This window comes from Musca domestica, unplaced genomic scaffold (genome assembly GCF_030504385.1).
Source record: "Musca domestica strain aabys unplaced genomic scaffold, Musca_domestica.polishedcontigs.V.1.1 13, whole genome shotgun sequence".
NCBI classification, from domain to species: Eukaryota; Metazoa; Arthropoda; class Insecta; order Diptera; family Muscidae; genus Musca; species Musca domestica.
Genome location: NW_026712172.1, coordinates 9,732,049 through 10,885,481, shown reverse-complemented (window position 1 = coordinate 10,885,481; position 1,153,433 = coordinate 9,732,049). Strand labels below are relative to the sequence as shown.

At 34.9% G+C, this 1,153,433-nt stretch overlaps 20 protein-coding genes and 1 long non-coding RNA gene across 24 annotated transcripts; 6 read left to right on the top strand and 15 right to left on the bottom strand.

The window, feature by feature from the left end:
- Window positions 1-9,981: 9,981 nt before the first annotated feature.
- Window positions 9,982-10,844, top strand: LOC131800882 (putative nuclease HARBI1). Its single transcript, XM_059118736.1, has 2 exons — window positions 9,982-10,500; window positions 10,595-10,844. The coding sequence occupies exons 1-2, from the start codon at window positions 10,247-10,249 to the stop codon at window positions 10,842-10,844; spliced, it is 504 nt and encodes a 167-aa protein (XP_058974719.1). The 5' UTR covers window positions 9,982-10,246.
- Window positions 10,845-270,054: 259,210 nt separating this feature from the next.
- LOC131800881 (uncharacterized) lies at window positions 270,055-276,461 on the bottom strand. Its single transcript, XM_059118735.1, has 5 exons — window positions 275,571-276,461; window positions 274,847-275,513; window positions 274,014-274,596; window positions 271,664-272,849; window positions 270,055-270,111 (listed from the first exon to the last, which is right to left on the bottom strand). Exons 1-5 carry the CDS (start codon window positions 276,459-276,461, stop codon window positions 270,055-270,057), a joined length of 3,384 nt encoding a protein of 1,127 aa, XP_058974718.1.
- Window positions 276,462-380,494: 104,033 nt separating this feature from the next.
- On the top strand, window positions 380,495-906,832 carry LOC101890598 (uncharacterized protein CG43867). 2 transcript variants are annotated; one of them, XM_059118622.1, is made up of 15 exons: window positions 380,495-382,097; window positions 434,253-434,332; window positions 468,598-469,740; window positions 469,806-469,898; window positions 763,629-763,691; window positions 872,867-874,078; window positions 878,425-878,662; window positions 883,865-884,421; window positions 884,487-884,909; window positions 884,968-885,247; window positions 888,256-888,368; window positions 888,448-888,657; window positions 895,903-895,998; window positions 896,184-896,525; window positions 899,503-906,832. In XM_059118622.1, exons 3-15 carry the CDS (start codon window positions 468,742-468,744, stop codon window positions 900,820-900,822), a joined length of 5,946 nt encoding a protein of 1,981 aa, XP_058974605.1. In that variant the 5' UTR covers window positions 380,495-382,097; window positions 434,253-434,332; window positions 468,598-468,741; the 3' UTR covers window positions 900,823-906,832. The 2 variants fall into 2 exon arrangements, with proteins under 2 accessions (XP_058974605.1, XP_058974606.1); XM_059118623.1 differs by lacking the exon at window positions 895,903-895,998 and having other exon boundaries at window positions 884,285-884,421.
- A 10,637-nt stretch (window positions 906,833-917,469) lies between these two features.
- On the top strand, window positions 917,470-919,839 carry LOC101899555 (large subunit GTPase 1 homolog). The gene is made up of 4 exons (XM_005189957.4): window positions 917,470-917,656; window positions 917,723-919,124; window positions 919,196-919,401; window positions 919,455-919,839. Exons 1-4 carry the CDS (start codon window positions 917,558-917,560, stop codon window positions 919,671-919,673), a joined length of 1,926 nt encoding a protein of 641 aa, XP_005190014.1. The 5' UTR covers window positions 917,470-917,557; the 3' UTR covers window positions 919,674-919,839.
- A 1-nt stretch (window position 919,840) lies between these two features.
- On the bottom strand, window positions 919,841-921,732 carry LOC101900515 (uncharacterized). Its single transcript, XM_005189963.4, has 2 exons — window positions 921,555-921,732; window positions 919,841-921,492 (listed from the first exon to the last, which is right to left on the bottom strand). Exons 1-2 carry the CDS (start codon window positions 921,638-921,640, stop codon window positions 920,601-920,603), a joined length of 978 nt encoding a protein of 325 aa, XP_005190020.1. The 5' UTR covers window positions 921,641-921,732; the 3' UTR covers window positions 919,841-920,600.
- A 1,282-nt stretch (window positions 921,733-923,014) lies between these two features.
- Window positions 923,015-926,951, bottom strand: CCT-zeta (T-complex protein 1 subunit zeta). Its single transcript, NM_001308991.1, is given in 2 exon segments — window positions 923,015-924,473; window positions 926,815-926,951. Coding segments are annotated over 2 exon segments (1,596 nt in total).
- A 1,405-nt stretch (window positions 926,952-928,356) lies between these two features.
- LOC101899995 (mitochondrial inner membrane protease subunit 1) lies at window positions 928,357-929,091 on the bottom strand. Of its 2 annotated transcripts, none has more exons than XM_005189960.4 (2): window positions 928,948-929,091; window positions 928,357-928,841 (listed from the first exon to the last, which is right to left on the bottom strand). In XM_005189960.4, exons 1-2 carry the CDS (start codon window positions 929,044-929,046, stop codon window positions 928,437-928,439), a joined length of 504 nt encoding a protein of 167 aa, XP_005190017.1. In that variant the 5' UTR covers window positions 929,047-929,091; the 3' UTR covers window positions 928,357-928,436. The 2 variants fall into 2 exon arrangements, with proteins under 2 accessions (XP_005190017.1, XP_011295139.1); XM_011296837.3 differs by having other exon boundaries at window positions 928,926-929,068.
- A 1,338-nt stretch (window positions 929,092-930,429) lies between these two features.
- LOC101900170 (CDP-diacylglycerol--inositol 3-phosphatidyltransferase) lies at window positions 930,430-934,394 on the bottom strand. The gene is made up of 5 exons (XM_005189961.4): window positions 934,149-934,394; window positions 933,617-933,751; window positions 931,507-931,660; window positions 931,279-931,439; window positions 930,430-931,209 (listed from the first exon to the last, which is right to left on the bottom strand). Exons 1-5 carry the CDS (start codon window positions 934,198-934,200, stop codon window positions 931,037-931,039), a joined length of 675 nt encoding a protein of 224 aa, XP_005190018.1. The 5' UTR covers window positions 934,201-934,394; the 3' UTR covers window positions 930,430-931,036.
- LOC131800839 (uncharacterized) lies at window positions 931,697-933,752 on the top strand. Its single transcript, XR_009341605.1, has 2 exons — window positions 931,697-932,416; window positions 933,244-933,752. It is a non-coding gene; the product is annotated as an uncharacterized LOC131800839 (long non-coding RNA).
- A 2,773-nt stretch (window positions 934,395-937,167) lies between the features above and the next one.
- Window positions 937,168-947,740, bottom strand: LOC101900345 (alpha-tocopherol transfer protein). Its single transcript, XM_005189962.4, has 6 exons — window positions 947,389-947,740; window positions 940,785-940,944; window positions 940,601-940,682; window positions 937,666-937,971; window positions 937,399-937,535; window positions 937,168-937,336 (listed from the first exon to the last, which is right to left on the bottom strand). Exons 1-6 carry the CDS (start codon window positions 947,477-947,479, stop codon window positions 937,291-937,293), a joined length of 822 nt encoding a protein of 273 aa, XP_005190019.2. The 5' UTR covers window positions 947,480-947,740; the 3' UTR covers window positions 937,168-937,290.
- Window positions 947,741-950,985: 3,245 nt separating this feature from the next.
- On the bottom strand, window positions 950,986-954,989 carry LOC101900692 (alpha-tocopherol transfer protein-like). The gene is made up of 6 exons (XM_005189964.3): window positions 954,789-954,989; window positions 951,997-952,156; window positions 951,853-951,934; window positions 951,483-951,794; window positions 951,166-951,302; window positions 950,986-951,110 (listed from the first exon to the last, which is right to left on the bottom strand). The coding sequence occupies exons 1-6, from the start codon at window positions 954,877-954,879 to the stop codon at window positions 951,074-951,076; spliced, it is 819 nt and encodes a 272-aa protein (XP_005190021.1). The 5' UTR covers window positions 954,880-954,989; the 3' UTR covers window positions 950,986-951,073.
- A 4,511-nt stretch (window positions 954,990-959,500) lies between these two features.
- LOC101900872 (alpha-tocopherol transfer protein-like) lies at window positions 959,501-978,086 on the bottom strand. Its single transcript, XM_059118621.1, has 6 exons — window positions 977,759-978,086; window positions 967,064-967,223; window positions 966,921-967,002; window positions 966,546-966,851; window positions 959,781-959,917; window positions 959,501-959,714 (listed from the first exon to the last, which is right to left on the bottom strand). Exons 1-6 carry the CDS (start codon window positions 977,847-977,849, stop codon window positions 959,669-959,671), a joined length of 822 nt encoding a protein of 273 aa, XP_058974604.1. The 5' UTR covers window positions 977,850-978,086; the 3' UTR covers window positions 959,501-959,668.
- An 11,830-nt stretch (window positions 978,087-989,916) lies between these two features.
- On the bottom strand, window positions 989,917-1,002,401 carry LOC101888676 (alpha-tocopherol transfer protein-like). Its single transcript, XM_005191105.4, has 6 exons — window positions 1,002,077-1,002,401; window positions 997,954-998,113; window positions 996,464-996,545; window positions 990,334-990,639; window positions 990,119-990,255; window positions 989,917-990,053 (listed from the first exon to the last, which is right to left on the bottom strand). The coding sequence occupies exons 1-6, from the start codon at window positions 1,002,165-1,002,167 to the stop codon at window positions 990,008-990,010; spliced, it is 822 nt and encodes a 273-aa protein (XP_005191162.1). The 5' UTR covers window positions 1,002,168-1,002,401; the 3' UTR covers window positions 989,917-990,007.
- Window positions 1,002,402-1,007,376: 4,975 nt separating this feature from the next.
- Window positions 1,007,377-1,013,474, bottom strand: LOC101889154 (probable 4-coumarate--CoA ligase 1). Of its 2 annotated transcripts, XM_059118620.1 has the most exons (5): window positions 1,013,327-1,013,474; window positions 1,013,078-1,013,268; window positions 1,012,618-1,013,021; window positions 1,008,441-1,008,560; window positions 1,007,377-1,008,373 (listed from the first exon to the last, which is right to left on the bottom strand). In XM_059118620.1, exons 2-5 carry the CDS (start codon window positions 1,013,216-1,013,218, stop codon window positions 1,007,413-1,007,415), a joined length of 1,626 nt encoding a protein of 541 aa, XP_058974603.1. In that variant the 5' UTR covers window positions 1,013,219-1,013,268; window positions 1,013,327-1,013,474; the 3' UTR covers window positions 1,007,377-1,007,412. The 2 variants fall into 2 exon arrangements, with proteins under 2 accessions (XP_058974603.1, XP_005191165.1); XM_005191108.4 differs by having other exon boundaries at window positions 1,013,078-1,013,450.
- Window positions 1,013,475-1,015,817: 2,343 nt separating this feature from the next.
- LOC101888851 (probable 4-coumarate--CoA ligase 1) lies at window positions 1,015,818-1,020,705 on the top strand. The gene is made up of 4 exons (XM_011297420.3): window positions 1,015,818-1,016,126; window positions 1,016,184-1,016,587; window positions 1,019,540-1,019,659; window positions 1,019,721-1,020,705. The coding sequence occupies exons 1-4, from the start codon at window positions 1,015,986-1,015,988 to the stop codon at window positions 1,020,676-1,020,678; spliced, it is 1,623 nt and encodes a 540-aa protein (XP_011295722.2). The 5' UTR covers window positions 1,015,818-1,015,985; the 3' UTR covers window positions 1,020,679-1,020,705.
- Window positions 1,020,706-1,022,344: 1,639 nt separating this feature from the next.
- On the bottom strand, window positions 1,022,345-1,023,613 carry LOC131800767 (uncharacterized). Its single transcript, XM_059118453.1, has 2 exons — window positions 1,023,423-1,023,613; window positions 1,022,345-1,023,366 (listed from the first exon to the last, which is right to left on the bottom strand). The coding sequence occupies exons 1-2, from the start codon at window positions 1,023,561-1,023,563 to the stop codon at window positions 1,023,046-1,023,048; spliced, it is 462 nt and encodes a 153-aa protein (XP_058974436.1). The 5' UTR covers window positions 1,023,564-1,023,613; the 3' UTR covers window positions 1,022,345-1,023,045.
- A 3,217-nt stretch (window positions 1,023,614-1,026,830) lies between these two features.
- On the top strand, window positions 1,026,831-1,031,301 carry LOC101889327 (uncharacterized). The gene is made up of 4 exons (XM_059118734.1): window positions 1,026,831-1,026,993; window positions 1,027,051-1,027,428; window positions 1,030,163-1,030,282; window positions 1,030,344-1,031,301. Exons 2-4 carry the CDS (start codon window positions 1,027,124-1,027,126, stop codon window positions 1,031,299-1,031,301), a joined length of 1,383 nt encoding a protein of 460 aa, XP_058974717.1. The 5' UTR covers window positions 1,026,831-1,026,993; window positions 1,027,051-1,027,123.
- Window positions 1,031,302-1,033,055: 1,754 nt separating this feature from the next.
- Window positions 1,033,056-1,040,804, bottom strand: LOC101889503 (alpha-tocopherol transfer protein-like). The gene is made up of 6 exons (XM_011297423.3): window positions 1,040,485-1,040,804; window positions 1,034,013-1,034,172; window positions 1,033,855-1,033,936; window positions 1,033,479-1,033,787; window positions 1,033,271-1,033,407; window positions 1,033,056-1,033,211 (listed from the first exon to the last, which is right to left on the bottom strand). The coding sequence occupies exons 1-6, from the start codon at window positions 1,040,573-1,040,575 to the stop codon at window positions 1,033,151-1,033,153; spliced, it is 840 nt and encodes a 279-aa protein (XP_011295725.1). The 5' UTR covers window positions 1,040,576-1,040,804; the 3' UTR covers window positions 1,033,056-1,033,150.
- Window positions 1,040,805-1,040,896: 92 nt separating this feature from the next.
- Window positions 1,040,897-1,061,887, bottom strand: LOC101889663 (alpha-tocopherol transfer protein). Its single transcript, XM_059118619.1, has 6 exons — window positions 1,061,589-1,061,887; window positions 1,061,368-1,061,527; window positions 1,061,227-1,061,308; window positions 1,052,802-1,053,107; window positions 1,049,701-1,049,837; window positions 1,040,897-1,041,030 (listed from the first exon to the last, which is right to left on the bottom strand). The coding sequence occupies exons 1-6, from the start codon at window positions 1,061,677-1,061,679 to the stop codon at window positions 1,040,979-1,040,981; spliced, it is 828 nt and encodes a 275-aa protein (XP_058974602.1). The 5' UTR covers window positions 1,061,680-1,061,887; the 3' UTR covers window positions 1,040,897-1,040,978.
- A 7,944-nt stretch (window positions 1,061,888-1,069,831) lies between these two features.
- LOC101899142 (alpha-tocopherol transfer protein) lies at window positions 1,069,832-1,080,449 on the bottom strand. Its single transcript, XM_005188053.4, has 6 exons — window positions 1,080,246-1,080,449; window positions 1,075,483-1,075,642; window positions 1,071,835-1,071,916; window positions 1,071,404-1,071,769; window positions 1,071,170-1,071,306; window positions 1,069,832-1,070,133 (listed from the first exon to the last, which is right to left on the bottom strand). Exons 1-6 carry the CDS (start codon window positions 1,080,328-1,080,330, stop codon window positions 1,070,058-1,070,060), a joined length of 906 nt encoding a protein of 301 aa, XP_005188110.1. The 5' UTR covers window positions 1,080,331-1,080,449; the 3' UTR covers window positions 1,069,832-1,070,057.
- A 14,939-nt stretch (window positions 1,080,450-1,095,388) lies between these two features.
- Window positions 1,095,389-1,150,381, bottom strand: LOC101899492 (uncharacterized). Its single transcript, XM_020038385.2, has 6 exons — window positions 1,150,339-1,150,381; window positions 1,114,213-1,114,975; window positions 1,110,411-1,110,692; window positions 1,104,307-1,105,620; window positions 1,104,110-1,104,239; window positions 1,095,389-1,099,972 (listed from the first exon to the last, which is right to left on the bottom strand). The coding sequence occupies exons 2-6, from the start codon at window positions 1,114,342-1,114,344 to the stop codon at window positions 1,099,611-1,099,613; spliced, it is 2,220 nt and encodes a 739-aa protein (XP_019893944.1). The 5' UTR covers window positions 1,114,345-1,114,975; window positions 1,150,339-1,150,381; the 3' UTR covers window positions 1,095,389-1,099,610.
- Window positions 1,150,382-1,153,433: the final 3,052 nt, after the last annotated feature.

Sequence of the window (1,153,433 nt, the reverse complement as noted above, 5' to 3'; positions counted from 1 at the left end):
ACACCCACAGCTCCTCTATTCTATTCTATTTGTTTGTTTCGTTTTTTTTTTTCATTTCTTCTTTGTGGACTTAATCAAATATACATTTGAACTAATGGAGATCAAACAAAAAATAACATACAGCCAGAGAATGAAAATAATCTGACAGTCAAGCCGTTGCCACCCAATTTATTATGTTTTGTTGTTGTTTTCTTATTTGTGTTGTTATTGTTGTGCTAGTTGTTACAGTAATCCTTTAAGTGCCTAACAAATGTAACCGGATCCCGACATGTCTTAGCTCAACGTCAGCCAGTTGGCTTAAATGCTGGTCCTATTCATTAAATTATGTCTTATTTGAATATTCACTATGGACAGATTAAAGTAAGACACATTTTCCGAAAAAGAACTGTATATTCATTGAGTCTGAGACTTCATAATATTAATATTGTATAGATTGCCATAACTTCTAAGACGATTTCATGAGGAAAGAAAGATCCCACACATTTAAGAATTTGTAATAATAAATTGTATTGACTGTTATTGACAATGGGATATATCGGTCCACGTTCAAATATTTTCCTTATATAACAGCATCTACATAGGACTGCAATTTAGTATATCTGCTAGCTTGAATCCTTATTTTCGATACTTTAGAGCTTTCATCCAAGACTCTCAACAAAAGAGACAATTATATGTCATTAAGAGTTCCTTAAAGAAATACTGGTTTATTTTTCCTATAGAAAACGAATAAAATAAATTGGACTTCGTTTCCGAAGTATTTTTTAATATAAAGAAAAATTGGTCCTGTTTTCCGGTCCTGAGGCCTTATTTTTACCTGTAGATAGAGGTAAAAATAAGGCCATAAGCTCCAAGATTCTTTTTTTATAAAAAAGAACCCCAGCTCTTCCACATTTGAAGATATCGACCACAATCATTTGCTTTTCCTAAAAATATTGAAGCATTTCTTCCTATAAAAAGTCCGGTATTCAGGATTGAGACATTTTTGCAATACACAAAAAAATAACCCTCGGAGTTGAGGTCAATAGAAATTACAGAAGGATTATTGACCTCAAAAAAAAAAAAAAAAAAAAAAAAAAAACGGCCCCAGGACCGAGGCTAAAAAAATAAGACAAGGTTTTTTCTCCTACAGAATAAATTTAGCTTCTTAACGCTGAGGCATTTTCTCTTATTGAAAAATATCCGATTTCAGCACTGACTAAAGCATTTTTCTTACCAAGAAGACAGATGCGTTTCCCCCTATAGAAACTACGATTTGTTCTCAATGCCGAGGCTAGATATTTTCTTCATCCATGTCTACAGAAAAATGTGATGGAGTTAGTCTTTTGTGGCTGACTGGTAAACTTGGTACATCGTAATTATATTATCAAACTTAGATCGACTTCAGAAATGAGCAATATCGGTCCACTCCTTTTGGTACCTCCCACACAAAAGATAAAAACTTCCAAAGAAAATAATTAAGATCATAAAAAGTGAAAGGATCCTTCAATTATGTTGCGAGAATGGATAATATCGATACGAGAATGGATAAGAATCAACATTTTGAATAACCAAAACACTCATAAAATGCGAAAAATGCAAGCGATTCTTTTTGAACGTCACACATTCTAATATTAAAGCCAAAACAAAAAGGTGTGATATAGTGGCCAACTCCCTCGGATACCTCCCATCAATCTTTGAATAAACCTAACGCTGATAAAATGCGAAATGATTATTTAATTCATTTCAAACTTCATACATTCCAATGTTTCTTTTTACACATGATCTGGTGTGAAGATACAATTTTAAATAATTATATGTCTCATAACTTGCGAAACAAATCGGATATAGTTTCCAAACTTAGCTTATGTAAATATTTCTCTCAACCAGGAATCTAATGTAAATATGGAGTATGTCGGTCCACTTCTTCTGATACCTCCATCACAAATGTTTACAATTTAATTTACAATTATTCCCATAAAATTGAAGATAAGTGTTCGATTTTTTTTTTTAATTTTTGCATCCTATTTTTTTATCACACATCGCACATTTCTTAATTTTCCAAAAAATTTGAGTTTTGAAATTGCAACAAACATAACTTCAAGAACTAAACTTTCATTATCCGTTTTTCATTCCAGGTATGTGAATCAGCCGTATTTTCTTGAACTAATTTTGTAAGTATATCAAAATATGCCCTTCATCCCACCTTATATGATTGAAAATATGTGTATCTAAGAAATCACATCACCTGTACTTATTTTTCAATGGGAAATCAATTTATTTACCAACTCCTTCACATGTGGACTTTTACCCACTCAATAATAAATTTCAGGATATTTAACAAATTGTCCTGCCTCCACATACAAAAACACATGATGGGGATTTTAATAAAATTACACAAAAAATTTCACACAAATGACTTTAGGGTAGCATTGACAAGGTAATATATCAGGTATCCTATGCAGAAGCTTACATGTGTGTCTCGTGTGTTAATGATGGGTGTATGTGTGCGCTTGTCACCACAATGTATGGACATGGACATAAACTGTACATGACAATGATAAATTATTACATGCATTTGAAAATATTGGTGAGAGGCTGATAGGGAATGAGAGAAAATGGGAAAAGGATAGAAGAAAAATTGAATACTTTTTATTGCCCTATCCAGATGAAATTTTGAACATAATATTTGTTTGGCCCAAGAACGAACCCTATTGAAATTGGAGATAATCTGTCAAAATTTAGATATAGCTCCCATATATATCTTTGTCCGATTTGCCCTTTTTGTGCACCAAACGTCTAATATTTGCCCAAATAGAATGGAATTTTGCACATACAACCAAATTAGGCCTGAAAATAAGTATGCAAAATTTGATCGAAATCGATCCAGATATAGCTATAGCTCCCATATATATTGTTCATCCGATTTGTTATTTTTGTCCTCCGCATTTGTCCTATGCATTCTGTAACAACAATATTTGAGGAAATACATCAAATACAGCTCAGAAATACCTTTGTTAAATTTTATCGAGATCGGTTCAGATTTGGATATAGCTCGAATACATAACTTCGACCGATTCTTCCTTTTTTGTGCACCAAACGTCTAATATTTGTCCAAATGGGATGAAATTTGGCACTTACGACCGAATTGAGTCTAGAAGCTAGTATGTCAAATTTGGTGAAGATCGGTTCAGATATAGCTATAGCTCTCATATATAATGTGAATTTAAGTGAATTTAAAACAAATTTTTTAAATTGTTATATTTAAAATGCCACTGCTTTAGAATGGCAAGCTTTAGTCCTTAGACATGATTTTTTCTTATTATTTTTTTTATAAAGAACAAAACGCCTTAGAAGTGAGATTGATAATTGAGTCTACAGGAAAAATGCTTCAATATGAAAGAATGCTTTACTCTCCTAAAATGTGAAAAAGTCCCTTAAGAGAGGCCAGATATTTTCAAGAAAAAATTTTTGCAGAATTTTGTCTCTGTCTTTTTTTACCCAGTACCAAGTATAGTACTATTCAGCACTTTTCTTACAATTCAAGTACACATTTCCGAAACCACCTCTATAGATCTAGGATACAGATGAATAACGTTCTTAATACCGAACCAAATTTCATATTTCAAGCACTATCTTTTCACCCAATAAAATATTGTACCAAATATAGTTTAATTTAGTACTTTTCATGCACTTGTAATACAAATTTCCAAACTACCTCTTTATCACAAAACCTACCACCAACAGAGACCCCAATACAAACTCTCAAAAATTTCAGGTTCATTTGTTTACCCTAAACCTAACTGTTCCGAATTGAGTACCATTTAGTACAGTTCGCACATTTTCAAAAATACCTTCATATAATTAACTTGCTTTCCAACCTTGATTCTAGTATTAATTTAGAGCTTTTCGCAATCTTAAAGTTCAAATTTCTAAAAACCCTTTGGTACAGCTATCCTGCGTTCCATAATTAACTTTCTTTCCAAATTTATAATAGAATAATAGCTTATTCCGTTTGTCCAATACAGAGTATTACATTTTTAGTACATATTAGTATTTTTCGTATACATCGAGACTGACTCTCGAACAAAATTTCAGGACTAGAGCTTCAGGAGTTTCATCTTTGCCTGAATTTTTCACTACAATTTTATATATGAATGACATAAAAAATTAGTCTAAGAAGTTTTTGCTATAGAAGTAAGTCTAGTCTCCGAATTAAGGCATTTTTTGCACTGAAAAAATTTTAGACTTCAGTTCCAAAAAGTGGAGACATAGCATAGTCAGGCATCTTTTTTCTTTGAAAAAAACGAGTCTTAAGAGGTCTGTAACTCGACGTATTTTTTATAGAAAAAATCTCGGGTCGCATTTCAGATCCTCTTTCTCTTCTCTTCCTTTCATTTTAGAACACTGAGACATTTATTTCTGTAGAAAACAATCATGGGCCTGACTGAAGCATTTTTGTAAGCAAAATAGTAAGAAGTCTGGGCTCAGTTTAGAAACATTCTATTCTGCAGAATGATTTTTTTCTTGCAAAAAATATGCTTGAAAAGAATGAGTCATTTTTTCATTGACATATTATGACCCCCAGCGGACTGCGACATTTTGTTCATAGAAAAAAACGGGACACTAGTTTGAGATATTATTTTTTCTGCAGAAAAAAAAATATTGAACTCCAGAAAACAAACACGATCCTATTTCTATTTTAAATAGTTTTTGTCATTGGTTTGATGGGTATTTGATTGAAATCTGCTGCTTATTGTATAATTGTTTAATTGTCAAAAATGAGGAGAGCCAACAAGGCAAGGACATACTTCGGATGGACATTTGTTGAGTTTTGCGTTTGACTAAAATATGACTTTGTTATAAATAAAATGTTTTTTTCATTGAATATTCGATACTGAATAAAAGAATGGTTCTGCATAATTTTGCTAAATTACCACACATTTAAATGAAAAAATATATTTGGATATAGAAAACAATGATGTGGAAAAATAAATGTAATATTTAGAGGATATATCAAGTTTAGTTTATTTTGGTAATGGAAGAAAAACATAGTGCCGCAAAATGAAAGTATAGTGTTAGAAATGGAAATGCGGGATTTGTTTTGTGGAGTTTTAGTAAATTGCTTCTTGAAAATGATTTAAAAAAATTTGGGTGACAAAAATCCCTTGAGTATCGATTTTCTCTGCAGGAAAGCTTTGTTATGAAGAAAAAAGTGCAATGTGCTGCGTAAGTTTTTTTGCTGTAAGTCTTCTTATAGAGGAACAGAAAGTAAATCAGTGTTAAATTTGTGAAATGTCCAAGTGGTCTTATAAAAAAGGTTTATTTTTCATCTCACAGATTTTTTTCCATATCAAAATCTTTGTTCATATTCTCTTTATACCCTCCGCCATAGTAAGGAGGGTATATTAAGTTTGTTATTCTGTTTGAACACTTCGAAATATACATTTTAGACCCCACAAAGTATATATATTCTTGATCAGCATAAAATTCTATATCAATTTAGCGATGTCCGTTCGTCTATCCGTCTGTCGAAATCACTCTAGCTTTAGAACGACATGAAGTAGATTGATGACATTTTATTCAAATGTATATTATGCTTGCTGGACTTTTGGTATTCAAAATGGGCCATATAGGTCCAAGTTTTGGTATAGTCTCCATATAATGGTACCTCCCTATTTTCGGTATTTTGGTGGTTTAGCGACATCACCGGAATTGTTTCAAAATTGGCATTTGAAGTTCGTAATGGATACTACAGCCTAAGACAAACAGTTTTCTGTGAAGGGCTCGCCTTCGTATAGCCCCCAGATAACGATATCGCCTGATATTCGGTATTTTGATGATTTTAGCGACATTGTTCACAGCAGTTGTTTCAAATTTGGTATTTGAAGTTGGTAATGGATACTTCAGCTTAGGACAGAAAATTGTCTGTGCAAGTCCACGTCTTCGTACAGTCCCAAATAACGGTAACTCCCGATATTCGGTATTTTGGTAATTTAAGTGACATTATTTACCGGAATTGTTTCAAATTTGGTATTTGAAGTTCGTAATGTCTATGACAGAAAATTGTATGTGCAGGGCCACGTTTTGGTATAGGCCCTATTTTAAAGAACGGTACCTCCCTATATTCGGTATTTTGATGATTTTAGCTACATTATTCACTGATTTTTTTTAAATTTCGTATTTGAATATTGTAATGGCTTATGATAAAAGTTACCTATGCTGGTCCACGTCATCGTATATACCCTTATATAACGGCTACATTAACAGAACTTTTAATGGATTTTTTTTTGAAAATTGCCAAATTCGTTCCAAATAGTGGTGCTCCGACTGCGGCACACTACGTTTCTTTAGTGCTCCGACTGCGGTAAAGTACGATTCTCGTTGTGCTCCGGTACAGTATCATTAAAATATTTTTTAAGGGTTTTGCTCCGGTACGGTCCATTATCTTAGTGTACCACTCCTCCTCAGAACGGTACAGAATACTACGGTACAGTACCATACTGTTTATTTTCGAACGCTAGTAAAAAGTTTTCGAACTGCCCTCGTATTCAATTCCTTCCTTAGGTTATTTTCTCAGAAGGCACCCTCCTTGCTCTTAGCCAACTAGATTCCCTATAACTAAATAATACAGCAAATCATTTATCCATACTTTCCTTAGATAACTCAAAATATGCCAACATCCTGTATTGTAGGGTATCGTCTGGTATTTATTTATTTTGAACATTTATCCTTTTGTCTTCCTAGCAATAACAGCAACAACACCATAACTGCAATGTTATTTTTACTTTTAATTGAATTATAATAATTTATAAATAATAAATTATTCTGTCAAATGTAATCAAAATATTATTATGATTAAAATGTTGTGTTCATGGGTGTGTGTGTGCGAATAAATGGTCAAATTAATTACAATTTTATAATCATTCTTTCTCCCTTATCCTCTCCTCTTCTAACGCTCTATTGAAATTACTTCATCATGTGAATGTGAAAAATGTAGAAAATTTTAGCCATTGTAGACTGTGTGAGTTTTATCACATACAAATATAAAATCACATACATATATGAAAAAATTGTTATTTTATATAGTTGTTGTAAACAAAAAAGAAGTGTTTAATTGTATAATAGTTATTTTATTGCATGATTAATTGCTGCATAAAATAATAAATATTACAAAATTATTTATTATATATGTTTGCTGTGGGAAGGAAAGTGGAAAATGAATGAACAGATGGTAGGGCAGGGATAAATTTGTCCACGATTTTGGTTCCACGTTCAAAACACAATATACATGAATTATGCAAATATTTAGGGGTTAGAGATCCAAGAATTCTCTCGTATGGTTTTTGTTTTTAAGATTCAACCCTATTAACGATCCGCTAAGATTCTTATATTTCCTTTCAGTGTTGATTTAAATTAGAAAACCGATTTTTATTAAACATTGATTTCCCTTTTTCATAATTCCAATTTTCACAAAACATTCGCTTGGACAGCCTTGAACACTTTTACTAAACATTCCATACCATTTCTGATATATTTTCATGCTTTGTATGCGGTCCATATGACAGCATACTCGTATCCACCAGCCAAGTGCCTACTTACCACTGCTTAATATTCTTTGAAATGCTGCTACTCTTAGTGGTATAAACACTACAATGGAGAGTTAACAATTTTGTTAAAATAATCCAATTTTTAAACATAGATTTAACAGGTAAACTCAACAACTAAAGGCTAAAAATAAAGACTACTAGCCACTACACATGGTGTGTTAATAATAATTGAGAAATGTTATGAAATGAACTGAAATGAACTAAATGTTTGAAGACAAAGCATTTTTATGGAAAGACAAAAAAGTCTAGTTTGGCGGGAGCTAAGTAACACTTTTGAAAAATGGTAAAATTTAATATTCGAACAAAATATTTTTGGTTTTTTTTTTTGTCATTAGAAGTTGGAATTTCCTAATTTGAAAAATTAAAATGTTCTCAAAATACAGAATATAGGGTGCTACTTATTTGCGTACGGAAGCTACACGGATTTTCACTGACGGACAGACGGAAAGGCTTACTAAATCGACTCTTTAGTACATACGTCTGAAGGATTTGATAAATCGTGATTTAATTAGAAGATATAGGAAAGTTTTTCAAAAAAAAAAAAAAAAAAACAGAATTTAAAACAATCCAAACCCAAAACAAATGGTCCATCCGTTTAGTCCATATAATACGTTTTAATTAGAATACATATTAAAGAATTTATGTAATTTAAATTTGCGCTATATAAAAAAGGGCTTAACTTTACCATTTGTTGTTGCTCCATACATTTTTAATTATGGCACATCAATAGCTCTCAACAAAGTCAACAACTGACCTATTTACATAAAAGTAACAGCAAATAATACACAATGACAGGAATGTCAATAAGTTATGGACGATTTTTTTTATAAAACCTGAGTACAAAAGGAAAAATTAAATTATTGTTAATAATAAAAAACACTTCAAACTAGTATGGCTTTAAACAACTTGTTGTGTTGGTAGGCGTATGAGAAACAACATTATTCATGCGCCACACTTTTATTACGGCTTGTAATAGCAAAGTCCCGTAATGAAATTGAAAATTAAGAAGAGTAGATATTTTCCTTCCAACTGCAATGTCGTTCTTTTGCTAAATTTCAAAACTCTAACGTTTATATTGCGAGCCAAGCCGTGATTCAACAGAAGGCATATGCCGAATTCGATACAGAATTTTCAAAACTATTTCGAGGTCATGCGAATGGAGTGACAATCAAATTATACCTCCTAACGATATGCATCGATTTTAATCTTAATAAATTAATACAATTTTCCGGGCGAATTGGCTGTCCACAGTGTTTTTGGGTGTTGGGGAATGGTACTAAGAATATGAATGGAAAGGTAATAAATACTCTCATGTATCATAAGCCTTTTTCAGTTCTTTGAGATTCGATTTTTTGATTATTGAATTAAATTATATAATTATTATTTTTTAAAATAAGAAAAAATAATCTGTCCTAATGTCCTGAATTTGGTACATCCGACAAAATTCTGTCTAGAAGCAGGTACGCCGAATTCGGAGAAAATCGGTTCAGATATAGCTATAGCTCCCATGTATATCTTTTATTCGACAACAAGGCAAATGTCAGATATCTTATGAAGCTCGGAAATAAATTTGCCAAATTGTATGTAAGATTTGGATATAGCTCCTATATATATCCTTAATCCGATTTCAGGTTTATTGTGCAAATAATAGCTAATAGCAGCCCAAAAAGAGTGAATTTTGGGAATTCGTTTCCATTTTGTGGAACTCGGCTCGGAAATAAATTCTTTTGTTACGGTAGTTCTAGCGTAGGTTATCATATATTCCGTCCCGCCCGACTTTTGCTTTTCCTTGTTGGTTTCCATTTAGAATCAGCAATCAGCGCTTTAAAATATGTCCACAAATTTGTAAACATCTATATGAAACTGTCACATTATAAAATTCTGACATACCATTTTATTTGTTTGCGGTAAGCATAACGGAAAATCTTTTGAATTCATGGCATTCAGGCATGTCACAGAAGTTTTACGAAATCTGGTAAACATTACCATCGTTCTCCACTCATAAACAAACGTTGTTTTTATAAAAACAACAATAATGGGATTTTGCCTGACGATTTTGCAACAACAAAAGTTTTACGAAATCGATTTATTTCACCTTTTCCAAATCGTTACGATTTGCTTTTGCTTCTCCAGCACTCGTACGTTTTGAGTAATCCGGAAAAAAATCATTTCACATTTTTGAAAAAAAAATATGGTAACTCCATGAAAAAAAAAGTCGTAAACAAATTATTGACAATTAAAAAAGGAGTTTAAATTGTTTTTTATAATATAAAAACCAAAAGTAAAAATGCCAGGGGCTTCAATACTTGCTGTAATGGATGAAGAAATAAATCAGCGATCTACTGAAAAAATTCGTCGCCGGACATCGCATCGCATCCTTTATCTCACTCAAATGCAGAATAAGGATCCGCCAGCAATGAGTTATTTTCAAATTTATTTTAATAATAATTTATTTCTACAGATTTATAACTTATTATCGGCTAAATAAAGAAGCTTTTGTTTTAGTTTTGGAAAAAATTTCTCCCCACCTCAAACGTTCCAATATACCGGCTATTATCCAGCTTGCAACAACGCTTAGGTTTTTGGCTACGGGTGCATTTCAAGGAGTTATAGGTAGAGATGTGGAGCTAAGCCTTGGGAGAAGTACAGTTTCTACAATTATGTGGATTATTATTAGTGCAATTGGAGCTGAAATTTGTCCACATTGGATCAAATTAAGAATGTCTTCCGAAGAAAAAAGAAAGTCGAAATTGTACTTTTTTGAAAATTATGAAATTCCAGGAATTGTAGGATGCATTGACGGAACTCACGTTAGAATGGTTAAACCTTCCGAAGACGAATCCCTTTTTTATAATAGAAAAGGGACATTTAGCATGAATGCAATGATTGTAAGTAAACCAACACCATTTTCATTGTATAATTTTTATTATACATATACTTTAAAAATTGTTCTTTATTTTTCAGATATGCGATTACAAAATGAAAATAAGAGCCGTAGATGCTTGAAGGCCCGGTTCTTGCCATGATGCCTTTATTTGGAATTTAAGTGGGGCAAGACAATTTTTTTTAAATCAATATGAAGATGGTGACAGAAATTCTTGGTTATTGGGGGATTCTGGTTATGGATTGGAACTATTCCTAATGACCCCATATAGGGATGTTAGTGTAGGAACAAAGGAGCACAAATTTAACAAAAAACATACCCTAACGCGTAGCATAATAGAACGTACAATTGGTGTACTTAAAAGTTCATTCTAAGAGAATTTGGTTAATACAATATTTTCTGTTAAATGTATGTGTCTTCTGTTTATTTTTTACGTTAAAATCACTAAACATTTCAATTTCACCCTGCTTTTTGAGAGTGATATCAAAACGCAAAATTTTTGCGTTTTCCGTTTTTTAGAGAAGCTAAAACCGTTTTCGTTTTCACTCTTGAACGATTTTACATTCTGTGACATGCCTGATTATTAATATTTATTTCTAAAAAATCAACAGAATAAGTTAACTTGAATTATTCTAAATTGTTTCAATATTGCAATAACAATAATTTAAAATTGCCATGATGTCTAAAGTATGATTTCATCTGTTTAATATTTTATTGTTTACCTTGTTACAAGTAGTTATTCGCAAAAGCCAAGGCAACATTCCATCTACATGATTTTTTATCCCCATATGTAGAATTTACAAAATCAATTTTTTTTGTTACTTCTCCTTTTCTGACATGCTTCTGCTTGCTTGCTTTGTAATTTGATAAATGTTCGTAAACATTGCTCAAGTTATTGTTTGTGTTGCTGTCATGTTCGTTTTATTATTCTAGAACAGATTAAATTTCATAGTTTTTCGAAATTAGGTAAACAAATCCATGTCAAAGGATTTGAGAACGATATGTGAAACAGGTTTTGTTGTAAAATATCTAATAGTATTAAATCATTTTGTTAGAGTTTACATTATTAGTTGTTAATGACTAATAAATGCTGGAAAAGTGTTTTTACGTTTTGTGGTATAATTTTAATTAGTTTTATAATGGAAATTGTTATGTGAGAGTATATTTAGAGAGTTAACCATATCAACTACTAGTCATAAATTGCAAATGTAAAAGTTAAATGGTTAAAGTTAAATATGCGATAAGGCTGTCTACAACAGACTCAAACATCTTGTGTAAACTAGCTATAAATTGGATACACATTTTATTCTGTGAAGTTCTTTTAAAAAATTTATATTCCATTTCTTTAAGATTTTGCAAATTTACTAAAATGTTGATATAGACAACAACAGAACGATTCGCATTAATAACCATGAAAAACATAGCTTTTCAAAGTTTTATCGACTTTATATATATTACTAATGTATGTTTCTTTTTCAGATTTTTTTAGAGTTCACTTGCAAAGCTTCATGCTAATTTCTTTGCGGCCAAGGGATGATTAAGGGTCTACGGCTGCCTGCAAACTTTGAGCCCACACGCTGTAAACCGCAAGTCGGGCATATGAATGCATTTTTAGGGAAGTATCAGTACTTGAATGAATGATAAGCATGTACTTGGTGGTATTGTTTTGTATTTTCAGATCTACCCAAGGATGTGAGATGACTTCTCAACTGATTTGGCAAAGGATTTTAGGGGTTTTTCCCTAATAGTCGGCAGTCATAATCGCAGAGAGTATAAGCAAAGTAGATGTGTATATTAATGACAATACATAACTGTCGTATTGTCATTAATATACACATCTACTTTGCTTATACTCTCTGCGATTAGTATGATTAGTATGATTTCTACAAAACAGTGTGCGAGGACATTTAGTGTATAATAGGGAATGTCAGGCCCAACAATTAATCTTACGACAGTGTTCTTATATAACATAATAATAAAACATCAAAGATGTAAAGAACTAATATTTCATTGTAATGGTATTGAAAAGGTCTGCCACTCACAATACAAATTATTGTGCAACATTTTAATGCTCCTCATCGCTATATCTTGATTTCAACAGACAAGATATCTTTAAGTCGACTTATTAAAAATAAATAAGTAAAAAAAATTCATAAAGTTTTAAATGAACTAGTTTCTGCGAATGAAAATGAAACTTTGAAAATTAAATTATGACAAAATTAATTTACGCTGGTAAGCTTTACCAACGCTCTTCACTAATAAACAAACTTTGTTGTTATAAAAACAACAATAATGGAATTAAGCCTAACTATTTCGCAAAACGATTTTTTAACTTAATTTTTTTATAGATTTTCACTAAATCATAGGAAGATAATGCCAGTATAATCAATATATAAAGTAACACAGAATAATATATTAGCTTCTAACATCGTTAACACAAACGACAATGATTTACCTATTGGAAACAGTAATCTTGACATCAAATCCTGATATCATCAGGGCCAGAATCTGAAATGGAAAAGGAGCGACACACATTTATGTACAAATACAATCAATTAATTTGTTCTTTTTTGTACCTTTGCACTTTTTACATTTTTTAAACTCTGAAATTTCACTGTAAAAATATACAGAAATTAATTAGTATAAGTTAATTAATAATATAAATATAATTTTAATGGACCAGAACCCGAAATAGAAAAGGAGGGATAAACAATTATGTACAAATAAAATCAATTAATTTGTTCTTTTTTGTTCCTCGGTTCTTTTTAATATTTTTAAACTCTGGCGTTTCACTGTAAAAATATTTGTAAATTAATCATTCAATGTAAGTAATTAAAAATTGAATTTTAATAGAAATAATAAAGATGCATAAATTTCAATTTATTTTTAAAGAAATTTTTTTCGGCTCACAACCGTCTTAAGAGGTGGTGGGGGCGAAATAGAGAGGTAAGTAAAAGGTATAAGTCTGGAACACCTAAAAGTAGAAAGGTGCCTTGGTGAGAGATGTTCTCAGTGATTGCTAGTTTGTTTCTATTGCTAAACAGCTGCCATAAAGCACCGCTAGAATTTTGTCTACCCTTAGAGGTTTTAATTGAAGAAAGTATCCAGACTTCATATTCTAAAATCATTCTTTTGCTATAAATATCTATACAATACGAATTTATTGCTTTACTTCAGGTAATCCAATCCTGGCGATTGAAAACGTGGAAGAATTTAATTTATAATGCAAATTTTTTGAAAACAAAACATAAAGGCTGCATTCATATTTTATTCCATTCGATTAACAATAAATAATAACGCTTTTTCTGGATGGACCTTACAGATTCATTGACAATTTTGCAGCGACAATGCAGAATTGATTTCAATAGCATTTCAGTGAAAATTCAATTTGAGTTCAATAACATGTTCTGCAAGCCTTTAGTAAATCCTTGCACAGTGACATTCGGACAATGAAATGAAAAATCATTTGAACAACGAAATTGGATTTTTAATCGTTTGCAAAACAAATCGCAATCTTACACAGGAAATAACTTAATTTAATTTATTGCATTATTTATTGCTCGTGAAGGCCAGAATCAATGAATAAATTGTAATGGAGAAGTAATTTAGTAATGCCGTACTTCATGTGATTTAATACAAAATATTCCTGCAATGCATGATTTTAGGAGAATGACGTCAAAGATAAACATAATTTTTCACTATGTATCACCAAAGAAGATGATTCTCCACTTCTATTATATACCAAGAAAATGTTTGCATCAATTTTGAGTTGATGACAGAAAGTTACACGTAATTCCGTTCTTAAAAAGTTTACTATGTACTTTTAGAATAAACAATTAGAATTTTATGAAAATTACATTAGAAATATATTTTTTACAGGTGATGAATATGTGCATACGTTTTTAATGCTAATTTAACACGCTTCCATTCTTAGGCAAAGCCTTTAATGATACTTCTTTTGCGAAAAGTGTTAAAGGAAGAAATACTCTTGATCAAATTTCATTGGAAGTCTCCGAACAAAATAAATACACACATGTACCATAAGAAATATATGTGTTTTTATACCCTCCACCATACTGTGAAGGGTATATTAACTTTGTCATTCCGTTTGTAACTCCTCGAAATACTCATGTCGGACCCAACAAAGTATATATTCTTGATCAGCGTAAGTCGATTTAGCCATGTCTGTCTGTTTGTCTGTTGTAATCACGCTATCTTTCGAACGAATAGAGATAGAAGGCTAAAATTTTGCAAACTTGTTTATTTTTCCAGTAGGCAGGTTAAGTTCGAAAATGGGGCATGTAGGACCACGTTTTCATATAGCCCCCATATATAAGTACCTCCCGATATTTGGTATTTCGATGAGCGACATTATTCAGCGGAATTGTTTCAAATTTGCTATTTGAGATTCGTAATGGATACTACAGCCTGTGACAGAAAATTTCCTATTCTGGTCCAGGTCTTCGCACAGCTCCGATATAACGGTACTTCCCTATATTCGGTATTTTGATGATTTTTAGCTACATTATTCACCATTTGTTTCAAGTTTGGAATTTGAGTATAGTAATGACTTATGACAAACAATGCCTATGTAGGTTCACGTCGTATATACTCCAATACAACGGCTATATTCCGTATTTTTTAAATTTTAACAGAATTTTTAACGTATTTTGTTTCTTAAATATTTCCTAATTCGTTGCAAATTAACTTACTACTTTTTAACTTGCTTTTTTGACAAAATTTAGGTATTTTTCCTAATTACCTGCACATTTTTATACCCTCCACAAAAAAAGTATGGAGGGTATACTAAGTTCGTCATTCCGTTTGTAACTCATCGAAATAATCATTTTAGACCCAACAAAGTATATATATTCTTGATCAGCGTAAAATCCTAAGACGAGTTAGACCTGTCCGTCCGTCTGTCCGTCTGTTGTAATCACGCTACGGTCTAAACAAATTAAGATAGGAAGCTAAAATTTTGCACAGATCTCTCTTTTGTCTGCAGGCAGGTCAAGTTCGAAGATGGGCTATATCGGTCCACGATATCGTATAGCCCCCATATAATGGTACCCCCGATATTCGGTATTTTGATGATTTTAGACACATTTTTCAATGGAATTGTCTGAAAATCCACACAAGGAGTCCCTTGTGGGCATTTTACCTCCTCAAAATGAAATGTCTATTCAGGTCCACGATATCGTATATCACCCATATAACGGTACACCCCGATATTCGTTATTTTGATGATTTTACCCACATTTTTAAACGGAATTGTCTGAAAATCCACACAAGGAGTTCCTTGTGGGTACTTTATACCTCGGCAGAGAATTATCTATATAGGTCCACGATATCGCATAGTCCCCATATAACTGTACCCCCACGGTATTCGGTATTTTGATGATTTTAGCCACATTTTTCAATGGAATTGTCTGAAATTCCACAAAAAGAGTCCCTTGTGGGCATTTTACACCCTCAAAAAGAATTTTCTATATAGGTCCACGATATCGTATATCCCCCATATAACTGTACCCCCGATATTCGGTATTTTGATGATGTGAGCCACACTTTTCAATAGAATTGTCTTAAAATCCACACAAGTAGTTCCTTGTGAGTACTTTATACCTCGGCAGAGATATCGTATAGCCCTCATATAACGGTACCCTCGACATTCGGTATTTTGATGTTTTTAGCCATATTTTCAACGGAATGGTCACAAGGGGTTCTTTGTGAGCACTTTACCCCCCGACAGATAATTTTCTATATAGGTCCACAATATCGTATATCCCCCATATAACGGTACTCCCCTATATTCGGTATTTTGATGATTTTAGCCACTTTTTCCAATGGAATTATCTGGAAATCCACACGAGGAATTCCTTGTGAGTACTTTACACGCAGACATAGATTTGTCTTTATAGGTCCACAATATCGTATATCTCCCCATATATCGGCACCTTCCTATATTAGATATTTTAAAGATTTTAAAATAATTTTTAATGGATTTTATTTTTTGTGAAAATTTTCTTATTCGTTCCAAATGGTGGAGGGTATTCAAAGTTCGGCCCGGCCGAACTTACTGCTTTTTTACTTGTTTTTTATAGTTTCACTGAATTTGTGGTTGCTCGGTTTGTAAATCAAACCCCCCTCCCCTTAACTATACACTAAAAATGAAATATTTTGATATATTTCGCAATTACCAAATTTCGGTCTACATGCATTCTTTTGGGTACCAAGCTACCGAAAGGAATGCGAAGAGTGCGTACAAAAAAAAAATACTGTCGTTGGGGCCAGGTCCGAAGAACACGGCAATTTATCGCAACTCGATTATATTTGGTGGAAATACCTGAAATATTTGGCTTACGTGGATAATGGTCTTTGTGCAAAATAGTCGTGGTTGTCATATTAACGATATTATATTTAAATGTTAAATGACAAGAAATTATCTACCAAATAAATTCCAATTAGAACTAGTAATATTTGGTCTGCACCGCGATTAACACATTGTGACACAATGTAATTTGGAAAGTTTGTAGAATATATTGCGTATTTACCCAGCTCCTATTCTATTCCTTCTATACTACCAGAATGCAAACCTATTTCAAACTTTTAAAAAATTTAAAAGGCAAACCAGTAAAGAAAGTTCTAAAGTCGGGCGGGCCAACTATATGATACCCTACACCACTTTTAGTAGAGCTCCACATAACAATTAAAAGTTTTTATGGGAGAATTCAATCATACACGGTATGATTATAATTATAATTTAAAGTTCAAAGGACTAAATATGCCGAAGCATTTGTATCTTTTAAATTCGGAATTGTATTGACCATTTGGTGCACAATTAATTTGAAATCGGATAAAGATATATATGGGAGCTATATCCAAATCTGAACCGATCTCGATAAAATTTGGCAAAGATATTTCTGAGCTTTATTTGATATATTTCCCTGAATATCGTTGTTACGGAGTGCATATTACGGTTGGGGTAACAAATATAACAAATCGGATGAATAATATATATGGAAGCTATAGCTATATCTGAACTGATCTGCACCATCCCAATGTATTTCTGAGCTGTATTTGATACATTTCCCCAAATATTGTTGTTGTAGAGGGCTTATTACGGCGACGGTGGATAAAAATAACAAATCGGATGAATAATATATACGGGAGCTATAGCGATATCTAAACCGATTTCGATCAAATTTGGCATACATATTTTCAGGCCTAATTTGGGTGTATATGCAAAATTCCATACAATTCGGCCTGACATTACACGTTTGGTGCACAATAAAAGGCAAATCGGACGAAGATATATATGGGAGCTACATCTAAATTTTGGCCGATTATCTCCAATAGGGTTCGTCCTTGGGCCAAACAAATGATTTGTGCAAAATTTTATCTGGATCGGGCAATAAATGCGACCTGTACTTTGTTTACAAAAATACATGGACAGACGGACGGATGGACTGACAGACGGACGGACGGACATGCATAAATCGACTCAGAATGTGATTGTATGCAGATAATCAAAAAGAACTATGGGTCTATCTCGTTTCCTTTTGCCTGTTACAAACAAATGCACAAAGACATAATACCCTGACCACCTTGTGGTGTAGGGTATAAAAAACGACATTCAAAGGCCCAACGGAATGCTAATAATTTCAAAATATAATCACCATTATTTTCTATTCCACATTGGCTTTAATACTGCCATTATAAATGTTGTTGTGGCCGGCAGATAAATTCTCATTTCATGTATGGCATATTCATGGTGAATTTGGACAAATATGCGATATCACAATTGTAAAGTGTCCTGATAGCATGCCATTCGTACAAATTTGTCTGCATAAAATTACCATTTGAGAGAATCATAAATCTCAAAATGTTTCCATTTTCATTGGTAAATTAAAAACAAGTAAGCAAAGGCTACAGTCGAGCGGGGCCGACCGTTGAATACCCTACAACACTATAATAAATGATACATTTTATATAGGCGAGATACTCGAAAGAATTCCACAAGATATTGTGACAAATAATATAAGAAAAATATCAGGTTCTGTTCTCTAATTTTCGAAAAATAGCAACTTAAACCAATTTGCTCATTTCCAATTTATTGGTAGATGTTGCACTTAAATGGTCTTCCTAGATCTGGAACCAATATTTCCCAAAGACCTATAATCTCTCAGAAGTGGGAAAAAATTAACATTTATTATTGGTTTTTGACTGAAACGCATCTATATGAGATACAGACATTTGACTATATTCTTCAACGAAATCAGCTTTAACGAAATAGTCAGAAGTGCATCTTTCCTGTATTTGTGAATTCTCCAAAAAGTCACTGGAATGGACATTTTCGTATTTTGTCTACAAAAGTTGGCAAACTCCTTCACACATTGAATATATTTGGATGGCCATCCAAAACTGCTTGGCTTTTGCAATGTCCGGTAACCCCCATTCAAATGTGCGTGAGGATCGGGCAATAATTTCGACCTGCTGACAGTTTTGCAGTTTTTTGGTCCATTTCAACCCCTAAATATACGGCGATCATCTCCAAAAAGAGTAGGCTTCTATTCTGACCCTCATCTTATCCCCATGCAAAATTTCGTAAGGATCGGGCCATAAATGCGATCTGTATATGATATCCTGATATCCTAACTACTTAGTTTTGTTAGCTGTAGAAATATTACCAAATGTTTAATTCAAAATGAAAATATGCCAAAAATATGACAAAATCGAAAAAAATATGAGAAAATTTTACAAAATCAATATTTTCATCTATAGAGAGATATTTTTATGCGATTTTTTAGACGTTTTTTCTTTTCTGCCAAGAGGCCATTCTGAATTAATGAGAACTGTCGAAATCAGTTCAGCCGTTTTCGACATATAAGAGATTTTTCAAGCATATTTTCTTTGATAGACATATATATCGCACATATTTTGCTATATATTCGATTTGTTGGATCTTAACATCAATGTAAAGATCAGAAGTAACCTTGTCATGGCTTTGTGACTTCGCCGGGATTAAAAATATTCGCGGTTTAATGAAAAATTTTGAATTTTTTCAACACAAAAGATATGATCTATTTTACCCGCTAGATATTATCCGATGACCACCCAAATTGGTAGGCTTCTTCCCCGCCCTAAACTCTAGCTACATGCGAAATTCTGCGTCGATTGATCTATAATTGCGACCTGTATAGCTACTGCAAAATCCGAAATTTTTTCAGTATTTGGTCCATTTCAACCCCTAAATATTATGCGATCATCTTCAAAAGAAATAGGGTTCTATTCTGACCTTAACCCCACCTCCATTCTAAATTTCGTGAAGATCGGGCCATAATTGCGACCTGTAGAGTGATTACAAATTAACATGGACAGACGGACAGACGGACAGACGGACAGACGGACGGACGGACATACATAGCTAGATCGACTCAGCTCGGCGAGCTAGGAAGATCCATATATACTTTCCTATATGGGAAACCAATATTTCGAGGTGTTACATAAATTCTGGCCCAATCAAACTTATAATACCCCCAACACATAGTGTTGTAGGGTATAACAATGGCATACAATTGGACATTTTCACATTCACACAAAGTTATTGTCTATGCTTCGGAGGGAACCTGAAAATGGGCAGCAAACATTATGAATATGAATTTATGAAATAAGTAGCGATTTTATAGCGAACAAGAATATTAAATTTCATGCATTTGTATGGGTGCAAGTGCAGTGTAATTTATTTTGACGTTATAACATATTCGAAAATTTAAAAATTTAAAAGACCCTAAAATTTGTGGAATTAAATCTTCAACTAAAGAAGAATGCCTATTATGGACTTAAGAGCGATGTTCTTGGATACAACGAGTATCTTTAGCGATGAATCTATGTTTGATGGATGTGTTGGTGATCCGAAAAAAGGGTTTTACGCAAATTCACCGAGGAGACATAATAAGCTATTTAGAACCCACCATCAAGTTTTCATTAAGCGTTATGGTATGCGAATATATGCCCACAAAAGATGTCGTTAAAAAATCGTGGAGAAAAGTTTTATACCATCGGTATAGAAATCAGAGTACTGAAGGTGAAGGCGTAGTATTCTCAAGAGAAAATGTTTTAAATTCTGTGTTTGATTATCGCTATCCGATATTCGATATTCTGGTGATATTACCTATATTTTTCAACGGAATATATAGTTTGTATGTCCTGTGATGTCGATATAGAGCTACGTTTTTCTACAGCCTCTATACATCATTAACTTTGTTGGAAGTGTAACTTATTCATACTTCAGTAAATAAACATACTAAAATTTATGAAAGAATACTACGCCGAATAAAGTCGATCATGTGTAGTCATATTCTAAAAGAAGGTTGCAGAATTATGATTATGCCTCAGTGTTTCTCAACAAAATCAATCAATCAAATTGTTTTACAGTTTCAAAGGACTCTTATACTGTTTTAAATCCCCTTTTATATGCAATGGTCCGAAAAACATCAATATTCCCCGAAGTCATGGCAATCAATGGACAACAAAGTTGCTCATGGGAAGATTTACTATCTTCGAACGTCAGAGACACATAAAAACCTGAAAGATGATGCAATGTCCGTAAAAGTGTATTGTTTTTTAGTGGAATGTGGGCTGGCAAGTAAATTGAAGACATAAACCCGGAAAAGTTGCAATTTTCCTTTTGATAATAAAGCACAGGGATAATGCTGCACAAATGCCATAAACCTTGGAACACTTAACAACAAAATTTTTGTTTTGGCACAACGACGTTGCACTGCTCGTTGTTTTTTGGCAGGATATGGGATGGATCAGAAAATCCATTGTGCAGTTTTAAGTTGCAGTTCCTGATAGTGCATTTTTTCAAGTTTCATTGCTTTTTTGCAGATGGTGTGAAAAATGAGATTTATCTGCATTCGATGAAGGGGAAAGAAAAACTTGAGTTTATTTTTTTTTTCATCGAAATCTAGGATGACCATTGGCCTGCATATTCGCCTTACGTTTTGCATTTTCTCTTTGTGAGAAAAAAAAAACAGTAAGGAAAGCTCAAAAGTCGGGCTGGGCCGACTATATGATACCCTACACCACTATACATATTTAGTAGAGCTCTCGTAAAAAGGTTTATACAGGGCATTTCAGAGCTCCATGAGATATTTGGTACAAAATCAAAATCTATCTAATTCTATCATGCATTTTACGAACTATAGCTATCTCTGAACCGGGTTTCTCCAAATTTTACGTATTAGCTTCTAGACTGGTGATTTGGGCTGATATTGACCATTTAGTGCACATTTAACCCGAAATCGGATGAAGATATATATGAGAGCTATATCCAAATCTGAACCGATTTCGATAAAATTTAAAACAGCTATTCCTGTGCTCCATCTAATACCTGGTACCAAATATCACGGTTGTGGAGTGAATATTACGAATGTATGGGACTAAAACTACAAATCGCATGAAACATATATATGGTTGCTATATCTATATCTGAACCGATTTTCACTAAATTTGATATACTTGCTTCTAGGCTGAATTTGGTCCGATGTAATAAAATTCAGTCCATTTGGACTTATATCGGCCATTTGGTGCACAATTAATCCGAAATCGAATGAATATATATATGGGAGCTATATCCAAATCTGAACCGATTTCGATAAAATTACAAACAGCTATTTCTGGGCTGTATCTTATATCTGGTACCAAATATCATTCTTGTGGAGTGCATATTACGAATGTGAGAGGCTTAAACACCAAATCGGATGAAATATATATATGGGAGCTATAGCTATATCTGAACGGATTTTCTCCAAATTTGATATACTTGCTTCTAGGCTGAACTCGGTTGGGTGTGCCAAAATTCAGGTAATTTGGACTGATAGTGGACATTTGGTGCACATTTAACCCGAAATCGGATGAAGATATATATGAGAGCTATAGCTGTTTCTGAACCGATTTTCTCCAAATTTGTTGTATTTGCTTTAAGGCTAATCTCGGTCACATGTGCCAAAATTCGGGCCATTTGGGCTGATATTGGCCATTTGGTGGTCAATTAACCTGAAATCGGATGAAGATATATATGGGAGCTATATCCAAATCCGAACCGATTTCGATAAAATTTAAAACAGCTATTTCTGTGCTCCATCTAATACCTGGTACCAAATATCACATTTGATATACTTGCTTCTAGGCTGAACTCGGTTGGGTGTGCCAAAATTCAGGTAATTTGGACTGATAGTGGACATTTGGTGCACATTTAACCCGAAATCGGATGAAGATATATATGGGAGCTATATCCAAATCTGAACCGATTTCGATAAAATTTAAAACAGCTATTTCTGTGCTCCATCTAATACCTGGTACCAAATATCACGGTTGTGGAGTGCATAGTAGGAATGTGAGGGACTTAAAGATCAAATCGGATGAAAGATATATATGGGAGCTATAGCTATATCTGAACCGATTTTCTCCAAATTTGATATATTTGCTTCTAGGCCGAACTCGGTTGGGTGTGCCAAAATTCAGGTAATTTGGACTGATAGTGGATATTTGGTGCACATTTAAGCCGAAATTGGATGAAGATATATATGGGAGCTATATATAAATTTGATCCGATTCTGACCAATTTCAATAGGGTTCGTCCTTGGGCCAAAAAAATATTGTTTGGAAAATTTCATCTCAATCGGATAATAAATGCGACCTGCATTTTGTTCACAAGAATACATGGACAGACGGACGGACGGACGGACGGACGGACGGACGGACGGACGGACGGACGGACGGACGGACGGACGGACAGACGGACTGACGTGCATAAATCGACTCAGAAAGTGATTCTATGAAGGTTCTCAAAAGTAACTATGGGTCTATCTCGTTTCCTTCTCCATGTTACAAACAAATGCACAAAGACATAATACCCTTACCACTATGTGGTGTAGGGTATAAAAAACGTTTCTTAATTGTCGTCCACATGAACTTATTAAATCGCTCACAAAGATTCATGTAAGTCGTCCATAAGTGCTAAATGTGCTATAGTTTACATCCTTTTTATTTATAGCCGTTTAGAAAAAGTTTTTATACATCAATCTCTTGAATTCATAAACTTATATTCAATATTTCTTTTCAAAGCAATGCTGGTTTCCCTCAAATTACATCAATATAATAAATGGAGCGGCTTAAAGCATGCAAATTTAATGAATTTTTTAATTTGACAGAATGCTGTACTCTCTCTTCCACACATTTATATTTAATTTACACCTTACTGGCCATATTAGTTTCCTAATTCGATTGTGTTATGGCAATATTGTGTGTCCGGATAGCTAAAAAAGTAATATGCACAATAAAGTTTACTTATTGTGCGCTATGTTGAAACGATATTTAGCCGGTAGGACTTTTCTCTTGTATACACATCATTACTAACCATTGTTTCTCTTTTACAGAAGACCATATATACATATGTTAGTATTCACTGTGTCGAGAAATGTTTCAAGTTTACGCAAATTTGCTTTTGTCCTCATGTCTGCTGCTTGTTTGCCATTGGGGTGAACTAAGCATTTGCAAACGGTGCATTTTGGTTGAATTTTGGAAATGTTGTTATTTATGTGCTATAGTTTACATGCAATTTTAAAAATTGTTTTTAACAAATTTTTAGATATTTCTCATAAGGAATGAGACGACCTCCGTCTATAGAGGTGGTGTTCAGCCCGTCAATAGATTCGGCCTTCTGTCCGGGCATCTATAAATATGGCCTTCAGCTCGTGTATAGAGACGACCTTTAAGTCCTCTACAGACTAAGCCTTCAGCTCGGCTTTTGGTCGTATACGTCGACTTTCTGGTCCTATGTAGATACGGCCTTCTGGTCTGGTGGTAGAGATGGCTTTTACGTTGTCCCGTCGGCTAGTCTATTTTGATTCCTGTCGGCTCGTCTTTTAAGACTCCTCTCGGCTCGTCTTTTTAAGACTTCGGTTCGTCTATTCAGACTACATTGATTTCGTTAATAGAAAGTCCGTTGGGGTCGTGTATATAAACTCCCTAGAGGTTGTATAGGTCGTCGTCTTTAGAGACAATCTAAGGAGACTTCCTTCAGTTCTTCTATAGAGTTTTCCTTCAGCTCCTTTAGCTATAATGTTTTTTTTTTTTGTTTTTTTCAGCTCATCTATTAAGACTCTTTTCAATAAATTTTTGGTTTTGTTATTATACAGTTTCAGAATACTCTAGTATTTCTAAAATTTCCCTAATATATTTATACCCTCCACCTTGGAATTGAGGGTATATTAACTTTGTCATTCCGTTTGTAACATCCTTAAATATTCGTCGTAGACCCCATAAAGTATACATATTCATAATCAGCATAAAATTCTAAGTCGATTTAACGATGTCCGTCTGTCCGTCTGTCTGTTGAAATCACCATACTGCCCACATTATTTGACGTAGAGCGCCAAAATTTAGCAGAGCAATTTGTACTGTGTTCAGGATGGTTGGTATTGGTATAGCCCCCATATAACGGTACCTCCTGATATTCGGTATTTTGATGGTTTTTGCCACATTTTTCACTGATTTGTCTAAAAATTGGTATTTGTGGGTCATAATGGGTCCTAGTTCGTGTGGCGAAACATTGTAATTATAGGTCCACGTTTTGGTATAGCCCCCATATAACGGTACCTCCCGATATTCGGTAATTTGATGATTTTTGCCACATTTTTTCACGGATTTGTCTAAAAATTGGTATTTGTTGGTCATAATGGGTTCCAGCTCCGGTGGCGAAACGTTGCATGTATGGGTCCATGATTTGGTATAGCCCCCATATAACGACGGTACCTCTCGATATTCGGTATTCTGATGGGTTTTGGCACATTTTTTCACGGATTTGTCTTAAAATTGGTATTTGGGGGTCATAATGGGTCCTAGTTCGTGTGGCGAAAAATTGTAATTATAGGTCCACGTTTTGGTATTGCCCCCATATAACGGTACCTCCTGATATTCGGCATTTTAATGGTTTTTGCCACATTTCTTCTAATGTTTCCTTTACCCTAAGGTGGGGGGTATTAAAAGTTTGGCCCGGCCGAACTTAATGTTTTTTTACTTGATTTTTCTTAATTTACGTGTTACAATTTTGATTTGTGGTTTTAAAAACTCTTTTGGGACAATTTATTTGAAGTACTCCTACTTCAACATACCACATTTATAATTCGAACGCATGGAAACTTCAATGCTCAATTTTCAATTATACTTATAAAATTACTCAATATTAGCTATCGTTTTGAAAATTATGAGGTTGGTATGAAGCACTTATATAGTTTAAATATAAAATGATATTTTTTTTAAAGCTGAAAAAAACATCAAAATTTAGATTAAATATTTCATATACAGATCTTGTGGAGGGTTTTAGAGTCAGTATAGTGAGGTCCTTTAAGGCTCTCCTACCTACTAATAACAACTGCGACTACCAAGAACAATATGAAGTAATGGACAATAGTGCTGATGTGGGTAAGATTTGTATTCTTTGGTTCTCCCTCCGACTGAACAATGCCATTTTTTTTAGTTTGTATTTAAATATGTCATTTATTTGTCCAGACAAGAGAAATACTCTCTTTCGTATACAAACACACACACACAAATTGTTGGTTGTGGTTTAATTGTTCGCTCATTAAGTATTCTTATAAATTATTGCCTAATTTTAGGAGTGTCTAATAGAAAATTAGTTTTTAGATGCTGTTACCTGAAGCGGTTTATCGCAATGCAAATATTTCAACTCAATAAATATTCAAATTCAAATCGAGAGGAATTCATTGCGAAATAGAATAATAAATCAAATGAAATGTTTTTGCAAACAAAAATTTAAATATAACTTTTGAAATGCTAAAAATAAAACAAAATCAATTGGATTTAAAAATAAGGGAACTAATTGAAACTTCTATTCTATGAATTCCATACATTTCCATTCAGTAATTAAATAATATATATACACTCATATAACTTGCAATGAAGCTAGATATCAATGCTATGATCTGAACACATATTCTTTTCAAAATGCATATTCCTAAATCTACTACTTGAATTCAGATATGAATTGAAATGAGAATGGCTTTGTTGGCAAATAAATCCAAAAAATATAGAAAATAAAAAACATGGATTATGTAGAAGTACCATTGGATCTGAGAGAATCTTTTAAAGAGAATGTGCTGGAGAGAGCGTAAGCTCTCCCCCTCTCCAAACTAAGCGAATGTGACTCCTAAAAGAGAGGCAGAGAAGATTTCCCCATTGAACTCGAGTGAGAGGCCAATTATTGTGATTCATTGGAATGCCGGAAAAGGGGAACATTGTGTCGAACATATACATTGTCGTAATCAATTTATCGAACTTATACAGGCTTCTTAATTTTGACATGGACATGTTAATTAAAGCGACACTTTCCAAATGTTTCCATTTTCATTGGTAAATTAAAAACAATGGCATACAATTGGACATTTTCACATTCACACAAAGTTATTGTCTATGCTTCGGAGGGAACCTGAAAATGGGCAGCAAACATTATGAATATGAATTTATGAAATAAGTAGCGATTTTATAGCGAACAAGAATATTAAATTTCATGCATTTGTATGGGTGCAAGTGCAGTGTAATTTATTTTGACGTTATAACATATTCGAAAATTTAAAAATTTAAAAGACCCTAAAATTTGTGGAATTAAATCTTCAACTAAAGAAGAATGCCTATTATGGACTTAAGAGCGATGTTCTTGGATACAACGAGTATCTTTAGCGATGAATCTATGTTTGATGGATGTGTTGGTGATCCGAAAAAAGGGTTTTACGCAAATTCACCGAGGAGACATAATAAGCTATTTAGAACCCACCATCAAGTTTTCATTAAGCGTTATGGTATGCGAATATATGCCCACAAAAGATGTCGTTAAAAAATCGTGGAGAAAAGTTTTATACCATCGGTATAGAAATCAGAGTACTGAAGGTGAAGGCGTAGTATTCTCAAGAGAAAATGTTTTAAATTCTGTGTTTGATTATCGCTATCCGATATTCGATATTCTGGTGATATTACCTATATTTTTCAACGGAATATATAGTTTGTATGTCCTGTGATGTCGATATAGAGCTACGTTTTTCTACAGCCTCTATACATCATTAACTTTGTTGGAAGTGTAACTTATTCATACTTCAGTAAATAAACATACTAAAATTTATGAAAGAATACTACGCCGAATAAAGTCGATCATGTGTAGTCATATTCTAAAAGAAGGTTGCAGAATTATGATTATGCCTCAGTGTTTCTCAACAAAATCAATCAATCAAATTGTTTTACAGTTTCAAAGGACTCTTATACTGTTTTAAATCCCCTTTTATATGCAATGGTCCGAAAAACATCAATATTCCCCGAAGTCATGGCAATCAATGGACAACAAAGTTGCTCATGGGAAGATTTACTATCTTCGAACGTCAGAGACACATAAAAACCTGAAAGATGATGCAATGTCCGTAAAAGTGTATTGTTTTTTAGTGGAATGTGGGCTGGCAAGTAAATTGAAGACATAAACCCGGAAAAGTTGCAATTTTCCTTTTGATAATAAAGCACAGGGATAATGCTGCACAAATGCCATAAACCTTGGAACACTTAACAACAAAATTTTTGTTTTGGCACAACGACGTTGCACTGCTCGTTGTTTTTTGGCAGGATATGGGATGGATCAGAAAATCCATTGTGCAGTTTTAAGTTGCAGTTCCTGATAGTGCATTTTTTCAAGTTTCATTGCTTTTTTGCAGATGGTGTGAAAAATGAGATTTATCTGCATTCGATGAAGGGGAAAGAAAAACTTGAGTTTATTTTTTTTTTTCATCGAAATCTAGGATGACCATTGGCCTGCATATTCGCCTTACGTTTTGCATTTTCTCTTTGTGAGAAAAAAAAACAGTAAGGAAAGCTCAAAAGTCGGGCTGGGCCGACTATATGATACCCTACACCACTATACATATTTAGTAGAGCTCTCGTAAAAAGGTTTATACAGGGCATTTCAGAGCTCCATGAGATATTTGGTACAAAATCAAAATCTATCTAATTCTATCATGCATTTTACGAACTATAGCTATCTCTGAACCGGGTTTCTCCAAATTTTACGTATTAGCTTCTAGACTGGTGATTTGGGCTGATATTGACCATTTAGTGCACATTTAACCCGAAATCGGATGAAGATATATATGAGAGCTATATCCAAATCTGAACCGATTTCGATAAAATTTAAAACAGCTATTCCTGTGCTCCATCTAATACCTGGTACCAAATATCATTCTTGTGGAGTGCATATTACGAATGTGAGAGGCTTAAACACCAAATCGGATGAAAGATATATATGGGAGCTATAGCTATATCTGAACCGATTTTCTCCAAATTTGATATACTTGCTTCTAGGCTGAACTCGGTTGGGTGTGCCAAAATTCAGGTAATTTGGACTGATAGTGGACATTTGGTGCACATTTAACCCGAAATCGGATGAAGATATATATGGGAGCTATATCCAAATCTGAACCGATTTCGATAAAATTTAAAACAGCTATTTCTGTGCTCCATCTAATACCTGGTACCAAATATCACGGTTGTGGAGTGCATAGTAGGAATGTGAGGGACTTAAAGATCAAATCGGATGAAAGATATATATGGGAGCTATAGCTATATCTGAACCGATTTTCTCCAAATTTGATATATTTGCTTCTAGGCCGAACTCGGTTGGGTGTGCCAAAATTCAGGTAATTTGGACTGATAGTGGATATTTGGTGCACATTTAAGCCGAAATTGGATGAAGATATATATGGGAGCTATATATAAATTTGATCCGATTCTCACCAATTTCAATAGGGTTCGTCCTTGGGCCAAAAAAATATTGTTTGGAAAATTTCATCTCAATCGGATAATAAATGCGACCTGCATTTTGTTCACAAGAATACATGGACAGACGGACGGACGGACGGACGGACAGACGGACTGACATGCATAAATCGACTCAGAAAGTGATTCTATGAAGGTTCTCAAAAGTAACTATGGGTCTATCTCGTTTCCTTCTCCATGTTACAAACAAATGCACAAAGACATAATACCCTTACCACTATGTGGTGTAGGGTATAAAAAACGTTTCTTAATTGTCGTCCACATGAACTTATTAAATCGCTCACAAAGATTCATGTAAGTCGTCCATAAGTGCTAAATGTGCTATAGTTTACATCCTTTTTATTTATAGCCGTTTAGAAAAAGTTTTTATACATCAATCTCTTGAATTCATAAACTTATATTCAATATTTCTTTTCAAAGCAATGCTGGTTTCCCTCAAATTACATCAATATAATAAATGGAGCGGCTTAAAGCATGCAAATTTAATGAATTTTTTAATTTGACAGAATGCTGTACTCTCTCTTCCACACATTTATATTTAATTTACACCTTACTGGCCATATTAGTTTCCTAATTCGATTGTGTTATGGCAATATTGTGTGTCCGGATAGCTAAAAAAGTAATATGCACAATAAAGTTTACTTATTGTGCGCTATGTTGAAACGATATTTAGCCGGTAGGACTTTTCTCTTGTATACACATCATTACTAACCATTGTTTCTCTTTTACAGAAGACCATATATACATATGTTAGTATTCACTGTGTCGAGAAATGTTTCAAGTTTACGCAAATTTGCTTTTGTCCTCATGTCTGCTGCTTGTTTGCCATTGGGGTGAACTAGGCATTTGCAAACGGTGCATTTTGGTTGAATTTTGGAAATGTTGTTATTTATGTGCTATAGTTTACATGCAATTTTAAAAATTGTTTTTAACAAATTTTTAGATATTTCTCATAAGGAATGAGACGACCTCCGTCTATAGAGGTGGTGTTCAGCCCGTCAATAGATTCGGCCTTCTGTCCGGGCATCTATAAATATGGCCTTCAGCTCGTGTATAGAGACGACCTTTAAGTCCTCTACAGACTAAGCCTTCAGCTCGGCTTTTGGTCGTATACGTCGACATTCTGGTCCTATGTAGATACGGCCTTCTGGTCTGGTGGTAGAGATGGCTTTTACGTTGTCCCGTCGGCTAGTCTATTTTGATTCCTGTCGGCTCGTCTTTTAAGACTCCTCTCGGCTCGTCTTTTTAAGACTTCGGTTCGTCTATTCAGACTACATTGATTTCGTTAATAGAAAGTCCGTTGGGGTCGTGTATATAAACTCCCTTGAGGTTGTATAGGTCGTCGTCTTTAGAGACAATCTAAGGAGACTTCCTTCAGTTCTTCTATAGAGTTTTCCTTCAGCTCCTTTAGCTATAATGTTTTTTTTTTTTTTGTTTTTTTCAGCTCATCTATTAAGACTCTTTTCAATAAATTTTTGGTTTTGTTATTATACAGCTTCAGAATACTCTAGTATTTCTAAAATTTCCCTAATATATTTATACCCTCCACCTTGGAATTGAGGGTATATTAACTTTGTCATTCCGTTTGTAACATCCTTAAATATTCGTCGTAGACCCCATAAAGTATACATATTCATAATCAGCATAAAATTCTAAGTCGATTTAACGATGTCCGTCTGTCCGTCTGTCTGTTGAAATCACCATACTGCCCACATTATTTGACGTAGAGCGCCAAAATTTAGCAGAGCAATTTGTACTGTGTTCAGGATGGTTGGTATTGAAAATGAGATATAACGGACCACGTTCTGGTATAGCCCCCATATAACGGTACCTCCTGATATTCGGTATTTTGATGGTTTTGCCACATTTTTTCACTGATTTGTCTAAAAATTGGTATTTGTGGGTCATAATGGGTCCTAGTTCGTGTGGCGAAACATTGTAATTATAGGTCCACGTTTTGGTATAGCCCCCATATAACGGTACCTCCCGATATTCGGTAATTTGATGATTTTTGCCACATTTTTTCACGGATTTGTCTAAAAATTGGTATTTGTTGGTCATAATGGGTTCCAGCTCCGGTGGCGAAACGTTGCATGTATGGGTCCATGATTTGGTATAGCCCCCATATAACGGTACCTCTCGATATTCGGTATTTTGATGGGTTTTGGCACATTTTTTCACGGATTTGTCTTAAAATTGGTATTTGGGGGTCATAATGGGTCCTAGTTCGTGTGGCGAAAAATTGTAATTATAGGTCCACGTTTTGGTATTGCCCCCATATAACGGTACCTCCTGATATTCGGCATTTTAATGGTTTTTGCCACATTTCTTCTAATGTTTCCTTTACCCTAAGGTGGGGGGTATTAAAAGTTTGGCCCGGCCGAACTTAATGTTTTTTTACTTGATTTTTCTTAATTTACGTGTTACAATTTTGATTTGTGGTTTTAAAAACTCTTTTGGGACAATTTATTTGAAGTACTCCTACTTCAACATACCACATTTATAATTCGAACGCATGGAAACTTCAATGCTCAATTTTCAATTATACTTATAAAATTACTCAATATTAGCTATCGTTTTGAAAATTATGAGGTTGGTATGAAGCACTTATATAGTTTAAATATAAAATGATATTTTTTTTAAAGCTGAAAAAAACATCAAAATTTAGATTAAATATTTCATATACAGATCTTGTGGAGGGTTTTAGAGTCAGTATAGTGAGGTCCTTTAAGGCTCTCCTACCTACTAATAACAACTGCGACTACCAAGAACAATATGAAGTAATGGACAATAGTGCTGATGTGGGTAAGATTTGTATTCTTTGGTTCTCCCTCCGACTGAACAATGCCATTTTTTTTAGTTTGTATTTAAATATGTCATTTATTTGTCCAGACAAGAGAAATACTCTCTTTCGTATACAAACACACACACACAAATTGTTGGTTGTGGTTTAATTGTTCGCTCATTAAGTATTCTTATAAATTATTGCCTAATTTTAGGAGTGTCTAATAGAAAATTAGTTTTTAGATGCTGTTACCTGAAGCGGTTTATCGCAATGCAAATATTTCAACTCAATAAATATTCAAATTCAAATCGAGAGGAATTCATTGCGAAATAGAATAATAAATCAAATGAAATGTTTTTGCAAACAAAAATTTAAATATAACTTTTGAAATGCTAAAAATAAAACAAAATCAATTGGATTTAAAAATAAGGGAACTAATTGAAACTTCTATTCTATGAATTCCATACATTTCCATTCAGTAATTAAATAATATATATACACTCATATAACTTGCAATGAAGCTAGATATCAATGCTATGATCTGAACACATATTCTTTTCAAAATGCATATTCCTAAATCTACTACTTGAATTCAGATATGAATTGAAATGAGAATGGCTTTGTTGGCAAATAAATCCAAAAAATATAGAAAATAAAAAACATGGATTATGTAGAAGTACCATTGGATCTGAGAGAATCTTTTAAAGAGAATGTGCTGGAGAGAGCGTAAGCTCTCCCCCTCTCCAAACTAAGCGAATGTGACTCCTAAAAGAGAGGCAGAGAAGATTTCCCCATTGAACTCGAGTGAGAGGCCAATTATTGTGATTCATTGGAATGCCGGAAAAGGGGAACATTGTGTCGAACATATACATTGTCGTAATCAATTTATCGAACTTATACAGGCTTCTTAATTTTGACATGGACATGTTAATTAAAGCGACACTTTAACGATTTAACGATTTTAGTTTGAAAAAGTTAAATTATTCCAAAAAGTGTCGTGAGTTTTGGCTGGAAGTTCCTGAAAAATGTTCTTACTAATTATTTAACTTGGACATGGTCTGGCGGTCCTTGAAATTATTTTCTCAAATTTTAAAATATTTATACATTTAATTACTTCGGAAAGGGTTTCTTTCAATACTACTTTAGAACAACTAAACAATGCAATGTCAACTTTCTACTGGGGAGAAAATTATATATCATTCACTATATGAAATACAAAATTACTTTGAAATTGAATGTCTGGATATCGGTCATATGTCAAAATATTTGAAAATAATGTTTACGATTCGGAGGCAACAATATATCCATAATGGAGCAAATGTGTATCAATGTTCCAAAATCTCAAAAAAATGTTTGTCTGATATTTTTAAATATTTTAAAGAAGCTTTGCGTTTTTTCTCCCAACAATTAATGATTTTCAGTTAGGAAGATATTTTTCATTCCGGAATGATTTTCTTTAAATCCACGATTTTGATGCATTAAAAAGGTCCGTGAAACATTTTTTCCAAATCCATGCAAGAAAGTCTTTTTTAAGCCTTCGATCTTTATCCACAAAATCCAAATTCTGGATTTGATTTAAAATTCCATGAAAGGGAATAATATATAACCAAATCCAGTTTTTTTTATAAAGCAAGGAGATCAATTAACATCCATATTTTTGTGCGAGAAATCGTTAAAAATATTTTGAAAAGACCGCGACTATTTATCGGCGGTCCTTGAAAATAACCCTTTTTCGGAGGAGTGAAGGAAGTCCATCAAAAGAATACAAAAGTTTATACTGTCGTGAATTCAGTGAAATTTATTGTTTAAAATCCATTATACTTCTCTATAAAGACTCACGATTCTTGGCCAGGTGGTCCTTGAAAAATATACTTAAAAATCCACGTTTCTTAGCACAAAGAAAGCTTTTTAGAACAGAGTCTGCTAAGAAAGTTACAATTTTGCGAACTTAAAATTTATGTTGATCATATTTTTTCCACAATATTTTTATTATTTTGACTTAGTACAATTATCTGACAATTTCGCATAAAATTGCAAATTTTATTTTTAGAATAAACATATTTATTTTCATATTGTTTAAATAAAGAGATAAAAAAATATTGTAAACATTTTATAAATAAAAGCCAGTAAAGAAAGTCCTAAAGTCGGGCGGGGCCGACTTTATGATACCCTACACCATTTTGTTAATTTAGTAGAGCTCCACATGACAACTAAACGATTTTATGGGAGAATTTAATCATACACGCTATGATTATAATTGTAATATAAAGTTCAAATTACTAAATATGCCGAAGCATTTGTATCTTTTAAATTCGGACTTGTATTGTACATTTGGTGCAAAATTAATTTGAAATCAGATAAAGATATATATGGGAGCTATATCCAAATCTGAACCGATCTCGATAAAATTTGGCAAATATATTTCTGAGCTGTATTTGATATATTTCCGTGAATATCGTTGTTACGGAGTGCATATTACGGCTGTGGGTAACAAATACAACAAATCGGATGAACAATATATATGGGAGCTCTAGCTATATCTAAACCGATCTTCACCAAATCTGGCATACTAGCTTCTAGACTCAATTCGGTCGCATGTGCCGAATTCCATCCCATTTGGACAAATATTAGACGTTTGGTGTACAATAAAAGGTAAATCGGGCGAAGTTATATATGGGAGCTATATCTAAATCTGAACCAATCTCGATAAAATTTAGCAAAGGTATTTCTGAGCTGCATTTGATATATTTCCCTAAATATTTTTGTTATAGAGTGCATATTACGGCTGCGGAGGACAAAAATAACAAATCGGATGAACAATATATATAGGAGATATAGCTATATCTGAACCGATTTCTATCAAATTTGGCATACTTATTTTCAAGCTATGTGCAAAATTCCATAATATTCGGGCTGATATTACACGTTTGGTGCACAATAAAAGGCAAATCGGATGAAGCTATATATGGTAGCTATATCTATTTTTTTACCGATTATCTTAAATGTCAATAGGGTTCGTCCTTGGGCCAAACAAATGTTGTTTGAAAAATTTCATCTCAATCGGATAATAAATGCGACCTGCATTTTGTTCACAAGAATACATGGACAGACGGGCGGACAGACGGACTGACATGCATAAATCAACTCAGAAAGTGATTTTATGGAGATCCTCAAAAGTAACTATGGGTCTATCTCGCTGCCGCCTCCATGTTACAAACAAATGCACAAAGACATAATACCCTTACCACTATGTGGTAAAATAAAGTAAATAATACTTTTTTAGGGAATTTTAAATCTATGCTGTAAGTTGTGTGTGTAACACTTTAAAATCATTTAGTTAGTTCCTTAACTAAAACAATTTGCATCCTGTCATTAAAGTAGAACCTTTGATTTACGAGCTGTGTAAGTTTGTGTGCACCTGTGTATTTGTGCGTTTATAACCATAAGAACTAAAATTCATTGTCTCCACAGCTTTGCCAATTGCAATTGCACAGGATATTTGGCAAAGTCCAGCCAACCAACCCATAAATATTTCTCAAATATTGCCCTTGTCGTTAGCTGTACAAAGTAGTGGGTTTAAAACTGTTACTCCTGACTTAAGACTCATTGCCATTGTCAGGGCAAAAGCAAATTATGGAGTGGAGTGATTTACAATCATCGGAGAGAAGAATGTGGATGCTATGGCTGGCCATTGGAGTACATAACTTCTGTTGCCTGTTGGTCGGTCTGTCTTTTGGAACATAATTGTCGTCTATAAATTTCGAACTTCGATTGTGGATTTGAAATGCACTTTTATGCAATGCACATGGAGAAATGATGTTGAGAAAAAAATCTGTATGAGGATGGCTGACATAATTTTATGTTTACACTTTTATTAGATGGTTATGGTCCGGCCTCTTGTTAGAAATTACCTATTGTGATCTTTAAAAAATTCACGATTATCTCTGGACAATCTCTTTAATGATGCACCCGGGAAAAGAATGACCCATGTGCCCAACGTTTTATAACCCAAAAGTTTTCCCTATGTCCTGATACAGATGCTAAACGAAAATACATACATTAAGTTCATAATGCAAATTTCCCCTTTACATATACTTATCGACAGCATCTGAACTTTAATATTTTCCTTGTTTGCATTTAATTAAATAAATGGACTTTGTCAAGTATCTACACAAAAATTTGTAATCCTTTTTAGAAGTAACCACTCAAAGTGGTCGAACATTATATTCTTCATTACTTAGAGCAATGAGATGAATGAGAAAGGAAAACCAACCGAATGGTTTGGTTGTTGATTCAATTCTGTTTTTATTATGAAAATATTTTTCTTACGTACTACTGAAACTAATCTAACTTAACCTAGTCGCAGCCACACAATTGTTCTTATCTATTCTAATATTGAATGGAGAACATTGCAGGGCTGCTTTACATTTCATTCAAGTGATCTTGTGCATCTACTGAGCGCATCGATATCTGTGCGTGTGGGTCATAACCTTTATTATCTGACACATTATCGTATGCGTCAGCGCACAAGATCACCGAGTTGTTCACATGTGGTATTTTATGGCGGCTGGGAAATATGTAATTTTTGAATATTTATTGTTTATTGCTAGTTTTTCCCAGCGCCTCAACCGCACTCAAAAGTATGTACAAAGTATTTTGTACAATCACAAAGGAAATCATTGTCATTGAACCACAATGGGATGGTCATACTTGTATGCATACGTACATATGAAGAAGTTCATAAGAGCGAATGTGTGGAGCTCAAAGATTTATGGATATTTTATGCATAACATACATTGTTGCAATGACATGCACATTGGGATAGCAAAAACAAGAATATTTGTTGGATATAACAAAGTTAAGATAGGAAGAAAATCTAGTAGATATGGTAAATTTTAAACTCCTGACTTAGCGATGTTATGTCCCAGGAAAGTTTATATATTATAACAAATTTCCAAAGAAGCTTTAAGCCCATTGTGCTAGTGAATATTTTAAACTTATCCATCTTTCCTTACAGAAAACATAAAGGACATTGGAGATAAAAAAGAAAATATTGAGGTAATTGATTAATTAAATCTAGTGTACTAGTGAGGCTACAATATAACAAATCGGATGAACAATATATATGGGAGCTATAGCTATATCTAAGCCGATTTTGATCAAATTTTACTTACTTATTTTCAGCCTAATTTGATCGTTTGTGCAAAGTTCCATACTATTTGGACCGATATTACAAGTTTTTTTACACAAAAAAGCAAGTCGGACAAATAGATATGGGAGCTATATCTTAATTTTCGATTATCGATTATCTCAATAGGGTTCGTTCTTGGTTCAAACAAATGATTTCTACAAAATTTCATCTCGATCGGGCTATAAATGTGTCCTGTACTTGATTTACAAAAATACATGGTCAGACGGACGGACGGACATGCATAAATCGACTCAGAATGTTCTATGCAGATCATCAAAAGGAACTATGTGTGTAACTCGTTTCCTTTTGCTTGTTACAAAACAAATGCACAAAGATCTAATACTCTGACCACCTCGTGGTGGTGTATAAAATTGTAATACAAGATTTCTGAAATTTGTAAGAGTATTTTAATGTTTGCAGGATAGACAAAATAAAGGGTTTTTGGAAATTCCAATTTTAAGCTTACCAAAAGTTCTAAAATGGTACTAAAATTCTAAAATGGTACCATTTGGTTTTATATAAAAAGCTTGATCTAAAAACTTGAGATTTTGTACGAGAATCAAGGTTGGAAAGTAATTTTGATAAATGAAGGTGGTTTTGGAAAGGGTAGTAAGTGTGCGGACTGTACTAAATGGAACTAAATTTGGAACAACTTTGTTTAGGTTGAACGGATGAAGGTGGAATTTTAAAGTTTGTATTGGGGTCCCAACTGGTGGTAGGTTTGTGATAAAGAGGTGGTTTCGGAAATGTGTACAAAAATTCTAAGTAGTACTATATTTGGTACAGTTTGGTAATGGGTGAAATCTTAAACTTGGTATTAGGGTCGTTGTTCATGTGTATCGTGGACATATGGCATTGGTTTCGGAAATTTGTTTTAATTGTACGCAAGTTCGGGATGGTAAAATAGTTGGTATTGGGTGACACTGCTGTATGTGGTTTCGATATGAAGGTGGTTTTGGAAATCTGTACTATAATTATTCGAAAGTTACTAAGTGATACTAATTTGGTATTGGGTGAAGGGTTCATTTCTCAAAACATGATGTAAATGTTTTGTCTGAACTAGCTCGTGAGATAAAATTATTTAGTACAACCTGAAAAGATTAGCAGCGAACAGTGCAAATAATCCAAAAAAGTGCAAAAGTGTTTGCCCAAACTTGGTGTTGTAAGAACTATAAATATAGTTATATAGACTTTAAAAATCCACGTTTAGTGGAATGGCAGATCTTAAAAATTAGTTCTTTAAGACAAGTTCACAATCAGTCAGTTTTGGCGACTGATAATCCTTGAAATGATGGATAATAATTTAAAATTCCTCTTTTGGTGAAAAGTATTCCTTAAATCAGTATTGATAAAAAAATATTGCCCAATAATCCAAATTTTTTGAACAGATAACTCTTAAAAATCCACTCTCGGTCCTTTGGGAGATAATCTTCATGTTTGGTGGACCAATATACCTTAAAAATCCACATTTTGTACGCGTTTGTCCTTGAATAATATTGCTTTAAAAAATTAGAGCTTAAGGACTATTTGTCCTTAAAAATACATGTCTTAAAAATTACGATTGGTACTTGGTAAAATATTACCTAAAATCCACCTTTATTCCTTGAAAATTCATATTTGGTATTTTGTTGGTCCTTAAAACACTTTAAAAACTCTTTGGTCCATGTATTTAAAATCCAAGTTTAGTAGACTGTTGGTCCTCGGTAAAATATTACTTAACTTTCCTTGACTTAAAAATCCCGATGTGGTGGATAGCAATAATTAGTCCTTCAAGTAATAAAAATCATTTAGCTCTGTAAAAATATTCCTATGGAAGAAATATAAGCCTTAAAAAGTAATACTAACAATTTACGTTTGGTGTAAAATAACTTTTGGTGGACAGCCTTTGAAAAAAAGTTTTGCGAAAAAATTGTGCTTAAAATTTATTTTCGTCCCTATTAGATCTTGAGAATGGTTTCGAATAAGTATTTGTTTATTTTCTCTTTAATATTTTAAAATATTTTGTTTCCTTCAAAACTGTTCTTTAACATCTTATGATCTATTGAAAAACATTCTCTGTGACCTTAAGTCTTTTTAAGAAATATTCTTCAAAAGGCCACATGCGATAATCCATCAAAAAAAAAAAAAAAAAAAAAAAAAAATATATATATATATATATATATATTTACTTTTCACTTTCACGAAAATATAAGTTTAAAATTTCAAAAACCTACCTTAGTTGGTACCTTCGAAAAATATTTTAAAAAATCCAGGTCTCTTTGATTCTTTTAAAAATAAAAAATTCAACAGTGGTAAGTCTTGGCAACATTTTTTTAAATCTACTTCCGTTACGTCTTTGAATAAATATTGGAAAAAAAAAACACTTTTTTGGTCTTTAAATAAGTAAAGTTAAGTATTTAAACGCTTTTTAATTCTTTCAAAACTATTTTTTTTTTTGAAAATCAAGAAAAAAATAGTTTTATTCTATACCCACTCTGTTTGTTTTGTTTTGATTCATTGTAAAGATTTTTGATTCTTTCATAATGTTGGAAATACGAAATTTTGTTCGACCTATCCAAAGTTGTTTAAATAAATTGATCTCTAAAATACGACTTTGTTTCACAGAAGAGAAATTCCCATTTTGCAAAATTACTCTGAATTTGAATTATTGTCAAATGTCTGCCTTTGTTTCAAACATTTGTACAACACGAAGTCTTTATACCAGAAACATTAAAATTGTTTCCTCGGTCACATTTACATTCCTCTGGCGCCGCGTGTAACAGCTGTAAATTGTTTGAAAAACAGTTATAAATTTTCGGCGTTTGCTTTTCCACAGAAATTTTTAAAACGCAACTCTTGTCTCATCGGTCGTTTTCATGGCAGCCAATTAAAAAGTTGAAAATGTCAAAAAATTTATGGCCAACAGGAGAGTTTTTTTCCTTTCTTTCCCATACCGTTCTGTTTTGGAGAAAAACGTTTTCAATTGCAATGGGTTTTTGTTAATTGTTTATCCTGCTGTGACTAACAGTTGCATATTTCTAGAGTGGGGTGTGTACGCAGTTTATATTGATGAGGAACTTGTAAATGTGGGATGTCGGATGCCAAAAAATTTGCAATTGCTCAAGTTATATCGATGAAGATACATGAATATACAAAGTAAGTTTCTGACATTTTGTTGTATTATAAATATTGAAAATGTGTTTTCGATTTGAGTTTAAATGTAACATAAGTTATTGACACTTTCAAACTTCCAAAGTTATTCGTGATGGAAGTCTAGCGTGATAGTGTAATTTCTTTATATTTGGCAGGAAACCCACAAGTGGCTATCGTTGGAGCACTCCAGCATTTAAATGTGAATAAATCTTTTGTATCTCGTACCATCGCTCGTTACTGTGATGTTCGCTACCAGTAGCGTAGCCCGACGTCAAGGAAATGGACGGAAGAAAACAGAAACATCAGCAGAAATGGTTCGAAAAATAAAGAAGCGACTTGATCGAATCCACGTCGCAATGGTCAAAAATGGCTCGTAAGCTGAACATATCGCAATATTCCATTCGACAAATATTAAAAAATTAGCTCGGTGTAAAGCCATTGAAATTCCAAAAAGTGCAAGAATTTACACCGCAACGAAAAAAAAATAGACTCAAAAGAGCTAGAGTTGCTTCGCTTGGTCGAAAGTGGTGAACTGCCGAATTTGGTTTTCTCCGATGAGAAAACATTCTTTGTCCAGCAGTTTGTAAACAAACAAAATGATCGTGTTTACTTGCCTAAGAGGTCAGCTGAAAATGTGCACTTACGGTTGGCCACCACAACGCAATCGGCGGCCATGGTGATGGTGTGGGCCGCCATAACAGTCGCTCTCCGCTCGTATTAATGGACCGTGGCATCAGAATAAATGCCGAATATTATCGCGAAAATATTATGTAGGGTGTATTAAAGCCTTGGGCACGCAAACATTATGGCCACAGACCTTGGACATTCCAACTGGACTTAGCACCATCGCACTCTGCACGCGCCACTGAAGAATGATTACAAAATGATGTTCTTCGCTTCGTTTACAGCGCACAATGGTCACCGAAATCTCCGGATTCAAATCCGTTGGACTATTGTGTCTGGAGGATTTTGGAAAGCAAGGTTGGCACTTAAAATACCAATGTGTCGATCACCTCAAGCAAGCGCTTCGGTGGAATGGGCCAAAATACCGCACAGCAATATTCGGGCAGCGTGTGACGGTTTCATTGGCCGTGTGAAGGCCTTAATTCGTGCCAAAAGTAACCAATTCGAAAAAATCTAAACTTATTCTAAAATTTGATGCTATTTCATTAAGGCATTCATTCAATAAAATTAAAAAAAAATAATAATAAGAATTATGGCGTTTGACTTTGTTGCAGTTTTTTTTTATCTCACCCTGTATATCTCTATATTTATTTGTTGCATAATTTAGTGCTTTTTAGTGCACGCATAGTTCGAATATCCTAAAAACCTTTGATACATCAATCGCTCACCCCATCAGTGACCTTCATTTCGAAATTCAGAATTGTACCTCAATCAAATTTAACCCCATTTGGCGAGTGTAGTTCTTTATAGTATGTATTTAAAAATTAATTAAAAAACCAACTCACCGCACAAAAAATTGATCTTAAACCAAAAAATGCTATATTTCCAAATCGATTTCATCCCAAAATACTAAATTTATTCCCTTTTGAGTGTGGATATCCAAACTACGTCCATAACTAAAATGCTTGCCCAATTTCAGATTAAAAGCACAAATCCAACTTTATTCGTATAGTGTGCATTTGCAAAACTCTACCTGAACTTCATTATCATACTTCATGGGCCACCTGTACATCATCATGATATTATAAAGCATGTCAGCTCTTTTCTAAGCTGCCAAAATGGCTATAAAACATGGACACTTGTTATCATAAACATCGGAGCACAAAGTATATGGCAGCATCCTAGCTCCAACTGACGAGCGAGGATGTTATTATGGGAGCCTATACACACATATGCAGTTACTCTGAACTAATATCTCAGGATTTATTATCCCTTCCCTGTTTAGTTTAGTCATTGTAGATTGGCATATGTATGGTGGTCCTTGTCATATGTAGGAAAAAGGCCATCCCAAAGGCTCAGATGTTACGATGTGGCTATCAAGCGGTGTTAAGTACACGAAATAACACATTTTCTTGGGTGACCGGAAGAACTGAAGACTTTGTATTTCTCTTTTGGCCTGTTTATGTTTACTACCTTCATTATTTTCGTAATTATTACAAATAAGTACAATGTGTGTTTATATTACCAGATGCTAATTTTTACACTCAGCTGTCGGGACACTAATGGAGGAAAATGTGTCTTAAAAAAGAGGTGTTAACGTAGTTTAGAAAATAACACAAGGAGGCTTTTAAAAAGTTACATTGATACAAACACGGTGAGATAAAAAAAACTGCAACAAAGTCAAACGCCATCATTATTACATTTTTTTTACATGCGAAAGCAGAAATGTCGGAAATAGTATCATTTCAAAATTGTGGCTGCATCAAATTTAACACCATTTGGAAAGTGTAGTTCTTTATAGTATCTATTTAAAAATTCAATTAAGAAACCAACTCAGTGCACAAAAATGATCTTAATACCAAATTTTAAATTTCCAAATTGATTTCTTTCCAAAATAAAAATGAGTGTGGATTTCCAAACCACGTCTATAACTAAAATGCTTTCCTAATTTCAGATTAAAAGCACTATTCGCTTACCCAATACCAACTTTATTCGTATATTGTGAATTTACAAAACCCTAACTATACTTCATCATCTGTACACCAACATGATTTTATAAAGAATGTCAGATCTTTTCTAAGCTGCCAAAATGACCATAAAACAGGGATACTTGTTATCATATACATCGGATCACAAAGTATATGGTTGCATCCTAGCTCCAACTGACGAGCGAGGATGTTATTATGGGAGCCTTTACACACATATGCACTTACTCTGAACTAATATCTCACGATTTATTATTCCTTCCTTGTTTAGTTTACCCATTGCAGATGGGCACTGTGTATGGTGGCCCTCGTCAAATGTAGTCGGAAGACCATCCTCATGGCTCAGATGTAACGATGTGGCTAACAAGTGATGTTAAGTATACCAAATAACACATGTTCTTGGGTGACCGAGAGTACTGCAGGCTCATGGCATGTTTGGGTTTATTACCTTCTTTATTTTCGTAATAATTAGAATTAATGATGAAAGGGGTTTATATTACAAGATGTGTGTTTTTATGCTCAGCTCTCAGGCAGCTTAAGGAGAAGCATGCGTCCTTAAAAAACAGAGGTGTAAATGCAGCTTAGAATATAACACATACATACGAAAAGTATTCAATCTGACAAACAAAAAAATAAATAAACAAAAAAAAAATAAATAAATAAAAATACAAAATTAAAAATGAATAAATAAATAAATTCCGTTAAAAATTTCTTAAATGTTAAAAATGCCGAATGTAGCCGTTGTATTAGGGATTAATTTGAAATTTGAAAAAAAAAATCGGTGAATAATGAAGCAAAAATTTAAAAAAAAGTCAAAAGGGCGGGCCCATGTAGTCGGCCCCGCCTATACCCTACAACAATATGCATATTTAGATACAATTTGGTGAAGGTAATTCCGAGCTTTATAAGATATCTGTACCAAATATCATTGTATCATTGTATGTTACAAATTTGAGGGACTTAAACACAAAATCGGATGAAACATATATATGGAAGCTATAGCTCTGTCTGAACTGATTTTCTCCGAATTTAATGTAATTGCTTCTAGTCTGAATTCGGTCGGATATGCCAAAACTTAGGTCATTTGGACTGATATTGGTCATTTGGTGCACAATTAACACGAAATCGTTTGAGGATATATATGGGAGCTATATCCAAATCTGAAGCGATCTTGACAAAATTTGATACAATTATTTCGGAGGTGTATCTGATATTTGTTACCAAAAATCATTGCTGTGGGATGCATATTACGAATGTGAGGGACTTTAAAACCCAAATCGGATAAAACATATATATGGGAGCTATAGCTATATCTGAACCGATTTACATCAAATTTTAAATACTGGCTGATAGGATGAATTCCGTAAGTAAGTGCCGAAATTGGGCTCATTTGGACTGATATTAGCCACAATAAACCTTATATCGGATAAAGATATATATGGAAGCTATATCCAAATCAGAACCGATCTTGACAAAATTTTATACACTTATTTCGGAGGTGTATCTGATATTTGGTATCAAACATAATTGTTGTGGAATGCATGTTACGAATGTGAGGGACTAAAAATCCCAAATCGGATGAAACATATATATGGGAGATATTCCTATATCTGGACCGGTTTTCGGTAAATTTGATTTACTTGTTTCTAGACTGAATTCGGTGGGATATACCAAAATACAAGTTATTTGGACTTATATTAGCCATTAGGTGCACAATTTGCCCGAAATCAGTTGAAGATATATGGGAGCTGTATCTAAATCTGATCTGATTATCACCAATTTCAATGGGGTTCATCCTTTGGCCAAACAAATATTGTTTGGGAAATTTCATCTCGATCGGATAATAAATGCGACCTGCATTTTTTCACACAAATACATGGACAGACGAACTGACATGAATAAATCAACTCAGAAAGTGATTCTATAATGTTACAAATAAATTCATAAAGACATAAAACCCTTACCACTATGTGGTGTAGGGTATAAAAATATGCACGTTTCACACACACTAAAGAAAATGTTATGTCCTAGCAAAAAGTGCGAAAAACTAAATTTAAAGTAAGAGCATACCTTTAAGAGTTCTATCAAACTAAATTAAGCACCACGGATGGATTGACTACTCGTTCATGGACAAAAAGAACTGCAGTGAATGACATTGATTGTGTTTCATTACCAGGGTGATGGGACTAAACGCAAACTCTGCAAATGGTCTTGATGGTTACTCCGCGTGGCAACTGTTTCCATAACAATGGATCCCACGATGATGCAAATTATATTAAAAATAACAATGCCCACAGTGAGAGCAAAGCTCACAGCATTTGGTGGTCGGAACATTCAAATTTATTATTTTACATTATTTTTGTTGACTTTAATCAAATTTGAAGGTACCTGCCACTCACTTCTTTGCATGAAAGACAGGATGTGACTACTACGAACTGCTCATCTTAATTTCCTTGGCGAACCAACCTTCTTTGTTTGTTGACATTCAATTTCCTACGCAATGATGTCAAAGTTCCCATTTAATTTATTGCTAAGATGAGTTGAGTTGGCAGTTTAATACATAGTCATGTAAAACAGTGATTTCAAGTTCATATTATCTAGAAGCAGTACTAGTGAAAAACTGTCAAAACATTAGCACATAATTTTAACTAGCAATATTTAAATTTCGGATGTTATTTTCTTAAAAACTATTTAATGGAGAAATATGGTTTATTCTTAGATTTAGATAGTAAAACCTTGTGTAATTCATTTCTGCTTAAAACGAAATTTGATGTTATTTTCAGGCATCAATTCAAAAAAGATCGACAAAAATTTTAATAAATAATAAAAATTTAAAAATATTAATAACTAGCAAGTATCCGCTAGGGCTTTTTATTCCCTCCACCATAGTATGGGGGGTATATTAAGTTTAAGTTTTAAAATTCTATTTCGATTTAGCAATGTCCGTCCGTCTGTCCATCTATCCATCTGCGGAAATCACTCTAGCTTCCGAAAGATATGAAGTTGATAAATACAACTTTACTCAAATGTGTATTATGTATGCAGGACTTTTGGTATTGAAAATAAGTAATGTAGACCCTCGTTTTGGTATAGCCCCCATATAGCGGTACCTCCCGTTATTCGGTAATTTGATTATTTTAGCGACATTATTCACTGGAATTGTTTCAAATTTGGTGTTTGATGTTCGTAATACATACTACAGTCAGAGACAGAAAATTGTGTGTGCAGGTCCACTCCTTCATATAGCCCCCGTATAACGGTACCTCCCCATATTTGGTATTTCTATGATTTTAGCCACATTTTTCACCGGCAATGTTTTAAATTTGGTATTTGAAGTTCGTAGTGGATACTACAGCTATGGCCGAAAATTGTCTGTGTAGGTCCACGTTTTAGTATAGGCACCTATTTTGATGATTTTAGCTACATTATTCACCGATTTTTTTATACCCTCCACCATACTATGGAGGGTATATTAACTTTGTCATTCCGTTTGTAACTCCTCGAAATACTCATATCAGACCCAACAAAGTATATATATTCTTTATCAGCGTAAAATTTTAAGTCGATTTAGCGATGTCCGTCTGTCTGTCCGTCTGTCTGTCTGTCCGTCTGTCTGTCTGTTGTAATCACGCTATCTTTCGAATGAATTGAGATAGGTGGCCAAAATTTTGCACACATGTTTATTTTTCCAGTAGGCAGGTTAAGTTCGTAAATGGGCCATGAAGGTCCACGTTTTCATATAGCCCCCATATATATTCGGTATTTTGATGATTTTAGCGACATTATTCACGGGCATTGTTTCAAATTTGGTATTTGAAGTTCAAAATGGATACTACACCCTAAGACAGAAAATTGTCTGTGCAGGTCCACGTCTTCATATAGCCCCCATATAACGGTACCTCCCTATATTCGGTATTTTGATGATTTTAGCGACATTATTCACCGGAATTGTTTTAAAATTGGTATTTGAAGTTCGTTATGGGAACTACAGTCTGTGGCAGAAAATTGTCTGTGCGGGTCTAGGTCTTCGTATAGCCCCCATATAACGGTTCCTCCCTATATTCCGTATTTTGATGATTTTAGCATTATTCACCGTTTATTTCAAGTTTCGAATTTGAATATGGTAGTGGCTTATGACAAACAATGCCTATGTATGTCCACGTCGTATAGACCCCAAAATAACGGCTATATTCGGTATTTTTAAAATTTTAACAGAATTTTTTAAGGATTTTATTTTTTGAAAATTTCCAAATTCGTTGCAAATGGTGGAGGGTATTAAAAGTTCGGCCCGGCCGAACTTACTGCTTTTTAACTTGTTTAATCTTAGCAGTTGAATATTGTAATGACTTATGACAAAATTTGCCTTTGCAGGTCCACGTCGTCGTATAGACCCTAAAAAAAGGGCTAAATTCGGTATTTTTAAGATTGTAACAGAATTGTTAACGGATTATATTTTTTTTGAAAATTGGTAAATTCGTTCCAAAAAAAAAAAAAAAAAAAAAATCGGCCCGATTGAACTTACAGCTTTTTTACTTGTTTTTTTTTTTTAAGAACGCAAAAAATTTCCAAAAATTTGTAAAATTGTGAAAGACACCATTGCCTCATTAGTATCGATAATAATATTTTCTCCAACAAAAAAAATGATATTTTATTTTAATTTTCTATAGCAAAAACAGTAAATTTTTTAGAAACAGTTTTTATGTTAAATAGTGTTGATAAGACTGTTTCTATAGGAAATAGTATCAATGAATATTTTTGTGTGTGAGTTAGTGCCGATAATTTTTTTCTAAAGAAAATGGTTGTCCTGTCCCAGAACCTACAAGAATCTAGCAGTTCTACAATTATTTTCGATGTCATTAAGGAAAACATCGTACCACAATTTTTACGTTTTTGAAGTTTTGTCAGAACAACCATTTTGTCGAAAATATAGTCAATGGAAAGTGTTGACGATAAAAATATTTCCTGGAAAAAATAGCGTCGTTCGTTGTAGAAAATGGTACTGGTAGGAATGTATGTTGAATAATATATGTTGAATAATTTATGTTATCGTTGTTCTACTTTGGTTTCCTGATTTCCATAAATTTCCACATTAAAAATCCCACTGCCGTCGGTGACTTTACAAATTATTTAATCGTTCAGCTTCTTCTCTTTTCTGGTAATATTTTTTGGCAAATCTTTTTGCATCCATGTCTTTTGTAAAGTTAATTTCCTTTTGTAATTCATCAGTATTCACTTCTGGCTGAGACTTCAGCTTTCTCTTTTTGGCCCACCATGTCGCCTGACTAAAGTTGTCAACGGCAATAATTTTTCCTTTGTACGGTCTGAAAATAGTTTTAAGTAAGATTTATTTTTATTTTCATTACCAGATGTCTGCCTTTTTGGGAGTCTTCATTTTCAATTGCTCTTTTTCGGGGATAAAAAGGAAATTGTCAAGCGAATCCTTTCGTTGTTTATTAAGTTCAGAATTAAGTTGTACAGAAGAAATGTGAATATTTGGCTAGTGAGTTTTTTTCTCACCAATAAATAAAATCGTTTGAAGAAAAAAGTCATTAGCTTTAAGGCACGAACAAAACCTTTCACACCAATTCGTTCCAAATGCTGATGGCACATATTGTCCTGTTATATTTTCTAATAAAAACAATTGTAGTACCGTTGCTCCTTTTAGCCTAGTGTTAAAGTGATAATCCTTTCTGTTGGCAATTACATTTCCTTGTATAAAACGCCTGGATTAGCACTTCATACAGGAATTTATTTCATTGAAGCCGAGAAGGCTAATGCTTTGAAAGTCTAGGCTAGAATGAAAAATTAAACAAAAATATGTGTGTTGAGAGTTCGGTAAACTTCAATTGGCTTAGACTCAATTTATTTATACTCTGCTCCATAACTTTAGAAAATATCAAAATGTTACAACTGTAACCGGTTTTCACTTTATGATATGGAAAAAATTTGTAAAGCTAGTTGATTCTTGTAGGATGTGGAACGGATCATTAATTGTAATTAAATTAATTCGAGGGGTAAATAAAATTAAATAATAATGAAAACACTTTGCATATTTAGTAGATCTTCAGATAATAAATAAAACTTTTTATTGGCAATTTGTTAGAATCAAATCATACCAGCTATGATTATAAATACAATTTATAGCCAAAAGGACTAAATTTGCCGGGGCATTCGTATCTTTTCAATTCGGGCTTGTTAACCCATTTGGTGCACATTTAACTTGAAATCAGATAAACATATATACAGAGTACATGTTACGGCTGCGGAGGACAAAAGTAGCAAATCGGATGAAAAAATATATATATAGGAGCTATAGCTATATTTGAACCGGTTTCGATGAAATTTGGCATACTAATTTTAGGTCATAGTATTTGGGTTGATATTAGAATATCCAATTATTCGGGTTTAGGTTTTGTTCAAATAAAAAAATAATCTCGAATAATTCGATTATCGAATAAGTCGATCAACTTGAATAATTTCTGTATACATTATGTGAAAAAAATTTAATGTTGGCGTAAAAAAATTTACAAAAGCATCAAAATTACATTGAAAAATAAAAAAAAAAACATAAAATAATAATTCCTGTGAATTCAACAACGATTAATAAAAATAATTAGGTACATCCAAAATGAGATCTCGGTGTTACTTGTATATAAGAAAATAATTTATTTAATATAAATTAGATCGGTAATTCGGTTTAAATTGATCGATTATTCATTATTTGAAATTTACAAATTTTTCTTAATCGAAAAATTATTCGAAAAAAAAATCTCCGATTAACCGAACAAAGAGTAATGGATCGGATACTCTAGTTGATATTACAAGTTTGGTGCGCAATAAAAAGCAAATTGGACGAAGGCATATATGGGAGCTATATCTAAATTTTGATCGATTATCTCCAATTTCAATAAGGCTCGTTCTTGGGCCGAGCAAATGATTTGTGCAAAATTTCATCTTGATGGTTATTGTCCCATCCAGATGAAATTTTGCGACCTGTAGATTGTTTAAATAAATACATACAATACAAAAGGAACTATGGGTCTATCTCGTTTCCTTTTGCCTGTTACAAAGAGATGCACTAAGACATAATATCCTGACCACCTTGTGGTGTAGAGTATAAAAACGTAATCTCATAAATTTTAATTAATCTATACATAAAGTCAATTTTTTGTAGTATATATAATTTTAAAACACTGTTTGTCTTCGACGAAATTTTATATTAAATTTATACATCAACTCGGTTTTTTTTGACAAATCTGATGCAAATATTTTGTTGATGTATGAATTCAAAAGATATTTTCCTAAGTTACGTATGGTTCTATGGAGAATATATTTGTTTTTTTATGCCATCCTTCTAAAATGATGCCTTGTAGGACATTTTTGTTTAAATTCACATTCCTATCGGTTAGGCAAGATTGGTGTATTCTGATATATTTAGTAGAATTTTCAGACAAATAAATATTGTACAGTAGATTGATATGTTTTTGAGAAAAAAAGCTCAAAAGAGATTCCCTTTATGACTCCCTTGAGGGTTAACATTTAAGACCAAAATATCCTCGTAGTGTTATAGGTAATATTGGCCAAGTCACTACATGCCAAAAATGTGAGGATTTAAAGGAATCTTAATTCGAAAATGTTAAAAAATATTGTAAACTTTATTACGTGTCTTTTCTTATTTTTATAATCTGCTGGATTTTTCCTGTAAATATTGAAAAAATTAATTTGGTTACCCTTAGTAAAAACTTTTCACCCCACATAGTGCGTTTTATGAACAAAATCGAGTAAAAAGAACTTTTGCTCGATTGTAATTCTTGTCTGTTACATTTTAACAACAAAAATCACATTCATAAAAAAAAATAAATCTAATAGAGTAAGACACCTGCACGCTCATACGTTTTTTTATTCGGTTTAGAAAACATAAATATTTTTTTTTTGCCAGTCAGCTACCACTACCAACAGCTTCATTTATGAAATTTTAGTTATTTTTGGAGCAGCATTTGCGGTTGAAATAACATTTATTTGAAGAAAACTCTGTTGGAAAAATAATTTTTGTTTACGACTGATATCAAAATATTTATGAAATGCAAGAAGTTTCCTACAAAGTTCGGGTAGTTGAGGTGGAAATGACTTTGCGACTCAATAAAAGTCGTGCAATTTCTACCATCAAAGAAGATGGAAGTCACTTCGAGTTAGTTGGAAATTTGATTAGCAGCAATGCTACGGGTAATAACTCATCTATGCTACTTGTGTAAATCAATTCGAGGAAAATTTATTTTTCGTTTCAGTTGGATGGGATTTTTATACCCTACACCACATAGTGGTAAGGGTATTATGTCTTTGTGAATTTGTTTGTAACATAGAGAAGGAAACGAGATAGACCCATAGTTACTTTTGAGAACCTTCATAGAATCACTTTCTGAGTCGATTTATGCATGTCAGTCCGTCTGTCCGTCCGTCTGTCCGTCCGTCCGTCTGTCCATGTATTCTTGTGAACAAAATGCAGGTCGCATTTATTATCCGATTGCGATGAAATTTTCCAAACAATATTTTTTTGGCCCAAGGACGAACCCTATTAAAATTGGTGAGAATCGGATCAAATTTAGATATAGCTCCCATATATCTTCATCCGATTTCGGGTTAATTGTGCACCAAATGGCCGATATAAGACCAAATGGACTGAATTTTAGTACATCGGACCAAATTCAGCCTAGAAGCAAGTATATCAAATTTAGTGAAAATCGGTACAGATATAGATATAGCAACCATATATATGTTTCATCCGATTTAGAGTTTTAGTCCCATACATTCGTAATATTCACTCCACAACCGTGATACTTGGTACCAGGTATTAGCATTAGCACAGGAATAGCTGTTTTAAATTTTATCGAAATCGGTTCAGATTTGGATATAGCTCCCATATATATCTTCATCCGATTTCTGGTGATTGACACCAAATGGCCGTAATAGCATCAATTTTGGCAAATCCGACAGAAACCAGCTTAGAAGCAAGTACATCAATTTTAGTAAAAATCGGTTCAGATATAGCTATAGCTCCCATATATCTTTCATCCGATTTGGTCTTTAAGTCCCTCACATTCGTAATATGCACTCCACAGGAATGATATTTGGTACCAGATATCAGATGAAGCCCAAAAATAGTAGATTTTAATTTTATTAAAATCTGTTCCGATTTGGATATGCCTCCCATATATATCTTCATCCGATTTCGTGTTAATTGTGCATGGCCAATATTAGCCCAAATGGCATGAATTTTCGTACATAAGACCGAATTCAATCTAGAAGCTAATACGTCAAATTTGGAGATACCCGGTTCAGAGATAGCTATAGTTCGTAAAATGCACGATAGAATCAGATAGATTTTGATTTTGAACCAAATATCTCATACAGCCCTGTATAAACCTTTTTACGAGAGCTCTCCTAATTATGCATAGTGGTGTAGGGTATCATATAGTCGGCCCCGCCCGACTTTTGGGCTTTCCTTACTGGTTTTAAAAAGTGAATTGTACTGAGGCGTTGGAGTGAAATGTGATAGCAAGAGAAAAGACTGAGGTTTTTAAAATTCGAATTAAAATGGTATACAAAAATTGAATATGTGTAGGTAATATACGGCTACAAACTTGAACTGAAAGTACCAAAGGGAGATGGTTTTGGAAATGCTTAATATAATTATAAGAGAACCACTATTAGGTACTTAATTTAATGTTATTTATATCATAATATCGAACGAGCAATAACTTCCTTGTCTAAGCTCTGTTTGGGCTTAGAGGTACAGATAGGGAAATTGATTTCGAAATTTGTTTTATAAGTGAATACAAATTACGAAAAGTTGCTGTATTTGATACTATTCGGATTGAGTGACAAATATATAAAATACGAATATCAAATTTCGTTGAGGCAGTAGAAGGAGTGTTTGAAGATATTTCGATAGTTTAAAGATTCATATTGTGAAGGCACGAAAAAAAGTATTTGGTATTAAATTTTGTACAATTGGAGGGCTTTGCTATGATTTAAAAACACATGGAATAAGTGCACGAAATTTAAATTTCGTAATTTTTATGATGTTTTAAACCAGCTTACATTATCAGCAACTGATATCCTTTTATATTCACAACATAAATATTGAATGAAAAATAATTTTATTTGCAATGTTTTTGCTGTTATTGTTTCAACTCGTATTTATTTTGAATGCAATTGTTATTGCCAGCCATTGTGTTGTTGGTTTAATTATAATAACATGCATTATTTAATATTTAATTGGGAAATTCCACAAATATTTTTTCCCATTTACTAAATGGTCATATACAAATACGAAGATAAAGAAGGATGTGCAGAAAGTAATAGTAATTGAATTCTATGAAAAGAAAGCAAACAAAGGATAATGGCTATTTTAAGCAAATAATTATTATTAATTTAATAGATCAGTTTTTCTAAATCTCGTTCTTTAATTTAATTTAATATCTGCATTTAATTTTAGTAAAATTAATTACCTATTAAGCAGATTTTGGGAAATAATGAAGGAGGGTAATCCTCTTGAGTTTTGCAAAAGCTTTCTAGTTTCGCTATACGTTTTAACATGATAGAGGCTATAAAATACCGTGTTCATAGTCACTATACAAGTGAAAATTTAATAAAACTAATCGAAAAATATGTTCAAAATTTAATATTTTAAAATTCAATTAAATATTCTTTTCAATTGATATTTACTCTTGTTATTTTAGACATTTCTGAGGCTGTATGGTTGTTTGTTATAGTATTGTTTGAATTATTTATTTGCTTGTGGCATTTTGAGTTTATTTGAAGTAACTAGAATCCCATGGAAAGTTAATGTTAGTTGGAAGAAAGATATATAACCAGCATACATACTTCTCAGCAATAGAGCTACAGTTAGCAGCTGGCTATTCTTTTCCAATATTGACAAACATAAATATGGCATAACAAATAGTTTTATGTGTAGTCATTATATATGGGCAGCTGTCTTGGTTGCTGTTATTGCTGGAGTCTTATTTTTTCAATAGTTGTTAGTTGTGTTGTAATCATATTTTACTGAATATTTAATTGGGCAGTTTGGCATATACTTGCAATTTTATTCAGATTTAACGAAATGACCATACATAAAAGAAGGAGATGGTTGGGAATGTAATGTAATAGTAATAACAGACAAGAAAAAGAGCAGTTAAGTCCTGTCGGGCCTAACTTTGAATAACCCCACATTTGGCAAGGTAAAATTTTTGATAATATGTCTATGAGTGCCGAGATCTCGTATTCGAGTGGTATATGAGTATATTACAACAAATTTGTCTAAAAACAAACAAGTAAATGAGTTAAAAATTATCTGTCGGTTTTAATATAACAAAATACAGGGTTGCCCATATTCGACGGACATTTGGGCCCTTTGGGCCCATTCCAATCGACGAGGCTTGTCCGCAGGAAACATTCTTTGCGTCAATTGATTTTTTTTGTTTTCAGAGCGCTTGCATGACGTGTATTGGTTCATGGCAAAAATCTGCTTGGACTGACGCTTCAAACGCGGTATGTCATTAAGCGACGTGACATCTCTGTCAAAAGTTATGGCGTTGCCAGATGGGTCCGTCGAATATGGGCAACCCTGTATATAAAATTTAAAAAATATTTATTCTTGATTATACATTGGGACGGTAACGAAGGAGTGTTTCAATATTTATACCCTCTACCATACTATGGAGGGTACATTAATTTTGTCATTCCGTTTGTAACTCCTCGAAATACTCATGTCAGACCCAACAATGATCAGCGTAAAATTCAGCGTAAAAAGTCGATTTAGCGATGTCCGTCTATCAGTCGGCAGGTTACGTTCGTAAATGGGCCATGTAGGTCCACGTTTTCATATGGCCCCCATTCTACAGCCTATGACAGGAAGTTGTCTGTGCAGGTCTACGTCTTCGTATAGCCCCCATACAACGGCACCTCTCAGTATTCGGTATTTTGATGATTTTAGCGTCATTATTAATCGGAGTAGTTTTAAATTACTTATTAAGGGTTCGTAAAGAGAACTACAGTCTGTGACAGAAAATTGTCTATGCAGGTCCAGGTATTCGTATAGGCCCCATATATCAGTTCCTCCCTCTATTCGGTATTTTGACGATTTTAGGTACATTACTCACCGAAATAGTTTGAGATGTCGTGTTTAAAGTTTGTAATGGATGCTACTGTCTGCGACAGAAAATAATGCAGGTCCAGGTCTTGGTATAGCTCCGATATAACGGTACCTCCCTGTATACGGAATTATGATATCCACCGTTTATTTCCAGTTTCGAATTTGAATCTGTTAATGGTGGAGGGTATTTAAAGTTCGGCCCAGCCGAACTTACTGCTTTTTAACTTGTTCTATTTCACATATGACCTAAGTCCGATGTAATTATTTTGACGTGACAGGTTTGGAGTATACCGACTACTTTCTCCCCTTTATATGAGATAGTTGTATATATATTTGGAAAATTTTGAAGTTTGGTGGTGAATGTAGGAGAAAGAGTGAATGTATTAAAAAATTTAATATTAAAGCTTATAAAAATATTGAGATGTAGAATATTTACTTATGTGTAGTCATAATTGGTTATCAACATGTTTTACATTTCTGATATGTAAATATGAAATATATCGGTACCGATATTGTGTTGATACAAATATTGAGATATGTGAACTTCGTAGACAATCGAACTTTTAAGAGATTAATTGGTAATCAACATGTTTTATATTTTGTGGGGAGGTCCCCGACAGGGTGTACCGATATATTTCATATTTACAACCGATCTTGTGTTGATGCAAATATTGAGATGTGCGAACTTCGAAGACAATCGAACATTTGTTTCACGTTTTATACGATTTATAATTTTTGAAAATGTTGACCATTTGTGGGGGAGGTACCAGAAAAAACAGTCTGATATATTCCTTATTCTCCCTAGATTTTTCGTTGATATTACTACCGAGTTTGAATGGAATCGGATGTTCACTTCTCGTTTTTTTGACCTTCGGGATTATTTAACATTTCGACAAGTTATGGAGGTACCAGAAGGAGTAGGCCCATATCTACCATTTTCACATAGGATCTTGGGTAAGTAGTAATATTGGAATGTGTGAAGTTTAGATGAAATCAGCTGCTTATTTACAGATATAATTATTTAAAATATTGACCCGCTGAGGGGGAGGTACTAGAAGGGGAGATCCATTATATTTTGTCTTTACAAGGAACTTCATAGTAGAAATATTGGGATGTGCGAAATTTTAAGACAATCGGACTCTTACATTTGTGGGTGTGGTACCAGAAGGAGTGGTCCGATATCGTCCATCTCCAAACTAGATCAAAGTTTGACAATAATATTACGATTATCAAGTTTGGATCAAATCGGATAGTCCCTTCTAAAGTTATAGTGCGCACCAGCCAGAGAGACAGACACACGGTCGGACGGACACCCTTAAATCGACTGCCAATATCTTGACACGGAGAGATCTTGGGTCGAAAACCGTTATTTCAATGAGGTACGCTTTGGCTGTATCTAATGATATACACCCTGTGCAGCCATATGACTGAGGGTATAAAAAGCGAAAAACCTAAATGTTTCGACAGGCGGACAGACAGATGGAATCTCAGGGCTGAATCAATATCGAATTCCACTTGACGATCGACTGTATTTCAAGAAAATGTGTGTACCCCTTACGAGGTACATCAGCAATCCAATCCAAAATCTATTCGTTTCTATACATAAACATTTGAAATATGTATAGACATTCTCAGTAAATCTATGAATTAAAACGGCAAATCTACCTTGTATAAAAGAAAGATGTACAAATTGTAATTAGGCCTTACAAAATTTGGTGGGGAAACAATGGGATAAGTAAGCAAGTAAATGATAAGATTTGCCACACCAAGTATTTGGCAGAAAACTTGTCTTTGATACAGTTGTTTGTTGAGTAGAGTAGGCTCTTCAGATATAATGGAAGATTTAATGTTTTGTGTAAATATTTAGAGCACGATTTGACATTTTTAAAACGACTTAGAATATTTTCCAAAAGAATTTTAGTTTTATATAATTCTTTGGTTCCTCTTCTATTGAGCTTACGATCTCGTCACTTGGGTAAAAAAGTTTTTTGTCATAGGAGTTATTTTAAATAACTTCTGGGGAGAATATCCCAGGCAAAAAACAAGGGAACTGATGAGGATTGGTGACTCTTTCCGAAACCTAGGTATTCCCTGCCTTACCCCTGGTAAACATTACCATCGTTCTCCACTAATAAACAAATGTTTTTTTTTTATAAAAACAACAATAATGGGATTAAGCCTGAAGATTTTTGCAACAACATGATATGTAATTTCATAAAATTTCATATTTTTTCCAACTTTTACGCCACATTTTTGTTTCGAGTCCAATTTCATTGAAAATGCTTCTTCAGTCCTTTCTGCCTCAATATAAAATTTATAATATTTATTCTGGATGGTTGGTCTTTTAGTTTTGGTTTACTACTTTCCTCTTTCAATCGTCCTTTTAGTCCTTAGCCCGTCCTTAGTCTTTTTCTTTGTAAATCATAAATATATTCTTCTCTTCACTTCTTTTTTCTTATTTAATGTAATGGAAATTGGCTTTCAGCAATGTCCTTTACATCATGCATCCTTAAACTTGTATTGTTGTCTTTAAGCAAATGTCGATATTTTATGAGGTCTCTTACTAGTTCCATGATAATAAAGGAAATCATTTTCTTTTGATGTCGTTTTGTTGTTTCAGATTTTGAGTGGAGCGCTGGATGGGATTTAACGATGTTCCGCATGAAGAAACCGAGAAATGTCAAGTTTTTCTTGAATAAAAGGTTCATAAGTTGTAAGCTTTAGGGCCACTCTATCAGAGAAAGCGTTTGACAATTAATAAAACCAGTGAACCTAAAATAGTATTTTGTAAAATAAAGCATTTCTCTTTAACGTCTCAAAGCATCTCCACAAATCATATTTAAAGGTCTAATTAATGAAAACCTCTTGACCCCTTTTGTTGGAAATTACAGAAAGTCTTCTATTGAAGATCATCAAGGTCTTTCATTCAAGACAACTCGAGATTTATTAACGATAAATTCTGAAGGTTGTCTATGGGAAAATTCTAAGAGTTTTCTATTAGATACATCTTTAGGGTTACAATTTACGACATATAATGTATTCATTAAAGTCTCCTTAGATCAAGAAAAGCACTAAAGGACATATATTGAGAAATTTTTATATAATTTATTGAGAACCTGAAGAATACAGGCCTCCCATTCCAGCCTTCAAAATGTAAAAATTTAACGCTGCGAAATTAAAGTTAAATGAACAAATCTTTAAAGGTCCTCTATTGATAATCTTGAAAGGTCTATAAAGGACTTCCTAAGATCTTCTATTGAAGATCCTTTCAGGCCCACTACTGAACCGTTAAAATCGTTCCATTGAAGAATTCGAGTTCGATCTCACACGCCACAATCTTTACTTTTCAATGGCGATTCGAGACATGTACAGGGTGAGGTGAAAAGCCCGCAACCAACTTCAGACAGCTCATTATTTGGTGAGAATTTTCCAGAAAAAAAGTTATTCGTGATGGAATTCAAGCGTGATAGTGTGATTTCTTTATATTTGGCGGGCAAACCACAAGTGGTTATGGTTAGAGCACTCCATCATTTAAATTTGAATAAATTGTTTGTGTCTCGTACCATCGCTCGTTACCGTGATACTGTTGGCGTAGCCCGATGTCAATAAAGTGGACGGAAGAAAACAGCAACATCAGCTGAAATGATTCGAAAATTAAAGAAGCGAATTGAACATATCGCAATATTCCATTCGGCAAATATTGAAAAATGAGCTCGGGGTAAAGCCATTGCCATTGAAATTCCAAAAAGTGCAAGAACTTAACTCGCAACAGAAAGAAAATAGACTCAAAAGAGCTCCAGAGATAGATATCGCTTGGCCGAAAGTGGTGAACTGTCGAATTTGGTTTTCTCCGATGAGACAACATTCGTTGTCCAGCAGTTTGTAAACAAACAAAATGATCGTGTTTACTTGCCAAAGCGGTTAGCTGAAAATATGCACCTTCGGTTGGCCACCAGAACTGAAGCGCCGGCAAAGGTGGTGGTGTGGGCCGCCATAACAACCGATGGTCGCTCTCCGCTCGTATTAATCGACCGGGGTATCAGAAAACTTGCCGAATATAATCGCGAAAATATACTGGAGTATGTATTAAAGCCTTGGGCACGCAAACATTTTGGCCGCAGACCTTGAACATTCCAACAGGACTCAGCACCATCGCACTCAGCACGCGCCACCTTTGAATGGTTACAAAATGAGGTTCCTCGCTTTATTTCCAGCGCACAATGGCCACCAAAATCTTCGGATACCAATCCGTTGGCACTAAAAAATAACAGAGTGTCGATTAACTCAAGCAAGCGCTTCGCCTGGAATGGGCCAAAATACCGCAGGACAACATTCGGGCAGCGTGTGACGTTTTCATTGGCCGTTTGAAGGCCATAACTCATGCCAAAGCTGACCAATTCGAACAAATCTGAACTTATTCTAAGATTTATTTCTATTTCCGACATTTTCCGAATTATGGCGTTTGACTTTGTTGCAGTTTTTTTTATCTCACCCTATTGACGACTAAGGTCTCTCTTTTATTTTAATTGCTTTGTTAGATAATTGAGAGTAGTAAAAGTCATGAGAACGAAACTTGCTTATAATCCAATTTTTTTTAGACAACTTAGATTGGATTTCACAGCTTTTAATGCGACTTGCCAGAGTTACTCACCTTTAAAGCCCATCTCGAAAAGTCTAAGAAAGTGCATTAGAGAACTAGATCGTTTTTAAAAATATTTCTATCGATGGTCTCTAAAGTGTTCTACATAACTGTTGATATTTGCCAATTAACTCCAACTTACTTATCCACCCTTAAGGAAATTATGTTTCCCCAACATCATCTACGCCCTCCTTTTTTCCACGAAATTTTACTTTTTGTCCACTTCACAACGTAGACGAATACATTTTCCACTTGAGTTGAGAAGGCAAACGGGATTTTGTCATTGTGTGTGTACGGGGCTTGGGTTAAACTAGTATGATTCATCATCAGGCATCAACACCTTTCCCTTAACCAAACATCTTTTGAGGCTATGAGCGATGCGAGGATAACTTAAGTTGAACAACTCCAAAGAAATCCACAATATTAACTACATCTACCAGACATTTTTCAATGTACTCAGCAAAAAGTGCAATCAGAGGAGACGTCAGAGGATAAGAACAAAAGTATTGGTAAATATTACAACGAAAGGAGTTTCACGTTGATCCACCGGTCCTTGGATATTTTTCTTGCCTCTATCCGCAGAAAAAATGACGGTACAAGTATTATTTCAAGTACCTCTGAAAGTACTTGACTGTTGCCAGTTATTTACCACTGCCGTCTTGTTAGTGAATTCGTTTGGTTTTCTTGTGTTTGTATTGTATTGTGTTTGTGAATCTGGCAATTTTCCTTTCGCTTGTTGTAGAGCAGCCATCAAACTTCACAATTTGTAAAATGAACCACAAAAACCATAGACTTTGTAACTGCCTCAGATGACGGCTATCATAAACATGTAAACACTTCTAAGATTATGAACATAAATTGATTGAAGGTATTTAAGAATAAAGGGTTAAAAATTAAAATTGAAGTTTCCTGGAGTAGAACATTAAGATTAAAATATAAGCAATCTTGATCGTTTTTTTATACCCTCCACCATACTATGGAGGGTATATTAATTTTGTCATTCCGTTTGTAACTCCTCGAAATACTCACGTCAGACCCAACAAAGTATATATATTCTGGATCAGCGTAAAATTCTAAGACGATTTAGCCATGTCCGTCTGTCTGTCTGTGTGTCTGTCCGTCTGTCTGTCTGTTGTAATCACGCTATCTTTCGAACAAATTGAGATAGAAGGCTAAAATTTTGCACACATGTATATTTTGCCAGTAGGCAGGTTAAGTTCGTAAATGGGTCATGTAGGTCCAAGTTTTCATATAGCCCCCATATAACGGTACCTCTCGATATTCGGTATTTTGATGATTTTAGCGACATTATTCACCGGAATTGTTTCAAATTTGGCATTTGAAGTTCGTAATGGATACTACAGCCTAAGACAGAAAATCATCTGTGCAGGTCCACGTCTTCGAATAGCCCCCATAAAACGGTCCCCCCGATATTCGGTATTTTGATGATTTTAGCGACATTATTTACCGGGATTGTTTTAAATTTCGCATTTGAAGTTCGTAATGGATACTTCAGCCCATGCCAGAAAATTGTCTGTGCAGGTCCACGTCTTGGTATAGCCCCCATATAACGGTACCCCCTATATTCGGTATTTTGATGATTTTAGCTACATTATAAACAAATTTTTCTTCATGTTTCGCATTTAAATTTTGTAATAACTTATGACAAAAGTTGCCTATGCATGTATACGTCGTCGTATAGACATTCGGTATTTTTAAGATTTTAACAGAATTTTTAAAGGATTTTTTTTATTTTATTTATTTATTTTATTTTTTTTGGAAATTGCCAAATTTGTACCAAATGGTGGAGGGTATTAAAAGTTCGGCCCGGCCGAACTTAAAGCTTTTTTACTTGTTTTATATATAGGATCGATATATTCCATCTTCAAAGCAGATCTTGTGTAAGTAGGAATAATGGAATGTGTGAAATATTAAGATATAGATGCTTATTTCGGAGTTTATAATCGTTTTTTTTATATAAAACTTTCCCCTTTTTGCGGGAGAGGTACTAGAAGGAGTAAATCGATATATTCTATCTTCACACCTAAAATGTTGCGAAATGTGTAATTTGAAGACAATCGAACTCTTATATCATATATTATAACAGTTGTAAATATGCAAAATGTTGACTCTTTGTAGGCGAGGAACTTCAAGAATTGGATCGATATTGTCAATCTTCGAACTCGACCTAAGTTTGGTAATTATATTGCGATGCACCAAATTTGGACCAAAAATTATTCTCCCTTCGACAGTAATCGTGCGCACCAGCCATATAGACAGAGAGAAGATTCAAAATGTCCTGAAATGGATTTGGTGCAAAGAGACATAGGGTGAAAAACGTTATTTCGATGAGGCACTTTTTGGCCGAATTAAATATTATATACCCTCTGTAGCCATATGGCTGAGGATATAAATTTGTTTTCGAGGTATTTTGTTCTTAGCAGTCCCACCAGGGACTTCTTAAGCCAAAATTCATTAACATGAGGATTTACTTGAGGTATATGGTATGGAATATACAATTCTGCATTGTCTATTCAAACGTCCTATACGTCTTTCAGCCGTTTTTATACCCTCCATCATAATATGGAGGGTATATTAAGTTTGCCATTCCGTTTTTAACACCACGAAATACAAATTTTAGACCCCACAACGTATTATATTCCTGATCAGCATAAAATTCTATGTCGATTTAACTAGGTCCGTCCGTCTGTGAAAATCTTTCTAGCTTCCAAACAAAACGAAAATTTTACTCAAATGTGTATTATGTCTGCAGGACTTTTGGTATTGAAAAATGGGTGAGGTATGTCCACATTTTGGTATAGCTCCCATATAATGGTACCTCCTTTTTATCGATATTTTGGTGATTTAAGCGAGTTTATTCACCGGAATTGTTTCAAATTTAGCTGTTTGCAGTTCATAATGGATACTACAGCCTATAACAGAAAATTGTATATGCAGGTCCACGTCTTCGTATATCCCCATATAACGATACCTCCCGATATTCTGTATTTTGATGATTTCAGCGACAATATTCACCGGAATTGTTTCAAATTTAGCTGTTTGAAGTTCATAACGGACACTACAGCCAATGACAGAAAATTGTCTGTGCAGGTTCACGTCTTCGTACAGCCTCTCCCTATTTTCGGAATTTTAATGCTTTTATCAACATTATTCACCGAACTATTTTATTCAAGTTTTGCATTTGAATATTATAATGGTTTATGACAAAAGTTTCCTATGTAAGTCCACGTCGTCCTATAGACCCTAATATATCGGCTACATTCGGTATTTTAAAGATTTTAACAGAATTTTTTAACGGATTTTATTCTATTGAAAACTGCCAAAAATCGTTCCAAATGATGGAGAGTATTCGAAGATCGGCCCGGCCGAACGCACATTTTTTTACTTAAAAAATTCCCTGGCCTTGAAAAGGCTCCAAAAATGTTCAAAATCCTTCTGTCGAAAGTCTTCTTAGTCTTTCGTAAATACTTTGAAGCTTTTATAGACCATTTAAAAGTGTTATATGACTTGAAAACAATCAAAGCCGCTAAGGAGGACTTCCTTAGAGAGCCTCCTTTGCATTAAAAAACTAAACAATACTATTAGAGCTTTTTCAAGCCCTCCAGAAAGTTTTTAAAGGTTGAAATTAAAACCTTCCATGATATTTCCTTAAAAATGAATTAAAAACGCCTTAACAAGCCGGTGGCAATTTTCAGAGGGATCTCAAATCCTCTGAAAGTCTCCCAAGACCTTCCAAAGGCTAGATAACTGTTTGAGTCCCGTCAGACCTCTTAAAGAAAGACATTAAAACTCTCTGAAAGCTTTTCTCAGTAAAATTTAAATAATCCTAGTAAGTTTAAGAGATTTGCAGAGGTCTGATATTTTGAGACTTTTATTTGAAATAAAAGACTTTTACATCCAAACGACTATTTTGCATCACAAAAGATATATTTCGAATTACGTAAGCTATTTGAAAAAACCCAGGTCTATAAGAGGTCTATTGAAATTTTATCGATCGGGAAGTCCAAAGTCGATTAAAAGTATTTGATATATGAAAAACGTTCTTACAGAAATTCCAAATGTTCAATATCTATTTTAACCTCGAAATAATACTCGCAATACTTCTAAAAAATTAAACTTACTCAACTTGAGTTTAGCTTTAAACTATAAAGGCTTGATGCCGCCATGTTGGTGTTTTTAATTGCTTGCCGCTTTTTTAATTGTTTTTATATCCTTTATTTTTCGAAATTATGGTAATTTTGTACAAACTTTAGCTAAGAATTTCTGATCCAGATATGTGCCAAATTAGCCAACCTGTGTAATTCGTGTTATAAATTTTAGTAAATCCCACAAATGAGTTAATGGAACTAATTATGATTTGCAGGAGAGCTGTAAAAGCAACGAAGTTGAGTTGACAACTAGCATATGCAAATGAAATGAAATAAACTCCCAATCAGGAGGCAGTTTCGTTTCAAATTTGCAGAACTTGTGGAAACACTTTCTGGGATGGCCATAAAACAGAAGACTTCCAAAAATGATGACAATTTTTTATTGGCAGGGTAGACAAACTACAAGGTAGGGAAATTGCAGGCTGTACAAGTTATTGCTCAAAGGTTAAAAATTGGAGGCAAATTCTGTGTTGCCAGACTAAAATTAGGCATCAAGAAATTTGAAATTTTATGTAGCTTTAAGTTTTATAGCCAGCAGCTTTAATAGCTGTTGCTATGGCAGATATTTTCCTTTTGTAGAAAATATATCTAGAAACCATAGTTATTTTAAATATTCTGAATTGTAAGAATGTTAAATTATAGCTCTTTGCTTACTCGCTTGTTGTCAAATACATTTGCCCTCAAGACATTTCAGAGGTAATGTGTTCATCATAAAATCTAGAATATGTTAAACAAATGGCGAAGCAGTTGAGTGCTAATAAAAAATATGCCCCGTAGCCCGACATCAAGGAAGTGGACGGAAGAAAACAGCAACATCAGCAGAAATGGTTCGAAAGTGAAGAAGCGACTTGTTCGAAACCCGCATCGCAGTGGCCGAAAAAAGGCTAGTGAGCTGAACATATCGCAATATTCCATTCGGCAAATATTGAAAAACGAGCTCTAGGTTAAGCCATTGAAATTTCAAAATGTGCAAGAACTTGCACCGCAACTGAAGGAAAATAGACTCAAAACAGCTAAAGAGTTGCTTCGCTTGGCCAAAAGTGGCGAACTACCGAATTTGGGTTTCTCCGATGAGAAAACATTCGTTGTCCAGCAGTTTTTAAACAAACAAAATGATTGTGTTTACCTGCCAAAGAGGTCAGCTGAAAATGTGCACCTTCGGTTGGCCACCAGAACTCATGCGCCGGTCATGGTATTGGTGTGGGCCGCCATAACAGCCGATGGTCACTTTCCGCTCGTATTAATCGACCGTGGCATTAAAATAAATGCGAAATATTATCGCAAGAATATTCTGAAGGGTGTATTGAAGCCTTGGGCCCACAAACATTTTGGCCGCAGACCTTGGACATTCCAACAGTACTCAGCACCATCGCATCCAGCACGTGCCACCCAAAAATGGTTACAAAATGAGGTTTCTCGGTACATTTCCAGCGCACAATAGTCACCAAAATCTCCAGATACCAATCCGTTGGACTATTATGTCTGGAGTATTTTGGAAAGCAAGGTTGGCACTAAAAAATACCGAAGTGTCGATCACCTCAAGCAAGCGCGTCGCCGGGTATGGGCCAAAATACCGCAGAGCAACATTTGGACAGCGTGTGTCGGTTTCATTGGCCGTTTGAAGGCCGTAATTCGTGCCAAAGGTGACCAATTCCAACAAATCTAAACATAAGTAGACCGTGAAACAAGACCGTTGCTTTTCTCAATAAAAAGTAAATTGTGTTGTTGTTATTGTTGTTATCTTATTTGTTAATTGTTTTGTATCTTTGTAGTTTTTACTTGAAGATGACTGTCGAAGACAGTCGAAATATCGAAAATAAAAGTTAAAATTATAAAAATAAAAATAAAAAACTGATGTTTTCAATTGACCTTAAGCCAAAATAAAGTTAATAAGAATTAATAGGTGAACAATAAAAAAAAAAAACAACAACATAAATTTTATGTTAAAATTTTATTCATTCAATAACATTAAAAAATGTAAAAATTATGGCGTTTGACTTTGTTGCTTTTTTATCTCATCCTGTACTTTTATAGCACCAAACTCAATCCTTTTCAAGCCTATAGGCCACACATCACCACCACATCATACGAAGTACACGTCACTTAATGCTACTAATTTATTTAATATGACTATAAATTATAATTTCCTTTTAATTTTTCCCAACCACTTTGAATGTTGGATATTGCATTTTTTCAAATAAATTGCCAATTTTCACACAAAAAAAGGAAAACAATAAGTCAAATGGAAGCAAGCAATGAAATATTTTTGTAATATCCAAAAATAATTGTGTAGACCATTTGATTTACCATGTGATGTCACTTCATGTTTATATTTAGATACATTTTTCTAACCTGAAATCTGAATAAATTTCTATAATTTTTATTGTTTTTATTTTTGCTTTTTGTAAAATAACTACAAATTGTGTCCATATCCATCCGTTCTCCAGCACAACACTTCCATTAGACATTGTATATTTTATTGTTTCTAAAAGATGTCTGTTGGAGGCTGTAACAACATTTATTTATTTCAAGTTCAGTTACTTTCTTATTTCTTTCCGGGTACAAAATGCCAGTACATTACAAAAGGCTAGTTTAAATATCATGTTGAATTCATATGTAAAGGAAATTGTTCATCTATATCTATAAAAGAGGAAAATGTTTGTACGTTTGTTTGTTTGTTTGTTTGTAATTTATGGACTCGAAAACTGCTGAATAGATTTTTCTGAAAATTTCCATATATACTGCAACATCGCCTGAAAGTAACATAGGCTATATACATTTTTGAATTTCCACTTGGAACTGGAGATATAGCATCAGAATCGGAGGTACCTCCCAAGAATTTAGATTTTATATGCACATATCTATTGATCGGTTAAAGATACAGTCTCCAAATTTGGAATGTGTAACGGAATTTGGAACAAAAATAAGTTTCCTAAATTATATTGTAATCGGTTCAGATTTGGATATAGCTCCCATATATATTTTCGACCGATTTCGTTCATTTGATGCCTCAAACACAATATGAATGTTCGATTCCAATGAAATTTGGAATATGTGACGGGATTTGATCCGAAAATAAATTTGTCAAATTATATTGAAATCGGTTCAGATTTGGATATAGCTTCCATATATATTTTCGGCCGATTTCAAGCATTTGATGCACCAAACACGCTATGTATCCCCAATTTCAATGAAATTTGAAACGTGTGATAGATTTTATCTAAAAAAATTTATTTCCCAAATTATATTGAAATCGGTTCAGATTTGGATATAGCTCCCATATACATTTTCGGCCGATTTCATGTGATTGGTGGACCAAACAAGATATGTATGTCCAAATTTAATGAAATTTAAAATAGGTAACGGAATCGGGAGCAAAAATGAATTTTTCAAATTATATTGAAATCGGTTCAGATTTGGATATAGCTCCCATATATATTTTCGACCGATTTCATGTATTTGATGCACCAAACACGCTATGTATCTCTAATTTCAATGTAATTTGAAATGTGTAGCGGAAATTAAAACAAATATACATTTGTCAAATTATATTAAAATCGGTTCAGATTTGGATATAGCTCTCATATATATTTTCGACCGATATCATGTATTTTATGCACCATACACGATATATATGTTCGATTTCCAAGAATTTTGGAATATGTAACGGGATTTTGATTAGAAAATAAATTAGTCAAATTATATTAAAATCGGTTCAGATTTGGATATAGCTCCCATATATATTATCCGCCGATTTCACATATTTGATGCACATTTGACAAATTATATTCAAATACGCTCAGATGTGATTATAGCTCCATATATATACTCAGCCGATTTCACATATTTGATGCACCCAAAGCGAGAGAGACAAAATCTGGCACCAGCAAAAATTGCACAATTGTATTGAAATCAGTTGAGGTTTGGATATAGCTAACATATATATTTCGGCCGATTTCATACATATTATGCACCAAACACGATATATATGACCGATTCCAATGAAATTCAGAATGTGTGGCGGAATTTTGTTATAATAATAAATGTGATAAATTAATTGGAAATTAGTTAAGATTTGGATATAGCTCCCATATATATATTCTCGGCCGATTTCACATATTTGACGCACCAATTTCAATTAAATATGAAAGGTGTGGCGGAGTTTGGTGTAAAAGTAATTTTTTTAAAATTATATTTAAATCGGGTCAGATTGGGATATGATTTTAATAAGAACCATTGACCCACAACGCCTTAGGCTAACACTAAAAAACAACACAACAATTAATTTGAAATACGCTTATTACGGCGAAGTATGTTGCTATCTCGAATTCACTACTTGCAATAGAAATGCCACTCTACTTAAAAAAAATGCAGTTTCCTGCACGCTTGGTATTTGCTATGAAATAAATAAATCCAAAGGACAAACCCTTCGTGTATGCATGTCATGTTACTACTTTTGTAATGATTTTGTTTATTAACGCATTAAATTAGTGCAATATTTTTTTTTAATTTTTAAATTTGTTTTTCTTTATCCAACATATATTCGTAAATAAAATTTTGAATGCATATAAAATCAAAAGGGGTAGCGAAGCGCACCGGGTTCAGCTATTCATATATAAATTAAGTACAATAATATAATATACTCGTTTAATATCCTAATAATACATTCATACTTTACTTATACTGTAAATTTATTAATTGTTACTATGCTGTAAAGCAGGATCGTCAGAGAATCGCACTTTATTTTTTTTCCCAATTTGTTTCTCCCTGATTACATTATTTTCCGCTCATTGATGCACTGGGCTGCAGTTGACTGGCTCTGGTATAAAACGTTTCTTATTAAAATTGTGGGAAATGTTTTTAAGTATGTTATAAAAATTCTATAGAATATATTTAAAAGTCGCTTCTTAAGGTTTTAACATGATGTGTAAACTAGATTGAGGGCTAGTGTGTGTGTGAGCACTATTTCCTGCCAACTTTTTCCATTTCCGGTATTGAATGCAATGTGATGCACGTAAATGTATAAAAATGTGTGGGAGTGGAAATGTTGGTAGCAACAATCTGGTACATTTTATAAAGTTGTGAACTCAAACTTTTGACCAAGTTTAGAGGGCGGATTGTAAAGTGTTTAACATTTTTAAGTTATAATAATATTGAGGATCGCGGTACTAGCCAGAGTCGACCGAAAAATATAATAAATATCTTACAATTAGTAGAGAGCGTTAGCAAAGATTTGGAGCTCTGAAATCTATATCTATAAAAGAGGAAAATGTTTGTATGTTTGTTTGTTTGTTTGTTTGTTTGTTTGTTTGTAATTTATGGACTCGAAAACCGCTGAATAGATTTTCCTGAAAATTTCCATATATACTGCAACATCGCCTGAAAGTAACATAGGCTATATACATTTTTGAATTTCCACTTGGAACTGGAGATATAGCATCAGAATCGGAGGTACCTCCCAAAAATTTAAATTTTATATGCACATATCTATTGATTGGTTGAAGATACAGTCTCCAAATTTGGAATACGTAACGGAATTTGGAACAAAAATAAGTTTGCCAAATTATATTGTAATCGGTTCAGATTTAGATATAGCTCCCATATATATTTTCGACCGATTTCGTTCATTTGATGCCTCAAACACAATATGAGTGTTCGATTCCAATGAAATTTGGAATGTGTGACGGGATTTAATCCGAAAATAACTTTGTCAAATTATATTGAAATCGGTTCAGATTTGGATATAGCTTCCATATATATTTTCGGCCGATTTCAAGCATTTGATGCACCAAACACGCTATGTATCCCCAATTTCAATGAAATTTGAAACGTGTGATAGATTTTATCTAAAAAATTGATTTCCCAAATTATGTTGAAATCGGTTCAGATTTGGATATAGCTCCCATATACATTTTCGGCCGATTTCATGTATTTGGTGGACCAAACACCACATGTATTTCCAATTGTAATGAAATTTAAAATAAGTAACGGAATTGGGAGCCAAAATGAATTTGTCAAATTAAATTGAAATCGGTTCAGATTTGGATATAGCTCCCATATATATTTTCGACCGATTTCATGTATTTGATGCACCAAACACGCTATGTATCTCTAATTTCAATGAAATTTGGAATGTGTAGCGGAAATTAAAACAAATATACATTTGTCAAATTATATTAAAATCGGTTCAGATTTGAATATAGCTCTCATATATATTTTCGACCGATTTCATGTATTTTATGCACCATACACGATATGTATGTTCGATTCCAAAGAAATTTGGAATATGTAACGGGATTTTGATTAGAAAATAAATTAGTCAAATTATATTAAAATCGGTTCAGATTTGGATATAGCTCCCATATATATTTTCCGCCGATTTCACATATTTGATGCACAAAACACGATACGTATTTCCGATTCCAACGAAATTCGGCATGAGTGGCTAAATTTGGTACAAAAATAAATTTGACAAATTATATTCAAATACGCTCAGATGTGATTATAGCTCCCATATATATACTCAGCCAATTTCACATATTTGATGCACCCAAAGCGAGAGAGACAAAATCTGGCAACAGAAAAAATTGCCAAATTGTATTGAAATCAGTTAAGGCCGATTTCATACATATTATGCACCAAACACGATATATATGACCGATTCCAATGAAATTCAGGATGTGTGACGGAATTTGGTTATAATAATAAATGTGATAAATTAATTGGAAATTAGTGAAGATTTGGATCTAGCTCCCATATATATATTCTCGGCCGATTTCACATATTTGACGCACCAATTTCAATGAAATATGAAAGGTGTGGCGGAGTTTGGTGTAAAAGTAATTTTTTTAAAATTATATTTAAATCGGATCAGATTGGGATATGATTTTAATAAGAACCATTGACCCACAACGCCTTAGGCTAACACTAAAAAACAACACAACAATTTATTTGAAATACGCTCATTACGGCGAAGTATGTTGCTATCTCGAATTCACTACTTGCAATAGAAATGCCACTCTACTTAAAAAAATTGCAGTTTCCTGCACGCTTGGTATTTGCTATGAAATAAATAAATCCAAAGGACAAACCCTTCGTGTATGCATGTCATATTACTGCTTTTGTAATGATTTTGTTTATTAACGCATTAAATTAGTGCAATATTTTTTTTTTTTTTAATTTTTAAATTTGTTTTTCTTTATCCAACATATATTCGTAAATAAAATTTTGAATGCATATAAAATCAAAAGGGGTAGCGAAGCGCACCGGGTTCAGCTAGTATTGTATATGGGCTCGGCAGTTATAATTATAACCGCGCACTGATATGATTTTTAAAAAATAGTATAAAATGTGACAAAAAGTCCGAGAATGTAGTCAATATTGAGTTTAAGACACCATAAATTTTAAATTAAGCTCACTCTGTCCGTGCATGGTTAGGTTGAATTTATTTTCGGAAATTCACACCTACAATTTGCGAAAAATATTGAAAAATACTAAATATGGTACCATTGGTAAAAAACAAAAAATATTCTACATAGAAATATTGTAATGAACACTTTTTCTCTCTTTTTAATTAGTCGCACTAATAAAATACAAAATATACCCATATTGAGATATATCTTTCCTTATAAATAATCATACTGGAAAAATACGAAAAGTACAACAATGTACTAAACACTACCATTGGTGAAGAGCAATCGCTAACGTAAGTGTACGGAAATAGTATATAGGAGCTGAGCTGTGAGAAATATAATATTATACTGAAACGACTTTTGAAAACTCGTACTAAAAAGTGCGAAACATAAAATGTGTATTGCGGTAGGATAAGATAAAATTGACATTCTTGGATATCCCTTCTTACAACGCAAGAGAAGTACCTAAAAGTATTACATATTATACCAATGGTATATAGCGATTAATATAAGCTTCGGTTTTGAATTTTGGGTTATGAGATCATCTGTGACAAAAAAAGTGGAAGTAATAGGTTTGTGGTAAATCGTACTAAAATTGTGCGAAGCGAACTTAAAAAGTTATTAGGAGAACGGCGGCTGAAATTTGAAAGCTATTTTGATGCGCAGTGCTACTAAAAATGAAATTTAGGAAATTTAAGCAAAAAAATCAAAAAGAATTTAACATTTATAGAGCAATCCGATATAGCTAAACTGCAAAACTGTCATTACGTAATTTGTGGATAACCGTACTAAAAGTGGGCGAAAAGTACTACAATGTTCTGAATATTGAGAGCAACGAGAATGACAGTTGTAGGTTTTCGAGATTTGTTCTGAATATTGAGAGTAAAGAGAATGACAGTTGTAGGTACTCGAGATTTGTACAAAAAGTCACGCATTCTACTAAAAAGTACCAGATTTCTTACATGGGATCATAATGTGCCAGATTTCGAATTTTTTATCTGTGATTAGAAAAATGTGTAACAGAATCGTTAGTGGAAAATGTAGCTAAAGTGTACGAAACGTACTAAAATGTGTACGAAACGTACTGAAAAAACTTGAAACATTAAAATTTAAAAGAAGTCCACTTTTGGCGAACAGGCTTTGAATAAAACTGACTTTTTAGAAATTCTCACTGAAGCGTAATAATATAAATGGATCATTTGATATCAGTATAGAATGGAGTACAATAGTTGCAATTCGTTCTTGGCGGATGTGTATTTTGAAATTCGCACCAAAAATGCACGTAAGTTTCTAAAGAGCACCAAATATGGTACTAATGACGTTGATCACGTAGGATCTGGAACCATGAATTTTTGAAATCGTACTCAAAGGGTACGGCAAATTTTATAATATAGGGTCCGCAACCTAAGGTTTTTTTAACCGGTGTTTAGTTCGTGAAATAAAACAGATTTGAAAGATAATTAATTTTTTCTTCCCCTAAATGAATATATTTTGAAAATCATTGTAATGTTGCAGAATGTAGCGAAAATTGGGAACGGATTACGGATTATGCGAATTTGTCTCATTTGGGACACACTGAACTATGCCGTCTGTAGCCATAAGGCTTTAGTTTCCAAAACTTCAAACTTACAGCCTCGTTTTACTTTCGAAGGATACCCGTTGGTATATTACTCAGATGTTTGTATTTTTGCTACATTTTTTATATTTCCTGGAAATTTTATGGCTGCATTTATTTTTCTCGACCGTCTCTTTATTTTATTTCTAACAATTACAGAAATTTGTTGTAAACAACAGTTAGACTACACGAAACTGATGCCATTGCTTTTCTATGCGCCAATGCAATCTATAAACTTGGCCATTTTTTAGCTTTTGTTTATATAGTGGCTTCTATTCTTATTTCACCCACACACTCTCGCATCACCTATAATTGTTTTGAAAGAATAAAATAGAAAATCAGTGAACTGGAAAAACTCTCTGCCAAATATAAATCACTTCAGATTTATATGTAGACAATTTATTGTTAACTGCCGTCGACAGGTTAAATAAACAGGAAATTTTAATGATGCACATTTTGTGCAATATTATAATAGATATATAAATGAACTAGCTGAACCCGGTGCGCTTCGCTACCCCTTTTGATTTTATATGCATTCAAAATTTTATTTACGAATATATGTTGGATAAAGAAAAACAAATTTAAAAATTAAAAAAAAAAAAAAAATATTGCACTAATTTAATGCGTTAATAAACAAAATCATTACAAAAGCAGTAATATGACATGCATACACGAAGGGTTTGTCCTTTGGATTTATTTATTTCATAGCAAATACCAAGCGTGCAGGAAACTGCAATTTTTTTAAGTAGAGTGGCATTTCTATTGCAAGTAGTGAATTCGAGATAGCAACATACTTCGCCGTAATGAGCGTATTTCAAATAAATTGTTGTGTTGTTTTTTAGTGTTAGCCTAAGGCGTTGTGGGTCAATGGTTCTTATTAAAATCATATCCCAATCTGATCCGATTTAAATATAATTTTAAAAAAATTACTTTTACACCAAACTCCGCCACACCTTTCATATTTCATTGAAATTGGTGCGTCAAATATGTGAAATCGGCCGAGAATATATATATGGGAGCTAGATCCAAATCTTCACTAATTTCCAATTAATTTATCACATTTATTATTATAACCAAATTCCGTCACACATCCTGAATTTCATTGGAATCGGTCATATATATCGTGTTTGGTGCATAATATGTATGAAATCGGCCTTAACTGATTTCAATACAATTTGGCAATTTTTTCTGTTGCCAGATTTTGTCTCTCTCGCTTTGGGTGCATCAAATATGTGAAATTGGCTGAGTATATATATGGGAGCTATAATCACATCTGAGCGTATTTGAATATAATTTGTCAAATTTATTTTTGTACCAAATTTAGCCACTCATGCCGAATTTCGTTGGAATCGGAAATACGTATCGTGTTTTGTGCATCAAATATGTGAAATCGGCGGAAAATATATATGGGAGCTATATCCAAATCTGAACCGATTTTAATATAATTTGACTAATTTATTTTCTAATCAAAATCCCGTTACATATTCCAAATTTCTTTGGAATCGAACATACATATCGTGTATGGTGCATAAAATACATGAAATCGGTCGAAAATATATATGAGAGCTATATTCAAATCTGAACCGATTTTAATATAATTTGACAAATGTATATTTGTTTTAATTTCCGCTACACATTCCAAATTTCATTGAAATTAGAGATACATAGCGTGTTTGGTGCATCAAATACATGAAATCGGTCGAAAATATATATGGGAGCTATATCCAAATCTGAACCGATTTCAATTTAATTTGACAAATTCATTTTGGCTCCCAATTCCGTTACTTATTTTAAATTTCATTACAATTGGAAATACATGTGGTGTTTGGTCCACCAAATACATGAAATCGGCCGAAAATGTATATGGGAGCTATATCCAAATCTGAACCGATTTCAACATAATTTGGGAAATCAATTTTTTAGATAAAATCTATCACACGTTTCAAATTTCATTGAAATTGGGGATACATAGCGTGTTTGGTGCATCAAATGCTTGAAATCGGCCGAAAATATATATGGAAGCTATATCCAAATCTGAACCGATTTCAATATAATTTGACAAAGTTATTTTCGGATTAAATCCCGTCACACATTCCAAATTTCATTGGAATCGAACATTCATATTGTGTTTGAGGCATCAAATGAACGAAATCGGTCGAAAATATATATGGGAGCTATATCTAAATCTGAACCGATTACAATATAATTTGGCAAACTTATTTTTGTTCCAAATTCCGTTACGTATTCCAAATTTGGAGACTGTATCTTCAACCAATCAATAGATATGTGCATATAAAATTTAAATTTTTGGGAGGTACCTCCGATTCTGATGCTATATCTCCAGTTCCAAGTGGAAATTCAAAAATGTATATAGCCTATGTTACTTTCAGGCGATGTTGCAGTATATATGGAAATTTTCAGGAAAATCTATTCAGCGGTTTTCGAGTCCATAAATTACAAACAAACAAACAAACAAACAAACATACAAACATTTTCCTCTTTTATAGATATAGATTTCAGAGCTCCAAATCTTTGCTAACGCTCTCTACTAATTGTAAGATATTTATTATATTTTTCGGTCGACTCTGGCTAGTACCGCGATCCTCAATATTATTATAACTTAAAAATGTTAAACACTTTACAATCCGCCCTCTAAACTTGGTCAAAAGTTTGAGTTCACAACTTTATAAAATGTACCAGATTGTTGCTACCAACATTTCCACTCCCACACATTTTTATACATTTACGTGCATCACATTGCATTCAATACCGGAAATGGAAAAAGTTGGCAGGAAATAGTGCTCACACACACACTAGCCCTCAATCTAGTTTACACATCATGTTAAAACCTTAAGAAGCGACTTTTAAATATATTCTATAGAATTTTTATAACATACTTAAAAAAATTTCCCACAATTTTAATAAGAAACGTTTTATACCAGAACCAGTCAACTGCAGCCCAGTGCATCAATGAGCGGAAAATAATGTAATTAGGGAGAAACAAATTGGGAAAAAAAATAAAGTGCGATTCTCTGACGATCCTGCTTTACAGCATAGTAACAATTAATAAATTTACAGTATAAGTAAAGTATGAATGTATTATTAGGATATTAAACGAGTATATTATATTATTGTACTTAATTCATATATGAATAGCTGAACCCGGTGCGCTTCGCTACCCCTTTTGATTTTATATGCATTCAAAATTTTATTTACGAATATATGTTGGATAAAGAAAAACAAATTTAAAAATTAAAAAAAAATATTGCACTAATTTAATGCGTTAATAAACAAAATCATTACAAAAGTAGTAACATGACATGCATACACGAAGGGTTTGTCCTTTGGATTTATTTATTTCATAGCAAATACCAAGCGTGCAGGAAACTGCATTTTTTTTAAGTAGAGTGGCATTTCTATTGCAAGTAGTGAATTCGAGATAGCAACATACTTCGCCGTAATAAGCGTATTTCAAATTAATTGTTGTGTTGTTTTTTAGTGTTAGCCTAAGGCGTTGTGGGTCAATGGTTCTTATTAAAATCATATCCCAATCTGACCCGATTTAAATATAATTTTAAAAAAATTACTTTTACACCAAACTCCGCCACACCTTTCATATTTAATTGAAATTGGTGCGTCAAATATGTGAAATCGGCCGAGAATATATATATGGGAGCTATATCCAAATCTTAACTAATTTCCAATTAATTTATCACATTTATTATTATAACAAAATTCCGCCACACATTCTGAATTTCATTGGAATCGGTCATATATATCGTGTTTGGTGCATAATATGTATGAAATCGGCCGAAATATATATGTTAGCTATATCCAAACCTCAACTGATTTCAATACAATTGTGCAATTTTTGCTGGTGCCAGATTTTGTCTCTCTCGCTTTGGGTGCATCAAATATGTGAAATCGGCTGAGTATATATATGGAGCTATAATCACATCTGAGCGTATTTGAATATAATTTGTCAAATGTGCATCAAATATGTGAAATCGGCGGATAATATATATGGGAGCTATATCCAAATCTGAACCGATTTTAATATAATTTGACTAATTTATTTTCTAATAAAAATCCCGTTACATATTCCAAAATTCTTGGAAATCGAACATATATATCGTGTATGGTGCATAAAATACATGATATCGGTCGAAAATATATATGAGAGCTATATCCAAATCTGAACCGATTTTAATATAATTTGACAAATGTATATTTGTTTTAATTTCCGCTACACATTTCAAATTACATTGAAATTAGAGATACATAGCGTGTTTGGTGCATCAAATACATGAAATCGGTCGAAAATATATATGGGAGCTATATCCAAATCTGAACCGATTTCAATATAATTTGAAAAATTCATTTTTGCTCCCGATTCCGTTACCTATTTTAAATTTCATTAAATTTGGACATACATATCTTGTTTGGTCCACCAATCACATGAAATCGGCCGAAAATGTATATGGGAGCTATATCCAAATCTGAACCGATTTCAATATAATTTGGGAAATAAATTTTTTTAGATAAAATCTATCACACGTTTCAAATTTCATTGAAATTGGGGATACATAGCGTGTTTGGTGCATCAAATGCTTGAAATCGGCCGAAAATATAAAAGGGAGCTATTTCAATATAATTTGACAAATTTATTTTCGGATCAAATCCCGTCACATATTCCAAATTTCATTGGAATCGAACATTCATATTGTGTTTGAGGCATCAAATGAACGAAATCGGTCGAAAATATATATGGGAGCTATATCCAAATCTGAACCGATTACAATATAATTTAGGAAACTTATTTTTGTTCCAAATTCCGTTACACATTCCAAATTTGGAGACTGTATCTTTAACCGATCAATAGATATGTGCATATAAAATCTAAATTCTTGGGAGGTACCTCCGATTCTGATGCTATATCTCCAGTTCCAAGTGGAAATTCAAAAATGTATATAGCCTATGTTACTTTCAGGCGATGTTGCAGTATATATGGAAATTTTCAGAAAAATCTATTCAGCAGTTTTCGAGTCCATAAATTACAAACAAACAAACAAACAAACAAACGTACAAACATTTTCCTCTTTTATAGATATAGATTTAAATTTTTTTTCAATCATTTTCATATTACGTAGTTTAAAATACGGATGATGTATCGTATTTAATGTAAAATAAAATTATTGAGCCACTAAGAAAATAAGCTGTACCTGTACCTTATTGTACGAGTTTTACCTCTAGAACAAGAGAGTATATGTGAACAACTCTTGAATATCAAAAATGTGGTGCTCAAAATAACTCTCCTAGACAGCTAAAGAGTGTCCCAATTAAAATGCAATTTTTAAATTTAGAGCCATCCGAAGCGTCATTGTTTGACTTTTGAAAAATTAATATTGTTTGCTAATAGAAGCTACGAGATAAGTAAAAAGGGATCATTACGCGAATGAACAACGCATTCTGATTGTGAAACGTTTTATTCAAAATGGTGAATTTTTTGCGGCTACATTCAGAAATTGCATCAATTTCGAGTCACAACAATGCTGCAAAAGAGTCAAATGTAAAGAGTTTAATGGATTAATTTGCCGAATCTGGGTTTGTTAGTGATGTAAAGACAACAACGCGCCTTCGACCAGTTCGATCGAAAGAAAATATCGCATACAGGATAATGTCACTTAAATTTCATCCACCTCAATTCGAAACCGAGCTCAGCATATTGATGTCTCCAACTCCATTATTCAGAATTTTGACGAAAGATTTACATCTTTATGCATACAAAGTTCAATTGACTCAAGAAGTGGATACAGTTAACCATGGCTAGCGAAGGGTGTTCGTTATTTGGGTTATTTGGGAAAGACAACATGAAAATGCTGATTTTGCATATAAAATCATCTTTAGTGACGAGGCCGTTTTCATCTTGATGGCTTTGTCAATAGGTGAGAAAATCATCGATTGATTTACGCGAAGTAAATGCTCCTCTTCATGTCACTGTGTGGTTTTGTTCTTTGGGCTGGACCTTTTTTATGAAAATAATGCAGGTTAAGTGCTAACATTCAATGATGTTTGGTATCGTGAAGTGATAGCCAGTTTTTACTCGCCTAGAATTTAGGAAATGAATATTGAAAGCATGTGGTTTCAACAAGAAGGTTCCACATGTCAGACAGCGAGAGAAACAATTGAATTGCAGCATCAGTCATTACAGGTTGTAATATTTCACTTTTGGGAAACCGGAATTGGCAGACCGGATAGTGTGATTTAACACATTTAGATTTTCTCCTTGGGGTTTCTAGAAGTCGATGGCCTTAAAAGTCTTAAGAGGAAATTTGAAGCTGCATCAATGAAATACCGCAGCATTTAGGCAAAACGGTCTTTGAAAATTTCATTAAAAGATCTCGTGTGTGCCAGCAAAGCAGCGGTGGCCATTTTTTTATTATATGAGTTTTTTGTTGTTGCAAAATGGTCAGGCATAAGTTTTATTTAAAATTTAAAAATTGCGTTCTAGTTGGGACACCTTTATATCACTATGGACAAAATCCTTTTAAGAACATAAAAAATAAATTTAACGATACGTAATTGTCGAATTTGATCGAATTCTTGGATTTGCTATTTTCTTTGCCTTAAGAAGAGATTTACTTACGATATTCTGTTATGAAGTTGGCCACCCTCAGCCAATGTTACTAATATTAAATGTTGCAGCACCAAGCTCTTCGTATTTATACCCTACACCACATAGTGGTAAGGGTATTATGTCTTTGTGCATTTGTTTGTAACATGGAGAAGGAAGCGAGGATCTCCATAGAATCACTTTATGAGTTGATTTATGCATGTTAGTCCATCCGTCTGTCCATGTATTCTTGTGAACAAAATGCAGGTCGCATTTATTATCCGATTGATATGAAATTGTCCAAACAACATTTGTTTGGCCCAAGGACAAACCCTATTAAAATTGGAGATAATAGTTAAAAATTTAGATAAAGCTCCCATATATATCTTCGTCCGATATGCTTTTATTGTGCACCAAACGGTTGCACATACAACCGAATTGGACCTGAAAATAAGTATGCCAAATTTCATCGAAATCGGTTCAGATATAGCTATAGCTTCCATATATATTGTTCATCCGATTTGTTATTTTTCTTCTTCGCAGCCGTAATATGAACTCTGTGACAACAATATTTGGGGAAATATATCAAATACATCTCAGAAATACCTTTGCTAAATTTTATCGAGATCGGTTCAGATTTGGATATAGCTCCCATATATTACTTCGTCCGATTTAGCTTTGATTGTGCACCAAACGTCTAATATTTGCCCAAACTGGATGAAATTTGGCACTTACGACCGAATTGAGTCTAGAAGCTAGTATGTCAAATTTGGTGAAGATCGGTTCAGATATAGCTATAGCTCCCATCTATACTGTTCATCCGATTTGTTGTATTTGTTACCCACAGTCGTAATATGCACTCCGTAACAACGATATTCAGGGAAATATATCAAATACAGCTCAGAAATATCTTTGCCAAATTTTATTGAAGTCGGTTCAAATATATATCTTTATCTGGTTTTAAATTAATTTTGCACCAAATGGGCAATACAAGTCCGAATTTAAAAGATACAAATGCTTCGGCACATTTAGTCCTTTGAAAATTAATTTAAATTATAATCATGGCGTGTATGATTGAATTCTCCCATAAAAACTTTTAATTGTTACGTGGAGCTTTACTAACTTAGCAATGTGGTGTAGGGTATCATAAAGTCGGCCCGCCCGACTTTAGGACTTTCTTTACTGGTTTCTTTATTTATATTAGTCCGAAGACGAGGAGAATGAAACTAGCAACCGTAGCTTAGCCGATAGTTAATACTTGGATAGATAAGGGTAAGTTATTCAGCTTGCATTTTTATTTGAAGTTGATAATCACTGTTCAGTCTCGGGGTAATGCAGAGGGTATGTAGTTGTCATTTAAATAACCACAATTATGATAAAATCAGCTCAAATGCACTAAATGGAACAAAATGGTACAGTATTGTTTTTAGCCGCCGGTTCAAATTATCAAGAAGTAGGTGGTACTATATGCCAAATTTTGATCAATTCCTTTGAAAATGTGCCTAAAATCACTCAAACACTGAATAATTAGATGTTCTGTTGCACGGAGCTAAAGAAAATATGGACCCATGAAAAGGAAATATGGACCATTATGAACTCCAAATACCAAATTGGAAAACAATTTTCTGAGAGAATATGGCTTAAGCCGTCAAAATATGGAATATCGGAAGGTTCGTTTATATGGGAGCTACCCGATTTCGTGGACTAATCGTGAACACTTCTGTGCAAAATCGAAGCTTTCATATTTAGTCGTTTGGACTCCAGCGGGATTACAAAAGACGAAGGGATATTTTAGAATTTTACGCTGATGTAGAATATACTTTTTGGGTCTATTTCTAATATGAATATTTCGATAAGTTACAAAAGAACGGTGGATGATATACCACCTTGTATATCATATTTGAAAATTTGAATAAGAATTATGCAACTTTTAAAATATCCAAATGAAGAGATACATAACTTTGAATTCACAAAAAACATAACTTTAAGGTTTTGTATGGGTGGAATTTCGGAGAAAATTTTGTACTTACTTTTTGTACCATAGTACTAAAGTAGGACGGCATTGTTTTTAGACGATCGGTAAAACATACTTTGAACTTCTGAACTAATATTGAACTTCTTTTGACTAAAATATACCAAAGTTACCAATAGTAGTTAGATAAAGCTATAGTTCTGAAATTTGAAAAGGGAGAGATGAGAAGAAATCAAAAGCTCTAGGTTGTGTGGGAAACGCGCTAGGTTGTGTTTTCAATATTATACAAAATAAGCACTTTCAGTTCTTAATAATCTTACAGTAACTTTTTAATGGACAAAGATAGTTTTGTGGAACATTCTGAATTTTTATATCACCACGAGAGTTTTAGATTATTTTAATTTTTTTAAACTTCACTGGAAGTTTGTCAATTTATAAGTTTACTATTTATACAAATATAAAAAAATAAATAAATAAATAAATGATAATTATAATATGACGACCTAAGAGATTTTCAGCACTTTTTCGTGAAATCTAGTTCAATAAAATTTAAACGTTGCCTAAATGTGGTATAAGTTACAAAAATTTTATTCTGAATCACTGTGGAAGATTGAAGCAAAGATATCCTATTCTGTCTGTGTCAAATAAACATTCTGCCTACGCAGCTCTCATATTTATGAAGCATTTGTCTCCTTTTTTGGCATCTTAGTAATGATTGTTTGATTGTATTTAAAGTTTCCACCTAGTGTAACTTAGGCAATATAAATGTGTTTGTCATTTCTTCACACAATTTAAGTGAAGATGTTGCTCTAAATACCTCAAAAACCACGCGTGTATGTACAACCAACATATGCTCCCTTCCCATGAAACACCAAAGGATTCTTAAAATAAATTAACCCCGCAAACAAAATAAGGATATATTACACCATTTATGTAGCTAGGGTTATACTCTGCCTTAACAAGGAGATTTTCTTTGCAAACACCCTGAGATAAATTCTGCTAAAAGATTAAGAAAAAAGGAAATCTGACTAGGTTATGTGCAGTTGTCGTTGCTGCCGGGAAATGGAAACCTTTATAATAACGATAATAAGCTTAGACGATAAGGATGAAAATTAATATCTGTATATGCAAAATTTTCGCAAGGAACAGCTTTGATACCGGTTGCTGCAGGGATTAGTTATGTGTGTGTGTATTTGGGAAGAGAATATTAGAACTAAACAAAAGGTCAAAATATCTGGCCATTATCTTGGTGTATGAAGGTAAGTTTCTTGTAAGGATTCATCAAGCAACATGTTGTTGGAGTAAACACTACAGCGTTTAGTTTATGAGACACTGAATATAGTCATAAAAACTATCATGTTGCTTTTGAGGAGTATAACATGTTTGAATTTTGACTAAAACTAGCCGACCAACAACGGAAGTTTTGTTGTTCACTTTCTTGGCTTAGCCACTGCAGATGATGAACACACAACACTGGTGTTGTATCACATGAGTTGTAGCAACATCTCATCATCTTAAGAGTCGCAGCTGCCATGTGACAGAGGCAAGAAAATTATACAGTACTATAAAATGTTTATGTGTGGCTTACAAGGATTTTCTTTATTTTGTTAATAATTGGAGTTAATGACGATAGGTAGTTACAAGAGCGGATGTTCTCTTTCTCAACATAGGGGCTAGTTTACACAACATGCTTAAGTCTTGGTGCAGGATGTTAAGGAAAGATGGATAATTTTTTTTTAATTCATCTTTAGTTGTACGTACTAAGTAGTACAACATTGTTCATCATTATTGTTAATGTATTAAGTACGAGTCAAAACAAGGTAGAAATTTTACAACCATACTAAAAAAACACCAAAAATCTAACAAACCGTACAACCGTGTTATAGACTGATGGTAAAAGCTAAAACTTCGAAACTCTTCATAGTGAACACTCGTAGAGAGGTGTGATAAGTCGGAATTTTCAGAACTTCTTACTTTAAGGGTACAAAAAGTGTCATCTGATCATAATGGTACTACAATGTTATGGCGGGATTTTCAGAACTTTATAATTTAAGGGCATGTTAAAATTTCGAAAGAGTGCACTCTGCCACTAAATTAGACGTAATTTAGTACTGAGCTCTTTTGGCTTACGAAGGCTACACAAAAGTTCCAGCTGGTACGTGTTTGTTAATGAACAATTAGTGAGATATATAAACTGTAAATTTTGCAAAAACATGTGCCGTGCTTGTGGGGGAAATCTTCATTTCTAGAATACGAAAAAAAAAACAAGTAAAAAAGCTGTAAGTTCGGCCGGGCCGAACTTTGAATACCCTCCACCATTTGGTACAAATTCAAAATCAAAATCAATTCAAAAATCAAAAAAATTTAATCCGTTAAAAATTCTGTTAAAATCTTAAAAATACCAAATGTAGCCGTATATTATGGTCTATACCACGACGTGGACCTGCACAGGCAACTTTTGTCATAAGCTATTACAATGTGCGAAACTTAAAAAAAAATTCATTTATAATGTATAAATAATAATAATATAATTTTCTGGCATAGACTGTAGTATTCATAACGAACTTTAAATACGAATTTTGAAAAAAAAAATCTAGTGAACAATGTCGCTTAAATCATCAAAATACCGAATATCGTTGGTACCGTTACATGGGGGCTATACGAAGACGTAAACCGGCACAGACAATTTTCCGTCATAGACAGCAGCATTCATTACGAACTTCAAATTCCAAATTTGAAACAATTTCGGTAAATAATGTTGCTATAATAATCAAAATACCGCATATAGAGAGGTACCGTTATATGGGGGCTAAACGAAGACGTGGACCATTTTCAAAACCAAAAGTCCTGGAGATATAATACACATTGGAGTAAAATTTTATCAACCTAGTTCATTTCGTTCGGAAGCTAGCGTGATTTCCACGGAGGGCCAAACGGATAGGCGGACATTGCTAAAAATGGTTCATATAAATGCGAACAAGTCACTCTAATTATCAGAGTCTAATACTGGTTGAAGCAAGATACAATCCTCTTCGCTAATACATACGAAGTCGTTGATGAACAACCGAGTCACATATTAAAAACAAAAGAATAAATAAAAGTACGGATTTCTGTCTCACGCTGCTCTAACATAATTCGTAAAGTGCCTTATTGTATATACGACAAAGATGCCGAGACAAATAATGAATTAGGACTGCCAACAACTTCAATCTCTGTCTCTTAACTTTTGCAGAACATTTAACTCATACTTGAAAGTGACGAGTTCGGTTGGTTGTAAAAAGTACGTTACAAAGTGTGGCAATTACAACTTCATCATCAGTATTATTATTTTACATACCCTTGTTGATTTTATTCAAATTAGAAAACCATTATCCAATCCAACCATGACATCCATTCTAAATTTGATGAGAATAATAAATGTGAACGTTTTAATAATTTTTTTCATTTAAACAATGAGTTTTTCATGAAATTAGATAATGATTTTGCAAATTTGAACTTAGTTTGAAAAGATGTATCTGCCGTTAAATTATAATTTCATAAATCATTTATCAAAAAACCCCCGCATTTTCGGCTGGAATTTTCTGAAACAAATATTTCAAAATTGCACGATATAAACAATATTAAAACAATGTATTTTGTGCTATAAGTTACTTATAACTTAAGTTCGACCGGGCCGAACCTTGAATACCCTCCACCATTTGGTACAAATTTGGCAATTTTCAAAAAAAAAAAAAAAAAAATAAATAAATAAATAAATAAATAAAATCCGTTAAAAATTCTGTTAAAATCTTAAAAAATACCGAATGTAGTCATATATTAGGGTCTATACGACGACGTGGGCATGCATAGGCAACTTTTGTCATAAGCTATTATAATGTTCAAATACTAAACTTGAAAAAAATCTGTTTATAATATAACTAAAATAAATAAAATACCGAATATAGGAAGGTACCATGGGGGTTATAAAACGTGGACCAGCACAGACAATTTTCTTGCATAGGCTGTAGTATCCATTACGAACTTCAAATACCAAATTTGGAACATCATCAAAATACCGAATATTTGGGGGGGGGGGGGGTACCGTTATATTTGGGGCTATACGAAGACGTGGAACTGCACAGACAATTTTATGTCATAGGCTGTAGTGTTCATTACGAACTTCAAATACAAGATTTGAAACAATTCAGGTAAATAATGTCGCTAAAATCATCAAAATACCGAATATCGGAGGGTACCGTTATATGGGGCTATACGAAGACGTGGATCTGCTTGGCCCATTTCCTGTCTGAGGCTGTAGTATCAATTAAGAACTTCAAATACCAATTTTAAAACAATTCCGGCAAATAATGTCGCTAAATCATCAAAATACCAAATAATGGGGGTACCGTTATATAGGGGCTATACGAAGACGTTGACCTGCATGGCCCATTTTCTGTCTGAGGCTGTAGTATCCATTAAGAACTTCAAATACAGATTATGCTGTAGTATCCATTACGAACTTCAAATACCAAATTAAATTATACCGGTAAATAATGTCGCTAAAATCATCAAAATACCGAATATCGGAGGGTACCGTTATATAGGGGCTATACGAAGACGTTGACCTGCATGGCCCATTTTCTGCCTGGGCTGTAGTATCCATTACGAACTTCAAATACCAATTTTGAAACAATTCCGATAAAAAAAAATTGCTAAAATCATCAAAAACCCGCATACCGGGAGGTACCGTTATATGGGGGCTACATAATACACATTTGAGTAACTTTTTATCAACTTACTTCATTTCGTTCGGAAACTAGAGTGATTTCCACAGACGGATAGGCGGACGAACGGACGGACGGACGGACTTTGATAAATCGACATAGAATTTTATGCTGATCAAGAGTATATACACTTTGTGGGGTCTAAAATGTATATTTCGAGGTGTTACAAACGGAGTGACAAACTTAATATACCCTCCATACTATGGTGGAAGGTATAAAAAGATATTCACAACATTTTCTCAAACAGAAATATATAGCCAGTGCACACTTTCATAGCCAAAGAAAATATAAGCAAGGCAAACACACACACACAACAACAACAACAACAGCTGACTCTCCGGTATCATACCAGAAAATAAGAAACGATGTATTTCCTTTATGCCAATAACTACCAAACTCGGCAATTTCTTCAAGTGCCATTTGCGTGTAGTGCGCCCTCCCACCAGTAGGAATATTGCAATCTCTTTCGGATTGATATCTCCCAATCGCTAGTTGTTTTTCTGAATGCAATTTTATGAGTTTCCCACTGCCTTTGGACTGTTTCAGCTTAATTTGCTAGCTATAAAAATCCTCTTCAGCAACATTGTTTGTCAATGATTGCAATCAGACTTGAGTTTAAGTGTATTTTGGGGGAGGTAGAGGTTGCATGGAGGTTGTGTAGTGTGTGGGGGATAAGTTGTTGTGGATTTAAATTGTTTGGCTTTTCATGGTGGATTGTAGAGATTGGTTCGAACCTTAATTTTCCGGGACAAAATCCCAATCCCAAAAAGTGAAGGAAAAATATTGGAATATTCGAAAACTTTGCAGTTTTCTAATAGAAGGTATAACCTTCTTCGCAAAATATTATTTTTGTTATATCTGCGGATATTCGATAAAAATGGTTATATTAAATATTTTGGTCCACGTTTTCCTATAGCGCACATATAACATTACCCGCCGATATTCGGTATTTTGATATTGCTAGTCACATTTACCCACATAATTGTATCATATTCCTTGAAGTATAAAATTGGTTTTGGTATGGTCCCATATAACGGCCTCACTTACTTTATGGTTTTCTGATAAGTTTAACTGCAATTTCCAGACGGTCTTATTGGTATATGAAGCTCAAAATGAAACACGATTGAATTCAGTTACTTTTATATAAAAATGTTTCCCCTTCCCTAAGTGGAGGTTATCAAAAGATCGGTATGGATAAACTAAAGTGTATGCATTGGAAGCAATGTAGTTGTTGTGGACAAAAAATCCATCACTACAAAAACAAAACTTTGCTGTGAAAAAGATCTGCCAATAGAACTTGAGTCGAACCTGGAGAGTTTCTAGTGTATAATTCGCATATGCTAATTTGCAATAAGTTCGAAATATATACTACTTTCCAGAGAACGGCCCTTGTAAGCCATCATCCACATCAAATATGCCTGATGAGCCGCTTAACCAACGGTGAAACGCGTCGCATAGTGGTGAGTGTGTGATAGTGTCTATCTGGCTTTCCTTTTCACTGCAAATTTCAGATCATTAAGCTCGTCTCGAAAGAGAAAACAAACACATAAATCATAAAACATATGATCTTCGCCTTAACAAGGCAAAACTCAAATGTTTTTATATTGTTTTTCATAGTAGCTATATTATAGTAAAATTCTAAATTTTGTGGTCTAAACTTTTCTTTGTCCGCTAAGGCCTCTATTTTATCTTCGCAGAAAGATATCTGCGAGTGACTTCCTTTAAAACTACATATTCTTGAACATGTCTTGACCTCTCTGTTCAATATTTTTTATATTTATTGAGATTACTTGCGTATAATCATGGATTTTCTGTTGTAGTCTTACTTAGATTAAATTTGCAACTCCTTACTCGCCAATAAAATTTTCGAGCAGGAATGCGAACTTATATAACTTATACTTAGCTTACTCCTTTAAAAGATTAAAAAATAACAATTTTAAACTATGCATTTAAATTTCCATCAAAAACGATCAATAAACGAATTTCCAAAATCAACACTACAACTGAAGTGCTCCATGGTTCTGTTTGCATATCGGCCATTTGCTTGTTGCAACACCATTCTCCCCATGATGCGGACAAAAAATGAAACCAACATCAGCAGGAAAAGAGAATCAGAAATGGAGCCAAAGTACAGATTTAATAAACAAATGACCCGTTGGTGATGACAAATGCGTTGATATTGAATCATGGTGGCTACTCTAGCTGGTAGTTGAATGACATTTTTATGCTGGTGGCTGCAAATGGGATTTTTCTGTGAAGGCCATAGCAAACATGGCATTGAGCTCAATGTATAAGTGGTTTGAATTTGTAAAATGGCAAGCAGGAGAATGGGAGGTGTTAAATTCGGGTGGGATACATACGATTCAGTTTAAGAGATTTTATATAGTAGAAATGTTGGAAAAGTGAAATGGGAAATAAAGTGTTGAAAATGATTTTAAAAAGTAATTTTTTTTGTTAAATATTTTGCAACATTCTAAATTTGAAGTGTAATTTAAAAAAAAATAGTACAAAGTGTCTATTAATCCACTTCAACACCACCTACAAACATAAAATCAGTTTAAATAGTCAATATATATTATTTACATATAACAAATAATCACTTCCGCAATAAAAACAAAAATGTAAAACAATAAATGAAAACAGAACACAAAACCGGAAACTACTGTGAAATCTAATAAAGATTGGTAACATGTTTTACAAAATTTATTTCCTTTCCCCTCCCTCTCGCTCAAAATCAAGTCAAACAAAACAAAACAAGTAAAAAAGCAGTAAGTTCGGCCGGGCCGAACTTTGAATACCCTCCACCATTTGGAACGACTTAGAAAAATTTCAAAAAAATAAAATCCAATAAAAATTCTTTTAAAATCCTTAAAATATCTAATATAGGAAGGTGCCGATATATGGGGGGATATACGATATTGTGCACCTATAAAGACAAATCTATGTCTGCGTGTAAAGTACTCACAAGGAACTTCGTGTGTGGATTTTCAGACAATACGATTGGAAAATGTGGCTATTATCATCAAAATACCGAATATCGCGGGGTACCGTTATATGGGAGCTTTAAGTTATCGTTAACCTATATAGAGAACTAGCTGAACCCGGTGCGCTTCGCTACCCCTTTTGATTTTATATGCATGCAAAATTTTTTTTACGAATATATGTTGGTTAAAAAAAAATAAAACAAAATTAGAAATTAAAAAAAAATTATTGCACTACTTTAATGCGTAAACAACCAAAACCATTAGAAAAGCAGTAACATGACATACATACACGAATGGTTTGTCCTTCGGATTTATTGATTTCATAGCAAATACCAAGCGTGCAGTAAACTGCAATCTTTTGATGTTGAGTGGCATTTCTATTGCAATTATTGAATTCGAGATAGCAACATACTTCGCCGTAATAAGCGTATTTCAAATCAATTGTTGTGTTGTTTTTTAGTGTTAGCCTAAGGCGTTGTGGGTCAATGGTTCTTATTAAAATCATATCCCAATCTGATCCGATTTAAATATAATTTTAAAAAATTTACTTTAACATCAAATTCCGCCACACGTTTCATATTTCATTGAAATTGGTGCGTCAAATATGTGAAATCGGCCGATAATATATATATGGGAGCTATATCCAAATCTTAACTAATTTCCAATTAATTTGTCACATTTATTATTGTAACCAAATTCCGCCACACATTTTGAATTTCATTGGTATCGGTCATATATATCATGTTTGGTGCATAGCATGTATGAAATCGGCCGAAGTATATATGTTAGCTATATCCAAACCTCAACTGATTTTAATATAATTTGGCAATTTTTTCTGGTGTCAGATTTTGTCTCTCTCGCTTTGGGTGCATCAAATATGTGAAATCGGCTGAGTATGTATATGGGAGCTATAATCAAATCTGAGCGTATTTGAATATAATTTGTCAAATTTATTTTTGTACCAAATTTAGCCACTCATGCCGAATTTCCTTGGAATCGGATCTACGTATCGTGTTTTGTGCATCAAATATGTGAAATCGGCGGAAAATATATATGAGAGCTATATCCAAATCTGAACCGATTTTAATATAATTTGACTAATTTATTTTCTAATCAAAATCCCGATACATATTCCAAATTTCTTTGGAATCCAACATACATATCGTGTATGGTGCATAAAATACATGAAATCGGTCGAAAATTTATATAAGAGCTATATCCAAATCGGAACCGATTTTAATATAATTTGACAAATGTATATTTGTTTTAATTTCCGCTACACATTCCAAATTTCATTGAAATTAGAGATACATAGCGTGTTTGGTGCATCAAAAAAATGAAATCGGTCGAAAATATATATGGGAGCTATATCCAAATCTGAACCGATTTTAATTTAATATGACCAATTCATTTTGGCTCCCAATTCCGTTACTTATTTTAAATTTCATTACAATTGGAAATACATATCGTGTTGGTAAACCATACATGAAATCGGCCGAAAATGTATATGGGAGCTATATATCCAAATCTGAACCGATTTCAATATAATTTGTGAAATCAATTTTTTAGATAAAATCTATCACACGTTTCAAATTTCATTGAAATTGGAGATACATAGCGTGTTTGGTGCATCAAATGCTTGAAATCGGCCGAAAATATATATGGGAGCTATATCCAAATCTGAACCGATTTCAATATAATTTGACAAATTTATTTTCGGATTAAATCCCGTCACACATTCCAAATTTCATTGGAATCGAACGTTCATATTGTGTTTGAGGCATCAAATAAACGAAATCGGTCGAAAATATATATGGGAGCTATATCCAAATCTGAACCGATTACAATATAATTTGGCAAACTTATTTTTGTTCCAAATTCCGTTACGTATTCCAAATTTTGAGACTGTATCTTCAACCAATCAATAGATATGTGCATATAAAATCTAAATTTTTTGGAGGTACCTCCGAATCTGATGCTATATCTCCAGTTCCAAGTGGAAATTCAAAAATGTATATAGCCTATGTTACTTTCAGGCGATGTTGCAGTATATATGGAAATTTTCAGGAAAATCTATTCAGCGGTTTTCGAGTCCATAAATTACAAACAAACAAACAAACAAACAAACAAACAAACAAACAAACATACAAACATTTTCCTCTTTTATAGATATAGACTAGCTGAACCCGGTGCGCTTCGCTACCCCTTTTGATTTTATATGCATTCAAAATTTTATTTACGAATATATGTTGGATAAAGAAAAACTAATTTAAAAATTAAAAAAAATGTTGCACTAATTTAATGCGTTAATAAACAAAATCATTACAAAAGCAGTAACATGACATGCATACACGAAGGGTTTGTCCTTTGGATTTATTTATTTCATAGCAAATACCAAGCGTGCAGGAAACTGCAATTTTTTTAAGTAGAGTGGCATTTCTATTGCTATTAGTGAATTCGAGATAGCAACATACTTCGCCGTAATAAGCGTATTTCAAATAAATTGTTGTGTTGTTTTTTAGTGTTAGCCTAAGGCGTTGTGGTTCAATGGTTCCTATTAAAATCATATCCCAATCTGATACGATTTAAATATAATTAAAAAAAAATTACTTTTATACCAAACTCCGCCACACATTTCATATTTAATTGAAATTGGTGCGTCAAATATGTGAAATCGGCCGAGAATATATATATGGGAGCTATATCCAAATCTTAACTAATTTCCAATTAATTTATCACATTTATTATTATAACAAAATTCCGCCACACATTCTGAATTTCATTGGAATCGGTCATATATATCGTGTTTGGTGCATAATATGTATGAAATCGGCCGAAATATATATGTTAGCTATATCTAAACCTCAACTGATTTCAATATAATTTGGCAATTTTTGCCGGTGCCAGATTTTGTCTCTCTCGCTTTGGGTGCATCAAATATGTGAAATCGGCTGAGTATATATATGGAGCTATAATCACATCTGAGCGTATTTGAATATAATTTGTCAAATGTGCATCAAATATGTGAAATCGGCGGATAATACATATGGGAGCTATATCCAAATCTGAACCGATTTTAATATAATTTGACTAATTTATTTTCTAATCAAAATCCCGTTACATATTCCAAATTTCTTTGGAATCGAACATACATATCGTGAATAGTGCATAAAATACATGAAATCGGTCGAAAATATATATGAGAGCTATATCCAAATCTGAACCGATTTTAATATAATTTGACAAATGTATATTTGTTTTAATTTCCGTTACAAATTTCAAATTTCATTGAAATTAGAGATACATAGCGTGTTTGGTGCATCAAATACATGAAATCGGTCGAAAATATATATGAGAGCTATATCCAAATCTGAACCGATTTCAATATAATTTGAAAAATTCATTTTTGCTCCCGATTCCGTTACTTATTTTAAATTTCATTAAATTTGGACATACATATCTTCTTTGGTCCACCAAATACATGAAATCGGCCGAAAATGTATATGGGAGCTATATCCAAATCTGAACCGATTTCAATATAATTTGGGAAATAAATTTTTTTAGATAAAATCTATCACACGTTTTAAATTTCATTGAAATTGGGGATACATAGCGTGTTTGGTGCATCAAATGCTTGAAATCGGCCGAAAATATATATGGGAGCTATATCCAAATCTGAACCGATTTCAATATAATTTGACAAATTTATTTTCGGATCAAATCCCGTCACATATTCCAAATTTCATTGGAATCGAACATTCATATTGTGTTTGAGGCATCAAATGAACGAAATCGGTCGAAAATATATATGGGAGCTATATCCAAATCTGAACCGATTACAATATAATTTAGGAAACTTATTTTTGTTCCAAATTCCGTTACACATTCCAAATTTGGAGACTGTATCTTTAACCGATAAATAGATATGTGCATATAAAATCCAAATTTTTGGGAGGTACCTCCGATTCTGATGCTATATCTCCAGTTCCAAGTGGAAATTCAAAAATGTATATAGCCTATGTTACTTTCAGGCGATGTTGCAGTATATATGGAAATTTTCAGAAAAATCTATTCAGCAGTTTTCGAGTCCATAAATTACAAACAAACAAACAAACAAACAAACGTACAAACATTTTCCTCTTTTATAGATATAGATTCTCTGTCGGTGGGTAAAGTGCTCACAAAGAACCCCTTGTGTACAAAGAACCCCTTGTGACCATTCCGTTGAAACATATGGCTAAAAACATCAAAATACCTAATATCGGGGGTACCGTTATACAATATCGTGGATCTATATAGATAATTCTCTGCCGAGGTATAAAGTACCCACAAGGAACTCCTTGTGTGGATTTTCAGACAATTCCGTTGAAAAATGTGGCTAAAATCATGAAAATACCGAATACCGTGGGGGTACCGTTATATGGGGGCTATACGATATTGTGGACCTATATAGATAATTCTCTGCCGAGGTATAAAGTACCCACAAGGAACTCCTTGTGTGGATTTTCAGACAATTCCGTTGAAAAATGTGGGTAAAATCATCAAAATACCGAATATCGGGGGGTACCGTTATATGGGGGCTATACGATATTGTGGACCTATATAGATAATTCTCTGCCGAGGTATAAAGTACCCACAAGGAACTCCTTGTGTGGATTTTCAGAAAATTCCGTTCAAAAATGTGGGTAAAATCTTCAAAATACCGAATATTGGGGGGTACCGTTATATGGGGGCTATACGATATCGTGGACCTATATGGACAATTCTCTGCCGAGGTATAAAGTACCCACAAGGAACTCCTTGTGTGGATTTTCAGACAATTCCGTTGAAAAATGTGGCTAAAATCATGAAAATACCGAATACCGTTGGGGTACCATTATATGGGGGCTATACGATTTTGTGAACCTATATAGATAATTCTCTGCCGAGGTATAAAGTACCCACAAGGAACCCCTTGTGTGGATTTTCAGACAATTCTGTTGAAAAATGTGGGTAAAATCATCAAAATACCGAATATCGGGGGTACCGTTACATGGGGGCTATACGATATCGTGGACCTATGTCGATAATTCTCTGCCGAGGTATAAAGTACCCACAAGGAACTCCTTGTGTGGATTTTCAGACAATTCCGTTGAAAAATGTGGGTAAAATCATCAAAATACCGAATATCGGGGGGTACCGTTATATGGGGGCTATACGATATTGTGGACCTATATATATAATTCTCTGCTGAGGTATAAAGTACCCACAAGGAACTCCTTGTGTGGGTTTTCAGATAATTCCGTTCAAAAATTTGGGAAAAAACATCAAAATACCGAATATCGGGGGGTACCGTTATATGGGGGCTATACGATATCGTAGACCGATATAGCCCATCTTCGAACTTGACCTGCCTGCAGACAAAAGAGAGATCTGTGCAAAATTTTAGCTTCCTATCTTAATTCGTTTAGACTGTAGCGTGATTACAACAGACGGACAGACGGACGGACAGGGCTAAATCGTCTTAGAATTTTACGCTGATCAAGAATATATATACTTTGTTGGGTCTAAAATGATTATTTCGATGAGTTACAAACGGAATGACAAAGTTAATATACCCTCCATACCTTTTTTGGTGGAGGGTATAAAAACAGCACATGTTGTAACGATGAATTGTTGTGGGGGCAGAGTGAAATCTATGGTGTTTGTAACCGTATGCCGCTCTCTTTGTTGTTCATTATGGTGTTGTTCAATTCATGGCTGCTTCTGATTTTTGTTTTGCAAATAGAAAATCGTTTAATCTGATATTTGCACAGTATATTTTAAATCACATTTGTTTGGCAAAAATAATCGACTAAATGCTGGTGAGGGGATTCAAAACAAAGTGTGAAGCATACTCCCGGATTCAATTGCCAATGATAATTGCATTGTTATGTTAATGAATTGCTTTGGTATGTGTGTGCTCTTCCATTTTGAATGTGTTTGATAATCGGGATAGTCCAAAAGAGAGTGTCAAATTATGCAGAGAACAAAGCAATTGGTATTTACAATGTAATGTGTTAAATGATGTTTGAAAATCCTAATTTAATTTCATTAGGGAATCAAGTTTTTCTGAAAGGAAGAGGAACGGCTTAATTTCCAATTGGAAATAATCAAATTGCTCTTTTATTGGAACAAATACATTTAAAAAGAATAAAAAAAAAGAACTTTTTTGAGAGAAAGGCATTTCTCTGAAGCAAAGCGAATAGAAATACGAGTAGATCCATCACTTCAAAATTATCTATCTTCTTCGTCTTATTTCTATATCTATAAAAGAGCAACACGTTTTTACGTTTGATTATTAGTTTGTAATTTAAAGACTCAAAAACTGCTATATACATATTTAGGCTATATACATTTTTTACATTCCACTTTTAACTGGAAATATGGCATTAGAATCGGAAGTACCTCCAAAAAATTAGATTTTTATAGGCATATCTACATATTACAGATATAGTCTTCAAATTTGGAGTGCATAACGGTATTTGGAGCAAAAATAAATTTGGAAAATTATAGTAGAATCGGTTCAGATTTGGATATACACATATTTGATGCACCAAACATGATATGTATGTCCGATTCCAATGAAGTGTGGAATAAGAGACGGAATTTAGTACAAAAAATGCCAAATGATATTGAAATCGTTGAGATTCTGATGTCTGATTCAAATAAAATCGGAATAAGTGACGGAATTTGGTATAATAATAATTCTGTCAAATAATATTAAAATCGGTTTAGATTTGGATGTACCTCCCATATATATTAAGGCAGATCTCATGTATTTGAGCACCAAACACGATATATATGTCCGATTCTAATGAAATTCAGATTGTTCCTACCTCCAATTCTCAAATAGCAACAGAAATGTCGCTTAACTTCAAAAGATTGCAGTTTCATGCACGCTTGGCTTTTGCTATGAAATTAATAAATCCGAAGGACAAACGCGTCATGTGTGCTGACTAAATTTGGCATGTTCCTGCTTTTCTCATGTTCAGCAGTTTGCGCAATAAAGTTTTACAATAAATACTTTTTTTGAAATTCTTGAATTTGTTTAATTAATTTTTAAGCCACAAAATATTCGTATATAAAATTTTGAATGCATATAAAACAAAAGAGGAAGCGAAACGCACCGAGTTCAGCTAGTTTATATTATATATATCTCAGTTAACGAAACAATGGAAAATACTTATTAAAGGCTAGTTTCTACATCGTGTTTTATTATTATACCCTCCACCAAAAAAGTATGGAGGGTATATTAAGTTCGTCATTCCGTTTGTAACTCATCGAAATAATCATTTTAGACCCATCAAAGTGTATATATTCTTGATCAGCGTAAAATTCTAAGACGATTTAGCCCTGTCCGTCCGTCTGTCCGTCTGATGTAATCACGCTACAGTCTAAACGAATTAAGATAGGAAGCTAAAATTTTGCACAGATCTCTCTTTTGTTTGCAAGCAGGTCAAGTTCGAAGATAGGCTATATCGGAATTGTCTTAAAATCCACACAAATAGTTCCTTGTGAGTACTTTACCCCCTGAGAGAGAATTGTCTAAACAGGTCCACGATATCGTATAGCCCTCATATAACGGTACCCCCAATATTCGGTATTTTGATGATTTAAGCCACATTTTCCAATCGTATTGTCTGAAAATCCACACACGGAGTACTTTGTGAGCACTTTACCACTGAAACGGAATTGTCTATATAGGTCCACAATATCGTATATCCCCCATATAGCGGTACCCCCGATATTCGGTATTTTTATGATTTTAGCCACTTTTTCCAATGGAATTATCTGAAAATCCACACAAGGAGTTCCTTGTGAGTACTTTACACGCAGACACAGATTTGTCTTTATAGGTCCACAATATCGTATATCCCCCCATATATCGACACCTTCCTATATTAGATATTTCAAAGATTTTAAAAGAATTTTTAATGGATTTTATTTTTTTTGAAAATTTTCTAATACGTTCCAAATGGTGGAGGGCATTCAAAGTTCGGCCCGGCCGAACTTACTGCTTTTTTACTTGTTTTTTATTATTAATTTTTTTTAATAGACATTTAAGTGAGCTAAGCAATTTAAAAATTGAACGATACAGATCTTTTTTAAGAAATATATTTTTAAAAAAAATTATATATATTTTATTTTGAGCAGGGTTGCTAACCATTTTTTGGCCGAACCGCTATATTTCTTAATGAACCGAAACATGAACCAAACCATTTTCTAAAAAAAATCTGTTGAACCGAAACCCGTATTACAATTAAAGACTAGTAAAGAATTTTTAAAAAAATCGGACGCGCCTACATTTTGTAGGTTATACCAACTACGATCATTCTTAAGCGTGTATTATGGTTTTAGAGTAGAAACTGAAATGAAGTAATATATGAGAAGTGAATCCTACTTTGAAATTGATTTTTACGGAGGCAATTGGTGCTCTCGACTGTTTTCAAAGGCAAAGCACACAAATGCGTTAGATTACATGTTTTTGTGGCATATTTCTATGTGAGTATACCCGCCAACTTCTTCACGTGAAAGTGTAAGGGAAAAATGTTTTATATTCACAGTTTGCTTAGTTTAATTACTGGAATGACCTTGGAATATACTTTAACCAAAGCTGATTAAATGAAAATAGTTTTTCGGTTTTGGAAGGAAGATTTTAATAGCTATCGGAATTTTTATGTATACTTATTTCCCTTTTACAGAAGCATTGAAACTCAGGAGGAATTGCTCGACTAACTTCATTCCACAAGCATCTGTACACAAACCGATTGCAAGTATAAATAAATAATATATATTCAAGTCTCCGTTCTGGTTACAATCACAGCAAAATCCAAATACTATAAAACAATTTGATTCTCTGTGTAAATGCTGGTCATGCAACCGATTTCTGTTGCAAATAGGTGTTATCCCCAAAGATAATGTAAAAAAAAAAAAAATATATTAAAAATTTTCTCTACAAATTGATGATAACAAAGGGATTTTTCTTTTCCACTTACTTCAATTAAACTAAAATGAATTTTTAAATTAAATTCGAACTTGGAATCAAATATCCTACAGCTATGTCCTTTGTTACTTCGAGTAATACTTATACACATATGTACAACTGCACATGTGTTAGTGTGTGTTTGTATGAATGTATCAATCCTTTGAAAAAATGATTTGTATTGTGGCTTCAAGGTAGGTTCCCTGGGGTGTGACATGTACATTCATCCTTCAAGCATTTCATGGGAATTTCGTAACATTGCCTGTCTCTTGCTTTAGGAATCAAATAGAATCCTTTTTTGGCAAAGACCATTACCAACATATTATCATCGAAAATTGAACAGTTGGGTTTCAAATTCAAAAATGATACTTGACATTGGTCATTGGCATTGTAAGGTGATAGATGGGTAATCTGGAATATAACATCTGCAGAGTTCGTTATCATAATTGGTGTTAACCAGATATCATAGATAGGAACATGAATAGATTCTTGCTGAAGCATACACTCAGAAAAAGTAAATAAAAATTCAAATATCATTTCAAAAATTTGTGCAGGCTTATTTATTTGTGCAGATAAGGTCGCTTCAATTGACGCAGTGGGAGACAACATTGAAGCATTTATTCGAGAGATATCGTCCGAAATGTTACACTCAGCCGATGGATCATTTGAAGCGCAGTCGCTGTCAATATAATAATATTTAAAGATTATATGGACCGTACTGAACTTGTTTTTTCCGTGAAAAATTTTCTCTAGCTACTAAAAAACCATCCATCATATATTCTTAGTAGCCATGTAATCCTATGAAAACCCCTGTATTTTTCACTTTCCGATATTAACAAATTATATACATAGAGGACCTACACAATTAAAGGAAGAATTGCTCTAACTAATATAACCAGGCCCGAAGACTTACGCAGAGCGTTCCTAGGGTGTTCTCCGACGTGCTTACATTTCTAATATTTATTGTACAATTTACATGGATAAGTTAATTGGCTACAACCCCTTTTCCCGCAATAATGTTGAAAATGCTTCCATTTAGATAGATTAGTTAGTCGGACAGATGGACGGGCATGGCGGGATCGACTCGGAATGGGATTTCGTCTAAAGAGACCGTGGGTCTAAAATCTTTATTTGGATGATACACATTTTGGTAGTATCAAATGGTATATATCATATATAAAAAAGCAGAGGAAATAAATAGAAACCTTTAATTTTTTGATTAAAAAGTTAGGCAAATAAAGCTAAGAGTACATGCTAGTAATTTATGTATACTGGCTCTATTTGCCTTAAATATATAAGGTAAGTGCAAATGGATTTGTAAACATATAACATTCTGAAGTCATGTTCCTTCATTGGGAGTATATTTTTTTTCGTTTCTTCCTTCTTTCATTTGAACATGCACATAGCACACATATGATTTATTTGCTATAAGTTTTTGGTTAATCAAATTTTCAAACGATATGAAAAGAAATCTTATGTTTGAATCTCAAAGAAGCCTGACATAAAGTTCTTCGTCTGTTAGTTTTGTGGTATAAATTGCATCTTTTATTAAACATGGAGCATCATCTGAGCTACCGAATCATTTTTACCGCAGACATAAAAACTTTGTTCAAAAACTTCTGATTCTTCATAAATATTTGAAAGTTGGGGAGGCTCCAAGAGAAAATAAACCCTTTAGTTTTTTTTCCAAAAGTGTTCGGTGGTGTTCAAGTAAATGTTGTTTGTGACCACAATGCTGAAGAAAAGTTAAAAAGAGGAGCTGTTACAAAGGAAAGCAAAAACAAACATTATTTCAACAAATGTATGGTTTCTTCAGATATTCATACAACAAGTTACTGCATGGACATTTTTTAGTGTAATAGCACTGTGCTGCATTTTTTGGGTTATAGTGTGGGATGTGGGAAGTTCGAAGTGTATGTGATAGTATTTGGATAGTTTCTTTTGTGATAAGAGCTAAAGCAAGAGCGACGGGAAATACGCAATGGGATCTATATCATTTCAAAGAAAAAATTGAATTCGAAGAGGTTAAAATGGCTTTAAATAAGGCCCAGTCCAACTTTTTATGCTCTCCACCACTGTGTTTATCAAAGTAAAATGAAACATCAAAAAGAGTAGAATATGTTAACATAGAATATCCTTTCGTTTTAATTATAATAATAATCCAATTGCTTGGAAAATGCGGCAGAAACCTTCAAACTACAGAAAATCGGAATGTAACGTTATATGGGGCCTATACCATTTAGTAAATTGAAGATTTTTTGCAAGGAGAGAACAGACCTACCAAGAACCCCACAAGTCAAATTCAATCAAATTTGGTTAGAAATTGTGGCAGAAAGATTACAAATGCCGAAAAGGAGGTACCGTGATATGGGGGATATACCTCAGCGTGGGTCCATTTAGCCCGTTTTCAATACCAATGAGCCTGCATATAATATAAGATTTTCAAAGCTCTAGGGTTGACTTTACTTACTTTTTGGGGTCTGCGACGAATATTTCGTGGTTAAGCAAACGGAACGACAAATTTAATATAACCTACACTGTTTAGTGGTTGGTTTAGAAATCATAGAATATGTTTGCTCTCTTATAACAAATTTAATGCAAACTACGATATATACACCAATATATATTCATTGGAAAATTTTTTTCTAGACATTGCAGAATATTTTTAGAATGCCTAATGTCTTGAGCATGTGAACTAAAAAAATCTGATTTGATATCAACTATAGAATTTCAGCTGTATTCCTTCACCCAATACCATATTTTGAAAAATTTAATCCGCATATCAAAATAATCTACATTCCTCCATCCTAGACATCAACAGCGATCCAAAGGTAGTTTCATTACTACTTTTCGAACAATCATAGCACGCATTTGCAAATCAGGGATTTGGGGATTCCTCTCTATACATTCACTCAATACCATATTTAGTATCAACCAGTAATTTACGTATATATGTAGTACTTATTTGCAAAACCATTTCATATCACAATTCTAGATACCAGCGATTATCGCAATATAAAATTTTACGAATTCAGCCCTATCCCATAACCCAATATCATATTAAGTACCATTTACGACGCATTTCAAAATAAGAGCGAAATCTCATCTCAGAATTTTATCTTTATTCCTTTTCCCAATACAAAATATGGTACCATTCTCACATTTCCGAAACCAACACAAAATGTCCAGACTATACATGAACTTCGACCCCAACACAAATTTTGTTGATGTATTTTTTGTATTTAGTATATTTGCTGTACTTTTAGTACACATATCGCAAACCACTTCTTCACTTTTTTTTTTCTTGGGATACCACCAACGGGAATCCTAAGACACATTTTCAAAATTTGCAGCCTCACAAGTTCACCATATACCAAAGTTCTTTTTTAGCTCTATCCGTTTACATAACACTCGATGGTACCCCTTTAGGAGTAAAGTACCATTTTAGAACTTTTCGTAACCTTAAAGTTCGAATATAAAAGTATAAATTTATATATTTTATATTATTCACGACTCAATTAAGAGAAAAGTAAAAAAATAATTGTTTTTTAATTTCTTTTAATGGAATTTTAATTTTTTAATTTTTTAAATGGAATGTGACAGATACACAGCTTCTAGGCCCATATACATGGTGAGATAAAAAAACTGCAACAAAGTCAAACGCCATATTTTTTATATTTTTTCTAAATGTTGTTGAATGAAAGCAAAAAATGTCGGAAATAGCATCAAATTTTAGAATAAGCTTAGACTTGCTCGAATTGGTCATCTTTGTCACACGCTGCCCAAATATTGCTCTGCAGCATTTTGGCCCATTCCCGGGGAAACGCTTGGGTATTTTTTAGTGCCAACCTTGCTTTCCAATATACTCCATACACAATAGTCCAACAGATTGGAATCCGGCCATCAGCTGTTTTTGGCGGCCCACACCATCACCATGGCCGACGCATGAGTTCTGGTGGCCAACCGAAGATGGCTGTAATTCAGTTCACTGAGAATTGAAATCAATCACGGTTGCAGATTGCGGCACTGGCATCTCCTCTAGAACTCCCTTGGCACAGATCGTACTGAGCGGATCGTCGCTAGGCTTTGGTTGTTGTCGGTTTGCTCTCATTGTAAGTAGTTGTAATAAAAAAGAGCAAGTGATCCTCTGCGATCACATAGAACTTCTGCGTTCACTTGTCTTGTAGCAACGAAAGGAACAGAAAGCAGAGCACACGGCTGAATCACCCTCCCCTCATCTCTTACCATTACTTCACATAATATCTTTGGGGAGTTATTCTTCTCATTGTAGCTGTGGAAGCCATTTCCCCACTCCCCTGAGTTATATAGTGGGTATATTCTCTTGTTTTCGTTTGTAACTTCTTTAAATAATCGTTTCACATTTTCAGTTTGAAATTTAACTTCTGGGAAAATTTTATAATGTAAATGTTGATTTTTGGTGTTATCCTTATATAACGATACCACCAGAGGGCTATCATGGTGGCACTCTCTAAGGAAAACTACCCTCAGCAACAGCATTAATATTTCAGGCGCTACTAATGAGCGCACCCCAATCAGCACTAGATACCCTACTCAACTTAAGCCCCTTAAGTCTATTTGTAGAGGAACAAGGTGCTATGTGTGCTCTGCGACTCAATGAACTGGGACAATGCCGGAGTCAGTCCTTTGGACACTCCGTCTCAAGTATGTGGAGAACATGGGAAATCAGGCTATAGCCAGTAATTATATATCACCTAAGCAAAACTTTTAATTATTTGATATCCTAACAGAGACGTCTGGACCCGCAACATTTCACCTTTTAAGGGTACTGCTGTCTATACTTATGGGTCAAAGATGGAAAGTGGAGCTAGGGTCTTCTGTGAAAGCTTAAGTATCGAAAGATCATTCAAACTAAACAACGACTGCAGCGTTTTTCAGGCAGATATCTTTTCTGTCAGAAAGGCCATAGAGCTGCTGGCAAAAAGAATCAATGAGTTGGATAAACCAGTGACTATAAATGTCTATAGTCAATCGGCTCTGAAGATCTGAGTCAGTAGATCTAAAGATGCAGAACTCAGTGAAGCCACCTTTATGCCACTTCTTCCAAATACTGCATAAACATTATCTTTGGAGATTTCAACAGAACTGGCTAACTGGAAGGGGAAGGGGAAGGGTGATCAAGGTCACTCATATCCATGAATTCGGAGTCGAAGTCTGACTTGAAGCTTGTGGTGGACCTAATTACAGGGCACTGAAACATAAGGGCCATGACTTCAAAGGGGGGGGGGGGGGGAAACTGTGGCGGTGGAGCACTTACTGTAGCACTGCCCAAGTTGTGTCGGAGTGAGACAGATGCTACTGGGTAAGCAAATTCTGTCCGACTTCTCCGAAACCGAGCCAGCGGTCAATCTTTAGTTAACCAGCCTAAAATGGCTAAGGACGACATGCTGATTACAAAGTGGATACAAACCTACTACCTTCTCTATTCCTATCTGTACTCACGCTTATTCTTCTTCACTATTCGTTTCCTTCCCTATACTTTCTCTTTTCACTAATATTTTTGATATTTCGTCTTATTTCTTATCTCAAACGGAAAAAATGACGAAGTGATAATGGTCATACACATAATTCCATTTGAATTTATATGCGTGTGTGTGAATTGTAGTTTATTTCCGGTTTTCCATATTCCTAGCAAATAAAGACACAACTATGCCATGGAAAATTGTTTATAACCCACACACACATCTGCACGGAAATATCCCAAGAAAACTGTCGACACGCTGCTATCTACAACAACCCTTTAGTAAGTTTTGCTTATTCCTGATATATGTGTCAAAATTTAATTTCAGATGTAACCGCTTCTGAAAACACATACATGTGAAGCCATTTCCGTTTTCAGTTTGTTTTACTTTCTGACATTCTCTTCGGGAGCCAGGATACGGAACTGCCACTATGCAGTTGTAGAGCAGAACAAAAAAAGAGAAAGCAATAAAATGGATCAAGAAAAACAATTTTCATGTGAATACGTTTAACTACCTTTGTGATTTTTGTATTAGCCTTGTGGAGCTTAACATTCACTTTGCCCACACCGACATTCACAACTACCCGCAACCCTCAACGTAGAAAAAGCAACAGAACAACCGGAAACGAAATGGAATAACTGATACACAGGTGTTTGTATTTCATGGAAATAATGAAATTTATCACCAGCACTAATACACACGTAACAATTCTATGCCATTTACAAACACACCCGCTATCACACACACACCCGCATCAGTAAACTGTCACCACATAAAACAACACCAAGAACACCGCCATCATTGCGTTTCTGTTTTTGAAGCATCATCTGAAAATATTCATTAAATCTTGTTTTCACGTTGGCCGTTAAAGGTATAATTTCGTTGTATGATTTGCTTTATTTCATTCTCGCCCGTGTGTCATTTGTCAAGTGAGCGTGTGCACAGTGTAAAGGCAGAGAAGGAAAAGGAATTAATAGTTTGTTAGATTTATGAAATGTAGAGGCATTTAGAACCACACTTGAATACTAAGATTGCTTTTTGTGGGGTCTTAACCAATACGCGGACAATAGGTTAGGTTGAAAAGAGGGGCGAAGCAATTCGTCACATTCCCTGTTGGGCATACACTTATGCCAGTATAGGCCTGTTGTTCGCTCTAGACTAAGGTTTTTATTTAAGAAAACGGGCAGTTTACAGTCTGTTATATTTGAAATTCAGTTGCCTTTATGATATTTCTCAACTGTCTTATATGATTTACCATCGATCGTCGATCCACGAGTCTCTGGTAGGGATTAATGTTTCACGTGAGGCAGCTACAAAAGTTTCAGATATCCGGTCCGATACAAAATTTTCTATAGATTCTCCTGTTGTTTCCTGTAAAATTGTTTGATGGTATGCCGAGCCTTAAGGCGGCGACGACCGCTTCATACCGTATCCGAATTTCTCTTGGGTGCACAAATAAAATAGTGGACAGAAACGTGGATAATAATCGTGATCATTTGTGATTAGGCTTAATACTTATTTGCGACTAAAAATATTAATGCTGATGTGGAAGATGACGTGCCTATTTAGAATTCTCTTTGCCAAGTCACGATAAATTTAGCTGGCAAATGTGATCAAAAATCTTTAGCAGAGAGTAAGTTTATGCAATCCTAGATGTGAAATTACAAAATAGCGAAACAAGTATTTTTATAACAGGGTGAGATGAAAAAACTGCAACCAACTTTAGACTGCTGTCATTTCTAAACCACTCATTATATTTTTTACAAGCGGACAAAAGCATTTTGGTGAGAATTTTCCAGAAAAAATTTATTCGTAAAGGAAATCAAGCGTGATGATGTGATTTCTTTATATTTGACTGAAAAACCACAAGTGGCTGTCGTTAGAGCACTCCAACATTTAAATTAAAATAAATAAATAGCCATGTCACAACAATCAAATTCCGACTTGGCCGAAGTTGTGAACTTCCGATTTGGTTTTCTGCGATGAGAAAGATTTGTAAACAAACAAAATGATCGTGTTTACTTGCCAAAGAGGTCAGCTGAAAATGTGCACTTTCGGTTGGCCACCAGAACTCAAACGCCGGCCATGGTGATGGTGTGAGCCGCCATAACAGCCGATAGTCGCTCTCCGCTCTTATTAATCGACCGTGTGTGGTGGACGTTTTGTCTAAAAATTGATTCGAGGTGAACCCCTAGATGTGCAACACAAAGAGATACACCATTGGTTTAAACATTATGATTTTCAGACATCTTCTGTTTTATCATTCAATAGTTTTGCACTTTGGTGATTGATTTAAATATGAAATCTGGAACACGTAAATCATTTTTATCCCACATCAGGTAATTCCACTTAACATCAGTACCTTAAGATAGTGAAGTCTGCGATCTCCAGAGTTATTTTATGTGTAAAAACTTCTGAAATAACAACTTTAAAAACATACAGAAAAATCAAAATAAAACTTTCTGCTTACCATCCCAGCTGTGTGTACTATTCTGATTTTTTGCCCTTCTTTCTATTATCCAATTGTTTTGCTCTTTAAATCTTTCTCGTGTTCCCTATAATGAATCATTTTACCTGTTCCCTTTTATGTCTATATGACACAGAGAATTGTGTTTGTACAGTACCATAACTTGCATCTAAATGTTGAACACAATCAAGCTTGTTGCAGGTATCATTTCTGCAAAAAAATTTGAAGTGGCTGAAAAATCAACAGTTCTTTAAATTACAGAATGCTTTGTAAAATTATTTTTCTTTTAAATGCAAGAGGATTTCGACTACAATTATAGCAATTTGACATTTGCTTCTGACAACTCGCTCATAATGAGGTAATATTCTTTTGCGTTGAACTAAGCTACTTTTTTTCGATTTTAACCTCTGGACAGATCAGTTCAGACAATCCGGGAAAAATTGCAATAAAATTCTACGCAATCAAACTATATACCCTGTAAAATTATATACAATAACACGTCCAATCAAAACTGTCATCTAAGAAACATCCAATTATTTTCACCTGGTGTGCCACAGGATCAACATTTTACTACTTCGCCTGGGATAGCACCATTTTAACAGAAGTTGCATTCCCAGGCCAAATATTGTAATTGGACTTACATTGGACCCCATCCTGGAAAATTTGCCCGACCATCCATTTCTTTCGCTAACCAGTGGTGCACGTAACTAGCAGTCTGTGTTCTGTATCAGTCCCAGTTATAAGGACAAAATATAATAGCAGAACAATATTAGCGCTAGACTCATCAGCAAGGCTGCACGAATCAACCTTAGACGTGGTGATTTTTCAGAAGCAAAAGTTACGGGGAAAGCCAAAAAACTAAAGAATTCCCGATCATAACCCAACATTCCACAATAGTTCTGTTTAAATATCTGAAACACGCCGCCTGGGTCTAATTGTTGCTGTCTCAAAATTACCCGAAGAACCCAGCCAGTGATTGACTAAAAGTATTCCCAAGTGTCTCTAGTCCGCTGATAAATTAAGTGGAAATCACACGTGTGATCTTTAAATCGTGTTTTTTTTTTAAATTATTAACAAAATTTAAAAATTTTAAAACAAGAATGATCGACCCACAGTTCAAGTTTTAAGTACAAGTTCACCGCCTACGATAGACATCGAAAATTTCTACAAAAAAATAACTGTGTTAAATGATATAAAAATGTTTAATCCTCGCTTTAATTAAATGATATATGGTGGCTTGTTTATTGAAAATAATGTTGTTATAAATCACTCAATATCTATGATAATATCATACATAACATAATTCTTCGAAATTTTCGATTTATTTCATATTGCGATAATTTAATTTTAATTGTAAACTTTCACAATTTTGCTTCAATATTTATAATCCATTATTGTGATTAGGGGGTACTTCCCTACAATACACTAAAATGAAAGTAGTATCTAAAACCTTTTACTACAATAAGGAAGCAGAATACGAAAGTAAAAATACTATTTGCAAATCAAAGTTCATTGATAAAAATAATTCATCGATCAAAACAGAAATCAAAACAATCAATTAATATTCTCATTTAGCAAAACATCTCTTGAGTAAAAGAGAACCACCTGAATCCAGTTCATGAATGGAGGCCTTCAACGCGACCGGAGAAAAGGGTAAGCCAAACATGTAAACACCTCTACTCGTTATTTTACATATTGTTTATTGATTGTTTTTGATCTTTGTTGTTCACAAGAGATATGATGCGAGAGCAATCAAAACAGAGTCCACAATAATTTTCAGTGGCAGTAAATTATGTTTCTCTTGCAATAGGGAAGAGTACATAAATATTTGTTGTATGATATTCTCTGTTTTGATTTCTCACAGTTATCATAATCTCACCTATTTGTAAATGGAATATTTTGTTATTGCCTTTCATTAATATTTATAATCAGCAGATATAACTCTTTAGGGACCACATATGTTTACCGAGTCTATTGTATTCTTTATTATTTTATTTACATAATTAGAATTTAATAATATGTGAATCTGTTAAAAGAACTATTACCAATTATTATATTAATTCTATTAATATTAAAAATATGTTTTTCTGAATATTATTATATAAACAAATCACACTAGGAATATTATTGAATTAGTTATCAATTATTACCAATTTTCTCGAAATATTTCAAATAATGGGCTAAATAAAATATTTTGTATTTCATCATGAATTGCTAAATAATAAACGTTTTCTTGCTTGAAATGGATTAGAGGTTCGGAGTGACTGAGTTTTAGGGATTCTACATTAATATCAATTGCCCGTAGAATATAGGTTGGTGAGGGTTATGAGGCATATACTCTCAACATCATCTGAGAGTAAAACCATATATTAGACATCGACTACTGTCAGATATTACATTGTAAATTCTAATTTTTTATGATTGAGGGGATATTTAAATATACTTTGATATTAGATTTCATCCTTTGGTCCATTTTTTTTTATATTTTCTTGTATTTATTTTCAACTAATTTAGGGAGTCTAAAAATAATGAAGTAACGTAAACATGGTTTGGAATTGAGAAGGTCACGAACTCCCCCACCCGACTGAAGCTATGGAATAAAAGGCTCCCACCGACTTATCTCATCCCAAGTCCTTGAATGCCTCGAACACTATTCAAAATATGCATTTTCACGAAATTTACTCGTGTTCGTTACACGTGGCATAAATAAACAAATGCCAAATATTATCGCGAAAATATTCTAGAGGTTGCATTAAAGCCTTGGGCACGCAATCATTTTTTCCGCAGACCTTGGAAATTTCAACAGGACTCAGCACCATCGCACTCAGTAAAATAATTTCCTCGCTTCATTTCCAGCGCACATTGGCCACCAAAATCTCCGGGTACCAATCCGTTGGACTATTGTTTCTGGAGTATTTTGAAAAGCAAGGTTGCCACTAAAAAATACCAAAGTGTCGATCAAAGTGTGTATGGCCGTTTGAAGGCCAGATTTTGTGCCAAAGGTGACTTCGATCGAATCTAAACTTATTCCAGAATTTGATGCTATTTCCAAAATTTTTTGTTTTCATTCAATAAAATTTAAAAAATATATAAAAATCATAACGTTTGACTTTGTTGCAGTTTTTTATCTCGCCCTGTATGGGGGTTATACTAAAGTTGACTTATATTGAACTTTTTTCCATCTTATCGCAATATTTAGATCTTGTTGCATAACTCTGTTTGCTTTCCCAGTAAACACAATAAATCGTCTACACTTTGTTATGGCAAAGATTGTCGAAGTTCATTGCCGGGTCTAGTCGGACGCCATATGCAGTCGCATCAAAAAGCCTCTCAATGTAATAAGATTAGTTGGCAGAGGGTGAATGGATGGTAGGAGCAAAAATTGATAATGTGATGGAAAATTTTCCTTTTGCCGTTATTTTGGATGATGGTCTGTCAAGAGATAGATTTCTTCAAAATCAATGAATAGACAGTCTGGAAAAAAGATGAGATGGACAATCAAACGCTGTATACACACATACAAGTTGTAAGTACTGACCAGCACAATGAATGACACTTTGTATCTGTGGAAAATGAAAAAATTTCCATTACTGCCACCTGAACAACAACCGAAAAAGTCTTGCGCTCAGAGCCATTAAAGGTGTTTGTTTGCCATTTGATGTGCTTTTTTGGACTTTCGTTGCAGAAAACAAATTCTTCAAAAAGGCCATCACCTTTATAATAGCTCTCATCGTTGTTGTCGTGGTAAATTCAATGATTCGAGTGAGTGAAATAGCTTTCTGTTGGCTAAAAATCCAAAACGTTTGCAAAAATCCGATTGCAGGTGATGATTTTAGGTTGCTTTTAACATTTTTTATGTTGGTGTGAGAACTCCACAAATTAAATACTGTACGATTTCTTTTGTTAGAAAACAAAATTATTTTCTACTCGTACTTCATTGGGTACATAAAGAGATATGAAGATTAGCATTTATTTTTTACAGAGACTTTTTCCTCTGCGTTCTAATTAATAAAATTTATGGGTAGTCGCAAATAAAATTGTTATAGAGTATCATCACTCCGAGAAGGATTATATTAAAAAATATATATCGGAGCCGATTTCCACCAAATGGTAACGTACGTCCCAAAATTCACTCCATATGAGCTCATATAAACCATTATTTGCACAATAAATCTGGAATCGGATTTAGGATAGATATATAATTGCTTCTAGACTAAATTCGGTACCAAAATTCAGGTATTTTTGCCAGATATTGGCCATTTGGTGCACAATTAACCCGAAATCTGTGGAAGATATATAAGTGAGCTATATCTAAATCTGAACCGATCTTGACAAAATTTTATACATTTATTTCAGAGTTGTATCTGATATTTGGTACCAAATATCATTGTTTTGGAATGCATATTACACTTGTGAGCGACTTTAAACCCCAAATTGGGTAAAATATATATATGGGAGCTATAGCTATATCTGAACCAATTTACAACAATTTTGAAGTACCAAATGTCAGTCCATTTGGATGGTATTAGGCATTTAGTGTACAATAAACCTGATATCGGATAAATATATATCAATATCAAAAATTTCAATAGGGTTCGTCCTTGGGCCAAACAAACATTGTTTGGAAAATTTCATCTCAATCGGATAATACATGCGACCTGAATTTTTTTCACAAGAATATATTGACAGACGCGCGGACGGACGTAAGACTGAAGGACGGCTCAGAAAGAGTTCTATGAAGATCCTCAAAAAAAAAAAAAAAAAAAAAAAAACAATAGGTCTATCTCGCTTCCTTCTCCATATTACAGACAAATTTGGAAAGACATAATATCCCTACAACGATGCGGTGTAGGGAAATCAAATGCTAGCCAAAATTTGGTCAGTGATCATATTTATATCATACCACTGTTTCTCGTACCTCCTGCCCAAAGTTGAAATTTTTGAATAATAAATGCAGTGCAATAGTATTTGTACAAGAAGTCGAATGCTAAGGGTATATACAAACTAGCCATAACCAATGACGATTATTATAAATTATTGTACCAGGTCCTTTACTTTTATTACACTGGCTACATTGACAATCCGCATCGTAGATTAAGCCCTTGTGCGAAAGTAATTGCAGTGAGATTTTTTTTAATTCTGAGCGAATTGTATCGCTTAGTTTGAAGTTTTTCGTATTTTTTCTCATGATGGTATTTAAAAGTAGTAATTTCCTTCCATAAACGAAGGTAAAATTGAGGTAGCAAGTAAGCAAAATATGACAATGATGGGAAGCAGATTTTTACAATAACAGAAAATAGCCTTTAAAATGAAGCAGTAATTTATTGCTTCTCCATATAATTTCAAATATTAAAGTCTGATTGAATAGTAAGGCCTACACCCATGAATTGACCCTTTATTTTTCATTTGCATTTAGAGGTAGGAATGAAATGAAAGGCAGAAAAACAACTCCCCTTACATCTTTTAATAGATTCTATGGTCTTGTGACTGAATTAATAATTTATTAGTAGTTGGTCATGGTGCTAGAATTGTTCATTTTGTTATCATGGATTTCTATATATTTCCCTTGCACGTTATTTTGATGCCTTCAGGTGGTACACACAGTTTACGCATACGTTATCACATATTTTTACCTCTTTAAATGGCTACTTTCTTCGCCCACACTTAAACAGAATTGAATGCTATGGCACTATAAAAACAGAAAAACTCGGAAAAAGCCTTGCCACAGGTTTATTATGCCACTTTGCAAGACTTTTTTCTTCGTTTGAATAATTGATTAAATGGTAGCCTATAATCTGAGTGGAAAGAAAAGTGCTCATGAGAGTCGATGCTTCAGCATTTTTTTTTTTTCATGAAAGGAAAGAATAATAAAGGCTTGCAGATTTTCTTTTGGATCATTGATTGCAGAAAGGCATTACTTTTTTAATCTTTGCAAGACTCTTTCATTTTGAGCGACTTATTCAATTCACAAAGCTCTTGGTTGGCTTTCGCTATCAAACGAAGTAAACGTGTACTTTGCGAACGATTTTAATGAATAATAAAGTGTTTGCTATGAGTTTTTACCAACTCGTTCTTATATAAAAAGTGGTAACTGTGGTGGGGGTACAGAATCAGTGGTACAGAATTATAAATGCAAGAAATGGAAAAAAAACATTTCAAATCACACTTTGGGTCATATCAATACTTTACGTCATATCAATACTTTACATGGCAAACATTTGTCCAATCTGCAGAGGGGATGTTAAGAAATAACGAGAGATTCAGAAACACTTTTTGTTGTCAAAATTCGGTAAACTTTAATCGGGGAAAATATATTTTTAAAATTTTTGTTTGATAGTTAAAATCTATTTTTATACCCTCCACCATTCAATGGAGGGTATATTAACTTTATCATTCCGTTTGTAACTCCTCGAAATATTTATAATACACCCTACAAAGTATATATAAGACGATCTAGCGATGTCCGTCTGTTCGTTGTAATCACGCTATCCTTCGAACAAATTGAGATAGAAGGCCAAAAATTTTCGTATGCAGGTCCACGTCTTCGTATAGTCCCCATATGACGGTACCACCCAATACTCGGTATTTGCGACATTGTTCACCGGAATTGTAACAAATTTCGTATTAAAAGTTCGTAATGTGTACTACAAACAAAAAAATCGTATGTGTGTTTCGTATATCCCCCATATAACGGTACATCCCGGTATTCGGTATTTTGATAATTTTAGCGACATTATTCACCGGAATTGTTTTAAATTTGGTATTTGAAATTCGTAATGGGTACTACAGCCTATGACAAAATTTCGTAAGCAAGTCCACCCACGTCTTCAAGTTTTTTTTTTTAAATTTTTCAAGTTCCTTCCAAATGTTTTTACTTCAATTCATCCTTATGGAACCTTTACCATAAAATATCAGATTTTGATAAATAATTCCCATCTTATTCCTCCGTTTTCTTCAAAGTTATTGCGACAAACATTAGGTTTAGTATAAAAAATGTGATATATAAGTTCAAATTCTGAGGGTATTCATCCGCAGGATCGCAGGTCGAATCTTTCTAACCTGTGGAAAATTTAATTTTGAATCTAAGGAACACGATTCAAATTGTCTACAGGATCCTCTTTTCCAGATAAGTTTTAAATACTACCTGCAAGTTCTAATACCATTCCTGTGGGTCATCTGTGAAGACTTAAAAATGTTCATTCATAAAATTGTTATTCTCATTTTTAAAGTTTCGCCCCTAAACAATTTCTAAGGTCAAACATAAGCACTTCCTCCATATAACAACTTCCTTCAGGTTATCCAAAAAAGCTCCTTCGGTTAGTTCGTACAGACATCCTTCTCTATGGCACTATACATAGTCAGCTCGCCAAAAAGTCTTCAAATAGATTATCAATAAGCCTGTTTAAAAACTCCTATATGATGGTTAAAAATGTGCTATGTGCTATGTGGATACATTGCTTCTGGCTGATCTGTACTCCCAGATTTTTAATTCTTTTTATTTACGTATCCATTGAACCAAAATTGAGCTTCGTCGCCAAACACAAGAAGCAAGCAAAATTCAATGATTTACGAGCGTTGTTAATTTGTAAGACGATTCATGATTAAATTATAGACCAAACTGAAGATGTTTGACAGTGAAACAAAACACGAAACGTGCGCAAGCTATCCAGTGTCGCCAAAAAATACTAATAATAATAATACTAATAATAATAATAATAATAATAATAATAATAATAATAATAATAATAATAATAATAATAATAATAATAATAATAATAATAATAATAATAATAATAATAATAATAATAATAATAATAATAATAATAATAATAATAATAATAATAATAATAATAATAATAATAATAATAATAATAATAATAATAATAATAATAATAATAATAATAATAATAATAATAATAATAATAATAATAATAATAATATAATAATAATAATAATAATAATAATAATAATAATAATAATAATAATAATAATAATAATAATAATATAATAATAATAATAATAATAATAATAATAATAATAATAATAATAATAATAATAATAATAATATAATAATAATAATAATAATAATAATAATAATAATAATAATAATAATAATAATAATAATAATAATAATAATAATAATAATAATAATAATAATAATAATAATAATAATAATAATAATAATAATAATAATAATAATAATAATAATAATAATAAAATAATAATAATAATAATAATAATAATAATAATAATAATAATAATAATAATAATAATAATAATAATAATAATAATAATAATAATAACAATAATAATAATAATATATAATAATAACAATAATAATAACATGAGAAAAATCATACTTTATGTCGCTTATGAAGACATCATATATATTCAATCAGTACTTCCTTTCGTAAATTAGACTCCCAATAAGCTGTGTATGAAGAGCATATAAAGACAATTTTTAAGATCGCACAAAAATACTTAAGGCATGTTTACGTTACAGCTTTTCCTGGGTTAACATTCTTTATGTAGATTTACTTGAGGTATATGAAATGAAATTGACATTTTAAACCGATTGGTTTTTTTAAATCCTTTACAACGTAAACGTACAATTACTTTGAGTTGTATAAAAATAATTCGTTGAGATCGTATATAAAGACGCCTTAATGGCGTCGATATCGTCTCATTTTCTATAATAATTCGATATAAACGTTTGGACATAGTTTTAGTCGTCTATAAATACCGCCCTTCGGAAGCAAATAAAGATCTTGCGATCAATAAAGACGTCAAAGCTTACTTGCTTACTTAAGTCGTCAAAGCTTACTTGCTGCTCCTAATCCGGCTAGTTCTTCCATTAAGATTCCTGTTTTTAGTTTATAAAGACTATACTTAGGTCGTCCATACAGGCTTCCTTTTAGTCCTTTATAAAGACTATTTTTGGGCTCTTCATACAGACTCATTTAGGTTGGCCGTTAAACTGTAAGTCCTCTATAAAGATTCGATTGGGGTCCTTCATGTAGACTCCCTCTTGGTCAATTATTTAGACTCCATTTATATTCCCAATGAAGACTAAACTCAACTCATTTGCTACACTCCCTTTATGTTGCCTAAAAATATTTCCCTTAGGCCGACTTTAAGGACTCCTACTAGGTCATCAATCAAAGACCCTCTGTAGAACCTCTATACAAACTCCCTTTCATTATTCGTAAAATGTATTTAAAAACACACATTGTTCATGATCGTCACCATTCCTTTCAGATCTCCTAAAGTACACCACTAGTGACTTCTATGAAAATCCAATAAAGACTCCTGTTGCGGAGCAGTGTAAATAAAATTAAAGGAAAATAAAACACAGGAAAATTAGTATTTTTGAATTAAAAAATTGGCGGTTTTATTGATGATTTATATTAGTCGAAAAACTAATATATAATTTACCTTTGTTGTACAATGGTGTTGCAGAGATGTTGTTAGGACGAAGATCCGTAAAACAAGTAAAGAAAAAGCAACGAGAATGCCAAGATGTCTCAAGAGCCGCGCAAATTGACAGATAATACTCGTTAGAATTTGCCATCGCTAACTTTGAACGAAAGTTCAAATTTGAATAAAATGGTATGATGGCAAATTATTCGAAATAATGACGAGTTGCAATTTAGGCTTATATTTAATTGTAAATTAAACATTACCGCCGCCCTTGAAACATCTAGGTATGTTACAACAATTATGCTTATATCTATAGGTTTAAAACTACAAATAAATAGAAGGTGTAACCGTCAATTTTTTGAGCATTTTCTTTATTCAGTTTATTTATTTTTTTTTTTTTTTCATTTTTTCAAAAACAAGTGATGGTCGATGAACCATCAAGGCAATAGAAGATTGCCTTCAACAAATTTTAGACCATGGGTCTCGATTTAGGCCGATCATCTCGGGCAACTTCACAGTGGGCAAGGACCGGATACCACCCAACCAAAGATAGTAAGTTGAGCCCAAGGGAACCCTGGGCTCGAATGGGTTTGAGATTTTATCACCTTCGGGTACACATCTGGACCAAGAATTAGTGCGATGTAAGCGGACTTATGAAACTCGGGATCTGCTAGTAGCATCCCAGCATAGTGATCTTTAATGTAGTCTGGAGCCGATTGCGCAGGAGCGACCACATGCCTCAAGGGTGTGCTAAGTGCGGATACACGAAGCAGCTGCGTCTGGTCGTGACAAGACTGTAAAGTCAGTTGGCAGAATAAATCCTGGCCAACGTTTAAGAAGCTGAGCTGGAGTTTACTAGTCAGCGTGGAGCAAATTCGACTATGTCCAGCACAAGGATCCAATAGCGCTCGAACTGGTACTTTTCGGTCCGGAAGAACAATTTGTACCACCATTGTAGGCCCCAGAGTCACAATGGGCTGTATGGACTGAACTATCGGACGGACTGCACCCGAAGGGGCGGACGATATCGGATGAGAGTAGGCAGACGGACGTTTAGCAGAGGTCAAAATTGAATTGGACAAAATTGAATTGGACGAGGGCGACGAATTAAATACAGGAGACGTATAGTCTCTACTACCCGAAGGGCGGACATTTCGATTGAGTATTTGGTTGGAGTGGAGAAGTGTGTGGTGGTTATTGTTGCACTTCTTGCATCGTCTCACACTGAAACAATCTCTTAGAATATGTGATCGGGTCAAACAATTCGAACAGAAATTATTCTGCACCACAAATCGAATTCTCTTCACACAAGGTAGCTTGTGAAACTCGGGACAATCTTTCAAGAAATGCCTCTGCATGCATATTGAGCATTTCGGACCCTGTGGACGATTAGATCCTGCCACTGGTCGATTACCACAAGGAATTGTGGCCGTACTATTTGCTGTGTTTTCATCATTGGCGTGTGCAAGCTCCCGATGGGGAGACGCCGAAGGAATAGTCCAAGTTGAAGCAGAACGCGCCCGTGCAATCTCCCGATGAGGAGAAGCGGGTCCTACTTCTTCATTATTGGGCAGAAGTACCGGAAGGGTATCAACCGCCATTTGGGACGAAAATCCCGGATTGGACACAACAGTTGCCGTGCAATTCTCCTGATGAGGAGAGACAACCGATGCGGTGTTGGGGAGAGCCACAGTTGCTGTGCTATTCTCCCGATGAGGAGAAGCAACCATCTTCTTGTCAGCCGATGAGCTGGTTTGGCAGGCTTGAAGACCCGGAGCAGAGTCCTTATTAGGAGCTTCGATAATTTCTTTAAAAGCCGAGTCTTGTGATCCCAAAGGAGCCACATTGTTGTCTTCAAACTCTCTCTCTTCATCCGACATTGGGATGTTGTCATCCACAATTGGGAGGGAAGCGGCCATCTTGCTCAAGTTTTCCATATCTGCGAAAAAATGGAGATGGCGCAGTGAAGAGAGAACAACTATCTATTCTTGGTCGGTCAGAATGACAAGCTTAACTACGGGTCGTTTTACGATACCGTTTTCCGTCTTCACGTCCGCGACTCTAACATGACCGTCGATTCCCGGATAGACTTTTACGACGCGACCGAGTTTCCACGAAGTGGGAGGTAGTTGTTCATGTCGAAGAACTACTAAATCATCCGTTTGAATATCGCGTTGCGGAAATTTCCACTTATAGCGATGGTGGAGGCTCTTTAAACATTCATCTTTCCACCGAAGGCAGAAATGTTGAGAGAGCGCTTTCAGTTTTCGATACCGGTTTACGATATCCAAAGGAGATTCGTTTATGATGGGCTCTGGGGGAGCAAGGATTGGAGACCCGACAAGAAAATGTCCAGGCGTAAGCGCCACCGTATCATCAAGACTATCATTCATAGGACAGAGAGGACGAGAATTTAAACAAGCTTCTATTCTTGTTAGTGCTGTTGAAAACTCTTCAAATGTAAATTTAAGATTTTTAGTCATTTTTCGAAAATGATTTTTGAAGCTTTTGACAGCAGCTTCCCAGAGTCCACCCATATGTGGAGCTCCGGCTGGATTAAACTTCCATGCAAGTTCTTGGTATTGAAACTTGGATCGGAGCTTATCACGAATTGCATTCAATGTCAGTTTAAATTCTCGTTCTAACTCTCGAGATGCACCAACGAAATTGGTACCATTATCCGAGAAGATAGTCTTGGGACATCCACGGCGTGAAATAAACCTATAAAAGGCTGCTAAAAATGTTTCCGTGGATAAATCGGAAGATGGTTCTAAATGAATTGCTTTCGTAGAAATGCACACAAAAACGCAAACATAACCTTTTGTAATTTTGCAATATCTCCCTGTAAAGGATTTGATATCAAATGGTCCAGCGAAATCGATACCTGTAGTAGAGAAAGGTCTGGACAAAATAGTTCTCTCCGGAGGAAGAGATGCCATGATTTGTGTACATGTGCGTTTTTTCGCTAAAATGCATATTTTGCAATGTCTTATTGTTTTTCTAATCAACGAAGTAACACGAGGAATCCAATATTCCAGACGAAGAATGCGAAGCATTAATTGGTTTCCTCCGTGCATAGACTCTATGTGAATTTGTTCCAACAAAAGTTCTGCGAATCTACTATGGTATGGTAACAAAATTGGATGACGTTCAGAAGTGGAAAGAGTTGGACACTGTGCAAGGCGCCCATTTAAGCGCATTACCCCTGTTTCATCCAGAAATGGATTTAAGGATAAAATTGAACTCTTCGAATTGAGTGGCTTTTTGTGTAGTAACGCATAGTATTCCTCAGCATAAAATGATTTTTGAGCTAAAGCAGCCAGACGGAATTTGACTGCTTGGATTTCAGAATTATTGGGGGTGGAACCTTCAAACTGATATTTGCCACGATGAGCAGAATGGGTATTATAGAAAAACCTTAGAATACATGCAATGGCGCGGAGCGCCGTATCTATGGAAGAGAATCGATTTAAGATATCTTCATAGTTTTGTATAAAAGTTACATGACTTTTAACTGGGCGAAGTTCGACAACAGTATCAAGCGAAACGTTTTGAATATTCCAATTTGAACTATCAAGACCTAGCCATTGTGGCCCATGCCACCAAATTTGTGATGAAGCCAACTCCGAAGGAGAAAGCCCCCGACTGCCTAAGTCTGCAGGATTGTCCTCAGACCGAACGTGGAACCACTTATTTTGCCCAACATTCTCCTGAATACGACAGACCCTATTTGCTACGAAAGTAGACCATGTTGATGGCGTTTTTTGAAGCCAAGAAAGCACAATTGTTGAATCTGTCCAGCAATAAATTTTGTTAAAAGAAATATCAATCTCGTTTAGAATGCCTTTTAGAAGTTCGGATGCCAGCACTGCACCGCATAATTCTAAACGAGGTAAAGAAATAGATTTGAGCGGAGCTACTTTTGTTTTACATGATAGAAGATTTGTGAAAATGGTGCCATTTGAATCTATAACACGAATGTATTGGGAATTCGGAGAATATTGGACCCAACGAGGAATAGAAATCGAATTGACGTCAAGATAGGATTCAACGAATTTTTGCCATTCACGTTCCGTCGAAGACGGAAGCGAATCATCCCAACCAATGTTGTCGAGCCAAATACGTTGCATAATTATTTTTGCGACCACTATAACTGGTCCTAGCCATCCAACTGGATCAAATAATTTAGCGATAGTTGACAAAACTTCCCGTTTAGTATATTTGGACCGATGTTCCAGCGCGTTTACACTGAAATAAAAATGGTCCAGCTGTGCATTCCAACGAATACCCAGCGGTTTTGAACTGCTAGCTTCTACGAAAGTTAGAAGCTGAGCGTCGTAAAGATGATCTGAAGGAAGTGGTTGTAAAATACTGCGATCATTGGCTGTCCATTTACGTAATTCAAATTTTGCGGAAGATAGAGCACCAATTAGTTGGTCTCTAGATTTGTGCGCTGTCTCCAAATCGTGATAGCCGGTTAAGACGTCATCTACGTACATGCACTTCCGAAGGATATGTGCAGCTAATGGAAATTCATTTTCTGTGTCATCGGCCAATTGCAGTAAGGTCCGAATGGCAAGATATGGAGCACAATTTACTCCGAATGTTACGGTTTGAAGTTCAAAATCTTGAACCGGCTTGTTGGGAGAATCCCGAAAAACAATTCTTTGGAGGGGGATGTGAGCAGGATCTACTCTAATTTGTCTGTACATTTGTGTTATGTCGCAGTTAAAAACAAATTTGAAAAGTCTCCATCTTAGAATAAGGAGGACTAAATCCAACTGAAGAGTTGGGCCGACATAAAGAATATCATTTAGACTATTCCCATTAGAAGTCTTGTTTGAGGCATTGAAAACCACACGCAATTTAGTTGTTTGTTTATCCGGATTAATAACCGGATGGTGAGGTAGGTAGCAAACCGTAGAGTTTGCTGACGAAGTCGAAACCAGTCTCATGTGGTCTAATTCTAAATATTCCCGGACCACCCCATCGTAAATGGTTTTAATTTGTGGTTTTCTAATGAGGGAAGCCTCATTACGGAAAAATTGACGTAAACAATTGGTCCTGGAATGACCAAGCTGACCTGAGAATTCTGGTATAATGGGAAGTTTGACAATATATCTGCCATCTAAGTCCCGACACGTTGTATTTTTGTAATTTTCCTCACAAAACTTGTCCGAAGGAGACAGAATTGCGGGCTTTGGAGGTTTTTCTAATTCCCAGAATCGAAGAAGTGTCTTGTTAAGATTATCTTCGGAATAATTTAATGTGGTCGTTAATACCGTTATGTTGGAAGAGGGAATTGGACCAGTAATGATCCAGCCAAAAACAGTATTTTGAGCCATTAATGACCCTAAAATGTTGGATTGAATTCCTCGAAGAAGAATTCTAGGATATAAATCAGCGCCTAGGAGTAGATCAACTGATCTAGATTCATAGAAATTTCTATCAGCCAAACGAATATTTGGCAAACGGGAAATAAAGTCACCACCAAGTGAAAAATATGGTAAATTGCCTGAAATAGCGGTAACCACTAACGCTGACAATTCCGTGAATATTGATGTATCGATAGGAGAACCTATGCATAACGAACACAATTTTCTTGATGTAGTGGACAAAGTTTGGTTAATGCCACAAATAGTAGCTTGTGTCGACGTAGTAGAAATACCAAGACGACGTTGTAAGTTTTCAGTAATGAAGGAAGCTTCAGAAGCTGGGTCAATTAAGGCACGAGCAGGGTATGTTATACCTTGATGAATCAAATGAACCATTGCTGTACCTAAAATAACATTTTTGTTGTGCGAAATATGATACACTTGCCTATTGGCAGAATGCGATACACCTGACGAAGTCGAGGGAAGATTTGGATTCGCATTGCTAGATTGGGAGGAAGGTTGGTTTGAAATCGACCTCGGAGAAGTCGTTGATGGAACGGGAACTGCAGAATTAGACATCGCACGATGTAAAAGAGTGTGATGCCGCTTGTTGCATTTGCCGCAGTTATGTTTACTTACACATTTTTTGACCTCATGACCAATCGTAAGACAATTAATACAACAATTAAACCGTTTGAGTACTGAAAAGCGACCTTCTACTGATAATTTGTTGAATTCTGGACACAAACGCAGAGGATGAACAGATTTCGGACAAAGAACGCACACTCTAACTGAAAGACCATGAGAAGAATTAACAGAAGGAGCTGTCTTCGTAAAATGAGCTCGCACCTTCTTTTCAGATTTTTTAGAGGAATCTATGCCACGAATATCTCGGAGACACGTAAGTGTTTGAATCCGTTCCGTAAGGAAATGATCCAAATCCTTCCAAGATGACAATGCCGATTTGTTTTTGACCGTCTGTTCCCACAATGAGACGGTGTTTTTGGGTAATCTTTGTATGCATAAAAAGACTAATATGGGATCCCAATCGTTCGTAGAAACGTCGTAGATCGCCATAGCCGATATGCATCCATTGATTGCCCGCTGAAGATTCTTTAAACCCGTAGATGACTCATTGTCAAGAACCGGAAGATCAAAAAGTAATTTAAGTTGATTGTTAACTAATATACGGACATTGTCATATGCCTCCTTCAATGCTTGCCACGCTAAATCAAAACTTCTATGCGTCAAAGGGAACTTTGAAATAACATCTTTCGCTTCACCACTAGTTTTTTTTTAACAAGTAACATAGTTTTTCAATGTTACTAAGGCGGCTGTTGTTGATATAAACCGCCGAAAAAAGATCCCTGAATGTAGGCCACGAAGGAAAATCACCATTAAAAACATCAATATCGCAAGGCGGAAGATTTAAACTATGCATAACATTGTCATTTGAAGCGAAAACTTCAATTGACCTTCCCGTTTGGTGTGAAACACCTGACAACGAGAGAATATCATCAGGATGGGAGGCATCTCTTCTAGGAGTACTAGAAAAGTTGGAATTCATATTCGATGGAGGATTTGTTTGGGATAAATGATCAGTGTTTGAACGTAGAGATTGGATTGAAGAAGAATTGGAGGGCTTTTGCGAAGCACGAAGCTGATCCAATTTTCTATTAGTTGATGCAATTACGTTGACATATGCCTTAAATGCAGCATTATATTTACTTTGTGCTGATTCGAGGTCGGTTTCTTGGTCCTCGCCAGCAAGTTTAATAGAAGTAAGGCATTTGTCATACGTATCTTTCACTTTATCCCAAAGCGACTTAGCTTCAGAAGATTGAACTTCAAGAATGTAAGTATCCAGATCTTCATCTCGAAGAGCATTGAAGCTGCTTTCGAATTGAATAATAGCATCAGTTGATCTGATAAAATAATCAAGTGTAGAAAGCGACATTTTGAATAATAAAAAAAAAGTTTACTGGATGAAAATCAAGTAAAACAGAAACAAAATGTTTGTAATTTTTGTAGAAAATTTCTAAATTTAGGAAAATTATTTTATTTGTTAGCGAATACTAACAAATGCAACACCAAAACAAAGTATTTTACTTTTTAAGCGAAGCTTTAAAAAGAAAACAATTGATATAAATGAGAAAAAATATAAAATACTCTTTCTCGATGTAGTGAAAATCGTATATATTTTCACTGTGTATCGAATAATACACGTTGTTTTGTTTATATGTATCGAATAATACACGAGAAAATTATTTCCGAAAAGAAATAATTTAAAAAACCAAAAATGAATGACTAAAATTCGCAAAAAATCTGTAAATTTTTGATTTTTTCTTGAATTTATGACCAAATGTAGGGTGCACGGACTGTAAAATGCACGCTACAATCCAAAATCGCAATCAAGAATGAATAAAATATTGTTATAAATATTTAAATATTCAAAATAAAGTATATAAAAATCGTTTTATAATATATAATAACGAATATTTTTATAGCAAAATACAAAACGACCGAATGTAGGGTGTATTCAATAACGATATAATTAATTTCCAACAGAGACGTTAAAACTTTTAAGAAAAATTAAAATTTTTGAAATAAAAATATTTTTTAATTTTGGCCCGAACAGACCTAATAAACAATTTTCACTTTTTGCAATGAACACACCTATTACACGGTGTGGTGGTTACTGACTACCTAACACAAGTCAGTCAACCACAAGCATACAGCACTGATATGTGATCGTATTGTTGTTGTTGTATCAACCACTATTATGTTGTTATTGTTATTTGAATTCTCTTTTGTGTTGAAAAACACAAAAGCACCAATCACAACAACAATGTAAATCACAGATCACTGCTTATTTATTTGCACCACACTTTTTATTTCTTTTTCACGCGTAGATCGTAAATAAGAGCGAATATGTGCAAATGTATTTTGAGTGTAATATTCTTGAAGAGAATTATTACACACAATGAGAAACCGGCACTGTTGGAAATTATGAAAAAGCGAATTACCGACGGACGGACAAACAAACGAACGACCGTAGTTAAGCACTATATTTGTTTTTGTATTGAATTTAATTTTTTTTTTCGAGAATATTTTTATTCAAACGCTCGCGTTTATGCTCACTAAAATGACGGTACGTACCTTTTAGTGATGAGTGGATGAATTTAATGAAAATAATTGATGATGATGATGAGATGATTGGCGAGAGTTTATGATTTTGGATGGTTGTGTTGACGATGTCAAACCTTGTAGATGAAAAAAGGAGAACCAAGTTAGTTGTTGTTGCTGGAAAGCCCGTATCTCGGTTCGAAGTGACCAAAATGTTGCGGAGCAGTGTAAATAAAATTAAAGGAAAATAAAACACAGGAAAATTAGTATTTTTGAATTAAAAAATTGGCGGTTTTATTGATGATTTATATTAGTCGAAAAACTAATATATAATTTACCTTTGTTGTACAATGGTGTTGCAGAGATGTTGTTAGGACGAAGATCCGTAAAACAAGTAAAGAAAAAGCAACGAGAATGCCAAGATGTCTCAAGAGCCGCGCAAATTGACAGATAATACTCGTTAGAATTTGCCATCACTAACTTTGAACGAAAGTTCAAATTTGAATAAAATGGTATGATGGCAAATTATTCGAAATAATGACGAGTTGCATTTTAGGCTTAGATTTAATTGTAAATTAAACAACTCCTTTAGGCCGTCCTCAAATCTCCATTCATATCATCATAAAACTCCCTTTTCCGTTTTTCTATCATGGTTAGCACTCCCGTTTGGTCTATATATATTCGCAATTTATGTTTATATAACTAGGATATTACCCAGTGCACTGTGGGTAAAAATTATGATTTTTTGGCATAAAGTCATTTTTTTTTTTGGTTTCATATATTGAAATTTAACTGATTTTCTAAATGTAGATACCCATATTAGAAAAAAATGTATTTAATATCAATGCGGGTGACAACCCTTTTTTGCTGACGAGCTTTTAAAGTCAGTTGTTTGAAAGTCACTTTATTTTGCTACAACTGGCGGTAAAAATCAGCTAAGTTCAAGTGCTTGTGATTTAACAAAATTGAAAAAAATTAAAATGTGTAATTATGGAAAACGTTAGTGCAGGTATGTTAAATTAAGACGAGATGCCCTTTTTCTCATAATTGTCTGTTGTTGTAATACTGTGAAATGTTTTGTTAATGTATAACTTTACATAAAATCTATAAATTGTAGTTGTGTTCCGTTGAGTGTAACTTGTGAATGGCAAAGCATTGCAAAAAGGTATAAATGCCAAGTTATTAACAAAAGTGTGTTTATTAATGAGTAACTAGCCTTTTTTGTTCTATTTTGTGCCAACACGTGTTTTGTAGATAAACATGTGTTTGCCCATGCATGCAAAGTGCAACCGTAAATTAGAGCGATTTTAAAAACTAAACATTCAAAATGGCTTAGCAAAAGTATAATTATAGTAATGGATGAGCAGTATGTTTCCCCAAATCGCCTTGGGAGAACAAAAAATGTATACAAAACAAATTTCACTTCAATAGCTTCATAAACAAAATAGTTGAGTCAAATCGGCCAGATCGGCTATATAGCAGCTATATGAAATAGTGCCCCAAAGCATAGGAAAATTGGTAGGTCATCTTGGGAGCATAAAAAATGAATACAAACCAAATTTCACTTCAATTGCTTCATAAACAAAATAGTTGAGGCAAATCGGCCAGATCGGCTATATAACAGCTATATGAAATAGTGCCCCAAAGCATATGAAAATTGGTAGGTCATCTTGGGAGCATAAAAAATGAATACAAACCAAATTTCAATTCAATAGCTTTGAAATTAGAGTTTATGCCAAAATAAACGTAAAAAAACCCATAGTGCACTGCTTAATATTCTTTGAAATGCTACTACTCTTAGTGGTATAACACATACGTCTGAAGGTTTTAATAAATCGTGATTTAATTAAGAGATATAGGAAAGTTTTTCAAAAAAACAAAAAAAAAACATAACATTTAAAAAATCCAAATCCAAATAAATTGTCCATCCGTTTCGTCCATATAATACGTTTTAATAAGAATACATATTAAAGAAATTATGTAATGTAAATTTGCGCTATATAAAAAACTTTAACATTTGTCGTTGTTCAATGCATTCTTAATTATGGCACATCAATAGCTCTCAACAAAGTCAACAAATTACCTATTTACATAAAAGTAACAGCATATAACGCAATAACAGGAATGTCAATAGGTTATGGACGATTTTTTTATGAAACCTGAGTAAAAAAGTTAAAATTAAATTATTGTAAATAATTAAAAACACCACAAAATAATATGGCTTTAAAAAACATGTTGTGCTGGTACGCGTATGAGAAACAACATTATTCATGCGCCACAGTTTACAATAATAGTCTTTTTATACCCTCCACCGTACTATGGAGGGTATATTAATTTTGTCATTCAGTTTGTAACTCCTCGAAATACTCATGTCAGACTCAACAAAGTATATATATTCTTGATCAACGTAAAATTCTAAGACGATTTAACCATGTCCGTCTGTCTGTTGTAATCACGCTATATCTCATAAGGCCAAAATTTTGCACACATGTATATTTTGCCAGTAGGCAGGTTAAGTTCGTAATTGGGCCATGTAGATTCAAGTTATCATATAGCCCCCATATAACGGTACCCCCCGATATTCGGTATTTTGATGATTTTAGCGACATTAATTACCGGAATTGTTTCAAATTTGGTATTTAAAGTCCGTAATGGATACTACAACCTAAGTCAAAAAATAAGCCATGTAGGTTCACGCCTTCATATAGACCCTATATAACGGTACCCACCCGATATTCGGTATTTTGATGATTTTAGCGACATTATTTAACAGAATCGTTCCAAATTTGGTAGTTGAAGTTCGTAATAGATACTGCAGCATAAAACAGAAAATGGGCCATGTAGGTCAACGTCTTCGTATAGCCCCCATATACCGTACCCCCCGTTATTCGGTATTTGGATGATTTTAGCGACATTATTTACCGACATTGATTCAAATTTCGCATGTAAAGTTCGTAATGTGCCCATGCCAGAAAATTGTCTATGCAGGTCCACGTCTTCGTATAGCCCCCATATAACGGTACCCCCTATATTCGGTATTTTTATAATTTTAGCTACATCATAAACATATTTTTATTCAAGTTTCGCATTTAAATATTGTAATAACTTATGACAAAAGTTGCCTATGCAGGTACACGTCGTCGTACAGGTATTTTGTATTTTTAAGATTTTAACAAAGAAATTGCCAAATTTCTCCAAAATGGTGGAGCGTATTAAAAGTTCGGTCCGGCCGAACTTACAGCTTTTTTACTTGTTTACTATGTTACTTTTATTAACTGACATTTTGTAATAGCAGAGTCCCATAATGAATTTGAAAATTAAGAAGATACTATCGAAAGAGTAGATATTTTCATTTAAATGGCAATGTTCCTTTTGTTAAATTTCAAAGATCTAATGTTTACATTGCGAGCCCAACAGAGGGATATGGCTAATTCGATACAGAATTTTCAAAACTATTTCGAGGTCATGCGAATGGAGTGACAATCAAATTATACCTCCTAACGATATGCATCGATTTTAATCTTAATAAATTAATACAATTTTCCGGGCGAATTGGCTGTCCACAGTGTTTTTGGGTGTTGGGGAATGGTACTAAGAATATGAATGGAAAGGTAATAAATACTCTCATGTATCATAAGCCTTTTGAGTTCTTTGAGATTCGATTTTTTGATTATTAAATTATATAATTATTATGTTTTTAAAATAAGAAAAAAAAAAAAAATAGCACTGTGCAACACCATAAAATAAATAAAATATTGATTATTTTGGCTAGTAGTGCATATGAACACAAAATCCAAAATTTGGCGAAATTAAGAATATATGACTAAAACTTAAAAAAAAAAACAGTAAGGAAAGGTCAAAAGTCGGGCGGGGCCTTCTATATGACACCCTACACCACTATGCGTATTTTGTAGAGCTCCCGTAACTAAAGAATTTATTTGAAGTAGATCTTACCACTAAATAACATTGGGCTATGTAAAGCAGTTCTTTGGTTTCAGAAGAACCAATTTTCACCAAATTTGAATGAGACATTTTAATCTTTTAGAGTGCATGATATTATTTCGAGAAGGAATATGTTAAAAAAAAAATATATCGGAGCCAAGTTCCACAAAATTGAAACGTATGTCCCGAAATCCACTCCATTTGTGCTGATATTAGATTTATTTGCACAATAAACCTGAACTCGGACTAAGGATATTTAGGAGCTATATATAAATATTAGCCAATCTCGATAAAATTTAGCAAAGGTATTTCGTTGTTGTCGAATGGATATTACGAATTTGAGTAACATAAACGCCAAATCGGATGAAACATATATATGGGAACTATAGCGATATCTGAACCGATTTTATCCGAATTCGATGTACTTGCTTCTAAACTAAATCCGGTCGGAGGTACCAATGTTCAGGACTTTTGTACTGATATTGGCCATTTGGTGCACAATTAACCCGAAATCGGTCGAAGATATATGTGAGCTATATCTAAATCTGATCCGATTATCATTATTTTCAATCGTCCTTGTGTCAAAAATATATTTTTTGCAAAATTTCATCTCAATCACAAAGTAAATGTGATCTGCATTTTGTTCGCAAAAATGCATGGACGCACGGACGGATAGACAGATTGACATGCATAAATCGACTCAGAAAGTGATTCTATGAAGATCCTCAAAAGTAACTATGGGTCTATCTCGCTTCCTTCTCCCTGTTAAACTATAACTAGATAAACATTCTTGTAAGCCTTGCTGCTATGTATATATAATGACTTCGCACAACTATATAATTAACCTGAATCTGTTTGTAATTAAGTGAACAGAGTTGAGATACTTTTAAAAAATGCCACAAGACCCCGAGCGGACATGTATTTTTTATAATTTCCTTCGCTTGTATATTTTTATATATTGTTATTTTCTAAGGAGAATGCAGTAAAGTAGACAATGCAAAAATCTGTAGGAAAACAACACTCACATATACCCAACCCTTGCTAGGGCCAAGTGCAATTTCTTATGAAATTAATATAGTTTATGATGTTCTTGTTGACGTCATCGTTCTCATTCCAATATGTTTGACATCCTTTTGTGAAGCGGGGATGGGGCGATTGCAAAGGCAGGAGACGGAAACGGTGTCAATTGCCAAATTTTATTAAGATCGGTTCAGATTTGGATATAGGTCCCATATATATCTTCAACCGATTACGGGTTAATTGTGCACCAAATGGTCAATATCAGTACCAAAGTCCTGAATAGTGGTATCGACCAAATTCAATTTAGAAGCAAGTCAAATGTGGAGAAAATCGGTTAGATAAAGCTATAGCTCTCATAAACATGTTTCATCCGATTTGGTGTTTATGTTTCTCAAATTCGAAATATCTATTTGACAACAATGATATTCGGTACCAGATATCTAATAGAGTATTTCCCTTTACCAAATTTTATTAATAACGGCTAAGATTTGTATATAGCTCCCATATATATATTCAACCGATTTCGGGTTAATTGTGCACCAAATGGCCAATATCTGTCCTAATGTCCTGAATTTGGTACATCCGACAAAATTCTGTCTAGAAGCAGGTGCGCCGAATTTGGAGGAAATCGGTTCAGATATAGCTATAGCTCCCATATATATCTTTTATTCGACAACAAAGGCAAATGTCAGATATCTTATGAAGCTCGGAAATATCTTTGCCAAATTGTATGTAAGATTTGGATATATCTCCCATATATATCCTTAATCCGATTTCAGGTTTATTGTGCAAATAATGGCTAATAGCAGCCCAAAAAGAGTGAATTTCGGGACGTCGTTTCCATTTTGTGGAACTCGGCTCGGAAATAAATTGTTTTGTTACGGTAGTTCTAGTGTAGGTTATCATATATTCCGTCCCACCCGACTTTAGGTTTTTTCTTGTTGGTTTCCATTCAAATTTGTAAACATCTATATGAAACTGTCACATTATAGAATTCTGACATACCATTTCATTTGTTTGTGGAACGGGAAATCGTTTGAATTCATGGCATTATTAATATTTATTTCTAAAAAATCAACAGAATAAGTTAACTTGAATTATTCTAAATTATTTCAATATTGCAATAACAATAATTTAAAATTGCCGTCATTTCTAAAGTATGATTTCATCTGTTTAATATTTTATTGTTTACCTTGTTACAAGTAGTTATTCGCAAAAGCCAAGGCAACACTCCATCTACATGATTTTTTATCCCCATATGTAGAATTTACAAAATCAATTTTTTTTTGTTACTTCTCCTTTTCTGACATGCTTCTGCTTGCTTGCTTTGTAATTTGATAAATGTTCGTAAACATTGCTCAAGTTATTGTTTGTGTTGCTGTCATGTTCGTTTTATTATTCTAGAACAGATTAAATTTCATAGTTTTTCGAAATTAGGTAAACAAATCCATGTCAAAGGAGTTGAGAACGATATGTGAAACAGGTTTTGTTGTAAAATTAACATTATTAGTTGTTAATGACTAATAAAGGCTGGAAAAGTGTTTTTACGTTTAGTCATAAATTGCAAATGTAAAAGTTAAATGGTTAAAGTTAAATATGCGATAAGGCTGTCTACAACAGACTCAAACATCTTGTGTAAACTAGCTATAAATTGGATATAAATTTTATTTTGCGAAGTTCTTTTAAAAATATTATATTCCATTTCTTTAAGATTTTGCAAATTTACTAAAATGTTGATATAGACAACAACAGAACGATTCGCATTAATAACCATGAAAAACATAGCTTTTCAAAGTTTTATTGACTTTATATATATTACTAATGTATGTTTCTTTTTCAGATTTTTTTAGAGTCCACTTGCAAAGCTTCATGTTAATTTCTTTGCGGCCAAGGGATGATTAAGGGTCTACGGCTGCCTGCAAACTTTGAGCCCACACGCTGTAAACCGCAAGTCGGGCATATGAATGTATTTTTAGGGAAGTATCAGTACTTGAATGAATGATAAGAATGTACTTTATGGTATTCTTTTATATTTTCAGATCTACCCAAAAATGTGAGGTGACTTCACAACTGATTTGGCAAAGGATTTTAGGGGTTTTTCCCAATAGTCGGCTGTCATAATCGCAGAGAGTATAAGCGAAGAAGAACCAAAAAATGTAGATGTGTATATTAATGACAATACGGCAGTTATGTATGATTTCTACAAAACAGTGTGCGAGGACATTTAGTGTATAATAGGGAATGTCAGGCCCAACAATTAATCTTACGACAGTGTTCTTATATAACATAATAAAAAAACATCAAAGATGTAAAGAACTAATATTTTATTGTAATGGTATTGAAAAGGTCTGCCACTCACAATACAAATTATTGTGCAACATTTTAATACTCCTCATCGCTATATCTTGATTTCAACAGACAAGCGGCCTGACAGATATCTTTAAGTCGATTTATTAAAAATAAATAAATAAAAATAAATTCTGAATTTTGAACTACTTTGAAAATGAAATTATGACAAAATTAATTTACGCTGGTAAGCTTTACCAACGCTCTTCACTAATAAACAAACGTTGTTGTTATAACAACAACAATAATGGAATTAAGCCTAACTATTTCGCAAAACGATTTTTTAACTTAATTTTTTTATAGTTTTTCACTAAATCATAGGAAGATAATGCCAGTATAATCAATATATAAAGTAACACAGAATATTATATTAGCTACTAACATCGTTAACACAAAAGACAATGCTTTACCAATTGGAAATAGTAATCTTGACATCAAATCCATATCATCAGGGCCAGAACCTGAAATAGAAAAGGAGCGACAAACATTTATGTACAAATACAATCAATTAATTTGTTTTTTTTTTTTTTTGTTCCTTTGTACTTTTTACTTTTCTTAAACTCTGAAATTTCACTGTAAAAAATATATAGAAATTAATTAGTATAAGTTAATTAATAATATAAATATGAATTTTAATTGATATAACAAAGATGTATAAATTTCAATTAATTTAAAGAAAATTTCTTCGGCTCACAGCCTTCTCAAAATGTGGTGGGGATACAATGGCTTAAATAGATAGGTAAGTAAAGGGTTAAAGTCTAGAACACCAAAAAGTAGAAAAGGTGTCATGGTGAGAGAGGTTCTCAATGAGTGGTGGTTTGTTTCTCTAGCTAGACAGCTGCCATAAAGCACCGCTAGACTTTTTTTCTTTCCCAGACCTCATTTTCTAAAATCATTCATTTGCTATAAATATATATTAATACGATTTTATTACTTTACTTTGGGTAATCCAATCCTTACGAATGAAAACGTGGAAAATTTTAAATTGCAATGCAATCCTTTTGAAAACAAAACGAAAAGGCTGCAGTCATGTTTTATTCCATTCGATTAACAATAAATAATAACGGTTTTCCTGGATGGCATCACAGATTCATTGAAAATATTGCTGTGACAATGCAGAATAGATTTCAATGATATTTTAGTGAACAATTCAATTTGAGTTCAGTAACATGTACTGCAAGCCTCTAGGCCATTGGAGGATTACACAAAGACATTCGGACAATGACATGAAAAAGTATCTGGACAATGAAAATGTGTTTTTCCGTTTTAATAAATAACTCTTTGGTTTCAACTGTTTTTTTTTTTTTTTTGATTCGTTGCTGTAGGCCAATTTTGCAAACAAATCAAAATCTTAAACAACAAATACCATGATTTAATTTATTTTATTAAGCATGGATACGGGAGTCGAGGAGATTAAGTCGCGCAATAATAAAATAATAATATTGTTTGTGTTTCGTTTTAATCTTTATATATTGGAAGAAGACAACGAAACGTCGAGTAAAAGGATCTTAAATGAATACCAGAATCGTCCTAGTTATGACCCACACACACGCATGCGTTACAGTATGTGGCCAACACCATTTAAAGGAAACATCGATCAAGGACCATCTTCAAACCCCAAATTTTTTCTTTTTTTTTTTTTTTTAATTTTATTGAATGAAAGCAAACAATTTCGGAATTAGTATCAAACTTTACAAGAAGTTTAGATTTGTTCGAATTGGTCACTTTAGGCACGAATTATGGCCTTCAAATGGCCAATGAAACCGTTACACGCTGCCCGAATGTTGCTCTGCGGTATTTTGGCCCATTCCCGACAAAGCGCTTGCTTGAGGTGATTGACACCTTGGTATTTTTTAGTGCCAACCTTGCTTTCCAGAATACTCCCGACATAACAGCCCAACGGATTGGTATCCGGAGATTTTGGTGGCCACTGTATGCTGGAAATGAAGCGAGGAACCTCATTTTGTAACCATTCTTGGGTGGCGCGTGCTGAGTACGATGGTCCTGTTGGATTGTCCACAGTCGACGGTCAAAATGTTTGCGTGCCCAAGGCTTTAATACACACTTCAGAATATTTTTGCGATAATATTCTATATTTATTCTGATGCCACGGTCGATTAATATGAGCGGAGAGCGACCATCGGCTATTATGGCGGCCCACACCATCACCATGGTCGGCGCTTAAGTTCTGGTGAACAACCGAAGGTGCACATTTTCAGCTGACATCTTTGGCAAGTAAACACTATCATTTTGTTTGTTTACAAATTACTGGACAACGAATGTGTTCTCATCGAAGAAAACCAAATTCGGCAGTTCATCACTTTTGGCCAAGCGAAGCATCCCATTAGCTCTTTTGAGTCTATTTTCTTCCTGATGCGGTGTAAGTTATTGCACTAGTCTCAATGTCTTTACCCTGAGCTCATTTTTCAATATTTGCCGAATGAAATATTGCGATATATTCAACTCACGAGCCATTTTCGGCCACTGCGACGCGGGTTTCGATCAAGTCGCTTCTTTACTTTTCGAACCATTTCTGCTGTTGTTGCTGTTTTCTTCCGTCCACTTCCTTGACGTCGGGCTACGCTACCAGTGTCACTGTAACGAGCGATGGTACGAGACACAAAAGATTTATTCACAGTGCTTAACAATAGCCGCTTGCCGCAAATATTAAGAAATCACACTATCACGCTTGAATTCCATCACGAATAAGATTTTTTTTTGGAAAATTGTCACCAAATGCTTTTGTACATTTACTTCACATGTATGAATTAGGTGAAATAAGCAGCAATCTTATAGCGAACAAGGATATTAAACTTCATGCATTTGTATGGATGCAAATGCAGCGTTTTTTTTTTTTTTTTTTGAATTTTTAAATATTCGAAAACTTAAATGTTCAGAAGCACCTGAAATGTATGGAATTAAAGCTTCAAATGAAGAGAAATGCCTATTATAGAGATGCTCTTGGATATAATGGAAATAGAGCGGCATTATAAGTTTGATGTATATGTTGGTGATCTGAAAAAAGAGTGATACGCAAATTGAACGAGAAGACAAAATATACTGTTTAAAATTTACTATTAAGTTTCCACACAACAAAAACCAGGAGATACGTTTGATAACATCGGTATAGAAATCAATGCGGGTGAGATAAAAAAACTGCAACAAAGTCAAATGCTATAATTCTAATTTTTTTAATTTTATTCAATGAAAGCAAAAAATGTCGGAAATAGCATCAAATTTTAGAATAAGTTTAGATTTATTCAAATTGGTCACCATTGGCAGTAATTATGGCCTTGAAAGGGCCAATGAAACGCTGCTGGAATGTTGCTCTGTCGTATTTTGGCCCATTCCCGGCGAAGCACTTGATTGATCTGATCGATACTTTGGTATTTTTTGTGCCAATCTTGCTTTCCAAAATAATCCAGAAACAATAGTCCAACGGATTGTGCGCTGGAAATGCAGCGAGGAACCTCATCATTCTTGGGTGGCGCGTGCTGAGTGCGATGGTGCTGAGTCCTGAGTTCTGGTGGCACATTTTCAGCTGACCTCTTTGGCAAGTAAACACGATCATTTTGTTTGTTTACAACTGCTGGTCAACGAATGTTTTCTCATCGTAGAAAACGAAATTCGGCAGTTCACCATTTTCGGCCAAGCCACTATCGAAAGCAACTCTTTAGCTCTTTTGAGTCTATTTTCTTTCTGTTGCGGTGTAAGTTAGTGCAGTTATTGAAATGTCAATGGCTTTATTCCGAGCTCATTTTTCAATACAGGCCGAATGGAATATGTCCAGCGCACCAGCCATTTTTCAGCCACTGCAACGCGGGTTTCGATTAAGTCGCTTCTTTACTTTTCGAACCATTTCTGCTGATCTTTCCGTTTTCTTCTGCCCACTTCCTTAAAGGCGAGCTACGCTACCAGTATCACGGTAACGAGCGATGGTACGAGAAACAAAAGATTCATTCACATTTAAATGCTGGAGTGCTCTAACGATAGCCACTTGTGGTAAAAGGCAAAAAAACGACATTCAAAGGCCCAACGGAACGCTAATAATTTCAAAATATAATCACCATTATTTTCTATTCCACATTGGCTTTAATACTGCCATTATAAATGTAGTTGTGGCCGGCAAATAAATTCTCATTTCATGTATGCCATATTCATGGAAGTCATGGTGAATTTGGACAAATATGCGATATCACAATTGTAAAGTGTCCTGATGGCATGCCATTCGTACATATTTGTCTGCATAAAATTACCATTTGGGAGAATCATAAATCTCAAAATGTTTCCATTTTCATTGGCAAATTAAAAACAATGGCATACAATTGGACATTTTCACATTCACACAAAGTTATTGGCTATGCTTCGGAGGGAACCTGAAAATGGGCAGCAAACATTATGAATATGAATTTATGAAATAAGCAGCGATTTTATAGCGAACAAGGATATTAAATTTCATGCATTTGAATGGGTGCAAGTGCAGTGTAATTTATTTTGGCATTTTTACATATTCGAAAACTTAAAAATTTAAAAGACCCTGAAATCTGTGGAATTAAAGCTTTAACTAAAGAAGAATGTCTATTATGGACTTAAGAGCGATGTTCTTGGGTACAACGAGTATCTTTAGCGATGAATCTATATTTGATGGATGTGTTGGTGATCCGAAAAAGGGTTATACGCAAATTCACCAAGGAGACATAATAAGCTTTTTAGAACCCACTATCAAGTTTTCATTAAGCGTTATGGTATGCGGATATATGTTCACAAAAGATGTCGTTAAAAAATCGTGGAGAAAAGTTTTATACCATCGGTATAGAAATCAGAGTACTGAAGGTGACACATATTCCAACAGGAAGGTGCTTCCCTATAGTTAAGGGAGAAAAATAAAACCTTCTTGACCACAGCTTAATCTAAAAGAAATCTGCTACCAACTTTGAAGAAATTTAGGGTCTGCTACAATTTAATCAATAACTGACCGAGACCGTCTTAAGAACAATGCAGGAGTAGCCTTGTACTTTATCTCAACATTTAAAGTCCTGTTAATATCCTCCAGCATACTATGAGTATATGTTAACTTTGTCAATCCATTTGGGATTCCTCGTAGTATTCGCGTTAGACGCTACGAAGTACATATCCCTGACCGTGCAAAATTCTACGTCGGTTTAGCGGGGTTTGTCTCACGCAATTTTTCTATCGAATTGAGCGAATTTGCCACATGTGTGTTTGGTCAGAAAAGAAGGCACTTTCACAAATCGGCCCAACTTCGGATGTTTCGTATTTGGGCGTATTAAGTCACTTTTTTAAAAGAAATTGTTTAATCTTCGGTTTTTGGAATTCATAGTTATACGGTTCCTCCCGTTAGTCAGTATTTGTGCTGTTTTAAGCACATTCTCATTCTCACAGAAAATGTTTTAAATTATGTGTTTGATTGTCGCTATCCGATATTCGATATTTTGGTGATATTACCCACATTTTTCAACGGAATATATTAAAATATGGTCTTTAGAGTTTGTATGTCCTGTGATGTCGATATAGAGCTACGTTTTTCTACAGCCTCTATACATCATTAACTTTGATGTTCTGTCCGGCCGAATATATGTCTAAGAAGTGTAACTTATTCATACTTCGGTAAATATATATACTAAAATTTATGGAAGAATACTACGCCGAATAATGTGTAGTCATATTCTAAAAAAGGTTGCAGAATTATGATTGTCCCTCAGTGTTCCTCAACAAATTCAAACAATCATATTGTTTCACAAGGATTCTCATATTGTCCTAAATCTCCTTTCGTATACAATGGTCCGAAAAAACATTCCCCGGAAATCATGCAATCAATATTCAACAAAGTTGCTCATAGGATTATTTACTATCTTCGAACTTCAGAGACACATAAAAACCTGAAAGATGATGCAATATCCATAAAAGGTCATTGTTTTTTTAGTGGGAGTTGGGCTGCAACCAAATTGGAGATATTAACCCGCAAGAGTTGCATTTTTTCCCTTTGATAATAAAGCACAGGGATAATGCTGCACAAATGCCATAAACCATGGAGCACTTAAAAACAATATTTTTGTTTTGACACAAAGACGTTGTCCTGCTCGTTTTTTTTTTTTTTTGCAGGATATGGGATGGATCAGAAAATCCCTTGTGCAATTTTTAGTTGCAGTTCCTGTAAGTGCATTTTTTCAAGTTTCATTGCTTCTTTGCAGATGGAGTGAAAAATGAGATTTATCTGCATTCGATGAAGGGAAAAGAAAAACTTGAGTTAATTTTTTTCATCGAAATCTAGGATGACCATTGGCTTGCATATTCGCCTTACGTTTTGCATTTTCTCTTTGTGAGCACAAAAAACGTTTCTTAATTGTCGTCCACATGAACGTATTAAATCGCTCACAAAGATGCATGTAAGTCGTCCATAAGAGATGTGCTTTAGCTTACATCCTTTTTTAAAAAAAGTATCAATCTCTTGAATTGATAAACTTGTATTTAATATTTTTTTTCAAAGCACTTTGCCACAAACACTATACTTAAAATTTATATTCAATGCTGGTTTTCTTCAAATTACATAAATGTAATAAATGGAGCGGCTTAAATTATATTACTTTAATTAATTTATAATTTGACAGAATGCTGTACACTCTCTTCCACACATTTATATTAAATTTTCACTTTACTGGCCATATCCAGCTTCCTAATTCGATTGTGTTATGGCAATATTGTGTATCCGAATAGCTAAAAAAGTAATGTGCACAAAACGTTTTACTTATTGTGCGCTATGTTGAAATGATATTTAGCCGGTAGGACTTTTCTCTTGTATGCACATCATTACCAACCATTGGTTCTACTTTACAAAAGACCATACATACGTATGTTAGTACGTATGTTCCACCAATGTTCCACCAAATCAAACCAAATGGAAATTTTTATGCAAATTTGCTTTTGTCCTCATGTCTACTGCTTGTTTGCCATTGGGGTGAACTAGGCATTTGCCAACGGTACATTTTCGTTGAATTTTGGAATTGTTGTTAATTTATGCAATTTTGAAAATTGTTTTAAACAATAATTAGATGTTTCTCATAAGTAATTCAGCCCGTCAATAGACTCGGCCTTCTGTTCAGGCATCTATAAATATGGCCTTCAGTTCGTGTATAGAGACGACCTTTTTGTCGTCTACAGAATAGGCATTCAGCTCGGCTTTTAGTCGTATTCGGTCGACCTTCTGGTCGTATGTAAAGACGGCCTTCTTTTCGTCTATAGAGGCGGCTTTTACCTTGTCCCGTCGGGTTTAAGATCCAGTATAGTGAGGTCCCTTTAAGGCTCTCCTACCTAGTGACAACAACTGCGAATACTAAGAACAATATGAAGTAATGGACAATAGTGCTGATGTAGGTAGAATTCCTCCGACCGAACAATTTCAATTGTTCAGTTTGTATTTAAATATCTCATTTATTTGTCCAGACAAGTGAAATACACTCATTCGTTTACAAACACACACACAAATTGTTAGTTGTGGTTTAATTGTTCGCTCATTTAGAATTCGCATAAATTATTGCAAAATTTTAGGAGTTTGTAATAGAATTCAACTGCATTTGCAGCAAATTAGTTTTTAACATAGAAAATATGACATTTATAATTTTTCAATTCGTAATGATTATGCCGTAGTCCTTGGTACGACCCCTGGAAAGCGAATATTTTAACAAATCCAGTTATTTTTTAAACCAAGCAGATCCCTTAAAATCCACATTTCTGTGCAAGAAATCGGCCCTAGAAAATAGTTATTTTTTCAGAGGAGCGAAAGAAGTCCATTAAAAAAATAAAATTAAAATCTTGTCTTGGAAGATAGTTTCTAATCCGGACTTTTGAAAACTATTTTTATATATTCATAAGTTTTTATTCAAGTAGTTTGTGAAACGTTTGTGTAAAAATCCTTGATTCTTGGACAGGAAATTCTAGAAAATATTTTTAATACTATCCGATTCTTGTTCAGAAAATCCTTAAAAAATATAAAAAATATAAATCCAGGATTATTAATCATGAGAAAGATTTTTAAATATTTCTAAAACTACGGAGTTCTTCTAAAATATTTTTAAAAATCCACGATTTCTATTCAGTCGTGAATTCATTGAAATTTATTGTTATAGTCCACTATTCTTCGCTAGAAAGACTCACCATTCTTGACCAGGTTGTCAGTGAAAAAGTTTTTTTTACAAATCCACGTTTCTTGACCTTAAGATAGATTTTAAGAATTCCATTTTTTGTACCGGAAATACTTGAAAAATATAATTAAAAACCTACGATCAGTTAAAACAAATTTTGCGAACATTAAAAATTACGGCATTCCGCCAGATATGAAATATTTGATATGGCCAGGAAGACCATAAAACAATTAAGTAACCGGAAGAATTTACGCACATACAGGGTGAGCTAAATAACTGCAACAAAGTCAAACGCCAATGTCGGAAATAGCATCAAATTTTAGAATAAGTTTAGATTTGTTCGAATTTGTCAACTTTGGCACGAATCACGGCCTTCAAACGGCCAATGAACCCGTCATACGCTCCCCGAATGTTGCTCTGCTATTTTTTAAGCCTATTCCCCTCGAAGCGCTTGCTTGAGGTAACCGTTACTTTGGTATTTTTTAGTGCCAACCTTGCTTTCTAAACATTCTTGGGTGCCGCCTGCTAAGTGCAATGGTGCTGAGTCCTGTTGGAATGTCCAAGGTCTGCGGTCAAAATGTTTGCTTGCCCAAGGCTTTAATACACCCTCCAGAATATTTTAGCGATAATATTCGACATTTATTCTGATGCCAGGGTCGACTAATGCGAGCGGAGAGCGACCATCGGCCGTTATGGTGGCCCACACCATCACCATGGCCGGCGCTTGAGTTCTGATGGCCAACCGAAGGTGAATATTTTCAGCTGACCTCTTTGGCAAGTAAACACGATTATTTGTATGTAAACAAATGAATGTTTTCTCATCGAAGAAAACCAAATTTAAATGCTGGAGTGCTCTGACGATAGCCACTTGTTGTTTTCCAGCCAAATATAAGGAAATCACACTATCACGCTTAAATTTCATCACGAATAACTTTTTTCTGGAAAATTCTCACCAAAATGCTTTTGTACGCATGTAAACAATATAATGATCTGTAAATGGAATGTTTTTAAAAGCTGTCGGACAATTGGCTTAGAAATGACAGCAGTCTGAAGTTGGTTGCAGCTATTTCATCTCCCCTGTATATATTTTCTACGCTGGAATAATATTGACAAAAATATTTGGATTCACACCCATCTTTCTGAAGGAAGTACCAAGGTGAAATAGGAGCAGTTAGAGTGTGAGCTTGAGTAAATTGAACAGAGTTTGCTAAGAAAGTTAAAATTTTTAAAATTTATGTTGATCGCATTTTTCCCACAATATTTTTATTATTTTAACTTAGTATAATTATCTGACAATTTCGCATAAAATTAAAAATTTTGCTTTTAGAATAAACATATCCATTTTCATATTGTTTAAATAAAGAGATAAAAAATATTGTAAACATTTTTAAATAAAAATAAAACTTTTACATTATACTCCTTTTCCAAAAATAAAGTAAATAATACTTACAACTATGCTGTAAGTTGTGCGTGTAACACTTTAAAATCCTTTAGTTTCTTCCTTACAAAAACATTTTGCATCCTGCTCTTAAAGTAGAACATTTGATTTACGAGCTGTTTAAGTTTGTGTACACCTGTGTATTTGTATGTTCATAACCATAAGTACTAAAAGTCATTGTCTCCACAGCTTTGCCAATTGAATTGTACAGGATATTTGGCAAAGTCCAACCAACCAACCCATAAATATTTCTCAAATATTGCCCTTGTCGTTAGCTGTACAAAGTAGTGGGTTTCAAACTGTTTCTCCTGACTTAAGACTCATTGCCATTGTCAGGGCAAAAGCAAATTATGGAGTAGAGTGATTTACAATCTTCGGAGAGAAGAATGTCGTCGCTATGGCTGGGCATTGGAGCACATAACTTCTGTTGCCAGTTGGTCGGTCTGCCTTTTGGAACATAATTGTCGTCTATAAATTTCGAACTTCGATTGTGGATTTTAAATGCACTTTTATAAAATGCACATGGAGAAAAGATGTTAAGGAAAAAATCTGTATGAAGATGGCTCAAATTTCTAAAAATCTGACATAATTTTATTTTTACACTTTTATTAGATGGCGATGGCTATGGTTTGTGATTCTCCTTAAAAAAATCACGAATATCTTTGGACAATCTATTTGATGTCCCAAAGTATTATAAAAAACCAAAAGTTTTCCCTATGTCCTGTTACGGAAGCTAAACGAAAAAACATACACTAAGTTCATAATGCAAAATTCCCCTTTACATATACTTATCGACAGCATCTGAACTTTGATATTTTCCTTGTTTGCTTTTCATTTAATAAATGGACTTTGTCAAGTGTCTGCACAAATATTTGTGATCCTTTTTAGAAGTAACCACTCAAAGTGGTCGAACATTATACTCTTCATTACTTAGAGCAAATATCACAAAGGAAATTATTGTCATTGAACCACAATGGGATGGTCATACTTGCACGCATACGTATATAGGAAGGAGTTCATAAGAATAAATGTGTGGAACTCAAAGATTTATGGATATTTTATAACAAAATTTCCAAGAAATAACGTGCATATTGGTATGGGAAAAATACAGGTATTTGCTGGAAATTGAAATAATAAAGTTGAGATGGAATGAAAAACTAGTGGCTATGGGGAAATTCAAACTCCTGTCTGAGTGATTTTAGGCAACGGGAAAGTTAAATATTATTAACAATGTTCAAAGAATCTTTACGGTCATTGTGTTAGTGAATATTTTAAACTAAACCTCCATACCAATCTCAATTGCGGCTGATATATTTTTTTATACCCTCCACCATAGCATGGATGGCATATTAATTTTGTCATTCCGTTTGTTACACCTCGAAATATACATTTTAGACCCCACAAAGTGTATATATTCTTGATCAGCATACATTTTAATGTCGATTTAGCTATGTCCGTCTGTGGAAATCACTCTAGCTTTCGAACGAAATGAAGTAGGTTGATAAAATTTTACATGTTTGCAGGACTTTTGGTATTGAAAATGGGTCATGTAGGTCCATGTTTTGGTATAGACCCCACATAGCGGTACCTCCCGTTATTCGGTAATTTGTTTATTTTACCGACATTATTCAACGGAATTGTTTCAAATTTGGTGTTTAAAGTTCGTAAGGGATACTACAGGCTATGACAGAAAATTGTCTGTGCAACTCCAGGTCTTCGAATAGCCCCCATAAACCGGTTTGAAGTTCGTAATAGATACTACAGTCTAAAACAGAAAATTGCACACGCCTTCGTATAGCCCCCATTAACCGGTACCTTCCGATATTCGGTATTTTGATGATTTTAGCGACATTATTCACCGGATTTTTTTTTAGATTTGGTGTTTTATGTTCGTTATTAATACTACAGCCTAACACAGAAAATTCTCTGTGCAGATTCACGTTTGGTATAACCCCCATAGTACCTCCCTATATTCTGTATTTTGTTGATTTTAGCTACATTTTAAACATATTTCTTTTCCAATTTTCGCATTTGTAATAGCTTATGACTAAAGTTGCCTATGCAGGTCCATGTCGTCGTATAGACCCAAATATAACGGCTACATTCGGTATTTGTAAGATGTCAACAGAATTTTTAACTGATTTTATTTTTTTGAAAATTGCCAAATTCGTCCTAAGTGGTGGAGGCTAAAGTTTTAGCTTATTTACTCGTTCTTCATTATTTAGCTCTGTTAGCTTTAAGCTATATATATTTGGTAATCGAATAGCAGATAGTTCAATCTCTCTAGATTATTGTCTCTATTCAGTTAATACTACAATTTATGTGCAAATACTTAATAAAAAAATTTTATAGAGTTAGACTAATGGGCAATATTAGTTTAACAAAATTTTCCTCTGCATTTGTAAACATTTATGGATGCGTAGCGAACAATATAAATGCTCCAAAATTCGTTCTTTCAAAAATGATAAAAAAATTAGAGGGAGAATTGTTCCTTAAAATCCAAAAATTGGTAAAACGTGGTTCCAAAAAAAAAAAAATCCTTAAAAAATGTTGATGGAATGTTGATCTGTGCAGAAATATTCTTTGAAAATATGTTTTACTAACCTATGCTTCTTGAAAAAATATGCCGTAAAAATTCTCATAATGTCAATTGATATTCTCTAAGATTCATATTTGATGGACTGATAGTACTTAAAAAACAACTAATTTAAAAAAGTCCCTAAAAGTCCTGGTTTTAGCGACTGATATACGTCAAAAAAATCCTGTTTTGCTGAAAAATATTACCTGGAAATTGCAAACAGACAGTCCTTAAAAATCCCCGTTCGAACCATTGGGAAATAGTCTTTTTAAATCCACATTTGGTAGACCGTTAGTCAGTGGTTCTTTAAAATTCACGTTTGGTTTTTCGTTGGTTCTTGAAAAATATTGCTTAAAAATTTAGAGCTTGCGGGCTGATCATCTTCAAAAAGAATAGGCTTCTATTCTGACCCTTATCCCATCTCCATGCGAAATTTCGAGGATGAGGATCGGGCCATGATTGCGACCAGTAGAGTGATTAAAAATTAACATGGACAGACGGACGGACGGACGGACGGACATACATAGCTAGATCGACTCAGCTCGGGAGATAGGAAGATCCATTTATAGTTTTCTTATGTAGGGGACCAAGTGTTACATAATGTTTGGCCCAATCAAACTTATAATACCCCTAACACATAGTGTTGTAGGGTATAAAAATCCACGCTTGGATATCCTTTAATATATATTTTTTAAAAGCCACGTTTGTTCGTCTTTCTGAAAAATATTTATACCCTACACCACAAGGTGATCAGGGTATTATGTCTTTGTGCATTTGTTTGTAACAGGCAAAAGGAAACGAGATAGACCCATAGTTCCTTTTGATGATATGCAAAGAATCACATTCTGAGTCGATTTATGCATGTCCGTCCGTCCGTCTGTCCATGTATTTTTGTAAACAAAGTACAGTTCGCATTTATTGTCCTATCCAGATGAAATTTATCACAAATCATTTGTTTGGCCCAAGGACAAACCCTATTGAAATTGGAGATAATCGGTCAAAATTTAGATATAGCCGTAACAACGATATTTAGGGAAATATATAAAATACAGCTCAGAAATACACTTGCTAAATTTTATTGAGATCGGTTCAGATTTGGATATAGCTCTCATATATAACTTCGTCCGATTTACCTTTGATTGTGCGCCAAACGTCTAATATTTGGCCAAATTTAATGAAATTTGGCACTTACGACCGAATTGAGTCTAAAAGCTAGTATGTCAAATTTGGTGAAGATCGGTTCAGATATAGCTATAGCTCCCATATATACTGTGCATCCGAAATGTTATATTTGTTACCCACAGCCGTAATATGCACTCCGTAACAACGATATTTAGGGAAATATATAAAATACAGCTCAGAAATATATTTGCCAAACTTTATCGAGATCGGTTCAGATTTAGATATAGCTATCATATATATGTTTATCCGATTTCAAATTAATTGTGCACCAAATGGGCAATACAAGTCCGAATTTAAAAGATACAAATGCTTCGGCATATTTAGTTCTTTGAACTTTAAATTATAATAATAATCATAGCGTGTATGATCGAAATCTCCAATATAAAGTTTTAATTGTTATGCGCAGCTCTACTAAATTAGCAAAGTGGTGTAGGGTATCATAAAGTCGGCCCGGCCGATTTTAAGACTTTCTTTACTGGTTTTTCATTGCATTAGTTGGAATTCTGAATATTTTGGAACAAAAATATGTTGGTGATCCATTGAAAAAATTGGTTACAAAATTCACGATTGTTTATCTTCCAAATAACAATATATTGCCATAATTTCCTAAAAATGTTGAAATACGAAATTTTTGCTCGACCTTCGAAAGTTCTTCCATAAATTGAGTATCCGTTCAATTCCCCCGCATTCCATTGAAATTACATTTCGTTTTCTAACAGCATGGGATATGCTCCTCAGAAAAGATCTCTGAAATATGACTTTGTTTTTCAGAAGAGAAATTCCCTTTTTGGAACATTACTCTAAATTTGAATTATTGTCGAATGCCTGCCTTTGTTTCAAACTTTTGTACAACACGCAGTCTTTAATCCAGAAACATTAAAAATGTTTCCTCGGTCACAATTACATTTCCTCAGGCGCCGAGTGTAACAGCTGTAAATTGTTTGAAAAACAGTAATAAATATCCTGCGTTTGATTTTGCACAGAAATTGTTAAAACGCAACTCTTGTCTCATCAGTCGTTTGCATGGCAGCCAATTAAAAAGTTGAAAATGTCAAAAACATTTATGGCCAACAGGAGAGTTTTTTCCTTTCTTTGCCATACCGTTCTGTGTTGGAGAAAAACGATTTCAATTGCAATGGGTTATTGTTAATTGTTTATCCTGCTGTGACTAAAAGTTGCATGTTACTAGAGTAGGGTGTGAATACAGTTTACATTGGCGAGCAACTTATAAATGTGGGATGTCTAACGTGACCATACGTCCCGCTTTGGGCGGGAGAGTCCCGCTTTGAGGTTATCTGTCCCGCTGTCCCCAGCGAGATCAAAAATGTCCCGCTATCGAAAATACTGGATATTGATATTGATGAAAAATACATGAGTTATTTTTTCCCCGTGAACATATCATTTATTTGCATAGTTTTTTTCAAGCAACATTAACATTAAAATTAACTCGAAAGATTTTGTAATGCTAATGCTGGAGTTAATGTCGACGTCGTCGACGGCGTCAAATGTCAAAAAAATTGAATCGTATGATATTTTATGAGAGCAGTTAATCTTAACGCCGTAAGATTTTCGACGCCGAAAAAGTTCAATCTGTTTTAACTTTTTCGGCGTCGTCGACGGCGTTGACATTAACTCCAGCATAACAAGGGAAATCACCAAATTAAAAATGCTTATAAAAACAGAAAAAGTTTCTGTCACTCTGTCAGTACCCTAAGCATAGACGCTCTAAATTGTTCTGGTATCTTTTCATCGCGGAGTCGGAGAAGGCGAGCAAAGTCAAACACTTTAATTTCAATGTTAGTGATTGTAACATTACAATAATGCCTAAACGCAAGTGTACTTTTAACATTTCTTTGCAAAATAAGTATCCATTTATAAAACAAAGAAGTGGTGAATCAGACGTTACATGTGAAAAATGTCGTACTGATTTTAGTGTTGGACATCGTGGTGCCAGTGATATTGAGAAGCATTTAAAATCGGAAAAACACAAGCTTTCTGATCAAGCTGCCGCTTCAAGCTCGTCAATGCTTTCTTTTTTTAAAAGAACAAATTTGGCGACTTCCAAAGACTTGGATATAGCTGCAGCGGAGGGTGCGTGGGCGTACCACATAGTGCAAGAAAACCACAGTTTTCGTTCGAATGACTGTGCTTCAAATCTAATACAAACATGATTTGAGCAAAAATTTGGATGTGCCCGTACAAAATCACAAGCTATAGTTGTAAATGTGCTGGCACCTATGGCGATGGCCGAATTGAAAGAACACCTTCACGAAGCCCACTGCATATCTTTATTAACCGATGCTTCCAATCATGGCTCAATAAAATTATTCCCTGTTTTAGTTCGCTATTTTGTACCATACGAAGGCGTGAGAGTCAGGATTTTAGAGTTTCAAAAGCAGCCAGGCGAATCATCTGATATAATTGTGGATTATTTGAAAGAAGTATTATCTTGCAATGATTTGAATAAGAAAATTGTGGCATTTTGTGCAGACAATACAAACTGCAATTTCGGAGGAGAGAATAGAGAAGGGATAAATAATGTTTACGCGAAATTGAACCTATCCGTCGAAAGGCAGCTCATTGGGATTGGATGTGGAGCCCATATAATTCATAATGCTATCAAAACAGCCGCAGATTGTCTCCCTGTTGACTTCGAATGCATCATTGTGAAAATTTATTCATTCTTCTACATCTACAGCATTCGGGTAGAAGTTCTGAAAGAGTTCTGTGATTCCACCGACACAGAGTATCAGAAACTGTTGGGCTACAGTAAAACAAGGTGGCTTGCTTTAATTCCGGCGCTTGAGAGAATTTTAAAAATGTTTCAGCCTTTGAAAACCTATTTTCTGAACATAGATAAATGCCCTACTATTTTAAAAACGTTTTTCGAAAATCCCAGCTCTGAATTGTGGTTATATTTTTTGCACGCACAGACAGCGATTTTTCATCAAGCCGTGTTGAAAATCGAGGGACAAAACGTGTCCGCAATAGAGTCTGCGAATGAAATTAATCGTCTCCGAGATAACTTAGAACTTAAAGAGAATTCGATTTTCCTTCCTCATTCCGTCCGCAATCTACTGGTAAAATTACAAAAAACTGACGTTGCTGTTGTAAAGAATACTTGGAACAGTGGTGCCAGTTCAATGCACAACTAGCAGTATTTGAAAGGTCAAATTTGAGAAAAGTCCCTACTTGGGAAGACGTACAGAATGTGACGGATTTGCTGATCACACAAAGATTTCTTAGCAGTAGCCAAGATACGGAGGTGTTCGATGAGTTTTCGCTTATTTCCAGTTACGTCACAGTTGAAAAAATCAAAAGCTGGAACGATGAGAATGTTGCTACTGAAGACCGTTGGGTGGAGCTGTTTAAACACTTCCGTGCTAATAATCTCAACTGCACAAACTTTCGCACAATTATTGAGTATGTTTTATGTATGCCTGGAAGTAACGCACCTGTCGAAAGAGTTTTTTCCCTAATGAATAAAATATGGACAAGTGAAAAAACGCAGTGTGACAGTTTTAAAAGCTATTTTAATTACTAAGACTAACATCAACAAACAATGTAATCAGCTCCATTCCTACTTGAAAACTAGACCCGATATTTTAAAACTAATTTGCTCTGCTGACAAATATAAAACAAATACTTAGACATAAGATTAATTTCATAAATTAGATTTATACGTATTCTCTCCGTTTTTGAATAAAATTTGTTTTTAAATATTTTTTTTTTTACAAAATTCCGCAGGCGTCCCGCTTTGACGAAAAATATAAATGGTCACATTAGGGATGTCGGATGCCAAGAAATTGGCAATTGCTCAATTTATATCAAGGAATATGCATGAATAAACAAATTAAGTTTCTAATATTTCGTTGTGTCATAAATACTAAAAATGTGTTTTTGATTTGAGTTTAAATGGAACATAAGTAATTGACGTTTTCAAACTTCTAAGTTGCACGTTTGAATCTAAATGGGACAATGTCTAAGCTAACGTACTTTGAAAACAAAATATGAATAACTAATAAATAAATTTAATAATAAATTTAATACTATTGTTCCTGTGCACTATGTACTACGGATTGCCAAACACACTTTCCTATCTAGACCCTTCACACTATAGTTATGCGTGCACAAAAGTATAATACTATATGGAAACTTCTGTACCAATCGGTACTTTTCGTACACTACATAAACGGTTATATTTTACCCATTATGATTATACCCTCAGCCATATGGCTACAGAGGGTATATATCATTTTATACGGTTATAACGTGCCTAGTCGAAATAGCGGTTTAAGACCCTTGGTCTCTTTGGACCAAATCCGTTTCAGAACATTTAGAGTCGATTTAGCGATGTCCGTCCGTCCATCTGGCTGGTGCGCACGTTAACTCTCGAAGGGAGTATCCGATTTGGTCCAAACAGGGTACTGTGTTATATTTTTGTCAAACTTAGATCGAGTTCGGAGGTTGGCAATACCGGTCGACGCATTCTGGTCTCTCAAAAAAAAAAAAAAAAAAAAAAAAAAAATTGCAAAAATCAATTTTTTGCACAGAAAGAGAAAGGATAACCCGACTTTGCTCCAACTTTGCAAATCCTTGTATTTGCGTCAGTGGTAGGTCAGGTGTAAAAATGGACAACATCGGACCACTCCATCAAGTATTCCCCACACAATGGGTCAACATTTTGAATAATTACAACTCTTATAAAATGTGATGTAAGAGTCCGATTGTCTTCAAATTTCACGCATCGCAATAGTCTGGTGTTAAGATATAGTATATCATTCCACTCGTACCTCCCCCACAAAAGAGCAAAATTTTTTAAAAATTGCCAAAATTGATAATATTGGTCCACTCCATCAAGTGCCTTTCCCACAAAGGGTCAAAATTTTAATAATAATGACTCTTAAAAAATAGGATATAAAAGTCCGATTGTCTTCAAATTTCACATCCTACTGTTTTATTAACCCAAGATCTGGTAGAAAGACGGAATATACCGGTCCACTCCTTCTAATACCTCCTTGACAAACGCTCAAAATATCCATGAAGTTCATAAAAAGCGAAATCAACATCCGATTCCATTCCAGACATGACACGTCTCAATATTGTTTCCACCTGCTCCACACAGGATTCAAGATTTTGAAAATATAATGCTCAAAGAAAGCGAAGTAAGTATCCAACTCTCTTCAAATTTAACACATACAAACATTTTTGCTAACACGAGATCTGTTGTGAAGATGCTATATATCTGCGAACCCCTTCTGATACCTCACTCACAAAAGGACACAATTTCAATACTTTTATCTGTCATAAATTGCGAAACAACTCAGCGATTCTTTACAACTTGCTAGGTGAGTGTACCAGTAGTCGGCACTTTTAGGATTTTCGCGTTTTTAATCGCTCACTATTCTCAGTGGAACTTTTCAATTATTACAAAGTTAATTTATTCAGATTCGAAATTTTGTATAGTTTTTGCAATAATAAATATATTTTTAGTAACTTTTTTTTTAATTTCATAAATTTGTAGTTTTATTAAAACAATGCTTTTTGCCAGTAGACGGCACCACTTGCCAATTGTCGGTATTACATGTTCCAACAGTCGGCATACCATTTTTTTGTAAGCATAATTAATAATAATAATAAATTAATTCATTAAAATATAATATTTTTGTTTAGTTAAACTGATTCGACGTCTTTATTGTTCTTTTCTTAAGAATATGGATTGTTGAGGACCTTCACAGACAAAAATTTAATTTTTATTAGAATAAATCATCTTTTCTTAGCGAAATTGTGCACAAAGATAGCTGACAATATATTTGAAGTAAACTAAATACATTTAGTTATAATAGTTTCATTTATTTGGGCTTAAAAATAAAAAGTGCCTACTATTGGGAGATGCCGAACTTAGGCACACTTACCCTATATCTAAATATATGTCTCTAAACCAGAATCGTGGGATGAATGTGGAATTTAAGATTTCCCATAAATTTGATATACAGGGTTGCCCATATTCGACGGACCCATGACTCTTTGGGCCCATTCCAATCGACGAGGCTTGTCCGCAGGCAACATTCTTTGCGTCAATTGAATTTTGTACGGGAAGAAATGCAAATCAATGCGTATAATCGTTGCGTTGTAAAGTGGACCGAGCAATGCTCAACTGCTGAGAACGGAGTTTTTGGCATGTTCTTGGGGACCTCTCAACGCTGGCTCGTACGGCAGCGATATTCTCGGCCGATCGCCTTGGTCGACTTTTATATGGCCTCTTCGGATTAGAAAGAGCCTTACCAGTCGAAAATTTTTCGTATAAACGAAAAATTTTTTCTCATTTTTTAATGTTTTAAAAGCACGTTGAGTTTTCACAATTGACTTCTTCTGTTGAATGTAAATTTCAACTATTTCAGAGCGCTCGCGTGGCATGTATTGGTTCATGGTAAAAATCTGCTTGGACTGACGCTTCAAACGCGGTATGTTGTTAAGCGATGTGACATCTCTGTCAAAAGTTATGGCGTTGCCAGATGCATCCGTCGAATATGGACAACCCTGTAAATGTTAGATTCTCTTATGTATTTATAATAATATTTATATCATATTTATTTAAGTCCGATACGAAATGGACAATATTGACCCATTCTTTCAAAACTCACTCCATAGAGAGTCAAGAGTGTGAAAATTCATAACAGGATTCAACATATTTAAAAATAATCGAACATTGGCTGAGGGTATACACCTGTCGGAAAAGCCGACCGATCCTTTTTTACTTGTTTTGGCTACAGTTCTTACATATAGAATATATCTCCACATTTATTTGTTGCATATTTAAGTGCACTTATAGTTCGAATACCCTAAAAACCTTTGATACATCAATCCTTCACGCCATTAGCGATCTTCATTTCAAATTTCAGAATTGTAGCTCAATCAAATTTAACACCATTAGCAACGCTTAGTTCTTTATAATATGTATTTAAAAATTTAATTCCATACACCACCCCACCGCTCAAGAACTGATCTTAATACCAAATTTTAAATTCCCAAATCAATTTCTTCCCAAAATACTACATTTATTTCTTTTTGAGTATGGATTTCCAAACCACGTCCATATCTGAAAAGCTTGCCTAATTTCGAATTAAAAGCACTATCCGTTTACCCAATATCAACTTTATTGCCATTTAGTGCTTTTCGTATAGTGTACATTTTCAAAACTCTACCTGTACTTCACCATCATACTTCATGGGTTACCTGTACACCATCATGATTTTATAAAGAATGTCAGCTCTTTTCTAATCTGCAAAAATGGTCATAAAACATGGATACTTGTTTTCATAAACATCGGAGCACAAAGCATATGGCATCATCCTAGATCCAACTGATCAGCGAGGATGATATTATTGGAGCACATACACACATATGCACTTACTCTGAACTAATATCTCAGGATTTATTATTCTTTCTCTGTTTAGTTTAGTCATTGTAGATTGGCATATGTATGGTGGCCCTTGTCATATGTAGGAAAAAGGCCATCCCAAAGGCTCAGATGTTACAATGTGGCTATCAAGCGTTGTTAAGTACACGAAATAACACATTTTCTTGGGTGACCAGAAGAACTGAAGAGATTGTATTGTTCTTTTGGCCTGTTTATGTTTACTACCTACATTATTTTCGTAATTATTACAATGTGTGCTAATATTACCAGATGTTTGTTTTTGCACTCAGCTGTCAGGCAACTAATGGAGGGAAATTTGTCTTAAAAAAGAGGTGTTAACATAGTTTAGAAATAACACAAGGAGGGTTTTAAAAAGTGACATTGATACAAACAGGATGAGATAAAAAAACTGTAACAAAGTCAAACGCCATCATTTTTACATTTTTTTTCAATTCGAAAGCAAAAAATGTCGGAAATAGCATCAAATTTTATAATATGCTTAGATTTGTTGGAATTGGTCACCTTTGAAACAAATTATGGCTCTCAAATGCCAATGAAAATGCCACACCCTGCACGAATGTTGCTCTGCGGTATTTTGGCTCTTTCCCGGCAAAGCGCTTGCTTGAGGTGATCGAAACTTTGATATTTTTTAGTGCCAACCTTGCTTTCCAAAATACTCCAGACACAATGGCCCAACGGATTGGTATCCGGAGATTTTGATGGCCATTGTGCGCTGGAAACGAAGCGAAGAACCTCATTTTGTAATCATTCTTCAGTGGGGCGTGCAGAGTGCAATGGTGCTGAGTCCTGTTGGAATGTCCAAGGTCTGCAGCCAAAATGTTTGCGTGACCAAGGCTTTTAATACACCCTCCAGAATATTTTCGCGATATTTGGAATTTATTCTGATGCCTCGGTCGATTAATACGAGCGGAGAGCGATCATCGGCTGATATGGCGGCCCACTCCATCACCATGGCTGGCGCTTGAGTTCTGGTGGTCATCCCAAGGTGCACATTTTCAGCTGACCTTTTGGGCAAGTAAAAAGGACCATTTTGTTTGCTTACAAACGAATGTTTTCTCATTGGTGAAAACCAAATTTGGCAGTTCACCACTTTCGGCCAAGCGAAGCAACTCTTTAGCTCTTTTGAGTCTATTTTATATCTGCTGTAGAGTAAGTTCTTGTACTTTTTGGAATTTCGATGGCTTTACACAAAATCAATTTCAATATTTGCCGAATGGAATATTGCGATATGTTCAGCTCACGAGCCATTTTCCGGGCACTGCGACGCGGGTTTCGATCAAGTCGCTTCTTTACTTTTCGAACCATTTCTGTTGATGTTTCTGTTTTCTTCCGTCCATTTCCTTGACGTCGGACTACACTACCAGTATCGCGGTAACGAACGATGGTACGAGACACAAAAGACTTATTCATATTTAAATGCTGGAGTGCCCTTTGTGGTTTTCCAGCCAAATATAAAGAAATCACACCGTCACACTTGAATTTGATCTCGAATAAATTTTTTTTTTTCTGGAAAATTCTCACCAAAATGCTTTTGTACGCTTTTATGCTGTCACTGAAATAATTTTAACAGCTGTTTGACGAGTGGCTTAGAAATGGCAGCACTCTGAAGTTTGTTGCCTTTTTTCATCTCACCTTGTTGCATACTTTACTACTTTTTAATGCACTTAAAGTTCGAATAACCTAAAAACCTTTGATACATCAATCCCTCACCCCATCAGCCACCTTCATTTCAAAATTTAGAATTGTGGCTGCATCAAATTTTACACCATTTGGAAAGTGTAGTTCTTTATAGTATGTATTTAAAAATTTAATTAAAAACAAACTCAGCACACAATAAGTGATCTTAATACCAAATTTTAAATTTCCAAATCGATTTCTTCCCAAAATAAAAATGAGTGTGGATTTTTAAACCGCGTCCGTAACTAAAATGCTTGCTTATTCGCATACGCAATACCAAATTTATTCGTATATTGTGCATTTACAAAACCCTACCTATACTTCATCATCATACTTCATGGGCTAGCTGTACACCAACATGATTTTATAAAGAATGCCAGATCTTTTCTAAGCTGCCAAAATGACCATAAAACATGGATACTTGTTATCATATACATCGGATCACAAAGTATATGGTTGCATCCTAGCTCCAACTGACGAGCGAGAATGTTATTATGGGAGCACGTACACACGTATGCACTTACTCTAAACTAATATCTCAGGATTTGTTATCCCTTCCCTGTTTACTTTACCCATTGAAGATGGGCACTGTGTGTGGTGGTCCATGTCAAATATATTCGGAAGACCATCCTCATGGCTCAGATGTAACGATGTGGCTATCAAGTGATGTTAAGTACACCAAATAACACATGTTCTTCGGTGACCGAAAGTACTGCAGGCTCATGGCCTGTTTATGTGTATTATCTTTTTTATTTTCGTAATAATTAGAATTAATGATGAAAGGTCTTTATATTACCAGATGTTTGTTTTTACGCTCAGCTCTTAGGCAAATAAGGGAAAACATGCGTCATTAAAAAAGAGATATAAATGCAGCTTAGAATATAACATATACATACGAAAAGTATTCAATATGACAAAAAATAAATAAATAAACAAAGAAAAATAAATAAATAAAAATACAAAAATAAAAATGAATAAATAAATAAATTCGGTTAAAAAGTTAAAAATGCCGAATGTAGCCATTATTTGAAATTTGAAAAAAAAAATCCGTGAATAATAAAGCAAAAATTATCAAAAAAAAAAGTCAAAGTCGGGCGGGGCCCATATAGTCGGCCCCGCCTATACCCTACAACAATATGCATATTTAGATACAATTTGGTGAAGGTAATTCCGAGCTTTATAAGATATCTGGTATCAAATATCATTGTATCATTGTTATTACGGATTTGAGGGACTTAAACACAAAATCGGATGAAACATATATATGGAAGCTATAGCTCTGTCTGAACTGATTTTCTCCGAATTTAATGTAATTGCTTCTAGTCTGAATTCGGTCGGATATGCCAAAACTTAGGTCATTTGGACTGATATTGGTCATTTGGTGCACAATTAACACGAAATCGTTTGAGGATATATATGGGAGCTATATCCAAATCTGAAGCGATCTTGACAAAATTTGATACAATTATTTCGGAGGTGTATCTGATATTTGTTACCAAAAATCATTGCTGTGGGATGCATATTACGAATGTGAGGGACTTTAAAACCCAAATCGGATAAAACATATATATGGGAGCTATAGCTATATCTGAACCGATTTACATCAAATTTTAAATACTGGCTGATAGGATGAATTCCGTAAGTAAGTGCCGAAATTGGGCTCATTTGGACTGATATTAGCCACAATAAACCTTATATCGGATAAAGATATATATGGAAGCTATATCCAAATCAGAACCGATCTTGACAAAATTTTATACACTTATTTCGGAGGTGTATCTGATATTTGGTATCAAACATAATTGTTGTGGAATGCATGTTACGAATGTGAGGGACTAAAAATCCCAAATCGGATGAAACATATATATGGGAGATATTCCTATATCTGGACCGGTTTTCGGTAAATTTGATTTACTTGTTTCTAGACTGAATTCGGTGGGATATACCAAAATACAAGTTATTTGGACTTATATTAGCCATTAGGTGCACAATTTGCCCGAAATCAGTTGAAGATATATGGGAGCTGTATCTAAATCTGATCTGATTATCACCAATTTCAATGGGGTTCATCCTTTGGCCAAACAAATATTGTTTGGGAAATTTCATCTCGATCGGATAATAAATGCGACCTGCATTTTTTCACACAAATACATGGACAGACGAACTGACATGAATAAATCAACTCAGAAAGTGATTCTATAATGTTACAAATAAATTCATAAAGACATAAAACCCTTACCACTATGTGGTGTAGGGTATAAAAATATGCACGTTTCACACACACTAAAGAAAATGTTATGTCCTAGCAAAAAGTGCGAAAAACTAAATTTAAAGTAAGAGTTCTATCAAACTAAATTAAGCACCACGGATGGATTGACTACTCGTTCATGGACAAAAAAAACTGCAGTGAATGACATTGATTGTGTTTCATTACCAGGGTGATGGGACTAAACGCAAACTCTGCAAATGGTCTTGATGGTTACTCCGCGTGGCAACTGTTTCCATAACAATGGATCCCACGATGATGCAAATTATATTAAAAATAACAATGCCCACAGTGAGAGCAAAGTTCACAGCATTTGGTGGTCGGAACATTCAAATTTATTATTTTACATTATTTTTGTTGACTTTAATCAAATTTGAAGGTACCTGCCACTCACTTCTTTGCATGAAAGACAGGATGTGACTACTACGAACTGCTCATCTTAATTTCCTTGGCGAACCAACCTTCTTTGTTTGTTGACATTCAATTTCCTACGCAATGATGTCAAAGTTCCCATTTAATTTATTGCTAAGATGAGTTGAGTTGGCAGTTTAATACATAGTCATGTAAAACAGTGATTTCAAGTTCATATTATCTAGAAGCAGTACTAGTGAAAAACTGTCAAAACATTAGCACATAATTTTAACTAGCAATATTTAAATTTCGGATGTTATTTTCTTAAAAACTATTTAATGGAGAAATATGGTTTATTCTTAGATTTAGATAGTAAAACCTTGTGTAATTCATTTCTGCTTAAAACGAAATTTGATGTTATTTTCAGGCATCAATTCAAAAAAGATCGACAAAAATTTTAATAAATAATAAAAATTTAAAAATATTAATAACTAGCAAGTATCCGCTAGGGCTTTTTATTCCCTCCACCATAGTATGGGGGGTATATTAAGTTTAAGTTTTAAAATTCTATTTCGATTTAGCAATGTCCGTCCGTCTGTCCATCTATCCATCTGCGGAAATCACTCTAGCTTCCGAAAGATATGAAGTTGATAAATACAACTTTACTCAAATGTGTATTATGTATGCAGGACTTTTGGTATTGAAAATAAGTAATGTAGACCCTCGTTTTGGTATAGCCCCCATATAGCGGTACCTCCCGTTATTCGGTAATTTGATTATTTTAGCGACATTATTCACTGGAATTGTTTCAAATTTGGTGTTTGATGTTCGTAATACATACTACAGTCAGAGACAGAAAATTGTGTGTGCAGGTCCACTCCTTCATATAGCCCCCGTATAACGGTACCTCCCCATATTTGGTATTTCTATGATTTTAGCCACATTTTTCACCGGCAATGTTTTAAATTTGGTATTTGAAGTTCGTAGTGGATACTACAGCTATGGCCGAAAATTGTCTGTGTAGGTCCACGTTTTAGTATAGGCACCTATTTTGATGATTTTAGCTACATTATTCACCGATTTTTTTATACCCTCCACCATACTATGGAGGGTATATTAACTTTGTCATTCCGTTTGTAACTCCTCGAAATACTCATATCAGACCCAACAAAGTATATATATTCTTTATCAGCGTAAAATTTTAAGTCGATTTAGCGATGTCCGTCTGTCTGTCTGTCCGTCTGTCTGTCTGTCTGTTGTAATCACGCTATCTTTCGAATGAATTGAGATAGGTGGCTAAAATTTTGCACACATGTTTATTTTTCCAGTAGGCAGGTTAAGTTCGTAAATGGGCCATGAAGGTCCACGTTTTCATATAGCCCCCATACAACGGTACCTCCCTACATTCGGTATTTTGATGATTTTAGCGACATTATTCACAAGAATTGTTTCAAATTTGGTATTTGAAGTTCAAAATGGATACTACACCCTAAGACGGAAAATTATCCGTGCAGGTCATATAATGGTACCTCCCGATATTCGGTATTTTGATGATTTTAGCGACATTATTCACGGGCATTGTTTCAAATTTGGTATTTGAAGTTCAAAATGGATACTACACCCTAAGACAGAAAATTGTCTGTGCAGGTCCACGTCTTCATATAGCCCCCATATAACGGTACCTCCCTATATTCGGTATTTTGATGATTTTAGCGACATTATTCACCGGAATTGTTTTAAAATTGGTATTTGAAGTTCGTTATGGGAACTACAGTCTGTGGCAGAAAATTGTCTGTGCGGGTCTAGGTCTTCGTATAGCCCCCATATAACGGTTCCTCCCTATATTCCGTATTTTGATGATTTTAGCATTATTCACCGTTTATTTCAAGTTTCGAATTTGAATATGGTAGTGGCTTATGACAAACAATGCCTATGTATGTCCACGTCGTATAGACCCCAAAATAACGGCTATATTCGGTATTTTTAAAATTTTAACAGAATTTTTTAAGGATTTTATTTTTTGAAAATTTCCAAATTCGTTGCAAATGGTGGAGGGTATTAAAAGTTCGGCCCGGCCGAACTTACTGCTTTTTAACTTGTTTAATCTTAGCAGTTGAATATTGTAATGGCTTATGACAAAATTTGCCTATGCAGGTCCACGTCGTCGTATAGACCCTAATAAAAGGGCTAAATTCGGTATTTTTAAGATTGTAACAGAATTGTTAACGGATTATATTTTTTTGAAAATTGGCAAATTCGTTCAAAAAAAAAAAAAAAAAAAAAAAAAAAAAGGCCCGACCGAACTTACAGCTTTTTTACTTGTTTTTTTTTAAGAACGAAAAAATATCCAAAAATTTGTAAAATTGTGAAAGACACCATTGCCGGATTAGTATCGATAATATTTTCTCCAGCAAAAAATTTTGATATTTTATTTTAATTTTCTATAGCAAAAACAGTAATTTTCTAGAAACAGTTTTTATGTTAAATAGTGTTGATAAGACTGTTTCTATAGGAAATAGTATCAACAAATATTTTTATGTGTGAGTCAGTGCCGATAATTTTTTTTCTAAAGAAAATAGTTGTCGTATCCCTGAACCTGCAAGAATCTAGCAATTCTGCAATTATTTTCGATGTCATTAAGGAAAACATCGTACCACATCGTTCTTGCAGTTCGGAAACAGAACAACCATAGTGTAGAAAATAGTGTCTATGGAAAGTGTTGACGATAACAAATTTTTTTTGGAAAAAAATAGCGTCAATAGGACAATTTTTATAGAAAAAAGTACCGGTAGGAATGTATGGTTAATAATACGCCTTATTTATGGTATCGTTGTTCTATTTTGGTTCACTGATTTCCATCAATTTCCACATTAAAAAGTTTACTACCATCGGTAAATTGTACAAATTACTTAATCTTTCAGTTTCTTTTTTCTGGTAATATTTTTTGGCAAATGTTTTTGCATCCATGTCTTTTGTAAAGTTCATTTCCTTTTGTTATTCATCAGTGTTCACTTCTGGCTGAGACTTTAGCTTTGCTCTTTTTGGTCGACCATGTCGCCTGACTTAAGTTGTCAACGGCAACAAATTTTCCTCTGTCAGGTCTGAAAACAGATTTAAGTTGGATTTTTTTTATTTTCATTACCAGATGTGTGCCTTTTTGGGAGCCTTCATTTTTAATTACACTTTTTCGGGGATAAAGTGGAAATGGTCAAGCGAATCCTTTCGTTGTTTATTAGGTTCGGAATTAAGTTGTACAGAAGAAATGAGAATATTTGGCCTGTGAGTTTTTTTCTCACCAATAAAAAAAACGTTAGAAGAATGAAGTTATTATATTATACTCTGCTCCAGAACTTTCGATAATATCAAATTGTTACAACTGTAGCCGGTTTTCACTTTATGATATGGAAAAAATTTGAAAAGCTAGTTGATTCTTGCAGGATGTGGAACGGATCATTAATTATACCCTACAACTCTATGTGTTGGGGGTATTATAAGTTTGATTGGGCCAAAAATTATGTAACACCTCGAAATATTGGTTTCCCATATAGGAAAGTATATATGGATCTTCCTAGCTCGCCGAGCTGAGTCGATCTAGCTATGTATATCCGTCCGTCCGTCTGTCCGTCTGTCCACGTTAATTTGTAATCACTCTACAAGTCGCAATTATGGCCCGATCCTTACGAAATTTAGAATGGAGGTGGGGCTAGTGTCAGAATAGAACCCTATTTCTTTTGGTGATGATCGCATACTATTTAGGGGTCGAAATGGACCAAAAACTGAAAAAATATCGGATTTTGCAGTAGCTATACAGGTCGCAATTATAGACCAATCGCATGTAGCTAGAGTTTAGGGCGGGGAAGAAGCCTACCAATTTGTGTGGTCATCGGATAATATTTAGCGGGTAAAATAGACCATATCTTTTGTGTTGGAAAAATTCAAAATTTTTCATTAAACTGCGAATATTTTAAATCCCGGCGAAATCACAAAGTCATGACAAGGTTACTTCTGATCTTTACATTGATGTTAACATCCAACATATCTCTCTAAAGCTGTAAATAGTGATTTTGTAACATTTTCTCATATTTTTTCAATTTTGTCATATTTTTAGGGGTTGAAATGGACCAAGAAACTGCAAAATTGTCAGCATTTCGTAATTATCGCCCGATCCGGACATTGCAAAAGCCAAGCAGTTTTGGATGGCCATCCAAAAATATTCAATGTGTGAAACAGTTTGTCAACTTTTGTAGACTAAATACGAAAATGTCCATTCCAGTGACTTTTTGGAGAATTCAGAAATACAGGAAAGACGCACTTCTGACTATTCGTTAACGCTGATTTCGTTGAAGAATATAGTCAAATGTCTGTATCTCATATAGATGCGTATCAGTCAAAAACCAATAATAAATGTTAATCTTTTGCCACTTCTGAGAGATTATAGGTCTTTGGGTTCCAGATCTAGGAAGACCATTTAAGTGCAACATCTACCAATAAATTGGAAATGAGCAGATTAGTTTAAGTTGCTATTATTTGAAAATTAGAGAACGAAACCTGATGGTTTTCTTTTATTATTTGTCACAATATCTTGTGGAATTCTTTCGAGTATCTCGCCTATATAAACTGTATCGTTTATTATAGTGTTGTAGGGTATTGAACGGTCGGCCCCGCTCGACTGTAGCCTTTGCTTACTTGTTTTAATTAAATTAATTCGAAGGGTATATATGATTGGTTTCTCCAAAAAATTAAATAATAATGAAAACACTTTGCATATTTAGTAGATCTTCACATAACAAATAAAACTTTTTTTTGGCAATTTCTTAGAATTAAATCTAACCAGCTATGATTATAAATACAATTTAAAGTCAGAAGGACTAAATTTGCCAGGGCATTCGTATCTTTTCAATTCGGGTTTGTTAACCCATTTGGTGCACATTTAACTTGAAATCGGATAAACATATATACAGAGTACATATTACGGCTGCGGAGCACAAAAGTAGCAAATTGGATGAAAAAAAATATATAGGAGCTATAGATATATTTTAACCGATTTCGATGAAATTTGGCATACTTATTTTCAGGTCATAGTATTTGGGTTGATATTAGAGTATCCAATTAATCGGGTTTAGGTTTTGTTCAATTAAAAAAATAATCGATCATGGGTTTTTTAATTTGATCGATTAAGTGTCTTAAATTGCTCGAATAATTCGATTACGAATAAGTCGAACAACTCGAATAATTTCCGTATACATTACGTGAAAAAAATGTTAATGTTGGCGTGAAAAAAAAATTACAAAAAACATCAAAATTATATTGAAATATAAAAACAAACATAAAATAATAATTCATGTGAATTCAACAACGATTAAAACAAATAATTAGGTACATCCAAAATGAGATCTTGGTGTTACTTGTATATATAAAGATCGATTAATCGGTTTAAATTGATAGATTCTTCATTATTCGAAATTTTCTAATTTTTCTTAATCGAAAAATTATTCGAAAAAAATCTACGATTAATCGAACGAGTAATCGATTGGATACTCTAGTTGATATTACAAGTTTGGTGCACAATAAAAAGCAAATTGGACGAAGGCATATATGGGAGCTATATCTAAATTTTGATCGATTATCTCCAATTTCAATAGGGCTCGTTCTTGGGCCGAACAAATGATTTGTGCAAAATTTCATCTGGATGGGACAATAAATACGACCTGTAGATTGTTTACAAAAATACATGGACAGACGTATATGCATAAATCAACTCAGAATGTGATTCTATGCAGATCACCTAAAGGAACTATGGGTCTATCTCGTTTCCTTTTGCCTGTTAGAAAGAGATGCACTAAGACATAATATTCTGACCACCTTGTGGTGTAGAGTATAAAAACGTAATCTCATAAATTTCATTTGCTATACACAAAGTCAATTTTTTGTAGAATATATCATTTTAAGACACTTTTTGTCGAAATTTTATATTACATTTATACATCAACTCGAAAAAAGTTGAGTTTTTAGTTTTTATACCCTACACCACATAGTGGTAAGGGTATTATGTCTTTGTGCATTTGTTTGTAACATGGAGAAGGAAACGAGATAGACCCATAGTTACTTTTGAGAACCTTCATAGAATCACTTTCTGAGTCGATTTATGCATGTCCGTCCGTCTGTCCGTCCGTCCGTCCGTCCGTCCGTCCGTCCGTCCGTCTGTCCATGTATTCTTGTGAACTAAATGCAGGTCGCATTTATTATCCGATTGAGATGAAATTTTCCAAACAATATTTTTTTGGCCCAAGGACGAACCCTATTGAAATTGGTGAGAATCGGATCAAATTTAGATATAGCTCCCATATATCTTCATCCGATTTTGGGTTAAATGTGCACCAAATGTCCACTATCAGTCCAAATTACCTGAATTTTGGCACACCCAACCGAGTTCGGCCTAGAAGAAAGTATATCAAATTTGGAGAAAATCGGTTCAGATATAGCTATAGCTCCCATATATATCTTTCATCCGATTTGATCTTTAAGTCCCTCACATTCCTACTATGCACTCCACAACCGTGATATTTGGTACCAGGTATTAGATGGAGCACAGAAATAGCTGTTTTAAATTTTATCGAAATCGGTTCAGATTTGGATATAGCTCCCATATATATCTTCATCCGATTTCGGGTTAATTGACCACCAAATGGCCAATATCAGCCCAAATGGCCCGAATTTTGGCACATGTGACCGAGATTAGCCTTAAAGTAAATACAACAAATTTGGAGAAAATCGGTTCAGATTTGGATATAGCTCCCATATATATCTTCATCCGATTTCGGGTTAATTGTGCTCCAAATGGCCGATATAAGCCCAAATGGACTGAATTTTAGTACATCGGACCGAATTCAGCCTAGAAGCAAGTATATCAAATTTAGTGAAAATCGGTTCAGATATAGATATAGCAAGCATATATATGTTTCATCCGATTTAGTGTTTTAGTCCCTTACATTCGTAATGTTCACTCCACAACCGTGATATTTGGTACCAGATATAAGGTACAGCCCAGAAATAGCTGTTTGTAATTTTATCGAAATCGGTTCAGATTTGGATATAGCTCCCATATATATCTTCATCCGATTTCGGGTTAATTGTGCACCAAATGGCCGACATAAGTCCAAATGGACTGAATTTTAGTACATCGGACCAAATTCAGCCAAGAAGCAAGTATATCAAATTTAGTGAAAATCGGTTCAGATATAGATATAGCAACCATATATATCTTCATCCGATTTCGGGTTATTGACCACCAAATGGCCGTAATAGCATCAATTTTGGCAAATCCGACCGAAACCAGCTTAGAAGCAAGTACACCAATTTTAGTAAAAATCGGTTCAGATATAGCTATAGCTCCCATATATATGTTTCATCCGATTTCGTCTTTAAATCCTTCACATTCGTAATATGCACTCCACAGAAATGATATTTGGTACCAGTTATCAGATAAAGCCCAAAAATAGTTGATTTTAATTTTATTAAAATCTGTTCCGATTTGGATATGCCTCCCATATATATCTTCATCCGATTTCGTGTTAACTGTGCATCAAATGGCCAATATCAGCCCAAATGGCATGAATTTTGGCAAATTCGACCGAAACCAGCCTATAGGCAAGTACACACATTTTAGTAAAAATCGGTTCAGATATAGCTCTAGCTCCATATATATGTTTCATCTGATTTGCTCTTTAAGTTCCTTACATTCGTAATATACTGTTCACAGGAATGATATTTGGTACCGGATATCAGATAAAGTCCAAAAATAGTCGATTTTGATTTTATAAAAATCTGTTCAGATTTGGATATAGTATAGCATAGCATACTCTTCACAGGAATGATATTTGGTACCAGATATCAGATAAAGCCCAAAAGTAGTCGCTTTTAATTTTCTCAAAATCTGTTCAGATTTGGATATAGCACCCATATGTATCTTCATTCGATTTCGAGTTAATTGTGCAACAAATGGCCAATATCAACCGAAATGGCATGAATTTTGGCATATCTGGCCAAATTCAGCCTAGAAGCACGGACACCAATTTTAGTAAAAGTCGTTTCAGATATAGCTATAGCTCCCAAATATATCTTCATCCGATTTCGGATTAAATGTGCAGCAAATGGCTAATATTGGTACATCAAATTTAGTGAAAATCGGTCGGATACAGCTACAGCTCCTATATATACCTTTCATCCGATTTGTACTTTAAGTCCCTCAAATTCGAAAAATGTACGATACAAGAATAATATTTGGTATCAGATGCAGCCAAGAAATATCTTCTTTTTCAGTTTTACAAATATCGGTTCAGATTTGGATATACCTCCTATATATATCTTCATCCAATTTCGTGTTGATTGCGCACCAAATGTCCAATATCAGCCCAAATGTCCTGGGTTTTGGCAAATCTGACCGAATTCAGCCTAGAATCAAATACATCAAACTTGGTGAAAATCGGTTCAGATATAGCTATAGTTCGTAAAATGCACGATAGAATTAGATAGATTTTGATTTTGTACCAAATATCTCATAGAACTCTGAAATGCTCTGTATAAACCTTTTTACGAGAGCTCTACTAAATATGCATAGTGGTGTAGGGTATCATATAGTCGGCCCCGACCGACTTTTGAGCTTTCCTTACTGGTTTTTTTTTTTTTTTTTTTTGAAAAAATGGATGCAAATATTCTGTTGATATAAGAATTCAAAAGATATTTTCCTAAGTTACATATAGTGAACTTCTATATAGAATATATTTGTTTTTTACGTCATCCTTCTAAAATGATGCTTTGTAGGACATTTCACATTCCTATCGGTCAGGCAAGATTGGTAGTAAATGTTAACATTTAAGACCAAAATATCCTCGTAGTGTTTTAGGTAATATTGGCCAAGTCACTACATGCCAAAAATGTGAGGATTTAAAGGAAATTTCGAAAATTTTAAAAAATATTGTGAACTTTATTACGTGCTTTTTCTTATTTTTAGATCTATTTTTATAATCTGCTGGATTTTTTCTGTAAATATTGAAAAAATTAATTTGGTTGGCCTTAGTAATATGAAAACATCGAGTAAAAAAGAACTTTAGCTCGAATGTAATTCTTGTCTTTTACATTTTAACAACAAAAATTACATACATAAAAATTAAAACTTCAAAATAAATCTAATAGAGCAAGACCCCTGCACGCTCATGCGTTATTTCTTCTTTTAAGAAAACATTAATTGTTTTATGTTCCAGTCAGCGGCCACCACCAACCGCTTCATTTATGAAATTTTAGATATTTTTGGAGCAGAATTTGCGGTTGGAATAACATTTACTTGAAGAAAACTTTGTTGGAAAAATAATTTTTGTTTACTCGCCCAACGACTGGCATCAAGTTTTCCGTAAAGTTGTGCTATTTGAGGTGGAAGTGGAAAAGACGGTGGTACACAAAACAGACGATGCTCAGTCATGTTAAATAAAAGACGCAACTTTAAAGTAACTTCGAGTTGGCTGGAAATTTGATTAGCAGCAAAGTTATGGCAAATAACTTATATATGAAATGTGTGAAAATCAAGTCAAGGAAAAAACTATTTTTCGGTTCAGTTGGAAGGGATTTTTTTTTAAAGAAAAATTATTAAATATGCTTGATAGCAAAACATCAGACTTAGACTGAGGTTTTTAAAATTCGAATTAAAATCGTATAAAAATATTGAAAAATATATAAAATATATTACCTACATATATACGGAAATATAATTTTGGAAATTTTAACTGAAAGTACCAAAAGCTACTAAATCAACATATAAATCGAACGGTTAAACCTAATATACTGGGATGATGGGGAGATATGGTAGCATTTTTGCCTGTTGGAAAAAACCTTATTTAAAGCACAAAAAGGTACTAAATTTTACATGGTATTAAACCAACAGCAAAGGTAAATTACTGAAATCGGGATACAGGTCGATTAAAATGGTACAAAAAGTTATTGAGTGAGATAGAATTGAGTGTCTGGAAATTCTAATTAAATGTATACTAGAAGTACCAAAAGATGGTAAATCTTGTGGCAAGATATTAAAATAACGTAACACACTAGAATTAACCAGTAAAGAAAGTCTTAAAGTCGGGCGGGGTCGACTTTATGATACCCTACACCACTTTGCTAATTTAGTAGAGTTGCACATAAAAATTAAAAGTTTTTATGGGAGAATTCAATCATACACGCTATGATTATAATTATAATTTAAAGTTCAAAGGACTAAAAATGCCGAAGAATTTGTATCTTTTAAATTCGGACTTGTATTACCCAGTTGGTGCACAATTAATTTTAAATCGGATATAAATGTATATGTGAGCTATATCCAAATCGGAACCGATCTCGATAAAATTTGGCAAAGATATTTCTGAGCTGTATTTGATATATTTCCCTGAATATCGTTGTTACCGAGTGCCTATTACGGCTGTGGATAACAAATATGACAAATCGGATGAACAGTATATATGGGAGCTATAGCTATATCTGAATCGATCAAATTTGGCATACTTATTTACAGGTCCAATCTGATCGTATGTGCAAAATTCCATACTATTCGGACTGATATTACACGTTTGGTGCACAATAAAAGGCAAATATGACGAAGATATATATGGGAGCTATATCTAAATTTTGACCGATTATCTCCAATTTCAATAGGGTTCGTTCTTGGGCCTAACATACGATTTGTGCAAAATTTCATCTGGATCGGGTAATAAATGCGAACTGTACTTTGTTTACAAAAATACATGGACAGACGTATATGCATAAATCGACTCAGAGTGTGATTTTATGCAGATCATCCAAATGAACTATGGGTCTATCTCGTTTTCTTTTGCCTGTTACAAACAAATGCACAAAGACATAATTCCCTGACCACCTCGTGGTGTAGGGTATAAAAAGTAGATGGTCTGCGATATTTTTACGGTACGAAAAGCATAAAATGGCAGTTGGTGGAATTTGTAAGATATAAAGATGAAGTGCCATAATTTGGAAGAAATGTTGCTCGTGTAGAGAAGAAATGTTGCTAGTGTAGAGATGACAGAATTATGTGTGGGAGTTCCTTATATACATTTAAGGAAACTACTAGAGGGTATTTAATTTAGGATCATTAATATCGAAAAATAAGACAGAACAAAGATTTTGAAAATTTTGCATTTGTGGTATAAATAAGAAGGTGGACTTAAAAATGTCGTCTATAAGTGTACAAAAGGTTCTAAATATTTTTAACACTCAGATAAATTCATTCTGTAAGGTTGCGAATAAATTCAATAATACTTATATGTTAAAAAAATTCTTATTAAATAAAGGTGTGCAAATAAAGCCTTCGCCCTTCTCAGTAACCAGGATGCACTATTAGCAATTTATATCCTTTTATATTCACAGCATAAATATTGAATAACAAATAGTTATATTTGCATTGCTTACATTGTTGTTACTGTTTTTGTTCGAATTAATATTTATTATACCCTACAACACTATGTGTTGGGGGAATTATAAGTTTGATTGGACCAAAAATTATGTAACACTTCGAAATATTGGTTTCCCACATAGGAAAGTATATATGGATCTTCCTATCTCGCCGAGCTGAGTCGATCTAGCTATGTATGTCCGTCTGTCCATGGGTCTAGGGCCAGAATAGAAGCATATTGCTTTTGGAGATGATCGCATAAATGCTAGAATGCTTATATCTCAAGAATGGCTGGCCCGATGTTGACAAATGTTGTCAATTCAGAATGCCCTCGTGGCAAAAAAGAATAAAAAGATGCCAATAATGATGTTAATATAGATTTTGTTGTATTTTGTGACATTTTGTTTTTATTTTTCCATATTTTTTATCGCATGCGATTTTTTAATTTGACTTATATTATTGAAGTATACATTTTGTAATATTTTTTTACCTTATTATATACAGATTGCAGTTATCTTCCGATCCTCACGAAAATTTTGACGAGGGTAGGGGTTGAATGGGCCAACAACTAAAAATGTTCCTGATTTTGCACAAACAAATAGAAACCAAAGAACACGAAATTTCGCATGAAGTTAGAGTTTAGGACAGGGGGTTGAATGGACCACTACTTTTGTGTAAAAAAAAAAAACATTTCCATTCTACCGAAACGCTGAAAATAAATTACAGGCGATACCCAAAATACACAAAAAGGCGAACTTCTGGCTATACTGGTTTCGTTGATAGCGTAGACAAGCAAATTATAAAGATGAATCTAAATTTAGAGATACGGAGGGGCCTCTTGCTTTTGAAGATGATCGCAAAACATTTAGGGGTACAAATGAATCAAAAACAGAAAGATATTCATGATCACACAATTGAAACCAATCGACTCGGAATTTTGCATGAGAAGAGAGTTAAGGACAGCGAATAAGTCTAGCATTTTGGATGATTATTGGATTATATTTAGCTGTAAAATGGACCACAAAAACTAATAGCACGACGTAGGGCGTAAATATTGGACCAATGTCCCTGGTCAAAATGCTAAGGTTTCAAATGTAATTGTTGTGGCCATCCATGTTTGTTAGTTTAATTACAATAACATGCATTATTTAATATTTAATTGGGAAATTCAACAAATATTTGCAGATGTTATTTCCCATTTACTAAATGACCATACACAAACACGGGGAATAAGAAGGTTGGAAAGTAACAGTAATTGAATTCTATGGAAAACAAAGCAAACAAAGGATAATGACCATTTTAAGCAAACATTTGTGGTTGAATTACTTTAATAGATACATTTTTGTGAATATCGCTCTTTATATTTTTTAATATCTGATTTGAAATTTAGTAAAATGAATTACCGAATTAAATTATGGAAAACAATGAAGGAGAGTAATCTTGAGTTTTGCTAAATCTATCTAGTTCTGCTGTGAGTTTTAACATGGTGTAGTCTATAAAAATATAGTATTCATAGCCACTGTACAAGTAAAATGTTTATGAAACTCATCGAAATATATGTTCGAAAGCCTGTACACATTTTTTTTCAATATATTAAAATTCAATTCAGTATTCTTTTCATTGATATTTAGTCTTATTATTTTAGACATTTCTGATGCTGTATTGTTGTTCGGTAGGGTATTGTTTGAATTATTTATTTGCTTGTGGCATTTTGTGTTTATTTGAAGTAACTAGAATCCTTTGGAAATTAAAGTGAAAGGAAGAAATATATAAAAACACAGCAAACATATTCCTCAGCAGCAAAGCCTCGGCTAGCAGCTGAATATTCTTTTCCAATATTGACAAACATAAATATGGCATTACAAATAGTTTTATGTGCAGTCATTATATATGGACAGCTGTCGTGGTTGCTATTATTGTTAGTCTTATTTTTTTCAATACTTGTTTGTTGTGTTGTAATCATATTTTACTGAATATTTAATTGGATAGGACAGTCATCGTGTGCACCACCCAGACAGACGGACGGACACCGTCGACTCCCAATGTCTTGAAACAGATTTGGTCCAAAGAGATCTAGGGCCTAAAACCGTTATTTCGATGAGGTACGTTTTGGCCGTATCAAATGATATATACCCTCTGCAGCCATATGGCTGAGGGTATAAAAACCGAAGAACCTAAATGTTTCGACAGACGGACAGGCAGATGGAAGCTTAGCCCTGAGCTCAATATCGAATTCCATGGTGATCAAGAGTATAAGAATGACAAACTTAACAAACCTCCAAAGGAGTATTTTTAAAACTATTTTTTAAAATTACTTGACATGCCGATATGCTTGTTATATTCCAAATCGACTGACTGTATTTCAAGAAAATTTGTGTACCCCTTACGAGGTACATCAGCAATCCAATCCAAAAATCTTATCGTTTCCATACATAAACATTTGAAATATAGTATAGACATTCTCAGTAAATCTATGAATTAAAACGGCATATCTTCCGAGGCCTTACAAAATTTGGTAGGGAAACAATGGGATAAGTAGGCAAATAAAGGATAAGATTTGCCACACCAAGTATTTGGCAGAAAACTTGTCTTTGATACAGTTGTTTGTTGAGTAGAGTAGGCTCTTCAGAAATAATGGAAGATCTAATGTTTTGTGTAAATATTTAGAGCACGATTTGACATTTTTTAAACGATTTAGAAGATTTTCCAAAAGGATTTTAGTTTTATATAATTCTTTGGTTCCTCTTCAATTGAGCTTACGATCTCGTCACTTGGGTAAAAAAGTTTTTTGTCATAGGAGTTATTTTAAATAACTTCTGGGGAGAATATCCCAGGCAAAAAACAAGGGAACTGATGAGGATTGGTGATTCTTTCCGAAACCTAGGTATTCCCTGCCTTACCCCTGGTAAACATTACCATCGTTCTCCACTAATAAACAAATGTTGTTTTATAAAAACAACAATGATGGGATAAGCCTTTTTGCAACAACAAGATATGCAATTTCATAAAATTTCATATTTTTTCCAACTTTTACGCCACATTTTTGTTTCGAGTCCAATTTCATTGATAATGCTTCTTCAGTCCTTTCTGCCTCAATATAAAATGTATAATATTTATTCTGGATGGTTGGTCTTTTAGTTTTGGTTTACAACTTTCCTATTTCAATCGTCCTTTTTAGTCCTTAGTCCGTCCTTAGTCTTTTTCTTTGTAAATCATAAATATATTCTTCTCTTTACTTCTTTTTTCTTATTTAATGTAATGGAAATTGGCTTTCAGCAATGTCCTTTACATCATGCATCCTTAAACATGTATTGTTGTCCTTAAGAAATGTCGATATTTTATGAGGTTTCAAGAGAAAAAAGGAAATCATTTTCGCTTTATGTCGTTTTGTTGTTTCAGATTTTTTACTGGAGTGCCGGATGACATTTAACGATGTTCCTTGTAAGGAAACCGAGAAATGTTAAGTTTTTTTTTAAAAACAAAATGTTCATAAGTTGCTAGCTTTAGGGCCACTAGGGCACTCTATCAGAGGAAATGTTTGACTAGTGAACCCAAAATAGTATTCTACAAAGATAAAGCTTTACTCTTTAACGTATTAAAGCATCTCCACAAATCATCTTTAAACGTCATTTGACTTTTTAAACCATCTAATTAATGAAAACCTCTTGAGCCCTTTTATTGAAAATTACAGAGAGTCTTCTATTATAAGGTATTTTATTCAAGTGGAGATTTATTAACGTGAAATTCTAAGGGTTGCCTATGGAAAAATTCTGAAAGTCTTCTATTGTATACCTCTTTAGGGTTACAGTTTACGACATATAATGATTCCATTAAAGCCTTCTTAGTGTCAAGTTCAATAAAAGCACCAAAGGCGATACATTGAGAACCTTTTATATCAATTATTGAGAACCTAGAGAATACAGGTCTCCCATTGCAGAATCAAGGCATATAAAAACCTAAGGCTGATAAATTAAAGTTAAATAAACAAATTTAAAGAAATGCCTCCAGAAAGAACTGGTTAAATAACTTTAAAGGTACTTTATAGGTCTATAAAAGAATTCCCAAGATCTTCAGGCCTCCTACTGAACCGTTACAATCCTTCTATTGAAGAATTCGAATTCGACCTCAATCACCACAATCTTTACTTTAGGCGATTTTTTAAAATGGCAATTCGAGACCTGTACCGGGTGAGATGAAAAAACCGCAAACAACTTCAGATTGCTGTCATTTCTAAGCCACTGGTCCGACAGCTGTTAAAATTATTCCAGTGATAGCTCATTATATTGTTTATAAGCGTACAATAGCATTTTGGTGAGAATTTTCGAGAAAAAAAGTTATTCATTACGGAATTCAAGCGTGATAGTGTGATTTCTTTATATTTTGCTGGAAAACTACAAGTGGCTATCGTTGGACCACTCCAGCATTTAAATGTGAATAAATCTTTTGTGTCTCGTACCATCGCTCGTTACCGTAGCCCGACGTCAAGGAAGTGGACGGAAGAAAACAGCATCATCAGCAGAAATGGTTCGAAAAGTAAAGAAGATATACCCAAAAGAGCGAAAGAGTTGCTTCGCTTGGCCGAATGTAGTGAACTGCCGAATTTGGTTTTATCCGATGAGAAAACATTCGTTGTCCAGCAGTTTGTAAACAAACAAAATGATCGGGTTTATTTGCCAAAGAGGACAGCTGAAAATGTGCACCATCGATTGGCCACCAGAACTGAAGCGTAGGTCACGGTGATAGTGTGGGCTGCCATAACAGCCGGTGGTAGCTCTCCGCTCGTATTAATCGACCGTGGCAACAGAATAAATCCCGAATATTATTGTGAAAATATTCTGGAGGGTGTATTAAAGCTTTGGGCACGCAAACATTTTGGCCGCCCAAGAATGGTTACAAAATGAGGTTCCTCGCTTCATTTCCAGCGCACAAAGGCCACCAAAATCTCCGGATACCAATCCGTTAAATTATTGTGTCTGGAGTATTTTGGAAAGCAAGGTTGGCACTAAAAATACCAAAGTTACGATCACCTCAACCTCAAGCAAGCGCTTCGCCGGGAATAAGCCAAAATACCGCAGAGGGCAGTGTGAGACGATTTCATTGGTTTGAAGGCCATAATTCGTGCCAATGCTGACCAATTTAAACAAATCTCAACTTATTCTAAAATTTGATGCTATTTCCGACATATTTTGCTTTTAATTAATAAAATTTGAAAAAAAAAAAAATTAAAAATTATGGCATTTGACTTGTTGCACTTTTTTTTATAGCACCTCTTCTATTGACTACTTCTGAAGGTATTCTTTTAAAGAACTAAGTTCTCTCTTTTATTTTAATGGCTTTGTTGGATACTTAGTAGTAAAAGTCTTCAGGAAGTTGTGGAAAGCATAAATACATTTTCAGTCTGGAAAAACGTTTAGGAGAGCTTGTAAGCGCTGCTATTCAAATTGTAAAAATTATTTAAATTTTCTTGGAAGAAATTCTCCGTGAAAATATTCAAAATACATGGGCAACAAAATTCAAATTTGGTAAAGTTTAAAGTCTTGGATGGTATTTCGGAGAAGGTATATATTTACGTTTCGCTGTTAAAGGCATCAGATGTGAAAATCTTCTAAAAAATATTGAAGGTAAAGTTTAAGTCCTGGACGACTCTTTTGGCGGGTTTGTAAGCAACTCAAAAGGCTTAAACATTTCTCAAACGACCCGGTTTGTATTTGTTTGTTTATCTTTCGATACGTGCTTAATGATACAGTTTTTTAAGACGACTTAGATTAGATGTCAAAGAGTGGAAAGCTTTTAATGCGGCTTGCCAGAGTTACTCACCTTTTAAGCAAATCTTGAAAGGTCTAAGAAAGTGGATTAGAGAACTAGATCGTTTTAAAAAATATTTCTATCGATGGTCTCTAAAGTGTTCTATATAACTGTTGATATTTTCCAATAAACTCCAACTTACTTATCCACCTTTAAGAAAATTATTTTTCCCCAACATTATCTACGCCCTCCGAAATTCTACATTTTGTCCATTTTAAAACGTAGACGAATAAATTTTCCACTTGAGTGGAGAAGGCGAACGGGATTTTGCCTTTATGTGTGTATGGGACTTCTTTATGCTTGGGTAAAATTATTATGATCCATCATCAGTCATCAAAACCTTTCCCTTAACCAAACATCTTTCAGGCTATGAGCGATGCGAGGATAACTTAAGTTGAACAACTCCAAAGTAATCCACAATATTAACTACATCCAACAGACATTCTCCAATGTGCTTAGCAAAAAGGGCAATCAGAGGAGATGTCGGAGGATAAGAACACAAATATTGGAAATATTACAACAAAAGGCGTTTCAAGTTGATCCACCAGGTTCTTGGATATTTTTCTTGCCTCTATCCGCAGAAAAAATGACGGTACCAGTACTATTTCAAGTACATCTGAAAGTACTTGACTGTTGCTAGTTATTTACCGATGCCGGCTTGTTAGTGAATTCGTCTGGTTTTCTTGTGTTTGTATTGTATTGTGGTTGTGAATCTGGCATTTTTCCTTTTGCTTATTAAAGAGCAGCCATCAAACTTCACAGTTTGTAAAACGAGACTTTGTTACTGCCTCAGATGACGGCAATCATAAACATGTAAACACTTCTAAGATTATAAACATAAATTGATTGAAGGTATTTAAGAATCAAGGGATAAAAATTAAAGTTGAAGTTTCCTGGAGTAGAACATTAAGATTAAAAGATAAGCTATCTTAGTAGTTTTTGGAGCCAAGGATTTTCTATTAAGAAGATATACTCCATCTTCACAGCAGATCTTGTGTAAGAAGAAATAATGGAATGTGTGAAATATTAAGAGATAGATGCTTATTTCGGAATTTATAATCGTTTTGGTTATATAAAACTTTCACCTTTTTGCGGGAGAGGTACTGGAAGGAGTAAACCGATATATTCTATCTTCACACCTAAAAATTTTGCGACATGTGTAATTTGAAGACAATCGAACTATTATATTACATATTAAACCAGTTGTAAACAATCCAAATTTTGGTCCTTTGTAGGCGAGGAACTTGATGGTTTGAATTGATATTGTCCATCTGCGAACTCGATCTAAGTTTGATAATAATATTGCGATGCATCAAGTTTGGACCAACAACTATTCTCCCTTCGAGAGTTATTGTGCGCACCAGCCAGGCAGTCAGACAGAGGTGCGTACGGATTTACGAAGATCGACTCCGCATGCCCTAATCCAAAGATACCTAGTGTCTAAAACCGTTATTTCGACGAGACATATTTTGGCCGAATTAATTGATTTATGCCCTCTGTAGCCATATGGTTGAAGGTATATAAAAAATTATAGAGAGATTTTGTTCTTAGAAGTTCCATGAGTGACCTCTTTAGCAAAATTCTATAACATTAGGATTTACTTCAAGTATATGGTATGGAATATAAAATTCAAGTTCACTACATTGTATGTACAAACCTTCTATACGCCTTTCAGCGGTTTTTATACCTACACCACGATTTATGCATGTCCGTCCGTCCGTCCGTTTCATCCGATCCAGATGAAATTTTGCACAAATCATTTGTTTGGCCCAAGGACGAACCCTATTGAAATTGGAGATAATCGGCAAAAGTTTAGATATAGTACGCATATATATCTTCGTCCAATTCAGGGAACATTCAGGGAAATATATGAAATACAGCTCAGAAATATCTTTGCCAAATTTTATCAAGATCGGTTCAGATTTGGATATAGCTCCTACATATATCAAATGGGCAATACAAGTCCCAATTTAAAAGATACAAATGCTTCGGCATATTTAGTCTTTTCAATTTTAAATTGTGATAATAATCATAGCGTGTATGATTGGATTCTCCCATAAAAACTTTTAATTGTTATGTGGAGCTCTACTAAATTAGCAAAGTGGTGTAGAGTATCATAAAGTCGGCCCGCCCGACTTTAAGTCTCTCTTTACTGTTTTTTCTTAAAAATTTCCCTGGCTTTGAAAATGCTCCAAAAATTTTCAAAATCTATCTGTCGAAAGTCTTTTAGCCTTTCGTAAATACTTTGAAGTTTTAGAGACTTGAAGAGGTCTGATATTTTGAGACTTTTATTTTTTTTTTATTTTATTTGAAATAAAAGACTTTAACATCTTAACGAATAATTTGCATCACAAAAGAAATATTTCGAATTACGTAATTTTATCGATCGGAAAGTCTAAAGTCGATTAAAAGTATTTTATATATGGAAAACATTCTTTAAAGAAATTCCAAATGTTAAATATATATTTTAACCTCGAAATAATACTCGCAATACTTCTAAAAAATTGGACCTGGAATTTAGCTTTAAATTATAAAAGCTTGATGCAGCCATATAGGTGTTTTTAATTTCTTGCCGCTTATCCTTTATTTTTCGAAATTATGGTAATTTTATACAAACTTTAGCTAAGAATTTCTGATCCAGAAATGTGCCAAATTAGCCAACCTCGGTAATTCGTGTTATAACTTTTAGTAAATCCCACAAATGAGTAAATTGAACTAATTATGATTTGCAGGAGAGCTGTAAAAGCAATGAAGTAGAGTTGATGACTAGCATATGCAAATGAAATGAAGTAAACTCCCAATCAGGAGGCAATTTTGTTTCAAATATGCAGAACTTGTGGAAACACTTTCTGGGATGGCCATAAAACAGAAGACTTCCAAAAAGAAGACACATTTTAATTTCCATGTATATTACAAGGTAGAGAAATTGTAGGCTGTACAAGTTATTGGCTCAAAGGTTAAAAAAATGAAGCTATTACTGTGTTGCCAGACGACTTTTAGACATCAAGATATGAAATTTTATGTAGCTTTAGGTTTTATTGTCAGCAACTGTAGCTATGGTAGATGTTTTCCTTTTGTAGAACATTTATTTAGGAACTATAATTATTTTAAACATTCTGAATTGTAGAAATGTCAAATTGTTGCTCCTTGCTTACTCGCTTGTTGTCAAACACAGTTGTCCTGAAGTAATTTCAGAGGTAATGTGTTCATTATAAAACCTAGAATATGTTAAATTTGTGATTAGAGACAAATAGCGAAGCAGTTGAGTGCTAATAAAAAAATATGGTGGTTAAAAACTTATTTTTTAGAATTGTGTGCTTCTAAATTGAGTTTTTTTGCTCTACTTAAAGAAGACATCGTTAAATTTTAATTTCAGCAATAGTTATAAAATTTATAATTGATCATTAGAACGGAATAGAATAGAAATAGAAACAAAAACAAAAGAAAAAAAAAATAAATAAATATTTTGATCTCATTCAAATAGATCAATGTTTCGAGTTAATATTTCAAACCAAAGGGACAAATTGGTTGAGATTTTTTTGTCCATAAAAGTATTACTAGTTCGTAGTTAATATTTAAAACTATCGGCGCTGTGCTTCAGGATAGCTTTTGCTTATCCAGTAAGTTTTAAGTAATTTAGTTTTTATTAAATGATTGTTATATTCCACAGATAACCATAGCCACAGATAACCATGCGAACGGAATGACTTAGAAAGAAAAACTTTTAGTCTAGTGTATTTTAGGACCGTCCATGTTTTGGTATAGCTTCCATATAACGGTACAACCTGACTAATGGTTTTTTAGGGTCTCTGTCATCTTTCCCCACTTTCTTTGGCCGATAATTGTATTTATAAGTTCATGTTTGCTTATAGCCTCCATATGACGTTGATCAAGAACCGGGATGATTTTATACACATTTTCCACAGAACTTGCTTAAAGTTGGAAATTGGAATTTCCAATAGGTCCAAGCTTCTTTGGCAAATTATTGTCTATGCAGGTCATTTTATACAAAAATGACACAATACCTTAAAGTTCTTCTATATCCAAACTTTGGGGAAATTATGTCTTATCTTATCCATACAAATAAGTAAGCCTCATTTTTTATTTTTTTCATTTTATTTCAATTTTTTCTATATCTCTTTTAGTACGATATTCGAAATATCCTGGCTTTTTTTCTCAATACCCCAAAAGATATACCATCATACACAATTTCGTATCTTTAGAAATATATATAAAGATAAAGATCTTTAAAACAAAAAAACTAACCTAAAACAAACTTTTTTATTTATCACAGACAATGATACATTAGTCACAGCTGTATGGCCCTATTCGATTGCTCAATATCTTTCTACTTTCCCTTACCATTTTTGTACCACTTTTACTTTTTTGTATAAATAATTTTAGGAGTAATAGTTCATACTTATTTTTCGTTCGATAAAACCAGTGGTTGTAAAAAAAACCTTTTTCTAACCCATTTGATTTGTATATGCCCGATTAATTAAAGTAAATGTAACTAGGATTATCAAAATACCGAATATCGGTGGGTATCGTTATATGTGCGCTATCGGAAAGCATAGAACTAAATATTCAATGTTCTGCCACCGGGTTGGAACCCATTATGAACTACAAATACCAATTTCTAGACAAATGCGTGGAAAAATGTGGCAAAAATCATCAAAATATCGAATATCGGCAGATACCGTTACATGGGGGCTATACCAAAACGTGGTACTATACATAACAAATTCTGTAGAAATCCGTTAAAAAATGTGGCAAAAATCATTAAAATACCGAAAACAATGGGTAAAATGGAAGCTAGAAGGTGATTATCGTAACAAAAAAAAAAAGGTAATATATAATATATATTGTGATATTCAAAATAAATTGTAAAGACCGTTTGATTTGCCATGACGTGTCACTTCATGTTAAAATTTAGATACATACATCTGAAATCAGAATAAATTTCTATAAATATATATATATATATATATATATATATATATATATATATATATATATATATATATATATATATATATATATATTTTTTTTTTTTTTTTTGTAAAATAACTACAAATTGTCTCCATATCCCTCCGTTCTCCAACACAACACTTCCATTAGACATTGTACATTTTGTTGTTTCCAAAAGGTGTCAGTTGGAGGCTCCAACAACATTTAATTATTTCAAGTTCAGTTATTTTCTTATTTCTTTCCGGGTAGAAAATGCCAGTACATTACACATCATTTATATATATATATATATATATATATATATATATATATATATATATATATATATATATATATATATATATATATATATATATATATATATATATATATATATATATATATATATATATATATATATATATATATATATATATATATACTATGCCATACATCAGGACCGGAAGAGAGTCACATTTTAATTTTTTTCCCAAATTCGATACTCCTTGATAACTGTTTTTCAATTGGTCTGACTGTGAAAGTTTACAGAATTTCGCTCATTGATGCACGGGGCTGCAGTTGCCTGGTCCTGGTATACAACGTTTCTTCTTAGTTAAAAATTTTGGGAAGTTTCTTAAAGTATGTTATAAAAATTCTATAGAAAATAATTTATAGTCGCTTCTTAAGGTTCTATCATGATGTGTAAACTAAATTGAAGGCTAGTGTTTGTGTGTGTGCGAGCACTATTTCCCGCCAACTTTTTCCATTTCCGGTATTGATTGCAATGTGATGCACGTAAATGTATACAAATGTGTGGGAGTGTATAAGAGAATGTTGGTAGCAACAATCTGAAATATTTTACGGAAGATGTGAACTCAAACTTTGACCAAGTTTAGAGGGCAGATTGTAAAATGTTTAAAATTGTTTAATTTAGAATAATATTAAAGATCGCGGTACTAGTCTGAATCGACTTAAAAATTTAATAAATATCTTAAAATTAGTAGAAAGCGTTAGGAAAGATTTGCCTTACCACCTGGTAAACATTACCATCGTTCTCCACTAATAAACAAACGTTGTTTTTATAAAAACAACAATAAAGGGATAAGCCTGACCATTTTGCAACAACAAAATACTACGGTATCCCGAACGAACAAGCCACACTGTTCTATTTATAGACAAGGCACGGTCGACGAAGGGGTTTTTGTTGTAACAGACAAAACCAACTTACATGGTTATGCTACTTCGTTCAGGTTGAACGAAAGCATAACAAGTGGAGAAAGATGAAAATGTTTATAAGTGCGGTTGTAAGATTTAGAAGACTTTCCAAAAGAATTTTAGTTTTATATAATTCTTTGGTTGGTTGGTAAAAAATGTTTTTTGTCATAGAAGTTATTTTTAAAATAATTTCTGGGGAGAATATCCCAGACAAAAACAAGGGAACTGATGAGGATTGGTGGCTCTTTCCGAAACCTAGGTATTCCCTGCCTTACCCCCTGGTAAACATTACCATCGTTCTCCACTAATAAACAAACGTTGTTTTTATAAAAACAACAATAAAGGGATAAGCCTGACCATTTTGCAACAACAAAATACTACGGTATCCCGAACAAACAAGCCACACTGTTCGATTTGGAGTTCTGAAATATTGTGTCATAATTATAACCACGATCTGATAAGATTTTTAGAAAATAGTATTAAATGTGACGAAAAGTTCGAAAATATAGTCAATATTGATATTAATAAGAACGAGACACCATAAATGTTTAATGAAGGTCACTTTGACCGTGCGGGGATAAGATCAAATTTGTTTTTTGAAATTCACAGATAAAATTTACAAAAAATATTGAAAAGTACTAAACATGTAGTATTGTTATAGAGCAAGTATGAAGAAGTATTGTACACAAGACCTTTTAATGAACATTTTTTACCCTACACCACATAGTGGTAAGGGTATTATGTATTTGTGCATTTGTAACAGGAAGAAGGAAGCGAGATAGACCCATGATTACTTCTGAGGATATTCATATAAACACTTTCTGAACGAAATGCAGGTCGCGTTTACTAACCGATTGAGAAGAAACTTTGCAAAAAATATTTGTTCGGCCAAAGGACGAGCCCTATTGAAATTGGCGATAATCGCATAAGATTTATATATAGCTTTCATTATTTTCAACCGATTTCGAATATCAGTCCTTATGACCTAAATTGTGGTTCATCCGACCGAATTCAGTCTAGAAGCAAGTACATCAAATTTGGAGGAAATCTGTATAGAAATAGCTATGATAAGTGGTATGAAATAAATAATAAAATTTTTGTTACGGGAGCTCTGGAGCGGCCCCACCCCACTTTTGACTTTTCCTGATTTATGAATCGCACTAATACAAAATATACCCATATTCAGATATATCTTTCCTTATGAATGATAGTACTGGAAAAATACGAAAAGTAAAACAATGTACTAAATACTACCATTGGTGAGGAGCAATCGTTAAAATAAGTGTACGGAAATAGTTTATATGAGCTGAGGTTTTGAATTTTGGATTATGAGTTCATCTGTGACAAAAAAAAAAAAAAAAAAAAAATGGAATGAATAGGTTTGTGGCAAATCGTACTAAAGTTTGATGCATTCATATTTTGATGCGCAGAATTACTAAAAATGCATTTTTAGGAAATTTGAACAATAAAATCGTATTTAGTTTTTAAAAATTTATAGAGCGACCCGATATAGCTAAACTACAAAACTGTCATTAAGGAGTTTGTGGATAACCGTACTTAAAGTGGGTGAAAAGTACTACAATGTATTGAATATTGAGAGTAAGGAGAATGACAGTCGTAGGTTTTTGAGATTTGTACAAAAAATCACGCATCCTACTAAAAAGTACCAGATTTCTTACCGTTGCTATAGGATCATAATGTGCTAGATTTTGAATTTTTTATTTGTTATAAAAAAAATGTGTAACAGAACCGTTTATGGAAAATGTAACTAAAGTGTACGAAACGTACTAAAATGAAAAAAAAAAAAAAACTTGAAACATGAAAATTAAAAAGAAGTCATTTGACGAACAGGTTTTTAAAAGGTTCTGAAAAGATAAGAAGCGTAATAATGTGTAATAATAGAAATGGATCATTTCATATCAGTTAGAAAAATTCTTTAAAAAATTGTATAGCTTACGTTTTCAAAACTTCCAACCTCTATCCTCGTTTTACTTTCGAAAGACATCCTTTGGCGTATTGTCCAAATGTTTGTATTTTTGCCTACATTGTTCACATCTCCAGGAAATTTTATGGTTGAATTTATTTCTCCCGACTATTCTTTATTATACCCTACACCACATAGTGGTAAGGGTATTATGTCTTTGTGCATTTGTTTGTAACATGGAGAAGGAAACGAGATAGACCCATAGTTACTTTTGAGAACCTTCATAGAATCACTTTCTGAGTCGATTTATGCATGTCAGTCCGTCTGTCCGTCCGTCCGTCCGTCTGTCCATGTATTCTTGTGAACAAAATGCAGGTCGCATTTATTATCCGATTGAGATGAAATTTTCCAAACAATATTTTTTTGGCCCAAGGACGAACCCTATTGAAATTGGTGAGAATCGGATCAAATTTAGATATAGCTCCCATATATATCTTCATCCGATTTCGGGTTAAATGTGCACCACATATCCACTATCAGTCCAAATTACCTGAATTTTGGCACACCCAACCGAGTTCGGCCTAGAAGCAAGTATATCAAATTTGGAGAAAATCGGTTCAGATATAGCTATAGCTCCCATATATATCTTTCATCCGATTTGATTTTTAAGTCCCTCACATTCCTACTATGCACTCCACAACCGTGATATTTGGTACCAGGTATTAGATGGAGCACAGAAATAGCTGTTTTAAATTTTATCGAAATCGGTTCAGATTTGGACATAGCTCCCATATATATCCTCATCCGATTTCGGGTTAATTGACCACCAAATGGCCAATATCAGCCCAAATGGCCCGAATACAAATACAACAAATTTGAAGAAAATCGGTTCAGAAACAGCTATAGCTCCCATATATATCTTCATCCGATTTCGGGTTAAATGTGCACCAAATGTCCACTATCAGTTCGGCCTAGTAGCAAGTATATCAAATTTAGTAAAAATCGGTTCAGATATAGCTATAGCTCCCATATATATCTTTCATCCGATTTGGTGTTTAAGCCTCTCACATTCGTAATATGCACTCCACAAGAATGATATTTGGTACCAGATATAAGATACAGCCCAGAAATAGCTGTTTGTAATTTTATCGAAATCGGTTCAGATTTGGATATAGCTCCCATATATATCTTCATCCGATTTCGGGTTAATTGTGCACCAAATGGCCAATATAAGTCCAAATGGACTGAATTTTAGTACATCGGACCAAATTCAGCCTAGAAGCAAGTATATCAAATTTAGTGAAAATCGGTTCAGATATAGATATAGCAACCATATATATGTTTCATCCGATTTAGAGTTTTAGTCCCATACATTCGTAATATTCACTCTACAACCGTGATATTTGGTACCAGGTATAAGATGGAGCACAGGAATAGCTGTTTTAAATTTTATCGAAATCGGTTCAGATTTGGATATAGCTCTCATATATATCTTCATCCGATTTCGGGTTAAATGTGCACTAAATGGTCAATATCAGCCCAAATCACCAGTCTAGAAGCTAATACGTAAAAATTGGAGAAACCAGGTTCAGAGACAGCTATAGTTCGTAAAATGCACGATAGAATTAGATAGATTTTGATTTTGTACCAAATATCTCATAGAGCTCTGAAATGCCCTGTATAAACCTTTTTACGAGAGTTCTACTAAATATGCATAGTGGTGTAGGGTATCATATAGTCGGCCCCGCCCGACTTTTGAACTTTCCTTACTGGTTTTATTTCCAACAATTACAGATATTTGTTGTAAATGTCAGTTAGACGGTGCGAAATTGTTGCCATTGTTTTTCTTTGCGCCAATGCAACCTATAAACTCTGGAATTTTTGTCTTTTGTTTATAGAGTGGCTTCTATAGTCATTCCTCACACACATGCACACAAAGGCTGTGAAGTGGAAAAAAACTCTGACAAATACAAATCACTTTAGATTTATTTGTAGACAACTTGTTTTTAACTGCCGTCGAAATAGAAATGCCGAATAGATAGAAAACAAAAATTAATTAAAACAAGAAAAAATAATAAAACAACAAAACTCCGTAATATTTCTATAAAACTTTGATCGATTTCAAGGATGGAAAATATTAAAAAAAGTAAAAAAAAAATAAATTCGGCCGGGCCGAACTTTTAATACCCTCCACTTTAGGGTAAAAGACACATTAGAATCCATTATGACCCACAAATACTAATTATACCCTACACCACAAGGTGGTCAGGGTATTATGTCTTTGTGCATTTGTTTGTAACAGGCAAAAGGAAACGAAATAGACCCATAGTTCCTTTTGATAATCTGCATAGAATCACTTTCTGAGTTGATTTATGCATGTCAGTCCGTCCGTCTGTCCATGTATTCTTGTGAACAAAATGCAGGTCGTATTTATAATCCGATTGAGATGAAATTTTGCAAACAACATTTGTTTGGCCCAAGGACGAACCCTATTGAAATTGGAGATAATCGGTAAAAATTTAGATATAGCTCCCATATATATCTTCGTCCGATTTGACTTTTATTGTGCACCAAACGTGCACATACAACCAAATTAGGCCTGAAAATAAGTATGCCAAATTTTATCGAAATCGGTTCAGATATAGCTATAGCTCCCATATATATTGTTCATCCGATTTGTTATTTTTGTCCTCCGCAGCCGTAATATGCACTCTGTAACAACCATATTTGGGGAAATATATCAAATACAGCTCAGAAATACCTTTGCTAAATTTTATCGAGATCGGTTCAGATTTGGATATAGCTCCACATATATAACTTTGTCCGATTTACCATTTATTGTGCACCAAACTTCTAATATTTGCCCAAATGGGATGGAATTTGGCACATACGACCGAATTTAGTCTGGAAGGTAGTATGCCAAATTTGGTGAAGATCGGTTCAGATATAGCTATAGCTCCCATATATATTGTTCATCCGATTTGTTATACCCTACACCACATAGTGGTAAGGGTATTATGTCTTTGTGCATTTGTTTGTAACATGGAGAAGGAAACGAGATAGACCCATAGTTACTTTTGAGAACCTTCATAGAATCACTTTCTGAGTCGATTTATGCATGTCAGTCAGTCCGTCCGTCCGTCCGTCTGTCTGTCCATGTATTCTTGTGAACAAAATGCAGGTCGCATTTATTATCCGATTGAGATGAAATTTTCCAAACAAAATTTTTTTTGGCCCTGGGACGAACCCTATTGAAATTGGTGAGAATCGGACCAAATTTAGATATAGCTCCCATATATATCTTCATCCGATTTCGTGTTAAATGTGCACCAAATGTCCACTATCAGTCCAAATTACCTGAATTTTGGCACACCCAACCGAGTTCGGCCTAGAAGCAAGTATATCAAATTTGGAGAAAATCGGATCAGATATAGCTATAGCTCCCATATATATCTTTCATCCGATTTGGTGTTTAAGCCTCTCACATTCGTAATATGCACTCCACAACCGTGATATTTGGTACCAGGTATTAGATGGAGCACAGAAATAGCTGTTTTAAATTTTATCGAAATCGGTTCAGATTTGGATATAGCTAATTGACCACCAAATGACCAATATCCGCCCAAATGGCCCGAATTTTGGCACATGTGACCGAGATCAGCCTTAAAGCAAATACAACAAATTTGGAGAAAATCGGTTCAGAAACAGCTATAGCTCCCATATATATCTTCATCCGATTTCGGGTTAAATGTGCACCAAATGTCCACTATCAGTCCAAATTACCTGAATTTTGGCACACCCAACCGAGTTCGGCCTAGAAGCAAGTATATCAAATTTGGCGAAAATCGGTTCAGATATAGCTATAGCTCCCATATATATCTTTCATCCGATTTGGTGTTTAAGCCTCTCACATTCGTAATATGCACTCCACAAGAATGATATTTGGTACCAGATATAAGATACAACCCAGAAACAGCTGTTTGTAATTTTATCGAAATCGGTTCAGATTTGGATATAGCTCCCATATATATCTTCATCCGATTTCGGGTTAATTGTGCACCAAATGGCCGATATAAGTCCAAATGGACTGAATTTTAGTTCATCGGACCAAATTCAGCCTAGAAGCAAGTATATCAAATTTAGTGAAAATCGGTTCAGATATAGATATAGCAACCATATATATGTTTCATCCGATTTAGAGTTTTAGTCCCATACATTCGTAATATTCACTCCACAACCGTGATATGTGGTACCAGGTATTATATGGAGCACAGGAATAGATGTTTTAAATTTTATCGAAATCGGTTCAGATTTGGATATAGCTCTCATATATATCTTCATCCGATTTCGGGTTAAATGTGCACTAAATGGTCAATGTCAGCCCAAATCACCAGTCTAGAAGCTAATACGTAAAATTTGGAGAAACCCGGTTCAGAGATAGCTATAGTTCGTAAAATGCACGATAGAATTAGATAGATTTTGATTTTGTACCAAATATCTCATAGAGCTCTGAAATGCCCTGTATAAACCTCTTTACGAGAGCTCTACTAAATATGCATAGTGGTGTAGGGTATCATATAGTCGGCCCCGTCCGACTTTTGAACTTTCCTTACTGGTTGTATTTGTAACCTACAGCCGTAATATGCACTCCGTAACAACGATATTCAGGGAAATATATCAAATACAGCTCACAAATATCTTTGCCAAATTTTATCGAGATCGGTTCAGATTTGGATATAGTTCCCATATATATTTTTATCCGATTTCAAATTAATTGTGCACCAAATGGGCAATACAAGTCCGAATTTAAAAGATACAAATGCTTCGGCATATTTAGTCCTTTGAATTTTAATTTATAATTATAATCATAGCGTGTATGATTGAATTCTCCCATAAAACCTTTTAATTATTAAGTGGAGCTCAACTTAATTAGCAAAGTGGTGTAGGATATCATAAAATCGGCCCCGCCCGATTTTAGGACTTTCTTCACGGGTTTTTTTATGTATTCGTGGAAAATGTGGCAATAATCATCAAAATGCTGAATATCGGGAGGTACCGCTATATGGAGCTATACAAACACGTGGACCTATACAAACAATGTTTCGCCACCGGAGACAGAACCCATTATGTCCCAAAAATAACAATTTTTAGAAAAATCCGCGGAGAAATGTTGCAAAAATCATCAAAATACCGAACATCGGGAGGTACAGTTATATGGGAGCTGTACCAAAACATGGACCTATAGATGTAATGTTTCGCCACCGGAGCTGGGACCCATTATGATCTACAAAAAGCAATTTTTATACAATTATTTCATGAGTCAGAAACGAAATGCAAAACTTAATATATCTCCAATACTATGTATGGTGGAGGGTATACAAATGCGTATGAGGTTTAAAATAATATAAAAATAATCTTTCAGTAACTTTTGAAAGCTCTGATACCACCATTTGAGTTTTAGGTCATTTTAATTTTCCAATTTTACTGGAAGTTTGTCAATGGGTGGTGGTTTTCCGACTTTAATGGATGTTTGTCAATTGGTGGTCAATTTAATATATATATATATATATATATATATATATATATATATATATATATATATATATATATATATATATATATACTAGCTGGCCCGGTCCGCGTTGCCGGCCCGTAGTTTTTGTCTATTATGCATATTTGTCAAAACATTATTATTCAAAGATATGAATGTTATAAATGTTCACGTACAGGTCGATTAGTTTTTAATTTTTAGTCAAATGAGCAGTAATATGGAATTTACTGTACTTTGTACACCTCATAATTGAGGGCTAATTGATTTAAGAATAGCCGAAGTTAATTACTTTTTAAACCGTTAGCACCTCAGATTGTGCATTAGAGTCCTCATAAGTCCCCCTAACCGTGTCGGTCTGTTTGTCCCCCAAAAGGTGGACTTGAGGGGGTACTATTACATGGAGAAAATTCTAAAATTTGTAGATATGTGGAAATTTTTGTGTAAGATTTCACCCCCCCCAATTACACATTTTTAGCCAAATCCTTTGAAATATGGTAAAATGCGAAACATCGACCTACATTGAAAACTTTCTTCACCCCTTATAATCCAAGATGACAAATAGAGGCCAAATCAAAAATATATCAGAACAGCATAGCATGTCAAACTAAAAAAAAATCACGTGATTTAAATAAGTCAAAATACTTTTATCCACCTCATAATTGAGATCAGACTGATTTCAGAATAGTCAAATATAAATACTATTTTTACACCCATTAATATGGGATCTAATTTTATTTGTCATTTAAATTGTAAATTGGAGGCCCCATAAAGTCCATATTTTTTATCATAGTATAATTCAATGACGATTCAACAAATATTCGGTCCCGTGCTATTTTCTTATATTTGTAATTTGTTCACGTTTTCACAATTTATTTCATATAGATGTATATCCCAAATCTACGTTCCCAACCAATATTCTCTTGGGGGTTACAAATTCAATAGAATACAAAATTTTCTTTTCTGACCACACATTAGATGTGAAAGTGGACTTGGGGATACTCCAATGTGGGGACTTCACATGAATAAATTTCTATGTGACAATTATCTGTACGATGGTTCCTTACCCCAGGGTAGCATAAATACAATTTTTTAGTGGTCAAGATCAAAATGGGCCCTACTCCGAAAATTTTATGCGAAGAGGTTCTCTACCCCCTTAGAAACATAGATGCTAAATAAGGACCAAAAATAGAAGAAAGTGGCGAAGACTCCAAAAATGGCTTAAATCATACGATGGTTATTTATGATCGATATCATGACCTCCAAAAGCGATTTAAGGTATCTTAAATGTTCAGGAAGAATTTTTGGAAGGATAGAAATCCTTTTCTTACTAAAAGTCCCATTCGCTCTACTATTTTGCACCCTTTATATTTGGTATTTTACTGATTGTAATCCCAAAAATTTTTGCATTTTGAGCTCTCATTGGACGGATTATTGTCACATGAAAGAAGTAGGGCCACGCTGTGAAATAAGCGCATCTTCCAGCTGCACGATGTAGGCCCTGGAGTTGAAAGGTAGATGTCAGTTACCATCGTATTTCGCACTTATTTCATTTTTTTGGTGAAAAATTTTATATAGTGAAAAATTATTCTTTATTTTGTTCACAAATAATCCACTGAATTCAATACGATATTACAGATTGAAAAAAATTGACAAAAGAAGAATAACAAATTGAAAAAATCTTCAACTTGTTCGCTGATTTTTTACAGCAACTGTTTAAAGATCCTTACAAAGTTTGTCAATAGAATTTACTTTAGTTTTAAAATTCAATTCCATTGGAATTTTTTTCGATATTTTCCCGTTTTGAGAATTTTTGCAATGAGATCTCTTTTTTCGTGTTTTTTTTTAACGATTTTGAAAAAGTAATTGTCTTTTAACTTTGGTGTGACCGCATTAAATTATTTCGGTATCATCTATTCCGTTTCGCCACATAATTCGGTACTACACTTCCATGTAACCCGCCATCAATTTCATTTCTCAATAAATCAAGTCAATTAAATAAATTGGTATTAATATTTGAATTCAAAAATAAAATATAAAAAACACTACAAATGTACATTTGAAAAAAGTAAATTAAAATGGAAAAAATCATGCAAAATAAAACATTACTATTGTACATTTCAAAAGTCAAAATGAAAATGTTAACATATCACATTTTTACGCGATTTTTTTGGATATTATCCTTTTCGGATAAGAGACAATTCCAAATTTGTATGAATCATTAAAATCAGTTCAGCGGTTCTTAAGTTATAAGCGTAGTAACTAACACAACTTTCATCTATAAATATAGATGTATAGATAGATTAAAAAGTATTCGTGGTCAGTTCCTCAGCCCCCAAACACATACTTAGGGTTGGAGGGAAGGTCAACAGTATCTCGTGTAATAATTTTTAAACCAATATCTTGTTTATTTGGGATTTTAGATAAATCGAAATAGTGGGCGTAAAAGGAGGCGTGGTCAATATTTTTTTCTTTAAAAACCTAACTCTCAGTATGACAAACGTTTGTACAAAAAATTATGCAAATCGGTCCAGCCGTTTTCAACTGATTCCGTTACCAACAAACAACAATTGATTTTTATATATATAGATATATATATATGTATATATATATATATATTTTTTTTTTTTTTTTTTTTTTTTGAAAAAGCAAAAATATTAATTTATCGACACAAGTATTTTTCAGCACTTATTCGTCAATTTCGCAAGTTTTATTTTAGTAAAATTTGAGGTTGCCAAAATGTGGTATTGGTTACAAAACTCAGATTCTGAATTCCTGTGGGAGGGCAACACAACGATATCCTATCCTGGTTGTGTCAAATAAAATAAGGAGAACACTCTGCCTGCGGAGCTCTTATATTTTTTAAAGCATTTGTCTCTTTTATTGCAATCTTAGCAATTATTATTCGATGGTATTTAAGGTTTCCACCTAGTCCAATTTATACAATATAAATATGTTTGTCACAGGATTCTTAAAATAAATTAACACCGCAACATATTAAGAGCATATTACACCATTTATGCAGCTAGGGTTTTATTCTGTCGTGGTAAGAAAATGTTCTTTGCAAACACCCAAAGATAAATCCTGCTTAAGAACTAAGAAAAAATGACCCTGACTAGCTTGTTCGTAGTTGTTGTTGCTGTCGGAAAATGGAAACCTTTATAATAACGATAATAAGCTCAGACGATGAGGATGAAAACTAATATCTGTATATGCAAAATTTTCGCAAGGAACAGCTATGATAACATTTGCTGTCGGAATTAGTTATGTATGTGTGTGTTTGGGAAGAGAATATTAGAACTAAACAGAAGGTCAACAAATCTTGTCATTATCTTGGTGTATTGAGTTAAGTATCTTAGGAGTCTTGTAAGGATTCATGAAGCAGCATGTTGTTAGAGTAAACACTTCAGCATTTAGTTTATGAGACATTTAACGTAGTCATATAAACTATGATGTTGCTTTTGGGGAGTATGACATATTTCAATTTTGACTAAAACTTACCAACCAACAACTGGGGATTTGTTATTCACTTCCTTAGCTTAGCCACTGCAGATGATGAACACACAACACTGGTGTTGTATCACATGAGTTGTAGCAACATCTCATCATCTCACACACTCACACTCCACAGCTATTAAGTAAAGTAGATGGCATATGGCCGAAGCAAGAAAGTTATGCAGTCCTATTAAATGTTTATGTGTGGCTTACAAGGATTTTTTTTATTTTGTTAATAATTAGAGTTAATGACGATAGGTAGTTATAAGTGCAGATCTTCTCTTTCTTGCAGATCTTCTCTTGAATCTTGGTGCATGATGTTAAGGAAGGATGGATCATTTTTTTAATTCATCTTTAGTTGTACGTACTAAGGGGTACAACATTGTTCACCATTATTTTTAACGTTTTAAGCACGAGTCAAAACAATATAGAAGTTTTACAACCATTTGGAACGAATTTGGAATTTTTCAAAAAATAAAATCCTTAAGAAAATTCTGTTATACGACGTAGACACCAACAAACATATGCATTGTTTGTCATAAGCCATTACCATATTCAAATTCTAAACTTGAAATAAACGGTGAATAAATAGCTAAAATCATCAAAATATCGTATATAGGGAGTTAGCATTATATCGGAGCTGTGCGAAGACCTGGACCAGCATAGACAATTTTCTGTCATCGGCTGTAGCATCCATTACGAACTTCAAATACGACATCTTAAACAATTTCTGTGGGTATTGTACCTAACTTGTCAAAAAACCGAATATTGGGAGGTACCGTTATATGGGGGCTATACGAAGACGTAGACCTGCACAGATCATTTTCTGTCTTAGGCTGAAGTATCTGTTACGAACTTCAAATGCCAAATTTGAAACAATTCTGGTAAATAATTTCGCTAAAATAATCAAAATACCGAATATCGGGAGGTACCGTTGTATGGGGGCTATACGAAGTCGTGGACCCACATGGCTGATTTTCTGTTTTGTGCTGTAATATCCATTACGAACTTCAAATGCCAAATTTGAAACAATTCTCGTAAATAATTTCGCTAAAATAATCAAAATACCGAATATCGCTAAAATAATCAAAATACCGAAATGGGGGCTATACGAAGACGTAGACCTACATGGCCCATTTTCAGTACCAAAAGTCCTGCAGGCATAATACACATTTGAGTAAAATTTTATCAACCTACTTCATTTCCTTCGGAAGCTAGAGTGATTTCCACAGACGGATAGACGAACGGATATTGCTAAATCGACATAGAATTTTATGCTGATTAAGAATATATATACTTTGTGGGGTCTAAAATGTATATTTCGAGTTGTTACAAACGGAATGACAAACTTAATATACCCTCCATACTATGGTGGAGGGTATTAAAGGCTCCTTCAAATCACGTATAAAAAAAAACCAGTAAGGAAAGCTCAAAAGTCGGTCGGGGCCGACTATATGATACCCTACACCACTATGCATATTTAGTAGAGCTCTCGTAAAAAGGTTTATACAGAGCATTTCAGAGCTCTATGAGATATTTGGTACAAAATCAAAATCTATCTAATTCTATCGTGCATTTTACGAACTATAGCTATATCTGAACCGATTTTCACCAAGTTTGATGTATTTGATTCTAGGCTGAATTCGGTCAGATTTGCCAAAACCCAGGACATTTGGGCTGATATTGGACATTTGGTGCGCAATCAACACGAAATTGGATGAAGATATATATAGGAGGTATATCCAAATCTGAACCGATATTTGTAAAACTGAAAAAGAAGATATTTCTTGGCTGCATCTGATACCAAATATTATTCTTGTATCGTACATTTTTCGAATTTGAGGGACTTAAAGTACAAATCGGATGAAAGGTATATATAGGAGCTGTAGCTGTATCCGACCGATTTTCAATAAATTTGATGTACCAATATTAGCCATTTGCTGCACATTTAATCCGAAATCGGATGAAGATATATTTGGGAGCTATAGCTATATCTGAAACGACTTTTACTAAAATTGGTGTCCGTGCTTCTAGGCTGAATTTGGCCAGATATGCCAAAATTCATGCCATTTCGGTTGATATTGGCCATTTGTTGCACAATTAACTCGAAATCGAATGAAGATACATATGGGTGCTATATCCAAATCTGAACAGATTTTGAGAAAATTAAAAGCGACTACTTTTGGGCTTTATCTGATATCTGGTACCAAATATCATTCCTGTGAAGAGTATGCTATGCTATACTATATCCAAATCTGAACAGATTTTTATAAAATCAAAATCGACTATTTTTGGACTTTATCTGATATCCGGTACCAAATATCATTCCTGTGAACAGTATATTACGAATGTAAGGAACTTAAAGAGCAAATCAGATGAAACATATATATGGAGCTAGAGCTATATCTGAACCGATTTTTACTAAAATGTGTGTACTTGCCTATAGGCTGGTTTCGGTCGAATTTGCCAAAATTCATGCCATTTGGGCTGATATTGGCCATTTGATGCACAATTAACACGAAATCGGATGAAGATATATATGGGAGGCATATCCAAATCGGAACAGATTTTAATAAAATTAAAATCAACTATTTTTGGGCTTTATCTGATAACTGGTACCAAATATCATTTCTGTGGAGTGCATATTACGAATGTGAAGGATTTAAAGACGAAATCGGATGAAACATATATATGGGAGCTTTAGCTATATCTGAACCGATTTTTACTAAAATTGGTGTACTTGCTTCTAAGCTGGTTTCGGTCGGATTTGATGCTTCGGTCGAAATTGATGCTATTACGGCCATTTGGTGGTCAATAACCCGAAATCGGATGAAGATATATATGGTTGCTATATCTATATCTGAACCGATTTTCACTAAATTTGATATACTTGCTTCTAGGCTGAATTTGGTCCGATGTACTAAAATTCAGTCCATTTGGACTTATGTCGGCCATTTGGTGCACAATTAACCCGAAATCGGATGAAGATATATATGGGAGCTATATCCAAATCTGAACCGATTTCGATAAAATTACAAACAGCTATTTCTGGGCTGTACCTTATATCTGGTACCAAATATCACGGTTGTGGAGTGAACATTACGAATGTAAGGGACTAAAACACTAAATCGGATGAAACATATATATGCTTGCTATATCTATATCTGAACCGATTTTCACTAAATTTGATATACTTGCTTCTAGGCTGAATTCGGTCCGATGTACTAAAATTCAGTCCATTTGGGCTTATATCGGCCATTTGGAGCACAATTAACCCGAAATCGGATGAAGATATATATGGGAGCTATATCCAAATCTGAACCGATTTTCTCCAAATTTGTTGTATTTACTTTAAGGCTAATCTCGGTCACATGTGCCAAAATTCGGGCCATTTGGGCTGATATTGGCCATTTGGTGGTCAATTAACCCGAAATCGGATGAAGATATATATGGGAGCTATATCCAAATCTGAACCGATTTCGATAAAATTTAAAACAGCTATTTCTGTGCTCCATCTAATACCTGGTACCAAATATCACGGTTGTGGAGTGCATAGTAGGAATGTGAGGGACTTAAAGATCAAATCGGATGAAAGATATATATGGGAGCTATAGCTATATCTGAACCGATTTTCTCCAAATTTGATATACTTTCTTCTAGGCCGAACTCGGTTGGGTGTGCCAAAATTCAGGTAATTTGGACTGATAGTGGACATTTGGTGCACATTTAACCCAAAATCGGATGAAGATATATATGGGAGCTATATCTAAATTTGATCCGATTCTCACCAATTTCAATAGGGTTCGTCCTTGGGCCAAAAAAATATTGTTTGGAAAATTTCATCTCAATCGGATAATAAATGCGACCTGCATTTTGTTCACAAGAATACATGGACAGACGGACGGACGGACGGACGGACGGACGGACGGACGGACGGACGGACATGCATAAATCGACTCAGAAAGTGATTCTATGAAGGTTCTCAAAAGTAACTATGGGTCTATCTCGTTTCCTTCTTCATGTTACAAACAAATGCACAAAGACATAATACCCTTACCACTATGTGGTGTAGGGTATAAAAAAAAAACATCATGTTCGGCTTACATTTTCCGAAACAAATATTTCAAAATTGCAGGATTTATGACAATATAAACAAAAATTAAAAAAAAATCAATCTTGTACTATACATTATTTATAGCTAATTATTTTCCCGGCGTTATAATTTTTATTGCGTAAGTATTTTATAAAATAATTCTTCCCATCTCAATGTGGCACATTGAAGAGTTTGGTTAACACGAAAAAATTTTAATCGCAGGTGTGATTAATCTATCTTCAAAAAATCCAAAATTGCAACTTAAAAATCATTCTACCAAAGAAGAAATGAAAAAGGACATTCACAAAATTTTCTCCAACGGAAATATATAGCCAATGCACACTTTCATAGCCAAAGAAAATAAAAACAAAACAAAACCAGTAAGGAAAGCTCAAAAGTCGGGTGGGGCCGACTATATGATACCCTACACCACTATGCATATTTAGTAGAGCTCTCATAAAAAGGTTTATACAGGGCATTTCAGAGCTCTATGAGATATTTGGTACAAAATCAAATCTCTGAACCGATTTTTACTAAAATTGGTGTACTTGCTTATAGGCTGGTTTCGGTTGAATTTGCCAAAATTCATGCCATTTGGGCTATTGGCCATTTGATGCACAATTAACACGAAATCGGATGAAGATATATATGGGAGGCATATCCAAATCGGAACAGATTTTAATAAAATTAAAATCAACTATTTTTGGGCTTTATCTGATATCTGGTACCAAATATCATTCCTGTGGAGTGCATATTACGAATATGAGGGTCTTAAAGACCAAATCGAATGAAAGATATATATGGGAGCTATAGCTATATCTGAACCGATTTTTACTAAAATTGGTGTACTTGCTTCTAAGTTGGTTTCGGTCGGATTTGCCAAAATTGATGCTATTACGCCCATTTGGTGGTCAATCACCTGAAATCGGATGAAGATATATATGGGAGCTATATCCAAATCTGAACCGATTTCGATAAAATTTAAAACAGCTATTCCTGTGCTCCATCTAATACCTGGTACCAAATATCACGGTTGTGGAGTGAACATTACGAATGTAAGGGACTAAAACACTAAATAGGATGAAACATATATATGGTTGCTATATCTATATCTGAACCGATTTTCACTAAATTTGATATACTTGCTTCTAGGCTGAATTTGGTCCGATGTACTAAAATTCAGTCCATTTGGACTTATATCGGCCATTTGGTGCACAATTAACCCGAAATCGGATGAAGATATATACGGGAGCTATATCCAAATCCGAACCGATTTCGATAAAATTACAAACAGCTATTTCTGTGCTGTATCTTTTATCTGGTACCAAATATCATTCTTGTGGAGTGCATATTACGAATGTGAGAGGCTTAAACACCAAATCGGGTAAAACATATATATGGGAGCTATAGCTGTTTCTGAACCGATTTTCTCCAAATTTGTTGTATTTGCTTTAAGGCTAATCTCGGTCATATGTGCCAAAATTCGGGCCATTTGAAGATATATATGGGAGCTATATCCAAATCTGAACCGATTTCGATAAAATTACAAACAGCTATTTCTGTGCTCCATCTAATACCTGGTACCAAATATCACGGTTGTGGAGTGCATAGTAGGAATGTGAGGGACTTAAAGATCAAATTGGATGAAAGATATATATGGGAGCTATAGCTATATCTGAACCGATTTTCTCCAAATTTGATATACTTGCTTCTAGGCCGAACTCAGTTGGGTGTGCCAAAATTCAGGTAATTTGGACTGATAGTGGACATTTGGTGCACATTTAACCCTAAATCGGATGAAGATATATATGGGAGCTATATCTAAATTTGATCCGATTCTCACCAATTTCAATAGGGTTCGTCCTTGGGCCAAAAAAATATTGTTTGGAAAATTTCATCCTAATCGCATAATAAATGCGACCTGCATTTTGTTCACAAGAATACATGGACAGACGGACGGACAGACGGACTGACATGCATAAATCGACTCAGAAAGTGATTCTATGAAGGTTCTCAAAAGTAACTATGGGTCTATCTCGTTTCCTTCTACATGTTACAAACAAATGCACAAAGACATAATACCCTTACCACTATGTGGTGTAGGGTATAAACACAGAAAAACAGCTGATTGTCCAGTGTCCTACCAGGATACCAAATACAATGTATCCTCTTTATGCCAAAAACTACAAAAGCCAACAATTCAAGTGTCATTTGCGTGTAGTGCATCCTCCTATCATTGGGACTATTGCAAACCCTTCCGGACTTATATCTCCCAATCGGTAGCTGTTCGTCTGAGGCAATAATTGGAACGTACCTCCATACAATGGTGGAGGGAATAAAAATGACATTAACAACATTTTCTCAAATGGAAATATAAAGTGAAAATACCTAGCCAAAGAAAATATAAGCAAAGCAAAAACTCAAAAACAGACTCTCCTGTATCCTACCAGGAAATAAGAAACAATGTATTTCGTTTATGCCAAAAACTACAAAAGTCGGCAATTTCTTCAAGTGCCATTTGCGTGTAGTGCGACCTCCCATCATTTGGAGTATTGCAAACTCTTCCGGATTTATATTTCCGAATCGCTAGCTATTCTTTGAGGCAATAATCGGATCGAACCCGAACGAATGCAATTTTATGAAGTTTCACATGCCTTTGGATTGTTTCAGCTTAATTCGCCAGTAATAAAAATCCTCTTCAGCAACATTATTGTCAATCAGACTTAAGTCTAAGTGCATCACTTTGGAGTATTGCATGATGAAAGAGGATTATGGATTGTGTATTGGGTGTGGGGGATAAGTTGTTGGAGATTTGAATGGCTTGAGCTTTAATGGGTTGATTGTAGAGATTGGTTCGAACCTTAATTTTCCGGGACAAAATCCCAATCCCAAAAAGTTAAGTAAAAATATTGGAATATTCGAAAACTTTGCTGTTTTCCAATAGAAGGAATAATCATTTTTCGTAAAATATTATATGGAAAATAATATTTTTGTTATGTAAGACTGTTGGCTTTAAGAAGTGGTAAAATCAATCACTGTAGCGTTTTATGAAACGAGTTATTTTTATACCCTCGACCTTAGAAAGGAGGGTATATTAACTTTGTCATTCCGTTTGTAACATCCCTAAATATTAGTTGTAGACCTAATAAAAAATATATATATTCATAATCAGCATAAAATTCTAATTCGATTTAACGACATACGTCTGTCCGTCTGCCTGTCTGTTGAAACCAAAACTTAGCAGAACAAATTGTATTGTGTCTAGAATGGTTGGTATTGATAATGAGATATATCGGGCCACGTTTTGGTATTGTCTCCATATAATGGTACCTCCCGATATTTGGTAATTTGATGATTTTTGCCACATTTTTCACGGATTTTTCTAAAAATTGGTATTTGTGGGCCATGTATAGGTCCACGTTTTTGTATAGCCCCATATAACGGTACATCCCGATATTCGGTATTTTGATGATTTTTGCCACATTTTCCGACGAATTTGTCTAAAAATGTGTATTTGTGGGATATAGTGGATTCTAGCTCGTATAGCGAAACATTTTATCCATGTTTTGATGTAGCCCCCACATTCAGTGTTTTGATGATTCTTGCCACATTTTTTAACGGATTTGTCCAGAAACTGGTATTTGTAGTTCGTAATGAGTTCTAGCTCGTGTGGCGAAACATTGTATGTATAAGTCCACGTTTTGGTATAGCCCCCATATAACGGTACCTGCCGATATACGATAAAAATTGGTATTTGTAGTTCATAATGGGTTCTACCCCGGTGGCAGAACATTGAATATTTAGGTCCACGTTTTTCTACAGCGCACACATAACGATACCTACCGATATTCGGTATTTTGATAATGCTAGTCACATTTACCCACATAATTGTTTCATATTTGGTATTTTAGAACATCTTTGAGGAATAAAATTGTCTATAGAGATTCCCGTTTTGGTATGGCCCCATATAACGGCCTCACTCACTTTATGGTTTTTTTGATAAGTTTAACTGCAATTTCCAGACGGTCTTACTGGTATATGAAGCTTAAAGTGAAACACGCTTGAATTCAGAAATTTTTATATAAAAATGTTATCTCTACCCTAAGGTGGAGGGTATTATAAGATCGGCATGGACGAACTAAATGTTTTTTACTTTTTTTCATAGTATCTATATTTTAAATTCTAAATTTTGTGGTCTTAAATTTTCTTCGTCCGCTAAGGCCTTTATTTTTTCTTCGCAGAAAGATATCCTTTAAAACAATATATTCTTGAACATGTCTTAGCCTCTCTGTTCAATATTTTTTATATTTATTGAGATTACTTAAATGAAATTTGCAACTTTTTACCCTCCAATAAAAAGCGGGAATGCGAACTTATATAACTTATACTAAGCTTACTCCTTTAAAAGATTAAAAAGAGCAATTTTAAACTATGTATTTAAATTTTCACCATGGATCTGTTTGCATTTCGGCCATTTGCTTGTTGCAACGCCATTCTCTCCATGATGCGGACAAAAAATGAAACCAGGAGCCAAAGTACTGATTCAATAAACAAATGACCCGATGGTAATGACAAATGCGTTGATATGGAATCATGGTGGCTACTCTAGCTGGTCGTTGAATCACATTTTTATGCTGGTGGCTGCAAATGGGATTTTTCTATGAAGGCCATGGCAAACATGGCGTTGGGCACAAAGCATCAGTGGTTTGAATTTGGTAAGTGGCAGCCAGGAGAATGGGAAGTGTTGAATTTGACTGTGATACAAACGAAACAGGTTTTGCGATTTTTAAAGTAAAAATTTTTGAAAAGTAAACTGGGAAATAAAGCGCTGGAAGTGGTTTTTAAAAATAACATCTTTCTGTGAAACCTAATGATGTTTTTATAAAATATTCTGCAACATTCTAAATTTAAAGTTTAAAAAAACAATACCACGAAGTGTCAATTGCTAAATCCCCTTTGAGCCTAACTACAAATATAAAATCAGTTTAAATAGTCAATATATATTATTTACGTTTAACAAATATTAACTTCCGCAATAAAAACTAAATTGTAAAACAATAAATGAGAAGAGAACACAAAACCGGAAACCACTGCGAAATCTAATAAAGATTGGTAACATGTTTTACAAAATTTATTTCCTTTCCCCTCCCCTCAATTGCGCTTAATAACAAGTCAAACAAAACAAAAAATCAGCACATGTTGTAACGATGAATTGTTGTGGGAGCGTGATGAAATCTATGGTGTTTGCAACCATATGCCGCTCTTTTTGTTGTTCTTTGTGGTATTGTCAATTCAAAGCTGCTTCTGTTTTTTGTTTTGCAAATAGAAAACCGTTTAATTTGATATTAGCACAAAATATTTTATATCACATTTGTTTGGCAAGTAAAACTGAATAATTGCAGCAATGGGGATTCGAACAAAGAGTGAAGCATACTTTGGGGAGTCTGTTTCCGGATTCAATTGCCAGTGATAATTGCATTGTTATGCTAATGAATTGATTGGGTATGTGTATGTTTTTCCATTTTAAATGGGTTTGATAATCGGGATAGTCCAAAAGAGAGTGTGAAATTGTGCACAGAACAAAGCCATTGGTATTTACAATGTAATGTGTTAAATGATGTTTTAAAATCCAAATTTAATTTAATTAGGGAATCAAGTTTTTCTGAAGGGAAGAAGAACTGCTTAATTTCCAATTGGAAATAATCAAATTGCTCTTTTATTGGAACAAATACATTTTAAAAGAATAAAAAAAAGAACTTTTTTGAGAGAAAGGCATTTCTCTGAAGCAAAGCGAATAGAAATACGAGTAGATCCATCACTTCAAAATTATCTATCTTCTTCGTCTTATTTCTATATCTATAAAAGAGCAACACGTTTTTACGTTTGATTATTAGTTTGTAATTTAAAGACTCAAAAACTGCTATATACATATTTAGGCTATATACATTTTTTACATTCCACTTTTAACTGGAAATATGGCATTAGAATCGAAAGTACCTCCAAAAAATTAGATTTTTATAGGCATATCTACATATTACAGATATAGTCCTCAAATTTGGAGTGCATAACGGTATTTGGAGCAAAAATAAATTTGGAAAATTATAGTAGAATCGGTTCAGATTTGGATATACACATATTTGATGCACCAAACATGATATGTATGTCCGATTCCAATGAAGTGTGGAATAAGAGATGGAATTTAGTACAAAAAATGCCAAATGATATTGAAATCGTTGAGATTCTGATGTCTGATTCAAATAAAATCGGAATAAGTGACGGAATTTGGTATAATAATAATTCTGTCAAATAATATTAAAATCGGTTTAGATTTGGATGTACCTCCCATATATATTAAGGCAGATCTCATGTATTTGAGCACCAAACACGATATATATGTCCGATTCTAATGAAATTCAGATTGTTCCTACCTCCAATTCTCAAATAGCAACAGAAATGTCGCTTAACTTCAAAAGATTGCAGTTTCATGCACGCTTGGCTTTTGCTATGAAATTAATAAATCCGAAGGACAAACGCGTCATGTGTGCTGACTAAATTTGGCATGTTCCTGCTTTTCTCATGTTCAGCAGTTTGCGCAATAAAGTTTTACAATAAATACTTTTTTTGAAATTCTTGAATTTGTTTAATTAATTTTTAAGCCACAAAATATTCGTATATAAAATTTTGAATGCATATAAAACAAAAGAGGAAGCGAAACGCACCGAGTTCAGCTAGTTTATATTATATATATCTCAGTTATCGAAACAATGGAAAATACTTATTAAAGGCTAGTTTCTACATCGTGTTTTATTATTATACCCTCCACCAAAAAAGTATGGAGGGTATATTAAGTTCGTCATTCCGTTTGTAACTCATCGAAATAATCATTTTAGACCCATCAAAGTGTATATATTCTTGATCAGCGTAAAATTCTAAGACGATTTAGCCCTGTCCGTCCGTCTGTCCGTCTGATGTAATCACGCTACAGTCTAAACGAATTAAGATAGGAAGCTAAAATTTTGCACAGATCTCTCTTTTGTTTGCAAGCAGGTCAAGTTCGAAGATAGGCTATATCGGAATTGTCTTAAAATCCACACAAATAGTTCCTTGTGAGTACTTTACCCCCTGAGAGAGAATTGTCTAAACAGGTCCACGATATCGTATAGCCCTCATATAACGGTACCCCCAATATTCGGTATTTTGATGATTTAAGCCACATTTTCCAATCGTATTGTCTGAAAATCCACACACGGAGTACTTTGTGAGCACTTTACCACTGAAACGGAATTGTCTATATAGGTCCACAATATCGTATATCCCCCATATAGCGGTACCCCCGATATTCGGTATTTTTATGATTTTAGCCACTTTTTCCAATGGAATTATCTGAAAATCCACACAAGGAGTTCCTTGTGAGTACTTTACACGCAGACACAGATTTGTCTTTATAGGTCCACAATATCGTATATCCCCCCATATATCGACACCTTCCTATATTAGATATTTTAAAGATTTTAAAAGAATTTTTAATGGATTTTATTTTTTTTGAAAATTTTCTAATACGTTCCAAATGGTGGAGGGCATTCAAAGTTCGGCCCGGCCGAACTTACTGCTTTTTTACTTGTTTTTTATTATTAATTTTTTTTAATAGACATTTAAGTGAGCTAAGCAATTTAAAAATTGAACGATACAGATCTTTTTTAAGAAACATATTTTTAAAAAAAAATTATATATATTTTATTTTGAGCAGGGTTGCTAACCATTTTTTGGCCGAACCGCTATATTTCTTAATGAACCGAAACATGAACCAAACCATTTTCTAAAAAAAATCTGTTGAACCGAAACCCGTATTACAATTAAAGACTAGTAAAGAATTTTTAAAAAAATTGGACGCGCCTACATTTTGTAGGTTATACCAACTACGATCATTCTTAAGCGTGTATTATGGTTTTAGAGTAGAAACTGAAATGAAGTAATATATGAGAAGTGAATCCTACTTAGAATCGATTTCCACAAATTTTTACGGAGACAATTGGTGCTTTCGACTGTTTTCAAAGGCGAAGCACACAAATGCCTTAGATTACATGTTTTTGTGGCATATTTCTATGTGAGTATACCCGCCAACTTCTTCACGTGAAAGTGTAAGCAGTTATTCATGTGTTCTTTACTTGGATTAGGCAAGGGGAAAAATGTTTTATATTCACAGTTTGCTTAGTTTAATTACTGGAAAATAGGAAATCAACAGAAAAAAAACTTTTGTCTGGTATATTGTAGTATTGTGACCTTGGAATATGCTTTAACCAAAGCTGATTAAATGGAAATATTTTTTCGGTTTTGGAAGGAAGATTTTAATAGCTATCGGAATTTTTATGTATACTTATTTCCCTTTTACAGAAGCATTGAAACTCAGGAGGAATTGCTCGACTTTGCTCGACTAACTTCATTCCACAAGCATCTGTACACAAACCGATGGCAAGTATAAATAAATAATATATATTCAAGTCTCCGTTCTGGTTACAATCACAGCGAAATCCAAATACTATAAAACAATTCGATTCTCTGTGTAAATGTTGGCCATGCAACCGATTTCTGTTGCAAATAGGTGTTATCCCCAAAGATAATTTAAAAAAATATATATTAAAAATTTTCTCTACAAATTGATGATAACAAAGGGATTTTTCTTTTCCACTTACCTCAATTAAACTTAAATGAATTTTGAAATTAAATTGGAACTAAGGATCAAATATCCTATAGCTATGTCCTTTGTTACTTCGAGTAATACTTATACACATATGTACAACTGCACATGTGTTAGTGTGTGTTTGTATAAATGTATCAATCCTTTGAAAAAATGATTTGTATTGTGGCTTCAAGGTAGGTTCCCTGGAGTGTGACATGTACATTCATCCTTCAAGCATTGCATGGGAATTTCGTAATGAATAGACATTGACTGTCTCTTGCTTTAGGAATCAAATAGAATCCTTTTTTGGCAAAGACCATTACCAACATATTATCATCGAAAATTGAACAGTTGGATTTCAAATTCAAAAATGATACTTGACATTGGTTATTGGCATTGTAAGGTGATAGATGGGTAATCTGGAATATAACATCTGCAGAGTTCGTTATCATAATTGGTGTTAACCAGATATCATAGATAGGAACATGAATAGATTCTTGCTGAAGCATACACTCAGAAAAAGTAAATAAAAATTCAAATATCATTTCAAAAATTTGTGCAGGCTTATTTATTTGTGCAGATAAGGTCGCTTCAATTGACGCAGTGGGAGACAACATTGAAGCATTTATTCGAGAGATATCGTCCGAAATGTTACACTCAGCAGATGGATCATTTGAAGCGCAGTCGCTGTCAATATAATAATATTTAAAGATTAAATTATATGGACCGTACTGAACTTGTTTTTTCCGTGAAAAATTTTCTCTAGCTACTAAAAAACCATCCATCATATATTCTTAGTAGCCATGTAATCCTATGAAAACCCCTGTATTTTTCACTTTGCGATATTAACAAATTATATACATAGAGGACCTACACAATTAAAGGAAGAATTGCTCTAACTAATATAACCAGGCCCGAAGACTTACGCAGAGCGTTCCTAGGGTGTTCTCCGACGTGCTTACATTTCTAATATTTATTGTACAATTTACATGGAGAAGTTAATTGGCTACAACCCCTTTTCCCGCAATAATGTTGAAAATGCTTCCATTTAGATAGATTAGTTAGTCGGACAGATGGACGGGCATGGTGGGATCGACTCGGAATGGGATTTCGTCTAAAGAGACCGTGGGTCTAAAATCTTTATTTGGATGATACACATTTTGGTAGTATCAAATGGTATATAACATATATAAAAAAGCAGAGGAAATAAATAGAAACCGTTAATTTTTTGATTAAAAAGTTAGGCAAATAAAGCTAAGAGTACATGCTAGTAATTTATGTATACTGGCTCTATTTGCCATAAATATATAAGGTAAGTGCAAATGGATTTGTAAACATATAACATTCTGAAGTCAAGTTCCTTCATTGGGAGTATATTTTTTTTCGTTTCTTCCTTCTTTCATTTTAACACGCGCATAACACACATACGATTTATTTGACATAAGTTTTCGGTTAATCAAATCTTCAAAAGATATGAAAAGAAAACTTGTTTTTGAATCTCAAAAAAGCCAGAGATAAAGTTTTTCGTCTTCTAGTTTTGTGTGGTATAAATTGCATCTTTTATTAAACATGGAGCATCATCTGAGCTACCGAATTATTTTCACCGCAAACATAAAAACTTTGTTCAAAACCTTCTGATTCTTCATAAATATTTGAAAGTTGGGGAGGCTCCAAGAGAAAATAAACCCTTTAGTTTTTTTTCCAAAAGTGTTCGGTGGTGTTCAAGTAAATGTTGTTTGTGACCACAATGCTGAAGAAAAGTTAAAAAGAGGAGCTGTTACAAAAGAAAGCAAAAACAAACATTATTTCAACAAATGTATGTTTTTTCAGACTTTCATACAACAAGTTACAAGTTTTAGTGTAATAGCACTGTGCGGAAATTTTTGGGTCATAGTCTGGGATGTGGGAAGTTGGAAGAGTATGTGATAGTATTTGGTTAGTTTATTTTGTGATGAGAGCTAAAGCAAGAGCGACGGGAAATACGCAATGGGATCTATATTATTTCAAAAAATAACTTGAATAAAAGGGCCTTATTTTCGGCCTAGTCGAACTTTTTATACTCTCTACCACTGTGTTTATCAAAGTAAAATGAAAATCGGTAGGTAACTTTATATGAGGGCTATACTAAGTAGTGAACGTGAGTAGAAATTTTTTTGCAAGGAGAGAACAGACCTTGCAGTGGACCAGAATAGAAGCCTATTCTTTTTGGAGATGATAATATTTAGGGGTTGAAATGGATCAAAAACTGAAAAATGTCCTGATTTTGCAGTTGCTCTACAGGTCGCAATTATAGAACAATCGAGGCGGAAGTTAGCATGGGGCTAGAGCTTAGAGATGAACAGAAGTCTTCCAATTTTGATGGTCATCGCGTAATATTTTGTGGGTGAAATAGACCATAACATTTGTGTTAAATAAAAGTCAAAATTTCCATTTAACCGCGAATTTTTTTAATCCAGGAAAAACCACGAATAAACAAACGGGTCAATTCTGACCGTGACGTAGAAGCCGATTGTAAATATATCGGATATATAGCGAAATATATACAATGTGTATATACAACGGAAGGGGATGTTAGATTGAATGTTTATATCTCAAGAATGGCTGGACCGATTTTGACAAGTTTTGTCAATTTAGTCTTCCCTCTTGGCATAAAAGTATAAAATCTAAAAAAATCGCATAAAAAGACGCCTATAATGATGTTAATATTGATTTTGTAGTATTTTGTGACATTTTTTCATATGTTCTATCGCATGCGATTTTTTCAATTTGACTTATAATATTGAAGTGTATATTGCAATAATTTTTCACCTTACAATACAGATCCTGACGAAAATGTTCGCAGGAGTAGGGTTGGGCTCAGAAAGGATAGGCCTCTTGTTTTTAAAGATGTCCTGATATATTTAGGGGTTGAAATGGACCAACAACTAAAGATGTTCCTGATTTTGCAGTCGTTATGAAGGTCACAAATAGGAAACACATGAAGTTAGAATTCAGGACAGAGTTTCGCAAGCGAAAATTCCAGAGTGCATTTCAACATAAGGAGCTTCTGACATATTGTAGTGTTGTAGGCTATCACATGGTCGGCCCCGCACGACTATAGCCTTTGCTCACTTGTTTTAGTATGTAGAATGACATGAGCATGTGAACAAAAAAAAAATCCAATTAGAAATCAACTACAGAATTCCAGCTGCATTTCTTCACCCAATACCATATTTAGAAAAAATTAATACAATTAACAATTATATTTAATATTTACGCATTTGCAAAAGCAGATTATCAAACACCAGGTATCAATAGAGACATCAACATCAAATTTTGGGAATCCGACTATATACATTCACTCAATTCAGTATGTATTTAGTATCAACCAGTGCTTTTCGTATATTTGTAGTAATTATTCGCGAAACCATTTCATATCTCAATCCTAGACACCAGCGATAATCGCAATATAAAATTTCACATCTTATTAAGTACCATATACGACGCATTTCCACATCACCGCGAAATGTCATCTCAGAATTTTATCTCTATTCCTTTTCCCATTACCATATACCGTACCTTTCATACATTTCCGAAATCAACACCAAATGTCCAGGCTACATACGAACTTCGATCCTTCTACCAATTTTTACAAAATTTTAAGTGTTTAGCTCTATCCGTTTACATAATACCAAATGGTACCCTTTTAGAAGTTAAGTACCATTTTAGAACTTTTCGTAACCTTAAAGTTCGACTATCCAAAAACATTTTGGTACATCTATCCTGCACTCAATCAGTGACTCTCATTAATTTCAGAATTCTAGCTCGTTCCGTTTGTCCAATACATGATATTAAATTTTTAATACATTTTAGTACTTTTAATACCTATTTAGTACAACGTTTTAAAAACCCAGCCTTTTTCAAGCCTACACACCAACGCGGACCCTTGTAAAAAATTCCAAAATTCTAGCTTCTACCGTTTCACCTGGGCGTTGATTCTCAGTCAGTCAATTATTTCACTAATTCTTTAAAAAATTATGGGATAATTATTTTCAATCGGGGACACGATTTTATTGTTCATTACCTCAATTCATTGCAGTTCATATTGCATTTTGTTTCATCTGCACAAATGGGCCCACCCTAATGCACAAGCTCAACATTGTTTTGAATAATAGACATAACATGCAATTCATTGCAATTTAGGCGTTGAGTCGTATGCTTATGTTTATTTTGGAAAAATATTTCTCTCCCTATTCTCATTGAAATAGCAATAAAATGCAGAAAATCATTCATTTGCAATTTGTCTTATCATGAACCCATAAAAATGCGGTTGCAAATAGCCACTAAAATTGGGGCTTCATGGGCAAATGTCAAATATTCTCAGGGCTATAATACACAAAAATGTTACACCCCACTTTCGTAATGTTCTCTAGGGCAATCTGAAAAAGAAGAGCCATTTTGTTCCTTGCCAATTTCCGCTCTCAAGAAGGAGAAGTAATAAACGAAACGCGATTTATTGCCTTGATACTGAAGAGGACACGTGTACATGGACTCCATTTCCCTGATGTCAAATGTTCACAGTCATCGATATTTTTATTTACTTATGAAATTTTTTATTAAGCGGAAACAGGCGTTTATAGGAATATTTATGGGCTTTTAGAAGATGGTTCTCCTTTATTTCTAAGGGCACCATAATTTGGTGGCTAATGGTTTCGACAGATAATCAAGGCAGTTAGCCGGGATTCTATTGGCTGGTAGGGATTGTAACATTTTCTTTACACTCTTTTGGGTTGTAGCAAGCAATAGCAGATAAAAATATTACCTTTTAATCCCTGCATCCTTGTAACTGATTCTTAATTTTTCTCCAAGATTTTGAAATATGTAACGCATACAAATCGCCCTTCGAACATGTCTCATGTTATAGTGCTGAGAATATTTAAAGATTCTTGCTGACGTTTTACAACTAGCACTCAGAGATAGAAAGCTGAAACAGGACAACGAAATCCGTGCAAAAAAGGGTTGTCTAAAAGGACAATAAATTCTTGGCAGCTGAGACAGCACACACACACTTATACAATTATGCTTCCTGGGTATTCAGTTACTTAAGTTTTGAACATGAAATATGGTGGCCAAGAACAATTTTTATAACAGGGGGAGGAAAGGTGTTTAGAATGTGTTAAAACCACGAAAAACATAGTTGAATACTGGAAGAGTTTATTAATATAAGAACCTGTTTCTTTAAATATTTTTCTGCAGCGATTTGAAGCAGTCACACACTGGCACACATGTGTGCACTTGTCTAGTACATTTGTGTAAACATATGTAAATTGTGAAAAATGTAAACGTATTATTTACTTTTATCCCCGATATGCTTCGTGCCCTTTTTGCAAGGTGTTAGTGCAACTTATTACGTACTTCCCATGCCATTTTGTAGCGTACACACCCATATGAAATATTTGAGAGGAGAAGGAATTATGCCTGCTCAGCTCAATGTTAGCTGACGTCATAAAAAAATTGGCATCCAATAGGAATGATATTGAAACAAGTAAGCAAAGGCTATAGTCGTGCGGGGCCGACTATGTGATACTCTACAACACTACAATATATTTTAAGACTCCTTGTGCCCAAATCCGTATTGGAAGATTTCGCTTTTGAAATTATGTCACGGATCACTGCTGTTGTTGTGGTCCATTACTATAATCCAATGGTCATCCAATATGCTAGAATTGTTCCCTGTCCCTAACTTTCTTCTCAGGCGTGTCGATTGGCTTCTGATGAGGTAATCGTTTCTGTTTTGGTTCATTTGAACCCCTAAATATCTTGCGATCATTTCCAAAAGCAAGAGGCCCCTCTGTATCTCTAAATTTAGACTCATCTATATAAATTACTTGTCTACTATGTTTGGCTATATTCGTCAAGGAAATCTGCATAGGAAGCCAGAAGTTCGTCTTTGTGTATTTTGAATATCGCCTGTAAAAAATGCTGTTTTTTTCACACAAAAGTAGTGGTCCATTCTACCCGCTGTCCTTAACTCTAACTTCATACGAGATTTCGTATCCTTTGGTTTCTATTTTTGACCTTTATAACGGCTGCAAAACCAGGAACATTCTTAGTTGTTGGTCCATTTCAACCCCTAAATATACTGCGGACATCTTTGAAAACAATAGGCCTAGCCCTACCGAGCCTAACCCTACCCTTGTGAAAAATTTCGTGAGGATCGGACGATAATTGCAATCTGTATATAATAACTCCAACCTGTGTTGTAAGGTGAAAAAATATTACAAAATGTACTCTTCAATATTATAAGTCAAAATGAAAAAATCGCATGCGACAAATATTATGAAAAAAAAAAAATAAAATAATGTCACAAAATACTACAAACTCTATATTAACATCATTATTGACACCTTTTTATGCGATTTTTTTAGATTTTATACTTTTATGCCAAGAGGGCATTTTAAATTGACAAAATTTGTCAAAATCGGTCCAGCCATTCATAAGCTATATGCATTCTAGCTAACAACCTCTTCCTTTGTATTTACAAATGGTATATATTTCGCTATGTATATCCGATATATTTACTATCGGTATTTACGTAACGGCCAGAATTGGCCTCTTTGTCTATTTGTGATTTCGCCAGGATTAAAAATATTTGCGATTTAATGGAAAATTTGACTTTATTTAACACATATATTATGGTCTATTTCACCCACTAAATATTACCCAATGACCACCAAAATTGGAAGGCTTCTGCCCAGCACCAAGTTCTATCGCCATGCTAACTTCCGCGTCGATTGGTCTATAATTATGACCTGTAGAGCAATTGTAAAATCAGGAATTTTTTCAGTTTTTGGTCCATTTCAACCCCTAAATATTATGCGATCATCTCCAAAAGAAATAGGGTTCTATTCTGGTCCAAGCCCCACCTACATTCTAAATTTCGTGAAGATCCGGCCATAATTGCGACCTGTAGAGTGATTACAAATTAACATGGACAGACGGACAGACGGACGGACGGACATACATAGCTAGATCGACTCAGCTCGGCGAGATAGGAAGATCCATATATACTTTTTTATGTGGGAAACCAATATTTTGAGGTGTTACATAATTTTTGGCCCAATCAAACTTATAATACCCCCAACACAAAGTGTTGTAGGGTATAAACGTAAAATGTTCTTCTGTTCCGCAGAAGAAATAACAAATTAGCTACACACTTTGTCAATAAAGCGACTGTGAGAAATTGTTTGTAGTTTATTAAAAATATAAATTCTTGTTGGGAAAATCTAAAATTTGGTGCCTGAACTCATACTTCTTTTCACATTCGAACAGGGAAACATATTAACATTTAACTGTCGAGGTGAAGTTTTTATGAAGTGGTGATAAATTGTATTCCTCTTAATTTTACGAAAAAAGTTTATTAAAATTATTTTTTGGTAATTATTTGTTTTATAAGTATAAATTTATATATTTTATATTATTCAAGACTCAATTAAGAAAAAAGTAAAAAACAATAATTTAATAAATGGAATGTGACAGATGTACAGCTTCTAGGCCCATTACAGGTTGAGATAAAAAAAAAACTGCAACAAAGTCGAACGGCATAATTTTTACATTTTTTTTTCAATTTTATTGAATGAAAGCAAAAAATGTCGGAAAAAGCATCAAATTTTAGAATAAGCTTAGATTTGTTCGAATTGGTCATCTTTGTCACACGCTGCCCACATATTGCTCTGCAGTATTTTGGCTCATTCCCGGGGAAGCGCTTGCTTGAGGTGATCGACACTTTGGTATTTTTTAGTGCCAACCTTGCTTTCCGAAATACTCCATACACAATAGTCAAACAGATTGGTATCCGTCCATCGGCTGTTATTGCGGCCAACCGAAGGTGGCTGTAATTCAGTTCACTGTGGATTGAAACCAATTACGGTTGCAGATTTCGGCACTGCCATCTCCTCTAGAACTCCCTTGGCACAGACCGTAGTGAGCGGATCGTCGCTAGGCTTTGGTTGTTGTCGGTTTGCTCTCATTGGAAGTAGCTGTAATAAAACCAGTAAGGAAAGCTCAAAAGTCGGGCGGGGCCGACTATATGATACCCTACACCACTATGCATATTTAGTAGAGCTCTCGTAAAAAGGTTTATGCAGGGCATTTCAGAGCTCTATGAGATATTTGTTACAAAATCAAAATCTATCTAATTCTGTCGTGCATTTTACGAATTATAGCTATCTCTGAACCGGGTTTCTCCAAATTTTACGTATTAGCTTCTAGACTGGTGATTTGGGCTGATATTGACCATTTAGTACACATTTAACCCGAAATCGGATGAAGATATATATGGGAGCTATATCCAAATCTGAACCGATTTCGATAAAATTTAAAACAGCTATTCCTGTGCTCCATCTAATACCTGGTACCAAATATCACGGTTGTGGAGTGAATATTACGAATGTATGGGACTAAAACTCCAAATCGCATGAAACATATATATGGTTGCTAAATCTATATCTGAACCGATTTTCACTAAATTTGATATACTTGCTTCTAGGCTGAATTTGGTCCGATGTACTAAAATTCAGTCCATTTGGACTTATATCGGCCATTTGGTGCACAATTAACCCGAAATCGGATGAAGATATATATGGGAGCTATATCCAAATCTGAACCGATTTCGATAAAATTATAAAAAGCTATTTCTGGGCTGTATCTTATATCTGGTACCAAATATCATTCTTGTGGAGTGCATATTACGAATGTGAGAGGCTTAAACACCAAATCGGATGAAAGATATGTATGGGAGCTATAGCTATATCTGAACCGATTTTCTCCAAATTTGATATACTTGCTTCTAGGCCGAACTAGGTTGGGTGTGCCAAAATTCAGGTAATTTGAACTGATAGTGGACATTTGGTGCACATTTAACCCGAAATCGGATGAAGATATATATGGGAGCTATAGCTGTTTCTGAACCGATTTTCTCCAAATTTGTTGTATTTGCTTTAAGGCTAATCTCGGTCACATGTGCCAAAATTCGGGCCATTTGGGCTGATATTGGCCATTTGGTGGTCAATTAACCCGAAATCGGATGAAGATATATATGGGAGCTATATCCAAATCTGAACCGATTTCGATAAAATTTGAAACAGCTATTTCTGTGCTTCATCTAATACCTGGTACCAAATATCACGGTTGTGGAGTGCATAGTAGAAATGTGAGGGACTTAAAGATCAAATCGGATGAAAGATATATATGGGAGCTATAGCTATATCTGAACCGATTTTCTCCAAATTTGATATACTTGCTTCTAGGCCGAAATCGGTTGGGTGTACCAAAATTCAGGTAATTTGGACTGATAGTGGATATTTGGTGCACATTTAACCCAAAATCGGATGAAGATATATATGGGAGCTATATCTAAATTTGATCCGATTCTCACCAATTTCAATAGGGTTCGTCCTTGGGCCAAAAAAATATTGTTTGGAAAATTTCATCTCAATCGGATAATAAATGCGACCTGCATTTTGTTCACAAGAATACATGGACAGACGGACGGACGGACGGACGGACAGACGGACTGACATGCATAAATCGACTCAGAAAGTGATTCTATGAAGGTTCTCAAAAGTAACTATGGGTCTATCTCGTTTCCTTCTCCATGTTACAAACAAATGCACAAAGACATAATACCCTTACCACTATGTGGTGTAGGGTATAAAAACAGACAAGTGATCCTCTGCAATCACATAGAACTTCTGCATTCACTTGTCTTGTAGCAACGAAAGCATAAGCAAGCGGCCTCTTGCGCTACCCCAGTTACATTAGGTAATTTGTTGAATACGAAAAGAAAGCAGAGCCCACGCGCGAATCACCCTCACCTCATCTCTTACCATTATTTCACATAATAACTTTGGGGAGTTATTGTTCTCAATGTAGCTGTCGAAGCCATTTCCCCACTCCCCTGAGTTATATAATGGGTATATTCTCTTTTTCGTTTGTAACTTCATTAAATAATTGTTTCAGACACAATTAAATTACTTATCTAATATAAGTTATGTAGTTACAATCGCCACATGACGGTATTTAAAAAGTGTTTTCCCCCATCGGCCAAACAGCTGTATTTTATGTTTCACATTTTCAGTTTGAAATTTAACTTCTGGGAAAATTTTTAATGTAAATGTTGATTTTTGGTGTTATCCTTATATAACGATACCACCAGAGGGCTAGCTTGGTGGCACTCTCTAAGGAAAACTACCCTCAGCAAAAGCAGTGATATTTCAGGTAGAGGAACAAGTTGCTAGGTGTGCTCTGCGACTCAATGAACTGGGACAATGCCAGAGTCAGTCCTTTGGACACTCCGTCATTCTCAAGTGTGTGGAGAACATGGGAAATCAGGCTATAGCCAGTTGTCTATAGCAGTCTATACTTATCGGTCAAATATGGAAAGGGAGCTGGGGTCTTCTGTGAAAGCCTAAGTATCCAAAGATCTTTCAAACTAAACAACGACTGCAGCGTTATTCAGGCAGCAATTTCTGCTGTCAGGAAGGTCACAGAGCTGCTGGCAAAAAGAATCGATGAGTTGGATGGACCAGTGACTGTATATGTCGATAGTCAAGCGGCCCTGAAGGCTCTAAGTTCTTCTACAATGAAATCTATGGCTGATTTGGATTGGAGGAATGCTTTGGAAAAGGCTGAGTCGTTTGTTAAACTCTGTTGAGTCCTGGATACTGCAACATGTCTGGCAATGAATCGCTGATGAATTGGCCAGACGCAGATCTGAGTCAGTAGATCTAGAGATTGAGAGCTCAGTGAAGCAAACTTTATACCATTTCTTCCAAATACTGCATAAACATTATCTTTGGAGATTTCAACAGAACTGGCTAACTGGAAGGGGATGTAATGCCTCCAAAAAGATTTGGCCCGTGAACTCCGAAGGGAGATCAAGGTCACCCATATACATGACGAAGTCGAACTTGAAGCTTTTGGTAGGCCTATTTTCAGGACACTGCAAAATAAGGGCCATGACTTCAAAGTAGGGGGTGTTGACGATACTGAATATTGCAGGCTTGCCAGGACGAGGAGGAAACTGAGACGGCGGAGCAATTACTCTGCCACTGCCCAACTCTTATCGGAGTTAGACAGATGCTACTGGATAAGCAAATTCTGTCCGACTTGTCCTCCCTCTCCGAAACCAAGACAGCGGTCATTTTTCAGTTAGCCAGAAGACTAAAATGGCTGAGGACGACACGCTGATTACACAGTGGATACAAACCTACTACCTTCTCTTTTCCAATCTATATTCACGCTTTTTCTTATTCACTATTCGTTTCCTTCCCTTTTATCATTTTATTCTTCTTTTTCTCTAAAATAGGATGAACACCATGGAGCAATAGGTTATCGAGTGGGGTGGTTGTTTGCACAACCACGCATCCTTTAACCTAACCTAATAAAAATATTTCTGACATTTCATCTTAATTCTTATCTCAAACGGAAAAAAAGACGAAGTGATAATGGTCATACACATATTTCCCTTTGAATTCATATGCGTGTGTGTGAGTTGTAGTTTATTTCCGGTTTTCTATATTCCTTGCAAATAAAGACACAGCTATGCCATGGAAAATTTTTAATAACCCACACACACATCTTCACAGAAACTATCAACACGCTGATATCTCCTACTACCCTTAAGCAGTCTTGCTTTTTCCTGTTATATGTGTCAAATTTTCATTTCAGATGTTATCACTTCTGAAAACACATACATGAAAGCCATTTCCGTTTTCAGTTTGTTTTACTATCTGACAGGATACGGGATTGCCGCCATGCAGTTGCATAGCAGAACAAAAAAAGAGAAAACAATAAAATGAATCAAGAAAAACAATTTTCATGTGAATACGTTTAACTACCTTTGTGATTTTTGTATTAGCCTTGTGAAGCTTAACATTCACTTTGCCCACACCGACATTCACAACTACCCGCAACCCTCAACGGAGAAAAAGCAACAGAACAACCGGAAACGAAATGGAATGACTGATTTACAGGTGTTTGTATTTCATGGAAATAATGAAATTTATCACCAGCACTAATGCACACGTAACAATTCTATGACATTTACAAACACACCTGATATCACACACACACACAGTTTGAAGCATCAGCAAACTGTCATCACATAAAACAACACCAAGAACACCGCCATCATTGCGTTTCTGTCTTTTGAAGCATCAGCTGAAAATATTCATTAAATCTTATTTTCACGTTGGCCGTTGAAGGTGTAATTTCGTTGTATGATTTGCTTATTTCATTTTCGTCCGTGTGTAATTTGTCATGTCAGCGTGTGTACAGTGTAAAGGCAGAGACGGAAAAGGTATTATTACTTTGTTAGATTTATGAAATTTAGGGCCATTTAGAACCACAATTGAATACAGGGTGAGATTAAATAAGACAAAGACAAACGCCATATTTTTACATTTTTTTTAAATTTTATTGAATAAATGCAAAAAATGTCGGAAATAGCATCAAATTTTAGAATAAGTTTAGATTTGTTCGAATTGGTCACCTTTGGCACGAATTATGGCATTTATGGCCTTTACGGCCAATGAAACCATCACACGCTGCCCGCATGTTGCTCTGCGGTATTTTGGCCCATTCCGGGCGAAGCGTTTGCTTGAGGTGATCGACACTTTGGTATTTTTTAGTGCCAACCTTGCTTTCCAGAATACTCCAGACACAATAGTCCAACGGATTGGTATCCCAAGATTTTGGTGGCCATTGTACGCTGGAAATGAAGCGAGGAACCTCATTTTATAACCATTTTTGAGTGGCGCGTGCTTAGTGCGTTGGTGCTGAGTCCTGTTGGAATATCCAAGGTCTGCGGCCAAAATATTATTTGAAGCCACGGTTGATTAATAGAAGCGGGAGAGACCATCGGCTGCTATGGCGCCCGCACCATCACCATGACACGCGCTTGAGTTCTGGTGGCCAACCTAAGGTTGATCTCTTTGGCAAGTAAACACGATCATTTTGTTTGTTTGCAAACTGCTGGACAACGAACGTTTTCTCATAGGAGAAACCCAAATTCTGTAGTTCACCACTTTCGACCAAGCGTACCAACTTTTTAGCTCTTCTGAGTCGAGCTCATTGTTAAATATTTACCGAATGGAATATTTCGGCCACTGTGATGCGGGTTTCGATCAAGCCGTTTCTCTACTTTTCGAACCATTGATTGATGGTACGAGACACAAAAAATTTATTTACATTTTAATGCTGGATTGCTCTAACGATAGCCACTTGTGGTTTTCCAGCCAAATATAAAGAAATCACACTATCACGCTTGATTTCCATCACGAATAACTTTTTTCTGGAAAATTCCCACCAAAATGCTTTTGTACGCTTTTAAACAATATAATAAGCTTTCACTGGAATAATTTCAGCTGTCAGATGAGTGACTTAGAAATGACAGCAGTCTGAAGTTGGTTGCAGTTTTTTCAAATTTAACCAAAAATTACTGGTCCACAAAATTTAACCAAAATGTGGACCAGTAATTGCGATTATTTGTGAGGAGGTTAAATAATTATTCGCCACTAAAAATATCAATGCCTTGAACAGAGTTCACATGCCTATCTAGAATTATCTTTTCCAAATCACGACAAATTTAGATGGCAAAAATGAACAAATATCTTCAGCAGAGAGTAAGTTGTGAAGTGTTAGCAAGTGTTAGCAATGTGAAGTATTAGCAAGAGTCGTTATATGAGGGTTATACTAAAGTTGACTTATATTGAGATTTTTTCCATCTTATCGTAATATTTAGATCTCTCTCGTCTACACTTTATTATGTCTACAATGTAGACAGTTTGGCACTCGCGAAAGTGCCAACATTTTTTTCCTCTTCGCAAAGATTGTTCAAGTTCATGGCCGAGTCTAGTCGGACGAAATATGCAGTCGAATAAAAAAGCCTTTCAATGTAACAACATTAGTTGACAGAAGATGAATGGATGGCGGGAGCCAAAATTGATAATGTGATGAAAAATGTTCCTTTTGCCGTTAGTTTAAATGATGGTCTGCCAAGAGGCAGATTCGTTTAAAATCAATGAATAGACAGTCTGGAAAAAAATAAGATGGGCAATTAAACGCTATGTACACACATACAAGTTGTAAGTACTGACCAGCACAATGAATGCCACTTTGAATCTGTGGAAAATGAAAAAATTTCCATTACTGTCACCTGAACAACAACCGAAAAAGTCTTATGTTCAGAGCCATTAAAGGTGTTTGTTTGCTATTTGATGTGCTTTTTTGAACTTTCGTTGCAGAAAAAAAAATTCTTCAAAACGGCCATCACCTTTATAATAGCTCTCATCGTTTTTGTCGTGGTAAATTCAATGATTCGAGTGAGTGAAATAGCTGTTGGCTAAAAATCCAGAACGTTTGTCAAATCCGATTTAAGATGATGATTTTAGGTTGCTTTTAATTTTTTTATGTTGATGTGAGAACTCCACAAATTAAATAGTGCACAATTTTTTTGTAGAAAACAAAATTATTTCCTACTCGTACTTCATTGGGTAAATTGAGAGATATGAAGATTTCCATCAGCAGTTATTTTTTACAGAGACTTTTTCTTCTGCGTTTTAATTAATAAAAGGACCTATTGGGCCGCAATGCCGGAAGTAGTGTAACAATTCGAGCTGCCTGAATAAATAAGTGGTAGAAAAAAAAACATGTCGCTCAATACCGACCATGAATTTGCTGTAGCGTATATGAGTAGTGTTGTCCATTCTTCGGCTTTCTTTGGAACTCTAATAACGTTGGAGATACTTTCGTCATAAGGATTACACATTTCAGTTAACGGAAGAACTCAACCCGCCGATCATTAACAACATTTTATTTATTGTTTGCACGAATACAGAACACACTCGTAAAAATTTCCAAGATATTAATAATATTTGGTGCACAATTAACCCGAAATCGGTTGAAGATATGTATGGGAGCTGTATATTTCAGAGCTGTATCTCATAACTGGTACCAAAGATCATTGTTGTGGAATGCATATTACCCTTGTGATGGATTTTAAACCCAAAATCGGATAAAAAATATAAATAGGAGCCATAGCTGTATCTGAACCGATGAATTTAGACGTAATTACCAAAGTTGGGCTGATATTAGCCATTTGATACACAATAAACCTGATATCGGATAAAGACATATATGGGGGCTATATCCTAATCTGAACAGATCTTGATAAAATGTGACAGAGTTATTTTCGAGCATTATCTGATGTCCGGTACCAAATATGGTACCAAATATCACTCCATATTACACATGTGGAGGACTTAAAATCCCAAATCGGATGAAAGAAATATATGGGAGCTATAGCTACATCCGAACCGATTTTCTCCAAATTTTATGTACTTGCTTCTAGACTGAATTCGGTCGGATACCAAAATTCAGGCCTTTTTGCCAGATATTGGCCATTTGGTGCACAATTAACCCGAAATCGGTTGAAGATATATATGGGAGCTGTATTCAAATCTGGCAAAGCTATTTTCGAGCAGTATCAGTATCAGATGTCCGGTACCAAATATCAATTTTCATGGTTATTATAAATTATTGTATCAGTTCCCTTACTTTTATTATGTTTGCTACATAGACAATCCGCATCGTAGATTGAATCCTTGCGCGAAAGTCATCGCCGTGAGATTTGTTCGCTTGTTTTGAAGATTTTCGTATTTTTTCTCATGATGGTATTTAAAAGTAGTAATTTCCTGCCATAAACGAAGGTGAAATTGAGGTAGCCAGGAAGCAAAATATGACAATGAACCAATACAATAACAGAAAATAGCCTTTAAAATGAAGCAGTAAATTATTGCTTCTCCATATAATTTCAAATATTAAAGACTGATTGAAGAGTAAGACCTACACCTATGAATTGACCCTTTATTTTTCATTTGCATTTAGAGGTAGGAATGAATTGAAAGACAGAAAAACAATTCCCCCTACATCTTTTAATAGATTCTATGGTCTTGTGACTGAATTAATAATTTATTAGTAGTTGGTCATGGTGCTTGAATTTTTCAATTTGTTATCATGGATTTCTATATATTTCCCTTGAACGTTATTTTGTTGCCTTCAAGTGGTACACACAGTTTACGCATACTTCTTACTTCTTTAAGTGGCTACTTTCTTCGTCCACACCTTAACAGAATTGAATGCTATGACACTATAAAACAACAGAAAAACTCGAAGAAATGCCATGCCACTGAATTATTTTGCCACGTCTGCAAAGGGAAAAAAAAAAAAATATATATATATATATATATATATATATATATATATATATATATATATATATATATATATATATATAAAAGTGATTTTTGTGAGATAGTTAAAATCTAATACTTTGCTCCAATTCATCAGTTACGTACCTGTTCTATAAAAGATTAGATTTTGATAATTATTACTCGCATTAAATCCGATCTTATTCCTCCATTTTCTTCCAAGTTATTGCGACAAACGTTAGGTTTAGTATAAAAAATTTGATACATAAGGTCAAATTCTGAGGTTGCTCTTCTGCAGGATGGTATATTGAATCTTTCTAACTTGTATTTTTAAATTCTCAGCTATCTTTCTTTTTCGGTCGGTTAATATTGGAAATGCCAAAAATTGGTGGAAAATTTAAGTTTGAATCTGAGGAACACCACTCAGGTTGCCTATAGGATCCTCTTTTCCAGATCGAAGGAATTGTTGGTAGTTTAAAATCTGCAGGTCCTTGTAGTCGCCAGCAATGACTTCTTTAAGGTCAACTAATAACATTCCAGTGGATCATCTGTGAAGACTCAAAAATTTTTAGTCATAAAATTACTGTTCTCATTTGTAAAGTTTCGCCCATAAACAATCATAAGCAATGCCTTCATATAACAGACTTCCTTCAGTTCATCCATAAAAGCTCCCTTCGGATAGTTTTTACAGACTTCCTGCAAGCTCTCTATCGCTCGCGATGAATTTTCTTAACAGAACACGCATTTTGATAATAAAATACAAGCGTTGTTAATTTGATTAAATTACAGACCAAACTGAAGATTTTTGACAGTGAAACAAAACACGAAACGTGCGTAAGCTATCCAGTGTTGCCAAAAATATAATAGCTAAGAATCACCTCTTATGTCGTTTATGAAGACAACATATAGATATTCTATCATCCGCAAATTAGACTCCCAACAAGCTGTGTATAAGGATCATATAAAGACAATTTTTAGATCGCACAAGCAGTCCAAAAATAATTCGTTCAGATAGTATATAAAGATTCCCTTAATGGCGTCGATACCGCCCCATTTTCGTTAATAATTCGATATAATGAAAACTTTTGTTTTTATATAAAGACATCGTTTAATCGTCTATAAATACCACGGAAGCAAATAAAGATCCTGCGATCTATAAAGACTCCCTTTAAGTTGTCTAAGCTTCCTTTCTGGGCCTTCATAAAGCTCAATTTAGATCATCTATAAATAATCCCGTTTATAAAGACTATCATTAGGTTGTCCTTAAAGGCTTCCTGTTAGCCCTCTTTAAAGATTCTTTTTGGGTCCTTTATACAGGGTGCTTTAAGTCCTATATAAAGATTCGATTGGGGTCCTTCATGTAGACTCCCTCTTGGTCAATTATTTATACTCAATTTATACTTCCTATTAAGACTAAACTCAACTCATTTGCTACACTCCCTTTATGTTGCCTAAGTATATTCCCCTAAGACCGCCTTCAAAGACTCCATCTATGTCGTCTATCAAGACCCTCTTTAGAACCTCTGTAAAATCTCCCTTTCATTATTTGTAAAATGAGTTTAAAAACACTGCAACTTTTTAAAAAATACAATAGACTCATATAGGTCGTCTTAAAATACTAAGTTCATGCCATCACAAAACTCCCTTTTCTATTTCTTTATCCTTTTCGCCACTTCGGTTTGGTCTATATATAGTTACAATTAATGTTTATATAACTAGGATATTACCCAGCGGAGGGGTCATTTATTTTCAACAGGAACTTAAATATTGAAATATTTTAAACATTTTACGAATCTTTCCTACAAAACTGTCATTTTAAAATATATACCCAAACGTTCAGTACAAGGGTTATTTTTAAAATTGTTCAATTTGGCTATCTTCCGTGCTATTTGTTTTTGGTTCTTCAACAATATTAATGAAAAGCTCAATGTCAAAAGGTCATTTAAACTTGACATTTTATTTGAATAACAATAAGGCTAAGCAAACACCAACCGGCCACCCAACGAATGAAGGAATAACCAGCAGTCGTCTTTCTCGGTATTTGTGTTTGCATTAATGGTTAGCCAAGATAACTAATTGACTTTAACCAGTATCCCTGGCAACATAATGAGGATATCAAAAGGCAACACGCAAAAACATGCACGCTCACACACATGTTCTCCGAAACTTCTTGTGCACACTTTGAGGAAATTATCCAAAATATATGTTTGGTGGGACACGAGGCGTTTACATAATTACCGTGTATGTCTGGCATTCTTTTGTGATGAGTTTAAGCAAGAATAGTTGCATGCAGAAATTTAAAGAACTTGTTGTCCAAAAGAATTCTTTATGAAATAGTTGGAAGATATGTTGTTAAAAAATAATTTTTTCATTTGTGGCGAATGCCAGAATTTACTGTTGTGTTTCATATGAGTCCTGGGGTGAAAAGTTCTAAAAGATTTTAGAATTTTTTCAAAACTATTTTAAATATTTAGCAAGGAGATTGTAGAATGAAATTTTGTGTACGTATGCATGTATGCAGATGTTTTAGCATTCTGTATGAAGCTGACACAGTGTTATAAAAAAGAGAAAAATTTATGTTGTCTGTTGGATATGAGAAAATTTTATTTTATTGTGAAAGTTTTGAAAATAAATGATGTTTTAAGTTTTTTTCCAATACGACGAAGTAAACGACAAAAGAAAGACTTTTGCAGTTCTCACAAAGATCTTAAAGTGGACAATGATATTTCTGTGAGTTTTTATAGAGGCATTGGTTCTACTACTATTTTATACCAGTCTATTACCAACATTTTTCTTCTTTGATCATCTTTATATTTTATTTTCTAGTCGGCCCCAAATACATATATGACGTTTTTAACGTATTTAATTTTCGACAGTCGAAAACTAACCAAAACTGGCAAACGGACCAACTATTGATGATTATAGGTGTCTACTATTTAAGAAAGATAGATAGACAGAGAGAGAGAGAGAGAGAGAGAGAGAGAGAGAGAGAGAGAGTAAATAATCCGCATTTTGAACATCAGATGAGTTAGAAACCAGGCGCATTTGCGCCTTTTCAATTTGGGCTTGTACTATCCATTTGGTGCACAATTAACTTGAAATCCGATAGATATATAAGAGAGCTATATCTAAATCTAAACCGATCTCGATAAAATTTGGCAAAGGTATTTCTGAGCTGTATTATATATATTTCCCCGAATATCGTTACTAGGGAGTCCATAATGCGACCTGCACTTTGTTTACAAAAATACATGGACAGACAGACGGACATACAGATAGACGGATTGAAATTCCACTTGCAACTGGAGATATAGCATCAGAATCGGAGGTACCTCCCAAAGCATTTGATGCACCAAACACGCTATGTATCCCCAATTTCAATGAAATTTGAAACGTGTGATGGATTTTATCTAAAAAACTTATATCCCAAATTATATTGAAATCTGTTCAGATTTGGATATAGCTCCCATATATATTTTCAGCCGATTTCGTTTATTTGATGCACCAAACACGATATGCATGTTCGATTCCAATGAAATTGGGAATGTGTGACGGGAAAATAAATTCGCAAATTATATTAAAATCGGTTCAGATTTGGATATAGCTCCCATATATATTTTCCGCAAATTTCACATAATTGATGCACAAAACACGATACGCAATTCCGATTCCAATGAAATTCGGCATGATTGACTACATTTGGTACAAAAATAAATTTGACAATTTATATTCAAATACGCTCAGATTTGATTATAGTTCCCATATTTATTCTCGGCCGATTTCACATATTTGATGCACCCAAAGCGAGAGAGACGAAATCTGGCACCAGAAAAAATTGCCAAATTATATTGAAAACGGGTGAGGTTTGGGTATAGCTAACATATATATTTCAGCCGATTTCATACATGTTATACACCAAAATGGATATATATGACTGATTCCAATGAAATTCAGAATGTGGGGCGAAATTTAGTTACAATAATAAATGTGATAAATTAATCGGAAATTAGTTAAGATTTGGATATAGGTCCCTTATATATATTCTCGGCCGATTTCACATATCTGACGCACCGATTTCAATGAAATATGAAAGTTGTGGCGGAATATGTTGTAAAAGTAAATTTTTTAAAATTATATTTAAATCGGATCAGATTGGGAAATGATTTTAATAAGAACCATTGACTCACAACGCCTTAGGCTAACACTAAAAAACAACACAACAATTAATTTGAAATGCGCTTATTGCGGGGAAGTATGTTGCTACCTCGAATTCACTAAATGCAATAGAAATGCCACTCAACTTCAAAGAATTGCGGTTTCCTGCACGCTTGGTATTTGTTATGAAATAAAGAAATCCGAAGGACAAATCCTTCGTGTATGCATGTCATGTTACTACTTTTCTAATGGTTTTGTTTATTTACGCATTAAAGTAGTGCAATATATTTTTTTATACCCTACAACACTATGTGTTGGGGGTATTATAAGTTTGATTGGGCCAAAAATTATGTAACACCTCGAAATATTGGTTTCCCACATAGGAAAGTATATATGGATCTTCCTAGCTCGCCGAGCTGAGTCGATCTAGCTATGTATGTCCGTCCGTCCGTCTGTCCGTCTGTCCATGTTAATTTGTAATCACTTTACAGGTCGCAATTATGGCCCGATCTTCACGAAATTTAGAATGTAGGTGGGGTTGAGGTCAGAATAGAACCCTATTTCTTTTGGAGATGATCGCCAAATGTTTAGGGGTTGAAATGGACCAAATACTGAAAAAATGTCGGATTTTGCAGTAGCTATACAGGTCGCAATTACAGACCAATCGACGCGGAATTTCGCATGTAGCTAGAGTTTAGGGCAGGGAAGAAGCCTACAAACTTGGGTGGTCATCGGATAGTATTTAGCGGGTAAAATAGACCATATCTTTTGTGTTGAAAAAATTCAAAATTTTTCATTAAACCGCGAATATTTTAAATCCCGGCGAAATCACAAAGCCATAGCAAGGTTACTTCTGATCTTTACATTGATGTTAACATCCAACAAATCGGATATATAGCAAAATATGTGCGATATATATGTCTATCAAAGAGGATATGCTAGAAAGATCTCTAATATGTCGAGAACGGCTGAACTGATTTCGACAGTTCTCATTAATTCAGAATGGCCTCTTGGCAGGAAAGAAAAAACGTCTAAAAAATCGCATAAAAATATCTCTCTAAAGATGAAAATATTGATTTTGTAAAATTTTCTCATATTTTTCCAATTTTGTCATATTTTTGGCATATTTTCATTTTGAATTAAACATTTGGTAATATTTTTAAAGCTAACCAAACTAAGTAGTTGGGATATCAGGATATCATATACAGATCGCATTTATGGCCCGATCCTTACGAAATTTTGCATGGGGATAAGATGAGTGTCAGAATAGAAGCCTACTCTTTTTGGAGATGATCGCCATATATTTAGGGGTTGAAATGGACCAAAAAACTGCAAAATTTGTCAACAGGTCGTAATTATTGCCCGATCCTCACGCACATTTGGAGGTGGGTTACCGGACATTGCAAAAGCCAAGCAGTTTTGGATGGCCATCCCAAAAATATTCAATGTGTGAACTAGTTTGCCAACTTTTGTAGACAAAATACGAAAATGTCGATTCCAGTGACTTTTTGTAGAATTCACAAATACAGGAAAGGCGCACTTCTGACTATTTCCTTAACGCTGATTTCGTTGAAGAATATAGTCAAATGTCTGTATCTCATATAGATGCGTTTCAGTCAAAAACCAATAATAAATGTTAATCTTTTGCCACTTCTGAGAGATTATAGGTCTTTGGGAAATATTGGTTCCAGATCTAGGAAGACCATTTACGTGCAACATTACCAATAAATTGGAAATGAGCAAATTAGTTTAAGTTGCTATTATTCGAAAATTAGAGAACGAAACCTGATTGTTTTCTTTTATTATTTGTCACAATATCTTGTGGAATTCTTTCGAGTATCTCACCTATATAAACTGTATCGTTTATTATAGTGTTGTAGGGTATTCAACGGTCGGCCCCGCTCGACTGTATAACCTGCTTACTTGTTAATTTTTAAATTTGTTTTTTTTATCCAACATTTATTCGTAAATAAAAATTTGAATGCATATAAAATCAAAAGGAGTAGCGAAGCGCACCGGGTTCAGCTGGTAAGGTATAAAAACGGTGCGCTTCTCGACACTGTAATTTTTGGCACAAAAGTTTGCCCGTTGGAAATATGGATTTAACGGTAGACCTGCTGACAAGAATTTGGTAATATTTACATGATTGACATTGTGTATATTCACAGGATAGAGTGTAAATACGATAATCAGTAAACTTAATTTTGGTCTTCAATTTCCTCATTATCGTGATTACTCAAATGTTCGCCCCTTTCATACTTAACGCCGCTTTACACTCTCTCACTTCTATGGGTTAAATTGGTTGTATAAGTAATGTCATAATACGCCGTGTGTATACAGTATTAAAACAAAATCAAAATACTAACGATAGGTATTCTATGCAAAAATCTAAGAATTTTGAAATATTATTTTGTAATGTTTATTAATTTTTTTATCATTTACGGGCAACCGTATGTATTACAGTGTGTATGTTAGAATTGCGAAAAAGGTAATATTTTGTGTTCTTCCGGTAAGCATATTAAATTCGTAAATGGATCATATCGGTCCACATTTTCTTTTGGCCTTCTTAAAACAGTAACTCCCTATATTCGGCATAGTGATGATTTAAGGAATTGTTTAAAATACTCAACTTAGAGTTCGTGGAATATAAAATGGTCTATATGATCCTCCTGATTTGTTAATGATTTAAGGTACATTTCGTTACGAATTTGTTAATGGTTTGTTATGGGTTCTATCTCATACGGCGGATTATTGTATATATTAGTTCAAATTTTCGTATAGTCTCCATATTTCGGTGCCCGATGTTCTGTATTCAGACGAAAGTCACGATTTTAAATATAAAATGCAATTGGCTAAAATAATCTTCTATACTTTAGCAACTCATCGCAATTTATTAATTCACGAGTTGCTTCCTTATTTTTGCTGGGTTTCGGGAAAAAATTGGCTAACTGTAAGGAAAAAATATACAAGGATACAAGTAAAAGTGTACAAGTGTATAGAAATACACATAAGGTTATAACATATATTGTTGCCCATTTACGCTCACACTATTTATTATTCACTTCATTACATTGAACCATTGCACGGAAAAAAAGCTTCCAATTTCCACACATGCATCATGGGTACATAAATGAGTTAAATGCGAACTCGAGAGGAAGTAATTGCAAATCAAATTGAATGAAAATTAAATACAATCAAGTTACGAAAGAAAAACCAGCAGCAGTAGCAGTAAATTTGCTTTAAAATCAAAAAAGCTCTTGGGGAAATTTACCCAAATGTGCTGCAGACTGCAAAGTACACATGGTGTAAAAAACAAATACTTGAAACAAATATTAAACATTGCAAATAAAATACAATCGTCAGTAGTTTACCCAACGTCGGAATGGGAGAACAGAAAAAAAGTCGATAAAATGATGGCGAGACGGTATTTGTAATAGAAACATGTAAGGAAAGTTCAAAACTCGGGAGGTGCGGACAATATGATAACCTACACTTCCGTGCGTATTTAGAAGAGGGGAGCTCGAAAAAGATTATATATTTGGAAATTATGTGAAGTAGATCATACCTACAATAAGATAGGTCGCTCAACTTCAAGGAAACTAGGAAAATGCAACTCTGTTCTGGAGACTTATTATATCAGAAATAGACTTTGGAACATGCAACAACTGGATTGGTCTATTTAACATTTTTTTTTACAACATTTTTATATTGGAGAAAACCTACAAAATTCGAATGGTTTTTCTACAATATTGGATCCAAAGTAGTAGGACATGATTGTATTATCCCAAAATTGTTAGGTTGTTGCCCGTGTTTCTGTAGCGTGGAAAATACGAATTTATTTTGTCTCTAAATTTAAAATAATTTCAAATTATTTTCATTTTTATTCAAAACAATACGCACAAGTACACAGACTGTGTGCAAAAGAAAAAAAATTTATGAGGTACCATTGTTCTACCTTCTTCAATTGTGCCATGATGATACCTACCATGAACCAAATAACATTGCTGTATAGTGCACGTTATACTTCGATAAGAATTATATTAAAAAATATTGATTGGAGCAATCGATATACCAGACCGAGTTTCACCAAATGGGAAAATTCGGTTGAATATCAAAAAATGTATTCAGTTTAGGCTGATATTACATATATAGTAAGCAATAACCGTAAAATCGGATGAAGATGTATACGAAGCTTTATAAAAATCTGAACCGATCTTGATAACATTTGACAGAGGAATTTTTGAGCAGTATCTGATGTCCGGTATCAAATATCATTTTTGTGGAGTGCATTAGTATGGGATAGAAATATACATTGGAGCCATATCCTAATCTAAACCGATCTAGATAATATTTGCCAGAGGTATTTTCGAGCAGTATATGATGTCCGGTACCAAGTTTCATTCTTATGGAGTGCATGTTATGCATGTAAGGGTCTTAATACCCCTAATCGGATGAAACATATATATAGGAGCTATAGCTATATCTGTACCAATTTTCACCAAATTTGATGTACTTGCTTCTAGACCAAATTCGGTGGGATGTACCAAAATTGAGGTCATTAGGATTTATATTGGCCATTTGGTGCACAGTTAACCTGAAATCAGTTGAAGATATAGGGAAGCTACATCTAAACATGAACCTATTCTCACCAATTTCAAATATTATTTACAAAATTTCATCTCAATCGGATAATCAATACGACCTGCATTTTGTTCACAAGAATTGGGTATAAAAATATGTGTTCCCTTTTGTTCATTTATTCACATATTGCATAAGTTTAATGAATTTATTTTTTATATGTTATTTTGTTAAATTATCATGACCATGAAGATGATTATCATCTTCAAGCAGACATATAATCTGAAAACGCCTTTGAAATTATGACATTTAGAGCCCATAACAGCTGGCAGCCAATCATTGGTATACATTTAAAGGATAATAAAAGGACATATATCTGTATTAGATGCGAACATTTGCCACATATCCTTGATATAAAATGAAGTTGGAAATTACTGGATATTTTTCAAGACAACCCGCCTACACTCAATGACAATGCGTGCTAAAATTAAACTACCAGAGGTCATTGCAACAGCATACAAATTGTAAAGTCCTTCCCTTTTGTGTGTGTATGTGCAGGATGTTGTGTTGCTTAATGATAGAGCATATCTCATTCACACAATAGATATAAAATTGTAGTAGTATGTAGTGAATAACTTGTAGGCGTTATTGAGAGAATTTCCCAAAACAAACCAAAGGGTACATCGACCTTTCCTGATGTCAATCCTTTTATTTGTATATTCTTTTATTTGCGTTCATGTACTTTGAGGAAACGAAAATTACATAGAAAAATATTAAATAATTGCTGTGAATACTATTTTGATTTAATGTATAAATATTTACTTACGCATACATGCTGTTGAAATATATATACAAATCTCCTCAGCATTTGTGATTGTGTAGTCATGTATAACGAATTTACGCCAATTTGGTAGGAATGTTCAAATATGTCAAAATATCAAATATTACAATGTAATTTTTTGGAAATTTCGAATTTCACAAATCCCTAAGTGTATATCTTCTGAGAATCTGAAACTTCGTATTGAGGTCATTTTGAATAAAAAACTTGTAACTGCAACTTTCGACAATATTTTAAGCAAGTACAAATGAAATATTAATTTAAAACCATCATAACATTGAGGGTGCACATGGTGAGATAACTGCAACAAAATCAATCGCCATAATTTTTAAATATTTTTTCTTTAAATTTTTTGAATGAAAGCAAAAAATGTCGGAAATAGCATCAAATTTTAGAATAATTATAAATTTGTTCGAAAGGTGATCAACTTTGGCACGAATTATGGCCTTCAAACGGCCAATGAAACCGAATTTTACCCTACGGTATTTTGGTCCATTTCCGGTATTTTGGTCCATTTCCGGTATTTTGGTCCATTTCCGGCGAAGCGCTTGCTTGTAGTAGTGATCGACACTTTTATATTTTTTGCCGGAGCGGAAAACGACCATCGGCTGTTATGGCGGTCCACGCCATCACCATGGCCGGCGCTTGAGTTCTGTTGGCCAACCGAAGGTGCACATTTTCACCTGCCCTCTTTGGTAAGTAAATACGATCATTTTGTTTGTTTACAAACTGTTGTTTTCTCATCGGAGAATATAAAATCCGGAAATTCACCACTTTCGGCCAAGCGAAGCAACTCTTTAGCTCTTTTGAGTCTTTTTTCTTTTTGTTAAGGTGTAAGTTCTTGCACTTTTTGGAATTTCAATGGCTTTACCTCGAGCTCATTTTTCAATATTTGCCGAATGGAATATTGCGATATGTTCAGCTCATGAGCCATTTTTCGGCCACTGCGGCGCAAGTTTCGCTTGTAAACAATATAATGAGCTTTCACTGGAATCATTTAAGCAGATGCCGGACGAGTGGATTAGAAATGAGAGCAGTCTGAAGTTGGTTGCAGTTTTTTCATCTCTCCCTGTAATTAGTTTGTAATTTCGTTGGTAAGTCATCAAAGTAATATTTATATTCCATGCATTTCCGTCTGAACCGAGAAAGGAATATAAGATTTTGCGCTTCGCCCAATTTTAACATCACAATACAATTTTATATTTAAATTTTGCACAATTTTCCAACAAAAGTGATTTTGATACTTTGTGGGTCAAAAATCATTATGTACCTCCATATAATGGTACCGCGAAATTTTTGGTATTTTCAGATTTTGACCGTAAATTCTGAATGAATACCATACAGCCCGATTTAGGTATTTCTAAGAGTTTGATCGCACTTTTCAATGGTCTTGGCCTCAATTTGACATTTTGGGCTCTCATTAAGTAGGTCAATCTCTATGGAAAACTTTTGAGTCATCATCAAGTTAAAATGTAATTTTCCTATTGAAAAAAATAATTTCTTCATAATTTATTATGAATTTTGACAAAATTAATTAACATCAAAGATGCCATAAAATAGTGGTCCATCCATTATTAATTCTTTTTTTATTTTTCTTAAAATCCCCAAGACATAAAAACGGAAATTAAAAAGGAAATACAACTGTCTTATTTAAATATCTTCTTATCATAGTGTGTCATCCTCTTAACGGAATGATTCTTTTTTCCTTTGTTCGTCTTAGCAATGGAAATTACATTAATTATTCTTTCTTTGTTTCATTCCAGTTTTATGAAAGTATGCGCATTTTTAATTAATGAATTGTTGAATCATTTGCTGATATTTGTAACAGGGTTTTCTCAGTCAAAAAAAAAAAAAAAAAAAAAACACATGGAAAATGATTTCATTCTGCGAATGGCGTGAATATTTTCGAAATGAATCAATGGTATCAAGCACTTATTCAAAAATCAACTGAAAAAGTGAGCAAACCTCAAATCGAACGTGGTTTGAATGTTTTCTAGAAATTCAAACTTTAAGGTAACGAAAAGTACTTAAATGTACCAAACTTCTAAAATGGTATCACTTGGCATAATGTGAACGAATGGAGCTAAAAACTTGGTACAAAAATTAAGATTGAAAAGGAAGTTTGATATAGGAAGGTGGTGGAAACCAAGAGTGAAAACTGTTCTAAATGGTACAAAACTTGGAAGAGTTTGGATTCAGGTGAACGGATGAACCTGGAATTTTTAACTTTTATATTTGGTGGCTGGAAATCTGAAATAGGTGGTTTTGAAAATCGGAACTATAATTGTGCTAAAAGTTCTAAGTAGTACTAAATTGGGTTTTAGGTGGAGAAGTAGAGCTAGAATCCCGAAAGCCAGAACATGCTAAAATTTAAAAGTTTTGCAATTTTCTTCGATATCATTGAGGTAAATTAGGTCATCGTAGTATAAACTTTTACATTCTTGCTGTCCTGGAACAGACCATATGTAACTGTTGGTATCTGTGTTTGAGATTTGCATCACTGTTTGTGTATAGGATTGTGAGATGTGTTTTTGTTTTTGGATAAGCGAACTAAATATACTAAAACACGATATGTTTTGAAAGGAATAACTTTGAAACAATTTAAACATATAATAATTGCATAAAGTTTACTTCATAATTCTACCGTGATAGACTGTTCCACTTTTGTCTTTAGAGTCTGCATAGCATACTTTTAGGCGCTCCCAACAATTTCCGCAAAGCAAAGGAAAAGTTTTCGGTTTTATTATTATTTCTTACGAATAGTTCTATTGAATATGCATTGTGGTGTAGGGGATAATATAGCCGGCCTAAGCCGACTTTTAACTTTTCTGAGTATGATTTACTTTTACCGAAATACTGTTGTACACATCACCGCTTTTGCCAATAGATGTGATGAAAATACAATTTTCCAAACTTTTGTTAAGTCATTTCGTAATTTCAAGTCGTCTTCCACGAAGACATTTCTCCGAAAAAATCGTCAGTTTTTAATTTTACCTTTAGTTTCCTTTTGGCTGCTTGCATTTCATTTTCATTCTCGTGGTCTTAAATAGTATTAACTTTTTACAGTGTTTTTTTCGGTAATCTTTCCCATTTACATAGTTGCTTTAGCAAGCCAAAAGTAAGTCGAAGTAACATTCCCATTTTCAGCACCGAAAAAAGTAGATTAGGTCGTAAATTAATGTTTATTCACTTCATCATGGATTTTTGCTAGTGTTAAAGTAACACCTACACCTTTGGAAGGTATGTTCTAAACGTGAGTCTTTAGTGTCCCGTACACGGTCACAATGCACGACATCGAAATTGTGTACGTTTGCATGAAGCTGTCATTTTGCATTTGACTTCGTGCTGTACAAAACTATTTCGATAAACGACGATAAAGTTTTGGCGATTTTGGCCGTGTCCTTAGAAAAGAAAGAAAATTGAAACAGTAAGAGAAATAACAGAATCTGGATAAAACAAGTTAAAAAGTATCAGTCGGTATTGCCGACAGATATATACCCTCAGCCTGCTTTAGATTATTTAAATATATTTTGGCTAGTATTACGATTATTCAAACGTTTGACCCTCTATGCAGCAGGTTCCGAAGGAATGGGTCAATATTGTCCATTTCGTATTTTATGCGAAATCATAAATTCCGATAAATTTCATATTCATATCAGACTTCTTATTGAGAGAAATATTTGGGCATAGCAATTAGTAAAGAATTGCTGAATTGTTTCGAAAGTTATGACAGATTAAATTATTGAAAATTGTGACACTATTTGGGTGAGGTGCCAGAAGGGGTTCGAAGATATATACAAATCTTGTGTTAGCAAAAATTTTTGTATGTTTGAAATTTGCAGAGAGAGTTGGATGCTTATTTATTTGAGCGTTTTTTTTTTTTTTTTTAATCTTGAACCCTTTGTATGGGGAAGGTACCAGAAGAAATGGTTCGATCTATACCATCTTTATAACAGATCTTGTGTTGATAGAAATATTCAGATGTGCCAAGTCTAAATGGAATCGGATGTTAATTTGGCGTTTTATGAGCCATATGGGTATTCAAAATGTGACACTTTGTGGGGGAGGTACCAGAAGGAGTGGACCGATATATTCAATGTTAACACCAGATCTTAGGTTTATAGAAATATTGTGATGTGTGAAATTTTAAGACGTTTAGTTCCTTACATCACATTTTATAAGAGTTATAATTATTCAAAATTTTGACCCTTTGTGGTGGAGGTACTTGATGGAGTGGACCGATATAGTCCATTTTCGCACCTGACCTAGCACTGACAAAAATATTAGAATTCGCAAAGTTGGAGCAAAATTGGATCATCATTTCTCTTTCTGTGCAGAAAATATATTTTTTGAAAAATTCGACCTTTTATGGGGGAGGTACCAGAAGGAGTGGACCGATATTGCCCATCTCCGAACTCGATCTAAGTTTGACAATAATATTACGATGTACAAAGTTTGGACCAAATCGGATACTCCCTTCGAGAGTTATCGTGCGCACCAGCCAGCCAGACAGACAGACGGACGGACATCGCTAGATCGACTCCAAATGTCCTGAAACGGATTTGGTCCAAAGAGACCTAGGGACTAAAACCGTTATTTCGACTAGGCACGTTTTGACCGTATCAAATGAAATGGTACAAAAAAGCAATAAATTCACGCTCGAAAAATTAAAAGTTGAATTAAGAGTGTCATTGGCAAACGATTTAATTTTAAGTTTAAGAATTTAAGAATGGATAGTTTCACTTACTAGGAATTACTAAGCCTGGTTTAGTTTCTAATTAATTTTTATGTATTTCGGCAACAATACTTCATATTGGTTTTCTTCAATAACCCGATTACTATATTTTCACATTTAACACCCCAAAGTGCTGGCAATGACCGGTAAACTTCCAACAACACAAAAACATTTTTTCATTTTTTCTCAGCATCCGACATCTGTTTGCACCTATCCGATTCTAAAACAAGTTAAAAAGCTGTATGTTTGGCCGGGCTGACGTTTGAATATCCTCCACCATTTGCAACGAATTTGGCAATTTTCAAAAAAATAAAATCCGCTAAAATCTTAAAAATACCGAATGTAGCCGTTATATTAGGGTCTATACGACGACCCCAATATAACGGTTGCCTGTTGCCTGCATAGGCAACTTTTGTCATAAACCAATATTGTAATGGTTTATGATATATGGCAAGGCTAGGCAAAGAGTATCCCTTGGGAAATCTGTGTATTCACCAACACAATTATAAAAAATTAATTATTTTGAATTTTCTGTCAAATTGGTTTTGGGAGAATATTTAGTTTTATTCGAGCAGTCGAGCATAAATATATCTTACTACATATTTGAAACAAATATTTCCGAAATTATAAAAATTACAACTATTAAGATTTATATACTTGATTGATTTATTTTTGACAGAATTTGTATAAAGAGGGAATTCATTTCATATTGATCGACAAATTAATTGTCCTTCTAAAGTAGTAGATATTTTCATATTCCCCGATTTCTATGAAATGTCATGTACAGTCTTAGTCAATTTTAAGAAAAATAGCAAGATGCGATGTTTATCATTATATCACAGAAATAATATTTTAGGAGCCAACACAGGATATGAGTTTTTGAGTAAAATCAGAGTAAAATTCTACGACTATTTGCGTATATCAGCCTATGGAAATCGGTATTACTTAGATGGTTAGCATGTTATGTACGAAATTATTAAACACAAATAACATCAAAATTATTTAAAATTTCTGAAAAAGTCAACTTATATATTTTTTAATTTTAAAATGAATCATAATTTAATTTTATTTTAAAATGAATTAAAATAAAATAATTCTGCAAATATATCTTCGAATTGTCTGTCAAAATAATAATTTTTACCAACGAAGTTGTTTGGAAAACTGAAAATTTTATATTGAAAATTTAAAGATAACAAATTATTTCTCACTCTGTAAAGAGAGGGAAAAAACTTGCAATATTTTGTTATTTCAAAACACATACAATCACAAACATTTTTTGAGGCTCTCTGCCTTGCCCTGATATATGGGAACTATATTTAAATTTGAACCGATTCACACCAATTTCAAAAAGCTTCGGCATTGGGCCAAACAAATGTTGTTTTCAAAATTTCATCTCACTCGAATAATAAATGCGACCTGCATTTTGTTCACAAAAACACATGGACGGACTGACTGACATGCATAAATCGACTCAGAAAGTGATTCTGTGAAGATTCTCAAAAGTAACTATCGGTGTACCTCGCTTCCTTCTCCATGTTACAAAAATGCACAAAGACATAATACTCTTACCACTATGTGGTGTAGGGTATAAAGATCTGCGCATTTCACACACAGTAAAGAGCCATGAAAACCTTAGGTCTAGCATAATGCTATGTTTACGTTAGAACTTTTTGTAGGGTTAACCAACTTTGAGAGGATTTATTTGAAGTAAAAGTAATGGATATGACAGTTTAAATCCAAATCTAGTGGGTTAACCCTCATATATATAAACGTACTATAACAGTGCGAAAAACTAAATTTAAAGCAAGACCATACTTTTAGGAGCGCTATCAAATTAAATAAATCACCATGGATGGACTGAATACTCGTTCGAGCAGTAGTGAATGACATTGATGGTGTACCATTATCTAGGTAATTGGACTAAATGAAAGCTCGGCAGATATTGATGGTTATTTTACATAATTTAAACTTTTTGGTAAATGTATTTTAAATTTTTCAATTAAAAATCCACAATTTTTGACGTAGTTGTCCCTGATGAGAAGATTATACTTTCAAAATGCTATTAAATATCACCGATAATAATATTGATGAAATGGCGTTAATTAAATATTTTTCTAAAATAAAATATCGGATTCTTCCGCCTAATTCTTTGAAAATCGTTGATCAAGAAAATCAATAAATTTTATTCTATATAAATTTAAAAAACCGTAAACTTTAAATACTTTAAAATTATTCACAATTTGTCACAAAGTTTTTCAAAATATGTACCTGAAGTTTTTATTTTTTATTTTCACAGCAAATTTTGCTTAAATTTGTATTTTCTGATAAATCTTCACTTCAATATCCCAGAAATAACTCATTTTCATTTTCTCCTTAATTGTTTAGTTTATCCATTGTCAATCTTCCTGTTATATGCATAATTCGACCGACCAATGATCCCAGAGAAATATGAGTGGCTATTTTTAATCCTTTTGTATTACACTGCAATCTTGATAACGAATCCCAGTTTCATATTTTCCTTCGTTTGCAACTTACATGTCATGGAAATGAATGAAAGGAAATCCATTCAATTTCCAATGGCCAATAAAAACTGACCATTAATCCCTTGTCAATGCCCAAGAATAATATAACACAATAACACTTGCATATATAGCATTTCCATTGATTTGGCCACATTTAACCCTTTTCAATGCTGGCAACATGATGTCTGTCACGTGGCGATATATGCTATTTAAAAGAATGCCAACAAATATCGTATATTGTGTGGGTCAATATGGAGAGAAGCCTCACTAATCATTGATCGGAATTTAGGTTTGGCATTTTTAGAAATATATTAGAATATGTTGTGTGGTTCAGATTTTAATTGAACATCAAAAATTACTTTTAGTATAAATTTTGAAAAATTTAAGTTATAGAGTGTGTAGTATTGAAAACTTAATTCCCTTTAATAACATACTAGCTGAACCCGGTGCGCTTCGATTACCCTTTTGATTTCATATGAATTCAAAATTTTAAAAAAATTAACAATTTAAAAAAAAAAATAGTTATTACAAAATTTTAATGGGTAAACAAAGAGCTCGGTCTACCAACGTGTGAACATGCCAGGAACTACTGACCATGAGAAAAGCATTTAGTTCACATACACGAAGGATTTGTCCTTCGGCGTGCATGAATCTGCAATCTTCTGAAGTTGAGTGGCATTTCTTTGCTCAATGCTTTTTAATAAAATAATATCCCAATCTGAATCGATTTCAATATAATTTGATAAAATTTACTTTTTCCAAATACCGTCACACCTTTCATATTTCATTAAAATTGGAGGTACTTAGTGCTTCAAATATGTAAAATCACCGAGAATATATATGGGAGCTATATCCAAATCTTAACCGATTTCTAAGTAATTTAACAAATTTGTTATTGTAACCAAATTTTGCCACACATTCTGAATTTCATTGGAATCGGACATACATATCGTATTTGGTACACAACATACATGAGATCGGCCGAAAAATATATATAGGAGGTATCCCCAAACCTCAACCGATTTTAATATAATTGGCAAATTTATTTTTGTACCAAATTTAGTCACTCATGGCGAATTTCATTGGAATCGGACACACGTATCGTGTTTGGTGCATCAAATATGTAAAATCAGCCGAAAATGTATTTTCTAATCAAATCTCGTCACGCCTTCCAAATTCCATTACAATATAACATATATATCGTGTTTTGTGCATAAAATAAACGAAATCGGTCGAAAATAAATATCGGACTTATATCCAAATATGAACTGATTCGAATATAATGTCACAAATTTATTTGTGTGCAAAATACATTTACTCATGTCGAATTTCATTGGAATCGGGTATCTTGTTTGGTGCATCAAATATGTGAAATCGGTCGAAAATATATAGGGAGGCTATATCCACATCTGAACAGGTATCAATATAAATTGACAAATTTATTTTCCGATCCAATCCGGTCACACATTTCAAATTTTATTGGAATCGTACATACATATCGTGCTGGGGGCATCAAATATACGACATATATGGGAGCTTCATCCAAATCTGAAGCGATTTCAATATAATTTGGCAGATATGTTTTCTGATCAAATTCCGTCACTCGTTTCAAATTTGGAGACTGTATATGCAATCTATTAAAAGAAATTTGCATAAAAAAATCTAAATTTTTGGAAGGTACCTCCGATTCTGATGGTATAAAACCAGTTCCAAGTGGAATTTCAAAGATGTATATAGCCTTTGTTACTTTTAGGCGATGTTGTAGTATACTTGGAACTTCTCAGGTTTTCGAAACCATAAATTACAAACAAACAAACAAACTTTTACCTCTTTTATAGATATAGATAAACCATACCCTAACACCAACCTTTTTCTTGGATGATTAGAAAAAATATTTAAACAACTAACTGCATTCTCATAGTCTCTGTCTTTTTCAGATTTCTCGGACTTAATATAACGACACATTGATGTAAAACAATGTCACAGATTCGTACTGCATGTGGATCTTTATTTGTCACCACAAACTTAGACAATGTACACATTTTTTATTAAATTTAACCAAAACTATCAAATATCGAAATCTTGTTAAACTAAAGAGCCATGCTGTACGTTTTCCTGTCAAAACAAATTTCGAAAACGTTGGCAAAGCAAATACTTGTGGTTTCGTCAAATATCTAAATGCCCATTATTTATTCTAACAACAATCTATTCTATTTCATTTGTTTTGGCAGCTTCTTTGAATAATTGTCATATATAAAAGAGACTGTCACTCTTAAAAGCTGTAACGTACCTTAGTCTTGTTGAATATATAATGGAACAAATGCATTTGTATTGCTGTGATTTTTACATTTTCCACCGTGTATGACGTCTATCCGAAGTGCAATTAAGTCACATTTTGAGAATAAACTTAGTCCATTGAAAAAACAAGTAAAGAAAAGCCCGAACTGTTAATATCCTCCATCTTAGGGTAAAGGAAACATTTTTATATAAAACTATCTGAATTCAAGTTAAATTTGCCAAAACGGGAAACTCTATAGGCAATTTTATACTTCAAGGATTGTCATCTATCAAGTCTTCTAATATACCAAATTTGAAACAATTATGTGTGTAAATGTGACTAGGATTATCAAAATGCCAAATATCGGTGGGTATCGTTATATGTGCGCTATAGGAAAACGTGGAACTAAATATTTAGTATTCTGCCACCGGAGCTAGAACATATTATGATCCCCAAATAACAATTTTTAGATAAATCCCTGCAAAAATGTCGAAATATCGTCAAAATCCCGAATATCGGAAGGTACCGTTAAATGGCGGCTATACCAAAACATGGACCGATATTTTCAATACCAATTGTCCTAGACAAAATACAAATTGTTCTGCCAAATTTTGAAGCTCTACTTCAACTAATGTGGGCTACATCGTGATTTCCACAGACAGACAGGCAGACCAACATCGACGAATATTTGGGGATATTACAAACGGAATGACAAAGTTAATATGTCCTATTTTTCAAGGTGGAAAAAGGTGGTTTAATAAGAATTTATATTTTTAACAAATTTAGCACTCCTCCCAAATTCTGAAAAGTTCAATCAATATTTCAAAGAGCTTGAAAATTCGCTTTTTAACCTTTTCACAAATTTGCTCCCATAAATTATAAATAAGCAATGGTGCGCAACATAATGTATATAACACATCAATTGTATTCAACAGCTCTTGATTTATATTTTTTACAAAAAATAAATAATATATATTTCGCTACATAACCATTTCCCCTGAATGTATGCTTTAATTTTTCTGTGTCATCTACTGACGTGTCCTGTCAAATTCTCACTATTGAACACGTGTCTTCAAACGTTTGTCAGAAAATAATTTTTTCTTGCATTACTTTCGTCTCATGATTTAATCTCCTTCCTTGACCCATTTCACAAAATTTCTAGGCGTATCAATTACCCATGGAAACTCTAACATTTCAATACATTGACACTTGATGAATTTATTGGCGAAATGTGTTTCTTTTTTTACGATTTGGTAAAGGCCAAGAAAAAATGTTGAATGAAGTATTTTGTGACCACTATAGCAACTGATTAGGCAATTGTTTTGTGTATGGCGGCAATTACTAGCAACGAATTCAAGTCTTATGGCCATGTATTGGAATTGAAAGAAAGAAGATTGAATTAAAGGATTAGAAGACATGACATGCTTTTGTTGGGCCATTAAATAGCCGCTACTCAAACCTAAAGTGGTCAGTTCAATATAAAAAGAAAAATTTATGTTAAAACAATCAATTATAAAACACCTCAAATTAAGAAAATACATTCTAATATACAAAGTGCAATATTTTTCGTTTAAAATAATTTTTGAAATAAAATTTGAAATATTTGCGTGTCTATGAGGCAAAAAGTCAACATTCACTCAAATATCTAATGGAAAAGCAAAAAAAAAAAAAAAAAACACTATAGTGAACTCAGGGGAAAGACATTTGTATAAAATTGATTCAAAAAAAAAAAAAAAAAAAAAAAAAAAAAAAATAGCGTCGTTTCGTGTAACAGCAGTAAATTTGCTTTTCCAGCAAACAAATTACAATGAAAAATATTTAAATACACTGCAGACAAAAAAGTACATAAAAAAAAACCGAATACTTGTAACAAATATTAAACATTGCAAACAACAACCACGGAGTGAAACGAACATGATGTAGGCTTCACAACGGATATGTCGAATAAACTGATGTAAACGTCAAAGAAAGACGTAAATGTTATTTTTAAATTGTCCATTTACGTTTTAAAAAGAAAAAACTTACTGACTTTGAATATAATAGAATTGAATTAGTCATATCGAAAGCGACCCTTTCATTTTATATTTTACATTTTTATAGCATACGACATACACGTATTACATAATCTATATCTGTAAAAGAGGAAAATGTTTGTATGTTTGTTTGTAATTCATGGACTCGAAACCCGCTGAACAGATTTTCCTGAAAATGTCCAAGTATACTACAACAGTGCCTGAAAGTAACATAGGCTATAAACATTTTTGAAATTCCACTTGGAACTGGAGGTATAGCATTAGAATCGGAAGTACCTCCAAAAAATTTAGATTTTATATATAAATATCGACAGATCAATTACAGATATAGTGTCCAAATTTGGAAAGAGTAACGGAATTTGAAACAAAAATAAATTTGCCAAATTAATTTGATACATTACAAACGCTGTGTACGCCACATATAAATGAAATTTGGAAAGCATGATGGAATTTGTCCAGAAAATTATTTTGCCAAATTATGTTGATTTCGGTTCAGATTTGGATATGGCTCCCATATATATTTTCAGCCGATTTTACATATTTGATGAACGCGATATGTATGTGCGATTCCAATGAAATTCGGAGAGAGAGACGAAATCTGGTACCCCAAAAAAAAAAAAGCCGAATTACATTGAAATCGGTTGTGGTTTAGGTGTAGCTCCCTTATATATTTATATTTCGGCCGATTTCATGAATGTTATGCACCAAACACACATATATATGACCGATTCCAATGAAATTCAGAATGTGTGGCCGGATTTGGTTACAATTTCAATGAAATATGGAAGGTGTGACGGAATTTGGTCTAAAAATAAATTTTGTCAATTCAGATTGGTATATGACTTTATTAAGAAGCATTGATCCACAACGCCTTTGCAATGGTATTAGGCTAATATAACAATTTAATTGAGGATACGATTATTACGGGGAAGTATGTTGCTAGGTTGAATTCTTTAATTACAACAGAAATGCCATTCAACTTCAAAAGATTGCAGTTTCCTGCACACTTGGCATTTGCTATGAAATTAATAAATCCGAAGGACAAACCCTTCATGTATGCGGACTAAATTTGGCACGTTCCTACTTTTTTCATGGTCAGTTGTAACTTCATGTTCACGCGTTTGTAGTGCGATCTATTTGTTTATTTACACATTAAAGTTTTACAATATATTTTTTTTTTTAATGTTTGAATTTGTATTCTTTTAAACAAACAAAAATTATAACATTTTGAATGCATTTAAAATTAAAAGGGGTAGCGAAGCGCACCGGGTTCAGCCTGTTTTATATAATGATACCCCTTGATATTTAATATTTCTATGTATTCAGTCAGATAATTCAATGCGTTTTCAGTTTTTTTCAGTTAGTTAGTCTCAATAACACTAATCGTCTTACAACAATGAATCGATTTGCATTATATATTTTTATGATATGCATATCATAGGAAAAATATGTAAAAAATATAATAAAAATATTTTTCTTAATTGTGAAGGTATTAAAAGTTTGGTTCTGCCAAATTTTACTGCTTTTTATACCCTACACCACGAGGTTGTCAGGGTATTATGTCTTTGTGCATTTGTTTGTAACAGGCAAAAGGAAACGAGATAGACCCATAGTTCCTTTTGATGATCTGCATAGAATCACATTCTGAGTCGATTTATGCATGTCTGTCCGTCTGTCTGTCCATGTATTTTTGTAAACAAAGTACAGTTCGCATTTATTGCCCTATCCAGATGAAATTTTGCACAAATCATTTGTTTGGCCCAAGGACGAACCCTATTGAAATTGGAGATAATCGGTTAAAATTTAGATATAGCTCCCATATATATCTTCGTCCGATTTGCCTTTTATTGTGCACCAAATGTGTAATATCAATCCGAATAGTATGAAATTTTGCACATACGATCATACTGGACCTGAAAATAAGTATGCCAAATTTGATCGAAATCGGTTCAGATATAGTTATAGCTCCCATATATATTGTTCATCCGATTTGTTATTTTTGTCCTCCGCAGCCGTAATATGCACTCCCTAACAACGATATTCAAGGAAATATATCAAATACAGCTCAGAAATATCTTTGCCAAATTTTAGCGAGATCAGTTCCGATTTGGTTATAGCTTTCATATATATTTTTATCCGATTTCAAATTAATTGTGCACCAAATGGGTAATACAAGTCCGAATTTAAAAGATACAAATGTTTCGGCATATTTAGCCCTTTGAACTTTAAATTACAATTATAATCATAGCGTGTATGATTGAATTCTCCCAGAAAAAATTTTAATTGTTATGCGCAGCTCTACTAAATTAGAAAAGTGGTATAGGGTATCATAAAGTCGGCCCCGTCCGACTTTAAGACTTTCTTTACTGGTTTACTTGTGTAGAATAAAAATTTTAAGGAGCATCTAAAAGTATATTTTATTTATGTTACAGATAATGGAAAATAAATCTACTAACATGTGCAAAAAACGTAGTAGGGACCCGTGTCCTTACGCACGTCATTGTCACTTTACATATGACTTTAAAATGGTGCTTAAACTAGCCTTAATTTCGATTGGTGGTTGGACTTTTCCCGAACCTTTTTGATTTTTTTGGCACCTCCTTCACGCACAATGCGCTTTAAAGTTTCATTTGGCAGACTATTATCTTATTTTTCATTTGTTGCTGAGTTTTAATATTTACTATGAAATGTGCAGATCCGTACACACATTTCGGTACCATGTTGTAGGTTGAGCGCAAATCCACTTACATACATCAGTGTCATGTCGGATTGCTAAAACCCTTATATCATTGACATATCGAGTTGCTTATGATGTTCGAAGGCCTTTATATGCATTAATATGACAGGTATTTAACAAAAGGTCATTAATAGGGGTTGTAATTGACATTTGTTAAGCATAAGAGTCTGATGCCTACTTTTAGGATATTGAAGAGGTAATAATTGTTTAGGGGTACAAAAACGTAATTGTCTGCAGATGAATGCATAATTAATGGCCATAAATTATTTTATAAATTGCTGTATTGGATATATGAGTATGGTGGATGCATTGCATTTAGTAGAGTTGGTAATAATCTGCGATTATAAATTATTTTGCCGCAGTACATAGACAAATAAATTCGAAAAGGAAGCCTCAGTAAAACCAACTATTGGTTCACACAATACATGTGTTATGTTTACACTAATAAGTATTATTATCATTGATAAAATAAACTATTCATACATCATGCATCCCTAAGAGTGGATATGGGTATGTCGATATCGACAGCCCAGTGAAAACCGCTTCTTGATATTCAATTTGGTTGAAGCATCGCCCATGGAAATATTTCGATCATAACAAGGTCAGGTGTGAGAATCGACAACATCGGCCTAATCTTTCTAGCACCTCCGCCTTAAACGGTCAACATGTATTTTTAATAATATTGAAACAATTCACCGATTTCAAAACACGTAAGAATGGCGTTTTTACCATCCACCACTACACCAGTAAGAATTTAGTCGAAAGATATGGTTGGGATCACAAAATACCCATAATTAAGAGACAATCAGGCATGTCACAGAAGTTTTACGAAATCGATTTATTTCACATTTTCCAAATCGTTACGATTTGCGTTTGCTTCTTCAGCACTCGTACGTTTTGACTAATCCGGAAAAAAAAAATCATTTCACATTTTTGAAATAAAAATATGGTAACTCCATGAAAAAAAAAAAAATTCGTAAACAAATTATTGACAATTAAAAAAGGAGTTTAAATTGTTTTTTATAATATAAACACCAAAAGTAAAAATGCCAGGGGCTTCAATACTTGCTGTAATGGATGAAGAAATAAATCAGCGGGCTACTGAAAAAATTCGTCGCCGGACATTGAGGAACGCATCAGATCCTTTATCTCACTCAAATGCAGAGTAAGGATCCACCAGCAATGAGTTATTTTCAAATTTATTTTAATTATAATTTATTTCTACAGATTTATAACTTATTATCGGCTAAATAAAGAAGCTTTTGTTTTACTTTTGGAAAAAATTTCTCCCCACCTCAAACGTTCCAATATACCGGCTATTATTCAGCTTGCAACAACGCTTAGGTTTTTGGCTACGGGTGCATTTCAAGGAGTTATAGGTAGAGATGTGGAGCTAAGCCTTGGAAGAAGTACAGTTTCTACAATTATGTGGAGAGTTATTAATGCAATTGAAGCTGAAATTTGTCCACATTGGATCAAATTAAGAATGTCTTCCGAAGAAAACAGAAAGTCGAAATTGTACTTTTTTGAAAATTATGAAATTCCAGGAATTGTAGGATGCATTGACGGAACTCAGGTTAGAATGGTTAAACCTTCCGAAGACGAATCCCTTTTTTATAATAGAAAAGGTACATTTAGCATGAATGCAATGATTGTAAGTAAACCAACACCATTTTCATTGTATAATTTTTATTATACCTATACTTTAAAAATTGTTCTTTATTTTTCAGATATGCGATTACAAAATGAAAATAAGAGCCGTAGATGCTTGCAGGCCGGTTCTTGCCATGATGCCTTTATTTAGAATTTAAGTGGGGCAAGACAATTTTTTTAAATCAATATGAAGATGGTGACAGAAATTCTTGGTTATTGGGGGATTCTGGTTATGGATTGGAACCATTCCTAATGACCCCATTTGGGATGTTAGTGTAGGAACAAAGGAGCACAAATTTAACATAAAACATACCCTAGGCGTATCATAATAGAACGTACAATTGGTGTACTTAAAAGCCGTTTTAGGTGTTTGCAAGGAATTCTTGTTTATACACCAAAGAAAACAATAAAAATTATAAATGTTAGCTGTGCTTTACATAACATTTGTAGGGAATATAACATAGAGATCGAAGAAGACGAGATACCTGTTACAAATGAGGAAAATTCTGAAAACGATCAAAATACTGTGGATATCTACCCTGAAATAAATATGTACAATGTAGCCAAACGTATTAGAAATAATATTGCTAGTCAAATGAACTAATACATTTTTTATTTCAATTCATTTAAATAATAAAAAAAAACATTTTATAAAACGAAAAACAGATTGTTTTTAGTCCATTGTGTAAAATAATGTAAAGTCGTATTTGCTTTTTCCTGTTCTACAGCATATTTAAGAGTTTCAAGTTCAACTATTTTGAGTTTCATTTCGTTCCGTTCACGCATTCTCTTTTGCATTTCAATATTATGTAACTGCTCTTCTATATACTTTTTTTCCAGGATGTTACAAAGTCTGTCCAACTTTTCAGTTTGTTTTTTCATTTCCTTACTGTCTTCTAGAATTTTACAAATTTTTTCCAAGTTTTGTAAATGAGAATTTTCCTCAACTAAAAGCGCATTTAGATCTTGCTTTGAGGGAGTTCTTGCCCGGGGTCTTTTTACTGCAGGCGTGGGTTTTGCTTTTGTTAGGCTGCCCGACATTTGTCTTATTGGTGTAGATGGCGGAGAACACGATAAGCTTTTATTTCTAAGTCGTTTTTGAATAGGTGTTCGCGAACGGTTTTCTTCCAATGTTGGTGTTCTTGGATCAATTGCCAATGTAGAAACATTTTTAAAAGCAGCTGGAATGCATGATCTTGGTCTATCTTTTTTATTTAAAATCGAAGTGGTCTGCTTTGAAGTTGAGGGTGAAAAATTAAGCTCTTCGTTTTCAGATTCACTTAAAACTAATTGACTTGATTTTCGAGTTCTTGGAATATGTGTAGATGATGACGAATCAAAGTTTTCTTTTTCAGAACAACTGAGGTCTAATTCACTTACAAAATCCGCAAATCTTACAGCACCACCAACTCCATCGACACTTTTATACAATCCGCAAATTCTGATTAAACTGTTCTCGTGTTCACTGAAAACATATTGATTGATATCACCACCACCAGTTCCTCGCAAGTCCTTTTTATTATGGCACATCTTCGCCTTAACATTTCCTTTCCAATCTGACCAAACTTTCTTCCATTCTTTACAGGTTTTACTTGGTGGACCTGAACTATTCAGCAAAGCTGTCAATTCCGTCCATAGAGAATCAACAACAACCTTATCACCTTTTACATAGCCCCTGGCAATATCGTGATGTTTATCCATAAAATTGATAAAAATTTTGTCCTGTTTCACGTTTCGGTGTTTGCCCCTAAAGTATAAAATAAATTAAATAAACAGTTTTTGACGAAAATTTAGAAATATGTATGTAAATACTTACATTTTTGCCCGATTGACTGAAGCGCTCTGTCTCAAACCAAACAATTAATTGTTTTTTTGTTCTTCCCCTTTCTTGCTTTTTGGTCTGTCAGTTGTACATTTCTACACCTTCTTCTTCAACACATATGGCAATAATTCAACAATACAAGTCTGCCGTTCATTTCTGCATATTTTTTTGCGTTTTCATCATGGATTAGAAAAATAATAAATTTTTTGTAAAATAAACATGTTCATTCTAAGAGAATTTGGTTAATACAATATTTTCTGTTAAATGTATGTGTCTTCTGTTTATTTTTTACGTTAATATCACTAAACATTTCAATTTCACCCTGCTTTTTGAAAGTGATATCAAAACGCAAAATTTTTGCGTTTTCCGTTTTTTAGGGAAGCTAAAACCGTTTTCGTTTTCACTCTTGAACGATTTTACATTCTGTGACATGCCTGTATATTTCGCAATCTTTTGAGCATGTTTTAAATTCACAATGTTTTAAAATATTATATTTCAGCAGCTACTGGAAATGTGATCTCGACCACACAAATATATAACGGCGAAAGCGTCACGATTGAGTTATGGAAGCTGTGGCAAACACTGGACCAAAATATAAACCTTTTTGGATGGAAAATTCTACCTAATGATAACAAGAATTGTCAAATTGCAAATGCTTCAGATAGAAATTGTGATTGAAATCTTCAAAATACCGATAATAGAGAGGTACGATTAGGGAACCATGTCCTACACCATTATTTATGCCTCCTCTGAAAATTGCTATCGTTTCAGGCTTTATTTTTATTTTGTAAGGTAGCTAGGATTGCGGTCTTTAAGAAATCACTGTGGCGTTTACACGATGCGAACGCTCGCAAAGGTCCCGAGTTTCTTGTCCCAGAAAAATACTTGAAAATGACCTCTATAAACCCTGTCTTTTTTATACTTTAAAATTTTAAATTGAAATTCCTCGGTTAAAAATATTTAGTACCATTTAGTAAACGTAAGTACGAATTTCCAAAGCTTCCTACAAGCTCCCATAATAACCCCAAATTTGAGGATTCCAAATTTCAGACTACAGCCTCTCTTGAATGACACAAATCCTATTTGTACCAAATTTAGTAGCAATGATTACACATTTGTACAAATTTATGTACATAACTACCTACATTATACGATTCAATAGAAAACTAATTTCCAAATTTCAGGATTCCAGCTCTATCGATTCACCCAAAATTTAAATTGTAACGAAGTGAGTACTATTTTGTACATATAAGTACGATTTTCCAAAACTTCCTACATACCCCAATAACACAATACAGTAGTAATATTATCTCTAAATTTTAGGATTCCAAATCAAACGGTTCTTTCAAAATTTGAATTGTATCAAATTTAGTACCTGTTAGAATGAATTTCCAGAAGTACCTACATACTCAGTCCTACAATGCAATTGTAATCTTATTTGCAAACTTCAGCATTGCACCTCTATAGGTTCACACAAATCCAAATTGTACCCAATTTAGTACCATTTAGAACATTTCGTCCATATCCCAATCGTAAACTCCGCCAGTAATGTTAATTTTAAATTTCAGGATTCCAATCCAATCCGATCCTCCAAATTCAAATTGTACCAAATTTAGTACCGTTTCGTATTTTTCGTATACATGAGTAAATAATTCCAAGACTACCTCCTTATATTGACCCTACTCCCCAAAATTGATTTCCATTCCAAGTTTCAAGTTTTTAGCTCTGACCGTTTCTCTTAATATTTGTTATTTTTTAAAGAAATGTTATATTATGTATACTAAGTGATATTTTACTTTATTATACCCTCCACCTTGGAAAGGAGGGTATATTAACTTTGTCATTCCGTTTGTAACATCCTTAAACATTCGTCTTAGACCCCATAAATATATTCATAATCAGCATAAAATTCCACGTTCTGGTATAGTCCCCATATAACGGTATTTCCCGATATTCGGTATTTTGATGATTCATGCCACATTTTTTACGGATTTGTCTGGATATTGGAATTTGTAGGTCATAACGGGTCCCTGAGCGTGTGGCAAAACATTGCATCTATAGGTCCACGTTGTGGTATAGCCCCCATATAAAGGTACCTCCCGATATTCGGTATTTTAGTTTTTTTTTTTTGCCACATTTTTTCACGGATTTGTCTAAAAATTGGTATTTGTGGGTCATAATGGTTTCTAGCTCCCGTGGCGAAACATTGCATGTATGGGTCCATGATTTGGTATAGCCCCTATATAACGGTACCTCCCGATATTCGGTAATGTGATGATTTTTCCAACCTTTTTTCACGGATTTGTCTAAAATTGGTATTTGTTGGTCATAATGGGTTCCAGCTTCGGTGGCGAAACATTGCATGCATGGGTCCATGATTTGATATAGCCCCCATATAACGGTACATCCCGATATTCGGTATTTTGATGGTTTTTGCCACATTTTTTCACTGATTTGTCTAAAAATTTGTGGGTCATAATGGGCCCTAGTTTGTGTAGCGGATCAATTATAGGTCCACGTTTTGGTGTAGTCCCCATATAACGGTACCTTCCGATATTCGGCATTTTAATGGTTTTTGCCACATTTCTTCTAATGTTTCTTTTACCCTAAGGTGGAGGGTATTAAAAGTTTGGCCCCGGCCGAACTTAATATTTTTTTTACTTGTTTTTATATTATGTATATTTTATATTATGTATACTAAGTGATATTTCCCTTTCAAAAATGTTTAGGGAGCGAAACAGCAAATGTTGAGAAATGATCTAAACCTAAACATATCCGATGGGAACCGAACGACTTTGTCGACAAATTATAGTAGAAACAAGTTAATTAATGTAATACTGCGAAACATTTTTATAGACCCCAAAAAGTACATATATGTAGGTTTGGCTACCTTAATGTTCAAAAGAAAACACTTTGTTGAATGTTAATGAACATTAGTTTTTATTGTTTATTTGGATTTTCTTAAAATAGGTGATGTAAATTTAGAGTTATTTTAAACATGAAATAAAAAATAAACTTCACGAGTATTTTCTTCTTGTTATTAAACTTCACAAATGCAACTTCTTGCTTTTAAAACTTCTTTTCACTTCAAATTCTTCTGAACGACTATGTCCGTTCGTCTTCTTTTTACTTTCAATACTTCTAAACGACTGTGTCTTGTTTTCTTGTTTACGGCGTTAAGTGCAACTTAGTCAAATCGCATGCGTCTATGTTTAGTTATGCATCGAGTAGTCATGCTCATTGAGCTATGTTTAATTGTCACTTAAATTAGTCTATTGCGTAATGTAGTGGTTGCGTAACCCGTCCCTACAATCGGCCATCCTGATCCACATTCGGCCTCGAATGGACATTCCAATGTTTCATGTACTCGGCTACGGTTGTACATTTTTTAGGGCCTTCAGTATCACCTAACTTTTCGACAACGTATCTGCCATGGTTTAGCTTTTGGACAACTTTATAAGGACCCAAGAACTTCGGTTTCAACTTCAAGCCTATTCCGAATTGGGTACGCTTAATGGCTACCAATTCACCTATATTATAATTAATCTCTGGCACTCTTCTCCTATTGTAGTCCCTTCGGTTTTCTTGTTGGATTTTCAAAATATTTTCTTTTGCCTCTTCTCTAAGCGAATTTCGCTCATTTTTAAATTCTTCAATAGTGAGCTCTTCTAAAATTTGTCGAGTAACGGGACAATCTTTTATTCTCATATCTACTCCGGTCAATAATTTAAACGGCGCGATATTTGTGCTTCGAGGAGGTGTATTATTTATGGTTGTCTGTACGCGATCGACGTGTTTGTACCAATTACCTGGCGATTCAACACATAATTTTACTAGCATTGGGACAACTATTCTATGCATACGTTCCACCTGCCCATTGCCACGCGGAACACCAGTTGCAATCAATAAGTGTTGTATTCCCTGGGTTTTACAATATTCGTCGAATTGTTTGGACGTGAATGCTGTACCTCTATCTGTTATAACTCTTTGTGGATTACCAAACACCGATGATTGTTTGCATAACTTATCTATTACTTCGTTTGTGCCTGTGCTCTTAGTGGGGTACAACCACACAAACTTGGTAAACCCATCTACCACCACGAGAATATGGTTATACTGCTTGTGCGTAGATTCCATTGGCCCTACATGATCTAGGTGGTACGTTACTAAAGGTTTATCAGCTTTGTCTATCGGATTGAGTAAGCCATCCTTTCGACCTCTCTTAGAATCTATCACTATGCATTCGACACAGTTCTTTACTATATTTTCTGTCTTCTTAGCCAAGTCTGGAATAAAGTAATTTTTGCTAACTAAGTCCTGCGTTTTTCTTACTGCAAAGTGTCCTTGCCTATGAGCTAGTTTTATAATTTCGTTCTCCATTGATGATGGTATTACAATTAGTTCCTTGTTTGGATCTTTATGTAATATATCAAACTGAATATAGAAATCGTCATAAGTACTGTACTCTAGCACTTTTCTAATTGCTCTGACCCATTCATCTTGTAACTGAGCTTCTCTAATACGATGTTTTAAAGAGTCTTCTATCATTAAACATGACAATCTACTCAAAGCATCTACATGTTTCATTCTAGTTCCTGGTCTATGCTCAATAGTGTAACTAAACTCTTGCAGGTATAATGCCCATCGGGATATTCTAGGCGGAACATCATGTTTACGCATCGTTAGTGCGAAAGCGTTACAGTCTGTTACGATTTTTATATTAAGGCCTAGAACGTAAATCCTCCATTTCTTCAGTGCTTCTACAACTGCTAACACCTCTAACTCAAAGGAATGATACTTTTGCTCAGCTGGAGTAGTTTTCCTACTCATGTACTCCACTGGATGGTATTTCTGGTCATCATCTTTTTGGAGTAATGCTGCTCCGTACCCATACATGCTGGCATCTGCATGAATCTCAGTTAACGAATTTGGGTCAAATATTTTTAAAATAGGAGCCTTCACTAATGAACTTCTAAGTTGGTTAAAGGCTAAAATTTCTTTATCTCCCATCTTAAACGCACTTTCCTTCTTTAACAAGTCAGTTAACGGAAGCGCTATTGTAGCATATCCTTCAACAAAACGTCTAAAATATGATGTTAAACCCAAAAATCTTTGCAAAGCTTTTCTTGATTGAGGTAAAGGATAGTTGGCTACAGCTTTTGTCTTTTCTAGCGATGGCAATATCGTGGAGTTTTCTATAACGTAACCCAAAAATTGAATCTTTCCTTGAAGAAATTGGCACTTTTTCCACTTTATTTTCAGTCCGTTTGATTCTGCTACTTTCAATACTTTTCTCAGTTTAGCTATTCCCTCAACACAGTCCTTGGATGGAATTACAATATCATCCATGTATATTACTAATGTTCCATCGTAAACTAATTCCCTAAATATTGACGATATGTATCGGCAAAATACTGCAGGGGAATTTGATATGCCAAACGGAACATATCTAAATTCGTATTGTCCATTATGCGTCACAAATGCAGTATACTTTTGGGAATCCCGCTCAATTGGTACATGGAAGAAACCGTTTTTGAGATCTAATGTGGTGAAAACCTTAGCATTCAACAATCTTTGAATGACGTCGTCTATCACTGTCATTGGGAAATTATCACGAATTATCTTTTCATTTAATTTTCTATAGTCGCAGCATAGACGTCTAGAACCATCTTTCTTTTTAACTAGTACTACCGGTGCACTATACTCTGAAGAACTCTTTGCGATAATACCATCTCTAAGCCATTCATTTATTTGATCATCGACTGCACACTGGTCGGGATAAGACATTCGTCTTGGACGTTGTGCCACTGGGATATCGTCAGTTAAGACGATTCTCATTTCCACAGGATGGTAGTCAGGTTTAACTGGTTTATAGTCGACTATCATGCTACTAATGATACTTCTATTTTTATCATCTAAATGACCAACTTCAAAATTTTCATTATCTTCTATTGTAGTCAGTTGCAAGATGTCTGTGAACTCTCGCTCCAAATCTAAGAAAGGATTAATGTCCTCCTGGGTAGAAACTTTGTTCAAAGACGTCTTTCTTCCAATATCATTTGAGCAACCTCTATTTAGAAATCTTAGTCCCTGCGAATCGATAATCATGTCTACCTTATCCAGTACATCGTTGCCTATTAAAACGGGGTACACTAAGTCTGGCTTTTCAACAATGTGGAATATTATATCAATATCACAATTATCAACTTTTGCTCTTGTTTGAATATTTCCCAATGTACGAACACGTTTTCCTCCTATTCCACTTAAAGATTTAATCTTTTCATCGATGTCGAAATTCTCTAACAAATCAAGGAGGTCGCTTCTGATTAAACTAACATCGCTTCCGGTATCTATTAGAGCAGAGAAATCATTACCGAAAATTTGAACTTTCTTAAACACTCTACGCGATGTTTCAGGAATATCATCGGATACTGTATGAACGTTGTCTTTCTTTTCGTGCCCTAAGTTTTCTACTTTAACCTTAGGTTTTATATCAAGTTTGCATTCAAACGACTTATGTCCGAACCCCTTGCATTTAAAGCATTTATTTTGAGAGACTTTACATTGATTTGCAATATGTCCTTTATTCCCGCATTTAAAGCATCGAGGTATCGCTTTCTTGAGCAAATTGTCGTTCTTATTTTCATATAATACCCGTGATTTTGACGGAACCTCACTAACGTTCATTTTCTCATAAACCTTGATTTTTGATTTTAAGTCCTCAACGGTGGTTGCCTGGTACAAAACGGTTTTATTTATTTTGGAATCTGGAATTCCCTCGACAAAATATGTAATCAGGCTCTCGTCGTCTAATTTAATCGGCTGGCCAATTTCCATCAAACTATACAGGTACTCTCGCAAACTTTCATTATTCTTCTTTTTGCGGTTGGCCAATTGTCGATGTACCTCAATCGATGATATGTTTACCCCAAATTCTTTCTTTAATGACTCCTTTAGCGTTCTCCAATTTTTAATGCATGGTTGGCTTCTAACGAAAATTTTTGCTGCGTCAGTCAATAGTTGTTTACCGTAAATAAATTTTCGCAAATCATCCCAACCCACTGTACACGCACAATCCTCAAATTCACGGAGCCACTGGTCAATATTGGGTAATTGGTCACCAGAGAAGCTTGAGACCGAGTCCTGAATATCTTTTAAAGAAAAGTAATTTGAATGTCCAACTACTGATGTTGCTTCACCATAGTCAGATCCATCATCTTCAGTTGTGGAATGACCATAATATTCGAAGAGGCGGGCCTGCAACTCACTCTTAGTTCCAGTACGAGATAAATTTAATTCCCCCAATTTCTCTTTTAAACCCTCTACAGTGAATCGTTCAATTTCCTTCTTGTCCATGTTGTTGTTGTCTGTCTACAGCTGTTTTACAAAAATAAATTTAAAATTCAAAATAGTATACGGTAATACAATACTTAAATTCTTATTCTATAAAATATAATTTCAATGTAATCTAATAAAAATATGAATCGCAACTCAAATAAAATAGATCTAACGGAATATTGCTTCTACTTTATGTCGACGTCTCAAAACAATATGCGCAACCACAATTAAATTTACTTTGCTTCTATGCTGCCGTTAAATTACAACAACAATGATTAAACATCAAATTTGATTTTACAAAAACTATTCAATACGACTACCTTTTCTTAGAACATACGCATTAACATAAACAACATACATACAAAGTTGTCTGTCCCAGAATTCTGCTTATCTAACTGTCGTTGCTTTCACCGATATTGCATCATAAACTTAGGGTTCATAGCTCTTGTTGTTACTCGCACACTCAGGCTTCTTACAGTTGTTGTTGCTCTTTAACAATATTTCATCAGAAAATTAACGGAATTGACGGAATTGATGCGCACACATTCAGGCTTCTTTGTTGTTGTTTTTTTGTCAATATTGCATCAGCAAACTAACGGGTTGACAATTTTCGTTTCTGCGCACACACTCAGGCTTCTTAGTGTTGTTGTTGTTTTTTTTTTGTCAATATTGCATCAGCAAACTAACGGGTTCACAATTTTCGTTTCTGCGCACACACTCAGGCTTCTTAGTGTTGTTGTTGTTGTTTTGCCCCAATTTTACACAAGCTAACACAGGGCAAAATTTTTTATTGCTGTCCGCACACTCAAGCTTCTAATATTTGTTGTTGCTTCGCTCAACCGTACTGTTCTATTCAATTTACGCACACTTGTTGTTTTCTTGTCCACAGGTTATTTGTTGTTGCAAAGTCTTTACTTCTTAAATGATCATTACATTGTTTCATCCGAAAATATGATCATTACATAATTACATCACTTCATGTTTTTGCATCAGAAAATTTGGCGATTTAATGATTGCATCAGAATTTTGAGTCACTTTAGTAATTATGTGTTTGTAATATGTTAGTTAAATTGTACTTCAATGTTTAACTCTTTTCATTACAACTCTTCTTGAAAGTTCACAAGTACCACTTTTATTTAAATTGAAATGTTAATAAATTTAAATGTTCGCACATGTTAACTCCAATTACATCATCTTAATTGCACAGGACGAGCCCCCAATTATGTAGGTTTGGCTACCTTAATGTTCAAAAGAAAACACTTTGTTGAATGTTAATGAACATTAGTTTTTATTGTTTATTTGGATTTTCTTAAAATAGGTGATGTAAATTTAGAGTTATTTTAAACATGAAATAAAAAATAAACTTCACGAGTATTTTCTTCTTGTTATTAAACTTCACAAATGCAACTTCTTGCTTTTAAAACTTCTTTTCACTTCAAATTCTTCTGAACGACTATGTCCGTTCGTCTTCTTTTTACTTTCAATACTTCTAAACGACTGTGTCTTGTTTTCTTGTTTACGGCGTTAAGTGCAACTTAGTCAAATCGCATGCGTCTATGTTTAGTTATGCATCGAGTAGTCATGCTCATTGAGCTATGTTTAATTGTCACTTAAATTAGTCTATTGCGTAATGTAGTGGTTGCGTAACCCGTCCCTACATATATTCTTGATCAGCATAAAATTCTATGTCGATTTAGGGATGCCCTTCCGTCTATCCGTCTGTTGGTCTGTCCATCTGTGGAAATCTCTCTACATTGATGATGATATTCACCGGTGTTGTTTTAAATTTGGTATTTAAATTGCGCAATGAATACTACAGCCTAAGACAGAAAATTGTCTGTGCAGGTCCACGTCTTTGTATAGCCCCCATATAACGGTACCTCCCGATATTTCATATTTTGATGAATTTTGCTACATTACTTACCGATTTTTTTTTAAGTTTCGCATTTGAATATTATAATGGCTTATGACAAAAGTTACCTATGCAGGTCCATGTCGTCGTTTTGACCCTAATATAACAGCTACATTCGGTATTTCTAAGATTTTAACAGAATTTTCACGGATTTTATTGTTTTTCCAAATGGTGGAGGGTTATCAAAGTTCGGGCCGGCCGAACTTACACCTTTTTCACTTGTTAAACTATAAAAAATTGTACCAATGTAATGCTACAATAGAGTTAACAAAACAATAACATTCAATTAAAACTTTGAACAAAACAAAATTAATAAGTGGCAGTAAATCAAAAATTTAAGAAGTTCTGTTACCATTTTTGTCGTTTTTACTTTAACACACTCTTGTTGCTATTGTGAGTTAAACAAAAGAGGAGAAACTTTCACTTATTTTTCAGCAGTTGTATGGAAATTTCAATTGGCTTGACTCCATTGCCTGCAAAGGTTCTCAAAATACCCCATAATTTTCCTAAATCAATTGAAACTTGTTAATTGAATTGTGAATTGTTGATTACGAAATCCATTGTTTAAAATACAGTAAATGGAGCTTTGTTTCAGGACTTGAAACTAAAAATGTAACGACTTTAAGTGGTAAGCATGTAATTGAAACTGATTTACTTTCAACTTTTTGAAAAAGAACCAAAAAGTGAAGAAAAGATAAAAAAGCTTAACTATTGGGGTAATGGCGAAGGGCTTTACTTTTTGTGAGACTGTTTCATGGGGATTTTTTAATTAAAAAAAAAAAAAAACTTTATGCAAACGTATACAAATTACAAAGAACCATTACGGATGGAAATTTGGGGTTTGTGATACTTACCATTCTCTTCAGCATATATGTTTTTATCGATCTGCTTGAAAATGTTCATTTGTTTAATTTGAATTGAAATTCCAACCAACGTTCATAATATTTGATCTGGAATTGTACAAAAAAGCAAGCTTTGTATTTAATCCAAATGGCTTTTGAAGTTACCTTTGCTATACCCTGACCAAAATAACCTTCAAATATTCCAGCCATGCACTTCACTTGATTTCCTAAGTCACTAAGTGATGCATTTCGGAGTTGATTCGATTTGATTTAAACATCCACGGGCCAGCATCATAAGAACGCAAACAATAACTAATTAATTATGTACTGATATTGTTGCAATTACTGATGGTTGAAATTGTTGGTTGGTAATAGGAATCTCTTCTGCTACTGCCTTTGTATGCGGATATCCCCGAATAAGCTATTTCGTTCCTCATTTCAATAGACTGCTTAAACTTTATTTTTTTAACGATTTGAAAAACGTATTCCGTACGTGAGTTCAAACAAAAAAATTTTTTTTTTTTCAAAAAAATGACATAAAAATCCAATTTCAGAAATTTGTCTATGACTTGTATTTATATAACTGTCAATGAACAGCAAGTAGACTTCCTTCGGAGCATAGTACAATATAAAGGTAAGGTAGAGACATGGTACAATAAATAAGTAAAAAAGCAGTAAGTTCGGCCTAACCGAACATTGAATACATCCACCATTTGGAACAAATTTGGAAAATTTCAAAAAAATAACATTCGCCAAAAATTCTGTTAAAATCTTAAAAATACCGAATATAGCCGTTATATTGGGGTATATACGAAGACGTGGACCTGCATAGGCTACTTTTGTCATAAGCCATTACAGTATTAAAATACGAAACTTGAAGAGAATCCTTGAATAATGGAGCTAAAAGGAGGTTCTGATATATGGGGCTTGTACGAAGGTCTGGATCTGGATTGATTACGAATTCTAGGTACGCAATTTAAAACAACTCCGGTGAAATTACTCCTAAAATCGCCAAACATCGAATATCGGGAGTACCGCTGTATGTGGGCCATACAATATCATGAACCAATATAGATATATCTCTTCCAGGGAGTAAAGGAGCTTGGAAAGAATTTCTAGCATGGATTTTTGTCAGCAGGTCGTAATTATTGGCCGATCCTCACGCACATTTGAATGGGGGTTACCGGGCATTGCAAAAGCCAAGCAGTTTTGGATGGCCATCCAAAAATATTCAATGTGCGAAATAGTTTGCCAACTTTTGTAGACAAAATACGAAAATGTCCATTCCAGTGACTCTTCAAAATACAGGAAAGACACAATTATGATTATTTCGTTAAAGCTGTTTTCTTGGAAGAATATAGTCAAATGTCTGTATCTCATATAGATGCGTTTCAGTCAAAAACCAATAATAAATGTTAATCTTTTGCTACTTCTGAGAGATTATAGGTCTTTGGGAAATATTGCTTCCAGATCTAGGAAGACCATTTACGTGTAACATCTACCAATACATTGGAAATGAGCAAATTAGTTTACTTTGCTATTATTCGAAAACTAGAGAACGAAACCTGATGGTTTTCTTTTATAATTTGTCACAATATCTTGTGGATTTCTTTCGAGTATCTCGCCTATATAAACAGTATCGTTTATTATAGTGTTGTAGGGTATTCAACGGTCGGCCCCGCTCGACTGTAGCCTTTGCTTACTTGTTTATATATTAAGTTTGTCATTTCGTTTGTAACTTATGGAAATAATCATTTTAGACATAACCAGGTATATATATTCTTGATCAGCGTAAAATTCCAAGACAATTTAGCCCTGCCCGTCCGTCCGCCTGTTGTAATCACACTAGAGTCAAAACCAATAAAAATAGGAAGCTAACATTTTGCATAGATCTGTCTTTTGTCTGCAGGCAGGTCAAGTTCGAATATGGGCTATATCGGCCCACGATATCGTATAGCCCCCATAGCAACGGTACCCACCGATGTTCGGTATTTTGATGATTTTAGCCACATTTTCTAATGGAATTGTTTCCAAATCCACATAAGGAGTTCTTTCTGAGGACTTCATCCCCGGGAAGATTATTCTCTATATAGGTCCACGATATCGTTATCCCCAGCATAACGGAACCTATATTCTGTATTTTAATGATTTTAGCAACATTTTTCAAGTAAATGGTCTAAAAATCCATACTAGAAGTCTTTCCAAGCGCTTTACTCCCTGGAAGAGAAATATCTATATAGGTTCATGATATGGTATAGCCCACATACAACGGAAACGTTAAGAACGTTATTCACCGGAGTTGTTTTAAATTGCGTACCTAGTATTCGTAATCAGTGCAGGTCCAGGCCTTCGTTCAAGCCCCATATATCAGAACCTCCCCATATTCTGTATTTTAATGATTTTATCTAAATTATTCACGGATTTCCTTCAAGTTTCGTATTTTAATATTGTAATGGCTTACGACAAAAGTTGCCTGTGCAGATCCACGTCTTCGTCCCACGTCTCCCAATATAACGGCTATATTTAAGATTTTAACAGAATTTTTGGTGAATGTTATTTTTTTTGAAAATTTGCAAATTCTTTCCAAATGGTGGAGGGTTTTCAAAGTTCCCAAAGGCCCGGCCGAACTTACTGATTTTTACTTGTTCATTGTACCATCTCTCTACCTTCCCTTTAAATTGTACTATGCTCAGAAGGAAGTCTACTTGCTGTTCATTGACAGTTATATAAATATAAGTCATAGACAAATTTCTGAAATTGGATTTTTATGTCAATTTTTTGAAAAAAAAAATATTTTTTTTCTTCGAACTCACATACGGAATACGTTTTTCAAATTGTAAAAAAAATAAATAAAGCCTAAGCAATCTAACGAAATGAGGAACAAAATAGTTTATTCGGGGGTATCCGCATACAAAGGCGGTAGCAGACATGATTCCTATTACCAACCAACAATTTCAACCATCAGTAATTGCAACAATATCAGTACATAATTAATTAGTTATTGTTTACGTTCTTATGATGCTGGCCCGTGGATGTTTAAATCAAATCGTATCAACTCCGAAATGCATCACTTAGAGACTTACGAAATCAAGTGAAGTGCGTGGCTGGAATATTTGAAGTTTATTTTGGACAGGGTATAGCAAAGGTAAGTTTAAAAGCCATTTGGATTAAATACATAGCTTGGTTTTTTGTACAATTCCAGATCAACTATTGTGAATGTTGGTTGGAATTTCAATTCAAATTAAACTAATCAAAATATTCAAGCAGATCGATAAAAACATATATGCTGAAGACAATGGTAAGCACAAATCCTTAAAATAGCATCCGTATTGGTTATCTGCAATTTTTATATCCTTACATGAAAAGTTTTTTTTTAATTAAAAATCGGCCCGAAACGTATGTCCGATTCCAATGGAATACGGCAGAAGTGACTAAATTTGATACACAATAAGTTTACCAAATTATATTGAAATCGGTACAAATTTAGATATAGCTCCCGCATATATTTTCCACCGATTTCGTTTATATTATGCACCACATACGATATGTATATTCGATTCCAATAAAATTTGGCATTTGCTATGAAATTAATAAATCCGAAGGAAACCCCTTCGTGTATGGACTAAATTTGGCATGTTCCTGTTTTTCTCATGATCAGCTGTTCCTGTCATGTGCACGCGTTGATAGACCGAGCTATTGGTTTATTTACGGATTAAAAAAATACAATAATTTTTTAAAATTTTTGAATTTGTTTTGCTTTTGTTTTGATTGCATTTATTGATAGAGGAAAAAATAGCCTATTTTACAACGCTCATAACTCCGTAAATATTAAAATTTCGGGGTTTTTAGAATCATTTTGATTGCAGATATTTAAAGAGGAAAAATAGGGTATTTTAAAACGCTCATAACTCCTTAAATATTGACATTTCGGGGTTTTTAGGATCGTTTTGATTGCAGTTTCTTTATAGCCTACTTTAAAACGCTCATAACTCCTTAAATATTGACATTACGGGGTTTTTAGCATCGTTTTGATTGCAGATATTTAAAGAGGAAAAATAGGGTATTTTAAAACGCTCATAACTCCTTAAATATTGACATTTCGGGGTTTTTAGGACCGTTTTGATTGCAGTTTCTTTATAGCCTACTTTAAAACGCTCATAACTCCTTAAATATTGACATTTCGGGGTTTTTAGCATCGTTTTGATTGCAGTTTCTTTATAGCCTACTTTAAAACGCTCATAACTCCTTAAATATTGACATTTCGACGTTTTTAGCATCGTTTTGATTGCAGATATTTAAAGAGGAAAACAAGTAAGCAAAGGCTACAGTCGAGCGGGGCCGACCGTTGAATAACCTACAACACTATAATAAATGATACAGTTTATATAGGCGAGATACTCGAAAGAATTCCACAAGATATTGTGCCAAATAATAAAGAAAACCATCAGGTTTCGTTCTATAATTTTCGAATAATAGCAACTTAAACTAATTTGCTTATTTCCAATTTATTGGTAGATGTTGCACGTAAATGGTCTTCCTAGATCTGGAAACATTATTTCTCAAAGACCTATAATCTTTCAGAAGTGGCAAACATTTATTATTGGTTTTTGACTGAAACGCATCTATATGAGATAGAGACATTTGACTATATTTTTCAACGAAATCAGCGTTAACGAAATAGTCAGAAGTGCGTCTTTTCTGTATTTGTGAATTTTCCAAAAAGTCACTGGAATGGATATTTTCGTATTTTGTCTACAAAAGTTGGCAAACTATTTCACACATTGAATATTTTTGGATGGCCATCCAAAACCGCTTGGCTTTTGCAATGTCCGGTAACCCCCATTCAAATGTGCGTGAGGATCGGGCGATAGTTACTACCTGCTAACAATTTTGCAGTTTTGTGATCCAGTTCAACCCCTAAATATATGGCGATCATCCCCAAAAAGAGTAGGCTTCTATTCTGACGCTCATCTTATACCAATGCAAAATTTCGTAAGGATCAGGCCATTAATGTCATCTGTATATGATATCCTGATATCCTAACTACTTAGTTTTGTTAGCTGTAGAAATATTACCAAATGTTTAATTCAAAATGAAAATATGACAAAATTGAAAAAATATGAGAAAATATTACAAAATCAATATTTTTATCTTTAGAGAGATATTTTTATGCGATTTTTTTAGACGTTTTTTCTTTCCTGCCAAGAGGCCATTCAGAATTAATGATAACTGTCGAAATCAGTTCAGCCGTTCTCGACATATAAGAGATCTTTCAAGCATATCTTCTTTGATAGACATATATATCGCACATATTTTGCTATATATCCGACTTGTTGGATAATAACATCAATGTAAATATCAGAATTAACCTTGTGATGGCTTTGTGATTTCGCCGGGATTTAAAATATTCACGGTTTAATGAAAAATTTTTGAATTTTTTCAACACAAAAGGTATGGTCTATTTTACCCGCTAAATATTATCCGATGACCACCCAAATTGGTAGACTTCTTCCCCGCCCTAAACTCTAGCTACATGCGAAATTCCGCGTCGATTGGTCTATAATTGCGACCTGTATAGCTGCTACAAAATCCGATATTTTTTTCAGTTTTTGGTCCATTTCGACCCATAAATATTATGCGATCATCTCCAAAAGAAATAGGGTTCTATTCTGACCCTAGGCCCACCTCCATTCTAAATTTCGTGAAGATCGGGCCATAATTGCGACCTGTAGAGTGATTACAAATTAACATGGACAGACGGACAGACGGACGGACGGACATACATAGCTAGATCGACTCAACTCGGCGAGATAGGAAGATCCATATATACTTTCCTATGTGGGAAATCAATATTTCGAGGTGTTACATAATTTTTGGCCCAATCAAACTTAAATACCCCCAACACATAGTGTTGTAGGGTATAAATAGGGTATTTTAAAATGCTCATAACTCCTTAAATATTGACATTTCGGGGTTTTTAGCATCGTTTTGATTGCAGTTTCTTTACAACCTACTTTAAAACGCTCATAACTCCTTAAATATTGACATTTCGGGGTTTTTAGCATCGTTTTGATTGCAGATATTTAAAGAGGAAAAATAGGGTATTTTAAAATGCTCATAACTCCTTAAATATTGACATTTCGAGGTTTTTAGCATCGTTTTGATTGCAGATATTTAAAGAGGAAAAATAGGGTATTTTAAAATGCTCATAACTCCTTAAATATTGACATTTCGGGGTTTTTAGCATCGTTTTGATTGCAGATATTTAAAGAGGGAAATAGAGTATTTTAAAATGCTCATAACTCCTCAAATATTGACATTTCGAGGTTTTTAGCATCGTTTTGATTGCAGATATTTAAAGAGGAAAAATAGGGTATTTTAAAATGCTCATAACTCCTTAAATATTGACATTTCGAGGTTTTTAGCATCGTTTTGATTGCAGATATTTAAAGAGGAAAAATAGGGTATTTTAAAATGCTCATAACTCCTTAAATATTGACATTTCGGGGTTTTTAGCATCGTTTTGATTGCAGATATTTAAAGAGGGAAATAGAGTATTTTAAAATGCTCATAACTCCTCAAATATTGACATTTCGAGGTTTTTAGCATCGTTTTGATTGCAGATATTTAAAGAGGAAAAATAGGGTATTTTAAAATGCTCATAACTCCTTAAATATTGACATTTCTGTGTTTTTGGCATCGTTTTGATTGCAGTTTCTTTATAGCCTACTTTAAAACGCTCATAACTCCTTAGATATTGACATTTCGCGGTTTTTAGCATCGTTTTGATTGCAGTTTATTTATAGCCTACTTTAAAACGCTCATAACTCCTTAAATATTGACATTTCGGGGTTTTTAGCATCGTTTTGATTGCAGATATTTAAAGAGGAAAAATAGGGTATTTTAAAATGCTCATAACTCTTTAAATATTGACAATTCGGGGTTTTTAGCATCGTTTTGATTGCAGTTTCTTATAGCCTACTTCAAAACGCTGGTAACTCCTTAAATATTGACGTTTCGGGGTTTTTAGCATCGTTTTGATTGCAGATATTTAAAGAGCAAAAATAGGGCATTTTAAAATGCTCATAACTCCTTAAATATTGACATTTCGGGGTTTTTAGCATCGTTTTGATTGCAGATATTTAAAGAGGAAAAATAGGGTATTTTAAAATGCTCATAACTCTTTAAATATTGACAATTCGGGGTTTTTAGCATCGTTTTGATTGCAGTTTCTTTATGGCCTACTTTAAAACGCTGATAACTCCTTAAATATTGACATTTCGGGGTTTTTAGCATCATTTTGATTGCAGGTATTTAAAGAGGAAAAATAGGGTATATTAAAATGCTCATAACTCCTTAAATATTGACATTTCGGGGTTTTTAGCATCGTTTTGATTGCAGTTTCTTTATAGCCTACTTTAAAACGCTCATAACTCCTTAAATATTGACATTTCGGGGTGTTTAGCATAGTTTTGATTGCAGATATTTTAAGAGGAAAAATAGGGTATTTTATAATGCTCATAACTCCTTAAATAATGACATTTCGGGGTTTTAAGCATCATTTTGATTGCAGTTTCTTTATAGCATACTTTAAAACTCATAACTCCTTAAATATTGCCATTTCGGGGTTTTTAGCATCGTTTTGATGGCAGATATTTAAAGAGGAAAAATAGGGTATTTTAAAATGCTCATAACTCCTTAAATATTGACATTTCGGGGCTTTTAGCATCGTTTTGATTGCAGTTTCTTTATAGCATACTTCAAAACGCTCATAACTCCTTAAATATTGACATTTCGGGGTTTTTAGCATCGTTTTGATTGCAGATATTTAAATGGGGAAAAATAGGGTATTTTAAAATGCTCATAACTCCTTAAATATTGACATTTCGGGGCTTTTAGCATCGTTTTGATTGCAGTTTCTTTATAGCATACTTTAAAACGCTCATAACTCCTTAAATATTGACATTTCGGGGTTTTTAGCAAAGTTTTGATTGCAGATATTTAAAGAGGAAAAATAGGGTATTTTAAAATGCTCATAACTCCTTAAATATTGACATTTCGGGGTTTTTAGCATAGTTTTGATTGCAGATATTTAAAGAGGAAAAATAGGGTATTTTAAAATGCTCATAACTCCTTAAATATTGACATTTCGGGGTTCTTAGCATCGTTTTGATTGCAGATATTTAAAAAGGAAAAATAGGGTATTTTAAAATGCTCATAACTCCTTAAATATTGACATTTCGGGGTTTTTAGCATCGTTTTGATTGCAGTTTCTTTATAGCATACTTTAAAACGCTCATAACTCCTTAAATATTGACATTTCGGGGTTTTTAGCATCGTTTTGATTGCAGATATTTAAAGAGTAAAAATACGTATTTTAAAATGCTCATAACTCCTTAAATATTGACATTTCGGGGTTTTTAGCATCGTTTTGATTGCAGATATTTAAAGAGGAAAAATATGGTATTTTAAAATGCTCATAACTCCTTAAATATTGGCATTTCGGGGTTTTTAGCATCGTTTTAATTGCAGATATTTAAAGAGGAAAAATAGGGTATTTTAAAATGCTCATAACTCTTTAAATATTGACATTTCGGGGTTTTTAGCATCGTTTTGATTGCAGTTTCTTTATAACCTACTTTAAAACGCTCATAACTCCTTAAATATTGACATTTCGGGATTTTTAGCATCGTTTTGATTGCAGTTTCTTTATAGCATACTTTAAAACGCTCATAACTCCTTAAATATTGACATTTCGGGGTTTTTAGCATCGTTTTGATTGCAGTTTCTTTATAGCATACTTTAAAACGCTCATAACTCCTTAAATATTGACATTTCGGGGATTTTAGCATCGTTTTGATTGCAGATATTTAAAGAGGAAACATAGGGTATTTTAAAATGCTCATAACTCCTTAAATATTGACATTTCGGGGTTTTTAGCATCGTTTTGATTGCAGTTCCTTTATAGCCTACTTTAAAACGCTCATAACTCCTTAAATATTGACATTTCGGGGTTTTTAGCATAGTTTTGATTGCAGATATTTAAAGAGGAAAAATAGGGTATTTTAAAATGCTCATAACTCCTTAAATATTGACATTTCGGGGTTTTTAGCATCGTTTTGATTGCAGTTTCTTTATAGCCTACTTTAAAACGCTCATAACTCCTTAAATATTGACATTTCGGGGTTTTTAGCATAGTTTTGATTGCAGATATTTAAAGAGGAAAAATAGGGTATTTTAAAATGCTCATAACTCCTTAAATATTGACATTTCGGGGTTTTTAGCATCGTTTTGATTGCAGTTTCTTTATAGCCTACTTTAAAACGCTCATAACTCCTTAAATATTGACATTTCGGGGTTTTTAGCATCGTTTTGATTGCAGATATTTAAAGAGGAAAAACAGGGTATTTTAAAATGCTCATAACTCTTTAAATATTGACATTTCGGGGTTTTTAGCATCGTTTTGATTGCAGTTTCTTTATAGCATACTTTAAAACGCTCATAACTCCTTAAATATTGACATTTCGGGGTTTTTAGCATCGTTTTGATTGCAGATATTTAAAGAGGAAACATAGGGTATTTTAAAATGCTCATAACTCCTTAAATATTGACATTTCGAGGTTTTTAGCATCGTTTTGATTGCAGATATTTAAAGAGGAAAAATAGGGTATTTTAAAATGCTCATAACTCCTTAAATATTGACATTTCGAGGTTTTTAGCATCGTTTTGATTGCAGATATTTAAAGAGGAAAAACAGGGTATTTTAAAATGCTCATAACTCTTTAAATATTGACATTTCGGGGCTTTTAGCATCGTTTTGATTGCAGTTTCTTTATAGCATACTTTAAAACGCTCATAACTCCTTAAATATTGACATTTCGGGGTTTTTAGCATCGTTTTGATTGCAGATATTTAAAGAGGAAAAATAGGGTATTTTAAAATGCTCATAACTCCTTAAATATTGACATTTCGGGGTTTTTGGCATCGTTTTGATTGCAGTTTCTTTATAGCATACTTTAAAACGCTCATAACTCCTTAAATATTGACATTTCGGGGTTTTTAGCATCGTTTTGATTGCAGATATTTAAAGAGGAAAAACAGGGTATTTTAAAATGCTCATAACTCTTTAAATATTGACATTTCGGGGCTTTTAGCATCGTTTTGATTGCAGTTTCTTTATAGCATACTTTAAAACGCTCATAACTCCTTAAATATTGACATTTCGGGGATTTTAGCATCGTTTTGATTGCAGATATTTAAAGAGGAAAAATAGGGTATTTTAAAATGCTCATAACTCCTTAAATATTGACATTTCGGGGTTTTTGGCATCGTTTTGATTGCAGTTTCTTTATAGCATACTTTAAAATGCTCATAACTCCTTAAATATTGACATTTCGGGGTTTTTAGCATCGTTTTAATTGCAGATATTTAAAGAGGAAAAATAGGGTATTTTAAAATGCTCATAACTCCTTAAATATTGACATTTCGGGGTTTTTAGCATCGTTTTGATTGCAGTTTCTTTATAGCCTACTTTAAAACGCTCATAACTCCTTAAATATTGACATTTCGGGGTTTTTAGCATAGTTTTGATTGCAGATATTTAAAGAGGAAAAATAGGGTATTTTAAAATGCTCATAACTCCTTAAATATTGACATTTCGGGGTTTTTAGCATCGTTTTGATTGCAGTTTCTTTATAGCCTACTTTAAAACGCTCATAACTCCTTAAATATTGACATTTCGGGGTTTTTAGCATCGTTTTGATTGCAGATATTTAAAGAGGAAAAATAGGGTATTTTAAAATGCTCATAACTCCTTAAATATTGACATTTCGGGGCTTTTAGCATCGTTTGATTGCAGTTTCTTTATAGCATACTTTAAAATGCTCATAACTCCTTAAATATTGACATTTCGGGGTTCTTAGCATCGTTTTGATTGCAGATATTTAAAAAGGAAAAATAGGGTATTTTAAAATGCTCATAACTCCTTAAATATTGGCATTTCGGGGTTTTTAGCATAGTTTTGATTGCAGATATTTAAAGAGGAAAAATGGGGTATTTTAAAATGCTCATAACTCCTTAAATATTGACATTTCGGGGTTTTTAGCATAGTTTTGATTGCAGATATTTATAGAGGAAAAATAGGGTATTTTAAAATGCTCATAACTCCTTAAATATTGACATTTCTGGGTTCTTAGCATCGTTTTGATTGCAGATATTTAAAAAGGAAAAATAGGGTATTTTAAAATGCTCATAACTCCTTAAATATTGACATTTAAGGGGTTTTTAGCATAGTTTTGATTGCAGTTTCTTTACAGCCGACTTTAAAACGTTCATAACTCCTTAAATATTGACATTTCGGGGTTTTTAGCATCTTTTTGATTGCAGATATTTAAAGAGAAAAAATGGGGTATTTTAAAATGCGGGGTTTTTAGCATCGTTTTGATTGCAGTTTCTTTATAGCCTACTTTAAAACGCTCATAACTCCTTAAATATTGACATTTCGGGGTTTTTAGCATCGTTTTGATTGCAGTTTCTTTATAGCATACTTTAAAACGCTCATAACTCCTTAAATATTGACATTTCGGGGTTTTTAGCATCGTTTTGATTGCAGTTTCTTTATAGCATACTTTAAAACGCTCATAACTCCTTAAATATTGACATTTCGGGGTTTTTAGCATCGTTTTGATTGCAGATATTTAAAGAGGAAAAATAGGGTATTTTAAAATGCTCATAACTCCTTAAATATTGACATTTCGGGGTTTTTAGCATCGTTTTGATTGCAGTTTCTTTATAGCATACTTTAAAACGCTCATAACTCCTTAAATATTGATATTTCGGGGTTTTTAGCATCGTTTTGATTGCAGATATTTAAAGAGGAACAAGTAAAAACAGCTTTAAGTTCGGCCGGGCCGAACTTTTAATACCCTCCACCAAGAAGGATATTAAACCAAATGGAATAATTAGTTTCCTCTCAATTATGAAAGTACTTAGCTCCACCGCCACGCCAAGGCTTATTCCTAGGAGGAGTAGAATATGTTAATTGTTGTATAGCATTTTATTTTAAATAAAATGTACAAATTAACATAAACCGAATGTAATATAAGTTTGTTACTCAATACGTATTTTCTATTTCGAAGAAATACATTTTTATGATCATGCATAAAAGTATATACGAAATTTTGATTTATTTTAGGAAAATAAAAATTGAGTATTTCTTTATTATTAATCTATATTTTTATTCGTCGCTTTTAGAACTTTCCTTACATCGCGATTACTATACCGTCATGATGGCTATGTGCAGTTGGATAAGTCTTACAAATAATATCATCATGTGGTATATTAGAGAAAGCCCAATCTATTTGTGTTTCATGCTTTGTTGTGTGCACATTTCTGTCTAAAAGGGAAAGAATTCCTTTCGTACATAATAGTGTATCTGTTATGCTCTGTGTGCTTCGCCTGCATATATTGAAGTCACCAATAATTATTATTTTTTGGTCGTGTTGCCAATCGATTTCATTCAGAGACTCGAATAGCAATTGTCGAAAGGTCGTTTCCGGAAAAGAAGGGTTTCTGTATAAAACCATTAATATTATATCTCTATATTTTAGAGCAATGATTTGAAGAGTCTGAGAACCCTGACTATAATCTTTTTTCAACATAATTCTTACGTCATTTACAATATTAGACCGGCTGAATATTATTATTCCACTTTTATTCCTCGTATTTTCTTGGGCACTTTTTACACTGTCAATTCTGCTTACTTCAGAGAACTCCATTATGCTGCAGGATTCTCCTGGAAGAGTCCATGTTTCAACAAAACAAAGGAAGTTGGAATTAATGAGATTGTAGTCTGTATTGATATCTTCTTTATGGGCGCGGAAACTTTGAATGTTTTGGAAAAATATTTTAATGTCTTTCTCTTCCAATTTCATAAAATCAAAATTTAGTTCTAATTTTTTGTTGTTATTTAAATTTTCCAATTCTATTTTTACTGGATCTGAGTTTTGAAAAGGTTTGGGAGGGTTGAAGGAACCAAATATGAACAACCCAGACGCATTTGTTGCACGACTGCATGCAACATAAAGAGCTGCTCTGGTCATTCGGCTACGAGTGTGCACCGCAACATTTGCGTAAGTGGCACCTTGACTTTTGTGAACGGTGATAGCTTCCGCCACGACCAAAGGAAATTGGCGACGTTCTATTGAAATTTGTTCATTTCGTTTGAACTGAAATGATCTGGTACACTTTTCAATTGGAGTCCAGGATGGTTCTGTACAGTGTGGCTTTTTTCGTCGTGCTTCCCTTCCAACATTTTCATCTGAAAACTTTAACCAAACTGTCTTTGGATTTGATGAATCACGTTCGAAATCAATACTCATTAAAACTCCTGTTGCGCCATTTACTAAACCATCGGCGGTGTTAATATTTATTGTAATCAAGTACTTTGCGATTTTTTTCAATTGTAACTGAAACAAAGACCTTGTGTCTCGGATGTCTTAAATTTTGTAACATTATTTAGAATATTTATTCTTTGATCAGGATTCAAAGTATTGCATTTTATTACGTCTTGTGCTTTTGAACAGAAAGCTTCCGAAGCTATTTGGTTTAATTTTAAAATGTTGTAGTTTTCAACCTCCTCATTAGATAGAAACAAATGAATGGTTCCCATTGGAACATCGTTCACGTCACGAATGACTCTTGCCTTAAAGATATCCACATCTTCAGTCGTCATTTCCCCATTAGACATTCTACTAAGCGCTTGCGCGAACCTCAAATCTTCCCTTTGACGCATTATTTCGGTCAACTCATAAAATTGGAAAAGATTCCACAACCTAGATCCAACAATTAGTCCGTAAGGATTATAAGTATTCTCACTAAAAATCCATCTATCGCCAACGGGTGGAAGTTGTTTGAAATCACCAAACGCAATAATTGAAATGCCACCGAATGGATTAGTGCTCTTAAATATTTGTTTCAATCGAGCATCCAAGTGACCTAGCATTCTGGATCCTACCATCGATATTTCGTCAATAATTATTAAATTTACATTAATTAATTTTGACATTATTGAGTTAACCATGTCGCTACCAAGTGGCCGAAGTTCTCCCGAATATTGGTTTACCGGCAGGGAGAACAGAGCATGTAGAGTTGATCCCCCAATACCAAATGCAGCTTTCCCAGTCGGTGCTGTTAGTAGAACTTTAGGCATTTCTGGATTACTTCCAGGAATAGAATTAAGTCTATGAGTGACAGATTGGTAAATTGCTCTAATTAAACGGCTTTTGCCGACACCAGCACCACCACCGATGTATTCATAGAATGTTTTTTTGTTCACAACGTTATGCAAAGCATGATGCAAGTAAGCACGTTGTTTAGCATTTAGGGACCTTATGTCTGTAAGAAGATCTTTTTCACTAACCAATGGAGGTAACTTTATAAATCTGATGTTGTCGTTAGTATCCGAGTCATTATTGTTATCAACTTCCAAAATATTGATATTATTATCAATTTCGGGGATTGCTAGTGCACGAAACTCGTCATCAAGCATGCGAGACACTAACATGTTATCAGCAGAATCATTGATTACGGCGTTATTTTCATCTTGGACTTGTAACAATATTTCATCAAGTTCTCCTTCCTTATATAACTCAAATTGTAATCGATTTTCTTCAATGGTGCTTTTGTGGGTGAGACAAGTATTTTCATTGTCATTTTGTAATAAGTCATCGACTTCATTTCTCCACGGCAAATATAGCATAACCAATGATCGGATGTAGTCCTCCTTATTTGTTTCAAGTTTGAAAGAAGGAAATCTTATTATTGCGGGCGCTTTACGTTTGTAGACGTATCCTGAATTATTTTTTAGTCGTATGGGAGCACCGACTTGATCCAAATTGGTATCATCGTTCTCAAAGAAATCATCCTCCTCTTCTTGATGACGAGATTTTTTTAATTGCCGGGAAAAGCTGTAGTATGCACCGAAGTATGCCAAACACATATTTTCAAATATATCGGGTCGTTGGATATAATGATCAAGTATGTTTGCCTTAAATATATTAGTTGAATCTCTTTCAAGATTTTGTAGTTCTTGCTTCGATTTTATCATACGAACACGTTTCTCTGGAGCAAACGTATTGATAAATACTTCCGCACTACTACATTGTGATAAATTCATGCCTAATATATTATACGATGCCTCTTGAGCTGATACTTCAGATGCGCTAATGAACTTATTTCCAATATGCTGCAGCCTGTCTTTTACTGAATAATTGCCATCCCTAACTTCAGCCATAGCTTCTTGCATCAGTCTTGAAACACCCCGGTTCGATTTGTTAATATAATTAACGATGTATGACACACAAGCATATGCATCTAAGACAAACTGAATGTCCATATTAGAATTTTGCATTGCTAAAATATCTGAATTGAATGCATTTATTGTTCTATCCCTAAATGTTCTTTTTAAGAAAACTTGTGGTTTTCTAATGGATGACCTTAAAGCCATAAAATATGCCGTTCTGTTTAAGTTAATACATCTGTGAGATAAAAATTGTTCGAACGTATGAAGACCTTCTAGTTCATCATTTGATAAATTTGCGTTAAGCAAAGTACTTATCTTAGCGAAGTTTTCTTTATGTAATTTTAGTTCATCTAAATCGATATCTTCCGAAAGTGGAAGCAATATTTGTGTTTCAGGCATTGGTGGATAAGGAATGTGAAAGCGGCAAAATTTTTGACCTCTAATCTCACGTTGACAAGTCCTGGTGTGGTTGTGGCGTTGCACGTTTATAATATTTTGAATGTCGGTGGAAGAAAAATCGGTAGAAATGAATCGGTCAATGAAGTCGGCCACCGGTGGGAAAGTAGCATCGTCAGTAATATTTAATTGAGGCGCGTTGTTTAACCAGAATATTCCATGTAGATGAGGAGATCCTCGTTGCTGAAACTCTATTCTCCAGTTATGTTTAATAACATAATGTTCCTTAAATATTCCGTCATTGGACCTGAAATATTTAAGTAAGTGCCTTATCCTCTGATAAAAATACCTAGAGCATGTAATTGGATCTGTTCGGATAAGATCATACTTTTTCTGGGTTGAGTAAGACATAGCCTCTTCTTCAGTGATATCTTTTCCTTCCAAAATTTTTACTAATATCACAATTAATTCCGGCCATTGAGATTCAGCTGCGGATAAAGTTATAAAAAATGTCGGAAGTCCAAACTGCCTGATCATTGCCATAACCTTTCTCTTTTCGCCTTCCCAATGAGCTGGTGAAGATCGTACGCCTTTCAATATGTGATAGCCGTCGTCATGTTGCACAAGGTTTTGGACAAGTTGATCATCTAAGATATCAGCGGCAGTAAATTGTCTATTTCCAACTTTTTTTCTCAAACATGTGGAAATACTATTTTTAATGCGGGAAAATTCTAATTTTTTACAGCAGTATAATACTTTGTCAACGCGTGCACACCGTCTATCATAACGTCGAAACTCGGACTTAATAATTTTACCAATTGTAGCATTGCAATTTCTTTTTAAACCGCAGTATATTGTAGGATAGGACAGTTCCTCAGAGTCCTCATCCAAAAGCATGTCTAATGGTCGTTGTCCCTCACCAGGAGCAATGGAAATTCTCTGCAATGGTACATTTTCGACAGGATTATTGTCTAATAATGTTTCTTGTGGATTTACTTCTTCAACATCATCCTGTATGAAATTAGTATTACTTAATCGGGATACCAACTCTAAATCTTCCACATTAGAAACAAAAGGACATTCTTCTGTACAATTCATGCTATTTAGCCACTCATTAGAAAGAACTATGTTGTGCTTTCTGTAGAGTTCTGTATTTACTAGATATCTTGCGGCTTCGAAAATCTTTGCTGGTCTTATGGTTTCTGTCATGAAACTATGTTCGTATTGCAATCTACGTTTAAGGTGAACTTGCACAACTTCAGTTTGATTGACTGCTCGCGGAAGTACGTTTACAGTTGTATCTAACTGAATTGGTACGTTAACAACAGCACCTCTCACAGCACATTGGCGATTGTATCCTAGGGAAACGATTCTCAACGATTCTTGGTGAAACGAAACGCTCTTCTAATTGTGTTAAACCACGAAGGTCAGTTGGTATTTCTGGAAAATGTAATCCTTTAGAAAGACAAATTGAAGGTATTTTCCCCCCCTGAGCGATTTTATAGCATGTATTGCAAAATTTGTATATATTATTTTCAGATGGAAAATTTGAAGCAAGGAAGAAAATCTCAGTTAAATGTGGATATTTCTGCAAGAATGTGATTTTACTTATGTTTTTCACTTGAGAAATGAACCATAGCCCTCCACAGCAAATACAAATTTCCGTTGGACCCTTTCTGATTAATTCGTAGAACTCGCGCAATTGTCGTGACCTATGTCTTATGGAGTCTGCTTGTAACATTTCCCTGCGGGATTCTGGGGAAAGGTTCTGTCTAATGACAGCATTTCTCTCGGACTGACGGTTATTTTCTACCTCACGATTGTAAGGATTCATCCGATGGATTAGCACACGACAATTTCTAATCCTATTCTGCTCTTGAGATTCAAGACTAGCAATTTGTCGCGCTTCGCGACGTTGTTGAGTGTTACGAACTTGTTCGATTGTGCGATATGTTATATCGCGTCTTTGCACATTGCGACGTTGTGAGTCCATTTCACGTTCTATTTGTCTGTAGTTCTCATTACGTCTACGTTGGGAACGACGAAAAGTATCCCTGTCTTGCTCAAGTCGTCTGTACGTTTCATCCTGTCGACGAACTTCATGGTTTATAGTGTCTCTTTCACGCTCTAATTCTCTATAAACTTCATCCTGCCGCCGAATTTGCTGACTTATGGCATTTCTCTCCCGCTCTAATTGTCTGTAAGCTTCATCTTGCCTACGAGCATGGTGGCTTAATGCGTCTCTCTCTCGCTCTATTTCTCTATACTCTTCGTTCTGCCGACGAACTTGGTGGTTTAGAGAATCTCTTTCTCGTTCGAATTATCTAGATACTTCGTCCTGACGGCGAACTTGGTGATTTAACGCATCCCTCTCTCGCTCTAACTGTCTATAAACTTCATCCTGGCGATGCACTCGGTGGCTTATTGCATCTCTATCGCGTTCAACTTGCCTTTGAGAAACATCTTCCCGACGAACAGAGCGTTGTGCGGTATTCCTCTGTTGCTCAGACAATCTGTATGTTTCGTCCTGACGACGAGCTTGATGGTTAATGGCATCTGTTTCCCGCTCTATTTGTCTGTAAGTTTCATCTTGCCTACGCACTTGGTGATTTAATGTATCCCTTTCCCGCTCTATTTGCCTATAAGATTCATCTCGTCTACGCACCTGATGATTTAATGTATCTGCTTCACGCTCTACTTGCCTATAAGATTCATCTTGTCTACGCTCTTGGTGATTTAATGCATCCCTTTCCCGCTCTATTTGCCTATAAGATTCATCTTGTCTACGCACTTGGTGATTTAATGTATCTGTTTCACGCTCTAATTGCCTATAAGATTCATCTTGTCTACGCACTTGGTGATTTAATACATCCCTTTCCCGCTCTATTTGCCTATAAGATTCATCTTGTCTACGCACTTGGTGATTCAATGCATCTCTTTCCCGCTCTAATTGCCGATATGTTTCGTCTTGTCGGTGAAGAGAATGCTGGGCAGCGTCGCGTATTTGTTCAACTCTTCGGTTAAATGAGTTATGTCTCCTCAATTGGCGAGAAACTCGATCTCTTTCCCGTTCTTCTTCCCGGAAATTGACATCTTGCCTCCTTGTTGCTATAGATATGGCATTTCTAAGCCTGTCAGATGGATTGCGTTCGCGGTATTCATTTACACGATTTGTCGATAGCCTTTGGCGTTGCAAAGATGATTGTTTACGTAATCTAGGCATATTTATAAAAATAACTATACAAATAGTATACTTAGCGCTTTGTAATAATGTATTTTAACTCTATTAAAGTATGTAAGGCACACAAAACTGTTTTAAAATTACACACAACACTGTTTCAAAATGACACACTAGACACTGTTTAAAATTCGTATATGTTTTCTTTCTGCGCAACTGTTTAATACTAAACAGAAAATAAAAATTCAATACGAATATATACCAGCCTTTTATTTTTACCTAACAATACAAGCAAAACAGAACTATTATATGACAATATATTTTTTACCAATAACGCTGTATTCAGGTAATAATACATGAACAAACATTTGACAGGTAGATCCTGTAAATACAATCGTTCAATAAAAGTGCTCTATCAATTACCAGGTAGTCTGCACAAAACAGTTATTATCTAGGAACTACCTGTATTTAATTATTGATATTTTCAAAACAACATTTAGTTTACCTGGTAATAACAATTCTACAAAATGTAACATTTTATGACAACAACAGTATATTTAGACGTCAAGTGCCTTAAAAAGGGTTTATGTTGAAATAATTTTAGAACGATTCAATGTTCCAGGTATCATTTTAAATGACGCCTGTCTTGGTTTCAGAATTTGGCAAAACTACATAATACAATACACAGGACAGCATCATTATTTGAGACGTATACCAAAAATATATTCATTTAAATTTTTTAAATATGGTCGAATTTATGTAAAACCAATTTACGTAAAATCCTGAGGTACCATTTAGTTCTAATAAACTAAATTTTAAATAATTCTGTAAAAAATGGGATTTTAATTGTCGAACTACCGGGTATCGCGTAGTATCGTTGTATGGGGGCTATAGAAAACAGGGTATCAAATCCACTGTGAACTCTAAGCACTGTATTCTAAAACAATTCTATTAAAAAATGTGTCTCAAATTGTCAAAATACCGAATATCGGGAGATACCCTTATATGGGGACGAAAACGTGGAGCTTTATAGACAATGCTCGGCCACATAATAATAGAACCCATTACGAATTCTAAATACCGATTTTCAATAGATTTTGTTTAAAAATGTGGCTTAAATTGTAAAAATACCGCATATTTAGAGCTACCGTTGCAAGGGGGCTATACGAAGACGTGGACCTGAATAGACAATTTTTTGACACACATTGTAATACCCATTACGAACTTCGTCTACTAAATTTGAAACAATTCCGGTTAATAATATAGCTGAAATCATCAAAAAACCGAACATCGGGAGTTATCGTTAAATGGGGACTATACGAAGGACCTGCATACGGGATTTTTTTTCAAAGGCTGTAGTACGAATAATGAACATTAAATACGAAATTTGAAGTAATTCCGGTAAAATATTTCTCTAAAATCAGACGGGCATCGCTAAATCGACTAAGAATTTTAAATTTATCAAGAATATATATACTTTGTTGGGTCTGGCATGAGTATTTCGAGGAGTTACAAACGGAATGGCAAAGTTAATATACCCTTCATAGTATGGTGGAGGGTATAAAAATCGGTGAATAATGTAGGTACAGTCATCAAAATACCGATTAACGGGAAGTACCTTTATATGGGGGCCATACGAAGACGTGGACCTACACGGACAGTTTTCTGTCTTAGGCTGTAGTATCCATTACGAACTTCGAAGAGCAAATTTGAAACAATTCCTGTGAATAATGTCGCTAAACCATCAAAATACCGAATATCGGGAGGTACTTTTATATGGGGGCCATACGAAGACGTGGACCTACACAGACAGTTTTCTGTCTTAGGCTGTAGTATCCATTACGAACTTAAAATGCCAAAACAATTCCGGTGAATAATGTCGATAAAATCATCAAAATACCGAATATCGGGAGGTACCGTTATATGGGGGCTTTACGAAGACGTGGACCTACACAGACAGTTTTCTGTCTTAGGCTGTAGTATCCATTACGAACTTAAAATGCCAAATTTGAAACAATTCCGGTGAATAATGTCGCTAAAATCATCAAAATACCGAATATCGGGAGGTACTGTTATAAGGGGGCTTTACGAAGACGTGGACCAGCACAGACAATTTTCTGTCTTAGGCTGTAGTATCCATTTCGAACTTCAAATGCCAAATTTGAAACAATTCCGGTGAATAATGTCGCTAAAATCATCAAAATACCGAATATCGGGAGGTACCGTTATATGGGGCTATATGATAACGTAGACCTACATGGCCCATTTACGAACTTAACCTGCCTACTGGCAAAATAAACATGTGTGCAAAATTTTAGCCTTGTATCTTAATTCGTTCGAAAGATAGCGTGATTACAACAGACAGACAGACAGACAGACAGACGGACAGACAGACAGACAGACAGACAGACACACAGACAGACAGACGGACGTGGCTAAATCGTCTTAGAATTTTACGCTGATCAAGAATATATATACTTTGTTGGGTCTGACATGAATATTTCGAGGAGTTACAAACGGAATGACAAAATTAATATACCCTCCATAGTATGGTGGAGGGTATAAAAATAGGGTATTTTAAAATGCTCATAACTCCTTAAATATTGACATTTCGGGGTTTTTAGCATCGTTTTGATTGCAGATATTTAAAGAGGAAAAATAGGGTATTTTAAAATGCTCATAACTCCTTAAATATTGACATTTCGGGGTTTTTAGCATAGTTTTGATTGCAGATATTTAAAGAGGAAAAATAGGGTATTTTAAAATGCTCATAACTCCTTAAATATTGACATTTCGGGGTTTTTAGCATAGTTTTGATTGCAGATATTTAATGAGGAAAAATAGGGTATTTTAAAATGCTCATAACTCCTTAAATATTGACATTTCGGGGTTTTTAGCATCGTTTTGATTGCAGTTTCTTTATAGCATACTTTAAAACGCTCATAACTCCTTAAATATTGACATTTCGGGGTTTTTAGCATCGTTTTGATTGCAGATATTTAAAGAGGAAAAATAGGGTATTTTAAAATGCTCATAACTCCTTAAATATTGACATTTCGGGGTTTTTAGCATCGTTTTGATTGCAGTTTCTTTATAGCATACTTTAAAACGCTCATAACTCCTTAAATATTGATATTTCGGGGTTTTTAGCATCGTTTTGATTGCAGATATTTAAAGAGGAAAAATAGGGTATTTTAAAATGCTCATAACTCCTTAAATATTGACATTTCGGGGTTTTTAGCATCGTTTTGATTGCAGATATTTAAAGAGGAAAAATAGGGTATTGCAGATATTTAAAAAGGAAAATAGGGTATTTTAAAATGCTCATAACTCCTTAAATATTGACATTTCGGGGTTTTTAGCATAGTTTTGATTGCAGATATTTAAAGAGGAAAAATGGGGTATTTTAAAATGCTCATAACTCCTTAAATATTGACATTTCGGTTTTGATTGCAGATATTTAAAGAGGAAAAATAGGGTATTTTAAAATGCTCATAACTCCTTAAATATTGACATTTCGGGGTTTTTAGCATCGTTTTGATTGCAGTTTCTTTATAGCATACTTTAAAACGCTCATAACTCCTTAAATATTGACATTTCGGGGTTTTTAGCATCGTTTTGATTGCAGATATTTAAAGAGGAAAAATAGGGTATTTTAAAATACTCATAACTCATTAAATATTGACATTTCGGGGTTTTTAGCATCGTTTTGATTGCAGTTTCTTTATAGCATACTTTAAAACGCTCATAACTCCTTAAATATTGACATTTCGGGGTTTTTAGCATCGTTTTGATTGCAGATATTTAAAGAGGAACAAGTAAAAAAGCAGTAAGTTCGGCCGGGCCGAACTTTGAATACCCTCCACCATGAACAGTATTAAACTAAATGGAATAATTAGTTTCCTTCCAATTACGAAAGTACTTAGCTCCACCGCCACGCCAAGGCTTATTCCGAGGAGGAGTAGAATATGTTAATTGTTGTATCGCATTTTATGGTGAATAAAATGTACTAATTAACATAAACCGAATGTAGTATATCTTTATGTTACTCAATATGAATTTTATGTTTCGAATAAATACATTTTTATGATCATGCATAAAAGTATATCCGAAACTTTGACATATTTTAGAAAAATAACATAGAGAATTTAGATTTTTGAGCTTTGCCTTGTCAAGGCGAAGATCATATGTTTATGATTTATGTTTAGAATTTCATATTATATATGTATTTAATGTTTCTACACGTTTTTCCCTACATCGCGATTACTATGCCGTCATGGTGGCTATGTGCAGTCGAATAAGTCTTGCAAATAATATTATCATGTGGTATATTAGAAAAAGCCCAATCTATTTGAGTTTCGTGCTTTGTTGTGCGCACATTTTTGTCTAGAAGGGAAAAAAATTCCTTTCGCACATAACAGTGTATCTGTTATGCTCTGTGCGGTTCGCCTGCATATATTAAAGTCACCAATAACTATTATTTTTTCGTCGCGTTGCCAATTTATTTCATTCAGTGACTCGAATAGCAATTGTCGAAAGGTCGTTTCTGGAAATGAAGAGTTTCTATATAAAATCATTAATATTATCTCTCTGTATTTAGAGCAATGATTTGAAAAGTCTGAGATCCCCGGCTATAATCTCTTTTTAAGATAATTCTTACGTCTTTTGCAATATTAGATCGACTGAATATTATTATTCCACTTTTATTTCTCCTATTTTCTTGCCCATTTGTTACGCTGTCAATTCTGCTAACTTCAGAGAACTCCATGATTTCACAGGATTCCCCTGGGAAAGTCCATGTTTCAACAAAACAAAGGAAATTGGAATTGATGAGATTGTAGTCTGTACTGATGTCTTCTTTGTGGGCGCGGAAACTTTGGATGTTTTGGAAAAAGATTTTAATTTCTTTCTCTTCAGATTTAATAAAATCAAAATTTAGCTTTAATTTTTTGTTGTTATTTAACTTTTCCAGTTCTATTTTAACTGGGTCTGAGTTTTGAAAAGCTTTGGGAGGGTTGAAGGATCCAAATATGAACAACCCAGACGCATTTGTAGCACGACTACATGCAACATAAAGAGCTGCTCTGGTCATCCGACTACGAGTGTGCACAGCAACCTGTGCATAAGTCGCACCTTGACTTTTATGAACTGTCATAGCTTCGGCCACGACCAAAGGAAATTGGCAACGCTCTATTGAAATTTGATCATTTCGTTTGAACTGAAAGGATCTGGTACACTTATCAATTGGAGTCCAGGATGGCTCCGTTCTGTGAGGCTTTTTTCGTCGAGTTTCTCTTCCGACATTTTCATCTGAAAACTTCAACCAGAGTGTCTTTGGATTTGATGAATCACGTTCGAAATCAATACTCATCAAAACTGCTGTTGCGCCATTTACTAAACCATCTGCGGTGTTAATGTTGATGGTTACCATGTATTTTGCGGATTTTTTCAATTGTAATTGAAAACAAAGACCTTGTGTCTCAGATGTCTTAAATTTAGCAACGTTATTTAGGATATTTATTCTTTGGTTAGGATTCAAAGTGTTGCATTTTATAACGTCTTGTGCTTTCGAATAGAAAGCCTCTGAAGCAATTTGATTCAATTTTATATTGTTGTAGTTTTCAACCTCTTCATTGGATAGAAACAAATGAATAGATTCCTTTGGAACATCTTTCACGTCACTAACAATTCGTGACTTAAAAATATCAACGTCTTCAGCCGTCATTTCCCCATTAGACATTCTACTAAGCGCTTGCGCAAATCTCAAATCTTCTCTTTGACGCATTATTTCCGTCAACTCATAAAATTGGAAAAGATCCCATAACCTAGAACCAACAATTAGTCCATAAGGATTAAAAGTATTTTCACTAAAAATCCATCTATCGCCTACCGGTGGAAGTTGTTTGAAATCGCCAAACGCAATAATTGAAATACCACCAAATGGATTAGTGCTCTTAAATATTTGTTTTAATCGAGCATCCAAGTGACCTAGCATCCTCGATCCTACCATTGATATTTCATCTATAATTATTAAATTTACATTTATTAATTTTGAAATTATTGTGTTAACCATGTCGCTACTAAGTGGCCGAAGTTCTCCCGAATATTGGTTAACCGGCAGGGAGAACAGAGCATGTAGAGTTGATCCCCCAATACCAAATGCAGCTTTCCCAGTTGGCGCTGTCAGTAAAACTTTAGGCATTTCTGGATTACTTCCAGGAATAGAATTAAGTCTATGGGTGACAGATTGGAAAATTGCTCTTATTAAACGGCTTTTCCCTACACCAGCACCACCACCTATGTATTCATAGAAAGTTTTTTTTTCCACAACATTATGTAAAACATGATGCAAATAAGCACGTTGTTTAACATTTAGAGATCTTATGTCCGCAAGAAGATCTCTTTCACTGACCAATGGAGGTAATTTTATAAATCTAATATTATCGTTAGTATCCGGGTCATTATTGTGATCAACATCAAAAATATTCATGTTACTATCAATTTCGGGTATTGCCAGGGCACGAAACTCATCATCCAGCATATAAGAAGGTAAGGTGTTATCAGCAATGTCATTGTTTTCGGCATTATCTTCATCTTGTACTTGTAACAATATTTCATCAAGTTCTCCTTCCTTATATAACTCAAATTGTGATCGGTTTTCTTCAATGGTGCTCTTGTGGGTGAGACAAGTATTTTCATTGTCATTTTGTAATAAATCATCTACTTCATTTCTCCACGGAAAATACAACATAACCAATGATCGGAAATAGTCCTCCCTATTTGTTTCAACTTTGAAAGAAGGAAATCTTATAATTGCGGGCGCTTTCCTTTTGTACACGTATCCCGAATTATTTTTTAGTCGGATAGGGGCACCAACTTGATCCAAATTGGTATCATCGTTCTCAAAGAAATCATCCTCTTCTTCTTGATAGCGTGATTTCTTTAATTTTCGGGAATAACTGTAGTAAGCACCGAAGTATGCCAAACACATATTTTGAAATATATCGGGGTCTTTGGATGTAATGATCGAGTATGTTTGTCTTAAATATATTAGTTGAGTCTCTTTCGAGATTTTGTAACTCTTGCTTCGATTTTATCATACGTACTCGTTTCTCAGGAGCAAATGTGTTAATATAGACTTCAGCACTACTACATTGTGACAAATTCATGCCTAGTATATTATACGACGCCTCTTGAGCTGATACTTCAGATGCGCTAATGAACTTATTTCCAATGTGTTGAAGCCTGTCTTTTACGGAATAATTACCTTCTCTAATTTCAGCCATAGCTTCTTGCATCAGTCTCGAAACTCCCCTGTTCGATTTGTTAATATAATTAACGATGTATGATACACATGCATATGCATCTAAGACAAACTGAATATCCATGTTAGAATTTTGCATTGCTAAAATATCTGGATTATATGCATTGATTGCTTTATCCCTAAATGTTCTTTTTAAGAAAATTTGTGGTTTTTAATGGATGACCTTATAGCCATTATGTATGCCTCTCTATTTAAGTTAATGCATCTGTGGGATAAGAATTGATCCAAAATTTGAAGTCCGTCTACTTCATCATTTGATAAATTTGCGTTAAGCAATGTACTTATTTTAGCGAAGTTTTCCCTATGTAGGTTTAGTTCATCTGAATCAATATCTTCAGGAAGTGGGAGCAATATTTGTGTTTCAGGCATTGGAGGATAAGGAATACGAAAGCGGCAAAATTGTTGACCTCTTGCCTCACGTTGACAAGTCCTTGTATGGTTGTGACGTTGAACGTTTATAATGTTTTGAATGTCAGTAGAAGACGAATCAGTAGAAATGAAGCGGTCAATGAAGTTCACCACTGGTCGAAATGTAGCATCATCAGAAATGTTAATTTGGGTGCGTTATTTAACCAGTATATGCCATGTAGATGGGGAGATCCTCGTTGTTGAAACTCTATTCTCCAGTAATGTTTAACAACATAATGCTCTTTAAATATTCCATCATTGGACCTAAAAAATTTAAACAAATGTCTTATTCTCTGATCAAAATACCTAGAGCATGTTATTGGATCTGTTCGGATGAGATCATATTTTTTCTGGGTTGAGTAGACATTGCTTCTTCTTCAGTAATATCTTTTCCTTCCAAAATTTTTACTAATATAACGATTAATTCCGGCCATTGGGATTCAGCTGCGGAATAAAGTTATAAAAAATGTCGGGAGTCCAAACTGTCTAATCATGGCCAAAACCTTTCTCTTTTCCCCTTCCCAATGAGCTGGTGACGATCGTACGCCTTTCAATATATGATAGCCATCGTCATGTTGCACAAGGTTTTGGACAAGTTGATCATCTAAAATTTTCTGCAGCAGTAAATTGTCTATTTCCAACTTTTTTTCTCAAGCATGTGGAAATGCTACTTTAATCCGGGAAAATTCTAATTTTTTATAGCAATATAACACTTTGTCCACACGTGCACATCGTCTGTCATATCGCCGTACTTCAGACTTTATAATTTTCCAATGGTAGCACTGCAATTTCTTTTAACACCACAGTATATTGAAGGATAGGACAGTTCCTCAGAATCCTCATCCAAGAGCATGTCTAATGGTCGTTGTCCCTCACCTGGAGCAATGGAAATTCTCTGTAATGGCAAATTCTCGACAGGATTATTATCCAATAAGGTTTCTTGTGGATTCACTTCATCCACATCATCTTGTATGAAGTTGGTATTGCTTAACCGCGATACTAACTCGAGATCTTCAACGTTAGAAATAAAGGGTTGTTCTTCTGTACTATTCATGCTATTTAGCCAATCGCTAGAAAGAACTATGTTGTGTTTTTTGTAGAGTTCCGTATTTACCAGATATCTTGCGGCTTCGTAAATCTTCGCCGGTCTTATCGTTTCAGTCATGAAACTATGCTCGTATTGTAGTCTACGCTTAAGGTGAACTTGCACAACCTCAGTTTGGTTGGCTGTTCGCGGAAGCACATTTACAGTTGTATTTAACTGAATTGGTACGTTAACAACGGCACCTCTTACAGCACATTGGCGATTGTATCCTAGGGAAACGATTCTCATAAAGGGTATTCTCGGTGAAACGAACCGCTCTTCTAACTGTGTTAAACCACGAAGGTCAGCTGGTATTTCTGGGAAATGTAATCCTTTAGAAAGGCATATTGAAGGTATTTTTCCACCTTGAGCAATTTTATAGCATGTATTGCAAAATTTGTATGTATTATTTCTGATGGAAATGTTGAAGCAAGGAAAAAAAACTTCAGTTAGATGTGGATATTTCCGCAATAATGTGATCCTACTGATATTTTAATTTGGGAATTAAACCAAAGCCCTCCGCAGCAAATACAAATTTCTGTTGGACCCCTCCTGATTGTCTCGTAGAACTCGCTCAATTGTCTTGACCTATGTCTTATGGAATCGGCTTGTAACATTTCCCTGTGGGATTCTGGGGAAAGATTTTGTCTAATATTAGCACTTCTCTCGGACTGACGGTTATTTTCAAGTTCACGGTTGTAAGGATTCATCCTATGAATTAAGACACGACAATGTCTAATCCTATTCTGCGCCAGAAATTCCTGACTAGCAACTCGTCGTGCTTCGCGGCGTTGTTCAGTATTACGGACTTGTTCAATTGTGCGATAAGTTATATCGCGTCTTCGAACATTACGACGTTGTGAGTCCACTTCACGTTCGGTTTGTCTGTAGATCTCATTACGTCTACGTTGGGAACGACGAAAAGTATCCCGCTCCTGCTCAAGTTGTCTGAACGTTTCATCCTGCCGACGAACTTGACGGTTGAGAACATCTCTCTCTCGCTCTATTTCTCTATACACTTCATCTTGCCTACGAGCCTGGTGGCTTAATGCGTCTCTCTCTCGCTCTATTCCTCTATACATGTCATCTTGCCTACGAGCCTGGTGGCTTAATGCGTCCCTCTCTCGCTCATTTCTCTATACATTTCATCCTGCCGAAGAACTTGGTGACTATGGGTATTTCTTTCTCGTTCTATTTCTCTATAAACTTCATCCTGGCGACGAACCTGGTGACTTACTGCATCCCTCTCTCGTTCTTGTTGTCTATAAACTTCATCCTGCCGAAGAACTTGGCGGTTAGATGCATCTCTTTCTCGTTCTAGTTCTCTATAACTTTCATCTTGACGACGAAGCTGGTGACTTAATGCGTCCCTCTCTCGTCCTTGTTGTCTAAAAACTTCATCCTGCCGGAGAACTTGGTGATTGAAGGCATCCCTTTCTCGTTCTAGTTGACTATAAACTTCATCCTGGCGACGAACCTGGTGACTTAATGCATCCCTCTCTCGCTCCAATTGTCTATAGACTTCATCCTGGCGACGAACTCGATGGCTTAATGTATCGCTGTCTCGCTCTAATTGCCTCTGAAATTCATCTTCCCGACGAACAGAGCGTTGTGCAGTATTTCTCTGTTGCTCGGATAATCTGTAGGTTTCGTCCTGACGACGAGCTTGATGGTTCATAGCGTCTGTTTCTCGCTCTATTTGCCTGTAAGATTCATCCTGTCTACGAAGTTGGTGGTTTAACGCATCTCGTTCACGCTCTAATTGTCTATATGTTACATCTTGTCTGCGAAGAGAATGTGGGAAGCATCACGTAGTTGTTCAATTCTTCGGTTAAATGAGTTATGTCTTCTCAATTGCCGAGAAACTCGATCTCTTTCCCGTTCTTCTTCCGGAAATTTACATTTAACCGCCTTGTTGCTATAGACATAGCATTTCTAAGCCTGTCAGATGGATTGCGTTCACGGTATTCATTTACACGATTTGTTGCTAGTCGTTGGCGTTGCAAAGAAGATTGCTTACGTAGTCTAGGCAATATTTATAATTGAATAGATAAATATTGTATACTTAGTAATATCGTATTTAAACTCTATTAATGTTTGACACTGTTATATATTCGCTGTTGCGTAAATATATTTATCACACTTTTGGCACTGTTATATTTTAACTGTTGTGTAACTGTGTTCTATCTGTCGAACTGTTTACTACTAAACACCAAACTAAAAATCCATACATATATACAATCCTTTCAATATTTACCTAACAATAGAATCAAAACAAAATTAGTATTTGACGAAACAGGTGGCCAATTACACGGCAAATACAACATATAATCAGGTAATAATGTTTGAACGCTATTTAGCAGGTAGACTGTATCTATCTACAGGATTCCCGTTCGATTTATAGTGCCTAATAGTAATAATCAGGTATTAGGATTAAACAAGGATTATCTAAAAAGTACCTAATTTATTTATTATTTTTTTACCTGGAAATAATAGATTTACTGACAATAACAATGCATTTATTGTCGTATACCTGCAAAAAAGGATTCTGTGGAAATATTGTCGAACGAAACAAATAAATGCTACAGGTAACCTTTTCAAATTTCGACCGACTTTCGCCGAATATGGTCGAAAGTTCAATTTACCTAAACAAAGGGTATATGCTGTAGAACCTGTTTTACCTAATCAGCTATTATTTTGACAAATAACAAAAACATCGAATATCTAGACCTATTTATTGTTCTGCCACTGGAGGTAAAATATTGAATTTAAAACAATTCCTTTGAATATTGTGGCAAAATTTGAAAAGTAAAATAGCAAATTTATGTGGTGATAATTATATGAGGCTATAGGGCGTACAAACAAAGTGATGTCTCATAAGGGAAAACCTTTAAATTTTAGTATCGAACAGGTGTCTAAGAAAAAGTGGCTTAAATACTCAAAATACTGAATATAGGTATAGCAATATAGTGCAACATGGACCTATATAGACAATGTTCGTCACAAAAGGTAGAACCCATTACGAAGTCAAATAACAAAGTTTAAAAAAACCGTTAGAAAATGTGGATTATAATGGCATAATATCCAGTATTAGGAGGTACCGTTATATGGGCTATATGAAAACGTGAACCGACATGGCCGAACTTAACCTACATACTAGCACTTGTGCAAAATTACATCTTTCGAAAGATAGCGTAAGTACAACATACATATAGACGGGCATCGCTAAACCGACTAAGAATTGTATGCAGATCCATAATTTATATTCTTGTGATACTTTTACGCTGATTTATATATATACTTTGTAAAGTCTACCTTGAGTATTTCGAGAAGCGACAAACGGAATGACAAATTTAATTTACACTCCATAGTATAGTCGGGGTATTAAAATTCCGAATATAAGGAGGTATCGTTGTATGGGGGCTATACGAAAACGTGGATCTGCATAAAAATTTTTCTGTCATACACTGTAATACCTATTTCGAACTTCAAATACGAAATTTAAAACAGTTCCGTGGACTAGTGTGGCTAAAATTATTAAATACCGAATATCGGGAGGTACTGTTATATGGGCGCTACACAAAGAGGTGGACCAGCATAAGTAATTTTTTGTCAAAGGCTTTAATATCTATTACAATTTCAAATACGAAATTTTGAAACAATTCCGGTGAATAATGTCGCTAAATCGTCAAAATACCGAATATCGGGAGGTACCGTTATATGGTGCTTTGATTGCAGATATTTAAAGAGAAATAGGGTATTTTAAAATGCTCATACTCCTTAAATATTGACATTCGGGGTTTTTAGCATCGTTTTGATGCAGATATTTAAAGAGGAAAAATAGGGTATTTTAAAATGCTCATAACTCCTTAATATTGACATTTCGGGGTTTTTAGCATCGTTTTGATGCAGTTTTCTTTATAGCCTACGTTAAATGCTCACAAACTCCGTAAATATTGACATTTCGGGATTTTTAGCATCGTTTTGGTTGCAAATATTTAAAGAGGAAAATAGGGTATTTTAAAATGCTCATAACTCCTTAAATATTGACATTTCGGGGTTTTTAGCATCGTTTTGATTGCAGGATATTAAATAGGAAAAATAGGGTATTTTAAAATGCTCATAACTCCTTAAATATTGACATTTCAGGGTTTTAGCATCGTTTTGATTGCAGATATTTAAAGAGGAAAAATAGGGTATTTTAAAATGCTCATAACTCCTTAAATATTGAGATTTCGGGATTTTTAGCATCGTTTTGATTGCAGTTTCTTTATAGCCTACTTTAAAAACGCTCATAACTCCTTAAATATTGACATTTCGGGGCTTTTAGCATCGTTTTGATTGCAGATTTTTAAAGAGGAAAAATATGGTATTTTAAAATGCTCATAACTCCTTAAATATTGACATTTCGGGGTTTTTAGCATCGTTTTGATTGCAGATATTTAAAGAGGAAAAATAGGGTATTTTAAAATGCTCATAACTCCTTAATTATTGACATTTCGGGGTTTTTAGCATCGTTTTGATTGCAGATATTTAAAGAGGAAAAATAGGGTATTTTAAAATGCTCATAACTCCTTAAATATTGACATTTCGGGGTTTTTAGCATCGTTTGATTGCAGTTTCTTTATAGCCTACTTTAAAACGCTCATACTCCTTAAATATTGACATTTCGGGGTTTTTAGCATCGTTTTTGATTGCAGATATTTAAAGAGGAAAATAGGGTATTTAAAAACGCTCATAACTCCTTAAATATTGACATTTCGGGGTTTTTAGCATCGTTTTGATTGCAGTTTCTTTATAGCCTACTTTAAAACGCTCATAACTGCTTAAATATTGACATTTCGGGGTCTTTAGCATAGTTTTGATTGCAGATATTTAAAGAGGAAAAATAGGGTATTTTAAAATGCACATAACTCCTTAAATATTGACATTTCGGTGTTTTTAGCATCGTTTTGATTGCAGATATTTAAAGAGGAAAAATAGGGTATTTTAAAATGCTCATAACTCCTTAAATATTGACATTTCGGTGTTTTTAGCATTGTTTTGATTGCAGATATTAAAGAGGAAAATAGGGTATTTTAAAATGCTCATAACTCCTTAAATATTGACATTTCGGGGTTTTTAGCATCATTTTGATTGCAGATATTTAAAGAGGAAAAATAGGGTATTTTAAAATGCTCATAACTCCTTAAGTATTGACATTTCGGGGTTTTCAGCATCGTTTTGATTGCAGATATTTAAAGAGGAAAAATAGGGTATTTTAAAATGCTCATAACTCCTTAAATATTGACATTTCGTGGTTTTTAGCATTGTTTTGATTGCAGTTTCTTTATAGCCTACTTTAAAATGCTCATAACTCCTTAAGTATTGACATTTCGGGGTTTTCAGCATCGTTTTGATTGCAGATATTTAAAGAGGAAAAATAGGGTATTTTAAAATGCTCATAACTCCTTAAATATTGACTTTTCGTGGTTTTTAGCATTGTTTTGATTGCAGTTTCTTTATAGCCTACTTTAAAATGCTCATAACTCCTTAAATATTGACATTTCGTGGTTTTTAGCATTGTTTTGATTGCAGATATTTAAAGAGGAAAAATAGGGTATTTTAAAATGCTCATAACTCCTTAAATATTGACATTTCGGGGTTTTTAGCATCGTTTTGATTGCAGATATTTAAAGAGGAAAAATAGGGTATTTTGAAATGCTCATAACTCCTTAAATATTGACATTTCGGGGTTTTTAGCATCGTTTTGATTGCAGATATTTAAAGAGGAAAGTAGGGTATTTAAAATGCTCATAACTCCTTAAATATTGACATTTCGGGGTTTTAACATCGTTTTGATTGCAGATATTTAAAGAGGAAAAATAGGGTATTTTAAAATGCTCATAACTCCTTAAATATTGACATTTCGGGGTTTTTAGCATCGTTTTGATTGCAGTTTCTTCATACCCTACTTTAAAACGCTCATAACTCCTTAAATATTGACATTTCGGGGTTTTTAGCATCGTTTTGATTGCAGATATTTAAAGAGGAAAAGTAGGGTATTTTAAAATGCTCATTGACATTTCGTGGTTTTTAGCATTGTTTTGATTGCAGTTTCTTTATAGCCTATTTTAAAACGCTCACAACTCCTTAAATATTGACATTTCGGGGTTTTTAGCATCGTTTTGATTGCAGATATTTAAAGAGGAAAAATAGGGTATTTTAAAATGCTCATAACTCCTTAAATATTGACATTTCGGGGGTTTTAGCATCGTTTTGATTGCAGTTTCTTTATAGCCTACTTTAAAACGCTCATAACTCCTTAAATATTGACATTTCGGGGTTTTTAGCATCGTTTTGATTGCAGATATATAAAGAGGAAAAATAGGGTATTTTAAAATGCTCATAACTCCTTAAATATTGACATTTCGGGGGTTTTAGCATCGTTTTGATTGCAGTTTCTTTATAGCCTACTTTAAACGCTCATAACTCCTTAAATATTGACATTTCGGGGTTTTTAGCATCGTTTAGATTGCAGATATTTAAAGAGGAAAAATAGGGTATTTTAAAACGCTCATAACTCCTTAAATATTGACATTTCGGGGTTTTTAGCATCGTTTTGATTGCAGATATTTAAAGAGGAAAAATAGGGTATTTTAAAATGCTCATAACTCCTTAAATATTGACATTTCGGGGTTTTTAGCATCGTTTTGATTGCAGATATTTAAAGAGGAAAAATAGGGTATTTTAAAATGCTCATAACTCCTTAAATATTGACATTTCGGTTTTTTTAGCATCGTTTTGATTGCAGATATTTAAAGAGGAAAAATAGGGTATTTTAAAACGCTCATAACTCCTTAAATATTGACATTTCGGGGTTTTTAGCATCGTTTTGATTGCAGATATTTAAAGAGGAAAAGTAGGGTATTTTAAAATGCTCATAACTCCTTAAATATTGACATTTCGGGGGTTTAGCATCGTTTTGATTCCAGATATTTAAAGAGGAAAAATAGGGTATTTTAAAATGCTCATAACTCCTTAAATATTGACATTTCGGGGTTTTAGCATCGTTTTGATTGCAGTTTCTTTATAGCCTACTTTAAAATGCTCATAACTCCTTAAATATTGACATTTCGGGGTTATTAGCATCGTTTTGATTGCAGATATTTAAAGAGGAAAAATAGGGTATTTTAAAATGCTCATAACTCCTTAAATATTGACATTTCGGGGTTTTTAGCATCGTTTTGATTGCAGATATTTAAAGAGGAAAAATAGGGTATTTTAAAACGCTCATAACTCCTTAAATATTGACATTTCGGGGTTTCTAGCATCGTTTTGATTGCAGATATTTAAAGAGGAAAAATAGGGTATTTTAAAATGCTCATAACTCCTTAAATATTGACATTTCGGGGTTTTTAGCATCGATTTGATTGCAGATATTTAAAGAGGAAAGATATGGTATTTTAAAATGCTCATAACTCCTTAAATATTGACATTTCGGGGTTTGTAACATCGTTTTGATTGCAGATATTTAAAGAGGGAAATTGAGGTATTTTGAAATGCTCATAACTCCTTAAATATTGACATTTCGGGGTTTTTAGCATCGTTTTGATTGCAGTTTCTTTATAGCCTATTTTAAAACGCTCATAACTCCTTAAATATTGACATTTCGGGGTTTTTAGCATCGTTTTGATTGCAGATATTTAAAGAGGAACAAGTAAAAAAACATTAAGTTCGGCCGGGCCAAACTTTTAATACCCTCCACCTTCGGGTAAAATAAGCATTAGAAGAAATGTGGCAAAAACCATCAAATTACCGAATATCGGGAGGTCCCGTTATATGGGGGCTATACCAAAACGTGGACCTATAGTTACAATGTTTCGCCACACGAACTAGGACCCATTATGACCCACAAATACCAATTTTTAGGCAAATCAGTGAAAAAATGTGGCAAAAACCATCAAAATACCGAATATCGGGAGGTACCGTTATATGAGGGCTATACCAAATCACGGACCCATACATGCAATGTTTCGCCACCGGAGCTGGAACCCATTATGACCAACAAATACCGATTTTCAGACAAATCCGTAAAAAAATGTTGCAAAAATCAACAAATTACCGAATATCTGGAGGTACCGTTATATGGGGGCTATACCAAATTTTGGACCCATACATGCAATGTTTTGCCACACGCTCAGGGACCTGTTATGACCTACAAATACCAATTTTAAGACAAATCCGTGAAAAAAACGTGGCATAAATCATCAAAATACCGAATATCGGGAGGTACCGTTATATGGGGACTATACCAGAACGTGGACCGATATATCTCATTTTCAATACCAACCATCCTAGACACAATGCAAATAGCTCTGCTAAATTTTGGAGCTCTACGTCAAATAATGTGGGCTGTATCGTGATTTCAACAGACAGACAGACAGACGGACAGACGGACAGACAGACGGACATCGTTAAATCGACTTAGAATTTTACGCTGATTATGAATATATATACTTTATGGGGTCTAAGACGAATATTTAAGGATGTTACAAACGGAATGACAAAGTTAATATACCCTCCTTTCCAAGGTGGAGGGTATAAAAATAGGGTATTTTAAAATGCTCATAACTCCTTAAATATTGACATTTCGGGGTTTTTAGCATCGTTTTGATTGCAGATATTTAAAGAGGAAAAGTAGGGCATTTTGAAATGCTCATAACTCCTTAAATATTGACATTTCGGGGGTTTAGCATCGTTTTGATTCCAGATATTTAAAGAGGAAAAATAGGGTATTTTAAAATGCTCATAACTCCTTAAATATTGACATTTCGGGGTTTTAGCATCGTTTTGATTGCAGTTTCTTTATAGCCTACTTTAAAATGCTCATAACTCCTTAAATATTGACATTTCGGGGTTTTTAGCATCGTTTTGATTGCAGATATTTAAAGAGGAAAAGTAGGGTATTTTAAAATGTTCATAACTCCTTAAATATTAACATATCGGGGTTTTAGCATCGTTTTGATTGCAGATATTTAAAGAGGAAAAATAGGGTATTTTAAAATGCTCATAACTCCTGAAATATTGACATTTCGGGGTTTTTAGCATCGTTTTGATTGCAGATATTTAAAGAGAAAAATAGGGTATTTTAAAATGCTCATAACTCCTTAAATATTGACATTTCGGTTTTTTAGCATCGTTTTGATTGCAGTTTCTTTGTAGCCATAACTCCTTAAATATTGACATTTCGGGGTTTTTAGCATCGTTTTGATTGCAGATATTTAAAGAGGAACAAGTAAAAAAGCAGTAAGTTCGGCCGGGCCGAACTTTGAATACCCTCCACCATGAACAGTATTAAACTAAATGGAATAATTAGTTTCCTTCCAATTACGAAAGTACTTAGCTCCACCGCCACGCCAAGGCTTATTCCGAGGAGGAGTAGAATATGTTAATTGTTGTATCGCATTTTATGGTGAATAAAATGTACTAATTAACATAAACCGAATGTAGTATATCTTTATGTTACTCAATATGAATTTTATGTTTCGAATAAATACATTTTTATGATCATGCATAAAAGTATATCCGAAACTTTGACATATTTTAGAAAAATAACATAGAGAATTTAGATTTTGAGCTTTGCCTTGTCAAGGCGAAGATCATATGTTTATGATTTATGTTTAGAATTTCATATTATATATGTATTTAATGTTTCTACACGTTTTTCCCTACATCGCGATTACTATGCCGTCATGGTGGCTATGTGCAGTCGAATAAGTCTTGCAAATAATATTATCATGTGGTATATTAGAAAAAGCCCAATCTATTTGAGTTTCGTGCTTTGTTGTGCGCACATTTTTGTCTAGAAGGGAAAAAATTCCTTTCGCACATAACAGTGTATCTGTTATGCTCTGTGCGGTTCGCCTGCATATATTAAAGTCACCAATAACTATTATTTTTTCGTCGCGTTGCCAATTTATTTCATTCAGTGACTCGAATAGCAATTGTCGAAAGGTCGTTTCTGGAAATGAAGAGTTTCTATATAAAATCATTAATATTATCTCTCTGTATTTTAGAGCAATGATTTGAAAAGTCTGAGATCCCCGGCTATAATCTCTTTTTAAGATAATTCTTACGTCTTTTGCAATATTAGATCGACTGAATATTATTATTCCACTTTTATTTCTCCTATTTTCTTGCCCATTTGTTACGCTGTCAATTCTGCTAACTTCAGAGAACTCCATGATTTCACAGGATTCCCCTGGGAAAGTCCATGTTTCAACAAAACAAAGGAAATTGGAATTGATGAGATTGTAGTCTGTACTGATGTCTTCTTTGTGGGCGCGGAAACTTTGGATGTTTTGGAAAAAGATTTTAATTTCTTTCTCTTCAGATTTAATAAAATCAAAATTTAGCTTTAATTTTTTGTTGTTATTTAACTTTTCCAGTTCTATTTTAACTGGGTCTGAGTTTTGAAAAGCTTTGGGAGGGTTGAAGGATCCAAATATGAACAACCCAGACGCATTTGTAGCACGACTACATGCAACATAAAGAGCTGCTCTGGTCATCCGACTACGAGTGTGCACAGCAACCTGTGCATAAGTCGCACCTTGACTTTTATGAACTGTCATAGCTTCGGCCACGACCAAAGGAAATTGGCAACGCTCTATTGAAATTTGATCATTTCGTTTGAACTGAAAGGATCTGGTACACTTATCAATTGGAGTCCAGGATGGCTCCGTTCTGTGAGGCTTTTTTCGTCGAGTTTCTCTTCCGACATTTTCATCTGAAAACTTCAACCAGAGTGTCTTTGGATTTGATGAATCACGTTCGAAATCAATACTCATCAAAACTGCTGTTGCGCCATTTACTAAACCATCTGCGGTGTTAATGTTGATGGTTACCATGTATTTTGCGGATTTTTTCAATTGTAATTGAAAACAAAGACCTTGTGTCTCAGATGTCTTAAATTTAGCAACGTTATTTAGGATATTTATTCTTTGGTTAGGATTCAAAGTGTTGCATTTTATAACGTCTTGTGCTTTCGAATAGAAAGCCTCTGAAGCAATTTGATTCAATTTTATATTGTTGTAGTTTTCAACCTCTTCATTGGATAGAAACAAATGAATAGATTCCTTTGGAACATCTTTCACGTCACTAACAATTCGTGACTTAAAAATATCAACGTCTTCAGCCGTCATTTCCCCATTAGACATTCTACTAAGCGCTTGCGCAAATCTCAAATCTTCTCTTTGACGCATTATTTCCGTCAACTCATAAAATTGGAAAAGATCCCATAACCTAGAACCAACAATTAGTCCATAAGGATTAAAAGTATTTTCACTAAAAATCCATCTATCGCCTACCGGTGGAAGTTGTTTGAAATCGCCAAACGCAATAATTGAAATACCACCAAATGGATTAGTGCTCTTAAATATTTGTTTTAATCGAGCATCCAAGTGACCTAGCATCCTCGATCCTACCATTGATATTTCATCTATAATTATTAAATTTACATTTATTAATTTTGAAATTATTGTGTTAACCATGTCGCTACTAAGTGGCCGAAGTTCTCCCGAATATTGGTTAACCGGCAGGGAGAACAGAGCATGTAGAGTTGATCCCCCAATACCAAATGCAGCTTTCCCAGTTGGCGCTGTCAGTAAAACTTTAGGCATTTCTGGATTACTTCCAGGAATAGAATTAAGTCTATGGGTGACAGATTGGAAAATTGCTCTTATTAAACGGCTTTTCCCTACACCAGCACCACCACCTATGTATTCATAGAAAGTTTTTTTTTCCACAACATTATGTAAAACATGATGCAAATAAGCACGTTGTTTAACATTTAGAGATCTTATGTCCGCAAGAAGATCTCTTTCACTGACCAATGGAGGTAATTTTATAAATCTAATATTATCGTTAGTATCCGGGTCATTATTGTGATCAACATCAAAAATATTCATGTTACTATCAATTTCGGGTATTGCCAGGGCACGAAACTCATCATCCAGCATATAAGAAGGTAAGGTGTTATCAGCAATGTCATTGTTTTCGGCATTATCTTCATCTTGTACTTGTAACAATATTTCATCAAGTTCTCCTTCCTTATATAACTCAAATTGTGATCGGTTTTCTTCAATGGTGCTCTTGTGGGTGAGACAAGTATTTTCATTGTCATTTTGTAATAAATCATCTACTTCATTTCTCCACGGAAAATACAACATAACCAATGATCGGAAATAGTCCTCCCTATTTGTTTCAACTTTGAAAGAAGGAAATCTTATAATTGCGGGCGCTTTCCTTTTGTACACGTATCCCGAATTATTTTTTAGTCGGATAGGGGCACCAACTTGATCCAAATTGGTATCATCGTTCTCAAAGAAATCATCCTCTTCTTCTTGATAGCGTGATTTCTTTAATTTTCGGGAATAACTGTAGTAAGCACCGAAGTATGCCAAACACATATTTTGAAATATATCGGGTCTTTGGATGTAATGATCGAGTATGTTTGTCTTAAATATATTAGTTGAGTCTCTTTCGAGATTTTGTAACTCTTGCTTCGATTTTATCATACGTACTCGTTTCTCAGGAGCAAATGTGTTAATATAGACTTCAGCACTACTACATTGTGACAAATTCATGCCTAGTATATTATACGACGCCTCTTGAGCTGATACTTCAGATGCGCTAATGAACTTATTTCCAATGTGTTGAAGCCTGTCTTTTACGGAATAATTACCTTCTCTAATTTCAGCCATAGCTTCTTGCATCAGTCTCGAAACTCCCCTGTTCGATTTGTTAATATAATTAACGATGTATGATACACATGCATATGCATCTAAGACAAACTGAATATCCATGTTAGAATTTTGCATTGCTAAAATATCTGGATTATATGCATTGATTGCTTTATCCCTAAATGTTCTTTTTAAGAAAATTTGTGGTTTTTTAATGGATGACCTTATAGCCATTATGTATGCCTCTCTATTTAAGTTAATGCATCTGTGGGATAAGAATTGATCAAAAATTTGAAGTCCGTCTACTTCATCATTTGATAAATTTGCGTTAAGCAATGTACTTATTTTAGCGAAGTTTTCCCTATGTAGGTTTAGTTCATCTGAATCAATATCTTCAGGAAGTGGGAGCAATATTTGTGTTTCAGGCATTGGAGGATAAGGAATACGAAAGCGGCAAAATTGTTGACCTCTTGCCTCACGTTGACAAGTCCTTGTATGGTTGTGACGTTGAACGTTTATAATGTTTTGAATGTCAGTAGAAGACGAATCAGTAGAAATGAAGCGGTCAATGAAGTTCACCACTGGTCGAAATGTAGCATCATCAGAAATGTTTAATTTGGGTGCGTTATTTAACCAGTATATGCCATGTAGATGGGGAGATCCTCGTTGTTGAAACTCTATTCTCCAGTAATGTTTAACAACATAATGCTCTTTAAATATTCCATCATTGGACCTAAAAAATTTAAACAAATGTCTTATTCTCTGATCAAAATACCTAGAGCATGTTATTGGATCTGTTCGGATGAGATCATATTTTTTCTGGGTTGAGTAAGACATTGCTTCTTCTTCAGTAATATCTTTTCCTTCCAAAATTTTTACTAATATAACGATTAATTCCGGCCATTGGGATTCAGCTGCGGATAAAGTTATAAAAAATGTCGGGAGTCCAAACTGTCTAATCATGGCCAAAACCTTTCTCTTTTCCCCTTCCCAATGAGCTGGTGACGATCGTACGCCTTTCAATATATGATAGCCATCGTCATGTTGCACAAGGTTTTGGACAAGTTGATCATCTAAAATTTCTGCAGCAGTAAATTGTCTATTTCCAACTTTTTTTCTCAAGCATGTGGAAATGCTACTTTTAATCCGGGAAAATTCTAATTTTTTATAGCAATATAACACTTTGTCCACACGTGCACATCGTCTGTCATATCGCCGTACTTCAGACTTTATAATTTTTCCAATGGTAGCACTGCAATTTCTTTTAACACCACAGTATATTGAAGGATAGGACAGTTCCTCAGAATCCTCATCCAAGAGCATGTCTAATGGTCGTTGTCCCTCACCTGGAGCAATGGAAATTCTCTGTAATGGCAAATTCTCGACAGGATTATTATCCAATAAGGTTTCTTGTGGATTCACTTCATCCACATCATCTTGTATGAAGTTGGTATTGCTTAACCGCGATACTAACTCGAGATCTTCAACGTTAGAAATAAAGGGTTGTTCTTCTGTACTATTCATGCTATTTAGCCAATCGCTAGAAAGAACTATGTTGTGTTTTTTGTAGAGTTCCGTATTTACCAGATATCTTGCGGCTTCGTAAATCTTCGCCGGTCTTATCGTTTCAGTCATGAAACTATGCTCGTATTGTAGTCTACGCTTAAGGTGAACTTGCACAACCTCAGTTTGGTTGGCTGTTCGCGGAAGCACATTTACAGTTGTATTTAACTGAATTGGTACGTTAACAACGGCACCTCTTACAGCACATTGGCGATTGTATCCTAGGGAAACGATTCTCATAAAGGGTATTCTCGGTGAAACGAACCGCTCTTCTAACTGTGTTAAACCACGAAGGTCAGCTGGTATTTCTGGGAAATGTAATCCTTTAGAAAGGCATATTGAAGGTATTTTTCCACCTTGAGCAATTTTATAGCATGTATTGCAAAATTTGTATGTATTATTTTCTGATGGAAATGTTGAAGCAAGGAAAAAAACTTCAGTTAGATGTGGATATTTCCGCAATAATGTGATCCTACTGATATTTTTAATTTGGGAATTAAACCAAAGCCCTCCGCAGCAAATACAAATTTCTGTTGGACCCCTCCTGATTGTCTCGTAGAACTCGCTCAATTGTCTTGACCTATGTCTTATGGAATCGGCTTGTAACATTTCCCTGTGGGATTCTGGGGAAAGATTTTGTCTAATATTAGCACTTCTCTCGGACTGACGGTTATTTTCAAGTTCACGGTTGTAAGGATTCATCCTATGAATTAAGACACGACAATGTCTAATCCTATTCTGCGCCAGAAATTCCTGACTAGCAACTCGTCGTGCTTCGCGGCGTTGTTCAGTATTACGGACTTGTTCAATTGTGCGATAAGTTATATCGCGTCTTCGAACATTACGACGTTGTGAGTCCACTTCACGTTCGGTTTGTCTGTAGATCTCATTACGTCTACGTTGGGAACGACGAAAAGTATCCCGCTCCTGCTCAAGTTGTCTGAACGTTTCATCCTGCCGACGAACTTGACGGTTGAGAACATCTCTCTCTCGCTCTATTTCTCTATACACTTCATCTTGCCTACGAGCCTGGTGGCTTAATGCGTCTCTCTCTCGCTCTATTCCTCTATACATGTCATCTTGCCTACGAGCCTGGTGGCTTAATGCGTCCCTCTCTCGCTCAATTTCTCTATACATTTCATCCTGCCGAAGAACTTGGTGACTATGGGTATTTCTTTCTCGTTCTATTTCTCTATAAACTTCATCCTGGCGACGAACCTGGTGACTTACTGCATCCCTCTCTCGTTCTTGTTGTCTATAAACTTCATCCTGCCGAAGAACTTGGCGGTTAGATGCATCTCTTTCTCGTTCTAGTTCTCTATAACTTTCATCTTGACGACGAAGCTGGTGACTTAATGCGTCCCTCTCTCGTCCTTGTTGTCTAAAAACTTCATCCTGCCGGAGAACTTGGTGATTGAAGGCATCCCTTTCTCGTTCTAGTTGACTATAAACTTCATCCTGGCGACGAACCTGGTGACTTAATGCATCCCTCTCTCGCTCCAATTGTCTATAGACTTCATCCTGGCGACGAACTCGATGGCTTAATGTATCGCTGTCTCGCTCTAATTGCCTCTGAAATTCATCTTCCCGACGAACAGAGCGTTGTGCAGTATTTCTCTGTTGCTCGGATAATCTGTAGGTTTCGTCCTGACGACGAGCTTGATGGTTCATAGCGTCTGTTTCTCGCTCTATTTGCCTGTAAGATTCATCCTGTCTACGAAGTTGGTGGTTTAACGCATCTCGTTCACGCTCTAATTGTCTATATGTTACATCTTGTCTGCGAAGAGAATGTTGGGAAGCATCACGTAGTTGTTCAATTCTTCGGTTAAATGAGTTATGTCTTCTCAATTGCCGAGAAACTCGATCTCTTTCCCGTTCTTCTTCCCGGAAATTTACATTTAACCGCCTTGTTGCTATAGACATAGCATTTCTAAGCCTGTCAGATGGATTGCGTTCACGGTATTCATTTACACGATTTGTTGCTAGTCGTTGGCGTTGCAAAGAAGATTGCTTACGTAGTCTAGGCATATTATATAATTGAATAGATAAATATTTGTATACTTAGTAATATCGTATTTAAACTCTATTAATGTTTGACACTGTTATATATTCGCTGTTGCGTAAATATATTTATCACACTTTTGGCACTGTTATATTTTAACTGTTGTGTAACTGTGTTCTATCTGTCGAACTGTTTACTACTAAACACCAAACTAAAAATCCATACATATATATACAATCCTTTCAATATTTTACCTAACAATAGAATCAAAACAAAATTAGTATTTGACGAAACAGGTGGCCAATTACACGGCAAATACAACATATAATCAGGTAATAATGTTTGAACGCTATTTAGCAGGTAGACTGTATCTATCTACAGGATTCCCGTTCGATTTATAGTGCCTAATAGTAATAATCAGGTATTAGGATTAAACAAGGATTATCTAAAAAGTACCTAAATTTATTTATTATTTTTTTACCTGGAAATAATAGATTTACTGACAATAACAATGCATTTTATTGTCGTATACCTGCAAAAAAGGATTCTGTGGAAATATTGTCGAACGAAACAAATAAATGCTACAGGTAACCTTTTCAAATTTCGACCGACTTTCGCCGAATATGGTCGAAATGTTCAATTTACCTAAACAAAGGGTATATGCTGTAGAACCTGTTTTTACCTAATCAGCTATTATTTTGACAAATAACAAAAACATCGAATATCTAGACCTATTTATTGTTCTGCCACTGGAGGTAAAAATATTGAATTTAAAACAATTCCTTTGAATATTGTGGCAAAATTTGAAAAGTAAAATAGCAAATTTATGTGGTGATAATTATATGAGGCTATAGGGCGTACAAACAAAGTGATGTCTCATAAGGGAAAACCTTTAAAATTTTAGTATCGAACAGGTGTCTAAGAAAAAGTGGCTTAAATACTCAAAATACTGAATATAGGTATAGCAATATAGTGCAACATGGACCTATATAGACAATGTTCGGTCACAAAAGGTAGAACCCATTACGAAGTCAAAATAACAAAGTTTAAAAAAACCGTTAGAAAATGTGGATTATAATGGCATAATATCCAGTATTAGGAGGTACCGTTATATGGGGGCTATATGAAAACGTGAACCGACATGGCCGAACTTAACCTACATACTAGCACTTGTGCAAAATTACATCTTTCGAAAGATAGCGTAAGTACAACATACATATAGACGGGCATCGCTAAACCGACTAAGAATTGTATGCAGATCCATAATTTATATTCTTGTGATACTTTTACGCTGATTTATAATATATACTTTGTAAAGTCTACCTTGAGTATTTCGAGAAGCGACAAACGGAATGACAAATTTAATTTACACTCCATAGTATAGTCGGGGTATTAAAATTCCGAATATAAGGAGGTATCGTTGTATGGGGGCTATACGAAAACGTGGATCTGCATAAAAAATTTTCTGTCATACACTGTAATACCTATTTCGAACTTCAAATACGAAATTTAAAACAGTTCCGTGGACTAGTGTGGCTAAAATTATTAAAATACCGAATATCGGGAGGTACTGTTATATGGGCGCTACACAAAGAGGTGGACCAGCATAAGTAATTTTTTGTCAAAGGCTTTAATATCTATTACAAATTTCAAATACGAAATTTGAAACAATTCCGGTGAATAATGTCGCTAAAATCGTCAAAATACCGAATATCGGGAGGTACCGTTATATGGGTGCTATACGAAGACGTGGACCTGAATGTGCAATTTTGTGTCATATACTGTAGAACCTATTGCGAACTTCAAATACGAAATTTGAAAAAATTCCGGTGAATAATGTCGCTAAAATCATAAAAATACCGAATATCGGGGGGTACCGTTATATGGGTGCTATACGAAGACGTGGACCTGAATGTGCAATTTTGTGTCATATGCTGTAGAACCTATTGCGAACTTCAAATGCGAAATTTGAAACAATTCCGCTTAATAATGTAGCTAAAATCATCAAGATACCGAATATTGAGAGGTACCGTTATATGGGAGCTATACGAAAACGTGGACCGACATGACCCATTTACGAACTTAACCAGCCTACTGACAAAATACACATGTGTGCAAAATTTTAGCCTTCTATCTCATTTCGTTCGAAAGATAGCGTGATTACAACAGACAGACAGACAGACGGACAGACAGACAGACAGACAGACAGACGGACAGACAGACGGACATCGCTAAATCGACTTAGAATTTTACGCTGATCAAGAATATATATACTTTGTTGGGTCTGACATGAGTATTTCGAGGAGTTACAAACGGAATGACAAAGTTAATATACCCTCCATAGTATGGTGGAGGGTATAAAAATGGGGTATTTTAAAATGCTCATAACTCCTTAAATACTGACATTTCGGGGTTTTTAGCATCGTTTTGATTGCAGTTTCTTTATTGCCTACTTTAAAACGCTCATAACTCCTTAAATATTGATATTTCGGGGTTTTTAGCATCGTTTTGATTGCAGACATTTAAAGAGGAAAAATAGGGTATTTTAAAATGCTCATAACTCCTTAAATATTGACATATCGGAGTTTTTAGCATCGATTTAATTGCAGATATTTAAAGAGGAAAAATATGGTATTTTAAAATGCTCATAACTCCTTAAATATTGACATTTCTGGGTTTTTTAGCATCGTTTTGATTGCCGATATTTAAAGAGGAAAAATAGGGTATTTTAAAATGCTCATAACTCCTTAAATATTGACATTTCGGTGTTTTTAGCATCGTTTTGATTGCAGTTTCTTTATAGCCTACTTTAAAACGCTCATAACTCCTTAAATATTGACATTTCGGGGTTTTTTAGCATCGTTTTGATTGCAGATATTTAAAGAGGAAAATAGGGTATTTTAAAACGCTCATAACTCCTTAAATATTGACATTTCGGGGTTTCTAGCATCGTTTTGATTGCAGATATTTAAAGAGGAAAAATAGGGTATTTAAAAATGCTCATAACTCCTTAAATATTGACATTTCGGGGTTTTTAGCATCGATTTGATTGCAGATATTTAAAGAGGAAAAATATGGTATTTTAAAATGCTTATAACTCCTTAAATATTGACATTTCGGGGTTTTTAGCATCGTTTTGATTGCAGTTTCTTTGTAGCCATAACTCCTTAAATATTGACATTTCGGGGTTTTTAACATCGTTTTGATTGCAGATATTTAAAGAGGGAAATTAGGGTATTTTGAAATGCTCATAACTCCTTAAATATTGACATTTCGGGGTTTTTAGCATCGTTTTGATTGCAGTTTCTTTATAGCCTACTTTAAAACGCTCATAACTCCTTAAATATTGACATTTCGGGGTTTTTAGCATCGTTTTGATTGCAGATATTTAAAGAGGAAAAATAGGGTATTTTAAAATGCTCATAACTCCTTAAATATTGACATTTCGGGGGTTTTAGCATCGTTTTGATTGCAGATTCTTTATAGCCTACTTTAAAACGCTCATAACTCCTTAAATATTGACATTTCGGGGTTTTTAGCATCGTTTTGATTGCAGATATTTAAAGAGGAAAATAGGGTATTTTAAAATGCTCATAACTCCTTAAATATTGACATTTCGGGGTTTTTAGCATCGTTTTGATTGCAGTTTCTTTATAGTCTACTTTAAAACGCTCATACCTCCTTAAATATTGACATTTCGGGGTTTTTAGCATCGTTTTGATTGCAGATATTTAAAGAGGAAAAATAGGGTATTTTAAAACGCTCATAACTCCTTAAATATTGACATTTCGGGGTTTTTAGCATCGATTTGATTGCAGATATTTAAAGAGGAAAAATATGGTATTTAAAATGCTCATAACTCCTTAAATATTGACATTTCGGGGTTTTTAGCCTCGTTTTGATTGCAGATATTTAAAGAGGAAATATAGGGTATTTTAAAATGCTCATAACTCCTTAAATATTGACATTTCGTGGTTTTTAGCATCGTTTTGATTGCAGATATTTGAAGAGGAAAAATAGGGTATTTTAAAATGCTCATAACTCCTTAAATATTGACATTTCGGGGTTTTTAGCATCGTTTTGATTGCAGATATTTAAAGAGGGAAAATAGGGTATTTTAAAATGCTCATAACTCCTTAAATATTGACATTTCGGGGTTTTTAGTATCGTTTTGATTGCAGATATTTAAAGAAGAAAAATAGGGTATTTTAAAATGCTCATAACTCCTTAAATATTGACATTTCGGGGTTTTTAGCATCGCTTTGATTGCAGTTTCTTTATAGCCTACTTTAAAACGCTCATAACTCCTTAAATATTGACATTTCGGGGTATTCAGCATAGTTTTGATGGCAAATATTTAAAGAGGAAAAATAGAGTATTTTAAAACGCTCATAACTCCTTAAATATTGACATTTCGGGGTTTTTAGCATCGTTTTGATTGCAGATATTTAAAGAAGAAAAATAGGGTATTTTAAAATGCTCATAACTCCTTAAATATTGACATTTCGGGGTTTTTAGCATCGCTTTGATTGCAGTTTCTTTATAGCCTACTTTAAAACGCTCATAACTCCTTAAATATTGACATTTCGGGGTATTCAGCATAGTTTTGATGGCAAATATTTAAAGAGGAAAAATAGGGTATTTTAAAACGCTCATAACTCCTTAAATATTGACATTTCGGGGTTTTTAGCATCGCTTTGATTGCACTTTCTTTATAGCCTACTTTAAAACCCTCATAACTCCTTAAATATTGACATTTCGGGGTATTCAGCATAGTTTTGATTGCAAATATTTAAAGAGGAAAAATAGGGTATTTTAAAATGCTCATAACTCCTTAAATATTGACATTTCGGGGTTTTTAGCATCGTTTTGATAGCACTTTCTTTATAGCCTACTTTAAAACGCTCATAACTCCTTAAATATTGACATTTCGGGGTTTTTAGCATCGTTTTGATTGCAGATATTTAAAGAGGAAAAATAGGGTATTTTAAAATGCTCATCACTCCATAAATATTGACATTTCGGGGTTTTTAGCATCGTTTTGATTGCAGTTTCTTTATAGCCAACATTAAAACGCTCATAACTCCTTAAATATTGACATTTCGGGGTATTCAGCATAGTTTTGATGGTAAATATTTAAAGAGGAAAAATAGGGTATTTTAAAATGCTCATAACTCCTTAAATATTGACATTTCGGGGTTTTTAGCATCGTTTTGATTGCAGATATTTAAAGAGGGAAAATAGGGTATTTTAAAATGCTCATAACTCCTTAAATATTGACATTTCGGGGTTTTTAGCATCGTTTTGATTGCAGATATTTAAAGAAGAAAAATATGGTATTTTAAAATGCTCATAACTCCTTAAATATTGACATTTCGGGGTAGTTAGCATCGCTTTGATTGCAGTTTCTTTATAGCCTACTTTAAAACGCTCATAACTCCTTAAATATTGACATTTCGGGGTATTCAGGATAGTTTTGATGGCAAATATTTAAAGAGGAAAAATAGAGTATTTTAAAACGCTCATTACTCCTTAAATATTGACATTTCGGGATTTTTAGCATCGTTTTGATTGCAGATATTTAAAGAAGAAAAATAGGGTATTTTAAAATGCTCATAACTCCTTAAATATTGACATTTCGGGGTTTTTAGCATCGTTTTGATTGCAGTTTCTTTATAGCCTACTTTAAAACGCTCATAATTCCTTAAATATTGACATTTCGGGGTTTATAGCATCGTTTTGAATGCAGATATTTAAAGAGCAAAAATAGGGTATTTTAAAATGCTCATAACTCCTTAAATATTGACATTTCGGGGTATTCAGCATCGTTTTGATTGCAGATATTTAAAGAGGAAAAATATGGTATTTTAAAATGCTCATAACTCCTTAAATATTGACATTTCGGGGGTTTTAGCATCGTTTTGATTGCAGTTTCTTTATAGCCTACTTTAAAACGCTCATAACTCCTTAAATATTGACATTTCGGGGTTTTTAGCATCGTTTTGATTGCAGATATTTAAAGAGGGAAAATAGGGTATTTTAAAATGCTCATAACTCCTTAAATATTGACATTTCGGGGTTTTTAGCATCGTTTTGATTGCAGATATTTAAAGAGGAAAAATAGGGTATTTTAAAATGCTCATAACTCCTTAAATATTGACATTTCGGGGTTTTTAGCATCGTTTTGATTGCAGTTTCTTTATAGCCTACTTTAAAACGCTCATAATTCCTTAAATATTTACATTTCGGGGTTTTTAGCATCGTTTTGATTGCAGATATTTAAAGAAGAAAAATAGGGTATTTTAAAATGCTCATCACTCCATAAATATTGACATTTCGGGGTTTTTAGCATCGTTTTGATTGCAGTTTCTTTATAGCCTACTTTAAAACGCTCATAACTCCTTAAATATTGATGTTTCGGGGTTTTTAGCATCGTTTTGATTGCAGGTATTTAAAGAGGAAAAATAGGGTATTTTAAAATGCTCATAACTCCTTAAATATTGACATTTCGGGGTTTTTAGCATCGTTTTGATTGCAGTTTCTTTATAGCCTACTTTAAAACGCTCATAACTCCATAAATATTGATATTTCGGGGTTTTTAGCATCGTTTTGATTGCAGTTTCTTTATAGCCTTCTTTAAAACGCTCATAACTCCTTAAATATTGACATTTCGAGGTTTTCAGCATCGTTTTGATTGCAGTTTCTTTATAGCCTACTTTAAAACGCTCATAACTCCTTTAATATTGACATTTCGGGGTTTTTAGCATCGTTTTGATTGCAGATATTTAAAGGGGAAAATAGGGTATTTTAAAATGCTCATAACTCCTTAAATATTGACATTTCGGGGTTTTTAGCATCGTTTTGATTGCAGTTTCTTTATAGCCTACTTTAAAACGCTCATAACTCCTTTAATATTGACATTTCGGGGTATTCAGCATAGTTTTGATGGCAAATATTTAAAGAGGAAAAATAGGGTATTTTAAAATACTCATAACTCCTTAAATATTGACATTTCGTGGTTTTTAGCATTGTTTTGATTGCAGTTTCTTTATAGCCTACTTTAAAACGCTCATAATTCCTTAAATATTTACATTTCGGGGTTTTTAGCATCGTTTTGATTGCAGATATTTAAAGAAGAAAAATAGGGTATTTTAAAATGCTCATCACTCCATAAATATTGACATTTCGGGGTTTTTAGCATCGTTTTGATTGCAGTTTCTTTATAGCCTACTTTAAAACGCTCATAACTCCTTAAATATTGACATTTCGGGGTATTCAGCATAGTTTTGATGGCAAATATTTAAAGAGGAAAAATAGGGTATTTTAAAATGTTCATAACTCCTTAAATATTGACATTTCGGGGTTTTTAGCATCGTTTTGATTGCAGATATTTAAAGAGGGAAAATAGGGTATTTTAAAATGCTCATAACTCCTTAAATATTGACATTTCGGGGTTTTTAGCATCGCTTTGATTGCAGTTTCTTTATAGCCTACTCTAACTCCCTCATTACTCCTTTAATATTGACATTTCGGGGTATTCAGCATAGTTTTGATGGCAAATAATTAAATTGGAAAAATAGGGTATTTTAAAATGCTCATAACTCCTTAAATATTGACATTTCGGGGTTTTTAGCATCGCTTTGATTGCAGTTTCTTTATAGCCTACTTTAAAACCCTCATAACTCCTTAAATATTGACATTTCGGGGTTTTTAGCATCGTTTTGATTGCTGATATTTAAAGAGGAAAAATAGAGTATTTTAAAACGCTCATTACTCCTTAAATATTGACATTTCGGGGTATTCAGCATAGTTTTGATGGCAAATATTTAAAGAGAAAAAATAGGGTATTTTAAAATGCTCATAACTCCTTAAATATTGACATTTCGGGGTTTTTAGCATCGTTTTGATTGCAGATATTTAAAGAGGGAAAATAGGGTATTTTAAAATGCTCATAACTCCTTAAATATTGACATTTCGGGGTTTTTAGCATCGCTTTGATTGCAGTTTCTTTATAGCCTACTTTAAAACGCTCATAACTCCTTAAATATTGACATTTCGGGGTATTCAGCATAGTTTTGATGGCAAATATTTAAAGAGGAAAAATAGAGTATTTTAAAACGCTCATTACTCCTTAAATATTGACATTTCGGGATTTTTAGCATCGTTTTGATTGCAGATATTTAAAGAAGAAAAATAGGGTATTTTAAAATGCTCATAACTCCTTAAATATTGACATTTCGGGGTTTTTAGCATCGCTTTGATTGCAGTTTCTTTATAGCCTACTCTAACTCCCTCATAACTCCTTTAATATTGACATTTCGGGGTATTCAGCATAGTTTTGATGGCAAATATTTAAATTGGAAAAATAGGGTATTTTAAAATGCTCATAACTCCTTAAATATTGACATTTCGGGGTTTTTAGCATCGCTTTGATTGCAGTTTCTTTATAGCCTACTTTAAAACCCTCATAACTCCTTAAATATTGACATTTCGGGGTTTTTAGCATCGTTTTGATTGCAGATATTTAAAGAGGAAAAATAGGGTATTTTAAAATGCTCATAACTCCTTAAATATTGACATTTCGGGGTTTTTAGCATCGTTTTGATTGCAGTTTCTTTATAGCCTACATTAAAACGCTCGTAACTCCTTAAATATTGACATTTCGGGGTATTCAGCATAGTTTTGATAGCAAATATTTAAAGAGGAAAAATAGAGTATTTTAAAACGCTCATAACTCCTTAAATATTGACATTTCGGGGTTTTTAGCATCGTTTTGATTGCAGATATTTAAAGAAGAAAAATAGGGTATTTTAAAATGCTCATAACTCCTTAAATATTGACATTTCGGGGTTTTTAGCATCGCTTTGATTGCAGTTTCTTTATAGCCTACTTTAAAACCCTCATAACTCCTTAAATATTGACATTTCGGGGTTTTTAGCATCGTTTTGATTGCAGATATTTAAAGAGGAAAAATAGGGTATTTTAAAATGCTCATAACTCCTTAAATATTGACATTTCGGGGTTTTTAGCATCGTTTTGATTGCAGTTTCTTTATAGCCTACATTAAAACGCTCGTAACTCCTTAAATATTGACATTTCGGGGTATTCAGCATAGTTTTGATAGCAAATATTTAAAGAGGAAAAATAGAGTATTTTAAAACGCTCATAACTCCTTAAATATTGACATTTCGGGGTTTTTAGCATCGTTTTGATTGCAGATATTTAAAGAAGAAAAATAGGGTATTTTAAAATGCTCATCACTCCATAAATATTGACATTTCGGGGTTTTTAGCATCGTTTTGATTGCAGTTTCTTTATAGCCTACTTTAAAACGCTCATAACTCCTTAAATATTGACATTTCGGGGTATTCAGCATAGTTTTGATTGTAAATATTTAAAGAAGAAAAATAGGGTATTTTAAAATGCTCATAACTCCTTAAATATTGACATTTCGGGGGTTTTAGCATCGCTTTGATTGCAGTTTCTTTATAGCCTACTCTAAAAAATATGGTATTTTAAAATGCTCATAACTCCTTAAATATTGACATTTCGGGGTTTTTAGCATCGTTGTGATTGCAGTTTCTTTTGTGGTAATTTATGGTCACCAAAATTACTTGTTTTATTTTTTGCCAAATTGTTTGCTGGGATGCAGCACATAACAATTCCCAGTATTTTGTTTTAGTTCTTGCTCTCATCTCGCTACACCCTTAGGAACAGTTCAAAGTGTATGACCTCCATAAACATCTATTGGTATTTAGCCAACGCACATATAAATATCTATGTGGTCCAGCGGAAGAGCGCCTGCTCGCCGTTCTGTAGGTCCGCGGTTCGATCCCCAGTTGGGGCGAAACAATTTTCTTTTCGACCTTTATCCATACCGTTGGAGACTTTTGGACATATGATATGTATGTAACAGAGAGTATTTGCTGCGCACTCTCGTACTTACAATCTATGATAGTGTGTGTTGTAATATTTAGTGAGTTCTCTTACGTACCCGTTACTAGTGGTGAAGATCACCGCTGACAATATGAGTGAGATTCGAATCATGGGATTGCAGAAATGCATTAATATTCTCTCGCGTAACCGTTACTAGTGGTGAAAACTGTAATGGATTGAGTTAGTGTCTTCCTAAAAGTTAGTTTAGCTTAGCATAATTCTTTCGCATTTTCGGCTTTACACCAAGAAGACGTAATTAATAGAGGAAATACAGTGATTGTGATAAAATTTAAAAGTTATAAAAGTCAACATTTGCAAAGTTAAAAAAACCAAATTTAAAATCCGTAAAAATTATTGGCATCATCGAGTTTTTTAATAAAATTCTTACTGAATATTTTTTGAAACTAGCTGCATTAATAGTATAAATGGTAATTTCGTGAATAAATATAAAAAATATCCACTTTTATAACCATCGAATTTATAGTTTGTAGATGTAAATATAAATATTGTTGGCAGCTGATAGCGTTTGATTATACAAAGCCTCCAATTTGCAAAATCAGTTGCAATTACTATCTTGGTAATAAATAATACCTAGGTAAGAAGTGAAAAATCCTTGCAAATATCATTTACCAACAATATATCTTCTTTCAACGTCTAGATTTTGATATTTTATTCGTGGTTTACAACATATTGGTAGACTTCTTTAGCCGTAAACGAAAGCCTATTTTTTATTTCGAGATATTAATGTCGTTTACACCATATTTTGATTGGTAAAAATTATAAAACCGATCATTATATTGCTCAAAAGTAAACGGAAATAATACCTACCAAAATTCCAAGAATAGTCTACCACTCCTGCTATTGTGTTACCCGTGGAAAAATAATTCAACACCCGAAAGAATCATTAAAAATTACCAGCTCAATTGGTGTGAAAAGAGTCAATTTCGGATGTGCACATTTTTTTGACATCTGACCCACTGTGCTAAATAGAACTTGGAATCAAAGACAAACAAGAAACAAGAACTGACCAATTACAGCACACTGCACATCTAAAAATAGATTTTATACGAACTGCTGTTTCGCATACTGGCAAAGTAATTGGGTCATATTAACGCTGTGTTAGAAGGCGAAAACCTAACATTAACCACCACTTCGTCAACATCCACGGTAGCCTAGTCGGCTAGCCGGTTCTGCATCGAAATATCAAAACCATCACCAAGGTAGTGGGTTCAAACCCCGCCTGTGGCAAATTATTTATAATATTTAGAAATGTAAAAATTCGTGATAAGTATTTTGAAAAATCGTTATTAGGATTAATAATCAAAATCCTAAACATATGCAACAAAATTTAACTCCTCTAATTATCCTCATTTAGTCCTTACAGCTAAACACACATACACATCAATTCATACACACACACATACAACACCCATACATACATCCTCGAGGCCTCGGCGATCATCTATGGAGATGTAAGAAAAAGGATTAAAAAGGATATCCTAGAAAACAAGAAAATTGCGTGAGTTTTAAACTATAAAAAAAAAAAAAATTGAATCATGTAGAAGTTAAAATTGTTGCATATATTTAAATTATTTATCGTTAAACTGCTTTAATCTTCGCATAAAATTACTAAGTTAATTTTTCTATAACTTAAAAAAGGGAAAATATTGATGGCTTCCATTTATGTTGATAATTATAGTCAAAATTACCTGTATAAGTTATATCTTGCCAACTTTATTCACAAAAAAAAAAATGTCCTTTTTACACTAAAAATGCAAACTAAATGAAAGCCTTCAAAATTCTTCCGGAAAATATGAAAGTTTGGATATAAGATTTATACACTAGTTTAATTATCGATTGGTCTTATGGTTATATTTCTAAACGTTCTCTATAAAATGAATTCTATCTCGAGTCGAATCTGTTAAATTTAAAATCCTTAAATAATCTATCTACCCTCATAATATGAACATGAATTATACAATTTATCATTTTATATGCCTATTGAAAGGCTGACAGGTTTTTGTTTTGCATTAACTTTGGCATGACCAAAAATATGTTATTTTAAATATACATTGTTCTATTAACAACATGAATCCTTAAAGTTATCTGTTTTCTTACATGAGGTGAGGTAAACAAGGGTAAAATCTGTGTTTGGGGTCTCAACCATTTCTTTTGCCACTGAGACCATGGAAGGGTAGGGTTTTGAGGCACGAACTCCCACTAACATCTGGAGTTCCTTTCGTGTATCGTAGGTTTGTTGTTTTTTTTTTCTTTGTTCATAATAGGCTGAACCAACAGGGGTACAGAGTTGGCCAGCTACATAGTCCATCCAAAATTAGTTTATTGTTTCGGGAGTCTATAATAATATTTCCATTTATGTTCAGGATGATGTGTTAACAAGTTCAAAGAGACACGAACCTCCCCACCCGACTGTTTGCTAGCAATCAATGGCTCCCACTGTCTTCTTTTGTTCTTAAGTCAATATAAACCAAAATCTTCACCAGCATATCATCCCTAGATCAAGATCGTAAAGATTAAAAGTTATGATGAGGATTCTCACCTACAAAAAATTGAAAAATATAACCAACTCTTGATAGCACATAACACTTTATAGCCTACTTTAAAACGCTCATAACTCCTTAAATATTGACATTTCGGGGTTTTTAGCATCGTTTTGATTGCAGATATTTAAAGAGGAAAAATATGGTATTTTAAAATGCTCATAACTCCTTAAATATTGACATTTCGGGGGTTTTAGCATCGTTTTGATTGCAGTTTCTTTATAGCCTACTTTAAAACGCTCATAACTCCTTAAATATTGACATTTCGGGGTTTTTAGCATCGTTTTGATTGCAGATATTTAAAGAGGGAAAATAGGGTATTTTAAAATGCTCATAACTCCTTAAATATTGACATTTCGGGGTTTTTAGCATCGTTTTGATTGCAGATATTTAAAGAGGAAAAATAGGGTATTTTAAAATGCTCATAACTCCTTAAATATTGACATTTCGGGGTTTTTAGCAGAGTTTTGATTGCAGTTTCTTTATAGCCTACTTTAAAACGCTCATAACTCCTTAAATATTGACATTTCGGGGTTTTTAGCATCGTTTTGATTGCAGGTTTTTAAAGAGGAAAAATAGGGTATTTTAAAATGCTCATAACTCCTTAAATATTGACATTTCGGGGTTTTTAGCATCGTTTTGATTGCAGTTTCTTTATTTCGGGGTATTTAGCATCGTTTTGATTGCAGTTTCTTTATAGCCTTCTTTAAAACGCTCATAACTCCTTAAATATTGACATTTCGAGGTTTTCAGCATCGTTTTGATAGCAGTTTCTTTATAGCCTACTTTAAAACGCTCATAACTCCTTTATTATTGACATTTCGGGGTTTTTAGCATCGTTTTGATTGCAGATATTTAAAGGGGAAAATAGGGTATTTTAAAATGCTCATAACTCCTTAAATATTGACATTTCGGGGTTTTTAGCATCGTTTTGATTGCAGTTTCTTTATAGCCTACTTTAAAACGCTCATAACTCCTTAAATATTGATATTTCGGGGTTTTTAGCATCGTTTTGATTGCAGGTATTTAAAGAGGAAAAATAGGGTATTTTAAAATGCTCATAACTCCTTAAATATTGACATTTCGGGGTTTTTAGCATCGTTTTGATTGCAGTTTCTTTATAGCCTTCTTTAAAACGCTCATAACTCCTTAAATATTGACATTTCGAGGTTTTCAGCATCGTTTTGATTGCAGTTTCTTTATAGCCTACTTTAAAACGCTCATAACTCCTTTAATATTGACATTTCGGGGTTTTTAGCATCGTTTTGATTGCAGATATTTAAAGGGGAAAATAGGGTATTTTAAAATGCTCATAACTCCTTAAATATTGACATTTCGTGGTTTTTAGCATTGTTTTGATTGCAGTTTCTTTATAGCCTACTTTAAAACGCTCATAACTCCTTAAATATTGACATTTCGGGGTATTCAGCATAGTTTTGATGGCAAATATTTAAAGAGGAAAAATAGGGTATTTTAAAATGCTCATAACTCCTTAAATATTGACATTTCGGGGTTTTTAGCATCGTTTTGATTGCAGATATTTAAAGAAAAAAAATAGGGTATTTTAAAGTGCTCATAACTCCTTAAATATTGCCATTTCGGGGTTTTTAGCATCGCTTTGATTGCAGTTTCTTTATAGCCTACTTTAAAACGCTCATAACTCCTTAAATATTGACATTTCGGGGTATTCAGCATAGTTTTGATTGCAAATATTTAAAGAGGAAAAATATGGTATTTTAAAATGCTCATAACTCCTTAAATATTGACATTTCGGGGTTTTTAGCATCGTTTTGATTGCAGATATTTAAAGAAGAAAAATAGGGTATTTTAAAGTGCTCATAACTCCTTAAATATTGCCATTTCGGGGTTTTTAGCATCGCTTTGATTGCAGTTTCTTTATAGCCTACTTTAAAACGCTCATAACTCCTTAAATATTGACATTTCGGGGTATTCAGCATAGTTTTGATTGCAAATATTTAAAGAGGAAAAATATGGTATTTTAAAATGCTCATAACTCCTTAAATATTGACATTTCGGGGTTTTTAGCATCGTTTTGATTGCAGATATTTAAAGAAAAAAAATAGGGTATTTTAAAGTGCTCATAACTCCTTAAATATTGCCATTTCGGGGTTTTTAGCATCGCTTTGATTGCAGTTTCTTTATAGCCTACTTTAAAACGCTCATAACTCCTTAAATATTGACATTTCGGGGTATTCAGCATAGTTTTGATTGCAAATATTTAAAGAGGAAAAATATGGTATTTTAAAATGCTCATAACTCCTTAAATATTGACATTTCGGGGTTTTTAGCATCGCTTTGATTGCAGTTTCTTTATAGCCTACTTTAAAACCCTCATAACTCCTTAAATATTGACATTTCGGGGTATTCAGCATAGTTTTGATTGCAAATATTTAAAGAGGAAAAATATGGTATTTTAAAATGCTCATAACTCCTTAAATATTGACATTTCGGGGTTTTTAGCATAGTTTTGATTGCAGATATTTAAAGAAGAAAAATAGGGTATTTTAAAATGCTCATAACTCCTTAAATATTGACATTTCGGGGTTTTTAGCATCGCTTTGATTGCAGTTTCTTTATAGCCTACTTTAAAACGCTCATAACTCCTTAAATATTGACATTTCGGGGTATTCAGCATAGTTTTGATGGCAAATATTTAAAGAGGAAAAATAGAGTATTTTAAAATGCTCATAACTCCTTAAATATTGACATTTCGGGGTTTTTAGCATCGCTTTGATTGCAGTTTCTTTATAGCCTACTTTAAAACCCTCATAACTCCTTAAATATTGACATTTCGGGGTATTCAGCATAGTTTTGATTGCAAATATTTAAAGAGGAAAAATAGGGTATTTTAAAATGCTCATAACTCCTTAAATATTGACATTTCGGGGTTTTTAGCATCGTTTTGATTGCACTTTCTTTATAGCCTACTTTAAAACGCTCATAACTCCTTAAATATTGACATTTCGGGGTTTTTAGCATCGTTTTGATTGCTGATATTTAAAGAGGAAAAATAGGGTATTTTAAAATGCTCATCACTCCATAAATATTGACATTTCGGGGTTTCTAGCATCGTTTTGATTGCAGTTTCTTTATAGCCTACATTAAAACGCTCGTAACTCCTTAAATATTGACATTTCGGGGTATTCAGCATAGTTTTGATAGCAAATATTTAAAGAGGAAAAATAGAGTATTTTAAAACGCTCATAACTCCTTAAATATTGACATTTCGGGGTTTTTAGCATCATTTTGATTGCAGTTTCTTTATAGCCTACTTTAAAACGCTCATAATTCCTTAAATATTGACATATCGGGGTTTATAGCATCGTTTTGATTGCAGATATTTAAAGAGCAAAAATAGGGTATTTTAAAATGCTCATAACTCCTTAAATATTGACATTTCGGGGTATTCAGCATAGTTTTGATTGCAAATATTTAAAGAGGAAAAATAGGGTATTTTAAAATGCTCATAACTCCTGAAATATTGACATTTCGGGGTTTTTAGCATCGTTTTGATTGCAGTTTCTTTATAGCCTACTTTAAAACGCTCATAATTCCTTAAATATTGACATTTCGGGGTTTTTAGCATCGTTTTGATTGCTAATATTTAAAGAGGAAAAATAGGGTATTTTAAAATGCTCATCACTCCATAAAAATTGACATTTCGGGGTTTTTAGCATCGTTTTGATTGCAGTTTCTTTATAGCCTACTTTAAAACGCTCATAACTCCTTAAATATTGACATTTCGGGGTATTCAGCATAGCTTTGATTGCAAATATTTAAAGAGGAAAAATAGGGTATTTTAAAATGCTCATAACTCCTTAAATATTGACATTTCGGGGTTTTTAGCATCGCTTTGATTGCAGTTTCTTTATAGCCTACTTTAAAACGCTCATAATCCCTAAATATTGACAATTCGGGGTATTCAGCATAGTTTTGATTGCAGATATTTAAAGAGGAAAAATAGGGCATTTTAAAATGCTCATAACTCCTTAAATATTGACATTTCGGAGTTTTTAGCATCGTTTTGATTGCAGTTTCTTTATAGCCTACTTTAAAACGCTCATAACTCCTTAAATATTGACATTTCGGGGTATTCAGCATAGCTTTGATTGCAAATATTTAAAGAGGAAAAATAGGGTATTTTAAAATGCTCATAACTCCTTAAATATTGACATTTCGGGGTTTTTAGCATCGCTTTGATTGCTGTTTCTTTATAGCCTACTTTAAAACGCTCATAACTCCTTAAATATTGACATTTCGGGGTATTCAGCATAGTTTTGATTGCAAATATTTAAAGAGGAAAAATAGGGTATTTTAAAATACTCATAACTCCTTAAATATTGACATTTCGGGGTTCTTAGCATCGTTTTGATTGCAGTTTCTTTATAGCCTACTTTAAAACGCTCATAATTCCTTAAATATTTACATTTCGGGGTTTTTAGCATCGTTTTGATTGCAGATATTTAAAGAGGAAAAATAGGGTATTTTAAAATGCTCATAACTCCTTAAATATTGACATTTCGGGGTTTTTAGCATCGCTTTGATTGCAGTTTCTTTATAGCCTACTTTAAAACGCTCATAACTCCTTAAATATTGATATTTCGGGGTATTCAGCATAGTTTTGATTGCAGATATTTAAAGAGGAAAAATAGGGCATTTTAAAATGCTCATAACTCCTTAAATATTGACATTTCGGGGTTTTTAGCATCGTTTTGATTGCACTTTCTTTATAGCCTACTTTAAAACGCTCATAACTCCTTAAATACTGACATTTCGGGGTATTCAGCATAGTTTTGATGGCAAATATTTAAAGAGGAAAAATAGGGTATTTTAAAATGCTAATAACTCCTTAAATATTGACATTTCGGGGTTTTTAGCATCGTTTTGATTGCAGATATTTAAAGAGGAAAAATAGGGTATTTTAAAATGCTCATCACTCCATAAATATTGACATTTCGGGGCTTTTAGCATCGTTTTGATTGCAGTTTCTTTATAGCCTACTTTAAAACAATCATAACTCCTTAAATATTGACATTTCGGGGTATTCAGCATAGTTTTGATTGCAAATATTTAAAGAGGAAAAATAGGGTATTTTAAAATGCTCATAACTCCTTAAATATTGACATTTCGGGGTTTTTAGCATCGTTTTGATTGCACTTTCTTTATAGCCTACTTTAAAACGCTCATAACTCCTTAAATACTGACATTTCGGGGTATTCAGCATAGTTTTGATGGCAAATATTTAAAGAGGAAAAATAGGGTATTTTAAAATGCTCATAACTCCTTAAATATTGACATTTCGGGGTTTTTAGCTTCGTTTTGATTGCAGATATTTAAAGAGGAAAAATAGGGTATTTTAAAATGCTCATAACTCCTTAAATATTGACATTTCGGGGTTTTTAGCATCGCTTTGATTGCAGTTTCTTTATAGCCTACTTTAAAACGCTCATAACTCCTTAAATATTGACATTTCGGGGTATTCAGCATAGTTTTGATTGCAAATATTTAAAGAGGAAAAATAGGGTATTTTAAAATGCTCATAACTCCTTAAATATTGACATTTCGGGGTTTTTAGCATCGTTTTGATTGCACTTTCTTTATAGCCTACTTTAAAACGCTCATAACTCCTTAAATATTGACATTTCGGGGTTTTTAGCATCGGTTTGATTGCAGATATTTAAAGAGGAAAAATAGAGTATTTTAAAACGCTCATAACTCCTTAAATATTGACATTTCGGGGTTTTTAGCATCGTTTTGATTGCAGATATTTAAAGAAGAAAAATAGGGTATTTTAAAATGCTCATAACTCCTTAAATATTGACATTTCGGGGTTTTTAGCATCGCTTTGATTGCAGTTTCTTTATAGCCTACTTTAAAACGCTCATAACTCCTTAAATATTGACATTTCGGGGTATTCAGCATAGTTTTAATGGCAAATATTTAAAGAGGAAAAATAGGGTATTTTAAAATGCTCATAACTCCTTAAATATTGACATTTCGGGGTTTTTAGCATCGTTTTGATTGCAGATATTTAAAGAAGAAAAATAGGGTATTTAAAAATGCTCATAACTCCTTAAATATTGACATTTCGGGGTTTTTAGCATCGCTTTGATTGCAGTTTCTTTATAGCCTACTTTAAAAAGCTCATAACTCCTTAAATATTGACATTTCGGGGTATTCAGCATAGTTTTGATAGCAAATATTTAAAGAGGAAAAATAGGGTATTTTAAAATGCTAATAACTCCTTAAATATTGACATTTGGGGGTTTTTAGCATCACTCCATAAATATTGACATTTCGGGGTTTTTAGCATCGTTTTGATTGCAGTTTCTTTATAGCCTACTTTAAAACGCTCATAACTCCTTAAATATTGACATTTCGGGGTATTCAGCATAGTTTTGATTGCAAATATTTAAAGAGGAAAAATAGGGTATTTTAAAATGCTCATAACTCCTTAAATATTGACATTTCGGCGTTTTTTAGCATCGCTTTGATTGCAGTTTCTTTATAGCCTACTTTAAAACGCTCATAACTCCTTAAATATTGACATTTCGGGGTATTCAGCATAGTTTTGATTGCAAATATTTAAAGAGGAAAAATAGGGTATTTTAAAATGCTCATAACTCCTTAAATATTGACATTTCGGGGTTTTTAGCATCGCTTTGATTGCAGTTTCTTTATAGCCTACCTTAAAACGCTCATAACTCCTTAAATATTGACATTTCGGGGTATTCAGCATAGTTTTGATTGCATGTAATTAAAGAGGAAAAATAGGGCATTTTAAAATGCTCATAACTCCTTAAATATTGACATTTCGGGGTTTTTAGCATCGCTTTGATTGCAGTTTCTTTATAGCCTACTTTAAAACGTTCATAACTCCTTAAATATTGACATATCGGGGTATTCAGCATAGTTTTGATTGCAAATATTTAAAGAGGAAAAATAGGGTATTTTAAAATGCTCATAACTCCTTAAATATTGACATTTCGGGGTATTCAGCATGGTTTTGATGGCAAATATTTGAAGAGGAAAAATAGGGTATTTTAAAATGCTAATAACTCCTTAAATATTGACATTTCGGGGTTTTTAGCATCGTTTTGATTGCAGATATTTAAAGAGGAAAAATAGGGTATTTTAAAATGCTCATCACTCCATAAATATTGACATTTCGGGGTATTCAGCATAGTTTTGATGGCAAATATTTAAAGAGGAAAAATAGGGTATTTTAAAATGCTCATAACTCCTTAAATATTGACATTTCAGGGTTTTTAGCATCGTTTTGATTGCAGATATTTAAAGAAGAAAAATAGGGTATTTTAAAATGTTCATAACTCCTTAAATATTGACATTTCGGGGTATTCAGCATAGTTTTGATTGCAAATATTTAAAGAGGAAAAATAGGGTATTTTAAAATGCTCATAACTCCTTAAATATTGACATTTCGGGGTTTTTAGCATCGTTTTGATTGCACTTTCTTTATAGCCTACTTTAAAACGCTCATAACTCCTTAAATATTGACATTTCGGGGTATTCAGCATAGTTTTGATTGCAAATATTTAAAGAGGAAAAATAGGGTATTTTAAAATGCTCATAACTCCTTAAATATTGACATTTCGGGGTTTTTAGCATCGTTTTGATTGCACTTTCTTTATAGCCTACTTTAAAACGCTCATAACTCCTTAAATACTGACATTTCGGGGTATTCAGCATAGTTTTGATGGCAAATATTTAAAGAGGAAAAATAGGGTATTTTAAAATGCTCATAACTCCTTAAATATTGACATTTCGGGGTTTTTAGCTTCGTTTTGATTGCAGATATTTAAAGAGGAAAAATAGGGTATTTTAAAATGCTCATAACTCCTTAAATATTGACATTTCGGGGTTTTTAGCATCGCTTTGATTGCAGTTTCTTTATAGCCTACTTTAAAACGCTCATAACTCCTTAAATATTGACATTTCGGGGTATTCAGCATAGTTTTGATTGCAAATATTTAAAGAGGAAAAATAGGGTATTTTAAAATGCTCATAACTCCTTAAATATTGACATTTCGGGGTTTTTAGCATCGTTTTGATTGCACTTTCTTTATAGCCTACTTTAAAACGCTCATAACTCCTTAAATATTGACATTTCGGGGTTTTTAGCATCGGTTTGATTGCAGATATTTAAAGAGGAAAAATAGAGTATTTTAAAACGCTCATAACTCCTTAAATATTGACATTTCGGGGTTTTTAGCATCGTTTTGATTGCAGATATTTAAAGAAGAAAAATAGGGTATTTTAAAATGCTCATAACTCCTTAAATATTGACATTTCGGGGTTTTTAGCATCGCTTTGATTGCAGTTTCTTTATAGCCTACTTTAAAACGCTCATAACTCCTTAAATATTGACATTTCGGGGTATTCAGCATAGTTTTAATGGCAAATATTTAAAGAGGAAAAATAGGGTATTTTAAAATGCTCATAACTCCTTAAATATTGACATTTCGGGGTTTTTAGCATCGTTTTGATTGCAGATATTTAAAGAAGAAAAATAGGGTATTTAAAAATGCTCATAACTCCTTAAATATTGACATTTCGGGGTTTTTAGCATCGCTTTGATTGCAGTTTCTTTATAGCCTACTTTAAAAAGCTCATAACTCCTTAAATATTGACATTTCGGGGTATTCAGCATAGTTTTGATAGCAAATATTTAAAGAGGAAAAATAGGGTATTTTAAAATGCTAATAACTCCTTAAATATTGACATTTGGGGGTTTTTAGCATCACTCCATAAATATTGACATTTCGGGGTTTTTAGCATCGTTTTGATTGCAGTTTCTTTATAGCCTACTTTAAAACGCTCATAACTCCTTAAATATTGACATTTCGGGGTATTCAGCATAGTTTTGATTGCAAATATTTAAAGAGGAAAAATAGGGTATTTTAAAATGCTCATAACTCCTTAAATATTGACATTTCGGCGTTTTTTAGCATCGCTTTGATTGCAGTTTCTTTATAGCCTACTTTAAAACGCTCATAACTCCTTAAATATTGACATTTCGGGGTATTCAGCATAGTTTTGATTGCAAATATTTAAAGAGGAAAAATAGGGTATTTTAAAATGCTCATAACTCCTTAAATATTGACATTTCGGGGTTTTTAGCATCGCTTTGATTGCAGTTTCTTTATAGCCTACCTTAAAACGCTCATAACTCCTTAAATATTGACATTTCGGGGTATTCAGCATAGTTTTGATTGCATGTAATTAAAGAGGAAAAATAGGGCATTTTAAAATGCTCATAACTCCTTAAATATTGACATTTCGGGGTTTTTAGCATCGCTTTGATTGCAGTTTCTTTATAGCCTACTTTAAAACGTTCATAACTCCTTAAATATTGACATATCGGGGTATTCAGCATAGTTTTGATTGCAAATATTTAAAGAGGAAAAATAGGGTATTTTAAAATGCTCATAACTCCTTAAATATTGACATTTCGGGGTATTCAGCATGGTTTTGATGGCAAATATTTGAAGAGGAAAAATAGGGTATTTTAAAATGCTAATAACTCCTTAAATATTGACATTTCGGGGTTTTTAGCATCGTTTTGATTGCAGATATTTAAAGAGGAAAAATAGGGTATTTTAAAATGCTCATCACTCCATAAATATTGACATTTCGGGGTATTCAGCATAGTTTTGATGGCAAATATTTAAAGAGGAAAAATAGGGTATTTTAAAATGCTCATAACTCCTTAAATATTGACATTTCAGGGTTTTTAGCATCGTTTTGATTGCAGATATTTAAAGAAGAAAAATAGGGTATTTTAAAATGTTCATAACTCCTTAAATATTGACATTTCGGGGTATTCAGCATAGTTTTGATTGCAAATATTTAAAGAGGAAAAATAGGGTATTTTAAAATGCTCATAACTCCTTAAATATTGACATTTCGGGGTTTTTAGCATCGTTTTGATTGCACTTTCTTTATAGCCTACTTTAAAACGCTCATAACTCCTTAAATATTGACATTTCGGGGTTTTTAGCATCGGTTTGATTGCAGATATTTAAAGAGGAAAAATAGAGTATTTTAAAACGCTCATAACTCCTTAAATATTGACATTTCGGGGTTTTTAGCATCGTTTTGATTGCAGATATTTAAAGAAGAAAAATAGGGTATTTTAAAATGCTCATAACTCCTTAAATATTGACATTTCGGGGTTTTTAGCATCGCTTTGATTGCAGTTTCTTTATAGCCTACTTTAAAACGCTCATAACTCCTTAAATATTGACATTTCGGGGTATTCAGCATAGTTTTAATGGCAAATATTTAAAGAGGAAAAATAGGGTATTTTAAAATGCTCATAACTCCTTAAATATTGACATTTCGGGGTTTTTAGCATCGTTTTGATTGCAGATATTTAAAGAAGAAAAATAGGGTATTTAAAAATGCTCATAACTCCTTAAATATTGACATTTCGGGGTTTTTAGCATCGCTTTGATTGCAGTTTCTTTATAGCCTACTTTAAAAAGCTCATAACTCCTTAAATATTGACATTTCGGGGTATTCAGCATAGTTTTGATAGCAAATATTTAAAGAGGAAAAATAGGGTATTTTAAAATGCTAATAACTCCTTAAATATTGACATTTGGGGGTTTTTAGCATCACTCCATAAATATTGACATTTCGGGGTTTTTAGCATCGTTTTGATTGCAGTTTCTTTATAGCCTACTTTAAAACGCTCATAACTCCTTAAATATTGACATTTCGGGGTATTCAGCATAGTTTTGATTGCAAATATTTAAAGAGGAAAAATAGGGTATTTTAAAATGCTCATAACTCCTTAAATATTGACATTTCGGCGTTTTTTAGCATCGCTTTGATTGCAGTTTCTTTATAGCCTACTTTAAAACGCTCATAACTCCTTAAATATTGACATTTCGGGGTATTCAGCATAGTTTTGATTGCAAATATTTAAAGAGGAAAAATAGGGTATTTTAAAATGCTCATAACTCCTTAAATATTGACATTTCGGGGTTTTTAGCATCGCTTTGATTGCAGTTTCTTTATAGCCTACCTTAAAACGCTCATAACTCCTTAAATATTGACATTTCGGGGTATTCAGCATAGTTTTGATTGCATGTAATTAAAGAGGAAAAATAGGGCATTTTAAAATGCTCATAACTCCTTAAATATTGACATTTCGGGGTTTTTAGCATCGCTTTGATTGCAGTTTCTTTATAGCCTACTTTAAAACGTTCATAACTCCTTAAATATTGACATATCGGGGTATTCAGCATAGTTTTGATTGCAAATATTTAAAGAGGAAAAATAGGGTATTTTAAAATGCTCATAACTCCTTAAATATTGACATTTCGGGGTATTCAGCATGGTTTTGATGGCAAATATTTGAAGAGGAAAAATAGGGTATTTTAAAATGCTAATAACTCCTTAAATATTGACATTTCGGGGTTTTTAGCATCGTTTTGATTGCAGATATTTAAAGAGGAAAAATAGGGTATTTTAAAATGCTCATCACTCCATAAATATTGACATTTCGGGGTATTCAGCATAGTTTTGATGGCAAATATTTAAAGAGGAAAAATAGGGTATTTTAAAATGCTCATAACTCCTTAAATATTGACATTTCAGGGTTTTTAGCATCGTTTTGATTGCAGATATTTAAAGAAGAAAAATAGGGTATTTTAAAATGTTCATAACTCCTTAAATATTGACATTTCGGGGTTTTTAGCATCGCTTTGATTGCAGTTTCTTTATAGCCTACTTTAAAACGCTCATAACTCCTTAAATATTGACATTTCGGGGTATTCAGCATAGTTTTGATGGCAGATATTTAAAGAGGAAAAATAGGGCATTTTAAAATGCTAATAACTCCTTAAATATTGACATTTGGGGGTATTTAGCATCGTCTTGATTGCAGATATTTAAAGAAGAAAAATAGGGTATTTTAAAATGCTCATCACTCCATAAATATTGACATTTCGGGGTTTTTAGCATCGTTTTGATTGCAGTTTCTTTATAGCCTACTTTAAAACGCTCATAACTCCTTAAATATTGACATTTCGGGGTATTCAGCATAGTTTTGATGGCAAATATTTAAAGAGGAATAATAGGGTATTTTAAAATGCTCATAACTCCTTAAATATTGACATTTCGGGGTTTTTAGCATCGTTTTGATTGCAGATATTTAAAGAAGAAAAATAGGGTATTTTAAAATGCTCATAACTCCTTAAATATTGACATTTCGGGGTTTTTAGCATCGCTTTGATTGCAGTTTCTTTATAGCCTACTTTAAAACGCTCATAACTCCTTAAATATTGACATTTCGGGGTATTCAGCATAGTTTTGATGGCAAATATTTAAAGAGGAAAAACAGGGTATTTTAAAATGCTCATAACTCCTTAAATATTGACATTTCGGGGTTTTTAGCATCGTTTTGATTGCAGATATTTAAAGAAGAAAAATAGGGTATTTTAAAATGTTCATAACTCCTTAAATATTGACATTTCGGGGTTTTTAGCATCGCTTTGATTGCAGTTTCTTTATAGCCTACTTTAAAACGCTCATAACTCCTTAAATATTGACATTTCGGGGTATTCAGTATAGTTTTGATGGCAAATATCTGAAGAGGAACAATAGGGTATTTTAAAATGCTAATAACTCCTTAAATATTGACATTTGGGGGTATTTAGCATCGTCTTGATTGCAGATATTTAAAGAAGAAAAAAAGGGTATTTTAAAATGCTCATCACTCCATAAATATTATCATTTCGGGGTTTTTAGCATCGTTTTGATTGCAGTTTCTTTATAGCCTACTTTAAAACGCTCATAACTCCTTAAATATTGACATTTCGGGGTATTCAGCATAGTTTTGATGGCAAATATTTAAAGAGGAAAAACAGGGTATTTTAAAATGCTCATAACTCCTTAAATATTGACATTTCGGGGTTTTTAGCATCGTTTTGATTGCAGATATTTAAAGAAGAAAAATAGGGTATTTTAAAATGCTCATAACTCCTTAAATATTGACATTTCGGGGTTTTTAGCATCGCTTTGATTGCAGTTTCTTTATAACCTACTTTAAAACGCTCATAACTCATTAAATATTGACATTTCGGTGTATTCAGCATAGTTTTGATTGCAGATATTTAAAGAGGAAAAATAGGGTATTTTAAAATGCTCATAACTCCTTAAATATTGACATTTCGGGGTTTTTAGCATCGCTTTGATTGCAGTTTCTTTATAGCCTACTTTAAAACGCTCATAACTCCTTAAATATTGACATTTCGGGGTATTCAGCATAGTTTTGATGGCAAATATCTGAAGAGGAAAAATAGGGTATTTTAAAATGCTAATAACTCCTTAAATATTGACATTTGGGGGTATTTAGCATCGTCTTGATTGCAGATATTTAAAGAAGAAAAATAGGGTATTTTAAAATGCTCATCACTCCATAAATATTGACATTTCGGGGTTTTTAGCATCGTTTTGATTGCAGTTTCTTTATAGCCTACTTTAAAACGCTCATAACTCCTTAAATATTGACATTTCGGGGTATTCAGCATAGTTTTGATGGCAAATATCTGAAGAGGAAAAATAGGGTATTTTAAAATGCTAATAACTCCTTAAATATTGAGATTTCGGGATTTTTAGCATCGTCTTGATTGCAGATATTTAAAGAAGAAAAAAGGGTATTTTAAAATGCTCATCACTCCATAAATATTGACATTTCGGGGTTTTTAGCATCGTTTTGATTGCAGTTTCTTTATAGCCTACTTTAAAACGCTCATAACTCCTTAAATATTGACATTTCGGGGTATTCAGCATAGTTTTGATGGCAAATATTTAAAGAGGAAAAACAGGGTATTTTAAAATGCTCATAACTCCTTAAATATTGACATTTCGGCGTTTTTAGCATCGTTTTGATTTCAGATATTTAAAGAAGAAAAATAGGGTTTTTTAAAATGTTCATAACTCCTTAAATATTGACATTTCGGGGTTTTTAGCATCGCTTTGATTGCAGTTTCTTTATAGCCTACTTTAAAACGCTCATAACTCCTTAAATATTGACATTTCGGGGTATTCAGCATAGTTTTGATGGCAAATATCTGAAGAGGAAAAATAGGGTATTTTAAAATGCTAATAACTCCTTAAATATTGACATTTGGGGGTATTTAGCATCGTCTTGATTGCAGATATTTAAAGAAGAAAAAAGGGTATTTTAAAATGCTCATCACTCCATAAATATTGACATTTCGGGGTTTTTAGCATCGTTTTGATTGCAGTTTCTTTATAGCCTACTTTAAAACGCTCATAACTCCTTAAATATTGACATTTCGGGGTATTCAGCATAGTTTTGATGGCAAATATTTAAAGAGGAAAAACAGGGTATTTTAAAATGCTAATAACTCCTTAAATATTGACATTTGGGGGTATTTAGCATCGTCTTGATTGCAGATATTTAAAGAAGAAAAATAGGGTATTTTAAAATGCTCATCACTCCATAAATATTGACATTTCGGGGTTTTTAGCATCGTTTTGATTGCAGTTTCTTTATAGCCTACTTTAAAACGCTCATAACTCCTTAAATATTGACATTTCGGGGTATTCAGCATAGTTTTGATGGCAAATATTTAAAGAGGAAAAACAGGGTATTTTAAAATGCTCATAACTCCTTAAATATTGACATTTCGGGGTTTTTAGCATCGTTTTGATTTCAGATATTTAAAGAAGAAAAATAGGGTTTTTTAAAATGTTCATAACTCCTTAAATATTGACATTTCGGGGTTTTTAGCATCGCTTTGATTGCAGTTTCTTTATAGCCTACTTTAAAACGCTCATAACTCCTTAAATATTGACATTTCGGGGTATTCAGCATAGTTTTGATGGCAAATATTTAAAGAGGAAAAACAGGGTATTTTAAAATGCTAATAACTCCTTAAATATTGACATTTGGGGGTATTTAGCATCGTCTTGATTGCAGATATTTAAAGAAGAAAAAAGGGTATTTTAAAATGCTCATAACTCCATAAATATTGACATTTCGGGGTTTTTAGCATCGTTTTGATTGCAGTTTCTTTATAGCCTACTTTAAAACGCTCATAACTCCTTAAATATTGACATTTCGGGGTATTCAGCATAGTTTTGATGGCAAATATTTAAAGAGGAAAAACAGGGTATTTTAAAATGCTAATAACTCCTTAAATATTGACATTTGGGGGTATTTAGCATCGTCTTGATTGCAGATATTTAAAGAAGAAAACAGGGTATTTTAAAATGCTCATAACTCCTTAAATATTGACATTTCGGGGTTTTTAGCATCGTTTTGATTGCAGATATTTAAAGAAGAAAAATAGGGTATTTTAAAATGCTCATAACTCCTTAAATATTGACATTTCGGGGTTTTTAGCATCGCTTTGATTGCAGTTTCTTTATAACCTACTTTAAAACGCTCATAACTCATTAAATATTGACATTTCGGTGTATTCAGCATAGTTTTGATTGCAGATATTTAAAGAGGAAAAATAGGGTATTTTGAAATGCTCATAACTCCTTAAATATTGACATTTCGGGGTTTTTAGCATCGCTTTGATTGCAGTTTCTTTATAGCCTACTTTAAAACGCTCATAACTCCTTAAATATTGACATTTCGGGGTATTCAGATTAGTTTTGATTGCAAATATTTAAAGAGGAAAAATAGGGTATTTTAAAATGCTCATAACTCCTTAAATATTGACATTTCGGGGTTTTTAGCATCGCTTTGATTGCAGTTTCTTTATAGCCTACTTTAAAACGCTCATAACTCCTTAAATATTGACATTTCGGGGTATTCAGCATAGTTTTGATTGCAGATATTTAAAGAGGGAAAATAGGGTATTTTAAAATGCTCATAACTCCTTAAATATTGACATTTCGGGGTTTTTAGCATCGCTTTGATTGCAGTTTCTTTATAGCCTACTTTAAAACGCTCATAACTCCTAAAATATTGACATTTCGGGGTATTCAGAATAGTTTTGATTGCAAATATTTAAAGAGGAAAAATAGGGTATTTTAAAATGCTCATAACTCCTTAAATATTGACATTTGGGGGTTTTTAGCATCGTTTTGATTGCAGATATTTAAAGAGGAAATATAGGGTATTTTAAAATGCTCATAACTCCTTTTGATTGCAGTTTCTTTATAGCCTACTTTAAAACGCTCATAATTCCTTTAATATTGATATTTCGGGGTATTCAGCATAGTTTTGATGGCAAATATTTAAAGAGGAAAAATAGGGTATTTTAAAATGCTCATAACTCCTTTTGATTGCAGTTTCTTTATAGCCTACTCTAAAACGCTCATAATTCCTTAAATATTGACATTTCGGGTATTCAGCATAGTATTGATTGCAAATATTTAAAGAGGAAAAATAGGGTATTTTAAAATGCTCATAACTCCTTAAATATTGACATTTCGGGGTTTTTAGCATCGCTTTGATTGCAGTTTCTTTATAGCCTACTTTAAAACGCTCATTACTCCTTAAATATTGACATTTCGGGGTATTCAGCATAGTTTTGATTGCAAATATTTAAAGAGGAAAAATAGGGTATTTTAAAATGCTCATAACTCTTTAAATATTGACATTTCGGGGTTTTTAGCATCGTTTTGATTGCAGTTTCTTTATAGCCTACTTTAAAACGCTCATAATTCCTTAAATATTGACATTTCGGGGTTTTTAGCATCGTTTTGATTGCAGATATTTAAAGAGGAAAAATAGGGTATTTTAAAATGCTCATAACTCCTTAAATATTGACATTTCGGGGTTTTTAGCATCGCTTTGATTGCAGTTTCTTTATAGCCTACTTTAAAACGCTCATAACTCCTTAAATATTGACATTTCGGGTATTCAGCATAGTATTGATTGCAAATATTTAAAGAGGAAAAATAGGGTATTTTAAAATGCTCATAACTCCTTAAATATTGACATTTCGGGGTTTTTAGCATCGCTTTGATTGCAGTTTCTTTATAGCCTACTTTAAAACGCTCATTACTCCTTAAATATTGACATTTCGGGGTATTCAGCATAGTTTTGATTGCAAATATTTAAAGAGGAAAAATAGGGTATTTTAAAATGCTCATAACTCTTTAAATATTGACATTTCGGGGTTTTTAGCATCGTTTTGATTGCAGTTTCTTTATAGCCTACTTTAAAACGCTCATAATTCCTTAAATATTGACATTTCGGGGTTTTTAGCATCGTTTTGATTGCAGATATTTAAAGAGGAAAAATAGGGTATTTTAAAATGCTCATAACTCCTTAAATATTGACATTTCGGGGTTTTTAGCATCGCTTTGATTGCAGTTTCTTTATAGCCTACTTTAAAACGCTCATAACTCCTTAAATATTGACATTTCGGGTATTCAGCATAGTATTGATTGCAAATATTTAAAGAGGAAAAATAGGGTATTTTAAAATGCTCATAACTCCTTAAATATTGACATTTCGGGGTTTTTAGCATCGCTTTGATTGCAGTTTCTTTATAGCCTACTTTAAAACGCTCATTACTCCTTAAATATTTACATTTCGGGGTATTCAGCATAGTTTTGATTGCAAATATTTAAAGAGGAAAAATAGGGTATTTTGAAATGCTCATAACTCTTTAAATATTGACATTTCGGGGTTTTTAGCATCGTTTTGATTGCAGTTTCTTTATAGCCTACTTTAAAACGCTCATAATTCCTTAAATATTGACATTTCGGGGTTTTTAGCATCGTTTTGATTGCAGATATTTAAAGAGGAAAAATAGGGTATTTTAAAATGCTCATAACTCCTTAAATATTGAGATTTCGGGATTTTTAGCATCGCTTTGATTGCAGTTTCTTTATAGCCTACTTTAAAACGCACATAACTCCTTAAATATTGACATTTCGGGGTATTCAGCATAGTTTTGATTGCAAATATTTAAAGAGGAAAAATAGGGTATTTTAAAATGCTCATAACTCCTTAAATATTGACATTTCGGGGGTTTTAGCATCGTTTTGATTGCAGTTTCTTTATAGCCTACTTTAAAACGCTCATAACTCCATAAATATTGACATTTCGGGGTATTCAGCATAGTTTTGATTGCAAATATTTAAAGAGGAAAAATAGGGTATTTTAAAATGCTCATAACTCCTTAAATATTGACATTTCGGGGTTTTTAGCATCGTTTTGATTACAGTTTCTTTATAGCCTACTTTAAAACGCTCATAACTCCTTAAATATTGACATTTCGGGGTATTCAAAATAGTTTTGATTGCAGATATTTAAAGAGGAAAAATAGGGTATTTTAAAATGCTCATAACTCCTTAAATATTGACATTTCGGGGTTTTTAGCATCGCGTTGATTGCAGTTTCGTTATAGCCTACTTTAAAACGCTCACAACTCCTTAAGTATTGACATTTCGGGGTATTCAGCATAGTTTTGATTGCAGATATTTAAAGAGGGAAAATAGGGTATTTTAAAATGCTCATAACTCCTTAAATATTGACATTTCGGTGTTTTTAGCATCGTTTTGATTGCAGTTTCTTTATAGCCTACTTTAAAACGCTCATAACTCCTTAAATATTGAAATTTCGGGGTATTCAGCATAGTTTTGATGGCAAATATTTAAAGAGGAAAAATAGGGTATTTTAAAATGCTCATAACTCCTTAAATATTGACATTTCGGGGTTTTTAGCATCGCTTTGATTGCAGTTTCTTTATAGCCTACTTTCAAACGCTCATAATTCCTTAAATATTGACATTTGGGGGTTTTTAGCATCGTTTTGATTGCAGTTTCTTTATAGCCTACTTTAAAACGCTCATAATTCCTTAAATATTGATATTTCGGGGTTTTAGCATCGTTTTGATTGCAGTTTCTTTATAGCCTACTTTCAAACGCTCATAATTCCTTAAATATTGACATTTGGGGGTTTTTAGCATCGTTTTGATTGCAGTTTCTTTATAGCCTACTTTAAAACGCTCATAACTCCTTAAATATTGACATTTCGGGGTATTCAAAATAGTTTTGATTGCAGATATTTAAAGAGGAAAAATAGGGTATTTTAAAATGCTCATAACTCCTTAAATATTGACATTTCGGGGTTTTTAGCATCGCGTTGATTGCAGTTTCGTTATAGCCTACTTTAAAACGCTCACAACTCCTTAAGTATTGACATTTCGGGGTATTCAGCATAGTTTTGATTGCAGATATTTAAAGAGGGAAAATAGGGTATTTTAAAATGCTCATAACTCCTTAAATATTGACATTTCGGGGTTTTTAGCATCGTTTTGATTGCAGTTTCTTTATAGCCTACTCTAAAACGCTCATAATTCCTTAAATATTGATATTTCGGGGTTTTAGCATATTTAAAGAGGAAAAATAGGGTATTTTATAATGCTCATAACTCCTTAAATATTGACATTTCGGGGTTTTTAGCATCGCTTTGATTACAGTTTCTTTATAGCCTACTTTAAAACGCTCATAACTCCTTAAATATTGACATTTCGGGGTATTCAAAATAGTTTTGATTGCAGATATTTAAAGAGGAAAAATAGGGTATTTTAAAATGCTCATAACTCCTTAAATATTGACATTTCGGGGTTTTTAGCATCGTTTTGATTGCAGTTTCTTTATAGCCTACTTTAAAACGCTCATAACTCCTTAAATATTGACATGTCGGGGTTTTTAGCATCGTTTTGATTGCAGTTTCTTTATAGCCTACTTTAAAACGCTCATAATTCCTTAAATATTGACATTTCGGGGTTTTTAGCATCGTTTTGATTGCAGATATTTAAAGAGGAAAAATAGGGTATTTTAAAATGCTCATAAGTCCTTAAATATTGACATTTCGGGGTTTTTAGCATCGTTTTGATTGCAGTTTCTTTATAGCCTACTTTAAAACGCTCATAACTCCTTAAATATTGACATGTCGGGGATTTTAGCATAGTTTTGATTGCAGTTTCTTTATAGCCTACTTTAAAACGCTCATAATTCCTTAAATATTGACATTTCGGGGTTTTTAGCATCGTTTTGATTGCAGATATTTAAAGAGGAAAAATAGGGTATTTTAAAATGCTCATAACTCCTTAAATATTGACATTTCGGGGTTTTTAGCATCGCTTTGATTGCAGTTTCTTTATAGCCTACTTTAAAACGCTCATAACTCCTTAAATATTGACATTTCGGGGTATTCAGCATAGTTTTGATTGCAAATATTTAAAGAGGAAAAATAGGGTATTTTAAAATGCTCATAACTCCTTAAATATTGACATTTCGGGGGTTTTAGCATCGTTTTGATTGCAGTTTCTTTATAGCCTACTTTAAAACGCTCATAACTCCTTAAATATTGACATTTCGGGGTATTCAGCATAGTTTTGATTGCAAATATTTAAAGAGGAAAAATAGGGTATTTTAAAATGCTCATAACTCCTTAAATATTGACATTTCGGGGTTTTTAGCATCGTTTTGATTGCAGTTTCTTTATAGCCTACTTTAAAACGCTCATAACTCCTTAAATATTGACATTTCGGGGTATTCAGCATAGTTTTGATTGCAAATATTTAAAGAGGAAAAATAGGGTATTTTAAAATGCTCATAACTCCTTAAATATTGACATTTCGGGGTTTTTAGCATCGTTTTGATTGCAGTTTCTTTATAGCCTACTTTGAAACGCTCATAACTCCTAAAATATTGACATTTCGGGGTATTCAGCATAGTTTTGATTGCAAATATTTAAAGAGGAAAAATAGGGTATTTTAAAATGCTCATAACTCTTAAATATTGACATTTCGGGGTTTTTAGCATCGTTTTGATTGCAGATATTTAAAGAGGAAAAATAGGGTATTTTAAAACGCTCATAACTCCTTAAATATTGACATTTCGGGGTTTTAGCATCGTTTTGATTGCAAATATTTAAAGAGGAAAAATAGGGTATTTTAAAATGCTCATAACTCCTTAAATATTGACATTTCGGGGGTTTTAGCATCGTTTTGATTGCAGTTTCTTTATAGCCTACTTTAAAACGCTCATAACTCCTTAAATATTGACATTTCGGGGTATTCAGCATAGTTTTGATTGCAAATATTTAAAGAGGAAAAATAGGGTATTTTAAAATGCTCATAACTCCTTAAATATTGACATTTCGGGGTTTTTAGCATCGTTTTGATTGCAGTTTCTTTATAGCCTACTTTAAAACGCTCATAACTCCTTAAATATTGACATTTCGGGGTATTCAGCATAGTTTTGATTGCAAATATTTAAAGAGGAAAAATAGGGTATTTTAAAATGCTCATTACTCCTTAAATATTGGCATTTCGGGGTTTTTAGCATCGCGTTGATTGCAGTTTCTTTATAGCCTAATTTAAAACGCTCACAACTCCTTAAGTATTGACATTTCGGGGTATTCAGCACAGTTTTGATTGCAAATATTTAAAGAGGAAAAATAGGGTATTTTAAAATGCTCATAACTCCTTAAATATTGACATTTCGGGGTTTTTAGCATCGTTTTGATTGCAGTTTCTTTATAGCCTACTTTAAAACGCTCATAACTCCTAAAATATTGACATTTCGGGGTATTCAGCATAGTTTTGATTGCAAATATTTAAAGAGGAAAAATTGGGTATTTTAAAATGCTCATAACTCCCTAAATATTGACATTTCGGGGTTTTTAGCATCGTTTTGATTGCAGATATTTATAGGGGAAAAATAGGGTATTTTAAAACGCTCATAACTTCTTAAATATTGACATTTCGGGGTTTTTAGCATCGTTTTGATTGCAGTTTCTTTATAGCCTACTTTAAAACGCTCATAACTCCTTAAATATTGACATTTCGGGGTATTCAGCATAGTTTTGATGGCAAATATTTAAAGAGGAAAAATAGTGTATTTTAAAATGCTAATAACTCCTTAAATATTGACATTTCGGGGTTTTCAGCATCGTTTTGATTGCAGATATTTAAAGAGGAAAAATAGGGTATTTTAAAATGCTCATAACTCCTTAAATATTGATATTTCGGGGTTTTTAGCATCGCTTTGATTGCAGTTTCTTTATAGCCTACTTTAAAACGCTCATAATTCCTTAAATATTGACATTTCGGGGTTTTTAGCATCGTTTTGATTGCAGATATTTAAAGAGGAAAAATAGGGTATTTTAAAATGCTCATAACTCCTTAAATATTGACATTTCGGGGTTTTTAGCATCGCTTTGATTGCAGTTTCTTTATAGCCTACTTTAAAACGCTCATAACTCCTTAAATATTGACATTTCGGGGTATTCAGCATAGTTTTGATTGCAGATATTTAAAGAGCAAAAATAGGGTATTTTAAAATGCTCATAACTCCTTAAATATTGACATTTCGGGGTTTTTAGCATCGCGTTGATTGCAGTTTCTTTATAGCCTACTTTAAAACGCTCATAACTCCTTAAATATTGACATTTCGGGGTATTCAGCATAGTTTTGATGGCAAATATTTAAAGAGAAAAAATAGGGTATTTTAAAATGCTAATAACTCCTTAAATATTGACATTTCGGGGTTTTTAGCGTCGTTTTGATTGCAGTTTCTTTATAGCCTACTTTAAAACGCTCATAACTCCTTAAATGTTGACATTTCGGGGTATTCAGCATAGTTTTGATGGCAAATATTTAAAGAGGAAAAATAGGGTATTTTAAAATGCTAATAACTCCTTAAATATTGACATTTCGGGGTTTTTAGCATCGTTTTGATTGCAGTTTCTTTATAGCCTACTTTAAAACGCTCATAACTCCTTAAATATTGACATTTCGGGGTATTCAGCATAGTTTTGATTGCAAATATTTAAAGATTAAAAATAGGGTATTTTAAAATGCTCATAACTCCTTAAATATTGACATTTCGGGGTTTTCAGCATCGTTTTGATTGCAGATATTTAAAGAGGAAAAATAGGGTATTTTAAAATGCTCATAACTCCTTAAATATTGATATTTCGGGGTTTTTAGCATCGCTTTGATTGCAGTTTCTTTATAGCCTACTTTAAAACGCTCATAATTCCTTAAATATTGACATTTCGGGGTTTTTAGCATCGTTTTGATTGCAGATATTTAAAGAGGAAAAATAGGGTATTTTAAAATGCTCATAACTCCTTAAATATTGACATTTCGGGGTTTTTAGCATCGCTTTGATTGCAGTTTCTTTATAGCCTACTTTAAAACGCTCATAACTCCTTAAATATTGACATTTCGGGGTATTCAGCATAGTTTTGATTGCAGATATTTAAAGAGCAAAAATAGGGTATTTTAAAATGCTCATAACTCCTTAAATATTGACATTTCGGGGTTTTTAGCATCGCGTTGATTGCAGTTTCTTTATAGCCTACTTTAAAACGCTCATAACTCCTTAAATATTGACATTTCGGGGTATTCAGCATAGTTTTGATGGCAAATATTTAAAGAGAAAAAATAGGGTATTTTAAAATGCTAATAACTCCTTAAATATTGACATTTCGGGGTTTTTAGCGTCGTTTTGATTGCAGTTTCTTTATAGCCTACTTTAAAACGCTCATAACTCCTTAAATGTTGACATTTCGGGGTATTCAGCATAGTTTTGATGGCAAATATTTAAAGAGGAAAAATAGGGTATTTTAAAATGCTAATAACTCCTTAAATATTGACATTTCGGGGTTTTTAGCATCGTTTTGATTGCAGTTTCTTTATAGCCTACTTTAAAACGCTCATAACTCCTTAAATATTGACATGTCGGGGATTTTAGCATAGTTTTGATTGCAGTTTCTTTATAGCCTACTTTAAAACGCTCATAATTCCTTAAATATTGACATTTCGGGGTTTTTAGCATCGTTTTGATTGCAGATATTTAAAGAGGAAAAATAGGGTATTTTAAAATGCTCATAACTCCTTAAATATTGACATTTCGGGGTTTTTAGCATCGCTTTGATTGCAGTTTCTTTATAGCCTACTTTAAAACGCTCATAACTCCTTAAATATTGACATTTCGGGGTATTCAGCATAGTTTTGATTGCAAATATTTAAAGAGGAAAAATAGGGTATTTTAAAATGCTCATAACTCCTTAAATATTGACATTTCGGGGGTTTTAGCATCGTTTTGATTGCAGTTTCTTTATAGCCTACTTTAAAACGCTCATAACTCCTTAAATATTGACATTTCGGGGTATTCAGCATAGTTTTGATTGCAAATATTTAAAGAGGAAAAATAGGGTATTTTAAAATGCTCATAACTCCTTAAATATTGACATTTCGGGGTTTTTAGCATCGTTTTGATTGCAGTTTCTTTATAGCCTACTTTAAAACGCTCATAACTCCTTAAATATTGACATTTCGGGGTATTCAGCATAGTTTTGATTGCAAATATTTAAAGAGGAAAAATAGGGTATTTTAAAATGCTCATAACTCCTTAAATATTGACATTTCGGGGTTTTTAGCATCGTTTTGATTGCAGTTTCTTTATAGCCTACTTTAAAACGCTCATAACTCCTAAAATATTGACATTTCGGGGTATTCAGCATAGTTTTGATTGCAAATATTTAAAGAGGAAAAATAGGGTATTTTAAAATGCTCATAACTCTTAAATATTGACATTTCGGGGTTTTTAGCATCGTTTTGATTGCAGATATTTAAAGAGGAAAAATAGGGTATTTTAAAACGCTCATAACTCCTTAAATATTGACATTTCGGGGTTTTAGCATCGTTTTGATTGCAAATATTTAAAGAGGAAAAATAGGGTATTTTAAAATGCTCATAACTCCTTAAATATTGACATTTCGGGGGTTTTAGCATCGTTTTGATTGCAGTTTCTTTATAGCCTACTTTAAAACGCTCATAACTCCTTAAATATTGACATTTCGGGGTATTCAGCATAGTTTTGATTGCAAATATTTAAAGAGGAAAAATAGGGTATTTTAAAATGCTCATAACTCCTTAAATATTGACATTTCGGGGTTTTTAGCATCGTTTTGATTGCAGTTTCTTTATAGCCTACTTTAAAACGCTCATAACTCCTTAAATATTGACATTTCGGGGTATTCAGCATAGTTTTGATTGCAAATATTTAAAGAGGAAAAATAGGGTATTTTAAAATGCTCATTACTCCTTAAATATTGGCATTTCGGGGTTTTTAGCATCGCGTTGATTGCAGTTTCTTTATAGCCTAATTTAAAACGCTCACAACTCCTTAAGTATTGACATTTCGGGGTATTCAGCACAGTTTTGATTGCAAATATTTAAAGAGGAAAAATAGGGTATTTTAAAATGCTCATAACTCCTTAAATATTGACATTTCGGGGTTTTTAGCATCGTTTTGATTGCAGTTTCTTTATAGCCTACTTTAAAACGCTCATAACTCCTAAAATATTGACATTTCGGGGTATTCAGCATAGTTTTGATTGCAAATATTTAAAGAGGAAAAATTGGGTATTTTAAAATGCTCATAACTCCCTAAATATTGACATTTCGGGGTTTTTAGCATCGTTTTGATTGCAGATATTTATAGGGGAAAAATAGGGTATTTTAAAACGCTCATAACTTCTTAAATATTGACATTTCGGGGTTTTTAGCATCGTTTTGATTGCAGTTTCTTTATAGCCTACTTTAAAACGCTCATAACTCCTTAAATATTGACATTTCGGGGTATTCAGCATAGTTTTGATGGCAAATATTTAAAGAGGAAAAATAGTGTATTTTAAAATGCTAATAACTCCTTAAATATTGACATTTCGGGGTTTTCAGCATCGTTTTGATTGCAGATATTTAAAGAGGAAAAATAGGGTATTTTAAAATGCTCATAACTCCTTAAATATTGATATTTCGGGGTTTTTAGCATCGCTTTGATTGCAGTTTCTTTATAGCCTACTTTAAAACGCTCATAATTCCTTAAATATTGACATTTCGGGGTTTTTAGCATCGTTTTGATTGCAGATATTTAAAGAGGAAAAATAGGGTATTTTAAAATGCTCATAACTCCTTAAATATTGACATTTCGGGGTTTTTAGCATCGCTTTGATTGCAGTTTCTTTATAGCCTACTTTAAAACGCTCATAACTCCTTAAATATTGACATTTCGGGGTATTCAGCATAGTTTTGATTGCAGATATTTAAAGAGCAAAAATAGGGTATTTTAAAATGCTCATAACTCCTTAAATATTGACATTTCGGGGTTTTTAGCATCGCGTTGATTGCAGTTTCTTTATAGCCTACTTTAAAACGCTCATAACTCCTTAAATATTGACATTTCGGGGTATTCAGCATAGTTTTGATGGCAAATATTTAAAGAGAAAAAATAGGGTATTTTAAAATGCTAATAACTCCTTAAATATTGACATTTCGGGGTTTTTAGCGTCGTTTTGATTGCAGTTTCTTTATAGCCTACTTTAAAACGCTCATAACTCCTTAAATGTTGACATTTCGGGGTATTCAGCATAGTTTTGATGGCAAATATTTAAAGAGGAAAAATAGGGTATTTTAAAATGCTAATAACTCCTTAAATATTGACATTTCGGGGTTTTTAGCATCGTTTTGATTGCAGTTTCTTTATAGCCTACTTTAAAACGCTCATAACTCCTTAAATATTGACATTTCGGGGTATTCAGCATAGTTTTGATTGCAAATATTTAAAGATTAAAAATAGGGTATTTTAAAATGCTCATAACTCCTTAAATATTGACATTTCGGGGTTTTTACATCGTTTTGATTGCACTTTCTTTATAGCCTACTTTAAAACGCTCATAACTCCTTAAATATTGACATTTCGGGGTTTTTAGCATCGTTTTGATTGCAGATATTTAAAGAGGAAAAATAGGGTATTTTAAAATGCTAATAACTCCTTAAATATTGACATTTCGGGGTTTTTAGCATCGTTTTGATTGCACTTTCTTTATAGCCTACTTTAAAACGCTCATAACTCCTTAAATATTGACATTTCGGGGTATTCAGCATAGTTTTGATTGCAGATATTTAAAGAGGAAAAATAGGGTATTTTAAAATGCTCATAACTCCTTAAATATTGACATTTCGGGGTTTTTAGCATCGTTTTGATTGCACTTTCTTTATAACCTACTTTAAAACGCTCATAACTCCTTAAATATTGACATTTCGGGGTTTTTAGCATCGTTTTGACTGCAGATATTTAAAGGGGAAAAATAGGGTATTTTAAAATGCTCATAACTCCTTAACTATTGACATTTCGGGGTTTTTAGCATCGTTTTATTTGCAGATATTTAAAGGGGAAAAATAGGGTATTTTAAAATGCTTATAACTCCTTAAATATTGACATTTCGGGGTATTCAGCATAGTTTTGATTGCAGATTTTTAAAGAGGAAAAATAGGGTATTTTAAAATGCTCATAACTCCTTATATATTGACATTTCGGGGTTTTTAGCATCGTTTTGATTGCAGTTTCTTTATAGCCTACTTTAAAACGCTCATAACTCCTTAAATATTGACATTTCGGGGTTTTTAGCATCGTTTTTATTGCAGATATTTAAAGAGGAAAAATAGGGTATTTTAAAACGCTCATAACTCCCTAACTATTGACATTTCGGGGTTTTTAGCATCGTTTTGATTGCAGTTTCTTTATAGCCTACTTCAAAACGCTCATAACTCCTTAAATATTGACATTTCGGGGTATTCAGCATAGTTTTGATTGCAAATATTTAAAGATTAAAAATAGGGTATTTTAAAATGCTCATAACTCCTTAAATATTGACATTTCGGGGTTTTTAGCATCGTGTTGATTGCAGATATTTAAAGGGGAAAAATAGAGTATTTTAAAATGCTCGTAACTCCCTAAATATTGACATTTTGGGGTTTTTAGCTTCGCTTTGATTGCAGTTTCTTTATAGCCTACTTTAAAACGCTCATAACTCCTTAAATATTGACATTTCGGGGTATTTAGCATAGTTTTGATGGCAAATATTTAAAGAGGAAAAATAGGGTATTTTAAAATGCTCGTAACTCCTTAAATATTGACATTTCGGGGTTTTTAGCATCGTGTTGATTGCAAATATTTAAAGATTAAAAATAGGGTATTTTAAAATGCTCGTAACTCCTTAAATATTGACATTTCGGGGTTTTTAGCATCGTTTTGATTGCAGTTTCTTTATAGCCTACTTTAAAACGCTCATAACTCCTTAAATATTGACATTTCGGGGTATTCAGCATAGTTTTGATGGCAAATATTTAAAGAGGAAAAATAGGGTATTTTAAAATGCTCATAACTCCTTAAATATTAACATTTCGGGGTTTTTAGCATCGTTTTGATTGCACTTTCTTTATAGCCTACTTTAAAACGCTCATAACTCCTTAAATATTGACATTTCGGGGCTTTTAGCATCGTTTTGATTGCAAATATTTAAAGATTAAAAATAGGGTATTTTAAAATGCTAATAACTCCTTCAATATTGACATTTCGGGGTTTTTAGCATCGTTTTGATTGCAGTTTCTTTATAGCCTACTTTAAAACGCTCATAACTCCTTAAATATTGACATTTCAGGGTATTCAGCATAGTTTTGATTACAAATATTTAAAGATTAAAAATAGGGTATTTTAAAATGCTCGTAACTCCTTAAATATTGACATTTCGGGGTTTTTAGCTTCGCTTTGATTGCAGTTTCTTTATAGCTTACTTTAAAACGCTCATAACTCCTTAAATATTGACATTTCGGGGTTTTTAGCATCGTTTTGATTGCAGATATTTAAAGAGGAAAAATAGGGTATTTTAAAATGCTAATAACTCCTTAAATATTGACATTTCGGGGTTTTTAGCATCGTTTTGATTGCACTTTCTTTATAGCCTACTTTAAAACTCTCATAACTCCTTAAATATTGACATTTCGGGGTTTTTAGCATCGTTTTGATTGCAGATATTTAAAGGGGAAAGATAGGGTATTTTAAAATGCTCATAACTCCTTTAATATTGACATTTCGGGGTTTTTAGCATCGTTTTGATTGCACTTTCTTTATAGCCTACTTTAAAACGCTCATAACACCTTAAATATTGACATTTCGGGGTATTCAGCATAGTTTTGATGGCAAATATTTAAAGAGGAAAAATAGGGTATTTTAAAATGCTCACAACTCCTTAAATATTGACATTTCGGGGATTTTAGCACCGTTTTGATTGCAGATATTTAAAGGGGAAAAATAGGGTATTTTAAAATGCTTATAACTCCTTAAATATTGACATTTCGGGGTTTTTAGCATCGTTTTGATTGCACTTTCTTTATAGCCTACTTTAAAACGCTCATAACTCCTTAAATATTGACATTTCGGGGTTTTTAGCATCGTTTTTATTGCAGATATTTAAAGAGGAAAAATAGGGTATTTTAAAACGCTCATAACTCCCTAACTATTGACATTTCGGGGTTTTTAGCATCGTTTTGATTGCAGTTTCTTTATAGCCTACTTCAAAACGCTCATAACTCCTTAAATATTGACATTTCGGGGTATTCAGCATAGTTTTGATTGCAAATATTTAAAGATTAAAAATAGGGTATTTTAAAATGCTCATAACTCCTTAAATATTGACATTTCGGGGTTTTTAGCATCGTGTTGATTGCAGATATTTAAAGGGGAAAAATAGAGTATTTTAAAATGCTCGTAACTCCCTAAATATTGACATTTTGGGGTTTTTAGCTTCGCTTTGATTGCAGTTTCTTTATAGCCTACTTTAAAACGCTCATAACTCCTTAAATATTGACATTTCGGGGTATTTAGCATAGTTTTGATGGCAAATATTTAAAGAGGAAAAATAGGGTATTTTAAAATGCTCGTAACTCCTTAAATATTGACATTTCGGGGTTTTTAGCATCGTGTTGATTGCAAATATTTAAAGATTAAAAATAGGGTATTTTAAAATGCTCGTAACTCCTTAAATATTGACATTTCGGGGTTTTTAGCATCGTTTTGATTGCAGTTTCTTTATAGCCTACTTTAAAACGCTCATAACTCCTTAAATATTGACATTTCGGGGTATTCAGCATAGTTTTGATGGCAAATATTTAAAGAGGAAAAATAGGGTATTTTAAAATGCTCATAACTCCTTAAATATTAACATTTCGGGGTTTTTAGCATCGTTTTGATTGCACTTTCTTTATAGCCTACTTTAAAACGCTCATAACTCCTTAAATATTGACATTTCGGGGCTTTTAGCATCGTTTTGATTGCAAATATTTAAAGATTAAAAATAGGGTATTTTAAAATGCTAATAACTCCTTCAATATTGACATTTCGGGGTTTTTAGCATCGTTTTGATTGCAGTTTCTTTATAGCCTACTTTAAAACGCTCATAACTCCTTAAATATTGACATTTCAGGGTATTCAGCATAGTTTTGATTACAAATATTTAAAGATTAAAAATAGGGTATTTTAAAATGCTCGTAACTCCTTAAATATTGACATTTCGGGGTTTTTAGCTTCGCTTTGATTGCAGTTTCTTTATAGCTTACTTTAAAACGCTCATAACTCCTTAAATATTGACATTTCGGGGTTTTTAGCATCGTTTTGATTGCAGATATTTAAAGAGGAAAAATAGGGTATTTTAAAATGCTAATAACTCCTTAAATATTGACATTTCGGGGTTTTTAGCATCGTTTTGATTGCACTTTCTTTATAGCCTACTTTAAAACTCTCATAACTCCTTAAATATTGACATTTCGGGGTTTTTAGCATCGTTTTGATTGCAGATATTTAAAGGGGAAAGATAGGGTATTTTAAAATGCTCATAACTCCTTTAATATTGACATTTCGGGGTTTTTAGCATCGTTTTGATTGCACTTTCTTTATAGCCTACTTTAAAACGCTCATAACACCTTAAATATTGACATTTCGGGGTATTCAGCATAGTTTTGATGGCAAATATTTAAAGAGGAAAAATAGGGTATTTTAAAATGCTCACAACTCCTTAAATATTGACATTTCGGGGATTTTAGCACCGTTTTGATTGCAGATATTTAAAGGGGAAAAATAGGGTATTTTAAAATGCTCATAACTCCTTAAATATTGACATTTCGGGGTTTTTAGCATCGTTTTGATTGCACTTTCTTTATAGCCTACTTTAAAACGCTCATAACTCCTTAAATATTGACATTTCGGGGTTTTTAGCATCGTTTTGATTGCAGATATTTAAAGAGGAAAAATAGGGTATTTTAAAATGCTAATAACTCCTTAAATATTGACATTTCGGGGTTTTTAGCATCGTTTTGATTGCAGTTTCTTTATAGCCTACTTTAAAACGCTCATAACTCCTTAAATATTGACATTTCGGGGTTTTTAGCATCGTTTTGATTGCAGATATTTAAAGAGGAAAAATAGGGTATTTTAAAATGCTAATAACTCCTTAAATATTGACATTTCGGGGTTTTTAGCATCGTTTTGATTGCACTTTCTTTATAGCCTACTTTAAAACTCTCATAACTCCTTAAATATTGACATTTCGGGGTTTTTAGCATCGTTTTGATTGCAGATATTTAAAGGGGAAAGATAGGGTATTTTAAAATGCTCATAACTCCTTTAATATTGACATTTCGGGGTTTTTAGCATCGTTTTGATTGCACTTTCTTTATAGCCTACTTTAAAACGCTCATAACACCTTAAATATTGACATTTCGGGGTATTCAGCATAGTTTTGATGGCAAATATTTAAAGAGGAAAAATAGGGTATTTTAAAATGCTCACAACTCCTTAAATATTGACATTTCGGGGATTTTAGCACCGTTTTGATTGCAGATATTTAAAGGGGAAAAATAGGGTATTTTAAAATGCTCATAACTCCTTAAATATTGACATTTCGGGGTTTTTAGCATCGTTTTGATTGCACTTTCTTTATAGCCTACTTTAAAACGCTCATAACTCCTTAAATATTGACATTTCGGGGTTTTTAGCATCGTTTTGATTGCAGATATTTAAAGAGGAAAAATAGGGTATTTTAAAATGCTAATAACTCCTTAAATATTGACATTTCGGGGTTTTTAGCATCGTTTTGATTGCACTTTCTTTATAGCCTACTTTAAAACGCTCATAACTCCTTAAATATTGACATTTCGGGGTTTTTAGCATCGTTTTGATTGCAGATATTTAAAGAGGAAAAATAGGGTATTTTAAAATGCTAATAACTCCTTAAATATTGACATTTCGGGGTTTTTAGCATCGTTTTGTTTGCAGTTTCTTTATAGCCTACTTTAAAACGCTCATAACTCCTTAAATATTGACATTTCGGGGTTTTTAGCATCGTTTTGATTGCAGATATTTAAAGGGGAAAAATAGGGTATTTTAAAATGCTCATAACTCCTTAAATATTGACATTTCGGGGTTTTTAGCATCGTTTTGATTGCACTTTCTTTATAGCCTACTTTAAAACGCTCATAACTCCTTAAATATTGACATTTCGGGGTTTTTAGCATCGTTTTGATTGCAGATATTTAAAGAGGAAAAATAGGGTATTTTAAAATGCTAATAACTCCTTAAATATTGACATTTCGGGGTTTTTAGCATCGTTAAATATTGACATTTCGGGGTTTTTAGCATCGTTTTGATTGCAGATATTTAAAGAGGAAAAATAGGGTATTTTAAAATGCTAATAACTCCTTAAATATTGACATTTCGGGGTTTTTAGCATCGTTTTGATTGCACTTTCTTTATAGCCTACTTTAAAACGCTCATAACTCCTTAAATATTGACATTTCGGGGTTTTTAGCATCGTTTTGATTGCAGATATTTAAAGAGGAAAAATAGGGTATTTTAAAATGCTAATAACTCCTTAAATATTGACATTTCGGGGTTTTTAGCATCGTTTTGATTGCAGTTTCTTTATAGCCTACTTTAAAACGCTCATAACTCCTTAAATATTGACATTTCGGGGTATTCAGCATAGTTCTGATGGCAAATATTTAAAGAGGAAAAATAGGGTATTTTAAAATGCTCATAACTCCTAAAATATTGACATTTCGGGGATTTTAGCATCGTTTTGATTGCAGATATTTAAAGGGGAAAAATAGGGTATTTTAAAATGCTCATAACTCCTTAAATATTGACATTTCGGGGTTTTTAGCATCGTTTTGATTGCACTTTCTTTATAGCCTACTTTAAAACGCTCATAACTCCTTAAATATTGACATTTCGGGGTTTTTAGCATCGTTTTGATTGCAGATATTTAAAGAGGAAAAATAGGGTATTTTAAAATGCTAATAACTCCTTAAATATTGACATTTCGGGGTTTTTAGCATCGTTAAATATTGACATTTCGGGGTTTTTAGCATCGTTTTGATTGCAGATATTTAAAGAGGAAAAATAGGGTATTTTAAAATGCTAATAACTCCTTAAATATTGACATTTCGGGGTTTTTAGCATCGTTTTGATTGCAGTTTCTTTATAGCCTACTTTAAAACGCTCATAACTCCTTAAATATTGACATTTCGGGGTATTCAGCATAGTTTTGATGGCAAATATTTAAAGAGGAAAAATAGGGTATTTTAAAATGCTCATAACTCCTTAAAAATTGACATTTCGGGGATTTTAGCATCGTTTTGATTGCAGATATTTAAAGGGGAAAAATAGGGTATTTTAAAATGCTCATAACTCCTTAAATATTGACATTTCGGGGTTTTTAGCATCGTTTTGATTGCACTTTCTTTATAGCCTACTTTAAAACGCTCATAACTCCTTAAATATTGACATTTCGGGGTTTTTAGCATCGTTTTAATTGCAGATATTTAAAGAGGAAAGATAGGGTATTTTAAAATGCTAATAACTCCTTAAATATTGACATTTCGGGGTTTTTAGCATCGTTAAATATTGACATTTCGGGGTTTTTAGCATCGTTTTGATTGCAGATATTTAAAGAGGAAAAATAGGGTATTTTAAAATGCTAATAACTCCTTAAATATTGACATTTCGGGGTTTTTAGCATCGTTTTGATTGCAAATATTTAAAGAGGAAAAATAGGGTATTTTAAAATGCTCATAACTCCTTAAATATTGACATTTCGGGGTATTCAGCATAGTTTTGATTGCAAATATTTAAAGAGGAAAAATAGGGTATTTTAAAATGCTCATAACTCCTTAAATATTGACATTTCGGGGTTTTTAGCATCGTTTTGATTGCAGATATTTAAAGGGGAAAAATAGGGTATTTTAAAATGCTCATCACTCCATAAATATTGACATTTCGGGGTTTTTAGCATCGTTTTGATTGCAGTTTCTTTATAGCCTACTTTAAAACGCTCATAACTCCTTAAATATTGACATTTCGGGGTATTCAGCATAGTTTTGATGGCAAATATTTAAAGAGGAAAAATAGGGTATTTTAAATTGCTCATAACTCCTTAAATATTGACATTTCGGGGTTTTTAGCATCGTTTTGATTGCAGATATTTAAAGGGGAAAAATAGGGTATTTTAAAATGCTCATCACTCCATAAATATTGACATTTCGGGGTTTTTAGCATCGTTTTGATTGCAGTTTCTTTATAGCCTACTTTAAAACGCTCATAACTCCTTAAATATTGACATTTCGGGGTATTCAGCATAGTTTTGATGGCAAATATTTAAAGAGGAAAAATAGGGTATTTTAAAATGCTAATAACTCCTTAAATATTGACATTTCGGGGTTTTTAGCATCGTTTTGATTGCAGTTTCTTTATAGCCTACTTTAAAACGCTCATAACTCCTTAAATATTGACATTTCGGGGTTTTTAGCATCGTTTTGATTGCAGATTCTTTATAGCCTACTTTAAAACGCTCATAACTCCTTAAATATTGACATTTCGGGGTATTCAGCATAGTTTTGATTGCAGATATTTAAAGAGGAAAAATAGGGTATTTTAAAATACTCATAACTCCTTAAATATTGACATTTCGGGGTTTTTAGCATCGTTTTGATTGCAGATATTTAAAGAGGAAAAATAGGGTATTTTAAAATGCTCATAACTCCTTAAATATTGAGATTTCGGGGTTTTTAGCATCGTTTTGATTGCAGATATTTAAAGAGGAAAAATAGGGTATTTTAAAATGCTCATAACTCCTTAAATATTGACATTTCGGGGTTTTTAGCATCGTTTTGATTGCAGTTTCTTTATAGCCTACTTTAAAACGCTCATAATTCCTTTAATATTGACATTTCGGGGTTTTTAGCATCGTTTTGATTGCAGATATTTAAAGAGGAAAAATAGGGAATTTTAAAATGCTCATAACTCCTTAAATATTGACATTTCGGGGTTTTTAGCATCGCTTTGATTGCAGATATTTAAAGAGGAAAAATAGGGTATTTTAAAATGCTCATAACTCCTTAAATATTGACGTTTCGGGGTTTTTAGCATCGTTTTGATTGCAGTTTCTTTATTGCCTACTTTAAAACGCTCATAATTCCTTTAATATTGACATTTCGGGGTTTTTAGCATCGTTTTGATTGCAGATATTTAAAGAGGAAAAATAGGGAATTTTAAAATGCTCATAACTCCTTAAATATTGACATTTCGGGGTTTTTAGCATCGCTTTGATTGCAGATATTTAAAGGGGAAAAATAGGGTATTTTAAAATGCTCATAACTCCTTAAATATTGACATTTCGGGGTTTTTAGCATCGTTTTGATTGCAGTTTCTTTATAGCCTACTTTAAAACTCTCATAATTCCTTAAATATTGACATTTCGGGGTATTCAGCATAGTTTTGATTGCAAATATTTAAAGAGGAAAAATAGGGTATTTTAAAATGCTCATAACTCCTTAAATATTGACATTTCGGGGTTTTTAGCATCGTTTTGATTGCAGATATTTAAAGAGGAAAAATAGGGTATTTTAAAATGCTCATCACTCCATAATTATTGACATTTCGGGGTTTTTAGCATCGTTTTGATTGCAGTTTCTTTATAGCCTACTTTAAAACGCTCATAACTCCTTAAATATTGACATTTCGGGGTATTCAGCATAGTTTTGATGGCAAATATTTAAAGAGGAAAAATAGGGTATTTTAAAATGCTCATAACTCCTTAAATATTGACATTTCGGGGTTTTTAGCATCGTTTTGATTGCAGATATTTAAAGGGGAAAAATAGGGTATTTTAAAATGCTCATCACTCCATAATTATTGACATTTCGGGGTTTTTAGCATCGTTTTGATTGCAGTTTCTTTATAGCCTACTTTAAAACGCTCATAACTCCTTAAATATTGACATTTCGGGGTATTCAGCATAGTTTTGATGGCAAATATTTAAAGAGGAAAAATAGGGTATTTTAAAATGCTCATAACTCCTTAAATATTGACATTTCGGGGTTTTTAGCATCGTTTTGATTGCAGATATTTAAAGGGGAAAAATAGGGTATTTTAAAATGCTCATCACTCCATAAATATTGACATTTCGGGGTTTTTAGCATCGTTTTGATTGCAGTTTCTTTATAGCCTACTTTAAAACGCTCATAACTCCTTAAATATTGACATTTCGGGGTATTCAGCATAGTTTTGATGGCAAATATTTAAAGAGGAAAAATAGGGTATTTTAGAATGCTCATAACTCCTTAAATATTGACATTTCGGGGTTTTTAGCATCGTTTGATGGCAGTTTCTTTATAGCCTACTTTAAAACGCTCATAACTCCTTAAATATTGACATTTCGGGGTATTCAGCATAGTTTTGATTGCAAATATTTAAAGAGGAAAAATAGGGTATTTTAAAATGCTAATAACTCCTTAAATATTGACATTTCGGGGTTTTTAGCATCGTTTTGATTGCAGTTTCTTTATAGCCTACTTTAAAACGCTCATAACTCCTTAAATATTGACATTTCGGGGTTTTTAGCATCGTTTTGATTGCAGTTTCTTTATAGCTACTTTAAAACGCTCATAACTCCTTAAATATTGACATTTCGGGGTATTCAGCATAGTTTTGATTGCAGATATTTAAAGAGGAAAAATAGGGTATTTTAAAATACACATAACTCCTTAAATATTGACATTTCGGGGTTTTTAGTATCGTTTTGATTGCAGATATTTAAAGAGGAAAAATAGGGTATTTTAAAATGCTCATAACTCCTTAAATATTGACATTTCGGGGTTTTTAGCATCGTTTTGATTGCAGATATTTAAAGAGGAAAAATAGGGTATTTTAAAATGCTCATAACTCCTTAAATATTGACATTTCGGGGTTTTTAGCATCGTTTTGATTGCAGATATTTAAAGAGGAAAAATAGGGTATTTTAAAATGCTCATAACTCCTTAAATATTGACATTTCGGGGTTTTTAGCATCGTTTTGATTGCAGATATTTAAAGAGGAAAAATAGGGTATTTTAAAATGCTCATAACTCCTTAAATATTGACATTTCGGGGTTTTTAGCATCGTTTTGATTGCAGTTTCTTTATAGCCTACTTTAAAACGCTCATAACTCCTTAAATATTGACATTTTGGGGTATTCAGCATAGTTTTGATTGCAAATATTTAAAGAGGAAAAATAGGGTATTTTAAAATGCTCATAACTCCTTAAATATTGACATTTCGGGGTTTTTAGCATCGTTTTGATTGCAGTTTCTTTATAGCCTACTTTAAAACGCTCATAATTCCTTTAATATTGACATTTCGGGGTTTTTAGCATCGTTTTGATTGCAGATATTTAAAGAGGAAAAATAGGGAATTTTAAAATGCTCATAACTCCTTAAATATTGACATTTCGGGGTTTTTAGCATCGCTTTGATTGCAGATATTTAAAGAGGAAAAATAGGGTATTTTAAAATGCTCATAACTCCTTAAATATTCACATTTCGGGGTTTTTAGCATCGTTTTGATTGCAGTTTCTTTATAGCCTACTTTAAAACGCTCATAATTCCTTTAATATTGACATTTCGGGGTTTTTAGCATCGTTTTGATTGCAGATATTTAAAGAGGAAAAATAGGGAATTTTAAAATGCTCATAACTCCTTAAATATTGACATTTCGGGGTTTTTAGCATCGCTTTGATTGCAGATATTTAAAAGGGAAAAATAGGGTATTTTAAAATGCTCATAACTCCTTAAATATTGACATTTCGGGGTTTTTAGCATCGTTTTGATTGCAGTTTCTTTATAGCCTACTTTAAAACGCTCATAATTCCTTTAATATTGACATTTCGGGGTTTTTAGCATCGTTTTGATTGCAGATATTTAAAGAGGAAAAATAGGGAATTTTAAAATACTCATAACTCCTTAAATATTGACATTTCGGGGTTTTTAGCATCGTTTTGATTGCAGATATTTAAAGAGGAAAAATAGGGTATTTTAAAATGCTCATAACTCCTTAAATATTGACATTTCGGGGTTTTTAGCATCGTTTTGATTGCACTTTCTTTATAACCTACTTTAAAACACTCATAACTCCTTAAATATTGACATTTCGGGGTTTTTAGCATCGTTTTGATTGCAGATATTTAAAGGGGAAAATAGGGTATTTTAAAATGCTCATCACTCCATAATTATTGACATTTCGGGGTTTTTAGCATCGTTTTGATTGCAGTTTCTTTATAGCCTACTTTAAAACGCTCATAACTCCTTAAATATTGACATTTCGGGGTATTCAGCATAGTTTTGATGGCAAATATTTAAAGAGGAAAAATAGGGTATTTTAAAATGCTCATAACTCCTTAAATATTGACATTTCGGGGTTTTTAGCATCGTTTTGTTTGCAGACATTTAAAGAAGAAAAATAGGGTATTTTAAAATGCTCATCACTCCTTAAATATTGACATTTCGGGGTTTTTAGCATCGCTTTGATTGCAATTTCTGTATAGCCTACTTTAAAACGCTTTCGGGGTATTCAGCATAGTTTTGATGGCAAATATTTAAAGAGGAAAAATAGGGTATTTTAAAATGCTCATAACTCCTTAAATATAGACATTTCGGGGTTTTTAGCATCGCTTTGGTGGCAGTTTCTTTATAGCCTACTTTAAAACGCTCATAACTCCTTAAATATTGACATTTCGGGGTATTCAGCATAGTTTTGATTGCAAATATTTAAAGAGGAAAAGTAGGGTATTTTAGAATGCTCATAACTCCTTAAATATTGACATTTCGGGGTTTTTAGCATCGTTTTGATTGCAGTTTCTTATAGCCTACTTTAAAACGCACATAACTCCTAAAATATTGACATTTCGGGGTATTCAGCATAGTTTTGACGGCAAATATTTGAAGAGGAAAAATAGGGTATTTTAAAATGCTCATAACTCCTTAAATATTGACATTTCGGGTTTTTAGCATCGTTTTGATTGCAGTTTCTTTATAGCCTACTTTAAAACGCTCATAACTCCTAAAATTTTGACATTTCGGGGTATTCAGCATAGTTTTGACGGCAAATATTTAAAGAGGAAAAATAGGGTATTTTAAAATGCTCATAACTCCTTAAATATTAACATTTCGGGGTTTTTAGCATCGTTTTGATTGCAGTTTCTTTATAGCCTACTTTAAAACGCTCATAACTCCTTAAATATTGACATTTCGGGGTTTTTAGCATCGCTTTGATTGCAGTTTCTTTATAGCCTACTTTAAAACGCTCATAACTCCTTAAATATTGACATTTCGGGGTATTCAGCATAGTTTTGATGGCAAATATTTAAAGAGGAAAAATAGGGTATTTTAAAATGCTAATAACTCCTTAAATATTGACATTTCGGGGTTTTTAGCATCGTTTTGATTGCAGATATTTAAAGGGGAAAAATAGGGTATTTTAAAATGCTCATAACTCCTTAAATATTGACATTTCGGGGTTTTTAGCATCGTTTTGATTGCAGTTTCTTTATAGCCAACTTTAAAACGCTCATAACTCGTTAAATATTGACATTTCGGGGTATTCAGCATAGTTTTGATTGCAAATATTTAAAGATTAAAAATAGGGTATTTTAAAATGCTCATAACTCCTTAAATACTGACATTTCGGGGTTTTTAGCATCGTTTTGATTGCAGTTTCTTTATAGCCTACTTTAAAACGCTCATAACTCCTTAAATATTGACATTTCGGGGTTCTCAGCATAGTTTTGATTGCAAATATTTAAAGAGGAAAAATAGGGTATTTTAAAATGCTAATAACTCCTTAAATATTGACATTTCGGGGTTTTTAGCATCGTTTTGATTGCAGATATTTAAAGGGGAAAAATAGGGTATTTTAAAATGCTCATCACTCCATAAATATTGACATTTCGGGGTTTTTAGCATCGTTTTGATTGCAGTTTCTTTATAGCCTACTTTAAAACGCTCATAACTCCTTAAATATTGACATTTCGGGGTTTTTAGCATCGTTTTGATTGCAGATATTTAAAGGGGAAAAATAGGGTATTTTAAAATGCTCATAACTCCTTAAATATTGACATTTCGGGGTTTTTAGCATCATTTTGATTGCAGATATTTAAAGGGGAAAAATAGGGTATTTTAAAATGCTCATAACTCCTTAAATATTGACATTTCGGGGTTTTTAGCATAGTTTTGTTTGCAGATATTTAAAGAAGAAAAATAGGGTATTTTAAAATGCTCCTAACTCCTTAAATATTGACATTTCGGGGTTTTTAGCATCATTTTGATTGCAGATATTTAAAGGGGAAAAATAGGGTATTTTAAAATGCTCATAACTCCTTAAATATTGACATTTCGGGGTTTTTAGCATCGTTTTGTTTGCAGATATTTGAAGAAGAAAAATAGGGTATTTTAAAACGCTCATAATTCCTTAAATATTGACATTTCGGAGTTTTTAGCATCGTTTTGATTGCAGTTTCTTTATAGCCTACTTTAAAACGCTCATAACTCCTTAAATATTGACATTTCGGGGTTCTCAGCATAGTTTTGATTGCAAATATTTAAAGAGGAAAAATAGGGTATTTTAAAATGCTCATAACTCCTTAAATATTGACATTTCGGGGTTTTTAGCATCGTTTTGATTGCAGTTTCTTTACAGCCTACTTTAAAACGCTCATAAATCCTTAAATATTGACATTTCGGGGTATTCAGCATAGTTTTGATTGCAAATATTTAAAGAGGAAAAATAGGGTATTTTAAAATGCTCATAATTCCTTAAATATTGACATTTCGGGGTTTTTAGCTTCGCTTTGATTGCAGTTTCTTTATAGCCTACTTTAAAACGCTCATAACTCCTTAAATATTGACATTTCGGGGTATTCAGCATAGTTTTGATGGCAAATATTTAAAGAGGAAAAATAGGGTATTTTAAAATGCTCATAACTCCTTAAATATTGACATTTCGGGGTTTTTAGCATCGTTTTGATTGCAGTTTCTTTACAGCCTACTTTAAAACGCTCATAACTCCTTAAATATTGACATTTCGGGGTTTTTAGCATCGTTTTGATTGCAGTTTCTTTATAGCCTACTTTAAAACGCTCATAACTCCTTAAATATTGACATTTCGGGGTTTTTAGCATCGTTTTGATTGCAGATATTTAAAGGGGAAAAATAGGGTATTTTAAAATGCTCATAACTCCTTAAATATAGACATTTCGGGGTTTTTAGCATCATTTTGATTGCAGATATTTAAAGGGGAAAAATAGGGTATTTTAAAATGCTCATAACTCCTTAAATATTGACATTTCGGGGTTTTTAGCATCGTTTTGTTTGCAGATATTTAAAGAAGAAAAATAGGGTATTTTAAAATGCTCCTAACTCCTTAAATATTGACATTTCGGGGTTTTTAGCATCATTTTGATTGCAGATATTTAAAGGGGAAAAATAGGGTATTTTAAAATGCTCATAACTCCTTAAATATTGACATTTCGGGGTTTTTAGCATCGTTTTGTTTGCAGATATTTGAAGAAGAAAAGTAGGGTATTTTAAAACGCTCATAATTCCTTAAATATTGACATTTCGGAGTTTTTAGCATCGTTTTGATTGCAGTTTCTTTATAGCCTACTTTAAAACGCTCATAACTCCTTAAATATTGACATTTCGGGGTTCTCAGCATAGTTTTGATTGCAAATATTTAAAGAGGAAAAATAGGGTATTTTAAAATGCTCATAACTCCTTAAATATTGACATTTCGGGGTTTTTAGCATCGTTTTGATTGCAGTTTCTTTACAGCCTACTTTAAAACGCTCATAAATCCTTAAATATTGACATTTCGGGGGATTCAGCATAGTTTTGATTGCAAATATTTAAAGAGGAAAAATAGGGTATTTTAAAATGCTCATAATTCCTTAAATATTGACATTTCGGGGTTTTTAGCTTCGCTTTGATTGCAGTTTCTTTATAGCCTACTTTAAAACGCTCATAACTCCTTAAATATTGACATTTCGGGGTATTCAGCATAGTTTTGATGGCAAATATTTAAAGAGGAAAAATAGGGTATTTTAAAATGCTCATAACTCCTTAAATATTGACATTTCGGGGTTTTTAGCGTCGTTTTGATTGCAGTTTCTTTACAGCCTACTTTAAAACGCTCATACATCCTTAAATATTGACATTTCGGGGTATTCAGCATAGTTTTGATTGCAAATATTTAAAGAGGAAAAATAGGGTATTTTAAAATGCTCATAATTCCTTAAATATTGACATTTCGGGGTTTTTAGCTTCGCTTTGATTGCAGTTTCTTTATAGCCTACTTTAAAACGCTCATAACTCCTTAAATATTGACATTTCGGGGTATTCAGCATAGTTTTGATTGCAAATATTTAAAGAGGAAAAATAGGGTATTTTAAAATGCTAATAACTCCTTAAATATTGACATTTCGGGGTTTTTAACATCGTTTTGATTGCAGATATTTAAAGGGGAAAAATAGGGTATTTTAAAATGCTCATAACTCCTTAAATATTGACATTTCGGGGTTTTTAGCATCATTTTGATTGCAGATATTTAAAGGGGAAAAATAGGGTATTTTAAAATGCTCATAACTCCTTAAATATTGACATTTCGGGGTTTTTAGCATCGTTTTGTTTGCAGATATTTAAAGAAGAAAAATAGGGTATTTTAAAATGCTCCTAACTCCTTAAATATTGACATTTCGGGGTTTTTAGCATCATTTTGATTGCAGATATTTAAAGGGGAAAAATAGGGTATTTTAAAATGCTCATAACTCCTTAAATATTGACATTTCGGGGTTTTTAGCATCGTTTTGTTTGCAGATATTTGAAGAAGAAAAATAGGGTATTTTAAAACGCTCATAATTCCTTAATATTGACATTTCGGAGTTTTTAGCATCGTTTTGATTGCAGTTTCTTTATAGCCTACTTTAAAACGCTCATAACTCCTTAAATATTGACATTTCGGGGTTCTCAGCATAGTTTTGATTGCAAATATTTAAAGAGGAAAAATAGGGTATTTTAAAATGCTCATAACTCCTTAAATATTGACATTTCGGGGTTTTTAGCATCGTTTTGATTGCAGTTTCTTTACAGCCTACTTTAAAACGCTCATAAATCCTTAAATATTGACATTTCGGGGTATTCAGCATAGTTTTGATGGCAAATATTTAAAGAGAAAAAATAGGGTATTTTAAAATGCTCATAACTCCTTAAATATTGACATTTCGGGGTTTTTAGCATCGTTTTGATTGCAGTTTCTTTACAGCCTACTTTAAAACGCTCATACATCCTTAAATATTGACATTTCGGGGTATTCAGCATAGTTTTGATTGCAAATATTTAAAGAGGAAAAATAGGGTATTTTAAAATGCTCATAATTCCTTAAATATTGACATTTCGGGGTTTTTAGCTTCGCTTTGATTGCAGTTTCTTTATAGCCTACTTTAAAACGCTCATAACTCCTTAAATATTGACATTTCGGGGTATTCAGCATAGTTTTGATTGCAAATATTTAAAGAGGAAAAATAGGGTATTTTAAAATGCTAATAACTCCTTAAATATTGAGATTTCGGGGTTTTTAGCATCGTTTTGATTGCAGATATTTAAAGAGGAAAAATAGGGTATTTTAAAATGCTCATAACTCCTTAAATATTGACATTTCGGGGTTTTTAGCATCGTTTTGATTGCAGTTTCTTTATAGCCAACTTTAAAACGCTCATAACTCCTTAAATATTGACATTTCGGGGTATTCAGCATAGTTTTGATTGCAAATATTTAAAGAGGAAAAATAGGGTATTTTAAAATGCTAATAACTCCTTAAATATTGAGATTTCGGGGTTTTTAGCATCGTTTTGATTGCAGATATTTAAAGAGGAAAAATAGGGTATTTTAAAATGCTCATAACTCCTTAAATATTGACATTTCGGGGTTTTTAGCATCGTTTTGATTGCAGTTTCTTTATAGCCAACTTTAAAACGCTCATAACTCCTTAAATATTGACATTTCGGGGTATTCAGCATAGTTTTGATTGCAAATATTTAAAGGTTAAAAATAGGGTATTTTAAAATGCTCATAACTCCTTAAATATTGACATTTCGGGGTTTTTAGCATCGTTTTGATTGCAGTTTCTTTATAGCCTACTTTAAAACGCTCATAACTCCTTAAATATTGACATTTCGGGGTTTTTAGCATCATTTTGATTGCAGTTTCTTTATAGCCAACTTTAAAACGCTCATAACTCCTTAAATATTGACATTTCGGGGTATTCAGCATAGTTTTGATTGCAAATATTTAAAGATTAAAAATAGGGTATTTTAAAATGCTCATAACTCCTTAAATATTGACATTTCGGGGTTTTTAGCATCGTTTTGATTGCAGTTTCTTTATAGCCTACTTTAAAACGCTCATAACTCCTCAAATATTGACATTTCGGGGTTCTCAGCATAGTTTTGATTGCAAATATTTAAAGAGGAAAAATAGGGTATTTTAAAATGCTCATAATTCCTTAAATATTGACATTTCGGGGTTTTTAGCTTCGCTTTGATTGCAGTTTCTTTATAGCCTACTTTAAAACGCTCATAACTCCTTAAATATTGACATTTCGGGGTATTCAGCATAGTTTTGATGGCAAATATTTAAAGAGGAAAAATAGGGTATTTTAAAATGCTAATAACTCCTTAAATATTGACATTTCGGGTTTTTTAGTATCGTTTTGATTTCACTTTCTTTATAGCCTACTTTAAAACGCTCATAACTCCTTAAATATTGAGATTTCGGGGTTTTTAGCATCGTTTTGATGGCAGATATTTAAAGGGGAAAAATAGGGTATTTTAAAATGCTCATCACTCCATAAATATTGACATTTCGGGGTTTTTAGCATCGTTTTGATTGCAGTTTCTTTATAGCCTACTTTAAAACGCTCATAACTCCTTAAATATTGACATTTCGGGGTTTTTAGCGTCGTTTTGATTGCAGATATTTAAAGAGGAAAAATAGGGTATTTTAAAATGCTCATAATTCCTTAAATATTGACATTTCGGGGTTTTTAGCATCGTTTTGATTGCAGTTTCTTTATAGCCTACTTTAAAACGCTCATAACTCCTTAAATATTGACATTTCGGGATTTTTAGCGTCGTTTTGATTGCAGATTTTTAAAGATGAAAAATAGGGTATTTTAAAACGCTCATAATTCCTTAAATATTGACATTTCGGGGTTTTTAGCATCGTTTTGATTGCAGTTTCTTTATAGCCTACTTTAAAACGCTCATAACTCCTTAAATATTGACATTTCGGGGTTTTTAGCATCGTTTTGATTGCAGATATTTAAAGAGGAAACATAGGGTATTTTAAAAGGCTCATAACTCCTTAAATATTGACATTTCGGGGTTTTTAGCATCGTTTTGATTGCAGTTTCTTTATAGCCTACTTTAAAACGCTCATAACTCCTTAAATATTGACATTTCGGGGTTTTTAGCATCATTTTGATTGCAGATATTTAAAGGGGAAAAACTAGGGTATTTTAAAATGCTCATAACTCCTTAAATATTGACATTTCAGGGTTTTTAGCATCGTTTTGATTGCAGTTTCTTTATAGCCTACTTTAAAACGCTCATAACTCCTTAAATATTGACATTTCGGGGTTTTTAGCATCGTTTTGATTGCAGATATTTAAAGAGGAAACATAGGGTATTTTAAAATGCTCATAACTCCTTAAATATTGACATTTCGGGGTTTTTAGCATCGTTTTGATTGCAGTTTCTTTATAGCCTACTTTAAAACGCTCATAACTCCTTAAATATTGACATTTCGGGGTTTTTAGCATCGTTTTGATTGCAGTTTCTTTATAGCCTACTTTAAAACCCTCATAACTCCGTAAATATTAACATTTCGGGGTTTTTAGCATCATTTTGATTGCAGTTATTGAAAGAGGAAAAATAGCCTATTTTAAAACCCTCATAACTCCGTAAATATTAACATTTCGGGGTTTTTAGCATCATTTTGATCGCAGTTATTGAAAGAGGAAAAATAGCCCATTTTAAAACGCTCATAACTCCGTAAATATTAACATTTCGGGGTTTTTAGCATCATTTTGATCGCAGTTATTGAAAGAGGAAAAATAGCCTATTTTAAAACGCTCATAACTCCGTAAATATTAACATTTCGGGGTTTTTAGCATCATTTTGATCGCAGTTATTGAAAGAGGAAAAATAACCTATTTTAAAACGCTCATAACTCCGTAAATATTAACATTTTGGGGTTTTTAGCATCATTTTGATCGCAGTTATTGAAAGAGGAAAAATAGCCTATTTTAAAACGCTCATAACTCCGTAAATATTAACATTTCGGGGTTTTTAGCATCATTTTGATCGCAGTTATTGAAAGAGGAAAAATAACCTATTTTAAAACGCTCATAACTCCGTAAATATTAACATTTCGGGGTTTTTAGCATCATTTTGATCGCAGTTTCTTAAAGAGGAAAAATAGCATATTTTAAAATGCTCATAACTCCTTAAATATTGACATTTCGGGGTTTTTAGCATCGTTTTGATTGCAGTTTCTTTATAGCCTACTTTAAAACGCTCATAACTCCGTAAAAATTAACATATCGGGGTTTTTAGCATCATTTTGATCGCAGTTATTGAAATGGGAAAAATATCATATTTTAAAACCCTCATAACTCCGTAAATATTAACATTTCGGGGTTTTTAGCATCATTTTGATCGCAGTTATTGAAAGAGGAAAAATAGCCCATTTTAAAACGCTCATAACTCCGTAAATATTAACATTTCGGGGTTTTTAGCATCGTTTTGATTGCAGATATTTAAAGAGAAAGAATTTTCAAATGCTCATAACTTCTTAAATATTGACATTTCGGGGTTTTTAGCATCATTTTGATTGCAGTTATTGAAAGAGGAAAAATAGCCTATTTTAAAACCCTCATAACTCCGTAAATATTAACATTTCGGGGTTTTTAGCATCATTTTGATCGCAGTTATTGAAAGAGGAAAAATAGCCCATTTTAAAATGCTCATAACTCCTTAAATATTTACATTTCGGGGTTTTTAGCATCATTTTGATCGCAGTTATTGAAAGAGGAAAAATAGCATATTTTAAAACGCTCATAACTCCTTAAATATTGACATTTCGGGGTTTTTAGCATCGTTTTGATTGCAGTTTCTTTATAGCCTACTTTAAAACGCTCATAACTCCGTAAAAATTAACATATCGGGGTTTTTAGCATCATTTTGATCGCAGTTATTGAAATGGGAAAAATATCATATTTTAAAACGCTCATAACTCCGTAAATATTAACATTTCGGGGTTTTTAGCATCATTTTGATCGCAGTTATTGAAAGAGAAAAATTAGCATATTTTAAAACGCTCATAACTCCGTAAATATTAACATATCGGGGTTTTTAGCATCATTTTGATTGCAGTTATTGAAAGAGGAAAAATAACCTATTTTAAAACGCTCGTAACTACGTAGATATTAACATTTCGGAGTTTTTAGCATCATTTTTATCGCAGTTTCGTAAATAGGAAAAATAGCCTATTTTAAAACGCTCGTAAATATTTACATTTCGGGGTTTTTAGCATCATTTTGATCGCAGTTATTGAAAGAGGAAAAATAGCATATTTTAAAACGCTCATAACTCCTTAAATATTGACATTTCGGGGTTTTTAGCATCGTTTTGATTGCAGTTTCTTTATAGCCTACTTTAAAACGCTCATAACTCCGTAAAAATTAACATATCGGGGTTTTTAGCATCATTTTGATCGCAGTTATTGAAATGGGAAAATTATCATATTTTAAAACGCTCATAACTCCGTAAATATTAACATTTCGGGGTTTTTAGCATCATTTTGATCGCAGTTATTGAAAGAGAAAAATTAGCATATTTTAAAACGCTCATAACTCCGTAAATATTAACATATCGGGGTTTTTAGCATCATTTTGATTGCAGTTATTGAAAGAGGAAAAATAACCTATTTTAAAACGCTCGTAACTACGTAGATATTAACATTTCGGAGTTTTTAGCTTCATTTTTATCGCAGTTTCGTAAATAGGAAAAATAGCCTATTTTAAAACGCTCGTAAATATTAACATTTCGGAGTTTTTAGCATCTAGCATATTTGAAAACGCTCACAACTCCGTAAATATTAACATTTCGGGGTTTTTAGCATCATTTTGATTGCAGTTTCTTAAAGAGGAAAAATGGCCTAGTTTAAAACGCTCATAACTCCGTAAATATTAACATTTCGGTGGTGCAATACTCACCGTAAGTGTTTGAGATGTCGTATTTGAAGTTTGTAATGGATGCTACAGACTGTGGCAGAAAATTGTCAATGCCGATCCGCAACTTCGGTACCACCCCATATACGGTATTTTGATGATTTTTAGCTACATTATTCGCCGTTCATTTCAAGTTTAGAATTTGAATTTGGTAAAGGCTTATGACATACAATGCTTATGTAGGTCCACGTCGTATAGACCGAAATAAAACGGCTATATTCGGTATTTTTAAGATTTTAACAGAATTTTTAACAGATTGAATTTTTTACAAAATTTTCAAATGGTGGAGGGCCCGGCCGAACTTACTGCTTTTTAACTTGTTCTTTTATAATATCGAAAAAAATTTTCAAGTTTAGTTGGTTCTTGCAGGTTCTGGAACAAAGCATTTGGTATTAAAGCTCCACCTAACGGCGTTACCTTTAATTCGACATAGGGGATATACAAATATTCAAATTTTCCCACTATTGTTAAATAGTTTGTACGCCCGTATTACTCAAATATGCCAGGTACATATCTTTAAAATTGCCATCTAATAACGTTGTTAATATTGATCATCAACATTTCCCAATTACAAAAATTCCCTTTTTTTATTATTCGATTTTAGTTTCCATGTTAAACTTTGATGTTTCGTATGCTCAACGTACGTATGCTCAAGGCAAAAGAAAACGAGATAGACCCATAGTTCCTCTTGATGATCTGCATAGAATCACATTCTGAGTCGTCTTATGCATATCCGTCCGTCTGTCCATGTATTTTTGTAAACAAAGTACAGTTCGCATTTATTGCCCTATCCAGATGAAATTTTGCACAAATCATTTGTTCGGGCCAGGAACGAACCCTATTGAAATTGGAGATAATCGGTCAAATTTTAGATATAGCTCCCATATATATATTCGTCCGATTTGCCTTTTATTGTGCACCAAACGTCTAATATTTGCCCAAATGGGATGAAATTTAACACTTACGACCGAAATGAGTCTAGAAGTTAGTATGTCAAATTTGGTGAGGCTCGGTTCAGATATAGCTATAGCTCCCATATATACTGTTCATCCGATTTGTTATATTTGTTACCTACAGCCGTAATATGCACTCCGTAACAACAATTTTCAGGGAAATATATCAAATACAGCTCAGAAATATCTTTACCAAATTATATCGAGATCGGTTCCGATTTCGATATAGCTCCCATATATAGCGGTAAATTATAATTATAATCATAGTGTGTATGATTGAATTCTCCCATAGAAACTTTTAATTGTTATGCCCGACTTAAAGACTTTCTTTATTATAACATTCATAGGATATCATTAGAGAGTTAAATAATGCAATAAGATCTAAAGGCTAATTTACATAAAGTGATTTCCTCACATATATTGTTCAAACTGTTTTTATTGTTTACATATTATTAGCATACTTTTAGGTGCTACACACTTTTTTAATAAAACAATATATTTATTATGTAAATTAAGTGTAAATATAGCATAAGTATATTATTGTATAGTTTACAATTTAGAGCCTTTTAAATTTAACAAGTAAATAAAAATTAAGTTCGACCGGACCGAACTTTTAATATCCTCCACATTAGAGCCCATTATGACCCACAAATACCAAGTTTTAGACACATTCATGTGATAATGTGGCAAAAATCATCAAAATACCGAATATCGGGAGGTCCCGCTATATGGGTCTATACAAAAATGTGGATCTACACATACAATGTGTCGCCAACGGAGCTAGATCCCATTAGGACCCACAAATACTAATAATAATTTTTAGACAAATCCACGAAGAAATGTGGCAACAATCATCAATATACAGAATATCATGAGGTATCGTTATATGGAACCTATACGAAAACGTTGACCTATACATACAATATTTCACCACCAATGCTAGAACCCATTATGACCAACAAATACCAATTTTTAGACAAATCCGTGAAAAAATGTGGCAAAAATCATCAAAATACCGAATATTGGGAGGTACCGTTATGTGGGGGCTATACCAAACCGTAGACCTGTACATGCAATGTTTCGCTACCGGAGCTAGAACCCATTTTGACCTACAAATACCTATTTCAGACAAATCCGTGAAAAATGTGGCAAAAATCATCAAAATACCGGATATCGGGAGATACGGTTATATGGGGACTATACCAAAACGTGGACCGATATATCTCATTTCCAATCATCTGGCCTAGGACCTGTAAGAATCTACTATTTTTACATTGTTTTTCGATGTTATACAGGGAAAGTCGTTTATCGGTCTCGCAGTTCTGGAACAGACAATATATGAACTCAGTCTTTGTTATTGATAAAATCAATTATTTTACTTATTTGGTTAATTGCTTGGCTTAAGGTCATTAAAAAACTCTATTTTTTATTTTTGAATTTTTCCTTTTTTATTCATCCAATATTTCGATTTCCTCCGGAAATCATCTTCAGGGATATTTTTAAAGTAAAAGCTCGTCTATTGAGTTTAAATGTCACTGTCAAACATTATAACATTTAATTCTTAATTAAAATGTTCGAGAGGATCATAAAAATTGATACTTCTATGCCTTTTTAAATAACTTATTAAATATTTTTGACATTTCGGTTTGGTTTTCCACAACCGCACACATATTCATGTGCGAAACTTGACCGAAAATGAATTGTTTTTATGGCATTAACGTTATTATGCAAATCATGTTTATGAATGCGGTTTTTCATATGAAATGTCAACAACTAATGTAGTTGATTATACAATTTATATTTCATATGAATCAAAAAAAGTCGGAACAGTTAAATGAGCGAAAAAAATTATATGTTCACTTCTTTTCAAAAATATTTAATAAGTGTGATAAATTTTTAAATTGTGTGTAGTTAGGACCACAATAAAAAGGTAAGGCAGAGCTGTCATCTGATTATTTTTTTAACTGTGCTAAGTGTTTTATTGTTTTGAAAACTAAAAACATATTTTCAAAATCTTATGTCCAAACTCCGTCCAGCTGTTAATTGTTGTGGCCCAATTTACAGCTAAATATCAACCAATGATCACCCGAAATGCTAGACTTCTTCCATGCCCTTAGTTATTTTCTCATTAAAAATTCCGTATCGATTGGTATCAATTGTGTGATTAGCAACAATTTTCTGTTCTTGATTCAATTGAACCCCTAAATATTTTGCGATCACATCCAAATGCAAGGAGGCCAATTTAGACTCATCTATATGATTTGCTTGTCTATAATATATGGATATATTGGTCAACGAAATCAGCATAAACCAGTAAAGAAAGTCCTAAAGTCGGCGGGGTCGACTTTATGATACCCTACACCACTTTGCTACTTTAGTAGAGCTCCACATAACAATTAAAAGTTTTTATGGGAGAATTCAATCATACACGCTATGATTATAATTATAATTTAAAGTTCAAAGGACTAAATATGCCGAAGCATTTGTATCTTTTAAATTCGGACCTGTATTGCCCATTTGGAGCAAAATTAATTTGAAATCAGATAAAGATATATATGGGAGCTATATCCAAATCTGAACCGATCTCGATAAAATTTGGCAAAGATATTTCTGAGCTGTATTTGATATATTTCCTTGAATATCGTTGTTACGGAGTGGGTAACAAATAGAACAAATCGGATGAACAATATATATGGGAGCTATAGCTATATCTGAACCGATCTTCGGCATACCAGCTTCCAGACTCAATTAGGTCGCATGTGCCGAATTCCATCCCATTTGGGCAAATATTAGACGTTTGGTGTACAATAAAAGGTAAATCGGACGAAGTTATATATGGGCGCTATATCCAAATCTGAACCGATCTCGATAAAATGTAGCAAAGGTATTTTTGAGCTGCATTTGATATATTTCCTCAAATATTGTTGTTACAGAGTGCATATTACGGCTGCGGAGGACAAAAATAACAAATCGGATGAACAATATATATGGGAGCTATAGCTATATCTGAACCGATTTCGATAAAATTTGGCATACTTATTTTCAGGCCTCATTTGGTTGTATGTGCAAAACTCCATACTATTCGGGCTGATATTACACGTTTGGTGCACAATAAAAGCAAATCGGGCGAAGATATATGTGGGAGCTATATCTAAATTTTGACCGATTATCTCCAATTTCAGTAGGGTTCGTCCATCGGAAAATAAATGCGACCTGCATTTTGTTCACAAGAATACATGGACAGACGGACGGACGGACAGACATGCATAAATCAACTCAGAAAGTGATTCTATGGAGATCCTCAAAAGTAACTATGGGTCTATCTCGCTTCCTTCTCCATGTTACAAACAAATGCACAAAAACATAATATCATTACTACTATGTGGTGTAGGGTATAAATATCGCATGCGATAAAAAATAAGAAAAAATATCACAAAATACTACAAAATCTATATTTAATTCATAATTGACATCTTTTTATGCGATTGTTTTTTAGATTTTAATCTTTTATGCCAATGTAAAATTGCAATCACGCTACTGACTTTTTTATTCCAAAAAGGGAGTATAGTAGGCTTAATTTCAATGTCATAAAATAAGGAAAAAACTTGTTTAATTTCAAAATAATTAATATTTGTCACAACATATTGAATTCCTCCACACTAGAATGCGTGACGTTTTCAATAACCAAATAATGTTTTGTGTCAAATTCAACCTTCTTATCGCTTACTCAATAAAGTTTTTAATTTATGACATGAAAGGAAATCAATTTTCCTACATGTTATGTGAAAAGTTTAATTGGGCGCCACCTACGGAACACTTATCGCTTCGAACTAATCAACAAACTAACCTTTAAGAAGTCATGCAAATTATTTAGAAAATATCTAAAATCCAATGAATAGAGTAAGGTTTGAAAAGTTTTGAGTGAATCTTAAATGAGTCTACACGCAAGTATTAGCCCTTTTCGGTCATTTGCGTGTTTGAAAACAAATGCTTGCATGTAAAATGGGGGCATAACTAATTTCACATGTATTTTAGGGTGGTTACGATGTAACTTCGTCAAGGCAAAGAAAACCTGAGTGTAATATTTCACATAAAGTCACTTTTGGTCGCTCCTATTTTCTTAACGTGCAGATTGTAAGGTACTCATTAAAAAGTTATTCAAGTATTTGTGAAACTTCGGATCAAATTCAAACGTCTTAACCGAGAAAAAATTGCCCGATATATTCCATCGTTACCACAGATCTAATGTGGATAGAAATATTGGAATGTTTCGAATTCGAACGGAATCAGATGCTTATTTCGCATTTTATGAGCTTCTTTGTTATAAAAATTTGACCCATTGTGAGGGAGGCATCAGTTTGGGATATACTCTATGGAATGGCCCAATATTGTTAATTTTCGCACCTAACCTGGCGCATATTAAAATTTTAGGATTTGCAAAGTTTTCACTAAATTGGATGATTGCTCTCTGAGGTAAAATATTTTCTGTGTAACAGAACAGTGTGGCTTGTTTGTTCGGGATACCGTAGTATTTTGTTGTTGCAAAATGGTCAGGCTTTATCCCTTTTTTGTTGTTTTTTTTAAAAACAACGTTTGTTTTTTAGTGGAGAACGATGGTAATGTTTACCAGGGGGAAAGGCAGGGAATACCTAGGTTTCGGAAAGAGCCACCAATCCTCATGAGTAAAAAAATGTTTTTTGCCATAGAAGTTATTTTTTTTTTTTTTAAATAACTTCTGGGGAGAATATCCCAGACAAAAACAAGGGAACTGATGAGGATTGGTGGCTCTTTCCGAAACCTAGGTATTCCCTGCCTTACCGCCTGGTAAACATTACCATCGTTCTCCACTAAAAAACAAACGTTGTTTTTATAAAAAACAACAATAAAGGGATAAAACCTGACCATTTTGCAACAACAAATTTTCTGTGTAACTTTTGTGAAATTCTGTAAAACTTTAGTGGAGGAGGTACCAGAAGGAGTGGACCGATATTATTCATCAAAGAACTCAATATAAATTTGACAAAAATTTTACGGATACTATCTTCGAGAGTTAATGTGGCACCAGCCAGTCAAGACAGAAAGATAGATGGACGGACACCCCTAGATCGACTTCAAATGTCTTAAAAAGGATTTAGTCCAAAGAGACCTATGGTCTTAGACAGTGATTTAGATGAGGCACGTTTTTGCCGCATCAAATGATACATACCCTCTGTAGTCATATGTCTGAGGGTATCAAAATTGTAAAAGTTCGAACCTTTAATACCCTCCACCATTAGAAAGGTACCCATTTCAAACTCCAAATGCTAAAAATTGAAATAAATGCACCGAAAAATGCAACATATATCATCAAAATTCCGAGTAGGAAAAGATATATGGGGACTGTATGAAAATGTGGGCCCATATACATCATTTTCTTTCAGAGGAGATAGTTCATACTGTCAATACCAAATACGAGTTTAAGAATAACTTCGTTGAACAATGTTGCTTAACTCATTAAATTACCGAATATAGGTTGGTACAGTCATATAGCATCTAAGAAATTTAGCAATTTATTGTCAAAGAAGCTCGTACCCAACACTAGCTTCAAATACTAAATTTGAATCAATTCCGGCGAAAAGTGTAACACAAATCATCAAAATACCCAATAACTGGTGGTACAGTTATAGAGGAATCTGTCAAAACTTGGCTCTATATGCAGGGATGTTTCCTTTATACTGCGAAAACAATTTACAGCAAATTCGGGTTAACGTTGTGACAAAAACTGCCAAAAGACCTTAAAACTCCAGGGTCTATACCAAAACGTGGACCAAGTAAGCTCATTTTCAAGTCCAAAAGTCCTGCAGAACTAAAACACATCTGAGGAGGTAACGATCCTGAGTGGAGGATAACAATTTTTGAGTACAGATGATCGGGAATTCTTATGAACAGTCATCGGGGACGACGATGGTAACTCTCGGGTTAGAGACGATTTCGCTGTTTGTGTTTTAGACGAAGTTGCTGTTTGGGTTATTGCAGGGAATTCAGTTTGGCGACCACGATGATCTCGCTCGGGTTTCAGACGTTACCGCTGTTTTTGCTGTAATTGGAATACTGGTGAAAAACGTTCGGCTTCACAGGTGTTCGGATCGTGTATGAGGAGTAGACGGTCGAAATTTCGTGTCGGTGCTCGGAGGTTAGTTAATCATTGCTATCCTAGATTTCGTTAGAACTGCGAGCCCGAAGCTCTAGTTGAAACTGGCCAAAAATGTTAATGAGAGCCTCTCATAAAATAAATGATTGCAAAATTACCGCCTACCCTTTAGGTAAGCTCCCTGCTGAGGCGAGCCTGTCCTGTCAACTAAAAGGTAAACTGCAAATGTCACAACCATAGTTCGTCAAAGAGAATAATTTACCATGCATTGTTGGGCTGATGATGTTAAATAAGCGACTATTCCAGGATAAGCTGTGTAAACATTTTAATAAAAAACCTGGATCTATTACACCAATTTTATATCGTAGGCGGAGGTGCCCACAAAAATACAAAAAGAATGTACCTATATAAAAACTTTGCTACCAGAGAGTGTAGTTTCCATTAAAAAGTTTAATTATCAAATTTCAATTAAATCTGTAGGAAAATATGATGGAAATTATCAAAATTTCGAAATTAGAAGAAAATAGGACACATTAGGAACCACAATATTTTTGAGGAATCCGACGAAAAATGAGGAAACAATTATCAAAATTCCGATTAATATGAGCGGAGAGCGACCATCGACTGTTACGGCGGCCCACACCATCACGATGGCCGGCGCTTGAGTTCTGGTGGCCAACCGAAGGTGTATATTTTCAGCTGACCTCTTTGGCAAGTAAATACGACCATTTAGTTTGTTTACAAACTGCTGGACAACGAATGTTTTCTCATCTGAGAAAACCAAATTCGGCAGATCACCTCTCTTGAGTCTAATTTCTTTCTGTTGCGGTGTAAGTTCTTGCACTTTTTGGAATCTCAATGGTTTTACACCGAGCTTATTTTTCAATATTTGCCGAATGGAATATTACGATATGTTCAGCTCACGAGCAACTGTTCGGCTAATGCGACGCGGGTTTCGATCAAGTCGCTAAAGAAATCACACTATCACTTTCGAATTCCATCACGAATAACTCTTTTTCTGGAAAATTCTCACCAAAAATTCTTTTGTGCGCTTGTGAACAATATAATGACATGTCACTGGAATAATTTTAACAGCTGTCGGACGAGTGGCTTAGAAATAACAGCAGTCTGAAATTGGTTGTAGTTTTTTCATCTCACCCTGTATATTCCCGTGGGGGCTATACGAAAGAGCAAATCTGTACATACTTTTTAAATCCCTTAAGAACCTGAGACTTTGTCGAAGGTTGATCCTTCCAAAGTAAGAGCGATATTTAATATTTAATTTGTCTTGGAATTTTACGCTTATCAAGAATATATAAACTTTTTTTGGCCTTAAAAGGTTATTTCGATCATTTACAAAGGGAATGACAAACTTAATATAACCTTCATAATATGTTTTGTGGAGGGCATAATAAAGCAAGCAAGTAAGTAAGTAATAAATATCATGAGAATTCTTAGGTGGGAGCCCAACAACTCGTCGATTGATAGACCACAACTCCTGCGACGCTTCATATTTCAAAATGCATCCTTGCGTAGCGATGCTACATATTAAACTTAACAAGTAAAAAAGCTGTAAGTTCCGGGCCGGGCCGAACTTTTAATACCCTCCACCATTTGTTACAAATTTTACAATTTCCAAAAAAAAAAATAAATAAATAAATAAATAAAATCCGTTAAAAATTCTGTTGAAATCTTTAAACTACCGAATGCCTATACGACGTCGTGGACCTGCACAGACAATTTTCTGGCATGGGCTGAAGTATCCATTACGAACGTTACATGCGGAATTTTAAACAATACCGGTAAATAATGTCGCTAAAATCATCAAAATACCGAATGTCGGGGGTTACGGTATATGGGGGCTATACGAAGACGTGGACCTACATGGCCCATTTTCTGTTTTATGCTGCAGTATCTATTATGAACTTCAAATACCAAATTTGGAACGATTCCGTTAAATAATGTTGCTAAAATCATCAAAATACCGATTATCGGGGGGTACCGTTATATAGGGGCTATACGAAGACGTGGACCTACAGGTTATTTTCTGTCTTAGGCTGTAGTATCCATTACAAACTTCAAATGCCAAATTTAAAACAATTCCGGTGAATAATGTCGCTAAAATCATCAAAATACCGAATATCGGGAGGTACCGTTATATGGGGGCTATATGATAACTTGGACCTACATGGCCCATTTACGAACTTAACCTGCCTACTGGCAAAATATACATGTGTGCAAAATTTTAGCTTTCTATCTCAATTTGTTCCAAAGATAGCGTGATTACAACAGACAGACAGACGGACAGACAGACAGACAGGCACACAGACAGACAGACGGACATGGCTAAATCGTCTTAGAATTTTACGCTGATCAAGAATATATATACTTTGTTGGGTCTGACATGAGTATTTCGAGGAGTTACAAACGGAATGACAGAATTAATATACCTTCCATAGTATGGTGGAGGGTATAAAAATGCAATTGACAAACTAATCATAATCCCACACATATTTCTCTGTTATTGAATGATAAGTCTCATATATATTTCCTCATATCTGGAACACACTTTCACACTTTTGACATATGTATGTGTGTGTGAGAGAGAGAGAGAGTTTCCACTCGTTTCCGGTGATCCATTTCCTTTGCATCAAAAATCATATTTATGTCAGAATCATCACATAACTAACTTTAAAATGAAAAAAGCACACACACATAAATAGAAACTCTATGTACATGACAGTTGAAATGTCAAAACCAGCTCCCACTACCACCACCATCTCATTTCATTTATGTATGTCATGTAACTTGGCCATTAAATTCTTTACACCTATTGTGTGAGACCATTTCCGTTTTCTGTTTTATTTCACAGTGTGTGTTCATATCCTGTCACTTCTTTTGAATGCGCAAATGTAATGCTTGTCTGTCAGTAATGTAGTAGGGAGACGATTGAAAAGAGGACTGAGGAAAAACAATTTTCATGAGAGTACGTTTTAATGCCTCGCTGATGATTGTATTAACCCCAAGGAGCTTTACATCGCCCATCATAGAGACCATTCTCTGAATGGCGAAGCAGCCGAAAATATATGTAACAACTCGCTCACAGGTATTTTATTTCATGAAAATAATGAAATTTATCACCAGCACTAATACACACGTAGCAGTTCTAAGCCATTTACACCAAAACATCTGAAAAAACACAGGGACACAATTTGAACATCAGTGAATACTCATGTTATTTCTTTGTCCACAACCACCTACCTCTCTTCTACAACTCGAACATTTTTCACATCATGCCAGTGTTTGCTTTGGAGCACAATCTTAACATTTTCATTAATTCTTATTTTCACGTTGGTCATAAAGGTGTTGAGTTGTAATTTTCCTTTATGATTTGTTTCGTTACTTTGTTCTTTATGTATGTACATACATATGTAATTTGTCATGCGAGCCAAATTTTTTTAATAATATTTTGCACAGTGCATTTCATATGTACAAAAATTGATAAAAAAAAAGATCCTCAATCGATACATAAAAAATTTGTATTCCTTTTCGACATAACCAAAAACTTACGCAAATTTTCGAAATAGATCGAATTGTAATTTAAAATGCAAATGCAAATCAAGAGGGCCGAAAAGTGTCTCGCTATGACTATTAGCTACAGTGAAGAGAAATATCCATATTTTTGTATAGGTTCCGGAATCTAACGGTTTTCGTGAATGGTAAACAAGTAAAAAAACAGTAAGTTCGGCGGGGACAAACTTTCCAAACTACTCTCCATCTTAGGGTAAAAGAAACTTTAGAAGAAATGTGGCAAAAACCATTAAAATGCCGAATATCGGGAGGTACAGTTATATGAGGGATACGCCACACGAACTAGGACCCATTATGACCCACAAATACCAATTTTTAGACAAATCCGTGAAAAAATGTGGCAAAAAAAAAAAACCAAAATACCGAATATCGGGATGTACCTTTATATGGGGCTATACCACAACATGCAATTTTTTGCCACACGCTCAGGGAACCGTTATGACCTACAAATACCAATTTCCAAACAAATCCGTGAAAAAATGTGGCTTAAATCATCAAAATACCGAATATCGGGAGGTACCGTTATATGGGGGCTATACCAAATCATGGACCCATACATGCAATGTTTCGCCACCGGAGCTGGAAACCATTATGACCTACAAATACCAATTTTTAGACAAATCCGTGAAAAAATGTGGCAAAAAAAAACTAAAATACCGAATATCGGGAGGTACCTTTATATGGGGGCTATACCACAACGTGGACCTATACATGCAATGTTTTGCTACACACTCAGGGAACCGTTATGACCTACAAATACCAATTTCCAGACAAATCCGTGAAAAAATGTGGTATAAATCATCAAAATACCGAATGTCGGGAGGTATCGTTATATGGGGACTATACCAGAACGTGGGCCGATATATCTCATTTTCAATACCAACCATCCTAAATGCAATACCAATTGCTCTGCTAAATTTTGGCGCTCTACGTCAAATAATGTGGGCTGTATCGTGATTAAAACAGACAGCCAGACAGACGGACAGGCAGACAGACGGACATCATTAAATCGACTTAGAATTTTATGAATATATATACTTTATGGGGTCTAAGACGAATATTTAAGGATGTTACAAACGGAATGACAAAGTTAATATACCCTCCTTTCCAAGGTGGAGGGTATAAAAAAGCTCATGTCTGTTTTGAAGGATAAATAGTTTTATTCTTCCGCTGATTGAATATGGTTGTGTATACGCTTAAATAATAAAATATTTCATTTTCCTACATTACTTTGGAAATTATTCTAATGTTGCAGAATGTGTGCGAAAATTGGATTTTGGAAGAAGAGAAATTTTATAAGCTCCGTACGTAAATGAGTAAAATTGTCGCATTTTTTGTCGCATAGAAATCCCGCATGTATACATTGAAAAGTTGATGGCCTCAGAGCGAGTCACTGTTTTGGTGAGGACCCTTTATGTGGCTTTGCTAATGAAAAACTAATGTATGAAAACTGAGCTGAAATACACTAAATGAACTACTTAAGCGGTCGTGAAGAACATGTGGCCTGGTCTACAATAAACATAATGGTGTACAAAAGTACGAACAAAAGTGTACCAATAGTGCTAAAAGTTACTATATGTGGTACAAATGGTATTAAGCGACTGGAAAGAGATTCAGAAATTTTATTGGGTGATCGATAAGAGCTAGAATTTTGATATTTTGCTCGAGAATCATTCTTGGCGCGAAAGGGTGAAAAACTCCTTTCGAAACCCCCAAATTATTATTTTTATACCCTCCACCATACGATGAAGGGCATATTAATTTTGTCATTCCGTTTGTAACTCCTCGAAATACTCATGTCAGACCCAACAAAGTATATATATTCTTGATCAGCGTAAAATTCTAAGACGATTTAGCCATGCCCGTCTGTCTGTGTGTGTGTGTCTGTCTGTTGTAATCACGCTATCTTTCGAACATGAACAGACCTGTATATTTTGCCAGTAGGCAGGTTAAGTTCGTAAATGCGACATGTACATCCAAGTTATCATATAGCCCCCATATAACGGTACCTCCTGATATTCGGTATTTTGATGATTTTAGCGACATTATTTACCGGAATTGTTTCAAATTTGGCATTTGAAGTTCGTAATGGATACTACCGCCTAAGACAGAAAATTGTCTGTGCAGGTCCACGTATTTGTATAGCCCCCATATAACGGTACCTCCCGATATTAGGTATTTCGATGATTTTAGCGACATTTTTCACCGGAATCGTTTCAATTGTGGGATTTGAAGTTCGTAATGGATACTACATAGCCCCCATATAAAGGTACCCCCCGATACTCGGTATTTTAATGATTTTATCGACATTATTTAACGGAATCATTCCAAATTTGGTATTTGAAGTTCGTAATAGATACTGCACAATAAAACAGAAAATGAGCCATGTAGGTCTACGTCTTCGTATAGCCTCCATATACCGTACCCATCGATATTCGGTATTTTGATGATTTTAGCGACATTATTTACCGGGATAGTTTCAAATTTCGCATGTGAAGTTCGTTATGGATACTTCAGCCCATGCCAGAAAATTGTGTGCCCCCATATAACGTATAGCCCCCATAACGGTACCCCCTATATTCGGTATTTTGTTGATTTAAGCTACATTACAAACAGATTTTTCTTCAAGTTTCGCATTTAAATATTGTGATAACTTATGACAAAAGTCGTCTATGCAGGTCCACGTCGTCGTATAGGCAATCGGTATTTTTAATATTTTAACAGAATTTTTAACGAATTTTATTTTTTTGGAAATTGTCAAATTTGTACCAAATGGTGGAAGGTATTAAAAGTTCGACCCGGCCGAACTTACAGCTTTTTTAATTGTTTTAATTTGCATGCACCGTGAAGGATGAAAATCTGCATCCTTCCTACGAGAAGTGATGATTGTACTAAATGTTGGAATTCCACTTTTACTCTTTTTCCATTATTATACATTATTGAACATTTTAAAATCGTGTATCACATTTATTTGGTTGTTATCACACTGTCTCTCTGGTCCACATATATCAAGCATATACTGCGTTGCCAAATTGTTTATGTTCGGTGCGTGATTGGTGTGACCCCCAATGTTTGAAGGAAATTCTATTCACTTTCCCTATGTTTACATCAGGTATTAATGTTACAACTAACAATTCCTGTTTACACTCCTTGAGACATTACAACTTAGCCAACCTCATACATTTACTTTCCCGTCTCACACCTTCTAAAACACCCATCCACATCCTCAAACACGTTGTGACGGGTTTTTCGAAAAAATTTCAGTTCTTGTATTTGTGTGGGAAATTAATTTGAACATGTGTGAGTCGTAAATTCCTGATATTTGTTTAGCAGTGAAATGGCTGGAACAGAAGTTATGACTTAGCCAACTTAGCAATTCCCCAAAGATTTACGGAGCAGTTGTAATTGGTTGGCAGGAACGATTAGGTCATAAGTCATTTTATGGAGCGACGTGTTTTGTGAACCTGAGATTTCAGTAGAGTACACGCACTCAAATTAAATAAAATATACTTGAAAGAATATTTTAAGGACAGAAATTTTCAAATTTCTTTTTTATACCCTCCATCATACTATTGAGGGTAATTAACTTTGTCATTCCTTTCGTAACTTCTCGAAATACTCATGTCAGACCCAACATAGTATATATATTCTTGATCAGCGTAAAATTCTAAGTCGTTTTAACGATGTCCGTCTGTCTGTACCTCCGATATTCGGTATTTAGATGATTTTAGCGACATTATTCACCGGAATTGTTTCAAATTTGGTATTTGAAGTTCGAAATGGATACTACAGCCTAAGACAGAAAATTGTCTGTGCAGGTCCACGTCGTCGTATAGCCTCCATATAACGGTACCCCCCGATATTCGGTATTTTGAATATGTTTGCAATATTTTTCACCGGAATTGTTTCAAATTTGGCATTTGAAGTTTGAAATGCATACTACAGCCTAAAACAGAATATTGTCTGTGCAGGTTCACGTCTAGCCCCTATATAATGGTACCACCCGATATTCGTTATTATGAAGATGTTAGCGATATGTTCAACCGGAATTGTTTCGAATTTGGCATTTGAAGTTAGTAATGGATACTAAAGCCTAAGACAGAAAATTGTCTGTGCAGGTTCACGTCTTCGCATAGCCCCCATATAATAGTGCCTTCCTATATTCCGTATATTGATGATTTTAGCGTCATTATTCACCGGAAATTACGTATTTAGAGTTCGTCATGGGAACTACAATCTGTGACAGAAAATTGTCTGTGCAGGTCCACGTCTTCGTATAGGCCCCATATACCAGTGCCTCCCTATATTCGGTATTTTGACGAGTTTAGGTACAATACCCATCGAAATTGTTTGAGATGTCGTATTTGATGGTCGTAATGGATGCTACAGCCTATGACAGAAAATTGTCTATGCTGGTCCAGGTCTTCGCATAGCTCCGATATGACTGTACCTTCCTATATACGATATTTTGATGATTTTAGCTACATTATTCAATGATTATTTCAAGTTTCGAATTTGAATTTGGTAATGACTTATGACCAACAATGCCTAAGTAGGTCCATGTCGTATAGACACCAATATAACGGCTATATTCGGTATTTTTAAAATCTTAACAGAATTGTTTAAGAATTTTATTTCCAAATTCGTTCCATATGGTGGAGGGTATTCAAATTTCAGCCCGGCCGAACATAAAGCTTTTTAACTGGATTTTGTTGGTTTTGATATTTTCTTCTTTGAGCAATTTTCATATTATTGTTCAATTCTTGGCAATCTGTCATTTTACTACTTTTTTCTTCACTAACATCTTCAGGTTATCCTCTGTGACAGGTGAGAGGCAAAATTGCACTTTTTCTGTTTTTTTTTTAGTTTGATAACACTTTATTTATATTTAAGTTTTTCCTTTATCGAGAAGGTCAATCGAAAAATGGTTACTTTTTGCACCAAAAAATCGTGAAAACAATTTCAAAATTCCAGCTCTATCCTAAGACCCAATCTCAAATTTATTACCATACTTCTCGTACATCTATACTACTCGCGTCCCATACCACCTCCCTCTCTCCGCCATAGATATCCGCGACCGTAATACCAAATTTCAGAGTTCCATCTCTATCGGCACATTGCACTTTTCGTTCGTTCATAGTATGTATTTCGAAAACCACTTTCTTCTCTCAACTACAAACAGTGACATCCATATCAAATTTCAGGATTTAAGCTCTTTTCCTTCATCCAATACTAAATTTACGTACGCATTTTCAAAAAAGTTTCTATATCGCAACCTCAGATACCTACATAGAACAAAACATGGATTTTCAGGATTTTAGCTCTGTAATTTCTCCCTTAGCAAATTTAATATCATTTAGTACAAGTGTGCCATGCATATTCAACACCAGCACCTTCTCCCAACTACAGACACCAACAGTGACATATATATGGAAAGGATTTCAGTGCTATTCCTTCACCCAACAACAAATTTAGTACTTTTTGGACAATTATTGTTCACATTTACAAAATCAATTCCATATCTAAATTCCTGATACCAACAGTGATTTCAACGTAAAATTTAGTTCAATTTAGTATTTTTGGAACAACTGCAGTATGCAATTCCAAACCAACCTCCAAATCTCAACCTCTCTATCCCTACACCCAAGACCAAATATATTACCATTAAGTACTTTTTACAACTTTACTTACATATGTTTGGGCTACACATGGACAGCGATCCTTATACCAAATATCACATTTTAACAAGTATTTGTTCACCCAATGTCAAATTTCACTAAATATAGTACTATTTAGTACCTTTCGTGCACTTGTAGCACACATTTCCAGAACCATATACTTCCGTCCGTCTGTCCATGTATTTTTATAAACAAAGTACAGTTCGCATTTATTGCCCTATACAGATGAAATTTTGCACAAATCATTTGTTTGGCCTAAGGACGAAACCTATTGAAATTGGAGATAATCGGTCAAAATTTAGATATAGCTCATATATATCTTCGTCCGATTTGCTTTTTATTGTGCACCAAACGAGTAACATCAGTCCGAATAGTATGGAATTTAGTAGTATGGACGATCAGATTGGACCTGAAAATAAGTATGCCAAATTTGATCGAAATCGGTTCAGATATAATTTGGGCTCCCATATATATTGTTCATCCGATTTGCTATTTTTGTCCTCCGCAGCCGGAATATGCACTCTATAACAACAATATTTGGGGAAATATATCAAATACATCTCAGAAATACATTTGCTAAATTTTATCGAGATCGGTTCAGATTTGGATGTTGCTCCCATATATAACTTCGTCCGACTTACTTTTATTGTACACCAAACTTCTAATATTGGATGAAATTTGGCACTTACGACCGAATTGAGTCTAGAAGCTAGTATGTCAAATTTGGTGAAGATCGGTTCAGATTCATCCGATTTCAAATTAATTGTGCACCAAATGGGCAATACAAGTCCGAATTTAAAAGATACAAATGTTTCGGCATATTTAGTCATCATTTTCAAATGTTAAAGTCACGTACTGATCTTTCGAATAAAAAAATGTTGATTAAATTTTAATTTTTTGTGTTATTTTTTACAATTTCAAGTTCTATCGCGCTTAAAAAACACCCTTTAGTTGTTTAATCATAATTAATTGTCAATTCCCGACAGTTATTCTCAGATATGAATGTGGCCATCACTTCGAAATTTACAATTCCAATTGCCATTGTTTCGAAGTTGATCATCAGAACTTGATTTGCCTATTATTTATTCATTGGAATCACCCTGTTGAATGGCAATTGAAATGACAATAACAGATTATTTCCATTGAGATTTTAATAATAGTATACTTTAACATAACATGCTTAATACACTGCTAATAACATAATTCTTATATGTTATTAAGATTTGCTGTAAGGTTTACAGATCACAAATACTTTTAAATAGAACTGCTACAATGCAGTTATTTTCAGTGGTGCTCCCCATGTTGGGATACATTGAGAATGTTAATAACAGAGAGCATAACGGTTTGCCTATGTTTTTGAAGAGAGCCAAAGAGTCGTTTGAAAGAGAATCACCACAAAACGGCTGGGAACAACTGTTGATGTTTTGTTGTTGCGGTGAGCCCCAATTGCATTCGTTGTCGACGGCAACGGCAACAACTGTTTGACAGCCAACAGCCAGCCAGCCATTCGTAGTAGTTCAGTGAATTTTTTATTGAGTAAGAGCAGTTTTTCGTCTGTTATCTTGGGATAAACACAGGCCTAAACGTGAAGACGGTATTCGTGCGATTCGAGTCGTGTCGTGTGTGCGTGTTCTGTTTTTTTTTCTCCGTGTCTAACCTGAGTGTGTGCTCCTCGATGTGCGTACGTGTGCTTGTGTGCCTGGAATATTAAATACCAGAATAAGAAGGAAGAAAAATCAAAAATAAGTGTAAAGAAGAAAAATTGTAAATGAAAATACCTACCTATTTTGTTTTGCCTAAATGATTAAATATTCTAAAAGAAGAGAAGATTTCAATGAAACATTGAATGGGTAGTAGAAAATTACCACAAAGTGCTTTAAAAAGTAAATAAATTTGTGAAAATTTTATAAAAATATGTTAAAAATGTTTTGTGAGGAAAATATGATTTTTTCAACATCAAAAGAAGAAATTTAAATAAATTAAAGTGTTGTGCAAATGATTTACAAATAAAGCTGGAGAATCGCTTTGTATCTTTAAATTTGTGAGCAAATTTGTTTAAATGAAAAGTCTTTAATTTGCCTTAAAAACCAACTCCCTTTTTGTGAGATTTCTTCGTTTCTTTGGCTGTCATACTCACTCACTCACGTCCATAGCTGCATACTTTGGTGTGGCTCCCTCATCCTGCCGCTGGAACCCCCCTGCTCTCTCCCTCTGCCTCGGGCCCCTTTAAAAAAGCTATTGTATTTATGTTTGTTGTTATTTCTCATTGTGGCTTCTTTTCGAAAAAAAAAGAGTGTGTGGTTGGTACTGTGGAGTGGGAGGTTGTGCGAAACCCCAACAGGCATCACGACAAACGTCAAAACAAGCATTAACATGCGCCCAAGAGTGTGCTAGCTGTCATAAGAGTCTCCAATGAGCGGTTGTGGAGCAAGCAAAAGCAACACATCAATGGCAAAATTAGGCTCCCCAAAATAGTGTTCTCATCTTCGGCAATAACAATACTCATTGCTCCAATTTTACTCTCTTTCTCTCTATCTTTCGGAGAGTATGTAAGTGGTGTAAACAACGGCGAATCTCGTAACCAAAACAAAAAATTCCTTAACTCCGCATAAAAAAAAAACAAAACAAGTAAACTGAAAACATATGTTTTCCAACGAATCTCCCAGCCAAAGAAGAAAATAAATGTAAAAGCAATTGGAAAAAAGCAAAATATGTTCTCTAATACAGTTTAAATGTGAAAAAATTCAGTGGCCAAAAATCACATTTTCCGCAGTCCGTAGTTACGACGTTATTTCAATTCAAGTGCTTTTTATTTCTTAGTGCTACATCTTCACTTTTACCGGTCTAGTAGTGCCGCAAAATAAAGGAAAAATATAATTTGCCTTTTATAGAAACGAAAGAACGTCTCCATATTGTAGAGGATTGGTATTTGACAAAACGAGGAGACTACGAAAACCCCCCACACAAAATAACATAAAAGACTACGTCTCCCACACTATCCGCAGTCTTTGTTTACTTCCGGCTCTTTTTTGCCAACTGCAATTTATGGCTGAAATGCACTTCCGTTTTTGCCGCATAGACAAATAGAAGGATATAACAAGGATTCTAAGGATATAACATTGGGGTGGTGGCGATATTTTTAAGGCGGACGAATAACGCATAAAGTAAGTACTATACTGATTTTATTAGATTTCTAATTTAAAATACCCTAACTTAATTATTTTCTGTGATCTTAGAAATACTTACGTGAGCTTCAGCGAAAATTTGATTAATTTATTAGTCAAGGAATCGTAAAATAGGAATAGATATAGGGCAAATTTGCGTCTATGGACACAGTCTTAATCACCTAAGTTCGGACGGGCCAATTTTTTTCATTTGGAAGGAACTTAGAGAAATCAAAAACAATTTAAAGAGTTTCAGTTTGTTTTGCCGACAGATGTCATTTTGACTTCTGTTATGATTATTCAAATTGTTGACTCTCTATGGTGTAGATTCCGAAAGAATGGACCAATATTGTCCATTTCGTATTGGACGTATGATATAAATATAGCTACGTGTCAGGTTTGTACTATGTCGACTACTTCCTTTACTTTATATGAGATATGTGATACATTTTAGAAAATGTAAAATATGCGTGAGATACCGGTATAGTCGACCGAAATATTCCATTTTTATACATATGATACTCTACAACACTACAATATGTTAGAAGCACCCTTATGTCCAAGTCCATTTTGGAAGATTTCGCTTTTGAAATTTTGTCATGGAGCACTGCCCAGATATTGCCCTTTCCATTTTGACCAGGGACATTTGAGCCCCTTAAAATTTTGCGATCATCTCCAAAAGCAAGAAGCCGGTTTGCATCTATAAATTTTGACCCATCTATATGATTTGCTTGTCTACGATATTTGGCTTTATTCATCAACGAAATCAGCATAAAAACCCAGAAGTTCCCCTTTTGTGTATTTCGGATATCGCCAGTAAGTAATGTTGGTATTTTTTAACACAAAAGTAGTGGTCCATTCTACCCGCTGTCCTAAACCCTAACTACATGGGGGATTTCGTATCCTTTGGTTTCTACCTTATAACGGTTGCAAAATCAGGAACATTTTTAGTGGTTGGTCCATTTCAACCCCCAAATATATTGCGGTCTTCTTTGAAAACAATAGCTCTTCTGAGCCTAACCCTACCCTTGTGAAAATTTTCGTGAGGATCGGACGAGAATTGCAATCTGTATATAATAGCCCCAACCGGTGTTGTAAGTTGAAAAAATATTACAAAATATACACTTCAATAATTTAAGTCAAATTGAAAAAATCGCATGCGACAAAAAATATGAAAAATATAAAAAATGTCACAAAATACTACAAAATCTATGTTAAAATCATTATTGGCATCTTTTTATGCGATTTTTTTAGATTTTATACTTTTATGCCAACAGGGCATTCTGAATTGACAAAACTTGTCAAAATCGGTGCAGCCATTCTTGAGATATAAGCATTCTAGATAACATCCCCTTCCTCTGCATATACACATTGTATATATTTCGCTATATATATCCGATATATTTACTATCGGCATCTACGTAACGGTCAGAATTGACCTGTTCGTCTATTTGTGATTTCGCCGGCATTAAAAATATTCGCGGTTTAATGGAAAATTTTACTTTTATTTATCACAAATGCTATGGTCTATTTCAACCACTAAATATTACCCGATGACCATCAAAATTGGAAGGTTTCTGCCCAGCCCAAAGCTCTAGCCCCATGCTAACTTTCGCTTCGATTGGTTAATAATTGTGACCTGTAGAGCAATTGCAAAATCAGGTTTTTTTTCAGTTTTTGGTCCATTTCAACCCCTAAATATTATGCGATCATCTTCAAAAGAAATAGGCTTCTATTCTGATCCCACCTTCGTGCAAAATTTCGTAAGGATCGGGCCATAATTGCGACCTGTAGAGTGATTACAAATTAACATGGACAGACGGACGGACGGACATAAATAGCTAGATCGACTCAGCTCGGCGAGCTAGGAAGATCCATATATACTTTCCTATGTGGGAAACCAATATTTCGTGGTGTTACATAAATTCTGACCCATCAAACTTATAATACCCCCAACACATAGTGTTGTAGGGTATAATTATTATACCCTCGATAGTATGGTGGAGGGTATAAAAGTATACATTTTTGGAATTTGGATTATTAAATTGAAAATGCAGAAAAATAGTTCTTAAAATATTTTTTTTAATGCTTTCACATCATTCACCCTAAATATACAGTTGTTAGCTGTTGGTCCTAATCTCTCAACACTTCAAGCAATCGAGGAAAAGGCAACATTATTTTCAAGTTGAAACCAAACAGCACACATACATAAAGTATTCTACATTTTGCAATTTTAGGAAACATGAAATATACGAATATATTATCTAACGTGGTGTCGCTGTTCCTTAACGTTTTGTTAAGTACAACGGCGACTTTTTTCTATTATTAGACGAAATATATGTTCATATTACCCTGCAGCGAAATTTTATTTCAAAAAAGGGTATACCTATTGTATATCAAGAAATGGAATTAAATCACAAAACGTCATATAGATTTTGACACTAGTATTACAATAGTGTCAAATCAGCTGGTCTTGCTGTTACCTGTAATAATTTTGCCATTGGTCTTGTTCAATATTTCTTCAAACAAAAAATTCTATCCATTTCCAAAAACTATTTTAAATAGAAACCTTTGAAACAACTGTTTAGAAAATTTTGAAATTATAAAAATAAATTTATTTTATTGTCGTTTCGTAAAAAAATGGAAAAAAGCACCCATTTAGTCTTTGGATAAGTATCCTCTGCGGGAATAATCAGTGGTACAGGAATCACCGAGGAATTTGATAGAAGCGCTTTTCGAAACTGTTTTCCAAGCTTTCATGTACATCTAATTCTATGGATAACTAGGAGAACAATGTGTGTATACAGTTTATCTCGGATATGATTGCAATCCCAGGAATCGATTGCCTAGATGACATCTGTACGGTATTTATAAATATCTCATGATTGTATAATTGATGCATGTCGTGCAATAGTGGAAATTACGTTTGCACAATGGCATTGCATTGTAAGTTAAAAAAAATAAATGAACATCCCTCTCCAGATTCAGAATTGATACAAACTTCAACGACTATTGGCGCCCATAAATATAAATGAAACAGAACAGCAAATATTTAGATGTAAAACTATTTTTTGCAAGCTTCAATAACAAGCAATGACTTTGCAATAGCTGCCCATACGCAGACCAACCAAAACCTGGAATAATGGCATTTCTGAAAACAGGTAAGCCTACGAAAATAGAAATGCCAATGCATTTTTTTTAAATACTTTTAAACCACATTTTTTGTGGCTTAGGTCATGTGTTGGCTCATGACCTCAGCAATCACGTAATCTACTCTCCCCGGCAGGCTAGATTGTAATCACCACGCTACAATCTTTTGCAATCTCCAACATAACTGACAGCCCGGACACATTTAGTGGAATGTGAATTTAGAGCGTCTGACGGCACTGGTCTCCTAACGGGGTGGGTGACGAGAGTAAAATGTAAAATTTATTGTCATGACATAACTGAAGAAAGAAATATGCCAACTATGGCAATAATTGACAATAGCGAAAAAAAGAAAACAAAAACACAAAACTAGCAACGCCTACCAAAAACAAAACTAAAAAGAAAAAACATGAAAATAAAAATCTACCAACAGAATCCATTACAGGAAAAAATGTAAACATGTCAAGTGCAATGTTGTTTCTATTTAAAAATATAAGAAAGTTCTCCCAGCCGAAGGAAGGGCAAGGGTGTCCACACACATCTGTTGGCAAGAATTTCGTAGTACATATTTTACAACAAAAAAGTACAACATTTTTTTTTTGTGGAAGATGGACAAAACAAAATACAAAAAAAAAAATCCTAAACAGTGTAATGATTTTAAAGTTTTTTTGCGCTGATGTCTGACCATTTAAGTAACCCAGCAGACACTTTGGAAACGAAATTCGATTGATAATTACTTTCTAGATGATTTTTTTTAAGATTCTGTATTTCGTTCGAAATAAGAAAAGTAACCTCTAAAGAAATTCAATTCCCGCTATAGAAAACATGAAAATCTGTCCTGTGGGAGAATAATATTTATTCTCTGAGAAAATTTTCAAAATGGCTTTCTTTGCTAGAAAAAGAAAAAGTTACCTTCAAAAAGGTTACATTTTGCCTCTATAGAGAAAATGAACTTCTACCTGGGGACTGAGAGACAACTGCAAGATGATGGTAGATATAGGGCATAAGGCGCTCGAAATTTAACTACAGAGTGTTTCCTAAAGCAGAAAACATTCTAAAGGATGGAAGCCGGTATAAAGAGAAAACTCAAGAGTTAGTGTCCTAAATAACCCATTACAAATGATTATCTGGATCTTGAAAATCAAAAAGTGAATAGATAAGGACGAATAATACCACTCATGCTCTGATTCCAAGAGTGGAGAGGTGATTAAGATAGAGGGACAAATGAACAAGAACCCTGCAAAGCTCTTGAAGTAAATGGAGCTGCCTTGAATGTAAGAGGGAAAACTGGCTGCTCGAAACGGAGGAAGTGGATTAAGTGATCGAAAGAATTTAATTACACCAAACCTTTGGCGCGGGTCTGAGAAAATCACGTCATGTCCATCGATGAAAACGTCGACTTTCGTAATCGAATTTCAATTTTTTATACCCTCCACCATACTATGGAGGGTATATTAACTATGTCATTCCGTTTGTAACTTCTCGAAATACTCATGTCAGACCCAGCAAAGTATATATATTCTTGATCAGCGTAAAATTCTAAATCGATTTAGCTGTCTCCGTCTGTCTGTCTGTCCGTCTGTTGTAATCACGCTATCTTTCGAACGAATTGAGATAGAAGGCTAAAATTTTGCACACGTGCTTATTTTTCCAGTAGGCAGGTTAAGTTCGTAAATGGGCCATGTAGGTCCACGTCTTCGTATAGCCCCCATATAACGGTACCTCCCGATGTTTGGTATTTTGATGGTTTTTGGCGACATTATTCACCGGAATTGTTTCAAATTTTGTATTTGAAGTTCAAAATGGATACTACAGCTTAAGACAGAAAATTGTCTGTGCAGGTCCACATCTTCGTATAGCCCCCATGTAACGGTAGCTCCCGATATTCGGTATTTTGATGATTTTAGCGACATTATTCACCGGAATTGTTTCAAATTTGGTATTTGAAGTTCGAAATAAATACTACAGCCTAAGACAGAAAATTGTCTGTGCAGGTCCACGTCTTCGTATAGCCCCCATATAAAGGTAACTCCCGATATTCGGTATTTTGATGATTTTAGCGACATTATTTACCGGAATCGTTTCGAATTTCGTACTGGACGTTTCTAATGGGTACTACAGCCTATGACGACAATTTTTGTATGCAGGCCCAAGTCTTCGTATAGCCCCCATATAACTATTCCTCCCGATATTCGATATTTTGATGATTTCAACAACATTATTCACTGGAATTGTTTCAAATTTCCTACTGGAAGATCTTAATGGGTACTACAACCTAAGACAGGAAATTGTCTGTGCAGGTCCACGTCTTCGGTACCTCCCAATACTCCGTATTTTCATGATTTTTGCGACATTATTCATCGTCTTTGTAACAACTTTCTTATTTGAAGTTCGTAATGGGCACTACAGCCTATGACGAAAATTTCGTATACTGATCCACGACTTCGTATAGTCCCCATATAACGGATTTCATTTAAGTGGTAGTTTTCGGATTTTTTTTTAAATTTTTCAATTTTCTTCGTAGTGGTGGAGGGCATTAAATGTTCGGCCCGGGCGAACTTACCTTCTTTTTTACTTGTTTAGAATTATTCCGCATTATACTGTCGAAAGAGGTTAAGTTCTACTAGGTAGGACACATTCTAAATTTTTCCCATAATACTTGAAAAATGTGTCTAGATTATGAAAAAAATTATTCAGTTGCATATATCGGCATTTGTGGATCTTGCGTTTCAAAATGTCGCTTTAACCTTTAAATGCGGCAAATTTATACGCCCCTTTTATATGGGAGGTATATCAAAGAGTGAATATTTTTTAAGAGTTTTTTTTTTTTTGCAGGAAGTTATAAGTATTCAGGATCTAAAACGCCATACTTCATCAAAATCTATTTTAAAATTTTTTTGCCAAAATCATGAAAAATCCTTTAAAACGTGGGTAGTGTTCTATGGGAGCATCAGTTTGTTACCCAATTCAAACAAGAACGTTAAATTTAAGCAAAATCAATGGAAATTATACGGTGAAAACCGTATGGGAGCCATATCAAATTTTAGATCCATATTAACATTATTTTGCAAGGACATCAGGCATCCGTTAAGAATACTAGATTTCAAATTTCAGTTGATTACAATTAAAAATGTACTTAAAATCTTCATATTTCTTTAAATCGGATCGTGCCGTTATATAGGGATTATGCCTAAACGTGAATCAATCTTCACAATTTCATGATAACATTATTTTTACCCAGTATGAAGCTACTCTAAAAATATCAGATGGATTAAATGTATAGAAACATTTTTGGCACACCCTCCTATACATATGGGGGAGATACCAGAGGGAGTGGTAAGTTCTATCCCTTCTTTATAGCAGATCTTATGTTGGCAAAAATATTGAGATGTGTGAAAAAGGAACTTGATATTGTCCATTTTCTCGCCTGACCTAGCACTGATAAAAATATTAGGATTTGCAAATTTTGACCAAAATTAGGAGACCGCTTCATCTTCTAGGAGGTAAATTATTTTCTAAGAAATTTTTGACCTTTTTTGGCCACCTTCGAACTCCATATGTGTTTCCTTGCTCCCTTTGAGAGTTATCGTGCGCACCAACCAGCCGAACAGACAAGCGGACGGACATCTCTAGATCGATTCCAAATGTCCTGAAACGGATTTTAACCAAACAAAGTGTTTTATCCTCTTTAGCCACATGGCTGAGGGTATAAAAATTGCTTTTACCGATGTTTCCATTACAGATGTAGCAGAAAAAAAGACTTTTGACTCCAAAGAATTTTTCATTTATTTTTCACTTTTCCTACATCGGAAAACGAGCCTCTTCTGAGTTGAAATTTTCATCGACCGGAAAGTCAGATAATTTTGTGTCCCACATAGTTTTGGTGGTTAGTAGCTTTGACCACTTGCATATGTCTACGAAATATTGTTCGCTGTGTTAGTGTGTGTCAGTGGACGACGTCACAGTCATTCGCAAATATTTCGTTTGTCTAGAATGCAGACGGTCTAGTTGACTGTTGTGTGAGTTTGTGTTGCTCTTGGCAAAAGTTGACCAAGTTTATTGCCTGACCGGGTTGTCAGCCATATGCAGTCGTCGCAACGAACATTCTCTCAATGTAATGAAATTAAGTTTGCACTATGTAGGTGCTTGTATGGCTGGGTTGGATGTATGAGTTGCATCGCTGGCTGGCTGGTTGGGTGGGTGTAGACATTGACAATGTTTGCCAGTGGATTTCTGCATGGTTGAATGTATTTTCTATGGCTGTTTGACTGTTTGGCGGACTAAGTGTCTGGCTGGCCTTGCACTGACTGACTGACTGACGCTTGTTGCTACGAAAAGAGCCAATAGCTAGATTGAACGCCTGGTTGAATGCACGTAAAGACAGTCTGTTTGTCTGGCTGGAGAGAGAGAGATATGCATTAAAATCGTTATACAGCCGGTAAGTACTGGCCTTTAGTATCAACGTCGCTATTAATCAGTCTAGGCTATGGCTAAGAGATTATGGTGGACATAAGGGCTACTGTCACACGGACAACAACTAGTGAAACCAGTAAGGAAAGCTCAAAAGTCGGGCGGGGCCGACTATATGATACCCTACACCACTATGCATATTTAGTAGAGCTCTCGTAAAAAGGTTTATACAGGGCATTTCAGAGCTCTATGATATTTGGTACAAAATCAAAATCTATCTAATTTTATCGTGCATTTTACGAACTATAGCTATCTCTGAACCGGGTTTCTCCAAATTTTACGTATTAGCTTCTAGACTGAATTCGGTCTTATGTACGAAAATTCAGGTGATTTGGGCTGATATTGACCATTTAGTGCACATTTAACCCGAAATCGGATGAAGATATATATGGGAGCTATATCCAAATCTAAACCGATTTCGATAAAATTTAAAACAGCTATTCCTGTGCTCCATCTAATGCCTGGTACCAAATATCACGGTAGTGGAGTGAATATCACGAATGTATGGGACTAAAACACTAAATCGGATGAAACATATATATGGTTGCTATATCTGAACCGATTTTCACTAAATTTGATATACTTGCTTCTAGGCTGAATTTGGTCCGATGTACTAAAATTCAGTCCATTTGGACTTATATCGGCCATTTGGTGCACAATTAACCCGAAATCAGATGAAGATATATATGGGAGCTATATCCAAATCTGAACCGATTTCGATAAAATTACAAACAGCTATTTCTGGGCTGTATCTTATATCTGGTACCAAATATCATTCTTGTGGAGTGCATATTACGAATGTGAGAGGCTTAAACACCAAATCGGATAAAACATATATATGGGAGCTATAGCTGTTTCTGAACCGATTTTTTCCAAATTTGTTGTATTTTCTTTAAGGCTAATCTCGGTCACATGTGCCAAAATTCGGGCCATTTGGGCTGATATTGGCCATTTGGTGGTCAATTAACCCGAAATCGGATGAAGATATATATGGGAGCTATATCCAAATCTGAACCGATTTCGATAAAATTTAAAACAGCTATTTCTCTGTTCCATCTAATACCTGGTACCAAATATCACGGTTGTGGAGTGCATAGTAGGAATGTGAGGGACTTAAAGATCAAATCGGATGAAAGATATATATGGGAGCTATAGCTATATCTGAACCGATTTTCTCCAAATTTGATATACTTGCTTCTAGGCCGAACTCGGTTGGGTGTGCCAAAATTCAGGTGATTTGGACTGATAGTGGACATTTGGTGCACATTTAACCCGAAATCGGATGAAGATATATATGGGAGCTATATCCTAATCTGAACCGATTTCGATAAAATTTAAAACAGCTATTTCTGTGCTCCATCTAATACCTGGTACCAAATATCACGGTTGTAGAGTGCATAGTAAGAATGTGAGGGGCTTAAAGATCAAATCGGATGAAAGATATATATGGGAGCTATAGCTATATCTGAACCAATTTTCTCCAAATTTGATATACTTGCTTCTAGGCCGAACTCGGTTGGGTGTGCCAAAATTCAGCTGATTTGGACTGATAGTGGACATTTGGTGCACATTTAACCCGAAATCGGATGAATATATATATGGGAGCTATATCTAAATTTGATCCGATTCTCACCAATTTCAATAGGGTTCGTCCTTGGGCCAAAAAAATATAGGTTGGAAAATTTCATCTCAATCGGATAATAAATGCGACCTGCATTTTGTTCACAAGAATACATGGACAGACGGACGGACGGACAGACGGACTGACATGCATAAATCGACTCAGAAAGTGATTCTATGAAGGTTCTCAAAAGTAACTATGGGTCTATCTCGTTTCCTTCTCCATGTTACAAACAAATGCACAAAGACATAATACCCTTACCACTATGTGGTGTAGGGTATAAAAATCATTTCTGGATACCAATGTAAAGGTAATGGTGTTGTTGTTTTTTTTTTTTGTTTTTTTTGTTTTTTTTGTTTTTTTTGTTTTTGTTTTGTTTTTTTTTTTTTTTTTTTTGATGTCCACTTTTGTGGGAAGAGGGCGTTAGTGTGGAAAATTTTTCTTTAAAAGGAGCATCATCTCATAATGGTTCTCATGACCATCATCATCGTCACCATCATTGTAAATTCCAAGTTACAAGTGACTAAATAAGTGTTGTGTAGTGTTTCTATGTGTCTCTCCAGCTGAACGTAGAGTGTTTGCATTAACGGTGTTATGTGCCAGCCAGCAAATCATTGAGGTAGTGGATTGAATTTGGCAAATTGTTGGATCTGGTTGCCACTGCTTTTAAACACACATGGACACACCCACATTCGCCTTCATAGCCACATACCCACCTTCCCTTGAAAGGTAAAATGGCAAATAATGTCTATAATAAATAAAGTTAAGCCGGGGTGTTGACTTCAACCAAACACCAGGTACACTACATCAATACCGTTGCTTAAAGGTTTATTTGTAAACTCAAATTCTCGTGGTCATCTGGGGAAAAGGATTTTTTGAGAAGTTACAGAGAGCCACACAGAGTATATGCGTGTCTTTGGAAAATATCCAAATATTTATTTTGTGGTTTGTAAGAAAGTTAAGAAGAAGTAGAAAGTTCAAAACAAATGGAAAATATGGGAAGAAAGCAAATATTCCATACTGGCTTGGTGAAATGTAACACTTGGTTGAGCAAACATGTGAAATGTTAATAGCGGAGAGCATATATTCAGATATATTTGACACCAAAAATTTAATAAAACTGCAAAATTTCTGGAAGCTTCCAGAAAAAAATTGAATATTTTCATTTAGTATGGACAGTAGGCTGGTGATTCCATTTGTGATTCCTCGAAATAAGCATATATGACCCTACAATGAATGTATATCATTGATCAGCATACAATTCTATGTTGATATAACCATCTCAGTCTGTCCGTCCAGAATGAAGTAATATTTTTATACCCTCCACCATAGTATGGAGGGTATATTAAGTTTGTCATTCCGTTTGTAATACCTCGAAATATATATTTTGGACTCCACAAAGTGTAAATATTCTTAATCTGCATAAAATTCTATGTCGATTTAGCGATGTCCGTCCGTCTGTGGAAATCACTCTGGCTTCCGAACGCGATGAATGAGTATGTTGATAAAATTTTACACAAATTTATATTATGTACGCAGGACTTTTGGTATTGAAAAATGGCCATGTAGGTACATATTCGACGGACCCATCTGGCAACGCCATAACTTTTGACAGAGATGTCTCATCGCTTAATGACATACCGCGTTTGAAGCGTCAGTCCAAGCTGATTTTTACCATGAACCAATACACGCCACGCGAGCCTCTGAAATAGTTGAAATTTACATTCAACAGAAGAAGTCAAACATTAAAAAATGTGAGAAGTGCGCCTTCTAAGAACACCATTAAGCGTTTGTACGAAGAATTTTCGACTTGTAAGGCTCTTTCTAATCCGAAGAGGCCATATAAAAGTCGACCAAGGCGATCGGCCGAGAATATCGCTGCCGTACGAGCCAGTGTTGAGAGGTCCCCAAGAACATCCCAAAAACGCCGTTCTCAGCAGTTGGGGATGGCTCGGTCCACTTTACAACGGATTATTTGCATTGATTTGCATTTGTTCCCGTACAAAATTCAATTGACGCAAGGAATGTTGCCTGCGGACAAGCATCGTCGATTGGAATGGGTCCAAAGAGTCATCGAAATGGCCGAAGATGACGAGCAATTTTGGAACAAAATTATCATGTCCGATGAAGCCCATTTCACATTGAATGGGACCGTAAATAAGCAAAATTGCCGTTTTTACGCCACTGAAAATCCTCAGGAGATTCAAGAAGTGCCTCTTCATGACAAAAAAGTCACAGTTATGAGCGGCGTTAGTGCGAAAACGGTCATTGGGCAGTTTTTCAATCAGGAACGTTACCTCGACATGATGACCATTTTTGTGATGCCAATTATTCTTCGAAAGAGCAGGAGGCAGTTCTGGTTTCAACAAGACGGCGCTCCACCGCACACAAGTCGCATAACAATCGAATTTCTGAAGAATTTGTTTCCGGGCCGTTTGATGTCGAAAAGTGGTGATTTGGACTGGCCACCGCGTTCGCCCGATTTGACGCCGCCTGACTTCTTCTTGTGGGGATATTTTAAGTCAAAGGTTTACGTTAACAAGCCAAGGACCGTAAAAGAGCTCAAGGGCAACAATCGTGAAGAAATAGCCGCTATTCCGGCCGAAATGTTGGCAAAAACGATGGAAAATGCTGCAAAAAGGGCACAATACGTCATCAACGCCAGAGGCGGCCATTTGAGAGATATCATATTCAAAAATTGATGTAAACAAATCTACTTGGAACAAATTAAATGCTTAACATTGCCAACCGCCAAATTTTTATTTTTTTCTTTAATTTAAAAAAAAAAAAAAAAACATGGGTCCGTCGAATCTGGGCAACCCTGTACACAGGACTTTTGGTATTGAAAAATGGCGATGTAGGTATAGCCCACATTGTGCATCCATATTTTCGATATTTTGGTGATTTTAGCGACATTATTCACCGGAATTGTTTCAAAATTGGTATTTGAAGTTCGTAATGGATACTACAGCCTAAGACAGAAAATAGTCCGTGCTGGTCCACGTCTTTACATAGGCCCCCATTTAACGGCACCTCCCGATATTCAGTATTTTTAATGATTTTAGCGACATTGTTCAACAGCATTTTTTCAAATTTGGTATTTGAAGTTTTTAATGGATACTATATTTCGCCGATTTTTTTCAAGTTTCGCATTTGAATATTGTAATGGCTTATGACAAAAGTTGAATATTGAGGTCCACGTCGTGGTCGGTTCAGATTTGGATATAGCTCCCATATATATTTTCGTCCGATTTGCCTTTTATTGTGCACCAAACGTGTAATACCAGTCCGAATAGTATGGAATTTTGTACATACAACCAAATTGGACCTGAAAATAAGTATGCCAAATTTAATCGAAATCGGTTCAGATATAGCTATAGCTCCCATATATATTGTTCATCCGATTTGTTGTATTTGATACCCACTGTCGTAATATGCACTCCGTAGCAACGATATTCAGGGAAATATATCAAATACAGCTCAGAAATATATTTGACAAATTTTATCGAGATCGGTTCAGATTTGGATACAGCTCCCATATATATCTTTATCTGATTTCAAATTAATTTTGCACCAAATGGGCAATACAAGTCCGAATTTAGAAGATACAAATCCGCCATATATTCTGTATTTTTAAGATGTATGCTAAATGCTCTAACCGATACATTGTAAACGTTCACAATTTTTCTAAAGCCCCCACGTACCTCTAGTATTCACTGTATAATGGTAGCTCGTCACCCTTCCACACAAAGAGTGACCCTCATGTAAAATGCCTTCTACCTCAAAAAAAAAAAAAAAAAAAAAAAAAAATGATGCAATCGGTAACTTTAATTAACTTTCGTACCCTTAAGGTACGAATTATTTTATTCGCTTTATTTCAGCACTCATTCAATATCTAGAGATCATACCCCTCGATATTTGTACATTGCAATTTTCTTGCTTCTAGTATTGTTCATAATTTCAGAATTAACTCCAAATTTCAAATATGTTACTCTTAACAATGGCTCTATACCTTTTAATAATGTTCATATCCCTGAAATAATTTTAATAAATACCGCCTTCATCATGAATGGACCTCAAGAAAAATCCCATTTTGTACCTTTAAGTATTTTTCTTACCCTTAAAGTAGCAACTTATTTATATCATCAAACATTTTAGGAAATTCGTACGTCTAGGGTTCGGGTAAAAGTACAAATGGTTCTTATTTAGCGTTTGGAAAGCAATAAGAGGTTTCACATTTTTCATGACGCTCATAATTGGTAAGAAAGTGTGACATGAGACAGGATTTTTGGAATTCGTGCTTTTAAAGGTACGAAAAGTACTTTATTATTTTTATTTTTATGCTATTTTTATATCATATTTCTAGAAAGGGTATATATCATTTGATACGACCAAAGTGTGCCTCATCGAAATAACAGTTTTGGACCCTAAGTCTCTTTGGACCATATCCCTTTCAGGATATTTGGAAAATTGGACTTGTAAGAGGCCTAGAATAAATGCCCAAACGCAGCTAAGGCAAATGAGCATAAGAGAAATACAAATAATACAAATATTGCGTTAAGGGAGATAAGACATTTATTATACCCTCCACCATGCTATGGAGGGTATATTAACTTTGTCATTCCGTTTGTAACTCCTCGAATTACTCATGTCAGACCCAACAAAGTATATATATTCTTGATCAGCGTAAACTTCGAAATGGATGCTACAGCCTCTGACAGAAAATTGTCTAGCTGGTCCAGGTCTTCACACAGCTCCGATATAACGATACCTCCCTATATACGATATTTTAATGATTTTAACTACATTATTCTCCGTATATTTCAAGTTATCGAATTTGAATATGGTAATGGCTTAAGACAAACAATGTTTTTGTAGATCCACGTCGTATAGACCCCAATAAAACGGCTATATTCCGTATTTTTAAAATTTAAACAGAATTTTTTAAGGATTTTATTTTATGAAATTTTCCAAATTCATTCCAAATGGTAGAGGGTATTCAAAGTTCGGCTAGGCCGAAATTACTGTTTTTTTTTTTAATTGTTTCTTTTTAAACATATTAACATACAGAACTTGCAATGAATTAACGTTTGAAGGACGGAAGTGCAAAACTCAGAACGTCAATGAAGCAACAACGTTGAGAATTGCTGACACCATGGATGACAAGATTCACAAGCAAATAAACCATCCAATGAAATGAGTTGAAGATATGTGAATACATTCACGCTGTCATACACATGCACATACATTCTGTCACCCGTCACAATAATACCAATATTTTATGCAAAAATACTATGGCTTACTTTTATCTGCCATGGGGAAATACTGACGTCCATGTTATAAAAGGGACAAAGCTTCCTCCTGCGTCGTGGTACCCAGGAGACAGAGAAAGACAATACTCGCAAAACTTTGTTGATAGGCAGCGATGACAAGAACAGCAAACGAGGACACATCATCATCATCACTAATTCACAATTTGCAACAACACTGCGACAGTTGGTGACAGTGTCAGGGACAAGGGTGTAGGTGGGGAACTTGGTTTCCAAAAGAGGTTTATTGAAATGTTCACTGAATGACGTCGAAGAAGAAGTTTTGGGAAACCCGACTCCTTTGCATCATCTGTCCGAACTAGGAACCTTTTAAGGTTCCTTAACCCAGTCACCCCCCAAAAGTATTACCCTACGCCCCTGTTTTGTGGAATAAACTAAACCAACATACCTACATCTCTTCTCAACAGGAAGCTGTTTGTAGCTATCAAGAAATACATTGTACATCCTCGTAAGTATACAAAACGCCGGAGCAGTGCATCAGAGTATCTGCTACCAACCCAAAGCAGCTGCATGTGAAAGAAAGGGAAAACGGTCGCTTGAGCCAAATCATCGGCAATAAATGCTAAACAAGAATTGTTTAACATAAATTCCGATTGTAGCCAGGCAACAGGAAATAAACACACAATGCGGTAGGAGTAGCCAATCCATATCAGCGAAAGCAACGGAAATGAGTTTGCTTCTGTTGACAAGAGAGATACAGTGGAACAAAGGGAAATGAAAAGAATGATATTCTCTGAATGTTTGTTAAAGATTCATTGGACATGTTATGTCGCCTTTTGTTGGCATGTTTCAAATGTTTGTTTGGTTCAAACCAGTTGCAACAATTTGAAGCTTTTGAAACTGGTTACACATTGAAATAATATTCCTAGCCCAACCATATATTCGTCGTTAGGGGGGATAAGCTCTAGGCGAAAGCGTTTCTTGTGAGGACAGAGACTGGGAAACGGAGTCGAGCCATTTGATTGATTAATCTTTGACTCCCTTAATATTATTCCCGTAGACCCATCAGGGATCTGTTCTGTGGAAGAAGGCCTTTGGATCTTTTGGGGTTCTCCTTGCCTAAAAGCCTCAGCCTTCCTTTTGAAAATCCTGAGCTTACGCCTTTGCGCATTGGATAACATATTTTTGTTTGTGGTGAGTTCGCATCCGCGCAATCCGCGATAATGTTTCCGAAGATTTGAACGTAATCAGGAGATCGTTGTACTCCAATGCGTGTTCGTTCCAAATTAGGATTGATAGTTCTATGTGTCTATGTTCAGGCCGTGTTTATCGCAAATGCCTAGAAGGTGGCATCTGCTGCAGTTTATCATTATCTCTAATTCATTATTAAAATTTGAACATCGAACCGAACCTCATGTGTGGCAAAGAACCGAAAGTACTTTGAAACAATGAGCCAAAGACTTGTACAGAGTTGCCCATATTCGACGGACCCATGTTTTTTTTCCTCATCTTCGCCCATTTCGATGACTCTTTGGGCCCATTCCATTCGACGAGGCTTGTCCGCAGGCAACATTCTTTGCGTCATTTGAATTTTGTACGGGAACAAATGCAAATCAATGCGAATAATCCGTTGTAAAGTGGACCGAGCCATGCCCAACTGCTGAGAACGGCGTTTTTGGGATGTTCTTGGGGACCTCTCAACACTGGCTCGTACGGCAGCGATATTCTTGACCGATCGTCTTAGTCGACTTTTATATGGCCGCTTCGGATTAGAAAGAGCCTTACCAGTCGAAAATTGTTCGTATAAACGCTTCATAGTGTTCTTAGAAGGCGCACTTCTCACACTTTTTATACCCTCCACCAAAAAAGGTATGGAGGGTATATTAAGTTCGTCATTCCGTTTGTAACTCATCGAAATAATCATTTTAGACCCAACAAAGTATATATATTCTTAATCAGCGTAAAATTCCAAGACGATTTAGCCCTGTCCGTCCGTCTGTTGTAATCACGCTACAGTCTAAACGAATTAAGATAGGAAGCTAAAATTTTGCACAGATCTCTCTTTTGTCTGCAGGCAGGTCAAGTTCGAAGATGGGCTATATCGGTCCACGATATCGTATAGCCCCCATATAACGGTACACCCCGATATTCGGTATTGTGCTGATTTTACCCACATTTTTCTACGGAATTGTCTGAAAATCCACACAAGGAGTTCCTTGTGGGTTCTATATACCTCGACAGAGAATTGTCCATATAGGTCCACGATATCGTATAGCACCCATGTAACGGTACCCCCCGATATTCGGTATTTTGATGATTTTACCCACATTTTTCAACGGAATTGTCTGAAAATCCACACAAAGAGTACCTTGTGGGTACTTTATACCTCGGCAGAGAATTATTTATATAGGTTCACAATATCGTATAGCCCCCATATATCGGCACCTTCCTATATTAGATATTTTAAAGATTTTAAAAGAATTTTTATTGGATTTTATTTTTTTGAAAATTTTCTAATTCGTTCCAAATGGTGGAGGGTATTCAAAGTTCGGCCCGGCCGAACTTACTGCTTTTTTACTTGTTAATGTTTTAAAAGCACAATTGACTTCTTCTGTTGAATGTAAATTTAAATTAAATGTATGTAAATTTAAATTTCATTAAGCGATGTGACATCTCTGTCAAAAGTTATGGCGTTGCCAGATGGGTCCGTCGAATATGGGCAACCCTGTATCTAGTTTTACCAAGTTCTGCGTTTCTCCACTCTGCGTCAAGATAGTCCAACGGTCTCTCAATGAATTTTATTTTGGCAAACGAAACATAACCAAAGCCTGGAATTTTCCTCAATCATGGCAATGGCCAAATGCATTCCCATGTTGCTTCCATAGCAGAATTGCAAAAAAGATGACCAGCTCTGAATGCAACTATGATAGCTTGGGCCACATCCGTTGTCAGATAATCTGACGCCATCACGAGAAATCATTTGAAATAAAATGGGTCTTCACCAAGTTAGACCTTATCGGAAAAAATATTTGGTTTCCAGCGTACCCTTCGTCGTATCAGGCATTGTCATGCAATTTTTATACCCTACACCACAGGGTGATCAAGGTATTATGTCTTTGTGCATTTGTTTGTAACATGGAGAAGGAAGCGAGATAGACCCATAGTTACTTTTCAGGATCTCCATATAATCACTTTCTGAGTTGATTTATGCATGTCAATCCGTCTGTCCATGTATTTTTGTGAACAAAATGCAGTTCGCATTTATTATCCGATGGAGATGAAATTTTCCAAACATTTGTTTGGCCCAAGGACGAAACCTATTGAAATTGGAGATAATCGGTAAAAAAAGATATAGCTCCCATATATATCTTCGTCCGATTTGCCTTTATGATTCTCAATATAATCACTTTCTGAGTTAATTTATGCATGCCAGTCCGTCCGTCTGTCCATATATTCTTGTGAACAAAATGCAGTTCGCATTTATTATCCGATTGAGATGAAATTTTCCAAATAACATTTATTTGGCCCAAGGACGAAACCTATTGAAATTGGAGATAATCGGTAAAAAAAATAGACATAGCTCCCATATATATCTTCGTCCGATTTGTTTTTTTTCTTTTTTATGCACCAAACGTCTAATATATGTCCAAATGGGATGTAATTTGGCACATACGACCGAATTGAGTCTATAAGATAGTGTGCCGAATTCGGTGAAGATCGGTTCAGATGTAGCTATAGCTCCCATATATATTGTTCATCCGATTTGTCATTTTTGTCCTTCGCAGCCGTAATATGCACTCTGTAACAACAATATTTGGTGAAATATACCAAATATAGCTCAGAAATACCTTTGCTAAATTTTATCGAGATCGGTTCAGATTTGAATAAAGCTCCCATATATATCTTCGTCCGATTTGCCTTTTATTGTGCACCAAACGTCTTATATTTGCCCAAATGGGATGGAATTTGACATTTATGACCGAATCGAGTCTAAAAGGTTGTATGCCAAATTTGGTGAAGATCGGTTCAGATATACCTATAGCTCCCATATATATTGTTCATCCGATTTGATGTATTTGTTTCCCACAGCCGTAATATGCACTCCGTAACAACGATATTCAGGGAAATATATCAAACGCAGCTCACAAATATCTTTCTCTAATTTTATCGAGATCGGTTCAGATTTGGATATAGCTCTCATATATATCTATAACTGATTTCAAATTAATTTTGCACCAAATGGGCAATAAAAATCCGAATTTAAAAGATACAAATGCTTCGGCATATTTAGTCCTTTCAACTTTAAATTATAATTATAGTCATAGCATGTATGATTGAATTCTCACATAAAAGCTTTTAATTGTTTTGTGGAGCTCTACAAAATTAGCAAAGTGGTGTAGGTATCATAAAGTCGGCCCCGCCCAACTTTAGGACATTCTTTACTGGTTATATTTAAGATACATTTCATCATCATCATTTTTACCACCGAATGTTTATGATGCCAAGTGGCTTAAACAACACTTAAAGAGGTTATATATTAAAAGGGATGTGAATTTTCACCATTTGGTGTAAGGGAGTGGTGAGGTAATCATTTGGTTTATCACCGTGATTATGTGTGGCAATCGCAGAAGCTGGCGTTTGGCGAATAACAGAAGCTGTAACAATTTTATTATTCATTAGTAACATTCACAAGCTGTACATTTACGAGATTTTATGTTGACGCCATCTTACGGTTCGACGACAGGATTGGCGAGTTAATGCAGGCGGGCAGAGGAAGAACTTCTTTCCACCTTGGTAAAAAGAATATTACTCGGCAATTGGCAAAAATGGTTAAACCAAAGTGGCTGACAGTTATTGTCCTCCTCCTATCTTGTCCTTCATCTACTGAATTTAAGAATCAGATTGTGGCCCGTCATTTAATCAATTATTTAACAACAACCCGAAACGGAAGAATCTCTCACAAAAGTATCACAAACCTATGCTGGTACCACTTAAACAAATTTTTATATGGCGTTTTCCGTTTACCTTGGCTTTATATTGACACTGCAATGAATTCCGTTTACATGCAGGTGAAAGAAGTATTTGCCGTAAAAAGAAGTGAGCATTTATATGAAGGTAGAACAAAAAATCAGCTATGCAACATGTAACTTTAAGCCAACTACATGTGTAGTTTCCAATGGTTAGATACACCCAGCAACCAAGCAACTCAATGATAGCCATTCTAGCATGTCAGACAGCCAACCGGACCGGCATAGTCGGGCAAACTCTGGCAACAGGAAACCAACGTCGCTATTGATGGAATTAATAATTAATGAATTGGCAAAAGCTAAACGTAGGTGAAAAACGTACATGACAAAATCGTACATGAGATTGTAATTTTTATAAGGTGTTGAATTGGAAAAGATGGGACGAGAAAGGATAAGATTTTTTCAAGAATAAAAAGAAGAAGATTTAAGGATAACATTTTATTTCCCCTCACACTCCAAGTTCAGAGAAAAGCCTTATAAACAAAACAAGTATCAAGAGAGCTGTGAGCCTGGAGAGTTGACCGCACTTTGGAGACTTTAATGTGGCATTCCCCCATTAGTCGGCAATCTTTTGGGAGAACACTCCTTTTAAAAGGATGGTCATAATTGGTAGGCTAATTTGCTACTTAAAATTAATCCCCTTTTATGCAAATGAAATAATTTTCTTCGATTTTCTTTTGCTGCCTTCAAATTCATTGAGGTGCCTAAAAGTATGCTTTTATTTTTGAATTGCAAAAGCAAACAAACAGCTGATACTGCCAATCCCACAAAAGAAAGGTGTAAAGCGAAAACGACAGGAGAATCCATCAAGTGCCAATTATTGAGCTTAAGAGGTCCATTGTTTGATTTTTACTCTTTTTTCTTTCTCTCTTTTCCTTCTTCCGCTTTACACTTTTGTCAAGCCCCAATACACACTACCTCATATCTTCAGCAAAAGAGGTAAAGTGAAATGTGCAGAAAGTCAAGAGATTTCTGCTTGAACAACTCAACAATTGATTATTCAATTTTAATAAGGCGAACATTAAGAGTAGGGCCTTTGTCACCCTTTGGTAATGTTGTTTAACAGGAACTACAACAACAACAGTAAACCAAGCCAATTGTTGCATACTTGAAGGGATGAAAGAGAAAAGGTTAAGTGGATTGCAAAATTGTGTAAACAACTGTAGATTGCACAAAGACGCCATCTACGGATTGTACGAACTTAGGGGCAAGGAAGAAGATTTATTATTTTCAAAATTCTTTGATGTGCGGAATTAAACTCAATAATTTAATATGACCCATAGAGTATGGGGTCCATAAAAGTATGTGTTGATGTCAGGATGGCAAATTTTCAGCAAACGAGGTAGTTCATATTCAGTAGAAGTCACATAATGGTACTGTGTAGGGATAGGTTAGCGAGAGTTGAAGCATACTTTCAACTTTTCCCTGCAGCAAAAAATCTACAAGAGATGTAAGGTTGTAGACTACAGCAGAATTTCTGGCAGAAACCATATAGAATAGAGATTAGGTAGGTTAAGTTTGAAAGAAGGCATCCTGAAAAGCATAATATTTCCTGTATATGCCAATTTAGGAGGGCAAACATGGAACCCGAAGAGACATCAACTGCGTCTGTGGAAGAATCTTGTCTATCCGTCGGACCTGAAAGCAGACCTACGTTTGCAGCATATGTGGAAAAACTTAAATAATCAAAGAAGCAGAGATCGGTGGGGCAATCACTTTCATTAATGAAGATATTGGTTTTGCTGTCGTTTTCTCGTTTGAGTTGGCGAGGATTAATCAGAAAGGTTCGGTGATACCGAATTCTTAGAGACATTGACATATCCGAAGGAGTGTCTTTTTAGAGACATAGCCATATCCGAAGTCGATAAAGTCTAATTCTTTGAGGGGATAAATTCTAATTTTCTGAGAGGAAAGGCCCATAAAGCTAAACCAGTAAAAAAGCAGATAAGTTCGGCCAGGGCGAAATTTCAATACCCCCACCAGTTTGAAGGATTGTCAATAATTTCAAAAAAAAAAAAAATCCGTCCAAAAATACCACTAAAATGAAAATGAAAACCCTTATGTGGGGGCTATACGAAGATGTGGACCTCAATGGAAAATTCTCTTCTAAAGGGTAAAGTACTCCCATGGAACTCCTTGCGGGGATTTTCAGACAATTCCATTGAAAAATTTGGCTACATTCATGACAATACAGAATATTGGGAGGTACCGTTACATATATTGCGAGGACCTATATAGTAAGTTATCTTTCAGAGGGCAAAGCACTCGGAAGGAACTCCTGGTTTGAATTTTAATACAATTCTCTTGAAAAATGTGGCTAAAATCATGAGAAGAACGAATATCGGGAGGTTCTGTTATATGGGGGATATACGATATCGTTGACTTATTTTGACAATTCTCTTGCAGGGGGCAAAGTATTCAGAAGGAACTCTTTGTATGGAATTTCGGACAATTTCATTGAACAATGTAGAATTTGAGGCAATTCAAGTGAAAAATGTGGAGAAAATCATTAAAATACCGAATTTCGTGGGAAGGTAATGGTAATGGGGCTACACGATATCGTGTACCGATACATCCCCTCTTCGATTTTTACCTGCCTGCAGACAAAAGACTGATCTGTGCAAACTTTTAGCTTCCTATCTTAATTCGTTTTGACTTTAGCGTGAGGTGGAGAGATACCCTTTAAACTCCGAAGATGGCTAACGCCAGAAGGGCGAAAAAAAATTGACATGGAAAGGATTCGGTCTTCAGCTGGCAAACGGTTTAATTCTGAAAGGTTGTAGGCTCTTCAAATGACTAACATAGGAGGTTGTCCCCACGGAGACCGATGAAAGCACTTGTTTAGGGGACATAATGAACCCCCACATGTAGAAAGGACAAAAGACAAAGCCCCTAGGGAAATCTGATTTTTTATACCCTATACCACATAGTGGTGAGGGTATTATGTCTTTGTGCATTTGTTTGTAACATGGAGAAGGAAGCGAGATAGACCTATAGTTAATTTTGAGGATATCCATAGAATCACATTCTGAGTTGATTTATGCATGTCAGTCAGTCTGTCCGTCCGTCCATCTGTCCATGTTTTCTTGTGAACAAAATGCAGGTCGCATTTATTATCCGATTGAGATGAAATTTTGCAAACAACATTTGTTTGCCCTAAGGACGAACCCTATTGAAATTGGAGATAATCGGTAAAAATTTAGATATAGCTCCCATATATATATATATTCGTCCGATTTGCCTTTTATTGTGTACCAAACGTGTAATATCAGCCCGAATTAGGCCTGAAAATGAGTATGCCAAATTTGATCGAAATCAGTTCAGATATAGCTATAGCTCCCACATATATGTTTCATCCGATTTGTTATTTTTGTCTTCCGCAGCCGTAATATGCACTCTGTAACAACAATATTTAGGAAAATATATCAAATGCAGCTCAGAAATAGCTTTGCTAAATTTTATCGGATCAGATTTGGATATAGCTCCCATATATAACTTCGACCGATTTACCTTTTATTGTGCACCAAACGTCTAATAATTGCCCAAATGGGATGAAACTTGGCACTTTCGACCGAATTGAGTCCAGAAGCTAGTATGTCAAATTTCTATTTTCGGTTCGGATATAGCTATAGCTATATTGGTTATTTTTGTTACCCACAGCCGTAATATGCACGCCGTAACAACGATATTCAGGGGAATATATTAAATACAGCTCAGAAATATCTGCCAAATTTTATCGAAATCGGTTCAAATTAATTTTGCACCAAATGTGCAATAAAAGTCCGAATTTAAAAGAAACAAATGCTTCGGTATATTTAGTCCTTTGAATTTTAAATTATAATTATAATCATAGTGTGTATGATTGAATTCACACATAAAAGCTTTTAATTGTTACGTGGAGCTCTACTAAATTAGCAAATTGGTGTAGGGTATCAGAAAGTCGGCCCGCCCGTCTTTGGGACTTTCTTTACTGGTTTTTATTTCGAATACGCCACCATGTTGATTGTCATCAGATAATTAGCCAAAGCGAAATTAATTATTTTCCAACATCTAGTCCCACTAAAGGCTGAATAGTGACAATTTAAGATTATAAATTGGAAGTTTACATTCGGGGTTTCCTTCTATTATCCTTCAAATTCACCAGTACCCCCAAAAAAACCTATCCTACCTATCAAGTTGGGTTTTCGGGAATAACGATGTCACTGGCCTTATTAAATTTCATGTTGGAAAAGATCAATGATGTTTAGCGCTTTGAACGTAGATACAAGGTCTTAAAGCCGATCTGGCGGTACCTATCTTCAAATACGAAATCTTTCCTATCCCCTTCCCCGTGTAACCCATCGCCTTTGTCCAGTTGAATATAGTCTTCATACATCATTCATTAACACTTATTTCCCCAATCCAGGCCCTGGTCTGAGCTTCCAAATTAAGCAACAATAGCCAAACTTTAATTTTTGTGAGCATGCAATTCCCTGAAATAGCGTGCCAAATGATTTATGTATCTGTTCTGTAAACAAATAAAAGAAAAACGAGCAACAAAACTCAAATTCAAATAATTTCATTTTCGTGACACAAGAACCCACAATCAGTACCAAATTTGCCTTTTTTATGCAAATATTCAATTCGTGTATTTGAAATGCTAATTTTGCGACATGGAGTGAAAAAAACTGAGCCCAGTATTTGGAAGAAGCAAAGGTAAAGGGGTGTTAATGGTGTGACAACTATTTGTAATAAACAAAACAAACTAAGAAAACAGTGTTGCCATCCTATTTCGAAATATGAATATAAAAGGGTATGGGTATGCATTTCTGAAGACTATAAAAAAATCTAAAATACAACAGAGCTTAACACCTTTTCCTAGCATGTACATGTCATAGCAAATAAGTACTTACCAAACTGCTACCAAGAGCCAATAATAAATTCAAAAAGCTTTCGATGCTTACAGCTGAATTTATGTTGTATTTAACCTCTTTAACCCAGTAACTATAGATTTGGTTGTCGAAGGTGCTAGTGCCATGCCGCCATTACTCATGCCTTGGTATGGTAAAAATAAGTTGTTTTGCCTTGTAGATGGTGTTGGAAAAGCTGATTATTCTTAAGCTTACTGGTAATCAGGGGATATGTTTTTGTTGTAACACCTTCTACTGCTATGTCTGTTCTGATTCAATTTCAATATTCAAATGCGAAACTTGAAATAAAAAATCGATGTAGCTAAAATCATCATACGAAGACGTGGACCTGCACAGGCAATTTTCTGGCATAGGCTGAAATATCCATTACGGACTTCAAATACCAACTTTGAAACAATTCCGGTGAATAATGTCGCTAAAATCATCAAAATACCGAATATCGGGAGGTACCGTTATATGCACAGACAATTTTCTGTCTTAAGCAGTACTATCCATTACGAACATCAAATACCAAATTTGAAACAATTCCGGTGAATATTGTCGCTCAAATCATCAAAATACCGAATATCGGGAGAAAACGTGGACCTACATGACCCATTTTCCTGCAGACATAACACATTTGAGTAAAATTTTATCAACCTATTTCATTTCGTTCGGAAGCTAGAGTGATTTCCACAGACGGACAAACGGATAGACGGACGGACTGACATCGCTAAATCGACATAGAATTTTATGTTGATCAAGAATATATATACTTTGTGGGGTCTTAAATGTATATTTTGAGGTATTATAAACTAAATGTCAAACCTAATATACCCTCCATAATTTGGTGGAGGGTATAAAGTTATCAGACAATGGAGTTAGTTGAATAAATCTGGCTCCGCAGGAAATAGGTCCAGCGTGTTATGAGGGCCTGTACCACATGCTGTTCAGATGGTCAGCTCATTGCTGTCAATCCAGTCCCAATTCTAATTGCGGGGCTACACCATCTGGATCTTAATTGTGCCAAAACAACTCGGGTCTATCGGGGCAGCTCTCGCTCTTACGCTGCGATGGAAGGGGAAATGGTCTCCAAGTCATATATTCACCTTAGAATATAAGGTGATACATGACTTCTGAGACCGCGTCAGATTGAATTCCATCCAGTTCTGCTTGATAGGCCTGGAGGCTCTCTCTTATAATTCTGTACAAGCAGGTATTGCATTAACAGCATTTTAATATGCTGTCGCATCGGTAAGATAGACCTTCGCCTGTACATGTAGATTGTCGACAGGTGTCAAGGGGAGCCAACATGTTGCGGTTCTAGAGTTCGGCGTTCTGACATTGGCCACTTCGTAGCACAAACGTTGGCGCCCCAAACAGAAGCCGCACAGACCGTCATATCGCATTGTTTCCTCATCAGCTCCCCAAAGATCGCCGGCCACAGATTTAAGAACCTTCGCAGATAGCTGTGGTATGCGCGTATGTGGTAAAAAGAGTGGCCGTCGATTTTTTGATCTTTTGAAAAAAGGGGGTTAGATCAACTAGGTAAGCGTTTGACCGATTACAAATTTCATCAATGATGGGTCCAGACTCCAATTGCATACAGTCATCTGCGTACGTAATTACATCTATGCCGTCTAGAGGGTGTGGGATGCAAGAAAGGTAGACGTTAAACAGTTCCAGAGATATCAGGGATATTCGATTTCTTACCCGGAAGGCGGTGTATTCAATGTCCTCAAACAGTATGGTGTGATTGACTGTATCAACAGCTTTTGATAAATTAAGTGCCACCAGAAATGTTGTATCGCTCGGCCTGTTCTGATTAAGTCTTTTGCTGACATGTGTGAAATTCGCGGGTAAAGCTGTTGTTGTCCCATGCAATTTCCTGAATCCGTCTTGATATGGTTGGTCGCGGTTTTCGTTACTAGTAATGATAAATGTTATAAATTCTTACACCTCTTATAATTTTTCCTATGTTAATACCTTCAGCATTATCCGTAGTAGTAATTACATATTTTCTGCATTACCAATAAGCCCACAAATAATTATTTTTTGAGAAACTCATGGTATATTATAATTTTTAGTTCACAACAGGGAGACCAGAGCCACCTTAGTAAGTAATTTTGTCTTGTATATAGTGTAGAAATATATCATACTTCTTTGGCATATTGATAATGCAGTAACTATGAAACTGTCTTTAATTTTGGCATGCCTGTATTAGAGGAGGTCTGTAGTTGTCGTTACTTGCAGTGCTTATGAGCCTACCAAATTTGAGTTTGGTTGATCTTATTTTCTCAAAAATAAAATACTTAAGATACAACCAATTTGGTTGAAAATTCGATTATGATCTCCTAGTTATCAATATTGTGCAGTTTACGTACATGGAGTTGTTTCCCAAAACTTGAACATAAATACGATATTTTATGTATAGGTAAAATTTGCCAATAGGACGATCCAGTCGGTAAGATTTTCAAAATCTCTAAAATTCCAAAAAAATTTTTTTTGTTGCACATGGCAACCCTCATCGATGCCCAACCCATCACAGAAACAAGCACATGCCAATAGCCCAAAACCACAAATAAACCAGACATTTATTAAAAATCATAAACAAACGTGACCTTCATTAGAGCTCAAATCCCAAGATAAATAAACACCAAAGAAAACCCACCAACAACACGAAACCGTTCAAATGTGGAAAAACGCGAGATATTTATGTGGCACACTCTGTGGCTAGTGGCGCTGTTGCTGCTGCTGTGGCAGTAATCAATGAAATGAACAGACTGATGGCTGCAACAACACAATCTCTGTTGGACCGCTATTGCAGAATGAATGCTACAGATAGCCGAGTGATTTATTCATGATTCAAATGTTTATAATCGTACATATGTATGTCTGGGAGAGGTTATATGGCGCTTTTAAATTATTTTATGAGTGTAGAGAAGTTTTTTATATAATTTGTCCATCTAGTTCTAAGGTGTAAGTTCGTCCAGGCCGAACTTTGAATACCCTCTGGATATTTTCAAAAAAAAAAAAAAAAAAACAAAAACAAATAAAAACCAGTAAAGAAAGTCCTAAAGTCGGGCGGGCCGATTTTATGATACCCAACACCACTTTGCTAATTTAGTTGAGCTCCACATAACAATTAAAAGTTTTTATTGGAGAATTCAATCATACACGCTATGATTATAATTACAATTTAAAATTCAAAGGACTAAATATGCCGAAGCGTTTGTATATTTTAAATTCGGACTTCTATTGCCCATTTGGTGCAAAATTAATTAGAAATCAGATAAAGATATATATGGGAGCTATATCCAAATCTGAACCGATCTCGATAAAATTTGGCAAAGATATTTCTGAGCTGTATTTGATATATTTCCCTAAATATCGTTATTACGGATTGCATATTACGGCTGTGGGTAACAAATACAACAAATCGGATGAACAATATATAAGGGAGCTATAGCTATATCTGAACCGATCTTCACCAAATTCGGCATACTAGCTTCTAGCCTAAATTCGGTCGTAAGTGCCAAATTCCATCCCATTTGGGAAAATATTAGACGTTTGGTGCACAATAAAACGTAAATCGGACGAAGTTATATATGGGAGCTATATCCAAATCTGAACCGATGTCGATAAAATTTAGCAAATGTATTTCTGAGCTGCAGTTGATATATTTCCCCAAATATTGTTGTTACAGAGTGCATATTACGGCTGCGGAGGACAAAAATAACAAATCGGATGAGCAATATATATGGGATCTATAGCTATATCTGAACCGATTTCGATCAAATTTGGCGTACTTATTTTCAGGTCCAATCTGATCGTACGTGCAAAATTCCATACTTTTCGGACTGATATTACACGTTTGGTGCACAATAAAAGGCAAATCGGACGAAGATATATATGGCAGCTATATACTTTTATTTGCGGAAAAAACTTTGACTAAAAAAAAAGACGTTTGGTGTGGTTTGAAATTATAACTTGACTTTCTTTATTTTTCACTGGCTTATATACTAAAATTCTGTTTATTGCTGCATTTTCGTTGTCGGAAATGCAGCAGAAAAGAAAATACAGTTTTAAGCTAATATTAATATTTAAGTAAACAATTCTTTGGAAATTTGTCTGGAATAAAATGTTGAATTGCATATCAATATTTTAATAAACAATTCTTACAAATAAAGTATTAACGAATATTTATTCTTTGGAAATTTATTTTATAAAAATGCTGGATTTGCATATTAATATTTTGGTAAACAATTCTTTGGAATAATAAAATGTGGAACGATTCTCATTAAGGGAATAACGGGAGACACTATCGTTGAGGGGAATTAGTAGTTGACACTATAACACCCCCACCCTTAGTTTGAGGCTCCGACGAAATTATATTATCTTTGCCGGATTGTTTATAATAGTTTGGTTTTTTAATTGTACATTTGGAACATAGGTTTGTTTATTCTTAAAGAGATATATAAATATAATTAAGATACATATTGATGTACCGATTAAAATATCTATACTATAGCCAATTATTTTTGAGTTTTTATCTGTATATAGTACTTGTTTCAGTGTTTCCTCGTATTCTATTTGTTTTAGATATAAATTTTCAAGTTTTATGTCTGCAAGTGTTGTGTTACTGGTATCTTTAATTTTTGTTATAAGGTTAGGTAGGATAAACTTGTCTTGTATTTTTATTTTAAAATTCGTAAAGGTTTTGTTTAACGTGTTTACTTCACAATTTTCGAATTTGATTAAGTAATTTCCTGAAATTTTTAATTTATCTTTGTTACAATTATGTGATATCGTACTGTTAAAGTGTTTAAGGATTAATACTCCTGGAATTATTTCGCTAATTTCTTGTGTATTTAATGTTTGCGTTTTGCAATTAGCTTCTTCAAAGTTTAGTATATTGTTCAAACAATTATCATTAATTTTTATAAGATTTCTTTTTAGGTTATCTTTAATATACGTGCTATAAATATTTCTTTCTAAATCTATAAGAACATCAGAATGATTAACCATTATGGATTTATTATTTTTGTCAGGAATGGGTACGAATGTTACCTTGGATAGTGAATCTTGGGAATATTGTGGTATAGAGAGAATTATTATAACGTTCCCTTCATTACGTGCTATGGCTACTTTTATATTGGTATAGCTGTCAAAGCTTGTGATTAAATCGAGTTCTGTTTGGGTGAGAATATCTGTGGGAATTATTCCCAGTTTCCCGGAGAAAATAATCTGTCCTATGTCGTCTACGTGATGCCGTAGGAGTGAGATGTCGTTGTTAATCTGGTATATGTGTTCTATAAATGTTATCTCGTCCTCTATGGTTGAAATTTTATTCCCTATAATATTCTTGAATTTGACTAAGTAGTCCCCGATAATGTTTTGCTGATAGTTTATATGGTTAGTTATGTTCTGGATTTGGGAGTTCATGACATTGTTTATATAAGTTAGTTTGTTCATTTTGTTAGTTAAGTTTTCTTCGTTCGAATGTAGAGATTTGAGAGCTTCAGTTATTTGTTCTTCATCATCGCTGTCCATTGTACCTGCAATCATTTTTAAGCCTTTTCCTATAATGTTTAAGAGTGCCCGTTTCTTTCTAAAATGTGGGTTAAGATTTTCTATTTTCGCTTTTAGTAGCATAAAGTTCTTGTTTATTGTACTGATTAATGTTTTTGATTCACTACTGGATGTCTTTAGGGTGTCAATGTTGGTTTTAATTATCTCCATAGTTCGTTCGAATTCTGTAGTGTTTATTATGTGCAGTACTTTTATGTAGTGTTCTACGGTATTGGTCTCTCCTGTTTTTATCGGTATGTAACCATTATTGTTCGATAAGTCTTGTAAGTCGATAGTTTGGGCCTTGGTTGCTGTAGTAAATGCAACCATTATTATGATCCAGTTAATCATCTGAAAGGGGATGGTAATTATCTAGATTTTGCTTTAATTTTTGGGTTATTCTTGTCTTGATATTTCTTTTGAGGTCTTATATGTGCTTTGTAATATTTATGCCCTGTTTTTGTGTTTTCAATATGATCTTCATCGACTTTCTTAGATTCTATCTTTCTGTACCTCCTATGATTTTTACCCCCTCGAATTTCTCTTATATAGTTTGTACCTTCCTCTATCACTATATCGGTTCTATTTTTGTTAAGTTTATTAATATAGTTATTTTTCTTCTTTAATATTAGATCATGTATTTCGGGATATTTATGCTCATGTACTTTGCCATTTATAAAGTCTATAGGTTTGATTTGTGTGGTGCTATGAATAGTATTATTATAAAATCCAATGATACGTGATATTTTTTCCTCTGTCGTTTCGTCTTTGGATTGTTCGTCATGTCGTAGTAATCTTAAGTGTTCGTTCAATGTATTGTGAAGTCGTTCGATATCTGCGTTGGATGTATGGTTACTGTTTGATGTGTAGTGTATATTAATGTTCTCTTTCCTTAAATATTCTTGAATCGGAATGGCTTTAAATCCTAACTCATTGTCAACAACAATTTTTTCTATTCTTCCAAATGTGCTGGTATATTGCATTAATTTTGATTTAAACTCTATCCATGATCTTCCATTAATTTTGTATGCTGTGGCGTGTTTTGAAAATTTGTCAATTATAGTTAAGTAAAGTTGTTTCTCTAGTGTATAGAAAACGTCTAAGTGTAATATTTCTCTGGGTTTTGTGGGTGTTTCTGTTAGTTTGTAAGGTAGTCTAGGTGGTCTTCTGTCATACTTTTCCAATGTGCATATTTCGCAATTGTTAATGAACTGGGTTATCCTTAATTTAAGTTTGGGGTTATAAATTTTTGTTTTTAGTTCCTCGAACACTACCTGAATTCCTCTGTGATTTTTGCTTAGATGTTCTTCCTCAATTATGTTTGTTAGTTGGAGTTCGTCTTCTATATCGTCTAGTTTCTTAAAAGTCCTGATTAATTTGAATCCGTTATTATTTGAAAAGAATTCCCTACAAGTGTCTCTGAAAGTGTCGTAAAATTCATTGTCTATCAGAACTGCATTTATTTGTGTTGGGTGACAGTGGGTTTTTAAAATCATAATTGCATACTCTTTATCTAGTTCTTTTATTGTTACAGTTTTTCTAATATTCTGAAAGATGTTTTCGGTTTTTATCCTTGCTGATCCGGAATGAATTTTTTTTACGATGAGTTGGTTTTTAAATAAATTTATAGGTGAATCGCTTTCTTTAAGAATGGGTTGGATGTTTTCTAATGAGTTGATCTCAACAATTTTATTTTCGATCCTTGATAATGCATCTGCATTACTGTTTTTTGTTCCCTTTTTGTATTTAATTTCATAATCGAATTCTGACAACTTGAGCCTCCATCTGACTAGTTTTGAGTTGGGTTCTTTAATCGAAAAGAGCCATGTTAGCGGTTTGTGATCTGTCTCGATTATGAACTTGCGTCCGAAAAGGTATGGGCGAAAGTATTTTGTGGCCCAAATAATTGCTAGAAGTTCTTTTTCTATCGTACTGTAATTGATCTCGTGATCATTTAGGGTACGACTAGCGTAGCAAATCGGGTGGTTTTCTTGAGATAGTATCGCTCCAAGGGCAAAGTTACTAGCGTCTGTTGTTAGGGTGAATTTCTTAGTAAAGTCGGGGTAAGCGAGGATTGGGTCGTGTATTAGTAAGTTTCTTAGCGTATTAAAGCTTTCCTGATATTCTGGATTGGATATGTTTATTTTGGCATCCTTTTTAAGACATTTTGTCATGGGTTTAGCTATTAGCGAATAATCTTTTATAAATTTTCGATAATAACCAGTCAAACCTAGGAATTGTTTAATTTGTTTAGGTGATTTGGGGATGGGGAAGTTAACTATGCACTCGATTTTTTTTGGGTTAGGTTTTATACCTTCTAATGTCACGACATGGCCAAGGAATTCAGTTTCCTTTTTTAAAAATTCCGACTTGTCCAATTGGACCTTGAGGTTGGCTTCTTGCAAACGGTTAAAAACAAGTTTTAATGAATTTATGTGTTCCTGCAGTGAGGTGGAAAATATTATCACATCGTCTAGATAAACCAGACAGATTTTGTTGATATAGTCTCTAAGGACGTAGTTCATCAACCTTTGGAATGTCGCTGGGGCTGTCTTTAGCCCAAACGGCATTCGTAAAAACTCGTAATGGCCTCCTTCTACACTGAAGGCAGTTTTATGGATGTCCTCCTCTTCGATTTCAATCTGATGAAATCCTTTTGCGAGGTCAAGTGTTGTAAAATACTGGCATCTTCCCAGTTTGTCGAGTATTTCGTCAATGTTAGGTATGGGGTACTTATCATCGATTGTAACTTCATTTAATTTACGGTAATCAATGACAAGTCTCCATTTGTTCTTCCCACTTGCATCGGCTTTTTTTGGCACAATCCAAATAGGGGCAGAATAAGGCGAATTGCTATGCCTTATTATATTATTTTGCAACATTTCTTGTATCTGTCCTTCGACTTCTCTTTTATGTATGTAAGGATATCTATAGGATTTACTAATTATTGGAACATTGTTTGTTGTCCGAATTTTATGCTTTATAACGTTGGTAAAACTCAATCGAGTATTTTCTTGGAAGAAGATTGAAGAGTATTTTTTTATTAGCTGTAAGAGACATCTTTTCTCTTCAGAATTAAGGTGTTGTGTCCTAATTTGTTGTTCCAAGCTATGATATTGCTTCATATCCCTGGTATCATCGCCTACCTTCTGCGTGGGCATGATTTTACTTAAGTTTTTGTTATATTGTTCTTCAAAAAATATTGGTTTGTCATTTGTTTCTTCTCTATTTTCGCTATTTTTATTGTCAAAAAGTATTGGCATGTCCTGTCCGTTTATTTGTATGGAATTGTTTTTATAATTTATGCAAGTATTGTATGTTTTAAGTATATCGTTGCCTAGTAATCCATCATAGTGATTGTGAAATTTTAAAACATAAAACTCTAACGCATTATTAGTTATATTAAATTCTTGAAATGCTGGAATTACTGCCTTTTCTGTTATGGTAACTTGGTGTTGGAGAGTTTTAATAACAAGAGGTTTTATTTGGTGTATCCATTTCGGATGACAAATTCCTGGATTAATAATTGAATTAGTGGCTCCAGTATCCACTATCAGTCTCAAATGACCTAACTTGGTTTTTACCATTATATATGGTAATTGCCTGTCGAGGCTCTGTCCTGAAAATTTTCGGCTGTGCCTATTTCCATGGGTTCAGGCTGATTTCTAGTGTTTTGTCTGTTTGCATGGAAAGGGTTTTGGAAATTTCCTTCGTGGTTTGGGAATGGTTGTTGGTAATTTCTTCCTTGGTTTATGAATTGTGGTTGGTGATTTCTTCCTTGATTTGCGAATGGTGGTTGGTGATTTCTTCCTTGGTTTGGGAATGGTTGTTGGTAATTTCTTCCTTGGTTTGGGAATGGTTGTTGGTAATTTCTTCCTTGGTTTGGGAATGGTTGTTGGTAATTTCTTCCTTGGTTTGGGAATGGTTGTTGGTAATTTCTTCCTTGGTTTACGAATGGTTGTTGGTAATTTCTTCGTTTACTAGATTGTGCATTGGTCTGTGCTCTATTTTCATTGTTTCCGGTGTATGCGTAGCCGGCTTGAAATAATATGTCCATGGCCTGTTCCAAGTCTCCTGGGTTCCTACAGAGCAGGATGGATTTCATAGGCTCTGGAATTTTGCTTTTAAAAATGTTTAAAGCGGTGCGTTTATTATTAATCGCACTTTGCCTAGTTGCTTCACCTTCTCCTAGTATAACTACCAATTTGTTGTTTAGTCTGTGCAATTTGTCCTTTACGTCATTATAGAAGTCTAGTGTGTTCGTCCTGAAAGTCACACTCCTTAGTTCGTCGAAAAGTTCTTCACTAGAACGTCTGTCCCCAAAATTGTTTTGCAACATGTTTTTTATGTCAGTCCATGAAATCGCGTGGCAGTTTATCTCAATTGCCTGCCTAGCTTTTCCTTTGAGTTTGGACTTTATAATGTCGGAGAAAAGTAATTGGGACAATTCGTCGTATGTGCGTAAGTGTGGGTAAATTCGGTCAACGAGGGTAGTAAAAGTCTGTAAGTTTTTTGAATCCCCATAGAACTCCGGTAAGTTGTTTAAGTATTTTAGCGGGTCTATGATTAGTCTATTAATCTGATTTTCGGCCTGTTCTGCCATTTTAGTTATTTATTTTCCTTTATATTTTGGGTTATAGTCCTGTTTAGTTTTTTTTTTTTTTTTTTTTTTTTTTTTTTTTTATCTACGTCTAAAATATTGTCTGAGTTTCTTTCTAAAAATGCGGCTGTTTCTGCTACTTCTTATGTCACGAATGTAATGTTCTGTTCTTTCGTCAGTCAGGTATCCATCATTCGATTCAATCCCTGAGTCAAGTTCTAATGCTGTCGACCCGTTATTAGAGTTTCTTGGTATGTATTCAAAGTCTGATGGGTACTCTGATAATGAGTCACTATCGCTCATTGAAATGGGAAAGAGGGAGTAGAGGAAAAAAAAATTTTCAACAATTGCTTGTAGGGAATTATTTTCCTACACGATTTTTTCACAAAGGTATGTTAAATATTTTCTTATAAAATATACAAGTTATTCTTAATTATAGATTTCTAGAGATAGTCTTACTTTGTAATTTGGTTGTTGATGCTAAGGATTGCAGGTTCACTTTCTTCTTAGTAGTAGGGTCTTCCACGGTGCAGTTCTCGGCATGAACTGTTCTTTAACTTATTGGTTTGTTGGTAATGTTATTTCTTTACAATATTGCTCCAATAGTTGCTGTCGAATTTCTTTAACATATTTATTTTGGTATTTTGTTTTGTTGTTGTTGTTGTTGTTTGAAGTTTATAATCCACTGAAGGAATATCCTTTTTTTTTTTCACTAGGTTTCCTTCTGACACAAGGATGTTCACCAAAAGGATAGATCTTTATATCCTTTCTGGTTCCACTAATATTTTTTAGTCACAGGGATATTTCTTAATATCCTTTTTTTTTCACTAGGTTTCCTTCTGACACAAGGATGTTCACCAAAAGGATAGATCTTTATATCCTTTCTGGTTCCACTAATATTTTTTAGTCACAGGGATATTTCTTAATATCCTTTTTTTTTTTCTCTAGGTTTCCTTCTGACAAAAGGATAGATCTTTATATCCTTTCTGGTTCCACTAATATTTTTTTAGTCACAGGGATATTTCTTAATATCCTTTTTACTTTTTTCCTTCATAAAATTTGTGTATCCTTTAATCTTATAAAGGATATTTCGAATACCGCACTAAGGATTAAAATCCTAGTTCTATCACGCACAATAAAATCTGTTTTATTATTTTTATACGTTGGATAGGACTTTGCGGTATCCTACCGACTGCGCCACTTTTATTTGCGGAAAAAACTTTGACTAAAAAAAAAGACGTTTGGTGTGGTTTGAAATTATAACTTGACTTTCTTTATTTTTCACTGGCTTATATACTAAAATTCTGTTTATTGCTGCATTTTCGTTGTCGGAAATGCAGCAGAAAAGAAAATACAGTTTTAAGCTAATATTAATATTTAAGTAAACAATTCTTTGGAAATTTGTCTGGAATAAAATGTTGAATTGCATATCAATATTTTAATAAACAATTCTTACAAATAAAGTATTAACGAATATTTATTCTTTGGAAATTTATTTTATAAAAATGCTGGATTTGCATATTAATATTTTGGTAAACAATTCTTTGGAATAATAAAATGTGGAACGATTCTCATTAAGGGAATAACGGGAGACACTATCGTTGAGGGGAATTAGTAGTTGACACTATAACACTATATCTAGATTTTGACCGATTATCTCCAATTTCAATAGGGTTCGTTCTTGGGCCAAGCAAATGATTTGTGCAAAATTTCATCTGGATAGGGCAATAAATGCGAACTGCACTTTGTTTACAAAAATACATGGACAGACGGACGAACGGACATGCATAAATCGACTCAGAATGTGATTCTATGCAGATCATCAGAAGGAACTATGGGTCTATCTCGTTTCCTTTTGCCTGTTACAAACAAATGCACAAAGACATAATACCCTGACCACCTTGTGGTGTAGGGTATAAAAATTATGATATTAAATAATTAAGTAACAAATAAAATCCGCTAAAAATCCTGTTAAAATCTTAAAAAAAACCGAATATGGGGAGTTACCGTTATTTTGGACCTGTATAGGCAATTTTCTGTTACAGGCTGTAGTATTCAATACGAAGTGTAAATACGAATTTTGCAACATTTCCTGAGAATAGTGTAAATAAAATCATCAAAATACCGAATATAGAAAGGTACCGAGTCTATTCGATGACTTGGACTTGCATATGCAATTTTTGTCATAGTATCCATTATGAACTCCAAATACGAAATTTGAAACAATTCCGTTGAATGATGCCGCTTAACTCCTCAAAATACCGAATATAGAGAGATGGCGTTATATGGGGGCTATACTTGCATGGATAATTTTATGTCATAGATTGTAATACCAATTATGAACTTCAAATACGAAATATGAAACAATTACGGTGAGTAATTTCACAAAAACAAACAAAATAAACAACCTAGGAAGGTATAGTTTTATGGGGGCTATACATAGACGTGGACCTGTACAGCCAATTTTCCGTCACAGACTATACTATCCATTACGAAATTTGAAACGATTCCCGTGAACAATATCGCTAAAACCGTCAAAATACACAACCTAGGGAGGTATAGTTATATGGGGGCAATAAATAAACGTGGACCTATATAGCTCATATTTTAATATTACAATTCCTGCAGATGATACATAAATTTGAGTAAAATTTTATCAACCTTTTTCTAATTCGTTCGGAAGCTCGAGTGATTTCCACAGATGGACGGTTATCGTCAAATCGCCATAGAATTGTATGCTGATCAAGAATACAAACGGAATGACCAACTTAATATACCCTCCATACTATGGTGGAGGGTATAAAGAAGTAAAAAAATATTTTTAGTAAATACCCTCCTCCACTGGCTATAGAAAACATTTTATATAAAACAAATCTGAATTTAAACACATTCCACTTTATACTACAAACACCAGTGAGATCAGTTGGAGATCGAGTTATATAGACAATTCTATACCACAAAAATGTTTATCTATTGCAAGTCTTAAATAACAAATTTGAAACATTTTTTACCAACGAAATTATCAAAATACTATGACTAGGATTATGAAAATACTGAATATCGGTGGGTGACGTTATATGGAAACCGTACTCCAATATGGCTAATGTTTTGACACCTTTTGCAGAACCCATTATGATATTTTTCACAAATTCGTTAGAAAATATGGCTTAAATCGTCAACTTACCGAACATCGGAAGGTACCGTCATATGGGGGCTATACGAAAACGTGGACCCACATATGCAATGTACCGCCATCGGAGCTAAAACCCAAATACCATTTTCAAATACCATTTTCTAGAAAAATCCGTGGAAAATATGGCAGAAACCACCCAAAATACCGAATATCGGGATGTACCGTTATATGGAGACTATAATAAAACATGGACCTATACATATAGGCAATGATTCAAAATTCACCAAAGTACCGAACATCGGGAGGTACCGTTATATGGGCGCTATAACAAAACGCGGACCGATATGTCTCATTTTCAATACCAACCTTCCGAGGTACAATACAAAATGTTATGTCAAAATCTCTACTTACTCTCTCTCTTGATGTGGAATGTAACCTGATTTCATAAGACAGACAGGCAGATAAACAGGCGGACTGATGGACATCGTTAAATCGACTTAGAATATTATCCTTATCAAGAGTATATATATACTATATGGGACCTACGATGAATATTAAGAGGTGTTACAAACGGAATGACAAATTTAATATACCCTCCTTGAATAGGTGGAGGGTATAAAAACATTCAGTGAAAAAAACTGAACAATGAAAGAATAGGAAATGTATACGAGTTTTTTGCAGCAATTTTGATATAATTATATCTTTGATATATTAACGATCTGAAAAATACAGATTCCTTTTTTTTAATGAATTATGGTGAAATTGAATGTGCCTTTGAGGCAATCCTTTCAAAATGATGATCTGTAGGAACATTTTGCATAAACTCCTCCTAACCTCGTATTATCAGCAACATTGCAGAATGCATTATATGCCTAATATATTAGTAAATGGGAATCTTTGACTTCCGGTTAGATTACTTTGTGATGTAAAAATCGAAAATATCGATACACGTCTCATACAAATTGGTCGGTTTGAAATAATTCTACTCACCCTAATATACATTTTAGTATATATACATTTTAATATATACACTGGTGGCCAAAACTAAAGCAACTAAAATCGCAAAGTCAAAAAATGTCCTGTAACTTTTAAAGAAATAAACATATCATATCTATTTTTCCAGTTTTAAATGAGACCTTTAATTCACTTTTAAGAAACTAAAAATAAAAATACAAAAATAATTTTGAACCAAAAACAATATATGAAAAACTAAAATGACTCAATTTTTCTTGGTCAGAACTAAAGCAACTTTTAGATTTTTTATTTTAAAATAAATAAATTTTGGCTAATAGTCGATAGCATCCATTATTGTTGATAGCAGCTACACACCTACGAGGCATTGAATCTATAACACGCTCAATTTGATCCTTGGGTATGCTTTTCCAGGCACCCCGAATTATTTAGAAAATGCTGTGCTTTTTTGTTTCCGAATCTCGCTTGATCTTCCTATCTACGATAATCCATAGGTTTTCTATGGAGTTTAGGTCAGGTGATTGTGCCGGCCATGACAAAACATCGTTTTTTGACTCCCGCAACAAATATTTGACATGTTTTGATGCAAGTTTGGGATCATTGTCATGCTGAAACACCCAAATCAGCCGAATATTTTACTCAGCGTAAGGGAACAACGTGATGTCCAACACATCTTTGTAAACAAACCGATCCATAACTTCCTTTATTCCATGGATAGGCCCAAGTCCATAGAAAGAAAAACAGCGCCACGCCATTTTTAACCCTCCCTCATGCTTCACTGTACCTTTGCAACACTGCGGCTTAAGTCCTTCATTTTTTGGTCTTCTTACCGTAAAATTTTTGACGTCTGAGCCTTTAATATTGAACGTATACTTATCCCAAAAATAATGTTTTTCCATTGAGCTTGATTCCACTTAATATTGTCGTTTAATTTTTTCAGATATAAATGGCTTTTTTGATGTCTTATGGGCATGCAGACCAGCTGCCACTACTCGTCTACGCACTGATCTCGAGCTTATATCCAATAATTGCTCCCTCACCAATCCAGTTGAACTCTTAAATGATTTATTTCTCTCACAATTTATGGATCAGTACGGGTTGAAGTTTTTCACGGCCTTCATCCGTTATAGACTGTTACTACTGATCCAGTTTCAAAAAACCGACCTAGTATACAGAAATAATTATGAAATCACAGAAATATTTATGAAATATTTCTCGGAAATCATTTTCTGTGATATGTTGTTTTCATAGTAACTGATAATATGCTGTTTTATTCATGTACTATATTTGCTTCTAGCCATTTTTAAACTTTTTTTGGCCAGTACTTAAAAAAACGAAAAGAAAAACACATGCTGTAGTAAAAAAATTCTCAAAAAGGATTTATGACAAGCGATATTGTCGAAGGAAGCAAAAAGCGATAAATATCACAGTAAAAACAACTGAAATTGCAGCGGTTATATGAAAGTACAACAGAGTTGCTTTTGTTTTGTCCAAGCCAAAATCGGGTTAATTGATTTTACCAAACATTATTTTTTATATAAAAATGAATTTTGGTTTTTTGTTTTAGGTTTTTAAAAAGTGAATAAGGTACCTAATTTAAAACAAGAAAAACTTTCTCATTTTCTTAATTTTTGAAAAAGCTACAGGGCATTCATTCTCCTTGTAATTTCAGTTGCTTTAGTTTTGGCCACCAGTGTATATATACATATTTATGTAGATAGTAGTAATATATGCGAACTATGTACAAAGAATTAGAATTTATTTTGCATGACACAAAAGTAGTAGAAGACGAACTAGAAAATATAAAAAGCAACAACAAACACACCAGCAAATTGGAACAAAAGTTCGTTGCACTGACATAGTGGCGAATAGACAAAACAGACACACAAACATATGAAGAAGACAAAAGAGTCAATCAACAAATTTTGCAAACAAAACAACAGCGCCACTCAGCTCCACAATTCAAACACAACATTACAGTAGCAACAGCAACAATACAATTTTTATCAAAACATTGATGAGAGAAACAAAACAACAAACGAATGTAAACAAAAATGAAAAAACAACAACAAAAGCGAGCGAAATTAGAGGGTGTTGTGTTAAGTGATGGTGGATGCATGATTGAATGAAGGAATGTGACTGCATTGCCGCATTGGTCTTAACAGAGCAATGCATTTGTTGGCCCTACAGCAAAGAGATGCACTGTTAAATGAACTCTCTTATTGGATAGCGAGTAACATCGGTGGAAATTAAATGTAACATCCACGTTAATGTTAACAACAGAAGGTTGAACAATATTGCAGCAACAGTTCTAATTCTGTTTACTGAATTATTAGGGAGAACACTTTTATCTTCACAGAATATGCTGTGATGAGACTACAAAAAGGACTGTTAAGTTCGGTAAACATTTCCATAGAGAAAATGTAACTACGATAGATGACCTGTCAGAAATTGTGACGTATGTGACATACTTTTCTAGTGGTTGAATATTTGTCAAGCCTATTATAAATGTTAATGCCTGCATGTTTATCATCTAAGAGATCGTTTCATACATTTCATAAACAGCAGGCTTCTGCTTACCATGATATAAGAAACAAATAAAAAAGCTGTAAGTTCGACCGGGCCGAACTTTTAACCCTAACTAGGTTAACCCACCATTTGGTACAAATATGTAAAAATCTTAAAAATACCGAATGCCTATACGACGACGTGGACCTACATAGGCAACTTTTGTCATAAGTTATTACAATATTCAAATTCGAAACTTGAAGAAAAATCTGTTTATAATGTAGCTAAAATCATCAAATCTATACGAAGACGTGAACCTGCACAGACAATTTTCTGGCATGAGCTGAAGTATCTATAACGAACTTCAAATGCCAAACGGAATGACGAACTTAATATACCCTCCATACTTTTTTTGGTGGAGGGTATAAAAATGAGCCATGTAGGTCCACGTCTTCATATAGCCCCCATATAACGGTACCCCCGATATTCGGTATTTTGATGATGTTAGCCACATTTTTCAATGGAATTGTCTGAAAATCCACACAAGTAGTTCCTTGTGGGTACTTTATACCTCGGCAGAGAATTATCTATATAGGTCCACAATATCGTATAGCCCCCATATAACGGTACCCCCACGGTATTCGGTATTTTGATGATTTTAGCCACTTTTTTAAATGGAATTGTCTGGAATTCCACAAAAGGAGTCCCTTGTGGGCATTTTACGCCCTCGAAAAGAATTGTCTATATAGGTCCACGATATCGTATATCCCCCATATAACTGTACCCCCCGATATTCGGTATTTTGATGCTGTTAGCCACACTTTTAAATGGAATTACCTTAAAATCCACACAAGTAGTTCCTTGTGAGTACTTCACCCCCTGAGAGAGAATTGTCTATACAGGTCCACTATATCGTATATCCCCCATATAACGGTACCCCCCGATAATCGGTATTTTGATGATTTTACGGAATTGATTCAACGGAATTGTCTGAAAATCCACACAAGTAGTTATTTGTGGGTACTTTATATCTCGAGAGAATTATTTATATAGGTCCACGATATCGTATAGCCCTCATATAACGGTACCCCTGATATTCGGTATTTTGATGTTTTTAGCCATATTTTTCAACGAAATGGTCACAAGGGGTTCTTTGTACACAAGGGGTTCTTTGTGAGCACTTTACCCCCCGAGAGAGAATTCTCTATATAGTTTAACGATAACGTATAGCTCCTATATAACGGTACCCCGCGATATTCGGTATTTTGATGATTTTAGCCACATTTAGAATCGTATTGTCTGAAAATCCACACGCGGAGTTCTTTATAAGCACTTTACCCCTGAAACGGAATTGTCTATATAGGTCGACTATATCGTATATCCTCCATATAACGGTACTCCCCTATATTCGGTATTTTGATGATTTTAGTCACTTTTTCCAATGGAATTATCTGAAAATCCACACAAGGAGTTCCTTGTGAGTACTTTACACGCAGATATAGATTTGTCTTTATAGGTCCACAATATCGTATATCCCCCCATATATCGAAACCTTCCTATATTAGATATTTTAAAGATTTTAAAAGAATTTTTAATGGATTTTATTTTTTTGAAAATTTTCTAATTCGTTCCAAATGGTGGAGGGTATTCAAAGTTCGGCCCGGCCGAACTTACTGCTTTTTTACTTGTTTGACTTATGATGTAGTATCCATTACGAACTTCAAATACCAAATTTGAAACGATTCCGGTAAACAATGTCGCTAAAATCATCAAAATACCGAATATTGGGAGGTACCGTTATATGGAGGCTATACTAAGACGTGGACCTGTACAGATAATTTTCTATCTTAGTCTGTAGTATCCACTACGAACTTCAAATGCCAATTTGGAAACAATTCCGGTGAATAATGTCGCTAAAATCATCAAAATAGCGAATATAGGGAGGTACCGTTATATGGGGGCTATATGATAACTTGGACCTACATGGCCCATTTACGAACTTAACCTGCCTACTGGCAAAATATACATGTGTGCAAAATGTTAACCTTCTATCTCAATTTGTTCGAAAGATAGCGTGATTACAACAGACAGACAGATATGGCTAAATCGTCTTAGAATTTTACGCTGATCAAAAATATATGTACTTTGTTGGGTCTGACATGAGTATTTCTAGGAGTTACAAACGGAATGACAAAGTTAATATACCCTCCATAGCATGGTGGAGGGTATAAATATGGTTGATTTTTTTTTTTTAGCCAGTACTACCGTGTTCTAAATACCTCGGTACGATTTTGGACCACTGTTTAAAATGGAGCAAGAACATCGAGCAAAGAAGGAAAGAATGCCTTATTAGACTCTATTTCGGCAGGAACGTCATAAAGAAAAGCTGGATCCCATTTAGGGACGCCGGTGCTGGTGGCGAACTTCCTCTAGACGTTCTATCTATCTATACAGACGGCTCCAAGATGAATGAAGCAACGGTGCTGCAATAAAGCCCCTTTGTTGGGTTCCATACATTGGTACCGTATTGGGGCGGTTTCCAATTATTTGATTTACCGCTTAAAGGGACTGTTAAATCATCAACAAGCTATTATGTCAGCTTTTTCAAAAAGTCTCTCATCGAAACAGCTGCTTCCTATACCTAATCCTTTCTTCTCATTGGCGTTTCTATGTGAGAGATAATATGACAACAACTTTATTCTCTCCAGGATGAAGACAAAGTAAAGTAATTGTCGATTTCTGTGTAGCTGCGGGTATTTAAACCAAACATAGCTAAAGAAATTTCACTTTATTTTAGCCCTAGATACCCAAAGTAATGACATTGTCATACCATTTCATGACTTTTTGTATTTTTCGTTCTTTTGAATTATGAATTTCCAAAATTTGAGGTCTGAATTTCTAAAAACGCCGCCTCTCTTGCATTTAAAGCGATGTTTTTTTAAGTACAATTATCGCCACTTTGTGATGTCTCGTATCAATGCATATCGAGATTCTTACGCCACATATATAGAGTTTATATCCACAAAAAAGTTTTTGTACACATTTCCGGAATCTCCTCCAAACCCTACCGTTTATTTTTGCCTTCAATATTGGCATTCCCACCTTTCTAGATCTGGCAATTTTTTAGATATCCAAGTTATATAAATGCATAATTGATATCGCTTTATTAAAAATAAGTAAAACACATTAAGTTCGGCGTAGCCGAATTTTTAATATCCTCCACCATTGGGTAAAGAAAAACATATATAAAATTATCTAAATTCAAACGTGTATCACTTTAAACTACAGGTACCAGTGAGACCGTTTGGATAATGCTGTTAAACTGTCACAAAAAAAAAACTATAAAGAGGATGAACCCGTCACATGGGGGCTATATCAAAAAGGTATCCACCAAATCTTGTTAAATACCAAATTTGAAACAATTTTTTGGACAAACGTGATTAGAATTATCAAAATACCGTATATCGGTGAGTATCGTTATATGTGCCCTATAGGAAACCGTGGACGTATTCATGCAATATTCTGCCACCGAGCTAAAATCCATTACGAACTACGAATGCCAATTTTTTTTGACAAATCCGTAAAAATTGTGACTAAAACCATCAAAATACTGAATATCGAGAGGTACCGTTATATGGGGGCTAAACTAAAATTTGGACCTATATGTGCAATGTTCCGCCACCGAGGCTACAATCTATTACGAACTACAAGTACAATTTTTAGAAAAATTCGTGAAAAACTGTGGCGAAAATCATCAAAGTACCGAATATCGGGAGGTATCGTTATATGGGAGCTATACGAAAACGTGGATCGATATATCTAATTTTCAATACCAACCATCCCAAACACAAATTTTGAAGCTCTATGTCAAATAATGTGGACTGTATCGTGATTTCAACAGACGGACGGACAGATAAACAGTCAGACGTACATCGTTAAATCGATTTAGATTATTATGCTGATTATGAATGTATATATACTTTATGGGGTCTACGACGAATATTTAGGAATGTTACAAACGAAATGACAAAGTTAATATACCCTCCTTTTCATGGTGTGGGGTAAAATGACGAGCTCTTGGCAATTGGACAAATAAATGTGCATCAGCATGGCATCAATTCCAGACTCTGCTGCAGGCGACAAATACCAGATGACTTGCCAGAAGATTTGCCAAGATGATGATGATGGTAATTCACACTATTTGGCCACTTGCGGGGTCAATGGCCATGTAAACAGTGTCACAAATCTCAATTAAGTGGCATGGCGTAAGTAATCGAATATTTGTTTGTATCTATGGAAGACAACGAAGAATTAGCTATTAAAAAAAGACAAAAAGGAGGCACAGAAGGGTTTCAAACTACATTTTTCCAATTTGTGGATTTTCCTTCATAATCTGATTTCTTTACATCTTCATTATTCGCTATTTTTCCATTTCTGTTTTCCAACATTAATTTACTTTCCCGTTCCTTACAGATCCCATTTTTATTTGAACCAGACAAATGTCGTGCTGTCATTTCATCCATAACTAGTGCACCATACTGCTCGCACACATAAAAAAATGTAATATTAAATAGATTTTAATTAAGTTTAATTTAAAAGAACTCCATGACTAATGACGGCATACAGCGTGTGGTGGATTTTCCCCCTGGCACAGGGTTTGGTTTGTTGACTTAAGTATGTATTATAGGAGAAAGTGGCTGGAGAGAGGAGAGTAGCTATTGTGTGTTTAGTTTTTCTACTTTGGGACATTGAGACACGACGTATTTTGTCATGTCAGCTGATGGCATCCCAATTAAAACGCGAACATAAAAAAAATATTTGAAATGAAAGTGATATAAATTCTCAAGAGATTTCGCGATAGACAGGTCTTTGTGTAACTTTCCATGTAACGGATTGAGGAAGTGTCAGTGGAAAGAAAAAAAATCGCAATTATGCAGTTTTTGAAATTATGATGATTGTAAAAATGTGATGAGGGAAAGTGAGAAACAATTTTAGAATTAAAAACCAGTAAGGAAAGCTCAAAAGTCGGGCGGGGCCGACTATATGATACCCAACACCACTATGCATATTTAGTAGAGCTCTCGTAAAAAGGTTTATACAGGGCATTTCAGAGCTCTATGAGATATTTGGTACAAAATCAAAATCTATCTAATTCTATCGTGCATTTTACGAACTATAGCTATCTCTGAACCGGGTTTCTCCAAATTTGACGTATTAGCTTCTAGACTGAATTCGGTCTTATGTACGAAAATTCAGGTGATTTGGGCTGATATTGGCCATTTGATGCACAATTAACACGAAATCGGATGAAGATATATATGGGAGCTATATCTAAATTTGATCCGATTCTTACCAATTTCAATAGGGTTCGTCCTTGGGGTAAAAAAATATTGTTTGGAAAATTTCATCTCAATCGGATAATAAATGCGACCTGCATTTTGTTGACAAGAATACATGGACAGACGGACGGACGGACAGACGGACTGACATGCATAAATCGACTCAGAAAGTGATTCTATGAAGGTTCTCAAAAGTAACTATGGGTCTATCTCGTTTCCTTCTCCATGTTACAAACAAATGCACAAAGACATAATACCCTTACCACTATGTGGTGTAGGGTATAATTAAAGCCAGAAGAGGCTCTGATTGACTGAAAAATATGAGAAGAATTTTGTTAAAAAGTGTGTAATTTCCTTACGATAAAACAAGTAAAAAAATCAATAAAATCAATGGATGAGGTCGTTATATGGGGTCCATTCCAAAAGAGGAATCTACATAGACAATTTTATACTTCAAGGATTGTTATCTAAACGACTTCTTAAATACAAAATTTGAAACAAATTCGTGTTTAAATGTGGCGAGGATTATAAAAATACCGAATATCGTTATATGTGCGCTATAGGAACAATGATGCGCCACCGAAGCTATAACCTATTATAAACTACAAATTCCATTTCTTAGACAACTCCGTGAAAAAATGTGACAAAAATTACTAAAGTACCGAGTATCGGTGGGTACCGTTATATGTGCGCTATAGGAAAACGTGGACCGATATATCTCATTTTTAATACCAACCATCCTAAACACTAGAAAAAATTGTAGTGCCAAATTTTGAAGCTCTACGTCAAACAATGTGGGCTGCATTGTGATTTCAACATCGTTAAATCGACTTAGAATTTTATGCTGACTATGAATATATTTACTTCATGGGGTCTACGACGAATATTTAGGGATGTAACAAAAGGTATGACAAAGTTAATATGTATATATAGATGGTACCGATGGAGTGGTCCAATATTTTCTATTTCGCATATAACCTAAGTCTAAGTTATAATTATTCAAGGTGGGGGAAGTATCAAAAATAGAAGACCGATATTCATATTAGATCTCGGGTTTAGTCAAACATTGAGATATACTTAGTTTAAAGCGAATCGCTGACTTGTTTTGTATGTTATAAGGGTTATAAGTAACCAAAATGTTGACCCTTTGTGGGGGAGGAACCAGAAGGAGTGGTCCGTGTTGGTATAACTAATGGGATGTGCCGAGTTATCCCCATGAGTCATTTTAAAATAACTCCGACGACAAAAGACTTTTTTGGTTCATCTTTTATTGAGCTTATGATCTCGTCACTTGGGTAAAAAAGTTTTTTTCATTGGATATCCCCAGACAAAGACCAAGTGAACTGATGAGGTTTGTTTGCTCTTTCCGAAACCTCTGTATTCTCTGCCTTACCCCCTGGTAAACTTTACCATCTTTCTCCACTTATAAACAAACATTGTTTTAAAAAAGAACAGTAATGAAAATAAGCCTAACTATTTTTCAACAGCACAATACTACGATGTCCTGAACAAACACGGCAAAATCGTTTTTAATTGGTATCTTAATTTTCAAAAAATCATGAAAAACCAATAATGACTTACTTAAAACAGGTTCAAATTTCCTAAGAAGTTAATTTACCTTAGAACCAGTAATGAAAGTCCTAATGTCGGGTGAGGCCGACTTTATGATACCCTACACCACTTTGCTAATTTTGTAGAGCTCCACATAACAATTAAAAGATTTTACGGGAGAATTTAATCATACACGCAATGATTATAATTGTAATTTTAAGTTCAAAGGACTAAATATGCCGAAGCATGTGTATCTTTTAAATTCGGACTTGTATTTCCCACTTAGTGCAAAATTAATTTGAAATCAGATAAATATATATATGGGAGCTATATCCAAATCTGAACCGATCTCGATAAAATTTGGCAAAGATATTTCTGAGCTGTATTTGATATATTTCCCTGAATATCGTTGTTACGGAGTACATATTACGGCTGTGGGTAACAAATCGGATGAACAATATATATGGGAGCTATAGCTATATCTGAACCGATCTTCACCAAATTTGGCATACTAGCTTCTAGACTCAATTCGATCGCATGTGCCAAATTCCATCCCATTTGAGCAAATATTTGATATATTTCCCCAAATATTGTTGTTACAGAGTGCATATTACGGCTGCGGAGGACTAAAATAACAAATCGGATGAGCAATATATATATGGGAGCTATAGCTATATCTGAACCGATTTCGATCAAATTTGGCATACTTATTTTGAGGCCTAATTTGGTTGTATGTGCAAAATTCCATACTATTCGGGCTGATATTACACGTTTGGTGCACAATAAAAGCCAAATCGGACGAAGATATATATGGGAACTATATCTAAATTTTGACCGATTATCTCCAATTTCAATAGGGTTCGTCCTTGGGCCGAACAAATGATTTGTACAAAAATACATGGTCAGACGGACAGACGGAAGGACATGCATAAATCGACTGAAAATGAGATTCAATGCAAATCACCAAAAGGAACTATGGGTCTATCTCGTTTCCTTTTGCCTGTTACAAACAAATGCACAAAGACATAATACCCTGACCACCTTGTGGTGTAGGGTATAAATAGCAAAGCGAATATCCAATTTCGTGTAGCCTCAGTATTTTAGTCACAACGAAGTTAAATATTTTTATTACTCCCTTCTTTCATTGTGTACATTTTACATTTTTTTTTGTTTGACTAACACCTGTTGCATCCGCCGACATGTGTTCAAACAAACCGCATGCACACACACAAAAACACAAACACCCGCCAAAATTGGCAAACTTGATCGCTTAAAACACCAGCAGCAAATTGTAAATAAACATTCGAGCGTCTGAACAGATGAGCAGACAACCAATCAACTGACAAATATTGTGCCCGGCTCTAGCTGGATGGCGAGTGCCTTATTCAATTGCAGTTGTTTTGTTTTGGAAACGTTTACAAAATTGGGGTCAATGAATTTAAAGTTTTCAACTTTTTTTGCCTCTGCTGCTCTTGTTTATATATATTTTTTTTGATTCATTGATGTAACAACAAAAGAAAAAGCAAAAACTCTGTTAATAATTGTTGCGCCAATAAATAAAAACAAAGTGCCTCAATTGTGTTGTCGCAACTCGCTGCTGGCAATACAATGTAGCATGTTTTGCGAAAAGTGAACAAAACAAATGTCTGTTGAGTAAACACAAAAACTGAAAGCTAGTTATTTATGGCAGGTGGAAAAAAGAAGAAATGCTCCCAGGTCTTCTGTACTTAGTAGTTCGCCTTAAACAATAGTTCAAGACTTCCAAGTCCTCTATATTCAGTAGTAGCCAACAGAAGTCCTCCAGGTCTTCTATAATCAAAAGGAGACATGACAGTAGAAGACCTTCAGTTCTCTTTTAATGTGTACAAAACCTTTAGCTCTTCTGCAGAAAGTAGAACCGCCTTCAGGTCCTCTATAGCAAGCACAAGACCTTCAAGTCTTCCTTAGCAAGCAGAATACCTTCAGGTCTTCTATAGCTAGTAGTGTCCAGTAGAGGACTTCCAGGCCTACTATAGCCAGCAGAAGACTTCTAGGTCTTCTATTATCAGTAGGAGAAATCCAGGTCTTTTCAAATCTTCCTTAGCAAGCAGAATACCTTCAGTTCTTCTATAGCTGGTAGATTGTTTGGTAAGAGACATCCAGGTCTTCTGTAGCTAGTTGAGACCTCCAGCTCTTCTATAACTAAGATCTATATGACTTGTATAACCAGTAGAAGACTTCCGAGTATTTTATGGTACGTAGGAGACCTCTAGGAGTTTTATAGACAGTGGGAGAACTTCGGGTCTTAAATTACCAGTAGAAGGCTTTCAGGTCTTCCACAGGATGAGATGAAAAAACTGCAACCAACTTCAGACTCTTGTCTTTTATAACCAGCTGAAGACCTTTATTGACAATAAAAGACCTTCAGTTCTCTTATAATGTGTACAAAATCTTTAGGTTTTCTACAGCAAACAGTGCCGCCTTCAGGTCTTCTATAGCAAGCTCAGGAGCTTCAAGTCAGAATACCTTTAGGTCTTCTATACCTAGTAGACTTTTTTTTCGATAAAAGACATCCAGGTCTTCTGTAGCTAGTTGAAACCTCCATGTCTTCTATAACCAAGTTCTACATGACTAGTATAGCCAGTAGAAGACTTCCAAGTCCTATATTCTATAGCAAGTAGAAGACTTTCAGGTCCCTTATGAACCACAGAAGACCTCCAGGTCTTCTAAAGCCAGCAGAGGACATCACTGTCTCCAAAAGACAATGAACAACATCCAGGTCTTCTGAAGCCAGTGGAAGACACCCAATTCTTCTATAGCCAGTGGATGACCTCCAGGTCTTCTGTGGCCAGTAGAAGACCCCATGGTCTTGTGTGGCCAGTAGAAGACCTCCAAGCCTTCTGTGGCCAGAAGAAGTCCTCTAGGTCTTCTGTGGTCAATAGATGACATCCAGGTCTTTTAAGCCAGTGGAGGACATCTAGTTCTTCTATAGCCAGTGGAAATCCTCCAGGTCTTTTGTGGCCAGTAGAAGACCTCCAGGTGTTCCAAAGGCAGTCTTATATAGCCAGTACAAATCAAGTGTTCTATAGCCATTAGAAGACTATAGCCAGTAGAAGACTGGGCCTCAGAAGACTATAGCCTGTAGAAGACCTGTACGAACTCCAGGTATTCTATAGCCAGTAGAAAACCTCCAGGTCGTCTAGTCAGACTATAGGAGATCTGCAGGTCCGAAGTTCATAGAAGACTTTTAGGTCTTCTATATACCTCCAGGTCTACTACAGACAATGAGAAACCTCGATAGAAAACATCCAGGTCTTCTGCAGACTAAGAAGAAGACACATTTTTTTTAATGAAAACTAAGCAAATTTTCTCCCAACAATTTTTCGACATTGTTGTTGCTCTTGTTGTTTGATGTCAAAACAGTTGTTTTAACTGGACAACCTTAGTAGACTCTTAACTTACAACTTGTCTGTGGTATTATTAGCCGCCTGGGAATTCCTATTATGGCTGCATTGTTGAATGGTGGCTTGTTGCAGTGCAGCCATGGGGTGTCCCTTAAGTCATAATACAAGTCAACAAGTGGCAGCAGAGACAAAAAGAAGCTAACTAACTAAAATAACTACATCTAAGGTGTTCATCCAACTGTGAGTTGAGTGGAAGGCCTTTCCACCAGGTGAATGTGCAAAACTAAGTTTGTTTGCAAGACAACAACAAATAATTTAATTGAAATTTGAGAAGAATAGTTTTCGATTTCAAATTTTTATCATATTCCAAATTGGGTATTGTGTTGACAGTTTCAATTACAGCAGATTATAATTGTACTTTCTCCGTAGGCATGACAGCAACAATTGGCAACTAGTTTACGAATATGTTTTGTTGACACTTAAGTTGAGGAAAGGAAGAGAGATTTGTGTTAGATTATGAATTAGGGCAAGATGGCCATCTGATATATGAAAATTAAATTATTTGATAAGGGGGCAATGCAGGGTCACTGTGAGAAATGAATTTGTAGATTTAAGCTTAATTTTCATTTTAAATGACTGTCAGTAATTTATAACTTTTGTTTTTTATTTTTCAGATACATAAAATTGATCGATTGAATTTGGAGATTATGAAGAGAGAATAAACTTTAATAGATAAACATCACGTAATCTAAAGGTAAGTTTTTTAAATTATACCCCTTCCTAAATGGATATTCTAAGGTCTTTAGAGAATGAAATATAGCCCTATTGACCCTCAGCCCGAAACGTAAGCGTTTTTGTTGCAGTTTAAAGAAAAAAATATTGTAATACAGTTCCTATCTCCTCCGAAACCAAAATTCCAAATTACAGTCCAATCCAATAGAACAAAATGCGTCAGGGCTTTTTGTAAATCACTAGACTTAATGCGAACCATCAGGACAATCCTAGCTTAAAATAGAATCCAAGACCTCCAAAACAACTGAAATCTGGGGCAAAGAACACAAAGCCTTCGTTATTACCAGCAGCATGGGCTGATATCTGGAATTTTAGGTTCATAACAAGTAGAAGACTCTCTTGCAAAGATTTCCAGTTATTATACCCTACACCACATAATACCTTACCACGGTATTATGTCCTTGTGCATTCGTTTGTAACATTGAAGAAAGGAGCGAGATAGACCCATAGTTACTTTTGAGATTGTTCATAGAATCACTTTCTGTGTCGATTTATGTACGTCAGTCCGTCTTTCCGTACGTCTGCATTCCATGTCCGATTGAGATGTAATTTTCCAAACAATATTTGTCCAAAGACGAACCCTATTGAAATTGATGAGAAGCGGTTCAAATTTAGATATTGCTCTCATATATATCTTCAACCGATTTGAGGTTAATTGTGCACCAAATGGCCAATATCAGTCCAAATAACGTGAATTTTGGGACATCCGACTTAATTCCGCATCAACTGCATCAAATTTGGTGAAAATTGGTTCAGATATACATAGCTTTAGCTCTCATATACATGTTTCATCCGATTTGGTGTTTAAGTCCCCTACATCCGTAATATGCATCCCAAAACAATGATATTTGATACCCAGAACCCAAATTTTATCAAAATCGGTTCAAATTTTGATATATATATATATATATATATATATATATATATATATATATATATATATATATATATATATATATATATATATATATATATATATATATATATATATATATATATATATATATATATATATATATATATATATATATATATATATATATATATATATATATATATATATATATATATATATATATATATATATATATATTAAGCGACATTAAGCGACATTATTCACCGGAATTGTTTCAAATTTGGCATTTGAAGTTCGTAAAAGATACTACAACCTAAGACAGAAAGTTGTCTGTGCAGGTCCGCGTCTTCATACAGCCCCCATATAACGGTACCTCCCAATATTCGGTATTTTGATGATTTTAGCGATATTATTCACCGGAATTATTTCAAATTTGGTATCTGACGTTCACAATGGATATTATAGCCTATGACAGAAAATGACTTATGCAGGTCCACGTCTTCGTATATCCCCCATATAACGGTGCATCCCTATATTTGATACTTTGATGTTTTTGTGACATTATTCACCAGCATTTTTTTAGTTTCATATTTGTATATTGTAATGGTCTATGACAAAACTTGCCTATACAGGTCCACGTCTTCGTTTAAGTATACTACTTTTACTTACTTTAGCTTGTTTTTTTTTTTTTTTTTTGAATAATAATAAGTACCTCTCTATATTCGGTATTTCGACAATTTTAGGTACTCACCGAAATTGTTTGAGATGTCGTATTTGAAGTTCGTAATGGATGCTACAGCCTGTGACAGAAAAGTGTCTTTCCAGGTCCAAGTCTTCGTATAGCTTTGATATAACGGTACCTCCCTATATACGGTATTTCGATGATTTTAGCTACATTATTCACCGTTTATTTCTAGTTTCGAATTTGAATATGGTAACAGCTTATGACAAACAATACGTATGTAGGTTTACGTTGTATAGACCTTAACGGCAATATTCGCCATTTTTAAGATTTTAACAGAATTTTTAACGGATTTTATTTTTTGAAAATTTTTAATTCGTTCCAAATGGTGGAAGGTAGTCAAAGTTCGTCCCGGCCGAATTTACAGCTTTTTCACTTGTTTTTTTTTTTTCTCCTGTAGCGAACATTCCCGCGGCACTATGCTACCGGCGCCAACATCGTGGATGTTTTCAACTGTCCCGTAGAAATACCTATTTTTTACACTTGGACTTAAATTCAGCAGGAAATTAACAGACACAATAACGCATTTTACAAAAACGTATACACCCAGCTAAGATTTCCAATTTAAAGTAAGTAGTACCACAAACTTTACTATACCATTTAAAAGAGCTCATGTATAATTGCATTAAACCAATTCATTCATTCATTATCGCTGCTGCCATTTAACAATGTTAGTGTCATTTTACGAAATCAATTAAATCGATGCAGCCATTAAACGGTACTCCCAACACCCTCTATGGGTAATTAAAAATTCATTATTCCGGACAATGAAGCATTGAACTTGCTCGGTACTTCTGTTTCTCACTTTCATTCTCGCCCGATGAACTCTGTCAATATCAGATAGAATGAAATGCAAGTTGTTCCTCCAACAATACACATCCAATCCTATCAATAACTACAAATATCCCAATGAGAGTTCAATGTTAACATTACTGGTTTGCTGGCTAGCTGGGTGCCTGACGGTTTAACCGGCTGGTGGGATATCCGCAAATGACTATGCAGCATTTCTTGTGTCTATGTAGGACTGGAGGTAAATGTCCTCTTCACAGATATGATTGTCAGAATAGTAAATTGTAATGCCATGTTATTGCAATTTTAGCAACATCCATAACAATAGAACGAGAAAGAGGCGGATACATTGTTTTGTGTTGAGATGGGAAATAGGGAAAGGTCGCCTTGTTCATTTATATATTTAACAAAGTACCAAACCGTATGCTATTGGTATGTCTATAAAGTTTATCGAAAAGGTTTCCAGATCAATCTGCTTACTAGGATCCAGAGTCGAGCCATTTTTTGCCTCTGACTCCATCCAAGTTTTGTTTATGAATCTACCTTACCGACATGAAAATGACGGAAAATGTCTCCAATATTAAGAAATATCGAAAAGATTTCATAAGCTTCCTGTCTACAGGGACTTAGGAGTTGAGCCATTTTTATACCCTCCACCATACATAGTATGGAGGGTATATTAAGTTCGTCATAATTTTAGACCCAACAAAGTATATATATTCCTGATCAGCGTAAAATTCCAAGACGATTTAGTCCCAATCAAGATAGAGTCAAAACGAATAAATATAGAAAGCTAAAATTTATATTTATATATATATATATATATATATATATATATATATATATATATATATATATATATATATATATATATATATATATATATATATATATATATATATATATTAAGCGACATTAAGCGACATTATTCACCGGAATTGTTTCAAATTTGGCATTTGAAGTTCGTAAAAGATACTACAACCTAAGACAGAAAGTTGTCTGTGCAGGTCCGCGTCTTCATACAGCCCCCATATAACGGTACCTCCCAATATTCGGTATTTTGATGATTTTAGCGATATTATTCACCGGAATTATTTCAAATTTGGTATCTGACGTTCACAATGGATATTATAGCCTATGACAGAAAATGACTTATGCAGGTCCACGTCTTCGTATATCCCCCATATAACGGTGCATCCCTATATTTGATACTTTGATGTTTTTGTGACATTATTCACCAGCATTTTTTTAGTTTCATATTTGTATATTGTAATGGTCTATGACAAAACTTGCCTATACAGGTCCACGTCTTCGTTTAAGTATACTACTTTTACTTACTTTAGCTTGTTTTTTTTTTTTTTTTTTTGAATAATAATAAGTACCTCTCTATATTCGGTATTTCGACAATTTTAGGTACTCACCGAAATTGTTTGAGATGTCGTATTTGAAGTTCGTAATGGATGCTACAGCCTGTGACAGAAAAGTGTCTTTCCAGGTCCAAGTCTTCGTATAGCTTTGATATAACGGTACCTCCCTATATACGGTATTTCGATGATTTTAGCTACATTATTCACCGTTTATTTCTAGTTTCGAATTTGAATATGGTAACAGCTTATGACAAACAATACGTATGTAGGTTTACGTTGTATAGACCTTAACGGCAATATTCGCCATTTTTAAGATTTTAACAGAATTTTTAACGGATTTTATTTTTTGAAAATTTTTAATTCGTTCCAAATGGTGGAAGGTAGTCAAAGTTCGTCCCGGCCGAATTTACAGCTTTTTCACTTGTTTTTTTTTTTTTCTCCTGTAGCGAACATTCCCGCGGCACTATGCTACCGGCGCCAACATCGTGGATGTTTTCAACTGTCCCGTAGAAATACCTATTTTTTACACTTGGACTTAAATTCAGCAGGAAATTAACAGACACAATAACGCATTTTACAAAAACGTATACACCCAGCTAAGATTTCCAATTTAAAGTAAGTAGTACCACAAACTTTACTATACCATTTAAAAGAGCTCATGTATAATTGCATTAAACCAATTCATTCATTCATTATCGCTGCTGCCATTTAACAATGTTAGTGTCATTTTACGAAATCAATTAAATCGATGCAGCCATTAAACGGTACTCCCAACACCCTCTATGGGTAATTAAAAATTCATTATTCCGGACAATGAAGCATTGAACTTGCTCTGTACTTCTGTTTCTCACTTTCATTCTCGCCCGATGAACTCTGTCAATATCAGATAGAATGAAATGCAAGTTGTTCCTCCAACAATACACATCCAATCCTATCAATAACTACAAATATCCCAATGAGAGTTCAATGTTAACATTACTGGTTTGCTGGCTAGCTGGGTGCCTGACGGTTTAACCGGCTGGTGGGATATCCGCAAATGACTATGCAGCATTTCTTGTGTCTATGTAGGACTGGAGGTAAATGTCCTCTTCACAGATATGATTGTCAGAATAGTAAATTGTAATGCCATGTTATTGCAATTTTAGCAACATCCATAACAATAGAACGAGAAAGAGGCGGATACATTGTTTTGTGTTGAGATGGGAAATAGGGAAAGGTCGCCTTGTTCATTTATATATTTAACAAAGTACCAAACCGTATGCTATTGGTATGTCTATAAAGTTTATCGAAAAGGTTTCCAGATCAATCTGCTTACTAGGATCCAGAGTCGAGCCATTTTTTGCCTCTGACTCCATCCAAGTTTTGTTTATGAATCTACCTTACCGACATGAAAATGACGGAAAATGTCTCCAATATTAAGAAATATCGAAAAGATTTCATAAGCTTCCTGTCTACAGGGACTTAGGAGTTGAGCCATTTTTATACCCTCCACCATACATAGTATGGAGGGTATATTAAGTTCGTCATAATTTTAGACCCAACAAAGTATATATATTCCTGATCAGCGTAAAATTCCAAGACGATTTAGTCCCAATCAAGATAGAGTCAAAACGAATAAATATAGAAAGCTAAAATTTTGCACCTATCTGTCCTTTGTCTGCCGGCAGGTAATGTTCGAAGATGGGCTATATCGGTCCACGATATCGTATAGCCCCCATATAACGGTTTCCCATATATACAGCATTTTGATGATTTTAACAATAGTTTTCAATGGAATTGTCTGAAATTCTACACAAGAAGTTCCCTCTGAGTACTTTACACCCTAAAAGAGAATTGTCTATATTGGACCACGATATCGTATGGCCCCATACAATGGTGCCCCTGATATTCGATATTTTGATGATTTTTGTCATATTTTTCAATGGAATAGTCTGAAAATCCATACAAGGATTTCCCTCGGAGTACTTTGCTTCTTGGAAGAGAATTGTCTATATGGGTCTACGTTATAGTGTAGCACCCATATAACGCTAGGTTGAGCGGTATTTTCAAGATTTTCGTGACATTATTCACCGGAATTGCGTCAAATTTCGTATTTAACTTTCGTAATGGTTACTACAACCTATGACGGAAAATTGTCTATGCAGGTCTATAGCCCCCATACAGCGGTACCTCCCTTTATTTGGTATTTTGATGATATTAGCGACATTATTCACAGGAATTGCGTCAAATTTCGTATTTGAAGTTCGGAATCGTTACTACAGCTTATCACAAAAAATTACTTATCCAGCACCACGTCTTGGTATATCCTCATATAACGCTTATCATTTCAGAGATATTTTTCAACGGATTTTTTTTTTGTTTTTAAAATATTTCAAGTTCCTTCCGGATGGTGGGGGGTATAAAAAGTTCGGCCCGGCCGAACTTAACTGCTTCTTTACTTTTCGATTATACTTCGACTTCAGCGCAGCTCTTTTCAAGCCTCTGAAAGAAAGAGACAATGATGCTGCTGTCTTATCTAATAATTTAAAATCGTAAAAAAATCGAATATTGTACAATTATATATTGTCAAATTATATCTTACACTCAAGCCATTCAAAACGTTGTCATATGTATCGAGATCTTTTCTAAAAATTTCCAAACACCTGGTGATCTTATTCCAAATCTTAGAATTTCCTAATTTGATGAATCCCAAGGAACAGCATTTAGTAACTTTTACTTCAAACCTCCAATAGTGGGGCCAACTTTGACCCCATAAAATCTGCATATAAGAATTCTGATCTTACCAGTTAGCTAATTTTACCATTACCATTTAGGTACTTCTAGTATCATTTCAGCTCTAATTTTCACATCCTTCTGCATGAATTTGGTGATCCCAATTTAAAATACTCGAAGTCTTCAACTTCAACTTAAATATCAAAATACGTGGCATAACATGAGCCACAACACAATATAGTTGTACCTCTATTTGTTTTTAATACAAATTTCTTTTAAATCAAAAAAGTTTAAAATTTTTTCTTCAAATTAAAGTTATATACCATGGAAAGGCAAGTGGCAACTTTTTGGTACTTTTCGTACTTAATAAGTTAAATTTTTCGAAAACCCATTTTTATTTCCGTCTTACTTTTCAACAGGGACCAACACTCAAAATTTCGGAAATCTCGCTGTACCTATTCGTTAAAAGTACCATATTGCAGCAATTCTAACATTTCAGCCTTTCAATTTTGCCCATTTGCTTAAAAGAATGCAACAGGGTTAAGTTTAGATTTGTTCGAACCGGTCACCTTTTGCACGAATTATGGCCTTCAAACGGCCAATGAAACCGTCACACGCTGTCCGAATGTTGCTCTGCGGTATTTTGCCCCATTCCCGGCGAAGCGTTTGCTTGAGATAATTTTTGGTGCCAATTTACTCCAGACACAATAGTCCAACGGATTGGTATACGGAGATTTTTGTGACCATTGTGCGCTGGAAATGAAGCGTGGAACCTCATTTTGTGTTGGTCACCATTCTTGGGTGGCGCGTGCTGAGTGCGATGGTGACGAGTCCTGTTGGAATGTCCAAGGTATGGTGCCATAATGTTTGCGTGCCCAAAGCTGTAATACACCCTCCAGAATATTTTCGCGATAATATTCGCGATAATTTATTCTGATGCCACGGTCGCGGCCCACACCATCACCATGGCCGGCGTTCTGGTTCTGGTGGCCAACCGAAGGCTGACCTCTTTGGCAAGTAAACACGATCATTTTGTTTGTTTACAAACTGCTGGACAAAGAATGTTTTCTCATCGGAGAAAACCAAATTCGGCAGTCCACCACTTTCGGTCAAGCGAAGCAACTCTATAGCTCTTTTGAGTCTATTTTCTTTCTGTTGCGGTGTAAATTCTTGCACTTTTTGGAACTTCAATTGCTTTACCCCTAGCTCATTTTTCAGTATTTGCCGAATGAAATATTGCGATATGTTCAGCTCACAATCCATTTTTCGGTCACTGCGACGCGGGTTTCGATCAGGTCGCTTCCTTACTTTTCGAACCATATCTTCTGATGTTGCTGTTTTCTTCCGTCCACTTCCTTGACGTCGGGCTAGGATGGTACGAGACACAATCGATTTATTCACATTTAAATGCTTGAGTGCTCAAGCGATAGCCACTTGTAGTTTTCCAGCCAAATATAAAGAAATCACGCTATCACGCTTGAATTCCATCACGAATAATTTTTTTCTGGAAAAATCTCACCAAAATGCTTTTGTACGCTTGTAAACAATATAATGACCTGTCACTGGAATAATTTTAACAGCTATCGGACGAGTGGCTTAGAAATGACAGAGTCTGAAGTTTGTTGCAGTTTTTTCATCTCACCCTGTATGTAGCAGTAACATTTGATTCATTTTAGTTCAAATTTCAGAAAACAGCAGCTCTACCTCACTCCTACACATTAACAGTGAGGCGCATATAAAATTTCAAGATTCTACCTTTACCCATTTTCTATATTGAATGTCACAGCATTTATGGCAGTTGGATACAGCTTGGATTTGAACCTTTTTAGCTAAATTTCAATAAATATATCTCCATATCTCAACCCAACTCATTAAGAGTGACCAAAACTCCCAATTTTAGTGTTCCACCTCTCCTCTTTATATAGTTTTAGTTCATATTTCCCACACATCAACAGTGGCCCATTTAAACATTTGTTTTGCTTTAGCCATTGGCTACTTAGAATACCACATTTTGGTATGCTTTGCATTCTTTTAGCTTACATTTCCAAACATAAATCCGTATCTCAAATCTAGCCGCTAACGGTGGCCCACACTCCAAGTTTTAGAATTATAGCTTTAACCATTTGTCTAATATCATGAAACAACATTTTGTACAATTTAGTACTTGTTGTACCATTTAGTTCAAATTTCTTAATTTCAGCTCTATATTCCTCATGATTCTACCTTTACCTATTTGCTACATAGTACAGGTGGCACAAAAGTAATCCTCCTATCAGAAAATGCTATAGTTTTTGACATTTTTGTAGTGAACACATGCGAAATACACGTTAATAAATAATGTTACGCTTAACTGCTTTAGAACGCGGAATATTGGTGACTATTTAATTGATCAACAATCGGTCGGTGACTTTCGTACAACGTGAATTTCGACGCAGATTTCCTAGCCGTCTAACGTCTACTGGTGAAACACTGCGACGTTTAGCGACTCGCCTCGAAGAGACTGGCACAACATAAGATGCTGCCAGGTATGACAAACCCCGGAGTATCCGTTCTGCAGATAATATTGCTGCTGTAGCCGAGGATGTCATGGAAGCGCTGTCGACATCGACCACGCAAATGACGGTCTTTACAGCGAATTTTGCTACTAGATTTGAATATGTTTCCGTTCAAAGTTCATCCTTAATCACCACCAATATGAATATGATTTTTCATCAAAAATAATCATGAGTGATGAGACCCATTTCCATCTTAGCGGGTACGTAAATAAGCAACATTTACGCTTCTGGGGCACTGAAAATTCGCCTGTAACCCACGAGGAAGCCATTGCACCCGCTCAAAGTCATTTTATGGTGTTGTGTTTTCGCTGGAGGAGCCATCGGACCTATTTGGTGAGCGCTACAAAGCAATGGTAAACGACTTCTTTTTGCCGTAACTTGATGAGTTGGGATTGGAAAAAATGTGTTTCCACAGGACGGCGCATCGTCGCACACTGCACGGGCCACAATCGATATGCTGAAGGATGCATTTCCCGGGCGCCTTATCTCCCATTTTGGCGATTTGCACTGGCCAGTAAGATCGCCTGATTTGACCGCATCAGACTTCTTTTTGTGGGGCTTTTTGATGTCGGGGGTTTATGTCAACAAGCCTCGGACTCTTTCAGCTCTTAACCAGTAAGGAAAGCTCAAAAGTCGGGCGGGGCCGACTATATGATACCCTACACCACTATGCATATTTAGTAGAGCTCTCGTAAAAAGGTTTATACAGGGCATTTCAGAGCTCTATGAGATATTTGGTACAAAATCAAAATCTATCTAATTCTATCGTGCATTTTACGAACTATAGCTATATCTGAACCGATTTTCACCAAGTTTGATGTATTTGATTCTAGGCTGAATTCGGTCAGATTTGCCAAAACCCAGGACATTTGGGCTGATATTGGACATTTGGTGCGCAATCAACACGAAATTGGATGAATATATATATAGGAGGTATATCCAAATCTGAACCGATATTTGTAAAACTGAAAAAGAAGATATTTCTTGGCTGCATCTGATACCAAATATTATTCTTGTATCGTACATTTTTCGAATTTGAGGGACTTAAAGTACAAATCGGATGAAAGGTATATATAGGAGCTATAGCTGTATCCGACCGATTTTCACTAAATTTGATGTACCAATATTAGCCATTTGCTGCACATTTAATCCGAAATCGGATGAAGATGTATTTGGGAGCTATAGCTATATCTGAAACGACTTTTACTAAAATTGGTGTCCTTGCTTCTAGGCTGAATTTGGGCAGATATGCCAAAATTCATGCCATTTCGGTTGATATTGGCCATTTGTTGCACAATTAACTCGAAATCGAATGAAGATACATATGGGTGCTATATCCAAATCTGAACAGATTTTGAGAAAATTAAAAGCGACTACTTTTGGGCTTTATCTGATATCTGGTACCAAATATCATTCCTGTGAAGAGTATGCTATGCTATACTATATCCAAATCTGAACAGATTTTTATAAAATCAAAATCGACTATTTTTGGGCTTTATCTGATATCTGGTACCAAATATCATTCCTGTGAAGAGTATATTACGAATGTAAGGGACTTAAAGAGCAAATCGGATGAAACATATATATGGAGCTAGAGCTATATCTGAACCGATTTTTACTAAAATGTGTGTACTTGCTTATAGGCTGGTTTCGGTCGGATTTGCCAAAATTCATGCCATTTGGGCTGATATTGGCCATTTGATGCACAATTAACACGAAATCGGATGAAGATATATATGGGAGGCATATCCAAATCGGAACAGATTTTAATAAAATTAAAATCAACTATTTTTGGGCTTTATCTGATAACTGGTACCAAATATCATTTCTGTGGAGTGCATATTACGAATGTGAGGGATTTAAAGACGAAATCGGATGAAACATATATATGGGAGCTATAGCTATATCTGAACCGATTTTTACTAAAATTGGTGTACTTGCTTTTAAGCTGGTTTCGGTCGGATTTGCCAAAATTGATGCTATTACGGCCATTTGGTGGTCAATAACCCGAAATCGGATGAAGATATATATGGGAGCTATATCCAAATCTGAACCGATTTCGATAAAATTTAAAACAGTTATTCCTGTGCTCCATCTAATACCTGGTACCAAATATCACATGTAAGGGACTAAAACACTAAATCGGATGAAACATATATATGGTTGCTATATCTGTATCTGAACCGATTTTCACTAAATTTGATATACTTGCTTCTAGGCTGAATTTAGTCCGATGTACTAAAATTCAGTCCATTTGGACTTATATCGGCCATTTGGTGCACAATTAACCCGAAATCGGATGAAGATATATATGGGAGCTATATCCAAATCTGAACCGATTTCGATAAAATTACAAACAGCTATTTCTGGGCTGTACCTTATATCTGGTACCAAATATCACGGTTGTGGAGTGAACATTACGAATGTAAGGGACTAAAACACTAAATCGGATGAAACATATATGCTTGCTATATCTATATCTGAACCGATTTTCACTAAATTTGATATACTTGCTTCTAGGCTGAATTTGGTCCGATGTACTAAAATTCAGTCCATTTGGGCTTATATCGGCCATTTGGAGCACAATTAACCCGAAATCGGATGAAGATATATATGGGAGCTATATCCAAATCAGAACCGATTTTCTCCAAATTTGTTGTATTTACTTTAAGGCTAATCTCGGTCACATGTGCCAAAATTCGGGCCATTTGGGCTGATATTGGCCATTTGGTGGTCAATTAACCCGAAATCGGATGAAGATATATATGGGAGCTATATCCAAATCTGAACCGATTTCGATAAAATTTAAAACAGCTATTTCTGTGCTCCATCTAATACCTGGTACCAAATATCACGGTTGTGGAGTGCATAGTAGGAATGTGAGGGACTTAAAGATCAAATCGGATGAAAGATATATATGGGAGCTATAGCTATATCTGAACCGATTTTCTCCAAATTTGATATACTTGCTTCTAGGCCGAACCCGGTTGGGTGTGCCAAAATTCAGGTAATTTGGACTGATAGTGGACATTTGGTGCTCATTTAACCCGAAATCGGATGAAGATATATATGGGAGCTATATCTAAATTTGATCCGATTCTCACCAATTTCAATAGGGTTCGTCCTTGGGCCAAAAAAATATTGTTTGGAAAATTTCATCTCAATCGGATAATAAATGCGACCTGCATTTTGTTCACAAGAATACATGGACAGACGGACGGACGGACGGACGGACGGACGGACGGACGGACGGACGGACGGACGGACGGACGGACGGACAGACGGACGGACATGCATAAATCGACTCAGAAAGTGATTCTATGAAGGTTCTCAAAAGTAACTATGGGTCTATCTCGTTTCCTTCTCCATGTTACAAACAAATGCACAAAGACATAATACCCTTACCACTATGTGGTGTAGGGTATAAAAACAATATTCGTCAAGAATGTAAGGACCTGTCGCCGGAAGTTTGGAAAAATGATGGAAGATACCAGGTTAGGTTAGGTTAAAGGACGCGCGGTACCATATGGCAACCGCTCCACTCGGGGACCTATAGGTCCGTGGAAGATACCATAAAAGGGCTTAAATGACAATAAACTGTGGCGGCGTCTAGATACATGACATCATATATTCGACTTGATGTAAAAAAAAAAAAAACTAAAATACCAAATAACAAGGAAGAAAGCAGTAAGTTCGGCCTGCCGAACTTTGAATACCCTATACAATTTTCAACGAATTTGGAAATTTCCAAAAAAATAACATTTGCCTAAAATTCTGTTAAAATCTTAAAAATATCGAATATAGCATAGGCAACTTTTGTCATAAGCCATTACAATATTGAAATACTAAACATGAAAAAAATTAGTGAATAGTGTACCTAAAATCATCAAAATACCGAATATCTGGAGCTATATTAACAAATCTCTTACAGAGGGTAAAGTACTCAGAAATTACTTCTTGTGTTCTTTTTCAGACAATTTAATCGAAAAATGTGGCTAAAATCGTCAAAATACCGAATATCTGGGGGTACCGTTGCATAGGTTTATCGTGGACCATTATAGCCCATCTTCGAACTTGACCTGCCTGCAGACAAAAGACTGATCTGTGCAAAATGTTAGCTTGTTGTCCTTATTCGTTTTGACTGTAGCGTGATTACATCAAGGCTAAATCGTCTTAGAATTTTATATACTATGTTATGTCTAAAATGATTATTTCGATGAGTTACAAAACGAGATGAGAAACTTAATATACCCTCCATACTATGAAATGTAAATAATCCGCAAGAAGAATCAAATATGGCCAAAAAACAGCGGAAGTTTACTTTTGCACCACCTTGTACATTTCATTACTTATTATACACTTGTAGATCAAATTTTGAAAAATACTTCTGTATCTCAATCTTCCTCATCAATATTTCAGAATTTAAGCTCTATCCATTTGCTTAACACCTTGTAACAGTATTCTGTACTTTTTGCCCTATTTCAGAATATCCGTATTCGGGATTTACTTATTTGCAGCATAGGATACCGCAACATTTACTTTATTTTAGTACTTTTTGGCAGTATTCTGCACCAACACTTCCACAGAGACACACATTAAACATGTCAGAGCTTTAGTTTTATCCATTTTCTAAATAACTTCTTACACCAATTTTTGGACTTTCAGAAAACCCACCTTATCTGACATCTACATTCCAATAGTTGTACCATATAAAGAATATCCAAGTATTTAGTACATTTTGGTAGTTTTCGCAATTGTTTACTATTAACATCTTGAAATCCCCTTTCAGTATTGCCAATTCCTGATTTTTTTTTCTGATAATGACTAATGCCTTAAGGCGACACAGATATGCCATCAACATTTCGGCTTTATTGATTGCCTTTGGCAATGACAGGAAACCCCTGCTGCTACTACTGACAAAAGTCAAAATAGATAGATGATTGGGTGGCTAAATGAATGCACCATTCCATGGCAATGCATCCGACCATATCTGCATCTCTTGCCAAATGGTGCCATCAGCAAACAGGGCAATGCAGGTGAGTTTCGGTTGCCCGGTAGCTGCGTTGATCTTTGTTGCAGCGTCTCAGTGACAGCGTGTGGAAATAATAAAATGTTGTTTGCTGTCAATTCATTTGCTTGTTTTTGTTGTTGTTAGTAAGAGATTCATGTAGGGCACGTGTATTTGATGTGCTGGCAAGGCTTTGAAGCTGTAATGTAGCTTTTGTTTTCGCCTTTTGGTTTTACAACAAACTATTACATTGTTATCATAGCTGCTGTTGTTGTTGTTGTTGATTTTGTTCAGGTATTGGTTTCACCTGCTGTGGAGCTGAGCCATTGACAAATGTTTTATGTAAATCGCTGCAGAATGTTGTGACATCAATGCCACAATTTAAATGAAAAACTGCGCAAGAGAAAAATAACGAAAAATAGTAATAGCTCGGGGAGACGAAAATTGGTTCAACCCATAGGGGATAGCATTGAGGCAAAGTTGTGAAAAAATCAAATGGAAATGTTTAAAAAGAGAACTTAAAACGGATACAGTTAAATATCTCCATATCAGCCTGAATATGCATTAACGAGTATAAGCTGATTGCTATACATAGGTCGGTTAGGCCGACGAGTATATACTCCCCCAGCCAAATGCAGAAATGCGGTTTGCATCCTTATAGCATAATTTTAAAAGCTACATACAGACATTTTCCTCTTAAAAACTTTAAAAAATGAAACACTATGTTAAATTTGTTATGGGGTTGGACTGTCTCGATATTCTCAAATTTCGCACCATGTATACTGGGTGAGATAAAAAAACTGCAACAAAGTCAAAGGCCATAATTTTTACATTTTTTTAAAATTTTATTGAATGAAAGCAAAAATTTTCGGAAATAGCATCAAAATTTAAAATAAGTTTAGATTTATTCGAAATGGTCATCTTTGGCACGAATTATGGCCTTCAAATGGCCAATGAAGCCGTCACAAGCTGCCCGAATGTTGCTCTGCGGTATTTTGGCCCATTCCCGACGAAGCGCTTGCTTGAAGTGATCGACACTTGGGTATTTTTTAGTGCCAACCTTCCTCTCCAAAATAGTCCAACGAATTGGTATCCGAGATTTTGGTGACCATAGTGCGCTGAAAATGAAGCGAGGAACCCCAATCTATAATCATTCTTGGGTGGCGCGTGCTGAGTGCGATGGTGCTGAGTCCTGTTGGAATATCCAAGGTCTGCGGCCAAAATGTTTGCGTGCCCAAGGCTTTAATACACCCTCCAGAATATTTTCGCGATAACATTCGGCATTTATTCTGATGCCACGGTCGATTAATGCGAGCGGAGATCGACCGTCGGTTGTTATGGCGGCCCACACCATCACCAAGGCCGGCGCTCGAGTTCTGTTGGTCAACCGAAGGTGCACCCTTTCAACTTACTTCTTTGTTTGCTTGTTTACAAACTGCTGGACAACGAATGTTTTCTCATCGGCATCGGAGAAAACCAAATTCGGCAGTTCACCACTTTCGGCCAAACGAAGCAACTCTTTAGCTCTATTGAATCTATATTTTTTCTGTTGCGATGTAAGTTCTTGCACTTTTTGGAATTTCAACGGCTTTACCCCGAGCTCATTTTTCAACATTTGCCGAAGGGAATATTGCGATATGTTCAGCTCACGAGCCATTTTCGGCCATTGCGATGCTGGTTTCGATGAAGTCGCTTCTTTACTTTTCGAACCATTTCTGCTAATGTTGCTGTATTCTTTCGTCCACTTCCTTGACATCGGGCTACGCTACCAGTATCACGGTAATGAGCAATGAGACCCAAAACATTTATTTACATTTAAATGTTGGACTGCTCTACTATTCTATTCTCACACTTGAATTCCATCACGAAAATCATCACCAAAATGCGTTTGTAGGCTTGTAAACAATAGCTGTCACTGAAATAATTTTAACATCTACCGGACGAGTGGCTTAGAAATGACAGAAGTCTGAAATTGGTTGCAGTTTTTTCATCTCACCCTGTAATACACATATTGTTAAAAAATACATATTCGAACATTTTGCTAACAATTTACTCTTTTTTGAACGAAAACCACAGTGTTATTGCGACCATAAGCGAATAGCGTATTGCTCATATTACCGCTGTTAAAGGATATTCGCTGAACAAGCTCGTAACACATTTGATGTTCTTAATAGATTTTGCTTACAACGGCAACATTCCCGGCCGAATCCTCGCCGTTGTGACACAAAATAAACGTCCGAATGACACAAATGTTTTAAATGCTGCTGTAACACCTTTTCTCAAATAGCGCAAGTATATTGTGATAGCCTGTCATGTTTGTATGATTTATATTTTGTTGCATTATGATGCACATATGCAAGGATTTGTTTGCATTCTGTCACATGAATATGAATTGTATCTGCTAAATGAGGAGAGAAGAGGATGGGGTTCGATTTCCCTCTGGTGTTTCATGGCTTTCGTTCATTTCATTGAAAAGTTAAACAGCTGTGCCATTGTTCTCTTAGGATATCCTTATGGATTTCAACTAAATTGACATATTTATTTTCAGTGGCTATATATATAATCCTGTATATATATGCAATATTTTGCCGATACATGAAATTACGATTAAAGTTCGTGTAAATTTATTTATGTAATCTGTAATGTTACATAATTATATTGAATTGAAGGATTAAAATTGGATTCATACGGTATATATGCTCTCCACCAAATATCAATTTTGGTTAATTTTCAAATATATGTTCAAATAAATTTGAGAATGCCAATTCTATTTCGATGATATTCATAATGAATATGTAAACAGCATTTAAATTCATATTATTCATTGCTCACTATACAAAAAAAAAAAACCGTCGTTTGTGTGGGTTCTTGGGAGGGAGAGTACTGATGTGATCGTCGGGTGTATAGAAAATAATAAAATAGTTCTTTGAATGATAGGGTAATTTCATGGCGTTGAACTCGATCAATCGTGAATTATACAGCTCTAAAATATCTCACAAAGAAATAAAATATATCTTCTGATACATAAAGATTGAAGCTATATCGTACTCGATTTCCTCTAAATGTATGCGAAAATGGACAATATCAGTCCATTCCATCAAGTACCTCCCCCACAAAGGGACAAAATTTTGAATAATTATAACTCACATAAACTGTGATTTAAGAGTCCGATTTTCTTCAAATTACACATATTACAATATTATTTAGCAACCCAAGATTTGGTTTGTAGATAGAATATATCGGTCCACTTCTTCTAATTTGAAACTCATAAAGAGCATCCGATTCCATTCAGATTTAGCACATCTCAATATCAAGATCTCAAGATCTGTTATAAATATTGTATATTGTATTACCTCTCGAACAAAGGGTCAAAGTTTTGAATAACCAAAACGATTATATAATCTGAAATAAGCATCCGGTTCTCTTCATAATTCACACATCCCATTATTTCTACTTACACTAGATCTGATGTGAAGATGGTATAAAAAGGTACCTTCTGGTACCTTTCCTACAAAGGGTCGGCTTTAAGTCTTTATTGAATTGCTGACATGCTGGAGGACAATCGGGAATGGTTTTTGATACTGTAAAGCATGTGAATATATTCGTTAAGACTTGTGGCGATCTGGGGCTGGATTCTTGTTCTATGAAATAAAATTCTAAGTCGATTTAACGATGTCCGTCTGTCTGTCTGTCTGTCCGTATGTGTGTCTGTTGAAATCACGGTACAACCCACATTATTTGACGTAGAGCGGCAAAATTTAGCAGATCAATTTGCGTTGTGTCTAGGATGGTTGGTATTGAAATGGGTTCCAGCTCCGGTGGCGAAACATTGTATGTATGGGTCCATGATTTGGTATAGCCCCCATATAACGGTACCTCCCGATATTCGGTATTTTGATGGTTTTTTGCCACATTTTTACGCGGATTTGTCTAAAAATTGATATTTGTGGATCATAATGGGTCCTAGTTCGTAAGGCGAAACATTGTATGTATAGGTCCACGTTTTGATTTAGTCCCCATATAACGGTACCCCCCGATATTCGGTAATTTGATGATTTTTGCCACATTACTTCACGGATTTGTCTGAAAGTTGGTATTTGTAGGTCATAATGGGTTCTAGGTCCTTTGGCGAAACATTGCATGTGTAGGTCCACGTTTTGGTATAGCCCCCATGTAACGGTACCTCCCGATATTCGGTATTTTAATGGTTTTTGCCACATTTCTTATAATGTTTCATTTACCCTATTAAAAGTTTGGCCCTGCCGAACTTAATGTTTTTTACTTGTTTTCCTTTATAAAAGTTTTCATTTCCCGTTTTCAGAATTGAGGCCCTAGTCGCCCATCATTTTCTACCTAACATAGCCTTACTTACCTGCTAACTACATATTGATTAATAATTATATTTATTAATTAATAATTATACATACCCTACACCACATAGTGGTGAAGGTATTACGTATTAGTGAATTTGTTTGTAACAGAGAGAAGGAAGCGAGATAGACCCATAGTTACTTTTGAGGATATTCATAGAATCACTTTTTGAGTCGCTTTATGCATGTCAGTCCGTCCGTCCGTCCATGAATTCTTGTGAACAAAATGCAGGTCGTATTTTTATATATTTGGTACATCCCACCGAATCCAGTTTAGAAGCAAGTGCATATAATTTGGAGAAAATCGGTTCAGATATAGCAATAGCTCCCACATATATGTTTCTACCGAGTTTGTGTTAAAGTACCCCATATTCGTAATATGCATTGGACAGCAACGATATGTGGTACCAGATATCTTATAGAGCTCAGAAATGCCTTTGCCAAATTTTATCATGAGCGGCTGAGATTTCAATACAGCTCCCATGTATAGCCTTAGTCCGATTTCAGGTTTATTGTGCAAATAATGGCTAATATCACACCAAATGCAGTGAATTTCGGGACATACGTTTCCATTTGTGGATATATATATATATATATATATATATATATATATATATATATATATATATATATATATATATATATATATATATATATATATATATATATATATATATATATTTTCAAAAAAAAAGCTGACGGAGACATTTTAATCTTTTATACCAAATAACATTGCTAAAGAGTGCATGATATCACTTCGAGAAGGATTATATTAATATATATATATATATATATATATATATATATATATATATATATATATATATATATATATATATATATATATATATATATATATATATATATATATATATATATATATATATATATATATATATATATATATATATATATATATATATATATATATATATATATATATATATATATATATATAAATATAATCCTTCTCGAAGTGATATCATGCACTCTTTAGCAATGTTATTTGGTATAAAAGATTAAAATGTCTCCGTCAGATTTTTTTTGAAAATCGATTCAGAATTTTGAAAATCGATTTTAATTTTGGAGGTTTGACGTTAAAGAAAAACACAATTAAAATACTTTTTAATTTTTAACCTCACCTAAAACTAGAAACCTTGAAATATAAAATTTATATTCATTTCTAACATATTTTGAAATCAATCACTCCTTTATACGTCTGCTAATGTCAAAGGAAATGGGAACAAATCAATTTTGAAACTCACACGCAGTGACAGTTCAACTCAATCTCAATTTCGTATTGAAAATAACCACAAGACATTGCGAACACATGTGACACACCCAGAACCGCCACAACAATGTTTTCATGTTTTATGGAGTGTGTATGTGGATACGTGTGAGTCGCACATGAATTAATTTCATAAATTAAGTAAAATTATTATTAACCAAACTATGTTCTAGAATTAATTCTCAACCCACCCAAATCTCCACAGACAATGAACGTAGCAAAAAACGAAACAGTTCAGACATGAGGTTAAACAAACAGTTAATCATTGAGCGCTGAAACATAACCTAGCCAAAAAGAAGGTGGATATGGAGAGGCAACAAACTAACGAACTTGTAGGTATTAGTGCGACAGTGTTAAAGATACACCGAGTTAAAGATACACCGAACATATCTATGAATTGCATGTTAATGGAGAACGTGAGCGCGCATTTATGTCACGAGAAGTCCCGGCGTTGTCTGGCTTGCGAAACGCAAATATATTCAGCCATCATCTACCATCAGCTACCAGACACTTTAACACTCATTCAACGGTACTCAAACCGCCACTGATAGCTGCCACGGCTGTGAATAGTTGATATGGTGTGATAGTGCTTAGGTTGCTAGTTTTAGCCAAATAGTTGGTGTGAGCGAGTTCAAGTGCAGATACATGCTTCTTAACATGGTTATTACAACGTTTGTTTTTTATGAAAACAGAATATTTTTATAAAATTTTTCTGCACCAGAATTTCTGGCGATGTGAATGGTTTTATAATGACACAGGAGAAGGTGTTGGAATGGTTAGTTGAAGTGACGTCGTGGGAAAGTGTACATTAGTCACTTTTGAGAAGAGGATTTTGCGGATAATTTTTTTAAGGAGAATATGGGAGTACTGCATGCAGAAGGTCCGATCGAAAAGTCCATTAATTTTTGGACTTCATCATAAAGAAGAATAATATTCTTAATATTAGCGCTTAATACTCTTCTATTAAATTTTGAGAAATATCAGTCATTTAAAACTCTTTCAAAAAAAAAACCATTTAAGTCATTTTTGTTCCGAAGAGTGTCAGGCAAGATATATTCGATATTCAATATTTTCATGATTTTTGCACAATTATTCACCGGAATTGTTTCAAATTTGGTGTTTGAAGTTCGAAATGGATATTACAGCATATGACAGAAAATTGTCTGTGCAGGTCCACGTCTTCGTATAGACCCCCCCCCCCCCCCCCCCCCCCCCTAAATAACGGTCTCTCCCGATACTGGTTATTTCTATGATTTAAGCGCCATTATTTGCCGGAATCATTTTAAATTTCGTTTTGGAAGATCATAATGGGTACTACAACCTATGGCAATCAATTTCGTATGCTGGTACAGGTCGGTACCACATTTGAAAATGTGGTAAAAATCCTTGAAATAAATTAAATCAGGGGCATCCTAATTCACTAAAATAATTACGAAAAAATGTCTACGCTTCAGGAAACCAAGATAAAGATATTGACTTTTTTCAAGTTGAATTTAACTAAAAGTAGAAGTAAAAAAAAAAATAGCCAAATTAGATTGAAAATTTGACAGAAAAGTGAATAATCTTGAACTCAGGGATTATTGTTATAAATTGATTCTTAATGTAATCCAGACCTCTCCAAAAAATTGTAATCTCTATGTTGCGATTATTCTGCAATATAGTTCAAAATATTGGATTGGATTCACATGTATGGTTAAAACTATATTAAGACCCTAATATATTTGTCCTAAGAACCCGAAACTCGTTTGGGGGTTGGTTTAAAATAAAAAAAAAAAAATGAATGATTTTTTTTTTTATATAATTTTGATAACATTTTGTATTTCATAATTTCGGACATAACCACCTTAACCATCCAAGTTAACCTTAGTAAATTGATATGAAACATTTTTTATTCCAAGTTGGACTATATTCTGACTGTAGAAACTTGTTATCAATATTTCGCATAGACAGGGTTGCCCATATTCGACGGACGGGAACAAATGCAAATCAATGCGAATAATCCGTTGTAAAGTGGACCGAGCCATGCAATACTGCTGAGAACGGCGTTTTTGGGATGTTCTTGGGGATCTCTCAACACTGGCTCGTACGGCAGCGATATTCTCGGCCGATCGCCTTGGTCGACTTTTATATGGCCTCTTCGGATTAGAAAGAGCCTTACCAGTCGAAAATTTTTCGAATAAACGCTTAATGGTGTTCTTAGAAGGCGCACTTCTCACATTTTTTAATGTTTTAAAAGCACGTTGAGTTTTCACAATTGACTTCTTCTGTTGAATGTAAATTTCAACTATTTCAGAGAGCTCGCGTGGCGTGTATTGGTTCAAGGTAAAAATCTGCTTGGACTGACGCTTCAAACGGTATGTCATTAAGCGATGTGACATCTCTGTCAAAAGTTATGGCGTTGCCAGATGGGTCCGTCGAATATGGGCAACCCTGTACAATGGTTGGATTGTACATGTTGAAAATGTTTGTACCCTACGCCACATAGTGGTAAGGGTATTATGTCTTTGTGCATTTGTTTGTATCAGGGAGAAGGAAGCGAAATAGACCCATGGTTACTTTTGAAGATGTTCATAGAATCACTTTCTCAGTCGATTTATGCATGTCAGTCCGTCCATCGGCCCGTTCGTCCATGTATTCTTGTGAACAAAATGCAGGTCGCATTTATTATCCGATTGAGATGAAATTTTCCAAACAATATTTGTTTGGCCCGACGACGCCTACTGAAATTGGTGATAATCGGTTCAGATTTAGATATAGCTCCCATATATCTGCTACCGATTTCTGGTTGCATCAAATGTGGAGAAAATCGGTTCAGATATAGCTACAGCTCCCAGATGGAGAACCATCACTAGAGCACTCCAGCATTTAAATGTGAATAAGTCTTTTGTGTCTCGTACCATCGCGCGTTACGTAATAGTAGTAGCGTAGCCCGACGTCAAGGAAGTGGACGGAAGAAAACAGCAACGTCCGCAGAAATGGTTCGAAAAGTAAAGAAGCGACTTGATCGAAACCCGCGTCGCAGTGGCCGAAAAATGGCTCGTGAGCTGAACATATCGCAATATTCCATTCGGCAAAGCCATTGAAAAATGAGCACGGGGCAAAGCCATTGAAATTCCAAAAAGTGCAAGAACTTACACCGCAACAGAAAGAAAATAGACTCAAAAGAGCTAAAGAGTTGCTTCGCTTTCTCCGATCAGAAAACATTCGTTGTCCAGCAGTTTGTTAACAAACAAAATTATCGTGTTTACTTGTCAAAGAGGCCAGTTGAAAATGTGCACCTTCGTTTGGCCACCAGAATTCAAGCGCCGGCCATGGTGATGGCGTGGGCCGCCATAACAGTAGATGGTCGCTCTCCGCTCGTATTAATCGACCGTAACATCAGAATAAATGCCGAATATTATCGTGAAAATATTCTAGAGTGTGTATAAAAGCCTTGGGCACGCAAACATTTTGGCCGCAGACCTTGGACATTCCAACAGGGCACAACACCATCGCACTCAGCACGCGCCACAAGAATGGTTACAAAATGAGGTTTCTCGCTTCTTTCCAGCGCTTTTTCACCAAAATCTCCTGATAGCAATTCGTTGAACTATTGTGTCTGGAGTATTTTGGAAAGCAAGTTTGGTACTAAAATATACCTAAGTGTCGATCACCTCAAGCAAGCGCTTCGCCGGGAATGGGCCAAAATACCGCAGAGCAACATTCGGGCAGCGCGTGACGGTTTCATTGCCCATTTGAGGTCCTTAATTCGTGCCAAAGGTGGCCAATTCGAACAAATCTAAACTTTGATGCTATTTCCGACATTTTTCGCTTTCATTCAATAAAATTAAAAAAGTAAAAATTATGGCGTTTGACTTTGTTACAGTTTTTTTTTATCTCATCCTGTGTAAGACATTTAAGTCCTTTCTATTAAAAAGCGAAAAGTGTTGCCATTCATGGGTCCACCTGTAATAGATCTTTAGATGAAAGTCTATCGAAGGCATTCCACTCATAAGAAGAAGAAGGAAGTTTTCGATCCATTGAAAACACAAATGATGTCTTCTATCTGAACAAAATTTTTGAAAGACAGAGAAGACATATAGCGTTTTTTTCTGTGTTTTCTAAATTTCATTCCACCACAAAAAGACTCTTTTCCCTCCTACATCTTTTTTGCATTACAATTCTTCCCTGCTCTCATGATTTTATGAACCCATTGTGCATTCAACTAAAAATTTTATGCCACAAGTGTAACTTCGCTACTACAACTACTTAATATGTAATACTATTAAACATTTCCATGCATAATACAAAGCGTTAGCGACGAACGTTTTAGAATTTTTTGCAATAGTCATAGCGTGTTTGCCGCGTGGTGTTAGTTTGTTCGCCCTATTTGGTTGGGTTTCTTTCTTTCGTTCAGCTCCACTCGAGTTTGGTGTCGTATCGATAGAATCTAATTAAAATGTGCGACACATGCTCGCATATTTTACATGAATTTAGACAAGTTAACGTTGGTTGTTGTAGCCAATGTTGTTGTTGATAATGTTTTGTTGGAGTTTCAGAGCAGAGCGTTTGGTGCTGAGTAGAATGTTGCAGTGGTAAGTAACAATGGCAACAATCACAAGCATTGTTGCTGTTAGTTTCGCCCCAGCAACAGCGGGTTTTTTAACCATATCTAACATAGCCATGTACAATTGCAAAAATATAAATAGTTTTGAGTGAGTGTAGAGGAGTTACAACTCCAGAAGGCAAATCGCATATATATGCAACCTGTTAATACAATAACCACGACATAAAAATCCGTAAACGAATGAATGGGGAGTCTCTCATAAATGTTTTATACCATGTAAGCGTGATCAGATATTAAATGATTTTTAAATGAGGGAAGTTGTATTTAATTTTTTAAAAAAATATTTAATATGCATTACATCTTAAAATAAATGGAAAAAGTATTTAATTCTTCCGGTCCGAAATGTAAATACACTGCAGTAAAGAAAAGCTTAAAAAATAAATCTATTGGGATTCAATAAAACTGTACAATCCAAAACAAGTAACCAGAGGCTATAGTCGTGCGGGGCCGACCATGTGATACCCTACAACACTACAATATGTTAGAAGTCCCCTTATGTCCAAATCCATTTTGGAAGATTTCGCTTTTGAAATTATATTACGGAACACTGCCCAGATATTACCCTTAGCATTTTGAAAACCAGTAAAGAAAGTATTTAAGTCGGGGGGGCCGACTTTTTAATACCCTACACCACTTTCCTAATTTAGTAGAGCTCCACAAAACAATTAAAAGTTTCTACGGGAGAATTCAATCATACACGCTATGATTATAATTATAATTTTAAGTTCAAAGGACTAAATGTGCCGAAGCATTTGTATCTTTTAAAGTCGGACTTGTATTGCCCATTTGGAGCCAAATGAGATAAAGATATATATGGGAGCTATATCCAAATCTGAACCGATCTCAGTAAAATTTAGCAAAGGTATTTTTGAACTCCATTTGATATATTTCCCCAAATATTGTTGATACAGAGTGCATATTACGGCTGCGGAGGACAAAAATAACATATTTATATATTATATATATATATATATATATATATATATATATATATATATATATATATATATATATATATATATATATATATATATATATATATATATATATATATATATATATATATATATATATATATATATATATATATATATATATATATATATCTGAACCGATTTCGATCAAATTTGGCATACTTATTTTCAGGTGCAAAATTCCATACTATTCGGGCTGATATTACACGTTTGGTGCACAATAACAGGCAAATCGGACGAAGATATATATGGGAGCAATATATAAATTTCATATATATTTTATAGTTCCCATATATAGGTTTCAACCGATTTGACATTTAAGCCCCCAACATTCGTAATGTGCGCCCCACAGAAATGATGTTTGGTATCAAATATCACATACAGCCAAGAAATACTTCTGCAAGATTGTATCAAGATCGGTTCAGATTTGAATATAACTCCCATATATATCTTCAACCGATTTCGGGTTAATTGTGCACCAAATGGCCAATATCTGCCCAAAAGTCCTGAATTTTGGTACATCCGACCGAATTCAATCTAGAAGCAGGTACATCAAATTTGGAGAAAATCGGTTCAGTTATGCGCTCAAATTCGTAATATCCATTCGACAACAATGTTATCTTATAGTGCTCGGAAATACCTTTGCCAATTTTTTTCGAGATCGGCTATGATTTATATGTAGTTCCAAAGTGTTCTTGATCCGATTTCAGGTTTATTGTGCAAATAATGGCTAATATCAGCACAGATTCTTTTCAAACGTAGCACATCCTAATATTTTCATTTTCATATTTTATACTGATACATCCCCCACAACGGAGCACCTAACGGAGAACCTAACCCACAAAAGGGGCACAATTGTCAGAATTTATATATCTCATAATTGGCAAAACCAATCAGTGAATCCTATTAAACTTTGTATTTCTAAATATCCCTCAGCTGGCCTTGAAGGCACTCAAATAAATGAACTCAAGCGGAAATATCAAATCACAGAATAATATTTATTGGGAACAAGTAAAATAGTATCAGTCGGTTTTGCCGACAGATGTATACCCCCAGCCTTAAGTTATGAACGTGGCAGATTTGGACTATATCGACTACTTGATCTAGTACTTACGCAAATATTAAGATTTGCAAAGTTTGAGCAAAATCGGATTATCGTTTCTCTTTCTGTGCAAAAAATATATATTTTTTTCAAATTTCGACCATTTGTGGGTGAGGTACCTGAAGGAATGGACCGGTATATTCCACCTTAAGATCAGTTAACATAAATATTGGCATGTGTGAAATTTGAAGACAATCGGACTCTTATATCACATTTTATAAGATATGTAATTATTCAAAATTTTGACAATTTGTGGGGGAGGTACTTGATGGAGTGGACCGATATTGTCCATTTTCACACTTGACCTAGCACTGTCGCAAATATAAGGATTTGCAAAGTTGGAGCAAAATCGGATTACCGTTTCTCTTTCTGTGCAAAAACTAAATTTTTTGAAAATTTCGAACTTTTGTGGGGGATGTACCAGAAGGAGTGGACCGATATTGCCCATCTCCGAACTCGATCTAAGTTTGATAAAAATATTACGATGTACCAATTTTGGACCAAATCGGATACTCCCTTCGAGAGTTATCGTGCGCACCAGCCAGACAGACGGACGGACATCGCTAGATCGACTCCAAATGTTCTGAAATGGATTTGGTCCAAAGAGACCTAGGGTCTAAACCCGTTATTTCGACTAGGCACGTTTTGACCGTATCAAATGATATATACCCTCTGTAGCCATATGGCTGAGGGTACAAAAATGATCACATGTGAATATCGGTCTATGGACCCACGCCTTGTGGCACCTCCTCCACAAAATTTGAACTTTTTGATTATTATTATTTATTGGCATAAAATTGGAAGAAAAAAGTTCAGCATTAGATAAAGTTGAATACTTCGGTCCGCTATATATGGCACCTCGCACATGTGACAACATTTTCTGAAAATGATCACATATCTAATCGATAATCGGGCCAAATCTGGTACATTGTAACATTTATATCAGAATTATGGTGTAATGCGAAGTCCACAATGACCCACCTCGTCGAAACTTCCCCCATAAAGGATCAACAGTTTAAATAATCATAACTCAGTGATGGCTGTATGCATCTATCAGCAAAATCGATTGATATTATTTAAGATGCAAGTTTAGGTATAGTCCCCATATAACCTGTACCCCTGATATTCGGGATTTTAGTTATTTTTACAAGAATCGTACCAAATTTGAAATTTGAAGCTCATTATGGATACTTCCAACACTTCCTATTTGCTTCAATATTTCCACGTCTGCGTATAGCCCCATAAATAACTCATTATTCGGTGTTTTGAGGATTTAGATACATTTTTAACAAAATTATCTTAAAATTGTTATTTAAACTTCATAGTAAGCTCCGCCCTCGCCTGCAGATATTTAACTGTGAAGGTTCACGATATTAAAACTTTTGCGACTATTTTCAAAGGACATTTATAAGATTTCTAAATTTCTTCCAAATGGTGGAGGATATTAAAGGTTCGGCCTGGCCGAAATTATATTTTCTTCCATATATTTTTTCTCTTAAGGGAGTGGAAAAATCATGAATTGGTCTTAATTGTCTGCATATCCATTTTTCGCATTAAATCTTATTTTGAAATTTGAAATGAAAAAATTCATGGAAATGGCAAAAAAGACAGCCAACGGTTTTTCAGTTACTTGTAATTCACCAAATATGATAAACGCCCCACCGATCTCTTCTTCTCTTAAAGCTGGCAACAATATAGCATTTTTACCTGGTTAATTACAATTGTAATTCTTGGTAATAATTTACATGTGCACTCCTCATTTTTAACCAATTGCATATTGGCTGGCTGGCAGTCACTGGGCATGACAGTGACACTGGCCAGAGACAACAGGCCATACATTAAATATGCAATAATTGCATTTTGGCCAAGCTGTCAAACGCAAGCACACACACAGGCTGGGATCTTCATTTCATTCTGTCTACGGAGAGTTGGACAACAACTCCTTACTTCGATAAGGTCTTTTTCCCAATAAATATTATTCTGTGATTTGACATTTCCGCTTGAGTTCGTTCATTTGAGTGTCTTCCAGGCCATTGGCAGTGCCAAGTGCCATCACCTAGAGGCACACAAACATGGATGGGCCACATAGTAAGTCCCCCAAAATGCTTGTGTGCCTCAGACGGCCTTCTCATATTGTGTGTGCCGCATTTTGCATGCCTTACCAACCGAGGGATTGCCATTAATATGGACACATGTTCGGTGGTACAATGTGTGGCCATAAATTTGTAGCTAGTAATGCATAATTTACTCATCGTTTTGGTTACACAACACACAGAAGTAACCGAATGCTAAGTGGAAACGTCTTCAGGCATTCTCAGATAGCTGACTGGTTGGCTACCTATAACTCCATTATTATGTTTGAATCGGTATGGTTATGCATCGGCTACATCGGTCTCCTTATCAGGCCGTAAAGGAAGTTATGTCATAAATAATGGCAGCAGGTATTTTCATATGAGGAGTAGAACATGAATGTGAACATAATTTAATGTCACCATGAGAAGGCGACTCTCTAAGAACAATGGCTAATAAAGTTGTTGGAGACATATGTCTTGTGACTTTTATGGAAACTAGTGTCCGTTTGACTGTTAAACATAGAATGCTACGCAAAAGGGTGATATGGCATGGATTTGACACATAAAGTTGCAACAGTTAGGATTTGATGGCAAGTAATGACTTTATTGATCTTTCGGAAAATTAAACAAAAAAATCAGCCAATAGTCACTCTGACAACATTAAAAATAAATGTAAAATTTCCGTTAATAACGCTGTGCAACACAAGAAATAACTATAAAAAAAATACTAAGGAGATTATGAAAGCAGAACTAACAAGTAAAAAAGCAGTAAGTTCGGCCGGGCCGAACTTTGAATACCTTCCACCATTGGAACGAATTAGAAAATTTTCAAAAAAATAAAATCCAATAAAAATTCTTTTAAAATCTTTAAAATATCTAATATAGGAAGGTGCCGATATAAGGGGGATATACGATATTGTGGACCTACAAAGACAAATTTATGTCTGCGTGTAAAGTACTCACAAGGAACTCCGTGTGTGGATTTTCAGACAATACGATTGGAAAATGTGGCTAAAATCATCAAAATACCGAATATCGCGGGGTACCGTTATATGGGAGCTATACGTTATCGTTAACCTATATAGAGAATTCTCTGTCGGTGGGTAAAGTGCTCACAAAGAACCCCTTGTATACAAAGAACCCCTTGACCATTCCGTTGAAAAATATGGCTAAAAACATCAAAATACCGAATATCGGGGGTACCGTTATATGAGGGCTATACAATATCGTGGATCTATATAGATAATTCTCTGCCGAGGTATAAAGTACCCACAAGGAACTCCTTGTGTGGATTTTCAGACAATTCCGATGAAAAATGTGGGTCAAATCATAAAATACCGAATATCGGGAGGTACCGTTATATGGGGGATATACGATATCGTGGACCTGTATAGACAATTCTCTCAGGGGGTGAAGTACTCACAAGGAACTACTTGTGTTGATTTTAAGACAATTTCATTGAAAAGCGTGGCTAACATCATCAAAATACCGAATATCGGAGGTTACAGTTATATGTGGGATATACGATATCGTGGACCTATATAGACACTTCATTTTGAGGAGGTAAAATGCCCACAAGGAACTCCTTGTGTGGATTTTCAGACAATTCCGTTCAAAAATGTGGGTAAAATCTTCAAAATACCGAATATCGGGGGGTACCGTTATATGGGGGCTATACGATATTGTGGACCTATATGGACAATTCTCTGCCGTGGTATAAAGTACCCACAAGGAACTCCTTGTGTGGATGTTCAGACAATTCCGTTGAAAAATGTGGGTAAAATCATCAAAATACCGAATATCGGGGGGTACCGTTACATGGGGGCTATACGATATCGGGGACCTATATAGATAATTCTCTGCCAAAGGATAAAGTACCGACAAGGAACTCCTTGTGTGGATTTTCAGACAATTCCGTTGAAAAATGTGGGTAAAATCGACAAAATACCGAATATCGGGGGGTTCAGTTATATGGGGGCTATACGATATCGTGGACCGATATAGCCCATCTTCGAACTTGACCTGCCTGCAGACAAAAGAGAGATCTATGCAAAATTTTAGCTTCCTATCTTAATTCGTTTAGACTGTAGCGTTATTACAACAGACGGACAGACGGACGGACAGGGCTAAATCGTCTTAGAATTTTACGCTTATCAAGAATATATATACTTGGTTGGGTCTAAAATGATTATTTCGATGAGTTACAAACGGAATGACGAACTTAATATACCCTCCATACCTTTTTTGGTGGAGGGTATAAAAATAAGAGAAACTAATTTTAAAATTTTACATCGCAAAGTAACATAAATGAAAGCAGCATTTTTCCCACTCTTAACTTTTTAAACAATTTCAAAAAAATCCTTGAATCCTTGAATTTTAGGTATATTGTGTTTTTGACAATATTACTGATAAAATTGCGAGGGTTATTTTGCTAGAAAACGTTAACCCTCAAGCGAGTCACCAAAGGGAAATTCATGGTTCTTATTCAAAACATGGTTAAAAACAAAATTTTCTAAAAGTTACCACAATAAAGAAAACTTTATTTCGAAAATGGAACAATGTTGGCTTGTTTGTTCGGGATACCATTGTATTTTGTTGTTGCAAAATTGTCAGGCTTAATCCCTTTATTATTGTTTATAAAAAAAACCTTTGTTTATTAGTGGAGAGCAATAGTAATGTTGACCAGGGGGTAAGGCAGGAAATACCTAAGTTTCGGAAAGAGCCAATAATTCTCATCAGTTCCCTCGTTTTTCGTCTGGGATATTCTCCCCAGAAGTTATTTAAAAAACACTTCTATAACAAAATTTCATAATTTCCTTCCCCTTCATTTTGGGCTGAAAGTGTCAAAGGAAGAAATATTCTACACCAAATGTATATCTATGAAGTATTTTTCAAATGAAACAAGTAAAAAAGAAGCTAAGTTTGGCCGAGCCGAACTTTTTATATCCTTTACCAGTCGGAAGGAACTTGAAAATGTTCAAAAATAATTCCGTCGAATAATACCGCTCAAATGAAAACCTTTATATAGTGGCTATACGAAGACCTGGTACTCGATAAGTAATTTTTTGTCATAGGCTGTAGTAACGATTCCGAACTTCAAATACAAAATTCGAAACAATTCCGGTGAATAATGTCGCTAATATCATCAAAATACCGAATAAAGGGTGATGCCGTTGTTTTGGGGGCTATACAGGGTGAATATTTTTACAGTTTTTTTTTTTTATTTCAATGAATAATACCAAAAAATTTCGGAAATTGCATCAACTTTTAGAAGAAATTTAGATTTGTTCGAATTGGTCACCTTTGGCACGGATTATGGCCTTCAAACGGCCAATGAAACCGTCACACGCTGCCTGAATGTTGCTCTGCAGTATTTTGGCCCATTCCAGGCGAAGCGCTTGCTTGAGGTGGTATTTTTGGTGCCAACTTTGCTTTCCAAAATACTCCAGGTATCCGGAGATTTTGATGGCCATTGTGCGCTGGCAATGAAGCGAGGAACCTCATTTTGTAACCATTCCTGGGTGGCGCGTGCCGATTGCGATGGTGCTGAGTTCTGTTGGAATGTCCAAGGTCTGCGGCCAAAATGTTTGCGTGTCCAAGGCTTTAATACACCCTCCAGAATATATTATATTCTGATGCCACGGTCGATTAATACGAGCGGAGAGCGACAATCGGCTGTTATGGCGGCTCACAACATTCCCATGGCCAACCAAAGCTGCACATTTTCAGCTGACCACTTTGGCAAGTAAACTCGATCATTTTGTTTGTTTACAAACTCATCGGAGAAAACCAAATTTGGCAGTTCACCACTTTCGGCCAAGCGAAGCAACTCATTAGCTCTTTTGAGTCTATTTTCTTTCCGTTGCGGTGTAAGTTCTTGCACTTTTTATACCCTCCACCATACTATGGAGGGTATATTAATTTTGTCATTCCGTTTGTAACTCCTCGAAATACTCATGTCAGACCCAACAAAGTATATATATTCTTGATCAGCGTAAAATTCTAAGACGATTTAGTCATGTCCGTCTGTCTGTCTTTCTGTTTTAATCACGCTATCTTTCGAACAAATTGAGAAAGAAGGCTAAAATTTTGCACACATGTATATTTTGCCAGTAGGCAGGTTAAGTTCGTAAATGGGCCATGTAGGTCCAAGTTATCATATAGCCCTCATATATCCGTACCTCCCGATATTCGGTATTTTGATGATTTTAGCGACATTATTCGCCGGAATTGTTTCAAATTTGACATTTGAAGTTCGTAATGGATACTACAGCCTAAGACAGAAAATTATCTGTGCAGGTTCACGTCTTCGTGTAGCCCCCATATAACGGTACCCCCGATATTCGGTATTTTGATGATTTTAGCGACATTGTTTACCGGAATCGTTTCAAGTTTGGTATTTGAAGTTCATAATGGATACTCATCCTAAGTCAAAAAATGAGCCATGTAGGTCGACGTCTTCATATAGCCCCCATATACCGTACCCCCGATATTTGGTATTTTGAAGATGTTAGCCACATTTTTCAACGGAACTGTCTGAAAATCTACACGAGGAGTTCTTTAGGGGCACTTTACCCCCTGAAAGAGAATTGTCTATATAGGTCCACGATATCGTATAGCCCCATATAACGGTACCTCCCGATATTCGGTATTTTGATGATTTTAGCGACATTATTTAACGGGATTGTTTCAAATTTCGCATGTGAAGTTCGTAATGGATACTTCAGACCATGCCATAAAATTGTCTGTGCAGGTTCACGTCTTCGTATAGCCCGCATATAACGGTACCCCCCATATTCGGTATTTAAATGTTTAAGCTACATTATAAACAGATTTTTCTTCAAGTTTCGCATTTAAATATTGTAATTACTTATAACAAAAGTTGCCTATGCAGGTCCACGTCGTCGTTTAAGCATTCGGTATTTTTAAGATTTTAACAGAATTTTTAACGGATTTTATTTTATTTATTTATTTATTTTTTTTTTTTTTTTTTTTTTTTTTTTTTTTTGAGAAATTGCCAAATTTGTACCAAATGGAAGTTCGGCCGGGCCGAACTTACAGCTTTTTTACTTGTTGGAATTTCAATGACTTTACTCCGAGCTCACTTTTCAATATTTGCCGAATGAATATATTTTTTTGGCCACTGCGACGCGGGTTTCGATCAAGTCGCTTCTTTACTTTTCGAACCATTTCTGCTGATGTGGCCTTTTTCTTCCGTCCACTTCCTTGACGCCGTGCTACGCTACCAGTATCACGATGACGAGCGATGGTACGAGACAAAAAATATTTATTCACATTTAAATGCTGGAGTGCTCTAACGATAGCCAGTTGTGGTTTTCCAGCCAAATATAAAGAAATCACAATATCACGCTTGAATTCCATCACGAATAATTTTTTTTCTGGAAAATTCCCTCCAAAATGCTTTTGTACGCTTGTAAACAAAATAATTAACTGATACTGGAATAATTTTAACAGCTGTCGGACGAGTGGCGTGGAAATGACAGCAGTCTGAAGTTGGTTACAGTTTTTTCATCTCACCATCTATAGATAAATCCTTGTTTAATGTCCGAAAAGTCCTTGCAGAATTATTGAATAGTATTTTTAAACTCGATGCTTATTTCTCTGTTGTCCATCCTGAAATTAAATTAAATGATCTACTTTAAATACTCAGTTCATATCTATAAAAATTATTTCACTCCTAAAAAATAATTTCTGATTTGATTTTTATGTCAGATTTTTTAATTTTCAAAAAATTTAAATATTTTCCATTCTATTTTTCTTTTTAGTCTAAACATGTATACGACGACAAACCAATAGTGGAGCTCAATGCCATAATACCAGTGAACTTAAAGTCGATATTAAAACAATTTTTTTACAAAAGCAGTTTTTTGTAATCTTAGCGAGAGGTAATCAACAAAAAATCCACCTAAATGTCCGACGAAGTGCCTTCGGGGAGATTATCTCAAATTTTTGATCCGCTTACCAACTTGCAGCAGCCGGGCAGCACTCATCATCATCAGCAGCAGCATTATCTCCAACAGCAGCAACAACAACAGCACTGCCTGTTAAGAAGAAGATCAAATTCCTCCTCTCCATCACCCTCAACATCGGGTCGGGCAACACCAGCTTCATTGGGTGCGGCTAGTGTGGGCAGTGCTGGTAGTAGCGGTAGTTCACATCACCATCATCAACAGCAGCAGCAGCAGCATCAGGCATTCCAACACCAGTACCAGTACTTAACTCAAACTCATAATTATTTTCTACGTTCTCAAGATGCTGGGTCGGGTGGTGTGGGTGGACATAATTATTTGCACACCTTCCCATCGGCTGCAAATCAAAGTCATTACTTTCAGCAACAACAGCATTATCAAGGGCAATATGCCACACATCACCATCATCAACAGGGGCATTTGATGTCGCCCTATGTGCAACAACAACAACAGCCATTGCAACATCAACAACAGCAACAGCATTCGTTGCCACCCCTTTATGCCACTTCGCATTCTTTGAATTCTTCTCCATTGCTTACCAAACGGGCCATCTCCTTTAGCGGCAATATGCCTCTAAGTCGCCAACAAATGGAATCGGGTCTGGGCAGTCCGGCAGCTGCCTTCCAACGTAGCCAAGCTACAGCCCAATCGACACCAAATAGTCCACGTCTAATGCCTCGGCGGACCCAAAAACCACCACCCATACCGGCTAAACCCACCAGTAGCGGCGCAACGGCATCAATAGCATCGCCTGCCGTCCCCAGTGCCTCAAACCAAAATGTAATGTTAAAAGATCAACAGCCACAACAGCAACAACAACAACAAGTGAATCCAGCTGCATCACTGGATGGTGCTGATGCCCCATGGCCTCATTTTTCATCGCTGACGGAATATTTGGATGTTCACCAGGTCAATAATTATACGCAGGATGTACCAGAGGTAGGTTTAAAAATCAGCGTTGGCAATGATTGAGGTGAAATTAATTATCTGATTTTCCGTTTCAGATCAACTGGCAAGAACGCTGCCTAGAGCTCCAATTGGAATTACATCGTTCAAAGAATCAAGCTGGCCGTATACGAGACATGTTAAGAGAAAAGGTGAGTATAACCGAAATATTTTAAATGAAATGAAATTAATGGAAGTAGGAGTTTTTTTTCTGAAGATAAATTAGTTTTGTCTAAGGCTGGGGTTAGATTAAAATAATCGTTGAGAGTATTTTATGGATATAGGTTTACAAATTACTCTATACATCAACCAGTCGGGAAAAAAAATGAAATCTATGTAGGTCGGCATCTTGAAAAGTGTATTTTGGTTTAATACTATCCAAACTCAAATCAGAGATTCATTCCTATCATTAAGTTAATATTAATGATCTCTCTAGACTTCATTTGAATCCAGAAGAGCTTCAAGGGTGCTGAATCAAGGAGAACCTCTAAGCTCACCCACGATAGGAAAACAAGCAATTCATTGATAATAATCATTGACTACAAACCATCGACTTTCACAAGTCCGGTAAATCCATTGATGATTGATTTGACGGTAAAATCCATTGATGATACTTCGTTGTCGTTGGGGTTACGAAAGGATTGAAGCAAATTCAGAATCATTGGTACAGAAAATGTGTCATACTGGTCTACTTTTTGGAATAGTCGTCAAGTAAGAATAACTCCGATTTCAAGTCCTTCTTAAGTTCTGGTCATGTATCCATTTACTTTCAACAAATGTTGAAATTTTGAGTTTTGAGTTGAGCAACTAAGTTCGGCCGGGCCGAACTTTTAAGACCCTTCACCATTTGGAAGGAACTTGAAATTATTCATAAATACCGTTTAAATGGTGGCCTTTGTACTTGGGCTATACAAAGACGTGGACGTGCATAAGTATTTTTTTTTTTTTTTTTTTGTAATGGGCTGTAGTACCCATTAAAATTTTCTAATAGGAAATTTAAAACAATTCGGGCAATACCATTATATGGGGGCTATACGAAAACGTGGAACTTCAGGGGAATTTTTTTGTCATAGGCTGTACTAAAATAGAAATGTGAAACAATTCCGGCGAATAATGTCGCTGAAATCTTCAAAACACCAAGTATAGGGAGGAAGACTAAGACGTAAACCTGCATACGACGTTTGTAGGCATAAGCTGTAGTACTCATTACAAACTTCGAATACAACACTTGAAACAATTCGGGTGAATAATGTCGCTAAATCCATCAAAATACCGAATATCGGGAGGTACCGTTAGATGGGGGCTATACGAAAACGTAGTCCGGCATAAGTCCCACTTACAAACTTAACCTGCCTACAGACAAAATACACATGCATGCAAAATAGTAACCTTCTGATGTCCGATGCCGTTAAGTGATCCGACAAGGTACTCCCTACACTTGATGTCAAGAATTTATCTAGACCTTTTATAGCTCAGGCGTCCAGGTACCTTTTATCGCTCCAGGTACAATTTCCATTCGTCTATGAAAAATCACTCTAGCATCTGAACGAAATGAAGTAGGTTGGAAACATTTTACTCAGAAACATCCTTGCATAGAACTGTCAAAATAGGTATAAGGTTTAGTATGGTCCTCACATAACTGTTCATCCAGATATTCGGTCTTTTTTCCCCTCCACCATAATATGAAGGGCATATTGAGTATAAATTTTAAACCCTGCAAAGTACATACAGCAAAAGAAAAAAGGTCGCAAATAGCATCAAATTTTAGAATAAGTTTAGTTTTGTCACCTTTGGCACGAATTGAGGTCTTCAAGCGGCCAATGAAACCGTCACACGCTGTCCGAATGTTGCTCTGCGGTATTTTCGCCCATTTCCGGCGAAGCGCTTGTTTGAGGTGATCGACACTTTTGTATTTTTTAGTGCCAACCTTGCTTTCCAAAATACTCCAGACACAATTGTCCAACGAAATGGTATCCGGAAATTTTGGTGGCCATTGTGCGCTGGAAATGAAGCGAGGAATCTCATTTTGTAACCATTCTTGTTTGACGCGTGCTGAGTCCTATTGGAATGTCCAAGGTCTGCGGCCAAAATGTTTGCACCTAAGGTTTTAATACATCCTCCAGAATATTTTCGCGATAATAATCGGCATTTATTCTGATGCCACGGTCGCTTAATATGAGCAGAGAGCGACCATCGGCTGTTACGGCGGCCCACACCATCACCATGGCCGGCGCTTGAGTTCTGGTTGCAAACCGAAGGTGCATTTTTCAATATTTGCCAAATGGGTTTCGATCAAGTCGCTTCATTACTTTTCGAACCATTTCTGTTGATGTTGCTGTTTTCTTCCGTCAACTTCCTTGAAGTCGGGCTACGCTACCAGTATCACGGTCACGAGCGATGGCACGAGACACAAATAATTTATTAGCATTTAAATGCTGGAGTGCTATAACGATAGCCACTTGTGGTTTTCCAGCCATACATAACTTTTGTTGTGGAAAATTCTCACCAAAATGTTTTGTACGCTTGTAAACAATATAATTTTAACAGCTGTCGGTCAAGTGGCTTAGAAATGACAGCAGTCTGATATTGGTTTTTTCATCTCGCCCTATATTTGAATAGTAGATCAAAGTGGCCAAGCTTTTTAGGGCCCATTATACATAGCCTTTACCATACACAAAGGCCCTCAAATATTGTTCCCTAACCTTCGCAAAATTTGCGATAGAGTTGTTAATTTGATACAGTCCTATGGGTTACATGTACAATCATTTGTACAAAATATGGGTCATGTCGGTCTACGATTTTGTATAGCTCCCATATAAAGGTATACCATGTTTTCAAGTATTTTTTTATATTTAAGAAATATTTTTCAAACCAATAATAGTCAGGGCTGTCACAGAAACCATGTCGGTTTTGCTTATTGTCGTTTTTGTAAACCAATGTTGGTTTCATTTGGTGTCATGAAACCAAGTTGGTACTTATAAAGCTGCTTTGCAGATTTATGGTTTATGGTCCTTTAAATATCCTTAAAAAATCCACGTTTATGGTCCTTTAAATATCCTTAAAAAATCCGCGTTTATGGTCCTTTAAATATCCTTAAAAAATCCACGTTTATGGTCCTATAAATATCCTTAAAAAATCCGCGTTTATGGTCCTTTAAATATCCTTAAAAAATCCACGTTTATGGTCCTTTAAATATCCTTAAAAAATCCGCGTTTATGGTCCTTTAAATATCCTTAAAAAATCCACGTTTATGGTCCTTTAAATATCCTTAAAAAATCCGCGTTTATGGTCCTTTAAATATCCTTAAAAAATCCACGTTTATGGTCCTTTAAATATCCTTAAAAAATCCGCGTTTATGGTCCTTTAAATATCCTTAAAAAATCCACGTTTATGGTCCTTTAAATATCCTTAAAAAAATCCAAGCTTATGGTCCTTTAAATATCCTTTAAAAATTCTTTAAAAAATCCACGTTTATGGTCCTTTAAATATCCTTTAAAAATTCTTTAAAAAATCCACGTTTATGGTCCTTTAAATATCCTTTAAAAATTCTTTAAAAAATCCACGTTTATGGTCCTTTAAATATCCTTTAAAAATTCCTTAAAAATCCACATTTATTGTCCTTTAAATATCCTTTAAAAATTCTTAAAAAAATCCATGTTTAAAGTTTTTTAACTTTCCTTTAAAAATTCTTTGAAAAACCACGTTTATAGTCCTTTAAATATCCTTTAAAAAATCCACATTTTTAGTCCTTTGAAAATCCTTTAAAAAATTCTCTAAAAAATACATGTTTATGGTCCTTTAAATATCCTTTAAAAATTCCTTAAAAAATCGACGTTTATGGTCCTTTAAATATCCTTTAAAAATTCTTTAAAAAACCACGTTTATAGTCCTTTAAATATCCTTTAAAAATTCTTTAAAAAATCCACATTTTTAGTCCTTTAAATATCCTTTAAAAATTGTTTAAAAAATCTACATTTTTAGTCCTTTGAAAATCCTTTAAAAATTGTTTAAAAAATCCACATTTTTAGTCCTTTAAATATCCTTTAAAAATTCTTTAAAAAATCCACGTTTATGGTCTTTTAAATATCCTTTAAAAATTCCTTAAAAAATCCATGTTTATGGTCCTTTAAATATCCTTTAAAAATTCTTAAAAAAATCCATGTTTAAAGTTTTTTAAATATCCTTTAAAAATTCTTTAAAAAATCCACGTTTATGGTCTTTTAAATATCCTTTAAAAATTCCTTAAAAAATCCATGTTTATGGTCCTTTAAATATCCTTTAAAAATTCTTAAAAAAAATCCATGTTTAAAGTTTTTTAAATATCCTTTAAAAATTCTTTAAAAAATCCACGTTTATAGTCCTTTAAATATCCTTTAAAAATTGTTTAAAAAATCCAAAGCAAATGAAAAGTGACAGCTCTTAGCAACTTGGTTTATTTCCAATAACAAAACCAATAACATTGGCTTCTATGTCAACCAAAACCGATAAAATTCTAATTCGAAAATAAAACCGATAACATTGATTTTCATGACACCAAAGCATTTTTCTTGTCGTTTTTAAAACCAATAGAGACAAAATTAGTTTCTATGACAGCCCTGAATATGAGCTTTTCGAAAAAGAAAACATCTTTTCGAAAAATTATAAGTATGGGACCGAGTTTTGGTATAACCCTCATATGAAACTCTCCCATGATTTCAGCGATTTCCGAGATCTTGGTCACATTTTTCAATTGACTTGGCTCTTATTTGGCTTCTAAGGGAATAGAAAACCTCTACGCAGAAAATTTTCTACATTTTCCAATCGATTTGGCTAAAAACGTGTATTTAGGCAACTTTGGGAGGAGAGAACCATCTTACAGAAAATTGTCAATATATTTACATTTTTTGGTATAGTCCCCATACAATAGTATCTCCCAGGTCCACCGATAGTCATGTTTACCGATTGGTGGACAAACGGACATACAAAAAACATAGACGTTGTGTGGACTCTAACGCACAATTTGAAAAAGTGTAAAAGTGAAATTAACTATTCTTAAGTTGGAGGTGGACAAGACTAAATGGGTCTCATCAGCTCATTTGAATGGAAAATTTAGGTTTATAACTCTCAAATTAAAGGCTATGGCTGTATTTTTAATTTTTTATTAAGATTCTTGCCATGGGTATTTTGTGCTGTTTAGTCAAGTCATTATTTATAATGAAAACTAAGCCACTTGTATGGGCCAGGTCTGTGAATTATTATGTTTAAAACAAATACGCATAAAATACTATAATCCCAGGCCAGCAACGCGGACCGGCCAGCTAGTTTTATATATTTATGGAAGTTGCACATGCTACTGTGTGAGTACTCTTATCAATTGCCCAACTGAATATTTGCTGCACCTTTCGACCCTTTGTTTCCTTCGTCCTCATTTATATTTCGTTTCCTGTCCTATTTTTATTTATTTATTTTATTTTATTTTTTTGTTTGCATAGAATTTATTAATGAGTGAATGACATGCATCTGTGCTTCCGTTTCCGCTTTTATGAAACTTAATATTCCACTCTCATCACTTTGTTGCCTATTTCCTCTTCAGTGCTTTCTTTTTTGTCGCATTTATCTTTTGCAATTGTATCTGCAGTTTTGCGAATTTATTTAAATTTACAATGAAAATAATCTTTATCGTTCGTTATAACGATATAAAAAAAATTCTCCCTTGGTCAGGATTCTCTACAGCCTACATGGAACACTGACAATTTGTAAAACTTCTGAAATGTGTATATGCGCATATGAATGCAACAGGGTTCGCCATATTTAGGGATTTGTGGATAATAGCAAAGGCGATGGTAAGAAAAATGGGGTCGCATACGGCATGATGAGTATATGCCTGCAAAAAAATATAAAACATATGTCTCTGCGTATATGTGTCAGTCATTTGTAAAGTTATATGCCATTAACTCAGCGCGATATACCATTTTTGTTTCTGGATATTAGGGTGGGACTCTGAAAACAAATTATAGAGATTACGTTTCTTATTGACTTACAGACCAATAATCTTCTGTTCTAAAATAATTACTCGGGTTTTAGTAATTTCAAAAAATAATAATCAAGGATTGACAGAGCACTAAAAGTGGATTTCTCAACAATTTTTCGAAGGGCAGTGGAGAATTAAATATTGATTTTATTTTTTTTTTTTTTTTTTTGTCAATTACAAGGGGAGCATCAGATATGGATTTTAAGTATTGCTTGTATTTTAAGTGAATTTTTCCTCCAGTATCAACTGATTACCATGCGTGGATTATAATTTTTATACCCTCCACCATAGTATGGAGGGTATATTAAAATTGTCATTCCATTTGTAATATCTAGAAATATACATTTTATACCCCACAAAGAATATATATTCTTCATCAGCATAAAATTCTATGTCGATTTAGCTATGTCCGTCCGTCTTTCCGCCTGTTCATCTATTCGTCTGTCCGTCTACCCGTCTGTGGAAATCACTCTAGCTTCCGAACGAAATGAAGTAGGTTAATAAAATTCGGCTCTAATTTGAGTATTTTGGTACTGAAAATGGATCATGTAGGTCAACGTTATGGTATAACCTCCATATAAGGATACCTCCAGATATACGGTATTTTGATGATTTTAGCGATATTCTTCACCGGAACTGTTTCAAATTTGGTATTTGAAGTTCGTAATGGATACTACAGCCTAAGACTGAAAATCGTTCGTATAGCCCCAATACAACGGCACTTCCCGATATTCGGTATTTTGATGATTCTAACTACATTAATCACCGGAATTGTTTTATTATTGTAGTTCGTTATGGATACTACAGCCCAAGACAGAAAATTGTCTGTTCAGGTCCATGTCTTCGTATAGCCCTCATATAACGGTACCTCCAGATAATCGGTACATTCATGATTTTAGCGACATTATTTACCCGAGTTGTTTCACATTTGGTATTTGAATTTCATAATGAATACTACAGCCTATGACAGAAAATTGTCTATGCAGGTCCCCGTTTTATAACCCCATGGTACCTCCCTATATTTGGTATTTTGATGATTTTAGCTACATTATAAATAGATTTTTTTCAAGTTTCGCATTTGAATATTGTAATAGCTTGTCCTATCCAGGTCCACGGCGTCGTATAAACCCTAATATACGGCTGCATTCGGTATTTTTAAGATTTTAAAGATTATTTTTGAAGGATCGTCATATACACAGACATAGAATTTTTATCAATATTTGTATCATCTGATCCACAATCATGGTTTTTTGAAGATGAAGATACTGAAGGACGAATAAAAAAATTTAACCAAAATTATATTTTTCCACCCTAGTATCTGTGAAAAATATTCTCTTGCTCATTCATTCGTTGTCCCATTCATCCAACAATACTTTACCTCCGGTACAACAGATTGTCATTTAACCGGAAGACATGTGTATTTGTGTTGGTTTTGTTTATAAAATACCGGAAACAACATGAACAAACCATAAATAAAAGCTGGAAAATATATCGACCGGGGAGCACCTAGATGTATGCAATACATTTAACACAATTTAATATTTAAAAAAAATGGAGCAGCGAAATGAGTTTGTGGCTCCCTGCTGTTCTGGGGCAGAAGCTTTAAAAAATTTAAAATACTTTTTAAATATTTTCCTACTAAATACAAATATTTGGTTTTCGAAGGAATCGCTTGACTCTTAAACAGAATCCTCAAATCTCCCTGAGAGCCGTTGTTCTCCATCATTATTTCCAACATAATAGACAGTTCTCTCCATTATGTCCCCATTATAGTTCTTGTTTTTCACCGCAAACTAAATGAAGGCTTAAGCAAAAGAATTGGAGTAAAATAAAGCCAAAGCCACAACAGGCGAACGAAAAAGAAAACTTAAGAACAATATTAATAGTTAGTACAATAGAACTATTGTTTTGTGGGGAGGAGGGGCTTTCTTTATGTGGAGTGCATTGACAAAAGCGCATCAACAGCTGAAGCAGTATTATAACCTACTCTTGAGGGATTCTCTTGAAATAATGGTTGGAAGGTTTCCATTGTAGAACGAAAAGGGCACAACAATACTTTACAATACTAACTCAAAGTAAGGGCGCAGAATGTTTGCCTTTTTTTGGAATTTTCCCAACAATCGGAAACCTGGATGGGGTTTAAATCAAGGAGCTCCCTCGTCAAAATTGGATTTCCAAATGAATATGAAAATAAAAAGTATTTAATGATATCAAAGGCAATCAATGGTCAGGCGAGCTCTGTCTATTATCCCCTAAAAATGATTCGCGTTATAATTATTCAAAGTTTTGCGTCTTGGTCAGAAGGATGGTCAGAAGGAATTGTCCGCTACATCCCACTTTCATATCAAATCTTATGTTGGTAGGAATATTAGTATGTGCAAAATTTGATGACCATTTTCTCAGCTGATCTGAACACCCATGTAGGTATTAGGATTTGTAAATCTTAAGATCCCTTCTCTTACGATGAGTTAAATTATCTTCTACTAACAAGTGCCCGCTATTTCGTCAACGAAAGCCCCATGTTAAAATTTAAGATTCGTTCCAACATAACGTGTTAGGCCTTTTTATACCCTCCACCATAGTATGGAGCGTATATTAAGTTTGTCATTCCGTTTGTAAAACCTCGAAATATATATTTGAGACCCCACAGCATAAAATTCTATGTCAATTTAGCGATGTCCGTCCATATGTCCGTCTGTTGAAATCACTCGAGCTTCCGAATGAAACAAAGTAGGTGGATAAAATTTTACTCAAATGTAGGGCTTTTGGTATTGAAAATGAGCCATATAGGTCCACGTTTTGGTATAGCCACCATAGAACGGTACCTTCCGATATTTGGTATTTTGATGATTTTAGCGGCAGTATTCAGCGGAATTGTTTTATATTTGGTATTTGAAGTTCATAATGGATACTACAGCCTAAGACGGAAAATTGTCTGTGCAGGTCCACGTCTTCGTATAACGGTACCTCCCCATATTTGATACTTTGATGATTTTAGCGACATAATTCACCGTACGTAAACCTAGATACCAACAATGACCTTAATTTCAAATTTCAGAATTTCAGTTCTATCCCTTCACCATATACCAAATTTTGTAGTATTTAGTACTTTTCGTATAATATATGTACCTATTTGCAAGATCGTTCCATGTATCAATCCTAGACACCAACAGTTATCGCAATAAAAATATTTACGGTCTATCACTTCATCCCTTCACCCAATACCAAACTTACAAAAATTTAGTACTTTTCTAACAACTATGGTAAGCATTTCCAAGCCCACCTCCAAATATTAATCTCAGATACTAGTGGCCTTGATATAAAATTGTAGGTTTTCAGCTCGGTAATATCCCTCATTACCAAATTTAGTTCCATTTAGTATAATTATGACATGCATATCCAAAATGGACTTCTTCTATCAGCCAAAAGACACCAACAGTGACATCCACATCAAATTTCAGGATTTCTGTTTTATTCTTTCGCCAAATACCAAATTTAATAATATTAATAACTTTTCGTACAGTTAAAGTACGCATTCTCAAATCAATCTCCATATCTCAACAGCAGGTACCAACAGAGACCTAAATTTCAAATGTCAGGATTCCAGCTATATCCCTGCACCCAATACACAATTTAGTACCACTTAGAACAATTATAGTACACATTTCCGAAACCAATCAATTCTAGATATAACAGAGACCTTAATATAAAATTTGAGGATTGCAGCCCTATCCCTTCACTCTATACCAAATGTAGTATCATTTAGTACTTTTCGCACAAACATGCGGGTACACCATCGCCAAATGTCAAACACAAATCCCATCACCAAATACCAAATCTAGTACCATTTAGTATTTTTCGCACAATTATAGTACACATTTCCTAAACTGCCTTCATATGTCCAGGCTACATACGAACAGAGACTCTAATACCAAGTTTTAGATTTCAAGCAATATCTGTTCACCCAATATCGATTTGTAAAAATTACAGTACTATTTAGAACTTTTTGTAAACTTGCAGCACTTATTTCAAACCCACCTCTTTTTAAACCTACCACCAAAAAGGACCCCAATACAAAATTTCTAAATTCCAGCTTCATTCGTTTACCCTAAATCAAACTTTTCCAAATGTAGTACCAATTAGTGTAGTTTGCACACTTAATACTCAATTCCAAAACCACCTTCATTTATAAAACTTATTTTCCAAACTAGATTCTACCTGTAAGAGAATCGGTTCAAATTTGGATATAGCTCCCATATATATCTTCAACCGATTTCGGGTTAATTGTACACCAAATGGCCAATATTGGTCCAAATGACCTAAATTTTGGCACATCCGACCAAATTCAGTATAAAAGCAAGTACATCAAATTTGGTGAAAATCGATATAAATTTCGATATAACTCCCATGCATATGTTTCACCTGATTTGGGGTTTTAATAATATGCATTCCACAACAGTGTCTTTGGTACCAGATAACCTAAGGAACTCAAAAATACATCTGCAAAATTTTATCGAGATTGGATAAGAATAGGATAGAGCTCCCAGACGGTGAGAAAAAATACTGCAACAAAGTCAAACGCCATAATTTTTACATTTATTTTAATTTTATTAAATGAAAGCAAAAAAAAATGACGGAAATATCATCAAATTTTAGAATAAGTTTAGATTTGTTCGAATTGCTCACCTTTGGCAAGAATTATGGCCAATGAAACCGCCACACGCTGCCCGAATGTTGCTCTGCGGTATTTTGGCCCATTCCCGGCGAAGCGCTTGTTTGAGTTGATCGACACTTTGGTATTTTTTAGTGCCAACCTTGCTTTCCAAAATACTACAGATACAATAGTTTAGTGGATTGGTATCCGGATATTTTGGTGGCCATTGTGCCATAGAAATGAAGCGAGGAACCTCATTTTGTAGCCATTCTTGGGTGGCACGTGCTGAGTGTTGGAATGTCCAACGAATGTGTCCTGTTGGTATGTCCAAGGTCTGCGGCAAAAATGTTTGCGTGCCCAAGGCTTTAATACACCCTCCAGTATTTCGTGATAATATTCGGCATTTATTGGGATGCCATCACCATGGCTGGCGCTTGAGTTCTGGTAGCCAACCTAAGGTGCACATTTTCAGCTGACCCCTTTGGCAAGTAAACATAATCATTTTGTTTACAAACCGCTGGACAACGAATGTTTTCTCATCGAAGAGAACCAAATTCGGCAGTTCACCACTTTCGGCCAAGCGAAGCAACTCTTTAGCTCTTTTAAGTCTATTTTCTTTCTGTTGCGGTGTAAGTTCTTGCACTTTTTGGTATTTGAATGGCTTTACCCCGAGCTCATTTTTCAATATTCACGTAATGAAATATTGCGATATGTTCAGCTCACGAGCCATTTTTCCTGCCACTGCGACGCGGGTTTCGATCAAGTCGCTTATTTATTTTTCGAACCATTTCTGCTGATGTTGCTGTTTTCTTCTGTCCACTTCCTTAATGTCAAGCTACGTTACCAGTATCACGGTAACGAGCGATGGTACGAGACACAAAAGATTTATTCACATAAAAATGCTGGAGTGCTCTAACGATAGCCACTTGTGGGTTTCCAGCCAAATATAAGGAAATCACACTATCACGCTTGAATTCCATCACGAATAAGATTTTTCTGGAATAATTTTAACAGCTGTCGGGCGAGTGGCTTAGAAATGACAGCATCCTGAAATTGGTTGCAGTTTTTTCATCTCATCCTGCACACATAGTGGTGTAGGGCATCATATAGTCGACCCTGCGCAACTTTTGACCTTTTCTTCATGTACGGGTTAATGTTGAAAATATGGCAATAAAATGGAGATCTACAGGTTTCCATTTGGCTATCCAAAATGGACTGAAACTAATGTCGGCCACAAATGCCTAGGGCCTTCAAACCGTTATTACGATGATGCACGTTTTGGTCGTATCAAATGCTAAATACCCTCTGTTTGCGTGGCGACCTACATCTGAAATTTCGATATTCTTGCTGAAATATAGAATTTGCCAAAAAAAAGGGGTTTTAGAAAATTTTGTAACCAGCTATGTTCAAGAGAACAATCTACCGTTTTTAGCACGTTTTGGTACAGTTGAGGACGAATCATCAAATTTAAAGATTATATCGCAGGCCGTTTCATTGGCGTTGATAAGGCAAACTTGCCTCAACAACTTTGTAGAGTTGCCACTATAAGTGCATTTTGCATACTTTTAGGCGCATAAATACAATCAAAGAACCAGACTAGTTTGGCGGTTCATTTTAAGGTCATATGCCATCTATTGACTCTTTCAATATTTATCGTTGGCATTTTCATAACATACCTTAAGACTATTTCACAACTAAAAATAAACTCTTTGTAAAATAGTATGAAATAATTAAATTATATTATTATTATATTATTAATGAAATATAAGTACATTACGTAGTATCGTCAGTTAAGTTTAGATTATATTATGGAGAGCGTCTAAAAGCTTTGCTTTTAAATGTTAAATGTGTTTTCTGCGAAAGCCTGAATATTTTGAATTCATACTGACTATTGCAGACTTCGTCAAGACGAGGAAGAGATAGAAACTGCGGAACTCTTACTCTGTCAATGTCCAACTCTTTTTAGAATCACGCTGAGGCTCACGGCTAAGCAAACCCTGAATGATCTGTCTTTACACACCAAAACTGAGCCGTCAACAATTCGTCAGCTAGCTAGAAGAAATTATATTCTGCAACTGCAGCTTTCTCTCTCTCTCTCTCTCTCTTCATTTATTTTCATTCACTCTATCAGGATGATCACAATGGATATGTAGGTCTCCAAGGTTACTAAGCAAACGCGTATCCTCTAACCTAACCTACTAGTATCTAAACATATCATTTACCAAATTGTAGACGACGATGAATGAAAAGGAGGGTGTGTAAATAAATACACATTGCATTCATTTAGACGCAATGAAACAAGACCCAAGAAATTCTGACGGTTCCTACTTAATGAAGTAAACCGGATGACACAAATGAAATTAATTCATTAACTATTAAATTATAATTCAGGATTTCTTATACTTTCTATTTGGGTCATCATCTCCTTGGCTAATGGACTAGTTTTTGGCTAACATAATGTAGCATTAGAGCCCTTAATTAGCCAAGCGGACATTAATAATGTGCAAAGCAAAAATGACGACTGTGACACATTCCAGGGCATTCTGTTAAAAATGCATAGCCCACCACGTGCTCCGGTAATGAGATTCATTACATGCCGACAATGAGGAGGCCAAGGAAAGGGGGAAATAAATGTGATGAGAATGAGGGATAATGATGAACTCCCTCCGTGGTTGTTTGTGTCAGATAATGGCTGCAAAAAAAAAAATAATTTTGATGTATTCACAACTAACATCACCATACATATATGATTTGGGTGTATATGTAGTCGGCATAGTTGTATGTATGTTGCCTACCAACATGCCTTTGAGACCGCTGTCTGTTTTGTGTCATTTATTAACTAATTTCCTACGTTTCATAAAGGACTCCCCAAAGATTTGGGTTTTTGTTCGTTTAATTCAAATGACACTGTCTGGCTGCTCGTTTTTGTTCCGATTGTGGGTGGGGTATAAAATCTGCACGAAGCAAAATTGTAATTTCGGTTTTCCAAAATTAATTTTAAGTTATTTTTTCTAGTTTGTGCAACTCATGTTCATATATTAATCAGGATGTTAATAAATCATGCGCAATATTTAAAATAAATTTTTAATGATAAGCGGAGACATAAAATCTACTTTCAACCCCGTTGCTATTGAAATGGACCGCTAAATTGTCCTACAAACTGGAAACAGAATAATATATATTTATTTTAATTTATTTATTGTTTATTTATTTTATGTTATTTATTTTATAAATTTTAGGGTTAACGTTAAAAATTAAATGTTTAAGAATGATTTTCGTTTTTATTCGCTCAGTCATATGGCAAGAGAGGGTATATATCATTTGATACGGCCAAAATGTGCCTCATCGAAATAGCGGTTTTAGACCAAAGGTCTCTTTGGACCAAATCCGTTTGACGATATTTGGAGTCGATCTAGCGATGTCCGTCCGTCTGTCGGTCTGTCTGCTGGTTGGTGAGCACAATAACTCTCAGAGGGAGTATCCGATTTGATCCAAACTTGCTCCAACCCAATATTATTATCAAACGTATATCGAGCTCGGAGATGGCCAATATCGATCCACTCCTTCTAGTACCTCCCCCACAAAATGTCTACATTTTCAAAGAAAATAACTTACTGCACCGAAAAAGAAAGGATAATCTGATTTTGCTCCAACTTTGCACATCCTAATATATACCTCAGTACTCGCTCCGAAGCGAAAATCGACAATATCGGGCCACTCCACCAAGTACCTCCCCCACAAAGGTTCAAAATTTCGATCTCGACAAAAATTTAGAAAAGATATTTCTGAGCTGTATTTGATATATCTAGCCAAATAACGTTGTTACAGAAGGCATATTACGGCTGCGAAGGACAAAAATAACAAATCGGATGAAAAATATATATGGGAGCTATACCTATATCTGAACCGATTTCGATCAAATTTGGCATATTTATTTTCAGACCAAATTTGTCACATATGGCAAAATTCCATACTTTTTGGGCTGATATAACAAATTTGTTGCACAAGAAACAGCAAATCGGACGACGGTATATATGGGAGCTATATCTAAATTTTGACCGATTATTTCCAGTTTCAATAGGCTTCGTCCTTGGGTCAAAAAAAAAATATTTTTGCAAAATTTACTCTGGATCGGGCAATAATTGTTACCTGTACTTTGTTTACAAAAAATATGTGGAGAGAGGGGCGGACATGCATGAATCGACTCAGAATGTGATCTTATCAAATCATCTAAAGGATCTGTGAATCTATCTCGTTTTGTTTTGCCTATTGCAAACAAATGCACAATGCCATAATAACCTGACCACCCTGTGGTGAAGGGTATAAGTAAAAGCGTTTTGGCGTTGAAAAAACAATTTAGAATATATTCTCTTTTTAAGCAGTTTTGATTAATAAGTCATCTTTTTCCTTTTATTCCTTTACAGGTAAGCCGATTTTCCTATAATACCATGATTACGTTGGGATACTTTTTGGTAAGTAGAAGAAATTTTCGAAAGCCACATGACAGTATATGCTACTATGTTAATTTAGCAATGTAGTAACATTATCTACCTTGAGTTTTGTGCCTTGAATCCTCCTAACATTTGCAAAGAAATTTTTCTCGATATTTATCATCAACTTACTGGTCATCTACTTCCTAGGAAATTTGTTGGAAATCCGTCAGTATCATTAAGGTTACTTTCCTAGATTTCCCTATTAATCACTTCCCCGGTCATAGGTTATATTTCATACAAAGCCTTACCTTCTCCCTTTCTCATATCAGGCAATTTGTGTTGCTATTGTTGTCCATCTTCCGCAATCGCATTGTGGTCTGATTGAAGTCTTTATTATGCGGCCCTTCGGTCAGCGTTTTTTAATTTTATTTGAAACTTAAGAGGATTTAACAAAGAGTTTAATCCCTTGCAGACCATTAAGGTGTCAAAGGCAAACATGGCAGTTGGATGCCGTATTGTTATGTCTCCGCAGATACAATATCGCTTGTCGCACATATTTCACAATGACCGGGGAGGCTAGGTTTGTGATGGGTTGACAGAAAAGATTTCTTTCATGCTTGCGATGACAACAAATGGTGGTCAATATTGAGGATTTAAGTCCACTTTGGAGGATGAATGGATAAATGTTTGTTGCATTAAAAGTGCGTTAGTGTGGGTGATATTAAGGCCGATGACAGCATTAAAGATGTCGATGATGACGGCATTATAGTTTGCAATTATTCTTATCATGGCGATACATTTGTGGTATATCGATGAGTAATCCTTTGTAATTATGACATGTTTATGGAGAATATCAAAAAATGTATTTGAATGAAGTAAGTCTCTCTATATAGACGAGCTGAAGTGAGTCTCTATAGACGAGCTGAAGTGAGTCTCTATAGACGAGCTGAAGTGAGTCTCTATAGACGAGCTGAAGTGAGTCTCTATAGACGAGCTGAAGTGAGTCTCTATAGACGAGCTGAAGTGAGTCTCTATAGACGAGCTGAAGTGAGTCTCTATAGACGAGCTGAAGTGAGTCTCTATAGACGAGCTGAAGTGAGTCTCTATAGACGAGCTGAAGTGAGTCTCTATAGACGAGCTGAAGTGAGTCTCTATAGACGAGCTGAAGTGAGTCTCTATAGACGAGCTGAAGTGAGTCTCTATAGACGAGCTGAAGTGAGTCTCTATAGACGAGCTGAAGTGAGTCTCTATAGACGAGCTAAATTTTGAGTCTCCATAGACGAGCTGAAGTGTGAGTCTCCATAGACGAGCTGAAGTGTGAGTCTCAATAGACGAGCTGAAGTGTGAGTCTCCACAGACGAGCTGAATTGTGAGTCTCCACAGACGAGCTGAAGTGTGAGTCTCCACAGACGAGCTGAAGTGTGAGTCTCCATAGACGAGCTGAAGGGTGAGTCTCCATAGACGACCTGAAGTGTGAGTCTCCATAGACGAACTGAAGTGGGAGTCTCTATAGACGAACTGAAGTGGGAGTCTCTATAGACGAGCTGAAGTGTAAGTCTCTATAGACGAGCTGAAGTGTGAGTCCCTATAGACGAGCTGAAGTGTGAGTCTCCATAGACGAGCTGAAGTGTGAGTCTCCATAGACGAGCTGAAGTGTGAGTCTCTAGGGTGAGATAAAAAAAAACTGCAACAAAGTCAAATGCCATAATTTTTACATTTTTTCTTTTTAAATTTTATTGAATGAAAGCAAAAAAGGTCGGAAATAGCATCAAATTTTAGAATAAGTTTAGATTTGTTCGAATTGGTCACCTTTGGCACGAATTATGGCCTTCAAACGGCAAATGAAACCGTCAGACGCTGCCCGAATGTTGCTCTGCGGTATTTTGGTCCATTCCCGGCGATCGACAATTTGGTATTTTTTAGTGCCAACCTTGCTTTTCGAAATATTTGAGACACAATAGTCCAACGGATTGGTATCCGGAGATTTTGGTGGCCATCGTGCGCTGGAAATGAAGCGAGGGACCTCATTTTGTAACCATTCTTGTGTGGCGCGTACTGAGTGCGATGGTGTCCAAGGCTTTAATGCACCCTCCAGATTATTTTCGCGATAATATCCACCATCGGCTGTTATGGCGGCCCACACCATCAACATGGCCGGCGCTTGAGTTCTGGTGGCTAACCGAAGGCGCACATTTTCAGCTGACCTCTTTGGCAAGTAAACACGATCATTTTGTTTGTTTACAAACTGCTGAACAATGAATGATTTCTCATCGGAGAAAACCAAATGCTGCAGTTCACCACTTTCGGCCAAGTGAAGCAACTCTTTAGCTCTTTTGAGTCTACTTTCTTTCTGTTGCGGTGTAAGTTCTTGCACTTTTTGAAATATCAATGGCTTTACCCCGAGCTCTCTTTTCAGTATTTGTCGAATGGAATATTGTGATATGTACAGCTCATTAGCCATTTTTCGGCCATTGCGACGCGGGTTTCGATTAAGTCTCTTCCTTACTTTTCGAACCATTTCTACTGATTTTGCTATTTTCTTCCGTCCACTTTCTTGACGTCGGGCTACGCTACCAGTATTACGGTAACGAGCGATGGTACGAGACACAAAAGATTTATTCACATTTAAATGCTGGAGCGCTCTGACGATAACCACTTGTGGTTTTCCAGCCAAATATAAAGAAATCACACTATCACGCTTCATTTCCGTCACGAATCACTTTTTTTTGGAAAATTCTTACGAAAATGCTTTCGTACGCTTGTAAACAATATAATGAGCTGTCACTGGAGTAATTTTAACAGCTGTCGATTGAGTGACGAGTGGCTTAGAAATGATAGCAGTCTGAAGTTGGTTGCAGTTTTTTCATCTCACCCTATATAGAATAAAATTAATATATTATCACCAAGCTTTTTATAAAAACCTTTCCGAAGCAATGCGAAAGTACCAAAATGCACCAACGAAAAGAGCTGGAGTTTCAAATATATATATTCGATTGTTTATATGTCCTTAGTCTAAAACTGTATAACATTTGCGAGTAATTTAGAAAGTCCATTTTCCGGAGATTTAATATTTCCCATTAAATTTGGAAATATTGTTTTCCACAAATATTTTTTTTTTTTTTTTTCAATTATCACCCAAACAATTCAAAATCAACAAATCTATTTAATATGCATTTATTGTTCATTGAATATTTCAAGCATACGTGACTAAATATCTGCAAATCTCCAAGCCATGGATTCTTAAATAGGCTTAACCTAACTTTATTTCTTCCTGTTTCCTTTTTTCGGCTGCTTTTGTTGTTGTCATTGCCATTGCTTGTGTATAATTAATTTTTGCTCGAAAAAAAAAAAACAAAACGGGTTTAATCCCCCAAAGATTTCATTAGACACGCAAATGCCTTTCTGTTTATGGGTCTGTGCAATCCTTAAAATATGTTGTTTAATTTGCGTGTAATTAGTGTTGAAAGCATTTCATTGCATACCATTTGGGCTTAAGAATATTTTCATGTTTTTCATTTAGCACTGTGTTTTTGTTTTTTTTTTTTTTTTTTGCCAGCTATAACGGGAACAGGTCATAGGGTTGACATGTAAAGGGAAACAGGTAAGCTGGCACATCCATTGTAAACCGGGGCTTATTAATATGTTTGTATGCCAGTTAGTCGGTGTATGAACATGAACGCCCATGTGTGAGTACATGTGTTTTATGTTAATAAGGCTCATATAAAGATTAACATGGTTTTGAATTGAACGAAATAACATGGCAAACTCGTAGCTGTGTGCTGAGGAAAAATGTAGTTTTTATGCGGAAGATAAAATAAGAGCAGAAGTGGTGACAGTTGGTGGTGGTTTCCATTCCATTCCAGCACCACGGCATCAGTCGGCCTGTTCTGGTTGTTTAACCATCGTCCACACTCTTTCATGTAATTAATGGCCATCATATGCACATTGGAGAAAATGTTTGTTGCTTAAAAAATACAGCATACTTTGAGGGGTTGAATTTTGAGAATCGGATTATTGATAGATAAAGTGAGGAGAGTTTTTAGAGATGGCCTGAAGGAAGTATACTGAAAAAGAGCGTTTCTATAGAAGACCTTAAGAAAGGGATCTGGAGGCAGTCTCCACAGACGAACTTGTGGTAGTCGCTTTAGGGGATTCACCAACCAAGGCAAAACCTATGGAGACTTTGTGGAGGAGAGGAAGGGAGTATTTATAGACGAGCTGACTGGTATCTCCATAGACGAGCTGGAGCTCGTCTCTACACACGAAGTGGAGTTCATCTCTAACTGGAGGTCGTCCCTACAGACGAACTAGAGTTTGTCTCTGCAGACGATTGTAGGTCGTCTCTAGAGACGAAGTGAAGTTCGTCCCTATACACGAGCTAGAGGTCTTCTCTATAGACGAGCTGCTGCCGTGCTGGTAGTCTTCCATAGCCGACTTACTGGTCGTCTTCCATGGATGATTTGTTGGCCGTCTTCCAAAGAAGAGCTGCTGGTCGTCTTCCATAGATGAACTGCTGGTTATCACCATAGACGAGCTGCTGGACATCTTCCATAGACTGTTGGCCGTCTTCCAAAGAAGAGCTGCTAGTCGTCTTCCATAGATGAACTGTTTGTCGTCTTCCACATATGAACTGCTGGTCATCACAATAGACGAGCTGCTGGTCGTCTTCGGTACCCGACTTACTGGTCGTCTTCCCTAGCCGACTTACTGGTCGTGTTCCATAGCCGACCTACTGGTCGTCTTCTATAGGCGAGCAGCTGCCGTGCTGGTCGTCTCCATAGACGAGCTGCAGCCGCACTGCTGGTCGTCTCCACAGACGAGCTGCTGGTAGTCTTCTCTACATAAGCTGTTGGTCGTCTTCCATAGACGAGCTGCTCTTTGTCTTCCATATACGAGCAGCTGCCGTTCTGGACGTCTCCATAGACGAGCTGCTGGTCGTCTTCCGTACCCGACTTACTGGTCGTCTTCCATAGCCGACTTACTGTTCGTCTTTCCATAGATGAGCTGCTGGTCATCTTCCATTGACGAGCTGCTGCCACACTGCTGGTCGTCTCCATAGACGTGCTGCTGCCGCACTGCTGGTCGTCTCCATAGACGAGCTGCTGGTAGTCTTCCCAAGACGAGCTGCTGGTCTTCTTCCCCAAACGAGCTGTTAGTCGTCTCCACAGACGGACTGCTAATCGTCCCCACAGACGAGTTGCAAGTCGACTTGAAGCCAGAAGACTCAGTTAAAAGCGAACTACAGCCTTCGTCACTGACGATGTGAGACAGGGAGCTGGAAGAGAGAGTTTCTAGAAACAGCCGATCCAGAATTCAGTGAAATCTTCCGAAACGAACTGCAAGACGTTCTCTGTAAACTACACAGTCTTAATAGACCAAAGGTGGGCAGTATGTGCGGACGGTTATTGGCTTGCAAGAATGACTTCCTCCCAGATATACTTGTATGTTAAACCAGCCCACTGTATTTCCAACTAGTTCGTTGGCAGTGCCAATTTGTTTACCTTAAAAAAAAACAAATATTGACTGAATGAATTATTACCAGGCTAATGGCTAGTCCTTCTCGGAATCATTGTGACCAAGAAACCCCAGATTTTGTTTTCTTGATGACCAGTCGGATGGTTGTATGGAAAAGCTCCCATGCAATTCGTTGCCATTTTCGCGACACAGAACGAAAAGCAACAAAAGTAATACCCAAAAGCTCAGTTTTCCTTTAAAACATGATTCTACCTTGTATCAATGTATGTGCATTTAAGTTTGCTCACCACAACAATTACTCCCCCAAGCGAATTTAATTTTAATTATTCGTGACAAAATTCACGTCCTCACAAATTTTCTTCGCTACGGCAACTGCTTCTTGATATCTACTTTCGGATTTCGTGACGGGTGTCTGATATTTTTCGCTATTAACGGTTTGTTTTTGTTCGCAGCAAATTCAACCAAGGAGAAAGGGTTTAATATCGGAATTCCTACATGATATTGTCTAGTCAAGTTTATTAAATTCCTTAAAAAATGAAGAAAATACTTTTTTCAGTGGAGATGAAGCAAATAGGCAGCATTGGAAAGAGGGTGGTGTTAGAGATAAACTGAAGTTAGTTTTAATAAGCGCGCTGAAGACGGACTCACTTATTTCCATTTTTATACAAGCTCTTTAGGCCACCTTTTTAGACAGAGACGTCGTTTTGGACGCCTCGTTATAATTTACTTCATACAACTTGCTTCATAGATACGCAAACTATTTACGGCTTTTTTATATACCGGTTGAGATGAAAAAACTGCAACCAACTTCAGACTGCTGTCTTTTCTAAGCCACTCGTCCGACAGTTTTTAAAATTATTCCAGTGACAGCTCAGTATATTGTTTACAAGCGTACAAAAGCATTTTGGTGAGAATTTTCTAGAAAAAAGTTATTATTTCCAGAAAAAGTCAGAAATGGTTCGAAAAGTAAAGAAGCGACTTGATCGAAACACGCGTTGCAGTAGCCGAAAATTGGCTCGTAAGTTGAACATATCGCAATACTTCCATTCGGCAAATATAGAAAAATGAGCTCGGGGTAAAGCCATTGAAATTCTAAAAAGTGCAAGACCTTACAACGCAACAGAAAGAAAGTAGACTTTAAAGAGCTAAAGAGTTGCTTCGCTTGGCCGAAAGTTGTGAATTGCAGAATTTGGTTTTCTCCGATGAGAAAACATTCGTTGTCCAGCAGTTTGTAATCAAACAAAATGATCGTATTCACTTGTCAAAGAGGTCTGCTGAAAATGTGTACCTTCGATTGGCCAATAGAACTCATACACCGGCCATGGTGATGGTGTAGGCCGCCATAACAGCCGATGGTCACTCTCCGCTAATAAATAACGAATATTATAGCGAAAATATTGTGAAGTTCATATTAACGCCTTGGGAACGCAAACATTTTGACCGCAGACCTTGGACATTCTAACATTTCTCAGCACCATCGCACTCAGCCCGCGCCTCCCAAGAATGCGTACAAAATGAGGTTCCTCGCTTCTATTCCAGCGCACAATGCCCACCAAAATCTCCGGATACCAATCCGTTGAACTATTGTATCTGGAGTATTTTGGAAAGCAAGGTTGGCAATAAAAAATATTAAACGTGTCGAGTACCTCAAGCGTACCACAGTATAACATTGGTGCAGTGTGTGACGGTTTCATTGACCATATGAAGGCCATAATTCTTGCCAAAGGTGACCAATTCGAACAAATCTAAACTTATTTTAAAATCTGATGCTATTTCCGACATTTTTTGCTTTCATTCAATAAAATTAAAAAAAAAATGTTGAAATCATGGCGTTTGACTTTGTTGCAGTTTTTTTTATCTAACCCTCTAGATAGCCTATATTCTCACCCTGTTCTATATTTAAGATCACTTTTTATGCCAACCATTTTTAAAGTCTTTAGAAGCCAAATAAATGACTCTCATGTATTCTTGTCTTTGAAAACACACATACATTCTTAGGAAATTTAATTAAACACTCGGAATGTGTTAATTTTTAATTTTCTAAAATTTGATGATATTTCCGACATTTTTTGCTTTCATTCAATAAAATTTACAAAAAATGTTAAAATCATGGTGTTTGACTTTGTTGAATTTTTTTTATCTCACTCTGTACTGTATAACAACTAAACTCTACTTATTTCATCAGGGCCTTGTGTCCTACAAAATAAAATCACTTCGAAAAGGTTTATTTCTTCTGAAAATTTTAAGGACCTTTTTTCCATTTAATTTTTAATATTCGTTCACATACGTTAATGTAACACGCTCAAATAACATAAGGTCACATAAACTTCACAGGATTTTTCAACTTAATTGCTAGCAACCAACTATTATCTGTCAGTTCACCATTAATGCCCCGACTCGACTTGACTAATTGACTTTAACCCGTATTTTGGGTAACACACAATGCATATATCATAACCCACACACTTGAGCGCATATACAATATTGTGAGCATACATATCTTCCTTTTGCATACTTTTGGGGGTTTGTGGTACAACAGGTTTATTATCACAATAAACATGTGCATGTATGTGAGTGTGCCAAAAAGTTTAAATGAAAATTGTGAAGATTTTCTTTAACCCAAAAAAAGCCACAAGCATTGCTTTGGCTTTTAAAAGATTTGTTAAAAATGTTTGCAAGAAAGATTAACACATTTCGAGTGTTTAATTAAATTTCCTGACTATGTGTGTGTGTTTTCAACGACAAGAATAGATGCGAGTCATTTATTTGGCTTCTAGAGACTTTAATAAAAGTTGGCATAAAAAGTGTTCTTAAATTTAGAACATAGAAGGGTGATAATACAGGCTATCTACAGGGTTAGATAAAAAAACTGCCACAAAGTCAAACGCCATAATTTTTACATTTTTATACCCTTCACCATACACAGTATGGAGGGTATATTGAGTTCGTCATTCCGTTTGTAACTCATCGAAATAATAACTTTAGACCCAACAATGTATATATATTCTTGATCAGCGTAAAATTCTAAGACGATTTACCCTGTCTGTCCGTCCGTCTGTTGTAATCACGCTACCGTCAAAACGAATTAAAATAGGAAGTTAAAATTTTGCACAGGCCTGTCTTTTGTCTACAGGCCGGTATAGTTCGGAGACGGGCTATATCGGTCCATGATATCGCATAGCCGCCATATAACGGTACCCCCCGATACTCGAGATTTGATGATTTTTGTCAGATTTTTCAATGGAATTGTCTGAAATTCTACACAAAGAGTTCTTTATAAGTACCTTCCCTAGAAGGGAATTATCGATATCGGCTCAGGATATCGTATAGCCCCCATATAACGGTACCCCCCAATATTCGGTATTTTGATGATTTTAACCACATTTTGCAATGGAATTGTCCGAAATTCTACACAATCAGTTCTTTGTGAGAACTTTACCCCCTGAAATTGATTTCCACAATATCGTATATCCCCCATATATCGTTACTTTCCGATATTCGTTATTTTTAAGATTTTAACAGAATTTTTAAAGGATTTTATTATTATTATTATTTTTTTTTTTTTTTTTTTTTTTTTTTTTTTGAAAGGTATTCAAAGTTTTTTTGGAGGGTATTCAAAGTTCGGTAGGCCGAACTTACAGTTTTTACTTTTTTTAAATTTTATTGTATGAAAGCAAATAATGTCGGAAATGGCATCAACTTTAAGAATAAGTTTATATTTGTTCGAATTGGTCACATTTGGCACGAATTATTCAAACGGCCAATGAAACCGTCACAAACTGCCCGAATGTTGTTTGCGTTCCATCCATCCATCCATCCATCCCGGCGAAGCGCTTGCTTGAGGTGATCAACACTTTGGTATTTTTTAGTGCCAACCTTGCTTTCCAACAAACTCCAGACACAATAGTCCAACGGATTGGTATCCGGAGATTTTGTGGCCATAGTGCGCTGGAAATGAAGCGAGGAACCTTATTTTGTAACCATTCTTGGGTGGCGCGTGCTGAGTGCAATGGTGCTGAGTCCTGTTGAAATGTCCAAGGCCTGCGGCCAAAATGTTTGCGTGCCCAAGGCTTTAATACACCCTCCAGAATATTTTCACGATAATATTCGGCATTTATTCTGATGCCACGGTCGATTAATACGAGCGGAGAGCGACCACAGGCTGTTATGGTGGCCCACAGCATCACCGTGGCCGGCACTTGAGTTCTGCTGACCAACCGAAGGTGCACATTTTTAGCTGACCTCTTTGGCAAGTAAACACGATTATTTTGTTTATTTACAAACTGCTGGACAACGAATGTTTTCTCATCGTAGAAAACCAAATTTGGCAGTTCACCACTTTCGGCCAAGCGAAGCAACTCTTTAGCTCTTTTGAGTCTATTTTCTCTGTTTTCTGTTGCGGTGTAAGTTCTTGCACTTTTTGGAATTTTAATGGCTTTACCCCGAGCTCATGTTTCAATATTTGCCGAATGGAATATTGCGATATGTTCAGCTCACAAGCAATTTTTCGGCCACTGCGACACGGGTTTCGATCAACTCGCTTCTTTACTTTTCGAACCATTTCTGCTGATGTTGCTGTTTTCTTCCGTTCACTTCCTTGACGTCGGGCTACGCTACTAGTATCACGGTAACGAGCAATGGTATGAGACACAAAATATTTATTCACATTTAAATTCCGGACTGCTCTAACGATAGCCACTTGTGGTTTTCCAGCCAAATATAAAGAAATCACACTATCACCCTTGAATTCCATCACGAATATTTTTTTTCTGGAAAATTCTCACCAAAATGCTTTTGTACGCTTGGAAACAATATAATGAGCTGTCACTGGAATAATTTTAACAGCTGTCGGACGAGTGGCTTAGAAATAACAGCAGTCTGAAGTTGGTTGCAGATTTTTCATGTCACCCCGTTGTCCCCATATAATGGTACCTTTCAATATTTGGTATTTTGTTGATTTTTGCCACAGTTTTGACCGGTTTTTTTTCCAAAATTCGGTACTTGTAGGTTATAACGGGTTCTAGGTTGTGTGGCGAAACATTTTATGTTTAGGTAGATGTTTTGGTATAGCCCCCGGTATCTCCAGATTTAATGATTTTTGAAACGTTTTTTTATGGATTTGTCTAAAAATTGGGATTTGTTGGTCATGCTGGGTTCTAGCTCCGGTGCGAAAATTTGTATGTGTCCACGTTTTTGTATAGCCCCCATATAAGGGTACCTCCCTATATTCGGTATTTCAATGATTTTTGCGAAATTATTAACCGGAATAGTTTCAAATTTGGTATTTGAAGTTCGTAATGGATACTACAGTCGAAGACAGAAAATTGTCTGTGCAGGTCCACGTCTTCATATAGCCCCCATATAACGGTATCTCTCGACATTCGGTATTTTGATTATTTTAGCGAATTTATGGACCGGAATTGTCAGTGCAGGTACACGTCTTCGTAGAGCCCCTATATAACGGTAACTCCCGATATTCGGTATTTTAATGATTTTTGCCACATTTTCCCACGAATTTGTCTAAAAATTGGTATTTGTGGGTCATAATGTGTTGTAGCTCGTATGGCGAAAGATTGTATGTATAGGTCCACGCTTTTGTATAGCCCCCACACAACGGTACCTGCCGATATTCGATATTTTGATGTTTTTGACACATTTTTCCACGATTTTTTTAAAAATTGGTATTTGTAGTTCATAATGGGTTCTAGCCCGGTGGTAGAACATTGAATATTTAGTTCCACGTTTTCCTCTAACGCACATATAACGATACCCACCGATATTCGGTGTTTGGATAATCCTAGTCACATTTACCCACATAATTGTTTCAAATTTGGAATTTTAGAACATTTGATAGATGACAATCCTTGAAGTATAAAATTGTCTGTAGAGGTTGGAGGCCCCATAAAACGGCCTCAATCACTTTAGAGTTTTTTGATCAGTTTAACTGCATTATCCTATTGGTCTTTCTGGTATATAAAGTTTAAAGCGAAACACGCTTAAATTCAGATACTTTTAAATAAAAATGTTTCCTTTACCCTAGGGTATTTATTATTAATGTTTTTTTTTTGCTTGTTTTATTATTAGTCATGACCATCAAATCTTTCTGGAGGTGTGCTCAACCACTTAAATGCCTTTAGCACAATTTGTGACTTCCCATCCTGAACGGGCAAAAAATTATTAAAATAATTAACTGTTCCACGGATATTAAATCCCTTCTGATCAAACTCCAAGTCTCTCCATGAATTTCCCAGCAAAAATATTACTTCAAGACATTTCTAAAAATGAAATATGAACAAAGCAACAACAACAATAATCAAAGTAATGAAAACAAAAAAAAATCCAACAATAGAAGCAAAGCGTCATTCAAGTTTGCTGCTCTGTTATTTATGTAACTGTGTTTGCAAGTCACAACCACTGTGTGGTTGCGTGTGTGTTTGTGTTTGTATATGTACGTTTGTGACAGTTAACATATATTTTTTAAGGTCAAAATCCTTACCAGCCTTTTGAATGTTCAGTGTATATTAAAGCCTGTAGACAATTTCGCATACATATTGTTGTTTTTTTTTTTTTTTTTTGCTTTTCTTCCGTTCTTCGTATCCTGACATATCCGCTACGTTTGTGGTTTGTATTCATTTCGATGTTGCCTTTTGCTGTTTTGCCAAGCTGTTGTTGTTGCTGTGCTACTGTAAACGACGAACTACAGTTTCTCAGTTTTGTGTGTGAGTGCGTGTGTTTGTTGTGGGATAAGACAGCTCGTCTAAGTGTCAAAGGTAGACGAAGAAGAAGAAGAATCAGAAAAAAAGGACAAAGTAAAACCAAGGCAAAAATCAATACCTTACGATGTTAGAGCAGAACTTGAAATGAGCAAAACATTGAAGATAAAAATATGTGCGGAAATTGGAAAATGCTGGAGAAGCAAGAAAAGGGGTAGAAATGGATAAGGGGTGTAATAGTGGTTTGTGTGTGGGGAAGGTGGGATAATTGTATTAGAAGTCCATGATAAGCATGTAATAAATCTGCAACAGTATTACCCAAAAATAAATGTAATAACGAGTTTTATAAGAAAAACTTTAAGAATCGTGGGAATAAAATTGTACTCCTAAGAGTATACTATATTTTTTGTTTTTGTCATGACATCCTCAAAGTAGGTATAATTTTCTCTCCTTAATTATTGTAACTGACTGTTAATTGTTTATAAACGTTAAGCAAAATTAAATATTTACTCCATTTTCTATGATTTTGTGTCTCTCTTGAGAGAGAAAACATTCTTAAAATGAGATGAGGGGAAACTTGCCCCTTCTATTTAGGTTACTTTGTGATGCAAACTTTCAAAACCCTTTCATTTGATACTGCCAAAACGTGTCTATTCGAAATTACGGTCGCTTTGGACCAAATCCGTTTCAGGACATTTGGAGTCGATGTAGCGATATCCGTCCGTCTGTCTGTCTGGCTGGCTGGTGCGCGCGATAACTCTCGAAGGGGGTATCCGATATCCAAACTTGGTACATCGTAATATTATTATCAAACTTAGATCGAGTTCTGAGATGGGCAATATCGGTCAACTCCTACTGGTATCACACCCAAAAAAGGTTCGATTAAAAAAAATACTGCACAGAAAGAGGATGGATAACCCGATTTTGCTCCAAATTTCCAAATTCTAATATTTGAATCAATGCTAAGTAAGGTGCAAAAATCGACTATATCGGTCCACTCTCTTACAAAGGGTCAAAATAAATATAACTCTTATAAAATGTGATGTAAAAGTCCGATTTTCTTCAAATCACACACTCCACAATATTTTTATTAACCCAAGGTCTGGTGTGCATCCCCCACAAAGGTACCTCCCACACAAAGGGCCAGAGTACCTCCCCCACAAAGGGCCACAATTTTGAATACACATGAACTCACAAAACGCGAAATTAACATCCGATTCTATTCAGATTTAGTACATCTCAATATTTTTATCAACACAAGATCTGTTATCTATAGAGACCGGACCATGCCTTCCGGAACCTCCCCCACTCAGGATCAAAGTTTTGAATAACCAAAACTATTATAAAATCCGAAATAAGTATCCGGTTCTCTTCAGAAAATCTCTCAACAGAAAATCTACTGTCCTTTTGGTACCTTTAACTCACAAAATGCGAAATTGGCAGTAGTACCCATTACGAACTTCAAATACAAAATTCCGATGAATAATGTCGCTAAAATCATAAAAATACCGAATATCGGGAGGTAACGTTATATAGGGGCTATACGAAGACGTAGACCTGCATACGATTTTTTTCCATAGGTTGTAGTAACCGTTAAGATCTCCGAACATAAAATTTGAAACGATACCGGTGAATAATGTCACACAAATCATCAAAATTCCGAGTATCGGAAGCTACCGTAATATGGTGGCTATACGAAGGCGTGGACCTGCATACAAAAATGTTTTTACAGGCTGAAGTACCCATTACGAACTTCAACACGAAATTTGAAATAATTCAGGTAAATAATGTCGCTGAAAACATGAAAATACCGAATATCTGGAGGTACCGTAATATGGGGCTATACGAAGACGAGGACCTGCATTTTATGTCATGGGCTGTATTACCCATTACGAACTTTAAATATGAATTTTGAAATAATTCCGGTAATTACTGTCGTTAGAATTTTAACCTTCTATCTCAATTAGTTCGAAATATAGCGTGATTACAACAGACAGACAGGCGGACCAACATTGCTAGATCGTCTTAGAATTTTACGCTAATCCAGAATGTATATACTTTGTAGGGCCTAGTATAAATATTTCGAGGAGTTACAAACGGAATGACAAAGTTAATATACCCTCCATAGAATGGTGGAGGGTATAAAAATGCCTTTATTACCGGTATAAGTTTCAACCAACCTTCCCATAAAATATTCTACCACTAAAGCCTTTTAGCCTCCAGCAAAAAAAAAAAAACATTTGCTTAACTAAGTCGAACGTGGGCGTAGGAAAATAAGACATTTTATCAGACAATCTCAAATCTACCTAAAAGTATGCAAAGGAATTTTTCATTTCGAATGGTTATGGATGTTCATTTGCACCCCATCAACGAAAGTAACAAAAACCAAGCAAAGCAAGTTTTGTCTTATTAATGACTTTCATTTTTAACGTCCTGTTTGGGCAACATTCCTTCGCTACCCGTTCCACGAAATCAAAACCAAAAAAAAAAACAAAAGGACTAAACAAACTTTATCATGCCAAAAGGCAATTGTCCATCTCTCGTCATAAGTATCAGAGTGGAATTCGTTCTCTCTTTAAAGTTCTCTCATTTTGCTGCTTCAAAATTTAGAGCATGCTTTTAGGATTGTGGAATAAAAATGTCCCAATTTTTACATAGGGAAATAACTGACTTAAATATAACAGGAAATCCCAATGTTTTTCTTCTTCTTCCTTGCTCTCCTGCTCTCTTTTAATCCTTTCTTGAAATTAGAGCATATTTCCCTTATCACTGCGCATGTTTAATTTTCAGATTGTTTCCTCTCTTTTGTGTGTGATGTATATGTTTTTATTTTTTTTTTTTTCCTTTGGAGCTCTATAACCGAAGAGTGAGAGCCATTTCGTGTGTGTTCGACAAAAATCACTGCCAATATTTCATCACTGCAATCAGTTGATATTTTGCTGCGTAACGCATTGTAATGCCAACGGAAGGCTAGTTTCGTGGATAGCCGCACGTGATGAGCTATTTTAACGCAGTACGATTCGGTAGCTAAATAAACAGTGTTATTTTGCCAGAAAATAAGGAAATCAGTGAAAATTTAAAGAAAAGTCAAATGTGTTCTATACTCAGCAAAAATATTTGAAAATTTTGCTTAAATTGATGAATACAAATGAATCTAGGAAATCCTAAAAATCCGAAAATGTGTATGTCTAGTAAAAAAAATCTCATAAAAATATGTGTAAAAATATTTTAAACTACAAAAATGCAGGCAACAATTTAAGATTTTCATTTCTGTGTTCGTATTGTGAAAATTTTGTCCCCTCAGTGTTTTTGTGTGTGTCTGTGTTTTATGCTTCCCAAGCATTCTGGGTTTGTTTACTTTTAATTTGTTTGCCTTACCCCTCACTTGGTATAGTGTTTATTTTAAACGGAACCCTCCAGTCTTTTGTTTGATATTTGATGAAAGCATACCTTTTGGCGCATTCCTACAGAGGATATAAAATGAAAGCATATTTTTGACATCCGTAGATAAATAATGTTTTTTTTTGTTTTTTTCTTTTTTGTGAATTTAAACTGAAGTGTCACAGCGAATAAATTATAGCAAATATGGAAATGTTTAAATTGCAAATGTGAATGAAATGTATTCCTGCAGTATGCTAGAGCAGAGAAAAGTGCATAAATTAAGGCGAAATTAAATTAAATAAATAAAAACCAGGTGTCATTCAATCCATAATTGATGATGTTCACAAAGTGAAAATATAAATAAAAAACAAAGTATATTGAAATGGAAAAATATAAAAAAAGTTAAAAATAAAATATTGAAACAAAAAACTATTTTTGAAAAAGATATTTTTTGGAAAATAAAAAAGGCTAAATTAAATTAAATAAATAAAAACCAGGTGTTATTCAAGCCATAATTAATGATGTTCACAAAGTGAAAAAATAAAAACAAACAAATAAAATTCTAGAAAAAAGCTGAAAATAAAATTTTGACAAAAAATTGTTTATGAAAGAGAAAAAAAATTAAGAAAACAAAAATGCGAAATTAAATTAAATAAAAAACCAAGTGTCATTCTGTATTAGATGGTGTTCAAAAAGTGAAAATATGAAAAATAACGAATGTTTAAATGGAGAAATTCTAGAAAAACAGTTGCAAATAAAACTTGGAAAAAAAATGATTTTAAAAAAGAAAAAAATTAAGAAAATAAAAAAGGCGAAATTAAATGAGATAAATAAAATCCAGGTGTCATTCAATCTATGTTTGATGGTGTTCACAAAGTGAAAATGTTAAAAACAACGAATGTTTAAATGGAGAAATACAAGAAAACTGTTGGAAATCAATTATTTAAAAAAAAAAGTAAAAAAGGCTATAAAATTTCGGTTGGTTAATTTCAAAGGACTTTTGCAAAGTCATGGCTCACGAAACTAAGACAGTGTATAAACTAAGACAGTGTATAAAAAATCCAAATCGGATGCAAAAAAAATCTTAGTCGTTTAGTCGCCCGATAAGATCTCAGAAAAATATATATAATATTTCGGGCAAGTGTAGGTATTCTCAAAAACATAATGAATCATTGAATAAATTTGAGAATAACAAGAAATTAATAATAAAAAAACAATGAGAAAAATATTTTTGGCTTTGGATTTTTAAAGGACGCGCACACAATTTTGACCCAATAACAAGTAAAAAATGTTTTAAGGAAATAAAAAAGAGGAAATTAAATCAAGTAAATAAAATCCAGGTCGTTCAATCTATATTTGATTGTGTTCACAAAGCGAAAATATGAAAAGAACGAATTTTTAAAAAAAATTCTAAAAAACAGTTGGAAAAAAATACATATTTTAAGAAAATAAAAAAGCTATAAAATTTCGGTTGGTTGATTTCAAATGACTTTTGCAAAGTTCTGACTCAAGAAACTGTAGTAAACTAAGACAGTGTATAAAAAATCCAAATCGGATGCAAAACGAATCTTAGTCACACATTTTATGTGAAATTATAAAATGGTGCATATTTTTAGGTGTACTAAGGCAAATGTATTTGCAGTATATTTAATATATGACTATAATTCGAGAACCTGATTTCAATATTACGTGATTGTGTGACGAAAATGGGATTCGACTTCAATTAGGTCCGATAGGATCTCAGTAGAAGAAATTTAATATTTTGGGCAAGTGTAGGCTCTTTATGATACTTACGCTTTTCATTGATTTCACAATTCTGGACCTATAAAAATGCTAATGTAGACTAAATCATTTTATTAAAAAAACTTGAAAAGAATACATCGGCAAATATTCTACGTCAAATCATAAACAGATGCATAATTTTAGTTGTCGTAACAAAAGATATATTTGCAATAAATTAAATACAAGAATACCTTTGGATAAACTAAGTTCAATATTACGTGATTGAGTGACTGAAGAGGAAATTAAATGTTTCGGAGAGGTGTCAGCTAAATAAAGATATGATCCACACTTTTCTCATTTAATGGATGGTGTTCGCAAAACTAGAACATTTAAAACAGTGTGCTTTAATGGAAATAAGTTTAGAAGATCCAATAAATTAAAACAAAAATCCTGTGAAAATAGAGATTGTTCGGTGTTAGATTTTGAAGAGCCTTCAACCAAATTCTGTCTCACAAAGTTAATGTTGAAAAAATTAAATATCAAAATCAGTTGCAAAAGAAAAATAATAATAAAAAATAAAATATTTAAATTATACAGAACATAGTGTGGTGCATACTTTAAGGTTTTACATGAAGGTTTTAAAAGCTGCTTATGGTGCATACTTTCAACTCCATCCTATTGTTGTTTTTTTTTTAATCAGTGAGAAAGTGTGAATATTTGATGGATTTGTTTAGGTAGTGCCAAACATTAAAACAATTTAAAAAAAAAATAAAAATCTCCTGGAACAAAAATTTTATTTTGTTGGACTTGATTCCAAGTCAATAAAATGTGATGTGTGCATTTTTTTAAATTATCTTACCATCTAAATATGAAGTATGAAAAATTGAACAACACATAGTTTCAGGTGTAAGGACTATACGTAATAATTTGTACGTCTTTTGAAATAGAACATAATATGGTGCATACTTTTAGGCGTCTTATGAATAATATGTTCGTAGGAAATATAATGTATGAATGAGTTCATATGGACTAAATTGTTCATTGTATGAGTGATAAGTACATCTAATTTAAATTTGTGAAGATCTGCAAAGATCTTACCTAGAAGTTAAAGAAATAAATATGACAATGAATTTTTAAAATCGTTATTTGTATACTTTTAAGTGTTCCGTTTGATAGAAAATAATATGAAACTCCATCTTATCTCACACCTTCTTGGTCTGTAAGAATATGTGAATATAATATGTAGGTCGCACAAAAAATTATTTTAAAAGCATAATAATCCTCAGGAAGTTATATGATTTTTTGTGAGCCTTAAATCAAAAGCCAATATGTGATATGACATCTTGTTATGAAAAAACAACACAGTGTTCCAGGTGTAAAAAAAAGTTTAATACAAATGGTCCGAAATAATTTTTTAAATATTCTAAAAGTTTGAACGATAAGAACGCTTTCTGTACCAATAATTCTGGATGTAATCCAAAGATCTCTAGCAAATTTCAAAGCTCTATCCTAAATATTTGGCAATATATCCAAATCTATAGTGGTCCCTTTGTAAAGGGTCAGAATTATATAAAGACAACATTTGGTCTAACAATCCGGGGTTTTGATTTACAAACTAATTTGAGATTTACATCAGCGAATTGGGAAAAATGCCAAGTTTTCAGAAATAAACAAGATTTATACCGGAATTGTTTCAAATTTCGTATTTGACGTTCATAATCAAAGCCTATGATAAAAAATTATTTGTGCAGGTCTACGTTTGGGTATAGCCCACATGGTACTTCCCTATATTCGGTAATTTGATGATATTAGCTACATTATTCCCCGATTTTTTTCAAATTTCGCATTAGAAAAAAAAAGCCATTGTAATGGCTTATGACAAAAGTTTTTTTATGCAGGTTCGCATCGTCGTATAGAACCTAATATAACGGCTACCTTCAGTGTTTTTAAGATTTTACCAGAATTTTTAACGGATTTGTTTTTTAAATTTGCCAAATTCGTTCCATATGGTGGAGGACATTCAAAGTTCGGCCTGGCCGAACTTACAGCTTTTTTAGTTGTTTATATTGCTTTATATTAAAAACTATAGGAGAAATAATTAATTTTGATATCGTTTGGTGCAAACTTAAAAAATTTAGAAACATCCGGAAATTTGGACTCAAAAAAATCAAAAAAAAAAAAAAAATGTGATGTTCGCAATTCGGGTCAACTCGCCTTTTTACAGGGACCTTGACCTACATTACCGCACTTCATCAAAGTTCGGTAAAAAATTAAAAATTTGGTCTAAATTTGGTAAATTTATTTTTAAAAATTATTTTAAAATTTATAGGATTTTTGGTTATTAGAATGTATTCTGATATAAGCTTGACCCAAATGATAAATTGTGAAATTTTGATCTCAGTCATGGACTCCATTTTTTTCATATGTAATTAAATGTTCACCGACCTCGTCTCGCAATAAGTCCATTGTTACAGATTCTGTGAGGTATGTTGCACCTCACGATTCGCAGCATCTTTGAAATAGTACAGCTTTTGCAATACTCCTGGATGATCTTCTCACCAATATCTACGATTCTGCTTGTTTACATTCCCATTGGGAAGAAAGCTTCGTCGCTGAAATTAATTTTTCTTTTTTGAACTTTCATAACAGAGGACATAGGCGAAATTAACATCCGATTCTATGTAGACTTGGTACATCTCAACATTTTTATCAACATAGATCATGTGTTGATAAAAATGTTGAGATGTACCAAGTCTACATAGAATCGGATGTTAATTTCGCCTTTGTCCTCTGTTATGAAAGTTCAAAAAAGAAAAATTAATTTCAGCGACGAAGCTTTCTTCCCAATGGGAATGTAAACAAGCAGAATCGTAGATATTGGTGAGAAGATCATCCAGGAGATGGCAGAGATCGAACCATTTCTTCTGGTACCTCCCCCACAAAGGGTCAATGATTTGAATAACCAAAACAATTATAAAATAAGAAATAAGCATTCGGTTCTCTTCAAATTACACACATTACAATATTTTTATTAACCCAAGGTCTGGTATGAAGATGGGATATATCGGTCCACTCCTCCTGGTGCCTCCCTCACAAAGGTTCAAAATTTTGAAACACAAAACGCTCAAAGAATATGAAATAAGCATCGATCTCTCTTTAAATTTCGCGCATTCAATTATTTTTGCAAAAGCTGAGTCTGTTGTGAAGAGCACATATGTCTGCGAACCCCTTCTGGCACCTCACCCACGAAGAGTCACAATTTTCAATACTTTTATATGTCATAACTTGCGAAACAAGCTATATCTAAATATTTCTCTTAACCAGGAATCTGATATGGATATGTAATTTATCAAAACTTATGATTTCGTATAAAATTGGATATAAATTTTTGATTTCCTTCAAATTTTGCAAATACCAATATTTTTATCTGTATTAGATAGAGTATGAAAATGAAATACTTCGGTCCGATATATCTGTTACTTCTCGCATATTTCCACATTTTCCAAAAAATTGCACATATCTCATATAGCAAGTATTCGATATAGTCCAAATCTGACTCCTTGTAATATTTATATAAAACTTATTTCAGTCAGTTACGAATTGATCAATATTGGCCAACTACTTCGGAAACTCCCCCATAAAAGTGTCAACAGTTTGAATAACCATAACTCAAGTCTGGGGGTATACATCTGTCGGCAAAACCGACTGATTTTTTTTACTTGTTATACCCTCCACCTTGGAAAAATTCGTCGTAAACTCCAAAAGGTATATATATCCATAATCAGCATAGAATTCTAAGTCGATTTAACGATGTCCGTCTGTCTGTCCGTCTCTCTCTTGAAATCACGATATAGTTCACATTATTTGACGTAGAGCGTCAAAATTTAGCAGAAGAATTTACATTGTGTCTAGGATGGTTGGTATTGAAAATGAGATATATCGGTCCACATTTTGGTATAGTGCCCATATAACGGTACCTCTCAATATTCGATATTTTAATGTTTTTTGTTTCCAAATTTTTACAGGGATTTTTCTAAAAATTGATATATGTTGGTCATAATGGATTCTAGCGCCGGTGCCGAAACATTGAATGTACAGGTCCACGTTTTCGTACAGCCCCCACATAACGGTATCTCCCGATATTCTGTGTTTTGATGATTTTTGCCACATTTTTTGTCTAAAAATCCTTTTCAGGGGCATTTGGAATCGACATAGCGATGTCCGACCGTTTGTGTGGCTAGTGATAACTCTCCATTTGATCTAAAGTTGGTACATCGTAATATTATGGTCAAACTTAGATCGAGTTCGGAGACGGGCAATATCGGTCCACTCCCCTTTGTACCTCTCCACTAGCTTTGAACGTCAACAATTGCCTAAATATGCCACAAAAATTAGACTCTTTCCTCTGTGGAAATTTCTTTATTAATTTTTTTGAAAACCTTATGAAAACCTTTAATTATTTGTATAATTTAAGCCTCTCCAAAGAGTTAAATTTCCGAATATGAAACTTAAACATATTTCCAACATCATATGATTTATTTACATTTTACATTGCACTCATATTGTGCTTTACAATTTATTTGCTTTTACAAAAAACAAACATTTTTTACAAAATAAAATTTATATACAGACACTATGGCCTTTGTTTAAAAATATGCAATTTATTTTAAACAAAAATTCTTTCTTTAACGAATATGACAAAAAAAATCAGTATAAAACTGCATTATTTATGGCAATGGTTGAACAGAATCAATGTATTTCAAACTGTCACTATGGCTGCCGGATGGCTCGCTCACTGCCACGCTGGCTTGGCTGTCTTTTTTCACTTTAAACTATGATGGCAATCATTCATTCATTCTTTCGTTCGTTCATGCACTCATTCATGAGAAATACCCAGACAGTTGCTAGACATGATTAAAGTAAAGAATTTCCCCCCATTCGTTTTCATTCGTTATCTTCGTTTTTTCGCAGCAATTTTTCATATTTGCTCTTTTTCCTGAAAGAGGAATGGTGAAAAATGAGGTTTATCTCGGCATGTGTGTGTGTTCTAAGTTCAGCATAGTTTTTTTTTTCTACAGACCATAGTTTTTTTCTTCTTCTTCCTCCATCTAACTAGGAGTCTTGTTACCCAGCATTGGAGGCAAAAAGAACATACCAGCAATGCTTAGCAACACAAATCGATTTATAATTTAGTTTTTTTTTCCCATCTCCACTTCTGTCTCCATTCCAATTCCCTATTTGCCATGGACCAAATGACAATATCTTTCAATATCTGCTGTGGAAAGTCACACACGTACTCACGCCAAGAAGTGAGGAAATATCCTGTCTGAACTGAGCAGACATTTGCAGCATCTGATGACGATGACCCCGGATTGAGAAACATTATTACGTTGATATTGATATGAAATTTAATACGATTTATTATATTAAAGGAAAATTCTTAAATGCGAACAAGAGTAGTTATTTGAAGAATTGCAGCAAGTTGTGGAATGTTGGATAAGATGAGAAAAGACCATTTTTAAGCAAAGTATTTTAAAATCGAGGCCGTCTTACTTTTAAAACTAAAAACTCTGAAACTTTGCATTAGGCATTTATTAAAATAAAAGTGACAAAGTTCCTAAAAGTATGCTCCTAATTTTTATACCCTACAACACAAGGTAATCATGAGCATTTGTTTGTAACAGGCAAAAGGAAACGAGGTAGACTAATAGTTCCTTTTCATGGTCTGCATAGAATCACACTCTGAGTCGATTTATGCGTGTCCGTTCCCTGTTCATGTATTTTTGTAAACATAGTACTTTTAGGTATAGCTCCCATATACATTTTCGTCCAATTTGCCTTTTATTGTGCACCAAACTTGTAATATCAGCCCAAATAGTATGGAATTTTGCACGTTTCACCAGATTGGACCTGAAAATAAGTATGCAAAATTTGATCGAAATCGGTTCAGATATAGATATAGCTCCCATATATATTGTTCATCCGATTTGTTATTTTTGTCCTCCGCAGCAGTAATATGCACTCCGTAACAACGATATAACAACAATAGCTCCCATATATAACTTCGTCCGAGAACGGTTCAGATTTAGATATAGCTCTCATATATATCTATCCGATTTCAAGTTAATTGTGCTTGACAAGCCCGAATTGAAAAGGCGCAAATGCCTCGACAAATTCGGTAGAAATCGATTCAGAGGAGGATATTCCTCCCATATATTAGTTCCTTTGGACTTTAAATTGTAACTATAATCACAGTTAGTATGATTCAATTCTCACAAATTCCCCATTATAACTTTTATTCGTTATGTGAAGCTCTACTAAATATGCAAAGTGGTATAGGGTTTCATAAAGTCGGCCCGGTCCAACTTTAAGACTTTCTTTGCTGTTTTTTTTTTATTTTATTGAATGAAAGCAAAAAATGTCGGAAATAAGTTTAGACAAATTTTAGAATAAGTTTAGATTTCTTCGAATTTGTCACCTTTGGCACGAATTATGGCCTTCAAACCACCAATGAAACCGTCACTCGCTGCCCTATTGTTTCTCTGCAAAGCGCTTGCTTGAGGTGATCGACACTTTGGTAGTTTTTAGTGTCAACCTTGCTTTCCAAAATACTCCAGACACAAAAGTCCAACGGATTGGTATCTGCAGATTTTGGTGGCCACTGTGCGCTGGAAATGAAGCGAGGAACCTAATTTTGTAACCGTTCTTGGGGCGCGTGCTAAGTGCAGTGGTGTTGAGTCCTGTTGGCGGACGTGCACATTTTCAGCTGACCTCTTTGGCAAGTAAACACGATCATTCTGCTGGACAACGAATGTTTTCTCATCGGAGAAACCCGAATTCGGCAGTTCACCACTTTTGGCCAAGCGAAGCAACTCTTTAGCTCCTTTGAGTAAATTTTCTTTCTGTTGCTGTGTAAGTTTTGCACTTTTTGGAATTTCAATGGCTTTACCCCGAGCTCATTTTTCAATATGTGCCGAATGGAATATTGCGATATGTTCAGCTCACGAGCCATTTTTCGGCCACTGTGACGCGGGTTTCGATCAAGTCGCTCCTTTACTTTTCGAAGCATTTCTGCTGATATTGCTGTTTTCTTCCGTCCACTTCCTTGACGTCGGGCTGCGCTACCAGAATCACGGTAACGAGCGATGGTACGAGACACAAAAGATTTATTCACATTTAAATGCTGGAATGCTCTAACGATAGCCACTTAGGGTTTTCCAACCAAATATAAAGAAATCAAACTACCACGCTTGCATTTCATCACGAATAACTTTTTTCCGGAAAATTCTCATCAAAATATTTTTTTTTCGCATGTAAACAAAATAATGAAATAATTTTAACAGCTGACGGTCGAGTGGTTTAGAAATGACAGCAGTCTGAAGTTTATTGCAGTTTTTTCATCTCACCCTGCACTCTTGACTATATACAAAGCGACCCCAATATTTTGAGATATTTTGCTACATTTTTGTAGAGCTTTGAAAGATTACATTCAGAATTATTAATACATAATATAAATACTCCGATTTTAATTTTTTTACGTTTTGGCCATGTTTTCCATTTAATATCGTGAAATTTTGGAATTTTGTGCTCTTATTTTCTAAGAACACTACTAGAAATATAACGATATAGGTCCACGTTTTTCTGCGACTATTGCTTATTGCTATTCACTAATTTCGCTTATTAATTGCATCGTGGCCATATTTTTTAGTAGTAGTAGGTTCTGTCCAAAATAGTCCTCGTATTGTTTTCTGCAATATTATGTACTTAAAATGATCCGACTCCAGGGAATTTATTGAGGTGTCGTGGGGGGAGCTTCCCCCTCTATTTATGTTAATTTGTGATGAAAACTTTCAAATTATTTTAATTAATTATTTATTAACAATTTTTTTGTTATATAAGTTCTCTGAATTGTATATCACGTTATAGCAGAAGAAATTGCCAGAGTTATATGATTAACACCGTCCCATAGAGGGTGTAAATATGTTATTAGCTGTTTTGCCTAAAAGTATGCATCATAATTATTTCCTAAAAAATGAATATTCGTTATATTTTATCTTCATTAATATTTTAGCAATTGTAGTAAAGCAAGACGCTGAAAAAAAAAACTTTACACAATAAAATATTTTTATTTTTATGTATTTATTTCTTTCATGACATCTAAATATTCCATTTACCTGTTAAAAAGAAAATACTCGATATAATTGAATTAAAAAATTAAATTTTATCAGGCGAATGATATGAATGCGGAGAGGAACTCAAATTGTATGTGAAATTAATTTTATTTGCGTGCGTCTATATATTTTTTAACAACTTCTGTGACAATATCTTGAATATCAAGTAAAACATTCGGTATTATTGTGCCTAAAAGTATGCTTCATTATTGTGAAATAAAAGTGAATATTTTTGAGAGCTGCAATTGAGGAAAAATTAAAATTGTGTAGAGCTCCTAAAAGTATGCTCTAAAAATGAAAAAAATTAATGTAATGAAAGACGAATTCATGATAATCACTTCGAACCCGAAATTATTAGAAAACGAAATTAAAAAATATTATTTTCCTGTGCTGTTTAAATTTTTATCTAGAAATGCCTAAAAGTATGCTTAGTTTTTTAATTTGTTAAATATTTACAGGAAACAAAATTAATAAAAAGTAATGTAATTAAAATTTTTAAAGCAATTTTATCTAAATGAAATAAATCACAAAAGTGCAAGAATTTTAATGAATTTTAGTGAAAATTTTAATAACAAAACAAATAAAATTTAACCTTCTACGAAAAAAATCAAAACGTGAAAAAATGTGCTGTTATTAAATTGAAAATTCCAGCAGGCATTATTGAATTTAAAAGCCTGCATAAAATATAGAAAAAAACGTGCTCATCATATCATCACTACCACTTCACAATTTGAAATTGGAGCATTGAAAAGTAAACAAACTTCAAATAGCATTCATAAATCACCAGGATCTCCTCCACCCCATTGGGAGAAGAGAAATTTAATCACAATTAAAAAAGTGTTCATTTTTTTGCCAACACTAAAAAATAATCGAAACGAAAGGAAGTGAAAAACAAATTATGGACACAACCATGATGCTATGCGAGGATAACCAACAACAACAACAACAGCAGCAACGTTTACGTAAAAACAGTTGTTCTCCGCCCACCACAAGTCTGCAACAGCACGCTCAGACACATCACCAAGACTCCATGATGACAGTCCTGCCAAATTCCACAGTCAACAATGCAACACTTGAAATAAGCCAACAGCAGCAACAACAACAACAGCAACACCAACAAACAATTATAAATGGTTCCATAAATACCTGTGGAAATGGCAGTGGCAATGCGACTGTTATACCCGTTACCGGCTCAATGGTGGCGGTTGGAGGAAATAAAAATTTACATATCACCAACCATTCAAATTGTTCATCGGTGAACTCATCACCCTCAAAAGTCTTAACATCCACGTCGTCATCGTCAGCAGTGGCAGCAGCATATCATCAGCATCAAATGCAACATCAGCTTCAACATCAATTGCAACACGGGGGTGGTGGGGGCGGCATTCATAACCATCACACCCTGAGTGCAGCCACACTGCAGCATATGCATCATTCGCCTCAGCAGCATCCGGCAATTGTCAATTTAAAACAATGTTCGGCGGGAGGTGGATTGGGTGGTGGTGTGGTGGGAGGAGTCGTTGGAGGTAGCGCCACACCACCCTGCTGCGGTTCAGGTTGTGCAAGTGGCTCCTCCACACCGCCGCTGCATCATCACACCCTGTATCCTGGTGTTTTAATGGGTTCCGGCTGTTACAGTGCCAGCGGTTCTAATTCCGTGGTCAATTCACCGGCCATGGGTAGACGTAAACGTTTCACCAGCACATCGTCGAATTGTTCGACACAATTTAACAATAACTACACGGGATTGGATGTGGAATCGCTGGATGATATGTTGAGAAAGGTAAGAAGTGTTTTCTTTTATTAATATGTAATTGTCAGGAATAATGACATTTGCTACTTGAACTCCTGAGAGTATGCAACAGATGTCGATCATGAAAGAAATTATGCTATGAATTATCCTCCAGCTTGTACTCAAGTTTTTTTTCTTTTTTTTTTTGGAAAATTTGAACTACTTCAAGTCAACAATTCTTGAAAATCAACATTTAATGAAATTGGCCATCATCGGTTCCTGGTGTTCTTAAAGGGATGATGGTCCCTGAATCTTCTTTTGGAGGTCTCAGCAGTCTATCCCATGGCTACTTGACCCAAATTTGGTACATCGTAATATTATTATCAAACTTAGATCGACTTCGGAGATGGACAATATCGGGCCATTCCTTCTGGTACCTCCCCCACAAAATGTCAATATTTTCAAAGAAAATAATATACTGCACAGAAAGAGAAAGGATAATCGGATTTTGCGCCAATTTTGCATATCCTAATATTTGCATCAGTGCTAGGTCAGGTGTAAAAATGGACAATATCGGTCCACTCCATCAAGTTCCTCCCCCACAAAGGGTCAACATTTTGAATAATTACAACTCTTATAAAATGTGATGTATCTGTTCGATTGCCTTCAAATTTCACACATATCAATATTTTTATCAACCCAAGGTCTGGTGTTAAGATGGAATATGTTGGTCCGTTCCTTCTGGTACCTCCCCCACAAAAGGTTGAAATTTAAAAAAAATATATATTTTTTTGCTCAGAAAGTGAAAGGATAATCCGATTTTGCTCCAATTTTGCAAATGTTAATATTTCTATCAGTGCCTCAAGTACGTACCTCCCCAACAAAGGGTCAAAACTTTAAATAATTACAGCTGTTATAAAATTTGATGTAACAGTCCGATTGTCTTGAAATTTCACACATCCCAATATTTTTTATCAACCCAAGGTCTGGTGTTGAGATGGAATACATCTGTCCACTCCTTCTGGTACCTATTCCACAAAAGGTTTTTTCAAAAAAAAAATAAATAAATAAATAAATAAATAAATAAAATAAATAAATAAATAAAATAAAAATTAAAAAGTATTTTCTGCACAGAAAGAGAAGCAATAATTCGATTTTGCTCCAACTTTGCAAATCCTAATATTTGTGTCAGTTCTGGGTCAGGTGCAAAAATGAATAATATCGGTCCACTCCATCAAGTCCTTTTGGCACCTCCCCCAAATTTTTGAATAAACAAAACGTTTATAAAATCCGAAATAAGCATCAGGTTCCCTTTATATTTCACACATCCCATTATTTTCACTTACAAAAGATATGTTGTGAAGATGGCATATAGCGGTCCACTCCTTCTGGTACCTCCCCCACAAGAAGAAGCGAAATAAGCATCCAACTCTCCACAAATTTCACAAATACAAACATTTTTGCTAATACAATATCTGTTGTGTAGATGATATATATCTGGGAACCCCTTCTAGTACCTCATTCACAAGGGGTCACAATTCTGAATACTTTTATCTGTCATAACTTGCGAAGCAAGTCAGCGATTCTTTATAACTTGCTATCCTAAGATGAATATGAAATTTATGATTTTCCATAAATTGGATATAAATGTTCGATTTTCTTGTAATATTGCTCATACCAATATTTATACCTTACACCACAAGGTGGTCAGGGTATTATGTCTTTGTGCATTTGTTTGTAACAGGCAAAAGGAAACGACATAGACCCATAGTTCCTATTGATGATCTGCATAGAATCACATTCTGAGTCCATTTATGCATGTCCGTCCGTCTGTCCATGTATTTTTGTAAACAAAGTACAATGCGAACTGTACTTATTGCCCTATCCAGATGAAATTTTGCACAAATCATTTGTTTGACCTAAGGACGAACCCTATTGAAATTGGAGATAATCGGTCAAAATTTAGATGTAGCTCCCATATATATCTTCGTACGATTTACCTTTTATTGTGCGCCAAACGTGTAATATCAGTCCGAATAGTATGGAATCTTGCACGTACGATCAGATTGGACCTAAAAATAAATATGCCAAATTTGATCGAAATCGGTTCAGATATAGCTATAGCTCCCATATATATTGTTTATCCGATTTGTTGTTTTTGTCCACCGCCGCCGTAATATGCACTATGCAACAACAATATTTGGGGAAATATATCAAATACAGCTCAGAAATACATTTGCTAAATTTTATCGAGATCGGTTCAGATTTGGATATAGCTCCCATGCATAACTTCGTCCGATTTATCTTTGATTGTGCACCAAACGTATAATATTTGCCCAAATTGGATGAAATTTGGCACTTACGACCGAATTGAGTCTAGAAGCTAGTATGTCAAATTTGGTGAAGATCGATTCAGATATAGCTATAGCTCCCATATATGCGATTCATCCGATTTGTCATATTTGTTACCCACAGCCGTAATATGCACTCCGTAACAACGATATTCTGGGAAATATATCAAATACAGCTCAGAAATATCTTTGCCAAATTTTATCGAGATCGGTTCCGATTTGGATATAGCTCCCATATATATATTTTTATCCGATTTCAGATTAATTGTGCACCAAATGGGCAATACAAGTCCGAATTTTAAAGATACAAATGCTCCCGCATATTTAGTCCTTTGAACTTTAAATTATAATTATAATCATAGCGTCTACGATGGAATTCTCCCATAAAAACTTTTAATTGTTATGCGCAGCTCTACTAAATTAGCAAAGTGGTGTAGGGTATCATAAAGTCGGCCCCGCCCGACTTTAAGACTTTCTTTACTGGTTTTATATGTATTAGATGTAGCATGACAATGGAATGCTCCAATCGACTATATCTGGTAGATCACGCACGTCACGTCCATTCTATAATTTTTTAGATTTCCCCCCTTTTCTCCAATTTGTATTCTAATTTCGGAATCTAAAACTCAAAAACAAATTTGCCATAAGTTTATAATTTTGAAATCGTTGGGAAATAATGATTTCATTTGTTTTGCCATTGCAATTTTTACGCAAACAGCTATCGATTCAAGGTCATATATAACTCATATGTCCAATTGTATTCTTATTTAGAAATAGTCTTCTTTCATCTCATTTTTTCTTCTGGGAGAGATGGCAAAAAAAAAACAATATTTGCACATCTTACAAATTGCTTCAAACTGTCACTTGACAAATGCTATCCATTTTGTTATTTTCTCCTAAAGAATAAATAACAACAATAAATTGTAATACAATAAAAACAACACATATCTTAAACCATTGACAATAGGACAAAAAAACTAGAAAAACTAACAAGCAAACCCAACACTTTGGAATTTTCTTGAAGTAGGATAGCAGGACACATTTTTAAAAATTGTAAAAAGAGCAAAAGGACAACAAGAACACAACAACAGTGAAAGAATAAATAACAAACAAATAAAATGAAAAATATCAAGCAAAGTTTTATGTGACCTTAATCTGGCAACAAAAAAAGGAAACGAAAAAAAAAAAATTATTGTGAAAATCCCATTTAACACTCTTGGAAGGCGGCATGGTCGGGAATTGGCAGCACTGACGTAGTCTAGATTGGATACAAGAAAAAGTATGGCTTATATATACCAATAAACTCCAAATACTTCTGATCCTACCACCCTGTGATTAACCTTATTTGCCCCTGAGACTGCAAAGTCAACTTTATAACAAAGATTGCCTCAATTTTTTTGCTCGCCTTGCCTTGTTTTCTTATAAATAAATAACACGAAAAAACTTGACATACTTTTGGGCTTAAAAAAAAAACTTAAATACAATAGTGATAAATTGTCGGGGCAAATATTTCCTCTCAGTCACTGTGAAAGAAAACTCTACAAAATGGTTTAAAGAAAATGAACTTTTCTTAGATTCTTTGCTATTCGTTTTCCTTCTTAATAACCGCTGACATGTTGAATTTTCTTCTATTTCGTTTTTTGGTGGCAGAAGGAAGCTGTTAGCAAAAACATTTCGCAGAGGAAATAGAAGAGAAAACTATTCCCAAAATAATGCCTCAATTGCCTGTCATTTAGGACGGAATTCAATTTTTTTCAAACGTTGATTTTTGTTGATTTCCCGAATCTTCTTCGATGGCTGTTTTTTTTTTTTTTTTTTTTTTTTTTTTTTGTCGTTCTGCCGTATACTTCTTCCCTGTAGTGGGGATTTGTAACCAAAATATAAGACCTAGCCGAATATGTAGAGTCCTATCTTAGAACCCTTGCAAATTAACTCATAGTGATAATCACTCCTTCTGAAGATGAAAGGAAAGTGAATTTTCATTAAACATTGGAAATCGAAAAAATCGGAAAAATTCCAGCTCACATTCAACCTTGTTATAAGAAAAAGTTGTATAATAAGTCGAATATAATCTGGGCTGTCATAGAAACCACTTTTGTCACTATTGTTTTTAAAAACGACAAGAAAAAATGCTTTGGTGTCATGAAAATCAATGTTATCGGTTTTATTTTCGAATTAGAAATTTATCGGTTTTGGTTGTCATAGAAGCCAATGTTATTGGTTTTGTTATTGGAAATAAACCAAGTTGCTTAGAGCTGTCACTTTTCATTTGCTTTGGATTTTTTAAACAATTGTTAAAGGATATTCAAAGGACTAAAAATGTGGATTTTTTGAAGGATATTCAAAGGACTAAAAATGTGGATTTTTAAACAATTTTTAAAGGACTAGAAACTTGGATCTTTTAAAGAATTTTTAAAGGACAATAAACTTGGATTTTTTAAAGAATTTTTAAAAGACTATAAACGTGGATTTTTTAAAGATCTTTAAAGGATATTTAATGTACAATAAACGTGGATTTTTTAAAGATTTTTTAAAGGATATTTAAAGGACCATAAAAGTGGATTTTTTAAAGAATTTTTAAAGGATATTTAAAGGACTATAAACGTGGATTTTTTAAGGAATTTTTAAAGGATATTTAAAGGACCATAAACGTGGATTTTTTAAGGAATTTTTAAAGGATATTTAAAGGACCGTAAACGTGGATTTTTTAAGGAATTTTTAAAGGATAAGGACCATAAACGTGGATTTTTTAAGGAATTTTTAAAGTATAAGGACCATAAACGTGGATTTTTTAAGGAAATTTTAAAGGATATTTAAAGGACCATAAACCATAAATCTGCAGAGCAGCTTTATGAGTAAGTCCACAATAAAAAAAATTTACTTACGCTATCTCCGGCAACTCCAGTTGGTTGCTGATCTCTAAGAGCTTTTCTCTTCACCTTTTCTGAGCGTTCTTCGTCCAACAACACAAAACCTACCACTGCTGATGCCATCTTACTTTATTTATAGCGACTCATTCCTTTTTTATTTACTTTACTGATATTTTAATGACAAATAAACAAACAACACATGTAAGCAACAACAGCTGTTTCGAACATTGGTTTTATTTACATTCGAAATTGACAAAACCAACTTGGTTTCATGACACCAAAAGAAACCAACATTGCACTGTGGTCGAGGTCGTATGGGAACAGCGGCCAAAAATACTTTCAGTGCAGATATCAATATGAATCTTTGGTTATGGTACCTTGATGGGATAAATATAAAAAATGTGACAAAATGGATATGGTCGATGCATGTTTTGGCATGGTCCCCATATAACGTACCTCCCGAATAAGGGTTATTTGCCCAATTCTTGTCACATTTCTACACCAGATTGTAATGTTATTTGGCATTTTACGTTCTAAGGAGCTAAAAAATAATCTTACCGAAAATTATTTGGAACAGCCCGCCATCAGGTAGAGTCCCTTGTAAGGTACTTCCAAAAATAGAAGCATTTTTTACACAAATCAAGTCCAAATTTGATTATTTTTTGTAAACAAAATAAAATAACAATATAATGTAAAATTAAATCAAAGATAAATCTTGCACAAATAATTAGTTTGACTTAAGACCCTATTGAAATTGGATATAACCGGTCAAAATTTAGGTATAACTCCCATATATATTCACCCAATTTGCCTTATATTGTGCACCAAACTTGTAATATCAGCCCAAATAGTATGGAATATACGTACGACCAGATGGGACCTGAAAATAAGTATGCCAAATTGGATCGAAATCGGTTCATATATATATATATATATAGCTCCCATATATATTGTTCATCCGATTTGTTATTTTTGTCCTCCGCAGCCGTAATATGCACTCTGTGACAACGATATTTCGGGAAATATATCAAGTATAACTCAGAAATACACTTTCTAAATTTTATGGAGATCTGTTAATATTTGGACATGGCTCAAATATATATCTTCGTCCGATTTGCCTTTTATTGTGCACCAAACGTGTAACATTAGCCCAAATCAAATTTAGATATAGCTCTCATATATATCTATCCGATTTCAAGTTAATTGTGCACCAAATGGATAATACAAGCCCGAATTGAGAAGGCGCAGATGCCTCGACAAATTTAATAGAAATCGATTCAGAGGAGGATATTCCTCCCATATATTAGTTCCTTTGGACTTTTAATTATTACTATAATCATTGTTGGTATGATTCTCACAAATTCCCCATTAAAACCTGTATTTGTTATGTGACGCTCTACTAAACATGCAAAGTGGTGTAGGGTATCATGAAGCGGGCCCCTCGACTTTAAGACTTTCTGTACTGGTTATTGGTTCGAAACGTTCGCTGTCCCATTATAAAAGGGTCAGAGCTCAGAAGAAGACTGTTAATAAGATCTGTGTTTGTTGTCGAAACTTGGAAGATATTGCCATGGATATAAATTTATTAACTCTTTAGCAGTTTCCAGTGGAAAGGCCTTGAATTTTTCGACATAAATATTATACCCAGAGGACAATGCTTGCAACATTATTGAACACCCCTCAATTACATCCTTATCAATCCCTAACAACAATAACATATTCTATTTCACTAGCACCATAGAACTGACAAAATTGCAGCGAAGTCACTTCAGTATATTGGGCATAACGTACACATCTGACAAAATCTGAAAGTTAAATTAGCACTTTTAGAATCTTAGGACCATTACTAATGGCGTGAAAAAAATCACATTGGAGGATTCAGGGGGGAAAACAATTAAAACTTTAACTGAAATCTAATTTTATTTTCAAAATTAATCTTAAAGGCAACTCAGAACGCACACATCTTCTATATTATACACATATACTAAACACACAAATTACTGCGCTAAAAATAAGTTAATACCTTGCTTTTCAATAATGATGCCAAGATTTGTAATTTTAAAATGTATTTAATTTTGTAATACAGTTCTATTTTTACTCCACTTTTTCTCGGATCCCACTGAAAAAAACAACTAACTATATTTTCTCCTTTTTGATGCTATTTTCGAAGTGTCTCGTTAGAATGAAGCCAAGATTATTATGTTTTCTAAAAAGCTTAACCCCTTAAGAGTTCATTTGTACACAATTGACAATAAATATCTGATTTTAATTTTTTGAATTTTGGCCAATGGCAGCGACCACTGTGCATTGGTTTACAAAAACGACAATAAGCAAAACCGACGTGGTTCCTGTGACAGCCCTGAATATCTTCCAGTACGAAATTTTTAACGATTCCGGTGAATAATGTTTCTGAAATCTTCAAAATACCGAATATCGGTCTTCTTTGACACTTTTGGAATTTTTCGAACTAAGATTCCTCGGAATCCGTGCATTTTAAGTATATAGCGTCACGATACAGCCCTCATTATTTGACGTAGAGCGTCAAAATTTTTCCACGTTTTCCCATCGCGCAAATATAACGATATCCACCGATATTCGGTATTTTCAAATTTGGTATTTTAGAAGATTTGGTAAATGGCGATCCTTGAAGTATTAAATAGTCTATAGAGATTCCCGTTTTGGTATGGCTCCATACAACGGCCCACTCCCTTTATGGTTTTTTGATAAGTTTAACTGCATTATGCAAGTGGTCTTACTGGTATATGACGTTTAAAGTGAAACACGCTTGAATTCAGATACTTTTATATAAAAATTTTTCCTTTAGTCTAAAGTGAAGGGTATTAAAAGTTCGGCCAGGCTGAAATTAATGTGTTTTACTTGTTAAAAAAAATGGTTAAAATATCCATTTATACGGGATTGTCATAAAATTCTACTATAGGACCTAAAATACGCCAAGAGTCTAAATCTTACCCAAATACCAGGAATTCATAGTTAAAAACACATTTTATGGCTAAAAGGAATATTTTTTATAGTCAATTTTTTATCACATGCGATTTTTATACCCTACACCACATAGTGGTGTCTTATGTCTTTGTGTCTTATGTTTGTAAAAGGGATAGAATCACTCATAGAATCCCTTTCTGAGTCGATTTATGCATGTCAGTCCGTCCGTCCATGTATTCTTGTGAATAAAATGAAGGTCAAATTTTTATTATCCGATTGAGATGCAATTTTGCAAACAATATTTGTTTGGTCCAAAGACGAACCCTATTGAAATTGGTGATAATCGGATAAGATTTAGATATAACCCCGGTACATCTTCAACTGATTTTGGGTTAATTGTGCACCAAATGCCCAATATTAGTCCAAATGACCTGAATTTCGGCACATCTGACCGAATTCAGACTGGAAGCAAGTACATCAGAATTCAGACTAGAAGCAAGAACATCAAATTTGTGAAAATCGGTTCAGATATAGCTATAGCTATATATATGTTTCATTCGATTTGGTGTAAAATCCCTCACATTCGTAATATGCATTCACCGAAATTAATATTTGTTACCAGATATCTTTAGAGCTCGGAAATACATTTGCCAAATTTTATCGGGATCGGCTAAGATTGGCATATTGTTCCCATATATATCCTTAATCCGATTTCAGGTTTATTGTGCAAATAATGGCTAATATCAGCCCCATATATGTATATATTAATATGATCCTTCAGGAAGTGCTATCATGCACTCTATATCATATCAATGTTATTTGGTGTGAAAGGTTAAAATGTTGCCGTCAAATTTAGAGAAAATCGAAACTCTAAAGTCAAATGTTGATAGGTGGTATAATCTCCTTCAAATAAAATCGTTTGTTATGGGAGCTTTACTAAATATGCATAGTGGTGTAGAGTATCATATAGTCGGCTCCGCCCGACTTTTGACTTTTCCTTACTGGTTTCATATTTGACTTACAATTTTATTTTTACAATTTTTAATATTTTTTACATCCTGCAACACTTTGTGTTGAGAGTATTTTATTCAGGTCCCATTGAGGTGGGGTTAGGGTCAGAATAGAAGCCCGGGTCAATAACCAAAGGTAACATTTGTGCAGTACTGTATTGCATTATTTCAAAAAAAAAAAAAAAAATCGATTAAAATGGGATTGGACCTAAGGAGGTTTTCCCATATTTTGTAGTGTTGTAGATTATCACATGAACATGGGCATGGACACGACTACAACATTTGCTCACTTTTTTATTGTATATTAAAAAATGTTCCAATTTTTTTTTTTTGAATTATCATTCCCTTATTTCGATCGAATGTCTCTTGGACTTTTTTTCGGTTGACGTCTGAAAGTAATATAAAATTTTGTTGTAGGCGAAGGGTATCAAAAGAAAAAATATTCTACACAAAATTTCGCTGTAAATCTCAAAATAAAATAAAATAAAATAAAATAAATTAATAGTTTATTTTGAGACAGTAGTTTTTAAACAAATTACATAAAAATGTATGTACTAAGAATTAAACATTTTTTCTTTGTCTGTTTACTGCAAATTTAACACGTTTTCAATACGAGTCCAAATCTCACTTTCTACTTTATTTTTGGAGGAAAGTGTACAAGTAGGAATTATTCCCAATCCAATTTTAATGTGAGTCTCTGAACAAAAGAAGTTTGTATGTACAATATGTACCATAAAAACCATTATTTGTTGACAGCTTAGCAATTTTTCCCATTTCGATGTAAATTTGCTTTAATTCCACTATACAATAGCCGGATTGAGTCGTAGAAAACTCCAAGTAGATTTGTTAGTACTAATTTGCAAATCAAACCCCCAAAAGTGTAATGGATTCTTAGGCCAATTGTTGTTAAGACCCATATATAGTTTGACTATGTATAGAAATGGGGTTCCCATGTTTTGAGATATATTTCGCAATATTAATGATAGAAATTGAAATTTGATAGAGATCTTTGGATTTTATCCAATCGCCTAAGTCAATATGGGCCATCCCAAATGGTGTCTTGAACTTTGCATAGGAATCCAAAGAACTGTTTTATGGAATGTCTGCCTTTTCCCAATACATTTCGACCAACGTGATATGTTACGCATCACATAACGAACTTATTATAATCCTCATCCCATTGTAAAGATTTCAACAATTCGCCACGAACAGGGTTAGGAGTTATTTAGCCAATTTACGAAAAATCCACCTTCTCCTCTCCCCCAAAACTTTTCTTCTTTTCCATTTTGGCCCAATTTGGCAAACGAGTTTCTTGCAAGAAAAAAAAAATAAATTTTCTTCTTTAACGTTTGTCTTTGTGTTTTCTCCGGTATCTTGGGGTATTAATCCTAATTGAAGTCAAATCCCTTACGCTCTCGCTCAACCCTTTGTTCAGCGAAAGAATGAAGCTGAAGGAAATGTAGTAAAACGAACATTTTAGTAATATTTGGGTAGTATAAACCCTTTTTCATAGTTCGTTAGCTAGTTTCGTTACTTGAATGTCGTTTTGTTGATAGTTAACTGGTTCTTCTACCCTTTCTTCGAATTCTTCCAAATTGCCAGTTTTCCCCATTTGCCAAAATACCAAGAAGAAGGCAGAAAAAAAGAAAATTGTCTTGTTTCTGCTTTGGGCTTTAGTTGCTGTTTTTTTTTCTTGTTTGTTGATTAGCCATCAAACCAATTGCATATTTAAAGAAGATATTTATGAGTTTCCGCAAAAAGGGTAAATAGGGGAAACGTGTGGGGTAAGAGGACTTTTTTGCGGATTTAAAATTGAACTAAATAAAGATTATGTTTGTTTAATTACAAATTGTTTGTAAGCCTTTAGCGATAAATTTAATTTTTCATTCTCAGCCAATGTCCGTTCGTTTATATATATTTTGACTGTTGTTGTTAGACAGACGTTTGTTATAAAAATATTTCAATATGACAGATTTGGGCTATATCAAATAATTTCTTAACTTTATATGAGATATGGGATAATTTAAAATATGCGCGAGATACCAGACAAAGTGGACCGGAATATTCTACTTCATCTATTACAGATAAAAAATGCAAAATTATGTGCAAATTTAAAAAAAATCGCAAATTTCCAGTTTTATCGAATAATTGCTTGTTACTTGGGCGTAATTTCAGACGCTCTTCTAGTTTATCGATTGGTTCTTACGTGTTTTGCAGGTATATTAGATCCGGCATCCAAATTTCTTAGCAAGACTGTATAAAATCTCCAAAAAAATTGGCACAATTTTTGCCACAATTTTTTTTTATCAATGCAGTCATTCTGAATATCAGTTGGCTACATTAACAAACAGTTTCTCCATGGACCGAGATTCTTTTGCGGAGTTTGTAAAGATTAGTATAACCAAAATTGGATATATTTTAACGAAACTGAAACAGAGTGGTACGTTAAAAGTTCTATCGACTTTCTTACAATTGTACAATTATTTATTGGGCGCCATTTTTAACTCCGCCGCAAAATCTCACATTCAATAAATTTTTATAACCTCAGCCATATGGTAAAAGAGGGTATGTATCATTTGATGCGGTCAAAACGTGGCTAGTCTAAACGTTTTTATACCCTAAGTCTGTTTGGATCAAATGCGTTTCAGGACATTTGGAGGCGATACACCAATGACCGCCGTCCATCCGTCTGTCTCTCTGGCTAGATAGCTGGCGCGCTTGATAACTCTCGAAGGAGTATCCGATTTGGTCCAAACTTGGTACTCGTAAGGTTATTGTTAAACTTAGATCGAGTTCGGAGATGGGCAATTTCGATCCACTCCTTCCGGTACCTCCCCCACAAAAGGTCAACATTTTCAAAAAAATATTTTACTGCACAGAAAGAGATAGGATAATCCAATTTTGCTTCAACTTTGAAAATCCTAACATTGCTATTAGTGCTAGGTCAGGTGCGAAAATGGACAATACCGGCCCTCTCCATCAAGACCCCCACAAAGGGTCAAAATTTGGAATAAATATAACTCTTGTAATATGTAATGAAAGAATCCGATTGTCTTCAAATCCCAATATTTTTACTAACCCAAGGTCTGGTATGAAGATGGAATATATCGGTCCATTCCTTCTAGTACCTCCAACACAAAGAGTAAAAATTTTCAATAACCAAAACGATTATAAAATCCGAAATAAGCATCCGGCTTATGGGAGCCATTTTTGACTCTGGTAAATTCACACATACAATTAACTTATTCTGGAGATTTGTCACAATTTCCAATGTCAAGTTTTCTTCTACAGGACTACAGGGTGATATAAAAAAATTGCAACAAAGTCAAACGCCATAATTTTTACTTTTTTTTTAAATTTTATCGAATGAAAGCAAAAAATGTCGGAAATAGCATAAAATTTTAGAATAAGTTTAGATTTGTTCGAATTGGTCACCTTTGACACGAATAATGGTCTTCAAACGGCCAATGAAACCATCACACGTTGCCCGAATGTTGCTCTGCGATATTTTGGCCCATTCCCGGCGAAGCGCATGCTTGAGGTGATCGACACTTTGGTATTTTTTAGTGTCAACCTTGCTTTCCAAAATATTCCAGACACAATAGTCCAACGGATTGGTATCTGGAGATTTTGGTGGCCATTAGTGGAAATGAGGCGAGGAACCTCACTTTGTAACCATTCTTGGGTGGCGCGTGCTGTCTGCGATATTGCTGAGTTCTGTTGGAATGTCCAAGTTCTGCGGCCAACATGTTTGCGAGCTCAACGCTTTAATACACCCCCAGAATATTTCCGCAATAATATTCGGCATTTATTCTGATGCCACGGTCGATTAATACGAGCGGAGAGCGACTATCGGGTGTTATGGCGGCCAACACCATCACCATGGCCGGCTCTTGAATTCTTGTGGCCAACCGAAGGTGCACATTTTCAGCTGACCTCTGTGGTAAGTAAACACGATCATTTTGTTTGTTTACAAACTGCTGGACAACGACTGTTTTCTCATCGGAGAAACCCAAATTCGGCAGCTCACCACTTTCGGCCAAGCGAAGCAACTCTTTAGCTCTTTTGAATCTATTTTCTTGCTGTTGCGGTGTAAGTTCTTGCACTTTTTGGAATTTCAATGGCTTTACCCCGAGCTCATTCTTCAATATTTGCCAAATGGAAAATTGTGATATGTTCAGCTCACGAGCCATTTTTCGACCACTGCGATGCGGGTTTCGATCAAGTCGCTTCTTTACTTTTCGAACCATTTCTGCTGATGTTTCTGTTTCTTCCGTCCACTTCCTTGACGTCGGGCTTCGCTACCATTATCAGGGTAACGAGCGATGGTACAAGACACAAAATTTTTTTTTCACATTTTGATGCTGGAGTGCTGTAACGAAATCACACTATCACGCTTAAATTCCATCACGAATAACTTTTTTTGGAAAGTTCTCACGAAAATGCTTTTGTACGCTTGTAAACAATATAATGAGTTGTCACTGGAATAATTTTAACAGATGTCGGACGAGTGGCTTATGAATTACAGCAGTCTGAAGTTGGTTGTAGTTTTGGATCTTACTCTGTACAGGGCGAAAAAAAAAACAAGGCCGCGATACGTAAAGTGAAGTTTAAATTAAAATTCTGTATTTCTTTCAGCATTCCTCTCCTAAAGATTTTAAATTATGCGCCGTTTCAGACTCTGGCTAATTCTCGCATACAATCAATTTCTTCATGAGATTCGTCACAATTTCCAATGTCAAGTTTTCTTCGAACTTGTTAGCAATTATCCCGAATATGTCTGTTCTCAAAGATATTCATTACCAATCATGTAACCCGACCCCGGATCTTGAACTACATTTTTTGTACAGGACTACGTAGCAATTTTAAAAATTTTTAAGCGTCATTTTGTAGCAGTTTTTGGCAATACTAAGTAACTTTTGATTGAAATTTGAGGAATTTGTTAAGCTAGGCAAGCAGGGTTTTTTTAACGTTGGGCGCCATATGGAGTGTTCAATATTTATGTTGCTTATCATTTTTTATTAGATCACTCTTTATTACAGGGTGTAACATTGTTTGTCCATGCCCAGTTAATGGTTTTATCCTAGATTTGGCAGGAGGTTTTTGCAATTCTGAGTTGAATTTGGCAGCAGCTTTCTTAATACTGTGTTACATTTCACGGTGATTTTCCCTATCCGAAAGGTGAGGCATTTGTAAAACTACTACTTTTATATTGCGCGCCTCTTTCGTCGTATCCGAGGGTTTTACATACATAAATATTGTTTATCATTTTCTATTAAAAGTAGATCGTAGTTTAAATATCCCTGATAACTTAGAGGGTGTAACATTTACCACTTCGACAGCTAGATCGTGGTTCTAAGTCTGGAAAGAAGCCTAAATCGCATATTAAAATCAGTTCTATGGAGTAACCCGTGGCTGTACCCTAATCCTATCTTCTTAATTTGTATTTCACACATTAGGCTGGGACCAGGTCTCAAAGAAGGTACAACCCACAATTCTAAACTCTAAAACCATTAAAGAAGTCTAAAAGTTGAGCGGGCCGGATTTATGTGGAATTTGTGAGAATTAAATCATACCAAATATGATTATAGTTATAATTTAAAACCCAAAGGGAAATATACCCCTCTAAATCGATTTATGCTAAATTTGCCTAGGCATATTTATATATTTCGTGCACAATTAACTTGAAATCGGAAGAAAAAAATCAAATACGGCTCAGAAATAATTTTTCCAAATTTTATCGAATCGAGATATAATATCGGAGCTGTATCAAGGTCTGAACCTCGATAAAATTTGTATTTGAAATATTTTCTCTCCAATTTCAATAGAGATCGTCCTTTGGTTAAACGAATTACGTTTGCAAATTTTCATCTGGATTGGGCAATAAATGCGGTACTTTGTTTACAAAAATGTATGGAGCGACGGCCATGCATCAATCGACTCTGAATGTGATTCTATGCAGATCATCAAATGCAACTATGGGTCTAGCTCGTTTCCTTTTGCTTGTTACAAACAAATGCACAAAGACATAATACCCTGAACACCTTGTGGTGTAGGGTATAAACAATATCTCATGACACTACCCTCAAAACTGTTTTTCAGTTCCAAGTCTGAGTACAAGTTCGAAAGCTGAAAACAAATATTTTAACCTAGTTTCCCAGATATTAGACCGACTTGCAGCTAATATGTGCGAAATTTGAAGACAATCGGACTCTTATTTTGGCTGTGGCAGAGGCACTGGAAGGAGTGGGCTGATATTGTTAATTTTCCACCTGACCTAACACTGATACAAATGCTGGGATTTGCAAAGTTTACACAAAATCGGATGTTCCTTTTCCTTTCTATCTTCCCAATATGCTCTAAAGATAAACTTCATGCGTTTTTTAATTCTGCCTGCAGCAATTTAAAATTATCAATCTTTACGATATTTTTCGCTTTTAAAGCCTAAAATTTATAAATCTTCCCTTTCGTTTGGGAATTTCGCTTTCCTGGTCAACACTTTCCAATTGTCAAAATTTATGGAAAAACTTTGTTAGTCATTTTAGTTTTAAATTTTCATTGCCAATATTTGGCAAAATATTTCTCGTACAACCAACCGCAATACCTAAAAGTATGCAGCAAAATATTTTCCCTTGAATGGATTTGAAGCTATGGCATAAAAATTATAACTACACAAAATTTATAAAATAGAAACTTTGTCATACAAAACAATTTTGACTTAAAGAGAGGGATAAAGGGAAGGAGAGTTACACATTTTTTGTTGGCGTCAAGCTGTCTGCCAGAGCAAACAAGCCTTCTCGTGTTGGTGGTAATACCTTTTCGGAAATCATAATTCATATTGAATTTTCCCAAAAAAAAACCTAAATAAATGTCATGGAGCGCTAGGCAGGCGATAGCCTACGGCAAAGAGGAGGTTTGTTTTGTTCACCCAAGCCCTAGAATTTTTATGGCCAAAGGTGGTGGTGGGGTATTTCTATGATAAATAGCTTAAAACTTTAGCTGAGGATGAAAGGAGAGGTTGAAACATCCTTGCTCGCCTGAAAAATTAAATCAAAACAGCAAAAAATAAACTTCTGCCGGTATTTAAAGTGCTGGAATTCGGATTTGTTACCTCCCTCTTTTGCCCCACCATATCACCCATGCCTTTTTTCCCATTCAATGTTAATTTTTGTTTTGTGCCATCATTGGATTTTGCTTTTCCGATCCGGACAAAGAGCACTAGACCACCAGTCGTGTTATAAGATTTATGACTTTTCGCCACGCTGACTTCACATAATTTTTCCATTTTGGACTCTGGCATTTTGTGTGAGTGAGTGTGTGGGGTTTTGGTCGTGTGCGTAGGTATTTGTGCCTGTTTGCCAGGCATTGTGGCTGCCTAGATTTGCCCTGCTCCTCCAGCTGTCAAACGTTTTCCGACTTGTCGCGTTTGTCACCATGCCATACAGTAGAGAGAAAGTATAATTTTTCCGGTACATTGTAGTCATGTTGATGTTGACATTGGTGTATGGGTGTAGGATACCCTAAGCTGTCTGTTTCCAGTAGGTGTTTGTGTGCATTAGTGTGTGTGTGTGTGCGCGTGACCTCTAGGCAAGCAGGTGCCTTTGGATATCACGGGTACATGGCAATTGAAAGAATCACATGTGCTTATTGTGCTTTCCTTCTCAGTGAATTTGGAAAATTTCTCTGCAGCTTGGATATTTAACTCCATGGCAGCAGCTACATTTCTTGGCAAATGTCAGACGTCAGTCGGGGACAGCCGCAGTCTCCGTTTTTGTATTGGGTAAAATTGGATACGTTAAAAGGTTCTTGTTTCACGTGCTGTCGGGTATATAGAAGGGTGTAGAGAGAAGTTTTAAAATGTGTAGAAGGGCTAGTTTTCATATCAAATTGGACTCATATGCAAAGTAATATAATAATATACTATAGTGCAGGATGAGATGAAAAAACTGCAACCAACTTCAGACTGCTGTCATTTCTAAGCCACTCGTCTGACAACTGTTAAAATAATTCCAGTTACAGCCCATTATTGTTTATAAGGGTACAAATGCATTTTGGTGAGAATTTTCCAGAAAAAAATTATACGTAATGGGATTCAAGCGTAATAGTGTGATCTCTTTATATTTGACTGGAAAACCACAAGTGGCTATAGTTAGAGGACTCCAGCATTTAAATGTGAATAAATCTTTTGTGTCTCGTACTATCGCTCGTTACCGTGATACTGGTAGCCTAGGTCGACGTCAAGCAAGTGGACGGAAGAAAACAGCAACATCAGGAGAAATGGTTCGAAAAGTAAAGAAGCGACTTGATCAAATCCCGCGTCGCAGGGGCCGAAAAATGGCTCGTGAGCTGAACATGTCGCAATATTCCATTCGGCAAATATTGAAATACAAGCTTACCCCGAGCCATTGAAATTCCAAAAAGTGCAGGAACTTACACCGCTACAGAAAGAAAATAGAACTTAAGTTGCTTCGCTTGGCCGAAAGTTGCGAACCGCCGAATTTGGTTTTCTCCGTTAAGCAGTTTGTAAACAAACAAAGTGGTCGTGTTTACTTGCCAAAGAGGTCAGCTGAAAATGTGCACCTTCGGTTGGCTACCAGAACTCAAGCGCCGGCCATGTTGATGATGTGGGCCGCCATAACAACGACAGATGGTCGTTTTCCCCTCGTATTTATCGACCGTGGCATCAGAATAAATGCCGAATATTATCTCAAAAACATTTTGGCCGCAGACCTTGGACCTTCCAACATGACTCAACACCATCGCACTCAGCACACGCCACCCGGAAATATTTTGGCCGTAGACCTTGGACCTTCCAACAGGACTCAGCACCATCGCACTCAGCACGCGCCAACCAACAGTGGTTACAAAATGAGGTTCCTCGCTTCATTTCCAGCACATCACGGCCACCAAAATCTCCGGATACCAATCCGTTGGACTTTGTGTCTGGAGTATTTTGCAAAGCAAGGTTGGCACTAAAAAAATACCAAAGTGGAATGGGCTAAAATGCCGCAGAGCAACATTCGGGCAGCGAGTGACAGCTTCAATGGCCGTTTGAAGCTCATAATTCGTGTCAAAGGTGACCAATTCGAACAAATCTGAACTTATTCTAAAATTTTGATGCTATTTCCTACATTTTTTGCTTTCCTTCAATAAAATGTTTTATTCTCTTAATTTTTTTTATCTCACCCTGTATAGTAGAGTATAGCATACATGAAATCAAGCGACAGGAATTCCTTTTTCATTGAAAGCTGAAAAGCTACTTTACAAAGCGAATTTGTTGTTGGTAAACCAGTGAATAGTTCTTGTGTTGAGTTTTCTGATCAAAGGTGAGTTTCATACACAAAATTATGATTGTGTGCGAGGTGTGTCGAATTTCACATGGGCCGTGTTTTTGCTAATCCTGGTCTATACTTTCCTTGGTCTTCCAATTAGGCTCTGACGAGATGCATACTCCTCTGATCATCCAGAAAGGGACTGGGGAACTTTTATACAAATTCCTTTGTAACACCGGTATAGTAACACCCAATCCAAACGGTTTGTAGAACTTGCATCACGCATTGAGGATTTTTCTGAAGGTGTAGTTATTAAGAAAAAATCGTCATGTACCGGTTTTGAGTACCAAAACTTCGAATTTGTGTGTAGAATGCCTGTTTGCTTACAACTGCCTTTTAATTATTTTATTCTCCATTGAAACTTCCTTTTTACCCCTCGCATTTACTCACCTTCCCCAAATAACACCAACCAGCCAGTCATTTCTGTAACGCTATTCTTACGTTATGTAACATTTGGAACTTTTCATTTCCGCTGTGATTTATAGAAGCCGGAATATGTTTTTTTTATTCCACAATACAGCCAGGCAATCTTGTTTCCGATACCTCCATAAATAACTTTAACGAAAACGAATCACACAAACGTTGTTTTTTTTTTTTATTTTGTCCGCAGATCCTCTTAAGCAAAGGGCACTCCGAGGAACAATTCAATTTAATATGAGCGACCTTATTATTGTTTTTTGGCAAACATGAATAACAAATGAATTCTTATTCCGAGTTTTAATACAGCCTTTAAATTCTTGCCGCAGATTGTGGGATATGTAGGAATAATTCTCACAAAAATGTGAATTTTTGAAAATTAATTTTCAAAACTCCAAGGAAGGGTGAAATTAGTTCGTGATTTCATATCTCAATAATTCGGTAGCTCTCCCACAAACGTAAAATTTCTGACAAAGAATTGTTGCTTTTTTATTAACAATATTGTTAGGAAGTTTATGCGATCAAAGGCTGTTTTTAAAATATCTTACAGGCACTCTATTATCAAGAATTAAAGACTAATTCATTCATCATGTTTTACAATATATTGAAAACGTCCTTTTGGACAAAAAATCCTTAATTTTTTAAGAAAAATTTTTTCAAGGATCTTGCGCGACAGAAGACGTGCATTAGCATTTTCCTGATTTAACTTCAACGAGATTTGAAGACAAAAAAAAAAAATCAAGGTCTTTTTGATGTTATCCTAGAATAAAAAGGCTTCCGTCCGTCTGTCTGTTTGTCTATTCGCACGATAATTCTGGAAACGAGTATGCGGTTTGTTTCAAACTTGGTACATCTTAATACAGGGTGAGACAAAAAACTGCAACAAAGTCAAGCGTCATGCTTTTTATATATTTTTTTTTAAATTTATTGAATGAAAGCTAAAAATGACGGAAGTAGCATCAAATTATAGAATAAGTTTAGATTTGCTAGAATTGATCATCTTTGGTACGAATTATGGCCTTCAAACGGTTAATGAGGTGGTCGACACTTTGGTATCTTTTAGTGCAACCTTGCTTTCCAAAATACTCCAGACACAATGGTCCAACAAATTAATACCCGGAGATTTTGGTGGCCATTGTGCTCTGGAAATAAAGTGAGGAACCTCATTTTGTTAACCACTCGAATGTCCCTGGCCCTTGTCCAAAATGTTAGCTTGCCCAAGGCTTTAATACACCCTCTAGAATATTTTCGCGATAATATTCGGCATTTATTCTGATGCCGCGGCCGATTAATACGAGCGGAGAGCGATCATCGGCTGTTATGGCGGCCCCCACCACCACCATGGCCGGCGCTTGAGTTCTGGTGGGCAACCGAAGGTGCACATTTTCAGCTGACCTCTTTGGCAAGTAAACACGATCATTTTGTTTGTTTACAAACTACTGGACAACGAAAAAACCAAATTCGGCAGTTCACCACTTTCGAGCAAGCGAACCAACTCTTTAGCTCTTTTGAGTCTATTTTCTTTCTGTTGTGGTCTAAGTTCTTGTACTTTTTGGAATTTCAATGGCTTTACCCCGAGCTCATTTTTCAATATTTGCCGAGTGGAATATTGCGATACGTTCAGCTTACGAGGCCACTGCGACGAGGGTTTCGATCAAGTCGCTTCGTTATTTTTAGAGATATTTCTGCTGATGCTGCTGTTTTCTTCTGTCCACTTCCTTGACATCGGTCTACGCTACCAGTATCACGGTAACGAGCGATGGTACGAGACACAAAAGATTTATTCACATTCAAATGCTGGAGAGCTCTAACCATAGCCACTTGTGGTTTTCCAGCCAAATATAAAAAAATCACACTATCACGCTTGAATTACATCACGAATAACGTTTTTTCTGGAAAATTCTCACCAAAATGCTTTGGTATGCTTGTAAACAATATAATGAGCCGTCACTGGAATAACTTCAACAGCTGTCGGACGAGTGGCTTAGAAATGACAGCAGTCTGAGGTTGGTTGCAGTTTTTTATCTAACCTTGTATTATTATCAAGCTTAGATCGAGTTCGGAAATGGGCAATATCGGTTCAGGATAATCCCATTTGGCTCCAACTTTCCAAATCCCAATATTTGCATCAGCGCTAGGTCAGGTGTGAAAATGGACAATATCGGTCCACTCCATCAAGTACCTTCCTCACCCACAAGTGGTAAAAATTTTGAATAAAAATATAGTGTGATGTAAGATGTGGGATATATCGGTCCACTCCTTCTGGTATCTCCGCCACAAAGCGCATTCCATTCACACCTTGTACATCCCAATATTTCCATTAACACAAGATCGGCTATAGAGATGGTAGATAGAGATCGGTTATAGAGATTCTTTCTGGTACCTCCCCTACAAAGGGTCAAAGTTTTGAATAACCAAAACGATAATAAAATTCTTCAAATTACACACATCACAATATTTTTATTAACCCATGGTCTGGTGTGATTATGCGATATAACGGTCCATTCGTTCTTGTACCTCTCCCACAACGGGTCAAAACGTTCAGTAACCATGAAGCTCATAAAACGCGACATTAACATCCGATTCCATTCAGACTTGGCACATCTCAATATTTCCATCTGCTCAAGATCTGTTGTACAAATGGTCGATATCGGACCATTTATTCTGTTACCACACCTACATAGAGTTCAAATTTTGAAAACCAAAACGCTCATGAAAGCTATATAAGTATCCAACTCGCTTCAAATTTTACACATCCAAATATTTTTGTTAAGGCAAGATCTGTCGTGAAGATGATAGATATCCGCCAACCTCTTCTTGTACCTCATCCACAAAGCTTCACAATTTCCAATATTTATACCTGTCATAACTTGCGAAACAAGTCGGCAATTCTTTACAACTTGCAATATCTAAATATTTCTCTGATATGAATTTGTAATTTAACGAAATTTATGATTTCGCATTTCGATTTCCTTCAAATTCTGCCTATACCAATATTTTTATCTGTATTACATGAAGTATGAAAATGGAATACTTCGGTCCGCTATATCTCATTTCTCATTCCACATCATTACATATTTTCCAAAAATTATCACATATCTCATATAAAATGAAGGATGTAGTCGATATAGTCTAAATCTGGCACGTTGGCAGTCTCAGGTGAGAAATGAATTGGTCAATATTGGCCAACTGCTTCGGAGCCTCACCCATAAAGGGTCAACAGTTTGAATAATCATAACTCAAGGCTGGGGGTATACGTCTGTCGGTATAACCGACGAATACTATTTTACTTGTTTTATATAGATTTATTTTTTTTGGTTGAAAACATACACATATATGAATGTATATATATGTAAGCCTAATAACAATTTCGTCATGAATACATTTACATGTTTGAAACCCATAAATCTCTAAAAGTGGTCTCTTGCTATGCCAGGCAAAAAAAAAAAAAAAAAACAAAAATACTACGAAAAAACTAGGCAAAGTCTAGAGAGTAATGACAGTGACAAAAAACGTTTGCATACTTTTTGGCGTTAAAACAAAAACCCGTCATACAATATTAAACCTTTGTTTTTTTTTTTGAAATGCTAAAATTTTAGCATGTTTTCTTTTGTAAAAATGCCAAAACCCTCAAACTCAAAAGTGTCACTAATGATAATGACCAAAGTATTTCTTTGAATTTTCTTTGTTAATTTCTATGTTCGTCTATGCGATTGGATTTTTATGGTATTTTGTAGCTATTTTCGTTTTTTTTTCACGCCAAGTATTTGGTATTCTCTGTTTTTGCTGTATAACACCTTAAATTGCCGGTTATAGTTTTGGTGGCCGGCCAGTAGAGCAACAGAACGAAAAAACTGTCACTGGTTTTCCATGAAGCTCCCCATCTGTACCCATGGGTACCTTATTGTTTCACCACATTTTGCAGTCGTTTATTAGCTTATCTAACAACTGGTGTCTGTCTCTCCATACATATATGTGTCCAAATATCACATGCTGCAACGCCCTGCCCTACAACCCCGCCCCCCTAGGATGTATTATTGCCATTGTTGTTGTTTCTATAACTGCTATTGCTATTGGCATTGGGGAATTAATGTGTTTTATGGGCCAGTCTTACTGCTGCTGCCAGTGGTGGTAGCCCCATTTATTTCCGGTTGTTATTATTGTTATTGCCAACATTTGTCCTTTGTCAGTTTTATTTGGCCAAATGCCTTAGGACCGTAGAATGGTCTAATATAAATTGCATGCGACAGGACAAGGTGTTGATCAATGGTTTTTATGATACTCATTAAAATATTGACCTATGGGAGCACTAAACCAGGCTATAATTTGTCTACAATTCTATTGTAGTTGCTGGACTCTTTTGTGTTTTTTGGAATTTCTTGGGGGGCTGGAATGAATGTTAGGTATTAGAGTTAGCAGGAAGGTGGCTCGGAAGCAGGAAAAAATTTTGTGACATTTAAAATGAAAGATATATCAGGGTGGAGAATAGAATGTTGTACTCAAAAAATACAAAAATTCTTACATTTGTCCCTTTATGGCTCGAATCTTCAAATGTCATTTGTAGATGAGTGTGGTTGCGTTACATCAGATAAGGCAGTGGTATTGGAAATTTGTACAAAAAAAAAAAAAAAAAAAAAAAAAAAAAAACTATCAATATTTCACCTGTCGGCCACTGTTAGTGTGTTAAAAAGATAATGTGTTGTTAGCGAATAAGTTGGTTGTAATCTATTTAAAATTTGGTTCCGATAACTCGATCAGAACGTCTTCTCAATAATCAAAAAAACTGGTAATTTCGACAACAAAGACCGGCTCATGTTTTAGGTTTTGTTATACAATATATTGGAACGAAACATCATTTCTGGCAAAAAATATATCCTCTTAGCCTATGGCCACATATATATCATCCATGTCGTGACTTGGAGTTCCATTCCTGTTAAAAACATCATTACCAAACAATGGGTTTCTTAGGTACTCCAGCACTTTTACCCAATTTTTTCACATCATAAGAAGCTAGTACTTACCAGACTGCCAACTAAATCTACAAAAAACATAAAAAAAATATTAAAAAACATGTTTAAAATATCAGTCGGTTTTGTCGATAGATGCACAGAGTGAGATTGAAAAAATTGCAACCAAGTTAAAACTGCTGTCATTTCTAAGCCACTCGTCCGACAGCTGTTAAAATTATTCCAGTGATAGCTCATTATTTTGTTTACAAGCGTACAAAGGCATTTTGGTGAGAATTTTCCAGAAAAGAAGTTATTCGTGATGCAATTCAAGCGTGATGATGTGATTTCTTTACATTTGGTTTAAAACCACAATTGGCTATCGTTAGAGCACTCCTGCATTTAAATGTGAATAAATCTTTTGTGTCTCGTACCATCGCTCGTTACCGTGATACTGGTAGCGTAACCCGACTTCAAGGAAATTGGCGAAGAAACCAGCAACATCACCAGAAATGGTTCGAAAAGTAAAGAAGCGACTTGATCGAAACCCGCGTCGCAGTGACCGAAAAATGGCTTGTGAGCTGAACATATCGCAATATTTCATTCAGCAAATGATGAAAAATGAGCTCGGGGTAAAGCCATTGAAATTCCAAAAAGTGCAAGAACTTACACCGAAAAAAAAAGAAAATAAAACTCAAAGGAAACTCTTTAGTTCGCTTGACCGAAAGTGGTGAACTGCCGAATTTGATTTTCTCGGATGAGAAAATATTCGTTGTTTGTAAACAAAGAAAATGATCGCGTTTACTTGCCAAAGAGGTCAGCTGATAATGTGCACCTTCGGTTGGCAACCAGAACTCAAGTGCAGGCCGTGGTGACGGCGTGGGCCGCCATAACAGCAGATGGTCGCTCCCCGCTCGTATTAATCGACCGTGGCATTAAAATAAATGTCTAATATTATCGCGAAAATATTCTGGAGGGTGTATTAAAGCCTTGTGCACGCAAACATTTTGGCCGCAGACCTTGGACATTCCAACAGGACTCAGCACCATCGCACTCAGCACGCGCCACCCAAGAATGGTTAAAAAAGGAAGTTCCTTCCTTCAATTCCGGCGCACAATGTCCACCAAAATCTCCGGATACCAATCCGTTGGACTATTGTGTCTGGAGTATTTTAGAAAGCAAGATTGGCACAGAAAATTATCAAAAATTTGATGTTATTTCCGACATTTTTAGCTTTCATTCAATAAAATGTTTAGAAAAATGTAAAAAATTTGGCGTTTGATTTTGTTACATTTTTTTCATCTCTTCGTGTAGCCCCATATAACGGTGCCTTCCTAGATTCGGCATTTTGATGACGATATCACCCACACAATTTTTTTTCTAATTTTATATTTGAAGGTCTTAATTGGTACTACAGCATATTACCAAAAAAATTGTGTATGCCGCTCAACGCCTTCGTATAGCCCCACATGTTGATAAGTCCTTATATTCAATATTTTGATATTTTAGCGACATTGTTCATAGGAATTGTTTCAAATTTCGTATTTGATGTTCGTAATGAGTACTACAACCCATGACAGAAAAGTGAGTATGCAGGTCCACATCTTCGTATAGTTCACACACGAGAGGTATTCGCTATTTATAAATAAGCAGTTGTAGATAGAAGCTGTTGTTTGAAAAATGGTATCTCAATGGAACCATATTTAAGAAAATATATATTCATATAAATTTGGTACAATTGGTGTCAGCCATTTTATAAATTTGAGCTTAAGAAGTATTAAGGGATCTGGAGTCATGCTTAAGTGTTGTATGTTCCATTTTTTAAAAATTGGGATTTCAGGGCCTTTTTCGGTAGGGTCTCTCCCTCTTTTTCTCTCTGAAGTCAGATTTCCGATATCTCTTCTGGTTTTCATGATATCCACACAATTGTGATAAATTGACAGGTGTTTCAAGGAAGTTATACAGGGCTGTCACAGAAACCATGTCGGTTTTGCTTATTGTCGTTTTTGTAAATCAATGTTGGTTTCATTTGGTGTCATGAAACCAAGTTGGTTTTGTCAATTTCGAATGTAAATAAAACCAATGTTCGAAACAGCTGTTGTTGCTTACATGAGTTGTTTGTTTATTGGTCATTGAAATATCAGTAAATGTAAAGTAAATTAAAAAGGAATAAGTCGCTATAAATAAAGTAAGATGGCATCAGCAGTGGTAGTTTTTGTGTTGTTGGACGAAGAACGCTCAGAAAAGGTGACGAGAAAAGCTTTTAGAGATTTCAGCAACCCACTGGAGTTGCCGGAGATAGCGTAAGTAAATTTTTTTATTGTGAACTTACTCATAATGCTGCTTTGCAGATTTATGGACCTTTAAAAATTCTTTAAAAAATCCTTAAAAAATCCACGTTTATGGTCCTTCAAATATCCTTTAAAAAATCCACGTTTATAGTCCTTTAAAAAATCTTTAAAAAATCCACGTTTATAGTCCTTTAAAAAATCTTTAAAAAATCCACGTTTATAGTCCTTTAAAAAATCTTTAAAAAATCCACGTTTATGGTCCTTAAAAATTCTTTAAAAAATTCACGTTTATAGTCCTTTAAAAAATCTTTAAAAAATCCACGTTTATGGTCCTTAAAAATTCTTTAAAAAATTCACGTTTATAGTCCTTTAAAAAATCTTTAAAAAATCCACGTTTATGGTCCTTCAAATATCCTTTAAAAATTCTTTAGAAAATCCAAATCCAATCCAATCCAATCCAAGCGAAGTAGTTCTGAAGAGTTTATGTAGAATAGTGTTTCTTTAGCATTGTTTATTTCTTTTATTTTTGCCATTTCAAATCAGCATATTATCTTATCTTTCATTCCCATAAATAATTAATATAACACGAATAGCTTTCCACGAATTCCGCTACCGAAAAATAATCTATGTTTTCAACATGCAATGAAAATGTATGCTATAAATTCCCCCATGACCTGATTACAAAGTGTTACACCGTCAAGTAAAAACCTTAACTATGCTACTAGGCGGGGAGGCAGCGCAAACTGGTAATTTTAGACAGTATACTACTAAACTCAACTACTAGCCAACCGGATGTTATGCAAATTCACATAACTAATTATTAAAACCTTCACTACCTCGCCTAGAAGTATGCATTATCTTAAGGAGGCAATCAACAACAAAAACGCAAATTTGAATACCTCCCAAAAATATGCTACTATTTCCTAATTATATCTCTGGCAGTTGAGCTCAGGCATATTCATGCAAACACCCACTATACTAGTGTTCCTAACAATTCCCCCCTCCATTTGGAATATTTGCATATTTCTAGTATCAACATTATCACAATATGCACCTGTGTGCGTGGTGGTGGTACGTGCAGGACTTTGCCGAAAAAATAGAGAATTTGTAAACTCTTTGACTTGGTAGTGGTTTTAGTTTTTTCTTGTTTTTTTGTTTTTGGTTCCTCGTCATTTTATTAGTGATAATCAACTGAAACAATATGTTGCCACGCATAGTGGCTGCGGATAGTTTCGGAAACTGCGAATTCGACCATTAACCAGTCAGTCAGACTGCCACAAACAAAAAAATTCCAGCAAAACCCCAAACTGATTCCAATCTCCCCTCCACAGACTAAACCAACTAATGTACACGCAAATTTTGTTTGCCTTGTTGTTTTTGCTACAGCTATCATTTAGAGATGTTCGTTTCTCGCAAGAGATTCCACAGCATATACTGCGGAAAATCGTGGAAACAGCCTTTCCCAGCCTGGGTTAACAGCCACAGCCAACCGAAAAAAAAATACCAAAATGTCTGGGTGTCCTGGCCAACAAACACCAGCAGAAAAACTCAATAAACAAATGGTGAGATAATTGCAAATACCTGAATGGAACGCCATTCACAAGCTGATGTTTCTTATGGACTAGCTGCACAGCTCGGCGAATAACCAAGAATCACAAACCCATTGGTCGGGCACGAATGAATGGTTTTTACCGCAATGCTGGTCGTGCAAAACTGAATGGTTTTAGATTTTTTTGTTTGTTAGACATGCCAGGTAGACGCCACTCCATCTGTGGTTGGTATTTGTTTTCGAAAAAAAAAAAAACACATCTAATGAATGCCAAGAATAAAGTTTCGAATGTATATAACCCATTTCCGTTTCGCTGTCCGCAGTTGTTGTTAAAGAAAAATGCTTTAAAAACAACCTCAGCCTAAAAATAGACTATAAGTTCTAATTACAAATATTTTCCCGAAGGAAGGCCATGGAAGTCACAACCGAAATGGAATACGGTGTTTTTTTTCCTTTTAATAAGAAAATGCGACAAAAAATTCAGATAAGTATTTATGGAATTACATAAATAAATATTTATGGCAATAATAAAAAGTTAAAGTCAAAATCTTAAGAATACCAAATATGGCGAGTGGCTGTTATATTGGGGTCTATATGAAGACTTGGACTGCATTGGCAATTTTTGTCATAGGCCATAGTGAATAATGTCCATAAAATATTGGAAATACGGAAAATAGGGAGGTATCGTAATATGGCTGCTATACGGAGACCCGGACCTGCCTAGACAATTTTTTTGCCACAAGTCCCATTAAAAACTTTAAATATGAAATTCCGGTGAATAATGTAGCTAAAATCATTAAAATACCGAATATAGTGAGGTACAGTTATAAGAGGGGTTATACCTAAACATGGACCTTTATAACCCTTTTTCAATATTTTTAATTCCCTTAATGCTATAGTGAAGGGTATAAAACCTCTCTTCGTTCAAATTGTACCAAATTTCGTACCTTTTCCCACACATACAGTTCAAATTTTCAACAAAAACCAAAAACAACACGTTATGCATTTCTTTTAGTGAGCGGAATTTCACCTGCACAGTACCTAGCGTACAATTTTTAGTAACTTTCGACTTTTCAAAATTGTTGGGGGTCTTCAATTTTAATTTCCAAATTCGGCAAAATTTTCGTTCCTTACCTTCTTTGCTTAATAATAACGTTGTGCAATTTTAGAACTTTTTATACCCTTCAGGTATGTTGAACAATTTTTATGCCCTCAGCCATATGGCTAGAGAGGGTACACTTCATTTGATGCGGCCAAAACGTGCCTCATCGAAATAACGAATTTAGACCCTTGTTCTCTTTGGACCAAATCCGTTTCTGAATATTTGGAGTCGATCTAGTGATGTCTGTCCGTCCATCCGTCTGTTAGACAGGTAACTGGCTTGTGAACGATAACTCTTCAAAGGAGTATCCGATTTGGTCCAAAATTGGTACATTATAATACTATTATCGACCTTACATCGAGTTCGGAGATGGGGAATATTGGTCCACTCCTTCTGGTACTTCCCCCACAAAAGGTCGCAATTTTCAAAAAAATATTTTACTGCACAGAAAGAGGTAGGATAATCAGATTTTGCCCCTACTTTGCAAATCCTACTATTTGTGTCAGTGCTAGATCAGGTGAGAAAATGGTTAATATCGGCCGAACCTATTAAGAATCTCCCCCACAAAAGGTCAAAATTTTGAATAACTATAACTCTGGTAAAATAAAACTACACACATCACAATATTTTTATTAACCCAAGGTGTGGTGTGAAGATTGAATATGTCGGTATACTCCTTCTGGTACCTCCCACTCAAAGGGTCAACATTTTCAATATCCATCAAGTACATCAAACGCGAAACTAACATCCAATTCCATTCAAACTTGGCACATCTCACTACTTCTGTCAACACAAGATCTGCTATAAAGATGGTAGAGATTGGAAGATTATGAAGATTATGGTACCTCGCCCACAAAAAAAATTCTGCTAAAATTTTAAAAATACCGAATGTAGCCTTTATATTAAGATCTATACGACGACGTGGGATAAGCCATTACAATAATTAAATGCGAAACTTGAAAAAAAATTGGTGAATAAATAATGCATCTAAAATCATCACAATACCAAATATAGGGAGAATCCGTTATATAGGGGCTTTACGAAGACCTGAACCTGCACAGACAATTTTCTGTGTTGGGCTGCAGTATCCATTACGAATTTCAAATACCAAATACCATCAAAATACCGAATATCGGGAGGTACTGCTATATGCGGGCTATACGAAGTCGTGGACTAGCACTGGCAATTTTCTGTCATAGGCTGTAGTATCCATTACGAACTTCAAATACCAAATTTGAAACATTTCCGGTGACAAATGACGCTAAAATCACCAAAAATACCGAAAATGGGGAGGTACCATTATATGAGGGCTATACCAAAACGTGGAGCTTCATGGTCCATTCTCAATACCAAGAGTCGTGTAAACACAATATACATTTGAGTAAAATTTTATCAATCTACTTCGTTTCGTTCGGAAGCTGGAGTGATTTCCACAAACGGATAGACGGACGGACATCGCTAAGTCGACATAGAATATTATGCTGATCAAGAATATATACAGGGTTGCCCATATTCGACGGACCCATCTGGCAACGCCATAACTTTTGACAGAAATGTCACATCGCTCAATGACATACCGCGTTTGAAGCGTCAGTCCAAGCAGATTTTTACCATGAACCAATACACGCCATGCGAGCGCTCTGAAATTTACATTCAACAGAAGAAGTCAATTGTGAAAACTCAACGTGCTTTTAAAACATTAAAAAATGTGAGAAGTGCGCCTTCTAAGAACACCATTAAGCGTTTATGCAAAAAATTTTCGACTCTTTCTAATCCGAAGATGCCATATAAAAGTCGACCAAGGCGATCGGCCGAGAATATCGCTGCCATACGAGCCAGTGTTGAGAGATCCCCAAGAACATCCCAAAAAAGCCGTTCTCAGCAATTAGGCATGGCTCGGTCCACTTTACAACGGATTATTCGCATTGATTTGCATTTGTTCCCGTACAAAATTCAATTGACGCAAAGAATGTTGTCTGCGGACAAGCCTCGTTGATTAAAATGGGCCCAAAGAGTCATGGGTCCGTCGAATATGGGCAACCCTGTATAACGTGAACCTATATAACCTTTTTCAATACTTTCAATTCCCTTAATGCTATAGTGAAGGGTATAAAACCTCTCTTCGTCCAAATTGTACCTAATTTCGTACCTTTTCCTACACATGTAGTTCGAATTTTCAAAAAAAAAGATCGTATTATTCTTTTGGTGAGCAGAATTTCAATTGCACAATACCTAGCGTACAATTTTTAGTAATTTTTTGTACACTTCGACTTTTCGAAATTGTTGGGGGTCTGCAATTGTAATTTCCAAATTCGGCTAAATTTTCGTACCTTACCTTTTTTGTTTAATAATAACTTTGTGCAATTGTCGTACTTTTTATACCCTTCAGGTATGTTGAACAATTTTTATGCCCTCAACCATATGGCTAGAGAGGGTACATTTCATTTGATGCGGCCAAAACGGGCCTCATCGAAATAACGGGTTTAGACCCTAGTTCTTTTTGGACCAAATCCGTTTCTGGATATTTGCAGTCGATCTAGCGATGTCTGTCTGTCCATCCGTCTGTTAGACAGGCAACTGGCTTGTGAACGATAACTTTTCAAAGGAGTATCCGATTTGGTCCAAACTTAGTACATCATAATATTATTATCGACCTTACATCGGGTTCGGAGATGGGCAATATTGATCCACTCTTTCCGGTAACTCCCCCATAAAAGGCCGACATTTTCAAACAAATATTTTACTGCACAGAAAGAGGTATGATAATCCGATTTTACCCCAACTTTGCAAATCTTACTATTTGTATCAGTGCTAGGTCAGGTGAGAAAATGATTAATATCAGCCTACTCTATTAAGAAGATTTAACATGTCGGTATACTCTTTCTAGTACCTCCCCAACAAAGAGTCAAAATTTTGAATACCCATGAAGCTTATAAAATGCGAAATTAACATCCGATTCCATTCAGACTTGGCACATCTCACTACTTCTATCAACACAAGATCTGCTATAAAGATCGGGGAGATCGGACCATACATTGCAATAGTTCACCCACAAAAAAAAAAATAAATAAAATTAAAAAAATGCTAAAATATTAAAAATACCAAATGTAGCCATTATATTAGGATCTATACGACGACGTGGGCCTGCATAGGCAACTTTTGTCATATGCCATTACAATAATCAAATGCGAAACTTGAAAAAACATTTTGGTGAATAAATAATGTAGCTAAAATCATCAAAATACCGAATATAAGGAGGTACCATCATATCGGGGCTATACCAGTTTTTTGTCATATCCTGCAGTACGAATTCTAAATATGAAATTGGAGACAACTCCGGTGAATAATGTCCCTAAATTGTCAAAATACCAATTAACGGGGGTACCGTTATATGGGGGCTATACAAAGACGTGGACCTGCACGGACAATTTTTTGTCTTACGCTGTAGAATCATTACGAACTTCAAATAGCAAATTTGATACAGTTCCGGTGAATAATGTCGCTGAAACCCTCAAAATAACGAATATCTGGAGGTACCATTATATGGGGGCTATACAAAGGCGTGGACCCGCACAAACAATTTTCTGTCATAGACTGTAGTATTTATTACAAATTTCAAATACCGAATTTGAATCATTTCCGAAATACCGAAAATTGGGAGGTACCATTATATGGGACCTACATGGCCCATTTTCAATACCAAAAATCCTGCAAATATAATATATATTTGAACAAAATTTTATCAACATACTTCATTTCGTTCGGAAGCTAGAGTGATTTCCACAGACGGACTGGCGGATAGACGGACGGGCATCGCTAAATCGACATAGAATTTTACGCTGATCAAGAATATATATACTTTGTGGGATCTAAAATGTATATTTCGAGGTGTTACTAACGGAATGACAAACTTAATATACCCTCCATACTACGGTGGAGGGTATAAAAAGCATAATTTTTGGAGTATGAAATCGAAGGATATTTTTATTTTTTTTATATTTGAAATGTAACATTGTCAAATATTTGAAAATTTCTTTCTCTGAAAATTGAACACAATTACCATAATTAAATTAAATATCCATCATCTCCTCTCCAATTTTCTAAACAAACGAAAAACAACAGTTCATCACTCTCAAAATATGTACATTTAATGGATTTATAATTTGTGTGCAGGCTGTGCCATTCAGTCAACTCTTTTTTTGCTCCCCATGAAAGCGTACAAAAGGAGACCAATTATCGTTAGCTTCCTGGACGGAATTATGATAAGATGCATGGTGAATTAAAGACTAAGTAGAGTTAAATGTGATGAGTCTGTGTGTGTGTGTGTGTGAAGTGCGTGGGATGGGAAGAAAGGTGTTTCCACACTTTTGTTTTGTGTAGATAAAAAGATATTTAGCCTAAAGGGTCTTTATTTTTGCATAATTGTGGAAATTGTTACGTCATGGTGTTCTTAACACATTCATAATGGGGCTGTGTACAATACCGCAATCGCCACACAACACGGGGTACATGAATGTGTGGGTGAAAGTCCTCTATGAATGAACTTCCGTTTGTTATGCAAAAATGTGAGAGAAAATCACATGAAAATATTATTATGCAAATTTTCTTCACCCCGTTGTGACTTATTTCTTTTGCTTCGGTTTTCGTATCACCCGCTTCAGGGAATTTTTGCGTAACAAAAAACTTTTTAATGAATGAGATTTTTCCAAAGTGATTTAACAAATTACACAAAAGATGTTCCACCAAATGGTGGACAATTATGCAAAGGGTTTTATGGGTTGGAAAACTTTTGGGTTTAATGAAAATAAAAATTATTGAAGTGAATTTCGAAATTCAATTATTTCAAAAAAAAAAAAAAATATATATATATATATATATTAATGGGATTATTGTCTCTTGTCTCTTTTCAGGTATGTACAATCAATGTGCTTTATTGTGGGCAACAACAAAGGGGTATGTAAAGCATGAGTAACGTGATGAATATAAGCAATATATATTGATTTTTATACCCTACACCACAAAGTGGTCAGGGTATTATGTCTTTGTGCCTTTGTTTGTAACGGGCAAAAGGAAACGAGATAGACCCATTGTTCCTTTTGATGATCTGCATACAATCACATTCTGAGTCGATTTATGCATATCCGTCCGTCTGTCCATGTACCCTTGTAAACAAAGTACAGGTCACATGATCCTATCCCTATCCAGATGAAATTTTGTACCAGTCGTTATTTGACCCAAAGACGCGCCCTATTGAAATTGGAGATAATCGGTCAAAATTTAGATATTGCTCCAATATATCTTCGTCCGATTCGCATTTTATTTTGCACCAAACCTGTTATATCAGCCCAAATAGTATGGAATTTTGCACATACGACCCAATTAGGCCTGAAAATATGTATGCCAAATTTTATCGAAGTCGGTTTAGATATAGCTATAGCTCCCATATATATCTTTAATCCGATTTGTTATTTTTGTCCTCCGCAGCCGTAATATGCACTCTGTAACAACGATATTCGGAGAAATAATCACGTATAGCTCAGAAATACCTTTGCTGAATTTTATCGAGATCGCCTCAGATTTGGATATAGCTTCCTCATATATCTTCGTCCGATTTGTTTCTTTTTATGCACCAAACGTGTAATATTACCCCACATGGGATGAAATTTGGCACTTACGACCAAATTGAGCCTAGAAACAAGTATGTCAAATTTAGTGAAAATTGGTTCATATATAGCTAAGCTCCCATATATATTGTTCTTTCGATTTGTTAAATTTGTCCTGCACAGCCGTGATACGCACTCCGTAGTAATGATATTCGGGAAAATATATCAAATACAGCTCATACATAAATTTGCCAAACTTTATGGAGATCGGTTTAAATTTGAGAATAACTCCCATATACTGAGTGAGATGAAAAAACTTCAACCAACTTCAGACTGCTGTCATTTCTAAGCCACTCATCCGACAGCTGCTAAAATTATTCCAGTGACAGCTCATTATATTGTTTACAAGCGTACAAAAGCATTTTGGTGAGCATTTTCCAGAAAAAAGTTATTCGTGATGGAATTCAAGCGGGATAGTGTGATTTTTTTATATTTGGCTGGAAAACCACAAGTGGCTATCGTTAGAGCACTCCAGCATTCAAATGTGAATAAATCTTTTGTGTCTCGTACCATCGCAGTGACCGAAAAATGGCTCGTGAGCTGAACATATTGCAATATTCCATTCGGCAAATATTGAAAAATGAGCTCTGGGTAAAGCCATTGAAATTCCAAAAAGTGTAAGAACTTACACCGCAACAGAAAGAAAATAGACTCAAAAGAGCTAAAAAGTTGCTTCGCTTGGCCGAAAGTGGTGAACTTCCGAATTTGGTTTTCTCCGGTGAGAAACCATGGCATCAGAATAAATGCCTAATATTATCGCGAAATTATTCTGGAGGGTGTATTAAAGCCTTGGGCATGCAAAGATTTTGGTCGCAAACCTTGGACAAATGAGCTTCCTCGCTTCACTTCCAGCGTTCAATGGCCACTAAAATCTCCGGATACCAATCCGTTGGACTATTGTGTCTGGAGTATTTTGGGTTGGCAAGGTTGTCACTAAAAAATACCAAAGTGTCGATCACCTCAAGCAAGCGCTTCGTCGGGAATAGGTCAAAATACCGCAGAGTAACATTCGGGCAGCGTGTGACGGTTTCATTGGTCGTTTGAAGGATATAATTCGTGCCAAAGGTGACCAATTGGAACAGATCTAAACTTATTCTAAAATTTGATGCTATTTTCGACATTTTTTGCTTTCATTTAAAAAAATTTAAAAATTATGGCGTTTGACTTTTTTTATCTCACCCTCTATGATTGACACTAAAATCTGGATTCCAGTTTTGATACCACTGCCCAGTTATGTAATATGACACTGTTCCTGGACAGAATGCATTTTATAGATCTGTACCACAGGTTTTATAAAGTTTTCCAAAAATTGCATGTTTGTACGATTGTATATGCCGAAAATACTTGACATTGCTCTTTGAGAGCCTTTGCCAACTGAACTCAAAAAATTATATAATTTTAAACTGGCTAAGATTGAATATGAACATTTAAAAAACACAGTTTTTAGTGGCTGAATAGTCAAATTTCTATGCTTTCAATGCTAATATCTCAATTAATAATAGCGATATCCTTACAGATTTTCATACCAAAAATATTATCCTTGATTTCTTATAACAGCAATGCAAATATTTAAAACCTTTAACACCCTTACCCCCATGATGTATGCTTTAATTAAAGCTTTGTAACAAAGCAACCTCAATGGAAACACCACAAAGAGTTGCAAAAAAAAGAATAAAAAAGCGACAAGCAGACTCCAAACCAATTGCAATAAAAAATTCATTTTTGGACCCAATTGTAAATATTGGTTTTGGTGGTTTCTTTCTCTTTTGGAAAGTGTCTGCGTACATGGTTTGCAAAATATGTATGAGTGTGTAAGAGTTTGGTTATATTTTCTATGAACTTCTTGCAAGTCAACAAGACCCGGCTCCATTTTGTATGATTTTACTATTTCCGCTATGCTGCTGTTCCATGCCACTTCCTATGTCCTCAAGCCACTTTCTCTATCCTCATGCATGTTGTCCTGCTTGGTCCATGTGGCAGCCCTCTCTTGCCAACTTGTTTGAATTGTTACCTATTTGTTTGCGGTTAAATAAAGCTTCACCACACTTTCAACAGTCTGACGCAAAGACCATACTTTATTATAATGATCCAAAAGACCACCGCCACCACCAAAGCCATGAAGCCATAGTGTCTCAGTCCCAGTCAAAAAAAAGAAGTAAAAACTACACTCGCCCGTTGTTTTACATCTTTCGATTATCTTCGTATGGGTGTTTGTGAGTGATTTTTTCTGAGTTTTCTTGTTGGTGGTTATCCTGAAACTTGTTAAAATTCATAATGGTAACGACAGTCCAGAGCGCTTGTGGTTTGTAACATTTCCTAACGTACACTTGCTACGAGCGGATGTGTGCGTGAGTTTGTGTGTGTGTATGTTTTTGAGAGTGGATTTTGAATGTACACAAGTTAACGAAGTGGCTTTTGTATTGAGGTTAAATAACCTTTTATACAATTCGGAAAGCCCACAAAAAAAAAAAAAAAACAAGGAATAAAAATCACCATCTCTCCCTTGGATTGTAATGGGATGTGTTTGTGTGTATGGTATGCTGTATGTGCCCGTCTGTGTTCAAAAAAGAATACAAATGACAAAAATTAACAAAAGAGAATTATTTTACCCCAGAGAATATCAACAAGGAAACCTTGTTAAATGAAAATAATGGCAATAATTTATAATGCAAAATATGAATTCATTGAAACACCCTCTTTCCCTTCCTCATCGGCTAGGCATAACTTTTCCACTCCAACCAAGTAGGAGTCCCTCAAGTGGCAAATGGAATTTCAAAATTTATGTGACTATCAACAGGAGTTATGCGATGACATTTATATTGTGTGTGTGTGTGTTTTTGGAAGAAACTAAATCTGAAATGTATTTATTAAATTAAAATCATTGCGACATATTTCAAGTGTCGTTGTTTCAGGTGTTTTTTTTATGGAAGTTGAAATTCTTGATTTATGTTGAAACATTTATATCTTCTAATATTAAATTTATTTATGGAAACTGATAAGTAGACGACTAGGGAACTGACTTTAGGAATGATGATGAGAAAAGAAGGCGGCAAAGCGGAAGGTGTACAAATTTTACGAAAGATGCAATTTTTGTAGTGATTCTGATATTTTATCTCTTTTTTTTGTGTTGAGTCAAATTAGAATTTTTTTAAAATTTTTACTTCCTTTTAAAGGAAGATATGTAGATTTTTTCTCGGTCAACATTTTCTCTGAGCATATTACTTACAAACGACATCCTTTTTAATGGTCAAGCAGTGTAGTTAGGCGTTCATCTGAAGGGCGAAGAAGCGCCTCGTATGGAGAAAAAACTTGAAGTCAAAATGGACGAGCTCGATTTTCGCCGTTCAGTGGACTTTTAACAATATTTTTTACCGAACAAAACAAAATGAATTTTGGCCAGGAAAATTGAAAATACCTATAAATATCTAACAAATCTACGATTCCAAGTCAGAATCGAAATCATCCATACTTTTTGGCAGAGTGTCATGAATTTATGTTAAACTGCCGATATTGCTAAAGGGTCTACGATTTTTCTTTTGCCAGGAAGTCCACCGAGCAATATTTAAGAAATACAAATAAAAAAGCTGTAAGTTCGACCGGGCTGAAGTTTGAATACCCTCCACCATTTGGAACGAATTTGGAAATTTAAAAAAATAACTAAATTAATAAATAAATAAAATAAAATCCGTTAAAAATACTGTAAAAATCTTAAAAATACCGAATGTAGCCGTTATGTTAGGGTCTATACGACGACGTGGACCTACATAGGCAACTTTTGTCATAAGCCATTAAAATATTCAAATGCGAAACTTAAAAACAAATGGGTAACTAATGTAGTAGCTAAAATCATCAAAATACCGAAACAAGTAAGCAAAGGCTATAGTCGTGCGGGGCCGACTATGTTATACCCTACAACACTACAATATGTTACAAGCCCCCTTATGTCCAAATCCATATTGCAAGATTTCGCTTTTGAAATTAGGATTTTGACTAGGGACATTTGCCCAATAATTCTGCACTCCGTCGGGCTGTTGGTTGATGTAGTCCATTTTAGATCTAAATCCAATGGTCATCCAAAATGCGGACATCTTTGAAAACAATAGGCCTAACTTATAATATATTTGCAATACTTATATAATATCCCCAACCTGTGTTGTAAGGTGAAAAAATATTACAAAATATTATAAGTCAAATTGAAAAAATCGCATGCGATAAAAAATATGAAAATATAAAAAAAATGTTACAAAATCTAAATTAACATCATTATTGGCATACTTTTCTGCGATTTTTTTTAGATTTTATACTTTCGTGCTAAGAGGGCATTCTGAATTGACAAAATTTGTCAATTCGCTGTTTAATGGAAAATTTGATTTTTATTTAACACAAATGTTGTGGCCTATTTCACCCACTAAATATTACCCGATGACCATCAAAATTGGAAGGCTTCTGCCCAGCCCCATGCTAACTTCCGCTTTGATTGGTCTATAATTGTGACCTATAGAGCTACTGCAAAATCTAGATTTTTTCAGTTTTTGGCCCATTTCAATCCCAAAATATTATGAGATCATCTCCAAAAGAAATAGGGTTCTATTCTGACCCTAGCCCCACCTCCATTCTAAATTTTGTTAAGATCAGGCCATAATTGCGACCTGTAGAGTGATTACAAATTATCATGGACAGACGGACAAACTAATAATACTTCCAACACATAGTGTTGTAGGATATAAATAGGGAGGTACCATTATATGGGGGCTATACCAAAACGTGGACCTACATGGCCCATTTTCAATACCAAAAGTCATGCAGGCATAATATTCATTTGAGTAAAATTTTATTAACTCACTTCATTTCGTTCGAAAGCTAGAATAATTTCAAAGATGGATAGACATCGCTAAATCGACATAGAATTTTATGCTGATCAAGAATATTTATATATACTTTGTGGGGTCTAAATTGTATATTTCGAGGTGTTACAAACTAAATGACAAACTTAGTATGACTCATGATTTCTTAATATGAAGTCCACAAAGAAATTTCTTAGCCAGAAAGTGCCTTTAAATCAATTTATATTTTTATTCTTAGCCGGAAAGTCCTTTAAAAATAATTCAAATTTTAGCTCGATTTAAAAAAACATCCTTTTTATTTTTACCAGGAAGTTCTCGCATTACATTAGAATCCCAATATTATTTGTAAGTACTTATAAAATGTTCTTGTTAAGACCTTTGTTTTGGGCAGAAGTTCTTTTTAAAATTCTTAAAAATATTCCATGATTTTGACCAAGAAGTCACGAATTTCGGCCAGGAAATCTAAAAAATATGAAAATTTCTTAAAGAAACCACTATTCTAAACTACCAAGTACCTTAAAAATTCTGCATTTTTTGTCAATTTTTTATAAAATGCATAAGTATGTTTCGGCCATTCGTTTTTTTTTTTTTTAACTTCCCATCTTAACGCAACTCGACTCTAGACACGAATTCTTCCAAGATGTTCTTATTTTTATAAATCCACGATTAGGAATGAGACCTAACTTTCATAAACATAATCGAAGTTTTGATCAACACCGATCTTCCTATTACCTTCAGGTTCATCCAAATGAACACTTTCATTTTTTGAAACATAAAGTTGAGTAAAATTTTAAAATGATGGACTATATCACATATTGTGAGTGTTGTGAGTAATCCCGAAGAGATGCCGGAAGGATTGGCCTAATATTTTCCGTTTCCACACCTGGTTTGATCTGAAAATTTAACGAATTCACATTCTATGAATGATATGATTTTATCATTGTGGACCGATATTTTTATTCATTGGACCGATGCACTGAACGAACAAATCGTCCATACAGACATATTTCTTCAATTTTTGCTACTTTTGGAAATTATTTTGCTCCCACCCGATGTCAGATGTTATTTGCACTATGAACGAGTAAAAAACAGTAAGTTCATCCGGGTCGAACTTTCAATACCCTCTGCCATTTTATAAAGAAAACATTTTTATATAAAAGTATCTGAATTCAAACGTGTTCCACTGTAAACTAGAAATACCAGTAAAACCGTTTTGATAATGCTGTTAAACTTTTCAGAAATCCATAAAGTGGGTGAGGCCGTTATATGGGGCCATACCAAAACAGGAACCTCTATAGGCAATTTTATGCTTCATCTACCATCTCTTCTTAAATACCAAATTTGAAACATTTTCGTGGGCAAATGTAGCTAGGATTATCAAAATACAAAATATTGGTGGGTATCGTTATATGTGCGCTATAAAAAAACGTGACCTATATAGCTATGTTCCTCCACAGGAGCTAAAGACCTTTACGAACTAAAAATAAAAAGTTTTAGACAAATCCGTATAAAATTGTAGCAAAAATCATCAAAATGCCGAATATCAGGAGGTACCGTTAGCAGACGGACATCGTTAAATCGACTTAGAATTTTATGCTGAACATATGGGGTCTACGACGAATATTTATGGGTGTTACAAAAGAATGACAAAATGAATATATAATCTCCTTTTTAAGATGGAGGGTACAAAAACTGACTAACTAGACATTATACACCACCCAAACGATAAACTTGCATGTCAACATTTTCTGGTTTATTCAAGACAGTCGCCCAATGATATGCTGCAAAATGTAACGAAATCTAGTAAAGAAAGTCTTAAAGTCGGGCGGGGCAGACTTTATGATACCCTACACCACTTTGCTAATTTAGTAGAGCTGCGCATAACAATTAATAGTTTTTATGGGAGAATTCAATCATACACGATACGATTATAATTATAATTTAAAGTTCAAAGGAGTAAAAATGCCGAAGCATTTGTATCTTTTAAATTCGGAATTGTATTGCCCATTTGGTGCAAAATTAATTTGAAATAGGATAAAAATATATATGGGAGCTATATCCAAATCGGAACCGAACTCGATAAAATTTGACAAAGATATTTCTGAATATCGTTGTTACGGAGTGCATATTACGACTGTGGGTAACAAATATGACAAATCGGATAAACAGTATATATGGGAGTTATAGCTATATCTGAACCAATCTTCACCAAATTTGGCATACTAACTTCTAGACTCGATTCGTTTGTAAGTGCCAAATTTCATCCCATTTGGCCAAATATTAGACGTTTGGTGCACAATAAAAGGTAAATCGGACGAAGTTATATATGGGAGCCATAACCAAATCTGAACCGATCTCGATAAAATTTGCCAAAGGTATTTATGAGCTGCATTTGATATATTTCCCCAAATATTGTTGTTACAGAGTGCATATTACGGCTGCGAAGGACAAAAATAACAAATCGGATAAACAATATATATGGGAGCTATAGCTATATCTGAACCGATTTCGATCAAATTTGACATACTTATTTTCAGGTCCAATCTGATCGTACGTGCAAAATTCCATACTATTCGGACTGATATTGCACGTTTGGTGCACAATAAAAGGCAAATCGGACGAAGATATATATGGGAGCTATATCTAAATTTTGACCGATTATCTCCAATTTCAATAGGGTTCGTCCTTGAGCCAAACAAATGATTTGTGCAAAATTTCATCTGGATAGCGCAATAAATGCGAACTGTACTTTGTTTACAAAAATACATGGACAGACGGACATGCATAAATCGACTCAGAATGTGATTATGGTGGGTCTATCTCGTTTCCTCTTCCCTGTTACAAACAAATGCACAAAGACATTATGCTTCTTCATTTCAATTAGTTTTCATATCTTAAGGGTTTCCTTGATTTTCGTCCACTAAGGGAATAATATTTATTGCAAAGTATATCTTCAGGCGCTCCAATGCCTTTACGTGGTCCATCATATGACAGGCATTATTTGATGCTATGTTTGCTGGAATAAAGAAAATCATTTTAAAATATTTTTTTATAAGAATAACATCTTAATTTTAATATTTAAATTGCTGTTGCAAATCACACAATACCACTCTCGTTTCTGTATTACATTTATTAGCATAATGTGTGCTCATATGAAAATCTCTTTTCAGTGTGTAAGATATTCATTTATTTTTTCTTTTCAAATGTTATCAACCTGTTTTCCATTATGAAATTAAAATCATTGCATGCCTGTATCATAATTTTATTAACAGCAGCAACACGACGAAAAACATAATAATACATTATAAGAGCCAGCTTCCAACGAAGTGTAAAGTTGTCAGCTTATACAAAATTTATAGCATATCACATAGGGGCTGTATGAATTGAATTTCATGGCATGACTACATACTAACACACACACATGTATAATGTGTTAAGGCACACACACACACGCATTATATTATTTTAATGACAATACAAAATTACTCTTCGTCTTCTTTGGATTTCATCAAATATTCTATTATTCATTCACTTTGTTTGCTTGCCTGCCTGACTGTCAACCTGTTATGCCTGTGCTCGCTGAGTGGAAATGCACAATACATTATTTATCTTCAATGTAGTTAGGTGTTTGGATACATTTTTGGATATTCTATTGTTGTCACATTCATCAACTCATCATATGCTGTTGGCAATGATGAAACATTTTGAAAAATGCTTGAGAAAGCAATGTTTATTACTGAACGCATTACCAAGCGTTTTTGTGCAACTTTTTAACAGGATGTCACTTAAATTATATTTTCTGTTGTAAACTTAAAAACTTTCTTAGATTGTTATTTGTATTTAAACACCATTAAGGTTTTCAAGATCAAATCTATTTTTAAATTGAGTGGAAATCTTTACATTTATTTAGACCAAGTCAAACGGTAAATTCTCAGGATATCCACTGCATCAGTTGAAATATGGAGTGCCGTTATATATTATCAAATATCGGCAAAAAATATTCACAAAAATTTTAAGCTCTATCAATCTCTCGGCTTAATTTCATCGTTCTACCCCATATCAAACTCTCAATTATTTTTTTCTTTTATCTTTTATCGTACCCTTTATAAGGCCAAAAGTCAAAACTTCAAAGCTATAACACTAAATTTTTCACCCTTTATTTTCTTTAATTTCCAAAACATCCCACCAAATCTCAAACAAGAGTAACCCCCTCTGAAAGTTTCATACCTACCACACTTACGATCGTTAAATAAAAATATTGCAAAATTGTGTACCTTTTACAATTGTTCATACCCTGAATGTGCAAAGTTCCAATAATTCCGACTTAATTCAATTCATATTCCATCATTGACTCTTGAGCAATATTTGAAGGTTTTAATTCATAACAATAGCTCAATAACCATGTTTTATGTTTCCGACACCTGTTCTTTTTGTCGTATCCCATAAATTGATATGTCTTTCATTAACTTAAGCCATAGTCTGAATTTCGATGTTATAGCTCTTATCCGATATTTAATAATAGCGCCATATCGTTTTGAGCTATGTATAACATTTTAGTATGCATTTTCAAAATATTACGCAATATCTCAACTATTCATTAGAAACCCTCTTCGGATTAGAAAGAGCCTTACCAGTCGCTAATTTTTCGTGTAAACGCTTAATGGTTTTCTTAGAAGTTTTTAATGTTTTAAAAGCACGTTGAGTTTTCACAATTGACTTCTTCTGTTGAATATAAATTTCAACTATTTCAGAGCGCTCGCGTGGCGTGTATTGGTTCATGGTAAAAATCTGCTTAGACTGACGCTTCAAACGCGGTAAGCCATTAAGCGATGTGACATCTCTGTCAAAAGTTATGGCGTTGCCAGATAGGTCCGTCGAATACGGACAACCCTGTATATTCCGGATTTCAGAATTTTAGTTCTATCAGTACAATATTTAACACATTTTAGTACTTACAACAAAAAAGTACAACAAAGTCCAACGCCATAATTTTACATTTTTTTTTTTATTTTATTTATTTATTTATTTTTTTTAGTGTCGTAAATAGCATTAAATTTCAGAATAAGTTTAGATTTCTTCGAATTGGTCACCTTTGGCACGAATAATGGCCTTTAAACTGTCAATGAAACCGTCACACTCTGCCCAAATTTTGCTCTGCGGTATTTTGGCCCATTCCTGGCGAAGCGCTTGCTTGAGGTGATCGACACTTTGGTATTTTTTAGTGCCAACCTAGTTTTTCAAAATATTCCAGACACAATAGTCGAACGATATCCGGAGATTTTGGTGGTCATTGTGAACTGGATATGAAGCGAAGAACCTCATTTTGTAACCATTCTTGCGTGGCGCGTGCTGAGTGCGTAGGTGCTGAGTCCTGTTGGAATGTCCAAGGTGTACCACCGAAATGTTTGCGTGGCTTTAATACACCCTCCAGGATATGTTCGCGATAATATTCGACATTTACGGTCGATTTGTACGACCGGAGAGCGACCATCGGCTGTAATGGCGACCCACAACATCACCATGGCCGGCGCTTGAGTTCTGGTGGCCAACCGAAGGTGCACATTTTCAGCTGACCTCTTTGGCAAGTAAACTGCTGGACATCGAATGTTTTCTCATCTGAGAAAACCAAATTCGGCAGTTCACCACTTTCGGCCAAGCGAAGCAACTCTTTAGCTCTTTTGAGTCTATTTTCTTTCTGTTGCGGTGTAAGTTCTTGCACTTTTTGGAATTTCAATGGCCTTACCCGGAGTTAATTTTTTAATATTTTCCGAATGGAATATTGCGACATGTTCAGTTCACGAGCCATTTTTCGGCCACTGCGACGCGGGTTTTGATTTAGTCGCTTCTTTACTTTTCGAATCATTTCTGCTGATGTTGCTGTTTTCCTCCGTCCACTTCCTTGGCGTCGGGTTACGCTACCAGTATCATGGTAACGAACGATGTTACGAAACACAAAAGATTTGTTCACATTTTTATGCTGGAGTGCTCTAACGACAGCCACTTGTGGTTTTCCATCCAAATATAAAGAAATCATACTATCACGCTTGAATTGCATCACGAATAACTTTTTCTCTGGAAAATTCTCACCAAAATGCTTTTGTACGCTTGTAAACAATATAATGAGCTGTCACTGGAATAATTTAAACAGTTGTCGGACGAGTGGCTTAAAAATGACAGCAGTCTGAAATTGGTTGCAGTTTTTTCATTTCACCCTGTATAATTAATAATTATTTATTATCATTTTGAGCAATCAGCTGTTGTATAGTCCATTATGATCCTAAAATTGTGCAATTATTTCCGACCAATGAACTCATTTCATAGTTGCTTAATTTATAACTTTCTTTAAAAATGAAAAGTGTACCACAATTAGATCGACAATTGGCAAAATGTTCTCTCTTTCTTAAAAACACAGGAATTTGTAATGACCGAACTTTGAGACAATCCTAGTTGTTCTTCCATCTTTTAAAAAACTCCCTTTAAATGTGAAATACTATTGTGGCAATATGGTTTTTTGGCCTAAAAGTATGCCTTGGTTTTGTTTAATTCATTTTCGCCGAAATCAGAAAATTCTACAATGAACTGTGATGCTAATTTTATTAAATGGAACATTTATTCATTACATATTCGACTGAAAATGATAATGACAAAAAATTGTATCTTTCACATTTGAACAAATCAGCTGTTACATACTTATTTTATGTGCCTAGAAGTATGCACTAATTCTTGAAAATCTGTATATAATTTATTAGTTTAGTGAACTGAAGTATATATTGCGGACCTAAGCAAATCTTCCCTTCAACATTTGTCCCAGCAAAACGTTAGCCTAAAATTTTCCATTTTCTTAAAGCCATTTTCCTTTTAGCTACTTAGGATATCCCTTACACTGGTATTGTTGTAAATATTAAATTACATTTTAATGCCACTTCGCAAACGAAACTTTCCTAAGCGTTAAATTTTCTTCGTCTTCATATTAAATAAAGCGGAAAATTTCGCCGGTGTTTCTGCTATTTGTCTATGGCTTTTTGACTGACTAACGGACTGGTGTCTGGGGAGCGTTTTAATTATTCATTGCTGTTGACAAAGTTTCTTTCGGCAGTTTGACTTTATTTTATTACACGGCGGTGGCGTCCGCGTCGGCAGTTCTTGGCGAAAAACGGGAATACGCCAAGTGCCAAAAAACCATACATAGGTCTCTTGTTTTTGCTGTTGGATTTAAACTGACAGAGCGGTAGGCACCTTATAAATTGGAGTAGCTCAGTAGATTGTTGGAGGGACTCTTTCCCAGCTGTTCAAACTAACCTTCTTTGTAAAATTGTCCGTTTTGTGTGTCTATTTTGTCACTTTGATATTGTTCCCTTTTTTATGGTATTGTATTGTACCCCGGTCTTTGTCTTTGTTTCTGTCACGTTCCTCTGTTTTTCATCTAAAAGTAATGACTGGAAAATAGAAAATGTTCAAGAGGTCTCATGTGGCTTTGTTTTGTTTTCAAATGGGAGGTGGTGCGGGGACTAACTTATCCATCTACAAATCTTTCAGCATCTATCTATCTTTGTTTGGTGCTTTTCGAGATTTCTCAGGCCAACCTTTGCCAGCCATGAACATGAGTATAATTTTGATGTTGGCGAAATGGCAACTAAACAAAAAATTCAAAATATTTTGCTTCTCTCGTGCAATTCATAGAACAAAACACTGCCCCTACATTTAGTTTAATGACAGTTCAAAATAAGTCAAGGAATAATGACAAAGTTGGCGATGACGAGGAAGATGACAACAACAGAATTATCCACAGAACTGGGAACCACTCCACCCACTAGGTCAATCTGCCATCAACATTATCTCTCCCTTCCAGCCAATAATGGCAACAGCAAAATAATGGCAACTTGTGTGTCTGCTATGTGTCTTGCTACCAAGCTTTTCAAATCATTTTGCAAGAATTTAGTTTTAAAATAGATTAGCCTCCTGGGATATCGAAATAATTTGTTGGTATTTTGTTGCCTGTGACTACGCTGTAGAAAAATTTCTCACCATAGAAAATAGAGCCAAAAATCACACAAAAGTTTAAACATCCCCTGAAAATATGCTATAAATTTTGTTAACTAATGAAATTTGTCTATTTTGTCGTTGGAACTGCTCCAGAGTGTGCTGTTAAATGTTTGCAGAACAGTAATTTAAAAGAATTTCTTTTAAAATTAGTATTTAGTGGAATTTTAAATATACAGGGTGAGATAAAAAAACTGCAACAAAGTCAAACGCAATAATTTTGACATTTTTTTTTTTTAATTTTATTGAATAAAAGAAAAAATGTCAGAAATAGTATCAAATTTTACAATAAGTTTAAATTTGTTCGAACTGGTCGCCTTTGGCACGAAGTATGGCCTTCAGAGAAAAATAGAGCCAAAAATCACACAAAAGTTTAAACATCCCCTGAAAATATGCTATAAATTTTCTTAACTAAAGAAATTTGTCTAGTTTGTCGTTGGAACTGCTTCAGAGAGTGCTGCTAAATGTCTGTAGGACAGTAATTTAGAAGAATTTCTTCAGAAATTAGTATTTAGTGGGATTTTAAATATACAGGGTGATATGAAAAAACTGCAACAAAACAAAATGAATGAAAGCAAAAAATGTCGGAAATAGCATCAAATTTTAGAATGAGTTAGGATTTATTAGAATTGGTCACCTTTGGCATGAATTATGGCCTTCAAGCTGCAAAAAAACCGTCACACACGCTGCCCGAATGTTGCTCTGCGTTATTTTGGCCCATTTCCGGCGAAGCGCTTGCTTGAGGTGATCGACACTTTGGTATTTTTTAGTGCCAACGTGGCTTTCCAAAATACTGCAGACTCAATAGTTCAACGGATTGGTATTGTGCGGTGGAAACAAAGCGAGGAACCGCATTTTGTAGCCATTCTTGGGTGGCGCGTGCAGAGTGCGATGGTGCTGAGTCCTGTTGAAATGCTCAAGGTCTGCGGACAAAATATTTTCGTGCCCAAGACTTTAATACACCCTCCAGAATATATTCGCGATAAAATTCTGATGCCACGGTCAATTATTCCGAGTGGAGAACGACCATCGGCTGTTATGGCGGCCCACACCATCACCATAATAGGCTCTTGAGTTCTGGTGGCCAACCGAAGGTGCATATTTTCAGCTGACCTCTTAGGCAAGTAAACACGATCATTTTGTTTGTTTACAAACTGCTGGACAACGAATGTTTTCTCATCGGAAAAAACCAAATTCGACAGTTTACCATTTTCGGCCAAGTGAAGCAACTCTTCAACTCTTTTGAGTCTATTTTCTTTCTGTTGCGTTATAAGTTCTAGCACTTTTTGGAATTTCAATTGCTTTACCCCGAGCTCATTTTTCAATATTTGCCGAATGGAATATTGTGATATGTTCAGCTTACGAGCCATTTTTTGGCCACTGTGACGCGGGTTTCGATCAAGTCGCTTCTTTACTTTTCGAACCATTTCTGCTGATGTTGCTGTTTTCTTCCGTAGTTTTACGCTACCAGTCTTGAGGTCGGTCTACGCTATCAGTATCACGGTAACGAGCGATGGTACGAGACACAAAAGATTTATTCACAGTTAAATGCTGGAGTTCTCTAGCGATAGCCATTTGTGGACTTCCAGTTAAATAAAAAGGAATCACACTATCACGCTTGAATTCCATCACGAATAACTTTTTTTCTGGAAAATTCTCACCGAAATGCTTTTGTACGCTTGTAAACAATATAATGAGCTGCCACTGGAATAATTTTTACAGCTGTCGGACGTGTGGCTCTGAAATGGCAGTCTGAAGTTGGTTTCAGTTTTTTCATCTCACCTGGATACTGGATATTTGCTTTACAAAAAAAAAAAATTATAAAAGATAGGAACTAAATATCAATCCGACCAAAGATGTTAATAAAATATCAACATCACAAAGGACAACATCACTATCATCCATTGAGAACCATTTGTCTTCCAGTCCTGAATAAATCAGGGATCATGTAAAACGCTTGGGAGATGATGTACGGAAAGTTTCCTAGGCGGAGATGACAGGGCAGTTGGAATGCAGGAGCATGAAAACATGCTAGAGTTGTGGTATTACTAAAGATCACCATAGGCATACCTTGCTATTGAGAAATCAGCCTTCAAAGTTTTGTTAGCCTCAAAGTTTCCACTAATTCTTATGCTTTTCTTTTTATCTCATATACACCAGCTTTGAAACAAATACTCTTCGTATCTAATTCATAAAACAATTATTACAAATCTTAAGAAAGTCTTTTAGAACCGAACGCAAATTCGTATCTAATTCAGAAAACAATTATCACAAATCTCCAAAAATTCTTTAAGAACCGAACGCAAATTCGTTTCTTTGTGAAAAATATTCAGCCATAAAATAAAACTAACCCACTCCCACATAGGTTGTTTTGACCACTCTTTTCGTATTTTCTGTTACCTGACACCATATGTGTGCTGCATACTTTAAGGAGAGCTTAGCGACTAATCCTACACCTAAAACTATGCACACAACAGCAATAATTCTTCTTCCATGTGTTTTGCTATTGTTGTTTTTCTTTTTATGTTTTTGTTTTGAACATGAAATTTCCTTCCCCCACTCTTGTGTTTTTATGGCTGTGGTTTAAACTTTAATAGTAAACCCACAATAGAGGAGGATACAACAAACAAATATTCTAAATGCAAGAGGATACTCTTAAGCAAATGGTGCATGAGGAACACGGGAAGACTTGGTTTAACAATTGGGTAAAATAAAATATATAATTTCAATTGTCCAGTATGTCCAGAACTGAGGTGGTTACCCATATTAAAAGCGTATAAAATGTTTTTGTGCATAGAATTGACCTGTATGGGAAAATGAAGTTGCGGCCACTTAGAGAAACTCTCATTTTAAAATGATCTCTGCTTAACTGCTAAACGCAATGATTTGAGATCGGTCCGTAATGTTGGATTTTGGAATTTTAAGGGAGATTTATAAATCACAATTTTTTAAAATGTTATTCTTTTTTATACCCTCCACCATACTATGGAGGAGGGTATATTAACCGTTTGTAACTCCTCGAAATACTCATGCCAGACCCAACTAATATTCTTGATCAGCGTAAAATTCTAAGTCGTTTCAGCCATGTCCGTCTGTCTGTCTATCTGTACGTCTGTCTGTCCGTTGTAATCACCCTATCTTTCGAACGAATTGAGATAGAAGGCTAAAATTTTGCACACATGTTTATTTTTCCAGTATGCAGGTTATGTTCGTAAATGGGCCATGTAGGTCCATGTTTTCATGTACCCCCCATATAACGGTACCTGCCCATATTCAGTATTTTGATGATTTTAGCGACATTATTAACCGGAATTGTTTAAAATGTGGTATTTGAAGTTCGTAGTGGAAACTACACACTAAGACAGAAAATTGTCTGTGCAGGTCCACGTCTTCGTATAGGCCCCATATATCAGTACCTCCCAAAATTTGGTATTTTGATGATTTTAGCGACATTATTAACCGGAATTGTTTAAAATTTGGTATTTGAAGTTCGTAATAGATACTACAGCCTAAGACAGAAAATTGTCTACGCAGGTCCAGGTCTTCGTACACCAATATAACGGCTATATTCGGTATTTTTAAATTTTTTTAAGGATTTTATTTCCAAATTCGTTCCAAATGTTGGATGGTATTCAAAGTTCGACCCGGCCGAACTTACTGCTTTTTAACTTGTTCAATTTTCATACTCCCCTCGTCAATTTTATCACCAGAAATCCAAGCAGACTTGGTGTAGAAAAAAAGACAATTATTTTAAAAATATTGTGTTGCTTTAAGCCAGACAAAGTCTAAACCAAAAATATATGCTTTCCGACTAGATAAATACCTAAACCCACCTACCTACGTCTTTCACCTGCAGCCCGAGAAGCCAAAGCATTGTATATTTTTGCAAGATGAAGCATACTTTATTTATGCGGTTGTATGCTTAAATATCTGTGGCCATTATTTATGATGGGAGTTATTAAAAAGATGCAGAAGCGGAGGGCATTCATAGGTGACTCTTGGACAACAAATTCCTAGCCATAGATTTTACAATCTTGTATGGCGACAGAAAAAGTATGCAGGCAATAAAGAAGAAACTTTAGGTGAAAAATATGAAAATTGAAAACAATACATTGTGATGCATACCTTTAGGGGGAAAGTTAGAGATACCTACTTTTCAAAAGTTTGCATTGTGTTTTTACAGCTATATTTTGAGAGAAATTTTCGAATGCATTTTAAAATTTTAGAAAATTTGGTAATGTTAAGAATGGAAATCGTATTTTAAAGTATACTTTTAGGCGCTCTCACAATTTTTTAAAACCATATTTGTAATTTAAATATCGTATAAATTTATAGGATTTTGGGTATTAAGAACAATTGCCTCAAAGTTTATTAATTGTTACGACCTCTTAAAAGTATGCTTTAATATACTAATTATAAATGTGAAAATGTCATTTTACATGTCACGGTAGCATGATGTGAAAACTGGACCTCAGTAAACATGCAATATCTATTTTAGTATTAAGAAGAAGTTATTTTTTTTTTTGACCCTTAAGAGTAAACTCCATATTTAGAAGGAATTATAAACAAAGGTCCAAGTTTCGGTATAGTTTCCACTTTTGAGTGCACCTCCATATAGCGATACCACCTGGTATTTTTAAAGTTAACGGTCAGATTTTTTAAAACAGTGGTTGCGATTCCGTCTTACGAAAATATGTTAATGTCTGTCAGTGTTTCGATACAAGCAAAATCTATGTTTGATGTTTTGGAGTTCCGATTGGATGTTCTGGTGGTCCTAGACACATTTTGCAACGGTTAATCATATATTTTATTACTTTGCATGTTTGGAGTAACATCTATAAAATTGTAGACTGAGTTTCCAATCGTTTCAGCTGGTTTTTGACAATTGGGGTTCCCATTAGGCGGATTTTCTATTGGCATAGATTCTAGCCTCATACCTGTAAACCTGAAGCTTTCTGGATTCTCATTAATTTTGCAATATGGGTAAACATTTTGACTGTGTGTCTTTGTGCATTTGTTTGTAACAAGCAAAAGGAAACGAGATAGACCCATAGTTCCTTTTGATGATCTGCATTGAATCACATTCTGAGTCGATTTATGCATGTCCGTCCGTCCGTCTGTCCATGTATTTTTGTTAACAAAGTACAGTTGGCATTTATTGCCCTATCCAGATGAAATTTTGCACATACCATTTGTTTGGCCCAAGGACGAACCCTATTGAAATTGGAGATAATCGGTCAAAATTTAGACATAGCTCCCATATATATCTTCGTCCGATTTGCATTTTATTGTGCACCAAACGTGTAATATCAGTCCGAATAGTATTGAATTTTGCACGTACGATCAGATTGGACCTCAAAATAAGAATTCCAAATTTGATCGAAATCGGTTCAGATATAGCTATAGCTCCCATATATATTTTTCATCCGACTTGTTATTTTTGTCCTCCGCAGCCGTAATATGCACTCTGTAACAACAATATTTGGGGAAATATATCAAATACAGCTCAGAAATACATTTGCTAAATTTTATCGAGATCGGTTCAGATATGGATATAGCTCCCATATATAACTTCGTCCGATTTACCTTGGATTGTGCACCAAACGTCTAATATTTGTCCAAAATGGATGAAATTTGGCACTTACGACCGAATTGAGTCTAGAAGCTAGTATGTCAAATTTGGTGAAGATCGGTTCAGATATAGCTATAGCTCCCATATATACTGTTCATCCGATTTGTCATATTTGTTACCCACAGCCGTAATATGCACTCCGTAACAACGATATTCAGGGAAATATATCAAATACAGCTCAGAAATATCTTTGCCAAATTTTATCGAGATTGGTTCCGATTTGGATATAGCTCCCATATATAGTTTTATCCGATTTCAAATTAATTGGGCACCAAATGGGTAATACAATTCCGAATTTAAAAGATACAAATTCTTCGGCATATTTAGTTCTTTGAACTTTAAATTATTATTATAATCTTAGCGTGTATAATTGAATTCTCCCATAAAAACTTTTAATTGTTATGCGCAGCTCTACTAAATTAGCAAAGTGGTGTAGGGTATCATAAAGTCGGCTCCGACTGACTGTGAGACTTTCTTTACTGTTTTTTTTTTGTTTTTTTTTTTTTTTTTTTTTTGCAAGGTCTTAGACGCATTCTCCACTTGCAGTGGCTGTTATTTGATATTTTGAAATCTTTATAAATTGAACGAAAAATCTCGGACAATTTTCAATTTTGGTTCAGGTCTTGAAAAGCGTAGTAGCCTATAAAATGACCCACATATGTCTACTAAATTGGCTGCGATTGTGGACTTAGTATTTTTATATAAGTTTTTGGTACTTGTAAGAACAGCCATGCATTTTGCGTATCACCCTTCTTCGTTGGAAGGTATAAAATGCATCCAGATTGTACTTAATAAGTTTTTTACCGGTTTCGCAGTGAACTTGTTTTAAAACAATCGAAAAAAGTTCTGGTCCCGAAAAAACTACATCATTATATGGCTGTAATTAAATTGTTGTAACTAGAACCCATAAAATTTTTATTATAATTCAGATATCCCATATGGGGAAACTTTAATACATTACCATCAACAAAAACACCACCACCATCATCGTCACCACTTTTACTTCTATTTTCCCCAGCTGCAGCAAAAAGTCATCGAGCTCGCAAAACAAAGTTTTCAATAATGGCTTAACTTTGAGGAAACCAATGAAATTTTTTGGTTTTTATAACGAAATTCCATTTTAATAGCTTATTTGCTAATAAATAATGTTTGTCCTCGAAAATAAATTTAAAGGCGAATGTTAAGGAAAACTAAATACAGTGAGTGAGATAAAAAAATTTCAACAAAGTCAAACGCCAAAATTTTTACATTTTTTTTTTTAAATTTCATTGAATTAAAGCAAAAAATGTCGGAAATAACATAAAGTCTTAGAATAAGTTCAGATTTATTCGAATTGGTCACCTTTGACACGAATTATGGTCTTCAAACGGCCAATGAAACCGTTACACGCTGCCCGAAAGTTGCTCTGCGGTATTTTGGCTCATTCCCGGTGAAGCGCTTGCATGAGGTTACTTTGGTAATTTATAGTGTTGGAAATGAAGCAAGGAACCTCATTTTATAACCATTCTTAGGTGGCGCGAGCTGAGTGCGCTTGAATGTCCAAGGTCTGCGGCCAAAATGTTTGCGTGTCCATTGCTTTAATACACCCCCAGAATATTTTCGCGATAATATTCGGCATTTATTCCGATGCCACGGTCGATTTATACGAGCGGAGAGCGACCATCGGCTGTTATGGCGACCCACACCATCACCATGGCCGGCGCACATTTCAGCTGACCTCTTTGGCAAGTAAACACGATCACTGATGGACGTCGAATGTTTTCTCATCGGAGAAATCCAAATTCGGCAGTTCACCACTTTCGGCCAAGCGAAACAACTCTTTAGCTCTTTTAAGTCTATTTTCTTTCTGTTGCGGTGTAAGTTCTTGCACTTTTTGGAATTTCAATGGCCTTATCCCAAGCTCATTTTTTAATATTTGGCGAATGGAATACTGCGATATTTTTAGCTCACAAGCCATTTTTCGGTCACTGAGACGCGGGCTTTGATCAAGTCGCTTCTTTACTTTTCGAAGTCTGAAGTTGGTTGTAGTTGCTTCATCTTACCCTGTATGCAACAAATGGGTTACTTTTTGTGTGTGAGTTTAATATTTCTTTATGTAGTCTCTAGTCTTTTGCTGTTGAGGAGGGAGTATTATATCAAAAAATGAGACGGGATGGACTACATAATACCCTACACCACATGGTTAGACTTTACCACCTATAATTGTATATAGGGGAAGTATAGCTATATCGAAATTGGTTTTAACCAAATTTCATAAACTTCTAAACTGATTTCGCCGTTGTGTCAAAATCTATTCAGGTTGATTAGATATTAGGCACTTCGTTTACAATGAGTGCTCCTAAAAGAATATATATTGGAGGTCTGAACAAATTACAGTCGATTTCATGAAAGTTTTGTTTTTGGACCAAATAAACGAACTGTACTAAGGTGCATCTTAGTGCAACTTGTTATTTGACTACACATATATATGGACGGACAGAATGTTATTCTATGCATATAAACAAAATGAAGTGTTGGACTACCACGTTTTTTTTGCATTTGCAAACAAATACAGAATGACATAATAGCCTGTAGGTTATAAAAATGGGACCTCGCAGGACTACTGATAAATTGAGAAGCCACAGCAAAATGAGTGCCACATTTGTCATGTTGAAAATTGAATATATCAGCCCAAGTTTGGGCACATGACAGTTCTTCTGATTTTCAATATTTTGAAAGTTTTGACCTCAATTTCCAAGTAACTCAGTTGTAATTTCACATTTTGGGTTCTTTTTAGCAAGTTGTGTGACCTATCTCGGAAATATTCAATATAGCTCCAACCCTTGCAATAATGCGTATAAAATGATTCCTTCGGACTTTGGGCGCTTTAAAGTTTTGACCTGAATTTCTAGATTTCTTTGGATAAACTATTCAATATAGGTCCACTTTTGGGTGTAGTTCCATATAACGTTAATGCCTGATCAGTGGTATTGTGAAGGTCTCGTCGCCTAATTTCCAACCAGGTGTAAGTTTATCTTTTGAGCTCTAATTGTGTAGTTTCTCTCAAAAATGTACAATATAGGGATAACACCCACATAATGGAATTTTGGGTTTTTGAGAATAACTGGTTTGACTAATTTGGTCTTGTGAAAAGTTTCCTTCTGCAACTTAAATAATTTTAATTGTTGTTTTAGTCTGAACTTATTGGTACCAAAAACGGGCTACGTCGGTCTAGATTTTGATATAACCCCCATAAAAAGTAGATCCCGATTAGTTGCTAATTTCAAGGTAACAGACACAAGCGCTATCTGGATTGGCGCTATCTGGAAACAAAACTTTTCTGATTGCTTGATTTTTTTCCTTATCATATTTTTCCATGTTATTTTCTACATTTTTTACAAGGAAGCTTTTTTTCTTGTTACCTTCTATATCTGTTTGAAATCTACCAAACACAAATTGAACATGATTGATTTTGCATCATAAACTGTCAGCAAAAACAGATGTGAATTGCCTTTTTTCATCTACTTTTTCTTCCATGCCCAGCTGTGTTATTTTATTGAAATTATCGCTAAATTTCTATCCTTGATTAAACTGAGTGCTGCGTTCACATCAAACGAGATATAAACAAACAAGTTTTATGACTTTTTTCCCTTCATAATGTTTTCATCAATATGGCTGCGTAAACAGAATTATTGAGAAGGAAATATGATGGATTGAAATATATGTTGTTTTTATTAGCAATTCATCATAAAGTTTTCCGGTGAATGATCATGCAGAGAATATGGTTATAATTTTCATTATGACTCCTAAAAGTATGCTTTTTATACCAGCTGGATCTGGTATGAAATCTAGAAACAAAGATATAAGGATTAAAGTTATTGAGTGGAGTTCGTTTAATTAAATAAAGGCCATATGACACCCTACACAGCAGATAGGTAAGAATATTAAAAACGGAAGTCCATCCTTCGTTATAAAGGTGTTCCAGCATACTTTTTGGGCCCATTATGTGATTAGTAAATAAACACTACTGTTATTAATATCGACTACCTTATTAATTATACCCTTATCCACATGGGTAGAGAGGGTATACATAATTTAATACGGCCAAAACGTGCCAGTAGGTAGGGTAAGTTCGTCAATGGGCCATGTCGGTCCACGTTTTCGTATAACGCCATATAACGGTACCTCCCGATATTCGACTAGAGCCTATGACAACAATTTTTGTATGCAGGTCCACGTCTTCGTATTGCATCCATATGACGGTAGCGGACTTCATAACTGAAGACAAAATATATTTAAATAAGCGAATATCGGCTGAGGGTATACATACAGGGTTGCCCATATTCGACCTTTGGGCGTTTGGGCGCTTAATGGTGTTCTTATAAGGCGCACTTCTCACATTTTTTAATTTTTTTAAAGCACGTTTAGTTTTCACAATTGACTTCTTGTAAATTTCAATTATTTCAGAGCGCTCGCGTGGCGTGTATTGGTTCATGGTAAAAATCTGCTTGGACGGACGCTTCAAACGCGGTATGTCATTAAGCGATGTGACATCTCTGTCAAAAGTTATGGCGTTGCCAAATGGGTCCGCCGAATATGGGCAACCCTGTATGTAAGCAAAACCGAATCATACTTTTAACTTGTTATATCATTTTCTTAGCATTTCAAGCATCAAATAATTCTTCTTAAGCGTTGTATACTTTACGGGTTCATTTATACGCATGTTTTGTGGCACTAAACTAAATTAATTATTTTTTTTTTAAATATTGTGAGATTGTGTTACTTTCGAGCTGTGTATTATGAGAAATTTGACATTATAAGTGGCATTATTAATGCTCGATACCTTAAGTACTTTTACTGCGTTTTACAATTCGATAAATTTAAGCTCGGGAAGATTAAATAAACTCAATAATTGGGTATAGCCTTCAAAAATATATATAAAGGGAATCTATTTCTACCAGATATTCAATCAATTCATTGTCATACAGAAGGGGAAATCCTCACGTCCTTTGCGTGTTCTTGATTTCGTGTTTTTCGATTGCCAAGCTTTACCAGCTTTCCTCTTTTACTGTAAATGTATTAATACCTATTTCATCCAATTAAATACTTGCTTTAATAGAAATGCAGCTTAAGGCATGTAGGGTAATGTACCAGTAGTCGGCACTTTTAGGATTTTCGCGTTTTTAATCGCTCACCATTCTGAGTGGAACTTTTCAATTATTACAAAGTTAATTTATTCAGATTCGAAATTTTGTATAGTTTTTTCAATAATAAATAAAGTTTTAATAACTTTTTATTAAATTTCATAAATTTGTAGTTTTATTAAAACAATGCTTTTTTGCCAGTAGTCGGCACCACTTGCCAATTGTCGGTATGGCATGTTCCAACAGTCGGCATACCAATTTTTTTGTAAGAATAATTAATAATAATAATAATAAATTAATTCATTAAAGTATAATATTTTTGTTTAGTTAAACTGATTCGACGTCTTTATTGTACTTTTCTTAAGAATATGGATTGTTGAGGACCTTCACAGACAAACATTTAATTTTTATTAGAATAAATCATATTTTCTTAGCGAAATTGTACACAAAGATAACTGACAATATATTTGAAGTAAACAAAATACATTTAATTATAAAAGTTTCATTTATTTGGACTTAAAAATAAAAAGTGCCGACTACTGGGACATGCCGAACTTAGGCACACTTACGCTATAAGCCTACTTAAAAAATATTTCAGTTCATAACACAAACTGTTCTTCCCCTCAAGGCCAGGTTCCGCATTGTGTTAGTGTCATATGTAAGGTTATTTTTTAACACTTTATAATTACCATTTTTGTAGCAGACTTTTAAGAGGACCCTACAATTTTTAAAATTAAAATTAAAAATTAAACGAAACTCTATTCAGTATAAAATTTACACTCTAAAAACTATATAAAATACACATATTTATATTACATTTATACTATGAATATTAACCTATTCATATAATACTATAATGCATTTTTTCTCAAATAAATGTTTGTGTGAAACCCCTTAAAATATGTTATAAAAATGCTTTGTGGCTCGTGTCATGGTCTGCGAAACCCATTTAAATACCAATACTCGCACACCTTCCCTTTTAATTTAAATATAGTTAATATGTCCTGGGCTAAATTTAAAATTATCTCTCCTTATTTTTTTGTTGTCCACTCACAGACTCATTTAATGCCATCCTTCCGCCCTGTTCACGAATGCAGTATTTACTTTAATTACCGTAATTTATAACAATGCAGATAGGCTTAGGACCATAATCCGCATATGTGTGTATGCGGGTCACACACAGCATGACAAACAAATTGTAATTATACACATTTTTTTCGGAATTAAATGAAATGAATAAATAATTCATACAAATAGCAGATGCATTTAATTTTGTTTTATTTTAGCTAATAATGCACACCTTTGAAGTGCATATTTTTGGGCGTTTTAATAATGGGAAGTGGAATGAATGCAGAGATTAGCTAAACTTAATTGAAATGAATGAATGAATAATATTATTATGAACATATTTTGCATTCACTAATATAATTAAAAATAAATAAAAATTAAATTAGTAAAATATGGCGAATGAGATCAGAGTATTTCTATGCAAGGGTGGAAGTAAACTTTACCAAAAAAAAACTTCATAAACTTTATTGTTTTTAAGAAATAACAAGTAGAAACGCTACTCATTCGTCCGGGCAGAACTTTAATACCCTCCAACATTTGGAAGAAACTTGAAAAAAAAAATCAAAAAATTCCGAAAATACCGCTTAAATGAAAACCGTTATGTGGGGGCTATACGAAGACGAGCAAATGCATGAGTATTTTTTTTTTTTTTTTTTTTTTTTTGATAGGCAGCAGTACAGATTCCGAAATTCAAGAACCAAATTTGAAACAATTCCGGTGAATAATGTCTCTAAATTCATAAAATATCGTATATTGGAAGGTACCTTTATAGGGGGGCTATACGAAGACGTAGTAGTAGTACCGATTTATATCTTCCAATAATAAACTCTAAACAATTGCGAAGGTACCTTTATATAGTGTTGCTTATGTCATCAAAATATCGATTTTTTTATTTTTTTTTTTAATTTTTTGATGAATTTTTTCGATTTTTTCGCCTGAATCTAATATATGTTCTCGATTTAGGCAGACGGTGTCAAAATTAGATATATATCTTACACAAAAATTATTCCTAAATCTCAGAATAAGTCATATATCTAGGTATAATAGTTTTTATGAAAAAATACAGAGGGTATATAATTTGATGCGGTCATCGAAATAACGGTATCAGACTTTACGTTCTTTTAGACCAAATCCGTTTCAGAATATTTGGAGTCGATCTAGCGACGTCCGTCAGTCCGTCTGGCTGGTGCACACGATAACTCTCGACGGGAGTATCCGATTTGATCCAAACTTAGTACTTTGTAATATAATTATCAAACTTAGATCGAGTTCGGATCATTTCTTCTGGGACATTCCCCAAAAAGGTTAAAAAAAGGTTGAATTTGAACTACCTTTCTGGTTTTGCTATGCATATATCTAAATATATATTCTGAAAATTTTCTTCAAAACAAAATAATAATTTTACTTTTCTCTTTTCAGGTAAGGTTTCTTGTTTCTGTTTTAAGTCATTTTGAGCCCCAGCACTGGTAAGTTTTGATTTGTCAAAGAAGAGGTGATTTGTCTGTCCAAAAATGCAATTTTTAATATAAAATTCCTCAGTTACCACTTGGTTGCAATTCCTGCCAAACATTTTGATATGGGATGTTATGAAAAAATATCAGCAACAACGTCTTAAAATAGATTTCGTCCAAAGTTACATAGGGTCTAAAGCATTTATGGTATAAACACCGAGTACGTAAGAGAGGATCAGCACGTGCCCGCTACTTCGTGGCGAAAAGTCCCCCTTTAAAAATTTAGATTCGTTCCAACAGTTCGTGTTTGGCCTTTTAGTACTCAAAATGCACTATTTGTTCAGCTTGACAATTTTTTCATTTTCAGACTTTTTACATATTATTCAAGTCTTACCTTTTTCTGAATGTAAAACAGGAAAGCGTTTAATTCTCATAGCAAAAAGTCTTCAAAATCTTTCATTTTAAAATTTTCCAAGGAAGATATTTGTAAAACCATTGCATAATGGATCCAAATCCAATTTTTTCTACGTCCCGATATGGAAACCTTAGTAACATTTAATAGACATATGCAAAAAAAATCTACATCTCTTAATCCAACAGTGGTCCAAAATGAGTTATATTTGGTACTTTTCGTGCAATTATAATTCAAACTTCTAAAACCACTTTCCTATCTAAATAAGTACTGTTCCTCATATAAATTAGTATCATTTTGTGTTTTTCATACAATTATAAGTCACACTTCCGAAACCACTTCCATATCTCAATCCCAGGAAGTGGTTTCTTCACCCAATACCAAAATTTAATACCATTTAGCGTTTTTCGTACAAATAAGGGACGCGTCTTCAACCAACTGCAAAATCTCAAGCACAAACACAATATGAAATTTTAGAATTTTATCACTATCCCTCCCTTCATCCAATACCAAATATGGTACCATTCAGTACTTTTCTTACAATTATATTACAAATTTCCCAAACCACCTCCATATGTCCAGTCAGCGACTCTAACATGAAATTTCAAGATCAGATTTCAAGCACTATTTTTCACCCAATGGTATTTAGTACTTTTGGTGCACTTGTATTACATATTTCCAAAGCCACCTATTTAGCACATACCTACGACAAACAGAGACCTCAATACAAAATTTCGAAACGTCAGCCTCATCCGTTCATCCTATACCCAACTTTCCCAAATTTATTTTTCATATTAAATATCATACCAAATGGTATTATTCTAGAACTTTACGTAACCTTAAAGTATGCTACGCTGCACTTCATCAGTGATTTTCCAAATTCTAATTCCCTTTGTCCAATAAAATGTATTCAATTTTTAGTACACTTTAGTACTTTTCGTAAACTTTTAGTACGAATTTCCAAAAAAAAAACAAGTAAAAAGCTGTAAGTTCGGCCGCGCCGATATTTGAATACCCTCCATCATTTGTAACGAATTTGGCAATTCTCAAGAACAATAAAATCCGTTAAAAATTCAGTTAAAATCTTTAAAATACCGAATGCAGCAGTTATATTAGAGTCTATGCGACGGCATGGACCTGCATAGGTAACTTTTGTCATAAGCCATTACAATATTCAAATGCGAACCTAAAAAAAATTGGTGAATAATGTAGCTAAAATCATCAAAATACCGAATATCGGGAGGTACCGTTATATGGGGGCTATACGAAGACATGGACTTGCACAGACAGTTTTCTGTCGTAGACTGTAGTATCCATTAAGAACTTCAAATACCAATTTTGAAGCAATTCCGGTGAATAATGTCGCTAAAATCAGCAGAATACCGACTATCGGGAGTTACCGTTACGTGGGCCTGCACAGACAATTTTTTTCATAGGCTGTAGTATCCATTACGAACTTCAAATACTAAATTTGAAACAACTCCGGTGAATCATCAAAATACCGATTATCGAAAGGTACCATTATATGGCGGCTATACGAAGGCGTGGACCTGCACGGACAATTTTCTGCAATAGGCTGTAGTATTTATTACGAAATTACTAAATTTGAAACATTTCCTGTGAATAATGTTGCTTAAATCACTAAAATAATCCCCATTATATGGGCATTATACCAAAACGTGGACCTGCATGGTCAATTTTCAAATAGAAATTATGTCTAAAATGCATATTTAGAGGTGTTACAAAGGGAATGACAAACTTAATATACCCTCCATATTTTCGATTCTTATGCTCTCTCTCCTCTCTCCCTTTCATTTTCATTACTCTCTTTAAAACAAGGCTAGGCAAAGAGTATCCCTTGGGATATCTGTGTGTTCACCAACACAATTGTAAAAAATAAATTGTTTTGAATTTTCTGTCAAAATGGTTTTGGGAGAATATTTAGTTTTGTTCGAGCAGTCGATGAGGAAGGTGCTGTCGGATATTTCTATGAATACACCGTAAGAAATATTGGAGCACAAATATATCTTACTACATATTTGAAACAAATATTTACAAAATTATAAAAATTACAACTTTTAAGATTTATATTCTTTGATTGAATTCTATTTGACAAAATTTGAATACGAATTCACATGTTAGGAATAGAAATTCAATTCATATTGTTAGACAAATTTATTGTCCTTTTTTAAATTAATGGACATTTTCATATCCCTTGATTTCTCTGAAATGATATGTACTTTCTTAGTCAATATTTAGAAAAATTACAGAATGTGATGTTTGTCATTCTGTTTGTAATTCATAGAAATAATATTTTAGGACCCAACGCAGGATATAAGTTTCTGATCAGCATAAAATTCTACGACTATTTGTCGTATGTCAGTCTGTGGTAATCGGTATTACTTTTTAAAGGGTCAACTTAGGTGGTTAGAATGTTAAGTCCGAAATTATTAAACACAAATAATATCAAAATTATATAAAATTTCTGAATGTGTCAACTTATATATTTTTTATTTTTAAATGAATCATAATTGAAATAACTGTGCAAATATATCTCCGAATTGTCTGATCAAAATATTAATTTTTTCCAACAAAGTTGTTTTGAAAACAGAAAATTTAAAATAGAAAATTTAAGATAAAAAATTATTTCTCACTGTGCAAAGAGAGACAAAAAAACACTTGCAACATTTTGTTATTTCAAAACACATACAATCACAAAAAAATTTTGAGGCTCTCTGCCTAGCCCTGCTTTAAAATAAAGTCAACTGTTGTTCCCAATTTTCAAATATTTTTGGGGTTCACTTTAAAGAATTCCTAATCTAATAAAACTTTAATTTTATTTCCAATGGTTAGTTATAACTTTTATATAATTTTGTTACTAACATTTTAAGACAACTCTAAGAGTTCCTCCCCTCTAAAGCTGTCCACATTTTAAATGTGTTTCAAACTTAAAGAACACAGCTTTTTACGAATAGCAAAGCTCCCTCTACTTAACCTTTCATTAAAGTTTATTCACATTGATTTCGCAACTTTGCAAGCAGTGACAAGATGTTAGGAGGGAAAAAGAAAGGAAACTAAAAAAAATATAAATGAAACAAAAAAATCTCGTCTGCTCAACATAAAGTTGTACAAAACGAACTTTTTCGTGGCATGTCTTGAAAAACCCTTTCATGAGCAGCGAATGCAACGCATTCATTCCAAAAAAGCTATAGAAAGTTGTTATCTCCCTTGAGGGGCAAATCAGACCAGACCAATGTATACTTTTAGGGGCAACCTAAAGTGCAGTAATACCACCAAATTGAAGATTGAATAGAACAGACACCATATATACATCCCAGAGGGGTACATGGTAAAGAAACGGAAAACCCCATAATAGAACTGGTAAAAGTCAGAGAAACTGAAAATAAGATAACTTTTTTTCGTTGCTATTGCAACAATACTTTAAACTTTCTCCAATAGTTAGTTATAGCTGTCTCGATTTTTTTCGCCATCGTCTTCCACAATTTTGGTCCACTTTAAGTTTTATAAGTTTCTCGCTAACAAATTGTTGTTGTTGCTACTGCAGTTGAAATGATGTTGAAAGTTTGTTGCTGTATTTTCTATTTTTATAATAAAAGCTGCTTAGACAGTTCAATTAATTTTTCGGATTTAACATTTTTTCTTTGTTGGCATATTTAAGAACATACATCGCCTTGCATTATGCTATGCTGCATTTGAAGTCGCTTCACTTAAACATTTTACTCAAAGAAGAAAATTAATTTCTCAATAAAGATTTTTCTTCCACGAACAACATCAGCAATTTGAGGTTTTTGTGGATCCTGGGAAAGTGAGAGGAACTATTAATTATCTTACGTTGTTAAGTTAAGTGAATGCAATTTATTCCATGGTTAAGAACATCATATTTAAGTTTATGCGAGAGGAAAATGGGATTTACAATGATACTCATTAGGTGGGAAAATGTACTCTGAGTCATTTGATTGAAGTGTCCCATAATTGATAGTTAATTATGGTTTTCTTTTTTAGGAGAGAGCAAGACAAATAAGTTGAGACATGGAAATAGGTAAACCTTTAACAAGTAAGGGAGCTGAATTATTCATAATTGTTTTTTAAAAGAAGAGCGATATTAATATGCAAAATGTTATTTAAAAATGTTCATTACGAAATTCTCCTGAAAAAAATGATAAGTATCTATTCCTATAATTCTTGAAAAAGTGCTAACATAAAGGTACTACAATCGATCTTTAAAGTGTTGATAGAACTCAAAGAATATCGTTCTTTACAAATTTCACGAAATTGTAAACAAAAAATTTCATTTAAAATTATTCGAGGACAATGATAAAAAATATGTTCATTATAACTCCACAATATACAGGGTGAGATAAAAAAATCTGCAACAAAGTCAAACGCCATAATTTTTAAATATATTTAATGAAAGTAAAAAATATCGGAAATAACATCAAATTTTAGAATAAGTTTAGATTTGTTCGAATTTGTCACCTTTGGTACGAATTATGGTCTTCAAACCGTCACACGCCAATGAAACCGTCATACGCTGCCGAATGTTGTTTTGCGGTATTTTGGTTCATTTCCGACGAAGCGCTTGCTTGAAGTGATCGACACTTTGTAATTTTTTAGTGCCAACCTTGCTTTCCAAAATACTCTAGACACAATAGTCCAACGGAGATTTTGGTGACCATTGAGCGCTGGAAATGAAGCGAGAAACCTCATTTTGTAACCATTTTTGGGTGGCGCGTGCCGAGTGCGATGGTGCTGAGTCCTGTGAGAAGGTCCAAGGTCTGTGGCCAAAATGTTTGCGAGTCCAAGGCTTTAATACACTCTCCAGAATATTTTGGCGATAATATTCGGCATTTATTCTGATGCCACGGTGCGATGCTGCTGAGTCCTGTTGGAATGTCCAAGGTCTGCGGTCAAAATGTTTGCGTGTCCAAGGCTTTAATACACCACCCAGTATATTTCCGCAATAATATTCGGCATTTAGAGTGACCATCGGCTGTTATGGCGGCCCACACTATCACCATGGCCGGCGCTTGAATTCTGGTGGCCAAACGAAGGTGCACATTTTCTTTGGCAAGTAAACACGATCATTTTGATTGTTTACAATTAGCTGGACAACGAATGTTTTCTCATCGGAGAAAACCCAAATTCGGCAATTCACCACTTTCGGTCAATCTAAGCTACTCTTTAGCTCTTTTGAGTCTATTTTCTTTCTGTTGTTGTTGCGGTGTAAGTTCTTGCACTTTTTGGAACTTCAATGGCTTTACCACGAGCTAATTTTTCAATATTTGCCGAATGGAATATTGCGACATATTCAGCTCACGAGCCATTTTCCCGCCCCCGCGGGTTTCGATCATGTCGCTTCTTTACTTTTCGATGTTGATGTTGCTTTTTCCTTCCATCCTCTTCCTTGACGTCGGGCTACGCTACCAGTATCACCGTAACGAGCGCTGGTACGAGACACAACAATTTATCCGCATTTAAATGCAGAAGTGCTCTAATGATAGCCACTTGTGGTTTTCCAGCCGAATATAAAGAAATCACACCATCACGCTTGAATTCCATCACGAATAACTTTTTTTCTGAAATATTCTCACCAAAATGCTTTTGTACGCTTGTAAATAATATAATGAGCTGTCACTGGAATAATTTAAACAGCTGGCGGACGAATAGCTTTGAAATGACAGCAGTCTGAAATTGGTTGCAGTTTTTTCATCTCACCCTGTATGGGGGATATGCATAGACGTGGGCCTGCATACTCAATTTTTTGTCATAGGTTATAGTACCTATTACGAATTCATTTCGAATATAAGGGGGTAACTTGGAAAGAACTTCTTTTATGGATTTTCAGACAATTCCATTGAAAAATTTAGCTTAAATCATTATATTACCATACCGTTATATCGGGGATATACGATATCGTGGATCTATACAGACAATAATCTTCCAGGGGCTGAAGTACACAGAAGAAAATCCTTTTGTGTATTTCAGACAATTTCATTGAATAATTTTTATAAAATCATCAAAATACTGAATATCGGGGGGTACCGTTGTATGGGCGCTATACGATATCGTGGGCCTACATAAACAATTCTTTTCCAGAGGGTAAAGTGCACAGAAGAATTTCCTTGACAGTTTCCATTGGAAAATGTGGCTAAAATTATCATTTTAATTAAATTCTATTAAAATGGGATACTTCGGTCGATTATACCTAATACCTCACGCACATGTTAACATTTTCTAAAAATGATCACTTATCTCATGTAAAGTGAAGGATGTTGCCAATATAGACCGAACCTGGCACGTCGCAATATTTATATCATATTTATTTAGGTCCGATACGAAATGGGCAATATTGGCCCATTCTTTCAAAAACTCACTGCATAGGAGGTTAAAAAGTTTGAATAATTATAAGAAAGTCAAAATATTTTTAAATAACCGAACATTAGCTGAGGGTATACATCTGTCGGCAAAACCGACCGATACTTTTTTACTAGTTTTTAAAGTAATAAGTAGTATTTGTCATTGAAATTGAGCGTTGGAGACCCCATAATGTCCATATCTTTTATCATAGTATAATTCAAAGACGATTAAAAAAATGTCCGGTTCCTTAAATCATATGATGGTTATACAAAACGTGATCAGTTTTTTTTAGAAAATTCAGAGTTGGGTATAGTTCCCGAATTGTGACTACTCTAAAGCCATGATACGCATTCAAATAAGGTTCATAGTTGGTATGATCGACTTCACATTCCCAATATAAACTTTTGTCTACTAAATACGCATATAGTCGACCCCGTCCGACTTTTGACCTTTCCTTACTGATTTTTTATTCTTAAAGTAAGGCACAATACTTTAAAAAAAATCAAATCTCTCTTTCATCTGTATATGATAATAAATTAAAAAATTGTACACACGAACATAAAAACACACATACATTTTGCAATTTCATGTGACTGACAATCATCCACTCACACTTCAAGGTACCGACAGACAGAGAGAAAGGCAACCAACCCGAGAATATCTGACAGAAGATATTCATACGAGTAAATGAACGTGTCACCACCATCATCATAAGCATCATAACATGTAACACGCTGTCACCAACTTCTCCCTCTCCAACCTGACATATCTCACCTGCATGTCTTAAATCGGCAACTGTGTAAAAGCCAAAATGAAAATAGAAAAATACATGTCAATGACATTATAAAAAGCGGAAACGCATAAACACAAGTGTTGACATGTTGTTTACGTCTTCAGATGACTTTATTTTTTTTTTTCTTCCAATGTATGTATGTTTGTGTGTGGTTGTCTTATTCTGCAACTTCAGTTCAGCTATTGTCAACATTTAGCATCGCCGTTATAACAAAAAAAAAAAAAATATATATATTCTCCTTGTTTTTGTCGTCGTTTGCCCGACATTATGCCCTGTTAAGTTTTGTAGAACATGTCCTGAGTTTTCCCTAACTCACGTTTGGCGAGACGCGGGGGAGATATAAAATTCTTAAAATGGAATTGCAACATCATTGGAAAGTGGCAAAAGGAAAGAGGGAGATAGAAAAAACACGGCACTAATATGAGAAAATATGAAATATCAAAAACAAACGAGATATGAAGGTGGTAAATATTTTGCCGCCCTCTTTACTGTCGCTTAAAGTGCTTTTTATGCTGTTCTCAGATGTTCCTTTTTCATTTATGTTTACTGCTTGTGTTGTAAGTTCTTAAAGTTGTAAAAAATCGCATAAAAAGTGTTCAAATCAAAACAACATAAAAGAGATATTTAAACTCGGAAAAGTCAATATGAAGATTGGTTGGGACGAATTTTGTCCAACACAAATTAAGAGAAATTCAATGCTCTTTAGTATGGATTGGGACATTCTCAATGAAGTCTTCAAATAGGATGCCAATTTTGTGTGTCTGTGGATAGTTTGTCCACGTGTTGGTGCATGCAATTATCCGAGATGGTAAATAATGGGAAAGTCAATATTAAGATTGGTGGATAAATTTATTGGAGTTGGTGAAAAAAAAAAAACTACCCACGAATTATCCAAGACATTATTCACTTTGGTGATAAATTATCCAGGTTGATGAAAAAATAATCCGAGCTGGTGCATGAAATTATCCACAACGGAGGATAAAATTATCTATTATATATTCTAATAATTTTATCCTACATCGTGGATTTTTTTCTCATCAACGTGGAACCCTTTTTTCACTAGCGTGGATAATATGTTCCACAATCGACAAACGAGAATATTTTATCCTTAATAAATTTTGTATACCCTTCACCATTCGTGCCATTCCGTTTGAAACTCCTCGAAATATTTATAATCGACCCTACGAAGTATGTATATTCTGGATCAGCGTGGCAATTATCTGTTTGATGGTTACCTACCCCAGGGTAGCATATTTACAATTTTTTAGCCAAATCAATTGTTGAATGCCAAATAAGGGCAAAGAAATATCAAAAGTGGCCAAGACCCCAAAAATAGCTTAAATCATAGATGGTTAGATAAATATGAAATCGGGTTGTACCCTTTTCCGTAAGTTATGGTCGATATCAAGACCTGCAAAAACGATTTAAGGTATCTTGAATGTTTGGGAAGAATTTCTGGAAGGATATAAATCCTTTTCTTACTAAAAGTCCCATTCGATCTATTTCTATTTTTACCCTTTAAATTTGGTATTTTACTGATTGTACTCCCAAAGAATTTAGCATTTTGAGCTCTCATTGGAAGGATTATTGTCACATGAAGTAGGTCCACGCTTTGAAATGAGCCCTATTAGGCCTTTTCGGTCATTTTTGTTTGTTTATATGTGTTCGCATCTTCCAGCTGAACCACGATTTAGGCTCTGGAGTTATTTCATTTTTATACCCTCCACCATACTATGGAGGGTATATTAATTTTGTCATTCCGTTTGTAACTCCTCGAAATACTCATGTTAGACCCAACAAAGTATATATAATCCTGATCAGCGTAAAATTCTTAGACGATTTAGCCATGTTCGTCTGTCTGTCCGTCTGTCTCTTGTAATCACGCTATCTTTCGAACGAATTGAGATAGAAGGCTAAAATTTTGCATACATGCATAGTTTACCAGTGGCAGGTTAAGTACGTAAATGGGCCATGTCGGTCCACGTTTTTGTATAGCCCCTATATAAACGTACCTCCCGATATTCAATATTTTCATGATTTTAGCGACAGTATTTACCGGAATTATTTTAAATTTCATATTAAAAGCTCGTAAAGACAAACATTTTTGTATGCAGGTCCACACCTCCATATAGCCCTCATATGAGGGTAGCTCCCGATATTCGGTATTTTGATGATTTCAGCAACATTATTCACCGGAATCGTTTCAAATTTCGTATTGGGGGATCTTAATGGTTACTACAACCTACGAAAAAAAAAATTCGTATGCTGCTCCACGTCTTTGCATAGTCCCTATATAACGGTCCCTCCCGATATTCAGTATTTTCATGATTTTAGCGACATTATTTACCGGAATTATTTCAAATTTCGTATTTGAAGTTCGTAATGGGTACTACAGCCTAAGACAAAAAAAATTCGTATGTATGTTCACGTTTTCCTATATTCTCCAGATAACGATACATTCCGATATTCGGTATTTTGATGATTTTAGCGTCATTATTTACCGAAATTATTTAAAATTTCATATTTAAAGTTCCTAATGGGTGCTACAGCCTATAACGAAATTGTTGGTATGCTGGTCCACGTCTTCGTATGGCCCCATATAACGATACATCCCGATACTCGGTATTTTTTATGATTTGTTCAACATTATTCACCGGAATTGTTTCAAATTTGGTATTTGCAGTTCGTAATGGGTACTACAGCCTATTACAAACAAGTAAGCAAAGGCTATAGTCGTGCGGGGCCGACCATGTGATACCCTACAACACTACAATATGTTAGAAGCACCCTTATGTCCAAATCCATTTTGAAAGACTCCTTTGCCTAATATTGACGCACTCCGTCTGTTGCTAGTTGTTGTGGTCCATTTTACAGCTAAGTATAATCCAATGGTCATCCGAAATGCGATCATCTCCAAATGCAAGAGGTTGCACTGTATTGTCAAATTTAGACTGATCTTCTCTATGATTTTTTGGCTATATTCGTCAACGAAATCAGCATAAAAAACCAGAAGTTCGCCTTATATGTATTTTGGATTTCGCCTGTAAGTTATTTTCAGCGTTTGGTTAGAATGGAAATGTCGTGTCATTTGCTTTCTATTTGTGGCTGCAAAATCAGGAAAATTTTTAGTTGTTGGTCCATTTCAACCCCTAAATATATTGCAGAAATCTTTAAAAACAATAGGCCTAGCCCTTCTGAGCCTAATCCTACCCTTATGAAAATTTTCGTGAGGATCGGGCGATAATTGTAATCTGTATATAATAACCCCAACCTGTGTTGTAAGGTGAAAAAATATTACAAAATGTAAATTGGAAAAATCGCATGCGATAAAAAATATGAAAAAATTAAAAAATGTCACAAAATACTACCAAATCTATATAAACATGATTATAGGCATCTGTTTATACGTTTTTATTAGATTTTATTCTTTTGTGCCACGAGGGCATTCTGAATTGACAAAATTTGTCAAAATCGGTCCAGCCATTCTTGAGATAAAAGCAATCTACCAAACATCCCCTTCCTTTGTATATACACATTGTATATATTTCGCTATATATATCCGATATATTTAGTATCGGCATCTACGAAATTGTCAGGATTGACCTGTTCGTCTATTTGTGATTTCGCTGGGATTAAAAACTTTCGGGGTTAAATGAAAAATTTGACTTTTATTTAACACAAATGTTATGGTCTATTTTACCCACTAAATATTACCCGATGACCATTAAAATTGGAACACTTCTGCCCAGCCCTAAGATCTAGTCCCATACTAACTTTCGCGTCGTTTGGTCTATAATAGCGACCTGTAGAGCAACTGCAAAATCATGAAATTTTTCAGTTTTTGGTCCATTTCAACCCCTAAATATTATGCGATCATCTCCAAAAGCAATTGGGTTCTATTCTGACCCTAACCCCACCTACATTTTCAATTTCGTGAGAATCGGGCCATAATTGCGACCTGTAGAGTGATTACAAATTAACATGGACAGACGATATAGGAAGACAGGCGAGATAGGAAGATCCATATATACTTTCCTATGTTAGAAATCAATATTTCAAGGTGTTACATAATTTTTGGCCCAATCAAATTTATAATACCCCCAACACATAGTGTTGTAGGGTATAAAAATGTCGTAAGCAGGCTCACGTCTTCGTATAGTCTTCATATAACAGTTTTCTTTTAAGCGGTAGTTTCTGGAAGTGTTTTGAAATTTTTCAAGTTCCTTCAAAGCGGTGAAGGGTATTAAAAGTTCGGCCTTAAGCTATTCCGGTGTGCAATTTTCCACCAACAACACGGATAATTTTATCCACAAACGTGGATAATTTTATCCATCAACTCGTATAATTTTATTTACTGACGTGGATAATATTAACCACCAATTTCGACAAGTTTGGATAATTGTAATGCATAAACGAGGATAATTAATTGCAACAACGTGGAATGTGGATAATTTTATTCACCAATGTGAGCAATTTTATCCACCAATGTAGATAACTCTATACATCGACGTGGATTATTTTATCCACCAACGTGGATTACGTTATCCACCAACATGGGAAAATGTATCCACCATCGTGCATCAAGGTCTAGTTATTTTCTGTCAAGGTTTTCCTGTAATTACCATGCACTCGTCACTAACACCTGCTGAAGGTCAGAATTTTCTCTGCCATTACGATTTTCCTATTGATTCCTGACTAAGGACAAGTCTGCCATGGGGAACTGCTTTAATATGCTAAGGTTTTTTTTCATAACACTAAAAGCAAAATATGTCTTTGTTTCCGTTTCTTTTGCCATAATTTAAGATGTGTGTTCTACATTTTGAAAATGCTTTGTTGGTTTCCCAGAAGTTTTCTTCGTTGCTATTGCTTTTGTTATTTGTTGTTGCTTAATTTCTCCTTGAATTCTATTTGCAACGCCGGCTGCTGCTTCTGGGCACTTTGAATATAACTCAATGTTAAAAGGTCATTTTGACGTTATAAGTCTTAAACGTTAAGCTTTTGACTTGTTTGCGTTGGTGTGTCTGTGTGCCTGTATGCATTGCTAATACATTGTTAAGGGTTCCTTTCTAAACTGTGCTGTGCTGAACTTATGAAAAAGAAGCCATTACCTTTTTAGAGAAAAACACACACCTGTGACTCAATAAAGCCAATGGATTCTGTTTAGGTGCTGTTTCCACAAGAAGACCTCGCTAACGAAAATAATAAAAAATCGAAAGCTAGAAACACAACAGTTTCAAGATTTCACAATGAAATATTTTTTTGAGTTTGAACAATATGGCGTCGTTGGGACTCGCTGTTGTTTGAATGAAGAACAACAAAAGTTTTCTCATAATGACAAAAAAAAAGAAACTAATCCATCATGCTTTGCAATAAAGAATATAATAACAAGTCAGCTGATGTAAAACAAAGAGTAAAGCATACTTTTGGGATACCAAGAAGAATTAAGGAAAGAAGAGAGGATGGGAGAAGCTTGGAGTTAGAATATACTGAATCAATGCAGAGCTCAGGGTGCGTTGAATGGTTCTAGAAACATCCTGGCATTTCAAGGCAATGAAAGTGAAGAAAATTATGTTTTTAGATTAGAAATTATAAATTTCTACTGAACTTAGATGTAGTGGGAAAACAAAATATAAGTGGACAATATTTTTCACATACCCAACCAAACTTCAAAAAAGTCCTGGATCCCACATAAGGCGAAAAAAACTCCGTGTTGATCCAAAATCCTTTTGGGTCATTAAAAGAAAAAAATCGGGAACTTCTTGGACTTTTAGAAAATATTTGTAGAAAAGTTTTGAAAAAAAAAAAAAACATTCGTTGCTATTTCTAGGAAATAATGATATATGTCTTGGACTCTTAAAAATATAGTTTGAAAAAATTTTGGATTCTTTGGAATAATAAAAAATGTTTTAAAAATTTCTCGACCAGAATCCTCATATTTCAAAATATATTTTTACCCTACAACAAAATGTGCTGGAGGTGTTATAAGTTTGAATGGGCCAAACATTATGCAACACCTCGAAATATTTGTCTCCGATATGGGAATCCACATATGGATCTTTCTATCTCGCCGAGCTGAGTCGATATAGCTATTTATGTCCCTCCGTCCATATAAATTTGTAATCACGCTACAGGTCGCAATTATGACCCGATCCTCACGAAAGTAAAAATGGAGGTGGGGTCTGGGACAGAATAGAAGTCTATTGTTTTTGGAGATGATCGCAAAATATTTAGAAAAATTTTCTGATTTTGCTGGTGCTCTAGAGGTCACAATTATAAACCAATCGACACAAATCGAATTTTGCACGACGTTGGAGTTTAGAAATGGACGGTCATCGGACAATATATATAAACTATAAAATAACTATAACTTTTATGTAAAAAAAAAAAGAAAATTTCCACATAACCACAAATATTTTTAATCCCGGCCAAACCAAAAATACATTAAAAGGTCACTTCTGACTGTCATTTCTAAGCCACTAGTCTGACAGTTTTTTTAGAAAAAAAGTTATTCGTGATGGAATTCAAGCGTGATAGTGCGATTTCTTTATATTTGGCTGGAAAACCACAAGTGGCTATCGTTACAGCATTCCAGCATTTAAATGTGAATAAATCTTTTGTGTCTCGTACCATCGCTTGTTACCGTGTAGCGTTGCCCGACGTCAAGAAATTGGATAGAAGAAAACAGCAACATCAGCAGATCGAAACCCGCTTCGCAGCGGCCGAAAAATTGCTCCTAAGCTGAATATATCGTCTTCAGTTGGCCACCAGAACTCAAGCGTAGGCCATGGTGATGGTGTGGGCTGCCATAACAGCTGATGGTCGCTCTCCGCTCGACCGTGGCATCAGAATAAATGCCGAATATTATCGCGAAAATATTCTGGAGGGTGTAGGCTCATCGTTTTATTTCCATCGCATAATGTCCAACAAAATTTTCGGATACTAATCGATTGTACTATTGTGTCTAGAGTATTTTGGAAAGCAAGTTTGGCACTAAGTGTCGATTACCTGAAGAAACTGGGAATGGGCCAAAATATCGCAGAGCAACATTCGGACAGCGTGTGAAGGCCGTTTGAAGGCCATAATTCGTGCAAAAGGTGACCAATTCGAACAAATCTAGAATTAGAATAAGTTTTCCAAAAATTTAATGATATTTCCGATATTTTTGCTTTCATTCAATAAAATTAAAAAAAAATGTAAAAATTATGGCGTTTGACATTGTTGCAGTTTTTTTATCTCTAAAGAGCATAGCAATACATCTCATTATAGTTTTTGGGTTAGGGACAGAATTAAAGCCTATTGTTTTTGAAGATGGAGTTCAAATGGACCAAAAAAAGACTAAAATTTTCCTGACTTTGCAGTCGCTTTACAGGTCACAATTAAAAACCAATCGACACGAAATTTTACATGAAAAGAGAATTAAGGCAGGGAAGAAGTCTAGCATTTTGGATGACTATTGAATTATATTAAGCTGTAAACTAGATCACAATTTTCGTATGAAATTGTTATGAATATTTAGCAACACTACGGAGTGCGTAAATATTAGGCAAATGCCCCCGGCCAAAATCCCAAGGGTAACATTTGGGCAGGGCTCCATGGCGTAATTTCTAAAACGAAATCTTCCAACTTCCAATATATTGTGGTGTTGTAGGGTATTACATGGTCGGCCCGCACGTCCGTAGCCTTTGCTTTTTTGTTTTTAACAAAAATTGTGGATTTTTAAGATTTTCCTCTCAAGGACATCCTGATTAAATTCTTACTAACATTCCCACTCATATTCAATTTAACACTGACAATTATTTTCACACATATATTAGTTGTGTTCCAGTACTTTTTTAGTAGTAAAACTAGCAGAAGAGAGAACAGTTCGAAATGTCATTCTCATTTAGTTTTGCTCAAAAAATAAGGGAACGTAAAATTAGCAGAAATGCGATAAAATGTCAAAATTCAAAATTCCAAAAGTAAACAGCCTAAATCGGACTGGTGAAACCTTACAGAAAAGATCATTTTCTTTATTGAAATGTATCAATACATTTTTCAACCTTGTTAGCCCTGCCAATTAAATGTCAAATTTACAATATGCACATTTCTGCTCGGCCAAATTCATGTAGCTAAAAGAAGCAGAAATGTGCACCACTCAGCGCCATTTTTTTCTCGAGAGAGCTGCAAGTTTTGCTAGTTTTTGGAGTACGGGAACGCGTTGTAGCAGAATTAGTGCTAATTAGTACTAATTTGCAGGTTCTGGAACACAACTATTGTTGATAAATCTTTGCTCATTGTCTGCAATGAATATTGACGTTTTTATGTTGACATAATGAATATATGATGATATCGACCTCCGTACATGCATACAACTGTATCTGCTGCCTACAAAATGAGTGAAATATTTACGTCTGTTTTGCAAACAATATTGACAAGAATATCATCGAGTGTGCCACAACTATATAGTAACAACAATAATGAGTAGATGGATGGATGAATAACAGACATATACTCTCAAACGTCATAGGTGATGAGGGATATTATAGAGCAGTGCGTATATTTAGGGGGTTACGAAATTTTTTTATTGAAATGTATATTATATTTTATATGTATATCTGAAGCCTTCGACGTAATGAAACTTACTTAATGGTGTATATATAATTGGGTCTAGAGCAGAAACCATTAAAGAGTATATGATCTGACTTTATCTATATGGTTCAAATTTTAGATTAATTGAACTTATATACTACTAAAAAAAATATTAATTCGGAAAAAACAAACTGTAATTTTTCGGCAATTCCAACGATAGTGATTAATTTTTATATTCCCATATTCATTAGCCCTATTAGCCCTGTTGGGGAATGGACTCTGAATCCGATTATAGGGTAGTAATATAGTATTAGTTTTTTTTCCGTTTTTTCCTAAGAAATTGAAGACCTGCAGAAGTTCTCCCATCCATTGAATAATCGAACATCTTTGAAAGTTTTTCCATCTGCAGAATATTTTTAAATTATTCCATCTGCAAAGGACGATGGATATCTCATTTCTCTACAGAAGTCACTGAAAAGATCTTTTTTCTTTATAGTCTGAGAACAACGACTCGAAAGTTATAAAAGGTCCACAACTTCAGAGTCTTTGGCCTCATAACAGAGTTCGGTAACGAGTTATTTAAAGGATGATGAAGAAGATATACAAACATCACAGTTGGAGCAACCGCCATTCAGTCTCTGTAGAGCAACAGCTAAAATAGAGTTGCTCTTTATGTCCTCCCAATTTTGTTACTCTCGGATTATATTGGTTTCAATTTTTTTTTTTTTTTTTTTGGATTGTATGTTCTGGAATAATTACACTTATCGACAGTACACAGGCCTTCATTTGCCTGGTCCTGATCTCTTTAAAAAAATTTCTAATTCCCAAAACAATTTTTTTATTTTTAGGCCCCATTATAAAATAAAGGTTTATATTGGGACCCTTTATACTACTTATACTTATATTATATAAAAAAGAGACTAAATTGATTGGAAAATGTGGCCAAGGGCCTCGAAATAAATAAGGTGGAGATACAAACAGGGTGAGATACAAAAACTGCAACAAAGTCAAACGTCATCAAATTTTAGAATAAGTTTAGATTTGTTCGAATTGGTCACCTTTGGCACGAATTATGGCCTTCAAACGGTCAATGAAACCTTCACACTCTGCCCGATTGTTGCTCTGCGGCTCATTCCCAGCGAAGCGCTTGCTTGAGGTTATTAACACTTTGGTATTTTCCAAAATGCTCCAGACACAATATTCCAACGGATTGGTATCCGGAGATTTTGGTGGCCATTGTGGCTGGAAATGAAGCGAGGAACCTCATTTTATAACCATTCTTGGGTGGCGCATGCTGAGTGCGATGCTGCTGAGTCCTGTTAGAAAGTCCAATGTCGGCGGCCAAAATGTTGCGTACTCAAGGCTTTAATACAGCTTCCAGAATATATTCGCGATATTCGCCATTTATTCTGATTCCGCGGTCGATTCTGGTGGCCAATCGAAGGTGCACATTTTCAACTGATCTCTTTGGCAAGTAAACACGATCATTTTGTTTGTTTACAAATTTCAAATTCGGCAGTTCACCACTTTCGGCCAAGCGAAGCAACTCTTTAGCTCTTTTGAGTATATTTTCTTTCTGTTGCGGTGTTAGTTCTTGCACTTTTTGGAATTTTGATGGCTTTACCCCGAGCTCATTTTACAATCTTTGCCAAATGGGATATTGCGATATGTTCAGCTCACGAGCCATTTTTCGGCCACTGCGACGCGGGTTTGATCAAGTCGCTTCTTTACATTTCGAACCATTTCTGCTGATGTTGGTGTGATCTTCCGTCAACTTCCTTGATGTCGGGCTACGCTACCAGCATCACGATAAGGAGTGATGGTACGAGATACAAAAGATTTATTCACATTTAAAGTGGTTTTAACGATAGCCACTAGTGGTTTTCCAGCCAAATATAAAGAAATCACACCATCACGCTTGAATTTAATCACAAATAACTTATGTTCTTGAAAATTCTCACCAAAATGCTTTTGTGTGCTTGTAAACAATATAATGATTTGTCACTGGAATAATTTTAACAGCTGTCGGACGAGTAGCTTAGAAATGACAGCAGTCTGAAGTTGGTTGCAGTTTTTTCATCTCACGATGCATACTGACCTCTTCCTCCCCCTGCATACTGACCTCTTCCTCCTTTACAAACGGAAACTTAATATGGAGCCCCATAGTAAAATGGGGTGTATTAAATTTCGGGTTTGTCCAGTAAAATTTAATTTGAACAGCAACAAATTTTCAACATTCAATTTTATTTATCTATTTTATGCCAACTTGCCGCAAGACATTCAAAAACTGTCAAAAGCAGAGATTTTTATTGAGACAATATATAGCCAAGCTATTGTCCTACAAACAATAGCCCTTTTTGATCCGAACGACTTGGCTAAAAATGAAAACTGCTAGTTGCTTGTCAAAATCAAACATATTTTTCGGCCATCAATAGTTGTGATAAGAAAAAGGAAAAACAAACCATTCCAGTTTCGATCATATCCCTCCATTATGAGTGGCATATGTTTCCCTTGTACTGAAATAGAAAAAACCCTTCAGTAGTTTCAGAACAGATTCTCCTTTGACGATAAACGAGATACAGACGCGTATGTATGTATATGTAATTCAGCCAATATGGGAAAAGGCCATGACAATTTTTCCTTCAATTGATGCGTTCGGCAAATTGATTTTAAACAAATAGGAAATCTTTTGCCAATACATGTCTCTCAATCTAACATTGCTGGATGATAACGTTTTGGGATTTCAACAAAAATTGCTATGGGTTTCCTGCATGGAAAAGAGAAGGACTTCGCAAAAAAAAGATAAGGTAGCAAATTGCGAAATCCTAGCTGCAAAGAAACACAAAATAAAAACAAAGATAAATTGCACAAAGTACCAGCAGCAAGAATCGACAAAAGCTTCAATGGGGGTAATAAAATAGAAATAAAATCGTTTGCAAAACAAAATGTCATTCACACGCACCATTCATTCGCCCTGGATGGGATGCCATTCATCGGATCTCATGGTCCCTGCCATCATTCAAACCATGGCAATTTGCAGGAAAAGCAACAACCCAACAACAACCACAGACTAAAGGGGCCAACAGGGAGAGAGTGAGTGATAGAAATGTGGGAGCATCAGAGAAGACATTAGGAAAAACTGATACCAACGACAACAACAATTGATGAGACGTAACGAGAAAGTACACATTTGTTAAAATGTCATTTGATTGATAAAGGGCACACGTATCCTTGAAAACACAGCTTAATTTGAACGAAATAAGTCAAAAGATGGGGAAACAAAGTCATTTTCTCGAAGAAAATTGATAACGATTTTAGGAGATGCTTTATTAAAGGGAAATCCTAGAAAACTGCCATTGGAAAATGTCAGAAAATTTAGAACGGCCCTTGTAAGCCATCATCCACACCAAATATGCCTGATGAGCCGCTTAACCAACGGCGAAACGCGTCGCATAGTGGTGAGTGTGTGATAGTGTCTATCTGGCTTTCCTTTTCACTGCAAATTTCAGATCATTTAGCTCGTCTCGAAAGAGAAAACAAACACTTAAATCATAAAACATATGATCTTCGCCTTAATAAGGCAAATCTCAAAAATTCAGCCGAGCATGGCTGTGGGATTTGAACCGCGGACCTCTGTGTGCAGCCAACTAGAAGTTGCCGTCTCTACGTTCAGAGCCATTAACCCGTCTTCCTAAAGCAGCACTAAAACAAGTGTATGCATTGGAAGCAATGTAGTTGTTGTGGACAAAAAATCCATCACTACAAAAACAAAACGTTGCTGTGAAAAAGATCTGCCAATAGAACTTGAGTCGAACCTGGAGAATTTCTAGTGTATAATTCGCATATGCTAATTTGCAATAAGTTCGAAATATATACTACTTTCCAGAGAACGGCCCTTGTAAGCCATCATCCACATCAAATATGCCTGATGAGCCGCTTAACCAACGGCGAAACGCGTCGCATAGTGGTGAGTGTGTGATAGTGTCTATCTGGCTTTCCTTTTCACTGCAAATTTCAGATCATTAAGCTCGTTTCGAAAGAGAAAACAAACACTTAAACAACTTTAAACTGAAACGAGAAAAAACGACTTCACTTCACAGCTGTGTTTAATGTTTTCATAGCATACCTTTAGGCGTACCCACAACAAAAAATACATTTATGGAGTAGGTACAGAAAAATTGTACTCTAAGTATATTATATAAAATTGCAGAGTATATAACAATGTACAACAGAAATGATAATTACAGAAAAATCCAGCTGATTATAGATATTAAAAAGATTAAACGTGAAATGACGGTTTTAAAGGTTACATCGCAAAGTGGCCTAAAAAGAGAAGGGCAAGTTTTCCCTCTTTCACACTTTTCGGAATAAGCTTCCCTGGAATCCTTAAATTTTAGGTCTTTAGTCTCTTCGACAATATTTTTTTGGTCAAAAATTTAAAGCCGCAGGTGAGTCACCTAAAAAGTATGTTGGCTTAAAACTCCTTTATTCAAAATATTCTACAAATTTATTTGTCATAAAATTCTAATATAGATCCCACAATACATCGAATCTAAACAAGACGTTAGTAATTCTTAAACATAAAAAAATATCTCTTTCGAGACGAGCTTAATGATCTGAAATTTGCAGCTCGTCTCGAAAGAGAAAACAAACACTTAAATCATAAAACATATGATCTTCGCCTTAATAAGGCAAAACTCATAAAAAAATATATTTTAGTGTTAAAGTCCAAATTTATAGGAGTTTATGCAGAATTCTCCTACAAAGCATCATTTAGAATGATGGCAACAAAGGCAAAATTATTCTTCATCAAATTTAATTAATCACTATTTTTATTGTAAATTCAGAAAATATTTGCATCAATATTGCCAAAAAAAAAAAAAAAAATACTTTTTATGAATTTTCCCTCTATATTTTTTCAAGTTGATGCATGAACCTAAAATTTCTTGGAAGGTTGGTATTGAAAATGAGACATATCGGCTGACGTTTTCGTATAGCCCCCGTATAACCGACACACATTTTTCAATGGATTGGTCTAAAAATTTTTATTTTAGTTCGTAATGGGAGATTCTTGTTTTCGTATAGCCTCCGTATGGCCCTTCCGATATTCAGTATTTTGACTGTTTTACCACGCTTTTCCATGGATTTGTCTAAAAATTGGTGTATGTATTTTGTAATGGGCTCTAGATCTGGTGGCACCATATTGAATATATAGGTCAACGTTTTCCTATAGCGTATTTTGACGATTTAAGCCACATTTTCTAATGGATTTGTGTGAAATTTAGTATTTGTACTTCATAAGGTGTTCTACAAATAGTGTCAAAATATTGTCCATATTGGTCAACGGTTTCTATACAGGTTGAGATAAAAAACTGCAACAAAGTAAAATGCCATAATTTTCACATTTTTTTAATTTAATTGAATGAATGCAAACTATGTCGAATTATGGCCTTCAAACGGCCAATGAAACCGTCACACACTGCCCGAATGTTGTTTTGCAGTATTTTGGCCCATTCCCGGCGAAGCGCTTGCTTGAGGTGATCGACACTTTAGTCTTTTTAATGCCAACCTTGCTTTCCAAAATACTCCAGACACAATAGTCCAAAGGATTGGTATCCAGAGATCTTGATGGCCATTGTGCGCTGGAAATGAAGCGAGGAGCCTCGTTTTGTAACACGGTGGCGCGTGCTGTGTGGTGTTGAGTCCTGTTGGAATGTCCACGGTTGCGTGCTCAAGGCTTTAATATACCCTCCAGAATATTTTCGCGATAATATTCGGCATTTATTCTGATACCATGGTTTATTAATATGAGCGGAGAGTGAACATCGGCTGTTATGGCGGCCCACACCATCACTATGGCCGGCGCTTGAGTCCTGGTGGCCAACCGAAGGTGAAGATTTTCAGCTGACCTCTTTCGCAAGTAAATACGATCATTTTGTTTGTTTACAAACTGCTGGAGACATCGGAGAAAAACAAATTCAGCAGTTCACCACTTTCGGCCAAGCGAAGCAACTCTTTAGAGTCTATTTTCTTTCTGTTGCGGTGTATGTTCTTGCACTTTTTGGAATCTCAATGGCTCGTTTTTCAATACTTGCCAAATGGAATATTGCGATATATTCAGCTCACGAGCCATTTTTCGGCTACTGCGACGCGGGTTTCGATCAAGTCGTTTCTTTATTTTTCGAACTATTTCTGCTGATGTTGTTGTTTTCTTCCGTCTACTTCCTTGACGTCGGGCTACGTTACCAGTATCACGGTAACGAGCGATGTTACGAGACACAAAAGATGTATTCACATTTAAATGCTGGAGTACTCTAACGATAGCCACTTGTGGTTTTACAGCCAAATATAAAGAAATCACACTATCACGTTTGAATTCCATCACGAATAACTTTTTTTCTGGAAAAGTCTCGTTTGTAAACAATAACTGGAATAATAAGCTGTCGGACGAGTGGCTTAGAAATGACAGCAGCCTGAAATTGGTTGCAGTTTTTTCATCTCACCCTGTAATGTGTTAATTTTTTTTACTGCTAATTTTGTAATTTTCAGTTCTAAGTCAAAATCTCCCCTGATACTTCATTTTTTGCGCATAGTTCCAAAGAATGAAATATTCTAGACCAAATTTTATTGTGAGTCTCTTGATAATAGAAACTTGTATGCTTAACAGGTACTAGGTAGAAATGTCATACATTTTGGTTTATAGAAAAAAAAAACTTTTTTTTTATTTTCAACAAGTTTGGCACTTGTTCAGAATTCGCTGCAAATTTTCTCATAATTTCACTGTCCAATAGCCAGTTTGGATTGTGGAAAAATTCTAATTGATTTAATAGTCCAATAGCCAGTTTGGATTGTGGAAAAATTCTAATTGATTTAATAGTAGTCGGCTTGTAGATTTTAACCCCAAAACAGTTTATTGGCTCTTAGGCTGTGAAAATGATTTTTTTAAGACTTGATTATAGGTGAAGGTTGCTACTCTGTTATTATTTAGCAAATGGCATGAAGGAAGACTAAGCTCTGCTCTTCCACTTAAAATTCAATTTTTATTCTGTGGAAATGTTATTGAAAATTGTATGGCTTTATGGAAATTGGTGTCAATTTATTTTCAATAGTATTTTTTAAAACACTTAATTTAGAAAAGAATGACAAACACTTTCTCCAAACATGTCCTCTTTAAACCCTGTCGGCTTTTGAAAATGTCGGCAGATTTTACTCCATATTTGAAAAAAAAAAATCTTCCATATCTTCTTTGTCACACAACCACCAACTTTGATTGACATTTTAATGCGGAATCTTTGTGTAGCAACCAATTTACTTCAGAACTCTTCCACTTCATCCTCCCCATAATATGGCTGTCACAGAAACAACCCTTTCACGAGACAAAAATGTCGAATCTTAATAATGATCCATCAAAAACGTGCGATTAAAACTTAGAGTCTACATTGTCACTGTCATAAATTGCCACTGTCACTCAAAATAAGAACGGCAACTGACAACCAAATAGAGATATGAAACAAAGCGTCAAAAAAACTTTGTAGTTTGCTGTTAGGCTTGAGATTTATTGGTTTCAACGTAAAGTTGTGCGTAAACCTCGTGAAGGTGGTAAGAGGTAGCCTAAAAGGGAAAGGTATTTTTCACATTATCTTAAAGATTTGTGTAACATACTTTAGGTTACACCTCGGAAGTTGCGAAATTAACGCTTTATTGCATAGTATCTATTAATATTAATAAAAAATATGAGTATATTTTATAACATAAATATGAGAAATGTGGGTATTCCCATCAAGAATGCAGGTTAGATGAAAATCTGCTGTGAACCTCGAAAATATTTCAATAGTGGAAATATTTCCCTCTAAAAAGTATTCCAATGAAATTGTTTATGGAATAGAAGAACAACTCAATATTTTAGAATTGTCAAAAGAACAATTGAGATTCTTTATTATCTTTCGATGGTTAGAACGACCACTGACTAAGGACCTTTGATTTTTAGTTAACAAGTGATCTTATTGAAGTTAAAGACAATGCAGAGCTCGCATCGTTGGGGGTAAGCTTTCCTTGCATACGTGAAAGAGCAATTCTCTTGTCCCAGTTCTTGCTAGCGCTTAAACATACGCTTTAAAAGTCCTTCTCTATAAAAATATCCCTTATGTTTTTCTATCGAAAATATACCTCTTTAATGTCTTCAATAAAACAAAATCTTTTCAATTTTTAAAGTCATCTATTGAAAAAAATTTCCTTGAAGGCATTCTTCAAAAAAAGGACATTTCGCAATCTTCTAAAGAAAACGATAATTTTCAGTCATATAAACAAACAAGTAAAAAAGCTGTAAGTTCGGCCGGGCCGAACTTTTAATACCCTCCACCATTTGGTACAAATTTACAATTTCCAAAAAAAAAAAAAAATAAAATAAAATCCGTTAAAAATTCTGTTAAAATCTTAAAAATACCGAATGCCTATACGACGACGTGGACCTGCATAGGCAACTTTTGTCATAAGTTATTACAATATTTTAATGCGAAACTTGAAGAAAAATCTGTTTATAATGTAGCTAAAATCATCAAAACACCGAATATCGGGGGGTACGGTATATGGGGGCTATACGAAGACGTGGACCTACATGGCCCATTTTCTGTTTTATGCTGCAGTATCTATTACGAACTTCAAATACCAAATTTGGAAAGATTCCGTTAAATAATGTCGCTAAAATCATCAAAATACCGAATATCGGCTAGTAACGTTATATGGGGGCTATACCAAAACGTGGACCTGCACAGACAATTTTCTGTCATAGGCTGTAGTATCCATTACGATCTTCAAATGCCAAATTTGAAACAATTCCGGTGAATAATGTCGCTAAAATCATCAAAATACAGAATATCGGGAGGTACCGTTATATGGAGGATATATGATAACTTAGACCTACATGGCCCATTCACGAACTTAACCTGCCTACTGGCAAAATATACATGTGTGCAAAATTTTAGCCTTCTATCTCAATTTGTTTGAAAGATAGCGTGATTACAACAGACACACAGACAGACAGGCAGACATGGCTAAATCGTCTTAGAATTTTACGCTGATCAAGAATATATATACTTTGTTGGGTCTGACATGAGTATTTCGAGGAGTTACAAACGGAATGACAAAATTCATATACCCTCCATAATATGGTGGAGGGTATAAAAAGGCATTTTAAAGGACCTCTATATATAATATATATAAAAAAAATTCAAGTTATTCTATTTCAAAAAACCTACGACTCTGAAAAAATGATTTTAAATTACCATTATAGGAAAAGATCTTTGAAAGGGTTTTTAGACAATTTATACATTTTAAAGACCTTCCATTGGAAAAATAACCCCTATCACTTTTTAAGATATTCTATTGAGAAACACCATTTTTAATTTCTTCTAAAAAAGCTACTGCAAAATAAATTTTGTATAGCTGAAATATTAAAAGAAGACCTTTTTCAGATCAACCATTTACAGAAGCCTTAATATCGCCATCAAGTCATGGGTGACTTTTAATAAATCTTCTGTCCATTAGGGAGCTTTGAAAAATATGTCACATTTTACCAGAAGACCTTTCAAAAGTGATCACTCCTTAGGAGTCACCCCAAATGATGATCTCTTACTAGTCTTTTTCATAGTCTTCTGTCCACAGAATATAATTCAAAATCTTCTCTCTACAGAAATATTTTTTTAAGCAATCTCTCCGAAGACATCATATTAAATGCCTTCTTCCATAGAATAACTTGTAGTCCTTGAAAAGCAGAACAGAAAACTTGTAAGAAGACCTTAAAAGAGCTCATACGGAAATAATCATATGAGATTTGTTAAGGTCTTCTCTTCTGGAGGAACTTTTCAAGTTGTTCTATGTTACTAAAGCAACGCTATAGACCAACGAACAAATCAACCACAATATTCAATGATTTCACTGCTTATCGTGGCATAGCGATACATTTTCCATCCTTATCATGAGAATGCATGGGATATAATTCTCATTCACTTAGCTATAGTGGCGACATATGGAGTCGTCGTTTCGATTGACATATCAGGCTTGCTACTGCTGGGGGTTTGCCTTAAAGGTGGTAGGATAGGGCTCAATTTTCCACAAGAAATCTATAGTAGCAACGTTAATATTATAGTAGATCGTGGCAAAGACCGACTAACTAACCTCCGAGTTCCCCATCATCTACTCCTGTTCTATCAATATAAGTCCTTTTGTAGGTTATCTCTCCATAGAAGGTGAAGTGAAGTGATCTTCCATAAATGGCAAATCTTCTAAAGAGGGAAGACCTTCCCTTTCAATTGAATACATTTTAAAAGTTTTCTATTCTCTCAATACAATAATTTAAAGCATATCTCGATTAAAGTTCTTCTGCAATTTCAATGGACTTTTCTCTATAGAAAACATTTTTTATGGTATTCTGTTCATTGAAGACTTTTTGATTTTCTCATCATAAAAGTACTTTAAAGGGGTGCTTTTTCCTTAGGTAGCCGTTAAACGGTCATCTTCAGATACACATTTTATAAAGTTTCTCCTGAATGAGGACATTTGAAAAGTTTTATTATCCTTACAGACAGAAAATGTATCTTCGGAAGATGTTTCGGTTTATAAAAGATTTTACAGTATCTATTCTCCTTAAAAACTGTATTCTAAACAGTGGTCATAGCGAATGTCTTCTTTACATAAGAATGGTCTTCTCCTACCTTTGAAAGATATACATTTAAAGCAAACCCTGTGATTAAAACACAGAAGTAAAAATTCAAATGAAAAACGCGACCAAATACCTCTTGGTTTAAAATCGTAATTGTCTCCAAAGTTTTGTTGGGCACAATAACCTAAAAGTATGCTCTGCTTTTGTTCCTCCTTAAAAGCTTGAAACCCCTTTTATGCCAAATTGTAATGGAAACGAGGAAACAAACAGAAAACCGCCAGACATTAATTTTTTCCCCGTTGTTCACAAATTCCCGTATCCTGGGTGACAGACAGGCGGATAGACGGGGACAACGACAAACAAAACCAAAAACCCAAAAAGCAGTCTCAAAAATAAAAACACAAAAAACAATGGCTTATACAAAAAAAATGGATATGAACCAACGACCGAATACGCTTTGAGGTTTGTTGGTCTACATTGGAGCAGGACTTTTTTCTGTTTTGTTTATTCTCGTTTTGGTTAAAATGTAAATTAACCAGGAAGAAGAAGATTACATGTACGCCATGTAACACAGCCAAAGTAAAATGGAACACCTCACCAACCAACAACTCCCACTTTTAAATGGGTAGCACTGGATTTTAGCAACCAAGCACTTTGGAGCTCCACTTCATGGAATTTGGAAGCATAAAATGAGAAAAAAAAAACAATGGTGGGAATGTTGGTAAAATATTTTGGTCATTGTATAATTTGGGTAACTTCAGTGTTGGCAAATTGAAAAAGAGTTGAAAAATCCTAAAAGTATGCCATAATTTATGCTAGATATTAAAACAAAATATCTTTCTGTAAGGAACACAAAATAATTAAAATGATGCCGGCGAGCCGAAAGGATTTGAAGTGAGACGTTATTTTCAAGTTATTCGAAATAAAGTTTAATATATTTAAAATATTTAAAATTCATTTCAATTTATAATCTGTTTTTTGAATAGAATTATTTAATATAAAACCAGTAAAAAAACTGTAAGTTCGGCCGGACCAAACTTTGAATACCCTCTACCATTTGGAACGAATTTGGCAATTTTCACAACAATAAGATCAGTTAAAAATTCCGTTAAAATCTTAAAAATACCGAATGTAGCCGTTATATTAGGGTCTTTACGACGACGTGGACCCTCCATAGGCAAGTTTTGTCATAAGCCATTACAATATACAAATGCGAAACATCAAAAAAAAAAAAAAAAAAAAAACAAAATCGGCGAATAATGAAGGTAAATCATCAAAATACCGAATGTAGGTACTATATGGGGGCTATACCAAAACGTGGACCTGTACTGACAATTTTCTAGCATAGGCTGTAGTATCCATTACAAACTTCAAACACCAAATTTGAAACAATTCTGATGAATAATGTCGCTTAAATCATCAAAATACCCAATATCGGGAGGTGCCGTTATATGGGGGCTAAACTAAGAGGTGGACCAGAATAGCAAATTTTCCGTTTTAGGATGTGGTATCCATTACGAACTTCAAATATAAAATTTGAAACAATTCCGGTAAATTATTTTGTTAAAATCATCAAAACAACGAATATTGGGAGGTATCGCTATGTGGGGGCTATACTAAGAGGTTGACCTGTACACCAAATTTTCTGCCATATGCTGTAGTATCCATTACGAACTTCAAATACCAAATTTGAAACAATTCCGGTAATAGATGTCACTAAAATCATCAAAATACCAAATATCTGGAGGAGGCGTTATATGGGGACAATACCATGACGTGGATCTGCACCGACAATTTTCTGTCATAGGATGTAGATCCAATTGCGAACTTCATATACGAAATTTGAAACATTTCCGGCGAATAATGTCGCTTAAATCACCAAAATACCGAAAATAGGGAGGTACCATAATACGGGGGCTATACCAAAACGTAGACCTACATGGCCCAGTTTCAATACCAAAAGTTCTGAAGTACTTCATTTCGTTCGGAAGCTAGAATGATTTCTACAGACGGATAGACGGACGGACATCGCTAAATCGACATAGAATTTTATGATGATCAAGAATATATATACTTCGTGGGATCTAAAATGTATATTTCGAGGTCATACAAACGGAATGACAAACTTAATATACTCTCCATACTATGGTGGAGGCTATAAAAATAGAGTAAGCTGGAATGTGATTGAAGGAGGCATATGCTCCTTTGAGGAATTGATTTGAATTAAATATAGAAAAAGTATTACATATTCCAGTCATTTTAAAAATATCTTTAAAGTGTGCATTTTAATTAAAAATGTTTACATTTTGTCTAATCCTCAAACTATGTTTAAAATTCTAATTAAGAATTTAATTTCACATGTATATCCCAAAAGTATGCAATACTATGTATCATCTTTGGAATAAAATTTATTCTTAATATCGAACATTTTATTATGTCTCACAATCTCAGTTTTTCTTTAATCATTTTCCATATTTTCCTTTTTTGCTATATTTCACAGCTCTAAAATCTAGGCCAGGGATATTGAGTTTTCATTTCTCTTTCTGCACTTTTGCTGTTCACATTTTCATCCATTAAAGTGCATTTTCTTGTATTCAGATTTTCTTTTTCCCCATTTTTTGTCAAGTTGAAGCATATCACAGGGGACATGAATATATATTGTTGTATATATCAAGGCTTTGATGGATTTGTGTGGAGCATTCAAATGCTGGCAGCCACAATGTTAATGTATGAACGACATTGAATAACTTTTATTTAAATAAAAAACATTTATAAAAACTGGTAGGTAGCCTTTAAGCATTATTCAAATGGACTTTTTGAAAAAAAGTTCAAAGAAACATGAAAAGGTCTTAATCGGTAAATCCTAAAAAATAGGGCTGGCTCAGGGTCCAAATGGAAACCAAAATTGTTAATTTCCATAAAGCAAATAACAAATTAATAATAAATTCTAAATTTTAAAGGCACTGATTCTACATTGCCGCATTGTTCTTCTTCCTCTTATATGCATCCCCATTCTTCGGATACTTAAAACAAAAATATTGTTTTCACTTCTCAGGCCCTTTTGAGTCCACACGTAAAGTATCCAGATTAGAGTGACACCAAGTACCTAATCGAATAAATCAACCACCATATTTAATGCTTGCACAGCTTATCGTGACATAGCGATACATTTTCCATCATTATCACGACAACGCATGAGAAATAATTCTCATTCACTTCGCTATTACGGTTACAAATGGAGTTGTCATTTCGGTTGACATATCAGTCTTGTTACTGCTGGGAGCTTGCCTTAAGGGTTTTAGGTTCGGGCGCACTATTTCACATGAATTTCGATCTCAATTTTCCACCAGAAATCTACAGGGTGAGATAAACACACTTGCTGAATGAAAGCAAAGAATGGCGTAAATAGCATCAAATTTTAGAATAGGTGTAGATTTGTTCGAATTATGGCCTTCAAACTGCCAATGAAACCGTCACACGCTAACCGAATGTTGCTCAGCGGCGAAGCGCTTGCTTGAGGTGAGCGACACTTTGGTATTTTTTAGTGCCAACCTTTCTTTCCAAAATAATCCAGACACAATATTCCAACGGATTGGTTTCCGGAAATTTTGGTGCCCTTTGTGCGATGGTGCTGAGTCCTGATGGAATGTCCAAGGTCTGCGAACAAAATGTTTTGCGTACCAAAGGCTTTAATACACCTCCAGAATATTTTCGCGATAATATTCGTCATTTATTCTGATGCCATGGTCGATTAATATGTGCGGAGTGCGAGCATCGGCTGATATGGCGACCCACGCCATCACCATTGCCGATGCTTGAGTTCTGGTAGCCAACAGAAGGTGCACATTTTCAGCAGACCTCTTCGGCAAGTAAACACGATCATTTTGTTTGTTTACAAACTGCTGGACAACGGCAGTTCACCACTTTCGGCCAAGTGTAGCAACTCATTAGCGCTGTTGAGTCTATTTGGAATTTCAATGGCTCTATTCCGAGCTCATTTTTCAATATTTGCCGAATGGAATATTGCGATATGTTCAGCTCACGAGCAATTTTTCGGACACTGCAACGCGGGTTTCGATCAAGTCGGTTCTTTACTTTTCGAACCATTTCTGCTGATGTTGCTGTCTTCCGTCCACTTCCTTGACGTCGGGATACTCTACCAGTATAGCGGGAGCGAGAGATACCACGAGACAAAAAATATTTATTCACATTTTAACGCTGGAGTGCCCTAACGCCAAATATAAAGAAATGACACTATCACGCTTGAATTCCATCATAATGAGCTGTCACTGGAATAATTTTAACAGCTATCGGACGAGGCTTAGAGATGACACCAGTCTGAAGTTGGTTGCAGTTTTTTCATCTCACGCTGTATGGAGTTGCCGTTTCGGTTGAGACATCAGGCATTGTACTGCTGCGGGCTTTCTTTAGGGATGGTAGGTTCGTACTCACTATTCTACAGGAACTTTGAGCTCACTGGGTCTTCGGATTTACTACTCCAAATAAATTTTGGGCTCAATTTTACACCAGAAATCTAGAGTAGTAACATTAAAAAAAATCGTAGATCGACTAACTAACCTCCAAGTTCCCGATCATCTAATCCTCATATACGACCCGAAGACCTGAGTGCCTAACGCTTTTTCGACAGAGATTCCGATTATAACCCAAGCTGTGAAATTGTCCACAATCAGAGCATCATCATTGTGGAACCCCGCGAGACGAAAGCCAGAATTCTCGATTATAGCTCGAACAACAGCATCGTCAACCTTTTGAACAGCGAAATCGTCTAAAACAGAAACAGCGAAATCATCTTCAACCTGAATATCATTATCGTTGTCCATTGCTCCCGATCATCCTCAAATCGTTTATACCCCGAAGATCATCATCGTAATCGCGGGCACTCGATATCTATTTATGAGAGTACCCGATTATCTTCAAATCGTGTACAATGCGATCATCTTCATCGCAATACCAGGACACCCGACGTCCATCCACGTGGACGTCTACAAACCAAGCATCATCATCGCGATTCTAGGACACCCTACGTTCATTCATCAGAGTTTCCGATTATTTTCAAATAGACTACATCCCAAACATAGTAATCCTTGACTACTCACATCCATGAGAATTGCCGATTATCTTCCAGTCGTCTACAAACCGAACACCATCATCGAAATCCTCAAAAATCCGACGTTCATTCATCAGAGTTTCCGATTATCTTCAAATCGACTACATCCCGACCATTGTAAACCACGTTCACTGACAAGTGGTCAAAGTCGTAAATGCCTATCAGCACAACTGTCTGCGACTGAGCTTACCCTTACCGGCGAGAAAACCACGATACTGCTTCTTTGCTTATTTTATACCCTCCACCAGAGCATGGAGGGCATATTAAGTTTGTCATTCCATTTGTAACACCTCGAACTATACATTTTAGACCCCACGAAACATATATATTCTAGATCAGCATAAAATTCTATATCGATTTAGCTATATCCATCCGTCTGTGGAAATCACTCTAGATTCCGAACGAAATGAAGTGGATTGATAAAATTTTACTCAAATGTATATTATATCTGCAAGACTTGTGGTATTGAAAATGGGCCATGTAGGTTTGTATAGCCCCCATATAACGGAACCTCCCGACATTCGGTATTTTGATGATTCTAGCGACATCATTTACCGGAATTGTTTCAAAATTCGTATTTAAAGTTGGTAAAGGGTGCTGCAGCCTAAGGCAGAAATTTGTCTGTACAGGTCCACGTCTTCGTATAGCTCTCATATAACGGTACCTCCCGATATTCGGTATTTTGATGATTTTTGCAACATAATTCACCGGAATTGTTTCAATTTTAGCATTTTAAGTTCGTAATGAATACTACAGCCTATGACAGAAAATAGTCTGTGCAGGTACACGTCTTCGTATAGACGCCATATAACTGTAATTCCCTTTACTCGGTATTTTGAGAATGTTTACGATATTATTCACCGGAATGGTTTCAAAATTTGGTATTTGAAGTTTGCCTAAGGCAAAAGTTTGTCTGTGCAGGTCCACATTTTGGTATAGCCCCCATTTAATAGTACCTCCTTATATTGATGATTTTACATTATTCTCCGATTTTTTGTCTTTTAAGTTTCGCATTTGAATGTTGTAATGGCTTATGACAAAAGTTGCCTATGCAGGTCCACGTCGTCGTTTAGACCCTAATATAACGGCTACATTTGGCATTTTTAAAATTTTAACAGAAACTTTATTTTTTTTTTTGAAAATTTTTAAATTCCTTCCAAATGGTAAAAGGTATAAAAAGTTCGGCCTGGTCGAACTTACCTTCTTTTTTACTTGTTTAAATTATAGTTTCCCCTTGGAAAAAATCCAAGAAACTACATCAGCGATCCACTTATTTTAATAATAAAAGTACCAGCCATATCACGTTAAAAGATATCCTTTACAATGACACATAAATTCATATCCATGAAATAATCCTAAAAGTATGCCACGCATATTCATCTTTGCTTTTTAATTTTTGTTTGACAATCCTCATTGTTTCGAATTTTAAGCCTTTTGTGGTTATTTTTGGCAACATTTGGCACAAACATAGCAAGTAGTCGTAATCAAACCTGTCAGCAAAATTGAAATGTTTTTATTTTTTTTAATTTTTATGAAAAGTCAAATATTTTATTCATGAATGAGATTTTTTAGGTTGAATATGTAATCATTTCAAGTGATAAAAATATAGGTTAAATAAAACTTGAAATAATGATATATTGCTTTTAAACAGTGTATATAAATTAAAAAAAAAAAATATTTTAAATCTTTTATGAATGGCTTCACCATAAATGTAGCATACTTTGAGGATTTTTTTGGTGCTAATGTGGGTAACACATCATGGATTTTATATCAATACCTACTTGTTTTAAACAAAAGGAATTCCCTTTTTCCAGTCTGCACAATGTGTGGCTTACCTCAAGTATCGGATTTTTTATAAAGTGCTTATTTGATTTCTTTGCAATTACATTTTCGCCTATCATTCTATTAGATTACTTGACTTGATTCGTCCTTATGTTTCTGTTTATTTCCTTGCACAAAACGTTCAATCACATCTAAAACAATTTGAAATTCGCAGAAATGTTTTTCAGCACGAAAAGCAAAACAAAATCAAAACAACAAAGAGGAGGATTGCTTCGATCTTTTTTTTATTTTGTGGGCAATTCACACATTTAACCGAGTTCGGTTTTTATTGCCATGAGAACTCTTATGTGCCGCACACAGTTCATTTATAATTTATTTGATAAGGAAGACGAGGAAAGAACCGAAACATTTCGCACACACTCAACATGACAGCTAACAGCTGAAGAAAAAAGCTTAGTGAATTCGTTGAGTCGGAGAAGAAAGAAATGAAGGAAAAAGTCAAAAAGAAAACTGACATGCTAAAGACCAAGGCATCATGTATCTGTGTGGAAAAACACATAAAGTGTGAAATAAATGAATAAGTAGTGGTTTTATGGATAACACACACACACGTATATGGACACTCTCATTCTTTGCCATCGGAAGAATTCACACAAATCTTAGCCCAACCGCCCCTCCTTAGGAAGTAACATTTGAATGACTGAATCTCTTTGTGGTTGATTTGTTTGTTTTATGCAGGCACCCTTTTTCGAGTAGCCACATGAATTTCAAATCAGCATCACGTTTTCCATGATTTTCGGTTTGTTTCTCATTCAAAGAACATGTGAGCTGGGGAAAATTTTTCCACACACACGCATTTACCGAAGGTCATATATGAATTTGTAGAATTCGAGTAGACCTACAATTACTTTGGTAGGAAGTTCTATAGGGCCAGTATTACATTGATTTATTCTTAAATTTGGAATAGACTAATAAGTATAATTTTCGATCTTGATTTTGCATACAAAATTATGTATTGCAATTAAAATTATTAATTTAATACAAGTTAATGACCAAGTTTAATTTTTATTTCAGGTATGTTGACCACCAAACCCTTTTTTATCTATTTGTAAGTATAAAACTAAGTATATATAATCTCATTTGAACGATTTTGGTTTAAAACAAAATTCAGTTGAAAGGATTAAAGGGAATAAGTAAAATTGTGTCCGGCTAAATTTTGAGACACTCAATCATGTTATTTGTCTTCAAACCCATGAATTGGCCCATTTTTTAAAACCAATTAAAATTTCGGAATTTTATTCCTTTTAGTTCAAAAGTGTAGGTAGAACCTTTACAATGCCAATATTTGGAAAGCTATATGGAGGCTGCACTGGGCAATTTTTGTGAAGATTTTTGTACACCAGGGGACTAAAATAATAACAGTCACTTCTGCTGGAAAAAATGACACCAAAAATATCTAATACTGCCAAGGCCACATTTGAGACAGACAACTTAAAATGCAGGGGTTATATACAGAGACTTTTTTCGAGGAGAAATTTTACGGAAAATTGTTTTTTTTTTTTTTTTTTGAAAATTCGTGGCAGAACTTCGAGCTGAGGTACAATTTAATGGGAGCTATGTCAGATTGGTAATCTGTACAGAGGATTGGTTGTTAGCCTAAAGATATTGACAAAAAAAAAAACAGGGGAAATTGGTAATTCAAAATTCCGAAAATCGGAATGTAAAGTTATATGCCTAAACGCGAAACAACAAAGCCCACTTTTAATGCCAACAATCCTAGACGCAATACCAACTATTGTGAGATTTCCGAACTGTACTCAAAATAATGTGTAATATATATCCGTATTTCAGATATCGTTCAATTATTTTTCTAGGTATTGCAAAAACATTGACCGATTGAATGTATCCTCCCTTTTTTCGGTGTAGGTTATAAAAATGGGCCGCTGGGTCTGCCGGTGGCGCCTGAAGCTTTTTTTATAATTGAGCTGAAGCTTTCTCTCTAGGCGAACTGAAACAGGTATCTTTTTCACTCTAGGCGAGATGAAGCAGGGATCCTTCTCTCTAGGCGAGCTGAAGCAGGGAGTCTACTCTCTAAGCGAGCTAAAGCAGGGAACCTACTCTCTAGGTGAGCTGAAGCAGGGAACCTACTCTCTAGGTGAGCTGAAGCAGGGAACCTACTCTCTAGGTGAGCTGAAGCAGGGAACCTACTCTCTAGGTGAGCTGAAGCAGGGAACCTACTCTCTAGGTGAGCTGAAGCAGGGAACCTACTCTCTAGGTGAGCTGAAGCAGGGAACCTACTCTCTAGGTGAGCTGAAGCAGGGAATCTACTCTCTAGGTGAGCTGAAGCAGGGAATCTACTCTCTAGGTGAGCTGAAGCAGGGAATCTACTCTCTAGGTGAGCTGAAGCAGGGAACCTGCTCTCTAGGCGAGCTAAAGCAGGAGTCTAATCTCTAGGCGAGCTGAAGCAGGAGTCTACTCTCTAGGCGAGCTGGAGCAGGAGTCTACTCTCTAGGCGAGCTGGAGCAGGAGTCTACTCTCTAGGCGAGCTGAAGCATGGCGCTTTCTCTAGGCGAGCTGAAGCATGGCGCTTTCTCTAGGCGAGCTGAAGTGGAGGTGGTTTTCTCTCTAGGCGAGCTGAAGCAAGGAGTCTACTATCTAGGCGAACTGAAGCCGAGGTGGCTTTCTCTCTAGGCGAGCTGAAGCAGGGAGCCTACTCTCTAGGCGAGCTGAAGCAGGGAGCCTACTCTCTAGGCGAGCTGAAGCAGGGAGCCTACTCTCTAGGCGAGCTGAAGCAGGGAGATTACTTTCCAGGCAGCTGAAACAGGAAGCCTACTCTCTACGCGAGCTGAAGCTAGGAGTCTACTCTCTAGGCGAGCTGAAACTGGGAGTCTACTCTCTAGGCAAGCTGAAACAGGGAGCCTACTCTCTAGGCAAGCTGAAGCAGGGAGCCTAATCTCTAGGCGAGCTGAAGCAGGAACCTACTCTCTAGGCGAGCTGAAGCAGGAACCTACTCTCTAGGCGAGCTGAAGCAGTGATCCTTTTTTCTTCAGCCCAGGAAGCCTTCTTTATAATCGGGCTGAAGCTTAGAGCAGCTTCCCAGCAGGTATCCTTTCTAGGAGAGCTGAATTCTTTATTCTAGGAGAGCTGAATTCTTTATTCTAGGAGAGCTGAAGCAGGAAGCCTTGTCTCTAAGCGAGCTAGGTCAGTGATCCTTTTATTTCTAATCGAACTAAATATGTGGTCCTTGTCTTTCTAAGCGAGCTAAAGAAGAGAGCCTTCTCTGGTGCACAGAGGCAGGGAGTCTCACCCAATAGGCGAACTGAAACAAAAATAGCCTTCCCAATTGGTGAGCAGAAGTAAGAAGGAAATTCCTTATTAGGAGTTAAACACGACGGACCTTCCCTATAGACAAACTGAAGCAGGGAACGTTTTCTAATTGGTGAGTTGAAGTAAATAGGACCTCTCTTCTAAGCGAGATAAATCATGAAGGACATTGCCTATAGGAAAAGTGAAGCAATGGGCCTTCCCCCTATGTAGACTAGACGGGATGAAACAACAACAGGAAGCCCAGATTACGGTACTGAAGCAAAGAGGTGATTCTTTGAAGGCAAGCTGAAGCATGGAGTCTTTCTCTTTCACAAGTAGCAAGCCAAACTCAGTGAGAAGCTCATATGGAACATTTTTTTTGTTGGTCAAGGCAGGGGTTTCCTACTTATAAGCAGTTTGAAATAACATTGTTAAAGGCGAGCAGAATGAGCAATTCTTAAACGGGCGCTGAAACAGAGTCTGACTTCTTCTTGGGAAGGGGGAAAGTGCTTCATAGTTCGAATCAGTAAATACTTACATTCCTTTAGCTTTGCCTAATTTCAGACCTGCTTTAAAAAAATTGAATATTATCTATGATCGAAAATTTACTACGGATTTTAGACTATACTTTCCCAAAAGATGATTTAACGAATTTTTGGAAAGACTAATGGAAAAATATAATTTTAGTATTACGGATTTAAAAATTTTAGTAAGTTCCGATTTTATACATGTTTACACCACGCTTGTCCAAAAATTATGGTTGGCGAGGTGTTTCGTGAAGACAAGCATTAGAGGTATTCTAGCAACTGAGAAACCGAAGAAGCAACTCAAAATCGTACCTGTCGAATTTTAAAATTTTTGATGAGGAGCGATAAAATATGATACATTTTCACACCAAATCATACTATTTTTATTAGAAAGCTTCTTTAAATTCTAACTTGCAAATATTGTTTTACTCCCATATTATTATACTTATAATTCTAAGCTGTTTTGATTTTTTTTAGTATTGCTCACCACCCATTGCAATTAGTTAAAGAACTCCAATACATATTTCGGTTAACCCAATTTAATGCCATTATAATTTTTTTGCCAAAAATTTGACACACACGAAGAAAAACTTTGATATCCTTTCCTTTCTCAGCAGCGGAATTACTAAATTATATACAACCAACCCTGTTCAATAGAGGCCATAAATCTTATTAAACGAAATTTTGATTTATTTTCACGTTTTGCAAACTATGAATACCCAGGATTTATGTTGTGTTTTTTGTTTTTTTTTTTTTATTCTAACCTCTCCAAAGGCATGTTGTAATTTGCCTTTATTTTCTTGGTGCGTGTATTTTTGCATTTAACAACCCCTTGTTGGAAAAGGAGAGAGAAGTTTTCTTACTCCACTTTTTTTTTTTTTTTTTTTTTGATTGGTCACGTGTCCTTAACCGTTTGTTGAAATACATTTTTATTTTTTCTGTCAAAATCCTTTGGGGTTTATTTTCCCCTCTCTTAGGCCTTCACTCTTAGGCGTTGCCTGACGTATCAATTACAAATGGAAAATATTTATAACACATCGATACATTGACACTTGATAAATTTGCTGGGAATGGAAAACAGTTCGGGCTTCGGCCAGTAACGGCACTACAAGTGGTAGTGTGAGGAGGGGGGCTTAAAGTGTTTTCGTGGTTCCCAAAGCTAACCGATTAACCGATTGTTGTTGACGTCGTTGTCCACACAGACAATTACCGAACACGAGTTCAATTAAGTCCATGGAAAAGGAGGCCGAAACTTTGTTTCGAGTTCAAGGATTAAGGAAAACGTGTCGTATTTTATACGGGATTAATTATTTCAAGATAAAATGAATGAATTGGGCATTATTGGGTATTAATTCGAAACCATATTTAAATTCATGAAAACATGAAGTAGCATCATGCAAGTAGAAAATTATGGGAAACATTGTACAGAGTTCTTAAATCAATACGTCTCCTTATGACATCTATTTACTTTATGGCAAATAAGAAGCCAAGTGTAAAATATCTTACCAACGACATCTCTCGAAGTTCAATAACATCAGCTTTATTGTTGAATAAGTAAAACAATCAGTCATTTGCAATGTTTCTTCTTTTTTCATTGATATCATATTTATTGATTCTTTTACAATTTTTATGTCATAAATATCCTTTGGGTTAACCATGCTACTGAAAAGGAGTTTTTCATTTTTTTCTGACTTCAGATTACGATTCAACAAAGAGAGAAAAAACATCATCATCAATGTTATAAATCATTGGTAATTTAATATCAATAACTTGACATGGCATTCCTTTGGGTTTGCACAAGAGGATTATATTGTCAGGGTTGCCATGATACAATAGAGTTTTAATATTTCTTTAATCAACCAAAGGATATATTTTTTAATGCGTCGAATTTCAACCCCAAATTAGTTTCCCTTCTAATCTTAAAAAGTTTAAAAGTAGACCGAATTTAAAATCGCAAAATTAAAGAGGGTTACATAAGTCAAAGTCGCATAGGTGCTATTAATATGAACTAATAAATATACAGGGTGAGATAAAAACAAACAAAAAGGTCAAACGCAGTAATTTTTACATTTTTTTTTTTTTAATTTTATTGAACGAAAGCAAGACAATGTCGGAAATAGCATCAAATTTTACAATAAATTTAGATTTGTTCGAATTGGTCGCCATTGGCACGAGTTATGGCTTTCAAACAGCTATGAAACCGTCACACGCTGCCCGAATGTTGCTCTGCGGTATTTTGGCCCATTCCCGGCGAAGCGCTTGCTTGACGTGATCGACACTTTGGCATTTTTTAGTGCCAACCTTGCTTACCAAAATTCTTCAGACACAATAGTCCAAGGGATTGGTATCCGGAGATTTTGGGGGCCATTGTGCGCAGAAAATGAAGCAAGGAACCTCATTTTGTAATCATTCTTGGGTGGCACGTGCTGAGTCCTGTTGGAATGTCCAAGGTCTGCGGCTAAAATTTTTGAGTGCACAAGGCTTTAATACACCTTCCAAAATCTTATCGCGATAATATTCGGCATTTATTCTGATTCCACGGTCGATTAGTGCGACGCGATGAAGCTGAGTGCTGTTGGAATGTCCAAGTTCTGCGGTCACAATATTTGCGTGCCCAAAGCTTTAATATACCCTCCAGAATATTTTCGCTATAATGATGCCACAGTCGATTAATACTAGCGGAGAGCGTCCATCTGCTGTTATGGCGGCCCACACCATCACCATGGTCGGCGCTTGAGTTTTGGTGGCCAACCGAAGGGGCACATTTTCAGTAAACAAGTAAACATCATAATTTTGTTTGTTTACAAACTCCTGGACAACGAATATTTTCTCATCGGAGAAAACCAAATTCGGCAGTTCACCACTTTCGGCAAAGCGAAGCAATTCTAGCTCTGTTGAGTCTATTTTTTTTTCTGTTGCGGTGTAAGTTATTTGACTTTTTGGAATTTCAATTTCTTTACCTCGATCTCATTTTTCAGTATTTGCCGAATGGAATATTGCGAATATTCAGCTCACGAGCCATTTTTCGGCCACTGCGTCGAGTGTTTCGATCAAGTCGCCTCTTTACTTTGCGAATCATTTCTTCTGATGTTGCTGTTTTCTTCCGTAAACTTCCTTGACGTCAGGCAACGCTACCAGTATCACGGTAACGTGCGATGGTACCAGACACAAAAAATTTGTTCACATTTAAATGCTGGAGTGCTCTAATGATAGCCACTTGTGGTTTTCCAGCCAAATATAAAAAAATCACACTATCACGCTTGAATTCCATCACGAATAACTTTTTTCTGGAGAATCCTAACCAATATGCCTTTGTACGCTTGTAAACAATATAATAAACTGTCACTGGAATAATTTTAACAGCTGTCGGACGAGTGGCTTGGAAATGACACCCTATATACTTCAGGTGTACATATAGTTTCATAATATTACCTTATTAATAATGTCGCATTGGATGTTGGGCCACAAAGCAATAACTAGCAACGAAGAAAAACCAGTACTGTCACGAAGTCATCTAAGCATTTTTAAACAGCTAGTTTACCCCAAATGGCGCTAAATACGCTGTTGCTATCGCCGTCTATACCTAAATTATGAAAATAGAACATAATGCTAATAAGATCCCAAAGCTAAAGCCAAACCCATATGGCAAATTGATAAAGGTTTTGTAGAACGAGACAAAACTCAGTACAGATCCCCCTCATGCCACAGAATCATTCCTAAATTATTGGTATCTTCCCAACTAACATTTTATTTGGAATTATTTCCGAATTTGTTCCGAATCTATGCTGAAATTCTTTCCAATTTCAGTGTAAAATTGTGTGGACCTTGTCATTGTAACCGGAAAGTTTTTTTAAGAAAAAAAGATTAGAAAATCTGTTCAATTGCTAGAAGGAATTTAATGAAATCGCCAAATATCTAATAAAATGGAAATCTCAAAAGAAATCTTAAATCAGAGATCACGAAAAAATTTGTTTGCTGGCTTAAGACGAATAATCGAAAAATATTATTGTGGGAAAGAGGGCAGCAATTCCGTCATTCCACCATCTATATCTCAGTTACCACATTATTGAATATTAATGCCATAATATCTCAGCAAGAAGCGGATATACATCATTTTAATTAAGCACATACACGCACAAAAATTTTCGAATTCCGCCACAGAATTCATACAGCCCAGCCGTAACAAATTGAACATTCGGGGAATGCATTTAAAATTTAGGCGATCGCCAAATTTTTTAAACGTATTTTTATCTAACACCAGTGCCATAGATAGATTCGAAATGGGGTTTATTCAACGACATATGCAGTTCAGTTATAAAAATAATTTTAAAATAATAGCTTGTGCGGAAGTGATATATATTGGACATTTCAAAGACATCTTATGAAACTGTGGACCTAAATTGTAATTGGCCCTAAAATGATTTTATTGTATATGTATATTTGTCATAGATAGGTGGTAAATGGGTTTCTACAATTTTCATGAAACTATAGAACTAAATTCCAAGTTTCCATTGGCTTTAAAATGATCTCAATCTTTATAATGTTTCTGCGGTATCCTTTCGAAACCAATATAATTTAAGTACTATAAAAATTTCATGTTTTCACCATCCAGTAAAAAAATTCTTTTGGCAATCAGCTTACAAAAATGTAAACTCAATTTAACCAATGTTGTAAACTTATAAGAACAGACTTAATAATATCTAAATGCTCTGTCTTGTTTCTTTATAATGCAATTTTCCACTAACAAACAGACAGACGGAAATAGATGTTTTTAAAGTATACACCCACACAGTTCGCAAAAAACAGCATTTTCTGCGCCACAAAATTTTTATCCCTTTGAAGTATACTATAAATATTTTTTTGAACAAAATCTACTCTCAGTACACATGTAGGGTTCATTTGGCGTATGGTGGGTGCGTGTTTTGGCTTGTGTGTAGCTGAGGGTTTTATAAACTGTAGTCACACTTAGTAGTTGTTAAACACATAGAACTTACACAGCAAATAAAAACTATATTATATTACACACATGAAAGGAGGGTTAAGGTTATGCTGAACACATCGACACTCTGACAATGAACTCTCCAGCCCTATCTCTCTTGATGGTTGAGTTTCTTTAGTAATCTGAAATGAACAGCTAGTTACACCCTCTTTATTTGATGTTTTCTTGATTTTCGCAAAGGATTTTAAAATGCCAAAAGTATGCAATTTAAAAGGAAATTGAACTGTATAAACCTATAAAAAATAGTTTGCTTTTGAATATGATATTGGTTTGGGCTATTCGAGTTTTCTGTTAAAACTTTATAGCCAAAGAGCAAAAAGACATATATAATTTCCTATCGACCAACTTCCAACTGTCTGTCAATGATTTCGTGTCATTCGTGTGTATCTATCAGAACTGAAGTATAGATGGCATACACTTTTTGTACCTTAAACCTTTTTAAATAGGTATTTATAAATATGTTAAACCAAACTGTTTTAGACATATATATATACATGATGATAGAAATACATGCAAAACTGTTTTTTTCACAATTATCGGCAGCATTTTTGTAGCATATTTTAAGCTGTTCTTTGTAATTTTTAATCTAAAAAGAAAAGCTACATAGTACTGTATAAATACTTAGAGAGTATAAAATAAATAACAGACATGTGTACTTACAGTAATACATCGTATATAGTTTATATATTCGGGAGATCCTCAAAGTATCCTGTATTTAAGTAAAATTCAAAATATGAAAAATTCGCTTCACATATGACTCCAACATAATATGTAATCGGCCTTTAGCCCTCAGAAACTTCACCCTAAAATTTTAGATTCATTCCAACAGTACGTGTTTGTCTATTTATACCTTCCACCATAGTATGAAGGGTATATTAAGTTTGTCATTTCGTTTGTAACACCTCGAAATATACATCTCAGACCCCACAAAATATATATACATATACAAATAAAATTAAAATAAAATTCTAAATGTATATTACGTCTGCAGGACTTTTGGTATTAGCCCCCATGGTGATTTAAGAGACTTTATTTATTTATGATTTGGACTTTATTTACCGGAAATGTTTCAAATTTCCTATTTGAAGTTCGTAGTGGGTACTACAGCCTAAAAAATTGTCTGTGCAGGTCCACATTTTTTTATAGAAAACTAATACAATAGTGCCTCCTAATATTCGGTGTTTTGCTGGTTTTAGCTTCATTATTCACCATTTTTTTTTTAATTTCGCATTTGTATTATAGACCCTAATATAATGGCTACATTCGGTGATTTTAAAAAGATTTTAACAGAATATTTTGCCAAATTCGTTCCGAACTTTCAGCATTTCTATTTGTTAGTACACTAATGCGCAATTTCTTCAGTTTAAAAAAAAAATTATTAATTAAAAATCTTTACCTGAAACTAAATTTTCAGATTTTCAAGTTTTTTGGAAATACTATTAGGAAAACGTTTATCTCTTATACCAAACTTAATTTTTAAGTTTAAAAGGGGAATATTAGTAATACCATTGCAAAATGGACCCACATCCAATTTTTCTGGCAAAAACTACAAGTATAAATGACTTCATATGTAAAACCTAGAAATCAACAGTGAATTCAGAATTTTAGCTTCATGCCTTCACCAAATACCAAATTTAGTACTATTTAGTACTTCTCGTACCACTATAGTACACATTTTTAAAACCACATCGCAACTCCAGATACCAACACAAATTCCGGGATTCCAGCTATATCCCTTCACTCAAATAAGTACCTTTCGTACAAATATCGGGTTTATTTAGAAAAAACCTCCCCCAAAACTCAAGCTTAGACACAAACAGTTATCTAAGTATCAATGTCAAATGCAGGTCGCATTTATTATCCGATTGCGATAAAATTTTTCAAACAATATTTGTTTGGCTCAAGGACGAACCCTATTGAAATTAGTAATAACTGGATCAGATTTAGATATAGTTCCCATATATCTTCAACCGATTTCGGGTTAATTGTGCACAAAGTGACCAATATAAATCCAAATGACCTGTATTTCGGTATATCCCACCGAAATCAGTCTACCAGCAGAGTAATCAAAGTCCTTCACATGCGTAAAGTGCAGAATAATATTTGGTACCGGACATCAGATACTGTACAAAAATACCTCTATCGAGATCGGTTCTGATTAGAATATAGCTCCCATATATATCTTTATCCGATATCAGGATAATTATGAACTGAATGGCTAATATCAGCCCAAATGGACTGAATTTTGGCATATACGATCAAATTCATAATGTAAACCATTACTTAAAAAATGGTGTAAATCGGTTCAGATATAGCTATAGCACCCATATATATGTGTTATCCGATTTGGGGTTTAAAGTCCCTCACATACATATCCTTAATTCGATTTCAAGTTTATTGTGCAAATAATGGCTAATATCAGCCCAAACGGAGCGAATTTCGGGACGTACGTTTACATTTTGTGCAACTCGGCTCCGATATATAGTTTTTAATATAAACCTTCTCCAAGTAATATCATGTACTCTATAGCAAACTGTAACTGCTTTAAAGCCAAATGTTGATAGGTATGATCTACCTGAAATATATTCTTTTGTTACGGAAGCTCTACTAAATATGCATAGTGTAGTAGGGTATCATATAGTTGGCACTGCCTGACTTTTGACTTTTCCTTTCTGCTTTTTTTTTTTAATTCAACTTCACATATACTATATTATTTAAATCAAGAATAACTTCTAGCACTCTAAATTTCACTCCACTTTAATATTCCTCTTTATAGAAAAAATGGAATTTAAAAGATTCATTCTTCTTTTAATTATTCCGGGAAAATTGAATGAAACGAATGTCACACCTCCATTTGTTGCTTTGTGCGTTTCTGTGAAAGGTCGTCGAGGTTTATTTGTAAAATGATACTGGATCAAAGTCATACCGGTGTGTATTCAACCAGTTGGGGAAAATGGTGGTAGTTTTTAATTTATTTAAAAGGCAAAAAAAAAGAGATTCACTTCAAAGATGTTCCTCACCGATATGAAACTGTTATATGTTATTATGTGAGAGTGAAATACTATACGCTTGTTAAAAGGTTGCATTGGTTGTCATTGCTGAAAACATTTTGCAGATATTACCTTTTAGCGAAAAAGTTAGAATATTCTGGCAATGTAGTCAACATTGAAGTACTCAAATGTTGAGATTTTTTCAAGTTTAGGAAGTGATTTTATTATTTCTTTATTAGAAAAACGATAAATCTTTGAGTATGTACGGAAGCCATGGTCGAAGAATACAGGTAGATGCATCAACGCATGGGAACATTGATATGTCAAATTTGTAAAAAATATTTCTTTAAAAATAAGTAGATTTTCATATGTTTCCTTATAAGACGTCAATAAGAGGTTGTTATCATATGCACCTCACAATAGTTTTGACGAATTTTAATAGATTTTCATTCAAAATTTCAATTTCAAAACTGGTTTGACAGTTCAATGTCCCAGCAGCTGTGTCGATGCGACTATCTGTATTCTTCTACCATGAAGGAAGCGTAAAATTAATCGTATTTTAAGCAGGTTTAATAGGTCACCTGACTGACATATATATTGTAGGATTGGAAATTGGTAACGATAAATCGTCGAGTGGAAACTGCCCTAATATTAATCAAATATTATATAGGTTTAGATCATCATTTTTAGAAGTCGTATTCTTTAAAATAAAAAGTACTTAAACCCAGATTGGCATTTATCTGTATATTACAGTAAATAATTTTTCAAGCCAATAAATTGTAAGCGGCTAAAAATATGCTTAAAAAGTAAAGAATTTGGCAATTTTCAAAAAAATTAAAAATCCCATTAAAATCTTAAAAATATCGAGCCATTATATTAGAGTCTATACGACGACGAGGACCTACATAGGCAGCATTTGTTATAATCCATTACAATATTCAAATTCGAAGCTTAAAAAATTGGTGAATAATGTAGCTAAAATCATCAAAACGCCATTATACAGGGTTGCCCATATTCGACGGACCCATCTGGCAACGTCATAGCTTTTGAGAGAGATGTCACATCCAAGGTAGATGTACTAGGTAATCGCATCAGCCCAGCTGACGGCACCATTAAATGTCAAAACAAATTGTTGTAATGAAGAATTCGCCCTAAATGAATGCAACAACAAATTTGTTTATGTTGTCTTCCCTAAAAGTACCTTTTTATAATATTTCAAATAATTTAAGAGCAAGTTAAGAGTGAAACCAGTAAAAAAATTAAAAGAAAATGTAGGAAGGAGGTTAGAATGGAGTGCAGCTTTAAGAATTAAGTTAGCCTCAACATCTAAGATTCCCAAAGCACATCAGGGGAAGTAGTGCAAGAATTCGACTCTTGTCATTTGCAGTTCCGGAAAACTTTCGGTTTAAACCAGTAAAATATAGTCATTATAAGTTTCTTGGTTTAAAAAATATCGCAATACTACAATTAATACTTATTTTACCCTTATTTGTTTTACAATAAAAACTTTTATTGCGACGTTCGTTTACGACGAGAGGCACACAAAATAAAATGTAAACAAACACCTCGTTTCTGATTGGTTGAAACAAATTTGCCGCAACCTTTAAATGTCATGGCGAATCTATGTTTTTCGCCTTAGATGCCAATTTTGACATTTGAGGGGACCACAAAAGTTGCTTTGTTGTAGCAATTCGCCGATGCGGTTACCTGTTAGATCTACCTTGGTCACATCGCTTAATGGCATACCGTGTTTGAAGCGTCAGTCCAAGCAAATTTTTACCATGATCCAATACACGCCACGCGAGCGCTCTGAAATTTAATTTCAACAGGAGAAGTCAATTGTGAAAACTCAACGTGTTTTTAAAACATTAAAAAATGTGAGAAGTGCGCCTTCTAAGAACACCATTAATCGCTTATACGAAAAATTTTCGACTGGTAAGGCTCTTTCTAATCCGAGGAGGCCATATAAAAGTCGACCAAGGCGATCGGCCGAGAATATCGCTACCGTACGAGCCAGTGTTGAGAGGTCCCCAAGAACATCCCAAAAACGCCGTTCTTAGCAGTTGGGCATGGCTCGGTCCACTTTACAACGGATTATTCGCATTGATTTGCATTTGTTCCCGTACAAAAATCAATTGACGCAAAGAATGTTGCCTGCGGACAAGCCTCGTCGATTGGAATGGGCCCAAAGGTCCGTCGAATATGGGCAACCATGTGTAGGGGCCATACGAAGTCGTAGAATCTGCACATATATATATATACAGATTTTCTGTCATAGGCTGTAGTATCCATTGCGAACTTCAAATACCAATTTAGAAACAATTCCGGTAAATAATGACGCTAAAATCACCAAAGTTCCGAATATAGGGAGGTACCTACCGGCACCGGGTTATACGAAAACATGGATCTGCACAGAGAATTTTCTGCCTTAAGGTGTAATATCCATTAAGAACTTCAGATACCAAATTTGAAACAATTCCAGTAAAGAATGTAGCTGAAATCGTCAAAATATCAAATATAAGGAGATCCCTTTATATCGGGGCTATACGAAGGCGTTGACCTGCATGGACAATTTTTTTCACAGGTTTTAGTAGTCATCACGAGCTTTAAATACCAAATTTGAAACATGTACGATGAATAATGTTGCTAAAATCACGAAAACCACGAAAACAGGGAGGTACCATTATATGGTGGCTATACCAAAACGTGGATCAATTGGCCCATTTTCAATACCAAAAGTCCTGCAGGCATAATATACATTTGAGTAAGATTTTGTCAACCAACTTCATTTCGTTCGGAAGTTAGTGTGATTTCCACAGATGAACAGACGGACGGACATCCCTAAATCGATATAGAATTTTGTGCTGATCAATAATATATGTACTTTGTGGGGTCTTGAATGTATATTTCGAGGTGTTATAAACGGATTGACAAACTTAATTTACACTCCATACTATTATGAAGGGTATTGAAATGAATAAATACTACATATGACTAACACTTCTCACTTCCGTTTCGCATAAATATTTCATTACTAACAACAATAAAAATTCATTTCAATTTCTAGAAAAAAAAATAAACAAAAATTCAGTGTCCTGAATAAACTTTGTACTTGACAAACATCCAAGGACAGCCGTACGCCAGAAAGGAAACACAAATCATGAGCCCTCTGGATAATAATCATTCTTTTCATTTAGGCAATAAAAATTGGCGAAAGTAGGACAATCCGTAAAGTTTTTCCCTTTTTTAAAAAGGGGAGGGGCTCAAAATAAATAACATTACCGTAGCAGCATTGTTTGGACTGCCTGTCCCCTCCCCCTTTTTAAAAGTAAACTCAGTGTAAGGGCTCTCTGTGGTTTTACGCTGATTTATATGATATTTCTTGCATAGCCCCCACCTTACTCCCCACCCTCTCTCTCTTTCAACACAATTGGTTACTCTCAAACGTATGGTCATTATTACCCTTCAAAAGAAAATATCATTGTTTATTTTAGCATCGGTATTGTATTAGGGTGAAAGTTATTTTCAATTTTGTTAGCATACTTTTGGGGGAGTGATGTTGTTATAGTCACATACAAGTACCACCACCACCACACACACCTTTCTGTCTGCGTATTGTTTCAAGTGTTCTTGTTTAGAGAAAAGGCAACGGTCTGCATGGGTATTTACTTTTTCGCCCATGTTGTTGGCTGGCATGGTGGTGGTCATGCCTACTTGATGGTTATTTAATTAATGTTAATTGTATTTACGATTTCAACAACCCAGGCAGATGCCAAGTTACCACCTTTTTTATACATTTCGCTTTGTTTGCCAAAAGGAAATCTTTTCTGAAGAAATATGATTCCCGAACGGGGAAAAAACATTAATCTTTTACTTTTCTTAATGAGGTTTACGTCTTTCATTTTATTGCCAAAGATCTCATAGAAGGAGTGAGTGGTAACAGCTGTATTTTAATGCTTTGTCAAATAAATTGCCATAAATTTAAGAAATTCGTAAATCATGAAAAGGATACTAATATTGTTTTTCCTCTCCTTTCTCAGAATGAAAAAAAAAAAATAACTGGATTTGTTCTCTATACTAATTGGCGCTTTAAAACCCAAAGTCATTGCCAATTGCAGGAAAATTGATTTGAAATGATTGAAAAAAGCAGCAACTATGACTCATGCAAGTTTTTTTCTATGACTGATTCAAAAATTTTTTCTATTAAAATTCGTAAGTATCATTGCGTGGGTCCTCACTAGGACCCTTGAAGTAAAGTGCTGTTGTGCACTGACTTGAGAACTGTACAAGGTATTTTGGAAGAGAATCCGTGTGTGAGCACTTTATTCGTTTTGAGCGCTCAGAAAGTATTCTCCCTTCAGATCTTACCAAGGTATATTGCGATAAAACCTTTCTTAATCTTGTCTGAATATTTGCTAAGATTTTTTTTGTGGCAGTATCTTGTTGACTTCATAAAATTTTCGTTTACTAAATATTTATTTTATCCATATTTTGGTCACTTAATAAAGTTCATGCGGAATAGTCCTTTAGTGTCCTTGCACGATTAATTTTTGATATCCCTGACAGCAGAATACCTTTCATAATAATCAGTAACGTAACATGTCCTTGCTTGTAAAGTTGTTACGGTTCTTTGTATGCGAACCCTGCAGCATATTTGCTTATGTATTTATTAAGGTTTTTAGCTGCAGAATACTTACTTAAGACCATTTAGTGGTATTTAGACGTATTTAATTTATTATCATTCCTTACAGTAGAATCTAGAAATTTCCTCGCCAATGTGTTTAGGTTGAATCCTCTCTTGATACTTAAGTTATTCTGTACTACTCGCCGAAAAATCTCTATTGCGCTGACTACAGTTCTATACCAAGAGCCTGGTCTGTCAATATCAAATTTTCAGGTTTCCTTGAAAAGTATACTTATTCGGGTCCACGATAAAAAGGACAATGCCATCATCGTTTATCCTTTATGTTGTCACAAAATAAGAGGCAGCCTAGAAGTAGAGAGCTGACTGAGCTCCAAGATTGTCGGTATTTTGCAGGTTTCTACTCTGATTTCCTATCAAATCACCATCAATTTGCTATTATTAGATCTACAGGGTGAGATGAAAAAACTGCAACCAACTTCAAACTGCTGTTATTCCAGTGACAGCTCATTATATTGTTTACAAGCGTACAAAAGAAGTGAGAGTGAAAAAAGTTATTCGTGATGGAATTCAAGCGTGATAGTTTGATTTCCTTATATTTGGCTGGAAAACCACAAGTGGCTATCGCTAGAGCACTCCAGCATTTAAATGTGAATAAATCTTTTGTGTCTCGAACCATCGCTCGTTAACGTCATACTGGTAGCGTAGCCAGATGTCAAGGAAGTGGACGGAGAAAAACAGAAACAGCAACATCAGCAGAAATAGTTCGAAAAGTAAAGAAGCGGCTCGATCGAAACCCTCGTCGCAGTGGCCGAAAAATGGCTTGTGAGCTGGACAAATCACAATATTCCATTCGGCATATATTGAAACATGAGCTCGGGGTAAAGCCATTGAAATTCCAAAAAGTGCAAGAACTTACACCGTAACATAAAGAAAATAGACTCAAAAGAGCTAAAGTGTTGCTTCGCTTGGCCGAAAGTGGTAAACTGCCGAATTTGGTTTTCTCCGATGAAAAAAAATTCTTTGTCCAACAGTTTGTAAAAAAGCAAAATGATCGTGTTTACTTGCCAAAGAGGTCAGCTGAAAATGTGCACCTTTGGTTGCCCACCAGAACTTAAGTGCCGGTCATGGTGATGTTGTGGGCCGCCATAACAGCCTATGGTCACAGCGTGTGACGGTTTCATTGGCCGTTAGAAGGTCATAATTCGCGCCAAAGGTGCTATGCTATTTCCGACATTTTTATACCCTCCACCATACTATGGAGGGTATATTAAATTTGTCATTCCGTTTGTAGCTCCTCGAAATACTCATGTCAGACCCAACAAAGAAAACATATTCTGGATCAGCGTAAAACTCTAAGTCGATTTAGTGATGTCCGTCTGTCTGTCCGTTGTAATCACGCTATCTTTCGAATGAATTGAGATATAAGGCTAAAATTTTGCACACATGTTTATGTTTTCCGTTGGGCAGGTTAAGTTCGTAAATGGGCCATGTAGGTCCACGTTTTCATATAGCCCCCATATAACGGTACCTGCCTATTTTCGGTATTTTAGAGATTTCAAAATTAGTATTAAAAGTTCGAAATGGATACTACAGCTTACGACAGAAAATGAGCCATGTAAGTCCACGTCTCCGTATTGCCCCCATATAACGGTAGCTCCCTATATTCGGTATTTCAGTGATTTTAGCGTCATTATTCAATGAAATTGTTTCAAATACGTATTTCGAGTTCGCAATGGAAACTACAGTCTGTGACCGAAAATTGTATATGCTGGTCCAGGTCTTCGCACATCTCCGATATAACGGCACCTACCTATGTGCGATATTTTGATGATTTCTGCTACATTATTCACCGTTTATTTCAAATTCCGAATTTGAAATTGGTAATGACTTATGACAAACAATGTCTATGTAGGTCCACGTCGTATAGACACCAAAATAAAGGCTACATTCGGTATTTTTAAAATTTTAACAGAATTTGTTAGGGATTTTACGTCCAAATTCGTTCCAAATGGTGGAGGGTATTCAAAGTTCGGCCCGGCTGAACTTACTGCTTTTAAACTTGTTTGCTTTCATTCAATAAAATTTAAAAAAAAAGTAAAAATTAATGCGATTGACTTTGTTGCATTTTTTATCTCACCTGTATATTCTTGATCATCGCAAAAATCTATCCTAAGAAAATCTAAGATAGGATGCTATAGTCTGCAGGCAGGTCTAGTTCAAAGAGAAGAGAATTTCAGGTCCACGATATCGTATAGCCCCATATAACAGTCGGGTGTACTGTTAGTATTTTGAGTATTTTTGCCGTTTTGTTTTAAATTTCGTATTTGAAGTTCGGAACATTTTCTACAGCCTATGACAAAAATACTTTTGCAGGACAACGTCTTCGTATAGCCCCATATAACGGTCTTCATTTGCGCGGTATTTTTCGGCAGAATTTATTTGAAATTTTTTAAGTTTCTTCAAAATGTTGGGGGGTTTAAAAAGATCGGCCCGGCGGAACTTGGCTGTTTTTTAATTGTTCATGAATATTTCTGTGAATAAAACATTAATATTGCATTCGGTATTTTAGATATGAAAATAGTATCAGTCAAAAATTGAATTTTTTATTCTAAACAAGCAGCTATTGACTGGCAAAAGCTTTTCTGAACACCCATCATAGCCCTCACAAGGTATTCTGAAAATACAAAAAAAGCTGACCCTGAAATATGTGCAGTAACCATTCAGCAATGTATTTTTTATTCTACCATCAATTTTTCTCATTCGGTTCTCCTTTTTCCCAGGTCATGGTTAATCTACAATATGGCGCCTGAAATTATACTATAAAATTTTTAAAATTACTGTCATTTTCGCAACATTCGGCCTCATAAACATGTGTATATATACATTCATCTGGTGTTGGACCACGTCTGCCAGACATGTACTTTAGCAATCAGTATTGTATTTCTTTCGGATTTCTTGAGACACCAAGTGTGTTGTTATTTATAGTTTTAATCTCATCCCTCCCCGAACGACACGTATCTAGCATTATGGATATGGCTGCTGATATTACAAACACTCATACACACAGCCACCCACCTACATATGCATACAAATACACCAAAATCCCGAGAACAATAACAACTGCCAATTGTTTCATTTAAGGCTTTGCCGTCATCATGTAGTAATGTAACAGAACTCGTATCCAGTGTCATTACACCCCTTTTAACAATCCTTTCCTGTTTCCTTTCCTCTATGCTGTTGGTGGCATCAGCCAACCAACAAAGCACAACAACAACAACAGTTAAAGGGATAAACAATTCCGTATGTATTTGTAACACACAAACACACACACATTCGGATGTACAATAATTTTTGTAGCACTGTTGATGACTACGTTTCATCCCACATACTTTGTTAAATTGAGCAGAAGTACGTGATGCCACACGAAACTTGAAAAACGTGACCAATGCATCATCATCATCAGCATCGTAGTCGCCCATAACAACAACAACATCACCCAACATCAAGCAGCAGTCATAACAACAAGATGCTCGCATTGCAATAGACACGAAACCAAAGCAACAGCACCGGAACCTTACACGGACAATATTTACAACTATTGCTAGGACAATACGAACAGCAACAACTACAACAATGGCGGTGAGGTTACCAACAGCAACATCAGAGGAAATGACAATTGTCGTTAAATTCCGTTGGCTACATGCCACAGCAGTACTTAGGACAACAGTTGTTGAGAATTGTTGTGATCGAAGGATACAGTGGAAAGAACAACTAAAACACTGCTTAGACCAAGAGAAAGTCTTCTACTCGGGGAGGAACTATGGAGGATCTTCTAACAATGAACGAGGAACTGCGGCTTTTATGTGAAAGAAGAGCTTCACGATAAAAATAACTTCGGCACTTCTACGAGAGAAGAGATTCGGCACTTCTACAGAGACGAGCTCCAGTCCGTCTACGAGATAAGAGCTTTGATCTTGGACGAGAGAAGGTCTCCTGTCTTTCTACGAGAGAAAACCATCTGATCTTCTATTAGTGCATAGTTTTATCTCTTTCATGAGAGAAGAGGCTCGGCTCTTCTATTAGAGAAAAGTTCCTTCTCCATTGTGAGAGAATAGTTTCGTCCCTTCTACGAGAGATTGGCTTCCGTACATTTATGAATACGGCATTAATTTTTGCTATGGGAGAAAAGCTTCCGCTCTTCCATGAAAAAACAGCTTCTGCTCTTCTATGAGGGGACAGTTCCGTCTCTTCTTTGAGGGGAGTTGCTGCTCTTCTAGAATTACAGTTTTTTTTAAGAGAGAGAAAAGAATTCCTTCTCTTTTATGAGAGAATCCCTGCGAGAGAAGTGCCACTGTTCCTCTCTGTGAGATGTAATTTTGTACTTTTCTGGAATATAAACTTCTATTTTTTAGGTTAATATTATTTTTTTGCTCTTCTGTGAGATAAGTGCTTCTGCTCTCTAAGGAGAAACAGGAGAAGAGCGTGTGCCCTTCTTCAAGAACACCTTCCTTCTATGTGAGGAGAGCTATGCTTTTCTGTGAGGGAAGAGCCTCTGATTTTGTATTGATTTTGTGTGAGATAAGTGTTTCTGCTCTCTAAGGAGAAACAGGAGGAGAGCGTATGTCCTTCTTCAAGATCATCCTCTTCTATGGGATAAGAGCTGTACTTTTCTGTGAAGGAAGTGCCTCTAATTTTGTATGAGAAAAAAATCCGCCGCTCCTCTGTGAGAGAATAGCCTCGATCTTCTGTGGGAGAAGAGCATCGGCTCTTCTATGAAAGATTAACGTTGGCCTTCTATGAAAGAAGAGCTTGACTTCTTCTAGTTTTCTTGGAGGAAAGATTCTGTGAGAGAAGGCCTTCAGCCCTGTTTTGAGAGAAAATCTTCTGCTCTTCGAGGAACAAAGGGCATCAGCTCTCTTGTGAGAGAAGATCATCTGCCCTTCTGAGACAGAACTTATCTTCAACTTTTGATCATATATAGTTATAGGCGACCCTGAAGAGTTATTTTGTTCAAGATTTCTAATGGGTCACAAAAAAAATTGGAAAAGGTTTCTGAGTCTTGGATAAGCTTTCAAATTTTTTTCTACTGCTGTACTTACTACTGTTGTACAGATGACGTTCGCAAAAGGCTTCAAACCGCCCTTCACCTGGTCGTAGAAGAACTTCAGAAGGTGATATGTAGATAGAAGTTTTCTGAAGGTCTTGTAACCATAGAATTTCTTTAAATGGTCTTCGGTTCAGAGAGACCTTTTAAACTCTATTTGAACACCTGAGACCATAATAAAGGTATTTTTTAGGTTTTCTGTCATAAAAAGGCCTTCAAAATGTCTTCTGTTTACAGAAGAGCTCCAAGAATTCTTCTTCTCTCTGAAAATCTACAAAAGCTTTTTTGGAAAGAAGAAATGACTTCCAGACGACATGTCTGGTCATAGAGAACTTTCACAAGATCTTCAAAACGTCTGCTGCTCACAAAAGATGTAAAAAAACACTGAAATTTTAGGATTGGTCAGCTAATGACATCCCATAAAGGTTCTTCTACTCATCATATGGTCTTCTTTTCACACAAGATCTGGAAGACCTCCAAAATTGTTTCTGCTCTCTGAAAATCTTCGTTGGAAAGAAAGAAAAGGACTCTGGTTATGTCATCTGGTCATAGAAGACCTTCACAAGGCCATCAAGAGGTCTTCTGTTCATAAAGAACCTTTAAAAGATGTTTTAAATTCAAAATTTAGGATTGGTCTGCTAATGATATACCTAAAAGGTTCTTCTACTCATCGTATGGCCTTCTTTCCACATAAGATCTGGAACAGGTGCTGTGTATATAATAATCCTTTAAATGTTCTACTGTCCTTAGAGAATTTTCAGTAGGTTCTTCGGTCATAAAGGACCTATATATATCTTGTCTTTTCCCATCATAACCACTGTGCCATCATAAATCTCCTGTTTACTATTGGCGCAAAAGAAACTCAACAATAAAAGAGTTCACATTTCAAATTGTAACAAAGCCATAAATAATACAAGCAAATGTACAATTTACGATTATCATCACATACACATACAAATATATGTATCTGTGATATAAAATTTCACACACACGTTCACACCACCATATGAGCACAAGTATTGAATACACAGACACAAAGTTGGTTGCCCAAGTCTGACCGAGAGTGTGAGAGGGGGGAGAAAGAGTGCCTTTGAAATTTTATTGGATATAGTTTTATGAACATCTTAAATAAATTAACTATTGATATAAAGTAATAAACTACAAATTGCGTTCAATTATGATGGCAACGATGCTTCATTTCCTCTCTCTCTCTCTCTCTCTCTCTCTCTCTCTCTCTCTCTCAGATATAATGGAGTAGTGGCTTTATGAAAGATTTGCTACACACACACACACAGTTATAACTTCCGTTTTATACACCCAAAAGATCTTTCACTTCCCCCTTGACCAATTGAAATGTGTGTATATTAGTGTGCGTGATAAAAATCCCCATGAATCAGTGATAGAATGGACTCCCGTTTTTTGATATTCGAATATCATTAAACCGATATTAATACATATGACAGGTATTTGATGAAGGTTCATTAATATTGGGGAATTGATTGACATTTGTTGAGTATGAGCCTAAAAGTAGACATCAAATATCCTAGTTCATTTGCATAACGAACCGAGTTAATAGCTGGTTTTTGAGATAGATAATTATGTGCAGGTGTTTTAATTATTAATGAGCCACAAAATTGCATGCGGATTGGTGGTAATTTATTGAGTGTGGGTCGGCGTAATTGAGTTTAGAGGGCGTAAGTGTAAAATTTGTTATCTCAATATACCAAAAATCAATTTATTTATCTAAATACATAGGCTGTTTTAAATTGAATTGAATCGACTATTAATAACACACATATTGGATAGTCAATGCAGCAATATTAATAAGCAATTGGAAGGTATGCAAATTTAATATTTTACTCTCTACAAATTTTGAGGAGTCTGAATTTTTTCAAAATATGGATATTTACTCAAAATAAAGTAGAAAATTTAATGGAAAAAATATTTTACATACTTCTTCTTTTAAAAATGTTCCAGAGATTAACATATCTATAAATGTGTTTTTTTTTAATACAAGAATTAACAGATAAAAAGGAAGATGTTTTTAAATAATTTATAAAGAGGGAAAAACGAGGAATTGTCAATAAATAACAATGAACAGCACAAAATGAGGATTTTGTGAAATAAATTTCAAAGTACCATCAAAGCCAAACTGATAAAGTTCTCCATTATTATTAAGGGACTATCAAAATATTGCTCAAAATAAGAACTTAAAGGGATTCAAAAGAACATCTTCATCCAAACACATAAATCAAAAACACTCCAATGACTACTTTGAATATTTTTCAGAGACTACCATTGTAATTTTTAAAAATATTCTCTCTTTTTTAATTAACTTCCAAAGGACTATTTGGGACACTGAAGTGTTTTTTTTTTTTTTGTATTTTCCAAAGGACTTAAAATTATTATTAGTTTTATGGATGTGGCCTTTAAAAATATTTAAAGAAAAAATCAACAGCTACATCGTGGATTTTAAAAATATTTTTCAAAGAACTATCAAAGCTATAAATGTGAGTAAAAAAAATTCCAAAGTTTTTTCGACAGACATTGTGACATAAATCAACAAAATACCAAATATCGTAAGATATAGTTATACGGGTTAATATAGATTATTATATTTCATTGTTAACACTAATTATCGACTTAAAAATAATTCCATCGTACAATGTAGGCAAAATCATTAAATACCGAATATAGGGAGATACCATTATAATTCTGTTAAAGGAATGTAGTAACCATAGCGAACCCTAAAATCTAGATTTAAAACAATTCCGGTGCAAATCGTGAAAATGCAGAATATCGAGTGATACAGCTATATGGGGGCTAAACCACTTCGATATGTCGAGGATACACATGAACAGCGACCCTGTACCAAATTTCAGATTTCAAGCCTTACCTGTTCACCCAATAGCAAATTGTAAATATAGTACTATTTAGTACTTTTCGTGTACTTACAGTACAAATTTCCAAAACTACCTCTTTATCACAAACCTACAAGCAACAGGGACCCCAATACAAATACACATTTCCAAAACCTTTTAGAACTTCCCGTAACCTTAAAGTTTGAATTTCCAAAGGCTTTTGGTACATCAATCCTGCACTCCATCAGTGACCCTCATTCCAAATTTTGTGTATAAGAATTTCCAAAAACCTAGCCTTACCCAAGGCTATGCACCAATCCTGATCTAAGTCTAAAATTTACCTCTTTACATATACAGAGGGTGAGATAAAAAACTGCACCAAAGCCAAAGCCCACAAGTTTTACATTTTTTTTAAATTTTATTGAATGAAAGCAAAAAATGTCGGAAATAGCATCAAATTTTAGAATAAGTTAAGATTTTTTCGAATTTATCACCTTTGGCACGAATTATGGCCTTCAAGCGGCCAATGAAACCATTACACGCTGCCTGAATGTTGCTCTGCGGTATTTTGGCCCATTCCCGTCGAAGCGCTTGCTTGAGGTGATCGACACTTTGGTATTTTTTAGTGCCAACCTTGCTTTCCAAAATACTGTAAACACAATAGTCCAATGGATTGGTATCCGGAGATATTGGTGGCCATTGTGCGTTCCGAAAACCATATTCCCGATGCGAGGAACCTCATTTTGTAACCATTCTTGACAAACTGCTGGACAACGAATGTTTTCTCATCGGAGAAAACCAAATTCGGCCAAGCGAAGCAACACTTTAGATCTTTTGAGTCTATTTTCTTTCCGTTGCGGGGTAAATTTTTGCACTTTTTGCAATTTCAATGGCTATATCCCGAGCTCATTTTTCAATATTTGACGAATGGAATATTGCGATATGTTCAGCTCACGAGCCATTTTTCGGCCACAGCAGCGCTGGTTTCGATCAAGTCGCTTCTTTACTTTTCGAACCATTTCTGCTGATGTTGCTGTTTTCTTCCGTCCACTTCCTTGACGTCGGGCTACTCTGCCAGTATCACGGTAACGAGCGATCGTTCGAGACACAAGAAATTTATTCACATTTAAATGCTGGAGTGCTCTAACGATAGTCACTTGTGGTCGTCCAGCCAAATATAAAGAAATACACTATCACGCTTGGATTCTATTACGAATAACTTTTTTTCATTAAAATTGTCACCAAAATGCTTTTGTGCGCTTGTAAACAATATAATGAGCTGTCACTGGAATAATTTTAACAGCTGTCGGACGTGTGGCTTAGAAATGACAGCAGTCTGAAGTTGGTTGCAGTTTTTTCATCTTAACCTGTATATAATACTTCGTGGGGTCTTAAATGCATGGTATGATGGCTGGTATAAAAAAAAAACACAGAGGATATTTCAGAGCTAAATTGTTTTCACAAACTGCAATAAGATGTCAATGAATAGGTGCCTAAAAATGTTATTCCCTTTTAAGAAGAGTAGAGTTAAAATAGAGTAAAATTTCACCACACTTTATTTTTTTGTGTTGGTATTTTGTGTGCCCAATGCTAGGGTTGGGCTGGGGTTGTTCAGATTGGCAGACTGTCACACCATGCACTTAACCTCTATCAGGAACATTAAGTGTTGTTTAACAAAGGGGTATAGGCTTCTACAAAGCCTTTTGTATTTTCTTACTTTTTTTTGTTATTTTGCTGGCGCGGATATTTGAGCTATCGTCCCTATGTTTTGTAGTCAAATGTGTTCACTCTGTGCCATATTTCTTCTTTCCTTATAAATTGTATTCCAATTATATAATATTATTTTTTAGTTGACTGCTAATGCAGAGAATATGTAGTAGGCACTATTTTCGGGATACGGATAATGCAGATGGTATGTAGTTGGCATGTTGAATATGGAATATACGCCTAACAATATTTTTTTCTGGTACTTTCAAAATCATTAGAATCTGTTTGCCTCCATTCTTCCACCATTCCAGTAGAATCAAATTGCCTCACAAGGGAGACCGTAGTACCCACTCTTTATATCGTTTAAAAAAAATTATACGTTTCATAAAAACCATAAAAAATATTTAATTCATATCGCCCATAACCAGCTCATGACATTCAACCACTACATAATATATGTGTTTTTTATTACCTAAAAGTATGCTACAAAACCGAAAATGGGCTTTATCAACTTTATGATTTTTTGAAACCTAATCAAACAAATTTTTATGACTTGAGGAGGCTTTTTCTCCTTTGAGACGCTAGTCGCAAATCGCAAACGCCATAAAAATCAAAGAATAACATTATTTGAGACTTTTTTCGAATTCATGCATACATACACATAAACAAATGAAATATTTTATTACAATATTTTTATGATTTTCTTTTTATACTATCAAAAGTCATTAAACTAGCTAAAAACTTGTATATTTTCTAATTAAATACAAATTTTAGGTTGATGAGCCATAGTGAGGGGAATAGAGGGGACGGGACCGAGGTTGTTTCCCAAAGGGTATGTAAATTTCTTATACGTCCTTGCTGCTGCCTCATGACCGCTACGCTGTTTGCCCGAAAATGTTTCTATAATGATTTTATGTGTTAAAAAACCACTACATGAACATGCAAACTAAATTAGTTGGAAACCAAACATTGCCTACTTTACGGCATGCCAACACCATTGCCTATTATACGGCTTGGCATTGGCTTGGTGAATATTGGTGGCGTTTTTAAATAAATTGAGTTTTTTTCTTCAGCATGTAATATATGAAGTTACATAAAAATACTTGCAAATTTGGAATATATGTTTAAGTTTAATTAAATTTTTGTAAGTTTGAATTTCACTCTACTTTGGTATTTGATATCCTTTTGGGGTAGATGTGTAATAATATGTTCTTTATGCGAATATTTCGTCTTGGTTACATTTCTAATTTAATTACTTTAATGAAATTCCTTATAACATGGGTCAAATATTAAGTTACCCTTAAATTTCTATTTAACATTAAAACAAGCATACCTTCAGGCTGTCGAATCTAATTGACCCTTATCCAAATTTCCTTTTTGTTTCTAATAGATAGATCTGTGTAGTAAATTTCAAAATTACCTTAAAGAATCCCTCACCGCCTTTCTCACCCTGGCTATATATCTTATCTTCATCAGCATCATGGCTTAGAAAAATAAATAAATGAGAATTAAAATCCATCATAAGCTATTCCATCCCAAAAACGAAATCTACAATCTTTATTGTTACAACTCCCCTTGCCCTGCGTTTGTTTTTGTAAGGATATTCTGTGTTTTTGTTTCTCTTCTTTTTTCCCCCTCTTCGTGATCAAAGAAAATTATAAATGTTGTTGATAAAAATCTTTATCTCCCCTCTTGGATTCTTTTTTCATCAAGAAAATCTATTATCTCTCCTCCTTTTAGCTGTTGTTTAATTTCCTTGACTGGGTCATAAAAACTGACCAAAAGCCATAAAGGTAGTATTAAGAGCAAAACTTAACATGTAGAGATTATGAGGTGGCCTTTGTATGACCTCCCCGAGTTGTGTTGAAAGTTCTTGTGTCCAAGAAAATGTTGAAGATGCGTCAAAGGTTCCAAAAGATAAAGTATCATAATAATTGCAATAAACATTCCATTTAATTAAAGTTATGGCCTTTGTTATTAGTAAAAGTTTTTTTCTTATGTTATGGTCATAAATAATTAACTTTTGTTATTTTTTCTTCATTTTAGGTAAGAAATGGTTTAAAATAAGGATATTTTTTTCTCTTCAGAGTAAGTATAAAAGGTTGGATTATGATCTGCATCAATGTTGGATTATCTCTTTTATTTTTATACTCTCCATCATAGTATGGAAGGTATATTAAGTTTGTCATTCCGTTTGTAACTCTTCGAAATATACATTTTAGACCCCACAAAGTATAGGTATTCTTGGCCAGCATAAAATTCTATGGGGATTTAGTGATATCCGTCCGTCTGTGGAAATCACTCTAGCTTTCAAACGAATTGAAGTAAGTTGATAAAATTTCAAATCCTCAGATGTGTGTTTTTTTTCTACAGGTCTTTTGCTATTGAAAATAGGCTATATAGGTCCACGTTTAGGTATAGCCCCCATATAATTGTACCTCCATATATTTTAAGATTTTAGCAATTTCTAATTTCGTATTTGAATTTCCTAACGAGTATTGAAGTCAATGGCAGAAAATTGTCTATGCAGGTCCAGATCTTCGTATAGAACCTCCCTATTTTCGGTATTTTTACGGTTTTAGGTACAATATTTACGGAAATTGATTCAAATTTCGAATTAGCAGTTCACAATGGCTACTACAGCCTGCAACATAATATTTTCTATGCAGGTCCAGGTCATCATCGCATACAGCGGCACCTATATTCGGTATTTTGATGAGTTTAGCAACATTATTCACCAGTGTTGTTTCAAAGTTCGTTTTTAAAGTTCATAATGGGTACTAGAGTCTATGACAGAAAATTGCTCATGCAGGTGCACGTCTTCGTATAGCCCGCACACATCGATACCTCCCTATATTCGGTATTTTGACGATTTTAGATACAATATTCAACGAAATTGTTTTAAATTTCGCAATTGAAGTTCCTAAGGAGTTCTACAGTCTGTGAAAGAAATTTGTCTATGCAGTTCCAGGTCTTCGTGTAGCCCCCATATATCGGTACCTCCCTATTTTCGGTATTTTGTTGATTTTAGCTACTTTATTCATCGGATTTTTTTCAAGTTTCTTATCTAAATATTGTAATGGCCTATGACAAAAAATACCTATGCAGGTCCATGTCTTCGTATAGACTCCGATATAGCGGGTACTCCCAATATTCGTTTTTTTTTTTTAAATTTCAACAGAATTTTTAACGGATTCAATTTTTTTATTATTATTTTTTTTTAATTTCCAAATTCATTCCAAATTGTGGAGGGTATTCAAAGTTCGGCAATTGAACTTGGTAGAAAAATAAGTTTGCTGAACCGGCTAATAATATATCATTGAAGGTTTAATTCAATAGTTGGCGATTGTATTCGAAAAATATATTATGTCACCATATCAGATATTTTATAGGGTTTCGCTGATTTTGATAGATTAGATCCCGCAATATTTTTTTTTTTAGATTAGATCTGCAATTTTTCTAATGCATTTGTATTATGTCTCGACCTTCTGTTGCCTGATCGAAGCAATTAAAGTCCATATGCCTTTTTAGTACTCAAAGTCTTCAAAACCTCTCATTTTAAAGTTTACCGAGGAGCATATAAGTAAATCCATTGTACAATGGATCCACATCCAAGTTTTCTCTATAAAACTTTTTCAGTGTGTCCCTATGAACCTCTTAGAAAACGACAGTGATCTCAATATCAAATTTCGGGATTCCAGCCCTTTCCCTTCACCCCATACCGAATTTAGTACCACTCACTTCTTTTAGAACAACTATAGTACTTATTTCCAACACCTCCTCCATCTATATCAAATTTCAGCTCTATTCCTTCACCTTATACCGAATTTAGTACTATTTAGTACTCTTCGTACAATTGCAATACACATTTCCAAAAATTACCTCCACATTTCAAATCCAGATTCCAACAGAGACTTCATATTGGAATTTACTAAATTTAGTACCCCTTGGTACTTTTCGTACAAATATAAGACGCATTTTCAAACCACCGCCAAATCTCAAACACAGATACCATCAGTAATCTAAATGTAAAATTTCAGAATTTTGTCTCTATCCCTTCACACATTACCAAACATAGTGCTATTTAATACTTTCCGTGCACTTGTAGTACACATCTTCAAAACCACCTCTTTAACACCAACCTACTTCAAACAAGGACCTCAGTAAAAAATCCAAAATTCCAGATAGCATAGTTCGTATACTTAGTACGCACTCCCAAAACCACATTCACATATCAAACTTACTTCCCGCCATTGATTCTTATACCAAATGTCAAGATTTAAGCTCTAACCGTCCACATAATACCAAATGGTTCCATTTTAGAAGTTTAGTACCATTATAGATTTTTTCGTAACCTTAAACTTCGAATTTCCTAAGGTCCCGTGGTACATCTATTGTGCACTTCAACAGTGACTCCCATTCCAAATTTCAAACTCCGTTTGTCCAACATAAACTATTCAATATTTAGTACATTTTTAAAACTATCGTGCCCTTTTGGTACGAATTTCCATAAACCGATCCTTTTCACTCGCATATTTTTACCCACTTATAAGGAAATAAATAATACTATTTATACATTTTTTTTTGAATTTTAATAATTTAAGGCATATAATGAACTCTTCTCCTTACGTTTTCGGAGAATACAAAATATACATGTTTTTTATTCAATTTGCCTGTTTTTGAAAAGGGTCAAGTATTGTTAAATTTGTTTTGGCATTTCACAAATGTTTCTCAGCATTGCTTTTGACAGCCTGCTTTCGGTTTGCTTTTGCCCACCCCAAACACACACACAGCAATTCAAATAAAGCCCCCCCCCCATTTTATTTGAAAAAGTTGCAAACTTTTACATTTTACGTTTAAATGCTACTGCTTTTGTTGGCGTTGTTGAGAACTTTGTCCGAATTTCATACACAATGTCATATATGTATGATATTCATCATGAAATTTTATTGCATACTTTTTGGAGATGTAAAGGACTACTTCAACAAAATTTATGAATTTTTTATGTTAAAACCAGTCGTAGAAATATGAAAATGTAAAATAGATTTACAAATATCACAACGAAAAGAGTAGAGAGCGATGCTTTCCCTTTGCTGCAACAAAATGGGGCATAAATTGTGAAATGCTGAGATTTTTCCCCGTTGTGATAATGGAATATATTAAAAATTTACTGCATAAGGGAGGATTGTTTGCAAAAAAAAAAAAAATAATAATAATAAATAAATAAAGGGTCTGCTGTGATTTTGAGAATGTGGAGACTTGTAATGTTTTATGACTTAATATTGAAATATAAATGACAATAGAAGTACATTTTGGGCGCCCTAATATATGCAATGATATTTCAGCAACAACAAGAATGCATTGTTGGAATTAACACCTCATTTGCAATTATAATTTGTTTACTAAAATATAAAAACGATTATCAAAAGCATCAATCGGTTCTGCCGACAGACTAACACCCTCAGTCACTGTTCGATTATCTAAATATATTTTGACTTCTGCTATGATTATTGAAACTGTTGACCCTCTATGGAGTGGGTTCTGAGGGAATGGGCCAATATTTTCTATTTCGTATCGGACCTAAATAATTGCTATATAAATATTCACTTCACTTTATATGACACAAGTGATAATTTTTAGAAAATATTAACATTTTCATGCTTCATCTAATACATATAAAAATATTGATATCGGCAAAATTACAAGAAAATCGAACATTTATATCCACTTTTATGCGAAATCATAAATTCCATATTCATCTCAAGTTTCTGGTTGAGAGAAATATTCAGATATAGCAAGTTGTAGAGAATCGTTGACTTGTTTCGCAAGTTATGACAGATAAAAGTATTGAAAAGTGTAACCTTTTGTGGGTGAAGTACCAGAAGTGGTTCGCAGATATATATCATCTTCACACAGATCTTGTATTAGCAAAAATGTTTTAACTGTGAAATTTGGGGAGAGTTGGATGCTTATTTCGCATTCGTTGAGCGTTTTGTTTTTCAAAATCTCAAACCCTATGTGAGCAGGTAACAAACGAAATGGTCCGATATCTATCATCTTTACAACATATCTTGTGTTGATGGAAATATTGAAATTTACCAAGTCTGAAATGGAATCGGATGTTGAATTCGCCTTTTATGACCTACATAGATATTCAAAATTTTGACCCTTTGTAGGGGAGATACCAGAAGGAATGGTCCGATCTCTACCGTTTTTATAACAGATCCTGTTTTAACAGAAATATTCAGATGTGCCAAGTCTAAATGCAATCGGATGTTAATTTATGAGCTTAATGGATATTCACAATTTCGACATTTTGTGGGGGAGGTACAAGAAGGAGTAGACCTATGTATTCCATCTTAACACCAGACCTTAGGTTAATAAAAGTAGTGGAATGTGTGAAATTTGAAGACAATCGGAGTCTTACATAACATTTTATATAAGGGTGGTACTTGATGGATTGGACCAATATTGTCAATTTTCGCACCTGATCTAGAACTGACACAAATATTAGGATTTGCAAAGTTGAAGCAAAGTCAGATTATCGGTTCTATTTCGGTACAAAACATATCTATTTTTTTTTTAAATTTCGATTTTTTGTGGGGGAAGTACCAGAAGAAGTGTACCGATGTTGCCCATCTCCGAACTCGATCTAAGTTTGACAAAAATATTATGATGTACCAAGTTTGGACAAAATCGTATACTCCTTTCGAGAGTTTTAGTGCTCACCAACCAGCCAGACAGACAGACGGACGGACGGACGGATCTCGCCAGATCGACTCCAAATGTCCTGAAACGAATTTGATCCAAAGAGACCTAAGGTCTAAAAACGTTATTGCAACTAGGCTCGTTTTGACCGTATCAAATGATATATACCCTCTGTAGTCATATGGCTGAGGATATAAAAATGCTGCCTACTTTAAGGAGTTCCATGCAAAACTCTTTTTCTGGGGAAAATGATATCTGTTATTTTATCTTTGTTTTCTTATGAACTGCTTTGTAGTACTTTTCTAACGGATACTGCATACTTTAAAGAGCTTAGAGAAGAATCCTGTTTATCTTGACTTTGTTTTTCTTTTATAATGAAAATATTAATTTAACAAATCAATTTAAATTTTTCTAGACACATTTAAATCTTTATAGGCAAATTCCAGTATATGACCTTTTACCCTCTATTTTTTTCTTCAACATCTCCACAACCATTTAACGACCATTGACGAGTGGGAAGTTTCGTCAAACAGTAAAAAAATCAAATATAATTCTATAACACTGCCGCAATACATCTGTTTTTCCTGTTCCAAATCAATGAGCCAATAAACGATTTTCCAACAAACAATTTTAATGTAAATTTTTATGTTGACACCAGAACGACGAAGCACAGTAATAACAACAACAGCGACAACAATTACATGGTGGAACTCCCACGGCAATAAAGAAGTTCATACACCACCCCATTATTGGTCGAGAAAAGCCTGAGGCAATAATAAAGAACGCACATAAAAACCCACCGAAGCAAAACAAAACATTTGAGAAATAAATAAAAAAAATTGTTGGAAAATGTTCTAATGCTTCTTCTTTCTCTTCGTCTGCATAGAAATGTCATTAAAAACAGAAACCAATGTTATGGTAGCCCCATTAGAAAATCCCCCAATACAAATGATTAACGACGATACAGCAACCCACCACGCAGCGATGTAATCTACGTAACCCGGGGAACAATTGGCAGATGCCACTAACACTAATACAACAATGGAGGAAAACTAATTTTCCACAAATGGCCATGGTTTGGCATCTTCATGGCTGACAAAAAAACGCTAGAAAAAAATAATGATGATGGTGATGTTGGTGCTGATAAAACGTGCGTAACCACAAAGTAATTTAGATAATTTTCCAAATCATGATGCCACTGGCAAGTATGAAAAACTAAAATGACTGGCATTGTTGTTCTGAAAGGGAAAACATTTTTTTTTTTTTTTTTTTGAAAATTTAATATTATTACAAAAATGTTGCTGTGCTTTGAAATTGTAAAATGTCAAAGTTCAATTGGTGGGTCTGTTTTTATAACAGCCAAACAATAGTAGACGCAAGTTTGAGCATACTTTTAGGCTTTTCCATTGATTGTTTTCAATGCAAACTTTTTTATGACCAAATTGCTTTTAAATGGAAATTCTTTTCAATTTCTTTTTTTCAATGTTAGTATAATGTAAAAGTTTGGCAAATGGTAAACTAAATTTCATTGTGAATCAATGATGCGTATTTTATTTTAAGTTCCTGGTGCCATAAAGGCCAAACGAGCAAACAGAAAGCTGTGAATTGAAGGCTGTTACACACGTCATTCATAAATCTTTTCACAAGAAAATTTCTATGAGGCAATTTAATCTGTTATCTGGGACAGGATTGTGAATTTTCTAAGGAAATTGTTTGAAAAATTATTTGACCAATAATCAAACGTTTTTTATACCCTCCTCCATTCATAACACGGAGGCTATATTAAGTTCGTCATTCCGTTTGTAACTCATCGAAAAAATAATTTTAGATACAACAAAGTATATGTATATATTCTTGAACAGCGTAAAATTCTAGGCAATTTAGCCGGGTACATCCATCCGTCCGTTGTTGTTATCACGTTGTCAAAACGAATAAAGATAGGAACTAAAATTTTGCAAAGGCTTGTCTGCAGGCACGTCAAGTTCGAAAATGGGCTGCATCGATCCACGATATCGTATAGCCCCCATATAACGGCACCTCCCTATATTCGGTATTTTGATGAATTTAGTCATATTTTTCAATGGAATTGTCCGAAAATCCACAAAAGAACTAACTTGTAAGTACTCAATCCCCTAAAGAGAATTGTCCATATAAGTCCTCGATATCGTATAGCCCCTATATAACGGTACTCCCCCCGATATTCGGTATTTTTATGATTTCAGCCAATTTTTTTAATAGAATTGTCTTACAATTCACAAAAGAAGTACTCCATGGAAGAGAATTGTCTATAAGCATCCATGATATCATATATCCCTAGATAACGGTATTTTGATGATTTTAGCCAAATTTTTCAACGGAATTTTCTGAAAATCCTCACAAGGAGTTTCTTCTGAGTACTTTACCCCCTAGAAGCGAATTGTCTAAATAGGTCCACGTTTTAGAATAGCGTCCATATAACAGTACCCCCAGCCATTCGCCATTTTCATGATTTTTGCGTAAATTTCGAATATAAAGTTCGGAACCAATACTACAGACCACATCTTCGTATAGCCCAGAAATAACGGTTTTAATTTAAACTACTGACTACAAAGAAGAGTAGAAATTGCATTTAAAAGTTGCAACGATTAAAAAAATTGGACTTACCAGGAATTTGGGTCCAAAGCCTAGCTATCCGTTTATTTGATAACTGTTAATATATTGAATAGAAATTCGAAATTTCTGCAATTGTGTAGAAAATTAAACATAAACATTGATTTATCAATCTCCCCAATCATAAAATAGAGCACTATACCTCGTCTCTGGAAAGTTTCTATTCATAATGGAGGTGGCTGAAATGTCGAATTTTATCTTAACTATAATTTGGGTTATTAAAACCCATATCAAGGACAATGTCTTATAATATTTCCTTTAGGAATGCTATTATCATCGATATTATATCATTTTATACAACAAAAATGTGCCCATGGAAATAATGGGTTAATACCCAATGTCTCATTGAAAAAGAATTGGAGTCGATCTAGGCATGTCCGTCACTCTTTCCCTCTCTCTTCTGCACACGAAAACTCGAAGTGAGTATTTAATTTCTTCCATCGTTTACAGGGTGAGATAAAAAAAACTGCAACAAAGTCAAACGGCATAATTATACCCTCAGCCATATGGCTACAGAGGGTATATATCATTTGATACGGCCAAAACGTGCCTAGTCGAAATAGCGGTTTTAGACCCTAGGTCTCTTTGGACCAAATCCGTTTCAGAACATTTGGAGTCGATCTAGCGATGTCCGTCCGTCTGTCTGTCTGTCTGGCTGGCTGGTGCGCACGATAACTCTCGAAGGGAGTATCCGATTAGGTCCAAATTGGGTACATCGTAATGTTTTTGTCAAACTTAGATCGAGTTCGGAGATGGGCAATATTGGTCCACTCCTTCTGATACCTCCCCCACAAAAGGTCGACATTTTCAAAAAATATATTTTTTTGCACAGAGAGAGAAGGGATAATCCGAATTTGCTCCAACTTTGCAAATCCTAATATTTGCGTCAGTGCTAGGTCAGGTGTGAAAATGGACAATATCGGTCCACTCCATCAAGTACCTCCCCCATAAATGGTCAAAATTTTGAATAATTACAACTCTCATAAAATGTGAAGTAAGAGTCCGATTGTCTTCAAATTTCACACATCCTAATATTTATATTAACCCATGGTCTGGTATGAAGGGGGAATACATCGATCCACTCCTTCTGGTACCTCCCCCACAAATATTGAAATTTTCGGTTCCCATGAAGCTCATAAAACGCCAAATTAACATCTGATTCCATTTAGACTTGAAAAAATGGACAATATTAGTTTTGTTTTTTTGTTTAGTTTTGTTCGAATTGGTCATCGTTGGCACGAATTATGGCCTTCAAACGGCCAATGAAACCGTCATTCGCTTCCCGAATGTTGCTCTGCGGTATTTTGTAACCATTCTTGGGTGACGCGTGCTGAGTCCTATTGGAGTCCTAAAGGGCTGCGGCCAAAATGTTTGCTTGTCCAAGGCTTTAATACACCCTCCAGAATGTTTTCGTGATAATATTCGGCATTTGTTCTGATGCCACGGTCGATTAATACGACCGGAGAACGACCATCGGCTGTTATGGCGGCCCACGCCATCACCATGGCCGGCGCTTGAGTTCCGGTGGCCAACCGATGGTGCACATTTTCAGCTGACCTCTTTGGCAAGTAAACACGATCATTTTGTTTGTTTACAAACTGCTGGACAACGAATGTTTTCTCATCGGAGAAAACCAAATTCGGCAGTTCACCACACTGCCACACAGTTCACGAAGCAACTCTTTAACTCTTCTGAGTCTATTTTCTTTCTGATGCGGTGTAAGTTCTTGCACTTTATGGAATTTCAATGGCTTTACCCCGAGCTTATTTTCCAATAATTGCCAAATGGACTATTGCGATATGTTCAGCTCACAAGCCATTTTTCGACCACTGCGGTTTCGATCAAGTCGGTTCTTTGCCAAATTATATTGAAATCGGTTGAGGTTTAGTTATAGGTCCCATATATATTTTCGGCCGATTTCAGGTATTTAATACACCAAACACGATATGTATCTCCAATTTCAATGAAATTTTGAATCTGTAAAGGAATTTGGCACAATAACTAATTTGCGAAATTATATTGAAATTGGATCAGATTTGGGGATTATTTTATTAGAAAACATAGACCCACAACGCCTTTGCAATGGTATTAGACTAATATTAAAAAACTACACAACAATTTAATTGAGGCTACTAATATTACGTGGAAGTATGTAGGTTCAATTGTATTGCTATCTCGAATCTCCCCTTACAGAAATTCAAATCAACTTAAAAACAAGTAAAAAAAACATTAAGTTCGGCCGGGCCAAACTTTTAATACCCTCCACCTTAGGGTAAAGGAAACATTAGAAGAAATGTGGCAAAAACCATTAAATTACCGAATATCGGGAGGTACCGTTATATGGGGGCTATACCAAATCTTAGACCTACACATGCAATGTTTCGCCAAAGAAGCTATAACCCATTATGACCTAGAAATACCAATTTTCAGACAAATCCGTGAAAAATGTGGCAAAAATCATCAAATTACCGAATATCGGTACCTCAAGTTTTGCCACACGCACAGAGACCCGTTATGACCTACAAATACCAATTTTCAAACAAATCTGTGAAAAAATGTGGCATTGATCATCAAAATACCGAATATCGGGAGGTACCGTTATATGGGGACTATACCAGAACGTGAACCGATATATCTCATTTTCAATACCAACCATCCTAGACACAATACAAATTGCTCTGCTAAATTTTGGCGCTCTATGTCAAATAATGTGGGCTGTATCGTGATTTCAACAGACAGACAGACGGACATCGTTAAATCGACTTAGAATTTTATGCTGATTATGAATATATATACTTTATGGGATCTACGAAGAATATTTAAGGATGTTACAAACGGAAGGACAAAGTTAATATACCCTCCTTTCCAAGAGGGAGGGTATAAAAATGCAGTTTCTTGTACGCTTGGCATTTGATATGAAAATTAGTAAATCACAAAGACAAACTCTTCGTGTATGAGGACTGAATTTGGTATATTCCTGACATATGCACGGTAGTCCGAGCTATTTATTTGTTTACGATCCTGAAGGAAAAAAACGTTGTATATTCTAAAGCATTATAAGGAAAATATTTTTAATTTCTTGAATTTGGTTTATTTTTATTTACAGTGTTGGCTTGTTTTTTTTCGGGATACCATAGTATTTTGTTGTTGCAAAATGATCAGGCTTAATCTCTTTAATGTTGTTTTTAAAAAACAACGTTTGTTTATTAATGGAGAACGATGATACTTTTTACCAGGAGGTAAGGCAGGGAATACCAAGGTTTCGGAAAGAGCCACCAATCCTCATCAGTTCTCGTCTTTTTTGTCTGGGATATTCTCTCCAGAAGTTATTTTAAAATAAATTCTATGTCAAAAAAAATATTTTTTACTAAAGTGACGACATTGTAAGCTCAATAGAAGAGGAACCAAAGAATTAATTTTTTTTTTTTTTTTGGAAAATCTTCTACCATTTATTTAAAAACCACAAAATATTCGTATATAAAGTTTTGAATGTAAAAATCGAAATGGGTAGCAAAGCGCCCCGGGTTCAGCTAGTGCCTTAATTTTCTGTAGACTCCAAATTGAAGCTTTGACTACAGCATTTTCAAGTACCAAAAAAACAGAGACAAAAAAAAAACACAATTTAATTTTTTATGACTCGTGTAATCTGTGCAATGAACGTGTGCCGCTCACAACATACACAGTCATAAAGTTAGCGTCCTGTGCCGAATAGCTGCCATGTCATGCAAAAAAATCTTTGGCAAACTTTATTTCTTGTGCCGGCTTTTATTTCATATATTTTGTTTTGTTGTTTTGCTTTCTTTTTTATTTTTTTTCCTGAGATATTGTTCGCGTGTAATAAAAAAGACTAACGACATAAGCAGCTTACATCCGCTGCCAAAGGATAGCACCCCAACAACAAAAATGTCATAAACCAAAACAAAAACTTAATAAACACCATAAAATGCAGGATGAAAATAAAGTATGAATACGAGAAAGAAAAGAGCATAACTAAGCGAAAAAGATGCCAAATGTAGGCTATTAAGATTTATTAACAACACATGTGGAAGGGAAAAAAGGGAAAAGACAGAGACTGTGGAGAACAAATTTATATGCCTAAAATGCGGATAAACTTAATGTCGGAAAAATTAAGTAAACCAACTGAAATGGCAGATAAAAAAAGTCACAAAAAACGCCCCACAGATTTCGGCAATTAAAAGCAGTTATCTTGTATAGATTAAAAAGTTACCTTAGCTTAAGAGTATGTAATGATTCTTGAAGTATTTTTAAGATTTTGTTTATTTTGGCCACTATAAAAGCTAGTTTACACATTAAGTTAGAGTCATCATATCATCATCATCGGTGAATGCATAAAAAATATATTTACAAATTTACAAACATACTTTTCAATACATATAATATTTGTTAATTACCAATAATAAAATAATTATTATACTATATTTATATTATTAATGAAGCAAGTTATACCAAAGCGTTCTTTTTAGTGTAGAGATGTGTGGAGCCCCAGAAGGTATACTTTAAAAGTGCTAGATATAAATGAGAAAGAAAAAATTCCACATACAGGGTGAGATAAAAAAATTCCAACAAAGTCAAACAAAAGCAAAACATGTCAGAAAGCAAAACATGTCAGAAAGCAAAACATGTCAGAAAAGACATCAAATTTTAGAATAAGTTTAGATTTGTTCGAATTGGTCACCTTTGGCATGGATTACGGCCAATGAAACAATCACACGCTGTCCGAATGTTGCTCTGCGGTATTTTGGCCCATTCCCGGCGAAGTGATGCTTGAGGTAATCGACACTTTTTTAGTGCCAACCTTACTTTCCAAAATACTCGAGACACAATAGTCCAACGGCCATTGTGCACTGGAAATGAAGCGAGGCACCTCATTATACCCTCAGCCATATGGCTACAGTGGGTATATATCATTTGATACGGCCAAAACGTGCCTAGTCGAAATAACGGTTTTAGACCCTAGGTCTCTTTGGACCAAATCCGTTTCAGAACATTTAGAGTCGATCTAGCGATGTCCGTCCGTCCGTCCGTCTGTCTGTCTGTCTGGCTGGCTTGTGCGCACGATAACTCTCAAAGGGAATATCCGATTTGGTCCAAATTGGGTACATCGTAATATTTTTGTCAAACTTGATCGAGTTCAATATCGGTCCAATCCTTCTGGTACCTCCCCCACAAAAGGTCGAAATGTTCAAAAAATATATTTTTTGCACAGAAAGAGAAAGGATAATCCGATTTGGCTCCAACTTTGCATATCCTAAAATTTGCGTCAGTACTAGGACAGGTGCGAAAATAGACAATATCGGTCCACCCCATCCAGTACCTCCCCCACAAATGGTCAAAATTTTGAATCATTACAATCTCATTATAATGTGATGTAAAAGTCCGATTGTCTTCAAATTTCACACATCCTAATATTTGTATTAACCCATGGTCTGGTGTGAAGGGGGAATACATCGGTTCACTCCTACTGGTGCCTCACCCACAAAATATTGAAATTTTGAGTACCCATAAAACGCCAAATTAACATCCGATTCCATTTAGACTTGGCACATATGTCGCAATATTAATCATTTTAACACTTTCTAAAAATTATTACATATCTCATATAAAGTGAAGGAGTGAGTCGATATAATCCATACCACGAACATCGGAATATTTATATCATTTTTTGGGTCCGATAGAAAATGGGCAATATTGGCCCATTCCTTCGGGACCTGCTCCATAGAGGGTCAAACGTTTGAACAATCTTAACACTAGTCAAAATATATTTAAATAATCGAATATGGGCTGAGAGTATATATTCGTGGGTGGCGCGTGCTGAGTCCTCTTGGAATTATCAAGGCCTGCGGCCAAAATGTTTGCATGCCCAAGGCTTTAATACACCCTTCAAAATATTTTCGCGATAATATTCGGCATTTATTCTGATGCCACGGTCGATTAATACGAGCGCAGAGCGACCATAAGCTGTTATGGCGGCCCCCACTATCACCATGGCCGGCGCTTGAGTTGTGGTGGCCAACCGAAGGTGTACATTTTCAGCTGACCTCTTTGGCAAGTAACACGATAATTTTGTTTGTTTACAAACTGCTGGACAACGAATGTTTTCTCACCGGAGAAAACCAAATTCGGAAGTTCACCACTTTCACACTCTTTTCAGTCTATTTTCTTTCCGTTGCGGTCTAAGTTCTTGCACTTTTTGGAATTTCAATATTTGTCGAATGGAATATTGCGATATGTTCAGCTCACGAGTCATTTTTCGGCCACTGCGACGCGCTTTTCGATCAAATCGGCTCTTTACTTTTCGAACCATTTCTGCTGATGTTGCTATTATATTTCGTCCACTTCCTTGACGTCGGGCTACGCTACCAGTATCACCGTAACGAGCGATGGTACGAGACACAAAAAGTTATTCACATTTAAATGCTGGAGTGTTCTAACGATAGCCACTTGTGGTTTTCCAGCCAATTATAAGGAAATCACACCATCACGCTTGAATTCAATCACGAATAACTTTTTTTCTGGAAAATTCTCACCAAAATTCTTTTGTAGGCTTGTAAACAATATAATGATCTGTCACTGGAATAATTTTAACGGCTGTCGGACAAGTAGCTTAGAAATGACAGTTGAGAGTTGGTTGCAGATTTTTCATCTCACCCTGTACATCTTTATCCGATGTCATGATTTTTCTGCACCAAATGGCTAGAATCAGCCCAAAATGGACTGAATTTTGGCACTTCAACCTAAAAACAAGTGCTTCAAATTTTTTGTGAAAATCGGTCCAGATACATCTTCATCCGATTTTACGGTAATTGCTCAACATACATATATGTAATATCAGCCCAAATTGGATAGATCTTCTTATATATGCGGCTGAATTGTTCCATTTCGTGAAATTAGGCCCGATATATAGTATATTACTCTAATAAATATTGCAGAAATGTTATTTGGTTCATAGTTTGTATGATCTACTTCACATAAATTCCTAATAAAAACTTTTTTGTTACGGGAGCTCTACTAAATATGCATCGTGGTGTAGGGTATCATATAGTCGGACTTTCCTGACTTTTGACTTTTTCTTACTGGTTTTTATGTTGCGCAGGGTAATTTATGGGACACTCTTTAAAAGTATGCTGTACAAATGTTAAAAATAAATGTAAAACATTAACTTTACAATGTAAAGTTAAATTCGACTCCAACATGATGAGTAAACCAACTGTAAACTTTCAATTTAAAATTTAAACAAGTAAGCAAAGGCTACAGTCGTGCGGGGTCAACCATGTTGGAAGAGCTTAAAATTAATTTTGGAAGATTTCAATTTTGAAATAGTGTCATAGAGCCCTGCCCAGACGTTACGCTCATTTACGCACTCCGCTGTGTTGTTATGTATTCGAAATAAATTCACAAAAGTCGTGGTCCATTTTACAACTGTATATAATCTAATGGTCATCCAAAATGCTGGATTTTTTTCCGTACCTAACTTCCTCCTCATGTAGAGCGACTGAAAAATCAGGAAACTCGTTTTTGTCTATTTTAAGCCCTAAATTTACATCTCTATAACAGTAGACTTTAATTCTGTAAAATATCATAAGGATCGGACGATAAATGTGACCTGTATATAATACCTTCAACAAAATATGACAAAAATTAAAAAAATAGTCACTTTTTTATTGGCATATTTTTACGCGACTTTCATAGTTCTTATCATTTTCTGACAAGAGACCATTCCGTATGGATGAGAATGGTGAAAATCAGTCCAGCGGCTCTTGACTTATAAGCGTTCTAACTTCTTGGACATATGAGATAGTATATATTTTGCTATATATGCTATACCTTGGATATGAGCATCAATGTCACCGTCAGAAGTGACATTTTCGTGTATTTGTGATTTCGTCAGGATTATAAATATTCGCGGTTTAGTGGAAATTTTCCTATTTTCTAACGTAAAAGTTATGGTCTACTTTTTCCCCGCTAAAGGCTTCTGCCCAGCCCTGACCTGTAGCTTGATTATTATCGACTCAGCTCGGCGTGATAGGAAAATCCACAATAGTTTCCTATGTGGGAAACCAATATTTCGAGGTGTTACATAGGTTTTGAACCAATCAAACTTATAATACCCCCAACACATAGTGTTGAAGGGTATAAAAAGGTGTCGTTATTTTCCATTTCTCAGCTCTGATGCCTCCTTTCTCCATTTTTTAGATCTCAAATCCCATTCCCAATGAAAAACAAAATATGCTATGTTCCAAATCTGTTTCCTTTTCGATATAACTATTGGCTATTATTAGAAACAATTTCAATGATTGAAAAATGAATATTTTATACTTATACTGTTTCTAGTTGTACGTTTAACAGAATATAAATATTAAAGAAAATCCCAGATGCCACTTAAAAAAACATTTCATAAAAATAAATTGAAATAAAAATCATTTACTTCAGTGGCAGAGAGTATTGTTTAGTTCCCCCCAAAATCTCAAAAAACATCAATTCAAAGTCTTTTTTTCGTTTTGGACGGAGTGGCTCAACTCTCTTTTTCCAATTCCTATATATTCCGCTGGTAAACAAAGCAGCCAGCATGGATGGAAAACTGAAACTCCTAACCAGTTTCGAATAATATATTTCAGTATATTTCTGTTTTCCCTTAGTTTTCATTTCAACAAATGATGTCATTAAATATTTACAGCTATAACTACTACTTCAAAAAATAAAAAGGAGCATAGATACTCTGTTTCATGCTCTCTGCAAAACACAATAAAGGAAGAAGTAAACGAACGCAGACAACAAACACTAACATCAACACCTTTTTTTTCTTTGTTTTTCTTCGAATATCATCGAATTGTTTTACATTGTGTCTTGGTTGGCCCTCCTAACACCCATCGCATTGTGATACACTCATTCCAGTTGGCTGAGATAGATAAACATTTTCCTGTCAGCTACCAGTAGGAGAAAGATAAACTCGTAACATAATCGTTAAGTTTTATTGTCGACAATCATTGTATTTGATTGTTAACGAACAGGGTGAGAGAGTTGTGGGCGAGAGAGGCGGCTCTTGGGCCATTCATTGTTCATTTTGTTCTTTTGTTTATGTCATTTTATGAGCATCCCACTTCTTTTCCGTTATCGTTTTCGTCATCATAGTTGCTATAAAGGGGGCAAGCATTATGAACAGCAATAGGAAACATCAATACAACTAGAAACCAACACCAGCAGCATCTCGTCATCATTTCATCAACATCAGTTGCCAGCAGCCACCATATCAATATTCAGCAAAAATGTTTAAATGTGCAAAACCATCATTAAATACATAGTACAGGTTCATTCATAAAAGCTCCAACGAAATGATGGCATACTTTAAGGCTTACATTTCTCACCAAAGAGACCAAGAACGAGAGGAAGAGGTTAATGACCGTTATAAATAAGATACCGTATATTTCGAGAGTAAGAGAAAATAATCACAATTAAAAATCTGAAGTATACTTTTAGGGTGTAAGAAATAATGAGACATAAATTGTACTTGAAATTGCTGTTATTATAAAGAAATTAAATTCTACAAATTCGGAATTTGAGATGTTGTCGAAAATGTTCTTGGTCAATAACAGGGGTAGGCAAAGAGTATCCATGGGATGTCTGTATATTCACAAACACAATTGTAATAAATAAATTGTTTTGAATTTTCCGTCAAAATGGGTGTGTAGAATACTTAATTTTATTCGAGCAGTCGATGAGGGAGATGCAGCCGGTTATTTTTATGAATACACCGTTAGAAATATTGATGTACATAATTTTAACTTCCCATATATTTTTGCTCTCCCAAAAATAAAATAGTTTAATTTCGATAGGGAATGAGAAGGCTCTAAATATCCTTTTGTTTCACATATATTTATAAAAAATTAATGATTTTCGGCGGGCCACTTATTCATATATATTTTTAAACTTTTTTATCTCAATACCTTAAGTTTTTAAATCAATTTGTGTTATCAAAATATGAATTTCTGCCAATAAAAATTTTCGAAGTTTCTTCAAAAAATATTCCTTAAAAACCCTTGACTTAAAGGCACTTCAAAAATCCACGTCTTGTAGGCTCTTCAAAAAATATTCTTTAAAAACCCATGGATGATAGGCTCTTCAAAAATCCACGTCTTGTAGGCTCTTCAAAAAATATTATTTAAAAACTCACGGCTAACAGGCTCTTCAAAAATCAACGTCTTGTAGGCTCTTCAAAAAATATTTTTTAACAACCCACGGCTAGCAGGCTCTTCAAAAATAAACGTCTTGTAGGCTCTTCAAAAATCCACGTCTTGTAGGCTCTTCAAAAATCAACGTCTTGTAGGCTCTTTAAAAAATATTCATTAAAGCCCCACGTCCCGAAGACCCTTTAAAAATCCACGTCCCGAAGACTATTTAAAAATCCCAGTACCGAAGACTAGTTAAAAATCCCAGTACCGAAGACTATTTAAAAATTCACGTCCCGAAGACTATTTAAAAGTCCCAGTCCCGCAGACTATTTAAAAATTCACGTCCCGAAAACTATTTAAAAATCCACTTCCCGAAGACTCTTTAAAAATCTACTTCACGTAGACTCTCCAAAATATATTCTTTAAAAATCCACGTCTCGAAGGCTCTCCAAAAAATTTGCTTTAAAAATCCACGTCTCGAAAGCACTTTAGAAAATCCACGCATCGAGAGCATTTCAAAAAATATTCTTTAAAAATTGTAGGCTCTCGAAAGCTCTTTAATAATAATATAAATAAAAATTTAAAAATAAAATATAAAAATATAAAAGCAACAAAGTATATCTCACTGTGTAAAGAGAGGTAAAGAAACACTTTTAATTTTTTTTTTCATTTTAAAACACATACAATGTCATTCAAACGGCCAAAGAAAGCGTCACACGCTGCCTGAATGTTGCTCTGCGGTATTTTGGCCTATTACCGGCGAAGCGCTTGCTTGAGGTGATCGTTACTTTGGCATTTTTTAGTGCCAACCTTGCTTTCCAAGACACAATAGTCCAACGGCTTGGTATCCGGAGATTTTTGTGGCCATTGTGCGCTGGAAATGAAGCGAGGAACCTCATTTTGAACCACACTTGGGTTACGCGTGCTGAGTGCGATGGCGGTGAGTTCTGTTGGAATGTCCAAGGTCTACGGCCAAAATGTTGGCGTGTACTAGGCTTTAATACACCCTTCACAATATTTTTCGCGATAATATTTATTCTGAATTGTTTCAAATTCGATCGATTAATACGTGCGGCTGTTGTGGCGGCCCACACTATCACCATGACCGGTGCTTGAGTTCTGGTGACCAAGTAAACGCGATCATTTTGTTTGCATACAAACTGCTGGACAACGAATGTTTTCTCATCGGAAAAAACCAAATTCGGCAGTTCACCCCTTTCGGCCAAGCGAAGCAACTCTTTAGCTCTTTTGAGTCTATTTTCTTTCTATTGCGGTGTAAGTATTTGCAGCTTTTGGAATTTCAATGGCTTTACCCCGAGCTCATTTTTCAATAATTGCCAAATGGATTATTGCGATATGTTCAGCTCACGAGCCATCATTCATTTCATCACAAATAATTTTTTTTTTTCTGGAAAATTCTCACCAAAATACTTTTGTACGCTTGTAAACAATATAATGAGCTGTCACTGGAATAAATTTAAAAGCTGTCGAACGAGTGGCTTGGAAATGACAGCAGTCTGAAGTTGGTAGCAGTTTTTTCATCTCACCCTGTATATTCGTGATCAGCGTAAAATGCTAAATTGATTTAGCGTATGTTATTGGTTATCTTATTGCAAACATGTGTATTCAGTCAGTAGGCAGGTCTAATTTGTAAATAGGCCATATGTGTTCCCTTTTTTGTATAGCCTCTATATATCTGTACCTTCCGATATTCGTCATGTTGACCATATAGATCTCAGTTTCTAATAGAGTTTTTGAAAATTCGGTACTTAAAGTTTTAATGGGGTAGTTCCACGTTTTTAAATCCCCAATAAAGATATACCTCCAATAATTATTACCTCCCAGAATTGTTTAAAATTTGGTATTATAAGTTTGTTACTTGTTGCACCTTCTGCGGTATAAGAATGCCTGTATAGGTTCACGTTTTCCTATAACCCCTATAACTCCTTCGGTATTTTCTGATGTGATATTAGCCACATTTTCAGGGGAGTAGTTTAATCTTCGATTTCATCTTCTGTAGCAGAAGACTGCTGTAATAGGTTTGTTATTTCTTTTATCACTCCTTAGGCGGTACTTCCGAATATTTGGTATTTTGGTGATTGTAGGCATATTTTTTAAAAATGTTTTTTTCTTTTTTTAATTTGAATATGAAACTCTTAATAGATAAAAACCACTAAATTGGAAACCGATCCCATCGACTTTACGGCATATTTAAGATTTTTCACCAACAGATTTCAATGGCAAAAATGAAAGTGGACCCCAATTCAATCCCCATTTTGCATTTTTATGGGATAATGTTTAGTACTCTCAACAATTTTATTTTATTTTAGTATAGTATAAGAATTTTGGGAGGAGTGTCTTAAAGTATGCAATAAAATTTAAAATATAAAAGTGGAAGTGTAACTTTACACATGACTCTAACCTGATTTTTAAAATAGCCTTTATTAGAGATGATAACCCCCAAATAATCTTGCCGAAACGCCGAAAATTATGCAATACTTTTACCAACAGTCTTTTCCTGACTCCTTTCCTTTGCTATGTTGCACTAAACTTATAAATTTATACTCTATGTATAAGTATTTGTGAGAGGAGTGCCTTAAAATAAATATAAAAAAATAAAAATAAAAAAATTATAGGTGAATATAAAACTTTACACATGACTTTACGCTGATGTTTAAACAAGCCTTTATTAGAAATGATAACCCCCAAATAATTTTACGAAACGCCGAAAATTGTGCAATACTTTCTTCAACTCTCCTTTCCTCTTCTATGTTACTAAACTTTGTGTTTACTTTTTATTGTCTTTTTATTAAATGAAGCATGATGCTGTATAACTCTTTTCGACATTAGGATAATACATTATGGTCTTAAGGATTCCTTTATATTGTTTTAATTGTCATCTTATTGATAAAAAAAAGACTTAATAAAATATAACTTAACATAACTTGTGTAGTCTAGCATTTATTTCTATTTTAGTTATGATTATCTTCTCTTAACTATTTTCAAATAAATTGAATTGAAAACGTTTTGACCGAAAACTCCATGGATTGGATTTTTAGTTTACCCCATAGTCAGTAGATGATCACCTCGTATTTTTGCACTGGCATGCAGTTTTTTTTCCTCTTTTTCACACATAATTCTATAGTAAACCGTTTTGGAGTTCTTAGCTCAGCTTGGCAGTGATTTTCGTTTGGGGTATTTTTAAATATTAAAAATGTAAGACATAACACCGGAGCACAACGGCCAAATTGAATATCAGCAGTTGAATGCATCCTCAACAAAGCAAACAATAAGACAAAAAAAGTAGGAATGTACTGCTCCAGCACCTTGATGCAACATAAAATGGTACTTTTTTTGCTTCTGAATAGTTAGAAAAAAGGAAGAACAACAGATCCATGTCAGAGAAAAAAAAAAAAAACGAATGCTACGTGCCTCAATTCTGCTACAGCCAGACGAGAACACCTTAACATTCATTCCTTGTAGTATTTATAGTTTTACCGTTGGATTGCAATGATATATGTGTACTCTGGGTGTGTATGTGTGAGTTTATATAAACATTCCTACAAAGTATCATTGCATGCATCCTCATCGGAATATACATTTGTTGAAATAGAAATCAAGACAGTCACATTGGAAGCTTTTGAATACCAAAAAGTCTTTTATATATTTCTTCTTCGCAAAGTTTCAGAATGAAGTATTGGGGGAGGAATTCCTCTGATTAAAAAACCATGTGCGAGCAAGATATCACTGGCCAACTCTAAAGGATTGCATGTTCGGCATAAATATTATTCCAGATACGACGACTATTCAATTAAGTTGAATCTATATGTACTGCTTGTGGGAGTAACACGGGCAACAATGACACCCATATATGTGTGTCACATTCCTGGAAATGGCAGATGTTATAAAAAAGCTGCCCTGAACTGCAAGGATGCATTATTTAGTGCAATTTAGTGGAAATTGCATTTTCATTAGAATTGTGTGTAGATCAGCCACTCAATTTTAGGTCTGGTGTAAAAATGGACAATATCGTATCTCTAAATTTTAAATATTCATGACTTTTATAAAATGTGAAAAAAAGTCCGATTGTCTTCAAATGCCGCACATTATAATATTTTTACCAATATAAGATCTAAAGATTGAATACTTAAATCTCTCATAAAACGCGAAATAAACATCTGGCTCCCCTCAAATTTTGTACATCTCAAAATTTAAATGGACAGAACAGATCATTCCTTTTACGGGGCGAGGTGAAAAAACTGCAACCAACTTTAGGCTGCTGTCATTTCTAAGCCACTCTTTAGACAGCTGTTAAAATTATTTCAGTGACAGCTCACTATATTGTTTACAAGTATACAAAAACATTTTGGTGAGAATTTTAAAGAACGAAAGTTATTCGTGATGGAATTCAAGCGTGATGGTGTGATTTCTTTATATGTGGCTGGAAACCACAAGTGCCTATCGTTAGAATAAATTTTTTGTGTCTCGTACCATCGCTCGTTACCGTGCTACTGGTAGCGTAGCCCGACGTCAAGGAATTGGATGGAAGACAGCAACAGCAACGCCAGAAGAAATGGTTCGAAAAGTGCCGAAAAATAGCTCGTGAGCTGAACATATCGCAATATTCCATTCGGCAAATATTGAAAAATGAGCTCGGGGTAAAGCCGTTGAAATTCCAAAAAGTACAAGAACTTACACCGCAACAGAAAGAAAATTGACTCAAAAGTGCCAAAGATTCGCTTCATTTCGCCGATAGTGGTGAACTGCCGAATTTTGGTTTTCCAGCAGTTTGTAAACAAACAAAATGATCGTGATTACTTGCCAAAGAGGTCAGCTGAAAATGTTCACCTTCGTTTGGTCACCAGAACTCAAGCGCCGGCCATAATGATGGTGTGTGCCGCCATAACAGAAAAATGTAAAAATTATGGCGTTTGACTTCGTTGCAGTTTTTTATCTCACCCTGTAGTACCATTTTTTTATTAGCAGAATAATGAATTGATATAACTGACTACTTCTTCTGGTAATTGTTCCAAATATAATACTATTTAGTTCTCCTCGTACTACATATTTTCTAAACCACCTTTCTGTTACAAACTTACCACCAATACTAAATTTCAAATTTTCAGCTTCAGTTCAGTTCGCACAAATTTTCAAAGCCACCTTTATACATCAAAACTAATTTACAACCTTGATTTTCATACCACTTACATTTTTGTTAACTTTTCCTAACCTCAACTTTTCGACTTTCCACTCTTTGGTGCATCTATCCTGCACTCTGTAAGTAACTCTCACTTAAAATTTTAAAATTCTAGCTCATTCCATTTGTCCAATGTATTCAGTTTTTAATACTTTTCGTACCCTTTTAGTACGAATTCCCAAAATCGTGTAGAATTTCAAATTCTATTTGATTCTAGTCAATTATTTCATTACTCTTTATATATACAGGTTAACGGACATAAGCAGAGAGTATTAATCAGTCGGAAACCAAAAGATACTTTTTAATTAATTGTAAAAAAAATTCTATAGGATTTTCTATGAAATTTCTATTAAAATTTTTTATAGAATTTACTATAGAAATTTATACAAAACTTAAAATAGAATTTTCAATAGCAATGTTTAAGGAATTTTTTATTTTCTGTATTTTTATGATTTTAGCGACATGATCCGCCGGAATTGTTTCAAATTTGGTATTTGAAGTTCAAACGGATATTACAGCCTACGAGAGAAAATTGTGTGTGTAGGTCCACGTTTTTGTTAGCCTCATATAATAGTACCTCCCTATATTCGGTATTTTGATGATGCATGTCCACGCCGTTCACAAATAGTGTCTAATATAACGGCTACATTCGGTATTTTTAAGTTTTTAACAGAATTTTTAACGGATTTTATTTTTTTGACAATTGCCAACTCATTCCAAGAGGTGGAGGGTATTCAAATTTCGGCCCGGCCGAACTTATAGCTTCTTTAATTGTTCTATAGCAGATTTTTTGGATTTCTGTACAAATTGTTTTTCCCTACGTTTCCTCTTGAAATGTTCTCTTCTCATGTCATTCCAATTTGGTATTAACAAAGGAAAAACCCCCCTCCCCCCAACAATGATGTGAGTAGAACAAAAATTGAGTTAACAAAACAATCACATCCAATTAAAACTTTCTATGAAAACAAAACATATTTATATTTAAAATTTATGACATTTCGATTCACAAACACAATTCAAATATATGTGAGGGGGGGGGGGGGGGGGAAATAACCTCCTCCACTCACCTTTTCATTGGGGTCCACAGCAAGAGAACAAAAGCAGAAAACTGAATATTTAAAGTAAAGTCGACAAAAATTCTATGGAAAACAGAAATTTACTTCAATCCTTGAATCCAAAAAGAACGCTGCAATTTTTTAAATCAATTGAAACTTTCTGATTGTATGAAGTACAAACCGAAACCATAACCATTGTTTAAAACAGCAAAAAAACCCAACCAACCGCACAAAGTTAGAGATATCAAACATGAAAAGTAAAGGTAAAGTAAGTTCGGGCTAAACGAACGACAAACGTGTAAATATAACTAATTTGATTTTACCTTTTCGACAAACGTTAGCAGCATACAAGCGCAAGGCTAAAAGTACTTTGGACATGATAACGTCGAAGGAAAACTCATCAGCTGACACTGTCGACTTGGCACACACACCAAACACGTTTCGCCTGTTATTCGCACGTTTTACATTAGGCAAACGAAAAAGTCGCATTATTCTCCAAAAACAATTTTCAAATGCAACTAATATGGAAAGTTTTGTTTTGACTAGGCATTTGTTTCATTTCATTTAATTTCGAAAAGAAATTAAAATGAAATGAAAGTGAGAAATGGGGAGTATATGGGGACTTAAGGAAGAAGAAAACAAAACCTATAAATGAAAGGATTCAAATCAACTTTTTTAAATAATTTATTTTCTCTTTGGGGTATTAAAATTATCTATAGAATATAATTCGATCGCAACAATGAAAGGGAGCTTGGACACAGCCGGAAACTATAAGACAGCTATCCACCTTTCGATTACAGGATTGTTGCCGTCAGTAATTTGGTACCACTGGAGTGTGAAGTGCATATTCCCGCACTTCAGTTTAGAACTAGACCAGAACAGTCCTCGCCATCGAAATGTTATGCTAACTCTTGATTTGTGCTGCTACATCTTGAATTATGAAGAAGATTTTTTGTTAAAAATCGTGTGTAACATATTGACCGTCACTAATTTTCGAAGAAAATGGCCCAATTATGCTTCTGGATTAAAATCTGCACCAAACAGTCACTAATATTCCCACAACACAGCAATATCATTCAGACATAGGCAGAGTGTTACCATTCACGAAATAAGAAGAATTTGAAAAGATTGCAGACCAAATGCTATCTGATTCCATTTAAAATACTAACGAGTTTTCCTACATAAATCTGTTAAGTATGCAGTAAGTACTTACGAAGTTGCCACCAGAAGTCTTTAAATAAGTTCAAACAAGTAAAACGACATTAGGTTCGGCTGGGCCGATCTTCTAATACCCTCCACCATTAGCTAGAGAAAAACATTTTTATACGAAGCCATTATGTGAGGGCCATACCAAAAGGGGATAATATACAGGGTGAGATGAAAAAACTGTAACCAACTTCAGACAGCTGTCATTCCTAAACCTATCGTCCGACAGCTGTTAAAATTATTCCAGTGACAGCTCATTATATTGTTTACAAGCGTACAAAAGCATTTAGGTAAGAATTTTCCACAAAAAAAATTAAACCGTGATAGTGTGATTTCTTTATATTTGTCTGGAAAACCGCAAGTGGCTATCGTTAGAGAACTCCAGCATTTAAATGTGAATAAAACTTTGGTGTCTCGTACCATCGCTCGTTATTGTGATACTAGTAGCGTAGCCCGACGCCAAGGATGTGGAGGGAAGAAAACAGCAACATCAGCGAAAATGTTTCGAAAAGTAAAGAAGCTACTTGGTCAAGACCCGCGTCGCAGTGGCCGAAAAATGGCTAGTGAGTTGAACATATCGCAATATTCCATTCGGCAAATATTGAAAAATGAGCCCGGGTTAAAGCCATTGAAATTACAAAAAGTGCAAGAACTTACACCGCAACACAAAGAAAATAGACTTCAAAGAGCTAAAGAGTTGCTTCGCTTTGCCGATAGTGGTGAACTGTCGAATTTGGCTTTCTTCGATGAGAAAACAATCGTTGTCCAGCAGTTTGTAAACAAACAAAATGTTCATGTTTACTTGCACAGAGGCCAGCTGAAAATGTGCACCTTCGGTTGGCCACCAGAACTCAAGCGCCGGCCATGGTGATGGTGCGGGCCGCCATAACAGCCGATGGTCGCTCTCCGCTCGTACTAATCGACCGTGGCTCAGATGCCGAATATTATCGCGAATATATTCTGGAGGGTGTATTAAAGCCTTGAGCACGCAAACATTTCGGCCGCAGACCTTGGACATTCCAACAGGACAGGACAGCACCATCACATTCAGCACACGCCACCCAAGAATGGTTACAAAATGAGGTTCCTCGCTTCATTTCCACAATTTCCACAATGGCCACCAAAATCTCCGGATACAAATCCGTTGGATGATTGTGTCTGGAGTTTTTTGGAAAGCACTAAGAAATACCAACGTTTCGATCACCTCAAGCAATCGCTTCGCCGGGAATGGGCCAAAATACCGCAGAGCAATATTCGGGCAGCGTGTGACAGTTTCATTGGCCGTTTGAAGGCCATAATTCGTGCCAAAGGTGACTAATTCGCACAAATCTAACCTTATGCTAAAATTTGATCATATTTCCGACATTTTTTGACTTCATTAAATAAAATTTAAAAAAGAATGTAGAATTATGTCGTTTGACTTTATTGCAGTTTTTTTTTATCTCACACTGTATTAGACAAACCTGTGGAAAATGTGCCAAAAATCATAAAAATACCGAAAAAGAATGTACCCTTATATGGGAACTATACGAAACGTGGACCTAAATATATAATGTTCCACCAATGGAGCCAGATCTCATAACGAACAACAAATACCAAATTTTAGATAAATTGGTGGAAAAATATGACAAAAATCATTAAAATACCGAGTATCGGAAGCTACCGTTATATGGGGGCAATCCCAAAAAATGGACCGATTGTCAATGGCAACCATCCTAGACACAATACAAACTAATGTGGCAATTTTTTAAGCTCTACGTCAATTAATGTGGACGCGATTTTAACAGACAGGCAGAAATCGACTTTGAATTTTATGACGGTCATTAATATATACATCTTACGGGGTTTATGACAAATATTTAGAGGTGTTACAAACGGAATGACAAATTTAATATACCCACCTTTCAAAGGTGAAGGGTATAAAAATCATCTGTTCTATTTTTATAACTCTAGAGTTGAATGCGCCATTAATTTCACCACAATGAGAATGCATTCCCAATACCTCATTTGTTATTCTGACCACCTGACAAAAGCGCCACACACAGTCGTATCCCATCTTATCTAAATATTTGTATATCGTTTTTAGCTACTCTTTGCATACTTTGCATTCAACTTTGGATTATTCTGAAGATCTCGATAGGAAAAAATAATGCATCTGCATGGCAAATACAATTGTAATCGATATTCGAAGACAAACTAACACCAAATGACACTCATAAAATTTCAATCAAGCAATTTCATTACAATTTCTCGTTTATTGAAACCTGCTGTCGTGAGTGAAAACCCCCATCCTCCCTCTAGCTCCTTCTATTGCTTTCTTCTCCCCATGGCCAGTGCAATAATCTAAATGGTTGGAGTGTGCCAGAGAGTTTTTCGTTATATCCTTTTTTGCATTTCTCTTTTGACATGAAATTTAACTTCAGGTATGTGTCTCCATTCAAGCGTATTGTTTTATTTGCAAAAATGTTTTTTTTTTTGTCTGGGTCCATTTGTGTTCAGTCGTTTTTTTTTTTTGCAATTCAAACTGGAACTTGGTCAAAATATGAAGAAGAAAACAGAAACCAAACTCCACTTGAATTTGAACAAAAATTGGTAAGATTTCGGGATTTCTATTCTCGGCAGGGAATGTTTACTAACAGAAGGAGGGGAGTAGTGGGTACAAACAAAAGCCAAACAAAAAAGTAAAAAAGTATCAGACGGTTTTGCCGAGAGATGTATTCACTCAGCCAATGTTCGATAATTTAAAAATATTTTGACTTCTGTTATGATTATTCAAACTCTTGACCCTCTATGGAGTGGGTTTTGAAAAAATAGGTCAATATTATCCATTTCGGACCTTAATAAATATGATGTAAATATTGCGACATGCCAGGTTTATATTATATTGGTAAGTTCCTTCACTTTACATGACATATGTGATAATTGTTAGAAAATATTGACATGTGCGTGAGGTACCAGATATAGTCGACCTAAGTATTCAATTTTCATGCTTCATCTAATACAGATAAAAATATTGTTATTATACCGTCTTAATACCAGATCTTGGCTTTATAAAAATATTTTTGCACCTGACCTATAACTGACGCAAATATTAGGATTTTCAAAGTTAAAGAAAAATTCTCTTTCTGTGCAGAAAATATTTTTTTTTTGAAAATTTCGACCATTTGGGGGAGGTACCAGAAGGAGTGGACCGATATACTTCATCTTAACACCAGACCTTAGGTTAACATAAGTATTGGGATGTGTGAAATTTGAAGACAATCACACTCTTACATCACATTTTATAAGAGTCGTAATTACTGAAAATTTTGACCCTTTGTTGGGGAGGTACTTGATGAAGTGGACCAATATTGTCCATTTTCGCACCTGACCTAGCACTGACGCAAATATTAGGATTTGCAAAGTTGGAGCAAAATCTTTCTGTGCAGAAAATATATATTTTTTTAAAAATTTCGACCTTTTGTGGGGGTGGTACCGGAAGGAGTGCACCGATATATTCCATTATAACACCAGACCTTGGGTTAATAAAAATATTAGGATGTGTGAAATTTGAAGATAATCAAGCTCTTACATCACATTTTATAAGATACTAGCTGAACCCGGTGCGCTTCGCTACCCCTTTTGATTTTATATGCATTCAAAATTTTATTTACGAATATATGTTGGTTAAAAAAAAAACAAATTTAAAAATTTAAAAAAAAAAACTATTGCACTACTTTAATGCGTAAATAACCAAAACCATTAGAAAAGCAGTAACATGACATACATACACGAAGTGTTTGTTCTTCGGATTTATTTATTTCATAGCAAATACCAAGCGTGCAGTAAACTGCAATTTTTTCAAGTTGAGTGGCATTTCTATTGCAATTAGTGAATTCGGGATAGTAACATACTTCGCCGTAATAAGCGTATTTCAAATAAGTTGTTGTGTTGTCTTTCAGTGTTAGCCTAAGGCGTTGTGGGTCAATGGTTCTTATTAAAATCATATCCCAATCTGATCCCATTTAAATATAATTTAAAAAAAATTACTTTTACACCAAACTCCGCTACACCTTTCATATTTCATTGAAATTGGTGCGTCAAATATGTGAAATCGGCCGAGAATATATATATGGGAGCCAAATTTAAATCTTAACTAATTTCCAATTAATTTATCACATTTATTATTATAACCAAATTCCGCCACACATTCTGAATATCATTGGAATCGGTCATATATATAGTGTTTGGTGCATAATATGTATGAAATCGGCCGAAATATATATGTTAGCTATATCCAAACCTCAACTGATTTCAATATAATTTGGCAATTTTTGCTGGTGCCAGATTTTGTCTCTCTCTCTGGGTGCATCAAATATTTGAAATCGGCTAAGTATATATATGGGAGCTATAATCAAATCTGAGCGTATTTGAATATAATTTGTCAAATTTATTTTTATACCAAATTTAGCCACTCATGCCGAATTTCGTTGGAATCAAAAATACGTATCGTGTTTTGTGCATCAAATATGTGAAATCGGCGGAAAATATATATGGGAGCTATATCGAAATCTGAACCGATTTTAATATAATTTGACTAATTTATTTTCTAATCAAAATCCCGTTACATATTCCAAATTTCTTTGGAATCGAACATACATATCGTGTATGGTGCATAAAATACATGAAATCGGTCGAAAATATATATGAGACCTATATTCAAATCTGAACCGATTTTAATATAATTTGACGAATGAATATTTGTTTTAATTTCCGCTACACATTCCAAATTTCATTGAAAATAGAGATACATAGCGTGTTTGGTGCATCAAATACATGAAATCGGTCGAAAATATATATGGGAGCTATATCCAAATCTGAACCGATTTCAATTTAATTTGACAAATTCATTTTGGCTCCCAATTCCGTTACTTATTTTAAATTTCATTACAATTGGAAATACATATCGTGTTTGGTCTACGAAATACATGAAATCGGCCGAAAATGTATATGGGAGCTATATCCAAATCTGAACCGATTTCAATATAATTTGGGAAATCAATTTTTTAGATAAAATCTATCACACGTTTCAAATGTCATTGAAATTGGGGATACATAGCGTGTTTGGTGCATCAAATGCTTGAAATCGGCCGATAATATATATGGGAGCTATATCCAAATCTGAACCGATTTCAATATAATTTGACAAATTTATTTTCGGATTAAATCCCGTCACACATTCCAAATTTCATTGGAATCGAACATTCATATTGTATTTGAGGCATCAAATGAACGAAATCGGTCGAAAATATATATGGGAGCTATATCCAAATCTGAACCGATTACAATATAATTTGGCAAACTTATTTTTGTTCCAAATTCCGTTACGTATTCCAAATTTGGAAACTGTATCTTCAACCAATCAATAGATATGTGCATATAAAATCAAAATTTTTGGGAGGTACCTCCGATTCTGATGCTATATCTCCAGTTCCAAGTGGAAATTCAAAAATGTATATAGCCTATGTTACTTTCAGGCGATGTTGCAGTATATATGGAAATTTTCAGGAAAATCTATTCAGCGGTTTTCGAGTCCATAATTTACAAACAAACAAACAAACAAACAAACATACAAACATTTTCCTCTTTTATAGATATAGATGCAATTATTCAAAAAATTGACCCTTTGTGGGGGAAGTACTTGATAGAGTTGGCCGATATTGTCAATTTTCGCATTTGACCAAGCAATGACGCAAATATTAGGATTTGCAAAGTTAAAGCAAAATCGGATTTTCCCTTCTCTTTCTGTGTAGAAAATATATTTTTGAAAATTTCGACGTTTGTGGGGGAGGTACTAGAAGGAGTGCACCCATATATTCTATTATAACACCAGATCTTGGGTTAACATAAATATTGGGATGTGTGAAATTTGAAGACAATCGGAATTTTACATCGCATTTTATAAGAGTTGTAATTATTAAAATATTTGACACTTTGTGGGGAGGTACTTGATAGAGTGCACCGATATTGTAAATTTTCGCACCTGACCTAGCACTGACACAAATATAAGGATTTCCAAAGTTGGAGCAAAATCCGATTATAGTTTCTCTTTCTGTGAAGAAAGTATATTTTTTTAAAATTTCGAACTTTTGTGGGGGAGGTACTGGAAGGAGTGCGCCGATATATTCCATTATAACACCAGATCTTGGGTTGATAAAAATATTAGAATGTGTGAAATTTGAAGACAACCGGAATCTTACATAACATTTTATAAGTGTTGTAATTATTGAAAAATTTGACACTTTGTGGGGAGGTACTTGATAGAGTGAACCGATTTTCACACCTGACCTAGCACTGATGCAAATATTAGTACATTCAAAGATGAAGCAGAATAGGATTATCGTTTTTTTCAGTGCAGAAAATATATTTTTTGTGGGAGGTATCAGAAGGAGTGGGCCGATTTTGCCCATCTCCGAACTCGATCTAAGTTTGAAAAAAATATTACGATGTACCAAGTTTGGACAAAATCGGATACTCCCGTCGAACTTACAAGACTAGTGTGAACTATATGAAGAGAATTGCTTCGATGAGGGATCTAGTTCCGCTCGGTAAACAAGTTTATCAGACTGATTGATGACAGCTAATGTAGGAACACTATTTATCGCTGGGGAGCTCTGCTTATTAAGTGATACATATTAGAAACAATAATTATTACTAGAGACAACGTTTGCTCCTAAATATTAAGAAGCTTCATTTGTCCTTAACCCTCCCTCAAAAATATAAAGGATACTACACTCGGACGTTCTCTCAAACATTTGACTTAATTTTGCCTATATTTCGTTATTCACTTAGTTAAGGAAATTAGTTTTACAATTTTCCTTGGAAATCCTGACGCGTATCATTATTTAAGTACAAACGTATGTGTTTTCAGCCGTCTAACCTTGAAAAAGGAAAGAAAAATTAACATGATTTCCATTTTAATTATTGCTACTCGGAAGAGGAAAAGAACAAAGGACAACGAGAAAAAGTAAAATTTAAATAAACACATTCGTATTAAAATAATGCAGCTGATGATGAGAACGCATTAAATTATAACCATCACATTTCCGTCGTAATTTCCGTCTTCCAAGGTTTTTCCGCATAACCGGATAAGATTAAGGAAATTAAGAATATTTGTTAGTGTGGGTCCAAGAGTTTGTGGTCTCATCCACGATGTAATGTTGATGTTGCCGATGTTTTTTAATGGAACTACATCAAATTAATAACAATGGCATTAGGGGTTTTTTAATAAGTCTTTTGGTAGACAACGATTAAAGACGAAATCTTGTTGCGAAAGAAATGTAAAGTAAATAAAAGGAAGCAGGAGCAAAAAAACATTAAATTATCTGTCTGGAGAGAAAAGCATGTAACTCCATTCGTTTGCATTGTGTGGGTGGGCAAAACAAAGGAAAGAAAAAAATTAATTAAAAAATATTTTCTTCTTACGCAGTTTCATTATTCGCGTATTTCTGACATCTTTTGGATTCGACGGATACGTTCTCCACCAAGTTCATTGTTCTGATACACTGCCATTTCCATTTAGCCATTGGAGCAGCTGAATCCATTGTTTGCAGTCATGAACCTCATTACAGACCCCAAAAAGGCTACTCTGTTTGGTTTTACGTATTCTGGCCAGCGGCATAATATTCATAATTCCAACACTTATTAATATTTTAATGTTTAATAAGGGGTGGTGGGTATGCCGGCTTAAGGAAATTTAACCAAATTGAAATTTGTAGGAAATTTTTAGAATTAGCTTAATTAAATCTATTTTTAATAGTGTTTTCAGAAAACCTTTAGAAAATAAAGTAAACAGGGTGAGATGAAAAAACTGCAACCAATTTCAGACTACTGTCATTTCTAAGCCACTCGATCGACAGCTGTTAAAATTATTCCAGTGACAGCTCATAATGTTGTTTTCAAGCATACAAAAGCATTTTGGTGAGAATTTTCCAGAAATAAATGTTATTCGTGATGGCATTAAAGCGTGAAAGTGTGATTTCTTTATATTTGGCTGGAAAGCCACAAGTTAGTTTCGTTAGTTAAATGTGAATAAATCTTTTGTTTCTCGTGCCATCGCTCGTGACCGTGATACTGGTAGCGTAGCCCGGCGTCAAGGAAGTCAATGGAAAAAACTGCAACATCAGCAGAAATGGTTCGCAAAATAAAGAAGCGACTTGCTCGAAAACCGCGTCGCAGTGGCCGAAAATTGGATCGTGAGCTGAACATATCGCAATATTCCATTCGGCAAATATTAAAAAATGAGCCATTGAAATTCCAAAAAGAGCAAGAACTTACACCGCAACAGAAAGAAAATAGTCTCAAAAGAGCTAAAGAGTTGCTTCGCTTAACCGAAAGTGGTGAACTTCTGAATTTGGTTTGTTCGTTGTCCAGCAGTTTGTAAACAAACAAAATAATCGTGTTTACTTGCCAAAGAGGTCAGCTGAAGATGTGCACCTTCGGTTCGACACCAGAGCGCCGGCCATGGAGATTGTGTGGGCCGTCATAACAGCCGATGGTCGCTCACCGAACGTATTAATCGACCGTGGCATCAGAATAAATGCCGAATATTGTCGCGAAAATATTCTGGAGGGCTATGCCCTCGTGCCTTGGGCACGCAAACATGTTGGCCAAAGACCTTGGACATTCCAACAGGACTCAGCACCGCCAACAGGACGTCAGCACGCGCCACCCAAAGTTTCGATCACCTCACCAAAATACCGCAGAGCAACAGCAGCGTGCGACGGTTTCATTGACCGTTGGAAGGCCGTAATTCATTCCAAAGGCGACCAATTCGAACAAATCTAAACTTATTCTGAAATTTGATGCTATTTCCGAAATTTTTTGCTTTCATTCAAAAATTAAAAAAAATGTAAAAAATATGGCGTTTGGGTTTCATTTAACAAGGGGCTTTTATCCCTGGAAGAGGTTTAATGGGTTATCCAATAATTCGTCCAAATATGTATTATATGGATGTCAAGAAATAATATATTCGAAGATATCATAGCAAATTGAAAAGTGTTTCCTTTGAAATTCTAGAAGCAGATCTTTAGATCTGTCTTTAATATCTATGAGTCCCAAGTCCCACGGATAAATTTTTCCATCATTTCACAGATATGTAAATTTTGTTATCTTCCTTTCATTAAATTCTGTGCATTGTTTCGTTGAGCTTAAGTTTATTGTGTGCCTTTTCACCCACAAAATCTTTTTTGTCTTCCATAAACATTTAATTGTTATTTTAGTTTTATTCCTCTCCTTTTTTCGTTGTTGTTTTAATTGTTGGTTCGGTTCTTTTAATCCTTGAAATATATGTGAGGGTACCAAATGCTCTTAATGAGAAGAGCATTTACTCATTTACATTGTTTCTTAATGACTTAATTATCCCAGCGTTGTCTTTATTTCATTCGTAGCGTATTGTATGGTGAATGAAACAAAATAAAAAAATACGCTGCATACCTTTAGGATGAGAATATGGGAAATCAGATGTTTTCAAAAGAGAATGTGTGAAATAGACTTGGAAAACGAAATTAAAATGTTGTGTTGTGAAGAAAGTTTAAGTAAATATTGTATGTTATGCTGAATGTTAAGTAGTGTTTGTTGTAATTACAAGGTTTAATTATATGAATATTCTGAGTTGAAATAATTATTTAGTTAAAATACATAACCTACAATGTCTTTTGTGTTAATTTGAAATATTTCTTTTCATTACTTCTAATTAATTTTACTCCTGTTACATTCCATTAACTCAATTTTCAAAAAGTTCCCCCGAAAAGTATGCATTAATTTTCTTCGAAAATAAATAATCCCCCCCTTACAAACAACAATCCTAAAAATATACAGCATTTTATGTTCTTCCTGAAAACAAATTAAAACATCAGCTGTCAAAAATTCTTGAAAATTCACTGCAGTTTACAAATTACATTTTAAGTCTTTTTCGCAAATGCGTTTAAATTCCATTCTTTTCTGTTCGTCGAACATTGTTGGCAAAGTTCGTACGACAAACAACAACTGTGTGCTTTAATTGTACAACGAGTTCAGTTACAAGATGCACAGCTAAAATGCGTTTTAATTACATTTTAACAAGAGTTGGGTTGTTGCAAAACTGCATTTATTGCTCAAAGAAGTAGTGGCAGCGATGATGCTGCAACTAATGATGATGATGACGATGAAAAGCGGAAAATTTGTTTCTAACAAAGTTTTGTTCAAACACTCTAAGCGTTATATGAAAAAACGAAAATGGAAAATTTGTTAAATCACAAAAAAGGGAAATGTATGCTGTCAATAAGTGGCAAGAAGTAGGTTGGTGGAGGTGCAAATACTTTTAAATTGTAGTTATAAGAATTTGTATGTTGTTCCTAATTATTAAACTAATATAAAAAATAATAATAACTAACATTATACATTTTTATACCCTCCGCCATTCTATGGAGGGTATATTAACTTTGTCATTCGGTTTGTAACTCCTCGAAATATTCATAACATACCCTACAAAGTATATATATTCTGGATCAGCGTAAAATTCTAAGACGATCTTGCGATATCCGTCTGTCCGTCTGTTGTAATTACGCTATCTTTCGAACGAATTGAGATAGAAGGCTAAGATTTTGCATACATGCATAGTTTACCAGTAGACGGGTTAATGGTACATCCCGATATTCGGTATTTTCATGATTTTAGCGGCATTATTTACAGGAGTTATTTAAAATTTCGTATTTGAAGTTCGTAATAGGTACTACATCCTATGACAAAAATTCATGTATGCAGGTCCAAGTCCTCGTATAGCCCCTATATAACGGTACATCCCGATATTCGGTATTTTGATGGTTTCAGCAACATTATTCAACGGAATTGTTCCAAATTTCGTACTGGAAGATCCTAATGGGTACTAAAGCCTATGCCAAACATTTTTTATACAAGTTCTCCGGAATCCGTTCAAATTTCGTACAGGAAGATTCTAATGGGTATTACATACTAAGACAGAATATTGTTTGTGCATGTCCACATCTTCTTATAGCCCCCATATAACGGCACCTCCCGATATTCGGTATTTTGACGATTTTCGCGACATTATTCACCGGAATTATTTCAAATTTGGTATTTGAAGTTCGTTATGGTACTACAGCCTATGACAAAAATTGTTATATGCAGGTCCACGTTTTCGTTTAGCCCCCATATAACGGTACCCCCCGATAGTCGATATTTTGCTGATTTAAGCAACATTATTCACCGGAATTGTTTCAAATTTCCTACTGGAAGATCCAAATGGGTACTACAACCTAAGACAGAAAATTGTCAGTGCAGGTCCTCGTCTTCGGTACCTCCCGATACTCCGTAACGGTTTTCATTTAAGTGGTAGTTTTCGGAATTTTTTTTGGTAATTTTTCAATTTTCTTCGAAATGGTGGATTTCAATTTCTTTCGAAATTTAACTTACCTTCTTTTTTACTTATTTTTAAATAAGAAAAGCCAGGATCATTAAAAATGCTGTATACCATACCGGATATGTACTTCTTAATTCCAAGAAATTATAAATATTAGTAACAACAAATAAAAATTACCGAATTTTTTATATTTATTATAAAAATACTTAAAATACAGGTCCACATTTTTCCGGTGGAATTTGCGGTTAGAGTCTATTGCGGACATTTCAGCAAGGAAACATTTTTGCGGTTGAACTTGCGGATAGAGTGAATCTATTGTGGACATTTTCGCAAGGAAGGATACGTAAATTTACAAAGAATTTGTTTGAAAACCTTCGTAATTATAAAGAACATTATAAACTAAATACTGCTAAACTAATAAACTAAATACTGCTTCCATTACGAAGTTTTTTTCCAAGAGTTTTTACAATTCAAAACCCAAAAGTCATACGCAGGTGATTTGGTTGAAAACTAAGTGAAATATCCAAATACCGGAAGTTTGACTGCCAAGGCCCATTTAAATACCAATTTCCTCCACAGAATTCAAACGTATTTTCGAATATCAATGTTATAACTGAAAAAGTAAACGTCGAAAATGTTTCCATTCATTTTGTCTACACGAATTACTACATTAGTATTTATTCCTATAACTTTAGAAGGTAATATTTGCTTCTACTAGTAGATTTGCTTCGGCGAGCATAAATACTCACTACAGGTAAGCGTTCTCATAGCAACATTTGGGATAACAAACGCGCCGGGTACAAAAGAGCGAACTTTGTCAGAATCTGGAGGGTGAGCATAAGACAGGTAATCGCAGAACATCAACCGACTGTTTGTGATTAATTAAAAATTAACCTTGGACGTCATGCTATCCTTGTAGAAATTGCTTAAGTTCTCCTTATTAAGCTTTACGCAACCTCGTAGAGGTGTGTATCCTGTATAGATCCTGTACTTATCAAAGTCTCGGGAATAAAATCCGACCGCTAGTTTTCCATGAATCATCCCGAATCCTGAGGACTAGAGTACTTTGGCAGGTCTCGCGAAGATCAACCCCTGCTTCCCCCTAGCCAGACACGAGAACTTATCCGGGTCTCGAGTCGAAAAGCCATTGGTAATAGCGCAATGAAGACTCTAATATGATTTTCTGTACGAAAACGAAATACTGGGCTGTTAAAGGGGAAAACCTTTGGTGAGAATTTTCCAGATTTTTTTTGTGATGGAATTCAAGCGTGACAACCACCACAAGTGGCTATCGTTAGAGACTCCAGCATTTAAATGTGTATAAATCTTTTGTGTCTCATACCATCGCTCGTTACCGTGATACTGGTAGCGTAGCCCGACGTCAAGGAAGTGGACGGAAAAAAACAGCAACATCAGCTGAAATGGTTTGAAAAGTAAAGAAGCGACTTGATCTAAACCCGTGTCTCAGTTGTCGAAAAATGGCTCGTGAGCTGAACATATCGCAATATTACATTAGGCAAATATTGAAAAATGAGCTCGGGGTAAAGCCATTGAAATTCCAAAAAGGGCAAGAACACCGCAACATAAAGAAAATAGACGCAAAAGTGCTAAAGAGTTGTTTCGCTTCCGAATTTGGTTTTTTTCCGATGAGAAAACATTCGTTGTCCAACAGTTTATAAACAAACAAAATGATCGTGTTTACTTGCCAAAGAGGTCAGCTGAAAATGTGCCCCTACGGTTGGCCACCAGAACTCAAGCGCCGGCCATGGTGATGGTGTGGGCCGCCATAACAGCCAATGGTAGCTCTCCGAACGTAGTAATCGACCGTAGCATCAGAATAAATGTCGAATATTATCGCGAAAATATTCTGGAGGGTGTATTAGAGCCTTGGGCACGCAAACATTTTGGCCGCAGACCTTGGACATTCCAACAGGACCCAGCACCATCGCACTTAGGAAGCACCACCCAAGAATGGTTACAAAATGAGGCTCCTCGCTTCATTTCCAGCACCCAATGGCCACCAAAATCTCCGGATACCAATCCGTTGGACTATTGTGTCTGGAATATTTTGGAAAGCAAGGTTGGCACTAAAAAATACCAAAGTGTCAGTCACCTCAAGCAATAGCTTCGCCGGGAATGGAGCAAAATACTGCAGAGCAACATTCTGGCAGCGTGTGACGGTTTCGTTGACCGTTTGAAGGCCATAATTCGTGCCAAAGGTGACTAATTCGAACAAATCTAAACTTATATTAAAATTTGATGCTATTTCCGTCATTTTTTGCGTTCCTTTAAATAAAATTTAAAAAATGTAAAAATTATGGCTTTGGACTTTCTTGCAGTTTGTTTATCTTTCGTTCGTTCCCACGCCTCCCCCTGTATGGAGCCAATAATTTCGGTTCGGTTTTCGTAAACGAGGTTTAAAATATTTCTTTGCTAGCGCTCACAGCAGTATTATCTGGTGGTTACAATGTAACAGGTTAAAATGGAGATCGCTGTATGAGTGATTTAATCAATTTAATTCTTTCTTAGCTTCTATGTTTGAGAAGCGAAACTGTCGTCTAGAACGCAGTTATTTAATAACGTAATAGCTAAGTTGTCTATAATAGAACTAATTTAAATGGAATTCAAGATAGCATTAATTGTGATTAAATATTATAACTAAGGGTATGTTGTAACACTTAGATAGTGAGAATTCATACATATATACCATGGTAAAAGAATATAGGTAGATGCATCAAAGCTTGGGAACATTCATATCTCAAAAATTTTGAAATGTTTTATGAAAAACAAGTAGATTTTTAAATATTTTTATACGACGCAAATCGGAGGTTGTTATAATATGCATTTTTCAAAAATTTTTACAAATTTTAATAATTTTTCACTCAACATTTTCAATTTTAAAATCGGTTTGACAGTTCATTGTCCCACAGCTGTGTCGATGCGACTACCAGTATATATATATATGACTAGCTGAACCCGGTGCGCTTCGCTACCCCTTTTGATTTTATATGCATTCAAAATTTTATTTACGAATATATGTTGGATAAAGAAAAACAAATTTAAAAATTAAAAAAAAATATTGCACTAATTTAATGCGTTAATAAACAAAATCATTACAAAAGCAGTAACATGACATGCATACACGAAGGGTTTGTCCTTTGGATTTATTTATTTCATAGCAAATACCAAGCGTGCAGGAAACTACAATTTTTTTAAGTAGAGTGGCATTTCTATTGCAAGTAGTGAATTCGTGATAGCAACATACTTCGCCGTAATAAGCGTATTTCAAATAAATTGTTGTGTTGTTTTTTAGTGTTAGCCTAAGGCGTTGTGGGTCAATGGTTCTTATTAAAATCATATCCCAATCTGATCCGATTTAAATATAATTTAAAAAAAATAACTTTTACACCAAACTCCGCTACACCTTTCATATTTAATTGAAATTGGTGCGTCAAATATGTGAAATCGGCCGAGAATATATATATGGGAGCTATATCCAAATCTTCACTAATTTCCAATTAATTTATCACATTTATTATTATAACAAAATTCCGCCACACATTCTGAATTTCATTGGAATCGGTCATATATATCGTGTTTGGTGCATAATATGTATGAAATCGGCCGAAATATATATGTTAGCTATATCCAAACCTCAACTGATTTCAATATAATTGTGCAATTTTTGCTGGTGCCAGATTTTGTCTCTCTCGCTTTGGGTGCATCAAATATGTGAAATCGGCTGAGTATATATATGGAGCTATAATCACATCTGAGCGTATTTGAATATAATTTGTCAAATGTGCATCAAATATGTGAAATCGGCGGATAATATATATGGGAGCTATATCCAAATCTGAACCGATTTTAATATAATTTGACTAATTTATTTTCTAATCAAAATCCCGTTACATATTCCAAAATTCTTGGAAATCGAACATGCATATCGTGTATGGTGCATAAAATACTTGAAATCGGTCGAAAATATATATGAGAGCTATATCCAAATCTGAACCGATTTTAATATAATTTGACATATGTATATTTGTTTTAATTTCCGCTACACATTTCAAATTCCATTGAAATTAGAGATACATAGCGTGTTTGGTGCATCAAATACATGAAATCGGTCGAAAATATATATGGGAGCTATATCCAAATCTGAACCGATTTCAATATAATTTGAAAAATTCCCGATTCCGTTACTTATTTTAAATTTCATTAAATTTGGACATACATATCTTGTTTGGTCCACCAATCACATGAAATCGGCCGAAAATGTATATGGGAGCTATATCCAAATCTGAACCGATTTCAATATAATTTGGGAAATAAATTTTTTTAGATAAAATCTATCACACGTTTCAAATTTCATTGAAATTGGGGATACATAGCGTGTTTGGTGCATCAAATGCTTGAAATCGGCCGAAAATATATATGGGAGCTATATCCAAATCTGAACCGATTTCAATATAATTTGACAAATTTATTTTCGGATCAAATCCCGTCACATATTCCAAATTTCATTGGAATCGAACATTCATATTGTGTTTGAGGCATCAAATGAACGAAATCGGTCGAAAATATATATGGGAGCTATATCCAAATCTGAACCGATTACAATATAATTTAGCAAACTTATTTTTGTTCCAAATTCCGTTACACATTCCAAATTTGGAGACTGTATCTTTAACCGATCAATAGATATGTGCATATAAAATCTAAATTTTTGGGAGGTACCTCCGATTCTGATGCTATATCTCCAGTTCCAAGTGGAAATTCAAAAATTTATATAGCCTATGTTACTTTCAGGCGATGTTGCAGTATATATGGAAATTTTCAGAAAAATCTATTCAGCAGTTTTCGAGTCCATAAATTACAAACAAACAAACAAACAAACAAACGTACAAACATTTTCCTCTTTTATAGATATAGATGATGATATATACATAAAGAAATATACAACGGCTTGCTTCAATTTTTAATTAAATTCAAAATACGTATAACATCCTTATTTGTTCTATTCACCGAAACTACATGCTTTGAACTTATTCTTCAAACTTTCAACATAGAACGGCTGAGACCTTACAAGCCGAAATAAAGGATTACTCCTGCTTTTGGAAAAGGTTTCTCCATTATGTTAGACATTTTCTTTACTCTTTGTCGAACAACTGCCTAAAACGCCTACCAATTATTCTTCTACACAAAATGTAATTTTCCCTTTTATTTTGGCAAATTAATTGTTTGGTATTTTATTCTCTGGCATCACAGAAAAGCTATACCCTGGACACATGCCGAAAAAAAGGGATTTTTCAACTTGTATGGCTTTTATGACCTCGGGTCATTTTTGTGTTGGGCGTGGAGTTTTCAAATCCACAACAAAAACAGTTATAGAAAAACAAATATATAAAATAACATCCTACAAATATACAGAATTTGTTAGGTATCCAATTGTATGAGGAGGGGGTTGTGTTCAAATGTCATAACTTCAAAGGATTTAGTGTTGAGTGTATGTGTATCTCTACCCAGAGAATGGTGCTGACGATGAGGCCTATGATGAAGAGCTGATGTCGATGATGCCCCAAAAAAGAGTCATAAACTTTGAAACCATTCAACCGAAACCATATGTAGTTGATTGCGAGTAGGATGATGTTTATATGATTGGCATGCTTTAACAAATACATACATACATCAGCATACTTGTATACATACAACAAACATCTCTACCATTACATTGGGCAATGTGGCGGAACAAACAAATAAGTGTGTTTATGTTTGATTAAGCTCTGATGTTCTTTGACTTTTGCTGTTGGCAAAATTTCCCTTTTTGGAGAAAAATAAGGTCTCCTCAATTTTAATTTGTTGTATAGCGGAAAATTTGTTCGTTCTTAAAAGTTTAGCTAATATGAATTGAAAAGTGAATTTATCTATTTTTTACTAATGTTTGTATTTGTTTCTAATATTAATTATGTACCCTTTTCTATTCTTTCATTGCAGGTAAGAGAACTGATGTTTTAAAAACTGGAAAATGTAAGTATGTAGGGAACTCATTAGCTGCCACGAAAGTGCTACAAAACATTAAAACGCTTATAGTAAGCTGATTTTACCCACTAGTCATGCAAAGACCTTATTTGTCATTGATATGATGATCAGAGTAACTAAGTTCAAAAGCTGTCTTCGAACTAGTATCATAGGAATTTACAGCTTAAATTAATGATGACTGGTAGTTCGAGAGCTAAGCTGAAAGCCATGTAAGACTCCCTAGACTTTAAGCGCAACAAATATTCATTTATATTGGAAATTTGTGCAAAGTAAATATCAGAAGCGAATTTGGCGGGCCTCATATCGGATATGATCCAAAATTCAACCCCAGACAAATGTGGTACAGTTTGTGTATTATTTACATGAAATAAAAGGGAAATGTATATGGGAGCTATATCCAAATTTGGTAAGGATATTTCTTGGATGTACCTGATATATTATATCTTATCCTCACGAGTTTTGAAACCATAACCCTTAGATGTAGATGCAACCGACTTTTTCTGTTGAGTGTTCGACTTTGTTTTTGGCCCAGAGTAAATTTCTTTACTCAGCGTAACTTCCTTTGTTTGGGTCGAGTAGCCCTATTTTTTGGAAGGAGAATTCTTTTACCTGGATTTCGCACTTTGATAGAGGGTTGTAAATTATTTTGAAAGCCCTCACTAACCTGGGTTTGCTCCCAATGTAAGACATTTCCTTCTCAGTAAGCAAATTCAGGTCGCTCTCTACAAATTTGCGGAGATACCAAACATAATTTTTATAAAATTTTGTTTCCATAACTTTTTTGGAGTTGGTTAGTTAGACTATTCGTTTTTCAACTTTTCATCATCTTTACGTCAACAGCAATCTGCCTCTGAAGATTTCCTTGGCCGGCTATTGCCCCTCGAAGTGGGATCTTCCCAAAAAAGTGGGAGGCCGGCGTCTATTAGCGTCGGCAGTTAAGCGATCGGTACTTGGTCGATTACATCTAGACCATCCTACAGATGCCCTCGACTATATCTTTAAGTCGTAGCTACCAAATATATCTGCGTCCCTTTGGGCGCTTTGAATGTTTGTAGGATGAGATAAAAAAAAAACTAATTCTTCGTTTGTGTGGTAAGAAAAAAAAACTTCTTTAATTCATAGCTTCCCAATATATCTGCGTCCCTTTGGACGCTTTAAATGTTTGTAGAATGAGATAAAACAAAAACTGCAACAAAGTCAAACGCCATAATTTTTACATTTTTTTATTAAATTTTATTGAATGAAAGCAAAAAGTGTCGCAAACAGCATCAAATTTTAGAAAAGGTTTAGATTTGTTCGAATTGGTCACCATTGGCACGAATGATGGCCTTCAAACGGCCAATGAAACCGTCACACGCTGCCCGAATGTTGCTCTGCGGTATTTTGGCCCATTCCTGGTTAAGCGCTTGCTTTAGGTGATCGACACTTTGGAATTTTTTAATGCCAACCTTGCTTTCCAAGGTACCCCAGACACAATAGTCCAACGGATTGGTATCCGGAGATTTTGGTGGCCATTGTGCGCTGAAAATAAAGCGAGGAACCTCATTTTGTAACCATTCTTGGGAGGCGCGTGCTGAGTGCTATTGGAATGTCCAAGGTCTGCGGCCAAAATGTTTGCGTGCCCAAGGCTTTAATACATCCTCCAGAATATTTTCGCGATAATATTCGGCATTTATTGTGATGCCATGGTCGATTAATACGAGCGTAGAGCGACCATCGGCTGTTATGGCGGCCCACACCATCACCATGGCCGGCGCTTGAGTTCTGGTGGCTCCTTTGGCAAGTAAACACGATCATTTTGTTTGTTTAAAAACTGGTGGACAATGAATGTTTTCTCATCGGAGAAAACCAAATTCGGCAGTTCGCCACTTTCGGTCAAGTGAGGCAACTCTTTAGCTCTTTTGAGTCTATTTTCTTTCTGTTGCGGTGTAAGTTCTAGCACTTTTTGGATTGTCAATGACTTTACCCCGAGCTCATTTTTCAATACATGCCGAATGGAATATTGCGATATGTGCAGTGTACGAACCATTTTTCGGCCACTGCTTCTTTACTTTTCGAACCATTTCTGCCGATGTTGCTGTTTTCTTCCTTCTACTTCCTTGACGTCGGGCTACGCTACCAGTATCACGGTAACGAGCGGTGGTACGATATATAAAAGGTTTATTCACATTTAAATGCTGGAGTGCTGTTACGATGGCCGGTTTTCCAGCGAAATATAAAGAAATCACGCTTGAATTCCATCACGAATACCTTTTTCCTGGAAAATTCTCACCAAAATACTTTTGTGCGCTTGTAAACAATATAATAAGTTGTCACGGGAATAATTTTAACAGCTGTCGGATGAGTGGCTTAGAAATGAAAGCAGTCTGAAGTTGGTTTGCAGTTTTTGCATCTCACCCTGTTAATCTATATCACAATATGTTTATATTATTAAAACTCCGCAACAAAAACTGATGTCGGTTTCTTTTCTTAAATTCATCGTCTTGTTGTATTCTTGAGCTCTACTTCAAAAAAATTAGTCTGAAGTTGCTTTCAGTCTCATCTCATCCTGTATATCTATATCATAATATGTTCATATTATTGGAACTCTTTACCAAAAACTGATGTCTGTTTCTTGTCTTAAATTCATCGTTTTGTTGTATTCTTGAGCTCTTCTTCAAAAAAAATCTTCCTTTACTAAATATTCTAACGTAGCTAAAATCTGGAGAGCGGCCTGTGCTCAAAAGTGTTTGTGCTTTTTGTTTCTCACTGTCAATAATATGTTACCATTTTTCGACGTGAATACAAACGTCATCACATGTTTTCACTTCTTCTATTTCACGATGGTGAAACTAAAGTGCTGGAGTTTTTTATTTTGCCAAAAGTCAAATTAAAAAATCGTCTTAACTTGCGCAGAGCTAATTTGTATCTACATCTAAACTTTGTGAAATTATTTTATAGATTTCATATTTCACCAAGCATCTAAATAATTATAAAGTTTAAGGCTAACTTCCGCAAGCAATTCCAAAACTCATTAAAATCATGCTAATTAGATTTCATCGCTTTAAGTTCTTTACAATATTAATATACAATATTATAATCATTGTTTAAATTCTTAACAGTCCCTTGTAAATCCTCCCCAACCAATTTCCAGTTTTTCGTATTTGCCACCAGCAAAAGTCAAGCCAGCACACCAAATGTAATAACCATGACGGGAGTAAGAAAGCAGAAAAACAACTCGAAACCATTTAAAATCGCAAAGACCAAATTAAAGTTCATTTGACCCCACTACAGCAACTTTGCACCTGTTCTCAAATGGGAAATCCCCATTTTTGGATGTTTGCATTACGTAAACACTAGCGGAACACCAGGGCGAACAAACTAAGTAAACATTAATTTCAAACTTAATCTACTTTTTCTTTGCCCAGTTGCAAGCGGGAGATATAACTTTGACTTACAAAGGTAAGTTAGTGGTGATGGTGGCAGAAACAAATGGTGTTAACGGTTACAACCACAAATACATGTTAGCCAAACAAAAGAACAAGTCTTTTTGCAAAAGGATATGAAAAAAAGTCAAAAGAAAATGAAAAGAAAATTAGATTCTCAGAAAAAAGTATAGCGTAGAAATGAAGTAGTTATTAACGGTACTGCATCAACATTTCTGGAAGAAGTGAACAGACTTGACAAGGAAAAAAATATCATCTCTCTAGACAATCTTTTTTGACGTTGTACACTTGATTTCCCCGAAATTTTCGGGAGCTGTTATTTAACCGAATATTTTTTTTCAATAGCGGGTCCTTATTGGAATTGGCATCAATTTTACAAGCACCTCATTAGGTTGGGTTTTGGTTTCTCGAAGCGCCTACTCCCAGATTAATAAACTTTCTGTATGTTCTTTAACTGACTGTTTCTTTACCCATTATGCATTCGCGATGATACTTCTTTAAGCTTTTTATATCTTTTTGGCGAGTTGTACAATTTTACGCTACAAAGTACACATAGGTGAAACATTTTTAAACTATATACACTCAGTAGACCCAATTGTCGGAGAGGAACTCAACCAATTGAAATCAAATTTACTGAGTCTTTTTTAAAACGAAAATTTACACTTTTAAATAGTAATTATTAGCAAAGGATTGACGCATTTTTTATTATTCGATCATACTTTGAAAATATCAGAATTTATAATTAGAATAGCACAGTTGTACCCAAAATATAAAATTTACCAATGAAGATATAAACAAGGTCCCATTAGTCCTGACACCAATACCACAAAATGGCCCCGTTAATGTACAAACCACGTGGTGGACTCAACGTCAGAGTACCTACATCAGGAAACAACTTGGAATTCATGCCGAGGTCATCAAGGGAATACGAAGCTTGACTTTGGGTCGGTCTGCGGTGAACAAGTGAGGGAGTAGGTAAAGTGTGAATGCAACCCAGAACATTGATCAATTTTGCCAGGTAAATGGGAAGGGAAAAAGCAAGACAAGCCATAACGTGGTTTTCGCGCCGAACCAAAGTGACGTCGAGGGTCTTCGGTATAAAAAGGGAATAAAATTAAAATTGCGGGAATAAGAAAGTATCGTCTTTTTTAAAATAAAGGTGAGAAAAAAGCAACTAAGAACTTTTGATAGCCTCTACCATATGGAAGGAATTTGGAAATTTTCAAAAAAATAACATTCGCCAAAAATTCTGTTGAAATCTTAAAAATACCGAATATAGCCTTGTTATTGGGGTCTATACGAAGACGTGGACCTGCATGGGCAACTTTTTTCATAAGCCATTACAATATTGAAATACGAAACTTGAAGAAAATCCGTGAATAATGTAGCTAAAATCATCAAAATACTGATATATGGGGCTTTTACGAAGGTCTGGACCTGAATAGACAATTTTCTGTCATAGTCAGTAGTTCCCATTACGAACTCTAAATACGAAATTTGAAACAATTCCGGTGAATAATGTTGCTAAAATCATTAAAATGCCGAATATCGGGGGGTACCGTTATATGGGGACTATGCGAAGACGTGGACCTGCACAGACAATTTTCTGTCATAGGCTGTAGCATCCATTACGAACTTCAAACAAAAAATTTGAAACAATTCTGTTAAATAATGTCGGTAAAATCATCAAATTACCGAATGTTGGGCGTACCGTTATATAGGGGCTATATGAAAACGTGGACCTGCATGGCAAATTTTCAATAACGAAAGTCCAGACATAATATACATTTGAGTAAAATTTTATCAACCTATTTTATTTCGTTCGTTGGAAGCTAGAGTGATTTCCACAGATGGGTAAATGGACAGATGGACAGACGGACGGACATAGCTAAATAGACATAGAATTTTATGCTGATCAAGAATATATATACTTTGGGGGTCTAAAATGTATATTTCGAGATGTTACCAACGGAATGACAGACCTAATATTCCCTCCATACAATGGTGGAGGATATAAAAAATTAAAATAGCGGGTAAAAGAAAGTATCGTTTTTTTTTTTAAATAAAGGTGAGAAAGTGCTAAATTTTATCGCAATCAAAGTACCGTGTTGGGCCTTTGATATTTAATAGGAATAAAAACTGAATTAAAGTGAAATCCAAATACCGTCCAGGGCCTTCGAGATTAAGAGAAATCTGAATTAAGGTATAGTACTAAAAGTATAAACGATTTAAATTCACAACGAATCAAAGTACCACCGTGGGTCTTTGATATTGAAACTAATAAAAATCATAATTGAAGAGTTGTCGAGAGCCTTTGAGATGAGACAACGATCGCAATTTAAGTCGAATCAAAGTGCCGTGAACCTTTGTTGCTAAAAGCGACAAAATCGAAACTATTTGAACAGCCATCGTGGGCCTTCAAACACTGTAACTATAAAATCTCTACATATGTCTTATTCAAAGAGCCATCGCGGGCCTTTGATTAAAAAAAATTATCAACTGAACTGTCAGATACTTGTCGTTCGCCAAGAATAGTAGAAACTTTACGAACGCCAAGCCATTGAGGTCATACACTCCCTTCCACTGGAGTGGACATCCAAAGAAGTATTACCCCGCATGAGCTCACCATACACCCCACATACGACAAGTCGCAACAGTGAAGCCATAAGCCACTAAAGCAGTTTGTCGTACCAGCCTACAGCCGCAACTAATATATGTAGTAATTTGTAACCTTTGAAGTTTTATTTAGTAAAGCGATGCACAACGAATTTTTAAATGGATATATAGTCGCGCCAAACAATTATAAACAATTATTTTAAACTAATTTCACTCAATTCGAAAATATGCTTGAGCGCATAGTTTTAACTAAAAATATTTGTCCCGAGTTCCCCTCAAACACATTTATGAAGCTATTTCCACTTATGACTATTAATTGAATTCCTGTTCCAAAAAAATAAACTCTCAAACTAAATAATAGTAATGGCCCTTCAATAAGGACCTTCGATATTAAAATTAAACAAAACATCAACAACAGCCAAACATGACGTAATATTTAATGCATGCATACCTTTGAAAAAAATTCCGATGAACTGCAGTAAATGGAATGTCATAAACAGAATATTTTTATAATTTATACCATGAAAATTTTGCTACAAATAACCTGTGGCGTTTCAAAAGCGGGTAGGCAACGTGATGGGGAAACTAGGAACATTTACTTTGTAATGGTGCTCTCATTTGGAAACAAATACATTTTTATATTATTTTGCACAACACATTATTGTTGTGTGTTATGCAAATATACGATGTGTATTTACCGCAAGGTCCATCGGTGCATAAATATACAGAGAAAAGTGGAAAGGACTGAAGTTGGTCGCAGCACGCTATATAGTACGCTTTATATTAGCAGGAGTATTCTAAAATTGTGAGTTTATGCCTTATAAAACCTATACCATTACAAAGTGAAGTAGCAGTTATGGCCAAAATGCACAAAGCTTTGTTCGCTTACCTGTGCAATGAAGCAGCTATATGCAATTATGTTAACATACATCCACGTTATGCATATACATATAAAACTCTGAAAAGCTAAAAAGTTTATCCTGACACCAAAGAAGTTATACCTAATATTATTTACGCGGCCATTTGTGCAGATACCCTGGGTGAGATGAAAAAAACTGAAACCAATTTCAGACCGCTGTTATCTCCAAGACACTCGTCCGACAGCTGTTAAAATTATTCCAGTGACAGCTCATTATATTGTTTACAAGCGTGCAAATGCATTTTCGTGAGAATTTTCCAGAAAAAAAGTTATTCGTGATGGAATTCAAGCGTGATTGTGGGATTTCTTTATATTTGGCTGAAAAACCACAAGTAGTTATCGTTAGAGTACTCCAACATTTAAATGTGAATAAATCATTTGTGTCTCGTACCATCGCTCGGTAGCGTAGCCTGACGTCAAGGAAGTGGACGGAAGAAAGCAGCAACATCAGCAGAAATTGTTCGAAAGTAAAGAAGCGACTTGATCGAAACCCGCGTCGCAGTGGCCGAAAAATGGCTCGTAAGCTGAACATATCGCAATATTCCATTCGCCAAATATTGAAAAATGAGCTCGGGGTAACGCCATTGAAATTGCAAGAACTTACACCGCAACAGAAAGAAAATAGACTCAAAAGAGCTAAAGAGTTGCTTCGCTTGGCCGAAAGTGGTGAACTGCTGAATTTGGTTTTCTCCGATGAGAAAACATTCGTTGTCCAGCCTTTTGTAAATAAACAAAATGATCGTGTTTACTTGCCAAAGAGGTCAGCTGAAATGTGGACCTTCGGTTTGTCGCCAGAACTCAAGCACCGGCCATGGTGATGATGTGGGGCGCCATGACAGCCGATGGTCGCTCTCCGCTCGTATTAATCGACCATGGAATCAGAATTAATTCCGAATATTATAATATTATTTGCCTTGGGTACGCAAACATTTTGGCCGCAGACCTTGGACATTCCAACAGGACTTAGCACTATCGCACTCAGTACGCGCAACCCAAGAATGGTTACAAAATGAGGTTCCTCGCTTCATTTCCAGCGCACAATAACCACCAAAATTTCCAATACCAATCCGTTGGACCATTGTGTCTGGAGTATTATGGAAAGCAAGGTTGGCACTAAAAATACCAAAGTGTCGATCACATCAAGCAAGCGCTTCGCCAGGAATGGGCCAAAATACCGCAGAGCAACATTCTGGCAGTGTGTGACGGTTTCATTGCCGTTTGAAGGCCATACTTATCAATTGAACGAACTTTAATGCCTCGTGTAGTTTATCCTCGAATTATACAGTTACATTGCTGAGGTCATTATAGTCGCTTATAACATTTCCAAAATGTTATTACTTGCATGTCATTGCGTTTTGATGATGATGATGCCAATGCGAATATTAATTTATATGCAAATATTAAGTAAATGAATTTGAAATTATGTGAATTTTGTGAAGTGTGGAAATATTTACGCATATGAGGTATGTTCCACAAGGATAAAAACATTTTAATTTTTGCAAAAAATAGACTTAATACGAAACCTAAGAAAATGTGCAACAAATTCGCAAAATATTTTGGATAAAACAACTTTTGGAAGAAAATGAAAAATGAAGTCAGTGGAAAAATATAAAGGAATATATATTTAGATATTAAATTTTGAAATGACTTCAAATTTTAGGCTTAACACTTTTTCTTTTACATTCCCATTGTTTTGTTCGATAAAATAGATCACTGCACAAGATTCACATAGAGTCGTTCATTAAGACTTTTTTTTATCATCGTAATTATCCAGGTGTCTGTGTGAGTAGTATGTTTGTGGGGGTTCGGAGGGAAAGTGATACCTTGTTGTGGGCATAATTAAATATTAATGGTGCCAAATTTCTGTATTCCTTAAGTAAAGACACATACCTAGGTGATTTAATTTCAACAACGTGGAAGCACTGCACATTTTATTTTGTGTGTTCCTAGTTGAGGTGTAATTCTTGTTTGAGCACAGAAAAATCTGGTTAAAATGACAGTTGGTTTAATCTTCACTCCGTATAAGACAATTAGAGTTGGGCGATCTATATCCATTTACAGTAAATTTAAGAAAATGCCCGACTTGTCTGATGTGAAAAATAGAATTCAATGTGTGGACATACACTCATTTATTTTACAATGCGGCATCTAAAAATGCAAGAAAAATTGAAGGATCGGGTTGAAATTTACTAACTAGACAGTCAAAAGACAGTCATTATATGTCAGTCAGAGAAACGAGAAAGACAAAAGTAGCTAGATAAACTTGAGACATGGATCTAGGTCCGATCGCTCCTTTCGCGGCATAATTTATTCGAACTAGTTCGTCCCGAAACTACCCAATTCTGAAGAAAATAGATAAATAAAAATAAGTTGGTATTAGTTTTATATGTGAATCTAAATTTTGGAAATGTTAATCAAATCTGAGATTGTCAACCCGATTTGACAGATTAGCTCCGTACTTATTGTGTATATGCAAACAAAGCCGCAATGTACTGAGGTGGATGGAAGCACCGATGCTTATAAGAAAATCTCTGAGAATAAATATAGCCTACGGTCCAAGTTGTGCGAATCTAAGGATTGTGCCAAGGTGGATTGTAGAGAAAATCTCTAGATAAGGAGGGCTTTGACCCAACGGTTCCTGCCAAGCGAACGTAGACCCTAATGGTGTTGTGAGCAACCTTTTAATCCAATAACACACTAAGCGAAAGTAGGCTCTCTGGATCCATCAACAAAACGCAATAATAACATATACATTCGATGATTATTCCGCAGCAATCAAGTCGTGTAATTTTTTAAGACTTGAATCTCCGCATCTATCTAGTTGCCTCTATTAGTAGGGTGTTTGTGGAGGCTCAGACAAAAGCGGAACCTCACAAACAATACAAAACAATATTATAGTAATAACACAAACCCCAATGATGAAATTTCAACAGCATTATAAAAAGTGTGCATTATGTTATGAACGTTTAACCCTTTTTTAAGGATATTTCTGCAAAACTGGGTTAATGTGCAGAATTCACTTCAGAAACTCGTTTTCTCTTTATTTTTCGTGTCTCTATCAGTAGTAGATTTGTGGGAGTTCGTATTAAATGCAACCCCTGTATTCTTAGTCACCAAATACCAGTGTTGCCTAATTTCAGGGCTTGTTATGTGATAACACAACCTATAATCAATATTGTAGTGCAGCCTCAACCTAAATGATTTAATTTCATCAGTGTTGCCAACAGGTGTGTCCGTGGTTCACATTGATCGAATTAGATCATAGATGGCGCTAAGTGATGTTGCAGATCAATAATGCTGTAAGTGTTGTCTTCAAAACTAGTCGGTTATTCCAAATGCATATATAAAGCTATTGTTCTGAGTCCCCATAGTAATACTACTTCTATCTACGACGTATTAACTTTGGAAATTGGGTAGAAATGTTATTCCTTTTAATGTTATGTGGTTAAAGCTAAAAAGTTTATACTGCTATGGAATTAAGCATCAATTCTAGTTCATCACACTGAATGAGAAGTTATCGCTCTTTGCCTGATATCCCACCAGCGTACTACTCCAATCCGAAATGCATTATTATTCAGAATTTGAATAGTCCTGTAGTTATTTCTCATGTATATAGTATTGATCTTGCTTTTTGTCTTACAGCTCTACATATTCTACTTCTATGACGTGTGACTTTTAGCTCTGATGGTTCTCCTCAATTTTCATACTTTCACCGATTTTCTTCCGAAATTTTAAGACCCAACATTTCAGTTAAACTAACCTCGTATATATAAGTAAAGAGTACCCTGCTATTAGTACGTTTATTGTTAATTCTGTTACCGCTGATGATGATAATATTTACAAATTTAATTAATAATATAGGCGTCATTGCCATAATGATTAGCAAAAATTCCCATTTGACATCGAAAAACATTTGTTTACTGGAATCCCAGATTTTCCAACGGCTTGAACATCTGGCCTATCGCACCACCCACTGCAGTCTGGCCAATGGATTGTAATGGACTATAACATGGAAATTATATTGCTGTAGGAGTTTTTAATTATAATTTTCAACGTTGCTGTTGTTGTTGTTTTTATGTTCCATTTACGTCATTCGCTTTAAATTTAATGAGAAAATTATTATTGAAATGTTGATATTTGTAATGAACAGAACCGAAAAATCAACATTTGATTGAATTTAAACTGACATTATTAACAGAGATTGAAATGAGCGGGAAATTACATGGAAATGAATTTTATTATGTGGAAATAAAAATGTTCGAAACCTTTCGCAATGCTATAAAGGGTGAGAGATCGTCCGATAGCTGTTTGTGTCTCATACCATCGCTCGTTACCGTGATACTGGTAGCGTAGCCCGACGTCATGGAAGTGGACGGAAGAAAACAGCAACGTCGGCAGAAATGGTTCGAAAAGTAAAGAAGCGAATTGATCGAAACCCGCTTCGCAGTGGCCGAAAAATGGCTCGTGAGCTGAACATTTGGCAAATATTGAAAAATCAGCTCGGGGTAAATCCATTGAAATTCCAAAAAGTGCAATAACTTACACCGCAACAGAAAGAAAATGGACCCAAAAGAGCTAAAGAGTTGCTTCGATTGGCCGAAAGTGGTGAACTGCCGAATTTGGGTTTCTCCGATGAGAACACATTCGTTGTTCAGCGGCTTGTAAACAAACAAAATGATCGTGTTACTTACCAAAGAGATCAGCTGAAAATGTCCACCTTCGCTTGGCCACCAGAACTCAAGCGCAGGCCATGGTGATGGTGTGGTCCGCCATAACAGCCGATAGTCGCTCTTCGCTCGTATTAATCGACCATGGAATCAGAATTAATTCCGAAAATTATCGCGAAAATATTCTGGAGGGTGTATTAAAGCTTTGGGTACGCAAACAGTTTGGCCGCAGACCTTGGACATTCCAACAAGCCTCAGCACCATCGCACTCAGCACGCGCCACCCAAGAATGGTTACAAAATGAGGTTCCTCGCATCATTTCCAGCGCATAATGGCCACCAAAATCTCCGGATACCAATCGGTTGGACTATTGTGTTTGGAGTATTTTGGAAAACAAGATTGGCACTAAAAATACGAAAGTATCGATCACCTCAAGCAAGCCCTTCGCCGAGAATGGGCCAAAATACCGCAGGGCAACATTCTGGCAGGGTGACGGTTGCATAGGCGTTTGAAGGCCATAATTCGGGCCAAAGGTGACCAATTCGAACAAATCTAAACTTATTCTAAAATTTTATGCTATTTTCGACATTTTTGCTTTCATACAATTAAATTTAAAAAAATGTAGAAATCATGACTTTTGACTTTGTTGCAGGTTTTTTATCTCACCCTGTATGTTTAAATTTACAGAAAAGTATCAGAAATGATTATAATTCCTTTAAACTGAGGGTTTATTAAAGCAATATTTTGTGTTGAAAACATTTTAAATAATTTGCTAAAATATTGACAATTCAGGTTATTATTGTACGGATTTTATCTTTTAAAAAACCCTCAAAATTGGACAACATTTTGACATCCGCACCATACAACGTTAAAGACATTTTCTCTATCTAACAAATAATGAAAAAGACTTTTTTTAGGTATAAATCGCAAATTCGGTTCTTCCCAATTGATTTTTGGTTTTGACATAGCAGATTTGGGAACACCTTTTTATTTCCACATGAGCCAACGGTTAATGCGTTTTTTTAATTTTAATTCGTTATTAATTTAATATTGCCACCAGAGTAAATAGTCGATAAATTTGTCCGTTGACAAAACTTTAACTTAACACTTAAGACACTTCCTAATTTACAACCAATTAACTATACGCCTGTAACGGATAAACCTAATCCCCAATGGTCTTACCCTACATTTTCCGTAATCCCCTCATTATTTTGTGGATTAAAAATGCGTTGCTGACAAATATAAATTGCAAAATTTACAAAGCATAACGTCAAGAATTAGAATTATGAAACAATGCATTAAACTTATTATTTATTGTTTATTAAAAAGTCAAGAGACTAGGCCAGAGAGTCTTCGAGGAAAAATTACATTTAAATCCCCTAGAATAGGGCTCAGTAAAACAAAAGCAAGTAGTTCATAAAGCCTTGCAAAGAACGTGCCAGGCTTAATTTTACAGATTCAAGAAAACCCAACAAACTACCAGCTTTTGAAAAAAGAAAAACTGGAAAATACTGCATTGTGTGGGTGGCAATCACAAAGAATAGCCTCCAGCCACCTCTCCCCACAGAGACACGTAATAATGACATGAAACCATGAAATAATCTCGGAGTTGTTATATTCGAGCCGCCCAATAAACAAATGAAATGAACAACTAACTAACTCAACATGATACAATATCTTCCTGGCATGGCTGGATGATACAACCAGAACTCCGTTGCAAAGGCAGGCAGTCATCCAGCAAGGTAGCTATGCAATAGTATTACCACGGATTTTTTGTTGTGTTGTGTGTTGTGCCTGAAGAGAAAGAGCCAAAACGTGGCTGCTGAACAATACAAAGGATGCGGAAACGATTTTGGCATTAGCGCAAAAAGCGGCAGCAGCACAAACAAAAGCCTTACATTAATCTGGCTAAGACATTATCTATGCGCACGTGAACAAATACACCTTCGAACATTTGTAAACGTAACCACGAATAACAACACGAATACAATCTAAAACAACAGCAAAAAAAGTTTGCACAAATACCTTGTTATATTTCAATAGCGAAGTTCCACTGCCAATGATTCACTCGGAGGATGCTGTGTATTGCTCTAATGCCGCCATCATTGGCATTTGTGTGTGTGTGTTTTGGATAAATGTAATGGAGTTGCCGTTTCATAGGGTAAGTGTACCAGTAGTCGGCACTTTTAGGATTTTCGTTTCGTTTTTAATCGCTCACCATTCTGAGTCGAACATTTCAATTATTACAAAGTTAATTTATTCAGATTCGAAATTTTGTATAGTTTTTGCAATAATAAATAAAGTTTAAATTTCATAAATTTGTAGTTTTATTAAAACAATGCTTTTTTGCCAGTAGTCGGCACCACTTGCCAATTATCGGTATGGCATTTTCCAACAGTCGGCATACCAATTTTTTTTTTTTGTAAGAATAATTAATAATAATAAATTAATTCATTAAAATATAATATTTTTGTTTAGTTAAACTGATTCGACGTCTTTATTGTACTTTTCTTAAGAATATGAATTGTTGAGGACCTTCACAGACAAAAATTTAATTTTTATTAGAACAATTCATCTTTTCTTAGCGAAATTGTGCACAAAGACAGCTGATATATTTGAAGTAAACAAAATATGTTTAGTTATAATAGTTTCATTTATTTGGGCTTAAAAATAAAAAGTGCCGACTACTGGGGCATGTCGAACTTAGGCACACTTACCCTACTTAGTTGGGTATTAGAATTTTTCCCAAAAAACTTTAGGAAGCCCAAAAAGCTTCTGCTTCAGTAGACGTGAATTTACATACAGAGTGAGATAAAAAAACTGCAACAAAGTCAAACAAAGTAATTTTTAATTTTATTGAAAGAAAGCAAAAAATGTCGGAAATAGCATCAAATTTTAGAATATGTTTAGATTTGTTCGAATTGGTCATCTTTGCCACGAATTATGGCCTTCAAACGGCCAGTGAAACCGCCACACGCTGCCCGAATGTTGCTCGCTGTATTTGGGCCCAATTATGGCGAAGCGCTTGCTTGAGGTGATCGACACTTTGGTATTTTTTAGTGCCAACGTTGGTTTCCAAAATACTCCAGACACAATAGTCCAACGGATTAGTATCCAGAGATTTTGGTGGCCATTGAGCATTGGAAATGAAGCGAAGAATCCGATTTTGTAACTATTCTTGGGTGGCGGGTGCTGAGTCCTGTTGGAATGTCCAAGATCTGCTGCCAAAATGTTTGCGTTCCTAAGGCTCCAGAATATTTTCGCGATAGTATTCGATATTTATTCTGATGCCACGGTTTATTAATACAAACGGAGAGCGACCATTGGCTGCTATGACGGCTCACAGCATTACCATGGCCGTCGCTTGAGTTCTGGTGGCCAACCGAAGGTGCACATTTTCAACTGACCTTTTTGTCAAGTAAACACGATCATTTTATTGTTTACCAACAGCTGGATAACGAATGTTTTCTTATTGAAGAAAACCAAATTCGGCAGTTCACCACTTTGGGCCAAGCGAAGCAACTCTTTTGCTCTTTTGAGTCTATTTTCTTTCTGTAACGGTGTAAGTGCTTGCACTTTTTGGAATTTCAATGGCTTTACCCCGAGCTCATTTTTCAATATATGTCAAATAAAATATCGCGATATGTTCAGCTCACGAGCCATTTTTTGGGCAATGCGACGCGGGTTTAGATCAAGTCGCTTCTTTACTTTTCGAACCATTTCTGGTGATTTTGCTGTTTTCTTCCGTCCATATCCTTGACGTCGTGCTACGCTACCAGTATCACGGTAACGAGCGATGGTACGAGACACAAAAGATTTATTCACATTTAAATGCTGGAGTGCTCTAACGATAGCCACTTGTGGTTTTCCAGCCAAATATAAAGAAAGTCTGAAGCTGGTTGCAGTTTTATATCTCACCCTGCATATCCTGGTCAGTGTAAAATTGTAAGACAATTTAGACATGAATTCAGATAGGAAGCAAAAATTTTGCACAGATCAGTCTTTTATCTGCAGGCAGGTCGGGTTCGAAGATGGGCTATATCATATAAGAGTATCCCCCTATATTCGGTATTTTTATGATTTTAATGAAATTGTCTTAACATCCAAGATAATTGTCTATATAGGTCCACGAAATCATATAGTTCCCAAACAGCCCTGATATTCGGAATTTTGATGATTTTAACGACATTTTTACTGTATTTGTTTCAAATTTCGTATTTTCGTGATGGATACTACAGCCTATGCGTATGCAGGCCCGCGTCTTCGTATAGGCCCCACATAGCGATACCACCCGATATTCTGATTTATAGGGACATTGTTCACAGGAATTGTTTCAAATTTCGTATTTGACGATCTACAACATGTAACGGATAATTGTCTTTTTTCGGTATTTTGATGATATTACCGATTTTTTTACCGAAATTGTTTGAGATTTCTTATTTAAAGTTCGTACAGCCTATGGCCAAGATTACTTATGCAGGACCACGTCTTCGTAATAAACGGGTTTCCTTTGAGCTGTATTTTCGACGGATTTTTCTTGGAAAATTTTCAAGTTCATTCATTTTAAAATACTCCTGTCAATGAAAACATACAACGATTTTTGTCTAGGAAGGCCCACAAAGCTTTTCTCGAAATATCACGATTTTTAGCTAGGAAACTTTCAAAAAATTTTCTTAAAAAATCCACGGTTTTTGCTAGGAAGACTTACTAAAAATACCCACAATTTTGGATTGGAGATATCTTCAAAATCCTCTAAATAAAGAGTATATAAAAATGTGTTTAAAAAATCCACGACCGATCTGTGTCAGGAACACCTTCAATTTTTTAATTTAAAACACATTTTATTCAAGATTTTTATCTTTTAATTCTACATTTCTTTAGGACGTCCATTTCGAATAGAAAGGCCTTGTTAAGAAATGAAAGTTGGCAAGCTTTGTCTGCAAAATGTGTACAAAATATTCTTAAACATCGATGGTTTTCAATTTTTTTTAAAGCTACGATTTTTTTAAAAATGACCTTCAAACTATTTTATTCTAGGAAGACTATAAACGTTTTGCAGAAAACCAACTATTTTTGTCAAGCAAGGCCTTTACGATTTTTATCATGGAAGATCTTAAAAAAATGTTTTCAAATCCACAGGTCATGTATTTGCGGGGAGTGTTTTATGCCGGAATTCTATTTGAGGTTTATTTAAAATCGTACAGATACAGAAAATATTTCAGTGGCCGCATTTCTACACAAGGTTGCGACGGAATTTTAACACATGAATATTAAAAAGCAAGCCCATAACAATGCTGAGGTTCAGTAACAGGATCTTACGCTTTAAAGCTTATAGGCCCCCATTTTAGCAAAGTGGTCCTGGAGTTAAAGTCGTGATTAATTGATATTATTGTACTTCATTGCCAGAAATTAAATAAGACATGTTTTCATTAAAGTTTTAATTTTTGTAATAGTCAAAAGTAATATAATTTTTTACAATATGGCATCCCTTAATAACAAATTTTAATTTTTGGCTCTTTTCACGTACATCTGTTGGTGTACCTTTGCGCCAAACGTAGCCGCTTATATTTACATGTTTCGCCTAAAAACATGCTACAATTTATTGCGTGCAAATTTATGTAGTATAGCACAATACTAGGTAAGACACACTCAAACGCATACACACAAAGCCATTGGCAGAATATCTAACGCAATGATGGAATATTGCATAACCTAAAGGCCCATTACATCCTTTCCATTCCGTTGGCTAAACTTAAGTAAATTCCCTTTCCCCGAAGGACTTTTTTTTTGTTAGCTTTGATATTTTGTGCTCGCAACAATTCAACATTCCCATGCTCTCTTAACCTGTCCACAAAAAGTTTTATGTTTGGATTTTGGCGTATGGCCATTAATTGATTGATCGTTATTGATTGTATACGATCGTTTAGCTAAATTACGGTCCTTCTTGTTTGAAAGAATTTTGCAAAAAAAATATTTCGCAAAAAAAAAAAAAAAAAAACATGAAATAGTACAGACATGTTTTTCCGTGTTGATAAAGGAGTTAAAAAATAACTTGGTTTTGATGAAAAATGGTATGGTATCACAGACGCGACTATATAACACTCTAAAACTTGTATTGAACATATTGGAAATTTGTTTGCCATAATAAATTGTCATTTAAAGGTAAAAAAAATTTTTACTTTTTATTGAACTATTATAGACAAATTAATTGTAGTCGATTCTCCTAAAATATTAAATTTTGAAAAAATATACGATATTTTATTTGCAAGATTCTTTAGCCCAAATACCGAGGATAAATTACAAACATTCCATCAAATGAAAAAAATACAAATGGTATGTCCTTGATTTCGAAAAAATATCCTTACGACTAATAATGGCTTTCAACGTCTAAGGCTTTTTTCAATAATGTCTGACTTGTCCCATCTTATTTTCTGACACTCTGCTGAAAAATAAAGGCTCTAAGGACACTGTTACACTACCAAAAGTAAAATAAGGAGAAGTACAAAATATAGGACCTGGCACGTGTAACCAACACCAGGCGTTGACTTAAAAAAAGCCTTCTTAAAACCTGATAAAAATTAAATTTTCATGCAAAACTTCCTAAAAATATCCAAGCATTTGGTGCTTCGTAGGTCCCCACAAAACTGAACAAGCCGATTGGAACACAGATATATACAGGGTGAGATAAAAAAACTGCAACCAAAATCATCATTCAATCATTTAAATGTGAATAAATCTTTTGTGTCCCGCACCATCGCTCGTTACCGTGATACTGGTAGCGTAGCCCGACGTCAAGGAAGTGGACGGAAGAAAATAGCAACATCAGCAGAAATGCAGCAGTTCGAAAACTAAAGAAGCAACTTGATCGAATCCGCGACGCAGTGGCCGAAAAATAGCTCGTGAGCTGAACATATCGCAATATTCCATTTGGCAAACATTTGAAAATGAGCTCGGGGTAAAGCCATTGAAATTCAAATAGGTTCAAGAACTTACACCACAACAGAAAAATAAGGCGCAAAACAGCTAAAGAGTTGCTTCGCTTGCCCGAAAGTGGTGAATTGCCGAATTTGGTTTTCTCCGATGAGAAAACATTCGTTGTCCAGCAGTTTGTAAACAAACAAAATGATCGTGTTTACTTGCCAGAAGAAGTCAGCTGAAAATGAGCACCTTCGGTTGGCCACCAGAACTAAAGCGCCGGACATGGTGTTGGTGTGGGCCGCCATAACAGCGACCATCGGCTGTATTAGTCGACCTTGGCATCAGAATAATTTGCCGAATATTATCGCGAAATATTCTGAAGAGTGTGTTAAGGCCTTGGGCACTCAAACATTTTGCCCGCAGACCTTGGACATTCAAACAGTACTCAAGACCATCGCACTTAGAACGCGCCACCCAAGAATGGTTACAAAATGACGTTCATCGCTTCATTTCCAGCGCTCAATGGCCACGAAAATCTGCGGATACCAATGCGTTGGACTATTTTTTCTGAAGTATTTTGAAAAGCAAGGCTGGTACTAAAGTGTGGATCACCTCAAGCAAGCGCTTCGCCGGGAAAGGGCCAAAATACCGCAGAGCAACATTCGGGCTGCATGTGACGGTTTCATTGGCCGCTTGAAGGACAAAGAATTCGTGCCTTAGGTGACCAATTCGAACAAATCTAAACTTATCCTAAAATTTGATGCTATTTCCGACATTTCTTGCTTTCATTCAATAAAATTTAAAAAAATGTAAAAATTATGGCATTTGACGTTGTTGCAGTTTTTTTTTATCTCACACTGTAGTATATAAATTCATGATCAGCACAAAATTCTAAGTCGATTTAACGATGTCCGTCTGTATGTCTGTCTTTTGAAATCACGATACAGCCCATATTATTTGACGTAGAGCTTCACCATGGTTGGTATTGAAAATATGATATATCGGTCCACGTTTTCATGTGGCCCCCATATAAAGGTACCTCCCCATATTCGGTATTTTGATGATTTTTGCCACATTTTTCCACGGATTTGTCTGTGTTTCACAACCGAACGAACTACAAATACCAATTTTTTAAGCAAATTCGTGGGAAAATGTGGCAAAAGAAATCAAAAACGGAATATCCGGAGGTACCCCGAAAATGTGGACCTATACACACTATGTTTCACCACAGCAGCTAGAACTCAATTACCAATTTTTAAACAAATACGTGGAGAAATGGACCAAAAATAATCAAAATACCGAATATCGGAAGGTACCGTTATATTGGAGCTATACCAAAACGTGGACTTATATACACTATGTTCTGCCACCAGAGTTAGAACCCATTACGGACGAAAAATACAAATCCTTGAGAAAATATAGTAAAAATCATCAAAGTACCGAATATCGGGTGGTACCGTTATGTGGCGGCCATACAAAAACACGGCCGGTCTCATCTCATTTTATACTTCATTTCCCATACCAACTTTCCAAGCCACAATAAAAATTCTTCAGCCAAATATGGAAGCTCTACTTCAAATAATGTGGGTGGGTATCGTGATTTCAACAGACAGATGGACAGACAGAGGGACATCATTAAATCGAATTAGAATTTTATGCTGACTGTGAATATATATACTTTATTGGAGATGTTACAAACGGAATGACAAATTGAATATACCGTCCCTTTGAAGATGAAGTGTACAATGACTAAATAGACTCCCTAATCTCACTTTTACCACGACTTTGCTCAATTCAAGTGTAACTTTCTACCTTTTTTTGTTTCGAATTTTTCGCCCGGTTAATAACTTGAGTAATATAAAACTCTAACGGTTCAATTAACCTTAACTACCAGCAATTAGGTTAATTAAAACTACAAATATTACTTCGAATGGGTCTGCATCTATTTAATGACTTGGAAAACCGAACATCATTATCCATGCCGTTCGAAGCATCCAGCCACGAAAATCATGAACCACAGCATTGGCATTGGCTACGATTGCCTAACAAACACTCAAAGAACAACGATTAACGATAATTTCTGTTTTTTTACAAACAATTTCGAAAAATACAAGAAACAAACATCCTGTGGATGGTTAAAATTGGTAATGAAGTTATGACCCTGCCTCTGGGCAGGCAATTGTGAAAAGCATTATCTGCTTCAAAGGAATCCGTGGCAGAACAGAAATCTAAAAGAAGAAAAATTAACTCTCTGTTATTGTTGTTTCTTTTTGTTTTGTCCAAAATGAAATTAGTACTCTCCTTCGTTGTCGACTTTCCCTAATTAAGTTAATTGAGGTAATAAATATTATTAAATAAGTTGAAAAACATTATCTGTGCCAAGAGTGACAAGGATTTTAGGGAAATGGTCAAATTATTGGCTTTGATTTATTTAGAATGACCCTACTTTTTTGCCGCATGAGTTTTGAAAGAAAAAGTGTGTGTGTGTGTGTTTTTTAGCAGATAAACACACCACTTTAATGCAACATTTAACATATTTAAATGTAATTTTCTTCAAATAAAACTCTCCTAATCTGAAAATAAATTCAAAAACAAAATAAACTTTCTTTGCGATATGTTTGTTGTCCTTATCTTACAGCCCCCTAAAGCTAGGCAATACATTAACAAATATTTTAATATTTGTTGTCTTGTGATCCCAAATGTATTGCCTGCCTTGTCTCTTCTCCTTGGCTTCCTATTCTTGTACATTAACATTTTTTCATATCTCTTTGTTGACTTTTCAAGGACATCATGATTTATACGCATAAACGTGCCAAGTCAGTTACAAAAACATCATCGGAGCAAAACAGAAAAGTTAAATGTCAGTTGGAATATTATGTTGTCATTTTTAATTCATGATTTTGTTCTTGTGTGAGAAGAAGAGAAACCAACAACAACTCGACACAATGACAGTTTAAAAACATGTAAATAGATATTAATTTTGGCAGGTTCGAACTTTGAATACCCTCCTCCATTTCGAACGAAATTGGCAACTAAAAAAAAATAAAATTTCTGTTAAAATCTTAAAAATACAGAATGTAGCCTTTTTATTAGGGTCATACGACGACGTGAACCTGCATCATCAAAATACCAAATAGTACTATTATATGGGGGCTATATCAAAACGTGGACCTGAACAGACAATTTTCTGTCATGTGCTGTAGTATCCATTACGAACATCAAATACCAATTTTGAAACAATTCCGGTGAATGTCTCTAAAATCATCAAAATACCGAATATCGGGAGTATCGACTATTGGGAGTTACCGTTATATGTGGGCTATACCAAATCATGGACCCATGATCATGACCCATTTTCAATACCAAAATTCCTGCAGACATAAAATACATTTGAGTAAAATTTAATCTACCTAGTTCATTTCCTTCGGAAGCTAGAGTGATTTCTACAGACAGATAGACAAACGGACATCGCTAAATCGACATAGAATTTTATGCTGATACTTTGTGGGGTCTAACCAAATGAATGACAAACTTAACATACCCTCTATACTATTGTGGAGGGTAAAAAAAGTGAAAAGACGCTAATTTCGACCGGAAAACATGTTTATCCAAAAGCATCTGGATTCAAACGTGTTCCACTTTAAACTGCAAACTCCAATAAAATCCGTTGGAGAAACCAGTTCGCATTTTTAAAAACAATATATGTTAAGGTCGGGCCGCTATATGATGGTCATACTAAAACAGGAGCCTATATATACAATTTTATTCTACAACTACAATCTATTGTTAGTCTGAAATACCAAATCTGACATCATTTCGTGGGTTAATGTGACAAGGATTATCAAACTACCGAATAAAGGTCTATATATCCAATATAAAATACCGAACCATTTTATGGAAACCATTGATCAATATGGACAATATTTTAACACCAGTTGTAGAGCCCATTATGAAGTAGAAAATATGCCTTAAATTGTAAAAATACTGAAAGTCCAAAGGAAAGGAAAACATGGACCTATATATACAAACACCAATTTTTAGACAAATTGATGGAAAAATGTACCACTGTTCGGCCACCGGAGCTAGAACCTATTTCGAACTAGAAATAGCAATTTTTAGTCAAACCCGTCAAAATGCCGAATATCGGGAGGTAACCTTAATGGGGGGCTATATGGAAACTTAAACCTATGTAACCCTTTTTCTGTCGCTGGAGCTTGAACTTATGACGAACTATAGACACCAATTAGTGGAAAAATGTTACTAAAACCATCAAAATAACGAATGTAGGGAAGTACAGTTATATGGCGGCTAATCCAAAACGTAGACCGATATATCTCATTTTCAATACTAACTATTCTACACACAATGCAAACTACTATGTCAAATTGTAAAGTTCTACATCACATAATGTGGGCTGTATCGTGATTTCAACAGACAGACGGACATCATTAAATCGACTTATAATACTACATACATATACAGGGTGAGACAAAAAAATGCAACAAAGTCAAACACCATCATTTTTATTTTTTTTTTTTAATTTGTATTGAATGAAAGCAAAAAATGTCGGAAATAGCATCAAATTTTAGAATAAGTTTAGATTTGTTCGAATTGGTCATCTTTGGCACTAATTATGGCCTTCAAACGACCAGTGAAACCGTCACACGCTGCCCATTCCCGGCGAAGCGCTTTCTTGAGATGATGGACACTTTGGTATTGTTTAGTGCCATCTTTGCTTTCCAAAATACTTCAGACACAATTATCCAACGGATTGGTATCGGGAGATTTTGGTGGTCATTTTGCGCTGGAAATGAGGCGAGGAACCTCATTTTGTAACCATTCTTGGATAGCGCGTGCTGAGTCCTATTGGAATATCCAAAGTCTGCGGCCAAAATGTTTGCCCGCCCACGGCTTTAATACACACTCCAGAAAATTTTCGCAATAATATTCGGCATTTATTCTGATGCCAGGGTCGATTAATACGAGCTGGCTCTCCGCTGCGACGCGTGGCTGAAAAATGGCTCGTTAGCTGAACATATCGCAATATTCCATTCGGCAAATATTGAAAAATGAGTTCGAACTGCTGCATTTCTGCTGATGTTGCTGTTTTCTTCCGTCCACTTCCTTGACGCCGGGCTACGCTACCATTATCACGGTAACGAGTGATGGTACGAAACACAAAAGATTCATTCACATTTAAAATGAGTGTTCTAACGATAGCCACTTGTGGTTTTCCAGCCAAATATAAAGAAATCACACTATCACGCATGAATTATATCACGAATAACAAAACTCTCACTAAAATGCTTTTGTACGCTTGTGAACAATATGATGAGCTGTCACTGGAATAATTTTTACAGCTGTCGACCGAGTGGCTTAGAAATGACAGCACTCTGAAGATAGTGGCAATTTTTTTAATCTCACCCTGTATGCAAATATTGAGAGGTGTTACAAACAGAATTATAAAATGCTCACCTATTCAAGGTGGAGGGTATAATAAAATTCTAGAAGACATATATTTCACCCTAAATAGCATAACCATTTCAGTGAGGATTTCTCATTTGGCAGTTTTTGAAAATTGACAGTCATTTTCGACATTTTTCACATAAAGGCAATAATTGTTTTAGAAAAATTATGTATAGAAAAGTGTTGAAAAATATTGAATGTCTTAAAGGAAAGTATGATAATTGTTAGGACCAATGGTAGAATTCTTGTTTTCTGAAAAAAAGAAATGAAAATTAAAAAAAGAGGTAAAATAATGGTAGATCATGCAATCATAAGTTTAAATTTTTTTCAAAGCATTCGTTTAACAAAATCTCAATGTCAGAATGTATATTTATATTTGTATATACACAAATCAGAGATGGGAATACAATGACAAGGTTAGTTAAGAAAATTACAAGGTAAGATAAAAGTTGACAAGATAAATTACAGAAATTGGATATAGTCATGGAAGTCATATTTGAAATGACTTTATCTCCTTAATTTTACCATGGTAAAATCATTTCATATAAGACTATCCATCTCTGCATTTTCTGTAATTTACCTTGTCAAATTTCACTAAATAAAAAACAGGTTACCATCTATGATTTATGTGTGTACAGTGGATTTATAAATATATATGAGATGTCAAAAAAAAATTTTTGAAAAAAATTATAAACATATAATTGATTCTACCATTGGGAAAATGTGTAAGACGAAAAATTGTATAAAGAATATAAATTTGTATAAAGAAAATATTTTTCATGTTATATTTTCATAGAAGAAAAATACAGTGTCCGATTCATATAATGAATAAACAAACATTACAAATTTTGTATTTCGGTCAGAAGTTTAAATTTAGCTGTTATAAATTACTCTTTTTAATAATAATAATAAATAATTTAATAATCCTTGAAAACTGAGAGTGAACATCTTCCAACGCATTTCTGTTGTCATTCCCCATAAAAAGTAAACTCCCTTAATTTATTTTCATTAGAAAGACAAAGCGACTTTTTGATATTAGAATATCACTCCCCTTTTTTCGATTGCCCCCTGGATTTTATTTCAATATCCAACCCTCCAACCCAACACTTAAGATTTCCTATTGTCACATTACACCAACCTCATTAAGATGGTATTTACTTCCTTTTTAAGGACAATTTTTGTGTTTGCACTCATTTATATAACCCAAAGAAGGAATGAAAGGAGATCATAAGAAAAAAATGAGTTGAATTGGGTTGACAAAAGGATTTTCATTCCATTTAGATTTTACTTTGTTTTGTCAAAAAGGACACAATCCACAATTATCCTTTAACCAAACCAAACACCACACCCCCCGTCCTCCTCACCAAAATAAAGCCCAGTAAATTTCCAAGGAACTATTGTTGGAGAAGTTAATGAGACTTTCACTCCCCACAACACCCACAGCACTCCTTTTCCATTTGTCTGTTTTGTTGTTGTTTTTTTTTTTCTTCTTTGTGGGCTTAATCAAATATGCCTTTGAATTAATGAAGATAAAACAAAAAGAAATAAACATCCAGCCAGAGAATGAAACTAATCTGACAGTCAAGTTGTTACCACCCAATGTATTATGTGTTGTTGTTATTTTCTTATATCTGTTGTTATTGTTGTGCTAGTTGTTACAGTAATCCTTTAATTGCCTAACAAATGTAACCAGAGCCAGTCATGTCTTAGCTCAATGTCAGCCTGTTGGCTTAAATACTGGTGCTCTTCATTAAATTTTCTTTTAAGTAAAAATGTATTATGGAGAGATTAAAGTGCAACCATTTTTACAAAACGGATACCTATATTCATTTAATTTGAAACTTCATAATATTAGTATCCTATGGATCAGCATAACTTCTTAGTCGATTTCATGAGGTAATAAAGATCCCACAACTTTGGAATAATATTTTGTAGAAACAAACGGATATATCTGTTTCCTCATATAACAGCGCCCACATAGAACCACTACATGCTACGTTAGATCCTTAATTTCAGAATTTAAGAGCTTTCATGCAAAACTCTCAACAAACGAGACTGCTAGATGTCATTAAGAGTTCTTCGAAGATATACCGACATACTTTCTCTATCGAAAAGTAAGAGAAGAATTGGGCTTCAATTTCGAGGTATTTTTTCCTGTAGGTAAAAATCGGTCCTGATTCCAAGGCATTTTATGCTAAGTTTTTTTTAATAAAAAATTGGACGCAGGTGTTCGACATTTAAAGGAATCGGCAACAACCATCGTTTCCCAAACAAAATTATGAATTTCTACCTATCGGGCTTCAGGACTGAGACATTTTTCCCCTACAGGGAGAATGGGCTCATAGGAAAGTATTCATAATAGAATTTCATTCCTAAGGACCGGGGCATTAGCAAATAAAATATAATTAATAAAAGATTTTTTTTTCTGAAGGGAGAATTGACTTCAGTTCCGATGCAGTCTCTTCTATAGAAACACAAATAATAAAATAAAACAATAAGTTCGGCCGGTCCTATCTTTGAATACCCCCACCATATGGAACGAATTAGGAAATTTTCAAAAAATAAAATCAGTTAAAAATTCTGTTAAAGTCTTAAAAATATCAAATGTAGGAAGTTGCCGTAATGTTGGGGTCTATACGAAGTGGACGTCATAGGCAACTTTTGTCATAGGCCATTTAAAAATTCAAATAATGTAGCAAAAATCTTCAAAATACCGAATATAGGGAGGTACCGTTATATGAGGGCTATACGACGAAATTTATCTGCATAAACAATTTCATTTTCTGTCACAGGCTGTAGTACCCAATAGGAACAATTCCCGTGTATATTGTACCTAAAATGGTCAAAATACCGAATATAGGGAGGTACCGTTATATGTGGGCTATAGAATATCGTGGACAGATATAGCCCATATCCATACATAAAATATGGCCCCTGTTTGCGTAGCAATAAAAAATGAAAATAGAAATAGAAAATAAAAACACAAAAGGTTTAATTTTAAGTTTGTCAATATTGACTTGGGTTTTATTGTGTGATATTGGTAATATTATCGTAAATAATATTTTTACCTGTACTTTGCTGGTGCGAATTGGACGTAATCCAGAAACGAATTCTATGATTCTAATCGTTACAATGTAACGAGAAAAGCGTAGGTGTTGCAAAGTGGCGCTCAATGCTTAATTCGCTAGTTATAATTTTGACATTATCACTTTTATCACAAAGTTGTATTCAAACGAAGTATAAGAATTATAAGGTATGCAAATAAAATTAAATTAACGAGAAATATAAGAACAATAATGATTCTTAATTAAACATTGCCGCCAGCCTTGCAACATCTTGCTATGTTGCAATAAAATAATGAAGTTTTAAAATTTCAATATATAAGTATGCTCGGTGAGCCAAGGCAATTTAATATTGCATAATTTGGAAAAAATGGTTTGGAGCTCAGTAATCAGCAGGTCGCGGGACACCGTATGGCTGCACTCAGAAAGAGGCCAAACAGGTCACCTTTCGGAAGCAACACCAACCAAACATGGTTAGTTGTACCGAATACGGGAAGCCTGTTTCACTCCTTTATGTGCTCTCACAGGTATTACACTGGGACCTGATTCTTTGATTTCCTCTGAAAGAGGGGCAGGTCCAGTGCTCCCGGCCTGGTTTGGCTCCTTTATAAGTTGGGAAGAGAGCGCTGATGTAATGTAGTACATAGGATTGTCAGCTGCCGATTTGTCATCAATAGGAACTTAGATTGTATACCTCCTGTGATAGATTTAGCCGGAAGTTCTTCTCTCTCCTTGTTGGATATGGGGACGAGATCCTCATAATCGGGAAGAGTGGCGGCCATCATACAAATATTTTCCATTCTGTGAAAAGATAGAGACGCCGCGAAGTGAGAAGTACTAACAATTTAAAATGGTCAAATTGACCAACTAGTCTACTGGTCGTCTTACAATTTTGTTTTTACGTAGGCGACGCGGGCGCGACCGTCGATGCCGGGATAAACGTGAGTTAAACGACCTAATTTCCACGTTGTGGGAGGTTATTGTTTGTTTTGAATTACTATAATGTCATCCGTTTGAATATCGCGCTCTAGATACAACGTACTTTAATTTCTACCGTAAGCAGATTTGAGTAGTCGCTTTTAATTTACAATGCCGATGCACGATATTCAAAGGAGATTCATCTATTAAAGGTTCAGGAGGTGCTAGGATCGGAGACCCTTATCAAAGAATGACCTGGTGTTAATGATATACGATTTTCTGAAAATCATTCATTGGGTAGCTTCAAGATGTATTGTAGAAAAGCAAACGGATACACATACGTAGCCCTATGTAATTTCACAACAACGCCCTGTAAAGGATTTTAAATTGAAAAGATCAGCGAAATCTATGCCTGTAGCGAAGGGTCCAGTTTCCAGAAACGAAAAGGTGTGTTACTAAGCCTATTACGAGGGGAGTAAGAAACGTTGGTTGCAAATGTCGTTACGCTTCTTGAATGAGTTATACTAGTAGGGATCGGACCTGTAATAACCCAGCCGAAAACAGTTCTTTGGGCAACTAGGGAGCCTAAAATATGGGAATGTATACCCGGGAGAATTATTTTTGGATATAAATCTGCCCCTATCAATATTTCTACTGGACGACAGTCGAACAAATTTTTATCTGCCAAACGTAGATTTGACATATTAGGAACAAGTTCCTTGCTGATGGGAATCGAAGGAAGATTGCCTGAGATGGTTGGAACAACTAGTGCTGTCATTTCTATTAAGATAGTACTGTCTACTGGCGATCCTACACACAAAGAACATGATTTTTGTGACATGATTGAAACCTCTTGGTTTACTCCAGAGATTGTTGCTTGAGAAGATATTGTGTCTATACCAAGTCGCTGCTGTAAGCTTTCTGACACAAATGATGCTTCGGAAGCAGGGTCTATAAGAGCACGAGCAGTATACGTGACCCCATGATGAATAATGTTGACCATAGCTGTGCCCAGTAGGACCGATTTATTTTGCGAGGTATGGAATACCTGCCTACTTAAAGCATCTGAATTTTGACCCGAAGAAGTCAAAGGCGTATTTGGATTGGAAGTAGATTGTTGGGGGGAGCGTGGCCTACGAATCGGTTGAGGAGAAGTCTGTGACGGAGTCGTAAAACTATTATTTGGTGCCGTATTATAGTGCAGAAGTGTGTGATGACGTTTATGACATTGGGAGCAATTATGGAAACTTGTACAATTCCTAAGATCATGACCTCGTGATAGGCAATTAATGCAAAGTTTGTGCCGCTTTACAACTGAATAGCGGTCTGCTGAAGTGCGCTTTCTAAATTCTGGGCATTCACGTAAATGATGGATTTGCCTAGGACAGAATATACAGAATTTATCAGAGGAAGATTTTGGAGACCTAGGTGGAGCAGCATTCGTAAAATGTGTCCTAGCTTTATTTTGCTCTGATTTTGTAGTGGAGTCTATACCCTTTATATCTTTAAGGCAGGTGAGCGTCTGGATTCTTTCTGTCAAAAAGAGATCCAAGTCTTTCCAGGAAGACAACGCTGATTTATCTCTAATACCTTGTTCCCACAGCGTAACTGTATTTTTGGGAAGCCTTTGTAAACAAAGAAAAACTAATATTGGGTCCCAATTGTCAGTAGCAACGTCATAAATTGACATAGATGAGACACAACCATTAATACCTCTTTGCAAACCTTTTAAACCTGCGCTAGTTTCGATATCGAGCACTGGAAGATCAAAAAGAGCCTTAAGTTGGTTGTTAACCAGAATTCGAACATTATCATATGCTTCTTTTAATGATTTCCAGGCCAAGCTAAAACTTTTATGAGTGAGAGGGAATCTTTTCACAATTTCTCGTGCGTCACCACTTGTTTTTTTGAGAAGATGGCACAATTTCTCTATATCACTAAGTCGCGAATTGTTAATGTAGACCGCAGAAAAGAAATCTCTAAATGTCGGCCAAGTAAGAATGTCACCATCGAAAACATCAATATCACATGGGGGAAGGTTGATACAATGCAGGAAACTATCATTCATCGAACCAGTGGAAACATCTGGAAGATTTGCTGATTGATGCGAAACACCTAAAACAGAAATAGTTTCCTCAAAATGCGACAAATTTGCACGTGGAGTGCTTGATGAATTTGCTACTCTAGGAGAAGTTTGAGCTTTCGGCGAAGTCCGAAGCTGATCAACTTTCCTATTTATAGCCGATAACACCTTCACATAAGCTTTAAATGCGACATCGTATTTACTCTCAACCGATGTTAATTCTTCTGCAGAAGAAGAATCAGACGACTGAATGTCGTTCAAACACTTTTCAAAAAGATTTTTCACTTTACCCCAGAGCTCCTTTGCTTCAGCTCCTTGAATTTCTAAGGAATAAACGTCTAAATCTTCATCCAGAATGGAAGTGAAGTTGGCTTCGAATTTTACCAGAGCATCAGTGGCTCTGATGAAGAAATCGAGAGGAGTCAAAGGCATATTGAGGGTAAATTTATGTAAACAATCTCAAAAAATCAAAAAACAAGTTAATTATCGTAGATAAAAACTCAAATGTCAAAAATAAGCAATAGTTTTCAAAGTTTAAAGAAACCAAAATTTCCAACAAAGGTAATAAAATAGAAAAAGAACAAATAAAAATGCGCCAAAAAAAAACCCAAAAATCAAAACTTTTGCAAAAAATTGCAAGTGAACTAAAGATAAAAATCTTGTAAAAGAACGAAATTCTTTTAATAAACCAGCAAAGTTTTCTATTTGTGTGATGTATCGTAAATACAACACAGATTTTTTGTCGAAATGTAGCGAAAACTACTCAAAATTTAATAAAAATGTGAAAAAAAGCAAAAACCCAATTTTTCAAAGTGTATTGAAAATACCATAAATTTCTCTCAGTGTATACGTAATATACAAAGTTTTAATTATAACACCAAAGTGTCCAAAAATATTAAAACTTTTTACGAGAGAAGAAATATTTTCTCGAAAAAAATCAAAAATATTCCAAAAAATTAGTAATTTTTAATATTACCGGATGTAGTGTGCACGGACTGTAGGGTACACACGACCAAAATTTTTTTAAAGTATTTAAAAAAATTATCAAATTATATAAAAATCAAAATTTTAGATATAAAATGAAATATCTTCAATAATATATATATATAAATATATATTCTCTATTAACCAGGACCGACTGTAGGGTGCACGACGATTTTCCAACAATTTTTTATTCGCGTTTATATTAAAATAATATTTTATCGAAAATCGTACCAAAAAATTTCCGACCAAAATTGTAGTATACAAATTTTTATAATACGCGATGGCAACCCTATTCGTGTGTTTAACTGGTGGTGAGTGGGAACAGTGAGAATACCATCCAACATTAACAACAACAACAATAATGGTCACTGCTGTTAATGCTGCTGTGTGGTTCGACGACTGCCTGTGTGTTTATTGTTGTTTTTTATTATTATTTTGTTTTATGCTTTAGCCTTTAATTTTTGCGTTGTAAAATCACAAGATAGGCTTTTTCTCTTATTGAAAAATATAAACAAACACCGAATTTTTCTTAGGCACTGTTCTCACTTGTTTTTTCTTTTATTTTCTCTTCGAAAACCACCACTTTTTGTACGATCGATTGGCTTTGAAATGATCGAGGAAGAATAACAACAAAAACGATACGCGTATTGTAAGACGACCGTAGGTTTCTCTATTTGTTTGGGAATTTATTTTGTTGATAAAATAAAACGAAAACACTCGCGGTCACACTCTTAGATTAAATACGTACCTTGATATTTAAATTATGATTTAAAGATGAGGTAAATGAGAGGATTTGATGATTTGTAGAGGTGAGTTGAGCTTCTATGGAAATAGAAGAAGAATTGAATTTGTTATTTGTCGTAAACAAAAAACTATCCGGCTCGCTCAGGACCAAATGTTTGCGTAGCAATAAAAAATGAAAATAGAAATAGAAAATAAAAACACAAAAGGTTTAATTTTAAGTTTGTCAATATTGACTTGGGTTTTATTGTGTGATATTGGTAATATTATCGTAAATAATATTTTTACCTGTACTTTGCTGGTGCGAATTGGACGTAATCCAGAAACGAATTCTATGATTCTAATCGTTACAATGTAACGAGAAAAGCGTAGGTGTTGCAAAGTGGCGCTCAATGCTTAATTCGCTAGTTATAATTTTGACATTATCACTTTTATCACAAAGTTGTATTCAAACGAAGTATAAGAATTATAAGGTATGCAAATAAAATTAAATTAACGAGAAATATAAGAACAATAATGATTCTTAATTAAACAGCCCCAGGACCCAGGAATTTTTCTAAATAAAAAATCTGGCTTCAAAAAAATAGGGTCTCAGGACTAAGGCATTTTACAGAAAAAGTTTGTCTTTGGAAACAGAAAAATTTTTTCTCATTGAAAAATGTTAGATCCCAGAACTGACTGAAGTATTTTTTCTATAAAAAGTGGTCTGAGGAATTTCTAGTATAGACTGAATAAGGTGTTCTCACTCAGAATGATCTGAGACAGATTTGTTCCTATAGTAAATCACGACTCAGACATTTTACCCAATGCTGAAGTCTGATTTTTTCTGCATAAAAAATGCATCCGTGTATATAGAAAAATATAAATCCATGTCAGTGTTCGGAGATCCGATTTTTTTTTTTTTTTTTTGTATAAAAAGTGCCTCCGTGTCAGTGACGATTTCTTCCTGACTAAGGCCTTTTTATACTCTCAGTCATATGGCTACAAAAGGTATATCTAATTTGATGGTCAAAAGTGCCCTATTTTAAATAAAAGTTTTAGACCCTTTTATATGAAATCCGTTTTAGGAAACTTCGAGTCGATCGAAAGATGTCCGTCCGTCTATAGCTGGTGCGTTCAATAACTCTCGCAGGGAGTATCCGATTTGGTCCAAACTTAGTTCATCGTAATATTTAATCAAACTAAGATCGCGTTCAGAAATGGGCAATATCGGTCCACTCCTTCTGGTACATATAACACAAAAGATCAACATTACCAAAGAAAACAATTTAGCTTATGAAAGGGAAAGAATCATCCAATTATGTTCAAACTTCGCAAGTCCTGATGTTTTCATCAATGCCAGGTCAGTTTCGAGAATGAATAATATCGGTCCACTCCATTAAGTACCTCTCCCACAAAGACTCAAAATTTGGAATAACCAATGCATCCATATGTAAAATGAGAAACAAGCATCTGATTTTTTTTGGAACATTACACATTCTAATACTACCACCATAACACGGTCAGGGGTAAAGGTGGGATGTATCGGCCTCTGATACCTCCCATCAAACGGGTCAACACTTTGAATGACTTTGATGACACTTTGATGATTCCAATGTTTCTTTTGACACATGATCTGGTGTGAAGACACATTGGGCCACTCCTTTTGGTACCTCCCCTACAAAAGGCCACAATTTTAAATGATTATATATCTCTTAAATTGCGAAACATGTCAGAGATTATTTTCAACCTTGGCTTATGTAAATATTTCTCTTAACCAAGGATCCAACGTAAATATGGAGTAGTCGGTCCACTTCTTCTGATACCTCCATCACAAAAGGTTACAATTTAATTTACAATTATTCCCATTAAATTGGAAATAAGTGTTTGATTTTCTTTAAATGTTTACATCCCAATATTTTTGTCAGTATATTTTTACTTATTTCTCCAAAAATTATAAGAGAGATTTTTTTTCTACCCACAGAAAAAAATATGATCTTCTGGATAATTTAAGTTTTGAAATTGAAACAAACATTACTTCAGGAACTAAAATTTAAAATATCCTTTTTTCATTTCAGGTATGTGAATCAGATATATTTTCTTGAACTCAATTTGTAAGTATGTCAAAAGATATCCTCCATCCCACCTTGTATGATGGGAAATATCGTATGTATATCTAAGAAATCATATCACCTGTATTAATTTTGCAATGGAAAATCAATTTATTTACCAACTCATTCATACACGAACACTTACCCACACACTAATAAATTTCAGGACATTTAACAAATTGTCCTGTCTACAAATACAAAAACACATGATGGGGATTTTAATAAAATTGCACTACAAAATTCCACACAAATGACTTTAGGGTAGCATCGACAAGGTAATATATCAGGTATCATATGCAGAAGCTTACATGTGTGTCTCTGTGTGTGTGTGTGTATGTGAATGATGTGTGTATGTGTGTGCTTGTCACCACAATGTATGGACATGGACATAAACTGTACATGACAATGATAAATTATTACATGCATTTAAAAAAATATTGGTGAGAGGGTGATATGGAGGGAGAGAAGCGGAAGGGAGATACTACGCTGGGAGAGAAAGGAATTCTTCTCATTTGCCCTTTCCCTTCAGAGATGTTGGGAGTTTGCAAATCAAATGTTAAGGAAGGTCCTGTGCTAGAATTTGATATCTTTGGTCAGCTGTGTAGACAAGGACATGGCGACAAGGATACTTTTATAAAATTCTCATTAATTTTAAAGACTTTGGAAAAATTTTCAATAATTCCAATTTGGTTTCGTTTAAAACAATGTTTTTTAAATTGTCATAATCATAGAATGGTACTGCCTTGAAGCTCACAATTTTTCACATGTTTCTACCTATTTTCCTTCTAAAATCCAACTTGTCCTGTATTCTACAGAAAAATATCATCAGAAAAGGGGCTCTTTTCTTTGTAAAAAAAGAAAAAAAAACCTTTTCAGAGGCTACAATTCCTTTTCCCAAAAATGAGCCCCAATTTCTCTTGAAGGGGCTCTAATTTTCAATGGAAAAATAACAGTGAGGATTTTTTCATATAAAATAAATGATTCAGTCCTTAGGCGTGATTTTTATACCCTCCGCCATAGTATGGAGGGTATATTAAGTTTGTCATTTCATTTGTAACACCTCGAAATGTACATTTTAGACCCCACAAAGTAAATATATTCTTTATCAGCATAAAATTCTATGTCGATTTAGCGATGTCCGTCCGTCTGTCCATCTATCCGTCTGTGGAAATCTTCCGAACAAAATGAAGTAGATTGATAAAATTTTACTCAAATGTATATTATGCCTGCAGGACTTTTGGTATTGAAAATGGGCCATGTAGGTCCACCCAAATTTGGTACTTGAAGTTCGTAATGCATATTACAGCGTAAGACAGAAAATTGGCTGTGCAGGTTCACGTCTTCGTATAGCCACCATATAACGGTACCTCCCGATATTTGGCATTTTGATGATTTTAGCGACATTATTCACCGGAATTGTTTCAAATTTGGTATTTTATGGGGGTAATGGATTCTATAGCCTACGATTGAAAATTGCAGGTCCACGTTATCGTATAGCCCCTATACAGCTGTACCTCCCGATATTCGGTATTTTAATGATTTTAGCGACATAATTCACCAGAATTGTTTCAAATTTGGTATTTGATTGTCGTAATGGATACTACAGCCTATGACAGAAAATTGTCTGTGCAGGTTTACGCCTTCGTATTGCCCCCATACAGCGGAACCTCCCGATATTTGGTATTTTGATGATTTTAGTGACATTATTCATCGGAATTGTTTCAAATTTGGTATTTGAAGTTCATAATGGATACTACAGCCCAAAACAGAAAATTGTCGTTGCAGGTTCACGCCTTCGTATAGCCCCATACATCTGTACCTCCCGATATTCGGTATTTTAATGATTTTAGCGATATTTTTCACTAGAATTATTTCAAATTTGGTATTTGATTGTCGTAATGGATACTACAGCTTATGACAGAAAATTGTCTGTGCAGGTTCACGTCTTCGTATAGCCCCCATATAACGGTACCTCCCGATATTCGGTATTTTGATGATTTTAGCGACATTATTTTCCGGAATTGTTTCAAATTTAGTATTTGATGGACGTAATGGATACTACAGCCTAAGACAGAAAATTATCCTTGCAGGTTCAGGCCTTCGTATAGCCCCATATTTTGAACATTTTGATGATGCGGGGCCACGTCGTCGTATAGACCCTAATATAACGGCTACAGTCGGTATTTTTAGAATTTCAACAGAATTTTTAACGGATTTTATTTTTTTGAAAATTGCCAAATTCTTCCCAATTGGCGGAGGGTATTCGGCCAGCCGAACTCATAGCTTTTTACTTGCTTCCATTAAATTTGTTATAGAAGAAAATGCCTCAGAATTGAGACCCAAGCCAATTTGGCTATAGGAAAATGCTTCAGTATGAAAGAATGGTTTACTCTTTTTTTTTTTTTTTTTTTTTTTGACCTAGTCCCATGCCAACTCTCTCCGGCTGGCAATTTAATGTTGTCAATAATTTTAATTATCATGACAACTGTTCCGTTGCCACTTTTGCTTGGCGGAGACAGAGAAAACTGCATCTTTTTTTCAAAAAACATTCGCACAAAAAACTCACACAGACAGATGAATAAACAACATGCGCTTCAACAATTATCCTGGCTATTAAAAAGGACTCCCGCTATTCAGCAACGACTATGACAACAATAATAACAATCATAATTATTGTTCTACCATAATAAAGCAGCTCAGGGTCATTTAATTTTTAATTAATGTTTGTTGCACTCTCACATAGTCTCTCTCCCTGCCACACAGGCCAGGGAAAAAGATGTGCATATGCTTGCATTTTTATGGCTCCCAGGACATTGTGGTGGCATGCAGACAACATAAAATCATTATTGTGGGTGAGGTTTTTTGTGGTGTTTTCGGGGATAATAACCAGTGATATGGAAATGCAAGAGCTTACTTAGAGCTGAAAAAAACGTCGTCATTAGTGTTGACTGCTTTTGTCAGCAAAAAGGCAACGGTACTGAATATTTTACTGGATTTTGTCAGCAAGTCCTTTGGCGAACATAGGACGAAGTATTCAAAAGGACACATCACTGTTTATTTTTCGGTCTTTGCCGAATTAAAATGTAATTAATTTCCTGTAGCCGTTTATTTTTTTCCTTATGGCAATTAAGGCGTATGATTGATAATAACTTGGTTTCGAGGCGAATGAGTAACATTAATTCTTATAAAAGTAGGAAAACCAATGAGAATCCAGGGAAGAGTTGTGTTTCACAGTTTCCAGCCGAATAATTTTCTTCCTTGATAATTGGTTGATTTACAACCAAAGAGCCTTTGACAAGTTACGACCAAAAAAAATTGATTGCCGTCCATTTTTCGATTCTTATATTTCGAAGAGCCCAAAAAGTTTTCTTTGATATAACAAGTAGTGATTAATGACCCTTATGGTTATCAATCATTTTCCAGAAGAAGGATAGTTTCAAATATGATAACAACTGAAAAAGTAATATGCCCTCCATATCCACGAAAGCCTTGATTATTTGTGGAACTAGTTTGGGTGACCAACAGGAATTATTATATTATTATGTACTACATATTATGTAAAGAAATTCTATCAAAAGGAAATTTAATAAAAATTTTCTCCCATTTCCATCAAGTTTGTCATATGCCGTATACTTTATACAAGTGCTGCCATAGGAAAATTATCCATACGCCATAGATGACATAATTATAACATTGCTTTAATTTTAATTACACTCTTCTTAACGAGCGTACTTTGAAAATATGAATATTAATCATTCCCATGACAGGGCAGAGGATTATTTTTATAACAATAAAAAAACCGAGACTGAGTTTACAGAACATAGATTTTTAGGCCAGAGGCCTTTTCTTCAATATAATTAACTAGCAAGTGCCCGCTACTTTCTCAGCGAAAAGTCCACCTTAAAATGTTAGATTCGATCCAAGAAAACGTGTTGGGCCTTTACAGTACCCAAAATTCGCAATTTGTTCAGCTTGACATATTTTTTATCAGAACTTCACACGTCGTACTAAATTTCCTGCCTTTCACAGTTATATATATTTTGTCAAATTTTTCCTCGAGAATAATAGGAAAATGTTTAACTTTTGCCACAAAATGTCTACAAAATCATTAATTTTGAAGTTTTCCGAGGAGGATATTAGTAACACCGTTGCACATTGGACCCAGATCCCATTTTTCTGTCCAAAACTATTTCAAAGTTTCTATATGTAAACCCTTGAAATCAACAGTGACCTCAATATAAAAAATCAGGAATTCAGCTCTGTAATTTCTCCCATTACGAAATTTGATACCATTTATGCAATTATAGTACGCATATATAAAACCAGCGCCTTCTCTCGACCACAGATACCAACAGTACATCCATATCGAATCTCAGGATTCCAGCTCCTATCCCTTCACCCAATACCAAATTTAGTAACATCTACATCTCTCCATCCTACACACCAACGGTGATTTAAAGTTAGTACCATTTAGTACTTTCCGGACAAATGCGTACTAAGCATTTGTAAAACCATTACCAGATACCAAAAGAGACCTCTATATACAATTTCGACTCCAGCTCTATCCCTTCATAAAATAGGAAATTTGGTACCATTAAGTACTTTTCGTACAATTATATAATATATTCCCCAAACCAGCACCACATCTGAATTCCAGATACCAACAGAGACCTCTATATCAAATTTCGGGATTTCTTTACTCAATACCAATTTATGTACTATACCAAAACTCCCTCCACATATATATTAATTCCAGATACTAATAGCGGCCTCAATATCAAATTAGAAGATTCCAGCTCTATACGTTTACGCAATATCAAATTTAGTACGATTTAGTACTTTTTGTACAGATATAGGATGAATTTTTAAACCTCTTTCTTAAAAGCAGATACCATCCGTAAAGTAAATATTCCATTTCGGAATTTTATTCCTATCCCTTTTTCCAATACCAATTATAGTACCATCCAGTACATTTCGTACAATTATAGTACACATTCCGAAACCAGGCTACAAATGAACAGCCTCGCTAATACCAATCCAAATTTCATATTTCAAGCATCTATTCACCCAATACCATATTGTATCAAACATAGTACTATTTAGTACTTTTCGTGCACTCGTAGTGCTCATTTCCAAAACCACTTCTTTTTCACAAACCTACCATCAACACAGACTCCCTTAAACAAAATTAGTTTAAGAAGTTCTTGCTATAGAAACAAATGTAGTCTCCGAACTAAGGCTGGAAATACATAAAGTGCATATTTGGCTGGCTTAAGTCATCGGCTGGCTTCTTCGTAGATGAACAATGGAGTTTTAGGTTGACCTAGTTCGATTTTGGACCTAGGCTCCTTTGTTCATTTCCGAAGATGCCAGCCAAATAAGCGCTTTATGTATTCCCAGCTTAAGGCATTTTTTGTACTGAACGAATCTTAGACTTCAGTTCCAAGACATCATTTGTAAGGCAAAAAGTGGAGACGAGTTTCTGAGACATTTATTCTGTAGAAAACATTGCGGGCCTCAGACATTTTTCGACAGATTTTTTTTTTTTTTTTTTTTTTTTGAATATAAGTTTCAACAGAATGAAACTTCCATTCTCCTAAAAAATAAATTAAAAAGAATGTGACATTTTTCCATTGAAAAATTATGAGCTTCAGCGGATTGCGAAATTTTTCTCATAGGAATAAATGGGTATTCTTTTCAATGGAAAACTGGGTCTCAGCTTTGAGAAACTTTCCGACCAAAAAAACACATATTGGACCTCGGGAGACAAAAACGATTTTTAGTACTAATCCGACAATTTTGTACAGATTTGCAAAGCCACCACCTCTGAAACCATCTGCACACATTCAGGCTTACCACTAACAGGGGCTAATTTCAGAAGCAGTTTCAGAATGAATAAAAAATATTGGACCTAAGAAGACACAAAGATCCTCCTATTTTAGGAATCGTTTTTATAATTTATATGGGTCTATGTGAAGCCCATTTTTATAACCTCCACCATATATAGTATGGAGGATATATTAAGTTCGTCATTCCGTTTTTAACTCATCGAAATAATAGCGTAAAATTCTATGACGATTTGGCCCTGTCTATCCGTGTGTCTGTTGTAATCAAGAAACGAAATAATATATGCAGATAAAATATCAGTGCATATTGTCTTTTGTCTGCAGGCAGGTCAAGTTCGAAGGTGAGCTATATCGGTCCACGATATCGTAAAAAGCCCATATAACGGCACCCACCGAAATCCGGTATTTTAATGATTTTAGCCACATTTTTCAATGGAATAGTCTAAAAATCCACACTAAGAGTTCCGTGTGAGTACTTTAGCCATAAAAGAGAATTGTCTATATAGGTACACGATATCGTATAGCCCCCATATAAAGGTACTCCGCGATATTGGATATTTTGATGATTTCAGACAAAATTTTCAATGGAATTATCGGAAAATTCCCCCAAGGAGTGAGTACTTTATCCTCTTGAAGAGAATTATCTATATAGGTGTACGATATCGTATAGCCCCCATATAAAGGTACCCCCGATATTCGGTATTTTGATGATTTCAGCCAAAATTTTCAATGGAATTTGTCGTAAAATCCACAAAAGGAGTTACTTGTGAGTACATTGCTCCCCTAGAAGAGGATTTCCTACATCTGTCCCGGTTTTAGTATAGCGTCCATATAACGATACCCCCAGATATTCGGTATTTTCATGACTTTTGCTACATTGTTCACCGAAATTGTTTCAAATTTCGTATTTGAAATTCGTAACCATTGCTACAGCCTATGACAAATATTACTTATGCAGGACCACATCTTAGTATAGCTCCCTTATAACGGTTTTCATTTGAACTGTATTTTCCGACGGATTTTTTTTTTTTTTTTTTTTTTTTTTTTTGAAAATTTTCAAGTTTCTTCCAAATGGTGGAGGGTATAAAAAGTTCGGCCGTAGCAGCTTGTAAGCTTACTAAATCTATAATTCCAAGCTCTCCTACCACGTTTTAAAATCTAAAACTTTTTACATTAATGATTTTCGATGTTTTTACCTTCGAACCCTCCACGTAGCTGTTTTTTTAAATGTTTTTTCTAAAATGCCCCTTCCCTTTAACAATTACTTATTTACTCTTTGGCAAATTTGTTTGGTCTTTTTGCGGTATTTAATGCCAAACCACTTTGATAAATGTTTCCATGGCAATCGATTCGCAAATGTGATTTTTCAGGTCTTATCCATTTTGCAACAGTAACCGAAACCCATTTCCTCCACTCAATGGACCTCTATTTGCTCTAATGTTGTCACCATATCCTCATCAACTTAGTCAGTTTTCACTCTGCCTTTGGGGCTTTTTTGGCTAGCCGCACAGTGCATGTTCGTTGAAACAACACATTGTTGTTGCCGTAGTTAACTATGTATGTGTGTCTCCCACACACAGCTTTTAATAATGCTTTTGTTGTGGAATGCATTCGAAATGTTTTTCTCAAATGAACAATGTCCGAACGACACACACACATTTACACACCCCCATGGACACCCACACCCAGTTAATATCCTTTGAAAATGAATGCATTAAAAATGCTCCTACATGAGAGCACTCCATTGGTCACCTATTTTGATGGTTCGCGGTTTGCATCGTGTCCGCATATTGTAAATGTGTAAAAACAACAACAATAAACGAACTAAAATCGTTTTTGTCATTGATTTGAAGGGTATTTGATTGAAATCTGCTGTTTGTTTAATTGCCAAAAAAAAGAGGAGAGCTCAAATTTGGTTTTCGTTTCCAAAAAGACAAGGCCATACCACGGATGGACATTTGTTGAGTATTTGTGTTTGACGAAACGATGATTTGTTATAAATTAAATGGGTTTTCATTGAATATTCGATACTGAATGAATGGTCCTGAACCATTTTGCTAAATTACCGCACATTTAAATGAAAAATATTTTTGGCCGTAAAGCAATGATGTGGAAAGTGTAATGCAATATTTCGTGGATATATCATGTTTTGTGGAAACCCATTTAATGGAAAAAGAATATAATGGCGCAAAATGAGAGAATAGTTTCAGTTATTGAAATGTGAGATTTAAATTAAAATTGGGTGACAAAAATCCCATGAGTATATATTGAGGATTCATTCTGTTATGAAGAAATAAGTGGGATGTGGTGAGTAGTATTTTTTTTTACCCTCAGCCATGTGGCTAGAGAGAGAGAGTTTACATATTTCATTTGATAAGGCCAAAACGTGCCTCATGGAAATAATGGTTTTTGGAGTCGGTCAAGCGATGTCGTCTGTCCGTCCGTCCGTCTGTCTGGATAATTCTCGAAGGGAGTATCCAATTTGGTCCAAGCTTGGTACATCGTAATATTATTATCAAACTTAGATCAAGTTCGGAGATAGGCAAAATCGGTCCACTCCTTCTGATAACACCCCCCCCCCCCCAAAAAAAAAAAGTCAACATATATATATATATATATATATATATATATATATATATATATATATATATATATATATATATATATATATATATATATATATATATTACAGCACAGAAAGAAAAATAATAATCCGATTTTGGTCCAACTTTGCAAATCCTAATACAGGGTGAGATAAAAAAATTGCAACAAAGTCAAACGCCATAATTTTTACTTTTTTTTAATTTTATTAAATGAAAGCAAAAATGTCGGATATAGCATCAAATTTTAGAATATGTTTAGATTTGTTCGAATTGGTCATCTTTGGCACGAATTATGGCCTCCAAACGGCCAATTAAACCATCACACGCTGCCCGAATGTTGTTCTGCGGTATTTTGGCCCGTTCCCGGCGAAGCGCTTGCTTGGGGTGATCGACACTTTGGTATTTTCTAATGCCAACCTTGCTTTCCAAAATACTCCAGACACAATAGTCCAACGGATTAGTATCCGGAAATTTTGGTTTTCATTGTGCGCTGAAAATGAAGGGAGGAACCTCATTTTGTAACCATTTTTGGGTGGCGCGTGCTGAGTGCGATGGTGCTGAGTCTTGTTGGAATGTCCAAGGTTTGAGGCCAAAATGTTTGAGTGTCCAACGCTTTAATACACCCTCCAGAATATTTTCGCGATAATATTCGGCATTTATTCTGATGCCACGGTCGATTAATACGAGCGGAGAGCAACCATCGACTGTTATGGCGGCCCACACCATCACCATGGCCGGCGCTTGAGTTCTGGTGGTCAACCGAAGGTGCACTAACCTCTTTGACAAGTAAACACGATCATTTTGTTTGTTTACAAACTGCTGCACAACGAATGTTTTCTCATCGGAAAAAAACCTAACCAAAACCAAAATTCGACAGTTCACCACCTTCGGCCAAGCGAAGCAACTTTTTAGCTCTTTTGAGTCTATTTTCTTTCTGTTTCGGTGTAAGTTTTTGGATTTTTTTAATTTCAATGGCTTTACCCTGAGCTCTTTTTTTAATATTTGCCGAGTGGAATATTGCGATATGTTCAGCTCACGAGGCATTTTTCGGCCACTGCGACGCGGGCCATTTCTGCTGATGTTGCTATTTTCTTCCGTCCACTTCCTTGACGTCGGGATTTCTTTTTAAGATTTAATTTAAGATTTATTCACATTTAAATGCTGGAGTGCTCAAACGATAACCATTTGTGGATTTCCAGCGAAATATAAAGAAATCACACTATCACCCTTGAATTCCATCACGAATAACTAATTTTATCTGGAAAAATCTCACCAAAATGCTTTTGTACGCTTGTAAACAATATAATGAGCTGTCACTGGAATAATTTCAACAGCTGTCCGACGAGTGTCTTAAAAATGACAGCAGTCTGAAATTGGTTGCAGTACACAATAAGAAAAATATAGAGAAACGATTTTGATGTAGTCATGGGGAATCAAGCTGACTAAGAACTCCGCGGCAGGAAGCCTTCTAAGAAAATAAGTTAAAGAAGGATTTGAATAGTACGAGATTGTATTATTTTTGGAGTAAATATTATTCTAAATTGTTATGTTAAAGGACTGTATATGTCTTAAAAACGCTTAAGTTTTTTTTTTTTTTTTTTTTAATAACCTTTACCCATACAAAATACATTGAGTGCACAGATTGATCTTCATAAGCCTCTACTTCCGTGCCCTCTTTTTCGTTTTGCCTTTAATGTCCTATTGAAGTCTCGTTTAAGAGATCCTTTTTCCCAAACATCTGTATTTTTGTACCCAATTAAGGTTACTCTACACAAACCTCAATTAAAATGTCACGTTGCAATTTCACCTGCAATGTGGTTACATTCGACATCTGGCCCATCTGTGGGCCAAAACACAACAAGTACAACAAATTACATCGAATCGTTACTTAGGGCGTTGACTTTTGCAATTAACTTGTTGGTCTCTGGCATTTGCATGTCAGGTTAATTGCATCCACAAACCTTGATTTCCAATTACGAAACTGCTTTTAAAGAGTGATTCTCTTGAAAAGGGGTTGTGAATAAAAACAAATATGAACAAAGATTTTGATATTGAATTCAAACTGTTAGAGGACATATAAAAGTTTTCATCAGCAGGCCACTCGTAGGTTTTACAAATTTAATAATTAATTAAATTTTGTAAGAAAATGTCTTGGAAAGGATTTCAGGACTTCCATGGGAAGTCTTGTAGGAACAAGTTATCAGTCGGTTTTGCCGACAGATGTATACCCACAGCCAATGTTCGATTATTTAAATACACAGGGTGAGGGGAAAAACTGCAACCGACTTCAGACTGCTGTCATTTCTAAGCCATTCGTCCGACAGCAGTTAAAATTATTTCAGCGACAGCTAATTATATGGTTTATAAGCGTACAAAAACATTTTGGTGAGAATTTTCCAGAAAAAAAGTTATTCATGAGGGAATTCAAGCGTGATAGTATGATTTCATTATATTTGGCTGGGAAACGACATTTGCCTATCGTTGTAATATTCCAGCATTTAAATGTGAATAAATCTTTTGTGTCTCGTACCATAGCCCGTTACAGTGATACTGGTAGCGTAGCCCGGTGTCAAGGAAGTGGACGGAAAAAAGAGCAACATCAGCAGAAATGGTTCGAAGCCCGCGTCGCAGTGGTCGAAAAATGGCATTTGAGCTGAACATATCGCAATATTCCATTCGGCAAATATTGAAAAATAAGCTCGAGGTAAAGCCATTGAATTTCCACAAAGTGCAAGAACTTACACTGCAATAGAAAGAAAATAGATTCAACCAAAGTGCTAAAGAGTTGCTTCGCTTGGCCGAAAGTGGTGAACTGCCGAATTTGGTTTTCTCCGATGAGAAAACATTCGTTATCTAGCAGTTTGTAAACAAATAAAATGATCATGTTTTCTTGCCAAGGAGGTCAGCTGAAAATGTGCACCAGAACTCAAGCGCCGGTCACGGGGATGGTGTGGACCGCCATAACAGCCGATGGTCGCTCTCCGCTCGAATTAATCGACCGTGGCATCAAAATAAATGGCGAATATTATTACTAAAAAAAACCTGGAGGGTGTATTAAAGCCTTGGGCACTCAAGCATTTTGACATTCCAACAGGACTCAACACCACCACCCAAGAATGATTACAAAATGAGGTTCCTCGCTTGATTTCCAGCGCACAATGGCCACCAACATTTCCGGATACCAATCCGTTAGACTAAGTGCCAATCACCTCAAGCAATCGCTTCGACGGGAATAGGCCAAAATACCGCAGAGCAACATTCGGGCAGCATGTGACGGTTTCATTGGCCATTTGAAGACCATAATTCGTGCCAAAGGTGACCAAATCGAAAATCTAAATGTATTCTTAAATTTGATGTTATATCCGACATTTTATGCTTTCATGCAATAAAATTTAAAAGAAAAATGTAAAAGTTATGGAGTTTGACTTTGTTGCAGTTTTTATGTCACCATGTAAATACGATGAATAGGATGCCGCGAACTAAAACCATGAGTAAAGTCTGAACTGTGTTAAAAAGGTTTTTTTGTGAATCATTGAATGAAACATTGTTTGACCTGTAATCTAAACGAGACCTTCTTTTATTTAGTACAAATTGCATCGGGTAACGAAATAGCATATATGTGGATTCGATTACATCCAAATTATGTAATGATATAGGTTGTTTAAAGGTTTCGACCATGTGTACTAACGGAATTGTCCATCATTTTCAAAACTTTCAAAGTCGAACGTTTTGTTATAGTCGCCATATAACATTTTATCAGGTGTTTTTCAGGTGTTTTGCTTTACATTTCGATATAGTCCCATAGAATATGTTTGTGCGATTTTAACTATTTTTATAAGAATAACACTTCATTTTATACCAATGATTTGATGTGCCATTTCGATTTCGATATTTTGGAGGCTGTAAAGATATTTTCGATTTCATTTAGGATTGTTTGAAATCACAGAACGTCCTGTAGAAATATTTTAATTTCCTCAAAAGTTCTCTTTTCTGCTACACTCATCCTCTTTTAAAAATGACGTTTAGTATTCAACCAAAAAATTCACAACTATTGATCTCAATACAGATATTAATTATTAACTCCTTTTTGAGCAATTATTAACTATTTGCATTCACCACTCGAAACATATTAAAAGTAAAAACTCTTTGTCATATTGCGGCATTTATTCATTTTTAACACATACCCTTTTGTCTTCCTAACAAAAGCAGTAATAACAGCAGCAACAACAACAAAACTGCAATATAATGTTATTTTTATTTAAATAAATTATTCTGTCAAATGTAATTAAAATATGATTATGATTAAAATGTTGTGTTCATGGTTGTGCGTGCGAATAAATGGTCAAATTAATTACAATTTTATAATCACTGCTTCTCTTACTCTCCCTCTCTCTCACGCTTCATTCAAAGCTGGCCTTTTTCAGAGATTTATTTATGCGACCAATTCGAAATTACTTCATCAAGTGAATATGAAAAATGTGGAAAATTATAGCCATTGTAGGTTACATTGTGTGAGATGTACATCCACATACAGGGTGAGATAAAAAAAACTGCAACAAAGTCAAACGCCATAATTTTTACATTTTTTTTTAAATTTATTGAATGAAAGCAAAAAATTTAGGAAATAGCATAAATTTTTAGAATAAGTTTAGATTTGTTCGAATTGTTGACCTTTGGCACGAATTATGGCATTCAAACGGCAAATGAAACCGTCACACGCTGCCCGAATGTTGCTCGGCGGTCCATTTTGGTCCATTTTCGGCGAAGCGCTCGCTTGATGTTATCGACACTTTGGTATTTTTTAGTGCCAACTTCCAAAATACTCCAGACTCAATAGTACAAAGGATTGGTATTCGGAGATTTTGATGGCCATTGTGCGCTGCAAATGAAGCGAGGAACCTCATTTTGTAACCATTCTTGGGTGGCGTGCTGAGTGTGATGGTGCTGAGTCCTCTTGGAATGTCCAAGGTGTGCGGCCAAAATGTTTGCGTGCCAAAGGCTTTAATACACCCTTGCTTTCCAAAATACTCCAGACACAATAGTCCAACGGAATGGTATACGGAGATTTTTGTGGCAATTGTGCTCTGGAAATGTAGCGAGGAACCTCATTTTGTAACCATTCTTGGGTGGCGTGCTGAGTGCGATGGTGCTGAGTTCTCTTGGAATGTCCAAGGTGTGCGGCCAAAATGTTTGCGTGCCCAAGGCTTTAATATACCCTTCAGAATATTTTCGCGATAATATTCGTCATTTATTCTGATGCCACGGTCGATTAATACGAGCGTAGAGCGACCATCGCCAATTATGGCGGCCCACACCATTGCCATAGCCTGCGTTTGAGTTCTGGTGGCCAACCAAAGGTGCACATTTTCAGCTGACCTCTTTGGCAAGTAAACACGATCATTTTGTTTGTTTACAAACTGCTGAACAACGAATGTTTTCTCATCGGCGAAAACCAAATTCGGCAGTTCACCACTTTCGACCAAGCGAACCAACTCTTTAGCTCGTTTGAGTCTATTTTCTTTATGTTGCCGTGTAAGTTCTTGCACTTTTTGAAATTTAAATGGAATATTGCGATATGATCAGCTCACGAGTCATTTTTCGGCCACTGCGACGCGGGCTTCGATCAAGTCGCTTCTTTATTTTTCGAACCATTTCTGTTGATGTTGGTGCTTTCTTCCCTCCACTTCATTGAAGTCGGGCCACGGTAACGAGCGATGGTATGAGACACAAAGATTTATTCACATTTAAATGCTGGATTGCTCTAACAATAGCCACATGTGGCTTTCCAGCCAAACATAAAGAAATCACATTATCATGCTTGAATTCCATCACGAATAACTTTTTTTCTGGAAAATTCTCACCAAAATGCTTCTATACCCTTGTAGACAATATAATGAGCTGTAACTGGAATAATTTTAACAGCTGTCGGTCGCGTGACTTAGAAATTACAGCAGTCTGAAGTTGGTTGAAAGTATTTTCTTTTATGGTTTTTGTTTTTAAGAAGCAACACTTGGCAATATTAAATATCAGGTGAGATTCCTAAGTTTCAGAAGTGTTTGATTGACTTTAAATCTTTAACAGCTTTTTCCCTTTTTGTTAAATTTAATTTTCACAAATCTTACGCTTTGGCCAACCCCATGGAAAACAGTCTATAAAACCGTTAATTAAACATTCCATAATATTTCTGAAATAAATTCCTCTTCGAATACAGAAATTATTGTATTCTTTGTATGTGGACCACATAATAAAATACTCGTATCCACCAGCCACTTGACTGCTTGCCACTACACTTAATATTCTTTGAAATGCTGCTGCTCTCAATGGAACAACCACTTCAGTTGAGAGTTGAAAAATTGTGTTAACATAAAACGATTTTTAAACATCGATTTAACCAGCACAGCTGCCAAAGGCCAGAAATGAATAGTTTCAAGTGCCCACTACACAGATTCTGTTTCAAATAATAATAATAATTGAGAAATGTTCAACGGAAATTGGAACTGGTTTTAAATTGCTAAATGAAAAAAGGAAAAGCATTTTTAATTTCTGTTTTAATTGAAAAAAAAAAAGGAAAAATGCATTCACGTTCGGTCGGGATGAACTTTTTAGAAATTTATCTCTATACCTCAAATCAAACATCAAATATAGTACCGTTCAGTACTTTATAATACATAATAATGTACAATTATAATACATAATTCCAAACCAACCTCCTTATGTTCAAGGCTACACGTGAACAGCGACCCTAATACAAAATTTCAGGCTTCAAACACTACCTGTTCACCCAAAACCAAATTTTACCAAATATACAGGGTGATATAAAAAAACTGCAACTAACTTCAGACTGCTGAAATTTCTAAGCCACTCGTCCGACAGCTGTTAAAATTATTCCAGTGACAGCTCATTATATTGTTTACAATCGTACAAAAGCATTTTGGTGAGAACTTTCCAGAAAAAAAGTTATTCGTGATAGAATTCAAGCGTGATAACGTGATATTTGGCTGAAAACCCACAAGTGGCTATTGTTCGAGCACTCCAGCATTTAAATATGAATAAATCTTTTGTGTCTCGTACCATAGCTCATTAACGTGATACTGGTAATGTAGCCCGACGTCAAGGAAGTGGACGGAAGAAAACAGCAACATCGCCAGAAATGGTTCGAAAAGTAAAGAAGCGACATGATCCAAACACGCGTGAGCTGAACATATCGCAATATAAAAAAGAGCTCGGGGTGAAGCCATTGAAATTCCAAAAAGTGCAAAAACTTACACCGCAACCGAAAGAAAATAAACTCAAAAGAGCTAAAGAGTTGCTTCGCTTGGCCGAAAGCGGTGAACTGCCGAATTTGGTTTTCTTCGATGAGAAAACATTCGTTGTCCAGCAGTTTGCAAACAAACAAAATGATCGTGTTTACTTAACAAAGAGGTCAGCTTAAAATGTGCACCTTCGGTTGGCCAAAAGAGCTCAAACGCCGGCCAGGGTGATGGTGAGGGCCGCCATAACAGTCGATGGTCGCGGTCCGCTCCTATTAATCAGAATAAATGCCAAATATTACAGCGAAAATATTATCGAAGTTATATTAAAGCCTTGGACACGCAAACATTATGGCCGCAGACCTTGGTCATTCCAACAGGACTCAGAACCATCGCACTCAGCACGCGCCACCCATGAATTTGTAGAAAATAAGGTTCCTCGCTTCATTTCTGCCGCACAGTGGCCATCCAAAATATCCGGATATCAATCCGTTGGACTATTGTGTCTGGAGTATTGTGAAAAGTAAGGTTGGCACTAAAAAATACAAAAGTTTCAATCAAGCGCTTCGTCGCTGGGCCAAAATACCGCCGAGCAATATTCGGACAGCGTGTGACGGTTTCATTGGCCTTTTGAAGGCCATAATTCGTGTCAAAGGTGACCAATTCAAACAAATCTAAACTTATTTTAAAATTTGATGCTATTTCCGACATTTTTTAGTGAAATAACATTTAAAAATTATGGCGTTCGACTTGCAGTTTTGTATCTCACCCTTTATATTCTGGATCGGCGTAAAATTTTAAGACGATCTAGCGATGCCCGTCTGTCTGTTGTAATCACTAATCAATCTTTTGAACGAATTGAAATAGAGGGCTAAAATTTTGGATACAGGCATAGTTTACCAGTAGACAGGTGAAGTTCGGTCCTACTACAACCTATCATGTCATGTCGGTCCTACTACAACCTATGGTAAAAATTTTTGTATGCATGTACATCCCGATATTCGGTATTTTGATGATTTCAGCAACATTATTCACCAGAATTTTACAAAATTTCGTATTTAAAGTTCGTAATGGGTACTACTACCTATGAAAGAAAATTGTCTGTGCAGGGCCACGTCTTCGTATAGTCCCCATATAACTGTTTTTATTTCAGTGGTAGTTTTCGGATTTTTTTTAGCAATTGTTCAAGTTTCTTTCAAATTGTGGAAGGCATTAAATGTCCGGCCCTCCCGAACTTAACTGCTGTTTTACTTGTTTTTTTTTGTACTATTTCTCTTATCGCACGCCTACATACATGCAAACTTTCAAGATTCTAGCTTCAGCTAGATCAGCCTGTCAGTTACTTCACTACACTTTTATTTATATTTATTATTATTCAAAAGTTTTGGGAAAAATTGATATTTGAATCTTTTCTTCTTTTGTCCATCTTCATAAATGCACATAATAATGAAAGAGAAATTCTTAAGTGAATCTTAATATAATTTTACTGCGTCGAATTTGTTCTTATTTAATAATTTTCAAACAATGACAAAATCAAAGTTAACTCAAAAACTCTTCTGTAAAATACACCTCTCGACAGTTATTCTATGATCTTAATCAGTATTAATTTCTTATTCCCATCCTCATGTTTAAATCATCCACTCCCATCCCCTTACAACATAATTTCCAGCTTTCCTTTAAACCTAAATTTAAACTGAATAAGTAATAGGTTATTTCCTTAAAGTAACAGCCTTACCCAACCCTTAGAGTCTAGATCAATATTCGATTATTTAAATTTATGCTCACATGCGTTAATTCCATACAATTTTCCCATAGCATAAATTATCTCCATTGTTCTTGAGACTGCTACTGCCTTGCTTATGAATAATTCAAATTACAAAGACAGCGATAGCTAAGTCACGTCATATATTGGAGAATTAAAGTGGTTTCAGGGTTGTGGAATATTCGTAGACAGTTGGAAATGAAGCTAACTTATTTAAAATTAAAATGTAGTGCAAAATGCAAATGTATGTATTTTAATTGTAGTCCATTTCAAGAGTGGCGTATGATTGTTGGCAGAATGTATACGCTGTGGTGTAAAATATCAACAAAATTATAACTTCTTTGTAATTATTCAAACAAATCAACTTTGACATTCGCATTTGAAGTTCCAACAATGTACACTTAAGAATATTTTAATAAATGCCAAGTGTCTAGACGTTTATATTTCGGGCTTGTTCCCCGACAATCAGCTGTCAAGTTTATGGGGCCGCGTATTAGTGTTAATGGAATGTATACGCAATGGCGTACAAACCAACAATTTATGAATATTTTTAATCGCTTTAAGACATTTCTAAGAGTAATTTAATTTATTTTTAGTCATAATAGACAATTTATGTAAATCCCTTCAGGACACAAATATATTAAAAAAATTAGAAAAATAATTGAAGTTACATAGAATTAGTTACGTACATTACGAACGTAAATTTCAGAATAAATATAGCACAGGTACTTGTAATATATTCAGCAATTTTTTCCTAGCTCATATTTTTTATAACATTTTTACAATACTATACCATAAAACTTCTTTTTATACCCTCCGCCATTCTATGGAAATATTCATAGAGCCTACAAAGTATATGGTATCAGCGTAAAATTCTAAACGATCTAGCGATGTCCGTCTGTCTGTTTGTTGTAATCACGAACGAATTGAGATAGAAGGCTAAAATTTTTCATGCATGATTATAATTATAGTTACATTAGTTATAGGCAGGTAAAGTTCGTAAATGGGCCATGTCGTTCCATGTTTTCGTATAGCCCCCATATAACGGTACCTTCCGATATTCGGTATTTTAATGATTTCAGCAACATTATTCACCGAAATTGTTTCAAATTTCGTATCTTAATGTGTACTACATCCTATGGCAAAAAATGTTCGTATGCAGGTCCACGTCTTCGTATAGCCCCCATATGACGGTACATCACGATATTCGATATTTTGATGATTTCAGCAACATTATTCACCGGAATCGTTTCAAATTTCATACTGGAAGATCTTAACATATGGCAAAAATTTTTGTATGCAGGTCCACATCTTCGTATAGGCCCAATATGACGGTTCCTTCCGATATTCGGTATTTTGATGTTTTTAGCGGGAATCGTTTCAAATTGCGTATTGGAAAGTATTAATGGGTACTACAACCATGGCAAAAAATTGTGTATGCAGGTCCATGTCTTCGTATAGGCCCAATATGACGGTACCTCCCAGTATCAGGTATTTTCTGTATCGGTATTTTCATGATTTTAGCGACATTATTTACCGCAATTATTTCAAATTTTGTATTGGATGATCTTAATGGGTACTTCAATCTATGGCAAAAAATTGTGTATGCAGGTCCACGTCTTTGTATAACCCTCATATAACGGTACATCCCGACAGTCGGTATTTTGATGATTTCAGCAACATTATTCACCGGAATCGTTTCAAATTTCGTATTGGAAGATCCTAATAGGTACTACAACCTATGACAGAAATGTTTGTATGCAGGTCCACGTTTTCGTATAGCCCCCATATAACGGTACCTCCCGATAGTTGGTATTTTTTAGGATTTCAGCAACATTATTCACCGGAATTGTAACTAATTTCGTATTTTAACTTCGAAATGGGTTCTACAGCCTATGACAAAAAGTTTCCTAAGCAGGTTCACGTTTTTGTATATCCTCCATATAACGGTACCTCCCGATATTCGATATTTTAATGATTTTAGCGACATTATTCACTGGAACTGTTTTAAATTTCGTAGTTGAAGTTCGAAATGGGTACTACAGCATATGACAAAAAATTTCGTAAGACGTGGACCGTCTTCGCATAGTCCCCATATAACGGGTTTCAATTAAGTGGTATTTTCGGATTTTCTTTATTTTATTTATTTATTTATTTATTTCTTATTTATTTTTTTTAATTGCAAGTTCCTTCCGAATGGTGGAGGGTATTAAATGTTCGAACCGGCCTAACTTAGCTGATTTTTTACTTGTTGAAGCTTGCGTATAATATATATCATTAATCATACGCAATCTGTAGCATTTATTGAAAAACATCAGTTTTTCAATTGCTCATATATTCGGTAATTAACTAAAGTTCTCGGTAAGTTAAGGACAAAATTATAGCGGTTGCTTAGACCTAACGATAGGTACAATTTACAAACTTTAAGTTATTTCCATAAATATTTTGTGTTTGAAAGTTAACGATTTTTGTCAGTAATGGAAAAAATGAGAGAATCTCATTACTGGCCTCATTTTATATTTTCATTCCTTTTTTATTTACCACTAAAATAATTTACAGAAACCAAAAGGGAAACTCAACTGCAAACAAACAAAAAAAAAAAACGGTCCAATATGTAATTACAACATATTTACATATCACTGTAAACAGAATACAGAATCGCAACTGAAAAACAAGCCCCCAGATTAACATAAAAAGCCACAGTTTACACGTGAAGTAGAAACAAACCACACAAAAAAAAAAACTTAATTAAATTTAAATTATTTGTTTTTCCTTTTAAAAATATAATCCGATTAAAAAAAAAATACATATTAAAGTATTTACAATATGTTAAAACATTTTATGCTGTAGAAAAAAGGGTTAGCTTAACAATTTGCTGTTGTTCTATGCATTTTTAATTATGGCATATCAATAGCTCTCAACAAAAAAAGCGTATTTATTTACATAAAAGTGCAAATAACCACAATGATAGGAATGTCAATTGGTTATGGAAGCTTCACTACATTTAAAAAAATGTAAATAATATAAAAGATTACAAAATAATATGGCTTTGGAAAACTTGTTGGGCTTTTAGGCGTATGGAATACATCAATCTTCATACGCCACACTGTACATCAAATATTTTTCACTCGTTTACTTATTGAGACTGTTTTGATAACTGATAACAGAAAAGTTACATAATGAAATGCAAAAAGAAGATCTGGAATTAATTTTGGCTGATGGAGCAAAAATGTTCTTTCCAATAGCAATAGTGCACCTCTTGTTACATTTCCAAACTCGTATTTAATATTGCGAGTTCTGTCGTAATTTCGACAGACGGATTTACATACTATAGGCTAAATCGCTGATCATAAATATATAGTTTGTGGGACCTCCGTAGAACAGTTCAAGCTCTTGTAAACCAAATAACAAACATAATTTAAATTTTATTTTGGAATACAAAAAACATAAAAGAAGACTTTTGGATTTTCAGCGTTTTTTTTTTTTTTTTTTTCAAATATGGAAACATTTTCGAGTCGGATTATCTTCTGGCATATATGTAGAGATTTTCCATTAGATACATCATCTATGGTACAAAAATCTATCGACGTAGATCCATGTATTGGTGTAGTATCCTCGAGTAATTTTTTAATAATATGCTCTCAGATATCATAAAAATTTTAACTATACCAGGGTTAGGCAGAGAAATTCAGAATTATTTTGATTTTTAACTATACCAGGGCTAGGCAGAGAAATTCAAAATTATTTTGATTTTTATATCTGTTTTCATATTTGAGACTTGGATTTTTTTAAGAATATTTGTTGAAAATCCTCGAGACATGGATTTTTAATTAACATTTTCTGAACCGCCTTTTTGGAGAGCCTTTGAAACGTGGATTTTTAAAGAATATTTTTTGGAGAGCCTTTGAAACGTGGATTTTTAAAGAATATTTTTTGGAGAGCCTTTGAGATGTGGAATTTTTAAAGAATATTTTTTGAAGAAGGATTTTTAAAAAATATTTTTTGGAGAGCTTTTGAGACGTGGATTTTTTAAAGAATATTTTTTTAAAAGCTTTTAAGACGTGAATTTTTTAAAGAATATTTTTTAAGAGCCTTTTAAGACGTGGATTTTTTAAAGAATATTTTTTGAAGAGCCTTCGAGACGTGGATTTTTTAAAGAATATTTTTTGAAGAGCCTTCGAGACGTGGATTTTTTAAAAAATATTTTTTGAAGAGCATTCGAGACGAGGATTTTAAAAGAAGAGTTTTTGTAGAGTCTTCGAGACTTCGAGTCTTCGAGAAGAATATTTTTTGAAGAACCTTTGAGACGTGAATTTCTTAAAGAATATTTTTTGAAGAGCCTTTGAGACGTGGATTTTTTTAAGAATATTTTTTGAAGAACCTTTCAGACGTGGATTTTTTAAAGAATATATTTTGAAGAGCCTTTGAGAAGTGGATTTTTTAAAGAATATTTTTTGAAGAGCCTTCCAGGCGTGGATTTTTTTAAGAATATTTTTTGAAGAGCCTTTGAGACGTGGATTTTTTTAAGAATATTTTTTGAAGAGCCTTTGAGACGTGGAGTTTTTAAAGAATTGTTTTTGAGGAGCCTTTGAAACGTGGATTTTGCAAAGAATATTATTTGAAGAGCCTTTGAAACATGGATTTTGTAAAGAATATTTTTTGAAGAGCCTTTGAAACGTGGATTTTGTAAAGAATATTTTTTGAAGAGCCTTTGAAACGTGGATTTTGTAAAGAATATTTTTTGAAGAGCCTTTGAAACGCGGATTTTGTAAAGAATATTTTTTGAAGAGCCTTTGAAACGTGGATTTTGTAAAGAATATTTTTTGAAGAGCCTTTGAAACGTGGATTTTGTAAAGAATATTTTTTGAAGAGCCTTTGAAACGTGGATTTTGTAAAGAATATTTTTTGAAGAGCCTTTGAAACGTGGATTTTGTAAAGAATATTTTTTGAAGAGCCTTTGAAACGTGGATTTTGTAAAGAATATTTTTTGAAGAGCCTTTGAAACGTGGATTTTGTAAAGAATATTTTTTGAAGAGCCTTTGAAACGTGGATTTTGTAAAGAATATTTTTTGAAGAAGGATTCTTGTAGAAGGATTTTTTAAAGAATATTTTTTGGAGAGCCTTTAAGACGTGGATTTTTTAAAGAATATTTTTTTGGAGAGCCTTTAAGATGTGGATTTTTTAAAGAATATTTTTTTTGGAGAGCCTTTAAGATGTGGATTTTTTAAAGAATATTTTTTGGAGAGCCTTTAGACGAGGATTTTTTTAAAGAATATTTTTTAAAAAAGGATTTTTTAAAGAATATTTTTTGAAGAAGGATTTTTTAAAGAATATTTTTTGAAGAGCCTTTGAGACGTGGATTTTTTCCAATTTTCGCATACTATCTCCAACATTTTTGCCGGTATCTCACGAATTAATGTTTCAATGTTGTCTTCCAATTCGTCACTTGAAGCGGCCTCGTCTGTATAGACCTGTCAGAAAATAGTCTGAAAGCGTAAAATCGTACGATCTAGGCGGCCAAATGACCGGTCCCTAACGTGAAATAAAATGTTCATTGACCATTCACAGTTACATTACGATTCACAGCGGCTTTGAAGAAGTGCGGTCCACTAAGGCACCATCCCATAAACTGCACCAAACTGTGATTTTTTTTCTGGATCCATTGCTAACTTTAAATTTTATAGTGGTTGGACACAGGGAATTGTAAGATTTTTTTAATGGAGTACTGATGAAACTACTATTAATCCTTGATTTATTAATCTTCACCTTAGACTCTCATTTAAATTTTCTTTGTTTAATGTACTTTAAGTTTCACATGTCACAAAACACTCTACTCAATCCTCACACCTTCAAAAATCCTAAAATCCTCGTCAATTTCCGTTCGCTTTTACCACATAAACAATTCTTGTAAACTATGACGTTATTTATAAAAATAAAAATAACTTTGCACAACTATATCATTAACCTGAATCTGTTTGTAGTGAAGTGAACAAAGTGGAGACCCTCTTGAAAAATGCCACAAGACCCCGAGTAAGTGTCAACAACGGACATGTATTTTTTGCAATTTCCTTTGCTTGTATGTTTTCATGTGTTATTATTGTTATTTTCTAAGGAGACAGCCTGAAAGTAGGCACTGAAGAAAAAACCTGAAGAAAAACAACATTCACACATACATATCTATCGCTTGCCTAGGGCCAAGTGCAATTTCTTAAGAAATGAATATAGTTTATGTTGTTGGTGCTGTTTTGTTGTTGCTGGCGTCGTCGTCGTTCTCATTCCAACATGTTTGACATCCTTTTGTAAAGCGTGACAAAGGTACAAGCCCTTAGGGGGTGAGGCTATAGCGTTTGTAAAGGCAGGAGACGGAAACGGTGTCAATTGTTTTGTGTCTTGTTTTGTCAAGTGACAAAAGTAGATTCAACCTTTATGCAAATGAAAATAGTTGCTCATGTTTTCTAAACTACGCTGGAAACGAGAAAACAAAAAAATAAACAATTTATCGTCTTCCATATTGAAAAGAAAATAAAAATAACGAATAGGAAAAAAAAGGTTAAATATTAGAAGAATAACAAAAATAGAATAAAAGTATTTATTTTAAAATATTCGATATACATCAGCGAGAGGAAAATATTGGAATATAGTCATTCTGTTTGTAACACCTCGAAATATACTTTTTAGAGCCCGATGTTCGGTATTTTGATGTTTGTCGACATTATTCCCCAGAAATGTTTCACATTTGGTATTTAAAGTTCGTAATGGATACTACAACCTTTGACAGAAAATTGTCTGTGCAGGTCCACGTCTTCGTATAGCCCCCATATAAGGGTACCTCCCGATATTCGCTACTTTGATGATTTTAGCGACATCATTCACCAGAATTGTTTCAAAGTTGGTATTTGAAGTTCGTAGTGGATACTACAGCCTATGACAGAAAATTTTCTGTGCAGGTTCACGTCTTCGTATAGCCCCTATATAAGGGTACCTCCCATTGTTCGGTTCTTTGATGATTTTAGCGACATTATTCACCGGAATTATTTCAAATTTGTTATTCGAAGTTCGTAATGGATACTACAGCCTATGACAGAGACAATTTGCCCCCATGTAACTTCCTATATATCATCTTCACAACAGATATTGTGTTGGCAAAAAGGTTTGTGTTTCAAAATCTTGAACCCTATGTGGGGGGTGGAACCAGAAGAAATGGTCCGATCTCTACCATCTTTTTAACAGATCTTATGTTGATAGAAATATTGAATTTGAGTGGATTCAAAGCTTGGAGCTTCATGGATATTCAAAATCTTGATTCTTTAAGGGGGGGTACTAGAAAGAGTAGGTCGATATATCCCATATGCACAGCATAGCTTGTTTTAGTATAAATAATGGGATGTATGAGAAACGAAGAGAACCGGATGCTTATTTTGAATTTTATTATTGGTTGTCGTTATTCAAAATTTTGACCCTTTGTGGGGGAGGTACCAGAAGGAATAGTCCGATCTCTACCTTCTTTAGAACAGAAATTGTGTTGATACAAATATTGAGATGTGCCAGGTCTCAATGGAATCGGATGTTAATGAAGCTCATAAAACGTGAATTATTAGTTTCATGGATATTCAAAATTTTGACCTTTTTGCTGGGGAGGCACCAGAAGTAGTGGACTGATATATTCCATATTCACAGCAGGGTTAATAAAAGTATTATGATGTGTGTAATTTGAAGACAACCGGGCTCTTACATCACTTATAATTATTCAAAATGTTCACCCTCTGTGGGGAGGGAGCTCGATGGAATGGACCAATTTTGTCGCACCTGTCTTAGCATTGATGCAAATATTACGATTTGCAAAGTTGGAGCAAAATCATTTTTTTTAGAATTTCGACCATTTGTGTGTAAAGTATCAGAAGAAGTGGACCGATATTGCCCATCTCTGAGTTGTGGGGAAAGTAGAAAGTAGAAGAAGTGGAGCAATATTTCCCATCTCCTAATTCTATCGAAGTTTGATAATAATAATAGCAAGTCAAGATCAAATCGGATGCTCCCCTAGCACCATCCAGCCAGACAAACGGACGGACAACGCCAGATCGACTCCAAATGTCCTGAAACGGATTTAGTCCAAAAAGACCTAGGGTTTAAAACCGTTATTTCGCTGAACACGTTTTGGTCGTATAAAATGATATATGCCCTATCTGGTCGATATATTATATAATTTTATATGTTGTTCATACGTGTAGAATTTCCCGATATGTGCTTGAATATAAATTATTTGAAAAACCATGTGTGGAACACAGCATGCTCGTCATGCTTTGGCCTCATAATTCAAAAGTACCCTCCAATCCTTGTACGATTTACAAAACATTTACCTAGTCTTACACTTTACATAACTCACCCTGTACCAAACGTACTTGACTTGTATAAAAAAAACATGTTCCAATTGAGGCTGGTTGTTGACACATGACCGCATGTGATACTCAACAACAACAACAACAAGAAAATGAGAGAAAAAACTCCAACCATGGCGTAACAAATGAATTTTCCGTATTTTCTGTTTTTTTTTTGCCAACCCAAATTCTAACAACATTTTACGCTTGAAATATTTCTGTAAAGGTACGAGAAACAAGTTTTATAGGTTGCAGGAGCAAACTATGCGTATAAACTAAATGTAATGCATACTTTTAGGGTCTTAAATTGAAGTTACAAAATAAACGATATAAAGTGTACATTTAAGGGATAATAAAAAAATTAAGTAAAAACGGAAAAATGCGTAGATTTTGGCTAAATTTAGAAAAAGGGCTTCAATTTTTTAATTTTGCAGGTAACATGTGGTTTTTTTCGGAAAAAATGAAAAAACCTTTTAAGTTTATAAAGCAAAAAATATTAAAAATTGCAAAATTAGTAGATTTTTGCAGCTTCTTGAACACAGCAGTTAAAAAGAGCGATTTTCGGCCAAAGGATACTAACTATGATGTTAAATTAACGCATCCGTACAACGAAAGTGGCTTCGTCTGGAATAGACCCAAATATTTATTTTTAAAATGCACTTATAAAGATCTAAAAAAACATAGAACTAGATCAAAAAGAGTAGGTAATTATGTAACCATCAAAATACGAAATATAAGGAGGTACTGTTATATGGCGCTATACGAAGACCTGGACCTGCATAAACTGTAGTACCTATTACGAACTCTAAATACAAAATTTGAAACAACTCCGGTGAATAATGTCCCTAAAATTATCAAAATACTAAATATGGGGGTACCGTTGTATTGGGGCTATACGATATTGTGGACCTATATAGACAATTCTTCTTCAGGGGGTAAAGTGCTTAGAAAGAACTTCTTGTGTGTGACAATTCAATTGAAAATGTAGCTTACATCATCAAAATACCGAATATCGGGGGCACCGTTATATGGGGGCTATATAAACCATCTTGAAATTGTCCTGTCTGGCGGCAAAATATTGATCTGTGCTAAATTTTAGCTTCCTATCTTAATTCATTTTAACTCTAACGTGATTACAACAGACGGACGGACAGGGCTAAATCATCCGAGAACTTTACCCTGATTAAGAATTTTTATAATTTCTTAGGTCTAAAAATATAATTTCGATGAGTTACAAAAGGAATGAGGAACTTATAATACCCTCAATACTACCTATGGTGGAGGGTCTGAATTATACTGAATTATAAAGATGTATAGAATTCAGATTATGAATGAAAATTCACAAATTGGAAAAATGTAATTTGAAAGTACTCCTGTTGTTGTTGTCTTCCATAAATAAATATATTCGATTTTTTTAAAAGAACATTTTTTCAAGGATCAGCATAGGCGTGGATGTTTTAAAGAAGTTTTTTTCGAGGATCACCAAAGGCCTGGATATCTAAAGAATATTTTTTTCAGGCATCACCAAAGGTGTGGATTTCTAATAAATATTTTTAAAAACCATTAAAGGCGTGGATTTATTTAAGAATATTTTTTAAGGTTCACCAAAGGCGTGGATTTCTAAAGAATATTATTCCAGGCATCACCAAAGCCCTGGATATCTAAAGAATATATTTTTTGAATAACCATTCAAGGCGTGGATTTTTTAAAGAATATTTTTCAGGCATCACCAAAGGTGTGGATTTCTAAAGAATATTTTTTTAATAACCATTAAAGGCGTGAATTTTTTAAAGAATATTTTTAAGGATCACCAAAGGCGTGGATTTCTAAAGAATATTTTTTAAGGATCACCAAAGGCGTGGATTTCTAAAGAATATTTTTAAAGGATCACCAAAGGCGTGGATTTCTAAAGAATATTTTTTAAGGATCACCAAAGACGTGGATTTCTAAAGAATATTTTTTAAAGATCACCAAAGACGAGGATTTCTAAAGAATATTTTTTTAAGGATCACCAAAGGTGTTTATTTCTAAAGAATATTATTTCAAGCGTCACCAAAGGTGTGGATTTCTAAAGAATATTTTTTAAGACCATTAAAGGAGTGGATTTTTTAAGAATATTTTTTAAGGATCACCAAAGGCCTGCATTTTTTAAGAATATTTTTTAAGGATCACCAAAGGCCTGGATTTTTTAAAGAATATTTTTTGAAGATCATTAAAGACGTGGATTTTTGTAAGAATATTTTTTAAGGTACACCAAAGGCCTGGCTTTTTTAAAGAATATTTTTTCAAGGATCACCAAAGGCCTGGATTTAAAAAAAAATATATTTTTTTTCAAAGATAATCAAAGGCGTGGATTTTTAAAAAAAAATTTCAAGGATCACCCAAGACCTGGATTTTTTAAAGAATATTTTTTCAAATATCACTGAAGGCTTGGATTTTTAAACAATATTTTTTTCAAGGATCACACCAAGGCCTGGATTTTTTAAAGAATATTTTTTCAAGGATCACCAAAGACGCGGATTTTTTAAAGAATATTTTTTAAGGATGACCACAGGCTAGACAGGGGTGTTTAAAAAAAAGATTAGTTCGGTCAGGCCAAACTTTTAATACCCTCCACTATTTGTAAGGAGCTTAAAAAATCAAAAATACCATTTAAATTATGACCTTTATACGGGCACTGTGCGAAGTCTTGGACCTACATACGAAATTTTTAGGCACTTATTACAAACTAGTACCCATTTCGTACAATTCGGGTGAATGATGTCGCTAGAATCATCATGGCCAATTTACGAGCTTAACCTGCCTACTAGCAAAATGCACCTGTGTGCAAAATTTTGAAATAATTCGAAAGATAGGGTGATTGCTACAAACAGACAGACGGACAAACAGACAGACACACAGACAGACGGACGGACATCGCTAAATCGTATTTGAATTTTAAGCTGATCCAGAATATATACACTTTGTAGGTTCTATCCTGAATATTTCGAGGAGTTACAAATGGAATGACAAAGCTAATATACCCTTCATAGAATGTTGGAGAGTATAAAAATTGTTTTTGATTCAGAAGTCAATGTATACTGGATTATGCTTCTTCACCATGCTTTAATTTACATTACTAAAATTAACTTTTTTACGATCTACCCAACTCTACTATGTTGTACTACACTATGCTTTCAGCTTAGAAAGGGCGAAAATCTCCTTAAAGTAAAAGTGAAAAGCCCTATAATATAATGTGACAACTAGCCTCAATAGCTATTACAATAATTTGAAAATATTTTCCTTAAACTATCAATTCAAAAACTTTTCAATCATTTACTTATATCGTAACTCCCAAAGGTATGCAATGGTTTCTATGGTAAATTCATGCACCACACAATATGCCTTAGATATCAATTAGAAAAATTTTATTATTCTTCGAAACTAACAACATTTCAATTCAATTATAATTCAATAAACAGAGACACAAAGAAGTAATAGGCTATGAATTGAATATGGCATTAATTCCGGAGAATTCTGAATAATATCATTTTCATTGATTGTGGTAACCATGGCGTAAAATCGCTTGAACTCAATTCATGGCATTGATGAGAGGAGAGAGGCCGTGGTAATGTTTCTTTTGTGTAAGCATTTGTTTCCAAGAAAAATCAATGGGATGACTTAACTTGAATTATCTGCAAAATGTTCAATAATAGAAGGTATTAAAAAGTTTTCTCCATGATATTGAAGACAATTTCTGAAATGCGATTTGGGCTATTCAACTTTTGAAATTTTTTAAGACCTGTCATGCCTTATAATTTCAAAATACCATGTCTTCTTTCCTCAATTCAAAAACACATGCTTCCGTTCTCATATCATCATAGATGTAGACTTTGTTTTCTCAACATTAACTTCACATCCCGTAAGTATGCACCGACATGTATTTGTGCAAAAGAAAAACACATGTTCTGCCAATGGCTTTTGTGTGTACCAAGTAATATAAGAAAATTGTGTTTATATATTTTATTGTTTACCTTGTTACATAGAATTTATTCCCCAAAGCCAAGGCAACCACTCCATCTTCATGATTTTTCATCCCTAAAAGTGGAATTTATAAATTAAAAGTTGTTGCCAAGTTAATGAGAAATCGTCTTCCTCTGCTTCTACTTTTCCGACATGCTTGCTTTGTAATTTGATAAATGTTTGTAAATATAGCTCAAGGTATTGTTTGTGTTGCTGTCATGTTCATATTGTTATTCTTGAGCAGATTGCTTTCCATTGCTTGTCGAAAATAAGTAAACATATCCATGTCAAAAGAGTTCGGAACGACATGTGGCAGAAATTTTGTTGTAAAATATTTAATAGAGTTAAATCATTTCTGTTGAAGTTTACATTATTAGTTGTTAATTGTTAATGGCAATGAAAGGCTAGAGTAATTTTCATATTAAGACTTAATGTTGCCTTAGTTATAAATTTGTTTATAAGTTGTGTGGTTTGAAAATTTAATTAGGTAAGTTTTATAATCAAAGTGTTGTGTGCCATTATTACAAAAAAAGTTAATAATATAGAATTTATTTAATGTCAGCTTACTGGTAGATTCATATAGGAAGTGACTTTCCACATTATATATTTAGCATATTTATAGCACACTTTTAAGCGTTCTCACAAAATTTTAAACTGAAAAGAAATGTTGTACAGTAGAAATCATACATTCATTACTATGTATAAATATGTTCTACTTCTACTATGTATAAATATATTCTACTTGTACTATGTATAAATATATTAATTTATATAAAACTATACAAAGTTTTTTTTTAACATTCAAGATGCTATGCACATGGAGAGCCCCTATTAATATGCTTTAAAATCCTAAAAAAATATGAGAAATTACGCATGTGAGGGACTTAAAACCCCAAATCGGATGAAACAAATAAATGGGATATATCGGAACCGATTTTCTCTAAATTTGATGTACTTGCTTCTAGACTTCATTTAGTTGGATGTAACAAAATTCAGGTCATTTGGACTGATATTGACCATTTGGTGCATAATAAGCCTGAAATCGGTTAAAGATATATATGGGAGCTATATCCAAATCTGATCCGATTTCGATAAAATTTGGCAGAAGTATTTCTGGGCTGTATCTGATGTCTGGTACCAAAAATCAATGTTGTGGAGCGCATATTACGCATGTGAGGGACTTAAAACTCTAAATCGGATGAAACATGCATATGGGAGCTATAGCTATATCTGAACTAATTTTTACCAAATTTGAAATACTTGTTTCTAGGATAAATTTTGTCGGAATTGCCAAAATTCAGGCCATTTAGACTGATATTATCCTTTGGTGCACAATAAACCTAATATCGGTTAAAAATATATAGGACAGCTATATCCAGATCCGATCTCGATAAAATTTAACAGAGGCATTTCTGGGCTGTATCTGATATCTGGTACTAAAGATCATTGTTGTGGAGCGCATATTATGTATGTGAGTGACTTAAAATCCCAAATCGGATGAAACCTATATATAGAAGCCATAGGTATATCTGAACAAATTTTTACCAAATTTAAAATACTTGTTTCTTGAATGAATTCAGTCGAATGTACCAAAATTCAGGTCATTTGGACTGATATTGACCATTTAGTGCACAATTAACCCGACATCGGGCGAAGATATGTATGGGAGCTATACCTAACTTTCAACCGACTTTCACCAATTTTTATAGGGTTCGTCCTTGAGCCAAACAAATATGTTTACATTTTATTCACAAAAACACATGGACAGACAGGCAGACATGCATAAATCGACTCGGAAAGTGATTCTACGAAGACCCTCAAAATTAACTAATGGTCTATATCGCTTCCTGCTCCATGTTACAAACAAATGCACAAAGACATACCTTACCACTATGTGGTGTAGAGCATACAGGGTGAGATAAAAAAACTGAAACAAAGTCAAACGCCATCATTTTTATTTATTTTTTTTAAATTTTATTGAATGAAAGTAAAAAATGTCGGAAATAGCATCAAATTTTAGAATAAGTTTAGATTTTTTCGAATTGGTCACCTTTGGCACGAATTATGACCCTCAAATGGCCACACGCTGCCCGAATGTTCCTCTTCGGTATTTTGGCCCATTCCCGGCGAAGCGCTTGCTTGAGGTGATCGACACTTTAGTATTTTTTAGTGCCAACCTTTCAATTCCAAAATACTCCAGACAAAATAGTCCAACGGATTGGTATCCAGAGATTTTGGAGGCCATTGTTCGCTGGAAATGAAGCGAGAAACCTTATTTTATAACCATTCTTGTGGGGCGCGTGCTGAGTGCGTTGTTGCTGAGTTCTGTTGGAATTTCCAAGGTCTGCAGCCAAAATGTTTGTATGCCCAAAGCTTTAATACACCCTCCAGAATATTTTCGCGATAATATTCGGCATTTATTCTAATGCACATTCTCAGCTGACCTCTTTGGCAAGTAAACACGATCATTTTGTTCGTTTACAAACTGCTGGACAACGAATGTTTTTTCATCGGAGAAAACCAAATTCGTAAGTTCACCACTTAAAGCAACTCTTTAGCTCTTTTGAGTCTATTTTCTTTCCTTTGCGGTGTAAGTTCTTGCACTTTTTGGAATTTCAATGGCTTTACCCCGAGCTCATTTTTCAATATTTGCCGAACGGAATAATTGCGATATGAGCTGCCACTGGAATAATTTTAACAGATGTCGGACGAGTGGCTTAGAAATGACAGCAGTCTGAAATTAGTTTCAGTTTTTCATCTCACCCTGTATTCCGATATATAAAAATCTGAACAGACCTCGATAAAATTTGGCAAAACCAATTTCGAGCTGTATCTGATGTCCCCTATCAAATCTCATTGTTTTAGAGTGTATAACGCATGTGAGGGACTTCAACATCAAATCGGATGAAACAAATGGGGGCTATATCCGAACCGATTTTCACCAAATTTGAATTACTTCTTTCTAGGCTGTCGAAATGCCGCATTTGGGTTGATGTTTGCCATTTGGTACACAATAAACCATATATCGGATAAAGACATATATGGGAGCTATATCGAAATCTGAAGTGATCTTGATAAAATTTGGCAGAGGTGTTTCTGAGCTGTATCTGATATCTGGTACCAAAGATCAATGTTGGGCGCAATGTGGGGCGCATATTACGCATGTGAGGGACTCAAAACCCCAAATCGGATGAAACCCATTTCCATTTTAACTCTATCCTTCACCCAATACAATTATAGTACACATATATTAACCACAGACACCATTAGTAACATCTATTTCAAATTTCAGGATTTCAGACCTATTACTTAACCAAATACCAAATTTATTTAATTTCTATTCATCCAATATCAAATTGTACCAAATATAGCACTATTTAGTACTTGTCGTGCACTTGAAGTACACCTTTTCAAAAACACTTGTTTATCCCAAACATAGCCCCAACAAGAACCCAATTAACATTTCAAATTTTCACCTTTACACATTTCTAAAACCACCTTCATCTATCAAACTCTTAATTTCCAATCTTGATTTCCATACCGGATTTCTAATTTTTTAGAAGTTTAGAACTTTTCGTAACCGTAAAGTATGAATTTCCTAAAACCCTTTGGTACATCTATCCTGCACTGTATCAGTGACCCTTATTCCATAATCTAGCCCATATCGTTTGTCCAATACAATGTATTCAACTTTTATATCTTTTTGGTACTTTTAATGCTATTTTTTGTAGGAATTTCGATAAGCCCGGTCTTATCACCCGCCTACACACCTGCGACATTTAAGGTTCTAGCTTCAGCCGTTGCGTCTGGGCTTTGATTCTCATTCAGTCAGTTATTTCACTACACTTTTTTATATATATTAAATTAAACATTACCATTGCATATTTTAAGGATCCGAGGGAATATACAATTTTTAACTGCGCGAACCACCATAAAGTTCCTTCGTTTTATTATTTGATATTCGAAAAAATGAAAAATGCCTCCGACAAAATTCATCTCAAAATATATCAAATTGCATGACAATGCATTCCTTGTCTTATCGTATTTTTATTTGATTAGATGTCATTAAGTTCAATTAGCATGTCATTATTCTCAATAAAAATTTAATTAAATTTATTTCATGTAAAGCCCATGGTTTTATGTGACAAATTAGCCAGAGAATTTTAATTGATTTTTTTCTTATTTGGAATTTCTACGAAGGTGAAAGACACGAAATTATAATGGAAAGAAAGCTCATTAACTATATTCAGATTTCAAAAAAACGTGCAACGAAAAGTCTATTGGCTTTCTGATGGTCCGAGGATGGAAAAACAATTGAGGATCGTTAATCTCAGTGCTGAGGCTGTTTTGTTTTATAGATTTGTGAGCACCAGAAATGGAAGTCACTTCATTCACAGACCTCTGGTATATTGGGTTTATCCTGCATACAAGGTACAAAAGTAGATACAATGAAGTATAAGGAAATTGACGTTAATAGAGTATAAATTTCCAAAAAATGTCATTTTCTCAGTCTCATATCTTAAAATCCATTTTGGATATTGACTCTATGCTGTGATGCTCTAATCAGACCGTTTTCCAAAACCACGGGCTACATTCTCCCAAATTGACCAAGTCCATTTACCGCTTTTATTAGGAAGTGAACTATCATTTTCGGTAATACCTTCACGACCGATCCGTATGACACTCTTCAGTGCCAGCACAATAACATGCCGTTACTCCTTCCAAAAATAGGCGTTGATTGACCTGATTATTTGCCTCGGCTCGGAGTTACAACGCTTCTATTATGTACTGTCAGCCAAGGCGAATTTCGTCTTTCAAACGAAGTTTTACACCACCATTCATCCACCAAACTTTCTTTGGCTATTGTCATTTTCAAGGAGTCTACCTTAAAAACAAATTCAATGGGAATGAAAAAAGTTTTCTTAAATTTCGAATACTTTTGACTCTTCCTTGAACGCAGGTGCCTGTTTATCGAAAGTACTCTTAATGTCACTTAAAGAGAGTACATTCCAAACTTCCTCGAGACATTAATGGGAATCTCTTAATTTTTTGCTGTTATCGAAAAAAATCTGTAATCTGTTAAAAGCTCATCTGGCTTCAATATTCCAACGAATGCCATATTAGAACTGAAAGACCGTTACATCTATATACTAAAACGTGAACCTATACATAATTTTTTCTGCTATAAGATTTATATGGAGTATATAGATTTTTTATTAAAAATCTGCGTACTAGTAGTTCCTTCAAAGTTGCGTTTGGTAGTTGCTTATCTCAGATCAACATATCATTTTAGAGCTATTGGGACTATTCAAATTTGTGGGCCAAACGAAATTTCATCCACATCCATCAATAAGAGCTCAACAAACTACCAGAGGGGCTATCGTATAGCCCCCATATAACGGCACCCCTCAAATATCCGGTGATAATTTTATTTACATTTTTGACCAGATTTGTCTTGAAGTTTGGTATTTGAACCTCGTAACGGGTACCATGGAGTTTTTTTTTTTTTAAATTTTGTCCTGAGGTTAGTAATGGGTAGCAATTCTTCTGCCAGATTTTTCCTTTACTTTGTTAACGTTATCGTTAAGCCTGCATATAGCGAAATCGTACAATTTCAGGTATTTTAAAGGTTTTAAGCACATTTTACAACAGAATTAACTGCAGTAGAGTTGCACAAATAATTTATAGTCGGATCACATTTTGAAATATGTCTCATATAATCCCATTTGCAATTTCGGATGGTTTTGACATCATGTGAAACGGAATATACTGTAATTTGTATAGTATAAGCCCCATACAAAAAGTTCGGCTGATTTTGGACACATATAAATGTTTCACTGTATAATATGATATTTGAGGCTCTCAATAATGAAGTCTGTTCACTTTACTCATATTATTCTACAGCGAAATTGGCTATCAATCAGTGATTAAGTTTTCATTCATACAAAAAAAAGGAAATTCGTTTAGGCTTTGGTAGGGATACATACCAATCTAATGGCTCCACCCAATTTTAGGATTCTAAAATACTCATCCCGATATTACGTATATTAACATATATTTAATATAAAATAATTTTATTGTAATCATCATTATATGGTACCATCAAATATTTTGTATTGCGGGTCCCAAGGTCCCCAATCTGCGTACGTCCCTGAACAGAGGAGACCGAATATTGGTATTTCGAGATTATAGTCATATTTTTATCAACTTCACTTTTCCTAGATTTTAGCTAGGTCGTAGGGATTATGGAACGTATAAAGTATTGTTACCCATAGTAAAATGACTTCCAATATTATTTTTTTTTTTAGTTCGCTGTTAATCGAAAATGCCCTAATCTACCGTCCCTCTTTAAAACATGTTACTTAAATATGAAATTGATTAAAGTATATTCCAAAAAACTAAAACCATTTTAATGGCACAGATCGAGCACATTATATGGCTTTAAAGGGTCCCCTTGGAATCCATGTAGCTAGTGTGGTCTCTGAGGAACATTCCTTTTTGTGTACAACGCCTTAAAACAGGAAAAGACTAATTACCTCAAATGACATGAAAATATGTAGCCAACTTTTAGGCTCTCCACCATTTATTTTTATGATTTCCTAATTACCGTTTGAAACCTCGTTCCCAGACATTTTGTTTTGCCATTTCATTCTCCACATGACTGACATTTCAATGATTAATTGCTAGATTTTAATGGCTAAGCTTCGAGCAATTTAGCTGCTGCCAGATTGTTGTGATAGACATAAAGTTTTCCCAAAATATAACCAAAAAGAAAAAAATTCGTACATCCACCGAAAAAAATGGCATGGCAAAAAAAACACATTTTCTTTATTGACTAGTTAATGGCGTAGTTCCGATATGCCTCCCCCATCATAACAGAAAAAAATGTGTCGAAGTATGTCAACGTAGAACAACAATTATTATTGGAGCAGACTTTTAGGCACCTTCACCTTTAGTTCCATTTGCACAATAAACCCACATAAAACTGAAACAAAAACAAAACTGAGCATGTTCATTGAACTGTAGACAATCCAAAATGGCAAATAACTTGCCAAGACATTTAAGAGGATTAGAGAAAAGTGTGTTAAACATGCATTTTAGCCATAAAGAACGCTGAACGTTGAACACGAAATTTAAATTAAAACAAATTTCCGTTAAACATGTAAATGCCTGTCTGGGTCGTCATCGTCGAAGCGGAAGAAAGAGACCACCACCCTCCAACAAACAATAAAAAACAAACAACCAAACCGACCTGCCCTTTTGGTTTGTCATAGTTTGCTTTTGCAAGTTATATACAATTTGCGTGTGCTGCAAACGGCAAACGTTTGGAATATGCTTTCGCTTGAACGCTCTTTTGATTACGTTGATGACGATGATGATGACGATTATCGTGATGGCGATAATAATCAGAAGTGGAGGGTGGAGCTATGTAAATTAAATGTTTCCTGGCCAAAACAGAGATATACACACACGCTTACTTCATTGCTTTTGTTAAGCACCTAAAAGTATGCCATCATTTTGGGTAGGCTTTCAGGTTAAAGGTTAGTGGAACAATATAAAAGAAGTGGGTAATAAAAAATCATGATTGATTATTGAAAATGGAAATTTGGAACGAAAAATGAACACGTTCCTTTAAAAATTATTTAAAGAAATCTTTTAAAGAAATATTAGATCATAATGAGTATATTCGAAATATTTACACTTATTCAACGAAAACTTAAAAATATAAAGGAATGCTTTTCTGATTCAGTTGATTAAAAAAAAAAAATAATTTATTATTATAGGCTCGAAATGCGTACACCTATTATTATTTATTATTTATTTATTGAGACTTCATTCATTTCATTAAAGACAAGGTATTAACAATAATTAACAATAAATATCAGGGACACTTAAAACTATCATGTATTATTCTAATATCATTATATAAAATGGGTATGCTACATGCTTAAACATTCTTTAGATATGTAATTGTATTTAACAAATAATCAATAAATAAGATAAATAGTGTTTGCTCCCGACACTTGCTGTAGCGAATAGAGTTTTATCTATATTTTGATGTGTACTTATAACTAGGACTTACAACTACAGAAAAAAAAAAACCAAAACAAAGCAATTAAACTAAAATTATGAATACTTAAACTATATAAAAAAAACTACCCCCTATGTGTTCCAGGTGTAGAGTAAGAATAAAAGTTTTGGCCAGATGAATTTGACCCTCCTTGAATTATTCCTAAGGCGGAAAGATAATTCGTATTCGTCCAATTAAATTCACGTTCGCTGTTTAAAATTTCCTGAAAAATAGACCCATTGAAATCGACAAGTCTTTCTACGAATCGCTTCATCAAATCAAGTGCATATGTTGAAAGTCGTGTAATTTTGCTCTCATAATAAATGAATTCATTTGAATATCGCTTAGTAAGTGACTGAAAATTTCGACCTAAGCATTTCCGAATAATGTTCCGCTCAAAAACTTCTAATTTTTTCATCGTGGTTGGAGAAATGTTGAACCAAATAGTAAAGGCATACAGAAGGACAGGACGTATGCTAACTTTGTAGAGGAATAATTTAGTTCTAACTGATAAAAATTTGTTGTTAAATAAATTTGAAAATGCACCTTTAATGCGATTCGCTCTTTCTAAATTATAATCAGCATGTCTGTTGAATTTTAGAAGGTGGTTGAAATTAACTCCTAAGTATTTAAGGTTATCAGTGAACTCAATTTCATCACCATCCAAATGCAGCTCTAACTGTTTACTTTCCGGCACTACAGTATATTTGCATTTTCCGGAAGCATTTCTAATGCAAATTGCTTTACTCTTTGTGGCATTAATTTTAATGCCCCATTGCGAATAAAAAAATTTCACTCGGTTAAGATGCGACGAGACATGTTGAAGAGCAACTGACGGGGACTCATCGTGAGCGTAGAGAAGAGAGTCATCGGCATAAAGTAAACCCTTGGATCCATCAAATACATGGGGAAAGTCGTATATGGATATATTATATAAATGAGGTGCTAATATGGATCCTTGCGGCACGCCGCAGGTTACATCACAAAAGGATGACAGGACGTTATCAATTTGAGCATAGAATTTTCTTTCGTCGAAAAAGCTTTTAAAAAGCTTCACTGTTGTTGGTTGAAAACCAATCTCAATCATTTTGAATAAAATACCATTGTGATAGACTTTGTCAAAGGCTTTTTCGACGTCAAGTGACACCACCACAGTGCATCGTTTTTCCCTAAGATTCTGGATAATGTCGTTGTGGAATTTCAGAAGAGCATGAACTGTTGAATTTCCCTTCTTAAAACCAAATTGATATTGAGAAATATAAGGACCACTCAACTCAGCATCCATTTTTTCCTTAATAATTTTTTCGAACAATTTTCCAAGATTTGAAAGAAGTGAAATCGGTCTTAAGTTATTAATATCACTGTCTCCAGTTTTTTTTCTTATAGGAACAAGTTTTGCTATCTTCCAAGCTCTTGGAAAATAACCGTTGTTTATACAGTTATTAAATAATATTGTCATATACTCCAAGGCCTTCGTCGGAAATTTTTTGATGATGTAATTTGACACGTTATCCACGCCGAACGATTTTTTGTTATTCATTGGTTGTATGTTTGCCTGAAGTTCATTTAACGAAGTAAAAACCGATTCGTTTAGATTATTTAGGGCTGTTGTGGAATCATCAAACGTGTTGATAGAATCTTCTACACTTGATATGACACGGTGTATGGTTTCATCTATGTATGTTGTGTCTCTTTCGGGGGGAGAATCTTGATAAATGGAACTAAAATGATCCTTCAGCGATTCTAATTTTTGATTTACATCAGAAATATTAACGCCATTTACAGAAATGTCAGTTACTTTGGACCTATTTTTCTTACCTATAATATTAAAGATCTGCTTATAAGCCCAAGGACCAGGTTTAATTTCACTTAATTTCGAATTAAAAATGTTGGCCTGCTCTAATTCTACTTGCTCCTTTATGATTATCTTTATCAAATCAATTTGTTTTGATATCAGCAAATAATCTGGGTGGTTCCTATTAAAAGTTCGGGCAAAAATCCTTTTCAAATCTTTTTGCCAATTATACTTAACTCTAAGCAATGATTTCAATTTATCCGATGGAATGAATTTAAAATTACCTCTTTTAACCTCACGAGAATGCAACTTAACTACGAAATTGAGAGTCGCTACAAACTCCTCTATATAATAGTCAATCTCAGAATTTGTCAGATTTCGGTTGATGGGAGGATAATGGCATAGCAAAGAGTTAATAATATCTTGTTTGAATGAATCCCAATTAGTATTCTTAAATGAGATGGAGATTTCGGGGTTTTGCAAAATGAAATCAAATTGCGAAAATGAGAGGTGAAGTTTCAGAGGCAAGTGATCTGAAAATGTGGATAACGTACTTGTTGTGACATTTTGATTGCCAATCAAATTGCTACTAACAATAAAATGGTCCAAATGTGAAGAACATCTGGGATAAGTGGGATAGGAATCACAAATCCTACATACATTTAAGCTCTCGGCAGCCAACCAATTTGACAGAACCTCACCATTATAATTATTAATTGTGTCGCCCCAAGTAATGTGTTTAGCATTTAAATCTCCTGCAATTACAAGCCCATCAAAACTTCGAGAAAAATTTAGAATTACTGACAAGCCATTAATAATTAACCTGCGGTCAGAATTGCTTGGGAAGTAAACAGACCCAAACAAAAGTTTTTGAGCTGTTCCATTCATCAAAACATTGATTTCTACAAATAAATTTGGGAATTTTAAGTCAGGAATTGATATTTTCGAATAAGAAATTGTCTTTTTAATAACTATGCCAACTCCAACGGAACTCTTGTCCCTTAAAACAATAAAGTTGTCTAGGTATATATTGTTTCCCTCAGGCAAATGTAACTCCTGGAGAAACGCTATATCAGCATTACCTTGATCCAGTATTACATTAAGTTCCAATTTTCTAGCTATGTTGACTAGGGAGCCAACATTAAAAGTTACTAAGTTCAAAGAATTACGGATGGTATACATCTTGGACATCTTGCATTAATTTCAAGCATTCAGCCTTTGCTTGATCTTTTGTCATTTGTTTGTATTTACCTAAAAAATTCTTGATCCTTTCTTCTAAAGTTAGAGATTCAGGATTGCATAACATTTTGGCTACTTTTAAAAATTCCTGAATTAAAAAAGGTTTTTCTTGCTTCTCTTGTGCTCTATTTGTTTCACTAAGAACATTAGCAAATGTTCTATTATCATTAGTCCAGTTTGTACCATTTACAAAACTTGACACATTTTTTATCGCAGCCATTTTCCGTACTTTTGATTCTTCAGCAATTTTGTTTCTATAAGAGAGAAATTTCTTATAGGAGCTACATCCCCTATAGCTAGCTGGGTGCCCAAAAGAATTGCAGTTAACACAAAATACTTTATCGTCGGGACCTATTTCACATGAACCGGGTTCATGTTTTTTATTACACTTCCCGCATGAAAAAGGGCGACTGCAGTTTTTCGAAAAGTGACCCCACTGTTGGCACCTCCAGCATCGAGGAATTTTTTTGGAAGCTTTCGGTTTTTCCCAATACACTCTTTGCTCAAGAATATACCTTATACCAAGAATCTCATTAGCTTTACGATTTGCCTTTAAAGTTACTAAGAACAAACTAGTATCAACACCGTGTTTTCTTGAGAAATCTGTAGAAAACTTTGTTACAGTTTCTACAGTATCCGGAACGAACTTATCTATTTCAGACTTAATGTCATTTACGTCAGTTTTAAAGTATAAACCTCTGCAGACTATACTTTGACGTTTGAACTCTTTGGGAGTATATGTATAAGAAGCAATATTTTTTTCTTTTAATAACGCTATCATCTCAGTATGAGTCGTGGCATCTTTTAAAAACAATTTGCTTTTAGAATTAGATTGATTTTTAATTTTAAATTCAATTTTTTTAGCCTTCAACTGCTCAATGAGAGAAGTTATATTGACGTTCTGTAGGAAAATAGGAGGACAAAAAGAATTCCTTTCCGCCTTAGTTGGTTCACTATTTTTAGAAGTGCGTGTGCTGTTATGTATTATTTTTTCATTTACACTAGACTCAATATCTAAATTGCCCAATAGAGAAAATCTATTTGTACGATTAATATTAGCATCTGTAATAACGGTCGGTTTAAAAACATGCTTTGATAAATCAATTTCCATATCCGTTTCACGTTTACGTTTTATCTTCGGTCTCACCTCTTTAAAGTCTTGATCTACGGAAAGAATGGACATTGTATCCTGATCCCAATCATTACATAACGTTTCGTTGCTAACCCGAGATATAGAATCATCCTCAATGGTACCATCAGTTGGGCTTGGTTTGGTTGCGGCATTATCCCCAAGAATAACATTAATTGGATTTTCAAAAACAGCAGACAGCAGTTGATTCCCAAGATCTGCTTTCATAAGGTTTGATGATATTGAAATTGATTCTTTAGGTTTCCTGGTACGATTCAAAATAGTTTTTGGAGTGGCTCCTTTCGAATTATCTTTCGTTACTCCGTCGGAACTATTGGGAGGCCTTCCTCCCGCTTGCAAAAGCGTTGAATGTTTTCTCATTCTTTTCAAAAGCAAATAATTAAATGTATATTGGTCTTTATTCAAGATTTCTTGAAATTCCAAAAATATTCAAATTTTCAGTTTTCTTTTTTTTTTTTAAATTCAGTTCAATTTAATATCAAGGAAATTATATTTGCAGTATATTTAAAATATGAATACAATTGGAGAACCTGAATTCAATATTTTGTGATTAAGTGACGAAAATGGGATTCGAGATCGTTTAGTCGCCCGATAAGATCTCAGAAAAATATATATAATATTTCGGGCAAGTGTAGGTATTCTCAAAAACATAATGAATAAAAAGTGTGTTTTTCATTGAATAAATTTGAGAATAACAAGAAATTAATAGTAAAAAAACAATGAGAAAAATATTTTTGGCATTGGATTTTTTAAGGACGCGCACACAATTTTGACCCAATAACAAGTAAAAAAATGTTTTAAGGAAATAAAAAAGAGGAAATTAAGTCAAGTAAATAAAATCCAGGTCGTTCAATCTATATTTGATGGTGTTCACAAAGTGAAAATATGAAAAGAACGAATATTTAAAAAAATTCTAAAAAACAGTTGGAAAAAATACATATTTTAAGAAAATAAAAAAGCTTTAAAATTTCGATTCGTTGATTTCAAAGGACTTTTGCAAAGTTCTGACTCACGAAACTATAGTAAACTAAGACAGTGTGTAACAAAAAATCCAAATCGGATGCCAAAAATCTTACAAATTTTACGTGAAATTATAAAATGGTGCATACTTTTAGGTATATAAAGGAAAATATATTTTGCAGTATATTTAAGACATGAATTCAATTGAAGAACCTGAATTCAATATTTTGTGATTTTGTGACGAAAATTGAATTCGAGATCGTTTAGTCGTCCGATAAGATCTCAGAAGAAGAAATATAATATTTCGGGCAAGTGTAGGTTCTTTATGATTCTTATGCTTTCCATTGAATTGATGGTGTTCCCAAAAACATAACGAATAAAAAGTGTGTTTTTAATCGAATAAATTTGAGAATAACAAAAAAGTAAAGGAAAAAACAATGGAAAAATATTTTTGGCTTTGGATTTTTAAAGGACGCGCACAGAATTTTTGCTCAATAACAAGTAAAAAAAAAAATGTTTTAAGGAAATAAAAAAAGAGGAAATTAAGTCAAGTAAATAAAATCCAGGCGTCGTTCAATCTATATTTGATGGTGTTCACAAAGTGAAAATATGAAAAAAAAAACGAATGTTTAAATGGAGAAATTGTAGGAAAAAGCTATAAATTTTCGGTTTGTTGATTTCAAAGGACTTTTGCAAAGTTCTGGCTCACGAAACTATAATAAACTAACACAGTGTATAAAAAATCCAAATCGGATGCAAAAAACCTTATTCACACCTGTTATGTGAAATTATAAAATGGTGCATACTTTTAGGTATATAAAGGAAAATATATTTTGCAGTATATTTAAGATATGAATACAATTGGTGAACTGAATTCAATATTATGTGATTGAGTGACGAAAATGGGATTCGAGATCTTTTAGTCGTCCGATAAGATATCAGAAAAATAAATATACAAGTGTAGGCCATTTATGATACTTACGCTTTTCATTGAAAAAACTTATTTTTAATCGAATAAATTTTAGAATAACAAAAAATAAAAAAAAACAATAGAAAAACTATTTTTGGCTTTGCATTTTTAAAGGACGCGCACACAATTTTGACTCAATAACAAGTAAAAAAAATTAAGGAAATAAAAAAGAGTAAATTAAATCAAGTAAATAAAATCCAAGTGTCTTTCAATCTATATTTGAAAAGTGAAAATACAAAAAAAAAAAAAAAACAACTAATGTTTGAATGGAGAAATTCTAGAAAACAGATGGAAATAAATCAATTTATTTAAAAAAAAAAAAGTACAAAAGGCCCTTGAAATTCCGGTTGGTTGGTTTTCAAAGGACTTTTGCAAAGACTCACGAAACTATAGTAAACTAAGACAGTGTTTTAAAAAAATCCAAATCGGATGCAAAAATTCTTAGTCACACATTTTATGTAAAATTATAAAATGGTGCATACTTTTAGGTGTATAAAGGAAAATGTATTTACAGTATATTTAATATATGACTACAATTGGAGAACCTGAATTCAATATTACGAGATTGAGTGGCGAAAATGGGATTCGAGTTATAATATTTCGGGCAAGTGTAGTCCCTTTATGTTACTTACGATTTTCATTGAATTGATGGTGTCTGCAAAAGTACAATATATAAAAATGTGTGTTATTAATCGAAAAAAAAAATTCGGAATAACAAAAAAAAAAAAAATAATAGTAAAAACAATGGAAAAAATATTTTTGGCTTTAGATTTTTAAAGAACGCTCGCACAATTCTGGCCCAATAAAAAAATGCTAAAGTAGACTAAAGCATTTTATTAAACAAAAAAAAGGAAATCGGAGAAAATACATCTTCACAAATTCTAAGTCTAAATATAAAGAGATGCATACTTTTAGTTTTCGTAACAAAAAACATATTTGCAAAAAATAAAATACATGAATACTTTGTATAAGTTAAGTTCGATATGACGTGATTAAGTGACTGAAGAAGAAATTAAATATTTCGGGAAAGTGTAAGCTTTTTATGGTCCTTTTTTCACTTAATTGATTGTGGATGGAAAATATGTCAAGCAGCGTGTTTTAAAGGAAATAATTTTAAAAGAACCAATAAATTAAAAAAGTCCTTTGAAAAATAGTGATAGTTTGTGGTTAGATTTTGAAGAGCCTTCAACAAAATTCTGTCTCACAAAGTTAATGTTGAAAAATTAAATATCAAAATCTGTTGCAAAATAAAATAAAAATAAAATATTAATATTATACAGAACATAGTATGTTGCATACTTTTTGGTGTTACATGAAGGTTTTAAAACTGCTTGTGGTGCATACTTTTAGGTGTTTTATTGAGCACAGTATAAATTAGTATTTAACTCCATCGTATTGTAGGTCTTTCTTATCAGTGAGCAAGTGTAAATATGCATTTTTAGGTAGTGCCAAACATACTACACCTACACCTTTTGAAGTAGACTTTGAAAATACCTAAAGACCTTGTTTTGAGTTTATAATTTCATATATATTGTGCCTTCAGTATATTTTAATAACCAATACAGATTGAGATGAAAAAACTGCAACAAATTTCGGACTGCTGTCATTTCTAAGCCACTCGTCCGACAGCTGTTAAAATTATTCCAGTGACAGCTCATTCTATTGTTTACAAGCGTTCAAACGCATTTTTGTTAAGAGTTTTCCAGAAAAAAAGTTATTCGTCATGGAATTCAAGCGTGATAGTGTGATTCTTTATATTTGGCTGGAAACCACAAGTGGCTATCGTTAGAGCACTCCAGCATTTAACTGTGAATAAATATTTTGTGTCTCGTACCATCGCTCGTTACCGTGATACTGGTAGCGTAGCTCGACGTCAAGGAAGTGGACGGAAGAAAACAGCAAAAAGAGAAGAAATGGTTCAAAAAGTAAAGTAGCGACTTGATCGAAGCCCGCGTCGAAGTGGCCGAAAAATGGCTCGTGAGCTGAACACAATATTCCATTCGGCAAATATTGAAAAATGAGCTCGGGGTAACGCCATTGAAATTTCAAAAAATGCAAGAACATACACCGCAACCGAAAGAAAATAGACTCAAAAGAGCCATAAAAGTTGCTTCGCTTGGCTGAAAGTGGTGAACTGCCGAATTTGGTTTTCTCCGATGAGAGGAGAGTTGGTAAGAGGTCAGCTGAAAATGTGCACATTCGGTTGGCCATCGGAACTCAAGCGCCGGCCATGGTGATGGTGTGTGCCGCCACAACAGCCGATGGTCGATCTCCGACCGTGGCATCAGAATAAATGCCGAATATTATCGCGAAAATATTCTGGAGGGTGTATTAAAGCGTGTAACGGTTTCATTGGACGTTTGAAGGTCATAATTCGTGCCCAAGGTGACCAATTCGGACAAATCTAAACTTATTCTAAATGATGGTGTGGGCCGCCATAACATCCGATGGTCGCTCTCCTACCGTGGCATCAGAATAAATGCCGAATATTATCTCGAAAATATTCTGGAGAGTGTATTAAAGCGTGTAACAGTTTCATTGGACGTTTGAAGACCATAATTCGTGCCAAAGGTGACCAATTCGAACAAATCTAAACTTATTCTAAAATTTGATGCTAATTCCGACATTTTTGCTTTCAGTCAATGAAATTAAAAAAAATAATATAAAAATTATGGCTTTTGACTTTGTCGCAGTTTTTTTATTTCAACCTTAATATTCTTGAGCAGCTTAAAATTCTAAGACGATTTAGCCTCGTCCCTCCGTCTGTTGTAATCACGCAAGAGCTAAAATTTTGCAAAGATCAGTCTTTTGTGTGCTATCTGGTCAAGTTCGAAGATAAGCTATATCGCACCACGATATCATATAGCCCCCATATAACGGTAACACCCCCCACTAATACCCGCTATTCGGTATTTTGATGATTTTAGTCACATTTTTCAATGGAATTGTCTGAAAATCCACATAAGGAGTTCGTTCTGAGTACTTTGCTTCCTGGAAGATAATTGTCTATATAAGTCCACGGTATCGTATAGCCCCCATACAACGGCACATCCCAATATTCGGTATATTGATGATTTTAGTCACACTTGTCAATTCAAATCCACATAAGGAGTTCGTTATTAGTACTTTGCTTCCTAGCTTCAGCGTAGAATTCTGCGACGATTTATCCATGTCCGTCGGTCCGTCTGACGTAATCACGCTAGAGTCAAAACGAATTAAGATCAGTCTATTGTCTGCAGGTAGGTAAAATTCGAAGATGTGCTATATCGGTCCACGATATTTTATAGCTCCTATACAATCGTACCTGCCGATTTTCTAAATTTTGATTATTTTATTCAATGGAATTGTCTGAAAATCCACATAAGAAGTTCGTTCTGAATGCTTTGATTCCTGGAAGAGATTTTTTCTATATAGGCCCATACAACCGTACCATCCGATATTCTGTATTTTGATGATTTTAACCACATATATCATTGGAATTGTCTGAAAAATCCACATAAGGAGTTCGTTCTGAGTACTTTGCTTCCAGGAAGATAAGTGTTTATATAGGTCCACGATATCGTATAGCCCCCATATAACAGTACCTAACGATATTCCTTATTTTGATGATTTTAACCACATATTTCAATGGAATTGTCTGAAAATCAGCACAAAGACTTCGTTCGTAGCACTTTACTCCCTGGTTGAATTGTCAATATAGGTCACGATACACGAATATTCCCTATATAACGGTACATCCCCATATTCGGTATTTCCATGTTTTTGGGCACATTTTCCAATGAAGTTGTCTGAAAATTAACATGAGAAGCTCCTTTGGAGCACTTTACTCCCTCAAATTGGATTCTCTAAATTGATCCACGATATCGTATACAACGGTACCTCCCTTTATTCGGATTTTTAATGGTTTTAGGGATATTGTTCACCGGAATTGTTTCAAAGTTCGTATTTAAAATTTGTAATGGGTATTAGAGACTACGACGGAAAATTATCTATGTGGGTTATTGTCTTCATATCGCCCACATATAACAACACCTCCCTTTATTCGGTATTTTAATGATAATAGCGACATTGTTGACCGGAATTGTTTCAAATTTCGTATTTCAAGTTGGTAATGGATAACGTGTTTCCTTTGAGCGGTATTTTTGGAAATTTTTCAAACTAAAAATGGTGGAGGATGTTAAAAGTTCGACCCGGCCGAACTTGGCTTCTTTTTCATTTGATAGAAGTTAATACTTCAAAATGTTTATGAAATTTCAAAAGAAATATTAAGGCTTTAATCAAAAATGTTTATTTGACACGAAATATGTTCTAGTTTTCCAAAGGACACTATAAAAGTTGTTTTCACAATTATTTCAATATATTATTATCCCGAAAAGCATTTCAAACTTTTTTTAAAATTTTTTGGAATTCGAAACGTTTCATCTTTAATTAGCTTTCCCCAAAAACATCTAGAAATGTTTTTAACAGAATTTAAGAAAGTATAAAAATATATTCATGAGATTCAGGTTATTTTAATTAATGTCTACTTTTAACCTGTTCCTGAAAGGAAATCCATGCAAATACAATATATAACGTCGAAAAAAGGGATTTATAAAATTATTTTATAAATTCATAACACATCTCTGACAATTCCATATACTATCCCGGAAACATATCATATTTCAAATACATACAATGTTTTTGGCTCTCGAAAAAAATTCGATGCATACTCTTAGGCTCACTCTTTCTTTCTCCCACCCTGCCAATAACAAATCTAGGCAAATTTAATAAAAAAAAAACGGCACAAAATCAATTTGCCCAAAGTCATTTACAAAACCAATTTAATTCTTTGACGTTTACGCCCCCTCTTCACTCTACTAAAGCTTTTGCGGATGCACACACCCTCTTTCGCTAGAAACATAGCTAAAATGTGTAAAACGTGTTTCATTTAAATCACGAAATACAATTTCACAACAAAATTCCTAGAAACAATTGTAACTTATTGTAAATGAAATGGAACATTTCATTGGAGACTGGCTACATATTTTCATAAAATTGTTGTTTGTCACAATTCCTGAGAAACGAAAAAATATTTCCCTTCCTCAATATTCTGTTTATTGTTGAAATATTTAAATTATTTGGAAATTTGTAGGAGCAACACGAGCTCATAAAACTATATTTGTGTTGAGGTTTATTGGCTAAAGTTTTTCGTTTTTTTGAAATATTGTATTGAGGCAATAACTATAAAGAAAACGGATTCATAGAAAAAGATATAGAAAAGGCGCACATACATTGAGTACAGGAAGTGAAAATAGCTTGATAAAATGGAATAATGTATTGAGAAGTCTAGATAACGTTCAATTCTACACGAGTCTAAATTATTTCATGTAAATAAAGGGATGATGTCAACAAGACATTAGCTTAAGAATTGGTATACATGGTGAGATAAAAAAACTGCAACAAAGTAAAACGCAATAATTTTTACATTTTTTTAATTTTATTGAATGAAAGCAAAAAATATCGGAAATAGCATCAAAGTTTAGAGTAAGTTTAGATTTTTTCGAATTTGTGACCTTTGGCACGAATTATGGCCTTCAAACGTCACACGCTGCCCGAATATTGCTCTTGCGGTATTTAGGTCCATTCCCGCCGAAGCGCTTGTTTAAGGTGATCGACACTTTTTAGTACCAACCTTGCTTTCCAAAATACTCCAGACACAATAGTCCAACGGATTATTATCCGGAGATTTTGGTGGCCATTGCGCGCTGGAAATGAAATGATTAACCTCATTTTGTAACCATTCTTGGGTGGCGCGTAATGAGTGCGATGGTGCTGAGTTCTGATGGAATGTCTAAGGTCTGCGGCCAAAATGTTTGCTTGTCTTAGGCTCTGATACACCCTCCAGAATATTTTAGCGATAATATTCGGCATTTATTCTGAATCCACGGTCAATTAATGCGAGCGGAGAGCGACCATTATGGCGACCCACACCATCATCATGGCCGGCGCTTGAGTTCTGGTGGCCAACCGAAGGTGCACATTTTCAGCAGATCTCTTTGGCAAGTAAACACGATCATTTTGTTTGTTTAGAAACTGCTGGACGACGAATGTTTTCTCATCGGAAAGTTCACCACTTTCGGCCAAGCGAAGCAACCCTTTAGCTCTTTTGAGTCTATTTCCTTTCTGTTGCGGTGTATGTTCTTGCACGGCTTTATGCCGAGCTCATTTTTCAATATTTGTCAAATGGAATATTGCAATATGTTCAGCTCACGAGCCATTTTTCGGCCACTGCGACGCGGGTTTCAACTAAGTCGCTTCTTTACTTTTCGAACCATTTCTGCTGATGTTGGTGTTTCTGTTTTCTTCCCTCCACTTCCTTGACGTCGGGCTACGCTACCAGTATCACGGTAATGAGCGATGGTACGGGACACAAAAGATTTATTCACATTTAAATGCTGGAGTTCTCTAACGATAGTCACTTGTGGTTTTTCAGCCAAATATAAAGAAATCACACTACCACGCTTGAATTCCATCACGAATAACTTTTTTTCTAAAAAATTCTTACCAAAATGTTTTTTACGCGTATAAACAGTATTATGGGCTGTCACTGGAATAATTTTAACAGCTTAGAAATGACAGCAGTCTGAAATTGGTTACAGTTTTTTTCATCTCTCTCTATTTGGATTTCCAATAATTAAAAAATGAATATTACACTTCCTTATTTCATAAAAGGAATTTACTTTTTTGCTGTTCTTAAATATTTAAATAATAAATTTATAAAAGAAAATTATAATAATAATTAGTGGATACAAATTAGAATTTTTATCAAAGGATGAGCTGGAAGATCCACCAATCCTCATCAGCGTTGTTTGCTTTTCCCTGGCGATATTCTCAGGAGTTATTTAAAATCAACTCCTATGACAACCTATTTTAATACATCATACGTTTTTAAACATACACTTCATTTTATCACACTTTTGTGAATCCAACAATGATTAAGAAGGTCACCACATTATTAAATACTATCAGCGCCACCTTGCGATATATAGTAGAAGAGATGCGTTGGGTCTTGTCTTCACTAAACAAAACTGTAATATTTCCCTTTTGTATAACTAATAATATCCCACTTTCTGCAAACTGGTATAACAAGAATTTATTCTCTACTATCGAATATAGAATAAAAAAACTGTAATATTACCCTTTACATATGTAAACTGTAATATTTTCCATCTGTGGAAATCACTCTAGCTTCCGAACTAAATGAAGTAGATTGATAAAATTTTACTCAAATGTATACTATGTCTGCAGGACTTTTGGTATAGCCCAATTTAACGGTACCTACCGATATTCGGTATTTTGACGATATTATTCACCGGAATTGTTTTAAATTTGGTATTTGAAGTTCGTAATGGATACTACAGCCTATGACAGAAAATTATCTGTGCAGGTCCACGTATTCATATAGCCCCCATAAAACGGTACCGATATTCGGTACTTTAATTTTAGCGATATTATTCACCGAATTTTTTTTATTCGAGTTTCGCATTTGAATATTGTAATGGTTTATGACAAAAGTTGCATATGCAGGTCCACGTCGTCGTATAGACACTAATATAACGGCTACATTCGGTATTTTTAAGAATTCAACAGAATTTTTAGCGAATTTTATTGTTTTGAAAATTGCCAAAATCGTTCCAAATGGTGGAGGGTATACCAAGATCGGGCCGGCCGAACTTACAGCTTTTTTACATGCTTGCTTTCATTCAATAAAAATTAAAGAAAAAGGTAAAAATTATGGCGTTTGACTTTGTTGCAGTTTTTTTTTATCTCTCCCTGTATACCCTCTGTAGCCATATGGCTGTAGAACTGAGGGCAGCCAGGTTTTTTTATATAAAAAATGCCTCAGTACACATACCACCGATTTTTTCCTTTATAAAAATGCCTTAGAATTAAATTCATACGTTTTTTCTAGAGAAAAATTCCTCGGTTTTTTTCTATAGCAAAAAATTCTTTACCACTGAGACCAGCTATTTTTTGCTATTGCCTAAGTGTCATCAGGCCTCCAATTTTTTATTGAATTTTTTTATTGAAATTCCTCAGACCTTCCTTTTATTGAAAGGCCTCAGACTTTTTAATGTTATAGAATGCATAATTATTGAAACATTATTTTTTTAATTGGAAAAAATGCCTTGGTACTGATTTTTTCAAATAGATCAAGAGTGCCTCTATGAATAAATGCTTCAGAACTCAGGCCACTGATATTTTTTTATAGAGAAATGTCTCCTCACAAAGGCCTCAGTTATTTTCTATAGAAAAAACGTCTTAGTTTGAATATCATTTTTTCTATAGAAAAAAAAAATGCCTCAATGCTTACACAAGATTTTTCTATAAGGATTAGGTTTCATTTCTGAGCCCTCTAATTTTGTTGAGATTCCTCTAATTTTTCAAATTTTTCTGTAAGAGGATAGATATTTTTTTGTATGATTAAAAAATAAAACCAGATTTTTTTCAATAAAAGGCCTTTCTCATTAAATACAATAAAAAATAATTTCTTTATTTATTTTTTCCTTCCTCATATTAAAAAAAAAATACCCTCAACAAATCATATTTTGCTTCCTTTATTAACCATTTTATCTTAACTTTCCACATGACTGCCTAGCGACTTAACAATGAATATCAGTCATCATTAACATTGAACTTTTCTTTCTTTCTTTTTTCCTTTCCTATGCTCCTTTCTAACAATGCCTTGTCGTGCCGCATGAATTACAGCTGCTGGAGTTGGAACAACGTGTGATAGAAGCCGAGGAACGAGCCGAAGAAGCTGAAGATAAGGTAAGTACAATGTCAGAAACATTAACTGTTAATAAGCTGAGAAAAAAAAAACACATAGAATTGAAAGAAAAATCAAAGTCAGTGAAAAGAACAAGGGATGAACTTTTAGAAAGCCTCACAAAATATATGCATGTAATACACGACGTCAAACATCTCAATATTTCTTATAAAAAAAGAAAATTTTGAACATGAGATTATTAACCAAATAATGTTAGGGAAACAATAAAGAATTGAGGTAACCCAGCAAGCAATGTGGATATTAGTTGGAAAGAACACAAAACACCTTTGATTGTCACATTTTGCTCGTCAACTAGGTTTTTCAAATTATGACCCTTCATTTTATAGTTGGACATGTACTTTCAAGTGCCGTTTTTATGATTTTAAAGAACATTACAGGTTGATATGAAAAAACTGCAACCAACTTCAGACTGTTGTCATTTCTAAGTCACACGTCCGACCGCTGTTAAAATTATTCCACTGACAGCTCATTATATTGTTTACAAGAGTACAAAAGCATTTTGGTGAGAATTTCCCAGAAAAAAACGTTATTCGTATTGGAATTCAAGCGGGATAGTGCGATTTCTTTATATTTGGTTGGAAAACCACAAGTGGCTATGGTTAGAGAACTCCAGCATTTAAATGTGAATAAATCTTTTGTGTCTCGTACCATCGGTCATTACCGTGATACTGGTAGTGTAGCCCGACGTCAAGGAAGTGGACGGAAGAAAACAGCAACATCAGCAGAAATGGTTCGAAAAGTAAAGAAGCGACTTGATCGAAACCCGCGTCGCAGTGGCCGTTCGGCAAATATTGAAAAATAGGCTCGGGATGAAGCCATTGAAATTCCAAAAAGTGCAAGCACTTACACCTCAACAGAAAGAAAATAGACTCAGAAGAGCTAAAGAGTTGCTTTGCTTGTCCGAAAGTGGTGAACTGCCGAATTTAGTTTTCTTCGATGAGAAATATTTCGTTGTCCAGCAGTTTGTAAACAAACAAAATGATCAGAATAAATGCCGAACATTATCGCGAAAATATTCTGGAGGTCGTATTAAAGTCTTGGGCATGCAAACATTTTGGCCGCAGACCACCATCGCACTCAGCACCACCCAAGAATGGTTACAAAATGAGGTTCCTCGCTTCATTTCCAGCGCACAATGGACACCAAAATCTCCGGATACCGATCCGTTGGACTCTTGTGTCTGGAGTATTTCGGAAAGCAAGGTTGGCACTAAAAAATGCCAAAGTGTTGATCCCCCCAAGAAAGCGCTTCGCCGGGAATGGACAAAATACCGCAAAGTAACATTTGGGCACGGTTTCATTGGCCGTTTGAAGGCCATAATTCGTGCCAAAGGCGACCAATTCAAACAAATCTAAACTTATTCTAAAATTTGATGCTATTTCCGACATTTTTTGCTCTCATTCAATAAAATATTAAAAAATGTAAAAATTATGGCATTTGGCTTTGTTGCAGTTTTTTTTATCTCGCCCTTTATACTTCCAAGTGCCGTATTTATGATTTTAAAGCACATTACTTGTTATCAGTTAAGTAAATACTAACTCATTACTTGTTGACGTACAGTTGGTCAATTGCTTATTTCTCTAGCCCTTATCGCTTATTTCTCTAGCGTTGACCAATCTTTTTCATTGTCAAATCCAATTTAACCCCTTCAGCTTTCATTCTTACTATGAAAGGCTCAACGAATGCCTGGAAGGTTTTATTCACATAATTTGTTAACTGTGTATCGTTGTAACATTTTCGTGATTTACTTCCCCTCAAACATAGATTTCAATCATTGCTTTTCATAGACAGCCACAAAAAAATCTGCATTTATGAGCTTATTTACGACCTGATGGCAATACGCCGAATATAAAGATGCGCAATTCTGTCAAGCCTATAGAAGTAAAAGACAGGGTTAATAAAAATATATGTCGGCCTCCATTAGAGAACAAGAGATTAGGGAGAGAAAAAGAAGTAATAAAATCAAGGACGCACACGTGGCGATAACATTAAATATTTCAAGTTTTATATTTGCAGCTGTATTTCAGTCAGTTCAGTGGCTGTGTCTTCCACAGGGAAAAAAATATTTAAAACGCCATTCAAACAGGATCTGCCGGGAGGATGTTGTTAGATAAATAAATAACAATTTTTGGAACACCATTTATGTTAGTATTTTTTTTTTTTTTTTTTTTTGTAAAACTCGTCATGTTTGCTAAGGACCAAACAAGAAATTTATATGTTCTGTTCTTGGCTTTTTAATGGCATGCAGGATGTAAACAGAACAACGGGATACATGTCTGGCCACTGACGCATCTTTGTGGTAAACATAATTTGGAAAAGTTCTTGTACAACCCGCTGTGCAAACATAATTTGTTTCGATGACGATTAAGGGATATGTTTTTTGGGTAAAATATTTTCAACATAATAATGAAGCAAAGGAGTTGGGATGTCATGTCTCCCCTACCCAAAGATTTATGGAAGGCATTTGCTATGCAGGGGGTAGATCATTCGCTCTACTAAAACCTACTGAGTGACTCAAAATCAGTATTGAGAAATTAAAATTACCTGCAATTCGTGCGTCGTATAAATTTCCGAATCTTTATAGCCCTGTTTCGGAATTCTTCATATGATTTTCGATAAATTTCCGAATCTTTATAGCCCTGTTTCGGAATTCTTCATATGATTTTCGATAAATTTCACTCTAAAATATCAGATTATTTTTATTATTTTTTTTTTATTATTATTTTATACTTAAATATTCTATTTTGTCAACCCATTACGCTGCATAAGTCCAACAGCCCTAGTGTCTTAAAAATTTGATGCATATGTTCCAGAATCCTTCCTGATATATTGTTAAACCTTTAAACCTTTCTTTCTCTAACTTCAAGATTTTATTTTTAATTTTTTAATTCATATATGTATCTTTGTTTTGGTATGTTGCTACGTTGGGCGCCATCGTGAGGACACCAACTCTTGTGTCCTATACATTTATTTTTTTTTAATTTAAATTTTTAATATCTTAGATATACTTCTACATTTTACGTTGGGCGCCATCTAGAAACCAAATAAATTAAAATTTTAATTCAATAACTTAATATCCTAATTTCCATTATTCAATGGGAACGTTCATTTATGTCCCTAGAGTACATATAGGGAAAATTGGTAACCTCTTCGGTTTTTGTGGCCGAAATCGTATCATTGGCTGAAAATGTTTTACATTATCATAATAAAACATAATAAAAAAAACAATAAAACATTTACAATTTTTATACCCTCCACTATAGTATGTGTATTATGTCTGCAGGACTTTTGGTATTGGAAATGGGTCATGTAGGTCCTCGTTTTTGGTGTAGCCCCCGTATAATGGTACCTCCGTTTTTCGGATTTGGTATTTGTAGTTCGTAATGGGTACTACAGCCTATGGCAGAAATATTCGTATGGAGGTCTACGTCTTCGTATAGCCCCCATATAACAGTAGCTCCCGATATTCGGTATTTTGATGATTTCATTAACAATATTCACCGGAATCGTTTCAATTCTCGTATTGGAAGATCTTGATGGATACTACAACCTATGGCAAAAATTTTCGTATGCAGGTTCACATCTTCGTATAGGCCCCATACAACGGTACCTCCCGATGCTCGGTATTTTGATGATTTTAGGGACATTAATCACCGGAATTGTTTCAAATTTGGCAGTTGAAGCTCCTAATGGATACTACAGCCTAAGACAGAAAAGTATATGTGCAGGTCCACGTCTTCGTATAGACCCTATATAACAGTACCTCCCGATAATCGGTATTTTGGTGATTTTAGCGATATTTTTCACCGGAATTGTTTCAAATTTGTTATTAGAAGTTCTCAATAGATACTACAGCCTATGACAGAAAATTGCGTTTTGGTATAGTCCCATATAAAAGTACTTCCCTATATTCGGTACTTTGATGATTGATGATGCAGGTCCACGTCGTCCTATAGTCCCTAATATGACGACTACATTTGGTATTTTTAAGATTTTAACAGAATTTTTAACGGATTTTATTTTTTTAAAAAATTGCCAAATTCGATCCGAGTAGTGCAAGGTATTTAAAGTTAGGCCCGGTCGTCGTAAAATTAGCTTTTTACTTGTTTTTAGTTTATATTTCTTTATTCTGGTATGTTGCTACGTTGGGCGTCAGCGTGAGGACACCAATTTTTGTATCCTATACATTTTTAAATCTCTATCGTAACAATGATCTGGAGTCGAACCTGAGATATTTGTAACTTTTGATAATATTCGATAAATTTCTTTTTTTTTTAATTTAAATTTTTAAAATCTTAAAATTAATTTCTACATTTTACGTTGGGCGCCACCTAGTAAATGTTAATTCAATAACTTAATATACTAATTTAAATTGCTCAATTCTCTGACCAGAATTCATCTCCCTAGAGTTATTTTTTTTTTTTGGCCAAATTTGTATCACTGGTCTATTTTGAAATCAAATCTGATTTTTTTGTAAATTTTGGTAAATTTATTAATAATTCCATACCTCGTTTGAAAAATACAAACACATAGCTGAAGTTGGCAAGATTCTTACCTTGAACGATAAATTAACCAGACGTTTAAAAGAAACAATTTGAGATAACCCGTTTCTTATTACTCCCTCAAGAATATTGCTACAAAGGATATATATGACGAAATGACGGTTTTAGACCCTATGTTCCTTTGGACTACATCCATTTTAGGACATTTGGAGGCAGTTTCGAGGATAACTGTCGAAGGTTGTGTCCGAGTTGGTCCAAACTTGCTAAATCGTAATAATATTACCAAACTTAGATCGAGTTTGGAGTTGGGTAATATCGATCCGCTCCTTCTGTTACCTCCCCCACTAAAGGTCAAAAGTTTCAAAGAAAATTATTTACCTCATACATCAAGGAAAGATCATCCAATTTTTAGCATTATTAGCCCTCTCCATGAAGTACTTCCCCCACAACGGGTAAAAATTTTGAATAATTTTGACTCTTATAAAACGCAAAATAAGCATCCGATTCTCTTCTCTTCAAATTTTACATCCCAACATTTCTCAATCAAGACATGGTATGTTGTGAAGATGGTAAATATTGGTCCACTACTTCTGGTACCTCCCATACAAAGATTCCAAATTGTGAATAACGAAAACGAGCATAAAATGCAAATTGAGCATCCAATTCTCTACAAATTTCACATATCCCGAAATTTCTACTAAAACAATATCTGCTGTGAAGATGGAATGTAAGGATCACTCCTTTTGGGACCGCCCCCTCCCCACCCCACCAAAGGTCGAAATTTGGAATATTCCAAAATCTCATAAAATGCGAAATAAGCATCTGATTCATTCTAAGCTTCGCACACTCCAATATTCCCACTTTCACCAAATCTGGTATGAAGATGAAATATATCGGTTCACTCCTTCTGGTACCTTCCTCACAAAGGGTCAAAATTTTGAATAATTATGTCCCTCATAATATGAAGCGATTCTTTTCAAACTCTCCACCAAAGATCTGATGTGAATATTAAATCTATTGGCGTACTTCTACTTGTACCTACCTAGCAAGGCATCAACTTTTTGAGTAACTATAACCCTTATAACTTGCAAAACAAGTCAGCGATTTTCATCAAACTTTGTGTATCTCAATATTTTGCTAAAAATAGATCAAACAAATATTTCGGCACATTTCTTCCAATTAAACTTTTGAATAACAAATTTTAACAGGTGTTCGATTTTTATAGAAAATATTCTTTTTTTTAACTTTTTATTGAAAAATATGCTGAGGCCTCAGCAAAGAGTTTTTTTAATCTATCATGAAAAGCCTTACATCTTACAGCACTATTTTTAAATGAATTTGGACACACGTTGGGCGCCGTAAATTTGTTGACTTTCGAATATATGGAAATATATTAAATATTAAAAAATATATATAATTTTTGAAACGTAAAAACTATATTTTCCCAAGATTTTCAACGATAAAAAGAGTATCGGACTTGGCTAGGGGATGGACACTACAAATTATGAATATGATTCTTCTAAACTATTACCACCCATATATTAAAGCTAAATTTACTCAGTTTTACGTTGGGCGCCAGTTAAGAAAGTTGAGGCTGATTCCCTATAATTTGTATAAATTGTCTAATCTCCGATCATGGTAGTTCTTCTGATATGTATCAACATTTCTTATATTGTGATATATTGAGTTTCAAATTTAATGTAAATAACCCTTTTTATGAGGTCCCCAGACTCAATTTTCCTTTGAAGTCAGCAAAAAATGTGGATATGTAGATGATTTAAACATACTTGAACATTTGAAGAGTCTCTTACCTCCCAAAAATTTATTCAAAATCCCAGTAAATTTAATAAAAATTCCGCATTATAAAATTCCAATGGATGGAGTAGAGGATAAAAATCTTCCATTTCAATAATCCTTGAATCAGCATAAATGTAAATGAGACCATACCTGACATCACTACTATCTCAACAGCATTAGTCAGCCATTCGCCTGCTCACTCACTTACTCACATTACACTATACGCATTTTTCTCACATTTCCATATAAAGGGAAAAATATTCATGACTATTCAAGTTCATTGTTTTGGAGGAAAGGGAAAGCTTTCTCTGTGTGTGTGTGGTGCAAAGGTTTTGAACATTGCCTAAATACTTTTAAATCATGATGAAATTGAATTTGTTACGGTGGTTGTGTGACTGGCTGGCTGGCCCTTGGGCTAACTCCAGAGGGCGTTACGAATGTGCGGGAAGAGAGGCAGACGGTCGGTCGGCCAGTCCGAGAGGCCAGGGTTGGAATTACAAATTTTACGATTAAATCATATCCTTTGGACATACCTCAATGTTGTGCGGATTAAAAGGGGGACGTTTTGTTGACTCCCACGTACACGCGCTCACACATTCACACAGTTTTTGTCACAACAGCTGGGTTGTTAACTTAAAGTCCTAAATCTAATATCCTTCACATTACCTTAACTACTTCAAGTAAATCTCTCTGAACGACACAATTCCCCCTGAAAGTATGCAGTACAACTATATGATTTAAGCCATACAGACCCCGAACCCTCATTATTTTGCATAATTTGCCTATGTTACCCATTGGTGTTTTTGCTGTTGTTGTTGTATTGTTTTCTCAAAACATACCCTGGGGATGTGTTAATAAACGTAAGCTACAAATTCATTCATACTCCACACTCCATTTCTCCCACCCTCTTTCTCGTCGAGTTGTGTACATTTGTCCATTTGTTTTCCCTTTTACCAGGCCAAATAGGCAGGATATGATTTGATATCCTTGTTGCGAGGATATCATTGCGTTTTGGCATTAAAGTTGGCTTGTGTGTTCCAACAAACAAACAAACGAACATAAAGCCAACATCAATACAATACCACTGACTTTAAAAGTTTTAAAATCTTGCCTTGTTCTGTTCTCTCCCAGCTGTGCTGTAATACTTGTTACAGTCTGGGTGTTGAGGGTGTCGTATGGTGGTGGTGATGGCGAAAGTATTGTCTCACGTTGTTAGCAGTGATGTACGGTAAAATCCCTGAGCATTAAGCCAGCACACGTATCCATGACAACAGTCGTCGTTGTCGCAACATCTCATCACACAGTTTAAATTCACTTTCATTCCCCGTTCATATCGAACATGGATAACTCAGACTTCTCCGCTTTTTGATTGAAAATAATCTCCCCGTTTGGAATGATTGCACGTGCCGAACGAAACGAATGCGAATTAGTAAATTTCCGTTCAGACTGATATGTTGGCATACCCTACTCAATGTTATCATATTGGTTCATGTTGATCCTCATATATGAGAAACCAGTAAGGAAAGGTCAAAAATCGGGCGTGGACGACTATATCAAACCCTACACCACTATGCATATATATTAGAGCTCGCGTAAGTTTGTGTTTGAAAATCATGTGAAGTAGATAATACCAACTATGAATCAAAAAATGTTGCTGTACAGGGTGAGATATGACTTCGATAAGGATTAAATTTAAAAATATTTCTTGGAGCAATAGGGTAAGTGTACCAGTAGTCGGCACTTTTAGGATTTTCGCGTTTTTAATCGCTCACCATTCTGAGTAGAACTTTTCAATTACTACAAAGTTAATTTATTCAGATTCGAAATTTTGTATAGTTTTTGCAATAATAAATAAAGTTTTAATAACTTTTTATTCAATTTCATAAATTTGTAGTTTTATTAAAACAGTGCTTTTTTGCCAGTAGTCGGCACCACTTGCTAATTGTCGGTATGGCATTTTCCAACAGTCGGCATACCATTTTTTTTGTAAGAATAATTAATAATAATAATAAATTAATTCATTAAAATATAATATTTTTGTTTAGTTAAACTGATTCGGCGTCTTTATTGTACTTTTCTTAAGAATATGAATTGTTGAGGACCTTCACAGACAAAAATTTAATTTTTATTAGAATAATTCATCTTTTCTTAGCAAAATTGTGCACAAAGATAGCTGACAATATATTTGAAGTAAACAAAATACATTTAGTTATAATAGTTTCATTTATTTGGGCTTAAAAATAAAAAGTGCCGACTACTGGGACATGCCGAACTTAGGCACACTTACCCTAGATATACCGGACCGAGTTTCACCAAATCGTGAAATTCGGTTGAATATGAAAAAAAATCTATTCAATTTGGGCTGATATTACAGATATGGTGAGGTTGAAGATGTCTATTGAAGCTGATCTCGATAAAATTTGGCAGAGGTATTTTCGAGCACTATCTGTTGCTATGTATCAAATATCATAGTTGTACAGTGCACATCATGCATATGAATGATTTTAACCCAAAATCGGATGAATCATATATATGGAATCTATATTTTCTCCAAATTACTAAGAAATTACTTGTTTCTAGGATGAATTCAGTCGGAATAAACCTGATATCGGATAAAGTTATATATGGGAGCCATATTCAAATCTGAACCGATCTTGACAAAATTTTGGGCACTTATTTCTGAGCTCCATAAGTTATCTCGTACCAAATATCATTCTTGTGGAGTGCATATTATGCATGTGAGGGACGTAAACCCCCCAAATCGGATGAAACGGGAGCTATAGCTATATCTGAACCTATTTTCTGCAAATTTTATGTACTTGCTCCTAGACTAAATTCGGTCGGATGTGCCGAAATTCAGGACATCTGAACTGATATTAGTCATTTGGTGTACAATTAACCCAAAATCGGTTAAAGATATATATGGAAGCTATGTCCAAATTTGAACCGATACCTACCAATTTCAATAGATTCGTCCTTGGGCCAAACAAATATTGTTTGAAAAATTTCATCTCAAACAGATAATAAATGCGACCTGCTTTTTGTTCACAAAAATAGATGGGCAGACGGACGGACTAACATGCATAAATCGACTCAGAAAGTGGTTCTATGAAGATCCTCGGAAATAACTATGGGTCTATCTCGCTTCCTTCTCTATTTTACAAACAAATGCCGAAAAACGCAATTAATTCACCACATATTGGGCGCCACTTTGATAACGGCTTACTAAATCACATAATAAAACGGTTTAAAAAGTATCAGTTTCAGCAAGTTATGAGAGATATATGTATTGAAAATTATTATCCTTTGTGGAAGAGTTACCAGAACGGGTGGGTCGATGTTGTTGGAAGAAATATTGGAATGTGTGAATTTTGAAAAGAATCTGATGCATATGTCCCATCTTCACAACAGATATCCTGTTAGAAAATATATTAGGATGTGTCAAGTTTGGAAAGAACCGGATGCATATTTCGTATTTTATGAAGTTTTTAATTATTCAAAATTTTGATCCTTTTGTGGGGAGGTTTCCAGAAGGAATGGCCCGATGTAGTCCATCTTCATCACAGATAATGTGTTGGTAGATATATTAAAATGTGTCGAATTTGAAAGTAATCGGATACTCATTGCGTGTCATATGAGCTTCATGGTTAGTCAAAATTTTGACTCATTGTGGGAGAGGTACAAAAAGGAGTGGTCCGTTGTATCCGTTCCCCATACCAGATATTGTGTTGGTAGAAATTTAAATGTACGAAATGTTAATATAATTTGACACTTATTTCACATTTCAACGGTTTATAATTATTCAAAATGTTGACTCCGTCTGGGGTTTTGACCTTGTAAGGTCGACATTTAAATAACCACTTTTCAAAAAATCACCACTTTGGATTTGAAGCTGTTGCTTGATATTGACATTTTGTTGATATTTTTGATCATCCCTTAAAGGCCGATATTGTCCCCTTTCGCATCTGACCAGGGACTGATACAATTATTAGAATTTGCAAAGTCTGCACAAAAGTGGATAGTACTTTTCCTGTTATATAAGGCCAATTATTTTCTGTGAAAATTTTGACCTTTTGTGATCGAGGTACCAGAAGAAGTGGACCAATATAGTCCGTCTCCCAACTCGATATAAGTTTAATAATAATATTGCAATATACCATGATTGGAACAAATCGGACACTCCATTCGAGAGTTATTGAGCGTTCCAGTCAGCCATCCTGCCAGACAGATAGACGGATGGACAACCCTAGATCGACTCCAAATATCCTAAAACACATTTGGTCCAAAGAGGCCTAGGGCCTAAAACCAATATTTCGGTAAGGCGCGTTTTGGTCATATGAAATGAAAAAACTGCAACCAACTTCAGACTGCTATCATTTCTAAGCTACTCGTCCGACAGCTGTTAAAATAATTGCAGCGACAGCTCATAATATTGTTTACAAGCGTAGAAAAGCATTTTTTTGAGAACTTTCGAGAAAAAAGTTATTCCTGGTGGAATTCAAGCGATATAGTATGATTTCTCTATATTTGGCTGGAAAACCACAAGTGGCTATCATTAGAGCACTCCAGCATTTAAATGGGAATAAATATTTTGTTTCTCGTACCATCGCTCGTTACCGTGATACTGGTAGCGTATCCCGACGTCAAGGAGGTGGACGGAAGAAAACAGCAACATTAGCAGAAATAGTTCGAAAAGTGGCCGAAAAATGGCGCGTGAGCTGAAAATACTGCAATATTCCATTCGGCAAATATTGAAAAATGAGTTCGGGGTAAAACCATTAAAATTACTAAAAGTGCAAGAACTGAAAGAGTTGCTTCGCTTGGCCGAAAGTGGTGAACGGCCGAGTTTGGTTTTTTCCGATGAGAAAACATTCATTGTCCAGCAGTTTGTAAACAAACAAAAGGATCGCCTTTGGTTGGCCACCAGAACTGAAGCGCCGGCCATGCTGATGGTATGGGCCACCATAACAGCCGATGGTCGCTGTCCGCTCGTATTAATCGACCTTGACATCAGAATAAATGCCGAATAATATCGCGAATATATTCTGGAGGGTGTTAAAGCCTTGGGCTCGCAAACATTTTGGCTGCAGACCTTAGACATTCCAACAGGACTCAGCACCATCGCACTCAGCACGCGTCAGCTAAGAATGGTTACAAAATGAGGTTCCTCACTTCATTTCCAGCGCACAATGTCTAACAAAATCTCCGTATACCAATCCATTGGACTATTTTGTCTGGAGTATTTTGGAAAGCATGGTTGGGCCAAACATTAGGGCAGCGTGTGACGGTTTTCGTTGGCCGTTTAAATAATTCGTGCCAAAGGTGACCAATTCGAACAAATCTAAACTTATTCAACAATTTGATGCTATTTCCGACATTTTTTGCTTTCATTTAATAAAATTATGGCATTTGACTTTGTTGCATTTATTTTTTATTTCACCCTGTATGCCAAGTTTGGAACAAATCGGACACTCCCTTTGAGAGTTATCGTGCGTTCCAGCCAGCCAAAGAATTGAATTTTGTACGGGAACAAATGCAAATCAATGCGAATAATCCGTTGTAAAGTGGACCGAGCCATGCCCAACTGCTGAGAACGGCGTTTTTGGGATGTTCTTGGGGACCTCTCAACACTGGCTCGTACGGCAGCGATATTCTCGGCCGATCGCCTTGGTCGACTTTTATATGGCCTCTTCGGATTAGAAAGAGCCTTACCAGTCGCAAATTTTTCGTATAAACGCTTAATGGTGTTCTTAGATGGCGTACTTCTCACATTTTTTTATGTTTTAAAAGCACGTTGAGTTTTCACAATTGACTTCTGATAAATTTCAACTATTTCAGAGCGTTCATGGTAAAAATCTGCTTGGACTGACGCTTCAAACGCGGTATGTCATTAAGCGATGTGACGTCTCTGTCAAAAGTTATGGCGTTGCCAGATGGGTCCGTCGAATATGGGCAACCCTGTATACCCTTAGTGCCATCGAGCTGGCGCTATAAAGTCTCTTTAGTATCTTTGGAACAAGATATTAAATTAACATTAAATTATCCCCACATTGGGCGCCATTTTGACCACAACTCATCCTATCACGCTTGTCTCTAAAAGTAATGAACGATTTGGGAAATAATGAAATACTGTGAAAATAATTAAAGATTAATACACAAATCCTCTTTTTAGGGAAAATCGCCGAAGTAGATAATCCTTGACTTGTCTTCTGTGCACTTAAGAATTGATCACAAAAATATTTGACATCCCTAAATACCAAATAAATAACTTAAGGATATTAGGAATGCTTCGAGCGTCATTAATCATGCCAAATATTTCTCATCAATATCATATTCGCTGTTAACTGTACAAATATTCCCCTAAAAGCATCCATTCGGAGCTAATTTCCAAAATTTGTATCATATTTCATGGCGAACCGAGATTTAGTCTTGGTTAATGCAGTGGCGGCCACTCCATGTTCTGTGGTGGATATGGTTGTGATTTTGCCATTAAGGATATGCAACAATTTTTGTTTAATGCCTATTTCCGGTTTGGCTTTCATTAACAAACAACAAAACAGCCAAACAAACAGGCAAATAAGCTTAAACCATTGGCGGGGGAGGGGTGATGAATACCTCTAAGCAAATATGGCTGCTAAAAAGCATCTGGCAAACGGAAATGATATTGAATAAAGCCTCAAATGTGGATGCTCAAGGGGTTGTTTTTCCCAAGTGACAACATCTAAAAGAGCCAAGCCCCCAACTCAAACCTAACTTCTTCACAATTTCAACATCCTGCCAAGCGAAAAGGGTATAGCTTCCCTATTGACTTCTGTTATCCCTGCAACCAATGTTTTGCAATAAATAACAACAAAGTGAAAAGTAAATGTTTTCATTTACAGCCAACAACATTGCGATATGATGGGTATGTGTGTGTATGTGTGGGTGGGTTCATTTTAATGTTAAAGGACCTTTATGTTGAACGTTAAAAAGTAAAGGAAAGGGTGTTAATGACTGTGTGGCCCAACAAAAGTGTCATAATGTTGGAGTATGTGTTGGCAGAGAATGAATGTTGTCATGGTTAAATGTTGCATGGTGATAATTATAACGATGATGATAATGACAAACAAAAGCAGGAAGAGGAGGAGGAAGAGAAGAGAAGAGCGAGCATTAATACGATAAGGATGCTCCTTTGGCATTGGTGCATTCAAGTGATTATATATGAGTCTGGACGATATGGCTGTTTTCATTTGATTTTCCTTTCTTTCCCCTGTTGCAGATTGAAGGCAAAGGTCTGGTGATAATGGGTTTTTAATCAAAACTTTTTAGAGTTCAATAGGTTTGAAGTAGCTAGAAGGTGGGTTGAACATAGATGACAGTACAAGATTAAAGTTTAAAAAAATTTAAGAATTCTTTAATGGCATAAAAACGTTATTCAACATTTAACAACTTTTAATTTCAATTCAAATCCCAAAAATCACAATCATTAGACCGGTAAAAAACCTTTATTGCATTGTCAATTTGCTTCGTATTTTTTCCCCGTTCAAACCAATTGGTCCCAAAATAATTACTTTCTGTTTTCAATGGTCCTTTGTTTGGCTTTTCCCATTAACAAAACATAGACGCATATTTTTTTCTGCAGTCAATTTTTGTTCGAATGTTCTCTACCCTCATTCTATAGAATTCACATAATTTTGAGAACAGCAAACGGAAACTCATAACTCGTACCCCCTGGTATACGTTTCTATCCAAGGGGGATAACTGAAAATTAAAAAAAAAACTCCCAAAAAAGTAACTTAAAGAAGTCTTACAAAACAATTTCCAACTGAGACAGAGAAGCAACACAAAAAACCAACCAAAACGCAAATTAATTGCAATTTCAAATGGAAGTATATGTGTCTGAGAAAGACTGTAATTATCAGGATAAGATAATGAAAGCAAAGGACAACAAAAGTGAAAGCAAGCGACTGAATTTAAAAACTTGGATTTTAAAAATAATAAATTTGAATCTAAGTGGTCTTTTTTTAAATAAATTCCTTTTATAACATTTTTATGAAAAAAATAAAAACAAGTTTAAGTACCGTTGAATTTAGCCATCTTCCAAGAATGATACGGAACTTAAAATAGAAACTAAATTGCAGAACTATGGAAATTGCCACAAATATTTATACAGGGTCAGATGAAAAAAACTGCAACCAACTGCAGACAGCTGTCATTTATAAGCCACTCGTCCTACAGCTGTTAAAATTATTCCAGTGACAGCTCATTATATGGTTTACAAGCGTACAAAAGCATTTCAGTGAGAATTTTTCAGAAAAACAGTTATTGGAATTCTAGCGTGATGTTGTGATTTCTTTATATTTGGCTGGAAAACCACAAGTGGCTATCGTTAGAGTACTCCAGCATTCAAATGTGAATAAATCTTTTGTGTCTCGTACCATCGCTCGTTACCGTGATGCTGGGTGTAGCCCGACGTCAAGGAAGTGGACAGAAGAAAACAGCAACATCAGCAGAAATGCTTCGAAAAGTAAAGAAGCGACTTGATCGAAACCCGCATCGCAGTGGCCGAAAAATGGCTCGTGAGCCGGACATATCGCAATATTCCATTCGGCAAATATTGAAAAATGTGCTCGGGGTAAAGCCATTGACATTCCAAAAAGTGCAAGAACTTACAGGGTTGCCCATATTCGACGGACCCATCTGGCAACGCCATAAGTTTTGACAGAGATGTCACATCGCTTAATGACATACCGCGTTTGAAGCGTCAGTCCAAGCAGATTTTTACCATGAAACAATACACGCCACGCGAGCGCTCTGAAATAGTTGAAATTTATCAGAAGTCAATTGTGAAGACTCAACGTGCTTTTAAAACATAAAAAAATGTGAGAAGTACGCCTTCTAAGAACACCATTAAGCGTTTATACGAAAAATTTGCGACTGGTAAGGCTCTTTCTAATCCGAAGAGGCCATATAAGAGTCGACCAAGGCGATCGGCCGAGAATATCGCTGCCGTACGAGCCAGTGTTGAGAGGTCCCCAAGAACATCCCAAAAACGCCGTTCTCAGCAGTTGGGCATGGCTCGGTCCACTTTACAACGGATTATTCGCATTGATTTGCATTTGTTCCCGTACAAAATTCAATTGACGCAAAGAATGTTGCCTGCGGACAAGCCTCGTCGATTGGAATGGGCCCAAAGGGCCCAAAGTTCCGTCGAATATGGGCAACCCACACCGCAAAGGAAAGAAAATAGACTCAAAAGAGCTAAGGAGTTGCTTCGCTTTGCCGAAAGTAGTGAACTGCCGTTGTCCAGCAGTTTGTAAACATATCAAAAAATGTGCACATTCGGTTGACCACCAGAACTCAATGCTGATGGTGTGGTGTGGGCCATTACAGCCGCTCGTATTAATCGACCGTGGCATCAAAATAAATGCCGAATATTATCGCGAAAATATTCTGGAGGGTGTTTTAAAGCCATGGGCACGCAAACATTTTGGACATTCGAACAGGACTCAGCACCATCGCACTCTGTACGCGCCACCCAAAACTGGTTACAAAATGCGCACATTGGCCACCAAAATCTCCCGATACCAATCCGTTGGACAATTGTGTCTGGAGTATTTTGCAAAGTAAGGTTCCAATCGACGAGGCTTGTCCGCAGGCAACATTCTTTGCGTCAATTGAATTTTGTACGGGAACAAATGCAAATCAATGCGAATAATCCGTTGTAAAGTGGACCGAGCCATGCCCAACTGCTGAGAACGGCGTTTTTGGGATGTTCTTGGGGACCTCTCAACACTGGCTCGTGGACATGAAAATCGACCCTCATACCAAATTTAAGATTTCAAGCAATATCTTTTCACTCGATTTTAGTGCACTTGCAGTACACATTTCAAAATTCACATTCACATATCTTACTTTCCAACCTTGATTCTGACACAAAATTCCTAAGGGTACCATTTCAGAAATTTAGTACCATAAAACTTTTCGTAACCTTAAAGTTCGAATTTTCATAACCCCTTTGGTATATCTAACCTGCCCTCCTCCAGTTATTCTCTTTCCAAATTCCAGAATTCTTGCTCATTCCGTAAATTCAATAAAAAGTATTTAATTTTTAGTGCATTTTAGAACATTTCGTACTCATTTAGTACTTTTCGTACAAATTTATTACGAATTTTCAAAAATCCCAGCATACGTACCAAGGTTGACCCCCTTACAAAATGATAAGACTCTAGGGTCTTGACCATATTCTGGAGCATCCTATATATGGGTTTAATTCCGAAACAAGGATCCCAATTAAAAATTGTTCTGCGCCCAAAGAAACCAAATTAAAGCCAAATCGATTATAAAATTTAAAAAAAGATAAAAAAGGGAGAGAAAGGACCTTGCCCCGTTCTATTTACACATGCCTTTTATTTTTAATAAAATATTTTATATTATTTTAAATAAATAATGTTACGCAGTGGACATAAAGGATGCTTTCTTAGCTATTACTGTTTTAAACAGCTCACGTGTGCTCTAATAAGAAAGTTTATCGTTCGCTTTTCGTGTTCAGCGACAAAGCTCATTTTTTGGCTTAAGCGCTACCGTGAGAACAAAAACAACTTTTTTGCCCAAAATGCAAGAACTTGACTTGCATGCGGTTCTACATAACCCGCTTAACAAGTTAAATAGCGGCCGGGCCGAACTTTAAATACCCTCCAACATTTGGAACGAATTTGCAATTTTCAAAAAAATAAAATCCTTTAAAAATTCTGTTAAAATCTTAAAAATATCGAATGTAGCCATTATATAAGGGTATATACGACCTGCAAAGGCAACTTTTGTCATAGACCTCCACAGTCAATTTTTTGTCGTAGGCTGTAGTATCCACTACGAACTTCAAATACCAAATTTGAAACAATTCTGGTGAATAATGTCGCTAAAATCATCAAAATACCGAATATCCGGGGGTATATATGTTATTATTCTTAGCATTTACCTTTATTTCAAAACTACAGATAGTTCCTAAAAGTATGCTATTAAAGGCTAAAGATAAATATGAATAAGTCCTTTAATATGATTCTAACATGATGTGTAAACTAGACTTAACCCAATAACATCCAAGCCATGTTCCGCAGTTTGCTGGTCAATTGTCTTTTTTATAAAATATCTTCCTCCTCCTTTTCAGTGTTTTGTGAGCAGAACATAAACAAAATCATTTATACAAATATCCACAAGTGGCTCATTAAAATTAATAGGCCCCCACAGCAAAGACGAGTGGCAACCCTAAATACAACAACATCGAGAAAATTTCCCATTTACTCGAAAAATTAACATGTGTTCTCTGGAGTGCAATGATGGCTATGCTCTCACTTCCTGACGAATAGAGAACATCTTCGCTCTTGAGTATAATTATTTGGCTACATTATCCAATAAGAAAAATAAAATGAGAGAGATCCGTAAATTGAGTTTCAATAAAAATCTCAGGGGAGTGAGAGAGAGAAAAATGAGCGTGCAAGTGTTTTTGTATGGTTTGTGATTTGAGTAGATTTCATTCATTAAATACAGGCACATTGGCAACAAAATCCCTTGCACGATAAACAGGGAGTACAAACAACAATAAAAATGAGAATGCCAAAGAAAAAGGGATACAAAGGAGTTGTAAAACAGGACTCAAATTGGGGTTGATTTTGCATTGGAGAGCAAAAAAATCGAAAAAAACAGGGAAGTAAAGTTCAATTTAGGGATAACAAAAAGCAATATCAAAAAGAATGACAAATCAAAGGATATAGAAAAAAGACTTAACAACAACAACCACTACTACTAAAAATACAAAAACACAGCGGCAAATCCAGAAATTACAGGACTTAAAGAAAATGAAAAAGAAGAAGAAGACGAAACTGATACAGGAAACAAATAGCAACGAACGAAGTAGAGACGCGACGTGTTAGCCAAGGAGTTGAAGATTTTCGAAAGAATTTTTATTGTTTTGTAAATAATATTATTTAAATAAAATAAAAAACAAAGAAACCAAATAGCAATAATTTAATAGAAATTAAATAATTTAATAAAATTCAGCCAAGTGAAGAAGAAAATTACAAAAACCTCAGTGGAAAAAATGAAGTTGAAGCAATGTGAAAATCAAGCAGTGAAAATGGAGTAAAGCAATGTGAAACAAATGAATTTGCCGTCAAATAATCTATTCAATTCAATCGATAAAGAAAAACCAATTACAACGAATTTAAACGAGTTCCTAACCAAAAGTTATTTAATGAAAGATAAACGGAATCGGCATGTAACTAAATTATAAGGGATAATCAAAGTATAATAAAATTAAAATTTATTGTATTATCCTACTTCGTCTTCTTCTTACTCATATCATCCACAATCCACATAATATAGCGGTTGTTTGTATTGTTGTTGTTGTTGTTGTACGTAAATATCTGTCAGTTTGTGGATCGACCGACCGACCAAACTACTTGTCATCATGGCGCATGCCATAGAAAGGTGTCATAAAAATGTTTTTGGATAAATAGTTTCAGTTTCTGTTAAACCAAGCATCAAAGTTACGAAATAAAGAAGAGGCAATGGTAGAACTCGAAGAATGCTATCAACCGGTATAATTTATTCTAGATTTATAATTATAATCAATATAATTTTATAACTATAGAATAATATCTTCGGATCTTCTGTAGAAAGTAGACCTCCCTATGGTGTAGAATTCCCCTCCAGAAATCAAAACAAGGCTTTCTTCAGATAGTATGCCTCTTTTATAGTTAAAATGTCCCTCCAGAAATCGGCATGAGGATTCCGTTAGGAAGAAGGTCTTCGATCTTTCGAACATTTCATTTGGGATGCCTACAAATTAGATTAAAAATAGATTGAGCACTATTTTTTCTCTTCTTTCAATTGAAATTTTTTGGTGTTTTTTTTTTTTTTTTTTTTTTTTTTTGAAAATTCAAATTATACCGCTATTGATTCGAATGCCCTTTATTCCAAAAATTAAAAAAAAAAAATTCTGTAATATGCAGTTATTCTTATTCTCTAAAGTTTTTTTTTTTTTATAAACTGTTTAAATTCCAAAAAAATCCATAATAAAATGTCTTTAAATAATATTTACACATTGTCGGACATTCAAATAGCCACCAAAAATTCTTAAAAAATTCCCATTATATTAAGAAAAAGAAGTATCAAAAATTCTTCTTCTTCATGAAGAAGAATCCACAAATAAGTCTTGAAAAACTAATTTGCAAAGCCTAGCATTGGGCCTCAAGTCCATTGATGTAGCACCTTAACTAAGCTTCTAGGTTTTAGAAATATGTTTCATACTCTTAGTAGGTTCCGAAAATTCTTCAATAATCTGCGTTACACGATCATAAATAACCCAAAATTGTTTTAATTAACATTTCAATGCCTCAAACAAGCTCCAAGTTTTCTGGAAATCCACGCTGCAAGCCTCAAATAGGCTCCGAAAATTCTGGAAAAATCCACGTTGTTAGGTATTGAAGAATGATCCAAAAATTGTTTTAAATTCCATATTTTAATGTCTTTTCCCAAAAATATTTTTAATCCAGGGTTTAAAGTCCTTAACTGGTATCAAAAATTCCACGTTTTCAGGCCCTATATAAGCATCAACAATTCTTTGAACATCCACGTCTCAAAGCAAAGATAGGCATCAAAAATCCTTTAAAAATCCACGTGTTAAGGCCCACGTGTCAGGGTCTTAGAAATACTCCAAGAATTATTTTAAAATCAATTCCAAACATTCCACCATTCCAGCCCTAGATAGACTTCAATTTTTTTAAATTCCGTTTCAAGTCCATATTAGGATTCCGCATTGCATGATTTTAAAATAAACCCCAAAAATATCTAAAAATACAAGGCCTTAAAATAACCCAATGGACTCAGGGCATTATATAACCTCAACAACTTCCCAAAAAACACGTTCTAAGCTCTTGAAATATCATGTAAACTTAAAAAAAAGAACATTTCTAAGCCTTATAAGTAATTTAAGTAGTCTTCAAAACTTAAGAAAATCTGCCTTGCACGACCAAAAAATTGATTACAGAAAATATATAAAAAACACATTTAAATAGCCTCCACAGACCGCGAACTTGAGACCCTCTTGGAAGCCACTTAAAAATTTGTTCATATAACCTCTTAAAAAACCCTAAAAAAGTACTTTAATAAAGACACTTTACAAAACCCCTAAAATATGCTTTAAAAATTCTACAAAAAAATCCAAAAAATGCATAATAAAGGGCTTGAGAAAATTTTAAAAGTTCCTTAAAAATCTACGTTTCAAGGCCTGCAAAATAGTTAAATAGGCCTTAAAAAGACTCTTAACATTCTTTCAACAAATTGTTGCAATGCCCTACGAGGCCATTAACATTCTTTCAGATATTAACGTTTTAAGGCCTTGACGATGTTTTGGAAAAGGACTTGTCTGTCTTAAAAAGACTTCGCATATTCTCCCATTTCAGACCCTCTAAGGAGGCCATTAAGTAGTGATTAAAATCCTCAAATATCTAAAAAAAACCATGTTGAATTTAAGCCTCTGCAAATTCTTAAATATTTAATGTTGATTTTATAAGAACTTAAGGAGACTTGCCAAAATTCCTTAGAATTCCACTATGTAGGACTTTAAAAGAACTTTTAGAAATATTAAAAAAAAACATATATGGCATCAAACAAACCTCTGCAAATTCTCTAAAAAATCCATCGTCAATTGCCTTGAAAAAAACGTTCACTGTAAATGGCAATTTTCCAAAATTTTTTCAAAAAAGTATGTTAACTCTATATAGTCTACTTTAAAAAGACTTGAAAAGCCAGAAACAATTCCAAAAAAAGTCTATAACAAAGTCCTTTGAATATTTCAGTAAACACCCTTTTTTGGCAGAGCTCTCAGTAGCCTTAAAAAAGTTCTACAAAAAATCTTTTGGTGAATCTCTTAAAAAGCTTTCAAATTTTCTTAAAAAAAAATTAACTTCAAGGACTTGCCGAAAGATTCAAACTTTGATATTTTATCCAACCAAAACCCGTTTACACATTATATTAGAGTCACATGTAAGAGACTTTTTCATATTTTTTATTTTTATATACTTTAAGGATTACTTAGATTAAAAATTGTCCAAAAGTATGCTATAAAATTGCTACAGACAACTGTGGAAAAATTCACTTTACATTGATCTCTCACATCATGCGTTCTTCAGACCTAAGTTCTTCCACTTTATAGCATATAGTTCACATGTTTAGTTAAACAACCTAAAAGTATGCCACATGCATTTCTCATATGCAAATGTCGCATGGGGTGCAGTTACCATATATAGTAAAGACCAGCTAACGCATCATGTTATTGCCATGGTACAATGAAGACAAGGTAGGCTAACTTTGAAAAAATTGCAAGTATATAGGTCTACCTGTTTGGCTTGTAATGTCAGAATTACTATCAAAACAATAAAAGAGCAAAAAACTTGTTGCACTGATTTTGAATTAATAATTTAAAACCGCGAAAACTGAATGAAAGGTCAAAATTTCTTTTCAAAATCATGTTCTATATATCTCTTATGGTTTATTTCGCGACAAAAACTGTAGATTTTGTCGATGCATTCTTTGCATAAAGCATTTTGAAAACGCCCGAATTTGAATATTTTCTGAACAATTTTTTTATTATTGAAAAGAAGACACACATAAGCAAATGAAGTTGACATATTAAGCCAGAAAAATAAAAAAATTTAAATCATATGGTAGTTCTGCCCTATCTTGAATTCATTGTACCTTGGCTATTGCCATATGTAACATTACTTTTAATGTCATATTTTATAGCACACTTTTAGGCGCTTGCAATAATTTTTAAACTTAAAAGCAACTACGTTACAGTACGTTTATATATATGAGGTTTAACCCACTGGATTTGGATTTACTTCAAATAAATCCTCTCAAAGTAGGTTAACCCTACAAAAAGTTCTAACGTAAACATGGCATTAGCTCCTAAAGTATGTCATAAAGCAACAAATAAGAATGTGCAAATATCACATTTTATACGGCTTCAACATTTAACTAGCACATTATAACCCTCTTTATTTTACAGCATTCACATATTTTGGCTAGAGTCCCTAAAAGTATGCAACAATAGATTAAAAATAAACAAGAAATAAAATAAATATTTTCTACAACTTAAATCCCAGTAGTAAAGAGTGCATAAGATTCGTCTTTGCCTAATGTATCTGCAACTGCATTAGACCTATGAATGGGGGAGAGGGTAAGAAAACACGCTTACATTACATTCAATACTTTGGCTTATACAGAGAAATATTCTAACATCCCAACTGAAATGAGAACTGGCTGGAGCATAACAAATTCTTATACTCAATGAAATGTTGTTTTACACACACGATGGAAAAATGGTGGGAAAGCAACATAGCAAAGTGACAGCTGTTTTTGACAATTAAATGATAAATGGTCTAATATTCAGTAAAACATAAATTGCAGCATACCCTACGGGGCAAAAACCATAGATATTCTTCATTCCTTATGAAGTGGAGACTGTTTTATTTTTCATTAAATTTTTATGTTAAATGTTTAATTTTTTTTTATTTTTTTTTTTTTTTTGTAATTTATTTGATTTTCTGTTGACTTTTGGCGCATGCCTTCTGCATGGCATTGCCAACATGGAAATATTTGATGTTTGGTTTAACAGAGAAAACGAAAGAAAGATAGAAAAAAAAATGAAATAACAACAACTATTGCATAGAAATTCTTCTTGACACCATTTACGCGAATAAAACCTCTGTACAGACGTGTGAATGAAGAAACAACCATTAAAAGTAAATTGTCGAAAAAATGTAAATCGTAAATTTCCATTCCATTTTAGAATACAACCGAACGAAACAAAATGTGTGCTAATAAAATATTGAAATTTATTTAAAAATCCCCGTACCAAAAAGAGAGCAATGAAATTTTCAAGGAAAAAATGTGAACCTTGACAAACAAAACCACCAAAAAACAAAAAACGCAACGAAACTTTAGTTTCCAAAAGAAGAGTCCTCACAGCCCCCGTGTAAGAAAATGCAATAGTAGTGGTGTGTATATGCTTGGGTAAATGTGTGTTATGGTTCACACTTTACGCTAGTCAAGCAAGTGTATGCGTGTGTGTGTGTATGTGTAAAAGTATTTCTTGGTGATACTTAAAATAATTTTGTTTTGAGTTTATTTTATTGAAATTTAAAACACCACCACAGCCACCAACAACCACAACAACGAGCGAAATCTTGTGTTCAAAACCTACAAAATCTGCAAAAAAAACGGAATATTTTTCATCATCCCACAAGTCGCAAGGAAAATCGCATGAATGGATAACTATAGGAAAAAGGTAAAAGAAAATAAATATTAATTCATAAGTTATGGCATAGTTTTAGGCCCCTCGAGTTGATTTGATTGAAATAGTCTTTAAAAAAGATTCTGGAATAAAATTTAAAACTCGAAACGAAATACTCAATAAACCGAAACAAAAGAATCGTCCAAATCGATCAATAATTTTTTTATTTGTGTGTTAAAGTTGAATGACATTGCGTTGAACCGAACATAATTTGTCATGGAATTACAAAAACAAAAACGGCAACAAAGAACCTAGGAGAGAAAAAAATAGCAACAACTTGCCAAACAAATGTATACAACAAAGAAAACAAAAAAAAAATGCGAAATAAAAAAAGAAAAGGAAAAAGGGAAATTGTTTGTCAAGTGGTGAAAGGAATGCAGAATTGAAACCGTTTTGTTTTAATGACTAAAGCCCTGTAATTTATAATAGATCTTATGAAATGCCTAAAAATATGCACTATGCATTGAACATTTTACATAATTATTTTTAGTGCATTATTGAATATGTTTCTTTCTAGAAACACAAACAATTACCCGATTATCTCGGAAAGATGGTGAACCTAACTATCACTTCTTACCAACAGATATTAGAGACTTATTGGTCCTTAAGGTGATTCTGGCTAAACATTTTAAATACCAATATATCGGGAGATCCCTTCATATGGGGGCTGTATAAAATGGAGAAAGAGGAATTTTCTTCCATGAGGAATTCTCCTGTTAGTTTGTTTGAAAAACCAAGTAAAAAAGCTGTAAGTTCGGTCGGATGTTAAAATCTTAAAAATACCGAATGTAGCTATTATATTAAGGTCTATACGACGAGATGAACCTGCGTAGGTAACATTTGTCATAAGCCATTACAATATTTAAATGCGAAACTTAAAAAAATCGGTTATAATGTCGATAAAATCAAAATACCGAATATCGGGAGGTACCGTTATATGGGGGCTATGCGAAGACGTGGACCTGCACAGACAATTTTCTGTAACAGGCAGTAGTATCCATTATGAACTTCAAATACCAAATTTGAAACTATTCCGGTGAATAATGTCGCTAAAATCATCAAAATACCGAATATCGGGGGGTACCGTTATATGGGGGCTATACCTACATGACCCATTTTCAATACCAAAAGTCCTGCAGACATAACATACATCTGAGCAAAATTTTATCAATCTACTTCAATTCGTTTGGAGGCTAGAGTGATTTCCACAGACGGATAGATGGAAAAGTAAGACCGTTTTGGGTAATGCTGTTAAACTTTTCAAAAAAAAACCCATTAAGTGCGTGAGGTCGTCATATGGGGGTCATAATAAATCGGGAACCTTTATAGACAATTTTATACTTCAAGGTTTGTCATCTACCAAATCTTCTTATATACCAAATTTGAAACAGAGGGATTGGTATCCGGAGATTTTGGTGGCCATTGTGCGCTGGAAATGAAGCGGGGAACCTCATTTTGTAATCATTCGTAGGAGGCGCGTGCTAAGTGCGATGTTGCTGAGTTCTGTTGGAAGATCCAAGGTCTGCGGCCAAAATGTTTGCGTGCCCCAGAATGTTTTCGCGATAATATTCGGCATTTATTGTGATGACACGGTCGATTAATTCGAGCATAGAGCGAGAACTGTCATGGCGGCCCATACCATCACCATGGCCGGCGCTTGAATTCTGCTGGCCCACCGAAGGTGCACATATTCAGCTACCTCTTTGGTAAGTAAACACGATCATTTGGTTTGTTTACAAACTGCTGGACGACGAATGTTTTCTCATCGGAGAAAATCAAATTCGGCAGTTCACCACTTTCGGCCAAACGAAGTAACTCTTTAGCTCTTTTGAGTCTTTTTGGAATTTTAATGGCTACACCGAGCCCATTTCTCATTTTTCAATATTTGCCGAATGGAATATTGCGATATGTTCAGCTCACGAGTCATTTTTCGGCCACTGCGACGCGGGTTGCGATCAAGTCGCTTCTTTACTTTTTAAACCATTTCTGCTGATGTTTGTTGGGTCTGACTTGAGTATTTTGGGGTGTTACAAACGGAATGACAAAATTAATATACCCTCCATATCTCCGCGAGCTGTATCCAAAGATCTTCTGGAGTGAATGGGCAGGACAATTAAAAAGTTGTAGCATATTGTGCGACCTCTAAAACACCACTGCCAGACATTTTGGACATCAGGCACATCTTCTACAATTCGTGCCCAATACGAATTGAGGCGATGCACCATCATGCATGTAATTGCACCTCCGACTATGAATGCTGCCTAGACCTGTCTGATAGGTTTCTTGCTCTGGATATTCTCTATTGGACCTATCAATCGAGCATGTCCTTTCTGACACGGCTGGTTGGGTGAATATTATCCACCATATGATGGTTTGGATAAATTCCACAATAGCAAATGCTGAGGTATGTAAAGGATCTTCGTCTTCTCATGTAGAAACTCCACTAGTATCATGAACAGCCACCCAGTTACAGTTTTCAGGGCAGCATTCAGTCAGATCTGGATATTCTTCCAAAGCATTTGTTTTCGCATACCACACTGGGGCCGCATAGCGGACCACAAACTGGCTTATCGCTTTAAAAGGTCTCCTTGTCCGCATCTCAAGTGCTGGCTGCTAGAAGCTTGTGGACCTTGTTCCTACTTTTCATTTTGTCGCAGATAGCTGTAGTTTTTATCAAGTAGTAGCATCCGAATATGATAGATATTTATAAAGTTCGAATTGAGGTTGAAGAATAGTAATGTAGAGACTTTTAAACTGTATTCAAGAAAATACAACAATTTATAATAAAATTTTGTTGTAAAAATTGTTGAAACAGAGATCCATACAGACTTCATCAGGCAGTTTATAGAGAGTCCCTGAAGCTCGTCTATAAAAATTCCCTGTCGATCTGCAAAAGTTCAAAAAAAAAAAAAATAAATAAAATCTATGTTTTTGGAAACGGCCCAGTCCCATCGAAACATCGATGAGCAGATATTGAAAATTAAGCGAAATCTAAATTTTAACACCTGGATTTCTAAAGTAACGAAAATAATATGCACATAAAACCCGTGACACTGCTGCAGATTAAAATCATATCTCAGACTCATTCTCCGAGAATGAAAATCTTTCTTACCATAAATCATCAGTTTAATTAAAAAACAATAAAAAATCTTGCAGGCCTTTAAAAACAGCAGATATCATAATCTCTTTTTGCCCACCCTCAGATTACCAACATAATTAAATTTTAAAAATTTTTACATACAGACGACTGAACGCCTGCCTGCCTGTCAGCCTGCTATAGATTAGTCAAATCATAAAAATATTGAAATAGCTGCGAATGATGACTCCGGGTTTTTTTATGATGAGCAACACTTCATAAAATGCAATTTTGGAATTTCCACAATTCTAATGGCTTTTCAAGCCATTCGTTTTTCGTTTTTCTCAATGTCTTTCCTTTATTAAAATTTTCGGCTTTATATGGCTCCAAGTCTATTTCTGTACGCGCATACGAGAAAAAATGCTTTTCAGCGAAATCCCTAAGAATCCACAATAACAACAACTGCAACAGCAACGAAGAAAATGAATCGAAACAAAACAGTCCCCAAGAAAATGCAAAGTGCATTCGAAGAAGCGCTCAACTAAAAATGAAAATCTATTTTCGTCTTCATAAAATGACAACACAGCACACAGCACAAATGAGTTATGGCCTCATCGAATGAATGGAAAAGCTGGATGGAAATAGAAAATGGGAAAAAAACGAACACTTTATGTCTCACGTTATGGCTTCATGGCGAGTGGAAGAGGTGACAATGCACTTTGTACAGATTGTGGCAAGATGTAGCCACTCAACTTAATTTATTTAATTGAGAGCTGGGTGCTGAAAACAGGATATATGCTAACGAAATTATTTTGACGGGGGATATATATGGTGTGTTTGAACATTGGAGATAATGGACACATTTGTTAGAAAATCGAATGATGATCAGGGGGAGGATGATGCAATGGACATGGAAATATGAAGGAATGGACTCGAGACATCCATTTTTTTAATACTCAATAATATCAATATCTATATTCAAAACCTTGGATCCAGCCAGTTATACCTCGAAAAGACTTCTGGAAGATTATCTACAGAGACGTCTATTTGTCCGTCTATAGACACGGCTTTTCCGTATATAGAAACGCCCGTTCTATCGTCTAAAGACGCCTCTTTGTCCATCTATTGAGGCGCCCTCTTGGCCGTCTATAGACAGACCCATTTTACCGTTTCTAGACATACACTTTTGGTCATCGACAGAGAAGCCCCAGTGGCCGTCTATAGAGACGCCAATTCGACCATCGATAGGGACGACTAATTTCCATTTATTGAGATGTCCTCACGGCCTTTCCATCAATTGAAAAGCCCATTCGGCCGTCCAAAAACGCCAAAATGTTTGCGTGCCCAAGGCTTTAATTTTCGCGATAATATTCGGCATTTATTCTGATGCGACGATCGATTTAAACGAGCGGAGAGCGACCATCAACTGTTATGGCGGCCAACACCAACACCATGGCCGGCGCTTGAGTTCTGTTGGCCAACCGAAGGTGCACATTTTTAGCTGACCTCTTTGGTACATAAACACGATCATTTTGTTTGTTTACAAACTGCAGGACAACGAATGTTTTCTCACCGGAGAAAGCCAAATTCGGCAGTTCACCACTTTCGGCCAAGCGATGCAACTCTTAAGCTCTTTTGAGTCTATTTTCTTTCTGTTGCGGTGTATGTCCTTGCTCTTTTTGAAATTTCAATGGCTTCGCACCGAGCTCATTTTTCAATATTTACCGAATGGAATATTGCGATATGTTCAGCTAACGAACCATTTTTCGGCCACTGCGACGCCGCTTTCTTCGGCCCGTCTATATAGACGACCTTCGGCATATCTATACAGACTACCTTTGGCACATCTATACAGACTGCCTTCGGCACATCTATAAAGACGATCTTCGGCCCGTCTATAGAGACGAACTTCTTCGGCCCGTCTATAGAGGCGAACTTCGAACTTCTAATGATGATCTTCAGCTCGTCTATAAAGACGACCTTCGCCCCGTCTATAAAGACGACCCTATTAAGAAGACCTTCGGCTCATCTATTAAGAAGACCTTCGGCTCGTCTGTAATGACGACCTTCGGCTAGTCTGTAATGACGACCTTCGGCTCGTCTGTAATGACGACCTTCGGCTCGCCTGTAATGACGACCTTCGGCTCGTCTGTAATGACGACCTTCGGCTCGTCTATAAAGACGACCTCCTGCAGCTCGTCTATGAAGACGACCTCCTGCAGCTCGTCTATGAAGACGACCTCCTGCAGCTCGTCTATGAAGACGACCTCCTGCAGCTCGTCTATGAAGACGACCTCCTGCAGCTCGTCTATGAAGACGACCTCCTGCAGCTCGTCTATGAAGACGACCTCCTGCAGCTCGTCTATGAAGACGACCTCCTGCAGCGTCTATGAACGACCTCCTGCAGCTCGTCTATGAAGACGACCTCCTGCAGCTCGTCTATGAAGACGACCTCCTGCAGCTCGTCTATGAAGACGACCTCCTGCAGCTCGTCTATGAAGACGACCTCCTGCAGCTCGTCTATGAAGACGACCTCCTGCAGCTCGTCTATGAAGACGACCTCCTGCAGCTCGTCTATGAAGACGACCTCCTGCAGCTCGTCTATGAAGACGACCTCCTGCAGCTCGTCTATGAAGACGACCTCCTGCAGCTCGTCTATGAAGACGACCTCCTGCAGCTCGTCTATGAAGACGACCTCCTGCAGCTCGTCTATGAAGACGACCTCCTGCAGCTCGTCTATGAAGACGACCTCCTGCAGCTCGTCTATGAAGACGACCTCCTGCAGCTCGTCTATGAAGACGACCTCCTGCAGCTCGTCTATGAAGACGACCTCCTGCAGCTCGTCTATGAAGACGACCTCCTGCAGCTCGTCTATGAAGACGACCTCCTGCAGCTCGTCTATGAAGACGACCTCCTGCAGCTCGTCTATGAAGACGACCTCCTGCAGCTCGTCTATGAAGACGACCTCCTGCAGCTCGTCTATGAAGACGACCTCCTGCAGCTCGTCTATGAAGACGACCTCCTGCAGCTCGTCTATGAAGACGACCTCCTGCAGCTCGTCTATGAAGACGACCTCCTACAGCTCGTCTATAAAGACGACCTCGTCCAGCTCGTCTATAAAGACGACCTCATCCGGCTCGTCTATAAAGACAACCTCGTCCGGCTCGTCTATAAAGACGACCTCGTCCGGCTCGTCTCTAAAGACGACATCGTCCGGCTCGTCTATAAAGACGACCTTCGGCTCGTCTATGAAGATGACCTTCGGCTCGTCTGTGAAGACGACCTCCGAATCGTCAATAAAGAACAACTATAACGATTCCCTCCAGTTCGTCCATGAGGTCTTGCTCCATATGGGTTATAACGACTTTCTCCAGCCCCCCTTAAAACAGTCTCCCCTCAACTTGTGCTTAAAGACATTTCCAGTTTTTTTTTTTGTCGACGGGAAAACAACAGGAAAATAAAGTCATTTAAACTTAGGCCATTGTCATGCGTCCTTAAATTCGAATAACTCTTATTCACCTCCACCCGGGAACTCATAAACCCAAATATTAATTCCACGAAACTCCCACCATGCTTAAGCCGCAAGTATCCATTACCAAGTTTTTTTCCAACACCATATGTGGCAATTTAGTTAACTATCGATTCCAATGGAATTATCAACAGCCTACGCACATCGAATGGCAAGCCTAGCCGCACACAGTTGGCCAGTTGTTATTATTTAAAAGCCGATGTGGCCCACTTTTCATAAGCGTTTTGGGGCCAAGTCTTCGTATTTTTTGCTCTCTTTCAATTAACAATCAATCTAAACAAAACAAAAATAATAATAACAGCAACAGCAGCAACAACAATTGACTGCACTTCTCATCAAGTGTTGATTGATTATTGCCCCAGCAAACATTTCATTTTATTTTACTCCTCCATGCAAAAGTTCACAATGTGCCTAGTTTTGTTGTTTTATTTCTTTTTGTTGTTGTTGGTTTTGTTGTTCGCTTGCTTGCCCCTAATGAATATTGCACTGATTCTTTTTGGAGGAGAGCGAGACACAATGCGACCCCGCTGCAATTGCTTGGAAATGCTATCGGATTTTGTAACACAAAAGAGTTGCTCGCCGATGCTGATGATGAATGAATGCATTTCCATGATTGATTACCAGTGCCACACAAATAACAACAACAACAGCAACAATATGCAGCAACAAAAAGGGTGTCTATTAAATTCAATTTAAAAAAATAAATTAAACAAAAAACGTGGCATAGATGGAAGACAAACGTTTGGGATGTGAGTTATTTTTTTAAACTCAAAATTATTTTTTAATGAAATGTTTTGATTGCCGTTGTCAGTTTTTTTTTTTTTTGAAAAAAATTATTTGTTTCAATTGAAATGTGAGTAGAATTTTTAGATTGTTTATTAATAATTGAAATCATTTTTAGCTTTTATTAATCTATAATATGTGTAAAGAAAATTAGATTGGGTTTAATTGGCTGACACAATATTTGTTTGTTTGGTTATGAGACCAAAACTCTTTTGTGGATTTGATTTACAAACCGAACTTTAGCAAATTCACTTCAAACTTTCCAAAAGCCATAAAATTTTGGTGGCCATTGTACGCTGGAAATGAAAATGAGGTTCCTATTTTCTAACCATTCTTGGGTGGCGCGTGCTGAGTGCGATGGTGCTTAGTCCAAGGTCTGCGGCCAAAATGATTGCGTGCCCGAGGCTTTAATACACCCTCCAGAATATATTCGCGATAATATTAGGCATGTATTCTGATACCATGGACGATTAATACGAGCGCAGAGCGACCATCGGCTGTTATGGCGGCGCACGCCATTACCATGGCCGGCGCTTGAGTTCTGGTGGCAAACCGAAGGTGCATATTTTCAGCTGACCTCTTTGGCAAACTGCTGGACAACGAATTTTTTCTCATTGGAGAAAACCAAATTTGCCAGTTCACCACTTTCGCCCAAGCGAAGCAACTCTGGAGCTCTTTTGAGTCTATTTTCTTTCTGTTGGGGTGTAAGTTCTGGCATTTTTTTAAATTTCAATGGCTCATTTTTCAATATTTGCCGAATGGAATATTGCGATATGTTTAGGTCACGAACCATTTTTTTATTCACATTTAAATGCTGGAGAGCTCTAACGATAGCCACTTGTTATTTTCCAGCCAAATATAAATAAATCACACTATCACGCTTGAATTCCATCACGAATAACTTTTTTTCTGGAAAATTCTAACCAAAATCCTTTGGTACGCTTGTAAACAATATAATAAGCTTTCACTGGAAAAATTTTAACAGCTGTCGGACGAGTAGCTTAGAAATGACAGCAGTCTGAAGTTGGTTGCAGTTTTTTTTATCTCACCCAGTTAATAGGTTCACGTTTTGGTATATTCCCATATAACGGTACCTCCCGATATTCGGTATTTTGATGATTTTAGCGACATTATTCTTTGGAATTGTTTCAGCTTTGATATTTGAAGTTCGTAATGGGAACTACAGCCTATGACAGAAAATTGTCTGTGCAGGTCCAAGTCTTCGTATAGCCGTCATATAACGGTACCACCCGATATTCGGTACTTTCATGATTTTAGCGGCATTATTTTTCGGAATTGTTTCAAATTTGATATTTGAAGTTCGTAATGGGAACTACAGCCAAGACAGAAAATTGCCTGTGTAGGTCCACGTTTTGGTATAGGCCCCATATAATAGTACCTCCCGATATTCGGAATTTTGATAATTTGAGCGACATTATTCTCCGATATTGTTTCTACTTAGTATTTGAAGTTCGTAACGTATACTATAGCCTGAAACAGAAAATTGCCTGTGCAGGTCCACGTCTTCGTATAGTCCCCATATAACGGTACCTCCCGATATTCGGTATTTTGATAATTTTAGCGACATTATTCAGCGGAATTGTTTCAAATTTAGAATTTGAAGTTCGTAGTGCATACTACAGCTATTGACTGGAAATTGTCTGTGCAGGTCCACGTTTTGGTATAGCCCCCATATAATAGTACCTCTTGAAACTCGGTATTTTGTTGATTTACATTATCTACATTATCCACCGAATCTTTTCGAGTTTCGCATTTGAATATTGTAATAGCTAATGACAAAATTTGCCTACACAGGTCCACGTCTTCGTATATCCCCATTATAATAGTACCTCCCGATATTGTGTATTTTGATGATTTTCGCGACATTATTTACCGGAATTGTTTCAAATTTGATATTTGAAGTTCGTAATGGAAACTACAGCCTATGACAGAAAAATGTCTATGCTGGTCCAGGTCTTCGCACAGCTCCGATATAACGGTACCTCCCTATATACGATATTTTGATGATTTTAGCTACATTATTCACCGACTTTTTTCGAGTTGCGCATTGGAATATTGTAATACTTGTGGCAAAATTTGCCTACTCAGGTCCACGTCATCGTATAGAGCCTAATATAAATGTTACTTTCGGTTTTTTAAGATTTTAACAGAATTTACAAAATTACGCTTATTGTAACAACTTATTTTGCTATAACCTTAATAATTCTTGAACCGATTTTGTTTATCCTCAAAATTTTGAAAAGTGATTTAATTACATTCTTAATAGGTCGATTTTTCGTTGATTTTCTTAGCCACTTTTTCCTAAAAACTTAGTCAAACGCTAATTTTGCCTTCTTCATTTGTCATTTATTTTCATTTGTTATTTTGTTTTTATTCCTCACTAATTTAGATTAATGTTTATTTAAATTAGATTTGGAACAAAAAAACAAAAAAGACAACAATCTCATTATTTAACCATTACTGCAGAAAAAATGAGACAAGCTCAAGTATTTCAAATTTCTGTTTAGATTATTAGGCGCCCGTATTATATTAACGTTTCCAAGTACTTGCGTACAAACTTCTGTCTATCTGTCCAGGCAGGCAGGCAGGCAGGCCGTCAGTCATTCACGCATTCAATCCGAACATCTACACATTCATCTATTCAGCTTCTTGTTTATGTCTCAATGTATTCAGTCGACACATTTGTATCGCTTCTGTAATGACGGATGCACGCTTCATTAACATTTGTCGAAATAATTTAATGAAGCCATTTTTTCTGTTGGATTTTTTTTTTTAAGAAAATTCTCCTTTTCAATTCCAATTTTTTGAGTTATGTGAGTTTTCTTATAAAATGCGTTTTTTTAGAAATTAAAATTGACTATGTTCATGCAACATTGTGTGGGACGTTGATAATTACATGATTTTATGAAGACTAATGAGGGGTTAGAGAATGTTGTGGGCAAGAAGCAAAAAAATACAGACATAAATATTTCAAATGACAAAAAGGGGGCAAACGGGGAAAATATATTGAAATATTAATGACAGTTTTTAAAATATAGCATCTCAAATGTTTATTGCAGGAATTTTGAAATTGTTTTTGTAGTTACAAATGATTTTTCTTGATTTTTTTTAAGTTGTTCCTTTCTTAAATAATATGAAAACCATCGAGGTGTAGATGGCGCTATTCAAAAATAATGTTAACATTTGCAAAAAAACTCTTACCAAAATAAAGAGTGTATGTTTTTATGTTCTTCCCTTAACATTTTATATTGAAATAAACACTTTCCGAATAACATGTATATCATTAAGGTATAGATGGCGTTCCTCGTAATTTACAAAACAAAAACTTTAAAGGATTTATTTTTCATTTTTGCTATTTGAAAGGAATTTGTTTTTGTACCTGTCAATTAGCAACCCCAATCCACTTCTAATTCTCTGGGATTTTTATTGAAAACCTCAATACCGGCAGAATTTTTAAAATTTTTCCCGTCTTAAAGAGTTGTTCCTTTCCCCAGTAACGTAATTTGATGTATTGAGGGCGCTCTTTATATATATTAACAAGTAAAAAAGCTCTAAGTTCGGCCAGGCCGAACTTTGAATACCCTCCACCATTTGGTACGAATTCAACAATTCTCAAAAAAAATAAAAGGATTTTAAAATTCTGTTAAAATCGTGTAGCCGTATATTAGAGTCTATATGGCGACATGGACCTGCATAGGCAACTTTTGTCACAAGGCAACTTATATCACAATATTCAAATGCGAAACTTGAAAAAAATCTGTTTATAATGTAGCTAAAATCGTCGAATATAAGGAGGTACCATGGTGGTTATAAAACGTGGATCTGCACACAAAATTTTTTGTCATAGGCTGTAATATCGAACTTCACGAACTTCAAATGCGAAATTTGAAACAATTCCGATAAATAATGTCGCTAGAATCATCAAAATACCGAATATCGGGGTGTACCGTTATATGGGGGCTATACGAAGACGTGGACCTGCACAGACAATTTTCTGTCATAGGCTGTAGTATTCATTACGAACTTCAAATGCGAAATTTGAAACAATTCCGGTAAATAGGTTCGCTAACATCATGAAAATACCGAAGATCGGTGGTACCGTTATATGGGGGCTATACGAAGCCGTAGTCCTGCACAGACAATTTTCTGTGATAGGCTGTAGCATCCATTACGAACTTCAAATACTAAATTTGAAATAGTTCCGGTAAATAATGTCGCTAAAATCATCAAAATACCGAATATCGGGAGGTACAGTTATATGGGAGCTATCCGAAGACGTGCACCTATATGGCCCATTTTCAACACCAAAAGTCCTGCAGACATAGTACACATTTGAGTAAAATTTTATCAACCTACTTCATTTCGTTCGGAAGCTAGAGTCATTTCCACAGACGGACAGACGGACGGACATTGATAAATCGACATAGAATTTTATGCTGATCAAGAATATATATACTTTGTGGGGTCTAAAATGTATATTTCGAGGTGTTACAAACGGAATGACAAACTTAATATACCCTCCATTCTATGGTGGAGGGTATAAAAAAAACTTCCCACAAATATTGATTTCTCCGCGAAAAATATTAAAAATTAAATTGCGAGTTTTGCATTGAAAATTTCTCAATATTTCACAAAGAAATAAACAATATTTAAATGCAGGTGGCGGTCTTTAATAAAATTAATATTGTGTATAATAAAAAATATTAAAGAAATATCTTTTTCACCTCCAATATCATCCGGTTGGATTTCTATGAGACTTTATGTTGAAAAATTGTACCGGCTTGCATATTTTCGTAATAACAGGAAAAACATTAAAGTATAGATGGCACTCGTTATGCAAATTAATTAGGGTATATTTCTAATAACACCTCGGATGAAATTTGATTCGTCTGCTTACCTGACCTTTAATACACTACCCTGTAGGGAAAACCACAAAAATTCCGATGCAATAAAAACGAAGAACCTTTTATAACTAGGTAAAAAAGAGATAAGTGAGGTAACAGGCACCTGGCCATACAACTCATCTGTACAAGATAGGATGTACAGAAAACAGCATATGCAGGGCATGTGGGGAAGATGACGAAAGATTGGAACATTTTCTCTGCCAATTCCCAGCGTTTGTAAATACCAGAGAACGACTCCATACCAGACCTTAATCAGACCATGGTAAATGATATAAGATAGTTAAGAAATTTCATAAAGGCAATTGAATTTCAAATATAAGAGTCTATAAACTCCTGCCTTCTTCAAAATAAACCCTTAGTCTAGAGTGCACAGCAAGCCTATACTGGCTTAAGTGTATGCCCAACAGGGCATGCGGCGAATTTGCTTCGCCCCTCTTTTTAACCTAACCTAACCTAATACCCTACCCCACTATGCGTATTTAGTAGAGCTCCCGTAAAAAAAGTTTATATTGGGAATTTATGTGAACGACATGTTTTCAATAAGATATATATTAAAAAATATTTATTGGAGCAATAGATATACCGGACCGGACAAAAAGAAAAATTCGGTAGAATATGAAAAAATCTATCCAATTTGGGCTGATATTACATATGTGGTTCACAATAACCGTCAAATCTGATGAAGATGTTTATCGAAGGCATATAAAAATCTGAACCGGTCTCCATAAAATTCAGCAAAGGTATTATTTTCGAGCTGTATCTGTAGTCCGGTATTAATTGTCCTTGTTGTGGAGTGCATTTTACACATGTGAAGGACTTTAACACCAAATCGGATGAAAAATATGTATGGGAGCTATAGCTATATCTGAACCGATTTTTATCAAATTTGTTGTACTTATTTCTCGACTGAATTCCGTCGGAAGTGCCAAATTTCATTCCATTGGGCTTAGATTAGCCATTTGGTGCAATATAAACCTGATATCGGAGCAGTATCCAAATCTGAACCGATCTAGATAAAATTTTACAGAGGTATTTTTAAGCTTCATAAGTTATCTGGCACCAAATATCATTCTTGCGGAGTGCATATTGCGCATACATGGTGATGTGAAAAAACTGCAACCAACTTCAGACTGCTGTCATGTCTAAGCCACTCGTTCGACAGCTGTTAAAATTATTCCAGTGACAGCCCATTATGTTGTTTACAAGCGTACAAAAGCATTTTGGTGAGAATTTTCCAGAAATAATGTTCTTTATATTTAGCTGGAAAACCACAAGTAGAGCACTGATACTGGTAGCGAAGTCCAACGTCTAGGAAGTAAAAGGAAGACGGAAGAAAACAGCGTCATCAGCAGAAATGGTTCGAAAAGTAAAGAAGGCAGTTGATCGAAACCCGCGTCGCAGTGGCTGAAAAATGGTTCGCAATATTCCATTTGGCAAATATTGAAAAATGAGCTCGGGTAAAGTCATTGAAATGCCAAAAAATGAAAGATTAAAATAGACTCAAAGGAGCTATAGAGATGTTTCGCTTGGCTGAAAGTGGTGAACTGCCGAATTTGGTTTTCTCCGATGAAAAAAAAATTGGTTGTCCAGCAGTTTGTAAACAAACAAAATGAACGTGTTTACTTGCCAAAGAGGTCAGCTGAAAATGTGCACCTTCGGTTGACCACCAGAAGTCAAGCGCCGGCCATGTATTGGTGTGGGCCGTTATAACGGACGATTGTCGCTCTCAACTCGTATTAATCGACCGTGTCATCAGAATAAATGCCGCATTTTATCGCGAAAATATTCTGGAGGGTGTATTAAAGACTTGGGCACGCAAACATTTTGACCACAGACCTTGGACATTCCAACAGGAGTCTGCACCATCGCACTAAGCTTGAGCCACCCAAGAATGGTTACAAAATGAGGTTCCTCGCTTCATTTCCAGGGCACGATGGCCATAAAAATCTCCGTATACCAATCCGTAAGGAGTATTTTGGAATGCAAGGTTGGCACTAAAAATACCAAAGTGTTGATCACCTCAAACAAGCGCTTCGCCGGGAATGGGCCAAAATACCGCAGAGCAAAATTCGGGCAGAGTGTGACGGTTTTATTGGCCATTTGAAGGCCATAATTCGTGATAAAGGTGACCAATTCGAACGAATCTAAAATTATTCTAAAATTTGATGATATTTCCCACATAGGGTAAGTGTGCCTAAGTTCGGCATGTCCCGGTAGTCGGCACCTTTTATTTTTAAGCCCAAATAAATGAAACTATTATAACTAAATATATTTTGTTTACTTCAAATATATTGTCTTATAAAAATTAAATTTTTGTCTGTGAAAGTCCTCAACAATCCATATTCTTAAGAAAGGTACAATAAAGACGTCGAATCAGTTTAACTAACCAAAAATATTATATTTTAATGAATTAATTTATTATTATTATTAATTATTCTTACAAAAAAATTGGTATGCCGACTGTTGGAACATACCATACCGACAATTGGCAAGTGGTGCCGACAACTGGAAAAAAAAATTGTTTTAATAAAACTACATATTTATGAAATTAATTAAAAATATATTAAAACTTTATTTATTATTGCAAATACTATATTCTGAAAAGTTACTCAGAATGGTGAGCGATTAAAAACGCGAAAATCCTAAAAGTGCCGACTCACTTTTAAAAAACTAAAAATAAAAGTACAAAAATAATTTTGACTGAAAAATAATATATGGAAAACTAAAATGACCCAATTTTTGCTTGGTCAAAACTAAAGCAACTTTTTGATTTTTTATTTTAAAATAATTAAATTTTGGCTAGAATCGATAGCATCCATTATTATTGATAGCAGCTGCACACCTACGAGGCATTGAATCTATAACACTCTCAATTTGATTCTTGGGTATGCTTTCCCAGGCACCCCGAATTCTTTGGAAAATATTGTGCTTATTTGTTTCCGAATCTCGCTTGATCTTCCTATCTACGATACTCCAAAGGTTTTCTGAGGAGTTTAGGTCAGGTGATTGTGCCGGCCATGACAAAACATCGATTTTTGACTCCCGCAACCAATCTTTAACAAGTTTTGATGCAAGTTTGGGATCATTGTTAAGCAGGAACACCCGAATAAGCCGAATATTTTCCTCAGCGAAAGGGAACAACGTGATGTCCAAAACATCTTTGTTAACAAACCGATCCATAACTTCCTTTATTTCATGGATAGACCCAAGTCCATAGAAAGAAAAACAGCGCCACGCCATTTTTGACCCTACCTCATGCTTTACTCTACCCATGCAACACTGCGGCTTGAGTCCTTAATTTTTTGGTATTTTCACCGTAAAATTTGTTCATGTCTGCTCCTTTAATATTAAACGTAGACTAATCCCAGAATAAAAGTTTTTACATTGAGCTGGATTCCAGTTAATATTATCGTTGCCGAAAGCCATACTGGCTTTTTTCAGATATAAATGGCTTTTTTGGGGGCTTACGGGCATGCAGACCAGCTACCACTTCTAGCGTACGCACTGATCTCCAGCTTATATCCAATGATAGCTCTCTCACCAATCCAGTTGAACTCTTAAATCGTTGTTTTTTTATTTCTCTCGCAATTTGTTGATCAGTACGGGCTGAAGTTTTTCACGGCCTTCATCCGTTATGGACTGTTACTACTGATCCAGTTTCATAAAACCGACTTAGTATACGGAAATATTTATGAAATATTTCTAGGAAATCATTTTCTACGATATGTTGTTTTCATAGTCACTGATAATATGGTGTTTTATTCATGTACTGTATTTGCTTCTAGCCATTATTTAACTTTTTTGGCCAGTACTTAAGAAACGAAAAGAAAAACACATGATGTTGTAAAATACCTCTCAAAAATTATTTATGACAAGCGAAATTATCTAAGGAAGCAAAAAGTGATAAATATAACAGCAAAAAAAAAAAATGAAATTGCAGCGATCACTTGAATGTACAACAGAGTTGCTTTTGTTTTGTCCAAGCCAAAATCGGTTTAATTGACTGTACCATACATTATTTTTTATATAAGAATTAATTTTAGTTTTTTGTTTTAGGTTTTTAAAAATGAATAAAGTATCTAATTTAAAACAAGAAAAACTTTCTCATTTTCTTACATTTTAAAAAAGTTACAGGGAATTCATTCTCCTTGTAATTTGAGTTGCTTTAGTTTTGGCCACCAGTGTATATATATATATATATATATATATATATATATATATATATATATATATATATATATATATATATATATATATATATATATATATATATATATATATATATATATATATATATATATAAATTATGGCGTTTGACTTTGTTGCAGTTATTTTATCTCACCCTAGTACTTGACCCAAATTTTATGTGGTTTAGTTGTGTATAGTGGTTGAAATGAAAGACCTTAAATTTATTTTGTATAACTTTAAGGGATACTTCTGCAAATACTCCTTACTACTCTTACTTCTGCAAATAAAACTTAGTGCATTTTAAATGTGAAACAATTGTTTTCCAAAAAAATCATGATTTATGATACATTAATTGATTACTTTTCTCCCTCCTTAGATTTCACCGCAGACATTCAACAATTTGTAGCATACTTTTAGACGCCAAGCTAGCAGGAAAATAATTTATGAATCATCGTCCTGTTCTTGATGCTTACATTCTTTAATGCTAATTGTTACCCGTCCTGCTCACAAAGAAGATAAACAATACATTTCCCAACTTTTCTTATGTTTTTCTTATTGTTTCATTTCTGTCCTTTTGTTTTTTTTTTTTTGTTTTTGTTATTTCTTGCCTTGTTAAACCTCTAACAATGAAACGGCTACCTAAAAACCTTAAACTTTTCTTGGAAACGAACTGTTATTTCTTTCTTCTATATTTTCCGCATGCGACAGACGCACGCACCAGGCACGCAATGACTAAGTAGACAATTTTTGCTAAGAAATTCAAAGAAAGTTGCAGGAAATTTGAGGATCTAAGGGTTGGTGGAGACCACAAAAAGAAAGTCTGTAATTTTTCAAAATAAAGAGAAAAGCTGAAAATTGTTTTGTCATTTTTCATGTTTTCTTTGACATATAGCCAAGACGAGAAGAATCAAGTTTTTCTTTGAAGGAAGTTGCAGAATGGACGTATTAGGAGGAAGGTTTTAAAATTGTTGGCGAAGGAAAAGAATCGATAAAAAAACCAGATGGAATAATCGATTTTATGACTCTTTTGTTTATTGTTGGTCTGTTCCTGAACTGCATGAATGTAAAACATTTTACTTCGATAACCGATTTTCCCTTGCAGGTTTTTTAATTACTTTCTTCTTTATAAAAGTTGTTCTTCGGTCTTATAACCTTTTTTATAGCTTTCTAAACCTAAAAGCATGCAATAATACAGGAAGTTATATAAGAAACAATTAAAATTGAATTATAGGCTGCATCCTTATCAATAAAACAAAGGAAGTTTTAGTTTCTGTGTTCCTTCTCTACAGAGCGTTAATAAAATTGATATATAGATGGCTCTCTTTATGAAATATTATTCAGTATCAGAGGTATAGATGGTGTTCGCTACAGCATTAGGAACCAGTTTTGCATTTTATGCCTAAATACATGCATTAAAACAAACAATTGCAGAAACAATTTAAAAAAGCTGTACGTTTGGTCGGGCCAAACTTTGAATACCCTCCACCATTTGGAACGAATTTGGCAATTCTAAAAAACCATAAAATCCGTTATATTAAGGCCTATACGAAGCAACAGGTAACTTTTGTCATACGCCATTAAAATTTTCAAATGCGAAATTTAAAAAATAATGTAGCCCAAATCTTCAAAATACTGAATATCGGGAGGTACCGTAATATGGGGTCTATATACAGACACTTTTCTGTCTTAGGCTGTAGGATCCATTACGAACTTCAAATACCAAATTTGAAACAATTCCGATGAATAATGTCGCTAAAATCATCAAAACACTGAATATCGGGAGGTACCGTTATATGGGGGCTATACGAAGACGTGGACCTGCACAGACAATTTTCTGTCTCAGGCTGTAGTATCAATAACGAACTTCGAATACCAAATTTGAAATAATTCCGGTTACAAATGTCGCTAAAATCATCCAATTACCGAATATCGAGGGTACCGTCAAACGGCCAATGAAACAGTAACAGGCGGCGAACCGCTTGCTTAAGTTGATCGACATTTTGGTATTTTTTAGTGCCAACCTTGCTTTCCAAAATACTCCAGACACAATAGTCCAACGGAATGGTATCCGGAGATTTTGGTGGCCATTGTGCGCTGGAAATGAAGCGAGGAACCTCATTTTTTTATTGCGATGGTGCTGAGTCCTGTTGGAATGTCCAAGGTCTGTGGTCAAAATTTTTGCGTGCCCAAGGCTTTAATACACCCTCCAGAAAAGTTTCAAGATAATATTCGTCATTTATTCTGATGCCACGGTCGATTAATATGAGAAGAGAGCGACCATCGGCTGTTATGGCAGCCCACACCATCACCATGGCCGGTGCTTGAGTTCTGGTGGCCAACCGAAGCAGACCTCTTTGACAAGTAAACACGATCATTTTGTTTGTTTACAAACTGCTGGACAACGAATGTTTTCTAATCGAAGAAAACCAAATTCGGCAGTTCACCACTTTCGGCCAAGCGAAGCAACTCTTTAGCTCTTTTGGGTCTATTTTCTTCCTGTTGCGGTGTAAGTTCTTGCACTTTGTGCAATTTCAATGGTTTTACCCCGAGCTCAGTTTTCAATATTTGCAGAATGAAATATTGCGATATGTTCAACTCACGAGCCATTTTTAGGCCACTGCGACGCTGGTTTCGATCAAGTCGCTTCTTTATTTTTTGAACCATTTCTGCTAATGTTGCTGTTTTCTTCCATCCACTTCCTTAACGTCGGGCTACGGTACTAGTATCACTGTAATGAACGATGGTATGACACACAAAAGATTTATTCACATTTAAATGCTGGAGTGCTCTGACGATAGTCCCTTGTGGTTTTCCAGCCAAATATAAAGAAATCACACTATCAGGATTGAATTCCACCACGAATAACTTTTTTGCTGGAAATTTCTCACTAAAATGCTTTTGTACGCTTGTAAACAATATAATGAGCTATCACTGGAATAATTTTAACATATGTCGGACGAGTGGCTTAGAAATGACAGCAATCTGAGATTGGTTGCAGTTTTTTATGTCACCCTGTATTATTATATTATTAATATTTTTAATAAATTAAAAAAGAGAATAAGATCTTCCAAAATGTGAAATATCTTGCCTAAACATTGAAGTACAGATGTCGTTCGCTATAAAATGTATTGCAATGGTACAATAAAAAAGTAAGGTAGAACTACCAGCTGGTTACAATTTGTTTCTAAGTGTGCCCGACTTCTGCCAATTTTGTGTATGTATTTATTTTATTTTTTTTATTTTTTGAAAAATAAAATCAGAATATTTTCAAAATCTATGATTGGAAGATGAGTAAATTGCGAAACGCGCATTAAGGCAATTCGCCAGTTTTGCCATGAAATTGAAAGATAGAATGGTTTAGATCATATTTTTGAAAGAAAATAAAGGGAATTATTTCATTTTTCCCGCTCTTTAACAGATTTTAAAAATGAGGAAAAATATTGTATCAATGGAAACAACTTATTGCATGCAAATTTAACGGGAAGCGGGCATAGCCCCAGGGCTGCAATAATGCAGTTTTACGAAGTTGTTCTATCTCCTTATTGTACCATGCATGTTTCCTAGGACATTAGGGCGGACAAATACAATGCATAATCATGCACTATTTTATATCCTCAAATGATACATTTTTAAGAGATTTCCACACAGTTCTAATTACCCTTTACTGATTCAGAGGAAACTTTCAAACTCAAATGACACATTTTTAAGAGAGTTCTACTTACCCTTTACTGTTTCAATGGAAACTTTAAACCTATCTATTTGTCTCTAGAAAAATCTCATAAAAATAAATTCCAGTCTTTTTAGATCTAGAAAATTCTTTACTTTACTTAAATGTCCCTGTCTTTTTCTGGACAATACAATTCTTTCTCATTTCCATGCCATCCTCATATATAACCTCAAGCTAGAAAGGAAGTGCGTGTGAATTCTTCTTATATTTAGATATATGTCTTTGCATGGCAGTTTGTTTATATTTAGCAAACATTTGTATGTACATACATCAATCTTTACTATCTACTATATATACTTTACCGCATAAACATATTGTTTACATAGGTACATATACTATGTGTATATACTTACATACTGTATGTCTACGTAATTTTTATGAAAGTGTCTTAATTTATGTTGTTTGCTCCTAGTGTCTAGGAAATTTATAAATATTATGTTTCTTAAGACTTAACAACAGTACTTGGAAGATTGTAAAATAAAACTTAAAATAATAAAGTGAAAATAATAGTAGGAGGGAAAAATATTGAAATTAAAACGAATTAAATATATTTGACGTATAGATGGCATTCATTTTTATTCAAGTATGATTTTCGTGCCATTAGCCATAGAAAGGTTGGAGTATAGATGGCGTAATTTATGACATATACAATACGAATTCTGGACCTCATCCTCCTCTGACACACCCACTATGAATACTGGGTAAACTGCACAATTTCCTCAGCCATATGGCTACAGAGGGTACATATCACTTGATATGGCCAAAATGTGCCTCATCAAAATAACGGTTTAGACCCTACGTCTCTTTGGACTAAATCCGTTTCATCCGTCAATCTGGCGATGTCCGTCCGTACATTCGTCTGTCTAGCTGGTCGGATCGCAATATAATTCTCGGACGGAGTATCCGGTTTGGTCCAAACTTGGTATATCGGAATATTATCATCAAACCTAGATCGAGTTCAGAGTTGGGCAAGATCGGTCAACTCCTTCTGCTAACTCCCCCAACAAAAGCTCGATATTTTCAAATAAACATTTTACTGCACAGAAAGAGAAAAGGATAATCCATTTTTTTTTTGCAAATCTTAGTATTTAGATGCGAAAATGAACAATATCGGTCCACTCCAATAAGTAACTCCCCCACAAAGGGTCAAAATTTTTGAATAATTATAAAACATATAAAATGTTATGTAAGAGTCCGATTGTCTTCGAATTACACACGTCACAATATTTCTATTAACCCAAAGATTGGTGTGAAGATGGAATATATCAATCTACTTCTTCTAGTATCTCCCCCACGAAGGATCAATATTTTGAAGCACATAAAACACGAAATTAACATTCGATTCCGTTCAGACTTGGCACATTTCAACATTTTCATCAACACAAGATTTATTATAAATATGGTAGATATCGGACTATTTCTTCTGGTACCTACCTCACAAAGGGTCAACATTTTGAATAACCAAAACGATCAAAAAATCCGAAATAAGCATCTGGTTCTATTTAATTTTTACATATCCCATTATTTTCACAAACACAAGATCTGCCGTGAAAATGTAATATATCGGTGCACACTAGAATACCCATGAGGCTCATAAAAGGCGAAATTAACATTCGATTCCATTCAGACTTGGCACATTTCAACACTTGCATCAACACAAGATATGTTAGAAAGATGGTAGAGATCGGACCGTTTCTTCTTGTACCTCCCCCACAATGGGTCAAAATTTTGAATATTCAAGAAGCTCATAAAAGGCGAAATTAAAATCCGATTTCATTGAGATTTGGTACATCAAAATATTTCTATCAACACAACATCAGTTACAAAGATGGTAGAAATCGGAATTTTTCTTCTGCTACACCCCCCCCCCCTTGGAATTCAAGATTAAAAAAAAAAATAAAACGCTCAAAGGAAGCGAAAAACAAACATTTTTGCTAACACAAGATCTCTTTTAACGATGATATATATCTGCGAACCCCTTCTGGTACCTCACACACAAAGGGTCACAGTTTTCAATAATTTTATCTGTCATAACTTGCGAAACAAGTCAGCGATTCTCTACAACTTGCTATATCTAAATTATTCTCTCAACCAGAAACCTGAGATGAAAATGGAATTTATGATTTTACATAAAATTGGATATAAATCGATTTCCTTTTAATTTTGCCAATACCAATATTTTTATTTGTATTAGATGAAGTGTGGCCGAACTTTTTATACCCTCCACCATTTGGAAGAAACTTGAAAAAATTAAAAAAAAAAAAAATGAAATATACCGCTCAAAAAACGTTATATGGGGGCTACACTAAGACGTGGTCCTTCATAAGTAATTTATAACATAGGCTGTAATAACTGTTCCGAATTTTATATACGAAATTTGAAACAATTCCGGTAATAACGTCGCAAAAATCATCAAAATACCGAATATTGGGAGGAACCGTTATATAGAGGATAAATTATATCGGGGACCTATATAGACAATTCTCATCCAGGAAGTAATCTACTCACAAGAAAATCCTTTGGTGGATTTTAAGATAATAATATCGAGGAGCTATATAAATAATTCTCTTCTAGGGGATAAAGTACTCACAATTGAACTTCTTTTGAGAATTTTCAGACAATTCCATTGAAAAAATGTGGCTAATATCATGAAAATACCGAATATCGGGGGGTACCGTTATATAGGGTTATATACGATATTGTGGACCTATATAGATAATTCTCTTTCAGGGGATAAAGTACTCAAAGGGAAGACCTTTTGTAGAATTTCAGACAATTCCATTGAAAAATGTGCCTAAAATAATAAAAATACCGAATATCGGGAGGATGCCGTTATGTGGGGTATATACGTTTTGGTGGCCCGATATAGCCCATCTTCGCACTTGACCTGCCTGCAGACAAAAGACAGATCTGTGCAAAATGTTAGCTTCCTATCTTAATTCGTTTCGACTGTACCTTGATTGCAACAGACGGACAGGGCTAAATAATCTTAGAATTTTACGCTGATGAAGATTATATATACTTTGTTGGGTCTAAAATTATTATTTCGATGAGTTGCAAACGAAATGACGAACTTAATAAACCCTCCATTCCATGTATGGTGGAGGATATAAAAATGGAATACTTCCGTCGACTATATGTTGTACCTAACGCACATTTTAAAAAGAACCTTCACATATCTCATATAAAGTCAAGCATGTAACCTATATAGTCCAAACATGGCACGTCGCAATATTTTCATATTTATTTAGTTACAATACGAAATGGAGAATATTGGCCCTAGAGGGTCAAACAATTTGAACAATCATAATACAAGTCAAAATATATTTAAATAATCGAATATTGGCTGAGGCTATACATCTGTCGGCAAAACCGACTGACACTTTTTAACTTGTTTTGATTATACTTATAATTTTTATAGAATACAGTTTAGCGCCCTCAACAATTTGTTACTTACTTTAACTTAGGACATACCTTAAAGCTTTTCTTCATAGAGCCTACAAGTATGCTTTAAAAATGCTAAATATACATGTGAAGTAATCACATTACATATGACTAAGCCTTTTTTGTTATGTTTTGGAATTTCATACATTACATTCAATTACCACTCATATGATTCATCCTAACTCTCTCTCTCTCATCTCCTAGAAACCTTTTTGTTGCCAAGGAAGTACCACAACGATTACAGGAAACTCCTTTCAATTGTCGTTTTTCGAATATATATCACACAAGAAAATAAAACAAATATGCATTGCTGATGAAGTTTTATTTTGCATTGACACTGAATTTCGTACAGGGTCACTTCTTATCTTTTCATTTGCTGCAGCAAAAAGTCTTCCTTTTACAATCCTAATGTATCGACAAAAAGCCAAGAAATGTTTATTTTTTTGCAACACTTCTCTTATGACTGACTACTCAAAATTCTTTCAAGTTTTTATCTGTGCGTTTTTTTTAACTTACGCCCTTTTTTCTTTCTGCTTGCCTCGTTTTCATTATTGTTGTTGTTGTTTTTATTGTCAATTTTGGTATGTTTCTGTTGTTATTCGTCTGCCTGGTATTGAAGCCAGACGCCTAGACTGGATGGCAGCCAATTGTCTGAAATGAAATGGTTTATGTTGTGGCATTTTAGCAGCTACTAAAACATTATCGTCGTCATAATCATCATCAGCAGCAGCAGCATCGTTTTGACACTCTTCTGCGATATTATTCTGGTTGTACTTGTCAGAGTGCCTTTCCTTTTCTGGTGGTGGACATTTTCTCCATCACCCCGCGAAAGCATCCGCATTATTGCGGGCTATTAAGCTCATTTCATTTTTATTTGTTTACCATTATGAGTTGGCGGCGTATCGCATGTGAATATGCGGCGATCATTAGTCATGCACTCCTTTAAAAGAGTTTTTCCTTTTCAAGAAATATTCAAAAAATATAAATAACAAAAGTCTTGCCCGACGTATCTGAAAGAGACATACAAATGACGTTTTTTCATTAATCAGACGTCATTTGGAGTTTTTAATTTTTTTTTTTTTCAATACATTATCTGATTAAAATGCATAGAATATCATATGTGGCAAAGAGAATATTTGCTAGCTCAGATATTTGCAAATCTATATTGACGCCAGAGGGCTGGGTGTGCTTTGCTTGGCTCATGGGATAGGTTTCATAAAGGTCTATACGACGACTTGGACCTGCATAGACAAATTTTGTCATAAGCCATAACAATATTCAAATGCGAAACATAAAAAAAATCGGTTAATAATTTAGCTAAAATCGTAAAAATACCGAATATAGAAAACAATTATATGGGGGCTATACCAAAACGTGGACCTGCACAGACAAATTTCTGTCATAGGCTGTAGTATCCATTGTGAACTTCAAATACTAAATTTGAAACAATTCCGGTGAATAATGTAGATAAAATCATCAAAATATACGAAGACGTGGACCTGCACAATTTTCTGTCATAGACTGTAGTATACATTACGAACTTCAAATGCCAAATTTGAAACAATTCCGGATATCGGGAGGTGCCATTATATGGGACTATAGGAAGACGTGGGGCTGCACAGACAATTTTCTGTCATAGGCTGTAGTACCCATTACGAACTTTAAATACCAAATTTGAAACATTTCCCGGAAGTCGCTTAAATCAAGAAAATACCGAATATCAAGAGGTGCCGTTATTTGGGGGCTGTACCAAAACCTGGACCCATTTTTAAAAACCAAAAGTCCAGCAGACATAATACACATTTGAGTAAAATTTTATCAACCTACTTCATTTTGTTTGGAAGGTAGAGTGATTTCCACAGACGGACGGACATCGCTAAAACGACATAGAATTTTATACTGATCAAGAATATATATACGAGGTGTTACAAACGGAATGACAAGCTTAATATACCCTCCATACTATGGTGGAGGGTATAAAAATATTAAATGATGCAATAGATATACCGGGCAGATTTCCCCCAAGTTTTCGGTTGAATATGAAGAAATTTATCCAATTTGGGCTTATATTACATATATGGTGAACAATAAACGCTAAATAGGTTGAGAGTTGTATATCGAAGCTATATAAACATCTGAAACGATCCCAATAACATTTGGCAGAGGTATTTTTAAGCTTTATCCGGTGTCCATATCAAATATCATTGTTGTGGAGTGCATATTACGCATGTGAGGGACCTTAGCACCAAATATTGTGAAATATATATATGGGAGCTATAGCTACATCTGGACCGATTTTCACCAAATATTATATACTTGCTTCTAGATTGAATTCGGTCGGAAATGCCACAATTCACTTCCTTTGGACTGATATTAGCCATTTGGTGAACAATAAACCTAAAATCGGATAAAGGTATACATGAGAGCTATATCCAAATCTGAACCGATCTTGATAAAATTTGGCAGAGGTATTTTCGAGCTGTATCTGGTGTCCGGTATCAAATATGATTGATTCACATTAGGCATGTGAAGGACTTTAGCCCCAAATCGGATAATACATATATATGGGAGCTATAGCTATATCTGAACCTATTTTCACCAAATTTGATTTATTTGCTTCTAGACTGAATTCGGTTGGATGTACTAAGATTCAGAAAATTTAGACTGATATTGGCCTTTTGGTGCACAATTAACCCGAAATCGGTTGAAGATATATATGTTTTTAACCAATTTCAATGGGGTTTGTCCAAACAAATATTTTTTTTTTTTTTGAAAATTTCATCTCCACCGGATAATAAATGCGACCTGCATTTTGTTCACAAACAGACAGACTGACATACATAAATCGACACAGAAAGTGGTTCTATGAAGATCTTCACAAGTAACTATGGGTCTATCTCGCTTCCTTCTCCATGTTTCAAAAAATGCAATTTCTGATTTTTATCGCAATATAAGATCATTTTGATGGCGGATGGTCTTTTCAAATACTTTGCAAAATCCATTTTAGATAGACGAAAGTAAAAATTCCCATTAAGACAAATACTTAAACTAAACCATTGATATTCATATTAATAGCGTTGAACTAACATATTTCTTTTCTCTTCTCATTTCAGGTTAGTAAAACTATCATTTTGATCCTACAAGGTTTGTAAAAATTGTATTGAAATCAAAACTACCCAGAGTGTGGCATTGCTTTCATTTCTACGCTTTCTTCCCGCTTGGAGGTTATGTACTATGTTCTTTCCTTGTGACTTCCTAAATTGAGCCCCTCTGACGATTTCAGCGGATTCTACATATAGAATAACTTATATGTAATATTTTAAAACTCAGATCCGGGCTGCACCAAAAAATAAACCCATATTTATAATTCTTTTGGGAATAGCGTTTCTACATAATAGGAACTTAACATGCCAACATTTGGGAAAATTAAATGAAAAATATGCCAAAAAAGTGACGAATATTTGAAATCGGAGTTATCCTTCCATGAGGGCTTTTCCAATGAACCTATTTTCTGTACCAATGATTCTGTATGTATCTCTATCAACTTTCCAAGCTCTATCCTAAATGTTGTGAAATATATCTCAAATTATAGCAATCCCTTTGTAAATAGTTAAAACAATATACTCCTTTTGGGGGTTTGATCTACAAGCGAGTTCTATAGAGGCCACTTGGATTTTCCACAACCCAGACTGGCCATTATATTGTGAAATTGTAAGCGAAGTGTTAAATTTTTCACAATACACAAATTTCTTTTGTTCAGAGACTCATAATGAAATTTGATCTTGAATATTTTATCCTCTGAATTTTTTTCCAAAAAATGAGTTATAAAGGCAAAATTTGAATTAAATTGACCGTAAAAAAGCAAACACATAATTTTCACTTGTAGAACATAAATTTCTAATGTAATGTTTTTAGGAACTGTTGTATCTGAATAAATGAGTTATTCTGAATTTTTTAGATTTTATTGGGTATTTTTTCCTTCCTCCTATCTAAAACGATATTTTATGTTATTTATTTTTTTATGTTAATCAGGCATCAACCTGAAAAAAGGCCGAGGAAAAATTGACAAAAAAAATATATATATGTATATATTTGTAGCTATATGGCTAAGGGTATAAAAATAAATAGGTTAAACTATCTCTCTGGTCAAGTTTTTTAAAGGATTTATAATCCTTGTCCTCAAATAGTGTGATCTTTCAATTTTGCTCGAATTCTCTTCAAGATATCTAATTTGGCCAAATAATCCTTAATAAAATGTATCCTTAAAATTCATTTTTCATCAGGAGACATTTGACCATTTTAAGCTCCTTTGCATCCATTAATTCATCAACAAAACCGTTTTCCAACACTAAAAATGCTTTGGAACATTTATATGAACATGTTTCTCTTACTTACTTCCTATCCTGATTTCGTAAAATTTCCTTTTTGTCATTCCTTTTTTTCACTCCACCTCTTTTATACAACTTTCGCCCTATGCCATTGAGAGAATATTCCACTCGAATCCCAACAGGAATCCCATTCAAAAACACTCAACAAAATCATAATCATATATCCCTTTAAAACAAACCTTACTCTCTTGTGTGACAAATCCTTACTCTCTTGTGTTATACCACTCTCAACAAAAACAAGAAACTACCACCACCTTTCTGAATTAGAGCACAAGTTGAACTCCTGTCCAGGGTTGCCTTTTTGGGATTCTCACATGAAATTCTCTTTAAAAAACGACCGAAACGACCGGCTATGCAATTTCGTGAAAGATTAGTTAAGAATTCATATGGAATGAATTTTATCCTTGAATGGAAAAGGTATTATCCATAGTGTAGAGGAGCCATATTTCCCATAAAAATATAAAAACAATGACAAAGAATCCGACCATTAATTTTGAAAATATCCCAAAACGGCATGATAAGTCCCATCTCCTCTCGACCCACTTAATGCAGCACGGTTCTTGCTGGGACCACTCACTCACTGTTGTACTTATTCATATTCTCCCATTCAAAGTACACAAGGCATGCGTCGTCTTTGTACATTTTCAATGTCTGTCCAAACAAAACAAAAATTCTTTTTTATTCTCCCGTTTCCTATACTTTGCCACAGCTTCATCATATTCCCTTTTCCATTCAAAAAAGGGGGAAGTTGTAAAGTTTTGTGTGCGCGCCGGTAAAGCCGGAGAGAACCACGGAGATGACAACTAGCGTGTTCATATGTGTTCCGTTCCATGTTGGCTGTATGATTTCAATGGGAAATCGTAGAGTTTTAGTATTAAATAAACGTTCGAATCGTGCATAACGGGTTCGCTTTCAACACCGGATACAATTTTCTGCGTGTGTGTGTGTTTGCTTGGCAAGCACATATTCTCATTCGGTTATTCTCGGTTATCCCCATACCAAAGAATGCAAACAAAATAGAAAATAAATTTTGAATATTCAAAATTGAAAATCTAAAAATAAATGAAAGAAAAGTTAAAAGTTGCTGAAGTAGTGAAGCAATGGAAGAAGTGAAATGAAGTGAAAATAAATTACAAAAATACTGAACGGCTAAAGAATTTAAAAAATTATTTTTTCAAAAAAAAAAACAAGCGATTTGGAAATTCAACCAAACAGAATATAGAAATCAAACGAAGTGGAATTTTTGAATTTAAATAAAAGATAATTGAATTTATTAGGAATCCAATAAAATTATGAATTGAATTGTAATAAATATTTGTGAATTGTTGTGAAACACTGCAATCAAAATAAATTAATGGATAATTGAAATTGCCATATATCAGTTTGGAAACATTGTAGCAGTGAAAAGCGTTTTGTATAAGCAATAAAAATGTATGAAATTATATTTTCAAATCGGTTTGAATAAACCCATATTATTAAAATAAATTAATGAAAAATATAAAACATGTCAAACATATTTTTCCCATTAGAGAAAATTCTTAATAACTTTATTTTGGCTTGAGAATCTATTCCAAATTTTGGTCCAATATTTAATTTCTTTGTAAGCAATTTTCTACCTTTTTAAAATTTAAATTGTATCAGTTGTGGCTGGTAAAAATTCCTTAAAAATTCAAAATTCCTTAAAAAAAAACGGAGAATTTATATTGAATTGGATATTTTGGCACATTTTTTACCAATGCTGTTCGGCATTGGATATTTTGTGTCGAGAGAGTTTTGTCCCCTAAGAACCTATGGCTCATAAAAAGAGTATATTTTTTGGAATTAATGCAATATTTTCCCAAGTATTGAAAATAAAAATGGGCCAAATAGAGGGCCTATATTGAAATATTCACAGAGGAGCCATAATTCCAACTACAATCATCTGCAAGTGGGATACTCCAAATATCAACAATTTGTAAGGTACCATTGCATAAGGGCCATATCTGAACTGATTTATTCCCTTTGAAAAAATGACATATTAAAACTTTCTGTACCAAATTTTCTTAATTTAAAATAATGCAGTCTCCATCATTATTTTAGTGGACACCAAAACATAAGGACATTGTTAAATCGATTAAAATTGTATACCCATTATGAATATAGGCATTTACTTTGAGAAATATATGTTATATGGTCTCTCGAATATCATTATACCCCATTTGTCCATCGATGTAGACAGAACTTATTGCGAATACTTCTTTGATGTGTAGAGCAGGCTGTGGTATCCATTAGGAACTTCAAATACGGACTTCTCAAACAATTTCCATGAGTATTGTACCTAAAATCGTCAATATACCGAATATAGGGAGGTACTGATATACGGGGCCTATACAAAGACCTGGACCTGCATAGTCAATTTTTTGCCACAGTCTGCAGTTCCCATTACGAACTCTAAATACGTGATTTGAAACTACTCCGCAAAATACCGAATATCGGGAGGTACCGTTAAACGGGGGATTTACGATATCGTGGACTTATACAGACAATTCTCTTCCAGGGTGTACAATTCTCAGAAGAAACTCCTTGTGCGGATTTTCAGACAATTCCATTGAAAAATGTGGCTAAAATCATCAAACTACCGAATATTTGGGGTGTACCGTTATACGGGGGCTATGCGATATGGTGGACCGATCGTGGTATATCGTGGACGGATTTCAAAGAATTATAAACGAAATTACGAATTTAATATAACCTCCATACTAAGAATAGTTGGGGGAGGGGGGAAGTGAAACTTAATTAGGGTGGAAGTTTTTTTCACCGCTTAAGGCCCGTAAATTTGAGAATTTTTTTAAATTTCTCAGAAAAAATCCTACGCTTATATTGTGACCCTATTTCGACTAGAACCATTTTCCGATGCTATTTTCTAACACCTGAGACAAAGTCGACTTTTGATTTCAAGAAACTGCTTAATTCTCGGATTATCGATTTTATCCAATCGGTTTAAAATCGAATGAGCGTTTTTTTATTATCAGTACCATGAGGCATTAATTGAACCTTGCGTTAAGTTCACCTAGATGGTATGTTTCTCAAAGACCAATTAAATTCATAAAATTTATGAAAGCAAAGACAAAAATACCAAATATTGGGTAGTACCATCATATAAAGCCTAAAGAGACCGTAGAATTTTGTTTGCATTTTTATACCCTACACCACAAGGTGGTCAGGGTATTATGTCTTTGTGCATTTGTTTGTAACAGGCAAAAGGAAACGAGATAGACGAGATAGTTCCTTTTGATGATCTGCATAGAATCACTTTCTGAGTTGATTTATGCATGTCAGTCTTTCCGTCCTTCCGTCTGTCCATGTATTCTTGTGAACAAAATGCAGGTCGCATTTATTATCCGATTGAGATGAAATTTTGCACAAATCATTTGTTTGGCCCAAGGACGAACCCTATTGATATTTAGATATAGCTCCCATATATATTTTCGTCCGATTTGGCTTTTACTGTGCACCAAACATGTAATATCAGTCCGAATAGTATGGAATTTTGCACATACAATCAAATTAGGCCTGAAAACAAGTATGCCAAATTTGATTGAAATCGGTTCAGATATAGCTATAGCTCCCATATATATTGCTCATCCGATTTGTTATTTTTGTCCACCGCAGCCATAATATGCACTCTGTAACAACAATATTTGGGGAAATATATCGAATGCAGCTCAGAAATACCTTTGCTAAATTTTATCAAGATCGGTTCAGATTTGTATATAGCTCCCTTATATAACTTCGTCCGATTTACCTTTTATTGTGCACGAAACGTCTAATATTTGTCCTAATGGGATAGAAATTGGCACATACGACCGAATGGATCTAGAAGGTAGTATGCCAAACTTGTTGAAGATCGGTTCAGATATAGCTATAGCTTGTATTTGTCTTTGTTACCCACAGCCGTAATATGCACTCCGTAACAACGATATTCAGGGAAATATATCAAATACAGCTCAGAAATATATTTGCCAAATTTTATCGAGATCGGTTCAGATTTGGATATAGCTCCCATATATATCTTTATCTGATTTCAAATTAATTTTGCACCAAATGGGCAATACAAGTCCGAATTTAAAAGATATAAATGCTTCGGCATATTTAATCTTTTGAATTTTAAATTATAATAATAATCATAGGGTGTATGATTGAATTCTTGGTTTTTTGCCGACTAAAGGTGAGTTTACACCTGATGTTCCAGGTGTTCATCCTAAATGGAGTAGAAAATAGAAAAATAGTTTTGTGATCGACGACATATTATTGAATCGTTTTTAGTCACTTTCATCTTCTGGCTAGTTGAAGAATAACTACTGGCGAAGAATGTAGCCACTCGTAATAAGCTTATGTCTAACACGAACCAATTTAGGCAGTTACAGAGCAAATGTTCGACCATTTCAGTCTCCTTCTTGTTTTTACAGAGGTGGCTATACAAAGACGTGGTATTTCATAATTAATTTTTTGTTATAGGCTGTAGTACCATGTCCGAATTTACGAATACGAAATTTGAAACAATTCCGTTGAATAATGCCGTTAAAATCATCAAAATAGCTAACGGAGACGTGGATCTGCGTAGGCAATTTTCTGTCATAGTCTGTAGTATCCATTACGAACTTCAAATACGAAATTTGAAACAATTCCGGTAAAAACTGTCGCTAACTGCATCACAATTACCGAATATTAGAAGGTGCCGTTATAGGGAGACGTGGACCCGCATACGCTAATTTTTCTCCTAGGTTGTAGTAACCATTAGGAACTTTAAATACGAAAATTTAAACAATTCCGGTAAATACTGTCGCTGAAATCGTCAAAATATCGAATATTGGGAGGTACCGTTATATGGGACCTATACGAACTTAACCTGCCTACTGACAAAATATACATGTGTGCAAAATTTTAGTCTTCTATCTCAATTCGCCAGAATTTAAATTTTACGCTTATCAAGAATGTATAAACTTTGTTGGGTCTGACATGAGTTTTTCGAGGAGTTACAAATGGAATGACAAATTTAATATGCCTTCCATAGAATGGTGGAGGGTATAATAGTAGAAGTACTATGTGTATAGCTTGCAAGACTTTTGGGATCTGAAATCTCTTAATACGTTTTAGTACAATGGTGTTCAATATTAATTCGAAGTCGCATTCAGATTATGTTGCTCTTCGAATTCACGGCGTAGAACTTTATTTTTCAACCTGAACTTTAAACTTTTGATCCCAAAAAAAAGTTGTCCTTTGTCTTTTAGTCAAATGCCAATGTCAATCAGTCTCCATTCTTAAGCAACCATAACCAACCTTACCATTTTCCGTAGTTTAGAACTCAAAACTGTTTTAATTAAATTGAATATAACAAACACGTTCAGACCTAAGGCACACATACACCAACTCTGAAATAACAAAAAACCTACGAAAATAAAAAAAATGCCAAAAACGGGAAAACCGTGCACAAAAATAACTCACCCTTTTTGCGGAGCTGCTTCGTTTATGGAAAATAGTAGGCTTTAAACACATGATTTGGCTGGAACAAAACAGCATAACAGGCCTCTGGTAAATAGCTATAACCACCACCACCATTTCATGGGACACGTTTTACAATAACCAGACGACGACTAGAGCAACAACAACACAATGTCACAATCAGAAGCTGAAGGAACAAACAAACAAAAAAATAAACCCTTGTTGTTTGAAATGGAATTTATTTTTTGTCACCCCATCCCCAAAACAATGTAGCGCAGAAATGCGGCAAAAACGAAAGCCGATTCGAATAGGAAAACATTCTCGACTGCCAAGAAAATAAAACAAAAAAACATTAGTCACTATTGTCGAACATGCCATGTGTGTCCTGCTCTGAGAAACGAAACAACCCCCCGAACATCCCTTAAATAAAATTACCCCCTACAAAACGGGGTCCGTCCGACCATGTCAGTCTTGTCAGAACTGTGACAATTGCCAGGCAATGAACTTTGGCAAAGAATTTCTATTTTGTCTTCTTTCTTCCAATTGGAAATCACTCATAATCTCTGGTATTTAGACCACCACATGATTTCCGTAATTTCTTTACATATGTATGTATGTTTGAGTTGAACAGTTTGAGTAATGACCTAAGAGCGGGGGGTGTTTCTTTGTTAAACGCCATGTCTAATTAGATGGAATTTTTGAAATTAGGGGTGGCTTTTGCTCTGCAATTGGTACAATTTTAATGAATTTCGGGTAATAGTTGATTGGATTCGCGTACAAACAATTACAATTGGAAAATCTATCCATCTTGGAAATATTGAAAAATTAAAAATCGAAATTTCTCTCTCTCACTCTCTCGCTCAGTAAAAATTACACACTCTCTTTTCCACAAAGAAATTTCACTTTATCACACAAATATTGCAAAATTTTTTCAAACGACATTCGGTAAAATCCGGCCAAAAATCAAAAAAAAAAACCCAAAAATCTTGAAATTGCTAAGAAAACTGAAATAAAATTGTTATATTTATACCCTCTACCATAGTATGGAGGATATATTAAGTTTGTCATTCCGTTTGTAACACCACGAAACATACATTTTAGACCCCGCAAAATATATTCTTGATCAGCATAAACATTCTATGGCAATTTAGCGATGCCCACCCGTCTGTGTGTCCGTCTGTGGCAATCAATCTACCTTCCGAACGAATTGAAATAGGTTGATAAAATTTTACTCAGATGTGTCTTTGGTCAGCAGGACCTTTGGTATTGAAAATGAGCTACATAGGTCCTTCTTTAAGTATAGCCCCCATATAACTGTACCTCCCTATCTATATTCGGTATTTTGATGCTTTTAGCAATATTGTTCATCGGAAGTGTTTCAAATTTCGTATTTGCAGTTACTAGTAGGAACCTGTGACAAAAAATTATCTATGTAGGTCCAGATCTTTCTATTCAAGTCCAGATCTTTGTATGACCCCCATATATCGGTACATCCCTATATTCCGTATTTTGACGATTTTAGGTATAATATTCACAGGAATTGTTTCAAATTTCGTATTTGCAGTTCATAACGGGTACTATAGCCTGTCACAGAAAATTGCCCATGCAGGTACAGGTCTTCGAATAGCCCCCCTATAATGATACTTCCCTATTTTCGGTATGTTTGTGATTTAAGCGACATTATTCACCGAAATTGTTTCAAATTTCGTATTTGAGGTTCCTAGTGGGTACTACAGTCTATGACAGAAAATTGTCTTCGCTGGTCCAGGTCTATCGGTACCTCCATATATTTGGCATTTTGACGATTTTATGTTAATACAAAAAAACTGCAACATAGTCACATGCCATAATTTTTTAATTTTTTTTTTTTTCATTCTATTGAATGAAAGCAAAAAATGTCGGAGATAGCATCAAATTTTAGAATAAATTTAGATTTGTTCGAATTGGCCACCTTTGGCACGAATTATGGCTCCAAACGGCCAATGAAACCGTCACAACCGTCGCTGCCCGAATATTGCTCTGCGGTATTTTGGTCCATTCCTGACGAAGCGTTTGATTGAGGTGATCGACACTTTGGTATTGTTTAGTGCCAACCTTGTTTTCCAAAATACTCCAGACACAAATGGTCCAACAAATTGGTATCCGGAGATTTTGGTGGCCATTGAGCGCTGGAAATGAAGCGAGGAACCTCATTTTGTAACCATTCTTGGGTGGCACGTGCTGAATGCGATGGTGCTGAGTCCTGTGGGAATGTCCAAGATCTGCGGCCAAAATGTTTCCGTGCCCAAGGCTTTAATATTTTTCCAGAATATTTTTGCGATAATATTCGACATTTATTCTGATGCCACCGTCGAATAATACGAGCGGAGAGCGACCGTCGGCTGTTATGGCGGCCCACACCATCACCATGGCCGGTGCTTGAGTTCTGGTGGCCAACCGACTTCTTTACTTTTCGAACTTCTTTACTTTTCGAACTATTTCTGCTGATGTTACTGTTTTCTTCCGTACACTTTCTTGACGTCGGGCTACGCTACCAGTATCACGGTAACTAGCAATGGTACGAGACAGAAAAGATTTATTCACATTTAAAGAAATCACACTATCACGCTTGAATTCCATCACGAATAACTTTTTTCTGGAAAATTCTCACCAAAATGCTTTTGTACGCTTGTAAACAATATAATGAGCTGTCACTGGAATAATTTTAACAGCTGTCGGATGAATGGCTTGGAAATGACGGCAGTCTGAAGTTGGTTGCAGTTTTTTTTTATCTCACCCTGTATATGTTTCATCCGATTTGGGGTTTTAAGTCCCTCACATACGTAAGGGAAAATGATATTTGATTCCGGATATCAGCGATATTTGGTTCCGGACATCAGCTCTAAAATACCTCTGTCAAATTTTATCGAGATCGATTAAGATTAGGATATATATATTTTTATCCAATATCAGGTTTATTGTGCATCAAATAGCTAATATCAGCCCAAATGAACTCAATATATTATATACGACTGAATTCATAATATAAACCAGTACTTCAAATTTGGTGTAAATCGGTTTAGATATAGCTATAGCTCCCATATATACGTTTTATCCGATTTGAGATTTAAAGTCCCTCACAAGAGTAATATGCATTCCACAACAATGATCTGAAATAAGTGTATCAAATTTTGTCAAGATCGGTTTAGATTTGGATATAGCTCCTCAACCGGTTTCAGGTTAATTGTGCACCAAATAGCCAATATCAGTATTTTGGCATATCCGTACAAGTACAAGGTACAAGTACATTACATTTGGTTAAGATATAGCTATAGCTCCCATACATATGTTTTATCCGATTTGGTGTTTAAGTCCCTCACATTCGTAATATCCATTCGACAACAATGATATTTGGTACCAGATACATTATAAAGCTCGGAATACCTTTGTCAAATTTTATCGAGAACGGTTAAGATTTGGATATAACTCCCATATATATCCTTAATCCCAATTTCAGGTTTATTTTGCAAATAATGGCTGATATCAGTCTATATGGAGTGATTTTCTGGACGTAAATTTCCATTTTGTGCAACTCGGCTCCGACATATATATATATTTTAATATCATCCTCCTCCCAGTGATATCATGAACTCTATAGCAAAGTATAACTGCTTTAAAGCCAAATGTTGATAGGTGGTATGAAAAAAATTCTTTTGTTACGGGAGTTCTACTAAATATGCATAGAGGTGTAGGGTATCATATAGTCGGCCCGACTTTTGCCTTTTCTTTACTGTTTTTTTCAGTTTAGGGGGACTCTAAAGTGGTGTTAAGTTCGACCTCACATTGACTTTTGTCTTCAAAAGTTCAATGGCCATCCACCTGTGGCTTCTGAAGGCAAAAAATCTCAGTCGAAATTAAACCCTATATACCATTTCCTCTATCTCTTGGCAAAAAAAAAAATCATAGATTTCGCCCATCAATAGTCCACAAGGCTACAGAACTTTCATTTGCCGCAAAACATTATATTTTCCTTTTAAAAATGTCTTAAATTTTCTTTTAGATCTCGATGAATGAACACTCCTAAAATGATATTGCTTAAATTTATGAAAAATTCCACATTAAAATATTGAAACAAAAAAAATTAAACAAATAAACTTTATAAGTGTTTCAAGAGTCCAGCAACTGAAAACCAACTCATAAACATTAAAAAAAAAAATCCTTCAAAAAATAAACAAATATTGTTTACAAACATTTATGGAAAAAACAAAAACAAACCACCAGCTCACTTGAAATACAAAAATTCTTAAATTGAAAAAAAAAACACCAGAATTTTAATACAAAAACCCGACAACAACATGGCATTCATGTATTCTACCACCTGCACCATGGCCAGCGTTCACATCCATTCCACATGTATGTATTGTAATTTTGTGTGTGTTTTTATTTACATATTTTATCTATTAAGTGGTTGTAATTAAGTAACAATATTTTTAATTAACGCAATAAGTGGGGGAGGAACTGAATATTAGGAAATTATTTAAATGATTTCATTGGAAGTAAGGTAATTGGAAATTGTTTTAACTATTGTTTCGAACGGTCACCGGGGAAACGGAAGTTTTGGGTAATGTTTAACGGTGACATGGCAGACTACGTGCATTCTACAACAATTACTTTGCATTTTTAGAAATTACAAAATGCCACCCACGAAGCTGATAAATGTTTAATTTATTTTTGTCTAAATGTAGATTTGAAAATGTATATGTCGCCTCTTTTTCTAAAAACTATTAATGTCCTTAAACCACCTGCCAGATTAATTATCATAATTGATCAATCACAATCAATTTGACTGTATGAAATATACATTAAATTTATTGTGATTGGACAAACGATATCCGTCTGTCCATCTGTTAAAATACATCTCAATTTATTTGACGTAGAGCTGCAAAATTTGGCAGAACAATTTGTATTGTGGTTGGTATTGAAAACGAGATATATCGGTCCACGTATTGGTATAGCCCCCATATAACGGTACCTCTCGATATTCGGTATTTTGATGATTTTCGCTACATTTTTTTCATAGCGGGTTCTAGCTCCGGTGGCGAAATATTGTATGTATAGGTCTACATTTTGTATAACACCCATATAACTCGGATTTGTCTAAGTATTGGTATATTTAGGTCATAATGGGTTTTAGTTCGTGTGGCGAAACATTGTATGTATAGGCCCACGTTTTGGTATAGCACCCATATAACGTTTTGCTATAGCCCACTTATAATGATACCTCCGTATATTCGACATTTTGATGATTTTTGCCACATTTTTCAACGTATTTGCTTAAAAATTGGTATTTGTAGTTCATAATGGGTTATAGCTTCGGTGGCAGAACATTGAATATTTAGGTCCACGTTTTCATAACGCACACATAACAATACCCACCGATATTCGGTATTCTGATAATCCTAGTCACATGTTTTCTTTAACCAAAGGTGGAGGGTATTAAAATTTCGGCCCAGCCGAACTTAATGTTCTTTTTTTATACCCTACACCACAAGGTGGTCAGGGTATTATGTCTTTGTGCATTTGTTTGCAACAGGGAAAAGGAAACGAGATAGACTCATAGATCCTTTTGTTGATCTGCATAGAATCACATTCTGAGTCGATTTATGCATGTCCGTCCGTCCGTCTGTCTGTCCGTCCGTCCGTCTGTCCATGTATTTTTGTAAACAAAGTACAGTTCGCATTTATTATCCGATTGAGATGAAATTTTGCACAAATCATTTGTTTGGCCCAAGGACGAACCCTATTGAAATTGGAGATAATCGGTCAAAATTTAGATATAGCTCCCATATATATCTTGGTCCGATTTGCCTTTTATTGAGCACCTAACGTGTAATATCAGTCCGAATAGTATGGAATTTTGCATATACAACCAAATTAGGCCTGAAAATAAGTATGCCAAATTTGGTCGAAATCGGTTCAGATATAGCTATAGCTCCCATATATATTGTTCATCCGATTTGTTAATTTTGTCCCCCCGCAGCCGTAGTATGCACTCTGTAACAACAATATTTGAGGAAATATATCAAATACAGCTCAATAATACATTTGCTAAATTTTATCGAGATCGGTTCTGATTTGGATATAGCTCCCATATCTAACTTCGTCCGATTTACCTTTTATTGTGCACCAAACGTCTAATATTGGTCCAAATGGGATGGAATTTGGCAATTACGACCGAATTGAAAGTAGAAGCTAGTATGTCAAATTTGGTGAAGATCAGTTCAGATATAGCTATAGCTCCCATATATACTGTTTATCCGATTTGTTATATTTGTTACCTACAGCCGTAATATGCACTCCGTAACAACGATATTCAGGGAAATATATCAAATACAGCTCAGAAATATATTTGCCAAATTTTATGGAGATCGGTTCAGATTTGGATATAACTCCCATATATGTATCTTTATCCGGTTTCAAATTAATTGTGCACCAAATGGGCAATACAAGTCCGAATTAAAAAGATACAAATGCTACGGCATATTTAGTCCTTTGAACTTTAAATTATAATCATAGCGTGTGTGATTGAATTCTCCCATAAAAACTTTTAATTGTTATGCGGAGCTCTACTAAATTAGCAAAGTGGTGTAGGGTATCATAAAGTAGGCCCGCCCGACTTAAAGACTTTCTTTACTGTTTTTTTTTTTTTTTTTTTTTTTTTGTTATACATTACCATTACAATCACTCCGTAAATTCTTTGAAACTGTTTCAGAAATTCAACAACTAATATTCTCCCTAAATTTAATTTAGTATTATGGAGGTCATAAATCATTGAATTCTCTTTAAGAACTATTATTAGTATATCTCTAAGTTGGAAGAGTTGTTAAAGTCTATGCAATGAGATTTGAAAATTTTTGGAAATTATTTTACATTTTCAGCAATAATAATGGAAATTCTATTGAAAGCTGCACTACTATCAGGTTCCCAAAATCTCTGGAAGTATATTTAAAATTTATAGCTTAATAGTTCTCTAAAACTTAAGAACTGTTCTTTTCTATCTCTCAATTTTATGGTAATAATTGTAAATCAAATGGTTTACCAAAAGAGGTGGAACAATGGTGGTGATGGAAGGTACCAGAAGGAGTGGTCTGTTCTATCCGTTCTTCATACCATATCGTGTGTTGGTACAAATATTGAGATGTGCGAAATTTAAAGAGAATCGAACTCTTCTTTTACCGTCCACCAATTTAGCGATGCCCGTCCGTCTATCCGCCTGTGGAAATCACTCTAGCTTCCGAACTAAATGAAGTAGGTGGATAAAATTTTCCTCAAATGTATATTATGTATACAGGACTTTTGGTATTGAAAATGGGCCATAGTATAGCCCCCATATAATGGTACCTCCCTATTTTCGATATTTTGATGTTTAAGCGACATTATTCACCGGAATCGTTTCAAATTCGGTTTTTGAAGTTCGTAATGGATATTACAGCCTATAACAGAAAATTGTCTGTGCAGGTCCACGTCTTCGTATAGCCCCCATATAACAATACCTGCCGATATGCGGTATTTTGATGATTTTAGCGATTTTATTAACCAGAATTGTTTTAAATTTGGTATTTGAAGTTCATAATGGATACTACAGCCTATAACAGAAATTGTCTGGGTCTTCGTATAACGGTACCTTCGATATTCGGTATTTTAAGGATTTTTGGAACATTATTCACCGGAATCGTTTCGAATTTGGTGTTTGAAGTTCGTAATGGATACTACAGCCTGTGATAGAAAATTGTCTGCGCAGGTCCACGTCTTCGCATAGACCCCATACAACAGTACCTCCAGATATATGTTTCAAATTACGTATTTAGAGTTCGTAATGGGAACTACAGTCTATGACAGAAAATTGTATTTGCAGGTCCAAATCTTCGTATAGGCTCCATATATCAGTACATCCCTATATTCGGTATTTTGACGATACAATACCCACCGAAATTGATTGAGATGTCCCCATACGATATTTTGATGATTTTAGCCACATTTCAATATGGTAATGGCTTATGACAAACAATGCATATGTAGGTCCCCGTCGTATAGACCCCAATATAACGGTTATATTCGGTATTTTCAAAATTTTAACAGAATTTTTTAAGTTTTTTTTTGAAAATTTCCATTTTCGTTAAATATTCGGTCCGGCCGAACTTACTGCTTTTTAAATTGTCTATATTTTTGGAAATTGCCAAAATCTTTCCAAATGGTGGAGGGTATTAAAAGATCGGACCGACTGAACTTACAGTTTGTTATTTTTTATAATAGTTATAATTATTCAAAAGGAAGGTACTTGAGGATTGGACCGACATTGTCCATTTCCGCACTGATAAAAATATTAGGATTTGCAAAGTTTGTACAAAATTGAATGATCCTTTCTTTGGACCTTTTGTGGGGGGAGGTACTAGAAGAAGTGAACCGACGTACCAAGTTTGCAACATAGTCCTATTCTAAGAAACTGTGAAAAAAGCGCAAAATCATTTAAGGTAAAAATGCATAAAACGTTTTTTTGACTGGCTTAAATCATCGACTGGCTTCTTCGAAAAAGAACAAGGGAGAGTAGGGCCCAATTCGGACTAAATCAACCTAAAACTCATTTGTTCCTCTACGTAGAAACCAGCCGATGACTTGAACCAGCCAAATAGCGTTTTATGTATACTCACCTTTAGATAATTGTTTCCTTTCAGTCCAAACGTCAGACGGGTCTTCATTCACTTTCGAAATGTCAAAATCTGCAGAGTTTAAGTTCCCACTTGTAAATGAGTGACATAGAGATACAATTTATGTTTGTTGTTTTCATTCTCTTTAAATTTGCAAGATTCAGGGTAGAAGAATACAGGTAATCGCATCGACACAGCCGCTGGAACAATGATCAAACCGACTTTGGAATTGAAAATGTTGAATGAAAAGTTATTGACATTTGTAAAAAATTTAAAAAAAAGGAAATATCAAAAAAGAAAACGTATGAAAATCTACTTATTTTTGATAAAACATAGTAAACATTTTAAAATTACGAAGCGTTGATGCATCTATCTGTACTTTCTACCATGGGATATGTTATGTTCTCATAATGAATATATGGCCTTTATGAAACTTTTAATTTTTCTTTGCTTTATAAAAAAATCACATTTCAGCGGTATTTTTAATAATCAAACGAAAAAATATAAAAAGAAACCATTACAACTATTTTCAAACAATTATATTTTTTTCAAAATCCTACAACACACATAAAATACATTTTCATCACAATTTTTCTTTCATATATCAAATTCCAATTATTGGGTATTACATCAATTCTTCAATTCCATACGTTTATGTATTTCATGATGGAATGCTGGGGGGCTTCATGGTTAACGGCTCTCAAACCCCCCAACTCCTTCAAACCTTTCACATTTCAATGTCAATTTGTTTGTTCAAAGTTTCGTGTTACATTTACATGATTTTCACATTGTCGTCGTCGTCGTTTTCTTTGATATTCCTACAAGATTCCAGACTGCATGCTTTTTTGTCGTTTTTTTTTTTTTTCTTCTCCATTTCCGCACATAATGCGGTTGACACATTGGAAAATTGCATGCAACATTGTTGCAGCATATTATGTCAGTGACGATGCCAATCCCCACTCTTACAAAACCATAGAAAAAGTGGAGAGCGAGAGAGTGGGAGCAAAATATTGCATGACAACACCAATAAGTGTCAATATTTGAAGCATGTTTGTTGAGAGATTTGATAGTGCCAGAGGGATAAAGCTCACGAAAATTGTCATTTTGAAAGGATTTGAAATGTTATATGGCAGAAATTGAGAAATACTCAATACATTTCAAATCTTTCGTAAGATGAAAATAAGTGAAAAAATAAGAAAAATTCTGGTAAGTCAAATACGTGGCTCTTTTAATGGAATGATAAAAACAGAACACACAGAAAAAATGTCATTCACAAAATAAGAAATATTAAATTCTCTAACACTGTCAAGCAGCTACGCCAACGAAATCTGAACAGCCACTCACCAGGTGCTACGCTATCACCATTGGTAACTTTGAAATTTCTTTAATTTTATTCCTTGGTATTCTATCTGATAACAACAACCGCCTCCCACATCTTCCTAATACGTTGCAAGTAATCTATCTATCCATCCAGTCTTAATAAGAAAATTGTTAGCAATTGAAGTTGTTACAAACTTTTTTCTATCCGCCTGCATACAAAAGAATATTTTATTATTCGAAAGCAAAACTTTTTTACACGTTTCTCCCGTAACTTGTTTGAGGGAACTTATTGGTCTTTTCGAATTGTCACAGTTCATTGATCGCAAAAGTTTTCCCTTTTTACAGAAAAAAGAGTAGAGGATTTTTTAAGTAGTTTTGATTGTGTGCAGAACAAACTTGAAGCACATTGGGGGTCATTTCAAAAATTTTGATGATTTTAACGACATTATTGGCCCGAAATGTTTCAAATTTGGTATTTGAAGTTCCTAATAGATGATATGACAGAAAATTGTCTGTGCAGGTCCACGTTTCGATATAGGTCCCATATAATAATACCTCCCTACATTCGGTATTTTAATGCTTTTAGCTACATTATTCACCGAAATTGTTTTAAATTTGGTATTTGAAGTTCGTAATAGATTCTACAGCCTAAGACAGAAAATTGGCTGCGCAGGTTCACGTCTTCGTTATGCCCCCATATAACGGTACCTTTCGATACTAGGTATTTTGATGATTTTAGCGACAATATTCAGCGGAATTGTTTCAAATTTGATATTTGAAGTTTGTAATGAATATTACAGCCTACGACAGAAAATGGTTCTTGCAGGTCCACACCTTTGTATAGCCCCATATAACGGCACCTCCCCATATTCGGTATTTTCATGATTTTAGCTACATTATTCACCGGAATTGTTTAAAATTTGTTATTTGAAGTTCATAACGTATACAACAGCATATGACAGAAAATTGTCTGTACAGGTTCTGTACATAGCCCTATACAACGACACCTCCCAATATTCGGTATTTTGATGATTTTTGCCACATTTTTTCACGGATTTGTCTTTTTTCACTGGTATTTGTAGTTCGTAATGAATTCTAGTCCCGGTGACGGAGCATGGTATATATAGGTCCATGTTTTTGTATAGCCCCATAAAACGGTACCCCCAAATATTAGGTAAATTGATGATTTCAGACACATTTTTCACGGATTTGTCTAAAAATTTATATTTTGTAGGTCATAATAAGTTTTAGCTCCGGTGGCGGCACCTCCCGATATTCGGTATTTTGATGATTTTCTTATTTGTTGTTTGTAATTCGTGTTTATTATTTGTATATACGTAATGGGTCTAACTGCTGTGGCAAAACATTATATGTATAGGTCCACGTTTTCGTATAGCTCCCATATAACGGTACCTTCCGATATTCGTCGTTTTGATGATTTTTACCACATTTCTCCACGTGTTTGTGCAAAAATTGGTATTTGTAGTTCGTAATGGTTTCTAGCTGCGGTGGCGGAACATAGCATGTATTGGTCCACGTTTTCGTGTAGCCCTCATATAACGGTATCTCCCGATATTCAGTGTTTTGATGATTTTTGCCACAATTTCCCACGAATTTCTCTATTGGTATTTTTAGTTCATAATGGCTTCCAGTTCCGATCGCAAAACTTTGATATTCGTTATTTTGATAATCCTTTAAATTTAAATTATTATTTAAATTATTTAAAATTTGGTATTTAGTAGATGACAATCCTTTAAGTATAAATTTGTCTATATGTAGAGGTTCTCTTTTTGGTATGGCCCCCATTAACGACCCCACCCACTTTATGGTTTTTTGAAAAGTTTAACAGCATTATCTAAACGGTCTTACAAGTCTTTGTAATTTAAAGTGGAAATCGTTTGAATTCAGATAATTTTATATAAAATGTTTTCTTCACCCAATGGTGGAACTTAAAGTTTTTTAGCAGATTTCATAACCTGAAATGTTAATTAAAAATACTTCAAGGAAAGAATTGTACATATTTTTCAGTTGCATATTTAACAAAGAAAAACATTAAATATTTTATTGGGGAGAATACTGCCTTTAAACAAAAATAAAAAGAAAACCCCCGAATACAAATCTTGTTTATTTCCCCACTGTTTAAAACATTAATTTTTCTGTTCATTCAAATACTTTTACTTAAGTGGCAAGGCTCCTTTAAAATTGTATCCTATTGTGTTCATGTTTTTCTCTTGTTTTATGCTCTACCACCTCTTGGTGTTGTTGTTTTTTTTCTTCTTGACATAAAACAATGTCATATTGTTTTAGCATTAAGGGTCTGTTATTTGTCAAGAAAACATACAACAACACCAACAAACGATGGCAAAGAAAAACGTTCATTTGACACTTTAAATGTAACATAAAATAATACAATATTGTTTTGCATACAGCAAAAACTAAGAGAGTGCGAAAGAGAGAGAGAGGCAGAGTGACAGAGTTGCTGTTGGTATACCTCTCCCAAGGAGAGGGTTAATGGTTTATGTTTCAAAAAAATCCCTACCGTGTAAATGTTTCTTTGAAACTGTCTAGCTACGACACCATTCCGTAAACATTTACCAAAAAAAAAAAAAATGCTGTTCTTATGAATGGGGTGAAAGATTCCAAGTGTCGCCTATGTAAAGCAAAAAATTCGCAGAAAGACAGGAGACGCGAGCAACAAAAAAGAAACGAAGTTATGACAAAATGTGCATTCAAGTGTAAATTAAACATGACGCGACTCCAAAAGGCACTTTAGTCATAACCAGAGACAGCAGCAGTAGAAAGTAATGCAGTAACGCTGTATGGCATTTACTTATTTGTATGCAACAAAGTAATGAGCAAACATGGTTTGAGACTACGGAGGCCAGAGTTATTTAAATATAAAGGCGTTAAATGACAAAACAGGAACGCTGTTAAAGCTAAAAAAATTAAACTAAATTTAGAAATATAAAATTAAAATTTAATTTTATCAGGTTATTGTAGGAAAAAAACTGAATATTTCCATTTTTTCGTATTCCTTTACTATAAGACTAAGGAGGTTTAAACAACGAAATCCAAATGTTGTTTGTAGCAACGGCGTTAAATTTTAGTGTAGTTGTTTAAATAATTCAAACGTTTTTTTTATCGATGCGGCGTTAAATGTCACAGAACTACATAAATGAAAGTGCTGGATATAGTTCCGATCGTTCCTTTCACAGAGTAGTTCTATGCACCAAAATTTAACGCCCTTAAGTATTGAAGGATTCACTATCGGTTCATTTGTTTACGAAGGGTCACAACGACATTGAATACAAAGCAGTTGCTTGAGAAGGTTAAAGACATTCAATTACAATGGCGTTGCAATGTTCTAGCCACGAAAATCGTTTAAATCATGTAATTCTGTTCCTAGCCATAATTTTTTGAAATTTGTAATCAAATTCAGGTCTTTTATAGTATTAAAAAGCTGTATTTTTTCTGATTGGAAAAGATACTTATGTCGAGGGAAAAACGTGACATTTCCGCGACTCTTCTAACTAAATCACATATGAGTCTTGCTCTAAATTAGTTTATACTATCTTTGATATTTTTCTGATAGTTTATTAAGTCGTTTCCGAATCGTGTTTAAGTCATTTATAGCGCTTTTTGTCTTAATTTCTGTATCTCTTTTTATACCCTCCACCATAGTATGGAGGATATATTAACTTTGTCATTCCTTTTGTAACTCCTCGAAATAATTATTAGAGACCCTACAAAGTATATATATTTTGGATCAGCGTATAATTCTAAGACGATCTAGTCGAGGAGATGTCCGTCTGTTGTATTCACCCTATCTTTCGAACGTTTTACGTATAGCCCCCATATAACATTACCTTCCGATATTTTGGTATTTTCATGATTTTATCGACAGTATTTATCAGAATTTTAAATTTCATATTTAAAGTTCGTAATGGGTACTACATCCTATGACAAAAATTGTTGCATACAGGTTAACGTCTTCGTATTGCCCCAGCATAACGGTACCTCCCGACATTCGGTATTTTCATTATTTCAGCGACATTATTTACTCGATTTATTTCAAATTTCGTATTTGAAGTTCGTAACGGGTGCTACAGCCTATGATAAACATTTTTGTATGGAGGTCCACGTCTTCGTATAGCCGCCATATAACGGTACTCCCCGATATTCGGTATTTTGATGATTTTAGCGACATTATTCAAGTCTACAAAATTTTAATCTCTCGGGCGCCATTCTAGGTTCTCAACAGAACATTTGTTATAATTCCTTTGTATCCCATTATGTTACGCCGTTACATTTATGCAGCTCAGTACATTCTTTAAAAAAAAAACTCCCTCTCCCCTTATTGCCATGCGACTTAGCGTTTAATGACGAAACGAAAGTTTCCGGTTTCAGTACTTCTTCGCTTCTGTTACATTAACCATTCCCTGATTTTATGAATGAACGACGACTAGTTAAATGTATCCATGACTTGGCAAAGGCAAAGATACATAGTTGTGGGAACGCTCAAGAGCGTAATAATAAGTATAAGCGGCTTTAAAAACAAAAAGTTATTAAAATTAATACGACTCTTCTCATAGCTACCCGCCTACCCATTTCCCTTCATTTAAAAGTAAGTTCAATGCCAAAACGTTGTGATATTACCCGGGTAACCCTCCACACAATGTCTGTCTAGGGAACAATGACTCTTGTTGTCAGTTGTGTACCCCCACACAGTCGAGCAGGCAGACAAACTCTTTTGCACTGGCCATGCATGGGCAGGCCACCACTGCCTTTGACATTGATATTTTTTCGGTATATTCTTTTGTGTGTGCGTACGTGGTATGAAGTTTTAAATTTCTTTCTTTTTTACTCTCTCGCTATCCATATTTTTTTTTTTTTAAAGGGAGGGGGCCTCTTCATAGTTACCGCTTGCCAATGACTGCACTTCATAATCTTTTAAAATCGTGCTTTATTCTTCAACTTTGCCAATTAAGCATAACGAGAAGGGTTTTTTTTTGTTGGTTTTTCAAGTGTATTTCCCAATTCTTTTGTGCATTAGTTCGTAAGTCTTAATTATTTGATTATTTCTTCTCATGTTCACAATAATGATACATTTTGTGTCATACAAACATATGTAAATAAATTGATGGGAGTTTCTCTGTTTTCAAAAAATTTTACAACCACACAGATTAATTTGAAGCTTAAAACTTACAAATCTAAAAATTTCCAATTCCTGAAATCTTCTGTAAGAAAGTCTTATTTTTCTGTGTTGACGGGACTAGACAACTTAGCTACAGTCGGTCACCACGGATTCAGTTTCCCTAATCGACTGGTTACCTGCGCTTCTGGCTCGTGTAAATGCTCCTACTTGGGCAAGGGTTCCTTTGCAGTTTCTTTTCTTTTTCTGAATACGGCCCGCTACCACTGTGTCAATCCTCGCTTTAAAATCAAACACACAATAAATTTTCTGTGACTTCACTATTTTTTGGTTTCCATAATTCTTGGGGGCACAATTTTACTCTAACGACCTTCTTGGTCAAAGGCAGCAAACAAAAAAAAATCCAAAAAAATAATGGAAGATTATTCTTCTTCTTCTTTTCATCAAACCCTTGTTCCACCTTTCTTACTCTGAGAGTAAGAGAGCAGGAAAGCATTGATCAAACCAGAACCAATGATATGGCATTGCCAGTATAGAAAAAGGGAGAGACGACGCACATGAAAATTGCCTCGAGTGCTGCACTTGTAGCGCTTTTCCCATGAACATTCTGAAAGCAATTACCAGAAGTTAGTAGAGAATTAACTCTACTTTCCGAAATAGTACAGGGTGAGATAAAAAATCAGCAACAAAGTCAAACGCAATAATTTTTAATTTTTTTTTAATTTCATTGAATGAAAGCCAAAAATGCCGGAGATAACATCAAATTTTAGAATAAGTTTAGATTTGTTCGAATTGGTCACCTTTGGCACGAATTATGGCCTTCAAACGGCCAACGAAACCGTCACAGGCTGCCGGTATTTTGGCCCATTCCCGGCGAAGCGCTTGCTTGAGGTGATCGACACTTTGGTATTTTTTAGTGCCAACCTTGCTTTCCAAAATACTCCAGACACAATAGTCCAACGGATTGGTATCCGGAGATTTTGGTGGCCACTGTACGCTGGAAATGAAGCGAGGAACCTCATTTTTTAACCATTCTTGGATGGTGCGTGTTGAGTGCGATGGTGCTGAGTCGTGTTGGAATGTGCAAGGTCTGCGGCCAAAATGTTTGCGTGCTCAAGGCTTTAGTACACCCTTCAGAATATTTCCGTGATAATATTCGACATTTATTCTGATGCCACGGTCGATTAATACGAGCGGAGAGCGACCATCGGCTGTTATGGCGGCCCACACCATCACCATGGCCTTCGCTTGAGTTCTGGTGGCCAACCGAAAGTCCACATTTTTAGCTGGCCTCTTTGGTAAGTAAACACGACAACGAATGTTTTCTCATCGGAGAAAACCAAATTTGGCAGTTCACCACTTTCGGCCAAGCTAAGCAACTCTTTAGCTCTTTTGAGTCTATTTTCTTTCTGTTGCGGTGTAAGTTCTTGCATTTTTTGGCATTTCAATGGCTTTACCCCGACCTGATTTTTCAATATTTGCCGAATGGAATGTTGCGAGCCATTTTTCGGCCACTGCGACGCGGGTTTCGATCAAGTCGCTTCTTTACTTTTCGAACCATTTCTGCTGATGTTGCTGTTTTCTTCCGTTCACTTCCTTGACGTCGGGCTACGCTACCAGTATCACGGTAACGGGCGATGGTACGAGATACAACAAATAGACAACGAATGTTTTTTCATCGGAGAAAACCAAATTCGGCAGTTCACCACTTTCGGCCAAGCGAAGCAACTCTTTAGCTCTTTTGAGTCTATTTTCTTCCTGTTGCTGTGTAAGTTCTTGCCGGTATTTTGGCCCATTCCCGGCGAAGCGCTTGCTTGAGGTGATCGACACTTTGGTATTTTTTAGTGCCAACCTTGCTTTCCAAAATACTCCAGACACAATAGTCCAACGGATTGGTATCCGGAGATTTTGGTGGCCACTGTACGCTGGAAATGAAGCGAGGAACCTCATTTTTTAACCATTCTTGGATGGTGCGTGTTGAGTGCGATGGTGCTGAGTCGTGTTGGAATGTGCAAGGTCTGCGGCCAAAATGTTTGCGTGCTCAAGGCTTTAGTACACCCTTCAGAATATTTCCGTGATAATATTCGACATTTATTCTGATGCCACGGTCGATTAATACGAGCGGAGAGCGACCATCGGCTGTTATGGCGGCCCACACCATCACCATGGCCTTCGCTTGAGTTCTGGTGGCCAACCGAAAGTCCACATTTTTAGCTGGCCTCTTTGGTAAGTAAACACGACAACGAATGTTTTCTCATCGGAGAAAACCAAATTTGGCAGTTCACCACTTTCGGCCAAGCTAAGCAACTCTTTAGCTCTTTTGAGTCTATTTTCTTTCTGTTGCGGTGTAAGTTCTTGCATTTTTTGGCATTTCAATGGCTTTACCCCGACCTGATTTTTCAATATTTGCCGAATGGAATGTTGCGAGCCATTTTTCGGCCACTGCGACGCGGGTTTCGATCAAGTCGCTTCTTTACTTTTCGAACCATTTCTGCTGATGTTGCTGTTTTCTTCCGTTCACTTCCTTGACGTCGGGCTACGCTACCAGTATCACGGTAACGGGCGAAGGTACGAGATACAACAAATAGACAACGAATGTTTTTTCATCGGAGAAAACCAAATTCGGCAGTTCACCACTTTCGGCCAAGCGAAGCAACTCTTTAGCTCTTTTGAGTCTATTTTCTTCCTGTTGCTGTGTAAGTTCTTGCACTTTTTGGAATTTCATTGGCTTCACCCCGAGGTCATTTTTCAATTTTAGCCGAATGGAATATTGCGATATGTTCAGCTCACGAGAAATTTTGGGGCCCTGGAGGGGGGTTTCGATCAAGTCGCTTCTTTACTTTTCGAACCATTTCTACTGATGTTGCTGTTTTCTTCTGTCCACTGCCTTGACGTCGGGCCACACTACCAGTATCACGGTAACGAGCGATGGTACGAGACACAAACGATTTATTCACATTTAAAAGCTGAAGTGCTCTAACGATAGCCACTTGTGGTTTTCCAGCCAAATCTAAAGAAATCACACTATCACGCTTGAAGTCCATCACGAATACCTTTTTTTTTTGGGAAAATCTCACCAAAATGATTTTGTACGTTTGAGGTGGCACTGGAACAATTTTAACAGCTGTCAGACGAGTGGCATAGAAACGACAGCAGTCTGAAGTTGGTTGCAGTTTTTTCATCTCACCTTGTATAAAAGCAAGAAAGAAGACTCCTGGAGCAATGTTTTATTCTCTGATAAAAGTAAATTTAATATTTTTCGTACCGACGGTGAGATTATAGTATGTCGAACACTGAGCTTGAAAAAACAATACAGTATGCACAGCGCAACATGCTGGTGAAAAGGGTTTTAGTTTGGGGTTGTATGACAGCATCGGTTATGGGTGAACTTGTATTTGCTGGTCATACTATGGGCAAAACACTATATATTAATATTCTGAACAATAATGTAAATATTCCATATTTGCCACCGGAGCTAGAACCCATTACGACCTACAAATACCAATTTTTAGGCAAATTTGTGAAAAAGAAAATGTGGCGAAAATCTCCAATATATCGAATGTTCTGTGATTTTAATCGCAACTATGCATCTTGACATTAAATTTGATAATCAGCTGTCGTGTATTGGGGATTTCATAATTTTGCCTATTCCAGTCTCAAAGTCAGTTCCTTCATTGTAGCAGAATAATCTTAAGAATCTCCACAAAACAGAATAGTTTTGGCACAACTAAAGTCAATCTGACTGGTTCTAGAAAACTCTCTCTCTCTCTCTCATTCTGTATTACTATGGAGTTTGTGAACAAGATTTTCTAAAAATTATTTGCCCATTTCCTTATCAACTTCTACCCAGATGTAGCCAAACTGTTTAACCTTCCATTAATCATTTCAATTCACAACATCATTTGTCTGTTTTCTTATTTCCCTTCTATCAATTCAACGGTGTTTATTTTCCATTTCCTTTCACCGGCTATTTACTTTGATGTCTTCCCCCAACCATCCAGATGTCATCACTGCCCAATCGATTAAAGTTTGTTTTTGTTGTTGCTCAAACACCCCCCAAAGCTGGATAATATCCTTTAAAGATCAAAACTCATTAAAAAAATTGTTGATATGTCTTTGAATTAAAACCAAATAACTGATCCCTCAACTTGTTGGGAGGGCTATTGAAAAAGTTTTGTTTTGTTTTCTGGCATTCATAGCCTACGGGCCAGAGCTTAGTGAATAACTTTGTTTTGAAATTAAAATGTAGTTTCCAATTAATTTAGAACCATAACTCCAAATGAAAAAAGTCTTGATATGTCTGTCTACTCGACGACTGTCCGTTTGTTTGTTCAGAAGCTCTCTTTAATGCCTGGGATTGTTTCCCTTTAATTAACTTCTGTGTGTGTACCGTTCTCTCCTTTCATGGCTAAGCCATCTGCTGCCATTGACTCAGCCACCACACATTAAGAGACAAATACGGAGGCTGGAAGCCCATACCTAGCTGGCTTTCCCTCCACAAGTTATGAATGTAACCAATGTTTAGAGAATTGTAATGATGCTGGGTGGTTTGAACGGCTTCATAATGCCGGCAATAGCTTCTTAGTCAAGCAGAAAATACTTGACTTTAGCACTGAAGAGGGCTCATATGTTGTCATTTTTTTTCTGTTCTGTTTGCATATCCAGCTGTATACACCCACCCACACACAGTCATGTTAATACAGAGATTTAACCTAGGACCAAACCAATCCCACAAGCATTGCGATAATAACACTTCTGCCATTCCAAAGCTGTTTATCTAGTGACCTGCCAGCCTGGCTGCCCTACCCAAAACTTGTCACCTCCTCGCTTTGCTACTCGTTGTGTTTAAATAGAAACCCACATCCGTTTGTTCGTCTATAAGCCATGTAAATGCATGGAGGATGTTAAAGGATAATTCCAACAGACACACACACACCAACGAACTTACTTTTCCAGTAGATTCTCTCGTTGCCTCCATAACTTGCAGTGTGTATGTGTGTGTGCGGGGTATAGGCCTTGTCTTTTTGTTTGTGCCATGTTTAATTAATCCACTGACAGCAAGCTCTCCTTGTGGGGTGTTTCTCAAAATGAAAATTAATGAAAATATTCCTTTAAACTCTGCTTGGGGCTCTAATTAAATGATGACAGCTAGTTAATGTGAGACACTTGCTATTGTCATGCCTTGCCTCCTTCTGGCCAGACAGACACCTGTAAAAACGTTTTTTGCTTAACCACAAGATTTGCCGGCATTTTGTGGTTGGACTATGACAATGTGTTATTTAATGGGCTTTTGAAAATTAATTATCCTTAGAGAATGTTAAGTTAAAAGGGATTAGAAGGATATGACATCGAATTTTATTTGGGCAATAGACTGGCAACTAACATGGTTTTTTTTTAATCTTTTCCAAAGGCAGTCCAGGATTGTTTAAATATTTTCCAAGTACAAATAAAATCGTAGATTTTTTAAAAATTATTTTCTGAATGACTATCAAAAAGAGTAGACCATAAATGGTAGACCACTTCGATTGGTTCATGAGGAACAAATTTGAAAGAAAATGCTTCAGGGAATAATTTAAAAAAATCCGTGGCTTTTGATAGTCATTCATGAAATATAAAAAACAAAACTATTGATAGTACCTCAAGAAATATTTCAAAAAGAAAGAAGATAGTAGTAGATAGAAGAAGATAGCCCTTAAAAATACACGTCTTTTTATAGTCCTTAAGAAATATATTTAAAAAATTGAATATTAAAAAACCCATATCTGTTGATGGTCCTTTAGGAAATATTTTTAAAAATCCACATCTTTTTCAAAGTCCTTTAAAATGTATATCTATATCCATTAATGGTCCTTTAGGAAATATTCTAAAAAAATCTACGTCATTGATAGTCCTTCAGGAAATATACAAAAGTCCTTTTCCCTAAAATCCACATCTTTTTCAAAGTCCTTAAAAATTCAAATCTATTGATGGTCCTTCAGGAAATATTCTAGAAAAAATCTGCCTCATTGATAGTTCTTCAGAAAATATAAAAAAATCAAGTCCCATTGAATATCCTTCAGTAATTTAAAAAAAACAGTCCGAAAATCTAAATCCCTTGATCCTTCAGGGAATATTAAAAAAACAGTCCGAAAATCCAAATCCATTGATGTCCTTCAGGAAATATTTAAAAAATAGTGGGAAAGTCCCAATCCATTGATAGTTTTTCAAAAAGTATTTTTAAAAATTCTACGTTTGTTTATAGTCCTTCAAAAATATGTATTTAAAAAATCCGCGATTGTTGATATTCCTTCAAAAAATATTTTTAAAAAATCGACGATTGTTATAGTCCTTCAAAAAAAATTTATAAAAATCCACGTTTTTTAATAGTCCTTCAAAAAATATTTGTAGAAAATTAACGTTTGTTGATAGTCCTTCAAAAAATATTTTTAAAAAATCAAAACTTGTTTTTTTCTTTCAATTTTTTTTTAAAAAAATCACATTTTTTGATATTCCTTCAAAAAAAATATTTTAAAAAAATTGTTGAGAGTCCTTAAAATAATATTTTTGAAAATCCACGTTCGTTGATAGTCCTCCAAAAATTTTTTTGAAAACCCAGGTTCGTTGATAATCCTTAAAAAAATATTATTGAAAATCCACGTTCGTTGATAGTCCTTAAAAAAATATCTTTGAAAATCTAGGTTCGTTGATAGTCCTTCAAAAAATATTTTTAAAAAATTCACGTTCGTTGATTGTCCATCAAAAAATATTTTTAAAAAATCCACGTTCGTTGATAGTGTTTCCAAAAATATTTAAAAAAAAAAATCCTCGTTTTTTTATAGTATTTCAAAAAATATTTTAAAAAACCCTCCTTTTTTGATAGTATTTCAAAAAATATTTTTTAAAAAGATGCACGTTGGTTAATAATCCTTCAAAAAATATTTTTAAAAAAATCCACGTTCGTTGATAGTCCTTAAAAAATATTTTTAAAAAATTCAAGTTCGTTGATAGTCCTTAAAAAAATATTTCTTAAAAAAATCCACGTTCATTGATAGTCCTTCAACAAATATTTTTAAAAAATCCAAAATTTTCTCTCGTGGGCTGTAGTATCTATCACGAACTCCAAATACCAAATTTGAAACATTTCCAGTGAATAATGTCGCTTAAATTAACAAAATACCGAAAATAGGGAAGTACCATTATATGGGGGCTATACTACTTAATTTTGTTCGGAAGCTAGAGTGTTTTCCACAGACGGATAGAAGGACATCGCTAAATCGACATGGAATTTTATGCTGATGAAGAATATACATAATTTGTGGTTTTTACAATGCATATTTCGAGATGTTACAAACGGAATGACAAACTTAATATACCCTCCATTCCATGGTGGAGGGTATAAAAAGGGATGTTTTAATAAAAGTCCTCTGGAAAATATTTTTGTGTATTTATCTACATAAAACATCTTTATCATTGAATTAAGGACCCTAGAATACAACTACCATACTTGAGTTCATTATTTTTTGCTGTAGCCTTTCATTTGCATCTCATATCTTAGAATTATCTCAAGGATTTATTCTTTTATTTGGCATACCTTTAGGCGTCTCATTGCATTGAAATTATTTTTCTATTAAACATATTCACCCACGAAGTAAAGACAAAAAATAATTCGTTTATAAGTAAAATAATCAAGAAGAAAGCAAGCAACGCCAAGGTTATTTAGAAAATAATTCATTTTCATTGCTTCTTCAATTATAGCATAGCTATGTGCGTTTATATACTAATTAGCTATACTTTAAGGCACAAACGTACAATGATGTGGATGGAGAGGAGGTGGGGCAAGGCAATTTTAACTTTGAATTATTCAAGTGAATGATGGTAATTGCCATAACGAAGGTCATTAATTACATTAACTTTCCAAATAAGATGTTTGCCTAATTTATAGTATAACTTTAGGCGTTTGATGTTTAGATGGAATTATAGAACATGGAAGGGGAGAGAGAGAGAGGTTGGGAATGCAAGAGAGAATATTAAACTGAAATCGTTTTTAATTGAGTGAAACAGTTGATAATTATTCGAACATGTGGATATTATAAACGATTTGGTTACAAAAATGTTTATAGAATGGAAAATACTGAGGGACTAAATAAAATATGGGTGGTATTAAAATGCATGAGAGTATATAAATATTGACAGATTTTGAATTACTTTCACAGCTAAAATATTATTTACCATTTGTAGAACCTTTTCAGTGGCTTTCAAAGCAGCTTTGAAAACTTTTTGGAGAGATTTCCAAGGAATTTAAAGAATTTATAGAGCCATGAACATGGTTTGCTACAACTACTTCAGAGAAAGGTATAAAAATGGATTTCTAAAAAATATTTTTGTAGGTTTTCTAGAGCTATAACCTGAATTTTTAATTAACATTTCACGAAGGACTTTTCAAGCCACATATGTAGATTTTTTTTTTTTTTTTGAATGTTTATCTATTTTTCAACGACTATCCGAATTTATAATTCACGTTCAGTTTTCTACGATATTTTTGAAGAACTTTCCGAGCTAAATACATCGGTATTACATGTACATGTGTATTAACACTGTTTTGTGTTAATATTATATAAAATTTGATCCATTAAAACTGTTAACGGAGAAATCGAGCAAATTATAAAAGTAGAGCTTAAAGAAGGAGACACGTGTATCAGCATTTTGAAAGCTTATATTGCAAAGTAACCTATATATATATAGAGTGTGAAGCCTCCCTCCCCTCTTCCACACATTTGGAAATTTTTGGTTAACGATTCCTCGGAATCTGTGCATTTTAGGAATACAGGATGAGAAAAAAAAACTGCAACAAAGTCAAACGCCATAATTTTTATTTATTTTTTTGAATTTTATTGAATGAGAGCAAAAAATGTCGGAAATAGCATCAAATTTCAGAATAAGTTTAGATTTTTGTTCGAATTGGTCACATTTGGCACGAATCATGAAACCGTCACACGCTGTCCGAATTTTGCTCTACGGTATTTTTTGACCCATTCCCGGCGGAGCGCTTGCTTAAGGTGATCGAAACTTTGGTATTTTTTCGTGCCAACCTTGCTTTCCAAAATACTCCAGACACAATAGTCCAACGGATTGGATCCGGAGATCCAATGGATTGGATCCGAGATTGTGTGCTGGAAATGAAGCGAGGAACCTCATTTTGTAACCATTCTTGGATCACCATGGCCAGTGCTGGAATCACCATGGCCAGTGCTGGAATTCTAGTGGCCAAACGAAGGTGTACATTTGAGCTGTTTGTTTAGAAACTGCTGGCAGTTCACCACTTTCGGCCCATTTTTGGGTGGCGCGTGCTGAGTGCGATGGTGCTGAGTCCTGCTGGAATGTCCAAGGTCTGCGGCCAAAATGTTTGCGTGCCCAAGGCTTTAATACACCCTCTAGCATATTTTCGCGATAATATTCGGCATTTATTCTGATGCCACGGTCGATTAATACAAGCGGAGAGCGACTATCGGCTGTTATGGCGGCCCACACCATCACCATTGTCGGCGCTTGAGTTCTGGTGGCCAACCGATGGTGCACATTTTAAGCTGACCTCTTTGGCAAATAAACATGATCATTTTGTTTGTTTACGAACTGCTGGACAAGGAATGTTTTCTCATCGGAGAAAACCAAATTCGGCAGTTTACCATTTTCGGCCAAGCGAAGCAACTATTTTGAGTCTATTTTTTTCAGTGGCGGTGTAAGTTCTTGCACTTTTTGGAATTTCAATGGCTTTACCCCGAGCTCATTTTTCAATATTTGCCGAATGGAATATTGCGATATGTTCAGCTCACTAGCCATTTTTCGGCCACTGCGACGCGGTTTTCAATCTAGTCGCTTATTTACTTTTCGAACCACTTCTGCGGATGTGCTGTTGTCTTCCGTCCACTTCTTTGACCAGTATCGCGGTAACAAGCGATGATACGAGACACAAAAGATTTATTCACATTTAAATGCTGGAGTGCTCTAACGATAGCCACATGTTATTTTCCAGCCAAATATAAAGAAATCACACTATCACGCTCGAATTCCATCACGAATAACTTTTTCTCGAAAATTCTCACCAAAATGCTTTTGTACGCTTGTAAACAATATAATGAGCTGTCACTGAAATAATTTTAACAGCTTTCGGACGAGTGGCTTAGAAATGACAGCAGTCTGAAGTTGGTTGCAGTTTTTTAATCTCACCCTGTTGGGAGAAACTATCCCCCCTCCCCTCCCCAAACTTTTTGGAAAATTTCGGACTAAGATTCCTCGGAATCCGTGCCTTTTAGGTATATAGTATCATCAACATTATTCCAAATAAAAATTAGATGAATGTTTTGGTCGAAAATGTTAAGAGACTAATATATTTCTGGGACTTTGAAACCCCCAAAAACATAAAAGTGTTTTCCTAAAATTGCTTAAAAAATTATGTGAAAAATATATAAAAATTTCAAAATACTTTAAATGGCTTTCCTTTATTGGTTTTTCATTGTTTATCTACTTAACATCCCACTTTCCCATAATTTTATTTCGAAGTTTCCAACCCTTGTTATGTGTCTAAAATTGCCGACACTTTGCAAACAAGGAAAACGCCTACTGTGGTTAAACAGAGATGATTACAAAGTCTGCAATGAAGGCAAACAAGGAACACACCCTTCTCCTTCTTCCCACCCGACAATCAACAACCCTCGAAGCCATTTTGCAATATTTTATGGTCCATACCAGACTAAAATTGATAATGTATCCCTAAGTCAGGGGAGCTAAGTGTTGGAAAACCTTTACACTTTACAATAAACCCCACACACCCAAACACACCACTTGAATTTCAAACACATGGCTGGGTATGACTAAGTATATGATTCACACGTTATAACCAAATGTTTTCAAGTACCAACTAAGAAAAATAAATACCAAAGGAAAATAAAAGAAAAACATCGAGGGTTAGATCAGTAAAATAAATATGTTACCATCATCCTTTATGGCTGGAACACAATGGACACAAACACGTCGTCCTCCAGCTAAATCGCAAAAACAAACGTAATCTTCTTTTCCTTCCTGCTCCAACTATCCACGCCACCACCACCACAACTCTTCACCAAAAACCTATATCTACTTAGCTTAGAATGTTATGGTAGTTGAAAATGTATTTATTTTTTCCAATTTTCACTGATGGCTTAAAGGTACAATAAAAATGTCAAAAAAGGATCTATCGTCTTGTCCCCATGAAACTACCATCTCTCAGTCGCCTTCTTTTCTATGGAATACTTTTCAGCAAAAAAAAAAAAAAAAAAAAAAACAAAAACAAAAAAAAATGGCAAAAACAAAATGACAAATTTTATGGTTCAAAAGGAATTTTCTAAAAGCTTATATCACAAATAATTTATAACAAATTGAAGATTGGTTTGATGTTCAATAGAAAAAAAAAGGGACAATTTGAAAGGACTACCGAACAAACAAAGCAATAATGGAAATTTAAACTTCTCAAACGTCTCAAGAGAATTGCTTGGTGATGTTGCTAAGAGCCCAATTTATTTTGTTTTTCTTCATTATAAATTATCGATTTGGAAAAAAAGGGGACGAAAGGGTATACATTTTTGCCTAAAAGTATGCCCTAATGTTAACAAAATTATCCTCAACAAATTCAAATATAAATGAATTGTGATATAAGAAGAAAGGGATATAAATTCATTGTATCCATTTTTTTAAATAAAATGATATAAAAATATTTTTGGAAGGATTATTAATATGAGTGGACTTTATAAATATTCTCTGAAGGGCTATCATTTTATTAAAGGATTTTCTTGACATTAGGATAATACATTATAGTCTTAAGGATTCCTTTATATTGTTTTTAATTGTAATCTTATTGATAAAAAAAAGACTCAATAAAATATAACTTAACTTAACTTATTAAAGGATTGTCAATGAAGGTGAATTTTTTTGAAAATATTATCCGAAGTCGATTTTTTGTAAATATTATTTGAAAGACCATCAATAAGGTGTAAAACAAGTAACAAAGCTGTAAGTTCGGCCGGACCCATCTTTGAATACCTTCCACCATTTGGAATGATTCTGACAATTTTCAAAAAAAAAAATCGTTAAAAATTCTGTTAAAATCTACAAATAACGAATGTAGCCGTTATATTAGGCTCTATACGACGATATGGGCCTGCATAGGCAACTTTTATCATTATCCATTACAATATTCAAATGTGAAACTTGAATAAAAAAAGTTCGGTGATTAATGTAGCTAAAATCATCAAAACACCGAATACAGGGAGGTACCGTTATATGGGGTCTAAACGAAGACGTGGACCTACACAGACAATTTTCTGTCTTAGGCTGTAGTATTAATTACGAACTTCAAATACCAAATTTGAAACAATTCCGGCAAATAAAGTCACTAAAATCATCAAAATACCGAATATCGGGGATTACCGTAATATGGGGGCATCTGGGAGATCTTCACTAGGAGACATTTGATCTATTGTGTTTATTCGAGGAAGAATAAAGTTGTTGGTGATCGGAGAGATAGAGAAAGAGAAGAAAGGATTTATAGAGAGCAAATGTAGTTAGCAGCGTAATCTGCCAATGCCTTTGGCAAACTTGTAAATTATGATGGGCTCCATGTCTTAGAAGAATTATCTCTCACCTGGCAAATGGTCTTATGTAGGATAACATGGATTTGGCGGATGGCATACTGCTGTATTTTTGTTGTGTTGGAGGTTAACTTCGCACTTGTAGCACTCGTCTTCCATTGTAAAGGAACTGAGGTCGACTATAACATAGCCTCCGTACTATAGTAAGGAATCGGTAACTAAAACGTTAAGGTGTCCGAGGATGGGCACGTGGAGGCATAATACCCCAGCGACAGGAGGTGTCTTTACGTGGGGACCAGCACAGAGGTTTGGCTTTTTTAAGGGCGCCGAAACATCGCCTCGTCTTTGGCACTTGAGTATTTAAGAAGAGACTCTCCCTACCCTGTGGACGCGTAGGTAATCAGCTCTGCTCCCCGAAGGCGGACACATTCATAGTTAGTGACTAATATTGTACTTAAAGAATACAGGGTGAGATAAAAAACTGCAACAAAGTCAAACGCCATTATTTCTACATTATTTTTTTAATTTTATTGAATGAAAGCTAAAAATGTCGGAAATAGGATCAAATTTTAGAATAAATTTAGATTTGTTCGAATTGGTCACTTTTTGTACGAATTATAGCCTTCAAATGGCCGAAGAAACCGTCACACACTGTCCGAATGTTGCTCTGCGGTATTTTGGCCCATTCCCGGCGAAGCTCTTGCTTGAGGTGATCGACACTTTGGTATTTTTAGTGCCAACCTTGCTTACCAAAATACTTCAGACACAATAGTCCAATGGATTGGTATCCGGAGATTTTGGTGGCCATTGTGCGCTGGAAATGAAGCGAGCAACCTCATTTTGTAACCATTCTTAGGTGGCGCATGATGAGTGCGATGGTGCTGAGTCCTGTTGAAATGTCCAAGGTCTGTGGCCAAAATGTTTGCGTGCCCAAGGCTTTAGTATATCCTCCAGAATATTTTCGCGATAATATTCGGCATTTATTCTGATGTCACGGAAGATTAATACGAGCGGAGAGCAACTATCGGCTGTTATGGCGGCCCACACCATCACCACACCAATATTTTTCGAATGGAATATTGCGATATTTTCAGCTAACGAGACATTTTTCGGCTACTGCGACGTGGGTTTAGATCAAGTCGCTTCTTTACTTTTCGAACCATTCCTGCTGATGTTGCTGTGTTCTTCCGTCCACTTCCTTGACGTCGGGCTACGCTACCAGCAGCACGATAACGAGCGATGGTACGAGACACAATTCACAATTTTATTAAAATTTTATTAAACCACACTATCACGCTTGAATTCCATCACAAATAACTTTTTTCTGGTAAATTCTCACCAAAATTGTTTTGTACGCTTGTAAACAATATAATGAGCTCTCGCTGGAATAATTTTAGCAACAGTCGGACAAGTAGCTTAGAAATGACAGCAGTCTGAAATTGGTTGCTGTTTTTTCATCTCTCTCTGTATGTCTGAAAAGAACGTTAGAATGTCTATCTCTCGCCTCGCAAATTTTGTATATCTCATGTTGGATAACATGGATCATCTGCATAGTATATGTTCAGAACACTGTTGTCCCATCTTGAGGTCAAATATCTCACTACAGTATCTACTAGGTGATAAAAGGGAGCTTGTGCTTCTCTGCGAGTTTACTGACCAGAAGGCCTTAGGTACCCTACAACAGGCTTACAGGTGCGATCTTCTTCTAACATATTACCTAACATATTACCTTATTGTTGGTTTAACAGTCTCATTAATCGGTAGATTAATTGACTGGTATCCGCCTCGAACTAGTTCATCAACCTCTTTATGTTGCCCCATAATATTGCTGTCCTGGAACCCAAAAAGCTTTTCAAGGTGGGCCTTCTTACAGTCAAGAATGGCTCTCGTCCCTGACTATAGGTCGACGCCTAGACTACCGTGGTAATCATTTCCTCTTTCTTCTCAGTCGGAGTACTTTCCCAGAAGTTTGCAGGGATATTGTCCTGACCAAGCCTTATCGCTTCCCTATCCGCCAATACCTGGCGGATGGCTTGTTGCTGTCTTTTTTTTTTTTTTTTTTTTTGAGGTGGAGGGTAACTTTGCACTTGAAGATTTGTGGGCTGAGGGTGCTAAGGGGTCCACACCAACATCACTCGTCTTGCATACGTGATTTTCTTGTGAAGGTACTGATACGGATTCGGTAACTAAACATTATTTTCGTTGACTGCAAACCTGTAATACTTATTGGCACGTGGTGGCAAGCACTCTAGCGTTGGGTGTCATCTTTATGTGGGGACCAGCACAGAGGTTTGACTATTCTAACGGCCTCGCCAGTCTAAGGAACATTGGTACTTGGCTATATAAGCAGAAACTCTGCCTACCGATCACGAAATAATTTTGTACTTTCGTAAATGAAAATTAATTGATAAATAATCAATGTTTTTGTACTTTTTAACATACGAAATAATCGTCCTTGAAAAAATACTCGTAAAAATCCATCCATCCATCCATTAATATTCTTGAATTTCAAAAAATAGGTTTGAAGAGTCTATATTTGTGTTTTCTATTTACTTTGAAAATTTCTCATTCTTGAAAAAATTTTAAACACATCAATTATCTGGTTCAAAAATATTCTAGTCCTTCAAAAATAAAATTAAAAATGCAAATTGTGTCCTTTTTAAAAAATATATTTTTTTTTTTAATCTAAGTTTTTTTTATTTTTTAGAACTTTTTTAAGAATTCTTATTAAAAGCTTTCTTTTTCCTATATAAAATTTTTCTTCAATCAAATTTGCCATCCTCTGGCTATAGTCCATTTAATTTCTTCCTTATCAAAATCTCATTTAAATATCACAGACATAATAAATTTCTGACTTTGCCATGGCACTATCAGCACATACATTAATTGAACATTTGAAGAAAAAATACCAAATTCATTGCCACATTGTCTCCTATCTAAACTCATGCATTACCAGTCAACAATACAAATTTATTTTCAATTTATTGTCGCTAACTCAGACACTCCGTTAAATTGGCTAGACAGGAATCCCGAGCCAATATTTCTTTGGCCTTGTCGAGCATAGTTTTTTTTTTCACGTTTTATAATCTTCAGCACTTGAGTTGAATATACCTACATACATATATACAATAATAATATGCCCAAATGTATGCAATAATTCTTGTTTAAAATCAGACGAAAAACTTGGCGTTTTCGTGTAAGCATTTTTTTCCTTTTGCTCTTAACTAAGTTGTCGGCTAAACTTAAGCCATTAAGAAAATTCGAAAAAAACATTAAAATCTTTCGAAACAAACTTTAGGGATTTTACACGAAAAAAAAGAAGAAAAGCCAAGCAATAAATGAAATAAAAACAAATACCACAAAATCTCTGCATATTTTAAGGTGCCACCATTGTTGGCCAATAGCAGAGAGAAGTTTTTATGTTATCTTTTTCCAACTCCAACTCCCTCTTCTTTTTTTTTTTGAATTTTTAAGTATGAATTTTAAATGGCATTTCTCTTTAAACTTTTTTTTGTCAACAAATTTGTACCATATGTCGTTGGTTTGAAATAAGTTTAAACCAAATGAGTTTTGTTGTCTGTCTCTTTTATAACCATCTTTTCTTGTTGTTTGCATTTTAAGATAAGTTTGTATTTGTTGTTTTAAAAAAAAGTTTTTAATAAAATCGATTATTTTTTAAGAAACTTCCAAAACTTAATTTGCTTTGGCAATTGAAAAGAAAAAGTGTGGCATATGTTTAGGAGAGAGAATTTAAACTCAATGTAGTTGTGGAAGGCGAAAAGGTCAGAAATGATTCGGATCGAATTGTGATCTTTGAAAAACATAAAATTAAAGGTCTTTACTAATCTTATAAAATGTTGTATATTCTTAGGCGCTCATTACCAACTTTGAATTCTTCTATGTGACATTCAACTTTATATACCCTCGACCATAGTAATGAAGGGTATATTAATTTTGTCATTCCGTTTGTAACACCTTGAAGTATACATTTTAGACCCCACAAAGTGTATATATTCTTGATCAGCATAAAATTCTATGTCGACTTGGCAATGTCTGTCCATCTGTAGAACTCACTCTAGCTTTCGAACAAAATGAAGTAAGTTGATAAAAATTTACTCAAATATGTTATGTCTGCAGGACTTTTGGTATTGAATGGGTCATGTAGGTCCACGTTTTGGTATAGCCTCCAAATAACGGTACTTCCAGATATTCGGTATTTTGATGATTTTAGCGACAATATTCATAGGAATTGTGTCAAATTTGGTATTTGAAGTTCGAAATGAACACTATAGCCTAAGACAGAAAAGTTTCTCTGCAGGTCCACGTTTTCGTATAGCCCCCTTATAACAGTACCATCGGATATTCGGTATTTTGATAATTTTAAAGATATAGTTACCGGAATTGTTTCAAATTTGGTACAGAAGTTCATAATGGTTATTACAGCCTATGACAGAAAATTGTATGTTCAGGTCCACGTCTTCGTATAGCCCCCAATTTAACGGTACCCCCCGATATTCGGTATTTTGATAATTTTAACGACATAGTTACCGGAATTGTTTCAAATTTGGTGTTTGAAGTTCGTAATGGAATCTATAGCCTAGACAGAAAATTGTCTGTGCAGGTCCATGTTTTGGTGTAGCCCCCATGTAACGGTACCTCCCTATAGTTGGTATTTTGATGGTATTAGCGACATTATTCACCGGAATTGTTTCAAATTTGTTATTTGAGATTCGTAATGGATACTACAGCCTATGACAGAAAATTGTCTGTGCAGGTCCACGTCTTCGTATAGCCCCCAATTTAACGGTACCTTTCGATGTTCGGTATTTTGTTGATTTTAGCGAGATATTATCCGAAATTGTTTCAAATTTGGTAGTTGAAGTTCATAATGGCTATTACGTCCTATGACAGAAAATTGTGTGTGCAGATCCACGTCTTGGTATAGACTTCATATAACGGTACCTCCCGATATTCGGTATTTTGATGATTTTAGCGACATTATTCACCGGAAATGTTTCAAATTTGGCATTTGAAGTTCGTAATTGATACTACAGCCTTAAACAGAAAATTGTCTGTGCAGGTCCACGTCTTCGTATAGCCCCCATTATAAATTCACCTCCCGATATTCGGTATTTTAGCTACATTATTCATCGGTTTTTTCAAGTATAACGGTACATTCGGTATTTTTATGATTTTAACAGAATTTTGATTTTATTTTAATTTATTTTATTATATTATTATTTATTTATTTAACTTATTTATTTATTTATTTATTTATTTTATTTTTTTTTTTTTTTTTTTTTTTTTTTGAAAATTGTTACATTAGTTCCAAATGGTGGAGGGTATTCAAAGTTTGACCCAGCCAAACTTCCAGCTTTTTTACTTGTTTTTTTTTTTTTTTTTCTTTTGCTAAGCATTAAATTCTGTTTCTCTTGCGCAAATCCAGACAACCACAAATTATGTTCACTGTCACATTTTATGACTTATTCGTGTAATAAATTTTATTGTTCATTTCAGATTATATCTGGGCAACGCATTCTATCACTCATTATTTGTCCACTATGATTACAAAAAAAAAACATACACAAAACATTGACAAACATAAATTAAGTTAATTTGAAAAAATATGAAACCACACAACTTCATAGATTTCATTTCATTCACGAACACAACTCGAACTTGCACACACACACAAAATTTATTATCCACTGATAAATGATAAATTCTGGAATGAAATGAGATTATGCGTTTATTTCCATCTGCAGTGGTGATTTGCATGAAAAATATATGTTCAAACAAACGCCAAACTCTCAACGAACTTCCAAACTCATGCCAAGGCACGTAGCATAAAATGAATTTTTAGAAACTCCTTCAATGGGAAATAAGTACTTTTCTTCCACTTTTTTGTGGGGAAAGGTGGGTGAGAGAGTGAAACCCGAACATTTTATGAGATTTTTATGATGCTAAACAAATTTCCATACCAAGAGAAAGAAAGAAAAAAAAACAGAGAGCATATGGAACTTGTGTTGAAAATATGCTGGACATGCAGTTGCATAAATTAGTAGAAAAGAATGGGGATCTTAAAAAAAGAAACTTGAAACACCAAACCCGAAAGGTGAACATTGTGAAATAAAACAAATTGCAAATCTTCAAAAAATATATAAAATAAAAATGTTCTAATAAATCTTTTTTATAAATCTAATACAAAAACAGACCTTTAGAATTCAATTTCAGAAAACATTTCACAAGAACCAATATTAAAGGCCAGTTACCACATCGTGTTAGCGTCACATGTAAAGAGATTTTTTCGCACCTTATAAGTAACAATCATGTAGTATACTTTTAAGCTCACCAAAATCGTACATCCATTATACATCTACATGGTGATATAAAAAAATTGCAACAAAATTAAAAGCAATAATTTTTACATTTTTTTTTTTTAAATTTTATTGAACGAAAGCAAAAAAAAATTCGGAAATAGCTTCAAATTTTAGAACACGTTTAGATTTGTTCGAATTGGTCACCTTTGACACGATTTATGGCCTTCAAACGGCCAATGAAACCGTCACACCCTGCCCGAAGGTTTCTCTGCGGTATTTTGGCCTATTCCCGGCGAAGCGCTTGCTGGAGGTGCTCGACACTTTGGTATTTTTTAGTGCCAACCTTGCTTTCCAAAATACTCCAGACACAATAGTCCAACGAATTAATATCCGGAGATTTTGATGGACATTGTGCGGTGGAAATGATGAGAGTAACCTCATTATGTAACCATTCTTGGGTGGCGTGTGCTGAGTGCGATGGTGCTGAGTTCTGTTGGAATGTCCAAGGACTGCGGCCAAAATGTTTGCATGCCCAAGGCTTTATTGCACCCTCCAGAATATTTACCGGATAATATTCGGCATTTATTCTGATGCCACGGTCGATTAATACGAACGGAGAGCGATCATCGGCTGTTGAGACGGCCCACACCATCACCATGGCCGGGGCCTGCGCTTGATTTCTGGTGGCCAACCGAAGGTGCACATTTTCAGCTGACCTCTTTGGGAAGTAAACACGATCATTTTGTTTGTTTAAAAACTGCTGGACAACGAATATTTTGTCATCTGAGAAAACCATATTCGGCACTTCACCACTTTCGGCCAAGTGAAGCAACTCTAGCTCTTTTGAGTCTATTTTCTTTCTGTTGCGGTGTTAGTTTTTTTTTTTCACTTTTTGGAATTTCAATGGCTTTATCCTGAGTTCATTTTTTAATATTTGCCGAATGGAATAATGCGAGATATTCACAAGATATTTGTCGGCCACTGCGACGCGGTTTCGAACAAGTCACTTCTGTACTTTTCGAACGAGTGAGGTACCAGAAGGAGTTCGCAGATATATATCATCTTCACAACAGATCTTGTGTTAGTGGAAATAATGGGATGTGTGAAATATTAAGACAACCGGAAGCATATTTCGGATATTTTTGTCGTTTTGATCATTCAAATGTTCGACCCTTTGTGGGGGAGGTACCAGAAGTAATGGTCCGATTTCTAACATCTTTATAATAGATCTTGTGTTGATAGAAATATTGAGATGTGCCAAGTCTGAATGGTATCGGATGTTAATTTTCAGTTTTGTGAGCTTCATGGATATTGAAAAGTTATTCCCTTTGTAGGGGAGGTACTTGATGGTGTGGACCGATATATTCCATCCAAACCTTTGGTTAATAAAAATATTGTGATTTGTGTTATTTGAATTTAAAAATTATAATTATTCAATTTTTTTTTTGTGGGGGAGGTACTTGATGGGGGAGGTACTTTTCGCGCCTGACGTAGGCCTGATGGTAATAATAGGATTTTCAACGATAAAGTAAAATTGGTTAGAGCAAGAAAGAGAAAAATGAAAAATTCGACATTTTGTGGGGGAGGGACCAGAAGAAGTGGACCGATTTTGCCCATCTCCGAAATCGATCTAAGTTTGATAATAATATTACGATGTACCATGTTGGAACAAAATCGGATACTCTCTCGGGGAGTTATCGTGCGCTCCAACCAGCCAGACAGACAGATCGACCGACGGACAGCTCTAGATCAACTCCAAATGTCCTGAAATGGATTTGGTCTTCGGAGTCCTAGGTTCTAAACCTGTTATTTTAATGAGGCACGTTTTTGCCTCATTAAATGTTATATACCCTTTGTAGCCATATGGCTGCGAGTATAAAATTTTAGCGTTTGTGGTAAAGATAATACGTAAAAATTATTTTTAAATTCCTCTGGGCTGTTTAAAATTCTCCTTAAATTTTATTTATTTCAATGTTTAACATCCTCTAAAAGTATGCCTCATATTATCTTCTCATTTCCTTTCTACCTTTTAAGCCTACTGCAGTTTGGTTAACCTCTTGATTTCAAACAATTTTTTTGGGTAGTTCTTCTTTTTTTTTTTTTTTTTTTTTTTTTTTGTAAATTCTCACCGAATTGGTTAGCCCATAAAATGTTGCTGTAACTTTTATGGCCTGGTGAAATTTTCATGTTGCAAAGGTTCATCCACACAAAAAGAGGGTCACTTCAATAAATTTTGCAACAAAAGAAGATTGGTGTTGGTGTTGAAACCCATTCCACATTAACTTCCAACTGCAATCACTTGATTTGATTCTGTTTTTTTTTTTTCCTTTAGAAAATTTATAGTCTACATTCAGGTGTTGTATTGAATTCAAATGCATGGCATACTTTTGGGATGAAGTAAAGAAAAGAAGATTTATGGGCGAAAAGTTTTTGATTGCCTTGGAGTTAGATAATAATGAAATAATTTTAAGGATATTTAATGTTTTTGTACCCTCACCATAGTATGGAGGTTGAATTGAGTTTGTCATTCCGCCCCCATATAACTGCACTTACCGATATCTAATATTTTGATGATTTTAGCGACATTATTCACCGGAATTGTTTCAAATTTGGTAATTGTAGTTTATAATGGATACTGCAGCCTATGACAGAAGATTGTCTGCGCAGGTCTACGACTTCTTATAACCCCATATAACGGTACCTCCCAATATTCGGTATTTTAATGATTTTAGTGACATTATTCACCGGAATTGCTTCAAAATTGGTATTTGAAGTTCGTATGGGCATTTCAGTCTATGACAGAAAATTGTTTGTGGAGGCCTACGTCTTCGTATAGACCTCCCGATATTTGGTATTTTGATGATTTTAGCGACATAATTCACCGGAATTGCTTCAAATTTGGTATTTGAAGTTGGTATTGGATACTACAGCCTATGACAGAAAATTGTCTGTGCAAGTCCATATTTTGGTACAGCCCCATAGAATAGTGCCTCCCCATATTTGGTATGTTGATGATTTTGATGATGCACGTCCACGTCGTCGAATAGACCTTAATATAACAGTTACATTTGGTATTTGAAAATTGTCAAATTCGTTCCAAGTGGTGGATAGTATTCAAAGTTCGGCCCTGCCGAAAATGTTTTTTTTTTTTTTTTTTTTTGAAAAAATGCTTGTTTGCATTTTTTAAAGAAATGTTCTAAAAATCTTAAACATATTCTACTTACCAAATTCATTTTTAAAAAATATCTGCGGAATAGTATTTATAAATCTCGAAAATGCTTATGGCCAGTTTTAAATGCCTTTATATCTTTAAATTTTATGTGACTCCCCCTTCTTTTCGGCATTTAATTGGCCTCCCCATTCACCCCTCCTTTGGTTTCTCATAACATTTTTAATATTTCCGATCACATACTGTATATAAATTGTAGGATTCTCTTTACGATGTACATCCATGTGTGTGTGTGTGTGTGTCTACAAACTAGACAGCTATCCAGGAATTGCTGGCCTCAGCTGGTCTCTCCAACAATGAAAGTAATAAACATTAAACAGATTTTTCTGTCTATCAGCCGAATTGTATTTAAGCTAACGGATAAAGATAAGAAAGTCATAAAGGCCGCTTTGAAGGCACGTAGTATACAATTGGGGAGGGGCCAGCTAAAGGATATAGACACGTAAAAATAAAAACCGGAAATATTTGAAATTTAAGGAGGTTCAAAAATATGTTTTCAGAACTTAAAAAAAATTATATTATTAATATTTTCCACCTCAAGCCGTTTGTTGATTTTAAAACAAAATCAAAGAGAATTTATTTTTTATTTCATTTTTACGCACGTAAAAACAGTTTTTTTATAAACGAAACAAAAAACAAACCCAATCAATGCCCTATGTACATCACATCCTAAACATCCAAAGAGAACAGGAAAGAAGATATAACATAAACTCCACCATTTATTAAGGGAATCAACCAACCATTGTATGTGTGTGTGTGAGTGAATATAAATATGGCCATAATACCATACCGATAAAGTTGTATCAAATGGATTTGCCAAAAATAAAATACCAAGATATGGCACAAAGCTATCTAAAGGCATTAACACTTTGTTATCCAAAAGAATTTACGAGCAGCTTATAGCATGCGAGGCAGAGAGAGAGAGGGAGAAAAAAGGGCAACTGATAAGAGCCTCAGGAATTGGCAAAACCAAAGCTTCAATAAAAATATTAAATATTGGCACAAAGGATAAAAATATAAATGATACTACCAAAAGAGCAATTGAGGAAATTTTGTATTCATTCTTCTGACACCTGAAAATATGCTTTGATTTTGTGCACTTTTGTTTTGCAAAACAAAAAAACAGTGATTGAGAGGGTGGCCTTTTAAATTTATTCGTTTCAGAGACTATTAAAGCCAGAAAGTTGGATTTTAAAAGCATATTTTCTGAAGAACAATCCGTTAATTTAAGAAAAAATATTCCCTAAAGGAATTTTAATGCCATAAAAGTATTTTTTTAAATATCTCTTTAAAAACAATTCAAGCCACAAGCGTGATTTTTTTGAGAATAATTCTCAATGGATAATCAGGACCAAAAAAAAAAATCAGAGTCTTAAACATGGATTTTTTAAGAATATTTCTTAAAAGGCAATCAGAGTCAAATATGTGAATATTTGATGAATATATCCTGAAGGAGTCATGTACGTATTTTTCTGAAGAATATTTCCTAAAGTACAATCGCAGTCAAAAATAGGGACTTTTGAAGAATATTTTCTGAAGAGGAGTCCGAACCAAAAAGGTGGATTAAAAAAATTTAAACAACAGGATAGGATGTCAGATATTTATGTAATACCACCTTTTGAAGCACCACAAACGAGAATTAAAAAGTTAAAAAGTATCAATTGCTTTTGCCTACAGATGTATACCCTCAGTTTATTTAAATATATTTTGACTTGTATAATGATTATTCAAACTGTTGACCCTTTATGGCGCAGTCTCTGAAGGAAATGGACAATATTGTCCATAGACAGACTGACATAAGTCTGATGTAAATTTTACAACATGCCAGATTTGGACAATATCAGATACTTCATTCACTTCATATGAGATATGTAATATTTTTGGAAAATATTGAAATCTACGTGCAGTACCAGATGTTGTGGACCAAAGTATTCAACTTCCTCTACTACTGATAAAGCTATTGAGATGTGCAAAATTTAAAGAAAGCCGAAAACATATCTTAAATTCTTTGCTGCCTTAGAACTGCGATAAGGTGTTTCCTCAGTTAACACCAGTTGACCATCAACATGAGATGGCGAAGGTACTTCCCTTACGTCAGCATAACCATATGTTTTACTAGAACTATCTGCCTGAGTGCCATCTGCCATCATACCTACCATCTTCACACAAAGATCTTGTGTTCATAGAAATATCGGGATCTGCCCAGTTTGAAATGAATCGGATGTTCATTTCACTTTTCATGAACTTCATGATTCAAGCGGATGGATATATCCCAGCTTCACCCCGGTTCCTGTATTGATAGAAACATTGGAATAATGTTCTGAGTAATGGAATTCTGGTTTAGTGTGGTTATTCAAAATGTTGACTCCTTTGTGGGGGAGGTACTAGAAGGAGTGAGCCCATATATACCAGATCTGATGTTAATAGAAATATTGGTATGTGCCGAATTTGAAAGAAACCAGATGATTATTTCACGTTTTATAAGTATTATATTTATTAAAAAATTTAATCCCTTTGTGAGAGAGGTACCAGAAAGAGTGGACCGATACAGGGTGAGATAAAAAAACTGCAAGAAAGTCAAATGCCATAAGTTTTACATTTTTTTTTAAATTTTTTGAGTGAAAGCAAAAAATGTCAGAAATAGAATCAAATTTTAGAATAAGTTTAGATTTGTTCGAATTGGTCACATTTGGTACGAATTATGGGCTTCAAACGGCCAATGAAACCGTCACACGCTGCTCGAATGTTGCTCTGCGGTATTTTGGCCCATTCCCGGCGAAGCGCTTACTTGATTTGATCGACACTTTGGTATTTTTTAGTGCCAACCTTGCATTCCAAAATACTCCGGACACAATAGTCCAACGGATTGGTATCCGGAGATTTTGGTGGCCATTGTGCGCTGGAAATGAAGCAAGGAACCTCATTTTGTAACCATTCTTGGGTGGCGCGTGCTGAGTTCGATGGTGCTGAGTCCTGTTAGAACGTCCAAGGTCTGCGGCCAAAATGTTTGCGTGCCCAAGGCTTTAATACACCCTCCCGAATACACCCTCCCACACCATCACCATGGTCGGCGCTTGAGTTCTGGTGGCCAACCGAGGGTGTACATTTTCCGCTGACCTCTTTGGCAAGTAAACACGATCATTTTATTTGTTTGTAAACTGCTGGACAACGAATGTTTTCTCATCGGGAAAAACCAAATTCGGCAGTTCACCACTTTCGGCCAAGCGAAGCTACTTTTTAGCTCTTTTGGGTCTATTTTCTTTCTGTTGTTGTTGTGGTGTAAGTGCTGGCACTTTTTGGAATTTCAATGGCTTTATCCCGAGCTCATTTTTCAATATTTGCCGAATGGAATATTGGGATATGTTCAGCTCACGAGCCATTTTTCGGCCACTGAGATATGGAGTTGGTTTTGCATATGTATTCTATAATCGTACGAAAAGTACTAAATAGTACTTAATTTTTGTATTGGATGAAGGGATTGAGCCGGGATCCCCGTAATTTAATATTGATAGTTGTTCGAAACGTACTAAATTAATCTAAATTTTGTATAGAATGATGGAATAAAGCTGAAACCGTGAAATTGTACATTGCGATAACTCTTGGTGTCTAGGATTAAGCTATGGAACGGTTTTGCAATGGAGTACTAAAATTATATGAAAAGTATTAAATGTTACTAGATTTGGTATTGAATGAAAGATATTGAGGTCTCTATTGATATCTGTTGTTGAGATATGGATGTGGTTTTAGAAATGTGTACTTAGATTATTGGAAAAGAAAAGTGGTACTAAATTAAGTATTGGTAAAGGGATTGGGCTGCGGTCCTAACATTTGAGGTAACTGTTGGCTTCAAGAGTTTACACATACGCGTTTTGGCCGTATCAAATGATAGCCACATGGCTGAGGGTACACAATTCTATAAAACCCTACGTTTGGGATGTCCAACCCAAGAGTTTATATTTCATACGACACCCTTCAAAAATATGCTTTATATTTTTATTCATTAAGGCCTGACTGCATATATTTCCCCTAGAAAAATTCACGAAATTTTCCTCTCAATCCTCTGGGATTAAACACTCTCGTAATATTTAATTCGTTTACAAAAAAAAGTACACCTAAAAGTATGCTCTTAGTTTTCTCCCTAGTGAGAATCACGTTACCCATTTATCAAATTGAAGTTTAACCTTTAGTTTGATTTATTTGCTTCAATAATATGTTGTAATCCACTTTCTTCGTGGATCTACAACAGCAAAAATAACAACAGCAGCACACACACCTGGTTGACTTCGACATTTGTTTTATTACCATTCGTTTTTTCCCCTCCTAAAAGTATGCAGCGAATAAATGGTGGTTTATTTATTATGGCTGTACCTTTGAGCTTAGCACAAATTGTAATCAATTTTTAAGCTAAAAGGCATAATAAATCTCCTTAAATGTTAAGCTTTTTGCTGTTGTTGTTGTTTTTTTTGCGGAGTAAGAGAAATCCCAGGGTTGCGTGGGAGTAAATAGTTTTTTGGGGCCCTGGGGTAATTTGCTTAATAATATATAAACTTTTGAATGTAATTTTCTAACATTTTAGGTTGTTCCTCATTTATTCTCTAACCCCTAAAATATGCTACACAATAATTCGGTGTGGGGGTTTAGAAGAAAAGAGTAGAAATGTGAACTTTTGGTTGCATTTTTATAAGGTTTTAGTGTGTTTGTTTTTATACCCGCCACCAATAATTGGAGGATATATTAAGTTTGCCATTCCGTTTGTTCAGCATAAAATGTTATGTCGATTTAGCGATGTCCGTCCGTCTGTCCGTTTGCGGAAATCACTCTAGCTTCCGAACGAATTTAAATTGGTTGATAAAAATTTACTCAAATGTATATTAAGTCTGCAAGACTTTTGGTACTGAAAATGGGCCATCTATGTTCACGTTTTGGTATAGCCCCCACATGATGGTACCTCCCTATTTTCGGTGTCTTGGTGATAAAAGCGACATTATTTACCGGAAATGTTTCAAATTTGGTATTTAAAATTCGTAATGGATACTACAGCCAATGACGGAAAATTGTCTGTGCAGGTCCACGTTTTCGTATAGCCCCCTTATAATGGTACCTCCCGATATTCGGTATTTTGATGATTTTAGCGACATTATTCATCGGAATTGTTTCAAATTTGGTATTTGAAGTTCGTAAAGGATACAGCGTATGACAGAAAATTGTCTGTGCAGGTCCACGTTTTCGTATAGCCCCCACATAATAAAAACGACATTATTCATAGGAAATATTTCAAATTTGGTATTTGAAATTCGTAATGGATACTACAGCCTAAGACGGAAAATTGTCCGTAAAGGTCAACGCCTTCGTATAGCCTCCATATAACGGTACCTCCGATATTCGGTATTTTGATGATCTTAGCGAGATTATTCAGCGGAAGTGTTTCAAATTTGGTATGTGAAGTTCGTAATGGATAGTACAGACTATGACAGAAAATTGTCTGTGCAGGTCCTCGTCTTCGTATATCCCCCTTATTACGGTACCTCCCGATATTCGGTACTTGGATGATTTTAGCGACATTATTCACCGGAAATGTTTCACATTTGGTATTTGAAGTTCGTAATGGATACTACAGCCTAAGAAAAACACTCTGTGTAGGTCCATGTCTTCGTATTGCCCCCATATAACGGTACCTCCCGATATTCGGTATTTTAATTATTTAGTTTCAAATTTGGTATTTGAAGTTCGTAATGGATTCTACAGCCTATGACAGAAAATTGTCGGTGCAGGTTCACGTCTTCGTATAGCCCCCTTATTACGGTACCTCCCGATATTCAGTACTTGGATGATTTTAGCGACATTATTAACCGAAATTGTCTCGAATTTTGTATTTGAAGTTCGTAATGGATAGTACAGCCTATGAAGAAAAATTGTCCGTACAGGACCACGCCTTCGTATATCCCCTTTATAACGTTATCTCCCGATATTCGATACTTTGATGATTGTAACTCATTATTCACCGATTTTTTTAAAGTTTCGCATTTGAATATGGTAATGGCTTATCACAAAAATTGGCTATGCAGGTCCTTCGTATAGACCCTAATATAATGACTACTTTCGGTATTTTTAAGATTTTAACGGTTTTTTTTTTTAATTGCCAAATCCGTTCCAAATGGTGGAGAGTATTCAAAGTTCGGCCCGGCGAAACTTACACCCTTTCTTACTTATTTACTCTAACTCCTACTAATATCTAGCATAGATTTTTGCGTGTGTGTGTGTGTGTGTTTCTTTTTTGTGGAGAATGAGGAGTGTTTCCTTTTTTTTTTTTTGCTTATCTCTAAAAGCAGAGTATATCCTGCCCCATTTGTTTCCTTCCTCTTCCTTTTCTTAATATCTATTTCTCTGAAAACTGGCAAATAATGCTTTGAAGTGTATATGAAGTTCGCCAAACATAAAGAACATAAAAAAAAACAGAAGAAATCTTTAAGAAGAAATATGAATCGCAATGACACACACACGCATTGCCCGCAAAACACTTGAGACTTTTATGATGTTGAACATTGAAAATGACAGAACGCGTGCCATTAATATCGGCAACATGAACAGCCGCAGCAGCCACCAATGCAAACAATAAGTTTTAAGTGGGGGGAGGGGTAAAATGGAGGAGGGGAATTTGGTGGCAGTATGGTCAGATATGAATATAAACAAACACACATTGATAAGGCTCTATTCGGGCACATCTGTTTGACTTTCTAGCCAAACATGGAGGCACAGTGGGACGAAAAAAAAAACAAACTGAATTTTGTTGCTTTGAATCGAAAATTTGGTTTTCTGGCCAATAAATGTGCTCCGTCATCAACGAAAAAAGTAATGGAGCCCTTCCATATGCTGATAATTTGAATTTATCATTACGTCCAAATCAATTCGATTTCTATTGGCTTCCCTTCAAAACAATTTTCTTTTACCCTCTTCAACGTAATTGAATTTTCCAACTACTGTGACCATATACTCCATTAACTTAGATAAAATATACACTTCAAATAATTTATTTGATGCGGATGCTTATAGACACACACCACGACTGGTGTTGGAAAATTTGCTGAAGCCACAGAAAAACTAATGGGGAAGTTGTAAATTTTCCTTTACTGGGGGGAAGGGGGGAGGAAGAAGGAGAAGAAAACAAAACCAAACGACAATCACAACAAAACCATATTTTGAGAAATTATATAAATAACTACAGATACGGATGTATCAAATGAAATTATGTTTGTCCCCCTAGGAAGTGGGAAAAGTGCCCAGAGAACATGGGTCACATAATAATTTATTTTCCTCCCACCACACACACAACCAACTTTATTTCCTACAAAAGTTTCCGTTTCCAATGTTCAGTTTTTTTCTTGGAACAGATAGAAAGAAAATCATGGAATCTGTTTTCATTGTCTTAACATAATTGATTTCTATTTGGACAATGAATAAACATGAATAAATTGTGCAGGATGGTGGGTGGTGGCGGTGAATTGTGATGGCCGGCTGACATAACATTTTGTTGCGGAAAATAGAACAAATATTTTGATTATGTGGTTCCCTAGTATCAAATAAAGTCACATGGCCACATCTTAAATATCAATAGAGTGTCAGAGGAGAAGACATGGGGCAATTAACTCCATTGTTCCATAAAATTAATGGCGTTACTATGTGACAATATTGAAATAAATTGTGTAATAAAAACAATGGCCGAAAAACTCAGAACATTAATTTACGAAAATAATATATTGTTACAGATTTTTTTAAGGAAAAACTGAGAGAATCTTTTCGTAGTTTGAAGAAAACTAAAATGTTTAATAAATTTGTGCCATGTTGCGTATAACTGATGACAATACGTATACGTCAAGGCTTCCAAAACTGAAAATCTTTAAAGAAAACTTTTGGAAGCCAAACACCGATTTGAAAGGACTATGAAAGTTTAAAATGTAAATTTTCTCATAACTTCTTCCCTACACAGGGTGAGATAAAAAAAACTGCAATAAAGTCAAACGCCATAATTTTTATTTTTTTTTTTTTTTATGTTATTGAATGAAAGAAAAAATATCCGATATTTTTTCATTTTTAGCATCCAATTTTAGAATAAGATTAGATTTGCTCGAATTGGTCACCTTTGGCACGAAGTATGGTCTTCAAACGGCCAATGAAAACGTTACACGCTGCCCGAATGTTGCTCTACGGTATTTTGGCCCATCCCCGACGAAGCGCTTGCTTGAGGTGATCGATACTTCGGAATTTTTTTGTACCAACCTTGCTTTCCAAAATACTCCATACAACGGATTAGTATCCAGAGATTTTGGTGCCATAGTGGGCTGGAAATGGAGCGAGGAACCTCATTTTGTAACCATTCTTGGGTGGCGGGTGCTGAGTGCGATGGTGCTGTCCAAGGTTTGCGGAGTCCTGTCCAAGGTTTGCGGCCAAAATGTTTGCGTGATCACCATGGCCGGCGTTTGAGTTCTGATGGCCATCCGAAGGTGCACATTTTCATCTGACCACTTAGGCAATTAAACACGATCATTTTGTTTGTTTACAAACTGCTGAACAACGCATGTTTTCTCATCGGAGAACACCAAATTCGGCAGTTCACCACTTTCGGCCAGCGAAGCAACTCTTTAGCTCTTTTGAGTCTATTTTCTTTCCGATGCGGTGTAAGTTCTTGCACCTTTTGGAATTTCAATCCCTTTACCCCGAGCATATTTTTCAATAGTTGCCGAATGGAATATTGCGATATGTTCAGCTCACTAGCCACTGCGACGCGGGTTTCGATCAAGTCGCTTTATTACTTTTCAAACCATTTCTGCTTATGTCGCTAATGTTTTCTTCCGTCCATTTCCTTGACGTTGGGCTACGCTACCAGTATCACGGTAACGAGTTATGGTACGAGACACAAAAGATTTATTCATATTTAAATTCTGGAGTGCTCTAACAAAAGCCACTTGCGGTTTTCCAGCCAAATATAAAGAAATCGCCCTATTACGCTTGAATTCCATCACGAATAACTTTTTTCTGGAAAATTCTCACCAAAATGCTTTTGTACGCTTGTAAACAATATAATGAGCTGTCACAGGAATAATTTTAACAGCTGTCGGACGAGTGGCTTAGAAATGACAGCCGTCTGAAATTGGTTGCAGTTTTTTCATCTCTCTCTGTAAATTAGTGCCTTGTTGCGTATAACTGATGACAATAGGTATACGTCAAGGCTTCCAAAACTGAAAATCTTTAAGAAAACTTAAGAACTTCAAGAAAACTATAAGAGGCCAAACACAAATTTAAAATGACTATGAAAGATTAAAATGTGAAATTTCCCTCTGTTACCTGAAATATGATATTATTGTTAAGAAAAATATATGGAATATAAAAACATTTTTATTTTCAGAATTTAGCTTTTTGTTAAAATATTTAACCCACTCTTTATTTACTAGTGATTAATATTTTCATGCCATGAAAATATTTTGAAAATAACTTCACAGCATAATTTCTGTTTTTGCCATTAGCATTAACATATTACTTTCAGGAAAGAAAAATTGTTTATGCAATATCATCATGAAATTGCATATTTCGCAAGCAAATCATTTTTTCACATGACTTAATTTTAAGGTCACACAACGCCAACCACATAATCTTTTAATAGCCTTAAGGAATGTTTTTATATTCATATTCAAATTTGTGTCACACAGAAGAGATAATAAAATGCAGAAAAGTATGCAAAATATTTTGATGTCGTGTCAGAATTTAGTAATTTTTTCCCGTGTTGGGGTTTAACTTTTTTTAGTTATGAATTTTGAATAGGTCGAGAAGATATGATGCAGTTGTGAAATACCATGGAATGCTTAAAGGTGATATGAGATGTTCTTGAAAATTGTGATATATGTTTATTAGAGCAAGGGAAAATTTACAGAATATTAGAATTAAGAATTTATATTTTCATAGTATATTGTAGGTGCTATGTAAATATTAAATAATTAGAGAATATTAATACAAACTGCTACAGAAACCAAAACTATTCATCTCTCATTTCAAATCCGTGTCTCCTTAATATTCAGACTCTGACAATTTTGATGATTTGATTTTTATTTTGTAGCATATTTAGAGTTTCTAAGGAAATTTTGTTAAAATCACCATTAAATTAAAGGCTAAATTACACTTCATGTTAAAGTCACGTGTAAGGTGACATTTTCCACAATCTGTAGCATTTTCTGTGACATACTTTTAGACGCTTCCAATATTTTTAACCTAAAAGGACCTCTTTATAGTATAGTGTACTATAGTATAGTATAGTATAGTATAGTATAGTATAGTATAGTATAGTATAGTATAGTATAGTATAGTATAGTATAATATATGTATAGTATAGTTGTATTTATGGTAACGCGTAGAATATAGTTTATGTATTATAGGGTATACATAGGTACTATATTAAGTTCGGTCGGGTCGAAATTTAATAACCTCCACAAAAGAGTAAAGAAAACATTTGCAAGAAAAGTACTGGTTTCAACGAATACCACTTTAAACTACAAATACCAGTAAGATCTTTTGGATAATGCAGTTCAAATTTTGAAAAAAAAAAAAATTAAGTGGCCATACCTAAACTGGAACATATACAGGGTGAGATGAAAAAATTGCAACCAACTTCAGACTGCTGTCATTTCTAAGCGACTCGTCCGACAACTGTTAAAATGATTCTAGTGACAGTTCAATATATTGTTTACATGTGTACAAAAGCATTTTGGTGAGAATTTTCCAGAAAAAAAGTTATTCGTGATGGAATTCAAATGATCGTGTATACTTGCCAAAGAGGTCAGCTGGAAATGTGCACCATCGGTTGGCCAACAGAACTCAAGCGCCGGCCATGGTGATGGTGTGGGCCGCCATAACAACCGATGGTCGCTCTCCGCTCGTATTAATCGACCGTGACATCAGAATAAATGCCGAATATTATCGCGAAAATATTTTGGAAGGTGTATTAAAGCCTTGGGCACGCAAACATTTTGGCCGCAGACCTTGGACATTCCAACAGGACTCAGCACCATCGCACTCAGCACGCGCCACCCAAGAATGTTTACAAAATGAGGTTCCTCGCTTCATTTCCAGCGCGCAATGGCCACCAAAATCTCGGGAAACTAATCCATTGGACTATTGTGTCTGGAGTATTTTGGAAAGCAAGGTTGGCACTAACAAATACCAAAGTGTCGATCAGCTCATGCAAGCACTTCGCCGGGAATGGGCCAAAATACCGCGGAGCAAATCTAAACTTATTCTAAAATTTGATGCAATTTCTGAAATTTTGTGCTTTCATTAAATTAAATTGAAAAAAATTTAAAATTTATGGCGATTGACTTTGTTTTAGTTTTTTATCTCACCCTGTATAGGCAATTTTTTTTACTACGAAAATTGATATCTTACATACCAAATTTGAAACCATTTCGTTGGTAGATGTGACTAGGATTATAAAAATAGTTAATATCGGTGGGTGCCATTGTATGTGCGCTATAGGAAAACGTTGACCTAGATATTTAATGTTCTGCCACCGAAACTAAAACCCATTTTAAACTACAATTACAAATTTTTGAACCAACTACAAATGCCAATTGTCGGACAAATCGATAAAAAAAAAATGTGACTCAAACCATCAAAACACCGAATATCAGAGAGATACGTTATATGGTTGCTCTATGTACGATGTTCCGTTACCCCAGCTAGAACCCATTAACAACGACAAATACTATTTTTTAACAAATCCGTGGAAAAATGTGGCTAAAATCATCAAAACACCGAATATTGGAAGGTACCGTTATATGGGGGCTACACGAAAACGTGAACCGATATATATCACTTTCAATACCATCCATCCAACACACAATCCATTTGTGGTACAAATATTGAAGCTCTACGACAAATAATGTGATCTGTATCCTGATATCAACAGATAGACAGCTGGACATCGTTAAATCGACTTACAATTTTGTGCTAATCATGAATACATATGCCTTATGGGGTCTAGGAGGATTATTTAGGGATGATACAAACGGAGTGATAAAGTATAGGGTGGAGGTTATAAAAATTATTCGTAGCTCCTCAAAGTAGACTATGAAAATGTACAATAATAAATGTTAAAAACATTACTTCACATATGACTCTAACACAATGTGTAGTCTGGGCTTAAGTGATTATACCTTTTACTTCTATTCATTAAAGCTGAATTTGCGCACTCCAAATATATGGCGCTCTTTTAATCGTACACTGTAATATCATAGATGATTTATCAAGTATTAGAATCTCTTTTACTGATAAAAAGGCAAATTGCTTTCAAAACATTACCATATATTTTGTTTAACCTGACTTCTCAAAACCTGTAATGCATAGCTTTAATGTTCCCCTTAGAGATATGCTCTTCAATTAAGACTGATAGTTGAATTCGCCCAGTTTCGATAGATGGCGGTTATTAAAACATTCAATAAAATTTTAAAAAAGTTTTTGACATGTTTTTACCCTTCTGAGACAAATTTTAAAAATGAATATCAGTACAAAATTTATATAAAATATATTAGGATGGGATCAAAGACATATAATATAAGATTGGACCAAAGACACAAAACTATAAAGATTGGACAAAATGCATATGGGCTTTAATTCTTCAATCAAGTAACAGATGGCAGGCGACATAACAGAAATGCATTGGAAATTTTAGAAAAATATGTTATTGCGATATCGTCGAAAAATGGCGGAAATACGCGGAAAAAATATCAGGTATGATAGACATGCTCTCAAAAATCTATTTCAGAGCATTTCCTTGTACATTGAATCAATAAAAATCAACAACAATCCTTTAAATATGTCAGCTCTGTTAAATTTAACATAATGCTATGTCACGATATCGTGACATAATATATTTTTCCACGACCAACGCCATCTATTGAAGAAAAGTAACAATGTAATGTCCGATCTTATTATATTATATGTCTTTGGGGACTATTACAACACAATATTTTGCCCAAAAGAATGTCCACATTTTTTTAGGATGGATAGAAGTATTCATAGATTATAGAAAGATGGCGTTCGTCTTAGCAAATATCGCAATTTCAAAGATATTCTACAGTTCTTAAAACCTCTAGGACAAAATATGCGAAAATTCCACTTTATGTCTTGGCAATTGTAGATTTCATTCAATTAGCGGGATTATACATTCAGTAAATTTTCTGGAGACCATATGTTTAATAACTGCCACTTTTTAAATCTTTCAATTGTCAATTTCAGCGAGCTCGTCTATATAAACACGAACTTTAACATAGCTCCACAAAAATAATTTAAGGCGGCAAATCACACGATCTAGGAGGCCAATTGTTCTCTAATAATTTTGTAACCGAAACTGTTTTGACTAACTGTCAACCAAAACGATTTGCAAGTACACAGGTGGCGTATGACTATTGACACAACGTATACGCAAAGAACATTAATGTACTGGATTTTAATTTTAATGTACACTTTTCTTAGAATTCTTTTAAGGTCTCTGTGCACAAACAAAGCATTCTACATTTTTTCTCACACAATTCACATAGTTTAAATTCCTTGTGAAAATATCCTTCCATTTTGCAACAAATTGGAAAAGTGCATAATCTTATTTTCCATAGAATATCGTGCTGCATGCACTTAACAGCTATAAATCTAAACTTTTTCGCCTCCATACAATCCCCCTCCCCAAAATGTATCACCTCCTGGTGTTTATGATTTCAAAATGCTGTTAAAGTGCGGTGTACTTCCTGATATTCATATTACGTGCGGGGATTAATAATGAATCGTTGCTTTTTTTTTTTTTTTGATTCCTTCATTGTTCCGCTTGATTTTCCCGTGTTGCCAGCAAATGAGATTCAGCCATAGAAGAAAGAAAAATAGAAGAAGCTATTAACATTTTGTTATCTTTATGCATTCCCGCAATTTTACTTAACAAACTTTCCGGATGTCTAAGGATAACATAATAATTACTGCGTATGCCATGAGATGAAGGAGTGGAGCATGAGCTGGGATTTTGCTCCTCAACGTTCATCCGAAAGACAAAGACTTTTCCATTGCCATCTTGGCTTGGGGAATTCAGGTTTCTAGTCTGCCTTTGTTTGGTGTCGAACAGATGCAAAGTTTTTCTTAATTCTTCCTTTCCTTTTTTTTTTTTTTTTGTGAAACATATTTTATAAGTTGAAAATTATACGCTGCATAAAATCACGAAATGCACATAGCCTGTTAGTACTTTTTTTGCTTTTCTGTTTTTGTGTGAGAGACACGCGAATTGTTTAATTACTTTTGTAAAATCCCCTTAAAGTATGCAATGATAAAAACAAAAGACCTGCGAATGCTAAGTGTGGAAAATCACATAAGAACTTAATTTTCAATGGCAGCCAGTCTGCTTTCTAAGAACGAATGGTTAATGTATTTCCGTGGAAATGGAAGGAAATGGTAAACGAGGAAACGGAAATGCTGGCAACAAAAGAAGTTTTTTTCCACGCCATGATAGGGGAGACGGGAGAGCTTTGAATATTTTAAGAATTTACAAGTTCATGTCTGGGATTCTTTTTTTCCAACAAACTTTTGCTGTTTAGAACTTACTTTTGTATTGTTTGTCTGCAATAATTGTTTTTCTCTTTCTTTTGCAATTTGCTTTCAGGTGCGGGCTATGGAACAAAGGTTGAGTGAATGGCCTAAACCACCAACCACAGCCAACACCAACACAAACACAACCAATCAACAACAAGGCCTTCAACAAGCTCAACAACAGCAACAACCTCAAACTCCAGCCAATACATCACCAGTAACTGCCAGTCAACAACAACAATCCACAAGTCTTCCAGCCCATCCTGAAGCCGAAAAAGTCATAACTTCACTCGAAATCCAAGTGGAAGAACAACGTCAATTACGACTACAGGACGCCCGACAAATCGAGGCCAAAGCGGCCAAAATCAAAGAGTGGGTCAACAACAAACTCCGCGATCTCGAGGAGCAAAATGAACTGTTGCGTGAGCAAAATCAAAAGTGCAATCAACAACTGGAACTGCTGAAAAACTACATAGCCAATCAGTCGAATCGGCACAGTGTCATAGGACCAGTTCGGAATAGTCTGAGTTTAGATGTCCAGGAGTTTGCCGCTTCCAAAGAGAATCGTCGTCGCAGCGAAAGTCTAGATACCCAAGAGATTATAAATCGTCCCCTAACCGCCTCATATCCCCACCACCAGCATCGTCGCAATCTCTCCATGGAGCCAACCGAGTTGGAACGTAATCTGGTGGCGGCCGTTGATGGCCTCACCCTCGCCCCCCTAGCTAGCATATCAAAGCAGTCATCTTCCGCCGGCACGGCAGTGAAAAATGGCCGGCCCGATAGTTCCGATACAGATACGGCACATGATTATGCCGAAATCTATACGCCATCATGTGAAAAAATGCCAGCCTGGATGAAAAATAATCCCGCCCTGATGGCCAGTGGTGGTACGAGTACAACAACAACAACCAGTGAAATTGGGGGTGTCCCCAGGCCACCAACACCGCCATTGCATCGTTTTCCCTCGTGGGAGGCGAAAATCTATCAGGTGGCCAATGATGGTTTGGCGGGGGCAAGCGGTGCAGAAAATGGTGGAGGTGGCGGTGGTGCCACAAGCAGCGGACATTCGCAACCACCACCACCTGACATCCAGGAATCGACCAGTGGTGCTAATAGTCATTCGAATACCTTAAACAATGTTGGTCATGGCCGACATACGCCTGCATCGCTGAATGATGGTGTCATCACACCTGGAACACCCCAGATGCCAACGAGGCAGCAGCAAACAGCCAGTGGTGGATTCTGTGATATATCGGTGCCCGTTTATGCGACCGTTAAAGGGGTAAGTTGGAAGTGGATTTTTAACTGATTTATTGTTAAATATGTAGTAAGAATTATCATAATTATTATTTTTATTTTTAATATTGCACTGTGCGACAAAATTTTGTCAATAACTACGGAAAATCCAGCCGATTTTGAAAGTGTAGGTAATAGAGGACACGCATATTGGCGTTTTGAAACTTTACATAGAAAAGGAACCTTTATAGAGAGGGAATGTGAAATTTTCTGATTAAGATCCTTACACCCTCAGGCATATGGCTGGAGAGGGTATATATCATTTGATACAGTCAAAACGTGCCTTATCGAAATAACGGTTTTAGACTCTAGGTTTCTTTGCACCAAATCTGTTTCAGGACATTTGAAGTTGATCTAGCGATGTCTGTCTGTCGATCTGCCTGGCTGAGGCGCATGATTACTCTCAAAGGAAGTTCCGATTTTATTTTCAATCTTAGATGGAGTTCGGAGATGGGCAATATCGGTCCACTTCCTCTGGTACCTAAAAAAAATAATTTACTGTACAGAAAGAGAAAGGATAATCCGATGTCGCTCCAACTTTCTTATATTAGCATCAGTGCTAGGTCAAGTGCGAAAATGGACAATATCGGTCACTCCACCCTCCCCCACAAAGGGTCAAAATTTTGAATAATAATAACCCTTATAAAATATGATGTAATTGTCCGATCGTCTTCAAATTACACACATCACAATATTTTTATTAACTCAAGGTCTGGTGTGTCACAGTCAACTCCTTCTGGTACCTCCCCGCAAAAAGGTAAAAATTTTGAATAATCAAAACGATCATAACATCCAAAATAAACATCCGATTCTCTTCAAATTACAGCCATTGCAATTTTTTATTAAACCAAGGTCTGATATGAAATTGGGATATATCGGTCCACTCCTTCTGGTACCTACCCCACAAAGAGTCAACATTTTAAGTTTCCATGAAGCTATTACAAATCGAAATTTACATCCGATTTAATTCATACTTGGTAATTCTCAATGTTAATGAAGATGTTAGAGATCGGACCACAAAGGGTCAAAGTTTTGAATAATTACAACTCTTATAAAATGTGATGTAAGAGTCCGAAATTTTCAAAAAATATATTTTCTGCACAGAAAGAGAAACGATAATCCGATTTTGCTCCAACTTTGCAAATCTTAATATTAGCATCATTTCTAGGTTAGGTGCAAAAATGGACAATATCGGTCCACTCCATCAAGTACCTCCCCCACAAAGGTCAAAATTTTGAATAATAATAACCCTTATAAAATATGATGTAAGTGTCCGATTGTCTTCAAATTACACACATCACAATACTTTTATTAACTTAAGGTCTGGTGTGAAAATGAAATATATCGGTCAACTCCATCTGGTACCTCACCCACAAAAGGTCGAAATTTTCAGAAAATACTTTTTGCACAGAAAGCGAAACTATAATCCGATTTTGCTCCAATTTTGCAACTCCTAATATTTGCGTCAGTGCTACGTCAGGTGCGAAAATGGACAATATTGATCCACTCCATCAAGTACCTCCTCCACAGAGGGTCAACATTTTGAATAATTTCAACTCTTATAAAATATGATGTAAGAGCCCGATTGTCTTAAAATTTCAAACATCCCAATATTTTTATAAACCCAAGATTAGGCGTTAAGATAGATTATATCGGTCTACTCCTTCTGGTACCTCCCCCACAAAGGGTCAACATTTTAAATATTGATGGAAAATTAATATCCGATTCCGATCAGACTTGGCACAACTCAATATTTCCATAAACACAAGATCTGTTATAAAGATGGTGGACATCGGACTTTTACTTCTGGGACCTCCCCCACAAAGGGTCAATGTTTTAAATAATCAAAACGAATAAAATCCGAAATAAGCATCCGATTCTCTTCAAATTACACACATTGCAATATTTTTATTAATCCAAGATCTGATGTGAAATTGGGATATATCGGCCTACTCCTTTTGGTACCTCCCCCACAAAGGGTCCAAATTTTGAGTTTCCTTGAAGCTCATAAAACGCGTAATTAATATCCGATTCCATTCAGATTGGGCACATTTCAATATTTCCACAAACACAAGATAAAGACGGTGGAAATCGGACCATCCCATCTAGTACCTCCCCCACATAGGGTTCAGGATTTTTGAAAAACCAAACGCTCAAAGAAAGCGAGATAAGCATCCAACTCTCTTCAAATTTCACACATACAAATATTTTTGCCAACGAAAGATCGGTTGTAAAGATGATATATATCTGCCAACACAATTTCCAATACTTATATCTGTCATAACTTGCGAAAAAAGTCGGCGATTCTTTACAATTTGCTATATCCAAATTTTGCACATACCAACATTTTTATTAGACATTAGATGAAGTATGAAAATGGGTTACTTCTGTCCGCTATATCTGTTACCACATGCATATTTTCACATTTTCCAAAAATTTGCACATATCTCATATAAAGTATGGGGAAGTAGTTGACATAGTCCAAATTTGGTACGTTATAATATTTTTATCAGTCTTAGGTCAAATACGAATTAGTCAATATTGGCCAAGTGCTTCGGAACATCCTCCATAGCTCCTTTTTCAATATTTGCCGAATGGAATATTGCGATATGTTCAGCCATTTTTCGACCACTTGGAAGCAGGTTTCAAACAAGTCGCTTCTTTAGCTGTTCAATAGCTGTCGGACGAGTGGCTTAGAAATGACAACAGTCTGAATGTGGTTGCAGTTTTTCCATCTCACCCTGTATTATTATTACACTATACGACAAAATTCAATTGCACTATCCACTAGCCATTCAGGCTTCCAAATTGATGGGCAAATGGTACTTCTTTGTTGATGTACTTATCCAAATTCTCCTAAAAATATGCTATCCAATTCCACTATCCAACAGCCAGTCAGGCTTCGACATTGATGGGCAAAACTTTACTTCTTTTTTCTTTGATGTATCCAATTTCTTCTGAATTCCTATTTTTAATTTTTTTAAAGAAGAAAAGTATATGAATGATAAGATAGGACTATGATTATTCAAGTTCTCCTAAAAATATGCTAAGTGTCAGCAATATATATTGAAATATTTAAATTTCTTTTTCTGCTAAAACAGAATAAGGAGACCTTTCATGATCGAGTCCTCATAAAATATTTTAGATATTAACATATGAAACTTTTTTCCACAAAATATAAATTTCATTTTAGGACGACCCTCCACCTCCAACAAGGCATTTCTTTTCTTTCAAAAAAAAAAAACTTTTTCTTTTCTTCTTTCCCGTTTTTTTTTTTCAGATGACCTCACCGTAGGCTTTTTTTATTTTAAATTCCTCTAGTTCAAATGAATTATCCCATCACCCATCATTTCCGTAGTGTTGAAATTTTTGTTGCTGCTGTTGTTGTTCAGATGGCAAAACGTGATGAAGTTTCTGTTGAACTTCCAGCTGTGTTAGGTGGTCATAAGTACTCTTAAGCTGTGTTAATTTAACTTAACTATAAAGCCAAGTACCCTGCTTTTTTCGTTCTTTTTAACAGCCGCCTATAAGTATGCAACATTTTTGAAATTCTAATAAAGTTTAAAAGTCATTGTAACTTTTGTGGAAAGTTTATGACGATGGGGGATGGATGATGGGGAAGGTGATGAAAGTTTTATGACTGTGGCCATAAAATGATATGATTTTTAAATGTTTGGGTGCCTTAGTTAACCTAATACTTTGTGTGTGCGTGCGGGGCAGTTGTCTTAAGTGGTTGGGTTGTAAAATGAAACCTCAAGGGGGAACCAAAATACAATAGGGAATTGAAAGTTTTTTTTTATTATTCCAGATGGCGTTTTTGTAAACCTCCTAAAGGTGTGCTTTAATTTATCCCCTTTCCTCTCGTATTTTAACCAACATTTATAAAATTTTTTAGGGTATAATTAGTATCTATTAACGTCGCGATTTTAAACTGGTTCTATTAAAACAGTATTAGTTCTACGAAAGGATTTTGTCGATTAAGGTGCTTTTGAAAGCAAGTGACTTCATAAACCACCAAATGCCATCTATAAATCAATTCTTAACCTAGTTCCGTTTTTAAAGAAGTTCTGAAAGTTAAGACCCATCTTGCTTTCTGATTTCCTGGTATTTCAATCACTTGTCTTATTAATATTCCATGTGTATTTTTTTCGAGGAACAGATGTCGCTTCATTATTCCTAAATGTATGCTTTAAAGTGTACTTTTCTTCCTATTTTTAACCAAACGCAATGGAAACCATCACTTTTATTTTAAGCACTTCACAGATCATGATTAGAATAAGGTTCATTTAAAATTGAAATATCCTAACGTTTTTTCTTCTACTCCATTTCCAGCGCGCTTCTCAAATACGTTCCATGCCATTTACTGGTGACTCATCCGATGATTCTAGCGACGGGGAAGATCATGCCGTTATGCTGACACACAATTCACATAATTCATCGAGTACCGACAATACGGAAACATCAACTTCCGGCAGTGCTTCCAGTCCATCGAAAAGTTGTAAGACTTCCTCATCGTTGAGTCCGGCAAAGCGTAGCGGTTCTGAAAGTCCTAAAAATAACAAAGCACGAGGTATGTTAGAAAATTCAAACAAACGAAAATCCCCCTCAAATAACTTTGAAATCTTTTTACTTCCAAAAGAAAATATTTATTTTCTAGTGTAAAACTTCTTTTTTTCGAATTTATATGTTTATTATTTCTTATAAAACTTGCCTGCGTAGTTAATGATTTGTTGGTAGTACTCCCATAGTTATGCAATATATGTACCCTGTGTTAAATTTACTTGTACATATATTGTCACTGGACAATGGTAAAACGCAAAAAAAATGCAACGAGACAACAAAATTCCGAATGAAGTTTGTGAACCCTCCACCCATTTCCCAAAGAAATCCAAATAATTTGATTGTTTCCTTAACTTATTTTTAAGGTTATGATAGTAGCCTGTAAATATGCTTTTAATATTTTGTTTTGGTAAAGATTTTTTAGTTCCATTAAACTATAATCCTCCCAGTATACTTTTTTATTATTTGTTAATTAATAATCATTGATTTGTTCATGCTCCCTAAAGTATGTCATAGCCTCAGTTAAATTGTTTTGGATAAAGATTGTGTTACGTTTTAATAACACCTCTTGCCGAAAGCCATCTATATCTCACTTTTAATATTGTTCCACGAACGCATTGAAGATGTTGCAGTGCCAAATATTTTGAAATTTTTCTTTAACCTGCAAACAAATCCATGATATTTTGCTAAATTATTAACAAGCGACATCTACTCCTCAATCATATATCATTTTGTAGTAGATTTATGATAGATTTATCTTCATATTTTCTCACATACTTAAACATATAATTTTAATTATACGCTCCACCATTCTATGCAGGGTAATTGAGGGCTTTGTCATTCTGTTTGTAACTCCTCAAAATATTCATGATAGAGCGACATTATTCGCCGGAATTGTTTCAAATTTCGTATTTGGAGATCATAAGCCTAAAAATTTCGTATGCAGGTCTACGTCTTCGTATAGTTTCCATATAACGGTACCGATATTATCCGTCGGAATTGTTTCAAATTTCGTATTTGGAAATCTTAATTGGTACTACAGCCTATGGCAAAAAATTACTTATGCAGATCCACGTCTTCATATAGCCCCTGTGTAAAGGTTATAATTTAAAAGGTATTTTTCGGAATTTGTTGTTCCTTCCAAAGGGTCCCGGTCGAACTTAGCTGCTTTTTTACTTATTTTCATATGTAGTCGCTCCTACTACTTTGAGAAATTTGATGTATATCATCGTTTCATCTATCTAATACCTAGATAATGATTTATCATTATATATTATGTATAACGCCATATATAAGACACATGATAGTATTGTAGTGTTTTTTTTTTATCACAAGCCATCCATAGTTTTCATGGAAATATATTTCTTAAAATTTCATTGCATACGAGTTCATAAAAACTAATTTCTTAAATTTCACTTTGCCAATTCTGTTATAACTATAGAGAAATTCCATCTATCCAATACCCAGAAGTATTAACTTTTTATAAAAAGATTTTTGACATTTTACTACATTCTTGATTAGATTTCGACATTGTAAAAGCCATCTATGCCTCAAACAATAGATCTTATGGAAACACATTTCTTCGAATTTTCTTACACACGAGATCATAAAAATGACTATTTCCTAAATTTCAACTTATAAATACTTTACAACAGTACTTAAAAGATTTGTATTTTATGCAAAGATTTTTTATATTTCACTACATGTTATGACAAACGCCATCTACAGCTCACTTGATAGTTCACGTGGCTGCAAGAAGTTTCCCACGATCAAGAGCATAAAACTAGCAAGTTCCTATAATTTCCATCTATGTATACTTCTAATACTTTTGAAAATTTTTATTAATCCAATACCTAGAAGAATATGAATTTAGTAAAAAGGTACTTGTACATAGAACAGACGCCATCTATACCTCAACGTTTATAATGATTTTTGTATAATGTTTCTTAGAAGCATGAAGTGATTCCTGAGTCTGTGAGAAACTTGATCTATCTCATACCTAGAGGGAGTAGAATTTTGCATAAAGATTCCAGATGTTGTACTGTAAGTCATAATGAACGCCATCTATACCTCATGTTCCATGTTATTTTATAATAGAGTTGTGATGGCAAAACGTAATCTTTTCAAACTATTTTAAGAGTTTGAACACATTAAGTAATCAGAATTCTTGTGAAATGATTAGCAAACGAAAATACATAAAAATGTAAAAAATAGTACAACGGACACCATTTTAAATTTAATGGTTTTCACATGTTTGTTGTGCTCCAGAACTTTTTTAATGATTATTTTTTAATCACTTTTAAATGAGAGAATTGTTAAATTCCCTCCGGGAGAACTGCTTTAGAAGTACGGAAACGAAAACCCAGCAAAAATTTCAAATTTAGATGGCATTCCTTTAAAATCAATATATCAGCCAATCAGAAGCTGACAACGATGTTACTATTTTTTACTCGAACAAATTTTTCTAGCCAAAAGTAGTGAAATAAAACAAGTAAAAAAGCGGTAAGTTTGGTAAATCCGTTAAAATAAAAAAACGAGTAAAGAAAGTCCTAACGTCGGGCGGGGTCGATTTTATGATACCCTACACCACTTTGCTAATTTAGTTGAGCTCCACATAACAATTAAAAGTTTTTATGGGAGAATTCAATCATATGTCCTTTGATTATAATTATAATTTAAAATTCAAAGGACTAAATATGCCGAAACATTTGTATCTTTTAAATTCGGACTTGTATTGCCGATTTGGTGCAAAATTAATTTGAAATCAGATAAAGATATATATGGGAGCTATATCCAAATCTGAACCGATCTCGATAAAATTTGACAAGATATTTCTGAGCTGTATTCGATATATTTCCTTGAATATCGTTGTTACAGAGTGCATATTACGGCTGTGGGTAACAAATACAACAAATCGGATGAAAAATATATATATGGGAGCTATAGCTATATCTGAACCGATCTTCACCAAATTTGGCATACTACCTTCTAGACTTAATTTGGTCATATGTACCAAATTCCATCCCATTTGGGCAAATATTAGACGTTTGGTGCACAATAAAATATAAATCGGACGAAGTTATATATGGGAGCTATATTTAAATCTGAACCGATCTCGATACATTTTAGCAAAGGTATTTCTGAGCTGTATTTGATATATTTCCCTGAATATCGTTGTTACGGAGTGCATATTACGGCTGTGGGTAACAAATACAACAAATCGGATGAACAGTATATATGGGAGCTATAGCTATATCTGAACCGATTACACTAAATTTGGCATACTACCTTCTAGACTCAATTCGGTCGTATGTGCCAAATTTCATCCCATTAGACGTTTGGTGCACAATAAAAGGTAAATCGGACGAAGTTATATATGAGAGCTATATCCAAATCCGAACCGATCTGGATAAAATTTAGCAAAGGTATTTCTGAGCTGCATTTGATATATTTCCCCAAATATTGTTGTTACAGAGTGCATATTACGGCTGCGGAGGACAAAAATAACAAATCGGATGAACAATATATATGGGAGCTATAGCTATATCTGAACCGATTTCGATCAATTTTGGCATACTTTTTTTTAGGCCTAAGTTGGTTGTATGAGCAAAATTCCATACTATTCGGACTGATATTACAAGTTTGGTGCACAATAAAAGGCAAATCGGACGAAGATATATATGGGAGCTATATCTAAATGTTTACCGATTATCTCCAATTTCAATAGGGTTCGTCCTTGGGCCAAACACATGTTGTGTGGAAAATTTCATCTCAATCGGATAATAAATGCGACCTGCATTTTGTTCACAAGAATACATGGACAGACGGACTGACAACTCAGAAAGTGATTCTATGCAGATCATCAAAAGGAACTATGGGTCTATCTCGTTTCCTTTTGCCTGTTACAAACAAATGTACAAAGACATAATACCCTGACCACCTTGTGGTGTAGGGTATAAAAACAAATGTAGCCGCCATATTAGGGTCTAAACGACGACGTGGACCTTCATAGGCAACTTTTGTCATAAGCCATTAGAATATTCTAATGCGAAAAAAATATAATAATGTAGCTAAAATCACCAAAATACCGAATATTGGGAGGAACTTTTATATCGGGGCTATGCCAAAATGCGGACCTGCACAGACAATTTTCTGCCAAATTTGAAACAGTTCCGATGAAAAATATAGCTAAAATCACCAAAATACCGTTATTTGGGGGCTATACGACAATTTTCTGCCTGAGGCTGCATTATCCATTACGGACTTCAAAAACCAAATTTGAAACAGTTCCGATGAATAATGTCGCTAAAATCATCAAAATACCGAATATCGGATTTTTTATTTATTGATAGGTACTGAAGGAAATTGTATTAAGAAATTGTCATGCCAAATTTCTTTGATATCAATGCTTTTCAGTGCTTTAGGTGACAGGAAATGAAAAACGGGCCTAGTATGATATTGGGGAGAGATTTTATCGCCCATATTGTCCTTTGTAGAACCATTCTGCCTTAAAAGCACTATATGTCTTTCCTTCTCACAACTTTGGTCCTTACAGCATTTTTAATCGCAATCGATGGCATATGTTTGGCGATGAAACAGGTTCCAATATGTTTATAAAACCTAATGGTGTTGAAATCCAATATCTTATCAATAATACTTTTCAATTCTGTTATTATTTTTGAGATCCCTTAGTTGTTTAGCTTTTGATTTCATTACAATATTTATATAGTTTGTGAATTATTCCAACGTACTCCTTAGTATATTCCCCATATTCCTCCCAACAAACTTCTTACATATAAAATACTAAAATACCTTTAAAACAAAACTCAAAATACAAAAATACTAAAACCAAACTTTTAAATTCTAACACCAAATACACAAAATGCATTTCCCGCTCATTCCGCTGACAAAACATCACTTTCAATGCATGACACTGTCTCTCTCGCTCTTCCTTTTACTCTTCGTGTATGACATTGATCATTTTCGAACCTGCATCATGTTGCATCTCTTGTTTCGTGCCATGGAATTTTACCCTCTAACTGGCATAATCATTTCAATGCTTGACTCTCTATCGCTCTCATGCACTCTCTTTCGCTCCCTCTCTCTTTTTGCTACAATACACTCAAACCTCCCTGATCTTCTGGTTTCATATCACGAAACCCATTTCCCTTTCCAAAAAAATAAAACTTCTCTGCACTGTAAATATATATAGTCAATCGTATTATTCATCATTACAAACATGCAGATGATCATCAGCGTCATGAACAGCACCATCACAACCACCAACAACAACAGCAAATACGCAATCAAAGTCCCAGTCCCAAACTCCATCAACGTAAAAAACAAACAACACTCCACAACACCATTACCAACATCAACCAACATCATCATCACCTGAATCAGAATCATCATCACCACAACACAATGCCCCTACCCTATACCCACCTCAACAATCATATCCACAATTCCCATTTGAGTCCAAATAACACCACCAACGCTCTCATGCGCAAATCACCATCACAAACCAATCCGGCACAATATCAGAGAACATCGACGTCTGCCAACAATCATCATCTACGTATCCCTCATCAAATGCGTGGCACAGTAATTTCAGATATTTCCTTTGAATCAGGCCTATCCGACGATTATGCTTTGCCGCCCGATGCTGTGTCTGAGTCCACGTGTCCCATGGATGCCAGTATGCCATCGCTGTTGATGCGACAATCCTATGTGGATTCGCCCAGTAAGAAATTGGAATCATTGGAAAAGGTAAGTGGAGCATGAAATTTCCCCTAGAACAGAAAAAACAATCATTTTAACCATTCTCCTCATAGGCTGGTCATTTGGCCAAATTGGGTGGCAAGCTGAAGACCTGGCGCAAACGTTGGTTTGTTCTGAAAAACGGCACCCTGACCTACTGGAAAAGTCAACACGACATTAATCGCAAACCCCAGGGTCAAATAATGCTCGATGAGGCATGTCGCATTAGCAAGGCTGAGGGGGCCTCAACATTTGAAATTGATACCGGGAAGAAAGTCTATTATCTCACTGCCGATTCCAATGCCACAATGGATGATTGGATCAGGGTGTTGCAAAATGTCCAGAGAAGGAATGCCACTAAACTGCTGCTAAGCCGAGAAGATCAAAAACCCACACTGCAGGGTTGGGTTACTAAGGTTAAGAATGGTCATGCCAAGAAATGTTGGTGTGTTCTGCTGGGGAAGATGTTTTTGTATTTCAAGGCACCCAATGAAACGGTAAGTCGTAACAGAATCTCCCATTATACAACAAATACCAAAAAGTTTATTGTTTCAGAATCCCCTGGGTCAAATAAATATGCGTGATGCTCGCGTCGAAGAAGTAGAACATGTTTCCGATTCAGATTCCGAGGAAAGAGAAGATCCCCAAAGTCAGGCCCATTTAACGGTAGCCATATATCCTGCCCACCAGGGTCCCACATACTTGATATTGCCCAGCAAAGCGGAACGGGATAATTGGTTGTACAACCTAACCGTGGTTTCAGGTGGTGGACCCAGTGCCGGCACACAGTACGAACAACTGGTTCAGAAGCTCATGGAAACCGATGGAGATCCTAGTAAGTTTTCGAGACACATCCAGTAGAATCAAGATAAGTTGTGTGAAGTAAAGATGGGTTACCATTGCCAATTTTCAAAAATAATAAAACAGTCATAGGATATAACCAGGAGCTTTCTGGATTGAGTTGACTAGGGTTATAAAAAATATATGTGGCCCAAGCTGGAGATATGTTCGATACATTTTCGCCAATGCACATCCAATACGAATTTAGCTATCCTGAACGAAATTAGCTAACAAGACTACACGGGTTTGTTTTGAAAGATACACGGGTTTGTCTATGACTGCATTTGTATTAGAAATATCGGGATGTGTGAAATTTGAAGGGAATCGGATGCTTCTAACGTATTTTTAAGCGTTTTGGTTATTCTAAATGTTTACTAATTGTGGGGGAGGTACCAAAGGGAGTGGACGGATATATTCCATCTTCACGCCATATGTTGTGTTGGCAGAAATATTGGGATGTGGTAAGTTTGAAAATAATCGGATGGTCATTTCCCGTTTTATGAGCTCCATAGTTATTCAAAATTTCCACTCGTTGTGGGGGAGGTACCAGAAGGAGTGGTCTGATATATTTCATCTTCACACCAGATTATGTGTTGATAGATGAATTGTGGTGTGTTAAATTTGAAGAGAATCGGATATATATTTTGCAAATTATAAGAGATATAATTATTCAAAATATTGACTCTTTGTGGAGAAGGTACCAGAAGGAGTGGACCGACACAATCCATCTTCACACCAGATCTTTGGCAAATAAAAATATTGTTTTGTACAAAAATTGAAGAGAATCGGATGCTTACCTCGCATATTATAAGAGTTATAATTATTCTAGGTTTTGACCCTTTGTGTGGGAGGTACATTTTGAAGTGGACCTGACCTAGAGCTGATACAAATATTGGGATTTGCAAAGTTTGCACAAAATGGGATGATCCTTTCTTGTTCTATAAGAAAAATAATTTTCTGTGAAAATTTTGATCTTTTATGGGGGAGGTACCAGAAGGAGTGGACTGATATGGCCCATCTCCGAACTCGACCCAAGTTTGATAATAATATATTTGGACCAAATCCCTTCAAAAGTTATCGTGCGCACCAGCCAGCCAGAAAGACGCGCGGACGGACATCGCTAGATCGACTTCAAATGTCCTGAAACGGATTTGGTCCAAAGAGACCTAGAGTCTAAAACTTGTATTTCGACTTGGTGCGATTTGACAGTATCAAATGATACACAGGGTGAGATGAAAAAACTGCAACGAATTTCAGACTGCTGTCATATCTAAGCCACTCGTCCGACAGCTGTTAAAATTTTTCCAGTGACAGCTCATTATATTGTTTACAAGCGTACAAAAGCATTTTGGTGAGAATTTTTCAGAAAAAAAGATAAGCATATTAGTGAGATTTCTGTATATTTGGCTGTTGGTTGAAAAACAACAAGTGGCTATCGTTAGTGCACTCCAGCATTTAAATGTGAATAAATTTTTTGTTTCTCGTACCATCGCCTGTTATCGTGATATTGGTAGAGTAGCCCGACATCATGGAAGTGGACAGAAGAAAACAGCAACATCAGCTGAAATGATTCGAAAAGTAAAGAAGCGAATTGATCGAAACCCGCGTCGCAATGGCCGAAAAATGGCTCGTGAGCTGAACATATCGCAATATTCCATTCGGCAAATATAGAAAAATGAGAGAGTGCAAGAACACAACAGAAAGAAACAGACTCAAAAGTTTTCTAGCAGTTTGGAAACAAAACAAAGTGATCGTGTTTACTTGCCAAAGAGATCAGCTGAAAATGTGCACCTTCGATTGGTGTGGGCCGCCATAACAGCCGATGGTCGCTCTCCGCTCACTGTGGCGTTAGAATAAATGCCGAATATTATCGCGAAAATATTCGAGAGGTTGTTTCAAAGCGTTGGGCACGCGAACATTTTGGCCGCAGAACTTGGACATTCCAACAGGATTCTGCACCATCGCACACAGCACGCAAGAATGGTTACAAAATGAGGTTCCTTGCTTCATTTCCGTTGGACTATTGTGTCTAGATTTTTTGGAAACTAAAATGAAACCAAAGCGTCTATCACCCCAAGCAAGCGCTTCGCCAGAAATGAGCCAAAATACCGCAGAGCAACATTCGGGCAGCCTGTGACTTTTTCATTGGCCGTTTGAAGGCCATAATTCGTGCCAAAGGTGACCAATTCGAACAAATCTAAGCAAATTCTAAAAGTTGATGCTATTTCCGACTTTTTTTGCTTCCATTCAATAAAATTAAAAAGAATGTAAAAATTATGGCGTTTGACTTTGTTGCAGTTTTTTTTATCTCACCCTGTATACCCTCTCTAGCCATGTGGCTTAGATTATAAAAATTGTAATTAGCTGATTGCTGTGCTATACCTCTTTATTGCACCATGCACAAGTCGACTTTTTCGCAATCGTCTAATACCATGTTCTCATTGGCATTTTAACTAAGTTACCGAATGAAAAAATAAAAAATAATTACTGAGCTGCTTGGATAAAAATAATGGGCCGAAAAACGATATCCGTTCAATATTTACGATTTGACACATTAAATTTTTACGAATTATTTTACTGTACGTCTGATAAATACCCGTTGCTAACGGTTTGACAGTTCATTGTCCCAGCAGCTGTGTCGATGCGACTACCTGTATTCTTCTACCATGTACCCTCTCTAACCATATGGCTCAGGTTATAAAAATTTTAATCAGCTGATTGCTGTGCAACACCTTTTTAATGCACCATGTACAAGTCGACTTTTCTCTCAACCGTGTTCTCATTGGCATTTAAACTAAGTTACCAAATGAAAAATAAAAAATAATTGTTGAGCTCCTTGGATAAAATTGATAGGCCGAAAAACGACATCCATTCTATATTTACGCCTTCACACATTCAATTTTTACGAATTATTCTAGTGTACGTCAGATAAATACCAGTTGCTAACGTTTTTCCTCTCTTTTATATCTCTCTCTCTCTCTCTCTCTCTTCCCAAAATCATAGACTGTGTCATTTGGCGCCATCCTATTTTGCTGCACACCAAAGACACCATTTCAGCGCCCATGTGTACACTGCACACCGAAAGTATGCACCAGGAAGCCATTAAACTATTCAAGGTATGTAAATTATATCCTTTTTCCTATTACAACAACATGGAAATTAAATATTAAACTCTCTCTCTTTTCTCTTCCACAGAGCATTCAATTGTTTATGTCGGTGGCCGTGAATCAGCCTGGCATCGATTATCATGTTGTGCTGGCCCAAAATGCTTTACAACATTGCCTGGACATGCCCGAATTACATTCGGAAATGTTTTGCATTTTAATTAAACAAACATCCCGGCACACGGGCCAAAAGCTTAGTGTTGGCGTCCAGGTAAACAAGAAACTGGGCAAGCAGACGCGCGTAAGTTTTTTAAGTTGCAAATTGCTTCTTGTTTCCTTTCTCTTTGTTTTTGTTTGGTTTTAGTTGAACGTTTTTAGTTTGAATTAGTTTTAGATTGTCTTCGGTTTGTGTTGATTGTCATTGTTTTAGTTTAGTTATGTTTTAGAGAAAACTACCAACCAATTAACTATTACTCACCCACTCCTCCGTTTGAGTCCACAGAGAACCTTAGAGAACACTAACAACAACAATAACACAACATAAACATCACACAACAAGTGAAAGCGGATCGAGCAAGCTATTACGAATTCGCCGTAAGCACAATGCAGCAAAGAAAGAAATATATTAGATTGAAAAATTTTAAATACTTTTAAGGATGTTTTAATTATTTCATAGCATTTTTAGATCAAAGGTTTTACAGGGTAACTTTCTAGTTTCTCATCTCAGCTTGGTCAGATCTGCAAATCAATGTTTCAGAATTTGCTACGAAAACACCGAGAAAACCCGAAATCTCTTACCGATGTCTGTTCGGACTCTGGTATCAGATTTTATACCCACCACCTTGAAAAAGAGGGTATATCCACTTTTCCATTCTGTTTGTAACATCCCTAAATATTCGTCGTAGACCCCATAAAGTACATATTTTCATAATCAGCATACAATTCGATTTAACGATGTCCGTCGGTCTGTCTGTTGAAATGACGATACAGCCCACATTATTTGACATAAAACTTCTAAATTTGGTACAAAAATTTGTATTGTATCTAAGATGGTTGGTATTGAAAATGAGATATATCAGTCCACGATTTCGTATAGCCCCCATAAAACGGTACCTCCCCATATTATGAAATTGGATGATTTTTGCCACATTTTTTCAAGGATTTGTCTAAACTTTTGTATTTGCAGATCATAATGGATTCTACCTCCGGCGGTGGAACATTGTATGTATAGTTCCACGTTTTCGTATAGCCCCCATATAATGGTACCACCCGATATTCAACATTTTGATTATTTTTGCCACATTTTTCCACGGGTTTGTCTAAAAATTGGTATTTGTAGTTCTTGCTCCGGTGGCAGAACATTGAATATCCATATAACGGTACCCACCGATATTCGGTATTTTGATACTCCAAGTCAAATTTACCAACGATTTTTTTTTTTCAAATTTGACATTTTAAACTCTCATTAGATAACCATCGTTGTAATATTAAAGATGTCTATGCAGGTTGAGATAAAAAACTGCAACAAATTCAAACGCCATTATTTTTAAAATTTTTTTGAATGGAAGCAAAAAATGTCGGAAATAGCATCAAATTTTAGAATAAGTTTAGATTTGTTCGAATTGGTCACCTTTGGCACGAACGGCCAATGAAACCGTCACACACTACGCGAATGTTGCTCTGCGGTATTTTGGCCCATTCCAAGTATTTTGGCGCGTTCTAAGTACGATGGTGCTGAGTCCTTTTGGAATGTCCAAGGTCTGCGGCCAATATGTTTGCGTGCCCAAGGCTTTAATACACTCTCCAGAATATTTTCGCGTGGCATTTATTCTGATGCCACGATCGATTAATACGAGCGGATAAGAACCATCGGCTTGAGTTCTGGTGGCCAACCGAAGGTGCACATTTCCAGCTGACTTCTTTGGCAAGTAAACATGATCATTTTGTTTGTTTACAAACTTCTGGACAACGAATGTTTTCTTATCGGAGAAAACTGAATTCGGCAAATCACCTCTTTCGGCCAAGCGAAGCAACTCTTTAGCTCTTTTGAGTCTATTTTCTTTCTGTTGCCGTGTAAGTTCTTTCACTTTCTGGAATTTCAATGGCTTTACCCCGAGCTCATTTTTCAATATTTGCCGAATGGAATATTGTGATATGTTCAGCTCACGAGCCATTGTTCGGCCACTGCGACGCTGGTTTGGCTCAAGTCGCTTTTTTATTTTTCGAACCATTTCTGCTGATGTTGCTGTTTTTACCGTCCACTTCTTTGACGTTGGGCTACGTTACCAGTATCACGGTAACGAGCGATGTTACGAGACACAAAAGATTTATTCACATTTAAATGCTGGAGTGCTCTAACGATAGCCACTTGTGGGTTCCAGCCGAATTCCATCAGGAATAACGTTTTTTTCTTAAAAATTCTCACAAAAGTGCTTTTGTACGCTTCTAAACAATATAATGATATGTCACTGGAATAATTTCAACAGATGTCGGACGAGGGGCTTAGAACTGACAGCAGTCTGAAGTTGGTTGCAGTTTTTTCATCTCACCCTCATGATCAGCATAAAATTCTAAGTCGATTTATTGATTATTTCTCATAAAGCTTCAAAATTTGGCACAACAATTATTATTGTGTCTAGCATGGTTGTTATTGAAAGTGACATTTTCGTATAGCCCCCATATAACGGTACCTCCCGATATTCGGTATTTTGATGATTTTTTGAAACATGTATCAAGGATTTGTCAAAACATTAGTATTTGTAGGCCATAATGGGTTCTATCTCCGACGGTGGAACAATGTATGTATAGGTCCACGATTTTGCATAGCCCCCATATAACAGTACCTCCCGATATCCAATATTTTGATGATTTTTGCCTCATTTTTCCATGCATTCGCCTAAAAAGTGGTATTTGTAGTCCTTAATGGGTTCTCGCTCCGGTGGCAGAACATTGTCCATGTTTTCCTATAGCGCACATATAACGGTATCCAGAAGGGAACAAATATATTGTAGGTGTGAATCTCCAGATTTCTGTCCTAAAATGCAAAATATGTAGGTGTAGACCATGGTAATATTCCAAAGTGAAAAGTGTCTGTTTTACAAAATCTTTACCCGGACTAACTGTGATAATTAATCGGTCAAAATAAATTGAATGTGTTTTTTCATAAGTCTAACTTTTTGTGATTTAACGACTATCACCGTCAACACAGATAAAGGTTTTTATGTAAAATTTATTCTGTAAAGGAAAAGGTGTACCGACAACTATTTATTTTACTTTCCACAGTTAGATCCCTAACTTCAAAATTTGACTTCATTCACAATAGTATTAGTATTATCATTTTCAACTTTATAATGACACAAGAATCCGGTGCTCCACAGCTGATTATTCGATTAGCTGTCAAAACCCTTATTGCGATTAAAATCACAGTACGAAAGACAAAACAAATCTTGAAATTGCGTCTTATTTTGTCATTACATTATGGTTAGTTCTCAAAACCTCCCAACAAGTTCAATCATTATTATTTTTCATTTCAAAACTATGTCTTAAATAACAGTTTTCTTATTCCAACAGTTTTCTCTTTCGAAGCGTATGATTGTAATTTTTCTTTGTCATTCGCTTTTAAAAAAATATTTTGCATATTTCAAATTCTCACTCTCGGTGAATTGAATTCGACAAAGCTTTTTCATTAAATTACGTACAGCTTTAAATGCGGCTTTCACTATTATTAAGTTGATGTTGTTTCATTAAAAAAAAATATATATATTTAAACACAAACACCTAAACCTTTTTATTGTAAAAAAGTCCTGTATTTTTGTTAAAGTGTAAATTAGTATAATTAATGCATGCCAATTATTAATATCAATTAATAAGTAACGCAATTAAAAATTATACCAAACAAAATATTTAAGAAATATACAAAACAAAACGAAAATAGGAAACAAGGAATCGAACGAAATTGAAAAAGTAATTTGGTCACATAATGTTAATGTTTACTGTGGGTTTAAATTGCTAATTCCATTGCATATATGTCAAATAAATCCTCATAAAAAGTGGCTTATCCGACAAAACAAGGAAGAGTTTTAAATTAAGAATAAATGAAAATAATAGTCTGACGCATGGCCCAATTACAATGTCGACTAGAAGTATCTTGCAGGTTTTGGAACAGAGCAATATATTTTCAAAATTTGTTGTTGGTGCGCCAAAAATATATATTTTTTTCGCCAGGACATAAATATAAATGAATGAATTCCTGCTTGTCAATATTAACAAAACGAATTTTGTGAAGAAACCTATATTTCTATGCAAAAGCTAAACTCGTACAGCTTACATTTATAAGGCAACACTGTTTCGAACTGCGTCCAACTTCACGCGATTGTTAGAAAATGTTTTTGGGAAATTCTCTAAAACCTAATTTATCACAAATTTGCAAGCGTAAATATTTAATAAAAATAAAAAGACAGCGATTACAATCCTCTTTTGAAGTGGGAAATTAAGTAATTAAACATTACAAAAACCATAGCCGATCTACAGTTCAGTACATCATAAAGGAAATAAATCAAAAACGGCAAATAATTACCTTGAGTGAAGAGAAATACAGGGTGAGATGAAAACACTGCATCCAACTTCAGACTGATGTCAATTCCAAGCCACTCGCCCGACAGCTGTTAAAATTATTCCAGTGACAGCTCATTATATTGTGTACAAGCGTACAAAAGCATTTTGATGAGAATTTTCCCGGAAAAAAATTATTCGTGATGGAATTCAAGCGTGATGGTGTGATGGTCTTTATATTGGCATCAGAATAAATGCCGAATATTATCGCGAAAATATTCTGGAGGGTGTATTAAAGCCTTGGGCACGCAAACATGTTAACCGCTGGCCTTTGGACATTCCAACAGGACTCAGCACCATCGCACTTAATACGAAATGAGGTTCCTCGCTTCATTTTCAGCGCACAATGTCCACCAATCTCCGGATACCAATCCGTTTGATTATGGTGCCTGGAGTATTTTGGAAAGCAAGGTTGACACTTAAAAAGTATAAATGTGTCGATCACCTCAAGCAAGCGCTTCGCCGGGAGTGGGCCAAAATACCACAGAGAAACACTCGGGCAGCGTGTGACGGTTTCATTCCCCGTTTGGTGGCCATAATTCGTGCCAAAGCTGACCAATTCGAACAAATGTAAACTTGTTCTAAAATTTGATGCTATTTCCGACATTTTTTGCTTTCATTCAATAAAATTAAAAAAAAAAAAATAAAACTTATGGCGTTTGACTTTGTTGCAGTTTTTTATCTCATCCTGTATATTCTTGATCAGCATAGAATTTTATGTCGATTTAGAGATTTTCGTCCGTCTGGCCGTCTGCGGAAATCACTCTAGCTTCCGAACGAAATGAATTAGGTTGATAAAATTTTACTCAAATGTAAATTATGTCTGCAGAACTTTTGGTATTGAAAATGGGTCATGTAGGTCCACGTTTTTGTATAGCCCTTATGTAATGGTATCTCCCTATTTTCGGTATTTTGGCGATTTAAGCGACATTATTCACCGGAATTGTTTCAAATTTGGTATTTGAAGTTCCTAATGTATACTACAGCCTAAGACAAGAAACTGTTTGTGCAGATCCACATCTTCGTATAGCCTCCCGATATTCGGCGCCTCCCGATATTCGGTATGTTGACTGTAAAGGCGGCAATTACAAAACGTCACTCCTTAGGAAATGTCATTACCTTTGACATTATGTACGAAGTACAAAGTCGTATTAAGAGGTAGTAGACATTATCTAAGGAGGAGAAAAATCACCCGTGTTACAAATATGTAATATTAACGCAATTTAATGAAAATTCAGTTTGAAATTAAACACGGTATTTTTACGATTTTAGCTACATTATTCACCGAATTTTTTTTTTCAAGTTTCGCATTTGAATATTGTAATGGCTTATGACAAAAGTTGCCTATGCAGGCTACATTCGGTATTTTTAAGATTTTAAAAGAATTTTTACGGGATTTTATCTATTTATTTATTTATTTTTTGAAAATTGCCAAATTAGTTTCAATTGGTGTAAATTTTTTACTTGTTTTTCTTTTACATTCAAATACTTATGTTTAGATTTTCCGGTTTTTTTTTGAGTAAATGGAATAAAATTTTGACGTATATTGTAGTTTTCAAAATACGCTTACAGAAAATGTAGGTATCAGCTGGGCTTACTTGTCGACCTTTTAATTGGCTCAAATTCTAACCTTTTGCTTAGCTGGCAGTTCATAGTTAAATTAAACTTGTAATAATTTGTCCAACAACATCATTTCTTATCTATCGGAAAGATGTAATAACCGGCCATAGAATTATAAAGATAGGATTAATCAGAGTCAAGATAACGACACCATTCTGCGAACTATTGGTATTTTGTATCACATAATCTGTTCCTTGTTTTCCATTTTCCTAGACAATATGAACTGTTTTGTATATTTCTTAGTTTAAATAGTATATAATGTTTTATTTGGAATAATGTACACCTAGCCCAAAAAGTATTGATCAATGCCGTTTAAAACTTGTCTTTACCACAACTTTTTTTATATTAACCATTTTTAAATAAAACAAAATAAAAATGCATACATTTTTACATTAAAAGTAATACAACAACAACAAAAGCCAACACCAAACTTTAAATAGATGAACAAATAAACTTACATACACCACCGTACATACATGTAATTGCTGTAAATTTTCCGATTTTCTTTGTGACGAAAAAAAAAATAGAAAAAAATTAAAAAATTATTAAATAGCAGCATAGTTTATTTATAAATACAGATTACAAAAAAAGAATGTTTATTTATAAACAAAAAAATAAAATAAGCAACAATATAAACCTATCTATGTTCTTTCATGCTTTATATGCAATTTTTACTCTCTACATATAAAATAAATATATATTTACATATATAAATAGTTAATCAGTTTGTTATGTATAAAAGAAATTATATAATGACATTAGGAAAATTATATGTGTGTGTGTTTTTCGCCACTACTTACATATTTACTTACCATAGATGAGCATTTTTTCTTCTTCTTCTCAGTGCATTAGTTTGTTGTCGTTCTTTTTATTTTTAAATAAAACTTAATTTCTTGTTTTGTTGTTATCCTTTTTTTACTGTGTTATGACAATTTCTTCTAACATTTTGGCGCTTTTTTATCCAAAACATTTAATTTTTTATATTTTTTCAATTGTTTTTTTTTTTTATCAATTTCTTGCAAATAAGAAATAGAACCAAACTGTGCCCATTAATCATCAATTAATATAAGGAAATTGTGTACACTGTAAAAAAAAAATTGTTGTTATTCAAAATTCTTTGAAATGAAAACAAAATTTTAATGCACTTTTTCCTGTTTCTCTTCTTTTGTTTATTTCTTGGCCAAATCTTGTTTTACCGTTTTTTTATTCCAAATCCAAATACAATCCAAACAATCAATCGATCAATCCAATCGCAATTGAATGACCAAAATTCTGAAAACCCAAATTCGAAATCGAACAATATACAAATTTACAGCAACTACTATTATGTGCCACGCAAAGTCTATTTGCCTGTGATACTCAGCAAAGTGGTAATGCTCAAGCAAATGGCAGTTCACCAACATCCTTGCAGGTATTGAAAAGGAGTTGTTTTAGTTTTCTAAGTCAATTACAAAAAAAAAATAACTACAAGCTAACCCCACTACCCTAACCCGAAATGCATGTAACTCTAACTTCTCCAAATCCTTCTTTTCAATAATTTCTGCCTCCCGATTAAACACCAATTTCAACCATTTTTTTGCTAATTTTTGTTTTTAGGCTCCTGTACCTCCTCCAATAATAGACTGCAAATCAAATCCTCCCGCCTACTCCTTCGTCCAAGGCTGGCAACTATTGGCCTTAGCCGTCTCTTTGTTTGTGCCCAAGTCCAGCCGTCTGCTGTGGTATTTAAAACTGCACTTGTCTCGTAATGCCGATTCGAAAACCGAAACCGGTAAATATGCTGCCTATTGTGAACGAGCTCTGGAGAGAACCCTAAAGAATGGTGGTCGCGAAACGAAACCCTCACGCATGGAAGTCTTATCGATTTTACTCAAAAATCCCTATCATCATTCACTGCCCCATGCCATACCCGTACACATGATGAATTCAACTTATCAGGTAAGTGAGAATGCGGAAGATAAATAAGTGAAGGTGTTTGGTCCGAAAAATGAGAAGAAACACATCAACGACCCATTGTCGGTATTCGTTATGTAGAAGACCTAATGAAGCTCTTTTGTCTATAGAAGCCCTGTTTGTGGGATGTTTATGCCCTCCATCATACATAGTATGTAGGGTATATTAAGTTCGTCATTCCGTTTGTAATTCGCCGAAATAATAATTTTAGACATAAAAAAGTATATATGTTCTTGATCAGCGCAAAATTCTAAGACGATCTGGCCCTGTCCGTCGTTGTAATCACGGTAGTATCAAAACGAATAAATATAGGAAGCTAAAATTTTGCAGGCAGATCAAGTTCGAAGATAGGCTATATCGGTCCACGGTATTGTATAATCCCCATATAACGCCCCCCCCCCCCCAATATTCGGAATTTTGGGGATTGTAGACAATTTTTTTCAATAAAATTGTTTGAAAATCCACAAAAGGAGTTCCTCCTGAGTAATTTACCCCCTGGAAGAGTATTATCTATATAGATCAACGATATCGTATATCCCCCTAAATAACGGCACCTTCCTACATTCGGCATGTTGATAATTTAAGCTACATTTTTCGATGGAATTGTCTAAAAATTCATACAAGAAATTCTTTCTAAGCACTTTGCCCCGTGGGAGAGAAATGGATATGTAGACCCATGTCTTCGTATATTCTCCATATAACGATACCCCCCTCCAATATTCGGTATTTTGATAATTTTAGCGACAAAACAACTCCGGTGGTTTCAAATTTCGTATTTAGAGTTCGTAATGGAAACTATAGTCTATGACAGAAAATTGTCTATGCAGGTCCTGGTCTTCGTATAGGCGCCATATATCAGTACCTTCCTATATTCCGAATTTCGACGATTTTAGGTACATTATCCACCGAAATTATTTGAAATTTTGTATTTAAAGTTCCTAATAGGTACAGCCTGTGACAGAAAATTGTCTATGCAGGTCCAGGTAGCCTCGATATAATGGTACCTCCCTATATTCATCATTTTGATGATTTTAGCTACATTCTCCAAATCTTTCTTTTCAATTATTTCTTCTTCCTGACTACATCTTAAACAGCAATTTTTCCCAATTTTTGTTTTTTAGGCTCCTGATCCGATTTTTATTTCAAGTTTCGTATATGAATATTGTATGAACTTATGACAAAAGTTGTCTATGCAGGTCCACGTTTTCGTATAGACCCCAATATAACGGTAATATTTGGTATTTTTAAGATTTTAACGGATTTTATTTTTCAAATTCGTTCCAAGTGGTGGAGGGAATTCAAAGTTCGACCCGGCCGAATTTACTGCTTTTTTACTTATTTTTATTTATGACCAGTATTTTTATTTATGAGAGATAACATATTTAGTATTTTATTCTATCAAAGAGGGCTAATTGGAGCTCTTATATAAAGGTCTTATATGCTTCCATCTATAGAATACTCATGGCCTTCTATACATAGAATACCTCCTGAAATCTTTTATCCATAGACAATATTTCTAGATCTTCTTATGCGACGTTCTGCAGATATACCTAACGATAGAAAATGTTTGAAGGTATTATGTTTATAGAAGACCTAATAACCGTCCGCGTAGAAGTCCTCCTGAAGGTATTATTCTCCTACAAGAAGGTCTATCATTCAAAGAAGACATTCTGCGAGTTTACTGTACGTTAAGAACCTTTTGTATCCTCAATGTATGATCTCCAGAACACCTTCTAGTCATAGAAACCGTATTGAACGTATTTTACAGACGATTTCCTGATGGTCTTCTATTCGTAAATGATCATATTAAGATTGTATAGTACTAGAAGTCGTCCTGAGGGTCTCAATTTCTAAAAGATCTTAAGATCTTAAGTTATTTGGGTAAGAGGAGACCTTATAGTCACCTAAGTCCTTTTGAAGTTCTTGTAGTCTTAAAAACCCGCAGATGTCTTCTAGTCTTGGAAAACGCATACTTCGCACATATATATTCGCCTTCCTCACTATTCCAAATGCCGTCAGAATCAAAAATCAAAATTTTCGGTAAAAAAATGTCTTGACCTTCTTAAAGAGATTTCTGCAAATCTGTTCTTTTTATCATCTGCCTCTTCTTTATCGTATTGTTCTAGAGAATCATATTTACATTCGCCTTCCTTATTTTTGGAAATGCCATAAGAATCAGAAGAGTACTTCTAGTCAAAAATTAAGGCGCAAATGTCTTGACCTTCTTAAAGAGATGCCCTTGCAAATCAGTTCCTTTTATATTTTACAGCTTCTTTATTGCACTGTTCTGGAGAATCATATTAATATTCGCCTTTCTCACTCTTCGAAATGTCATCAGAATCAAAAGTGTAATTCTGATCAAATTTTACGGCAGAAGTGATTCATTGTTCATCAGAATCGTCCTCATAATCGCCTTTATCATTCATCGAAATATCATCAGAATCTAAAGGCACTTCCAATCTAATTTTACGGCATAAGTATTTTGGAAGAGATGTCTTTGCAACCATGTTCCTCTTATCATCTGTAACGTTCTTTAGAATTTTCCTCCTTGAAGAGATGTTTTTGCAAGCTTGTTCCTCTTATCTACTGTATTGTCCTTCGTTTTTGACATTCTTTGAAACTTCATCAGAATCAAAAGAGAACTTCCAGAAAAATAGCAAATCCGTTCCTCTTATGGTGTGAGTATATAAGCAGCTTGACATCATGGCTAGACATATTAATGTCAAATTATAAGGAAAAAAACGACAACAGTATTAAAGTGCGGCTCTGACATCCCTTTATGATATGTCACAAAATATGTCATTCGAAAGCCTCAAGCTTCTCCTGTACTCTCACATTTAGCTTTTCCCAGCACCTCAACCGCACTCAAAACTATATACAAACAATTTTGTACACCTTATTCAACGTATTCATATTTTAATTTTCTAATCGTTTTTCCCCTTTCTTCTCTTTCCCCACCCAGGTTGTTTCATTCGATGGCTCAACCACAATCGAAGAATTCCAAAGTACTCTGGCCCAGGAGATCGGCACACGTGATGCCTCCAATGGCTTCTGCCTCTTCAGTGATGATCCGATTGAAAAAGACCTGGAACACTATCTCGATCCCATGGCCAAACTGTGCGACGTCATCTCGAAATGGGAAACTGCCTTGCGCGAAAAGGGTTCGGGTAAATTCGAAAATACCCGCGTCATACAGTTGACCTACAAAAATCGCCTCTACTGGAAACACACTGTCAAATTTGAAACAGATAAGGAACGCCTGCTGCTGTGCTATCAGACCAACAGTCAAATTGTCCAGGGACGATTTCCCCTGTCACGTGATTTAGCTTTGGAATTGGCTTCACTAATGGCCCAAATCGATATGGGCGATTATTCGCATGAAAAGTCCAAGAGTGCCACCACAAATGTGGGCATCAAAGCATTGGATAAATTCTATCCATATCGTTATAGGGACGCTTTGAATCCCGAACAGCTGAAGGATATACAAGAATCTTTGATAACGAAATGGATACTGCTGAAGGGACGCAGCACTTTGGATTGTGTACGCATCTATTTGACCTGTTGTCGCAAGTGGCCATATTTCGGTGCCAGCCTCTTTCAAGCTAAACCTAGGCACTCGGATCAAGCCATGGCTTGGTTGGCGGTATCCGAAGATGCTCTCAACGTGCTGGAGTTGTCGACCATGGCTCCGCTGGCCAGATATCCTTACACCACGGTTATGACGTTCGGTGGTTGCCAAGATGACTTTATGTTGGTGGTTTCAAATGAAGACACCCTGGCTTCGTGTGGTTCACACGAACAGAAGCTTTTGTTTGCCATGTCGAAGCCAAAGATTTTGGAGATCACATTACTCATTGCTGACTATATGAATGCCTTGGGTCACACCGTGCCCGGGACGCCACACATGAATTCTTTGACGCGCAATGGTTCTCACAGATCTATAAGATCACGGCCACCAGGTGGTACGGGAGCCACCACAGTTGGAGGAACATTGTGTGGTAATACCACGGCTGGAATGTCAACAAATGCCACGACAACGGCCCACAATACTCTCAACTCTCATGCTACCCACACTCTGAACTCGAATCACTCACACACATTAAGTTCCTCACACTATAGTGGTGCCGACCATGGTGGTGGTGGTGGTGGCGGTACCAGATCACAGGGTGGTTCCCATCAGGGAACTCTCAACTCGTTGCATAGTCAAAATCACCATCATCATCACAATCCACATCAGCCGGATATTTTGAAGAGCACCCCCGATCACCAGAGAATAAAATAGAAGAGAATGAATTGTAAATAGCTGCAGCAACAGATATAAGTTACACACAAAGAGACTTTTCACATAACGGAAAAATTAAGAACATGCCTAGCTTAATAGGCATGAAAAATAAAAACAACCGAAAACAAAAAAAATTTTTCTAGAAAAACGATAAAACATTTTTATATGAAAATAAAAAACAACACCATGTAAATAAGTAGATTTAAGTTGAGGGCTGCAAGTGATTCAGAAAAACTAAAGTCGAAATTACAAAAAAAAAAAGAAAATAGATTTTTGGAAACTCCACTCTTTCCGAAAAAAAACAACCCAATAACCTAAGATAGAATAATTTTTTTGTTACACTATTTTAAGAATGACAGCAATTTATGTTTTTAGTTTCTTTATCAAAGACAATAGGAGGAAATTAGAAGCCTAACATTAGGCTAAGGAAAAGAAAATGTTACAGATTAAAGTAGGCTAAGAAAGTATGTAATTTATAGCAAAGCCTAAAAATAGGTTTTGTATTATATTCTAGGTATTGTTTTTTACAAATTTTTGTTAAATTTTATTTTGTATTTTTTATTTAAATTTCAAAGTTTGATCCCAGTTTTTTTTTAGAATAAGAAAGCTCAACTAATGATTATTTTATATTTAAAAAAATTATTTTAAAATATCTTATCACTCCCAATTTATATATATACCCTGTACCCTTTGTATAGCAAATACCTATATGAAACCACCACCCTCCCTATCTAACTATACCACATAGCTTAAAGCTTACACAAAAAAAAAACAACAACAAACAAAAATGAAGCCAAAAAAAACTACAACAATTATTCAGCTTATAACCAACCATAAACCAAGGCAAAGCACCAAAAAAGTAGGCTTTAGTTTTTTTGTAATTGTAATTATATAGCGAGACGAAACAAATGGCAAATAAAACAAAAACATAAGCAGAAAATATTATGAATGTTTTCCCTAGAAGCTAAGGAAAAATTAACGAAGTTAAGAAGGAACGAAATAAACACAACGCTAAGGTTTCAGTTGAATATTGGTGAAAACATTTTGGACAAATTTTGTTGTCCACAATATTGGAAATTTCTTTAAAAGAAAATTGAATCTTAGTCAACATTGGAGGAATTATTTTGGAGGGTACATAAGGAGATTAAATATTAAATAGAGATTAGGTTAGGTTAAAAAGAGGGGCGAAACAATTTGCCGCATGCCCCATTGGACATACACTTAAGCCACTAAGGCCTGTTGTGCGCTCTAGGCTAAGGGTTTTTTCGAAAGAAGACGGGCAGTTTACAGTCTTTTATAATTGAAATTCAGTTGCCTTTATGAAATTTCTTAACTGTTTTATATCATTTACCATGATCTGATTAAGGTCTCCGTAGTTCCCTAGAATTGGGATCTAATATTTGGGACCTGGGCATTGGCAGAGAAAATTTTCCAATGCTTCGTCATCTTCCCCGCATGTCCTGCATATGCTGTTATCTGCACATTCCATCTTGTACAGATGAGCTTTTAGGCCCAGGTGCTCTGTAAGGATGCTTGTTACCTCATTGATCTCCTTTTTACCTATTAATAAAATGTTATTCGCTTTTTATCTCATTGGATCGCCCCATAAGATTTTTGTGGTTTTCCCTACGCCCTCATTGTTCAAAGGGGATATATGGGCGTTTTTTGTCCATATCTTTAACACTAGACGTGACGCATTAAGCGGCACTGGATTGTCTACGTTTATTGTTGCTAATTCCCTGCCTGTTATACCGAGAGAGTTTGCTATCTCGTTACCTCTAACTCCCGTATGACCTGGTACCATATAATGCGTACTACGCCGTGTTAAGAGTAGTTGTTGATCGAATTTATACATTCCAAAACAGTTCTTGAAGTCACTGTTTTGGGTGTTATAGCTCTTATAGCTGTCTTGCTATCCGTTAGGATGTTTACGGTAGCCGGTCTCGTGTTGGCATTAAGTCAGTTCAGACACTTTCCAATCGCCCGGACCTCCGCTTGAAGGATCGTATTGTGACCGGGCAAGCGGAAATGTATTTCGGCATTTGGAACTTCCCGCTATTTCCCAGTCCTTTGCATTTGTGGTAGGAATCCGTCGATCCACGAGTCTCTGGTAGGGATTAATGTTTCACAATACAGATTAAATATTTATATAGAAGATCCTTTTTAATAAAATACCTTGAGGGGATTTTTTCCCTACCTTCTGTATGTGGACCCATAGAATGCCTGTAAATGGCAACACAATTGTATGGATTGAATTTTTATTCGATTCGGATTTTATTTAAAAATTGTTTGCTAATGTAATACAAAAATTAATCGAACTTAACCCAATCGCAGCCACATAATTATTCTTATCTATTCTAATATTGAATGGAGAACATTGCAGGTGCCAAGTTACTGCAGTCGAAATCGAGTACTTCGGCATCATAGTGTAGTTTACGAGGATCACCACAGTCGTTATCGAATTGTTTCTACTCGAAGTTATACACGATAGGTAATATGTTATCGAAAACAAAGTATGTAGTGATTTTTGCGCGGGAAGAGGGCAAACAAAAAGAAACAAGAAGTTGGTGAAAATGTAAGGGGTGAAATAAAAAATGGCAACAAGTCAAAGCCATAATTAAATGTTATTGAATGAAAGCAAAAAATATCGGAAACGGCATTAAATTTTAGAATAAAAAACAGCCATAATTAAATGTTATTGAATAAAATCAAAAAATATCGGAAACGGCATTAAATTTTATAATAAGTTTAGATTTGTTCGAATGTTGTTCACCTTTGAATTATGGCCTTCGAACGGCCAATAAAACCGTCACACGCTGCCCAAATGTTGCTCTGCAGTATTTTGGCCCATTCCCGGCAAAGCGTTTGCTTGAGGTGATCGACACTTTGATATTTTTTAGTGCCAACCTTGCTTTCCAAAATACTCCAGACACAATAGTTCAACGGATTGGTATCCGCATATTTTGGAGGTTATTGTGCGCTGGAAATGAAGCGAGGAACCTCATTTTGTAACCATTCTTGGGTGGCGCGTGCTGAATGCGATGGTGCTGAGTCCTGTTGGAATGTCCAATTTAATACGCCCTTCAGAATATTTTCGTGATAATATTCGGCATTTATTCTGATGGTCGATTAATACGAGCGGAGAGCGACCATTGGCTGTTATGGGGGCCCACACCATCACCATGGCCGGCGTTTGAGTTCTGGTGACCGACCGAAAGTGCACATTAACAGCTGACCACTTTGGTAACTAGACACGATCATTTTGTCTGTTTACAAACTGCTGCACAACGAATGTTTTCTCATCGGAGAAAACCAAATTCGGCAGTTCACCACTTTCGGCCAAGCGAAGCAACTATTTACTTCTTTTGAGTGTATTTTCTTTCTGTTGCGGTGTAAGTTCTTGCACTTTTTGGAATATCAATGACTTTACCCCGAGCTAATTTTTCAATATTTGCCGAATGGAATATTGCGATATGTTCAGCTCACGAGCCATTTTTCGAATACTGCGACGCGGGTTTCGACTTAGAGCATATTTACATCTAAATTCTTGACCATCGTTATTGACAAATTCCAATGAATTTAATAGCGCATTTATACTCTTGGAGATTAACCACTGGTTTTCAGCGCATTGTAGAAGAATACAGGTAGATGCACCAACGCTGGGAAATATTGAGATGTCAAAAATTTTAAAATGTTTTTTTTTTTTTTTTTCAAAAATAAGTAGACTATTAAAAGTTTTCTTTTACGACACTATTCGGAGGTTGTTGTGATATAGATTTTTTAACAAGTTTTTCAAAAACTTGAATTAATTTTCATTAAAAGTTTTCAATTTCAAAATTGGTTTGACAGTTCATTGTCCCTATATTCTTCTACCATGATTCAGTTGGTTAACCTTGTGTGTTTAGATACACCTTTTGGAGGATATAAATACCACTTAGCTGAGGTCAGTTTGAATAAATTCGGATTAAGCATTGATTCCTGATAATTTGAGTAATTCTGTATTAGAGTATGACCCGTTCTTATACATTATCTTTATAGTCCACTTTTGTTATCCCTTAAATTAGGAAAATTGGGCGATAAAGTTCACATTACCTACTTACCGACACCAAATTTACGCGTTTTACCAAGTTTCGTAATATATTTGACGTTCAATCAAAGGAATTGACAATCTAAGTAACAATTTTTAGGAAAACATGTTTTTTTATAATTTCTCCCTAATGTTGACTACCAATTCTTGATTTTTGAACTTCTTCGTATAATTTGTGGTACAATAACGAAAGTAATCGTAGAAATTAGATATAGAAAGTGATTAAAGATCTATATTGATCCCTTCAAACTGGGACATAAATAACGTTTTTTACAAATATACAGATGATTATATAGATTGACACTTTAAATAGAAGAATACAGGTGGATGCATCAACGCTTGGGAACTTTGATATGTCAAAATCGTTTATTTTTTTTTTTTTTCTTTTCAAAAATAAGTAGATTTGTATATGTTTTCCCATACAATGCCAATCGGATAGCATTATAGCATTTTTCAACAAATTTGTATAATTTTTCATTCAAAACTTTCAATTCCAAAATTGACATGTCAAAAAATTTTAAATGTCTTTTCAAATATATGTAGATGTTTACATATTTTCTTATACGACGTCATTCGAAGGTTATTATAATACGCGTTTTCAACAATTTTTGCAAATTTAAATAATTTTCCATTCAACATTTTCAATTCCAAAATTGGTTTGACACTTCATTATCCCAGCAGCTGTGTCGTTGCGTCTACCTATATTCTTCTACGTAATGTAACGTAGTTTCATAAGACGCATCAAAGTGTCAGGCGATAAGAGTTGCCATATTCGAATTATCGACTACGAAAACTTTGCTAATTGTACCACAAAATTATTTTTTTTTTTCAACAAAAACAAATTATAAATTTGCCGTTCTTCAATTAGAAAACAACGCACAGAACGAAATTAAATGAAAACAATTAACAACACAATTAAAACAATTATTAACAACTAATAAAACGGAAAACGATTTTCTAACAATAAAACTTAACTGTAAGACATACACTTAGAGAAAAAACCCAAACATTTTTTGATAAATTTACAAAAGGCGAAAAGTTAAAAACAAAAAATTATTAAATCTCAAACGTATTTAAAACAAAAAATGCTGAATTTAGAATAAACAAAAAAAAAAAACATCAGGTAGAAATAAAAACAAAGAGAATTAAGAAAAATTATATCTATGTATTTGAAAAAAAAAAAACCCACATGCAAAAGACACTGAATTCATTACATAAAGGATACACTCTAACTAAATTTCGCTTTGGAATAGAATGGCTGATGAAATAATGATGATGAAGCAACACAACAACCAAAAAGGCAAAAATAAACTCGTTAAACAATCACTTCAAAGATTCCTATTTATTTGAAACAATAAACAACTGATTTCGCTTACAATACAAAAGAATAAAAAAATAGATAATATTTAATTACAAAACAAAAAACTGTAAGAAAAAATCCACAAACACTTATTTTCAAGGCAAAAGTTAAAAGTATTCAATTTTGTATAGTTTTATTTATTTCTAATTATCATAAATTTAAAACAACTTTACTTTTCAGTTTTATTTAATTTATTTCCAAATAATTCTAGTGATATAAATGTTGTATGTGACTCTAATCTATATATCCTTCAATCCCTATATATGCATTAATCTAAGTATATATATTTATTATATAGTATATAATGTTTATACAATTTACTTATTATATACTCATTAAAACATATTATTACTATATGATGGTATATCATATGATAAAAATCTAAAGAAACAGAAACAAAGAATTATAAACAACAACGCCACATATTTTTTTCTTATTTTGTAGGCAATAAAAACTCGAAAACAAATGAAGATTATACACAATTCAAAAAAAAAAATAAAATAAAAAGAATCAAATAAAATCTAAAAAAGACCATAATAAAGAAATCATAAATTAAAATAAAATACGCAATCTGCTTTTACTTTACGGTTTACAAGAAATAAATGCGAATAGCAGAACATTTTGATAAGGTAGGTGTTTGGTTTTCTGCATACACAGGGTGAGATAAAATAAACTGGAACAAAGTCAAACGCCATAATTTTTACAAATAAATTTAAAAATTTATTGAATAATAACAAAAAATGTTGGAAATAGCATCAAATTTTAGAATAAGTTTAGATTTGTTCGAAGTGGTCACTTTTGGCACGAATTATGGTTTTCAAACGGCCAATGAAACTGTCACACGCTGCCCGAATGTTACTCTGCGGTATTTTGACATTGTATTTTTAGTTGTATTTGATATTTGACCATGAAAATAACAACTGCAAAACAATTTGAAAATATTAAATTCATTTCGGACACTGGACTGATAGATCCTCGAGCTAAAAACCTCAATACGATGGCCTAAGAGCCAATGATCGGCGCCCATTTTGCAACTCAGGCGAAAATTATTTTAGAAAATGCCGAAAGCAGTCCTAGTTAATTCTGAGATAATTTCTGAATCTAAAAGAACACATTGGGAAAGTTCCGACGTTAGGTCCAATTTATAATTACAATTAACTTAAAAAAATATATTAAAATTCCATTAGTTATAATTTAATTTTTTTTTTTTTTTTTTGTTTATTGTGCATTACATAATTTTTATATATATAATAAAAATATTAATATTGAAAATACTAGGATTCCTGAAAATAGAAAAATATATTGTTTTAGTTTAATTATGAAGAACATTTGTTTTGATATGCAATAAATGTTAAGACTTTTATTGAATACATTGTTGAATGAAGAAAGAAAAGTCATGCTATCATATGTTTACATTTTTTTTTCAAAATTATTCATTTGACAACATCTCATTTTCAAAATGTATTTGTGAATTCATTGTACATAAACAGATCAGAGATAGCAGCATGTTTTCTACGCAATGAAATTTGACAAGGTAAGTTATAGGAAATGCAGAAAATGCTTATTTGATATGATTATATATGGCGTTAAGGGCTAAGTACATAAGAAGCTTGAAGTCATGGCTAGGCATATTAATGTCAAATTATAATGGAAAACGACGGCTGGATTTTAGTGCGGCTCTGTAATCCCTTTGTGAAATGTCACAAAATATGCCTAGCCATGACTTCAAGCTTCTTATGTACTTAGCCCTTTACATTTGTTTAAGGAAAGGGCATGCACGAATTGAAGGGGAAACATAACAAGTTTTTAAATGTTTATTCGATTTAAGTAGTAATTCTGTATTTGAGCTCACAAGAGTGAGCCTTAGGGTACAAGTACATAAAAAGCTTGAAGTCATGGCTAGGCATATTAATGTCAAATTACAATGGAAAACGACGGCAGGATTTTAGGGGAGCTCTGTAATCCCTTTGTATATATACCCTGTACCCTTTGTATAGCAAATACCTATATGAAACCACCACCCTCCCTATCTAACTATACCACATAGCTTAAAGCTTACACAAAAAAAAAACAACAACAAACAAAAATGAAGCCAAAAAAAACTACAACAATTATTCAGCTTATAACCAACCATAAACCAAGGCAAAGCACCAAAAAAGTAGGCTTTAGTTTTTTTGTAATTGTAATTATATAGCGAGACGAAACAAATGGCAAATAAAACAAAAACATAAGCAGAAAATATTATGAATGTTTTCCCTAGAAGCTAAGGAAAAATTAACGAAGTTAAGAAGGAACGAAATAAACACAACGCTAAGGTTTCAGTTGAATATTGGTGAAAACATTTTGGACAAATTTTGTTGTCCACAATATTGGAAATTTCTTTAAAAGAAAATTGAATCTTAGTCAACATTGGAGGAATTATTTTGGAGGGTACATAAGGAGATTAAATATTAAATAGAGATTAGGTTAGGTTAAAAAGAGGGGCGAAACAATTTGCCGCATGCCCCATTGGACATACACTTAAGCCACTAAGGCCTGTTGTGCGCTCTAGGCTAAGGGTTTTTTCGAAAGAAGACGGGCAGTTTACAGTCTTTTATAATTGAAATTCAGTTGCCTTTATGAAATTTCTTAACTGTTTTATATCATTTACCATGATCTGATTAAGGTCTCCGTAGTTCCCTAGAATTGGGATCTAATATTTGGGACCTGGGCATTGGCAGAGAAAATTTTCCAATGCTTCGTCATCTTCCCCGCATGTCCTGCATATGCTGTTATCTGCACATTCCATCTTGTACAGATGAGCTTTTAGGCCCAGGTGCTCTGTAAGGATGCTTGTTACCTCATTGATCTCCTTTTTACCTATTAATAAAATGTTCTTCGCTTTTTATCTCATTGGATCGCCCCATAAGATTTTTGTGGTTTTCCCTACGCCCTCATTGTTCAAAGGGGATATATGGGCGTTTTTTGTCCATATCTTTAACACTAGACGTGACGCATTAAGCGGCACTGGATTGTCTACGTTTATTGTTGCTAATTCCCTGCCTGTTATACCGAGAGAGTTTGCTATCTCGTTACCTCTAACTCCCGTATGACCTGGTACCATATAATGCGTACTACGCCGTGTTAAGAGTAGTTGTTGATCGAATTTATACATTCCAAAACAGTTCTTGAAGTCACTGTTTTGGGTGTTATAGCTCTTATAGCTGTCTTGCTATCCGTTAGGATGTTTACGGTAGCCGGTCTCGTGTTGGCATTAAGTCAGTTCAGACACTTTCCCATCGCCCGGACCTCCGCTTGAAGGATCGTATTGTGACCGGGCAAGCGGAAATGTATTTCGGCATTTGGAACTTCCCGCTATTTCCCAGTCCTTTGCATTTGTGGTAGGAATCCGTCGATCCACGAGTCTCTGGTAGGGATTAATGTTTCACAATACAGATTAAATATTTATATAGAAGATCCTTTTTAATAAAATACCTTGAGGGGATTTTTTCCCTACCTTCTGTATGTGGACCCATAGAATGCCTGTAAATGGCAACACAATTGTATGGATTGAATTTTTATTCGATTCGGATTTTATTTAAAAATTGTTTGCTAATGTAATACAAAAATTAATCGAACTTAACCCAATCGCAGCCACATAATTATTCTTATCTATTCTAATATTGAATGGAGAACATTGCAGGTGCCAAGTTACTGCAGTCGAAATCGAGTACTTCGGCATCATAGTGTAGTTTACGAGGATCACCACAGTCGTTATCGAATTGTTTCTACTCGAAGTTATACACGATAGGTAATATGTTATCGAAAACAAAGTATGTAGTGATTTTTGCGCGGGAAGAGGGCAAACAAAAAGAAACAAGAAGTTGGTGAAAATGTAAGGGGTGAAATAAAAAATGGCAACAAGTCAAAGCCATAATTAAATGTTATTGAATGAAAGCAAAAAATATCGGAAACGGCATTAAATTTTAGAATAAAAAACAGCCATAATTAAATGTTATTGAATAAAATCAAAAAATATCGGAAACGGCATTAAATTTTAGAATAAGTTTAGATTTGTTCGAATGTTGTTCACCTTTGAATTATGGCCTTCGAACGGCCAATAAAACCGTCACACGCTGCCCAAATGTTGCTCTGCAGTATTTTTGGCCCATTCCCGGCAAAGCGTTTGCTTGAGGTGATCGACACTTTGATATTTTTTAGTGCCAACCTTGCTTTCCAAAATACTCCAGACACAATAGTTCAACGGATTGGTATCCGCATATTTTGGAGGTTATTGTGCGCTGGAAATGAAGCGAGGAACCTCATTTTGTAACCATTCTTGGGTGGCGCGTGCTGAATGCGATGGTGCTGAGTCCTGTTGGAATGTCCAATTTAATACGCCCTTCAGAATATTTTCGTGATAATATTCGGCATTTATTCTGATGGTCGATTAATACGAGCGGAGAGCGACCATTGGCTGTTATGGGGGCCCACACCATCACCATGGCCGGCGTTTGAGTTCTGGTGGCCGACCGAAAGTGCACATTAACAGCTGACCACTTTGGTAACTAGACACGATCATTTTGTTTGTTTACAAACTGCTGCACAACGAATGTTTTCTCATCGGAGAAAACCAAATTCGGCAGTTCACCACTTTCGGCCAAGCAAAGCAACTCTTTACTTCTTTTGAGTCTATTGTCTTTCTGTTGCGGTGTAAGTTCTTGCACTTTTTGGAATATCAATGACTTTACCCCGAGCTATTTTTTCAATATTTGCCAAATGGAATATTGCTACATGTTAGTTCACGAGCCATTTTTCGAATACTGCGACGCGGTTTTCGACTTAGAGCATATTCACATCTAAATTCTTGACCATCGTTATTGACAAATTCCAATGAATTTAATAGCGCATTTATACTCTTGAAGACTAACCACTGGGTTTCATCAGCGCATTGTAGGAGAATACAGGTAGATGCATCAACGCTGGGAAATATTGAGATGTCAAAAATTTTAAAATGTTTTTTTTTTCTTTTTTTTTTTCAAAAAAAGTAGACTATTATAAGTTTTCTTTTACGACCCCCATTGATTTCCTGATAATTTGAGTAATTCTGTATTAGATTATGGCCCGTTCTTATACATTTTCTTTATAGTCCACTTTTGTTATCCCTTACTATAGAAAAATTGTTCACATTACCTATTTACCGACACCAAATTTACGCGTTTTACCAAGTTTCGTAATCTATTTGATATTCAATCAAAGGAATTGACAATCTAAGTAACAAGTTTTACGAAAACATGTTTTTATATAATTCCTCCCTAATGTTGACTACCAATTCTTGCTTTTTGAACTTCTTCGTATAATTTGTGGTACAATAACGAAAGTAATCGTAAAAATTATCTATAGGAAATGACATGGTAGAAAAATACAGGTAGATGCATCAACGCTTGGGAGCATTGATATGTCAAAATTTTTTTAATTTATTTTCAAATATAAGTAGCTTTTTATATGTTTTCTTATACGACGTCATTCGGAGGTTATTATAAAATGCCTTTTTCAACAATTTTTACAAATTTAAAAAAAATTTCATTCAACATTTTCAATTCCAAAATTGGTTTGACATTTCATTGTCTCAGCAGCTGCGTCGATACGTCTACCTATATTCTTCTACCATGGGAAATGATTAAAGATCTGCATTGATCCCTTCACACTGGGACATAAATTACGCTTTTTACAAATATACAGAATATTATATGGATTGACAATTTAAATAGAAGAATACAGGTAGATGCATCAACGCTTGGGAACTTTGATATGTCAAAATGGTTTTTTTTTTTTTCAAAAATAAGTAGATTTGTATATGTTTTCCTATACAATGCCAATCGGATAGCGTGATAGCATTTTTCAACAAATTTGTATAATTTTTCATTCAAAACTTTCAATTTCAAAATTGATATATCAAAAAATTTTAAATGTCTTTTCAAATATAAGTAAATTTTTACATATTTTCTTATACGACGTCATTCAAAGGTTATTATAAAACGCGTTTTCAACAATTTTTACAAATGTAAATAATTTTTCATTCAACATTTTCAATTCCAAAATTGGTTTGACACTTCATTATCCCAGCAGCTGTGTCGATGCAACTGCCTATATTCTTCTACGTAACGCAACGTAGTTTCATAAGACGCATCAAAGTGTCAGGCGTTAAGAGTTGCCATATTCGAATTATCGACTACGAAAACGTTGCTAATTGTACCACAAAATTATTTTTTTTAACAAAACCAAATTATAAATTTGCCGTTCTTCAATTAGAAAACAACGCACAGAACGAAATTAAATGAAAACAACAAACAACACAATTAAACAAATTATTAACAACTAATAAAACGGAAAACGATTTTCTAACAATAAAACTTAACTGTAAGACATACACTTAGAGAAAAAACCCAAACATTTTTTGATAAATTTACAAAAGGCGAAAAGTTAAAAACAAAAAATTATTAAATCTCAAACGTATTTAAAACAAAAAATGCTGAATTTAGAATAAACAAAAAAAAACATCAGGTAGAAATAAAAACAAAAAGAATTAAGAAAAATTATATCTATGTATTTGAAAAAAAAAAACCCACATGCAAAAGACACTGAATTCATTACATAAAGGATACACTCTAACTAAATTTCGCTTTGGAATAGAATGGCTGATGAAACAATGACGATGAAGCAACACAACAACCAAAAAGGCAAAAATAAACTCGTTAAACAATCACTTCAAAGATTCCTATTTATTTGAAACAATAAACAACTGATTTCGCTTACAATACAAAAGAATAAAAAAATAGATAATATTTAATTACAAAACAAAAAACTGTAAGAAAAAATCCACAAACACTTATTTTCAAGGCAAAAGTTAAAAGTATTCAATTTTGTATAGTTTTATTTATTTCTAATTATCACAAATTTAAAACAACTTTACTTTTCAGTTTTATTTAATTTATTTCCAAATAATTCTAGTGATATAAATGTTGTATGTGACTCTAATCTATATATCCTTCAATCCCTATATATGCATTAATCTAAGTATATATATTTATTATATAGTATATAATGTTTATACAATTTACTTATTATATACTCATTAAAACATATTATTACTATATGATGGTATATCATATGATAAAAATCTAAAGAAACAGAAACAAAGAATTATAAACTACAACGCCACATATTTTTTTCTTATTTTGTAGGCAATAAAAACTCGAAAACAAATGAAGATTATACACAATTCAAAAAAAAAAAAATAAAATAAAAAGAATCAAATAAAATCTAAAAAAGACCATAATACAGAAATCATAAATTAAAATAAAATACGCAATGTGCTTTTACTTTACGGTTTACAAGAAATAAATGCGAATAGCAGAACATTTTGATAAGGTAGGTGTTTGGTTTTCTGCATACACAGGGTGAGATAAAAAAACTGGAACATAATTTTTACATTTTTTTTAAATATTATTGAATGATAGCAAAAAATGTCGGAAATAGCATCAAATTTTAGAATAAGTTTAGATTTGCTCGAAGTGGTCACCTTTAGCACGAACTATGGCCTTCAAACGGCCAATGAAACTGTCACCCGAATGTTACTCTGCGGTATTTTGACCCATTCCCGGCGAATCGTTTGCTTGAGGTGATCGACACTTTGGTATTTTTTAGTGCCACCCTTGCTTTCCAAAATACTCCAGACACAATAGTCCAACGGATTGGTATCCGGAGATTTTGGTGGCCATTGTGCGCTGGAAATGAAGCGAGGACTCTCATTTTGTAACCATTCTTGGGTGGCGCAAGCTGAGTGTGATGGTGCCGAGTCCTGTTGAAATGTCCAAGGTCTGCGGCCAAAATGTTTGAGTGCCCAAGGCTTTAATACACCCTCCAGAATATTTTCGCGATAATATTAGGCATTCAATCTGATGCCACGATCGATTATTACGAGCGGAGAGAAACCATTGGCTGTTATGGCGGCCCACACCATCTCCATGGCCGGCGCTTGAGTTCCGGTGGCCAACCGAAGTTGCACAATTTCAGTTTTCAGTGACCTCTTTGGCAAGTACACACGATCGGTTTGTTTGTTTACAAACTACTGGACAGCGAATTTTTTTTCATCGGAGAACACCAAACTCGGCAGTTCACAACTTTCGGCCAAGCGAAGCAACTCTTTAGCTCCTTCAAGTCTATTTTCTTTCTGTTGCGGTGTAGGTTCTTGCACTTTTTGGAATTTCAATGGCTTTACCCCGAGCTCATTTTTCAATACTTGCCGAATGGAATATTGCGATATGTTCAGTGTTTCGATCAAGTGGCTTCTTTTCTTTTCGAACCATTTCCGCTGATGTTGCTGTTTTCTTCCTTCCAGTTCCTTGACGTTGGGCTACGCTACCAGTGTCACATTTAAATGCTGGAGTGCTCTAACGATAGCCACTTGTGGTTTTCCAGTCAAATATAAAGAAATCACACTATCGCGCTTGAATTCCATCACGAATATTTTTTTTCTGGAAAATTGTCACCAAAATGCGTTTGTACGCTTGTTAACAATATAATGAGCTGTCACTGGAATAATTTTAACAGCTGTCGGACGAGTGGCTTGGAAATAACAGCAGTCTCAAGTTGGTTGCAGTTTTTTGTCCGAGTAAAAACAGTGCAATATCATTGCAAACGTTTCCCTGTTTAATAACCCATTACAAATAATATACAAACTAATATAAAATTCATTCTTTTTTATTCATTTTTTGTTCATCAATCAATCTAAAAAGGTATAAAAAGCAATATTTAATGTGACAAATCTAAATGTACTATCCGTCGCTTCGCATATCAAACGTTTGGAAACGTTTCCCGGCAATTCGTTCGGAAGCGATACAGCTCTGCAACTCACAGCCGAAGTACATTAAGGCAATCGTATTGTTTGTGTACTTCTGGGATTGAAATGTTTGTGGTTTTGTTTTGTTTTAAGGACAAAACGATTGAAAATAATTTAATAGTTTGTAGACTTGTGTGAGCGGTACATTATTAGTTTCGTTTGTTTTCGTATGCTGCCTATTACACTGCCTTTACACGGTGGCATTTTTTAACCATGCCATTTTTTTATTGGTAAAAGGTGTAGAGAAACATGGTTAGAAGAAAAAATGGCACGATAAGCCACCGCACAGGGTTACATGCCATTTTCTTTGCATTTCTCTTTTTGCTTCTTCCGAATTTTTTATGATTTTGACATTTTATATCGTTTCATTATTGTAATTTTTGATGTGTTTCTTTTATTGTGATGTGTTTAGTGATTGAATTGTATAGTGAATTATATGAAAATTAATTGGAAGTTTGTATGTGAATGTATTTTGATCCATACGAATGTATGCAAAAAATGAAGACACATCGGACGACAACTCTCTCATTAGCATGGAAAATGATCCTCTGTTCTGTCGCTCCTGCCTCCATGGTTTTATCCACAGCTTCATTTGGTTTTTATTAGGCATATTTATATCTGAGCTTTCCACTGCAATATTTAACACCTCAATAACTTTTTCCATCATTTCTTCTTTAGATTCACACATTTAATTTTAAATCACTTCTTTATAAATATCTGTTACAAACAATTAGCACAACAATACAGCTCTACACGAAATACTGAATAAAACAAAATGTCAGAAAAAGGCAGTGTTACTATAGTCGACGTAATCACAAAATGAAGTCGAGGCGACAATAACGGTATTGGGGTTGTCGTTTTTTTCCGACATGAAGTCGATTTTTGACAATATGACTGGACTGATAAGTTCCCCGAGCAAAAAACCTCAATACGGTGATCGGCGCCCACTTTGCAACTCTGGTGAAAATTCTTTTAGAAAATGCCGAAAGCAGTCCTAGTTAATTCTGAGATAATTTCTTAATCTAAAATAACACATTGGGAAAGTTCCGAGTTTAGGTCCAATATATAATTACAATTAACTTAAAAAAATATTAAATTTCCATTAGTTATAATTAAATTATTTTTTTGTTTATTGTGCATTACATAATTTTTATATATTTAATATTTTTTATTAATATTCAATATACTGGGAATCCTGAAAATAGAAAAATATCTTGTTTTAGTCTAATTATGAAGAAAATATGCTTTGATGTGCAATAAATGTTAAGACTTTTATTGAATACATTGTTGAATCAAGAAAGTAAAGTCATGCAATCATATGTTTACATTTTTTTCCAAAATTATTCATTTGACAACATCTCATTGTCATAATGTATTTATGAATTCATTGTACATACACAAATCAGAGATAGCAGCCTGTTTTCTACGCAATGAAATTTGACAAGTTATAGGAAATGCAGAAAATGCTTATTTGATATGATTTTACCTTCTTAATTTTACCATGGTTGAATACATGGTACAATGAAGAGAAGGTAGGTCAACTTTGAAAAAATTTCAAGTATAGAGGTCTACCTATTTGGCTTGTAATGTCAAAATTAGTATCAAAACAATAAAAAATCAAACAACTTGTTGCATTTATTTTGAATAAATAATTAAAAACCGCGATAACTGAATGAAAGGTCAACACTTCTTTTCAAAACCAGGTTCTATATATCTCTAAAGGATTATTTCGCTACAAAAACTCTAGATTTTGTCGATGCATACGATGAAATAAACATTTTGAAAACATCCGAATTTGAATGTTTTCTGAACATTTTTTTTGTTATTGAAAAGAAAACACATACATAAACAAATAAAGATGACATATTAAGCCTAGAAAATAAAAAATTTGAAATCATATGGTATCATAGCCCTACCTTGATATCATTGTACCATGGTTGAATATATGGCGTTGCATTTGTTAAAGGAAATGGCATGCTCGAATTGAAGGGGAAACATAACAAGTTTTGAAATGTTTATCAGATTTAAGTAGTAATTCTGTATTTGAGTTCACAAGAGTGAGCCTTACATTTTGCTCATTCTCTTGTATTGTCTTCAAAAGAGTAAAGGAACAAAGCTAATAATTGTTCATTTTCACAAACTGAATTCGACGATCTGTAGATCCCTAAAATCATGTAGGCAATTTCCCTTTTAGAACCTTTAAACCCCTTATCCCATCCATCTCTTGTTGTTAATTGGGTTTTCTGTTTTGATTCTATATCTTTATTCCAATTTCTCTTATGCCTTGTTTTTGCTTTCAGAGATGCCACATGTCCGTTAATCATAATTTCTTTAAATCGCATCGCACGTGTGACTATTGAGAACAATTTTTTAATAAAAATAATAAAATTAACAAATTAAAGCAAAAATGAGTAAGAAAAGTAAAGGTGGGAGTAATTTAGGACGCACTCTAATCAAGGATCGCTTTGGCCATACGCCCAGGAGGAAAGTGGACAATGATTCTATGGTAAAAATCAAAACTTCTAGTCTTTGATTATGTTGATAATATTTCACCACCATCTCTTTGTTACAGTTACACACAACAGAGATACAGGATGGCTATGATTGGGGACGTCTAAATCTCAGTTCTGTTACCGAAGAATCCTCATTTCAAGAATTTCTTCGAACTGCCGAATTGGCCGGCACTGAATTCCAAGCTGAGAAGTTGAATATACAATTCATCAATCCCAAACAAGGTGTGGGACTTCTTTCGCGTAACGAGAGATTGAATATTGAGAAAAAACACAAGGATAACAAAGATCTATTGAAAATTCCACGAAGACCCAAATGGACACCGGAAACATCTGCCGAGGACTTGCAAAAGGCCGAACGTGATAGCTTCTTAGATTGGAGACGTAATTTGGCTTTGTTGCAGGAAGATGAGGATATCATTTTGACACCATATGAAAAAAATTTGGAATTCTGGCGTCAGTTGTGGCGTGTGGTTGAGAGATCTGATGTTATAGTTCAAATTGTAGATGCCCGTAATCCATTGTTGTTTAGAAGTGAGGATTTGGAAAAATATGTCAAGGAAGTCAATCCACAAAAGATGAATATGATTTTGGTAAATAAATCTGATTTGCTTACCGATGAACAGCGAAAACACTGGGCAGAGTATTTCGACCAGCAAGGCATAAGAACGGCCTTTTTCTCGGCAGCCCTGGCTACAGAAGAGCTAAAGGAAGAAGCCAAAAACAAAGAAGAAAAACCAGCGAAAACAGAGATTAAAGAGAGAAAAGCCCAGGAAAAAGATAATGAAAATAATGAGGAGGAAGAGGAAACTGGGAAAGAAAGTGCAAGTGAAGAAGAAGAGGAGGAAACTCCTGCCGATTTATCACTTAAGGAACTTAAAAAAGCTGCCTCTGAAATCAATGACACGCTGGATAAACTTGAAGCCAAATTGGAGAAAATTGAGAAAAAATTGCCTACACCGGAGGAAGAAAAATCAAATAAGCTTTTCAAGAAAAACAGTTCAAAACTGCTTACTCGTGAAGAACTAATTGAGCTTTTCAAGAATGTATATGAAGGCCCCACATATACTGAAAAAGTAACTACTATTGGCTTAGTAGGTTATCCTAATGTGGGCAAAAGTAGTACAATAAATGCATTGATGACGGAGAAAAAAGTATCAGTTTCTGCAACACCAGGAAAAACAAAACATTTCCAAACATTGTACTTGGATAAGGATTTGTTATTGTGTGATTGCCCTGGTTTGGTTATGCCCAGTTTTGTTCTAACCAAAGCCGATATGATTCTAAATGGTATTTTGCCTATTGATCAGATGCGAGATCATGTCCCAGCAGTAAATCTTTTGTGTTCGCGTATACCACGTCACGTATTAGAAGACAAATATGGTATAATAATAGCCAAACCAATGGAAGGTGAAGATCCAAATCGTTGCCCCCATTCTGAAGAACTGTTGCTGGCATATGGCTGTGAGTAACATATACATTGTAGTCTATTTTTTTTATTCGTAATATAAATTGTTTGTTCTTTTATATTTCAGACAATCGAGGTTTTATGACCTCCAATGGACAACCCGATCAGTCTAGATCCGCCCGTTATGTTTGCAAGGATTATGTCAATGGTAAACTTTTGTATTGTGTGGCACCTCCAACTGTCGAACAATCAGTGTATCACACCTTCCCGGAGCGAGTACGCAAAGAAGTTGAGGAAAAATCCTTGCCGCATCAACAACAAAGAGCAATGAGAGTAAGTTTATGCGCTTTAAATATTGATCTGATAATTAAATATTTCGTGCTTAGGTGAAAACAAACACATCTTCAACTGAATTGGATAGCAAATTTTTCTCTGGACAAAGCTCGGCTGCCCATGTCAAAGGCCGAACAAATTTTCCTCACATACGTTTAGCCAACGATGGCAGTTTAGTCGAAACAGATCCATCTGCCAAACCGTGGCGCAGTGTAAAAAAAGAGAGACGTGAAAAACTGCGTAAGAAATTTGGCCACTTAGATCAACATTAATCGAACTTTTTGTCTAGATATTGTTTTTATTTAAAGTTTTGATTGATTTTTGAATATTTTTTGATCCAAGCCAATACAATTTTAAGGGAAATTGGTGTTAAGCTAAAATTAACTTAATGAAAATGTACATAAATCAAGTAATAAATATAAAAAATAAAAAAGTAAATTTATACTAATTTTAAGGAAACATTTCCAGTGCATATGATATAAAAATTGAATGGAATCGCGTCGTTAAGTTCGCTGAACCACTGACGCTCGATCGTAACGGCAAGGCAGTATCAGTAACGTATTTGTCGATAGGCCAAATACTATCCCCTCCTCTCTAAAAACGGATGATGTTTTGAAAACTCTACTATAATAAACTGCATTTATTAACGACGTTAATAAACGTTTCAAGCCTACACGAGAAAGAGAGCTGGGTGATTATCGCTTTGGATCACCATAACAAACCACAACTGAGCGAATCCATCATATGCATCGAAAACAGAATCTATGCTACTTAATAAACGTAAAAGGTGGGGACATACTGAAATTTTCTCTTTCCCATACATGATTAATATTATAATTATAATATTAAATATTAAATATTCACCCATGGTCTATAACATACTACATCAGTATACTACCTTATTCTACTAAAACATAAGATGGGCGCACTCTAGTGATACTTTTGCATAATGCTACATGTTTCACCGATTCTCCTGACTTTTCATTTTCGCATCAACTATTGGAATTGCTACCTTAATTTTAACATCATCTTGTTGTTCAAGATAATTGCAGGAAGTAACAATCCTTTAAGTGGAGTATATTCCAAATAATAATTCTTCAACGCAATATAACTTGAAACGATCTGCTTCAAGTTATTTTAGGAATGTTTTTTTATGTAAAGTCTTAATAGTTAATAATTTTGTTTGTAAATATAATACTTTAACATTTCGTATCTACTTTTTCGAGTATACAATTAATAAGATACCTCTGGGTGTCGTTAAGTGAACTAAAATTATGACGAAACTCTTGCAACGCCACTCTAAGATCGCGCGGTTTAGATAAATGCCATGCCAAAACTATTTCAGCCAAGGCATATTTTTGAGATTGTGTCAAAAATAGACCCGGTCGCCAGGAGGCATACAATTGTGGCACATTCTTACAAGGAGACTGAGAAGGACTCGGACAAATATCGTCTTCCTGCTGGAATTCCGCCAATTGTGTATAGAATTCGATTAGCTTAATATGGGCCGGAGTTTGACGAGCCGGTGGCAATGTCAGTGCCACCAATAGAAGAACACGATAAATCTCTGATTTGGATAGCACCTCTTGGTAAAGATTTTGTTTTTTACGTTCATAAATGTTATCGACAATATCGTCCAACTGCTGCAAAGCAGTTAAGAAATCGCGATTCATAACACTTTGCTCCGTGGCCAATTCCAGTTCATATATTCGATGGGCTGGTGAATTAAATGAGCTTGTTCCCTCATAATGCGGCTGCAGTGGCGACATTTCTCGTATGATTGCAGCCTTTATAACGCTATCGTCCGGTGACTTATCAATGGCCTGTGTGAAACAATGTAATGCAGTTTCTCGATATTCATGGCGATTTGAACGCAATAACAATGATTCCATTTCTTCGTGGGCCCTGAGAAACAGACGAGCCGCTTTCAGAAGAGCTTGACATTCTGACATTGAGTTTTGGAGATAATTTTCACATTTGGCCACACCTAATTGGCACATAGCAGCATATTGGAAAATACCTGCTTCCTCAAATTTAATGGCCAAACGAGCATAATCATCCATAACTTCGGAGACATTGGGACCAAAACGTCTAAAATCAGAAGATGGTTTTGGTTTAGTAACATAATGCCATGATCAATCGTCCAAACTTACTTGAACATGGCCTTTTCAATCTTCTTAAGCTTTGCGGATACCTTCAGGTAATGATCCACCAAGCTCTTGGGATAACTGTTATCCATTTCCGCTTTAAAACAGCTTGTTTTCCGCTTCCAAAATAATGTCCTGTTGCAGCAAAGAGGAATATGGACGTTGAATTGATAGCAGAATTATCGATTTCTTGCTATCGTTTTTTACAATCACTGAAAGATGACACCGCAGACACAGAAAAATGATGGCACGGTCGCTTATTGGGTATGTCTGGTTACTTTCCCAATGAGATTTGCTCAGTTATTTTTTTGCAGGAGACCAAGTTCATTCCAATGGAAATACTATGAAAAGCAAACAGATGCCTTCCAATAAGAATTAGCAACAGATCAGCTGTTCTGGTAAATGTATCCTTTATTTAAATATGTATTAAAAATTAATAATAATAATCAATTTGTAAGATAAACCAATATTTTAATTTTTGTTTCAAGAATAAATGTTGAAAACAGTTGGTTTTTTGGTAGATCTCTATAGAAAACTCCCCCAATAAAATCCAGCAACAAAACTGTTAACAGTTCTCTTCTTTTGTGTAACAGACGATAAAATAATAAATTAATATAACCTTAATTTTTTCCAAAGCGTAAGAGTTTAGTTAATGCAATTAAAATGCGTTCCAACAAAATGTATTTTAATTGTGCTAAAAAATTTTTGAATTGAATTTTCAAAACTCCTTTGAACAAATTTGTTAAATATTTTTTTTTTTTTTTTGAGTTACCAAAACCCATGGTACAGTGAAACCAATTAATGAAAATTCTTTAGAAAATATTCAAATTCAGTTGATTTCAAAATGCTTATTTCAACGTATGCAAGAACAAATTTTCAATTTTTGCAGTGTAATAAACCTGTAGATGATTTTAAAAAGATAGTATGACCTTTCATTCATTTTTCGCGTTTTTTTATTATTTATTCAAAATCGATACAAGTTGCATTTGTTTTGATAGTTATTCTAACATTACAATCCTTTAAGTTATCCTACCATGTCTTCATTGCATTATACCAAAACCATAGCCTAAATAAAGCCGGCCAGCAAGCCCTTCTGCATTGTAGAATTAAGAAGGTGAGGTCATTTCAAATGAGCACCTCTGAATTTTCTATAATTTAGTCAAATTTAACTGTTTTCACCAGTCTTAAAAAAATACTCATGGTTTATTATTTTAAATGCATCACTTATTTCGTGCTTTTATTTTTATGTTATACAACTTGAGAATAGACAATCAAAAATGAGTTTTTAGTGTTTCGAAAACAGAAGAAATTTGCGTACTGCAAACAAATGATGTGTAGATGTTAGCAAAGAATAAAATACAATTTAAAAAATGGTAAACAAAAACTAATACAATGTATGGTTGTTGGTTAGAAAAGCGGGTAGTATTTATTTCATCTCAATAGGTTTTTTTGTGTCCATGACACAACTAACCCTTTAGACTGGTCATACCAGCACGCATAATTTCATCGACCAGCAACAGATTACTGGCAATGACAGAGCAGGAATTCAAAATTTGTTTCTTAACAATATGATTATCGTAAACACCCAAATCAACGGGTTTCATGGGTTCACCAGTGGACAAGTCCAAGCCAATGGGATCGGGATTGAGACGATCTTCTTCAGTCAACTTAACAATAGTGTCTTGGGCATCGTAACCACTGTTGATGGCCAAATTTTTGGGTATCACCAAGAGAGCTTCGGCAAAGGCTTGGATTCCCAAACGTACTTTACCCTTAACGGTATCCTTGTATTTCATCAATTTGTTGAAAGCACGTACTTCAAAAGCACCAGCTCCAGGAATGACGCACTTATCGTTAATGGTATTGTTAATGGCTCTCAAACCGTCACGAATGGCATCCTTGATTTGCACAATGGTGTGTTTGTTGGGACCCTTGACCAAAATGGTTACGGATTGTGGATTTTTGCACTCTTCCACAAATGTGAACTTATTTTCACCCAAGACATGTTCATAGACGAGACCAGCATAGCCCAAGTGAGATTCTTCCAAATCATCGACAGAGTTCATGGCAGTACCACCACAGGCCAAAGCCAAACGTTCCATGTTACGGCGCTTGGCACGACGCAAAGCCAAAATGCCTTCTTTGGCAAGGGCATCCAAAGACATGGGGTCAATACCTTTTTGGTTGATAACAACAAAGGATTTTTCAGTACCATCGCAAACTTTACGCTTCAATTCGATGATTTTCTTTACTCTCTGGTCGATGAAGTCGCGTTCAGCTTGAACAAACTTCTCACGTTCCTCGGCAGTTTTATAGAAGAAACCAGAGTTAACCTCTGATTTTTCGTATTCAAGGGAAACATTGCAAGTCAAAATGTAGGCATTTTCCAAACGTTTGGGCATATCAGGATGTCTAGCACCATGGTCCATAACCAAACCTTTAATCAAAGTAGTATCGGTGGCTGTCTTGTGTTGCATTTCCATAATTTCAATCATGTGCAAATCTACGGGTTTTTCGTCATGACGAATGGCCAAGACAGCATCGACGCAGACATCTGTCAACAAATCAGCCAAAGCGGCATGAACTTTAGTTTTCAGACTAGTTCTGGCGACATCGGTTAAACTCTTCTTGTTAACCTCAACTGGTACTTTCATGGTATCCAAAACAGCCAAGGCTTGTTCGCGGGCCTTTTCAAAACCTTCAGTCACAATACGGGGGTGAAGGCCTTCAGCCAAAAAGATATCGGCTTGTTTTAGGAGCTCACCAATGAGTAAAACTGTGGATGTGGTACCGTCACCAGTTGCATCATCTTGAGCGGTACTAGCATGGCCAATCATCGATGCGGTGGGATGTTGAATTTGCATTTCATGCAAAAGAATATTACCATCCTTGGTGATTTTAATGTCGCCAGCTCCCGACACCAACCTGGAAATTTAAAACAAAAGGAAAATATTCAGTTAGTTGAAGAGAAAAATTATTAATGCAAATTTAAAAGATTTCCTTGTTGTTTTTGTTTGTTAATGGTTCCGAAGAGAGAATTTGTGTGAACATCTCTTTCAAATTATTTTAACAATCTTATTCTGGCACAAGCTTTATAACGAATTGCTAGGGAAATAAAACATTCCATAGGCTAATTGTGCGTTATTGTGATTAATTAAATAATAATATATAAAAAGGAGTTTTTAAAAAGGGTTACACAATGGTACAATAACACCATGGTAAAACTAGAGAAATACAGCCCTGAGGCTATGCCCGCTTCCTGTCCGAGTTATTCATAATTATATCCAACAAGTTGTTTTCATTTATTTGATATATATATTTTTTTTTCATTTTTAAAATGAGTCAAATGGCGCGAAAGATGAATGAAATTACTGGATGTTCTCTCAAAAATATGTTCCTAAGTGTTCAATCTTTCAATTCCGCGGCAAATCTGGTTAGTATTATTAATGCGCACCCCGCACTATTTGTTTCTTCCAATCATTGATTTTGAAAATATTTTGTTTTGTAATCAGCTGGTAGCTCTACCTTCCCTTTTTATTGTGCCACCATGGGTTACACATGGAATGTTTGTAGTTTAATGGTTCCGAAACTTTGCTGTCATAAGCTTTATAATTAATTGTCAGAGTTTTACAACATTTTATTGGCTTTTATCCCTAAAAATAAAATGTTTATAACAAAATTTTGTTGGCTAATGGTTCCGAAATGAGATTTGGTTACAATTTTCACTTCAAATTAAATTAGCTCAGATTTTTCTAGCACAAGCTTTATAACAAATTGTTAGAGGAATACAACAATTTATAGGCTAATTGCGCAAATGGAATACAAATAATCAGGTCATTTAATGGATTGTAAGTTCCTATTTTATTTACACTAACCTTGTAGATTAATGGTTCCGAACAGAGGCCAAGGATGTGGCCTTCAATTCAAATTAAATTAAACAGTATTTTATCTAGCGCAAGCTTTATAACAAATTGTTAGAGGAATACAACAATTTATAGGCTAATTGCGCAAATGGAATACAAAATAAACTAAATTTGTAGATTAATGGTTCCGAACAGAAGCCAAGGATGTGGCCATCGATACAAATTAAATTAAACAATATTTTATCTAGCGCAAGCTTTATAACAAATTGCTAGATGAATACAACAATTTATAGGCTAATTGCGCAAATGGTATACAGCAAAAATAAACGGAATTGTTACTTCATATTTTAACTAACTTTGTAGATTAATGGTTCCGAACAGAGACCAAGGATGTGGCCATCGATTCAAATTAAATTAAACCATAGTTTGTCTGGCGCAAGCTTTATAACAAATTGTTAGAGGAATACAACAATTTATAGGCTAATTGCGCAAATGGTATACAGCGAAAAAAAAAAATAACAGAATTGTTACTTCATATTTTAACTAACTTTGTAGATTAATGGTTCCGAACAGATGCCAAAGACTTGACCATCGATTCAAATTAAATTAAACTATAGTTAATCTAGCGCAAGCTTGATGCCAATGTTATCCTTTTGAAACCGAAGTTAATATTCGGTATTTTATTAATGGATTTGGGTTACATACAAGACGAAGCGTATACAGTTTCGAAATTTGTTGTTTACATTGTACGAATATGGATATTTAGAGTACAATATCATATTCAGAGTTAAATAAACAATTATTCTGGCACTATCTATTTCATGAATTACTCTTTGCGGTGTAAATAATTCATAGCCAAGATGTGCAAATTTAATACTTTACGATTGGTACTAATCATACGAAATCCCTCATTAATAGGTATACAATGGAAAACAGATCCAGTTTTTTATCATGTGGCTTAAATTGTACGAATATGGATATCTGAGATACAATATCATATTCAGAGTTAATTAAGCCTTTTCTCTGGCACAATTTATTTCATGAATTATTCTTTAAAATGTCAATAATCCATAGCCAAACTGTGCAACAATACATGCAAGTCCATGAAATAAAACTGCAACCACTAGTTCTTATTAAAAACGACACATGATGATATCTTTAGTAGAATCCCTCCTACATTGTAATGGAGTCATTCGAGTTATAGTCAACGTTTATCAACACTATTGTCTGCTGCATTCGATGACACATTCGTTCAACAAATTTAACCTCACTTTTTTCGTTGAAGCCCAGTAAATGCCGACAGATGTTAACCAAAACTCATTTAAATCCATCAAATTTTATGAAATTCTTAAAATTTGCTGATTAAAAGAACGCATTATAACATAAACGTTAATAATACTTACATTTTCATTGTTCCTTTAGGTCCCAAATTGGTCCGCATGACATCTTGCAAACCTTTGGCAGCCGAGATGTTAAAGGCCAAGGCATTTGCAGCGCGAGCGTATTCAGCTTTAGGATTCAATAAACTAATTGAAGCCATGGTTTTTCGCAAAGAATTACTTCACAGAGGAATTACTTGAGATTTTATTTAATAATTTACACTATGAAGATTCTTCCAGAGCAAAGCTGATGACCAATCAATACACTTCACACCAACAGAAAAAATCGGAACAAATGAGCAGATGTCAAATGAATGAGCGATAAAGCAGTGCTCGTTAACGTTAAACTGGGAGTGACATATAACACAGGGTTGCATTAGTTGGGTATTTTGCTATTGCCAGGGTATGTCTTTAATGATGACGGATGCCGAAAATAAAATGCAGCAAGCTGTATCTTTAATGGTAGAATATTGAATAAAAAATTAATGAAAATTGAGTTCTTCTTAATACTATTTCTTTAATTTTCTCTATAATATTTTAAACTAAAGAATATATGTGGTAGTATTACGAAAGAATCTGATTAGGTCAATAGCGGTATTCGTTATTTCATGTCAAGCCATTTCGTAATGAGTTTATTCTGTTTTGTGATTTGAATAGTACTCTTGCAGATTTTTTGGGTTAAATGAACGAAGGAGCCTAGGACCAAAATCGAACAAAGTCAACCTAAAAGTCCTTTGTTCATCTACGAAGAAGCCAGCCGATGACTTAAGCCAGCCTAGCCAGGGCTACCAAACGAGCCTAACGCCATGCCACAATGTAAACCTTGAAAATTATTGTACTGAGGATTGGACGCTCGTTATGGAAATTCAAAACAACATAGCCATTCAAGAAGCCTTGACTCAGAAGTAGTCGGCTAGGTCCTTTGTAAAGGAACAAAAGAGCGTAGGGTGAGCAAGTATGGACCGAAATTGAACTAAGTCAACCCAAGACTCCTTTGTTCTTTTACGAAGAAGCCAGCCGATGACTTATGGTAAGAATACATGAAACCCTTAGGCTGGAAATACATAAAGAGCATATTTCGTTGGCTTAAGTCATCGGCTGGCTTCTTCGGAAATGAACAAAGGAGCCTAGGTCCAAAATCGAACTAAGTCAACCTAAAACTCCTTTGTTCATCTACGAAGAAGCCAGCCGATGACTTAAACCAGCCAAATATGCTCTTTATGTATTTCCAGCCTTATGAATTCGCACCTTAAGTTTAAGTAATCGGCTGGCTTTTTCGTAAAAGAACAAAAGGGCGTAGGATTAACAAGTACAAAAAATTTAACCTAAAACTCCTTTGTTCTCTTACAAAGAATAGAGTGAAGTCTAAATTATTGAGCTTGAAAAACAGTAAATAATGGGAGTGTAAGTTTACTGAATAAATTGTTGTAGAAAAAAGCAAAAAAAAACTAAGTTAGGACGAGCCGAACTTTTTAAAATTTTTAATTTTTTTGCAAATTCTTCTTGATTTTGTTTATTTGTATTTTGAAAATAATAGCGAGGTTTACTTCACAATTTTCCAAATAATTGTTTTCCAGTCATATAATTTTTATTTTAAATAAATTTCATCTATATTTTAAGAAATTTCTTTCTTAAACAACCACCTTTCATAAAGTTTTTATTTCATTCAAAGGCCAAATTCTACAAATGGCTCTGCTCCTTATTAGACCCAAAGGAATTGGACCATAGTAACGAGAATCCGAGCTATTTGTACTATTGTCACCTTCAATCCATACAAACCCCTTTGGCACGTACTCGTCGTTGAAGGTGGGTGTATATTTATCTACGGTTTTACTCAACGTTTCATCTTCCTTGTTTTCGGTAAGTTTTTCCGTAATGATTTTATCACCTGGTAGGCCAATAACGCGTTTGCAAATGTATTGATCAGGATTTGTGGGAGAGACAGCAATAACTATATCGCCACGATTGGGTTTATAAAAACGTGTGGTTATTCTTTCTGTTAAAAGAATGTTGTTGGAAAAGAGAGTGGGCTCCATGGAAGGGCCATTGCACTGGAAAAAAATTACACTGTAATTAGTAATGGTATTTCGAATTTGTTAAAGGAATTCAAAAAAATATCTTATATGCATAATCACCTCCATGCATTTTTGTACATACCACGACAAAATCTCCTACATATTCAAAGAAACAGTGCGTCACACACATATACTGGATACTATATTTGACTATATCCTTTAGGTGGGATATCACTTTCATAGTCAGTTAAATAAATTAATACTACTATTTGGACTACTATTTCCTAAATTCAAGTTATATTAAAAAAATAAAAATTAACAATAACAAAAGACAGCTGTTTCGATGCAATGTTGCCACATTAAAAAATGAATTTAATGCAGGTGTATTAAATAAGGTATAAATGACATTAGATTGAAAAATATAAAATAAATATAGATACGATTTTTAATATTAAACTTGCAGTAAAAATAGAAGAACGGTTGTTTAAATTGCTCCATTTATATATTCAGTTAGCATCTCAGCTTGGCATATTTTGTGACATATCATAAAGGAATTTTAGAATCCTGCTATTTTTCCCCTTATAATTTCTCATTAATATGCCAGACAATTATGCCAATTGCTTATGTATCATTACCTTAAGTCACGGTACAAAAAAAGGTAAGGCAAAACAACCAGCTGGTTGCAATTTTTATACTCTCCATCATAGTAAGGAGGGTATATTAAGTTTGTCATTCCGTTTGTAACACCTCGAAATATACATTTTAGACCCCACAAGGTATATATATTCTATAAATATATCAGCATAAAATTTTATGTTGATTTAGCGATGTCCGTCCTTCTGTGGAAATCACTCTTGCTTCCGAACGAATTGAAGTAGATTGATAAAATGTTATTCAAATGTATGTTATGTCTGCAGCACTTTTGGTATTGAAAATGGGCCATGTAGGTCCACGTTTTGGTATAACTCCATACAACGGTACCTTCCGAAATTCGGTATTTTGCTGATTTTAGCTACATTATAACCAATTTTTTTTAAGTTTCGAATTTGATATTGTTATGGCTTATGAGAAATGTACAGCTCTTTTACTTGTTTATTTTGAATATCATATGAAATCCAGTCTTTTAATTCGTCTTTCGGCTTTTAAAATCTTTAAAAAAGTATCAAAGTAATGAGAATAACATTTTACATCTAATTTTGTTTAATTCTTACAGAAAGCTTGCAAGACTACTTTCAGTGATTTAATTATTGTTTTATGGCCTCAGTTCATATTGGATTCGAACATTTAGGGCCACTTAAATTCAAAAAAATAAAATAAATAAAAAAAAATACCAACCCTTCTTTAATTGCTTTTATTTTTGGTAAACTATAATTTCTGGTAATTTAGCAAAAAAAAAAAAAAAAAAAAAAAAAAAAAACAGATAGTAACAATGTTTTTAACATTTTATTCGATATTTTTTCGCAAAAAAAGTTAAAAGAATCCCACCATTAATACCAGTATACATTTTACACATTCTTTTCAGCGGTTATTTAGGTCAATCCATTAAATTGGCTTTCTGTGTCCAAGGTACAGTCATACGTCCAGTATACTTGACCGCAAATAAAACAGAATTACACTTAAGATGTACATTTACACACTGAAACATTTTTCTTCGTTTTATTTTATTTAATATTTCTTATCTTAAAATGCTTACAACAATATATTTGTTTAAATGTTGAATTCTCAAAATATTTGCACTTCGATTTAGAAGTTAAAAAAAACAAAGTTCTTCTGCACAATACTTTTTTTCTACTTTTTCAAAATCATTTTCCAATGACGAAAATAAAATTAAATTAAAATTTTGGTTTCAGCGAATTCTGAAATCAACAAAACAATTTGTTTAACTACTTAAAAGTTATTTAAGCAAATAATAATTTAAATAAATTATTAAAAAAATACGTAATTGTAAAATTGAATAACCTAATAAAAAACTACAAACAATGTACAAAATTTTGTATCGGCGAAAAATAATAATAGCTATATATAAAATCAAATTAACTTTTGTAGATTTGTTTTACAAAATTAAACAATAAATAAAATTGGAATATGCAGTTGTTATAATATTTTTGTTGTTTACAACAAAAACATATGGACATGTTAGTTTGCAAGGAAGCCCTTACATACGCCCGCATGTCTTGGACTGGTAATCTTAAAAACTAATAAGGAAATCTGTATACAGCTTTCGCACGAGCTTATTCTGAACGCTTGCTAGCTTCTTTGGCACGTTTCTCCAAACGTTCTCGTTTATCAACGCCAGCCAAATCTATACTGGCCACATAGGCATGCATGCAGCTAATCAGCGCCTTCAATACAGCCAAGGGGGCTGTAAGGACGGCCACAATTTTGAACAATGAGATACCGAAAACTGGAGCGAAAAAATGAAAATAATTTCATAAAAATGTCTTATGGGGCTTACGAGATGTAAAAGACTTACGCAATGGTCCGGTGGTAAAATGCAATACATAAAGACTAATGTAAAATGCTTCATTGACGCAGCACATAAAGGTCAAAACATCCTTCTTGTAATAGATACGCATTACAATATTTTCACTGAGATCAGTGGCTTTGTGTGATGTCTTGCCAACAACAACACTCCTGCAAAAAAAAAAAAAAAGACAAATTAATAAAAACGAATTTCCGCATGCCTTAAGACAGTACTCACGTTTGCATGTACAGCCAATGACAGGCCACATCTATGGCCATTGACAGCTGGAACCAAAACATGTATTCTGGATAGAATAAGCTGAGAGTTACCATCAATCCCATGGTACCACAGCGGTCAGTAAGCTGATCCAGCATAGCACCAAAACGTGTGCCTAAAAATAAAAAAGTATCACTATTTAATAAACAATTCATGGCAAAATAAATAAATAATAGCAAAATGCTTCATCTCCAAATACATATGGGATTGTAAACAATTGTGTTTAGTCGTAAAACTGAAAAACATATGGAACTATCAAGTCTTATTTTATAAAACTATACGAAAAATAAGCAGATAGAAAAGAATATGAATCATCATATAAGCATGTAAGTCCAACATTGTTTTTCTTGTTTGGAAATATTTTCCAAACAATTTTGGCCTTGATTTTCTAATTTAATAATCCCACGATATTGCTCTTATATATAAAGTGGTGGATTCTCCTACCATGACATTGAAATGCTAGCAAACAATTCAAACATTTCATTGCAATGAATATGCATTCCCTAACCTAATTGGCACCATAAAAAACAGAGAGCACCAAATAAAAAGTAAACATATCAACAAAGACATTTGTGAGAGAGTGTCCGTCAACAACAAAACGATGTGATGCATAAAAATACACTTGTTGATTGAGATAAAACGAAAGAAAGAATCGCAATATATAAGGAAATTATATGAGATTCATTCACATACTATCTATATATACATATTGTAAGGGTGACGTCAATAGGAAAAATGTAAACAAAAGATAATTGACATCATCACCATTGTTGTATTTTATTTTAATATAGGTAAGACGTCAACAATTAACTTTAGTTTTGCCAAAATCAGAGAGAAAATGCTGTAATTTAAATAATCAGGTTATGTCAAGGTAACACAGTTAAAACTTTTAATAAGAATAAAAAAAAAAACACGTCGGAGTTTGTACAAAAGCTTATTTTCGTTTAAAACTTGTATGAGAAAATAATGTAGCTTATCTGCAAAATGCCAATATGAAAATATGATGGAAGGAACTTGCAAAAAACCCATAAACTTTAAGTACATATTTGTGGTTGGTTTTAGGTCACAATTCAAGTACCGTCAAAATATTTTTTTGGTGGATTTTACATATGCCACCTACGATAGGGTGCAACTTTAAGATAGCTCTATGTGCATGTACAATGTATCTGGTGCTTAAATCTCTACACAGTTTATTATTAGAAGATGGACTTCGTAAACCTTGTCGAATTAACAAAAAAAAAAAAATTAGAAATGGCAAGACTAGTTTTCTGTATGCTCCTGATTTGCTCCTTTTTTATTTCCAAACAGGAACGCCCACTTTTAACAGAATTTCTCTCTAAACATTTCAGATTAAATTTTCTGGCCATTCAGCCGATCTTTCAATGGGTTTTCTGGGTACTTCGATTGACCTCTTTCAAAATGGTAACAAGTGTTTATTTTTATGAGCTTCTAAAAATATACCCTAATTTCGGTGTGGATTATTTTAAAAAGTTTCAAATCTAAAAAAAAATAATCGCAACGGAGATTGTACTGTTTTGCTTTACTTTAATTTTGTTATCTAAAGACTTTCAATAGCCCCTTTATCCTATCAATCCCATAACATGCATGCCATTTAGATACCTATTCCCATACAATATACTTAATTGATCTATTATTATACAGCATTTTAAATAGTAATAACGATATATTATTTTCCAGCACAAAAAAAATTGATAAACATTATAACTGATTTGTGTTGGAGAATTATTGAGCTTAGCAGCAACAACAACAAAGTGGAGCAGTCTAACCGGCGCGGCGGCATTATATGAGAGTGAGAGAGTAAAAAAAAAAAACAAACAAGCACGTAAACAAATCAAACCCATAATAAAATCAACAACAAAGTCGTTTTTTTTTTGCTGATTAAACATACAATATGTATTAAACCACCTCGCACACCCCACCTACATGCAGGCTCACTGAGAGCCAATCAACAAGCAATATATACACAATGCAAAGGTAACGATAAGAACATGATAGAGGTAATAAATATTTATGGCAGACTTTGTATTCAATTGCAATGCCAGTTACTTACTCTGGTTAAAAGCTCGAGCTGCATGACCATCCACTGCATCCAGCAAGGCGCTTATTGCATAACACCAACCGGCTACAACATAATTGGTGGACATGAACCAAAATGCTATTAAAGCCAACACGATACGACCATACCCTAGAATAGAAATGCAAAAGAAATGTTAAAATCAATTTCAATAATAATTCATCGAAGTCGAGAAAATTCCAAAGTTCCATAGTTCTGTCCGTCTAGGCGCAAAAGCTAAATTTAATAATAAACATGTACAGAAAAAAATGTAACCACCACCACCACCATCTTCATTTTCCACTAGCTGTTGTTTGGGTTGTGTATACAGCCATTTTCCTCTGGTCGTTAATTAAATTATAGACTTTTTTTCAGTTTCCACAATTTCTTGGTCAAGTTTCTTTTATTGGGAATGCTAAAATGTTCTTTTTTCTCTGCTCCAGGTGTTTTCATTTCGTACAACTCATCTAACCAACTGCTGGTGTTTTGTTTTTGTTGTTGTAGAGCGTGTATTTATTTAATTACTCACCAATCAAATTTGGCACGAAGAGAAAAATATTATCATGTTGTGGTACATTCATTGTGATCTTCTTTTCTGAATACTAGACTTTCCAAAAGATACCGGCTTTTTGTGTTAATTTGATTTGGTTTTGCAATTTTGCTATTGACTTGCAATTTGCAAATTATTTGTTTTTTTTTTTACTCGTTTCTCACTGCTGTTCAAAACTTCTCCGTTCTAAATTCTATGTTCTTATTGACTAGGGATAACTAAGTCGACTTTGGGCTAATCGATTTTTGTTATAGATAATCGAAATGCTAATAACGATTGTTAACAGAATCGATTTCTCGATTTATTGTAAATATGTCCAAACGAGACAGTAGTTATATTCCATAAATATTCACGGCATATTTAGCGAAATATATGTTTACAACTTGCACATCAAATAAACCAGAAGAAGACACTTGGTCTGTTCCAGAACTGCAAGAATTTAAAAGTTGTTACTTCAATAATAGATTTTCCCTTGTGATATCGAAGAAAATTGCAAAATAGTAGTTTTTTTCTTTTACTGGAACAGATCAACCATGGTACAATAAAAAGGTAAGGTAGAGCTACCAGCTGGTAACAATTTTTTTCTAAGTGTGCCCGACTTCTGTCAATTTTGTGTATGTATTTATTGTTTTGAAAAAATGAAAACAAAATATTTTCAAAAGCAGTGATTGGAAGACACGCACAATGCTGCTCACGCATTAAAGCTATTAACCAGTTTAGTCATGAAATTGAAAGATTGAACAGTTTGGATCATATTCTTGAGAGAAAATCCAGGAATTTCATTCATTTTTCGGGATATGAAACTAATATTAAAAATGCATATATATTGTATATAATTTAGAATGAGTCTGACCATGGTAGAAAAATACAGGTAGATGCATCAACGCTTGGGAGCATTGATATGTCAAAAATTTTTTATTTTTTTTTCAAATATAAGCAGATTTTTATATGTTTTCTTATACGACGTCATTCGGAGGATATTATAATACTCGTTTTTCAACAATTTTTACACATTTAAATACATTTTCATTCAACATTTTCAATTCCAAATTTGGTTTGACAGTTCATTATCCCAGCAGCTGTTTCGATGCGTCTACCTATATTCTTCTACCATGAGTCTGACAGGAAGCGGACATAGTCTCAGGGCTGTATTTATGTAGTTTTACGAAGCTGTTCTACATCCTTGTTGTACCACGAGAGCAACTATGTTATAAACAAGATTTACGAAAATATGTTGCTTAATGTTAGTTTCTATTTCATAAGACTGTGTTATACTTCATAAGACAAGAATGGGTCTGTTTCAGATCTGGAAGAATAGAAAAGTTTTTACTAAATTTTTACTAGTAGATTCTTGCAAGTTATGGAGTAGAGCAAATGTAAACATTTTTACTACGGTAACCTATTTTCCAGGTTCTGAAACAGAACATGTATTCTGTGGTCATACGTAAAGTAATAGTCTTTTCCAGAACCAGCAAGAAAAATCAGTTATCGTAGTGAAAAGTTTTAGGTCTTTGCAGTTCTGGAACAGTTCAATAGGAGTTCCCCACCATTTTGAAAGCAAAATTAAATGTTTTATATTACGATATAAACTAAGATAGATTAAACGTTTCTTGAATAACTGGATATGATTAATATACATTTGAAAAAGTCACTTTACATTTGCATCTAATATGATGTGTAAACTAGCTTTATGCGGCTATTTATTTTTTTTTTAAACTTTTGCTGGTAGAAGAAAACAGGTATCCGGCACAATAAACTGTCAAGCCGATTTTGGAATTAAATTTTTTGAATGAAAAACTATTCAAAATTGTTTAAAAAATGCTTATAATCACAACCTCCGATTGAAGTCGCATAGGAAAACATTTACAAATCTAGTTATTTTCGAAAAAAAAAAACGTTTAAAAATCTTTGACACATCAGTGTTCCCAAGCGTTGATGTATCTATGTACATGTATTCTTCTACCATGACATAAGGTGTGTCTGGTTAAACTAAAATTGTTACTAGAAGTCGTCTATTAATTCAAAAGAGCGATTTGAGAGAACAATTTTGACTGTTCTTTCACTGAGAGTGTGCAAATTCTTGCAGGACACATTTCTTATTGAAATCGCTAGCAACTCTTCTTCTTCCCCTTCCGGTGATTTATATTTGGTCAAGAAATTTCAAAAACATATTTATTTTGAAGAACGCCAGCATGTATTCTTAATTTCCTTTATTCGCGGACACATTGCTTTGTTTTGATAAATCAGCTGATTGCTTGCAAGTTTTTGCAGGAATTCCGTCTGTTTACTTTTCACAGTTTTTTTTCAAAAGAGAATAAAACTACGTCACTCTCTCAGAAAGAAGTTGCTGGGCAATTCCTGCTGGAAAAGTAACCATGCATACCTAATTTCTAAGTGAACATGGTCTGTCCATAATCATCCGATATGGAATTTTTACAAATTTAAATAATTTTTCATTCAACATTTTCAATTCCAAAATTGATTTGACAGTTCATTGTCCCAACAGCTGTGTCGATGCGTCTACCTAAATTCTTCTACCATGAAAATTTCATAGAGATCATTGATGTTGCATTAGGTCTGTCTGGTTACATTAATTACAGAAATTACTCAGCAACTTCTTTCTCACATGGTACGATATGTTATTTCCTTTGTTCGTAAGACAATTGTAAATAAAAATGTAAAAATCTGCAGGCAATCAGCTGACTTGTTAAAACAAGTCGTCTGGCAAATGGTAGTAATTTACAACAATTGTTAAAAGTTTTAAACAACTTATAATATCTAATTTTGAATAATTCTGACAGTGAGCATAGACTCAGTGCTGTATTTTACCTGCTGTACCTCCTTATTGTGACATGGGATAAATGCTTCTTTTCTAATGTGTCATCTAAAGGTTATTAGAATCTCTAATCCTGAATGGTTTTCGAGTTTTGCCTTGTTAAGGCGAAGATCATATGTTTTATGATTTATGTGTTTGTTTTCTCTTTCGAGACGAGCTTATTTGAACACTTATTTTATTCTACACAAACTTGTATAAAAGAAATATTTAACAACATTTATAAAACAATTAACAATTAATACAGAAACAAGTAGTACAAAATACTTTTTAAATAATACATAACATCTAGATATTATCTATTCGCCATTGGTTTGGGTCCATGAGGTAGTCTCTGAAAGTACAAAATTTAAAACTCAATTTTCAATCAACCCGTGTTAAAAACTCGCTTCTTACCTCTTTTCCAATAAAGTTTTGTTAAACTGCTCCTTTAAATCGCTTAAACTTCCAGCGTTGCCACCATACTCGTTGGGCAACATATCCTTGGGCACATGATCGTATAATGTCTCTAGACCGGTTGTGTGAAAATGTATCTAGAAATGTTAGAAAATGTTACTAAATCGTAAACTGACAATTTGGCTGGACTCGTTTACAATACCCCGAAAGCAATTAAAACTTTACATTCTTTTTTGGAGAAGTTTTTTGGGGGTTTAAGCAACATACCAGATCAAAAACTTCCTTGTTTATAAATGGTTTAACCACCCTTAACATTTTATCCAAATATGAAGGGCAGTTGATCATGTGCATGGCCTTGATGCGCACCGGAAATGCCTGCTGTAAAAACTTCAAATAAGTTCGCAAAGTTCTAATTGACAAACGGGTAACATGTTTCATTGTATAGCCATTCATATCGAATATTTGTACTTCTCCCTCGGACAGTAATGGCATATCACCATCCACAATATCGGGCATGGCGAAACGACAATCGGTGATCATTAGAAATGCCTTGGTATCTTCGGTGTGGTGCATCTGTGGGGGGAATTTTATGGGTATATTAGAAATCTTTCGATATAAATTATGCAAGACATCATATATACGAAGGATGCTCTATTTCTGGCCTATTGAAAATGCGTTTGTATGTTTAACAGTAAAATGTTTTTATAGGTTTGGTTCCTTTGGCTTTGCTTCCTCTTCCATATAAGTTACGATCTCGTCACTTGCGTAAAAAAAATTTTTTGTCATAGAAGTTATTTTTTAAATAACTTCTGGGGAGAATATCCCAGACAAAAAACAAGGGAACAGATTAGGATTGGTGGCTCTTTCCGAAACGTAGGTATTCCCTGCCTTACGATGGTAAACATTACCATCGTTCTCCACTAATAAACAAATGTTGTTTTATAAAAACAACAATAATGGGATTAAGCCTGACAACTTTGCAACAAAAAAATGTTTTCAAAGTATTTTCCAGCATGACTTAAGGTGAGAATACATAAAATGCTTTTTGTCTGGCTTCAGTCATAGGCTGGCTTCTTCGAAAAAAAAAAAAACAAAGGAGCGTAGGGCCAAAATCGAACTAAGTCAACCTAAAACACCTTTGTCTTATACGAAGAAGTCAGCCGATGACTTAAACCAGTCATATAATCGTTTTACGTATTCGCACCATTACGAGAGCGAACCCTTTTTACGGTCTGTAGCATGGTAGGAGAATACAGGTAGATGCATCAACTCTTGGGAACATTAATATGTCAAAAATTTTATTTTTTTTTTTAAATACAGAGTGAGATGAGAAAACTGCAACCAACTTCAGACTGCTGTCATTTCTAAGCCACTCATCCGACAGCTGTTAAAATGATTCCAGTGATAGTTCATTATATTGTTTACAAGCGTACAAAAGCATTTTGATGAGAGCTTTCCAGAAAAAAAGTTATTCGTGATGAAATTCAAGCGTGATAGTGTGATTTCTTTATATTTGGCTGGAAAACCACAAGTGGCTCCAGCATTTAAATGTGAATAAATCTTTTGTGTCTCGTACCATCGCTCGTTACCGTGATACTGGTAGCGTAGCCCGACGTCAAGGAAGTGGACGGAAAAAAACAGCAACACCAGCAGAAATGGTTGGAAAAGTAAAGAAGCGACTTGATCGAAACCCGCGTGGCAATGACCGAAAAATGGCTCGTGACCTGAACATATTGCAATATTCCATTCTGCAAATATTGAAAAATGAACTCGGGGTAAAGTCATTGAAATTCCAAAAAGTGCAAGAACTTACACCGCAACAGAAAGAAAATAGACTCAAAAGAGCTAAAGAGTTGCTTCGCTTGGCCGAAAGTGGTGAACTGCCGAATGTGGTTTTCTCCGATGAGAAAATATTCGTTGTCCAGCGGTTTGTAAACAAACAAAATGATCGTGTTTACTTGCCAAAGAGGTCAGCTGAAAATGTCCACCTTCGATTGGCCACCAGAACTCAAGCGCCGGCCATGGTGATGGTGTGAGCCGCCATAACAACCGATGGTCGCTCTCTGCTCGTATTAATCGACCGTGGCATTAAAATAAATGCCGAATATTATCGCGAAAATATTCTGCAGGGTGTATTAAAGTCTTGGGCACTCACACATTTCGGCCGCAGACCTTGGACATTCAGAACTCAACACCATCGCACTCAGCACGCGCCACCCAAAAATGGTAACAAAATGAGATTCCTCGCTTCATTTCCAGCACACAACTACCTCCGGATACCAATCCGTTGGACTATTGTGTCTGGAGTATTTTGAAAAGCAAGGTTGGCACTAAAAAATACCAAAGTTGCGAACACATCAAGCAAGCGCTTCGCCGGGAATTGGCCAAAATACCGCACAACAACATTCGGGTGACGGTTTCATTAGCAGTTTCGTGCCAAAAATGACCAATTCGAACAAATCTAAACTTAATCTTAAATTGGATGCAATTTCCGGCATTTTTTTCTTTCATTCAATAAAATTAAAAAAAAAATGTAAAAATTATGGGGTTTGACTTTGTTGCAGTATGGGGCCTATACGAGGACTAGGTTGTAGTACCCATTATGAATTCTAAATACGAAATTTTAAACAACTCCGGTGCATAATGTACCTAAAATAATCAAAATACCGACTATAGGGTGGTGCCGTTATATGGAGGATATACGATATCGTAAACCTATATAGACAATAATAATAAGCTCATCCAGAATAAAATCCTTTTGTAGATTTTCGGACAATTACACTGAAGAATTTGGCTACAATCATCAAAATATCGGGGGGTACCGCTGATCAAGAATATATATACTTTGTTATGTTTAAAATAATTATTTCAATGGGTTGCAAACGGAATGACGAACTTTATGTACCCTCCATACTATGTATGGTGGAGGGTATAAAAAGCTTTTCATTAATGATTTTACAATCTTTCTTTGTTGTCCACAATATTGTAAACGTATTAGTGTTGCATAGCCAGAAATATATAATAGTCCTCGTATATACAGATGCCTTCTCTTCACAGAATATTTTACTCATTTCTTTTCTTTTTATAGAAGATCTTATAAATATAGGAGGTCAATTACAGAAAATCGTTTTGGAGCTCTTTACACATTGGAGATGTGAAGAAGACCTCCAAAAGAACTTCAAATTTAAATTAAAACAATTACCATTTTAGGATCGGGATCACAAAGGCGTAAAAAGGTCATACGATAGTTTTCCGGTGTTAGGCCTGGTAGTGGCACCATATCCCTTTGAAAAAGAAAAGTGGAATTATTTTAATAAAAAACAAACAGGATTAAGCAACATGAACTCTTAAGCTTTTCTTCCGTTCATCCCTTAATTAATACTTACGCATAGGCAAATGTATTGGCCGTATCTTCGTCAGTGGGATCGCGATCAATAAAGATATGTGGATAATCATTACGTATGGTATAATTTATCTCTAATAGATTTTTGGTCTCTTCAACGTTTTTGTACATGCAATAGTAAAATCGGGTCAATAGTATTCGATCTGAAACATAAAATTAAAATTATTGAATACTTTCAGATTAATTTATGCGAAATCATAAATTCTGACAAATTACATATTCATATCAGAATACTGGTTAAGAGAAATATTTAGATATAGGAAGTTGTAAAGAATCGCCGACTTGTTTCGCAAGATATGACACATATAAGTATTGGAAATTGTGACCCTTGTGGGTGAGGTACCAGAAGGGGTTGGCCGATGAATATCATCTTCACAACTGATCTTGTGTTAGCAATAATGTTTATATGTGGGAAATTTGAGGATATGGATGGATGCATTGGGATGCTCCTTTCGAATTCCTTGAGCATTTTGTTTTTTTTAAATCTTGAACTCTATGTGGGGAGGTACCAGAAGAAATGGGCCGATCTCTACCAGATCTTGTGTTGATGAAAATATTGAGATGTGCCAAGTCTGAATGGAATTTTACGTTTTACGAGCTTCATGGATACTCAAAATTTTGACCCTTTGTGGGGGAGGTACCAGAAGGAGTGGACCGATACATCCCATCTTCACACCAGATCTTGAGTTAGTAGAAACAATGTGACGTGTGTAATATGAAGAGAACCAATGTTTATTTCGGATTATTTGCTCGTTTTGGTTATTCAAAACTTAGACCCTTTGTGTGGGAGGTACCAAAACGAATGGTCCGATCTCTACCATCTTTATAAAAGTTCTTGAGTTAATGAAAATATTGAGATGTGTCAAGTCTGAATGGAATCGGACGTTAATTTAGTGTTTTAAGAGTTTAATGGATATTCAAAATTTCGACCTTTTGTGGGGGAGGTATTATCCATTTTTGCACCTGACCTAGAACTGACGTAAATATTAGGTTTTGCAAAGTTATAACAAAATCGGATTATCGATTCTCTTTCTGTGCAGGAAAAATATATTTTTTTTTTGAAAATCTTAACACCAGACCTTAGGTAAATATTAATATTGAGACATGTGAAATTTGAAGACAATCGGACTCTTACATCACATTTTATGAGAGTTGTAATTATTCACAATTTTGACCTTTTGTGGGGGAGGTACCTTATGGAATGGACCGATATTGTCCATTTTCGTACCTAACATATTAGGATTCGCAAAGTTGGAGCAAAATCGAAAATTTTGACATTTTGTGTGGGAGGTACCAGAAGGAGTGGACCGATATTATCCATCTCCGAACTTGATCTAAGTTTGACAATAATATTACGATGTAGCAACATTGGATCAAATCGGATACTCCCTTCGAGAGTTATCGTGCGCACCCGACAGACGGACGGACGGACATCGCTAGATCGACTCCAAATGTTCTGAAACGGATTTGGTCCAAAGAGACTTAGGGTCTAAAACCGTTATTTCGATGAGGCACGTTTTGGCCGTATTAGATGATATATTCCCTCTGTATCCATATGGCTAAGGGTATAATAAATGATAGTAAATGATTGTACCATGGCAGAAGAATACAGGTAGATGCATCAACGCTTGGGAGCATTGATATGTCAAAAAATTTATTTTTTTTTCAAATATAAGTAGATGTTTATATGTTTTCTTATAATACGTCATTCGGAGGCTATTATAATTCGCATTTTTCAACAATTTTTACAAATTCAAATAATTTTTCATTCAACATTTTCAATTCCAAAATTAGTTTGACAGTTCATTGTCCCAGCAGCTGTGTCGACGCGTCTACCTATATTCTTCTACCATGGATTGTCAAATTTTTGTTTCCTGACAAATAATTTTGTTTTCCAAAATCAGCTGTTTTGGCTTACAGATTGTGACAAAGGAATATTTGACATTTGTCATCAAATATTTGCCCAATGTGACCGTACACATCACTAACATTATGAAATATTATACACGACTTTGTCTATCACCTCGTTAACATACACAACGTTCACACGGGTTAAGTGTGATAGTTGGCAAATCAAATCAAAAAAAGTTATAAATGTTTGTAAACGTTCTTAAAATCTTAATTTAAATACCGGTAGATGCATTAACGATAGAAAACAAAAGCCAATTTTTATACCCTACACCACATAGAAGTAAGGGTATTATGTCTCTGTGCATTTGTTTGCAACAGGCAAAAAACGAGATAGACCCATAGTTCCTTTTGATGATCTGCATAGAATCACATTCTGAGTCGATTTATGCATGTTTGTCCGTCCGTTTGTCCATGTGTTTTTGTAAACAAAGTACAGTTGGCATTTATTGTCCTATCCAGATGAAAATTTGCACAAATCATTTGTTGGGCTCAAGGACGAACCCTTTTGAAATTGGAGATGATCGGTCAAAAAAAAAAAAACTCAATAATACATTTGTTAAATTTTAGCGAGATCGGTTCAGATTTGGATATAGCTCCCATGCATAACTTCGTCCCATTTACCTTTTATTGTGCACCAAACGTCTAATATTTGTCCAAATGGGATGGAATTTTGAACATACAACCAAATTAGGCCTGAAAATAAGTATCCCAAATTTGATCGAAATCGGTTCAGATATATTTATAGATAGCCCATATATAACTTCGTCTGATTTACCTTTTATTGTGTAGCAAACGTCTAATATTAGTCCAATTAGTCAAATTTAATCGAAATCGGTTCAGATATAGCTATAGCTCCCATATATATTGTTCATCCGATTTGTTATATTTGTTACCCATAGCCGTAATATGCACTCCGTAATAACGATATTCATATAACAAATACAGCTCAGATATATCTTTGCTAAATTTTATGGAGATCGGTTCAGATTTGGATATAGCTCCCATATATATCTTTATCCGATTTCAAATTAATTGTGCATCAAATGGGCAATGCAAGTCCGAATTTGAAAGATACAAATGCTACGGCATATTTAGTCGTTTGAACTTTAAATTATAATTATAATCATAGCGTGTATGATTGAATTCTCCCATAAAAACTTTTAATTGTTATGCGGAGCTCTACTAAATTAGCAAAGTGGTGTAGGGTATCATAAAGTCTTTCTTTAAGACTTTCTTTACTGGTGATTTTTAGATTTTTATACGTTTTCTTATACGACAGAAATTGGAGGTTATTATGATATGCATTTTCCAACAATTTTTATAAATTTTAAAAATTTTTCATTCAACAATTCAATTTTATTTATCGTATTTTCAAAACGCATGTAATTGCAAATTCAACGTGTGACAATGTACACACAAATATTAGCAGTATGCGGGCTTTTCAATCACAGTAGTAGTTTTTCGTTGTGCTTACACGACCTGTATAATGGTCTTTATTTGCATCCTTTTTTGTTTACTTCCAGTGCCTGTCTTTCATTTTACAAAATTGTTGAAACGTGTATCTTCATTATTTTTTTTTTATTTTTTGAAATCCATATTCAGTTAACTGTAAAACGATCTTATAATTGCTTTCGGACGTTAGCCTCACACCACTGCCGCCAATAATATTCTTTTAATGACCGCAAGAGCATTGTGCCGTGCATATTTATGTCTAATCGAACAGTGATTGGATAATATTTAGCGTTTATCATCAATGAGATGACAAATCGTTAGATGCCATTTACATAGAATTTCAAATAAATAAGTAAGAGGGCCATATATTCGTTTTTTCAATAGGCAATCAATTTTCAGAAGATATTTGGGTAGGCTGGGTGTGCGAGCCAATATTGCAAGCTAAACATACAGGGTGAAATAAAAAAGTGCAATCAGACTGCTGTCATTTCTAAGCCACTCGTCCGATAGCTGTTAAAATTATTCCAGTGACAGCTCATTATATTGTTCACAAGCGTACAAAAGCATTTTGGTGAGAATTTTCCAGAAAAAAAGTTCTTCGTGATGGAATTTAAGCGTGATAGTGTGATTTCTTTATATTTGGTTGGAAAACCACAAGTGACTATCGTTAGAGCACTCCAGCATTTAAATGTGAATAAATCTTTCACGTCTCGTACCATCGCTCGTTACCGTGATACTGGTAACGTCAAGGAAGTGGACAGAAGAAAACAGCAACATCAGCAGAAATGGTTGGAAAAGTAAAGAAGCGACTTGATCGAAACCCGCTTCGCAGTGACCGAAAAATGGCTCGTGAGCTGGACATATCATAATATTCCATTCGCAAATATTGAAAAATGAGCTCGTGGTAAAGCCATTGAAATTCCCAAAACTGCAAGAACTTACACCGCAACAAAAACAGAAAGAAACTAGACTCAAAAGAGCTAGAGAGTTGCTTCACTTGGCCGAAAGTGGTGAACTGCCGAATTTGGTTTTCTCCGATGAGAAAACATTCGTTGTCCAGCAGTTTGTAGACAAACAAAATGATCGTGTTTACTCGCCAAAGAGGTCAGCTGAAAATGTGCACCTTCAGTTGACCACCAGAACTCAAGCGCCGGCCATGGTGATGGTGTGGGCCACCATAACAGCCGATAGTCGTTCTCTGCTCGTATTAATCAACCGTGACATCAGACGACCGAATATTATCCCGAAAATATTCTGGAGGGTGTATTAAAGCCTTGGGCACGCAAACATTTTGAACGTAGACCTTGGACATTCCAACAGGACTCAGCACCATAGCACAATGGTTACAAAATGAGGTTCCTCGCTTCATTTCCAGTGCACAATGGCCACCAAAATACCAATCCGTTGGATTATTGTGTCTGGAGTATTTTAGAAAGCAAGGTTGGCACTAAAAATACCAAAGTGTCGATCACCTCAAGCAAGCATGTGACGGTTTCATTGGCGGTTTGAAGATCATAATTCGTGTCAAAGGTGACCAATTCGAACAAATCTAAACTTATTCTAAAATTTGATGCTATTTCCGAAATTTTTTGCTTTCATTCAAATAAAAAAGTGTAAAAATTGTGGCGTATGACTTGGTTGCAGTTTTTTTTATCTCACCCTGTATTTTTTACATATTTCATAGTTGGCGCCCAACACGAATTATGATGGATTGCTGATTAAGAAGCAATCTCGTATAAACTTGGAATTTCCTCTCTATATCGTGTATGATTTAAATATGATGACGTACGGAGATATACATCCTGTTTAGATTTAAGATATCCTGTTTTAGTTTCCATGGCGGGGTTCTGATCATGTCTGCATCATCTATCGACCTACTCTGTAGTAAGAGGTCAGAAAAAGCTTTTTGTCTGTCACCCAAATGCTGACGTTAAGCAACGTTGACACCCCGTTTCTACTTTTCGATTTATTGGAGATAGCTATAGATTGCGAATGAGACACAAACATGCTGTCGTATTAAAGGTGCAAGCTCATAAAGAGCTTTTTTGACTGGCTTAAGTCATCTGCTGGCTTCTTTGGAAAAGAATAAAGGAGTGTAGGGCCAAAATCGAACTAAGTCAACCTAGGACTCCTTAGTTCCTGTACAAAGAAGACAGCCAATGACTTAAGCCAGTCAGAGAAGCGTTATATGTATTCTCACCTTAAGATCTTGGGTAGAAACATTTGGTGGTAAATGGGTAAATCTGGTAGAACATATCCAGATTTAAGCAATAAATCCTGCTAATGAAAGTTAATACACTGGTTAAAACACTCTAAAATCCTACACTTCTAAAGTGGTTTGTTTGACTGTTTTTTTTTTTTTTTTGAATTATCGACAAATATCGGTAAACTTAAAACGCAAAATTATGAATGAGCTATTCTTGAGCTTTAATAGGACCTTATAAGTCTCAGTATCATAAGTTTCAAGCATCATGCTTTTTCTTACCAAACCATTACTTAGTCATCTATACGGACAAATTAAGACACAAATAGAATGTATAAATCCACTTCTGCCAAATATGAACCCTCTAACAGTACGTTTATATATAAATGGGTTAACCGACTGGATTTGGATTAAAATTGTCATATCCATTATTTATACTTCAAATAAATCCTCTCAAAGTAGGTTAACCTTACAAAAAGTTCTAACGTAAACATAGCATAAATTTGGTCGGAAGTAATTTCGACTCAAGATAGGATATCTAATACATTTGCTAGTCATCTTGCAAATTTAAATGTATTCGAAGAGTTATTTCCCGTATGTACATGCTACATTGTTGAAAACTATAAAGGTGGGAATACATAAAGCGCTTTTTTGGCTGGCTTCTTCGGAAATTAACAAATGAGCCTTTGGCCAAAATCGAACTAAGTCAACCTAAAACTCCTTTGTTCCTCTACGAAGAAGCCAGCCTATGGCTTAAGCCAGCCAAATAAGCGCTTTATGTATTCCCACCCTAAAGTTTTAAACTTTGCAGAATTCTTTGAACCCCTAACTTTTGATTCCATCCTAATATATCTTGTTATCGTTATCGATTTCATTTTGGCGGTCACTGAGTTAAACACGTGTGATGGGGTAGCTATTTTGATAAACAAAGGAGTTGACACAAAGGTCACAATATTTAGAGTAAATATTTGTTCACTACCCATTTCCCAGGCAAAAATATTTTAATACAATATTCACTCACCAATTTTATTTGGCAATTTTGGATTGTCTTCAAACCATTTTTGCAAAAAATCAATGGTTTGCTCTTGCTCTTCGTCGCCTTTGGCTTGCATTGTAGGTCTTGTTTTAAATGTTCACTTCCTGTTTCGGGAGTATATTTAACAAGAATTTTGCTATTTGCACTCAGGAATATTTGTAAAGAAGAATATTAACTTAAACTCCACTAAATTTAAGGCTGGCGATATCTACAACTAAGAAGCAGCGTTTAAAAGAAAACTAGCTTATTTAGCCATTTGTTTATTTTGGTGTTTTTCTTTATTGTTATTGTTATTTGATGCGAAGGATTTTCCGTTTATTTGCAAGTCTTTGTACGTCTTCAAAGGAATGTTGTTTGTAACTGAATCCATTGAATGCCTCAGTGCGCGCATAAAGCCCTCTCTCATTTTCCATGACAGACGAACAGTACTCTCGGCCTCTCACACACGCATTTAAACAAGACTCAATTTTTGGATGGTTGTCTGTTTCCACAGCTGTAATTAGTTTGTTTTGACAAATGCATGAACGCACATACCCACCGACCCACTGTAGACATTTGGCTATCCACAGTAGCAATTTCATGTGTAATGTGCCGAATCAGCTGTCCGTTTTTTTTGGAATTGTTAATAATATTTATATATTTACAACTATTACCGGCATTATAAAACAACTAGATGCGCATGAATGATTTCATGTCTGCGTAGGTTCATACATTGTTCGTAATGATGAAAATTAAAAGTAATAGGAATACTCGTATTAAGGAGGAGTATACAAAGTCCAAAATATTTAAGTGAAGCAATTAGATGTTGTTTCCAAACCCTGGCGTCCTACAATGAAAATTTTGTCAATATTTATATATTATAAACTAGTTACATAGAAGGTTTTTCAATGGTTTAAAGGTGCAAGTACTTAAAGAGCTTTTTACTGGTTTAAGTCGTCGGCCGGTTCCTCTGTAAAAAACAAAGGAGTTTTAGGTTGACTTAGAGCAATTTCGACCCATACTCTCGCTCTACGCTCCTTTGTTTTTTTACGAAAAAATTACGAACAAAAATTGTTCTATATGCAAAAAAAAAAAAAAATCAAACTGCCAGAATTTTGCAGGATCTTGTTGTAAGACTCAACATATTGTCTAAAGCAGGGTCAATCACCGCAAAAGTTAAGGTGAGAATACATAAAACGCTTTTTTTCATGGATAATCAAAATGTTTAGCCTTTGTGGGGGAGGTACCAGAAGGAGTGGACCGATATATCCCATCTTCACAACGGACCTTTTGTTAGTGGAAATAATGGGATGTGTGAAATAAAAAGAGAACCTGATGCTTATTTCGGATTTTATAAACGTTTGGTTATTTAAAACTTTGACCCTTTGTGGGGGAGGTACCAGAAGGAATGGTCCGATCTCTACCGTTTTTTAACCGATCCTGTGTTAATAGAAATATTCTGATGTTCCAAATCTAAATGGAATCCAATGTTTTATGAGCTTAATGGAAATTTATCCAGTAAAGAAAGTCCTAAAGTCGGGCGGGCCGATTTTATGATACCCTACAGCACTTTGTTAATTTAGTTGAGCTCCACATAACAATTAAAAGTTTTTATGGGAGAATTCAATCATACACGCTATTATTTTAATTATAATTTAAAGTTCAAAGGACTAAAGATGCCGAAGCATTTGTATCTTTTAAATTCGGACTTGTATTGCCAATTTGGTGCAAAATTAATTTGAAATCAGATAAAAATATATATGGGAGCTTCTTCTAGACTCAATTCGGTCGTATGTGCCAAATTCCATCCCATTTGGGCAATATTAGACGTTTGGTGCACAATAAAAGGTAAGTCGGACGAAGTTATATATGGGAGTTATATCCAAATCTGAACCGATTTCGATAAAATTTAGCAAAGGTATTTCTGAGCTGTATTTGATATATTTCCCTGAATATTGTTGTTACAGAGTGGATATTACGGCTGCGGAGGACAAAAATAACAAATCGGATGAATCGGATATATATGGGAGCTATAGCTATATCTGAACCGATTGCGATCAAATTTGGCATACTTTTTTTCAGGCCTAATTTGGTTGTATGGGCAAAATTCCATACTATTCGGGCTGATATTACACGTTTGGTGCATAATAAAAGGCAAATCGGACGAAGATATATATGGGATCTATATCTAATTTTTTACCGATTTTCTCCAATTTCAATAGGGTTCGTCCTTGGGCTAAGCAAATTTTGTTTGGTAAATTTCATCTCAATCGGATAATAAATGCGACCTGCATTTTGTTCACAAGAATACATGGACAGACGGACGGACGGACTGACATGCATAAATCAACTCTGTGGACCGATATTGGACCGATATTATCCATTTTTGCACCTGACCTAGAACTGACTCAAATATTAGGATTTGCAAAATTGGAGTAAACTCGGATTATTGCCTCCCTTTCTGTGCAAAAAAAAAATATTTTTTTTTTTTTGAAAAAAGAAGGAGTGAACCCATATATTCCATCTTAACATCAGACCTTGGGTTAATATAAATATTGGGATGTGTGCAATTTGAAGGCAATCGGATTTTTACATCACTTTTTATAAGAAATGTAGTTATTCAAAATTTTGACCCTTTGTGGGGGAGGTACTTGATGGGGTGGACCGATATTTTCCATTTTCGCAACTGACGTAGCACTGACGCAAATATTAGGATTTGCAACGATGGAGCAAAATCGGATTATCGGTTCTCTTTATGGGCAAAAAATATATTTTCTAAGTTTGACAAAAAAATTACGATGTACCAAGTTTGTACCAAATCGGATACTTCCCTCGAGAGTTCTCATGCGCACCAGCCAGCCAGCCAGGCGGGCGGACGGACATCGCTAGATCGAATTCAAATGTCCTGAAACGGATTTGGTCCAAAGAGACCTAGGGTCTAAAACCGTTATTTCGACTAGGCACGTTTTGACCAAATCAAATGATATATACCCTTTGTAGCCATGTGACTGAGGGTATAAAAATCGGCGAATAAAGTACCTACAATCATTAAAATGCTGAATATCGGGAGGTACCATTATATCGGGGCTATACCTGCACAGACAATTTTCTATCATAGGCTGTAGTATCCATTATGAACTTCAAATACCAAATTTGAAACAATTCCGGTGAATAATGTCGCTAAAATCATTAAAATACCGAATATCGGGTGGTGCCGTTATATGGGAGCTATTCGAAGGCGTGGACCTGCACGGCCAATTTTTGTCACAGGCTGTAAAATTTTATCAACCTACTTAATTTCGTTCGGAAGCTAGTGTGATTTCCACAGGCGGATAGACGGACATCTATAAATCGACATTGAATTTTATGCTGATCAAGAATATATATACCTTGTGAGGTCTAAAATGTATATTTCGAGGTATTACAAACGGAATGACAAACTTAATATACCCTCCATACTATGGTGGAGGGTATAAAAAGCGTATTTGCGGAAAAATTTGCGGTACCCATATACGTCATACATATTATAAGTTAAAATATTTTCAGAATATCCATTTTGTTTTTGAGAATTTTTACAATTGATAAAAGTAAAACATATTTAAATAATTCTAAGCATATTTCTTTATTCTTAAAAAAATAAAAGCACGAAATAATGTATCGTCAGGAGGTAGTTTATTCCTTTTAGATTTCTTCATACCTTCCAGTAATCGGGATCCATAAGATAATTCCTGTGGACAAAAACATAACTAATATTTGAATTGCACTCTATTGAAATTAAATTACCGTGTATCTATTAACGATTGCAATAGTTGATCCTTATGATCGCTCATCTTGCGGCAGGGACCCCCATATTCTTCTGTCAACATTTCCTTGGGCACAAAATTGTAAAGTAGTTCCAGATTGTCATTATGAAAATGTATCTAAACACAATGGAAATTTTTAAAGGAAGAAAATCGTAAATAAATCATATTCTCGGTTTGACATTTTATTTCTATTGTGTAAAGCTCGGGCATTTCTATACAGCTTGACAATTCAAAGCGAAACTTTTAATATAACCTGAAAATTAAAATATTGGATATCCATCCCAGTAGAGTTCTTACCAATTCCAAAATCTGCTTATTTATAAACGGCCTTACAATTGAAAGAATTCTATTCATATAGGGTGGACAATTGATCAAATGAATGCTCTTTATGCGCACAGGATAGCCACGCTGCAAATAGTTAATGCAAATCCGCAGTGCTCTAATCGAAACACGGGTCATATGTTTCATGGTGAAATTTGCCATATCTATAATTATAATTTCACCCTGGGCCAAGAGGTCAAGGCCTGTGGTTGGATCCTGCGCATCGGGCAGGGCAAAACGATAATCGGAAACCATAAAATAGGTTTTAATATCTCTGAGATGGTCCATCTGCATGACAGGAAGACTCTATAAACTGTTACGAAATATTTGCTTTAAGATTATTTACCTTATTTGGATCTGGATCGCTAATACGTAAAACTGAGGCCCGATATTTATAAGGTGTTAATCCAGGTAAAAATACAATATCTCTGGAAAATCAAATAAAATATATTTTAGAAGTAATGAAAACATATCAGAGAAAAAAACTTACGCATAAGCAGCCGATGCTTGGGTGTCTTTGTCGCTGGGATCGCGTTGTATAAAGACACCCCCCGCGTTCTGTCTCAGCCTATAGTTTGTTTCTAATAAGTTCTTCGTTTCCTTCACATCTTTGAACATACAGTAGTAGAAACGGGTCAAAAGTATGCGATCTGTTGGATATGTATACGAATCATTATTGCCAGTTATCCAGTACCAGTTATTTTGAAATAAATATATACAAAATGCTAAATAAGGGCGTAGCAACAAGTTCATGAACTTAGAGAAGAAAACCATTAAATGCTTTTATACGACCAAACAAGATCTCAAATATGTAAAGAAAATAACGTTTCTGACGTCACGTTGTGTTCCTTAAAAAACAATTTTTTTTCAAGCAAGCATATTTTATTAAACCCTCCCCCCTTGTACGGAGAGTATATTATATTTATCATTCCGTTTGTAACACCTCGAAATATACATTTTAGACCCCACAAAGTATATATATATTCTTGATCAGCATAAAATTCTATGTTGATTTAGCGATGTCCGTCCGTCTGTCCGTCTGGGGAAATCACTCTAGCTTCCGAACGAAATGAAGTAGGTTGATAACATTTTACTCAAATGTGTGTTATATCTGCAGGACTTTTGGTATTGAAAATGGGACATGTAGGTCCACGTTTTGGTATAGCCCCCATATAAGGATGCCTCCCGATATTCGATATTTTGATGATTTTAGCGACAGTATTAACCGGAATTGGTATTTGAAGTTCATAATGGATACTAGAGCCTAAGACAGAAAATTGTCTGTGCAGGTCCACGTCTTCGTAGAGCCCCCATATAACAGTACCTCCCGATATTCGGTATTTTGATGATTTTAGCGACATTTTTCAACGGAATTATTTGAAAGTTCGTAATAGATACTACAGCCTAAGGCAGAAAATTGTCTTTGCAGCTCCACGACTTCGTATAGCCCCCATATAACGGTACCTCCCGATATTGGGTATTTTAATGATTTTAGCGACATTATTCACCGAAATTGTTTCAAATTTGGAATTTGAAGGTCGTAATGGATACTGCAGCCTAAGGCAAAAAATTGTCTGTACAGGCCCACGTCTTCGTATAGCCCCCATATAACGGTGCCTTCCGATATTGGGTATTTTGATGATTTTAGCAACATTTTTCATCGGAATTTTGTATTTGAAGTTCGTAACGGATACTACAGCCTAAGGCAGAAAATTGTCTTTGCAGCTCCACGTCTTCGTATAGCCCCCATATAACGGTGCCTTCCGATATCGGGTATTTTGATGATTTTAGCAACATTTTTCATCGGAATTATTTGAAATTTTGTATTTGAAGTTTGTATCGGATACTACAGCCTAAGGCAGAAAATTGTCTTTGCAGCTCCACGTCTTCGTATAGCCCCCATATAACGGTATCTCCCGATATTGGGTATTTTGATGATTTTAGCGAATTTATTCACCGGAATGGTTTCAAATTTGGTATTTGAAGTTCGTAATGGATACTACAGCCTAAGACAGAAAATTGTCTGTGCAGGTCCACGTCTTCGTATAACCCCCATATAATCCCGATATTCGGTATTATGATGATTTGAGCGACAATTTTTCATCGGAATTATTTGAAATTTTGTATTTGAAGTTCGTAATGGATACTACAGCCTAAGGCAAAAAATTGTCTGTACAGGTCCATGTCTTCGTATGACCCCCATATAACGGTGCCTTCCGATATTGGGTATTTTGATGATTTTAGCAACATTTTTCATCGGAATTATTTGAAATTTTGTATTTGAAGTTCGTAACGGATACTACAGCCTAAGGCAGAAAATTGTCTTTGCAGCTCCACGTCTTCGTATAGTCCCCATATAACGGTACCTCCCGATATAGGGTATTTTGATGATTTTAGCGAATTTATTCACCGGAATGGTTTCAAATTTGGTATTTGAAGTTCGTAATGGATACTAAGCCTAAGGCAGAAAGTTGTCCGCAATAGTCCACATTTTGGTATAGCACCCATATAATAGTATTATATTAATGATTTTAGATTCATTATTCAGCGAATATTTTTCAAGTTTCGCATTTGAATATTTTAATGGCTCATGACGAAAATTGCGTCGTCGTTTAGATTCTAATATGACGGCTATATTTGATATTTTTAGGATTTTAACATAACTTTTAACAGATTTTTTTTTTTTTGAAAATAACCAAATTCGTTCCAAATGGTGGAGGGTATTCAAAGTTCGGCCAGGCCGAAATTACAGCATTTTACTTGTTTTTAATTGATATGTCAAACTTGCAATAAGGTGAGACCACAAAACAAGTAGTTTATAGCTATCTTAGGCGAGAAAACATAAAACGCTTTTTTGGCAGGAGAAGCACTAAAACGCAAAAACACGGTCAAAAAATGTTATCATGGTGTCATTGGCGTTATATTATCTGCTGTAGAGGAAAATCTTGTATTTGTCGAAAAAAATATTAAGCAAAGTGCAGCTAGTCTAGGGTTTATTTAACTGGTTCAAAGGTCAGGACACATTGAACAAGATGTTTACTAGCTTAAGTCATCGGCTGGTTTCTTCGTGAAAGAAAAAGAACCGTAGGGTGAGCAAGTATAAACTATGGACCGAAATTTAAATAAGCCAAGCTAAAACTTCTTTGTTTTTTTCACGAAGAAGCCGGTCGATGCCATAAGCCAGTAAAAAAGCCTTTTATTTACTTGCACCTTAAGTCATCGGCTGGCTTTTTCGTAAAATAAATAGTCTAAGTTATGCTCTGTTTTATTTCGTTAACTTACTTATTTTCTTTGGTAATTTGGGATGATTTTCAAACCAAGTTTGCAATTCATCAATAATTTTTTCTTGTTCCAAATCACCGGATATTTCCATTTTATTTTTGTCAATATATCGAGGGACGTTTGTCAGAGAATAAATCCGAAACAAGTTATTAGTTAAATGGTAATATATTAACTAACAGCACACTCATTTGAATGACGATTTAAAATTGGAAACATGATTCTCAAATTGTTTTCTAATTCTCTTCGCATGGATTCTCAGTTTAATTTGTGTCGCTGAAAATATTGAAGATAAAATCAATCCCGGTTCAATGTTAAAATCGGTTATTTTGTTTATTGTATAAGTTCATATATGTACATGTACTTTTGTATAAATAATTTGGATTATGTTTAGAAAGAGAAATAATCTCTCTCGGTTTAAACTGGTCGAACAATGGGGTGCCGATGTGTATTCTCAGTTGTTTCTTTTTGGTACTTGGTGTGTTACTTGTTACGAAATGAACGTGTTTTTATACCGTCCACCTTGAAAAGGAGGGAATATTAACTTTGTCATTCCGTTTGTAACATCCCTAAATATTCGTCGTAGTCCCCATAAAGTATATATTCATGATCAGCATAAAATTCTGATTTAACGAAATCCTTCTGCCTGTCTGTCTGTTGAAATCACAATACAGACCACATTATTTGACGTAGAGCTTCAAAATTTGGCAAAACAATTTGTATTGTGTCTAGGATGGTTGGTATTAAAAATGAGATATATCGGTCCAAATTTTTGTATGGTGACCATATAACGATACCTCCCGATATTCGGTATTTTAATGATTTTTTTTTAAATTTTTTTTCATGGATTTGTCGAAAAATTGGAATTAGTTGGTCATAATGGGTTCTAGCTCCAGTGGCGAAACAATGTATATATAGATCCACGTTTTTGTATAGCCCACATATAATGGTACCTCCCGATATTCGGCGTTTTGATGATTTTTCCAAGGATTTGTCTAAAAATTGGTATCTTGTAGATCATAATGGGTTCTAGCTCCGGTGGCGAAACATTGTATGTATAGGTCTACCTTTTGGTATAGCCGCCATATAACGGTACCTCCCGATATTTGGCATTTTGATGATTCTTTCACATTTTTCACGGATTTCTCTAAACATTGATATTAGTAGTTCGTAATGGGTTCTAGCTCCGGTGGCGGAACATAGTATGTATGGGTTCACGTATTAGTATAGCTCCCATATTACGGTACCTCCCGATATTCGGTATTTTGATGATAATGGACTCTAGCTCTGGCGGCAGAATATTGAATTTCCACGTTTTCTGATTGCATACATATAACGATACCCACCGATATTTGATATTTTAATAATCCTAGTCACATTTACCCACGAGATTGCTTCAAATTTGGTATTTAAGAAAGTTTGGTAGATGACAATCTTTGAAGTATAAAATTGTCTGTAGAGGTTCCCGTTTTATATGGTCTCACACACTTTGTGGTTTTTTTTAACAGTTTAACAGCATTATCCAAACGTTTTAACTGGTTTTTGTAGTTTAATGTGGAACACGTTTGAATTCAGATACGTTTATATAAAAATGTTTTATTTACCCAATGGTGAAGGGTATTAAAATTTCGGCATGGCCGAACTAAATGTTTTTTACTTGTTTGCGTTCCTAATATTAATACTTTGATTTAGAACACAACAATTAATAGCAGACGGCATTGAACGCAATTTTAATACCGTTTATTTGTGGTGACTAAAACTCGGCTTTTGCATATATTTTAAAACTTTAAATAGAAATTTTTTTTGCGCATGCTTAGAATTGGAAAATATTTGCATGATTTCTATATATCCTCAACCTACATACATTTGAAGGAATCGACAGATTTTCGCAATATAGCCACAGCTGTGGTCGTTTGCCACATCGCAGTTAAAATATGATAGTTCTATCAGCAACAAAAAAAAAAAAAAATAAAATAAACAAGTAAAAAAAAAACATTAAGTTCGGCCGGGCCAAACTTTTAATACCCTCCACCATAGGGTAAAGGAAACATTAGAAGAAATGTGGCAAAAACCATTAAAATGCCGAATATCGGGAGGTACTGTTATATGGGGGCTATACCAAATCGTGGACCTACACATGCAATGTTTCGCAACTGGAGCTGGAACCCATTATGACCAACAAATACCAATTTTTAGACAATTCCGTGAAAAATGTGGCAAAAATCATCAAAATACCCAATATCGGGAGGTACCGTTATATGGGGGCTATACCAAATCATGGACCCATACATGCAATGTTTCGCCACCGGAGCTGGAAACCATTATGACCCACAAATACCAATTTTTAGACAAATCAGTGAAAAAATATGGCAAAAAAAAAAAAACTAAAATACCGAATATCGGGAGGTACCTTTATGTGGGGTCTATACCACAACATGGACATATACATGCAATGTTTTGCCACACGCTCAGGGACCCGACAGACAGACAGACAGAGGGACAGACAGACGGACGGACAGACACACAGACGGAGATCGTTAAATCGACTTAGAATTTATGCTGATTATGAATATATATACTTTATGGGGTCTAAGACGAATATTTAAGGATGTTACAAACGGAATGACAAAGTTAATATACCCTCCTTTCCAAGGTGGAGGGTATAAAAACAGTTATTGTAAGCAAACTACCTTCTGCATTACGAGTAGACGCATTTTTAACAAGTAAAGAGGTATCAGTTGGTTTTGCCGACAGATATTTTGACTTCTGTTATGATTATTCAAATTGTTGGTGTTCCGCAGGACTGGGCCAATATTGACCATTTCGTATCGAACCTTTGTGACTCTTTGCTGGTGAGGCATAAAAAGGGGTTCGCAGATATATTACATCTTTACAACAGATCTTGTGTTAGTAGAAATAATGGGATCTGTGAGATATGAAGAGACACTGATGCTTATTTCGGATATTATAAAGGTTTTAGTTATTCAAAACTTTGACCCTTTGTGGGTGAGGTACCAGAAGGAATTGTCCGATCTCAACCATCTTTATAACAGATCCTGTGTTGGAAGTATTCCCATGTGCCTAAAAGGAATCACATATAAATTTCGCGTTTTATAAGCTTAATGGGTATTCAAAATTTGGAGGAGGTACCAGAAGGAGTGGACCGATATATTCCATCTTCATCTTGGGTTTATAAAAATATTTGACTATGTGAAGACAATCGGACTTTTACATAACATTTTATAAGTTTTATAATTATTCATAATTTTGACTCATTGTGGGGGAGGCACTTGATGGAGTGGACCGATATTATCCATTTTCGCACCTGACCTAGAACTGAGGCTTATATTTGGATTTGCAAAGTGGGAGCTATATAGGATTATTGCTTCAATTTCTGTGCAGAAAATATATTTCTTTTTTGAAAATTTCGATCTTTTGTGGGGAGGTACCAGAAGGATTGGACCAATATATTCAATCTTATCACCAGATCTTGGGTTAATAAAAATATTGGGATGTGTTAAATTTGAAGACAATCGGAATGTTACATCACATTTCATAAGAGTTTTAATTATTGATTTTGACCCTTTGTGTGGTGGTACTGGAAGGAGTAGTTGGATCTTGTCCATTCTCGCACCCGATCTTGCGGCTATGCTAATATTACGATTTGCAATGTTTGGAAAAAATTATTGAAATATTAGCCGTTCTCATCCCGTTAAATTGTTTTCTACGAAAATTTTGACCTTTTTTGGGGGAGGTACCAGATGAAGTGGACCGGGCAATATCTCCGAAGTCGATCTAAGTTTGTCAAAAATATTACGATATACCAAGTTTGGACCAAATCGGATACTGCCTTCGAGAGTTATCGTGCGCACCAGCCAGACAGACAGACGGACATCGCTAGTTCCACTCCAAATGTCCTAACAAGGGTTTGGTCTAAAGAGACCTAGGGTCTAAAACCGTTATTTCGACTAGGCAAGTTTTGACCTATCAAATGATATATACCCTCTCTTGCCATATAGCTAAGGGTATAATAACCCAATATTGATTTTAAGAACTGGAATATGATATAATCCCTCATTTCAAATTCGAAGTATTATTTCCTTCAGTGGTGGTCGGTATTCTGGGACAGCGATAGGCAATAATCTCTCTGTGGTTCCAATACACCTGTGATGTGGGTATAAAATTCACTTGACAAAGTGTACTCCATTTTGCTCTCATTTTTTCATGCTTGGGTTAGGAAAAATGAACTCTTCTATTAAAGTGTATAAGTCTTTTGTATCTCGTTACATCGCTTATTATCGTGATACTGGTAGCGTAGCCCGACGTCAAGGAAGTGGACGGAAGAAAATGGCAACATCAACAGAAATGGTTCGAAAAGTAATGAAGCGACTTAATCGAAATCCGCGTCGCAGTGACCGAAAAATGGCTCGTGAGCTGAACATATTGCATATTCCATTCGGCAAATATTGAAAAATGAGCAATGCAAGAACTTACACCGCAACAGAAAGAAAATAGACAAGAGCTACAGAGTTGCTTGGCTTGGCCGAAAGTACTGAACTGCCGAATTTGGTTGTGCCGACCCGATGACTTAAGCCAGTCAAAAAAGTGTTCTATGTATTCTCATCTTTACTGGAGAAGTCCAAGGTGTTCGGTTCACGGTGTCCGCAATTTTCAATATTTTAAACCTTGAATGGCAATTTACTAAAATTCAGTGGTTTTATTTGCCGAAATTCCAGTTATATATTTATGTAAATGGTCTTGTGATGATTTGCAATTAAAAATACATTCTTTTTGTAAATTATACTAAACTAGATCTTATACATTTGTAACTAGATAACATGCAGATATATACAAATAATTTTAGAATTCATACTCCGCCTCCCTTAGGCTTTTTCAAGCTCCCAATATTGTGGATCCATTAGATAATCTCTGTAAGAAACGAGACAATTATTAATTATTATAAAACATTTTAATCCAATAAGTTATTTTTCTTACCTTTTCTCCATAACTTTTTCAAGAAACTGAGCCTTAAAATCAGCCAATTTTCCCGCGGTTCCTCCATATTCTTCAGGCAACATATCCTGCGGTATAAATTCGTAGAGACTTTCAATGCCCGAGGTGTGGAAGTGCATCTGTGGTGCAAAAAAAAAAAAAGAAAGAAACTTTAGTCAATTTAGAAGTAAGCTCGGTAGAAGTAATACCCTCCACAATTTGGAACAAATTTGGCAATTCTCAAAGACAATAAAATCCGTTAACAATTCTGTTAAAATCTTAAAAAATACCGAATGTAGCTGTTATATTAGGGTCTATACAACGACATGGACCTGCATAGGTAGCTTTAGTCATAAGCCATTACAATATTCAAATGCGAAACTTAAAAAAATTCGGTGAATAATGTTACTAAAATCATCAAAATACAGAATATCGGGAGGCACCGTTACATGAGGGCTATACCAAGAGGTGGACCTGCACAGAAAATTTTCTGTCTTAGGGTGTAGTACCCATTACGAACTTTAAACACGAAATTTCAAAAAATTCTGGTAAATTATGCCGCTAAAATCATGAAAATACCAAATATCAGGAGGTACCGATATGGGGGCTATACGAAACCGTGGCCCGAAATGGCCCATTTACGAACTTAACTTCCTTACTGGTAAACTATGCATGTATACAAAATTGTATCCTTCTATCACAATTCGTTCGAAGGATAGCGTGATTACAACACACATGCAGACGGACACCGCTAGATCATCATAGAATTTTACGCTGATCTAGAATATATATACTTTGCAGGGCCTATTATGAATATTTCGAGGAGTTCAAGCGGAATGACAAAGTTAATATACCCTCCATAGAATGGTGGAGGATGACAGTGTAAGGTTTCTTTAACACAAAAGTAGTTTTTTGTTTTGCTTATACGATCTGTTTTTGGAAGGTTGCTTTGAATAATAAAGCTTTCCGAGCCTAAAGTTACCTTCTAGGTATGCGTAGTGAGTTGGGAGACGTAAAGGTGAAAATACATGAAACGCTTTTTTGGCTGTTTCAAGTCATTGGCTGGCTTATTCATAGAGAAACAAATGAATTTTAGGTTGACATAGTTCGATTTTGGCTCTACACTCCCTTGCTCTTTTCCGAAGAAGTCAGCCGATGACTTATGTTAGCAAAAATGTTTGTATGTGTAAAATATAAAGAGAAGCTGATGCTTATTTCGGTTTTTATAAACGTTTTGGTTATTCAAAACTTTGACTTTTTGTGGGGGAGGTACCAGATGGTATGGTCCGATCTCTACCGTCTTTATAACAGGTCCTGTGTTGATAGAAATATAGAGATGTGCCAAGTCTGAATGGAATCGGATGTTTATTTCGCGTTTTATGGAAATTCAAACGTTCGACCTTTTGTGGGGGAAGTACCAGAAGGAATGGACCGATATATTCCATCTTGATACCATACCTTGGGTTATGGGATGTGTGAAATTTGAAGACAATCGGACTCTTACGGGTTGCCCATATTCGACGGACCTTTGGCCCCTTTGGGCCCATTCCAATCGACGAGGCTTGTCCGCAGGCAACATTCTTTGCGTCAATTGAATTTTGTACGGGAACAAATGCAAATCAATGCGAATAATCCGTTGTAAAGTGGACCGAGCCATGACCAACTGCTGAGAACGGCGTTTTTGGGATGTTCTTGGGGACCTCTCAACACTGGCTCGTACGGCAGCGATGTTCTCGGCCGATCGCCTTGGTCGACTTGTATATGGACTCTTCGGATTAGAAAGAGCCTTACCAGTCGAACATTGTTCGTATAAACGCTTAATGGTGTTCTTAGAAGGCGCACTTCTCACATTTTTTAATGTTTTAAAAGCACGTTGAGTTTTCACAATTGACTTCTTGTAAATTTCAGAGCGCTCGCGTGGCGTGTGTTGGTTCATGGTAAAAATCTGCTTGGACTGATGCTTCAAACGCGGTATGTCATTAAGCGATGTGACATCTCTGTCAAAAGTTATGGCGTTGCCAGATGGGTCCGTCTAATATGTAACATCACATTTTATAAAAGTTGAAAATTTTCAAAATTTTCAACTTTTTTGGGGGAGGTACTTGATAGAGTGGGCCGATATTGTCCATTTTCGCACATGACCTGGAACTAGGATTTTGAAAGTTGGGAAAAAAGTATTATCGTTTCTCCTTCTGTGCAGAAAATATATTTTTTTGTGAATTTCGACCGTTTGTGGTGGAGGAACCAGAAGGAGTGAACCGATATTGCCCATCTCCGAACTCCATCTAAGTTTGACAAAAATATTACGATGCACCAAGCTTGGACCAAATCGGATACTCTCTTCGAGAATTATCATGCGCACCAGCCAGCCAGACAGACAGAGAGACGGACATCGTTATATCGACTCCAGATGTCCTGAAAAGGATTTGGTCCAAAGAGGCCTAGGGTCTAAAACCGTTATTTCGGTGAAGCACGTTTTGGCCGTATTAAATGATATTTTTCCCCTGATTAACAATCGAGGATATTGGGCGCATTACTCATCATAAAGGCGCCGATCTGATTGGCTTTCATTGGTTTTTATTAATCCCTTATGAGTGGTCTGCAATAAATTTCACTGCTATCGATTATCGACCTCATGCCTAACAGAGCAATCAAGATCCTTTTTTCCCACATCCAAATCTTTGCGTTTCATTCATTCAATTCAAATTTATTGAGTCTTTGAATATTGAATATTGATATTGACAATTTACAAATTATAAAACAAATGCATAAAACTATAATGTCTAAAGCTTTTTTCAGCGCCTGGCCTTACTATAATTGGTTAATTAGTGTTTACTAATTTTATTAACATTAGTGTTTGCTAATTAACTGATTATAGTAAAGCCAGACGCTGAAAATAGTCATTTAGTCATTAAAACAAAACATTATGGTTTTATAATTTGTTTCCACTTTTTAAAGCGTAGTTCCGACGTCGTGTTAGAGTCATATGTTAAGTAATTTTTTTACAATTTATAATTAAAATTTTTGTAGCAGCTTTTGAAGACGCCTAACACATCGAAATGCTATATTACATGAAATTTATAGCATACAATGCTATACAATATACACACATCCCATTTACGTGAATATATTAATATATAGGGTATTCGGCACTTTTAGGATTTTCGCGTTTTTAATCGTTCACCATTCAGAGTGGAACTTTTCAATTATTACAAATATAAAAATTACTTTTTATTAAATTTCATAAATTTGGAGTTTTATTAAAATAATGCTTTTTTGCCAGAAGTCGGCATCACTTGTCAATTGTCAGTATGACATGTTCCAACAGTCGGCATACCGATTTTTTTTTTTGTAAGGATAATTTATATTTAATTATATATTATTTAATATTATTATAATATATTTAATTTAATAAAATTAATTTATTAAAATATTTATTTGAGCTTAAAAATAAAAAGTGCCTACTACTGGGACATGCCGAACTTAGGCACACTTTCCTTAATATACTATAAAGAGTTTCCTTTCAGATAACAAATGGTGTGAAGTGCCTTAAAATATGTTATAAAAGTACTTAACACATCAATTTAGAAGAAGTTGTTTCACATTTGACCTTAACATTGCTCTGTTCCAGTACCTGTCAGAATCTAGAATTTTCTTCGATCTCATGAAAGGAAAATCGCTAATCGTAGTAAAAACTTTGACATTATTGCAGTTCTGGAACAGGTCATATGTGTGTGTATACTAGTCTTAATTGAAAAGGTTTATAGAGTGATTTGTACGTACCCAAAATTCTAAACTCTAAAGGTAAGAGTCCGTAAAAGATTTTATTTCTAACAAAGGTCATCGGCTGGATTTTTCGTAAAAGAACAATGGAAAATAGGGCCACTTTGTTAAAATTTAGGGTCGAAATTGAACTACAGGGTGAAATGAAAAGACTGCAACCAACATCAGACTGCTGTCATTTCTTAGCCACTCGTCCGACAGCTGTTAAAATTATTCCAATGATAGCTCATTATATTGTTTACAAGCGTACAAAAGCATTTTGGTGAGAATTTCCAAAAAAAAAAAAAAAAATTATTCGTGATGGAATTTAAGCGTGATAGTGTGATATCTTTATATTTGGCTGGAAAACCACAAGTGGCTCTCGTTAGAGCACTCCAGCATTTAAGTGTGAATAAATATTTTGTGTCTCGTACCATCGCTCGTTACCGTAATACTGGTAGCGTAGCCCGACGTCAAGGAAGTGGATGGAGGACAACGGCAACATCAGCAGAAATGGTTCGAAAATAAAGAAGCGACTTGATCAAAAACCGCGTCGCAGTGGCCGAAAAATGGCTCATGGGCTGAACATATCGCAATATTTCATTCGACAAATATCGAAAAATGAGCGCGGGGTAAATCCATTGAAATTCCCAAAAGTGCAAGGACTTACACCGCAACAGAAGGAAAATAGACTCAAAAGAGCTAAAGAGTAGCTTCGCTTCGCCGAAAGTGATGAACTGCCGAATTTGTTTTTCTCCGATGAGAAAACATTCGTTGTCCAGCAGTTTGTAAACAAAAGGTGCTAAAAAGGTCAGCTGAAAATGTGCACCTTCGGTTGGCCACGAGAACTCAAGCGCCGGCTATGGTGATGGTGTGGGTCGCCATTACAGCCGATGGTCGCTCTCCGCTCGTATTAATCGACCGTGGTATCAGAATAAATGCCGAATATTATCGCGAAAATATTCTGTAGGGTGTATTAAAGCCTTGGGCACACAAACATTTTGGCCGCAGACCTTGGACATTCCATCAGAACTCAGCACCATCGCACTCAGCACGCGGCACCCAAGAATGGTTACATAATGAGGTTTCTTGCTTCATTTCCAGCGCACAATGACCACCAAAATCTCCGGATACCAATCCGTTGGACTATTGTGTCTGGAGTATTTTGGAAAGCAAGATTGGCACTAAAAAGGACCTCAAGCAAGCGCTTCGCCGGGAATGGGGCAAAATAGCTCAGAGCAACATTCGGGCAGCTTGTGACGGTTTCATTGGCCGTTTGAAGGCCATAATTCGTGCCAAAGATGACCAATTCGACGTTTCTGTTTACTGGAACTCGGCTCCGATATATATTTAATATAATCCTTCTCGAAGTGACATCATGCATTCTATAGCAATGTTATTTGGTATAAAAGATTAAAATGTCTCCGTAAAATTTAGTGAAAATCGATTTAGAATTGGATTTCCCTCTGAAACCAAACTATAACTGCTCTAAAGCCAAATGTTGATAGGCGGTATGATCCCCTTCAAATAAATTCTTTTGTTGTGGGGGTCTGTCCCGCCCGAGTTCTCCTTTCTGTGTTTATACCCTACACCACAAGGTGGTCATGGTATTATGTCTTTGTGCATTTGTTTGTAACAGACAAAAGGAAACGAGATAGACACATAGTTCCTTTTGATGATCTGCATAGAATCACATTCTGAGTCGATTTATGCATGTCCGTCCGTCAGTTCGTCTGTCCATGTATTTTTGTAAACAAAGTACAGTTCGCATTTATTGCCCTATCCAGACAAAATTTTGCACAAATCATTTGTTCGGCCCAAGAACGAACCCTATTGAATTTGGAGATAATCGATCAAAATTTAGATATAGCTCCCATATATATCTTCGTCCGATTTGCCTTTTATTGTGCACCAAACGTGTAATATCAGTCCGAATAGTATGGAATTTTGCACGTACGATCAGATTGGACCTGAAAATAAGTATGCCTAATTTGATCAAAATCGGTTCAGATATAGTTATAGCTCCCATATATATTGTTCATCCGATTTGTTATTTTTGTCCTCCGCAGCCGTAATATGCACTCTGTAACAACAATATTTGGGTAAATATATCATATACAGCTCAGAAATACATTTGCTAAATTTTATCGAGATCGGTTCAGATTTGGATATAGCTCCCATATATAACTTCGTCCGATTTACCTTTTATTCTGCACTAACTAATATTTGTCCAAATGGGATGAAATTTTACGACCAAATTTAATCTAGAAGCTAGTATGTCAAATTTGGTGAAGATCGGTTCAGATATAGCTATAGCTTCCATATATAGGGTTCATCCGATTTGTTATATTTGTTACCCACAGCCGTAATATGCACTCCGTAATAACGATATTCAGGGAAATATATCAAATACAGCTCAGAAATATCTTTGCAAATTTTTATCGAGATCGGTTCCGATTTGGATATAGCTCCCATATATATTTTTTATTCGATTTCAAATTCATTGTGCACCAAATGGGCTATACAATTCCGAATTTAAAAGATACAAATGATTCGGCATATTTAGTCCATTGAACTTTAAATTATAATTATAATCATAGCGTGTATGATTGAATTCTCCCATAAAAACTTTTAATTGTTATGCGGAGCTCTACTAAATTAGCAAAGTGGTGTAGGGTATCATAAAGTCGGCCCCGCCCGACTTTAAAGCTGGGAATACATAAAGCGCTTATTTGGCTGGCTCAGGTCATCGGCTGGCTTCTTCGGAAATGAACAATGGAGCCTAGGGCCAAAATCGAACTAGGTCAACCTAAAACTCCTTTGTTCATTTACGAAGAAGCCAGCCGATGACCTGAGCCAGCCAAATAAGCGCTTTATGTATTCCCAGCTTTAGACTTTCTTTACTGGTTTTTTGTTGAATTCAAATATCTCCCTTTCAAATATTAAACATTTCATTCTATATACTCGTATACTACAAATGATGTCAAAATCTCAACACAAACTTACCAATTCGAATACCTTTTTACTAACAAAGGGCCTCACGAATGCCAACATGTTATTCATATACGACGGACAGTTCACCATGTGAATGGCTTTAATTCGCACCGGATAAGCTTCCTGTACAAACTTGAGCATTGTTCGTAGAATACGCAACGACATACGTCTCATGTGGGCCATACTGTGGCAGGACATATCACTGATGTGAACGTCACCGGCGGATAGGACGGGAGCGCCATCGACGATTGCATCGGGTAAACTGAAGCGACAATCGTTTAACATAATATAGGTTTTAGTGTCCTCGGCATGATGCATCTATAGAGAAGAATTGAAAGATCTCATGTGATAAATATTCTCAAAGGGGGCGTAAAAAGAGTTTCATACCAAATTTGCATCGGGATTGGTTAAACGATGCACAACAATGCGATAATTCTCCTTTGTTAGGCCGGGCAAGGGAACAATATCTCTGCATAAGAATCGAAATTGGGATATTTTATACAACCGAATGAATTGTATGACACACTTACGCTATGGCAATTGTGTTCTTTGAGTCCTGATCTGTTGGATCCCGTTTGGTGAAAATATATGGATTGGCTAGCCTTATTGTGTAGTTGGTTTCCAATAGCTTCTTCGTCTTTTCCTCATCTTTGTGCATGCAGAAGAAGAAGCGGGTTAGTAAAACACGATCTGAAAGAGAAAGGGTAGAGTTGTAAGATCTTGTGCATTCAAGAAGGCACTTTCTCCAGCTAAGCTCTTTTAAATGAACTATTTCCTGGATCCAGGCGTTGAGGAATTTCTGATCCAAAATTGCAAGAAGGTAAGGTGGGAGCACATACAAGGTTCTTTTTTTGACTGGCTTAAGTCATCTGCTTGCCTATTTGGAAAGTAACAAAGGAGCGTAGGGTCGAATTCGAACTATGTTAACCTAAAACTCCTGTGTTCCTCACCAAGAAGCCAGCCGAGGAGTAAAGCCAGTCAAAAAACCGTTTTATGTATTCACACCTTTAAGTCATCGGCTGTCTTCAGAGCGTAGGGCCAAAATCGAGCTAAGTCAACCTTAAACCAGTAAAGAAAGTCTTAAAGTCGGGCGGGCCGACTTTATGATACCCTACACCATCTTGTTAATTTAGTAGAGCTCCGCATAACAATTAAAAGTTTTTTATAGGAGAATTCAATCTTACACGCTACGATTATAATTTTATTTTAAAGTTCAAAGGACTAAATATGCCGAAGGATTTGTATCTTCTAAATTCGGAATTGAATTGCCCATTTGGTGCACAATTAATTTGAAATCGGATAAAGATATATATGGGCTATAGCCAAATCGGAAACAATCTCAATAAAATTAGGCAAAGATATTTCTGAGCTGTATTTGATATATTTCCCTGAATATCTCTGTTACGGAGTGCATATTACGGCTGTGGGTATCAAATATAGCAAATCGGATGAACAGTATATATAGGAGCTATAGCTATATCTGAACCGATCTTTACCAAATTTGACATACTAGCTTCTAGACTCAATTCGGTCGCATGTGCGAAATTCCATCCCATTTGGACAAATATTAGAAGTTTGGTGCACAAAAAATGTTAAATCGGACGAAGTTATGTATGGGAGCTATAGCCGAATCTGAACCGATCTCGATAAAATTTAGCAAATGTATTTCTGAGCTATATTTGATATATTTTCTCAAATATTGTTGTTACTACAGAGTGCATATTAAGGCTGCGGAGGACAAAAATAACAAAACAATATATATATGAGATATAGCTATATCTGAACCGATTTCGATCAATTTTGGCATACTTATTTTCAGGCCTAACCTGGTTGTGTGTGCAAAATTCCATACTATTCGGGTTGATAATTCACGTTTGGTGCACAATAAAAGGCAAATCGGACGAAGATATATATGGGATCTATATCTAAATTTTGACCGATTATCTCCAATTTCAATAGAGTTCGTCCTTGGGCCAAGCAAATGTTATTTGGAAAATTTCATCTCAATTGGATAATAAATGCGACCTGCATTTTGTTCACAAGAATACATGGACAGACGGACAGACAGACAGACTGACATGCATAAATCAACTCAGAAAGTGATTCTATGAAGATCCTCAAAAGTAACTATGGGTCTATCTAGTTTCCTTCTCCATGTTACAAACAAATGCACAAAGACATAATACCCTTACCACTATGTGGTGTAGGGTACAAAAAACTCATTTAAAACGATAACCAATTTTTCTTTATGATATCGAAGGAAGTTGCAAAACTAGTAGATTCTTGCAGTCAAATTTGACAATTAATGTTACATAGATGAGTATGCGTATTTAAAATGACTTTGACTTCTTAATTCTACGATGAGATTTTCCTACCAATGATATGATTTAAGGTAAGAATACATAAAACGCTGTTTTGACAGGCTTTTGTCATTGGCTGGTTTTTTCGTAGAGGAACAAAAGAGTTTTAGGTTGACTTAGTTCGATATTGACCCTACTCCCCTTGTTCTTTTCTGAAGAAGCCAGCCGATGATTGAAGCAAGTCAAAAGAGCGTTTAATACATTCTTACCTTTTTTTGTGTTATTGGTACGTATAATTAAAAGAACGAAGAACACGCGATTTTTGCTTATTGTTTTCTAAAGAGTGATCTTTGTTGGACTTTGAACTGCATATTCAACCGAAAATCCATGATCTCAAAAGTGGACTTTGCAATTTTACCTCTGGCAAAAGTTGACGTTTCAAAGTCTCTTAACCAATCTGTAGCAAGTTGACTTATAGCGCGTTTACATACAAAATCTCTGCCCGGGTTAATCGTTATAATTGACCAAGCACAATTAAAGAAATGTATGCTTTCTAAAGTCCAATAGATTGTAATTGGTCAATTATCAGGGTTAGCCCAGTGAGAGAATTATTCAGATGTATGTGAGAAATTTGAAGAGAGTATGATGCTTATTTCGTTTTCTTTGAGCGTTTTGTTTTTCAATCTTGAACCCTATGTAGGAGAGGTATCAGATCTCTATCATCTTTATAACAGACCTTGTGTTGATGAAAATATTGAGATGTACAGAGTCTGAATGGAATCGAATGTTAATTTCGTGTTTTAAGAGCTTTATGGATATTCAAAATATTGACCCTTTGTGGTGGTGGTACCAGAAAGAGTGGACCGATGCATCCCATCTTCACAGCAGTTATGGGTTAGTATATTTGAACGTGTGAAATATGAAAAGAACCTAATGCTCATTTCGGATTTTATCATCGTGTTGGTTGACCCTTTGTGAGAAGGTACCAGAAGGATTTGTCCGATCTGACCTAGCACTGATGCACATATTATGATTTGCAAAGTTGGAGCAAAATCGGTATACAAATTTTTTTTAAATTTCGACCTTTTGTGGGGTTCTACCAGATGGAATGGACAGATCTTGCGCATGACCGAACTCGATCTAATTACGATGTACCCAGTTTGTACCAAATCGGATACTCCCTTCGAGAGTTATCGTGCGTTCCAACTAGCCAGACAAACAGACGGACAGCGCTAGATCGATAGTTAGATAGTTATGATTATTCAAAATGTTGACCCCTTGTGGGGGAAGTACTTGATGGTGTGGACCAATATTGTCCATTTACGCACCTGACCTAGCACTGATGCAAATATTAGGATTCGCAAAGTTGAAGCAAAATCGGATTATCATTTCTGTTTCCGTGGAGTAAAACATTTTTTTTTTTTTGGAAATTTCGACGTTTTGTGGGTGAGGTACCAGAAGGAGTTGACCGATATTGCCCATCTCCGAACTCGATCTAAGATTGATAATAATATTACGATGTACCAAATCGGATACTCCCTTCGAGAGTTATCGTGCGCACCAACTAGCCAGACAGACAGACGGACGGGTATCGCTAGATCGACTCCAAATGTCGTGAAATGGATTTGGTCCAAAGGGACCCAGGGTCTAAAATCGTTATTTCGATGAGGCACGTTTTGGTCGTATCAAATGATATATACCCTCTCTGAGGGTATAAAAATGTAAAGCAAAGGAGCTAATATGGAGACTCTTGATACTGAAAACAAGTAAAAAATCTGTAAGTTCGGACGGGCCGAACTTTGAATACCCTCCACCATTTGGAACGAATTTGGCAATTCTCAAAAACAATAAAATCCGTTAATAATTCTGTTAAGATCTTAAAAATACCGAATGTAGATGTAGCATTGGGGTCTATACGACGACATGGACCTGCATAGGTAATTTTTGTCATTAGCCATTACAATATTCAAATGCGAAACTTCAAAAAAAAAAAAAAAAAAAAAAAAAAAAAAATCGGTGAGTAATGTAACTAAAATCATCAAAATACCGAATATCAAGAGGTACCGTCATATGGTGGCTATACGAAGACGTGGACCTGCATGGACAATTTTCTGTCACAGGCTGTAATATCCATTACGAACTTCAAATGCGAAATTTGAAACAATTCCGGTAAATAATGTCGCTAAAATCATCAAAATACCGAATATCGGGGGGAACCGTTATGTTGGGGCTATACGAAGACGTGAACCTGCACAGACAATTTTCTGTCTACTTCATTTCGTTCGGAAGCTAGAGTGATTTCCACAGACGGACAGACGGACGGACATTGCTAAATCGACATAGAATTTTATGCTGATCAAGAATATATGTACTTTGTGGGGTCTAAAATGTATATTTCGAGGTGTTACAAACGGAATGACAAACCTAATATACCCTCCATACTATGGTGGAGGGTATAAAAAGGAGCATAGGATCAACATCAAACTAAGTCAACCTAAAACTCCTTTGTTTCGCTACGAAGAAGCCAGCCGACTCAAAAAACTGTTTTATGTATTCTCACCTTAAGTTTTGATATGTACCAATTGGATAGTGTAATTATGATAAAAGTTTATATGAAAAAGGTTATGCCCCTTCGTTCGGGCATACCCATTTTTACTTGTTTTGAATTCAAATCGTATATTTTTTTCGAATCTAATTATTTTTATTTTACGCTTCACTGTAAGTAGCGATTAAGTTGCATTAATTGAAATCCATGGCATTAGTAAATTATAAAATACAACGTCAATGTACATAATTATAATAATTAATTTTTTGTCAAATCATAAAAGAAATAACGTAGTAAAAAATTAAAACAATATTTGTTCGAGGTTGATAAGGAAAACAAAGCAGCAAATCGATATTTATAAACGTCCATATGTCCGAATGTGTGTGCAAATAGGTTTACATTGGGTGGATTTATTGATTCATAGACAGGGAACAGGTTAACCACATTTTTTTTTTAATTTTTTGAAATGCACTTCAATTACTAGTTTTGCGTTGATAAGAAATTTTTAACCGGTCAAGAGTTCGAATTGCATATCTGGAATTTTTGTTTGAAACATGCCGTCTAATTGGGAGCAGCAAACACGGGTTGTTCGATGAATCTAATTGTAGGTTATTAAGGGCAACATGAGCTAAAACACAAAATACAATTAATTCAGTTTTTTGCGTTAATAGTTTTACGTATCCATGTACGTAACCCTGATAATTGACTTAACATAATAATTTTGGCTATTTTGCGATTAGACATTTATCATGGCTTACAAGGGTAAAGATCTTGTATGTAAACGTGACATTTAAACGTCGGTTAATAAAGAACAAAGTAAAGCTGTGTGCTAAGTAGGGTGTGAACTGTGTTTGGATATTACTGCATTAATTCCTGTAATTAAGCGTTTAGATACAACATTTTATATGGATTAATCCTAATTATCCGGATTTGCTTTGTCCTTTTTACGTTGCGATTTATTTCAAATCTAGTGTTGAATCTACATTCTAACGGAAATCATCACTGATTTAGTAATACTGCGATACACTCAAAAGTCGCAAATTTTTCCCCAAAGGCGTTCTTTATATTAAGTATTGGAACAATAACAAAGAAAATAAAATTTATTTTATTATAAACTAGCTGGCCCGGTACGCGTTGCCGGCCCGTACTTTAAGTCTTTAATGACAATTTTTAAAGCATAATAAATCACAGATCTGACTTATGTAAGCGGCACAATTTTTATTATAAGTAATGACTCCCTAGTAATTTCTAAATAGAAATAAATAATTATAATTAATATTCACCTACCGTCGGTTTTAGATATTTTGGATAGCCTGATCTTATTTTTCAGCCATTGGCTTTAATTTGAGTGTTAAAAAACTTATATGATATAGAACATCTATATTAGCTCCAGGTTAAAACCCAGCTCAATTTTTGGTATTGTAAAGAGCTTAGCAACATTTTCCATTCAACTGAGCTGTAATTTGGAATTTGTGTTTCCAACGTTTAGAATACCGTGCTGCGTGGTATTTAGGTTTGTTCACCTCATAAATGAGGGTAGAATGAATGAAAACGTGGACCTATACATAGAGTGTTTCGCCAAAAGAGCTAGAACCCATTAAGACCAACAAATACCAATTTCTATACAAATCTGTTAAAAAATGTGGCAAAAATCATCAAAATACCGAATATCGGGAGGTACTGTGGACCTATAATTACAATGTTTCGCCACACGAACTGGGACTCATTATAACCTACAACTACCAATTTTCAGAGAAATCTGTGAAAACATGTGTCATAAATCATCAAAATACCGAATATCGGAAAATACCGTTATATGCGGACAATACCAAAACGTGGTCCTACACATACAATGTTTCGCCACATGAATTAGGACCCATTATGACTTACAAATACCAACTTTTAGACAAATCAGTGAAAAAATGTGGCAGAAATCATCAAAATACCGAATATCGGGAGGTACCGTTATATGGGGGCTATACCAAAAGGTGGACCTATAATTACAATGTTTCGCCACACGAACTAGGACCCATTTTGACCGACAAATACCAATTTTTAGACAAATCCGTGAAAAAATGTGGCAATAATAATCAAAATACCGAATATTGGGAGGTACCTTTATATGGGGGCTATACCAAAACGTGGACCAATATATCCCATTTTCAATGCTAACCATCCTAGACACAATAAAAATTGCTCTGCTAAATTTTGGCGCTCTAGGTAAATAATGTGGGCTGTATCGTGATTTCAACAGATAGACAGACAGACAGACAGACAGACTGACGGACATCGTTAAATCGACTTAGAATTTTATGCTGATTATGAATATATCATGGTACAATAATATCAAGGTAGGACTATGATACCATATGATTTTAATTTTTTCATTTTCTTGGCTTAATATGTCATCTTTTTTGTTTATGTATGTGTTTTCTTTTCAATAACAAAAAAATTGTTCGGAAAACATTCAAATTCGGGTGTTTTCAAAATGTTCATTTCAACGCAAGCATCGACAAAATCTAGAGTTTTTGTAGCGAAATAATCCTTTAGAGATTCATTCATTTATCGCGTTTTTTAATTATTTATTCAAAATAAATGCAACAAGTTGTTTGATTTTTTATTGTTTTGATACTAATTCTGACATTACAAGCCAAACAGGTAGACCTCTATACTTGCAATTTTTTCAAAGTTGACCTACCTTCATTGTACCATGATTATACCCTACACCATGGTACAATGAAGAGAAGGTAGGTCAACTTTGAAAAAATTGCAAGTATAGAGGTCTACCTGTTTGGCTTGTAATGTCAGAATTAGTATCAAAACAATAAAAAAATCAAACAACTTGTTGCATTTATTTTGAATAAATAATTGAAAATCGCGATAACTGAATGAAAGGTCAACACTTCTTTTCAAAATCATTTACTATATGTCTCTAAAGGATTATTTCGCTACAAAACTCTAGATTTTGTCGATGCATGCGTTGAAATGAACATTTTGAAAACACCCGAATTTGAATGTTTTCTGAACAATTTTTTTGTTATTAAAAAGAAAACACATACATAAACAAAACAAGATGACGTATTAGGCCAAGAAAATAAAAAAATTGAAATCATATGGTAGTTCTGCCCTACCTTGATATCATTGTACCATGCCCTACACTACATAGTGGACAGGGTATTATGTCTTTGTACATTTGTTTGTAACAGGGAGAAGGAAGCGAGATAGACCCATAGTTACTTCTGAGGATATTGATAAAATCACTTTCTGAGTCGATTTAGGCATGTCAGTCATTCCGCCCATCCGTCCGCCCATGTATTCTTTGCAAACAATATTTGTTTGACCCAAGGACGAACCCCATTGAAATTGGTGATAATGGGATCAGATTTAGGCATAGCTCCCATATATCTTCAACCGATTTCGGGTAAATTGTACACCAAATGGCCAATATAAGTCCTAATAACCTGAATTTTGGTACATCTGACCGAATTCAGTTTACAAGCAAGTACATCGAATCCGGAGAAAATCGGTTCAAATATAGCTATAGCTCCCATATATATGTTTCATCTGATTTGGGATTTAAGTCCTTATATTCGTAATATGCATTCGACAAACATGATATTTGGTACCGGATATCTTAAAGAGCTCTGAAATACATCCGCCAAATTTTGGATATAGATTCCATATATATCTTCAACCGATTTCGGGTTAATTGTGCACCAAATGACCAATATCACTCCAAATGACCTGAATTTTTGGTACATCCGACCAAATTCAGTCTAGAAGAAAGTACATCAAATTTGGTGAAAATCGGTTCAGATGTAGCTATAGCGCCCATATATATGTTTCATGCAATTTGGGGTTTCAAGTCCCTCACATGCGTAATATACACTCCACAACAATGATATTTGATACCGGACATCAGATACTTATCGAAAATACCTCTGCCAAATTTTATCGAGATCGGCTCAGATTTTTTATAGCTTCGACTTACATCTTCATCAAATGTTACGGTTATTGCTCAAAATATATGTAATATCAGCCCAAATTGAACTGATTTTTTCAAATTCAAATTAATTTGACCATTTGGTGAAACTTGGTCCGGAACATCTAAATATTGCTCCAATAAATATTTTTTAATATAATCCTTATCGACTTCATATCATGCACTATACATCAATATTATTTGGATCATAGTTGGTATGATCTACTTTATATAAATTCTCAATAAATTTTTTTTTGTTGCGGGAGCTCTACTAAATACCCATAGTGGTATATGGTAACATATATAGTCGGCTCCACCCGATGTTGAATTTTGCTTACTGGTTAATATTCGGGCTTTTTTGGGGCACATACATAGTTAGGAATAAATTGGGCGCCGTTAGTTACACCACGGCCATTTCATTTTATTCTAGTAGTAAACATGGTACAATGATATCAAGGTAGGGCTATGATACCATATGATTTCAATTTTTTTATTTTCTTGGCTTAATATGTCATCTTTATTTGTTTATGTATCTGGTTTCTTTTCAATAACAAAAAAATTGTTCAGAAAACATTCAAATTCGGATGTTTTCAAAATGTTTATTTCATCGTATGCATCGACAAAACCTAGAGTTTTTGTAGCGAAATAATCCTTTAGAGATATATAGAATCTGGTTTTGAAAAGAAGTGTTGACCTTTCATTCAGTTTTCGCGGTTTTCAATTATTTATTCAAAATAAATGCAACAAGTTGTTTGGTTTTTTATTGTTTTGATAGTAATTCTGACATTACAAGCCAAACAGGTAGACCTCTATGCTTGCAATTTTTTCAAAGTTGGCCTACCTTCTCTTCATTGTACCATGGTAGTAAATATTTATTTTTATGTTTGAGTACAGTAACCAAAAAAAAAAAAATGAACCCTTTCAAAATATAAACAAGTTAAAAAGCAGTAAGTTCGCCCGGCCGAACTTTGAATATCATCCAAAATCTTAAAAATACAGAAACAGAATATATTAGGCTCTATACGATGACGTGGACCTGCATTGGCAACTTTTGTCATGAGCCATTACAATGTTCAAATGTTAAATTTGAAAAAAATCGGTGAATAATCATCAAAATACCGAATATAGGGAGGTACTATTATATGGGGGCTATACGAAGACACAGACCTGCACAATTTCTGTCTTAGGCTGAAGTATCCATTACGCACTTCAAATACCAAATTTAAAATAATTCCGGTGAATAATGTCGCTAAAATCATCAAAATACCGAATATCAGGAGGCGTCGTTATATGGGGCTATACGAAGCCGTGAAACTGCACTTACCAATTTCTGTCATAGGCCGTAGTATCTGTTACGGACTTGAAATACCAAATTTGAAACATTTCCGGTGAATAATGTAGCCAATATCACCAAAATACCGAACATAAGGAGGTACCATTATATGGGGGTTAAACCAAAATGTTGACCTACATGACCCATTTTCAATACCAAAAGTCCTGCAGACATAATATACATTTTAGTAAAATTTTATTAATCTACTTCATTTCGTTCGAAAGCGAGAGTGATTTCCACAGATTTCCACATCGCTAAATCGACATAAAATTTTGTGCTGATCAAGAATATATATACCTTGTGGGGTTTTAAATGTATATTACGAGGTGTTACAATCGGAATGACAAACTTAATATATCCTCCATACTATGGTGGAGGGTATAAAAATTGACAATAATTTGCATATCATCGCTTTCCTACCTGCATAGAAGATTGTATATATGTTCTGATACTAAGCCAAAACTTTACATAACATTATTATCAAGTTTCTCCCAAAACTGCAGTTCTATTAAAATATATTTGTCATATACATTCAATTAACATATTCCAAAATCTGCAATTAAGAAGTAGTTTTATGTCGTGATAAATTGACTTATTCGCTTAGATTGTTGTACCTAAAGGTATACATCTGTCAGCACATCGATTTATACTTTCAAACTTGTTTTTCTTTTTTAAATTTCTAGCAACAATGATTTATTATGTCAGATGAATACTTGATGCAATGTGGCTAGACAACTAAGTTGCCTTTGTATATAAATTTCAATTTAAATAGTATTTTTATAAAAGTTATTGGTCGGAAATCGCTTTCTGTCCAAGAGATATCTTAGTAATGCATTAAACTCATTATTTTGTTATGAAAACACCCCACTGTGTCTAGATTATTAAAACATTTCCCCCCAATAAATGTGAAATTTTACAAAAAACAATTCCATATAAAATTTATTCCGCATAAAATTCAAAGCCTTATGCTTTGCAACTTTTAAGCATTTCTACGAAAGAAACTTCGCTTGGAAACCTAAGTCTCTGGGAATAATGTCTTCACTTCTGTTATCTTTGGCAACTTACCAATTTTATTTGGAAATTTTGGATTATCTTCAAACCATTCCTGCAGCGAATCCAAGATTGCCTCTTGTTCCTTATCCCCCAGCAATTCCATCTGTGAAACGTTGATTAAGCTATAGCTTATGATTTAATGTAAACTTTTGCTGTTGTAGAATTGTTAATTATTTCAATTTATTTTTTTATTGTTTGTTTGCTTTTTTGTTATTGCTTTTTTCTTTCTTTGTAAGCGTATTGTCGTATCGTAAATCTTCACAAACAAAAAGTCGTAAGCGCACCGATCGTCGAGTACATTTATACCCTCGCTTATCTCAATCGCAACTGATTGATATTGTGCTAGAGGTCCGAAGCATAGCGCCTCGGCCTATTATTTGTCTGTTTGTCTAACAGTCTCCAGAAAGAAAACCTGCTAGGCTATAACCGGTTTCAACATAGTGACGTCGTACTGTTAGCAAACAGTCATGACAATTCAATTAATGTAAATCCACCTGCACGCACGAACTCTGTTATTTACCCAACTCTGTTACGGACGAGGCAGCGGTGGCATTGAGTATCATTCATTCATTGATAACGGAACAATAACGACGAGAAGGCACAGTGGTTATAGTGATTTAAGAAACCAAAATAAAACAGAGACAAGTAAAATAATTAGAAAAACTGCAACAAAGTCAAACGAAATAACTTTTACATTTTTTTGTCGGAAATAGTAAAAAATTTTAGAAGAAGTTTAGATTTGTTTGAATTGGTCAGCTTTGACACGAATATATTGGCAACCCTATGCCTGAGTAGACGGTCATTTATATCACAGCTGATCATTTTGTTTATATTGCTGTTTACGTTTGTTTACAAACAAATAAACTGTGGTCTATACTTTGGACTTAATAAAATTAACGTGGATCTATAGCGATTTTCTTCGAATTTGAGGATTTACGCCTAATTGATTTCGGATTAAGATTGCGTAATATTGCTGTGTTGCTGTTGTTGGTTGCTGCTGTAATTGCCGTTGCCTTTCTTACATATTTACTCACTGAAGTTGTTGCTGGTTTTGCATTTCAATATGTCTAAATGTAATTACTAAATGTAAATCTTGTGAGGAATGCATTACAAAGACACGAGCCAGCATTTTATGTAAAGCCTGTAAATGTTGTATTCATATGTCATGTGCTGGTATTGATGAGCAATATCTTGGAGTTCTTAGATCGGTTAAGGCCTTTGCCTACATCTGTGCCTCTTGTGAACCCAATCTTAGTGGAAATTGCAGTACTTCTGGTGTTATTGACAAGATAAATAGTTTGAATGAGAGGTTGGATCGTTTTGTACTCAGTTATGAAAGCCAGCAGATTGCTCTTAAAACGGTTCTGGAGGATATAAAGAATGAAGTAAGCTCCTGTGTTTCTGAGATGCGATCTGATATCCAAAAGTGTGCTGAAAATGTTCAACGAGTTGGAAGGTCTGCTGCAACCAAATTCGTTGGACTTGAGAATGAGGACAATATTTTACACAAGCGCCTGAATTGATCTGATATTTTGATTGGAGGAGTTGGAAGACTTGGAAGCACCAGTTATTGCAATAGGTGGAAATTACTAGCCTCGACATCAACCAAGTCTGCTATATTAACTGAAAAAGCAAGTACTAGGTAAGTTTAATAAGGTATCGAATAGAGATTGTCTGATGAGGGAGTACTTCAAAACTCGTAACCTTAAAGTTTCTGATGTACTGGACATTGCTTGCAGTGACTTAAGTAATCGTGTGTATCTCAATGATAACTTTACTCCAGCGGCTGCTCATTTGAATGCCATTTGTAAGAAACTTCGTCAGCGAAAGGTTATAACGAAGTTTAAAGTTCTTAATACTGACAAACTTAGGGCTTGTCTTATGTTTACTGATGGCATAACATAACATAATTAAATTCTTCCATGTTCACGTATTTTATTTTGTATTAGAAAAGTTGTGATTTTAATGAATCTTGAATTGTTAAAGCATATTAATGAATTATTTATATATATATATATATGTATATATATATATTTATATATATATATATATATATATATATATATATATATATATATATATATATATATATATATATATATATATATATATATATATATATATATATATATATATATATATATATATATATATATATATATATATATATATATATATATATATATATATATATATATATATATATATATATATAAATAATTCATTAATATGCTTTAACAATTCAAGATTCATTAAAATCACAACTTTTCTAATACAAAATAAAATACGTGAACATGGAAGAATTTAATTATGTTATGTTATGCCATCAGTAAACATAAGACAAGCCCTAAGTTTGTCAGTATTAAGAACTTTAAACTTCGTTATAACCTTTCGCTGACGAAGTTTCTTACAAATGGCATTCAAATGAGCAGCCGCTGGAGTAAAGTTATCATTGAGATACACACGATTACTTAAGTCACTGCAAGCAATGTCCAGTACATCAGAAACTTTAAGGTTACGAGTTTTGAAGTACTCCCTCATCAGACAATCTCTATTCGATACCTTATTAAACTTACCTAGTACTTGCTTTTTCAGTTAATATAGCAGACTTGGTTGATGTCGAGGCTAGTAATTTCCACCTATTGCAATAACTGGTGCTTCCAAGTCTTCCAACTCCTCCAATCAAAATATCAGATCAATTCAGGCGCTTGTGTAAAATATTGTCCTCATTCTCAAGTCCAACGAATTTGGTTGCAGCAGACCTTCCAACTCGTTGAACATTTTCAGCACACTTTTGGATATCAGATCGCATCTCAGAAACACAGGAGCTTACTTCATTCTTTATATCCTCCAGAACCGTTTTAAGAGCAATCTGCTGGCTTTCATAACTGAGTACAAAACGATCCAACCTCTCATTCAAACTATTTATCTTGTCAATAACACCAGAAGTACTGCAATTTCTTCTAAGATTGGGTTCACAAGAGGCACAGATGTAGGCAAAGGCCTTAACCGATCTAAGAACTCCAAGATATTGCTCATCAATACCAGCACATGACATATGAATACAACATTTACAGGCTTTACATAAAATGCTGGCTCGTGTCTTTGTAATGGATTCCTCACAAGATTTACATTTAGTAATTACATTTAGACATATTGAAATGCAAAACCAGCAACAACTTCAGTGAGTAATTCGAAGAAATCGCTATAGATCCACGTTAATTTTATTAAGTCCAAAGTATAGACCACAGTTTATTTGTTTGTAAACAAACGTAAACAGCAATATAAACAAAATGATCAGCTGTGATATAAATGACCGTCTACTCAGGCATAGGGTTGCCAATATATTCGTGTCAAAGCTGACCAATTCAAACAAATCTAAACTTCTTCTAAAATTTTTTACTATTTCCGACAAAAAAATGTAAAAGTTATTTCGTTTGACTTTGTTGCAGTTTTTCTAATTATTTTACTTGTCTCTGTTTTATTTTGGTTTCTTAAATCACTATAACCACTGTGCCTTCTCGTCGTTATTGTTCCGTTATCAATGAATGAATGATACTCAATGCCACCGCTGCCTCGTCCGTAACAGAGTTGGGTAAATAACAGAGTTCGTGCGTGCAGGTGGATTTACATTAATTGAATTGTCATGACTGTTTGCTAACAGTACGACGTCACTATGTTGAAACCGGTTATAGCCTAGCAGGTTTTCTTTCTGGAGACTGTTAGACAAACAGACAAATAATAGGCCGAGGCGCTATGCTTCGGACCTCTAGCACAATATCAATCAGTTGCGATTGAGATAAGCGAGGGTATAAATGTACTCGACGATCGGTGCGCTTACGACTTTTTGTTTGTGAAGATTTACGATACGACAATACGCTTACAAAGAAAGAAAAAAGCAATAACAAAAAAGCAAACAAACAATAAAAAAATAAATTGAAATAATTAACAATTCTACAACAGCAAAAGTTTACATTAAATCATAAGCTATAGCTTAATCAACGTTTCACAGATGGAATTGCTGGGGGATAAGGAACAAGAGGCAATCTTGGATTCGCTGCAGGAATGGTTTGAAGATAATCCAAAATTTCCAAATAAAATTGGTAAGTTGCCAAAGATAACAGAAGTGAAGACATTATTCCCAGAGACTTAGGTTTCCAAGCGAAGTTTCTTTCGTAGAAATGCTTAAAAGTTGCAAAGCATAAGGCTTTGAATTTTATGCGGAATAAATTTTATATGGAATTGTTTTTTGTAAAATTTCACATTTATTGGGGGGAAATGTTTTAATAATCTAGACACAGTGGGGTGTTTTCATAACAAAATAATGAGTTTAATGCATTACTAAGATATCTCTTGGACAGAAAGCGATTTCCGACCAATAACTTTTATAAAAATACTATTTAAATTGAAATTTATATACAAAGGCAACTTAGTTGTCTAGCCACATTGCATCAAGTATTCATCTGACATAATAAATCATTGTTGCTAGAAATTTAAAAAAGAAAAACAAGTTTGAAAGTATAAATCGATGTGCTGACAGATGTATACCTTTAGGTACAACAATCTAAGCGAATAAGTCAATTTATCACGACATAAAACTACTTCTTAATTGCAGATTTTGGAATATGTTAATTGAATGTATATGACAAATATATTTTAATAGAACTGCAGTTTTGGGAGAAACTTGATAATAATGTTATGTAAAGTTTTGGCTTAGTATCAGAACATATATACAATCTTCTATGCAGGTAGGAAAGCGATGATATGCAAATTATATATATATATATATATATATATATATATATATATATATATATATATATATATATATATATATATATATATATATATATATATATATATATTTATATATATATATATATATATCGGAAGTTTGAATTGCTTCCTGGAGATATTAAAAAAATTATACGGTATAATGTATCTACCCCCTACTGGTGACCTTGCTGCATTTGAGGAACTTCACTCTGAGTTCTTTTCTAGGTACTTTAATATAGTTGTTGTTGGCGATTTTAACTGCAATTTATTTGATTTGCAAAAATCGTCGGCAGTTCGTTCAGTGTGTTTCAGATTGAATTTGTCGGTTTTGCACAACACTAAACCGACCCACTAGATGTTTCTCATGGTTCGTTTTCTTTGGTAGATTTTATGTTAGTCAGTGATTGTTCTATGGTCCATTGTTCTGACCAGGTAATTTTCCCTGCAATCTCGGATCACTCGCTCATTTTTGCTTCGCTAGATATGAGTGTAAGAGCACCTTGCCATTATATTGAATATCATGACTACCGAAATATAGAGTGGGAATTTTTTTTTCATATTTATCTGCGTTTGATTTAGATCTGTTGTATGTCGTTGACGTTAAATGTTCAGTTAGATCGTCTCTTATTCTCGATTTATTTCAGTTTGTACCTGTAGTTCGGCGGAAAATTCGTTGTGATGATGATTGGATCAATGCCAATCACATTACTTTTGCTTGGTCTCTTCGGGATTTAGCGTTTAGAACCTACCAGCGACATAAAACTGCGGACAATTGGAAAACTTTTTACAAATATCGGAACAAGGTAAATCTGTTATTCGACGTTAGAGAAGAAGATATTATTTCATCAAATTCAATACTATGGGCTCAACTGCTCTTTGGAGGTTTCTGAGAGGATCTAGAATTATGGGTGATGATGACATTGCTTGTGACCTTGATTTTGTGAATATGTCGTTTGCTTGTACTAATTCGCTTTCTAATTATTTTGATTTTAATGCTATAGAAGAACCTGAAAATAGTTTTTCTTTTAACTGTGTCTTTGTCAATGATGTTTTTATGATCCTAAATCGAATTAAATCGAAGTCTATTGGTGTTGATGGAATAACAATTGATTTTCTTGAACTTATTTTTCCATATATCTCAGACTTTCTTCTGGATTTGATTAATTCTGTACTCACTTCTTCCGTATTTCCATCGCAGTGGAAGAGAGCGCGGATAGTTTCATTGCCTAAGTGTAATTTTGTAAATGGTCCTGAAGATCTGAGGCCGATTTGTATTCTCCCGGTGTTGTCGAAAACTTGTGAACATGTTATGAAATACCAAATACTAGCACATGTTAGCCCTCTCATTTATAATGGTCAGTTTGCGTTCAGAAAGAATTACAATACAACAGGTTTGGTGCTGTACATGGTGGATATTATTAGGAATAATGCAAATGTAAATGTAGTGTAGTTGTGTCATTGGATCTTACGAAAGCAACTAACTCTATTTCTCATGCATATTGGGTACATAAACTTATTTCTGAGTTTAATTTTTGTGCAACTGCTTGTAAGCTTGTTGAGCCTTATTTGCATGATAGGAACCAATTTGTTGTTCTTAATGGAAAATCGTCAAATGTGCTGTCTCTTACATGTGGTGTACCACAAGGTTCTGTGTTAGGTCCTTTGCTGTTTGTGCTATATGTGACTAGTCTCAAGGAATGCTTTTCTGACTTGAACTGCAAATTGCTCTTGTTTGCTGATGATGTCTTCCTTGTATTTAGTAATGTTTATGACTCGCAGATATTATTCGAGACGGAAATTAATGATTGCCTAGCTCGTTTTGAACAGTGGTGCTTTGATAACATGCTGGTGACCAATCCTGTGAAAACTAGAGCCATATGCTTTGGCAATTTCTCATCTCAGCTGAATATTTTTCTTAATAGTGATAGAGTTGCTATTGTAAATTGTCACAAAATTTTAGGTATATTTGTTGATAATAAACTTTTGTTTGACACACATGTTGACTTTGTTCAAAGGAAAGTTTGTAGTATTATCCGCAGGTTATATTCTACGAATCTTTCTCTTCCGATCTGGGTCAAAAAGAGAATTGCTTATGCTCTCCTGAGGCCTCATATTTATTATGGCTTGGAGGTTATGTCTGGCACAATAGAACTTGTGTCTTCGAAGTTAAAACGTGTGGTTAATTCCATTACTCGCTTTGTCTTTGGAGTTAGACTTGGTCAGCATATATCTGACTATGTGGATATTCTCTTGGGAATTAACTTTGAACGGTTTGTTAATTGCAGGGTGTTATGCACTTTTTATAAAATTGTGAAAACAGGTGTACTGCTTTATTAAGGAATATGTTTAGGTTTGCTATGTCCTCGAGAAATACTCTGATATTTATACCTAGAATATACAATTCTACTTTTGAGAGATCTTTTGTAATACGAGTTGCCCGTTTATGGAATTATTTGAGAATATTTTCGCCGGCTAATAATGGTTTCCCCCGTAAAACTTATAGGCCACCTTCGTAATTCTGATCTTCATATTATCTAATGTATATTATTAGTTAGTTTGTTAAAAACAGTAAATGTTTTTAGTAATTTTACTTTTGAGATATGTATGTACACTTATTTAAGGCTTGCTGTTTTGTTGCTATCACGCCCTTTATTTATTATTAATATTAACCTTTTTTTAATTTTTGTGTAGTTATGTCTGGGGAGCCAAATATATTGACTTATAACTAAGTCAATATATTTTTTTTTAGTTTTAAGTTATTATTTTCTACTTGGAGCATAATTACGTTATTAACACTATTCATTGGCCTTGGAGGCTTTAGTATTATGGTATGAAATTAATAAATAAATAAATACATTAATTAATTATGGGTTTCAAACGGCCAATGAAACCGTGGCATGCTGCTCGAATGTTGCTCTGCGGTATTTTGGTCCATTTCCGGCGAAGCGCTTGCTTGAGGTGATCGACATTTTGGTATTTTTTAGTACCAACCTTGCTTTGCAAAATGCTTCAGACACAATAGTCCAACTGTCCAACCACTGTGCGCTGGAAATGAGCGAGGATCCTCATTTTGTAACCATTCTTGTGTGGCGTGGGATGGTGCTAAGTCCTGTTGGAATGTCCAAGGTCTACGGCGAAAATGTTTGCATGCCCAAGGCTTTAATACACCCTCCAGAATATTTTCGCGATAATATTCAGCACGAAGGTGTACATTTTTATTTGACTTTTTTGGCAAGTAGACACTATCATTTTGTTTGTTTACAAACTGCTGGACCACGAATGTTTTCTCATCGGAAAAAAACACATTCGGCAGTTCACCACTTTCGGCCAAGCGAAGCAACTCTGTAGCTCTTTTGAGTCCATTTTCTTTCTGTTGTTGTGTAAGTTCTTGCACTTTTTGGAATTTCAATGGCCTTAACCCGAGCTCATTTTTCAATATTTGCCGAATGGATTATTGCGATATGTTCAGCTCACCAGTCATTTTTCGGCCACTGTGACGCGGGTTTCGATCAAGTCGCTTCTTTACTTTTCGAACCATTTCTGCGGATGTTGCTGTTTTCTTCCGTCCACTTCCATGACGTCGGGCTACGCTACCAGTATCACGGTAACGAGCGATGGTACGAGACACAAAAGATTTATTCACATTAAAATGCTGAAGTGCTCTAACGATAGCCACTAGTGGTATTCCAGCCAAATATAAAGAAATCACACTATCACGCTTGAATTTCATCACGAATAACTGTATTTCTGGAAAATTCTCACCAAAATGCTTTTGTACGCTTGTAAAGAATATAATGAGCTGTGACTGGAATAATTTTAACAGCTATCGGACAAGTGGCTTAGAAAAAAAAAGGGTGGCAGAACAATTTTTATTGTGTCTAGGATGGTTGGTATTGAAAATGAGATGCATCGGTCCATGTTTTGGTATAGCCGCCATATAACGGTATCTCCCGATATTTGCTATTTTGATGATTTTTGCCACATTTTTTCCATGGATTTGTCTACTAATTGGTATTTGTGGGTCATAAGGGGTTCTAGCTCCGGTGGCGAAACATTGTATGTATACGTCCACGTTTTTTATAGCCGCCGGTACTTCCCGATATTCGGTGTTTCGAAGATTTTTGTCACATTTTTTCAAAGATTTGTCTTAAAATTGGTATTTGTAGTTTATAATGGGTTCTAGCTCCGGTGGCTGAACATAGTATATATAGGTTCACGTTTTGGTATAGCCCCCACGTAACGGTAGCTCCCGAGATTCGGTGTTTTGATGATTTTTGCCACATTTTTCCACGAATTTTGCCAGAAATTGGTATTTGTAGTTCGTAATGGGTTCTAGCTGTGGCAGAACATAGTATGCATAGGTCCATGTTTTTGCATTCCCCCATATAATGGTACCGCCTGATATTCAGTATTTTCATGATTTTTACCACCTTTTTCCACGGATTTGTCTAAAAATTGGTATTTGTAATTAGTAATGGGTTCTAGCTCCGACGGCAGAACATTTTCACGTTTTCCTATTCCGAACATATAACGATACCCACTGTTTAAGTAAGAATTGTCTCCATTTATTTGAAATGGAATCGTGGTGCAGTTTGTTGCAACACTTATCGTATTGTACATTCGTTGAAATCTGTTTACTACTTCTTATTGCAACATTGATATGTCAATGTCAGATTTCAACGAATTGGCGCTAAAGCTGCCACCTTACTCCAGTCTGTTTTGGTGATTCCTGCTGGCTATCGGTTGAGTGTTCGTTCTCCACACTGTAAATATTACACGTTCGTGTGTAACTACTAAGGTAAATTTGGTTACCTATTGATTTGAATATCAATAAAGAAGTCATATATTTAACTTGTAAGAAACTAAAAAGATCGTGTTTTATTTCTATTTTTCTCTCCCCCTTTATCGGAGCGCAATTTCGGCGCATTAACACCCACCGATATTCGATATTTTTATAATCCTAATCACATTTACCGACGAAATTGTTTTTTAAATTTGTTATTTAAGAAGTTTTGTTAGATGACAATCCTTGAAGTATAAAATTGTCTATAGAGGTTCCCGTTTTGGTATGGCCCCCATATAACGGTCTAACCCAGTTTTTTGAAAAGTTTAAAAGCATTATTTAAATTGTCTTACAGGTTAATAGTAGAAGACGTTAAAATTTTACTACAAATTTAGTTTTGTATATTTTTACACGCAAATAAACAAACAACACTTTGATTTACTTATATTTTTCGATGAAAATAGGGCTCGCTGTGATCGAAAAGTACGTAGGTACTTTACTCATGTATTTCACAACTTAAATGTCGTCCATGTACCACACGAAGGGAGCAATTTCTACATATGGAAAATTTGACACTATATATGTGAAAAACATAGCGTCTGGTAGAGCCTTGTAGTCCTGTATGACTGGCGCCCAATTTTGCAAACTTGGTTGGTCGTAGTGAATTGAGAGTTCTCACTATTGACGACATATTTTAGGCAACGAGAGCCATTAGATATTCAACCTCCGGTTCATACAGTTGTTCTATGTCATCATCGATATTTCGTTGCGACCAAGCACTTCGCGCGATCATGAGATTCTGAAAATTTGGTTTGGTTTAAGAACGCGCAGCTACACGAACACGACAACTGCTTTACTAGGAGACCTTTTTTCCTTGTTCATCCTAGGATAAAATGAAAAGTAGGGATAGGAAAGATATAGACGGAGAAGAAAATATTAATAAAAAGAGAAGTGTAGTCTGCCAAGCCAGGGAATGGCTTGTAAATGATGATGGGATCTATGTCTGAGAAGAACGTTACAGTTTCTACCTCCTACCTGTGAAATAGTCTCTTTTTAGATATCGTGGAACCTGTGCAAAGTAGAAGTTCAAGCGTCTTTACCTCATTTTCATCTTCACATGATATACAGCAGTCAGAAACATTGTTATCCAATCTTGAGGTCTGATATCTGAGCAGTCAGTATGCCTACCATGATTCTTACTCAGTGATAGACGGGTGCTTGTTCTTCTCGATATTACGGGCTGATGATCTTAGATATCCTGCAACCGGCTTTCCAAGTGTCATCTTCATCGATGAGAGATATTTTTGAAGCAGATAACGTAATAGCTCATTGGTGGTTTAACAGTCTCGTCAATCGGTGTATTAATCGACTGGGATCCACCTCGAGATAATTCATTAGCCACTTCATTCCCTACTACATTGCTATGTCCGGGAACCCTACAAAGCTTAATGAGTCCACGTGTTTCAAGGTGGGCTTTCTTGTAGTCAAGAGTTACGCTCGATTTATACGCACTTGACTTGAAAGCTTTGAGAGTCGCTGGACCAATGACCCATATAGTCACTGTCCTGTTATGCCACTGCAGAGTTCTTTTACCATTTCGGCTGCCTTCTTGATTGAAAGAATTTCCACCTGAAAACGCTGCAATTGTCACTTATGTATATGAGTGTTTAGTGCTTGGGTTAGGGCAGAGAACACTGGCATCAGTGCCTTCATCTATCGTGGTGCCATCTGTATGTATGGCCAGGGCGTCCAGGGGTGGTCCACCATCAGCCTAGGCATACCTATCAGGTATACGTATGTAATTAAAGTGTTTAGGATTTGACCATGACCAGAACGTGAAGAGCGCCATACGTCAGTTTCCTGCTGTCTCAGCGTACTCCTTGCTATTCAGTGGCTTGAAGTTTAGCTGAGAGCTCCGGTTGTCAATAAAGCCGCGGCTTCCAATATGTGGTTAATTTTGACATAAGAACTTAATCGCATGCCATCGACAGAGGCACCCATATGACAGAACAGAGGCACCCATATGTCAGAACAGGTATGACACTGTGACTTACATCCAGTGTACTACTTGTGGTTTAAGCCCCCAGCTCTTCCCCATGGCTGTATTCCTTCATGAATAGAGTGCAATGAGGTCCTGGTTTGCTGATCCAGGATCGTATCGAAGTATTTGGCGCTTCCTTAACTTACCTTTGTACTTTTTAAATTCTGCCTTACAGGTGTGCAAATCAGTGCAAATCTTCGGAAATGAACAAAGGAGCCTAGGGCAAAATTGACCTAATTTAACCTAAAACTTCTTTGTTCCGCTTCGAAGAAGCCACCGATGACTTAAGTCAGTCAAATAAGCCCTTTATATATTCCCACCTTAAGTTTAGTTTTGCTGGTCCTGTTATAAGACCTTCTTGGTGTTGACCGAAGAATCGCAAGTTCTCTAGTTTACCAAACCTGTTGGGAATTTCTCCCAGTGATATTGGACAAGATTTCTCAAATGTTGAGAGAAGGACAATTGTGACAATATTCTCTGCTCTTTCGACGTCATTGGTTGATTTCAGACCTCGAGGATCCTGTTTCCGAATAACAGTGTCCTTTCCAAAGGTAAACAAGCCGGTAAAAATTATTTAAAATATTTTTGTCGATGCTATTTATTAAAGCCCATATATTTAAATACTTATTTTAATTATATTGTCATAAAATGGTCTTGGGAACTATACTTTTTCGATGACCCAATATTTCGGATCCATTAGATAGCCTCTGAAAAGGTAAACAAAAATATTTAGATATACTTTTTTAACTGTGACGAAAAATTGAAAACATACCTTTTGGATAATAGCTGTTTGTAGAACCGGTCACTCAAGTCTTCAATTTTACCGGCATGTCCGCCGCATTCTTCGGGGAGTATGTCACGAGGTACATGGGCATATAAAGTATCCAAGCCAGTGACATGGAAGTGCATCTAAAAATGAATATTATTTCATTTTAATTCCCTTTAAATTCCGTTACTGGAAGAAAATCTCTAATTTATATTACTCACCATATCATAGACCTCCTTGCTAATAAAGGGCTTAACCACAGCCATGATTTTATTCAAATACGATGGACAATTAATGAAATGCAAGCCTTTGATACGCACCGAATAGGCCTGTTGTAGGAATTTTAAGAATATGCGTAGAGTCCTCAACGATACGCCAGCAACATGTTGCATACGGTAACCCTCCATATCCATGACAAGAACATCACCTTCGGCCACAACTGGAATGTCATTGACCACGGCATCGGGCATTGTAAAACGACAATCACCAATCATCAGGAGAGTTTTGGCGTCTTGTGTAAAATGCATCTGTAATTAGGCCGATATATTATTTGCTATAAAGAAGTGGTTCCACTACGAGTATACAGCTAATTGAACAAAAATTTTTGTCATCAATTGTTTGGTTGTAAGCTTTATCTTCAGTGGCTGACCTTTTTGTTCTATAATGTATACACTACTTAAGCAGCTCTAGTTGCATTTAAAAAAGTAAAAAAAGCAGTAAGTTCGGTCGGGCCGAACTTTGAATACCCTCCACCATTTGGAACAAATTAGAAAATATTCAAAAAAAAAAAAAAAAAAAAAAAAAAATCCATTAAATATTCTGTTAAAAAAGCAGTATAAGAGTTAGAAAAAAAGCAGTGAGTTCGGCCGTGCCGAACTTTGAATGTTATTGAAAAAGTTTCATAATTTTCCAAAAAAAAAAACCTAAAAAAGTTCTGTTAAAATCTTAAAAATAGAAAATGTAGCTGTTATATTAGGACCTATACGACGACGTGGACCTGCATAGCCAACTTTTGTCATAAGACATTACAATATTCAAATGCGAAACTTGAATAAAATACGAAACTTGAACAACAGTAAGTTCGGCCGAACCCAAATTTTTTCAAAAAATAAAATCCTTAAAAAATTCTGTTTAAATTTTAAAAATACCGAATATAGCCGTTTTATTGCGGTCTATACGACGTGGACCCACAAAGGCATTGTCTGTCATAAGCCATTTCCATATTCAAATTCGATAACTTGAAATATACGGTGAATAATGTAGCTAAAATCATCAAAATATCGTATAAAGGGAGGTACCGTTATATCGGAGCTGTGTGAAGACCTGGACCAGCCAGAAAATTTTCTGTCAGAGGCTGTAGCATCCAATACGAAGTTTAAACACGGTATCTCAAACAATATCGGTGGGTATTGTACCTAAACTCGTCAAAATACCGAATATAGGGAGATACCGTTATATGGGGGCTATACGAAGACGTAGACCTGCACAGACAATTTTCTGTCATAGGCTGTAGTCTTCATTACGAACTTCAAATACCAAATTTTATACAATTCCTGTTAATAATGTCGCTAAAATCATGAAAATACCAAATATCGGGAGGTATCGTTATATGGGGGCTATACGAAGACATGGACCTGCACAGACAATTTTCTGTTTTATGCTGCAGTATCTATTTCGAACTTCAAATACCTAATTTAAAACAATTCCGGTGAATAATGTCGCTAAAATCATCAAAATACCGAATATCGGGAGGTACCTTTATATGGGCTATATGAAAAAGTGGACCTACATGGCCCATTTACGAACTTAACCTGTCTACTGGAAAAATAAACATGTGTGCAAAATTTTAGCTTTCTATCTTAATTCGTTCGAAAGATAGCGTGATAACAACAGACAGACAGACGGACATCGCTAAATCGACTTAGAATTTTACGCTTATCAAGAATATATATACTTTGTTGGGTCTGACATGAGTATTTCGAGGAGTTATAAAGGGAATGACAAAGTTAATATACCCTCCATAGTATGATGGAGGGTATAAAATCGGAGAATAATGTAGCTAAAATCATCAGAATTGCGAAAATAGGGAGGTACCGTTATATTGGGGCTATACGAAGACGTGGACCTGCACAGACAATTTTCTGTCTTAGGCTGTAGCATGGTAGAAGAATATAGGTAGACGCGTCGACACAGCTGCTGGGACAATGAACTGTCAAACCAATTTTGGAATTGAAAATGTTGAATGAAAAATTATTTAAATTTGTAAAAATTGTTGAAAAACGCGAATTATAATAGCCTCCGAATGACGTAGTATAAGAAAACATATAAAAATCTACTTATTTTTGAAAAAACATTTAAATTTTTTTGACATATCAATGCTCCCAAGCGTTGATGCATCTACCTGTATTCTTCTGCCATGGGCTGTAGTATCCATTTCGAACTTCAAATACCTAATTTGAAACAATTTCGGTGAATAATGTCGCTAAAATCATAAAAATACCGAATATCGGGAGGTAACGTTATTTGGGGACTATACCAAAACGTGGAACTACATGGCCCATTTTCAATACCGAAAGTCCTGCAGACATAATATACACTTGAGTAAAATTTTATCAATCTACTTCATTTCGATTGGAAGCTAGAGCGATTTCCACAGACGGATAGAAGGACGGACATCGCTAAATCGACGTAGAATTTTATGCTGATCAAGAATATATATACTTTTTGGGGAGAAAAGAAATGGCGCTGAGTGCACATTTCTGCTTGTTTTAGCTACATGAATTTGGCCGAGCAGAAATGTGCAACTTGTAAATTTGACATTTAATTGGCAGGGGTAACAAGGTTGAAAAATGTATTGATACATTTAAATGTCCGCGCGTCACAACAAATGTAAAGAAAAAAGATCAACTTAAACACTAAAGGAAAAACTAATATTTGTCGTGCAAAAACATAAAGAGAAAATATGGAGCAACTGATGTATTCACTTTTGGATGATTCCAGCAGTTAATTTTGACTTACCTTCTTCAATATTTATTTTTTTTTAAATTTTGGCGTCCTTTTCAGTAAGGTTTCACCCATGGTACAATGAAGAGAAGGTAGATCAACTTTGAAAAAATTGCAAGTATAGAGGTCTACCTGTTTGGCTTGTAATGTCAGAATTAGTATCAAAACAATAAAAAAATCAAACAACTTGTTGCATTTGTTTTGAATAAATAATTGAAAAACGCGATAACTGAATGAAAGGTCAAAACTTCTTTTCAAAATCATGTACTACATATCTCTATAGGATTATTTCGCTACAAAAACTCTAGATTTCGTAGATGCATACGTTGAAATAAACATTTTGAAAACACCCGAATTTGAATATTTTCTGAACAATTTTTTTATTATTGAAAAGAAAACACATACATAAACAAATAAAGATGACATATTAAGCCAAGAAAATAAAAAAATTGAAATCATATCCCAACATACCAAAAATACAATACAGCTTGAGAATAATATTATGAAAATAGTTTATCGTAAGAATTCCTCAACAATGCTAGAGAAAAACTTTTTTGCACAAACTTTTCTCAAATCTGTCCTTTCCCAACATACCAAAAATACAATACAGCTTGAGAACAATATTATAAAAATATAATTTTTCAACAATGCTTGAGAAACACTTATGTTCCACAAACATTTCTCAAATCTGTCCCTTGTTGACAAATTAGTTTTGATTTTTTGTGAAAATTGTCAGCAAGAAACAAAATCATGCGAATTTAGGACCCATTTCTGGACCGAAACCTTAAGGTATGGATGAATAATAAATCCGGGAATCTTTCACATAAATTATTCCAATCCCATTTCAGATTGGAAGCATCAAAAAAGATGAAGGAATTCAATATGTGTGTAGTCTTAGTGGAAGAGATGCAGAAGTTCAAATAAGGGAGAAGAAAGCGTCAGGGTATCAAGGCCACATGAAGGAGTGACTACTGGGATGTCCATCAAGAAAAAAAAATGTGAAAAATGATTAAAAATTAAAAAAAATAATATTGTATACTATTACAAAAATAAGCTTATTTTAATATTATTTTTGTAAGCTTATTCTACAATTTCAAGTATAAGCTTATAAATAAGGGTTCCGTTTCGATTATTCTATACTTGTTACACAAACACTTTTCAATGTTTTCTCAAGATTTTCTCAAGCTTAAGGCTTATGTTCATAAGCTTATTGTAATATTATTCTCAAGCCATTTTGGTATGTTGGGATGGTAGTTCTGCCCTACCTTGAATTCATTGTACCATGGTTTCACCAGTTAGATTTACACTGTTTTCTTTGGAATTTTGAATGTTGACATTTTATCGCATTTCTGTTAATTTTCCGTTCCCTTATTTTTTGAGCACACCTAAATGAGAATGGCATTTCGTACTGTTCTCTCTTCTGCTAGTTTTACTACTAAAAAGTTTCTTCATTCTTCAATACGAATACCTTGCAGTTAATGTTGATACATTATTTGTTCTTATTGAAATATTAACAATATTAAATAAGCGAAATTCTTGTAGGCGAACTATTTTGTCCAGAAAGCACAGAAACGGAAAAATTGTTAAAATCTCAAAGCTAGTTGACAATACTTTAATAATTTCTACTTTGTTTCGGTAACCTTTGCCAATAGCAGCATCATCTTTCTTAGGAAAGTTTTTTTGGTAAAGACATGATAAAATTAACAAGTAAAAAAACATTAAGTTCGGCCGGGCCAAACTTTTAATACCCTCCACCCTAGGGTAAAAGAACATTAGAAAAAATGTGGCAAAAAACATTAAAATGCGAATATCGGGAGGTACCGTTATATAGGGGCTACACCAACACGTGCACCTATAATTACAATGTTTCGACACACGAGCTAGGACCCATTATGACCCACAAATACCAACTTTTACACAAATCAGTGAAAAAATGTGGCATAAATCATCAAAATACCGAATATCGGAAGGTACCGTTATATGGGGACTATACCAGAACGTGGACCTATACATGCAATGTTTTGCTACACGCTCAGGGACCTGTTGTGACCTACAAATACCAATTTTCAGACAAATCCGTGAAAAAATGTGGCATAAATCATCAAAATACAGAATATCGGTAGGTACCGTTATATGGGGGCTATACCAAAACGTGGACCTATACATGCAATGTTTTGCCACACGCTCAGGGACCCGTCATGACCTACAAATACCAATTTTCAGACAAATCCGTGAAAAAATGTGGCATAAATCATCAAAATACCGAATATCGGTAGGTACTGTTATATGGGGGCTATACCAAAACGTGGACCGATATATCTCATTTTCAATACCAACCATCCTAGGGACAATACACACACTTGTGCCAAATTTCAAAGGTCTACGTCAAATAATGTGGGCTCTATCGTGATTTCAACAGACAGACAGACGGACAGACAGACAGACAGACAGACGGACAGACAGACAGACGGACATCGCTAAATCGTCTTAGAATTTTATGCTGATTATGAATATATATACTTTATGGGGTCTACGACGAATATTTAGAGGTGTTACAAACGGAATGACAAAGTTAGTATACCCTCCTACCCATGGTGGAGGGTATAAAAAGGTAAAATCATTTCAAATAACCATTCCCATCTGTGCATTTTCTCTAATTTACTTTGTCAAATTTCACTGATTAGAAAACAGGTTCCGACCTCTGATATGTGTATGCACAATGAATTTATATTTTGACAGTGAGATGTTGTGAAATGAATAATTTTGAAAAAATCCGTCTGTCCATTGTAATCGCGGAATCACGCTAGAGTCAAAATTAATAAAGATAGGAAGCTAAAATTTTGCATCGATCTGCCTTTTGTCTGTAATTCGAAGAAGGGCTATATTGGTGCACGATATCGTATAGCCATCATATTCGGTATTTTGAACATTTTAACCACATCTTTCAATGAAATTGTCTGAAATTCTTACTTAATGAAAAATAAATTGTCAATATAGGTCCACCTTATCGTATAGCACCCATATAACTGTATCTCCCGATATTGGGTATTTTGATGATGTTATCCACATTTTTCAATGGAATTGGCTTAAAATTCACACAAGGAGTTTCTTCTGAGTACTTAACCACCTGAAAGAGAATTGTCTATATAGGTTCACGATATTGTATATCCTCCATATAACTTTTCGGTATTTTGCTGATTTTAGTCACATTTTTCAATGGCATTGTCTGAAATTCTACACAAGCAGTTATCTGTGAGTATTTTACCCCTTGAAAAAGGGGAAGTTAAAGAACAAAGTTGTCAGATCTTTTTCTTTTTGTTTATAAAATATTAAAACAATTCAACAAACCATTTTGGGATCCGGATTCTTAAAGCGTACATAGGTTACTCGATAATTTCTGTGTGTCAATCCCGGCAAGGGAACCATATAGCTGTGGGAGTAAGAAAATGTTGTAATTAATACTATGTTATCCAAAGTTCAAAACAACTTAGCAATTATTTTAACTACAGAGAATATCTTTGATCACTACTCAGATGTCTTCCTCACAAAACAATTAGTTGAGAAGCTGATCATCTAGACGAGCTGTCAAAACGACTATTGTGATTAGTTTCGCAAAGCGGATAATAAACAAACAAGATCTTCTTGTATTAATGTTTAATGAATGATATTGCGTTTAGATATAAAACTTTATCCGGATTAACCCACATTATCAGGGGCTGAAATATTTCTATGAAAATATGAAATGAAAAATATTTTCTTTATAAAATTTTTCATTTGACATTTCTTCCCTTTATAAAATTTTTCATTTCACATTTTCATAGAACAAGAATTGAGACCCAGGATTTATTGAACCAGATTTATCATACAAATATAGATCGTCTCACGACTTAATTGATTTTAAATCAGGTGTGGGATCTGCATACTAACGGAAAGCATTCGCAAAAGCGTTATTTACATTTTGCATTCGAAAAATAACAACTATTATACAGACACAATAGTCCAACGAATTAGTATCCGGAGATTTTGGTGGTCATTGTGCGCTGGAAATGAAGCGAAGAATCTCATTTTGTAACCATTCTTAGGTGGCGCGTGCTGATTGCGGTGATGCTGAGTCCTGATGGAGTGTACAAGGTCTAATACACCCTCCAGAATATTATCGCTATAATATTCGGCATTTATTCTGATGCCACGGTGGATTAATAGGAGCGGAAAGAGCCATCGGCTGTTATGGCGACCCACACCATCAACATGGCCAGCGCTTGAGTTCTGGTGGCCAACCGTGGACATTTTCTGCTAACTTCTTTGGCAAGTAAACACAATCATTTTGTTTGTTTACATTCCTACTGGACTCAGCACGCGCCACCCAAGAATGGTTACAAAATTAGGTTCCTCGCTTCATTTCCAGCGCACAATGGCCACCAAAATCTCCTGATACCAATCCATTGGAATATTGTGTCTTGGAGTATTTTTGAAAGAAAGGTTGGCACTAAAATATACCAAAGTGTCTATTACCTCAAGCAAGCGCTTCGCCGGGAATGGGCCAAAATACCGCAGAGCAACATTCGGGTAGCATGTGACAGTGTGTCATTGACCGTGAAGGTCATAATTCATGCCAAAGGTGACCAATTCGAAGAAATCTAAACGTATTCTAAAATTTGATGCTATTTCCGAAATTTTTTGCTTTCATTCAATAAAATTTAAAAAAAAAATGTAAAAATAATGGCGTTTGATTTTATTGCAGTTTTTAATCTCGCCCTGCATTGCATGCTATCGAAATAATTGTTAAGTTGTTTTGCGTGTTTCATAAAATTTGTATTGTATAACCGATAAATACTTACGTAAAAGCATATGTATTTTCCGTATCCTCATCTTCCGGATCTCGTTGTATAAATAGTTCTGGATATTTATTACGCATCGCGTAATTAACTTCTAGTAGTTTTTTGGTTTCTTCAACATTCTTGAACATACAATAATAGAAACGCGTCAGAACAATGCGATCTGCAAAAAAGTGAATTTCAATAAATAGAAATGAAAATATTGAAAAAATAAAAAAATTATCAATAGAATTTGTAATGACCAAAAGTCGTGGAACTTGTTTTGGGATACAAAATTTTTAATTTCACGGTCAAACTAGTCTCCTAGTAATAGTGAGTAAAAGTTAACCTATCACAAATGTACAATATGTTTTGTATAGTCAGATTTATTGTAATTGGTCAATTATCAGGGTTAACCCAGGTAGAGATTTTGTATGTAAATGTCAGAGATGGTCTGTTTGACAGATTTTTAGGTTTTCGACTGTCGAAAAGTTGTAAACGTCATATACGTGTATGAAACGTAGAAAAAGTATAAATGTCATAAAAGTCTAAAATACTATAATATCCCACGTTTAGGTCGTATTATTGAAACTTCGCTGATCGTAATGAGGTAAGTTTCCTTGTGTAAGACTTCCAAATCTGTTACTTCACAGAGCTTTAAAACTGAGGCTAGCGTTTTGTTCCAAAGGCATAAAACTGTAAAGATTGAACAGAATACACATAGCCTTTTATTGTCTCGATTAGGTAAGAGATGACCGACGACATGGCAAAAAATTATTAGAAAATTTGCAGAAATATTTTATGCCGATATCACGAAAAATACCTTAAGCTGTGGAGAAAAGCAACAGATATGATAAATATGGACTCCTATTAAAGTGTCCGCTATGTTACATTATATCATAATGCTATGTTACGATATTGTGTCATAATATATATTTTTTTCACTACCAACGCCATCTATTGAATTAATGCAACAATATTATATTATATGGCTTTGTGTTCAATCACCACGTTTCTGTCAAAAACTCTTATTATTTGTCTAAATTTATGTATGTATGATACGTCGCAAAAGTATGTCATATACGTCAGAATTTCTGACAGACCACACCATGGTAAATTTACTTCAATGCTAACATAAACAAACAACGATCGAACGCATCTATCGGCGAATAGCTGAACTAAATCAGTCTGGCAATAGGAGATAGGCGGCTTCGGTATGCAAAGCACAGTATTAAAGGAGTTGTTCCAGGTAAGTCGTCTGTTGAAGGTCGATGTGCCAAAATAGGTGTATAACGATTCCTCGCAATCGTATCAGTAGATAGTTTTCGTTGAAGTTACGAGGTGTTTACCACGTTTCCTTAACTGCAACAATTGTTGTGACGTCCTTAGAGTTGAGTGGGGTTTATAACGTTCCTTGTGGAGTTTGTAAGTGTTATCTTGTAAGTAATGTGGGGTTAATAGCGTTCCCTTTACTTCTAAGAGCATTGTATTAAGTGGTTTCAGTTGATAGGAGTTTCTAAAGTTCCCTTTACGTCCAAGAGTATTGTTTCACGTAATTAGAGTTAAGAGGGTTTTTTAACGTTTCCTCAGCTCTTAGATTTATGGAGTTTGTTCTCTTATACGCATAGTGGAGTTTCCAACGTTCCCTTTACTATACATAGAAAGTATTGTGTGACAGTGTTGAAATGGAGTGGGATTCCTAACATTCCCTACACTCGAGTGTATTTTGAAAGAGTCCACAGGTCGCGTCCCTGTAGCGTAAACGATGTCCTTGTCATCCGTCCATCCATCTGTCGTCATCCAAACCCAGTTATTGTCATCACTACCTGAGTTCAAACCCATAACCGATAGAAGAATCACCATTTATACAGTGCCGGCATGGCAGAAGAATACAGGTAGATGCATCAACGCTTGGGAGCATTGATATATCAAAAAAATTTAAATGTTTTTTCAAATATAAGTAAATTTTTATATGTTTTCTTATACTACGTCATTCGGAGGGTATTATAATTCGCGTTTTTCAACAATTTTTACAAATTTAAATAATTTTTCATTCAACATTTTCAATTCCAAAATTGGTTCGACAGTTCATTCTCCCAGCAGCTGTGTCGACGCGTCTTCCTATATTTTTCTACCATGAGTGCCGGTATAAATTATCAAGTGTATACACATTTTTAATGATGTGAACTGTATTCCCACAATACAAGGTGGCGCAAACGAAATCCTCCTATCAAAAATTGATATAAGTTTTACGATTTGTCTTTTTTTCTGAAATCATCGCATGCGAAATATGTGCACGTTAATATGCGATGTTTAGCCGAAGAGACTGGCACAACAAAAGACCCCGGAGTATCCGTTCTGCAGAGAATATTGCTGCTGTAGCCGAGGATGTTACTGAAGTGCCGTCGACATCGCTCAGACGTCGTGGCACGCAATTGGGAATCAATCGACGGTCTTTACAACGAATTTTGGTACAAGTTTTGAAAATGTTTCCGTACAAAGTTCAGATGGTGCATCAGTTGTTAGCTGTTGACCGCCAATCGCGTGTAACATACGCTCCTGCCCAGTGGCGTGAGCGATTGCAAAATCGCCAGATTCGAACGCTTGCGACTTCTTTTTGTGGGGCTTTTTGAAGTCGCGGGATTATGTCAAAAAACCTCAGACTCTTTCAGTTCTTAAAGACAATATCCGGCAAGAATGTGATTACCTATCGCCGAAAATGTTGGCCAAAGTGATGGAAGATGTCATAAAAAGGGCTCATATGACAATAAACTGTGGCGGCTGTCATTTACAAGACATCAAAGTTTTTCAGTTTTTAACAGCCAAAAAACATCGGAAGTTTACTTTTGCGCCACCGCCTGCCCTGGCCCCCCGCTGAATCAATCCCAGCTTCAAAGTGAGAAAACGCGGCGTCACAAATGCCCTCAACTAATATTGATGTTTAATGCCCTCAACTAATATTTAAATAATGTTTAGACACAGTAGTGGTATTGGAAAAATACTTGAACTTGCGTAGATCCTGCCGAGATGTAAAATAAAAGTTCAAGGACGGACCTTGTCTTGCCCGAAAGTTGGGATGATCGCCAATACAACACTGTTGTCAGCTAACGCTGACGTTTATAACGCTGCAACCATGGCCCAAGTATAAAGTCCACCTGCCAAGCCAGCAGACTACCAAATATAATGTCAAATGCATTATTGTGATTGAAATTTCAGAACAAAAGTTAAACTACAGTCAAAAAAGGGTAAACAAATTTTGACATTTCATCTATTTTTAAAATTTGCAGGAACACCTTGTTATTTCACCATGGCCGCCACCATAAAATGTCGACAACGCTTTCCATAGCTACCACAACATATTCTCATAATAACCGAAGCGGCAATGCTGTTGCAAACACAGCTCCACAAATATTCTTTTGCCGTATTTTCTCCGCTCTACTTGATTAAAAATTTCTTCAAACTTTTTACTTATAATTATTTTCATAAAGAATTTACAAACTTTCTATAACACAACGGTCGAAATTCCTCACTCACATCGCTTTCATTTACAAATTGATACAAATTATTGAGTGATCAAACACACCTATTGAATGAGAAGAGAAAACCTACCGAACGGTTAGGGTGTTATTTCAATTCTGATTTTATTTGGTTAAATATTTTTCTTAAGAGCTAAGCTACAATATTATTCTTAGGGTATCTTATTTTTAGAACAACCTCCACTTATCTTCTGTCGGCTGAGTGCATTATCACTTGGGCATTGCCCTTATTATCAGTGCACCCCAACCGTTCACATTAAGTGTCATAAACTATGCTGCACTTATTTAAAACACAAGTGTTTTCCCGATATTTATGACTACGGCAATAAAATATTTTATGATCGAGCATTGTCTATGTATAGATTAAACTAATGTAAAAATTATGTTCATATTTCTATGAACACCTATTAACAAAAACACAACTTGTTTACGAAAGAAACGAAAAAGAGACACGAGAATCACTATTAAACTTCCAAACCGGTTGTTCAAATAAATTCACACAAGCGTTTATATAAACAAATACCTTTGAGTTGTTTCTAATTGCCGGCATTCTTTTAACCGGCGTAGATATCTTATCACAAGAATTAGCTACCACCGTTGGAAATACTCACCAATTTTATTGGGCAATTTTGTATTATCTTCAAACCATTTCTGAAGGTTATCGATAATCTCTTCTTGGTCACTATTGCCTTTAACTTCCATTTCAAATTAAATTAAATATTCTGCAATATTTTTGTCAGTGAATTACTTATTGTATTTTTTTGTTTTGTTTCTGCTTTCTTTCTTTGTATTTATTCTCAATGAAAATGCATTTATTTATAGATGCGTTCTTCTCGTCGTTGTTTTGTTTGTGCGCAGCATCTGACCGCCAAAAATGAATTCATCCAAACACAGAAGAGAGTGGCGTGCGTGCTTCTTTAACGCCTGCCTTCTCAACAACAACTGAATCAATCGTTGAACTCAGCAGATATTACTGTTACTGGCCAGTCAATCGCCAGCCAGACAGTCAGCCAGTTTGGACTTTTTGTTGTTGATTTATCGGAGTCTACGACACTTGTTTATCGTTGGCGTGGTTAAATGTTATTCATGAGTTGTTGTCGCTTTTGTTTGTGGGTCAGTAGATCAATAAATGCACCTTAAACTATACGCTGTATCTGTTAAAGATCAACTGGCTGTAACTTTTAACTTCATCATAATTGTATTTATTAAACAAAGGAAATCGAAAGTTTCGTTCAATATTTTGAAGCAAGGGAAAGATTTAATTTAAAATAATTTTTTTTGCGTCTCTGAATTTTTCCTTGGCTGTCTTAGTTATTGGAGAATTAGGGTTATTAAGCAGGAATTCTTAGCTTTCTTTGGAAGTTCAAGCAAGATGTTGTTTGAAAATCAGAAGGCAAAGACTGAGATCATGGCTTTTATGTCCCGAACCTATCATTCAAAATGGGGATGCAAGGATCGATGATGACGGGGCAACCGAAAGGATTTGGAGCAAGGAGCATGATGAAGTCATATTGAGTAGTAACAACTCTTAAGAAGCTCAAATACTTGAGGACTAATAGTGCAGATCAACATCCATCGAAGTGAGATGGTAACAAGTAAATAAGTGATGGATTAAACAAATGCAGGTAATGTGTATATTGGTTTATTCAGTGAGCTTTGTACTGGTAATCTAGTAACCTTTGTAATCGCCCAGGAACATATCACAAGCTCTGTTTTCCTTTCTCATTACAGTTATCAACATCGGAATATATTCGCCTCAACACATCTATCATTCGAGCTCTCGATACCATATCCAACGTGGGAAGTTATTAAGGAAGCTTCGTATTATCAAATAAATCTACGCCACTGCCTCTCCGATGCCTTTGAAGACCAATATGAACATGACCTTGGATATAAGTTTACTGGACTAAGGAATGAGGGGTACATTAAAATGTATCGTACCAAAGATTGACTACGTTCAATTTTCTTCCGTAACTACCAAAACGGAGAAATTATGATAGTGAGGTTGAACGAACAATGTCAGGTGAAACTGTGGAGAAACTGCTCAGGGCTTTGGGAAGCAAAGACTACTTCGTCAATGATTGTGAAACACAAGGAGTAAGAACCAATTCCATTTTTTGTAATCTATATTGCCAGAAGTGGGGGAAGTTATTGGTATATCCCTAAATATAAGCTCTCTGAGAGGAAGACCTATGCGTACCGGTACCGCCTGTTGAAAGGGACAAATAATAAGGACAAAACAAGGATAACAATAAGGTATATATCAATATGTCGTTTAATGGAAAGCTGTCATTTCTCTCTCAAAGCTTATAGATAGGTGTGAAATCCAGAAAAAGAGGATTTAAAGTGTTGGTGCTGAGTGAAAAACCTTTACATCAAATTTAAATAATAAAGAAAGAGTTTGCCAAAAAGAATTTTTTTGGGAAACAAGTAAAAAGTTATTATAAAGCGAATAGAAAGATAATAGATAATAGGGTACAAATTCCGAATTTATTCCCAGACGTGTGATAAAACCAATTAACAAGGAATGCTAACGGAAATCTTTTTCGTTGGAAGGACGTGTCTTTAGAGGGAAATATAGGCCCTAAAATATATTGTGAAGAAAATCAAAAAAAAATCTTACGGTTCATAGCCAACTGCCATCTATGGGGAGCACTCGAGTTGATAAAAAACTTTGCAATTTGTTAAAAGCTCAGTACCAGAAATTTACCCGAGAATATTTAACTTTACCGCTCGAGCGAATTTACGTATAACAGAATTCGCCGAGTTAACTCAGCCACAATATGGCAATATAAAAGGAACTGACCGAGAGCTAAAATAAGTATAACTAACTAAAATCGTCAAACAAATTTATATTCATACATTTTTTTGTTTCGATGAAAAGTTATTTTATTGTATGACTTATTTATATTTGCTTTGCATTCTTTTAATCCAAATTGACTATTTTTTGTGCAAATGATATAAATTTAATGCTTAAATGAATTCCTCGTCTAGTGTACGGGGTATTTGTTTCACAAAATTGTGCATAGTCTGATACAGTTGATCCTAAGCCCTAGGTTTGTCTATAATAGAGCTCTATTAGGAAATCTAGGTTATTGGATTCTATTGAGCGTAGTCACCGATTGGGGCGTAGTTTTGCCAAGTTATAGTGGGTACTAATAGGCCAGTCGTACTGTTTATTGAGATTTATTTCATTATTGGTTCTTTGAACCTTTCGATATTCCTCCAGTCAGAGGGAAAATAAAACAAAATAGAAAATCAGACTCCAAATTATTTTTTTTGATCTGTACTTATTTTATTGCGTCTCAGTTTTTTTGTGTTGTATTTTAAATAGTAATAATAGGAAAAAGGATATATATTCATAAAATTTCAATCTCTTACAATAAATACTATGTGAACCTGTAGACAATAAAAAATATGATAGTTTAACTGAAAAAAGAAGATGAGGTAAGTGGTGGACTTCCAGCGTTAATAGGGGTCATCAGGAAAAGATCAGTAGTTTGACTATGGTCGGGTGGATGCCTGAGCTCTGAGCTCGTTCGTAGGAATAGTCCGAATTGAATTGTGTACGTTCCTGGGCTACAGATGTGAGGATGGTAGCTGCCCAAAGGGAGTCGGCAATATAGAGCCATCTCTTTGCTTTGAAAAGGACACGTAACAACTAATTATTTCAAATTTACTCGATTTCTAAACAAGATATATTATGTCAGTCAGCTGATCTTTGTTTACGTAAATACAGGATGAGATAAAAAACTGCAACAAAGTCAAACGCCATAATTTCTTATTTTATTGAATAAAAGCAAAAAAAAAAACACATTTTAGATTTTTTCGAATTGGTTAACTCTGGCAAGAATTATGGCCATCAAACGGCCAATGAAACCGTCACACGCTGCCCGAATGTTGCTCTGTGGCATTTTGGCCCATTCCCGGCGACGACACTTTGGTATCTGTTATTTTTTAGTGCCAACCTTGCTTTCCAAAATACTACAGACACAATAGTCCAACGGATTGGTGGCCATTGTGCACGGGAAAGCGAGGAACCTTATTTTGTTACCATTCTTGGGTGGAGCGTGCTGAGTGCAATGGTGATGGAGTCCTGTTGGAATGTACAAGGTCTGCGGCCAAAATGTTTGTGTGCCCAAAGCTTTAATACGCTGTCACGGTTGATTAATACGAGAGGAGAGCGACCATCGGCTGTAATGGCAGCCCACACCGAAGGTGCACATTTTCAGCTGACCTCTTTGGCAAGTAAACACGATCATTTTGTTTGTTTACAAACTGCTGGACAACGATTGTTTTCTCATCGGAGAAAACCAAATTCGGCAGTTCACCACTTTCGGCAATTCACCAAGCCAAGCAACTCTTTATCTTTTTATACCCTCCACCTTGGAAAGGAGGGTATATTAACTTTGTCATTCCGTTTTTAACATCCTTAAATATTCGTCGTAGACCCCATATAGTATATATATTCATAATCAGCATAAAATTCTAAGTCGATTTAACGATGTCCGTCTGTCTGTCTGTTGAAATCACGATACAGCCCACATTATTTGCCGTAGAGCGCCAAAATTTAGCAGAGCAATTTGTATTGTGTCTAGGATGGTTGGTATAGAAAATGAGATATATCGGTCCACGTTCTGGTATAATCACCACATAACGGTACCTCCCGATATTCACTGATTTGTTTGAAAATTGGTATTTGTAGGTCATAACGGGTCCCTGTGTGTGCGGCAAAACATAGCATGTATAGGTCCACGTTTTAGTATAACCCCCATATAAAGGTACCTCCCGATATTCGGTATTTTGATTATTTTTGCCACATTTTTTCACAGATTTGTCTAAAAATTGGTATTTGTTGGTCATAAAAGGTTCCAGATCCGGTGGCGAAACATTGCATGTATGGGACCACGCTTTGGTATAGCCCCATATAACGGTACCTCCTGATATTCGGTATTTTCATGGTTTTTGACACATTTGTGCACTGATTTGTCTAAAAATTGGTATTTGTGGGTCATAATGGGTTCTATCTCCTTTGGCGAACCATTGCATGTGTAGGTCCACAATTTGGTACAGCCCCCATATAACGACACCTCCGATATTCGGCATTTTAATGGTCTTTGCCACATTTCTTCTAATGTTTCCTTTACCCTAAGGTGGAGGGTATTAAAAGTTTGGCCCGGCCGAACTTAATATTTTTTTACTTGTTTGAGTCTACTTTCGTTCTGTTGCGATGTAAGTTCTTGCACTTTTTGGAATTTCAATGTCTTTACCCCGTGCTCATTTTTTAATATGTGCCGAATGGAATATAGCGATATGTTCTGTTCACGAGCCATTTTTCAATCAAGTCGCTTCTTTACTTTTCGACGTTGGGCTACACTACCAGTATCACGCTAACGGGCGTTGGTACGAGACACAAAAGATTTATTCACATTTAAATGCTGGAGAGCTCTAACGTGGAGTGCCAAACTATCACGCTTGAATTCCATCACGAATAACTTTTTTTTCTGGAAAATTCTCACCAAAATGCTTTTGTACGCCTGTAAACAATATAATGAGCTGTCACTGGAATAATTTTAACAGCTGTCGGACGAGTGTCTTAGAAATGACAGCAGTCTGAATTTGGTTGAAATTTTTTACTCTTAACTTGTATTGGTCGGTTCCAGAGGTGCAAGAATATGCAATTGTTTTGCTATGAAACCGATTTTCCCTTTATGATATCGAAAAAAAACTGCAAAAATAACAGATTATTGCAGGATCCGAAACAAAGCATATGTGTTAATTTGTCAGTTAGTGAGTAATTTAGAAACAATTTTTCTGGACGCCTGAGTTGCACAGACGATATTTGTTTTCTTTTTGTTTTTTGTAACCTCAGAAAAAAGACTTACTAAATAACAAAAACAACAAATTTTTATTTTAACATTTATTAAATAAACTTGAATCACACTATTTACAAATTACTCATCTTCCTCAATTTGCTACACATTTCCGTTACTTCTTTGCGTATTACTTTACCCGAAGCCGTTAGGGGTAAACTTTCAAAGAAATAAACTCCGCCATGTAAATTCTCAAAATGTTGCATGCGATTTGCCACATATTCACAAATCTCAGCTTCGGTAATATTTGCACCACGCCTTCTGATAACGGCAGCTGCAGGCAAACGGTCATAGATAAAATCTGGTATACCGACCACACACACCTCTGCCACATCGGATATTTCACAAATGACCTGCTCAATAGCGGTGGGTGAAAAATGAAAATTATTGTATTTCATAATGTCCTGACGACGATCGACAATGAACAGTTGTTCTTCATCGTTGAAGTAGCCCATATCACCACTACGCACCCAGCCATCCTCAAGGAATGTCTTACGATTTGCCTCTGGATTACAATAATATCCTGAACTGGCAAATTTGGTACGTATGTAAATTTCACCGATTTCATTTGGTCCCAAATGTTCTGCACGATCGTTTAAAATCTTAATTTCTGTATTGGGTCCCAGGTAACCCACCGTATTGCTGGGATCCACCAGGCCATGTGTAACGCCGCCACACAGCTCTGTCATGCCATAGAAAATGGGGAAGAGGCAGTTCTCGGCATATTTCTTGAACTTCTCAACCAGTGTATAGGGGAGAGATTTCCCAGTGACAATCATAATTCTGATGCTGGATAAGTCACTGGCGGCCAGGGTTTCTGGACAGGCCAAACATAGTGGAATGTGAGACGGAGAAGCGGCCACAATGGATATTCTATGCTGCTTCACAATATCATAGAAATCGCTGGGGGTAAATGGATTTTCCGATACACAACGAATCGAAGAATTCACTGCGCATTGGATCAACGACACAATGCCCAAAAACCAATAGAGGCTACTGAATATCAACATTTTTTGTCCCTTGAATTGCTCGTTACTGAAAAGTTATGTTGTTTAATTGCGATTGCGGTTGCTTGTGTCAGAGAGATTTTTGGAAAACTCACCTAGTAGTTCGATTTAGAATGGCATAATGAGATAAACGTACAGCTTTGGGTAGATTTGTCGATCCTGATGTGCAAAGATAGAAGGCATCCTGTCGTCCGCCATGTTTGAGAGGGGGTACTCTAGGAAAGGTCAGAGAGATAACATATTTTTAAATATTTAAAAAATTATTTTTAAACAGATTGTGGATAAGATCTGCATCCTATCCTTAAGACAGCTTACTAATGGCTGTTGTGTAAACAATATGTTAGAGACCTAATTATTTTTTTCACACTTCCACTTAAGAATTTTATAGAATACTTTGAGGCGCAGCCCAAATATTTAACCATTAACTCACAATTTCAAAACTTCTATTTATTTTTATACCCTCCACCATAGTACGGAGGGTATATTATGTTTATCATTCCGTTTGTAACACCTCGAAATATACATTTAAGACCCCAAAAAGTATATATATTCTTGATCAGCATAAAATTCTATGTTGATTTAGCGATGTCCGTCCGTCTGTCCGTCTGTGGAAATCACTCGAGCTTCCGAACGAAATAAAGTAGGTTGATAACATTTTACTCAAATGTGTGTTATGTCTGCAAGACTTTTGGTATTGAAAAAGGGTCATGTAGGTCCACGTAATGGTACCTCCCTATTAAAGTTCGTAATGGGTACTACAGCCTAAAACAAAAAAATTGTCTATGCAGGTCTACATCTTCGTATAGCTCCCACATAACGGTACCACCCGATATTCGGTATTTTAATGATTTTAGCGACATCATTTACCGGAATTGTTTAAAATTTTATATTTGACGTTCGTAATGAATGCTACAGTCTATGACAGAAAATTGTCTGTGCAGGTCCACGCCTTCGTATAGCCCCCATATAACGGTACCTCCCGATATTCGGTATTTTGATTATTTTAGCGACATTTTTCACCGGAATTGTTACAAATTTGGTATTTGAAGTTCGTAACGGATACTGTAGCCTAAGACAGAAAATTGTTTGTGCAGGTCCCCATCTTCGTATAGCCCTCATATAACGGAACCTCGCGATTTTCTGTATATGTATGATTTTAGCGGCATTATTCACCGAAGTTATTTCAATTTTGGTATTTGAAGTTCGTAATGGATACTACAGCCTATGACAGAATATTGTCTGTGAAGGTCCGCGTCTTCGTATAGCCCCCATATAACGGTACCACCCGATATTCGGTCTTTTGATGATTTTAGCGACATTATTCACCAGAATTGTTTCAATTTTGGTATTTGAAGTTCGTAATGGATACTACAGCCTATGACAGAAAATTGTCTGTGCAGGTCCACGTCTTCGTACAGCCCCCATATAACGGTACCTTCCGATATTCTGTATTTTGATGATTTTAGAGACATTATTCACCGGAATTTTTCCAATTTTGTTATTTGAGGTTCGTAATAGGTTCCACAGCCTATGCCAGAAAATGGTCTGTGCTGGTCAACGTTTTGGTATAGCCCCCATGGTGCCTCCCTATATTCGGTATTTTGATAATTTTTGCGACATTATTCACCGAAATGGTTTCAATTCGGTATTTTAAGTTCGTAATGGATACTACAGCCTATGACTAAAAATTGTCTGTGCAGGTCCACGCCTTCGTATAGCCCCCATATAACGGCACCTCCCTATATCCGGTCTTTTGATAATTTTAGCAACATTATTCACCGGAATTGTTTCAAATTTGGAATTTGAAGTTCGTAATGGATACTACAGCCTAAGACAGAAAATTGTCTGTGCAGTTCCACGTCTTCGTATAGCCCCCATATAACAGTACCTCCCGATTTTCGGTATTTTGATTATTTTAGCGACATTATTCAACGACATTATTTCAATTTTGGTATTTGAAGTTCGTAATGGATACTACAGACTACAGAAAAGTGTCTGTGCAGGTCCACGTTTTGGCATAGCCCCCATGATACCTCCCTATATTCGGTTTTTGATGATTTTAGCGACATTATTCATCGTTTATTTCAAGTTTTGAATTTGAATATGGCAATGGCTTATGACAAACAAAGCCTATGTAGGTTCACGTCGTAGAGATCCCAATATAACGGCTATATTCGGTATTTTTAAGATTTTAACAGACTTTTTAACGGATTTTATTTTTTTTAAAATTGCCAAATTCGTTACAAATGGTGTAGGCTATTCAAAGTTCTGCCTGGACGAACTTACTGCTTTTTAACTTGTTTTAGTATCCCATTTGACTATTGTAATGACTTATGACAAAAGTTGCCTCTGCAGGTCCACGTCGTCGTATTGACCCAAATATAACGGCTACATTCGGTTTTTTTAAGATTTTAACAGAATTTTTCACGGAAATTGCCAAATTCGTTGCAAATGGTAGAGGGTATTCAAAGTTCGGCCCAGCCAAACTTACAGTTGTTTTTACTTGTCCGCTTTCACATCGCTCTCGTATTTACCTTCTGATGTCAATAAACCTCATTATATTGCAAAAATATTTCATAAAAGTCGTTTGTCCTGATCCTCAATTGGAATGTTCTGAATTTCGAATGAAATTGGTATTTTATGAACCATAATTTTAGATCGTGCATACCTTATGTATAAACTAGTAAGCCAAGGCTAAGTCAGTCGGGGCCGACCAAGTGATATCCCACAACATCATAATATATTGGAAAACTTTTTTAGGTCCAAACACATTTTAGTCGATTTTTTGAAATAATGTCATACAGTCCCGCACAGATGTTATCTTTGTTTTTTTTTGCCGGGGATATTTTCCTTATATTTTCACTCTATGTCGTGCCGATAGGCATCCGAAACAATCTCACCCATTTTATCTGCTAAATATGCAAAATTCCGTGACGATGGGTTTTTAATTGTGACCTGTGGAGCCACTTCAAGACCCTGAACGCACATGTTAACAAGTAAAAAAACATTAAGTTCGGCCGGACCAAACTTTTAATACCCTCCACCTTAGGGTAAAGGAAACATTAGAAGAAATGTGGCAAAAACAATCAAAATACCGAATATTGGGAGGTACCGTTATATGGGGGCTATATCAAATCATGGACCTATACATACAATATTTCGCCAACGGAGCTAGGACCCATTATGACTACAAATACCAATTTTCAGACAAATCCGTGAAAAAATGTGGCAAAAATCATCAAATTACTGAATGTCGGGAGGTACCGTTATATGGGGGCTATACCAAAACGTGGACCTATAATTACAATGACTCGCCACACGAACTAGAACCCATTATGACCCACAAATACCAATTTTTAGACAAATCAGTGAAAAAATGTGGCAAAAACCATCAAAATATCGAATATTGGGAGGTACTGTTATATGGGGGCTATACCAAATCATGGACCCATACATGTAATGTTTCGCCACTTGAGCTGGAACCCATTATGACCAACAAATACCAATTTTCAGACAAATCCGTGAAAAAATGTGGCAAAAAAATTAAAATACCAAATATCGGGAGGTACCTTTATATGGGGGCTATACCAAAACGTGGACCCATACATGCAATGTTTTACCACACGCACAGGGACCCATTATGATCTACAAGTACCAATTTTCAGACAAATCAGTGAAAAAATGTGAAATAAGTAATCAAAATACCGAATATCGGGAGGTACCGTTATATGGGGACTATACCAGAACGTGGACCGATATATCTCATTTTAAATACCAACCATCCTAGACACAATACAAATACCTCTGCTAAATTTTGGCGCTCTACGTCAAATAATGTGGGCTGTATCGTGATTTCAACAGACAGACGGACACACATCGTTAAATCGACTTAGAATTTTATGCTGATTATGAATATATATACTTTATGGGGTCTACGACGAATATTTAAGAATGTTACAAACGGAATGACAAAGTTAATATACCCTCCTTTCCAAGGTGGAGGGTATAAACATAACAGACTTTAATTATGACTGTTTTTCTGTTTTTGGTCCATTTCAACCCCTTCATATTATGCGATCATCTAGCCCCACTTATGTTTTCAATCAGGCCATGATTGTGACCTGTAGCGTGGATCGACCTGGATCGATTCAGCTCGGCGAGATAGGAAGATCCATTAATGGTTTCCAATGTCGGGGACCAATATTTCGAAGTGTTTGGCCCAATCAAACTTATAATAACCAGTGTTGTAGGGCATAAAACTATCTACTTTACCTGAAATCTTCGACGGCATTCTTTTCATCCAAAAACTCCATGACATTTGGAACACCTTCAATGTGATTGCGTACCGTATAGATGACAGTCTCTGCAAGGCCACACTCCTTCAAAGCTTGTTGTACCTTTTCATAAATATCACCATCACAAAACATTACTCTGGGTTTGGTCACAGAATAGATGTGTTTCAGACCTTTGACATTGGTACTGGGGTCTGTGGTACTCAAGCAAAGGCCAGAAAACATGGCTCCAAAGAATATGGGTGCTACATAGTCACTGTTTGCCGCACAAATACCAACCACCTCGGTTTGTTGCAGCTTTAGTCTACCGAAATGAACTGCAACTCGGCATGACATTTCAGCCATTTGGCGATTCGAAAATTGATTTCCCGTTGGATGGCATATCTATGGTAAAGGACAAAAATATTAGTGGTTTAGGGGAAAATGTTGCTTCCTTGTACCTGGGATACATGATCGGGATATTTTCGCAAAGCCTCCAGTACCACGGAGCCAATTGAGTCATCTAAACTGTAACGAGGTTCTATTGTTGGCCCATGCCAGATTTTAGTTTCCTTGTCATAATAAGTTTGGTCTGGATTCATGCCTAAGCCGATTGTTGACAAGCTTTTTGCTGTTTAGCAACTGAAAATATCTTTCGATTTCTTCAATATATCAAATATTCTTCATTGGAATTAATTTTCCATGCGCACCTGAGCCAAAGATAAGAAGTTGTAGATAACACATTCGTAGACATTAAAAATTGATGATAATTAAAGGCAGCGTTTATTTGATGCTTTATCGAAGGCGAAGGCCACAAATCCAAACCCCGGCGAGTTCGTGTGTACTTTATCTTCTTACACCTGCACAATGACAAATCAAATAGACGAACATCAATGAATTACCATTGGCTGATAACGTTATATTGCGATTCTACTCGAACGTTGACCTATGGCAATTTCTTGGCTGGGAGAGTTGTCACCAAACAATAAACGGACGGGATGGATTATTATTTTTTTTTTGCTATGGAAAAAATTCACCAATACAGGAAAGGGTTTCTTCTATAGAAAAAAATTAACGGATCCCCGGAAAGATTTATTTTCTATAGAAAATAAATACTGAACCCGCTGGAGGTCTTTTTTCTATTCACAACCCCTGGGGATGTCTTTTATTCGGTTGATTCAAAAATTCACCTACCCACAGGAGCGTTTTTTTTCAATAGAAATGAATTCCCCCACCCCAGAGGAAAACTTTTTCACTGAGCACCGGGGAGGACTTTTTCTATACAGAAAAATTCACCGATCCCAAGTGAGATCTTTTTTCAATAGAAACAATTCACCAACATCGGGAGTTTCATTTTTATAAGCTCCACCATAGTATGGAGGGTATATTAAGTTTGTAATTTCTTTTGTAACACCTCGAAATAGACATTTTAGATCCCGCAAAGCCTATATATTCCTGATCTGCATTAAATTTTATGTCGCTTTAGCGATGTCCGTCCGTCTCTCTGTCTGTCCGTCTGTTGAAATCACTCTAGCTTCCGAACGAATTGAAGTAGATTGCTAAAATTTTACTCAAATGTATATTATGTCTGCAGGACTTTTGGTATTGAAAATGGGCAATGTAGGTCCACGTTTTGGTAGAGCCCCCATACAACGGCACCACCCGATATTCGGTATTTTAATAACTTTAACGACATTATCCACCGGAATTGTTTCAAATTTGGTATTTGAAGTTCGTAATGGATACTACAGCCTAAGACAGAATATTGTCTGTGAAGGTCCGCGTCTTCGTATAGCTCCCATATAACGGTACCTCCCGATATTCGGTATTTTGATGATTTTAGTGACATTACTCACCGGAATTTTTTCAAATTTGGTATTTGAAGTTCGTAATGGATACTACTGCCTGTGATGGAAAATTGACTATGCAGGTCCAGGTGTTCGTATAGACCCCATATAATGGTACCTCCCGATATTCAGTATTTTGATGATTTTAGCGACATTATTCACCGGAATGGTTTGAAATTTGGTATTTGAAATTCGAAATGGATGCTATTGCCTAAGACAAAAAAATGTCTCTGCAGGTCCACGTTTTGGTATGGCCCCCGATATTCCGGGTACCTCCCGCCATTTGGTATTTTGATGATTTTAGCGACATTATTCACCAAAATTGTTTCAAATTTGGTATTTGAAGTTCGTAATGGATACTACAGCCTGTGACGGAAAATTGACTATGCAGGTCCAGGTGTTCGTATAGATCCCATATAATGGTACCTCCCGATATTCGGTATTTTGATGATTTTAGCGACATTATTCACCGGAATGGTTTGAAATTTGGTATTTGAAATTCGAAATGGATGCTATAGCCTAAGACAAAAAAACGTCTCTGCAGGTCCACGTTTTGGTATGGCCCCCGATATTCCGGGTACCTCCCGCCATTTGGTATTTTGATGATTTTAGCGACATTATTCACCAAAATTGTTTCAAATTTGGTATTTGAAGTTCGTAATGAATACTACAGTCTATGACAGAAAAGTGTCTCTGCAGGTCCACGTTTTGGTATGGCCCCCGATATTCGGGGTACCTCCCGATATTCGATATTTTGATGATTTTAGCGACATTATTTTCCGGAATTGTTACGAATTTGGTATTTGGAGTTAGTAATGGATACCACAGCCAAAGACAGAAAATTGTCTGTGCAGGTTCATGTCTTCGTATAGCCCCCATATAACGGTACCTCCAGATATTCGGTATTTTGATAATTTTAGCGGCATTATCCACTGGAATTGTTTGGAATTTTAAGTTCATAATGGATACTAAAGCCTAAGACCGAAAATATTCTATACAGGTCCACGTCTTCGTATAGCCCCCATATAACGGTACATTCCGATATTCGGTATTTTGATGATTTTGGGGTTTTTACTTGTTTTACCAGGGACTTGGTTTTTTTGTCTATTCCCAAATACCATGTCATAATTTTTTCCATGGAACAAAGTCCAAAATCCGGTGATGCCCGAAAAACATTCCAAGACAAATTAAAAATAAAAATTCATATCTAGGGATTTACCTTGTTAGTGTTTTTTTTTTCATGATTTAATCACGTTGATTTTTTTCAAATTTTTATTTGTTGTTAACAAATAACCAATAATCTTGCCCAGACGTTTTTCTTTGCGATTTTTGGTTATGCCTTTAACGACTTAATTGTCTTTGGCTAGTTATCTTCAAATCAAGACACCTAGACATGTACTATCTAAAAATGATTATTTTAAATTGAGGCGGACGGAAATTTTGCGTTTATAAGAAGCCAGACGTGGTCGGGCCCACTTTCAGTTATTAAACATCAATAGATCTGTCAACACTTGGTTTCGATATGATTGAATCCCAGAGCTATTACAATGAGGATACAAAAATCTGGCATGGACCCATAATAGAGCCTAGCTATGGCTTAAATGACTCGATTGGTTCGGTCATATTGGAGGCTATGCGAAAAGATCCTGACCATGTAATACAGGTATAACTACAAAATATTATTTCATTACCCATAATTATGTCATACACATTATCATAGATCAGCTATCCAAGTGGAAAGGAGTTCACAAATCGAGAAATGGCTGAACTGTCATGCCGTGCTGCCACGCATTACGGGAAACTCAAGTTGGAACAGACCGATGTGGTTGGCATCTGTGCGGGAAACAGTGATTATGTGGCTCCCATATTCTATGGCGCCATATTTTCCGGCCTTTGTCTGAGCACCACAGACCCCAGTGCCAATGTCAAGGGTCTCAGACACACCTACTCCCTGACCAAACCCAAAATTATGTTTTGTGATGGTGATATTTATGATAAGGTTCAACAAGCTTTGCAAGAGTGTGGTCTTGAAGATACTGTTATCTATACGGTTCGCAATCACATTGAAGGAGTTCCAAACGTCATGGAGGTTTTAGATGAAAAATATTCGGATACAGATTTCAGGTAAGTTTTCTTGGTAACAATATTCCAGAATGAAACAAAATGGATTTCGGCGACGTTCATGGTTAATAGTCTGACGGACAGTAATGTATTAGAAGTGCAATATCAAAATCTTGCAGAATGTCCAAAGATTGTATTACCTAGGCATTAATAGGGCTATGTGAACTACACCATAGATGGGCTTTAGAGGCTTTTCTTTATATTCACCCAATGGAAATAAGCTCAGTGTCAAATAAGCAGCAACCCTACTTATCCCAGAGTCTGTGAACTGATAGTGGAAGTCAACAGATTGACCCAGGAGCACAAGCGGATCTGAAGTGTCGCAACTTTGGAACTGATATGAGTAAACTTGAAGTAATGGTTATATTACTCTCGAACCTTGGTAAAAAAACAATAACTTTAAACGAAGTAATGGTGACAGATTCGAAGAGGTGCACTGGCTATTTTAGTCGCCAATTTGTGCATCTTGAGAGCGATAAGGCGAAGCCAAGAGTACTCATCGTATACGATCTCTTCCCACTGAGGAGGTACCATCATAGTTTACTATGGGTGATGTTATGAATGTCATCCGAAACGCTAAGTCATCCAAAGCGTTGGTCTCGGACGTAATATCAATGTCAATGTTGGAAAAATATACTAAAAGGGGTCAACCTGTCATTAGCCACCCACAGAGTTCCCGAATTCTGGAAAATGAGCAGAGTGGTCCTGCTACTGAAATTAGGCAATAATGCCAGCAAAGGCAAATCATACAACCCAATTTGGCTTAAGCAAAGACTATTGAGGCTTCACTCCTCCCTAGCTTCAGAGGAAGTTATCCAGTTTCCGAAAATTAACACGGTGTCCGTCCACAACATCACTATACGCAATACCCATACATATTACGCGAGGATTCAACCAAAACATATCGTGCCATAGAACAGTAGTGGTGGATCTAGATTTATCAAAGACCTTTGATAACAATGTCAATAATGTCACATTGTTCTAGGACGTTAAGAATATTACCTCCGCACGAGTTCGAAACGTTGGAGATTCAATTATACATATGGATATTTTAGACTGAAACAGGGATTTCCTCAAGGAGCGGGTGATATCGCCGGAACTGTTGAACCTCTACCTTTCTAAGTATAATTTTTACATTCTTTGTCTTAAATTTTATTGAATGAAAGCAAAAAAATGTCGGAAATGGCATCAAATTTTAAAATAAGTTTAGATTTGTTCGAATAGGTCTCCTTTGGCAAGAATTGCTTGAGGTGATCATCTCTTTGGCATTTTTTTAGTGCAAGCCTTGCTATCCAAAATACTCCAGACACAATAGTCCAACGGTTTGGTATCCGAAGATTTTGGTGGCCATTGTGCGCTGGAAATGAAGCGAGGAACCTCTTTATGTAACCATTCTTGGGTGGCGCGGGCTGAGTGACATGCAGAGTCCTGTTACAATGTCGAAGGTCTGCGGCCAAAATGTTTGTTTGCCCAAGGCTTTAATGCACCCTCCAGAATATAATATTACCTCCAGATAATATTTGGCATTTATTCTGATGCCACGGTCGATTAATACGAATGGAGAGCGACCATCGGCTGTTATGGAGGCCCACACCATCACCATGGCCGGCGCTTGAGTTCTGGTAGTCAACCGAAGGTACACATTTTCAGCTGACCTCTTTGGAAAGTTAACCCGATCATTTGTTTGTTTACAAACTGCTGGACAACGAATGTTTTCTCATCGAAGAAAACCAAATTCGGGAGTTCACCAGTTTCGGCTAAGAGAAGCAACTCCTTATCTCTTTTGACTCTATTTTCTTTCTGTTGCGGTGTAAGTTCTTGCAGTTTTGGGAATTTCAATGGCTTTACCACGAGCTCATTTTTCAATATTTGCCGAATAGAATATTGCGATATGTTCAACTCAGGAGCCATTTTTTGGCCACTGCGACGTGGGTTTCGATCAAGTCGCATCTTTACTTTTCAAACAATTTCTGCTGATATTCCTGTTTTCTTCCGTCCACTTCCTTGACGTTGGGCTACGATACCAGTATCTCGGTAAGGAGCGATGTTACGAGACACAAAAGATTGATTCACATTTAAATGCTGGAGTGCTCTAACGATAGCTACTTGTGGGTTTCCAGCCAAATATAAAGAAATCACACTATCACGCTTGAATTCCATCACGAATAACTTTTTTCCTGGAAAATGCTCACCAAAATGCTTTTGTACGCTTGTAAACAATATAAAGAGCTTTCACTGGAATAATTTTAACAGCTGTCGGACGAGTGGCTTAGGAATGACAGCAGTCTAAAATTGGTTGCAGTTTTTCCATCTCATCCTATATATTCTTGTTTAGCACAAAATTCTGTGTCGATTTATCGATATCCGTCCGACGGTGGAAATCACTATAGCTTCCGAACGAAATTAAGTAGGTTGATACAATTTTATTCAAATATATATTTTGTCTGCAGGACTTTTGGTATTGAAAATGGGCAATGCAGCTCCATGTTTTGATGATTTTAGCGACGTTTTTCAACGGAATTGTTTCAAAGTTTGGTATTTGAAGTTCTTAATGGATACTACTGACTATGACAGAAAATTGTATGTGCAGGACCATATCTTCGTATAGCCTCCATATAACGGACCTCCCAAAACTCGGTATTTGGATGATGCTAACGACATTATCCACTGGATTTTCTTTCAAGTTTCGTATTTGAATATTGTAATGGCTTATGACAAAAATTGCCTATGCAGGTCCACGTCGTCGAATACATACGGTATTTTGAGGATTTTAACAGAATTTTTATTGGATTTTATTTTATTTGTTTTTTTAATTGCCAAATTCATTTCAAATGGTAGAGGGTATTCAGAGTCTGTCATGGCCGAATTCACAGAAAATATATATGTTTCCTCAGTTACTTTCTGCCAAAATCAATGCATATTTGAAGTCTCCAAATTGAATTTCCTCTTTTTTAGAGTACCTGTACTCAAGCATGGTGGACGGCAGGATGCCTTTTTCCTGTGCACTTCCGGATCGACAAGTTTGCCCAAGGCCGTACGCTTATCTCACTACACCGTTTTAAATCGAATTCAAAGGTATGTCTTCTTTTACCAACAAAAAGAAATGTTCTAATAAAAAATTTCAATTTTTGAATAGCGAACGAACTGAAGATCAAAAAATGCTGGTATTCAGTAGCGTTTACTGGTTAATGGGCCTTTTGACGCTGGTCCAGTGCGCAGTGAATCACACCACTCGTGTGATATCAGAAAACCCATTTACACCCAAGGACTTCTATGATATTGTGGAAAAGCATCGAATTACCCTTGCAGCCAGCTCTCCATCCCACATTCCATTGTGTTTGGCCTGTCCCGAAACCCTTGCAGCCAGTGACTTATCTAGTATAGAGGTCATGGTAGTCACAGGAAAATCTCTGCCCTATCCATTGGTTGCAAAATTTAAAGAGTACGCCGTCAATTGTTTTTTCCCCATTCTTTATGGCATGACAGAGCTGTGTGGGGCCGTGTCGAGTGGTGAAGTAAATCCTCGCAATTCTGCGGGCTCAATTGTGGCCAATACAAATGTTAAAATTATGAACGATGCTGGAGAGCGATTGGGACCAAATGAAACGGGAGAAATTTATGTGCAGGCGAAATTTATCAGCTCAGGTTACTATTGTAATCCGGAAGCAAATAGCAAGACATTCCTTGAGGATGGCTGGGTGCGTACCGGCGATATGGGTTACTTCAATGATGACGGAGAACTTTTTATAGTCGATCGCCGCCAGGACATTATGAAATACAACAATTTCCATTTCTCACCCACCACAATTGAGAAGGTCATTTGCGAAATACCCGATGTGGCCGAGGTATGTGTGGTCGGCATTCCCGATCTAATCTATGACAATTTGCCGGCTGCTGCTGTCATCAGGCGTAATGGTGCAAATATAACGGAGTCAGAGATCAGTGAATATGTTGCAAGTCGAATGCAACACTTTGAGAATTTACATGGGGGTGTTTATTTCTTTGAAAGTTTACCCCTAACGGCTTCGGGTAAAATTATACGCAAGGATGTTACGGAAATGTGTGCCAAATTAAAGAAATTGAATGAACGTTAAAAAAATAAACTGTTGTTTTTTCTTGGACATTGAGGTTGGTGTTTGTTGTGGAACAAACTATTCCAAAAAGTCGAGAAGTTTAGGGTCGATGATTTTTTTTTAGAAAAACCAGTTAAGAAAGTCTTCAAGTCGGGCGGGGCTGACTTTATGATACCCTACACCAGTTTGCTAATTAAGTAGAGCTCCACATAACAATTAAAAGTTTTTATGGGAGAATTCAATCATACACGCTATGATTATAATTATAATTTAAAGTTCAAAGGACTAAATATGCCGAAGCATTTGTATCTTTTAAATTCGGAATTGTATAGCCCATTTGGTGCACAATTAATTTGAAATCGGATAAAGATATATATGGGAGCTATTTCCCTGAATATCGTTGTTAGGGAGTGCATATTACGGTTGTGGGTAACAAATACAACAAATCGGATGAACAATATATATGGGAGCTATAGCTATATCTGAACCGATCTTCACCAAATTTGGCACACTAGCTTATAGACTCAATTCGGTCGTATGTGCCAAATTCCATCCTATTTGGGCAAATATTAGACATTTGGTGCACAATAAAAGGTAAATCGGACGAAGTTATATATGGGAGCTATATCCAAATCTGAACCGATCTCGATAAAATTTAGCAAATGTATTTCTGAGCTGTATTTGATATATTTCTCCAAATATTGTTGTTGCAGAGTGCATATTACGGCGGCGGTGGACAAAAATAACAAATCGGATGAACAATGTATATGGGAGCTATAGCTATATCTGAACCGATTTCGATCAAATTTGGCATACTTATTTTCAGGCCTAATTTGGGTGTATATGCAAAATTCCATACAATTCGGGCTGATATTACACGTTTGGTGCACAATAAAAGGCAAATCGGACGAAGATATATATAGGAGCTATATCTAAAATTTGACCGATTATCTCCAATTTCAATATGGTTCGTCCTTGGGTCAAACAAAAGATCTTTGCAAAATTTCATCTGGATCGGGCAATAAATGCGACCTGTACTTTGTTTACAAAAATACATGGACGGGCGGACAGACGGACAGACGGACAGACGGACATGCATAAATCGACTCGGAATGTGATTCTATGCAGATCATCAAAAGGAACTATGGGTCTATCTCGTTTCCTTCTGCCTGTTACAAACAAATGCACAAAGACATAATACCCTGACCACCTTGTGGTGTAGGGTATAATAAATTCTATGTCGATTTAGCTATGTACGTCCATCTGTCCGTCTGTGGAAATCAGTCTAGCTTCTGAACGAAATGAAATAGGTAGATAAAATTTTACTCAAATGTGTATTATGTCTGCAGAACTTTTGGAATTGAAAATGGGAGATGTAGGTCCACGTTTTGGTATAGCCCCATATAACGGTACCTCCCGATAGTCGGTATTTTCATAATTTCAGCGACATTATTCACCGGAAGTGTTTCAAATTTGGTATTTGAAGTTCGCAGTGGCTACTACAGTCTATGACAGAAAATTGTCTGTGCAGGTCCACGCCTTTGTATAGCCCTCATATAACGGTACCTCCCGATATTCGGTATTTTGATTATTTTAGCGACATTATTCACCGGAATTGTTTCAAATTTGGTATTTGAAGTTCGTAATGGATACTACAGACTATGACAGAAAAGTGGCTGTGCAGGTCCGCGTCTTCGTATAGCCCTCATATAACGGTACCTCCCGATATTCGGTATTTTGATTATTTTAGCGACATTATTCACCGGAATTGTTTCAAATTTGGTATTTGAAGTTCGTAATGGATACTACAGACTATGACAGAAAAGTGGCTGTGCAGGTCCACGTTTTGGCATAGCCTCCCTATATTCGGTTTTTGATGATTTTTGCTACATTATTCACCGATTTTTTTTAGTTTGGCATTTGAATATTGTAATAACTTATGACAAAAGTTACCTATACAGGTCTGCGTCGTCGTATAGACCCAAATATAACGGCTAAATTCGGTAAGATTTTAACAGAATTTTTAACGGATTTTATTTTTTTGAAAATTGCCAAATTCGTTGCAAATGGTGGAAGTTATTCAGCTACACTTCTGCGCTGTCCTAAGCCCTAACCTCATGCAAAATTCCGTGACGATGGGTTTTTAATTGTGACCTGTAGAGCCACTTCAAGGCCTTAAACATACATCTTAAAAAAGAACAGGCTTTTGTTATGACTGTTTTTCTGTTTTTGGTCCATGTCAACCCCTCAATATTATGCGATCATCTAGCCCCACCTACATTTTCAATTTCGTGAGGATCGGCCCATAATTGCGACCTGTAGCGTGACAGACAAACGGACGAACATACATAGCTAGATCGACTCAGTTCGGCGAGATACGAAGATCCATTAAAGGTTTCCTATATCACACTCCTGCAAAGCTTTTTGTACCTTCCCATAAATATCACCATCACAAAACATTACCCTGGGTTTGGTCACAGAATAGATGTGTTTCAGACCTCTGACATTGGTACTGGGGTCTGTGGTACTCAAGCAAAGACCAGAAAACATGGCTCCAAAGAATATTGGTGCCACAAAGTCACTGTTTGCCGCACAAATACCAACCACCTCGGTTTGCTGTAGCTTTAGTCTACCGAAATGAACTGCAACTCGGCATGACATTTCAGCCATTTGACGATTCGAAAATTGATTTCCCGTTGGATGGCATATCTGCGGTAAATGACAAAACTATTAGTGGTTCCGGGGAAAATGTTGCTTTCTTGTACCTGGGATATATGATCGGGATATTTTCGCAAAGCCTCCAGTACCACAAAGCCAATTGAGTCATCTAAACTGTAACGAGGTTCTGTTGTTGGCCCATGCCAGATTTTCGTTTCCCTGTCATAATAAGTTTGGCCTGGATTCATGCTCAAGCCGATTGTTGACAAGCTTTTTGCTGTTTAGCAACTGAAAATATATTGCAGACGTACTTCATTGGAATTAATTTTCCACGTGCAACTGAGCCAAAGATGAGAAGTTGTAGATAACACATTCATAGGCGTTAAAAATTTATGATAACTAAAGGCAGCGTTTATTTGATGCTTTATCGAAGGAGAAGGCCACAAATCCAAATCATTTGTATTTTGGCAACACATAAACCCAGGCGAGTTCGTGTGTACTTTATCTGCTTACACCTGCACAATGACAAATCAAATAGACGAACATCAATGAATTACCATTGGCTGATAACGTTATATGGCGATTCTACTCGAACGTTCACCTATGGCAATTTCTTGGCTGGGAGAGTTGTCACCAAACAATAAACGTATTGTTTTGGCAATGACTGATAGTCAGGGATGGATTATTATTTTTTATTGCTATGGAAAAAATTCACCAATACAGGAAAGGGTTTCTTCTATAGAAAAAAATTAACGGATCCCCGGAAAGATTTATTTTCTATAGAAAATAAATACTGAACCCGCTGGAGGTCTTTTTTCTATTCACAACCCCTGGGGATGTCTTTTATTCGATAGATTCAAAAATTTACCTACCCACAGGAGCGTTTTTTTTCAATAGAAATGAATTCCCCCACCCCAGAGGAAAACTTTTTTACTGAATTTCACTGAGCACCGGGAAAAGCTTTTTCTATACAGAAAATTTTACCGAGCCCAAGCGAGATCTTTTTTCAATAGAAACAATTCACCAACATCGAGAGTTTACTTTTTTTTCAGTAAATTATTGGATGGACAATCTTCTCTGAACCAAGGAAGAATTTTTACATCTCCCCGGTAGTCGATGAACTTTTTATGCATAGTATCGAGGGTATATTAAGTTTGTCATTCCGTTTGTAACACCTCGAAATATACATTTTAGACCCCACAAAGTATATATATATATTCTTGATCAGCGTACAATTTTATGTCGATTTAGCGATGTCCGTCCATCTGTGGGAATCACTCTAGCTTCCGAACGAATTGAAGTAGATTGATAAAATTTTACTCAAATGTATATTATGTCTGCAGGACTTTTGGTATTGAAAATGGGCAATGTAGGTCCACGTTTTGGTATAGCCCCCATATAACGGTACCTCCCGATATTCGGTATTTTGATAATTTTAACTACATTATCCACCGGAATTGTTTCAAATTTGGTATTTAAAGTTCGTGATGAATACTACAGTCTATGACAGGAGATTGTCTATATAGGTCCACGTTTTCGTATAGCTCCCACATAACGGTACCTCCCGATATTCGGTATTTTGATGATTTTGGCGACATTACTCATCGGAATTGTTTCAAATTTGGTATTTAAAGTTCGTAATAGATACTACAGCCTATGACTGGAGATTGTCTGTGCAGTTAAACGTCTTCGTATAGCCCCCATATAACGATACCTCCCGACATTCGGTATTTTGTTGATTTTAGCGACATTTTACACCGGAATTGTTTTAGATTTGGTATTTGAAGTTCTTAATGAATACTACAGTCTAAGACAGAAAAGTGTCTCTGCAGGTCTACGTTTTGGTATGCCCCCCGATATTCGGGGTACCTCCCGATACTCGGTATTTTGATAATTTAGCGACATTATTTACTGGATTTGTCTCAAATTTGGTATTTGCAGTTCGTAATGGATACCACAGCCAAAGACAGAAAATTGTCTTTGCAAGTTCATGTCTTCGTATAGCCCCCATATAACAGTACCTCCCGATATTCGGTATTTTGATGATTTTGGGGTTTTTACTTGTTTTACCAGGGACTTCGTTTTTATACCCTCCACCATACTATGGAGGGTATATTAACTTTGTCATTCCGTTTGTAACTCCTCGAAATACTCATATCAGACCCAACAAAGTATATATATTCTTGATCAGCGTAAAATTCTAAGTCGATTTAGCGATGTCCGTCTGTCTGTCCGTCTGTCTGTCTCTCTGTCTGTCCGTCTGTCTGTCTGTTGTAATCACGCTATCTTTCGAATGAATTGAGATATTTGCACACATGTTTATTTTTCCAGAAGGCAGGTTAAGTTCGTAAATGGGCCATGTAGGTCCACGTCTTCGTATAGCCCCCATATAACGGTACCTCCCGATGTTCGGTATTTTGATGAGTTTAGCGACATTATTCACGGGAATTGTTTCAAATTTGGTATTTGAAGTTCAAAATGGATACTACACCCTAAGACAGAAAAATTTCTGTGCAGGTCCACGTCTTCATATAGCCCCCATATAACGGTACCTCCCTATATTCGGTATTTTGATGATTTTAGCAACATTATTCACCGAAATTGTTTCAAAATTGGTATTTGAAGTTCGTTATGGGAACTACAGTCTATCACAGAAAATTGTCTGTGCGGGTCCAGGTCTTCGTATAGGCCCCATATATCAGTACCTCCCTATATTCGGTATTTTGACGATTTTAGGTACAATACCCACCGAAATTGTTTAGATGTGGTATTTGAAGTTCGTAATGGATGCTACAGCCTGTTACAAAAAATTGTCTATGCTGGTCCAGGTCTTCGCACAGCTCCGATATAACGGCACCTCCTTATATACGATATTTTGATGATTTTAGCTACATTATTCACTGTTTATTTCAAGTTTCGAATTTGAATATGGTAATGGCTTATGACAAACAATGCCTATGTATGTCCACGTCGTATAGACCCCAATATAACGGCTATATTCGGTAGTTTTAAAATTTTAAAAGAATCTTTTAAGGATTTTATTTTTTACAAATTTCCAAATTCGTTGCAAATGGTGGAGGGTATTAAAAGTTCGGCCCGGCCGAACTTACTGCTTTTTCACTTGTTTTTTTGTCTATTCCCAAATACCAAATCCATGGAGCTGAGTCCAAAATCCGGTGATGCCTGAAAATTATTCCAAGACAAATTAAAAATAAAAATTCATATCTAGGGATTTACCTTGTTAGTGTTTTTTTTCATGATTTAATCGCGTTGATTTTTTTCCAATTTTTATTTGTTGTTAACAAATAACCAATAATCTCGCCCAGACGTTTTTCTTTGTGATTTTTGGTAATGCCTTTAACGACTTAATTGTCTTTGGCTAATTATCTTCAAATCAAGACATCTAGGCATGTATTATCCAAAAATGATTATCTTAAATTGGGGCGTATGGAAATTTGCGCTTATAAGAGGCCAGACGTGGTCGGGTCCACTTTCAGTTATTAAACATCAAAAGATCTGTCAACACTTGGTTTCGATATGATTGAATCCCAGAGCTATTACAATGAGGATACAAAAATCTGGCATGGACCCATAATAGAGCCTAGCTACGGTTTAAATGACTCGATTGGTTCGCTCATATTGGAGGCTATGCGAAAAGATCCTGATCATGTAATGCAGGTAAAGGGCGAAACATTATATTTTAGCCTAAAATTATAGATTTCGTATTTGTAATAGATAAGCTATCCAAGTGGCAAGCAGTTCACAAATCGAGAAATGGCTGAACTGTCATGCCGTGCTGCCACGCATTATGGAAAACTCAAGCTGGAACAGACCGATGTGGTTGGCATCTGTGCGGGAAACAGTGATTATGTGGCTCTCATATTCTTTGAGCACCACAGACCCCAGTGCCAATGTCAAGGGTCTCAGACACACCTACTCCCTGACCAAACCCAAAATTATGTTTTGTGATGGTGATATTTATGATAAGGTTCAACAAGCTTTGCAAGAGCGTGGTCTTGAAGATACTGTTATCTATACGGTACGCAATCACATTGAAGGAGTTCCAAACGTCATGGAGGTTTTAAATGAAAAATATTCGGATACAGATTTCAGGTAGGTTTTCTTGGTAACAATATTTCGGAATGAAACGAAATGGATTTTGGCGACGATCATGGTAAAATTAAAATAAGACGCGTCTGTAGTTAGGCGGACATCAAGGGATTCAAAGTGCACTATCAAAATCAACGGGGGAATGAGAAATACACCAACGAGGGCATTAGAGACTTTTCTTTATATTCACCCAATAGAATAGATTCGAAGAGGTGCACTGGCTATTTTAGTCGCCAATTTGTCGAACACTCCGAGAGCGATAGGGCGAAGTCAAGAGTACTCATCGTATACGATGTCTTCCCACCGGGGAGATACCATCATAGTTTACAATGGGTGATGCTATAAATGTCATCCGAAACGCTAAGTCATCCAAAGCGTTGGTCTCGGACGTAATATCAATGCCAATGTTGGAAAAATATATTAAAAGGGGTCAACCTGTCATTAGCCACCCACAGAGTTCCCGAAGTCTGGAAAATGAGCAGAGTGGTCCTGCTACTGAAATTAGGCAATAATGCCAGCAAAGGCGAATCATACAACCCAATTTGGCTTAAGCAAAGACTATTGAGGCTTCACTCCTCCCTAGCTTCAGAGGAAGTTATCCAGTTTCCGAAAATTAACACGGTGTCCGTCCACAACATCACTATACGCAATACCCATACATATTACGCGAGGATTCAACCAAAACATATCGTGCCATAGAACAGTAGTGGTGGATCTAGATTTATCAAAGACCTTTGATAACAATGTCAATAATGTCACATTGTTCTAGGACGTTAAGAATATTACCTCCGCACGAGTTCGAAACGTTGGAGATTCAATTATACATATGGATATTTTAGACTGAAACAGGGATTTCCTCAAGGAGCGGGTGATATCGCCGGAACTGTTGAACCTCTACCTTTCTAAGTATAATTTTTACATTCTTTGTCTTAAATTTTATTGAATGAAAGCAAAAAAATGTCGGAAATGGCATCAAATTTTAAAATAAGTTTAGATTTGTTCGAATAGGTCTCCTTTGGCAAGAATTGCTTGAGGTGATCATCTCTTTGGCATTTTTTTAGTGCAAGCCTTGCTATCCAAAATACTCCAGACACAATAGTCCAACGGTTTGGTATCCGAAGATTTTGGTGGCCATTGTGCGCTGGAAATGAAGCGAGGAACCTCTTTATGTAACCATTCTTGGGTGGCGCGGGCTGAGTGACATGCAGAGTCCTGTTACAATGTCGAAGGTCTGCGGCCAAAATGTTTGTTTGCCCAAGGCTTTAATGCACCCTCCAGAATATAATATTACCTCCAGATAATATTTGGCATTTATTCTGATGCCACGGTCGATTAATACGAATGGAGAGCGACCATCGGCTGTTATGGAGGCCCACACCATCACCATGGCCGGCGCTTGAGTTCTGGTAGTCAACCGAAGGTACACATTTTCAGCTGACCTCTTTGGAAAGTTAACCCGATCATTTGTTTGTTTACAAACTGCTGGACAACGAATGTTTTCTCATCGAAGAAAACCAAATTCGGGAGTTCACCAGTTTCGGCTAAGAGAAGCAACTCCTTATCTCTTTTGACTCTATTTTCTTTCTGTTGCGGTGTAAGTTCTTGCAGTTTTGGGAATTTCAATGGCTTTACCACGAGCTCATTTTTCAATATTTGCCGAATAGAATATTGCGATATGTTTAGCTCACGAGCCATTTTTCGGCCACTGCGACGCGGGTTTCGATTAAATCGCTTCTTTACTTTTCGAATCATTTCTGCTGATGTTGCTATTTTCAACCATCCACTTCCTTGACATCGGGCTACGATATCAGTATCACGGTAACGAGCGATGGTACGAGTCACAAAAGATTGATTCACATTGAAATGCTGGAGTGCTCTAACGATAGCCACTAGTGGTTTTCCAACCAAATATAAAGAAATCACACTGTCACCCTTGAATTCCATAACGAATAATTTTTTTTCTGCAAAAATTTTCATCAAAATGCTTTTGTATGCTTGTAAACAATATAAAGAGCTTTCACTGGAATAATTTTAACAGCTGTCGGACGAGTGGCTTAGGAATGACAGCAGTCTAAAATTGGCTGCAGTTTTTCCATCTCACCCTATATATTCTTGTTTAGCACAAAATTCTGTGTCGATTTATCGATATCCGTCCGACGGTGGAAATCACTCTAGCTTCCGAACGAAATTAAGTAGGTTGATACAATTTTACTCTAATATGTATTTTGTCTGCAGGACTTTTGGTATTGAAAATGGGCAATGCAGCTCCATGTTTTGATGATTTTAGCGACATTTTTCACCGGAATTGTTTCAAAGTTTGGTATTTGAAGTTCTTAATGGATACTACTGACTATGACAGAAAATTGTCTGTGCAGGACCATGTCTTCGTATAGCCTCCATATAACGGACCTCCCAAAACTCGGTATTTGGATGATGCTAACGACATTATTCACCGGATTTTCTTTCAAGTTTCGTATTTGAATATTGTAATGGCTTATGACAAAAATTGCCTATGCAGGTCCACGTCGTCGTATACATACGATATTTTGAAGATTTTAACAGAATTTTTATCGGATTTTATTTTTTTTTTTTAAATTTCCAAATTCATTTCAAATGGTGGAGGGTATTCAGAGTTCGGCCCGGCCGAATTTACAGAAAATATATATGTTTCCTCAGTTACTTTCTGCCAAAATCAATGCATATTTGAAGTCTCCAAATTGAATTTTCTCTTTTTTAGAGTACCTGTACTCAAGCATGGTGGACGGCAGGATGCCTTTTTCCTGTGCACTTCCGGATCGACAAGTTTGCCCAAGGCCGTACGCTTATCTCACTACACCGTTTTGAATCGAATTCAAAGGTACAATTCAAATTTTACAACCAAAGAAAAATTAATATTAAATTAAATTTATTTTGGATAGCGAACGAACTGAAGATCAAAAAATGCTGGTATTCAGTAGCGTTTACTGGTTAATGGGCCTTTTGACGCTGGTCCAGTGCGCAGTGAATCACACCACACGTGTGATATCAGAAAACCCATTTACACCCAAGGACTTCTATGATATTGTGAAAAAGCATCGAATTACCCTTGCAGCCAGCTCTCCATCCCACATTCCATTGTGTTTGGCCTGTCCCGAAACCCTTGCAGCCAGTGACTTATCTAGTATAGAGGTCATGGTAGTCACAGGAAAATCTCTGCCCTATCCATTGGTTGCAAAATTTAAAGAGTACGCCGTGAATTGTTTTTTCCCCATTCTTTATGGCATGACAGAGCTGTGTGGGGCCGTGTCGAGTGGTGAAGTAAATCTTCGCAATTCTGCGGGCTCCATTGTGGCCAATACAAAGGTTAAAATTATGAACGATGCTGGAGAGCGATTGGGACCAAATGAAACGGGAGAAATTTACGTGCAGGCGAAATTTATCAGCTCAGGTTACTATTGTAATCCCGAGGCAAATAGCAAGACATTCCTTGAGGATGGCTGGGTGCGTACCGGCGATATGGGTTACTTCAATGATGACGGAGAACTGTTTATAGTCGATCGTCGCCAGGATATTATGAAATACAACAATTTCCATTTCTCACCCACCACAATTGAGAAGGTCATTTGTGAAATACCCGATGTGGCCGAGGTATGTGTGGTCGGCATTCCCGATCTAATCTATGACAATTTGCCGGCAGCTGCTGTCATTAGGCGTAATGGTGCAAATATTACGGAATCAGAGATCAGTGAATATGTTGCAAGTCGAATGCAACACTTTGAGAATTTACATGGGGGTGTTTATTTCTTTGAAAGTTTACCCCTAACGGCTTCGGGTAAAGTTATACGCAAGGATGTTACGGAGATGTGTACTAAATTAAGGAAATTGAATGAATATTGAAAAAATAAATTGCTGTTTTTCTTAGACATTGATGTTGGCGTTAGTTGTGCGAAAAAACTATTTCAAGAAGTTGGGAAGTTTTTATATAGGATGGTGGGTATATTAAATTTGTCATTCCGTTTGTAACACCTCGAGAATACATTTTAGACCCCACACGGTATATATATTCTTGATCAGCATAAAATTCTATGTCGATTAAGCGAAGTCCGTCCGTCTGTGGAAATTACTCTAGCTTACGAACTAAATGAATTAAGTTGATAAAATTTTACTCAAATGTATATTATGTCTGCGGACTTTTGGTATTGAAAATGGGCCATGCCGGTTCACGTTTTGGTATAGCCCCCATATAATGGTACCTCCCGATATTGGATATTTTGATGATTTTAGAGACATTGTTTGCCGGAACTATTTCAAATTTAGTATTTGAAGTTCCTAATGAATACTACAGCCTAAGGCGAAAAATTGGCTGTGCAGGTCCACGTCTTCATATATCCCCCACATAACAGTACCTCCCGATATTCGGAACTTGGTTGATTTTATCGACATTATTCACCGGAATTGTTTCAAATTTGGTATTTGAAGTTCGTAATTAATACTACAGTCTAAGACGAAAAATTGGATGTGCAGGTCCACGTCTTCGTATAGCCCCCATAAAACAGTAACGCCCGATATTCGGTACTTTGTTGATTTTAGCAACATTATTCACCGGAATTATTTAAAATTTGGTATTTGAAGTTCGTAATGAATACTACAGCCTAAGACGAAAAATTGGCTGTGCAGGTCCACGTCTTCGTATAGCCCCCCTTATAACGATACCTCCCGATATTCGGTACTTTGTTGATTTTAGCGACATTATTCACCGGAATTATTTAAAATTTGGTAATTTGAAGTTAAAAATGGATACTACAGCCTAAGACAGAAAATTGTCTGTGCAGGTCCACGTCTTCGTATAGCCCCTATATAACGGTACATCCCGATATTCCGTACTTTGTTGATTTTAGCGACATTATTCACCAGAATTGTTTCAACTTTGGTATTTGACGTTCGTAATAGATACTACAGCCTAAGACGAAAAATTGGATGTGCAGGTCCACGTCTTCGTATAGCCCCCATAAAACAGTACCGCCCGATATTCGGTACTTTGTTGATTTTAGCAACATTATTCACCGGAATTATTTAAACTTTGGTATTTGAAGTTCGTAATGAATACTACAGCCTAAGACGAAAAATTGGATATGCAGGTCCACGTCTTCGCATAGCCCCCATATAACAGTACCTCCCGATATTCGATACTTTGTTGATTTTAGCGACATTATTCACCAGAATTGTTTCAAATTTGGTATTTGAAGTTCGTAATGAATACTACAGCCTAAGACAGAAAAATCGCCTGCGCAGGTAAACGTCTTCGTATAGCCCCCATATAACGGTACCTGCCAATGTTCGGTATTTTGATAATTTTAGCGACATTATTCACCGGAAATTTTTAGTCAAGTTTCGCATTTGAATATTGTACTGGTTTATGACAAAAGTTGCCTATGCAGGTCCAGGTCGTCGTTTAGACCCTAATATGACATCTACATTTAGTATTTTTAAGATTTTAACAGAATTTTTAACGGATTTTATTTTATTTTTTTTTTTTTTTTTGAAAATTGCTAAATTCTTTCCAAATGGTGGAGGATATTCAAAGTCCGGCCCGGCCAAACTTAAGCTTTTTTACTTATTTTCTATAGGAAGATACATTCCTAGGACAGCAAATGACATGTTCCGCTGGAAAATTTAATTTTTTTATTGTAAGTTTTTAATTTATGATTGATTGATGATTGTGTTATTATAATTCACGATAATTTCGTTAACATTGACCTTCCGACGATGTTTGTACCGTCCAGTAATCCGGGTCCATTAGAAGAGGTCTGGAAATAATAAGAAACGGAATTACAACAAGAAATATAAAAAAAATAATGGTATCTACCTCATTTTCACAACATAGTCCCTATATGCCAAACTTAATTCCGCCATGCCACCGGCATTGCCTCCATACTCCTCTGGCAGCATGTCCTTTGGTATACATTCGTATAGACTTTCAAGACCTTTGGTGTGGCATTTCATCTAATGAAATATCAATTAGGGTTTTAGAATCTCAAAAAGCTGGAAAGCTCAAGTTAACATTGACTACCCACCATGTCGTACAACTCCCTGTTCATAAATGGTTTTAGAAAGGCCAACACTTTATCAAGATACGAAGGACAATTAATCATATGAACCGCCCGCAGGCGATTCGGATAGGCCTGGTTAATATATTTGACAAATACACTCATGGTACTTATTATCAAGGTAGTAACTTGCTTCATGGTGACGCCCCGCATATCCATGATGACAACTTCACCATCCGACAGAATGGCGGCTGTTTTGTCTAATTTCACATCCGGCTCCATGAAGTGGCAATCTTGAATCATAATAAAGGTTTTAATATCCTCCGTAAAGTGTATCTGAAAAAAAGAAAAACAGTTATTTAATTTGAAATCGTTGTCCTCAATTCGATGGAGGTTGTCTCACCAATTTGCTATCCAATTTATGAAATTGAACACAGGTGACGTGATAATTCTCCGGAGTCAACCTGCTCAGGGGGACAATGTGTCTGTGGGGTAGTTAAAAATGTGTTATATTCGGGTCGAATTCTTAAAATACGTATTAATTAAACAGATTACACCTACAGATATTTATACATATTTTCCGTATCGACATCACATGGATCGCGATTGATGAAAAGCCGTGGATTTTTTAGCCGCAACGAGTAAAAGGTTTCCACCAACTTCTTAGTCTCCTCAACATCTTTGGACGAACGTTTATAAAAGCGCCACAGCAAGTTGCGATCTGAAAAAAATAAAATAATAATGTTTAATTGTGGAGGAAAAAAGTATTTGAGGGCCAGGGACACTTTGCCAAATGGCTATTTTTTCAAAAGAACCTGAATTCTCTTTGGAAAAATTAAAAATTTCCATCTCTGGGTAAAGCAGAATGCTACATATGTTGTTTAAAACATTCACAGCGAGCTCAAGAAAGACTAAGGGTGAGAGTACATAAAGCGCTTATTTGACTGGCTTAAGTCTATGTATTCTCACCTTAAGAGTTTTTTATGAGCAACTTTTATCCTTCAAAACGCAAAAAAATCTCTAGAATATGGCACTCTTTTAAAACTTACGAAAAGTTTGGAGGCCAATATGTATCCATATTATCATTAATATTGCAAATCTTAACAAGTAAATAAGCTGTAAGTTCGGCCGGGTCGAACTTTGAATACCCTCTACCATTTGGAATGAATTTGACAATATTCAACCAAAAAAAAAAAAAAAAAAAAATCGTTAAAAACTCTGTTAAAATCTTAAAAATACCGAATGTTGCAGTTATATTAGGGTCTATACGATGACGTCGGCCTGCATAGGCAAATTTTGTCATAAGCCATTAGAACATTCAAATGCGAAACTTGAAAAAAAATTGTTGAAATACGGAATATAGGGAGGTATCATGGAGGTTTTACCAAAACGGGGACCTGCACAGACAATCTCCTGCCTTAGGCTGGACGAACTTCAAATACCAGATTTGAAACAACTACGGTGAATGATGTCGCTAAAATCATTAAAATACCGAATTTCGGGAGGTACCGTTATATGAGGGCTATACAAAAACATGCACCTGCATACGAAATTTTTGTCATAGGCTGTAGTATCCATTACGAACTTTAAATATGAAATTTGAAATAATTCCGGTGAATAATATCGCTAAAATCATGAAAATACCGAATATCGGTTTACTACTGGAAAACTATGCATGTATGCAACATTTTAGCTTTCTATCTCAATTCGTTCGAAAGAAAGTGTGATTATAACAGATAGACGGACATCGCTAAATCGTCTTAGAATTTCACACTAATTCAGAATACAGGGTGAGATGAAAAAATGGAAAAAAAACTCGTCCGACAGCTGTTAAAATTATTCCAGTGATAGCTCATTAAATTGTTTACAAGAGTACAAAAGCATTTTGGTGAGAATTTTCCAGAAAGAAGTTTTTCGTGATGGAATTCAAGCGTCATAGTGTGATTTCTTTATATTTGGCTGGAAAACCACAAGTGGCTATAGTTAGAGCACTCCAGCATTTAAATGTGAATAAATCTTTTGCGTCTCGTACCGTCTCTCGTTATAGTGATTATGGTAGCGTAGCTCGACGTCAAAGAAGTGGACGGAAAAAACAGCAACATCAGCAGAAATGGTTCGAAAGTGATCGAAACCCGCGTGGTCGAAAAATGGCTCGTGAGTTGAACATATCGCAATATTCCATTCGGCAATTATTGAAAAATGAGCTCGGGGTAAAGCCATTGTAATTCCAAAAAGTGCAAGAACTTACACCACAGCAGAAAGAAAATAGACTCAAGGAGCTAAAGAGTTGCATCACAAGTGGTGAACTGCCGAGTTTGGTTTTCGATGGTCCGATGAGAAAACATTCGTTGTCCAGCAGTTTTTAAACAAACAAAATGATCGTGTTTACTTGCCAAAGAGGTCAGCTGAAAATGTGCACCTTCGGTTGGCCAGCAGAACTCAAGCGCCGGCCATGCTGATGGTGTGGGCCGCTAATGCAGCCGAAGGTCGCTCTCGGCTCGTATTAATTAATCAGAATAAATGTCGAATTTTATTATATATAATATTATCGCGAAAATATTCTGGAGGGTGTATTGAAGCCTTGGATACGCAAATATTTTGGCCGCAGACACTGGAAATTCCAACAGGACCAAGCGCCATCGCACTCAGCACGCGCCACCCAAGAATGGTTTAAAAATTAGATTTCTCGCTTCATTTCCAGTGCACAATGGTCACCAATATCTCCGGATACCAATCCGTTGGACTATTGTTTCTAGAGTATTTTGGAAAGCGAGTTTGGCACTAAAAAATACCAAAATGTTGTTCACCTCAAGCAAGCCCTTCGCCGGGAATGGGCGAAAATACCGCAGAGCAAGATTCGGGCAGCGTGTGTCTGTTTCATTTTCCATTTGAAGGCCATAATTCGTGCCAAAGGTGACCAATTCGAACAAATCTAAACTTATTTTAAAATGTGATGCTATTTCTTACATTTTTGCTTCCATTCAATAAAATTAAAAAAAGAAATGTAAAAATTACGCCGTTTGACTTTGTTGCATTTGTTCATTTATGTAATGCGAGCGACAAATGGAAGGGATTTCTCTAATTTAAAGCTATAACCTAGAGATGTAATAGTTTTAACGAGGATATTTTTTAACGTAAGAACCATTCGTGAAGATTCTTCAGAGTCTTGTTATATCAAGACTTTCTGTCATTGATATATTCTGCTTTTATTTTTTCCTCTCCACCCTATTTTCATGTATCTCCAAAATATCCATCCATTCTATTTTTTTATACCCCACATCTCAAGGTGGTCAGGGTATTATGTCCTTGTGCATTTGTTTGTAACAGGCAAAAGGAAACGAGATAGACCCATAATTCCTTTTGATGAGCTGCATAGAATCACATTCTGAGTCGATTTATGCATGTCCGACCGTCCGTCTGTACGTCTGGCCATGTATTTTTGTAAACAAAATACAGTTCGCATTTATTGCCCTATCCAGATGAAATTTTGCACAAATCATTTGTTTGGCCCAAGGACGAACCCTATTGAAATTGGAGACAATCGGTAAAAATTTAGATATAGCTCCCATATATATCTTCGTCCGATTTGCCTTTTATTGTGCACCAAACGTGTAATATCAGTCCGAATAGTATGGAATTTTGCACGTACGATTAGATTGGACCTGAAAATAAGTGTGCCAAATTTGATCGAAATCGGTTCAGATATAGCTGTTCATCCGATTTGTTTATTCGTTACCCACAGCCGTAATATGCACTCCGTAACAACGATATTCAGGGAAATATATCAAATGCAGCTCAGAAATATGTTTGCCAAATTTTATCGAGATCGGTTCCGATTTGGATATAGCTCCCATATATATTTTTATCCCATTTCATATTAATTGTGCCCCAAATGGGCAATACAAGTCCGAATTTAAAAGATACAAATGCTTCGGCATATTTTGTCCTTTAAACTTTAAATTATAACAATAATCATGACGTGTATAATTGAATTCTCCTATTAAAACGTTCAATTGTTATGCGGAGCTCTACTAAATTAGCAAAGTGGTGTAGGGTATCATAAAGTCGGCCCGCCCGGCTTTAAGACATTCTTTACTGGTTTTTGTTTACAAAAGATTCCCTTTTTATACCCTCCACCAAAAAAGGAATGGAGGGTATATTAACTTTGTCATTCCGTTTGTAACTCATCGAAATAATCATTTTAGACCCAACAAAGTATATATATTCTTGATCGGCGTAAAATTCTAAGACGATTTAGCCCTGTCCGTCCGTCTGTCCGTCTGTTGTAATCACGCTACAGTCTAAACGAATTAAGATAGGAAGCTAAAATTTTGCACAGATCTCTCTTTTGTCTGCAGGCAGGTCAAGTTCGAAGATGGGCTATATCGGTCCAAGATATCATATAGCCCCCATATAACGGTACCCCCCGATATTCGGTATTTTGATGATTTTACCCACATTTTTCAACGGAATTGTCTGAAAATCTACACAAAGAGTTCCTTGTGGGTACTTTATACCTCGGCAGAGAATTATCTATATAGGTCCACGATATCGTATAGCCCCCATGTAACGGTACCCCCCCGTTATTCGGTATTTTGATGATTTTACCCACATTTTTCAACGGAATTGTCTGAAAATCCACACAAGTAGTTCCTTGTGGGTACTTTATACCTCGGCAGAGAATTATCTATATAGGTCCACGATATCGTATAGCCCCCATGTAACGGTACCCCCCGATATTCGGTATTTTGATGATTTTACCCACATTTTTCAATGGAATTGTCTGAAAATCCACACAAGGAGTTCCTTGTGGGTACTTTATACCTCGGCAGAGAATTGTCCATATAGGTCCACGATATCGTATAGCCCCCATGTAACGGTACCCCCCGATATTCGGTATTTTGATGATTTTACCCACATTTTTGAACGGAATTGTCTGAAAATCCACACAAGGAGTTCCTTGTGGGTACTTTATACCTCAGCAGAGAATTATCTATATAGTTCCACAATATCGTATAGCCCCCATATAACGGTACCCCCCGATATTCGGTATTTTGCTGATTTTACACACATTTTTCAACGGAATTGTCTGAAAATCCACACAAGGAGTTCCTTGAGGGTATTTTATACCTCGGCAGAGAATTATCTATATAGGTCCACAATATCGTATAGACCCCATATAACGGTACCCCCCGATATTCGGTATTTTGCAGATTTTACCCACATTTTTCAACGGAATTGTCTGAAAATCCACACAAAGAGTTCCTTGTGGGTACTTTATACCTCGGCAGAGAATTATCTATATAGGTTCACAATATCGTATAGCCCCCATATAACGGTAACCCCCGATATTTGGTTTTTGATTATTTTACCCACATTTTTCAACGGAATTGTCTGAAAATCCACAAAAGGAGTCCCTTGGGGGCATTTTACCTCCTCAAAATGAAGTGTCTATATAGGTCCACGATATCGTATATCCCCCATATAACTGTAACCTCCGATATTCGGTATTTTGATGATGTTAGCCACGCTTTTCAATGGAATTGTCTTAAAATCAACACAAGTAGTTCCTTGTGAGTACTTCACCCCCTAAGAGAGAATTGTCCATACAGGTCCACGATATCGTATATCCCCCATATAACGGTACCTCCCGATATTCGGTATTTTATGATTTGACCCACATTTTTCATCGGAGTTGTCTGAAAATCCACACAAGGAGTTCCTTGTGGGTACTTTATACCCCGGCAGAGAATTATTTATATAGATCCACGATATTGTATAGCCCTCATATAACGGTACCCCTGATGTTCGGAATTTTGATGTTTTTAGCCATATTTTTCAACGGAATGGTCACAAGGGGTTCTTTGTACACAAGGGGTTCTTTGTGAGCACTTTACCCACCGACAGAGAATTCTCTATATAGGTTAACGATAACGTATAGCTCCCATATAACGGTACCCCGCGATATTCGGTATTTTGATGATTTTAGACACATTTTCCAATCGTATTGTCTGAAAATCCACACACGGAGTTCCTTGTGAGTACTTTACACGCAGATATAGATTTGTCTTTGTAGGTCCACAATATCGTATATCCCCCCATATATCGGCACCTTCCTATATTAGATATTTTAAAGATTTTAAAAGAATTTTTATTGGATTTTATTTTTTTGAAAATTTTCTAATTCGTTCCAAATGGTGGAGGGTATTCAAAGTTCGGCCCGGCCGAACTTACTGCTTTTTTACTTGTTTCAATATAAATAGTTGTTCGTTCTTCCAAATGTGATCAAACTGTCCAATCTTTCAATTCCATGGCAAGACTGGTTAATAGCTTTAATGCGCGATCAGTGCGGTGCATGTTTCTTTCAATCATTGACTTTGAAAATATTTTGCTTTTATTTTTCAAAACAATAAATACATACATAAAATTTGCAGAAGTCGGACACACTTAGAAAAAAATTGTAATAAGCTGTTAGCTGATGTTGACGTCATATTAGCGGAATTAAAAAGTTTACTTCGCGCAGTCATATGTTTACCATTCAATTTCCAAACTGATTGTCATTATGTTTATTCATAAAGCCATGGTATAAACACAAATCAGGGATGGGAACCGGTTCTCTATTCAGTTAAATTTGAGCAGGTTAATTGCCGAAAATGCGCAGCTGTTGCTCATTTCTTGTTTTATGAAACGAAATTTTTTGTAAAGGAAATAATAAAAAATAAAGAATAAGAAAACAATATAAAGAGCATAGTTTTATTTTATACTTTTGTAGAATAAGAATTCAGTCCACCGATATGCGTTTTCTGAAATAATTTTACCTTGTTTATTCTACAATGATACAAGCGAGCGTTTGCTATGAGTAATATACTTTCGTTTCGTTTTCATTGTTTCGCCATCCAGCAGAGTAAACAAAGAGCACAAAACGAGAAGACCCATAAATGAGTATTGGTTATGTTTCGTTTCGTACTTAGAGAAAATACAGAACGAAACGGCATGGGATTGTTATTATGTGCAAGTTTATATATGTACATACCTATCTTATTCGGTAGCTTTGGGTTTTCTTCAAACCACTGCTGCAGGCCGTCCACGGCAGTTTCTTCATCATGATTTCCATAAAAAAACATTTTTATTATAGAGCTTATATTTTTTAACAGCACTAGCTTTTATGAATTGATCACTTTTTAAAACTTTTCGATTTGCATTCAAAACATGAACTAAAATATGCTTCAACCAAATTGCAAGAGGTTAATTATTTTGGTATTATCAAAGAATGTGAAATTATTAGCTGCAAATTCAATGATAAGTGCTAACTAAAGGGGGCGATATCTATATGCTATTTGTGGATGGGTCATAAAATTTATTTAAATGTATCACAGTGTTATGAAACTGAAGAATGGAGGACACAAGAATAGAAAATAAATTATTAATTATACATCTTTTGGGAAAGTTTTTCCGATTTTTTATTTAAAATATTTTTTTGCATAATTTTTTTGAAGTTATCTAATGAGATTTCAATGTGTCTCAAATTTATTTAGACTTTTTCGTAATAGTCCAGTAATTTGGGTCAATGAGATAATCCCTGAAAAAAATAAAAATGTGTTAAATTATTATTTAATTCCACTATTACTTAGTTCGATCTTGAGTTCAGATTGTTATAAATATCTTTATTTATATCATTATTTCGTAATAACTTTAATTAAAACTTCAGGATAAATAAGCTACATTAAATACACATTTAAAGACTACAAACATACGAAACATCGCAATAAATCCGGCAAAATAAAATTTGTATTTAAAATCTAGAGTAGCATCACTACCATCGTCATCTGTTGTAAATTTTGCACTGTTGTCTTGTTTTATATTGCGATCTATGCGTACTCTTTGAATATCAATATTCTGTAGCTAGCGCTGATGTTGAAGTCATTATTCAAGTCCATGCGTTTTGTTGTTGGCACATTAGGAATATTTGAGTACATAAGGAAAAATTTGTACGGTTTGCTGGGGAGTGTTTCACTCTCAAATTCTCTTACACTCTCAAACTCGTACTGTGAGTTGAGTTGGTACAGTGGCTCTTGAGTGTAGTTTATATTTGTTTTTGATTGTTCTAATGTAGAACTTTTCGCAACTTTTTTTTATTCCTCCACGACGAATGCCATATAAAATATTGCTCATTTTTTATACCCTCCACCGTACATAGTAATTTTAGACATGACAAAATATATATATTTTGATCAGCGCAAAACCTAAGACGATTTAGCACTGTCCGTCCGAATGTTGTAATCACAATAGAGTCAAAACGAATAAAGTGAAATTTTGAACAGATCAGTCTTGTCAGTTGCCAGAAAATTGTTTATGCAGGTCCAGGTCTTCTTATAGGCCCCATATATCAGTACCTCCCAATATTCGGTATTTTGATAATTTTAGGTACAATATTTAAAGAAATTGTTTGAAACTTCGTATTTAAAGTTTCTATAAGATACTACAGCCTGTGATAGAAACTGGTCTATGCAGGTTCAGGTCTTCGTATAGCCCTGATATAACGGAACCACCCTATATTCGGTATTTTTATGATTTTAGCTTCATTATTCACATCATTTTTTTTAAAGTTTCGTATTTGAATATTGTGATGTCATATGACAAAAATTGCCTGTGCAGGCCCACGTCTTTGTATAGATCCCAACGACTATATTCGGTATTTTTAAGATTTTTATAGAAATTTTAAAGGATTTTATTTTTTTGAAAATTTCAAATTTATTCCAAATGGTGGAGGGTATACATAGTTCGGCCCGGCCGAACTTACTGCTTTTTCACTTGTTATTATCTATTTCTGTTCACAATTCTTTCAGAAGATGTAGCCTTTTGATACCAATCTGTTTCTAAAAACAGAGGTTTGTCATTTATTGATATTAAATCCTAAAGCAGCACTAAAACAAGTGTATGCATTGGAAGCAATGTAGTTGTTGTGGACAAAAAATCTATCACTACAAAAACAAAACTTTGCTGTGAAAAAGATCTGCCAATAGAACTTGAGTCGAACCTGGAGAGTTTCTAGTGTATAATTCGCATATGCTAATTTGCAATAAGTTCGAAATATATACTACTTTCCAGAGAACGGCCCTTGTAAGCCATCATCCACACCAAATATGCCTGATGAGCCGCTTAACCAACGGCGAAACGCGTCGCATAGTGGTGAGTGTGTGATAGTGTCTATCTGGCTTTCCTTTTCACTGCAAATTTCAGATCATTAAGCTCGTCTCGAAAGAGAAAACAAACACATAAATCATAAAACATATGATCTTCGCCTTAACAAGGCAAAACTCATAATAGTTTTTTGTTTTCTTACTTTTCGATAAGCAACTGAATATCTTTGCGAAAATTGTTTTGAAAGTTTCTTTGTCAAAATGGCTGGTTTTATAGAAAGTTTTTTTTTTTTTTTTAAATATCCATTTGAATGTCAACAACGACTGTGATATATAGGAAGACCGCGTTTCTGTTAACAGTAGCTCCAAGCGAAACTCGTACACTCAGGAAACAATTTTCTTTCATGCAATATATGATTGTTATCAAATTCACTACCAGAAGAAACCTATATTTTTATACCCTCCACCTTGGAAAGGAGGGTATATTAACTTTGTCATTCCGTTTGTAACATCCTTAAATATTCGTCGTAGACCCCATAAAGTATATATATTCAAAATCAGCATAAAATTCTAAGTCGATTTAACGATGTCCGCCTGTCTGTTGAAATCACGATACAGCCCACATTATTTGACGTAGAGCGCCAAAATTTAGCAGAGCTATTTGTATTGTGTCTAGGATGGTTGGTATTGAAAATGAGATATATCAGTCCACGTTCTGGTATAGTACCCATATAACGGTACCTTCCGATATTCGGTATTTTGATTATTTATGCCACATTTTTTCACGGATTTGTCTGAAAATTGGTACTTGTAGGTCATAATGGGTCCCTGTGCGTGTGGCAAAACATTGCATGTATGGGTCCAGGTTGTGGTATAGCCCCCATATAAAGGTACCTCCCGATATTCGGTATTTTAATTTTTTCGACACATTTTTTCACGGATTTGTCTAAAAATTGGTATTTGTTGGTCATAATGGGTTCCAGCTCCGGTGGCGAAACATTGCATGAATGGGTCCATGATTTGGTATAGCCCCCATATAACGGTACCTCCTAATATTCGGTATTTTGATGGTTTTTGCCACATTTTTTCACCGATTTGTCTAAAAATTGGTATTTGTGGATCATAATGGGTTCTAGTTCGTGTGGCGGAACATTGTATGTATAGGTCCATTTTGATATAGTCCCCATATAACGGTACCTCCCAATATTCGGTATTTTGATGATTTTTTACATATTTTTTTCAAGGATTACTCTGAAAATTGGTAGTTGCAGATCATAATGGGTCCCAGTTCGTGTGGCGAGTCATTGTATTTATAGGTCCACGTTTTAGTATAGCCCCCATATAACAGTTCCTCGGATTTTTCACGGATTTGTCTGAAAATTGGTATTTATAGCCATAATGGGTTCTAGCTCCGTTGGCGAAACATTGTATGTATAGGTCCATGATGTGATATAGCCCCCATATAACGGTACCTCCCGACATTCGGTATTTTGATGGTTTTTGCCACATTTCTTCTAATGTTTTCTTTACCTTAAAGTGGAGGGTATTAAAAGTTTGGCCCGGCCGAACTTAAGGTTTTTTTTTTACTTGTTTATTATTGCATAGGGTACTAAAACTAACCGTAGAACAAAAGTTTATTGTTTTTATTTACAAACCACTGTTGAGGTGAGAAAATTAATAATTAAACATTACAAAAACCATAAATCGCTGAGTGATATATCTGAGATTGTTGACAGTTCAGTACATCATAAAACGCTTCAAAACAGATGGATGTGTAGAAAATAAGTCAGAAACGTTCAAACGGTTGCCCTCAAACAATAGGAAATATACTGCAAAAGTCGAATTACAATGGAAGAAGAACTAGAACTAGAACTTCTAATCAGCAAGCGAAATCAAGAAGTAAAATTGCGATTTGCTAAGGAGCTCATATCAAAAGATTTTTCATTTGGGAATAATGAGCTGTTCACGGACGAGAGCAAATTCAACCATTTTGCTATATAATTGTCCCCACGACATGGATACACCAGCCCAGAGTCCAGACATAAACCCCATAGAGAATTTATGGGGCTATCTCGATGAAAAAAAAATCCTAAATACCATATCTTGCAAAGAAGATTTCAAGAAACAAGGGCTGGAAAAATGGCAAAAAATCGTACATAGCTTTTGCGAAAAACCTGTTAAAAGTATGCCAAATAGGCTACACATGGTGAAAAATTAAAGGAATGCATACAAAATATTAATGTCTAGAAATACTTTAAATTATACGAAATGTACGAGTTTGGCTTTGACATTGAAATATGATATCTTTTAATATTTATTTTTTTTTTTACTTTAAATGAATTGAAATGTTATGTTTTGTTTTGCTTTTTAAACTACTTACATAGTGTACTAATAAAATGGAAAAAAAAAACTTTTTTTTGTAAATTTTGATTTTTGGAAGTTATAAGAACAAGTTAAAAAGTATCAGTCGTTATTGCCGCCAGAGATATACCCTCAGCATATGTTCGATTATCTAAATATATTTTGACTAGTGTTAAGTTTATTCAAACGTTTGACCCTCTATGGAGCAGATCCCGGAGGAATGGGCCAATATTGCCCATTTCCTATCGGACCCAAAATATGATATAAATATTTCGACAGATGTGTCAAGTCTAAATGGAATCGGATGTTAATTTGGCGATTTATGAGCTTCATGGGTACTCAAATTTCAATATTTTGTGGGGGAGGTACCAGAAGGAGTTGGCCGTTGTATTCCCCCTTCACACCAGACCATGGGCTAATACAAATATTAGGATGTGCGAAATTTGAAGACAATCGGACTTTTACATCATATTTAATGAGATTATAATTATTCAATATTTTAACCATTTGTGGGGGAGGTACTTGATGGAGTGGACCGATATTGTCCATTTTCACACCTGTCCTAGCACTGACGCAAATATTAGGATTCGCAAAGTCGGAGCAAATTCGGATTAGCATTTCTCTTTCTGTGCAAAAAATATGTTTTTTTTTTTTGAAAATTTCGACTTTTTGTGTGGGGAGGTACCAGAAGGAGTGGGCCGATATTGTTCATCTTACCACCAGACCTTGGGTTAGTATAAATATTGGGATGTGTGAAATTTGAAGACAATCGGACTCTTACATAACATATTATAAGAGTTTTAATTATTCAAAATTTTGACCATTTGTGGGGGAGGTACTTGATGGAGTGGAAAGATATTGCCCATTTTCACACCTGACCTAGCACTGACGCAAATATTAGGATTTGCAAAGTTGGAGCAAATTCGGATTATCCTTTCTCTTCCTGTGCAAAAAAATATATTTTTTGAAAATTTCGACCTTTTGTGGGGGAGGTACCAGAAGGAGTGGACCGATATTGCCCATCTCCGAACTCGACCTAAGTTTGACAAAAATATTACGATGTAGCCAATTTGGACCAAATCGGATACTCCCTTCGAGAGTTATCGTGCGCACCAGCCAGCCAGACAGACAGACGGACGGACGGACGGACATCGCCAGATCGACTCCAAATGTTCTGATACGGATTTGGTCCAAAGAGACCTAGGGTCTAAAACCGTTATTTCGACTAGGCACGTTTTGGCCGTATCAAATGATATATACCCTCTGTAGCCATATGGCTGAGGGTATAAAAATAAAAATTTTTCTTTAGCTGTGCGAGTTTTGCTTGGATCTTCTGTATATATCTATATTTATAAAAGAGGAAAATGTTGTATGTATGTTTGTTTGTTTGTTTGTAATTTATGGACTCGAAAACCGCTGAATAGATTTTACTGAAAATTTCCATATATACTGCAACATCGCCTGAAAGTTACATAGGCTATATACATTTTTGAATTTCCAATTGGAACTGGAGATATAGCATCAGAATCGGAGGTACCTCCCAAAAATTTAGATTTTATATGCACATATCTATTGATTGGTTGAAGATACAGTCTCCAAATTTGGAATACGTAACGGAATTTGGAACAAAAATAAGTTTGCAAAATTATATTGTAATCGGTTCAGATTTAGATATAGCTCCCATATATATTTTTGACCGATTTCGTTCATTTGATGCCTCAAACACAATATGAATGTTCTATTCCAATGAAATTTGGAATGTGTGACGGGATTTAATCCGAAAATAAATTTGTCAAATTATATTGAAATCGGTTCAGATTTGGATATAGCTCCCATATATATATTCTCGGCCGATTTCAAGCATTTGATGCACCAAACACGCTATGTATCCCCAATTTCAAAGAAATTTGAAACGTGTGATAGATTTTATCTAAAAAATTGATTTTCCAAATTAAATTGAAATCGGTTCAGATTTGGATATAGCTCCCATATATATTTTCGACCGATTTCATGTATTTGATGCTCCAAACACGCTATGTATCTCTAATTTCAATGAAATTTGGAATGTGTAGCGGAAATTAAAACAAATATGCATTTGTCAAATTATATTAAAATCGGTTCAGATTTGGATATAGCTCTCATATATATTTTCGACCGATTTCATGTATTTTATGCACCATACACGATATGTATGTTCGATTCCAAAGAAATTTGGAATATGTAACGGGATTTTGATTAGAAAATAAATTAGTCAAATTATATTAAAATCGGTTCAGATTTGGATATAGCTCCCATATATATTTTCCGCCGATTTCACATATTTGATGCACAAAACACGATACGTATTTCCGATTCCAACGAAATTCGGCATGAGTGGCTAAATTTGGTACAAAAATAAATTTGACAAATTATATTCAAATACGCTCAGATGTGATTATAGCTCCCATATATATACTCAGCCGATTTCACATATTTGATGCACCCAAAGCGAGAGAGACAAAATCTGGCACCAGGAAAAATTGCCAAATTATATTGAAATCAGTTGAGGCCGATTTCATACATATTATGCACCAAACACGATATATATGACCGATTCCAATGAAATTCAGAATGTGTGGCGGAATTTGGTTATAATAATAAATGTGATAAATTAATTGGAAATTAGTGAAGATTTGGATATAGCTCCCATATATATATTCTCGGCCAATTTCACATATTTGACGCACCAATTTCAATGAAATATGAAAGGTGTGGCGGAGTTTGGTGTAAAAGTATTTTTTTGAAAATTATATTTAAATCGGATCAGATTGGGATATGATTTTAATAAGAACCATTGACCCACAACGCCTTAGGCTAACACTAAAAAACAACACAACAATTTATTTGAAATACGCTTATTACGGCGAAGTATGTTGCTATCTCGAATTCACTAATTGCAATAGAAATGCCACTCTACTTAAAAAAATTGCAGTTTCCTGCACGCTTGGTATTTGCTATGAAATAAATAAATCCAAAGGACAAACCCTTCGTGTATGCATGTCATGTTACGGCTTTGTAATGATTTTGTTTATTAACGCATTAAATTAGTGCAATATTTTTTTTTAATTTTTAAATTTGTTTTTCTTTATCCAACATATTTTGAACATATATAAAATCAAATTTGAACATATATAAAATCAAAAGGGGTAGCGAAGCGCACCGGGTTCAGCTAGTATTTTATATAAATGCTAATTTCGGTTTTCGATGCATACGAGTGGCCTCTTTTGAATGTTCTTCTATTCCTTCAGCTCAATCGCAGTAGTAGTTTTGCGTGTTCATTGCAAAGTTTTGAATGGTTTTTGTTATGAATAGCCCTAAGAATAATAAAAATATATTATAACTCCCAAATCCCAAAACTTTTTAACTTGAATCTATAAATTGTTTAAATGTCAGATTACAAATTATGCTGGAGTCATTTGCAAAATAACTTTATCCACATTTATCTTTGACATTTTTGTAGCAAATTTTTGGAGGATTCTACACCTTTTCTAGATATAGCTCGAAATATTTTAATATAATTTGTAGTACTTCATTTATTACTCGAGATTTCCAATTTTAATTTGTAGAATTTCAATTGAAATAAAATAAAACCTTCCGAATTTGATCTGAAAAAGTTGTAGACTTTTCATATCGAAAATCATACAGTTTAAGGCCATTATATGGTATTTTTATACCCTCCACCATAGTATGGAGGGTATATTAAGTTAGTGATTCCATTTGTAACAGCTCGAAATATACATTTTAGACTCCACAAAGTATATATGTTCTCGATCAGCATAAAATTCTATGTCGATTTAGCAATGTCCGTCCGTCTGTGGAAATCACTCTAGCTTCCGAACCAAATGAAGAAAGTTGATAAAAATTTACCCGAATGTGTATTATGTCTGTAGGACTTTTGGTATTGAAAATGGACCATGTAGGTCCACGTCTATCTCCCGATCGGTATCTACCGATATGCGGTATTTTGGTGATTTAAGCGACATTATTTACCGGAATTGTTTCAAAACTGGTATTTGAAGTTCGTAGTGGATACTACAGCATAAGACAGAAAATGGATCATGTAGGTACTCGTCTTCGTATAGCCCCCATATAACGGTACCCACCGATATTCGATATATTGATGATTTTAGCGACATTATTTACCGGAACTATTTCAAATTTGGTACTTGAATTTCATAATCGATACTACAGCATATGACAGAAAATTGTCTGTGCAGGTCCACGTTTTATAACCACCATGGTACCTCCCTATATTCGGTATTCTGACGATTTTAGCTACATTATAAACAGATATTTTTCAAATTTCGCATTTGAGTAATGCAAAGTTTATGACAAAAGCTGCCTATGCAGATCGTTGTATATATCCTAATATACGGCTACATTCGGTATTTTTAAGATTTTAACAGAATTTTTAACGGATTTTTTTTTGTTTTGAAAATTGCCAAATTTGTACCAAATGGTGGAGGGTATTCAAAGTTCGGCCCAGCCGTACTTACAGCTTTTTACTTGTTATTCAGATTACAATAACAAGTTAAAGTTTTGCAATTAAAATGCTAAATATAAAACTTGAAAAACTCGTGAAAATAACCTGGCATATATCACTTTCAAAACAAAAGTTCTATGAAACAAGTGAAATGAAAACTTTTATTAAGAAATTATTTTTAATTTTATATTTTCATAGAATAAGAAACCAGAATAGTATATTTTACCTTTTGCTTCGTAAGGAATTTTGCATTTCCTCGGATAAATCATCAACCGAGCCTGCCTTACCACCATACTCTGCAGGCATCATATCCTGGGGAACAAACTCAAAGAGACTTTCTACAGTGTGGACGTGAAAATGAACCTGTAAAAACAATTAAAATAAATATGTTAAAAATTGACAATTGATGCAATGATTTAACTGAGTTCAAAGGTTGCCGAAGTTTCAAATTTTGAGACTACCTTATACCGACACCTTAATTATTAGTTTTGTCATTAATTTGACGCATTTCATTCATTTTTTGTCGGTATTAATATTTATACATAGTCACATTATCCTTATGAGCAAAATTAGAATATTTCATTTCATTTTCATTTCATTTTGTATTAATAATGTTTAGCTCCGAGCCACTGTTGTGTTGCCAAATTTGTCTCTGCAAATTTCTCTCATTTTGTTAAGATGTGTCTCCAGCTTTTTTATACCCTGCACAGTACGTAGTATCGCAATTCTGTTTGTAACTCATCGAAATAATTTTAGACCCAACAAAGTACACATATTATTGATCAGCGTTGAATTCTAAGACGTCCGTCTGTTGTTATCACGCTACAGTCAAAACGAATTAAGATAGGAAGCTAAAATTTTGCACAGATCTGTCTTTAGTCTGCAGTCAGGGCAAGTTCGAAGATAGGCTATATCGGTCCACGATATCGTATAGAGCCAATAAAACGGTACCTCCCGATATTCGGTACTTTGAAGATTTTAGCCGCATTTTCCAATGGAATTGTCTGAAAATCTACACAAGGAGTTCTTTGTGAGTACTTTATCCCCTGAAAGAGAATTGTCTGTATGGGTCCACAATATCGTATATCCCCCATATAAAAGCAATTTTCGATATTAGGAATTTTTATGATTTTAGCCAAATTTTTCAATCGAATTGTGTAAAAATCCATTCATACAAGTTCTTTCTAAGCACTTTACCCCCTAAAAGGAGAAATGTCTGTAAACGAGTAGGTCTGTGATATCTCGTAGCCCACAAACCACGTTTCCATCTGATATTTCATATTTTGACAATTTTAGAAATATTATTCACCGGAGTTGTTTCAATTTTCGTATTTAGAGTTCGTAATGAAACTACAGTCTATGACAGGAAATTGTATATGCAGGTCCAGGTCTTTGTATAGTATAGGCTGAACATTGAATACCCTCCACCACTTGGAACGATTTTTACAATTTTCAATTTTTTTTTTCAAATCCCGAATGTAACCTATGTCTATGCCGATTTAACAATGTCTTTCCGTCTGTCTGTCTGTAGAAATCTCTAGCTCTAGCTTCCGAACGAAACGAAGTAAGTATTATGTGTATTATGTCTGCAGGACTTTAGGTATTGAAAATGGGCCAGGTAGGTACCTCCATATATTCGGTATTTTTACTTGCAGATCATCATCACTCTCAATGAGGTGGTTCGTAAACAAAGCCACAATATGTAAGTGGTTACTCTAATGGTGCAATAAGAAAGTAGAACAGTCTCGTAGAACTACTGAAACACAGCACTGAGGCTATGATCAATTTCTGCCACATTTATTCAAAATTAGATGCAACAAGTTGTTCTCATTTTTTAAATATTTTTTCTCATTTATTTAATATTTTTAATATTGGTTAAAAATCGCGAAATATGAATGCGATGCCTGAACTCTTTCCAAATCGTTTAATAAATAATTTTTAGGGGTAGCCTGCTTAGACTCTTTAATAGGCCATTCGCAGACAAACAGAATGTGCAAAGCTGGCTAAAATTGTCAAAATACCGAATATCCGGGGAGACCGTTATAAGGGGGCTACACGATATCGTGGACCGATGTAGCTCATCTTCGAAAAGTCTGGTCCGCGCAAAATTTTAGCTTTCTATCTTTATTCGTTTTGACTATAGCGTGATTACAACAGACGGACGGGCGGACATGGCTAAATCGTTTAAGAATTGTACGCTGATCAAGAATATTTATAATATGTTAAGTCTAAAATAATTATATCGATGAGTTAGAAACGGAATGACGAACTTAAAATACCCTCCATGCTGTGCATGGTGGAGGGTATAAAAACTGGTTTCCATATCCGGTTTGGGCATGGGCAACGGATTCACGAGTATACATTGTGTCAGTAGGATGTTGTCAAATGTATTATTTAAAACAAGTAAAAAATTTTTAAGTTCGGTCGGGCCGAACTTTGAATACCCTCCACCACTTGGAACGAATTTTACAATTTTAATTTTTTTTGTTCAAATCCCGAATGTAACCTATGTCTATGTCGATTTAGCTTCCGAACGAAACGAAGTAAGTATTATGTGTATTATGTCTGCAGGACTTTTGGTATTGAAAATGGGCCAGGTAGGTCCACGTCTTCGTATAGCCATCATATAACGGCATCTCCTGATATTCGGCATTTTGATGATTTTAGCGACATTGTTTACCACAATTGTTTCAAATTTGGTATTCGAAGTTCATAATGGATACTGCAGCCTATGACAGAAAATTGTCTGTGCAGGTCCACGTCTTCGTATAGCCCCTATATATCGGTACCCCCTGATATTCGATATTTTGATGATTTTAGCAACATTATTTACCGGAATAATTCAAATTTTGTATTTGAAGTTCGTAATGGATACTACAGCCTATACCAGAAAATTGTCTATGCAGGCTTATGACAAAAGATGCGCATGCAGGTCCACGTCGTCGTATAGACTCTAATATACGGCTACATTTGGTATTTTTAAGATTTTAACAGAATTTTAAATGGATTTTAATTTTTTTTTTTAATTTCCAAATTTGTTTCAAATGGCGGAGGGTATTCTAACTTCGGTCCGACCGAACTTACAGCTTTTTTACTTGTTTTTTTTTTATTTAGAGTACGTGTACATATAAACGGGTTAACCTATACTTCAAGTAAATCCTCATAAATTAGGTTAATCAAAAATACGCAAATCTTTAAAGAATCACTAACAGGATCAGAGAATGTGATATATCTGCAGAGAATGTGATATAGCTGCAACTAATTTGCGAGGAAACGAATTTTCTTCAACAAATATTTGTAAAAATTAAAAGGTCACTCAGAACTTACCTTATCAATAGTTTCCTTACGCAGCATTGGTTTGACCACGGCAAACATATTATTCACATAGGCCGGACAATTTATAAGGTGGATTGTTGTAATCTTGACCGGACAATATTTTTGCATAAATTTCGAAAATGCAAGTAATGGTGACAGCGAGACATGTGTCATGTGTTTCATTGAAACACCATCCAAGTCCACAATTTGTATTAAACTCTCAGCGAAATAGGGTACATCATCGATCATCAAATCGGCATCTGAAGCAGCACCATCATGAGCCATAATGAGGTTTGCCAAGTCCTCCGCAAAGTGAACCTAAAATAAAGGGACAACTAGGAAAGTGTCAATAAAACGTAAGGCAAATAAGGTGGGAGCTAGTAGTATGTTTCAAGTAAGGATGATGATGTCTGTAGAGAACAATCAGAGGTAAGAAGGTAATCCTGTATTTCATTTGTTCAAAATTATTCCTTGACTCAACAAGAAGAATCAACGTTTTTCTTTTATACCCTGCAGCATAGTATGGAGGGTATATTAAGTTTGTCATTCCGTTTGTATCACCTCGAAATATACACTTTAGACCCCTCAAAGTATATATATATTCTTGTCAAGTTAAAAGTAGTAGTAGATACCTTTTGTTGCATACATGTGAAAATATACGATTACATGCAACCCGGATACAACCCTGAATTTTTAAAATGTAACGAAGTTGAAGATACGAAGCCAACCTGACAAGGCGTACTAGTTTAAGCTCGTATAATTGATTTTAATAAACGTTTGTGAATTCTTAATTTAATATAAAAACGGTCGTTGTATTTCATTTGAGTATACGGAAACCAACAGACTTCAATCGATCACTTGACATTTTTCTCAGAAGTGGGATACGACAAGTCTTATTGGAAGAAGCGTCTACCAACAAGAAATATGGAGAATTTGCACAAATGCACGGTTAAGCAGTTGCAAGCGAAATGCAGAGAAATTGGTGTTTCTCAAAGTGGTAACAAAAAGCAATTGATCGAACGACTTGAAGTCAACAACGAAAGCGAGCTGCACGGATTCGCATCTCCTCATGATATGCAGGAGCGAATTTCGCATTTGGAAGATATGGTAACTGAATTGCGTTCATCTATGGAGCAACGTGGACAATCAGAATTTGAGCCGAACAACGCATCATCCCCTTTGAACACGTTTTCGACACCGGATGGTAATATGTCCCTGCAAGGCACACGGCCTAGCTTGCCAAACGTGGCAAACGTTGTGACAATATTACCGGAATCACGTTCGATTCCATCGTATGTTCAAACGAATACTTCTTTTGGTGCATTTCAGACTACGTCAACAATTCCAACGGTCCACACGTGTGCTTCTGCTGGTTTACCAACGTTTACACCTTCATTGCACGGACATGCTCAACTTCCACGAAATACAACGCAAAATGTAGCGACGTCATGCTACAACGTACCAACACATATAACGACACATTCGAATTTTACAACAGCAACACCGACAGGAGTGTTCACGCAGCCGAACAATGGATATGTTCAATCAACGCAGCCCTACAACGCATATCCACAACCGCCGATATTTGCAACAAGTGTCTATTCAGCGCCGCCGCAGTCAGAAATAGTTATGCAACCTTCACAACGTTATGTTCAGCACAACCCCTTTGGGAACGTTAAGGAAATAATTCAACTTTTGCCAGAGTTTAATCCGTCATCTGAAGAATCGATTAATCCTTCACAATTCGTGCGACGTGTGGAATTATTGAAGACAGCTTATAACTGGGACGACGCATCAGTTATATTTGCAGTGCAACAGAAAATGGCTGGCCCAGCCAAGTATTGGGTTGACTCACTGCAAGAGGTATTTCTGTCTTGGCCTCAGTTTGTTAACAAATTTCTTTTAGATTTCCCTCAAAATGTAAATGCAGCCGATGTACACATTAGAATGGCACAGACAAAACGGCAGTTCGACGAAACGCCGCAGGAATATTATTACAGAATGTATGCTATTGGAAAACGGGGCAATATAAATGAATCATCCATAGCACGGCATATAGTCAACGGAATTAATGATCAAGGATTGAAGCAGAAAATATCTAACGAGTATATTACCTGTAATCAACTTTTGAGTGACATCAACGCATACTGTAGTTATAACGAGGTAAGAAGAGTGCTGAACCCGATATCGAATAAGACGAAACGTAGCAATGAAAATAGAACTGCCCCAGAAAGGAAAAGCGATGAAAGAGTGAATAAATTCAAATGTTTTAATTGTGGTAATACTGGTCACAAAGCCGTAGACTGCCCAGATCCACAGAAGAAGAATAGATGTACGATATGCAAACGGACTTCACACGGTGCAAGTGAATGTCCAACAAAAACCCTGAACACAAATGTCAACAATATAAGGGACAGCGTAAAGTCCAACGAAATACTATGTAAACGTGTCAAAGTAAAGGACAAGGAGTTTGAGGCATTTATTGATTCGGGAAGTGATCGGAGTCTGATCAGACGAAGTTTTGCAATGATAATTGGCGAAACGGAAAATTGCAGTATGGTTTTAAATGGCTTTGCTGGTGGCAAATACGAGTGCACAAAGGTGGTTAAAGTGCCAATTGACATTGATGAGACGAGTTACGACGTGAACCTTTATGTTGTGGAAAATTCTATGATCCCGAATGATGTTCTTTTAGGTCGAGATGTTTTATGCCAAAAAGGTCGACGCACCATTATTGAAGGAGATGAGTGTTGGATGCAAAACGTAAATGCGATTAGTATCAACGAAGGCTTAACATCTGAAGAGCATAAGAAGTTGCAGTTGAACATTCAAGAAAACCGACAATGTTTTTCAGAAAAGTCAAGCGAATTGGGTAAGTGTAACTTAGTGAAGATGGAAATCGAAGTTACTACTCCAGAACCAATACGATGCAAGCCATATCGACTAGCATTTGCCAAACGTCCTATTGTGGCAAATATTGTGAAAGACTTACTGGATAACGAAATCATAAGGAAATCGAATTCTCCGTATGCATCGGGAATTGTTTTGGTCGAGAAGAGAAATGGTGAACACCGTTTATGTATAGATTATAGACAGTTGAATCGAATAACCGTACGTATAGCGCATCCTATGCCTGTACTGGATGAACAGATTGCACAACTCGCCGGAAATCGTTATTTCACCACACTCGACTTACGTATGGGTTACCACCAAATTGAAGTAGAGGAAGAATCGAAAAAGTTCACAGCTTTCGTGACTTCAGATGGTCATTATGAATTCAACCGGATGCCATTTGGTTTGGTAAACGCACCTGCAGTTTTTCAGGCAACGATGAACCGAGTTATAAGCTTTATGAAACCAGGAGAAGTTTTAGCGTATCTGGATGACGTCATAATTCCCAGTAAAACAGTCGATGAAGGTCTGGACCGAATAAAAAGATTTTTGGATATCCTTAAGAAATGTGGTCTCACGTTACGATTGGCGAAATGTTCGTTCCTAGCCGAAAAGATTTCTTATTTGGGACACATAGTTACACGTGACGGAATTTTACCTGGAGAAGAAAAAGTAAAAGCGATTAGAAATTTTAAGGTACCAACGAATGTAACAGAAGTACGACGATTCCTTGGCCTAACTAACTTCTTCCGAAAATTTGTAAAGGATTATGCAGCCATTACGAAACCTCTTGCGATGTTGACACGAAAGAGCGAAGAGAATAAATTTCGTTGGGACGTACACCATGAAAACGCATTCAGAAGTTTAATCCAAATTTTGTGTAGTGAACCAGTTTTAGCAATCTACGATATGAAAGCAGATCACGAGGTGCACACGGACGCTAGCAGTCTCGGATTAGCAGGAGTGTTATTACAGTCCGATGGTAATGGTAATTGGCAACCAGTGTTTTATTTTAGCCGCCACTGTTCTGAAACGGAATCGAAATATCACAGTTACGAGCTGGAAGTTTTAGCTGTGGTTGAAACGGTGCAGCGTTTCCGTATATATTTACTTGGAAAGCCATTCCGAATCGTCACTGATTGTGCCGCAATTACTAATGTGAAGACAACGAAGGAATTACAACCTCGAGTAGCACGATGGCTGATGAAATTACTTGAATTTGATTGTGAGTATGTACACCGACAAGGGTCACGTATGGCTCACGTTGATGCTCTCAGCCGTTCACCGGATCAGCCACAGACGGAGATTGAACCAGCAGGGTTCATAATGAATATTGATAGCGATGATTGGATTCTCACGATGCAGCTAAACGACGACCACATAAAGAATATTATGAGAGTACTGCGAAATGAATTGAAATCTGAGCAAGAGAAACAGATAAAATCTGAATACTTATTGGAAAAACATCGACTATACCGGAAAACGAAAAATGGACTACGATTGGTCATACCGAAGGCTATACGATGGCGCATAGCTAAATACTGTCATGATGATATTGGCCATTACGGGTTGGAGAAAAGCCTCTCACGAGTCGAACAAACGTTTTGGTTCCCCCGCATGAGGAAATATATGAAGGAGTACATTGCAGCGTGTGTAGAGTGTTGCTACAACAAGGCAAAAGGTGGTAAACACGAAGGAGCTCTACATTTTAGTAATGTCGAACCGCTACCATTTAGGCAAGTACATATTGATCACTTGGGACCGTTTATAAGAAGCAAGCATGGTCATACACATATAGTGGCAATCGCCGATTCCTTTACGAAATTTGTGGTTATTAAAGCTGTAAGGAATACGAAGACATTGCCCGTCATCAACGTTTTAAATGAGGTTAGTGGATACTTTGGTTTACCTCGAAGAATAATTTCGGACCGTGGGACAGCTTTTACGTCAAAAATGTTTGAGGAATATTGCGATCGAAACAATATTCAACACATTAAGAATGCCGTTCGTACACCAAGAGCCAATGGACAAGTTGAGAGGGTCAATCAACTTATCCTGTCTTATTTACGAACTACCACTGAAGAACCGAAGGATTGGGACTCGGCACTTCACGTTTTACAATGGTCAATCAATTCAACCAAAAATTCGACAACAGGTTACAGTCCGAATGAGTTGATTTTCAATTACAAGCCCACCGACTTAATACAAAACCGATTGTTAGCAGCTGTACAAGATGATGTACAAAACGAAGAAATTTCCATCAACGAAAAACGTATCATGGCCGCAGAAAACATCAAAAGCGAACGAGAACGATGGAAGAAAAGATTTGACAGCAAGCATTCGAATCCGAAATTGTATGTGGAAGGTGACTTGATCCTTATACAGAATGAACCACCAGCGACAGGTGAATCCCGGAAGTTAGAACCTAAATACAAAGGTCCATACATAATAGCACGAGTATTGGGCAACGACAGGTACCTGATAGAGGACATTCCTGGAATAAACATCACGAATAGGAAATTCTGTTCCGTATTCAGTTCCGACAAGTTGAAGAAATGGTGTGAATGTTCCCCCGAATTGGATGTTTCAAGCGAAGATGAAGCCGAGGACGACTTCAGGTCAGGAAAGGCCGAGTTGTCAAGTTAAAAGTAGTAGTAGATACCTTTTGTTGCATACATGTGAAAATATACGATTACATGCAACCCGGATACAACCCTGAATTTTTAAAATGTAACGAAGTTGAAGATACGAAGCCAACCTGACAAGGCGTACTAGTTTAAGCTCGTATAATTGATTTTAATAAACGTTTGTGAATTCTTAATTTAATATAAAAACGGTCGTTGTATTTCATTTGAGTATACGGAAACCAACAGACTTCAATCGATCACTTGACATTCTTGATCAGCATAAAATTCTATGTAGATTTAGCGATGTCCAACTGTCTATTGTCTATCCGTCTGTTCGTTTGTGGAAATCACTCTAGCTTCCCAACGAAATGAAGTAGATTGATAAAATTTTACTCAAATGTATATTATGTCTGAAGAACTTTTGGTATTGAAAATGGGCCATGTAGGTCCACTTTTTGGTATAGCCCTCACATAACGGTACCTCCCTGACATTCGGTATTTTGATGACTTTAGCGACATTATTCACCGGAATTGTTTCAAATTTGGTATTTGAAGTTCGTAATGAATACTACAGCCTATGACATATAACGGTACCTCCCGATATTCGGAATTCTGTTGATTTTAATTACATTATTCACCGAATTTTTGTAATCAAGTTTCGCTTTGAATATTGTAATGGTTTATGACAAATGTTACCTATGCAGGTCCATGTCGTCGTGTAGACCCTAATATAACAGCTACACTCGGTATTTTTATACCCTCCACCGTACTATGGAGGGTATATTAATTTTGTGATTCCGTTTGTAACTCCTCGAAATACTCATGTCAGACCCAACAAAGTATATATATTCTTGATCAGTGTAAAATTCTAAGACGATTTAGCGATGTCCGTCCGTCTGTCTGTCTGTCTGTCCGTCTGTCTGTTGTAATCACGCTATCTTTCGAACAAATTGAGATAGAAGGCTAAAATTTTGCACTCATGTATATTTTGCCAGTAGGCAGGTTAAGTTCGTAAATGGGCCATGTAGGTCCAAGTTATCATATAGCCCCCATATAACGGTACCTCCCGATATTCGGTATTTTGATGATATTAGCGACATTATTCACCGGAATCGTTCCAAATTTGATATTTGTTCGTAATAGATACTGCAGAATAAAACAGAAAATGGGTCATGTAGGTCCACGTCTTCGTATAGCCCCCATATACCGTACCCCCAGATTTTCGGTATGTTGATGATTTTAGCGACATTATTTACAGGAATTGTTTCAAATTTCGCATGTGAAGTTCGTAATGGATACTTCATCCCATGCCAGAAAATTATCTGTGCAGGTCCACGTCTTCGTATAGCCCCCATATAACGGTACCCCCTATATTCGGTATTTTGATGATTTTAGCTACATTATAAACAGATTTTTCTTTAAGTTTCGCATTTAAATATTGTAATAACTTATGACAAAAGTTGCCTATGCAGGTCCACGTCGTTGTATAGGCATTCGGTATTTTTAAGATTTAAACAGAATTTTTAACGGACTTTAGTTTTTTTTTGGAAATTGCCAAATTTGTACCAAATGGTGGATGGTATTAAAAGTTCGGCCCGGCCGAACTTACAGCTTTTTTACTTGTTAAGATTTTAATAGAATTTTTAACGAATTTTATTGTTTTTGAGGGTTGCCAAATTCGTTTGTACTTTTTATACCCTACACCACAAGGTGGTCAGGGTATTATGTCTTTGTGCATTTCTTTGTAACAGGCAAAAGGAAACGAGATAGACACAAAGTTCCTGTTGATGATCTGCATAGAATCACATTCTGAGGCGATTTATGCATGTTCGTCTGTCCATGTATTTTTGTAAACAAACTATCGTTCGCATTTATTGCGAATGATGAAATTTTGCAAAAATCATTTGTTTGGCTCAAGGACGAACCCTATTGAAATTGGAGATAATCGTTCAACATTTAGATATAGCTCCCATATATATCTTCGTCCGATTTGATTTTTATTGGTCACCAAACGTGTAATATCAGTCCGAATAGTATGGAATTTTGCACATACAACCAAATTAGGCCTGTAAAAAATAATGCCAAATTTGATCGAAATCGGTTCAGATATAGCTATAGCTCCCATTTATATTGTTCATACGATTTATTATTTATTATTTTTGTCCTCCGCAGCCGTAATATGCTCTCTGTGCTGAACAATATTTGGGGAAATATATCAAATACAGCTCAGAAATAACTTTGCTAAATTTTATTGAGATCGGTTCAGATTTGGATATAGCTCCCATATATAACTTCGCCCGATTTACCTTTTATTGTACACCAATCATCTAATATTTGCCCAAATGGGATGTAATTTGGCACATACGGCCGAATTGAGTCTAGAAGGTAGTATGTCAAATATGGTGAAGATCGGTTCAGATATAGCTATAGCTCCCATATATACTGTTTATCCGATTTGTTATATTTGTTACCCACAACCGTAATATGCACTCCGTAACAAAGATATTTGGGGAAATATATTAAATACAGCTCAGAAATATCTTTGCCAAATTTTATCAAAATCGGTTCAGATTTGGATATAGCTCCTATATATATATATAATGGGCAATATAAGTCCGAATTTAAAATATACAAATGCTTCAGTATATTTAGTCTTTAAATTATAATTATAATCATGGCGTGTATGATTGAATTCTCCCATAAAAACTTTTAATTGTTATGTAAAGCTCTACTAAATCAGCAAAGGGGTGTAGGGTATCATAATGTCGCCCCCGCCCGACTTTAAGACTATCTTTACTGTTTTTTTAAATTTTAATTTTTTTAATTACAGTTTGTTTAACCCATTTGTATTTTTCGGGGTTCCGTCGAAGTGTTTGTTTATTGTTAACTACTTATTTCCATGTCGATTTTTTAATTACCTCATTTGTATCGGAACTTTTTAATTTAATCAATTTTACTTGACTTTTATCCGGGGTCAGGCCAGGCAGTGTAACAAAATGTCTGAAAAATAGTCAAAATTTAGAAATCAAAATTGTAAATACAATATTTCCAGTACTCACACAAATTCAGCGGTATTTAAAGCATTCTGACTATCTGGATCACGGTTAAAGAAAATTTTTGAATTTTTCTTGCGAATATCATAATGACCGAGCAACAATTGTTTTGTCGCTTCAACATCTTTGTCGGAGCGATAATAGAATCTGGCCAAGTAAATGCGATCTGCAAACATTTAACATTACGAAAATCCTGTGAACATAGTATTTTTTTTCCAACGACCTACCTATTTTCTTGGGTAATTTTTCATGATCCTCAAACCATTGTTGCAATAGATTCAAATCACTTTCAATTTCTTGGTTTGCAAATATTTCCATTATTTTTTGTTTATTTGCTTTTTTTTGCTAAACGCAATTGATTGTTAGTCGAACGCTTTATAAATACTGTTGATATTGTGATAATTGCAATAACTGGTCGTAGTTAGCTGCGTGTTTATGGACCTTGTTTGCAGTCAACTCTTTCCGATGCAATAGCAAGGTCTTTGTTTTGAGTCAGAATTGATTATCTGTATTTTTTATCGCTTAGATTTGTTACAATATGGGTAATTTCTTTTTGAAGCAATGTTAGCTCCGAAAGAAAGAGTCAAAGAGAAAAAACCAGTTCTAAAATACACAATCGATCGAGAACTTTGTAGTTGAATTAATTGGTGATTACTCAGTACTTTCTTTAAATGAGAAACGGCATAATACTGTTCTCACATTTGTTTTTTGGGATTCAAAATAAAACATATTTTAATTATAGTATTAATTAAACCCGTTCTAACAATTCAATATCTTGGTATATATGCATACATATTAAAAAATGTTTAGAAGCGTTTATCCCAATTCCATGATCCCAATCATGGTAGAATAAAGAAGGTAAAGTCATGTCGAATAATCATCCCCATTTTTGCATTTTCTGTAACAGAGCTTGTCAAATACAATCATTCAAATGAACTGTCACAACAAAAACAAGAATTGTTTATTTACATTTATAAACCATCCGAACTTTCAATTAAAGGTATTACGTAGTCTGTTCCATCCATGATCCGTCCATAATAATAATAATAATAATAATAATAATAATAATAATAATAATAATAATAATAATAATAATAATAATAATAATAATAATAATAATAATAATATAATAATAATAATAATAATAATAATAATAATAATAATAATAATAATATAATAATAATAATAATAATAATAATAATAATAATAATAATAATAATAATAATAATAATAATAATAATAATAATAATAATAATAATATAATAATAATAATAATAATAATAATAATAATGATATAATAATAATATCATAATATAATAATAATAATAATATAATAATAATAATAATAATAATAATAATAATAATAATAATAATATATATAATAATAATAATAATAATAATAATAATAATAATAATAATAATAATAATAATAATAATAATAATAATATAATAATAATAATAATAATATAATAATAATAATAATAATATAATATAATAATAATATATAATAATAATAATAATATAATAATAATAATAATAATAATAATAATATAATAATAATAATATAATAATAATAATAATAATAATAATAATATAATAATAATAATAATAATAATAATAATATAATAGATACATAATAAATACTAATAATAATAATCATAAATAATAATAATAATAAATAATAATAATAATAATAATAATAATAATAATAATATAATAATGATAATAATAATAATAATATAATAATAATAATAATATAATAATTAATAATAATAATATATAGTATAATAATAATAATACTAATAATAATAATATAATAATAATAATAATAATCATAATAATAATCATAATAATAATAATAATAATAAGATAATAATATAGAATAATAATATAATATAATATAATAAATAATAATAATAATAATAATAATATAATAATAATAATATATAGTAATATAATAATAAATAATAATATAATAATAATAATAAATAATAATAATAATAATAATAAGAATAATAATAATAATATAATAATAATAATAATAATAGATAATAATAATAGAATAATAATATAATAATAATAATAATAATACTAGATAATATAAATAATATAATAATAATAATAATAATAATAATAATAATAATACTAATAATAATAATAATAATAATAATAATAATAATAATAATAATAATAATAATAATAATAATAATAATAATAATAATAATAATAATAATAATAATAATAATGATAATAATAATAATAATAATAATAATAATAATAATAATAATAATAATAATAATAATAATAATAATAATAATAATAATAATAATAATAATATAATAATAATAATAATAATAATAATAATAATAATAATAATAATAATAATAATAATAATAATAATAATAATATAATAATAATAATATAATAATAATAATAATGATAATAATAATAATAATAATAATAATAATAACTAATAATAATAATAATAATAATAATAATAATAATAATAATAATAATAATAATAATCATAATAATAATAATAATAATAATACTAATAATAATAATAATAATAATAATAATAATAATAATAATAATATAATAATAATAATAATAATAATAATAATAATAATAATAATAATAATAATAATAATAATAATAATAATAAAATATAATAATAATAATAATAATAATAATAATAATAATAATAATAATAATAATAATAATAATAATAATAATAATAATAATAATAATAATAATAATAATAATAATAATAATAATAATAATAATAATAATAATAATAATAATAATAATAATAATAATAATAATAATAATAATAATAATAATAATCAACTGCAACAGAGTCAAACACCATAATTTTTAAATTTTTTTATCCCCTTACCTTGGCAAGGAGGGTATATTAACTTTGTCATTCCGTTTGTAACATCCCTAAATATTCGTCGTAGACCCCATATATATATTCATAATCAGCATAAAATTCTAAGTCGATTTAACGATGTCAGTCCGTCTGTCCGTCCGCCTGTCTGTCTTCTGAAATCATGATACAGCCCACATTATTTGACGTAGAGCGTCAAACTTTAGCAGAATAATTTTTATTGTGTCTAGGATGGTTATCTCCCGTTATTCGGTATTTTGATGATTTTTGCCACATTTTTTCACGGATTTGTCTGAAAATTGGTATTTGTAAGTCTTAATGGGATCTAGCTACGGTGGCGAAACACTGTAAATATAGGTCTACGTTTTTGTATATACCCCATAAAACGGTACCTTCCGATATTCGGTATTTTGATGATTTTTGCTACATTTTTTCACGGATTTGTATTAAAATTGGTATTTGTAAGTCATAATGGGTTCTAGCTACGGTGGCGAAACACTGTATATATAGGTCTACGTTTTTGTATATACCCCATAAAACGGTACCTTCCGATATTCGATATTTTGATGATTTTTGCCACATTTTTCCACGGATTTGTTTAAAAATTGGTATTTGTGGGCCTTAGTGGGTTCTAGCTTTGGAGGGGAAATATTGTAGGTATAGGTCCACGTTGTTGTATATCCTCAATATAAGGTTATCTCCCGATATTCGGTATTTTAATGAGTTTCTCCACATTTTTCACAAATTTTACTAAAAATTGGGTTCTAGTTTGGGTGGCGAAATATTGTAGCAATAGGTCCCCGTTGATGTATAGCCCCCATGTAACGTTTTCTACCGATATTCAGTATTTTGATGATTTTGCCACATTTGCTAAAAATTAGTATTTGTCCTTCGTAATGGGTTCTAGCTCCGGTGACGAAATATTGTCGGTATAGATTCACGTTGTTGTATAGCCCCCATATAACGGTACCTCCCGATATTTGGTATTTTGATGACTTCTACCACATTTTTTCACGGACTTGTCTAAAAATTGGTATTTGTATATCGTAATGGGTCCGATATGGCAGAAGGTACTATATAACGGTATAGAAGTTCGGCACGGCCAAACTTAATGTTTCTTACTTGTTTGAAATTCAAATTAGAAAAATTTGAAAATACTCCTTCAATTACCCTGTGCTAAACAAAAAATAATTACTGGGAAAATCCGTAAAATCGGAGGAAGATGTATATTGAAGCTATAAATTCAAATCTGAACCGATATCCAAAAAATTTGACAGATGTATTTTTGAGAAGTATCTGATGTCCGGTATCAAGTATCATTGTTGTGGAGTGCATAGAACGCATGCGAGGGACTTAAAACACCAAATCGGATGAAACATATATATGGGAGCTATAGCTATTTTTGAACCGATTTTCATCAAAATTTAAAGCACTTGCTTTTAGGCTGAATTCCGTTGGAAGTGCCAAAATTCAGTCCATTTGGGCTGATATTAGCCATTTCATGCACAAAAAAAAACTGAAATCGGATAATGATATATATGGGAACGAAATCCAAATCTGAACCGAAGATTATTATTGTGGAGTGAATATTACGCAATACGGTGCACAACCAAATATCATTCCCATTTGGTGCACAACCAAATATCATTCCTGTGGAGTGCATATTACGTACATGAGGCACATAAAACCCCAAATCGGATGAAACATATATGGGAGCTATAGCTATATCTGAACCGATTTTCATTAAATTTGATGTGCTTACTTCTACAGTGAGTTCGGTCAGATGCGCCAAAATTCATATCACTCGGGCCGACATTGGCCAAACAAATATTATAATAATAATATTTATTATAATTATGTTTATTATTATTATTATTATTATTATTATTATTATTATTATTATTATTATTATTATTATTATTATTATTATTATTATTATATTTGTAAATATTATTATAATAAATGCGACCTACATTTTGTTCACAGAAGTATATGTACAGACGGACTGACTGATATTCATAAATCGACTCAAAAAGTAATTCTATGAATATCCTCAAAAGTAACTATGGGTCTATCTCGCTTCCTTCTCCATATCGTTATTCCTTTGCTTCCTTTCTGGTTACCAGAACTCCTGTTTAAGAGATATATGAATCACATATTTGCATAAACAAATCAGCGAATTGTCTATGTCTATCGGTTGCCTATATCAAATCGTTCATTCAGCTTTAATAATGGCCCTACGCTCAGGTCCATTTACACCACACCTCCGGCACATTTTACTCTACAATCTAAAACAATCAAAGATAGGACGATATACCTAAATTGCATTACGCACGCGACAGGTGTTAGCCTAATAAAATAAAGAATTCACGACAAACTGTTTTAAACCTCTTATCAAACAAAGAACTTTCCCTGAAAAACTGTACAGCTTGCATGGGGGTAACACGTGTGGTCTGAAATAAACATGTTTAGAAGTTAATAACCTTCTCGTACTGGGGGATTTCAATGAACAGCACACATTGTATGACGCCAAATATTTTTTGTTAATATCTAAATAGGAACGCCACAATTCGGTGCATGCTCTATTCTAAGCTGAAGATATATTTCAAGGAGACAGTCTCTAGGATTTTTTTACAAAGTTCTTCTCATTACTCAATCTAAAGTTGAAAGTAACGAACAAGTTTCTAAAATCTTGCCCTATTTAAAACATAATTTGAAGAATGGGAAAAAGTTTTCCTCATCAAGGGGCCAGGATTCGATTGAGGAAAATACTGTTGGGGAAATGTGCAATTGTTGTCTCACCGTCACCATATTTCATTCGTAATAGGTCTACCCAAAAGTTTGCTAAAACTTTATTAATCATAAGACATTTTTTTCGAATTCGGACTGAACACGTTTAGAAGGTTAACAAAAATTCACACGATATTACTTCCGAGTGCGGTAGGAAATCGGTCCGACAACTCCAATTTTCCAAAAAAAAATCTTTGAGAGTTCGTTTTTAAAGACGGCAGAAACTTTAGACTTTCAAACACCTCAACCACTCCATACATGGCTTTTTTCAGAGGCCGTCCCGCATTCGCAATCAGAACTTTCATGCGGTTCCGTTTACCTCAGTTCTATGCAGACAAATCTTGTAAATTCTTGAGTAGCTCTAATTGCTCCTAAATGTATTGGTACCAAATTGTTTTTTTTTAGGCCACCACCATCTTGCACTTCCTGTTTAATTGAAATTAATTCACATTTGGCTCACATTCGATTTGAAATTTTAGCCCCTCAAAGTCGTAAAATCTGCAATGATATCAGATACAGTTTAGAAATATTTTTGACAAATTTGGTCGCAATCGGTTCAGATTTAGATATAGTTCCCACATAGAGGAGTATTGGATCCTATGATAAAATCCCAAGTAGTTCTATGTTTCCATATTTGTATCGAATCGATTCCGATTGCTGAAATCCAATTTATTACATTTGTCTTTTTTCACTGATTGACTGGGCCGAACTTTTAATATTCTCCACCATTGGGTAAAGAAAACATTTTTATTTAAAATTAACTGAATTCAAACGTCTTCCACTTTTAACCACAAAAACCAGTAAGACCGTTTGGATAATGCTGTTAAGCTTTTCAAAAAACAATAAAATGGGTCAGGCCGTTATATGGGGCCACACCAAAACGGAAATCTCTATAAATAATTTTATTCCTCAAGTATTGTCATCATAAATTTTTATAGAAAATTTAGACAATTTCGTGGGTAGATGTGACATGGATTATCAGAATACTGAATATCGGTGGGTATCGTTATATGTTCCCTATAGGAATCGTGGACCTAAATATTCAATGTTCTGCCACCGGAGCCAGAACCCATTATGAACTACAAATACCAATTTCTAGACAAATCCGTGGAAAAATGTGGCACAAGTCATCAAAATACTGAATATTCGGAGATACCGTTATATGGGGGCTATACCAAAACGTGGATATACATATATACATACAATCATATACATATATGATTTAATTCTCACAAACGGGTGTAGGGTATCATAAAGTTGGCCCCGCCCGACATAACGAATTTTTAACTGTTTTTTTTTTGTTAATATCATGCAAATAGTTTTTGTTGGGCGCCAAACACATCGCATCGTTGACAAGTTGTTGCCAGATTTTAATTCTTTGTTTTCCAGATTTTAAAAGTGTCATAAATATAATTCTATTGCCTTTTCATTCAAATGACTATCTTCAAAAAATGGCTTTTGGCCATTGGCCCCATAGTGCACTGTATGAATACTAAAGCTGGAAATACATAAAGCGCTTATCTGGCTGGCTTAAGTCATCGGCTGGCTTCTTCGTAAATGAACAAAGGAGGTTTAGGTTGATTTAGTTCGATTTTGGCCCTAGGCTCCTTTGTTCATTTCCGAAGAAGCCAGCCGATGACTTAAGCCAGCCAGATAAACTCTTTATGTATTTCCACCCTTAGACTGAGAATACATAAAAAACTTTTTCGACTAGCTTAAGTCATCGACTGGCTTCTTCAGAAAATCGCAAAGATGTTTTAGGTTGACGTAGTCCAATTTCGACCGTAATTTATACAGGCGTAGGGTACAGCTCCATTGCAAAGAAGCCTGCCGGTGACTTAAGCCAGTTTAAAACTATTTATTTATATATATTCTAACCTTTACTCTTAAAAATGCATGGCGCTAGGCATCTAAAGCCTCCGAATATATATTTGAAAAGTATGGAAATAAAATTGTGTTTGTGTTTGTTAATAAAATTGTATTTATCAAAATTTGTCGGTAGATTAGCTACGAAAATAAAGTAGTCTCTAATCATGCCAATATTTGACTTAACTCAAAGCGTAGCGCGTTCTCTCTGCTTTGGCTTTTGAGGTTTCTTTTTTAATTACTTCACGTTTGGTTATATCATGTTCCGACCAGTAGTGCGATTCTCTAACTCATTTTTTGAGTTACCGACAAAAATTGGTAACTTTCAAACGACAAATTTTAATATAACATAAAAATAAAATTTGACAACATTGGTATCTATCGGTAGGCCTTAGCGACTACTTTAATTTCGTCTCTAACTCACCGACAAATTTCGTTAATTTCCAAATTTACCGATTTTTGTCGGCAACTCGAAAATTTAGTTAGAGAATCGCACTACAGATAGATAAGATAGGAAGCGAAAATGTTGCACAGGTCAGTCTTTTGTCTGCAGGCAGGTTCAAGTTCGAAGATGGCCTATGTAGGTCTAAGATATCATATAGCCCCCAAACTAACGGTAGCCCCCGATATTCGGTATTTTGACGATTTAAGCTACATCTGCCAATGGAATTGTCTGAAAATCCACACAAGGAGTTCCTTGTTAGTACTTTATCCATATAGATCCACCATATCCTATAGCACCTATTTTAGCCACATTTTTTACGTAAATTTTCTGAGATTTCACACAAGGAGTTCTGTATGAGTACTTTATCCCCTAGAAAAGGAATTGTTTATATAGATCCACGATATCGTATTTCCCCCAAATAACGGCAACGATATTTTTAAGATTTTTAATGGATTTTATTTTTTTGAAAATTTCCTAATTCGTTCCAAATGGTGGAGGGTATTCAAAGTTCGGCTCGGCCGAACTTACTGCTTGTTTACTTGTTTATTAATGAAGTCCTTAAAAGGGTTCATATTATATGGACAACAAATAATTACAGAATGATATTTAGATCCAATTGTTTTACAATTATATCACATACACACAATACTCATACATTTACAAAGTCTTAAATTAAATACACCTAAATTAAATTCGATAAAATCACCATAAACTCCAGCGACTCGCTGGCTCTTCAGTTTTGTTAACTTTCCAATGTCTCGGATCCATTAAATATGTCCTGCAAAATATATAAAAAAAAATATTGTAAAATCGATATATTTTTCACATTAAAGCCGTGGCACAATGAAGCGGTTATTTGGTTGTTTGTCGGCGTCATCAACAAAACAACAAAAACGACGGAGACTTTGCCAGTTTTACGCCTTAAATACTATCGACGAATCACTAATCAAAGGGAGATGGGTTTACCGATATCGAACATTTCCTAATAGTTTTTTATACCCTTCACCATTCTATGGAGGGTATACTAACATTATCATTCCCTTTGTAACTCTTCGAATATTTATGATAGACCCCACAAAGATCAGCATAACATTCTAAGACGATTCGCATACAACAAATATATTTTACCAGTAGGCATGTCAAGTTCGTAAATGGGCCAAATCGGTCCACGTTTTCGAATATACCCCATATAACGGTACCTCCCGATATTCGGTATTTTTATGATTTTAGCGACATTATTTACCGGAATTATTTCAAATTTCGTATTTGAAGTACGTAATGGGTTCTACATCTTATGACAAAAGTTTTTGTATGCAGGTCCATGTCTTCGAATAGCCCCCATAAAACGGTACCTCCCGATTTTGATGATTTCAGCAACATTATTCACCGGAATCGTTTCAAATCTCGTATTGGAAGATCTTAATGGGTACTACAACCTATGTCAAAAAATGTCGTATGCAGGTCTACGTCGCTACCAAATACGAGGTATTTTCATGATTTTAGCGACATTATTTAACGGACTTATTTCAAATTTCATATTTATAGTTCGTAATGGGAACTAAAGCCTATGACAAAAGCTTTTGTATGCAGGTCCACGTCTTCCTATATCCCCCATAAAAAGGGTTTCTTTTAAGTGGTAGTTTTCGGATTTTTTTTTTTTTTTTTGAAAATTTTCAAGTTCCTTCTAAATGGTGTATGGTATTAAAAGTTCGGCCCGGCCGATCTTATCTGCTTTTTTACTCGTTTATCGATATATTTAAAGCGTAAAATGGTTCAAAGCGTTCATTCCGTTTAACCCATTTGAAACAGCATACTTTTTGCTTTGTATAATTTTCCACCAATCAGCTGAGATGTCCGCCAAACTACGTGCATTTCCGCCATAGTCCAAGGGTAAGATATCACGCGGAACATGTTCGAATAAAGAATCAAGTCCCTTTGTGTGGAAATGAGTCTGAAATGTTAATAAATTTTAATAATTCAAAATAGGTAATCTTCAATAAAATATCACTAAGGTCTTAAATATTCAAAATCTATCTCATGCTCCTTACCATATTGAAGACTTCTTCCCTTATAAATGGTTTCGTGATGGTCACCATGCGATTAACATGTGTGGGACAATTTATAATGTGCATTGCCTTAAGTCTCACAGGATATGCCTCCTGCAGGAAATTCATATAGGCTCTCATTACCATTAACGACATATTGGCTATGTGACGCAACGTGTAATTGGCAATATCTACAATATGTATTTCACCATTCGACAGAGAAGACATGTCATCATCAATGCAGTCTTTGTCATCATCGGTTGTCGCCGAGTTCGGCGCCACATCCAGGAACTTATCGGTAACGTCGTCAAAGGTAAAACGTGTATCGGTCATCATGAAGAAGGCTTTGCTTTCCTCTATGCTATTTTGCTAGAAAAGAAACGGAAGGTGGCGAGTGTTTTCACAAATGATGGCTAGTGGTGGTTAGCACTTACGGTTTTAGGATCCTTGTTGACCATCCGAAAACATAATACTTTATAGTTTTCCGGTGTTAGACCAGGCAATGGAACCATTTCTCTGAAAGAAAAAAATACTTCATGTAAATTTAAGATGGGCAATGCAGCCGTCGAAATATTTTACGATAGTGGTGCCATACACTATTCGGTAAATGGGATTACCTCTTTAATTCTCATCAATTCGTTAACATACACTTTCAAATAATTTGGAAAAAAATTTCAGTAGAGCGAAAGAACGAATGGATGTGAGTTTTTAGAACATTTTTGAGTCCTTCATATTAAGACTTTACCAAAGATAAAGAGCCCCCAATATTTTCACTGTACTATGATATATTTAATAATAATAATTGGTATTAAAAATTGATAAAATTTTGTATAATCCCCATGCAAGGGTACCGAGGGTCGTATCTCTCAAATAATATTTTTAAAACCTTAAGCGAGATATTGGGCGCCATTTTTCAAACTACTACTCAGTGGTGAGCAACACGCCTGTATAAAAGGAAACTTGTTAAAATAGCTATTCGTGAGGAGGCCAGGTATATGGAAAATAAGAACAAGAAGAAGAACTCCACACTGGCGGATTTACTTGACATAGAAGTAATCTACAACAATGTGGAACTAAAATCCATATATACAGGGTAAACTGCAACCAAATTCAGACAGCTGTCATTTCTAAGCCACTCGTCCGACAGCTGTTAAAATTATTCCAGTGACAGCTCATTGCATTGTTTACAAGCGTACAAAAGCATTTTGGTGAGAACTTCCCAGAAAAAAAGTTATTCGTGATGGAATTTAAGCGTGATAGTGTGATTTTTTTATATTTGACTGGAAAACCACAAGTGGCTATCGTTAGAGCACTCCAGCATTTAAAGTGAATAAATCCCTTGTGTCTCGTACCATCGCTCATTACCGTGATACTTGTAGCGTATCCCGACATCAAGGAAATGGACGGACGAAAACAGCAACATCAGCAGAAATGGTTCGAAAAGTAAAGAAGCGACTTGATTGTAACCCGCGCCGCAGTGACCGAAAAATGGCTCGTAAGCTGAACATATCGCAATATTCCATTCGGCGAATATTGAAAAATGAGCTCGGGGTAAAGCCATTGAAATTCCAAAAAGTGCAAGAACTGACACCTCAACAGAAAGAAAATAGACTCAAAAGAGCTAAAGAGTTGCTTCGCTTGGCCGAAAAGTGTGAACTTCCGAATTTAGTTTTCTCAGATGAGAAAACAAATGATAGTGTTTACTTGCCAAAGAGGTCAGCTGAAAATGTGCACATTCGGTTGGCCACCATATCTCAAGCGCTGGCCATGGTGATGGTATGGGCGGGCATAACAGCCGAGGGTCGCTCTCCGCTCGTGTTAATCGACCGTGGTATCAGAATAAATGCCGAATATTATAGCGAAAATATTCTGGAGGGTGTATTAAATCCTTGGGCAACCAAACATTTTGGCCGCAGACCTTGGACATTCCCGCTGGACTCAGCACGCGCTACCCATGAATGGTTACAAAACGAGGTTCATCGCTTCATTTCCAGCGCAAAATATTTTGGAAAGCAAGTTTGGCACTAAAAAATACCAAAGTGTCGATCACCCCAAGCAAGCGCTTTGCCGGGAATGGGCCAAAATACCGCAGAGCAACATTCGGGTAGCGTGTGAAGGTTTCATTGGCCGTTTGAAGGCCATAATTCGTGCCAAAGGTGACCAATTCGAACATATTTAAACGTGTTCTAAAATATGATGCTATTTCCGACATTTTTTGTTTGCATTCTTTGTTGCAGTTTTTTATCTCACCCTGTATCTCCAAACATGATGTTGGACAGAATTGAGATTCTGCTTCTAAATGGTCTGCCAATACATACAGATGAAAGCAAGCACGGGAGCTGGAGTTTTCTGTCAGCAACTAGGAATGCAGATGAAAGCAAGCACGGGAGCTGGAGTTTTCTGTCAGCAACTAGGAATGACCTACTCTTACAAGTAGGGTGGAAAGTGTAGTGTTTTCCAGAGAGAGATTTTTGCTATCATAAATTAGGATAGTGACAGTAACTATTTATTTGAATAGTCAGACAATTCCGATGCAGTCTTGAGACGTAGAACACCTCTAGAAAATCTGGACACTACTCTCCGGCATTGTAGGGTCGTTGATATACTAAAGGAAATGAGAAAACCGATGAATTGCCATGAATGGACTCGCAATCAACAGACCTTGAAGTCGTCAGCTTGTTAAAACCCCCTCTTTGTCGTTTTAACAGAGCATTAGAATTACTCTTCGGGGAGAAAGCCTGTCATCTAAAACTTTGCATAAAGGCTTTACTGCCTCTGGCGCCAGAGTTAAACCATAACTTTATTCGACGCATTTCTCCAACCTCTCTACATTTATTTCCTTTTCCTTTTTATACCCTCCACCATAGGAGGATATATTAAGTTTGTCATTTCATTTGTAACAGCTCGAAATATACATTTTAGACCCCTCAAGAATATATATTCTTGATCAGCATAAAATTCTATGTCGAGTTAGCCATGTCTGTCTGTCTGTCCGTCTCTGGAAATCACTCTATCTTCCGAACGAAATAAAGTAGGTTGATAAAATTTTACTCATATGTATGTTATGTCTTCAGTATTTTTGACATTGAAAATGGGTCATATACGTCCACGTTTTGGTATAGCCCCCATATAACGGTACCTCCCTATTTTCGGTATTTTGGTGATTTAAGCATTATTCACCAGAAATGTTTCAAATTTTGTATTTGAAGTTCGTAATGGATACTACAGCCTAAGACAGAATATGGTCTGTGCAGGTCCACGTCTTCGTATAGCCCCTATTAAAAGGTACCTCCCAATATTCGATATTTTGATGATTTAAGCGACACTATTCAACGGAATTTTAACGGTTTCCTTTTTTTAAAAAATTCGAAATTTGTTCAAAGTTGTGGAGGGTATTCAAAGTTCGGCCCGGTCGAACTTATAGCTTTTTTTACTTGTTCCTTTTCTCTTTTACACAGGATGATCACAATGGACCGATAGGTCTCCGTGTGAGGTAGTTATAATTTCAATTGTAGCTACACATCATCTAACCTACATCTACAAAAATATTACTAAACTTTTAAATAATTTCCAGCTGATTTTTTGAAATTTGGAAATGCTATTATTTGAGATTCACGAAAGGTAATAAATAAGTCTGGCTTAGTCTCGGGTATAAAGAGTGTAGGGGAGTTTTGGAAAAATTAGGTTTTCTCCAATACCAACTCAATAATTTTCTGGGTGTAGGGATCATTAAAACAATGTATTAAATACGAATTCGCTTGGCCTCACGTTGGGCGCCATTTAGTAACTAGCTAAATAAAATATAACAATATATTGAAATAATTAATAAAGATTATTATCGAAAAACCCGGAATGATATTTTTAGAGAATGTTTGTGTGTCGTTATCTGTTACATCGAGTCTAAAAATTTCAAAAGATTGGAAATATTCAAAATATTGCAAGTCAAGAATTGGAAATAGGTATCTTTTATACGCAAATACTTTCCTAACCTGTTATATTCGGTCGTATTTTTTAAACAAAATTTGAAGTATCGTGTAGTCATTACTTGGCAGTGCATTTAATTATCTGACACTGTTACTTACACATCGAAAAATGATTTTTTCGTTGCTTCATCATCCGGATTGCGATCAATGAATATCTGTGGTGTTTTGTTTCGCAAGAGGTAATTGTGTTCCACCAATTTTTTCGTTTCCTCCAAATCGCCGTTCATGCATTTAAAAAAACGCTTTAGCAGTGTAGGGTCTAAAAGTAAAAATATAAATGATTATAAATTCTGTAGAATTTTTTATTATTGTGACACTTAAGAGGCTTATGATCTATAAGAAGCTTAAGAAATAAAATGAGGTAATTCAAAACTTCCATCTTTGGTTTTAATTTAAGCAACACTCAAATGTATAATATTTGAGAACATTCTAATTGATAACAGTGGGAATGAAATTGAATCTCTTCTCTTCGTTTGTTGTGCTCAACTAACCATACTCTTAACCACACAACAATGTAATCTAATCTCTACAGAAAACAGGGAACAGAGAATGAATTTCAGAGAGGCACACTCTGTCAGGTGGCAATTGTTTTGAGAACTGACCACAGATAATTGACAATGAAAATATTAGGCGTGTTTTTTTAAAAAACCTTTTTTGATTATTGGAAATGTTTTAGTATATAATTTAAATTTTTATTTAAAATTTAGTAGGGATGTTAGTTTGAAAATTTAAATCATCTATTTGGTTATTTATTAATTTTCTAAAAATTGAGATTTAATAAAACACCACTATTCTTAATATGCAGTTGATGCAGATTTACCTACACTTAACAAAACACAAATAAATATTAGACTTGTTATTTGATGTCTTGTTTGCCTTTCGAAAATGTACATATGTTTGATTGCAATTTATGAATTCGAAAACCGCAGCACAGATTTTCCTGAAAATTTCCAAGTATACTATAACATTGCCTGAAAGTAACATAAGCTATTTAAATTTTTGAAATTCCACCTGGAAATGGAATATATCATCAGAATTAGAGGTACCTCCCAGAAATTTAGATTTGATATGCACATATCTACTGATCGATTACAGATAGAGTCTCCAAATTTAGAATGCGTAACGGAATTTGGAACAAAAATAAATTTGCCAAATTATATTGAAATCGGTTCAGATTTGGATATAGCTCCCGTATATATTTTCGACCGATTTCATGTATGTGATGCACTAAAAACACTGTACAGAAAAACACTGGTGAGATGAAAAAATTGCAGCCAACTTTAGACTGCTGTCATTTCTAAGCCACTCATTCGACAGCTGTTAAAATTATTCCAGTAACAGTTTATAATATTGTTTACAAGAGTACAAAATCCTTTTTGGTGAGAAATTTCCAGAGACAAAGCTTTTCGTGGTGGAATTCAGGGGCGATAGTGCGATTTCTTTATATTTATCTGGAAAACCACACGTGGCTTTCGTTAGAGCACTCCAGCATTTAAATGTGAATAAAACTTTTGTGTCTTGTACCATCGCTCATTACTGTGATATTGGTAGCCTAGCCCGACGTCAAGGAAGTGGACGGAAGAAAACGGCAACTTCAGCAGAAATGGTTCGAAAAGTAAAGAAGCGACTTGATTGAAACCCGCATCGCAGTGGCCGAGAGCTGAACATATCGCAATATTCCATTCGGCAAATATTACAAAATAAGCTCGGGGTAAAGCCATTGAAATTCCAAAAAGTGCAAGAACTTACACCGCAACAAAAAGAAAATAGACTCAAATAAATAGAGCTAAAGAGTTGCTTCGCTTGGCCGAAAGTGGTGAACTGCTGAATTTGGTTTTCTCCGATGAGAAAACATTCGTTGTCCAGCAGATTGTAAACAAGTAAAATGATCGTGTTAACTTGCCAAAGAGGTCAGATGAAAATGTTGATGGTGTTGATGTTGGCCGCCATAGCAGCCGATGGTCGCTCTCCGCTCGTATTAATCGACCGTGGCATCAGAATAAATGCCGAATATCGCGGAAATATTCTGGAGGGTGTATTAACGCCTTGGGCACGCAAACATTTTGACCGCAATCCTTGGTCATTCCAACAGGACTCAGCACCATCGCACTTAGCCACCACCACCCAAGGATGGTTACAAAATGGGCCAAATACCGCAGAGCAACGGGCAGCGTGTGACGGTTTCATTGACCATTTGAAGGTCATAATTCGTGCCAAAGGTGACCAATTCGAATAAATTTTTTTTTTATCTCAACCTGTATCTTCAGCCGATTTCGGGTTAATTGTGCGTACATCAAATTTGATTAAAATCGGTAAAGATATAGCTCTCATATATATGTTACATCCGTGACATATATATCTTCAACCTAATCCGAAAGTCCTGAATTTTTATACATCCGAGCGAAAATTTTGTCGGGATCGGTTATAGCTCCCGTATATATCCATAATCCGATTTCTGGTTTATTGTGCAAATAATGGCTAATATCAGCTTAAATGGAGTGAATTTCGGGACCTACGTTTCAATTTTGTGGAATTCGGCTCCGATATATATTTATACCCTACAACACTATGTGTTGGGGTATTATAAGTTTGATTGGGCCAAAAATTATGTAACACCACGAAATATTGGTTTCCCACATAGCATATATGGATCTTCCTATCTCGCCGAGCTGAGTTGATCTAGCAATGTATGTCCGTCCATCCGTCTGTCCATGTTAATTTGTAATCGCTCTACAGGTCGCAATTATACCCCGATCTTCACGAAATTTAGAATGGAGGTGGGGCTAGAGTCAGAATGGAGCCCTATTTCTTTTGGAGATGATCGCATAATATTTAGGGGTTGAAATGGACCAACAACTGAAAAAATGTCTGATTTTGCAGTTGCTCTACAGGTCGCAATTATAGACCAATGGGGCTAGATCTTAGGGCTGGGCAGAAGCCTTCCAATTTTGATGGTCATCGGGGTAATATTTAGTAGGTGAAATAGGCCACAACATTTGTATTAAACAAAAATCAAATTTTCCATTAAACCGCGAACATTTTTAATCCCAGTGAAATCGCAAATAGACGAGCAGGTCAATTTTGACCTTTACGTAGATCCCGATAGTAAATATATCGGTTATATATAGCGAAATATATACAATGTATATATACAAGGGGATGTTAGTTAGAATGTTTATATCTCAAGTATGGGTGGTCCGATTTTGACAAATTTTGTCAATTCAGAATGCCCCCTTGACATAAAGGAATAAAATCTAAAAAAAATCGCATAAAAAGGTATCAATAATGACGTTAATATAGATTTTGAAGTATTTTTTGACATTGTTTTATTTTTTCATATTTTTTATCGCATGCGATTTTTTCAATTTGACTTTTAATATTTTGTAATATTTTTTCACATTACAACACAGGTTAGGGATATTATATAAGTATTGCAAATATCGTCCGATCCTCACGAAAATTTTCACAAGGGTAAGGTTGGGCTCAGAAGGGCTAGGCCTATTGTTTTCAAAGATGTCCGCAATATAGTAGGGGTTGAAATGGACCAACAACTAAAAATGTTCCTGATTTTGCAGCCGTTATAAAGGTCAAAAATAGAAATCAAGGACACGAAATCTCGCATAAAGTTAGAGTTTAGGACTGCGGGTACAATAGACTACTAATTTTGTGTGAAAAAATACCAGCATTACCTACAGACTATATCCGAAATACACAAAAGGCGAACTTCTGGCTTTTTTATGCTGATTTCGTTGACGAATATAGCCAAATATCGTAGACAAGAAAATCATATAGATGAGTCTAAATTTGGAAGTATGGAGGGGCTTCTTGCTTTTGGAGATGATTGCAAAATAGTTAGGCGTTAATATTAACCAAAAACAGAAATGTTTTTCCGATCACACAATCTCTTCACGCCTGTGAAGAGAGTTAATGACAGGGAAGAATTCTAGCATTTTGGATGACCATTGGATTATATTTAGCTGTAAAATGGACTACAACAACTAACAGCCCGACGGAGTGCATAAATATTGGGCAAATGTCCCTAGTCAAAATCCTAATTTCAAAAGCGAAATCATCCAATATGGGTTTGGATATATGGGAGCTTCTAACATATTGTAGTGTTGTAGGGTATAACATAGTCGGTCCCGCACGACTACAGCCGTTGCTTACTTGTTTTTTAATATAAACCTTCTCGAATTGATATCATGCACTGTTATTTGGTATAAAAGGTTAAAATGTCTCCGTCAAATTTAGTGAAAATCGATTCAGAATTGGATAACTGTTCGAAAGCCAAATGTTGATAGGTGGTATGATCTACTTCAAATAAATTCTTTTGTTACGGGAGCTCTACTAAATATAATAGTGGTGTAGGGTATCATACAGTCGGCCCCACCCGATTTTTTACCTTACTGGTTGTTCTTGTTTTGTTGTTGCAAAACGTCGTTTTACTATAAAAATTTCGGCAGAATTTAAATTTGTTTAAATTTATTTGTTTCAATTTTTTATTTAATTCAATTATTTGACATAAGATTCGCTATTGTTTTCCACCTCTTCATGATAAAATTTCACTGACTATATTTTAAATTTATTTGGCCACTGTTCCAAATCTACGGTTACTGATAACGTTTATATTGTTGGCACAAGAACAAAAGCTAATTATCTTTATCATTTATTTTTATTTTTTTTCATAATTACACATCCAGAGGTCAATTAAATAATTCAATTTGAGTTGAAATGTTTTTGTGCTATTTTTATGCATCATCGACATTATGGCGAACTGAAGTCCATACGAAATGTAAACATAAACGAGCTAGACGAGTCATATAAATTCTTATCGCTATCGAAGGCATCATCAGAAGACCTACCGATTTCTTCCGGCAGATTGGGATTTTCACGAAACCATGTTTTGAGAAGTTTTAATTTTTCTTTTACACTGATTTCGGCACTCATTGTTTTGATGTAGCAATTTAGATTTTCTCCGTTTTTTTTTTTGCACGAGTATATGGTTAATAATTACTACTGTTCTGTTGTTATCCGTTCAATGACTGATTACAAACTAAACTCGTTGGCGGGTGGGTTGACGCTTCGGTTTGAATATCAGAAAATTGTGTTCTGTGTTTTTATTTTTTTATTGGGGAAACACAATGTGCCGGCAGACGGCAGGGTCGAGACATCAGTTGTGGAAGTCAAACGAGATTGTGAAATTCTAGCATGACCTAGCGTACGGATTAGGGGGGGGGGGGGTTAGGGGCGGGAATAATATTTATTCAAAATTATATTTACTGTTTAGATTTTTGTGTTGAATTAAAGAATGTTTGTTGTTGTTGTTTAATGCGCTTCATTTAGACTGGTAATTGTAATTATATTTGTGCATACACCGTAAGCTGGTTATCGTTTCGAATTAACATTTTACATAAAGTTTTTTTTAATGTCGCCGCGATGGAAGTGATGATATATATATATATATATATATATATATATATATATATATATATATATATATATATATATATATATATATATATATATATATATATATATATATATAAGTGTGTGTGTCCTACATATAAGATCCAAATGTATGGTATTATCCGCTACCAAGGTTGGAGGGATGAGAATATATAACCCTAAAGTTAGGAACCTTCTTAAGCATTAACATTTGACATAAAAATGTTATGTTATGTTGAAAATTGAAAATTCTGGGAAATGTAACCAAAATAATAAATTTGACCAAAGTGGTCATAGCCGTTTAGTTGAAAAATGTGTTGTTGAAAGCTTTCAAAATACCCAAAATAATTTCAGAAGTGCTGAAAATTTAACAAAAATTTACATTTTGGGCCAATGAGTTTTTAGGTAAGCGCTGCTTTCTTGCAGTTAATTTGAAACTTTTTGGCTCTCAAATTAAAATTATAGCCGCCATTAAACTTAAACAAAATTCGAATATAAAATTTGAAGTTTTGCTGTAAAGTTCGCAGTTGTTGGTAAAGCTGACTTTGCGATTCCGACAGCTATATACCCTTGGCCTATGGTAATTATATTTCCATCTTCCCATTTTTTTAATTTTGATATTAAAAATGTGAAGCTTGGAAATTGATAGGATCAATATTTCGACCCTTTACATGAAGTTGTGGTAGTTCGATATTCGGCTAGGGACTTGAGATGTTCTACTCTGGGTATGTCCCGCTCAGCTAACGCGAACTCAAATTTACTACATTCAATATTTTTTGAAAGTAGTTCCCACAGCAAACGGTCATACTCCCCATTGGGATTATGTCCGCTGTGGAAGCGGAAGCGTCTTCATAAGGACCCACAAAATCTTATGAAGTGCAAAGACTAGAATTCTCCCTTTACTGGTTTTGGAATAAGTTTTTTGTATTGATTTAAAAACTATATCACAATCAATTCGTGTTTAAATTCGGTTTAAATATGTATATATGTTGGTATGTATATATGTCAGTGATGCTCGGGAATCATCATCCTTCTAAAATGGTGATTTGTTGGAGATTTTTGAACAAACCCACACAAAGTATTAAAATAATAATAATAATAATAATAATAATAATAATAATAATAATAATAATAATAATAATAATAATAATAATAATAATAATAATAATAATAATAATAATATAATAATAATAATAATAATAATAATAATAATAATAATACTAATAATAATAATAATAATACTAATAATAATAATAATAATATAATAATAATAATAATAATAATAATAATAATAATAATAATAATAATAATAATAATAATACTAATAATAATAATAATAATAATAATAATAATAATAATAATAATAATAATAATAATAATAATAATAATAATAATAATAATAATAATAATAATAATAATAATAATAATAATAATAATAATAATAATAATAATAATAATAATATAATAATAATAATAATAATAATAATAATAATAATAATAATAATAATAATAATAATAATAATAATAATAATAATAATAATAATAATAATAATAATAATAATAATAATAATAATAATAATAATAATAATAATAATAATAATAATAATAATAATAATAATAATAATAATAATAATAATAATAATAATAATAATAATAATAATATAATAATAATAATAATAATAATAATAATAATAATAATAATAATAATAATAATAATAATAATAATAATAATAATAATAAAACAATAATAATAATAATAATAATAATAATAATAACAATAATAATAATAATAATAATAATAATAATAATAATAATAATAATAATAATAATAATAATAATAATAATAATAATAATAATAATAATAATAATAATAATAATAATAATAATAATAATAATAATACTAAGTTCTTAACATATATGAATTCCTGGCGTTTAGGTACGATTTAGACCCTTGATGTCTTCTAGGACCCATAGCAAAATGTTATCACAAATTATTTTCAAGGATATTTTGATTTGCTACGATCCCCTTTAAAGGGACTTTTAAATCATAAAAGACAGAAAGACCCGTTTGTGACTCGCTATACGTGTCTCCCTTTTCTTAGCTCTACTTTAATAATCAGATGGATTCCCATGTAATTATTATAAATGATGGCTTTTCTGACGAAGATTTAAAAGTTTTACAAACAAGGTTTTACTAAGGTGTGAAGAATAAAAATGGCCACCTTTTAGTTTCTACTCCACAACGGTCAATTAAATATGGGTCTTGGTTATATGCCTTACCCTGAAAAAGTGAGTTATAGCTCACGTGCGAAACATTGTATGTGCAGGTCCAAGTTTTTTGGTATAGCCCCCGTACAAGGGTACATCCGATATTCGGTATTTTGATGATTTTTGTCATATTTATTTCATGGATTTGTCTAAAAATTGGAATTTTTTGGCCATGATGGGTTCTAGATCCGGTGGCGAAATATTGTATTATAGGCCCACGTTTTGGTATAGGCCCGGTATTTCCCGATATTCGGTGTTTTGATAATTTTGGTCACATTGCTGGAACTTACTGAATGTTGTCTTTATAATTCGTTCTTATAATTTTCGTAGAAAAAGAAAAATGTCTTTCTAAAACTCTAAAATAAAACATGTTATAAAGCTGCTTTAGTTAGCAGCTTTAAACTACACCATTTGAAAGGAACTAAAAAGAAAAATTTCAACAAATTTCGAAAAATAACGTTTAAACTGCATACTGAATCTTTTGTCGTAAGCTGTACTACCCGTTATGAATATGAATACGAAATTTGGAACAATTCCGGTTATTAATGTCGCTAAAATCATCAAAATGCTGAATAAAGGGAGGTACCGTTTATGGGGGATATATGAAGATGTGGACATGTATACGAAATTTTTGGGCATAGGCTACAGCACCCATTACAAACTTCGTTAACCAAATTTGAAACAATTCGGGTAAATAATGTGGTTAAAATCATCCAACTACCGAATATCGGAAGGTACGTTTATTTATATGTCGGAAATAGCATTAAATTTTAAAATAAGTTTAGATTTGTTCCAATTGGTCACCATTGGCACGAATTATGGCCTTCAAATGGCTAATGAAACCGTCAAACGCTGTCCAAATGTTGCTCTACGGTAATTTGGCCCATTCCCGACGAAGCGCTTGCTAGAGGTGATCGACACTTTGGTATATTTTAGTGCCAACCTTGCTTTCCCAAATACTCCAGACACAATATTGATTGGTATCCGGAGATTTTGGTTGCCATTATACGCAGGAAATGAAGCGAGGAACCTTATTTTGTAACCATTCTTGGGTGGGGCGTTCTGAGTGCGATCGTGCTGAGTCCTGTTGGAATGTCCAAGGTCTGCGGCCAAAATATTTGTGTGCCCAAGGCTTTAATACACCGTCCAGAATATTTTCGCGATAATATTCGGCACTTATACGAGTAGAGAGCGACCATCGCCTGTTATGGCGGCCCACACCATCACCATGACCGGCACCTTCTGGTGGCCAACCGAAGGTGCACATTTTCAGCTGACCTCTTTGGCAAGTAAAACACGATCATTTTGTTTGTTTACAAACTTCTGGACAACGAAAGTTTTCTCATCGGAGAAAAACAAATTCGGCTGTTCACCACTTTCGGCCAAGCGAATAAACTCTTTACCTCTTTTGAGTCCATTTTCTTTCTGTTGCGATGTAAGTTCTTGCACTTTTTTATATTTTCAATGGCTTTACCCCGAGTTAATTTTTCAATATTTGCAGAATGGAATATTGCGATATTTCAGCTCATGAGCCATTTTCGGCAACTGCGACACGGTTTTCGATCAAGTCGTTTCTTGACCTTGAACGAACCATTTCTGCTGATGTTGCTGTTTTCTCCACTTCCTTGATGTCGGGCTACGCTACCAGTATCAGGGTAAAGAGCGATGGTATGAGACACAAAATATTCTTTTCATATTTAAATGCTGGGAGTGCTCTAACGATAGCCACTTGTGGTTTTCCAGCCAAATGATAGATATCACACTATCACGCTTGAATTACATCACGAATACCTTTGCTACTGGAAAATTCTCACCAAAATGCTTTTTTACGCTTGTAAACAATATAATGAGCTGTAACTGGAATAATTTTAACAGCTGTCGGCTTAGGAATGACAGCAGTCTGAATTTGGTTGGAGTTTTTTTATCCCACCCACCCTTCATGAATATTTCGAGGAGCTACAAACGAAATGACAAAGCTGAAATACCCTCCAAAGAATGGTGGAGGGTATAAAAAAAGCCATACCTAATTATAATTTCTATCAAAATCAGCTGATTGAAATGTTAGTGAATGTCTAGATTCTTCTGCCTCATGCAAATATTTAACCCTTTGTGGAGACCAAATTCTCTTGGATCTTTTGGACATGATGTCTTCTCTCAAATTGCACATTTGTATCCTTTAAGTTATTGTCTTTGTTGTCAGTGTAACAAATAGATAAAATGCTATCTACATAAATACTTTGAGTAATCACAGTAAATGACTAGGAAGATATGTGGATACGTCAGAATTTGAGAGTAATTGATTGTCTCGGTATCTTCGTTCTACTTGCTTTTCTTATCACATTCGCATACCTGCAACTAGAAAGCACGTGGATAATTTTGAATCGATTTATTACTCATTACATCAGTCATTTTATTGAGTGGCATAATTTCCTCTTCTCTTTGGAGTATCATTGCATTTGGAATTTGTTCGCACATGCCCTGGCCATAACCAAACAAATGCAGGCAAAGTTTATCAAAATAATTATCATTTATTTTGTGTAGAACACTTGATACAATGTTGCAAAATTATCAAGCATTTTAATCAAAGTTTATTATTCGTACTTTTTTATAACTCCAAACACCAATAATGAATGCGAAATAAGAAATAATTTGTATTGTGCGTTTTGGATAGTTTAGGAATTTCGGTAAAGCCAACCATAGCCAATAAATGACATTTTGCGTTTAGCGCGTGATAATTACAACTTTCTTATTACTTTAATTGAGTCTATGAGGATTCCTTTGATAACCTTTTTACAATTTAAACGATTCATAGGTAGTAGAAATTGTAAGAAATTGGAGAAGGCAATTAATTTTGGCATATTTTTAATCTTTTTTTCTAAACATATTTAATGCAAAATTTTGTTGAAGAAAACACAGAAAAGACTGAAAAATGTTGGTAAATGCGAAGTGCTTTTGTTGTTTTTATTAATAAGCTGCTGAATATGTACCCTTTTTTGTAATATCAGAGAACTAAAACTAGACACCACAAACAAGGGCTTAGTGTAATTCTTGTTATAGAAATGGAAAAAACAGCTAAGTTCGGCCGTGCCGAACTTTTAGTAGCCTACACCATTTGGAAAAAACTTGAAAATTTTCAAAAAAAAAAAAAATCCGAAAAATACCACTTAAATGAAAACCGTTACATGGAAACTATAAGAAGACGTGGACCAGCTTACAAAAATTTGTCATATGTTGCAGTACCCATTACGAACTTCAAATACGATATTTGAAACGATTCAGGTAAATAAAGTCTCTAAAATCATAAAAATACTGAATATGGGGGCTATACGAAGACGTGGACCTATGTACGAAATATTTTTCCATAGGCTATGGTACCCATTAAAATCTACCAATACGAAATTTACAACGATTCCGGCGAATAATGTCGCTAAAATCATGAAATTACCGAATATCGGGAGCTATTTTAGACGTAGACCTGCATACAAACATTTTTGTCATAGGCTTTACTACCCACTACGAACTTCAAATTCGAAATATGAAACGATTCCGGTTAATAATTTCGCTAAAATCATAAAAATACCGAATATCGGAAGCTACCGTTATATGGGGGTATACGAAGACGTAGACCGACATGATCAATTTACGAACTTAACCCGCCTACTGATAAACTATGTATGTATGCAAAATGGTAGCCTTCTATCTCAATTCATTCAAAAGATAGCGTCATACACGGACAAACTGTCGAACATTGTTAGATCGTCTTAGAATTTTACGCTGATCCAGAATATATATATTTTGTAGGGTCTATTATAAACATTTCAAGGAGCTACAAACGGAATGACAAAGTTAATATATCCTCCATAGAATGGTGGAGGGTATACAAATGGTAAAGTAACTGACTGTCCGAGAATCAACGTCCAGATGAAACAGCTGAAGCTAGAATCTTAAAAAAATCACAAGAGGGTCAGTCTTGGTTTCATAGGCGTATGATTAGGCTGAGTTTGTGGAATTCCGTATTAAAAGGACACGAAAAGTACTAAAATGTACTAAAAAAATAGTACTAAAAATAAACGAAAAGTGTTTAAGGTAACAAAAAGTTCTAAGATGGTACTAAACCACTAAAATTTTACCTTTGGAATTATGTGAACGGATAGCACTAATAACTTGAAATTTGTTATGATAATCAAGTCTGGAAGGTGAGTCTGATATGTGGAAGGTGGTTTTGGAAATGTGTACTAAGTGTGAGAACCATACGAAATGGAACTAAATTTGGAACGATATGGTTTAAGGTGAACGGATGAAGCTGAAATTTTTTATTGGGATTCCTTTTTGTCGTAGGTTTGTAAAAAAAGAGATGGTTTTGGAAATGTGTACTACACGAAATGTACAAGATAGTACTATATTTGGTACAATTTGGTATTAAATGAAAATATGGCACTTCAGATATGAAAATTGGAATTAGGGCCAATGTTTATGTGTAGCCGGGACATAAGGAGGAGCTTTGTGTACTATAATTGAACAAAAAGTACTGAGTGGTACCTTATTTGATATTGGATGAAGGGATAGAGATAAAATTCTGAAATTTGATATTTAGATTAATTGTGGTATCTGTGTTTGAGATTTGGTCGTGGTTTGGAAAGCCGCCCTATATTTGTACGAAAAGTAGTAAATGTTAATAAATTTGTAATTGGGCGAAGGGGAAGAATTGGAATCCTGAAATTTGATATTGAGGCCTCTATAGGTATCTGTGGTTAAGGTATGAAAGAGGTCTCGGAAATGTGTACTATAATTGTTCGAAAAGTACTAAATTGGGTATTAAGTGAAAGGATAGAGCTGGAATCCGAAAGGTTGATACTGAGGTCTTCGTTGGTATCTGGGATTGAGATATGTGGGTGATTTGAGTACTTTAATTCCACGGAAAGTATGGAATGGTACTATATTTGGTATTGAGTGAACGGATAGAGATACAATTCTGCAATTTTATATTTAGATAACTGTTGGTGTTTGAAGTTGAAATATACCCTCCATATATTAAGTTTGTCATGCCGTTTATAACACCTCAAAATATACATTTTAGACCCCAAAGTATATATATTCTTGATCAGCATAAAATTCTATGTCGATTTAGCGATGTCCGTCCGTCTGTGGAAATCACTCTGGCTTCCGAACAAAATGAAGTAGGTTGATAAAATTTTACTCAAAAGTGTATTGAAAATGGGCCATGTAGGTCCACGTTTTGGTATAGCCCCCATATAATGGTATCTCCCTATTTTTGGTATTTTGGTGATTTTAGCGATATATTTTCCGGAATTGACTTCTTTATTTAAGTTTCGCATTTGAATATTGTCATGGCTTATGACAAAAGTTGCATAAGCAGGTTCACGTCATCGTATAGACCCTTATACATTCGGTGCTTTTAAGATTTTAACAGAATTTTCATGTTTGTTCCAAATGGTGGAGGCTATTCAGATTTCGGCCTGGCCGAACTTACAACGTTTTTACTTATTTAATTGTACGAAAATTACTAAATGGTACTAAATTGGTTCTTGGTTGAAGGGATAGAGATAAAATCCTGGATTTTGAAAAGTAGATTTCTGATGGTATCAGTGTTTGAGATTTGAGGGTGGTTTGGAAAGCCGTACTATATTTGTACGAAAAGTACTAAATGTTACAAATAAATACATAATACCGAAAAAAGGGTGGTACCGTTGTATGGGGGCTATACTAAGACTTGGACCTGTATACAAAACTTTCCGTTATAGGTTGTAGTACCCAATACGAACTTTAAATACGAAATTTGACGCAATTTTGGTGAATAATGTAGCAAAAATCCTAGAAATAGCGAATATCTCGGGGAAGCGTTATATGGGGGCTATACTAAAACGTAGACCTTATATAAACAATTCCCTTTCAGGGGTTTAAGTACTCAGAAGGAACTTCTTGTGCAGATTTTAAGCCAATTCCATTGAAAAATGTGGTTAAAATCATCAAAATATGGGGGCTATACGATATCGTGGACCTATATAAACAGTTCTCTTTCAGGGAGAAAAATAGTCACAGATAGCTCCATGTGTTGAATTTTAAACAATGTCATTGAAAAATGTGACCAAAATCATCATATGGGTAATATACGATATCGTGGACCTATATAGAAAATTCTCTTTCAGGGGGTTAAGTACTCAGAATGAACTCCTTGTGTGGATTTCAAGCCAATTCCATTGAAAAATGTGGCTAAATTCATCAAAATATCCAATAATGGGGGGCACCATTGTATGGGGGTCATATGATATCTATATAGACAATTCTCTTTCAGGGGGTAAAGTAGACACAAAGAAAAAATACCGAATATAGGGACGTGCCCTTATATGGGTGCTACATGATGTCGTGGACCGATATAGCCCATCGTCGAACTTGACCTGCCTGCAGACAAAAGACAGATCGGTGCAAAATGTTGGCTTCCTATCTCTATTCGTTTTGACTCTAGCGTGATTACAACAGAATGACAGACGGAAGGCCTAACACAAACTATATAAACAAATCTAAAAAAATCTTGAAATCTTGAATGAAGTATCGTAGATGACTTCCTTGTTTTAGCTACCTGTAGTTACCTAATTAATTATAATCGATGCAATATCGCAAACTCTTGATTTAAGTAATTTTTAAGACCTTACTTATATTTTTCAAACAATGTTTCCTCATGCCGGAGGATGGGAAGGAAAATAATTACATAATTATTCGAATGTTTACTTTCTAATGTTCAAAATGTTCTAAAAAATGGCATAAAGCGAATAAAACAAGTATATTTTTAATTAGTGTAACAACAATAATTTATTACTCTCTTAATGAATTAATAAATTTGATTTGTTTCTTAAGATTCTTAGTAACATTTATCAAACTTAATTATAAATATAATGTATATATTTCTCAATTATATAAAACAATTATAATACAATGTTCTTTTATTTTCATTTGTTTATTAGCCTTAATTGTTTTCCCAAAAAAATATTCACAATTTATTTAAGCAACAATTGTTTTTTTTTTTTATTTTCTGTTACTTTATTAATTGCCGTTTTAAGTTTCTAAAATTTATTTATATATAATTTACCTAATAAATATTATTGACAATAGCATTTAAATGTTTAAAATGTTAACTAACTTTTGTTTTTATTTTTTGGAATTACATTATTCATTTGTTAGGCTTTGAAATTGTTTATTTTATGAAAATAATAATATTAATTTAAAATCAAATTAAAATTAAAGTAGAAAATCGTTTCTGAATAAACTTTCAAAATTCTTGCATTGAAAATATCTCTAATTGTTAAAGTGTCATTGTTTGAAATTTGCAAGTCACAATTTAGCATTTAATGACATTTGTTTTAATGTTAAAACCGGTAGCTCATATTGTATAATTGATTTTTGAATAACAAATTTTAATGGTTTTGAACGAACTGTCACAACATTGTCACAGGGCATGCCAAAGAAATTTGTAATTCAAAATATTAAAGCAAACACGAAATTAAATTTACAAACATACTTACATTCATATGTATGTTCAAATGAAATTGTGTATGAGAAATCGAATTCTGGAACTTCGTTATTTTCACATAAAACTTGAAGGTAGCCAAGTTTGCCATTCCCTGTGTAATTTCTTGCTATTAAAATTTTATGCGCAAAAAATGTTACATCTCTTAATAACCATAAGCTTCCGAGTGGATTGAGCCAGAAACCTTAACAAATACTTGAGTATTTTTTCCAAGTTGGTAATTTTGATGCAGTTCTTATGTCTTGTCATTCTCGGCTCTCATACAACAATTCCAACCATTTGTCAACTTTTTATTCCCCATACCACATAGTGGTAAGGGTAGTATGTCTTTGTGCATTTGTTTGTAACATGGAGAAGGAAGCGAGAAAGACCCATAGTTATTTTTGAGGATCTTCATAGAACCACTTTCTGAATCGATTTATGCATGTCCGTCCGTCCATATATTCTTGTGAACAAAATGCAGGTATCGTTTATTATCCGATTGAGATGAATTTTGCAAACAATATTTGTTTGGCTCAAGGACGAACCCTATTGAAATTGGTGATAATCTGATTAGATTTAGATACAGCTCCCACATATTTTCAACTGGTATCGACAAATTTTGCACCAAAATGACCTGAATTTTTGTACATCCCACCGAATTCAGTCGAGAAGCAAGTACATCAAATTTTGGAGAAAATCGGTTCAGATATAGCTATAGCTACCATATATATGTTTTACCGATTTGGGGTTTTAATATGCACTCCAGAAGAATGATATTTGGTACCAGACATCAGATACTATTCGAGAATACCTCTGTTAAATTTTATCGAGATCGGTTCAAATTAGGATATAGCTCCCATATATATCTTTATGGGATATCAGGTTTATTGTGCACCAAATGGCTAATACCTGCCCAAATGGACTGAATACTGGCAATTACAACTGAATTCATCCTATAAACCAGTACTTCAAATTTCAGATATGACTATAGCTCCCATATATATGTTTTACGCCACTTGGGGTTTAAAGTCACTCATAAGCGTAATATGCATTCTACAACAATGAACTTTGGTACCTGCTATCAGATACAGCTCAGAAATAAGTATATTAAATTTTGTCAAGATCGGTGAAGATTTGAATATAGGTTCCATATATATCCTCAAACGATTTCGTGTTAAATTTCCACCAAATAGCCAATATCAGTCCATATGACCTGAATTTTAGCATACCCCACTGAATTCAGTCTACAAGCAAGTACATTAAATTGGTGAAAATCGGTTCAGATATAGCTACAGCTCCCATATATTTGTTTCATCCGAGTTGGTGTTTAAGTCCCTCACATTCGTAATATGCATTCGACTACAACGATATTTAGTACAAGATATCTTATACAGTTCGGAAATACCTTTCCAAATTTTATCGAGAACTGCTAAGATTTAGATATAGCTCCCATACACAGGGTGAGATGAAAAAACTGCAACCAACTTCATACTGTTGTTATTTTTAAGCCACTCGTCCGACAGCTGTTAAAATTATTCCAGTGACAGTTCATTATATTGTTTACAAGCGTACAAAAGCATTTTGGTGAGAATTTTCCAGAAAAAAGTTACTCGTGATGGAATTCCAGCGTGATAGTGTTATTACTTTATATTTGGCTGGAAAACCACAAGTATCTATCGTTAGAGCATTATAGCATTTAAATGTGAATAAATATTTTGTGTCTCGTACCATCTCTCGTTACCGTGATACTGGTAGCCTACTCCGATGTCAAGGAAGTGGGCGAAAGAAAACAGCAACATCAGCAGAAATGGTTTGAAAAGTAAAGAAGCGACTTGATCGAAACCCACGTCGCACTGGCCGAAAAATGGATCGTGAGGTGAATATATCGCAATATTCCATTCGGCAAATATTGAAAAATGAGCTCAGGGTAAAGCCATTGAAATTCCAAAAAGTGCAAGAACTTACACCGCCACAACAACAGAAAGAAAATAGTCCCAAAAGAGCTAAAGAATTCCTTCGCTTGGCCGTAAGTTCCGAACTGCCGAATTTGGTTTCCTCTGATGAGAAAACATTCGTTGTCCAGCAGTTTGTATACAAACAAAATGATCATGTTTGCTTGCCAAAGAGGTCAGCTGAAAATTTGAACCTTCGGTTGGCCATCAGAACTCAAGCGCCGGCCATGGTGATGGTGTGGACTGCCATAACAGCCGATGGTCGCTTTGCGTTCGTATTAATCGAGCGTGGCAACAGAATAAATGCCGAATATTATGGCGAAAATATTCTGGAGGGTGTATTAAGGCCTTGAGCACGCAAACATTTTGGCCGCAGACCTTGGACATTCCAACAGGACTCAGCACGCGTCACCCAAGAATGGTTACAAAATGACTTCATTTCCAGCGCACAATGGCCACCAATCCGTTGGACTATTGTGTCTGAAGTATTTTGGAACGCAAGGTTGGCACTAAAAAATACCAAAGCGTCGATCGCCTCAAGCAAGCGCTTCACCAGGAATTGGCCAAAATACCTCAGAGCAACATTCGGGCAGCGTGTGACGGTTTCATTGGCCGTTTGAAGGCCATAATTCGGACAAAAGATGACCAATTCGAACAAATTTAAATTTACTCTAAATTTTTTTGCTTTAGTTCAATAAAATTTAAAAAACAAAATGTAAAAATTATGTCGTTTGAATTTGCAGTTTTTTTTTATCTCACCCTGTATTTAATGCACGGTCCTCCAACAACAACTCAAAATACACAAATTTAAGACTCTTTTACTTTGTAAAAACTATATTACTTAATTTGAAACATTTAAAAAAACTGGATTATTCATTTAAAACTCAAAATATGAAAGCAACAAAAACAAGTAATAAAACAGCTAAATTCCACCACTCCACCACTTGAAAGGAACTTGAAATTTTTCAAAAAAATTCCGAAAACTACCACTTAATTGAAAACCCCTACATGGGGACTATACGAAGACGTGAACCTATATACTAAAATTTTTGTCATAGGCTGTAGAACTTCAAATACGAAATTTGAAATAATTCCGATAAATAATGTCGCTAAAAACATGAAAATACCGAATATCGGGAAGTACCGTTATATAGGGGCTATACGAAGACGTAGACCTACATACGCAATTTGAAACGATTCCGGTAAATAATGTTGCTGAAATCATGAAAATACCGAATAGCGGGAGCTACCGTTAAATGGGGACTATACGAAGACGTATACCGACTTGGCCCATTTACGAACTTAACCTGCCTACTAATAATTGATGTATGAAAAATTTTAGCCTTCTATCTCAATTCGTTGGAAAGATAGCGTGATTACAACAGACAGACAGACGGACAGACAGACAGACAGATTAATATACCCTCCATAGTATGGTGGAGGGTATAAAAACTGTAAGTTCGGCCGGGCTGAACTTCGAATACCATCCACCATTTGGAACGAATTTGACAATTATCAAAAACAATAAAATCCGTTAAAAATTATGTTAAAATCTTAAAAATACCGTGTCGTCTATACGACGACATGGACCTGCATAGGTAACCTTTGTCATAAGCCATTACAATATTCATATTCAATGTCGCCGACTATAGGGAGGTACCGTTATATGGGGGCTATACGAAGGCATGGACCTGCATAAACAATTTTCTGTCATAGGCTGTAGTACCCATTACAAACTTCAAATACCAAGATCGTCGTAGATCGTCTTAGAATTTAACGCTGATCCAGAATATATATACTTTAAAGGGTCTATAATAAATATTTCGAGGAGTTACAAATGAAATAGTTAATACAGGGTTGCCTATATTCGACGGACCCATGACTCTTTGGGCCCATTTCAATCGACGAGGCTTGCCCGCAGGCAACATTCTTTGCTTCAATTGAGTTTTGTACGGGATCAAATGCAAATCAATGCGAATAATCCGCTGTAAAGTGGACCGAGCCATGCCCAACTGCTGAGAACGGCGTTTTTGGGATGTTCTTGGGAACCTCTCAACACTGGCTCGTACGGCACCGATATTCTTGGCCGATCGCCTTGGTCGACTTTTATATGGCCTCTTCGGATTAGAAAGAGCCTTACCAGTCGAAAATTTTTCGTATAAACGCTTAATGGTGTTCTTAGAAGGCGCACTTCTCACATTTTTTAATGTTTTAAAAGCACGTTGAGTTTTCACAATTGACTTCTTCTGTTGAATGTAAATTTCAACTATTTCAAAGCGCGTGTATTGGTTCATTGTAATAATCTGCTTGGACTGACGCTTCAAACGCGGTATGTCATTAAGTGATGTGACATCTCAGTCAAAACTTATGGCGTTGCCAGATGGGTCCGTCGAATATGGACAACCCTGTATACCCGCCATAGAAATTCCTAGAAGTAAAATAAAATATTCTATCCGTTGCAGCAGCAAATTGGACATTAAAATTGGTAACATTTTCATTAAATCGCGTTCTGAATGGCTTGTCATGTCATAGACCTTGTAGCATAACATCACCCAGCATCAAAATGGCTAAGAATTATTCAATAACATATTATATTACAAAAAAGGCTATTTACGAGTATAGAACGAAATTATGAGATGTATTGCTGTAAAGGTACAACAAATACAGAGAACTTGAATTAAAATTCTTAAAATAGTTAATATGGCGAAACCATTAATTATTGTAAAAAAAAATAAAAGTTACAAAATGAATAGTATTTAAGTATTATTTTATTTTGTTTAATTTCGTTGAAATTGTTTTTTTTTTTTTTTTTGTTAAAACTAAAAATTTACTTGCTATTATTTTCAATTAATTCTAAATTGTTTCTTTTATAAAATGTTAACATTTGTTGTAATACTGATATACATGTGTTTGTTGTGTGTGTGGGTGTATGTGTACAAATGTCTGCCAAAACTAACTAGTAAATATTCTTGTGAACAATCCAGGTATTGTATTTAATGGGTTTTCCCATTAGTTTAGGAAGCGATGGCAACAACTTTGACTGAAAAATAACTTAAAAAGTATCAGTACCCTCAGACTCAGTAGGCCGATATCTATCATTCTCACATCAGAATTTGCGTTAATTAAAATATTGGAAAAGGTAAATTTTGAAGAGATAAAATAATTTCTTTGAAAATTTGAACTTATGTTGGTACCAGAAGGTATAACGTACCGATGTAACCCATCTCCCCATAACCCATTGATAAAAATATTACGATGTACCAGGTTTGGATCAAGTCGAATATTCACTTCGAGAGTTATTGTGCGCACCTTCCACATAGAGAGACAGACAGACGGACGAAGGGAAACCTTTAGACCGACTTCAAATTTCCTCAAAAGCGTTTGACCCAAAGGGACATAGAGTCCACGAGGAAATTCGAAGGTATTCCAATCATATATATTTAAAAGTTTTCCTTTCTATGCAAGGACAATCGAAATAGGTAGTCACAAGACTGGGCAATAGGTCTTTCTTAATAAATAAATAATAATTTTTTTAATAACAATAATAATAATACAGGATCTTTTAAAGAAGAAATGGTCTTTTAATATGTCCTTCATAGTTATAAGATCAATTTTTCTTGGCGTACAAGTCCACAACTCAGATAGAGATAAAATTTACCTGAGAGGTCCAAAGCATATATAGAAATGGTCCTGTTAAGGCCTCAATAAAAAGTCACGTTAAGATGACTTCTAATTTGGAGAACGTTCCGATAGAAAGTAACTTTTAAGAAACAGTTTTAAAGAGGCACAAATAAGTTTTTTATCTGCAGTACACCTTGTCATAAGTCCAATAGATGTAGATTTCAACCTTACTGATCTTCGATCTTTGGAAGACCTCCTACAAAATTTTCCCTCTACATACATTATCCATTGATTAAATGTAAAGTAGTCCTCTACCTGTTGATTTTCAATCGTAGAAAATCTTATTTCAATGATATAGTTTTCTGTTAGTAGAAGTTTTAAGAAGTCTACTTTGAACAAAAGGGTCCCACTGATATGGGAAGAGGAGATTTTTGGAGGGATTCCTCTTTCCACTTGTGGAAAGAAGGATTCTCAAAGAATTTTATATAAAGAATATCCCCTATAGGCGGGTCATTTTGAAGGAAGAGGTATTTTGTGGAAAGAAACTTATCAAAGTTGCCTTTAATGAGAGAAAGACTCCTTAAGAAGTCACACATATTTCGTGTGTCCAAAGAAAATTTGCAATGTGGTCTTTCAATGAAAGAATATTCCCTTCGGAAAAATTGCGCTTTTACAGCTCGCCTTAAGCAGTCTCCCATGAAAAATCGCCTTAAAAAGTGAAAAGAAGCCACCTTCTATCTAATGACGGCTATCTTTGGTAGTCTTCTACGGAAAATACCCTTTTTAAAAATTCCCCTTCTTAAGAAGTCTTCTATGGAAAGAAGACACCTAAAGAGTCTTCAATGTAATGGCGGTATTTTTGTGGAAAGATTGTTTAAGGATATCTTAAGGACATTTCATGGGAAAAAGGCTCATAAAAAGCAGATTGAAAGCCTCTTGAGAGATGTTTTATAGAAAAAACTGTCCAATATTTATAAAACAAAGACCCCTTGGGAAATGAAGGGATCACTCTTCATGAAGGCTCCTATGAAGGCATGCCTTCTATGAAAAGATGTCATCTTACGTCATGAAAACCCCCTTAAGTGTTTTTTTAATAAAAAATTATTCTATGGAAATTTGACCTATTTTAATAGTTTTTCCTTAAAATGAGGGTCGCTAAAGCGGCCTTTTTTGTAAAAGGCCTATCTTAAAGATATTCATGTTAAACAAGACCCCTATAGAGGTCCTTTACGTAAAGATGACCACTTATGATACAAATATCGCTTAAGGATATTTTAAGTACATTTAAAGGATAAAAGATTCCCTAAAGCAGACCTTTAGAGAAAAAAACTAAAGTTCCCTTAAGAGGTCTCTCATGGAAAAAAATGTCCCTTAAGAAACATTCTGTCTATCACTTGAGAGATATTTTATGGGAAACAAGTAATAAAGAAGATAAGTTCGGCCGGGCCGAACCCTTGTGTGGGGGAAAAATACCGAATATTGGGGTTACCGTTATATGGGGGTCATACGATATCGTGGACCTATATAGACCTCTTCCAGGGGAACTCCATGTGTGGATTTTGAGACAATTCCACTGAAAAATAGGGCTAAAATCATAAAAATACCGAATATCTGAAAGTGTCGTTATATAGGGGATATACGATATCGTGAACCTAAATAAACTATTCTCTTCCAGGGGGTAAGGAAGTCACGTAGAATTCTTGTGTACAATTTTAAACAATTCCATTGAAAAATGTGGCTAAAATCATCAAAATACCGAATATGGGGGCTACCGTTATATGGGTGATATACGATATAGTGGACCTATATGCCCAATTCTCTTGCATGAGGTAAAGTACTCACAAATAACTTCTTGTGTAGAATTTCAGATAATTTCATTAAAAGAATGGGGCTAAAATCATCAAAATACCGAATATCGGGGGTACCGTTGTATGGGGGCTATACGATATCGTACACCGAAATAGCCCATCTTCGAACTTGACCTGCTTGCAGACAAAAAACAGATTTGTGTAAGATTTTAGCTTCCTATCTTAATTCGTTTTGACTGTAGCGTGATTACAACAGACGGACAGACAGGTCTAAATCGACTTAGAATTTTATGCCGATCAAAAATATTTGTTGGGTCTAAAAACTACCCCCTATTGATGAAAAATCCCCTTAAAAATATCACCCTTCAAGCAGGGAAAAGAGAGTTCTTCTATGAAAGTAGACACCTCCGCGACCCCTACTTTGGGAATAAAATGTTTGAAGAGAATTCTTCTAAACTGAAGCTACCTTCGTTTTCTTTGTAAACATTGCCCCTTTGAGAGGTCATTTTTTGAACAAAAAATCCATCAAAAAGGTATTCTATGGAGAACCCATATGGAAAGAAAGCCTCATGAGATGATGTTTTTTTTTTTTTTTGGAAAGAAGAAGATTCCCTGGACATAAAACACTCCAGGGGTATTTTTTCATTGGATTTCTTGAGGTGTTATAGGGAGTTTAACAGATTTCCATGGGAAAAGGTTTCTATGGAGATATTGTGTAGATAACATATCTTTTGTAGGAAGCGTCATAAGGTCTTTCTACTCTACTTTAACTGCTTTAAAGGTTGCAGAAAATGATTAGCTCTGGGGAAATTTCAAATAAGTCTAATAATACACTTGGAATGTACGACACAACATAAGAAGGTTTTGAAGTTCCCAATTTACTACTGGAATTTGGTTGGTAGAAATTCAAATTAAAATTTAAAAATTTTTCGAAGGTCGTTCAATTTAAGTACTAACATTATACTTGTTGAAAAAAAAGAAAATGACAGACTTGTGTGCGTGTTATGTGTGTTAGTGAGTTATTTCAATATCTTCTATACATAAATAAAATACGTATATCTATTTCTTGCAATTGTTCAATATGTGTTTTCTTCCACCTCTCCTTCATCGTCTTAATAGCTAATTTTAAAAAATAAACTTTTTTTGATCTTCATCAGAGTAATTCAGATTCTTTTATTTGGCATTCTACACTGAAATGTGTAGCATTTTTAATTAATTATTTTAAATTTACAGCCAATTTTTTTGTTTTGTTTTGTCTGGGGGGAGGCGGGAGTAATAATCCCTTTATGTTAGATTTTAAGCAAATTATTTTTTGCTAACTCAAATGAAATTATTTCATCTTTGGAAATGCCCATTTCCATTATCATTCTTTGTCGCATTTGTTTCTTAAATGGTTATTGCACTTTATATTTCTAAATACAAAAAGTCACTAAATTACAAATTAATTTTTATATTTTCTCTTCTTGTGTGTGTGTGTATGTGTGATGCTCATTAACACAACAAAAACTGAAATTGCTAATCCACCTTCTTCTCCTCCTCTCCGCCACCTCACATGGTGTGTGTACGAGCCATCACACTGTGCCTCCGGGACTATGTGAATAGACTACGTCATAACGAAATCAGCTGGGCTTTGCGCTGTGACTCCAGTCGAATTTCCAGCATTGCATACGGCAGCACACTCACAACTAGCATGATGACGAGTGATATAATTTTCGGCGTTTCACACATGTAACCGTGAGCGGCAAATGTTATGCCCAGTCCTAAGAATCGCAGAGCTTGCAGTGGTGATGTGACTTCTACAACATGATTGGTGTGATTCAGGGTGACCAAGGCAAGCAACAGAGTTTCCCACATGCCATTGCAAGCACCCCATGAGGCAGCTAGCACATAGAAGAGTGCACTGTCGTCACTCGAGGGTTTCCAGGTCGAGAGAGCCAACAGCAGGCAGGAATGGAAAAAGAAACCGGCCACTGAAATGGAAAAAGAAATATGAATTATTAAAATGGGTTATAATTAAGACAGAAGAAAATCGAGTTAAAAAGTATCAGTCGGTTTTGCCGACAGATGTATACCCTCAGTCAGAGTTCGATTTAAATATATTTTGATTCTGTTACGATTCCGAAGGAATCGTTCAATATTGTCCATTTCGTATCGGACATAAATAAATATGATATAAGCACTGCGACTTGTCAGGTTTGGACTATATGGACTACTTCCTTCAATTTATATGAATGTGTGATAATTTTTAGATAATGTTAACATGTGCGTGAGGTACCAGATATAGTCGACCGAAGTATTCCATTTTCCTGCTACATCTAATACAGATAAAGCCAGTAAGGAAAAGTCAAAAGTCGGGCTGGTGATACCCTGCAATTGTATTGCCCATTTGGTGCACAATTAATTTGAAATCAGATAAAGATATATATGGGTGCTATATCCAAATCTGAACCTATCTCAATAAAATTTGGCAAAGATATTTTTGAGCTGTATTTGATATATTTCCCTGAATATCGTTGTTACGGAGTGCATACTACGGTTGTGGGTAACAAATATAACAAATCGGATGAACAGTTTATATGGGAGCTATACCTATATCTGAACCGATCTTCACCAAATTTGACATACTACCTTCTAGACTCAATTCGGTCGCAAGTGTCAAATTCCATCCCATTTGGACAAATATTAGACGTTTGGTGCACAAAAAAAGGTAAATCGGACGAAGTTATATATGGGAGCTACATCCAAATCTGAACCGATCTCGATAAAATTTAGCAGATGTATTTCTGAGCTGCATTTGATATATTTCCCCAAATATTGTTGTTGTAGAGTGCATATTACGGCGGCGGTGGACAAAAATAACATATCGGATGAACAATATATATGGGAGCTATAGCTATATCTGAACCGATCAAGTTTGGCATACTTATTTTCAGGCCTAATTTGGGTGTATATGCAAAATTTCATACAATTCGGACGGATATTACACGTTTGGTGCACAATAAAAGTCAAATCGGACGAAGATATATATGGGAGCTATATCTAAATTTTGACCGATTATCACCAATTTCAATAGGGTTCGTCCTTGGGCCAAACACATGATTTGTGCAAAATTTCACCTGGATTGGGCAATAAATGCGACCTGTACTTTGTTTACAAAAATACATGGACAGACGAACGGACGGACATACATAAATCGACTCAGAATGTGATTCTATGCAGATCCTTAAAAGGAAGTATGGGTCTATCTCGTTCTCCTTTGCCTGTTACAAACAAATGCACAAAGACATAATACCCTGACCACCTTGTGGTGTAGGGTATAAATATATATCGGTGCTGAGTTCCAAAAAAGGGAAACGTACGTCCCGAAATTAACTTCATTTTAGTTAATATTAGCCCTTATTTGCACAATAAACCTGAAAACGGATTAAGGATACGTATGGGAGCTATATCCAAACCTTAGTCGTTTTCGATAAAAATTGACAAAAGTATTTCTGAGCTCTATAAGATATATTGCACCAAACATCTTTGTTGTCGAATGCATATTACGAATATGAGGGACTTAAACGTCAAATCGGATGAAACATATATTTGGCAGCTATAGCACTATCTGAACCCATTTTATCCAAATTTAATGTACTTGCTTCTAAACTGAATTCGATCGGATGTACCAAAATTTAGGTCATTAGAACTGATATTGGCCATTTGGCGCACAATTAACCCGAAATCGGTTGAAGATATATATGGCGGCTATATCCAAATCTGATCGAATCTCAATAATTATTTCGGATTTTATAATCGTTTTAGTTATTCAAAACTTTGAACCTTTGTGGGGAAGGTACTAGAGGGAGAGGTCCGATCACTACCATCTTTTTAACAGATCTTGTGTTGATGGAAATATTGAGGTGTGTCAAATCTGTATAGAATCGTATGTTAATTTCGCGTTTTATGAGCTTCATGGAATTTTAAAACTTTGACCCTTTGTGGGGGAGGTACCTGAAGGGGTGGACCCATATATTCCATCTTCACATCAGACCATCGGTTAATGAAAAATATTGGGATATGTGTAGTTTAAAGACAATCGGACTCTTACATCACATCTTATAAAAGTTATAATTATTCAAAATATTGACCCATTGTGGGGGAGGTACTTGATGTAGAGGACCAATATTGTAAATTTTCGCACCAAACGAAATACTCATGTCAGACAAAGAATATATATTCTTGATCCGCGTACAATTCTAAGTCGATTTACCGATGTCCGTATGTCTGTTTGTCCGTCTGTCTCTTGTAATAACGCCATCTTTCGAACGTATAGGCCCCATATATCAGTACCTCCCTATATTCGGTATTTTGACGAGTATAGGTACAGTACCCACCGAAATTGTTTGGAATGTCGTATTTGAACTTCGTAATTTATGATATAGCCAGAAAAAATGACAGAAAATTGTCTATGCTGGGTAGGTCTTGGCACAGCACCGATATAACGGTACCTAACTATATAAGATATTTTGATGATTTTACCTACATTATTCACCGTTTATTTCAAGTTTCCGAATTTGAATATTGTAATGGCTTATGACAAACAATGCCTATGTAGGTCCACGTCGTATAGACCCCAATAAAATTTTTAAATTTTAAACAACATATTTTAAGGATTTTATTTTTTGAAAATTTTTAAATTTGTTCCAAATGGTGGAGAGTATTCAAAGTTCGGCCCGGCCGAACTTACGGCTTTTTAAATTGTTTTTTTTTTGAAAATTTTGATGTTTTGTGGAGGAGTAACCAGAAGGAGTGGACCGATATTGCCCATCTTATTATCACACTTAGAGATAATAATATTACGATGTGCCAAGTTGGGACCAAATCGCATACTCCCTTCGAGAGTTATCGTGCGTAACAGCCAGCCAGAGAGACAGATGTATGGTCTGCCATCGTTAGATTGATTCTAAATGTCCTAAAACGTATTTGGTCTAAAGAGACCTAGGGCCTAAAACCGTTATTTCGATGAGGCACGTTTTGGCCGTATTTTTAGCCATATCGCCGAGGGTATAGTAAACCTAAATTATCAACGGCTTTGATCATTAAAAAGTTATAAATTATGTTCGAAGTTGGAATGATTGTATAAAGTCCGAAGAGCTCGTGTAGGGCACAATTAATGTGGAGCCTCAGAAAGGACAGTTCTTTTCGGAATTAGCACTAAACGAGGTACATTCAGGGTTAGAGTGTAGAAATTTAACATGTGGTTTCCTATTCATGTGAGGCATTAGGTGACGTATTTTTGTGTACATTTGTTTTGAAGGTTTGGGGATGTCCCCCCCCCCCCTCCTCCACAATTTTTGAAATTTTCGTATTAAGATTCCTTGAAAATCGCTGATTTTAAACACAAGAATAATTTTAGTCGGCACATTTAATTTTCTAGTGTTTTACCAAAGAGGTCTTTTTGTACTTTTTTAATAATATGGTTAAAAATCCCTTAACCGTAGCAAGTCAAAATATTCTTCAAAATTATGTGTCATTAAATTCTACTTTATTTCCTAGAAGACATCAAAAGTTGAAATCTTACCCAATATATATGATGATATTATCAACAATTTCAATAGGGTTCAACCTTGGGCCAAACAAATGATTTGTGTCAATTTCCGCTCAATCAGACAATAAATGCGACCTGTACTTTGTTGACAAAAATACATGGACAGACGGACGGACGGTCAGACAGACGGACATGCATAAAACGTCTCAGAAAGTGATTAGTGAAAACCAGAACATGCCCTCTCTATTTAGGTTATTTTGCTATGTAAACTATTAAATCGCCGATGTACGTGTCTACTGTTTTTAGCTCTACTTTTAAATTCTGTTGGATTTTCCCGGTAATTATTTTTTGTGTTGCACAGTGTATTTCACTCTTTACCTTGAAGACAAAACATTTATAAGATCCACTAAGACAAATTCTATGAGAAGTTTCAAAGATCAGTGCTATTTTAACAAGGTCGTTGACATACATGTTATATTAAGTGGCGCCCAAACTGGTGTTTGCATAAGGTGTTATTATAGATACTACGTCTTTGATGGAAACATTTATTGAAAGGATTAAAAATTGTACCACTTACATATGACCACAATGCGTTTTGTGTGCCGCAACAGCATGCTCAATGTGCAGGAGACAATTAGCTGCATTACTCCCATTCCAATAATAGCTCCTGCTACCATACTTATACCCAAAGAGCAAGAGACAAAGGCCTAAAAAGAATAAAATTATTTCATTAATTTCGCAAACAAAAGACCCTTCATAACTCCCCCCACTTACCGTCAAGAAATCACTTAGTATATAGGCCTGTTCCGTGCCAATAAAATACGCCAGGGGTCCCGCAAACAGCAGCGTATCCGTCATACCCTTGATGCGTTCATGACGAAAGGTGGCCTGTACCTTGCCGGCCAGTACCAGAAGTATCACTGAAATCAAGGCAAATATTAAATAAATGCCAATCAGGGTTGATGATCCGGCCCGAGGCTTTTCCCGTATAAAGGGCGAGAAGATGGTCTCGTTGATTTCATCATCTTCGGCAGCTGCATCATATTGCCAAAGGGGACACATATCGGCCCCACATATGCGACTACCATGCTCATCCAAATTGTAATATTCGCTTTTGTATGGCGAACCCCGACTCCAGACATAGGGTGTACTGGGTATATAGAACTGTACAGCCTGGGCGTGGGGTGAGGTGTTGTTCGGTACCGCAGACACCGGTGCTGTTTCCGTTGTGCTGGGGGTAACGGTTGTTGTTGTTGTCGTCGACGTTGTTGCTGGTGTGGTTGTAATCGGTTTTGTGTGGCCCAAACAATTCCAATCCCTCGATGTGCAGGACAAGACCATGGAGGCAATTATGGCTCCCAGTATTATACCAATATCCTTAGAGGCCTGGATCCAGCGACCTAACCTACGAACTTTTTGATCACGATTACAGGATAGCTTATGTTCCTCCCACGAGTCCAAGGCATGCGACGACATCAATGTGCACTCATGCTGCGAACAACTCAGTTTGCTGCCGAAATGCACGACAACAGCAATTTTACTTATCCACGAAGGACTGTGGGTTATACCCAGGATAATGTATGCCGGCAGTAGGGTGTAAATCGATGGATACAGATGACATATTAAAAATAAACACACAGCCACATAATTGACTCCCATCAAAATGGTGTAGCCAAATTTGCGAATAAGCTTTGGGGTTACCAACGACATACCCGCCGATATGAACAAACAAATACTGAGGAGCAGTGATCCGATATTGGGTCCAACTTGCAGCCATTGTTCTCGATGATGCCACACTGAGTTGGAGCCTTGCAGGCCAAAGATTGGCACCAACACCGCACACATTAGACCGTGGGCCAGTGCCAAGAGAGTGAAACATTTCGTCACCTTCTGACGTACATGGGCCGGCACTTTGTAACGGCAATTGCGATTGTTTAGCGAAATTAGACGTCTTATCGAGGTGGCACCTATGGAGCTGTTGATTGATTCTCGACGTCTCGATGCTGCCAATGCGGCCTGAACATGATATGACGAAACTGGATTCACACGATGTGATCTGGTCGATATGGGTGAATAGGCTGGCAGGTGCTGGAATGAGATATGAGAGAGAGAGAGAGAGAGATAATCAAGAACTTTAATTACCTTATTCCAAAAAAAAAAAAGAAATAGTATTATTTAAGGCAGGGCCGGGAGAGAGTCGCACATCAATGCTCTCCAAATTTTTTTACTCTCTGATTGCATTGTTTTAAAATGGCTCTGCGTTTGAGTGTGGAGAAAATTAAGCTCATTGAAGGCACACTAACCAGGCCCTGATGTAAGGAGACCCTTTGTGCTTTTTGACCGTTCAAGATTGTTTTAAATAAGTGTTGTTTTTGGCAAAATGTGAATGTGAAAGTAAGACCAGAATAGAATTCTCGTGTCCCCATTTTGAATCTACGTATTTCACTTTAAAATAGCTAACATCAGAAGTTACTTTTAATTTGTGAGGGGAAGTTCTTGATTTATTTTTGATTTTTTTTTTTTTGTCAAGAAGTCTTTCTTATTCCAAGATTATCGATAAGAGGACCCTTAGAAAAAGGTATTTAAAACCATGCCTTCCATGATGTCTTTGGAAAATTTGCAAAACTATGCAATTCAGGAAGGCAATATCTTTAAAAGTCTGCAATTTAGCCTGGAGGTCCCATCCCTTCATTCAAAATCAAATTTGGTAGCTTCAAGCTCTTTCGAACAATTATACTACACATTTCCAAATCAATCTACATATGTCAACCTCAGATACCAAGAGTGGGTTTAATGTAAAATTTCAGGATTTCCGATTTGTAATATCCCCCCGAAATTAGATATGGATGTCACTATTGATATCAGTGGTCAGGAGAAGAAAATGGTTTAGGATATGCGTACTATATTTACTTGTACTAAATGGTACCATTGCTGGACTAAATTTGGTACAATTATAGTAGTATAGTAAAACCAGCTCCTTCTCTCATTCATCCCACATCCATATCAAATTTCATGATCCCTTTACCCATTACCAAATTTAGTACTTTTCCTTGCTCTTAAAATACGCACTTTCAAGACAATACCAGACACCTAAAGAGACCTCAATATCAAATTTCGGGATTCCCGCTCTAAGTCTATACCCAATACCCAATTTAGTACAATTATTGTACGCATTTTCAAAACTACTTCCATATCTTAACCACAGACACTATCAGTGAGATCTTTATCAATTTTCAGGATTTCAACTTCCTTCCTTTACCGAATACCTAATTTAGTACTGTTCGTACCAATATAGTACACATTTTCAAAATCACTTCCATATTTCAATTTCAGATATCAGCAGAGACCTCAATATCAAATTTGAGGAATCCAGCTCTATCCCTTTACCCAATACCAAATACAGTACCATTTAGTACTTTTCATACAATTATTGGGCACATTTCCGAAATCACCTCCATATGTCCAAACTACACATGAACAATGACCCTAATACCAAATTTCAGATTTCAAGCACTATCTGTTAACTCAATACAAAATTGTACCAGCACTGTATTACTTAGTACTATTCGTGCACTTGTAGTACACATATTCACAACCACCTCTTAATCACAACCACCTCTTACCACCAACAGGGACCGTAATACAAAATTTCCAAATTACAGCTTCACCCGTTCACCCTAAGCCAAACTGTTCCAAATTCAGTACCATTTAGAAGAGTTCGCGCACTTAGTACAAATTTCCAAAACCACTCCAATATACAGGGTGAGATGAAAAAACTGCAACAAATTTAAGACTGCTGTCATTTTTAAGCCACTCGTCCGTTCCAGTTATAGCTCATTATATTGTTTACAAGCGTACAATAGCATTTTGGTGAGAATTTTCCAGAAAAAAGTTATTCGTCATGCAATTCAAACGCGATAGTGCGATTTCTTTATATTTGGCTGGAAAACCACAAGTGGCTATCGTTAGAGCACTTCAGCATTTAAAGTGAATAAATCCTTTGTGTCTCGTACCATCGCTCGTTACCGTGGCACTGGTAGCGTAGCCCGACGTCAAGAAAGTGGACGGAAGAAAACAGCAACATCAGCAGAAATGGTTCGAAAAGTAAAGAAGCGACTTGATCGAAACCTGTTTACTTGCCAAAGAGGTCAGCTGCAAATGTGCACCTTCGGTTGGCCACCAGAACTCAAGCACCGGTCATGGTGATGGTGTGGGCCGCCATAACTACCCAAGGTCGCTCTCCGCTCGTATTAATCGATCGTGGCATTAGAATTAATGATGAATATTATCCCGAAAATATTCTGGAGGATGTATTAAAGCCTTGGGCACGCAAACATTTTGGCCGCAGACTTGGGATATTCCAACAGGACTCAGCACCATTGCACTCAAAACGCGCCACCCAAGAATGGTTACAAAATGAGGTTCATCGCTTCATTTCCAGCGCACAATGGCTACCAAATCTCCGGATACCAATACGTTGGACTATTGTGTCTGGAGTATTTTGGAAAGCAAGGTTGGAACTAAAAAATACCAAGGCGTCGATAACCTCAAGCAAGCGCTCGCCGGAAATGGGGCAAAATACCGCAGATCAATATTCGGGCAGCGTGTGACGGTTTCATTGGCCGTTTGAAGGGCATAATTCGTGCCAAAGGTGACCAATTCGAATGAACCTAAACTTATTCTAAAATTTGATGCTATTTCCGACATGTTTTGATTTCATTCAATAAACTTAAAAAAATGGAAACTGCTGTTGTAGTTTTTTTATATCACCCTTTATACATCAAACTTACTTTCCAACCTTGATTTTCATATCAAAGTTCAAGCGATTGGCTCTATTCGTTCACATAATTCCAAATTGTACCATTTTAGAAGTTTAGTACCTTATTAGAACTTTTCGTATCTTTAATGTTCGAATTACCAACAAGTAAAAAAAAACATTAAGTTCGGCCGGGCCAAACTTTTAATACCCTCCACCTTAGGGTAAAAGAAACATTAGAAGAAAGAAACCATTAAAATGCCGAATATCGGGATATACCGTTATATGGGGGTTACACCAAAACGTGGACCTATAATTACAATGTTTCGCTACACGAACTAGGACCCATTATGACCCACAAATACTAATTTTTAGACAAATCAGTGAAAAAATGTGGCAAAAACCATCAATATACCGAATATCGGGAGGTACCGTTATATGGGGGCTATATCAAATCATGGACCCATGCATGCAATGTTTCGCCATCGAAGCTGGAACCCATTATGACCAACAAATACCAATTTTTAGACAAATCCGTGAAAAAATGTGGCAAAAATCGTCAAAATACCGAATATCGGGAGGTACCGTTATATGGGGGCTATACCAAATCAAGGACCCATACATGCAATGTTTTGCCACCGGAGCTGGAAACCATTATGACCCACAAATACCAATTTTTAGACAAATCCGTGAAAAAATGTGGCAAAAACACTAAAATACCGAATATCGGGAGCACCTTTATATGGGGGCTATACCACAACGTGGACCTATACATGCAATGTTTTGCCACACTCTCAGGGATCCGTTTTGATCTACAAATACCAATTTCCAGACAAATCCGTGAAAAAATGTGGCGTAAATCATCAAAATACCGAATATCGGGATGTACCGTTATATGGGGACTATACCAGGACGTAGGCCGATATATCTTATTTTCAATACCAACCATCCTAGACACAATACAAATAGCTCTGCTAAATTTTGGCGCTCTACGTCAAATAATGTGGGCTGTATCGTGATTTCAACAGACAGACAGATGGACAGACAGACGGACATCGTTAAATCGACTTAGAATTTTATGCTGATTATGAATATGATTATGAATATATTTATGGGGTCTAAGACGAATATTTAAGGATGTTACAAACGGAATGACAAAGTTAGTATACCCTCCTTTCCAAGGTGGAGGGTATAAAAACTCTGTTGTACATCTATCCCACAATCTTCCACTGACTCTTCTTCCTTTTAGTGAGGATTCTAAAAACCAATCGGACATTTCACTACTCTTTTGCATATATACATCAATAATGTGATTGATACTGATTATTTTCCAGTGGAGAAGGAAATTTTGAAGTTAAATTTTTAAGCTAAATCGTACCAGGCAGAGGGTCGGATATCGCCAGATCGTGTCCCAATTTTTACTGATATCGTGGGGGCACATCAAATGGGACGCATTAAATGATACATACCCTCCGTATCAAAAAGGCTAAAGGGAATAAGAAATAGGATCTCTTCAAACTGATGGCTTTGAAATAGGTTCAACTTGCTAGTTTTACATTTTCTGGCTAATCTTTTCTAGCCACATTACTATATTTACTCCAATTACATTACCACCAAATTCCCAGCAAAAATATGTTACATGCCTAAAAGTATGCCATAAAATTATCACTTTATGAAAGTTATACTTATTTGACACTCATGCCTGCACTTATTACCCCCTTGTGATTGCATCTAAAAATAGAAAATAATATTTCTGATGAAGTTTTCCCTTGTTGAACTTCCCACACAAATTATTACCAGCATTCAAATTTAATAATATCCGTTTAATATCCTTGGGGTTTAAATGTGTTTTTTTTTTTCAGCTATCAATTTCCCATTACTAAACTTCTACCATGTAGGAGGTGCGCTGGGCCAACTATGCCATTGCATCAGAAAACTTGTTTCAAACAAACACACATACATACAAATATTCAAAACTCTGACGTGGGAACACGAAAACAAGTTTTCTTTGTTTATTTCCGATTTCATTCATAAATTTCGTGGAACTCTCCAAAACAAAACTTTTACTTTAACCCAGCATCATCGGCACAGTAACAGTATTTTCCTTTTCGCCACCACTCACCTCCAGAACCTGATCATCCCAAACATTGTGTGTTGCACCCGAGCTGCGTGTTCGCAGCACCCGATGTCGGTTAGTCAATGAATGACGATAATAATGTTGATGTTGGTGTCCATGGTGTTTGTGTCCAGCACCCAGGCCGTAGCTAAGCAATGCTGCACCACCAACGGGCAGGGCACCACCACTTGCCGCGGCACCACCAGTTGCTGCTATTGCTGTGTTATATGGCGCCATACTACCGCCCATACCCAGGCCCGCCATTAGATATGGGTTATATGAGGATTGCTGAAATCAAAAGAGAAAATATAAATTAGTAGATGCATTTAAGGGAGTGTAATAAGATATGCTAAGAGAGAGAGAGAGAGAGAGTAAAGGAGAGAGAGGGGGGGAGAGATAAATATTAAATTTATTTTAAGCAGCACTGCTCAAAACCGTGTGCTATCACATGAGACAAAAAAAGAGATTATTTAAGAGAAAATAATAATTAAATTCTTCTTAATATTCATCCATTCATTTCAATTGTTTTTAAACTGGGATGTTATCCAGAATTATTAATAAATCAAATTATTACAAAAAAAACAAGTAAAAAAACATTAAGTTCGGCCGGGCCAAACTTTTAATACCCTCCACCCTAGGGTAAAAGAACATTAGAAAAAATGTGGCAAAAAACATTAAAATGCGAATATCGGGAAGTACCGTTATATAGGGGCTACACCAACACGTGCACCTATAATTACAATGTTTCGCCACACGAGCTAGGACCCATTATGACCCACAAATACCAACTTTTACACAAATCAGTGAAAAAATGTGGCATAAATCATCAAAATACCGAATATCGGGAGGTACCGTTATATGGGGACTATACCAGAACGTGGACCTATACATGCAATGTTTTGCTACACGCTCAGGGACCCGTTGTGACCTACAAATACCAATTTTCAGACAAATCCATGAAAAAATGTGGCATAAATCATCAAAATACCGAATATCGGTAGGTACCGTTATATGGGGGCTATACCAAAACGTGGACCTATACATGCAATGTTTTGCCACACGCTCAGGGACCCGTCATGACCTACAAATACCAATTTTCAGACAAATCCGTGAAAAAATGTGGCATAAATCATCAAAATACGGAATATCGGTAGGTACCGTTATATGGGGGCTATACCAAAACGTGGACCTATACATGCAATGTTTTGCCACACGCTCAGGGACCCGTCATGACCTACAAATACCAATTTTCAGATAAATCTGTGAAAAAATGTGGCATAAATCATCAAAATACCGAATATCGGGAGGTACCGTTATATGGGGACTATACCAGAACGTGGACCGATATATCTCATTTTCAATACCAACCATCCTAGGGACAATACACACACTTGTGCCAAATTTCAAAGGTCTACGTCAAATAATGTGGGCTCTATCGTAATTTCAACAGACAGACAGACAGACGGACAGACAGACAGACGGACAGACAGACAGACAGACGGACATCGCTAAATCGTCTTAGAATTTTATGCTGATTATGAATATATATACTTTATGGGGTCTACGACGAATATTTAGAGGTGTTACAAACGGAATGACAAAGTTAATATACCCTCCTACCCATGGTGGAGGGTATAAAAATACAAATTATATTTTAACACGGATTTTTGATGATTTAAAAAACTAAGAGAAATTGGACTGGTGAGAATTAATGAATTGAGCGTAAAAGCAAAAATTTCTCTTGAGTTGTAAACTTTTATTGTTTTCTTAGTTTTTGAAGAACTTCTAAATACACTGTGCAACACAATTCATTTTTCCAATAATTATAGGAAAAAATCCAGCAGATTATAAAAGTTTATCTAAAAATAGAAGATACTTATATCGGCGTTTTAAAAATTTACATCGCAAAATAACTTAAATACAGGGGACAAGTTTCCCTCTCTTCCACATTAAAGCAAACAAGTAAAAAAGCGTCAAAATACCGAAAATAGGGAGGTACCGTTATGTGGGGCTGTACGAAGACGTGGACCTGCATTCACAAATCTCTGCCACAGGCTGAAGTACACATTACAAACTTCAACTACGATATTTGAAAAAATTCTGGTAAGTAATGTCGCTAAAATCAACAAGTAAAAAAGCTGTAAATTCGACCGGGCCGAACTTTGAATACCCTCCATAGTTTGGAACGAATTTTGCAATTAAAAAAAATAAAATCCGTTAAAAATTCCGTTTAAATTTTAAAAATACCGACTAGAGCCGTATGTATAGGACGACGTGGACCTGCATAGCCAACTTTTGTCGGGAGGTACCGTTATATGGGGGCTTTACAAAGACGTGGACCTGCACGTCTGTCATAGGCTGTAATATCCATTATTAGCGTCAAATACCAAATTTGAAACATTTCCGGTGGATAATGACGATTAAGTCACCAAAATACCGAAAAGGGGCTCCTACATGGCCCATTTTCAATATAAAAAGTCCTGCAGACATAATATACATTTGAATAAAATTTTATCACACTACTTCATTTCGTTCGGAAGCTATAGTGATGTAATTCAAGCGTAAAGTTCTAAGTCGATTTAGCGATTTCCGTTTGTCTGTCTGTTGTAATCACGCTATCTTTCGAACGAATTGAAATAGAAGGTTAAAATTTTGCACACATATTTATTTTTCCAGTAGACACGTTAAGTTCATAAGTGTGCCATGTAGGTCCACGTATTCATATAGCCCCCTTATAACGGTACCTCCCGATAGTCGGTATTTTGATGATTTTAGCGACATTGTTCACCGGAATTGTTTCAAATTTGGTATTTGAAATTCGAAATGGATACTACAGCCTAAAACGGGAAATTGTCTGTGCAGGTCCATGTCTTCGTATAGCCCCCATATAACGGTACCTCCCTATATTCGGTCTTTTGATGATTTTAGCGACATTATTCACCGGAATTGTTTCAAACTACGTATTTAGAGTTCGTAATGTGAACTACAGTTTGTGACAAAAAATTGTCTATGCAGGTCCAGGTCTTCGTATAGGCCCCATATACCAGTATCTCCCTATATTCGGTATTTTGGTGATTTTAGCGTCTTTATTCACCAAAATTTTTTCAAATTACGCATTTAGAGTTCGTAATGGAAATTCCAGTCTGTGACAGAAAATTGTATATGCAGGTCCAGGTCTTCGTATAGGCCCCATATACCAGTACCTCCCTATATTTGGTATTTTGACGAGTTTAGGTACAATACTCACCGAAGTTGTTTGAAATGTCGTATTTGAAGTTCGTAATGGATGCTACAGAATATGACAAAAAATTGTCTACGCAGGTTCAGATCTTCGCACAGCTCCGATATAACGGTACCTCCCTATATACGATATTTTGACGATTTTAGCTACATTATTCACTGTTTATTTTAAGTTTCGAATTTGAATATGGTAATGACTGTGGAATATGGTAATGACTTATGACAGAAGTTATTAACAGAAGTTTTTAATAATTTTATTTCCAAATTCGTTCCAAATGATGGAGCGTATTCAAAGTTCTCTTTTGCTTTTTTACTTGTTCTTATTAAAATTAACAAATACATTTTTTAATGACCATATTAGAAAACATTTATATTTTAAAATCTACAATAAATCATGAAACATTACTGAACTTAACTATTAGTTTTCTCTTTAATATTCTCTTTAGCGTTATTGCTCATCTCTGTATTACCAAGATATTTTAAAATTCTCTTAACTATCGTAACTCTTTCATTCTCTCTCCAATGCTCTCTTTGAATTGATTACATTTACTTATTTCTCTTCACTTACCTTTCTGTGCTGCAAACGTTCCCTCTCTCGACTGGCTTCACGTGCCAGCCTCTCACGCATTTCACGCTCTCGTCGCTTTTCACGTTTGCGCTCCAAATGCTCCAGCTCATGTAAATTAGGTAAACTACCCATGTTGCTATTTTTGCGTCTTACGGATTGTGTTTATGTGTATGTGTGTGTGTTAGGTCCTGCAGAAAGTGAGAGTGAAGGTTGTTGACAAAAGGACAACAACGATTCTGTAGTTTATTGTTATGCTATTGTTTTTGGATTCTCCCAAAATCCTGCCGCACTCTCCCTTGCGTCACGAAAAGGACGCCACCAAAGCGGAGGGACAACAACAGAAATAGGAGATTATCAGGCCACAAAAAGGGACGGTTGGTCACATAAAGAACCCGAACTTGTGATGAATGCTAACATTGCTTTTTCTGAAGTAGTTGTGGTTGTTTTTGACAGCTGACCACCTTCGTCGGATGGACCCTTCATCCTTGTGCTGGGGTCTGTGGTTTTTGCTTTTGTTTTACTTGCTGTGGTTTTCTCCGTTCGTTGCTTTGGTGATGATGTTTCCCCGAAACGAAAAAAGTGTTAATTAAAAGATCCAGCTCATTGTTGTTAAACAGGACATTTTAATGTTGTAACATTCTAAAGCCACACCATGGTAATGGCGGCATCGCCAAAGTCAGAGGAGATGACGATGATTTAAACGCTGGTAATGGGGAGAGCATTTTCTCGGTTAAGTAAAGTCAATGAGACAAAGGAGATAATCCTGCAAAGAAGCAAAAAGGATACCAAGAAGGACAAATGAGTAACATGAATTCTTAACAAGCTTTGATGAAGATGATGATGCTGTTGTTTCCTTGTTTTCCTTGTTTTCATATTTAATAATGTCTTCATAATTAAAAGTGACAGCAGCCATTTGTTGCTGGCATAGGTCAAATATTTTGATAAGCCATTAGAAACTTAACAAAGGACCTCTTAGCAGTGTTAGGTAACAGGTCACGGAGAAGAAAGGAAATAACTTAATTTAGAGAAGATATGCTAGAAGGGGTTTCCCATAGGAAAACTTCAATTCAGCCCGGCTGAATGGGGGTTTCCCATAGGAAAACTTCAATTCAGCCCGGCTTAATGGGGGTTTTCCATAGGAAAACTTCAATTCAGCCCGGCTTAATGGGGGTTTTCCATAGGAAAACTTCAATTCAGCCCGGCTTAATGGGGGTTTTCCATAGGAAAACTTCAATTCAGCCCGGCTGAATGGGGGTTTTCCATAGGAAAACTTCAATTCAGCCGGGCTGAATGGGGTTTTTACATAGGAAAACTTCAATTCAGCCCGGCTGAATGGGGTTTTTACATAGGAAAACTTCAATTCAGCCCGGCTGAATGGGGGTTTACCATAGGAAAACTTCAATTCAGCCCGGCTGAATGGGGGTTTACCATAGGAAAACTTCAATTCAGCCCGGCTGAATGGGGGTTTACCATAGGAAAACTTCAATTCAGCCCGGCTGAATGGGGGTTTACCATAGGAAAACTTCAATTCAGCCCGGCTGAATGGGGGTTTTCCATAGGAAAACTTCAATTCAGCCCGGCTGAATAGAGGTTTTCCATAGGAAAACTTCAATTCAGCCCGGCTGAATAGAGGTTTTCCATAGGAAAACTTCAATTCAGCCCGGCTGAATAGAGGTTTTCCATAGGAAAACTTCAATTCAGCCCGGCTGAATAGAGGTTTTCCATAGGAAAACTTCAATTCAGCCCGGCTGAATAGAGGTTTTCCATAGGAAAACTTCAATTCAGCCCGGCTGAATAGAGGTTTTCCATAGGAAAACTTCAATTCAGCCCGGCTGAATAGAGGTTTTCCATAGGAAAACTTCAATTCAGCCCGGCTGAATAGAGGTTTTCCATAGGAAAACTTCAATTCAGCCCGGCTGAATAGAGGTTTTCCATAGGAAAACTTCAATTCAGCCCGGCTGAATAGAGGTTTTCCATAGGAAAACTTCAATTCAGCCCGGCTGAATAGAGGTTTTCCATAGGAAAACTTCAATTCAGCCCGGCTGAATAGAGGTTTTCCATAGGAAAACTTCAATTCAGCCCGGCTGAATAGAGGTTTTCCATAGGAAAACTTCAATTCAGCCCGGCTGAATAGAGGTTTTCCATAGGAAAACTTCAATTCAGCCCGGCTGAATAGAGGTTTTCCATAGGAAAACTTCAATTCAGCCCGGCTGAATAGAGGTTTTCCATAGGAAAACTTCAATTCAGCCCGGCTGAATAGAGGTTTTCCATAGGAAAACTTCAATTCAGCCCGGCTGAATAGAGGTTTTCCATAGGAAAACTTCAATTCAGCCCGGCTGAATAGAGGTTTTCCATAGGAAAACTTCAATTCAGCCCGGCTGAATAGAGGTTTTCCATAGGAAAACTTCAATTCAGCCCGGCTGAATAGAGGTTTTCCATAGGAAAACTTCAATTCAGCCCGGCTGAATAGAGGTTTTCCATAGGAAAACTTCAATTCAGCCCGGCTGAATAGAGGTTTTCCATAGGAAAACTTCAATTCAGCCCGGCTGAATAGAGGTTTTCCATAGGAAAACTTCAATTCAGCCCGGCTGAATGGGGGTTTTCCCATAGGAAAACTTCAATTCAGCCCGGCTGAATGGGGGTTTTCCCATAGGAAAACTTCAATTCAGCCCGGCTGAATGGGGGTTTTCCCATAGGAAAACTTCAATTCAGCCCGGCTGAATGGGGGTTTTCCCATAGGAAAACTTCAATTCAGCCCGGCTGAATGAGGGTTTTCCCATGGGAAAACTTCAATTCAGCCCGGCTGAATGGGGGTTTTCCCATAGGAAAACTTCAATTCAGCCCGGCTGAATGGGGGTTTTCCCATAGGAAAACTTCAATTCAGCCCGGCTGAATGGGGGTTTTCCATAAGAAAACTTCAATTCAGCCCGGCTGAATGGGGGTTTTCCATAGGAAAACTTCAATTCAGCCCGGCTGAATGGGGATTTTCCATAGGAAAACTTCAATTCAGCTCGGCTGAATGGGGGTTTTCCATAGGAAAACTTCAATTCAGCCCTGCTGAATTGGGGGTTTCCATAGGAAAACTTCAATACAGCCCGGCTGAATAGGGGTTTTCCATAGGAAAACTTCAATTCAGCCCGGCTTTAAATCTACATTTGCTGAAATCTCTATTCGTGTTTTTCAACAATTTTAGTTTTACGACCTCTCCAAAATGTCATTAATTATCTCTACAACCCTTTTCATTTGTCAAGTGCCAAATATGAGAACACCCACTTCTTTTAGCTTGTAATTTATGAAAACATTTCATTAACACGCCACAGCTACCTCCCCCTCCTCCCGCATGAACAAATTTACCTGCCAAAATGAAGTGTTATTATAATAAAACCCTGCATTCCCCACCCTCCTCAATCTTCCATAAGTTCAATCTAATAATGAAGCTGTCTATCAACTGTTCTTTTGCCACTGAATCTATCCTCATCATCATTATTTGAACGTTTGTGCATCTCCATGGCAGAGCTTTGGTATTGTCAGGTTGGGGGCGGGGGGTGGCAATGTTGTGAATGGCATGTAATTACATGGGAAACCTTGACATTGGACAAATCAATGGCATGAGTGGCGCAAAGTGTTATCCCAAATAACAATCGCTGCTATAAAACACTACAGAATTTTCCGAGATTTATTTTCCACACGTGCCATCTAATTGGAGGACAATCAATGACGAACGCGATTTTTAGGTCATAGACTATGAAGTCCATTACAATATTGCCCTGGAGGTGAAGAAAAAAATTAGATAATAAGATTTTCTTAGAATCCTTTGGTCATTAATTCATTACCTCAAATCAACAAACAAATCAGGAGGATAAAAAAAGTGTCACCTGGGAGGACCTATCTTCGATGTTTTCTCTTAAATTTTTTAATTCCTCCATGCGAGTCTCACTGCGGGAATGGAATTTACCCACCACAATTAAGAAAAAGTCCATTAATTATAACCTGATTGCAATTTAAAACTATCCATTGTAGTACCCTTAATGTCCTTGTTTTTTATTCTTCGTTTTAATGCGAGTGCATGATTAATGGACTGTATCACGTTTCTTTTGTCCTTATCTATACCATGGCACAGAAAATGTGTCATTTATGTGCGGCACTGTAGATCGTGGCTTTTAAAGTATTTAACTTTAGGTGGAGGAGCTTGAAGAAGTCTCAATAAGAAGGACTAAAATGCTGGTCAATGGGTTAAAATATTTTGAAATAGTTAAGAAAAAATTATACGTCCGGCGGAACCTAGTGAACTAGGCGCTGTAAACCAATAGCTAATTGTGAGCGATTCCAATGCAGGAAAAGTGATTCTTTTCAGACAACAAAATAAACACAATGATCAACTAGTAAGTGCACGCCACTTCGACAGCGTAAAGACCACCTTCAAATTTTAGATCTGATCCAACAGTTCGTATTTGGCCTTTTTATACCCGACAACACTATGTGTTGGGGGTATTTTAATTTTGAGCTAAGTCGATCTAGCTATGTATGTCCGTCCGTCCGCCTGTCGCAATTATGGCCCGATTCGCACGAAATTGAAAATAGAGGTAGGGTTAGGGTCAGAATAGAACCCTATTGCTTTTGGAGATGATTGCAAAATATTTGGGGGTTGAAATGGACCAAAAACTGAAAAATGTCCTAATTTTGCAGTTGCTCTACAGGTCGCAATTATAGACACATCGTCGCAAGCTAGCATAGGGCTAAAGCTTAAGCCTAGACATAAGCCTTCTAATTTGGATGGTGATCGGATTATATTTATTGGGTGAAATAGACCATAACATTTGTGTTAAGTAAAAGTCAAATTTTCCAATAAACAGCGGGTATTTTTAATCCTGCCGAAATCACAAATGACCGTTACGTAGATGCCGATAGTAAATATATCGGATATATATAGGGAAATATATGCAAAGTGTATATACAAAGGATGCTTATATCTCAAGAATGGCAGGACCGATTTTGACAAATTTTGTCAATTCAGAATGTCCTATTGGCATAAAAGAAAAAAATCAAAAAAAAAAAATCGCATAAAAGATGCCAATAATAATGTTAATATAGATTTGTAGTGTTTTGTCGATTTTTTTTAGTTTTTCATATTTTTATCGCATGCGATTTTTTTTTTTCCTAATTTGACTTATAATATTGAAGAAGTTGAAGTTTAGGACAGCGCGTAGAATGAGCCACTATTTTTGTGTGAAAAAATACCAACATTTCCATTCTACCGAATCTCTGAAAATAACTTACAGACGAAATCCAAAATATTCCAAAGGCGAACTTCTCCCTTTTTATACCTTCCACCATACTATGGAGGGTATATTAATTTTGTCATTCAGTTTGTAACTCCTCGAAATACTCATGACAGACCAAACAAAGTATATATATTCTTGATCAGCGTAAAATTCTAAGACGATTTAGCCATGTCCGTCTGTGTGTCTGTCTGTCTATCCGTCTGCCTGTCTGTCTGTTGTAATCACGCTATCTTTCGAACAAATTGAGATAGAAGGCTAAAATTTTGCATACATGTATATTTTGCCAGCAAGCAGGTTAAAATAAAATAAAAAAAAAAAATAATAATAAAATGGGCCATGTAGGTCCAAGTTATCATATAGCCCCCATATAACAGAACCTCCCGATATTCGGTATTTTGATGATTTTAGCGACATTATTCACCGGAATTGTTTCGAATTTGTCATTTGAAGTTCGTAATGGATACTACAGCCTAAGACAGAAAATAATCTGAGTAGGTCCATGCTTCGTATAGCCCCTATATAACGGTACCCCCCGATATTCGGTATTTTGATGATTTTAGTGACATTATTTAACGGAATCGTTCCAAATTTGGTATTTGAAGTTCGTAATAGATGCTGCAGCATAAAACAGAAAATGGGCCATGTAAGTTCACGTCTTCGTATAGCCCCCATATACCGTACCCCCCGATATTCGGTATTCTAAAGATTTTAGCGAAATTATTTACCGGGATTGTTTCAAATTTCGCATGTGAAGTTCGTAATGGATACTTCAGCCCATACCAGAAAATTGTCTGTGCAGGTCCACATCTTCGTATAATATTGTAATAACTTATGACAAAATATGCCTATGCAAGTCCACGTCGTCGTATAGGCATTCGGTATTTTTAAGATTTTAACAGAATTTTTAACGGATTTTATTATTGTTTTTTTTTTTGGAAATTGTCAAATTTGTAACAAATGGTGGAGGGTATTAAAAGTTCGACCCGGCCGAACTTACAGCTTTTTTACTTGTTTATGCTGATTTCGTTGACGAATATATTCAAATGTCGTAGACAAGCAAATCATACAGATGAGTCTAAATTTGGAATTACAGAGGGGCCTCTTGCATTTGAAGATGATCGCAAAATTTTCAGGGGTTCAAATGAACCAAAAACAGAAAACATTTCCTGATAACACAATTGAAACTAATCGAGACGGAATTTTCCATGAGTAGGGAGTTAAGGACAGTGAAGAAGTCTAGCATGTCGGATAACCATTGGATTATATTTAGCTGTAAAATGGATCACAACAACTAACAGCATGAGTGAGTGTGTAAATATTTGGCAAATGCCCTGGCCAAAAAGCTAAGGGTAATATCTGGGCAGAGCTCCGTTGCGAAATCTTCCAAAATGTATTTGGACATAAGGGGGCTTCTAACATATTGTATTGCTGTAGGGTATCATATGGTCGGCCCAGCACTGCTATAGCATTCGCTTACTTGTTATATATTACTAGACTTTTAGTTTTTGGAAAAGAATAATAGGAACATGGTCACCTTTTACACCAAAAAATCCTCAAAATCTTTCGTTTTTAAGTTTAGTGAGTAGGATATTTGCACAACCAATGCACAATGGACCTACATCCAATTTTTCTGCTCAAACCTGTTTCAACGTCTCCATATGTAAGTCCTATAAACCAATCAACACAAATTAAGTAACATTTAGTGCGCATATACAAAGCAATCTACATCTCCCCGTCCTACATACAAAGAGTGATCCAAAATTATCAGATAGTACTCTTCGACCAATTACAGTACGCATTCGGAATCCACCACCAGATATCAATACCAGATACCAACTGAGATTTCGGGATTCCAGCTTTATATATTCACTCAATACCAAATTAGGTAACATTTAATACTTTTCGTACACATTTCCAAAACCACACACATTTCCACATCCAGATTTTCAATTCCAGATTCCAACAGAGACCTAAGTATCAAATTTGAAGATTTAAGCTGCATTCCTTTATCCAATACCACATTTTTTACTATTTATTATTTTTCTTAAAGTTTTTGGACACATTTTCAAAACCACTTCCATGTTTCAATTCCAGATACCAACGAAGACCTCAATATCAAATTTGATGATTCCAGTCCCATCCCTTTCAAATACCAAATTTAGTACTTTTCGTAAGATACCAACTGATCCCTCAATATCAAATGTAGGGGTTCCATCTCTATCCCTTCACTTCAATACCCAATTTAGTACCACCTAGTACTTTTCGAACAATTTTAGTACACTTTTCTAAAACAACCTACATATTTTAACCACAGACACCAATAGTAACATCTAAATATCAAATCTCAGAGTTTTATTTCTATCCCTTGACCCAATACCAAATTTAGTACTATTTAGTACTTTTCGTTCAATTATAGTACACATTTCCGAAACCACCTCTGTATGTCCAGATCATACAGGAACAGCGATAAAACCGAATATTGTACAAAATATAGTACGATTTAGAATTTTTCGTGCACTTGTAGTACACATTTCCAAAACCACTTTTTTATCACAAAACAACCACCAAGAAGGATCCTAATACAAACAGTTTTTAAATGCCAGCTTCTTCCGTTCATGTTTCCCAAACCCACCTCCTTACACCAACCCCATTCCCAAGAAGAAAATTCTCCTACAAAATTTTACTATCCGTTCACATAATTCCGAAACTTGGTACGAAATTTACTGCATTTTAGTACTTTTGAACGCGTATTGTTAGAATTTCGCCAGAACCCTTTAGTCTGTCTAATCCTACACAACATCAAAGACTCTCAGTCCAAATTTAAGATTTTCAGCTCCATTACTTCCCTAAATATCAAAGTTATTACTACTTAGTACTTTTCATACTTTTTAATACGTATTTCCAAATCTCCTGTCATGTATCAACCAAACCGTACAAACCTTTGTCCAAATGCCAAATTTTAGACTTCCAACCCAATCCCTTACTCAAATATCAAATTTATTACCTTTTGGTATTATGGTAAGTATCTCCACATATCAAGCGTACGCACTAACAGTGAGCCTAATCCCAAATTTCAGCACCAGACATCCCAGTACCAACATTTTACATTTCCAGATCAATCCCTTCAACCAAAACCAAATTGTATCGAATTTAGTTCCGTATAGTACAGAAGTTACACTTAGTACACACTTTGTCCAAAAACATCTACTTACATCACCACTACTTCCCAAACATATTTCTTATACCAAATGTCAAGATTTTAGCTGTATCCGCTCACAAAATACCAAAAAGTACGCAAGTAAGTGTTTTCTAGTAATATTAATACACTTCTAGTCCGAATTTCCAGAAAATCAGCATTATCCCACCCCTACCCACCAACATATACCGAAATGCAAAATTTTAAGATTCTAGCTAATCCATCAGTCAGTCACCACTTTTTACGTCTACATACAGGCTGATATGAAAAAACTGCAACCAACTTCAGACTGCATTCATTTCTGAGCCACTCGTCCGACAGCTGTTAAAATTATTCCAGTGACAGCTCATTATATAGTTTATAAGCGTACGAAAGCGTTTTGGTAAGAAATTTCCAGGAAAAAAGTTATTCGGGGTGGAATTAAAGCTTGATAGTGTGATTTCTTTATATTTTGCTGAAAAACCACAAGTGGGTGTCGTTAGAACACTCCAGCATTTAAATGTGAACAAATCTCTTGTGTCTCGTACCATCGCTCGTTACCGTGATACTGGTAGCGTAATCCGACGTCAAGGAAGTGGACGGAAGAAAGCAGAAACAGCAACATTAGCAGGTTCAGGTTGAACGGAAGCATAACAAGTGGAGAAAGATGTAAATGTTTATAAGTGCGGTTGTAAGATTTAGAAGATTTTCCAAAAGAATTTTAGTTTTATTTAATTCTTTGGTTCCTCTTCTATTGAGCTTACGATCTCGTCACTTGGTTTAAAAATGTTTTTTGTCATAGAAGTTATTTTTAAAATAACTTTTGGGGAGAATATCCCCGACAAAAAACAAGGGAACTAATACGGATTGGTGGCTCTTTCCGAAACCTAGGTATTCCCTGCCTTACCCCCTGGTAAACATTACCATCGTTCTCCACTCATAAACAAACGTTGTTTTTATAACACAACAATAAAGGGATTAAGCCTGACCATTTTGCAACAACAAAATACTATGCTATCCCGAACAAACAAACCAAACACTGTTCTGTAAAGAAGCGACTTGATCGAAATCCGCGTCGCAGTGGACGAAAAATGGCTTGTGAGCTGAACATATCGCAATATTCCATTCGGCAAATATTGAAAAATGTGCTCGGGGTAATGCCATTGAAATTCCAAAAAGTGCAAGAACTTACACCGCAACAACAACAGAAAGAAAATAGACTCAAAAGAGCTAGAGAGTTGCTTCGCTTGGCCGAAAGTGCTGAATTGCCACATTTGGTTTTCTCCGATGAGAAAACATTTGTTGTCCAGCAGTTTGTAAACAAACCATATGATGGTTTTTACTTTCTAATGAAGTCAGCTTAAAATGTGCACCTTCGGTTGGTCACCAGAAATCAAGTGCCGGCCATGGTGATGGTGTGGGCCTCCATAACAGCCGATGGTAGCTCTCAGCTCGTATTAATCGACCGTAGCATCAGAATAAATACCGAATATTACTGTCGCGAAATTATTGTGAAGGGTGTATTAGAGCCTTGGGCACGCAAACTTTTTGGCCGCAGACCTTGGACATTCCAACAGGACTCAGCACCATCGCACTGAGCAGGCGCCACCCAAGAATGGTTACAAAATGAGGTTCCTCGCTTCATTTCCAGCACACAATGGCCACCAAAATCTCCGGATACCAATCCGTTGGATTATTGTATCTGGAGTATTTTGGAAAGCAAGGTTGACACTAAAAAATATGTCGATCACCTCAAGCAAGCGCTTCGCCGGGAATGGGCCAAAATACCGCAGAGCAACATTCAGGCAGCGTGTGATGGTTTTATTGGACGTTTGAAGGCCATAATTTGTGCCAAAGGTGACCAATTCGAATAAATCTAAACTTATTCTAAAATTTGATGCTATTTCCGACATTTTTTTTAAAAAATTAAAAATGATGGCGTTTGATTTTGTTGCAATTTTTTTATCTTACGGCGTATACCGTTGTATAAAATCGATATTAAAAAGGTTCAAATTGTTTGGGCTGGCCTTTGTGCTGTTTGTGACATTTCAAAATCATTAATTTCATTGGCATTTAATTTTGTGTCCTTAGTTTTTTTACGGATGCTCTCCGAAACCATTAGCCGCTGTCACATTTTATTAACTTTTCATTTATATTCCCAGCGTTTTTTTTTTTCTTTTTGTTAAATTCTCACAACAATTCTATGAAATAATAGTTTTTTTTTTTTCAAATTTCCCAATCATTTTTCATTTATGCAATCAAATATACAAAAATAGAAATATAAGAAGTCAATTAATTTAAATGCCACTGGTTGTGGCCTCGAGTGTGTTTTTGCATCGAAAGTGCCACACCAAAATGGGGTTTCGATTTCGAAACAAAACGTGATTAGAATTTCTGGGAAAATGAATGTATTTTCGATACTCTATCCAAGCCACATGACATGATGTGAACGAATGAAGGTCGAATGCCTGTTTGCCACTTGGCCATTCAAGCCTAAAGGCTTTGACAAGCCACAGTTTAACCGGCAATATTTATCAGTTTTTGTTGGGGTAGTAGAAAAGTATGGGGTAAAAGGATAAATATAAATTGTCGATATTATTTTAAAATATTATTTTTATTTCAATCAATTTAAAATTGTTTTTATGTTCATATCTCTTCACCACAAACCCTTAACTGCTAAATCTCCAAAAATTTCCTGAAATGTAAATGGAAAATATTTTAAGAAACAAAAGCCAGTAATCCTTTAATGGATGCCACAATTTCAATTCATTGAAAATTGTCAATATTGATTTTTTTTATTAAAAGTCAAAGTCATAACAGGTATTGACCAGAATTTTAAATCTCTTGCATGTGTACTGAAAGTACTCAGCAATTTGCAGGATTTTAACATTTCCTTGGAATTATGGTGGGAATTATAGTGACATTTGCTTTTTTTGAGCGAATTTCAAATAAAAACCAGCAAAGAAAGTCTTAAGTCGGGCGGGGCCGGCTTTATGATACCCTACAACACTTTGGTGGACAATTAATTTGAAATCGGATAAAAATATATATGGGAGCTATATCCAAATCGGAACCAATCTCGAAAAAATTTGGTAAAGATATTTCTGAGCTGTATTTGATATATTTCCCCGAATATCGTTGTTACGGAGTGCATACTACGGCTGTGGGTAACAAATATAACAAATCGGATAAACAGTATATATGGGAGCTATAGCTATATCTGAACCGATCTTCACCAAATTTGGCATACTAGTTTCTAGACTCAATTCGGTCGTATGTGCCAAATTACATCCCATTTGTGCAAATATTAGACGTTTGGTGCACAATAAAATGTAAATCGGACGAAGTTATTTATGGGAGCTATATCCAAATCTGAACCGATCTCAATAAAATTTAGCAAAGGTATTTCTGACCTGCATTTGATATATTTCCCCAAATATTGTTGTTACAGAGTGCATATTACGGCTGCGGAGGACAAAAATAACAAATCGGATGAACAATATATATGGGAGCTATAGCTATATTTGAACCGATTTCGATCAAATTTGGCATACTGCAAAATTCCATACTATTCGGGCTGATATTACAAGTTTGGTGCACAATAAAGACAAATCAGACGAAGATATATATGGGAGCTATATCTAAATTTTGACTGATTATCTCAAATTTCAATATGGTTCGTCCTTGGGCCAAACAAATGATTTGTGCAAAATTTCATCTAGATAGGGCAATAAATGCGAACTGTACTTTGTTTACAAAAATACATGGACAGACGGACGGACGGACATGCATAAATCAACTCAGAAAGTGATTCTATGCAGATCATCAAAAGGAACTATGGTTCTATCTCGTTTCCTTTTGCCGTTGCAAACAAATGCACAAAGACATAATAAAGTGTATAAAAGTGTAATTCTGTCAACATTCTGCATCTTCCTAGGCGATACAACACAATTTCAATGGAGGAAGAACCACCTACACAGGGAATATTCAGTAGTTTACGTTAAACAAGTAAAAAAACGGTTATGTTTAGCCGGGCAGAACTTTTAATAGTCTCCACCAAATGCCGGTGAAAATTCACTCTCAAAGGAAAAACGTTGTATAGAGGATTTACGAAGACATTGTCCTGTAAATTTTGTCATAGGCTGTATTACCCTTTTCGAGCTTTAAATACGAAATTTGAAACAATTCCGGTAAAAGTGTCGATAATATCATAAAAATACGGAATAAAGGGAGGTGCCGTTATGTATGGGTTATATGGAGACGTGGACCTATCTAGACAATTTTCCGCCATAGGTTGTAGTACTGAACTTTTAATACACTCTACCAAATACCGTCGAAAAATACCACTCAAAGGAAAACCGTTATTTAGGAAAACGTTGTCCTGCAAAAGTAATTTTTGTCATCGACTGTAGGACCCTTTTCGAGCTTTAAATTGAAACAATTCCGGTAAAAAAAATGTCACTAATATCATCAAAATACCGAATGAAGGTAGGTGCTGTTGTATGTGGGCTATATGGAGACGTGGACCTACCTGGATAATTTTCCGTCATAGGTTGTAATACCCATTATCAGCCTCAAATACGAGATTTGAAACAATTCCGGTGAATAGTGTCAAGTGAAAAATGAACCGAATAACGGAAGGTATCGGTATATGGGGGGCTGTACGAAGCCTTGGCTAAAGTACCCATTACGAACTGCAAATACGAAATTTGAAATAATTTCGGTGAATAATGCCGCTAAAATCATCAAAATGCCGGAGGTACCATTATATGGAGGGATGTATGATATCGTGGGCCTATATATACAATTCACTTTCAGAGGGTAAAGTAATCACAAAGAAATTCTTGCAACGAATTTCAGATAATTCCATTGAAAATGTGTGGCTAAAATCATCAAAATACCGAATATCGGGGTTTACCGTTATATGGGGGCTATACGATATCGTGGATCGATATAGCCCATCTTCGAACTTGATCTGCTTCCTATTATAATTCGTTTTGATTCTTGCGTGATTACAATGGAAGTACGGATAGGGCTAAATCGTCTTAGAATTTTAAACTCATCAAGAATATACATGGTGAAATGAAAAAGACTACAACAAAGTCAAACGTCATAGTTTCTACATTTTTTTTAAATTTTATTGAATGAGAGCAAAAAATGTCGGAAAGTAGCATGAAATTTTAGAATAAGTTTAGATTTATTCGAATTGTTCATCTTTGGCATGAATTATGGCCTTCAAACGGCCAATGAAACCGTCACACGCTGCTCGAATGTTGCTCTGCGGTATTTTGGCCTATTCCCGGCAAAGCGCTTGCTTGAGATGATCAAAACTTTGTTATTTTTTAGTGCCAACCTTGTTTTCCAAAATACTACAGACACAATAGTCCAACGAATTGGTATCCGGAGATTTTGGTGACCATTGTAAGTGGGAAATGAAGCGAGTAACCTCATTTTGTAACCATTCTTGGGAGGCGCGTGCTGAGTGCGATTGTGCTATGTCCTTTTGGAACGACCAAGGTCTGCGGCCAAAATTTTTGCGTGCCCAAGGCTTTAATACACCCTCCAGAATAGTTTCGCGATAATATTCGGCATTTATTCTGATACCACGGTCGATTAATACGAGCGGAGAGCGACCATCGGCTGTTATGGCGGCCATCACCATCACCATGTCCGGCGCTTGAGTTCTGGTGGCCAAACCGAAGGTGCACATTTTCAGCTGACCTCTTTGTCAAGTAAACACGATCATTTTGTTTTTTTACAAACTGCTGGACAACGAATCATCGAAGAAAACCAAATTTGCAGTTCACTACTTTCGGCCAAGCGAAGAAACTCTTTAGCTCTTTTGAGTCTATTTTTTCTGTTGCGGTGTAAGTTCTTACACTTTTTGGAATTTCAATGGCTTTACCTCGAGCTCGTTTTTCAACCTTTGCCGAATGGAATATTGTGATATGCTGTCGGGCGACTGGCTTAAAAATGACAGCAGTCTGACGTAGGTTGCAGTTTTCATCTCACCCTGTATAGGTTGCCATTTTGGTATGGCCCCCATATAACGTCCTCACGCCCTTTATGGTTCTCTGACAAATATAACACCATTATCTAAACGGTTTTTGAAGTTGAATTAAATAGACCCAATTTTAGTCATTTTCCCTATACAAAGATACCTCCCTACTTTCGTAGTCTGTACTTCAAAACGCAGAAGCTTCAGTTATAAGTTTTAGATTCACAGAGGTTACAATCCCGTCCAGCAAAAACTGATCAAAATTTACATTATCTATATCTCTTACACAGAATCCCAAAATGGCTAATTTTCCCATCAACTGAATACAAACAATGTTTAATTGCATCCAACTTTTGTAACCCCAACCCCTTCCCATCACAATAGAATCCTTTTCGAAGAAAAATTACCAAATATTACATTCACTTCCGCACATATGTTCGCTCAACTCAATCTTAATTTACTCAACATATAGTCGACATCAATATTCATGTTCAAGTCATATCCTCTTGTCCAAATAATTTACTGCAGTGCAAGCGGCAACAAAATCGCTACTCACAAATTGTTGTTGTACGACATACATAAATTTTCTTCAAGATTTTCACGAAATACCGGATTTTATTTTTTCTCTTGTTGGAAGATTATCATCATTTTTTATAATTTATCTGCTCCACATGTCATTCCGGATGGCGGAAACGAGAGAATTGAATGAATTTTCGTTGCGTTGAAAGGAAAAAGGGAGACGAACAAAAAAACAAACAGACCAAACCTACAGTAGATGGTAACAAAAAAAAACAAAAGCCTTGATTTAAGACAATATCTGTCATAGAGAAAATGATAATGTCACTGTTTGGTTTTTGCATGGAATTGTCAAATGAAAAATGTTTTTAAAGTGTCGAACTTGAATAGGTCTACTTCGTTGGACAAAATGGCAATAGATTAACCTTGAAACAATGGGTCATTCTACAGATAACCAAATGTACTCACTCAGTTATTTATATCGTCAGCCATATGGCAAGAAGGGTACATATCATTTGAAACGGCTAAAAAGTGCCTCATCGAAATATCGGTTTTAGACCTTAGGCCTCTTTGGACCAAATCCATTTCAGGACATTTGGAGTCGATCTAGCAATGTCCGTTCGTCCGTCCGTCTGTTTGGCTGGCGCGCACGATAACTTTCGAAGGGAGTATCCGATTTTATTCAAACTTAGATCGAGTTCGGAGATGTGCAATATCGGTCCTACCCTACCACAAAAGGTCGAAATTTTCAAAAACATATTTTACTGCACAGAAAGTCAAAGGACAATCCGATTTTGGTCCAACTTTGCAAATCATAGTATTTGCATCAGTGCCAGGTCAGGTGCAAGGATGGAAAATATCGGTCCACTCCATCAATTACCTCTGCCACAAAGGGTCAAAATTTTGAATAATTATAAATCTTAGAAAATGTAATGTCCTATTGTCCTATTGTCTTCAAATTAAACACATCACAATATTTTTATCAACCCATGGTCTGGTGTAAAGATGGAATATATCGGTCCACCTTCTGGTACCTCCCCAACAAAGGGTCAATATTTTGACCGATTATATAAAACGCGAAATCAACATCCGACTCCATTCAGACATGGCACTTCTCAATGCTTCTGTCAACACAAGTTTCGTTATAAAGATGGTAGAGATAGGACCATTTCTTCTGGTACCTCCCTCACAAAGGGTCAAAGTTTTGAATAACCAAAACGATCATAAAATCCGAAATAAGCATCCAGTTCTTTTCATGTTTCACACATCCTATTATTTCTACTTATACAATATCTGTTTTGAAGTTTGGATATATCGGTCAACTCCATTCTGCTACCTCCCCCCAAAAGGGTCAACTTTTTGAATATCCACGAATATCCGATGTATTCAGATTAGGTACATCTGAATATTTCCATCAACAGAATGGTAGAGATTGGACCACTTCATCTGGCACCTCCCTCACATAAGGTTCAAGATTTTAAGAACAGCTCAAAGAAAGCGAAGTAAGCATCAATTTTTTTTCAAATTACACTAAAAACATTTTTTTTCAACCCGACCCAATAATCTGCTGTAAAGAATGATGTATATATGCGAACACCTTCTGTTGATCACCCCACAAAGGGAAAAGAAAGAAAAAATGTCGGAAATAGCGTCAAATTTTAGAATAAGTTTCGAATTGATCGAATTGGCCAGCTTTGGTACGAATTATAGCCTTCAAACGGCCAATGAAACCGTCATACGCTGCCCGAATGTTGCTCTGCGGTATTTTGGTCCATTCCCGGACTAGAAAACTAAGAGATTATACAAAAATGCCATGAATTCATACTCGGAGAATATTTTGAAATTATTATGAAACAATTGGAAAATCTCTTTGCGTTACTGAGAAACGACAAGAAACAATTTCAAGAACATGGTCCATGTCGTGGGAAAATTTAAGTTTTGTAGAGAAAACCCAACAAGGAGTTCCGTTCATTGACGAAGGTTGCAACATGGCTTTAATAGATCTTTCATATATTATTAAAATAGCACAAATTATTAATATTTCTATACCCTCCACCATAGTATGGAGGGTATACTAAGTTTTTCATTTCAGCATAAAATTCTATGTCGATTTAGCGATGTCCTTCCGAACAAAATGAAGTAGGTTAATAAAATTTTCTTCAAATCATACATTTGGTATTGAAAATGAGCCATATAGGTCCACGTTTTGGTATAGCCCACAGGGTACCTCCCTATTTTCGGTATTTTAGTGATTTAAGCGACATTATTGATTTTTAAAATTTTCAAATTTGGTATTTGCAGTTCGGAATGGATACTTCAGCCCATGACAGAAAATTGTCTGTGCAGGTCCACTTTTGGTGTAGCCCCAATATAATATTTTAGCTACATTATTCACCGATCTTTTTCAAGATTCGCATTTGAATATTGTAATGGCTTATAACAAAAGTTACCCATGCCGGTCTAAGTCGTCGTATAATATAATGGCTACATTCGATGTTTTTTTATGATTTTAGCGGAATGTTTAAGGAATTTATATTTTTGAAAATTGCCAAATTCGTTCCAAATGGTGTAAGTTCGGCCCGGCTGAACTTACAGTTTTCTTACTTGTTTAGCTTACAATCATATTTAAATTAAGTTAGAAATCTCTTCAAGTGACAAGTGTTTGCGTATACTTAACGACAACAGTCATTTCAATATTATTTGACAAAATTTAGTTTTACACCAAATCCCGTCACACCTTCCATACTTCATTGAAATCGAAGATACATACCGTGTTTGGAGAGTCAAATATGTGAATTCGGCTGAGAATATACATGGGAGCTCTCTCCAAATCTTAACCAATTTCTAATTAATATATCAAATTCATTATTGGAACCAAATTCCGCCACAGATTCTGATTTTCATTGGAATCAGAAATACATGTCGCGTTTGGTGCATTCCATAAATGAAATCGGCCGAAAAATATATACGGGAGCTATACCCAAACCTCAACCGATTTCAATATAATTAAACAAATTTATTTTCTGATCAAATCCTGCCACTCATTCCAAATTTCAAAATCAAATAAAAGAAATCGACCGAAAATATACGTGGGGGTTATATCCAAACCTGAACCGATTTCAATATAATTTCAAAAATTTATTTTCTCATCAAATCCCGTCACACATTAAAAATTTTATTGGAATCGAACATACACTGGTGGCCAAAACTAAAGCAACTGAAATTACAAGGAGAATGAATGCCCTGTAACTTTTTTAAAAATTAAGAAAATGAGAAAGTTTTTCTTGTTTTAAATTAGGTATTTTATTCACTTTTTAAAAACCTAAAACAAAAAACCAAAATTCATTTTTATAAAAAAATTAATTATGTATACTAAGTCGGTTTTATGAAACTGGATCAGTAGTAACAGTCTATAACGGATGAAGGCCGTGAAAAACTTCAGCCCGTACTGATCAACAAATTGTGACTGAAATAAAAAACAACCATTTAAGAGTTCAACTGGATTGGTGAGAGAGCAATCATTGGATATAAGCTCGAGATCAGTGCGTAGACTAGTAGTGGTAGCTGGTCTGAATGCCCGTAAGCCATCAAAAAAGCCATTTATATCTGAAAAAAATCAGAAAGGCTTTCGGAAACGATAATATTAAGTGGAATCCAGCTCAATGGAAAAACATTATTTCTGGGATGATTCTACGTTTAATATTAAAAGCTCAGACGTGAAAAATGTTACGATGAGAAGACCAAAAATGAAAGACTCAAGCCGCAGTGTTGCAAAAGTACAGTAAAGCATGAGGGAGGGTCAAAAATGGCGTGGCGCTGTTTTTCTTTTTATGGACTTGGGCCTATCCATGAAATAAAGGAAGTTATGGATCGGTTTGTTTACAAAGATGTGTTGGGCATCACGTTGTTCCCTTACGATGAGTAAAATATTCGGCTCATTTGGGTGTTTCAGCATGACAATGATCCCAAACTTGCATCAAAACTTGTCAAATATTGGTTGCGGGAGTCAAAAATTGATGTTTTGTTATGGCCGGCACAATCACCTGACCTAAACTCCATAGAAAACCTTTGGAGTATCGTAGACAGGAAGATCAATCGAGATTCGGAAAGAAATAAGCACAGAATTTTCCAAATAATTCGGGGTGCCTGGGAAAGCATACCCAAGGAACAAATTGAGCGTGTTATAGATTCAATGACTCGTAGGTGTGCAGCTGCTATCAAAAGTAATGGATGCTATCGACTACTAGCCAAAATTTAATTATTTTAAATTAAAAAATCAAAAAGTTGCTTTAGTTTTGACCAAGCAAAAATTAGGTCATTTTAGTTTTCCATATATTATTTTTCGTTCAAAATTATTTTTGTATTTTTATTTTTAGTTTCTTAAAAGTGATCTAAAGACCTCATTTAAAAGTGGAAAAATAATTACGTTTTGTTTATTTTTGTAAAAGTTACAGGACATTTATTGTCTTTGCAATTGTAGTTGCTTTAGTTTTGGCCACCAGTGTACATGAGTGCGATGGTGCTGTGTTTTTTGGAAGGTCCAAGGTCTGCGTCCAAAATGTTTGTGTGCCCAAGGCTTTAATAACCCTGCAGAATATTTTTGCGATAATATTCGGCATTTATTCAGATGCCACGGTCGATTAATACGAGCGGAGATCGACCATCGGCTGTTATGGCGGCCCACACCATACCATGGCTGGAGCTTGATATCTGGTGGAAAGCTGACCTCTTTGGAAAGTAAACACGATCATTTTGTTTGTTTACAAATTGGTGGACAACGAATGTTTTCTCATCGAAGAAAACTAAATTCGTCGGTTCACCACTTTCGGCCAAGCGAATCAACTCTTTAGCTTTTTTGAGTCTATTTTCTTTCTGTTGCGGTGTAAGTTCTTGCACTTTTTGGAACTTCAATGGCTGTACCCAGAGCTCATTTTTCAATATTTGTCAAATGGAACATTGCGATATGTTCAGCTCATGAGCCATTTTTCGGCCACTACGAAGCGGGTTTTGATCAAGTCTCTTCTTTACTTTTCAAACCATTTCTGCTGATGTTGCTATTTTCTTCCGTCCACATCCTTGACGTTGGGCAATGCTACCTGTATCACGGTAACGAGCGATGGTACGAGACACAGAAGATTTATTCACATTTAAATGCTGGAGTGCTCTAACAATAGACACTTGTTGTTTTCCTACCAAATATAAACAAATCACACTATCACGCTTGAATTCCATGACGAATAAGTTTTTTTCTTTTCAGGAAAATTCTCACCAAAATGCTTTGTACGCTTGTAAACAATATAATGAGCTGTTACTGGAATAATTTTAACAGCTTTCGGAGGAGTGGTTTAGAAATGACAGCAGTCTGAAGTTGGTTGCAGCTTTTTCATCTCACCTTGTATATTACCTTGTAATGAGTTATTCGGCCCATGTGGCCCCCAATTTTTTAATCGGTAGCTATTGTTGCAACTTATTCCATTGTAGAGGATATAAAAAGTTAGACTCATCTTAAAAATGAAATAAGTATTTGGGAGCATCATTATAATTAGCTTCTTAACCTTTCGTAGTTCCAGCAACTTTTTCTAGAGTTCACTGTCACTGTTGATACTCGCATCTATTTTCACCATGTCCATGTTTATTGTTACCTTCTGTTGCCAACAACTTTTTAGGAGTTTTCTTTCAGGGTTCAGTTCTATAAAACAGTCGCTCAACAACGCAATAAACACAGATGCAGCTCAACTCAAGACAACTCCTCACAATGAACAAGTTATCATCGTAAATATGTAAATGGGTTTGTCAGGCACTCGTACGATCTGACGTTCAATGTGTGTGTGTGTGTGTGTGTGTGTGTGTGTGCATGTTATTGTTTTCTACTTCTTTTTGTGTGAATTGTTGTCGTAGTTAAATACGGACTAGAGCAGGTTGGAATGAAAAAGAGAAAGTAAAAGTAGCAAACCAATACACATACAAGCACAGATGCTGGGAACACATGGACACTTTCTCGTCGAAAACGCACACACACACACACGTCGACACTTTGTGCACTACCCACCTTCAGACATGTGGGTCCTGTCTCCACGGTTATCTCGTTAATGTGAATTATTACACATACAGGGCACGTAATCATTACATCTATTCTTTTTCTCGTCCTCACCCTGAACAAAGAATATGAATAACAAAGCACACATGCGAGCACACAAAAAAAGTTAGAGAATGATGATGGATAGCAGCCAACACACTCACACATACACGCATAAATACATACGTGCAAGAAAACATCAACCAGAGGAAGCATGAATGAAATGCAAAAAGAATACCTTAAACAGATTTTCTTTTTGCTATCTTTCCCCAGCAGAGTTTTCCCCATTTGTTTTTTTTTTTTTTCTTTCAAAGTTCAAATCACGTCTTTCAAAGCTGTTGAGTTTTGCTGTTGTTATTGGCATTGACTTCATTAGAATTTCACAACATTGAGCCATTGAATGGTGGATGGAAGTTAGCAATCTTTGAATGAAACTATTTTCATTCAATCATCTTTGAAACAAAAATTAGTTTTTCTTTATCCCCGAGAATGGCAAAACAAAAAGCGTATCAATATCGGGAAAATCAAAGCTCGAAGAATTTCCAGAGAATACGTTATCTAATTATATGAACATTATACTGCATTGAACTACACAAATCGTAAACATATAGAGATTAATTACTGAGAAAAGTTTCAGAGTAAGGGGGATATGGCTCGGAAATTAAATGTGGTACCTAAATGTACCTTAAATGTTTTTGTGTTAAAGAAGATTTTGAAAAATGATCCCACATAAAAAAATAAGTAAAAACATTAAGTTCGGCCGGACCGAACTTTTAATACCCTCCAACTTTGGGTAAGGAAACATTTTAATATAAACGCGTCTTTCTATTTCCGTGGACTCCGGTTGTTTGTCTGAAAACTCTGCGTATGAGTGATATGAAATAAAATCACTCATACGTTTAGGAACTGGTAGTGAGCTATGAACTATATTGACACAACTCTTGAAATAATCCAGCCACAGTTTAGAAGGAATAAGAAATAACTTTCATATCCCATCGCAGCGTATGTGTTTTGTCATAACCTACAGGATGAGATAAACCAGTAAAGAAAGTCCTAAAGTCGGGCGGGCCGATTTTATGATACCCTACACCACTTTGCTAATTTAGTTGAGCTCCACGTAACAATTAAAAGTTTTTATGGGAGAATTCAATCATACACCCTATGGTTATAATTATAAGTTATCTTTTAAATTCGCACTTGTATCGCCCATTTGGAGCAAAATTAATTTGAAATCAGATAAAGATATATACGAGAGCTATATCCAAATCTGAACCGATCTCGATAAAATTTGGCAAAGATATTTCTGAGCTGTATTTGATATATTTGCCTGAATATCGTTGTTACGGAGTGCATATTACGACTGTGCGTAACAAATACAACAATATTGTTGTTACAGAGTGCATATTACGGATGCGGAGGACAAAAATAACAAATCGGATGAACAATATATATGGTAGATATAGCTATATCTGAACCGATTTCGATCAAATTTGGCATACTTATTTTCAGGCCTAATTTAGTTGTACGTGCAAAATTTCATACTATTCGGGCTGATATTACACGTTTGGTGCACAATAAAAGGCAAATCGGACGAAGATATATATGGGAGCTATATCTAAATTTTTACCGATTATCTCCAATTTCAATAGGGTTCGTCCTTGGGCCAAACAAATGATTTGTGCAAAATTTCATCTCAATCGGATAATAAATGCGACCTGCATTTTGTTCACAATAATATATGGACAGACGGGCTGAAATGCATAAATCAATTCAGAAAGTGATTCTATGCAGATCATCAAAAGGAACTATGGGTCTATCTCGTTTTCTTTTGCCTGTTACAAACAAATGCACAAAGACATAACACCCTGACCACCTTGTGGTGTAGGGTATAAAAAACATTAAGTTCGGCCGGACCTAACTTTAATACTCCACCTTTGGGTAAAGAAAACATTTTAATAAATAGTATCTGAATTCAAACGTGTTCCACTATAAAATTGGAAAATCTGGACCTAAATTTTCAATGTTGTGCCGTGCTCATACGTCTACAAATTGGTGCTATGAACTAGATTGATACAACTCTAGCAATGATCTAGCTACAGGTCAGAGGGAATAACAAATAACATTCATATCCCAACGGAGGGTATGTGTTTTATACCTTAAGAATAGCCACTAAAATTTATAGATATGTTTAGACAGTCTATATCTATAGAAAAGGAACCTGTTTGTACCCTTGACTGTTTCTTTGTAATTTATAGACTCAAAAGTTGATACGATTTTTCTGAAAATTTCAATATATGCTACAGCATCGCCTGAAAGTAACATAGACTATACACATTTTTATACCCTCCACAATACATAATATGGAGGCTATATTAAGTTCGTCATTCGGTTTGTAACTCATTGAAATAATGATTTTCGACTTAACAAACCATGTACAGGGAGAGATAAAAGACGGTAACAAAGTCAAACGCCATAATTTTTTAATTTTTGTTTTTTTTTTAATTTTATTGAATAAAAGCAAAAAAAATCGAAAATAGCATCAACTTTTAGAATAAGTTTAGATATATTCGAATTGGTCAACTTTGGCACGAATTATGGCCTTCAAACCACCAATAAAACCGTCACACGCTGCCAGAATGTTGGCTTGCGGTATTTTGGTCCATTCCCGGCGAAGTGCTTGCTTGAGGTGACCGGCACTTTGGTATTTTTTAGTGCCAACCTTGCTTTCCAAAATACTTCAAACACAATAGTCCAACGGATTAGTATCCGGAGATTTTAGTGGCCATTGTGTGCTGTGGAACTTTCTTTTGTAACCATTCTTGGGTGACGCGTGCTGAATGCGACGGTGCTGAGTCCTGTTGTAATGCCCAAGGTCTGCGGCCAAAATGTTTGCGTGCCCAAGACACCCTCCAGAATATTTTCGCGACAATATTCGTCATTTATTCTTATGTCACGGTCGATTAATACGAGCGGAGAGCGACCATCGACTTTTATGGCGGCCCACACCATCACCATGGCCGGCGCTTGAGTTCTGGTGGCCAACAGAAAGTGCACATTTTCAGCTGACCTCTTTGGCAGTAAACACGATCATTTTGTTTGTTTACAAACTGCAGCGCAAGGAAGTTTTCTCATCGGAGAAACCCAAATTCGACAGTTCACCGCTTTTGGCCAAGCGAAGCAATCGGAGAAACCCAAATTCGACAGTTCACCGCTTTTGGCCAAGCGAAGCAACTCGTTAGCTCTTTTGAGTCTATTTGCTTTCGAGCTCATTTTTCAACATTTGCCGAATGGAATGTTGCGATATGTTTGACTCGCGAGCCATTTTTCGGCCACTGCACCGCGGGTTTCGATTAAGTCGCTTCTTTACTTTTCGAACCTTTTAAACGCTGGAATACTCTTACGCTTGAATTCCACCACGAATAACTTTTTTTTCGGAAAATTCTCACCAAAATGCTTTTGTAAGCTTATAAACAATGCAATGAGCTTTCACAGTAATAATTTTAACAGCTGTCGGACGAGTGGCTTAAAACTGACAGCAGTCTGAAGTGGATTGCAGTTTTTTCATCTCACCCTGTATGTTTCATTTGATTTGGTGTTTAAATCCCTCAAATGCGTAATATGCATTCGACAACAATGACAATCGGTACCAGATGTCTTATAGAGCTCGGAAATACCTCTGCTAAATGTTATCAATATCAATTCAGATTTGGATATAGGTCACATATATATCTTCAGTCGATATCGGTTTAATTGTGCGCCAAATGGCCAATATCTGTCAAAAGTCCTGCATTTTGATACATCCGACCGAATTCAGTCTAGAAGCAAGTACACCAAATTTGAGGAAAATTGGTTCAGATATAGCTATAGCTACCATATATATGTTTCATCGGATTTGTTGTTTAAGTCCCTTACATATATATTACACGATTTCAATATATATTTATATATACGATTTAAAGTTTATTGTGCAAATAATGGCTAATATCAGCCCACATGGAGTGCATTTCGGAACGTACATTTTCATTTGTGCAACTCGGCTCCGATATATATTTTTATACCCTCCACCATTCTATGGAAGGTATATTAACTTTGTCATTCCGTGTATAACTCCTCGAAATCTTTATAATAGACCCTACAAACATATACATATACATGGATCAGCGTAAAATTCTAAGACGATCTGGCGATGTCCATCTGTCTGTCGGTCCGTCGGTCAGTTGTAATCACGCTATCTTTCTAAATACATGCTAAAATTTTGCATACATGCATAGTTTACCATTAGGCAGGTTAAGTTCGTAAATGGGCCATGTCGGTCCACGTTTTCGTAAAGCCCTCATATAACGGTACCTCCCGATATTCGGTATTTTCATGATTTCAGCGACATTATTTACCGGAATCGTTTCAAATTTGGTATTTGAAGTTCGTAATGGATACTACAGCCTCGGACAAAATTAGGTCCACGTCTTCAAGTTTTTTTGAAATTTTTCATGTTCTTTTCAAATATGGTATTGAAAGTTCGGCCCGGCTGAACATAGCTGCTCTTTTACTTGTTTTTAATATATTCCTTTTCCACTATAACAGCTCCAAAGCCAAATGTTGATAGGTGGTATGAACTACTTGAAATAAATTCTTTTGTTACGGAAGTTCTACTAAATATGCACAGTGGTGTAGGTATCATATAGTCGGCACTGCCCAACTTTTGACTTTTCCTTACTGGTTTTCTTTGTATTTTACGAGATTTATGTATATTCAAAATTTAGGAACTTTGTGTGGGAGGTTCCAGAAGAAGTAAAGCAAATATCGTCCATTTTCTCATTTGACATGGCTGACACGAATATTAAGATGTGCAACGTTTGAATGAAATCGGATACTCCTTCTGCTTATTATAAACTAAATTATTTTCTTTGGAAATGTAAAGCTTTTATTTGGAAGGTACCAGAAAGCATGGGGACTCATCTAAGAACTCGATCTTAGTTTGATAAAAAATACTTAAAAGTATTAAATTTGGAGTGGCAACTCCTCGGCCCTCAAAAAATGTGTCGGAGTAAATTCCTCAGTGGCATAGATCGTATATTTGCTATCCCTTTATATATCTATGAATCGCCTCGCAATAAAGGACTACTGCATCTCAAAAATATCTACCCCTCGATGCTGCTGCAGTATCCACCAACCTTGACATAATTTGTAAAATTCATCCGAAACCTCGAAAAAAAACATTTATATTATGTTAATTTTATTAATTAATTTTTTATGGAAAATTCATCAACAACCTTTGTGGTGTGCCAAATTTCCATTAGAAAATTTACATAAATTTAACATTTCATGCAGCGGGCGTTCAAATTAAAATGTTAACTCACACATGATAACAAAACACCCACACACAAACACACAGCAATTTGCGGTAGCGTTAATTCAGCCTTGCCACATTATGGAAAAAAATATTCAATTTTATTTTAATTAAATTCACACGACAGCATTTCGATGTAATTAAATTTTCACCATGGCTTCTGAGGCAGTTTGGACACATTTTTTTGCCCTTACTCCCTGACACATACACACACACACATGCAAACCCAGATGCGATGGCTGACATGAGACAACAACAAGAAGAACAGTGTGTTATGTGATTGATTGCGTATGGAATTTGTAAACAGGATGTGCACGATTGTGTCAGTGTGTGTGTGCGAGGATTTTTGCCTCCACTGTTAATTTGCTGAGGATTTGTGAGAATACATACATATTTTCACAAATGTGACTAGAGAAAAAATCAACGTATCCCAGGAAAGAGAAGACTGCTCCGTCCAAAATATGCAAATAAACCAAAATGTTTGTGGCGAGCAAAAAAGTTTCTAAATAAATTAAGCAGCCGGGTATTAACACATGTAGTCATGTGGGATAATCTATCCATCTTGATATTTTATAATGAATTTATATCACCTTGGAGAGGTTGTTGTTGTTGTTTTTGATACCCAAAAACAGGATATGCCATAATATCCGGCTAAAAGCTATAAGGTGTAACAGAGATGTTAGTAAAGATTGATTTATTGGAATAGAATACATTTGTAGTTTTTGCAAATATCTGCAGCTGTATAATCTCAGATTTAAAAAGTTCATTTTATCAGGAGGTACAACTATAAAGAAATATATAATGATTGACTGATGACCTCATCAAAGCGCAGGAGCAGCAGGTTTTTTGGAAAGTCGTACTAAAAAGTATTCGTACTTAAAATTCTATACATTTATAAGCAGAATCTTCAAATTTCACATGTAGGGCACAGTTTTTAACATCAGATAAGTTTTTTTTTACACCCTTCACCATAGTATGGAGGGTATATTAAGTTTGTCATTTCGTTTGTAACACCTCAAAATATACATTTTAGATCCCACAAAGTATATATGTTCTTGATCTATAAAATTCTATGTCGATTAAGCTATGTCCGTCCGTCTATCCGTCTGTGGAAATCACTCTAGCTTCCAGACGAAATAAAGTAGATTGATAAAATTTTTAAATTTTGTGTATTATGTCTGCAGGACTTTTGGTATTATAAATGGGTTATGTAGATCCACGATTTAGCATAGCCCCACATAACGGTACCTCCAGATATCCGGTATTTCAAATTTGGTATTTGAAGTTCGTAATGGATGCTACAGCCTATGACAGGAGGTTGTCTTTTCAGGACCATGTCTTCGTATAGCCCCCATATAACGGGACCTCCCGATTTAGCGAAATTATTCACCGGAATTGTTTCAAATTTGGTATTTGAAGTTAATAATAGATACTATAGTCTAAGACAGAAAATTTGTCTGTGCAGGTCCACGTCTTCGTATAGCCCCCATATAACGGTACCTCCCGATATTCGGTACTTTGTTGATTTTAGCGACACTATTCACCGGAATTGTCTCAAATTTGGCATTTGATATTGGTAATGGATGTACAGCCTATGACAGGAGATTGCATGTTCAGGTCCATGTCTTCGTATAGCGCCTATATGATGCTATTTCCCGATACTAGGTATTATTATGATTTCTGCGACATTTTTCACCGGAATTGTATCAAATTTCGTATTTGAAGTTCATAATGGGTACTACTGTCCACAACAAAACCGACCGCCGACTATATGATACCCTACACCACCATAGAGCTCTCGTAAAAAGGTTTGTACAGGGCATTTCAGAGCTCTATGAGATATTTGGTACAAAATCAAAATCTATCTAATTCTATCGTGCATTTTACGAACTATAGCTATCTCTGAACCGGGTTTCTCCAAATTTGTCGTATTAGCTTCTGGACTGAATTCGGTCTTATGTACAAAAATTCAGGTGATTTGGGCTGATATTGACCATTTAGTGCACAATTAACCTGAAATCGTTAGAATAATCGATTCTCACCACTATGTGGCTGTACAGATGTCTGAAACAATTCCTAATATTAGTTGGGAATTGAAGGAACGAAAATTGGAATATTTGGGTTCCCCCCAGTTATGAAGGTACTCAGCTCCACCGCCACACCAGGGCTTATTCCCCGGAAGAGTAAAACAGTCGAATTGTATAATGCTACTATGGAAAGTAGCGTATTATTCAACCATTTCGGTATTTATATCAATTTAAAAATGATATGAAGAAACAAACTAAAGGAAATGTTGTAGTCTTAAACCTTTTAGCATTAGTTAAGTGCTCCATCTAATACCTGGTACCAAATATCACGGTTGTGGAGTGAATATTACGAATGTAAGGGACTAAAACACTAAATCGGATGAAACATATATATGGTTGCTATATCTATATCTGAACCGATTTTCACTAAATTTGACATACTTGCTTCTAGGCTGAATTTGGTCCGATGTACTAAAATTCAGTCCATTTGGACTTATATCGGCCATTTGGTGCACAATTAACCCGAAATCGGATGAAGATATATATGGGAGCTATATCCAAATCTGAACCGATTTTGATAAAATTACAAACAGCTATTTCTTGGCTGTATCTTATATCTGGTACCAAATATCATTCTTGTGGAGTGCATATTTCGAATGTGAGAGGCTTAAACACCAAATCGGATAAAACATATATATGGGAGCTATATCTGTTTCTGAACCGATTTTCGGATGAAGATATATATGGGAGCTATATCCAAATCTGAACCGATTTCGATAGAATTACAAACAGCTATTTCTGGGCTGTATCTTATATCTGGTACCAAATATCATTCTTGTGGAGTGCATATTTCGAATGTGAGAGGCTTAAACACCAAATCGGATAAAACATATATATGGGAGCTATATCTGTTTCTGAACCGATTTTCTCCAAATTTGTTGTATTTACTTTAAGGTTAATCTCGGTCACATGTGCCAAAATTCGGGCCATTTGGGCTGATATTGGCCATTTGGTGGTCAATTAACCCGAAATCGGATGAAGATATATATGGGAGCTATATCCAAATCTGAACCGATTTCGATAAAATTTAAAACAGCTATTTCTGTGCTCCATCTAATACCTGGTACCAAATATCACGGTTGTGGAGTGCATAGTAGGAATGTGAGGGACTTAAAGATCAAATCGGATGAAAGATATATATGGGAGCTATAGCTATATCTGAACCGATTTTCTCCAAATTTGATATACTTGCTTCTAGGCCGAACTCGGTTGGGTGTGCCAAAATTCAGGTAATTTGGACTGATAGTGGACATTTGGTGCACATTTAACCCGAAATCGGATGAAGATATATATGGGAGCTATATCTAAATTTGATCCGATTCTCACCAAATTCAATAGGGTTCGTCCTTGGGCCAAAAAAATATTGTTTGGAAAATTTCATCTCAATCGGATAATAAATGCGACCTGCATTTTGTTCACAAGAATACATGGACAGACGGACGGACGGACAGACGGACGGACGGACAGACGGACTGACATGCATAACTCGACTCAGAAAGTGGTTCTATGAAGGTTCTCAAAAGTAACTATGGGTCTATCTCGTTTCCTTTTGCCTGTTACAAACAAATGCACAAAGACATAATACCCTTACCTCTATGTGGTGTAGGGTATAAAAATTTGTATGTAGGTTCACAGCAACAGTTTTCATTAAAATGGTAGTTTCCGGAAGTTTTTTAAAGATTTTCAAGTTCTTTCCGAATGGTGGAGAGTATTAAAATTTCGGCCCGGTCGAAGTTGGCTGCTGTTTTACTTGTTTTTTTTTAATTTAGTATTAAAAAAGCTAATTCAAATACATTTTTGGGCTATATTCTACTTACTAGCACTAAAATTTAGAAACGGGTACTAAAAGCCTTATTTTCTGGCAAGAATCTTGAAAATTCGCATTTACGACAAGTGACATCGATTAAGATAGTATGTTTGAAAATTCAAATTAAAAAACATAGTGAACTGAGTTTCTGGATATAGTTATTGGCGCAGGGCTTTCGATAAAACATATTTTTTTGTTATTTGGAAATTTAAACATAAAGAAGTCTGCAATATGGCATATAACTAACGTTTTTGCCGTTTTCTATTCCAAGAAGATTACACATTTGGTACTTAAACAGGTACAAAAAATGCACTTTGAAGCAAATCTGGAATTGAGAGTTACTTTTGGTGTGAAGGATCAGAACATGAAATATCCTCTATTTGTTATATGCTGTAGTACGCATTAAGATATTCAAATGCGAGATTTGAAACAATTCCGGCGAATAATGTCGCTAAAATCATCAAAATACCGAACAAAGAATGGTACCGTTATATGAGGGCTATATAGAGACGTGGACATGCAGCACCCATTAGAAATTATACGAAAGTTTGTAGCGTTTTCGGAAAAAGTGCAAAATTTGCCAAAAATAAAAAAGACTTTTTTAAACGGAAAAATTGCTTATATTTTTATATGGTACATATTAATTATACAAATCTTATTGGTTCAGAGGGTCCCATTAAAATTTGATATGGAATAAAACTTCCTTTGGAACTTTCCAAAAAATAAGTATTGAGGGAGATTTTGACTTTAATTGGAAAACTGTTAGATTACCGTTAAAAAACGTAAGCCTGTAATTTTCGTTAGTTAAATATAAAATTCGAGTGTAATTTTCTTAGAATCCATAGTGGCTCTATTATATAGTTTATTCTAAGATTAATAGTGAAAATTTGTCTAGAATATTTCTTCTTTCGACACTTTCTGCCAATAACGAAATTGTATGTTACTTTCATGCGTCAACTCGAAAAAAGACCGGGGAAAGTTTAAAAAAAAAGATATTTTTTTGAGTTATAATATCCTACAAAACTATGTGTTAGGGGTATTATAAGTTTGATTTTGCCAAAACACCTCGAAATATTGGTTTCCCATATAGGAAAATACATATGGATCTTTCTATCTCACCAAGCTGAGTCGATCTAGCTATGTATATTCGTCCGTCCGTCTGTCCGTCTGACCATGTTTATTTCGAATCACTCTGAAGGTCGCAATTAAGGCCCGATTCTCACAAAATTGAAAATGGAAGTGGGGTTATGGTCAGAATAGAAGCCTATTGCTTTTGGAGATGATCGCAAAATATTTAGAGGTTGAAATGGACGAAAAACTGGAAGATTTCCTGACTGTTACATAGATGCCGATAGTAAATATATCGGATATATAGCGAAATATGTACAAAGTGTATATACAAAGGAAAGGAATGTTAGTTAGAATGCTTATATCTCAAGAATGGCTGGACCGATTTTGACAAATTTTGTCAATTCAGAATGCCCTCTTTTCATAAAAGAATAAAATCTAAAAAATCACATAAAAAGATGCTAATAACGATTTTAATATAGATTATGTAGTATTTTGATACATTTTTTTATTTTTAGGGGTTTAAATGAACAGAAAGATGAAACAGAAAAATGTTCACTGATCACACAAATCGATGCGAAATTTTCCAAGAGAAGAGAGTTAAGAACAGGAAAGAAGTCGAGCATTTTGGATGGCCATTGGATTATATTTAGCTGTAACGAACAGCAGGACGTAAATATTGGGCATATGTCCCTGGTCAAAAAACTAAGGGTAATATCTGGGCAGTGCTCTACGACATCATTTCAAAAGCAAAATCTTTCAAAATGGATTTGGACATAAGGGGACTTCTAGCATATTGTAGGGTATCACATGGTCGACCCCGCAAACTATAGCCTTTGCTTATTTGTTTTTAACTACCTTTTATAGTATAGTAGTGGTATCAATGGCGACCTGCACACGAAATTACTGGAGTATAGAATTTGAAGCCAACACAGTTTTGAGTAGATTTTAGTCGGTTTTTGTATCCTCCACTTCAACGGAAGGAACTTGCAAAATTCACAAAAAAAAAATCAATTGAAACAAGTTTATTAATTCCGAATGTCAGACATATTCATTTGACACAAATCATCAAAATATCGAAATTATGGAGGTCTATACAGTTCTCTGCAAGGGTATTTCCTACATACTGGCAACACACACTCTCAATTTACAGCAAAATCGGTTTGAAATTGCCTGTACGGGTATATATGAGCCCCATACCAAAACGTGAACCTATATAGAACATTTTCAAAACCACAAGTCCTGCAGACCTAAAACACATCTGAGTAAACTTTTATTAACCTACTTCATTTCACTTGGAGGCTAAAGTGATTTCACCAGACGGACATGCATCGGTAAATCGACATAGAATTTTATGCTTTTGAATTTTTGGGGTTTTAAATATACTTAATATGCCCTCCATGCTATGGTGGAGTGTACAATTTTTTTTTAATAGTACTACGTAACTACGTAGTAACAAATAAATGTCAAATTTGTAGATTCTAGTCTCAAAGGTATAGAGTTTCAAGTCAAAAATAGTCCTTTTCTGCAAATATTTCCAAAAGTCCGCCTTGTCGCCCTTCCTGCGTACCAAATTTCAATACTCAATGCCTAGCCGCGTATCCTAGGCCTTAAAGGGGCAATCATTTACTCATATTTTACAATTTAATATTGTGGTAAATCACATGGGTAAAGCCGAACTGAATAAAAAGTCAGTTTTAGAAATAAAGGCCAAATAAAAAGGTCACTCTATCCTCTTTCAACTCCCTTGTCCTTCCTCCGGTTTACAAACATATGGACCACAATGAAAATTCAAAAAACTTCCATTATGAACATTTCAAAATACGTTTTTAAATGTTTAGAAACCGAAATACCACAAATGCTTTTAATTACCCAAAATATCTAAACGCCCGCAAAAATATACCCACATTCATTGGGGCGTATACATTTTGACACAACGTATATGCTCTGCCTTACCACATGCGTTTCACTTCTCTTAATTATTTAGCAAAAACGAATAACCAATGAATTATGAATTTAATTCCAGGCAACTTCTGTGTCAGTTTTATGTGAAATCATTCCCCTAGACCACAGCATTCCTTTTGGCAACCTTTACCCAATGAATCTGGTGTAAATCCATTCTTGGTAATATTTGTTCAAATAACAACAACAATTTAATATTAATATGACGACCTTAGGTTGGCATTTTGCAGGAGATTGAGAGGGAGAGAGAAAAGCAACCAGGGTAAATGTTTAAATAGGATAAACCCAAATTGTTTATGGTATTTTCCAACGAAATGACGCAAAACGACCAACAACAAGACAGATTTGAAAGAACTCTACTTATTAAGGCATGAAATATTAACACCGAATTCGTTGGGTGAGTGCTCCATAGCAGCAACACCCTTCATCCCTACACCGAAACCCAAAAAAAAAGGCAAACCCTTATTAGAGCAATGTGTTTTAATTTTAAATGTTCTTTTTCCAAGAAAATCTCAAACTTGTTGCTCAAGACATCTACATAGCCCAACATGTCACAGGCAAACAAGAAGCACACACAGCAATGACTTGGATTTTAACCAAAATCTCATTTTTTATTAATAAAGGTCACCAAAATATGTTTCAAGAGTGTTTTTTTTTTTTTTTTTTTTTTTTTTTTGTGAAAATGCCTTTTTTTGGAATAATTTAAAAGTTTTGTTGTGTCTACAAACTAACGAAGTATGAAAATTCCTTATTTAATAAATTATTTTGAACCCAACAACAAATGCTTGAGCCTTCTTTTTTTCTCAACCTCTCCCTTTCTGCGTGTTCTGCACCGAAAATAAAATCTTAATTAACAAAATTTATTTTGTTTTTCGCCTGAAATGAAGTCATTCGTCTTCGTCGTTTTTTTATTGTCATGACCCGTTGGTCTACTTGCACACTTTGTGGGTCTGGTAGTTTTCCATTTTTAACCCAAAAACGGGTGCAAAGCAAATTTTACAAAAGTTTTGTTGCTTTTCTTCCATAACAAGCATGAAAACAAATCTTTTTGTCTAATAAGGTAAAAAATCTAGGCTGGGATAATGAGATTCGGTAGTGATAATTTGGGTGGATTATTATGCCCTCACACCTCGTGCTAGAGACTTTAGATGGGCAAAAATGTGTCAAATTGTATAAAACTGAAATTTGATTTCATAATTCTCAATTTTTTTTTAACCTCTGAAATTAATACCTATATTTTACAGCTTTCCATTCTACTACAAACTTGAAGGAGTTACTGCGTTTATATCTTCAGTAAATTATAGGAAAATTTGAAAGAGAATATTTTACCCTTGACAATATACCTCTACATAACTGATTTCGGAACACTTCAATACTGATTTACCACTTGGCCCCTATCTCACTCGGAGACCTTTCGGTCCATTGTGATCATCCTTAGTTAATAAGAAAAGAAAGAAGGGGAAGGAGGTGGTGGAGGAAGGGTGATAAATCTTTTTAGAGAGAATTAAAAAGAATGGAGAATAAAATTTATGTTTTAGCTCTGGCGCAAGAGCCTGGCGCAAGCCTTTTTGCGAAGTTATAGAAGACAAAAGAATCCGTGTCTGAATGTACACTGAGATGATGAGTCGAAAGTTCCAACATAGCCCGTAGTCTTTTCCTTCATAGAGCAAGATTGTTTTATACAGCCTGCAGTTTATCGCCATTTATTCGGATGACACGATCGATTAATACGAGTGGAGAGCTACCATCGGCTGTTATGGCGGCCCATACCATCACCATGGCCGACGCTTAAGTTCTGGTGGCCAACCGAAGGTAATGTGCACCTTCAGCTGACCTCTTTGGCAAGTAAACGCGATCATTTTGCTTGTTCACAAGCTGCTGGAAAACGTATATTTTCTCATCGGAGAAAACTAAATTCGGCAGTTCACCACTTTCGGCCAAGCGAAGCAACTCTTTAGCTCTTTTGAGTCTAAGTTCCTTCACTTTTTGTAATTTAAATGGCTTTACCCCGAGCTTATTTTTTAATATTTGCCGAATGGAATATTGCGATATGTTCAGCTTACGAGCCATTTTTCGGTCACTATGATGGGGGTTTCGATCAAGTAGCTTCTTTACTTTTCCAACCATTTCTGCTGATGTTGATGTTTTCTTCGATGTTAGAGTTATCTGATTAGCACGTTCCTATTAGGATGTTGCAGTGACCTGTTTCATATCCCCATTATTATACGTAACGTCGATTTATTCATACTTAATGGAGACTGAGTTCTACGTGAGCAGATATCTGGCCTGTGGTTCGTTGTATCAGCTAACTTTGGCTTTCACCGTGTACAGCAATTCTAATGCTCTCTTGAAATGATAAAAATGGGGGTTTTAACAGGTCAACGACGTTAAGGTCTGTTAACGGCAAGTCCATTTTTTTTGCAAATTAATCGGCTTTCGATGACTTGGACACTAAAATAGGTTTTAAAACTTTACGTTTAGATTTGAATTTTGACATTTTTTGACAACTAAAGAGAAATTTATGACGTCGACTTTTGTGTAATCTTTGTTCTCTTACCATTTTGAAAAAGAGACCAAAAGACATTCAAATAATTTAAATTAATGAGGATTGACTTTTTACAGATATATACTCCCAATTGTTATCTGTAATTTTTCCGAAAAAATATACTCGCATACACTCCGAAAGGAGGAAGTTGCTACCCGACGTTATACTGACAGCCACGCCTCCAAACCTTACCCAACCTCACATGAAAGTTGTAGTAGTAAATGATATTTCTATACAAAAATAAATGTCTTAAATATGCTTACCAGATATGTTCCATTTATAAAAACTAACAGCCGCTGAAAATCTGAAAAAAAAACATTAATATTAGAACATAATGAGTTTGAAATCTCCAACAATAAGTTTGGTCATACATTACATTCTGAAAAAAAATATTATGAGCAAAATCCAGCAGATTATAAAATGGGAACTAAAAAACGAAGATACTTGTACCGGAATTGTGGCAGTTTACATTGCAAAATATCCTAAAAAGTTTCCCCCTCATATATATATATATATATATATATATATATATATATATATATATATATATATATATATATATATATATATATATATATATATATATATATATATATATATATATATATATATATATATATATATATATATATATATATATATATATATATATATATATATATATATATATATATATATATATATATATATATATATATATATATATATATATATATATATGTTTTTTAATATTCGGATTAAGATTCCTTGGAATCTGCTCATTTTAGGTAAATAGTGTTTCAGTAATATTGCAAATAAAAATACGAGGAATATTTTTTATATTTATATTATATTTTTCAACCCTTTAATGATTAAAAAAAGGGACCCTTTTGGTCTTTTGTTTTTTAAAAAAATATTGATAAAAACTCCATTTAACGAGATCGTAGCAAGTAGAAATTCAACTATAGATCCTAAAAGACGTCAAGAGTCTACATCTTACCAAAATGCCTAATATGCGCTAAAAACACATATTAGTGTTAAAGCCGTATTTTGCATTGGTTTATGAAAATATCTCCAACAAATCATCATTTTGGGAGGATGACGTCAAAGACAAAAATCAAATTTCACGATAAGTCACTAAAGAAAAGAAGTCCCTCTTTCCTATGCATATCAGAAAAAAAAATATTCCCTAATTTATTTTGATCAATTTTTCCTTGGGCTTTTTTCGAGTTGACGCCTAAAAGTAACACAACATTTCGTCTTGGAAAATTGTCAATAGAAGAAATATTCTACGCAAAATTTCACTAAACTATACAGGGTGAGATAGAAAAAAAACTGCAAAAAAGTCAAACGCTATAATATTTAATTTTTTTTTACATGTTATTGAATGAAAGCAAAAAACGTCGGAAATAGCATCGAATTTTAGAATAAGTTTAGATTTGTTCGAATTGGTCTCCTTTGGCATGAATTATGGCCTTCAAACGGCCAATGAAACCGTCACAAGCTGCCCGAATGTTGCTCGGCGGTATTTTGGCCCATTCCCGGCGAAGCGCTTGTTCGAGGTGATCGACACTTTGATATTTTTAAGTGCCAACCTTGCTTTTCAAAATACCAACGAAATGGTATCCGGAAATTTTGGTGGCCATTGTGCGCTGGAAATGAAGCAAAGAACTTCATTTTGTAACCATTCTTGGTTGGCGCGTGCTGAGTGCGATGGTGCTGAGTCCTGTTGGAATGACCAAGATCTGCGGCCAAAATGTTTGCGTGCCCAAGGCTTTAATACACCCTCCATAATATTTCGCGATAATATTCAGCATTTATTCTGATGCCACTGTCGATTAATACGAGCGGAGAACGACAGTCGACATCGACATCGACAACGACATCACCATGGCCGGCGCTTAAGTTCTGGTGGCCAACCGAAGGTGCACATTTTCAGCTGACCTCTTTTGCAAGTAAACACGATAATTTTGTTTGTTTACAAACTGCTGGACAGCGAATGTTTTCTCGTCGGACCATCGAAAACCAAATTCGGCAGTTCACCACTTTCGGCCAAGCGAAGCAACTCTTTAGCTCTTTTTAGGTCTAAGTTCTTCCATTGTTTGGAATTTAAATGGCTTTACCCCGAGCTCATTTTTCAATATTTGCCGAATGGAATATTGCAATATGTTCAGCTTACGAGCCATTTTTCGGCCACTACGACGGAGGTTTCGATCACGTAGCTTCTTTACTTTTCCAACCATTTCTGCTGATGTTGCTGTTTTCTTCCGTCCACTTTCTTGACGTCGGACTACGCTACCAGTATCATGGCAGCGAGCGATGGTACGAGACACAAAAGATTTATTCACATTTAAATGCTGGAGTGCTCTAACGATAGCCACCTGTGGGTTTCTGGCCAAATATAAAGAAATCACACTATCACGCTTGAATTCCATCACGAATAACTTTGTTTCTGGAAAAGTTTCACCAAAATGCTTTTGAACTCTTGTAAACAAAGCTGTCACTGAAATAATTTTAAAAGCTGTCGAACGAGTGGCTTAGAAATGACAGCAGTTTTTTCATCTGACCCTGGGAGCTATATCCAAATCCGAACTGATTTAAATATAATTTGGCAAAATTATTTTCTGGTCAAAATTCCGACACACATTCCAAATTTAATTGGAATCGAACACATATCGTGTTTGGTGTATCAAATAAACGAAAGCGATCGAAAAAATATATGAGAGCTATATCCAAATCTGAACCGATTTCTATATAGTTTGACAAATGTATATTCCTTTTAAATACCGTTGCACATTCCAAATTTCATTGAAATTAGAGATACATAGCATGCTTGGTGCATCAAATACCTGAAATCGGCCGAAAATATATATGGGAGCTATATCCAAATCTGAACCGATTTCAATATAATTTGACAAGTTTATTTTTATTTCAAACTCTGTTACGCATTCCAAATGTGGGGACTGTATCAGTGATCGATCAATAGATATGTACATTTAAAATCTAAATTTTGGGGAGGTACCTCCGATTTTGATATCTCCAGTTCCAAGTCAAATTTCAAAAATTTTTAGTATAATTGGAAATTTTCAGGAAAATGTGTTCAGCGGTTTTCGAGTCCAAAATTTACAGAAAAACAAACAAACATTTTCTTCTTTTATAAGAATAGGTATATTTCAAAACATTTTTATGAAAATTTTCCTCATGTCTTCCTCTATTCTATAGCTCATGTGAATGTGATTACATGGAAATAGATCCTCCTCCTCGACTTCATATTTATTAAAAACAAAATAAAACTAATTTCTTAATATTTTTTTTTTCATTTCCTCGGAAATCAACTGCATTTGAAACGCTAATTTAGTTTAACGACAGGATATACTCG

Bases quoted from the DNA above. Each gene is read 5' to 3' on its own strand.
- LOC131800882 (XM_059118736.1), top strand. From the start codon at position 10,247: ATGTGGATTATTATTAGTGCAATTGGAGCTGAAATTTGTCCACATTGG. The intron at 10,501-10,594 runs GTATAATTTTTA...AGATGCTTGAAG, and splicing joins AAACCAACACCATTTTCATT to GCCCGGTTCTTGCCATGATG.
- LOC131800881 (XM_059118735.1), bottom strand. From the start codon at position 276,461: ATGCCTAGATTACGTAAACAATCATCTTTGCAACGCCAAAGGCTATCG. The intron at 272,850-274,013 runs GTGTGCACGCGT...GGGTGTTTCAAG, and splicing joins TTTCGACGTTATGATAGACG to ACTGATGCAAGAAGCTATGG. The intron at 270,112-271,663 runs GTAAACCAATAT...GGTTTTATACAG, and splicing joins ATGCTCTGTTCTCCCTGCCG to AAACCCTTCTTTTCCGGAAA.
- LOC101890598 (XM_059118622.1), top strand. From the start codon at position 468,742: ATGTCCGACGAAGTGCCTTCGGGGAGATTATCTCAAATTTTTGATCCG. The intron at 763,692-872,866 runs GTAAGTACAATG...ATTTGCTTTCAG, and splicing joins CCGAAGAAGCTGAAGATAAG to GTGCGGGCTATGGAACAAAG. The intron at 888,658-895,902 runs GTAAGTTTTTTA...ACAAATTTACAG, and splicing joins AACTGGGCAAGCAGACGCGC to CAACTACTATTATGTGCCAC.
- LOC101899555 (XM_005189957.4), top strand. From the start codon at position 917,558: ATGAGTAAGAAAAGTAAAGGTGGGAGTAATTTAGGACGCACTCTAATC. The intron at 917,657-917,722 runs GTAAAAATCAAA...TCTTTGTTACAG, and splicing joins AAGTGGACAATGATTCTATG to TTACACACAACAGAGATACA. The intron at 919,125-919,195 runs GTGAGTAACATA...TTTATATTTCAG, and splicing joins ACTGTTGCTGGCATATGGCT to ACAATCGAGGTTTTATGACC.
- LOC101900515 (XM_005189963.4), bottom strand. From the start codon at position 921,640: ATGGATAACAGTTATCCCAAGAGCTTGGTGGATCATTACCTGAAGGTA. The intron at 921,493-921,554 runs GTAAGTTTGGAC...TTCTGATTTTAG, and splicing joins ATTGAAAAGGCCATGTTCAA to ACGTTTTGGTCCCAATGTCT.
- LOC101899995 (XM_005189960.4), bottom strand. From the start codon at position 929,046: ATGAAAGTGATATCCCACCTAAAGGATATAGTCAAATATAGTATCCAG. The intron at 928,842-928,947 runs GTATGTACAAAA...ATTTTTTTCCAG, and splicing joins ATGTAGGAGATTTTGTCGTG to TGCAATGGCCCTTCCATGGA.
- LOC101900170 (XM_005189961.4), bottom strand. From the start codon at position 934,200: ATGAATGTACCACAACATGATAATATTTTTCTCTTCGTGCCAAATTTG. The intron at 931,661-933,616 runs GTAAGTAACTGG...TTTTATTTTTAG, and splicing joins AGCTCGAGCTTTTAACCAGA to GCACACGTTTTGGTGCTATG. The intron at 931,210-931,278 runs GTAAGTCTTTTA...TTTTCGCTCCAG, and splicing joins TTTTACCACCGGACCATTGC to TTTTCGGTATCTCATTGTTC.
- LOC101900345 (XM_005189962.4), bottom strand. From the start codon at position 947,479: ATGCAAGCCAAAGGCGACGAAGAGCAAGAGCAAACCATTGATTTTTTG. The intron at 940,945-947,388 runs GTGAGTGAATAT...TTTATGTTTCAG, and splicing joins AAAATTGCCAAATAAAATTG to ATCGAATACTATTGACCCGA. The intron at 937,337-937,398 runs GTAAGAAGCGAG...TTGTACTTTCAG, and splicing joins AAAACTTTATTGGAAAAGAG to AGACTACCTCATGGACCCAA.
- LOC101900692 (XM_005189964.3), bottom strand. From the start codon at position 954,879: ATGGAAATATCCGGTGATTTGGAACAAGAAAAAATTATTGATGAATTG. The intron at 952,157-954,788 runs GTAAGTTAACGA...CATATCCAACAG, and splicing joins CAAATTACCAAAGAAAATAA to ATCGCATACTTTTGACCCGT. The intron at 951,111-951,165 runs GTAATTTAATTT...TTTTGTCCACAG, and splicing joins CAATCGTTAATAGATACACG to GAATTATCTTATGGATCCCG.
- LOC101900872 (XM_059118621.1), bottom strand. From the start codon at position 977,849: ATGGAATTGCTGGGGGATAAGGAACAAGAGGCAATCTTGGATTCGCTG. The intron at 959,918-966,545 runs GTAAGTTTGTGT...TTTGCACCACAG, and splicing joins GTAAAAAGGTATTCGAATTG to ATGCACTTCCACACCTCGGG. The intron at 959,715-959,780 runs GTAAGAAAAATA...CGTTTCTTACAG, and splicing joins GAAAAAGTTATGGAGAAAAG to AGATTATCTAATGGATCCAC.
- LOC101888676 (XM_005191105.4), bottom strand. From the start codon at position 1,002,167: ATGGAAGTTAAAGGCAATAGTGACCAAGAAGAGATTATCGATAACCTT. The intron at 990,256-990,333 runs GTGAGTAATATA...ATTCATTTTTAG, and splicing joins GCAAGGAGGTCTATGATATG to ATGCACTTCCATGTCACTGG. The intron at 990,054-990,118 runs GTATGTTTTCAA...TTACCTTTTCAG, and splicing joins AAACAGCTATTATCCAAAAG to AGGCTATCTAATGGATCCGA.
- LOC101889154 (XM_059118620.1), bottom strand. From the start codon at position 1,013,218: ATGAATCCAGACCAAACTTATTATGACAAGGAAACTAAAATCTGGCAT. The intron at 1,013,022-1,013,077 runs GTACAAGGAAGC...CCTTTACCATAG, and splicing joins ATCCCGATCATGTATCCCAG to ATATGCCATCCAACGGGAAA. The intron at 1,008,374-1,008,440 runs GTGAGTTTTCCA...ATAACTTTTCAG, and splicing joins ATTCTAAATCGAACTACTAG to TAACGAGCAATTCAAGGGAC.
- LOC101888851 (XM_011297420.3), top strand. From the start codon at position 1,015,986: ATGATTGAATCCCAGAGCTATTACAATGAGGATACAAAAATCTGGCAT. The intron at 1,016,127-1,016,183 runs GTATAACTACAA...ACATTATCATAG, and splicing joins ATCCTGACCATGTAATACAG to ATCAGCTATCCAAGTGGAAA. The intron at 1,019,660-1,019,720 runs GTATGTCTTCTT...ATTTTTGAATAG, and splicing joins GTTTTAAATCGAATTCAAAG to CGAACGAACTGAAGATCAAA.
- LOC131800767 (XM_059118453.1), bottom strand. From the start codon at position 1,023,563: ATGAATCCAGGCCAAACTTATTATGACAGGGAAACGAAAATCTGGCAT. The intron at 1,023,367-1,023,422 runs GTACAAGAAAGC...CATTTACCGCAG, and splicing joins ATCCCGATCATATATCCCAG to ATATGCCATCCAACGGGAAA.
- LOC101889327 (XM_059118734.1), top strand. From the start codon at position 1,027,124: ATGGAAAACTCAAGCTGGAACAGACCGATGTGGTTGGCATCTGTGCGG. The intron at 1,027,429-1,030,162 runs GTAGGTTTTCTT...TCTCTTTTTTAG, and splicing joins TATTCGGATACAGATTTCAG to AGTACCTGTACTCAAGCATG. The intron at 1,030,283-1,030,343 runs GTACAATTCAAA...TATTTTGGATAG, and splicing joins GTTTTGAATCGAATTCAAAG to CGAACGAACTGAAGATCAAA.
- LOC101889503 (XM_011297423.3), bottom strand. From the start codon at position 1,040,575: ATGTTTTTTTATGGAAATCATGATGAAGAAACTGCCGTGGACGGCCTG. The intron at 1,033,788-1,033,854 runs GTGAGACAACCT...TCTTTTTTTCAG, and splicing joins ATAAATTGGATAGCAAATTG to ATACACTTTACGGAGGATAT. The intron at 1,033,212-1,033,270 runs GTAGATACCATT...TATTATTTCCAG, and splicing joins GACTATGTTGTGAAAATGAG to ACCTCTTCTAATGGACCCGG.
- LOC101889663 (XM_059118619.1), bottom strand. From the start codon at position 1,061,679: ATGGAAATATTTGCAAACCAAGAAATTGAAAGTGATTTGAATCTATTG. The intron at 1,061,528-1,061,588 runs GTAGGTCGTTGG...AAATGTTTGCAG, and splicing joins AAAATTACCCAAGAAAATAG to ATCGCATTTACTTGGCCAGA. The intron at 1,041,031-1,049,700 runs GTAAAATATACT...TATTTTTTTCAG, and splicing joins AATTCCTTACGAAGCAAAAG to GGATTATCTCATTGACCCAA.
- LOC101899142 (XM_005188053.4), bottom strand. From the start codon at position 1,080,330: ATGAGTGCCGAAATCAGTGTAAAAGAAAAATTAAAACTTCTCAAAACA. The intron at 1,071,917-1,075,482 runs GTAAGTAACAGT...TTTTTCTTTCAG, and splicing joins AAAAAATCATTTTTCGATGT to AGAAATGGTTCCATTGCCTG. The intron at 1,071,770-1,071,834 runs GTAAGTGCTAAC...TTTCTTTTCTAG, and splicing joins TCAACAAGGATCCTAAAACC to CAAAATAGCATAGAGGAAAG.
- LOC101899492 (XM_020038385.2), bottom strand. From the start codon at position 1,114,344: ATGGGTAGTTTACCTAATTTACATGAGCTGGAGCATTTGGAGCGCAAA. The intron at 1,110,693-1,114,212 runs GTAAGTGAAGAG...TTTTGATTTCAG, and splicing joins AACGTTTGCAGCACAGAAAG to CAATCCTCATATAACCCATA. The intron at 1,099,973-1,104,109 runs GTAAGTGGTACA...TTTCCATTTCAG, and splicing joins AAAACGCATTGTGGTCATAT to TGGCCGGTTTCTTTTTCCAT.